This window comes from Notamacropus eugenii, chromosome 1, assembly GCF_028372415.1.
Source record: "Notamacropus eugenii isolate mMacEug1 chromosome 1, mMacEug1.pri_v2, whole genome shotgun sequence".
In the NCBI taxonomy this organism is placed as follows: Eukaryota; Metazoa; Chordata; class Mammalia; order Diprotodontia; family Macropodidae; genus Notamacropus; species Notamacropus eugenii.
In genome coordinates, this window is record NC_092872.1 from 670,401,276 (window position 1) to 671,510,526 (window position 1,109,251).

At 37.0% G+C, this 1,109,251-nt stretch overlaps 1 protein-coding gene, 3 long non-coding RNA genes, 1 other non-coding gene and 1 pseudogene across 14 annotated transcripts; 4 read left to right on the top strand and 2 right to left on the bottom strand.

Moving 5' to 3' along the window:
* Positions 1–8,599: 8,599 nt before the first annotated feature.
* Positions 8,600–62,495, bottom strand: LOC140521098 (uncharacterized). Its single transcript, XR_011972794.1, has 4 exons — positions 62,426–62,495; positions 59,643–59,689; positions 44,834–44,918; positions 8,600–8,780 (listed from the first exon to the last, which is right to left on the bottom strand). It is a non-coding gene; the product is annotated as an uncharacterized lncRNA (long non-coding RNA).
* A 105,827-nt stretch (positions 62,496–168,322) lies between these two features.
* On the bottom strand, positions 168,323–297,745 carry LOC140521100 (uncharacterized). Its single transcript, XR_011972796.1, has 4 exons — positions 297,394–297,745; positions 274,167–274,287; positions 244,049–244,125; positions 168,323–168,928 (listed from the first exon to the last, which is right to left on the bottom strand). It is a non-coding gene; the product is annotated as an uncharacterized lncRNA (long non-coding RNA).
* Positions 250,494–290,945, top strand: LOC140521101 (uncharacterized). Its single transcript, XR_011972797.1, has 3 exons — positions 250,494–250,690; positions 287,834–288,253; positions 288,842–290,945. It is a non-coding gene; the product is annotated as an uncharacterized lncRNA (long non-coding RNA).
* SLC8A1 (solute carrier family 8 member A1) lies at positions 297,031–768,237 on the top strand. 10 transcript variants are annotated; one of them, XM_072635790.1, is made up of 11 exons: positions 297,031–297,152; positions 383,250–385,080; positions 692,919–693,025; positions 699,052–699,072; positions 699,570–699,587; positions 699,699–699,713; positions 703,467–703,535; positions 710,012–710,142; positions 714,206–714,305; positions 741,129–741,404; positions 764,866–768,237. In XM_072635790.1, exons 2-11 carry the CDS (start codon positions 383,285–383,287, stop codon positions 765,240–765,242), a joined length of 2,910 nt encoding a protein of 969 aa, XP_072491891.1. In that variant the 5' UTR covers positions 297,031–297,152; positions 383,250–383,284; the 3' UTR covers positions 765,243–768,237. The 10 variants fall into 10 exon arrangements, with proteins under 10 accessions (XP_072491891.1, XP_072491890.1, XP_072491892.1 ...); XM_072635789.1 differs by lacking the exon at positions 297,031–297,152 and adding an exon at positions 361,674–362,243; XM_072635791.1 differs by lacking the exons at positions 297,031–297,152; positions 692,919–693,025 and adding exons at positions 361,674–362,243; positions 693,632–693,735.
* Positions 413,624–413,725, top strand: LOC140521747 (U6 spliceosomal RNA). The gene has a single exon (XR_011973049.1). It is a non-coding gene; the product is annotated as a U6 spliceosomal RNA (small nuclear RNA).
* Positions 768,238–1,074,784: 306,547 nt separating the features above from the next.
* On the top strand, positions 1,074,785–1,075,397 carry LOC140528227 (THO complex subunit 7 homolog pseudogene; annotated as a pseudogene).
* Positions 1,075,398–1,109,251: the final 33,854 nt, after the last annotated feature.

Sequence of the window (1,109,251 nt, forward strand, 5' to 3'; positions counted from 1 at the left end):
CCCTCAGGCAAGTTGTTAAAAGTCACTGATCCTCAGTTTTCTCCTATGTAAATTTGTGGTTTGGATTTAAATGATCCCTAACGTTTGTTCTACCTTGAATTCTTATAGCACTGAGAGTGAGACTGATGACTTTGTGCAATTCTGCCTCACTTTAATTCAATTCATGCACAAGTCAAGACATCATCTGTGATATCCCTGGTCTTCTTTGAAAACAAAAAGAATAAATTTAATAATAAAATATTGATGAGTGTGACCTAGCTGTCCCATGAGTCCAAGAATCCCTATTATCTTCTAGAGAAAGATCTATTTTTCATTTCTTTGGAGCATTATTATCAACCAGAGAACTAGGGGAGGGGACCTGAAATGCCTAGAGTATCTATCAATGAGTTCATTGGAAAATGTAAATTACCAAGAACTAGGGATTGAATGGGCTATGAGTTATTGCTTCTTAGATGATATGGGGAGGTAACCACAGAGTAGCTTCTGGTGTGGGACTTCTCCATCTCATTTGAAATATTTTGATGGCACAGAAAGATTAGATGTGGCATCCACTGCTGGTCATTCCATTGATTATTTTGGGAGCTTGCTTTGAAATAACTGGTTCTGGGATTGAGCCTTTCTGGGGGCATACTTCCCTAACTATTTAATTGTACTGAGTCCATGTTGCAGATCTGTAAGACCAACTAATGTGGAAATTCTTGAGTGTACTGCCTGCAGGTAACCACTATTTCTTTTCATTATGCAAGCTCCTGACATGTAGAAAGATGAAACAAAGCATAAAAAAGGAGGGGGGGGAGGGAGAAGGATGGAGGATTTTCTTAACACATACTCCAAAATACCTGGAGCTGAATTCACTTTTCTCTGGGGAAAATAGACAATTAAAACTCTCAAAAAGTGACTCATAAGACTACCTTAAAAGGATGAAATCTCAGAAATACACATTTTGAAATAAATATACTAGGCCACACTATAGCACAACACACATCTAACAGAATTCTTAGAATTCTTACCATGTAAAATGGTAGTCGATAACTGGCCTCCAGACAGCATGCTTTATTTTAGTAGTTTCTCTTAAATGCTAATTTCACAGAGATACCTGATTTTATTAAGGGAGCTATAGAGGGCATTTTACTACATCCCAAAGTAGATTCCATTGTATCAAGGAGCAAATGTTCTATTACAAGCAGGTGACCCATTACTTTAAGAAGTACCAAATTTCATTCACTTACAATGCCAGCCAATTTATCCCTTGTAACTGCAGTAACTAGATTCAACTTTTGAGTTGCAGAAGATGAGAACCGAATGAATTTCTTTGAGAAATGATCAAGTTATTTAAGTAACTGCAAGTTAGTTTGTTTTTCTCTGAAATAGAGGTCTGACTTTTGAACAGCAATATTCTTCCAGTGATGGTGCATGGATGAATACTAGTTTCTGAAGAATTTAAGTTGAAGATCAACCAAAGAGAGATACAGAATAGGCACACTTTAGATGCAACACCCAACAAGTCGTAGAAGAGGAATAGTTTAAAGGACCTCATCAAGGAAATGTGTGAAAGGGAAAAAGAAAAAATACTGAACACATAGGCTGAAGGATAGTTGATAAGCAACCCAATTGCCTGATCATATGATAGGGAGCTCAAGATTATTCAAAAAAGGGCCCTGATGTTGAGTTAAACCCCTCTGATAAACTAAGAAGGTATGAATTAGGGTTACATAATGTGAACAAGTAGGAATAGGTTGCAACCTGCAACCTATTGAATGTCACTATTAATAAGATCACAGACTCATTGGAATATTGGCAATTGAACTGACCTAGGTGGGATAAAGTGTGTGTCTGGACAGGGGGGTATAGGCTAGAGAAGAATTTCTTTCCTTTTCCACCTTAAGTCTGTAGTAAAAGGAAGGTAAAGCAGAGATGTTATAGATCTTATGTGGTTTCATATGCACTGAATAACATAGATCTAAGCAATCCCAAGCCAAAGGAGCTACTCTAATGCAGTAGTGTTCATTTGCATGTCAATTTTCTTGATGGGAAATTAATATTCTTCTGTAGTTTTTTCCTTGTTCCTCCCTTCAGGAACAAGAACAAAGGCATTTGAGCTTTGGCCCTGATCTCTATCGTTGACTTTCCTATTTTCTTTGATAATATGGATTTCACTATGACATGCCAGGAATTGGGGTAGGATACAGAGCAGCCAAACAACTTCCCTTAACTATCAAAGCCAAGCTATTTTCCTTTGAAAGGAAGATGGAAGAGATAAAGATAGAATTCAAGTTTTGATTAAAAGGCTGTACTGTTAGGATTTTATTTCTGAAAAAAAAAAAGTTGTATTTCATCAATCCCACCTGGCCCACATTCCACCCTTCTTACACAAAAGTGGAGAGCTATTACCATCCAATTTGATTCATTTGGTATATAATTTGCCAAGTCTTAAATCTCTGACTTTGTACAAACTTTATAATAAGAAAAGACAATGAGGTTTAGGATTTGTTTATAGTTGATTAAAATGTGCTGACAACAAACAATGGTCCATGAAAAGTGATAAGTTGTGTTGCCCAATTTACCACTAAGTATACCACTAAAAGTGTACGCAATTTCTAGAAGGAATCACTGAAGACTGTTAGCCAAATTTAAAATTTCCATTTGGAAACTCACACACCCATGCACATATACACAAGTGATCCAGTCTCATCTCCAGAACTGAGCACCTTGTATATTTATGCTAGGATGAACTCTAATGCATAGCTAGTTTTTATAATCTTGATTTTTTTTTTTATAATTGCATGTTACAGAAATTTTTAAAAAATAAAAGTTAAGCTTGTAGGTATCAGAAATGGGTAGGATTGTAGATATCATCTAGTTCATCCAAGCCAACTTACTTGCAAATGGAGAAACTGATTACCAAAAGATTAAATGATTTTCCCCATTGCCAGAATGGTAGCAAATAGGAAAGCTGGGATCACTCCCATTTTCTAATCTTAAATTCAATTCACTGTCCAGTATACCACAATACTTCACCCCAAATATTCTTGCAATAATAGAGTTATCTCACTGACTCTTATCTGTTTACCAATACTATTAGATATTCAGATAAATGTTAGAGCCAGCATATTTTCAAGCAGGAGTCTCAGTCAGTCAGATCTCTTGGCATAAACACAATCTAGAAGAAAACTGAAAGAATACGTCTCTTTGGTTTCCTCCTATGTTACTACTCCACAGCCCTCAAGAGAAAATGGGCTTTATTAGTTTCTATGTTTACTATAAAATGAAGAGAATGGGTCCTAAATATTCCTTTCTTTACTATATGTCAGTTTCTAAGAAGATGTTTCATAGGCAGATAGTATCTTATCTTTTCTTATCTTATGTTCTCCAGCTATCTTCCAAATCTTCCTAAAACAATTCAAATGGAAATCATTCCGTTTCCAGCCATGGCATGGTATACTTTCCATGTTTCACAGGCATATAGTAACAAAGTCAGCACAACAGCTCCACTGATCTTCAGTTTGGTAGTCAGTCTAATGCCTTTACTGTCCCACACTTTCCTTTGGAGCCTCCCAAATACTGCATTAACTCTGGCAATATGTGTGTCAACCTCATTATTAATGAGATTAATGATCAAGCATTCAAACTCTGCTGCAGAGAGTACAACTATGATGGTCTGACCATGCTGTTCGAACTTCAAACATACCTAAAAGATGATTTTATGAAGAATTCATATAGAGCAAATGCTCACATGGTGGTCAGAAGAAGTGATACAAGGATACTCTCAAGGTTTCTCTTAAGAATTTTGGAACTGATTGTGTGACATGGGAAACACTGGCACAGGACTGCCAGGCATGCTGTGACTCATCAGAGAAGGTGCTGTGCTCTATGAACAAAGTAAATTGAAGTAGGACAAAAAAGGGTGACATGCATAAATTTAAAGAATCCACCCCAAATGTTCACATGGACTATTTGTGCCCAACCTGTGGTAGAGCATTCAGAGCTTTTATTGGTCTGATCAGCCACAGTCAGACACATTGTTATTTGACTCTAGCATAATGATGTCACTATGGTCCTCTTTCAGAATGAAGGACAATAATCTTATGGACTGATAATAGGATCTTACAATTAATACTGATAATAATGATAGCAGCTATTAAGGAGCACTTTAAATTTACAAAGAGTTTTATATGTCATCTCATTTGATCCTCACAGCAAATCTATTATGTTAGTACCATTATTATCCTTATGACCCAGCTAAGGAAACTGAAACTTGAGAGAGATGAAGGGATTTTTCCTGGATGACTCAGCTAGTTAGGTGGATGACAAAGGATTGGAACTTGATTCATCCAGACTGGAAATGCAACTTCTTATCCATTACATAATCAGACTACCAGGATAGAGCTGTAATCTTTTGGTTTTTTTCCATGCCCTTCACGTTGCAGATGAAGACACTGAGGCCCAGGTAATCACTCAGGTTCTAACTATCAAAGGCATCATTCAGATTCATGTCTTCTGATTCCCAGTCCAGGCCCTTTCCACTTTACCATGTTGCCATCTGTATAGATGTAGATAGATGTCTTTAATGCAAATTCCATTTTCCCTTAGCATTCATTGTAAAGTTTAAAAATTCTGTTCTATTTGAGAGAGACAGAGACAGAAAAACAGAAAGAGAGAGAGAGAGAGAGAGAGAGAGAGAGAGAGAGAGAGAGAGAGAGAGAGAGAGAGAGAGAGAGAGAGAGAGAAATTGATTGATGGAATTAAATACTTCAGACAAAAAAAATTGAAAAGTTGATTCAATTCAATAAATGTTTATTAAGCACCTACTATGTGCCAGCCACTCCTCTGAGTTCTAGGGATACAGATAAGAAAAAAGATAGTTACTGTCTTCAAGGAGTTTAAAATATATTGGTAGACGAGAATACACAAAAGGACGTTGCAAAGGGTACAGGGAAAGAGAGTAGGGAACACCACCTGGAAATACCTGACCCAGAGGCATGATGAGAGCTGAAATAAACAGAACTGCTGATGGAAAGTGGAGAGTAATGCAAGATGGAGACCAGACCCATGACTTCCTGGGGGAAAAAGGGCAAGGAATGATTTTTTGCACTTTTTTGAAGGGATACTGATTTGGTATTTCAGTGACACAAGAAATTTCTTGTGTGGAAATTTTCATCACTGATTCATATCATCAATTCATTGGTAACATATCCTAGGAGAGCCAGATAATTAAAAAAAAACTTTTTAATAAACAAAATGAATCCAAATAGGATAGAAATGGAAGAGAGAAACTGGAGGAAAAGAAATTGCATCCATTATCTCTGATAGACAACTAATAGAAATATAAATAATAAAAGGCTTCCCCCAATTAAGAGCGGTCAATGATTTTTGAGAACAAAGAGTTTTCATATAATTATAAGTGCTGACATTATGAAAGACTGTTCCAAATCACTAATAATAAGGGAAGGAGAAGTAAAACATTCCTGAGGGATTTCTTATACAAAATATGTTGGTATATGCATAGACATATATAAGTATCTAGTCTCTCTCTCTCTCTCTCTTTCTCCATATATATATATATATACACACACACACACACACACATACACACACTTGTATTTTTATGATGTGTATATACATATACTTACTTAATATTTGATATCATTGGTTCCATTGAAAATTTCTGAATATATATCACCTGAATAACTCCTTGTTTAGTTCCAAAAGTGAAAGTCATTCCTTACTGAGAAAGTGTGTAATAGAGTTGGGGCAAAGATGACATCAGCAGCAGCATAATAGCTAGTATTTAACAATAACAATCAGTAAATATTTATTAAATACCTGCTATGTGCTAGGCTTTGTGCTAAGTACTTTACAATTATTATCTCATTTGATCCTTACAACAATTCTGAGAGGCAGTGCCTATCATTATCTCCATTTTATATATGAGAAATCTGAGGCAAATGACTTGCCCAAGATCACACAGCTGGTAAGTGTTAAGTGCTGGATTTGGATATGTGTTCCTGACTCCAGGCCCAATGTTCTAAACACTGCAACCCCTAGTTGCCTCAAAAGAAAAAGTAGTCAGCATTAACATTTATAAAATTCTAGCACTGAAGGACATTGTTATTTTAAAAGTGCTGAGTTTTAGAAACTTCAAAACTTAAAAGAGCAGGTTCATTTTGAATGTCCCAGAGATTCACCAGAACAATTTTTTAACCATTTATTCCTTTTTTTTTCTCATAGCTCCTTTACAACTCCCACACAAAAAAGCAAGTTTAGGCTTAGAACTGAACCTGACAGTAATCAATTAGAAGAGAAGTGTGCTCTTGGTTTCTTGTTGAATGTGGTAAGATGTTTTGGCACTAGTGTTTACTGATGAAAAATGCAGCTCTTTATTCTGTGACAAGGAATTATTCCAGAAAAATACCACAGGGTCTGGCATATAGCAAGCATTCAATAAATGCTTGGAGACTTGATTATATAGGACTAACAGGTTTTAGAGCCAGAGAAGAAAAGCAGAGTTGAAAGCATACCAGAAATTCAATTATACATAGAATATATACTCAGAAGACTATCCAAAAAGAAAACGGTAACAAATGTATCTTTTCCTCCCATTGTACTTTTCCCATTTTCTTGAAATGGTTTTAAGTAGAAAGTAGAACATCAGAATGCCATAATGCTTCCAGGTCAAGGAGAAAATGCTGTAAACAGCCAGAAAGAAACAATTCAAGTATAGTGAAAATGCAAACAAGATAACACAAGATCTAGTAGCTTCTAAATTAAGGGATCAAAGGGCTTGGAATATAATGTTCTGGAGGTCACAGGAGCTAGGATTAAAACCAAGAATCATCTACCCAGCAAAACTGAGTATAATACTTTAGTGGGGGAATAAAGGATATTCTGTGAAATAGAGGAGCTTCGAGCATTCTTGATGAAAAGACCAGTGTTGAATAGAAATTTTACTTTCAAATACAAGAATCAAAAGAAACAGGAAAAGGTAAATAGGAAAGAGAAATCATAAGGGACTTATTAAAGTTGAAATGTTTATATTCCTACGTGGAAAAATGATATTTATAACACAACATCTATCTCAATATTAGAGTAGTTGGAGGAAGAGAGAGAGAGACAGAGACAGAGACAGATACAGACAGAGTGAGACAGATAGAGAAAGAGAAAGCACAGAGTGAGCTGAATATGAAGGGATGATATTTTAAAAAAAATAAATAAAGTTAAGGGGTGAGAGAGGAATATATTGGGCGGAGAAAGGGAGAGATAGACTGGGGAAAATTGTCTCACATAAAAGAGGAAAAAGATGGAGGAGATCAGAGAGAATGAGGGAACTTTACTCTCATCAGATTTGGCTTAAGGAGAAAATAACATAGATTCAATTGATATCTTACCCTATAGGAAAGTAAAGGGAAGGGGATAAAGGGAGGAGGGGAAATGATAGAAAGATGGGCAGATTGAGGGAAGGGGTAGTCAGAAGCAAACACTGTTGAAAAGGGACAGGGTGAAAGAAGAAAATAGAATAAGTAGGGGGTGGGATAGGATGGAGGGAAACAAAGTTAGTCTTTCACAACATGACTATTGTGGAAGTGTTTTGCATAACTACACATATATAACCTATATTGAATTGCTTGCCTTCTCAGTGAGGGTGGGAAAGCAGGAAGGTGGAGAGAGAATTTGGAACTCAAAGTCTTTAACACAAACGTTAAAATTTTTTTTTGCATGCAACTGGAAAATAAGATATACAGACAAAGGAATATAGAAATCTATCTTACCTGAATGACAGTAAGGAGAAAAGGGATAAGGTGGAGGGAGTGATACAAGGGAGGGAAAACTGAAGGAAAGGGTAATCGGAATGCATGATACTTGGGGTTGGGGGAAGAGAAAGATGTGGATGAAATTTGGAACTCAAAACCTTGTAGAAAGGAACATTGAAAACTAAAAATGAATAAATTTATTAATAAAATTTTTTTAAAAGAATGCTATGCATTGCTTCTTTGCAGCTTAGGAATCTGAATGAGAATCTTACTAGGTGTAAAGTATCTTAAGTGTTAGTTTGACAATTCCCAAAAGCCCTTTCTGACTTTCCACCTGCTGATAGGCATTGTTCAGAGACAGTCTGTAAAGTGCTGAGATCAGACAAGATACTTCTCCTTCCTCTGTCATATGCACTCCTAGGAAAAGGGGAGCAAAAATATGTTGTCTATGGGAGGCTTTCTCTACTGCTTCCTGTTTGATGCAACTCCAGGGGAATTCTGACCTTTAAGCTATAGTGTTAGATTTCATCATATCTTTTTCAGCTTGTGTTGATAACATGTGAATCTGCATTGCTATTCTTATAGAAGATGCCCCTTTTCAATACTAATAAAGATTGCTTGAATTTGTCACCTCCATGCCTTTACCACCTCCAACATATATACGTCCACTAGACCTAGATCTAGATTTGGATGGATATTTGGGGCAAAAAAGTCCAATGGTATCAAATTCAAATAGAAACAGACAGATAGACTCACACACATATATGATACATATATATACACACACACATAGATACATACACATATGTACATACATACAAATATATATATATTCTCTTTTTTTAGCCACCTTTACATTATTTCTTTATTTTCATTTTTGATAGTAATACAGTTCAACCAACTCATGCCTGCCGTCTGCCATTCATTGTCCTTTGGATGATCACCAATTCAATTTTTCAGAGACTGTCTGGTTCCATACGTCATGATAATACAACATCTCTAGATGAAGATTGGCATTATTAGGATGGAACTCTGTTTCAAAGAGAAATTTGGAGAGATTATAAAAGTTTCACAACTTTCCAAAAAGTAATTGCACCTATTCTTTTTCAGTTCTGGAAACAATTCACTCTACATTTGTAATGTTTGTCATACAATATATGCAAACATATGCATAAGTATATGTATTATTAAATGCATATATACATACACATCTTGTGTTCATAGTGCATCTATGTGTATATGTGTGTATATACATATGTGCATATGTGTACACATAAATGTGTACACATACACACATGGACTCACACTACATATTGTACATATAACCACAGAACACTGTTATGTGTAAAAATATTCACCTTGAAAAACTTAATACCTGTGAGGAATCACTCTTTGACATGAACTAAACACTGAATCCTTTTCTTGAACACCTTTTATGAGAATATATCTCCCTTTCTTATGTGTTTGATACAAATAATGTGTCATTAAAAATATCTCTATCATTATATATTTCACAGAATTCTGTATGATTTTGACAAGTACATGGAAAGCAACTTCTAAGAGAAGAGATTATGACAATATTTATTCCAGCAAATCATTTTTTTAATGATCAGCAACTGATAAACTCAATAGACCTTAATATTCTCTATATTTCTAACATAATTGTGTGGAAATAAAGGTGTGATCTATTTGCTAACCATGACTTTGCTTCCTGGTATCCTCATCAAATATGTCTTCTTTGGATGGGCTGGTTAAAAACTGAAAAATACAAAGCTCATATGCCATTCAGCAGTGGGTATAGGCCCATGTCTGGTTAATGGACTTCCAGCTAAGGCAATAGGAAGACTTGATTTCAGAGGGAAAAAAAAAATATCCTCAATGAATGCATAAATCATTCCCATTATAAATTGTATACAGCTGGCAAAGCAGACAAATGAATCATTAATTGAAAATGTAACAGTAGTGTATATATAGTAATAAATAGCACTTAGTAGTGAACATCACAGAGTGATAAATAATATAATTTGGAATTTTTTTCATACCTACTCGATTTTCCTTGAAAATTGATTCCTCAATAAGAATAGCCAAAGAAGAAACTAAGTTCTCACTCTTTGCAGATGATATGATGATTTACTTAGAGAATCCCAGAGATTCAAGTAAAAAATTACTTGAAATAATAAACAACTTTGGCAAAGTTGCAGGTTACAAAATAAACCCACACAAATCTTCTGCATTCTTGTATATTAGTAACAAAATCCAACAGCAAGAGATAGAAAGAGAAATCCCATTTAAAGCTAGGGTAGGCAGTATAAAATACTTAGGAGTTTACCTGCCAAAACAAACCCAGGGATTATATGAACACAATTACAAGACACTTTTGGCACAAATAAAGTCAGATTTAAGTAAGTGGAAAAACATTAGTTGCTCATGGGTAGGCCATGCTAATATAATAAAAATGACAATTCTACCTAAATTAATTTACTTATTTAGTGCCATACCAATTAAACTATCAGACAATTATTTTCTAGATATGGATAAAATAATATCGAAATTCATTTGAAAAACAAAAGGTCCAGAATATCAAAGGGACTAATGAAAAGAAATGCTTGGGAAGGTGACCTAGCACTACCAGACCTCAAACTGTACTACAAAGAAGCAATTATCAAAACCACTTGGTATTGGCTAAGAAACAGAGAGGTAGACAAGTGGAATAGATTTGGCACTCAAGACGCAGTAGGCAAGGAATATAGCAACCTTCTGTTTGATAAACCCAAGGACCCCAGCTTCTGGGATAAGAATTCACTGTTTGACAAAAATTGCTGGGAAAACTGGATAACAGTGTGGCGGAAATTAGGCATAGACCCATACCTGACACCGTACACAAGAATAAAGTCCAAATGGGTACATGATTTAGGTATAAAGATTGATACCATGAATTAACTGGAGAAGCAAGGAATAGTGTATTTATCAGATATATGGAGAAGGGAAGAATTTTTTACTAAAGAAGAGATAGAAAGCATTATGAAATGCAAAATGGATAATTTTGATTACATTAAATTGAGAGGTTTTTGCACAACCAAACCCAATGCAACCAAAATCCAGAGGGATGTAGTAAATTGGGAAAGAATTTTTACAGCTAAGCTCAGGGATAAAGGCCTCATTTCTAGAATATATAGAGAACTGATTCAAATGTATAATCATACACGTCATTCCCCAATTGATAAATGGTCAAAGGATATGAACAGGCAATTTTCAGAGGAAGAAATTAAAGCTATCTATAATCATATGAAAAAATGCTCTAAATCACTATTGATTAGAGAGATGCAAATCAAAACAACTCTGAGGTACCACATCACACCTATAAGATTGGCAAACATGACAGAACAAGAAAATGATAAATGCTGGAGAGGATGTGAGAGAGTTGGAATACTAATTCATTGTTGGTGGAGCTGCGAGCGCATCCAACCATTCTGGAGAGCAATTTGGAACTATGCCCAAAGGGCTACAAAAATGTGCATACCCTTTGACCCAGCAATATCGCTACTAGGATTGTATCCCCAAGAGATCATAAAAATGGGAAAGGGTCCCACATGTACAAAAATATTTATAGCAGCACTCTTTGTAGTTGCCAAAAACTGGAAATCAAGGGGATGCCCATCAATTGGGGAATGGCTGAATAAATTATGGTATATGAATGTAATGGAGTACTATTGTGCCAATAGAAATGATGAACAAGAAGACTTCAGAGAGGCCTGGACGGACTTATATGACCTGATGCTGAGTGAAAGAAGCAGAGCCAGGAGAACTTTGTGCACAGCAACGACCACAGTGTGCAAGTTTTTTCTGGTAGACTTGGAATTTTGTAATAACGCAAGAACTTCTTAAAAAAAAAAATCCCAATGGTGGTTCTCTAAGGCAAAATGCCTTCCATACTCAGAGAAAGAAATATGGAAGTAATTCGCAGAATGTAGCAGATCATGTTTCTGTATGTGTATGTTTTTGTGTATCATGTCTTAATTTGTTATATGATTTCTTCCATTTATTTTAGTCCGACTACAGAGCATGACTATAGTGAAAATGTACTCAATAGAAAGTATATGTAGAACCCATACAGAACTGTATACAGTCGTGGGGAGGGAGGGGGGTAGTGGGGGGTAGACGTGGGGTGGATAAAATCTCAATTGTATGGCAGTGATTGTTAAACATTAAAAAATAATTTAAAAAAAAAAAAGAAAATTGATTCCTCAGTATGGACATTGTGTCACCTACAGCACTGACCTTCCCGCCAGGTTGGTCTAAATCTATATAGCTAGTCCATCTGCTTTCCCTAGATTTTTCTTTTTCCCTTTGTAAAGAAATGTATCATCAAAAGTGAAGGCTGCCTTCTTTATAAACAATGCAGTGACTCTTCTGCTCTTGATGGTGAAAAACCCATAGTAATTTTAAAAATATATACTCTCTATAATTGTTGTCCTCTTTCCAGTTTCATCATTAAATGTCCTAAGATGTCCTAAGATCTTTATTTATTTGAGTCTCTTATTAAATTTTATTTAGATTTATTTTTCTTACTGTTATTCTTTCAGTTTTTTAAGGCACTAGAGGTTGTGAAGAGACAATGAGTGCCAAGAATAATACATTTTTAAGCAGGCTTAAATCAAGTACTCCTAACCCTATGTCAGTATTCTATCCACAACACAACCAGCCCACCAAATTTATGCTCAAGCTTGGTATTTCTCTTATATTCTTTGTCTCTCCCTTTGCCAAGCTAATTGTAAGTTTTCTAAAAGGATTGTTTTCTATTCTCCTCACTATAGCAATTGAAGGTCATTAGTTAAAAAAAAAAAAATGACCAAAATTGTTGTAGTTGGTGGTGATGTCCTTACCTCCATAAATTTTTCCATGCTTCAGCACTAATACCTTAATTAAATAGGTCAAGTTGTAGTTACAATTGCATGCCACTTCTTTCATTGGAATTAATTTGCTTCTCCTAGTAATGTTACAATTTTGATCCTGGCCATGGGAACTTTGTTGTCTATCTATATTGAGGGTTAGTCTGACTCTAACCCTAACTCTCTGTGTCCACCAGTAGTCTGTTTTGACCTTCTCTCTTTCTTATTGACCTCATAAGTGTATCTTTACATCTGATTATCAATTCAATATGCCAAGTTCTACTCTCTCCAATGTTCTGAATCATCAACTGACTATTGGACATTTTGAATATATTCCTCATAAGTACCTAAAATTCAATATTTCCTGAACATAACTTTATTTTCTCCCAAACACATCCCCTTTCCTAAACTTTCCATTATTGTCAAGGGCAGCAGCGTCTTTTCAGTTACTGAGTACATATTACTCAGTTCTGTTCATGACCTAGGAGTCACACTCAACTCATCAATCTCCTTCAGAGCTGCATAACCATTCTGTTGTCAAACCTTGTCATTTTTACCTTCAAAACATCTGGTGCTTCTCTTCCCTTCTCTCTGCACACATTTTGATCACAATAATTTAGGCTGGGAGTGGGGAACCTTCAGCCTCCAAGTCATATGTGGCCTTCTAGGTCCTTGGGTATGGACTTTTGACTGAGTCCAAGTTGTAGAGACCAAATCCTTTTATTAAGGGGATTTGCTCTGTGAAGTTTGGATTCAGTCAAAGACCCACACTTGAAGGCCTAGAGAGTCACATGTGGCCTCCAGGCCATAGATTCCCCACCCTTGTTTTAGGTTCTTATCAGCTCTAGCTTCTACTGTTGCAACATTTTCCTGATTGACTTCCAGTCTTCAAGTCTTTCCCCATTTCAATCCATTCTTCACCTAACTGTCCAAAGGATTTCTCCAAAGAAGTCTGACCATGTCATTCCTTTGCTCACTAAAATCCAGGGGCACCCTGTTACCTCTAAGATCATGTTAAATATAAGAATTAGAACAAATAGGTGGAAAAGTATGATGAAAAATAAACCACAAAACAGAGCAAATACTATACTTTGATCTGTGTTCCAACTCCTTATTGGTTTCTTTGGATGTGGATAGCATTTTTCACCATGATTCTTTTGGAATTGCATTAGATCCATGCATTGCTGAGAAGAGCTAAGCGTATCACAGTCGGCCATCCCACAATGTTGCTCTTACTGCGTACAATTTTATCCTGGTACTCCTCATTGCACTCACCATCAGTTTGTCTTTCTTGAGCATATACCACAACAAGAACTTTCTAAGAATTTTCATTAAGTGAGAATCACTTAATTTTGATCTCTTTTTTAACAAGGTTTTCTTCCTCCAAATGTCATATTGCATTTGGGAAAGGGTTAAAGAAGTATCATGCTGCAACCAGGATAAATGATGGACAAAAATAATACAGATAAAGGATGGACTGCCCTTACTTTGGGGAAGTGAAAAAGGAGCAAAATATTCCCAGGTCCCATGTCTTGGAAAGGAGAGCTAATTTATTCACATCACATTGTCTCCATCATGAGATAATAATTTGTGGAGTGATGTTTATCCAAAGTCTCACCCTAGCCCTAAACAATTTAAACAAATAAATAAAAATAAAAACAAAAACAAAACAAGTTGGAAAATAAGAAACATGCAATTGTTAATAGATGAAGGAAGTAATGAAAGAAACACAATTTTGTCATTCGGAAGCTTTATCTTGTATGTTGTTAGTGTAAAAAACAAATAGAATATATAAATCTTCCATGAATGGATGAAAATATAATAACTATTATTCCCAATAGTTTAGTGGATAAGGATTAAGGTTGGGAAGATTTGGAATCTTTGTCTTATCTGGATTAGGAGATTGATTGATATAGAGACAGAGAATAAAGACAGATTGAAAGAAAGAATAAAAGAAAGAAAAAATAAAAGAAGATAGGAAGGAGAAAAGAAGAAATGAAAAATAAAGGAAGGAAAGAAGGGAAGGAGGAAGGAAAGAAAGATAAATAGGTATACATACATACATGTGAAATGCATACCTACATATGTGCATCAATGCCTTACAAATCTGGGATTTACATAGCTAGGTATCCAAGAGTTAGTATTATCTATAACAAAAAAATAAAATACATCACAAGCCCTTACAGTGATCAAAGTAACTTTGCACCATCTTTCCATAATTATTGAGCATAGTCCTGGAAATATCAGCTGTAGAAATGTTAAGAGAGAGGAATCAAAGGATGAATATAGTTAAAGAGGAGGCAAAAATAAGTCAATTTACACATAGCTTAATCATTTACTTCAAAATCTAAAACAAATGACAAACAAATTGAGACAGTAATAGTTTCAGTAACACAGCAGAATACAAAATTAATCTCAGCTTGTATGTACAGTGATAACAAGGGCAGCAGCATCAATAAAAGAGTGAAGGAAAGAACTGAAAAAGTAGAAATCAATCACATTCATAATAATTATAAACTTTATTTAATATTTTAAAATTAATCTTAAGACAAATTCATAGCTTAAACAAATAAAAGAGGACAAAACAAAAATAACACCATCACGGTTCCTATTGTACACAGTTTTCTCATTGGCAAAGTGAAGCAACCACATTTAGATTCAAAAATTACAATAATTGATATACTGCAGGATAAAGCAGGACAATAAATACAAAATTTAGAGCAGCTTGATGAAAGCAAATACATACTCACCTCCTAGAGCTGAGATAATTTTAAAGGATGATTCTCCCTATAGCTGAGAGAGGATGCTGCCATATGACTGATAAAGGGGGAAGAAGTGTTAGGATTGTGATTCTTATTCCTAAAACTACTTGCCAAATAATAATATACACATGGCATTTTTGATAAAGGAATAAAAATGGAATAGTCAGGCTTTCACAAACAATATTCAATAGTAGATTGTATCTTTATTATCTACAAATCGACTGTAAAAAATATAATATTTTTCTGGTAGCCTTGGAATTTCGTAATAATGCAAGAACTTATTAAAGAAAAAAATCCCAATGGTGGATTTCTAAGGCAAAATGCCTTCCACACTCAGAGAAAGAAATATGGAAGTCATTTGCAGAATGTAGCAGATCATGTTTGTGTGTATGAGTGTTTTTGTGTAGCGTGTTTTGACTTGTTATATGATTTCTTCCATTTATTTTAGTTCGACTACATAACATGACTATAGTGAAAATGTACTCAGTAGGAAAGTATATGTAGAACCTATACAGAATTGTATGTGGTCGTAGGGGGGGAGGGGGTCATTGGGGGGTAGGTGTGGGGGGGATAAAATCTTAATTTTATGGCAGCGATTGTAAACCATTAAAAATAATAAAAATTAAATTAAATTAAAAAAGAAATATAATATCTCTGATACTGATTGTTGTCTGAAAAGTGTATTTTACTCAGTAATGTTAAATTTCACCTAACTCCATCCAATGATGTGGCTAACACAGATTTATTAAAAATAAATCAACTGTGAAAAATGCAAAATAGAAATAACTTTGGTCAGTGATCTGTTTGTTTTTTTTTTTATTACAACACATGAGGTTTAAAACATGGAAATTCATATTCATTATAGAATCCCAAAATTTGAAAGTTGAAGGAAACTCAGCAGCCATGTAATGCAGCTTGTATGCGCAAAGGAAACTTGACAAATCATATTTTATAAGTGTTCATCCATACTTTCTCCAAAGACATCTAATAAATAGAGGGGTCAAGAGGGCAGAATAACCACTTCTAAAAAGAAGTCATTGCATTTTGGGATAACTTTAGTTGTAGTTTTTTTGACATATCTCAATTGACCTCTATGATACTTATGCCTGTTGCTCCTGACCCTGTGTCATGTTTCCCGATAAAATGAACCTGATCCATTTGAGTCTTCTCCTCTCCAGGCTAAACATCTATAGTTGTTCCAACTAATCTTTATATGTCTCCAACGCTAGACTCTTTATCATCTTTGTTACGTTCCTTTGCACACTCTCTAGCTTGTTAACTTCCTCCTTAAATAGTGATGCCCAAAAGATGTTTGAAAGCGGTTTCTAAAATCATGAAGAATGTACAGCAAAGAATGGAAATGAGGGGCATCTACAGATATTCAGATCTTCCATATGTTATTGTTTGTGTATGACATGATGTTGGTTGCATCAAACTTTAATACATTTTAAGATTTCCTGGACATGATTTTAAAAAACACTCAAAAACACTTGATTAGTCAGAAAAAAAATAAAACTGGATAAGGGATTTCCAAACTCTATGATAGACTATTAGATGGAAAATGAGAAACTTATATGGTTACAAAGAGTCGCACCTGACCAAAACCACTGAATAACAAGATATATACATATATGTGCATGTGTGTATACATATACATATATTCACACACATATGCACATATGTATATGTGTATATATCTAGATATAGATAAATATATGCAGAAATATACCCATGTGCCTAGTATATACATATACACACATATACATGCCTCTACCATTCTGTGATTACCTATGAACAGTGTATCCCCTTTGGTCACTGCAATCCCCCCTTCTCCAATCCTCCTCCACCCATTGTCCAAGATCTGGGGCAGAAAAGGACTTAGCCCATAGGCACTTGTTCTGCAACAACAGTGGCTATCAAATACATAGTTAGCATAGTCTGGTTCCACATCTCTGTCTCTGCTATTATGTGATGTTCATAGGATCATTAATAAAATAACAGCTTGTCGTGTTCCCAGGTGTCAAGCAGTCACCAAACTGAAACAGTTACTTAAATTCAACTTAAATTCAGTCTCACCAAACTAGTTAAACAGAAACTTGGAAGAGAGAGAGAGAGAGAGAGAGAGAGAGAGAGAGAGAGAGAGAGAGAGAGAGAGAGAAGAAGAAGAAGAAGAAGAAGAAGAAGAAGAAGAAGAAGAAGAAGAAGAAGAAGAAGAAGAAGAAGAAGAAGAAGAAGAAGAAGAAAGTAGGGGGGAAGGAAGGAAGGAGGAAAGAAAGAGAAAAAGAAAACAGAAAGAAGAAACTGAGTTTTAATCTCTATCCATCTAGAAAGCAATTTGAATGTATGATTAAGGAAACATTCACTAATAAGCAGGCTTTCCTCCCACTCTGATCCCTGTGGCCTCATCTGCCCCTGGGAGGTGAAGAAACTTGGTGGAGTTGGGTTGCACTCGGCAAAATCATTCTTAACTACTCATCTTCCTTTGTTTCCTCCCTTTTCTCATTTCAGACTCCTTCAAAAAGTCTCCCAAATAGTCAAAATCTCTCTCTGCCATCTAAATTCTTCCCACAGGACATTGGATTTTATTTCATATGTTACTTAACTAGCTTTCAAATTTCTTTTGCTGGAGGTCTTCAAGACTAGCCCTACTAGCTGGGAAAGGGAATTAATTATCACCTTCCTTTCGTATATACTTTAACAAGCAATACAATGTATTCTTCCTTCATCTCTGCCTACTCAAATCTTGCTCTTCTTTCAGAATCCACTTGGGATTGGTTTTTCCCCTATGCTGCCTTCTCTCATCTATCTAAAAGTAATCTCTCCTTAAATTTTCTTAGAACATTTTGTCAAGACCATTATCCCTTGCCCTTATAAAATTCTACCAGGCATTATACTTATTTGTAATAATAAAAAAAGTTGCACCTACTTATTAGATGGTAAGCTCCTTGAGGGCAGGTATTTTGCCATTTTTCATCTTTTAATATCCACTGCTTAGTAAAATTTCCTGAGCATAGTAGGCATTTAATCAATATTTATAAAATCAAATGAGCATAAAAGGTTCAACTCAAGAAAATATACACCATATTTTCTGAAGCTACTTACATGTGATAGCAACAATACGCTAATTATAGAAACTAAATAAAAGAGTGTGAATAAAATTTAGGTGTTATCCAGCTTTCTTCTTGATGTTAAATTTATGGAAATACTCCATTTGTGGGATGCAAAGAAGATTAATTATAAAGAGCTTTACAAAGATATTTTTAAATTGCTTAACTATCATGTATAAGAGCACAGAATATATTAAGTTAAAAAATAAATTTTTCAAGCTTATTTCCTGAACTGTAATAGTCTTATTAACAAAAACCACTTCAACATTAATAATTGCTAGCATTTATAAAGTCTTAAGTTTCCAAAGATGCTTTTACATGCTATTACCTTCAACCTTCACACTAATCATATGAAGAAGGTGCTGTTATTTATCCCCATTTTATAGATAAGTAAACTAAGACTGACAAGGATTAAGTGACTTGCCCAGAATAGGGTATAAGGAAGTATTTAAAGTTATGTCTTCCAGACTCCACCTCTCATCTTCCTGTCACCTAGCTTTTTGAGAACCTTGGGAAGAAATTTTGGTGTTCTCAACACAATTTAACTCCATAATAATTCAGTTACTTTTTAAAATGTATGCTAGGTTACTTATTCTAAATACTCTTATAATATTGTTCCACAATTGGCCTATACAGGCAATATTGACTTACATTTGAGAGGTTCTTCTATATCCTTTCCACATAAATGTTCATGTAGAAACAATCAAACAAACAAAAAAAAAAAATACAAAAAAAGTATCTTTTCTTCCCTACAGTCTAAGATCATATTTCTCTTCTACTCTTTCTGTTTCCCCTTCATGTTGCTACTGCTTAGGACTTATCCTTCATCTGAACTCTGTCTGCTTTTTATTTTACTTTAACAGGATTGCAGGGTTAACTTTGGTGGTGAAGGATCATATAACAATCTACCCCTGCTTCTCCTGCTACTTGTGTGATGTTAAAAGTCCTTGGCAATTTTACCCTTTCGCTTCATTATCTTTGCCTTTTTTATCCCATCTAACTACAGTCAGTTCTACTGTAGAGTCAGCTTTGTGTAGGATAAATTTGAAATGCTGAAGGTTATAGTGTGATGAGGGATATATACATATATATGACATATATATGTATATATATAGTAGAGATTCCCATAATAAATTTAGAAATTACAGTCTGTAAGGTGATGGGAAATAATGCTTGGAGACAACCTTGATATTAAGATCCCATATAAACTCAGATGAGCTTTTATCACATGGAGATAATAATTAAAGTCATGAGAATACATGAGTGTTAAGGGATAGAATGTAGAAAAAGTAAACAAAATGCCAAAAAAGAGTACCCTTTCCCATCCATCACTTCAGAACACCATTTCCTCCTCCTCCTCCTCATCATTATAATTAGCTGCTAGTCTGACTGGGCATTTAAAAATATTATTTGATTTGATTTTCTCCACAACTCTGGGAGGTAGGTTCTATTATTATCCCCATGAAAGGGTTGAAGGACTCCAGTAAAAAAGAATAGGGAGAATCAGCCAAAGAGGTAAGATAAAATAAACAAGCAAGGAAACAGAGCTCAGAAATCCACTGTCAAAAAAGTCAAAGTAGGAGAGGGTTCCAAGAAGAAGGGTGTGATTATCAGCACCGAGCTCCATAGAGTGATTTTAGAAGATGAAGCCTGAGACAAAGTCATGGACTAGGAAGGGGATCATCCATGCTGTGAGAGCTGCAACATACGTGAGTACATCTAGGATATCAGTAATGCAAGGGAAGATTGGTCGAGGAACAGACAGAAAGGAGTAAAAAAATCAGTAGATACTATTCCTGATTTTATATTGTTAAATTATTCTGCTATGTTTAACAGAAAACTACTATCATAATGTGGTGCTGTTTTTTTGTAAGTCACCTCACATTTAGTATAATTCTTACATTACAACTGACATCCTCTGAAGCAATACTAAGAGATTGTGGGGTCAGTCTAGTAACTCTAAGAAGTTTTCCAATGACACTATCCATTACTTTTGGCCAACAAAAGTAGGGTTCATGATTATCCATTACTGTTATATTTCTGAGGTGATTGCTAACTAACTTTGAAGTTCTTAGGCAAGAATTTAACCCTGACACTTTAAATGCTAATAATATTTGAACAGGCAGAGATGAAGATAGAGTACATCACAGATTGGGTGTTAGCACATGGAAATCAACAGAGGTGGGATGATATAAGAGACAAATGAATACCCAAACCAACTCAGCCACTTGGTTTCACCACGGTGATGTGCAAATAAAAGCCAGATGTTAGGGATAATCTTAATTGACGCAATAACCCATTCCTGAATTTGAGCAAAACAATCAATCATGACAAAAATAATTGGAGAATAAATGTAATTTACAGACAAAAGTGAATTGATTTATTGAATCAATATAACAATAGAGTCAGAAAGCAAAGTGATTTTTTCCCACAACTGAAAATGAACTTAAAAAAAGAAATCTCTGAACAGCTGAAGAAACTCATATACTTTTGATGTGGTAATTCTCTAGAGTTCTTTCACCTCCCATCTGAAACAACCAAAAAAGGGAACCAAAATACATTTTTTAGGATTAAAGAACAAAGTCCCTCAAAATTTCAGAGCTCAAAATGCTTTAATAAAGTTATTTCCCTATCTCTTCAACAAGGTACCTAAGAAGTCATTCAGGCTTTCCTTGAGGATTTCCAAGGAGGAGAATTCTACTACTCTGCTAATTTGGGAGAAGATAATTTTTCCTTTATCTTAAATTTAAATTGAACTTTTTCAAACTTCCATTGATTTGTCTTCTACCCTCTGGATACAGGAAAATAAAGGTAATCCTCCTTTTTAATACTTGAAAACCAATATCATGTTGCTTTAATTAAAAGTGTGATAATGCATAGAATGCTAGACCTGGAGTCAGGAAGACAAGTTCAAATCTGGTCTCAGTTATTAGCTTTCTGACACTTGGGCTGGTCCTCTGTTTACTTCTGTTTCTTTAACTGTTAAGCAAGTTTAATAAAGGTTTTTCTGAGAATTTTTTTTTTTGTCAAGTACTAAGGACAGTGCCTAGTACCTAGGAAGTGGTTAATAAATGCTTATTTCTTCCCTTTCTTCATTTCCCTCCTCTTCTTCCTTTCTTCCCTTCTTTCCTCTTTCCTGCTTTCTTTTCTCTCTACCTCGTTCCCCTTCTCACTTTCCCTCTTCCTTCCTTTCATGTTTTTCTCTCCCTTCCCTACTTTTTTGTTTCTCTTCTTTCTACCTCGTCTAAAAGAAACATTCTATTTTGAAAATATTGATTCTCGTATAGCACTCCAAGGATGGTTTGACCATGGCACAGATAGCAGAATTATTACCTCCCTTGTCCTAGAAATTACAACACACAACCTCATTAACTTTAGTCATATCCCACCTTTAACTCTAAACAAAATGTTCATTTTAAATAGCTTCTCATATCTTTACCAGACAATTCTATTTATCTCTCCAAGCCTGATCCATCTTATATTCTCCAAGTATTTTTTTAAGTGATGCAGTGGATAGAGCATTGACCCTGGAGTCAGGAGGACCTGAGTTTCAAATTCTGCCTCAGACAATTGAAATTTACTAGTTGTGTTACCCTGGGCAAGTCACTTAACACTGATTGCCTCAACCAAAAAAAGTGTATAAGTTTATATTTATCTCTATTAATTTCAGCTTATTAGATAAAACCCAATTTTTTATCCTGCAAAGATATGTATATTACTGAAATTTTTCACATGCATAAAAAATTCAAATTCAGACATTTTAATTGAATTGACATTATTTTTAATTCATCATTTCTATTGTTTTATTCATATGATTGACACTGCAATGCCATATAATAGAAGTGGCAAAGTAAAATGTAAAGAATCTTTGATTTGGAATTCAATGACCCAGATGAAAGACCGGGCTCTCCTATTTACTAATTGTGTGAATTGTTTGGACAAGTCACTTTCAAGTTCTCTGAGTCTCAGTTTCCTAATCTGTGAAATAGTGATGTTGGATCAAATGACCTTGCTAGTTCTCCTCTTTTATTTAATTTAATTTTTTGTTGCATTTCAAGTTCTAAACTATGTCCCTCTCTCCCACTCTGAACTAGAGAAGGCCACCATTTAACACAGATTTATAGATATATGTAAAATCATAGTATACATACTTTGAATAGTTATTTTTCTGGAGGTGGGCATCATCTTCCTTCATAGATACCTTGTTGATCTGAATACTTATTACACTCAGAATAACTTGGTTGTTCACAATCATTCTTTGAACAATATTGCTCATACTATATACGTCATTATTTTGTTCTTACTCATTTCACTTTTCATTGTTTCAAGCAAAGCATTACATTTCCCCCCCTAAAATCAACCAGATCATTATTTCTTATAACACATTAGTGTTTATCATAATCATATACCACAACTTGTTTAGCGCCTCCCCAACTGATGGGCATTCCTTCAAGTTCCACTTTGCCATCAAAAAGAGAACTGCAAGAAATATTTTAGAAGATATAGGTTCATTTCCTTTTTCTCTGAGAATCTTGGGAAACACAGCCAATAGTGGCTGGGTCAAAGAGCATACAGGGTATTATAACGCTTTGTGTAGTATTTCAGATTGATCTCCAAAATGGTTAGAGCAATTCAGAGTGCCAACAAAAGTGCAAAAATGTCCCAGTTATTTCTCTTGTAGCTTTAAATCTTTGATTCATGTTTGTTAACAGTCTTATTTCTATTGAAATATATAATAGCCAGAATAATTATTTTACATAGTCAAAAAGTTGATTTCAAAAAAAGAATATTTTATTTGCATGTAAAATGTTTATGAAAAATTACTCTGATCATCAGGGAGTGCCTGCAAAAAGTGGAAAGAGTTCTTTATTTAGGAGCTAAAACCAATTTTATTAGTTTAAAAACTAAAAACACCTGGGATTTTTTTGTTTTGCATTTTCTTTGCTTTTGGGTATTCAATTCTTAATTTTTAAGTAGTTTAAAAAAAAGGAAGAATTATGACAATCCATTTGGAAAGTCAAACCTAATTAAAATGAATCAGAAGTTGTAACAGGGATACTAATAAGTCCATGTCATGAAATAAGGTTTACATAAATTTAGCTCTCCTTTTTTGGTGGTGCATCTGTGAAGGAAAAATCCAAGATATTTTTGGACTCAAATAACATACCAAAAAAAGACAGAAATACAATCATTCTCTTCAACTGCCCAAATTATATAATGATTTTATGACAACCTCAATGAACTTATTTTATTGGATTATAAAACATTGGAAAGATTGTATCAGTGGATGATTAATGAAAAGAAATAGCAATGCTGGGAAGTTTAAGGGGAAAACAAAAGAGAAGTAGAAGACAAGGATGAAAAAAATTGTGACATGTAAAGATAATGGGTCCACATTGTAAGTGGTGAGAAGTGGGTTTTCTACCAGGCTGTAGGGAAAGAAACTGAAAAGAGGTCTGGAAACTCTCAGATCTCTTTTGAGATAACTAGATGGTTCCATATATAGAACATTGGACCTGGAGTCACCAAACCAAGACTTCAGATCTGGCCTTAGATACTTACTAACTTGGCAATTTAGTTCAAGAAAAGACCTCAGTGTCTGATATCTTTTTCTGCCAGGTGATCTTCAGAATGCACAAATCTTCAGTTGTAACTGAGGAAAAATTTCATAAATTTAGCAAAAAAAAAGTAGTAACAGTACCATTGCTGTTGCTATTTCCAACTCCATTCCTCCCAAGGACTCCCTGCCATGTCTGGTAGTTTGAGTCCCCATTTAGCATTAAAGTCAACAAGAATTTTAAACCTGGACTCTTTTGGCACATTGATGATAAAGGTTTCCAAGTCTTCCTAAAATTTTTCTTTGACCTCATCAAGATTTGTCATGATGGAGCAGAAGCACTTATGACATTAGTGTGGCATTTTCCTGCAAGGGACAATCACATTGTCATGAGCCTGTCATTCACTCCTTTTGGTAGGCATACAAGGTTTTAGGACTAGTGTAGTTTTGATTATAAAACCTAATCCAGCTTCATGGTGCTCTTTGCAGATGATAACATGGTAAACTCAGAGAATCATAGAGAATCAACTAAAAAACTAATTGAAATAATTAACAGCTTTAGGAAAGTTGTAGCAAAAGGTAGAAAGAGAAGTTATGCTTAAAATAATATTACACAATGTAAAAAAATAATTTGGAGTCTTCCTGCCAAGATAAACTGTATTAACAAAATTACCAAGCAATTTTCAAATGAATGAAGTCAAATCTAAAGAAATGAAAAGTAGTATCAATTGCCCATGAGTAAGTTGAGTCAATATAATAAAAATGAGAATTTTACCTAACTTAATTTACATATTTAGTACCACAACAATCAAACTAGCAAAAAAATTATTTTATAGGACTAGAAAAAATAATAACAAAATTAATCTGGAAGAAAAATAGATCAATCATATCTAGGAGTTAATATAGAAAAGCAAAGGAAGGTGACTTAGCTGTACCAGATCTCAAACTATATTATAAAGCAGCAATTATCATAACTACCTGATATTGGATAAGAAATAGAGCGATGGATCAGTGGAATAGATAAGGTACACAAGGCACAGTAATAAATGCCCACAGTAATAAGTGACATAGTATCCCAGATTCTAGAATAAGAACTCACTATCTGTCAAAAGCTGCTGGGAAAACTAGAAACAATATGGCAATAACTAGGTATAAATCCACATCCTAGACTGTACAGCAAGACAAAGTCAAAATGGGTACATGATTTAGACATAAAAGATGATACCATAAGAAAATTAGGAGAGCAAAGAATAGTTTATCTGTTAGATCTATGGAGAAGGGAAGAATGTTATCCAAAGAAGAGGTAGAGCAATTTGGGAAATGTAAAGTTGATCATTTTGATTATATTAAATTTAAAAAGTTTTGCACAAACAAAATCTATGTAACTAAAATTAGAAAGAAAGCAGGAAACTGTAAAGCAATTTTTATAGCAAGTGGCTCTCATAAAGGCGTCATCACTCAATTATGTAAAGAACTGGGTCAAATTTATAAGAATACAAGTCAATCCCCTAGTTGACAAATGGCCAAAGGATAAGAAGACATTTTCAGATGAAAAAATAAAAATCACTTATAGTAATGTATCAGATTGACTAAATGACAGAAGAGGAAAAAGAAAAATATTGGAGAGGATATGGGAAAATTGGGATATTAATGCATTGCTGGTGAAGTTGTGAACTGATCCAGCCATTCTGGAGAGCAATTTGGAACTGTGCCCAAAGGGCAATCAAACTGTTATACTCTCTGATCCAGTGATATCGCCACTAAGTAGGTATCACAAAAATATCATTAAAAAAGCGAGAAAGGATCTACCTGCACAAAATACCCTTTGTGCAGTCACAAAGAAACTAGAAATGAAGAATGCGCATCAATTGAGGAATGACTGAACAAGTTGTGGTACATAAATATAACCAAACTCTATTATGCTGTAAGAAATTATGAGCAAGCATATTTCAGAAAAACCTGTAAAGACATACATGAACTGATGAAAAGTGATATGTGCAGAACAAGGAGAACACTGTACACAGTAACAGCAACATTGTGTGATGATCAACTATGAATGACTTAGCTCTTCTCAGCAATAATTTGATCCAAAATAATCCCAAAGGAATCATGATGGAAAATACTAGCCACATCCATAGAAATAACTTATAGAATCTGAATTTTTCATGTTTTTTTACTGTTTCATCTTTCACAATGTGACTAACATGAAAGTATGTTTTACATGATTGCATGTATATAAACTATGTCATTTTTCCTTTACCTTTTTAGGGCGGAGGAAAGGAAAAAACTTTAGAACTCAAATTTTCCTTAAAATGAATGCTAAAAATTGTCTTTACATGTAATTGGAAAAAATAAAGTATATTAAACATTAAAATAAAGGCAAAGAAAAAAAATTAAAGTATTATTTCTTTTTTTTTATTGATTCATTTAACTTTTAACATTCATTTTCACAAAATTTTGAGTTCCACATTTTTTCCCCTTTTGTCCCCTCCCCCCACCCCAAAACACTGAGTGTTCTAATTGCCCCTGTCTGCCAATCTGCCCTCCCTCCCTCCCCACCCCTTCCCTTTGGAAGGCAAGCAATTCAATATAGGCCAAATCTGTATAGTTTTGCAAATGACTTCCGTAATAGTAGTGTTGTGTAAGAACTAATTATATTTCCCTTCATCCTATCCTGTCCCCCATTACTTCTGTTCTCTCTTTTGATCCTGACCCTCCCCATGAGTGTTGACCTCAAATTGCTCCCTCCTCCCCGTGCCCTCCCTTCCATCATCCCCCCCACCCTACTTATCCCCTTATCCCCCACTTTCCTGTATTGTAAGATAGGTTTTCATACCAAAATGACTGTGCATTTTATTTCTTCCTTTAGTGGAAAGTGATGGGAGTAAACTTCATGTTTTTCTCTCACCTCCCCTCTTTTTCCCTTCACTAAAAAGTCTTTTGCTTGCCTCTTTTATGAGAGATAATTTGCCCCATTACATTTCTCCCTTTCTCCTCCCAATATATTTTTCTCTAACTTCTTGATTTCATTTTTTTTTAAGATATGATCCCCTCCTCTTCAGTTCACTCTGTGCACTCTGTCTCTATGTGTATGTGCGTGTGCGTGTGTATGTGTGTGTGTGTTATCCCACCCTGTACCCAGATGCTGAATAGTTTCAAGAGTTACAAATATTGTCTTTCCATGTAGGAATGTAAACAGCTCAACTTTTGTAAAGTCCCTTATGACTTCTCTTTGCTATTTACTTTTTTCATGCTTCTCTTCATTCTTGTGTTTGAAAGTCAAATTTTCTTTTCAGCTCTGGTCTTTTCAACAAGAATGCTTGAAAGTCCTCTGTTTCATTGAAAGACCAATTTTTCCCCTGAAGCATTATATTCAGTTTTGCTGGGTAGGTGATTCTTGGTTTTAGTCCTAGTTCCTTTGACTTCTGGAATATCCTATTCCACGCCCTTCGATCCCTTAATGTGGAAGCTGTTAGATCTTGTGTTATCCTGATTGTATTTCCACAATACTTGAATTGTTTCTTTCTAGCTGCTTGCAATATTTTCTCCTTGATCTGGGAACTCTGGAATTTGGCCACAATGTTCCTAGGAGTTTCTCTTTTTGGATCTCTTTCAGGCGGTGATCTGTGGATTCCTTGAATACTTATTTTGCCCTCTGGTTCTAGAATCTCAGGGCAGTTTTCCTTGATAATTTCATGAAAGATGATGTCTAGGCTCTTTTTTTGATCATGGCTTTCAGGTAGCCCCATAATTTTTAAATTGTCTCTCCTGGATCTATTCTCCAGGTCAGTTATTTTTCCAATGATATATTTCACATTATCTTCCATTTTTTCATTCTTTTGGTTTTGTTTTGTGATTTCTTGGTTTCTCACAAAGTCATTAGCCTCCATCTGTTCCATTCTAATTTTGAAAGAATTATTTTCTTCAGTGAGCTTTTGAATCTCCTTTTCCATCTGGCTAATTCTGCTTTTGAAAGCATTCTTCTCCTCATTGGCTTCTTGTTTTGCCAATTGAGTTAGCCTATTTTTCAAGGTGTTATTTTCTTCAGCATTTTTTTGGGGTCTCCTTTAGCAGGGAGCTGATCTGCTGTTCATGCTTTGACTGCATGTCTCTCATTTCTCTTCCCAGCTTTTCTTCCACCTCTCTAACTTGATTTTCTATGAGCCCTTCTATGGCCTGAGCCCACTGAGTGGGCTGGAATATAGAGGCCTTGACTTCTGTGTCTTTGGCTGCTGGTAATCATTGTTCTTCCTCATCAGAAAGGAAGGGAGGAAATGCCTGTTCCCCAAGAAAGCAACCTTCTATAGTCTTATTTCTTTTCCCTTTTCTGGGCATTTTCCCAGCCAGTGATTTGACTTCTGAATATTCTCTTCACACCCACTTTGCCTCCGGATCCTCCCAGCCAGCACTTGGGGTTTGAGATTCAAATGCTGCTTGCCAGCCTCAGTGCTTTTTGTGGGGGCAGGTCTGGTATTCAGTGTGTGAATAAGTTCAGGTGCTCAGGTGGGGGCAGGGCCGCCTCATGGACTCAGTTCCCTCAGGGGGTTTATGCACAGACCTTCAACAATGGATCCAGGCTCCTGCCTGCTTGGGGAGCCCAGTCTGCTCCCGTCTCTGCTGTTGCCTCCCAAGGGGGCCTGAGTTATGGGGGCACCCCACTCCCCTCTCGACCCACCAAAGAGACCCTCTCACCGACCCCTGTCATCTGTGGGTGGAGGGACCCATGTGGCCGCTGGAGATTCCGTCCCTGAAGCCCGCTCGGATCTTTTCCTCTTGGTGCTGCGGCCATGGCAGGGCTGTACTCAGCTCCCAGTCCCGGCGCCCAGTCCGTGGCGCAAAGGACCTTTTGTGAGAGGTTTGCAGGTCTCTCTGGAACAGAAATCTCCCTCGCTCCAATGTTCTGTGGCCTCTGGGTGCAGAATTCGCTGTGAGTTACTTTTTTGTAGATGTTCTATGAGTTGTGGGTTCAGAGCTATGTGTATGTGCATCTTTCTACTCTGCCATCTTGGCTCCGCCCCATAAAGTGTTATTTCAATGTTAGCTCTTAATGTAGTTAGTTCAATAAGCAGACAATTTGACCCTACAAATTTTCCACTATTTTCCCTTTGTTGACAGATCACAGTCTATCTAGTCTGGTTTCAGGGGCATCAAAAAGGAGTCTGGATCCTTAAAATGGACCCCTATTCCTGTCCATTCACCATATTTACTGGTATGATAAATTCTACAATAAGGATGCAAAAAGTTGTCATTAAAATTGGCAGTTACTAGATTTTTGATACCCTAAGAGAGAGCATCTCCAGTTAAATGATAGAGGGATTAGAATGGAATATGATGAAAATAATTGGGTATGATAATTCTAAATGTTTATTTTCAAGATTAGTAAAGAAAGAGTACAGGACAAGAGTCGGGGGCAATGTAGTTTCTAAGCCGTAGTCTCTCCTCTTTACCCTCAAGGTATCCCTTGGTAATTCCATTTTATGGACATACTATATATCTCCATCAATAATTAAATGTCAATTTCTTCAAAGACATAGTAGGAAAAATGGAGTTTTAAGTCTTGGTTCAATGTTCTAGATATGAACATTTTGAAAATATTTTGCTTTTTCCCTGTCTTTGCCTTGGCATAAACTGCCTGCACATTACTTTTTGATTGGTACTTTTTCTTGCATTAGAGTGATTTTTAAATGTTTCCATTTCCCTCCTTAGCCCTAAGTCTTCTCTTTTAATACATAAAAACAATAAAGTTTTTTCTCTGTATTTTCTCAGTCTTGATACTATCCACTATTCTGCGTATTTATACAGTGGCTCGATAACATTGTTCATTCCTGATACTCTTTTTTGTCTGAATATCCCTTTTCACTTTCCTTAGTTAGATCATTGTCCATATCTCCTCTATGACATGTATTTCTATCCCAAGGTCTAGTCTTGGGCACTCTTCTCTTTATGTGTTCTCTCTCCATGATATCATCAAATGTTTGTAGTCCTGAGCCGTGTATCACCAACTTCATATACAGTTGGAGGTCCCAAGAGCATCTTGAATTCAACTTGGTGAAAAATGGAATTCATCATCTTTTCTCAAAAACTCCTGTTCTGAATTCTCTATTTCTGTCAAGGACATCATTAACCTTTCACTCAGGTGTACAACCTTAGAAATATCCCAATTTTTAGAATCTCTCTCACTTACTATACAATGTCTACATCTTGCTCATCAAATCACAACTTCCACCTTCAACCACTTCTTTCTACTCATATGGCCACTAACCTAGTTCCTATCCTCATCAGCATATCTTTTGCATGAACTATTTCAATGACCTCCTAAGTCTGATCCTCAAGTGTCTCCCCTCTCCATTACAGTCTTAATATAATCATCAACAAGATTTTATATTTCAGCAAAGGAGTGCTGATCCAGGCCTGATGATGCCATTTCCCTGCTCAAAAAGTTCTAGTTGCAAACAATTCCTTCTAGGATAAAAAAAAACAAAAAAAAAATGCATCAGTTTGGCCTTGAAAACACTTTGCTTGAGTTCCAGGGGAAAGAAACGTGTGAGGGGAGGTGAAGCATTTATATAATCCTTACTATATGACTCATACTGTGCTGAGGACTGTTTATAATCATTACCTCACTTGAACCTCACAAAACCCTGTGAGATAGGTACTCTTCTTATCCGCATTTATAGCTGAGAAAACCAAGACAGAGATTTCTAAGTGATTTGATCTGCATCATAAAGCTAATAATTGTCTGAAGCTGAATTTGAACTCAAGTCTTCTTACCTGCTGTCCCAGCTTTCTACTATGCCACCATCTGCCTCTAACTTCAGTTCAAGTTTTTATTTTATTTTTTACAAACATCTTTTCATATAGTCCATATTCCAACCAAATTGGGCTGTCTGTACTTTGCACCCGCGTTTCATCTCCCTCCCTATGCAGAATTCTTGGCTTCCTTCAAAGCTCAGTTCAAATGCCATCTTCTACAAGAGGTCTTTTTTTCTGATTAATAGCTCATGATGCCACCTAGTTATGGGAAATTTCTTTGCATTCATTTCTTGTATATTTTGTATCTTCTTCAAAGTAAATGACATCTAGGTGTAATGCTGGATAGAGAATAGGACTTAGATTCAAGAAAATCTGAATTCAAAGCTTTTCTCAGATATTAAACAGCTGAATAACTTGGAGCAAATGACTTAAACACTCTCATCCTCAGTTTCTTCATTTGTAAAATTTACCTCACAGAATTATTGTTAGGATCAAATAGAAATAAAGTGCTTTGCAGAACCCTTAAATATATTATACAAATTATGATGATGATAGAATAGAAATTACCTAATAGTAAAGATGCTTTTATTTTTGTCTTTTTATCCTGGTACTGACACATACTAGAGACTCGATATAAACCAGCTAATTGTGAGATTGATTAAACATTTTTGTTGTCTTTAAGGCTTTACATTTTTCCTTTCTTTCTAAATCTTGGGTTGCCATTTCTTTTGGGGCTTTTGGCCTTTTAGTTTTGTTAAGTAACTTCATTATTTATTACTTTCTTGCATTAAAATAACTGAGTTCCAAATTTCTCCTTAAATCCAGGCCCTTTCCCATTCACTTAAAAAGGATGTGATTTGGTATCAATTACGCATAGGAAATCTTGCAAAATATATTCCTATATTAGCCATGTCTCAATAAACTATAAGACAAATAAAGACCATAATTACATTTCAGATGAACTCAGAGTTCATCATTTCTCTCTCTGGATATGGATAGAATTTTTCATCATGAGTCCTTCGTAGTTATCTTTGGTCATTGTATTGATGACAGTAGCTAAGCCTTTCATAGTTGATCATTATTATAATATTGATGATACTGTTTTCAATGATCTCCTGGCCCTGTTCATTTCAATTGTCAGTTCAAATGAACTTCATTTGAGTCTTCCCAGGTTTTATCTGAAATCAATTACTTTTGTCATTTCTTATAGCACATAAGTATTTCATTACATATAAAGCAAAGCATTCATCCGTTCCCCAATGGATGATCATCTCATCAGTTTCCAGTTCTTTGCCATCACAAAAAGAACTGCTACAGATATCTTAGTGCATATAGGTCTTTTCCTTTTTCTTTGCTCTCTTTGGGACATAGATTTAGAAGCAGCATGGTAGGGTCAAAGGGTATGCACAGTTTGATAGCCCTTTGGACACAGTTGCAAATTGTTCTCCGCAATGGATTTTTCTACGTCCCCTCCAGGATTTGCCATTTTTACATGTGTGGGTAGTATTTTAGGGTTCTTTTAATATGAGTTCCTCTAATCAATAGTGAGTTAGCATATTTTTTCACATGAATATTAAGAGCTGTGATTTCTTCTGAAAAGTGCACATTTGACCATTTGACCACTTAACATTTGGGAAATAACTTTTATTTTTTATAAATTTAACTTAGTTCCTTATATATTGATAAATGGGGCCATTATCAGAGGAACTTGCTCTATTTTTTATGTTACTTCATTGTCTATTATATCTTTTAGTAAAATGCAGTTTTCCTAATTATCTTTTTAAATTAGGTCTATTTTTGCTTTTGTTTTGTCTGAGATCATAATTGCTTCCCTTTTTTACTTCAGCTGAAGCATAATAGATTCTGCTCCAGTCCCTTATTTTATCTTTCTGTATTTTTTTTTTATTTTCTCTTTCAGGTGTGTCTGTTTCAAACAACATATTAGTGGTTCTGGTTTCTAATGCATTCTGCTGTCCACTTCCATTTTAAGGATGAATTCATCCCATTCACATTCAGAGTTGTGATTACTAACTCTGCTTTTCCCGGCTTCTGAATTTTTTTCTGTTCATCCTTTCTCTCTCTCTGTCTCTCTGTCTCTGTCTGTCTCTGTCTCTGTCTGTCTCTGTCTCTGTCTCTGTCTCTGCCTCTCCCTGTCTCTCTCTTTCTGTCTCTCTCTCTCTCTGTCTCTCTCTCTCTGTCTCTGTCTCTCTCTCTCTCTCTCTCTCTCTCTCTCTCTCTCTCTCTCTCTCTCGCTCGCTCGCTCGCTCTCTTTCTCAACTGTTCCTCTTCAAAAGTTTGTTTTGCTTCTGATCACTGTCTACCTTACTCCACTTTCCCTTTTAGCTCTAACCCTCTATTCCATTATGGTGGAGGCTCCTAAATTGTGTATAAATTTCCCTGTGACTTCATGATATTTGAATTGAATCTCTTTTCCAGGTAAGTTTTTTTTTTTTGTTTGTTTTTTTATCATCTTCTCAGTTTATATCATGGCTTTCTTGTCACTGTGGTAGGTTTTTATTGTCAAATTCTTTTTTGTTGTTTGCTCATTTTTCTAGCCTATTTCTTGACTTTGAACTTTATGTTAAAGTAGGGTTCTACTCACCTGAAGGTAAGGAGGCATTGTGTTTTCTAATAAAGTTTCTGCAGTCTTCTCTTAGGCTCACATTCACACTGAAACTACTAAATGTCAAGACATCTTGTTTTAATTTTGATATTCTTTCCAAGTTCTTCATAGATTTCCCTATTTCAGTTCCTCAATACAGGAGAGGTAAATGTTTTTTCATATACATACATGTATATATATATATACACACACACACACACACACACACATATATACATATTATATGTATGCATGTAAATATTTCTATTATATGTGTGTGACATGCATGAGTGTTTTTGTTTGTGGGTGGGTAGGTGGGTGTGGGTGTGTACTGCTTGCTTATATTCATCATGAGCACTGCAATGTGATATGACCAAGTGTCCCATGAAGATATGATTCTTGTTGCTCTTAGGAACACAATGGATCCGATTCTACCAGGGTTTCTATTTGCCTCTTCAAAGATGAAGCATAAGTTATCCTTGTTTTTGGCTGCAATGTTTTTACATTTTCTTGTTCCATTTGAGTGAGTATGGTATCATTTCCAATATTGCATTAACTCTTTGGTCATTGGTCAAAGATTGTGTTGTTGTTGTGTTTGTCTTTTATTCTCAAAGAGGACCATGACATCAAGATGATGGCATGACTTGCAGTTGACTTTGATGTGAGTGAGGGAGGGCTGTGCAAGGTCACCAACCTCACTTTCTTCTCCTGAGCCATCTGGGTCCAGTGGCCTGATATTCATCAGGATGGCTGGAGATGACCCATGATGCAATGTGTGACCCTGGCCCTTCCAGGCTAAGGTCTTATGGCATTCTCACTTTGAGTGAGATACACTCATTCAATGAATAGGCTTCTTTAAGTAGTTGTTCAAGTTGCCCCTTTAATAAAAAAAAAAACATCAAACTAGAAGAAGAAGACCCTCAGGGCTCCTGGGTAAAAGACAAACAATTACTATTTAGTATTTAAATCCACTCTGTGCTATGTGAGTGGGGACTTGTTGTCCAGTATATGAGCTCCAGAGTGAATTGTATTTGAGGCTGGACCTTTGAGCAAGAAATATAGCCAGTAAACCCAGAGGAAAAAAAAGACAGTTTTTGAGGGTTGAACTCTGGAGGAGGAGGAGGAGGAGGAAGAAGAGGAAGAGAGCTGCTACTTACTCACAGGTTGTGTTTGTCCTTTGTTCCCAAAGAGACCCGTGACATCAAGATGATGACATGACTTGCAGGTGACTTTGATTTGAGTGAGGGAGGACAAGGTCACCAGCCTCACTTTCTTCTCCAGAGCCATCTGGATCCAGTGCCCTGATATTCATCAGGATGGCTGGAGATGGCCCAGGATGCAATGAGAGACCCTGGCCTTTCAGGCTAAGGTCTTATAGCACTCTCACTTTCAGTGAGATTCCTTCATTCATTTTATCCACATAACAACTCTTGAAGGTTGCTATTATTTTCATTTTATATAGGAAGAAAATGAGAGTTTAAATGACTTACCTAGGATGACACAGCTAATATTTATCTGAGATTGGATTTGCACTCATTTCCTTGATTGCAAATCTAGCATTCTATCCACTATGCCACTTGCCTTCATATTAACCAGAAAATGTATTATTAAAAAAGATTCAGGTCAGTCAAGTTGTTTGTTGTTGTTCTAGTTCTTTAAAATATATTTTGTTACAAGCTTGGCAAACAACTCACATGAACGTTTAAATATACAAAGTATAGAAGAGGGGTATTTATCTATGAAATCAGAAATCTCTATTATGGACAGCTTGTTTTTAAAAAGCATATATCAAATTGAATGTACTAGCACCACTTCTGCCCTTTTTGTCTGTCTCATTCTGAAAATTCCTTCTCCTATCTTGTATATGTTAAAATATTTCACTTATATCTATGTATTATGGAAGCAGGAATAAGGATAGAAAAAAATAGGTAGTCACCCATGAATTTTCAGGACTCATTTTATATTTAAAATGCAGATATTATTAATGTAAGAAACCTGCTCTTCACAGTAGGTAAGGGTTTTGTGACTGACCTCTTTTTTTCATTATATAAAATAGGAGTAGTGCATTGGATGACTACTAAGGTTCCTTCTAAATCAAATAATCTATAGCTTATCATGTTGAATGAGTTGCAAAAGTTCCTATTTCCTATGCACACAGGCAGGGGTGTAATTCTTAAACCTTGCCTTATCCAGGTTCAGGTTCTAAGCTTTTAAACAGCCCAATAGCCTGGGCTAGAAGGAAACTGGAAATTTTAGACTTACAAGACTCAGAGCAGGTAGGGTCTTAAGTGATTATTTCATCCAACTCCCTGGTTTTAAAGAGGAAAACAGCCAACCATCAAGGTCAAGTTATCTGCCACTCAGATGGAACCAGGATTACAGAACTGAGTCCTTCTTGTCCTGCCACCTCTAAAGCAGAAATGCTATGAGTCTCCCTCTGTTTCTAGAATATATGCACTGCAAATTCTTCCTATTTTACTTTTCCCAATTTCATACTTTAGAGAAAACATAAAAGACTACAAAAATATATTTGAGCTTAAAATAAACAAAATTACAAATCTTCATTTTCCCCCTGAGCATAAAAAGTGTGATAACTCTGAAGAGAGTGATGAAAGCAATGACTTTTTTCATTACTGTGCCTTTTCTCCTAGAGACTACTTGGATTAAGCATATGTTTTGGGTTTTTGTTTTTGTAAATTGGGGTAAACACAATTATCCTAATTGCAAAGACCCCCCTAACAGTGATCACTACTTTAGTCTCTGATAACAATACCAAAACAGATGCAGTAGTAAGGAACATTATGATCATAAAAGAGTTTATAATATTGAATAAAGACCAAAACAAGCTTTTCAACACTAGGTCAAGTCTTAGTATATACAATACTATGAAAAAGAAAATGCACTGATGGCCCTCAAAGCTGTGATAACTATGTATGGTTCAGGGGCTTGAGCAACAACGTATAAGACATAAATTATTATTGTCAAAATCTGTTCGACTTGACCATTGGTAGGCTGTCCAAGGAACTCTTTCCTTGACTCCCTTGGCACCCAGTTCAGTGGCACAGTTGCTATAATAGATATACTGGGGCCAGTGAAATGATGATACCTTCCGGTTTCCCAGAAGGTTCTTTTACACATCTTCCAGTATGTTCAGGTCCATGAATTATTCAATTCTTATCCCCTCATGGGCATAGTTTAAATTATCTGGATAGATGCCTCTTCTCTCCTACTAGACTGCAAATTACCAGTTGTCATAGACTTTTTTTAGATCTTTGTAACATTCAGAGTGTTTAGCACATATAGGTCCTCAGTAAATGTGTATGCCCACCTCATGACAGCCACCTTCCCAGGATTGTCAAGTTGTGAAAGAGCTGTAGCATTTCACTAATACATATGGAATGTTAAAAGACCTAGAAAATCTCCAATATTTTATGTACATATTCTATTAAAGTTTTATAGTAGGATATTGACAAGAGATGAATACTATACAAAGTGACTGACTTAGTAATTACATCAATGGATGGAGTGCCAACCTTTGTAGGATCAGAGGTATTAAAGTACTTAAGGATATAATAAAAGCAAAGGAATATGTTTTATTTCTTCTGACTTTCTTTTATCTATTTGATTGATGCACCCTCAGTAATAAGATCATGGAATGAAGGAAATCATAAAATACAAATACTACACATAGATGATATACACATATATTAGGGGTGGAAGAAGGCAAAAAACAGGGGTTGATGCCTTTTACTTCTTTTTTCTGTGTTAGTAAATTTAATTTCCATGGAGTCCTCTCCTCTGAACTCAGACAGAAAATTCTCAATGGGAAATAGGTATCATTTGTGACACTTGTTTATTCTTCTCTAAAATTCCATTTATTTTAGCCTTGCAAATGGATGCCAAAATCTTACCAGGTTGTTCAAAATTTTATTAACTCAGCTCATCCATTAGGAAACATAAGTATAATAAATTAAATAAAATCTATTGATTTACCCATAACTTGACATAATAATTATGACGTGATTAAAAATCTCCACACTTCACCTCAAAAGGTCAGAAATATTTGAACACAAAAGACAGACATAATCTTTCTATTTTGGTTCTTTTAAATTCTTCCACACTGGAACTAGTTAATATTTAAATAAATCTATATCAGCTTAGTAAAAATAATCTTTGTGTTTGGGGATGGGGGGGTGTGGTCAGGCAAGACACATATGAATATGTGCTTGTCCTGACAATCATGCATGATAATAACATGACAACTTTATTGCTATGTTTACATGACAGTCAACAAAAGTGATTATGATGCACCTATTATGGGCAAGACACTATGCTAGGTACTGGGGCAAAAGCAGAACCCCTTCCTACCTTCAAGGAATCTTGATTAAATAACTGATTAGATCAGCTCAAAAATTAATGATTTAGTTTCTCCAATCATAAAAGTAACCAATTGATATTAACCAATGAGAGACACAAATAACATGACGAACATATCCTATAAAGTCTTTGTTCAGTCGATGATCTCTAAAAAGAATCAAATGATTTTCAAAGTGAAAGATATTTGTGTTTAAGATAAATGTATCTCTCTCTTACATGGATCCTAAAAATATGAAAGTTTAAAGTGGTTGGAGGCAGAGTAGAATTTTAAAAGACAATTTAATTTGTCTTTTTATCTAAATTCCTGATAAGGATATGATTATTGATATTGCTGTCCTTTTAACGCATATATGCATACCTATTCAATAGCTAATATTTACACAGTACTTTAAAAATTGTAAGGCACTTTACATTATTTTATCTTATTTGATACCCACAGGAACTGTGAGGGAGGAACTATGATTATAGACATTTTATTGATAAGGAAACTGAGGCTGAGAGGTTAAACAACTTGCCCAGACAAAAGTTAGCAAATACCTTAGGTAGCATTTGAACTCAGGTCTTTCTGACTCCAGGTACAATGTTCTAAGTACAATGTTCTATCCACTGAATAATCTAAGTGATAGAATTTGAAAAGAATGACAGATTTTGGAAAGAAAAAAAAACACTGCACTAACATATTTTTTCTGAAGAACTAAGGAAGAATTGAATTGAATAGCTGCTTTATACTCCTGCACTTCCTTTACTGTTCTGTAATGGATCCCCAGGAAAAGGTGCGTATATTAGTGATATATCTGAAGGATAGCTTATCTGCCCTCCATCCTCAGCTTATTTATTGACCAGTGGGATGTTATTTGGGATAGCTATTAACCTCTGCCTCATTCTTCACACCCTGAACATGAGAGTCAACTATGTGTTCTTGGGGTACAAATATGTGGTGAAAACTAATGATTGTGAGTGGGAAGTGCTTTGAGTTCCTCTGAGATAAGTGTTTTATAAATACAAGCTGTTATTAAAGGCTGAGCCTCTGGTTTTAGCCTATGCATTTCGGCAGTTAGTGGGTGGGCAGCAGCCCACTTGTACAACCCTGCCAGAGAGCATGTCGGGAAGGGGTGTAGTTCTTCTGGCACTCCCCTCAGCCTGCCGTGGCTCAGTTCCATTGTTTTCCATTTTCTCACTTTCTCAAGGATATCATCCTCCCCAGCTCGCACTTAAGGTCAATCCCCAGAGAGGGAAACAGTCAGGGAGGAAATCTCAGAAGAAAAGATCAAAGTAGCAATTTTTGTAAAAATAGCTGGAGTTAGCCAGTGATCAAATGGCTTTTTCAGCTCTTGCCTTGCACACACTCATTACAGTACTTCTCTCCCACACACTCCACCAGTGCAAAAGTATCTGTCAGTTGGCACTGAGGTGTATTTTTTCCCTTGCTGAGGCACTTTTAAAAGTACCTGGTCCTGCCTTTTCTTCATCTTAGTCTGATCTCAGTCATAAACCTGATCTGTTCTGTCTTCTGCTAGAAGTCTTTGTTTTCTCATCAAAATACTTGGTATTAGCCTCATTTCTGCATGTCTGAAGCAACAAATCTCTTTGACAAGATCTTTGAAGATCCTAAGTTAAACAAAAGATAGGTAAAGAGTTGAAAGGTATCACAAAGGTCATCTAGTGCAATCCCTTCCTTTAAAACTGAGAAACTAAAGAAGAGAGAGGACAAGTGTTTTATCAAAATCACTCGGAATAAATAACAGACTCTCTTCTGTATCCAGATCCAAAATCCTTTTCACCAGAATGAGGAGGCGTTGTGGCAATGCAAATGATTGGACTTGGTGACTGAGGGACATTGATTTCCCATTCTCTTTTTTGATGTACATGTGTATGCAACTCTCCCCATATACAAAGATTTTCAAGGATAGGTGGTCTACATCTGACAACCACCATCTCCAGAATGTTTCAGGCTTCCACAATTCATATGTTCTTTATAGAAATGTTAAGTCCCTCAAAAATCATTGCATTATTAGTTTCTGCCGATTCTAGAGCCTTAATTGCCTGAGGAAATAGAGTGCAAAAAAATGGAGGGCCAAAAGAGATTTGGGGGTTGGGGGAGGTATATGGCTACTGCCAGTGACTGAATCTTGGGAAGCTTCTACTTGACATGCTAGTACAAACTTAAGAATACATACATATGTGTGTGTGTATGTATATATGCTTGTGTATAGACACATATACACAGAGAAAGACAAATACACTTATTTGCATGTGCATATGTGTGTGTATGTGTGTGATAGAGTTTAATATTTTAAGACTAACTTTACAAAGTTTCAGAACTTTAGAACTCACTGTAACAGAAATATTTATCCTTCAAAAATAAGAGAACAATGATACATACATATAATCACAAATCAAAAATAGATAGGTCTTGATTTCTTATCTTTGAAGGATAAATGTTTCATACATACATATATACACCCATTTGTGTGTGTGTGTGTGTGTGGGTGTGTGTAGTGATTCAAAATCTCCATGTAACTGTTAAATTCAAATGATTGAGCTGGCTTAAATAAGAACTGGAATGAGCTACATGTATAAAGTAATCCAATCTCTTCACTTTATGTATTAGAAATCTGATGTCCAATTAAGGAAGTCAACTGGCCTTCCTGAGAAATCTCAGCAGCATCTGAGTCAGAAACAGAAGCCAAATTTCCTGAGTATAAGCTCACTATTCTTCCAAGTCTACCATACCCACTGTCTCCATCATTTAATGAAAAAAAGAATGATGTTGCCCCCCAGAATATACACATATATGCTCATAAATGCATATAATCATGTGTATAGATGCCTATAAATATGTGCTACATATATGAACATATGTGTATTGCTTATTTAATGGAATTGCATATTCCATTTGTATATTGCTTATACCCATTTGCATATGTTATTTGTCCATACACCAAACCATACACATAAATATACATATACAACCATACACAGACATATGTAATATATAATATTATGTATAATATATGTTATGTATAATATACTGTGTAATTATATATAATACATAACATATTATATAATAATAATATATATTACACACACTCACATAAATAATGCATGCACAGACACACACGTATCCAGTTGTGCAATCTGATGCTAAGCTTTAAAACTGAAGATATTTTTACAGAGGAACAAGTTTTTGCATTTTTTAAAAATTTCTTATCTGCTAAAGAAAACTAGTACCTGCATCAGAATAAAGTACCAAAATATCAAGTGTATCGCTTACCTCACGCCGCCTACAAAAAAACAAAACAAAACACAACCCTAGCCACTGCCTTGCCACTTGCCCAGAACCCAACTTACGCCTTCATAAGTTCTAGCATGCTTTGTTTTGCCCCCCACACACACTTTGACCTTGAGATCATTATAATTTCCATTAAATCAAGATGGAATATTTGGATGTTTTCAAGAGAAAGTTAGCCTTGTAAGTTCATTCTGTCCTCATTAGGAGAGGAGCAGCAGGTACTCTCACCAGAGAAAAAGATAGGAACATCTTATTAAATGACCCATTTCATAAGGTATTGATGGTGTATTTTGGAGAGAATTCACGACAGGTTCTTTGATATGCTGGGAAGTTGAGAACAGTCAATTCAATATCAGCGATCAGACAAAAGACCTGGTTATAAAAATAAAGGTTGATTTTTTTTTTCTGTTTCATTAATAATCTTTATATTTTGAGTTTGGCATTTGCTTGTAGTGGTGGGATCTCTATACATTTTATTTTATTCATCCATTGAATAGGATCCATGGAGTTGTCATGAATGCATCCCATACCCTGCCCCCACTGTGAAGGGGCCACTCATTGCTCTGAGCTCAAACTTGACAAGAAGCTTATTTCTGTATGCTTGTAACAAAGAAACAGACTTTTTATATCAGCTACTGGAGTCAACAAATCAATCAACAAACACCATTAAGCATCTATTATTTGGCAAACATTGGGCTAGTTTCTAGAAATATAAAAACAAAAGTGAAACACTCTCTCTAAACTGTTTACATTTTCTTGTTATATCCAGTATTTATATATACAGTTATAGATAAAATATATAGAAAGCAGTTTTTTTTTATAGTAAGGCACTAGCAGCAGAGAGGATCAATGAAGGCCTCTTGTAGAAGGTGACATGTGAACTGAATTTTGAAAGAAGCCAAGGATTGTAAGAGGGGGAGAGGAGGAGGGAATTCATTGTATGAGAAGAGTCAGAGAAAAGGGAGAGGTTTGTATATGAAAGGAGGCCACTATGACTGTATTGTCGAGTGTGTACAGGGAGTCACAGAAGGGCTAAGGAGTCAAGAACCCAATTTTAGCTTCATTCATTCAATAAAACTTGACTCCTGGTTACCCATCCCTCTTCCCACTCTGGCAGCTCAAATGGAGAGACACATGATTAGAACAAGGTGAACTTAAATCAGCCTATCTGTTTTCAAGTGGAAAGTTGAAACAACCAAGTGATTCCTTTTAATGTTTTCTTAATTTGTGAAAATATTTTATTCTGCAGAAAAATTTTCCACATTGATATTCAACCCAAGGGCAAAGAGTTTTGGAGAACTACAGAAAATCTGAAGGATTTGGCAATTTGCAGATGTCCAAAAAATTAGCAATGCTAGCATTTAGAAGATGGATAGTATTTAATTATCTTCACCCTCATTAAAACAGATACCCACTTTCCAGATGGGAAGGCTAAGGAAAAGGATAAGACCAGCATAGGTCAAATGATTAACCTCTGATAATTCTGAGAACAATATGCAGCGAGTTTTCAGCTTGACTCTGTGATCTTAATAATGTCAACTTTTATTGCTTTGGAAAGCATTAAAAAAACCTGATAAATCTGACATCTGTAAAGATGTTTGAGGTTTATTCAATACATTTTACTATTGAACTTCATCTTTAACTGATGAAGTTTTCTCAGTAAAAAGGATAAGATCAGGGGTAATGGAGACGAGCATCTCTGACAAAAGCAATGTGTTTGAAAATTTTGAATTATTACATTAAATATGACAAGTAAAAATATTGAAATTGACTGTTAACTTTCCTTTACTTGTGAGCAAATAAATTTCGAAGGCACCAAATGGTTTCTCAAAGAAAATCTTTCTTTTTTCCAAACTACTGCAAGTTTGTAATCTTCAAGAAATCTATGTTGAAAATATATTTTAAAACCTAAATCTTTTGCTTTCATTATCTAATAGGAAATACAACATACATTTAAATAACAATGCGAAAACTATACACAGGAAAAATTGGAAATTATCAACAGAAGGAAAGTACTAGAATTGAAAAGAACCAGGAAAGGCTTCCTGTAGAAGGTAAAATTTTAACTAGACATGAAGGAAGCCAGAAAAATGAGGAGTTAGAGATGAGAAGGGAAAGTATTCCATAATATGCCAGTAACAAAAATAAGCACTGGACAATAAGTCTGTGGCCCAAAAGAAATTAGGGTGGCCTTAGAGTAGAGCAAGGATTGTTCGTGCTTGATTGGCAGCAAGATAGCATAGAATATTAAAAGCTGTAAGTTGTCAAGGACTGTCTTTTTAAAACTTTATCTCCCACAATACTTAGTATAGTAGCTGTTTAATAAATACTTGTAAAAGTATTGAATTACATAGGCACCTAGATAGCATAGTACATAGAACTGATCTGAACTGAGGAAGAGTCATCTATCTACCTGAATTCAAATCTGGCCTCAGACACTAGCTGTGTGACTCTAGACAATTTATATCAATTTCCTCATCTGTAAAATGAGTTGGAGAAGGAAATGGCAAATCATTCTAGTATCTTCACCAAGAAAACCTTAAATGGGGTCAAGAAAAATTGGACATGACTGAAAAATGACTGAATAATTTTTGTACTAAGCTAGGAAAAAAACAATATAAGAGACAGAGAAGGCTGGGGCAAAGCACATAGGTGTAGATCAAGTCTAGCACTAGACAGGAGGAAGTCAAAAGAGTTGTTTTCAAAGTCATCCACCCGTGCAGGTGCTTTGCAGATATCCTGCCAGGAAGCATGGAATGAGAGGAAGTTACTCATCATTTGCTTCTCTTAAAAGTCATCATTGTCTGCCATTGATTAGGGGACCAGGGAGGGTAGGAGGGTTTGAGATGTGGTGCAGTTTGTTAGTTCAAGAGGAAAAAAGCATAGGAAAAGATAGGAGTGTATCATTTTACAGTACAGTCTTAACAAACAAGAGGGGAAAATTGGCTGCTTCAGTATATTCTTTCCCACTAACTCTTAAATGCCAAACACTTTGGAGACAACACAAACTGCAGTGCAAAGCAATAAGAGAGGTTCTCTGCGACCTTCCAAAAAAGGGCCTCCATGGGAAGTGAGTTTCTGGCAAAGGTACATACACTGCATTTTTCATCATCAGGCTGATAAGAGAAAATTCACCAAACTAATCAGGGACTTCCCTCTGCAACCCTCTGGTATAAATAAATTTGGTTTGACTGTAGCCCCTGAATAAACCAGTTACTAGCTATGTGTCAGTTGATTATAATGATGATAGCAATAACTTGATCCACATAGCCCTGTGAGATAATTTTTATTATTTTCTTCATTTTTAAAATTAGGAAACTGATTCATCAATCTATTACACACCTAGGCACATACTCAGCATATTTACTCTAGGCAGATTTTGTATTTTTTAGCCTGGAATAATAATTATTACAAATATAGAAGGGACAAGAGAAACAGCACTTCAATCTATGATTTCTTCAAAATTGATGCTTCTTCCACTGACCCATGTTGCTACATATTCTTATATTGGACAGTTCTAGTCCATGTCTTGCCATACTTCCTCTCCACAACATCTTACAAAGTTCCTCACACCAGAGGTACTAACTAGTCTTCATTGAACACACCCCATACCCCAAAATTTTGGCGTAACAATTAACATCAAGAAAACATAGGTGCTCCATGAGCCACCACCACACCATCTGCATGTGGAACCATCAGCTACAGCAAATGGAGAAGTTTGGAATGCTGTGGATAAGTTCACTTACCTTGGTAGCATACTTTCCAGGGATGTACACATTGACAATGAGGCTGACACACGCAATTGCCAGAGCTAGCTCAGTGTTTGGGAGGCTGCAAAGTATGGGAGAGAAGAGGTATTAGACTGACTACCAAACTGAAGGTCTACAGAGCCATTGTGCTGACCTCATTGTTTTATGCTTGTGAAACATGGACAGTCTACCAGTGCTGTGCCAGGAAACTGAATCGCTTCCATTTGAACAGTCTTAGGAAGATTCTGAGGATCACCTGGAAGGATAAGGTACCAGACACTGAAGTCCTTGCTTGAGTTGAACTGTCAAGCATTCAAACTATGCTTCAGAGAGGGCAACTCCAATGGACTGGCCATGTTGTTTGAATGCAAAAAGTATGCTTGCCAAAAAGACTATTTTCTGCAGAACTCACACAAGGTAAGTCTTCACATGGTGGTAAAAAGAAGTGCTACAAGGACACTCTCAAGGTCTCTTTCAAAAACTTTGGAATTGATCAGGTGATATGGGAGACACCGGAACAGGACTTCTCAGCATGGCATGCCTACGTCAGAGAAGATGTTGTGCTCTCTGAGGAAGGCAGAACTGACACAGCTCAAGGGAAATGCAGGATGCCCAAATTTGGAAGATCCACCTCCAAGTGAACAATTTGTGCCCAATCTGTGATAAAGCATTCCAAACTCATATTAGTCTGATCAGCTACAGTCAGACACATTGAAACTTCACTTTATAATGGTGATGTCATTTTGGTCCTCTTCAGGAACGAAGGTCGACAACCAACTGCCAAGTTTCCTAGAGGATTTCTGCTTCTTTTGGAATTCCCCAGGTAGTAATAACTGGTTACATAGCCAAACAATCTAAATTTTCAATCATCATATTTATGATGATATGAAAATTTCAAATGTGGGTAAATCACTTAATCTGCCTTGAACATTAGATTGTTCTTTGAAGAAATGATATGGACTATATTGTCTCCAACATCTTTTCTAGTTTTAAGAATCAATGGGGTCTTTCCCTTTATTTCTTTCATATGTAATTGGTGGTAGTTGAATAGAATGCTTTTAGTAATTGATTTGCCCCAGACCACTTGAGAAATTGACAGAATGTAAGTCATTAAACAGAGACAAGGTTAAAGCTTAAATATCTCAAAGTAGCATTTACTCTGTTACCAGTTGGCAGGAATGGTCTTTGATCAAATGATGAAATTAGAAGGGAACTACTCATTGATTAGGGGATAACTTTTTGTCACAGTAGATAGAGTGTTGGCTCTGGAGTCTGGAGGACATGAGTTCAAAATCAACCTCAGACACTTACTATCTGTGAGACTCTGAACAAGTCACTTAAGCCTGTTTGTCTCAATTTCCTCATCTATAAAATGAGCTGAAGAAGAAAAGGGCAAACCATTCTACTATCTTTGCCAGGAAAACCCCAAATGGTTATCTTGAGAAATTGGAAATGACTGAATAACAACAAAGACACTGACTGACTAAAGACTCAGTTTTGCCTTCCATACTCCTTTAAAAAGTGACAGAGACTTTATTAAGAGCACTTCAGCATTGTTCAAAAATGTGGAGTATATTTCTTTCTCCTCTCCAACTCCCATGATAATCTTCAGTGGAGTGAAGTCCAGTTGTGAGTGGAGTGAACTGGTAAGAGGTGAAAGAAAAAGCTGAGATAAGGGCTATTCACTTGATGGGATGATTGTGATCTCTGATTACCAACCTACATAGATATGGCAGGTCTTAAGAAACAACACCCTGAGGGAATAGAGTTGGGGAGGCCTCTGCTGATCTTAGAGCAAGGATTTCTGCTCTTTCTAAAAAAGCACAGAACTACTGTGGGCAATGACTGTAGCTGAGATGAGCTAAAATAATGGAGACTAGCTACTCAATGAGGGCAAGCAAGAATGAACCTGCTTTCAAAAGCAAATTGTTAAATATTCAACATGAAAATTTATATCTTGGAAATTAGCAAATGCTATTCATCAGAGCTTAGCTTATTATTTAGTTAATCATTTAGTTTTAATAGGGGTAGAGAAAATTTTTAATAACGCAGATTAAGTTTAAGATTTTGTCTTGAGTACTGTTTTTTTTGTTATTCAGAAAGCCCATTGTAAATATTTGCCTCCATACCATCTGGAGCAAGTTTAGGTAATCTAGCTGTGCAACCCACCAAGCAGAAACTTTGTCCCCTTCAAGGAGTAAGGCCAGGCTGGCAGCAAAATACCCTACCTTTTGCAGATGCCATACCCAGCAAAGAACAGTTTGAGAAGAGCATGAGAAGAAAAGAGAGTTCTGGGCCCTGAAGCATTGGAAGTATTTATATCCTCTAGAACCAGGAGTGTGCGAACCCTGTAGCAATAAAGCCTTCATCATATGTACTCAAAGCATGTACCTCTGCTAGTACACTTACTGTATGTTCCCATTATTCTCATTGATACAGATTGTATTTGTGAGAGACTGTATGCCAGATTTATGGCAAAAAACGTTTTGTTATTTAGTGCAGGGGGGAGAAACCATCATTTAAATAGCACCCGCTGTGTACCAAGGCACGATGTGAAGCACTTTTTATACACGTCATTTGATCTTCCCAACAACCTAGAAGGTAGGTGCTGTTATTATTCACATTCTCAGATGAAGAAATTGAAATAAAATGTCTCTCCCAAGGTCACAGAGCTAATAAGTATTGGAGGTTGGATTTGAACTTGTCTTCCTGATTCCAAGCCCAATGTACAATCCTCTAGGCCAACACCTGCCTATGTTCATTCTACGCTGTTTCAGAGAGTGGATTTATTTTAAATAATTGTGTTAACTGTCTGATCATTAAAGATGAATGTACTGGTAGGAGATTCTGAGAAAACAGAGTACTTTGAACCTGTGGTAGTGTTCCTCTGGTGAATATAACCTGGAAGTTCAAGTTGTACATGGGAAGTCCCCAGATATTATACACTTTAAATGGTTTTAACCCATTAAAGCCTGCTTGTATGTGTCTTTCTATTGCAAAATTCATAGAAATTCTACATAACAATTTTTACAAATTATCTGTAAAAATCAGAACAAATATAAGATACCCCTTATATTTACCAAAGAATCATGTCTTTGACTGGCAAGGCTTAGTTAAATACTGGAATCGTGGAGTGAAAATTTTAAAACTGGAATGAACTTTGTCTTAAATGTGAGGAAACAGATACAGAGAGTTTGAATAACTTACCCAAGGTACCATAGGGAAATAATGGCAAAACAGGCCCTGGAATCTGTTACCATATCCCTTAGCGGTGATTTGTCCTTTCTTCTAGGTCACATGGTAGATTAATGAAATGATCAAATTCATGAGTTTTCCTTCTTTTTATACTTAACGTAAAAAGACTAATTAAGTTCTCACCCCTGCTTTCTCTCCTCCTTTTTTTGTTATCTCCCCATCCCCATTAGATTGTAAGCTCTTTGAGATCAGGGACTTTGTTTTTACTAATTATAAGCCCAGAGGTTAGCACAATGCCTGACAGATAGTAGGCACTTAATAAATATTTATTGGATTGTTTGTAAAGTGAATTAAGGAACCTTTTCCATTATAGACATAGCTACTCTTTGTAGAATATTACCATGTTTGCATATCAGTTTCATCATCAGGTCTTTGTCTCTGGTCACAAGAACATGGTTGATGAAACAGATATGAATTAACTGTTCCAAGCATTTAGTTTGGTTTGGTTTATTTGCACATTGTGAGCACGGGGGTACAAAGGGAAAGTGGCCCTTTTCACTTGTTTCTTACAGAGAACCTCTAAATGTTGATATGCCCCAAACTGCACTAACTTCTAAAGTCCAGTTTCATTCTTTTCTCCCTATAGATGCATAATTTAGTCAATAAATAATCTTTTTCCAATAAATAATGAATTAACTTAGGTATACATTGGCAATGGTGCTAGTATTTAAAAATAACTTATCAGTAACATTCTTGATTGTGCAGACATACTACATGCCTTGCAGAGCTTTAGAACCTTTAGAAAACAATCATGGACCAATGAGAGGCCAAAGAAGAGACTTCAGAATAACATTAAGTTGGAAAGTCATGATGTGCAAAGAATAAACAAAGAAACTCAGGGAATTTAACCTTGGAGAGAAGTCTAAATCAAATCATGATTACAGTCTTCAAATAGCTAAAGGGCTGTCATTAAAAAGTGGTATTAGATGCTTTCAGCTGCTTCAGAAAGCAAAATTAGGACTAATGGGCAGAAGTTACAGGAAAACAGTCTAGTTTGCTTTGTTTTTCAGTGTAACAGAAAGAACTTTCTCACAACTGGATCTGACCAGTAATGAAATGGTCCTCGTGGGGCATGCCATAAGATTTGGGAATTACAATGAAAAAGGAAAGGATGCTGCTGCAATAAATATTTCTAGAAAGCCATATACTAAATACTTTACAAATATGATTTCTATTGATCATCACAACAACACTGTGAAGTAGGTGTTGTTATTATCCTCAGGAGGTATTTATTTGCTTCTCTGTCTCCTTCTTTAAATTCTTTACTTCTTTAAATTCTGAGTTTTACTACTTCACTGGAAGATTTTCATAAATGGTATCCAAAGAATGCAAAAATGTACGATACAAAAATGTATCAAATTGAGTCTGTACTGGGATGGAGATAAGACCAAATTTTATTTAAATTCTCCTCTAAGATTCCCTGGTTTTATTACAATTTAAATATTTTAGGAAGCTGATTAAAGCATTATTTACCTGATTTCTAGTTATGGTAAGTTTTAGAACTTTGTGTTTACAATACATTTTACATACATCAATTTGCTCAAGGCTTTTAGACTATAGAATTAGAAGAGTGTGTGTATGTGTGCGTGTGCTCGCATGTGCGTGTGTGTGAGAAAACTGAAACTCAAACTTCCCACATGAATGTGTTAATTGAGGTGACCAAAATAACAAAATTACCATGAAATAGATTGATCAACTAAAATTGCATTATTGGAGAAACTAAATGATTGGGTAAATTTTGTGACTATCATGTCAAGTAAAGAAATTTTTATTTTTTTCCATCATCAAAGTGCACACATTTTGCATAAAACACTGCCCTACCTTCTCCTCCCCCCAAAAAGCCAGAAATGAAGATCTAGAATTTGTGAGTAAAGCATAACCATTCAAGAAAATCATGCTTAATAATAGTTAACATTAAATAACCCTCCAACATTTGCTAAACACTTTATAGGCACTGTATCACTTGGACTTCAAAACAAACATGTGAGGTAGACACTACAATTATTCCCATCATACAGATAAGGTAGCTGAGATCAGGGATCTATTCAGGCTCATGTACCTATTAAGTCTTTGAATTAAAATTTGAACCTAGGGCTTCCTACATCCTTCTCTGCTCATCATACCACCTTGTTTCTCAGTGCATATGGATAGAGTAAAAGTGGTTGATATTGCCACTCCCTGAAAATTGGGACACTAATGCATTGTTGGTAGAGCTGTGAACTGATTCACCCATTCTGGAGAGCAATTTGTAGCTATTCCCAAAAGAGAATCAAACTATACATACTCTTTGATCCAGCAATATTGCTACTAGATCTGTATTCCAAAGAGGAGAGAGAGAGAGAGAGAGAGAGAGAGAGAGAGAGAGAGAGAGAGAGAGAGAGAGAGAGAGAGAGAGAGAGAGAGAGGACTTATATGTACAAAAGTGTTTATAGCAGTTTTTTTATGGTGACAAAGAACTGGAAATTGAGAGGACAACCATCGATTAGAGAATGGTGGAACAATCTGTAAAGGAATATAATGGAATACCATTGTGCTATAAGAAATGAATATCAGGTGAATTTCAGAAATGCCTGGAAAGATTGACATGAACTGGTTCTGAGTGAAGTGAGCATAACAAGGGCAACAGTATACAGAGAAACAGTAACATTGTGTGATGATCAACTATGATTGAATTAGCTCTTCTCAGCAATACAATGATCCAAGCCAATTTCAACAGACTCATGACAGAAAATGCTAACCACATCCAGAGAAAGAACTGATGGAGACTGAATGCAGATCAAAGCATAATATATTCGTTTATTTTGGGTTTTTTCCATGGTGGTTTCCATTTGTTCTGTTTCTTCTTTCGCCAAATGAGTAATGTGAAAATATATTTTACATGATTGCACATGTATAACCTACATCAGATCGCTTGCCATCTTGAGGAGGGGTAAAATGAGAGAATGTGACAGTGAGAAAAATTTGGAACTCAAAATCTCTCAAAAAATGAATGTTGAAAATTGTCTTTATGTAATTTGAAAAAAATAAAATGCTGTTGAATTTTCTAAAATTAAAAAGATATTGCCACCCTCTACTGCTTTATCTCACCATCACTCTTATGAGATGCTAGGTATTTGGGGAAATCTCCTGAAAAAAAAGGTAAATGGCAGATAATATAATACTAAATAAGTCATGAGTTAGAGTGTAATATGAACTTGGACACACTATAAAAGTCTTTTGTATTTGCACTTTATGTCTAAGCAGCCCTGCATTTTCCTGTACCTAATAATACTGAAAAAATGGCAAAGAATTCCACATTCGTATGAGGAAAGATAATATTTATGCCAGGACATTTCTGAAGCACATTAAAAGTGAACATAAATTTTCATACAATATGACATACTTTTCTAATTCATCAAAAGAACATCTAAATAAAAGTATAATAAATAACTTTAAAATAAAGGAAGTAAATCTTCATATACAAAATTGACTTCATCTTTCAACATATATTCTTCAGAAGTTCAGATTTTCACTTAAATAGAAAAGATGCTCATGATTAGTCTCTAGATACCTTACATGTGATTAATAGCAAAAACTAGTTGATACAAGTAGAAGAAATTGTAGAATCTCAAAGAGGTGGAAAGGTCCACTAGAATTAGCTTGTTGCAGTGGGTAGAGCATTGGAACTGAAATCAGGAAGATCTAAGTTCAAATTTTCAGACTTCATAGCTGTGTGCTCTAGGAAATTCAATTAACCTGTTTGACTGAATTTCCTCAACTGTAAAATAGGAAAAATAATAGTTCCCATCTCCCATGGTTGTACTAAAGATCAAATTAATATTTCTAAGACACTGTCCTTGGAATGTAGTAAGCACTTAATAAACTCTTATTTCCTTCTGTCCTTCTTATCATCTAACCCATCCTTACCTGAAAAAAACAATATTCTTTACAGCATGTTGAGATATGAAGAGGACTATGCCTCAAACCAGGGTATAAAATCCTGAATCCACCTCTTGCAACCTGTTTGACCTTAGTCAAATCATTAAATCTCCCTCAGCCTCAGTTTCCTTTCCTATAAGTGAAAGGATTTGACTAGGTAACCTCTTTAGTCATTTCAGCCTTGCCTGACTCTTTGTGACTCAACTTGGGGTTTTCTTGGCAAAGATACTAGAATGATTTGCCATTTTCTTCTCTAGCTCATTTAACAGATGACGAAACTGAAACAACCAGGGATAAATGACAGATTCACATAGCTAGCAAATGTTTGAGACTGGATTCAGATTCATGAAGATGCATCTTCCTTATTCCAAGTATGGTGTTCTAACCACTGTGTCACCTGGCTACCACTCCAAAGTCCTTCTCACTTCCATATCTGTGATCCTGTTTTCTTTGGCATGAAACTGAACTTAGTCTTTCATCCTTTGAAATGAAATTAAGTTATGTTTCAGAAAATTTTAGAATGTGAGCACAAACAAAGAGGAGCCAAGGTCCCAACAGGCTAGTCACAGATTTAATTGATTTTCTTATTTAGAGTAAGCCCATTCAAACAAAATATAAGCAGCATGGCTACATTTAAGAACACCGGAAGCATTTTTAGTAAATGTACTCAAGTCCCAAATCAGAAACTTACTGACTATGTAACTATCATCAAATAACTCCCCTTAACCTTCTGACCTCTAGTTTTTTGACCACAAAAATGATGATCAATAGAAACTGTAAAACAAAAGGTGAGTTTTATTGCAGAAATTAAAGCTCTCATGAATATAAGCATACTGTGGCTAGCACCAGTAGTTATTTTCATAAAAACATAGCAAGGAAAAAATGCATTATATGAGCAATGTAGAGCCATTATTTGGCATATTGGGAGAGAGAGTTAGCTTCAGAGTCAGAGTGATCTGGGTTTCAAGTTCAGCCTAAGAGACGTGCCAGCTGACTCTAGGCAAACCACATGTCCTCTCAGTGATTCAGGCAACTTCCAAAGGCAAGAATTGAAAATCAAGCATTGATCAATTTTAAGGGAGTTTCTTCATTAGAAGGTCCTTATAACAAGGAAATCAAATGTTTTATCTGAATATATATATATATGTATATATACATATATACATATATATATATATCCATGTATTTCTGTATGAATTGTTAGAAATGTTTTTACTGAGTTAATGGGTATAAATTAAACAAATCTACCATGTGGTTTTACACTCTCAGGATGGTGTTTGATTATATTTATTTTCTTCAGATATTAGTATTTTCTTTCATCTCCTTTTGGGCAATATTCAAGTCTTAATTTTCATTTTTTTTCCAGTTTCCCAAACAAATTTGGCTATGTGAGGTTTGAAATCTACAGATGGAACCTATAAAATGCTAAGCCACTCCAGAGGGCTAGAAAAGCCAGTTAACCTTGGAATAGAAACAGAACTCAATATTTGAGGAAGAGAGAAGAATCTGAATGTTAAAGCCTTCCCTTCAACATGGAATTAGATATTTTAAGCTGGAAGTGTTTTCAAAGCTAAACTACTTCAATTCTCTTTTCCAGATAATTGCCAAGTTGAGTTATATTACAAACAGGTATACTCAGACCTATTGAGGAGAGATACAGTTTTCTGGAGGAAGAGATACAGTTTTGGCAGCTCAGATGGTGCAAATTTTGAAATTTTTATGAACATTTCATAAGAAAATTATGCATTTCTTTTTAATGTGGCTTTATCTGGAAAACAGTACTTACTTTACTATTTGTGGAGAAAAATGACTTTTGCAATATTCAGTTGTATTAACAGATCCTCATTTTTTTGGCCTATTCAGGAATAGCCTTCACCAGATTTTTTTTCTATTTTTTTCAAAAATACATTTTTGTTTTTACATCAGTCACTCTCCCTCTAAAAATGACTTTTACTTAAACAAAATCAATTAAGCAAAAACACTCGATACAGAAGCCCTGTCTGACATTTTATACAAGATTCTATCTCTGTGAGAGGGTGGGATGTGATTTGTTGTCCTTTCTCTAGCATCTTTACTAGTTTTTCTGTTACTTAGAAGTAAATATCTTTTTAGTAATCTTTTCTTTTTTTCTCTTGCAGGCATTATGTAGTTTGGTTTTCTTGGTTCTGCACATTTCATTCTTCATCAGTATTGTAAATCTTTCCATATTTCTTTGAATTCCTTACACTAATCATTACTTGCTCCATAAGAGCATAGCATTTCGTTATACTCATCACATGCTTTAAATTTTGCAGCTTTTCATCAATTGATGGGCAAGACTTATATTTATTGTTGTTTGCTAACATATAGGTTTCCCTGAAAACTTCAGTACATAGACACAGATACACACACACACACACACACACACACACACACACACACACACACTTTTTTTATTTGCTCTTGACTTTTTGGGGAATAGGATTGCCATTGCATTCATTTCAGAAGTTCTGAACAATAAGAGGGAACTGGATTTAGTAAGTTAATTGAGAGGTTGAAAAAGTCATCAGAATGGTTACACAGAGATTCAAGTAGCACAGGAAGGAAGTGAAAAGCCTTTCTGATGAATTTTCCAGTTTTTCTCATTGCTTCCAGAAACCAAAATTAGTTTGAGAAATGTTTTTGAACCAAGCACATTCTGCCACATACTTCTAAATTTTGATCAGAAGTGTCTTCCTGAAAATACAGCCTATTGCAATAAATCTTTTCCTTCAGACTAAGTTGAGGTAGTTAAAGGAAATAAAGGGAAAAATAAAAATCCGTGTCGTATCTAACATTTCTCAAAAGAATTTCTAAGACAAATTGGACCATCTATCAAGTCCTATTGCATGAAAAATAGATTATTAACAAGGACCAGAGAAGGGAAGCAATTTGCTTATGCCATACTTTTTTTCAAATTTTTTACCCTATTTGTTACCACTAAGATGAGAAATGTGATGTGAAGAGTCTTCTTTTTAATCACCCTGATTTTCTCCTTTATGCATTTTTCCTCTATTTCTACCACAGACCTTTATATATTTAGACTGTTCTCTGCCATATGGCATCTCATTTACTCTGGATGAACAGTCCTTTTTATTAAACTTTATTCTATGCACCATTTTCATTCAACAGTAACAATTTGTAGGGGAAGATAATTATCCCGACTGAAAATAACATTGAACTTTAAGGAGACACATACAGAATGAAAATCAGGGCTAGTTTCTCATTAGAACCATCCAAAGTTCTTGAACATATTTTAATGGATTTAACTATCCCCTCTCTGTCAAGAAACATATGAATCTCTTAAGGAGAGTGGTTGACCCAAAATGCAAGGAGCAAGCAGCTATTAATAATGACTGAAGTGAAAAACATCTACCTTTCTTGTCCTTTGAATCTGAAAGACAATTTAGACACTACAAAGAAGTTCAAGTCTAAGGGAATTTTTTTGTAGTGCCCCTAGAGTTTACCACTAAAGGTGGTTCCACAGTTTGCCTCAAGAGGAGCCCCTTTTCTCTCTGTTTCTTCCTGATTAAGATGAAATCACCAAGTCCTGGGCATTTGTTGCCTTTCAATACCACATTGATGGTGAATTTCAGGCTCTCTGCAAGGTAAGAGGTGGACCAGATAGCTCCAAGTTGCCCAAAATAAAATTATCAAGTCTTCCCCCATGTTAGCAAGAGGTACTATAAAACTTTCCTTCATGCTCAAACACTTTTCTTTAAGCCTTCCCTGAATGCATTTTTTTTTGAAAAGAATATTGATTGTCTGACATTTGATCCCATCTAAGTCCTGCTTTGTTCCTATGCTTGTACATATGCATGTATGGGGTGTTTGCAGGTGAATACACTCACCCTCACACACATCTGCCTGCCTGCTGCTTTTAATCTGATTGCCTATTTCAGTTCAAATTGACAGAAATTATGGAGTATCTGTTAATGGAACTAATTTTCAACCATATAGGCTTAACATTTTGAGGTCATCTTTGACTTTCCCATTAATACTTATCCAGTCCTCGTTCTCACTCCCATCCTATCTTTTTTAAATTCCTCTCACTTAACCTCTCTAAGCCTGAAACAGAAATCAACCCTGAGTTTCCAAACTGAATTCTTTCACTCTCTTCATTATCCATTTTTTTCCCATTTACTCTAAATTCTCATTCCCAAATTCATGACCTCTACAATCATTTTTCTTTGTATTCTTCATACAAACAAAGCTTCAAAGCTATCTCTTCTAGGCTCTGCCTTCTAGGTGTTTTCTACCACTGCCTGGTATGATTTACCTCATGGATTCCCCTCTTCCATTGTCCTCACTCTCAGAAAAAATGCCAATTTTTTCAAGTATCATATAGGACACTGCTCCATGGTAGGACACTTACCTCCTCACTTATCTATATCCTCTCTTATTGACCTTCTCCCCCACACACACTTGATGGAAATCTCCTCCCTGCATACATGCTCTCCTACTTCTCCAGGTACCAGTTGCTTCCAGGGTTTTCAGGTTTCCCCCTCTGAAAACAAGTAGACTTTACAGGCACCAAATCCCCCATGCCTCATCCATTATAAGGTCTTCATTTCCCTTCACCCATTGGAGCAGTCATCAGCAGAACCGCTTCCCTTCTCCAAAGTAAGACCTCAATCTTTGCCTTCCTATTTCAAAATTGCACCCTTCCTCATCCCCTTCTCTTGTTGACTTTTCTCTTTCTGAGACCACAGAGGTCACTGTTTCCTTGTTACTAGCTTTTGATTTGACTCCTGTGCATCATCATTCCTTCTTCTCTGTCCCTCTGCTCCTCTGCTTCTATGTATCTTCCAAAATTATAGCGTAGTATCGCAAAAGAAACATTCATCTGTAGATAGGGTAATACCAGGTTCTGTCCATAGCTCTTTCCCCATCTTCATCATTGTTTCTCCCAGATTTCCACATTCTCCTCCATCTGCTTATGTGCTTTTAGAGAACAATATTTTACTGGTCTTTTTGTTGTAATTATGTTGCTGTTCCTGTATGCATTTATTCATTCTCCTGTATTTCTGTTATTTGGGGTTTTCAAGATTCAAATGACCTCTTCAGTTCTGGTTTCCTTTCTAAAAGTGTTTCAAAATCTTAATTTTTGAACACCCATATTTTGTCCTGTAGGATTAGACTCAGATTTGCAGGATAGTGACCCTGGGCTATGGGTTCCAATGCTCTTTTGAAGATATTCCATTTCTTCCTCCTTTTTTCTAGTAGGTGTGAAAATCTTGTGTTGTTTGAATTTACTTTCTCTTTTACTGAAGGTCTTTCTCTTGATGGTTTGTAGAACTTGTGTCTGAATTGAATCGGTACATTTAACTACTTTGTGTCTTCAAGTTTGCAAGTTTTTGTTATTGTTGGAGGGGAGGTTGTTTGTTTTTTTGCTCGAGACTATATGCCAGTTCTTTAAATTGGAATTTAATTTTCTATGTCCAAAAGTTCTGGACAGTTCTATTATTTCTTTCATTATGGTGTTAAGGTTTTTTGTTCTGCCATTTTTTTTGGTTGGGGGAGACATTTTATCTTTAGGTCGTCTCTATGCATCTTCTCTTCAAGGTCCATGTATTTTGCTTGCATAGCTTTCATATTTTCTTTTAATGTTTTTTGTTTTTTGTTTTTCTTCTGATTGTCTTTCACTTCTGTGTGTTTGTATTCCTAATCTATCACTCTCTCTTTTATTTCTTTGGTTAAGTTTACCATTATAGATTCAAGTATTTTTTTTTCTATTCTGCTCATTATTTTTGCTCTGTAGCCCATAAATTCTGCTTTCATAGTTTTCATTTCTCTTTAAAACCACCGAGGACAGGTGTATTTTGGTTCCACGTTTTCCTCAAATTCCCCAGTGTCCTCATCTCATCAAGTGTTACATCATTTTCCTTCTTTCTGAAGTATTTACTTAGATGCCTGAACTCATTTACTAAATCTGGAGACCATATTTCATTCTGCTGTTACCATTGCTTTTTTTTTCTATTGATTTATTTCTTTATGTGCAAACACTTTGGGAATTTTTCTTTCTGGAATCTTTGGTACTTTCAGGGTTTGTCTTCTTGCTTTTTCTTATTATTATTTACTTATCACTCACTTCTGCGTCCCTACCCTCTTGATGTGGTTTTCTGGGGAGTTAGATCTTAAAATATCTCAGCATCTTCCCACAATGGGCAATTCACAATTCTCCAGCTTAAGTCTGTTCCCCAAATAACTTTTGGATTGTCAAATATGACCCCAGCTAGATGCTTGACTCTGCTCTCAGGCTTGGTGGAATATTGCATAGCTCCTCATATGCAGTGTTCTATCTTGGTAATCTCTTCCACTATCTCAGTTCCTTAGTTCTCTGGCTCAGCACTGGCAGTTTAGAATCAGTTTTTCTTGTCACTGGAAGTTCAGAGATACAAGAAGAATTTTACAGCATCGGTGTTTCCAGTTTGCAGTCCCCAGGAGGATTTTGTTCCTGAAGGGCTGAGGTCAAGCTGGCTTCTGAGACTCAAGGAAATTTCAGTGTCCTAGAGCCAGTGTCTATACAGCACTGGGAGAAGGGTGTGGAGTAGGGTACAAGGATGTGTTTTATAAGCCTGCATCGTGTCTTTGGATCTACTGGTGCAGCCTCACTGTGGGTAGAAGGGAAAGGGTGTTGAGAAATCTGAGATTTGGTGAGCACCAGTTCCTTTTGTTTTTCAACCTTATTTTGGATTCTTGCTCTCCTAGACCAAGGAAACAAATGAAATTCCTTTATCTTTGGCATATAATTTCTATTTTATGAAGGTCTGAGAGGTTGTATGAATCAGAGAAAATTTCTTATCTTCCTTCTTGTTGCTCATATGACCCAGAAATTATGCTGACCCTTTCCCTAGAACATCTTCTTGAGTAACACTGCCCTGAAATTGTGCATTTAATCTTTGATAGAGTCTTTATGTTGCCAAGTTATATGCCCATTTGGCAAAGAAAAACCATAGCCAAAAAGCAATTAATGGTTATATAACATACTAAATAGGGGTCACAAGGGAGTTCCTTAGGGTTGTGCTTTGAGCTGTTCTTATCAACATTTTTACTCATTACTTGGATAAAGATAAACTATAGCACAGGAGTTTGACAAATCTGAAAATGCCATTAAATTGTGAGTATTACATAATGTGATAAAAGACAAATTAAAAATTGTAAGTGGTCTCAATAGTTTGTAACACAGCAGAAATTAATATAAATAAACATAACAGGGATACATATGAATACAGTTTTGGACAGTAGTCATTCAAACTCTTTGGTACTAGTTAAAAAGAAAAAAATAAGTCAGTGGAACAAATTAAATAATCAAGAAGCAAAAAATAAAAAAAGCAAAAGAACATTATTTGTTATCCCAAAAAATTAATTATTGAGGAAAGGGGTTTCTTTTTGACAAGAACTGCAACTGTTTCTTTTTATTTGATTTCTTGCTCTTTCTGTTAGATTTTTTTCCACTTTGTTTTGGAATTTTCATTTTGTTTTGTTTTTGGCAGCCATGACATATTTCTCATATCTAGCAAATGAACCAACTCTTCTCCAAATATTGTTCACAGGAATCACTGATAAGCCAAGTCTTCCACATATTGTACTTGTAAAACTAATTTTTACTTACATGATTTAGAGATGAAAGGCAATTTAGAAGTCACCTGCTCCAATGCTCTAAGTTTTAGAAGAAAAAAAGAATCAGTGAGTGTTTGCTATAGGGAAGTTGCATATAAAGAGGAAATTTGGGGTTCAATACAATAAATTTATTTATAATTATTTTTATCTAACATAAAATTTTCTGCAAAATAATCAGTTGTATACCATCACTAGTTTCTTCTAGCCAAGTCTGCTAGACACAGTGAATTTATTTGAGGTATCATAGAAAATATATCTGTACTGCATAAAGGGGTTATATGTAAGGTGGACTAAATGATTTATAGGGCCCTTTCCAATGCTAAGTCTATAACATTTTAAATAATTTTTAATATATCTTTATAACATTTCAAAAATTGCTATTGAGAAAAGCAACCTAAGAACAGAAGTCATTATTAAAATGGGTATCATCACCTGTATAAACATATGAGTGTTCTTTAAAAGAAAAGTATTCAGTGCAGGAAAATATTAGACCCAAGGAGATTATAAATGAGTTTCATTAACAATACATTTAGCTTGATACTCCCGCTTGACTATAGAGAGATAACTATAATAAATCTGAATAGGCATTGCCAGTGTAGGTTTGCTCAGAGAAAGGAAGGAAAGCCAGGGGAATAAAAAGTTGAGGGAATTAAAATAACTACTTTGATTTTCTTCCTGAAAAAGAACATACCCTGTCTCTATATTTATTGTACTTCCCTTCATTTGGAGAGGGAGACGCCAAGGAACTGAGAGTGTAAAAATTTGTAAAAGCTATCTTTTAACTACTGAGAAAGATATCAAAGATTTAGAAGTAATGTGAGAAAAAATAGCATCATCTAAGTCATATAAAGCTTTTATCTTAGGATATCAGGCTTAGGAACATGGGTTTCACGTAGCAGAGTCACAGAGCATGCAATCATACTTTGGGTAAAATGTAATTTAAAGTCACATTAGTATTGCTTAATATAGAAACACAATCCATGACTTCAAAACCCAAACTGCATACATCAAATGCTTCTTTTCAGACGTCATTTCCCCACAATAATGGAAAAGACCTGTGGTTCCAATAATCTCAAACAGTAACAAACATCATCATCATCATCATCATCATCATCATCATCTTAGTATAATTTAATCTCTGGCTTTGAATTGTTATGCGCCTAAATGTTTATAAGTTCTAATTTAGTTCCCCTTCTCAGTGAGGAACTTTGAGTAATTCTGATACATAGTATATATGTGTATAGACAGATAGATATTTACTTACATAATGCATATGTATGGATATTCATTAAATATATGTTTGACATGTTCTTTGTCCATGTTTACACATATATAAATATGTACAATGCATACATATATACATGTGTAGACAATATATGTGTATATACACACACAAAGGTACATCTAAGTATGTTCCAAATGCTATGAGAGTTATGGGAGAGAAACTTCATGTTGAGGGGGTAATTAAGAAGGTAGATCTTTCTTTCTACATACGTAAATATATATATATATATAAGCACCCTAGGTAATTAATTAACTTCATTATTTATGAATAATAAAAATTTACCTAAAATATACATTTAAAGAGCTTATCTACCTTCCTAATTTGATTCACCCTATCCATAAGGATCTTCTTCCTCAGATCTCAGAAAGCAATATATTTTTCAGCTGTCTAGGGTGGTAATCAAGTACACTCTTCATTTGTGCCTTACTCTGCCTCCCTTTTCCCCAAACAAACTCCATGACAGCAACGGTCTTATCTAAATTTTTTATTCTTCTAGTGCCTAGCACTATACTCTGTGTTTAGGTGCTTAATTACATGCTCTGTATTTAGGAGCTCTGTGTTCAAGTTCCAAAGGAAAGTGTGAGAGAGAAAAGGCATTATGCTACCTACTATGTTGAAAGTTTACAGAGCAATTGTGCTGACCTCCTTGTTGCATGACTATGAAATCTGGACATTCTACCAGATCCATGCCAGGAAACTGAATCACTTCCATTTGAATTATTTTAGGAACATTTTGAATATCACCTGGCAAGATAAGGTGCTGGACACTGAAATCCTTTCTTGAGCTAAACTTTGAAGCATTCTAACTCTACGAAAGAACATGAATCCTATAGGCTAAACATGTTGCTCAAATGCCAAATGTATATTTGCCTAAACAACTACTTTACTCACTGAAGGTAAACTCTCAGAAATGATGCAAGATCACTCTCAAATTTCTCTGAAGAACTTTGGAATAGATTGTGAGATATGGGAGATAATGACTGAGGACATGCCAGCATGGCATGCCTGAATTGCTGTGCTCTGTAAGTGACACAAAATTACAGTTGTTCAAAAGAAATGAGAGATGAGGAAATTTAGAGAAATCTACCCTCCTGATGTTCAAAAGGATTATTTGTGCACAACCTGAGGTGGATCCTTTTGATCTGTCTGATCAAAAACAGTCAGGACACATTGTACCTTGTCTCCCAATATAGTAATGTCATTTTGTTCCTCTTCAAGAACAAAGGACAACAACCAGTCAACCAACCAAATGTTTGTTATATGAATGAGTATTTTGCTTATACTAATATTGAAATTAATTTACATTCTTTGATCACAGAATTTTAGAGCTGACAGTCCCTATATGTGAGCACTCTTTTTCAGTTAACTGCTTCTCTTTGTCTGGTCCACCTTTTAGGTCAAACATTTCTTTCCTGTCTTTCTTTACACTACTTTTGTTTTGTAATTCCTTATATGCAAAGTGTTGTTACCTGCTTTTACCCACCACTTACTTTTGTATTGCCCTTTGGGTGATTCCCAGTTTTCCTCTTTCTTAGAATGTAATAGTTCATGTATAAAGCATCACTGAAAAAGAAAAAGTCTTTAGGTAAGGGAGAAATTAGGCATTAGCAAAATAAATTTTCAATTGCCCAGAGGCAGCCCTTTTGTTGGTGGCAACCAATGCACCCAAAATTATAATGTTTAAAATAGACCTTTCCAGGTTTAGCTTATCACTCCAAAATCTTTTGCATCAAATAAAGATCCAAGGATGATTCACAACAAAGCTGAATGAAGTAACCCAAGATGGAAAAATGTGTTCCCTTCCATGAAAGTGTGATGGATGACGAATTTCCCTACTACTTCCAAAATCTTAGCTGATGCAGCCAATAAAAACCTGAAACCCACTGCCATGTATTGCAAAGGATGAGATAACTCCAAATAGTGACCAGCTTTACTTACAGGGACAACAGATAGCTTCTTTTTGGAAAAGTGATGGTTTCCACAGAATCAATGAAATCCTTCATCAAAGCAATTTTCATTTTTCCTTTGTTGAAAGGATGAATTTAACAGTCAACAAGACTCTGCCAATAAAGTTGTCATTTTTACACATACCCAGAGACCCTCAAATTTGATGTTTTTTTTTTAAATTATTTTTCCCTTTGCAGAGAGATTTGGCCACAAGATTGTGCAAAAGGGAAAAGCGAAATTAACATCTCAGCACTGACTATGACTGTTTTGCATTAGCTTACATTTTATTTTTATTTTTTTTAACAGCAAGGTCACTGGAAAATTTTTGAGGCAAGAAAATTCAACACCTCGCACGATCTTATAAAATATAGCTTCTTATATAGAAAAACCAAGAGGATTTTTGGCAGGGTAGCTAATCTTCAAGCAATAACCAGTGTTTTAAAATGCTTTCTCAGGAAACCTAAAAGCTTTATTTTTGGCAATCCTAGTCAACATGCTGTCAGTTACCTCCTCCAAGATGCAATTACAGTCAGCACTAAATAATTTTGAGCTTCCGGCAATAGGCTACATTCAGCAACGTTTTTCCACAGTGTTACAAGCAAGATCACTTGTTTTCTCCTAAAAGATACTGACCTAGCATCAGCTCAGTTAAGTTCTTTAGTAAGATAGCTTTGGTTAACAGTTATTTCAAGAAAGGCTTTTGGGTACTTTTGAATGTTAGGCTTGAGAGGCAAAAATGTAGAATTGAGGTCTTTCTACAGATCTTCAAAGGACACTATAGTAAGTATGTGAAAGTTTTTTAAAAGTAAAAGTTAAGATTAGAGATAGTCATAGCTTTTGTAATCTTTCAATTAGTTATCCATTTTATTTTTGCATGTTGTGAATTCATAAAGCATAAGAGTAATTTGTCAGAGTGGCCAAAAGGGCTTTACAAACATGAATGAGGCAAATTAGTGACAGATTCAATTGTCTTTACTTAATCAATTGGACAATTCGGTTGTGTAAGAAAAGGCACATTTAATTGATTTTTAAAAAGTCAGTGATCAATACATTAACACTGTTGAAACCTGAAGCGAGGTTTTTAGATAGCCAGCCATTTTCTTTATCCCGTCTTTCTCACCTCACTGCTAAATAATAACATACTATTTTATTAAGAAAGTTTTCCTTAAATTTTTTTACCCTCTTTTTTCTAACAAAATTTCATATCTTTCTTTAATGAATGATATTTCCTTGAAAAAGACTTCCTAAAGTTTGGCATATTTGCCTGAATTATTTTGTTTTGCAGTTCACGGTTTCACTGGAGGTTCATACAAGCCCTGTATGGTGCATAATATTACTATTATTAAGGGCACTGAGGTGGAACAGTGGATATAGTCCTGTCCCTGGAGTCATAACAACCTGAATTCAAATCCAGCCTCAGACATTTAATCGTGTGATCCTGGGCAAGTCAATTAACCCTGTTTGCCTCAATTTTTCATTTATAAAATGAATTAGAAAAGAAAATGACAAACCACTCCAAAATTTTTTGCCAAGAAAATCCCAAATAGGGTCATGAAGGGTTGGACAAGACTCAACAACAGCATTACTATTATTGTTCACATTTTAGAGATGAGAAAACTAAGGCTTAGAAATGACTCTCCTAGGGTGATACAGCAAGTAAATATGACAGATGAGATTTGAATAGTTGTCTCTCTTGAGTCCAAATTTAGCAGAAAACAAAAGGCTCAGTTGTTGTTTCACTCTCTCCTGAGCACATTCAATAGATAAATTATTTCCATCTTAAAATAAAATACCAAGTCCTAGACATGCTTTAAATACATCACATAATTTTCTTCTATTTAGTATCAGATATGGAATTCAAACAAAAATCTTCCTGACCGCCATACTGTCCTACTAAATAATATATAAAACATATACAGAAAAAGATGTTAAAAAGTTTAACCAATGCAAATAATATATTTATGTATATATAAATATATACACATATATTTGCATGCACTTCTGAGAGAGAGAGAGGGAGAGAGAGAGAGAGAATTTACAAAAACTACACTGGCCTAATTTGAGTGGCAGGTTTTCTATAATGTTCATGTCAGAATTCCCAGAGTAGTATAGGGAGGATGGGAGGTAGAGGAGGGCCATTTCCTTTTCTTACAAATTCACTGACATTTCTCAATATTGGAACTCCCATAGTCATCAAAGGGAGCTACCCACTCCAAATTACTGCCTTAGGAGCTGAAGTCAAGACAGAAATGGAACCAGCAAACCTACATCATTTGTCACTTTGCAACTTTTCCCTCTAACATTTTTAGCTGTTTATGTACAGATCCAGTGATGTCCAAAATGAAGAGGTTTGCTTTTTCAACCATCACTGAAGTGTCATTGACAAGTTATAAGAAAGCATGATGAAAATGTACTGGTAAAATAATCCTCATAAGTTACAAGAAGGATAGGCTTCCATAGGTTAAGTGCCATAGACTTCTGTGGAGCTTTGCCTTCCAGGACATGGACAGGTGATGTTTTACTAGCTGACATGAAATTATAAGGACCTGGAATGAATTAACAGGCATCTTGAATCAGGGACTTTAAAGATGGGTTTGAAGATGGCAGAATGCTTCTATTTTGGCACTGGTCCATGCCACATAGAAGAAAAAAGTGGGAATCAGCTCTACAGAAATTAATCTTGATGTCCTGGCTACCACTCCCTCTATTGCACAATAAAATTGGTTTTAGAGCCCAAGGTTACATATGATTTAGAGATGAATAAAAATGAAACTTTCTATTACTTGCCTAGTTATTCCAAAGTCATTATATTAAGTCATTTCTTTGCAAAGTGTCTTGATAACACATAGAAGGTAAAAGGCATCTATCTAAACCAAGTTCTAGTGTATTTTCTATAAGAAAAGTTTCTCTGAAGGATGCTTTTTGTAGACATGTAGCAAGCGACTGATGGCCCATATCAGAATACAGATGAACTAGATCTAGCCATGTTTCTGGAAAATGGGATGTAAGCTAGAACTTCTTTGTTTTTGTAATAACAATACGCATTGTATCTTATGCATCTCATTTCAATTTCCCCAGTCCCATATCATATAGTAGTATGATAACCATATCTTTCATAATATATAGCCATTAATTTTTTCTCTTAAAGGGAAAAATGATGCCCAATCTGAGAATCTATGAGATTCCATGTGACTAGAGACCTAAGGAGCCAGTCACAGTGAAGATATCTTCTTCAATAATATTTTGGGTATTATTTTACTCTATATGTTTAAAGTAAGCTCTTTTGACTAATTTCCCATATTGTTCACCAGCAATTTATTTTTCTCTAATGTACATCAGAGTAAGAGAGTCAATTTTTTGGTAAATATCAAAGGCCTTAAGGCATATGGATTGACACAATAATAATTGAAAAAAACCTTCTACCTCTGTGAATCTGTGATTTTGCTTAGTGTACAGCAGACACAAAAAATGTGAAAAACAGTATAATTCTTTGAAGAAATCAATGCATTTAGAAAAGGAAATGCCATGGCTAATACTTAAAATCAGTCAATCAAGTCAAGATAAATAAATAAGTAATAGAACTTAGGAGTCATAGGATTGCTTAGCTGTATTCAAGCTACCTCTCCTAACAGTTCATGGCTATGCATGTGGCCCCATGTTTTCAAATATAAGATCATCACTGATTTTCAGTAATTCCTTCTAAAAGTATTAGAGTCTTTGAATGCAATCTTGAAAGAGAAAAAATATTCCACAAACATGAAAAAATACATATACCATATAAAACTGTGTAATGCCTCAATTAGTTGCTGCAAGGTGGAAATAAGGCTGTTATTGTAGTTCCAACTTATCTAAGGTTTGTTGAGGGAATATAAGGGGAAGACTATAGTCTTAACTCATGAAAAGTGATTAGACAGAAGTATCCTAGAAGGAAGAAAAATATAATAGGAAGAAGAACTTTTTTTTATAATATAGTCCTACAGCTGTAAGTTATTCAACCAAAGAGGTAAGGAGAAAAGAGGAAAAACTGATATTCATGGACTATGCAAAGGAATTTGCAAGAAAACTTTTACAATTAAATTAGAATTAATGTATCTGGATCTGAATTGAACAGGCAAGAAGAGTGAATTGATCAATGACTAAGACCAGATATTGGGATCAAACCATGTAAAGCACAGCAATTGGCAAACATTTAGGACCAAAAAAATAATCATAAATTAAAAACAATATTCAGGGAGCTGGGTCTCAACTTAGAAGGATGTGTTGAGGGACAGGGAATAGTGTGCTTGTCCTGGAGGAAGAGGATTAGAATTTGTTTGTTTCAAGAAAGTAAAACTACAGTTATCTAGAGCTGATTTTTTTCCCTTTTAAATCTATGACAAAATTGATTTAGAAGAAAGGAAAATAACTTAGACTACTACTAGTACAAATTCAACTATAAAGTAGAATAGAGTTGAAGAATGAATGAGAAACAGAATTCAAAATTTGCTGCATATAATAAAATCACATAAAACATAAAGACACACAGGAATTTAAAATGAACCAATAGAGTAAAGTTGATTAAATCTGAAAAAACCAAGGAGTGGCAATCATGCTTTCCAATCAGTATCCAGGACTAAAAATGGACACAGTAACGCAAAGGGAGACAAACAGGAACTTACATTATGTTTAAAAACACCAGATTATGAAAAATTTCTTTATTTTTCATCATTTTTTCATGAATTTCTATTACATTATTCCTTATATGGAATAATAGTAATAATAATAATAATAGTAATAATAATAGTAATAGTTTGTTTAATAATTTTTAGTTTCTAAATGAATTTATGAATTCTTTATGGTCTATAACATGCACAACTAATGAGAACATTCCAGATGATGATGAAAAATTGCATAGTCTTTAAAGTTTTCAAAAGTCTAGAATACTTAGATTTGCAGACAATTTGTTCCAATAGCCATGAAGGCTGCTAATGCATGTTCTTTGGAGCACTCAGAGTTTGGGTGGACATCAAAGATGCCAAGACCATCCCCTGTTCCCCAGACCATCACCAATTGTCATGATGTTTTGGTTTTTTTTTTCCTACCACTGAACTTTGATGACTGGAAAAGAGAAAAAGACTGGTGATTTCAACAAGCCCACCTCAAATCCAATTCATGCTCCAGTCAAGACATTTCTCATTTCTGATGTCATTGGTCCTCTTGAAAAAATGAGGAATAACAACACCAATTTCTTTGTAAAACATAGTCTTATAAGGTTACCCAGAACAAAGAAAATTCAAATAATTTGCTGAAGGTTACATAGTTGGTATGTGTTGTAGACAGGATTTGAACCCATCTTTCTGATTCCATATTAAACATTCTATTTACTTTGTCTGTCAAATAAGATCAAGAGTCATATACATATATGTGTGTACGTATGCATACAATATGTAAATATATGTACGCATAAAGCATATATACATACATTAATGCTTATATTTATGAATGCATATATATATATATATATACACATATTTTGGTGAGGGGAGAATTGGGTGCTTGTTGGAAAGTGTGTGTTCTGACAAGACAAAGTGTGTTATTAAAAACAATGAAAAATGATGCTGTAGACCCTACTGTCAGAAGCCTGATAAGTTTCTTCTACAAGAAGCCTTTTCCTGATCTTCCTTAATCTTATTGCCTTCATTATTAACTATTTTCAATTTCTCCTGGCTATATCTTATTTGCTCTTATTAATTTACATATTATGTCTTCCATTAGGCTGTTCTCTTTTTAAGAGTAGTGGACTAATTTGGGGTGGAAGGAGAGGCTTGTTTTTTTTCCTTTTTTTTTTTTATACCTATCACTTAGCACAGTGCCTGATACATGGTAAGGGCTTATATAAAGCTGCTGAGTTGACTTATCTACTCCTAATCCCCTTAACAAAAAAAAAAAAAAAAAAAAACAGATGATGATTTAGAAAGATTAAATGTTAAAAAAATCTTTATATTTATGTTAATTTATGATGTCTTTTACAAAATAATCACCCCTTAAATTAATGGGTTTTTTTATAGTCTGGAATCATTGAAGACCTAAATATCATAACATAATATAGAACATGGAGAAGACAAAATTTTAGTCTGAATTCTTACAAAGAAACATAATTGCATTAATGCATAATTCTGAGGTGTTTCTTGCCATGCTGACAAATGAATTTTAATTTCTCTAAGGGATCATTTGAATAGCAAGAATAAAAAAGCTGAGAACTTTAAGTTTGGAAATTCTTGAAAAATAAAATTATAACAATCAAGGAAGGGGACAAAATGATTCCTAAAGACCTGTGAAATGCTTCAAAGATTTGACAAGAAGTAGCAATAGTTATTTGAGAAGTATGTCCCAATAGTACTAGCCATAGCAAAATCCTATTTTTTTTATCATCTTGTGGAAATTACATGGGAAGTAAGGCAAGAATTGCAAACTGTCAGTTTGGAAGAAAGTTAAGTAATTTTACTAATACTTATAATGCCTTAATTATAATAGCAAAATAAAGTATTTTATGTAAGCATATTGCCAAATGTAAGCTAATGAGCATGAACTAAAAGATGATGTGAGGTCATTGTCACTGCTGTTATTAGAAATTGTTACTAGAAATGTTAACTTTAGCAAAAAGAGAAGAAAAAGAAATTGAAAGAATTAGAATAGGCAGTGAAAAAACAATGCTATCGGTCTTTGCAGGTGATATGTTAGGACAAACACACACACACGTTAGAAAATTCTAGAGAATTAACCAAAAAAACCTACTTGTAATAATTAACAACTTTAGCCAAATTGCAGGATATAAATTAACTCACATAAATCAACCATACAAAGCTCAGCATCAAGATATAGAAAAGATAAATTCCACTAAAAGCAATTAGACAACATAAAATATTTGGGAGTTTCCTTGTCACGACAAACCTAGGAACTGTATGAACACAATTACAACACACTTTTCATACAGATAAAGCCAGATGCCAATAACTGGGAAAATATCAGTTGCTCATGGGTAGGCTGAACTAATGTAAATAAAATGATAATTCCACCTTAATTAACTTACTTATTTAGTGCCATACCAATAAAACTACCAAAATTTATTTTACCCAGCTAGAATAAATTGATAACACAATTCATCTGGAAGAACAAAAGGTGCAGAATATCAAGAGAATTAATGAAAAAGAATTCAAGGGAAGGTGGCCTAACTTTACCAGATATAAAATTGTCTTATAAAGTAGCAAACCATCAAAACTGCATAGCACTGGCTAAGAAATAGAGTGGTGGAAAAACAGCATAGGTTAGGTACTTAAGACACAGTAGCCAATGACAATAGTAATCTACTTTTTGATAAATCCAAAGACCCCTTCAGGGATAAGAATTATCTATTTGGTGATGACTTCTGGGACAACTGAAAAAGAGCATAGCAGAAACTAGGAATAGACCAACACCTTATACCACATACCAAGATAAGGTCAAAATGGGTACATGATTTAAACATAAAGGGTGATAACAAGCAAATTAGGAAAGCAAGGGATAGTTCAACTATCAGATCTATGAAAAAGGTAAAAAAATATGACAAAATTAGAGATGGAAAATATAATGAAATGCAAATTGGATAATTTTGATTACATTAAATTAAAAAAGTTTTTGCATAAACAAATGAAAGCAACCAAGATAAGGAGGGAAGCAGAGGAATGGGAAACAATTTTTACACTCCATATCTCTGATAAAGGCTTCATTTCTAAAATATATAGAAGCTGAGTCAAATTTATAAGATTATAAGTCATTCCCCAATTGATTAATGGTCAAAGGACAAGAACAGGTGGTTTTCATATGAAGAAAAATCTATAGTCATATGAAAAAATGCTCAAAATTACTATTGATTAGAGAAATGCAAATTAAAACAACTCTGAGGTACCACCTTATACCAATCTGTTTGGCTAATATGGCAAAAAGGGAAATCATTAAATGTTGGAGAAGATATGGAAAAAATTGGAAAACTAATGCACTGTTGGTGAAATAGTGAACTAACCCAATTATTGTGGAGAGCAATTTGGAACTATGTCCAAAAAGATATAAAACTATGCTTACCTCTTTCTCAAGCAATATCACTACTAAGTTTATATCCCAAAGAGATCATAAAAAGAAAAAAGGACCTACATGTACAATAAATATTTATAGCTGGTCTTTTTGTGGTACAAAGAATTGGAAATTAAGGGAATGCTCATCAATTGGGGAATGGCTGAGCAAGATGCACTACATGAATGTAATGGAATACTATTGTTCTATAAGGAATGATGAGCTAACAGATTTCAGAAAATCCTAAAAATCTTCCATCAACTGATGCTTAGTGAAGTCAATAGAACTAGTAAAACACTGAACAAAGTAATAGCAATGTTGTGTGATGATCACCTTTGATAGATTTAGCTCTTCTCAGCAACACAATGATCTAAGACAATTCCAAAAGACCCATGATGGAAGATGTTATCCATATTCAGAGAAAGAACACTGGAGTCTGAAGGCAGATTGAAGTGTACTATTTCTCTCTCTCCTTTTTGTGTTTTTTCTTTCTCATGACTTTCCTCTTTTGTTCAGATTCCTCTTTCATGGCATGACTTGTATGGAAATGTGTTTAATATGATTTTACATGTATTGCCTATATCAGCCTGTCTTCGAGATTGGAGAGGGGAGGGAGGGGAAAATATTTGGAACTCAAAATCTTATAAAAATAAATGTTGAGGCAGAGCCAAGATGGTGGAGTGAGAGCACATACCCACTTAAGCTCTACCACAAATTCAGATACCTCTAAAAAGAGAATCTGAGCAAATTTTAGAGTGGGAGAATCCACTAAGAGACAGTGTTGAATGTTTCCAGACCAGGACAGCCTAGAAAGTCGATGGGAAGAATGTGTTACATGGGGCTGGAGTAGCACAGAGTACACAAGCTGCACCAGTGCAGTACACGTCATAGCTGAGGGCCAGGACAGACTGAAGAAGAAGGAGCAGTGCTGGTTCTCAAACATATCAGTCTAGGACAGGAGTCTAGTGGAACTGGGTGAGAGACAAGTGCAGGACCACTGGTAACAGCACCAGGTGCTTCTGAGACTATCAGCCCACAGATTAAATGTCTATAAGTCACCTACTTGAGCTTCCAGGAGCCAAGAGAGCAGAGTGATCTGTAAGTGCTCTCTTCCTTCCCTTGTTGACCTTGAAAAACCCGGACAATATTTCCCCAGGAATATTTCTGAAATAGTGGCATCAGCCAACAGGGTAAACAGTCTCTTTGCCCATGAGGCCAGGAAAATTGCAAAGAGGAGGGTCCTTCTTGCTGTGGTTGAAGGGGACTAGTGTGGGACCAGAGCTGTCCTGGACAGCCCCACTTCAGTGAACTGAAAGGAGATCCTGAGCCCCAGGGGGGTGGAGGCCATAAATGCCAACAACAGGACCCCAGACTTGCCTTATCAGAGCCAGGGGAATTGAGAGGACACTAGTACAGATGGGGTTCATCAAACACTGAGCCTGCCAGTACTCTAGCTCAGGAGAGGAGACCTCCTACAGCCAGACCACCCTTCCTCCACACTTCACACAGCAAGTTATAGGGTAATTCTGGTGAAAACTCAGAAAGATTTCATCTGGCTCCTGCCTTGGCACACCAGCCTGCTCAGCACGAGGTGAACTGCAGCATTCTAGCTTCAAGTTGAAAGAACCAGAGACCACAATACACAAAATCTCAAGGTCTCAGTACAAGAAATGTGGAACGGGACATACACATAGCTCCGAACCCACAACCCACAGAACGGCTAGAGGGGATCAACTCACAGTGAATTCTGCACCCAGAGGCCACGGAATATTGGAGCAAGGGAGATTTCTGTTCCAGAGAGACCTGCAAACCTCTCGTGGGGGGTGCTTCGCACTGCAGACTGGGCACCGGGACTGGGAGCTGAGTGCAGCCTTGCAGCGGCCGCGACACCATGAGGAAAAGATCCGAGTGGGCTTCAGGGACGGGATCTCCAGCGGCGGCACAAGCCCCTCCACCCACAGGTGATGGGGGTCAGTGAGAGAGTCTCTTTGGAGGGTCGAGAGGGGAGTGGGGTGCCCCCGTGGCTCAGGCCCCCTCGGAGATAGAAGCTGAGAGGCAGTTGCAGACAGGGGCTCCCCAAGTGGGCGGGAGACTGGATCCATTGTGGAAGGTCTGTACATAAACCCCCTGAGGGAACTGAGCCTGAGAGGCAGCCCTGCCCCAACCTGACCATCTGAACTTAATTCTCACACTGAATAGCAGCCCTGCCCCCGCCAAAAGCCCTAAGGCGGGAAGCAGCATTTGAATCCCAGTCCCCAAACGCTGGCTGGGAGGACCAGGAGGCAAGGTGGGTGTGAGGAGAATATTCAGAGGTCAAGTCACTGGCTGGAAAAATGCCCAGAAAAGGGAAAAGAAATAAAACTATTGATGGCTACTTTCTTGGACAACAGACATTTCCTCCCTTCCTTTCTGATGAGGAAGAAAAATGTTTACCATCAGACAAAGACACAGAAATCAAGGATTCTGTGTCCCAGCCCACCCAATGGGCTCAGGCCATGGAAGAGCTCAAAAAGAATTTTGAAAATCAAGTTAGAGAGGTGGAGGAAAAACTGGGAAGAGAAATGAGAGGGATGAAAGAGAAGCATGAAAAGCAGATCAGCTCCCTGCTAAAGGAGAACCAAAAAAATGTTGAAGAAATTAACACCTTGAAAACTAGCCTGACTCAATTGGCAAAAGAGGTTCAAAAAGACAATGAGGAGAAGAATGCTTTCAAAAGCAGAATTAGCCAAATGGAAAAGGAGATTCAAAAGCTCACTGAAGAAAATAGTTCTTTCAAAACTAGAATGGTACAGATGGACGCTAAGGACTTTATGAGAAAGACAGATATCACAGAACATAGCGAGAAGATTGGAAAAATGGAAGATAATGTGAAATATCTTATTGGAAAAACAACTGACCTGGAAAATAGATTCAGGAGAGACAATGTAAAAATTCTGGGACTACCTGAAAACCATGATCAAAAGAAGAGCCTAGACATCATCTTCCATGAAATTATCAAGGAAAACTGCCCTGAGATTCTAGAACCAGAGGGCAAAATAAATATTCAAGGAATCCACAGAACACCGCATGAAAGAGATCCAAAAAGAGAAACTCCTAGGAATATTGTGGCCAAATTCCAGAATTCCCAGGTCAAAGAGAAAATATTGCAAGTAGCTAGAAAGAAACAATTCAAGTATTGTGGAAATACAATCAGGATAACACAAGATCTAGCACCCTCTACATTAAGGGATCGAAGGGAATGGAATAGGATATTCCAGAAGTCAAAGGAACTAGGATTAAAACCAAGAATCACCTACCCAGCAAAACTGAGTATAATACTTCAGGAGAAAAAATGGGCTTTCAATGAAATGGAGGATTTTCAGGTTTTCTTGATGAAAAGACCAGAGCTGAAAAGAAAATTTGACTTTCAAACACAAGAATGAAGAGAACCATGAAAAGGTGAACAGCAAAGAGAAATCATAAGGGACTTACTAAAGTTGAACTGTTTACATTCCTACATGGAAAGACAATATTTGTAACTCTTGAAACATTTCAGTATCTGGGTACTGGGTGGGAGTACACACACACACACATGCACACACGCACACGTACATAGAGACAGAGTGCACAGAGTGAATTGAACAGGATGGGATCATATCTTAAAAAAAAATGAAATCAAGCAGTGAGAGAAAAATATTGGGAAGAGAAAGGGAGAAATTGAATGGGGCAAATTATCTCTCATAAAAGAGTCAAGCAAAGACTTATTAGTGGAGGGATAAAGAGGAGAGGGGAGAGAAAAACATGAAGTTTACTCTCATCACATTCCACTAAAGGAAAGAACAAAATGCACACTCATTTTGATAGGAAAATCTATCTCACAATACAGGAGAGTGGGGGACAAGGGCACAAGCAGGGTGGGGGGGAGGATAGAGGGGAGGGCATGGGGAGGAGAATGCAATCCGAGGTTGACACTCATGGGGAGGGAAAGGATCATAAGAGAATAGAAGTAATGGGGGACAGGATAGGATGGAGGGAAATATAGTTAGTCCTATACAACACAACTAGTATGGAAATCATTTGCAAAACTACACAGATTTGGCCTATATTGAATTGCTTGTCCTCCAAAGGGAAGGGGTGGAGAGGGAGGGAGCTAAAGAAGTTGGAACTCAAAGTGTTAGAATCAACTGTAATGTTCTTACCACTAAGAAATAAGAAATACAGGCTAAGGGGTAAAGAAAGCTATCTGGCCCTACAGGACAAAAGAGAAGACGGAGACAAGGGCAGAGAGGGAGCATAGAAGAGAGAGCAGATTGGTCACAGGGGCAATTAGAATGCTTGGGTTTGGGGGGGGAGGGGATAAAAGGGGAGAAAATTTGTAACCCAAAACTTTGTGAAAATAAATGTTAAAAGTTAAATAAAAAAAGAAAAAAGAAAAAAAAGAAATGTGGAACGGAACCTCCTAGGCCCTAGAAGCAGAGATCCACTTTAAAAGCCAGAAGAAAGGCAATCATCTCTAGCAAGAAGCAAACCAAAAAAGAAAAGACCATAGAATCTTTCTATGAGGATGAAGAACAAAACTCAAATATAGAAGAGATCAGTATTGAGACTATATTCCCATCTGAAATCTCAGAAAGGAAGATGAACTGGTCTCAAACCCAAAAAGCATACTTAGAAGAGCTCAAGAAGGATTTTAAAAGCCAAATTAAGGAGGTAGAAAAAAATTGACCAATGATTTTAAAAATACGAAAAAAGAGTTCACTGAAGAGAACAGCTCCTTAAGAAGGAAAATTGGACAAATGGAAAAGGAAGTACAATACCTAACTGGATAAAATTACTCCTTAAAAGAAACAATGGGTCAAATGGAAAAAAGAGATGATAAAAAATGTGATTTATGGGTGTGAAGAGATTGTAACGGGTGACGCGAAAAGGAGGCAGAACAAAGATAAGTTACATCTCAAGAAGACGCACTAAAACGTATTACAGTAGAGGGAAAGACGGTAGAGAGATAAGAACTGTTTGGGATTTATTCTCATCTGATTTGATTCAAGGAGGGAACAACAAACTCAGTAAAGTATAGAAATCTATCTAGCTCTATAGGCAGTAGGAGGGGAAGGGGAAAGAAAAGACTCAGAGGCTAAAAGGTAGGGAAGAAATAGTAAGGGAAAGGAGGAGTAAAAGGGAGTGGCACTGAAACAAGGGAGGGAAAACTGAGGGAGGCAGTGGTCAAAAATTAAAACTCTATTGTGGAGGGGAAGGGAGAACTAAAAGCATAAACAGAGGGAAAGAGGATGGAAGGAAAGACACAGATAGTAATCATAATGTGAATGGGATGCACTGTTCCATAAAATGGGGGCAGATAGCAGAATGGATTAAAAACTATAACCCAACAATGTATTATTTACAAGAAACACGTTTGAAAAGGGGGATACACATAGGGTAAAGGTAAAATGTAGAAGCAGAATATATGATACTTCAGCTGAAGAAAAAAAAAAACAGGCATAGCAATCCTAATCTCAGATAAAACAAAAGCAGAAATAAATTTAATCAAAAGAGATAAGGAAGGAAACTATATCCTGCTAAAAGGCACTAAAGACAATGAAGCAATATCATTACTAAACATATATGCAACAAGTGGTATAGCATCCAGATTCTTAGAGGAGAAGTTAAGGGAGCCTCAGGAAGAAATAGAAAGCAAAACTATACTACTAGGTGACCTCAACCTACCCCTCTCTGACCTTATTAAAGCTAACCTCAAAGTAAAAAAGAAAGATCTTAAGGAGGTGAATAAAACTCTGGATAAGGTAGATATAATATGTCCCTGGAGAAAATTGAATGAGGATAGAAAGGAATACACCTTTCCTCAGTGATACATGGCACATATACAAAAATTGACCATGTACTAGGGCATAAAATCATCATAATCCAGTGCAGAAAAGCAGAGATAGTCAATGCATCCGTCTCAGATCAAAATGCAATAAAAACTATATGTAATAAAAGACCATGGAAAAATAAACCAAAAATTAATTGGAAAGTAAATATTCTAATCCTAAAGAATGAGTGGGTTAAACAACTAATCACAGAAACAACCAATAATTCATTCAAGAGAATGATAATATTTAGACAACCTACCAAAGCTTATAAAATACTGCAAAAGGAGTTCTTACGGGAAGTTTTATATCATTGAAAGCCTATATGAATAAAATAGAGAAACAGGAAATCAATTAACTGGGCATGCAGCTGAAAAACGTAGAAAAAGAACAAATTGAAAATCCCCAAGTAAATGCCAAATTTGAAATACTATAACCCAAAGGAGAGATTACTAAAGTTGAAACTAAAAAAAAACTATTGAACTAATAAATAAAGCTAAGTGTTGGTTTTATAAAAAAAAAATTGGTAACCTTTTGGTCAATTTGATGTTAGAAAAAAAAGAAAGAAGAAAACCAAATTACCAATGTCAAAAATGAAAAGGCCTCACTCACCTCCAACAAGGAGGAAGTTAAAACAGTAGTTAGAAAGTATTTTGCCCAACTGCATCCCAACAAATTTGACAATCTAAGTGAGATGGATAAATATTTTTTAAAATATCAATTGACCAGATTAACAAAAGAGGAAGATAAATACATAAATAACTCCATCTCAGAAAAGGAAATTGAATAAACATCAATGCATTCACTAGCAAAACATCACCAGATGGATTTACAAGTGAATTCAATCAAACATTTAAAGAACACTTAAGCATTATGGACCTATTTCTGTAATGAATATAGATACAAAAATTATAAATAAGATATTAGCAAAAAGAATACAGCAACTTATCACGAGAATAATACATTATATTCTGGTAGGATTTATACCAGCAATGCAGAACTGGTTCAGTATTAGGAAAACTAATTACTGATTGCATCATTACTGATTGTATCAACAAAAAAACTAACAGAAGCCATATGATTATCTCACTAGATGCAGAAAAACATTTGAAAAAATGCAACATCCATTCCTATTGAAAATACTGAAGACCATAGGTATAAATGGAGTCTTCCTTCAAATAATGAGCAGTATCTACCTAAAACTATAAGCAAGCATCATATGCAATGGAGATAAACTGGGTGCAATTTCAATAAGAGCAGCAGTGAAACAAGGATGTCCATTATCACCACTGTTATTCAATATGATACTAGAAATGTTAGCTTTATCAATCAGAGAAGAAAAAGAAATCAAAGGAATTAGAATAGTCAAAGAAGAAACTAAGTTTTCATTTTTTGCAGATGATATAATGACATACTTAGAGAATCCTAGAGAATCAAGTAAAAAACTACTTAAAATAATAAACAACTTTGGCAAAGTTACAGGTTACAAAACAACCCCACATACATAACCAACAACAAGAGATAGAAAGAGAAATTCCATTTAATACTACAGTAGACATTATGCAATATCAGAGTCTACCTGCCAAAACAAAACCAGGGAGTATATGAACACAATTGCTAAAGACTTTTCACACAAGTAAAGTCAGATCTAAGTAAATAGAAAAACATCAGTTGCTCATGGGTAGGCCAAGTTAATATAATAAAAATGACAATTCTACCTAAATGAATTTACTTATTCAGTGCCATACCAATCAAACTACCAGACAATTATTTTTTAGAACTAGAGAAAGCAATATCAAAGTTCATCTGGAAGAACAAAATGTCCAGAATATCAAGGGAATCAATGAAAAGAAATGCTCCATAAGGTGTCCTAGGCATACTAGAGCTCAAATTATACTCAATTTTATACTAATTATACAAATTATACTCAATTATACTCAAATTATAAAGCAGCAATCATCAAAACCACTTGGTACTGGTAAAGAAATAGAGGAGTAGACCAGTGAAATAGGTTAGATACACAAGACACAGTAGTCAATGACTATAGCAGTCTACTGTTTGATAAACGCAAGGACCCCAGATTCTGGGATAACAACTCATAGTTTCACAAAAACTGCTGAGAAAACTGGATAACAGTGCAGCAGAAACTAGGCATAGACCAATGCCTGACACCTGACACAAGAATGAAGTTCAAATGGATACATGATCTATGTATAAAGACTGGTAGTATAAACAAATTAAGGGAGCAAGGAGTAGTGTATTTTTCAGATTTATGGAGAATGAAGAAATTTGTGACCAAACAAGAGATAGAGAACATCAAAACGTGCAAAATGGATAATTTTGATCACATTAAATTGAAAAAGTTTTGCACAAACAAACGTAATACTCCCAAGATTATGAGGGAAGCAGAAAACTGGGAAGGAATTTTTTCAACTAATGTTGAGGAAGAAATTAAAACAATAATAAGAAATTACTTTGCCTAACTCTATGTCCATAAATTCGACAATCTAAATGAGAAGGATGATTATTTTAAAAAATACAAATTGCCCAGTAACCCCATCTCAGAAAAAGAAATTGAAGAAGCCATCAATGAACTCCCTAAGAAAAAAATCTCCAGGGCCTGATGGATTCACAAGTGAATCTATCAAACATTTAAAGAACAGCTAATTCCAAAACTATACGGACTATTTGGGAAAATTGGGGAAGAAGGAGTCCTCCCAAATTCTTTTTATGATACAAATATGGTTTGGATACCTAAACCAGGAATACATAAAACAGAGAAAGAAAATTATAGACCAATTTTTTTAATGAATATAGATGCAAAAATTTTAAATCAGATTTTAGCAAAAAAAATACAGCAACCTATCACAAGAATAATACCTTATGATCAGGTAGGATTTATACCAGAAATGCAGGGCTGGTTCAATATTAGGAAAACTATTAACATTATTGATCATATTAACAACAAAGCTAACAGAAACCACATGATTATCTCAATAAGATGCAGAAAATGCTTTTGACAAAATAGAACACCCATTATTATTGAAAACACTGAAGAACGTAGGAATAAATGGAACTTTCCACAAAATAATAAGCAGTATCTACCTAAAACCTTCAGCAAACCTTATATGCAATGAGGATAAGCTAGATGCATTTCCAATAAGATCAGGAGTGAAACAAGGATGTTGATTCTCACCACTATTATTCAATATGGTACAAGAAATACTAGCTGTAGCAATAAGAGAAGAAGAGAAAATTGAAGGAATTAGAATAGGCAAAGAAGAAACTAAGTTATCACTCTTTGCAGATGATGTGGTGATATACTTAGGGAATCCCAGAGAATCAAGTAAAAAACTACCTGAAATAGTCAGCAACTTTGGCAAATTTTCAGATTACAAAATAAATGCACACAAATCCTCTGCATTTCTATGAGTTACTAACAAAGCCCAATAGCAAGAGGTAGAAAGAGAAATCCCACTTAAAGCTATGAAAGGTACTATAAAATATTTGGGAGTCTACCTGCCAAAAAAACCCAGGGGCTATATGAACACAATTTAAAAATACTTTTCACACAAATAAAGTCAGATCTAAGTAAGTGGAAAAACATCAGTTGCTCGTGGATGGGCTGAGCCAATATAATAAAAATGACAATTCTACCTAAATTAATTTACTTATTCAGTGATGTACCAATCAAACTATCAGACAATTATTTTGTAGAGCTAGAAAAAATATCAAAATTCATCTGGAAGAACTAAAGGTCCAGAATATAAAGGGAACTAATGAAAAGAAATGCCCAAGAAGGTGGCTTAGCTCTACCAGATCTCAAATTGTATTATAAAGCAGCAATTATCAAAACCACTTGATTCTGGGTAAGAAACAGAAGGGTAGATCAGTGGATCAGTACCCAAGACACAGTAGTCAATGAATATAGCAAAGTACTGTTTGGTAAACCCATGTACCCTAGCTTCTGGGATAAGAACTTACTGTTCAACAAAAATTTCTGGGAATACTGGATGGATGACAGTATGGTGGAAACTAGATATAGACCAATTCCTGACACCGTACACAAGAATGAAGTCCAAATGGGTACATGATCTAGGTATAAAACTGATACTATAAACAAATTAGTAGAGCAAGGAATAGTATATTTATGAGATTTATGGAGAAGGGAAGATTTTCAACTAAACAAGTGATAGAAAACATTATGAAATGCAAAATGAATAATTTTGATTACATTAAAATTGAAAAGTTTTTGTACAAACAAACCCAATGCAACCAAGATTAGGAGGGAAGCAGAAAGCTGGGAAAGAATTTTTGCAACTAGAGTCTGTGATAAAGCCCTCATTTCTAAAATATATAGAGAACTGAGTCAAATGTACAAGAATACAAGTCTTTCCCTAACTGATAAATGGTCAGAGGATATGAACAGGCAATTTTGAGAGGAATAAATCAATGCTATCTATAGTCATAGGAAAAAATGCTCTAAATCACTATGAATGCGTGTGTGTGTGTGTGTGTGTGTGTTCGTCCTTCATTGCCAAAGAAGACCATGCCATCAGAGAAATGATGACATGACTTGCACTTGACTTTGTTGGGTTTTTTTTTTTTTTGAGTAAGGAAAGGCTGTGCAGATCACTAGTCTCACTTCTCCTCCAGAGCCATCTGAATCCAGTGACCAGATATTCATCAGGATAACTGGAGATGACCCAGAATGAGGCAATTGGGATTAACTGACTTGCCCAAGGTCACACAGCTAGTGAGTGTCAAGTGTCTGAGGTGAGATTTGAACTCAGGTCCTCCTGACTCCTGCACTGGTGCTCTATCCACGGCACCACTTAGCTGTCCTCTAAATCACTATTGATTAGAGAAATGCAAATCAAAACAACTCTGAGGTACCATATCACACCTATCAGATTGGCTAGCATGACAAAACAGAAAGATAATAAATGTTGGAGAAGTTGTGAGAGAGTTGGGACACTAACTCATTTTTGGTGGAGCTGTGAACTGATTCAACCATTCTGGAGAGCAATTTGGAACTATGCCCAAAGGGCTACAAAAATGTGCATACCCTTTGACCCAGCAATATTGCTTCTAGGACTATATCCCAAAGAGATCATAAAAGTGGGAAAAGGTCCCACTTGTACAATAATATTTACAGCAGCCCTCTTTGTGGTGGCCAAGAACTGGAAATTGAGGGGATATCAATCAATTGGAGAATGGCTCAACAAGTTATGGTATATGAATATAATGGAATACTATTATGCTATAAACAATGATCAACAAGAGTACTTCAGAGAAGCCTGGAAGGATTCATATGAACTGATGCTAAGTGAAATGAGCAGAACCATGAGAAGATTGTACATAGTATCAGCCACATTGTGCAAGGACTGTTTCTCTTAGACCTTGACCTTCACTGCAATGCAAGGACCTAAAACATTCCCAAAGAACTCTGGAGGCAAAATGCCATCGACATCCAGAGAAAGAACTATGGAATCAGAACACAGAATGAAGAAGAATATTTTCTCTTTGGTTACATTTTGTTTTGGCTTGTTTTTTTCTTATAATTTCTCCCATTCATTTTAATTCTTCTATGCAACATGAGTAATGTGAAAATGTGGCTAATAAGGATATATGTGTAGACACCATATAAGATTGCATGCCATCTCAGGGATGGAGGAGCCAAAAATCTAAGACTTATGTAAGTGATTATAGAAAACTGAAAACAAATAAATTAATTTCAAAAATAGATGCTGAAAATTAAAAATTAAAAAAATAAAACTAAAGAGATGGTGACCAGTTATCTATTAGGAACTGTGAGCCCCCTGAGAAAGTATTCTGTATTCAGTGGAGGCATGTATAGAAAACTACCTGTACAAAAAAAAATTCACAATTTATAGCTGTGATATAGATATAGAGATACGAGATCAGTGAAGTATGATAGGAAATTGAATATGTCCAAAAAATGAAAGTTTCACTTGATGAAAATTAAAATTGTAAACAATTGTAAAAGGGACTTGACAACAAAACATCATTTGTGCTGTGCCCATGGATGATTATGATTGAGGCAACGGTACACTCAGCTTTCAGGGAAGGAGCTAGAGCAAGTGCTCAACATTGAAGACATAAAATCCATAAGCAACTATTCTTCATAAGTCTAACCACTGTCCCTATCCATAATTTTTATCTCTGCAAATCACCCCTTATTATTAGCATGGCATAATTGACATGTAATTATTCAAGCCTCCTAACCTTCCTCACAGGCTTGTTTTGAGGATTAAATGACAGGATATTTCTAAAGTGCTTTGTGTAGCACCTGACACATAGCAAGTATTTAATAAATGTTTGTTCCCTTCTGTCTCTCCCTGAAAACTCTGGCTGTAACCTACCTTTCTAATCATAGTTTCTTTTACTTCTTTACTACTACTCTGTACTCTACAGGGACTGAAATAGTTACAATTTTCTAAATTTATTCCAACTAATACTTACTATGAACAAGGCACTTTATTAGGAGATACAAGAACAAATTAAAAACAAGCCTGAAGTTTTTCTTCCCTCCACACTTTTCCATAATCTCTTCTTATCAGAATTAAAGGCCCAACTCAGATTCCTTTTCCATGATTTCTACTCTGATTTCATAGGCAGAGGTGAAATCATATCCCTTCTGAACTCCTATGGCAATTTGTAGTATCTTTCACATGCCTCATCACATTTTGCCTTGTATTAGAGTTTGTTTTGTTTTGTTCTGTACTTTGTTTGTTTGTTTCTTTGGTTTTCCACATATATCTTCTCCCTGAGTAGATGATGGAAAAGGGGATTGGGAAGAACAGGATCCATGCATTGTGTATATTTATACAGCCTACATAGTACAGTGTTTCAAACTGGTATATACTTTTTCTCTCATGGACAAGTACATATCAGTTTCTTCCATGTGCTTCTTCAGGAACTCTTATTATTATCTCTTGATCTATTGTCTTCTCCCAACATCCCCACCCATAGGCTTAATGGGTAGTAAATTTCTAGTTCTGCCATGTACTTCTGCCTCAAATCCCATTAATCTCTGATTAATGATCCAATGGAGGCATATATAGGAAATTGTTGCTCTAGGAAAATTTCAAAATATGTGTGAAATTCTGTGTGTGTGTGTGTGTGTGTGTGTGTGTGTAAGAGTAAAAAACTCCTTCCTCCTCACTCTTATGGCATTCTAGGTAGAAGTTTGGAGGAAAAAGATAAAACAAAAGATGAAAAGAGATGGAAAAGACTAAAAGTAGTCTGTCACTCTCATATATAGGGTTTGAAAATAACACCTCCTCCAACAGGCATCTATCTTCCTTGAGACCTAACCAATCATTTAAAATATAAGCCTAAGCAAATAAGAATATGTTATAGTTTCTGTTATAGTCACAAGTTTATGTTATACTTTACTTATGGTTATATGTTATAGTGTCATTTCCTGTTATGAATGGGTCATAGATGGTCACTGAGGTGCTTTCCAACTCTTAAATTCTGTGAATCAGGACTAGTTTCCTGTCCTCCCAAAAATTTAATAATGGACATAGCCATACCCTACAGACAGCAACATAGGATCACCATATTTGCACCTGAGAACCCTTTATATAAATACAAAAACAAAAGCCTTACCACTTGCTATATATCTTTCCAAACTCTGTTTCTAATGTACAGCAGTTGATAATTTCCATTTTTCCTAATGTTCTTTGATGGTTGGTTGATTGGCTGGTTGGTTGGTTCATTGTTGTCCTTTGTTCTCAAAGAGGACCAAAATGACATCACCATGATAAAGTGAAATTTAGTGTGTCCAACTGTAGCTGATCAGACCAATATGAGCTCAGAATGCTCTACCACAGGCTGGGCACAGATAGTCCATAAGAATATTTGGGGTGGATACCTCAAATTTGTGCATCCTACATTTACTTTGTGCTGTTTCAACTCTTTTCTCATAGAGCACATCATCCTTTCTGATATGGGCACATCATGCTGAGCAGTACTGTGCCAGTGTCTCTCACACTGCACAGTCAAATCCAAAGTTCTTCAGAGAGACCTTGAGAGTGTCCTTGTATCGCTTCATCCAACCACCATGTGATTGCCTGCTCCATGTGAGTTCTCCATAAAATAGTCTTTTTGACAAACATACATTATGCATTCAAACAGCATGGCCAGCCCATCAGAGTTGTGCTCTCTGAAGCATAGTTTGAATGCTTGATAGTTCAGCTCAAGTAAGGACTTCAGTGTCTGCTACCTTATCCTGCTAGGTGATTCTCAGAATCTTCCTAAGACAGTTCAGATGGTAGCAATTCAGTTTTCTGACAAGGCTTTAGTAGACTGTCCATGTTTCACAGGCACACAACAATGAATTCAGCACAACTACTCTGTAGATCTTCAGTTTGGTAGTCAATCTAATGCCTCTTCTCTCCCAACCTTTTCTTCTTTGTTAGGCACATGTTAGAGTACATTTTATTTTTCATTTTGGTATAGGTAGAAGAATGATTCAGGTCACATAAAAATGAAATTTACAACCTTAAGGAAAATAAATTATTAATTTACTGTGGTGGCATGTATCTGTGACAAAGATCAATTACTTCCAATTAACAATGCCTTCCCAAATTTACTCTAACTATTAAGTGGGGATGTGACAGTTGATGACTCATATTTTATACATACAGTATCTGAATTGCATACCCTGGGATGAGTAAGTTTCCCTTCATAGTAAACTAATCTAATGTGTTGAAGTTACTCAAAATAGGAAGAGAAAAGCTATGAAAAAATAGAAGTAGCAAATGGGTCAGAACTTATCAAAAGCAAAGCCAAAAATAATCCATACCAAAAAAAAAAAAAAAAAAACTCATCCAACATCCTAAGAAGACTAACCCACTCAAAAGCAAGATAAGTGTTAGCTCTCACAAAATTCTTCACATTTCAAAGATTGAGTAGCAAGGGAACAAACCTTGGTGAGTATGAGAAGGCCTATGAATAAACACAGACTTAATGATGACTAATCTGTTAAAAAAAAAATCTAGCCCCTGGGACTACAGCAACCAAAAATGTTCCTTCTTACAAACTTCCCTGATCCTGTTGGTATCATTTATGACATTGGACTTATGTGAGTTACAAAAAAGCTTTTATCTTTATTCATTTGAAAGGGGGAAGTATGGAAGAATCTCTCATAAATTAAGCATAATAAAAAAGGACTAAGGTTTACCCATTTACACATCTCATTTGTTCCTGATGGGAAGAAAAATATATAAATGTTTTAGAAGCATTTTCCTTCTACTTAAAAGAGTGAGCCATTGCCAAATGTTATTATTTCAGAATCAGGTTCCTATATACAAATGAGGAGCAAAACAAAAAGAAAGAGAAATATCTCTCATGTTGTGTTGGGTATCAAAGCTATTTTTAAGGTTCAAAAAAAAATATTCATCCCAATTGCTTCCTTGGTAGTAGCTTTATCAGCTCCAGTGCAAATACTATTCTATATCATGTAAAAGATAAGAAGATGCAGAATGACAGGAACTCTTAAAGGTACTTGAGCCTCTCTGACAGGTATCCGATTCAATCTGTGCCTCAGTATGCATCTCCATTTTATCATTGCCAATAAGCTATCACCTAGCTTTTGGCTAAAGATCTCAGTTCAAGGGGAAATTATTAACTACCTCCTGAAGAAGCCTTGTCCTACTTCTGGAGATCTCTAATTGTTAGAAATTATATATCAAACTTAAATTTGCCAACTTCCAGTCACTGCTCCTAGTTAAGTGCTCTGGGGACAAATAGAACAGATTTAATCCTTCTTCTAGGTAATAATCCATCAAATATTTGAAAAGAATTGCCAGCCCCTACACGTTGTCTTCTCTAAGCTAAGTCATCCTCTTATCTTCTCCAGGAATCATCTTGAGTCTTGCTACCATCCCAGGTGCTCTCTTGTGGGTACTTCTGAGTTTCTCATTTTCTTTGGATTCTGTGTCTTTGATTGCATAATTGATCAATAAAGAGGTCCTACGTATTTCAGTCTATTTGGTACCAAGGATAAAAATCTTGCTCTGTCTACCTAGCACTATATCAACAAAACAGTTCAATTGAGAATGTAAAATTAATTCAAAGTGGGACAGAGTGATAACATGACAAAATAATCATGGTTTTTGCTGAGTTCCAGCTACATGCTGAATCTGTTGCCTGGTATATGGTAGGGGCTTAATATATGCTTGGTGAATTGAAGTCCTCTCTCTGAAATTGACTATGACTATGGTTGCACCTCTATTCTTACTTAATTCCACCCACACTTTGTTCTTAATCTTGCTGAATGTCAGCCAACTACCTTAGATCATGTTGTAAGTATACAGGAGGAATGAAAAATGTAGTTTATGGATCTGAGTGGAAAAATAGGCAGCACATTGCCTTCACTGCCATTTCTTGTTCTCAGTTTCTTATCTTCCTAGCGTTATCTCTCCAGCGTCCCTATCCCAGTTCACCTTGCCCTTCCATTGTGTCTTTTTGAAGCACAATTTTTAATTAACAAATGATCCTTGACGATTTTGTTGTTGCTGCTACTGTTTTACAGATTTTATATTTATTTATGTCTCTACATGTGCAACCCCCCTCAATAAAAGACAAATTCATCCTTGAGCACAGGGACTATATTTCTTTGTTTTCTTTAGGCCTGTTTATATAGTGTCTGGCATATAGCAGGCATGTAAGCAAATCAACAAGATTTACTGAGCTCCCACTAAGTGTCAGGCATTGTGCTAGATTTTGATGACACAAGGACAAAAAGAACAGAACTAAATCTCAAAAGCCTTATATTCTATAATGGAGATACACATCTTTGCGTGTATGTAATGTTTGTGTTTAAACACATATATACATATATAAACACATTTTATGTGTGTATATGAAAATATAAGGTAATTTGGGAGGTAAAACTTCGGGGGAAACTAAGGAAAGACTTCATGTAGTAGGTAGAACTTGAGTTGAATTTTTGAAAGAGAGAGGGTGCTTTTAGAGGCATAAGTGTGCATATGGCTGGGCATAAACTGTGCTGGACGTAAACGAAGGGAGATTTCCCTTCAGGTAAGTGGGACAATCAGTACAAAGGAAGACATAGAGCAGAATGAGTACCGTATGTAGGAATGACAATACCTATTTTCCTTTTACAATATAGTAAAGGAAGGGGAGTAATAAAACACAAGTTTGGAAAAATAGGTTTTAGAAGACTCTGGGAAGATATTGGAGTAGGTCAGAAAATTCCAAGCTCTCAAGATTTTTCCCCAGAAAAAGAGTTAAAATGGCACCTTAGGACAAACAAAGTGTGAGTGGAATTAAATAAGAATAATGACACAGCAGGGTCTTCCTGGGACAATTTGAAAAGATCAGAAGAAAAATCCCAGAACAAGGTTAGCTCCTTGTGAAGAGTAAACACTTCCAAGCTAGGTTCCATCTTAACAATGAGTGACAAATCCAGGGGTTAGTTGGTTTGAGAGGCTGCATCAGTTCCTGCAAGTAGAAGGTTAACTCTGGGGTACAGTGAGGAGATTTGGACGTTTGAGCCCTAGAAGATCGAGGTAACCTGGCAAGAAGGAACTACCACATGCCCAGTGAGTGCAGAAGTAGTGGGGCAGAAAACCCCTGGCTGCAGGCACTTACAGGTGGTTGCTCCAGGCTAGAAGGGAGAACTGAACATTCTAGGCAAGAAGCACCATTTTGCATAACCCAGGGCTAGAGGAGATTTAAAAAATTAAGCTATTACCGCAAAAAAAAATACACAGGAAAAGGAGAAAGAATCCAACCATAGAAAGCTATTGTGGAAATAGAGATGACTAGGGTTCATCTTCAGAGGAGGATACTGAAGTAAAGAAATCATCAAAGATTAATGTCAAATGGTCACCTAAAGTGAAGCCAATGAAATTATAAGAGAACAAGAAATAATAAAATAAAATATGAATAATGAAAAAATAGAAGAGGTAGTGAAAAATCTTACGAGAAAAACAACAGATTTGGAGAATAGATCAAGAAGAGAAAATATGAAAATAACTAGACTAACAAAGTCATGCTCAAAAAAGAATCTGGATACAATAATACAAGAAATAATAAAAGAAATTGTTCTGATACATTATAAGGTGAGGGGAAATAGAAATAGAAAAAAAATCATTTATTACCAATTAAAAGAGATCCTATAAGGAAAATTCATAGAAATATCGTAGTTAAATCACAGAACACCCAGCTTAAGGATAAAATATTAAAAGCATCAAGATTAAAACAATTTAAATATAGTGGAGCCATAATTAGAATCACACAAGATCTAGCAGCAGAGACATTAAAGAACCACAGGTCTTGGAACACAATATAACAAAGAAGAAAAGGACTGGGGTTCTCGCCAGAAAGATCATATCTTGTAAAATTAAATATTTTCCTGAATTTTAAAAAGAAATAGACATTTGATAAACTCTCAGACTTTCAGGACTTCCTTAAAAAATTCCTGAACTTAATACAAGATTTGCCATACAAGAACCAAGAGAAATGCAAGGTATGTACCAAACAGTGATTATCATGGATTAATAAGGAAAGATTATTTACTGTTTATATATATGAAAAATACATGTCTAAGATTCCCATTAATAATTGTGTGCTTCATAAGGAAGATTGGAGTAAATTTAACTATATTAATTTTAAAAGTAAAACCATTTAGGAACAGCCAAAATATGCAATTGTTTTAGATAAATGAAGTACAGGAGGAAGAATTGATACAAAGGAATTAAATAAAAGAGGATGACTGGTAGTTCTGGTAGCCTACTTTCATGGGGAATGGGTTTAAAAGGGAACAATACATATATATTTAGAAGAATAAAAAGTCTTCTAAATTCAGAAGAAATAAAATGGTAGGGACATAGGGAGGGGAGAGGACAAGGAAGGGACCTTTAGAGGGAAGGGTGAAGGAATAAGTAAAAGGGGGGTATAGAGGAGTGTTTAGATTTATGGGAATGGAAGGATAGGGGAGGGATCCTTGGAGGGGGCTAGGCAAGTAATATGAGGACAATGTATGGAGTAGAAGTAAAGTAGAGAGGCAGGAGGGATAGGAAACAAGAGATACAAACAAATATAAAAACAAAGATCAGGAGTAGAATATGTTTGGGAAAGTATATGTGTATATATACATACGTATACATATACATATGTATATATACACATATACTTATACATATGTATGTATATATGTATGTATGTATATATATATATGTATTTGTATATGTCTATAACTATAAAGAAACATATCCAAACTTTATTGTTGCCTAGGGGAGGGAAAGAAAGAACAAGGTAAAAAAGTATACAGCAGAGAACAAAAGAAGACTCACAAGGAAGCAAAGATGAATAATTATCAACATAACGTGTTATTTATCACACCATTTTTTTCTAAATAAAACTTTCTTTTTCCATGCTTTGAATCATCTCATGTTCTGTTTATGCACAAGATATTTTTTCTTTATATTTAAGTTCCAATATTTAAGCTTATGATGATGTTTTTATTTCTTTTCTTTATTTTATATTTGCTTTTTGTCCCACAATTTTGAAATAAAATTTAACACAATAGGTTCAAAGCAGGCTCTGAAGGGCTTTAGAAGGCAAACAAGGAATCTTATATTTGATCATACTGAGTTTATTGAGTAGGAAAGTGATATAGTATGACTCTGACTCTAGAAAAGTCACTTAGGAAGTTAAATATAGGGAAATTTGGGGAATGGAACAGATTTAAATCAGGGAGGCCAATTAAGATATTGCTCCAGTAGTCTAGATTAGAAATATAAGGGCCTGAATTATACCAATGGTCATATGATTAAGGAGAAAGAAGAAAGATATTTTAGAAATGACAGGATTTGGAAGATGGCAGAGCAGACAGACAGACCTATAAAACCTCCCCCGCATTGTCTATAAAATCCCTGTAAAAAATGACCCCAAACAAATTCTAGAGCAACAGAAGTCACAAAATGACAGAGTGAAGGAGATTTCCAGTCCAGGACAGCCTGGAAGGCCGACAGGAAGGGCCTATCACACTGGGCGTGGAACACAGCCCAGCTTGGGCTTCATGGCACAGCAGGAACAGGACCTGGAATAGGTTTCAAGGCACTACTGTCAGAAGCAATTCCCAGATTCCTCAACCCACAAATGCCACAGACAGCTTCAAAGGTCAGTGAGAAGGCTGCTTCACCCAGGAGAGGGGAATGTGGTCTGGACTGTGGGCAGCAGCCACTGCAGCTTCAGCCCTCTGCCTAGAGCCCCTTGGGGAATTGAGCTTCTGATCTGAATCTCAGCCCTCAGCTTGGCCCTGGAGTGGGGAGGAACACTGGTGTAGTCGAGCTGCAGGTAGTTGTGGTGAGGGAATACTCATTGTAGATTCTGGGAAGAAAACTTTTTGGTGGCTCCCAGACCAGTGTGCAGGCCAAGAGAGGAGCGAACACCTCTCCCCTGATTGGACCACCTTGGAGGAACTGAGAACTTACAGGTCACCGGAGTATACCCTCCTCTTGAGAGAGGATTCAAAAGTCAATTAGCTGGCTGGAAAAATGTACAAAAAGGGAGAAAAAATAAGACTATTGAAGGTTAATTTCTTGGTGAACAGGTATTTTCTTCTTTCCTTTCAGATGAGGAAGAACAATGCATACCATCAAAGAAAGTCAAGGCTTCTGCATCCAAAACCTCTAAAATAAATATGCCATGGTCTCAGGCAATGGAAAAGCTCAAAAAGGATTTTGAAAATCAAGTAAGAGAAGTGAAGGAAAACTGGGAAGAGAAATGAGAGCAATGCAAGAAAATCATGAAAAGCGAGGCAACAAATTGCTAAAGAAGACTCAAAAAATGCTGAAGAAAACACCTTTAAAAAAAGATTAACTCAGTTGGCAGAAGAGGTTCAAAAAATCAATGAGGAGAAGAATACTTTAAAAAGCAGAATTAGCCAAATGGAAAAGGACGTTCAAAAGCTGACAGAAGAAAATAATTGTTTAAAAATGTAGAATGGAGGGGGGCGGAGCCAAGATGGCAGAGTAGAAACACACAAATACGCTAGCTCCGAACCCACAGCCCATGAAATATCTGTAGTAAAGAGCTGCCAATAAATTCGGGAACAGGAGAAGCTACATAACAGCAGAGCAGATAAGATTTCTGTTCCAGAGGGACCTGCAAACCTCTCACAAAAGGTCCGTCACACTGTGGTCGCGGAGCCCAGCCCAGCCCTGCCCCGGCCCTGGCACCGAGAGGAGAAGATCTGAGCGGACTTCAGGGATGGGATCTCCAGCGGCCGCGCGGGTCCCTCCACCCACAGGTGACGGGGGTCGGTGAGAAGGTCTCTTTGGTGGTTCGAGAGGGGAGTGGGGTGCCCCCATACTCAGGCCCCCTCGGGAGGCAACAGCAGAGGCAGAAGCAGACCGGGGCTCCCCAAGCAGGCGGGAGCCCGGATCCATTGTTGAAGGTCTATGCATAAACCCCCTGAGAGAACTGAGCCTGTGAGGTGGCCCTGCCCCCACCTGAGCACCTGAACATAATCTCACACTGAATAGCAGCCCTGCCCCCACCCAGAGCATGGAGGCTGGGAAGCAGCATTTGATTCTCAGTCCCCAAGAGTGGGCTGGGAGGATCTGGAGGCGAGGTGTGTGAGGAGAATATTCAGAGCTCAAGTCACTGGCTGGGAAAATGCCCAGAAAAGGGAAAAAAATCAAGACTATAAAGGGTTACTTTCTTGGTGAGCAGGTTTCTCCTCCCCTCCCTTCTGATGAAGAAGAGCAGTGCTCACCATCAGGGGAAGACACGGAAGTCAGTGCTTCTACATCCCAGCCCACTCAATGGGATCAGTTCTGGGAAAAGGCCATAAAGAGCTCGAAAAATTTTCAAAATTATGTTAGAAAGGTGGAGGAAAAACTGGGAAGAGCAATAAAAGACTTGCAAGCAAAGTATGAACAACAGATCAGCTCCCTGCTAAAGGAGACCTAAAAAAATGCTGAAGAAAATAACACCCTGAAAAATAGGCTAACTCAATTGGCAAAGGAGGTTCAAGAAGCCAATGAGGAGAAGAATGCTTTCAAAAGCAGAATTAGCCAAATGGAAAAGGAGATTCAAAAGCTCACTGAAGAAAATAGTTCTTTCAAAATTAGAATGCAACAGATGGAGGCTAATGACTTTATGAGAAACCAAGAAATCACAAAACAAAACCAAAAGAATGAAAAAATGGAAGATAATGTGAAATATCTCATTGGAAAAACAACTGACTTGGAAAATAGATCCAGGAGAGACAATTTAAAAATTATGGGACTACCTGAAAGCCAGGATCAAAAAAAGAGCCTAGACATCATCTTTCATGAAATTATCAAGGAAAACTGCCCTGAGATTCTAGAACCAGAGGGCAAAATAAATATTGAAAGAATCCACCTATCACCACCTGAAAAAGATTCAAAAAGAGAAACTCCTAGGAATATTGTGGCCAAATTCCAGAATTCCCAGGTCAAGGAGAAAATACTGTTTACATCCCTACATGGAAAGACAGTATTAGTAACTCTTGAAACTATTCAGTATCTGGGTACTTGGTGGGATTACACACACATACATGCACTCGCACACACTCATAGAGACAGAGTGTGCAGAGTGAATTGAATAGGATGGGATCATATCTTTAAAAAAAATGAAATCAAGCAGTGAGAGAGAAATATGTGGGAGGAGAAAGGGAGAAATGGATTGGGGCAAATTATCTCTCATAAAAGAGGCAAGCAAAAGATATTTTTAGTTTGGGGAAAAAAAGGGGAGGTGAGAGAAAAACATGAAGTTTACTCTCATCACATTCCACTAAAGGAAGGAATAAAATGCACACTCATTTTGGTATGAAAACCTATCTTACAATACAGGAAGGTGGGGGACAAGGAGATAAACAGGGTGGGGGGGATGATGGAAGGGAGGGCATGAGGAGGAGGGTGCAATTTGAGGTCAACACTCATAGGGAGGGACAGGATCAAAAGAGAGAATAGAAGTAATTGGAAGCAGGATAGGATGGAGGGAAATATAGTTAGTCTTATACAACACGACTATTATGGAAGTCATTTGCAAAAGTACACAGATCTGGCCTATATTGAATTGCTTGCCTTCCAAAGGGAGGGGGAGGGAAGGGAGGGAGGAAAAGAAGTTGGAACTCAAAGTTTTAGGAATAACTGTCAAATACTGTTCTTGCCACTAGGAAATAAGAAATACAGGTAAAGGGGTATAGAAAGTTATTTGGCACAACAGGACAGAGAAGAGGATGGAGACAAGGGCAGAGAGGAATGATGGAGGAGAGAGCGGAGTGGTGATGGGGGCAATTGGAATGCTCGGTGTTTTGGGGTGGGGGGAGGGGACAAAGGGGGAGAAAATTTGGAGCCCAAAAATTCTGTGAAAATGAATGTTAAAAGTGAAATAAATAAATAAATAAATTTAAAAAAAAAAGTAGAATGGAGCAGATGGAAGCTAATGACTTTAGGAGAACCAAGAAATTACAAGACAAAACCAAAAGAATGAAAAATAGAAGACAGTTGTGAAATACTTCATTGGACAAGCAACTGACCTGGAAAATAGATCCAAGAGAGACAATTTAAAAATTATGGGACTACCTGAAAGCCATGATAAAAAAAAGACCCTAGACATCATCTTTCATGAAATTATCAAGGAAAACTGCCCTGATATTCTATAACTGTAGGGCAAAATAAATGTTGAAAGAATCCACTGATCACCTCATGAAAGAGATCCAAAAAGAGAAACTCCCAGGAATATTGTAGCCAAATTACAGAGTTTCCAGGTCAAGGAGAAAATATTGTAAGCAGCTAGAAAGAATTCAAGTATTGTGGAAATAGAATCGGGATAATATAAGATCTAGCAGCTTCTACATTAAGGGATCACAGGACTTGGAATATGATATTCCAGAAGTCAAAGGAACTAGGAATAAAACCAAGAATCACCTATTCAGCAAAACTGAGTATAATACTTGAGGGGAAGGAATGGTCATTCAGTGAAATGGAGGACTTTCAAGCATTCTTGATGAAAAGACCAGAACTGAATAGAACATTTGACTTTCAAACACAAGAATCAATAGAAGCATGAAAAGGTAAATAGGAAATAGAAATTATAAAGGACTTTCCAAAGTTGAACTGTTTAAATTTCTAAATGGAAACACAATATTTGTGACTCTTGAGACTTTTCTCATTTGAGTAGTTGGAGGGACTACACACACACACACACACACACACACACACACACACACACACACACACACACATATATATATATATATATATATATATAGAGAGAGAGAGAGAGAGAGAGAGAGAGAGAGAGAGAGAAAGAGCACAGCCTGAATTGAATAAGAAGGAATTATATCTAAAACCAATAAAATTAAGGGGTGAGAGAGGAATATATTGGGAGGAGAAAGGGAAAAATGGAATGGGACAAATTATCTCTCATAAAAGAGGCAAGAAAAAGGGTTTTAATTAATTTATTTATTTTCAGTGTTCTACAATTACTACCATATAACTTAGATTTTTCCCCTCCCTCCCCTTAATCCCCCCTTGCTCCCCAAGATGGCATTCAATTTTAATAGATCCTACACATACATTCCTATTAAATACATTTTCACTATAGTCATGCTGTATAGAAGAATTAAAATGAATGGGAGAAATCATGTAACAAATCAAAATGTAATACACAAAAGAAAATGATCTGCTATATTCTGAGATTGAATTCCATAGTTCTTTCTCTGGATGTGGAAGGAATTTTGCCTTAAAAGACCACTGGAGATTTTTTTAAGGCCTTGCATTGCAATGAAGTTCCAAATCTACCAGAAAAACTCTCGCACACTGTGGTCATTGCTATGCACAAAATTTCCTAGCTCTGCTCCTTTCCCTCAGCATCAGATCATATAAGTCTTTCCATGCCTCTATGAAGTCTTATTCCTGATTTCTTATAGCATAATAGTACTCCATCACATGCATATACCATAATTTATTCAGTCATTCTCCAATTGATGGGCATCACCTTGATTTCCAGTTTTTAGTCTCCATAAAGAGTGCTGCTATAAATATTTTTGTACATGTGGGATCCTTTCCCATTTTTATGATCTCTTGAAGATACAGTCCTAGCAGTGTTATTGCTGGGTCAATGGGTATGCATATTTTTGTAGCCCTCTGACCATAGTTACAGATTGCTCTCCAGAATGGTTAGATCAGCTCACAGCTCCACCAAGAACAAATTATTATTTCAACTCTACCTCATCCTCTCCAAAATTTATCATTTTCCTGTTCTGTCATATTTGCCAATCTTATAGGTGTGATGTGGTACCTCAGAGTTGTTTTAATTTGCATCTCTCTAACCAATAGTGATTTAGAGTATTTTTTCATGTGACTATAGATATTTTAATTTCTCTCTCTTAAAACTGCCTGTTTATATCCTTTGACCACTTATCAATTGGGGAGTGACTTGTATTTTTGTACATTTGACTCAGTTCTCTATATATTCTAGAAATGAGGCCTTTATCACAGATACTATCTGGAAAAATTCTTTTCCAGTTTTCTGCATCCCTATGAATCTTGGTTACATTGGGTTTGTTCATGCAAAAACTTTTCAATTTAATGTAATCAAAATTAACTGTCTTGTATTTCATAATCCTCTGTATCTCTTCTTTGGTCAAAAATTCTTCCCTTTTCCATAAATCTGATAAATACACTATTCCTTGGTCCACTAATTTGTCCATAGTGTCAATCTTTATAAGTAGATGGTGTACCCATTTGGAATTTATTCTTGTGCACGGTGTCAGGCATTGGTCTATGCCTAGTTTCCACCATACTCTTATCCAATTTTCCAAGCAATTTGTGTCATACAGAGAGTTCTTATCCCAGAAGCTTGGGTCCTTGGGTTTATCAGACAGTAGATTGCTATATTCATTGCCTACTGCATCTTGAGTACTTAGCGTATTCCACTTGTCTATCCCTCTGTTTCTTAGTCAGTAACAAGTGCATTTGATAATTGCTGCTTTATAATACAATTTCAGATCTGGAAGCACTAGGCCACCTTCACTAGCATTTCATTAGTCCCCTTGATATTGTGGAACTTTTGTTCTTCCAGATGAATTTTAATATTATTTTTTCCAGCTCTAGAAAATAATTATCTGACAGTTCAATTGGTATGGCACTAAATAAGTAAATTAATTTAGGTACGAGTAACAGATGTTTTTCCACTTACTTAGATCTGATTTTATTTGTGTGAAAAGTGTTTTATAATTGTGTTCATATAGTCCCTGGGTTTGTTTTGGCTAATAAACTCCCAAATATTTGATAGTGTCTACCCTAGCTTTACATGGGAATTCTCTTTCTATCTCCTGTTGTTGTGCTTTGTTACTAATATAGAGAAATGCAGAGAATTTATGTGGGTTTATTTTGTAACCTGCAACTTTGACAGAGTTGTTTATTACTTCAAGTAGTTTTTTACTTGAATTTCTGGGATTCTCCAAGTATATTATCATATCTGCAAAGAGTGATAACTTAGTTTCTTCTTTGCCTATTCTAATTCCTTCAATTTTTTTATCTTGTCTAATTGCTGCAGCTAGCATTTCTAGTACTATATTGAATAATAGTGTTGATAATGGACATCCCTTTTTCACCCTTGATCTTATTGCAAATGCATCTACCTTATCTCCATTGCATATAATGCTTGATCAAGGTTTTAGATAGATACTGCTTATTATTTTATAGAAAGTTCTCTTTATTCCTATGCTCTCCAGTGTTTATAATGGGTGTTCTATTGTGTCAAAAGCATTTCCTGCATCTTATTGAGATAATCATGTGGCTTCTGTTAGCTTTGTTGTTGATATGATCAATAATACTAATAGTTTTCCTAATATTGCACTTGCTCTGCATTCCTGGTATGAATCCTACCTGATCATAATGCATTATTCTCATGATAAGTTGCTGTATTCTTTTGCTAAAATCTTATTTAAAATTTTTGCATCTATATTCATTAAAGAAATTGGTCTATAATTTTCTTTCTCTATTTTGTCTCTTGCTGGTTTAGGTATCCAAACCATATTTGTATCATAAAAAGAATTTGGAAGGACTGTTTCTTTGGCAATTTCCTCAAATAGTCTATATAGCATTGGAATTAACTGTTCTTTAAAAGTTTGATAGAATTCACTTGTAAATCCATCTGGCCCTAGAGATTTTTTTCCTAGTGAGTTCATTGATGGCTTGTTCAATTTATTTTCCTGAGATGAGATTGCTTGAGTATTCAAGTTCCTCTTCTGTTAATCTAGGAAATTTATATTTTTTTAAAATACTCACCCATCTCATTTAGATTGTCAAATTTCTGGGCATGAAGTTGGGCAAGTTAATTTCTAATTATTATTTTAATTTCATCCTCATTGAAGGTGAGTTCACCCCTTTCATTTTTGATGTTGGTAGTTTGGTTTTATTCTTTCCTTTTTCAATCAAATTGACCAAAGGTTTATAAATTTTATTAATTTTTTTCATAAAACCAAATATTAGCTTTATTTATTAGTTCAATAATTTTATTAATTTCAATTTTATTAATCTCTTCTTTGGTTTTCAGGATTTCTAATTTGGTGTTTACTTGAGGATTTTTAATTTGTTCTTTTTGTAGCTTTTTCAGCTGCATGCCCAAGTCATTGATCTCCTCTTTCTGTATTTATTCATGTAGGCATTGAAACATACAAAACTTCCCCTAAGAGCTGATTTTGCAGTATCCCATAAAATTTGGTAGGTTGTCTCATTATAGTCATTCTTTCGAATGAAGTTGTTGATTGTTTCTATGATTTGTTGTTTAACCCATTCCTTCTTTAGGATTAGATTATTTAATTTCCAGTTAATTTTTGGTTTATCTTTCCATGACCTTTCATTACATATAATTTTTATTGCATTATGATCTGAGAAGGGTACATTGACTATGTCTGTTTTTCTGCACTGATTTGTGAGGTTTTATGCCCCAGAACATGGTCAGTTTTTGTATATGTGACATGTACTGATGAGAAAAAGGTATATTTCTTTCTATCCCCATTAAATTTTCTCCAGAGATCTATCATATCTACCTTATGCAGAGTTTTATTTACCTCCTTAACTTCTTTCTTGTTTTGTTTTTGAGGTTAGATTTATCAAGTTCAAAGAGGAGGAGGTTGAGGTCCCCCACTAGTATAGTTTTGCTGTCTATTTCTTCCTGCAACTCCCCCAACCTCTCCTCTACGAATTTAGATGCTGTACCACTCAGAGCATACATGTTTAGTAATGATATTGCTTCATTGTCTATGGTGCCTTTTAGCAGGACATAGCTTCTTTCCTTATCTCTTTTGATTAGATTTATTTCTACTTTTGCTTTGTCCGAGATTAGGCTTGCTACCCTGCTTTTCTTACATCAGTTGAAGCACAATTTATTCTGTTGCAACCTTTTATGTTACCCTGTGTGCATCCTTCTGTTTCATATGTGTTTTTTGTAAACAATATATGATTGGATTATGGCTTTTAATCCATTCTGTCATCCATCTCAGTTTTCTGGGAGATTTCATTCCATTCACATTCACAGTTATGATTACCGTCTGTGTCTTTTCCTCCATCCTCTTTGCCACCATTTATGCTTTTAGTTCTTCCATCTCCCTTCCCTTCCTCAAAAGAGTTTTCACTTTTGAGCACCACTTCCCACAGTCTTCCCTTCCCATACTCAGCCCCCTTTACTCCTTTTACCCTTACTACTTCTTCCTTCCCTTTTAGCTTCCCCTCCCTTTCCTTCCCCTTTTCCCCTCCTACTTTTCCTACTGCCCATAGAGCCAGTTAGATTTATATACTTAATTAAGTTTGTTGTTCCCTCCTTGAGCCAAATCAGCTGAGAATACCTCTCAAACAATGCTCATCTCCCTCCCCTCCTTCCCTCTATTATATAATTTTGTACTTCTTCCTGTGATGTAATTTACCATTTTCTGCTTTCTCCTTTTCACATGTCCTGTTACAATACCTCTGCATGACTAAATCACATGTTTATTATCACATAATTTATTTTATACCAGTTCCCTCTGTCTATTGATATCCTTTTTATATTTTTATATTTCATAATAGATGTACAATAGATGTAGACCAGTGGAGCAGAGTGAGTGACAGCTGCAGGTATCAGGTATCAGCTGCAGCTTCCCCTGAGACTATCAGCCTACAGATTAAACGTCTGTAAGACATCTACTTGAACTTCTGGGAGCCCAAATGGCAAAGTGATTGGTACATGCTCTCTCCCATTCCCCTTTTTGACCTTAAAAGAACCATAAAATATTTCCCCAGAAAAATCCTGGATCAGTGGGATCAGCAGAAAGGGCAAACAGTCTCATAGCACCTGAGGCTAGGAAAATAGCTAAGGAGGATTTCTCTTACTGTGGCTTGCTCTAGCTCAGCTGAGGAGACCACCAGTGACCAGACCACCCCTCCCCCATACTTGACAAGCTAGCCCAAGGGCTGATCCAGGGAAACACAAAACAAAAACAAAAAAGGCACCTGCCCTTAGTTTTTCACACCAGTTAGCTCAACGCCAGGTTCTCCAGCTTCTTACTGAAAGAACCAGAGGACACAATACACTAAGCCTCACCTTCATGAGCAAGAAGAAGCAAAGCAAGGAGGAAAAGACCATAGAATCTTTCTATGGGAACAAGGACCAAAACACGAACACCAAAGAGGTCAGTAGTGGGACTGTACTCCCATCTGAAACTTCAGAAGGAACTATGAACTGCTCACATGCACAAACAGCTCTCCTGGAACAGCTCAAGAAGGAAAGAGAAGAAAAACTGGCTGTTGATTTTAAAAGTATGAAAAAAGAATTCACCAAAGAAAAAAGAAAGTTGAACAAATGGAAAAGGAAGCACAAAAAGTAACTGGGAAGATTGAACAAACAGAAACCTAACTGGGAAAATTGGACATATGGAAAAGGAAGTATAGAAACTAACTGGAGAAAATAATTCCTTTAAAGGAATAATTGGACAGATGGAAAAGGAAAGGCAAAAGTTAACTGAAGAAAACAATTTGATAAAAATTAGAATTGGGCAACTAGAAACTAATGATTCTATGAGACATCAAGAACCAGTCAAACAATATCTAAAGAATGAAAAGATAGAAGAAAATGTAAAATATCTAATTGAAAAAAACAACTGACCTAGAAAATAGATCTAGCAGAGAAAATTTAAGAATTATTGGCCTACCAGAAAACCATGATGAAAGAAAGAGTCCAGGCAATATTTTCCGAGAAATCATTGAGGAAAACTGCCCAGAAGTGCTAGATCCAGAGGGCAAAATAGTCTTCAAAAGAATTCACTGTTTACCTCCCAAAAGGGATCCCAAACTAAAAGCACCAAGAAATATTGTTGCCAAATTCCATAATTATCAAGTGAAGGAGAAAACACTAGAAGCAGCCAGAAAGAAACCATTCAAATATCAAGGAGCTACAGTCAGGATCACACAGGACCTTGCAGCTTCTAGACTAAAAGATCAAAGGAATTGGAATATGATATTCTGTATGGCAAAGGAGCCAGAACTGCAACCAAGGATCAATTACATAGTAAAGTTCAGCATAACATTTCAGTCAAGGAGATGGACATTCAAAGAAATAAGTTATTTCTAGACCTTCTTGACAAAAAGGCCAGAACTCAATAGAAAATTTGATCTTCAAATGCGGGTCTCAGGAGAGGCATAAAAAGGTTAACAGGGGAAAAGAAAAACTTCTTACTCAATTTGAGCAAACCGTCTACCTCCCTATAAGGGAAAAGTTTTTTCAATGGAGGAGAAAAGGGAGGAGGTGAGAGGGAAAAAGTGAAGCTTGCTCTCTTCACATTTGACTTAAGGAGGGAATAACATGCTCACTCAATTTGGTATGAAAATCTATCTTACACTACAGGAAAGTAGAGGAGAAGAGGATGGTAGAAGGGATGGCAAATGGGAGGAGGGAGTAATTAGAAGTAAACACTTTGGGGGAGGGACAAGGTCAAAAGAGAGAATAGAATAAATAGGGCTCAAAATAGGATGAAGAGAAATATGGCTATTCTTCCACAACATGATTATTATGGAAGTCTTTTGCAAAACTATACATATACAGCCCATATTGAATGCTTGCCTTCTCAGTGGGGATGGGTGGGGAGGGAGGAAGGGAGAGAAGTTGGAATTCAAAGTATTAGGAATGAATGCTGAGAATTGTTTTTGCATACAACTGGGAAATAAGAAATACAGGTAATGGGTTATAGAAATTTATCTTGCCCTACAAGAAGAGAAAGAAGATGGGGATAAGGGAAGGGAGGGGTGTGATAGAAGGGAGGCTATATTGAGAGAAGGAGTATTCAGAATGCAAGGTGTTATGTGGTGGGGGAGGGGAGAGATGGGGAGAAATTTTGGAACTCAAAATTTTGTGGAAATGAATGTTGAAAACTAAAAATAAATAAATGAACATTTAAAAAATAAAATATTCAGTCTAAAAAAAATGAAATGGCAAGATTTGACAGATAGTGGATTTGTGGGTTAAAAGAAATGGAAGAGCCAAGAATAAGGCCAAGATGGAGAACCCGCTTAAGAACTGAATTAAGTTATTGCTTCTAATGCTTGTTATACTTGTGATCATGGAAAAGTCCCTCTAAACTTTAGGCCGTTCTTGAAGGCAGTAAGTATGAAAGAAGCATTACAAACATATTGGCCACATTAGGCAATAGGAAGTATTTTTTTAACTGATCTTTACAACATCATTATGCAGAATTAGTAATAACTAGACCTTTCAAGCAGTTTTATTATTTTTCTGAGGACTGGTTGAGATTAAGTAGAACAGCAGCATCTGTGATGATCTTGGCAGCTTAAATGAATATGGAATGTAATTTTTACTTTTTGGTGTAGGAATCTTCCACCCCAACACTCACAACTGCCTCAGTTTTAAGTTTCACTGTCTGTTCCCATATTTTAAAAAGATTTTTCATAAGCCTCCACTGATGCATCTACTTACCTAGGAATCTAAGAGAAACAGTTCAAGCAAAGACATTTAGTGAAGTAACACTAAGGGAAAAAAACAGCAACAAAAATATGTCTCTCAAATCTGGGCTACACTTTCCCATAAATACACAAACTATTTATTAGTAGGAAGATAAGCTGCATATAGTGAACATTCATGCGAAGGTACACACATAGAGAATCTATGACCGCAGCTCATACATGAAAAAGAGCATGCAAGTAACTTCACTAAAATTCTTTGAGGGGAAATTTCCACTGCTATATTTGCAAACATGTTAATTGGTGTCTTCTGGTGATGACATCATGCTATCCCTGATGGTCTCTCATGCTTGCCTCTTGATCATTTCTAGGAATGGCTTCATTGAGCATAAATTAGTTAATCTTTGTGTTTCTTGACTGATGACTTACCTGGAGACTTCTGCTACTTCTTTGTCATGAGACTGGGCTGTGTTGGTGCTCTTTTAAAAACCTTAAAGTACAGATTGGTTTGTTGGCTTGTTCAGTTTTTAGCAGCTCTTGTAGAAAAAGCAGAAGCACTAAAACATCCAGTCATCAATCTCAGAGGAAATCTTGTTGTAGATTTCTTTCCCATAAAGGTATAGTTGTTTTTCTGGGTCCTGGCTGGAATGTACATTTTTTCTTCAGCTGGAGATATTCCTAATGCAGAACAAACTCTTTATAAGTCAAAGAGGATGACATTGTAACTAACACATGTTTCAGGCTCATCTATTTGTTCACCTGTGTTTCCTGTTCACTGAGGTCTCTGTCTCTCTTTCAAGGGTGTCATACTGATTTAAAGTGAAAAAGTCATCTGACTTGACTACCTGCTTAATCTTCAATTGCTAAACCGTTTCCTGTCAGTATTTGTTTAGAAAATCTTCTTTCATTAAATAATTCTCAGTATTTAGAGTTCTCTAGTTGGTGAACTCTAAAATTCATTTAATTCCCCATGCACATGTGGGAATGGAGTGTGGAGAAAGACAACAGAAACATAAGAACAAAAGTAAGATAATAGGACTAATTCATTGCCTTCTGCCTGCTTAACAAGATATTGTTTTTTTCACATGCAAAAAATGGAATAGTTTCCTAAAATTCTATCACAGATTCTAGTATAAGGAAGAATTATCATCAACTAATATTTTATTCCCTGTCCTGTGATTTTGGTGGTCCTAAGTTTTGTGTCCTTTTTTGCATTACTGACTTAGGAAAAGTTCTTTTCTTATCTTCAAACTTGAAAGGGTTTGTTTTAGAATTAAAAGCCTATTTTCCCAGAAAATTTCAAAGATTTCCCTTATATGTGTGAAGCAATTAGTTTTACCTTCTGTGAATTTTATTACTTTATTAAAACTTAAATTTGTATTTATTGTGTATTCTGTTAATCCCAAAACATTTGTGGATCTTTATTTGGGGAGATGTCAGTCTGCATGACTAAATTGAACTGGTTCATCTGATTTATGTCTGTTATATAAATTCTTTTTAATAGTTAAGGAAAGAAAAGTGAAGAAGAAAGAAGAGAAAGAAATATAGTCAAGAATCTTAATAATTCTATTTCTGAAATCTTAGGAGATTGTTTTAGTATCCCTTTTTATGTCATATTTCCTCTTTCATTCTCTCTTTCTCCTTGTACGTGTATATATATATATACATATATATTCAAACATTATATACATGTGCATATATTGTGTGTGTACATATAATATATGCATTATATAGTATGTACATATGTGCACAATATCTTAAATAAAATATTTGAGATGGAGGATTTGAAGAAATGAATTTCAAGTGGACTGACTGGATAAAAAGAAAGCAATTTACACTGAATATTATCTATCTGCTATGCAACAATAAAATAGGACTGGAGGGAAACAGATTATTTAAAGGCAAAAATTAAAGAATTCTTACCTATATTCCAATACCAGAAGTCAACAAATGCTAGAGTTATGCTAAGAGTTTTGGAACTTCAGTTTATATTTATTGGTCCTTAATTTTGTTAAGTCCAAAAAGAACATTTTTTCATGATGCTAATGAAAATACAGGAGGAATGAATTAATATTTTCAATATAAAATAAGAATTACATTCCACTTTTGAGAGAAATAACAGTAAAAAATCATGGTAGAACCAAGGGTTGCTGGCTTTTCTTTTTACTTATTTAAGAAAGGAAAGTCCAAGAAAGTCCTGGTGTCAGTAACTTCATGTGGCACAACCATCTCGTTGTGGGTTAATTAGTCCCAGAAGTACATAAAAAATAGCACTGAAAAAATTTTCAGGGTAATGTGCTGACACAGCAGCATTCCCTTAAGTGATGAGTTACTGGAATGAATTGATGTGACCCCACTGTTTTATTCTTCTGTCTGCCTAATAGAAGAAGCATCACTCAAGAGAACACAGCTTTACATAGAGAAATACATGAGGTGAAACACAGGGGCCCAATCAGAGTCACAGAGAAGAATAGCAAATAAAGGCTAAGATGTTCTGATGAAGCAGATTACTGAGACTCAAAGGAATGGTCAGTTTCCTGACTCTGGAATTCAATGCCATAGCATATGGATGGCCAATGAGTCTGAAATGAAGGTTCAAAGGGATCTCTTTTTCTGATCCTGAATGTCTAGGTGATGTCACCCCTTTACATCAGTGGTAACACACCCTTGTTGTTCTTGTTTTTCACTTGTTTTTCAATTCTCTATGACCACATTTTGGGTTTTCTTGGCACAAATAATAGAGTGGTTTGCTATTTCCTTCTCCAACTCATTTTACTGAGACAAACAGGGTTAAGTGACTTGCTTAGGGTCACATAGCTCATAAGTAGATGAGGCCAGATTTGAAGTCAGGAATTTCAGTCTTTTTGATTCCAGGCCCAGCATTGTAGGCCACCTAGCTGTCAATTTGTAACAACCCAACCCCACTCTGAATGTCAGAGTATTGTCCACAATTAACCAAACAAGCCAGTTCAAAAGTGAGTTACTGATAATATTAGAAGTGATCCTGAGGATACAAGAGAAGATTTTATCTTGTTTCATTTTTATTTGTATCTTTAGTGCTTAGCAAAATGTTTGGAAAATAGAAAGTGCTCTCTGTCTCTGTCTCTCTGTCTGTCTGGGTATGTGTCTCTCTGCATGTCTCTCTCTCTCTCTCTCTCTCTCTCTCTCTGTCTCTCTCTCTCTCTCTCCCTCCCTCCCTCTCTCCACCAAACTAATTTTCTTATTGTTTCTTACATATGACATTTCATCTTCCATTTCTGTGCTTTTGTACATCTTCCCATCGTGTCTATACTACATTCCATCCACACGTTATCTCTTTGAATCCCATTTCATTCAAGTCTTGATTCAAGACTTGGACTTCGAATCTTTCCTTAACCCTCTAACTATTTAAAAATATTGTCTCAAAATTATCAACTCGATCAAACAATAAATAGAGTTCTGGAACTAGAGTCAAGAAGACCTGAATTCAAATCCATTCTCATGTGCTTACTAGATGTGAGACCCTATTTGCCTCAGTTTCCCCATCTATAAAATGTGGATAATAGTTATATCTACTTTCCATGGGTATTTTAAGATTGCCATGAGGTTTGTAAAGTATTTTATAAATGTTATAAAATATTGTGTAAATGACAGTGAGTTAGAAATTTTGAGTATAATATCTATGTATCATTAACCTCTCTAGTCAATTGTCAGTTTCTTAAGATTAGGGATTGTTTCACTGGTGCTGATGTTGTATTCCTACCTGGTGCATAGCAGGGGATCAAAAAATGCTTTAATGAAAGGCAGCTGGTGTTGCAGTAGACAGTGTTGTGGCCTGGAATGAAGAAGACCTGTGTTCAAATCCAGTCTCAGACAATAGGGAAAGTCATTGAACCTCCTTTTGCCTTGGTTCCCTAAAGCTATAAAATAGGGATAATATTAATACCCATCTCTCAGGGTTTTTTTTGAGGTTTAAGTGAGACGATATTTGTAAAAACTCATAGAGGAATGACCCGTACAGAGTGGGCCCTGTGTTCATGCATATTCACACACACACACACACACACATACACACACACACATATGCACACACACACACACACACACACACACACCTTTTCCAGTTGAAAGATTTATTGAGAAGATTTTATGAAACCTGATAGCCAACTTCAAATGTTTAAGACAAGGAAAAGACATTCTGTTTGGACTCTCAAAGAAGAGCTAGGAGCATTAAGGAGCAGTTGCAGCGTAGCAAATTTTGGATTGATATCAGGAAAAACTACCTAACAATTAGAACTGTTTATAAGGCAAACAGTCTGCCTTGAGAATAACCAGGTTCTATCTTATTAGAAACCTTCAACGAACAACAATATGGTCATTTGTTGTCTATGCTATGTATAAGATGGGATGGGGAGTATGGATTAGATGAGATAGAAGCTGAGGTCCCTTGCAACTTGGGAATTTTGTGACTCCATGAGGCTGATATTTTTGATAGAATATGAGAAATAGAAGGAATCTTTGGGACCCAACTCTGCCACTTACTTCCCAAATGACCCAGGCAGGACAAGTTACAACCCCTCTGAGACTGAATTTGCTCATCAATAAATTCAAACACTTGGAAAAAAACAAATTCCGATGTCACTTCCAACACCAAATCTACTACCCCATGATCTGATAATCCTTTAGCACAAATCTTTCATGAGTTTCTCATTGGTGCCACATATCAGAGGCATAGTTAATAGCTGAGTTGGAACTAACATGGAGTTCTCCTGAATCCCAATTTAGTCTGTTTTCTACTCCATCATACATCTAGCCAACCCCCCCATATTTCACCCCATTATCCTCTTGCCATGCTGCCCTGACACTTCTGCAACACCCTCCCAATCTGACCTCCAAAGACCAGGTCCTGGAGGAGTGAAGACTCAGTTTTGGAAATGCCAGTCTGGGGCAGGATCATTCAGATTGGTGTCAGCTGCTTGGTCTTGCGGGGCAAGAAACAACCAAACCTAAATTTAATTCCTTCCCCTGAGGCTTTTCTTTGCAAATATGGCCCTCCAGTCTTTCTATCCATGAAGCGCACATGAACACACACACACGAACACACACACACCTACTCTCACACACCCACACACACTCACTGATAAGGTCACTCACACATACTCACACGTGTACTCACACTTATACATAATCACACATTCACAAAAATGTGAACATGCGTGCACAAATACATACATCTTTTGTGTCTCTTATTCTGAGAATAGTAATCAAACCAACACTACTTTTTCTTGTGAAAAGCGTGGGTCAGTCAACTGCCCTATGGCTCAACTAGCTACCAAAGCACATTCCCCAATTAGAATATAGACTTATGGGATGAATGGGATGTCTCTTTTTTTATTTCTATCCTAAGAACTTAACACGGTGGGCTTGAATAATGAGTTTTATCCCACCTTTCTGTATTAAAACTCTAGTGTGGAACATGTTAAGCAGAGTTTTGTGAAGACTCTGGAGAAAATGGAAAAAGAATCACTTTCTAGATGGATTAAATAAAGGCAATTTTATAAGGTGGAAGGTCTGGATTCAGAGTCAAGGATTCTGTCACTTAGTATCTGTGGGCAGATCTCATCTTTTCTTTGAGTTTCAATCTCTTCACTTGAAAAGTTAAGTTAGACTTGAATACTTCTAGGGGAAAGAGTAGAAAATGCATCAGACTTTGAGTTAAGAATATGTGTTCAAATATGACCTCATACATTTATTTGCTATGTGACTAAAAATGTCACTTTAATCTTCCTGTGTCTCAGTTATCACATCTATAAAATGAAAGGGGGGTGAATTTTATGGCCTCTAATGTCACTTCTGGTTCAATGATACTATGACTGGATGGACTCCTAGGTCCCTCTCAGCTCTCAGTCAATGATCCAAAATCAGAATGAACATGAAAGCATTTTTTTAGTAGATAATTTGACATGGAACATATCACTGCTTCTCAAGTTAGCCATATCTTTCAAATTCACGTGTTCCTACTATTCTCCACTAGACATGTATTTTGTTTGGTGGTCTCAGACACTGAAAATGAACATCAGGATGCTTACTCTTATCAATCACAGTTGATAAGGCATTAACTTAATATATTGGTTTTTGTATTGATTTGTTTTTACTTATCCAATAAACACTAAATCAAAAAATCTCAGGTTCCTTGATCCAATGTTTGTTCCCGCTGCTTTGAGATGCTTCTCATTTCTCTTATATTTTAGTACTGTGTGTTCTTTTCTGGGAGAAAATGCTTAAAAAAAGCTTTTCATTATTCAAATATGATGGTAGATATGCCTTGTGTTGAGGTTCTTAGCTGAATAAAATGGTGAACACATGGGATTTGTAAAGAAGGATGCTGGAAAAGTTGGAAAGTCTGAGCCACAGTCAGAGACTTTTAATTTAAGCATCTGTCTTAAAAATGATTTAGAAATAATATTAACTGCATACAGTGGGACTGACTATATAACACAGAGATTTGAATGCAAAAAAATACACACATTATTTAGCATTTACTATATGCAAAGAGCTGTTCAAAGTCCTAGAAATATAAAGATTGGAAAAGATATCCTTTCCTTCAATGACCTTACAGTCTGCTAGAGGAGATATTGCATCTACACAAATAAAAGGGAGAGACTCAACAAAGGAGAGACCCAAAGTGCTGTAAGAAAATCAGAGAGGTGAGTTTAATTTCATCTAGGCAATCAGTGGGCCTGGAAAGAAGAGAGAGAGTTAAACAGATGGAGATGAACGTTCACTACACTGATAAACTGGAAAATATCCAGAAGGGCAAAACCAGAATAATAAAGGGTCTTTGGTCCATGAGATGAGTATCAATTAATGGAACTGTGGAATTATATAACACCACTACCTCTCCCCCAATAGGCACAGTGATATGGAACTGTATTATAGCTTGGAATATGATTTAGATTATTTTTTTACATATAAGCCCAAATATTTTCAAAAATATTAAGGAAGATTAAAATATAAATTAAAAGGTGAATAATGTAAAGGTCATTTAGAGACTTAAACTGTTTCATTAAATGTGGAAGATTTAAAAAGAGGAGAGAATAAGTCTGAGCTTTTATCACCCTCCCAGTAACTCCAAGTCTTTGCTTCCTAATTGTTTAGGGAACAGAACTGACACTATAATAACGCATAAATGCATATATAAGTGCTTTGTAATCCTCACTTGGGGAGGTTTTTGCCAACAAGACAGATGACTAGTTAAATCCCAATCTTGAACACAGAACCAAATATGAGGACTTAAGGAATCTCAGGCTGCTTTCTGATTTTATAATTTATTCAGAGTTTAGGAAGGACAGCCAGCTATATAAATAAGCAAAATTTCATGAACTTTTTTTTTCTTTTCTTATCTCTTCAAAGTTTTAGTTAGGGTTGAGTATATGGTAGTCTAAGCATTTTTTTTTTTAATTTTAGTATTTGGTTGGCAACTTTGTACAAGAGGAGGGGATAAGAATTTATATAGTATCTACTTTGTTCCAGGCATTTTACAGTTGGGAAAACTAAGGCAAGCAGAGGCTACAGAGACTTGCCCAGAATCACCCAACTAATAAATATCTCAGGCCAGATTTGAACTCATGTTCCTGGTTCATCCCTAGATCTGTATTTGCTACTCCACTAGATGCTCCTAGAAACAAAGACATGTAAACCTAACTATAAATGATGCTAACAATGTTCCTTTAAAATGTTTATTTTACTTAAAAATATCAATTGGTGAAGAGTTGGTATGAGTAGGTATGACCCTAGAATTCTGAATCAACACAATTGTGTAAAAATTGGTAAATTTGATTGCCTGATCAAAAGTTATTAAAGGTCAACTCATTCTTTTGTCACATAAGCTATGACCCAAAATAAAGTCAGCAAGAAAAACAGGAAATGGGATGTACTGAATGCATTACAAAATCATCCCTAGACCTTCTTTTCTGTTGTAAAAAGGCCATAAGCACTCAAGGATTTGGCTATAGTCAAAAATAGTCTTTTAAAGGGAATGAAGTTATTTTATATTGGTGATCATCTATGCCTGCCTAGAATGACATAACAGTTAAGAGAGGCTAGGTGCTATAATTCTAAGGGAAAATGCCATCATATTTTAACTACAATTATTTAAATGCATTCAAAATATGTCCTCTTCCTACCCCTTTCTGTTCCATCTAGAACAATGGAGCAAAATTTAAGATATGACTTTCGGCAGAAGATTTTCCTCTTTAGTAAAAGCACTAAATCACCATGTGGTAAGTGAAGCATGTTGTAATACTTTCCTCCCCCTTGGAAAGATTTAAAATTAATTATTTATAAGCAATTTCTTTCCCCTCTCTTCATTTTATCATGGAACTAAGAACAAAATATGCATTTTAAATGGATTTAATTAGCAGATTTCTCTCACCTTAAGATATCTTCTCTATCCTAAACTGTGTACAAAGGTAGGAGAATTGGTAGTTCCTTTGTATATGTACTTCTTTCAGCTCTGATGTTTTTTGGTCAACAGATGAATGCCAGAGTCTTCATTTGGTTTTTCAGAGAACATTTTCAAATTTGCACATAAACAATAAAAAATCCCAGTGGATGTGTGCCCCTTTGCTTTAATTTTTTTTTACTTATAAATGATCATATTTCTCATAGATATTCTGAGAGACAGATTTTTGATACAGTGCATCCCTTACTCAAATATAATATTGTGAAAATTGTAATATATTATTATTAGTTTATAGAAAAACACATTAAGGTTTTCAAATTGCTTTTTCTTTAAAATTCCTTGTGAAGTAGGTTGTATAAATATTATTTCAATTATAGATGAGGAAACTTGCTCACTATCACACAACTATTAAGTTTCAAGAGGAAATTTGAACCAAAATCTGCTGACTATCCCCAGACCACATTGCCTTCATTACACATATGACTGTCTTGTATTATGAAGATTCTGTTTTAAATCCATTAGAATTTCATTGCTATCAATTTTCCCTTTCTTGATTGCATTTTTTTTCTTTTTTTCTTTCATTTTTCCAAAACCCAGTGTTGTAAGTAGTATCTTACAGTGATATAATTTCTCAGAATTGCTATTTGTATCATTTTAGTGATTTCAGCCTTCTTCAAAGATAATGTTAGTGATACTTAATATCTCCGATTTTTGTGTGATGCTCCAACTGGCTTTAGAGACCTCTTCACGCCTGAAGTAAATAGATAAGTAAAGAATCTAGTCTTCTTGTTGAGTAAAATGATACACTGTTGTAGTGAAGGACCTGTGGTTATGTCAACAGGGAGCTACTAGTAAGAAACTTCTCTACTTCTGTCCAGACAAAATCTATCAAACTTAGAAGATTTAGTTTTTCCAGTGTCACATAATGATATCAAGACTAAATTACTTGCCCACTGTCATATGCATAATAACTTTCATAGGCAGGTTTGAAGCCAAGACTTCATGATACAAAGTCTAAAGTTTTCCCTACTGTACCACCTTGCTATAGTAACAAGACAGCATTTATAGAAATGAATGGAATATATTTCATTTGATGTAAGGCAAAAGAAATCTCTCTTGCTAAACATTTATGAACAAGACCTCAAAGGACATTACACAAGCCACAAAGCTTTGTGTTATGCTAATGAAGCAAAGTCTTTCCAGTAACCACATTTTGGAAGTCTTTGGTAATTTACTATCAGATGATTCCATGGCAAATGTGAATTATTTTGTTTTTTTAATTTTTTTATTTATTTTTAATTTTCAACATTCATTTCTTCAAGATTTTGAGTTATAAATTTTCACCCCATCTCTCCCCTACTCCCACTACAAGACACCATGCATTCTGATTACCCCTTCCCCTTCTGTCATAACCTTCCCTTCACTTATCTCCATCTTCTCTCTTTTCTTGTAGGACAAGATAGATTTCTGTACTCCATTACCTGTATTTTTTATTTCCCAGTTACATCCAAAAGCAATTCTCAACCTTTGTTCCTAAAACTTTGAGTTCCAACTTTTCTCCATTCCTTCCTCCCCACCCATCCCCACTGAGAAGGCAAGTAATTCAATATAGGCTATATATATATATATATATATATATATATATATATATGCAGTTATTTTTTAATTGAATTATTTAAGTTGTTTTCCATGTTTCACAATCACTTCCATATATCTTCTATTTTTTTCCACTCTCTCCCCCTCATTACGCCCCTCCCCCATGTCCATCCTGAGATGGCATACAATCTAATATAGGTTCTACATATACATTCCTATTAAATGCATGTCACATGGAAGATTCAAAATGAGTGGAAGAAACCATAAAACAAAACAAAACATAATACAAAAGAAAATGGTCTGTTTTGATCTGTGATCCACTTCCATAGTTATTTCTCAGGATGTGGAAGGCATTTTGCCTCAAGAGTCCATTGGAAATTTTTTAAAGTCCATGAATTTCAATGAAATACTTAGTCTACCAGAAAATTTCCTAACACACTGTGGTTGTTGATGTGTACAAAGTTTTCCTGTTTCTGCTCCTTTCACTCAACATCAGTTCACATAAGTCTTTCCAGGCTTCTCTGGAGTACTCCTGTTCATCGTATCTCATAGCACAATAGTATTTGCACATATACCACAATTGATGAGCATTTCCTTGATTTCCAGTTTGTGGCCACCACAAAGAGAACTGCTATAAATATTTTTGTACATGTGAGACCCTTTCTCATTTCTGTAATCTCTTTGGGATAGAGTCCCAGAAGTGATATTGCTGAATCAAAGGGTATGCACACTTTTGTAGCCCTTTGGGCATAGACCCAAATTGCTCTCCAGAATTGTTGGATCAGCTCACAGATCCACAAACAATGAATTGTGTTCCAGCTTTCCCACATCTTCTCCAACATTTATCATTTTCCTGTTTTGTCATGTTAACCAATCTGATGAGTATGATGTGGTACCTCAGAGTTGTTTTGATTTGCATCTCTCTCTAATCAATAGCGATTTAGAGCTTTTTGTCATATGATTATAGATAGCTTTAATTTTTTCCTCTGAAAATTCTCTGTTTATATCCTTTGACCATTTATCAATTGGGGAATAACTTGTATTCTTGTATATTTGACTCAGTTCTTTATATATTTTAGAAATGAGATTTTTCTCACAGACACTAGCTGCAAAAATTCTTTACCAGTTTTCTCCTAACCTACTGTTTGTGCAAAAGCTTTTCAGTTTGATATAATCAAAATTATTCATCTTGCACTTCATAATGTTTTCTGTCTCTTCCTTAGTCCAAAATTCTTCCCTTTTCCATAAATCTGATAAATACACTATTCCTTGCTCCACCAATTTGTCCATAGTATCAATCTTTATACCTAGATCACATATGCATTTGAACTTTGTTCTTCTGTACAGTGTCAGGAATTGGTCTATGCCCAGTTTCCACCACACTGTTATCCAGTTTCCCCAGGAATTTTTGTTGAGCAGTGAGTTCTTATCCCAGAAGCTGGGGTCCTTGGGTTTATCAAATAAAAGATTACTATATTCATTAACTGATGTTTCTTGAGTACTTAACCTATTACACTAGTCTGCTCCTCTGTTTACTAGCCAGTATCAAGTGGTTTTGATGATTGCTGCTTTACAATACAATTTGAGATCTGGTAGGACTAGGCCACCTTCCCTAGCATTTCTTTTCATTGGTTCCCTTGATATTTTGGACTTTTTGTTCTTCCAGACGTGTTTTGATATTATTTTTTCTAGCCCCAGAAAACAATTATCCAGCAATTTGATCAGTATAGCAGTGAATAAGTAAATTAATTTAGGTAGAATTGTCATTTTTTTTTTACAATAGCTCAGCCTACCCACAAGCAACTGATGTTTTTCCACTTACTTATTATATCTGACTTTATTTCTGTGAAAAGTGTTTTGTAATTGTGTTCACATAGAGCATGGGTTTGTTTTGGTAGGTAGATCCCCAGATATTTTATAGTGTCTAGCTTTAAATGGGATTTCTCTTTCTATCTCTTGTTGTTGGACTTTGTTATTAATATATTGAAATGCAGGTGATTTATCTGGGTTTATTTTGTAACCTGCAACTTAGCCAAAGTGGTTTATTATTTTAAGTACTTTTTTTACTTGATTATCTGGGACTCTCTAAGTCTATCATCTGTAAAGAGTGATAATTTAGTTTCTTCTTTGCCTATTCTAATTCCTTCAATTTCTTTTTCTCCTCTTATTGATAAAGCTAGCATTTCTAATATCATATCAAATAACAGTGGTGATAATGGACATCCTTATTTCAGTCCTGATCTTATTGGAAATGAATCTAGCTTGTGTCCATTGCATATAATGCTTGCTGATGGGTTTAGATAGATAGTGCTTGTTATTTTATGGAAAGTTCCAATTATTCCTACGCTTTCCAGTGTTTTCAATAGGAATGAGTGTTGTATTTTGTCAAAAGCTTTTTCTGCATCTATTGAGATAATAACATGGTTTCTGTTAGTTTTGTTGTTGATATGATCAATAATTTTAATAGTTTTTCTAATATTGAAACAACCTTGCACTCCTGGTAGAAATACTATCTGATCGTAATATATTATTTTCGTGATAAGTTGGTGCATTCTTTTTGCTAATATCATATTTAAAATTTTTGCATCTATATTCATTAGAGAAATTGGTCTATAATTTTCTTTCTCTGTTTTAGCTTTTCCTGGTTTTGGTATCAAAACCATATTGGTATAATAAAAAATACCAGTAGCACAACTTCTTTGGCAATTTTCCCAAATAGTCTACATAGTATTGAAATTAACTGTTCTTTAAATGTTTGATAGAATTCACTTGTAAATCCATCTGGTCTTGAATATTTTTTTCTAGGGAGTTCATTGATGGCTTGTTCAGTTTCCTTTCTCTGAGATGGGGTTATTTAAGTATTCAACTTCCTCTTCTGTTGATCTGGGGAATTTATATTTTGTAACATAATCATCCATCTCATTTAGATTGTCCAATTTATGGGTATACAGTTGAACAAAGTAATTTCTATTTATTTTTTTTAATTTCTTCCTCATTGGATGTAAGTTCACCATTTTCATTTTTGATTTTGGTAATTTGGTTTTCTTCTTTCTGGTTTTTTAATTAAATTGACCACAGGTTTATCAATTTTATTAGTTTTTTCATGAAACTAATCCTTGGTTTTATTTATTAGTTCAATAGTTTTCTTAATTTCAATTTTATTAATTTCTCCTTTAGTTTTCAGTATTTCTAATTTGATATTTATTTGAGGATTTTCAATTTGTTCTTTTTCTAGGGTTTTCGGCTGCCTGCACAATTCATTAATCTCCTCTTTATTTTATTCCATGTAAGCATTCAAAGATATAAAACTTCCCATAAGAACTGCTTTTGCAGTATCCCATAAGATTTGTTAGGTTGTCTATTATTGTCATTCTCTTGAATGAAGTTGTTGATTATTCCTATATTTTGTTGCTTACCCCACTCATTCTTCAGGATTAGACTGTTTAGTTTCCAATTGGGTTTTTATTTATATTTTCATGGCCTTTGATTACATATGATTATTATTCCCTTATGATCTGACAAGGATACATTGACTATTTCTGCTTTTCTGCACTGGATTGTGAGATTTTCATGGCCTAGTATCTGGTCAATTTTTGTATATGTGTCATGTACCACTGATAAAAAGGTTTATTCCTGTCTTTTCCCATTCAGTTTTCTCCAGAGAGCTATCATATATACCTTATTCAGACTTTTCTTTACCTCCTTAATTTCTTTCTTGTTTATTTTGAGATTAGATTTATCAAGTTCAGAGAGGGGGAGGTTGAGGTTCCCCACTGGTACAGTTTTGCTATCTATTTTTTCCTGTAACTCCCTTAACTTCTCCTCTAAGAATTTGGATGCTGTACCACTTGGAACATATATGTTTAATAATGAAATTGCTTCATTTTCTATGGTGCCTTTTGACAGGATGTAGTTGGTTTCCTTTTCTCTTTTGATTATATCAATTTCTGCTTTTGCTTTGTCTGAGATTAGGATTGCCACCCTTTCTTTTTTTTTTTTACATCAGCTGAAGCACAAAATATTCTACTCCAAGCTTTTGCCTTTCCCTTGTGTTTATGTTCCCAGTTCAAATGTGTTTCTTTTAAACAACATATTAGTGGATTATGGTTTTTAATTCATTCCACTATCCTTCTCCCTTCTATGGGAGAGTTCATCCCATCCACATTCACAGTTATGATTACTATCTGTGTCTTTCCCTCCATCCTCTATCCTCTTGTTTATGCTTTAATTTTTGACTACTGCCTCCCTCATTCTTCCCTCCCTTGCTTAAGGCCCCTTCCCTTTTAATCCCCTTTTCCCTTACTACTTCTTCCCTTCCTTTTAGCCTTCCCTCCTTTTTCCTTCCCCCTTCCCCTCCTACTGCCTATAGAGCTACCTGTATTTCTATACTTAACTGAGTTTGTTGTACCCTCCTTGAATCCAATCAGATGAGAGTACCTCTCAAAAAATGTTCATATCCCTACCCTCACTCCCTCTACTAAAATATATTTTTGTGCCTCTTTCTGCGATGGGATTTATTTTTTTCTACCTCTTCCTTTCCACATCTACCATTACAATCCCTTGGCACCCTTAAATCATGTTTGTTACCATCACATCATTTAATTTATACCTACTCCCTCTGTCTATATATATATACCTCTTATATTTCATAATAAATATACAATTCTCAAGATTAACAAGTATCATCTTCCTTTACAGGGATATAAACAGTTTGCCAATGTTGAGTCATAAGCTTTTTTTCCCGCTGTTTACCTTTTTATGCCTCTCTTGAGACCTGTGTTTGAAGATCAAATTTTCTATTGAGTTTTGGTCTTTTCGTCAGGAAGGTCTGGAAATCTCTTATTTCACTGAATGTCCATCACCTTGCCTCAAGTATCATGCTCAACTTTACTGGGTAATTAATCCTTGGTTGTAATCCCAGCTCCTTTGCCTTATGGAATATTGTATTCCAATTCCTTCTATCTTTTAATGTAGAAGCTGCAAGGCCCTGTGTGTTCCTTACTGTAGCTCCTCAATATTTGAATTGTTTCTGGTTGCCTGCAGTATTTTCTCCTTTACTTCATAGCTCTGGAATTTGACAATGATATTCCCTGGTGTTTTCCATTTGAGGTCCCTTTCAGGAGGTAAATGGTGCATTCTTTTGATGACTATTTTGCCCTCTGTATCTAGGACTTCTGGGCAATTTTCCTTGATGATTTCTGGGATGATATTTTCCAGGCTTTTTTTTTTCATTATGGCTTTCTGGTAGGCCAATAGATTTTCTCCCTGGATCTATTTTCCAGATCAATTGTTTTTCCAATTATAAATTTTACATTTTCATCTATCTTTTTGTTTAGATTCTGTTTGACTGATTCTTGGTATCTCATAGATTCATTAGCTTCTACTTGCCTGACTCTGTTTTTCAGTTTTCTTCAGTTAATGTTTGTGTCTTCTTTTCCATCTGTCCAATTGTTCCTTTTAAGGAATTATTTTCTCCAGTTAGTTTTTGTACCTCCTTTTCCATTTGTCCAGTTTTCTTTTTAAGGAGTTGTTCAACTCAGTGAATTCTTTTTTCATATTGTTAAAATCATTGTTCAGTTTTTTTCTTCTATTTCTCTAATTTGGGTTTTAAAATCCTTGCAGAGCTCTTCCAAAAAGGCACTTTGTACTTCAGACCAGTTTAAATTCCTTTCTGAAGTTTCAGATGAGAGTGCAGTCTCAATGCTGACCTCTTTGGTATTTGTGTTTTGGTCCCTGTCCCCATAGAAAGATTCTATGGTCTTTTCTGCTTTGCTTCTTACTAATAATTGCCCTTTTCTTGGCTTTTAAAGTAGATCTCTGGATCCGTAGCATAGGGGACTCTACACCACAGCTCTTGTGGCTAAAACTTGAGAGTTTGTGTGTTGTGGCCTCTGGTTCTTTCAACTAGAAGCTAAAATGCTGCAGCTTATCTGGTGCTGAGCTGCCTGGTATTGGAAAGCAGAGGCTAGGTGAAGTCTTTTTTGGGTTTCCCTGCAGTTACCCTGGAGTTAGCTCGTTAAGTATGGGGGAGTGGTGGTCTGACCACAGGAGGTCTCCTCTGTTGAGCTAGAGCATAAACAAGCTCAGCAGTTGGTGATTCTGTCTGCACTAGTATCTTCCCAATTCCCCTGGGGTACTGAGGCATGCCTGCAGTCTTGGTGTTGGCAGCTTCTGGCTTCACCCCTCTGGGGTTCACGATCTTCTCCATTTTGTTGAGGTGGGACTGTCTGGGGCAGCTCTGATCCTGCACTGGATCCCTTCAACCACAGCAAGAGGGACCCTTCTTAGCGATCTTCCTAGCTCATGTGCTAAGAGTCTGCTTACCCTTTCAGCTGCTCCTACTGTTCCAGTATTTTTCCCAAGGAGATATTCTCTGGATTCATCAAGGTCAACAAAAGAGAAAGATAGCAATTGCTGATCACTGTGCCATCTTGACTCCTAGAAACAATACATGGGCAGTTATGCTAAAGACTTTCATAATAGCCATGTTGTGAAAGACTTACTATATTTCCCTTCATCCTATCCTGCCTCCCATTTATTCTATACCCTCTTTTGACCTTGTCCCTCCCCAAAAGTGTTTACTTCTAATTACTCCCTCCTCCTATTTGCTCTCTCTTCTATCATCCCCACCACACCCCACTTATCCCCTTTCTTTCTTGTATTATAAGATAGATTTTCCTGCAAAATTGGGTGTGCATGTTATTCCCTCCTTAAGCCAAATGTGATGAGTGTAAGTTTCACTTTTCCCCTCTCACTTCCTTCATTTTCCTCTCTATTGAAAAACCTTTCTCTTGCCTCTTTTATGAGAGATAATTTGCCCCACTACATTTTTCCCTTTCTCCTCCCAATATATTCCTCTCAGTCCTTAATTTTATTCTTTTAGATATCATCCCTTCCTATTCAATTCACTCTGTGTCCTCTGTCTATGTATATGTATTTAATCCCTCCAACTACCCAAATACTGATAAAAGTCTCAAGATTTACAAATATTATCTTTCCATGTAGGAACGTAAACAATTCAACTTTAGTAAGTGCCTTATGATTTTTATTTCCTGTTTACTTTTTCATGCTTCTCTTGATTCTTGTGTTTGAAAGCCACATTTTCTATTCACCTCTGGTCTTTGCATCAAGAATTCAGAGAAAGTTCTCTATTTCATTGAGTGACCATTTTTCCCCTCAAGTATTATACTCGGTTTTGCTGGGTACGTGATTCTTGGCTTTGATCCTAGTTCCTTTGATTTCTAGTAGATCATATTCCAAGGCTTTCCATCCCTTAATATAGAAGCAGCTAGATCTTGTGTTATCCTGACTGTATTTTCACAATACTTGAATTGTTTCTTTCTGGTTCCTTCCAATATGTTCTCCTTGACCTGGGTACTCTGGAACTACAATATTCCTAGGAGTTTTTCTTTTCATATCTCTTTCAGGAGGTAATCAGTGAATTCTTATTTATTTTACCCTCTGGTTCTAGAATAACAGGGCAGTTGTCTTTGATAATTTCATGAAAGTTGATATCTAGGCTCTTTTTTTAATGATGGCTTTCAAGTAGTCCTATAATTTTTAAATTATATCTCCTGGATCTATTTTCCAGGCCAGTTGTTTGTTCAATGAGATATTTCACATTGTCTTCTATTTTTTCATTCTTTCGGTTTTGTTTTGTAATTTCTTGGTTTCTCATGAAGTCATTAGCTTCCATCTGTTCTATTCTAATTTTTAAAGAACTATTTCCTACAGTGAGTTTTTGCATCTCCTTTTCCATTTGGATAATTTTGTCTTTTAAAGCATTCTTCTCATTGGCTTTTTGGACCTCTTTTGACATTTGGGTTAGTCTACTTTTAACGGTATTATTTTCTTCAGCATTATTTTGGGGTTTCCTTTAGTAAACTGTTGACTTACTTTTCATGATTTTCTTGCATCGCTCTCATTTCTTTTCCCAGTTTTTCCTCCACCTCTCTTACTTGATTTTCAAAATCTTTTTGAGCTCTTCCATGACCTGAAATCATTGCATAGGTTTTTGGAGGTTTTGGATGCAGAAACCTTGACTTTCATGTCTTCTTCTGATGGTGTGCTTTGTTTTTCCTCATCCAAATGGATGGAAGAAAATACCTTTTTGCTAAGAAAGTACCCTTCTATAGTCTTATTTTTTTTCCTTTTTTGTACATTTTCCCAGCCAGTTACTTGAATTTTTAAGTCCTTTGTCAGGTGGAAGGTATACTCTAGGGATCTGTAAGTTCTCCGTTCCTTCAAGGTAGCACAATCAAGGGAGAGGAGTTTACTCTGCTTCTGGCCTGTGCTCTGGTCTGGGAGCAACCACAAGTTTTTCTGCCCAGTATCTATGAATAGGATTCCCTTTCTAGAGCCTCCACCAGCTCCACCATGCCAGTGCTCCTCCAAACTACAGGATTGCTGTTCAGAATTGAGACCTAGATCAGCTGCCCAATTCCCCCAGAGTCTTTAGGTGGAAAGATCCAAAAATGAATGTTGTTGCAGTAGCTGTCACCACCCTGACGCTGGACCTGTGGCCAGAGCACACTCTCTTTTCACTTAGGTGAAAGAGCTTTATCACTGACCTTTGAAGCTGTCTTTGGTGTTTGTTGGTTGAGAAATCTGGGAACTCCAGCTGCTGCCCGTGGTTCCATGCCCTGAAGCCCACTCCAGGTCTGTCCATGGTGTGTTGTGAGGCCAAGGTTGTGCTGTGCTCTGCTCTGAGTCCATGTGATAGACATTTCCTTTCAGCCTTCCAGATTGTCTTGGGCTGGAAATCTCTTTCACTATGTCATTTTGTGGCTTTTGCTGCTCTAGAATTTGTTTTAGAGTAACCTTTACAGGCATTTTATGGGCTGTGGGCATAGAGCTAGAGCAGGTTCATCCTTCTACTCTGTCATCTAAAATATCAATTATATTATTGCAAAATATGAATTGAGCTATCTATACTGTACCAGTTATCATCATCTCAACTCTCCCAAACAGCGTCTTTATCTGAACTTTGATCCTTTTATTTACTCCCATATAGGCACAAAAATATCCTGTTGTCCTTAGCTTCCTTTGCCAGCCTCAGATTGTGAAGATGAGCTTTAATGGTATTGACACTATTCATACAGTGCCCCACTCTTCAGGTAGCAGTCCAATTTTATTTATATGTTTCTATTTGCCTTACTTTCATCTTTTCTGTCTTTGTCTGTCTCTGGCCCTCTCTTTATCTTTTTCTCTACCTCTCTCTCTGTCTCTCTATCTGTCTCTGTGTGTGTGTCTGTCTCTCTCTATTTCTCTTCATCCCTTTTCCTCTCCCCTTCTTGTCCTCTTGCTTTTCCTCCATTCTCTTCTTTTCTCTTCTCAATCATATATATATATATATGCACATACATACATATATACACATACATTCATACATATATGTATATATCATATATATAGTGTGTATGTGTAGATGTGTGTATATAATTATACATATTCATATTTTGTATATATGCATATATGTGGGCACTTATATGTATGTATGTGAGTGTGTATCTATGTGCATATGTGTCTGGACATATATATATATATATATATATATATATATAGAGAGAGAGAGAGAGAGAGAGAGAGAGAGAGAGAGAGACAGAGAGAGACAGAGACAGAGACAGAGAGAGAGAGACAGAGAGAGAGAGAGACAGACAGACAGAGAGTCTCAGAGACCATTTATAAGTGTAAGCAAAGTGGAATTTTGTTTTTTCTGTTATTCCATTTCCTAAGCTTAGTCTAAATTGTAAACATCTTAAAGATTAATTTCGTTTGAACCCTGATACTTGGCTGAACTGAGTCACATAGCTTTCATGCCTTCTGTCTCTGAACCAATTAGGGGCCAAATCTTAGTTGTATATTCTGGGAGGTTGGCATTTTGCTTTAAGGGCTCATTCATGAGAAGGACCCTTTGATTCCCTGTATGGGACTCTTAGTAGCCATTTGTTAAGATTCCCCTGACTACTCAGATGTTGGTGCTATCCCAGGCTAGTGGATGTATGTAGGTGGTTGTATTACTTTGTTCAGCCTGTTGGAGCCCTATCTATTGAATCTCTGTGTTAATTTCTCTGCTGGCATTTTCTATACTCACTTCTTTCTACTCATCTGTAATTAAAGTAAGATTATATATACATACATATATATAAAAGTCATCTTTCCTTTAGAAAAGTAGATCAAAGAACCTGTGCTAGTAGACCATCCTGTGTGTTAGTGTGGTTGCTACTACATCATCTCATCCAATCACTTCATTTTAGACATGAGAAAATCAGGCCCTAGGGCAAGTAAAAGGCTTACCAATGGCAAGACAGGTACATATCAGTGGTGGGATTTTAACATAGGCTCTCTGAGTCCAGAGGCAGAAATCTTTCCCCTGTACCATATTGCCTCACCTTATGAGTACTTAAAAAAGTCCTTGTCTTTTCTGGTTAGCTATGCAAACCCACCATTCATTAACTGAGGATTCTTCAAAGTTTATATATCTAAAAACATTTTCTGAGAGCAGGTAATTTCTGTTGAAGTATTCCTCCATTGTGTTAGGGATCCACGTCTTTACTCCTGGTGTTTTGACTCCTATGTATCCTGACTTTGGGCTTAAGCAACTACCAGTTGTCAAGAGTAGATGTGTCCTTTCTTCTATGTTTACCAGAGATCTTGATTCCCTTTAAAACTTCCACTGTTTTGTGTCTATTTTTAGTGGCTTTGTTCAAACTTAAGCTGAACAAATAGCCTGCACAAGTTCTTTGCTGATTCCCAGTTAACTGCTTTTGACTTCCATTTATTTACTCCCAAAAACCCTATATTAGTTTTGAAAGTACTTTTTGTATTGTTTTCCCCCTCTGGAATATAGGCTCCTTCAGGGAAGGCAGTGCTTCATTTTTACTTCCGCGTTCTCATGTAACTAAGAATAGTGCAGTGTGTACTACATGGTATATACTTAATTTATAGGGTATCTCAAAAGTCTTATTGCAGTTTTAAAGCTTTAATAATATTATGACCACTTTAAAATGGATGCTTCTCTTTGGCTTATCACATGTAAGCTATCAAAGATTAAAACTACACTAATATTTTTGGGATACCATGTATTGGCTTTCAATGATTGATTGGAAGAAAGGACATCTTAGTTCTATCTAGGTGATGACCAAGGAAAAAAGTAAACTTTTAAGCCTACCTCTAGGTTCCTATCAGAGATGTAATGTCCCAAGTATCTACCCTCATTCACCAGCAGAGGGCATAGATTAATGGAGAAGCTCCAGCTATTATAACTATGTATCTTGTTGCTTGTTATCTCATTGATGGTAAGAAAATAGTTGCTTTAGGTTGTAAGCATATTAACATGAGAGAGCAGTCAACTTCAGATGCTAAATTTCACAGGGTTTTGTACACATTCCACTAGAACCTTCAGAAAGGTCTTCAAAAGAGAACATGAACATGAAGAGACACATGAATCAGGACACAAGAGTATATACTTTTTTTAATGAAACCCTTTCTATGCAAAGCATCTGTAACTAAGGAAAACATACTTTAAACTCTCTAGTGGAAAATAGTTAAAATTACTAAAGGAGGATTGCTTGTTATGGACAAAAATTAGGGGAAATGATCGAAGTCATTAAGAGGGCATTGTTTATTAAGGATAGAATACAGTAATTAGAAGGGTAGTCTTAAGGAAACACTGATGAGTAGTTTTGTTTTCATGATCCTCAAAAAGGCATTGATGGCAATATTCTCCAACTCAGGACAATCACAAGAATAAAAGGATGTGGGAACATGACAGTCCAGTGGGATAATACAACAACTGTTCTTGATTTTACCACTAGCTTGAAAGAGTTTTTGTTATTGAACAGCAATTGATTTACTTTATGGAAAAAGAAGAGAACAATGGCCATATTATGCTATAGCAAAAAAAATAATTATTAAAATACAAAAAAAATCTCCATTTTATTCAGTAGATTTATTTAATTAGAATTCGGGGGAAAAAACTTTATTAAAACATATCACTATCCTGTAACCCAGGCCCTAAAGAGAACTTTGTATTTCATTGTTATAATGAAGTTATGATGAAGCAAGTATTATAAGAGCCTCTCTGGAAATATTTGGAATGAATTGAAATATTATAACAAATTATGTTAATCTACAATTATAAAATTTATAACCTGAAAGGAACTTAGAAATCATCATGTCTTATTCAGCCTGAAGAATGAGTCTCCTCCTCAAAATCTGGACAAAAGTAGCCACCCAACTTCCACTTGAAAATCTTCAATAAAGTCCCCAAGGGCACCCATCCCATTTGAGACATCTCTAATTTTGAGAAAGTCTTGTGTTTGTTTTTCCTTTTGAACGTGGCAAAATTTGTATTCAAGTGACTTCCATTCACTGCTCCTCATTCTGTTACTCAAGCCAACAAGTCTACTTTTCCTATGTGACAACCTTTAAAGTGTCTGAAGATAGATCGCATGTATATGATATAGAGCGAGAAGGAACCTTGGAGGTCATATGTTCTAATAGCCTCATTTTACAGATGAGGAAACTGATCATTTAAGAAACTTGTCCAAAATCACACAGAAAGTAACTCATAGAGCTAGGATTAAAATCTTGTCATCTCTATAGTACTACCACAATGTCTGTTCTAAACTAAATATTCTCAATTCTTCCAAAATTCTCACAGGTCGTCAATTTAAATTAACCTTGTTATTTTGGTCTGCTTCAAAGATTGGATGAGGATTACCATTTCTTGAGGGGGCATAGCTACATTGTTCACTTCATTCCCATCCTCACCAACAGTTTGGCTTGCCCCCTTTCAGGTTCAAATCTCCAAGTTTTCAGGAGAACTAGAAAGTGGAAGGAGAGGAGATCTGTATCTTAATTGGGATTGATTGTCACTCCCTCTCCACTTCCAGCTTACTTGCTGGTCTGACCAACATTTACACTATTGCCTATCCACTGGAACAACTACACTCCCAAGGCAACTCAAAGATTAGTGAGTCCATGCCTGAAACCAACATACTATGAAAAGACTGACATATACTGCTTATTGTCACCCAATGGTTCATCTTCTAATCTACTCTACTTCCAAACCTGTCCCCAGTCCCCTAAACCTTCTATCTCCCTTCCCCCCAATACCAGGTCATGTTAATGTCTTGCCTTATCCTCTCTTCCAACAAGTCTTGGCTCCTATGGATAATCACTGGTACCACTGTCCTTCTCATCCCTAGTTCCTCTCACTTGGCTCTGTCTATTGAAGTGGAAGTAGTATTTTCAGCAAGGGTCACACATCTAAAACCTGGTAAGTATCTAAGGCAGGATTTAGATCCATGTCTTCCTGGTTCTGTCTTCAGGGCTTTATCCACTATGCCATCCAACTACCTCAGTGAGAGTGCTAAGAAAGGACAGACAAAGGCCCTTTGGAATCTAATGCCACCCTGCCTTTTCCAAGCTTATTTCTGATTTTAACTCTACATTCACTTTATATTCTGAGTGGTGTGCCAACAAGCAATTATTCTTTACTATGTACCAGGCATTGTGTTAAGCACCGGGAATACAAGGAAAGGCAAAAACACAATCTTTGACTTCAAGGACTTCACATGGTTAAAGGAGAGACCACAGGCAGGCAATGATATACAGAAAGTGTCACTGGTATTTACGAGGAAGGTGGTCCTCCTCTCCACAGAGATTTCCCTTTGTTGTTATTCCCAAGGCTAAAATTTCATCAGTCATAAAGAAACCATGGAAGTGAGGAGAGGTATAAAGGAAAAGCATTGCAGTCATGGGGGACAATAGAAAAGCTGGAATAACATTGACTCCCTGAAAATTTCCAGCTCTGCATTTTCTAAAATTCATGATTTAGTTCATACTGTTCTCTTTGCCTGGAGTGTCATCTCTCCTCCCATTTAACTAGCTAAACATATGTGGATTCGTTAAAACCAAATGACACTTTATCCAAAAACTTTCTTTGATTCACCTACCTGTGATATCCTTTTCTTCTGCCATGCATAGCATTTTGTTGTATATTTCAGTCAATCAATCATTCAATAAGCATTCATTACTCACTTACTATGTGTTAGGCACTGTGGTAAGCACTAGGGATGTAAAGAGGTAAAAAACAGTGCCTGCCCTCAAGAAGGGAGACAATATGCAAACAAATGTATGCGAAGCATCCATTGATGTGCTGGGTAAATTAATTTGATCAAATAGGCTGCGGAACAGACAAATATTAAACTAAACCTTTTATATATAATTTTAATGAAATGAAAAACATAACATTCAACCCAAGGTTCCACATTGTAGATGTTGCTTTTTCCAAATACACAAAATCAAAGTCTGTTCAATCAAATGATTTTCTCTCAAAAAGGAGGACAAATTCATGGAAAATTAAATCAAACAAAGAACTTAGACAAATGTAGACATATCATTTCGTGATTTCCCCTTTCACAATTTTGGTCAGACAGGCATGGAGACAGAGCTTTGTCAGAGTAGGAGACATACTATATGATTATAAATTCTCAGTCCCAAACATTTGCTTCTAGAACCCATTTCTTCTCACACTCCTTCACACACACTAATTTCACATTCATTTAATGGACACACAAACTCTTCTGGATTTATTACATAAAAACAAAACAAATTAATTCATTGTAAAAACTAAGGCATAATCAGAAGGAAAAAGATATTCTGATTCAGAAGGTGAGCTATATATTTGTTACTTGCCAGAAGGTACAAGATGTAACAAATTGGAGATATCAAGAAAGTGCTTCCAGTGAGTTTATGAAAGAACAAATTAAATAAACAGGAAACAATTTCATTAAAAAGAATGGCAACAATGAGATAACATTCTCAAATCTGTGAGATGCAGCCAAAGTAGTAATCAAGAGAAATGTTTATATCTAAAGGCTTACCTCAATAAAATATAGAAAGAGCAGAACAATTAATTGAGTATGCACTAAAAAGATACTAGGAAAGGAAGAAATTAAAATTCCTTAATTAAACACCATTGTAAATACTGAAGATTAAAGGAGAAATTACTGAAATTGAAAGTAAAACACAGTATTGAACTAATGGATAAAACTAGAAGCTGTTAAAAAAAACAAAAATAAATCAAGTATTGGTTAATTTGATTTTAAAAAAGAAAGAGGAAAACAAAAGTATCATTATTAAAAATTTAAAAAGTGACTGAACTGCCATTGGAGATTGAATTAAAGCAATTTTTAGGAGCTAATGTGCCCAGTTTCATGCAAATAAATCTGACATTCTCAGTGAAATAAATTATTATTTACAAAAATACAATGTCCAGATTGACGGAAGAAATAGAATGCTTAAATAACCACTTCTTGGAAAAATCAATTAAACAATTCATCAATTAACTCCCTAAGAACAAAAACCTCCTGGATCTGGATATACAAGTGAATTCTACCAAGCATTTAAAGAACAATTAATTCCAATACTATATAAACTGTTTGAAAACATAGGTAAAAACGGAATTCTCCCAGTTTACTTTTATGATGCAATATGGTGCTGATCCATAAGTTAGGAAGAATAAAAACAGAGAAAGAAAATTACAGACCAATTTCCCTAATAAATATTGATGCAAAATTTTTTAAATAAAATATTAATAAAGAGATTATAGCAGCACATCACAAAGATACTTCACGATAATCAGTGGGATTTATACCAGGATGCATGGCTGTTTCAATATTAGAGAAACTATCAATGTGACTGACCATATCAATAACAAAAATGACAGAAACATCTTATGATCACCTCAATAAATGCAGACAAAGCTTTTAACAAAATTTAACAATCATTCCTATGATAACAGTAGAAAGCATAGGAATAAATGGTGCTTTCCTTAAAATGATAAGTAATATTTACCTAAAGCCAACAGCAAACATTATCTGTAATGGGGATAAATGAGAAGCCTTACAAAGAAGATCAGAGTAAAGTAAGGGTGCCCATTATCAACACTTTTCTTCAATATTGTACTAGACTGGTCCAGTCATTGCAAAAAACTGTCTTGAGCTATGCCCAAAAGGCTATCAAACTAGGCATAACTTTTCACATATATCTGTATCCCAAAGAAATCAAAGCAAAGGAAAAAGGACCTACATGTGCAAAAAAATAATTATAGCAGCTATTTTTTGTGGTGGCAAAGAATTGAAAATTGAGATGATGCACATCACTTGAGGAATGACTGAAGAAGTCATGGTATATGATTGTGATGGAATACTATTGTACTATAAAAAATGATCTGCCAAATGTTCTTGGGAAAACATGGAAAGATATGAACTGATACAAAGTGAAATAAGTAGAACCAGGAGAACACTGTACACAATACAGTAATATTGTAGTGATGATCAACTGTGAAAGATTTAGCTACCTGGATTAATGTGATGTTTTATGAGTATTCCCAAGGACTGATGAAGAAAAATCTTATCCACCTCCTGAGAGGGATTTGATAAACTCTTTGTACATAATGAAGTATAGTTTGTTTGTTTGTTTGGTTTTTTTGCTTCCATTGTTTTTCTTACTTTTTATGCAACATGGCTAATATGAATTTTTTTTGGCATGACTTCCTATATATAACGGATATCATATTGTTTGCTTTCTCATTCTCCCTAGAGAGGAAGAGAATTTGGAACTTAAAATTTAAAAAAAAATTAATGTTAAGAAAAATAATATAAAAACACAGGAGAAAAAAAACTCCTTTTTTTTAAAAAAAAAAGGATTTTAGTCAGAGTTTGAGATTAGATTTTAATTCTGGCCTTCATCATTCCACCTCTAACACTCTATGTCTTGTGCCAACATATTTGTAAAGGGCAAGGAAAAAAAGGAGAATCATAAAATTGAGAGTGAAGGAGGAATTAGAGATTTTCTAGAGTCTCCAAGGACAAAGGAAAATGCTTTTTTTTCCTGTATTTTTATTTCTCCTTAATATTTTTCTTTCTATTTTCCCTTTTCCTTTTCACCTTTCTTGTCTGTATGATGATATTACACAGTCCCATCAGTTGTATTTTTTAGAACTTAATGAACCAAGAGAACACAGAAGCAGTGAAACTATTAGAATTGACCTTGCCAATAATTGTGTTCTCTTCTCATGTTATTTGTCAATTTTCTGCATAGAAGCTGCAATAGTATTATTTTCTTCATTTGATTTTTGAAAGCTTGCATCTCTAATGTTTTTTTTTTCTTTTAAAGTTTCTCCCTCTCCTGTATTAGGCTAGCTCAAGGGTGGTGAACCTGTGGCGTGGAGGTCACATGTGGTCCTTTAGGTTTTCAGGTGTGACTCTTTGACTGATCCAAACTTCACAGATAAGGCCACAGGTTCCCCACCCCTGAACTAGATTGTTAACTAGACTGTATAAAATGAAAGCACAAAATGCACATTTTTTGCTACAGTTAACAAAATTTTAGATTGGGAAACAGAACTTTGAGACAAATAGATATGATATTTTCATGCTATTATATCTTACCGACTATTTTCCAAATTTCAAGAAAGTTTTTATTTTCTTGTACAGTTAAGAAGGAAGGTGATGCAGACATGTGAGATAATGCCAGGCTATTAGAATATTGTCCCAAGATCATGTTTTGCTCTCCTGCTGTAACATAAAAACAGGGGCTAAGCCGAAGTGATGATTTTCTAAGTAGGAAACATTTATCCTGTGACAATATCTTATTACAATTAATTTATTTGCAGTATACAAATGACATGTGCGATTGTAATTGCAACCCCTGTGGATTAGCAAGCATTGTTCTCCTCTGGTTCTTTTTCCAGCTTTAAAAATCTGAAATTCTATGATTCCAGCTAAGTACAAGCTAACATTGAACAGTTTTTTTGTTTTGTTTTGTTTTCTGTGGTGCTTTATAGCTGCCTTTTCTACTATTTCCACTTTCTCTCTTTCCTCTAGCACTCTCATGGGGTAGTAAATTCTCCATTTGATCAACTTAATTTTTTTAACTCAGTTATTTCTCTATTTTCCTTGTCTCTCTTTTCTCTGTTTCTCTTTTTCATGCTTCTTTGTTGTCTCTCTGTCTCTGTTTCATCTTCCTGTCTTCCTTTTTCATCCTCTGTCTCTACCCTCCTTATTGATCTGCCTTTTACTAAGTATCTACGTCTCAATATATTTCTACCTATAATTGTTTTACAACAGATCTATGAAAAGTTAGCACCATTTGGAACTGCCTCAAAATTCTTGTTGGTTATAACAGGGTAAAGCTCAAATAGTGCACACTGTCAGTTTATAAATTTAATATCAGCACTTCTCCCTATAGGAATAGAAAAGGAAGCTGGTCTTAGAACTGCACTGTTTTCACTGAAACACTCAAATGATATATAGGGATCATACCTATATCCATGAAAAGTCACCCATCATGGAATAAATGTCACATGGATTTCTTCTCATACTTTTCTAACATTTTGAAAATTATGAGATTCATCAATTGGTCAGCTGTCACCACAATTTGAGTACTTTGACACAAGTGATTTGTGTGATTGCAAAGTTCCCTACTAAAACTGGAAGAAGAGGAGCAGTTACTTTCCCAGATGAGCGGACATTCAGTTTGTTTCCCAGGGAACAATCCTTTATTACATTACTTTCCCTCAGCCTACTTTAAAAAAAAAGCATGTATTTCTCTTTCTACCTGATGACATTTGTGAAACTACATGCCATCTGATAAAATGTGGAGACCCTGTATGCTATTATTTGGTTTATTTATTCAATATGGTCGTGTCCAACTGAAGGCATAAAACATATATGCACCATGCTAAATATTCATAACATCTGTCAGCATGCATTATTGAATGACTGAGCCTTGTGATAACAAGAGTAAGCAGTGATGATGTCTTTAGATTATCCTTTCAACATAATGCCTTGGAACACTCTATAACATAGAGAAATATTAAAAGTTAGTTTGGAAACTGTCTTACCTATAACATAGAAACCTAGAATCTCATATTTGGAATGGATCTTGGAGGTCTTCTAATTTAATTCTCAACTAGACCCATAAATATTTTTGTAACGCATTTATTATGACAGCTTCTCTATCCTCTACCCAAAGGAATGAGAACCTACTACACCATGAGGTAGCTTTTCTATTTTTTTTTGAAAGATCTAATTGTTAGAATGTACTTCCTTATTTTGAGTCAAAAATTGTTGCTTAACTTTAACTACATGTCTTAATTTTCTTTGCTGGAATTATGTAGAGGTTGAATCCATACTCCACAAAACCCTTCATGTGTTTGAGGACTACCATAATTCTTCAATGTGTTTGTCATACCATTTTCTTTAATTCTTTCAGTTAAACATATTGAGTGATTTCAATTCCCTGCAACATTCTTTTTATTCTCTCTTGAGCAACTCTTTAATTTGCCAGTATCCTTCATGGAATCTAGGATACAAAGCAGAAGACTTGAAAAGTGGTTTCTCAAGCGTAGATTATAATTGCACCATAGCTTCTCTAATTCTGGACAGTAGTCTTCAATTAATGCAGTCTAAGTTCATATAAGATTTTTTTGCCTTTTACATCATGTCATTGAATGATATTCAAGTCCATATACAGCAAGAGCCTACTGTTTTCATGGTACTCTATGAGATAATGGGAACAGAAGTTCAAAGAGAGACAGAGAGAGACAGAGACACAGAGAGGAGAGAGAGAGAGAGGGAAAGAGACAGAGAGGAAGAAAGAGAAAGAAAAGAAGAGAAAAAAACAAAAAAAAATACATGCAGACAAGCGCTTGTCCCCAAGTAGCTTACATTCTATTAGTGCATGCCAAATGTGCATAAGTAAATAATAGTACTAGGCACATACAAAATGATTTAAAACTTTCAAGGCATACTCCCTTAGAAACCTCATTTGAAGACAACAAGCCCTTGGGTCTGTCTGTTCAACTATTTTAATGTCCATCTAATTCCCATATTATGTTGAAGTAAAAAGAACCCACTGAAACTTTTTTAAATAGATAATTGAAAAAGTCTGATCCTTAGGAAACCATTTATCTGTCTGACTGTCCTGTTCTAGTCACCTTTTGGGGATATGTAGGATTCCCAATATTCATCTCGAGGCACTTAGAAATTGATTAGTCTTCTCCAATTGATAAATGGTCAAAGGATAAGAACAGGCAGTTTTCAGAAGAAGAAATTAAAGCTATCTATAGTCATATGAAAAAATGCTCTAAATTATTATTGATTAGAGAGATGCAAATAAGAACAACTCTGATGTACCACATCACACCTATCAGAGTGGCAAACATGACAGAACTGGAAAATGATAAGTGTTGGAGAAGATGTGGGAGAGTTGAAACACTAATTCATTGTTGGTGGAGCTGAGAGCTGATCCAACCATTCTGGATAGCAATTTGGAACTATGGCCAAAGGGCTACAAAAATATACATACTCTTTGACCCAGCAATAACACTTCTAGGACTATATCCCCAAGAGATCATAAAAATGGGAAAGGGGCCCACATGTACAAAAATATTTATAGCAACACTCTTTGTGGTGGCCAAAAACTGGAAATCAAGGGGATGCCCATCAATTGAGGAATGGCTGAATAAATTATAGTATATGAATGTAGTGCAATACTATTGTGCTATATAAAATGATGAACAAGAAGACTTCAGAGAGGCCTGGAAAGACTTATATGATCTGATGCTGAGTGAAAGGAGCAGAAACAGGAGAACTCTGTGCACAGCAACGACCACAGTGTGCGAGAGTTTTTTTCTGGTAGACTTGGAACTTCATTGCAAGGACTTAAAAAAATCCCCAATGGTCTTTTAAGGTAAAATGTCTTCCATATCCAGAGAAAGAACTATGAAGTTCAATCGCAGAATGTAACAAATCGTTCTCTTTTGTATTACGTTTTGGCTTGTTATATGATTCCTCCCATTCATTTGAATTCTTCTACACAGCATGACTGTAGTGAAAATGTATTTAATAGGAATGTATGTGTAGGATCTATATAAAATTGTATGGTGTCTCAAGGAGGGTGGAGGAAGATAGGGGGAAGGGAGGGGGGAAAAATCTAAGTTATATGGTAGTGATTGTAGAACACTGAAAATAAATAAAATTTAAACATATATATATGTATATATATATATATATATATATATATATATAAAAGAAATTGATTAGTCAAAGAAATTTGAAGGCTTTCTCCTTTCAAATCACTGTCAATCCAATCATATGTAGCCTCAAAAGGTTATCTGAGCTAACTTTCTCTAGATAAACCAAATATGAAATTTATGCAAGAGGGCTTAAAGGAGCAAGGAAATCCTGGTAATGTCCTGGGAAATGGGGACTAGGATTGATGGATGGATGATATGGGCACTTATTAAGCACCTATTATGATGCAGAAATTATGAAAAGTAGATGTATCTACAAAAATAATTTTTTTTTTATAGAATGATTTGTTGGAACAGTTTTCTCAGGTGTTCATACATTCAGTTGTTACTAGACGCTCTGAACACAAACACCTAATCAGCATATAACCTTATTCACAATTCCTCTGTGTTTCTTTGTTGAGCAAGGAGGGAAAATATACAAAAAGAGAAATCAAAGTAAGAAAACATGTGTAGGTTAAATTGTCATGGAAAATTCCTCTGAGAATAAAAGCCTGAAGAAGACCTTGTAGGCCACTGATGAACATTTTTTTGAGAAAAGTGGTATGGAAAACAAAAAAATCCTTAGTACTTCAAGAAAGTCAAGATAAAAAAGCAGAAAATGAAAGAAGAAAAGTAAAGTACCCAAAGGTAGCATGGAAATGTGCATTAATTTCAGTTTTTATAACTTCATCATATGTCCTTGCTAAACATCACACTTATCAAAAAGTCATCTCAAAGAGGGGGATAGGAAAGTAGAAAAAGATTCTTTCAAACTTTCTAGTCAGATGATATTTGAAGTTATATAATTTCTATAGTTACTAATAAATTATTTTCTTATTATGTATCTAAATCAGTTGAGGGCAAGGAAAAGATAAAACAATATGCAATTTCAAGTTTATTTTCTGCCAAACTAATTGCTTTAATAGATTGATTTGTAGTTAATAGCATATGATTCTTCAAGGAAGATCAGTGAGGTCTCAGAGAAGTTCTTCCCCTGGTTTAACAGCACCATCTCTCCAATCCCTCATATTATTCTTGGGAATCCAACTGGCACCTCTCAATTGATTAAATAAGTCCAACAGAACCCTTTTAATTTTTTACTTTTTAAACTCAGCTTCATGAATCTTTTGATACAAACTGAGGCATCAATTCACTGAATGACGCTCCAAAGTGAAGCTATATATTCCACCAAGATGCCACCTAGTATCCTTCTTCTATCCCCAATGTATTGAAATTGAGATATATAAATAGAAGGTTCTAGAAAAATGTTGGTTGAATCAAAGAGTAAATGTCAGTCATCAACAGAAGTCTCTAGAAAGATATCATAATCTATAGAAATAGGACAAATCAAATGGTCTTTTTAATCACAACAGAGGTGATATTGGGACTTAAACTACCAGTGTTCAAAATCTTAATTTCAACAATTCAGTGTATCAAAAGTAATAGTCTTCATAATAGAGACTTAGTAAACTCTTAAACACAAACTATTTGTGGTCTTTTTTCTCTTTCCCCTATGTTCTCTTCTCTTTGTCTTTCCTCTGCCTGTCTACCACATATTATAAGGGAGTTTTTTGTATCTCCTTTCCCAGAAGTTCCCTGTCTATTTATTTGTATTTTGTGACTTAATAAAGGACAAACTGCAATTCCTATCAACAAATATTAAGTCTCTCTGAAAAACTGTTTATCCTACACACGTATAAAGTTGACTTTTGAAGATTGTCATTTCACTTATACTCACATAGATTACTTTAAAAAAAAAATTCCTAAAGGAGAGATAGAATGCATTATGAAATGCAAAATGGATAACTTTGATTACATTAAACTGAGAAGTTTTTGCACAACCAAACCCAATGCAACCAAAATCCAGAGGGATGCAGTAAATTGGGAAAGAATTTTTACAGCTAAGCTCGAGGATAAAGGCCTCATTTCTAGAATATATAGAGAACTGATCCAAATGTATAATCATACAAGTCATTCCCCAATTGATAAATGGTCAAAGGATATGAACAGGCAATTTTCAGAGGAAGAAATTAAAGCTATCTATAATCATATGAAAAAATGCTCTAAATCACTATTGGTTAGAGAGATGCAAATCAAAACAACTCTGAGGTACCACATCACACCTATAAGATTGGCAAACATGACAGAACAAGAAAATGATAAATGCTGGAGAGGATGTGGGAAAGTTGGAACACTAATTCATTGTTGGTGGAGCTGCGAGCACATCCAACCATTCTGGAGAGCAATTTGGAACTATGCCCAAAGGGCTACAAAAATGTGCATACCCTTTGACCCAGCAATATCGCTACTAGGACTATATCCCCAAGAGATCATAAAAATGGGAAAGGGTCTCACATGTACAAAAATATTTATAGCAGCACTCTATGTAGTTGCCAAAAACTGGAAGTCAAGGGGATGTCCATCAATTGGGGAATGGCTGAATAAATTATGGTATATGAATGTAATGGAGTACTATTATGCCATAAGAAATGATGAACAAGAAGACTTCAGAGAGGCCTGGAAGGACTTATATGACCTGATGCTGAGTGAAAGGAGCAGAACCAGGAGAACTTTATGCACAGCAACAACCACAGTGTGTGAGAGTTTTTTCTGGTAGACTTAGATTTTTGTAATAACACAAGAACTTCTTACCAAAAAAAAAAAAAAATCCCAATGGAGGATCTCAAGGCAAAATGCCTGCCACACTCAGAGAGAGAAATATGGAAGTCACTCACATATTGTAGCAGATCATGTTTGTGTATGTGTATGTGTTTGTGTATCATGTTCTGATTTGTTATACGATTTCTTTCATTTATCTTAGTCTGACTACATAGCATGACTATAGTGAAAATATACTCAATAGGAAAGCATATGTAGAATCTATACAGAATTGTATGCAGTCGTGGGGAGGGAGGGGGGTAGTGGGGAGTAGGTGGGGAGGGATAAAATCGCAATTGTATGGCAGTGATTGTTAAACATTACAAAATAAAAAAAAAAGAAAAAAAAACATTCCTAATATGTTGCATTGGCTATTAAATTAATATCTTAATTAATATGTTATTAATATCTTTTATTTTCATATCATCTTCACCTCGCAATATGTCTCTATCAGTAATTCCCATTCTTCTACTTTATTCCCAGTTCTTTCAGAAAACTGCTTGTTTCTATCCGTTGACCATTTACAAATTAGGAAATGACTCATCTTATAAATTCGATGCCATTCCTTATATATTTCAGAAATGAGGTCTTTGTCAGTGAAACTTGTTGCAAAAAAAAAAAAATCCTAGTATTTGACAGTCTTTCTAATCCTGAATGCATTGGTTTTGTTTGTGCAAAACCATTTTTAATTTAATGTAATCAAAATTATTCATTTTACATCCTTCATTGTTTTCTATCTCTTGTTTGGTCATAAATCTTTCCTTTATCTATAGGTCTTCCAGGTGAAATATTTCTTGTTCCTCTAATTTGCTTAGGGAAAGGGACTTTTAAATGATATTTTGCATTCCCAACATATTGATCTTCAAATGTAAGACTTAAAAGAAACATAAAAGGCAAAATAAAAGAAGCAAGGTAGAAAACATAAGAGATTCAATAAGGGCAAGCTGTTTATATTCCCATATGGAAAGATATTTTTAATTCTTAAAAAGTTTATCATTAGAAGGATTATACTTAGATGGTTGCTGATATGAGATGTCTATGACTGGAGGATATCAAAAAAACATCAAGGGTGAGAAAGAAGAATGCATTGAGAGAAGAGGGGAGGGGGGAAGTAAAATGGGGTAAATTATCCCACATAAAAGAAGCATGAAAGAGATATTACAGTGTAGAATGATAGGAGGAGTGGCAGGCAATATTATTGGAACTTTACTTTCATCAGAATAGGCTCAAGGATGGAATAATTCAAACACTCAGTTGGATATAGAAATCTATATTACTCTATAGAGAAGAAAAAATGAATGGGGATAAGAGAAGAGGAGGACTGATAGAATGGAGGGCAGTTTGAGAAGGCAATGATCAGAAGTAAACTATTTGAATGGAGGGAAATGGTAAAAGATAAGAGAGAAGGATAAGCAAGGGGGAAACATCATAACTGTAAATGTGAATAGGATTAACTCATTCATAAAATGAAAGTGGATACCGGAATGAATTAAAAAAATCAGAATCCTAAAAAAAGTTGTTTACAAAAAACACATTTGAAACATACACACACACACACACACACACACACACACACACACACAGCATAAAAGTAAAGGACTGGAGCAGAATCTATCATACTTCAGCTAAAGTAAGCAAAGCAAGGGTAGCAATCATGATCTCAAAGAAAAAACAAAAAGAGATCTAGTTAAAAGAGAAAAGTTAGGAATCTATATCTCGCTAAAAAGAAGTACTATAGACAATGAAGTAACATCAATACAAAACACATATGCACCAAATGAAATAGCATGTAAATTTTTGAAGAATTTGAATGAGTTACAGAAGGAAATAGACAATAAAGCTATACTAGTGAGGGAACTCAAATTTTCTCTTTCTGACCAAATCTAATTAAAAAATAAAAAACAAAGAAGTGAAAGAGGTGAATAAAATTCTAGAAAAGTTAGATAAGATAAATCTCTGGAGAAAAGTAAATGGGAATAAAAAGAAGTATACCTTTTCCTCCACAATACATGGTGCTGACACAAAAACTGACCATATATTAGAGCAAAAAAACCCAAACAACCTCACAATTAAATGTAAAAAATAGAAATATTAAATTCATCTTTTCCAGATTGTAATGTAATAAAAAATTACATTAAATAAAGAGACATGGAAGCAAAAATTAAAAACTAATTGAAAACTAAATAATCTAATCCTAAGGAATAAGTTAGTCAAAGGATAAAACATAGGAACAATCAATAAAATCTTTAGAGAAATATGACAATGAAACAATGTACCAAAATTTATGTGATGCAACTAAAGCAGTACTTAGAGGAAATTTTTAAGTGATTATATCAATAAAATGGAAAAAGAGCATATCAAAAAATTGGGCATGAAACAAAAAAAAAAAAAACCTAGAAAAGAAAAACAAATGAACACTCCCTAAATTAAACATCAAACTGGAAATCATGAAAGTTAAAAGAAAGCTTGATAAAATTAAAAGTAAGAAAGCCATTGAACTAATAAATAAAACTAAAGGCTGGGTTTAGGGGAAAACAACAAAACACATGAAGCATTAGTTATTTTGATTTTTAAAAAGAAAGATGAAAATGAAATTACTAGTGTTGAAAATGAAGGGGGTGAATTTGCCAGCAAAGAAGAGGAAACTAAAACAATTATTAAGAGCTACCATGCCCAATTATGTACCAATAAATTTGGCAATCAAAATGAAATAGATAAATATGTACAAAAACATAAATTACCCAGATTAACAGAAGAGGAAATAGAATACTTATAAAACCTGATCTTAGAAAAAGAAATTGAACAATCCATCAATGTACTCCCTAAGAAAAAAATCCCTAGACCAGTTGAATTCACAAGTGAATTCTACCAAATACTTAAAGAATAACTAATCTCAGCACTATATAAACTATTTGAGGAAAAACAGAAGAAAAAGGAGTGTTACCAAATTCCCTTTATGACAAAAATATGGTTCTGATACATGAACCATGAAGAACAAAAATGGAGAAAGGAAACTAGAAACTAATTTCCCTATTGAATATGCATGCAGAAATTTTAAATAAAATCCTAGTATGAGGATTATAGCAATATATCATAAGAATGATACAGTATAACCAATGGAATTTATTCTAAGAATGTAGGGCTTGTTTAATATTATGAAAACCATCATCATAATTGACCATATAAATAACAAAACCAGTAGAAATCATATGATTATCATATCATAGACACAGAAAAAGACTTTGACAAAATGTAATACTATTTCCTCTTAAAACACACTAGAGAACATAGGAATAAATGGAGTTTACCTTAAAATGATTAGTAACATTTATCTAAAACCATCAGCAAGCATTATCTGTAATAAAGAAACCTCACAAACTTTTACAATAATATCAAAAATAAAGCAAAGATGCCAATTATCACTACTATAATTAAATATTATGTTATAAATGTTAGCCATAGTAACAAGAAAACAGAAAATGACAGAACTAGAATAGGTAATGAGGGAACAACACTAATGATATTTGCAAATGATATGATGGTATACTAAGAGAATCCTAGAAAATCAACTAAAAATACTAGTGCAAAAGTTAATAACTGCAGTAAAGTGTCAGGATACAAAATAAACTCACATAAATCAAGAGATTTTCTATATGTTGCCCGAAAAATCTAGCAGCAAGAGACAGAAAGACAAATTCCATTTAAAATAGCTGTATAGAATGCAAAATACTTGTGATTCAACCTGCCAAGAATAACCTAGGAACAACATGAACACAATTACAAAATACTTTTCACACAAATAAAAACAGATCTAAGCAATTGGAAAAATATTAATTGCTCATGGTTACACCAAGTTAATATAACAAAAATAGTGATGCTACCTCGATTAATCTACTTATTTAGTGCCATACCAAACAAATGACCAAAATTTATTTTATAGACTTAGAAAAAAATAATAATAAAAATCATTAAAAAGAACAAAAGTTCAAGACTATCAAGAGAATCAACGAAAAAATGCACAGAAATGTGGTATAACTGGTATAATTGTACCATCAAACTGTACCATCAAAACAACATGGCAGTAACTAGGTATAGATCAATATTATACACCCTATATAAAGATAAGTTCAAAATTGGCACATGATTTAGACATAAAGGGTGATACCATAGGCAAATCAGCAAAGCAAGGAATAATTTACCTCCAGATCTATGGAGAAAGGAAATATTTAGTAGCAATCAAGATACTGGTATCATTACAAAATGTAAAATGGATCATTTTGATTATGTAAAATTAAAAAAGGTTTTGTGCAAAAAAAGCAATTCGATTTATAAGAATAGAAGTCATTTCCCAATTGTCAAATGGTCAAAGGATATGAACATGCAGTTTTCAGAAGAAGAAATTAAAGCTATCTGTAGTCATATGAAAAAACACTCTAAATCACTATTAATTAGAGAGATGCAAATCAAAGTAACTCTGAGATACCATATCACACCTATCAGATTGGCTAATATGACAAAACAGGCAGATGATAAATGTTGGAGAAGATGTAAATACTAATTCATTGTTTGTGGAGCTGTGAGCTGATCCAAACATTCTGGAGAGCAATTTGGAACCATGTCCAAAGGGCTACAAAAATGTGCATACCCTTTGATCTAGCAATATTGCTTCTAGGACTGTATCCTCTAGAGATCATAAAAATGGGAAAGGGTCCCACACGTACAAAAATATTTATAGCAGCTCTCTTTGTGGTTGACAAAAACTAGAAATTAAAGGGATGCCCATCAATTAGGGAATGGCTGAATACATTGTGGTATATGAATGTAATGGAATACTATTGTACTTTAAGAAATGATGAACAGGAAGACTTCAGAGAGGCCTGGAAAGACTCATATGAACTGATGCTGAGTGAAAGGATCAGAAGCAGGAGAAGTTGATACACTGCAACAACCACAGTGTTCTTGGAATTTTTCATGTAGACTTAGAACTTCATTGCAATGCAAGGACTTAAATAATTTCCAAAGGTCTCTTAAGGCAAAATCCCTTCCACATGCAGAGAAAGAATTATGAAATTCGATCACAGAATGAAGCAGATCATTTTCTTTTCTATTATGTTTTGGTTTGTTTTGTGATTTCTCCCATTCATTTTAACTCTTCTATGCAACATGACTAAAATGAAAATGTGTTTAATGGAAATGTATGTGTAGAACCTATATATAAAACTGTATGCCATCTCAGAGAGGGAGAGGGGAGGGAGGGGGAAAAATCTAAGATATATGGAAGTGATTGTAGAACACTGAAAACAAATATAATAATAATAAGACAATCAAGGCAATCAATGAAAAAATGCACAGAAATGTGGCCTAGTTGTACCAGATTTTAAATTGTATTATAAAGTGGTGATTATCAAAACAATCTGGTATTGACTAAGAAATAGAGTGGTGGATTACTGGAATAGATTAGGTACACAATACATTTTTGTAGATGATAATAGTAATTTAGTGTTTGATAAACCCAGAGATCCAAGATTTTTGGACCAAAAAAATCATTATTTGATGGAAAACTGGAAAACAATATGGCAGTAACTAGTTATAGATTAACATTTTACACCTTATACCAAGAGAAATTCAAAATGGGCACATGATTTAGACATAAAGGATGATACCGTAGGTAAATTAGGAAAGCAAGCAATAATTTATCTCCAGATCTATGGAGAAAGGAATTATTTAGGACCAATCAAGATATTGAGAGCATTATAAAATGTATAATGGATCATTTTGATTATGTAAAATTAAAAAAGGTTTTTGTGCAAAAAAAAACGCAATTCAACCAAAATTAGAAGGAAAGTAGAAAACAAGGGAGGGACGATTCTACAACATATATCTCTGATAAACACCTCATTTTGCAAATATATAGACAACAATGTCAGATTTATAAGAATAGAAGTCATTCCTCAATTGTTACTTGGTCAAAGACTATGAACAAGCAGTTTTCAAACAAAAAAAAAACAAATCAAAGCTATCTCTATACTCACAAAAATTGTTCAAAATTGCTATTTCATAGAGTAATGAAAATTAAAACAAGTATGAGATGCCACCTCACATTTTTCAGATTGGCTAATATGGGGGAGAAAGGGAAAATGATAAATGCTGGAGGAGATAAAGATGGGGGAAATTGTGACTAATGCACTACTGATTCAGTTATGAACCGATCCAACCATTCTGGAGAGCAATTTGGAACTATGCCCAAAGAGCTATAAAACCATTCAGACTCTTTGATCCCATAATAAAACTATTAGGTTTGTATCCCAAAGAGATTTCTTTTAAAAGGAAAAGCATCTATCTGTGCAGAAATATTTATAGTAGCTCTTTCTATGGTGGCTAAGAATTGGAAATTGGCCTTGAACAATGACTGAACAAGTTGTGGTATAAGATTGTAATGAAATATTATTGGAGCATAAGAAATGACAAGCAGAATGAGGTCATAAAAACCTAGGAACATATATGAACTGATACAAATTGAAACGAGCAGATTCAGGGAAATATCATATACAACAGCAATTCCATTGTACAATGATGAATTGTCAATGCTTTGGCTATTCTCAACAATATAATTATCCAAGGCAATTCCAAAGGACATATAATGAAAAATGCTATTTGCCTTCTGGAGGAAGAACTGATATCTGAATACAGCATGAGGCATACTTTTTTTTTCCTTCCTTTCTTTCTTATTTTTCCATTTTTGTTCAACTCTTCTTATAAAAAATTACTAATATGAGAACACTTTACATGATTGCAAATGTATAATCTGTATCAAATTTCTTAAGAAGTCTTAGGGAAGGGGATGAGAGGGAGGGAGGAATAGAACTTGGAAATCAAAATGTTACAAAAAAGTAAATATTAAAAATGTTTTACATATAATTGGGGCAAAATAAAATATAACAAATGAATAAATATTTAGGTGTATATGGGTCATTTCTCTTTAGCCTAGCTCTCCTTGGAATGTGTGTTTCTGTTCATCTGTGGAATCTCGAGGTAAAAGTAGGAATAATTCAGGAATATTCTGAGGAAGTTATTCATTAGAATACAAACTAAAAAAAAGAAAAGAAAAACAATTCATAATAGTAATTAAAACATCAAAAAATGATACTCTCTGAGATATCCCACATACCTAAAGGACATCTTCCTCCTCCCTGTGAAGAAGATGATAGGATGTTTCTCACAGGGTTTTTTTTGGAGTAAGACTTGATGATTATAATTTTGTAAGATTCAGTTTCAATTGTCATTCTTTCTTTTTTACTTTTTTATTTTCTTTTTGTTTTTAATATTTTTCCAAATTTATTAATTTATTTGTTTTCACTTTTAAACAATCACTTCTTTTAACATGATGTATCTTGTATTTGCTTCTAATTCTGGGTGACTTTAATGCTAGAGCAGGCTCAGACTATCAGACTTGGCAGGGGGACATAGGGAGAAATGGAGCTGGAAACAGCAACAGCAATTTATTTATTGCTGAACACTTGTGCATCACATGACTTTCTCATCACCAGCACTGTCATCTGTTTACCTAAATGCAATAAAACTTCATGGATGCACCCTCGTAGCAAATATTGGCATCTAATAGATTATGTGATTGTAAGGAGAAGAGAGAGACAAGATGTGAGAGTGACAAAGGTAATGTGTGGTGCAGAGGGCTGGAATGATCATAGACTTATCCTTTCCAAGCTAAAAATTTGCATTGATCAAAAGTGTCACCCCCAAGACAAAATGACTACCAGAAGAATTAATGTCAACAAATTAGAGCTCTTCTCTGAGTGTGAACAGTTTGCTGCTGACTTGGAGGGAAAGTTGAGCCAACAAACAGTTGGCAACAGGGGAGCAGAAAAGGAGCGGGCAGTTCTCAGAGATTTGGTGTACAACACTGCATTTGCTCATCTGGGTCAGAACACTTGCAAACACCAAGACTGGTTTGATGAAAATGATGGGGAAATTCAGAAGCTGCTAAATGAAAAGCAAGAACTCCACAGGATTTACCAGCGGGATAGTTCATCCACCTCTAAGAAGGCAGCATTTAATTCCATCAAAAGCAAAGTACCAGCAAAGCTTAGAGAGATGAAGGATTCCTGGCTCAGTAAGAAGGCAGAAAATAGTCAGTTTTATGCTGATAGTAACAATCCAAAGTGCTTTTATGATTCCCTGAAAGCTATTTATGAACCAAAAATCTAAGGTGCATCACAACTACTCAGTGCTGATTAGTGATAAGGACATGATCCTGGAGAGATGGCAAAACATTTTCAGTGTTCTCAGCAGACCATCATCAATCAATGCTGAGGACATTGACCATTTACCTCAGGTTGAAGTTAATCCCTCCTTAGCTGAACTTCCAACTGAAGAATAAGTTTTCAGGGCCATTAGGCTCCTTTCATACGGCAAAGCACCTGGTGCTGATTCTATTCAGCTGAGATTTACAAGGTAGGGGGACCATTGCTCATACAAAAGCTGATTGAAATTTTCCAGGCTATATGGCAAGAGGAGGTTAACCCCCAGGGGTTCAAGGATATCTCCATTGTCCATATCTATAAGGGCAAAGGGAATAGATTGTTCTGCGACAATCACAGGGGGATCTCTCTCAGTTATTGCTGGCAAATTCTTGCTAAAGTCCTCCTAAATAGGCTTATCCTTCACCTGGAAGATGGGGATATACTTGAGAGCCTGTGTGGCTTCAAAAAGGGCCAAGGAACAGTCAATATGGTGTTTGCTCCCCGACAACTCCAAGAGAAATGACAGAAGCATTTGTACACAACATTTGTACATGTGACCAAGGCCTTTGACACTGTTAGTCATGAGAACTTATGGAAAATTGTGTCAAAATTTGATTCCCTAGAGAAGTTCATCAATATTGTATGTCAATTTCTTGATGGCATGTGTTCCTGGGCTCTGCATAATGGACAAAGCTCTCATGCCTTCCCAGTCATCAATGGAGTGAAACAGGGCTGTGTGCTTGCTCCCATACATTTAAGCATGATATTTTCAGCCATGTTGACAAATGTTTTCAATGAGGATCAACACAGTATGAAGGTCAACTACTATATTGATGGTAAGTTCTTCAGTTTGAAAAGGCTACAAGCCAAGACCAAAGTGGAGGGAGTGTTGGTGCATGATTTTCTGTTTGCAGATGATTGTGCATTCAGTGCAACCTCTGAAGCTGAAATGCAACAAAGTATGGATCAATTCTCTGCTGCCTGTGCTAATTTTGGCCTAATAACACCAAAAAAACACAGGTGCTCCATCAGTCACTACCACACCACCCATACATGAAACCATCAGTTACAACAAATGGAGAAGTTTTGGATGCTTTGGATAAGTTCACCTACCTTGATAGTGTACTTTCCAGTAATGTATACATCGACCATGAGGTTGATGTGCGCATTGCCAGAGCTAGCTCAGTGTTTGGGAGGGAAGAAAGGTTTGGGAGAGAAGAGGTATTAGATTGACTACCAAATTGAAGGTCTACAAAGCCATTGTGCTGACCTCATTGTTACATGATTGTGAAACACGGGCAGTCTACCAGCACCATATCAGGAAACTGAATCGCTTCCATTTGAACTGCCTTAGGAAGATTCTGAGGATCACCTAACAAGATAAGGTACCAGACACTGAAGTCCTTGCTCGAGCTGAACTGCCAAGCATTCAAACTATGCTTCAGAGAGCACAGCTCCAATGGACTGGTCACATTGTTCGAATGCAAAATGTATGTTTGCCAAAATGACTATTTTATGGAGAACTTGCATGGGGCAGGTGATCACATGGTGGTCAGAAGAAATGATACAAGAGCACTCTCAAGGTCTCTCTCAAGAACTTTGGATTGACTATGCAACATGGGAGACACTGGCACAGGACCACTCAGCATGGCGTGCCCACATAAGAAAAAGTGCTGTGGTCTTTGAGCAAATCAGAATTGAGACAGCACAAAGTAAACACAGGGTGCGCAAATTTGGGATATCCACCGAAAATATTCTTATGGACTATCTGTGCCCAGTCTGTAGTAGAACATTCCAAGCTCATATTGGTCTGATCAGCCACAGTCGGATACACTGAAATTTCACTTTACAATGGTGATGTTATTTTGGTTCTCTTCAAAGATGAAGGACAACAAACAATTTTACATTTGACTCTTTATCTAGTTCTGCTTACTTCACTTTGCAAAATTTAATATAAATCTTCCCATGTTTCTCTGTAGTCACCATTTCTTATAGCATTGTAATATTCCATTGCTTTTACTCATGCATCTTATTTTTTTACCGTTTCTCATTTAATGTGCATCTGCTGTTTCCAGCTCTTTGCTACTATTAATAGTGCTACTACAAAGGTTTTGGTGTACATGAAATCATTCTTTTCTCCTTGACCTTCTTAGAATATGTTTAGGAAAGGAACCTTTGGCTGAACCATTATATGCATGCCATTTGTTTTAAAAAAACAATTCCTAATTGTTTACCAAAATAATTGGAGCAATCTAAAGCTCCACCAACAATACCTACTTTAAGTACATCTCTTTCAATATTGACTCTCATTTTTTTTTTGTCTTTACCAGTTTCTGGGCATGAGGTCAAGCCTAAGAGTTGTTTTGATTTGTATTTCTCTTATCGGTAACTTGAAACACTCAGATTGTTATTGTTGTCCATTTATAACAATTGTTTTTAACTCTTCATGATCATGTTTGGGGTTTTTCTTGGCAAAAATACTGCAGTGGTTTGTCATTTCCTTCTCCAGATCGTTTTACAGATGAGGATACTGAGTCAAACAGGGTTAAAAATGACTGGCCCAGAGTCACACTGCTGGTAAATATGTGAGGATTTATTTGAACTCTGGTCTTTCTGACTCTAGGCCAGGCACATTATTCATTCTCCTCATATGCTAGTTAATTTTTCACAACTTTTTGAGATCCACTCCTTTCATTTCACTAGTTATCTATTTTGAAATTGCTTTGGGAAGGTGACAGAGTGAGAGCAGTGATTCACCTGAGCTCTTGCACAAACTCCTTGATATACCTCTACAAAGGGAATCTGAACAAATCTTCCTGTGACACAATCCACTATGAGACAGAGCCCAGGACAGGCTTAAAAGTTGATGGGAAGGATCTATTACATGGGGCTGGGAGAGGGAAGAGTATGTGGGCTGCACCACCCCAGACTTGGCCATAGTAGAGTGGGAATGGCATGCTGAATCACCAGTAGCATTTCGGATTCTCAAACCTCTCAGCACATGACAGGAGTACAGTGGAACTGAGTGATAGACAAGCACAGGGTCCACAATTGCTTTAGTAGCCACTCCTGGGGCTATCAGTCCACAAACTAAATGTTTGAAAGTCACCTACTTGAACTTTTGGGAGCCAAGATGGTGGAGTAAACTGTAAGTGCTCTCACCCTCCCCTTGTTGACCTTTAAAAAGCCAGAGAATATTGCCACAGGAAAATTTCCTTGAACAGTAGAGCCAGCAAAAGGGATACAAGAATCTTTCAGGTTGGGAGGCTAGGGAGATTGATGGTAAATGTCTTTCTTGCTGTGGCTAAAGGGGACCAGTGCAAGACTGGAAGTATCCCAGCAAGCCCCACCTCAGCAGACCAGCAGGAGATACTGAGCCCCAGGGGTGTGGAGCAGGTAAATGCCAACACCAAGACCCAGCGGTGCCTTAACATAGCCAGAGGAGTTGAGCAGACATCAGCTCAGATGGGAATTCACCAGTCACTGAGTGTGCCTGTGCTCTAGCATAGGCCTAGGGGAGGAAGAGACTTTGTGTAATTCCCCACACCTATGCCAGGAGTTTCAGTGTAACCTCAGGGAAAGTCAGAAAGACTTTACCTTGACTTGGCCTCACAACACACCAGCCAGCTCAGCACCAGGTAAGCAGCTGCATTGCATAGCTGAAAGAACCAGAGGCCACAACAAAGCCAATAACCAAGCTCCAGCACAAAAAACATGGGACTGAAGCCCCTGTGCCACAGAAGCAGAGATCTACTTTAAAAACCAGGGAAAAGAAACAAATCAGAAAAGCAAAGATGACAGAACCTTACTATGGGAACAGGGAAGATCAAAATACAATTTTAGAAGAAAACAATGCTGCCAATATACCCACATCTGAAACCTCAAAAGTGGATATGAACTAGTCTCAAGACCAAAAAGTATTCTTGGAAGGGCTCAAGAAAGATTTTAAAAGCCAAATTAGAGAAGTAGAAGAAAAATTGACCAATGATTTTAAAATACAATTGACAACATGAAAAAAGAATTCACTGAAGAGAACAGCTCCTTAAAAAGTAAAATTACCCAAATGAATAAATATGCCCAGAAAAGTTCATCAATATTGTACCTCAATTTCATGATGGCATGTTTGCCTGGGTTCTGGATAATGAACAAAACTTTTGTGCCTTCCCAGTCACCAATGGAGTGAAACAAGGCTATGTGCTTTCTCCCATGCTTTTTAGCATGAGGTTTTCAGCCATGTTGACAAATGCTTTATGGCGTGAAGGTCAACTACCGTACTGATGGTAAGTCCTTTAATCTGAAAAGGCTACAAGCCAAGACCAAAGTGGAGGGAGTGTTGGTGCATGATTTTCTGTTTGCAGATGATTGTGCACTCAATACAACCTCTGAAGCTGAGATGTAACAAAGTATGAATCAATTCTCTGCTGCCTGTGCTAATTTTGGCCTAATAATTAACACCAAGAAAACACAGACAGACAGACAGACAGATAGATTGATAGATAGATAGACAGATAGATAGATAGATAGATAGACAGACAGACAGACAGACAGACAGACAGACAGACAGACAGACAGACAGACAGATAGATAGATAGATAGATAGATAGATAGATAGATAGATAGATAGACTGATAAAAATGTGGATGTAGAAGAAAATGTAGATATAGATTTATATAGATGTGAAAATAAAGATGACAAGATGAAAATGATAAAGTGATGAAGACATATAAATGATATTGATATGGGAGACAGAGAGAGGTAGAAAGTCAGAGAGAGAGAGAGAGAGAGAAAAGGAAGGAAGGAAGGAAAGAAGAAGGAAGGAAGGAAGATCCAGATTGTTCTCCCTCCTTTCTCAAGAAATTCAGTTACTAGATTACAGCCTTTCTCCATACTAGCCACATGAATGTCAGATGCTGAACAAAGATGAAAAAAAAATCCTGAAACCATGTTAAAGTGTTGCACTACAAATTTATATTACATACTCTTAGCTGTGCCTTCACTGTGCCAAAGATCCTCATTACTATCTTTCTCTTTTCTTCCTTGGTTCTCATTCTCCGAAGTGTCAAATCCTGCTAAATTCACAGAATGAAGATCAGCCTGCCTTTAAAAGAGGCTCTTTAGGGTAAGAATTTGTTTTTCCTTTGAGGCCCTGCTTCTCTGAGTAAATAGGAAACACTGATTTATCCCTGTCTTCAAGATGAAATTTACAGGGTTGAGATGGCAGAGATATTTGAAACCCACTGGTACATTTTGCAAAGAACATTTTTATATAAATATAATTCTACAAGTAGAAGAAAGATTAGTTTCATCTGCAGTTTTCTCCAGTTCAGTACCTGTCTTCCATTTACAAAATATAAGCTGAAATTAAATATAGCTGAGTAGTAGGTCAGTGTATTTCATAGTTTATACAATGAAAAGGTATAACCTATGCAAAGATGGCTTAGAAATCTCATCAATTCAAAAGAAAAAAGTAAGTAGGTTCATCTATTATTACCGAGGAAGTAATTAAGGTATTGATCAGTCCAAGAATTATAGCATTTAAGTATCCCCTTTCTCACCCCTGAAGATGGTAGAAGAATTTCCAATTCTTACAAATGCAGAAGACTTCTTTCCTTGTGTTTTTTCTCAGAATGGACTCAATTAATAATTTATTCTATCCCCCAGGACAAACTGGCTGACTAAAGCCTGCATGGACTATTGAAATCAAAAGGAATACCTTGAGAAACAAAGAGAAAAAAATCATTTTCTCTCTTTCAATGAACAAGATTGGTTTTGAGTGACTAAAGTGCTCCTTGGGATTGAGAAATTGTCTTGATACTAAGAGGCCTGCTAAATCCTTGGGGAGAGACCCTAATGGTAGGTTACCATGCATTATCCCTGATATGTGCAATGCACTTTGTAGAGAAATCCCTCTTCCCTTCTTCCCATCTACTGTTCTACAACCCATAGTTTTTTAGAACTCCCTCGTATTAGAAGGCTTTCCTGATTAACCTCACAAGAAAAATGCTCTTTCACTTTTTGTCTTTTCATTCATTTCTTGTTGCTTATTTATTTCTCAGTCATGTCTGACTATGACCACTTTAGGGTATTAGTTGGCAAATATCTTGGAGTGGTTTGCCATTTGCTTCTCTAGCTCAGTTTATAGATAAGGAAACTGAGGTAAACCAGGTTGAGTGACATGCCCAACATCATCCAGCTAGTGTCTGAGGCCAGACTTGAACTCAGGAAGAGATGTCTTCCTTCCTCCAAGCCTGGCACTCTACTCCCTGCTGCCCATATTTTCACCCATATATTCCTTTTGAACAGTAATCATTGTTTTCTTCTCTGTTTTGCTTTTCAGATTATCTCAAGTAGTTTATATTCATGAAAGATCTCCTTCTCCAAATAGATCATAACCCAATAGTGATTTTACATTACCTTATTTTTTTCATATCTCCCAAAGGACTTACTATCATCCTCTGTACACCATTGGTATATAATAAGCCACTGAACTACTGACCTATCTTACAAAGTCATCAGAAATAATCCAAGATGTTGAGAAAAACTCTGAGAAAGAGAGAGAAATAGCCTCATTCAATATTTTTTGAGTGTGTTTTTGTTTTTCATGATTTAGTTAAAGTGAAACTCATGGCATAGTACCTAAAGGTTTAGTCTTGGTAGGAAGAATTTTGAATCCATCCTGTGATACACACTGACTGGGGAACAGTGGACTAGTCACTCACTTAATCGCATCTTGTCCTAAATACATGACTGTAAATTGCATACAAACTGCTGACCCTTATAGGGGAAGTTGTTTCCATATCAGGAATTTTGTACACTTATGAAATCAGAGATCTACATCAAAAAGGGGGTTTCTGAAACATTAATGTGAAGGCAAAAGATGGCAAAATGCTCAAATCTCAAGGGGGCGGAGTTATACTGTACTGACAAACTGAAATTATTTATATTTAATTTAAATTTTATACTGCAAACAAAGATTTTATGTATTGAATCCAGTTACTAAGTGAATATGTTTTTATAACAAGGAATGTCGCATGAACGAAAAGTAAGAAAGTCAGAGGAATTCAGTGGCAGTTCAGCAGAAGAAATCAAGAGTAAAAGAAAAACAGTCAAGGATATTAATAGAAAAACAAGATAAAGTGGAGATCATATCCAAGGTGAATCATGGCAAAATGTCCAGAATCATATATATATAATACAAGGAATACAATCCTAGAAATGAGAGGGCTCACTCCATTTTCTATCTACAGCTATATTCTCCACCATTCTTGTTTCCCTCTTCTCATTATTCATCCCTTTTATCAAGGTTCTTCAGAAATGCAGTGTAAGGCATTACTGTAAAGGTATTAAAACATGTTTTTATTATTCTCCAAAAGAACAATTTTTAGTATTGATATTTTTTGTACATTCTCATTTTTCCCATAGCATAGCCCTTTCTCTTTTACCTAAACCTCTACTACAAATTTTGAGGATCAAATATCATTTTATTCTTCTGTCTATAATTGTCCTACTAGCAGGTTACAATTAACAGATATATAAGGTGAATAGGATTTTTGAAGTGATGAATCACTATTCTTTCAAAATGAAAACAGCATGACAGTGAGCTGTGTTCTCTCAGGTCTAGGTGAATACCTGAAAATTACTTGTTCTTGCCTTTCAGTACAAATGAAAATGGTTTTCAGAAATCCTGCAGCAGCCTCACTTACGAATATGTTAACTGGAAGTCATAAATTCCTGCTTTTTCCCTGGATTCCAGATATCTAAATTATTCCTTTTCCTTGCTGTTTAAACTGATCTCTGATCCTGACCTCTCAGGAGCTCATGAATTGTGCAATCATTTCAGTTTCAATGTTTTCAAACTAGTTCATTTTCTGAATGTCCCTGTTTCTGGCAATTAGTTCATCATTATTTCAACCACTTAGTTTTGAAATTTTGGAATTATTTTGAATGTCTCCCTTACAGTGCATCAATAACTTCGTGCTATCTACTTTCAAAATGACTCTTGCATCATCATTTTCTTCCCAAGACCAACCTAACCTAGGTTATCATAACCTTATTTGGAAATCCCCTAACTGTTCCCCCTGAATCCATTTTCATAGGATCATAGGCTTAGAGTTCAAAGAAAGCAGTAAGTCCATCTCTCTAATTTTATAGATGTGAAAATTAAAGTGAAGGAAGATTAAACAACTTGACCATGGTATCATATAGAGGAAATACCTGAAACACAATTTGAATGAATTAGATCTTCTTAATTCCAAGTCTAATCCATTAAGTAAAGCTTAATTTTTAAATGTTCCATTTCCAGAAGGATGTTACTAAACATTTTTCTATTTTCTTTTGCCTTATCATCCATTTAATATTGTGTGCCTATTTACAAATCTTCAATAATTCTCTACTACCTCACTGGGAAACAAACACTGTATAACATTAAAAGTCCTCTCTAACCTAGAAGTAACCTTACCATCCAGATTTTTCTTCAATTTCTTATGAAAAAAATCTCTGTTTCAATTAAACTGGTCTCATTTCTTTCTCATGTTGCTTCCCATTTCTCCTTCTTTCCTACAATCCAAATCTTACTTGTCCTTAAAGATTAATCTTTAAGGTAGATGAGTGATGTGGGGATAGAAAATTGGACCTTGGAAAAGGAAAACTTTTTTTTTTCTAGCACAGAGTCAGGAAGATATGAGTGTAAATATGATCTCAGGTGCTTGCACTAAGATCCTGGCAAGTCACTTAATGACTATATTACTTAAATGAGGAAACCTTATTTGTAAATTTGCTAACCTTAAAGTGATAAACAAATACTATTTCACGTTACTATTATCATTATTATTTTCTCAAGTTTTACCTCTTCCACTAACCTCCCCCCTACCCTTGCAGCCCATGATAATCTATTTTCTCCGAAATTTAATTGTTTATATAGCTCATTTTGACACAATGCTATTTAATATTGTTCTTCATCATTTGTGCCCACCAAGAAAAAAAACAGATTGTAAGGTCCTCAAGGGGAAGGTCTTCATTTTTCTGTTGTTGTACCTAGCCCAATGTTAAGTATCTTAATATGTGCTCCATAGATGAATATCTTTAATTAGATGGACAACCCAAGCACTATAGTGACATATTCTGATCATTAAAAGAACCAGACCAAGTGTTTTCTCCAGGGTATTTAAAGAAATACTTGGTGAGAATTGGACAGAGGGAAAAGAGTTGAAAGGGTTTGTATCTATAATAAGGTAGCACCACCACTAGCAAATGTAATAAATCTAAAGGTAATAGGCTGTTTTAGCCCCAGATAACAGTGGACCTGCCTCAATTAAATGGCGTTAAGAGAAATATTTGAGGAAAAGGATGACTACTAGTTTTAATTAAGCTGTAGCTCTTTTGATTGTCTGAAGACTCTGGTGAGTTTTCTGGACAGACACAGACACAAGACAGTTGCCATCCATTTTGTTATTCCAAGGAGAAGCTTCATAAATGAAAACTCATCTTCAAGTATTTGCTCTGGTGTACTTACTGACATAAGAGGACTAAAAGGAAGGGAAATTTATCCAGATCTTCTTTGAGGTCAAAAATAATAATTATAATTACATAGCATTTATTTCATTTTTGTCTATTATTCATTTATATTCCTGCAGTCATTGTATATATTTTACTTGACTGCATCATTTCATAAATATTTCAAAACTTCTCCATTTTTTCATATTCATTCTTTCAGTAATATCTCATATATTGATTTACCACAATTTATTCATCATTTTATAATACATCATATTCATGTTATTTCTAATTCTTTTCTACTATAAAAGTGTACTTATTAATATTTGATGGGTATTATGGGGTTTGTGTGTATGTGTTTGACATCCTTGAAATATATATATATCTAGAACTGGGTTCAAGAGGTGGTAGATAATAGGTATATATCATTCTTACCCATAATAACTCTCCAGTGTATGCATGACAAAAATATAGAATGTCACATCATTTAGAAAGTAGAGCATAATGGAACTATGGCTAGGCTCTAACAGCTATGGCTAGGGAGAAAGTTTTAAGCCAAATAGGGGAGAGAAGTGATCATAAAAGATAATGGATAAGAAAAAAATAAGCTTTTGCATAAGTAAAAAGAATATAGCATAAGAGAAGTGATTGACTAAGAAGATATACATGGAACAATTATCTTTGATAAAGTGCTGATATCCATAATATGCAGGAAATAGCTGCATGTACATAGAAGAGTCATTCTTCAATAAGATACAAAGAGATGGTTTTCAAAAGACAAATGGAAATTATCAAAAACCATATTAATGCTCCAAATCACTAAGAAAAATGTAAATAAAAACAGCATCAATGTTCAGTCATAAATCCATTAGCTTAAAAAAAGAGAAAAAACTGAAAAAAGGCTATTGTAAAAGAGAAGTTTTGGGAACACAAACATATATCGAAAAACTGTTAGTAGAACTCTGAGTTGCTTGAAAATTATGAAATTATGGCAGAAAAATTAGTTGTATATATCCTTCTGCTCACTGACAATAATAAGTATATACCTCAATGATATCAAAGAAAAAATGAAAAGTTCTACTCAAACAAAATATTTATTGCAACAATATTTTTTTTTGTATCAGTGAAGTGGGAGAAAAGTGGCTGTGCAATTAACAAGGAAAGGCTGAAAAAAATTATTATATAAAAGGGATGAGATATTATTGTGCCATTGGAAACATGAAAAATTATGAAGATTTACAGAACACAAGAAGAATTATATTAATTAATGCAAGAAAAAAATAAACAGGCACTTATTTTTTTTAAGGGAAGGTCCTATCACTAGGAAGTGATGGTGATATAAAAAAAGTCATCTATTAAATATTTTAAAGGAAAAAGAATATGGAAATAAGGTGAAAATCATTTAACAAAATTTTTTAAAATCTTGCTCATGTTAAGAATAGTGAACAGAAATAAGACACAAATTTGCACAAATATAACAATAATGTTAACTGAAACAGCATTAGGAGAAGCCAGTGGCCATCTGTGGAAGGCAGTTGAACTGTGTGCCATTCTGAAGGTTCTTATTCAACCTATGTAGATGTAGTCCTCCCCATACTGCACTGACATTTACCAAATGTCATCAATAAGGGAGCCAAAGCAAGATCAGAGCTGCTAAACTAAGCTCAAGAAAAATTGCTAATTCTCTAATCACTCTTTTTTGTCTTTACTTCTTTTTTTGTTTGTTTTTGACAACAGAATTTACAGTCATTAAAATACAGGATATTTTAAGTAGTTGGGGTATATTTTTAATGTTATGAATCCCTCGAGTCCCCACTAGTGCACTTCTCACCATGATTAATAGTATCAATTAGTCAGACAGACTTAATTGGTTTTTAGAAATAGATAATTAAAGTAGTACATAGTACATAATAAGCATAATTGGTACAAAATATCGATCCCCCTTCCCTGCCAGAAGAAAAGAACATTTCACTACAAGTGAATGCATGATTGCAGAAGAAAGTAGGTTCTAGTCCAGAGCATACATCATGTGACATAGCTCATGGAAGTCCTTTTTCTGGGAGTAATCTTCTCCTCTTTGTATGCTGCCAACAAAGTTCCTCCAGTTATGGCAAAGCTTTCTGCTGTACTCAGTGTAGAATGTTTGACCTGTGTTTCCTCAATATTTCCTTATGTCTTCCTCAAGAAGACCCTGCCACCACTGATTACAGTTACTAGGACATAGCTAGGACACAGAAGAAAAGTCCAAATCTTCTAACTTTCTGCAATCTGCAAGGACTTAAGTCAAGGAGTGGGTAGGATCTGGGCTCTCTTCTCCCTTCTCACTGTCCCCAACCAAGGGATTCTTTATCAGAACCTAGACAAGAATTTTCTCTTAACTCACTATTGGAATGATGCTGGCTTCCAAATTAGTTTGCTATTTCAAAGACCCAAAGAGTATGATAGGTAATGTTGTTGTTCAATGGCTTTGTTTGTGTGTGACTTTTCATGAACCCATTTGGAGGTTTTTGTTGTTGTTGTCTGTTTGTTTTTGAGGCAGTTGGGGTTACATGACTGGCCCAAAGTCACACAGCTAGTGACTATGTAAGGCCAGACTTGAACTCAGGTCATCCTAACTTCAGGAGCAGTATCTATCCACTGTGCCACCTAGCTGCCCCTCATTTGGGGATTTCTTGACAAAGATACTATAGCAATTTGCCATCTCCTTTTCCAGATCATTTTACAAATGAGGAACTAAGGAAAACAGAATTAATTAAGTGACTTACCCAGGGTCACACAGCTAGCAAATGTGTAAGACCAGATCTGAACTCAGGAAGATGAGTCTTTCTAACTCCAGATCCAGTGCTCTAGTGGCTGTGCCACCTAGATGTCCATCATACATGAGGTTAATGCTTGTGTTTTATTGATTGATTCAATAGATGTGTTGTCATTTGATAGAAGTCTCAAGCGTGATGTTTATTTTTAGGTATTTAAAGTCGAGTGGAGATGATTACCTTAACAGACACCTTCTCCCTCTTCCCGCGCATACAAACACTTCCTTACAAAGCAAAGTATTTTGCAAACCGTGAAGTGTTATATGAAGGTCAACTATTATTATTATTGTTATTATTATTATGTTAATAAGTTACCAAACAATGTAAGTAGCAAGGATACTTCTTGACAGCTACAATTCAGATTTATCTATTTTTTTTCCTTTCAGAGATTACAATACAAACACTGTATATATCATCATTTCTTATGTTTTTTCCCCTTGTTTGGACTAAATATCTGACTCTTCAGTTATCAATCAGATTAGTATTCATCCATAAAAATGTGAGAAATGATTACTAATAACCAATATCTTGGGAAAATTCAGAGCTCTCTCCCTTCTTCCAAAATCCTAACTGGAAGTTCATTTTTTCTTCACTAGGACTTTACTGATAGTGAGATTGCATTGACTGTCCTTGATTTTGGTCAGACCCCACTGAACTTTGCAAAGAAATTAAGATGGGGAAGCCTATTGTCTTCTACTCAAACTTGAGTGGAGATAATTCTTTTGTCTAGATGGCCCAAGGCTGGGAGTGGTCTGGTATAGAGAAATTTTCTCATGACATGATGATTGGGTGACATCAGTCTCTATTAGGAGAGTATATAAACTATGAGCCTACCTCCAAGATTGTCTTGGGTCTAAGAGAGATGGCTAAATGACAATCCTCTTAATTAATAGCCTGATGGCCTTATTAATAAAATGATTATGTTATCCAAAAATTATATCTTTCAAACCTTTTTAAATGTCACAAAAATGCTATATGGGTGGGGGTGAGAATTGATACCCAAAGAGTTACCAAATCCTTTGCAATAATTTTAAAATTTTCCTGATAAATATGTCTATTTTCCTTTGAGGAAATTTTTTCATTTGATCTTTTTGTGATGAGTTCTTCACTTAGGCCTTTCTGCCAAGTTTCAGAAAGCCTGGACTTTGGTAGGGAATATTTCTTGCTTACTTACATGAAGTACATGCAACAGCTCAGCTCCTGAGGGTACAAAACATTCACTTCAAAAGACAGAAGGTATAGTCAGGCAATAATGACTTCTCCGACAGTGAAGGGGTGCAGACTCATGGAACCATAAATGTTGAGGGGTTTTTTTTTGTTTGTTTTATTTTGTTTTTTGTGTTTGTCCTTTGTTCTCGAAGAGAACCATGACATCAAGATGATGACATGACTTGCAATTGACTCTGATTTGAGTGAGGGAGGGCTGTGCAAGGTCACCAACCTCACTTTCTTCTCCTGAGCCATCTGGGTCCAGTGGGCTGATATTCATCAGGAAGACTAGAGATGGCCCAGGATGCAATGGGAGACCCTGGTCCTTTTAGGCTGAGGTGTTATCACATTCTCACTTTGAGTGAGATACACCCATTCACGGAATAGCCTTCTTTAAGGGATGGCTCCTTTAATTAAAAAAAAAAAATCAAACTAGGAGGGGAAGACCCTCAGGGTTCCTAGGTAAAAGAGAAACAATTGCTATTTAGTAATTACACTCACTCTGTGGGAAGTGGAAGTTTAACATGTTACTGATTAGTAATCTTTACAGAATTCTACAATCTTAAAAGAAATTATATCTAGCACATGGATAATTTGATTCTAATAAGTGGCAAGGTGGAAGACTGGAAGTTAATTAAACTGAATTAACCCAGTCAGTTAACCAGTGCTAGTACTGAATATTTGGCTTGAAATCTTGGGCAAATTATTTAATTACTCTATTCTTCTGTTAACTCATCTAAAAAATGAAGAATTGAATTAGACAGCTTCTACAGTTTCTTCTTTTTTTATGATTCTATGGATTTGACATATTATTTATTATTTGTGGACTTCTCACATTATTACCAGCAATTCCATGAATACGCTTAAAACAGGATAAAAGTTGGAAAAGCACAAAGCAAAAAAAAAAAAAAAATTCAGGGAAAAAGCATTTCCAAAAACTTAGCAAGGATTTAAAAGGAGATAGAAAAAGAAATAAGCCCAGGTATTAATGGGCTCTTTTTCTTTTGCAGAGAAATTCAAATAAGATTTTTTAAAAGAACAACATCTAAAACAGTTCCAGTGTTGATCATAAAGACTAAAAACAACAAAGAAAAATAAGTTATCAAATTATTTAGAAACAACATAGAGCTAAAAAGTCAAAAATAGAGAAATTTTTCTTTTGAAGAATAACTGCAACTCTTTTTTCCCATTTCCCTCAGATATATTAGCAGCGCACTATTTAAATATCTAACAGACAATTGTAAATGAGTCTTCCTTAGAGACAGAGACAAGCAGTTAAAAACATACACAAATCTATAAATATTATTTCAATACTCAATGAATCCCATGATCTCATCATGGGTAGATTAAGCAACTGCATAAAAGATCTGGTTGATAATCATGAAGGATTGGGAATTCCATGTTATACAAATCTATACTCTTAAATGAGTAATAAAAATTCACAGTTAAACTCTGAAAACTGACATAAGTAAGGTTTCTCATCAACTACTCATCTCAATATTTGCATTTAATTTTTCAGTATTTTATTAACACATGCCAAAACCTATACTTAACAGAAAAACATGGGGTTCAGCCAAAGCTGAGTAGCAAAAAAAAAAAAAAAAAACTATTTGAAACCCCATGAACATGCAAACTAAGATTCTAGATATTAAAGTTAAGGGCCAATTGTCATTTAAGGCCCCCAAAATGTAAATAAATAGATAAACAATATCTGATCTTTTTTACTAGATTATGCTGTTTAACACCTACATAGGTAGGATACCAAAACAGAATCTGCTTTTTTTTTAACTTTGTAGATTTAATAAAATAAATTTTCAAAATCTAGTTCAAATGCTCACAGTCTAGGTGAGACCTAGTCAATACTGTAGTCAGCTTTTTAGTCTTTTACAAGATGAACTTTTTAATTTGTATATTCCAGCATTACCACAGTTATTTTGATAATTTTATGAATCAATCTATATAAAATAACTGAATGTGCATCTCAAATGAATTAGTGGTGCTTGGGATTCCAAAATATCTACACCCTTGGTCCTGTCTGAATGAATTCAACTCAAGCCTTCTTTTGGTCAAAGAGAAAATCAAAGTTTATTAAAGATCCACTATATTGGGTTGACCGTTAAGAAGCCTCCCATCTCTGATGCTTGTATTGATTGACAAGCAGGCCAGATAGAATCTGAGCTAGATTGAATCTGAGAATCTTCATGGAGGCAAGATGGAGCTTATATACAGAAAAACTGCGGGAAGGGTCTAGGGGTGGTCTAGTAGTCTGAGAGAAGGGATCTAGGGAGGGTCTTGAAGAGGAGTCTAAGGAGGATCTTGATGAGAATGAGGTGACTAGAGGTCAGAAATAAGAGAGTGAGATTTTGATGGGATCAAGGATGGGAGGCAGTGGGAAGCAATTTGGAGGTAAGAGACAATTGAGGGCTAGGCTAGTTTAAGGGGAACCAATTTGGGCATAGATATTTTGATAGAATAGAGTGGGAAGTAGGCAGGAGCAATCAGGAGTAACAGATAATGGAGGGCTAAACTCAGTTAAGGGTAATGAAAGACTTATGGCCTCAGGGGAAGGCCAGATCCCATGGGAAGGAGAGTTCAAGGTGGTTCCCAGAACCTTCACACCATCAACAGCAGTTGGAGCTTCAACTGAGCCCAGCAGTTTTTACATGTCAAGTTACTTGTTATGGTACTCTGCTGTTTTATTTTGTTTTTTCTCCTGAAGAAAATTCATTCTCCTTAAATCTTCATTCCTATGAAGGACAGCTAGGTGGTGCAGTAGATAGAGCACCAATGCAGAAGTCAGGAAGACCTGCGTTCAAATGTCATCTCAGACACTTGACACTCAGTAGCTGTGTGACCTTGGGAAAGTCACTTATCCTGGTTCGTCTCCAGTCATCTGGTCACTGGATTCAGATAATTCTGGAGGAGAAGTGAGACTGGTGATCTGCACAGCCCTCCCTCACTCAAAAACAAAGTCAAGTGCAAGTCATGTCAACATTTCTCTGATGGTATGGTCTTCTTTGGCCATGAAGGAAGAACACATACCTTCATACCTATGAAGATTATAAATTATCTCTATTGAAGAAGGTTCTTTCTTTTCTATATCCTTCAAATTAAGGTCTCTTAGGTCCTGATATGTTTTATCCATATGCACCCTTTAAAAATCTAGTCATCTACCCTCTCTGTACAAAGAATGGACTGCTTGCTTAATTGTTTTAATCATCCCAAGGAAAGATGCAATCCAAATCCTTAGTATTGCCACTATATACCAGCTACCTCCCCTTATCTATGATCCACAACATATAATTAGTAAGTAAAATTTGCATAAAATACTTATGACCTGACTTCTATAATAACATATTTTAAAGTTGTCAAATAGCACTCAGATGTTTGAGGAATGACCAGTGAATGGAGAAAGTATTCCTCATTTTGAAGCATGACCATTTGAGTAAAAGCATAATTATTTTGAGTGATTATTTTCTGAGATAGTCTATCAGAACCTTTGCAAAAGGTCATGGATTTTTTTTTATGCAGATGCTGTACTTTCATTATTCAAAGAAAGAAGTGTGGAATGCAAAAGAACACCATTTGTAGCAAGGTAGGAACCAATTAAATTCAATAAGCATGTATTAAACACTTTCTTTTTTTTTTTACATTCCGGACAATCATAAGCAAGATACACAGGAAATGGGTCAATGTTACTAGATTATTCAGAGTAATATGGGCGGTAATATAAGAAGTGTGGAAAGGTAGGAAAAGGACAGCTTCTGAAGAGATCTTAACAAAAAACAGGGATTATTTTTTTATTTGATTTTGGAGGTAATAGGGAGTCATTGACTTTTATTGAATGAGGAGGGTGGGAAGGAGAAGTGACATGGTATACTTTAGAAAAATCACTGGTAACTAAATGATTGGGATAGGGAAGAAATTTGAGGTAGGGGGACAATTAAGAGACTGCTGCAAAAATAAAGATGAGAGGTGATGAGGGTCTGAACTCTGGGTGGTGGGTGTTTCAGTGGAAAGAAGAGCATTTGTGAAGACAGAAATGTCAAAAACTAGCAATGGCTTAAATAACTTAAATGAGTAGAAGGTTGAGGATAACACTGAGTTTGCAATCCTTGGACTGGTGCTGCCCTCAACAGTAATTGAGAAGTTTAGAAGAGGTGAGTGTTTGGGGAGAGGGGATTATGAATTTGCGTTTGATAAGTTGAATTTGAGAAATCTATGGGACAAACATTATTTTGTTTGATCCTCAAAGCAACTCTATAAATAGGTCCTAATCTTCCCATTGACTCCAGTATTATTTCACACAGTTCAAATTTTTGACACGTTACCAGAAATGACACAGTGCATAAGATACCTGGACTAAAGACAAGAAGACTCATCTTCCTGAGTTCAAATCTGTCCTCAGCAACTTACTAGCTTTGTGACCCTGGGCAAGTCATTTTACCCTTTTTGCCTCTATTTGCACATGTGTAAAATGATATGGAGAAGGAAATGTCAGATTCCTTTAATATCTTTATCAAGAAAACCTCAAATGGTAGTCAGGCATGAATAAACAACTGAACAATAACCAGAAGAAGACATGATTGGTATAGAAATAAGACAAGACCATTAAAGACACAATCCTGTACAAAGAGAAGATAAAATGATATGGTTTCCTTAGAATATCTTAGAAAATCAAAAACAAAAATCATCCAGAAACATAATTTTTTAAGTGACAGGACACAAGAAATAATTATTGTCATTTATTAAAAATAAAAATATGTTGAAAGAATTAGAAAAAATTATTAAGCGTTAAATGATTGTGAATTAATCTCCTAGACATATATCATGAAGTATTATAAATTTGGGAGACAGAGTAATGCCTATAACCTAACATTCTGTCTTTACCAATTCTTCATAGCAAGATTCCTGGAAGAATTGTTACATATACATGAAAGATAAATTAGTTATCTAATCCATAAAATATATGTTTGTTGATATGCTAGGGTGATCCCTCATGTAGAATTTATTAGGAGGATATGAGCAAGTCTTGCTCAGATGAAAAAGCAAAGATAGCTCTCAGTCTGTGCTATTGGAGGGTATACCCTTGCTAGTGAGATCAGAGAGCCATCAAAGGATTAAATCAGACTAGAAAAACTTCCAAATAATAAAAGCTATTTAAAAAGTGGAATGGGCCACCCCAGGAAACAGTAGATTTCTCCTCCCTGGAGGTCTTCAAAAATTATAAAAGAGATTCTTGTTCACTTAAAAGTTAAGCTAAAAATATCTAGCATTTACAAAGTTCTTTAGGTTTTTGCAAAGAGTTTTCCAAAATATTTTCTCATCTGATCCTCACAACAACCCTGAGAGGTAAGTGCTATTACTCTCCCCATTTTACAGGTGAAGAAATTGCTTTTGAGAGAAATTAAATGACTGCACTGGTTCACACAGCAAGTAAGTATTCAAAGTAGAATCTGGACTCAGGACTTGATAGAGAGTGAGGTCCCTTCCAAGTCTGAGAGCTGTGATTGTATAAAAATGGAAAGATTTAATTTGGAAGTACTGTGGTAGGCCAGGAAGGTTAATGCTCTACTAGTAGAACTGTGGATTGTTCTAAATGTTCTGAAAAAAGAAATATCTTGGAATTTTGTACCAGAAAGATTACAAAAATATAGCTGTGTCTTTTGATCCAGTGAAGCCTCTTATATGTTTAAAAAAATCTATCAACTATTTTTATTGTTTTCACATTCGTATCTTTGTTTTTGAGGAAATTTTGGACACAGGCTTTAAAGTCAGCAAACCAAGTCAACAAACATTTATTAAATACTTACCACGTGCTAAATGGTGACAGAAATGGTTCCTGCTCTCAAGGAGCTCATATTTAATGGGAGAGGCAGTATGCAAATAACTATGTAAAATAAGATATATATAGGACAAACTGGAGGTAATATCAAAGGGAAGATACTGGAATTAAAAAAAAAAAAGAATGGGGAAGTCTGCCTACAAAAGATAAGATTTTAACCTGAGACTTGAATGAGTCCAGAGAAGCCAAGATATGGAAAGTAGGCAAGAGAGCATTTCAGGAATAGGGGACAGTCAGTGAAAATACCCAGGGTTGGGAGTTGAAGTGTTGAACAAAGAAGCTAAGGTTACCTGATTGCATAGTGGGGAGCTAGGGTTAGGGTAAACTCAAGATTATAAAGGGAGGAATGGGACAGGTTATAAAGCTCTTTAAGTAGTAGAAAAGAGATTACCTGATCTTTTAATTTTGGACTTCATAGGAAGACACTGCAGTTTACTGAGTTGGGGCAGGGAAGGCTGATATTCACAGACCTCCTGTTTAAGAAGACCCCTTTGGCAGATGAGTCCAGGATGGAGTAAAATGGGTAGAATTTCGAGGCATAGAAATCAACCAGAATGCTCTTGTCATATTCCAGACATGAAAAGAGGAGGGCCTGCTTAAGGATGGTTGGCAATGTCAGAGGAGAGAATGTGGCATCAACAGACGTTGTTCAGGTAAAGGAGATAGGATTTAGCAAAGATTTGGAAGTGTGGAGTGAGTGAAAGTTGAGAATAATATCTAAGTGGTGAGCCTCCTGGGTGACTGGGTGGAGGGTGGTGCCCTCCGTAATAATAGGTAAATTAGAATCAGTCCAAGGTGTGGCCAACTCCTCACAAAAGTGAAAAATTTCGAGAGTTACACTTAGTAGTTGGTGGCAGGAGGGATGGTGGGGATGCTTCAGTTACTAGTAAACACATAAACCTTACTGATTTAGAACCAAAGTATCCTTTGTCACAATGAAGCTTTCACAGAGTTACTGTTTATGATAATATGCTTGTCAAATGAATTAGGATGAGGAGATGCTATAGTGGCGGTTGAGAATATTTCAGGTTGCTGCTTTCTCTGTTTGTCCCAGGACTTTGGAAGTGATTTAAGTACCATTCTCATCAACTTAGAGAAGGATACACCTGAGAATGGCAGTTTTTTTAGACTGTGCAAAGGACAATAAACTGTAGGGTGGGGGCAGTATCCAAAAAGGTAACAGAGAAGTATTTAAATGACAAATTGAGGAGGAAGAGAGCTTCCACAATTAAGAGAATTAGAAAAAAATTTGAACAAGTAGGGGGCACTGGAGGAGAACATTGATTGAAGTTCATTCTAAGAGATGACAATGAAGAGGGAATGTGTTTCAGGTATGTGAGACTATTTGTATAAAAGCTGCAAGAAGGAGATGGAGTTCAACAACAGTGAATTCATCTTTGGGCCTAACAATTCAGAAAGGCTTTAAAAACCCTTCACAGGAGAGCAATCTGAATGGTGAACAGGCTCAAGTTCCTCTGGAATGAGGAAAAATAGAAGGCAGAATCCTATAGAGAAGAGATGTAAGGATTATGATGGATATCTTCAAGTAGTCGAAATGCTGTACAAAATGCTATACAAAAAGGAAGATTGACCATGATTTCTTAGTCTCAGGAAGAAGAATTAAAAGGAATTAGTGGAATTTTCAGTGGTCAAATTTAGGCCTAATGTAAGAAAAAAATTAAATAATTTGAGCTATACATGATACAAGTATAGCAGTAGCTACCTGTAATTCTTGCTACTGGGGAGGCTGAAGCTGGTGGATCTCATGAGCTTTGAGTTCTGAGCTATAGTGGATTAAGTTGACTCTTCAGGTCTACATTGTTAAGCATTAATATGGTGGACCTCCGGAAAAAGGGGCCAAGAATTTTTCTAAGGAAGGATGAACCAATCAAGGATGGAAATTTGTCAGATTAAAGGTCCTGGGTTGATCAGAGTGGTATCTGGCTCATGAACAGCCCCCACCCATCTAACCTGGTAGAGTTGGGAGACAAGATCTTTTAAGAAAAGAGGATAAAGGCATATGACAGTTGAATGGATTGCCTAATGAAGTAATGAACCCCCACAACCCCCAAACTAGAAGTCTTCAAGTAAAAAGTTAATGATATTTTTTTCTGCTATGTTGTAACTAGAAATTATTTGAGAGATATGGGTTAGACTAGATAAGAAATAGTAATAATAACATTACAAATAATAGTAGCTAAATTTTGTATAGTATTTTAATGTTTTGTAAAAGTCTTTTCATGTACTATTTCACTTGATCCTAACTACAAGCCTGAGAAATAAATGCAATTATTGGCCTCTCCATTTTACTGATAAATAAACTGAGGCAGAGAGATTGAGTGTCTTGCTCAGAGTCCCACAAAGAGTAGGTTTCCGAGGCAGGGTTCAAACTCTGGGCTTCCTGACTCCAAATTCTGGCATTGTTCCCACCTAGCAAACTCTGAAGTCTTAAGAGGTCTTTGAGTTACCTTCCAACTAGAAATACCATTCCTGGATCAATCTAGATAAATTGTTTTGATCAATATTGGCCAAGTTCCTTCCTTTCTCTGGGCTTCAGTTTCCTTGTCTGGGAAATAAATGGAGGAAGCCAGGGCACAAAGAGTTTAAACAATATCCCTAAGGTCAAACAGTCAATAAATGGCAGAGCTGAGATTCTTGTCTCATCATTTGAAAAGCAGCATTTTCTGCTGATTCAGTCATTTTTCAGCTGCGTCCTATTCTTCATGACCTTATTTGGAGTTGTCTTGCTAAAGATACTGCAGTGGTTTGCCATTCTTTTTTCCTGTTAAACTTACAGATGAGGAAACTGAGACAAATAGGGTTTAATGACTTGCCCAGGGCCACACAGCTAATAAGTGTGTAAGGACAGATTTGAACTGAGGAAGAGGAGTCTTCCTGATTCCAAGCCTGGCATTCTACTCACTGTGCCACCTAGCTACCCAGCTTTCCATATACCAAGTTGCTTCAGATAAACACTTATTCTAATCTAGAAGACAAAAATAGATATTGCCCTTTTCCTCCTTGAACTTTTCCATTTAAATGGAAAATTGAAAGTTGGCAAAAACAAATATCCAGAGAGATATACTATGGAAATGCTTTAATCTCTAGTAAAGAGGTAAAAGTTATTATGGTGGATGTGACATTAGCTCATTGCCGAGTGCTTCAAGATCATGATTATACCATTCAAGCATACTGCGTGGAGCATAAAGTTGCACATTATGCAACAGGGTAATCTAATCCTTACTGAAGCCACTAGATTCCATTTATCTTCAAAAGTGAAGGTCCACTAATGCTAAAAAGGTAGCTCTGGAGAGTTTCCAAATTTCATAATCAGAAATTTCCATGTATTCCATTTGAGTTTTTTGAACGAATGTAATTCGTTTTGTTAGTATCTGATTTCACTAAGGACATGTTAAAAATACCACTGAGAATAATATTTGGATCGTGACATTGTCAGTGGGAATGCTTTTTAAAATATGTTTATGATTCCTAAATGCTGAGTTATAATTAGAAAGGAATTATACACAAATTGATTTAAGCTAGATGTGCTGATGCAAATACATTCAGAATAGAAGTAAATACATCATCTCTCTCTGAAACTCTAACTTGTCTTGAACATTCTATGGACTTGCCATCTCATAGGTTAACTGTGTACAATATAAAGATCTTTAGTTTCTGAAATGTTGCTGTGTCCCAGAAAAATATGCATGCACCGCATCCCATGAAAATTTAATTGAGACATATGTTGCATAATAAAGAACATCAGTTGGCATCAGACTTAGCAAGATTTGTTCTGTTTTCCTACACAATATCTGTATCGACTGTGCTCATTCATAGTTAATTAGATACTTAGTAAGGGGCATGTGGGAGAGTTCCATAATATTCTTAGCAAATGAAATAATGGAATATGAAAATGCTAAAAGGGCCTATGTGTGCCTGACGAATTCCCTTAACTATCATTTCTGTATTTAAGAAGAAATTCCTTTTCTATTTTTGGATGCCAGGAACCCCCCCTTAAAACATGGGGAATCTGCCAATGTACTGAGTGATATAGCATCACGACTGTCAGCGGGAGAAAACCCCATGAGAAAAAAGCAAATTCCAGGCCAGGAACTGCACAACTCTAGGATAACTCATTCCAAGGAAAATGCTTTTGGCGACATAGGGCTTTTTTTATTTTTCTCAGAAAACACATTGTCACAAAGTATTAGTTCCAAAGGTAGCTTTATAAGGATGAAAGATGCAGAAAAGACTTTATTTCTTAGTTACTGCAAAATTATTTCTATGTTTAGAGAAGTTTCCTGCATTCATATGTAATGTCTCATGCAGTGATTGTGATCTCCAATAATATTCTTCAACACCTAGAATAATATCTTGCATGCATTAGTGGTTCAATAAGCATTCATTGAATTATTGGATAAATGAGTAAAGGACTGAATTTCTTCTAAATGTTTGTAGTTAGATTTCTTAAGTTAGCAAGAAGGGCAGCTATCTCAAAACTAGAAGCCTTATTAGCAGCAACATATTAAAAATAGCAGAAATGTTGCTAAATGGGAGGCAAGAAATAATATCTCCATTTGTGCTTACTGAGGTTCATTTGCAGGGCAGACTGGATCATGATGTCCTCACTAAATGGACCATAGTGGGTCAAACCAACACAGTTCCGTGTATTTCCTTTGGCAGAGTCTTCCTGCAATGGGTTTTGGATAAAACATCCTATTGAAGAAATTGAAGAGAGAGCTATAGTTATATTTTACTTTAAGTCACAGTAGAGATGCTTCTCTAAATGCAATAATAGATTTAAATCCATAAGTACTGGTTTGAGCAGCTGGGCCCAAAGTCAGGAAGGCACATCTTCCTGAGTTCAAATCTGGCCTCAGACACTGACTAGCTGTGTGACTCTGGGCAAGTTGCTTAATCCTGTTGGTCTCCTTTTCATCATCTGTAAAATGAACTGGAAAAGGAAATTGCCAATTACTGCAGTGTCTTTGCCAAGAAAACCTCAAAAGGGATCACAAAGAGTCAGACACAGCTGAAACATGACCAAATAAAAACAACAGCAAAGTATTGGTTAGCTATGGCTGCTCTGGAATACAAACTCTTTAGTATCTGAAAGTACTATCTTCGAAGAATCTCCAAAGAATCTCTCATCTATTTCATCAACTGTGAAAAAATCAAGTTGACCCCTTTTTGTGGGATCAAGCCACTGAATAGTTTTTTCCTGTCATCCCATAACTATGTGCTGTTTTACCCCTCTCAAAAAATGCGTAGTAAAAAGCATCTAAAAATTATTGCTAATGTCCTGTCATCCTTCTCTAAGGGAGATGTTGTACCTCAATCTAGAACTCTAGATGGAAGAAGAAAGGACCTCCAAAAATTTATGTCCAGTGGAGCTATGTCAGGCATTGAGCAGTAGAGAAATATTAAGCATCATTTTTGTGAAATGTCCCCAACAGGAGACAACAATGACAAAGACTGTGTTAGACCAGCAGGGAGCAGGCCCAATGGGAACAGGGCAATTATAACGTCCTTAGAGAACTTCAGGGGTCCTCGTGCCTCAGGGATGTGAACTGTTTCTCCCCACATAGGAGCTCCGCTCCCACAAGTCCTGAGATGTAATCGATGGCTATTCATGGATTTCCGTGACCGTATATGCCCCCTAAGTATGTGTCATTTCTATACCTATGCCTTGTCATATGTTTCCTATCCATGTTCCTCTCGATCCTTATACCCTGAGCTATACGTTCCTGCCCATGGCTACTCTTCTCACTGATAGCGTAGGTAAATATGGGAGCACGTACCTAAGTTTATAAGTAAAACATTTCATTGCTTCTTTTCTTATTATACTTCAGTAAATGTATTTTTGTTTTGTCCTTTGGCTAACTAAAAATAATAGCCACAATAATCACATTGGTGGAATCCTGTGAACTGCATCCTTTTTAGGTATGTACTTACAAAATACCATGTACCTGGAGTAACCATGACTGGGAGACCCATGAGAACTAGATGGTGCTACAGGAGTTACAACAGGTACTTTAGGGATCAGTTACTCCAAATATTTTAAGCCTGACACTATGCTAAAGTATCTCAGTTGATCCTCACAAGAACCTCGAGAAGTAGGTGCTAGTATTATCCCAACTGGAAACTGATGCAAAGATGTAAAATGATTTGCCCAGAGTTACATAGCTAGTAAGTGTCTGAGGCCAGATGGATCTTTTTGACCCTGGGACCAGTGCTTTATCCACTGGGCAATCAGCTACCTTTAAAGGGAAATTGTCGATCCTTTTCATGAAATTTAGTAGCTGGTTCATATCTTCCTTTCTACCTTAAGCCCTGAATTTATATTCAAGGATTCCAATTTATCTGTCAAGTCCTCTCTTAAATACTATTAACTCCTCAACTCAATGCACCTCTATATACATTCACACGACTTCCAACACAGAAAAGGACAAGCATCCTCTTCGTCTCATTATTGCCCCCAAAGTTTTCCAGCTCCACAATCTATCAATCTGAAATTTCTTTACCCAACCAAACTAATATCATTCCTTCTCACACTACCCATATCTCACTTCTCTTTGTTTTTATTTTCATCCTCACCACAATCTCACTATCCTTCCTCACAGTCTATTCCATTCCTTCTTGTAGAAATCTTTTCCTATTGTCTATCTCTACTGCTCTGGACTAGGTACACTATAGGCCTAGGTATAACATTAAGAGTTAGTGAGATTGCATCAATAAGGCCATTAAAAGAAGCAAAAGGAGACATCAAACCACTTTCTAGGCTTTCTGTCTTGTAGGTAATAGTGAAAGAATATGACAGGCTCTATGGGAAGTGTTTCAATTTACCACCTCTCTCCAGATGCGTTTTATATTTCCTTATCTTTGTACATATTTTATCATCCCATATCACTAATAGAATAAGGGTTTCTTAAGTACAGGAACTATCCCTGATCCTTGACGATGGGCCTTTTGGGTATTAAGTATGCAGTATATTTTTACTGAATTGAATTATCTTTGATATCTGTGAACCCAAGAATAACAGGGTCTGTTTCTTTGTTTTTGTTTTTGTTTTTTTTTTACTCTGAACTACTACAAAGTCTAAGCTGACTTTGGAAGTCATGTAACCAGGTAACCAAGTGGCACTAGAAGAATTTTGAATTTCAGTACTTTGTTTGTTTGTTAAAGGGAAGACAAAGGAATGAAAGGTGAAAATACTTACATATTTTAAATTATTATAGCAACCTTACATCCACTAATACTGCCTCAAGATTAATTCTCCCAAGAACCTCTTGCCTAGATCTTGCCAAGAGTAATTAACTAATTTTACTTTCATCTCTACTTTTCAGATTTGAGATCAGAAATTTTTCATTTTCATATTTTAAATGCCCAATACATTCATCATGATGACTATGAAAATGAACATAAATATGAATATAAAAATGTCATAAAGAAAGCAGCTGCTTGGAAGTAAACCAGCTACCTAAGTTCTTGTCTTCACTTAAATCGTTTGTAAACTCTTCAAGGTTATGGGTTAGACTTTATACGTTAATAAGACCTGTGGGAGCAACTGATGTCAATGCGAGTCCAATCTTTTCCAGGGGATTTGGAAGAGCCGTGCCCAAAAATAAGTAGATAAGTTAATTTCCTCACACACACACACACACATACACACACATACACACACACATATCCCATAAACCTGATAGCCACCCCCATCACCATTAGATATTTATTTCTTTGTCTTATGTATGTCTTTCTACTTGTTCTCTCCCTTTGAGGAATGCAAAAAAAAAATACTCGGATGAATAATATATTTTCAATTAAGATTTTAGTGTTAAGGAGCCTATTCTCTTATTTTCATTCCTGTCCAGAAAAGGAGCAGTCTAAGGAAACCAAAGAAGCAAAGGGTTGACTATTTAACTCACTGGGTAGATCACAGTATTAAGGGCGATTGAGGCCTTTGCTTGCTGACTTTGTGAATCAAATAGATTTGGTCTATTCATTTCCATAGGTCATAATCCTATCTTGTATATGGTGAATTTTTATTTTTGAGACTTCCATTTTCCTGAGTCATCTTTCTTTAGATTCTTAATCAATATTACCTACCAATTACCTTACCAATATTTTTTTTAAATAGCACCAAGAATTGTTTTTAGAACTAGAGTTAAAAAAAATAAAATCTTAGGTCCATTCAATGTCTGATTCACCTCAATAGGGGTGTAATTGACTTAAATAAGGAGATTGGTCTAGGAAATAATATTGAGCCTGTGTCTGTATCTCACTCAATGACAACTTCTAGCAGCCCAACTCAAATTCTGGTGACCATCCTATACTCTCCTGACTCTTTCCAAATACCTTTCAGACACCTAGAAACCAAGTTCTCATGAGGCAAAGGAGGTTCAATTTCAGAAGACCTATTCATGAGCCATAAATAAGGCCAGAACATTTTATTTAAGCATCTTATAGATAAGCTGAAGCCATCTAAGAAGGTCTTGTAGTATTTGCATAAAATGTTGTAAGATTTTAATATGCCCCTAATAACCTAAACTGGAGGAGGTAATGGCAACCACTCCAATACCTTTGCCAAGAAAACCCCAAATTGGATCATGACAGGTCAGATACAACTGAAAATGAAAAAAAAATAACCTAAACAGCTTTCCAGTCAAAAGTTTTTCCAACACCAAAAGAACTATCCAAATGTCCAAGATATGTATATGACAGTAAATGACAGAGATGATGTTCCAAAGCCATACTAAGGAATGATTGCTCATGTGTTCTGACACAAAGGCTAATTTGAGTAAGGAAGACCACCTGAGTTGGAAGCTGACCTCTGATATTTCCTCAGTGACTTAAAATATATTTTCCATTTTATTCAATAGTAATAATAATGAATTTAATGCTAAGAAGAACTCTAATATTCTTCAATTGTTTCTTGAATATACTTTGTTTATTGGCAAACTTGATGTTATTGTGTGTTTTAATAAAAGAACTGTTTTCCATGTAGATATCAAATATTCTCTCAGGATTATTATGTTTGGATCTGTTTTCTAGATTTACTGTACATGACTAAGTCATTAATACAAAAGAGTCAAAGGCTTTGCAATATAAGCAGTAAAAGCATTATAAAAGTTATGGTCCTTAAGGATGACCTGTTCAATAATCATTGAATTGATGAGTTGCTGGGACTTTCTAGTGCTTATTCTTTTGCTTCTCAGTCAAGACAATTTTTTGCTCTTATTTTTTTTAAAAATTGAACAACAGAAGATATTTATGATAAAGTTTACAAGTGTGTAATTGACCCATATAAGCAGGTTTCATTGATGTTCTCATTTTTTGTAATGAATATATAATGGCTTCTGTCAAAAAAAAAAAGATAGAATCAGTCTTATATTATAAAGGAAAGTGGTGAAATGGCTGCTAGTAATCCATGCATAAATTTAAGGCATTGAGCCAATAAATATACAAATTGTATCTGTCTCTGACACTTTCCATTTTTTAAGGAAAGCCAAATTTTTTTCATCTCTCATGGCATATTCACTATATTCTTCATTATATTAGAGATGTGCAAGCATTCTATTGCACCTGTGAGTTAACATGAACCTTTTTCTTTTGACAAGATATTTTCCACATTCAGTTCTCACCTCACAGATTTTCTTGAATTCAAACCACAGTAGTACGGTTTTTGATTGATGCCGTTTTTCATGTTTATCATTTTAATAATATTTTATTTTCCCCAATCACATGGAAAACAATTTTTAACATTCAAGTTTTTTTTTAATGTTATATATGTATAAACCTGTAAAACATATTTCCATATTAGTCATTTTGTGGGGGAAAAAACTTGAGAAAGGAAGGGAGGGAGGAAGGGAGGAAGGAAGGGATGGAAGAAAGAAGGAAGGAAAAACAAAAGGAATATGCTTCAGTCTATATTCAAGTGTATTTTTTATTTGTTCTTTGTCACAGTGTATTGCCCTAAACTGTTGACTTTTAGTTATTGATTAATGGTACTAAGCCTTTTAGGCACACTTTTGAAAAAAAGTTTTCTGTATTTCATTCCACATTTTTTCAAATGCCTTTAATTGAGTGAAAAGTTATTCAAGTTCTCTGTTCTACTTAGTAATGGATGTTGTCTTCAGATGACTTTTCACAAGTCCATTGATTAATCAACAAGAATTTATTAAATTTGTTAACTACCTCTTCTGTTCTAGGACCTGGGCTAAATAATGGAGTTTAAAAAAAAAAGGTGAAAAAGTCCTTGTCTTCAAAGAGCTTGCATTCTACTAAAGAAAACAATATACACTTAGCATGATGTACATACAAGGCATATATCGAATATATAGATATAGATATAGATGGAGTAAATGCAAGGTAAGCTTAGAAAGGAAGTCGCTTGCAACTCAGAGACCCAAGAAGAGTCTGTGCTTGTACCGAGTCTTGAAGACATCCCATGTATTCGAAGTTAACCTGAGGTAGAATTTCCAGCCATGAGGGGGAGTCAGTAGAAAGGCTCAGAGAGAGGAGATGGCTTATCATGTGTATGGAACAGGAAGTAGTTTTCTTAAAGTGCTATTGTTGATGTGTTACTTGATTCCTATCAGCTCCACCTTACAATGGCTCAGGTCACAGCAGATATCATTATCATCTCATTCATAAAATAACAGCTTTAAAGATAAAAGGGACCATAGAGGTAAATGAATTCTACTTCTCATTTTCTAGATGTGGAAACAGAGCTGAAAAGTGACTTGTCTAGGGTTATAAAACTAGTAAGCCTGAGGTAGGATTTGAACTCAGGTCTTCCTGCATCCCTCAGATAAGCTATTTGTAGAATGTTTAGCATAGTGCCTGGCACAGAATAGACAATTATTAAATGTTTATTCCTTTCCCCTTCTTAATTCCAATTCATCATCCCACTTTTTCAATGTGATTTGGCTAAAGTATCCTAACATAAGTATCTATCCTTCTATCTCTTATATTTAATGTTTTAAAGACTATTGAATAGGTAGATAAAATTACTTTTTTTGTAGTTGAGTAAAAATAATTAGGATGTAAGCTTACCCACTACAGGTTTACTGAAAGTATCTTTTGTAAAAACCCAGAACTGTGCTACGCACTAAGGATACAAATAAGAAAAAAATAATACAATCCTTGCCCTCAAGGGCCTTACAATCTAGTGGGAGATGTGTGTGTGTGTGTGTATACATGCGTAATTTGTATTCACCCAACTAGATCAATCTGTGTTGAAAACTTTTCATTCAATATATTTTGGAGATTAGGAATATTTAATATAGTGACATCAATCAGCAAGGATTTATTAAGTTTCTATTATATGCTAGGTTCCATGATTATCTTTGCAGATAAAAAGACAATAGAGAAACATTTCCTGCCTCAAATGGCTTTCATTATATAAAAGGAGACAACATGCAAATATATAAGAATACACAGAATGTATAAAAATGTATAAAAAGTAGTTTGGGGTAGGAATCAATTATCCAAGGGATTAGGAAAAGCTTCATCTTGCAAGAGTTCTTAACAGGGTCCACAGACCACCAAGTTTTTGCAGATCAAATTCAAGGGCTTTATAAGCCTTTTCAAAATGTTCTGATGACTGTATTTCTAATATATTGGTTTCCTTTGTAATCTCAAGCATTTTATTTTTTCATTAACAGATTATTATGAGAAGGAATATGTAAGTTTCATCAAGGTACCATGACACACAGAGAAATTAAGATCCTCTGATTTAGAAGGTAGTGCTTAAACTGTTTTGAAGAAATTCAGGATTATAATCAAATCAACAAACTTTTATTAAGTACTTCCTAAGTGTCAGGCACTGTGCTAAGTGCTGGAGAGACAAAAATGGGCAAAAGGACTGTCCTTGTCTTTAAGGAGCTTAAAATCTAATGAGGGAGACAACACACAAACAAATATATATAAAACAACAGACTTTATAAGGGATAAATTTGTTGTTGTTCAGTCACTTTCAGTCATGTCTAATTCTTCATAACTCCTTTTGGGTTTTTTTCTTGGCAGAGAAACTGGTCTTTTTTTTTTATTTCCTTCTCCAACTTATTTTGCAAATGAGGAAACTGAGGCAAACAGGGTTAAGTGACATGCCCAGTGTCATACAACTAGTAAGTGTCTGTGGCTGGATTGAACTCAGGAAGATGAGTCACCCTGACTCCTGGCCCAGGATTCTATCCACTGCATCACCTAGCTGCTCATCTGGGATAAATAGAAAACAACTAATAGAGAGAAGGCACTAGAATTAAAAGGGATTAGGAAAGGTTTCCACTAGGCAAAGATGAAATGAGAGAGCATTATAGCAAAGAAGGACTTGAAGATGGCATGAAGATGGAAAACAGTGTCATGTGTAAGGAAATTAGTCAATATGACTAGTCTGTAAAGGATATGGAATGGAGTTATGTGTAAAAAGAATATAAAGGTCAGAAGAAACTTCAATATTGCAGGTACTTTACATGACTGATAGAGGGGTTTGTATTTGATGAGGGAGGTATTAGGAAGCTACTGGAGCTTTTTTTTTTTTTTTTTTAAACAGGGGAGAAGTTTGTATATGTTAACTTACTATTGCTGAATGAATTGATGTCTCCTTGTTCCAGAAGTATTTATATACATTTATTACTATCCTTGTAATCGTTATCATCATACAAGCTAACCTATTTCTTTATGAATCCAGAGGAGTGAAGAGCCATAGAAGAAGAAGGAGGAGGAGGAGGAGGAGGAGGAGGAGAAGAAGGAAAAGGAGAAGAAGAATATTTATAAGGGACTTTAAAGCTTCAAAACAGATTTATAAATATTACCTCATTTTATCCTCATAACAATCCTAGGAAGTAGAAGCAATTATCATACTGAGAGAAGTGAAAATTAATAACCAATGATTGGGGAGACATAGAATTCTCTCTTTTTCTACAGCCCTTGGTTCAAAGTTTAGTCTCTTGATAGACATTACTAATAATGACATTAAATTAACTCTTCTCAATCTTTGTCAGACCCCACCCAACCCTACAAGACATCTGATCTAAGGTGGAGAAACCCTTTGTACTCTACAGAAGTTTGAATGGGAATAAATTCTTTGAATAGATTGCCCAAGACTGGGCAATTTAGAAGTATGACATAAGAAAATCACTAGAATATGTCCAGCACCTTATTTTAATATTCATTCTTTTTCATTACTTGTTGGTCAATAAGAGCTGATTGCCCCTTTGCAACATCTACTTTTCTAAGGGCATATAAGTCATGAACCCACCCTGCTATGATTATTTTTGTCAATTGAGAGTTGCCACTGACATTTTTTATTAAAATACTAGCATTATTATTAAAATGATTAGATACCTTGAAATTGTATCTCTTGAAGCTTTTAAATATCACAATATCCACTTTGAAAATAAAGAAACTGAGACAGTCAGAGATCAAATGACTTGCCCAGGGTCACAGAGATGGCATCAGAAGTTCAATTTGAAATCTGTCTTCCTGACCCCAGGGACAGAGCTCTCTACACTCTGCCACTTAACTACTAAAAGATTATACAATGAATATCAACCTGTGGAGTCTTGTAGAAAGTTTGTTTATGGTAAGAAAATAACTTTCAGCATGAAGTGAACGATGCAGGAGTTAATCATTTTTAATCTCAAGGTACTTCTCCCTTTCAGAAGATTTTTGAATACAGTTTATATAAATTTGGTAAGTTACAACTTGAATTAGACCTGAGTGATTATCCTAAGGTCCTATTTCTAATAAATGTGTTAGATGAGAATAATGAAAACATTTACCTATGTTCTTCTGTCTATTCATATGTCATTAGCAATAAATAGAATTGCTTATACTTCCCCACTTGCACCCAACTGAGAGAATATTCTAGTGAAATTGACAGTGCCTACAATTCAACATTAGCTTAATTAGGTCCTCTTGTTTTTCATTGCTTCCATTTAATTTTAATAATTCATCAATTCCCCTTCGGTGGAGAAGAGAACACATTGGTAAGCTCTAATAACCTGACATCTTCAAACTCTTGTAAATTTTAGAAGAATATTATTTTTTAGTTCCTAATGATGCTTTGGCTCTCATTTCCCTCTGATTTAATTCCTCAGGAATTTGCAATACTGGAGAAGAAAGGACCTCAATATATTATTAGCCAGCTCACCTCAAGGGAAAAGTTTCAATGAGGAAAAGAATTCAAATAATTCCAGCAAAAATTCTCCAACCCTATTTAATAACAAGTATATACAGATACAAATAAATAAAATTAAGAATAAAGCCAACGTGTATGTGTATGTGTGTGTGTGTATGTGTGTGTGTGTGTGTGTGTGACTATTCTGACACAGTAAAATCTTCTGCAGTTACTAAGTCCAAATGTTGGGTATTTCCCAAAGGAGAAAAAGATAAGAAAATTATTTATTTTTGTTAACTTTTGCTTACCTTAAGGACAAATTGTCTTTATGTTAGCTTTATATTGACCCTACATCAACCCCATGAAAGAATTTGATATTTTGCTCTATTATACGAAACATAAGATTAGAAAATTTAAATGAGAATTGTGATATGTAAGATCCAATAAACTTATTAATGACCTAATAGAGAGGTAGCAAGTTGAGAAGACTCACCTTGGAATCATCAAGATCTGAATTCAAGACTTGCCTTTGACGATGGCTGTGGGACCATTGGCAAGGAAATTAACCCTTCAGTGCCTCCAGGGAAGTGAATATAAATTACAGAAGAAGTTCTGAGCAGTGGAATGCATTTTGACACTGGGAGAATTTTCACACTGAAGAAATTCCAAGACCAGAGGCAACTTTATTCATTTGTTTATTTTAGTTTTCAACATTCATTTCCACACAACCAACCTAGGGTTTCCTCTTTTTAATCTCAAAGATTTTTTTTTTTTTGCCATTGAGAATTTTCTATAGTTATTTTGTTTACAGAAAGTTATTTATGTCATCTTAGGATAGGGTCAGAAATTTGAATCTATAAACTTCCTCCAAATGTTATATACCAATGTTGACAATAGCTCTCATTTAACCAGTGTTAAGGTTTGCAAAGTATATCCCTCACAGTTATGAGACAGGTCATATTATGCTTATTTTGCAGTTGAAATATCTAATCGGGATAGAGTGGAGTTGTGGCAATGGGATGAGATCCAACACCAGTGACAGATGGCCTGGATTCCAACCTTGCCTTTGCTGCCTACCAGCTATGTGACCATGGGCAGGTCATTTAACTTTTCTAACCTCCAGTTTCCTCTTCTGAAAATGGGGTCAGTATTGCTGGTAGTACACACTGCATAGGGTTATTGTAAAACTCAAATAAGAACACAGATGTGTGCTTTATAAACTTTAGAGATATGTATGTATGTATGTATGTATGTATGTATGTGTATGTGTACATGTGCATGTATGTGTATACATTTATATGTGTATGTGTGAATTATGTATTTATATATGTATGTATATGTGCATACACATATACACATCTATGAATGCATGAGTATATGTATATATGTGTATATATACGCACATGTGCATATATACACATGTGTGTGTGTTTGTATGTATATGTCTGCACATATATGTATGTGTGTATTCAGTTAGTTATTATACATATAGTCATTGTATGGATAGTTGTGGGAAAAGAAATAAAATAATAGTTAATTTAATAGGTGATTGATTAATCAACAAGTATATTTGAGTACCTTCTTCATTACTATGGAGAAAATAGAATTCATCTAATCCATAATTCATACAATATTTATTGAGCACCAATATATTGCTAGCAATTGATCCATGCAATTGACCAGCCTCTGAGGCAGAAAAGGGATGGAGGGGGAGTATTAAGATCATTTGTCTTAAAGAGCTAACAGCATAGTAGAGGAGATAAGACTGCCATGTCTTCAACAATTAAGTGCTGGACATGATAACAATGTGCCATGAGAATTTTTTAAAAAGGATAATCAGGAAAGACTTTCAGGAAGAAATAGAACTTCAGGAGGATCTAGAAAGGGCAAAGAGAGGGAGAAAAGGAAAGCATTCTTGTCATGATTATGGATATAGTACAAGCCCAGAAGGTGGACCAAACTCTACATGTAAACTGAAGAATGAGTTGTTCTTTTTCTGACCAGAATAAAACTGAGTGAAGAAAAGTAGTGAGAAATGAAGATTCAAAGGAATTCAACTCTCTGCTCCTTTTTAAAGTGGATTTTGGGCTTATTTCCTGTATTTAAGATCTAAAAATTTATAAACGTCATCCTATAAAAGAACAATGATAAAGTTAGCCATGTTAATGAAATGCAGGATAGGAAACATTTGTTTCATTTTTATTTTTTAAAAAGCAAGACCCTTTACTGAAGACCCATACTCCTATTATGTAGTTGTACTTGGAACAGGCCCTGAATTCCCAAAGGCTATATTAACAGACGCTGAGTTCTGGCAAGTCCTCTCACACTAAGAAGGTTTCATGTATGGGTATGGCACGGACACAGACTGCAACTGTTATCGAAGTCTAACTCAGAATTTCTTCATCCTAATGGTGACCAGATAGATAGTACAGTTTTCAGTCAAATCATTGTTGTTCAGTCATTTTATTTTTCATTCGTGTCTGACTCTTCATGACCCCTTTTGGCGTTTTCTTGACAAAGTTTCTGGCATGATTTGCCATTTTCTTCTCCAGCTCATTTTACAAATGAGGAAACTAAGGCAAACAAGGTTAAGTGACTTTTCTGAGGTCAAACAAGTTGTAAGTGTCTGAGACTGGATTTGAACTCAGGAAAATGAGTCTTCCTTATTCCAAGCCCAGTGCTCTATCCACCTCACTACCTGCCTGCATTTTCAGCCAAAGCAATTTTCAAAGACACTCCAGTTGCACAAGGGTAAGATTTGTGTAGGTCAAGGAAAGACTAATCACAGTAAAATCACAAATTCTTAAATCACTAAAAATCATATTAAACAGTGGATGCACAACCACCTTAAAAGCATCATGCTTTGGAAATTAAGGCAATCACCAGGATGTTGTTTATTACTTCAATACTTGAAATACATCTAATTTAATTTGTGGATATTGCTTAAGAAATTTGAAAATCACAAACTATAAAAAATGTTTTACATGGAGATGAAGTCATACATGGAGTCAGAAAAACACACTTGTGAAATGTGTGTAATAATAGTGCTTAATTCCCAGGGCTTTTATGAGATCAAATGAAATTATTAGTATATGTAGAGTTCTTTGGAAACCTTAAAGTCCTATATAAACGTGAATATTATCATTATTAAATTTTTGTATACCAGGCATCTTCCTTATGAGCCTGAAAGAGCAAACTTGTCTTAAGCCAGGGTCCCATATTCAATTTATTCCAATATGTGTTTCATTTGAAGACTTTTGAGCACATCCAGAAAGTTACATGGTATCTAATCTGTTCATCCCCCAGCATACAGATGATCTCACAGGCAGCATGGGCATAGAGAAGGTCGCATTACTGTGATATGAAATATTTCATTTCCTTCTGAATTCATCCAGGGCTTGCATTTTTTCTTTGTTTATTTTGCAGGGAGGAGAAGGTCTATTTCTACAGTTTGGAAACTCTCTCCACTGATGAAGATGAACAACTAGTATGTGATTTCAAATTTCTGAGATTTTCCTCGAGCATTGAAAGGGGAAATCACTTGCCTAGGGTCACATTTTCAAAATGTATCAGAGGAAGAATTTGAACCCAGTCATGTCTTCTAGGTCAGTCTTTTACTCCATTATGGCATGATGCTGTGAATACACAGAATAGGGAAGAATATCTTCACTTGGAAGTGTTTGCTACTAACCTACTACGTGATCTTGTGCAAGTCACTTCTTTTCCGCAGGGCCAAGTTTTCCTATTTAAACCCTGAATATGTCAAACTGGATCAGTGGTTCTCAAAGAGTGGTCTGAGGACATTTGGGCGTCCTAAAGACGGATTCTAGGAAAGAAGAGTCTGAATTGTCAAAAGCATTTTCACAAAAATACTGTTCTAATTTCTAATATGGTAAACATAATTTATATATATATGCAAGCACATATACATACATATATGTATACATGTGTATATAGATGTGCACATACACAACAATGCACATACGCATATGCACATACATAACAATGTATGTATGTTCGCATGTATATATGTAGGTATATGTGCATGTATGTGTATATATCTATGCATATGTGTGTGCACATGTATATATATTATATATGTATAATGTATACATATACATTATACACACGTAAAGCCAGTGCCCTGCTGATAAGTGCTTAACAATTTACGAGCCTGTTTGAGCAGGCTCTTGCAAAACCTTAGCTATAACTCACATAAACAAAAGATCTTTGAGGTATTTTTAAGAGTGTAAAGGAATCCTCAGACTTAAAAAACAAAAGTGAGACCTCCTGAAATAGATGAGTGCTAAGTCTCCTTCTTGCTCCAAAGGTCAATGAACAACTCTAGAAGTTCATAAATTCTAGGCCACTATCATAAGCTATATCTGTATGTACCTAATGTCCACCCTTTTTGAAAAAGGAGGAAAAAAATGCCAGCTTCAGTGATTTAGTTTTGATTAGTATGCAAGATATTGTGATTTTAACTGTGAAATTTATCTCAAAGTTCTACCTCCTCCATGAAGCTTTCCTTGGCTATTGAAACTCAAAGGATTTTGCCTCTTTTCTGACCTCTACAATTTTGGTTTTCTTTATTTCAACTTTAGTGTAATAATCCTATGCCACCTTGTAACATCTCTTAAAGTATTATCTTAAATGAGACTGTAAGCTCTTCCAAGGCAAAGACTGTATGTTGCATATGTATGTAGGTCCCATAGAATTGTACATTGTATTGAACATGTAGTAGACACTAAATAAATATATTCTATGAATGAAAACAATTATTAATTCATTAGTTCAAAATAATCAACTGCTGATTAAATTCAGTCATTGTGCGTGTGTGTGTTTTCAAAGGTTCTCTCCCTGTTGGCACATCCACAGACTAAATGCTGGCATCAGTGAGAATGTGAGTGACCTTTTATGAATACTAAAATGAAAAACAAACAAAAAACTCTTTCATTGCTAGATTGTATTTTTAAAAAAGATATGGAAAAGACCTACAAGATGATATTAATATATGCAAAGCACATTCCTTTTGTCTCATTTTCCCTTGGAGGAAAACTCTGCCAAGTTTCTCCTCTTTCCATGTTGTTCTCATTACTGAAATTCCCTCCTTCCACAATTCACCCATTCACAATCTTTATCTTTATTCAAGCCTCAGTTTAGTGGCCACCTCTCTTCCAAGAAGTATTCTTTGCTTTCTCCAATTATTGGTGCTCTCTGTTTCCTCAGCCATCCCTAGAACTATTTGTGTGTTACCTTACCCCTTATGTTCTTCCCTCCCTACACTACTTACCCGTATAAAAAAAAAGAAAAAGAAAAATTTTCCTTGTCCTCAATGAACTTAGTTTTATTAAGATGATACAACATTATTGTTAATGTAATAAATATAATTGTGTGTGTTGTGATCAGTACAATTGCAATTGAAATTAATTGTATCAGCTTAATAGAATTAAGCTAATTGAGAACAAGAAGGATCTGTCTCTGTCTCTGTCTCCCTCTCTTCGTCTCTTATCTATTTTTCATTATTCTTCATATATTTAGAAACATAGACAATGCCTTGTACATAATAATCATTAAATAAATGATTTGGAGATGCATTTTTTAATCTCCTTTTGCATATCTATAAAAGAACTATGCTTCTGATCTTTTTCTGTGAAAGATATAAATTAGTTAGGAACGTAAGTGGGCCAGTGAATAATGAATGCACAAGAGTTGGAGCCAAGATGAGCTGTATCAAATTCTGATACAGAAATTTACCAGATGTGTAAGCCTGGGCAAGTTGTTTAACCTCTCTCAGTCTCTTTTTTCATCTTTAAATTGAAATAATAGCACTTTCTTCCCAAAATTGTTAATCTAAAGGGAGATAAAATATGTACAGTGCTTTGCAAACCTTAATGCTCTATATAAATGTAAGTTATTGTAACTAACCGTTTTGGCTCTAGCTTTTTTTTTGTAAATACATAATCACAAAATACTGTATAGTTGGAAGGGAATTGAGGGGACAACCATTTTAACCAATAATCAAAATCCCCTTGATAATATTATTGACAAGTGATCATCCAAAATGCCAAAGAGAAGGACCAATCTATCATCTCTCAAAATAGTCTGCCCCAGCTTTGGTCAGCTCTAATGGCAGTAATTTTTCTTTTCCAATGTCAAGCATAAATAGGTCTCTTTACAACTACCATCTTTTGCTTCTGAGTCTCCTCTCTTGAGCCAGAAAATACAAGTTCAATTTCATCTTTGCGTTGAAAAAAAAAAAAGTATCATATCCCTTCTGAATCTCCTATTTTTTCAGGTTAAACAGAAAACTGGTTCTTCAGCTATTCCTGTGTGTGTTCAAGCTCCTTTACCATACTAGTTTTCCTCCAGTTGAAACTTGCTAGCTCAGCAATGTCCTTAAAGTTAAGATGCCCAGAACTAGACACAGTATCACCCTCCCCCACTCCTGGAATCTATAAATCTCTTAATGAAATCCGAGATCTATTAGGTTTTTTGTGAGTTACATCACATTACTGATTCGTATTTAGTTTGCAGTCCATTAAACCTACCATGTTAAAAAGAAAACTGCTACCATTATCCAGTAAATAAATTATCAAATGGCAAAAACAAACAATTCTCAAATAAATAAGTATAATCTATTAATAACAATATGAAAGAATAATTCTAATTACTAATAAGAGAAATACAGATCAAAAAAAGACTAAAGTTTTATCTTATACTATAAATTGGCAAAAATGGCACACAAGAATAGTCAATGCTGGAGGGCGGTAGGAAGATAGGAACATTAGTGAATTGTTAGTAGAGCTGTGTATTAATATAACCATTTTGGAAAGCAATTTGGAACTTGTAAATAAGAAGGACTAAACTGTCCATACCCCAAAATTCTACTACTAGTCATACACAAGTGATATCATTGATTGGAATAAATTTCCTTTATGCATCAAAATATTTATATACTTTGATAGCAAAGTAACGAAAACAAAGTAGATACCTATCAATTGGTGAAAGGCTAAAAAATTGTGATACTTTAATAATGGAATATCAATATGCTACAAGAAACAATAAATATGCTCAATTTATAGAAAAAAGGAAAGATGTACATGATCTGATGCAAAATGAGGTAAACAAAGCCAGAAAACAATATACACAATGACTACCACTATGTAAGAAGGAAAAAAAGCACAAAACAATCAAAAGTCAGTGTTATAAAACAATAATAATAATATTAAAACAAGCCGGCTCCAAAGAAAAGGTGTAAGGAGCCTCTTCCTAACCCACTGCTTTGTAGAGGTGGGGGATGGGGTCTAAGACTGTGAGACAGTACATATATTTTCATATCTTTTTTTTCAATGCATTGATCTGTTTTGCTACTTTCTGTTCTTTTTCTTTTTTTCCTTTTGGAACATTATTTGTACTATGGGATGGCTCACTTGAATGAGATGGAGGGAAATACTAGGGAAAATTGTAGTCATGTAAAAAAATGAAAGATATCAATAATAGCTTAATAAACAATTTTCAAACATGTTTCCTTAACTTCATACTGATTTTAAAGTCCAAGTATAATAGTTGGCTTTTTTTTCTTTTTTAATTTCCACTCAGACTTAGTCTAAGGCTCTGGGTTATCAAGTAAGTAATCTATCCCTCCACCTATGTTGTGTTACGTACAAGTACAATGGACATGGCACCTATACCTTCATCTAAGTCATTGATTTGATAAGCATAGAGTCAAGCACAGATGTCTGGGAAAGTCACTGGGGGCCTCTTAACACCTTGATACCTTAACAACTACTCTTTGAGTCCAGTCATAGAATTAGTTCTGAACATATCGAGCTATAAAATCATCTAGTTCATGTATCTCTTTTCCACTAGAATAACATGAGATACTTTGTCAAAAGTTTTATAAAAATCTGGGTAAACTATACTACCAGTATTCTGTCCATCTACTGTTGACATTAAAGGAAATGAGATTGGTCTGGCATGACCTATTATCGTAGAAGCCATGCTGGCTCTTTGTGATCACAGCTGCCTTCTCTAGATGTTCACTAACCACCTCTTTAATGATCCTAGAAGTGTTCCCAAAATAGAAGTCAGACATATCAACCTTCTCTCTTCTTTCCTCTACTCTTAATTTTTTTTAATTGAGATAGCATTTGCCCTTATCCGGTCTTTGGGTAGCTTTCATATTTTCCATGATCATTCAAATAAAACTGATTTGCTCAGCAATTGTATATGCCATTTCTTTCTGTACCCAAGAATGCAGTCCTTCTAGGCCAGGTAGCTTCAATTAATCAAAGAAATTTATGGTCTTGCTATCACTTTATCTTGTGCATAAAATCTCTGTTAGTCACTTTTTATTCTATTTCCTGTTTAGGGATCATTGCCTTTTTCAGAGAAAAATAGAAAAGAAATAGGAATTGAGAAACTCTATCTTTTCTCTGTGGGAAATATCATAAGCATATCCAGTCCCAAGCAAAGTTACCATCTCTTTATTAATCCTTTTTTTTCTCCTAATATGAAAAAAGAAAAAAAAACTTTTTATTGTCTTTAACTTTCATTGTGAGACTCACATCCTTTTGAGTTTTATCAGTGTTTGCTGTTTTACAAGTTCATACCACACTCCTTTATTTTCACTATTTGTTAAATGACCTAGCTTTCATCCTTTCTAAATTTCTTTGTAAAATCAAGATAGCTGATAAGATTTCTTCATATCAATATTAGTCTTTATTAAAAATCCCATTTATCCTCCTCATTATAATTAATTTTGTTAATATCTTCAGAATTTAATTCTCTGACATCCTCCATCCTTCTGGAACTGACTTCTGTAGAATTTTAGTCTACAAGATCCTACCTATATTTCCTTTCAACTTTTTCCAATCTGTTTTCTCTAATCTAAAAGAAAATGTTAGACTGTATTCAGATGTCCTCTTTTTGTTTCTCAGAAACATTAAAAGAGAATCACTTCCTTTCAGGATTTTAATCATTCCTAGCACAAAAACCAGTGTCTTTAAAACTTTTAAATCATTAAAACATTGTTCAATTTATGGTTTATCAGAATTCACCTAAGAAATACTGAATGAGAGCTTTGTCCATCTGTAGTGCCAATGCAATATTCACAGTGTCTATGGTGGCTGTGAATACCCCAGTGCAATTCTGAATCACAAAATACAACAGATTTTCCATATGGAACACAGAGCTAAAATATTTATTCAGACACCAGAAAGATAAATCCATCATAGTAACAAAAATCAATACACAATAACAGTGCAGAGAACCATCCCCAAGTTTTCCCCCCAATAGGTGTCCCACAAACCAATCACAAGCAGGCCCCCTAAAACAAAATCACAAACAAGCCTTTTCACTCACATTAGCCAGCTGCCTGTTTGCCTGCATCCTTCTTAGCTCTGATTGCTCTCATGACTAACTTCCTCTCAGCTCTCCTCCACCCTTTCTGTTCCACCCATTCACCAAGCTCTTCCTACCACATGTGACTTAGGCTTCCATGTGATTTAAGCAGGTCACATAGGCCTATTAATGAATGGGAAATATTTTCCCATTTAAATTACCGTTGCATTTGGCCCCAAGGTCTTTCATATTCATTACACAGGTTGTGGGACAACTGGTATGAACAGAATTGTAACAGGGATAACAGAAAATAAGCATATAAAAACAGTATCTTAGGCAACTGGTATCAAAAGAACTTTACAACAATACAACAGGGATCACACAAAATAAGCACATAAAACACTATCTTAGGGTGAGGCTTGAGCACAAGCACCCCATCATTCCCACCTCAAATGAATGGGGTCCAAAATCTTGGGGTAAGGGGCAAAAGTCTCCTCCATAATTATTTACTTCTGAGATTGGACATAGAGCTGTCCCTGCACCAAGAGGTCCCATTCAAGAGGTCAGTTCTTTGGGTGGCATCCAAAGCTTGGTCAACGCCAGGTCCAGAGGTGACACAGCACATTAGAAATGGTGTGATATCTGGCTTAAATGATCAAGCATCTGCAGGTGGAGAGTACTAGGCCTGCAGAAAACAAATCTGACTAACAAAGTGAAGAGACAAAAAGCCAAAAGGAAACAAGGAGACAACAACCAGAAGCAGCATAGATAGAGGATGAGCCGTGCTGCTGGAGTCCATGAACCCATTATAATAACCTCATTCACCATTGTTTACTGTTTTTTTAAATTTGCGGTCCCAGGGTCATCATTCTGACTAGAGGTATATTTTATTTAATCTGAGCTGGACTTGTCCAACCCCCAGTTTTCCCTGCAGGAGTGATGAACTTGGATGCAATGATTTAGGAGGATCTGCAGGGGCAATTCTCATCTCCCTGATCATTTTAAATTCAAGTCTCTTTCCTCTATACATTTTACATAGCTCATTGGTTGAAATGCCATTTTTTCTTTCTAAATCTACCCCTGCTCTCTATAGAGCAGGAAACTATCCTTTTCTTGTTCATCTATTCCAACTTTGAATCCACTGGCTATTTACCCTTATCTCTCCCAGAAATTTTTCCTTTTCACTGAATGTCACCATCCAAGACACCAATGATTCTCCTGTCCTTTGGGTGAACTGACTCAAATTATCTGCGATCATCTGCTGAGTAAAATCCTCAATTACTGCCCCGAACACCATGTGACTCCCTTGATTTTCCTGTTGTATTTCTCCCTGAGAAGCCACCCAGGCATCATTTGTCCTGTTACTTTTTTGCTTCTTTTTGTGAGCTAAACTACCAATAGCTTTTTCTACCATCTGAGACGCTCCAGCTTGCTCTTCTAAAGGAGAGTTTGAATGCTGCAGCATAAAAAGTCTGTCATGCAAACTAGCCAACTCTCTTTCCATCTGAGCCTTCTCCACCAGCAGCTTGTCCTGGCTTTTACATATAATTCAATATGTAAATTGGGGACTTATTAGCAAGTCCCAGCCTTTCCTACACACCTCTGCCATTTGCTCCCCTGATTCTATTAATATTCCCTGCAAACATCTTTCAAAATTTCTGGGTTTTCCCTTCTGTAGTCTCGGTTTCATTTTCACAAAGCCAGGGGCCTTTAGCCCATTCTCTTGCTAGGGATGAAAAAGAATCCTCCCACCCCAGGACATCCATTTCTTTCTCTGTCTCCTCTGCCTTTCTGTCTCCAAATAGAGGCCTGATATTTTGCCATTCCATCACTGTTACCATCTGTAGTGTCAACATGATATTCACAGTGCCTACAGTGGCCATGAATAACCCAGTGCAGCTCTGAATTGCAAAATACAAGACACTCTCCACATGGAAGACAGTACCAAAATATTTATTCAGACACCCAAAAGCTAAATCCATCATAGTAACAAAAATCTATACACAATTACAATGCAGAGAACAACACTATTCCCAAGGTTTCCCCTAAATAGGGATGTTGCTGTTAGAAGGGAGGGGAGATCAAGGGAGATGGTGGCCAAAATTAAAACCCTTTTGAGGAGGGGAATGGAGAAGGGAGAAATAAAAGTACGCTCGGAGTGGTGGGAAAGAATAGGATGGAGAGAAAGACACAGATAGTAATCATAACTGTGAATGTGAATGGGATGAACCCTTCCATAAAACTGAGTTGCATAGCAGAATGGATTAAAAACCATAATGTTACAATATATTTTTTACAAACCACACATTAGAGACAGGGGTATACACACAGGGTAAGGGTAAATGACTGGAGTAGAATATATTATGCTTTAGCTGAAGTAAAAAATGCAAAGGTAGCAATCCTAATCTCAGACAAAGCAAAAGCAAAAACAGATCTAATCAAAAGAGATAAGGAAGGAAACTATATCTTGCTAAAACTGTCCATAGACAATGAAGTAATATCATTACTAAAAATATATGCACCAATGCTATAATATCCATATACTTACAGGAGAAATTAGGTGATTACAGGAAGAAATTGATAGCAAAACTATAGTAGCAGGGTACCTCAGCCTCCCTCTCTCTGAAATTGATAAATCTAACCTCAAAATAAACAGGAAAGAAGTTAAGGATGTGAATAGAATTCTGGAAAAGGTAGATATGACAGACCTCTGGAGAAAACTGAATGGGCATAGAAAGACGTATACCTTTTTTATCAGTGGTACATGGCACATACACAAAAACTGATCATGTACTAAGGCATGAAACCTCACAATCTCATGCAAAGAAGCAGAAATAATCAATACGTCTTTCCAGATCAGGATGGAATAAAAATTATATGTAATGAAGAGCCAAGGAAAGATAGACCAAAAAATAATTGGAAACTAAATAATCTAATCCTAAAGAATAAAGTAGGTCAAACATCAAATCATAGAAACAATCAATAACTTCATTCAAGAGAATGACACCAAGGAAACAACTAACAAAAGTGATGGAATCCAGCAAAAGCAATTCTTAGGGGATGTTTTATATCTCTGAATGCTTATATGAATAAAATAGAGAAAGAAGAGATCAGTGAATTGGGCATGCAACTGAAAAGCTAGAAAAAGGACAAATTAAAAACTCTCATTTAATACTAAATTAGAAATACTGAAAACCAAAGGAGAGATTAATAAAGTTGAAATTTAAAAAAGCTGTTGAACTAATGAAAAAATACTAAAGAGATGGTTTTAGGAAAAAAAGATAATAAAATTAATAAACCTTTGGTTCATTTGATTTTTAAAAAGAAATAATAAGAGCAAATTTCCAGCATCAAAAATTAAAAGGTTAACTCACCTCCAATGAAGAGGAAATTAAAACAATAATTAGAATTTGCCCAATTTGCCCAACTGTATGCCCATAAATTTGACAATCTTAGTGAAATGGATGAATATTTACAAAAATATAAGTTGCCCAGATTACCAGAAGGCCAAGTAAACTACTTAAATAACCCCATTTCAGTATTAAAACTAAAATGAACAAGCCATTATTGAGCTTTCTAGGAAAAAATCTCCAGAGCCACACAGATTTAAAAGCTAATTCTACCAAATATCTCAGAAACAGTTTTTTCTGATACTATATAAATTGTTTGGAAAATTGGTGATGAAGATGTCCTACATATTCTTTTTATGATCCACATGTGGTGCTGATAACTACAGTAGGGAAGAGCCAAAACAGAGAAAGAAAATTATAGACCAATTTCCCTAATGAATATAGATGCAAAAATTTTAGATAAGGTATTAGCAAAAAGATTATAGCTACTTATCTTAAGAATAATACACTTTGATCAGGTAGAATTTATACCAGTAATGCAGGGCTGGTTCATTATTATGAAATCTATCAGCGTAATTGATCATATCAACAACAAAATTAACAGAAACCAAATGAGTCTCAAGAGATGCAAAACACGTTTTTGGCAAAATACAATACCCATTGAAAGTGCTGGAGATCATAGGAATAAATGGAACCTTCCTTAAAATAATAAGTAGTATCTACCTAAAATTATCAGAAGGCATTATATGTAATTGGGATGATCTGGATGCACTTCCAAAAGGATTGGGGGGTGAAAGAAAGATGTCCATTATCCATAATGCTATTGAATATGATACTAGCAATGTTAGCTTTAGCAGTAAGAGAAGAAAAAGAAATTGAAAGAATTTGAATAGGCAAAGAAGAAACTCAGTTATCTCTCTTTGTAGATGATATGATGATATACTTAGAGAATACTAGAGAATCATGTAACAAATTATTTGAAATAATAAAAATGCTAACAAAGTTGCAAGATACAAAATAAAATCATAAAAATCATCTTCATTTCCATATATTACTAATAAATCCCAAGAGCAAGCAATAGAAAGAGGATTACCATTTAAAGTTACTGTAGATGCTATGAAATATTTGGAAGTCTACATGCCAAAACAAACCTAGAGACTATATGAACACAATTGCAAAACACTTTTCTCACAAATAAAGTCAGATCTAAGTAACTGGAAGAAAAATCAGTTGCTTGTGGGTAGGCCAAGCTAATATACTAAAAGTGACAATCCTACCTAAATTGACTTATTCAGTGTCATACCAATCAACCTACCATAAAACTACTTTATAGAGCTACAAAAAATATCAAAATTCATCTAGAAGAACAAATAGTCCATAATATAAAGGCAATTAATGAAAAGAAATGCTAGGAAACATGGCCTAGCCATACGAGATCTTAAATTTCTTAAATCTTAAATTATATTGTAAAGCAACAATCATCAAAACCACTTGGTACTGGCCAAGAAATGGAAGAGTAGGTCAGTGTAATAGGTTAGGTACACAAGACAGTAGTCAATGTCTATAGCAGTTTACTGTTTGATAAACCAAAGGAATCAGGATTCTGGGATAAGAGCTCACTTTTTGACCAAAACTCCTGGGATAACTGGATAATAGTGTGGTAGAAACTGGGTACAGACCAATGTCTGACACTGTATAACAGAATAAAGCCCAAATGGATACATGATCTAGTTATAAAGGCTGATACTATACACAAACTAGGGAAGCAAGGAAGAGTTTATTTGTCAGATTTTTGGAGAATAGAGGAATTTATTAAAGCTATCTACTCATATAAAAAAATCCCTATTGACTGTGGAGGTACAAATCAAAACAATGTTAAGGTACCATGTCATACTTGTCAGATTGGCTAATATGACAAAGCAGGAATGTTGGAAAAGATGTGGGAAGGTTAGAATACTAATTCATTGTTGGTGAAGCTGTGAGCTGATCCAACCATTCTGTAGAGCATGTTGGAACTCTGCCCAAAGGGTTATAAAAATGTGCATGTCCTTTAACTCAGCGATACTGTTTCTCTGGTTCTATCCCAAAAGGATCATTAAAGTGGGAAAAGGACCCACATGTACAAAATTATTTATAGCAGCTCTTTTTTTTGATGACCAAGAACTGGAAATCAAGGGGATACGCATCAATTGGTGAATGACTGAACAAGTTGTGGTATATGAATATAATGGCATACTATTGTGCTATAAGAAATGATAAACAGGGAGACTTCAGAAAAAACATGGAAAGATTTATATGAACTGATGCTAAGTGAACTGAGCAGAGTTAGGAAAACATCATACACAGTAAGAGCCACAGTGTGTGAGGACTGTTTTTGATAGACTTAGTCTTTCACCACAATGAAAGGACCTAAAATATTTCTAAAGGACTCATGATGCAAAATGCCATCCACATCCAGAGAAAGAACTGTAGAGTTGGAACACAGAATGAAGCAGACTATTTTTTTCTATTACGTTTTGTTTCTCTCATGATTTCTCCTTTTCATTTTAATTCTTCTACTCAAGATGAGCAATGTGAAAATGTGTTTAATAGAAATACATGTGCAGAATTCATATAAGCTTGCATGACATCTTGGGGAAAGAGGGGGAGAAAATTTAAAATTGGTGGAAGTGATTGTTGAAAACTGAAAACAAATAAATTAATAAATTTGGAAAAATATTGGCTTCTCTTAACAAAAAAGACTTCACAATATAAAATTTAAATTTCATTGAATCTTGCTGTTGACTATTGTGTTTTGTTGCACTTATTCAGTTCTGATCAAAGAGCACTAGCTCCCAAAGGAATCACAGCTTGGGCCATAAAACCACAGTTTTACACTAACTTTGTCTTACACATGAAGGTGTCTTACAAAATATTGACAATAATATTGGTAAGAGTTAAGGTACTGTAGAAAGAGCAGACAAATATCTTTGATAAGTGGAAATTGCCAACAGTAATCAGAAAAAAAAGTTTTCCAGTTGCTGTACCAAGATTGGAAATCAGACACGAAAATACCAGAATGAATTTTTTCTTCACAATGTTTTTAGGATATAAATTTTCAAATTTGAACCTTTAACTGAAAAGAGTAATTTGGGAAATGCCCATTCCAAATTCCACTTTCATTTTCCCAGAAAAGATTTTAAAAAACTATCCTATGCCAAGAAGAATATGTTTGTTTTCCACATTGAAAGAGGATATCCCAAACATACTAAATGTTTTGGGAATATTTCTCAAACTGGGTAAAAACAAAATGAAACAAAATAGAGAAGTTCAAAAGTGAACATTGACTGGTGTGGAGACAAGAAATTTTCACTAGACATTAATCTGTACTTTCCTTTTTATCAGCTTAGTTGATAGTACACTACATGATTTCATGGCAGATGTTAACATACGAGGAACCTTTTTCATGGTAAGAAAAAAAGGAAAATTTGCAGTGTTAGGAAATTGCAAACTAATAATCTCTTCTTCCCCGAAGTCTTCTAGCACTGTATATGCCTTTCAACTCAATTTATCATTTTTTATTTTTAATATCCCTTATTTTTACCTTCCTAGTGGGTGACACCTTAATTTTATGATTTGTATTTCTATAATTACTGGATAAGTTAGGCATTGTTATATGATTATTAACAGTTTGTGTTTCTTCCTTCAGAAGCAATTTCTTAGTGTACTTTGCCCATTGCTACACTGGGAAATGTGTGCTATTGGTCCTATAGATATGTATCAGTTCCTTATACATTTTAAATGTCAGACCTTTTTCTGATTAATTTACTTCAAAAAAATTTCCAATCTTTCTTTAAATGTAGAGACATCTTGTTGCATAAAAAGTATTCCTTGATAATAAAACCATTGCTTCTATCTTCAATATTTTTTCTTTCTCTTTGAGGAAAAAATCCTTCCTATTCATAGTTGAGAAATACACATCTTTCTATGAGTTTTAATTTTTCATATTTTTGTCATTCAGTTAGAGTTATTGTGGCATGAAGAAGGATTTTAATCTCTTTCTTTTTACTCTATAGTTATTCATTCACTTCTCTAGGACATATATATGTACATACGCACACACATATATATACACATACATATGCATATATATGTATACATATGGAGAGAGAGAGAGACGAAGAGAGAGAGAGAGAATTCATTCTCAAATGTTTTTAAACATATAGCAAACACTAATCTTGTATATACTTTGACTTCTATTTTTGGCTTCTCTGTTCTGATTCATCAGTCTACTGTAACTCTATTTTCTACTACAGGAAAGTTTGATATTTTTAAAAATAATCATTGTTTTACAATAAAGTTCAAAATGTAGATTCCTTTTGCATAGCTATTGTCTTGTCTATTTGTATTACCATGTGTTTTATGATTTTTTTCTAATTCTGAAATAATTATTATGATTTTGATTGATGGTATATTAAAACTATAAATTATCTTGTCAAATATTGGTATTTTGAATATATGTGGTTAAGTTAACTGTGAACAGAAAATATCCTTCCTCATTGTTATATTTTGATTGGTTTTACTATAATCCTATATCTAGGATATTTTATTGTTTTTCAGTTGGATGCAAATGTTTACAATGGTAACTTTCTTTTAGACTATATCCACTGCTACCCTACTAGGATATGTTGTTCAATCATTTTCAGTAGTTTTCTGATGCTTCTTGACTCCACTTGGGGTTTTCTTGACAAACACAGTAGAGTGATTTACCATTTCCTTCCTAGTTCATTTTGCAGATGAGGAATTGAGGTCAACAGGGTTAAGTGATATGTCCAGAATCATATACTTAGTAAGTGTCTGAGATGAGATTTGAACTCAGAAAGATGATTCTTCTTACTCCTGATCTGGTACTATACGATACACAACATAATTGCCAATATTGGGATAAAGAGTGTATAGGATGTACCAAATATAATTGTTAAATGTGTAATGTGGCAGTATCTTAGTTTGTTACACAATAGTTTGATTGAGCTTAGATGTTATTATGTCACTCAATTTTGTTGAATGCATGTAAAAATGATTGACAAGGGGAGGGTACATTGAGGGAAGGAGTAATCAGAATGCAAAGTATTAGGAAGCAGGGGGAGGGGAGTGACAGGGAGAAAATTGGGCATGTTACACAGTGAGGTAAAAGCAATTAGTATGAAAACAATAGACTGAATTAATTACTGAGAATAAATCAATGACATCTTTAGTTTGTAGAAAAGAATTTCAGTCTAAATTTCCTAGAGGAAGATAACCTCGAGTAAAATTTGGCATTGATGGAAAAGTCAAGGTTTTAATGGTAAATTTGATTTTATGATTGCCATTTAATCAGGAACTAGAACGTGTATACAAAGACATGTAAGCCACTTAAGACTTCCCTCAAAAGATGTTCCTTAGCCAAAGTGAAGCTATAAACATATTTGAAAGCTGGTTATTGGAACTGGCTATTTTTAGATTCTATGGGACTATTGAGTGAACGTTCTTCTGAGTGTGGGTAGCAAGAAAGGTGATCTGAGCCTCCAATACATGATGCCAGTAAGCTGATGAGATGCTGGTATGAACTGCATAGGTGATCTCAAGGGAAGGGTGGGAGAGCAACTGTTCAGCATGGGCTGAGGTGGGATTCTCTTGATTCAGTTTCCCCACTGACACCTGACAGACTTCAAGCCTGACTGAATGCAAGTGGATAATCTAGTCCTGCCTGGAACTGACATGAAGTTGGGGTGATATTGCATCCCTGCAATGTCCTTACTATTAATGGCAAATTCCTATAGTCAAAAGGTTTGTAAGCTTATTACCAGATCTATTCAATTATAGATTATGGATAGGGGAACATCCGAGGTTGTCTAAAATTAAGCTATTAGGCATAGGAATTTAGACCAACAACATTAAGTTAGGGTCCTTTAATTCTTAGTAATACTGTGGAGACAATTAGGTCAAGAGCTTGTGAAGTTAGCAAGATAAATAATATCTGTGTCTCAGTTGGTTAATGCATAAAAAAAATTCTTTTGTGGTCCATATTGTAAATGTTTTAAAAAGATGTATCACCTAAAAATGTGATTGGCAAGAGGTAATAACTATATCTGTGTCCACTTGTAACTGTTTCTCTTCTAATTCACTGAACTGAATTTATTTCTTAAAAAAACTAATTGATCATTCCACAATTGATAAATGGTCAAAGGATACCAATAGGTACTTTTCAGAAGAAAAAATCAAAGCTATCTATAGTCATATGAAGAAAACGCTCTAAATCATTATTGAGTAGAGAGATGCAAATCCAAATAACTCTGAGACACCACATCACACCTATCAGATTGGCTAACATGACAAAACTGGAAGATGATAAATGTTGGAGAAGATGTGGGAGAGTTGGAACAGTAATTCATTGTTGGTGGAGCTGTGAGCTGATCCAACCATTCTGGACAGCAATTTGGAACTATGCCCAAAGGGCTACAAAAATATGCATACCCTTTGACCCAGCAATATTGCTTCTAGGACTGTGTCCTCAAGAGATCATAAAAATGGGAAAGGGTCCCACATGTACAAAAATATTTATAGCAGAACTCTCTGTGGTGGCCAAAAACTGGAAATCAAAGGGATGCCCATCAATTGGGGAATGGCTGAATAAATTATATGAATGTAAGGGAATACTATTGTGCTATAAAAAATGATGAACAGGAAGACTTCAGAGATGCCTGGAAAGACTTATATGATCTGATGCTGAGTGAAAGGAGCAAAACCAGGAGAATGTTGTACGCAGCAGCAACCACAGTGTGAGAGAATTTGTTTCTGGTAGAATTAGAACTTCATTGCAATGCAAGGACCTAAAAAATTCCCTGTGGTCTTTTAAGGCAAAATGCCTTCCACATCCAGTGAAAGAACTATGGAATTCAATCCCAGAATGTGGCAGATCATCTTCTTTTGTATTACAGTTTGGTTTGTTATATGATTTCTCCCATTCTTCTATGCAACATGATTGTGGTGAAAATGTATTTAATAGGAATACATGTGTAGAACCTATATAAAATTGTATACCATCTCAGGGAGTGAGGGGAGAGGGAGGGAAAAAAATCTAAGCTATATGGTGGTGATTGTAGAACACTGAAAATTTAAAAAAAAATAAAATATATATAAAAAATTAAAAAAATAAACAAGCAAAAATAAAAAAAACCCTAATTATATGTAATCATCACAATTGTCTATTTTATCTTCTCTGACACTCTGTATCCCATTTGGTCATGTACTCTTTTTCTATCCATAGATTCAATTTCTTCATTTTGGAATTTATCATTTTATATAGTATGAGGTGCTCACCTAAAGCTAATTTCTGTCAGTCTGTTTCATCAAATAGTGAGTCTTTATCCTAGGAGCTAAGGACTTTGAATTCATTAAATACTAGACTACTATGTTCCTTTACTTGTACATGTTGTATACCTAATCTGTTCCAATGATCAATATTTTTTATCAGTACCAAATCATTTTGAAAATTAATGCTTTGTAATAAAGTTTTAGATCTGGTAATACTAGACCTCTTTCCTACCAACTCTTATTCATTATTTCCTTTGATTTTAGTGACCATTTGTTCCTTCAGATGAATTTGTATTATTTTTAGCTCCATAGATTATTTCTTTGATAGTTTGATTGATGTGGCACTGCATAAGTAAGTTAATTTAGGCAGATTTTTTTAGTTGACCCTATAATGTTCTCTATATATACTATCAAAAAATCTGGAAATTTTTTTTTGCTTTTCCATTATCTATTCCTGTGATTTTTTTTCATCTTATTTACTACAACTAGTATTCCTGGATGATTCTGTGTCTATAAAATATATTTTGTTGGAGAGAGGCAGAGTCATGATGATGAAATAGCAGAAAGAAATACAGCCTTGTGTTTTCATAACACCATCTTCAAAAGATCCAGAAAATTCACCTGGCCAAGTCTTGGTCTAGGAATGGAAGAGGGAAAAAATTCATATTTTTCCAGTCCAGCTCAGTGCAGAAAGACAGAAGGATCTGTGAATAGTGAGGATAGTCAGATCCAGGGTCCCTAAGAGGTCCCCATGCCCAGGGGATAACAGGGGATTAGATGTGATATGCAATATCTGACAAATCTGTTGTTCACTATTCAGGTCTGGGTCCCAAACACAGGGTGGATGGAGGAGAAGACCTATGCCTAACGGTAGTGGAAAGGAGTGGTCAGGGGTCTGAACTGCCCAGTGAACTTGGGGTACATTGGCTAGATTTCTTCCTTCCTTCTTTCCTTCCTTCCTTCCTTCTTTTTCTTCTTTCTTTCTTTTCTTCCCTAAAACCTTAGAGTCCCTGACTAACCTCCACTCAGTGGCTGTGTTTGAACCCTCCTGGCTTAGAGTGAATGACAATAACAACAGTTTCTCTTCAAAACAACAACCCTGAGGCTCCTGCCCCTCCCAGTGTGATTTTTCTTTATTTTTTTTCTTTTCCATTAAAGGGGGCATCCTCTTGATTACTTTTTTAAAGAGAACTATTCACTAAACGAGCATTACCTCATTTTAAGTGAGTACCTGAAAAGTCCTTAACCTAAAAGGCCAAGATCTTCCATTGCATCCTGGGCTGTCTCTAGTCATTCTAATGAATTTCTGGTCACTGGATCCAGATGACTCAGGAGGAGAAAGTGAGGCTGGTAACCTTGCACAGCTCTCCCTCACTCAAAACAAAGTAAAGTGCAAGTCATGTCAATCATTTCTCTGATGTCATGATCCTCTTCAAAATCAAAAGATGAACACAGCAATATGGAAATATATTTTACATGATTGCACATATATATAACCTATATCAAATTGCTTATCATCTTAGAGAGAGGGGAGTTGAAGGAGGAAGGGAAGAAATTTGGAACTCAATTTTTTTAATGAATGTTAAAAATTGTCTTTATACATAATTTGAAAAAAATAGAATGTATTTTAAAAAGAAATAATAAAAACAAAGACAAAGTACTTTTAAAAAGAAGAAAAGATAAAGTATCAATTATCAAAAACAAGTCACCTGGAAAACAGAAGCAGTGAAGTTTTAAGGATCATTGGACTACCTGCAAGCTATAACCAAAAAAAAAAAAACCCTAAAAATCTTATTTCAAAAAATCGTGAAAGAAAACTGTCCAGATTGCTTTTACCCAGAAGCTGAAGTAGAAATATAGAGAATCCACCATTCCCCTCCTAAAAGAAACTCCAAAATGAAAAATGCTAAAAATATTATAACCAAAATTTGGAGTTCCCAGGTCAAAGAAAGAAAATTTTAAGATTCCAAAAAGACAGAATTCAAGTACTCAGGAGCCACTGTCAGCATCACACATGATATAGTCACGGCTATAAAGGAACAGCTAGCTTAGATACAATATAAGAATCCAAAAGACTAGAGCAGAATCCAGGATCCAGGATCCTGGATCCAAAGCAGTTTCCAAGGATAACTTAATCAGAAAATCTGAATATAATTCTACAAAAGAATCACAAAATTTACCTACAGGATAAAAATGGTCCTAAACATAAAAGGATTTACTGATAAATGTGAAAAGAAAGGAGACCAGCAGTACTAGATCTCAAACTGTTCTACAAAACCATGATTAAAACACTTTTGTACTAGGTTAAAAAATAGAGAGCTTGATCAGTGGAGCAGAGTAAGTACACAATATACTAAAGCAAAGGAGCATGGCAGTTGACTATTCGGCAAACTCAAAAGTCCCAGCTATTTAGGCAGGGATGTACAATTTGACAAAAAATAATGGGAAAATTAGAAAGCAGTCTGACAGAAACTAGGTATCAACCAATATCTCACACCCCACAAAATCTCCAATGGGTACTCGATTTAGAATAAGCAGGATCATATCATAAAAAAGTAACTTGAAGAGCATGGGGAAAAAGTAATAGTCAAATGTATGGGTCAAGGAGGAGTTCGTGACCAAACTAGAAATAGAGAGGTTCACAGAAGTACAATGCGAAATTCTATTACATAAAAATTAAAAGTTTGCACACAAGCGTAACCAATACATGTAATGTAGAAGAAAAGCAGGAAATTGAGAGGCAGATCAGGAGAGAGAATCTTTGTTGCAAGTTTCTCAGACAAAGATCTCATTTCTAAGATGTATTATGAACTAAAGAAAACTTATAAGAATAAGATCCATTTCCCAACTGATAAATGATCAATATGTGAATAGGCAGTTTTCAGGACTAGATATTCAAACTATTGGTACCTGCATTAAAAAAAAAAATGTTCTAAATCACTAATATGTAGGGAGCAAATTAAAACCAAAAATAAAAACTGAGATTTACTTCAAATCCATCAGACTGATTTAAAAAAAAGGAAAACTGAGTAATGCTCAAAGGCTCTCAGAAAGCAGGTTAAATGTTTGTGGTTCTGTGAACTGGTTCAGCTACTTGGGAAAACAGTTTGCAACTGTTCCCCAGAAGCTATTAAACTGTACAGAAATATAGCAATTTCTTTGACCCAGAAATATTACAACTAAGTTTATACCTCTAAAGATATCAAAGAAAAAGGAAAAGGATACATATATACAAAAATATTTATCAAAACTCTTTTTGTGGTGGCAAAGATTTGGATATGGGAGGAAAACATGTGAACACGTTATTGTATATGAATAAGAATGTATATTATTGCTCTGTAAGAAATACTAAAGATGAGTATATCACAGAAACAGAAGATACATATAAACTGATGCAAATTAAAAAGAGCAGAACCAGGAGAAAAATTTATGTAATGACAAAAAAAAAATTGTAGGACAAAGAAATTTGGAACTGGTCAAAAGAGTGACCATCCACAATTCCAAAAGACTTATGATGAAATATGCTGTAGTTTGAGGCATAACTTTAATATGTGGCCAATACAGGAATTTGTTTTCTTGACTATATATGTTTTGTTTTTCCTGTTTAATCAACGGGAAAAGAGAAGTGTGGGAGAGAAAAAAATGTGAACCTGAATACAAAATTAAACTAAAATAAAACTATAAAATAGACATCTTGTTTATATCTTTTCATTTCATATAGTCAACATGTCTACATATATATCCCTTCCTCTCCCATTCAAGTGAGTCATCCTTTATAACAAAAAAAAAATTAAAAAGAAAAAGAGAAAAAAATATTCATCAAATCCACTCAACATATCTTTTAAAAAAATCTGATTTTGTGGGCAATGTTCCATACCGAAGAACCCTTTTCTCTGCAAGGAAGAGTATCTTCTCATGTGTCTTCTTTAGGGCCAACCAACTGATTCCATATCATTTGACGGTGTTTAGCTTCAATTATTTCATGGTGGTTCTTTCCATTTACATTTTTTTTAGTCATTGTGCTTCATGTTTTCTATCTCTTTATACTCCCCTTTCAATCAATTATTACAACTTTCTATGCTTCTTTTACATTCAAAATATTTAATGTCTCTGTAAAAAGAAATATTCATTATATTAATAATGCCATTTCTCACCGATAAGCATCTATTTTTATTTTCATTTCTTAGCTCTCACAAAAAAATTATTGCGATGTTTTGTTTTGTTTTGTTTTTTACACAGAGCATTTCTTTCTCTCATTGATATATAATTAGTAGTGGAAAATTTTCAGAAAAATATAGGGACATTTTAGTCATTCCCTTTGCATAATTTCAAATTGCTTTCCAGAATAGTTTTAAAATCAGACCAAACAAAAGAAAATAATCAATTTGTGTTCTGTATTTCCACAAATTTTCAAACACTTTTTCTGCCTTTTGTCATCTTTGCAAATTTTTTAGGTGTGAATTGGAACAGAATGGTATTTTCATCTGCTTTAATCTTTTAAAACAAATGTTGGTTGTTTTTTACATTATCTAAATTTCTTCCATTATCCTTTCCCCTCACTCTTCCCAGAGAGATATTCTATATAAAGAAGAACATAACTTAAAAGAAAAAAAAAACAGGAAAAAAAGCAGCCATCATTCACATCAAAAAGTCTGAAAATAAATTCAATGTTCCAAATAAATCAATACGTATAGCCTCTGACTTTGTTTCCAATGAGCATCTACCATTCTTTTCTACCACAAAAAGTGTTCCTAAAAAAATTATGGTGTAAGTGGAGACTTTCTACTTATCTATAACCTTCTTGGGGTATAATACCTAGTCACTTCTTTTGAAAGTTTTCATACTGCTTTCCAAAATGGTTGCACTGATTCACAGCTCCACCAACAATACACTAGTATCACGATCTTCCCTATAGGTATAGAACATTGACTATTCTTAATTTTTTCAGCTTCTCCAGTTTTTTGGGTGTGAGGTAAAACCTCAGGTTTTTTTTTCTTTGCATATATCTTATTTTTAGTTATTGGGATCATTCTTTCATATGGTTGTTAATTGTTATCAATGCTTTTGATAATTACTTAATATTTTTGATGACTTATCTATTGGAAAACATACATGTCAAAAAAGAGTTCATATAGCTATAAAACATCAAGACTACATATAATTCACATGAAATACATATGCATATATGTATACGTGGGTACATGTGTACCCACATAATAAAATATGTATGCACTACAATATGATCAAGCTGATTGATTTCCTAATATTGAACCATCCTTGCATTCCTGATAAAAGTCCATTTTGGTCAGAATGAATAATTTCTTAGATGAATCAGTGTACTCTTTTCTATAGAATTTTGCTTATTATGTTTGAATTGACATTCGTTAAAGCTATTGGTCTATAGTTCTTTTTTGTGCTTTTTCCTTCTGTGGACTGGGTATTAAAATTATAATTGATTCATAAAAGGAACCTGACAGGGTGCTTTCTTTTGCAGCTTTGAAAATAATTTGTGCTATATCTGGTATTTTTTTTTTAAAGTTTGATAAATTGCCCTGCAAATCAGTCAGAACTGTGAGATTTTTCACCCACTTTTGGTCATTGTTCCAGATAGTTCTATTTCCTTTTCTGAGAATGGGTTACTTATGCTCCACTTCTGTTAGTTTTAGTGTTTCCTCATTTTAAAGAATCCCACTATTTCCTTTGTGTAGTCCATTTTATTACCATATAACTGTATGATGTATTCTAACAGTTCTTTTTTGTTTCTTCTACTTTAGTCATTATTTCATCTTGTTAATCTGTTGACTTCATTCTCTGTCATCTTTTTAATCAATTTGCTACGAGTTTATGTTTATTAGTTTTTTTCACATAAAACCTGCTTTAGGATATATTTATCATCTCCAGAGGTTTTTTTTTTTTAATTTCCAGTTTATATATTTTTCCTCTAATTTAATACCCTTCGTGTTTTTTTAGTTCTATTTGTTGATGCTCTAAATTTCCAAATACATATTTAGTTTATTAATTCTTTCCTTTGTTAATGTATGTTTGTAAGGATATGCTAATACCACCCTCAAGACTGCTTTAGCGCCATCCTAGAAATTCTAGTATGTTGTTTCATGATTATATATATTTTTAAATAGTTATTGTTTCTCTTATTTGCTATTGGACCCATTCATTATTTGGGATTTCATTCTTAAGTCTCCATTTGTGCCTGTATCTTTTTTTTTTTTACTCCTCTTGCTAGCATTATTTTTTTAATGTTGTAATCTTTGAATGACGTGCTTAGTATTTCTTTGGGGAGGAGTGAGGGGAGATGTGGCATTTGTTTGAAATATCTCTGTGCTCTAATACATGGTCAATTTTTTTTTTTATTAAAGAATTCATGTAATGTTAAGAAATAGGTACATCCTTTAGCAGTTTTACCCTTTAGAATCGATGGTTCTTTAGATCTAATTTCTTCAGTAATTTGACCAGTTTTCTATTTTCTCTTCTATCATTTTGAGATCAAATTGCTAAGGAAAATAGAAAAGAAAAAAATGAAAATATATTGCCATTATTGTGTTGTAGTCAATGTTTTCTTGTAACTACATTATTTTTTCCTTTGGAGCATATAAGTTTAATGTTGGTAATGGATTTTTTTCTGTGCTTCCTTTTAGCATAATGTATTTTCTTAGTTTTTTTTTTCATTTTATTTATTGAATGTTTTTTCTTTGTCTGATCCGTGTTATCAGACTGCTGTTTTAGATTTGCCATGTTTTTTTAGACCCTCAATTTCATTTTGTGTTTATTGTTGTTGTTATTTTTTTTTTGTGAGCCAAAGATTGCTGATGTTTTCTTATCCAAGTTGTGAATAGATTACTTAGTCTAAATTTATGGAGTTAAGTTTATATTTCCTCTCATGTATCCTTAATATTTTTTCCCAAATCTGGATTTTTCCTTCTTTCTCTGCAAACACATTAATATGTCTCATTGTATTTTAAGGCAACCCTGTTGTCCACAGATCTAGTCCCATCACTTTCAATTCTATTCTCCTGTTTATTACCTCTTTCTCTAATTTTGGTGTTTTGCTTCAGTGGTTTGTTTCCTTTGTCTTGCTTACTTTTATCATTTCATTTTTCCTCTTTTTTTCTTCTCAATTAAGTATTCAAGTAATATCATTTAATATCTTTAATTCTTGATGTTTTATTTATTTAATCTTTGTTTACTCTATGTTACTATATAACTCATGAAATTAAAACTTTTGAGATACTTATTTTGAGTTTTCCTAAATAGTTTATCTTGGAGATACTGCTGCTTTATCCTCCCCACTTTTTTTGTGGGGGGAGAGGAAGATTGGTCATCACTCTCAGAAATACTAATTCCTACAGGTGATAAACAAGAATATTGCCACAATATAGGATTTTTCCTTAGTCCCTGATCACACAGTGCATTGCTGGCCTTTGTTTTCCCCCTGATAATTTTTCCCCATCTGACTTGAAATGTCATCCCAAGGTCCATGTCTTACCATTTTTCAGGGTTTCGGTTGTTCTCAGGAGTTCCAGTACTCCTCAGGGAGGATGAGTGGACTAAGAATCAAATCCTTGAAGATATCCACTGTATTGTTCCCATCTCCTTTTTTCCCATAGAAATATTCATCAGTGGCACCTAATCATCACCACTGAAACAAGCTTTCCTATTTCTTTCTCCATTTTTCAGTCCCTCCCCTGACTCTTTACTCATTATCCTGGAGACTCCCTTCTCCCAGAGGCAACACAAGTGTTATTTTTCCTTCACTTTTTGCCATTGACTTGATTAAAATGCATAGCATAGTCTGCTCTATTTTCTTCCTCCCATTCCTCCTTTGCAGTGCCATCACTTATAACTATGAGACTTTGGAAAAAGTCATGTAACCTGTCTGTGTCTTAATGTCTTCACTGGAGGATAATAATAGTAACTTCCACACAAGGCTGTTTTGAATGATGAATTAATTTATGTATTTATGTGTGTGCATAACATTTGCAAATCCTAAAATGTCATAAAGATGCTAGCTTTTATTACTACTATTGCAATTGTTATTACTGCTAAATTTAGCCTTTGAGTTTTAGTCCTTGATATTTCAGACCCAACTCTCCACCTACAATTCTGTTTGAAGTAGCCTTTGATCACTGTCTCCTTGAGTCCATTTAAAAGGAAATCTTGAATGGGTCTCTCTGCTGTTGGTTTACTATTGCTGTCATCTTTGTATGTTGTATTTATATACCTTCCTTGTATCTCTGTGATTTGAGGTCTTTGCAAAACAAATAATTTCTTCAGGTTTGACTTTATTTCCAGAAATATTTTGAATGCATCTTTTTTGTTAAAACTGCTGTAATTTTTTCATTAATGGTTGGGTTCAGGTTGGCAGGGCATGTCACTGTTGGTTGTATTTTGATTTCTTTTGCCCTTTGGAATATAATCCATCCCCTCTTGCAGTTTCTGGTATTAATTTAGTTTTAATTTTAATAGAATTTTCCTGCGAATTCAGCAGGACCCAGGGCTTGGCACTCCCACACCCAGCTTTGAAAATTCACATTTAGTTCAGTTTTTTCTGACATTTGCTTAAAACAACTATTTGGTTTTCTGTTAATTTGGATGTTTTATAAATATAAAGTATATAAGGCATTCAAATTTCTTTTATGAACTCATTTCCTTTTTTTCCAAAAATGTATTTGCTTATTTTCAATTTTCAGCAAAAGCTTCCACAAGTTTTAAATTTTCTCCCCACGCCTCCCCACAATCTCCCCAAGATGGCATGCAATCTTATATGGGTTTTTATAATGCATTTTTATTAAACACATTTTCACATTAGTCATTTTGCATGGAAGAATTAAAACTAATGTGAGAAAACATGAGAAAATGAAACAAAATCAAGCATAACAAAGGAGAAAATAGTCTGCTTCATGTTGCATTCCTGACTTCCACACTTCTTTCTCTAGCTATGGATGGCATTTTGCATTATGAGTCCTTTGAAAATGTTCAAGGTCCTTGCATTGCTGAGAAGGGATAAGTCCATCAAAAACAGCCTTTGCACACTGTGACTGTTACTATGTACAATGTTCTCCTGTCTCTGCTCACTTCACTCAGCATCAGCTCATATAAGTCTTTCCAGGTATTTCTGAAGTCTTCCTGTTCATCCTTTTTTTATAGCACCATAATATTCCATTACATTAATATACCACAACTTACTCAGCTGTTCCCCAATTGATGAGTATTCCCTTAATTTCCAGTTCTTGGCCACCACAAAAAGAGCTGCTATAAATATTTTTGTACATGTGGATCCTTTCCCCATTTTTATGATCTCTTTGGAACACAGCCCTAGAAGTTAAATTGTTGGGTCAAAGGGTATGCACATTTTTATAGCCCTTTGGGCATAGTTCCAAATTGCTCTCCAGAATGGTTGGATCAGCTCACAGCTCCAAAAACAATGAATTAGAGTTCCAACTCTCCCACATTTTCTACAATAGTTATGATTTATCTGTTTTTCATGTTTGGCAATCAGATAGGTGTGATGTGGTTCATCAGAGTTGTTTTGATTTGCATCTCTCTAATCAACAATCATTTAGAGCATTTTTTCATGTGACTTTAATGTTTTCCTCTGAAAACTCCCTGTTTGTGTCCTTTGACCATTTACCAATTGGGGAATGTCTTATATTCTTGTAAATTTGACTCAGTTCTCTATATATTTTAAAAATGTGACCTTTATCATAGACACTAGTAAAAATTCCCAGTTTTCTGCTTCCCTCCTAATCTTGGCTGCTTTGTCTTTGTGCAAAAACTTTTCAATTTAATGTAATCAAAATTTTCTAGTTTCATGATCTTCTCTATCTCTTGTTTGGTTATGAATTCCCCCATTCTCCATAAATCTGACAAATAAACTATTCCTTGCTCCCCTAATTGTTTATAGCATCAGTCTTTATGCCTAGATTGTGACCTCAGTTGGACTGCGTTCTGGTATACAGTATCAGGTCCTGGTCTATGCCCAGCTTCTGCCACACTGTCTTCCAGTTTTCCCAGCAGTTTTTGTTAAGCAGCGAGTTCTTATAACAGAACCTGGGATCCCTGGGTTTATCAAACCTGCTAAAGTCATTAATTACTGTGTCATGTATACCCAACCTATTCCACTGATCTAACCCTCTATTTCTTAGGCAGCATCAAGTGGTTTTGATGATTGCTGCTTTATAATAGAATTTAAGATCTTGTATGGCTAGGTCACCTTCCCTAGCATTTCTTTTCATTAATCCCCTTGATATTCTGGGCTGTTTGCTCTTCCAGATGAATTTTGATATTTTTTTTCTAACTCAGTAAAATGGTTTTTTGGTGGTTTGATTGTTATGGCACTGAAGACATCAATTACTTTAGGTAGAAATATAACTTTTATTATATTAACTCTGCCTACCCACAAGCAACTGATGGTTTTTTTTTTAATTATTTAGATCTGACTTTATTTGTACAAAAAGTGTTTTTTAATTTTATTCAGATAGTTCCTGGGTTTATTTTAACAGGTAGACTCCCAAATGTTTTATAGTGCCTACAGTAACTTTAAATGGGATTTCTCTTTCTATGTCTTGCTCTTGGGCTTTGTTAGCAATATATAGAAATTGAGATGATTTATGTGGGTTTATTTTATATTCTAAATACTAAAGTTGTTTATTATTTCAGATAGTTTTTTATTTGATTCTCTAAGTATATCATCATATTGTCTGCAAAGAGTGATAACTTAGTGCCTTTTTTGCCTATTCTAATTCCTTCAATTTCTTTTTTTCTCTTATTGCTAAAGCTAACATTTCTAGCACCATATTGAATAACAGAGATGATAACGAACATCCTTGTTTCACCCCCAATCTTATTAGAAATACATCTAGCTTATCCTCACATATAATGCTTGTTGATGATTTTAGGTAGACACTACTCATTATTTTAAGGAATACTCTATTTACTCCTGTGCTTCCCAGTGTTTTCCATAGGAATCGTATTGTATTTTATCAAAAAAATTTTTTGCATCTATTGAGATAATCACATGGTTTTTATTGGTCTTGATGATGATATGATCAATTATGCTGATAGGAAAACTATACTAACATCCTAATATCAAACCAATCCTGCATTCCTGGTATAAATTCTACCTGATCAAAGTGTATTATTCTCATGATAAGTTGCTGTAATCTTTTCGATAATACCTTAATTAAAATTTTTGCATCTATATTAGTTAGAAAAATGGGTCTGAAATTTTCTTTCTCTGTTTTGGCTCTTCCTGGTTTAGATATCAGAACCATATTTGTATCATAAAAGGAATTTGGTAGGACTCCTTCACTAATTTTCCCAAATAGCCTATATAGTATTAGAATTAACAGTTCCTAAAAAGTTTCATAGAATCACTTGGAAATCCATCTGGCCCTGTAAATTTTTTCCTACGAAACTCATCGATGGCTTGTTCAATTGTTTTATTCTGAGATGGAATTATTTAAGTATTTTTATTTCCTCTTCTATTAACTTGGGCAATATACTTTTTTTTAAATATTCATCCATTTCACTAAGAGTGTCAAATTTATGGGCTTGCAGTTTGGCAAAATAATTTCTAATTGTTGTTTTAATTTCCTCTTCATTGGAGGAGAGTTCATCCTTTTCCTTTTTGTTACTGGTAATTTGGTTTTCTTCTTTCTTGTTTTAAGTCAGATTGATCAAAGTTTTATCAATTTTATTGGCCGTTTTTTTTTCATAAAACCAGGTCTTAGTTTTATTCATTAGTTCAGTAGTTTTCTTAATTTCAATTTCAATAATCTCCCTTTTGGTTTTTTCAGTATTTCTAATTTTGGTATTTAATTGGAGACTTTCCATTTCTTTTTCTTTTTCTATCTTTTTCAGTTGCATGCCCAATTCATTGATCTGATCTTTCTCTATTTTATTCATTTAAGCATTCAAAGATATAAAACTTCCCTAAGAACTGCTTTTTGATGCATCCCATCAGTTTTGGTAGGTTGTCTCATTATTGCTATTCTCTTAATTATTTTTATGGTTTGCTGTTTGACCCACTCATTCTTTAGGATTAGATTATTTAATTTCCAGTAAATTTTTGGTCTGTTTTTCCATGGCCCTGTGTTAAATACAAGTTTTATTGCATCCTGATCTCAGTCAGAAATGACTATTTCTTCCTTTCTGCACTGAATTGTGAGGTTTTGATGCCCTAATACATGGTCAGTTTTTATGTAGGTGCCATATACCACTGAGAAAAAAGTATATTCCATTTTATCCCAATTCACTTTTCTCCAGAGTTCTATCAAATCTTCTCTTTTTTAGAATTCTATTCACCTCTTTAAATTCTTTCTTCTTTATTTTGAGGTTAGATTTATCAAGTTGAAAGAGGGAGAGGTTGAGGTCCTCCACCAGTATAATTTTACTGACTATTTCTTCCTGTAACTCCCTTAACTTCTCTAAGAATTTGAATGCTACACTACTTGGTCCATATATATTTAACATTAATATTAATTCATTGTCTATGATGCCTTTTAGTAAGATATAGTTTCCTTCCTTATCATTTTTGATTAACTCTATTTTCACCTTTGCTTTGTCTGAGGTTAGGATTGCAATCCCTGCTTTTTTTTTTTCTTTTGCTTCAGCTGAAGTATAATATATTCTACTCCAACCTTGTACCTTTACCCTGTGTATATCTCCTTGTTTCAAATGTGTTTCTTGTAAACAACATATTGTAAGATTATGTTTTTTAATCCATTTTTGATATGAACCTCAGTTTTATGGGAGAGTTCATCCCATTCACATTCAGTTATGATTACTATCTGTGGCTTTATCACCATACTATCCTCCTTTCCTCCTCATTTGTGCTTTTGTTTCTCCCTTTTTCCTCCCTCAGAAAAAAAAGTTTTTCTTTTGGTCTCTGGCTCTCTGAATCTTCCCTCCCTTCTATCAGCACCCCTCCCTTTTATTTCTCTTTTCCCTTGCTTTTTCTGTCTCTGCTAACCACTCCTCCATTTTCTTTCACCTTTCCCCTCCTAATGCCTGTAAGGGAGGTTAGATTTCTATACTTAACTGAGTATGTTAGTCCCTCCTTGAACCACATCTGATGAGAGTAAAGTGCAAACAATGCTTATCTTCCTCCCTTCTGTCCCTCTGCTATAATATGTCTTTACAGGCTCTACAGGTGATGCAATTTACCATTTTCTGACTCTCCCTTTCTTCTTCTCCCTTAACACCCTTAGTTTTTGGGGTTTTTTTTTATCATCACATCAGTTAATTTATACCCATTCCCTCTATCTATGTATATACCTTTTAAACGTAATAATTAATATGTAATTCCCAAGATTAACATGTAACATCCTCCCATAAAGGAATATAAATATTTGCCATATTAAATTGCAATTTTTTTCTCTTTATTTCCCTGATTAACTTTTTTATGCCTCTCTTGAATCTTGTATTTGAAGATTAAATTTTCTATTGAGCTCTAACATTTTCATCAAGAAGATCTGGAAATCCCTTATTTCATTGACTATCCATCTCCTTGCCTGAAAGATTATTTTCAGATTTTCTGGGTAGTTGTTCCTTGGTTGTAGTCCAAGCTCCTTTGCCCTACAGAGTATCATATTCCAATCCCTCCAGTCTTTTAATGGAGAAGTTCCAAGCTCCTGTGTGATCCTGACTGTGGTTCTTTGATATTTGAATTTTTTCTTTCTGATTGTTTACAGTATTTTCTTTTTGACCTCATAATTCTGGAATTTGGCAACAATATTCTTTGCCATTTTTAATTTGGGATCTCTTTCAGGAGGTGATCAGTGGATTCCTTCTATGAGTATTTTGCCTTCTGGATCTAGGACCTCAGGGAACTTTTCCTGGATGATTTCTTGGAAGATATTGTCTAGGCTCTTTTATTCATCATGGTTTTCCAGTAGACCAATAATTCTTTCTCCTGGATCTATTTTACAGGTCTGTTCTTTTTCCAATGATATATTTCACATTTTCTTCTATTTTTTCAATCTTTAGATTTCATTTGACTAATTCTGGTTGCATCATAGAGTCTTTAGTTTCTGTCTGCCTAATTCTAATTTTTAACAAATTGTTTTCTTCAGTTAGCTTTTGTACCTCCTTTTTTAAGAGTTCTTTTCTACAGGTAGGTTTTGCATCTCCTTATCTTTTTGATCAATTTTATTTTTTAAGGAGCTGATTGCATTTTTAAAATCATTGGTCAATTTTTCTTTCATCTCTTTAATGTGGATTTAAAATCCTTCTTGAACTCTTCCAGAAATGCTCTTTGGACTTGAGTCAGTTCATGTTTCCATTTGAGGCTTCAGATGTGGGTACAATGTCAATGTTATCCTCTTCTGAATTTGCATTTTGTTTTTCCCTGTTCCCATAATAAGATTCTATGGTCTTTGCTTTTCTAATTTAGTTCTTATTCATGGTGATTGCCTTTTTCCTAGTTTTTAAAGTAGATATCTGCTTCTGGGCACAGGGAGCTAGGTGGGAGCTAGCGTCCTGATTACCAGCTTTGTGTACTAGCCTCTTGTGTATAGCCTCTTGTTCTTTCAACAAGAAGCTATCTAATGCTGCAGCTACCTGATGTTGAGTTGTCTGGTGTGTGCCAAGTTCAAGTTCAGCTGAAGTCTGAGTTTCCCTGGAGTAATACTGAAGCTCCTAGAAGTCTCCTTCTCCCCTGGGGCTGCACTAACCCTGTCTTCATTGGTGTCTGCCCAATTCCCCTGGTTGTGCTGAGGCATGCCTTGAGGGTTGGTATTGGTGCTCACCAGTTCCACCCTCCTTAGGCTCAGGATCCCCTGCTGGTCCACTGAGGTGAGGCTTGCTGGGATGCTTCCTGTACTGCACTGGTCCCCTCTACCACATTGAGAGGGATCCTTCTGGTGGTCTTCCCAGCCTCCTGAACTAAAAGAGTGCTATGCCCCTTCATCTGGATTCACTATTCCAGTATTTTTCTCTTGGTTTTTCAAAGTTAACAAGGAAGAGCAAGAGCACTTACAGTTTAATCCATCATCTTGGCTCCCAGAAGTTCAAATAGGTAACTTTCAAACATTTAGTCTGTGGGCTGATATCTCCAGGAGTAGCTGCTGCAGCTTCCAGGGGTCCTGCCCTTCTCTCTCACCCAGTTCTGCTAGAGTCACATCCTGTGCTGAGTGGTCCTATGCTGAGGTTTGGTTTTCCTAACTGCTGCTGCTAATTCAACCCACCTGAGGCCATTCCTTCTCTACTATAGCCACTTCGGTGTTTGTGCTTCCGGTATGCACTGTGTTCCCCCAGTCAGGTGTACTAGATCTTTCCAGTAGACCTTTTGGGCTGTCCTGAACTGGAAATCTGCTACTCCATCTCCCAGTAGATTCTTCCACTCTAAATTCGTTCAGATTCACTTCTTAGAGTTATGTGGATGAGCTCAGGTGGGTCCTTGTTTTCATTCCACCATCTTGGCTCCACCCCCTATGAACTCATTTCTGTTAGCATAAAATTCTGCATAGTAACTTCCAATAATTCCTTTTATTTATCCTGGTTTTGTTGTGATTTTTCCCTTTATTCATTTTCTATTTCATTGATTTAATGTTTTTGCCCTTTTTTTAAATCAGTTACTAAATCTATAATTTTTTTGTCATTTCAAAGGACTGGCTTTTAGTTTTGTTTATCATTTCCATAGCTTTTCTGGTTTCCAGTTCTCCCATTTTTAGCTTAATTCAGGTTTATTTGTTCATATTCCAAATTTTAAATACATATTCAGTTCATTAATCTCCTTTTCTTTTTTGGTTAATGTGTGTTCTTTTATCTCAAGCAACCCCCTTTGCTATTTGTCATCTCTTTCCCTAGTTGTATTTATCTTATTAATTCTTTGTAAAAATTCCTTCCTTTTATCTACTCACCTAATTCTTTTCTTATTCCTCTATTCTAAAATTTTAATTAAAATTCTCCTTATCATACCCTTAAATATCTTTGGTGTCTTAGGTTTTTCTTTGTCCTTTCTTACTCTTTTTTTCCAAAATAAATTCTTTCGCTTGTCCTTTTTATTACTTTACTTGTCTGTCTCTCTATTCTAACCTTTTATTTTTTGATCTATCTTTCTTATACTTGTTTTTCTTCCTTTAGTCTCTGTCTACCTTGTGAACCCAAAGCTTTAAATTACCTAATTCAAGTTCTCTCTCCTAAGCAATTTCTATTTTATTGTCTTGTCAATTTCATCCTTTCCCTTTTGTTGTTGCTGTTTTGAGCAACTCTTGGAAGTGTCATTTTCTAAGGGAGATAGAAATGTCCTAACTATTGCTCCATGGTAAAAAATTGATTGTGTCACTGATCATGTCATTTATTTTTACCTCTCTGCTCTTCCTGCAATCATTTCTTTTTATTAATTTGTCGTGAAATCTGCTCTGAGTCCCTGCCTTTTCAACATTCCAGAGGTTGATTAACCTAGAAGCTCTGATTCTCCTTCTTAACAAGTGGGATGATGTCCATAGAGACACAACATTCTCCTAAAGGTGTTAGTCTCTCTAAGCACCTGTAGATTATAACCAATGCAAAGTTTCCATATTTCATTAGAGAATATATCTCTCCTCTCTTAAAAGTTCTCTGAAGTATGACTTGCTCCCACTAATGAATCAGTAGTCCCCCTTTTCTACCCCCTTTCTACCTATTCTACTTTCCATAGAGTCCAAACTCTACCACTCTTTGGTTTATTTCTGTTTCACATGTAGGCAAGGTGCTTTGAGGTGTAGCCCACAGAGTTTTAGGCTATCCCTCCTCCTTTACTTCTTCTTAATTTCTATTTTCACTATTTTCTCCATGTATACTTTTAGAAGTAAAATTTTTAATGATCCCTCTTTCAAAAAAGGGAGGAGGGTTGTAACATCATATATGTCTTTCTATTTCTGGAATTTTTCTCCTCTCCTTTTAATAGTATCTAGAGACTGGATATTGCATTTTATTATTTCTTTCTTTGATAGATGTATTTTTTTACCTTACTTTTCCTCTTCTTGGTTTTTTTGCAAATTGAATAATCTTATTTTTTTGTAAAAATGCTTTAAATGTATCTCATACATGATACATCCATGTTTCTTTTCACTGATGACTAAGCTCAAATTTGTAGGAGGTAACTACAAGTTTCATCCTGTTTTCCTTTGTTCTTCAGACCATTTCTTTTTTTTGGCTTTTGGTGAGTGCAAAATAGTCCTATGTTGATCAATTTTATTTTCCTTTATATGTGAAGATCTTTCTCTTGGTTACTTATAAAATTTGTTGTTTTTTTATTGGGATTATGAATTTTATCTTCATATGACTTGGAAGTTTGCAGGCTTTTTCTAGAGATGTTTGGTGAATTATTTTCATTGACATTAATTTTTCTAGATTTAAATATGTATAGATAGATATTTCTGTATATATAACACATACATATACAATATGTATGCATAAGTGTATGTATGTGTATATGTGTATGTATATATGTGTATGTACATTATTTTCAATCTTCCATACTTCTGCCTTGATTAGAGTTTAGTTTAAGATCTCCCCTGTTCTTCCAGTCCCATCAAATCTCTTCAGTTAAGCAACATTCAATTATCATATTTCAAAGAAATCCATTGTATTTCAAAGATGTGTTGGTTTACTGTGTTCTCTTCTTTTTTTTCTAGTTTATCTTTTTCTAACTTTCAAGGTCCCATTCTTATATGTGCATCTGTTCTCTCCATGTTTTCACTCAAAGAAGGGCCTCTTGATGACAAAAGATTTTCTCTGTCTTTTATCCAAATCCTCTGTCTGTACATCTGCACATTCTGAAAAAGCCTTTCATTATACATATTTTTTTCTTTATTTCTTCATTTTGTTTAATGAGTTCTTTTTGAAAGAGGTTCACTCCTAAAAATATCATTTCATGAAATAGGCAGTATGGTGTGGGGAGAATCATTCTTTATACTAAGTCATGAGTTAAATTCTCCACTCTGTCCTTTCTGTCACCACTCAACCTTCGCCAAACCACTCGATTTATAAAAATTGCTAAGATCCTGACCTTTCGATCTATGTGTCACCTTCTCCAGTGCTAGCAGCTTCCAGGAAGCTCTGACTTTATCTTCCAGGATGAGCTACAGTTTGGGGATGCATGACTTACATTCAGAGGGTCACTCCAAAGTACCCACTGTGCAAAAACATTTGTTTTGAGCACCCTGCTGCTTCTAGTGTCCCAATATAGGAACATGCTTGGACATCTTCCTATTACTCTCATGTGGTAGACAACACTCCTTTTCCCCTCACATTCCACACTCTCTTCCAATATCTTTAGCCTACTTTCTCAGAACCTTCCAAGAAACTCAAAAAGTTAGAGTCTCAGTTGCCACTCACCCAAGCTTGCTGAGAGTGCATCTCCCACTCTCTTCCATTATCTGAATCCTCTCTCCTCATCTGACTGACATCTTTGGTGTTATTCTACGCAAAAATATTGATTCACTTAAGAAGAAAGTTTCATTTTAGTTAGTGGAATATTAATTCAATTATTTCTCCTTTACTTCCTCATATTCCCTTAGCGCCCCTTAAATCTTTATCCTCTTAGGTAATTTTTCCCTTGATGATTCCTCTTTAGCCTTCGATCAATATTTTGTTCTTTTAAAACTAGCTTTCTCTTGTCCTAAGAGAATGAAGGCATTGATTCAATTTCTGTACTTCTTTAACTTTCTTGTATTTATCTTGCTTGACATATTTTGAAGCTAGTTGAGCTATTTGAATGTATTTTTGATTGAATTAAACAAATGACTACCTTTGTTTAAAGGTGCATCTTTTTCCCCTGCTAATTGGACCTGTAGTGGCTGGGTTGCTGAGTAGTTTGGGGGAAAGAGGTGCATTCTGATCTCACTTACTTTGGGGAACAAAATAACTTGCCTGTGAGGGCAATATGCAATAATCACAGTATTTATTTGATTCTTCACAGTTCTATTTTGTTATTGTCTCTTTAATATTACCTACACTTCGATTAGAAAAACCAATGCTAAATTTAATTTTAAGCAATTTTTCTGACCTAAATACCAATTTAAATAACGTGCTACTAAGCATCAATATGTTATAATGTGGACATTTACTTAACATTCTTTCTCAGCAAATATTTTTAAAAGAAAAATGTTGCCACTATAGCAGCTGCATTGTCAGGCATGTCAGAGGAGATTTGCCTCTAGATCACCTTCTGCAGTCATTCTTCTTGTTGTTCCTGTTCAGTCATTTCAGTCATGTCTGACTCTTCATAACCCCATTTGTGGTTTTCTTGGCAAATATAGTGCAGTGGTTTACCATTTCCTTCTCCAGCTCATTTAACAGGTGAAAAAACTGAAGTAAGCAGAGTTAAGTGACTTTTTCAGGGTCACACAGCTAGCAAGTGTCTGAGGCAGGATTTGAACTCAGGAAGTTTTCTTGACTCCAGGTCCAGTACTCTAACCACTGAGCAACCTAGCTGCCCCTCAGTCATTCCACATCAAATTTTATTAGAAGCTCATCATTTTCAGGCTTTTAAATAATTAAAACTCAACCAGCAACATAAATATTTCTATGTCATATTCATGTCAAGACCACATTCATTATTGAACACTTACTTAGTAATAGGGTTAGAAGGACAGAGATAGAATGATTAAGGACACTTGTTCTTTTGTATCTGAAGAATGAGAGTAATAATATCCAAGAATTTTTGAGGGATGCAGGAGTGAATCTTAAGATTTTCATGCTAGATGCCCTCCATTTGCTCAGGAACATGAGCCTTGGTCATCTTCTGGGTTCAAGTTTTATTTCTGATTCTATCTCATTGTGTGACTGTGGGCCAGTCAATCAACCTCTAATTTTGAAAATTCCATCTCTACATTAGAGATAATAATGTTTGAACTTTTATGAACAAAATATTTTGTGAACCCAAAAGCACTATATAAATTGGAATAGCAGTGGTGATAATGGTGGAAGCAAGGGCAGTAGTGATAATTAGGATCATGATGTCCCTCTGTTCCTCATTTGACCTGGCGTAAGGCCAGTGAGGACCTACACACACACACACACACACACACACACACACACACACACACACACACAAACACAAATAAGCGAAATTTCATTAGGTGTTGATCTACCATTTTTTAGAACAGACCAATACTCTCTCGAAGCAAACAGATAACACATTGTAGAATGTGAAAGCTAAATTACAATTTATTGATAGAAAAAAAAGATTTACTGAAGAACCATCCTTTGAATCAGAAAAAATGGGGGGAAAAACTAACCTCCATGGAATGTATGCTTAAAAAACCTCATACGAATAAGTACTGACTATGAACAGTTATAGAAGTATTGTTCTGAGAGTAAATGTACAAGATAAATCCTAACATGTTACAAATAGCACCATAATTTTGTCAATAATACAATATTTCACTAGCCATGTGTGTCCCTGTAAAGTAGATAAAAAATAAATGTTACTTGATATATCCATGATTTAAAGTGACCTATTTTACAGAAATATGATCTTCTAAAATAAATTCTGTGATCTTATATTTATGTGAACAAATAAAAATACTGTACTGCTGAAAAATTCGAACACAACAGGACAGGGCAAAATAGAATTGGATTTAAAGTCAAAAGATCTGGATTTCCAATTCTGACTCTGTGACTATCTTCTGTGACATTAGTCAAGTCAGTTCACTTCTCCAAACCTCAATTTCTTTATATGTAAAATTAAAGAGTTGGAGTAGGTGATGGTAGACAAAATCACAGTAAGGTCATTCCAATCTAATCCAACTGATATTTGACCATGAATCCTTAATTAGAAAATATCTAAGCAATGATTATATAATCTTTTCTTAAAGATCTATATCAAGGAAAAACCCATCCCTCCCAAGGCAGCCCATTCTATTTCAGATAACTCTAGTTTTTAGAGAAATTTTCTTCACATTGAACATCTCACCTCCTCTAAAACTTCCAGCTGCTGTTCCTATATCTGAAGCCTAGAGCCAAAGAGACTTAATCTTATCCATCCTCTATACGACAGCCCTTCAAATACTTGACATGTATTATATATACTTTAAATTTTCTTCTTACAGATTAAACAACCCCATTTCCCTCAAATGATCTTCAAATGGCAGTGTCTTATGGTCTCTTACCACCATGCTCATTATCCTATAGAAACCCTCCACATAAGCAATGTCCATCCTAAAATGTGACTCAGAATAAAACTCCTCTGATTTTAGCACACCAGAGTGCTGTGAAATTTTAAAAGGTCAAAAGACATAGTTTCTGAGTAAATAATCATTTTATTAATAATGCTAACATTTTATTAATAAAAGAGGTCAGTGACACACTCCAATGCCAAAGACCCCTCGTGGCAGTGGGCTCATGGTTTCTATACCCTTGATAGAGTGGATGCTCCTGAGCATGACAATCAACTCTAATTGGTCAACAATTACTGAGAGAATGAATATGACAATGAAAACTGGGCTCACTCTAATTGGTCTGAAAAAGTGGCTTCATGTCATCCTTGGACAATGAAACTATCTCTATACTCAGACCACCCCCAGCCTTGGGCAATCTAGATGTAGGATGTACCTCCACCCCAATTTCTTTTCTGAAACACATTGGGCAGGAATTCACCTTGGATAAGATAGTCTAGGTGGGGAAAATTTTTGCAGAGGTCAGAAATGTCCTTCAAAGGCTGGATTTTGAACAAGGATGTGGGACAGGGAAAAAGCCTGCATTGCCCCCATAGTTTATTTAAATTTAAAATTATTTACATTTTATTTATTTTTTGCTTAAAATTTTATTTAAAATCACTACAGTGTAATAGAATTATCACCTCCCAAGTTCTGGCTACTATGGTTCGCAATATAGCCTTATTTATTTTTATTATTTTGGTTTTTTGTTTAGTTTTAGTTTTTAACATTCACTTCAGTGAGATTTTGAGCTCTACATTTTCTCCTCCTCCCTCTACTGCCCCCTCCCCACGACTGTATGCAATCACATATAGACTATACATACACAATTATATTAAACATATTTCCACATTAGTCATATTACGAAAGAAGAATCAGAATAAAGGGGGGAAAAGCATGATAAAGAAGAAGTAGCAACCACAAAAAGATAAATTAGCATGCTTCAGTCCGTACTCATACTCCATAATTCTTTCTCTGGCTATGAATAACGTTTTCCATCATGAGTCCTTTGGAATCGTCTTGGATTCTTGTGCTGCTGAGAAGAGTCAAGTGTATCAAAGTTGGTCATAGCACCCTGCTGCGTAGCCTTAATATTTTATTAATTTTGACTACCTTATCATACCATTGACTCATACAACTCTCAAAACCTCCAATTTTTTATCAGATGAAGAGTTTTCTAACTATATTTCCCCATTCCATGTTAGTGAGGAAGATCTGTCATCCAAATTGTAAGACTTAACATTTATCCCTGCTAAATTTAGATTTATGAGTTTAAGTTTCCCATCCCGGCTTGGGAAGATTTTTTTTTTTTTGGATTTGATTTCATGAGTCAATATTCTAGATATCCCTCTCTCGTCAAGTGCAAATTTGACAAGTTTATCACTGATGACTTTAATCAAGTTATAAAGGTGTTAAAAAGTACAAGCCAAAAACCAACATCAAAGACAATTGAAGAAAATACAGCCCTCCTTCCAAGATGAAAGAAGCCCATTAAAGACAATTTTGAGGGGTACAGCTTCGATGACATTATCAAGCCTTCTTATTAATGGACCAATATTATCCCTCCTGAAACTCTACCCTTTGGCACTCATTCTTCAAAGTTGACACCAAATGTCAGCTCTTACAGGGAGACTTCCCAGATTCCCTTCAGTTGTACAGTTTCTTTCTCCCACCTCACATAGTATTTTATATCTGTCATACTTTTATTATATTTTAGTCTAAAATATTTTTGTAATCATGACTATGATTTCATCAGCATAGAGAGCTCCAAGGACAGAATACTTCCTAATAATACACATCCACAATTGTTCTGTGATTTATCATCTGAGAGAGTTTCTTGGAGCACTGAGAGTTTACTAGTATATGTAACATTTAGGGCATGAAGCACAGTTGTACAGAAGAGTTCCAGTGAAGAGCAAGTCAACCCAAAGAGGTAGCAAATCTTTATTACTACTCACAAGGAGAAGAAGGAAACGGATGTCTATAGATCTAATCCCAGTGTGCAGCCTCCATGGCCCTACTTCCACTGAAGTCCAAAATAGAGTGGCATGACTTCTGAGCATGAAGTAGCTTTCATATTCTGGCCAAAGGCCAGTGCCTCGCAGTGCTCAAACTTATACAGCTTTTTAAACAAAGATTCAACTGGTACCAACAAGGGAATGCCCTGCTATAAGGGAAGATAGTAGCATAGTTGGGACCAGAGAGTTGAAGGTATTTTATAGATTACCTAAAAGGCTTGAGGAATTTGAGGCAAATGTATAGAGAATATCTTTCTAATTTTGCTAATTCAGTAAGTGGCTGGGGGTGGCAGTTGGCAGTGATCAATTTCTGGGTTCATTACCTTGGTGTGTATGTGTCTATCTATTTATCTATCTATCTCTATATATAGATATATATCTATATATATATGTTTACATATCTAGATAGATAGAAAGAGATAGATAGATAGATAGATAGATAGATAGATAGATAGATAGATAGATAGATAGATAGATTAGATAGATAGATGTATAGATAGATAGGTGGACAGGTGGATGGATGGATAGATAGATAGACAGACAGACAGACAGACTGACAGACAGACAGATAGACTGACTGACAGACAGACAGACAGGTAGGTAGGTAGGTAGGTAGGTAGGTAGGTAGGTAGGTAGATTGATTGAGAGAGAGAGAGAGAGAGATGGATAGATAGGTGGATAGATGGATGGATGGATAGATAGATAGACAGACAGACAGACAGCCAGACTGACAGACAGACAGGTAGGTAGGTAGATAGGTAGGTAGATTGATTGATAGATAGATAGATAGATAGATAGATAGATAGATAGATAGATAGATAGATAGATAGATAGATAGATAGATAGATAGATGTCCTGAAGGACTAGGTCTATATCATCACTTAGGACAGAGCCTGGACTTTAGTAGGCAATTAACAAATATTTATTGATGAATTGTTGATACCAATCACAACAGCTTTCACCAACTCCCACATTAGGCCAAATACATAATATATTAATCAACAAACACTTATCAAACACTTACTCTGTGTCAGTTGAGGACAAAAAAAAATCATGTTTTCAAGGAGCTCACATTCTAATGGGGGAAATAACTTACATAAATAGGTATATACAAAACATGACCACTAGGTGGTGCCATAGTGCATAGAGTGATGGGCCTGGAGTCAGGAATGCTCATCTGCCTGGGTTCAAATTTGGCCTCAGGAACTTACTACCTAAGAGACCCTGGACAAGTCACCTAACCCTCTTTGTCTCAGTTCATCATAGGTAAAATGAAGTCAGATATGAGTGAACTGACAGAATAACAATATACAAAATACGTGAAGAGTAGGTAGAAAGCATTTCTTTCTTTTTAAGAAGGAACTAGCCACTGAGGGGTTATTTGGGGTAGGATGATACAGAAAAAGGCTTCCTGCACAAAGTGCAGTTGAACAGAGCCTGGAAGACAGCCAGGTTTTTTAAGAGGCCAAGGCGATGATGGAGAACATTCCAGGAATGTGAGACAGCCAATACCAAGGCATGGAGGTAGGAGTTGGAGGCAAGGACCTGAAAATTGTGGAGATACCCATCAGCTGGGGAGTGACTGAGTAAGTTGTGGTATAAGTTTGTGATGAAATACTACTTTGTGCTGAAATAATGAGTTCAAGGATCTTAGAAAAGCATGGATAGTCATGCATGAAATACTGAATAGTGAAATAAGTGTAGAACCAAAAATATGTTGTATAGTGTAACAAAAGCAATATTGTTCTCAGAACAACTTTGGATAAGACATTTTGACTATTATAAATATTCAGCTTGACAACAAAGGACATATTAAGGAAGATGCTACCTGCATCCAGAGGAAGAACTAATAAGTCGAATTATGTATAAAACGATTTAACATAATACATACACATATACACATACATACATGCACACACATTTGTGTCTAATGGTAGCCATCTCTAGCGCAGGCAGAAGGAAGAAAAAAGGAAAAAATAAATTTACATGATAATTTTATTACGTATTTAAAAGGAGTAAAGAGTTGTATGTAATAGATTTGCAATTTTATGTACAATCATCTCTCTTTATTATACTATGTTATGGAAAAGCTTGCTTTATTTCATAAATTAACAATAAAATAAATAATTTTATATATTTATATATTATATATATATTATTGATATCTCTTTTTCTTTACATTACCTAAAATTTCTCTATATCCTTCTCCCTTAATTCTTTCCTGAGAAATATCCCTTTAATAAAGAATTTTGAAAGAGGAAGAAAAATTTTTTTAGTAAATTTCCTCCTATTCTTCATGTTGCTTTCCTCTTAAATTGAAATATATCATCTTGCAGGAGTGAAATTCCACTAGGAAAAGATGCAACAATTTTGAGAAATCCACAAGGATAAGAAAGGAAAGAAAAAGGAGACACAAAGGAGATGAAACGCTGGTCTTGGGAAGAATGAGGTTCAGATCTTGTTTCAGACATTTGCTAGCTATGCTATGCTACCCTACACAAGTCAATTTGCCTTTCTGTGCCTCAGTTTCCTCATTTGTAAAAAAGGATATAAAACTAAATGATCTCTTACGTCCCTTCCAGCTTTAAACCTATGATTCTACAGTATAGAAGGTGGGGATAGTGAGAAGAAATAGTCCATCTCTGTAAATGATTCCAAATCCCAGTTACTCATGAACATTTAGCTACAAAAATGTGTCTTGGGATGAGGTCTTTGCAGCTGCACACACAGACATCCAATCCAAACTACATCTAGTCTTTATCAAAGAGGGAAAATAAAAACCTTTGTTAGTGATTGCCCTTGTTCCCTGACTATTGTTTCATTAGCAAGAACAAAGAGGTTGAAGAAAGGAATTCTGCTATATCTCCCTGTTAGGACATTCAGATTCCATGTTTATCATGCTCTTCCAAACCTCAATTTTTATCTTGTACATTTAAGGTCAGTGTTCAGTTGTTACGAGTCAGCTGCACTTGCCTAAGAGCAGTCACCTTTGTGAAAGATTTCCCACAGAATATATACTGTTTTCAAATCCATCCAGCTGTTTCCCGGGGAAGAGGGGAGGTTTTGAGCCTCCTGTCACTGGATCATGGCACTGGTGGTAGCATCTAGCTTCCTTTAGGTCCACAAGTATCTGAAGAAATAAGAACTGGTGCATAATCTGAGTCAATGGAGGCAAAAATACTTTTCTCAGAGAGATGATGGGAAGATGACAGTATTGTTTTTAAGCAGCTGTCTGGTTCACAGAATCTACTGAAGAAAACATGGCCCGAAAGGAAATAGGCTGTTAATATGATAAAAGTGATAGCTTGGAAAGAAAGGAAGGAAGGGGAAGGCACGGCATCATCTAACAATAGCTGTCACTCAAAAAAGAGATGGTAAAATATTTATAGAGATTTCTCCAAATCTCTCCAATGGTGACATTATTTCCTTTTTTCTGGCATCTTACCTATAGATAAATTTTATTTTTACATTGATATATGAAATGAGCAACGCTGGGAATTTTGTAAAGTCCCTCTAATTAATAGGGGATCTCTTTTATAAATTAGCTGTTAAAGGATAAAACTAGTAAGTTTTAAGGGGTATACTCACATATAGATTTATCGAATCCTTATAATGAGCTACAGCAGTAAGTCAGATAATTAGTATTTCTTAAGCACCTGCTAAGTATTAGGCACTGTGCTAAGCATTGATGATATAAAGAATGGCAAAAATAGACCCTCAAACAGAAAACAGAACTCAAAACAGATGCAGCCTGGCATGGAAATAGGGCATTGGATTTGGAGTCTGGAAGACTCAAGTCTAAATCCCAGCAAAGACCTTCTCTAGCTATGTGACCTCTAGACATTCACCTTGACTCTGTCAGCCTCTGTAAAATGGGGATGTGGGGGTGGGGGTGGGGGTTGGGTACCTACTCCCTACTTTGTAGAGATGTTCAAGGCTTAAATGAGAAGGGAATAAGAATTTATGTAGCACCTATTATTTTCTGGGAACTGAGTTAAATGCTTAATAAATATATCTCATTTGATCCTCACAATAATCCTATGAAGTAGAGGCTACTATATTCCCATTCTACAGTTGAGGAAATTGAAGCATAAGAGTGTCCATAGTCAAACAGCTAGTGATTGAGAGGCAAGAATTGAACTCTGGTCTTCTGACTCCACAGCCAATTCTCTATTCATGGTGCTACCTAGCTTCCTTGGCTGGAAGCTGGCAACTAAATGGGTCAAATAAAATGAAGTACATAAAAGCTAATTGAATCTCTTACTTTATTAGACACTCAAGTATGAAGCATTTTCTGATTTCCTTCCTCCTGAGCTACTTTGGACTTAACTAGTTTGTGCATAAGTATATTTATTCCCTTTATATGTCTTCTGCCTATATTTACATGTGTACTTATTGTCTTCATCAATGGTATAGAAGCTGATTGCAAATCTGGATCATTTTTTTTGTATTTTTATTTCCAGCACAATACTTGACACATAGTTGGTACTCAAATACATGTTGATTGTCTGATCATTTAAAACAGTTTTGAAAATCTTAAAGCTTTATATAAATTTGAGTTGTTATTCTAGTTGATATTCATTAAGTAATGCCTTTGAACAATATATTTTGTCAAGCCATTTCTCAATTTATGGGCACCCCCTTAGTGTCTGGTTCTTTGCAACTATAAAAAGCACTCATATAAATATTTATACATTGTACTCTATACATTGTATCATTTAGTTGCCTGAAACACACAAATTAAAAATAAAGGACATATGAAGAAAGACATTATCTGCATACAGAGAAAGAACTGATAAATAGAATTATATATAGAATAATTTTACATATATGTGCCTATTTGTGTCTAATGGTAGACATCTCTGTAGTGATGAGGGAGGGGAAAAAGGGAGAGAAAAAGAAATTTACTTGATAACTTTATTATATGTTATTATTATATTTTTCTAAGCTTAAATCTAATTTGTAAATATGTAAAATATATTTATAAATATATAAAATGTATAAAATATTACATATTTTAAAAGAATAGCAAGTTGTATATAATAGATTTGCAATTTCATGTGCAATCATCTTTTTTATAAAAAATGTCAAAAATGTTTGTTTTATTCCATAAATTTAAAATAAAATACACTTTTCTAGGAAAAAAAAAGGAACATAGTAGAAATAAAAGAAATAGATCCTGCTTACAATTTAACTAATGGGAAGTCCAGAAGTTCTCCTGGTCCAAGACTAAGCTTTGATAAATATTGTATGCCACCTTGTTGGTCAATTTTTCACTGAAGCAAAGAGAAGTGCAAGAAGATTGCCTGCTCCAACATCCTGTTGCTAACCAGTATAACCATAGCCGGCACTTATGGCATAAGCTTATTGTCCTGATGACAAACTGCATGGAAGTTCCTGCACTGATTCAATCACCAGAGCCAGGACGCAATGAGGGTAAATAGTATCTCTTTCAAAGTTGGATGATTTGGTCTCCTTCTACACCTGTCAAAATGTATTCAGCAACTAATAGTAGGAAAAGAAAAAAAAAAACAGAAAAAGAATGGCAAAAGCAGAAGATAAGTTGTCACTTTTAGACTGGAAATCAAACATGGAGACCTTTAAATAGCAATTTTGTCACTAAAGTCATTCTTGGGTCACCAGCTGCAAAGACTAAGGATGATTTGAGTAGGGACTCCTTCCTCATGACATTGAATTAGAGATGTTGGATCACCTGAGGACCCATTTGGGGAAGGTACTCTCAGGGAGAGTGGGGTAGGAGACAGAGAGATAGATAAAGGTATAGATATATTTTGTATATCATGAAATATATAAAATGCATATGTATGCATATATACATGTGTATGTTTTTATTAGGTATAGTTACCTCTGATAAAAATATGTGAACTTTGTACATGTGTGTATTATATTTTCCACATGGTAAATTTTTATGACATAAAAAATGTTTCAATTGCCCTGGCTTAGGAACAGCTCTGAAAATGTGTCATTGTTTCAGTATTCATTTCATCCTATGGGTTGTAGGTAGAGTTTGCCGTGGTGCAAGAGCCTGAGAAATAGTTCCTTTATCTATAAAATATACTCTAGAGCCCTTGAGTTTCTTATCAACTAAATGTAATGTGATATTACAACCATCTAACTCCTTCCCATAACTTCTAAAATGTACCAAGTATAATAATGCACTAGGTAGGGTGGCTCTTCCCTTCTCACTAGTCATTTAACACTTCTTTGCAAGGCTGAGGTTCAGTGTTTATTTACTGATAAACTAAGCCATTCTTCTTGTGATGAGAGTAGGGGAAAGAAGGATATGGTATGAAAGAGATTTTAAAGATTTGTTTCTCTTTATTTTGGGTCTTGAGGAAGATTGAGGAAGAAGAGGCAGTGTTAGGCAGCAGAAAGACCATTAGCTCTTGGGTCATTGTGGAAACTAGGGTCAAATCCTGTTTACTACCTGGGTGACTTTGGGCAGGTGACAACTTCTCTAGGCTTTGGCTTCCTCCTCTGTTAAATTAAGGGATTGAACTAGATAGCTTCTGAGATCCCTTTCCAACTTTATGTTTATAATCCTATGACTTTACCAACATGCCGGATGTAAAGGCAGAGAGGAATATCAGTATTCTCTCAGTATCCTAGTATTTAAATTATTCATTTTTGATATGTGTTTCTTCAGGATAGTCTACCCTCCTGCTACTACCTACCCATCTACTTGAGAAAAGAATTATATGGAAGGGGTTTTTGGTTCACAGATTTGTAATTATCTCTGTTTAATTTCTTTGTAAGCTTATGAACACCCTGTCACCCTTCTCCATGAAAATTTGGCCCTGATTTATCATCAGATGTTCAACTTTCATTAGAATCAGGCTAAGCTAAGCTAAAAAAAAAATCTCTCTTAAAGGTCAGGGTTCTTAATTAAATGAAAAACACGGGCAGTAGCATTAGCAAGGGGGACAGGGAGAAGAAATGGCTATAAAGTACGTGCTCCTTCCAAGAGACATGCCAGAGATGTCAGGAACATCCAGATGATTCTATGCAAAGTCATCATGGCCCCACCTCATTCACTCCCTGACTGATAGAAAAATGAACGATTTCCTTTGAGTTTTCACAAACTAGATATTATTTCTTACTGGTAAAGCCTTGATTATGACTACAGCAAAGATTTTAAGTTCATCCCCAGGACCTGGGATTCATTCCCTTACTTCAGACTTCTATTTCTTCCTATACAGAGTATTTCTCTTCCCCTCCTTCCAGGTTGTCTTACCTTTATTTGATTTGTACATACATGTACACATATATCCATATTGTCTACCTATATGTCACATTATCTAATCAGTAAGAAATTAAGCTCCTTTAGCAGAAAGACTGTCTTTTAGCTTTGGATCCTCAGAGTCTAGCACTGTGCAAGCTATCATAGGTAGCAAGGCAAATGGTTTCATAAACACCCAAAACTTAGCTGTGGATGCATCTAGTGACCAAAGGAAAGTCCAGTGCTGTAAAGATCAATATTGTGCAGGAACACAGAATGTAAGATCTATAAACCAAAGTAAAGTGAAGGAGGTCAAACAAAAGATGGAAAGATTAAATATCAGTGAACTTAAATGAATGAGAATATGTGAATTTAATTCAGATGATCACTACATATACTGCTGTGGACAAGAATCCCTTAGAAGAAATAGAATGACCCTCATAGTCAATAAAAGGGTGAGAAATTAGTACTGGGGTATAATCTCAAAAGTGACAGAATGATATCTGTTTGAATCCAATGCAAACCAGTTAACATCACAGTAATGCAAATCTTTGTTGCAACAATTGATGCCAAAGAGGCCTAAGGTGATCAGTGTTATTAAGACCTATATTACAACATCTTCTAGAAATAACACCCAAAAAAAGATGTCATTTATCATAGGGGATTTCAAATGCTAAAGTAGAAAATAATTGGAATAACAGGCAAGTTCAGCCTTAGAGTGCAAAATGAAGCAGGGCAGAGGCTAATAGAGTTTGGTCAAGGCAACTTGCTCATCATAGCAAAAGTTCTTTCAACAACTCCAAAGGTGAATGTACACATGGATATCACCAGATGGTCAATATCAAAATCTGATTGATTATAGCCAAAGAGAGAGAAGCTCTGTCAAGTCTGTAACAAGACCAGGAGCCCACTGTGACACAGATCATAAGCTTCTTATTGCAAAATTTAGACAAATTGAAGAAAGTAGTGAAAATCATCAGATTATATAGTATGACCAAATGATATCCATTATGAATATGAAGTAAAGATGATGAAAGATTTAGGGGATTAGATCTGGTAGATAGAGTGGCTGACACCTACCTTGCCAGCAAAAGTCCATATAGTGAAAGCTGTGTTTTTTTCCAGTAGCAGTATATCATGGTGAGAGTTGTATTATAAAGTTGAGTGCCACAGAATTAAGAATTTTGGATTGTGCTGTCCAAGAGAACCTTGGACAGGAAGAAGGCCAAATCAGTCAAATGCTTAAATTAATTCAGACAATTCACTGGAAGGCTGAATACTAAAACTGAAGGTTAACTACTTTGATCTCATAAGGACTTATTGAAAAAGACCCTATGTTGGGAAAGACTGAAGGCAAAGGGAACAGGAGAAAGTAGAGGATGAGATAGATATATAGTGTCATGGAAGCAATGAACATGAACTTGGACAGACTTTGAGAGATAGTGGAGGATAAAAGGGCCTGACATACTATGGTCAATGGGATCACAAAGAGTCAGACATGACTAAACAACTCAACAACAGCCACAACAACACAATCTATCAAATCCCAAGGTCAGCTAATCTTATATATTCTGAGTTAACCTGAAAAAATGTAGTTTTGCTCAGTGCTAATATTCAAAGTGAACCTTTCTTTTATGAAGCATCTTAAAGATACTATTGGTAGTGGCATTTCATACATATGGGTATGCATGTGTAAGAATGGGTATGTATATTTATGTATGTAATATATACATTATATATATTGCATATAGTATGTATGTGTATATATACATTTTATATGTAGACATAGATGTATGTATATACACACATACATAATGTGTATGTGAGTGTACATAAATATATATATACATATATATTTTTGTAATAATCTTGATCATATTTCAGGATCTGAAGATATACTTGGGTAGTTGGGAGTCCTACAAATGCCTAGAGCATAATTTTAATCTCTATTACATCTGATTACATTTAGCTATTGAACCAAAAGTCAAAATGGAGCTGGTACACAGGGATAGGCAACATAATATTAGCTTTTATAGTGGTGTGCTACTAAATGTTCAGCAACTGGCTCACTGAAAAACATTATAAACCACATACTTTTAAGTTTAATTAGTATTACATTTTTTCCAAAACTTTCTGAAGTCTAGACATTCAGCAGGAAAACAAATCAAAGATTTATAGACTGACAATTTCTGAGATACTTATATTGAAAATTTAACAATCAGTTCTCGAGGGTGAGTTCTACTTGACTAGCCCTGCTTTAGTCACACTCGATTTAGAGCAACCATAGGTTTTTTTGTTTGCATTGTAGGTATTTTTCTCTTAGAAGGAAGAGAGAAACAGGGAATAACGAAGACAGAAGGGGAAACAAGAGATGAGTGACAAATGGGAGAAAATGAAATGAAAGAGACCGGCTTTGGCCTGTGTGTATAGTTCTGAAAAAGTCAAGGCTTCATTCTCCTTGCACTGCCTGCATGTTGAGCCCTCAATAGACTTTTGAATAAACCCCTACCAACTCTAATGTCCTTGACTGGGTTGGAGAGAGATTCCCTTTCCCCTATTCCAAAAACGCAATAAACTGAAAAAGGGATAGTTTCAGAATAGCTAAGCATCTATTAATAAAGACAGCAGGAATAATAAGGGAATAAGTTGAAATAATGATCACTTTAATCCTCAAAAGATTCTCATAACTTGACTGAAATTGTCATTTTTCAAGAACAATCTTGAGAATCAATTCAATAAATATATTAAGCCACTGTTATGCACAAGGGAAAAAATTAGAAAACTTTCACCCTACTGGAGACTACCTTCTACTGCAGGTAACATGTATCCAGATAAGGAAAAGCATCCATTTATAAGTAATATAATTCTAAGAGTTAAAAAATTGTAAATGGAGGCATGAGGTCTCATGAAGTAGGTTGCACCTGAGATACACTTTAAAGGAAACTAGTGATTCATAAAGGCAATGGTAAATTAGTACAATCTCACTATAGGAAACTATTGATCCTTAGAGGTAAAAATGCCCAAATTATTCTGTTCCCTACTGAGCCAACATATCTCCAATAATGTGAGCAATAAAATTCCTGAATGTGCCTCTGTATTTTGATCTTGATCCCATCACCTCTAGAAATGTACAAAAATAGACTCCCCACAGGGACTCAGTCTATTACTCAGGTCACATGATCCAGTAAGAGTCACAGTGGAATACTCTTCCCATGCAAATGTTCATGCTAACCTTAAGGTCTAACTTGCAACATCTATCTGGTATTACAAGCTCACACTCTTCTTTTTTTTTGTGTGTGTGTGTGTGTGTGTGCGTTTTATTGTATTTTTATTTTGTTACGTACATTTCCCAATTCCGTTTTGATTTGGCTCAGTGTGGAGTTTGGGAGCTATGAGGTCAATACCTCTTCCTTCAACTATACAGAGTAGCCCCAAAGTCTCTGTTCTTTTATAAGCTACACTGTAAGCAAATGCAGCTGCTCTTACAACTACTGTTGGTGATGTACATTCTATTCCTTGCTTAAGGGAAAGCTTTATGAAGGCTGCACTGTGATTTATCCAGACTTCGTAGCCATCTTGCCCTGGTCCTTAGTCCACAATAAGCTGCCTTATTTAAAGCTTTAGCTTTGTCGAATTGGATAGAATGGTTTATAATTAGCAGCTTCTCTTGCACTGGAAAGTTTGCCCTTGAAATGTGGAAGATCTAGGTTTGAATCAGGTGTCTTTTTTTTTTATTAATTTATTTAACTTTTAACATTCATTTTCATAAAATTTTGGGTTCCACATTTTCTCCCCTTTTGTCCCCTCCCCCACCCCAAAACCCCGAGCGTTCTAATTGCCCCTGTCTACCAATCTGTCCTCCCTCCCTCCCCACCCCTTCCCTTTGGAAGGCAAGCAATTCAATATAGGCCAGATCTGTGTAGTTTTGCAAATGACTACCATAATAGTAGTGTTGTGTAAGAACTAATTATATTTCCCTCCATCCTATCCTGTCCCCCATTACTTGTGTTCTCTCTTTTGATCCTGTCCTCCCCATGAGTGTTGACCTCAAATTGTTGCCTCCTCCCTGTGCCCTCCCTTCCATCATCCCCCCCACCCTGCTTATCCCCTTGTCCCCCACTTTCCTGCATTGTAAGATAGGTTTTCATACCAAAATGAGTGTGCATTTTATTCCTTCCTTTAGTCGAATGTGATGAGAGTAAACTTCATGTTTTTCTCTCACCTCCCCTCTTTTTCCCTTCACTAAAAAGTCTTTTCCTTGCCTCTTTTATGAGAGATAATTTGCCCCATTACATTTCTCCCTTTCTCCTCCCAATATATTTCTCTCTCACTGCTTGATTTCATTTTTTTTTAAGATATGATCCCCTCCTCTTCAGTTCACTCTGTGTACTCTGTCTCTATGTGTGTGTGCGTGTGCGTGTGCATGTGTGCATGTGTAATCCCACCCAGTACCCAGATACTGAAAAGTTTCAAGAGTTACAAATATTGTCTTTCCATGTAGGAATGTAAACAGTTCAACTTTTGTAAAGTCCCTTATGACTTCTCTTTGCTGTTTACCTTTTCATGCTTCTCTTCATTCTTGTGTTTGAAAGTCAAATTTTCTTTTCAGCTCTGGTCTTTTCATCAAGAATGCTTCAAAGTCCTCTATTTCATTGAAAGACCAATTTTTCCCCTGAAATATTATATTCATTTTTTCTGGGTAGGTGATTCTTGGTTTTAGTCCTAGTTCCTTTGACTTCTGAAATATCCTATTCCATGCCCTTTGATCCCTTAATGTAGAGGCTGCTAGATCTTGTGTTATCCTGATTGTATTTCCACAATACTTGAATTGTTTCTTTCTAGCTGCTTGCAATATTTTCTCCTTGATCTGGGAACTCTGGAATTTGGCCACAATGTTCCTAGGAGTTTCTCTTTTTGGATCTCTTTCAGGTGGTGATCTGTGGATTCCTTGAATACTTATTTTGCCCTCTGGTTCTAGAATCTCAGGGCAGTTTTCCTTGATAATTTCATGAAAGATGATGTCTAGGCTCATTTTTGATCATGGCTTTCAGGTAGGCCCAAAATTTTTAAATTGTCTCTCCTGGATCTATTCTCCAGGTCAGTTGTTTTTCCAATGAGATATTTCACATTGTCTTCCATTTTTTCATTCTTTTGGTTTTGTTTTGTGATTTCTTGGTTTCTCATAAAGTCATTAGCCTGCATCTGTTCCATTCTAATTTTGAAAGAATTATTTTCTTCAGAGAGCTTTTGAACCTCCTTTTCCATTTGGCTAATTCTGCTTTTGAAAGCATTCTTCTCCTCATTGGCTTTTTGAACCTCTTTTGCCAATTGAGTTAGGCTAGTTTTCAAGGTGTTATTTTCTTCAGCATTTTTTTGGGTCTCCTTTAGCAGGGAGCCGATCTGTTGTTCATGCTTTGACTACATGTCTCTCATTTCTCTTCCCAGCTTTTCTTCCACCTCTCTAACTTGATTTTTTATGAGCTCTTCCATGGCCTGAGCCCACAGAATATTTAGTCTGGATGTTTGGGATACAGAGGTCTTGTCTTCTATGTCTTTGCCTGATGGTAAGCATTGTTCTTCCTCATCAGAAGGGAAGGGAGGAGATGCCTGTTCACCAAGAAAGTAGCCTTCTATAGTCTTATTTCTTTTCCCTTTTCTGGGCATTTTCCCAGCCAGTGACTTGACCTATGAATATTCTCCTCACACCCACCTCGCCTCCTGATCCTCCTAGCCAGCGTTTGAGGCCTGAGATTCAAATGTTCCTTCCAGCTTTAGGGCTTTTGGCAGGGGTAGGGCTGCTATTCAATGTGTGATTAAGTTCAGGTGCTCAGGTGGGGGCAGGGCCGCCTCACGGGTTCCGTTCCCTCAGGGGGTTTATGCAGAGACCTTCAACAATGGATCCAGGCTCCTGCCTGCTTGGGGAGCCCTGGTCTGCTCCCGCCTCCACTGTTGCCTCCTGAGGGGGCCTGAGTTATGGGGGCACCCCACTCCCCTCTCGACACGCCAAAGAGACCCTCTCACCGACCCCTGTCACCTGTGGGTGGAGGGACCCGCATGGCCGCTGGAGATCCCGTCTCTGAAGCCCGCTTGGATCTTTTCCTCTCAGTGCCACAGCCACGGCAGGGCTGTACTCAGCTCCCAGTCCTGCCGCCCAGTCCGCGGCGCGAAGGACCTTTTGCGAGAGGTTTGCAGGTCTCTCTGGAACAGAAATCTCCCTCACTCCGATGTTCTGTGGCCTCTGGGTGCAGCGTTCGCTGTGAGTTACATTTTTGTAGATGTTCTATGGGTTGTGGGCTCGGAGCTATGTATATGTGCGTCTTTCTACACCGCCATCTTGGCTCCGCCCCCCTCACACTCTTCTTAATTAAACTGCTAGGCTATCTCAGTGGTCTTTTGGGATGGGAACAAAGCCAGCACAGACATTTCTATTTGCATAAAAATGGAATTAAAAAGAGATATGGTGAAGAAATCAAAGTCAAACAGCCAGTTAACTCTTTCAGAGAACTCAACATCAGGTATTGAGAGTGAAAAGCACTGTAATAGATTGACTGTGTCATTATCATGGCCAAAAAGTCTTTTTCTGATCCATCTCAGTTAAAAAAAAAAAAAAAGCATACCTTGAATTTATTTTGGGGTATACTTATCTTTGACCATGTTCTGTCCTCCAAGAAAATTCAAGTTCCTTGAAATGAAGTGTAGTTTCATGCATGTCTTTGTATTTCCATTTTTTACTACAGAGTCTGTCACTTAAACATTTCTTGATTGATTGACATTCCAACTCTAATTTGCATTTTGGCATTGAAGTCAAACTCTTTCTGTCTTCATGTTTTATAGAGAAAAGGGAATACCAAACGCTTCTACTAAAAAGAAATATAGGACTCTTACATGTTGGGGTGAATATTGTTCCCTCAGTTGTCTTCATTTCACTCTGCATCAGGCCTTTCCAATATCTTCTGTATGCCACCCATTTTGTAATTCCTTATAACAAAATAGCATTCCATTCCGTTACTTTATCACAATTTGTTTAGCCATTCCCCAATGATTCAACTCTTCTTGAGTTTCTAGTTTTTGGTTACTATGAAAAGAGTTATTATAAATATTTGCATATGTTTGGGTCGTTTTCCTCTTTCTCTGAACTCCTTTGGGAATAGGTTTAGTAATAGGATTTCTAGGGCAAAGGGCATGTAGACTTTAGTAACTTTGGAGGCATGGTTCCAAATTGGTTTCCAGAATAGCTAAACAAATTTACAGCTGTATCAAGTGTTTTCTCACAGCTTTTCAACATTTTTAAAAATCATCTTTGACAATATGATGGGTGCAAAGTGGAACTTTAGAGAAGTATTAATTAGCAATTATCTAATCTGTTCAAATGCTAAAACTCTATTTTTAACCAGCACCAGATCATGTTTTATTAATTATTGCTGTAGGAGTAGTAGTAGGAGTAGTAGTAGTAGTAGTAGTAGTAGTAGTAGTAGTAGTAGGAGTAGGAGTAGTAGTAGTAGTAGTAGTAGTATTAGTAGTAGTAGTAGTAGTAGTAGTAGTAGTAGTAGTAGTAGTAGTAGTAGTAACAGTAGCAGTAGGAAATCTAGTATAACTAGATTCCCCTCTACTTGATTGAAAAATTTTTTAAACTTTTACTTCTCCTGATGAATTATGTCATTTTTTCTAGTTCTATAAGTAATTATGTGATAGTTTTATTATTACACAAAATTAGTAAATTAATTAGGTAAAATTGTCATTTGAATATGTCTGCTCAACTTACCAATAAGCAATTAGTATTTGTCTAATGATTTAGGCCTGTCTCTTTTTTCAAAATATATTTTATAATTGTATTCATAGAAATTCTGAACGTATCTTGATAGGTACATTTCTAATATTTTGTAGTTTTTATAGTTGTTTTCAATGGAATTTCTTTTTCTATCTCTTCTTGATGTATCTTACTAACAATATATAAGAATATTGAATGTTAATGTGTATTTATTTTGTATGATACAGCTTTGTTTGACTCATTAAGGTTTTCTAAATAGAACATCATACCATTTGCAAAAAAGGGGATAATTATGTTTCTCCTTTGCCTATGTTTATTCCCTAGATTTCCTTTCCTTGCTTTTTAAAATCTCAAGGATCTTGTCATAGTAGTGGTGATGATGCGCACACTTGCTTTGCTCCCTGATTTAAGAAGAAAGGATATTAACATTTTCCCATTGCATGTAATATTTACTATTGGTTTTCAATATTGATTACGTTATTAGAGAAATTTCCATTTAATCTTATATTTTCTACAGTTTTTAACAAGAAGAGGTGATGGGTTAATCAAAAGCCTTTTCAGTATCTATTGATATAGTCATGTGTTGTTATATATTTGTAAACTTCCTTTTGTTAAATACACTCTGAAATTTTGTTATGAATGTTTTAAATATTTAAAAAAATAAAAACCTGATCATAATGTACAATTCTAATATGTTATCATAGCCTACTTGCTAAAATTTTATTTAACTCTTTGTGTCTATATTCATAAGTGATGGTTTAGGTGCCAAGATCACAACTGTAACATAGAAAAACACTGAAAGGGTGATGAGGAATTAATTGTTCTTTGAATATTTTTAAAATTACTGTATAAATGTGTCTGGTTCTATAGATTTTTTTCCCTTAAGAGTTCATTTTTGGGATTTCTTTTTAAGACATTGAAAAATATCTTAACTTCTTTTTTTATCATGTAGCTTATGTTTTTCATAAATAATCAATTCCTCCAATTAATATGTTTAATATCCACATGCCTTGGCAGAAAACTTTATCATAACCTCTTTTATTTGCTCTTCAATTGCTGTAAATTATATCTTGTTATTTTTATATAATTTTGTTTTAAACTGATCTAGCTCACTTATTATCTATGTAATTAGTTTTTTAAAAAACTATTTTATTGATCTTTAGTGTGTTTTTTGCTTTCAACTTTATTAATCTATTCTTTCATTTTTAGAATTTCTACTTTGTGGTTGAGTAAGTCAGAAAAGTAAATTAAAGAAATTAGAGTTCTAAAATCATTTATTTCTTATCACCCTATTTGCATGCAAGCAATTTATCCTACATTTCCCTTCTAATTAAACTAAATAAACATGTATACCTTTTGTATTTCCCTTTTCTCTTGCATTTCCTTTTTAAAATATCTGCTCAATTCTGGCCTTTCAATATGCATGCTTGGAAATACTCTGTTTCCCCACAGGATTATACTCAGTTTTGCTGGATAGGTTATTTTTGGCTACAAACCTTTATCTTGAATATTGGATTCCTGGCTCTACTCTTCCTTATAAAGCAGCTGTCAAATCTTCTGTGATCCTTACTATGGCTCCTTGGTATTTGAACTCTTTATTTTTCACCTACTTGTAATATCTTTTATTGACCTGGAAGCTCTAGATTTTGGTTAGTATATTTTGGGGAGTTTTCATTTTAGTTTGAGGTTATAGGTGTATCCTTTCTATTTTCCCTTTCTTCCCTGGTTATAAGAATTCCAGCCAATATTCATTTATAATTATTTAAAATATTGTGTCCAAGCTATTTTTGGGATAGTGTTTTCAGATAGTTTGAAAATTTTTAGGCTATTTCTACTTGACGTGTTTTTTGGTTACTTGTTTTTAATAATATATTTCTTATACTTTCTTCTGAGTTTTTTTTTTTGTGATTTTGTTTTAGTATTTCTTGGTATCTCATTAAATTGTTTTCTCTTTGTAAGATTCTAATGTTCAGGATACTGAAAGGAGCTCCATTGTCACCACTGTCCTGGATAATCTTCAATTCTGGGATGAAATGAAGCACTATTAAGTCACTGAACTGTTAACAAAAGAAATTTAAATTTTTCTCTAACTGTATTGATAATAAGGATACAGTACCACTTAGTTTCTCGTGACATAGCCCTTCTATTCTACGTATGGAAAAGTGTTTGATTTTTAGAGAAAGCTATAGTGAAGGAAAAGGTGAGTTTTGTGATCTTCAGAAATGCATCAAGTCTAAGAGGCACAGACTCTTAGTGACTTGGATATTTTATGCTCCTAGATGACCAGGAAGTAGCACCAAAAAAGTTGAGGCCAAACAAATCCTGATGGCAGCTTTGCCTTCTTTTAGGAAAGGCTAAATTCTAAACATTAGGGAAGAGAAAGGTCCTAGTCCTCCCCATATTGTGACTGGATTGGGAAAGATGCATTTGGGAAAAGATGTTCATATCATACAAGGCTTTCAGTCTTTGGGTGATATTTCCTACTATTTATTCAAAGATGTCAATTTCTCTTGCCATTTTTTCCTTGCTAACTATTCCAATTTATATCTCAGATTTCGTTTCTACCAGGTAATTTCTACCAGGTAGTTCTCAGGATCTGAAGATTTTTTTTCCTCCAAGGTTTTAATTAGTCTCATGAGATTATACTTCCTCAAGTTTTAGTCCTGGGTCTCTCAATCCTCAGTGTATTCAGTATTTTTCTTGACTTCCTCATTTCATTAGTCTCAGTGTTTAGGGTAGGGATGAGGTATGGTGTGCTTGAGTAAGACTCTACTTCTACGTTCCTGAACTGAGAGGCAGACCCTGTTTGATCATAAGTGTAGTGACCAAAACCATAACTCACTTTTAAGGGACTCAGACTACTCCTACACTTAGTTCTTTCTAGATAATTTCTGTTGTCAAAAGGCTCATGTGTTTCAGCCAACACAAGCTAACTTATGAGGGTAAAAATACAAAACTGAAATCATCCCTACTCCCAAAGACCTTGCATCAGCCAGGTTACATTAGGGTAGATTGACTAATTGGATCTCTCCAAAGCAAAGATGGGATAACCAGTTGTCAGCTGTATCATCAGTGAGACTGTATTTTGTCAGGAATTGGTTGGCCTATGTGGCTCACGAAGCTTCTTCCAACTCTGAAATTCTATGCTTTTATGATCCTGTTATTTTAGGAGTTTAGGGGGTTATGTCAGCTAGACAACTATAATACAGCATAATATGGGATAATCACATAAACTTGATGCAGACAATGTACATGTGAGATTCTAGGGAGGAAAGGTTATTAATATGTCAGACCAATTTTATCTGTCAGCATACTCCCTGAAATGGAAGTGAAGAAGGTGGTATAACTACATTTGTCTGCTGATATGTATTTGTCTATTTTTTGAAAGAAATGTTGAAAGTCTGGTACCAAGAGAACACTGACTCAAATCACAATCATATGAAAATGGGATGTACCCAGAGAATATTCCTGAACTTAGATTCTATTCAGCATGCAAAATTTAATAAGCTTGTATTGCTTTTTAAAGTGCTGTTGTTTCAGACCTTTTGAAATGAGTGTGTTTGGATTGTTTTTCTGTTTTACAAGACAACTACGTATTATTGGAATGATAAACCACAACATCTTGGTTCATTTATTACCCACAAACACAAGCTATTTTTATGACCTTTCTGTTTAGCATATAGCAAAAGCACAGATTGCACCAAATTTATTTCAGGCATGACTAGGAAGATTCATATACATGCCGAAAGGAGCATGAAAAATGGAATCTTAAATGCTAGTGAAGGAAGAATTGTGGAAATTAAATCACCAAAACCCATTTTCTCACAACCAGGAGATCATGAAAATAGAATGAGTGAAGAATTAGGAAAGAAATTTTAGGATGAGAGATGCATATGATTAAAGTCATCTGTACAGCCTTAATTATTGAGGGGCAAATGAATTTTAAGAGTAGATTTAAATAATTAAGCTCTGTGCAGATGAGTTGTTTCTCGAACTATTGCTTATTTTGGGAAAGTAAGATGCTCTATCCTAACAACACCTTTATTTTACAAATTTTAAAAAATAAGCCAAAAGTTTTACATAATCCATTTCTAAAAAAACAAGGAACTATATCATTATTAAAAATATTTGCTTAATTATGAAGTCTGTTAAGATGACATTAATAAATCTAGCATATTTTCAATTTATAAGGATATTGTTATTGTACAGTATTTTTCAGTTGTGTTCGACTCTTCATGACCCCATTTGGGGTTTTCTTGGCAAAGATACTAGAGTGCTTTGACGTTTCCTTCTCCAGCTCATTTTACAGAGGAGAAAACTGAGGCAAAAAGTGTTAAATGACTTGCCCAGGGTCACATAGCTAGTAAGTATCTGAGCCTAGATTTGAACTTAGGTCTTCCTGACTCCAGGTCTAGTACTCTAATCACTGTACCACCTAGTTGTCCCTAAAAAATAAGTATGTTACTTAAGATATTGACATAACTAATATATTTTAAAATATAAAAACTTTTGCTAGAACCCAAGAAGGTCTTTGGTGCAAAGAATAGCTTGAGAATATACCTTTAGTAAGTTTAAAGACAAGATACGGGTGAAAGCACATCCTGTACAATTGCATCTATTTTCGATTTAAATCATGTCTCAGCTTGAAAATGTGGAAATATTCAACTGTTGAAACATCAAACATGAAATGATAGTCAAATGGCATTGCATCACTTTTTTTTTTTCCCTAAAAAGATCTTTTATTCAAGTTTATGTTTGGGATCATTGTGACATTTGGTAATTAGAGTTGTAACACAATTATAATGACAGGCTACTTCATTATTTGTATGCTTGCAAATTCCAGTGCTACATTTTAAGGATCACATAAGAAGAGAGTCTGATTAGTGGATAGAAGGTCAGTCTTGATTTCATGAATACTTGAGTTCAAATCTTGCTTCTGACATACTATTACTATGACCCTGATTAAGCTATTTAATTTTTCAGTGTCTTGGGTAACTTTCTAAAACTCATACAGATCAGTGGCTGAAGAGCATTGATAGAAATAGTGAAAGTTTCCTATAACTGTGAAATCACAGGTGTGAGGAAAAGTACATAAAATTAACGTAAAGGTCAATGCTACTAAGAAAGTCTAAATTCCAAATATCACCTCTGGCCAACTCATCTTAATAACAAAGAAGTCAAGGAACTGTTATTATTTTTGATTGCAACATTGTCTTCCAGTTTACTTAGCATTCTTGAAACCCAAAAATTCTTTACAGTGAGCTCGTGTGGGTGATAGGTCTCTAAAACCACTATTTAAACTTTTCCCTCTTTCTTGTATTAATCAGTTTCCCAACTAATATACAGGTTACCATTATAATCTAAATATGGGCTACACTTGGAACTTTGATTAAAGCATAAACATACCAATCAGTCAAGGGGTCAAAAAACATTTATTAAATGTCTAGATTCTAGGGATGCTAAGACCAGTTAATGCCTTCTTTCATGAAGAGGTCAAGCTGATAGCACAAGTATGAAATATTTAAATGGGGGAAGATATTTACCTAATTTATTTAATTCATTATATGAAAGAAAATTCTGATCCACTGACTGAGGAAAGTCGATTTTAAATCCATATTCTACAACCAAGTACATATGTGGCCTTACATACCCTTAACCTAGGTAAGAACTGGGTGTCATTCTTCTATCTGTGAAATAAGGGGATTGGACTAGAAGTTCTCTAAATCTCCTTGCACCTCAGTCATTCTAGAATTTTGAGTCTTGAGTTAGAACACTCTCCAGCTATAGAGGATTTGGTGTAAAGTCGATCTAAATGACAAGGACACTAAGAATACATGATTTGGGTATAAAACCAGTCCCTTTTTGCTGAATTATTGATATTTTTTTCTAGTTCCACCACACCACTTATAATTTATCTGCAGACAAGTGGCATGGCTATATGATAGGTGCAGAGAATAGCTTTAGAAACAATCACAATATTTTATGCAGAGTTAAGACGTTTTAGAAATATTCTTGAGAGAAGACAAATCATCATACATCGTGCAAATCAAAAACTCCCCATCAAGGAAATTGAAACTGTGGGAAGATTTCTTCAGTATTTCAAGTACTCATAGTCTTTCTAAGATTTAAAACACAGTATTCAGTCTTATCCATTTCATCATCATCCTCATCAACTTAGATTTGTCCACAGACAATAGGTCTTTGGTTAATCACTAGATCTCTACTCCAACACTGCTTCCACTTTGGTCTTGGCTTGTAACTTTTTCAAACTGAAGAATTTATCATCAGTACCGTAGCTGACCTTGATGTTGTGTTCATTATCATTGAAAACATTTGTCGACATAGCTGAAAATATCATGCTAAAAAGCATAGGAGCAAGCACAGATCCCTGTTTCACTCCATTGATGACTGGGAAGGCATGAGAGCTTTGTTCATTATACAGAACCCAGGCAAACATGCCATGATGAAATTGACGTACAATTGATGAACTTCTCTGGTCAACCAAATTTTGACGTAATTTTCCATAAGCACTCATGACTTACAGTGTCAAAGGCCTTGGGCACATCTACAAACATTGTGTACAGACCTTTGTTCTGCTTCTGGCATTTCTCCTGGAGTCGTCAGGAAGCAAACACTATATTGACTATTCCTCTGTCCTTTCTGAAGCCACACTGACTCTCAAGTACATACCCATCTTCCAGGTGAAGGATCAGCCTATTAAGGAGGACTCTAGAAAGAACTTTGCTAGCAATGACTAAGAAAGAGAGATCCTCCTGTGATTGTTGCAGGACAATCTATTCCTTTTATCTTTATGGAGATGGACAATGGAGGCATCCTTGAACTCCTGGGGAAAACCTCCTCTTGCCATATAACCTGGAAAATTTCAGTCAGTTTTTGTATGAGCAATGGTCCCCCTACCTTGTAAATCTCAGCTGCAATAGAATCAGCACCAGGTGTTTTGCCACATGAAAGGAGCCTAATGGCCCTCAAAACCTCTTCTTCAGTTGGAAGTTCAGCTAAGGAGGGACTGCCTGCAACCTGAGGTAAACCATCAATGGCCTCAGCATTGATTGATGATGGTCTGTTAAAAACACTGTGGAAATGTTCAGTCTATCTCTCTAGGTTCATGTCCTTATTACTAATCAATGTGGCTCCATCAGCACTGAGTAGTTGTGATGTACCATAGGTTTTTGGTCCATAAATAGCTTTCAGACAGTCATAAAAGCGCTTTGGATTGTTACTATCAGCATAAAACTGAATTTAATCTGCCTTCTTACTATTTCTTTCTGTTTGCAGATGATTGTGTTCTCAATGCAGCCTCTGAAGCTGAGATGCAACAAAGTATGGATCAATTCTCTGCTGCCTGTGCTAATTTTGGCTTAATAATTAACACCAAAAAAAACACAGGTGCTCTATCAGCCACCACCACACCATCCATATGTGAAACCATAGGTTACAACAAATAAAGAAGTATTGAATGCTGTGGATAAGTTCACTTACCTCGGTAGTATACTTTCCAGGGATGTACACATTGACAATGAGGTTGATGCTAGAGGTAGCTCAGTGTTTGGGAGGCTCTGAAGAAAGGTTTGGGAGAAAAGAAGTATTAATCGGACTGACTACCAAATTGAAGGTCTATAGGGCTGTTGTACTGATCTCATTGTTATATGCTTGTGAAACATAGACAGTCTACCAACACCATGCCAGGAAACTGAATCACTTCCATTTGAACTGTCTTAGGAAGATTCTGAGGATCACTTGGCAGGATAAGGTACCAGACACTGAAGTCCTTGCTCGAGCTGAACTGCCAAGCATTTAAACTATGCTTCAGAGAGCTCAACTCTGATGGACTGGCCACATTGTTTGAATGCAAAATGTACAATTGCCAAAAAGACAATTTTATGGAGAACTTGCATGGGACAGGCAATCACATGGTGACCAGAAGAAACAATACAAGGATACTCTCAAGAACTTTGGATTTGACTGTGCAACATGGGAGACACTGGCACAGGACCACTCAGTATGATGTGCCCACATCAGCAAAGGTGCTGTGCTCTATGAACAAAGCAGAATTGAGACAGCACAAGTAAACACATGAAGTGCAAATTTGGGATATCCACCCGAAATATTCATACAGACAATCTGTGCCCAACCTGTAGTAGAGTATTCCAAGCTCATATTCGTCTGATCAGCCACAGTTGGATACACTGGAATTTCACTTTACAATAATGATGTCATTTTGGTCCTCTTTGAAGACAAAGGACAACAACCACAAACCAGACCTTTACTCAAAGCCTTTCTAGCTTGGTGTAAATGGATGAATGAATGAAATGAGGAGAATGAATGACTGAAAAAAGTTTATAATCTATATACTATAAAGTAGAAACCAAGCTAAATGCTAAGAATACAAATAAAATAAAAATATCTATTGTTTGTATAGTTCTTTAATTTTTGCAAAGTACTTTACAAATTATATGTAACTCTATCTTTACAACAACCATGGGAGAAAGGTGTTATTTTTTTCCATTTTATAGATGACTTGATTGAGGCAGATGGAGACAAAGTCACTTAGCCAAGGTCACACAGGTTGCAACTCTCTGAGACTGGATTTCAACCAAGATCTTTTTGCCTGCAAGTCCATCTATTGTGCCACTTAATAAGACAGTCTAGTGCATAAGGAGCATGTATTCTAATTGTCAAGAGAATACATGGTACAAGATAGGTGATTGGCAGTGAAGGGTATTTTGCAGAGACATTGAGTAGAGAATTCAGACACCCAATAAACAAGCACTGTCCAGGACTGTGGGAGGAGGGGAAAGGGAAGAGAGGGGAACTAGATGGCACAGTGAACAGAGTGTCCAGCCTAGATTCAGGAAGATTGATCTTCCTGAGTTCAAATCTGGTCCCAGACACTTCCTAGCTCTGTGACTCTGGGTAGGTCACTTAGCCCTCTTTGCCTTAGTTCTTCATCTGTAAAATGAGCTAAAGAAGGAAATTGCTCTAGTATCTTTGCCAAGAAAATCTCATGAGGGATCATGAAAAGTCAGACATAACTGAAACAAATAAGCTACAATAATAATATCCAAGATTAGTTGTTAATGAGATTACTGTTTCCAGAGTCAAATATGGAAAGGAGTTGGGAATGGGAAAGCAAAGAGTATGAAGATAGTCTAGGGAGCAGGATGGTAAGTATGGGTAGGGTGAGATATGGTGAATTTTCACCAATCAGAAATCTAGAGATCCAGAGCAAGTTAGGAGTTTGGGGTTGGAAAGAGGCTGGAGCACAGGAGTATGGCCTGAAGATGTCTATGGAGCAGATTAGTGAGTTTGGAGGAATACATTTCCATACTTGTACACTACTGATACGACCTTCAAAAACTCAGAGTTATTCGATGTCATGATGAGGCATTAGAAAGTGTTATAGAATCTTTAAAACTACATGCTGGTGCACATAGATTGAAAGGCAAATTTGGCTCAATTCTGCAGATATCCATTAAACATCTGTTATGTGTAGATCATATTAAACACTGGGGCTACAAGGACACAAATCAAGCAGTTTCTCTCCTCAAAGAATATACTTTCTTTTGTAATTAATTTATTTATTTTTAGTTTTCAACAGACACTTCCACAAGATTTTGAGTTACAAATTTTCTCCCCATCTCTCCCCTCTACTCACCCCAAGACAACATGCATTCTAATTACCACTTTCTCCAGTCTTCCCTCCCTTCTAATCAGATCCCTCCTTTCTCTTATCCCCATCCCCTCGGTTTTCTTATAGGGAAAGATAGATTTCTCTACCCCACTGCCTGTATATCTTACTTCCAAGTTGCATATAAAGACAATTTTTAACATGCATTTTTAACACTTTGAGTTCCAACTTCTCTCCCTTCCTTCCCACCCATCCCCACTGGGAAGGCAAGCAATTCAATATAGATCACACATGTAAAGTCACGAAAAGCACTTCCATACTAGTCATATTGTGAAAGACTAACTATATTTCCCTCCATCCTATCCTGCCCCCTATGTATTCTATTCTCTCTTTTGACTCCATCCCTCTTCAAAAGTGGTTACTTCTAATTACCCCCTCCTCCCATTTGCCCTCTCTTCTATCATCCTTCCCACCTCCCACTTATCCCCTTCCGCTCACATTTCTGTAGCGTAAGATAGATTTTCTTACCAAATTAAGTGTGCATATTATTCCCTCCTTAAGCCAAATGTGATGAGAATGAGGTTCACTCTTTCCCTGTCACCTCCAACCTATTCCCTGCCATTGAAAAAGCTTTTTCTTGCCTCTTTTGAGTGAGATAATTTACCCCTTTCTATTTTTCCCTTTCTCCTCCCAATATATTTCTCTCTCACTCTTTAATTTTACTTTTTTAGGTATCATCCCTACCTTTGCAACTCACTCTGTGGCATCTATCTATCTATCTATCTATCTATCTATCTATCTATCTATCTATCTATCTGTCTATCTATCTATCTAATCCCTCTAACTACCCTAATGCTGAGAAAAGTCTCAACAATTACAAATATGATCTTTCCATGTAGGAATGGAAACAGTTGAACTTTAGTAAGTTCCTTATGATTTCTCTTTCCCATTTAACCTTTTCATGCTTCTCTTGATTCTTCTGTTTGAAAGTCAAATTTTCTATTCAGCTCTGGTCATTTCTTCAAGAATGCTTGAAAGTCCTCTATTTCATTTAATGACCATTTCTTCCCCTGAAGTATTATACTCATTTCTGTTGTGTAGTTGATTCTTGGTTTTAATCCCAGCTCCTTTGACTTCTGGAATATCATATTCCAAGCCCTGTGATCCCTTAATGTAGAAGCTGCTAGATCTTCTTTTATCCTGTTGGTAGTTCTACAATACTTGTATTATTTCTTTCTGGCTGCTTGCAATATTTTCTCCTTGACCTGGAAGCTCTGGAATTTGGTTACAATACTCCTAGGAATTTTCCTTTTGGGATCTCTTTCAGGAGGTGATCAGTGGATTCTTTCAATATCTATTTTACCCTCTGGTTCTAAAATATCGGGGCAATTTTACCTGATAATTTCTTGAAACATGATGCCCAGGCTCTTTTATTGATCATGGTTTTCAAGTAGTCCATAATTTTTAAATTGTCTCTCCTGGATCTATTTTCCAGGTCAGTTGTTTTTCCAATGAGATAGTTCTCATTGTCTGATATTTTTTCATTCCTTTGGCTTTGTTTTATAATTTTTTTGATTTTTCATAAAATCATTAGCATCCATCTGCTCCATTCTAGTCTTTAAGGAATCATTTTCTTCAGTGAGCTTTTGAACCTCTTTTTCCATCTGACCAATTCTGTTTTGGGGGGTATTCTTCCCCTCATTAGCTTTTTGGATCTCTTTTGCCATTTGGATTAGTCTGTTTTTTAAAGTGTTTCTTCAGCATCTTTGTGGGGTCTCCTTTAGCAAGAAATTGATTTGATTTTCATGATTTTCTTGCATCACTCTCATTTCTCTTTCCAAGTTTTGCTCTACTTGTTTTATGTGATTTTCAAAATCCTTTGTGAGCTCTTTCATGGCCTGAGACCAATTCATATTTCTCTTGGAGGCTTTGAATGTAGGAGCTATGACTTTGTCATCTTCTGTTTGCATATTTTGATCTTCTTTGTCACTAAAATGAGAATCTATAGTCTGATTCTTTTTCTGGTTTTTGCTCCTTTTCCCAGCTATTTACTTGATTTTTGAGCTCTTTGTCAAGGTAGTTCTCTGCTTCCAGTAGGGGTGGGAGAATGTACTGTCAGCTGCTTGATCCCCCAAAATCTGTGGGCCTAGAGCTCCAGAAAAAGTTGCTTCTGCTGCAGCTGCCCCTACACCAGCTGCTGCTTCTGCAGGCTCCTTGACTGCAGGTTCCCTTTCTATGGGATCCTCACAGTTCTACTGCCTTGAGGTTGGGGCCCAACCACTCTACTCTCTCATACAGGTCCCCCAGGTGTTTTTCCACTGACTTTATAATTTGTCCTTGTCTGGAAACCATCACAGGGGCCCAAGATTCAGTCCCCCTCATGCCTGCTCAGGTCCTGTCTGTGTCTGTATGGCCCACACTGGACTGCACTCTGCTCCCAGTGTGGCACAATAGATACTTCCCAGGCAACCTTCCAGACTATCTTGGACTGGAGATTTGCTTCATTCCATCATTCTGTGGGTTCTGCAGCTCCATGACTTGTTTAGAGTCATTTTTACAGGTGTTTGGCTGGGTTTGGGGGCAGAACACTAACAAGTCCATGCTGTTACTCTGCCATCTTGACTCCACCCCCAAGAATGAACTTTCTACAGAGAGAGTTATAAGATCATAGCTAAGTCAACAGAAAATGATTTGATAAACGAAAAGGTACTGACAACTAAAAAGGTTAGAGATGTCTTCAGAGGAAAGGTGCTACTCAAGCTGATTCAGGAGAGAAAATAGATGGTTAGAGATGGAGAGAGGAGAGGCAGTATTTTTGGAATGAGGAACAACTAGTACAAATGAGCAGAGGTAGGAGAAGATGGAAGACAAAGTTTGGGGAACAGTTAGAAGTCCCGATAAGGTGGAAATTAATGTGATGAAAGTCAGTATTATACAATAATGCTAGAAAGGTAAGTTAGGGACAGATTGTAGAGCATTCTCTAGGCCAGAATGAGGAGTTTATTTTGTACACTGACCACTTGATCTTTGTGACCATTAAATCCAGGGAGGTTTCATTTTATATGAGGCTTTGTCTGGGATAAAGTGGGCCCTTTGCTTTTGTGGGGAGCCCTGGAGAGATTCTCTGCCTGGAACTTCTGATTCTACAGACTCTAAACTATGAGAGTCTAGAGAAATTTGACCATTTTTAAGGCTTGTGAATGTACAACTGATTTCTCTTTTCCAGTGAGTGCTGCTTTTGAAGTTACTTTTATCAGTATAATTTTGCTAACTTTTCCTTTGTTTATTGCTTGGCTGTTTAAATATTGGTACCTTTTTTGTGTTCTAGAATCTGGTATAAGTATTGATATGCTGATACATTTGGTATACTTAGCAGTTTCTGGAACACAGTAGGTGCTTAACAAACGTTTCTTGACTGTTATTGAGTCTTGAATAAGTACTGATATCAAGTTTAATGTGAGAAATCTGGAATATCTAGATTGTGACTGTCTAGGAGAAATGTTCTTATTCTTCTTTTTGCAATTAGACCAACCTAGACTGCTTGCCTTTTGTGAAAGCAAAATGCCCTATACTTTCATGGGATGAGAGTACCTGTGACTAAAATGCACAAGTGACTGACACTCTTGGCTGCTTCTCTGAGCTGTGTTTTATTGTCCATTGGGTGAATTTATAATTCCATTTGGTTTACCCTAGCATTAGCAAAAGTCCAGGGGGAAATTTTGTGTGCCCTTGAGGATAAGGGACCCAGAAGAAATTGTCTGAAAATCAGTGGGGTTTGCCTATTCTAGAGGGACCCCTAGAGAATTTTAGCATGCCCTGTGTAGAAAGCGACAGTTTTTGAGCAGTCCCCAGTTGAATGGTCTTATGCCCTGAAGGAATCATTGGAAGAGTTTTCACCCATGATGGCTTTCTCATTTGAGAATAGGATGACCCCAAATCTACTCAAAATCCAAAAATCCAAAAGAGCTCCATGTGGCTTGGAAAGCTCAGGGCAGACCAGATTTCTGTTCAAGATAGAAGTCATTTTTTTTCTTTTCTGTTTCTTTTGCTTGTGGATTTGGAAAGCTAAAGCTAAGCAGGCAGTTTGGCAAATGTTGTAAAAATCCTTCTTATTTTATAGATTTATATGAAGAACTTTGTATATGGAGATAATTGTGCTTTTTGTCTGTACATGTGGGACGGTATATTATTAATGTAACATTGGCTGTTGAGAGATTTCACTGTATGGCACTGGGAAAGCAAGTGAAAGGGCATTTCTTATGTGTCCCTAGAGACAATAAGTGAAAAGCTGTTCTGAATTTGGGATGAAGCCTGTGTTTAGAAAAAATGCACCCTTGCTTATTTTCAAGGATAGTAAATTTTAAACAGAGGGAAATGTGTAACTTGGGTGTGTCCAGGCATATCCAAACAGCCTAACATGGAGGTACCTGAGGGGTCTTCAGTACATGTCCAGACCGAGGAAATTAGAGATTTCTGCTTCTCTAACCATACGGGTGAGTGCAGCCTCCGTTGATTGACTGTGTCAACAGAACTGGTTATGTCTTTAAAACTGAAGAGATTTAGTAGTTCTCTTTCTTTCACCATGTTCTACTGTTTACTGCCTGTGTGGCTGCCATGAACTGAATCTGTGAGAGGGGAACCTGCTCCTTCTTTGATGCTTTCTAAGAAATGGGCTTTGGGGTGTTTATTTCTCTCTGATTTTTTTTTCTGCTTTTTTCCTGTTTGTTTTTTTTGCCTTCCTCAGTCTCAGGTGCTGAACCTGGAATCTTGAGTCCCAGGCACCCTGCCTTCTCTAGGTTTCTTTTCAGACTGGTTAGCTTCATCCTCCCCTTCCCACTTTCAATCTTGGCTCCAAGCTCACCATGGCTTGAGTTCCCAGGTCTGGAGGGAGTTGAGGATGGGGGTGGGGATTGGAAATTCTGCCTCCAGAGCTCCTGGGTTGCAATATTTTGCAATATTTCAACCCTAGCAGGAACAAGGATGTATTGAAAGATTTTGGAGAAGGGAAGGATCATTAGACAGACCTTTGACTAAGGAAGATTAGTTTAGCCAATAAATTGGATAAGGAAAAGACTATAATCAAGGAAGAAAACTATTTCCTTATCAAATCCTCTTCTATTCTTTAAAGACTGATTCAAATACCCCCTCCTAACTAAATCCCTCTCTGATATCCCAGATTAAGAATCCCTTTGGACCTTACACAAAAAGAGTTAAAGGTAGAATGGAATTTAAAAGCAATTTAACCCAATCTCCTTATTCTACATTTGAAAAACAGATCCAAGGAGGTTCAATTTATCCTAGGACACACAGAAATTAAGACACAGAGACAGGATTTGAACCTGTATGAAATAAATGAGGCTTAAATTATAATACAATATGGTCTTAGGGCATAATCACCTAAATTCTTTAGCTCCTGCCAAGAACAGGTGTACATACTTGAAATAAATCTAAATAGATTGCTCTGTCAATATTAGGTCTATGTTATCAATGTACCTAAGTACTGACAAACCTACCAAGATAGAATACTGTGAATGATAGTTCTGAGAAATAGTTGTATTATATGTTATTTTCGGATATATATAAAACCAATTATTTTGTTATCTATATAAAAATACTGTTGCTATTTTTTTCTCATAGTCTCTTTTATGTACTCTGAATGTGGCTATTTTCTTCTTTTCAATAGTTTCTATACCCCCAGATTATCTACTTCCAAATCCAGTATTTGTTAATTAACTTGCAATGTATTATTGGCTATTCAGTTTGTTGGTGTGTGTCTTATCAACATTCTAGGATGTAAGTGGAGAGTAACAAATTTTGGCTAATTAAATGAATTGAGACATAAACCAAGGAAGACTGACAGTGAGCAGATTATTTGTCTCAACACCAAGATAAGAAGCCTGCACTTTATTTAGTAGGTAATAGGGCATCACCAAAAGGTTATTTTGTTCAAATCAAGGATCAAAATACATATAACAGAGAGACAATAGGAAGCAAGAATGAATTTATTAGATTATAATGTTCATCTCATGAAGACATCTGTTTGAGTGGTTTCTTGTGATGCCAAGATTCTCATTGCAACACAGAAACACAACTCACCAGTCACTTTAGAATGGATATCTCATTAATGTCCCTTTAAATAAGTGGTCTTGCTAATCTGAGTAGTTCAGCCCATCAGTAAAAGGCAAGGGAAAGGTAGAGGCATTCTGACTAGTCAGAGGACAGATAGAAAATTACATCTGTGAATTCTAATTTCAGCTTCCCTGTGACCTCATTTTTGGATTCTAGAAAAATCACCTGAACAGCGCCTGATTAAAATATCCTATGTCCTGAATGAGCCTGTCCAAATTATATAGCTGTAGAAGGTGAAATTATGATGAAGTAGGATGAGAGATGAATCTGGGCTCAAACCCCATCAATGGCACTTAGCACCTATGTAAATGTAGGCAGTTGGGTGGGACAGTAAATAAAGCCTTGGACCAGGTGTGGGGAAGATGAGTTCAAATCTATCCTTGAACACTTACTAGTTGTATGACCTTGTTCACATCAGTTTCCTCATTAATAAAATGGAAAGAATGACAGTACCTCCTTCCCAGAGATGTTATGACAAAATTAGATAGTATTAGTAAAGAGCTTTGCAAGCCTTAAAGATTTATGTAAGTGATGTTAGCATTAATTTTTAATATATCATTTAAATTTTCTTCTGTAAAATAAGGATAATAGAACCTACCCCCCAGGTTTGTTGTGAGAACAAAAATAAATAAGTTTACGTAAAGTATTTTGAAGAAGATAAAGTTATTACACATGTATAACCTATATCGAATTGCTTACCTTCTCAAAGAGGATGGGTGGGGAGGAAGGGAGAGAAGTTGGAATTCAAAGTTCTAAAAACGAAAGTTAAAAATTGATTTTACATGCAACTGGAGAATAAGATATACAGGCAATGGGGTATAAAAATCTATCTTGCTGTACAAGAAAATGGGGGGGGACAAGGATAAGAGAAGGGAAGGGTATGATAGAAGGGAAGGTGGATTGGGGAAAGTGGTGATCAGAATGCATGCTGTCTTGGAGTGGGTGAAGGGGAGAGATGGGGAGAAAATTTGTAACTCAAAATCTCGTGGAAGTGTTTGTTGAAAACTGAAAATAAATGAATAATGTTCTTAAAAAAGAATTTTAAAAAGAAGGTAGTTATTTACAGAACTGTGTGCCCCTGTAAGTGCCTCTGCGTATGGGTGTTTCTTTACAATTATGTCTCTTTAGGAGTGCAATAGATACAGCACTAGGTCTTGATTTAGGAAAATCTGAGTTCAAATCTGATACTTATTCACTCTGTGACCTTGGATAAATCACTTAAATTCTGTTTGCCTTAGTTTCTGCATCTCTAAATTGGTGAAAACAATAGCACTTGGCAAATATTAAGCACTATATAAATATTAGCTCTTATTATTATAAATGAGTGCCTTTTATAATGATTATTAGAAATAATTGTAGCAATAATAATCATGATGAAAAACATCAAGATGTAATGCATAGACTATAATGGCATAAAATGTAATAGCCTCAGACTGAGAAAGACCTGAGTTTAATCCTGCCTCTGACACACACTGGCTATGTGATTCCATGATCATTAAATAATTAAATAATGTGTCAGCTGTCAGAAAAGTCACAGCCAGAGTCACCTCTGTCATCTGAAATAAAACAGGGCAAAGAGGAAGTTGCTGACTAGAATTCCTCTCACCCAACAATTTATAACTTTTCCCAAAACATGGGAATATAATGAAATGTTTGATTGTCTTCAAGAAATAGTTACAATCTGTCCCTCTCCAAATGAAATTTTATTCAATTTTCCTCAAAAATATGAGTTAACTGTTTATCTAACCAAGGAATATAATACCACAGGACAGCAATTAAAATCTCTTACTTCCTCTCTTGAATTTTTCTCGAAGTATAAACAATTAAGATCCATTCTTATTAGGAATGACAGTTAAACTTCCTCAGTTGCCTTTTGGAATGCCAGTTAAATTTGAATTTTCTGAAATTGTCTTTCCACATTCTCTAGGAAGATGAGTGTTAACTGCCTAAATCTATTCCAAACTTGTTCTCCAATGACAGCTAACTGTCATTCTCTCATAGACTCATTTACCACTGGCACTTAACTATCCAAGTTTCTACAGGAATGAAATTCTCTTATTCCACACTCAGTGTCTCACACACTTTTCTGCCATAACATTTAAATGTCAATCCCATGAATCTTTGTGTTTTTTATGAAAACTTCTCGATGAAATTCTCGATGAAAGGATGTTTTCTAGTTGGAGTTAATAGTGGAGAAAAAGAGAGAAAAAAGAGAGAGAGAGAGAGAGAGAGAAAGAAAGATGAAGAGGTTAAAAAAACCAAAAATAGAGACACAGAGACACATACACAAAAGAGGATAAATTCCTTCCTTTTCTCCCTCTCCCAACATTTCCCTTTCAGGACCCTGAATCCAACTCTAGAATCCTCAGCTCTGTTTGGCCTATTTTAATACATAGGTCCAGAGATGTGTCTGATTCTTTCAGAGAAGCATCTGCTTTTATCCAGTAGCCAATGACCTTTCTAATTGATTAAGGACTAATATACAAATAGTTTTTGTGATATAAAAAAGCTCAGTACCAATTGGCTTACACTTTGGCAAATATATTCTTCTGATCAGACAATTCCACTGAGGTGTCTGGATCTCCTGTGATTCCATCAAAGGATAGAGTCCCCTTTCACTAAGGATGACATTTCATTTGATGGTTTGCTAAGAAAACTTGAAAACTCTTTGGACTTTCTCATGTAAACAGCGTCCTGTAAACAGAAGAACTTGGAGCTCTTGCTCTAACAACTATTTGGAGTCACATGGAACAAATCTGAACCTTTTCTTTTTAAAGAAGCTCATTCCAATGTGTTTATATTTTACACCTGACAGGATTTTTTAAAAAAAAAATAACATCCATGTTCCTCTGCTAGAATCATTCTCTGATTCCACATTGTGGTATAGAAGTAACCTTGGTTTCCTGAAAATTCTCCCACGTCATCAGATACTATTTTTTTTACCTGTAGCAATTCATCAAAATAACCCCCTTTGGCCTCAGATACTTACTAAGCTTTGTGATCCTGGACAAGTCACTTAACCATGATTGCCTCAAAAAGAACACAAAAAAACGTATATCAAGGAGTTACCACTTGCATTTATGCAGGGAGAAATTGTGTGGATTAAATCACAAATTATGAAAGGATCTGGGTGATAATACCACCAGTCATTTTATGAGCTCACCAGAAATAGCAATGAGAAAATCTCTAGTAGCTTTAAAAATTTCTGGGACCAAGGTATTGTTGAGTTTTTTTTCCATTTCCTCATTGTGCGATATAATTTCCCCTAACCTTCATTTCCCTCCTTTCCTAGTGTATTCTTCTTCCCCTTTCTTTCCAATTTTTTCATTAGACCAATGCCTAACAAAACCACTGCAGATCTACTGATTAAAACCTGTTCTTTGTCAAACTGTGATGTCTATAGAATCTTTGCTTTAATGGTGATACTGTGGATTTCATTTTTTTTTTACCCTTTAATAAAAGTGATCTTGTATTTTTAGCCTAGTGTAAACAGAGCAGTTATGTCCATCTGTGGGAACCACTATCTCCTATTGCAGTCTTGAGGGTCCCAGCTAGTGTCAGAGAGCTTGCCTGCTTAGTGATCTCCATAGCAACAACAGCCTTTATCTTGCAAGGAGTACTAATGTCAGAAGGACCCCATGGTTCCTTAGAAGGGCATAGCAGTCCTAAAATAGCACCCTTGGCCTTTATGCAGAGAAGCACAGGCTTTAATTAGAAAGATTTTTTTAAACTAAAGTTTGCCATAAGGCTGGGTAGCTGTATACTGCTTCTTCATAGGATCATCTCAAATAATCAGTGATCTAGATTAGAGACAAACCCAACCTCTCAGAAAAGGCTGCTGCTGGTATGAATGCAATAAAGTAGTTTCAAAGTTAAAACATATTTATTTGACTTTCCTTTTAATAGGGATTGAGAATATATATATGAACTTCAAAAAAAAATATTCCATTCAACAAAAGTCTGCTTTTCTCCTTTCTACTTCCCACACTTAATTACGAAGAATGAAGGAAAAATAAAAACAGCGTTAAAAAAAAAGAAAACATATGTAGTTGAAAGAGGAAGAGCCAAGACAAAGAAGTAAAGGGAGGGCCTCACTTGAATCTCAAAATTTCCCTCCAAATAACATAAAAATATCATTTCAAAATGAACTTTGGAGCAGCAGAGCCCAAAAAGGGGCAGATGAAATACTATTTCAGTCCAAGTCACCTTCAAAGGTCAACAGAAAAGCTCTGTCTCACTGGGATGAGAGTGGAATGCAGTCCAGTGTAGAACCTACCTTGGTAAGCCAGCAGCATGTCCAGAAAGCCAGCTGCAGAATGCACCCTGAGAAGCCAAATCACCAGTGCGTTGGCAAGCAAGCAGTAGTGACTTCCAGAGCTCTTAGACTGCAGACCGTAAAGGGTAAGACAACAGGTCAGAAGGCACAAAGCATAGCACAGGTCAGGAGAGAAATTACTCTTCTTAGATCATACAAATAGACTGGAAAATGAGCAATTGCACAGAAAAAGAGCCAAACTATAGAAAGCTACTATGGTGACAGGGAAGAAGAGAAAACATAAACTAAAAGAGGACAATAATGTCAAACGGCTACATGTAAAGTCTCAAAGAAAAAAAGGAACTGGTCTCAGACAAAAAATAAATTGACTGGACAAACTCATAAAGGACTTTAAAAATCAAATGCAAGACAAAGGGGAAAAATGGGAGACGAAATGAGAGTGATAAAACATAATCATTTAAAATGAGCCAAAAGCTTGGTAAAGGAAGCACAAAAATAAGGGGGAAGGTGGGCAAATGGAAGAGGAGGTACGAAAGCTCACTGAAGAAAATTGCTACTTAAAAGTTAGAACTAGACAAGTGGAAATCAGTGACTCCATGAGGCATTAAGAAGCAATCAAATAAAACCAAAAGAATAAAAAAATAGAAAAAATTGGAAAATATTTCATTGGAAAAATAACTGACCTGGAAAGTATATCCATGAGAGATAATTTAGGAATTATTTCATTGCCTGCAATCTATGACCAACAACAAAAAAAAAGAGCTTAGACATCATATTTTAAGAAATTGTTAAGGAAAACTGCCCTGATATCCTAGAACCAGAGGGTAAAATAATCATTGGAAAAATCCACCAATCACCTCCTGAAAGACATCCCAAAATGAAAACACTCATGAATTTTGTAGTCAAATTCCAGTGTTCCCAGGTAAAGGAGAAAATATTACAAGCATTCAGGAAGAAACAATGCAAATATCATGGACAGTCAGGATAACACAGTATTAATCAGGTTCTTAAGCAAAGGATCAGAGAGTGAGGAATATGATATTTTTAAGAGAAAACAAGCAAAGATTATAACCAAGAATCAGCTACCCAGCAAAACTAAAAGGAAAAAGTGGATATTCAATAAAATAGAGGTCTTTCAAACTTTCCTGATAAAAAGACAAGAATTGAATAGAAAATATGGTTTTCAAATATAAAACGCAAGAGAAAAAGGAAAAGAAAAATAGGAAAGAAAATTCATAAATATTTCAATAAGGCTAAATGTTTACATTCTTATATGGGAAAATGATACTTTTTATTCCTAGGAACTCTAGCATGATTAGGAGAGTTAAAAGGAATATGCATAAACAGAGGGCACAGGTAATAAGTTGGCTATGATGGGATAATATCCAAAAATAATAATAATAATAAAAGATAAGAAAGAGGATGCACTAGTAGACAGGGGAAGAGAGAAGTAGAATGAGGGTAAATTAGCCCACCTAAAAGAGGCATGAAAATAGTCTTTACAGTGGAAGGAAAGCATGGCAATTCCTGAACCTTATTGTCACTGGAATTGACTGAAAGAGGGAATAACATTGACACCCCTTTGTGTATAAAAATGCATCTTATACTTCAGGGAAGTGGACTAGGAAGAGGATAAAAAGAAGGTGCTTACAGAAAGCAAGCTACTCTATTCACCTAGCTGCTCCCAAATAATTATTTCAATAAAATAGAGAAAGATCAGCTCAATAAACTGGACATACAAGTAAAAAACCAGAAAAAAATTTAAATCCCTAATTAAATACCAAATTAGAAGTACTGAAAATAAAAGGAGAGATGAATAAAACTTAAATTTAAGAAAACCATTGAACTAATAAATAAAAGTAGGAGCTGGTTTTATGGGGAAAAACAATAAAATAGATAGATTGTTCATTAATTTGATTTTAAGAAAAGAAAACCAAATTTTCAGAATCAAAAATAAAAATGGTGAATTCACCAATAATGAAGAGGAAATTAAAGCAATTATCAAGAGCTATTCTACTCAATTATATGCCGATGAATCTAACAATCTAAGTGAAAAGAATGACTAATATATGTATGTGTATATATGTATAAATATATATAATGTACATATACAAATACACACATATATACATACATACACACATATACATATATATGTGTGTATATATATATGTATATGCATTGCCCATATGAAAAGAAGAGGAAATAGCATAGTTAAATAACTCTCTCTTGGTAAAAACAAACAACAAAATTGAACAAGCCATCAATGAAATAGCAAAGAAAAAATCTCCAGGACTAAGTGGATTCAAAGGTGAATTCTATCAAACATTTAAAGAATAACTAATTCTAATACTATATAAACTATTTGGAAAAACAGGCAAAGATGGAGTTCTCCAACATTCTTTTTTATGACACAAATAGGGTGATGGTACCTAAACCAGGAAGAGCAAAAACAGAGAAAGTAAACTATAGAGAAATTTCCCTAATGAATACTGATGTAAATTTCTTAAACAAAATACCAATAAGAGATTATAGCAATATATCACAGAGATCATACACTATGAATAAGTGATATTTATACAAAAGCAGAGTTGACTCAATAGTAGGAACTCTATCAATAACAAACCAACAGAAATAATATGATTATCTCAGTAGATACAGAAAAGCTTTTGACAAAATATATCTCATTTCTATTAAAGCATAGGAATAAATGGTTTTCCTTAAAATAATAAGCAGTTTTTATCTAAAACTATCAGCAAGTATAGTCTGTATTAAAAATAAGATGAAATCCTTCCCAATAAAATTAGAGGTGAAGCAAGAACATCCATTATCACTACAATTTAATATTGTACTAGAAATTCTACCTATAGTAATACAAGAAGAAAAAGAAATTGAAGGAATTAGAATAACTAATGAGGAAATAAAACCATCATTTCTTTTGCAGTTCACATGATGGTATAGTTAGAGAATTAGAGAATCACCTAAGAAAGCTATGCAAAATAATCACCAACTTTATTAAGGTTGCAGGATATAAAACAAATCCACATAAATCATCAACATTTCTATATATTATCAACAAACTCCATCAGCAAGAGATAGAAAGAGAAATTCCACTTAAAACATTCCACTTATAAAACATTTGGGAGTCTACCTGCCAAGACAAACTAAGGAACCATATGAACATATTTTTCACACTATTAAAGTTGGATCTGAACAGTTGGAAAATATTAATTGTTCACATGTAGACTGAGCCAATATAAGAAATTAATTCTACCTAAATTAATTTACTTATTCAATGCCATACCAATCACACTACCAAAAGCAAATATTTTATAGAGCTAGAAAAAACTAACAAAATTAATGTAGAAAAACAAAAAGTCAAGAATATCAAGGGAATTAATGAAAAACATGTTAAGGAAAATAATCAAGCCATACCATATATCAAACTGTATTATAAAGTGGTAATCATCAAAACAATCTTATACTGGCTAAGAGATAGAGAGGTGGAACTTTGGAATAGATTGGGTACACTATTGTGTAGTGTAGATAATTACCATAGTAAGACAATATTTGATAAATATAAAGATCCTGGTTTTGGGAAAAGAACTCACTATTTGCTGGAAAAATTGGAAAGAAATTTGGAAGAAACTAGTTATACACCAACATCTCACACTATACGCTATGATAAGGGTAAACTGGGCACATGATTTAGACATAAAGGGTGCTACCTTAAGCAAATTAGGGCAGCATGGAATAGTTTACCTGTCAGATCTATGGATTAGGAAAGGATACATGACCAAACATGAGATAGAGAGTATTATATTATATAATATGTTTGCCACCCCCACCCCTCCAAAAAAAGCTAGTGCAGTGAAGATTAGAAGAAAAGCAGAAAGTTGGGGGAATTTTTTACATCAATTTTCACTCATAAAATCCTAATTTCTCAAATATATAGAGAACTGAATCAATGTATAAGATTATGAATCATTTCCCAACTGATCAATAGTAAAAGCATATGAACAGGCAATATTCAGATGAAGAAATCAAAACTATTTATAGTCATATGAAAAAATGTTCTAAATCACTATTGATTGGAAAATTCCAGATTAAAACAACTCTGAGGTACCACCTCACACTTCTCAGATTGGCTAATATGACAAAAAGAGAAAATGACAAATTTTGGAGGAGATGTAGGAAAATACATTGTTGGAGTTGGGAATTGATGCAACCATTTTGGAGAATAATTTGGAACTATGCCCAAAGGGCTATAAAACCATCTATACTCTTTGACAAAGCAATATCATTACTGAGTCTGTAAAGCAAACATGTCCATTTTAAATGGAAAAGGACCTATGGTCACAAAAGTATCTATGTCTCTTTGTCATGGCAAAGAGCCAAAATTGAGGTACTGCCCATCAACTGAGGAATAACTGAACAGATTGTGGTATATGGTTATAATAGAATACTATTGTGCTATTAAAAAAAATGATAAGCAGGATGCTTTCAGAAGAAAACTGGAAAGACACAAAGTGATGCAAAGTGAAGTGAGTAGAAGTAGTACATTATACAAAGTAATAACAATTGTACAATGATCACTTGTTAATGACATAACTATACTCAATACAAACATCTAAGATACTTCTGAAGGGCATATGATGGAAAATGCTATGCTTCAGTGTTTTTTTCTTTTTGTGCATGCTTAGTTTGTTTTGGGGTAGCTGGTTTTTGTCTGTTTTTTTCTTCACTACATGACTAAAGTGGAAATATGTTTATAATCTATATTGAATTGTTTGTCATCTTAGGGAGGGGCTATAAGTGCAAGGAAAGGAGATAATTTGGAACTAAATTTTAAAAATGAATGTCAAAAATTACCTTTACATGTAATTTAAAAAATACTTTGAAAAAAAGGATAATAAAAAACTTCTGCATGTCATTTCCTAACGATAAATACATATATACATACACACATTTATGTGTATTATACATAATATGACATACATGATAAAATATGTGTGTATGTAAATACTATATATACATGTATGTGCATTTATGTGAGTATGTGTTTACCTGCATTTTAAGTCCTTTACCTCTCTAACAGGAGGTAGGTAGCACATTTCAACATTAGTCCTCTGGAATCATGACCAGAGTTCCTAATTCTTTCAAATTAATTTGCTTACTATCTTGACAATGTTTTATGAAATCGTTCTCCTTTTTCTACTCATTTCATTCTGCATCAGTTTATGCAAGTCTTTCCAGGTTTCCATGAAGTCATCTCTGTCATCATTTCTTTTTTAACTTAATTAATTTGTTTGTTTTCAGTTTTCAACAATCACTTCCATAAGTTTTCAGTTTTGTCCCCCTCAACCCCACTCCCTCTCTAAGATGGTATGCAATCCTATATGGGTTCTACACACACATTCTTAACAAATACATTTTCACATTAGTCATGTTGCATAGACAAATTAAAACAAATGGGAGAAACCATGAGAAAGAAAAATTAATGCAAGCAAAAAATAGTCTGCTCCATTCTGCATCCCTGATTCCATAGTTCTTTCTCTGGATATGGATAGCATTTTGCCCCAAGAGTCCTTTGAGAACTTTTAAAGTCCTTGCATTGTTGTGAAGGGCTAAGTCCATCAGAAACAGTCCTTGCACATTGGGGCTGTTACAATGAATACTGTTCTCCTGGTTCTGCTCATTTCACTCAACATCAGTTCATGTAAGTCTTTCCAGGTTTTTCTGAAGGCCAACTGTTCGTCGTTTGTTATAGCACGATAGTATTCCATTACATTCATATACCACACCTTGGTCAGCCATTCCCCAATTGATGGGCATGCCCTCAATTTCCAATTCTTGGCCACCACAAAAAGAGCTGCTATAAATATTTTTGCACATGTGGGACCTTTTCCCATTTTTATGATCTCTTTGGGATACAGCCCTAGAAGAGGTATTGCTGGGTCAGAAGGTATGCACATTTTTATAGCCCTTTGGGTATAGTTCCAAATTGCTTTCCAGAATGGCTGGATCAGCTCATACATAGCTCCATCAACAAGGAATTAGTGTTCCAACTTTCCCACATCTTCTCCATCACTTATTGTCTTCCTGTTCTGTCATGTTAGCCAGTCTGATAGGTGTGATGTGGTACCTCAGAGTTGTTTTGATTTGCATCTCTCTAATTAATAGTGATTTAGAGCATTTTTTCATATGACTGCAGACAACTTTAATTTCTTCCTCCGAAAACGTCTGCTCATATTCTTTGACCACTAATCAATTGGGGAACATCATTTCTTATAGCACAACAATATTCCATTACATTCATATACTGTAAGTTGTTCAGTCATTCCTCATTTTATAGGTACCTCTTCAGATTCCCATTCTTTGCTACCTCAAATATCTGTAAGGATTTTTGTATACAATTACTTAGCATTTTTTATTAGAACTCAGCCCTGCCTTAATCTGCCTTCCTCTCATCTTACCTTCTCCTGTTTCCCTTTTTCTTAGTGTTTCCTTGTTGGGTAAAATATCATGTTTTTACTCAACCTCTATATGGGGGTGTAGTGTGGAAATGGTGGAGTTTTCTTCTTTCTTTTGATGAGTTAAGATAAAAATAAGGTTCAACTGTCAGCCACTGCCTCCCCCAACTTCCTCTTTGTTCATATTGATATCTACTTTTCTGTCCTAATTGCGTAAAATAATTTTACCTAACTTTCCTTTCCCTTTTCCTCCTAGTATCTTCCTCTTCTCTTTCTTCCCATTGTTCTTTTAAGATTAAAGCCAACAAAATCACTTCCTTCTGTCAAATTAGACTCCCTCCACGAACACTGTTCATAAAATTCACAAGGGAAACATGTATTATCTCCCCATATAGAATGTAAGCAGTTTATCCTTGCTTAGTTTATTATGATTGTTCATTCCTGTTTACCTTTTAATAATTCTCTTATAATTCAAAATTTCAGTGCAGTTCTGTTTCAAAATAAAATAAATGCTTGGAAGTCCTCTCAGTAATGATCCATTTTGTCCCTTATATGATTACAATCAATTTGCTAGGCAAGTTTTTCTTGTCTACAAACCTATTTCCTTCAAGTTTTGGAATATCTTATTACAAGCTCTCGGTTTATCAAAATGGTGGCTGCTAAATCATGTGAAATTCTGACTGTGGCTCCTCAAGGCTTGATTTTCTTTTCTTTCTGCCTGCTTGCAGCATGTTTTGCTTGATCTAAAAAACTCTTAATTTTTTCTATAATGTTTGTAGAACTTTTCATTTTGGGTTTTCTTTCAGGAAGCACTCTGAAGCCCATACATTGCACAACAATAGATCCCTGCCCAAACTTCACTTGAGGACTCTTTTCTGGACACTCCTGGCTTTAGAATGATTATCAATAGTAACTGTTGTTCTTTCCCACCCAGCTCCTTTTACTTATTTTTTTTTCTTTTGCTCATTAAAAGGGCCATTCCCTGTTTACTTCTTAAAGACGCCTATTCACCTCACTTTAAGTGAGTACCTGAATAGGCCAAGGTCTCCCAGTGCATCCTGGGCCATTTCCAGTCATCCCGATGAATATCTGGTCAATGGATTCAGATGACTCAGGAGGAGAAATGAGGCTGGTGACCTGCACAGCCTTCCCTCACTCAAAACAAAGTCAAGTGCAAGTCATGTCATCATTTCTTCAATGGCATGGTCTTCTTTGACAATGAAGGATGAACACAGACAGATCTTTCAGGAGGTGATCAGTGGATTCTAATTGCATATTTCTCTCTGCTTTTAAGAGTGATTATATTTTTAAGGGTGATTTTTTTTCCAAATATTTTTGAAATAGGATGTCTAAGAACTTTTTTGCGGGGGGGGGGAGGTACATGGCTTCCAGATAGTACAATTATTTGTATTTTTTTCTCCTTGATCTTTTATTTCCAAGTCAGTTTTTTTTTCTGAGACAACTTAAGTTTTCTTTTATTTTTCAGTTTTTACAATTTGTTTTGGTATATCTTAGCATCTCATGGAGTCATTGCCTTTTTAAAATATATTCTCCACCAAAATAAAGTTCAAATGGATACACAATTTAGGTATAAAGGCTGATATTATAAACAAATTAGGGGAGCAAGGAATAGTTTGTCAGATTTATGGAGAATGGAAGAATGTATGACAAAAAGAGATAGAGAACATTATGAAATGCAAAACAGATAATTTTATTACATTAAATTACATTATATGCAATCAGGATTAGGAAGGAAGCAGAAAACTGGGAAAAAATTTTCACAACCAATGTCTCTGATAAAGGCCTCATTTCTAAAATATATACAGATCTGAGTCAAATTTACAAGAATGCAAGTCATTCTCCAATTGATAAATAATCAAAAGATATAAACAGACAGCTTTCAGAGGAAGAAATTAAAGTTATGCCAAGCCTAGAGGCCTGTATTGGGCTACCCAAGTCTTTCTTACCTCACCTCCGAGGTCTTCGGCTGGCCACGCCGGATGCACATATGAGAGAAAGGACGTTCCAGAGTCAAACAGGGGTTGAGCTTTATTTCAGGGTCTGGGTTACAAGTGCAGGGGGGTCTTCCTTAGGAGGAAGAGGGGGAGATTTCCTAAGGAGGCTAAGCTTAAGGGATTGGAAGTAGAAGTACAAGCAGGGAGAGAGGGGGAGGGGAGAGAGGAAAGAAAAGAAGCGGAGCCTACTGTCCTCTTTGGCTCCACACGTGCTAAGAGAGCTTTCCGGCTTCCTCAATCCTACTTAACCTTCAGCCGCACAGTTTGCATCTCAATACCGTGCTGTTAGGTAACTAGGTGTGCTCCAATCCGGGACGACCTCGAGGGCAGGGAGACTCCACCCATCACGTATCTCCCGGGGAGAGGCGGAAATACCCGAGCTAGCCGAGCTAGCTCAGTCTGACCTTCTCGAATCCCCGCTGTTCATGGAGGGCCTCGTAAGACTCTAAGATTTAGAAGTCCCACTTTTACCCGCCCGAGACCGTCCACACGGAATTGAGCTTCCAATCCCAACAAAGTTATCTATAGTCATGTGAAAAAATATACTAATTCACTATTGCTTAAAGAGATGCAAATCAAAACAACTCTGAGGTACCACACCATACTTATCAGATTGGCTAACATGACAAAACTGGAAAATGATAAATGTTGGAGAAAATGTGGGAAAACTGGAACACTAAATCCTTGTTGGTGCAGCTGTGAGCTGATCCAACCATTCTGGAGAGCAATTTGGATCTGTGCCCAAAGGGCCATAAAAATATGCATACCCTTTGACCCAGCAATACCACTTCTAGGCCTGTACCCCAAAGAGATCAGAACAATGGGAAAAGGTCCCACATGTACAAAAATATTTATAGCAACTCTTTTTGTGGTGGCCAAGAACTGGAAATCAAGGCAATGTCCATCAATTGAGGAATGACTGAAAACATTTTGAAATATGAATGTAATGGAATTGTATTGTGCTATAAGAAAAGATGAACATGCAGACTACAGAAAATCCTGGAAAGACATATGTGAACTGATGCTGAGTGAAGCAAACAGAATCAGAAACAGACACAGTGGGAGATGACTGATTTTGATAGACTTAGTCCTTCTCAGCAAGGCAAGGCCCTAAAACAATTCCAAAGGATGGAAAATGATATCCACATTCAGAGAAAGAACTATGGAGTCAGAATGCAGAGTGATGAAGACTATTTTCTTTTTTGCTTTATTTTATCTTTCTTTTCTTTCTCATGATTTCTCCCATTTTGTTATAATTCTTCTGTGCAACATGGCTAATGTGAAATGTGTTTAGTAGGCATGTATGTGTAAGATACATTCTAGGATTAAGGTTAGGGACCTGAAACCTTTCAGTTATCCCAATGTGTTCTAATCTAGAACAAAGTCTCATTAGTATGTCATGTTTAAGTTCTGCAAGTACCTGACCTGGGTTTGTGTCTGAGAAACAATAGACAGCTGCTAGACTCAACCACTATGAATCAGTTAGGAAGGCCTCCTCCTTTAGAGTGACAGGCAGGATCTGCAGGCTTCCCTTTGATCTGGGATTCCTGTTACAGTCCTTCTTCATAATGGGTTAGAAGCCAAAACTGAGATCTTTCTCTGCCACTGTGATCTGAATCACCATTTTTTCTTTCTGAATTTTTCTTCACTTCACTGCCCAAGGTCTATAATAGACCTTTACTCTAAGAAAGCTACTCCTGGATGCAGTTCCCCTTCTCAGTACACCTTAGATCAGTGATTCAGAATTGGTTAGTGAGTAAAATTACCCAGGGTCACCCAACTAGAAAGTGTTAGAGTTAGGATTTGAACTGACCTCTTCCTTACGCAAAGCTTTGCATTTTTCCCATCGTCTATTAATGACTCACCATAAAGAAAATAGAATTTATTTTTTTAAAGTCAATAAAAAAACCTTATGATTAAGTTAATTCTATGGTATTAAGTATATACATTTTCACTATATCCATGATGTGCTTGAAAGGAGTGACTGTCTGTCTTAGAATTGAGAGAAATGGACACAGTATTTGGTCTGATAGGTTGCTCAGACTCCAACTTCTAGTGAAATCGGGGGAGTACAGGTGTTCATTGTAATGTTTTCTCTTTCCCTCCCCCTCTACCTCTCTCCCTCTCCACACACACACACACACACACACACACACACACACACACACACTATACATATGTATTGTTGTTCAGTCATTTCCCAGTCATATCCGACTCTTCATGACCCCTTCTGTGCTTTTCTTGGCAAAGATAATGGAGTGGTTTGCATTTCCTTCTCCACATATACAGATGAGGAAACTGAGGCAAACAAGGTTTAGTGACTCACGCAGGGTCTCATAGCTAGTAATGTCTGAGACCTTATTTAAACTCAGGAAGATGAGTCTTTCTAACTTCAGGCCCACTGGGCATTAGGTAGATAGATAAATAGATAGATACATATATATATATATATATGCTATACACATATACATATATCTACACATATGTATGCATGTGTGTATGTGTATACAAACACATGCAACCTCCAGCTTTTCCAATTAAACCATTCATTCTTATTTGGTGGAAAAATAAAAAACAAAGTAAATAAATTGCTGCAATAAAAGTTAGAGGGCTTCTTTAATGAGTGTCTTTTTTAGTCATTATCAAATGTCTATATTATTTTGTAAAGATTTATGAAACATTGGTGCTGATATTATAAGTTCTTGGAGTAGGGATCAGATTTTGAAAGAATAGAAGTAGACGATCTAGTTATCTTTCTGTTTTTGCCATTCCCTGGCCATGTGAACTTTGACCTGAGTGGAGCATTTTAGACAGGTCAAACATCCTCACTGTATAATTAAAACAACTTGAACCACCTTCCTCTTTTTTTTTTTATTTTTTCTAAGAAATCTTAGAACTAATGCTTTCTCTGCAAATGATATTTTTTTATAGCTTCATATAACTGCCTCTTAAATGTCTCCTCCTCATTGTGCCATAGGGGCCAAGGCTATGGCAACCATTTATTGTATTACTAAGGCACTACTTCTTAGATCTCCTTGAAGATCACCCAGAAGTATCATGAGAGACAAATGGAACCTATTATTCTCTTTGGTTGGGCTGGCTGCTTTCACCAGACATTTGCTTACACACTTACTACAGGCATTTTGAATTAGTTAAATCCCTAAGAGGCTTTTGTGGGGTGAATTCTACTTGCTTTTCCAGTTTCCTTGTACTAAAACATTTGTTGACATGCTCTGGCAAAGACTCCAAATTGCCTTATAGGAGGAACGACAAGTTAATACCAATAAATTGCCCTGGGATCTTCAGAAGAATAATGCTGTACAAATATCCAAAAGTATCATTATTAATTCATCTTATGATCAGAATTGAAGCTTTAAGAAAATCTAGGATTACCTCGTTTATAATAATAGCCCAGGTTCCTCTGGCATCCTCTGGTCCAACTCTGTTTAGGCTTCCTAGTAAGAAGTCATGGAGTTTATCTCCTCAAGTGGGGCAGTGGATAGAGTGCTGGGTCTGGAGAGACTCCTCTTTGTGAGTTTAAATTTGGCCTCAGGCACTGAATAGTTAGGTGACGCTCAGCAAGTCTCTTAATCTTTTTTTTTTTTTTTTTGCCTCACTTTCTCCTTTTGTAAAATGTGCTGGAGAAGACAATGGCAAACCATTCCAGTATACGGGCCAAGAAAATTCCGAATGGAGTCTCAAAGAGTCAGACACAATTGAATAGCAACTACCTTGATATTATAAATGTCTTAATTTATTGATTAATTGAATAAATTTATTTTAGTACTTAGGGATGGAAACTAAGGCACTTCAGCATATAACTCCTTTAAAAAATCCATTCATGTGATGCTTAAGTTAGATTTGAATAAAGAGAGACCATATGCATTATTCCTTACTATTTCTGTGCATTTTTAAACACCCTTCTTGTAAGCTGAAATATTACTTCCTACCTCCTTCTCCTTTCTGTCAAAAGGATTGCCTGAGCTCTTTACGTTTCTCAACAGTTTCCCGAAATAATTAACAGTCCTGGCAGTGGTTTGAAGTACAAACCCACTAACTATACTTCAAAAAAACCTACCTTTATCCTCTTCGTTCAAAAAGAAACCATTTGAAAAGAAATGTTGCCTGCCTGAGTAGGGATAAAGTAGTGCACCAAGGAAATGAGAAGCCCCTAGCACCTTCTTTCTTCAGGCCTTGAAATAATTGTTTATTGGAATCTATTCTATCAATGAGGCCTCATGGCAGAGGTTCAGAGAGCCTTACGAATGAATAGGAATGGTGGAGGGGGAAAACAGCAAATAGTGGGGTTATGATTCTCATGCCTCTTTCACTTGACAGCTCTCTCTTGAATGTTGCAAGTTTATGGAGAAGAGCTACCATTCATCGAGTACACTAAGGTTTGTCAAGTGCTTTATGTAGATATTGAGATATATAGGGATCAAATGCAATTTTACGCATTTGTATATGCATGTACTTCTAATTGCATACACACATGTTCATTCGATCAAGTGATTTTTGTACACATAGACCTATGTTGTTGCTGTCCAGTTGCTTCAGTCATGTACAACTCTTCATGACTCTGTTTCCTTTTCCAGCTAATTTTATAGATAAGGAATTAAGGCAAACACGGTTAAGTGACTTGCTCAGGGCCACACAGTTTGTAAATATCTGAGGTCAGATCTGAGCTCCGGAGGACAAGTCTTCCTGACTCCAGGCCCAGCACTCTCTCTGCTATTCTGCCTAACTGCCCCCTCATAGACATGTGCATGCACACATGGATGTATGTGTGTATATACATGCACGCATACATAATTGCATTTGATTATTTGTATTACATGCATGCACATATGCAAATAATAAAATGCAATTATATGTGTTGTGTTGTATATATATGTGTGTACACATGTATATACTGTGTAATGTACAGTTTATGTATTGCACACAAACCCACATGATCATATTTGGTTATATGCATGTATGTACATACATATGCATATATACACACATCTATACATACACATGTATGTGATCACATTGGATACATAAATACATATGTATATGTATCTACAAATATATACATGTTCCTTGGATAGAACTTTTCCTTTCCTGACTCTTAGAATTTTCACTGGTCATTGTCCATGCTCAAAGTTTTTTCTTCTCACCTCTGGTTTTTGGATTTCCTAGGTTGCTTCAAATCTCAGCTTAGTTCCCACTATCTGCAAGAGGCTTTTCTCAGTCCCCCTTCCCCCACTCAGTTCCCTCCATCTGAAATGATCTTCCATTTGATTGACACATATACATATATGTATATATATACATATGCATGTATGCATACATGCATGCACATATGCATACATGCAAGTGTATCTTGCATATGTACGTTTGTGTATATGTTTTGCCTTTCTTTCTATACTCAGAGAGTCCTGGCACATAGTAGGATTTTGTGTTTCTTTTTTCCTGGCACATAGTAGTAAGCACTTAAAAAGGCATATTGACCAGTGTTTGAATCAATTTCAAGAGGATGAAAGTTTGCAAAGGAGAATGTAAACTAGTACTTGAGAAAAATAAAATTAGGAAGGGAAATCCTTTACAGAGAAGGAGGCTTTATGCGTTTGTGTTTAGGTGTGGTTTAGAAATTATTTTATACTATAAATTTATACCCTAAAATAACAATAGTGACGTTTTCAAAAACAAGCACACTAGATTTATTGATTTGAAAGAGTGCTGTCCCCTCCAGAGTAGTCACCTTGGGAAGCTATAAACTTGCTTCAATTATAGGGCTGTTGCTCAAACCATTTCTGGAGACAGTTTATGAGCCACTAAAGAAAATGATTCTCATTACTTTAGGGTGATGTCTTGTGTTTTTTTACCAGGTGCAGTAACCCAGGCTAGTCCTCATCTTATTCATGAGACTTGGCTTGGAGCGTCTTTTGTCTGCTTTAAACAGTCAAATGATGAATAATGTGCAGCAGGCTCTGAAGGCATTTGTCCCAAAGGGACTCCAAATCTGTTCTCAGAAATGGTGGTACCCCTGGACTATAACCTTCCATAGGGACCATTTTGTAGGGGAACGCACTGATTCAGAAATATAAATTCTGCCCTCTTGGTGAAAAACTGTTTAATTTTGCCCTGTGGGCTGTACTCACTCTCTGATTCTCCCTACGTAGAACGGAATGAATACTCCCCTTCTTTGTAGTACAACAATTTGGGGAATCCTGGGGAAAAAATCAGAGACTTTATAATTTCAAGGCTACTTTGGTTTACAGTCAGTCAATAAACATTTATTAATGATTTACTCTGTACTAGACAGGCAGTTAGGTGGTGTAGTGGTTAGAGTACAAGACCTAGGAAAACTCCTCTTCTTGAATTCAAATAAGACCTCAGACACTTACTAGCTGTGTGACTCTAAGCAACTCATTTAACCCTGTTTACCCTAATTCCTCATCTTTAAAATGAGCTGGAGAAAGAGATGGCAGAGCACTCCAGTATCTTGCCAAGAAAACCACCAAAGCATCACGAAGTCAGACATGACTGAAAAACAACTAAGCAAAATGTTATCAGGCACTGTGCAAAGTGCTGAGAATACAAAGAAAGGCAAAAGCATACTCTGCACTCAAGAAACTCACATTCTAAAGGGGGAGGCAACACACAAACAATTCTTAAGGTGTTCATATATCTCTTTTTCTGCATTTACATTTTCCATGTGAGTTGATACTGACTTAGGTGCATCAGTATGCCACAGTAGAAAGAGAATCCAACTAAGAATAAATAAATGAATGGGGTGAAAAACATTTATCAAGCATTTATTATTTGAAAGCATGTTTATCTTGTAAAAGCTCTATGGCTAAAAATTTTTAAAAAGACCATTGTTTTAAGGGATTCACATTCTAATGGAAGAAGCAACACGTATTTACAATCAAGTATTGGAAAATGTAGGTTTTAGCCCTTGCTTCCCTAGTTGGTAACAAATAACTAAGCTCTGAACCTCAGCTTGTTTTTCCATCATATTAAGATGACTGTTTGGCCTGCTTACTTTATGGGGATATTATGACAATCAAGTAGCATAATGTATGTAAAAAGAATTTGTAAACCATAAAGTTCTAAGCTAAAATGAAACACTTTATTCCAATATCTCCATGCCCTGACCATGGTTTGATTCTACTACTTGCACTTCTATGACCCACATTTGTGAAAAAACAAGTTGTCATAATTCAGCTTCTTCCTATTTGTTCTAGGTTATTCTGAAGAGTGTCAGACTAAGAAAGAACTATGAGTGGATAGATTTCACTTCTAAATTAAGAGCATGAAATTCTAAAAGCAGATGTGCCTAATATCACAGTCAATTCTATATTACTAACATAAACACCAGCAGCTCTTATTGTTGCAAGCATTCTGGATTTTTCCCCATCTTTGAAGGGTTAACAGTCATGGGAAAACCATATATAAGAAAAGAAAGAAAGAAGAGAGGGAAGGAAGAAAGGAAGGGAAAGGAAAGGAAAGGGAAAGGAAGGACAGGAAAGGAAAGGAAAGCAAGAGGAAAGGGAGAGGAGAGGAGAGGAAAGGAAAGCAAGAGGAAAGGGAGAGGAGAGGAGAGGAAGAAGAGAAGACAGGAGAGGAGAGGAGAGAAGAGAAGAGAAGAGAAGAGAAGAGAAGAGAAGAGAAGAGAAGAGAAGAGAAGAGAAGAGAAGAGAGGAGAAGAGAGGAAAGGAGAGGAGGGGAAAGGAAAGGAAAGGAAAGGAAAGGAAAGGAAAGGAAAGGAAAGGAAAGGAAAGGAAAGGAAAGGAAAGGAAAGGAAAGGAAAGGAAAGGAAAGGAAAGGAAAGGAAAGGAAAGGAAAGGAGAGGAAAGGAAAGGAGGAGAAGGAGGAGGGGAGGGGAGGGGAGGGGAGGAGAGGAGAGGAGAGGAGAGGAGAGGAGAGGAGAGGAGAGGAGAGGAGAGGAGAGGAGAGGAGAGGAGAGGAGAGGAAGAAAGTAGACTTTTCCCCTTAAGAAGGGTAAATTGCTTATTTGCTCTGTTGATCTCTTTGAAGGATCTTCTTTCTTCATGAAGGTCCTAACTACCTAGTGTTATCTTGGCAATGTTGCAGGAATATGGATTTCTATCAGTGTGAGAAACAACTGTAATATATACTCCCATCATTAAATAAATCCTAGGGAGTTAGTTGCTTGAGGCATACAGATGTTCGGTAACATTGTTAGTATGTCAGAAGTAGCGCGTGAACCCAGGTCTCCCAGATGTTGATGTTAAACTCCCATAACATTAAATTTAACATTATGGCCCCTCCCTAACACCCTCTTAGCTACGTGCAATGGTTAAAGTTCGTTAAAGGTGGAGACCCTACAAAAGGGCTACTTCTTTTCTATATTCCATCATAAATAACAAATTTGTGAAGTGGTCTGGCCCTGGGGTTTCTGTCCTTAAGTCAGATTTGTTGAGACCAACCTACAGGCTGAGAATTTTGAGGAAGGACAGGCAAAAGGTAGCAAGATTTATTGAACTTCCTTTCCATCAGAAACCAGTATCATTAGCACAGCTTGTAAATACTTCTAAACTGCTTCAGACAAGATAAGCACCGACTAGGAAAATATATTTTCCTGTTTAATGTTTGTGCATTTTTCTAAACTCTTGCTCAACTTCCTTTTTTTTTCTATTTTGATGTATAGCACAGATGACATGTTTAATAATTCATGTGCTTTGGTGTCTGTAATGAGCCTCCAGACATGCTTAGCCCCTAAAATGTATCTAGCATTATGAAATTTTTGGAAAGTCTTGAGATTTTTCATTGGATTCAATTGCTGTGTGTTTGGGGAAAGGTTATGCTTCTCATCAGAATCTCAATTGTCACTCAATGCCAATTTGCCTTGGCTACCTTCCTTATCTCCACAGTTACTGCTATGGCCTGATTCCATCTGACCCAGACAAGCTTGACAGGACCTGCCTTCATTTATCAATGTCATCAAGTTGGTCAGAGAGATTCCCTAGGGTTCCAACAGTGTGGTCAGGAGAACAGGGCTATAATTTTAAACTTTTAGGAGTAATCACTTGGCTCAAATTATCCATCATTCTAATCCAAATACCTTGAAACTGCTTTGTTTTGACTTCAACTCTTCTCTCCTTCCTCTTGCTGTAGTGACTCAATGACAAAGAATAGGATGAATGACTTCCCTCTGTTTTACTGTTTTCACATACTGCTGTTGCCTGTATGACAGAGATAAGCAACATAGAAGTGATCAAGCCTAATTAGGTAACTTATGGCAAACCTGGATAAAATTAAAATCACAGAGTGCTAGAAATGATTAGAAAAACCTTTAAGTGAAAATATTAAGATGTTACAAGGTACAAATGGTGTTTTTAAAGCTTTAAATTGGGAATCTGGAGTCACAAATTCATCAGCCCACAAGTACTTCACAGGCAATTAGTGTACCGAGTAACTAGAAGGGAGAAACAAAAACTAATCATCATCTTTCATACCCTCAGAGAGATTATAATCTACAATTAGAAAAAAAAAAAAGAAAACGCCAAACATATGAAATAGTCAAACATAGCAGCAAAGCAACAATGGAATAAATCAATAATTTCAAAATTCTCATGTAGAAGTAACAGGTCCAGATGAGGTAAGTCAAGGAATGCTTCGTAGAGGTGGGCACTACAGTTGAGAGACGTGGTTTGACAAAGAAGAGGCATGGGAATATGGAACTGTTAAAAAAAGGTAGGGAGGGTGAGCATAAGTCATGTTAGAGAAATTGTTTTGAGCAAGCTCATCCAGAAAATCATTGATAGCACCCTTAGAAGCATTGGATTCTAGTAGACAGCACCAGAAGGCACCTTAGAGTTCACCTTATTTAATCTCATTTTACAGATAAAGGAACTACGGTTTAGAGATTTGTCTGTGAGCATTTTTTTGGCAGATCCAGGAGTCAGAATTACATCCTCTGGCTTTAAATCTAGCTTTCTTACCACTGAACCATGTGGTCTTTGTCCCCTATCTACCTCATGCCAATATGAAATACAGGTTTATAAATCATATCCATCAATCTGTATGTGTGTGTTTGTGCATGTGTGTGTGTGTGTATACAATGCTAGGTACTAGTGAATTGTATCCTCTTCCTTCTGAGGGTACAAACCTAAAATTGGATTTGTATGTAAGCATGGCAAAAGACTGTATGCCTTTCAGACACCCTCCACTTTCAAGTATCTTATAGTGACTCTGTAGATCTGGTACACAACTAGTGATTTACATGGTGTTTCTCCCATTAGACTATAAGATGCTCGAGGACAATGACTGTTTCTTACCTTTCTTTGTATTCCCAGTGCTTAGACAGTCCCTGGCATATAGTAAGTGCTTAATGAATGCTTGTTGACTGACTGATTTTCACTGAGAGTCAATTAAGTACAGCTCATTGTCATCAGAGAATTGGCAGTCATAGATAGCAATTTGTCAGAATATCTACAGCACCATAGTGAAATTGGATCTTTACCAATCAGGAGCAGTCATTCTGAGGAAGCTGAAGCCATTAAACAGAGTGATAGGTAGCTGGATGGAAAATGAAAGTTTTATTTGTGCAAAACTTTTTTTTGATTTAATGTAATCAAAGTTATTCAATTTACACCTCATAATACTCTCTCTTATTTATTAATAAATTTTGCTCCTATCTATAAGTCTGATAGGTAATATATCCCATGTTCTAATTTGTTATAATATGTCCCTTTATATCTGGGTCATATATTGATTTTGAACTTATCTTGGTAAAGAGTTTTAGATATTGGTTGAATCTCTATGATTTCCCAAGTATATCATCATATCTTCCTAAAATAGATAGCCATATTACCTCATTGTCTATTCAAATTCCTTCAATTCATTTTTCTTCTCATTGCTATTGCTAGCATTTCTCATACAATATTGATCAATATTGGTGATAATTGGCATCCTTGTTTCACTCCTGATCTGATTGGGAAGTCTTCTGGCTTATACCTATTACAAATAATATTTATTGATGGTTCTAGGTAAATGCTTCCTATAATTTTAAGGAAAAATCCATTTATACCTTCACTTTCAAGTTTTTTAAACAAAAATTAGTGTTTTATTTTATCAAAAAAAATTTTCTGCATCTATTGATATAATCACATGGTATTTGTTATTGATATAATCAATTATGTTTATAGTTTTCCTTATGTTTAACTATCCCTGCATTCCTAGTATAAATCCCATTTGGTCACAATGTATGATCTTTTGACATATTGTTGTGTTACAAATAAAACTAACGTAGCCAAGATTAGAAGAAAAAAAGAAAATGGGATGAGGGGGAAGATTTATAGATATTTTCTCAGATAAAGAGCTCATATGCCAAATATAGAGAGAACTTTGTCAAATTTATAAGAGTATGAATCACTTCCCAACTGACAAATGATTAAAAGACAGAAACAGGCAGTTTTTCAATAAAGACATGAAAAATATATAAAGCCATATGAAAAAATGCTCTAAATCAATGTTGATTAGAGAAATTAAAATTAAAACAACTTTAAGATATCATCTCACACTTACCAGCTAAGATAAAATGATAGAAGGGAAAAATGACAAATGTTGGAGGGGGACATAGAAAAATTGGGTCATTGATGTACTATTGGTGAACTGTGAACTGATCCATTCATTTTGGAGAGCAATGTAAAATTATGCCCAAAGTGTTATAAAACTGTATATACACCTTGACCCAGCAATATTACTATTAAGTCTGTTTCCCAAGGTGGTCAGGGAAGAAGGGAAACATTCAATATGTTTTAAAATATTTATAGCAGTTCTCTTTGTGGTGGCAAAGAATTGGACATTGAGGCGATGCCCATCGTTCGGAATGACCAAAGAAGGTGTGGTATGTGATTATGATAGAATACTATGGTGGTGTAAGAAGTGTTGAGCTGTTTGATTTTAGAAAAAGATGGAATCACATGCATGAAATAATGAAGAGTGAAATGAGTAGAGCCAAAAGAACACTGTATACAGTAACAGTAATATTGTTCAAAGAACAACTGTGAACAACTAAGTTATTTTGAATATTATAAATACTTGGATGAACTACAGAGGACCTGTGAAGGAAGATATTAGACAACTCCAGATAAAGAATTGGTAAATAGAAGTGTGTATATGTGTATGTATATATATACATGTATAAGAACATATGTGCATATTTGCATAAAATGGTGACCTTCTCTAATGTGGGCTTGGGAGGGAAGGACAGAGGGAAAGAGAAAAAAAAGGTTCACAGTAGAAAAAAATCTCAGAATGAAGCACAAAAAAGCAGGATAATTTTGAAAACAATGTGTAGTAATTATTATGTAGCTTTCCAAAAAAAGGTAAACAGTGTGAAAGGGAGATTCATGGTTTCATATTGAATCCCTTTTGGGGGGGCTGTGCTATATAAATGAATTTTTTCTTTCTTTTTATATTTAAGTTCAAATAAATTTTAAAAAGTCATAAAAGAGTGAAGGTGAAGCAGTCTGAGGTCTGTGGCCAGCAAGAGATTTTAATTTACTAGACTTCTTGACTAATTTGCACTTAATTGGAGCACCAATTGAGAGGATAGGGACCCTAGAGCAAGAACTCAAATGATGAATATATTAAATTCCCAAAGGACTGGAATCACGGATTCTAGAGGTCCATGTGGAGGGTACTGGTCCAGATACGGAGAAACAGGGTAGCAAGCAGTAGCAACTGCGAGAGAGTATGAATAGACTCGTCACAGAGGTGGGGAATCTGCAGCCTCAAGGCCACTAGGTCCTCAAGTGAGGTCCTTTGACTAAATCAAAAACTTCACAGAACAAATTGAGGAATTGGAGGGCCACATGTGGCTTCAAGGCCCCAGGTACCCTACCCCTGCCACCTTCCTCATAGCAGCTAACTCAGGCTAAGAAGTAGTGATTGTTTGCTATGCCATTGCGTATGTTTGCAATGAAAGCCTATGGACAAATGTAGGATATTTAAATAGCTGTATCTCTCTTCGAAGTTTAAGAGTCAATGCAGTTTCCAGACATAATAATGTGCATGTCTTGAATTTAAATTTATAACATCACAGGTCTGGTTCTTTCCTTTTGTCCCATATATCTTCATATTCTCTCATTGTCTTCATCCCACAATTAAACACTTTACCACATTCTATCATTCCTGACTTGTGAAAATTTGTGCCATCTCCCCAAATACATCTTAAACTTCCTGTGGACAGAGGTCACTCTTACATTTGACTTCTTTCATGAAGCCTAACTCAGATGTTTAAAATATTTAATTGACTATCAATGAATGTTCAGTCATTGTGAACTTAGAAAATAGACTTTGAGAATTATATCCTTGGATGTAAAGGGACAGAACACTAAATTAGAAGTGTGATGTAGCCAGCTCTAACTGCCCTCTCAGAGACCACTGTCAAATTTTCAGTGTGAACACTTACATCTCAGAAATCAGCGAACACTACAGATCAAGATTTTCTTCATTGTTCTATTGATTATCTAGACTTTAAAAGGTGATATTGTTAATAATGGAAATTAAATGCCAAACTGTATTGATCATGCTTTTTGTTTTTCCTTCATAGAACTGGTTATTAAACCTTTACCAGCATTCCACTGAGCTCAATGCAAATATTTACCAAGAGGAGAATTCAACTAAAAGTTAAAAATAATGATTTATTCTGGTAATGCCATTTAGCATCTCAATCCATTTAGTTACACATATAGCTCTAATAGGGATACGGGTGATAATTCTCATTAGCATTGGGGAAGTTAATGGGGATTGGAACTGAGATATCATTGGTATAGGGAGCCACCAGAAGAGGAAACTTTCTCTACAAATAGATACACCCTCTCTACAACTTAGTGTTGGAGGAGTTAAGTGAGTGGCCTAAGGTCACAAAGCTACCACCTTGAAAAGGACTTGAATTCAGATCTTTCTGACTTTGGGGTTGTTGCCCAGCCACTATGATCCACTACCTCTCTCTTACTGATCTTGTTACAGTATTGTACATAAAGTTGTTATTGTCAAAATCATATAGCTTTGCATGAGAAGTAGTGTGTTGTATTAGACAGAACCATGGGCATAAAGTCAGGAAGTGCTACATTCAAATCTAACCTCTGCTGGTTGGTTGTTGTCCTTCATTGTCCAAGAGAACCAAAATGACATCACCATGATAAACTCAAGTTTCAGTGTGTCCGACTATGGCTGATCAGACCAATACAAGCTTGGAATGCTCTACCAGAGATTGAGCACAGATAATCCATGCAAAAAAAATCTCTGATGCCTACCACCTGTATGATCTCCTGCAGTTCACTTAAGTTTTCTGAACCTTCTTTGAGTTTCTTTATCTGTACAATAAAGGATTGGTTAGATGATGGTCTCTAACAGTCTTTTCTGGTTCTAAAAATAGAGTGCTCTGAAGTCCTAAAATGGGTTGCAATCTGCAGTGGAAAAGGAAATTCCCACACCAAATGTTTCTAAAATTTGTAAGAAAATCACAGATATTTTAGTATTTACTAAATGTAGTATCACATTTAGCTTTATAAAGCTATTTACATACGTTATCCCATTGATCCTCACAAAACTCTGTGAGGTATATATATCATTACTATTCTCATTTTACATATGAGGAAACTGAAGCTCAGAGAGAATTTATTCAAGGTCACACAGTTCACTGGGGGAAGAGGCTAAATTCTCATAACAAGTCCAATGCTTATAGTTGCTTATTATGGTTCTTAAATAAAAATTCTACTAAATATTTCTCTGGGTCTTCACTGGAAGAAAAAAATGGCAGTAGGTTAAGCAATACAAGATGAGAAACTTACATGTTGTCCATTTGTTAGTGAGAATGAATGAGAAAGGTAAACCTTGTTGGTGTTGTGGGTTGAGTGTTTGGGGATCCTCAGGGGAGAAGCATGACCTCCAGTTCTGAAGTGATAAGGGAAACAGTTATAGAAGTACCAATTTCCTCAGATGAAAATTAGCATTATATCAATGACTCTCGAATACAAAAAAACAAATAGTTCTTCATAGTAGCCTCCTGAGCATGATATTCTCTCCTGAATTCAAAAGCAGAAATCACTATAATGAGTCATACAGATGGATGGGGGACCCACAGGCCAAAATGAGCAGAGGCACTTTCCTCTTCTGCCAAAAGTCTTTAAGTAAGAGATGGAGGGAGAAGGTGCAGTACAGAATAAAGTGGTCCCATGCAATTGAATCTAATTCCAAATAGAAGCTCTTGCCAAGATTTTTAAGATAATACTATCGAATGAGTTTCTTGAAAAGCCTAGTGAGAAAAAAAAAGGAGTTGAGCTCCAAAATTCCCTTAAGTATCATCTGTGAAGTATGACCACTGAGGCTACCACAAGATGGCTGAGATCTTTGCCATGGAAAAAGTTTTATGCCACCTTCCTGTCTCTAGAAAGCATCACGTAACATGATAGAGTCCTGATTTTGAAGTAAAGGAGCCCTTGGATCATAACCTGATCCAAGTGAGACATAGTGAATAAAATCCTTGGTACAGAAGCAGGAAGATCTGAATTCAAAATTGGCTACTGACATTAACTGTCTCTCACTGGATGAGTCATTTAAACACAGAGAGCCTCAATCTTCTCATGAGTAAAAATGGGGTTTCATAGTAGCATCTGTCTCATAGGCTTGTTGTGAGAATTTTTAAAAATATTATGTAAGCAAAAAACTTTGCAAATCTTAAAGTATTACAAATATGTGAATTATTCATATTATTATTATCATTAATGCTATTATTATTTAAATCTCACCTCTTATATTTACTGACTGAGGGATCCTGAGTCACCTTCGCCTATTAAGCCACAGATATGCTTTGATCCACGTAGGAGATAGGAGTTCATACCAGGAGTTTCCAATGCTTTTAAAATCATAGATCCTTTAAGGATTCTCATATCCACATAGTTTTCTAGAAACCATGTAAAACTTTCCTTTGGAGGGAAACAGAAGCCAAGAATTGAAAGGATGATATCATACCTGATGAGACCAGAGTACCAAAAAGGAGAGACCATATGCCTGAAGCTTCCTTCTCGAAGTGGTACAGGAAGGTCTGCCAGAGAGGATCCTGGGAAATGTGCCAAAGCAGGGAAGGTCCCATTTCCTATCCTACTGAAATTCTTATCTGTGATGCCATGGGGCTGAAGGCCAGGAATTTCCTTCTCAGAGAGTCCAAAACCAAAGGGAGCAATTTCCTTGTCCTTGGCTAAAAAGCAGGGCACCACTTGGCATCCAAGAGCATCTCTGTAGGTCTGGTCTGCAGTGCGATACCTTTGTCCCTCCCTGCACTGTGCTTGGACTTGGTTGAACGATGCTAGGACACTACCTAGGCTGTAACCCAGGCTCAACTACCATCCAGCACATAGTAAACTGCATGTCTTTGAGTCTCTTGCTAACTTTTAAGGAAATCCTTTATTACAGACCAATTTTTATTATTATTGTTCATTGTTTTGCAACAATGTTTTGTTCCTGGTGTTCATGTTGATACTAAGAGAGTCTAGGACAGTAGCCTTTCAGAAATCCTGGGTCTTTCTTCTAAAGGGTGAGACTTCTCTCTTCTAAAAATTATTTCTTTTTTATAAATTAATGTATTTGCTTTTAGTTTTCAACATTCACTTCCATAAGTTTTCCATTTTCTCCACCTTCCTCCCACTTCCCCTCCCCAAGAGAGCGTGAAATCCCATGTAGGCTCTACATGCCCATTCATATTAAAAACATTTTCACATTAGTCATGCTGTATAGAAGAATTATAATGAATGTGAGGAACTATAACAGAAAAGACAAAATCAAACAGAAAAGAGAACAAACAGTATGCTTTGATCTGCATTCCCGTTCCATATTTCTTTCTCTGGATATGATGGCATTTTCCAAGAGCCTTTTGGAATTGTTTTAGGTACTTGCATTGCTGAGAAAAGCTGTCTGTCATAGTTGATCACTGCACAATGTTGCCGTTACTGTGTACAATGTTCTCCTGGTTCTGCTCACTTCACTCAGCATAAGTTTATATATAAGTCTTTCCAGGTTTTTCTGAAGTCCTCATGCTCATATTTCTTATAGCACAATAGCATTCCATTACATTCATATACCACAACTTGTTCAATCATTCCCCAATTGATGGGCATGCCCTCGATTTCCAGTTCTTGGCCACCAAAAAAGAGTTGCTATAAATATTTTTGTACATGTGAGTTCTTTTTAAAGACCATTTCTTATCTCCCTCTTTACAGCCTAGCTATGAGAAACATTCATTTGTCACATCTTCAATTCTCAGGAGTTTTCTTTAAAACAATTTCATTTAAAACCATTGTTCCATTGTTTTTAGAGGCAGCTAGGTAGCAGTTGACAGAGTGTGGGTTGGAATCAGGATAGGCCTGTGTTCATTTCCACCCTCAGTCTCTTACTTGTATAACCCTGGACAAGTCATTTAATTTGTTTGTCTCAGTTTCCTCAACTATAAAAGGAGAATAATGATAACACTTCATACCAGATCAAATGAGACAATATTGGTAAAAAAAAAAAAAAATCATGGTGCCTGACACATAATAGGCCTAATGTTTATTTTATTTCCACCTTGATCCACTTAACCTAGCTGTCTCTTAAACAGTGGTGCCAAACTCAAATAGAAACAGATTCCTGAAAGCTACATATTGACTTAGAAAACCACAAATTAACATTGCATTTTATTATATTTTTGTATTTATTCTATTAAACATTTCTCAATTACATTTTAATCTGATTTAAGCTGCACTCTGGAGTTTTGAGGGCAGCATGCAGCCAGCTAGCCCCAAGTGTAATGCCTCTTTTCTTTTTTTTTTTTTTTTTTGAACTTGGATAATTTTTTTTAATTTATTTATTTTACTTTTAACATTCATTTTCTCAAAATTTGGGGTTCCAAATTTTCTCCCCATTTGTCCCCTCCTCCCACTCCAAAACACCGAGCATTCTAATTGCCCCTATCACCAATTTGCCCTCTCTTCTATCATCCCTCCCTTCCCTTGCCCCCAACTTCTTTTTTGTCCTGTAGGGCCAGATAACTTTCTATACTCCTTTACCTGTATTTCTTATTTCCTAGTAGCAAGAATGGTACTCAACAGTTGTTCCTATAACTTTGAGTTCCAACTTCTCTTCATTCCTCCCTCTCCACCCATGCCGTTTGGAAGGCAAGCAATTCAATATAGGCCATATCTGTGTAGTTTTGGAAATGACTTCCATAATAGTTGTGTTGTGTAAGAGTAACTATATTTCCCTCCATCTTATCCTGCCCCCCATTGCTTCTATTCTCTCTTTTGATTCTGTCCCTCCCCAAGAGTGTCTACTACAAATTGCTCCCTCCTTCCATTGCCCTCCCTTCCATCATCCCCCCCACCCTGTTTATCCCCTTCACCCCCACTTTCCTGTATTGTAAGATAGGTTTTCATGCCAAAATGAGTGTGCATTTTATTCCTTCCTTTAGTGGAATGTGATGAGAGTAAACTTCATGTTTTTCTCTCACCTCCCCTCTTTTTCCCTCCACTGAAAAGTCTTTTACTTGCCTCTTTTGTGAGAGATAATTTGCCCCATTCCATTTCTCCCTTTCTCCTCCCAGTATATTTCTCTCTCACAGCTTAATTTCATTTTTTTAAAGATATGATCCCATCCTATTCAATTCACTCTGTGCTCTGTGTGTGTGAGTGTGTGTGTGTGTGTGTGTGTGTAATCCCACCCACTACCCAGATACTTAAAAGTTTCAAGAGTTACAAATATTGTCTTTCCACATAGGAATGTAAACAGTTCAACTTTAGTAAGTCCCTTATGACTTTTCTTTGCTGTTTATGTTTTCATGCTTCATTCTTGTGTATGAAAGTCAAATTTTCTTTTCAGCTCTGGCCTTTTCATCAAGAATGCTTAAAAGTCCTCTATTTCATTGAAAGACCATTTTTTTCTCCTGAAGTATTATACTCAGTTTTTCTGGGTAGGTGAGTCTTGGTTTTAGTCCTAGTTCCTTTGACTTCTGGAATATCATATTCCATGCCCTTCAATCCCTTAATGTAGATCTTGTGTTATCCTGATTGTATTTCCACAATACTTGAATTGTTTCTTTCTAGTTGCTTGCAATATTTTCTCCTTGACCAGGGAACTCTGGAATTTGGCCACAGTATTCCTAGGAGTTTCTCTTTTTGGATCTCTTTCAGGTGGTGATTGGTGGATTCCTTGAATACTTATTTTGCCCTCTGGTTCTAGAATATCAGGGCGGTTTTCCTTGATAATTTCATGAAAGATGATGTCTAAGCTCTTTTTTTGATCATGGCTTTCAGGTAGTCCCATAACTTTTAAATTGTCTCTCCTGGATCTATTTCCCAGGTCAGTTGTTTTCCCAATGAGATATTTCACATTATCTTCCATTTTTTCATTCTTTTGGTTTTGTTTTGTGATTTCTTGGTTTCTCATAAAGTCATTAGCCTCCATCTGTTCCATTCTAATTTTGAAAGAACTCTTTTCTTCGGTGAGCTTTTGAACCTCCTTTTCCATTTGGCTAATTCTGCTTTTGAAAGCATTCTTCTCCTCATTGGCTTTTTGAATCTCTTTTGCCAACTGAGTTAGCTTATTTTTCAAGGTGGTATTTTCTTCAGCATGTTTTTGGGTCTCCTTTAGCAAGATGTTGACCTGCTTTTCATACTTTTCTTGCATCTCTCTCATTTCTCTTCCCAGTTTTTCCTCCACCTCTCTAACTTGATTTTCAAAGTCCTTTTTGAGCTTTTCCATGGCCTGAGCCCATTGAATATTTATTTTGCCTGTTTGGGATACAGAAGCTTTGCTTTCTATGTCTTTTCCTGATGGTAAGTATTGTTCTTCCTCATCAGAAAGGAAGGGAGGAGATATATGTTCACCAAGAAAGTAGCCTTCTATGGTCTTATTTTTATTCCCTTTCCTGGGCATTTTCCCAGTAGGTTACTTGACTTCTGAGTGTCCTCTCCACACCCACCTCACCTCTAGATCCACCCAGCCTCCACCCAGCCAGAGCTTGGGGTCTGAGATTCAACTGCTGCTTCCTCAGCCTTTGGGCTTTGGCGGGGCGGGGCTGCTATTCAGTGTGAGATTAAGTTCAGGTGCTCAGGTGGGGGCAGGGCCACCTCACAGGGCTCAGTTCCTTCAGGGGGTTTATGTAGAGACCTTCAACAATGAATCTGAGCTCCTGCCTGCTCTGGGAGCCCCGCCCTGCTGCTGCCTCTGCTGTTGCTTCCCAAGGGGGCCTGAGTTATAGGGGCACCCCACTCCCCTCTCCACGAACTGAAAAGCCCCTCTCACTGAACTTTGCAGCTGCTGGAGTTTCTGTCCCTGAAGCCTGCTTGGATCTGCTCCTCTTGGTGCTGGGCAGCCAAGCCAGGGCTGGACTCTGCTCTGGTCTGGTGGGCGACGGACCTTTCAGGTCAGTTTTTCAGGTCTCTCTGGAACAGAAATCTCCTATGCTCCATTGTTGTATGGCTTCTGCTGCTCCCAAATTTGTTGGGAGTTCTTCTTTCTAGGTATTTTATGGGCTGTGGGTTTGGAGCTAGCATATGTGTATCTTTCTACTCCACCACCTTGGCTCCTCCCCCTAATGCCTCTTTTCTGGAGCCTTGGATCTAGAGTCAGGAAGACCTGAGTTCAAAGACAGCCCCCAGACACTTACTTGTTATATGACCCTGGACAGGTAATTTAACCTTTGTCTGTTTCAGTTTCCTCAGTTGTAAAATAAAGATATTAATAGCACCTATCCTCGAGGGTTATTATAATGATAAGTTAACATATTACAAAGCATATTGTAAATCTTTAGAGTGATATATAAATGTTAGCCATTATTATTTTATACTAAATACTACATTCTTTCAACATGCATTTTTGTGTATCTATTGTGTACATTGCATATTGTTAAGTGCTATTGGCAATCTAAAAAAGTACAAAAATGTGAATGGTGCCTGCCCTCTAAAGGCTTATAATTTAGTTGGACACCAAAACTGTGTAATCTTCATAAAAAATAGTTTAGGGAATGGAAGTAGAGAAAATGCAAAGCATGATGTCTAGAAAAGGCCTTCAGTGGCATATTGCAATGGAATCTCTGATCCATTCCCTCTTCTCTCCCATATATACATACTTCTCTGTTTATATTTATTAACTCTTCTGCTACCAAAAAGAATGTAAGATAATTGAGGCAAGGAGAAGAGTGTGACTCTTTTATCTGTTTTGTCGTTGTATGCTCAGTATCTAGCACAGAGTGTCACACATAGTAAATAGGTAAAGAATGCTTATTAGATTGGCTTGTACCCTTATAGACATCTTATTAGTTTATTCATGCCAAGAGCAATCTAAACAGAAGTAGAATTTAGAGAATGAAGATTAAGGTCCCTGAACAACTATATGATCCAGATTATCATCAGAATGACATGAAATAGGATACAGTAACCAAAGGAAATCTCCTAATCTCCATTTGGCAGATATAACAAATACATAATCACAGACCAAGAGTGATGAGGACCTTAGAGGTCATATTGTCTAATTCCCTCATTTTATGGATAGGGAAATTGAGACCTAGAATCAAGTTCTCTGATTCCAAATTTAACCAAGATTTCACTTCATCATAATGAATGCCACATTTTAGAGGTTATATATTTCCCAAATCTTACAATCTAACAAAATTCTAAGAATTTAAGGTCAGTCCAGGAGTATCCTTTGAAGTACAAATCTATTTTGCCCATTGGTTAGTCAATGAGCTCTGTTACATGTGAAACTACATCATTGTGGCAAATACAGTCAACTGTCGTATTGTTTACACTTGTGACCCAATTTCTCATTCTCTTAGCTAAGTCTCACAGAGAATAGAGAACTGGAACAGCAATAGCAAAGATGTGTTTAAATCTTGCCTCAGATATTTCCTAACAGTATCATTCTAGGCAAGTAATTGAAATGTCGTCTGCCTCAATAAGGATATCTGTAAAATGGGAATAGGGATAGAGCAAATCTTCCAAGGCTGTTGTGAAGAAAAAAAGAGATAACATGTATAGACTTCACAAACATTAAGGCACTATGTAAATACTAATTATTTTTGTTCTTCACTATAATTATAATAGTGGACTTTTTGCATTACTGCAGGCCTTATTTTGACAGGGTGACTCAGGGGATTTAAGTTTCCCTCAGGTCTTCCTCATTTAGTCAGGGAGGGAGTCTAATAAAATTGTTATGCTATACTATGATAAAAATACCATAAGTGAATGTCCTTTATTATGTTTTCTCAGTAAAATAGTAGTAATCAGTAGTCAATCAATAGTCAATAAGCATGTGTTAAGTGCTTACTATATGCCAGGAACTGTACTAAGTGCTGAGATAGGAAGGAAGGAAGAAAGGAAAGGAAGGAAGGAAGGAAGGAAGGAAGGAAGGAAGGAAGGAAGGAAGGAAGGAAGGAAGGAAGGAAGAAAGGAAGGAAGGAAGGAAAGAAGGAGCTGGGCTTTGTGTTAAGTGCTTTACAAATATATCATTTAATCTTCTTTACAATTCTGAAAGGTAGATTCTATAACTGAGGCAGACAGATTAAATGATTTTCCCAGGGCCACAAAACAAGTTTGTCTGAGGTTGGATCTGAATCCATGTCTTCCTGATTCCAGGCCCAGCATTCTATCCTCTGTGCTACAAAAAAAAAAAAAAAAAAGGCAAGAATAAAGTCTCTCTCCTTGCAGAGCTCTCATTCTAATAAAAGTATTTTGTCCTCATCTTCTCTAGGTGTGTTAACACTCCTCCCACTCCCTATCCCCAACACACACCTGATGTTAAAAGTTTTTATATGCTGAAGATGGCTGGTAAGTGAAACAATTCATCAAATTTGTTTGTAACTCCATCTGGCAATTTAGCACTAACGATGAGACACATTAATCATTTGAGTTCTGAGGTATAACTCCAGGCAAATAAGCAACAAATCCCGCATTTGGATAAAGAAGAAACCTAGGACTCTTAATTGATTGGAAATGATTTGGCCAATGTCATGCATCCTAGCAGTGGTGGGATAGAACTGACATCTGGAGATGTCTTTTGTTTTCATTTGAATGCAAGGACTGACCATTCATAATAACTTCTATTCTAGACTGATCTTCATTAAATTTCATTGGGAGTAACCAAGTGTGGCTTCCTGAGGCACAAACTGTGGTGAGACCAAGTTTTTATGGTTGCTTCTCTTGAGATATCACAAAAATTCAGTAGGCTGACCTTCAGGGTTTTGCTTGACATTCACATCCCACCACCACCCTAGGACAGTAAACCCAGACAGAAGAAGGTTACGAAAACCTGCCTTCATGCAGGTGGCATAAGTGCATTCTCACTCTTGTTAGAAATATTACAAATATATCAATACTTGAATGATCTCCATAGAGGTGGAAAATTTTTTCAGCAATATAGATTACTAAGCCTCATTGGGTTAGATTTGTGTTAAGAGCTGCTTTGGCTGGAAAAAATCAGCACTCCAGAGCTAAATGAATGATAAGATTCTCTTAACTGAGGGGGCAGAGCCAAGATGACCCAGTAGAAGCACATACCTGCTCAAGCTCTCCCCCCCAAAGCCTTTAAAATACCTGTAAAAAATGACTCTAAACTCCAAAGCCTGGGATAATATAACTTGCACTTGACAAAGGAGTCAAAAGTCAAGTAACTGGCTGGGGAAAATCCCAAAAAGGGAAAAAAATAAAACTACAGAAGGTTACTTTCTTGGTTAAAAGGTATTTTCTTTCACCTCTTCAGATGAGGAAGAGCAAAGCCTACATTCAGAAGAAAAACAAAGAGTACAACTAAAGGAAGACAGCAAGTTCAAGGTTCTTACATCCAAAACCTTCAAAAAAACATATGCAATGGTCTCAGAAGAGCTCAAGAAGGATTTTGAAAATCAGTTGAGAGAGGTGGAGGAAAAATTAGGAAGAGAAATGAGAGCTATGCAAGAAAATCATGAAAAGTGAGTCAATAACTTGCTAAAGGAGACCCCAAAAATGCTGAAGAAAAAGACACCTTTAAAAATAGACTAACCCAAATGGCAAAAGAGGTCCAAAAAGTCAAAGACGAGAAGAATGCCTTAAAAAGCAGAATTGGCCAAGGGCAAAAGGAGGTCCAAAAGTTCACTGAAGAAAACAGTTCTTTGAAAATTAGAATGGATAAAATGGAAGCTAATGACTTTATGAGAAATCAAGAAATTATAAAACAAAACGAAAAGGATGAAAAACTAGAAAACAATGTGAAATAGAAAAACAACTGACCTGGAAAATAGATTCAGGAGAGATAATTTAAAAATTATTGGTCTACTTGAAAACTATGATCAAAAAAAGAACCTAGACATCATCCTCCAAGAAATTATCACAGAAAACTGCCCTGATATTCTAGAACCAAAAGAAAAAATTGAAATGGAAAGAATTCACCAATCAACTCCTGAAAGAGATCCCAAAGGAAAACTCCTAGGAATATTGTAGCCAAATTCCAGAGTCCCCAGGTCAAGGAAAAAAAATATTACAACCAGCCAGAAAGAAACGATTCAAGTATGGTGGCAATATAATTAGGATAACACAAGATTTAGCAGCTTCTCCACTAAGCGATCAAATGACTTGGAATATCATATTCCAGAGGTCAAAGGAGATAGGATCAAAACTAATAATCACCTACCTAGCAAAACTGAGTATAATACTTCAGGGGAAAAATGGAATATCAATGAAATGGAGCACTTTCAAGCATTCTTGTTGAAAAGACCAGAGCTGAATAGAAAATATGACTCAAATACAAGAATCAAGAGAAACAGGAAAAGATAAACAGGAAAGAGAAGCCTTAAGGAACTCATTAAAGTTGAACTGTTTACATTCCTGTATGGAAGGATGATATTTGATATTTGTAACTTGAAATATTTTTCAGTATTAGAGTAGTTAGAGGGAATATATGTGTGTATGTGTGTGTGTGTGTGTTGTATGGGTATGTATGTATATTATATATGTGTAGTTATGTATATATACATGTGTATATGTATGTATGGGTGTATGTGTACATTTCCATAGACAAAAAACACAGGGTGAGCTGAATATGAAGAGAGAATACCTAAAAATAAAATTTACTGTTGAGTGGAATGTACTAGGCATAAAAGAAAGGAAGAGGTAGAATGTAGCAAATAATCTCACATAAAAGAAGCAAGAAAGAACTTCCACAATGGAGGGGAAGAAGGGCAATATGAAAGGAAATAAATAAGCCTCATTCTCATGGGGTTTGGCTTAAGGAGTGAATAACACACACTCAGTTGAATATGGAAATCTATTTTGCCCTGAAGGATGGCAGGGGGGACAGGAATAGGAGAGGGAAGATAATAGAAGGGACAGAGAATTGTGGAAAAGAATAATCAGAAGCAAACACGATTGGGGGAGAATAGGTCAGTGGAGAGAATGGAATAAATAAATGGAATAAATAAATAAATGGAGAGAATGGAGGGCAGGATAGGACAGAGGGAAATGCGGTTAGACTTTTGCAGCATAACTATTATGGATGTGTTTTGCATGACTTCACATTTATATGTGTATATACCTATATTGAATTGCTTGCTTTCTCAATAAAGGTGGGTGGGGAGGGAGGAATGGAGAGAATATGGGACTCAAAGCTTTAATAACGAATGTTAAAAACTGTTTTTGCATGCACCTGAGAAATAAGATGTACCAGCAATGGGGTATAGAAATCTATATTGCCCTACAGGAAAATAGAGGGGAGGTGGATGAAAGAAGGGGGGTAATAGAAGGGAGGACAGATTGGAGGAAAGGATAGATGAGGTGCATGCTGTCCTGGGGTGGGGGTGGGGAGAGATGGGGAGAAAATTTTGAATTCAAATTCTTGTGGAAGTGAATGTTGAAAACTGAAAAATAAATAAATTATATATTTAAAATAAAAAGATTCTCTGAACTTAGCAAGGCTGCTCCTCAAGCACTCAGTCACTAGACCTGTGCTCAAAACCATTCCAACTTGGTTGGACTTCAAAAAATAGTTTGAATTTCCAAATATCTGGAGATGGGGAGAAAGAGGAAGACAGTTCTCCTAATAGATCTCCACCTCCTTTCCTCCTAGTTTCCCAAGGTACCCTCTAACATTTTCTCTTCCTGATCTAAGATATTCACTATATGATGATATCCAATAAAATTGTAAGCATATTCAGGGAGAACTAACTGTGTGAGAGCCTGCTGAGCCCTTTTCAGAGCTGCTCATCTAGCTTTGACATCTACCTGTCACCCAACTCTTACCTATGACTCCAAGAAGCTGTTGTATGTGCATCAGCTACACTCCATCTCACCAGGTGGGCTAAACCAGGTTGAGAGCAACTCATGGGCCTTATATGTGACGATGAGTTAGGGGAATGTCTACCCTAAGCACTGAAGGCTTCCTCCAGTGGAAGGGGCATGTCAGAGCAATTTGTTCTAATAGACCACAAAGGCAGGGTAAGCAGATACAGTAAAGAGCTTAGAGTCTGGTCCAACATTGAAGACATCCACTGCATCTTGGCCCCAAACCATTCTTTACTTTTGTCCTGCCATTGGAAGTCAATGACTCCAGAAGAGAGATTGAGATTTACCACTTTAAGCACCCTTGCACCTCACTTAAATGCAATTTTCAGGCAAGTCAAGACATTACCCATCACTTAGCTTCCCCAGGCTGAGATTTGTCCACATTCTTTAAGGTTTGCTGAAGTTTCCTTGAGAATGTTAATCATAATTGCCAATATTTTATACAGAATTTTTAAATTTTCAAAGCATTTTGCATATGTTATCTATCTGACCCTTAAAAATAACACTCTGATATAGGTGCTATTATTATTTCTCATTTACAGATGAAGAAATTAAGATTAAAAGGGGTAAACTGACTTGTCCAGAATCACACTGCAGAGTATCCGAAAAAGGATTTTAACACAGGTCTTACTGACTCCAAGTCTAGGGTTCTTTTAAATATGGTACCAGGTTGTTTCATATTCCAAAGCATCCAGTCCACTAGCTGCTAAGGGGCTCCTTGCCAGACCCCTGCTAAGTACCTGACCTCATTTCCCCCATGAGATCCTATGTTTAATTCATACAAACTACAGTATTTAGCTCTTGCCAACTACAGCCATAGGCAGATGCCAACTAACCAAGAGGCTATATACCAAATGTTGGTTTTTGAGGTGGAATACATTTTCCCTTTTACAAGGGATATTATACAAACCTCTAACATTTATTATCTGTGTGACTTTAATTATCAGAGTCTCAGTTTCCTCATCTGTAAGGTAAGATTATTGATTGATTGACCTCTGAGGGGCCATCTATCCCTAAATTCTATGATCTTATATTTAGGTTATCAGACCAAGCCCCAAAATCCTTACCTATTCTGTGACAAACTAATAAGAAAATGTCTCTCTGGAGAAAGGCATTCAGGATTGCAATCCAGGAAGCCAGGGACTCATCAGCCCACTATTGGAACAGCAGTTATTATCTCAATCTCGAAACCAAACAAGACAGAGGTTTGAGATAGAGACTTTAACAGGACTCAAGACAGAAGGTGAACGTTCAGAAGTAAAGCTATAGAAGGAGGGATTAGGGAGTTAGAGCTTCAGGTTAAGGAAAATCACTCAGGACACTCTGTAGTCTTGGTCTCTTTCCATTTTCTTGGTCCCCTTGGCTCCTAACCTGATCACTATCCTTTTCTTCTTCTCAGTACTTGAGGGATTAGCTCATCTTCCCACTACCATCACCCATTGGTTATGTCTGAAATTTCTTTCCTTCTCGAAACTCTTTGGAAGAGAATAAGGTCACAAACATACAGAAAACCTCGGAGTTTGGTTCCCCAAGGGTGTACACGCTAGTGGTAAGAAAAACAGGAAAGAATTTAAAAGCTTCCTGCCTCTTACTCCTTCTGCACTGTAGATTAAAACTAGGTTCTGGTGGGAATTCAGGGCAGGGAGGGGGTATCTGTCTGTGTTTGTCCTTCTAGTTAGAATAAGTAAAGGAGGTTTACCAGGCAACAACTTTGAAAGAAGGAGAAAAACACCTATGCATTTTCAATAAAGGAAAGAGTCCTAAAGCAACTGGTTCTTCCTAGATGAGCTCAGTGAATTTAAAATGAAAAGGATGAAAGTAAAGGAATCCTCAGCAATTAAAGAAAAAATTCACATGAACTCCTTTCATAAGTCACAAGAATTAAAAAGCTGAAAGGAATCTCAAAAATTACTTAGTCTAATACTCTCATTTTATAGGTGAGAAAACTGAAGCCCAGAGAGGTGGATTTGTCCAAAGTCACATAGATAATAGAAAGCAAAAATAAAATTGGATATTAGGACTCCTGACTTTTAGTATAGGGCTTTTTTCAAAACACTGTGCTAACTATTCCTCTTTCGATTTCTCATCCCACAAAAAAAAAAAAAAAAAATAGAATCATTCTTCAAGTTCCAGATAGGTCCTTATTTTAGCTTCTCTATGAAGCTTTCTTTGAAAAAACCACTTAGTAGTATTCTATTTGTTTTCTAGTTACATATAAAGATAGTTTTAATTTTTATAATATTTTGATTTCCAAAATTTTCTCCCACTCTCCTCTCTTCCTCCTTTCCCCCTCCTCAAAATGTCAAGCAATCTAATATATAGGTTATACATATATACACATATTAAATATATTTCCACAATCATGTTGTGAAAGAAGAATCATAACAAAAGGGAAAAAGCACAAGAAATTTAAAAAAGTGAAATTAGCATGCCTTGATGTGGATTCAGACTCCATAGTTCTTTTTCTGGATGTGGATAACATTTTCCACTTTGTGTCTTTTGGGATTATCTTTTGGATCATTGCATTGCTAAGAAAATCTAAGTCCGTCATGGTTGATCATCACACAATATGGCTGTTACTGTGTGCAGTGTTCTCCTGGTTCTGCTCACTTCACTCAGCATCAATTCATGTAAGTCTTTCCAGGTTTTTCTGAAATCTGCCTGCTCACCATTTCTTACAGGACAATAGTATTCTATTACAATCATATAGCACAACTTGCTCAGCCATTCCCCAACTGATAGCCATTCCTTCAATTTCCAATTCTCTGCCACCACAAAAAAAGCTACTATAAATATTTTTGTACTTGTAGGTCTTTTCCGCTTTTTTATGATCTCTTTGGGATACAGACCTAATAGTGGTGTTGCTGAATCAAAATGTATCACAATTTTATAGCCCTTTGGGGAAAATTCCAAGTTGCTCTCCAGAATGAATTAGTTCCCAACTCTACCAACAACGCATTAGTGTTCCAATTTTCCCACATCTTCTAAGACATTATCATTTTCCTTTTCTGTCATACTAGCCAATCTGATGGGTGTGAGGTGGTACCTCAGAGTTGTTTTAATTTGTATTTCTCTAATCAATAGTGATTTACAGCATTTTTTCATATAACTATAGATAGCTTTAATTTCTCTATCTGAAAACTGCCTATTCCTCTCCTTTGACCATTTATTGATTGGGGAATGACTTAAATACTTATATATTTGACTGAGTTCTCTTTGTATTTCAGAAACGATGTCTTTATCAGAAACACTGCCAATAAAAAGTATCTCCCAGCTTTCTACTTTCCTTCTAATCTGGTTATATTAGCTTTGTTTCTCCTTAAAGCTTTCAAGGGCATCTAGGTGACACAATGGATAGAACTGGACTTGGAATCAGGAAGATCCATTTTCATGAGTTTCCATCCAGCCTCAGACACTCACTAGTGGTGTGAGCTTGGATAAGTCACTTAACTTTGCTCGCCTCAGTTTCTTCATCTGTAGAATGAGCTGGAGAAGAAAATGGTAAACCACTCTAGTACATGCCAAGTAAAATCCAAATGGGGTCATGAAAAATCTGAAACAACACAACAAAAGCATGAAGCTTTCCCATATATGATGTGATAAAAAGTTACAGATACTCTGAATTCACAGTAGCTTTAATGCCTCTTGTCACTAACAACCTATATGTTCTTTGGCAAATTGCTTAATCTTTCTGGGCCTCAGCTTTCTTATTTGTAAAATGAGGCAACTGGACTAGGTTGCCTCTAAGGTCCTTTCCAGCTCTAAATCTACGATCCAATGAGTACTTAAACCTTTGCTATCTCATCTGTTTTTGAACCCTACAACAGCTCTTCATTCAATGAACTTTATAACAAAGTCATGAAACTTCCCTACTCCACTGGCTCCTTCTTTCCTCTGCAGTCAAACATTAAATCCTTTGTTTGACATTTAAAGTTCTTCACAGTTGGGTCCTCTCCTTAACTTTCCAGGCTTCTTACCTATCACTTCTCCATATGTACTCTACAATCCAGGTCAACTGGCCTTTTATTGTTTTTCAATAGTTTCAGGTGTGCCCAACTTTCTGTGACCCTATTTTGGGATTTTCTTGGCAAAGATACTGGAGTGGCTTGCCTTTTCCTCCTCCAACCAATCATTTTACAGATGAGGAAATGGAAGCAATCAGGGTTAAGTGACTTTCCAGTGTTATACAGCTTGTAAGTGTCTGAGGCCAGATTTGAACTCAGGAAGATGTCTTTCTGACTTTAGGCCTGACACTCTATCCCCTGTGCCACCTAGCTACCCAAGTTGTCCTTCATATTTAACTCTCCATCTTTTAAATGTTTTAAGAGGAGGAGGAATAAACTTTTATGTAGCCCCTAATATATGCCACACTGTACCAAACATTTTTTATAAATATCTCATTTAATCCTCACAACAACCCTGCAAGGTAGATGTCATTGTTATCTCCATTTCACAATTGAGGAAACTGAGGCAAACTGTTCCTGGGGTCACACAGTTAGTAGGAGTCTGAGGACAGATTTTATCTCAGGTGTTCTTGACTCCAGCTTCAGTACTCTAATCCACTGCACCACCAACTTTATTGAATATACTCACCTCCACCTTCCTTATCTCCTCTTCTTAGAATATCTTGTTCCCTTTAAAACTGGTCAAGCACCATCTTCTATATGAAGTGTTTCCTGATCACCACCCGTCACAAAATTGCCTTGCACTTATTTGGTCTTTTGCATATTTTTTCTACATTTTTCCTACATTTTCTCCCCCATAACTTCAGCCCTTAGCATATGTTGATTAATAACCACATGTTGATTAATAATAACCATTTGTTCAGTTTCTACAATTGTAACTGTCTTACAAATAAAAAGCTGAGATAAAAATCAGATCAATTGTATTTGGGGAGAATGTTACTCTTTCCTTTCTCTTCCCATGAAGTGTTGTAAGAAATGACATTAGTGATTAAATAAAATCATTTCAAAAGCAACGTAATTCTGTTAAAATTTTTCCTACAACTGCATGGAAAAATCAAGAATAATTAAGTTCTGTGTCAAATTTAAAAAGGACTTCTATCATAGGATCACAACTTTTTAGGTGGAAGGACCTTGAAGTCATCTAATCCAACTCCCTCATTTTACAGATGAAGAAACTGAGGCCCAGAGAGGCCAAATGACTTGTTCAGAGTTATATAAGTAGTAAGTCAAAGAGTCAGGATTTGAACTCAAGTCCTCTGCATCCAAATCAAGTATTGTTTTCACTTTGTCCTCTCCAGTTAATTCAAAAAAGTCACCATGGCAAGATCCCAGGGTAAGAAATAAGCTAAGCCAAAAGGTGTGTGTGTGTGTGTGTGTGTGTGTGTGTGTGTGTGTGTGTGTGTGTGTGTGTGTGTGTATGTGTGTGTGAGTGCGTGTCTGTGTATACATAAATACATATACCTACGTGTATATGCATATGTTATATATGTGAATTTATATTCACACAAGCCTATACAGCTATATGTTACCATTCATGTGTTGGCTGAAGCTAAAGGCTGCCAGATAACTCCTTTTCGACAGCTTGGAATTACTGTTGGGAACAGACCCATGTATGGAAGCGAAAGTAGAAAAGTACAGATAAGCCGAGATCCAGCTATGCAAACCATGTTTAGAGACACTTAAAGGACAAGCATCCCAGGTCCCTTCTTGCTGGTAAATTTAGAGAAGCTCTTCTGCTAGGTCTCTTTTTTTTTTCCATCTAGCCCAAGGCTGAGCTGCAGAGATAGGACAGAGGTAAGTGAATGCATTGCATGCATATTTGCTACAAAAACTTGTCTAATGATCGTTTTCTGTGATTCTCTATCCTCTTCTCTCCGTTTCCCTCCCCTCCCCTCCCCCTAGGAAAGCTGCTAGTAAGTATTTTGAAACGACAAAGGTTGGGGTCCTGTGGAGAAAGAGCAACTAGGATATTGACAAGCAAAGTGATAGAAAATGCATGGTGCCAAATCATGCTCTTTTATCCCGGGTTACTTACCATTTGGAGCCTGGAACTGGTTGATATGAATCTCTTCACAGTTGGGTGTTGTGGAATGAAGTGATGTTTTTCTTAAGGTTCTCTGTACATTCTTTCCATTTTCTTTCGGGTGGGGTGCACCAGGTCTCTGTCTCTGTCACATCACTCCTGCCTTCCCTACAGAGGTTTTTCCTCCCTCTCTAACATGTCTGGCTATTGCTTATTTGGACATAGGAAGAGCTGCTTGTAAATGACATTATTTTTTTGGCAGTTGAAATCGTTTTCAAAGTGGCTTTCTGTAGATCTGAGGTTGATTACATCCTGTTCAAAGATTCCTGGGCTGCTCTTACAGACGTAGTATTGAGAAAGTTGAAATTGCTGAAGCCAGCTGTGTACACTGGCCTTCTCTCAACTGCATTCTTTCCAATTGAATGTTTTCAGGAAGAAAAGAAATAGAGAAGAAAATATAACTAGATTTTATTTATTTTGTCATTAGTGATGTTACAAAGGCAGCTGTCATGACTAAATGCAAAAACGATTACATTTAGCAAAAACGATAAGTGGAATCCCCACAGATCTGTAACCTCAGTGATGCAGTGTCTAGAATCATTAGTGTGCTTCAGCTAATTTACATATGTCAGTTCTAAGACTAGTCCTTCAAATATGCTGACTGGACTGTGAAGTCATTTTTATAAGTATTGTAATCTGTAAAGTCCTATATATCTCTTCAAAGTCAAGGGGGGAAGTATAAATTCAATTACCTAAAATAGGTGAATGAAATATGTGGTTTTTTTTTTTGTCAAGGATTGATGAAATAATATTTTGCAAAGAGAATAAATTCAAAGTAAAGATTGACATTATGGGGAAAATATTTCTGTGATTCAAATAAGACTTGAACAAACTTATAATTATTCATTCATAATCAGACACTGGGGATTGAGAAAAAATAAAAATAAATTGATGGTGACTCTTCTTCCTTGACCTCTGAAGAATTAGTGAGGAGAGTGCTTGGAAAGTGTCAGAAAGGAAAGAAAAGCAATGTGAAACAATATTTTAAAATATATCGATGGAATGTATTGTTTAGCTTTGAAAGTGAAATTACCTTTCGTCAAACTAATGATGGATAAGTCTTCCAAAATAGTGGGTATCTTTAATGCATACTTACAGAAAAGAGAGTTGGAGCATGGAGAAGTTAGATGGCATTACAGCTCTATTAAAGTTATAAAAATGAATCATCTTTATTAGGATAAAATTATATTTATAACTATAACAGTAATGTATGATATTTTCACAGTCTGATCATTATTTTAAACCAACAAGCCATTTTATTTAGATTCTTTTTACATGGATACACATTTCATCTCACCCTTTCTGCATCTCTGAGATCTGCTATTTTATTTCATTTAAAAATACTAATCTTTTATGCTTGTGAAAAAAGAATAAACTATGCATCCTTTTTTTAAACTAACAGTGACAAGCTGTCATAACTTTAGCTAAAGTGGAACAGGCCTACAAAAGGATGGTTTGAAAATACTTAATTAAACACTCCATACCAGCCAACTTTCCAAAAGAAACAGCACAGCGGGAACCTTTGCAATTTTCAATATGGAAAAGGCTCATAGAAACATTGCCATTGGTATTCAGGAACAGATGCAATGCATGGATGACATCATCTGCTGCTCTAGCCTTTGCTTACTGCCAAATGCATTTCAAGTGTGCTCTCAACATGGCGAACGTCTGCTCCCAGTTTTTCTTTAGGAAAGAGTAAAACTTCAGGAAGGGGATGTAAGTAGTACAGATTGGCACATTGCTTTTTATAACTCAAACGTTTAAGGAAGAAAATGCCTGACAAATACCATTCTGTCTTCTCAGTCTTTGTACTCCAAACTCCTTTAACATTCATTAATGTCCATGTTCATGTACCGAGAATGTTAGCCAGGTAGCTCTGCCCATGTTCCTCACTTTTAGTGAATCTATTGCTTCTGGGATGAAATTTAACTGTTCTGTTTGGCAATGGAAGCTTTTCACAATGTGTTCCAGTTTACCTTTCCAGGTTTATTTCACATTAGTCTTTGAATTCTACTTTCCAGTCCAACTAATCTGTTGTTTCTTATAGACAGCATATCACCGCCAATCTCTGAGCCTTTGCACAGGCTATCTTTCTTACCTAGAATGTGCTCCTACCTCATATACCCCTCCAAAATTCCTGCCTTCCCTCAAGGATAGCTAGGCTAGTGTTCCTTCCTATTACATGTGGCTTTTCTGGTTTCCCTTAGTTGTTATTTCTCTCCAAGCCTTTTCATATTAATTTATATTTAGTACCTATCTCTGTCTATCTATTCATCCATCCATCTATCCATCTATCTATTCATCCATCTGTCTATTCATCCATCCTATTTATCTATCTGTCTATGTATCTACCCATTTCTATCTATATCTATTTGTACCTACTGGTCTATGTACTTGTTTGCCCTTCATCAATAAGAAATAAACTTTTTGTGAAAAATGACTTCTCTTTTTATCAGTGTGTCTATAGCATCTGGCAAGTTGCATGTGATTAATAAATTCTTGTTGAATTAATTAGTGTATCATATTTTTAGAAAAGAAATGACTGCATTGAGAGCCCAATGTGAAAAAAAGCAGAATCTTGAGGAAATATTCTGTGACTCTTAAAACAAACCCAAGAGGTTAAAAAGCTCAAACTTGCTCAAAAAGGTCTTCTACTTCCTGGGCACAATCAGCCTGGATTAGTTATCAAGACATGTTTTCAGCCCTCTGGGAAAGGGAGTCTTTTTCCATGATGACTACCCTCATTTGGGTATTGACCTCCTGCACATAATAGAATATTCTTTCTACAGAAAGGGTAACTCTAGGGTTGGGAAATTGAAGGGATTAAATACAGTTTTTCCTAAGACAGAAGAAAGTAACTTCTATTTTTCTTCTGTCAGGAGAGCAGTAATTTTGTCAACACCATAGTTGTATAGTAAAGTAAAATAAAAGGACAAGGATGGAGGTTGTTGCTCTACCTGGCTCTTTCCATCTTGTTCCAAGTTCATTTGAAGGCAACCATGGGCATTATGGATGTTGAAAGAAGCCCAGTCTTCCCTAATTCCACACTGGCCCTCTTCAGGTTTGCTAAATGGAGTCTTCTAGATGAAAGGAGGTGGAATAATTGCAGTGGTATATCAGGGATTGCAAAGAATTTTCTAATCCAAAAGCAAAAAAGAAAATAGTCATCAATCAACATGATTGTTGGTCTTGCTTTTAAATGTAAATGCATTTCAGAGCTCTGAGGATTAATTGAAAGGTAGGGATTTTTTTTAGCCAGGTGTGGTCACTCACACCTGTAATACCCTACGATCACTCTGATGATCACCTGAGCTGAGAAGGTCCGAGCTTCTGTAGGGGTAAAGTTGATTATATATATCCACATTAAATCCAGTACCAATATGGTGAGCCCTAGGAGCAGAGGGGTATTAGGCTGTCTAAGGGGTAGTAAACTGACATAGGTTTAAAAAAATAGAACAGGTAAAAGCTTCTGTGCTGATCAGTATTAGAATTGGGCCCATGTGTGGCCACTGTACTTCTAAGCCTTTGAAAAATAGGGAAACTCAGTTTCAAAAAAATAAAAACAAAAAGTTTGAATCTTTCAAGATCTTCTTGATGGACTAGTGAGAATTTAAGAGAACACTTCAAATATCTTCCTTCAAAAGATGGCATAGATTTTTTCTACACTCAGTATTCTATTAATACCATAATATTTCCAAGCAAAATTTCCATTTCCAGAGGATATGTGTGAGTTATTTAAGCAAATAAAAGGGGGGAAGCAGATTAGATAATAGCAGACACAGCTGGTGAGAAAATGGATTTTCTGAACCACCAAATAGCTTTGCCTGTAGACCATACTAAGCAGCAACAAAGATCGAAAAATGTTATAAGGAATTTCTTTGTGGGGTTTTTTAAAAAGAAAACCATAGGCAAAACTGGAAAGTGTACTCCTTACAAGAAATATAAATCATGTGATTAATGTAATCTTCCATTGACAGGAAATTCCTCTTAATAGATAGATGACAGATGATAGATTAATTGATAAAATATGCTTCTGCAAGGCAAAATTGATGTGGACAGTCTTCTTATCTCATAAGCTCCACTGAATGCACCCAAGATAGATACTGATCCCAATTATCAGAAGGCATAAAATATGCATACATGACATTATAGCTCTCAGCTGTAGCTGTTAAATGTAATATTATATTGTTTTATTACATCAAAGTCACCACCTTGAAAGAGCTCATTAAGTCTGGGTAGCAACACTGTTTTAAGGAATATTCATATTTTGCATCTTCCCCTCTTCTGCTTTTGCAATAAATATGAATAATTTTTTAAAAATCAATGCCTTGATTTTATTCACAAGGGTACTTTAGTTTAAGGACAGATAGGTGACACAGTGGATAGAGTGTTAAGAAGACTCATTTTCCTGAATTCAAATCTGGTCTCAGACTTACTCTGACTTATTAGCTATGTAACCCTGGATGAGAAACTTAACCCTGTTTGCCTCACTTTCCTCATCAGTAAAATGAGCTAGAAAAGGAAATGTCCAACCACTTCAGTGTCTTTGCAAAAAGAAAACCACAAATGAAGAGGCAGACACAACTGAAAAGCACTGAAAACAATACTTTAACACACAGAGACACACACACACACACACACACACACACACAGCAAGAAGGTTTTCTCTCCAGAGCAAACACTAGCCAAAATTCTAAGGAAGGAAAAGGATTGGGGGCATATAAAGAAATATCATCTCAGATTTCAGCTCTGTTTGGAAGCATTTTTCCACAATTCAAGCTTTCCAAAAACAGAACTGGTTGACTCATGAAGTGGTAGGTTTAGAATGTAAGCTTCTTAGACTATTTTGTTTTTGTCTTTATATCTTCAGTACCTTGAATAGTGTCTTCTACATAATAAGTGCTTAATAATAGTTAGTTGAATTGAACTGAAGTTCCTACCAATGAAAGTCTACAAAGCAGAGCCTAGATGAACATGTATTAACAATTCTCCCGAAGGTATTCTTTAATGGAGTGGAATATTGGGCTGACAAATCAGGGCCATTTCAACTCTAGCCTAATTTCAGTTTTTTGTGATAATTCAATCAATTAATCAACAAACATTTATTAAGTACTTGCTATGTGCAAGACAGTATGCTAAATGCTGAGGATATGAAAAGAGGTAAAAGACAATCCCTGCCCTCACGGAGCTTGCAATCTAATGGGGAAGAGAACACAAAAACAAATATATAAAGCAAGCTGTACACAGGAGAAACAGGAAATAATTGAGAGAGAAAGCACTAGAAGTAAGAGAGATCCATTTCCCTAACATCATGTAAAAGGTAGGATTTTTGATAGGACTTAAAGGAATTTATATTATCACAAGGCCAAGTAGACATTCATTGATTTATTAAAATATTCATTGATTTCTTGACCACAAGCAGTTCCTGATTGCATATAGCAAGCACAGAATTAAAGAACTGGAAGGGACCTCAGTACCCATCTAGTTCAACTCATTGGAAATGAAATCTTTACTATAATATGTCCAATAAAGGGACAGCTACACTCTTCTTGAAAACCTCCAATGAAGAAAAACCCACGAAATCCTAACATGAACTATTTTACTTATGGATAACTCTATTGGTTAGAAAGGATGGGATTTTTTTGTATATTTGAGTGTTTTCATCTGTTTCTTTTTTTTTGACATTGTCTAAATATGCCACTTTACAATTTGCTTTCATTGCTCTTGCCCCAGTTCTCAGGGTCACACAGAATGTGTCTAGTCTATATAACCCTTCTAGTGCTCAAAGTAAGCTCTCATGTTCCCTTTGAGTTTTCTATTCTCCAAGCAGTTCTAGTTCCTTCAATCAATCCTCATGTGACATGAAATGAAGGATCTTTACAATTGGGGCAGCTAGGTAGCCCAGCACTGGAGCGAGGAGGACATGATTGAAATTTGGCCTCAGACCTCAGGGTCACTGCATGACACTGAGCAATTTTTCGTAAGAAAAGATAGCTTATATGACTCTGCAACTAATAGAATAGATTCCATGGTATCATAGATAAGAGATCAAAAAGCAAATAACTGTGCATAAAATATAGGTATAGTGTAAATGCAAGATAATCTTAGAGACAGTAGACTAGCAGAGAGGAAAACAGGTAGTCTACATGCAGGGGGAACTTATGCTGTGTTTTGAAGGAAACCAGGGAAGGGTAAGAGTCAGAGGTAAGGAAGTAGAGCATTTCATTCACAGGGGACAGCCACGGGAAATGCCGAGTTGGGAATTGCCATGTCACGTGTGGAGAACTGTAAGGTGGCCAGTGCAAATATGCTTAGTAAGATTTGTAGCAAGGAAAAGATATAGCTTAAATGGCTCGCCAACTAATAGAATGGATTCCATGGTATCACGGACAGATGGCCAAAACAATCTTGTTAGAATGAGCCAGTAGTGTGACTGTTTGGATAAAATTAGAAACAGCATGGGTGGGGAGACAGCATTGGTTCTGAATGAAAGGTCTGAATATGATCAAGAATTAAAATTTTAAACCTGTCAGCTCAGTAGTAGATATGACAAAAATACTGCTATTCATTTCAATTTCAGAGAGATTCTGGTGTTGTGCAAAGAATGCTGGCCTTGAAGTTAAGAAAGACCTGATTTCTAACCCAGTCAAGTTTGTGATCATGGACAAATCACTCAATCTCCATCACCCTGAATTTCCTCAATTATAAAATAACTAGAGTTCTTATTTCATATAGTTTCATATTTGTGAGGATTTTGTAGGTAAAGCTTTAACTTAAAGAACTACATAAATGGAAACTAATTGTTATTCATGCCTCTCCAAATGAATATTTAAATGGATTAAGACATTAATTCATTACAATATTCAAAGGAGAAGAGCAATATCATAACCATTTTAAAGATAGGAAACAGACTTTAATTGACTTGCCTATGGAGAGAATAGGACAGAAAATACAGTTTTGTATGTCCTAATGTCAGATTCAAAGCACCAGCTGAAGGGAAAAGTTAGCATTAATCCAGTAAATTCAGGATATGTAAATGGACAGTCCAGTTTCATCCACAAACTAATCTTTTCTTCAATTACCTTTGTTTTTTAAGAAAACAGAACATGTCATCATTTTGTGGTGGTGGTCTGGCTTCACCTACATGGGCAATTATGGATATGAAATCATGAGATTACTCAGGGATCATTCATTAAATTTCTGGATGATTTGTCTCCTAAAGTTTCAACTAGTGGACTTGCTTCTGAAGGGAAATGTTCCCTCTTATCTAAAAATGAACTAATTTTAAAGTATGGAAGAGAGCCAAGGTCCTATTTTCAGAGGACCTACTTAATCTCTGAGGCTGACATTTCTGTCCCACAGGTAGCTAGGGAACCTGAGGACAGTGGGAAAGTGAGGAAACAGACCTTTGGAATTTCCAATTAGGACAATAAAGATGATGAAGTAAAAAACAGTATTTGCATTGTTCCTGTAGATTCTCTTTGAGACTGTTTTTTGCTGATGAATATCTGGTCACTGGATCCAGATGGCTCAGGAGAAGAAAGTGAGGCTGGTGACCTGCACAGCCCTCCCTCACTCAAAACAAAGTCAAGTGCAAGTCATGTCATCATTTCTCTGATGTCATGGCCTTCTTCGAAAACAAAGGATGAACACAACACCAACCTGCCGATTATAATTGTGCTCTTTTGTGATTTAGGGACTCTGGCTTGTATGGTGATTTTATCAAACAGGCAACTAGGTAAATTGTTGATTGTTGGGGGTGGAGTGTAGGCTAGGTAGTGAAAACTTGGTTTTAGTTTTTAAAAAAGAGAGAAGAGAAAACCCAGTGTAGGGTGTTTGGGTGCCAGAGATGATACCCAGGACCAGAAGTTTGAGCCATGATGACCTAGGAACAGGGATTGCTGGTGGGGTGTTGCAGCAGGTTGGTATGGAAGCCCTGAGAAGCCAGTGTGCCTAAGACTAGAGCCTGATTAAAGCTTGAAGAAGACTTAAAGTTTGAGGAGAAGTCCAAGATGACTGACAAGACTGGAGCTCTCTCACTCTCACCAGCTCCACCTCACTCCTGATGCAGACATGTGGCATTGATGTCCACCAATAAGGAGAGATTTCCATACCAATGTGTTTTGGGACTGGGGTTACATTCCTCCCTTTGGGTGAAACTTTTTGTAATAACTTTCAAAGGTTATCTGAGGCAAGCCCAAAATCTGCGAGTATGCAGTATAAACACAAACACCAGTACTTTATAGAAAAAAATGCTTTTCCTGGCATCCTAAGTAATCAGCCTTCAGTATCATTGAAACTAAAATAAATTAAATAAAATAAAATGAATGTACATAACAGTACATGCAATAGATATGACACTATATAGAACTTCACCTGGGAGGACAGTAGAGGGACAACATGCCTAACTACATACAGGACATATACATATATATTTCAAAAGTACACAATAGTGTAATCCAACCAATCCATAATATGCAATAAGTATGACCAACTAGATGACTCAATGGATATAGCACTGGAGTCAGGAAAATCTGAGTTTAAATTCAAACTCAGACCTTCACTAACTGTTATATTGGGCAAGTTGCTTAACTACAGTTAAGTGGTGCAATGGATAGAGAACAGAGCCTGAAGTCTGGAAGACCTGAGTTCAAATGTGACCTCATCCACTTGCTAGATGTTTGACTCTGGGCACTTAACCTCTGTTTGCCTTAATCCACTGGAGAAAAATTATAAACCACTGCAGTGTTCTTGCCAAGAAAATCCCGTGGACAGTAAGATCCAAACCAGAGGGTCACAGCACGAGAGATGAATGAATGACTGAACAATAATGGCCACCTGCCAAAGCAAAATTAGCTAGTTGTATGAATAATACTATAAATGAAAAATAAAATAAATTTGAAAACAATAACACTATCAATAGTCCTATATATAATATAATCCCTGTCCCAAAACCCATTGGTATGGGACTTTCTCCCTACTGGGGTAGATCAATGCCCCACATCTGTATGAAGGGCAAGGTGGAATTGGTGAGAATGGAAAAGCTCCAATTTATTCAGTCTTCTTGGAGTTCTCCTTGAGTTCTGACTTTTCAATCTTCCGTCAGTATGGAGTCCTAGCCATCTTACTTGTTGAGGCTTCCTGAGATGGACAGAGCTTCCAGAGATCCAGATCAGTCTGCATGGCTGCTCTAGCATCTAACCTGCAATCCTGGCTCCAAGATAGCCATGGTTCTAACTCCAGGTCCTAAGGGAGACACTTTAGCACCTAAAACAGGACAAATAAAATAGAACAGAAACAAATACTCCCAGACCCAATTCTTGGAGCTGGGATCAAGAAGGTAAGGAAGATAAGGAAAGTCTCTCCCTTCACACCAGTTCAGTTCATGACATCCACACTGCGTGCAGCAGATAGCAGTCATCAAAATAGATAGGAGTCACTGAAAAAGAATGCAACCAAAAAGATGCCAGAACAAGAGATGCTACCAAAAATGGAGCAAACTACTTAGTCTTTCTACTTTTAAAAATGCAAAGAGTCAATCAAGGAAGCTACCCCAACCCATGTGGGAGGGGATGCAATGGATTCCATGTTAGACAGACTAAACATGCTCAAAAGACTATGTAGCATTACAGAAATGTTTCAGTATCTGTACAAATCATAGGTTTATGAAGATTGCAGGTTAGTTTAGTCAGAAAATGACATTTCTGCCTAAAGAGGGAAAAGTGAATAGACAACAAAACAACATCTTCAGGTAGGAATCTAATGAGGAACTGGTGACATTTTAAGTATACCAAGGTGATTTTTAATGGGGGCACAAAACAATAATAGCACATTACACTCTGTACTATGGGTATGCTTCAAGGATTTTAGGCCCTTTAGCCTATAAAATTTGGGAATCCTAGAATCATGGATTTAGAACTAGTAGAGACCTTAGAAGTCATCTATTCCAATCCTTCATCCCCATTTTAGAGATGAGAAAAAAAAACTAGAGAGGTTAAGTGATTAGCCCAAGGTCACCTAGGTATGAAATATCAGATATAGTATTTGAACTTGGGTCCTTTGATTCTAAGATAGATTCTGGCCCTGTGTGACTTTGAGCAAGTAACAATCTTACAAAGTCTGTGACCTCTAAGGTCCTTTACAACTTGAAAATCTTAGGATTCTATTCCTGCTTCTATTTTCATGAGTCATGATGGCAGATTGTAACCACTTCCAAAGCTAGAACATATGTGAAAAGGAACGTCTGCCAATCAGATATCTTCAACTGAGAAATATGTGAAAGTCTGGCAACTTTTTTTTAAGATCACTCGAAAATGAGTAATGCATTTACAATAGTTCCTTCTTTCCTTCCTTCCTTCCTTCCTTCCTTCTTTCCTTTCTTCCTTCCTTTTCTTTCTTTCTCTTTCTTTCTTTCTCTCTTTCTCCCTCTTTTAGATTTACTATTTTTTGGAGTTATGTTGGGAAGCAGAACATGAAAGAAACTATACAACATGGAATAAGGAAAATGGTAGATTTGATAATGTCCCTTAAAGGGTGTATGAATATAGGTGACATGAAAGGCAGCTGGAAAGAATTCACCTTCACCCCTCACTGAAGTTATTTGGGGACAATCTGTTCATACACCTTTCTAAACAAGGACTATTATGTACTATTTTGTCCTCCCACAGTGCCTAGCAAAATGGCCCTTATATAGTAAGTTCTCCGTAAATGTGGCTGACTGAATTGTCATTTTTCATTTTGTCTTGGGGCTAAAGTGTGGGATGGAGGTAAGGGGAGTGTAGGAAGGGACATAGGCTTCAGGGTTTGCAGCATGTCCTAAAACTTCTCCTTTGATGTCTGGGTCATTGTTTCAATGCATTACAAGGTTTCCATGCCGCAAGTCAGTTTGCAGCAATAGTATATTATATAATCTATCACAGAGACTAGGAGGGCTATGGTTTCCTTTACACAAAAGGAGACCTGACGTGCTTTTAGCATCCATTTAGCAGTGACTTTATGGGCAAATGAATGACACAAATATCCTTAGCTTTCTCCTTAGAGTATTTCAAAGCAACAAATTTGAAGAGAATGGTCCCCAATTTACTGGTAATCCATATGTCCATAAATCACTATTGTCATAAGATCACATAGACTTAATGCTGCAAGAGTTCTTAGAAGAGACAACATCTAATCCAGCTCCTCATTTTACAGGCAAAGAAATGCAGACAAAGAAATGGAGGACCAGGGAGGCGAAGCGATAGGCAGCAAGTGACAGAATCATAGAGGAATTAGAACCTGGGTCCTCTCACTCCAAATCAATTGCTTTTTTCACTGTACCAGACTGCTTCCTCTCTCCCTGATATGAACAACTGCTCTTTGTCCCCCAATTTAACTTTTTTAAATAATTGACTTGCAGCATTGTATTATTTTATGCCATATTTCTAAAATTTATGAGGCCAGAAGGTATACTAGGGTTTGGAATATATTGAAAAAATTAAAGAGATGGAGGCAGGGTGGTCAATATTCCTCAAGTAGAAGGGGGATTGGAGAAGTTTGGAAAAATTAAAGGCAACTACAAAAAAATTGATGCAGATAATCTTTATGTACCATGATTACTTATTCAATATTTTGGAAAGTGACACTAGCATTGGGAGGTAGCCCTTTGAAGTAGAAAGAGTTAGGTTTAGCAGCAGAAGATCTGGGTTCAAATTCTGACTTTATCACATAATACCTCTATTATCTTGGGCAAACTTCTTATGATCTCCATGCCTGTCTCCTCATCTATGCAAAAATGGGATAGAGAGTTTATTGAGGTCCTTTCCAATGGCTCCAAATATTTCCTTTACCACTTAATACATATGTGACAGGAAATCCCTTACTCTTTCTGGGCTTTAATTTCTTGTTTTTCTTGCTGTTCATCCATTTTCAAAGAGGAGTGTAATGTCTTGACTTGGCCCTGAATTGGATGTAAGTGAGGCAGAACTGCTCAAAGTCTTTCAGCCTCACCTCCTCCAGAGGCATCAGAGTGAAGTGGCAGGACAAATGTCCAGATGGCTGGTAATGGCTCAGGATGCAGTGGATAACCTTTGCCTTTCTGAATTGTCTTTCCCAGATCTCAGTTTATTTAAGACAACACCCACTCAGTGACTAAAGAACTGAGACAAAAGATGGTTTAATTTACCATTACAAAAATATCAGTCTGAGAGGAGATACACCTAAGAGTTTATGGCCAAAATAGCAAGCAGTCATTATTATACTCAGTCTAAGTCATCAAAATTTAAAAAATGAGCCATAGAGGCTTAGGCTGGGGCTATTATTTTTTTTAATTTATTTTATTTTCAATTCACAGAACAAAACAAGAATTCCCATAGAACAGTACAATAAAAAAAGATGATTGTACATGAAACTGCAAAGCTACCATATACAACTTGCTACTCCTTCAAAATATACAACAAAGTTATCATGTAAATTTATTTTTTCCCTTTTTTTCTTCCTTCCCCCCCAATCCTGGAGATGGCTACAATTAAACACAAATAATGTGTTGATATACATACACACATACTATATATACATACATATGTGTGTATGAATATGTGTATATTATATATATATACATACAAATATGTGTAAAATCATTTTATACTGCTTCTCAGTTCTTTCCCTGGATGCAGATTGCATCTTTCTTCATATGTCCTTTGTTTTTAATTTGTATTTTTATAATAGCCCAAATGACTTAGTCACTCAAAGTCTTTCTTAAAACAATATTGATGTTATTGTATGCAATGGTCTATTATTTCTGCTCACTTCACTATTTATTACTTTGGGCAAGTCTTTCCATGCTTTTCTAAGACCATCGAGCTCATCATTTCTCGTAGCACAGTAGTAATCCTTCACAGACATGCACTGCAACTTGTTCAGTCATTCCCTAATTGATGGGTATCACTGCAATTTTCAGTTCTTTGCCACCACAAAGAGAGCTACTATAAACATGCAAGTCATATTCAAAGTTATAATCACTATTTGTGAATTTCCCTTAATCTTATTTTTTACTATTTTTTCTCAGTCTCTCTTTTCACCCTATCTTTGCTACCTTATCTTCTCCCACAGTCTTTTCATTATTGACCATCATGATGATCATCGTCATCCTCCTCCTCATCATTATTATTATTGACCATTCAGTAAAAGCCAGAGTGATTTTGGTTTAAAGACATAGTGAAATAATTCCATTTGAAATGCCATGGGCTTTTTCAAAGCCTATTTTTGGAGAGCTATGTTTTAAGAAATCAGAAATGAAAACTACATGGAATAAAATAATAAATTGTGTCAGCTTTTTAGGAGAAAAAATCAAATAAAATATAAAGATGATATTATTGTTACTAAAATTAATATCAAAATAAAATTAATAAATCAAAATAAAAAATTTAGCCCTTAAATGCCAAAATCTCTAACAGGATAGAAATGATCCAAAATCATACTCCCATGAACAGAACACCCACGTGGAAGGATCAAGTGCCCCAAATGCTGAGAGGGACCACATATGGCCAAGGAGAAGGAATGGGTAGGGAGAGGAGGAGAGGGGAGGGAGGGGAGACCATTTATTATGGACTCACAAGTACTAAGCACTGTGGTCAGTGCTGGTGATACGAATGATTCAGTTCCTGCTTTCAAGGAGCTCACACTTTGAGGGAGAAAATAGAGAATCATTAGGACAGTTAAAATTAATTTACTTTCAGAGAGCAATGAATTTTGCACTCACTATAGAAATCTAGTCACTGTCTCTTCATTCTTAGACTGCCCCTTTAAGTTGTTTTTTTGTTTTTTGTTTTTTTTTTTTAGCATGGCAGTTACACTTGCCAGTAGGGGGAGAAAGGCTCCAGCCTTCTAATTAAGCAGTTTAATTCTTCATTTAGAAGAGTGAGCTCACGTGGAGTGGGGAGGCAATGTCCTTTAGAGAAATATCAATAGTGAAAATTATAGTGAAAATAATGCAAAGAGCATTGATTCTGGAGTCAGAGGACCTGGGTTCAAACTACTCCTGTTGTCACTTAGTGTGACTTTGGGGAAATCATTCTACCTAAATGAATATCCATTAAAATGGAGGCCTGTTGAGCCACAAACAAAACTCAAGACCTATCACAGTGATGCCTAACAATGTGAATTACCATAGACCAGGAACTGCAGCCTGGGATAACGAAATGACTTTACCCCTAACCAATTGTATGACTTAAGGTGAGTAAATTATCTGATCCAAAATTCTGTCCTTTTGGAAAATAAGGTTAAAGGGGGTTATTCTAAAGGCTAGCTTTCTATTTATTGAGCCATATGCCCTCTGATACTTTAACCTAGACTAATTACTGTCTTCTTATACAATATTCATAGTTTCTAGAATACGAAGTTGACATGTATTGTTTCTGAAATAAAATATTTTTTTAATTTTTAATTTTCATATTTCTTTACTCATTTATTTTTACTTAAAGTTTCTGTGCATCTCTCCTTTCTTCCTCTCCCCTTGAGATAGTAAGCAATCAGATACAGGTTGTCCATGGTCAATTATGTAAGACATTTCCATATTAGTCATTTTGTACGAGAAGATTATAACAAAAGAAAAAAATGAAAGAATGTGTAAAATAGCGTGTTTCAGTCTGTATTCAAAAAATATTAGTTCTTTCTCTGGAGGCAGATAGTATGCTTCACCATTAGTCCTGTAGGATTGTCTTGGATTATTTTATTTCTGAGAATAACTAAATCATTCATAGTTCTTCATCAAACAAATATTGCTGTTATTGTGTACAATGTTCTCTGGTTCTGTTCACTTCACTATGCATCAGTTCATGCAAGTCTTCCCAGGTTTTTACAAAATTATTCTGCTTGTCATTTCTTATAGCAATCATATACCCTAATGTAGCAGCAAGCACCCTGGCATACACAGGAGGGCCTGCTGCACACTTTCTTAAATCTGCTTTTCTAAAAGGAAAGCAACTTTTTGAGGGGTCAACAATCTACTTTAATTACATTGACCAGCAGAAAAAATACAAGCAGAGGAATAAAAACCAAGAGACAGGGTTTCTGTCTGACCATAAGCAACACGTACATCACAGATCAAGAGACAGATCCAGTTTTCTGACCATTACATACATACATAGTTACCAGAGAGAGAAGCACCTACATCTGCGTTTTCAAAGCCAGGAGCTTCTTAAAATCTACCCTCGTCCAAAGAATAAGCCTCAAAGTGAAACCTCTCCTCAGAGTATATATACACTTTTCAGAGCCAGAGGGCATGACCCTGGTGACCCAGTGCCTCATTAGAAATTAACAAAAGGTATCTGAGGGCTATTAATGGGCAGGGAAAATCTTTAACTCTAATTAACATTAGACTTAGCTTGTTTAGCCATTCCCCAATTGACTGGCATTCCTCCAATTTCCAATTTTTAACCATCACAAAAAAAATAAATATTTTTGTACAAATAAGTCCTTTCCTCTTTTTTGGTTATGTTTGGGGTATAGGTCTAGCAGTGTCATTGTTCAATCAAAGGGTATGTAGTTTTAGCCCTTTGAACATAATTCCAAATTGCTCTCCAGAATGATTGGATCAGCTCTCAACTCCATCAACAATGCATTAGTGTCTCACGTTTCCCACATCCTCTCCAATATCCAACATTTTCCCTTCTTGTCACATTATCCAATCAGAGAGGGGTGAGGTTGTACCGAAGGGTTGCTTTAATCTGCTTGAAATGGCATATTTTGAGGGGCAGGTAGGTGGTATAGTGGATAAAGTGCTAGGTCTGAAGTCAGGAAGGCTCATTTACCTGAGTTCAAAACTGGCCTCAGACACTTATTAGCTGTGTGACCCTGGGCAAGTGCTTAAACCCTTTTTGCTTCAGTTTCTTCCTCTGTAAAATGAGCTGGAAAAAGGAAATCACAAGCCACTCCAGTATTTCTGCCCAGAAAACCCCAAGTGGAATCACGAAGAGTTAGACACAACTGAAAACGACTCAACAACAACATATTTTGAAGGGATGATTGAGTTTACTTGGCCATCAACTCATCCTCTCCTGCTTATAAATCCAGGAAGAGGTCTTTGTCTGCACAAGACATATCTGGTCAAGACCCAGAAAGAGTTTGTTACAGAATGCCTTTTAACATTATGGGTTTAGTTTTACCTGTCAAATTTGGTTAGACCAGGTCAGACTTATGCCCAGTGTCTAATGTAGTTCTTTCACTATAATATGCACATCTAAAGACAAATGTTATCCTTGTTCCCAGAAACCATTACTATGATGAAGCTTCATCAAGCTATCCATTTATTTTCATACCTGTGCATCTAGTGGTACAGCTGTTTGCCTTTTTATGTATCACAGATTCCTTTTCTGTGCTTGAGGACAGTTGGGGCCACTAAACCACACATAAGGAGTCTTGTGAGTCACATTTTTTCTTACCCTTAAAATGTACCACTATCTATGTTCTATGGTATTTTTATTTATTTTTTAAAATCAGGATAAGAATTTAATCTTGTTGGAGCAACACTCAGGAGTGTTGTGGGTCACAGGCTACCCAGCTCACTTCTTTGACAACTTTACCTTAGGAACATCCAGTTGTTTTAAGAGGATGGTTTTTGAATTTTTGAAACATAAATTACTATAATTAATCTTAACTAAACTTTACACACATATGTATGTGTGTATGTGTATCAACATTTCAGTTCTTTCACTGATACAGATCACAACCCCTTTAGAGATGATCGGTATGAATTAAGTATTTTCCTGCAGTCACCCTTACAGAGATTAGTCTTTCTGAACTTGCTCAGGCTGGTCAGACAATGATGACTGATCTAGAGTTTCTACTCAGATTCCTAAGCCTTTTCCACTTGGTAGAACTTGTCAGAGCTGGTGCTCATCTGGCAGTCTTCAAGAAAATTCACCCCCACACCAAGGTGGACCTAGGATCATAGATACAAAGTTTGAAGGGACCAACCCTGGGAGTCAGCTGATCTAATTACATAGATGATGAAATTGAGGCAAGAGAGATAAAGTAGCTAACCTGAGGTCACATAGTTACCCAAAGAGAAGAGGCTATATTGGAACCCAGGTATTCAATAACTAAATCCAGTGCTCTTTTGTCTGTAACACTTGGAGGTATCAGAGTATACCATTAGTGGATGTACTTATATACTTCTCTCTACTTATAGGATTATAAGCTTTAAGGCTGGAAGGGAGCTTAGAAATCAAATAGTCTAGTCTCCTAATTTTACACATGAAGAAACTGACCTACCAAGGTGATTGCCCAAGCATTCTCTCTCTCTCTCTCTCCCTCTCTCTCTCTCTCCCTCTCTCCCTCTCTGCCTCTCTCCCTCTCTCCCTCTCTCCCTCTCTCTCTCTCTCTCTCTCCCTCCCTCCCTCTCGCTGACACAAACACTCCTTTTTTCCCTCCCTCTCTCCCTCTCTCTCTCTCTGACAAACACACACCAATATATCATACATCCCTTGAGGATGAAATAAGAATAAATAATTTATAGCAATCTTCAATATTGAAACCTTCACATCAGAAATGTCAACTGGCATTTTATATCATGAGGCATAGGGTTCTGCCTTTTTTTCAAAATTAAAAGTAATAACCTTTCACCAAAATCAAAACAGCTATGTGCATGTCCATGATTTTCACTGACTTTGAGGGCCATGTGTTTTTAAAACACAGTACCTAGCAACCACCAACAAAATATGGGCATACATAGAAAACTAACGATTGTGCATGACTCTTGGTTGATTGTATTTCCCAAATATGTACTTTTTGGGTAAAATCCAGATTCCAAATAAGCTACTCATATAAGTCCACTGTGAGGCTGGGGGAGGGGAGGGGAGGGAGGAAGTGGCATAGTCAATAGAGAGTTGGTTTCATAATCAGACAGACTTGAGTTCAAATCACACCTTGATGCTTACTAGCTTGGTGATTCTGGGCAAGTTGCTTAACCTCTCAGTGCCCCCAGGCAACTAAGCTCTAAAATGCAGAGCAGGTACTGGCCTGCAAAGGTAGAGGAAATTCCTCACTATTCCATGTATTCACTGTGTCATAGATTTAAAGTGAAAAGGAAAGTTGTTGTAACCTTCTCATTTGTAAATGAGAAAACTAAAGACTAGAAGAGGGTAAGGGACTTCTTCAACATAATGGAGAAAGTAAGTGAGAAAGCTGGAATGTGAGCTCGGGTCCCATGACTCCAAGTTCAGACTTTTTTCTACAGTACCAAACAGTTTCATTCCCAAGAAATAAAAATAAATAAATGAATCCACTGGTAATATAGAATTACCTTCATTGAAGAAAGGTCAATGAAAATTCAATATAAGCAAAGTCTTATGAATGAATCTTAGTTATGGAGAAAGAAGGGAAAGATTTTCCAAGCTTTTATATATATGCACATATAGATATAGATATAGATATAGATATAGATATAGATATAGATATAGATATAGGTTTGTAAACCTTGAAGGTCATAATGTGAAAGCCCAAGGCAAAAAGTCCTGGAGAAGGGTGTTGGCATCTGTTACTTTATATACAACCATGACAACAAAGGGACATTAATGATGACTGGAGTCAATGTGCCCTTTCTGGGTGTATCTAAAAGGAAGCAATTTTATGATCCTCAAGAGAGAGACTAAACTCTTAGGAGAGAACTGAATTGATCATTATTTCTATTTTTTTTTATCATTGACATATCTCCAATTCCCCATAGTTCACCAATTTCAGATTTTTTTAATACCATAGGGAAAGAAGTCCAATGTGGAAGGATTTCCTCCCGTAATATTAAGAATGCATTGTCTCTTCTACAGTTCTTCAGAGTAAATATACCTACTCTGGTTTATTTGAGATAGGGAATGAGGGGAAGGGAATGTTGATGATTGGGGAAAAAAAAACAATGATGAGGGGAAGGAGAAAAATGGAAATGGTAAAAAGATAAATTTACATAGTTTAGGAAAAGAGAGCACTAATTCTAAATCATCATGAGCTAAGTTCAAATCCAGCCTCTGACTCAGGTAGAAACCTGTGCAAGCCTTAGCCTCTGTTGATCTCAGTTTCCTCTGATATAAAAAGAAGGTATTGAGCTAAAAGGCCTCCATCCAGGCAAAGACTTTCAGACCTGGAAGTATCCCACACCTTCTTTCTATAATATAAGGAAACTAGAGGTATATTGTCTAGAATATGGGTCCTAAAATCAGAAAGACTTGAATTTAAAACCTGCCTCAGATATTTACTAACTGTGATTTTGGGGAAGTCAACCTCACTGTATTTCAATTTCTTCATCTCTAAAATGAGAATAATATCACCTATTTCCATGGGTTGTTGTAAGGATAAAATTAGGTATTTGTAAAGAGCTTTGTAAAACTTAAAGCTCTGGCTATAATAATAATAATAATACTAGCTATTCTTATTAGACACAATTACTATCAAAATAGAACCCAGAACTCAGTTTTTCTGATTCTCATCTGGTTGCCTTTTCCTCTCTGTTCTACTCTCCTACCTTACTCAAATAGTTTAGCAGAAAAGAATAATATTCAATAATAAAGGCATAAGGAAAATATCTCAGAAAAAAACTGCTGACTTTTAGAAGTGCTGTTGGGGATGCAGAAAGGAGGAGACAAGCAACATTTAAAAGAGGAACTTAATTTTGCATTGTAAAGATATTCACTTTTTCCCCCTTTATCCCTCTTTTTTTTTTAAAAAAAAATTGGCTATGTTTTACATGTGTCCCTGGGTACTTCACCTTTGGCAATTAAATCAGAACATGCTAATTGTCTCCAAATGTTGGACAGAGTTAATTTTTTTTCTAAGAGTTCCAGAATTTCAAGTGATTCTGTCTATGTGTTCATGAAAAGGAAACACAAGGGCTGTCATTCTGTTAAAAACAGCCTCTGTAAGTGAATTCAATGCCATGACAGATCTCTAGCCTTTTGGTTGTACTTTGGGATGTCCATCCCATCACAATTACACAATCATAAAACTGGAAGTGACCTTGGGTGTCATCCAGACCTTCATGTCAAGGATGAGAAAATGGAGATTAAGTAACTTCCCTGATGCCACACAGATAGATACTAAGCAGCAGAAGTTAGAAACAAGCCCAGATTTTCTGACTTTGCAAGCAATCGTTTTTCCACTGTATCAAAGGTTTCTTTTTTTAGTGATCTTGAAAGAAATATTTTCATTTTCTTTAGGAAAAGTTTTGTATAGAAGGTGTCCCCCTTGTGGCAATAGCAAAACCTGGAAGGGACTGCTGTTCTAATCCAGACATTGAATTTACATAAATCAGGGCTTTAGACCACTGCTATCTCATCCTTTTTCAGCACTTCCTTCCAAATGGGAATAAGCTTTTGAATATGCCTCTTACAGACTAAGACAAGGCAAAGCACACAGTCAAACTTATTGTCAACTTCCTATGGATATCCTTTGAACCCTTACTTCTTTTCCTTTCTCTCCCTTGCCATTCAAGGGATGATATTTTTCATAAAATAATTATTTGAAACCTCAAGGGAATTATTTTTTCATCAGCAGTTTATTCTCTGTATAGTATGAAAAAAATGCTTAATCGCAAGCTTCACTATGCTAGCTGACCATTAAGCTATTTCAGTTGTGCAACTGAAGGCAAAGTCCTTTGAAGAAATCAAGGGAAAACCATTCTGACTCTCAACAGTGACCACATTCCCTTTCTGTCCATGTCCTCTTCCCCTTTGGTCTCGGGTAAATGCTACAGGATGTTCATCTGGGGGATTTTTGTTTGTGGGCACAAGTATTTCCCCTGGGTCTAGTGGCTCCCTGGGTTTGGAAAGTATCATTTCCTTAAGCTCAAATGTCCATATGCTCAGTATTCTTCTCTGGGGGTTGCAAGAGAGAAAGTTTCTACAGGCATTAACATAAGCCAAAAAGATAGTTACAGTCCTAGGGTCAGTGCTTAAAAGGGCAGACCCAACTGAAGCTGCATTTAAAATTGGGGAAATTGAAAAATATTTAAAAGTTTCCTCCTCAGCTACCTCTCTTTGTTTCAATCACTAGGAGTAAGGACGGAGCTATTTTTGATCACAAGTGTTGAATAATATGAACCATCCAAGGGCAAAGAGAAAGTTGGGATAATCCTAAACCTGTTTCTAAAAATAGAGATGCAGATAACAATAGATTCCCTGGAAAAATCTCACCAGCCAGCTCTTTATCACTCTTTTCCCCCCTTGGTTCACATTTTCTCTGTATTTAACTCTCAGATATTACCATCAAGAAAAAAATTATAGAATTAAATTTTATTCTAAATCACTTATCCTGCAGATAAAGAAACTGAGGCTCATATAACTTGACTTCTCCAGTGTTATATAGGTAGGAAGAAGAAAAAAAAAATGTGTTTTGAACTGAGACTCCCTGGCTCCAAATGAGTGTTGTTGATTTTTGCCTATTTGTTTTGGTTTGGTCCTACCTCCCCCTAAACTAGAATAGCATAACAGAAAAAGCACTAGCATAGCATTCAGAAACTCTGAAGTCTAGCTTAGGCTTTCCTATGAACTGAATCTGTGACTATAAATAAGTCCCTTAATCTCTCTGGCTTCAGGTTCCTCATCTTTAAAATGGAGTTGAGCAACATGGTGGTGGATGCCTATAATCCCTGCTGGGGGAGGTTGAGACTGGTGAAGTCCTAGTGTTTTGAAATTTGGAGCTACAGGAGGGTCAAAGCCAATAGGATGAGACCCTGGGAGTGGGGCTGGGGTGGGGAGGGGGAGAACTATGCTTCCTAAGGAAAAGTAATCTGCCCAGGTTCAGTCCAGTCAGTACTGGAATAGATAGAGCCATAAGGAGCTACTTCACTTCTAGTCTAGGTAAGATAGGGAGACTAAGTCTTACCAGAATACATAAAATAAAATACAGCCAACTGCTCGCCCTGGTTGACCTATAATGTTGTTTCTAAATCTATAACTATTATAGCCCTATGCAACCTTCTAGGTATGGTGAGAACTCCATGGGTAAGATGGGAGAGGAGGAGAGGTAGTGTCATAGAGTATGTCTCTAAGAGAGGCAAAATAGAGATTTCTAAGCTATCTACCATCCTGGACTGTTTTTCCCTCCTCATCTCTACCTGCCATAGGCTTCCCTAACTTCATGTCCCAATTAAAATCTCATCTTCTCTAGGAAGCTTTTCCTAATTCCTCTTGCTTTTAGTGCCTTCTCTCTTTTAATCAACTGCCACATAAATAGTAATTCTTGATTTTGACAAGACATTTGACAGCCTCTTATGATACTTTTGTCAGTCAGTCAACAAGCATTCATTAAGGCACTGTATATGTCAGGCACTGTTAAGTACTAAGGATACAAAGAAAGACAAAAAAAAAAAGGCTCCTTGAGTCCCTGCCCTCAAGGAGCTTACAGACTAATGAGGGAGATATACAAACAGCTAGGTATAAACAAAATATAGACAGGATAAATTGGAGATAATCAAGAGAAGGAAGGCATTACTGTTAATCAGGACAGACTTCTTGCAGAAGATAGGATTTTAGCTGGTCCTTGAAGGAAGCCAGTGAAGCAAGGATGAGGAGAGAGAGGATAAATGCAATAAAGAAAACAGAATAGTGTGACTGTTAAACAAAAGAAAATTAAATGATACCCTGAGGTAGTCAAATGCTGCCTTAATGGTGCCATGATGTTCAGAACATGGGAAATAATAGCCCTATGGAACTGTGTGTACTGGTCAAACCACACCCACACCTGGACTGCTGTATTCTCTGTTCTGAGAATCTGAATCATTTTAAGATAGATAATAATGAAATTGATTATATTCAAAGGACAGAAGCCAGTATGATGAATGAACTGGAAATTATATAATTGAAGGAATAATTAAAAGAAAAGTGGGAAATTAACTTGTAAAAGAGAAGATGCAGTGGAGACATGATTGTTGCCTTTAAATATTAGAAATGTTATTCTATGAAAGAGGATATTTCTTCTTATTCAGTGTTAATCAAAAAAAAAGCCAACAACAACTAATTGAAGTTAAAGGAACATAGATTTCAGGTCAATGTAAGGAAGAGCTTTATAAAAATTAGAGATGTCCAATAAAGGCTGAAACTATCTTGTAAAGTGGTGAATTCTCTATCACTGGGAATATTTGAGTAGAAGATAAATGAGCATTTATCTCAGAAAATGATAGCATTTTTGCATTGGGAAGGAAGAACTATATGAACTTCAAGGTCTTTTGTTTTTTTTGTTTGTTTGTTTTTTTAGGAATCATAGATGGAATGGATCTTAGAAACCATTTAATCCAACCCCTTTCTTTTACAGATGAAGAAACTGAGTCTGAAAAAGTGACTTGTTCAAAGTCACTGAGCTAGTATATAAAAGACTGAATTCATACATATGGCTTTTGATTGTAAATTGGCTGTTTTCCAGCTTAAGATTTTATGAATAATTAACAAATAGCAAGTTACTAATAGAATAGGAGATAGAACTTTTATGTTCTGATGGAGGGCAAGGTGTTATCTGAAACATGCCTGGATATTGCCTTGGTGAGGAATGAAATTTAAAAAAACAGAAAGAAAAGAAGAAAATATTAAAGGGGCTGCAAACACAAATTTGTGGGAGGCTTAGCAGGGTGAAAAATGAAATAGGTGTAATGTTAGCACCACAGGAAGAGGTAATGCAACTCAGGTACAAAGTTGGTACGGGAAAAATAGCAATAGATAAAATCATTGCAGCAAAAGAATACAATAATATCTACCTACCAGCAATTTTTTTTTTTTTTGCCACAGAGGAATATTCAGAAGTGTTGGTTCACCTCAAATCAAGGGTTCTTAAATTATTTTGTGTCATAGACCCCTCTGATAGACATGTGAAATCTATAGACCTCTTTGAAAAATCACAATTAAAGGAAATACCGAATTTTTGTTAGAGTTTAATGAAAATAAAATTGTATTTTTTTCCCATCCAAGTTCACAAACCTCTGAATCAATCAGCAGACTCAAGTTAAGAATCCTGGCTCCACTTTAGTGCTTGTGATGTTGTGGACCCAGAGTAGCAAGTAACAAAGGGAGAATTAGAAGTCAGGTGTGACCTTGGTGGCTAGAGCAGTCGGGGGTCCACAGGTTGCTTTTGTTTTTTTTCCCCAAGTGAATATTCTTTAGCTCTTCTTGAAATCTGCCCCTATGGAAAGGGAAATTAATGGAACAAGTACTGTTTTAGCTTCCTCTCTGATTTTGATGTGCCTCCAGGAGAGTGCCAGGTAAAATTAGAAGTGGTTCTTTTATGGTTATTGTTGTTTTATTTTTTTTTAATTTTCTTTCAATTAAGGAAAATCTATTTTCTCTCCCTCCAGTATCCCTGAATGTGGGGGAGGAGGGGAGATGGGAAGGGAAGAAACTAACTTGTAACAAATTTACTTCATACATTAAATAAAATTAATTCCATCCCACAAACATGTGTTCCATTCTATCCCTAGCTGGGGTACCTAGGTGGTACAGTGGATAGATCACTAGTGCGGAAAAAACTGGTGTTTGTGTACAAGATGGATGGCATGTATTCTGTTTGGACTGAGATCATGGTCGGCCCGCCTTTTCTGTACTAAGACATCACCTAGAGAATGTGGCTATTGGATAGATAGATAGATAGATAGATAGATAGATAGATAGATAGATAGATAGATAGATAGATAGGGAGGGAGGATGGGAGGGAGGGAGGGGTAGGTAGGTAGGTAGATATTTACCTCTCTCTTTTTCTCTCTCAGAAGGAAATAGCTTAGGGTCCCTGAAAGTGCTATATAATTTTCTAAATTTGATCTTTAGATCTCCTCTTTTCCTGCTTTGCAGTTCTGTACCCAGCTTCTTTAATATTTGCCATGCTTGCATACAATATATTTTCAAAGGCTAACTAACTGTGTACCATAATCTAAGCAACAGACAAGTATTCTGTTTTTGTTTTTGTTTTCCTAACATGAATGGTAAGTTTGATGTTTTTGCACAAACCTGGATCATATTAAAGGTGGCCCCACAGTACAGTGTGTGGGGGCTTGATGACATCAGCAAAATGTCATCAGAAAACAAACGCAAACTGGAATATGTTACTGTGGAATGATTGTAAGACATCTCCCTAGAGTTGTTGTAAGAATCAATTGAGATGATACGTGGAAAGTGCTTTGGAAATCTTAGACACACACACACACACACACACACACACACACACACACACACAGTGAGAGAGAGGGGCACGTTTAGAGCACTGGGCCTGAAGTCAGGAATGCCTGAGTCCAAATACGATCTCAGATGCTTAATAGCTGTGTGACCTGGGCAATTCATTTGGTCTTTTTTTGCCTTAGTTTCTTCAGCTGTAAAATGGGGATAATATTAGCACTAATCTCGCAGGATTATTGTGAGAATGAAATGATATAATATGTGTATATCAATTGTAGGCAACAATTTTGCCTGTGATAATGCTTGGGTTTCAATACAATGTATCTGTTTAATTCACAGGGATATTTTGAGGTCTGTATTAGGAGCATTAGAATTTGTAAACTGTTAATTTCTGGAAGATACCAAGCTTCTGTTGTATAATTCTTGGCAACAGGCTATGTCTTTTTCATTATTCACTTTGAACTTAAATAGAAAAAGATGCCTCCTCCCCAAAAAAGAGAAGATCTCTATGTACACAGCACAACATAAAAGGAAATAAAATTTAAAACCATGAATGTCCATTTACACGGTTTACTTTTTTAAACCATGTGATAAACACTACAAATAATTTTCAAAGCTACCTGTTTTTCTGTGCTTCCTTCTGTTTTCTTTTCTTCACTTTCTTTTCTCCCTCCCTCCTCACTCAGCCCTATAGAAGGCTACTATTAGACACAAAAATGTGTGTGCATGTGTGTGTGTGTGTGTGCGTGTGTGTAAAACCATACTATACATATTTCTAATTATCATTTCTTTCTCTGGATGGGAGAGCTCTCCCTTTATAGGTCCTTTGTAGTTAGTTGATTTGAGTATTTATAATACTCAAAGTTACTTAGGTGTACAAAGTTGTTCTTAGAACAATAGTGATGTTACTGTATACAATATTTTCTTGATTCTGTTCATTTTCCCTCTTCATTATTTCATGCAAGTCTTTGCATTTTTTTCTAAAACCAACCAGCTCATCATTTCCTAAGCACAGTAGTATACCATCACAATCATACACTACAATCTCAAATTGAGAGGCATCCCCTGACTAGCTAGGTCTTCACCACTGTAAAAAGAGTTGTTATAAATATTTTAGAACATATAGGTGGTTTTCCTTTTTCCCTTATCACCTTGGGAAACAGAACTAGTAGTGGTATTGCTAGGTCAAAAGGTATACATAGTTTTACGACTTTCTGGGGATAATTTCAGATTGCTTTCCAAAATGGTTGGATCAGTTCACAGTTCCAGTAACAATGCATCAGTGTCTCAACTTTTCCACATCCCTCCCACATTTTTTGCTTTTTTCTTCTATCATTTTAGACAATTTGAGAGGTATAAAATGATATCTCATAGTTGTTTTAATTACAGGATATGTCTCAATAGACATTTGGTAGGTGCTAGATGCTTGCAACCCACAGTGATATGTTGCATAATTTCTACTGTTCTTATGAATAACAGCCTTAAATTAAATGCTAAGTCTGGGCTCTTTAACAATAACACTTTGGAACTGCCATCATAACTTCTCCATATTCATAAGCAAATTCACATGGCCCAACCAACCTATTCAACCTCTTTCTTTCAATACTTTGTTAGCTAAGTTCTATTAAGTTATGGGTGTCACTTATGGAGGATCTTTGGAGTTCTTGAATCTTAACCATTTCATTAGCTCTATCCGGCAGCAAACCACGTTTCGCTACGTGAACCAGATCTAGAGGCAGCAGTCTATAGTGACTCTTTACTATTGCTCAATTAAGAGATATATTTGTTATGAAAGTATTCCGTAAGTTTCAATAGGTTTATCATGTTCTCTAAGAACGTCTGATAATCTTTTCCTTCCTTTGGAATGAGGGCATACTAATCTTTCAATAGTTGCCTTGCGACAATGGCCACCATATTTTGTTCATACTCTAAATTCTTTTAGAATGCTTTAGAAATTATTATTATGGTGACTTCTTTCTTATTATCTTTTTCCTATAGGGCTCAGATAGAAATGTCTATGTGAAAGTTGCGATCCTGCTATAATTTTATGGTACTCAGTATTCTGTGGACTATTCATAAATGCATAAATGCTTTCTCTAATTGGATAAGAGTGTTGGGATTTAAACTTATCTTCTTTAAACAAAATTCACCGAAACCATCTTTGGGACAACTCCAACAGTATTTTCAGGTACTATTTCTTGCTCCACTACCTTCCATGTCAAGTTGTCATCACAATGATTTTGAATAGGGATAGGATGTGAACCTTCAAAAGTGCATTGATGGGTTTAATTTTAGGAGTGTTTGAATCATATGGATATGAGCACTTCAGTCCTCTTCTCAGACCCTCAAAACTACCATAATGGCCTGAGGATGTATGAAGTTCTCACTGACTGGCATTCTTCTGTTTTTCTTTTCTTCCCCATTCTGGGTTGGATAAATGATTTAGACTTTGAGAGAACTTATTGTTATTATTATTAATAATGGCTATAAATTATATATGGCACTTTAAGTTTTACACAGTACTTTACAAATATTATCTCTTTTCCCCATTATAAGAACCATGGCACGATTATTATTCCCTTTGCAAATCAGGAAAACAATGTTCAAAGGTGTTAAATGACACATGGAAAATGCTTGTAAACCTTAAAGACCCAGAGTCATACAACTATTAAGTTTCTGAAGTTAGATTTGAAGTCAGGTACATACTGTTGCTGTTGTCTTCCTCATCATCATTGTCATCGTTGTTGGTTTTGCTATTAGGGTATCAGGAAACTTTATCATCAAATACGTCCTCTCTTTGAGAAGACACTGTTACCTCTTGGTTTGATGATTTAAAGGTTCAAGAACCATAGTTTCTGGGCAATTTAATAATTTTCTTAATAAGGCCATCTCTCTTAGACCAAAGATCCCAAATGGTAGTGGGGTCACAGTTTATATGACCTCCAAAGAGGTATTCCCAAGGGAAAGAAATCAGCTTGGATTGGTTAACACAATGGGAGGTATAGATTATATTAAAATGAAGGTCTTGGGGTACATGATTTAGGTAACTCACATCTTGGACAAAGAGACATCAGTTTCCATATCACCTGTCTTGATAATAGGGAGAATCGACCTCTCCCCAGACCTGTCTGAATAAACACAATAAACTGGAGTACAACCATTAACCTAAACTTTGAATTTCTTTTAGTGTCTGATTAGATCTTGGGTAGGGCAGCTAGATGGTGCAATGGATAGAGCACCAGTGCAGGAGTCAGGAGGACCTGAGTTCAAATATTACCTCGGACACTTGACACTCACTAGTTGTGTGACCTCGGGCAAGTCACTTAACCCCAGCTGCCTCATCCTGAGTGATCTCCAGTCATCTGGTCACTGGATTCAGATGGCTGTGGAGGAGAAGTGAGGCTGATGACCTGTACAGCCCTCCCTCACTCAAAACAAAGTCAAGTGCAAGCCATGTCATTATTTTTCTGATGGCACGGTCTTCTTTAACATCAAAGGACAAACACACACACACACACACACACACACACACAGATCTTGGGTAAATCTTTAAGAGAGATTTCCCACACTGGTTGGTCTTTGGATGAGAAAGTAGACAGGGGAAAAATGTTGGTCCTAATACAATAATTAGTTATAAAATATAAGAAAGATATGTCAATTTCTTACACTAGGCAAATCACTAAATCTCTCTCAGTGACACAGGCAATATTTAAAGACTGAGAGTTCCTAGTGAATGAGAAAGTTTCATTATCGGGTGTCTACCAAATCAATGGACACAATAGATAGATAGATAGATAGATAGATAGATAGATAGATAGATAGATAGATAGATAGATAGATAGATAGATGATAGATAGATAATCATTGTAATCTATATAGAACCCTTCCTCTTCTACTTGTACTTTGTACAAGACATGCTACCTGACAATTTGACAAGCAATCTCCTTTTTTGTGTGTCTTGCTGAATATATTTCAAGGATAGTTAAAGCAATAGAGTCCATATCTGTAAAGGAATTTTTTTTGATCTTATAGAAGATAGCTTATGGGAAGAGAGCAAGAGAAATAATAATGACTATAATAAATAATAATAATAATAATACCTATATTTTATGTAGCACTTAAAGGTTTGCAAGGTATTTTACATTTGTTATTTCATCTGACCCCTTTAGTAATCCTGGAATGTAGATGCAATTATTATCCTCATTTAACTGGATAAAAAAATGTGAGACAGAGGTTATGCAAGATCAGACAGCTAGTAAGAATCTAAGGATTTCAATGTTTGTCTTCCCATATCCCAAACCTCTGTTCTATTATTTCATACTATAGATCCTTTTTTATTTTGGCTATAAACCCAGAAGGATAAGGCAATCACTATACGTTTAGACCTGTTGTGATGCTGTGGTATGCAACAGAAAAAAAATCTATGAATACTTAACTTCCTCAGTAGTTACTGACCTTAAATTCTCTGGCACATCTGCCCATCTCCTCTACCTTTTCTGCCTCCTGATCACCCTTGGAAGGCAATTCTGACACATCAAAAGTGTCAGTCATTGCCTGTGTGGAGTGATTTACTGCCAGGCCTAGAGGCCTGTGTGGGCTACCCGAGTCTTCTTACCTCACCTCCGAGGTCTTCGGTTGGCCAAAACCGGATGCTCATATGAGAGAAAGGACGTTCCAGAGTCGAACAAGGGTTGAGCTTTATTTCAGGGTCTAGTTACAAGTGCAGGGGGGTCTTCCTTAGGAGGAAGAGGGAGAGATTTCCTAAGGAGGCTAGGATCTTAAGGGATTGGAAGTAGAAGTACAAGCGGGGAGAGAGGGGGAGGGGAGAGAGGAAAGAAGAAAACGGAGCCTACTGTCCTCTTGGCTCCTCACGTGCTAAGCAAGCTTTCAGGCTTCCTCAATCCTACTTAACCTTCAGCCACACAGTTTGCATCTCAGTACCGTGCTGTTAGATAACAATAGTGTGCCCAGATCCAGGACGACCTCGAGGGCAGGGAGACTCCACTCATCACGTATCTCCCGGGGAGAGGCGGAAATACCCGAGCTAGCTCGGTTCACCTCGATCCCCTGTCGTTTCCTGGGGGGGTCTCGTGAGAGCTCTAAGATTTAGAAGTCCCACTTTTACCCGCCCGAGACCGTCCACACGGATTTGAACTTCCAATCCCAACAATTTACTGCCATCTTACAGGGGCATTCATTATTCTTCAAGGTAGGAATTGAAATCCTTAAAATTGGGGGTTGGAATATTTTTTATGCATCATGACTCATTAATGTAACTCACATTTTATACAAATAGTATATTTTAAGATTTACAAAGTATGATCTTTACAATAACTGAGGCAAGTAATAGAATATCTTTAGTGATTTGTGTTCCAAAGTGTGCATCAAACCCAAGTCTCATGATTCCAAAGTCAAAGGAAATTTTCAATAAATGACTGTGTCTCCCTGTTCCATAATCAATATCTATCCTTTGCAGATGCAGATGATCATTAATGTTCCTTGTGTTAGCTACCCATGCTGAAACAAAAACACATATATCCTACATCATTTCTGCAATCCAACTGAGTGAGCACTTATTTAAATATTTAGTATGTTTAAGTCTCTTAATCTTTTAACACACCAGACTAAAAGTTGCAGAGCTGATGATGACCTAATTTTGGTGAAGGGGTTTCCTCGCCAGGAATTCCCTAGATAACTAATAAATTCACAATTCTGTTCCCCCCTCCAAAATTGGACAAGACACTGTGTTAGATCTTTAGCTTACCAACAAAAAAGACCTTATCCTGAATTCAAGGAACGTATATATGTGTGGGAAGTTAGAAAGTATACATAAATAAGGAGATAAAATATATATTCAGAGCAAATACAGTGCAATTTCCTTGAATGAGTTGTAGTGGCTCTTGTGTTGATCCTTGAAGAGGGCTAAGGATTCTGAGACGTAAAAGTAGGGAGACATAGGGAACAGCTGTGAAAATGAAGGGTGATGGGAGATGGACTATTATTGATAGGCAAGAGCAAATAGACCGATTTGTAACATAGAATTTGTGAAATCAGAAATATGTTAGACCCAGACTGAGTTTTTTTTTTTAATATCAAGTAGAAGAGTTTGATTTTTAATCTAGAGGCAATAGGAAGCCATTAGAGATTCTTGAGCAGGGGAATGAGGAGGTCAGATAAATCTTTATATTCCCTTAGTGCAGAGACTTGCACATACTAGCTACTTAAAAAATGTGCATTTAATTGAATTAAAGAAATGATGTAGTGTATGTATGTATGTATGTATGCATGTGCTTTTGTGTGAGGGGCAGGAGGTTGGTGGGGTAGCATAGGGATCAGTAGTACAGGGAAGGGAAGAAAGCTATTGAATATGAAGTGAGAAGACAGAGCTGTATAGCTACTAATGGCACAGTTGTGTGGAGGATAGATTGAAACTGGAAGGAGCTGAAGGCAAGGATATCAATTAGGAGGTTATTGAAAAGAGGTCGTCAGCACCTGAGTTAGTATAGCAAAATGGGAAGTTTACTGTGTGAGTAGAAAGAAAGATGTATCCTGTGTGAACTGAAATGTGTTCAGTGGTAGAATCAACAAGATTTCTCAACCGATTGGCTACATGGGATAATAAAGATTGAAGAACGTTTTATGGCAGATTGCCCCAAGACACTTAAGAAAGTCTTTCTTTTATTTCACACACATACACACACACATATCCATTTTGTTCTACACAGGACGCAGACATTTCTGCTTATAATCTTCATGGAATTGTAAATATTGAAAGTTATGTTAAAAGTATTCAATTGGTCTTAATCTGTACATTGAAATTAAGAAAACCCTATATCTCCAATCATTGCTAACAGAGGTTGGTGATCCTTTTTACACTGAAAGTTCCACATTATTAGCCCAGCATCAGAGTAATCGAATGCATTTCTAACCTTAATTTGGGGTTCTAGAGAGAACTTTTATTTTATAAAGGGCATTAAATTTATTTCATTCAATCCTTTAGATATGGCAAACATTGAGTATATTTGGACGATGTCTTGACGCCTTCCGACCAAAAGATATTTTACTCTATTTGTCCTCAAACTCCTTAATCTGAGTAAGGTCCCAATGATCATTCTAATTTTTGATAATTGATTGACTCACATGAGAAGAAAGACTCTGTTCTCCATTTTCAAATGTTTGCTGACATGCATTTCTTTCTTTCCTGAGCAGAAAACAAATCTTGGCATTTCCCATCTCTATGCTGCTTCATCTGATGACTTTACCCCCACTGCAGATGTATCCTGGCATAAGAAAAATATGTATCTGATTTGAAAAAACTAGTGTAGTTTTTAACTTTTAGTCTTTTTCTGCACCTGATCCCACCCCACCTTCAACTGGCACTAAAACTATGTCACTGTGGAAACCTTATGAAAAGCCCTGACTCAATTTTCAGAACTACATCAACAAATGGTGGAGTCAGGTAGAAATCCATTTGGTGCATTAATGGCTAAAGTGGATACAATGTGACGTAGGGAAGAAATGTATGGCTCCTGAAAGCATTAATATCAAAACACATACATAATTATTGTTTTAAGCCTCTGTGTATTTTTTTCTAATGTTAATGATTTTAAATATTTTCAACCAAGTCCAGAGGTGTTAGAGTGCCAATAGCAGCACCTGTTAACCCAAACCAGAGAACTTCTTTGTAAGGTTATTTGTAGTACTTGAAAGAATCAATTACACAAATGAGTGATGAGGGAAATGTGGCTAGATTACAATTCATGTGAAAACATTAAAATTTTGAGATTTTAGTGGACTGCAAGGTCAGTATGATTAAATGGTATGACATAGAAGTCAAAAGAAACCAATATGATCTCAGCAAACGACATCATAGCCAGGAAGAGTGAGGGGAAAATATTCCTGTAGTCTGCCCTGGTCAGAACACATCTTGAGTATCATATTCTGTTCTGGGCATGATCTGATATGAAGGATATGATACAAGCCAAACACATATAGAGGAGGGTGCTCAGGCAAATGAAAGGAGAGGAGATATTACTGTATAAGAATCAGCAGAAAGAGTTAGGGATGTTTAACCTGGAGAAGAGAAGACATGGAAACAGCATTGTTATCTTTAAACAAAACCAGGGACCCATCAAGTCAGAACAGCTCTGTGCATGCCTAATTACATCAGTATTTAAAAGTCTGTCACATGGATGAGGGCTCAGACTTAATTTGTTTGACCTTAGAGGACAGAACTGGGACTAACAGGTAGAACCACATAAGTTAGTCACTAGTTATTTGCCATTCCTGTGTATTTTTCTCATGGATTTCCATCAGTTATGCCAACTTTTTAAATAATGTTATATAGTCAAAAACATCCTATATAAAGTGATGCATTATCAATTAATCAAGCACCTCCCTGCCCTGATACTTACAATCACAGGCACGCAAATAATGTCTGTTGGAAACACTCTTCCACACGCATGCCATGATCCAAAATCACTGCAACATCCCATGCTATCTATTCAAATGATATTATTGAATATGTATATGTGAGTGCATGTATATATGCATGTTTGTATGTATGTATGTATGTGTATACATGTATATGTTTATGCATATAATATATACATATGCCCCTGCTTCTCAAAATAAACTATTTTACTTTTCTCACTGAAGTCAAATGTTTAATCCAGGAATTAATATTAATATTTTTCTTCACCAGTGATACCTCCTTCTTCTCTGTTCCCTCACTGCCTCTGCATCTTTGTGGCAATCAGAGAATCATAGAGTTTGAAAATGATCTTAGAGATCATCTACTTCAACCTCCCATGTAATTAATGTAGCATCTGCTTCTATACCTGCTTTCACCTCCACTGAACAAAATGTCTTCTCAGGATCCCTTAGATTCCTTTTTTTTTTTTAATTTAAATTTATTTATTTAAGTTTTCAACATCCATTTCCACAAAATTTTGGGTTCCAAATTTTCTCCCCATTTCTCCCCTCCTCCCACCCCAAAATGCTGAGCATTCTAATTACCTCTATCACCAGTCTGTCCTACCTTCTGACATCCCTCCCTTCCCTTATCCCCATCTTCTCTTTTGTCCTTTAGGGCAAGATAAATTTTTGTACCCCATTACCTGTGTTTCTTCTTTCCTAGTTGCAAGAACAGTACTCGACAGTTGTTCCTAAAACTTTGAGTTCCAGCTTCTCTTCATCCCTCCCTCCCCACCCATTCCCTTTGGGAAGGCAAGCAATTCAACATAGGCCATATCTGTGTAGTTTTGCAAATGACTTCTATAATAGTCGTGTTGTGTAAGAGTAACTATATTTCCCTCCATCCTATCCTGCCCCCTGTTTCTTCTATTCTCTCTTTAATCCTATCCCTCCCCAAGAGTGCTCCGTCCTCCTACTGCCTTCCCTTCCATAATCCCCCCTACCCTGCTTATCCCCTTCTCCCCCACTTTCCAGTATTGTAAGATAGGTTTTCATACCAAAATGAGTGTGCATTTTATTCCTTCCTTTAGTCGAATGTGATGAGAGTAAGCTTCATGTTTTTTTCTCACCTCCCCCCTTTGTCCCTCCACTGAAAAGTCTTTTACTTGCCTCTTTTGTGAGAGATAATTTGCCCCATTCCATTTCTCCCTTTCTCCTCCCAATATATTTCTCTCACACTGCTTAATTACATTGATATGATCCCATCCTATTCAATTCATCCTGTGCTCTCTGTCTCTTTCTGTGTGTGTGTGTGTGTGTGTGTGTGTGTGTGTGTGTGTGTAATCCCATCAACTACCTAGATACTGAAAAAAGTTTCAAGAGTTACAAATATTGTCTTTCCCTGTAGGAATGTAAATACTTCAACTTTAGTAAGTCCCTTATGACTTCTCTTGGCTATTTACCTATTCATGCTTCTCTTGATTCTTGTGTTTGAAAGTCAAATTTTCTTTTCAACTCTGGTCTTTTCATCAAGAATGCTTAAAAGTCCTCTATTTCATTGAAAGACCATTTTTTTCTCCTGAAGTATTATACTCAGTTTTTCTGGGTAGGTGAGTCTTGGTTTTAGTCCTAGTTCCTTTGACTTCTGGAATATCCTATTCCATGCCCTTTGATCCCTTAATGTAGAGGCTGCTAGATCTTGTGTTATCTTGATTGTATTTCCACAATACTTGAATTGTTTCTTTGTAGCTGCCTGCAATATTTTCTCCTTGACCAGGGAACTCTGGAATTTGGCCACAATGTTCCTAGGAGTTTCTCTTTTTGGATCTCTTTCAGGCAGTGATTGGTGGATTCCTTGAATACTTATTTTGCCCTCTGGTTCTAGAATATCAGGGCAGTTTTCCTTGATAATTTCATGAAAGATGATGTCTAGGCTCTTTTTTTGATCATGGCTTTCAGGTAGTCCCATAACTTTTAAATTGTCTCTCCTGGATCTATTTTCCAGGTTAGTTGTTTTTCCAATGAGATATTTCACATTATCTTCCATTTTTTCATTATTCTGGTTTTGTTTTGTGATTTCTTGATTTCTTATAAAGTCATTGGCCTCCATCTGTTCCATTCTAATTTTGAAAGAACTCTTTTCTTCGGTGAGCTTTTGAACCTCCTTTTCCATTTGGCTAATTCTGCTTTTTAAAGCATTCTTCTCCTCATTGGCTTTTTGAATCTCTTTTGCCAATTGAGTTAGCCTGTTTTTTAAAGGTGCTATTTTCTTCAGCATTCTTTTGGGTCTCCTTTAGCAAGGTGTTGACCTGCTTTTCATGCTTTTCTTGCATCTTTCTCATTTCTCTTCCCAATTTTTCCTCCACCTCTCTTACTTGATTTTCAAAATCCTTTTTGAGCTCTTCCATGGCCTGAGCCCAATGAATATTTATTTTGGATGTTTGGGATACAGAAGCCTTGACTTTTATGTCTTTCCCTGATGGTAAGCATTGTTCTTCCTCATCTGAAAGGATGAGGGAAGATATCTGTTCACCCAGAAAGTAACCTTCTATAGTTTTATCTTTTTTTTTCCCTTTTTTGGGGCATTTTTCCCAACCAGTCACTTGACTTTGGGGTCCTTTGTCAAGAGTAGGGTATACTCTGGGAATCTGTTAGATCTCAGTTCCTCCAAGGTGGCACAATCAAGCGTGTACTGGTCTGGGTGCAGAGAGGGATTTTTGTGCCCAGAATCTTAGCAGTTACCTCTCCACAGCCACCTGGCTTCCAGGTCCACCAAGTCAGCACTAGGGGCTGATTTTCAGATAAGCTGGATGGACAGGGCCACCATTCAGTGTGAGACAAAGACCAGCTCTCCCAGGGCCTCCACACAGGGCTGAGGCAAGACTCAGCTCCTCAGTGCCCCCAGGGTTTTAACAATCCAACAATGGATCCAGCTGCTGTGTCTGTGGATGTGGCCTCTGCAGAGGCTGCCTAAGGCCAGAGCTACAGAAGGCACTTCTCCCTTCCTGGCCAGCTGAAAAAACCTGTCACTGGCCTTTGGCGCCTGTGGTTTGAGGGATCTGCGAACCCACTGCTGCTGGGACTGCAGATTCTGTGACTGGAGATTCTGCTCCCAAGGGCTGTTCGAGAGCTGTGCATGGTGGCCAAGGCTGGGCTGGGCTCTGCCCCTCCTCCAGTGCAACAGATGTTTCCTGTGAGCCTTTCAGGTCACCCTGGGCTGGAAATCTCCTTCACTCTGTTGTTCTCCACTTCTGCTGCTCCAGAATTTGTTGAGAGTCCCTCTCTCCAGGTATTTTATGGGCTGTGTGGGGAGACCCTCCATATCTGTGTCTTTCTATTCCGCCATCTTGGCTCTGCCCCCCTAGATTCCTTTTAATCCTATCACCATGCTGCTAACTCAAGCCTTTTTGAAGCCATCTCTCTCAGTCTCCTCTCCCCTCTGATTAGAGGGATGGAGGGAAGACTATGGAATTCCTCCTAATGCCTTCCTTTATAGAGGGCACAAAATGGATTTCCTATTGATTTCACTTTTCATTTGCTGCTCTACTTGGTTTCAACTCCATGGAACAAGATGCCCTCATGCTGGGTACCCTTGAGACCCCTCCCCCACCCTTACCTTTTTTGCCTCCTTTTGTGTATTTTCTCCTTCCATTGGATTTTAAGCTAATTGAGGTCAGGGTCTATCTTTCTTTTGATTGTCTTCCTAGCACTTAGCACAGTGCTTGAAACATAATAGATTCTTAACAAGTGTTTATTGGATTAGAATATTGTGCACAAAATCCCTGGGAAATGTTCATATAGCTTCTATTTGAATCTACCTAAAAATGAGGAGCTCATGATTTAACAAGGCAGTATTTTAGACGAGGAAGATAATCCATTTTCTAGAAATATGTTCATAGCCAGCTCGACTTCCAGCCATACATGAGAATGAAGCAATGCTTTAACAGTTAGCCAAGGCATGCAGAAGGTCCTTCAAAAAATGTGGTGCCAAAATTGATGGCAGTCTTTCATCAGTGGTTTGACTGGTATAAAGCATAAGTGCTTCTGATGATCAGGGCATTCCAAGGTGAAGATTGCAATGGATATTTTTTACCCACCTTATGCTTTTTGACTTATGTTGAACGTGTGCCCAACTAAGCCCTTCTGTTATTGTTGTCATTTTATATGGACACCTTCAATGTCAGCTTCCTATTATCCTATTGCTATGCCAACCAATACTTGGTTCTATATATTTCAAACACAGGCATTTTAACTAGAGAGTCTTGCTGTGCTAAACCTTTGGGATGGATTTAGGAGTCATCTACATCTAGATGTGATGTCAATTCATCTTTACTAGTGGGGATTATTTGTATGTACAAGAAATAAAGACAATTTTCCCATTTGCCTAAGCTCTCTGGCATGACCATTTGACAGGTGGAAGTGGGGATGATACCATAGTCTGTTTCTTAATGAGTATGACCTCTATTAATAACTCCAGCACTTTTAAGAATGTTTCAGAATACCCAGCACTAAGCACAAAGCCTGGCACTTAGCAGTCACTTAATAAAGATTAGTATAATGTTGGTATTTTAAACCTCAAATTTTCTTATTCCAGCATTCAAATTACAAAGATAGATCCGTAATCCATATACCTAGCTTTTCACACAAGATAGCAGCTATTTTAATCCTCTTCATTTGATGTATAGTTTCAACTGCTGAAATTTCCCTCTTGGCATTGAAACAGAGAGAGAGAAAGAGAAAGAACATGCACACAGACACACAAACATACACATTTTTGTGTCTTTGGGTAAGTATATGGTATATGTGTGAATATATGGAATTTTAATATATTTCATGAATAATATAGAATAGATAAAAGATTAGATACATTTATAATACATACATAGACATATATGTATATGTGTGTATGTTTGTTTACAGATATACATATACATATACACACACAGATACACATTCATGCTTATATACATACATGAGAGTAGAACAACATTCTGGATGTTGGAAGAAGTAGACAAAATGCTCTTTTAAAAATCTAGTAAGCAGAACTGAACACAATCTTTCATTTGCTTTGACTGGGATAAAGTGCTGTGATCAAGGTACTGTTTCCAGCTGAAGACTATAAAAGACTTTCACTTATTTCTTTTTTGAAATGTGTATGTGTTGCAGGCTTATAGTTTATGTATGTGCACATGGACTTGTCTACATGTGCAGGGAGGCATAAGTAGATATCTCTAGAGTCTTCTTTGCCCACCCCACCCTAAGGAAGATTCTGATTGCTCTCAGGCAGGGAGCAGAAAATGAAAGCTATAAGACTGGCTGCTCAATTCTACTCAGAAAAGAATAGCAGAGTAAATTTATATCTATCTGCCCCTCCTACATATTGCTAGTCTAGGAGGATAAAGGTTTAGGTTCAAACTGAACTCCTGGTTGTTGTCCCTTTAAAAAAGGAGTAACCCAAATTATATACCCAAAGATTTAATTCCCTTTCCACCAAATGCCAGTTATACAAAGACCATCACACATAATAAATAGAAAATAAACCTATTTATCCAAGCTAATAGTAAAAAAAGAAAATTAGAGGAGTTACACACATTAAAACATATCAGACAGAATACAAAGTGAATAAGTTCTATCATTGGAAAGAAATAATTTAGCTCAAATGTAAGAGAGAGTTCCTGATGTCACCTAAGGGGAATTTCCTAATGTTTCTAGTGTAGAAAGCTGGGAAGAAGGACATGATTGAGACACCAGCTTCTCTACATGTTGACTTCCTCCTAGAATCTTTCTTTTCTTCCAGGGACTTTTTTCTGAAGGGAGCCTGGAACTAGAGTGCCAATACCAAAAATCAAAAAAAACCGCATATCTCCTCTCTTAAGTTTCTGTCAGCTCTATTCCTTATACAGGAATGAAACACTGAGTAATCATTCTCCACCAATGAGAAGTCTTATACAAATGATTTGAGAACTGGGTTACATATATATCATATTTTCTAAATATTATATCCATGTATATGTACGTAAATATTACATGTGTACCTGTATTATATATGTGGGACAGTTACATGAGTCAGTGGATAGAATGCTGGGCCTGGAATCAGAAAGATCTGAGTTCAAATTCATCCTCAGACAGAAGTGCGTGACCCTGGACAGGTCCCTTAGGTTCTGCCTTAATCCACGGGAGAAGGAAATGGCAAACCATTCCAGTATCTTTTCCAAGAAAACTCTTAAGAACAATATGGTCCATGGAGTCATGAAGAATATGACATAACTGAATAATAACAACTATAGACATATGAATATATATATATATATATATACATAGACAAGATATACACATATACCTTGGAGTAACACTAATCCATAAATTCACATCTAAGTGACCAAGTTCATTCTCAGGTTCAGTCTGAGTCATCTAAGATATAGTCCTATATTTAATTTGTATTCCTACAAATGATACCCAGGTTTCTTTTTAAATTTACTTTAGAGTGTGCACTCTCTCTCTGTCTCTCTCTCTCTCTCTCTCTCTCTCTCTCTCTCTCTCTCTCTCTCTGTCTCTCTGTCTCTCTCTCTCTCTGTCTTTCTCTTTCCCTCTCTCTTAACACACACACACATACACAAACACACACATCATTATCATCATCATTTTATGAGGGACAGAGTTTTGCTGAGAAAGAATGCATTAGGGTGAGCACTCTTTCACTACTGCCTTCTCTTCCCTTTTGCCTTCCTTCCTTATTTTACTTAGAGGTGGAGAAGTGGATTGCATAAGCAGTGATTATAGTAGGTCACTTTTTTGTGGGCAGCTAGGTGGTACAATTGATAGAGTGCTGGGCCTGGAGTTAGTAAAATTTATCTTCATGAGTTCAAATCTAGCCTCGGACACTTAATAGCTGTGTGACCATTGGCAAGTCACTTAAGCCTATTTGCTTCAGTTTCCTCATGTAAATGTAAACTACTCCAGTATTTTTGCCAAGAATACCCTGAATGGGATCACAAAGTAGGACACAAATGAACAACATCCTTTTGCAGATTAAGAAAATATCTCATGGTTTTACCCTGGGTTCAGACTGGCCTGAATAAGAATGACTTCTTTTCTCTTCAAAGTTAGAACTTAAAAAAATACACATTATTCATTTAAAAAAATCATAAAAACCCAAGCTCCGTTTCTGCAAAATGTTTCTAATAACTTTTATACTTTAAAATTTTGTGTATTCAAATAGTCTCTATCATCCTTCTATTTATGCTCTCTGTCTGTCTTTCTCTAGTATTTAAAGATTAAAAACCTAAATAGTAATTAAGCATATCTTATATTCACCTAAAAAACAGATTTATGGCAAAAATAACAGAAATGGCAATAAATGTTGAAGGGGTGGTGCATTGTGGAGCTGTGAAATGGTACCATTTTGGAAAGCAATTTGGAATTATGCAAATATAGTGACTAAGATGTCTATACACTTTGAATCAGAGACTCCATTATATACCTCCATTATATACCTTGAGGCTTATATCTCATGAAAGCTATTGATAAGAATAAAGTTCCCATACACACAAAAATATTTATAGTCTTAATTCTTTGTCATAACAAAGACATAAAAGAGATACTTATTGATTAGGGAATGGTTAAGAATAAAAACCCCTGTGGTATGTGAATGTAGTAGAATATCACTGTGTTCTAAAATGTGTGTGATGAATATAGAGAAGCATGGAAAGATTTACACAAATTGATGCAAAGAGAAATAAGTAGAACCATGAAAACAACATACATAACAACAATGTAACTGGAAAAAGTCAAAATCAAAAAATCAAGAGTGAATTTAACAGAAGTATGAAGATATAGCAAGATTCAAAGAGCCATGAGAACACAATCTATACCCACTCATTTGTGGCAGTGGAAGAGTCACAGATATTATATACTGTGTTCATATTTTTGGACTTTTTCAGTATATCAATCATCAATAGGTAGAATTCCCAGTAGGAAGGTAGACAATGTCAGGAAGGTCAGGCAGGAGGTAGGTACCCAGCCAGACAGACTGTGATTCAGGAATTAGAGCATCAATACCTGGAAAGACTGGAGAAATTCAACAAGCCTGTGGAGAAGGATATCAAGATGAGGAAATTTAAAAGACTTCAAGGCAATAACTTTGTTTCATCTTTAAAGGAAATAGCAGCTTGTACATAACTGATTTGCAGTTCCATGTGTAATCATCTTTTTTTATTATTTTTCTGCTTTACAGAAATGCTTGCTTTATTCCATAAATTAAAAATAAATTTTAAAATTATTTTTTGGATTTTTAAAATTTAAGGAATAAAACGAGAATTTCCATAACACAGAATCATAAGAAAAAAACATGATTGTACATGAAACTGCAAATCAATTATAAATAACTTGATATTCCTTTTAACTATATGTTACAGTTATCATGTAAATTTATTTTTTTCTTTCCTATTTTTTTCTTCCCTATCCTTCCTTCCAAATTCAAGGAGAAATTGAGTGCACAATGGAAAAGGCAGGAACTAAAGTAGTTTGAGGATCGTGGTGAAAGGTTAGAGAGGGACTCACAGCAGGGCTAGTTTTTTTCTGAATCTGCCATGTATTCCTGAGCCTTTAACTTCTCCTGCCTGACTCTCAGTCCCAGAGTCTGAGTTTTAATTAAGGCTCCAGATGGGGCTTAAGTAGTCCTAGTCATGGAAACTTCACAAATATGTCTGAAACAGAAAGTGGATCCATCCACTTTTACTTGTATAGAAACTGTGATAAGAAATCAAGTCTTAAAATATGCCTGATTATAACCTTTATAGGAAGTCTTGGAATAAAATTCAGCTTCTAACACATACAGGTTAAATGGTCCTGGGGAAATCTCTTAACCTCTTGACTATTACTCAAGTGTTTTAGGCCATTTTTAATTTGTGGTTGACTGGAATCCCAAGGGGTTAGGTTGTTTGGTGTTCATAATTTAAATTACCCTCAGGCATGGTAATTGCTAATGGAGATAGACTAAATTTTAGCCATTCAATGGCCCACTTTAAGGAGAAATCTTATGAAAACTAGCTGCCCTTCATGCCTGAAATTCTCTCTCCTGACTTCTTTCAAGTCCCATTAATGTTCTACATTCAGCAAGAAGCCTTTCCCTATTCCCTTTCGTGCTAGGGCATTCCCTCTAAGATTATATCCACTTTATCCTGTATATATTTTGTTTGTACATAGTTCTTTGCACATTGTTTCCCTCATTAAACTGTGAATTCTCTAAGAACAAGGAATGTTTCCACCTCCTTGTATCTCCAGTATTTTACATAGGGCCTGGATAATGTTTAATAAATGTTTCTTAATTTGTATCAAGAAAGGAGTTGAAACTCTTCTGATTTGAATTGTTTGTTATTATTGAAAGTCTGAGCTAGCATTGTTATTGACTTGGATGTTTTGGATTTTTGTCCCCTTTTTAATTTAGCAAAAGTTTTTTGTGTTTTGTTTCTGATTAGCTTCAATGATTCAGTCTCTCCTCAGCCGGTATTTAAAACGGGCATCAGTCTGTGCCCAGCCCAAGACAGCAACTGACCAAATGTACCAGTTTCAGAGAAATTGTCAACCTACAGTAGTTGAGGAAATTACCTTATCTAGGAGTTTCCTTGATCAATGAAAGCACAGACCCAGTCTTGATCACTTATCTCTCTCTTGCTAATTAGCAGGAAATTGATCAGCATATGGCTTGCTTCAAAATTATGGGTCATCCATAAAAGAGAAGTCCTTTTTATTTCCTTTTTTTAAAAGGGAAAGGAAACCAAAATAATAGAAATCAATGGTTATGCAGTGAGCTGAAAGAAAGAGGTACAGCTATCTAATCTTGTTTTTGTTGTTTTGGGGCACTTTAAGTATTAAATCATTGGGAAATGCAGCACCAACAATGATTGTTTTTAAAGTCCATTCTACGACAGTAAAGATATTAAAACCCTATAACTCCTTTAATGCCTTTGCTTTGCTGAATCATAGATGACCTGTTTCTTTAAAATCTACCTTATATTCATCCTCCTCTTTTCACAGATGTTTTTACAGTCTCAATGACTGTCTCTCCTCCTCCCCCCACCCCAGCTTTTTTTTTTTTAATATAAATTGCAGCAAAATTGACAGTGATCAGTCAGTGTTGATCGGATAGAGGAAGGAGCAGGGATAGTACAATAGGTTTAATAAATTATTTCCTCCCAAACAGATTTAAATGCTTGGCAAATCTGGATTCAAAGTAAAGCCGTTTGCAATAGCTGAGACAAACACCAGAATAACCAGCAGGAAGTCTGTGAGCGGAGACAGGATGCCAGTGAAACCTTAGGAAGTATTTAGATGACAAGGGAACTAGAAATTGAAAGTTGATTCCAGCCTTGCTGGGGAGCAAGTTTCTTTTTCAAGTCATCCTCTCAGTTCTTCTTTCACAGTTAATTAATTCTTACCCTGGTGTCATCACGTCTTGGGTAGCCCTGGGAAGGACCTGTACTAGACAGAATGGATATAGATGAAAAGAAACAAGAAAATATTAACTGTCCACTTTTAAGGGCAAGGGAGCTTTGAAATGACATGGTGGGATGAAGTTGAGTTTACAGTCCATAGACACGAATTGGAAATCCAGGCCCTGGCACTTAATCGTGTTGCTCTGCACAAGTCACGCACTTAAGGTCCCTGAGTTTCAGTTTCATACTTAAAGTGAGGATAATTATGCTTGTTTTATTTACCTCCTACGGTTGTTATGTTTCAAACACATGATGAATCTTAAAGTGGTACAGATGCAAGAATAATGACGATGATGTGATTATTATGGCTATTCACAATTATAAAAAAACACTAAAAGGGCAAGGTTCTTTGTTGTTAAACATAACTATTTCCAAACCAAAACTACATTTCAAACTTTATCCTCGTAATATTCTTATCTTCTTATGGTGTCATAATGACAGGTGAAAACATGTAACATGGAGAATATGACAATACCATAATGTATAGTTAATCCTCTAATAAAAGGGATAACTGATTTGAAAAATCTCACTAGCAAATCTCAAATAAAGCAAAAATCTTTCTTACTTTGTTTGAGAATATTGCTTCTTACCACCTGCCCCACCCCAATAATTCCCCTTCCTAATTTTTGGCTTCCATTAATATTTAATTTGTTGATTGATATAAAGACTAATAACTAAAAGTGAGAGGGAGATCAATTTCACCTTAATGTAAGAAATAACTTTGCTAACTAGAGCTGCATGAAAGTGGAAGGACTATCTCGGGAGGTGGGAAGACCTCCATCACAGTGAGTTTTCAATGAATGTTTGGCACTGATCAAACACCTGTTTGGTAATTGCCAACTATGTGCCAGGCACAATGCTAAACACTAGGGATACAAACACAAAACTAAAACAAGAACTGTCCTCAAGGACCTTATAGTCTAATGGGGGAGGGAGGAAATAACATGTACATAAGAAGTATATATGAAATAGCTGTAGAGTCGTTGAAAGATAGCAGAGTATAAGGTTTGGCAGAGCGACATGACAAGGCTAGTAAAAGCATTCTGCAGAAGGGGATTTGGGGCTGTGTACCACAGGAATCTAAGGATTCTACAAAATACAAAAAAGGAAGGAGAACATTCCAGGCATGTAGGACAGACAACATAGAAGCATAGAGATAGGCACTGGAGTGTCATGTGTGAGGAAGAGGAAATAGATGAATATAAAAACCATAGAATGTGTGGAAAGGAGTGATGTCAGAAGAATAGAACCATAGGGAAGGGAGCAGGCTGTGAAGAACTTTAAATGGCAAACATAAAGGTCACAGGAAGCCACTGGAGTTTATTGACTAGAGAATGACTTCCTTACCTTTTAGGGAAATCACATAGGTAGCTTTGTGAAGGGTTGATTATAGTAGGGGGAAAGTTTGCTAAAGAAACTACTTAGGAAGCTATTAAGTGACTTGGTTGGTTGACTGTTATCCTTCATTCTTGAAGAGGACCAATGTGACATCACTATACTGGAGTCAAGTTACAGCATGTCCTATTATGGCTCATCAGACCAATATGAGTTTGGAATGCGGTACCACAGGTCTGGCACAAATAGTCCATATGGATATTTGGAATAGAGATGTTTCTAAATTTTTCATCTCATGTTTCTTTTGAGCTACAGCAATTCTACTTTGATTATAGATCACAGTGCCTTCTTTGATGCAGACACACCGTGCTGAGTGATCCTTTGCCAGCATCTCCCATGTCATGTACTCAGTTTCAAAGTTCTTCAGAGAGATCTTGAGAGTGTCCTTGTATTGCTTCTTTTAGGTAAGCTAGAATATTATAGAAAGAAGGTCTGTAGTGGGTGGGAGGATAGACTAGATGGTATTTGGGATCCCCTCCAAGATCCTAAGATATGATTTTGGCTTTTTTGTAAGCATTCTCAGAAGCAGATTGAGTTGACCCACACTTATGCTAGGTGACAAGAGGAAGAAAATCAAAAATTGACCATCAATGTTCCATAAAGCAAGTTATTAAGCCCATGAATAATTGGTGGATGCTTATGGCAAAGGGTATTTCCTTTTTGTTATGGGATGTGCTCTGCATATTTTGAAAGGTCCACTTTCATAGCAGTTTGCATTGTTGACTAGTATATTTCCTTTATGTCAAGCCCCCTCCGTTACTATTTTTCTAACTCAGAAATGGGATCCTTTGCTCAATGACTATCTCTGTGATTGTTTTCACTAGATTTCTGACACTCTGGGAGTTCCTCCTCTCCCACATCCTCTACCCTGGCTTTTCCACTGAACATGTCTTCTGGATGGAAATATTTTAAAAATATTGCTGTATGTGTGTGTTTCCATCTCCATCTCTCTCTCTCTCTCTTTCTCTCTCTCTCTCTCTCTCTCTCTCTCTCTCTCTCTCTCTCTCTCTCTCTCTCTCTCTCTCTCTCATATTAGTCTGTCGAACAGAGAGATTGACTTTTTCCTTTAAAAAGTTATCTGATTATTTTAAAATTCTACTGTTAATTTGACAAAGATGTGTGATATCTGTATTAAAACATTTTCAAGAAGTTTATTCCAACAAATAGCTGAAAACTAGAATTGAATTTGCAATAATAGTTTCAGATTTTCTGTCAGCTTATTAGCTTGAGATATATAAATAGGTTATTTCCAAGGCAAATGTCTCAGATCTCTAACTTCTCATTTCATGAAAGGTTACAGTTCCTCTATATAACTAAAAGACAAAGATCACTTTAAGCTGTAAAAAGATGTAGTGTACTTAGCTTTTTACTTTTAATGTATTATCATTTCAATCCAGTGACAGGGAAGGAGAGTGGTCATGTTTTACTGAGACTGAATCTGAAAATGCTGTAAGACTTTTGGCATTGACTAATAAAGTAATCTATCCTAATGGAAAAGTAGTGCCAGAGAATTAAGTGAGATGTTCTTCTTGTGAATAAGGCTTATCAGATGAGACTCACAAGGAAGAAAACGATGTGAGATTAGTGCATTTAAAACTGGTTGTCCAGGATTAGATAATAATGAAAATGTAAATACTCTGAATGAATTGTGTCATAGAATCAGTGAAATCCCATAGGTTTCTATAGATAGCTGGAAATTATTTGGCAAGTAACGGTGTAGATATGGCTTATTTTGTGACCATAATGGTCATATAGGTGTGTTTCTATGTACACTAGGTTGACTCAGAACAGCCGAACCTGATCAGATAAACCAGATTGGTCTGGCTTCCCCACCAATACTTAGTTGCCAGAGACAAACAAATTTTAAGCTACTTATTCAACATCACACAGCTTGTAAGTATCAGAGGCAGAATTTGAACCCTGGTCTTCCATTTTCCTAGCCTGCCAATCTAGCCACTAAATCAGGTTCTACCTGAATATCCTCTTTTTGCAAAATGGTAACAATAATAGCATTCTTCTCACAGTGTTATTATTTGGATCAAATGAGATAATGGAAGTAAAGTGCTTTCCAAATTTTAAAGCTTTGCCTTTTACCAATACTTAGTACAAAATTAATTTTTTATTGGATTACTGGAAACTTTACAATGAAGAATTTCGTTCATCAAATATAATGCTGTATGAATTAATTGAGATAAAGTGAAATAAATATATATGTATTGACATATAATAAACCCTAAAAGTTTTACATTCTCAGTTTTTCTTAAAATGTTTGATGTGCCCTCTTTTGTAGGATTCACTTGCTTTCACTTGCTTTACGTAGTTTGGCATTGAAATCACATGATTTTGATGCGAAATTCTTTAATCTTTCACCATTAAATTATTCCTTTATCGTATTGGCTATTGATTCACTTTGGTGGACAGTCCTTTTAATCCAGTCTACCCTTGATTATAGGTTTGACTTAGCTTAAATCAGTTGACTTCCCAGGCTATTGAAATATATCAATCTCCATCTTATGGGTACATTTCTTAGTGCTTCAGGATGTGTTCCATGGCACAAGGTCACGCAGTTTTCCATCTCCATTTGGAAATTATTGGCTCAGTGAAAGAAGTATCTACACCAGAATTTCCTATACCTAGTGAAATAACGTATCTTTTCAGTATTCCATTAGCAATTATATATAGATATACATATGTGTGTATGTATAAATTTTCAGAACCTTCTGAAACTTTTCAATTGTTGCTTATATGGATCCCTCTCCACTTTTATCTTTCCCCACTAACAGTGCATCTAGCATCTTTGTTAATTAATAATAATTCCTAGCATTTATATAGCACTTTATGATTTGCAAAATGCCTTACAAATATTATCTCATTTTATCCTCATAATAACCCTGAAAGTCAGTAAAGTAGTGATTTTTAATTCTTGTTTTACAGATGAAGGAACTGAGGAAGACAGTAGCTAAGTGACTTGTCCAGGGTCTATTGTGTCAGTTACGTGGATGATAATATTGAAATGTGGAAGTGTGGCAGGGGATGCCTTAACCATCTGATTAAATTTATAGTATAGAGAAACAGTGAAAGAAGGCACTGAATTTAATGGGAAGAAAATGCAAAAAGTTTTTAATTGAATGAAATAAGAAAAAAAGAAAACACCATGAAATTTGAGAAAATAATTTGGATTTATGCAAAAAGGTTCACTAAATTTACATTTATTTTGACTCAGAAATTCTAATGCAGCGTTTATAACCTGAAGAAATCAAAGATTAAAAGAAAGGTCCTATTGGCAGCAAAAACACAGCAAAAAACCAAAATGCATGTAGCGATACTTTTTGTGTGTCTGTAACAAAGAAATGAAAACAAGAACGCATCCACAGCTTGGAGAATGGCTAGGAAATTGTAGCACATAAAAGTGATGAAATATATTAGCAAAAGGCCTGGCACAAAATAAGCAATAAATTCTCTTTAAAAAAGCCAGTGACATGATGAAGAAAGAAAAACATGAAAAGACAGATGAATTAATGCAAAGTGAAAGAAGTAGACCCCCCCAAATGATTACAGAAATATAAATGAAAAAAGCAATGACAACAATACCACCAAAAATAAAAATTACTAAATTGTAGGAACCATAATTTGCCCAAGAAAGAGATTGAATGGTTTCTGCAACTCCTTTGCCGAAACAGGAAAAGTAGGACTGTTATACACTGCAAACTTTTTTGATGTCTTATTTTTGTGAAACATTTTTTTCTCTCTTTCACTTTTTTAAAACAAATTAATATTATAAGGGAAAGCTTTCTGTGAGAGGGGGCATTAAAACATGGATACAATAGGAAATGTAGGTGATTTTAAAAAAAAAACAAAATTCCTTTTATAAATAGTACAGATAGGAGAAAAGTATTCAAACCTAGAGAAAGAACTAAAGGTAAAAACCAGTGCAGATGAATAGAAAACAAAGAAGAAAGAAATAATAAGATTCAAGTATATAAAATATTTTTTCTAAAAAGTGAGTGAGTTTAAACTTGCCAGATGCTAATCACTATATAGGATAAAAATAATCAAGCAAATAAATTTAAAAAAAATCCGAAAGTATGAAGTGTTAAAAAAACAAACAATTGGGTGGATAATTATCAGGGTTTGGGAGGGTAACTATTTAAGTGGAAGGGAAATGTATCTTTAACATGGAAGATGGCAAGTAATTAAGAAAGAAAGAAATTACTTTTAAAAAGAAGCTGAAAAATTTTAATCCCAGAAGAGATTTTTTTAATGGGAATCACAACGACTCTGTTAACCCTGGAATGTATAATTTACAGCACTGCAAATGACCCCCAGAAAATAGAGTTTATAAATGACTCATCATTTTAAATTTAAAGAACAAGTCAGCCTGGTTTCTCTGTGCCACAATGTTGAGGGTGCCCTTTAAACAGTCAAAGAATTTTAGAGCTAGAAGAAAACTCAGAGGTGAACTAATCTGACTTTTCATTTTACAGATGTGGAAACTGAGGCTCAGAGAGGCCAATGACTTGCCTCAGGTTAGCAAGTGGTGAATAAATTTGCTTTATCTATCATGGTGATGTGACCACATCTAAAAAAAAACCAACCTTATTCTGTGGCATCTTATCAGTGAAATTATTTTGTAAAAATGGGAATGATGATGACAAAGCAATATGATTCAAGGCATAATAACATGAAAATAGAAGATCTCAAGTATGATATCTCTATGAGGAATGCAAGAAATCAGAGCTGTTTTGTGTAGGAAAAGATGAAATCAATAGGAATTTAAGTAAGGTATATAATATTTTAAAGCAATAATAAAGATAGGCACTACAGAGCTTTTTAGGTGTATGTCAAAGATGAAAAAGACATCACATGAACTTTAACTAAAGAGACTTGGACTCTAAAAGAGTAAAGAGGCTAGAGGGTACATTATTCTTTGGACGAAATTAAAATTGATGCAACAGGAGCAGCTAATATGATTTTAGGTTTGGAAAAAGAAGATTATTTGAGGAAATGAATAGAAAAGTTTAGACTTTTTCCTCCCTCAGGCTTATTATAATCGTACCATAATTTCCAAGTGGGTATCAGCTTTACCAGAGCAATAGTAGTGCTTCCTGTCATATGCAGACATGAGAGTATTGACCCATCACCCACATGGCATGTGCTTTCATTCATTAACGATTTTATTTAAAGTTTGAGTTCCAAATTCTGTCCACCTCTCTTACTCCTCCCCCACTCCTAAAACAGTAAGCAATCAGATATAGGTTAAACATGTGCAATTGTGTAAAACATTTGCATATTAGTCATTTTGTGCAGAAAGAATGTAGAAAAAATAGCATGCTTCCATCAGCATTCCATGAATATCAGTTCTTTCTCTGGAGGAGAATAGTATGCTTCATCATTAGTCTTTTGAGATTGTCTTGAATCATTGTATTTCTGAAAATAACTAAGTTATTCATAGTTCTTCATAGAAAAATATTGCTGTTATTGTGTACAATGTTCTCCTGGTTCTGTTCACTTCTCTATGTATCAGTTCATGTTAAGTCTTTCCAGATTTTTCTGAAATCACCTTCCTTGTCAATTCTAATATTAAAATAATATTCCATTACAATCATATACCACAGCTTGTTCAACCATTCCTCAATTGATGAGCATCCCTTCAACTTCCAATTCTTAGCCATCACAAAAAGAGCTGCTATAAATATTTTTGTACAAACAAGTCCTTTTCCCTTTTTTGGATGTCTTTGGGATATGGACATATAGGAGTAGTATTATAGCCCACTTGGGAATAGTTCCAAATTGCTCTCCAGAATGGGAGGATCAGTTCACAATTCCACCAATAGTGCATTAGTGTCCCAGTTTTCCCACATCCCCTCCAACAGCCAACATTTTCTTTTTTTGTCGTATTAGCCAATCTGGTAGGTGTGAGGTGACACCGTAGAGTTGTTTTAATTTACATTTCTGTGATCAATAGTGATTTAGAGTATTTTTTCATTTGTCTATAGATAGCTTTGATTTTTTTTTCCCTAAAAACTGCTCTTTTATATTATTTGATCACTTATCAATTGGGGAATGACTCGTATTTTTTATAAATTTGACTCAGTTCTTGTAATGGTGATCTCAAGTTAGTGGTGGATGGGGAAAAGAGTTAAAGATCTCCCCACCCATTAATAGGCCTCAAGTACTTTTTGTTAATTTTCTAATGAGGAACTGGTTCTCAAGGGTTGTGATGCCCTCTGGTTCTGAAAAATGTATAAGTACTCTGAGGTGAGGTTTTACTTTGGGACTTACTGACTGGAAGTGTTTGTTTGGCCATAGGAGACTCTGGGAAGCCCCTAAGCAATGACCCCACATCTTTCTACCCTCTACCCCTGTTTTGAAAACCCAGATGTTGGTGCTTCTGTCTCTGGTAACTATGTATGTATGGGCAGACAGTTATTTGTCTGTTGATCTGTGATGTATATATATTGCTTATGTCAGGCAACTGAAATCCCTGTCTGTTGGTTGCTTTTTGTTTCTCTCTTTGTATTTTCTCTGAAGTTCAGGGTGCTGACTTTTTCCCCTGATCTAATTGAATGATATATGTGCTTGGTTAAAGTGATTGTTGACCCCCCAAAAAAGTTGCTTTCCTTTTAGTAAAGCAGATCTAAGGACCTGTGATAGCAGGCCATCCTGGATGTGTCAGTGTGCTTGCTTTTACAGTTCTCCATATATTTGAGAAATGAGGTCTTTACCAGAGATACTTGTTGCAAACATTTCCCCCAATTTCCTGCTTTTCTTACAATTTTGGTTGCATTGTTTTTTGTTTGTGCAAAAGCTTCAATTTTATATAATTAAAATTGTCTATTTTACATTTTGTAATGCTCTCTATATCTTCTTTGGCTCTAAATTCTTCTCTTATCCATAAACAGATAAACCATTCCATGCTCTCTAAATTTGCTTATGATATCACCCTTTAGGTATAAATCACTGCGTTGCTTTCCCAATAATGAAGATGGAAATGCATCATTCAATCCCTACATTTAGCTTTTAGCTTAACATTGCCATGCAGAAAGTACATATTTGTAAAATTCCTGGTTCAGGTTAAGGTATAGTCTGTAGCCATGGAGGATGAAATGACCCACTTGGGGTGAGCATGTGACCTAAAATGCATCATATAGTCCCATGTTCTAAACTGAACAAACCAGCACATCCATGTTTTCAACCCAGGACCAATTAGTTGCCTCTGTTATGTACTATTTTATTCTCCAGTTATTCATCTTTTCTTCAGCCTTCACTGAGTTCCTCTGGCTATATACTTTGCTTTTCTATCTCCAATACAAATTCTTCAGGACTATCTGAAACAATTTCCAAAGGAAGTTATGGTGCCATGTAATCATGTCTACACAGAATGTACACAGTGCATTGTAAAGGCCAAGAATTAAATACGCTATATATCACATGTGGTCTTTTCAAATAAAAAGTACCAGGGAAATAGGTTGATGATCTTCTCCTAAGGAAAAACCATTAGAAATTATTAAATGGATTAAAACTTAGCAAGCAAGAATTACTGAACATGTATAGATTCAGGAGTGCAAGTTATGATTCCTGCCTTTAATGAGATTACAACCTAAATGGCGAAACAAGACAGTCTACTGTGGAGAGCTTTTGCAAACTAGCTAAGCCCATAGAGATTTCTTTCTACCTTGAATACTTTCAGCATTTATTTTCTGTACCATTTATGGGGAATTAACCATGCATTCTGTTACATTCAATTTTCAAATTCTTGATTGCCTGTGTTGAACTTCTGGCCAGTCCTATATGATTGCTCCTTACTAAGAACTTTGGTAGCTTCTCTATTGTATTCAGCTGATGCTCTCTGTCAGGCTCAGTTTCAAGTGCAATCTTCTACCAGATGCCATTACTGAATCCTCCAGTTGTCAGTCAACAAACTTTTATTGAGTCTACTAAGTACAAGTCAAGTGCTAAGTGCTAGAGATATGAAAAAAGACCAAAAAACTTTGTTAGTGCTCTCTTTCCTCATCCCAGGGGAAAAAATTACTTTACAAGTGTTTCTTATTTACTTTTTTTTATTTCTCTGTGTGTATTTGTTATTTCACTCAGTAAAGCATAAGCTCTTTGAGGACAGCTTTTAACATTGGTACTGACACCACCCAGAACACAGTAGATATTTATTAAATATTTGTTGATTGTGTTAAATTTGTCTTTCATTAGCTTTCACACCTATGTTTATGTCTCCCCAACTAAACTGTAAGGTGTTGATGCAGAGAACATGTTTTATTTTAATAAAGGCAACACCCAACAAAGTACCTGAGGCATATGATTGGAAAATTATTGCTAATTGACACAATGTTATATTGAGGTTCTGTTTTTTTTAGAAAAGTATTTTTTAATTTCTATAGAAACTGAAAAATATGATTTTAATGTGCAGACTAGCAGCTAAAAAGCATTTAAAAAGTGCTTACAATGTATCAGAAACTGTCCTGACAGCAAGGAACATATACTCTTTTTTAAAAACAGAGTATATATTACATATGTGTGTGTTCAACATTTTCCTCAACATCCTTCACCCTCCTTCTCCCAGAGAGCCATCCCATATAACAAATAGTATTTTTTTTTAAAAAGGAGAAAACATTAGCATAACTGATCAATGCATTGAAAAAGTCTGAAAAAAACAGGCAATCTGAAAAACATATTTACCTCCCACCTCCACAAAGGGATGAGTTGAGTGTCCTCTCATATCTTTTCATTCAAGTTATGCTTAATTTTTGTAATTTTGCAACATTCACTTTTGATTTTTTGTGGGAGTGGTTCTTCCCATTTACTTTATTGTAGTAACATTGTATATTGTTTTACTGACAATGATTAATTTGCTTTGCATCAGTTCCTGTAAATCTTTCTATGCTTCTCTGTATTCTTAACATTCATAATGTCTCATAGCACAGTAATACTCCATGACATCATATTAACTTTTTAAAGGAGCAGAGCAGGGGGAATAGGCAGGGGAAAATTCTGATTGATATACTTGATATCACAAAAGTATTCAAATGTATTACTATGACCCAGAATTAATGCAAAATTCCAGACTGCCAATCTTTGTCTTTATGAACATTCTTTGCTTGCCTGAAAATACTGTTGACCTAAAAGGAATGTTTCAAAATTAGAAGTCTTCAACAAGTTATACATTATAAAAACACATTGTTTTGTGTGCATCCATACCCCTAAAAAACATGAGGAGGGCAATCAGAATAGACTTTAAAAGCAGACCATAAGGAACTGAAGGAAGTAGGGAAGCTTACTTTGATGAACATTTTTAGACTTCATAAGAAGTCTTATGAAGGAAAAAATAACTGTCTTTATGTATTTAAAAGATTATCATTTAGAAGAGTGATTGGATTTAATTTTCTCTGCTTCAGAAGGTAGAATTTAGAACACTGACTGGAAGTTACAGAAAAGATTTTGGCTCAATGTAAGGGAAGTACTCTTACCCAGTTAGAGCTAACAGGTATTGGAATGAGTTGGAGAAAATGGAGATAATGGATTCTTGTTTACTAATGGTCCTCATAAAAAGATTGGTTGACTTCTCAGTGCTTTTACTGATAGTTTTCTAGTTAGATGTAGTTTGATTCTAAAATCTCTTCCAGCTCTGAGATTTTAAAATTCTGTAAGGCACAATTGCCAGGCCTTCATTTATAAATGTGTCCATGGTTACTGTTAAGATTTCTATTGTGTGTGATTTGTTTTTCTTTCTCAAAATGACATCAGAGAGATGATGGCATGACTTGCAACTGAATTTGATTTGAATGAGGAAGGGCTATGCAAAGTCACCAGCCTTACTTTCTCCTCCAGAGTAATCTGGGTTCAGTAAGATTTATATTATAGATTCTAGTTATGATATCACTAGTATTATATGGATTTAGGTAAACTGTGGGTTGACTTATGTCCAATAAAACAAAGATCCTGGTGAAAGCCTCGAACATTTATCAGACACTTATTAGTTGTCTCCACTTTCTCTCCTCCACCTTTATAAAGATTTCCATTTAATCAAGTGAATATGGATAATGCCTGGGAAGAGACATATAGGTAAGCAATTGCTTCATATGAAAATCTCTGGGATATGAAAAGCGAAATCTTTACCTCTGCTGCGTTCATTCATTTTATAACATCATTCAAAGACATTACCCCAGTTGCCCCAATTGTTACTAATGATGAATACAAGATAATTGCACGTGATTTTTTTCATACAGAAAATCTATTGTTGCATTGTAGAGGTTCTACCACATACCCCTATCCTCTAGAGGTTCTATAGGCCTCCAGATGAACTCCAGGATGAAAGGTGACATAATTTAATGGGGATGCAGAATTTATATAGAGACTTCAAGATTTTCCACTCATGCTTGGAGTCCTTGACTAATCCTGAGATCAGCAATATAATTAAGCATTTAATATATACTCAATAAATAATTTTAAATTTTTTAAAAAATTTTTATTTTATTTATTTGTCTTACATTTTAAGTTCCAAGATATCTTTCTCCCTCCCCAGCCCACAGTAGAGAAGGCCACCATTTGAAATACATTTCATATATATATCTATATATACATATATATGTATATATGTATATATATATATACTTACACAATATATACATATATACATAAGCACACACATATATACACATGTATATGTATATGCATGTGTATGCATGTATGTATATGTATAAATGTGTGTGTTTATGTATATATATTGTGTAAGTATGTATATATATATGTAAATGTGTGTGTATGTGTATGTAAAGCCATGCTGTGCATTCTACATTTTGTCAGTTCTTCCTCTGGAGGTGGACAGGTCCTTTGTAGATGATTTGGATATTTATGACAGCTATCCTTCAAACAATATGGCTATTCATGGTATGCAGTGTTCTCTTGGTTCTGCTCATTTAACTCTTAATTATTATGCAAGTCTTCCCTTATTTTTCTAAACTCCACCTGCTCATCATTTCTTACAGCCCAGTAGCATTCCATCACAACGATATAGCACAATTTGTTTAGTCATTCCCCAATTGATGGGCATCCCCTCAATTTCCAGTATATTTTTTAATTGTTGATTGAGATTTTTAAAATTCTCTCATCTATTGTTTAGTAAAGAATCAATTGATTTGCACACCCCTATTAGACTGTAGTCTCTTTGAGGACAAGGATCATATCTTATTTGTCTATTGAACCTCTGTAGCTTAATGTGCATAGGTAACAAGCATTTACATAGTGCGTTATGTGCCAGGCAACACACTAAGCATTTTACAGATACTCCTACTGAATTGTAGGAATTACTACACATTTGTTGAGCAAGTTAGTGAATGAATAAATCCACAACCCCTGGAAGGCAATATTTACAAAAGAAAAACTAATACAAAGCTACCCTAGTGTGAATCTGGAGGAAATACTTTTAAGATTTAAAGAAAAAAAAAAACTCTTTGTATATGTACAGCATTTATAATAGGTGGTATTGGCTTTATCCAAGAAAATTAAGTATAAGAAGTGCTGGGAAATTAATTTTAAAATTAACTCAGTTAATCTGTAGAGAGGCTTTTATCTTTATTTCAAAAAAATATGTTCATGTCAATTTGAAGGACACGGTCACCATTTCCCATTAAACAAGTTGAGAATAATCTTAAATGTCTATGCTATACTGAGAGATACTATAAATTCTTAACAATAGAAAGCCCTGTATATAACAATTGAAAGCTAGATCAGGATTAAACTTGTCAAAGATGAATATCTGTTATTAATTAATATGCAGTGGTTAATTCATGCATCAGCTAAAAAGGTTTCTTTCAAGAGATGTCAGAAAACCAGATTAAAAATCAAAGGAACAGCCTTTATTTCTTCATCCTTTATCCAAAAGATAAAAAGTATCCACTGTCATTCAACTTCCTACTGAATTCATATGTAAAAAGGGTCAAAAGAGAAAAATTATCTTATGATTGTTATGATGTTCAGACTTGCTGGGTTAGGTCAGTTTCTGAATGAATTAAACTTGTAAGGCATTTTGTATATATGGGTTTGGGTATAGTTTGTTTAAAAATTCCACAATTTCTTAGGTAAACTCTGCTCCATTTGGGAATAGGCCAGGCCAGTTCAAACACAGGAGACGTGAAGATCTGGAGGGCTGCTATTTCTGGAAGAAAAGTGTTTTGCAAAAAATCCCCAGTTACGTGTCAAGGTTTTAGATATATAAAGTCAAATTTTAGAAATTCACAATGTAATTCTAACAGTATGGGTCACTTTTTATCATGGAGAACAGTAGAAAGAAAATCTTGTTCTATATTATTTTTTGTAACAGAATTTTAAAAAATTACATAAAAAAGCCGGACTACAAAATTTACCTGAATATCGACTGGGATGATATAGACAAGAGTTTCTTAACATTTTGTGTGTCATGGAACTCTTTGTCTTTCTGGATACACCTTTGTGATAAAATGCTGGAAGTACAGTCAGGAAGATCTGAGTTCAAAATGACTTCAAACACTTTCTAATTGTGTGACCTTAGATAAGTCACCCTCTGTCTGCTTCTGTTTCCTCATCTGTAAAATGGGTTGGAGAAAGGAATAAATGAGAAACCACTCCAGTATCTTTGCCAAGAAGACCCCAAAGGGGGTCACTAAGAGTCAGACATGACTGAAATTATGCAACAGCAACTTTCCTATCAATCAATTAAGATTACTATGTTTATATTTACAAATCCACTGAAAGGATCCAGAGCTCAACTGCTGTCCCTAAAGTGAGTAATGAAGTTTACTTCCAAAAGGTACTTTGGAAACAGACATTTCAGAACAGTTGCTCATTTGCATTTGCAAAGAGATTGTCCTTACGAGGAATTCCCTACCATGATGAAATAGCAGATCAGGACTACAGTTAGCTCTCTCACTATAAGTTGTTGAGCAACTATAAATCCGAATTGGTAGAAGATCCTTACTGGGAGTTCCCTATGCAGATCCAGTGACAGAGCTTTATTAAGTGCCTCTTATGTGCTAAACACTGGGGATAAAAATGAGTAAAAGACAGTCCCCACATTTAGAGTCTAATGGGAAGGACAATACACAAAAGGAAGTTGAAAAGTGGGGAGAGAGGAAGATATCCCATTTCAAGAGGATGATGGAGAAGTGCGAAACAAGATGAAAACTGAAGAGATGGCTGGCTGGGGTACCTCCATGAATGGAATTTTGGGAGAGGCTCTTTACTCTGCCCTCCAATCAAATGGGTCCCAGGGACTCAAGGTACTGATGGAGTGTGAGTACAAAGTTTGATTCTATCATTCAGGACAATGATGTTCTTGAAAGCATGATGAAGTCAACAGGAGTACAACATGGTGGGGAGAGAGGAAAGGAATGAGAAAATATTAATGGAGCTAGCTACTTCAAGTGTTCCGAGTAAGAGGTAGAATATGTAGGAATAAAAGGTATCATCTCTTTGGTACGTAGCCCTAAAAATTCTAAAGCAAAGATAAAAGTCACTGAGATTCTTCTTCTCTGGGATTTCTTTTTAAGATTTTAATTTCAAAGCTCAACTCGGAACAATCTCGAATGCGTTTTTAAAATGCCTCAATTCATAAGAATTCAGTACTTAGAAGCAGCAGAGAGCTTAAAAGCCATCAACTTCAACCCCTTAAGTTTACAGATGAGGAGAATAAGGTTCCACTGTGTTGTGTCTTTCCAGGGTTATAAAACTAGGAAATATCTGACAGATGATTTAAATTTGATCTTCCTGACTCCAGGCCATTGCTACTAACTACCACTACACATAACTACTGTTTTCTAAGTGGCTAGTTCATAGATTCTTACTGTTTTCAGAATCTTCCAGTTCTAATAGAGCCACCAACATCAAAAGGCATTTATTAACGTACTCCTATGTGCAAGCTCTTTTCCTTAAGTATTTTTGATTCAACCTCCTCCAAACCTTCCTAACACTGAAATGTTGATTCTACCAAAACAATTGAGCCTCTCCAATGATTCTAATGGGTTGAGGATCCAGTTGCAGAAACAATGAGAAAATCATACATCACAAAGTCTTAGTGGAGAGATTTGTTGAAAAGGTGAAAGGGTATGCTTTCATGAACGTTAGCTGATTATCTGCTGTAGTTCATAGTATTTAGGGGGAATATCCTTTTGTCTCAGTAAATGCCTGAGGTCCAGGACTATTACTTTAGTAAAAAGGGGGTGAGGGGGCGGGTTGTTCTGTATCCCCATCCCTAGTGAAGTGCCTTGAGTTCTTCAGTGTTTGTTGAATGAATTTTATGTTGGATTCCAGTTGGTTGATAAGTCCATGGTCCAATAATAATGAAGTTATGTGCATTTTCTTTGAAAAAATAAATCTGTTTTTAAGAGGAGAAAAACAGTCTTCCAAAACCAACTCTTCAGCACGGCTACTTTCTTTGCTTTAGCAGAACGTGGTTATAATTACTCATCGTCTCCTTCTCACTCTCTAGGAGCTTAATTTGACATTGAACTTGTTCCCAGCCCCTTTCTATAGTAAAAGTGTGAGTTAAAAAAAAGATGACAGATGAAAAGAAAAGAAAAAAAGGAAAATGATTGGACAATAAAAAGTAAAAGATGTTGCTACACCTTTACTCCCACTCTTTTCTTACTCTAAATTATGTATTTTTGCCCAGGGTTTTATTTTTGGTTTCTATGGGTTATTTGGGAGCTTAGATAGGACTCCTTCCTACCACCCACATTCCTCAGAGAGAAGATTTGCAGTATGTAGTGGTTATTGAAATGTTTTAGATGAGGATGGGACTATGGAGTTGAAATTGACATTTTTACTTTATAGCTAAGCAAAAGAACTATTAAGAGACCCATGCATCATACCAATGATAATACAAATAGCACAGACTCATTTGTTTATTTCTTTGATTGTTTTTCCTAGAGAGTAAAAAAGAAACCTCACAGAGAAGAAAGCATTTTCTCTATTGCTTTACTCAATTATTCACTATAGAGACTTCCTTGTAACCAATAAAATAGTTATGAGTAATCACTAGGATATGGTAAGCGCTGTATTATACAGAACACTTTTTTTCACAAAGGTATCCATTTTAATAGAACATTGATTTTAGTGACATTGTTGCACTTTAAAAAATATGTTCTACAAATTGCTCCTTCCCTGTATGTGTTGCAGGTATTGTCTCCATCCTAAGATCTTGACCTGTGGAAGCTGACTTGAGTTGTGTAATTGTAATAGGTTAATTGGTTACCTCATTTTGAGTGAGGTCTGTAGATTATGCTTGAGGTGGGAGTGGGGGGCAGAATTTTAAGGAGTTTGAGGTCTTTACCTTTGCTATACCTTTAGAAACTAGATAATAGGGGTTAAGTAGTGACTCAGGAATCAGAGCAGAAGGAGGAGTTTGAATGGACTTTGAATCAGTATGTGATGACCCAATCAAAAAGCATTTATTCAATTCCTACTATGTTGCAGGCACTGGGCCAGGTTGTAGGATACCAAAACAAACAAACAAAAGAAATAATCTCTAATCTCAGAAAGCTTACATTCCATGAGGGGAGACATTATGTACACATATAAATATGTACAGGTCACAGAGTGAATAAATTAAAAGAAACACAAGGACTTTAAATAAAAGGTATTTAGGAAGCAAGGATACTAGCAGTTGTAGAGATCTTAAGATCATCGATTCAAAACTGGTATTACCAATAAGAAAGGTTGTTGTTAATTGTTTCAATCCTGCCCAACATTTGGTGACCCCATTTGGAGTTTTCTTGCCAAAAATCCTGGAGTGGTTTGCCACTTCCTTCTCCAGCTCATTTTGAAGATGAGGAACTAAGGCAAACAGGGTTTAGTGATTTACCCAAGGTCACACAGCTAGTAAGTGTCTAAGGCCAGATTTGAAGTCATGAAGATGAGTCTTCTTCAATTCAGGCCCAGCATTCCATTCATTATGCCACCTAGCTGCCCCATAAGTACAATACAAGCACCTAAAAAACTGGGACTCAATGTCAAAGTTATGTGCCTAGGACCTAACACCTAATATTTTTGAACTTTCAAGAACTATTTCATAATATCAACCAAATACCTATAGGTTTCACCCATTCTAGAAGATTATTTGCATTAAGATACTTTTTTCATATTTCCCTGAAACTGTATAATTCAGAAATTTGTTATTTAAAAATTATAATAATATTTTGCATTTACATAATGCATTATAGGCTACAAAACACATTTTATCTATATTATCTAATTTGATCTTTCCAAGGTTTCAGGAAACTAACCATTTCAAATAGTGTAGCTTTATACACAGGGAAGTTGAAACTATGAGAAATAATATCCCAAACCAGAAGCTGGGCACAGGACCCGGGAGCTAGAAGTTACCTTAGAAATCATTGATTCCAATCCCCTCATTTTACAGGAGATGATAGGCGGTGAGAAGTGAAAGAGACTTGCCAGAGGTCACACAGCAAAGAACAGAATGATAATTTGAATACCAGCATTTTTTTTTCTGTACTGTGTTAAGGTATTTCAATTCAAAATTCACTACTTTCTTTTTCACCAAATCACTCTTGGAAGCATTTTAAAAAGCAGTTCAATTCTCCTCGCTTTGCTACTGGGCCCTAAGATAGGGTATGGATGAGTTGTCTGTCTGCCTTTCACATTTCCCATGAATTGAACAGTAGAGCATTTTTGGCAGAGCATACATATCAAATAATAGTAAAAACAAATTTGGTCCAAAAATTCATGAAGAGATTCAATTGCATCTTAAATAGGTTACATGTTTATTTTCAGACAATCAATTAACTAAAAAATGTTTATTGAGTTTGATATGGGATTATTGGCTTAACTGACTGATCGGTTATTTTTTTAAAATATGTTGAAATAATTTGATCACTTCCACGGAGAAGAATTTATAGATAAAGGGAGAGGACTGGAAATGGAAGATGGAAGTGAGAGGTGGACTACAGGAGAAGTATTACAAAGAGTAGATCATCTCAGAGTCAGGAAATCTCATTAGACAATGTGATTTACTAGAAATACTATAGAACTTGAAGTCAAGAAACTTGACTTTGAATTTCTGTGACCAGAAGTGTGATACACAACCTCTTAGATTCGTAGTTTCATATGTATAATGGGGATGGTTCTACTTGTACAATCTATCCTACAGGGTTATTGTGAGTAAAGTGCTTGTCAAATCTTAAAATGCTGGATAAATGGGAGTAATTTTTCCAATACTAGACCTGCACTTGCCAGTTGTTTGTGACCAAGTGAACAAGTCACTGGAACTCTTGGGGCCATGGTTTTAGAAACTTTAACATCAGGAGACTGAGGATCATAAGGAGAATGAGGATCATAAGAGCTTTAAACCTCCTTCTGACTCTGTGATCCCATTAGAAACTTGAGTCCAATATTACACAGGACAGGGATTTTTGTTGCAGAAATCTTTACTGGATAATGGCTATGAATAAGTAAATAATGGCTGTATGTGTGTGTGTTTATGTATATATTTATTCAAATTCTTTTTGTTTTTGTCTTTTGGCGTCTCTCAGTCTTTGTCCCTGTTTCTCTTTGTCTTTGTCTCTCTCTCTGTCTCAGTGTGTGTATGTGTCTGTCTCTCACACAAACATGCCCGATTTCTTCCTTACCCCGTGAACAAAGACTACCTTCAGTACAAGTCAATATTCCCACTAAATTATCTGAACTACTGAACTGGGAAGAAAGGTAGTAGTGGGGATGCAGTGTAGTTCACTAATTTATGCTTTCACATTTCAATAAGCCATTCCCTTAAAATAAAAAGGTAGAGAACTCCACCAAGAGTCAAGGAAGTTAATGTTTCCATCTCCACTTTGGCCTCTGGTTCTCTAAGTTCCTCTATGTCTCTATCCTTACTCCCCTTCTCCCCTTGGAAACCAGGAAATAATACGTGATCTCCCACATTACAATGTCAAGGTGTTGTAAAGATTAATGAGGTGTTAAGAAAACTGGCACATTGCTTTTTTAAATTAATTATCATGAGTTGCAATTATTTCTTAATAGGACTATATCAACGTGGTTCATAGCCAGCTTCAATAGGTGACTCCTAACTGGGCTGTAGGTAGGTTCAGCTTTCCCCTCGACTTTTGCCTCCTAAATTTAAAAGGCTTTCCCTGTGAGGCAGCAGCGGCAGCAGCCTCTATTCCCAGGTGAGCTGCATTCTCCGAGGGAAATACGAGCCAGGAGATTCTCTCAGAGCTCTTGGCTAGGGGAATACCCCCTACTTATCGACAGTGTCAGCATCCGGTAGGATGCAGGCGTCCATCGCTACATGTGGCGAAAAGAAGGGAGGGCGCCAGACAGCATCCATGTCCTATCTCCAGATGTCTTCGCGTGCATGTAGCTATAGTGAAAGCTGGTGCGTGCCTGGGGTTTCCTTTAGCCAGGAGAAACAAAGAGTATGGAGGAAATATAGATCTGTTGTTTCAGAATTCACAGTGGAGAAGGCAATCTGGAGCGGGTTGTGAAGCAAAGGTGTACCGTTGGTTGCATAGAGGGAAGGGGTAAATTAAAAAGAAAAGTTGGAGTAGATTTGTAGGGGGTAATCAATAGTGTGCGAGGGTCTAGCTGTTGATGAGCAGGTTGGCATCCAGCCATGATGCACTGCGAGAGAGCGGCTGTTCTATCTGAAAGCCTAGAAAATCAGAAAATATTCTGAACAGGAGGCAGCCCAGGGGGGAGATAGGGAGAAAGAGGGAGGGAGGAGGGCACGCAAGTGGCCGCGCACTCCACACACTCTCTGGCTCCGACCAACGGGAGGAGAGTCTGTGCTGGGGGTGTGTGTATGAGGCGGAGGGAGGGAGATAGTAGAGGCGGGGAGAAGTCGGGCGCCGGGCTCCGCTGGCTTCCTTCGGCTGCTCGCCGCCTCCTTTTCCCGGTGAGCTGAGCAGCAGAGAATGAAGCACAACTTCAAGGGCACCGGAGGAGAGAGCGGCTCGCACTTTGTCTTCCTCCGCGAGCTGCTGCTGCTGTGGCTGTGCTTTCTCTGATCGCAGCGGGCGGGTGCGAGTGCGAGTGCTCGTGGTTGTGTGTGTGTGAGTGCCTGTGTGTATGTGTGTGTAAGTGTGTGTGTGTGTGTGTGTGCGTGCGCGCGCTCGCGTGTGTATTTCCTCTCCTCCAGCACACAGGGATTTGCCGCTGCCCGCCGCCGCCGCGGTTCGCCTCTGCCGCTGCTGCTCTAGCCCGCTGTGCATGGGAGTCTTCCTGGGGTGTCTGGGCTTTGTGTTTCCCCAGCAAACATGATCAAGGCTATCTCTTCCTGATCGGGATCTATTTAAAGGAGGGAGCGAGGCGTGTTTCCTACTAGCGCGGAGAAACGCACCCTGGAAGGGAAAAAAAAGCAATCACAACCCCCCCACAGAAGCAGGTAGGATCTCACGGTGGGGAGGCAGCCAGAAGGGAATCCTGGCATGAACTGTGTTTTATTTTGTCATATCCTCCCGTTAATATTGCATTTTTATTCCCTTTGCCCCAGACTCCTCCCAACCCCCCATGCCTCATCATGATTCTTATGATCGCTAGTATTTTATACAGTAGAACATTAAAAAAAAAAAATGTGGCGGCTCCCCTGGGTATCTCAGGTAGTAAGGTCGGGGCGTGAGTATCTGTTGGCTGTGTATGTATGTTGGGTGTGTATATATGTGTTTCTTCTGTCTGTCTGTCAGTGCTGGCTGAAAATGAGAGGAGGGGAGCAGGAAAGATGCAGCATCCTGCGAATCTCTGGCTGAGCTCAGGCGAGTCAGAGCTAGGCGAGGGAGTGAGCCCACCCTTAATGCAGGGGAGGTGCAAAATCAAAGTCTCTATGCAGTCTTCCGCACCCCTAGCTCTCAGCCTCTCCTCTGGGGGTCTCCCTCCACCCCTTGCTTCCTAGCACCCTCCGTTAAACGGAAGCTGGACTTCAGTATTCCTGGGGCGGGGGAAACAGTGGAGGGGGGGAGATGCTTGGTAGAAAGACTGGAGGTGTGGCAGGAGTCAGAGAAGATGGGAAGCAAAGAAACATTGCAGGAAAGCAAGCTGAAGGGTCCTTGGTCGTTATGCATTATGCCTTGATATGGGTTGGGGATTAAATACACACACACACACACACACACATACACACATACACACACACACATACACACACACACACACGCACACACGCAGAGACTTCTTCCTCCAGGAGAACCGAAGGGAACTTTACAAGCTGAGCTGTGCACACATGATCAGTCACTGGGGCACAACGGGCTGAGAGGGAAATGGTATTGGATGTATTGGATGGAAGGGGACATACTTCTTGGTAAAGATTTTGCTTCCGAAAGGAGGAACTGGGGGATTCTTGTTTCAGGGAGGATAGGCTAAGAAATCAAGCTGCTGCTTCTGTGCAATTTCTTGTACTCCCTCTCTGCTGCATGCTGCTAAACCCTTTAATGAATGACTTAGAATAGTCTTTCGTAATTTCCCTCTCCACCAAGGTGTCAGGGGTTGACTTGGGGATAAAGGGAACTCCGGGATTTAGACAGAGGACAGTGGAGTGATCCAGGAATATGTGAATATTGCGTTCATTTTACTTAAGAAAAAACTCAGCATATAGTGGCATGACCTCCCTACACACAGACCTATAGGCACACACATCAGTCCTTTTCTTCTGTTAGCCACTAGTGGTTGTGAAGGCTGTAACAGTATAAACTTTGGAGAGAGAGAGAAAGACAGACAGACAGACAGAGATTTGGGAAGTGGGTGATAATGAAGGAACCTTTGTTTTTATTATTTACTTAGACCTGTTGAAGCCGCTAATGGGAAGCTTAGGAAGAGAGGGAGCCTTGCAGGTGGACATTCTGATTAAATCTCACTGGATGAATTTCTTGGGCAAATTCAAGATAAATTATTTTAAAATGCAATAGTTCATGAAGGGACAGGGTTTGTGAAAGTTAAATTGGATGCAGGCAATTAAAAATGCACAATTTGCATTTTACTTCTCTCTGTGAAGATTATCCTTCATGAGATGGGGAGAGACTTTGTGATTTTTCAGAAAGCAATATCTCTGGATTTCTACTCTCTTCCCCCATTATATACCCAACCACACACACTCTATTTCAGCCTGCAAACACACATACTGGGGCAAAAACATACACTCACTCACACACACACACACACACACACACACACACACACACACACTTCTTCAGGGAGTTACTACTGCAGCAGCAGCGATTCAGGGAAAGAGGAAGGGATATCTGGCTGAGGTCCTCATTCATTTAAGATATGAAAAGGGAGCCAGAATAAGGGTGATTGGTTTTAAGTTCCTCTTTCAAATCCTGTGGCACTTGGATCCAGCTTTCTGGGTTGGCTGTCTTACTCAATTTGTGGGTTAGATGTGTGTGGCAGTGGGAGGAAGGCAGAACTAGCTAGAGCTTTGCTTGATTTCATGAGTGACAAGGTGGGAGAAGACCTATTTAGTTCAATGAAAGAGAGAGAAATGAGATTTATAAATTATGTTCGGAAAAAAAATGGTCCATTTAACTCGTCTTTTTAAGGTAACAATTACTTCCTTCAGAATAAGGATGAAAGAAGCCTTAACCTTTCCTAAGAGCTTTTTTGTTTCATCTTTCATAAGAAATAGAACAATTAATTCCTAGGGAGAGAAGAAAAGGTTGGGCAGTGGCAAACCTTATTTGTTGATGAACTGTGCACATATGAAGAACCTCACTGGAGGATAAAATGAATAATGCAGGGTCCATGACAATAAGTCTTCTTCTAGCTGTGCTGTCCTGAAAGCTTGGGACAGATGGAAAGGCAAACCCATTACAGGAATATGAAACTTATCTTTATTCTTTTTTTAAGGGAGAGATCAGATGAGAAAAGGGTAGCGAGCTAACCATAACCCATGCAAAGAGAAACTGTAGTAATCACAGGGCATTAGTTCCAAATTAAAAAAAAAAAAACAGAAAGAAGGGAGCTGTGGTTAGTAATGATAGAGGACTGTGGTAGAGTTTTATTAATTGATTTTTCAAGCTTACTAAGGTTTTGTTGTTGTTGTTGTTTGAGGGGAGGGTGGAGGAAGAAATAATGTCTTGCAGAGAACTTTAGCATTTAACAAGCTATATTTAACATGTTTTCTATCAGACAAAAATAGACTTTTATTTATCTTGCAAAGCAAGCTCATGGTTCCTTCCCTCTTGGTAGTTAATCTGTTTTCTTTGACATAATAAATAATAAGAAAGACACTGCAGATCCAATTAAGCTGTAATTCCTTTCTAAAGCAATGTGTCATTAATACTGTTACTAGTTCCATTAAACAGTACCTAATTTGACTCTGTAGATATAACAGTGCAGACACAGCTCCCAAGTAAGTTCATTTTCATTCTTCAATATCTGCTTGTCCCTTTATTTCAAATGGGTAAAAACAGCTCCTAATCAAGGATGTCTCCTCACTGGAGTAGAAGGATGGATGCAGGTAAGGAGAAAATCTCATTTCAAGGGAATGTAGACTGCCTTCATGCTGTAGTAATGTTGAAGACTCAAGTAGAAAAAGACCATATTCAATGAAGCAAGTCACAATTCACTGAAGAGAATATAATTTTTCTGCTACATGCACTTCATTTTGTGTATTTGACAGTAAATTTCATTTTATATTAAGATATAGTACCCTTTGTTGTGCTTAGATCTTAACTTTCCCTACACACACACGCACACTCCCCTACACTTTTCCCCAAACCTTATCTGCCCATTCTTTCTTTCGATGACAAATATCTCCTATTGAGCCATCCTAACCGGTTGTCAAACCCTTCCCCACTATGGGAGCTTTTGGATTATCTTCGTCAGTTATCTTTCCACCTGACCAAACTCTCTTGCTCCCTCTTGTGGTAAAAAAATTTCCCCAATAATCACTAGCTCCCCAAATCTGATCCCTTATAACAATTGATACTTTTGGCAGTAACTGACTAGGATTATCAGGTAAAGAAGCCAGTGGATTATTCAAGTACTGTTTTTACTGAATGAGGGAATTCCAATTCTGTGAATGTCCACTTGGAGCTCTGTGGTAGTCATTTCTGTGTGATACTCTCTTTGCAATAGGCCTGCCCCCCAAAAAACGACCCCTGATTTCATCAGCTTCAGGCATGTGTGAAATGAGTGAGCCCTCATAAGTACAAATCAAAAATATTTTGACACCTCAAACTGATATTATATCCTTAAAATGCATGCTGGATTTCAAAATCTCTTTTTACAAAAAAAAAAAGGAAAAAGAAAACTCCAATAATGTGTTTGTAATTAGTAGTTCTTTAACTCAAAGATATTGATATTGACTGGTTTAATCATACAGAAGACGCAATCTTAAATATAAGAGAATTCAGAGCTTTTCTTACTGGTGCTGTGACTCCAGTGTTGAATATTTTGTTATTTTTTAAAAATATTCCTCCTTTGGTGATTACCTCCCATGTCATTTCCATGTTAAGATTTCTTTTACGTCTATTCAGCCTAGAGAGAATGTCAGTAGGCATCGCTGTAGCTTCTTTGCCTTTCACATTCAGACAAACTAACATCTGTGATTGGAGCAACTTCTCAGATAGCTGGGTTGGAAGAAAAGCCATTGTGGTCAGGTCTGGTTCTATGCATCAGCAGAGTGAGAGCTGTCTATGTAAGATGACAAGAAGGGTAATAAGAATTCCCACTTCAGAATATATCTCCCATAGGTGTGTAATGATGTCTGAAATTGAGAGATTATATACCCTGTTAAATGTAAAGTTGCTTCTTTGGAGGGAGATATTATATATTGTCCTGCTTTTTTGGAGGGGTAGGAAGTTCCATCAGGATAGGCAATTTGAGATGTAGAACTTTCTCTAGCAATGTAGATGGTCAGCATGCCTAGATGAAGTGACTTTTACATGGTCACACAGCTGGGATGTGTCAGAAGCAGGACTGCAACTCATATATTCCTAATTGTAAAGCCAGATTGTTATTCCCTTTTCCTGAGTATGTCTTATTTATTAACCCATTGGTATCTCTTAATAGATCTAATTCCCCAAATCTCTTTTAAAGGGCTACTTTACAGTCATATTGTAAGGAGCAATACTTTTCCTGTTTCTTCCCAGTTGCGAGTACCTTTCTCTACTTTCCCCCCTAAAAATTACTGTATTTTTCCCTATATACTTTTTTAGGTACATGATATAAACTCCTTCAGAGTAGAAATTTTTCATTTTTATCTCAGTCTTCAACTTCTGGTATGTCATAGGCATTTAATAAATACGCATTGATTGATTGAAAGCCACAAGGAAATGGAATTCATGAGAGTTAAGCTCTGGGAGGGGGGGGTGAAAGAGAAGAGAAGGGTCTGGATCAGGGGTGGGGACCCTGCAGCCTTAAGGCCATATGTGGCCTTCTAGGTCCCTGGGTGAAGCCTTTTGACAGAGTCCAAGTTTTATAGAACCAATCTTTTTATTAAGGGGATTTGTTTTGTGAAGTTTGAACCCAAACTGGTCTGGATACTTTCCAGTTAATGAAATCTCAGGTAGAGTATCCTGGAAGAGAGTGGGATAGAAGAGAAGGAAAGTCCTAGTCAGTCAGTTAGGGGGATATTGAAAGAACACTCATTTGTAAGTGTACATTAAATTATAATGCCCACTTATATGGGTATCAAGGGGACAAGAACTCAAAAGAAGTTAGGGGACAAAGATGAGTATAAAGCTTCATCTATTCCTTTATACTTATTTTAGGCCATGAGCAGGTGATGTCCTGTAAAAAGTCAGGTTTTTCTGTTCACACTTGAGAAGTCTTTCTGTGGTATAAGTGACATCCATAGCACCCTCAAAGGATTTGTCTGTCTCTCAGTCTCTGTCTCTGTCTCTGTCTCTGTCTCTGTCTCTGTCTCTCTCTCTCTCTCTCTCTCTGTCTCTGTGCATCTAATTGAATTGCCTTTTAGATGATCTATCTGTAGCACAAAAGTAATTTCCTGGTTGAATGTAATGCATTGTGCTTCCTGAATGTCAGAACATGATATGCAGTTAAACGGATAGCATAGTAAGGCAGCTGATGAAGTCTCATCTTTCTGACTACTTGTAAAAATGCCCTTATTTGATCCTGGCACAAGGAACCCCTCCCTCCAAAAAACGACATGTTGATTATTTCCAGTGAGGGCTAGTCTTATTCTGTAATGATTGAGGGCCATCCTAGAAGGAGTGAGACCCTATTAAAAGCGGATCTTATTGTGTACAGTTCCTCCCTAGATCAATGTAGATAAAGTCTAGTCAAAGTGAATGTAAAAGAAAACTTTGATAATACTACTAGCCCCATACTCCTGGGAGATTAAAGAAAGAAGAAAAAGGCCCTATATGTACAAAAATACTTACAACAGCTCTTTTTGTGGTGGCAAAAAAACCCAAAAAACCAACAACCTGGAAGCTAAGGGAGCATCTATCAGTTGGGGAACAGCTGAACAAATTATGTTATACAAATGTAATAGAATACTATAGTATTGAAAAAATGGTAAAAAAGAATGGTTTTGGAGAAATCTGGGAAGACTTTTGTGAATGGATGCAGATTAAAATAAGCAGAATCAGCAGAATAATTTATACTATAACAACAACATTATAAAATCAAGCAACTTTGAAATACATAAGAACTCTGATCAATGCAGTGATCAACCATTATTCCAGAGGAGTGTTGGTGAGGAGTGCTATTTATCATTTGATAGAGTTCATAGACTCGACATGCAGAGTGAGACCTAACATCTGTGAATAAACTTAAGTGAGAATTTGTTTTGGTTGCTTAAACATATTTATTACATGGATTTTGTTTTTCTTTCTTTCCCAGTGGCAGGCTGGAAGGAAGAGAAATTTAATGCTTTTTATTTTTTCTTTATTTTAGAAAGGAAAGGAGGAAATTGCTTCCCTGTAAATGAATGACTTGCTAAAAGGCAGGTAGTTAGGGGCAGTCCTCTTGCCCGGCTGATATGTATATGAGCTGAGATTTTATGTATGTTCTTCAGCTCCTCCTTAACACCAGCTGCCAATACTGCCTCCTTGTTACCCCATCAGCCTGCCCACACCTTGCTAGTCTCCCACACCAGGTGGAGTCCTCTAAAGCTCAGAGCATATTTGGAAATGGTTCCACATCTGGTGTTAGCAGCAGGTTTATAGAACTTCTCTGTATCCTCCTAACACAAACATCCCTAGCTTTCTGAAAAGGCTAAGTTAGCATAGCAATAATAACAACAAAAGATTAATCTTGTCCATCTTTTGAATGTGGGTTGCTTTAGAGAGGGGGAACTGACAAAGAGTGAACCTGGAGTCAGGTTGTGTTTCCACACAGATATCTTACAGGTCCCTAAATATTTTCAAATCATCCCATCAATAAAAAAATTTGGCCATTTTTTTATATGTTAAGGATATGTGAGATACCTTGGTAGTAATCTAATGGTTGGAGGCAGAGATTAAGTCAAACTGTTATTAGTGATTTTTTTTTTTTTCCTGAAGAGTTACTTGGGTTTTTTCTGGCTGTTCTTTGGCTCTTTTCAACAACTCCAATCCCATCTGTTTTACTGACTGTGTGACCCTGGAAAAGTCATGTAACCTCTTTCAGTTTTAATTTTGTCATCTATAAAATGAGGGCTTCAAACTAGAGGGCCTCTAGGGCCCCATTCAATTTTAAATCTGTGACTGTAAGATCATATACATAGTCCATGGACCCTGTGCTTTGCTCCTTCCTACAGTAGGAAAGCATCCAGACATGATATCTATGCATTCTAACTCCAGTTTCTCAGAGGGTATCTGGTTAGGTTGAATTTCAAGAGGATAAAAGCTATCTTTACACTAGACAGTCTGTGAGGGACGGGGTGAATGTGTGTTTGTTCATCCTTCATTGCCGAAGAAGACCATGCCATCAGAGAAATACTGACATGACTTGTACTTGACTTTATTCTGAGTGAGGGAGGGCTGTGCAGGTCACCAGCCTCACTTCTCCTCCAGAGCCATCTGAATCCAGTGACCAGATATTCATCAGGATGACTGGAGATGACCCAGGATGAGGCAATTGGGGTTAAGTGACTTGTCCAAGGTCACACAGCTAGTGAGTGTCAGGTATCTGAGATGAGATTTGAACTCAGGTCCTCCTGACTCCTGCACTGGTACTCTATCCACTGCACCACCTAGCTGCTCCAAGGACAGGGTGAATACAGTATTCATGAAGACTTGAGTTCAAATCTTAGCACACACCAGCTCAGTGTCTGTGAGCAAATCTCTGGCCATCTTTATGCTACTCAGTACTCTGTACTCTAGCCTCCACTTGGGACTCAGAATTCCAATTCCTAACCTGGGCCTGAGGCTTCTGCTTGGTGAGCATTCCTCTAAAATAGTCAGATGGCTCTCTTATGTTCCATGTTCATCCCCATCATACACACACACACACACACACACACACACACACACACACATACAGACACACACACACATACACACACACACACACACACACACACACACACACACTTTCTAGCTCTGAGAACAGTAAACATAAATATTACCATTCTTGGAAAGGACTTGTCAATCAGTTGCCCTGTCACCATTCACTATCCCTATGACTACCAAAATACCACTTCTAGCCACAATTTTCCCTAAAGGGGTTGTTTTCCTCTATTAAAATATTTGAGCATAAGATTCTTAAGGTCAGGTGCTTGCTGATTTTTCTATCTGTATTCCCAGTGTATAAAAAGCATTTTAACAAATAATTCCATTTTCCATCCATCTCTCCACCTACCCATCCAACCATTCAGTTCCCCAGAAAACTTTCTAAGAATATAAGTAACACCTGTCTTGTCATTCTGCAATCTGCATTAATGGAGGGAGTTTCCATAGTGAAGATTTCATACATCGATGAATCACAAGTCTTAAACAACCAAAAAAAGAACAAAAGAGAAGTCCTCAGATTTTTGGCCTCTTGGTTGGAATTCTGAAGCATGTCAGATAATTTAAGGGGGATCACAGAAGGAAATGTAAAGTTTAACAGTCATGTTGCACTCCCAAGCATGTATCCTGAGCTAAATGCTTATAAGAAGGGAGAAAAGGGAGCAGTTCTTGGAAGATGCAAGAAGTACACTTTGTATTAGCTAAGGAACTTAATTTACTAGGTATCTGATGAAAGCAGCAAATAGATGGTGATTGATGGGAAGAAAGCTCTTCTGACCCACAGTGGGGGATAGTGCAAAGAGTTTTGAATTTGCAATCAATTGTCCTGAGTTCAGATCCCAGCTCAGCCACTGATTACTTGCATGTTCTTGGGCAAGTCATGTAATATCTTTTGGCCTCAATTTCTTTATTTGTTAAATTAGGATTAGAGTAGATGACATCTAACAGTCCCTTCTATATCTAGATCTATGCTCCTACTGCTCTCATGTGAATTTTACTATGAAGATGTAAAGACCTTTAGAAATAATAAGTCATATTTTAATGAGACATCTCATATCTTAGTTTAATTATGGTTTTGACTGATGCTTTTTATAGAATCATGCCTTATAATAGAGCAAAGTAAAACAAAAACAAAATATGTTGACTATATTCTTTGCAAATAGCAAGTACTTAATAAATGCCATTTTTTCATTCATTCCTTCATATGTTAAAATGGATGCCTCATTCTATACTTACAGAATGTAATGGAAAGAATGCTAAGTTTTGGATCAGATGACCTAGGTTTGAATCTTCATTCTTCTAGGTATTACCTATGTGACCTGGAACAAACCATGTAACTTCCCTGGGCCCAAGTTTTTACATCTATAAAAATGAAGGCTTTCAACTAGATTACCTCAAAATTACCTTCCAACTTTTATATCTTTGATTCTGGCACCTTTCTAACAAGAGGATATTTCATTATCATTCCTTTGCAGTAAAGATTAGTCATTTCATTGATATGAATTCTTATTTCTTTTAATGTTCCCTTCTCTTACATCATTAGAGTCTTTGTGAATATTGTCTCCTGGGTCTGCTTACCTTTCCCTGTTTTGTAAGGCACAATAATTTTCCATTAAATTTATATACCACATTTTATTTAGTCATTCCCTTAAACAATGTGTACTCACTTTGATTCCTGTTTCATTTTGCTACCATAAAGTTCACATCTATGAATACATTGTTCCGTATTAGTTCTTTCCCTGTCTTAATATCCTTGGATATAGAGGTATCATGGGGTCAAAGAATTTGAACGATTCAGTCACTTTTCTTTTTTTTTTCTTTTTGAACATATAAATCTGCAATGCTATATTAACTTTACCATATACATGCAAAATGAAATACATGAAACAAATGCACTCATATATCATATTCCACATGGATATATATTAACTAAAATATATGTATTTCTTTTTTTAACTCTTCATTTTACATTTTTATAGTTTCAATTTTCATTTTCATAAGTTTTGAGTTCCAGATTTTTCCCTCCTTCCCTTCTCTTTCCCCTCCCCAAGATGAAAAGCAATCTGATCTAGGTTATACATGTGTAATCATGTACATGATATAATATAATATATTATAATATATAATAATAATAAAATCATAAATAAATAATAATATATGACATATAATAATATATAATATAATGCAGATATTTCTGCATTAGTCATGTTGTGAAAGAAGAAACAGAACAAAAGGGAAAAGCTACAAAAAAAAGTGAAAATAATGTGCTTTGATCTGTATTCATACTCCATAGTTCTTTCTCTGAATGTGGATAGAATTTTCCATCATTAGTCTTACTCTTGGATCATTGTATTACTGAGAAGAATGAAGTCAATCCAGTTGATCATAGCACGGTGTTACTATTGCTATGCACTATGTTCTCCTCACTTCACTCATCATCAATTGATGTAAGACTTTCCAGATTTTCTGAAATCTACTTGCTCGTCATTTCTTATAAAATAATAGTATTCCATTACTTTCATATACTACAACTTATTCAGCCATTCCCCAAATTCAATCATTTTTATAAGATAATTAAAAATTGTTTTCCAGTATGATAAGGTCAATTCACAGCTCTATCAATAGTGTATACTACTATGACCATCCTCCATGGCTTCCTCCATCTTGAATTGCTTCCATCTTGAATTGTCTTTGCTAACTTCTTGAGTCAGCTCACAGCATTGTACAAATATTACCTCATTTTTCCACACATTTGAAGGGAGTTATAAGTGGTTAACTCTATTACACAGGATAATTTCTCCTGGGTACTGAAAGCCTGACTTTTATAACATCCCATTAGTAGTTAGTAATGTTTTAAGACCAGTCCTTCCTTTGTAGAAACATAAAGTTCTAGTCCCACTTTGTTTAATAATTTATTGTTGATTAGTTTAGTAATTATTCTCTTTTTCTAGATCTCTATGGGACTTTGATCAAGGTTAACTTTTATGACTATCAGGTTCTTCTTCTGTAATAAAAAGGAAAAAGGTACTACTTGCGGGCATGGTAGCTATGAGTAGGAGAAAACTTGTAGTGAATGGAATCCTCCATCCAAGGATATGTAAAGACAACAATGGAAAACTACTTCTTATCCTCCTGGTGTAGAATGAGCAAGTTATCATCCCAATCATCAGGAACCAGTATGGTATAGTGAAAAGAGTGATGGATAGAGAAATAGGGGCCTACATTTTAATCCAGACTCTATCAATTACTTGGTGGGTGATGTTGGAAAAATCATTTATTCTCTCTGGGAATCAATTTCCTTATTTTTAAATGAGAATGTTATATTAGTAACCTCCTAGGTATCTTCTAACTCTAAATCTATTATCAAATGAACCTACTATTTACCTATGCCACTATTTACATGGTCTTCCAAGTGACTCTGAATATGGAAAGATTTAATATAGGGCCCTCTCCACAATGAGCTTTCTACAATTCAAATACTCGTTAATTACTGTACCATAGTTTGACAAGTGAGAGCTTTCTGGCCACTTCTAGTTATATAAATATGAAGCAGGTAGGGAACAGAGTGGAGAGAAAATCCAGAAGAGTTTTAAGTCATTAAAATAGCTTATTAAAAAACCTAAATATCTACTGGTTACTCAAAACAAGTGGCCAGGACATAAAGGACCTGTTGCTTAAATGCCTTGCTATCTTACTGGGTAGTAGGAGAGAGTTCCCTTCATAAAGATGATGTGACGGATTAACTTTTGTTGTTTTTGCTCAGTCTTTCTTGACTCATTGTGCCCCATTTGAGGTTTTCTTAGCAAAGATACTGGGGTAGTTTGCATTTGCTTCTCCAGCTCATTTTGCAGATGAGGAACTGGGGCAAATAGGGTTAAGTGATTTGACCAAGGTCACATAGCTAGAAAGTGTCTAAGGAACTCAGAAAGATGAGTCTTCCTGACTTCAGACCCAGAACTCTATGCACTGTTGCACTACTTATTGGCAACCTTTCTGGACCTCAGTTTCCTCGTCTATAAAATAAAAGTGTTGGAATAGATAGATGATTGGGAATGTTCTTTTCAGTGCTAAAATTTGGTTATTATGAAAGAGGTAGGAGTTCAGTTGGCTCTTGAAAAGGAAGGTGACAGTTCTGATCAAAGGTACCTTCTCAGGGACAAGAACTCCTGGAAATCATGACTTGGAAAAACAGTGAGTCTTCCTTGAACTCAGTGTCCCCAAATTTTAGATATCTTTCACTTTTCTTTGATCTACTTTTTTCCTCATTTAAAGAGCATTTCAATTTCTTGCAGGTATTATGTTTGGAAACTTACTTGGGAAACTTGAGGATCTTGCAAACCCAACATTAATAAGGCTTTTCCTTCTGAAAAAAAATCCCTATGTTATGATGTAACTAAGTGACAAGGGAAAGTGGCCCATGCAATGTCTGTCATTGTGTTCAGCTCCCCAGTATTTTTCTTGGATGTTAGCAAATTAGAGAGGAGATAAAAAGAATCATTAGATACTTACCATAGAGAATGAAAGTGGATTTTGCATTAAAATTTGCTTGTGCTTCCAATTGCCAAAAACATGAAAGCAGACAATAGAAACAATCTTACACTAGTTAAGATAAAGAGTGGAAATAATTGTAGTCTCATTAATTCTAAGAGATGCCCCATGGATAATACAGAAAGCAGTGTTTCTCTTCCCGTTATACTTTTTTTTTTAAATGAGACTTATTTTAATGTAAATGCTTTTTACTTGTCCAAAGGCAGGATCAGAATAGAAGACATTTAGCTTGGTGGAGCATAAGACTAGGAAGCAAATTACATAAAAAACTCCGACTTTACCATATTCTCTGTGTCCTTGGTCTGAGGCACTCAAAGTTTTCTTCTAACTCTCAAATTCTTTGACAACCTCAAACCTCCCTTGGATTTCAAATACCATATTTGTTCAAATATAGCCAACCTCAAAATAGAACACATTCCTAAAATGAAATATCTAGGAAAGGAATATAAGTGTATGCATAGATGTATAGGACTATGTGTACATGTATACATACATGCACAAACACATACACATACAAATATATGTGGATATATGTGCACATATGTGTTTAAATGTGTATGTATACATGCATATGGTTTTCTTGTCTTCATCCAATGACCCAAGCACCTTAATTTTTATGAATTTGATTAAATTCCCATCTACTTTATGGTTCTGATTGCTTGATTCAATTGAGGTTTCTACTCCTATAGAATATTATTGATATAGAAACTTCATATACACATATGTATATGTGTACATATATACACACACACATATATGTGTGTATATACACATGCACTACACATATGCAAATGAATCCATACTTATATTTATACATCTATACATATACTTAAAATACATATATATATACATATAGCAAGTTTCTGTCCTGATGAATATATTATATTAAATTAATGCAAAATTACTATACAAAGAAAATATTTACTGTGAATTTTTTTTAGCATTTCTTTCAGTTAAAATGAAAGCTTATTTATTTTCATCATTCTAGCTTTCCTGATTTTCATTAGTTGTTTTTTTTTCATTTTTACCAAAAGTATGACTATAGGCTATAGTCTGGTTTTATCCGCAACAGACTTTGAGATGGAAAAAAAAAAAAGTCAGTATTGAAACCAGTATGTTAAACGGCATTTTCCAAAGCTTATTGTATATTTCTGCTTATGTGAATGAGGAATTGCCCTTGGCAAAATTATAATATAGGTGAAACCTCTTTCATCCTTCCAGTGCTTTTTTAGGTTGCCTGGGGCCCTGCCTTTTAAGGGAAGAAAACCAATCCAGTACATGAATTTGCTTAAAGTTGTTAGAAACTCGGTGTTTTTTCTTCTCTTGGGAACATGTGCATTTTTTTAAAAAGGAAGACTAGAAGAAGATAATGCTAAAACCAAAATAAATGAATCAATAAAGCTGAAATATTTAAGCATTAGTAATAGAATGAGGGAAAGATTTTTGTGTAGAAGAATTTTTCAGTAACCCTCAAATTCCAAAAACTTGGCAATCCTCTATCAAAGGATGTGTAGAGCCAAGGATGGAAAACTTATTCTTATCCCTCTAGTGTAGAGTTTGCAAGTTATTATCCCAACCATTGGAAGCCAGTATGGTATAGAGTAAAGATAGATGTAGAAATAGGGTCTTAGGTTTGAATACAGGGACTGCCACTTACTATCTGTGTGATGTTGGAAAAGTCGCTTATCCTCTGTGTGCCTCAATTTCCTTATTTTTAAATGAGAATGTTGTATTAGATAACCTCCTAGGTATCTTCCAACTCCAAATCTATTATTATCAAACAAACCTATGATTTATCTATGTCACTATTTACATGATTCTCTGAAAGACTCTGAGTGTGGGAAGATTTAATAAAGGCCCCTCTCCACAATGAGCTTTCTACAATTCAAATTTGTTACTGTATCATAGTCTGAGAAGTGAGAGCTTTCTGGCCCCTTCCAGTTACATAAATATGAGGTAGCTGAGGGACACAGTGGATAGAGTGCTGGACCTGGAGGCAGGAAGGTCTTAGTTCAAATTCAGCCTCAGACGCTACTTCCTATCTGTTATACTGGGAATGTCTCTTAATCTTGTTTCCTCATTTCCAAAACTGGGATAATAACAACCCCTAACTTGCGACATTGTTATAAAGATCAAATGGGATGATATTTGTAAAGCACCCTGCAAAGTGCCTGGCACATACTAGGCACAATATAATTACTTTTCCCCTTCCTTTCTCTGCAAATACAATGAATGGCCCAGGCAATTAAAAATATGCTTTTTAGTTCTGATTGTCTAAACGGGTGTGCTTTGCCAAGTAAGATAGTTCATACATGTCAGTAATTCCCTTGACTGTCAGCCATTCTAGGAAACATACTGTGATCTAGTGGTCTTGGAAGTCAGGGAAAAGCTAAAATTCTGCCCATGATGAGTTACTTCTGCATTCTTGCTTCATTGTTTTCCCATTTGTTAGTTTGAAGAAACAGTACTAACATTTCACAGGAAATTTGTGGTAGGAACTGAGAATTTGTGAGTTTGCAACTCTTTTTAGAGTCTTGAAAATAGATTGGATTGTTATTTTGATTCTAGGTAACCATTACTTGACAATATTAGTCCTCCCTAACCCTGCTCTCTTTCTTTTTCTTTCTTTCTATATCTCTCGAGTCTCTCTCTGTATCTACCTTTGTCTAATTTTATCTCTACCTGTGTGTGTTTTCATCTGTCTGTTTCTGTCTCTGAGTCTATTTCTCTATCTCACTCCGTCATTCTATCTCTGTCTCTTTCTCTGTATCTCTGTCTCAGTCTCTCTTTCTCCTTCTATCCCTCACTCTCATTTTCTCATATCTGAACTTCCTTTATGTTATCCATTGGCCAAACAGTATGACCCTGAAATTATTACAGAACTTTGGACTGATGTCAAATTTCATCATACGGGCCCCTGAAGAGATCATCTCTGTTCCCTGCAGCATGATTAATATAAAGTATTTTTTTGAGACTTTATATTGGTGGAGAAAATAACATGGTCTTGATGAACTTAACTGAGGAAAACACATTAGATTAATCCACAGATAGAACAAAGGACCTGGTAGGGCCCAGGATATAATACTTGTCTCTAACAATAGAGCTATTTTCCATTTGAGAAGGACATCTGTCATCAGGAAACATTGCAGTGATATGATTTCTTGTAGATGGTACTGGCTGAGTACTTATTTTGCTCTGTGTTCTATGCAGAGCTGATCTAAGAAGGCTAGGAAGAGAATCTCCAAATGACTTCAAAAAGAGCAAAAGATTAGCAGGTCACCTTATTTTCAGCTTACTTTTTGTTCATTCACAGTTGGATAGGTTTATGTTCTCCAAAGATGACCTTCATTGGAAAACATGGTCAAGCAAGTCTTCTCTATGACCTATCATGGAGAATAAGAATTTTCTAGTCATATAAATTGTTAATAAAATCAATATTAGGTGCCCTTCCTCTCATTAAGTGAAAAAAAAATAATGGATTCTAAACAAAGAAGAGCTGACTTCTTTTGAGAAGGCCCCTCTTTAATACAGAGATTGCTTGGGCATTATATAGATCCATCCTTACAGGCTTTATGCCCATTGTCCTCATATACAAGTAGTAAGATACATGACAGTCCTGAAATAGATGGTATAGGAGCAGCTAGGTGGTGCAGTGGATAGGGTACCAGGCTTGGAGTCAGGAAGACTTATCTTCCTGAGTTCAAATCTAACCTAGTATCTATGGTCCTTAAGACCACCTGGGATTACATAGAAGCAGGAGGAAAGGTCTGACAGGAGTCATGAGTTAATTATTCTAACATATGGATAATTTGAACCATAACCATCAATCATCAGTTCTCTTGAAAAACTTTGGATATGAGGTCAAAATATAACTTGTGTTAGGAGTGGAATTGTATAAGGGATGTAAATAAGCATTATTTGTCTAATGCCCCAGGCCAATACTAATTGATAATTACCGGAATAGAGCTATTGTTTGAGGGGAAATCATAAAAGTGCAGGGATCATAGATTAAGAACTAAAAGGTACCGCAGCTCTTATGTAGTCCCAATCTCTTACATTATGCAGATGGGTAAACTGAGTCCCAGGGAGGTTAAGTGACTTGCTCAAGGTCACATAGTTACTAAGCATCAGAGGTGGCAATGGAACCCAGGTCCTCTGACTCTGCTGAAAATACTCTTTCCCATGTACCATACCGATGACACACCTGATCAATCATATTTATTGCTCATGTTACATAAGGTCCTTCTTTGTAGTTATTTCTGGATTCTGCCATCTTGCCATCTGCTCTCAATTAAAGATGGACTGTTGTTAAGCAAAGAGCAAGTGTGACACACCTGGTAACATAGCCCTGAGGCATTCAGACTATGGAAGCATCCCACCATCCACTTGGCTGTCATCCCTCAAGAACCAGTCCTAAAGTAGTCAGTGTTTCCTTTTTGTAGAGCAGAGGTTCTTACTCTGAAGGGTATGAATTCCCCACCCCCACCCATGTTTTAGTAACTGCATATCAATATCCTTGGTCTTCTCCATTCTCCTATATTTTACCTTATACATTTAAAACATTATTATAAGGGATTCTATAGGTTTTACCAGCTTGCCAAAGGGTCCATGACACAAAAAACAGTTAAGAATACCTGATATGGAAAAACTAAATCATGACTGATCAAAGTCATATAATGGGTAGAAAAAGAGGCAACAGACCAAAATATGCTCAGCCATTCCATTCTAATACTTCTTGTTCAGTGTTCACAGAAATATGTATTTATGAGGAGAATTGGGAGAATTCTGAACCCATACTTTAACCTGATACTTGATAGGAATTGCCTGGGATAGAAACCATGAAAGTGCCAATTTTTCAGGCCCAGTGATTTTAGAAGAGATATCAAGGTCTGTCTGTCTGTCTGTCTGTCTGTCTTGTCTCTCTCACACACACACACACATACATACATACATACATACACACGTTCTTGAAGAGGAGTGGACAGTCTCCTGTTCTCTCCCCTGCCTCTACCTCGGAAATGCAGGCCACCTGTTATACTAGAATTTGGATATATAGTGCTCTTAGTAGCTCTTTCCACATCTATTGAGCCTGCTTCAAAAATTTATCTACAAAAAGACAAGGAGATAACTAGGTCCCCAAATCTAGGGAGGTAGTAGAGGATGAATTGGATTGGGAATGGTATAGCATGGCAACCAATCTCACATCTGCCACCAGCCATCTGTGTAAACCTTGGGCGAATCAGTTCACTTCTCTGGTCCTCAGTTTACTCATTGATGAAATGTGGCATTTGGATTAGACACTCTTTAAAGTGCCCTTCAGCTTTAAATCTTCTAAGTTTTTAAGTCAAAATACAGTTGTGGTAGGATTCCTTGAGTTGTTTTTTCTAGCAGTGGTGATGGATTTTGATGGACCTCTCTTTACCTGGTGAGCTTATAAGCAGTGGCATCCATTTATGAGGTGACAGATGAGAGTCAGGGAGATTGATAATGTGGATCTTTTAGATTGTGTTGACCATGTAGACATAAATAGGGACAGCAATTAGTTATTAGTAACTAACTTTGGAATAGTAATTGTTTCTAGTAACTCACTAGCCTACATTGCAAAATAGAAGGTTATTCCCCAACCATCCCCTGCATGCTTCAAAAGAGATCAGAAATACCACTGGCATTTTCTTTTTAAAAACATTCTCCCTTCTTTTTCCTTTTCTTAAAATACAGTTTTTTAACATTTATAAATTATTTCCAAATGACAGTTTCTTTTTTAAAAAAAAATGATTTTCTTTTAAAATTAACAAATATTTCTTTTTCTCCCTCCAACTATCTACTCCAATAATAGGAAAAGAAAATCAAAATCCTTGTAATAAATATAGTAAAGCAAAATGAATTCCCATACTTGGTATTTCCAAACCTGTATATATCTCATTCTGCATCGTGAGTCCCTCATCTCTCCGCCAAGAGACATTCTTTTAGCATTGGTACCCTAGAGTTGCGGTCAGTCATTGAATTGATTAGAATTCTTAAGTCTTCCATATTTATCTTAACAATGCTATTGTCTTTATATACCATTCTCCTGGTTCTGAGGAATTCACATTATAGGAATTCACATTATTAATCTCCTACTATGTGTCAGAAGATAGAAATATAAAAGCTATGTAGTCTTCCGCTATTTCCTTTTTGTTTCTCTATACTCAAAATCTACTCTGCCTGACGCACAGTAGCTACTAATACAGTCTGAATGAATGGCAGGCTAGCTATCTGAATTCCTAAGGACAGCAACTTGAAAGGAGTGAAGATTCACCAATCTTGACTCTTTTCCTTAATAACAAAGCTGAAAGCATATTAGATGTTGTTCTTCTAGTGTATACTATTACTTTACCTTTGTTATCTTTCAACATTACAAACCTGGGGTGTCACATAGTATTGTTTTTAACAAGATCTGCTTCATAATAGGCATGGAGCAGTCTAGACTTTGTCCTCCCTTTACACTTACTAACTGACCCAGTTCCTTTGAGCTTCAAGTAAGTCCTTTAGCACATCTAAACCATTTTGGAAATTCCACTTTTAGTTTGGGGTAGGGCTCTTATCCAACCTACTTTGGATTCCAAAATTTTCATGATCTTATTTTTAACATGTGAAAAAGTGGTGAAAAATGATGGGTCTCATATCATAGATGGATTAAAGTATAATGAATGAATATCCCCAAGAGAGCTCCAGAATATCCTGGCATTCTGCCAGATGAGATGAGATAAATGCATTTATTTGGAACGTCTAGACCTGGGGACACACCTGAGCCCTGAGGAAGTTTTTATACAAAGATCTTGGAGGGAAAGAGGGTCAAATATGGGGTAGGCATGAGATACTTGTCTGTGAGCTGACAGGACAAGTGAAGGGAAAGTTAGGTTTTGACCTAAACAAAATATCTAGAAAACTCCTCCAATTCTATTTCACACTCTGCAAAAGGTTGAAAAGGGTTTGGTCTGAAACAGGACTGCAACTGGGTCATCTCTGAGTTATATAATCTGTCCCTGGGTCTATCAGGCTATGAACTATCCTTGCTATCCTTCCATGATGTTGCCCTATTGAGCCTTGTCTCCTAGGCATCTCTTCCCCTAGGTCCTCAAAGCAAAAGCTTAGTGGGGTAGTTTATGGTTCCAGCATGGATTTTTAGATGGCATAGGAAAGTGGTGCTTACCCACATAACTGTGGTTGCTGAGTCAATTGAGTTGATATTTAAGTCATTCTATCTTTTAGTGACTTGATTTCCATACCTCTAACTGTTTTCAATATATATTTACTTTGTGGCTCCTCTCTCTAAGCCCCACATATGAATTAGATTGTAATTATTACTCCTGAATGATTTGTGTCATTTCATCTCTCCCTCTCCCTCCCTCCCTCCCTCCCTCCCTCCCTCCCTCCCTCCCTCTCTCTCTCTCTCTCTCTCTCTCTCTCTCTCTCTCTCTCTCTCTCTCTCTCTCTCTCTCTCTCCAGAATGACCATGGAAAATATAGCACTAGTATATAAACATCATTTTATAGCTGGCAATAATGATTTTACAGTGTGTCAGGCCCATGTGCTGTACGACAACTAAACTGGGGGACCATGGATCTTCCTTTTCTCTCTCTGATTGAGGATCCACAGCTTTTAAAGTTGACTATGTAGATATATGTAGAGCTGGCAATGAAGGGAGACCCTGATGCCCAGCTGCTAATCTGGCATGATACCAGTGTTTACTAAAATCAGGAGGAAATGGGTATTTGTTCAAAGCATGTTTTGCAAATTCTATTTAATTTTTTGAAATATCACATCACTTCAATCTTTATTTGAAAGGAAGCTGTAGTTTATTGTCTGTTTTTTTTTAAAGAAAGACATAGTTTTGATCACAGACAGACTGGTATGTTTCACTGCATTTCAAGTAAAATTAGATCATCAAGGATTTTGTTTTTTAGTGACACACAGCACAAGGTAGAATCCAAATTTAGGCTTCCCATCAGGTTTTGTGTCCATAGATTCCTCTTTTCCCCAAATGTACAAATTTCAAAGCAACAATTTAAACAAGGATTTTGGCTAAAGCTGCTGAACAATGATATGCTAACCCAAAAATGAGGGGTGGGAGGGAGAGATTCACTTTCATGAACTAGGGAGAATTATTTAATGCTTCAAAAATTTTCTTATTATCTATTAATATACAGAAATGTGCATTCAATGGGGCAAGACTATTATTGTACTTTTCATTTCTGATAAGTCAACTGTAATTCTAGAGTAATCAGCAAGCCCTGGGAGGAAAATCCATCTTTTAAAAATTGACTGTTTAATAACTGATGACTCCTAGAAGAGTAACTCAATAAAGGATTTGTGATTGTTAGCTATACACAAATCAGTGATAGAAAAAAGGATTGGCTTATCTGAAGTTATCTGATCTCTTTTCCCCTTCCCTGATTTTCTGTGTGTAGGTTGAGACAGTTGGAAATTTCTCCAAGCAGCAACCATGATGAAATTAAGTCATTCGCAGACCCTTCCACTGGGATATTTATTAAGCACTGTGGCTCTCTTGCTTTTCCATCTGGACAAAATAAGTGCTGAGACTGAAGGTGAAGGAACTGGAAATGAGACAAATGAATGTACTGGCTCTTATTATTGTAAGAAAGGTGTGATTTTGCCCATATGGGAGCCCCAAGATCCTTCCTTTGGAGATAAAATTGCTAGAGCTACTGTGTATTTTGTGGCCATGGTCTACATGTTCCTGGGGGTATCTATCATTGCTGACCGATTCATGTCATCAATAGAAGTCATCACGTCCCAAGAAAAAGAAATAACCATAAAAAAGCCCAATGGAGAGACCACCAAGACCACAGTGAGGATTTGGAATGAGACAGTTTCCAACCTAACATTGATGGCTTTGGGTTCCTCAGCACCTGAGATCCTTCTTTCTGTGATTGAAGTTTGTGGCCATAACTTTACTGCTGGAGATCTTGGTCCCAGCACCATTGTTGGAAGTGCTGCATTCAATATGTTTATTATCATAGCTCTCTGTGTCTATGTGGTTCCTGATGGAGAGACAAGGAAGATTAAACATTTGCGAGTGTTCTTCGTGACTGCTGCGTGGAGCATCTTTGCCTATACCTGGCTCTATATGATTCTATCTGTTATATCACCAGGGGTTGTAGAAGTCTGGGAAGGCTTGCTTACTTTCTTCTTCTTCCCCATCTGTGTTGTATTTGCTTGGGTTGCAGACAGAAGGCTTCTGTTTTACAAATATGTCTATAAGAGGTATCGAGCTGGCAAGCAAAGGGGAATGATCATTGAACATGAAGGAGACAGGCCCTCTTCCAAAGCTGAAATTGAAATGGATGGGAAAGTGGTCAACTCTCATGTCGATAATTTCTTGGATGGTGCTCTCGTTCTGGAAGTTGATGAGAGAGACCAAGATGATGAAGAAGCTAGGAGAGAAATGGCCAGGATCCTGAAGGAGTTGAAACAGAAACACCCAGAAAAGGAAATTGAGCAGTTAATAGAATTAGCCAACTACCAAGTCCTAAGTCAGCAGCAGAAGAGTCGTGCATTCTATCGTATCCAGGCTACACGTCTGATGACTGGAGCTGGCAATATTTTAAAGAGACATGCTGCAGACCAGGCCAGAAAGGCTGTCAGCATGCATGAAGTCAATACGGAAGTGGCAGAAAATGATCCAGTCAGTAAGATCTATTTTGAGCAGGGGACTTATCAGTGTCTTGAGAACTGTGGCACAGTGGCCCTCACCATTATCCGCAGAGGTGGCGATTTGACCAATACTGTTTTTGTTGACTTCCGAACAGAAGATGGCACAGCCAATGCGGGCTCTGATTATGAATTCACTGAAGGTACTGTGGTCTTCAAACCTGGAGAGACTCAAAAGGAAATCCGTGTTGGTATCATTGATGATGATATTTTTGAAGAAGATGAGAACTTCCATGTGCACCTCAGCAACGTCAAAGTGACATCAGAGGCATCAGAAGATGGAATTCTGGAGGCCAATCACATTGCAACCCTTGCTTGCCTGGGCTCTCCCTCTACTGCCACTGTCACTATTTTTGATGACGACCATGCAGGCATCTTTACCTTTGAGGAACCTGTGACCCATGTGAGTGAGAGTATTGGCATCATGGAGGTCAAAGTGTTAAGAACATCTGGAGCACGAGGAAATGTTATCGTTCCCTACAAAACAATTGAAGGGTCTGCTCGTGGTGGAGGAGAGGACTTTGAGGATACCTGTGGAGAGCTGGAATTCCAGAATGATGAAATTGTGTAAGTACTACTATTTTAATGATATTTTAAATAAAATTTTATGCATTGAATAGACTGCTTATTTTAGAAGACTACTTGCAGCATGTCAGTCTTTAGCTAAATACCACTTGCTCAGATGAACACATGCATACCTTGGATGAACAGCCTTTTGGATAATTTTTAAAAAGTATTTTAAAAACGTTACAGGTGATGATAGAAGGCAGCTTCAGCCTACATGTATCATCAAATCCATGAGAGAGTGAATAATTTGTATTCTGCTTTGAACAAATATTCCACAAGAAAAACAGTATCTAAAACCATTATAATAAGGTAGTTCAATTGATGGCAAAGAATAACTAGGAAAATCACTTTAAAAAGAAAGGAAACATCTCTCTTTACTTGTTTTATGATCATCAGGGCTAGATGAAGGCAATACTTTCATTTTTGGTTGAAACTGTGTTACTTAAGAATATAAATATAAAATACAGAAATGTTTGGATCAGAATGTTAATGCATTATATTGAAATGACCAACTCTATTTTTTCTGTCATATACCATTTGGGGGATGGGTGAAAAGCTTGCTTCTAGTTTTGTCTTTTGTTTTATAGTATCAACCAGACTGCCTTCTCCTGTCTGCTCTAGGGGAGCAGAAAAGTCAAGGGTATTTTATGAGACACCTAATTGTCAGTAGGTGACTTAATCTGAAGAGGGAGGAATAAAGAAACAGAAGAAAAGAATCCGCTTTCTTTCTGTGAATTTGTATTACTGTGACATTGCCTAAGGAAACTGTATCCATGCAATCTTTGACCTCAAAGTCCAAGATAGCAAGAGGATGTGGTCCTTAAATTAGATGTAACAATGCCCTTCTGCCAACAGTCATTTAGAGGAGTTGCTTTCCCCTCTGTGCCTATGAGAGTGTGTTGTCAATGTTCCAACTTACTGGAGGAGAACCGAACTCAATTTGCTGTAGTCCTTTCATCATCATCATCTAAGTGCTGAAATGGTTTTTCATACCCATGCTTTGGTGAAGAGTTCTAATTTCTGTGCACTGAAGCCTGGGGAAGTCAAGGAAAGATAAAGATTGAGTTTTATGAGGCCATGGTAATTAGGGGATTTCACAGTACCTAGTGATAGAGCTTTTAATTTCTAGAGGTGTTTAATTATGATTTCATATGGTGGTATCGTGAAATGTACCAGACAGACATTACTGGAAAAGAAAACTCCATTTATTCAAAACATAGCAAAAGCAAAGTCAGATGTCCCTGGCTCATGTTCTTACTATCTCTAAGTCTCTTCTTAATGCTCTATTGTACTGGCAAAAAGTCATTGATTAGAATTGCACCATCAAATCAACAGAAGAGATTTTTGCCATTCAGTCTTTAATGCAATTTTCTATACTGAGCTCTGTGTGCGCATGTTTCTCATCTTTGATAAGCCAAATATAATTCTCAATTGGCAAATGGAGGGGAGATATACCAAACCAAAAAACTTTGGCATAAAATTATAACCTTCACAATTCAAGTGGGTATTTAATAACTGATGACTACTAGAAAATGAGTATAAGTATCACATATGTATCTATTGATAGATCTATTTATCTATGCTGATCTACTTATCCAGATATATTACTTATAGAAATAAACATATTTATTCAAAATACATAAATCTAAATTGTTTTTAATCCTGTAAAACCTGTCTACATAATACACATTTGTAAATACACATACGTGTACATGTATAAATACATTTCTATACAGGACCAACATACCCTGACATTATGTTTATGTGTATATCTATCTGTTTACCTATTCATGACATATAGCATATACATAGATACAGGTATGTATGCCTATATATGTATGTACACACATATATACACATGTATTTATGTGCATACATACCTATTTATGTATATGTTAAAGGTGTAGTAGGCAGAACCTCTGTTTTAGAGACATGAAGACCTGAGTTCAAGTTCTGACTCTGCCTTATACTAACTGACTGATCATAGGCATGTTATTTCATCTCTTATTGCCACAGTCAACTCTCCAAAACTGTGTAAAGCACAGTTTGTATTGTGAATTTCTACTCAAGGAACCCACCATCTTAGAGGATTCCATAGAGCAGTGACTTGACTAGGGTTACAGGGCCAGTGTGAGTTGAAGATAGGACTTGGATCAATGTCTTTCTGGTTCTAAGATCAGCTCTATGTGCACCATACTATACTTCTTGCCCCTTTTTAGAGTGTTTTAATGAGGGTATTAAATTTAATGATGATGGCATATTGGCCTACTAGTAGGTAAAGAGTGGACATAAACCAGTGGGGATTGTTTTTTCCCCTAGGAACTTGCATTGATGAGATTCTGAAGGGTTATCCACTCAGATGCATTTTCTCTTTCCTATTGGCACCTTAACATTCTGTGCTCAGAACACCTTAATGCATTTCTTATTTTTCTCCATTAGATGATATCCAGTTGAGAAATTAATAGAATCAATAACAAAGGTCATCAAACTAAAGTTGTATTGCATGTTATTTGATAGATTCAATAAAACAGGTCTTGAAATATAGCTGGTTATATTTAGGCTTCAGATGCTTCCTTATGAAACACTTGATGGCCCACTTCTATTAAAACTAATGTTCTTGCATAGTATTCATCTTAAATGCAGGTTTGCCCTAACTGATATGCTATCTAGGACTCTTACTAAGCTATAAATAAACAACCTTTCAGCTGGAATGTAGATTTTTTTTAAAAAAGAAAGCAAGAATGATGGTGATTGGATGGAATAAGTTATTCTGTCAAGCTCCATTTAAGACATTGAATGTGCAAAATGAGATTGGTTTTACTTGCCCAGCAAAAGCAGTAGCGACAATCTTTGACTTCAGTAGCGTATTCACTCATCAAACTTGGTTACCATTTAAGTAGCAGGACTTCTTTGGATCCCAACTTGTATAAATCATTTAAAGTACAAGTAATCCTATGTTAGTGCCCAGAGATGATAACTTGTTTTACATTGGTGAATTACAGTAAATACTTTTGATTGAATGTGATACCAGGTGATTGGTTTGCCTACTAGGATTTAATTGAAATGGGTCTAATGGAATCCACTACTGCGCTCTTTAGAAGCTATAACTTACTACTCACCATGAATTTTCCTCTTCTTATCCATTAATATAGTTACCTATAACAAAAAAATTCTAGTTTCTGGCCTGTCCACCATCAACTCTCTGCGTCACTTGAATCTCTGCATCCCTTCATGAGGTTAAGCACACAACCTCTATTCTCTGCTTGGTAATACTTTTCTTTAAATGTTATCTTCAAAGCGTTCCAAGTGAAGTAATTACTGGAAAGGCACTGATTTCATGGTTATATTACTTAAAGAAATCATTACCCAGGATGAAAATCAAGTGTAATCTAATGAGAAATAGAAATACAATAGATATTTTGTTATTTCTTCTTTGAACATACATACCGCTGGTCCCACTTAGAGATAAGGTAAATTACTTATTTTTGATATTTTATTTCTCAAGAATATACTTCTCTTATGGCAAGTGTGTCTTATTTAATGCACTCATTTTTATACTCATGTAAGTGAAGTCTTTCAAGTTGACCTTTTACTTATAAAGATTGGTAATTGCTAAATGGCACCTTCAGTTCTAGTAAAATTGAGATTCAGAATGCCATTAAAATGATTAAAAGAAAAAAATAAGACTATATTAAATGCTTACTTTAAAACTAACATTATTTATACATATTACCTGTAAAGCCCAACCTATGGTTAAAAGTCAAATCCCAAATAGCTGATCTTGATATTAATTTATTGATGTTCTAAGTAACATTTTATTTCATTAATTGTATTTAGATACATATTTTCCACACATTTCAAGTATTAATAATTGATGGATATTAATGATGCTTATTTAGCGATAAGACTGTCATCAAATAAGTACATTTCCAAGAGTTGACATTAAACTGACTTCCTTAGAGAAATGCTAGAATTTATTTGCTAATATTGGCATTAGATATGTAACTAAATTTTAAATTGAGTTATAGCACATATGTCATAGATACAAAAGATTATTTTGAAAGATATCTGAGGAAATGTATGTATTTTAAAATTGAATATCTGGAGTAATAATAGATAATTCCATGGCAAATGTTGCTTACATCAGCATTTTACTAGGTAGCTAGAGAAATTAGAATAGTAGAATGCAAAGGAGAGAGCTGATATTCACTCTCTCCTAGTACTAAACATTGTATTAGAAAAAGACAAGGATGGGAAATAGACCTGGTGTCCTGAATGCAGTGAACTCCCCCATGTAGAAACTCCTTTTACTGATCTAGGTCAGCACATTCTCTCCAAATTGTAGTCTTACAGGGCTGCCTAGATTATCCCGCCAGTGTATGACACAAGTCTTCCTGGCTTGCTTTATATTGTAAAGGATTAATTTTGAAACTAAAACAGATTTTTTAAAAAAGTGATCCATGAAGTGTTTAGTCTTAACACAAACATTTACATTTTTTGCAAAAGAAAAAGATAACAAATGAGATAAAATCATAAAAAGGCCAGATTTTTTTATTCTATTAAATTATATGGAAAAATAGAATGTTTCAAATGAGATATTTTATCCCTCGTTCTTCTTTCTCTTGATTTATTCAGTTCTAGTAAAAATGACTTACTGAGAATAGACAGATGCAATTCTGAAACAGGTAGAAGATCATCCAGAAAAAAATAAAAGAAACCAAGGTACGAAAAAGGAGAATAAAATATAAGATAATAACAAAAACAGAAGCTACAGTATGAAAGAATTAAAATGGATATATAAGACATGAAGATCCAAGAGGAAGTCAGGAATAAAGAATTTAGGAAAGTAAAACCATTGACTGATTTTTTTTTCTTACACTTATGCATGTACAATTAAATACTACTCTGCAGAACACTTTAATACATTTAGACAATCAAAATGAAGGTTCCCTCAATATTTTTTTACATAGAAGTAGTATATTCCCTCCCTAACATAGTAGCAGAATAAATTTGGATGGAGTAATTTTATGGATTTAATGTATTTATGAATTTAATACATTATTTTTTCAGTACTTACTATTTCTCTCATCTAAAAAACAATAATTTCATGACAGCAAAATCTGGAACTTTAGATTATAGCAAGATGTGTTATTTTTCAACCCAGAGCTACCGCACAGTGAAGACTTGTTTAGGAAGCTAGTAAGGGACAAAGCTGAAATTGGAACCCAGACCATCTTTCTCTAAGCCTAGTGACACTTCTTTCCCATGATACATTCTGTATGAATATTATTTGTTAGAAAAAGTCCTGAGCATGGAGCAAGAGCTGGGTTTGAATCCTTTCTTTACCATTTGTTTACTATATGACCTCCAATGAACAGAACATCTTTGTTTTATAACCTTATGTAAGCTGGATATTGGTCTTCAGGGTAGCCTGGCCCTGAAATTCCTTGTTTTTCTGGAACTGAAAGAGTTAATTGATTAGCGATTCTCCTAATATCTTCTCTAGTACCTAGTTCTAACCTGGAACTATTCAGACTTATTGTTAACCTGTGAATGATATGGTTAAATAAGTATCAGAGAGGCCCAAAAGACCTGTTCACTGAGGCTGCATGTCCACATTAGGGTTTACATTTTAGTTGATCTTTGCAAATTTTTTCCCATCTATTTTGCCTTTCTTTTTGCTCTTATAGTGTAGCTTTTTTGGTTCATAGCTAAAGTGCAACTCCTTTATTATTAACTTTTTATAATGGCCTACAAAGGCCTTGTAACTTTAAATTGCCTGGAATGCAGAGCTCCTTCCTATCTACTTAAAATAGTGGATTTGCATTTGCCTCCTTTTTATACGTTCTTCACATGTCTAATTAATGACAATAGAGAAACCTTAAGAGATGCTGGAGATGCTTATTGCCATGTGCCAACTATACCCAGATGTTTGAAAAAAATGCACCATTTAATTGTAGAGATAATGCACTCTACTGTATTTGGATATTTGCATTCTAATGATACCACTTACTATTTATGTGAATTTGGGTCATTCTCTTGCTTTCTCTAGACCCTGGCCTCCTCCTCTGGAAAATTAAGTGCTGTATGTAATGATCCCAAAGTTCTTTCCCCACTCTACATGCTACATTTCCATATCAGTAGGCATGAATATGTTTTTGCATTGGTAGCTCAACCTAGATGAAGAGGGACTAGACCTGTGATTGCAATGCTAAAGTAAATGTTAGATTAGGAAATTTCTTTTACCAATGCTGTGTGACAATTTCTCTGCAAGGTTGCCTAGATAATTGAGAGGTTAAAAGTGACTTGCCCAGGACCACATAGGCAGTCTGTGTGCAAGGCAGTACTTCAACCTGACCCTGAAGCCAATTTTCTATATACTAAACTACTTTTTGGTCAAGTTGAATTCTGAATATGCTTTTGGAAAGTCAAAATTCAACATACACTTTTGTGTCTAAAGTGTTCTCATGTTTTACCTCTACTAGATCAAAGGAAAAGAAATTAAAATTTGCCTTTAAGGCTAAAATTAGCAAATACCCTATGACATTAACTTTCATTCTCTTTATGCAAAACCAGTGTTCAGATGTGATTTAATAATTTGCATGTGAATAGAGTAGTATTTTTCTACTTTTGCCATTAAATTAGATTCTCTTCGAAATGAACAGATTTGTTATGTTCGGAGAATATTGTCAGTTAAGTGGAAGAGTCATTCTATTCTTCTTAATGATTTAAAATTCAGAGATACTGTAATGCCTTCATTTCTCCTTCTTTATTTTGTACTGTTCCTCCCATTTCCCATATAAGGGAAAGAATAAAAGAAATTCCTAGGTACTATATGCTAGCATATGGGGTGGTACTTAACAGCCACACTTACTGGTGGTACTGATAGAAATTGGAATTCCCAAGACACCATTAAACAAAATATAATCTCTAACAAACCAATATTATGAGGACAGCTTTTTGTTTTCCTACATTGAAAGTCATAAGCTTAATCTGACCCAGTTTTCAAGTGAGCTATTCAGTGAGTGATAAAGAAGTAGAACCGATTAGATTTTAGCTATCTCAAAAATGAAGTGAAAGCTGGCCTTGTTCCAGATTTCTTGCTCAACCAAAAGAGTATTAAAGTAAGGAAAATGAAATGAAATTCAGTCAGATTGCCTCTTTATTAAAACTTGACAGTAGTCCTATCCATGGAGCCATTGATGTGTTCTAGGATACACCAATGAGTCGTTGGCATCTAGCAGAAAGATTTTTTTTCATGGTTCTAGAGGTCAAAATTCAGACTAAATGACAGAGAGTGACAGGGAGACAGATTTCAGCTTCCTGAATATAAGCAAGAATTTTCTAACAATTAGAGATGTCAAAAAATGGAAAGAGTTACCGGTGACACCTGTCTTATTATTAAAGGTGTTTTAACAAAGGCTAGACATTCATTAATTGACTATTGTAGATTCAGAATGATCAGCTCTGAGCCAGGCATCTCCTTGCAACATCCCTGTTCATAATACTCACTTGTGGTAATTGACCAAGAAATTTTGGTAAGCCATCCAAAATTGGTCAGGAGAGGGGGAAGGCTATTGGTTTAAGAAACATTTGGTGGCATGAAATATTCAGTTGGCATTCCTTGGAAATAATTCTGATAGAAAAACTTACATTAGCATCGAAATAGTTAATACAATTTTTTGATCTCTCTATATTTCGTTAAATATGATTGTGATAAATGTTCATAAATACAAGCATAACTAATTTTAGTAAAAGGGTAAAATGCACTTATTTTCCACATGAGAGCCAAGGCCAATTCTTTCAAGAAATCTTTACCCTTACCTGAAGTGATAGGGAGTTTCTGACTTTGATCAGAAACGTCACTTCAGTTTAAGTGTTAGTTTTAAAGTCCTGTTTTTTTCTGCTTAGTTTATCAAATATGATGGGGGGAGGGGCTATTCTGACTTATATTTACATATATATATATATTATTTTTACCAGTCCTCATTCTGCTTTCTTACTACATGCCATGAATGAGGAAGTTTAATTACATTGAATGCTTTAATTAATGTTCATAGGTCACTCATTCCAAGTCATTTTCTCCAGATTTTTAATCACATCAGTGGAATTCTTTTGCTCTGAATTTTTTCAATTAACTTTATGGACAAATCTGTAGTGTAGATGGAAGGGAAAGAATAAAATTTGGAGAGGATAATAGTGAAAACAATTTATCATAGGATAAAACCGAAAGGGACAGCAGAGATCATCTAATCCCACTCCTTCCTTTTATAGGTGGGTGCACTGGACAGAGTGCAGGACCTAGAGACAAGAAGACCTGAGTTCAAATGTGACCTCAAACACTTGCTAGCTTAGTGACTGTGGGAAAGTCAATTAACATCTGCCTCAGATTACTCACCTATAAAATGGAATTTTTTTTTCCATCTACACTACAACGGAAACATTGCTTAGTAGTTGGACGATCTCTTTTGTCTTTTTCTCTTGGACTTAAATGACATTTTTCCTGCAAGGAAAGTTGAGGTTAGCTTTATGATTCCCCGTTGTTACAGCGCAGCTCAAATCTATAAATATTTTTTTGGCCATAATTACATGAACTTTCTATTTTATTTGGTGCACAATGTGATACTTAAGAAATGATTGATTTACTTAGAAGTTATCAGGCAGTTGTCTGTATAATTATACCTTCCTGAAAAGAATTGGAGTCATTTTCTCTATGATCTGTGTACAATATGTAAGCTTTTATTTTGTATGAGAATAGTGTATCATCATCTATTTATACTCATCTCCTGCTTCTGTCCATTTAGCAGTGTATTGGTAAATATAAACATGTCTTCTAAACAAATGACAGTTTGAATAAGGACATTTTAAACAATGCTTGCCACACAGGAGACCTCAGCATGCCTTTCAGGGTCTACTCAAAGGGCATGCATTTGTATCATGCTGGGCAATGATATATTATAAGGCCTTATACAAGTTCCAGGAAATGATTGTTTTTTTCCCTTGCATTTGAAATGAGCTACATATGGTGTTTGGCTTAAAGAAAAATGAAGGGGAGATAAATAGATCGATGCTTGTAACTATTGATTTTTTTTTCAACTAATTTATAGCCCTTCTCTTTAGCAAACAGGCAGAAATCTGCTAAAGATTCTTACGAGAGTAGCTGAGAAAAGATAAAAAATGTAATCAGATTGAACCTTGAGAATTCAGAGGAGACAGAAAGGGAAGCAATCATATCTAAAATGTCCATCCATAGTATTCATCAGCTGTAAAGCTCCATTTGAGAATTAATTTATAATGTTAATTACTTACTTGTAGAGTGTTGAGGTGCTCACCACATTTGTTGCTATGACTGATAGTTGAGCAGTACCAGCAGCCTAACTGTGGCTTCGGGAGATCTGGCCAGTGATGTTGTATTTTAGCCCAGTTTCTGTTGCAGAATCACAAAAGGAATATTAAACTTGGGAGGAAATTTAGTGGTCACCTTGTCCAACCCATTACTGAAAATGAAATCCTCGTTACAGTTTACTCAGTAAGTGGTCATCCAGTCTTTTTAGAAGACCTCTAAATTTCAGGGAAGTCACCACCAAAGCAACTCATTGCACTTTGAGAGAATCCTAACTAGAATAACCGTTATTCCTAGTTCAGTCCTTTGGGATCTAAAACTTACAGTTTGTGTTGTCCTTTCCCTGTGCGGATAACTCTATCTACTAAGTCAAGTCCCGTGCATCCTAGGTGAACATACGTAACCTTCCTATGGTAATAGGTCAGCAGCCAGGTGAATGAGGCAAGAGAAAAAGCAAGGATGTTTGCATTGCCCAAGGCAGCTCTACCCTGAAAACAATCATGATTTGTTAATTTGAGTGATTAGAGATGATAGAAAAGACTTAGATCTGGAAAGAGGCACTGGGGAAACAATCTGCATACTTAGTCATTGTCTGAAGCAGTCCCTTGGGTTTTCAAAGCAGAAGAACACCAAAACAAAAGAGATGGCAAAGTTGTGCACTTAACTGTATTTTCAGTTTGAGAGAATATAGCAAATCTTCAAAATGGAACAGGCAGTGAGCCCAATTTTAAGTGTTCACATTCAATTCAACTAAATCTAATCCAATGAGTATTTCTTAAGTGCCAACTGTATATGTGGTATTGTGGTAAATCCTGACAATTCAAAGAAAAAAATGAAAATGTCCCTGACCTCAATGAAACTCACATTCTATGGGGAGAACATAGCATATAAGTAGATAAGTATTTACAGACATTTTACAGAGAGATAATATAAATATTTTACAGATAGGTCTAGACCCATAATTTCATTAATGAAGGAAATTTTTGGTGAGGAAATTTCCTCCACCAAGGCAGAGCAGAAACTCATCTGTAACTTACTATATCTTAGAGACTTAATTGGGACTCTAAAGGTTAAGTGACTAAAGTTTAGGTAATTTTATAGTATATATGTTAAAGGTAGCATTAAACCCAGGATTTTTAAACCCCATCATGCTACCTCTCACTGAGTATATCCTTTTTTGTTTTTGGGTTTTTGTTTTGTTTTGTTTTTTGGAGAGAGATGGGAGCGCTAAGGGATTCAGGGGTGAGGAAATGCCTTGTGAAGGATCTAAGATTTAATAGCCTCTGACTTTGAGCAAGTAACTTTCACTTTCACGCTCCATTTTCTCAAATGTAAAATTGGAAAACAAACAAAAAGAACGCTATTTTTTCGTTATTTATGTCACAGTAGATTGTGAGGAAAAAGCTTTGTAAATCCTAAAGCTCTATGCAAATGTGAACTGTTATTATTTTTAGCTAGTCTTTTTTAAATGGCAATATACCAATAAAGTATCCTCCTTTCCCGAAAGGGAAAAAACGTAAATTAAATATAGGCAGAATTTGTGGGCCTATTTTGATAGTCATTGTGTAGAATGCTTTTAATGGTAAGTGGAGTCATACTTATCTTCAGAGTTATATATCATGATGGATGTTGACTTTGGCCTGACTCATCTTTGGAACTGAGGTCAAAAGGAAAGCATTTTTCTTCAAATTATAATACATGGTAATTTAGTGCTCCAATAACTTTGCATTACATCACTCTATTGTCCTCAGAAGTATCATCCCCATAATATCCCTTACCATCTCCATAGGAGATGTGATCTCATTCCATTAGGAGTTTGTATTTTTGCTCTTGCAGCCTGGGATGAGGAGTTAGGAGGCTCCTATTCAATTCTTAGAAGCAGTGCTTTGCTTAAATAATAAACAAAAGAATTTTACCTCCCACAAGTGACTTTTGTAATAGGACTTGGAAGCTGAGATCCAATTTAATAAGTTTTATTTTTTGCTTGGCTACTGTTTTTCTAATTCCTTCTCTTTTGCTTCTTTCAATTTCTACTTCCCACCGTGGTTCCCACTGATTCTCTCGTCCTCTTGTGGCCAACAAATGCTTGTTTCTTCTGGAATCAAGGCTCATTAAAGAACAGGCTGCCTGATCTGTCAGTTGATAGCTGAGAAATGAGAAAAGAGATTATGCATAGGGTCTATGGCCTCATTCTCCAATGGTGTTGCAAATGCTCCTTTCCCAGCCTGATGGGAAAGCAGTTGATAATTCAAAGTAACTCCCAGCACAGTCTGTTTGAAACTTTGATGTACTCCATTAGATTACTCTAAATAGATATATCCACAGTACCTTTTATTAAAACTGAACTGAAATTTCCCTGTTGTATGGAAGGTTTGAATATGATATTAAAGGAATGAGAAAAAAATCTATTAGGTTTCCTGATTTCTTAATGGGGAATGGCTTGCTTTGTGCAGTTCTAGAACAGGAAGTTCTTGACATAAAGCCTGTATCTTTTGGATGAAGTGTAGGACAGACCCCTGATTTTACTACAGATTTTTTTGTACATTTCTGAGGCTGAAAGGGTGGATTTGTTTACCTAGCAGATATGTAAAAAAATCATAAGAAGAGCTCTTACACAAGGTACTGGGGACAGATACTAGGCAATTTCATGTTACTTGATAGACAATCTGAAGGTTTTATTAGTTCAGGGAATTGCTGTGTCTGAAGAAACAACCCCACCTATTTGACTGATGATTTGAGAAAGAATAAATGGGGGGTGGGAGTTGAAGTTTGCCTACATGAGCATAATTTTTTATCATGATATTAAAGGTGGTATTTGTGATAAAGGTTTTATAATTAGTCTGTCTCACTACAACAGCAATGTAGATTTATCTCAAATGAGGCAAATTTGGGAGGAAGGGAGAAGAAAGAATGTAAGCCCCTTAAGAGCATATTAGTCATTCAGAAGTATTTGTTAGGTGACTATTATTGTAAGTACCAGGCACTGTGCTAGGTGTTAAGAATACTAAGACACAAATGCAAATTTCTACCTTCATGAAGCCTGTATTCTAGTAATGGGAGACTACATGTGTATAAATTGTATGTGTATTGGTACATGTACACACACAAACACACATGCCCACATGCAAATACATACATACATGTGCATATATGCACAACATGTGTGTATATGTTTCCCCTTAATAGAATTCAAACTTCTTGAAGGTAGAAAATACATTGTGTATATGTGTACATATATACACATATACACATACATATAAAGTATAAACAGAATAACAGAGGGAATTCTGAGAGCTAATAGTTTTTCACAGCTGGGGGGATCCAGATTTGTCCTAATGAAGAAAGCTTGGAAAGAAACTAAGGATTTTAAGGAGTGAAAGTGAGGAGGCAGTACATGGTAGTCATGGGAGAGGGGCATGGGAAGGGGCAGGGAACAGCTGGTACAAAAACCTGGAGAGGGGAGATGGCATATCCTAGATAAAGGTCTACAAAAAGGCCAGTTTGTCTGAAACTATAGATGAGTGGAAGGGTAAGCTGCCAAGGTACTTCAGAAACAAAAGTAGGAGAGTTTATATAATAAAAGAGTTTATATTTGACCCTACAGTTAAGAAGACACTATTGGGGTTTACTGAGTATGGGAAATGGCAAGATATGATCTTTTAAATTTTTGCTGTTGTATCCTCACTACCCAGCACAGAATCCTTAGCTTAGCTATATGCCTAACCACATGTGTGCTTTCCTGATCTCCCTAGCTACTAGTAAGGGCTCTTGAAATTAATTTGCATTTGTCCTTTATATAGCTATATAATAGACCCCCATATTTGTATATGCAACTATGTATATGTGTGTGTATTGATATTTATACACATAATTTTGTGATACATGTATACGTTTCCACTGCTGTGTATACATGTTGCTTCCTCTAGTAAAATAGAAGTTTGGAGGGAAGAGATCATTTTGGTTTTCTGTTGTTTGCTCTCTACCCTTAGTATAGTACCTGGCACATAGTAGATGCTTTAAAAAATACTTGTTTATCGATTGATCATAAATTAAACAATTAAACCCATAATTGTTCAGTTTCTGCCTTATACTGAACTTTTGGCCTCGTACATAGAGTTGACCACTTGGGTGAGCCCTTTATGTTATTAAATTTTACTGAAGCTGATCAAATTCTAATGCTACCTTCTAGCTTATAGGGCTGTGATGAAGTTCTCACCAAATGCTTAAATGACAAAGTTTGCTCCTGCAGTCAATTTTTAAAAAATTTGTTGCTGAGTGCCAGCTGAGTCCCAGCACTTTCAAGTAATCAGACCACCCACTCGTCACTCCCTTTCCCCCCCTCCTCACAACACTAACACTATTTTTCTTCTGACAATATTGAAAAACTGACTCATGTATGACTGTGACACTAATACCCCCAAATTGGCAACCGCATCTAATTTTATCAAGAAACAGGAAAAACCCAAGAAAAAGCAATCTACTATGATTTTCTCCAAAATAAAAATAAAACTTTATTAATTTTATATATATATATAATACATATATAAAAATACACAAATGCATATAGAGATATATATGTATATACAAATATATATGAGAGTCATAGATACATGATATAGATATCAATTATATGAAGATTTAATCAAAGATTAGATATGTGTGTAGGTATACATATACGTAGATTATAGATAGATAAATATAGATATATATTTGGATTTGAAGTTATGATTGATCATTGAATTGATGATTTATGAAGTTTTTTAAAGTGTTTTCAGAGTGAATTACTCTGCATCAACTTATACAAGTCTTCACAAATTTCTTTAAATTATTCATTTTTTATGATTTTTATTGTATGATGATAAGCCGTTATATTCAAATATCATAATTTTTTGCTCTCGCCTTTTGCTCACAATGTTCTTCCACTAACATGCTGAAGAAAACATATGGTGGAGAATTGGGAGAACATAGCCTAGGGAGATGACATTTTGATCCCAAAGTCTAAGCATTGAAGGCAGTTTGCCATTTAGTTGATGAGACTATGCGTTATGTACTAAATGGTTTGAGTTTAAATCCCTGCCAATAACATTAGATTGTATACCTAAGTTTCTCTGTGCTTCAGACTTTGTCAGTGAATTGGTGTTGCCTGGGAATCACCAGTGAAGAGCTAATTATGATCTAATGATCACAGACAGACATGGCTGGTAATGGGGAAGTGAGTCTGACCTCATCTCTGTGACGGAACCCTCAGAGCCACACACATAGAGCAAAGACCTGGCTTTTTACCTAACACTTGCACAGTGATCTCATGAGGAACTCAGTGAAGCCAACTCCCTAATCTGGGATATCCTCATGGTACTAGCAAGACTTAACACAGGATTGTTGTTGTCTTGTTTTTCTTTACTTCACCTGCCTCAGAGGAAAAAATCATTTCAAAATCAGGATCTTTACACTGAACTGGTCAGCTCGGTGGCTAGCTGATGCAGTAGATAAACAGCTGGACTTAGAGTCAGGAAGATTCATCTTCCTGAGTTCAAATCTGGCAACAATCTTCTGAAACATTCTCTCAGAATTTACCTTCCAAATGAAGTCGTGGATGGTCAAGGCTAAAACAAAGAAAAATTAGTCAAAGATGATTCTCATACCCAGAACAGAGACTTTTCTATACTGGGTGCCTATAACCATCTAGATTTGACATTTTCTTTTAGTGACAACTTTGAGAGGCTGCCATTTTCCTCCCTGGGTGATTGGTGTTTAATAATTCACTCAGGATCTAGCTATGGAATATTTCAGCTCTATCTCTAATTTATTTTCAACATTCCAATTGCATTAGAGCATGAGTATATATTTCTTTCTAATTCAGTCAATTAGTCCTGTTCCCAAGATTGTGCTCAGATAGCTGCAAAGTCAGAATTTACTCATACTGAGAACCCTGATGGCTGATGAGTGAATTACAAGAAACTTCTCTCCATCCTTCATCCCCTGTTCTGCATTATTCCTTCTGCTTTTACCTTGTACTTTATTTCTACTGATTCCAACCCTCTCCTTAAAAATCAGTTACATATGATAGGTACCTTTCTGTTAAGTTGACAATCTCCTGAATCTACACTTGATTATACTTAGAATCCTCCCCCTGTTTATTAACTATCACTTTGGGAGGTGAGTTGGCATTGATGGATCCTATTGTGTGTTGTGTCTGTCCAGCTCTTCCAGGATTTATAGCATGTTTAATTATGTCTCAAACTATTCTTTTCCCCTTGCAAGGTCAAGACTACTGAACTAGTTTAATATTTTTTCATTATATATATTTAAGAAATGTTGTGCCTTCAATGGTCCCTTCAAATTAGGATTATGTGTCTTAAGAATTTGTGCACGAAAGCTTGATAGTTTTTTCCTCATTAAAAAGGATGCAATAAGTTAAGGATATGCTCATTCTCAACTTCACTATGCCTCTCTGAGGGTCAGTTTCTTCATCTTTGAAATCAGAATACCAATACTGGAAGTACATAGGTCCCAGGATTGTTGTGAGAAGCAAATATGATATTGAATGCAAAAGTTCTTTGTTATTATAATGCACTAAGTAAATGCAGGCTGTTTTCAGTACATTCACTGAATGCAATATTCATTCCATCCAAGTGGGACATTCCAGCTCTTGGATATGTACCCAACTCCCAAACTCATCCACCAAAAAAAATCAGCTTTTAGAGAATGAAAGAAGAGTACTGACCCTATTTTCTCAGTGAGTACAGAATAATAAATGGCAGCTGATTTGGTTGTCATAGAGCACAAAGGCTTGAAAAATATCAGAAAAACAAGGGGGAAGCTTGAATGGAGTTGAACAGCTCTCCTAGTAAGAGTTGACAAGTAAGTAAACAGAAAAAAAAATCAGATACAAAGTTTGTGTGTACTTCGTTTCACTGGAATACTGCTGCTTTGGCTGTTAGGTTACTATAGGAGACATAGGAGGAAATCCTTGAAGCCATGTGGCTCTTAGGTTGATGTAAAAGAAAACTGCTAAAACTATGAAAAGTGATGGTGGCACCTCATTTTTACATAACACCATAACACACTTTTTCAAAAGGCACCAACACTTTCCAGTAAGATGCTTCAGACAACAAATCAAAGTGTGAAGGATTTGTTTTTGCCCCTATGGAAATCGTTTAATGCTATTGGCCTCAGACCCAATTACATGATTATTTATAAGATGCATAATTTGCATGTCTGGTTAAGTCTTTCCCACCCCTATCTTGAATAGGCTCCACATCATTTGAATCTCTCACAGAATTTTCTCTTAAAAATCTGAAGGCTTAAGTGAGCATTATGATAACTTCTGGAGGGTAGCTGTTCTATGATAAAGAACAAGAATTCTTAACGTGTGTGTGTGTGTGTGTGTGTGTGTGTGTGTGTGTGTGAAGAGAGAGAGAGACAGAGACAGAGAGAGCAAGACACAAAGACACAGAGAGAAAGAGACAGAGATGGACCCTTTTGGGACTATTACAGCTGATGGACCCCCTTCTCAGGTTAAGGTTTTAAGATGATTGAAATACTCAGGATTGCAAAGGAAACCAAATATATACAATGGCCAAGTCTATCTAAAAAATAAAATTCAAGGAGCCAGGTTAAGAATCTTTGATACAGAAGGAAAGCTAAACTCTAGAAGCTCTCCAGGGAGAATTTCAAGGACCTAGAATGTAATCCCAATCCTTTATTGGGGCTATATTAAACATAATTACTTATGTAGGATAGGTAACGTCAAAACTCCTTTGTGGTCAGTATTTTTCTGACCATAGAAAAATGAAACTAGTAGATACCGGTTTTGATTGCTGTTTCCTGGGAGCAATAGAGTGGGTAGTTTCTTGTTTATAACACAGCTACTAAAAAAGATCCCAGAGTTGTTTACATGGCTAATCAAAGAGGAAGTACATTTCCTTGTTGAATGGGTGAGAGGCTACTTTATTCCTAATGGCAAATACCAAGTTCATTTGCTTTTGGGTTTAATGGAATATACTTTCTTTCACTTCGTGAAATTATTTTTAAATATAGGAGTTGGCATAACATATATAATGCCAAGTTATTTGGGAATTCTTGGGTATGCATATGTTTTTTTCTTTTATGTTTACTAGTAAGAGATTAGAATCAAATGCAAAAGGGGAGAAAAGGGAAGGAGCATTTATAAATTGCTTACTATACTCCAGCCACTATACTAAGCATTTGATCCTCACAGCAACCCCTGAGGTTGGTACTGCTATTATCCCCATTTTACATTTGAGGAAACTGAGTCAAAGAGAAGTGACTTGCCCAGGGCCACACAGTGTCTGAGGCCAGATATGAACTCAGATCTTCCTCACTCTAGGCCCTGTGCTGTACCCACTGTGCCACCTCGGATGATTCCATGTAAGACTAATGACAATTCTCAGTGGTATCTAGCAATTCCATACTACCTCTAACTTCTGTTTGGAGGCAGTATGAAGAAATATAAATGGGCCTAGAACTTGGAGTTGGATGATGTGTTCTAGCTGAGACTCTATAACGTTAGACCAGAGCAGTAGAGCTTTAGAATCCCCCTAGTCTAGGTAATGTAACTGAGCTTCAGAGAACTCATGTGACTTACCCAAGGTCACACATGTGGTCAGTTGCAAAGATGGGATTTAGGACTTGGAGTTGGAAGAATCTTTTATGTCATTTGAATTCAGTGCCTTTATTTTAAAGATAAGGAAACAGAAAACCAGACAGGATTTGCCAAAGTCACAAAGGTGGCATAACCAGGATTAGAACTCAGGTCCTGTGAAACTAAACTTGGCCTTCTTTCTTGTGATTCCAAAGACAGTACTTTCTTGGGTACTCTGAGCTTCTTTTTTTTCCTCATCTGTAAAGGGAAAAATCATAATAGCCTATCTTCTTTTTTTTCTGGGAAGAGTCAACATCTGTGATTTAATAATCAGCTATATACCTGATGTATTATTTAATAATAAAAATGAATTCTTTAATAAGAATTTAATAAATCTGAGAAACTTGCTCCAATGATACAGATCCACAACTGTAATGCAATTTGTAGTTGTCTGGGGAATTAGGAAGGTGACTTAAATAGGGTCATATGGGCCAATATATATCAAGGGGAGATGTAAAATGCAGTATGAAAAGTCCATCAAAAAGGTACATAGTATGGATTTGCCTTCAAGTTTGAAATGAACATGCAAAATCCAAATATAATGGAAAGTTAGGTACCAATTCTGGTCAAGGGGGAAAAAAGCCATAATGAGCTATATAGCTTTAATTTGGTTTCCAGGTTTTATTCCATAAAACCAAGAATACAGGTGAGAGGAGGGGAACAGATGTGGAGAAAACCTGCTTAAAGAAACCTTTCCAGCACCTGGCTCCATTCAGGGTTGTTAATCTCTCTGAGTGCTGAGTTCTGTCCCCTGAGTCCCAAACTAACTATTATGGATGAGAATAAAAAGAGCTCCTGCTCCTATCTCATTCATCTTAATAGTTTACAAATTGTATATGCCTAATATAGAAATATGTACATATACACAAACACATAGAGTATGGCTACAATTTTCTTGATGAGAAAATGAGTCTACTCTACAGGGCACACCAAAGTGATATATGGATGTCATCTTACAAGTGGAATGTGAAAATGGTATATTTAACTACAGTTACAGTGAATGATAGTACAAAAATGCCTAAAGCTACTTTATTCTACATTAGAATTCACGTATAAGGGGTTTCCCATCATGGATGTAACTTGCATCCCACAGTCAAGTTTCAAAAGTCTAATATTCAAATTTTAAAAGGAGGGAAATGACAAAAGGAAATAATTGTTTGTTTAATACTTAGATCGGTCAGTTAACCAGTCAATAAGCATTTATAACTGTTTGCTATACTCTGTGCTCAGCTAAGCATTGGAGATACCAAGAAAGACAGAAACAATGTCTTCAAGGACTTGAATTCTAGTGGGAGAGACAATATGCAAATAGCTGTTCATGTAAGATATGACAGATATGGGGCAGCTAGGTGGCACAGTGGATAGATTACTGGACCTGGAATCAGGAATACCTGAGTTCAAATCCAGCTTCAGACACTTACTAGCTGTGTGACCCTGAACAAGTCACTTAACCCTGTTTACCTCAGTTTCCTCATCTGTAAAATGAGTTGGAGAAGGAAATGGCAAGCCATTTCAGTATCTTTGGCAAGAAAGAAGTAGGGATGTGGAAGCACCATAGAAGATGGGATTTCAGCTGAATCTTGAAGTATACCAGAAAAGACAGGCCACAGAAATGAAGAGAGAGGATTTCAACCATGGGGGAAGGTGTGTGTGTGTGTGTGTGTGTGTGTGTGTGTGTAAAGCCAGTGAAAAACATTGGGATCAGGAGATGTAGCATTCAAGAACAGGAAAAAGATGGGTGTTGCCTGTTTGTAAAATACATGGAGGGGAATGAAGTGTGATACTGGAAATGGAAATGTAGGAAGGGGCTTGGTTGGGAAGGGCTTTAAAAGCCAAACAAAGGATGAAGATCTGATCCTGGAGCCACTGGGTTTTATTGTTTGTCTTTGGTTTAGTATGAGCCTAAGGTTTTTGTTTTGGGCAGATTCTATATGTTTTTATCACGTCTGCAGTGAGGAGAATCAGTTCTCACAGCAGCTTGAGTCTATGAGTAAGAGAGAACCTTGGTCTGTGCTGTAGGTGGAAGACTGTGTTAAACTAGGCATAGAACTTAGACTCAACAAAAGCAAAGCTGACACTCATGCCATTGTTTTCTGTCACATGTAAGGAAAGAATATAGGTTTAAGCAAATGGGTGACAGCGAGTAGGAGCACATCTGTTTGCTTCTGTGCAGATTGATGTTTGGAGTTTCCACTTTTTCAGAATTACATTTCTTCCCATTTCCTCAGAATGGAAAGTTGATTGTGGAGCATCCATTACCTGTGTTCTCAAAGGAGGCAGAAGATGACCCAGGCTTGAGTTTCAGGCTCAAGGTCTCTTTCTTTAACAGCTGATCAATAATTTCCCATGGCTTTGGGCTATGAATGCTTCACCTGTGTTGCTGATATGGAAGAAGGGTGTAGACAGGCCTCTATTCCCATTACTCCAGCTCTGCTCAGTGACAAACTCAAGTTAAAAAGGCCAGATCAGCCAAGTTAAGGTTTAGGGTTGGTTTAGATACCTGAAGATATATAGGACAATGAATCCTGCATTTGGATCTCATAAACACCCTTGATTTTAAATCTTACCCGGTATATTTCCAGATCTTATGCAGTTTTCACTTAGCTGCAGTGTTTATGAGGATTGATGACCAGTACCTTTAAGCTGCAGCTGAGAAGTTAGCAAATCAAGATATATTAGAACCTTGGTGAGTAACAATGGACTGAGTAGCTATCCTAGGGGGAGATATGGAAAGGACAGTGGTTGACAGTCAATTAGTGACATTTAGGGCTCACGACACATTTTGAATTGAGAATTTCTCCATTTCTATGCCTAACACACTGTGTCATTCTTTCCCTTTCCCTATGAGGAAGAAGAATGAATTTCTAGTGAATACTTACTTCCTCACTGAGGGTTCCCATCTGACTCCCTTTCTCTTCCTTTTTTCTTTTAAAATTGACCATTTTCATGGATTTTAGCAGTCACCACCTGCTTGCTTCTTTAACAGGGATTACTCTTGGAACTGATGCTTTGAAGATTGTTCTAGGAGCAGGTTAGTTGGGAAAGCCAGTGGAAGGCAGGTGCTTTCCTTCTGCCTGTTGCTACTAAAATCCCTCCTAATCTACCAAAGGGATCCCCTCACATTAGGTACCCTAGACAAGAAAGGAGTAGAGAAAGGCTAAACAGGGGTGGGGAATCTGTGCCTGGAGGTCAGATGTGGCCCTCTAGGTCCTCAAGTGCTGTCCTTTGATTGAATCCAAACTTCACTCAACAAATCCCCTTAAAAGGATTTGCTCTGTAAAACTTGGATTTGGTCAAAAGGCCCCACCCAAGGACCTAGAAGACCACATGTGTCCTTGAGGCTACCCCTGAAAGTAGGCAGGCATTCAATAAGAACTTGTTTAGTGATTAATAAAATAATTTATTCACCTTCTTCCTTTAACAAGGAAAGAATCAATAATATTGAATGAGGTGGGGGGGGGAGAAGGGGGGACGTCAGAGCCAAAATGAATAAGTAAAAGCAGTTAGGATAGTATGTGTAAATTTCACTTAGGAGAATTTCATTTAGGAGCTTTTAACTTGCTACGTTATCTCCCTCCTCAAAAAAAAAAAAAAGGAAAAAATGCAAATATAGTATTTAGGTAGCTTAAAAGAAGGATAATAAGATCTAAGAATTTAAAACTGGAAGGAAGCCTAGAAGTCATCTACTTCAGCCCCCTTTATTTTATAGTGATCTAAATGAACATTAGTGCTTTAAGATTAATAAAGTGCTTTGAAACATATTACTTAATTTAGTCCACAACCCTGTGAGGCAAGAATGATAACAGCTATGTGCTCAAGAGAAGAAAACTAAGGCTGTGAAGGGCTACATACTTTCTCAAGTTTGAAAGAGTTGAAGTGACTTGTCCAGGGTCACACAAGCTAGAAAGTATCTGAGGCAGGACTTGAATTCAGGTTTTCCTAACTCTTATCTCCTAGTTCATCTAGCTGCCTAGAAGGCAAAGAAGACCTAGAGAGGTTAAGGGACTTGTCTGAGATCATACACACGCTAAATAAATAGTAGGACTATTGTTCAAACCCCCAGGTCCTTAGACTCTAAATCTCTTTGTTGTATAGGGAAAGTCTCAGGAAGATCCCCGTTTTAAATCCAAAGACATACAAGGTTCAGTGGAAAAAGTGATAGATTGGGAGTCAGAGGACTCTTCTCAGATCCTGACTTTGGTACTTACTATCTCTGTGACCTTGGGTAACTATTCTAACCTCTCTGGACCTCAGTTTCCTCATTTATAAAATGAAGGGATTAAAGTACATCATCTTAAAAAACCCTTTCATCTTTAAATCTGTGGTACAATGTCTTAAAGTTCCATTTCTTATTTAACCCATAAATATCATCCCTAGGCAAGTAATTTAACCTCATTTGACTTTCCTTATCTATTAAATGAGGGAAACACAGAATATTAGACTTTAAAGGAAACTCAGTGGCCATCAAGTTCAACCTGCACAACAAAGGAATCACGCTGTAACATTTCAGACAAGTAGTTGTCCAAACTTGGAGAAGAGGGTGGGTCATATTATCTCTAAGATCCCATAGGCACATATGTCTTAAGGTTTGCATTCAGATGAAAGACAGAAAATAGTCCTTACTTCCCCCCCCCCCTTTTTTTTTACCATAACCATTCAAGACGATTATTTCCAAACTCAAATGGAATTTCGGAAACTAATCCTTCCATTAGTTATTCATATGAATTGAAACTAAAATGGAATTTCTGGGCTGGTCCTGAAATGGATTAAGTTCCTAAGGACTATTCTGACCCAGGCCTGTTTCCCACCCTTCACAGAAAAGTCATCCCAAAAGCCTGAAATCTGGAGGTAAATTACAAAGACAATGACATTGATGCCCTATGTTTCTCCTCTGTATATCACTAGGTGAGTTATGTCTGGAAGTTTCAGAACTTTCAGTGATGTTCAAGAATCTCTAGAAATGAACTTTTAGGTATGTCTGAAGTCTTGTTCCAAGCCAGGCAGGCAGATGAAAAATATGACTTAGCTGTCCTGTGTCCTTTTTCCTCCTTTATAGTCACTCACAATATTGAGGAATAACAAAAATGATGATGTTGCTGTTGCTTCAGTTGCTGTAGTAGTAGTAGTAGTAGTAGTAGTAGTAGTAGTAGTAGTAGTAGTAGTAGTAGTAGTAGTTAGTAGTAGTTGCTGCTGATGCTGTTGCTGTTGTTGTGGACTTCGTACCAGGGAGGAGACTCTGTCTGACAGTATAGAACAGCTACTATTCAACCAACCAAGACCAAATCAATTCAACAGCATTCATCAAGTGGGTCAAGACTATGGAGGAAGGACCAAGGAATACCACAATTCCTTGCATTTCTTCCTTCTTGATGTGATATTTGGGATGGAAGAAGGTAGGTGAAATGAAAACATCACTTTTTCAAAAGTTAAATGGGCCTCAAGATTGGGTGGGGCTGCATTTATACTCCAGAAAGATTGCTCTGGAAATGTGATTTTGCTAAGCTGGAAGGAGCATCAGATCAACAGATCCTTAGTCTGCTATTTCACTGGGAACCCAGCAATTCACTGGCTTGGATTCTTCATTTGTAAGGAGTTCAGGGTTCCCCTGGGCCATTCGCCATAAGGCAGCAACCAGTCAACCATAATGAATTAGTGTCAGGTCTAGATTTAGCACATACAGTGTCCCACTTTCTTAAAGAGCACCTCTAGGTCATGTAGTTAGTTATTGAAATGCTTGCAAATGCTTTTGGATTCCCAGGGGCTAGATGAGGCTAGAAGAATATTTTCTTTAACACATGATTACATATGAGGTACTCTCTCCTCTCTAGATCTATTGAGTCTCAAGTTGAACTTACTACCAAGGAGATCTCATCTCATTGTGAAAGGTTGTATATAGTCTTCCTGGCTGATAGTGAAGGTAAAAGGAGAAATCTTGTAAATGGTGGTGGATTCACCTCCAAAGTTATCTAGGTCAATAAATAGGTTCTGACATAGTAATATAAAATGCTATCTGCACACCAGGACAATGATCCTGTCTCTTCCTCAGTAAGACTTGTAGTTGCTTTTTCAGTGGATGGGAAGGATTTGTGCCACTTTGTGAATACCATCTTACCCTGTTCTCACTGTGAATAACAAAAAAATACTGTTATCAGCCAGTTTATCCAAGACACAGCATAGCACCCTGTGGCTATGGAATGAAAGACAACTAGCCTATAAAGAGACAGGTATCATTAGCTCAGTCCTCTACCCATTTATGGTAACTAATTAGCTGTACAGTTACAGATGTAACTCTCCTTTTCTTTGTTTTTCTATTTTTTTAACTAGATCTGTGATTTCATTAATGTAAGTAATCCCAGGTGAGGAAATCTCCTCTACGAACAGAGATGGTATTGGTTCTGCAACTTACAGTCTTAGAAAGTATCGTGAGAGTTTGTTACTTTTCCAAGTAAAAGCAATTTTTCCCATTGCAACTTGGAAATCTGAAGTTCCTTTAGACTACCAGTAGCTACACACACACACACACACACACACACACACACACACACACACATTTATTTGATTCTTATAAAAACCCCTTTTGAGGTAGGTAGTACAAGTATTTCTATTTCCATTTTACAAATAAAGAAATTGTGACTCAGTAAGGTTGTGTTTCAGCCAAAATTATAAAGCTAATAAGGTAATTATCTACTTCTCTTTCACCAACCCTCTTTTCCCTTCTAACGGTACTGCTTCTCTCTGGGTACCGTCATTCATCCAGTGTTTCATTTTCAAAACTTTGGTTATGCTTTTGAATTTTATCTATGAACTCCTATATATAAACATTGACAAAGTCTACTTGATTCTACTCCTAAGAAACCTATGGATCCCTTACTCTTTATCCTGACTGCCTTTGTCTTATTACAGATTCCTATTACTACCTGTCTGTACCAATAATACTAACATGATAGCATTTTTTCAGTAACTTAAGCCTTACAAAGTGATTTATATGTGATCTCATTTGATCCTCACAGTAACCCTATAAAGTAAGTGCTATTATGATAACCCTTTTACAAATGTCGGAACTGAGACTCAAAAAGGCCAAAAGTAACTTCCCAGGACTATATATCCAGTAAATCTGAGGCAGAAATGGCATTCAAGTCTTCCTGACTCCAGTGCAGTATTTTATCCACTATGCCAGCTAGTTTTTGAATAACTTTCCTGCTGCCATTTTCTGTCTTCTCCAATCTCTCCCAGTGGAATTATCTTCTTTGTTCATAAATCTGACCATGTCATTTCTATGCTCAAAAATCTCCATTGCACCCTTATTACTAATTTTTGTTTTTTACATAATTGGGGTTAACTGACCTGTCCAGGGTCACACAACTGATAAGTATTGACCACATTTGAACTCAGGTCCTTTTGACTCCAGGGCCTGTACTCTATCCACTGTGCCACCTCACTGCTCCACCCCTATTGCTTATTGAATAAATTTCAATTAATTGTCATTCAACACTCTTTGCAGTCTAGTGCCATTCTAACTTTCTATTCTTACCTCAGATTATTTCTACACATGGCTCCTATATTCTAGAGGCACTGATCTACCTTCATCCCCCCCAAATATTATGCTTTTTCACCTCTGTGCTGATTCCTTTGCCTGAAGTTCCAGCCCTCCCTAATTTTCCTATTAAATAATCATCGTCAGCAAAAGCCACCTTCTCCATGAGACTGGCATTGCACAATGGAAAGACCACTCTGTTTTGGAATCACAGGACCTGCGTTCAAATTCTACCTCTGACACTTAGGACCTGTGTGAGCTTCAGCAAGTCTGTTAGGTTAAGCATCAGGTTCTTCAGAAGTAAAATGAGGACTTAGAATGAGAGGATCTTGAAGGTTCCTTTCTGTTGGAAATCTGTGTGTCTTCTGTAATCTCCCTTGGTGGAAATGGCCTTTCTTTCTAGCTTATGCTTTAATTTATTTCTAGGCTCTCTAATGCCCTAAGAATTCAATATTATGTGATATAATTTTATATTTGTATTTAATCTCTCCATTAATTAAAAGAGTAAAGGAAGCTTGCTTTAACTAAATTTTCTGTCTCTCTCAGTACTTAATGTAATATTCTATGTACACAGTGAACTTCCTAAACACTTGTTGAATGATTCAGTGAAAAACTACTGAAGATGCCAAAGCTAGGATAAAAACTTGCATCTTCTAACTGCAAATAGAAGTGTTTTTCCCATAACGTCTTCTAAGGTCTCTTCCAACTTTGAGCTTGAAAGGTTGTTCACTAAGTACATTTTTACTTTCTTTGGGTACTCATACACTTACTAGCTGTGTGACCCTAGACAATTCACTTAACCTCTGTTTGCCTCATTTGCTTCATTTGTAAAATAAGGACCATAATAGCACTTACCTCCCAGGATTGTCGTGAGGGTCAAATGATATAATATTTGTAAAGCATTTAGCACAGTGCCTGGTGCATAAATAAGTGTTATATAAATGTTGTTACGATTTATTGTTACTATTACTACTACTGTTACTCTGTCTCTGATATTTTCTTCCCTACCTTTCTCTTCTTTCTTCCTTCCTTTTCCTTTTTCTTGTCTTTCCTCCCTCTTTATTTTCCTTCCTTCTTTCCTTCCTTCCCTTCTTTCTTGCTTTTTTTCTTTCTTGCCTTCATCCCTCACTCTTTCCTTCCCTCCCTCTTTCCTTCCCTCCCTCTTTCTTTCTTCCTTTCTCTTTCTTTCTTTCTTTTTCTTTCTTTCTTTCTTTTTTTCTTTCTTTCATTCTTTCTTTCTCTCTTTCTTTCTTTCTTTCTTTTTCTTTCTTCCCTTCCTCTCTCTCTTCCTTTTTTTCTTTCTTTTTTCTTTCTTTCTTTTTTCCTCCCTCCCTCCTTTGTTTCTTTGTATCTTTGTTACTTTGTTTCTTTCTTTCAAAATATCATTACCTAAAATGAAATCTATGTCAAAAATAAGAACACTTTTCCTCTTATAATTTAGTATTTCATCTGAAACATACTCTTCAACAGAAATTTCTAATGACTTAAATAGGGCCTTATCATTTCATTGTCAATGAGTTTTTCCAGTTTGCATAAATAATTGATGAGATGATGGATTGAGTTTTCCTTTTGGATACAGACTGCTTTTGTGACACCATTGCCTTTGGCATTCTACTGCTACCTCCCCCTTCTCTCCTTTGACTTCTGTTTATTAGTCTTTTAAAAGAGAGGGGATAATGTTCGTTTTCTGTTTTGGAAACCAAAATGGGAATATGGGGTGTGTGTGGGTGTGTACATACATACATACGTGTGTGTATATATGCACATATACACACTATACGTGTGCATATGTTTACATATATACACACACTCATATACATGTATATGCATACACACAATTCATATACTAATGCATCTGATTTCAGGTTATACTATTCCTGGAGAACTTCTGGACTAATGCAAGATTGAAAAATAACTACAGGAACTGTATCTTTCTCAGAAAAATAGAGGAATTAAAGTTGCTTTAATATAAACACATCACTGTGTCTGCGGACTGCTAATAGGCTTGGCAAAAACCAAAACCTGTTTTAATATAAGTAAATGTTTACTTGTTTCCAATTACATTTTTCTCCATATTTTCCCCTTAAGGATCAGTTAGTTGATTTTAAAACATTCAGAAATGTTGTGATTTTTTTAAGGGCAGGGGGGATATCATATTCACTGGGATATGTATATATGCAAATACGCACGCACACACACACACACACACACACACACACACATGAGCATACTATCATACACCCACACAAGCACACAAATAGAACTGCACACAGACATAAGCATATGCTCTCCTACAAACAATCGCACACTCACACACTCACATACACAATTACACACACACACACTTACACACACACACACACACACATACACACACACACCAAGGTGGGGAAGAGGTAAAGAAGAGCATTTGGTACTATCACGTAGAGAACTGGTTGTGGATTCAGGAGAAGTTAGGTCCCATTTTGCCTGTGACCCATACTGACTTTGTGACAATGACCAGGACGTTTAGCCTCTCAGTTTCCTAGGCAATTCTCTAAGACTGAGTTACAGAAGAGGTGCCAGTCTGCCCTGGAAGAGGGAGTTGGTTCAGGGGGAATTCTGTTTAACAATGAAATGAAAGATCCAGGGGAAAAAAATACAAAATATATGCAATGTGGTTTATTTGGTCCCTTTCCCACTGCTATGCTCTGTAAGGAAATACATTGCTAATCATTTGATATAGCCAAAAAATTATAGGAAATACATAGAATTTATAAAACAAAACTTTTTAATTCATAATAGTCTAACTTATGGATGCTTGACTTGGGGTTAATGAATTGTGTTTTTTTTTCCTCAATGCCTTGATTATTTTTGATAATTTTCAACTTAATTAGTTTCTTTTGTAGGCCTATGTATTTTATTTTGTGAGTTTTAAAGACATTATTTTGAGTGTCCAGAAGCATCAGTAGACTGCCAAAGGGACCTAATGCACGAAGAAAAGTTAAGAATTCATGATCCAGTGCTTGCTAGCACATATGGTAAAATTAGAAAGATACAGAAAAGATTAGCATGGCCCCTGTGCAAGCATGACACACAAATTCATGAAGGATTCATGGTCTATTTTAATATCTATGTTAACTTCTCATATTCTCCCTGACTAAAAAAAAAAAAATCACTGAGCTGCAGATATACCCATTGCCACTGAGAATATTTCAAATCCATTGATATCTCATGCAGCCAGTGAGTAATGTTCCCAATGTTCAAAGCCTTTTAATTAACACAAGATTTAACTCTCATTCCCTTATCTTTTCTTTCCTCCCCATTTTGATTTATCATCAAAGGATCCTGAGAAGTTATCTTGTTCAAACATCTTATTTTACAGATGAAGAAACTGAGACCTAGAGAGTTGACATGACTTGCCCAAGGTCACAAAATTAATCATTTGATAATATACTAATGAATTTATGCAAATAAAAAATTTGTAGTTCTTTCTTTTTTTGAAATTCCTTTTGAAGAATCTATAGTACAATCTAGTAGTAAGGTATAATAGATAGAACATGTACTTGGGTTCAGAAGACCTGGGCTTGAGTCCTCGTTCTGATATTTCTGTGTGCCATGAGGCAAGTCACTCAACCTCTCTTGTCTTTGGGTTCGTCATCTGCAAAATGAAGGGATTGATCAAGAAGACAGATAAGGTCATTTCCAGAGATGAACATTGCTACAAGTTAAAAACTGTAGAATCTTTCCTCGTTTTTGTTCTGATGATTTGTCCCATCGGTCTGATTGACCCTAAACAGGGCAGGGCAGATATATAAGACTTTGACCAGATCACAGATTAAGGCAAATGCAACAGTACACAGCCCAGACTTAAACAGAATCCTGAGACCACTTGGGTAGGATTGCTATCATTCCATCATGTCTAACTCTATATGACCAAACTGATTTTGTCCATGGGGTTTTCTTGGCAAAGGTACTGGAGTATGCCATTTTCCTTCTACAGTGTGTCCTCATTTTACTGATGAGAAACTGAGGTGAAAAAGAGTTAAGTGACTTGCCTAGGGTCATATAGCTACTAAGTGTCTGAGGTTGGATTTGAATTCAGATCTTCTTGACTCTAGGCCCACTGCACCACTTAGCTGCCCCTGGGTAACCTTCAGTCAGTTGGGGAAGGCTTTAGCTGGAGCCATTCCTTCAGCAACAGTTCCAATGTTCTTCTGATAAACCTCTCATCCTGTCTTGCCTTTGACCCTGTGGTAGAATCTCCTGGATCTAAAAGGACCACCTTTAGATAGGTGAAATATGTGTCTTCTGATATAGTGAGGGTCCTATGTAAAAGCTAGAAAAGGAGAAGAGAGTGTGTGTGCTTGTGTCCAAACAGAGAACCATGCCTTCCTGGTCAATTCAGGGTTTTGTTTTGTCAGATTCTGGGGTCTGTCCATTTGAATAGGCCTCACATCCTTATCACATGTGTCTATCATCTTTGACCCAGTCATTTTCTGGGCCTGAGTCAGGGAATCCTGGAAACTGGTTAAAAAACAACCTCTAGTAACCCTCAACATCCTAACATGTAATAGTGTTATCAGTATTCCTGTACTTGGCAGGAATGAGGTCTAGTTTTTGAAAGAGAAACAAGGGGAAAAACACACACACCCAAAACTACAGTGTTGTGCTAAGCCATGTTGTTGCCATGGCAATAGGGGCTATATACGTCTTGGAGAAAAGATATTTAAATATATGTGTGTGTATATATATATATATATATATATATATATATATATATATATATATATATATATATATATATATATATATAAAATCACAATTCTTTTACAAGGGAACCAAGCAGCCTGTCTGCATTTATGACACTTCCTTTTCTTTCATTTTTGCACAAAGGAAGTCATAAATCAAAGAAAAACCACAAATAGTTTTCAGAGTGCCTACTATGAGCAATCCATTCTTTTTTGTGTACTAATATAGGAGGCCTGAAGATAATATTTTCAAAATTCAATTAAAATTTAAAAAATTCTTTGATACAAGGTTCTACATTAGTTGCAAAAAAAAAAAATTTCAGTTCTACACCTTTCTACACTCAAAATGACTACAGTCATAAATTTGTAATAGTATTTGCTAACCACCACATCTCATCAGTCGATTAGGAATCCAAATGAACTGGGAACAGTTTGCTCTTCTTAGATATGCTCATGTGTTTTTCTAGAATGGAATCGTTTGCATAACATGTTGAAATAATACAGTATAATTTTCAATGTCTCCTTGCTGTTCTGAAAACCCCATTGTGTTGTCAGGGCTTCTAGCAAGTGTGATCTGAAATAGGCCACTACAACTGCTCTAAATAATACAAATGAGTACAAAATATTCCCACTTAACACTGGTTCTGTGGATGTAAATAATTCTGCCTTAAACAAAAAAAAAATCTATTCTATGAAAATGAGTGTTTCTGTATAGAGGAAGAAATACCAAGTGACTTTGATCCTGAATGCTAAGACACATGCAGTAGGCTTGTTTTAAAAAAAATAAATATGAAAATGTTTGAATATGTGTTTTGTGATTAGTGAGAATATGTTCAAAGACATATTCAGACACTTCTGATGGTAGACTACAAGGAGAAGTCTGGAGTGATCGTGGTTGTCAATGCCTGAGACATCCCTTATAGATGTACACTATTACCTCCTTTCCAGGAATTTTGTCTCTAATTGGGCTGGTGTATGTTTCCATATATCTTCCCTTGTCAATGTTCAATAAATATATCCATGATATAGTTGTGCTTTGTTTACAATGGTTTCTTTCTTTTCATGGGCCAGTATGGATATATAGTCATCCATCCACATCTCTGTCTCTGTCTCTGTCTCTCTCATCTGTCTATCTATGTATCTACGTATATGTCTATCTACACATGTCTAGATGGATAGATATATACACACACAAGACCACACACACACACACACACACACACATACACATTGGGATTATAATGCTGGGGAAAAAAATGTTTGACCCCACCCCTCCCCCTAGACCCACTAAAAGTATTAAATAGAACCAAAAGAATGCAGGAGCAATTTTGTATTTCCCTTTGTATATGCTGGCTTGCAATGGCACTTAACTGGCACTTGTTGAATTGAATTGAACCAAAGAAAAATTGTGATAATCTTCCAACTTTTGCTAGAGTTGGCACTCAAGGCTGTCAGAATGGAATTATGTTTATCCTGAATTTTAGTGAATATTTTGGTGATGCTTTTTAGGAATTTATCCCAGCTTGTGTTTCATGTTTTCTTAGCCCAGTAAGAGAATCCATTCTATAAACAAAATCACTGAATTTTGATAAAGTTCTCTCTTTATTCGGCCCTCCTTCTTGCTACATTATATTTGTCTAAGAATATATAAGATGAATTTTGGCAAACTAAAGAATTCAAAAAATTCATTTCATATTTTCCTGAACCTTTTAATATCTTGATGTTTAAATACCTAAAATATGTAATAATATTTTTGTATAACATATATATATACACATGATATGATATTACATATATGTAAATTTTTATGCCAGAAACATCTCCTTTTAGTTGTATATTCATGGTGAGAAGGAACTGGGCAAGATGAAAATTGTTTTAAATTACAAATGTCAATGAAATACCATACTGATCCATCATCAACTGTTAGGACTTTAATAGACTGAAACATGAGCTAAAAGAGCTAAGCAAAGGAGTAACATTTGTAGTTCCTCAATCTTTCTTTTGATCTTGCAAATGCCATATTCTAAACTTTATTCTCAATACCCCTGCATAGGTATGCTGCAAAATAAAGTGCTTGATCTTGAGTGTTTATTTGAGAAATTTACCAAAGTCATGTTAGAATGTTCAAAGATTTAAGGAATTTAAATGGACATTTAAGATTTTGTACTTCAGGCTTCTACCCTAGAGAAAGTATCTGCTTTATATCCTTCCTGACAGGTGGTTTTTATTTCTCACTAAGCTATCCAGAGCCATGCCAGGGGAAATGACATCTATTTATCAGAGTCATTTTCACTGCCAATCAGAAGGAAAGGAAGACCCAGTTCCTTCTTCGATTGTGATATTTTTGTCCATCTGGACACAAAGAGTCGGACACTACCGAAATGACCCGACAACAAAAACATTTGGTCTGAACTTTGAAGAAAACTAAGAATTTTTAAGAGGTGGAGGTGATGAGGGAGTACACTCCAAGCATGAGTAGAAGTTCCCAGAAATGGAAGATACAGTATTATGCACGAGGAACATTAAGATGGTGCGACTAGATGAACCAAAACTATGTTGCAGCGAAGTTGGTAAGGTTTTAGAAGACTTTGTATTTGATCCTAGAAGGCATAGGCAATCGCTGGAGTATACAGAGTAGAGGAATCAGCCCTGTGCTTTGGGATATCACTTTGACCACCGTGTACTCAGGCTCAATAAGAGAAGATTTAGGGGTGACCCAATAGCTGTCCTCAAGTATTTCAAGGACTATCATGGGAGAGAGAGAGATTAGGTTTGTTCTGCTGGATTCCAAAGGCCAGAAGTAAGACCAGGGGTTGGAAGTTGCAGAGAGGCAGATTTCAGTTCAATATAAGGAAAACAATTTTCTAGTGATTACAATTGCCCCAAAGCTCAATGGGGTGCCTGGGGACAGAGTTACTTCCTCATCTCTGAAGTCTTCAAATGGAATCTGGAGGGTTGCTTTTCAAAGAGATTAAAGAAGGAATTGCTAGGAAGGACTGATTATAGCATATGACTGGTGACAAGCCACTTAACTCCAGTTCTCTGATCCTTTGGCTTATGGTTAGTTCTGCCCTCAATATCTTTCCTTAAATGATTGCTGAAGGCCCTTTCTAGCTTTAGGTTCCTATGAAGTAAAAACTCCAGGGAGTGAAGGAAAAGAAAAAAACCTCCTGAAAGATATAATACCTCGATAAATCCAGTAGGATTTACAGCAGCAGCTATTTTGGATGGTGTAAAATTCCTGGTGTCTCAGTCATATGATTAAACCATGCTCTATGATGTGCCAGAAGGCAGAGCTCTAAGCTCTAGTTTACTTTTGATCCTGAAGAATTGGATTATCTTAATATATGTGAGGGGAAGAAGAAAAAAACAGATCTCTAGAAGGTAGTTTTAATTCAATGTGCTGGTTTTTTCAGTGACTGGATATTAATATTTATCATTCATTACCCATGTATATCAACTGTAACTGAATATTTGTAATAATAATAATGATATATATTTGTATGGTTTTATGAGTTACAAAAGGTCTCACTAAAAATATCTCAGGTTTACATCATTCCATTTGGTCCTCCCAACACTATTGTGACTAGCTTAGATAGCTATTATTATTTCCATTTTCCATTGAGAGGAAATTGAGGTTCAAGAGGTTAAGTAACTTTTCTGGGATTATGTAACTAATAGGTACATGAAAGAACAAGGCCTTACACTTTGGTCTTGTGATTTAAATCCAGTGCTCTCTCTACTATACAACCTGCTCTTGTCATAGTAGCCTCTACCCCCTATATTACATATGTAGTGGATAATGAGTTGGTGTGGGAGCCAGGAATTCCAGGAAAGAGTACTGACTTTGAAATAAGAGGATTTATAAATCCTAGAGCCCCCACTGGTCCATGACCTGGTTGATCTTGGAAAAATCACTTGAGCTTTCAGGGCCTTAATTTCCTCTTATGTAGAAGGAGGAGTTTTGACCAAATAGTCTCTAAGGTCTTTTCCAAATCTAAATGTTTGGAAACTTTTTTGGTAAAGCTTTTTTTTTCTTTGTTTTCTAGTATGTAGTGAGGGAAGGGAAAGCACATAGTGGACCATTATGCTTTTTTTGTGATACCAAATATGTCAGATGTGAAAAGAACACAAGAGGGCTTTCAAAAATAAATTAATAAAATGTCCATGCTTATCAATAATCTATTTAGAAACATCTCCCTAACATATTGTCGCGAAACAAACAGTGGCACCTTCATTGTCTATTCTGACAGCTTCCTGTTGGAGAAGGAATAAAAGAAAACTTAGTTAAAATAAGGTTACCTTTTTGCAGGAAAATCTTCAATATTTATCTCAGTTTTTTTTTAAATGGCTCTTTTGGAGTAAATGCTCTAAAATGTTCAGGTCAAGATAGTTAAAAATGATGTAAATGAACATGATAAAGATCTAGTTGGAAGTGAGCCTAATGCATCTGGCAGTTCAATGGATGTCCGTCCTCACTTGCATGAGTGTATGCATATGGAAGTGACATGGGAAGAAAACATAGCCCAGCCACTGAAGGCTTTAACGGAAGATTTGTCTTCCTGTAGCTGTTTGGATTCAACAATAGGAAGATGAGAAATTCCTGATGGGGAGTTTGGAGGATCCTGCTCCCATTTATGAGAGCAAATACTCCATAGGGCCAAGAAATGACATTTGAAAATTTTAAAGGGAGATAAGAACTAGATGTCTATGAGCAAGTCAGATGTAGCTGAATGGAACACTAGTATACGTTAATTAATAAGGTAAGGCTTGAAGGTGCAAATTTCTTTTTAAAAAAGACTATGAAACCATCAGCTAAAAATGTTTTTACCTTCTGTAAATGTTCATAGAGGTTTAGAGCTAGAAGACAATTTATTAGATCATACAGTTCAGTGCCCTCATTTTAAGAATGGGGAAACTGAGATCCAGAGAGATAAAATGATATATGGCAGAAGACAGATTCAAAACTAGCTCTTGTGACATTATGTCAGTTTCTCTTTCAGCATGGGTATAGGTTCGCTGTTGCAGTTGGGTTTTCTAACCCAACCCAAACAAGAATAAGGGTCTTTCCCCTGTTTCCTTGCCTATTCAATATAAATACATGTCTGTCATGAGGGCAGGAGGGAGAGAAGTATTAGAAATGAAGAATTTCAACTTATTAGATTGGGTGATTATTTAAAATGGACATTTCAGGTGACCCTATTTGTTTGCAATCAGGTAGTTTAAAAGTTCCAGTTGCTTCCTATAGAAGTCATAGCATAGTTTTAAAAATGAGAAGGACCTTAGCAGTCAGCTAATCCAACCCCCTCTCTTTACCTTGGAAGAAGCTAAGGACTATAAAGGGGAAGGAACTTTTTTCAATGTTACACAGGTAGCCTCTCTAAAATTTATTCTACTATGCTCTATTGCCTCTCATAATCTCTCTAATCTGATATCTTCTCTCAGAAGAAACAAACCCTGAAGACTTGAAAAATGACCAAATGAGCACATTGGCAGTAAAACAACTTGAGTTCATTTTATGCATATACATCCAGAGAATCAGATGGAACAAACACATATCTGTGTAGGTATGAATAAACATATGCATTCCTTAAAAAAAGAACAGGCCCCAGAATCAGAAAGCTTTAGATTCAAGTCCAGCTTTTGACATATACCATCTATTAGACCATGGTGAGTCACTTGATTTTTCCTGACTCTATTCAACTGTTTAACTCTATTGGTTCCAGACATATTACAGAATTGCATCACCAGAGAGAGGTTCTCACATAGGTAGTTCCTTACATTGACAACATTACAGATCCAGACATAGATAGACAGATATATAGAGAGAAAAACAAATACAGATACATAGATGGAGAGAATGAAAGTGATATAGTTACATTCATATAGTATATATTATTAATATATATGTTCTCTAGGTTTTGCATATATATGTATGTATGCATACTCTATATGTATCCTCTCTATGCATAATATGAGTATACTGTATGTGCATATATATTTGTATATTATGCATGCATGTTATATATAATGTATATATATATCATGTTTAGGTTTGTATACATATAGGCATATATTTGTATATGCATGTGTATATGTACACGTATATATATGTAAATATGCATAAATGAGATCTGGACACTCTTTATATATATATATATATATATATACACATACATATATACACATATATAGGTATATATACATACATGCATATATTCTTATCTAGTCTCTCTATAAAATGCATATGTAAAATATTTATCACCTTTTCAGTAGAAAATTTGTAGCAAGAACACATTTCCTAAGGTCAACCTTCATTCATTCTGATGCCCATCTTATGGACTTTCTAATTGATTTGTAAGAAAAATAGAACCAGAAACTCAAGCTGAATGAATTAAGAAATTAATTGCAATTAGGTTTGTTTGATACTTTGGTTTTTTCCCATTGTTTAATAGTGCTAAAGTATACATATGTTTAATATGTGTTTCAGTGGTTTCATAGAATGATTTTTTTCAAAATGCAACCTTGGTATAGTTTGTGATCGATTTAACTAAAAAGTACATTGAGTTCAGTTTGGATAGTGCCATGCAGTCTGTATTTCTGGAACACAACTTGGTTTGGTTCACTTCCCTGAATCAAACAGCCAACCTCAAAAGAGAACATGTCAAATACAAATGTTGAAAAAGTAAGAGATTCATCACAAAAGTTTGCCAAGGCAACATATGCTGCTCATGACATCATGTAGTGAGGCACATATGTAGAATGATTTTTGCATGACTACTTTTATAAGCAAATGAGCCTAAAAGATTTACATAAATCCTTTGGGGTGTCTAGAAAGCTAAAGTCAGCACTGAGAGAATTAATTTTTCTGCAGTTTACATCATCAGTCATTTCCACCCTCCGATATTATAGAATAAGAATAAAATTATGTCAGAAATACATCCATGAAGTACATAGTTAGCACACAGTAGTGAGTGATACATTTTTTCCAAAAAAATTTCTTACTGGTCTCTGAGAAAATTAAAAACGTATGAAAGTTGTATAGATTATTCAGTATATGGTATTGCAAGTGTTGTTCAAATTTGTTCATTTGTACAGTGTTGTTTCTATTTTACAATTTTTTCTCCTTGGGCTGCTCACTCTATTCTGTATTAGTTTATACAAACCTTCTCAGATTTCAATGAAACTGCCCTTTTGTAATTTCTTATGGCATTATAATATTCTCTTACTTTAATAGAGTACAGTTTGTTCAGTCATTCCCTGATTTATGAGCATTCTCTTGGTTTGGGATATAAATTTCTTGATAAATATCATCCCTCTCTATACACCACATATTTAGCTGAATAACCTCAGATTTTAAATCACTTTTAAAATATGCTGAGAGAGTGAAGGTATTAAAAAAAAGAGTACTCCAAGGGACCCTTACCTCCAATTTATGAATTTCAAATCTAATTTTCCATTCTGTATCACTAACCATCCAATAATATGAGTCAAAATTCTCTATGATTGAACATTAGATACTGATTAGAAGTATTTTAAATATCTGAAGGATGAAATGTAATTTTTGCTTCATAATTATTTATATGCTGAATTTCCATATTCTGTGATGATATAAAATGATTTTGTAAATAAATTCTAATGTATTTAAAATGAACCCACTAATAAAATTTACCAAAATGACACCAACTATATAACTTAATATATTAGTTTTTTCCCTGCACAAAACTAAATTTCTGATTACGTGGTATATGAATGTGTTAGGATCAGGGTGGAGATCGCATACCAAGTAATTTTCTGAAGAGGAGAACCATTGGTGGTACCAGTGAAGAATATATTTACACATAATAAGGGGAGATTATTTGCTTCTTATATCTGAGGATATTTTCCATCAAGTTTTGCTTTCTGCCATAAGTAGAAGAGACACCCCAGAGATATTTTCCTAATATCTCTTTTATCTTTAAATTCTTTCAGTTGATAATTTGTCTCTGTAAACACTAAGCTTTAATCTCTCTCAGCTCTCAGCTGCCAGTCAATTACACAATCTTTGGATTCAAAGGACAGAGCAGTAGCTTTATGATTGTGAGAAGTAGTGATGGTAGTAGCAATAGGGATGCTGGAAGAAAGGAAAGACAAAAAGAAGAAGGGAAGGAAGGAAGCAAAAAATGGCATATGGCACCTACTATGTGCCAGGCACTATGCTAAGTACTTTACAAATATTATCTCATGGTAACCTGAAAGATAGGTGCTATTACTATTTCCATTTTCAGTTAAGAAAACTGAGGCAAAACTAGTCATGTAGCTAGTATCTGAGGATGGATTTGAACTTCAGTCTTCCTGACTTCAAGCCCAGCACTCTATCCACTCCTCAGACCAGCAATGTTTTAGGGCAGTCAGGTAGTGCAGTGGATGCACTACTGGTCCTGGAGTCAGGAGGACCTGAGTTCAAATTGGCCTTAGACACTTACTAGCTTTGTAACTCTGGGCAAATCATTTAACCCTAATTTTCTCCGGGAAAAAAAGTGACAATATTTTTAAGAACTATAAATTTTAAAGACACCCCCCAGTGTGAAAACTCCAGACTTTCTACCACCATTCAGCATAGAGCAGCAACTCACCTGTAGTTTATAGTCTTAGAGAGATGTTTGGACCAATGAGAAGTTACACAACCTCTTGTTCCTGGTTACACAACTAGACTGTGTCAGAGATAAGATGTGAACCCACATTTTCTTGACTCAGCCCAGTGTACCATGTTGCTTTTCATAGCTGTTCCCCAGATATGTATTTATAACTACACTCTATACATTTTTATAGCATCTGCACAGATCTAAGCTTTATCTGAGTCAGAGAATTTCTAGATCTCTTGCCAATACTATAGTAAAGAACTCAATACTTTATATATCTCCCAAATTAGAGAGAGACCAAGTGAGAGACAGAGAGATAGAGAGAAGGGGAAGGAACAGAGAGAGAAAGGAGAGACAGAGAAGGGGGGAAGGGACAGAGAGAGAAAGAGAGGGAGAGGGAAAGGGGGAGAGAGAAAGAGAGAGAGAGAGAGAAAGCAAAGAAAATGAGTGGAAAAGGTACAGACAATCAGTTGTATTGTATATTGTGTGATATACTTTTTAGAGTTTGGAGTTTCAAAAGAACCAACTTTTCCCATGATCCCAGTAAAGGTCACATGACCTTTTGGTATATGCACCACTTGTCCCTTGTGTATCCCCGGATACAGAGTGCCTGAATGACCAAAGGATGATGACTTTTCTGTGTGAGTGCTGCCAGAGCGGCTAAGAGTCATTATTTTGGTTGTATTGATCTTGTGGCCTAAACAACACACTTTTAAAAAAGGCAGGGGAGCCAGCTAAAGCAGTGGTTTGTGGTTATCAACAGCCCAAGAACATTTTAGTTAAACTGTATTTATGTCAATTTGAAAAAAAAAAAAAAAAAAAAAAGAAGACAGTTGGAAGGCCTGCATACTGAACACCTGACGATGGAGACTCGCTTCTGCTCATTAAACATGAATGCCTTGTTCCACAGATAAAACTAAGGCAAAATGAACCTAGCTGAAAATGTGTGGCTTTTAAAATTTTCATGTATCTGTTTATTATCCATCTGGATAGAAGCTTGACTTTATAAAAGGCTAAGCTCTGTCTCAACGTGACTTTGTGTCATATTGTTTTTCTGTTCCAGTTTTGTACTTGGACGGATGGAATCATGCCTGCTAGACACAGTCCCCTTGTTAAGTGTGTCACAGGGAGAAGTTGGTTATTAAATGCTTTTTTGTTGTTTTTCAGTCAAGAAAACCCCTTGTGGTTTTCTTGGCAGAGGTACTGGAGGGGTTTGCCATTTCCTTCTCCAGCTCATTTTATAGAGGAAAAAACTAAGGCAAACAGAGTTAAGTGACTTGCCCAAGGTCGTAAATCTAGTAAGTATCTGAGGTTTGATTTTTAGCCCAATGGTCTATCCACCATGCCATGTAGCTGGCCCCTAACAAGCTCTGTGTTTGTCACTTGATTGAATTTTTAACCTTGATCTTAAGTGGCTGATAAGATTTGAATTATCCTGTAGTAGTTCTCCAAAGAATTTGGAGAATCTTGACTTTTGATTACTATGACAAAGAAATGACTGGTCATTTTGTTGAGCTGCTTTTATCCTTTTCATCATTAATCCTGGGTTCCCCTTGATACTTCCAAAATAATGTTGATGGTGATAGTTGACATTTACCTGCTATGTACCATGTGTATCACAAAGTGCTTTAAAATTATTAACTCGTTGAATCTTCCCCAAAACTCTGAGAAGTGGGTGCTATTGTTGTCCTCGTATTACAAAATGAGGCAGACAGAGACTAAGTGACTTGCCCTGGGTCACACAGCTAGTAAGTGTCTGAGGCCAAATTTGATCTCAGGTCTTCTTGACTCCAGACCCAGTTCTCTATCACTGCACTACCTTGCTGCCCCTAATAGTCTGTCAAAATGTTCATCTGTTCCTGTATTTGTTTTCTTTGGAGGCATTCTTGTACTTTTCTCATGACCTATATTTGCCTCCAGAATGCAAGTTCTTTACCTATTTATTACTTCTCATTCTAGCTTTCCATAATGTGATACAATTTTCTGAACACAGTGGCCATTTAATACATGCTATGTCATAGAAATGTATGTATACATCCACGAATGAATGAATGGCCTTCTTCAATGTATTCTTCAATGTATCAATATATCAAATCAGAATGTCCTAAAACATTAACGTATTACCCAGAAGAAATCTTATACCCAAAAGATAATTATTCACAGATCCTGCCATATACCATATGTGTAAAAGACAAGTATTAACATTTAACTTTTCTAGATAGGGAAGTTAAATCCAGACAAAGTTGGTGCTTCCTTCAAGATGAACCATTAAGTTAGGTTCATGAAGTAAGTTACCTAGTTCCCTGAGTCGTTGTTCAGTTTCCTGCCTACTTGTTCACATCATTCCGACTTGACCGACAAGAAGAAATTGCAATGCTTACCCATCAGGTGATTGTTGAGCCAAACTGAGAAAGTGATGGTTCAGAGACAGCCCTGAGCAAAACTGGAAACCTGGTCTGTTTCAAATTTTCATTCTTTCACTTTTGTTTCCCCCCACCATACATTTCCTCCTCCCTATTCCCGTACTCATTTCCATTGTTTGCTCTTTTAGCTAACTCTTTATCTTTTACCAAGCCTGGAGTGCTGTCCCCACTAAGATGTTAGCTGATAAAGTTTTAAAATGTAAAAGTGCTCCTCCATCCTCCCAGGGGTATCTACATTTTAATTAGGAATTCAAGCTCTACCCTAAGAAATTAAATCTACTTCTGGAATTTCAGAAAGAGGAACGATTCTAAGTCCTCAGATCTACTTCTGAGGTCCACTGTGATTTAGACACCCTAGAAATAAGGTATGTCAAGCCTGGGGGTTAGGGGAATATAGAGGAACAGGAAGAAATATCCTAAGTTCAGCTCCAAACACAGAACAAATTTTTATGTTAGCAGTGGTGATTTCTTATTGTATGAGTAAGGTTGGTTAGGCCTCCATGGTCCATGGAGATGATCAGCATGTTCCATTCTCCCTTCCAAACCTAATGAAGCTGAGAAGAACTATTTTAAACAGGTATCACAACCAAGAAAAACAAAGTATGATTTTTTTTCTTGTATTTTTCTTGTATTTGTGGAGAAGTAATGTGGCATATCAGAAGGGAGACTAAGCGTCATAGATCAGTATTTTGAGGAAAAATACTCAAACTAGAACAACTGAGGACCAGTTAAGAGGACAGAGGACTGAACTTGTGAGGTTGGAATTGGAATATCTAAATGTACAACAGAAAGTAAAAGAATCAGACGTTCCTTGCTATTATTAGAAAATACAAATAGTGATAGCTTTCCCTTCCCTGAGGCAATGTCCCCTCTCACCATAAACTTGGGAAAAAGAGTAAAAACGTACTTGCCCTAAAGAGGGCACTAGCTGTTAATTGTCATGCTATTTGGTAATAGCCAAGGAGGACTATAAGAACTTGCCATTTTGTGATGAAGTGATTTAATAGAAAAATCCTATAGCACAAAATATAGGAATAGGGAGAGTCACCAGGAGCTAAATTAAGTACAAGTTCAAACCTGAAACTTAATGGCATGGCACATGTAGAAATGCAGTCAAATTATAAGTGGTAGCCAGTTGTGATTGAATTTTAAAAGAAAGAAAGAGAAATCATTGAAAGTGGGCAGCCAATGTTTCCTCTTTTAAACATCATGCGATGGTTATTGCAGGGGGAAAGAGAGGGAGGGAGGGAAGGAGGAGGAGGAGGAAAGACAGAGAGAGTTAAAGAGTGGTCCAACTTTAACAGCTTGGCCAAAAGCAAGTACCTTACTTTTTAAACCAAGTAGAGAACAGGAAAGGAAACTCAGAATTTTATTGCCATTTATGTTCAAGTACCAACTCTCAGACCTTCAAGAGATTTCTAATCAGTGCATGGATTTGGGTCTGTCCAATGCTTTATAACAAAGCTTTTCTTTCAAAGCAGTTGAAAAAGCTCATTTCAAAACATCCTTACAAGAGGTTAGGAGATAGGGTAGCTTTTATTAGACTATCGAATTTTTTTTTAATTGAAAAACTAAGGTGCAGAGATATCTTGTACTTGACAGTGGTTGAGCAGGAAATTATTGGTTTATTCAAGTATGGAGGACTGACATACACTCTCAGTTCAGGATTCTACTCCAGACTTCATGTTGTATTTCATTTTCGTCAATTTCAACAAGAACAGGGTGGGAGTGAGGGGAGTAGCTTATGGGTAGTAAGGTAAGTCATGATTTAGAAACTTTATTTTAGGTAGTCATAAGCATGATAGTTGACATTTATTTGTGGTTTGCCAAATTCTTTTCCTTCATCATCTAATTGTATCCTTATAACAATATTATGAAGTAAGTGGCATTAATTTCCCCATTTTATAGAAGAGGAAACTGAGGCTTAGAGAATTTAAAAATTTGCCTATCATCAACAGCTAGTAAACATTAGTCAGTCTCCAACCCAAGTTCCCCTGATTCCATGCATCCAAATCTGTCTATTTTCCTACACTAACTATTCTAACTTCTTCTGACTTGTATTTCTATTTGCTTAACTGCAATTTGATAGGGTTAACCAGATATTAATATTTGGCACTCACAATTCTTGCTCTGCATTCATGTCTGACTTTACATTTGACATTTTAAAAGATAAATTTTTGGCCCCTTCTTTTCCCCTCTCTGTTATTTGACTTAAATTATTACCAAACTGGCTTCAGGGCACTTGTGTTCTTTACGTAGGGAGACTGCACAGCCTTTATTTATGCTTAATTGTTATTATTAAAAGCAATATTTAGAGAGCCATTTCAGGCAAATTTTTGCACATGCCATTTATAGATCTAACTTTGGTTCCCACAGATGCAGGTTGTGTGCTCGATATTCCCTTGGCATTTCCATGATAGGAAAATACTGCTTTAAAACTGGGTGGAAGAAGTTATGTGAACAGGAATCAGAGCAAGACATTATTTATCCCTCCAAAAACTCTCCACTGCCCCCTCCTTTCCTTCCTCTTTCTCTCTCTCTCTCTCTCTCTCTCTCTCTCTCTCTCTCTCTCTCTCTCTCTCTCTCTCTCTCTCTCTGTCTGTCTCTGTCTCTCTGTCTCTCTGTGTATGTCTGCCTGTCTGTCTCTCTCTCATATTCTCTGCCTCCCTCTTTTTCTCTATTTCTCTGTCTCCATCTCTCTGTCTCCCTGTCTTGCTATCTCTCTGTCTTTCTTTGTATCTCTATCATCAGTCTATCCATCTGTTTACCTGTCTGTCCATTTGCCTATCTCTTTCTCTCTCAAAATACCTGAAAGGCAGGTACTGGGTTGGAGTAGGGAGGTGGAAAGAATAGTGAAGTGTATCTGGTTTGTTCTCCTTGGGATGTGTATGGCAATACAGATACATGTAGGAACACTGAGGCAAATAAAAATATGCTCATTTCCCATCATGTATGTTGGGGAAACTCTTTCAAATGTCATTCAGTGAAGAGTCCTCAAGGGTTTGTTAAACCATTACACATTGCACAAAACTCCCAGAGACATGGAATTCTATTTATTCGTCAGTCAAGCCACAAGTATTTATTATTAATAGGTGCCAGGCACTGTGGCAAAGTTAGGAAAAACTAAGTTCAATCCTATCTCACATAATTTCTGTGGGACTCCAGAGAAGCCATGGAACCTCTCTCAGCCTCAATTTCCTCATCTATAAAGTGAAGTAGTGGGGGAGGTGGTGCTTATTCAAGTAAGATGAATGAAAGATGCTTTCTAATAGGAGGACAACAAATACATATTACAAGTATATGCTGATTAAATATGAAGACAAGTATAAAGCATATGCATGGAAGTCTGGGAGGGAAGGCATGAGAAGTCAAAGAGATCAGGAAAGGCTTCATGTTGTTTGAGCTAATCATAAAGGAAAAAATATTCTCTGAATCAGAGGAAGAGGGGGTGGATTCCGGGCATGGTGGTAGGGGTAAGGGCACAGAGATAGGGAATGAAGTGTAGTAACTGTTGGAGAATGGAGGAGGAGGTAGAGTGGACAAGGAGGCTGGAGACAGTGGGGCCAAGGTGTGTGGGACTTTGAAAACTAAGCAGAGGAGTTTATGTTTTATCCTAGAAGCAATAAATATGAAGCCACTGGAATTCACTGAGTAGCTTAAGGAAAATCCCCTTGTCAGCAGTGTGGAGGATGAATTGTAGTGATGAGAAACCTGAAGCAGGAAGACCAATTAGGAGGTTGTCACAATAAGCTAAGAAAGAGGTCATGAGAACCTGAACTCATGTAAGCAACTGTGTGAGTAGAGAGAATGGGTCAGGTACAAGAGACTTTGTGGAGGTAGAAACAGCAAGATTTGGCAACTGATTGAATAGGTGGAGTAAAGGAAAGCGAATATTCGGTTACCCTTAGGTAATGTAGATGACTCAGTGGAGAGAGCTGGGCCTGGAATCAGGAAGAACTAAGTTCAAATCTGGCTTGAGACACTCACTAGCTGTGTGACCCTGGACAAGTCATTTAACCTTGGTTTTCCTTTAATCCACTGGAGAGGAAGTGGCATACCACTCCAGTATCTTTGCCAAGAAAACCCAATGGACAGCATGGTCCATGGGATTATGAAGAGTTGGACATGACTGAATGATAACAAGATGTCAAGGTTACCAGCTTGGGAGACTGGAAAAAGTGTGGGATCTTTCATAGAAATAACAGAGTTTGGAAGAGGGATATATTTGAGAAAAGCAGAAATTCTCTTGGGTTTTTACGTGTATAATAACCTCACTGAGGAATGAAAGGCAATCCTATCTAAAAACGGTATTGTTTACAAGGTATGTGCAAAATATTCTGCTGGCCAGTGGTGAGACTTTTAAGAAGATAAAAAGTGAAAAAGAAAAAGACCCTCCCCTGAAGAAACTTATATTCAGCTGGGAGGGATACAACGTTATATAGATAGGCGAAATAAAAGATTATTTGATAAGGAAGGAGAAAGTTAAAAAAAAAAATTAGCTGGATCAGGAAAGGCTGAATTCTGACATAAGTTGAGGATTTTAAGAGGTACAAGCAGAGTCCATATCAGACATGGCATCTATGCAAAGGCCAGAAAGCAGGAAAGATGGAATATGCTGGATTTGTGCAAGTAGGCCAATCTACTGGAACAAATCTTGTGAGTGGGATGGTAGAAGGAAATAAATCCGGAATGGTAGGTGCTGGTATTAGATTGTCAAGGACTTTGAGTGCCAAGAAGAGAAGTTTGTATTTTATGTTAGAGGAAACAGAGAGCCACCAAAATTATGAGAGTGGAGAATGATGGGCTTGGGATTGTGTTTCCATAACACAAAATAATAGTTGAGTGGAAAAGGTAGTAGAAATGGAAAGAATGTTGGGTGCTAGTCAGAGAATCTGGCTTTGAATACTGATCCTACCTCTACTTACCTGTGTGTCTTTGGGTCAGGCACTCAGCATTTCTGTGGCTCATTTTCCTCATCTGTAAAATGGAAGAGTTTTAGACTAGATGATCTCTAAAGTCTCCCCCAGCTTTAAGTCTATTATCCTTTGATAGCTATAATTATACCATTCTAACTGAATTTATAGCTCTTGTTCCTTTGGGTATTGAATAAATTCTAATGAATAGCAGTTTGACAGGTCAGAGGATATGGGGTTGTCTTTTCCCACTTGAGAAGGAAAGAAAAAATAAACTCTGGTATATAAGACATGCCAAGTGACTCTGGTATTATCCATTGACAAGTTTGTATAATAGACAGTTTCCTTCCTCCCCCACCCAATCTTAAATTCATAGTTCTTAATGTGTCTGATGAGTTTTGAAGAGATGGAGAAAACTCAGGAGATGAGGCCTGCTGCTCTATTTAGTGTCCTTGAAGTTCAGTTATTTGATTAATACAGAATAGCTGAGACAGGAATTAATGGAGCAGGCACAATGTGGAATTGGTCTGGTTTTCAATTTACTTTGAAATTAAATAAATGTGTTCAGTTTAGTTCAATAAGTATTTATGGAACCCCTACTGTGTACCTGTTTTTTCTTTTCACTCAAGAGACTCTCAGCAGAAAAGTTACATATCAAATCGTCATAAAAATGTAGAGTTTTAATGCACTACAGAGATCACTTAGTTTAAGTCAATCTAAGGCACAGATCCCCACTGTAAGGATTATCCAGCCTCTAGATTCTGAAATTGATGAATATTTCAAACGATGAAAACTTCCTAATCTGTGAAAATATGCCTTTCTTGTATAGAGGGCTCTAATAGGAAATACTCCTTTGTATTGAGCTGAAATCTGCTATAAGCATTTATTAAACACTGATTGTGTGCCAGGTACCATGCTAAATGCTTTGCAAATACTGTCTCATTTGATGCCAGATTTGGGGTAGACTGGTCTTAGATCTGTCCTCTTGGGCCAAGCAGAAAAAAGTTAAATTCTTCTGACACATGAAATACTTGAAATATTGAATGAAAGAATGAATGAATGAATTGTAGAATTAATAGATGAATGAAAAAATTGCATGCCAAGCATGCTTCTAAACACCGGAGATACAAACAGAAAAATGAAACAATCTCCGCTTTCACATTGTAATTGGAAGGGATTGTATGCCATCCCCACGTAGTTTCTATCTTCTCCAGGCTAAACATCCTGAGTAACAGAATAACAGATTTGGGGAATTTCCATTGATAGATATCTTAAAGCCCCTTCTAGTCCAAATCATATCTGAAGGACTTGCCTTTCTATAACCTATCCAGAAAAGAAACAATCTGATTTTTTCTTGAACATCCATCTCAAGGAAAGGGTATCAGACCACCTGCAAGGCATTCTTTTTGGACAGCCCTGATTGTGGAGAAAAATGTTTTTATATCAGACTTAAATTTGCTTCTTTGCACTGGATTCAGATCTAGAGTTCAAAGGGAGCTCAGAGACGACATAGCCCAACCATCCCTTTCTTCATCTGAATTAAATGAAACATTGGAAGATCATGATGTGTCCAAGGGCACAGAGATGTTGTCATAGGCAGGATTGGAACTCAGGTCTGCTCTATCCATTACACTATAATCTATTTCTCCCCATTCCACCCTCTGCTGCCAAATAAAATAAATTTAATACCTCTTTCATGGAAACTTAATGGAATTCATATTGATCCTCATATGACATCACTGTGAGGGAGAAATCTATTCTTCTGGCTGCCCTTCCTGAAATATTTTCCATCTTGTTAATGTACTTCCTCGAATGCTATATCCTAATCTGAACACAATATTCCAGATATGAATGAAGCACCAAGGTAGGACACTGGATAGAACATAAAACTTAGAGTCAGGGAGACCAGAGCTCGAAACTTGCTTCAGACATTTACTAGCTGTGCCCCTGGAAAAGTCTTTCAACCTCAATTTGCCTCAGTTTCTTTATCTGTAAATAAGGATAATAACAGCACTTATTTCCTGGAATTGATATGAGGACAAAATGAGATCATTTTTGTAAAGTACTTCACAAACCTTAAAGCATTTTATGAATGCCAGTTATTATTATTATTTAGTCTAACTAGGACAGAACACTATGGCGCCAGAGCCTGGTCTTCTGACAGGTAGGCCAATGTTCTTTAAAATACATTATACAATATTATTCTCATGATGATTATTGTGTATATGTCTAAAGTACCTGAAGTGTCACAGAAAAAAAGTGGCATTTTTATTGTCCTACTTTGAGGCTGGCACACGGGCTGATTTATAAAAAGTAGCACATTCCCTAAAGAAGTAGGACACCTGGTAACCCTCAGCTCTGTGCTGGCACCAAACCCAGGATCACCAACTCAATGCGTAAAATCTGCCATCCAGAAATTGTGCAAATCCCCTTTAAGTGGCCCATTATATTATCTGGGGTCCCTTATTTCTTGGAACATTTGATCACTATAAAGAGTGTTAGTAAGCACTCAGGTAAAAGAATTAGGAGGTTATCACTTGCTATCACCTTATTCATTTTTTTTCTTTATCTGGATTAAACAAGTGTAATTGGTGGAATGATCAACACTGACTGCAGTCCAACCTAAACTAGCAAATATAAAACTATTATTCAAGCATCTGTCTCTGAGCCCCTGAAAAGAATATGCTACAGCACAAGGGAGAAAATGACTTCCTTGGTATTCCAAGGTGTTAAATAAGTATGCTCCAGAAAATTAGTTTGAATATTTTCTGTAATGAGAGGAGTGGGAAGTGCCTTAAGAGAACCTTGTTTGGGCTTTTGAGTTACTGTGGTTAACTGTTTGGCTGGTCATCTCATGCAGGGAAAGGTAAGAGCTTAATATTAGTAAGAGCAAATAGTCTTCCTTTTTTTTTTTTTGAATATGGTGCTGTGTGATACAAACCCCCAGGATTCATCACCTCCTTTTCTGCTTCGGTCAGGGAACAAACTAGCTTTGCTCCCCCATGAAGTAATTATTAATAATCTCTTTTAGACATTTTCTAAAATATATGTATTTGACCATGATAAAGCAGTTACATTGTCACGTGGGACATATCACCAGCCTATGTCAGATAGAGGGAATCTTTCATTTAAAAATGAATCACAGTTCAATTTTAATTAGATCTCCCTTCTCCTCTCGTCTCCGCTTACAACTCCCACCTTGTGAAGACATCATATACAATTGGAAAACAGCCTCAATGCAGAATACATTTCCCAGTTGTAGTCAATGGGTCTTATAATAAACAGATGGATAGTTCTTGTTTAAGAATGAATGGACTGCAATCTACAAAAGTTATGTAGGATCACCTTCTATACATTTATTGATCTTTTTTATGGTGCTAGGCAGGATGAATATGTGTAAGCTTCTTACTAAAGCAGGGGTCTTAATGTGCATTCTATGAATTTATTTTTAAAAATATTTTGATAACAATATTTTCATAATATTGGTTTTCTTTGGAATCCTATGCATTTCATTTGTTACATTTCAATACATCATTCCGAGAAGGGGTCCACAGGTTTTACCACACTACTCAAGGGGTCCATGATTCACACACCAAAGGAATAACACTTACACTAAGTTACATATGAATGTTGTCCACTGGGATTTTTCTGACACAATGTATTTTCATAGCCAGTTCTTGATTTTCTAGAAGGATGGATAGAGGTGATTTCCAGTTGTTAAATCTTCTACTCTCATTTCCTGTTGTCCTTGAGCTGCGCATTTATGTGCAGACAAAGAAAACTTACAGCAGTTGAATTTACTGGTCTGCTGATGACTCTAGAAAAGGGGGCATGGAGATTGTTGTCAGGAATTATTTTGGATTTATCAGGGTTTCCTTTGTATGTCATCCCAGTTCCATCCTCTGTAAGTGAGAGTTGGCTTTCAGGATCCAGACAAAACTGATTTCCCCCCTCAAAAAAACTGTCCCAGATAGTAAGCACTAATAGTGGGATATAGGTGCTATCAGGAGTAGCACAACTTGATGAGATAAGAAAGATATGTTTCTCATCCATGAACCAGGTGTTGGGAAAAGCACAGGAGTGGGAAATTAGCAGTGGGAAGGGAAGCTACCTTGGGCTATCCCCTTGACCTTTTCATTCATTTTCCATGGACTTCATTTATTCCATGGACTTCAATTTCCTCCTGTGAAAATGAGAGGTAAGGGGTACTAGATAAGTTGTTGAGGCAGCTTGTATAATTTTATATTTTTCAGTTTAGCTAGAGGCAGCTACATGGCACAGAGGATATAGTGCATGGGCCTGGGGTCAGAAAGTTATTGTTTGGTCATGCAAGTTGTGTCCAACTTTTTGGGACCTCATTTGGGGTTTTATTGGCAAAGACACTGGGGTCTTTTGCCATTTCCTCCTCCAACCCATTTTAAAAATGAGGGACTGAGGCAAACAGGGTTAGGGTCACACAACTGCTACGTATCTGAGTCCAGATTTGAACTCTTAAAGATGAGTCTTCCTGACTCCAGGGCCAGAGCTCTGTCCCCTGTGCTCCCTAGTTTCTCTCAAATCAGGAAGACTTGATTTCAACAAATATGACCTCAAATAACAGCTGTTCAATCATGGGCACGTCACTTTACTTTTATCTACCTTAGTTTCTTTAACTGTAAAGTGAGGATAATAGTAGCAGCTAGCTTCCAGGGTAGTAAGGATCAAATTATATATTTACAAAGTACTTAGTGCTTAGTTAGCATAGTGCTTGACACATAGTAGGTGCTTATTAAATGCTTGCTTTCTTCCTATATTCATTATTTTCATAGTGCAACAATCCATGTATTCTTTGTATCTTTTCTATACCAAATTTCCAGCATCTTGTCTCCCCCTTTAGAAAGTGAGCTTCCTGAGGGCAAGGACCATTGTTTCCTTTTGTATTTTTTGCTCTGTAAGCCCTTAGCAAATGCTTGTGCATTGATTAGTAACACCTGATACAAGATAAATCAAGATTTGAGAATGCATCTTGTCTGATTCTCACAACTCTCTCACTCAGGTTTTATAGATAATATTATCCTCATTTGAAACTGAGGCTCAGGAAGGTTAAATGGCATGACCTTGGTCGCATTGTAAGCGTCACTGTCTTCTGATGCTAGGTCCAACACTCCTTCCAGTGTGGGAATGGATAAATATATAAATAATCATTACATAATGCACAATGAGAGAATTGTAAAGGTGAGAGGCAAGCAAAATTCTGTGAGATGTTTGAGGAGGGATAGATTCCTTTCACCTAAGGGATTAGAAGAGGCTTAACACTGTAGGGTGGAGGAAGCCTGGGGCAGGATCAAAGAGCCCTTAGAGCACTGTTATGCCATTTTGACACATTCTCAGTTGTCAAGGACATATATCAAGGTCATGTAACACCACAGTTAAGTTCCTAACCTTGTAATTAAAGAAAGGTATAAAGAGAAAGACATCTAGATCCTGAGGACAATTTGTGAGTTCTGGAAAATACAGTCTCTATTCAAATATCTCTTGGAGAGCAGGGTGCTGAAATAGAGAAGCCGGAAAGGGCTGCAGCAGTATCAGTTCCTAAATCATGTAGTTCCTTTATCTGCTCTGGCTATAGCTCTGTAGTTCTAACAATTACAGTATATTGTAAAAAAAGAGATTGAGTGAAAAACAATTGTTTACATTGCTTGGTCTCCCTTTACCCCTTAATCCTAAAGCATGGTCTCACGTTGCAATTTCTTTTCACAGCTAAAATTTGACTCATAATTGAAAAACTATAGTATTTTAAACTAGGCTGAATATAAGAAAAAAATAAAATTCATCTCACTTTAAAAAAAGAAACTGGCAAAATTCAAACAAGCAGCTAGTATTTAACCAAGACCAAGAGAGATCTGCAAGGGATCTCCTAAAACTAAGAGGAAACTAAATTGATTAAAAAATTATCCCCTAAACTCAGATTGGCTTAGAAGCTTCTAGCTGGATCAAAAAAGAGAAAAGAAAAACATCTATATAGGTTGGAAAAAAGCACCCATATTGTTGGCCAATTTTTTTCAGTTTGTATGTTTTCTAGACATCTTCATAGTTGAGTAGAACTAGTTTCATAACTTGGAAGGCAGATTTATTTGATTCTTTGGTTTGGTCTGTTAACTGACTACAATTTCTAGAACCTCTACATTCTTTTAAAATATCAATTACCTGTTGAAACTGACATTACCTTCAAGACAGCTCTGTTCTTCCCTGAGTAAATTCATCTTAGGGAACAAGGGATAGGTGACTCCATCAATGACATTACTCAAAAACAAGTTCTTGCTCTTTTCTGATAATTTTATCTTGTAAATAACAGTAATAATAATAAAAAATAATCCATTTATCAAATAAATCTGCTTTGATAGTTATGAAATTAGACCTATGCAAATATGAAAAAGTTTGCCTACGACACCTTTAAAAGTGGTTGTTTTAAAAAGACTTAACCCATTCTATGAGAGGCAAAGTGCCATATTAGAGTACAAGATTTTGAGACAGATTTGAGTTCTAATCATGCCACTGAAATTCACTAGATAGTCACAGACAAGTCATTGAACTTCAGAGACTCAGTTTCTTTATCTGTAAAATCGTAATGAGAATGCTTATACTACCTATTTCATAAGGTAGTTGTGATAATTTTTGTTCAGTCATGTCCAACTCTTTATGACCCCATTTAGAGTTTTCTTGGAAAAGGAACTGGAGTGGTTTGCCATTTCCTTGTCCAGGTTTGATAATAGAATGAAAGTACTTGAGATTATTTTGTATCCTTTAAAACACTCTGAATCAGTTACTATTGTTATCTCAACATCCTGCAGAAATATCTTAAAAACATCCAGAATTTATGTCATGCTGTATGGTTTCAGTGTTTTACATGTATCAACCTTGGAAGGTGCTTTTATTTTCCCCCATTTTACAGCTGAGGAAACTGGGATTGACAGGGTAAATGACTTACTCAGGATCCAACAACTGATAAGAAAGGATTTAAAGTCAAGGTCTTCCTACAATAGTACCTAACTGAATATGGCATGCAAAGGTAATGTATTTATTCACATTTTTATTTATTTTAATAGGACAAATTTAACTCAATTAAACAAGTCATCTTAAGAGTTGGAAAGGACCTGACCAATCATTTAGTCCCTTACCTTTCATCTTCTAGATGAGAAATCTGAGGGTTAGAAAAGTTAAATGACTCGGACACACAGCTCGTCTGAAGCAGGATCTGACTTAGAACCTCTCTACTCATTCCTAGCCCTTTATCTTTACGTTGATACAACTGTGAGCTGATCTGGCTGAGGACAGTAGTCTTTTGGTTAGATGCCAACCTCTAATATGCTACCAATAAACTGGTGCTGACCATCTCAGACCTACTATCATTCTTTTAGAGGAAGTGAATCTAGATGCCCAAACAGCTGACTCTTTTTGAGGCCTCCACTTTGTGTCCACTTTGACTGATTCTACCATCTGCTTTACAAAGATGAACACTATCTCTATGTTTAGGGACTAACCCATTCAATCATTCAGTCAGCACAAATTAATTAATTAATTAATTAGACAGATAAATAAATAAACAGATAAGCACCTACCATGTGTCAGGCACTGTGGGAAGTTCTGGGGATACAAAGTTAAAAGATAGTCTCCTGCTCTCAAAAGTTCACAGTCTTGAGGAGACATGTGCAACTAGGTACAAACAAACCATATACATATACAGGAAAACTGTAGGTAGTTAACAGAAGGAAGGCATTAGAATTAAGGTGTATCTGGAGAATCTTCCTGTAGAAGATGGAGTAGAAGAGAGCTAAGGAAACCAGGAGGCAGAAATGAGGAGGGAAGGAACAAGTATAGATATCACACAAATATCAATGATCCAACATGCCCTCTCCCCAAATGGATATATTCTTGGCTATTTCCTGAATTTTCTTAAAAATTTAACTTTTCAGGAGTTTTTAAATTAGACACTGAAGCTTCATTGAAGCTACGATCATTGAGATTTGTGTTGTGTTATTGATAGAAATGTAAGAGACTTCAGGAAGAAAATACATATACAGAATCTGTGTGTGTGTGTGTGTGTGTGTGTGTGTGTGTGTTTGTCCTTTGTTGCTGAAGAAGACCGTGCCATCAGAGAAACGATGACATGACTTGTAGTTGACTTTGTTCTGAGTGAGGGAAGGCTGTGCAGGTCACCAGCCTCACTGCTCCTCCAGAACCATCTGAATCCAGTGACCAGATATTCATCAGAATGACTGGAGATGACCCAGGATGAGGCAACTGGGTTAAGTGACTTGCCGAAGATCACACAGCTAGTGAGTGTCAAGTATCTAAGGTGAGATTTGAATTCAGGTCCTCCTGACTCCTGCACTGGTGCTCTTATCCACTGTACCACCTACCTGCCCTATATACACAGAAACACAAAACTCAATGCAGTTGACATTCGTATGGAACTTTTAGTGCCTTACATATGTTATCTCATTTTATCTCAATCCTATGAAGTTTATATGTTGTATATATATATACATATATATACATATATATATATATCATCTACATTGCAAAAATGTAAAAACTGAGATTCAAAAAAGAATAGTGACCTGCCCAAAGTGCTAACTCCAATTTTCTGACCCCAAATGTCAGAGCTCTTTTCACTATGTCATGTTGCCTTTTGGGGTCTCAGAAAGGAGTCAGAGACAACTTTAATTTTTCATTTCATGACATTTATACATTAATAATCTCACCCGTACCATTTTAACAGCTTAAGATCTAATAAAAGCCACCATATGAAGAGACAGCCTTATAATCCGCAAAACAAATAATGAGCCTGTTGCCAAGTAACTCAAGGATCGCATGAAATGAAAACTTTCTCTAGTCTTTATTCCATAACTTAAAGTTGGTGGAATATATATTGATCATCCAAACTTGGTGCAGGACAAACCTCCCTGCCCAGTGCCCATGCCCTAGTAGACTGGTGTTCTGTATGAATCTTTTTCCCCCTCAGTCATTCTCCCCATACCCATTCCCTCCTCCAAGAAGTCCCTTGCCAGCGTCTGAGGCAATTTACCTTCCCTACATATATTAAAAGCCAAAGCAGAGATAATGACTTTTCCAACATTACACCTGGGAGATAAATGAAACATTTTTTTAAAATGCATCTTATAAACAATTATATGCAAGCTAAGGGGAAGGTGGTACTTTTGTATTCTTTTTACAAGTTTCCCATTTCTACAAACTCAACTTGGAAGAGACCAGGAGCTTCATACAGAATGATGGAAAATGTTGCAAATTCCAAATGGAATTTAGAGAGCTCATAGGAAACATCCTCTGTGGCCAGAAGGTCGGGATGGGAATGGAGTGTGTGTGGAGGGGGAAAGGGGTGGGCAGGGGAGAGAAGAGAGAGGGCAAATCTCTTTAGTTGAGGCAGGAATGAGTCCCATACTCTGTTTTGGTAAGTTTTTCAAACCCACTGAAGGTGGGGAATCCAGCTTACTTTCATGTGGTCTACAACATCCTTTTCTGTGAAGTCTGGGAAGAACTTTGGTGTTACAAACAGTGAGTCTTCCCCTTGGGGATGAGGGAGTTCTGTGGCCTCTTAAAATGGAAAGCATGACGTGTGCTTGGGTAAAGCTGATTAATGATCCCTTACTTGTAAATTTTGCAGAGGTTAACAGATCCCTCTGGTAAAACATATATACACATTGTAAGCAGCATAGCATCTGTTTTTCCCCACTCCCTCTTTTTAAGAGTCCTGTGACCATATATAGGCATGGCATCGGCTTACAGTCTGTAGGATTAGAGTTTTCTCTTTAGATTTATAGATGAAAGTCTGCAGTTGGATGTGATTATAAATATTTCTTGATTTCTGGTAGCCAGCCCAATAATCTCCCTGTATTAGAAAAGGTTTACTATAATTCTCTTCTTATAAAATACCTTTTCATCTCAAATGCCTTGGAAAAGCAATTTACTTTGCCCTCAAATTGATGGCATGGCATTGTGAAATTAAGAAATAGATTAGAAATTTTATCCTGATGCTGAAATGAAAATGGAATTTTGTTTTGAGCTCTGAGTGCCTAGTCTAGGGCTGCAAACTGGACAGTTTTATGTTCTAAGGCTGTGTTGTCTTGCTGTGGGACTGCTGCCATGGCAATACCAGACCTTCTGATGTCACATGCTCAGAGCCTGTAAGCCAAAGAAAGCGTGTTCAGAGAATAGTGTCAGCAGTGACTGTGCTGAGAGACTTTGTTTGAGCGCAGAAGAGTGTATGCATGCACAGTGCTAATTTTAACCATCTCTTTATTAATGTACCCAATACGCATGTGCATATTCAAGCATATTGCATATAAGCATATATGACAACATACACACATATATATTGCATGCTCATGTGTTTACATATATATGAGATATAACATGTTTTAGTGGATAAGACTGACATCAGAGTCAGAAGACAGGTTCAACTTTCACCTTTCTCTATTATATCCCAGATTCTTTTGTAAGTATGATTTTCCTCCATTAGAATATAAGTTCCTTGAGAGTGGGAACTGCCTTTTTTCTACTTTATTCATATTGCTAGTGCTGGGCACAGAGCTAAGGCTTGATACAGTATAAATGCTTGACTCAGTGAGTGAAGGAAGAAGAAACCACAGACTAAGGAAGATGCACCATGACTTGGAAATAAAGAGATAAGGAATCTTAAATCTGTCTCTGATGTTCCTTTGTACTTATGCCTTGATACGATTTTAATGGAAAAAAATATATATGAGCCTTCAGTTCTATCCAGGTTTATTTGAAGTGCTATGAAAATCATCCCTGTACTACATATATAGCACATTCTTCCAGTCAGGCTAGGAGCAGAGCTAAGTTGGCCTTAATTTCCATTTCCCCAATTTCCAAAAGCAATATGCCCCAAAGAGTATGTGATATGCTTTGCAATTTGTTTCCAACCTTATATCTCTTCCAGTCTTGTTTTCTTAGTATCCACTTGTTCCTCATAATGGAATGTCATCATCACCTTCACTTCTCCGTTTTCTCAGTCCTCACTCCATTTGAAAATTAAACATGAAGAATAAAGATTAGAAATAAACTCAAAGGCCGCCTGAGCTTCAGTCTTTACTTATTTTCTGTTCGTACCTTTTCCAAAGCAGACATACAGATTAAGGTTGCTTCCTAACATGCCCTACTTTCAAGTAAGGAGAGGGATAAATTTAAAGGGGGGCAGGGATAATTCATAGTCACAAATTCACTCTAGCCACTAGCTTCAACCTCTTATTCTTCCCAACCTTTGCAAGAGTTGCTTAGTAAGTAACCAAACTGACTTGTTTGAAGTTCATGTCTGGCATACCCACTGGTAATGGTGCTAATGAACAATGAATTGACCCAGATGGCAGCCTGCCATAAGACAAAAGACGAGAGCAAGAGTCTGCATAAACACAACTGTGTAGTCATTTTTGAATACCATATCATAGAGTCCTACCACATAATAGAAATACTGGTGAATGAGTCTGGGAAGAAGTTGCAAGATATATTGACTTAGACTATGTGTCCCCCCTCAAAAATTATTAAGCTCATTCCAGTCAACAGTTAGCAAGCTAGCAGGCTGCAATTGGTTCTTGAGCTAATTGTTGGTTTACTTAGAGAATGACCGCTATCATTCATATGGGATTGGGCTATAGCCATATTAAACATATCTTTGGGACATCTTAGAGAAGAAGAACATGGGAATGATCAATGCCTCACTTTTCAGAAAAGAAGAAGACTTGAAACTAGCCAGTTTGTGAGTTGTCACTGGAAAAATAGCAAATTACTAAAAAGAGGGCATATGAGCATTTGATTTTAAAAAAAAAAAAAGATGTAATGATGATAAGGAGCCTACAGACATTTATTAAAAAGGAAGCTATGCCAAACTTATCCAAATCACATAAACTCAGTGTCATCTTATGCTCTTTCTCTATATTATCTGTGTACACAATCAGATAGGTAGGGTCTGTTGATTCTATTTTTTGCCCCCATTCTTTCCTTTCTCATTGCATCTCTCTTCATGCAGGTCTTAATTTCCCTCTTGTTTAAAGTATTTTAATAACCTCCTAACAACTGGCTTTCTCACCTCCAGTCTATCATCTTCCATTTTAATCTTCATACTGCTATCCATTGAATTTTATTAATGCATTCTTCTGCTTCTTTCACACCTCCATTTGACAATTTTCAGGAGCTCCTTATTGCTTGTGGAATTAAGTATAACCCCCAATCCTAGCACTTAAGACCTTGCACAATTCGGTTTCAACGTGCCTTTCAGATCTTTTATTACACTACTTCCTTTTATGTATGCCATGATTTGGCCAATTGGACTACTCTCCAGGACCCGTCATTTTCAAACTTTTTCCCAACTCCTTTTCTTTGCTTAAGCTGTTCCCTATGCTCAGAATGGACTCCCATCTCTATCTTTTGACATATTTCTCTTCTTTCTAGTTCCAATATTAATCGTCAAGCCTTCCCTTACTTCTCCTTCTCACTTAACCAATTCCTTGCCAAAAGTAGTTTCTTCTCCCTTAAATTCTTCATACTATTCCTTAGCTCTCTTTTATGTTCATCATGTTTTCTCTTTAATTATAGTTATTTGTACACCTTTCTTTCTTAAAATGTTAAATTGTAAGATTCTTGAGAGCAGGGTCTATATCTTTAAAGCTCTATCAATATATCCAGGGCCTACAAATAAAAAAATAATAATAGGTGTTTTTAATATGTTGACTGAAGTAAAATGAAACTAATTATTTTTCTTTTTTTGATAGAGCAATGAGGGTGATAGACAATAGAAAGGAGACATAGGTTATCTTGACGTCAGTCAAGCATTGAACAAAGTGTCCTTTGTTGCACTTTTGGATATATTGGTGGAATAGGCCTTGATGATATTCTCACTCAGGTGGATTTGTTAAATATCTAATATATACAGTGCATTCTGCTATGAACTATGGAGGATACACAGATAATAGCATTTAATCACCTTAAGGTTTGCATATGTTAACATGTTAAATATGTTAACTCATCATGTACTCAGGAAGGTAGGTGTTATTATCCCCATTTGACAGATGAGGAAACTGAGAAATAGAGAGTTGAAGTAACTTCCTTAGGGTCATATAGCTAGTGTTAGAGGCAGAATTCAAACTCTGGTGTTCCTGACACCAAGTCCTGTGCTCTATTCATTTCATCAATTAAAATACAATTTATATTCTCCAGGGCTTTACTGCCTAGTAGAGAAAATAAAATATATACAGAAATTACTATAAAATTCACATATAACTCTATAAATCAATTGACTGATTGCTTAAGATTAGCCATGACGGGGGTAGGTGAGATGGACTAGAGCTGCACCTTCAGAAATAGCCATTTCCACATGTTAAACAACGACTTGGGGTATGCTTATTAAGTGTTTGGATAATAACATAGATATAAGAAGGAATAGTTAGCAAAATAACAGAATCAATACTGGAAAAAAGTTAAATCTGAAATTCTGGGTCAAAACCAGCAAGATGAATTCCCAAAAGGGTTAAATATAAATTCCCATTAAAAAAAAAACATACAAAAAAAGAATAGGGGAGACCTGGCTTGGCAGCAGTTCATGTGAAAAAATATCTGGTGGTTTTACTTGACCACAGATTTAATAGGAGCCAGTAGTGCTGAAAAAGCAAGCATACATTTAAACTGTTCTAATAGAAACTGTGCCCATATCACTCAGTTCCATTATGTTCTCATCTGGTGAGAGCTCATCTGGGAATATGGTATCATCTCTGGATACCACAATTTAATAGTGATATTGTCAAACCAGAGTATATGGTAAGGGGTGGGGGAGAGATGAAATACCAAGGAACAGTGGAAGAAAACGGGGGCATTTAGCTCTGAGAAGAAAATCTTAAGAAGAGACAAAGTGTCTTTCTTCAAATATATATGAAGAGTTATCTGTCGCATACTGTAGAAGAGAAAATAGATTTACACTGACTGTATCACTCCAGATGACAGACATTATATGCTGGATAGAAAGTGAGAGTTGGCAAATATCAGATTAACAGAAGGAATAGGTTCCTATTAGTATTGGTTGTACATGGTTGAGTGGGTTGCTCCATAAAATGATCCCATTTCCTGTCATTAGAAGTGTTCATCTCACCTCTCTTGGGTCATCTGTCAGAGATGCAGTTCAAAGGCTTCCTGCTTTGGATGAAAGCTAGAGTTATAGGATGTCATATGGTCCTTCCAACTCTGAGGTTTTCTGTGTCTAAGAATTGGTGATCTGGGTAACATTAGTTTTTAAGTTTTAGTTTAGGGTTGAAATATATTTTTGTGTACTAACAGTTTACAATGGAAAGAGTTATTATCAATATTATCATCGGTGTTTAAGTTGGGGATGGAAGTATCAATATGAGTAATATCCTAATTTGCTGGTCATTGACACAAATTAGCTGTGTTAGAGACATATCTCAGCTGTAATCATTGACAAACTCAGTAGCTCAAAGATACTTTATTAACAAATATTCATTTGTCTCAACTTGAGGATGATTAGGTGCAACCCAAGAAAGCAAATGCAAGCATGTCAACCAGCTTGGCAAATTAATATGATTTTGTGGAAAGACTATCATGGCAAGGTGACAGAGGACAAAGCAGTACAGGAAAGGCTAAGATGGGGGCTGTTATTAGATTGATCAGTGGTTTATGGTGACCAAAGAAACATATGTAAGAGGTCACCTACAGTGAGATGATTGATTTAAAAAGTGACGTTCAGAAACCCTGATTTCAGAAGGCAATGCAGGGGTTAAAATCTGGTGTGTCTGATCAAATCAGAGAAGATGGGCAAAGTAAAGGTTCATAATAAGCAAGCTGGAGTCAGCATCCAAGAGGATACATATCATCAAGGAGGGAAGAAACAGACATAGAGTCTAATTATAGAGGCTGGTATCAATGTCCAAAGATTCACATAAGACACAAGGCCGCAGGCAGAAACAAATCTAAGAATATGGCAGGCAGGCTTATTATCCAAAATTCAAATTAGGGATTAGGAAGGAGGCAGAGAAAGGAGTCTAGAAGTGAAAATGAGAAGTATAACTCAGCATCCAGTACAGGATTTGGTAAGGTTTAGTTTTGAACAACCTTCATAGCATGAATAAACTGTCCCCAACTGGGAAAGAGGGACCAACATATGCTACCTGTGGCTAGTGACTACTATACATCTAACAGCCTTTGTCATCTGGGGTGTCCTTATAGTTCTGATAGTTTGAAATTATGAACATTGTTTTATCATCTATAATGGTTCCACCATATATCACATGGCACTCAATTTGACTCCATCTCCAGAACTGAAAATAGTAAAGATGTATGTTGGGATTTTATTACCTAAATTAAATTAAATACCTAAAAGGTATTTAATACCTAAAACAAAATAGATCTCTGAATATTTTAATAAGATTTGAGATTTATTAATTTGTCAGGTTTTTTTGCTGGAATCTTATATCTGACCTTGGTTCATATAATGTTTCAAATTTCCTTAGAATTGTATCTTTCTCGTCAAATAATAGGATGTAAACTTTTTGAGAGGGAGAACCATTTCATTTTTTGCCTTTATATCCTGAATGACTAGCATACTACCTAACATACAATAGGCATTTAATAAATGCTTATTGATTCCTTGTTAGTGTATCTAGGTCATAAGCAGAGGAAGAGAAAGAAGGTAGAGTTAACATCAAGTTTTGCTCCATATTCTACCAACCTTCTCAGATATCTCGATATCTTTCTCTCTCTGTCTGTCTCTCTGTCTCTGCCTCTCCTTCTCTAAGAATATGGTGGAGATGTTGTTTAATATATTGCTTAAAAGTAGGTTTGAGGACTATCTTTAGGTTTCATTTGCACATATTCTATCTGGCTTTTCCTATCACTATGGGGAAGCAAAATGACTCATACTTTTTACTGACCTGCTTTGGTGAGACCCAACTCCATCCCTATCAGGTCAGGTGAGTGAAGCTAGACTCTGAAGTGGTCTGGGTGAAAAGGTAGAGCAGCTGTGCATGCGGAACCCGTCTACTAATCAGTAAACAGAATAGACAGGCAGGAAGTCTCTAGGATAAATGGACTGGGTATTTTTCTGAAACCAGAGTCTATCATTCAAATACTTTGATTTTTTTTTGAGATTGATAGAAAGGCACAATTCTATATCCTCATTAATTCATGAGAATCAGTTGCTTTGTGTAAATTCTTTTGATGATTTCTTTTTAACTCAACTGATCATGATGCTAGGGGTTATTTCTCAGGCTATTATTTTACCTAAGAGTGACCTGGAGATGGGTCCCATCAGATTTATCATATTAGTTTCCTTCTACTGTTCTGAACAAATTCTAACCAGAAAAAAAAATTTTGTGCATAAGTGAATGTGATGTATACTTTTTCATCAATCACCCTTGAAACGTTGACATAGTCACTGCTGAGTTAAATTTGTGTTGAATTAAGCTGGAATGTGTTTGTTTAAACTGACATGCTCAGAGGTTGAATTTGAGAGAGACTGAAAATAACATATTTTTTAGAAATCTATTGTGGATTTCAAGGCATCCTATTTTTGTTTTTCTTTTATGGACCACTCCACCATTATGTAAGCAGAACAAGGCATCAGCCTAAAATTCCCTGCTTTTTCTTTATCTTAACAAACACATCAAATCCATTTATTTTCTCTTAAAATGACATATCAGCGATTGACTCTTCCCTTCCTAAATGTTAAATTTTGTTTTATACTCTGCGCGTTTTAGCTACATATTTTCTATTATTTTTTTTCTCCCACAATTGTTCGAACTCTTCAGTCTTGAACTCATTCTCTGACCTCTCCCACCTGCCACCACTTCCTGAGCCTGAGACTATTTGTTTCAGTACAAATATATTTCAAAGGATCCCTGGCTGGGCGTGGGGGGAGGAAAAAAAGAAACAAAAAACAATCTATGTTCCAAACTTTGTTTTAGAAGGGTAAAATTCATCCCATCCTACTATATCTATTATAGGTAACAATTTTCTTCATCCACTTGTGCCTAGACATGAGTTTCATCCATCTACCCTCCTTGCATGTCTTCAGTTAGGGCAGCTATTTAGTACAATGGATAGAGTATTGGGCCTGAAGTTAGGAAGATTCATCTTCCTGAATTCAAATCTTGCCTCAGACACTTACTCATTGTGTGACCCTGGGCAAGTCACTTAACCCTCTTCACCTCAGTTTCCTCATCTGTAAAATGAACTGGAGAAGGAAATGGCAAACCATTCCAGTAACTTTGTCAAGAAAACCCCAACTAGGGTTAAAAAGGGTTGGATACAGATGAAACGACGTTACAAGAACAGAGATTCCTAATGGGTCTTTCAGATTTCAGGTCATAGGACGCTCTTTTTAATGAGGCTGCCTTTATAATAAATTGTCTTTGGAACTTCAGAAATTGAACTCCTTCGGAAGGGGACTCAAATGGATACCCTGTTCTGTTATACCGAACACCACTCTTTGCTGAGTAGCATCTTTGCAAACTTCACTTACAGCTATTTTTCAGCTTTGATTAAGCCATTTGGGAGCACCAGGAGGTTTCTTCCAGGGGCCCCTACTTATTTGCATAACAATATTAAAATAGAGTAAGTGGTCATGAAGAGACCCAAATTAGCACATCTGATTTTCAAAAGCCCAGCACTAGCCCCTCATAATTCACAGAATCAATTTGTAAGTTGACATCAGAAATAAATGGTTGCATCTGTAAAGTCTGGCTGACTGGTACAATGCATTATCTAAACTCAGCCAGAGCACTTAGCACCTGGTAGGTTTCAAGTACGTCTTAGCCATTAAACTCCATTAGTGAATGGAGGGTGTCTTAAATACACTGTTAAAGCTTGCTGAGGTGGTTCCTGCTAAGCAAGACATCTCGAGTTCACTAATCTCTACTTCTCATCTTTTCCTCCATTTTGCCTGATCTCATTGTAGCCAAATTATGGATTCTTCCTGGTAGGATTTGAGAACAATAAATAAACATGACCATTTTCTTTTGTGTGCCCAAGAGAGGAGGTTGAGGTTTCTATGGATACTGTTCTCAGGCTAGCCAACCTTTAACAGTGAAATTAATGGCATTCTTCTCAAAGATTACCGAAACTCAAAATTCAGGAATCACAGGGTGTAGTTGGCAGCATGCTATATCAGAAAGGTACTAGGCTTGGAATCTAAAGATCTGTATTTGAAGCTAACTGACCAGTGACTTTAGCTTTACCAATATCATCGTTTCTCCACAAGTGCTAAAAGATCAGAGCTGGTGTGCTAATGAAAGTAGATTTTTCAGAAGAAAGATTTTTTATAAACTTGGATATAAGAGGATACCTCATAGTTGGGATGATGAAAAAGATACATTTTGTGCAGCAGTGACTCAGTTGACTCAGGTTTTACTGTCTCTGATTGCTGGCTATAGGGACGTCACAACCTCTCTGAGATGATTTTCTCACCTGTAAAATGGAGATAATAACACTTGTACTGCCTGCGCCCCAGGAAGTTCTGAAGAAAGTGCTGTGGAAGTGAACTATTCTTGTGACCATGACTTGTTGTTGTATAGCTTAGTTCCATAGAGTAGATACAGGCCCAGTGAGGGGGAGTTCCAAAAAAAGAAGCCCCAGTTTAAGGAAGAATTCTCTAACAACTGGAGATGTCTGTTAATGGGAATGGTATGATTCCTGATGAAATGAGGACCCAGTGACTAGAAATGTTCATATGGAGACTGGAGAGCTACCCTTCAGTAGGCTCCATAATTTCCAGGAATAAGGAGGTGATAGTGCCACTGTAAGGTGGTGTTGTCAAACAGCTTCTGCCATATTGGGTTCAGTTCTGGTTATCATATTTTGGGAATGGTGTTAAATAAAATGAGATATGATCAGAGGAAGAAAACTAGAATGATCAAGGCCTTGAAATCATGTTATAGGTTGATATAGAGAAGACTTGGTGGCATGGGCGGGGCATATTAGTTGGGTTCAAATATTTGAAAGGTTATCCCATGTAAACAGATGACTTGTTCTTTTGGCTCAAGAAGGCAATATAAGAAGGAGGTGGGGAAGGCTGCAAAGAGAAAAATTTCAATTTAATATCAGGAAAATACTTCATCACAATTAGAGTTCTCCAAAAATGCAATGGGTGCACTACCTCTGAAGATAGTGTGTTCTAGGCCTTCAAGCAAAGGTAAGCAGGTGGTCCACTTGTTGGGTATGATGTGAGAGTCATGTTTAAGTATGGGTTGGTTGATTCCATATGTGGTAGAGAAGATTCATACTTCAGGTAGGGTTTGACCTAGTGGTCTTTAAAATTCTATCAAATGAGATTCTGATTCTGTATTTCAATGCCGTGTAGCAATGTTTTCTGAATAGTGATAAAAGGGTGTTGATTTATTAACTGAGTAGATGTATGTGTGTATGTTCGTCCTTCATTGCCGAAGAAGCCCATGTCATCAGAGAAATAATGACATGACTTGCACTTGACTTTGATTTGAGTAAGGGAGGGCTGTGCAGGTCACCAGCCTCACTTCTCCTCCAGAGTCATCTGAATCCAGTGACCAAATATTCATCAGGATGAGGCAATTGGGGTTAAGTGACTTGGCCAAGGTCACACAGCTAGTGAGTGTCAAGTGTCTGAGGTGAGATTTGAACTCACGTCCTCCTGACTCCTACACTGGTGCTCTATACACTGTACTACCTAGCTGCCCCGCTGACTAGATACTGTATACATCAAGGAGGCAGGTGATAGAGAAAAAGCTAAAGGTGACTATATCTTATACAATTTTAGAGGTGATTAAAATTTCCCATGCTATTACATATGCACATATGTATGTATGTATATATGTGTTTATACAAATGTGTGAGTGTATATATGTATGAGTATATGTATATATGTGTGCGTGTGTGTGTGTGTGTGTGTTGAAGACTAATAAACTTGGTTTTGAGTATGGTCTTGGGTCTTGGGTCACTATTATTTATTTTAATAAATATAAGCTTCTCCTGTATGGTATATGGAATTTACTTCTTGTTTCCCTATCCTAATGCCTAGAGTACTTTAAAGTTTATGCATTGTTTTGCATATATTATCTCATGTGATCTTTACAACCACCCTTTGAAGCAGGTGCTATTACTATCACTATGTTACACCTGCAGAAACTAAAGCTGAGAGAGGGTTAAGTGACTTGTCCAATGTTACACAGACTGTAAGTAGCTGAGGCAGGATTGGAACTCAGATTCAAATCTAAATTCATTTGAATTCAGGTCTTTCTGACTCCAAGTTCAATGCTCTATTTACCTTCTTATTTAACTGCTTCTGTTTGTAAAATAAAAGCTAATTACAACATAGTATATTGAGGAAACGTGGAAATGTAGGAGCCCTGAGCTTCAATAGGGCAGCCTTTAAGAAACCAGGATCACCTCCACTCCATAGTGAAACATTGATGTAAAACTTGACCTGAGGTTTTTCTTTCTTTTATTTTTCCCCCAGCTGCAAATATGTATGATTCTATGGTCCTTCATGTTATTGTCTCCTTTGTAATCATGTAAACATTTCAATTCTTCTGAGGCTATAAAAGCAATCCAATTAGATCAATCCCGATGAAATACGAAGGCTTGCCCATGAAGAACATATTTCTGACTTAACTACAATCACCCAAAAGGGGGTCTGTGTCTTTCTTTTTTCTTCTTCTTAAGGAATTTCTTGAATGTGAGCATTAACTGAATTTTGCATTTCACTTTGATTATATTCCTGATTTTTAAATCTGACTAACACTTAAGTTGGGGAATATTATAACAGATAGATATCATGAAACCTGAACTCAGGGAGACCTGAGTTCAGATCCTGCCTCAGACAAATATCAGATGTGTGACCCTGGGTAAGTCACTTAACCACTGTCTTTCTCAGTGTTCTCATCTGCACCTACCTCCTCAAAACTGTCTTGATAAGAAAATGAGATAATTTTGGTAAAGCACTTTGCAAAGCTTTTTATCATATACTAGTTATTATTATTGTTTGTGACACCACACCTTTGAATAATGTAAGGGAGCATTAAATCGAAAAGAGTTAGAATTAGAGAAGATTTCATTTACAAAACAGGTGCACTTATTGCAAAAATCACTAGAAGCTCACATACCTAAAATCAATATAATCAATGCCCAATTTAACAGACTGAGTCACTAGTGCAGTGGCGGGGAAAGGAGGAGGAAGATGGAATCTTTATCTGGAGTCTGAGAACCATATTCAAATCTTGACCCCACTACTTATGTCCTGTGTAACCTTAGAGGAACAACTTCTTGGTCTCAATCTCTAATATGATGTGGTTTTGGCCAATTAGTGAGGTCAAGAACCTATGTAAACAAATCTTTGCTCTTAACAGAGTTCTTTGATAGAGGACCCACAATGCTTAGAAGAGAGAGAAATAATTAAGACATTTTCTAATTATAGCTTGATCTCTAAAAACAAAGATTTGGCCAAGAAGCTTCTCTTTAAAAATTAATGCAGAAGAATGTGTTTGAAAAGTCTTTCGAAAATATGCAGCATATTCCTAAGCAACAAAAAGAATATAGTTGGTCTTTAGAAGTCATCCACTTGTGTCAAGGAAATTGAAATATCATTCACTATTTAGGACCAAGTTTTTGTTTTTGTTCTTGTTTTATTAAATTGTTGTTGTTTTGCCCAAGAAATCTTCAAAGCTGGTGCAACAAAAAGTCGTTACTGTATTATACTTCCCTAGCAACAGATTGACCAAGCACACAGATATTTGTTACGTGAACAATTTTGTGTTGAATTTTCTTTTATACAAGAAATCAAGATAAGGTATCTAGGTTTCTGGATGCAACAAAGCATAATTGTATAACTAAGAAGTGAGGATTTGTGTTTTTCTAGCAACTTAAAACTTTTTTAAGTCTCTAGAACCATAAGAGGTGAAAAAAGACTAAGGATGAGACAGAGCACCCTTCAAGGAGATCATCAAGAATTGCTAATGGAATTCCAACTAAGCCTTAGCAGATCAAATACACATGATTAGCATTCGGCCACATGGCTCAGCATTTTATATCCTAGTTAATGTAAAGTGGTTAATTCTGCATCAAGCAGAATTACAGCAGAATTTGCTGTATTGTTTCTTTTAACTTAATTTCATTATCATTTTAGAAAGTCATTTCAAAGATGTGAGCATACCACCAAAAACAATGTATCTTTGACATTTATTCCAGCGGCATAGGATGATGCCTTCTCTTCACGTTGGTTTCATCTACATTGACTCCTGACTAACACATGGCAATTAGTAAAGCATTCAGCAGTGTTTACAAATGAAATTGGCCTTTCTTTTAAAGCATATTCCACATGTTCTCAAAGTGTACAAATATGGTTTATCATTCCATGTGGTGCACAAGGTGACAAATTCATTCCAGAGCCATAACTAGCAATTTTGAAACCCAGGGTAAGTACAACTAAATGCACTTGACACAAACAGTACAAAAATTGCCCTCAAATTATCGTTACTCTTTTTAGTTGGAAGGAATGTTAGGGAGAAATATGGGACCTCAGGATATACTATCCAAGAGACACTGGGAGCCTTGCTCAGGAAGCTGCCCTCAAGGTGGGGAATGTGGGACAGTTCTAGATTAAGGTGAGCTCAGGAGTCATGGAGGAGCTTCCTTTATAAACTCTTTTTTTTCTTGTTAAGGAGTTGCTAAGTTCAATTGTTTCTATATGCTGAAGGTGTGTAAATTTTGCCCTCTAAGTTTGGGCACCCAGCTTCATCCTACCCCAGTTACAGTTCTGAGTTTGCTTTGCAGTTATTAAACTATAAATAGACCTACTTTCTTTTTCTAGGTCCCTCTCTCCCACCCCACAGGAACAAGACAGAAGTTTTGAGAGCTTGGGGTCATAGGTAACAGTGATCCAGTAAAGATCTGGCGCATGCCCTTGGGAGTAGCCCAAGTTCATGTGCTTCCATAGGCAGGCATCCTAATCGTGCTAACAACCTGGTATCTCCTTTCTGTAGAAAAATAAGTCCTTAGATCATAGTGTTATAGATTTAGTCAGGATGTACCTGAGAAGTCATCTAGATGAGTGGTATCAAACTCAATTAGCAAGGAATTCCTGCTACCCACTGACTACTGACTTTGATGTTGTTGGGTTATTTATCTGTTCTGTCCTACTCTTTCTGAATAAGAAAAACTTTGGGATTTTCTTGGCAAAGATACTGGATAGCACACTATTTTCTTCTTCAGTTCATTTTCTAGATGAGAAATTGAGGCAAACAGGGTTAAGTGATTTGTCTAGAGTCACCCAGCTAGCACGTGTCTGAGGTCAGGTTTGCACTCATGAAAGTGAGTCTTCCCTAATCTGGGTCCAGCACTCTATCCATTGCACCACCAGTCTGCCCATATTGACTTAGGAAACCCCAAATTGACATTACCTATGTTGTACAGTATTTTCATGTATTTTGTTAAACATTTCCCAGATATATTTTAATCCAGTTTACCCACTGCTGGTCTTGGAGTTTGGCACTTCCAAGGCAGAGACAGCACCTCCACCTTTGGCATCTATCTGAACCCATTCAATTTAAAGATGAGAAAACCAACTTAAATGTTCAAGGCCACACATGAGGTAAATGTGAGAACCACAATGTGAGCCCATGCCCACTCTTTACTGCATCACATCAACCATAGTGATGAAGGTCAATATTACAACTGCATCTAAAAGAAGAGGTTGAGGGCAAGCAAGTCAATGAATATTTCTAGCTGTTTAATCCTTTTTGCTAATTCCTGAGGCAGGCCTAGGATATTGCTGAGGTACAGAATGGATCTTTGTAATGTACCGGTGGGTGGTTGGGTCAATGTAGGACAGACAAGGCCCAGAGGAGAAATTCACCAGACATTCACCACCATGTCTCTGCTTCTCAAGAACAACTCAACAGAGATGAAACAGCAAGCAGAATAGGCAGTGTTTCAGGTGTGACACACTCTAGGAACATTTCTGATACTAATTTTTACCAAGGCACATAATTTTAACACCAGAAAATTCCTCCCTTCAGGGTATAGAGGGAGTTATTTTGTGATAGCAAATCACCTGTGTTTCAGGGAAGGTATCAAGCCTCTGTGGACCCCAGCAAAGACAAGATCTACACTAAAAAAGTAGTGAGGGAGGGGAGATGGATGAAGAAAGACCATGAGCCTGTCATAGATGCATAAATTCCCTAGCTCAGGGCTGTGCCCCAAAATATTCTACTGAAGGAAAAATAAAGCTGTTCTCTCTAGTCTAGAGGAATCCTTAGAACTCCAATACAAAAGAAGCTCTCCAAACTAGACTGATATATCTCGGGATATAATAATAATAAACAAGAATAATGATGTTGATGATTTACCAAAATTGTAATAATTTATTATTTATTATTCATCATCATCTTCATAGAATTTACATAGTTTTAAGGTTTGAAGAGAGCTTTCCACACCGTATTTCTATTTGCTTTTAGGACTATCTCTGCCTTGAAATTTAAGTTTTCTTCCGTAATAGTCTAGAAGCCACAAAGATCCTAAAGGTGTCCATCATAAAGATTAAGGCCAATCAAAATAGCGGGAATTCACTTAGAGCAGGTCATAGATATCCTGAGCGTGATCTTATCAGTATATTCTGCTTCTCTACAGAAAAGGGCCCCTTTCCATGGGGGGAAGGGAAAGAGGGAAACATTCTAAAAATTACTTTGAAGGGCGGGTGTGAGAACCATTTTATTTTTCTTGATACTATGCCAAGTTTCCTTTTTTTAAATTTATTTTTGAGATTCAGACAACTTACAGCATTTGTAAATATTATGTTTTAGAATTAGGACCTGGCAAGCTTGATAGGCAAGATACCAAAATAGACATGGGTGTCAAGTCATGAAGCAGGCAGTTCTTTCTTACTGTGCCCCAAGTTTCAGACTGGTTGCTTTTTTACCTTATTCAGCTTTTACCAACCTGGCAATGAAGACTTATGAAGCCTAGGCAATGAATGGAGGAACTTCTGCCTCTACGAATGCAAGTCATTTTTCTAATCTTGAGTTTTCTCACCTGCAAAATGAGTGAGCTGGTTGGATTATTTGATTTCCAAGCTCCTTTTCTTCTCCAAATCTAGAATTCTATGACCAGCTAGTTCACATTTCCATACACTATATGCACCCTCACTCAGCCAGTCCTAATGCAGATAAAATACATGTAACCATCAAGAACAGGCTTGGTCATATGCCTAGCCAAGGTATTAAGCTATTTACAGTACGATTTTAAGAGAATCCAAGAGACTCTCCTCCCTAGCACCTACCCTCCCAAACTGCATGATGGAATGGGAATTCTATCATGAGAAATCCATTCTTTGGAGTTAGACTCTGCTCTTATTAGAGATTTAATCAAAGATATGAAAAAACCTAGGAAAGTGTCACACTACACTACCAGCAACTTAGTGTGAATTAGATGTCTTTTTTCTTTGCCAGGAGAAGATGACAGGCAAGTATGAGAGCAACAGGTTCCTGAGGCAGGAAATAAAATGGGAATTATAGAAATAAAAGGGATCCTGAAAGTGAGAGGAGGAGATAGGAAGAAGAAAGATCAAAATCTTTGGCAGACCAGAATTTAAATCTCAGCTCAGCACCTGACTCACTGACTGTGTAACTTGTGAAAGTCACCTAACTTTACTGGCCCTCAATTTTTTCATCTGTAAAGTGAAGGAGTGAGATAAGGGAATAATACTAAAAATAATGATATCTAATATTTTGGGTAGCTCTTCATCATCTCATCTTGTCCTCACAATGACCTTAGGTGTTTGGTGCTATTATTAACCTCATTTTACACCTGAGGAAACTGAAACTGAAGAAGGTTAAGTGACTTGCCCAGAGTCATTCAGCAGGCAAGTGTCTGAGGCTAGATCTGAACTCAGGTCTTCTTGACTCCAGGACCAGCATCTATCCACTGCACCAACAGCTGCTTCTAAAAAGATGACCTGAAAGGTCCCTTCCAGTTCCAAATATAACATCCCATGTATAATGATAAATGACAAACTTCTGTAACTTTACAAATTTGCTGGGAGCTTTTTCCATGTAGCAGTAACTTACAAAGAGGAGTTTATATTTCATCTGCCAATATATAGAAACACACAGTTAAATAATAAAATTAGAAGATCCAGGAAGAACATTCCTCACAAAAGCCTGCCAGAATAATAGTTCAAATATTACAATCTCCATTTTGCAGAGGAGAAAAGGTTTAAAAAAGTTCAAAAATTCATAACCAACATCACCCTTGGTATAAAGTGGTAGGTTTGGAACCTGGTCTTCTGACTCCTAGATTCAATTCTCTCTTCCCCCCTGCACTACCACCCAGAGAAACAGAGAAAAAGATGGTATTGAGAGGAGGGTTTCAGAAGATGTAAGGCCAAGGGATTGTTGAAGAACTACCACAAATACCTTAAAATGTTTGTGTAGTTGTATCACAGCGTTAATACAGTGGCCCTACCATCAGAGACCTCATCACCCCAAATCAAATGCACCTAATAATATAAAGAGCACTGACAGTTATAAGTTGATCCTAGCCTCACAGCTCCAACTGACCCACTCATGATTTGCATCTTGTATGTACCTAATAACTTACATTATATGCTCCTCATTAAAACAAAAGCTTCTTGAGTTTAAGAACTGGTTTGGGTTGGGTTTTTTGTTTTTTGTTTTTGTCTGTTTGCTTATGTGCCTTTCTTTGAATCTTTGGCATTAAATATTTTGTCTGCTAAATAATGAATACTTAATAAATGCTTATTGATTGTCAATTTCTCATCATCTGATATCCTCTATAGATCTAAGATCCTGGTGTAGTTGATGAAAATAATACTTAAAAATTGAATCTAGTTATCTATAAAAATGGAGTACAGAGAAGAGGTAGAAAAGCTAGAAATCAGGAGATCAAATTGAAGAGACCATTGATATATTTCAAATGTGAGATGATAAATGTCCTTCACTAGAATGGAAAGGTGTGGACTCAAAAGCGTTATTTATTATAAAGGCAAAATTGTCAGGATTCGGTGGGTGATTTGATTAGGTTATAAGAAAATAGGGTAAGTAAAAAAATGACTCGATTTTCAAACCCAGTTGAGGAGAACAGTGATGTCATTGACCAGAGATGATGTCACAAAATTTCAGTTTACTTCTTTATGACTTTGTCTGTTAGTAAGCAAAAACCCAAACAGGACTGACTGACTGTTTATAGAACAAATAAATTGGTGCCCGTGGATATTCATTCTGCTGTAAGTAATCTCTCAGATTCCTTCCTTCTCCAGCATTCAGTAATTCCAGGATACCTTGAATAAAGACTGCATTTTCTTGTTTGCAATGTTTCAAAACCTTCAGTTTCAGCAGTGCTAAGGGAAAGTGGAAAAAGGAAAGGCTACATGATTGGCTGGGAGCAGACTCTATTGGGATACTCTGACCCCACCCCTCTGGGATGTCAGAGATAAGGGCTTTTACTTCAGGCTTTAAAGATAAGGAAGGGTGTGAGTCAAGTTTGCCCTGATTTTTATGCCCTCCCTGATTTTTTTGTAGACAAAGACCTAAGAAAAGTCAGAAAGAATGTTCTGGGCCAAGCAATACAGAGCTACTGGAAAGTTTGAGTCTTATGTAGAATGGCAGTAAACAGAGTACACAGATCTAGCAAAGATAGGGTCTTTTAACAGAAAGTCCATTTGAGCATAGGAACACGATAAATTTTTTTTTTTTAATTTTAGAGCAAACAGTGTTATGAATGCAGGACAATTTTCTTTTCATTAATCAAAAAATAATTTTTAAACCATTCAAGCTATTTTGAAAATGTGTCATTATAGAAATCTGTATTAATGACTACATCTTCATTTGTGAATATTTGGTTAACTTCTTTTTCCCCTATAATCCTAGGCCTCTGAGTTACCTTATGAGAAATTCATTGGTGTCCTAGAAAGCATAATTTACCTAAAACTAGACTGTGGAGTAGACTCTTAGTTTGGATGGGAAGAAAGAAGGAAATAAGTATCTATGTGATGCCTATTACATGCCAGGTATTTTTACAAATATCATTTCATTTGATTATCATAAAATTCCCATTTAGCAGTTGAAACTGAGGAAGAAAGTGGTGAAGAGACTTGACCAGGGGCACATAGCTAACAACTGCCTGAGGCTGGATTTGAACTCAGGGCTTTCTGATTCTAGGCTATCTGCTGTATCAGCCTCTGAATCTCATTTCTCACTTGTAGCTATATTACCACAGACTAGTGACTTAACCTCTTTGCCCCTGATTTTCCTTACCTGCAAAATGGGTGCTTTCAAAGTTATTTTGAGAATCCAATGAAAAGGTATTTAAGTAATCTATCTATAGATCTATATAGATGAGACTGCCTCTTTTTCTGCTTTCAGATTGTATGAGGACGATTGCATCGGACCCTTAAATATTTTAAAACCTAGATGAGTTCGGTGTGGTTAGTCATAGGCAGGAAAAAAAAGTGAATGAATAATTATTATTTTCCAGACAATGATACACATTTAGACATCCAGTCGAAACAGTTCATTCATCAGTATTCAAATGTTCGACAAATGCAATGAACAGAGAGAGACTTAGCCCAGAACTGAGTAGGAGAGGAGGCAGGATTTCCTTTGGGAAACTGCAAAGCTCTTTTTATAACTTCTGGCTTTTCCCTGAAACAAAGGTCCTTCTTTTTAAATACCAGTATTCTTCTGGTGATGTTTTAAGATGGTGAGTCGTAAAGCACTATAGTCTCTATGAAACTGAAGTTAAAGATCACTCCAAAGACAAGGGAGAGGAGCATGTTTGGCATGAACAGGCTGGAATACATTATAAACAAGGAACCATGAGAAGCAGCCGGAAGGAGTTCGTCAAAGGAGTGCATATGAGTGGAAAACAATATTGGTGGGCATGTCACATAGCAAGACTCTTAACACTTATTGTAGACCTCTTATGGCAAATATATTGGAGGAAACAGAGGAGAATTACACAGGATAGGTAGGAATGGGTGATGCATGGTCTGCATTGTTAGAAGAGATGCCCTCTTTGATGAAGTTACAGATGCAGTGGAGGGTATATAATTCTATGAGTTTCAGAGTAGGGGTAATATACATAAAGTACATATAATGGCATGTATATAAATAAATATATACTCTCAATAGAATCAATCAGTAAGCATTTGTTGCCTGCTATGTGTGTGTATGTATACACACCACGTACGCACACATGCACATATATACACAAAAAAATAGTTTTTAGAAATTAACATATGTATTTCTAATAATTGTATATGTAGGAGTATACATATATTCATAATAATAATAAAGAATTTGTATAAGAATATGTTGTTTTTGTTTAGTTGTTTTTTGTTCTTGTTCAACTCTTTGTGACCCCATTTGGGATTTTCTTTGCAAAGATACTGTAGTGGTTTGCCATTTCCTTCTCCAGCTCGTTTTCCAGATGAGGAAACTGAGGCAAACAGAGTTAAGTAACTTGCCATTTGAGGGTCCCGCAGCTAGTAAGTGTCTGAGGCCAGATTTAAACTCAGGAAGATGAGTCTTCCTGACTCCAAGCCCAGAACTTTATGCATTGGGACAATTATTAGGAATATATATTTTTACATTCCTAATAATTGAAATATTAATAATATATCTAATAATAATTGAGGTACAGAAATATAAATTGTGGCAATGATGATGATGATGTTCACCCTTCAACATGTAGACAATACTGCACCAAAATCTTCCCATCAAATAGTTTCATGAAATAATTAAAAGTCTCTGGGACAGGATATTCCACATCCACATCCACATCCACATCCATATGATCATCAGTGCTAATGTCTCATGGCCTCATATAAATTTCCACAAATTATATTCCTAGAACTTAAGTTCCTTCATTGATGAGAGCGAAAGAATTTCATTTCCCCTGTGTCTCTGGTGACTCGAGAGGGTTAAACATTGTTTGAGCCGTTTCCGAAATTTTGTGAAATTAAACACCCCAAGTACACAGAACACTGATTTTCTTTGCCATTGAGAGAATGTTATTTTAATGGATAACAGTCTTTATTCTCTTGGCTATATTTAGTGGCTGCTGCTGCTTGAGTCCCCTGACTGAGCGTATCCTTAAATTGAATTGGTCACACAATGCGCTGGCTCAGAACTCCAGTACATTTGTGATTTTTCTCCTTTGCATCTTGCTTTTGGAAAATGAACCTTTAAGGCCTGAAGACAGACTAGGGAGACACAAACCACTCAAGTTTTTCTAACAGCCAACTCGTCCAAACTGCTTAGAAGTGCCCTGCAGAACTGTTTGCAAACTCTGAAGTTTAAATCTGTGATGATTCTGAGAGCATTCTTATTCCCCTTACTAGTAATTTTCTTTCTTTCTCTCTCTCCCTCCCTCCCTCCCTCCCTCCCTTCCTTCCTTCCTTCCTTCCTTCCTTCCTTCCTTCCTTCCTTCCTTCCTTCCTTCCTTCCTTCCTTCCTTCCTTCCTTTCTTTCTTTTCTTTCTTTCTTTTTCTCTCTTTCTTCCTCTCTTTCTCTCTTCTTCTCTTTCTTCCTTCCTTCTTTCCTTCCGTCTTTCCTTCCTTCCTTCTTTCCTTCCTTCCTTCTTCCTTTCTTTCCTAGAATTCTATATGAATAGAGATATATCAGATTTCATAAGGAATGGAGGAAAAAAATTTAAAAAAAAAAAAGCTAAGACACCTTATACTATGTTCCCTAACCTTTCTCTAAAGTATCCCAGGCCCTTTTGTAGGAAGAATTTCTGTGGCTTCAAAGGACAGTGTAGTGATTTTTATCTTTATCTAATCAATGTCAACAGTCCTTACAAATTATTCAGAGAAACAGTCAGTTTTGTTTTTGCTTAATCACAGCCTAGGTTAATCAGAATTCTTCCTCTCATCACAGGGGTTGCAGATCTTAGTAATCGATACGGGGAAAGGAACAGTTTTAGTAATTGAGTATGGGGAGGTGGCAAGAATAGACAGAGACAGATCTCCCTATGGGGATTTTGTCAGCCTCAGGATGAACCTCATTAGCATTTAAGTTTCTTGATTCAGATTTTTTCCTTTTTATTTTTGATTCAAACCCTGCACATGTAAGAATAATGAAACTAGGGTTGTTGTCTTCCTCTCTGAGAAAAATACTTAAATGGGTGTCAAATATCATTAATGCTACAGAAAGATCCAGTTCTGAAACACTGCACAAAGATGAGGGTGCTGGAAAAGGGTCCAAGGTGGCAGCCAAAAGGCGTTATAAAGAAATAAGCCGCCACCAGAAGTGCTGGTCACATGGACATATAGAAGACACATCCCCAGAGCCAAGGGGAGGCCTCATGTACTTTGTGGATCTTCCCCTTACTTTCTAGAAGATTAGAAATTACTCCAGTTTCTTCAGATTCAGCTTTCCTTCCTCAGGCTCCTAACTGGGAGGAAAGTTAGCCAAAAAATGAGAAAGGAGAGGTTGGAATGTTCAGGGTAAGCTCGTATAGCTGCTGCCCCCCAAATACCATGATGCTACTGCTCAGACGCCCAGAATTGATAAATTCTTACAAGGACTTAGAGTTGAATGAAACTTTAGAGCTTATGTAATAAAACTCCATTTTATAGCTGAGGAAACTGAAGGCCAGAGAAGCTAAGTGATTGATTCATCCAGGATAAGTAGGAGGCCAAGCAGTCCTTTGAACACAGTTCTTTTGATTCAGATTCACTTTCTGCTGCTATTTAGGTTGCCTCCATCCATTCCATCATGGGACAAATATTTCTTGATACTGTGTACGTGCTGCAGAGGGTACAAAGAGAACAAAACTCAGTCTTTTCCCACCAATAACTTAAAAAGTGGTAGTGATAACTCACATTTACAAGGCAGTTGAACATTGACATAAGGTTCTTCTCACAGCTGCCTTGTTAGGAAAGTACCGTTCCACCTCCACATTATGGATGAGAAAGAGAGAGGTACCCAGCTTTAGTAGAGAGAGAAACAGACCGAAAGGTAGAAGGAATGAAGTCACGCCTCTCATTCATTCTGATTGTGCATGATCTGAGATAAAACAGTGAAATTCTAAGTGCCCCAGATAACACTTCATGACCAAATTATTCTTCTGCTTGGGTAAAAGTAATTTATTCATTTGGAGTCGTTTCTATCACTGAAGTCACTAGTCTAAACAAAAACAAATAAACGAACAAAAAAAAGCAAACACGAAAAACTGAGGTCCACACATTCATAAAGCTATTGATAATTAGGCCAGAGAACTGAAATAAGCTAATCTAATTCTAAGATAGATAAGTGGAGTAAGGAAGACCTGACTACAAATCCAGCCTCAGACATTTATTAGAGGTGTGACCCTGGGCAAGTCACTTAACCCTGATTGCCTTAGTTTCCTCATCTGTAAAGTGAGATGGATAAGGAAATGGCACACCACTTTAGGATCTTTGCCAAGAAAACCCCCAAATGGTGTCAAAAAGAATAGGACATGGCTGGACAACAAAAATAATGATTACAAGACCAGTATTTTTCACATTAGAAACAAAATAAGGAAGAATGGATAGAATGTGGAATGGAGATATTTTGTGTGTGGGGAGAAGCCTAAATGTAAATATATCCTCTGACACTTAATACCTTGTATGAAGTCTGATTGGCCAATTATTCCCCCCAGGCCTCAGTTTCCTCTTTATTAAATGAGAAGGTTAAACTCATTGACCTCTATGGTCCTTTCCATATATTTTATATTTCCATATATTGCAAACATATTTTCTCTTTCCTCTAGATTTATATCTCATGATTCTTTTTATATAATTGTGACATAAGAGAGTGTGTTATAAATGCCATAAGATGTTACAATGAGAGAGGAATTGTTTCTGGTTAAATCCTGTTAGAGGGAATTCCCCAGGACTGTTTAAACTTGCTTGGTATATTCTTTAAGTCAATTCATTATTCACAGAGCTGTTAAGCTTTTGTCCTTTCTAATTTATAAAAATAAAACAGGATAAAACTGACTAAAAATATTCTGAATGAATTTATTCTATTTAAACAGTTAAAACTCATATAAGATCATTTTTAAGTCCTCTTAGAGAAAAAAACATTTTCAACCAGAACAAGATGGGGGGAAAAAAGGAGAAAAAGCCAGTGTTAGAAAATGACTACTCATGGTTATATTTGTATGTTACAATGGATAGGAATGAATTATTCAAAGGTAAAATCATTTTATAATAGAATTTAGGGCATCTTGATGGAAAAAAATAAATGGAAATTATTCTTATAATATGAGGAACACAGATTTAGTAAGGAAAAACATATAAAATCAACTAATAGGAAAGTATCTCATAAACTAAGGCTTAAGAGTACAGTGCTAGATGAAAATCCTATTTAGATTAAGCTATAAAATCCCCAAGCTAATCAATTTCTATTTCTTACTGTCTTCCATTCATAAACTGAACATTTCTGTCTCCATGCTCTTTTCCAATGCCTGTTCATATCATATGCTCATGTCCATACTCTGTCATATGCCTAAAATACCCGCTGCTCACTCTCCATACCTCTTGGACTCCTATACATTCTTTGACTCCAAACTTATATATTCCATTTCCTCTAGGCAGCCTTCTCTGATATATTTAGATAGTAGTGACCTTTCTTACCTTAAATTTCACATACTACTGTGTTTACTCTTATAAACTGATATTTTTTGTACCATATATTCCATTTTTTCTTAAGATATGGCAACAGTAACCAAACCTCTGTAGAAGGGAATAATATTGAAGCTTTCTTTACATATAAGGAGTTTTGTTTTAAGGATTTTTAAAAAATTAAATCTACCTTAAATTTCTTGATAATTGATAGATTCTCCAAACTCTTTAATTAAAGCATTCAAATTTTAATAATATCTTAAGTACTTACTACATGTGATAAACTATTTGTTGATAGAGATTTAAAGTTTTTGCTCTTAGGAAGAGATAAATTAATGGTGATAAGTACACAGAATTATAATACAACTTATAAATGCATAGGAAAGATCCAAACAAAGCAGTATTATGAGTTCAAAAATGGAAGAGTTACTTCTCTCTAGAAAGGCTGGAGATTTGCTGGAGTTGATGGTACCCAATCTGGGCCTAAGGAGAGGATATATTCTAAAAGATGAGGGCCCATCAGAGCTGGTACCAGAAGGTACTCTTCCGTCAAGTATTGCTGTGTTCCCTTCACCTTCCCCTCTCCCAGCTAGATGCTTCCTTTCCCCCTCCCCTCTTCCATATCCATCCTCATAAGAAAGAGCTGAATGTCCCTGCTTTACTCAAACCATCAACCCCACTCCCTTCTTCCCATATTTATGGATTGAACCCCTCTATATCATTCCTCAGATACAGGGCAGAAAATCTCCCTCAAACCACTTGGATACTCAGGGATTCATCAACTACAGTTCTTTCATTAAGATAGAGAACAAAAAGTCTTATCATTTATTTGCTCTATCACTGAAAGGTATGGAACAAGGACCTCTACTTTCTGCCCTGCTTCTGTGATTTTCAGAGATATAAGCATTGCCATCTGCCCTGACAATATACCCTGAGACTTGAAATCCATCCTGTCATTGTATTGTAAGGACCATTGGACCTTTTCCACCTATCTTGCAGGTGAATATTCTTACAGTTGAAATATGAGATCCCTGGGAGGAAAGACTGTCCCACTTTCTTATTTGTATCCCCTGCCCTTAGCACAGTGCTGGGCACTTAGTAACTAAGTTTTTTCATTCATTCATGAATGTGAAGAAAGTTCCAGTAATGGAAGGACAGTATAAACTAAATCAAAGACGTAGGAAACTGTAGGATGATGTCTAGGAAATATGAGATGTTCATATTCATTTTCACTGAAACTCAGAATGTGTGTAGGCAAGCCATTTTTTTTGTGTAGATATGTGTTAAGGCAAAAAAAATCTTTTTTAATTTTCCTTTTTCTTTTTGAATGGTCAACTTTCTGTGGGGGTGGGGAAGTGGGATAAAAAAATTTTTAAACTAAGCCATGGTTAGCAACTGAGAGGTCTTATGAAAGTATATGTGAATTTTATATTGACCATTTCAGTTTATCATTTTGTATTAGAATCCCTGAAAACAACTCGCCAAGCAGATAGATGTGCTAACAAAAGTACTTTGCTTCTTTGAGATCTCTCATTAAGTACTTACTTTTTACTTAATCCAAATGATGTCCTCTAATGGGAAAGTGTATTGCCCTTCACGTAAACATTTTACTAGTCAATCAAGTATTTATCAAGCACCTACTCTCAGACATTTACTATATCAGGCAGTGAGGATACAAATACAGTTTTAATTTCTCCTCACAAAGTATTAATGTTCTGGTGGAGGTGCAGGAATAGATGGAGAATACATTTAAATAGAATGAATATAAACAGATTTCAAGTAGAAAAATACAAGGTAGTTTTTAGCAGACGAACACTAACTTTAGAGGTAAAAGCATTACTTTAATGTGGGAAAATTCTAGTAACAGTAACAATGAAAATAGTTCTAGCTGGCATTTATATAGTGCCTACCCTATGCCAGACACGATGTGAAGTGCTTTATGGACATTTTATCATTTCATGCTTACAGCATCCTTGGGAGGAAAGTGCTACCATTATTTCTATTCACAATTGAGAAAAGAGATGCAGAGATAACGTAGCTTTCCCAGGGTCATACTGCCAATAAGTGTTTGGGGTCAGATTCGAACTCAGGAAAATGAGTCTTCCTATCTCCAGGTCCAGAACTCTATCCACTCTGCCACCAAGCAGCCTGATACATGTAATTCCTTGTGTCCATTTGAAACTAGTGAGCTGTGTTTTGTTTTTTTACTAGATCTGTATTGCTGGAGACAAAAGTACCTAAATGAATGAGTTAATTTGTTCTTAAGACATCTAGAAAGAGAATAGATTTTTTTTTTTTTAGTGACGATGTCTTTCCTTGTATAGACATATCCAATCCCCCTAATTTTATTTGCTTGGGACCAATTTTGAGAAAAAACACAGTAAAAGCGGTAAATCTTCCAAAATCATCATATAATTTGGTTCCCCGATAATGAGAGATTTACTTCAAGTATTGACCGAGTGACCATAAACAGCAACTCGAGTCCTATAATGAAAATCATGAAAACATGTTTTCACAAGTTCATATCAGTGCTGTAGCTCTGAAATGACTCACATGTTTCTTTCATTATCTAAATACATAAACAGTGGGGCAAATACAATTTACTTATACGAATCTTGTATCATGCAAGAAAAACAAAATATAGCATCCTAGCTCCCTCACCTAAATAATAGTTCAGTGATAAAGAGTATTTCCATTTATGTCCTTTCTCTTTATTTTTTGGATTGATGTTTTTCAGCCCTTGAATACTGAGATGAACATAGGAAATCCATGTCTGCGCTCATCAGCCTAGCAAATCTCTGAAAGGAATGGAATTGGAGATTCTGCATTTCCATAGGCTTTCTTCTCTTTGTTCCCTGCCTCCTTCTGTACCCTTCCACATAATCTCCTTCCTTCCCCTGCCTAGAAACCCTGTGCCTGCAGGTCCGTATCCCCAATTTGAGTCCTGATTTTTCAGAATTGGGCCAATATGCTTTACTGAAATGAAAAGGATACTGGGGAACAGTGGGGAATCTACTGATTTATTTATCCTTTTCTTTAAAAAAATAGAATGGGTTTTCCTGCAGAGAAACATTGAAGATGCCTAGAGTAAGAGCACCTTTTTTGGCCAGCAGTGATATGACCTACTCTATTTTTTTAATTGGCATCTATGCAACACATGCAATAGATGTTAGGCAAGAATGAAGATCTGTTTTCCTCTCAAAAATCTGAGTCGTGAGAAATCTTTCCATACCCAACTAGTTACAAAGATGGTTTTCTAGATTTTGGGGAGAGAAAAACAAAAATGAAACAAACTTTGCCCTCTAAGAGCTTACGTTGTCTTGAAGGAAAATAATAATAGCCCCATTAAAAAATGATGTGTTGGGCCATGGCTAAAAGTAAATTGAAATTAGGAGAAAGCATCTTGTATGGATGGTACCAGAGGGATATAACAGTATATTAGAAAAATACTTGACTTTTTATTGCAAAATGACTTCTTGTGGCATTTCTAATAGAAACTCAGAGCTTTTCAGGTGAAGTCATACTTTATCCACATCAATTGACTGCAAAATTAATGTATTTGCATAGTATGGAGAAGAAATGGAATATTCCTTTTACTACTTCATGTGATACTGTAGCTGGACAAGGTGATATATATCCATAGTTCTTGCTACCAAGGAAACTGAGGCCAGTGGTTCTCTTGAGCTCTGGGGTTCTTAGTGACAATGGGCTGTGCAGATTAGTTGTCTGAATTAAATCTAGGATCAATGTGTCAAGTCCCAAGAAGTGGGGTTAAGAAGTGTACCAGGTTGCCTAAAGAGAGGTAAATGAGACCAGATTGGAAACAGCAGATTAAAACTCTGGTGCTAATCAGTAATGGAATCAGACTAGTAATGGTTACTGTACTTTCATACTGGGTGAGTTAGGAAGATTTGAACTTTAAAAGATAATAATAAAAATTATAATGCTGGGTATACCATGTGTGTCTAACATATACCTGTGGTTCTAACCACTTAAAATTACTTAATCCATCTGGACATCAAAATATCCAGGTTTGATGTCAGTTTTTCCCAATGGCTTACTTTTATTTCTTGTGATAAACTCCCCTTTATGTCAATCTTGAAGGTTTGCAAAATATGGAAGATAGAGCCAACTGTGTGAGGTGAGATAGTTTAGGTTTCATCAGCACTGCTTTTATAGTTGAAAAAATTCAGGTTCAGAGTGGTATAGTGATGTCCTTCCAGTCACAGGATTAATCAAGTGTCAGAACTAGAACTCAAGCCTATGTTTTTGATTCCAGAGTCAACCCTGTGTCCAAGATACCAGGATTCCTCTTCATGTTACCATGTATGATTTCAAAGTTTTCATTTATCTCATTAGATTTATAACCTTGTCACTTACTGTAGAGTAAGGCAAAGCCAGTTGTTTCAGTTATTTCTAGTAGTACTACAGCCTATCTGAAGATTGTAAAAATATAGAAAACAAACTCCTTCCTCTTCATTTCTTTCCTCCTCATCCTTTTTGATGTCTAGTTCTGGAACTCACCAGCTTCTCTTGTAGGGTGGGCAACAGAAGAGACAAAGTCATCCTACTCTAATTTCTGAGTTTACTTTTTAGATTTATGCTTAGGTTTCCTATCCAGTGCATGCCAATCACAAGTCATTATATATTGATATTCAAATTTTTCCATTGCTTCCATGTATCATCTTCCTTCATTCCATTCAAGACGGTTTGCCTCCTATGGATGATGTCAGAACTGTACTGTCATCAGTATGCTAATTCTGTTCAAGAAATGTTGATAGTCTCCTTTGTAAAGAGCACTGGACTGAGCACTGAGAAATATATAAACTTTAGATAAGACACTGACCAGGCTTTCAGGGAGCTTATTATTTACACAACTAATACTAAAACTATAATCAAATATAATACATAGTAAGTACAAAAGAAGGTTCATGTCAGGCTCAGGTGGGGAAAGAACACCATTGACTAGAGAGAATCAGGGAGTACTTTTAGCAAAAGTTGCTCTTGAAGTCAATGTATAAAGGATAGGTAGCAGTTCAACAGGGAATGCCAAGAAAGTAGGGAAGGCATTCCAGAAATGTGGAATAGCATGAGCAAAGGGAGAGATGGGAGAAATTTGAGTAAGTGCAGCAAATAGTCCAAATTGGCTGGCATGCATAATAGGTGGCAGGTATTGGTCTGGGAAAATAGGGTGGTACTAGATTGTAGAAGGTGTTAAATGCCAACTTAAGGTGTTTGAAGTTTACTTGGTAAGATGAAGAAACCAGTGAAAGGTTTCAGTCAAGCTCTATGAAAGAGAAAGATTAATCTGGCTATCACACAAAGAATTAGAGTGGAGAGAGTTTGGAAGTAGAAAGACTCAAAAGGGGACTATTCTAATCGTTTACTCAGTTGGTATGGGAGACTAAACTAACTTCATGGAAGTGGGAATGAATAATGAGGAGAGGAAAGTGCAAGAAATAATTTCTAGATGAAAATGTAACCAATTCCACCACTCAGAGCTTTGGAACATAGCAATGATGAGTTTTGGTGCCAAAGACAGATGGTGCCAAAAGACTTTTCTGGAGTCAGAAAAGGCCTTGGAGACTATTGCATTCAACCCTTCCCTGTTTGGTAGATTAGATAAATGTGACCCAGAGAGATCCAATGACTTGTCCCAAGCCACATGGTAAGTAGTAGCACTTGGAGACAAAGCCAGTGTCTTTCCCCTGCTTTTTACAATGCCTCAGACTGCCTCTGGGAAGGCTGTGACAGCCTCTAGATTAGTGTCTCCTGCTTCCTTTCTCATTCTTCTCCTGCCTAATGACATCAGTCTAGCAGAGTACTTTGCTTAATGCTTTGGTTTCATTCAGGGGAAGGAGCATGTCATTTTCTTCTCACCATTTCATCAGAACAGTCGATTAGGCTACACTCCCTGATTACTTCATTCTGGAATCCTTCCTCATGGCCATCACCACTGAAACATTGTAGGGTGTTTTGTCAGCTGAGAAGAGATAAAAATGGGAGAACTGAGATGAGGACAGAGTCCAGAGTTGACAGGCCAGAGACTCTCTCATGTAGGAGACTAAAGCCCAGGATCTGTCAAATAAAGCTACAATTCCAGGTCACACTGTGAAACTGCTCCTTCCCTTGGCCTTTGCCGTAAATGCTGAAATGTGACCCTTTATTGGAAAACAGGGTAAAACAGGTTCCAAATATTCATTATCAGTCAGGACACATGAAAAGCACATTTTGTAAAGAAATGACCTGAGGTAAAAGGTTGACTGATTCTCACACCAATACCTCAACCCCATCTGATATTTATTTATTTTCTGACGATCACATGATCATCCAGTCATTAAAATCTGAGTTAGATGGGTCTTCTGAAGCCATGTAGTACATCCTTCTTGTTATAAAGATGAGGAAACTGAAGCCCTGGGGGATTAACTATTTTACCCAAGGTCACTCAAGTAGAGAATGCCAATTTGGGATTTGAACCTAGATTGGCCACTTGTTATTAAACAATAATAATATTAATAATAGCTAGCATCTATAAAGCACTTTATATAACACATCTCATTTGGTCCTTGCAATGACCCTCTGAAGTAGGCGCTAGCTACTACTATCCTTATCTTATAAATGAGAAAACTGAACCCGTTAAATAGTTAAGTGACTTGTCAAGGGTCCCATAGCTAGTATCTTTCTGAAGGAGAATTTGAATTCAGGTCTTCTGGATTTCAAGTCCAATATTCTATTATGCCATCAAACTTCCTAGATAGCCTTTTCTTCGCTTAGATGTACAATTTTATGAATCTGGGATCCCTGAGAATCCTTCTAAATATATCTACCTCTAAATTCTATCCTCCTAAGTAAGGAAAAACCTTCCATTGGTCTAGGTCTATAGTATGGCCTCAGTAGTTTGTTCGTTTCCTTCCTAATCCTGTTTTCCAATGCATCTGTACATATGAAAAACACCTTTAACAAATATCTCATCATGAATAATGAGTAGAACACTAAGTTTCTGACATGTGCATGTGCTTCTATGTACCTAAGGTACCTTGCTATTGACTTTTTTTCCCTTTCATTTCTTATTTTGTTGTAATCTGATGTCAAAACAAGCTTTCTTTTGGAAGGGAGTCATCATTTTTAACGACGACCCAGGTGCCAGTCCCAAATACTCATTCTTATATACCTCCAGTGAGGGTCATGTTTTCCCACTACACTCTGTGCTTGGAGACATGGATGAAAAAGAGCCATGGGAAATAGAAATAGAAGGGAGTGATTTTTCCATTTCTTAACCTGCCTGCATGTGGGCTGATTACTCTGGGGATTAAAAAAACAGACTAAAGCTCGGTGGAACACAGACAGATGCTGGCTGCAAATACACTCAGAATATTGTTCAGTTTAAAATTATCCCAAACTTGGAAGATCATGGAGCCTCAGCTTTCTTTCTTTCTTTTAGTTTATCCTCTATAATTTCTGGTGCCTTGAGACAGGATACAGACAAAACAACTTAGTTCCGTGGGCCATTCTTCTTTTTTGAGTACTCTCATTCCCACCCTCCTCCTGCCCCTCTCCTCTTCCCTAAGTCTCATATTCTGTTTCTAGGATTGTATTTTAAAGGTCAAACATGCATTCCATTGCTACAAACCTTTCTGACATCAGCCTGCTCCCCAACCCCAGACAGGGTTCAAACTTCTCTCCCAGTTTACTGTACCTGGAAAAAGTAAATTGGTGAATTGACAGAATTATCATGACAAGAGGCCCCACATCACATTTGTAGTGAGAGCAAAAGAAACTGAAACACTTGGAAAAGCAAGAGTGATACTTAGCCAAGTTTTCACTCCATTCATCAACTTATTTGTAATTCACCATTGAAGCAGAATTGAAATAACTCTAAATATTGAACAGAGATATGCAGTCAGTACCCAGGGCCCTTTAAATAAATAAAACATGGAAAAAAATGAATGCATTCTTAATGACAGCTAAGCCATTTCTTACTTGGGTTGGGTAGGGCATGGATGGGCCTCCATAAAATTAAGTTATTCAGAATGGAGTTTTCCCATTATTATCCTGCACTGCATCTAGAGCAGTATATGCCAGTTTCAAGAGATGCTCAGCAGATTCATGACTTCTTCCTTTTCTTTATTCTTAGAACAAATCAGCTGGCCCCTGAAATTCAAATTTAAAAGGAAAAATCTTTTATGTCTTGACATTTTCAATCCTTTACAGGTATATGGAAATGTAACTTATGAAGCATTTTTGAAATGAAAAAAACTGCAAAAATTCTCAATTCTTATGTTTGCAATTGATGAAATTCACTGCCTGTCCTTTGAGAACCTGTAAGAGGTGAGAGGCAAGCTAGAGAAGAGCAGAGGGATCTGCTGAAAGACAAGAAAGCGTCTCTTGCTTCACATCCGTTTATCACCAACAAATGAAGCTTAATATTAGGAAACTAACTCTCCTTCACTGTCATTGCCACTGTCCTAGCCCTCAGCTGTTAGCAGCAGCACAAGGCTAAGAATAATTTTGAGATTATGAATATATATACATATATTTATGTGTATATATATACAGAGAGAGACTTATCTGTGTGTTGTATGTATATATACACACAGGTACATATATACACATTTTATATATGTATACATATATACACATTTATTAATATATACGTAGACAGACCAACCTGTCTTTTGATTTTCCAAACTGTACTCATTTGCAAAGATTGGAAACATTACAGAATGAATATTTTCTTCCTCCTTATCCATAAGTCAAAGGTTAACAACACTAATTTCCCACCATGCTTCCCATCCTGATGTATGTTCACAATAGTGTACTGGAGATTGAGGAGCAAGGTGACTGGATGGAAAGAATATACCTGTTTGATCTTGACAAGAGCCGTTCTGGTGCATCTCAACCTTGGGTTGAAACTCCCAGGATCCTTAGGGTTACTCTGGGAATCTGAGTGTGGCCTCAAATAGCTTCTAAGGGGCAATTCTCTTACAGAGTTGTTTCAGGAAGCCTAGTCCATTGGCTTAGGGCAATCTAAATGTTCTAAACGGAGTGCCCTGGTCCAAAGTGTCTGAAGTTATAGAGAGCAATAGACGAAGAAAAAATAAAAAAATAGAAACTCCCCTGACCTTGACTGTTGCATCCAAATATTACTTCATCAGAATGATTATTCTTAGCAGATGTTTCTTAAATGAATTTCTCCTCCCTCTTTACCCTTGTTTTTGAACATTAGAAGTTTTTTTTAAATATATTAATATCTAGAACATGAACTTCTTCATAGCAATTAACCTTTGTGTAATGTCAAGTTGAGTCAATAAGCATGTATTTAGTGCCTATTATGTGCCAGGCAATGTGCTAAGCTCTGGAGATATAAATAAAAGCCAAACTCCCCCAAATTAAAAAACATAATCTAGTTCCTGTCTCCTGTTTTCAAGAAGCTTAAAGCTTAATAGTGAAGACAACCTGCAAACAACTATTGATGAAATATCTGTATGAGTGTGTATGTGTGTGTGTGCGTGCGTGCGTGTGTGTGTGTGTGTGTGTGTGTGTGTGTGTGTGTATAGACCAAGAAATGACTACTGCAGATGGAGGCATTTCATCTGAGTCTTGAAGGAAGCTCAAGATGCCAGGAAGGAGAGGTGATGAAGGAAGAGAATTCTAGGCCTGGGAAACTTGCCAGGACAAAGGTTGTTGAGGAAGATGAGTTCTGTGTATAAAAAATACCAAGAAGGCCAGGTTCTCTGGGTCACAGAGTACATGAGGCAGAATTACATGTAAGGTGATTGAAAGGTAGGAAGGAGTCAAGTGGTGAAGGGCTTTCAATGGCAAAGAGAGGATTTCATATTTTATTCTAGAGGTAATAGGGAACCACTAGAGTTCATTGAATTAAGTAAACACAGTAAATGCTTAATAAATGCTTGTTGACTGACTCATTGGACTTAGCCTATCTTTGTGCAGAAGGCTGAGTAGGAAGCTTTTTATGAGGTTTGTATAAATCTCTCATCCAGACACTTACTTACTTATGTACATTGGCCCAGACCCAGACATTAACTTTACTTGGCACATCAAAGGAATCTTGCACCATGTTTCATTGTAAATACCCTATGGAATCAGTAACACCTGTATTTTGGGATTCAAATTCCAAGGAGGGAGAAGAGTGTTGTTTTGGGGTATCTTATCTGGGATATATGCCACATTTCTTCTACTTTGACTTCTGAGTATTTTTAAATAACACTCACACAGTTGAGGCATCTGTTATCTACTGTACTTAATTTCCCTTTAATGTGAATGGAAAAGAATACTGTAACCATGCACAGCAGATTGTGAGAGGAATGGCAGGGAGTTGTGGGGATTATCTCAGAATCTTAAATTGAGTTTTTGACACATAGGAATAACATTTTCCAAAGTTGTTTACAAAATGCATTTTCCCTTTGTTATTTCAAAAACTTTCAGAAATGTGAGACGCATAATGAGTAGAGACAGCAATTATATGTTTAATTTGTTTATTTTTTATTGTCTTCTATGAAGCTCTTTGTGCAGATGACAACCTTGATAGTCTTGTACACTTCCACACTATAGATATAGGGATATTTTTTTATCACCTCATGTTACCACCTGCCATTTAGATTAAATACATTTTAAGTATAAGTAAAAATATTATATTTTATCATCTAAAAATAGTTCAGGTGATCAATTTTGATGAAAACTTTAGTCATATGCAGGTAGAACTTGAATTTTATCCTCAGGTTCATGATGATTTTTTAAAGATACCTTCCAAGCTTCCCTTGATCTGTTTCCTGCCTTTTTTAGGGTTTAATAGCAGACTTCAAAGTATAAAGAGTGAATGAGAGGTCCATACCTACTAGTAGTACTTCACCTGTGCAGATGGATACCTACTTATTCTCTGAAGTGGCTCACTTACTCAAATTTGATCTTGTACAATCAAATCTCGGTTCCTGTAGAACAGGGATTCAAGACCTTTCTTGAGTCTTGGACTCTGTTGGGTATTTTGGTGAACCTTATGGACTCCTTCTCTGAAGAGTGGTTGTAAACAATTGAATGAGATACCAAATTTTAGTGTAAGGGTAGGAAAAAATAAAGATGTACTTCCCTCCTCCCCCATCCAATCTGAAATCTATCCATGGACCCTTTGGGGACCTGTTAAAGATCCTTGGTATAGGATCAACATTAGGCAATTATATTGACATTTCCTTCAGCACTTTGAGGTTTTGTGAATTTGCCTGTTGGGTGCTACTTCTACTAATGTAGGTCACAGCAACTCTGTTGTCTTTGGAAATTGCTCTGAAAAATGTCAGCACCAGGTGACCAATTTCATGAGGATGGACTTTTAGTCATTTAGCCAGGTTGGTTCTTGGACTTGTGTCTAACTCTTCATGACTATATTAGGAATTTTCTCAGCAAAAACACTGGAGTGGTTTGCCATTTTCTTCTCTGACTTATTTTACAGATGAGGAAATTGAGGCAAGCAGGGTTAAGTGACTTGCCCAGTATTTCAAGCTAAACAGTGTCTAAGGCTGAATTTGAACTCTTATCTTCTTGACTCCAGGCCTGGTCCTCTACCCATTCAGCCACCTAGCTGCCCTTGGTTCTTGGAGAATCAACAAGTCCACACTCATATAAGATGCTCTTCCAGCTTGGTAGCTCATTCTGGAGTTTATATTCTGCAGGGGTAACCTTCAAAGTTTCAGTATCACTTCCCTATTATATTAAGGCAGTGGAGGAAGACTTTAGTAAACAATTTTTGCATAGCAAGGACTTAAATATTTTCTGAAAGAATGGATTAATAAACACATCTTTCATTTGAAATATGATAATAATCTTAGACTTTGGGAGAATTTAATTATAATGGTTATAAAACATGTTGTACTTTTGAGAAGAAAGGTGTTTAACACAGATTATAGGTGATCTCCCTTTAAAATGAGCAAGTCATTTAACCCCTCAGTGTCTTAGATAACTCTCTAAAACTGTAATTTAGAGAAGAATTATGGATGTTCATGAATAAGACAAACTTTCATGCTAGGAGTTCCCCACAGTAATGAAATAAGAATTCTATTTTTTAAAACTGATTTCAGATTTCATTTATTTTATTGCTGAGTAATTTTTAAGAATTAATTAATTTATTTGTTTTCAATTTTCTACAATCACTTCTGTATATCTTAGGTTTTTTTCCTCTCTCTCCTCCACCTTCCCCCCTCCTTCCCCTCTCCCTCTCTGAGACAGTATACAATCTTATATAGATTCTACACATGCATTCTTATTAAATACATTTTCATCTTGGACACGTTGCATAGAAGAATTAAAATGAATGGAAGAAACCATGAAAACAAAACATAACATAACATAACACAAGAAAAAATGATCTGCAGTGCAATTCCATATATCTTTCTCTGGATGTGGAAATCATTTTGCCTCAAGAATCCATTAGGGAATTTTTTAGGTCCTTGTATTACTGTGAAGGGCTATATCTACCAGAAAAATTCCTCACACACTGTAGTTGTTGCTGTGTACAGAGTCCTCCTGGTTCTGCTCCTTTCGCTTGGCATCAGTTCACATAAGTCCTTCCAGGCCTCTCTGAAGTCTTCCTGTTCATCATTTCTTATAGCACAATAGTATTCTATTACATTCATATACCACAACTTGTTTGGCCATTCCCCAATTGATGATTTCAGATTTTAAATGATATGACTTGAATGTAGGCCTTCCTACAAATCCAAAACTGGCTGTTTACTATGCTGTGTTCCCTCTTACACCTTTAAAGTGCCCCAGTTTTCAAGTCTACCAAAAGTGCTACTTTGAATTTTAAGACAGACCAAGAAAGAGTAATAATCACTGAAATTTATCATGGGGGCTTTCTGTAAAGCTTTGACAGTTTTTAAATTTTAAAAAAGCCCAAGACGATGAGATTATGTAGGATGTTAGAAACTACCTAAAGGAAAGGAGACTTAATCACCTGTTTTTGAAAACAACTTCACAAGGAAATTGAACTAATTTCACTGATTCATGTAGCTATTCATTCTTATGCCCTCTAAATGAGTTCTAGTATTATTGTTCTAATTGGAGAGTAAATAAACTTGGGAATCAGTAAGGGCACAGGTCAAGGCCAGCTTGGAAGACAGCTGTTTCCTCACCACCTGTCTCTTTGGCAGGCTTCAATGAAATATGCACATGCAAATTAAACAGACTCTGGGTAAGAGATCCATGACTGAGTAGGTGCCTTCTGAGTGACTTCCTACAGGCCAGTTGCTGAGGGTCTTGTTTGGATGACCAGATGGATCAGTTTTATCACTGTATGTGTTCTGTTACCTTCAGAAATATGGAGGGAAGGAAGGTGGAGAAAGAAGGGAAACCATATATTCAATCCTAAGCAATACTGAGTTAGATAGCTGGATTTCAGTACCACTAATTCTCCCATATATCTGCCGTCTCCCCTAACTAAAATACCACTTCCCCCATCTGATAACTAAAATGCCTAGAATTAATTCTTAGGGTTAAATTAGTGCTAGAAATTAATGGAATGGACTTAGAAGATTTAGAGCTAGAAGGGACTCAACTTTAAGACCTGTTAAAATGATTCCTGTAAAAAGTTATTTTTTTAAAATTTTATTATTATTTGTGAGAAGCAGCACTTTAAACTGTTATCCTGTTATAAAACTGCATCAATCCTTTTGTCACTTCAGTGAATCCTCTACACATCTGTCAAAGTGATTTTTCCAGAAGAGCAGAAGATTCAAACATGTCACTGTCTTACTCAAAATAGTCCAGTGGCTCTCTGTTGCCAATAAGATAAAAATATAAACTGTTTTGTTTGTCTTTTAAATCCTTGTATATCCTGACCCCGACCTATCTTTCCAGTTTCATTAGACTTTACTCCCTTTTTAATACCTTACTGTAGAGTCAAACTTGCTCTTTCTCTCTGTTCTTACATACAACACTCTATCTCTCATCCCCGTTTCTTTGTAGTGGTTATGTCTGATGGGAAAAATCATAAAACATTCGCTTCCTTCAGGATATAGCTCATGTATCAATTTCAACATGAAGCCATTGTTAGCCATCCCAGTTGCTAGTGTCTTTCCTCCTTACTTGCTTTGAATTTATTTTCCATATATTCTGTATATCTTTATATATTCTTACATTATCTTTTCTTATAGAATATGTTCTCTGTAAGAGTAAAGATGTTTCTTTTTTTCTTTGTATCCATAGCACCTATCTCATAGAAAGTACTTAATAAATTCTTGTTGATGGATTGTGAAAAAATTTTATTTTGATTATTACCTTTAATTTTATAACATCTGCCCTGTAGCTAATCTTGGCTTTTCTTTTTAGCAGGATTCACTTAAGCCATTGAATTGAGTAAGAAGTCAGATTTAGTCTCCTGAAAACAGAAAAGGTAATATAAACCCAGTGTAAATGTGGGAGAATATGTTAGATTAATTAGGGTTACCAAGAAAGAAAGATAAAATTTTATACTCAGTTCAGATATAAGGTTTATGGAATGATATAAGAACCATACAGATATATTCACCCATATAGAAAGAATACAAGAAAACATGTGATCATCCACTTCATTGCCACATATTTCTTTCTCTGGCGTAGGGAAATCATGAATAGATCACATGAGGCCAAACATACCTATAGGAAGAATTCACTGGAGTCGTGCATATTCTTCAGTTATTCTAGTTATTGGCATGTCTTCCTCATTCTCAGTAAAGGGGCTTTATCCAAGCAACTTTTCTCCTTGACTCTGTAGGCATATTTCCACACAATTACTCAAAATGTGAACCTAGCACACCTGCTTTTTTCCTCATAATGGTACTTCTACTATCTTGGGGAGACATATTTATGGAAGTGTTAGTTACTTCCCTGTAGCTTTTCCTAATCACAGCTGATCTAGAAATCGAAGTATACTGATAGGGAGTTGTTATTGACTGGTAACCAGAAGCTGCCTCTAGCAATATCCTTCCCCACTCACAGCTGTGGAATGTGAATCTTTGTTCAATATGTGGTCCCTTGATGAGTCTTTGGTAATGATGCCCAAGGAAGACTACATGATAAACTATGGAAGAGAAGAGAAAAAGCCATTAGTCTGGTTTAATAATACATTTCAGTGTCTGAAGAGGGGCCTGAAAATTGTGTTTGCCATTTGGTGTCTTGTTATTATCATTTCCTCATGAGCTTTTCTTATGGTGGTGACAACTGTGTCTCCAGGAAAATACCAGGTCTCTTGCCTACAGATGTTGGCGATGTAGCACCAGCAAGCATTACTGTTTCATTTAATTGCTTCAGAGTTGCTATTTATCATTCATGCTAATGTTGTCTTTTATAATTTATACCACTTTGGTTTCATGAGGGACTACCAGCCTTAAGAAAAGTCTTTCTGCTGAATAATCCAGACAGATGAATTGAATGCAAGTCCATAACAGGTCTCTAGTTAGGAAGGGAGTTTCCAGGACCTAGGAAAATGTAAACTGTAAAAGACAAATTTGCCTCCAGCTAGAGATTTTGGAATGACTGAGTATAAAGCATGGAAACAAAATATCTAGAACCACAGAATCATAGAATGCCAGAACTAGAAGAGACCTGAGAGATAAACTAGCCTAACACAACCCTCAGAAAAGTGAGCCACAGAGAGCCAAACTATTAGTGGTTAACAAAAATTTAATTACAGCACAGGGTAATGGGTAAGATCTGGAGACTACTGAAGGATAGAAAAGGTTAAAAATCCATTTGCTGCCCTTAAGAGATTTATGCTTTAATTACAGAGCACTGAGATGAATATGTATGTGTGTATGTAATATACACATGTATATCTGTATGTGTATGTACATACATACACATACATTTATAAACTTTATAACTATGTATACACAGGAATATATATTTAATTACTTTAATATGTATATAATATGCTTTGATAATTAAAATATTCATATATCAGTTATTATTATTATCATTATTCCAAGAAGCACAACCTGAAAGGTAAAAAAGTGGACCATTAATGATGTAGTCCACATGATACTGCTGATCCTACATATCAATAATAAGAGGATATTTATCACTTATCATTCTTTGAAATGGTTGAATGCTGGGCCTGATACTAGGAGGAGTAAAGAAAGCATAGCTATTTCTTGCAATCATGTATGATTTTGTTAGCTTGGGTACTCCTTCCAATGACAAAGATTGGAACGTTGATATAATTTCTTTGATGGTGAAAACTGTCTCTGTCTCTGTCTTTCTGTCTCTATCTGTGTGTGTCTCTTTCTCTGTCTCTGTGTGTGTCTGTCTGTTTCTGTAGCACGTTCAGAAATGCAAGATGTTTTACATGTTATGTTATTTGAGCCTGACAACATTTTGAGATAGATACGATTATTATCCCATTTTTCAGATGAGGAAACAGAGACTGAGAGAAATCAATTTGTTTTCCCAGGATTACAAAGCTAGTAAGCGTCTGAGGCAGGATTTGAATTCAGCTCGTCCAGCCTCCAAGTCCAGTGTTCTATTTACTGTACCACCCAGCTGCCTTGTCAAAGGCATGGTACAAATGAGGTCATAGATTCAATTTTTATCTAAATTAGTTAACATTGTCATAGGTTCTATGAGAGTGGATATGGTGCACACCAAATTTGGAAGCAGAAGACTTGAGTTTTCCTATCTGGAAGAATTTAGATAAGTAACTACTTCTTCTCAGGTCACAATTACCTATTCTGTAAAATAGAAGTGCTGTAATATGTACATATTACATATTATATATACACATATTACATATATTACATACATACATATTACATACATATGCATTACATATGCATATACAAATAACAATGTAATCATAGTATTATCATAAGATCAGATGAGGCAGTATGTATAAAGTGCTCTGGTATTCTTTAAGTATCATATAAAGAACAGAAATTACTATTATTAAAAAAATCTATATAAAAATACTGTATGCTCTTAGCAGAAGAACATAACAGGAAGCATTGAACTTCTAAGTCATCAGAGAACTAGTCTAAAGAAGCATACAGGAAACTTTAAAATATGGGCAAGAACTAAAACTAAAAATAAAATAAGATGCAATCTGGAAAAATTGCAAGCTAATATTTTTGATGTCTGCCATAATTCAAAAGACAGATACTCTACAAGTGGAAAATACTTAGTACTAATTAAGAGTTGAAGAATTAGGGTGGACAGAAGTTTAGCTGCTGTTATTTTATACATATATATATGATAGTCATGTGGGAATATATGATATCACCTATCATGGATGAGATGGTTACGTTGCCGCTTATAAGCAATTCAAAGAGAAGGCTAAAATGATTAAGTGGCCAGCAGAGTTGTTTGACATACATGAATATTCAAGGAATTTGATATTTATAACATCATCTTATGAAGCCAATAGCAAATGGGAATAAAATGACAAACCAAAAGGACTTGAAAGCAATGTATACAATGAATGGAAAACAAATTCTGAAGACTCTCCCAGAGTATTCAGGGAGGAGTACATGACATAACTTGGAGGAAAAAAAAACATTACATAGAAATCAGGGGTAAAAATTCCTAAATAGCTAATTGTAGGAGACTTTGGGACCATTATCTAAGAGAAACGAGGGAGAAAAAGTGCGAAAGTTAAAAGATAATGGAAGGATCTCTTGAAGTACAGTCTATTTGAAGCTTTTATTTACTGGCAAAGGATTGTTGGTTTGTTTTTATTTTCTGTTACGCTGTAACTTCCTTGATGAGCCCTGTCTTGAGAAGACTGCCGGCCGACTACCTAAGGTTAGGAGAAATCAGGCTCACAGAAGGGAAGTGAAAGAACTTACTGTGAACCAGATTTTTGGGAGCAGCATCAGCACATTTGCAAAATAATATCCCTGTTTACATTGATACATCCTTTCCTGTAAAATCATTCTTGACAAGTTGTTGTAATTTTAGTACAGCTATTAAAACACAGCTCTGGGAAAGTGAGTTTATATTTTTTTCCTTTCAATATTTTTTCAATCAGAAAGTTGATTTAAAATGTTTTCAAAAAGTTACCTAGCATCTGGAAAATAGAGCAATCACAATAGTTGGGCTCCTAAAACAAATAACACAAATACCACATCTACACTTTAGTACAGGCAACAATATTTGGCAGACTTTAACTACCAAGAGACAGGAAAAGGTTTGTGCTTGTTGCAGATATGTCTTAGACAGAATTACATTTTTTTTCTGGAGTTTAAAAAAAAATTATAATGTACCAATAGGCAACCAAGCAGATGCCAAAGTTCTTAACCACTTTTTTCATGAGAATGTTATAAAAGATACTAATCCTCAATCTGTTGCCCTGAAGTGACAGGTGGCAGCCCTTTCCTGAAGACTGGGGATTTATAGGTCAGTCACTAACCATTTATTGAGCACCTTCTGTGTACCACCCACTATGGTAAGCACATGCGATTCAAAGCACAGAAAAAGATAGTCCCTGGTTTCAAACAGTTTAATAGTCACTGGAAAGATTTAATACACTAGGATCAAAACTACCACAAATATTCTAGGAGAGTTCTGCTTAGATCTGAGTCAGACCTCAATTTGGAATACTCACAAATTAGGGATTTATTTTGGAAAATCTCCCTGTAAAAACATCGAGTCAATTTGTGAGGAAAGAAGTTCAGGTTGTCCAGTGGTTCTTTGGGCCTTGCAAGAGATCTTTATTTAGACCAACTTAGAACCCCCAGGCCTCCTCTAAACTGTCTCATTACTAGGCAGATCTCCAGTGTTGGCAGCATGAAAATAATAGCAAAAATAATTATTATATTTTATTATATATTATGTTTGCAATAACATTATATATTAAAATAATATTATATCCAATCTTTTGTTCTCAACTTTTTCATTGGAAAGAAATTCTTGGGTAAAGTTGCTCTCTTTTTATTAATCATTTATATTTAATGCTCTGCATAAAATTACACAAGTGAATAGAACAGCTATTTTTTAATTGAATTAAAAAATTGAAAGATAAGTGCAATTTCTGTTGGTACACAAAATGTATCTTTGACAAAATTCAGTATTAGACAGGATGATGAGAATGGCTATGTACTTTGATTTTTCTACTAGGTCTCCATATTTTGAGAGTTTTTCATTTTGCATAATTTGTAGATTTTAAATGTTTGGTATAGCAACATCTATTAAAAATGTTAGCCTTAAGTTTTCATGGATCAATATCACATCTAGGCATTGGTGGGCAGTATTTTTGTCTGTGATAATTCTCTGGTTTTATTTTAAATTATTTCTTTAATTGAAGGCTGTTTTGAAATCTATATTTTTAATGTGAATAGTTTGCAGGTTTATTTGTAGGAGTAATCATAATAGCACCAAGGACAGCAACAGACATTTCTATTTTGCTTTGAAGTTCGTAAAGTGTCTTATATAGATGATCATGTTTTATCATTGGATTAACTGCTGGTCAGATTCATTCCTTTGAAGTCTCCTTGTTCTGGACCAAGTCAACACAGTGGCTGCTATAGATCTTGGAACAGATATGGTTGCACAACACAGTCAAGGAGAGTTTGTTTTGAATTTTAGCCATCTTTGGGATCTTTTCTGGCACTTAACCTAGCAGGATGGTAGCTGCAGTATATATTCATGCAGCTGTCTGTCACAGATTTATACGCCAACATGGGATCATTTAAAATGGTGTTTGTTTATATATCCAAAGGTGTGTGTACACATACACATGTGTGTATCTGATTTCTGCATACTTTAACAGCTTACCTACTCAGCTTTAGCATTTCATCATCTCCTGCCTCTATGCCTTAGCATAGTCTGTTTTCTATGCCTGGAATATATTCCTTACCTTTACCTCTGAGAATGTGTAGCATCTTTGAAGGCTTAATCCATGTGCCATCTCCTGCTGAAAGTCTTTCTTGATTCCCTTATTTGTTAGTTCTATCTCCTTCCTCAGATTATAATCACCAAGGATCTATTGAGGCCATCTGTGTGCTGGGAGGGCAATGTGAAGATGCTTGTGATACAAATGCAGTATTCTTATGTCTTCGTGTGTAATAATCTCCCTTCCAATAGAATATAAACTTCTTGAGGAAAGGGACTGATTTGTTTTGATTTTGTATTCCTAGCACCTAACACATATACAAGGCATTGAATGAATACTTGTTGGATTGGATTGGATGTATTCAAGAATCTTTGTTTCTATTTTTGGAAATATATATGTATATATGTATATACAGATATATATCATTTTAAATTGATTTCTAATTATTTTTGCTAAGTATTTTCCATTAAATGTGTGCCTAAATTTGTTTTAAGAATAGATAGAAAATAACTATCCCTTTATTTCTTCAGGACTACCAGGTTTGAGAAAGTCTTTTCGTGTCACACTTTTTTTTTATGTGAGAGGAAATGTTTTAATCATATTTCCTAAAAAAAATGCTTCTATTAAGTCAGTAGCACTTGTCCTAAATTTCTGCTTGTGTACCAGATTCTCCTTGGATTTAACCTGTCAACACAATGCAGATTTAATAACAGTTATAAACGAAATACTTTTGGTTAATTACAGCATGCTTGCCTTCCAGATGTAGCTATATTCTGCATTTGAAAAAACTCATGTACCATAGATGTTACTTTCTTCATTGATTATTTTAAAAAATGGTGAACTTTATGTCATTTTTAATTCAATATCAATTCAAAAGGAATTTATTCAATACCTGTTATGGGCAGAATAATGTACAAAGTGCAGGAGGAGATTGGGGGGAAGGGAGAAAGATAAATGTCCCCTGCCCTCCTAAAGTCATATAAGGATTAGTTGAAGAGACTAGATATTTTTAGCCTGGAAGGTAGAAGACTTGTAATATTAATCATAGTAGTAGTAGTAGTAGTAGCAGCAGCAGCAGCAGCAGTAGTAGTAGTAGTAGTAGTAGTAGTAGTAGTAGTAGTGGTAGTAGTGGTGGTAGTAGTAGTAGTAATGGTAGTAGTAGTAGTAGTGGTAGTAGTAGTAGTAGCAGCAGCAGTAGTAGTGGTAGTAGTAGTAGTACTAGTAGTAGTAGTAACAATATAGTAGTGGTCATAATAGTAGCGGTAGTAGTAGTACCAGCAAAAACATCAAACAACTAGCATTTATATAAAGCTTTAAGGTTTGCAAAGGACTTTTCAAATATTATCTCATTTTGTCTTTATAACAACCCTGGACAATAGGTGCTATGATTATCTCAATTTTTATTAATCATTAATCCTTTATAGATGAGGAAACTGAAGCACAGAGAGTTCAATGATTCAGAGTTGAGTGGTAGTGAGATATAATGGCCAGGATTGTAGACCTGAAATTAAAGAAGCAAAAACAAAAACCTGAGTTCACACTCCATCCCAGATGCTCTCTGGGTCAAAGGGCTAAGTAACTCTAACCTCTCTGAGCCTCAGTTTCCCCATCTGTACAATGGAGATAATAATAGCAGTAGTAATTAACTTGTATATATGTGTATTACACATAAATGTATCCTTTATGTATGCATATCAATAATCATTAGTATGAATGCTGCAATGACCCTCTGAAGTCAGTCCTCTATAGTTCCTTTCCTTGCTTATGCATTCCCTAGCCCTAATTCCTCATCTAGTTCCCTTTCCCATCCCCCATCCAAAGTATGTTTTCAAGTATCCTAATCACCCCAGTGCAGAAAATTCTACTGTTCTGTCTCTTCTTTCCAGACTAATATATTAAAACTAAATTAAAGTTTCATAAATCAAACTAAAAGAAACTGCAAATAGTAAAGGAGAATGGAAATAGGGTTATTCCTTCTACTACTTTCTCCGCCCTATACTTTCTGCCTGATCTTCCCATCACATCCCTCTACAGAATGTATTTTCAGCCCAAATCTCCATCTGGAAACTCTGATCTCACTCCTCTCTTCCTTTCTACATCTTCTGAAAATAACATGGCAGCTGAAATTATGCACCATTAAGCATTCCATCATGTCTGGTTGGTATCTTGAGCATAGGGTGATATGTGATGATGATAAGGAGAACTCCAGTGAACAAAATGGAGACTTGAACTCAAGAAATAACTAGATTCTAAATGAGAGGGAGGTCGCTTGTGAGATCCACTGCCTGTTACTCAGTAAACTGGGTTAAACTTGAAGGGGGGAAAAGGATTGGCAGAAACAATCCTGGCATTATTCTCTGCCTCTTTCTTTTGTTTTTTATCATTAAAAATGTCCTCACTAGACTCACTTTGCTCTTGACTGCTCTTGCTCGCTTTTGCTTGTGACCCTTGCTTGAAAATGTTATACTAACATAAATGGTCAATACTTTGGCACTTAGATAAATAATCGGATTCTAACGTTGCTACCCAAATGGTAAATATTTTGACAATTTGACAGAGAACTTTGTTGTTAAGCTTTTTAGTTTTTATTTAGATTGGCCATAATGCTGGTAAAAAAAAAATGCTGTTTTATCAATTTTCTTCTGAAAAGGTGATGCCAAACAAAGGTGGAAAATTTTATTAGTTGATTGTGGGCCAAGTCCCTGTATGTATTTTTTACATTTTCTACTTCCATGATTTTTTTGTGTGTGTCTTAATGTTTTCTGTAGGGTGAAATGAAAGTTTCACCCCAGCGCACATAATAATAAGCTGTTAATATGTGCTTTTGCCCATTCCTAATCCCTCTTTTACCTACATCTTTAAAAAAACCTAAGCAGAAGCTACATTATGATATTTTCCAGAGCATATTTTGGGTAGGTGAAATAATGAATCAAAGATTGTGATATCTTCAAGGTTCCAACCTGATTCTTGTGATCTCAGGATTTAGTGATATTGAGACTTGGGTTGGCAGCTAGGTGGTGCAGTGCAGCTAGGTGGTGCAGTGGATAGAACACTGGGCTAGGGAACAGGAAGATGAATCTTTCTGAGTTCAAATCCTGTCCCAGACACTATGTGACCCTGAGTAAGTCACTTGCCCCTGAAGCCTCAGCTTCCTCATCTGTAAAATGAGTTGGGGAAGGAAATGGCAGACCACTCCAGTATTTCTGCCAAGAAAACCTAAAATAGAACCACAAAGAGTCAGACACAGCTGAAAAGACTCAACAGAAACCATTAAAAAAAGATGTTGTGTTGTGTAAACAACACTTTTGCCATTTTTAAAATTTTGCCATTATAAAAATTAGTAATAATACTGGACCTAATTAAGACAGATTCATACACATTTGATAGATAAGGAAATTAATGTCCAGGGAGAGAAAGGGTTTTCCTCATGGTGACACAAATAGCTAGAATTCAGATTATCTGCTTATTAGCCCAGTGCTATTTTCTCTGGAGCACATGCCACAGTTGTTTGAGAATGGATTAAGGGTATATTGGAATGAAAATTAAGGAATTTTTATCCAAAATGGTATTCATGAACTTTCACAAGTGTCTTACCTTGGATTACTGGATATGACATACTCAGCAGCAGATTATTGAAATTAACATTTATGACATACATTAAGAATACAGAGGTAGGTGTTGGATTGTAGAGATTTGGAGAAATCTGAGATATTTTCTACCCTTACAGAGCTTTTATCTGTCCAGAAATAAACTGGACATGTCCATAAGAAGAAAAATGAGAATGAGTGGAAACATATAATAGACAAATGAGTGGTTCAAAGGAATATATACTTTAGGAGTTTATAGAGGAAGCATCCTTGAGATGCAGGAGATTTTTTCAAGGAAAACCTGTCCCCAAAGTATATCATTCTGAACTTTTGATACACACAAACATACACACACAAACACACACACGCACACACACAAAACATGCATTTTGCATAGAGAAACCATGACTTGATCAAATTTAGGAGTAATGGCTTTTAAATGAATCTTGAGGACCTCATACCTTTGAGCAAGCGAAGTACATTTTGTCAATGGTAGACAAAAGTAATGGCAAGCTGGAGGAGGGTTGTATCTATGACAATGCGTGTGACATTTACATAATAGGATGATTATTGACTCTTAAGTTAATGAGGACCAAATGACTGAATAATAAAATGTCACCCAGTTTAAGCATACCCTTAAAATCAAAGTGAAGCTATTCACTTAACCTCCCACAATGCTTTTAGGAAATTATAGGTGTTGCCTAGGAATGTAAAGCATACCTTTCACTACAAGAATGGAACATCTCAGAGCCCTGAGCCGTACAAAATGAATGGGCAATTTGGACCTTTCCTTAAAGGGAGCGGAGAGATGAGTCAGAACATTAATGTGGGCTTTAAAAAAAACACTTTATAGAAATGCAATGTGTCAACTTTGAATGAGCTTGACGGTGCCAAAGTCTTTCCCGTGTAACATAAATTTGCCTTGCAAGAGCAGAATAGGAAATGGCTTTGTAGAGCATCTATCTCAGACATGAAAGAGAGGCATCATAGTGTATTAAAGAGTGTCAAAGACTTAGACGCCTGGATTAGAAGCCCATGTTTGAAACTTAGCAGCCCTGTGGATGTACACAGTGACTTGACCAGTCTGACCCTTATTTCCCTCATCTATAATATGGAGATACCTCTAGTTCTTATCTCAACACATCATCTAGAGGCAGTTTGGTGGGACGGATGATAAAGAGCCAGACCTAATATCAGAAAGACCTGAATTCAAATCCTATCTTATATAATTAATGTTTGTGTAACCCTGAGAAGGCCACTTAGTTTCTGTTTGTTTCAGTTTCCTCATCTGCATAATGTAAAGTAGCAATAGTGTTCCTACCTCTCAAGGGTGTTAGAAGGCTCTAAAATGAGATATCTAAAGCACTTTGCAAGCCATAAAGCGTTATAGAAATGTTAGCGATTATTATCTCACTGAGTTGTTGTGAGAATCAAATTGTATAATGTGCATAAACTTTCCAAACCTTAAACAGGCATATCAATGTCATCTATTATTATTACCAAGGAGAGGCCCAGCAAGTTGGCAGAAAGGAAGAAGGGAGGCTTTCTTGTCAACATAATATCGAAAGCAATTCAAGGCTCAAACCACATAGTTTCTCTCATTTGGAAGCCTTTTAAACAAACCTGTTTTAGAGATTAAACAAAAAGAGGGAATCGATCAATGCATGTAATATTTTTACTTTGTGTCAAGTCCCTAAAATAATACAAGAAAAAAATACTTTTCTTTTTCTGTCTTAGGAATGTTCTAACGTCCTTTCTTTGGCCCTGTTATCTTCCTCCTGATTCTGTGTCATGCCACCAGAGACAAAAATATTTCCATTAAAAACTATTTTTGAAATTATTTGATAACAGATTACTCTAAAAAATACTAATCAATTCATTATTTTTCTAGAAAAGTATGAGAAGAGGACAGCTGGTTTGATGAGCTGGGGATTATATACTTCCGTCTCAAGGCTTGGAACAGGTTTTGACATTCCTTTCCCATAGGAAACGTCACATGTATTTGACCTTTGGAGTTAAACCAGCACGAGTTATTCCTCCTCTGTATCTTTGTAGCAATCATATTCCCAACTATTTTTGACTTACTGGTCTTTTTCCCTCTCTAGCATCATCATATAGTTCTTGAGACTAAGATTAGGAGAAGCATAAGAAAAAGAAAAGCCAGGGTAAAAGGAAATTTTCTCCTTATTAAAATGGAGTCTCTAGATGAAAAGGTGATTAAGGCAAGAGAAAATGAAAAGTTACAATGGAATCTAAGATGGAGGGGGAAAGAATTAGCTTTCCCTTTGATTTCTGTGCAGTGACATTTAAGGAAAAAAAGGAGTTAAGATTCAGTTTTCCAAAACTTGGAAGTCACACGGTGAGAAGCATAGCTCTTCAATTGTCAAAAAAGAATTTTTATTAAATTGTTAATTGAAAGTGCTTCTGTGGTAGGCTTTGTACAAAGAAAATTCTGTGGGCAAGGCCCCTTACCTTTAGGATCTTGTAAAAGGCTTGGGAGTTAGGAGGGGCACATGTCTGCCTGCCAAATTACAACTAAGTCTTTTAAGTAGTATTGAAGGAGAAATCCTTCATAATGATTGGAAGCAATAATTAAATTTCATTTAAAAAAGCCATTAAAGCTCAATGGAGCTAATGCCAGCATCCAACAAAATCCCCCAGAAATATGTTCCAGCAAAGTCAGACTAATCTTTGCCCTCCAAACACTTAGTGGTGCTTTCTGGTTTCTCTGCCTTTGCTTATACTCTTCCCATTGCATGCAAACTACTGACTTCCTCTGTACCCATTAAAGCCCAAATCAAATATCACCTCTTCCTCGAAGTTTACCTTACTTTCCACCTGGCTCACTAATTGTCATTTTGGATTCCACCTACATTTTAGAATGTTCTGGAATTTTCTTTCTGTGGACAATAGCTGTTGCTGACAAATTACCTGTGCTAATCAAATAAGACATAACATTTCCCCCATACAATTGAGGCTTACATTAAGGTCCCAATAAATTTGATAAAACCATTCAATCAAGGTAATTTCCATTTGCCTTCTGGAAATCTAGTCATAAAATAACCAAATATTCTTGTCTCTGGTTGCATGACATAGAATCAGCTTACACCTAACTTTCTAATGGAGGAGACAGCAAGTCTGTGTATATGCACATATAAATATGTGGATGTATATCATAAATGTAATTGAATAAAATAAATATATTTGAAGTCATTAAATACAAGGTAATTTGGAAGGGAGGCAATAACATGGTTGGTTTGAGGGACCAGTAAATTTTTCATGCAGAAGATGGTAGTACTTATGCTGAATCAGCAAAGTGGGGAAAGATTCTATGGAATTGAAGTATAAAGGGAATGCATTCCCAGCATGGAGTATGAGTGCAAAAGCAAGTAGACCCTAAGATTTGTGTAATGAACAAGGGATTCTTTAGCAGAGGATAGTGTCAAGGTGAAGCAGCTATTGTGTAGGAGCTGAAAAAAGAAGAAATTACAGTCAGAAGAGGGATGATAACTCAAGAAAGTATTGAGGGATGAAAGCACTGGATGTATGTTACTGACCATACTGCCAGTATAAGTATAAGTGATACGATAAGGAAACAGCGTAACACTCCGGATGGTAGATCTTCAGGCAGAAAATAAATGCAAATCCTATCTTTCAAATCTATTGGGGGAGGGGTTGGGAAAATCAATGATCTTGGTGTCACAGGATCTGAGTTCAATTCTGCTTCTGATGATTACTGCCTCATTGACTTTGGCCAGATTTTAGACCTGTTTTTCTCATCAGTAAAATGAGAGCATTGGTCTAGGACCTAGACCCCAAGTATCCTGTCTTTAAATCTATGATATTAAGATAAGATCAGTTAAGAAAGGAGAGAATCCAAGAAATGTATTTTCTTTTCTCTAATTCTTTTTTTATCTTGGCCTTTCCTTTTAATACTGACTAGGTCTTTCTCTGTATCTCTAGTTTACAAAGCATAAATTATTCCTGATCTGTTTCTTTTTCTGCATGGACTGAGGTGTGCAGAAAAGACACTTCATCTGTTTTCAATTCAATAAATGGATTTTATTCAATTCAGTTAAATGCATTCACTAGACCATCATTAAGCACTGATTGTACAAAAAAAAAAGACTATCCTAGAGACAGAAAGATAAAGTTGAAACAATCCTTCTCTTCAAAGAAGCTCACATTCTTCTTGGGGAACACAGATCAGCTACATAGGGCAATAAAGGCAAGAGAGTCAGGGAATGAAGAGATCCCTTACATTTAAGTTGATCAAAGAAGTCTCCCCAAGTTCCCTCTGGCTTTCTCAACCATGGGGTGCTCTCTATCTCAGAAGCTGCTAGATAACATAGCAGAAAACAGCAAAGCCATTAGTAAATGGAATAATGTTGGTATTAGGGCAGGAGACAGCAAGCATGCATAGCTTGTAATTGTGGGATAAAGAACTGGGGTCCATTGGTCCTTTCACATATCAAGGTCCCTAGCTATGAGCTCCCTGATGTACTAAGGTAGGTCCTAAATTGTGGCAACTCAGGCCTGCACACAAGCACACACACACACACACACACACACACACACACACACACACATTTCCTAGGACTGGTTGAAAGTGATTTGTGATTCACCTCACCACAAACTGCACAGCTGTTCCAAAAACAGTATTATGGAACTGCTGGCATGTGAGAAGGGTTTAAGGGTTGTAGACCAGCTGTTATACAGTAGAATGTCCCTGCAGAGCTAATAAAGAGCATATGTCCAAGCTAACACATTGTAGGGGGATTTTAGCAGAGATCCTCAGCCTAGTCATTGGTATACAGCTTCCCTTAATACCTAACCTAGGGCAGTAACCTATTAGGAACTGAGCGACAAAAGGACACCAGGGTCCACTGACAGGTGCCTTTTCTTGATGATAATTGTCAATTATCCATGCAGATTGGCCTAGAGCCTGAAAAGAATTGAGCCTAGGTTAACAGAAAGAGAACTGGAGGCAGGATGGACTTGTAATAATCTTTGAAACAGACCCTAGAGAACCTGGGTTCTTAATCATTTTTGTATGTCATGTCCTCTTTTGCAAATCTAGTGAAGCCTATGAATCTCTTTTTAGAATAATCATTTTACGTGCAATAAAATACATAGTATTACAAAGGAAACCAATTTCATTGAAACAGAGTTGTCAAAAAAGAGTTCCTGCCTTCAACACTGGTGAGACATTGCTTCCAGTCACTAATACTACCATAACAGATGTAAAGGTAGTGTGCTAATTGTCACTCTACCCCTACATTCTTTTCCTGAAATTGTTAAAGGCTGGAATGAACGTGACTTAAATGTGAGGTCGGAATCCCAATAAGGGAGAAGCAGAGAAGGGAGAATGGAAAAGGGATGCTGGATGTTAAGTGCAAGATCAAAATTATGGTGGAGAATTGTAATGAGGAAACAAAGAGCTGAATTTACTGTTGAAAGTGGTAGTAACTGATGACATGGTTGACTTGTTCTTTAATTTAGAGGGTTTGGTGGAAATTAAGCTGGAGGCAAGCACATTTTCATTGTATGTCTGGCCATTGCCTTGTGTCCATGGCACGTGCTTTAAACTATACTTGCCTCATCTGGCAGGAGGGAATTGTTTCTTGGCATCTTCCTTTGAGCATTTCTAGTTTTAAACTGAGGTTTGGACTCTGGCTGCTGTCCAAAATGCCGTCAGCTAGGCAGCTGCTTGCTGATGCCACATCCTCCCCTTTGCTGGATATTTACATAAATAAGCCTACTGAAAAGAAGAGAAGCAGTTACAGGCTTTAAACTGACCTTATATTTCATCAATCAGAGGATTTAAAGATAGGAAGGACTTTAGCAGTGATCTAATCTAAATCCTTCCTTCCCATTTGCAGATGAGAAAAGTGAAGCCCAGAGAAATTAAGTAATTTGACTTAGGTCTCCCAGGTAGTAAATGGGTCAGAAATCTCTTAACCCCAAATCCTTGCTTTTCCCACTATATCATGCTATTTTCCTGGGCTCAGTGGTCAAATTAATGAGATTCCAAATTAGATTAATATGTCTAAATATATTTGACCAGATAAAGGACATGGGATTTTTTAGTTCCAAAGGCTCATTAACTCGCAAATATATAAGGACTAAGAAACTTTTTCAGTCCTGGTATATACTCAAGCACTTTGTACAATCATGCATGCCTACCCACTCCAGACATTTACAGAGGTGTTGATTCATTAATTTAAACCCGTGTGTGCATGTGTGTCTGCATGTGTGTGCATGTGTGTGCGCGTGTGCGTGTGTGTGTATACCTATACAAAATTCATAGTGTCTCTAAATCAGAGAGTTAGAAAGGAATACAGAGGCCCCCTAGTCTAACATACCTCTAAACAGGAATCTATAATATCTTGGAAAAACTCCTTCTTCTTGAGTACCTCCAGTGACAGGAAACTCACTTTGTGACCGTTAGCCTTCCCAACTTAGGTAGGAACCAGGTCCCAGATGGAGGATATGCAGAAAACTTAGATTTGCAGTTTCACGTGCATTCATTTTTTAAAAATTATGTTATGCTATGGAAATGCTTGCTTTATTCCATAAATTAAAAATAAATAAATAAATAATAGCAGCTTCCTTGGGTATACAATGGAATCTTCCTCCAAAGAACCCTATTTTGTTAGATGTTATTGTTCAGTTGTTTTAGTCATGTCCAAGCCTTTGAGATCCCATTTGGAGTTTTCCTAGCAAAGATACTGGAATGGTTTCCCATTTCCTTCTCCAGCTCATTTTACAGAGAAGGAAGCTAAGGCAAATAGGGTTAAGTGACTTGTCCAGGGCAACATAGCTAGTAAGTATCTGAGACTTGATTTGAATTCAGGAAGGTGAATCTTCCTGACTCTAGGTCCAGCACCCTACCCACTGTACCACCTAGCTACCTTATTTTGCTAGATTCATTCCTATAAAAAGACCTCATAAATTATTGCTCAAGACTGGCAGAATTGGCAATATCCATCTGCTTTCCTTTGTTCAAAGCCTTTTGGTGTGGTGCCCTTGAATTGGCAGTAGGGGAGGGGATGACTTTTTCTAACCCAGATGTCCTTCTTTTGTATAACACCCTAGTCATCAAACTTTGGGGAAGAGATGAAAAGGCTACCTTTATTTTCCTTTGGACATTTACTACCTGAGTGAGCTTGGGTAAGCAACTTAAACTCAGGCCTGTTTCCTCAAGTGTAAAATGAGAAGTTGAAACAAGAAAACTTCTGAGTTCCCTTCCAGTGTGATCCCATGATCCCAGAAAGTCCCTGATGTCATTCTTGAGCTCCTTATATATTTTTGTCAATTCAGCACTAGGTTAAGGAATCAGACATTTAAATGTTAGCAACATACAGCCTCTGTTTTTCTCTATCATTCTCTCTCTAACTAGGTGGTACTCAGTTGTTTTTATAACTAATTATTTTCTTATTCTATTAATGTAATAATAAGTATCAGAAAGCTGCACTTATATCAGATACCTACAATTAATATGCAATTGATTTCTTAATATAGCATTGATTTTGATTTATTCTGATTATTAATATATCAATCTTTTAGCTCTTATGCCCATCACAAAACCTGTTCCTGTTCATCCATTTGTACTAAAAGTAATTAATGTTTGGACTAATTATATCTTCAATGAACACTTTAAACCATTTTATATTGGGTTGAACTTGTTCCTGCCCCCGTATCTAAGACTGTAAAAACGACATAAAGAGATCCACCTATGATAAAAGCAGAGAGAATATTGCAAGCATCAGCATCAATAGGGTTCCATATTTTTTCCCAGATGATATTGGAAAGCTGAGCATGGCAAGAGCTATTAAACATCATATTCCGTCTAGTGTCCTTTCACTTCTCGCCTTTTCTCTTTAATTCATTTTACTTGACTTAAATGGACAAAGAATTAACAATGACTTTCATGAGTCCTTTACTAAAGTCCTTCTCTGATGCCTCACTGTGGCATGGAAGTAACCCTATCTTGGTTCTCTAAGGTGATGCCAGTGAACTGCAGGCTCTGGAAGGTACCTCCAAGAAGGAAAGGCTTAAATTTGGGGAAATAATAACAGACCAGACATCAAGGTCTAGGATAGCTGAATTGAGAGAAGTTCATCATGAGAAAGGAAACAGCTGATAAGGTTTTTGGAGGAATAGTTTCTCCTTGATCTTACCATAGTTAGTACTTTTCTAAGCAAACTATAAACCTTGTTTTCCCACTAGAGATAACCTTCTGTTATGTTGAGTCTGTCAGTTAAAGACTAATCTCTCTGAGGCACCTAAAGTATATATGGGCAATACCTCTTTTGTCCCTAAAAAGAAAGACAAGATGGCACCTGTTGGATGGCATGTCCTCAGATAGAGGCAAGACTATTGTTAGGCACAAATATGTCTCAGTCAACTTAGGCACACATGATCAGGCTAATGCAGAAGGTCTAGATTACCCTACCAGTGCTGATTCTGTATTCCACACAGAGAAAACTCATTGCTATTGCTCTACTTACTAATACTGAGCTGATGCAACCTTCTTACCTTTCTTGGTAAGATTCCTTTGTAATCAACTGATGAGAGTCCAAATGACCACCATGTATTATAGCTAAGGAGCTGGCTGGTGCTGCAGTGTATGTACCAGGTCTGGAGTCAGGAAGACCTAAGTTCAATTGTGGCCTCAGAAACTTACTAGCTGTATGATCCTGGGCAAGTCACTTAACCCTATTTGCCTCTATTTCCTCACCTGCAAAATGATGAAAAGAAGGAAATGGCAAACCACTCCAGTATCTTTACTAAGAAAACCCTACATGGGGTCACAAAAAAGTTAGACATGACTCAAAAACAACTGCTCAACAACATAATAACTAAACATGGCTGAAACAGCAAGGAAGCCTGTGCTCTTTCAAACCAGAGTAATACCATTAAAGAACTTTAAACCATGGGACAGGTTGGGGTTGGGTTTTTTGTTTTCCTTGTTCTCTTTTGACTGTATATGGGTACTTTGTAGAGTGAGTTAGTTTTCTAAAAGAATTTTAAAACTTTTATAGTCATGAATCTAATAACATACTGAATAAGAATAAGATCTTTATTTCTTTGTCTATCATTTAATCTAATTCAACAAGCATTTATTAAGTAACTGTAAGATGCAAGACACCGTGGTGGGATCTGGGAATATAAGGCAAAAGTGACCCTTCTGTTCCCCTGCACTCAAGGGACTTGTATGGTTAGATATAATTATGTGTTCAAATAAGTAAATACAAAGCATATGTAACTATACAATGGAATTTCAAGATCAAGAGTGAGTGATAATAACTACGAAGATGAAAACACCTGAGCTGTGTTTTCAGAGAAGCGAGGGTTTCTAATAAACAATGGAGAGGGAAGAAGGGCATTTTCTATAGTACTACTTCGCTAAGATGAAGTAGTGGTTTCCAAGTAGGCTTAGTCTGCAATCAGTCAATCAAATGGGATAACATATATGAAGTGCTTTGCAGAGCTCAAAATGTTGTGTAATTGGCAGCTGTCGTTGGTCAAGTCAAAAGTGCTAATTTGTGTCCTTTACCAAATATGCACTTGGTTAATTGGATGAATATTCACAACGCTGATTTTTATCATTCTCCTCCTCAAAATATTTCATTGCTTCTAATTGCCCAAAGGATAAATTTCAAAATTCTTAGCCTGGAACTAAGGATCCTTCATAAAATAGACCTAGCTTACCTTTCTAGGCTTATTTCCAACTCCACATTTTCCTTGATCTTCTGCTCTCACTGAACTGGATAACTCTCTGCTCTCCAAATATGTCCCATAGGTTTCCACTACTATATTTTTACTCAGATGTTTCCCTTCTATCATGGCAGGCATGACAGTTTGAATGGAAACCCCACTGGATCTAGGTTCAGAATATCTGACTTTGTATCCTAATGTTTATTTTCTAAGTGACCTTGTGTAAGTCACTTAACCTCTGTCTCAGTTTCCTCATTGAGCAAATTAAATTCACTCAACTTTTATTAAATACCTACTATGTTCAAGTCACTGTGCTGGGGTCATGGAGATATGAAGGTATTAATCTAGATCAATGGTTCTCAGACTTTTTTGGTCAGAAAAGCTTTTTATACTTTACAAAATATGGAGAGTCCCAAACATTTTATTTAGGTGGATTATAGCTATTGATATTTACTGTATTAGAAATTCAAACATCTAATCATAGCTATGAAAATAGATTTGACCTCCTGGATTCTCTAAAAGGGTCTAGATACTCCCAGTTGTCCCTTGACTCCTCTTGGAGAATCACTAGACTAGATGAACTCTAACTAACTCTCCAACTCCAAAGCCTGTTATTCTAGAGAATCTTTTTTGGCTCTTCAAACCCCACTTCTTTTAGGATACATTTCTCTTTTGGTGAGTCCTCAGATTGAAAGTCAATCCAGTACAATGGAAGCTGTGCTGCATTTGAAGTCAGAGGACCTGGATTCAAATCTGAGTTTTGTTACTTATTTGTGTAACTTTGGACAAGTCGTTCAACTTCAATGGGTTCCAGCTCCCTCATCTATAAATTGAGGGGATTGGGGTAAGTGACCTCTAAGATTGCTTCTTGAGTCCTGATCCATGATCCTAGGACCCCTTCAAGTTTCTCCTTTGCATCCCTAGAGCACTTGTCTGTAGTCTTCATGGATTGCCCAGTGATGTCCCTTGAACTGTTGCAATGAACCTCAGTTTAGATATCATGTCAATATTCAGCTTTTCACATGTTTGTGTCCCTGGCTGGATGATAAACTCTTTGAGCTTGTCAACTCATTCATACATTAGTTTGCATCTACACAATGCCCAGGGCAATTCATTGTACTAAATACATTTTCTGTTTGTTCCAATTAACAAATCAGGGATTTTTTTAATATAACACTGAAAAGAGACTTACAAGTCATCTCCACTAAGACCTTTCATTTTGCATTTAACAAACAGAGGCTGGAGAAATGGATTGACTTGCCCAAGATTGCATGATTAAGTAGAAAAACAGAATTCAAATCCATACATTCTGCTTCCAAATTCATTTCCCCAGGCTGCATATATTCAGAAGTCAATATCTTATCTCTCATATACATATTCTACCACCCTGAAACAACACATTAAATATGTATCCTGGGGACAGGAAAACTACTGACTATATATTAAAAAAAAAGAAAAAAAAATACAAGCTTGTTGGGGAGAGATCAGAGGAAACTTCTGAAGAGGGTACATAGAGTCCATTCTTCCTTTCATAGCAAAATTACAACCTGTTTATAGTTTGCCTGAAACTTGCCTCCTCTTCAAGATCCCAACTGCCTAATTCATCTGTCTCCAGCCCTGACAACAATGTATATATTCCCAATATCAGAATATGAAGAAAGAGGAAAGGGAGGAGGCAACACCCAGCCTGCCCTGAATTTTGTACCCATCACTGCCAGATTTCTGGGAAGTATAGAAATAAAGAGGAAGTGTAGAGAGGTAGATGGATATCTTGAAAAAAAAAATTTAGCTTTTTACTTGTCATTGATATAAATGAATTCTTAGAAAACTTCAGAAAAAAATTTAGGATGAATGAGTGATTGAATAACCTTGATGTTTTAAAAGATTCTTTTCATTCTTTTATGCCTCATGTGAATGTTTATTTAGTTTTTGGTCTTTTCCTGACCACAGATCAAAATAATCATGTTCTCCCTTTAATTAAAGGTAGGTTAATTTTCTATAGCTTTCCCTCATTGAAAATTTAGCAAACTGTATTTTGAGTGCTCTGGTGAATTAGAGGCTTTGCCTTCAACCAGGGATTTTCCACCTGTTACTTGGGAGCATATGAGTTCAACACCTTCAGGAAACTGCTCTCTTGATGGAAGATTAATAGGGCACTTAGAATCCCTGGTGTGTCAATGGAAAGAATGAAAATGTTAGAATGGAAAAAAGATATTAGAAACACTTTAAATAAGAAGGACAACAAAGAAGAAAGGTAGTTTTAAAGGAGAACAGCACATGTGCTTGCAAAAATGTCCTAGGAGAAAACTAACAGTAATTTCTGGCAGCTATGGGAAACAAGTCTACAATATTTTAACAGGTCTTTAATTTCAAGATTTGGGGACTTTTCTTCCCTTATGCCAATCACAAGCCCTTCATTCCATCTCAACCTGTGCAGTTCTTTTCCTTGTCTTTTGGGAAGTCCTCCATTGTAGCTATACACTATGCCAGTTGCTTTCCTCTGGCTCTCTTAAGATTTTGTGTATATAAAGGTAATACATGAGTTTTCTATCTGTTATCCTTCACTCTCAGTATGTGAAATGCCCAGATCCTTTTCTAGTTATACATATTCTTGTTTTTTTTCCATACTGCTTCCTATATGCCAGTCACTGTTGGCAATATGTTGTGACCTGCCTGTGCCTTCCTGACACTTCCCTTTATTCATTGTCAACTGTGATTTTCTTCTTCTCACTTAATGGTAGGCTTTCAATGATTTATAGCCACATTGCATCACTAGGAAAATAAATGTTTTGAAAAAAATGGGATTTTGAAGGAGTCCTCATCCAGGAAAATATAATTTTGAAAATATCTGCTTTACAGGGACAATGTGTAGAAGGAAAATTTTTAGGAGTGAGAGAAATCAAAGAATAAAATTGGTTAAATGGTACCACATACCTATCATTTTTAATTGCTTTAATCAATGCTAATGAATGAAAGAAAGTTTCCATGAATTCATATTGTATAATCTTAAATCCTCAGAGTTTACCCTGCATGATGTCCATTGTGGAGAGGGGGCAGTACTAGAGAACCAGCTTAGTAGATTTGTAATGCTAAGATGAAAAAAGTCCTATATGAAAAAATCCCAATGCCTTTAATATTGAAAGCTGGAACTGACATTACTGACCCACTCATTTTAGGGGAAATTCTCAAAGTAGTAAAGACAATGTAGTGTAAGCTGATGTCATGTTTGAAAGATGGAGTGAATTGCTTGTATCAAGGATGGGGAACCTGTCACCCCGAGGCCACATGTGACCTTCTAGGTCCTCAAGTGCTGCCCTTTCATTGAATCCAACCTCCACACAGCAAATCCCTTTAATAACAGGATTTGTTCTTTAAATTTGGACTCAGTCAAAAGACTGCTCCCGAGGACCTAGAAGGCTACACATGACCTCAAAGCTGCAGGTTCCTTACCCATGCTTACTTATCATTGTGTTATGCCTTCCACAGAGAAAGATCATAGACCTCTGTTCCTTAGGGACATTGTCTTTGTCGGTTGTTTTGGCTGGAAGATCCATCGCCATCTCTCTCACCCACCTATACTAGACTGGTCCTCAGATAACAGATGTGTATTTCATAACTGCATCAGGACCAGAAAGCCTTTCTCACTTGACAGGGACATCTGAAGTCTTTGCATTTCCAGAATAGCCCTTGAGAATGGGAACATAATGGGAAATGATAGTAGCCCCTTAAATAAAAAGATATTACTGAAGAGACAGATAGTAACCCAAGTCAATTCAGGATAAATACCTTTGCTAAGTTAATCCACCACAAGTTTACTTTAGTTGCTGCTGACCGTATAGTCACCAAACACTCATAGTATCCTGTTGCCTCATATAATACTGCTTGAGATGAAATAGAAGCTTTTAAAAATTATTTAGTTTCAATATACCATTGTAATAGTTCCTTTATGATATGTACTGCTTTTATACTATAGATTTTGCAGAGGCTCTTCCCCATACCTAGAATGCACTGCTTCTTCTTTCACCTCCCACAATCCCTTTGTTCCTTCAAAGTTTAGCTCAATCTCCATCTCTTACAGGAAGACCATCTTGATCCACCCATTTTCTAGTGATCTCCTCCCAGAAAGTAAAGTTTTTTTTAATGTGTCTATGTACATGTTTCATCCCCCTCCTCTTCCCCCAGAATATAACCTCCTTGAAGGTTTTGTTTTTGGCTTATGTCTCCAGCAACAGTATAGTGTTGAAAGTGGGCTTATAGTAAATATTTGTTAGATAGATTTGAATTATTTTAATTGATGGAGTGCTTTCATATAAATGATCTCGTGTGTTCATTACACCAACATTGTATGGTAGGCAGGGTAGCTTTTATCAGCTACATTTGAAATATGGGAAAACAAAGCTTAGGGAGGTTTAGTAGTAGCTCGGTGGCACTATGGATAGGGTGCTGAACCTGGAGTCAGGACGTTCCAATCTAGCTTCATACATTTACTAGCTGTATGAATCTAAGCAAGTCACTTAATCCCTGTCTGCCTCAGTTTCCTCATCTGTAAAACAGAGACAATAATAAAACCTATCTCCCAAGGCTGTTGTGAGGATAAAATCAGATGTTTGTAAGGAATTTTGCAAACTTTGAAATACTGCATAAATCCTAGGTGTTTGTTGTTATTTGACTTAGACAAGATCACATGTCTAGCAAATGCAAGAACTCAGAATGTTCCTGACCCTTAGGCTATTACAGCATATTGCATCTGCGAAATCATGCTGGCTTCCACTCTAAGCAGACATGCTGGCAACAAATTTCTGGGCAGATGAAACTAGGTAATATGTCACTTCCTGAGATGGTTCCTCAGGGACAAAAGGGGGAAGGGAACGTGTAGTTTTGTGAACTTGCCAGTAACTGGAACTCCAGTCCTTGAAGTAACTATCCCTTGACATGATTGTTTCCCAAGAGTTTACGAAAACATCTTCTCTGTAAGGAAGCAGAAAGGTAGATTCTTCTTTATACACTGAGCTGTGTTCAGAGAAAGAATGTAGGAAATCCCTTCTAGCAAGAAGGCATTTGAGGTCAGGAAAAGAAGAAAGAAAAAAATCTATTTGTCAGTTTGGAAAAATTTCCTTAATTGGTGGTCCCATTTAGCACTTCAGTAAAAATTTAAGAAGCCTTATTAATCAGTCTCTTGGGGCTTATAGATTTGGGACAGTGCCACTGAAATAGCATCATCTTAGTTCACTGTACAGTAGCCAGCTAGAGCACAGACTACTTGCTTTGCATAATGTCTCTTTTTTCCCTTTATACATTTAAGATCTCTTAACCTCCAACCTCAAGGAGCTCCTGGTGCCATGTATTTGCTTTTCCTCTAATGTGAGGTTGAAGATTAAGAGCTCTTTGTTAATTCTGCTAGGAGCAGCAATTTTTAGTCCCTCACCTTCTACTTAGAAAAGTCTCATTTAGTGACCCTTCCTCCCCTACCCCTTACTATCAGCATTTTTTATCTTTTGTTAGAATAACTAACTTTACAGCCTTTGGGAATGGGAACAGCCTTTGAGAATGGGGGAGGGTGATGACTTTCCTATTTAATACCATCCTACAATTATCAGCATCTCTTTGGAATGAGAATAATAGGAGAAAATAGGCCAAGGGCTTATGGCAGTCCCTGTATTTTAATGTTATCCCAAACGCTCTTTTGAAAAATCTGGAAACTAGAATCTCATCTCTGAAAACTTGACAACACCCATGTTAAAGATGGACTGTCCATCCCTGGTAGAACTAAATGACATCTTTCTGATGTACGGAATTTTTTTTCAATGAGATAAGTACAGATTCTCTCTTTCCTAAGACAAATTACTCTATCCAGGTTGTATGTGATTCAAGGTCGCAGAAGTTTAAACTAGACTTTGCCTCTTTTTAAGCAGATTTATCTACAAGGCTGAGGGAGCTTTTGGGGATCACACCATTCTTAAAAAGAAATGAGATGCAGAGTGTGCTAGGCCATATTTATAATCCCAAACAATGTCCTTGGATGAGAATTTCCAGAAGGTATTTGACTAGTTGGGTTTGTTTGCTAGTAGAGCTTCCCCCTCCTCCCTTTCCTCCATAGACTGGGCAATGGGACAAATATTCAACACAATTACAGCTGTTTTAATCATATGTTTCATCAGAATATAGCCCTGCAAATTCCACATTGTGACATTTCCTGTTTCTTGAAATTTACCATTAAGATCTTTGCTGAACTTTTCTTAGTTGGATTTCCAATTAGGATTTATTGTAAAAAAACAAGATTATGACAGACCCACAGCAAGTCAGAAATACAGATTTCAATTTGTTTTGAGTCTATAAATCACTTTGGGTTATTTGATGGGAGAGAATATGGGAGCCGACATTACTTTTCCAGGTGAATTAATCAGTTTAGAGGCTCAGGGATGCCAAGTCCATCTTCCAGATCTCTGAGTTATGTATCAGCTGCAGCTCTTCTTGAAAGCCAATTAGACTCATTTTTCTGGTTTTATTTTATTTTCTGAATGGGAACTATTAGAAAGAAGAGCCAAAATGAGCTTTCTTCCCCTCCAGGAGGACTCTATTTCTGTTCTCTGTGGGGTTTCAAGAAGAAGTCCCTGCCAACTCAGGATTCTATTTGCACTTTGTTTGGTGAGAGAGCCTAAGAGTAACTCTTTCTGAAGTGACCTTCAAAGGTTAGAGATCTACTGCTAAAATAATAATAATGATGATATTAACCACTTTAAAAACATCATCTCCTTTGATGTTCAGAACCACTCTCGGAAATAAATGCTATTATTATTCCCATTTAACAGATGAGGAAACTGAAGCTAAGTGATTTTCCCAGGTTCTACAGAGAGTAAGTAAGTGAGGTGAAATCTGAATCCAGGTCTTCTTGTCTCTATCCACAGCACCACCTGGCTACCTACAAATCAAGACACAATCAAGTTCTAGAAGTTCTATGCTTTTTAATACACACTTTTATTAGTTTAAGGCACATTCTTTAGAGACTTTTGTAAGATCTTTTTTCTAGGAAAAAGGCCAAAAGAAGGATAATTCTTCCCTTTAAGGTATATTTCATCTATGTTACTTGATCAATTTAACATCACACTGTTTCTTACTTAACAATGAGAAATAGTTCAAAGTATATTCAAAGAGAACGTTGCAAGAGTTCAAAGCAAGTTATTGTTATATATAGCACATCTCAGCCCCTGGATATATCTACTGATTTTATGTTTGATCATCAATTTGGAGTTTCATTTTTAACTATTTTGGATGACCAATTACACCTCTTCTCTATCACCACCCCCAATAAAATAGCAAATAATGAAGCAAAAAAAAAAAAAAGCAGAGAAATCAGTACAAGTACACTGAAGATTACATGACAGTTGTACCTGAAAACCATGTACTAATTTCCAAAGTGGGCTTTCTGAAAAAGAGGAGGATATGTCCAGAATATTCTATGATTGAGCATTTTACTGTAACACCAGAGTTTAGGATTGACTGCCTTCTAAGCAGCCTGTCCTGTAAATCCAGTTTGCATGGGATTGTTCTGAATGATGGAATCACAAAGGTCAGAGAGACCTTGGCTAGAGGAATGGATGCAACTAGTGAAATTCCTTTCATTAGAGATGGCTGTGAATGTGCTATTTTTGAAAACAGTCAACTGTAAATTACTAAATAGGTGACATCTGTCTAAAAATGGTTCATACGATGAAAAAAAGGAAACAAAGGATTTTAGTTGATGACGAACTCACGGCAAGACAATTGGGTGATGTAGTGATCAAAAAGTTTAATGTAATCTTAGGCTACATTCAGTTCTATTTTTTCCAATTCACAGAATGTTCACATTACATACCTACTGGGTGGTAGGCCCGCTAGGACCCTGCCCTTGATATTATGTTCTACTAAATTAATAGAAGTGTATTCTTGAAAATTGAGTTAACGATAAATAGTTCTAGAATCCTCTGAATGGTTCAGACTATCTCCCATGGTAATAGATTCAGTTTGAGGCTTCATATTTTTGAAGGAATATTACCAAACTGCAATTTCTGCTGAGGAAGGTAACTTAGCCAATGAAGGGTCAAGAGGGATAGATAAAGTCATTAGACATTTTAGTCTGGAGAAAGCTATACTCTCTCTGAGATACTTCCATCAGCATCCCCATCAGAGTCCTTGCTCCTGGCCCATGACTCCTTCCTCCTCGCTACTGGCCACTCTTTTCACTCCATGTCAGTTTTCATGTCCTATTAACCTCTCCCTGCAAACCTTTGGAAGAAAGAAAACATCTTTGTTGTGGAGTCACAGGGATCATATATCTCCCTTAACACTGATGTCAAAGGAACCTTAGACAACTGGAAGTGAAGTGCTAGAAGACAGGAGTCAACTTTTAAGCTAAGTACTTAACTGAAAATGCATTGGGTACTCTAAAGTAAGAAAAGATCAGAAGCAGGAGAAATTGTTTATAGTGACATAAGTGAGTAAGTCTAAGATGACTTCCTTCTGTGAAGGGGGAGAAAAAGGGAAAAAATGGCTAAAGAACAGACAACATGGCAGTGATTGTGCCTTGAGAAAATCAAATGGGTAGGAAACATAAATCTAAATCCTGTACTTTATATTTCATTGTTCTACTGGCATAATACATTTTTAATCATGAGTTCAGTACAAAAACATAATACAGACACTTTAGCAGGTCTTTAATGCTGCCACATAAAATCTTAGTAGAGTAGGCAGTTTACCTTTAGGAGGTTATGTACAGAGGGTTAAGGTGTTGGGATCAGTGAATAATGTGCTATGGCTGGTCACAGTATTATTAAATCTGCCAAACTTCCCATAGTTTAAATGACCAGAGAAGCTTCAGAAAGCAAATGACAAAGGATTTCAAAGATCTGGCGCAGGAAAGTACAGGAATGAAGCCTAAGCATCTAATCACATTGGGCAAGGCAGCCTGGGAGAGTTAGTGAAAATTCCTTTGAATAGAGTGAAATGAAGCATAATTAAATAGATCATCTAATCACAGTCACTACTGTTCAGTTCATACGAAATTTTCAGCAATGTGATGAGCTAGGGGCTTCATGAGCACCTGTGAATTTTTCCATTTAGGCACCTGATGGAATCTCCTGCTTCTTAGAAAACCATTTGTTACTCTGATTTCTCTCTAGTGTAGAATCAAGCCATCTAGTCATTCTCACACAGCTCATGAACAAGAACAAACTGGGAATCAAAGACCTTCTCTTTGGCTCCACGCTCTTTTAGTTACTCAACCAGCCTTTGTAAGTCTTATTTTCTGGAACTATTTTCTCAAGTTCTTAAACCTTGCCAAATAGACATTTTAGAGTCACAGTAGAAATCCCTTAGGATGGTTGTTTTGATTCCAGTGGCTAGGTTATCCATTGTGATTCTGGGTCCCAGGTACCAATCTCTATCCTTCCTTCCTTCCCTGAGCAGTATAGAAAAAGCAGTGCCCAGAAAATCATGAAATCCAGGCTCTAATTCTTCCTCCTCTACTCCCTGCCTGACCTTGGAGTAGGTCACTTCACTCCTCAGGGCTTCATTTTCCATGAGGAAAATAAGGGCACTGGACATAAATTGTCTTTTGGCTATACTTGTCTTTAAGTCTTTCTGGTAGTAAGAAAGAAGGTCGTCTCCTGATAAGATTGCTTCCCAGTCAGTGGTTCTTGAACTGGTTTTATTTCTTTTCCCTGAGAAATTGGAGCACACTAAAAGAGATTCAGGAGACTCACCCAGTTGCAAATATAAGTTCTATCCAATTTGGGGCAGCTCAAGTATGCATATGCTATAGTAAATGAAAGCTGTCTTCCCTGAGAGTATAAAAATAAATTCCATACGAATCTTTGAGGCTGTTAGTTATCGTTTGTTTTTCATTCTCAAAGAGGACCAATGACATCAGGAGGATGATATCTTGACTTGCAATTGAATTGAAATTAAGTGAGGCAAGGCTGTCTAAAGTCACCAGCCTCACTCTCTCTTTCAGGGTCATCTGGAAGACAAAAGCCAGGACATCTGGAGATGACCTCCAGATGCAGCGGGAGACCTTGGTCTTTTTAACTTAAGGCTTTTTCCAGGTCTCAGTTTCTCTGAGGCAATACCCATTCGGTGATTTAAGGCTAGGTAAGAAATGAGGCAAAAGATGGCCTAGTTTTCCTTCTCCAAAAAAGAATCAAACTGGGAGTAGAAGGCCATCAGGGTTTCTGACCAGAACAAATCCTAGTGAAGATACCGAATATATTCTTTTAGAAGTACTGATATACAATGTACACAAAGGCAAAAAATACAATGGATATTATCTGTTACTTTGTATACAATAAAAATTTGCAGCACGCACTTAGTGAGACTTTGGGATACATGACTGTTCAATGGCACACCACTTGAGAATCACTAATGTCTATAGTGTATATAAAAAGCATTCATCTCTAGTGCTCTTATGTTTCAAACATCTGGCTATTGCAATGTTCCTCAACACTAATTCCCATTAGACCAAAAGAAATATAAGGAGTCAGAATGGCTGAGTATCATCAATACAACAACAACACAGCGTTAATTACTAGCCTTTACACAGCACTTTAAAGTTTGTAAAACATGTTACAAATTGTGTCTCATTTTATGCCGACAACAATCCAGCCATGTAGGTTCAGTTACTATCCCCATTTACCAGATGAGAAAACTGAGAGAAGCAGAGGTTAAGTGACTTGCCTAAGGGTCGCACAGCTAGTGTGTCTGAGTCTGGATTTGTGCTCAATTCTTCTTGATTCTAGGTCCACCAGACTACCTTCTGTTCCACCTAAAACAAAGTAAAATTATCCTCCCAGAAGATGAATATCACCTAAAGGAAAAAAATTAATTGTAGTGATCAGTTTTTCACAGTAATAACAAATTTTTTTCAGAAACATAGCTTGTAAATGATTTTGAATCACCAAAACCTGTATTCAAACCCTACCTCTAACACATTTTGTGACCTCAGTCAAGTCACTCAGATAACTTTTTGGTCTTTTTTGGTCTCAGCCTAAAAGTCATTGAGTCTACGCCTACAAGTTATTGAGGGTTTAACCAAAGATTTTGTTTATGTGGGTTATATTAATCAATACCTACTGTGTTAGAAATATAAATGTCTTAGTATTTTTATGCATTTCAACATGATAAGGATTTGACTTATCTTTTTCTAAATTGATCAAAACAATTCATTGCTTTTTGTTGCATTTTTGAAGACAGAGCCAATATAGATTTTAAAATGGACACTAATGGAATGTATTATAAACAGTATTACCGTAATAAATTCTAAAGGAAAACATTAAGATGAGCCAATGGTCATCAGACCTATACAGAGCACAGATTAACACCATGTGAAAACATAGCTAATAGAGTGGACTCTTTTTTAAATTCTATGCCTTGAACAAAATTTTCTTTCCATCTCCATTTGGCAAAGCAAGCATCTGTACCATTTCCACATATTCTTTCAAAAACTAACCTTGTGAGATATTCATCGAGTTTAATCATTCAGAACAAGAAACTCAGAGTTAAGGAGAAAAAAAGACAAAGAAAAAAATCCAGGCATTCGGCCCCTAGGGCATAATTTGTGAAAAGAGAAATTAGTTTGTTCACTCAGCAGGGTCTCTCAAAGGCCAAAGTCCCTCCCCTGGGCGCAGTGCCATTGCCCCATGCTGTTCCTGTTGGTCATTTGCAGCTCCCTGAGAATTTAATTATTCCTAGAATTCAAAATCTGCTCCTACTATCTTCCGAATAGATCAATGAGAAGAAATCAGAGATAGGGTACAGAATTTAATCCAGTGGTAATCCAGACCTTGTTGTGCATAGAAACTATCCATTTGATAAAAAATTAAAAAAAAAAAAAAAACTTTCCCACCAATTTTCTACCTCAAGTTATTGGTTCCTGACTCTTTGAGAGTTTCATATTGAGGCACACTGTTCTGTGACAATCAGCAATGGCGTTTCCATGTATGTGCTGAGTAGAAGAGGATGGACATTAAGATCAAAAGATCTTAAGATTTATAGCCAAAAGGTACTTTTGGCATCCATTCCAGCTTCATTAGACAATTGTAGAGACTGAAGAACAGACACATGGAGAACCACAAGGAATGTAGAATGAGTGTCCGCTCCTCCTTAGATATCTCAGATAAGAAATAAGCGTGAAATATGTGTTATCTACAAGATAATAGCCAACTATTAAGGAAGATGGTTCTGCAGCAGAGCTGGTATACACTCCAGGCCATGATTCTATCCTTAGAGGACTTGAACTGGAATATTAATTGAGGTCAACTAACGACAGAAAGGTTAGCATAACCCATTTTTTTTTTAAGGAAATAGAGCATTAGGATTCAGAGCTGCCTATAATGAAAGCTCTGAACCTCAACTTTATGAGGCTTAGTCTGACATCTAGACCCCTCAGCACCCTTTGTTGGAACTCCATATCAGAATGTATATTTTCCTGACTTAGCTACTTGCCACAATGGGAGGTGGGATAATAGATAAAGTGCTGAGCTTAGAGTCAGGTGGAGCTGAATTCAAGCAAGGACTCAGAAACTTTCTTTCTGACCCTACCCAAGTCATTTATCCTTTTTGGGACTCAATTTACTCGTTTATACAATGAGAAGGTTGGATATGATAGCCTCTGACGTTTCTTTTGTCTCTAAATGATCTTCTGATTCATGGATGCCAACTCTATGGCCTACTTCCAGAACCAACGGACACCTATATGCACCTTCTAAGATCCACCACAAAGGATCTCAACACTTCTTACCTACATCCAGACAAAAAGAGACACCTGAGTATACTACCCTAAATCCAATCTAAATATGTAGATAATCTCTCTTCTGCCTACAGTATATTTGCCTACCATTCTTCACCTCTGTATCTCTTTTCCCATCAAGTTTCTCTAAAACACAAAAATCTCAACTGTACCTACTTTTGAGAGAATTTGATTGTATATCTTTAGGTCCCTATATTTACACTTTCTGCTTTATTCAAACCGAGGTTTGTTTTTTACCTACCTTTGTTTGAAGATTACATAATAAAACCTGCTAGGAAGAAAGGAGTGGAGGAAGGGAAAGAGGAAAGGAAAGGAAAGAAGAAAGAATGGAGGAAGGAAGGAAAGAAAAAAGGAAGAGAGAGAGGGAAGGGAGGGATAGAAGGAAAGAAAGAGAGGGAGGAAGGAAAAGAAAGAGGAAGAAAGGGAGGGAGGAAGGAAAAAGGGAAGGAGGGAGGAAGTGAGGAAAGAAAGGAAGAAAGAAGGGAAGAAGTAGGGAAACAAAAGAGAGAGAGGAAAGAATGGAAGGAGGGAGGAAAGGCAAGGAAAGGAGATAGCAAGGGAAGAAGGAAGGAAGGAAGGAAAGAAGGAAGGAAGGAAGGAAGGAAGGAAGGAAGGAAGGAAGGAAGGAAGGAAGGAAGGAAGGAAGGAAGGAAGGAGCAAGATTGTGAAGGAATTTAAAAGCAAAACAGGATTTTGTATTTTATCCTAAAGGCAAAAGGATGCTACTGCAGTTTCTTTCTTCATAAGGGAAATATACCTTCATAAGGTATATTGAGAATTATTCTTTAATAAGAATTCAAGGGCCTCAATATTATAAGCAGTATCATAAGAGGCATCAGAATAAGATTTCTAGGAAAGACACTTTCTTTCTCCATTATATTCACATTCTTTTGAGGATCATGTGTTGGACCCCTTCTAAAAGATGACCGTATATTCAATTACATTGTTTAGATGTGGAATTCTATTAAGTTACCTGGTAACCACTGAGTAAATATTGTCTTACTGAATGTTCACGATATTCTGCTGAAGTGCAGCTTCAAACTTTGGTCTATGATTATCAAAGTGCCACTGGTCAAGTCCTTCATTGTCTTTGAGTCTCAGTTTCCTCATCTGTAAAATGAAGGAGGCTGGTTGTATTAAATGACTAAACTGTCTCCCAGTCTGTTGATCTGAAAGTTCTCGTTCTAATACTGAGGAATGCCAGATTGAACAGATCCAAGATGGTCCTTACAGACACTGTTACTGACTGCCATCAACACCAACCAACAGCTCTGGCTCATTCCTCATAAAATGAACCTGTGGAATTCTCAGTTTCCACAGAGACTACCTTGCCAACAGGACCTCAGGTTTTGCCTGAAGTACAAAAGAAATGAAAATCGTTTTTTTTCCCCATTCAGTATTTGGATGCGAAACTCAATAAGCTTTTCCTACTTAGAAGGTCTACAATGCGTGTCTTAAATGTGGACCAGGGCCAGTGCAATTACTTACCTTGGTTCGGTGCCCAGAATTTATTCCATGATATATCCAAGTGACAAATGTTCTCATTGCAAGAAACTTTGGAGTGCTTTTTTTCCTTCTTTTGTTTCTTTATGCATTAGAGTCTCTTGCCAAAGGCTACATCGAACTAAGGTGTAATTCTGATAAATCCAGACCTCTGTTTCTGGAAAATAACTCGACTAAGTGATAATCACCATGGCCTTATAAAAAAGTTTAATAAAAATAATCCTGAGAGTACATTTGTAAGAAAAGGCTACCATTCAAGGCATGATGTCCATTTTTCATCTTTTTTTTTTTTGAAATTATAATTGCTGAGTTCCCCGACAGCAGCCCCTCCTATTTATTGCCAAAAGTCTGGCAGACAAAAACCATGCTGTGTAGTCACGATTTAGCTTACATTCCAACTACCTGAATATTAATTTGCTTAAATTCCTTTCCAAAATCCCAGCCAACAGGTAACAAGACTGAGTGTCTTGAAGTATCGTTTCATTGAATTTGCCAGTATTCAGAAAAGGAAAATGTTTCTGATGGATCAGTTATCTAGCTCTTATTTACTTCATCTCCATTCTATTTACTTTGTCTAATTTTATGTCCTCTGCGTGGAGTTTTTTATTGTTTTTTTTTATTCATCCTGGCCAGAGAGTAGTACATTACTGGCACTTAATGACAGCACTCATAATGAACTATTAATTGTATTACTCCTCTTAAGACCTAGAGAGAAAGATCTCAATCATCATATGACATCTATAAAGAAAATGTGAATAGCTTGGTGTTTCTGCTTCCTTCAGTGATGTTTTAATAATGTGCTCAAAAAATTTTAAGTGGGTTGAATTCACATTAGGCTCATCAACTCCAGAGTACAATTTATTATAACCATGATTGCCATCTTCCTCATGCAATATTTAATGTGTACTTTGTATACTATTTCCACTAATTATAATATCTTGCATTTATTTAATGCTTCATGGTTTACAAAGCACTTTACAAATATTATCTCATTGTATCCTCACAATGATCATTTGGGCTATGTACTATTATTGTCTCCATTTTGCAGATAAAGAAACTGGGGCAGATAGCATTTAAATGATTTCCCCAGGGTCATAGAGTTAGTAAGTGAGCAAATGTCTGAGGGGACGTTCGAACTCATGTCTTTCTGACTTCAGATCCAGTACTTTATTCACTTTTGCCATATTATGCTATTTACATGCCTGTCTACATGATACCAACATAATTTGCTGGAAAGTGGAAAATCCAGGAAATCTATAATTTGACATCTTTTAAACATATTTTAGACAAATTCACACTTTTATTTTTCTTACTCATATCACAAACAATTCCCTATGTAGTAACACCTCAATGCTTGGACTAATGCATGGATCTATCACTATGGACGTTGCAACCCATCTGCATTTTCTCATCCTGTGTGACTCATGTCCATATCTTCTAATAAATTTCATGTTACAAGGAATTTCTTTTGAACTTTTGACATTATGAGGGTGTCAGTGACACACAGAAACTGTCCATCTGTCCTTCCTCATTTTTCCAAATCACCTGCCTATCTTTTTTTCTGATATTTAATCTCTTCAATGATTCATACCTGCCATTGTTGTGAATAGTCAGGCGTGAATCCTTCCTCTGACTTTTACTAGGTCTGTGATCTAAGACAAATCATGTCATTTCTCTTACCTTCCATTTTCTTATCTGTAAAGGGGTGTTAATAATGCCTGCAGCATCTATCTTAAAGGGTTGAAATGAACAAAACTATTTGTAAACATTAAAGCAACATATAAATGAGACTAAACAGCATTTTGATAACAAATATATGTGTAAAACAAGTATGTAATCTTTCCAATAAATCATCAGGTCTTCATGAAAATCTTTGTCAAATTCTGCCCTTCATGGAAAAGTCTTACAAACAACAAAACAAAACAAAAAACCCATACTATCAAAAACAACCAAAAATATTCCCCAGTAATGTGAAAATTTTTGCAAGCATTTTAACACAAATACAGATTTAATTTTGAAACATTTGACATTCAGAAGTCAACCCAAACAAGGCAGTTGAAAGCTTGGCACTTGCCCCAGATTTCATTGATCTCTAATCAAATGAACTTTGTTCTGATAATGACCTGATGGTAGAGAAAGAGGCAGGTTAAAATGTAGTTCTGTTGAAATATAATAAAATAATTCATTGCTTTTCAAAGGATCTAAAACAATGAACTCTTCTCTAAGGCAAGGGTGACTCCTTTGTTGCATATGTCATATTTTCTTTATGGTAGAGAAAAGATAGTGAGAGGAGACAGAAAAAGACAAAGAGTTATGTAAAAAAAGAGTTGACACTTTTATGTAGTGAAGATTTTGAGGGTGTCAAAGGAAAGGATTAGTGGGATAGGTAGTACACAGAGGTGAGGACAACATATTCAAGATACAATCACCTTTTCTGTCTATCTCTCACTCCTCTAGAGTTGAGTGAAAAATAAAATATTTTTTTCCTACCTAAGTCATTGAAATTTGTCCATTCATGAACTCCAGGTTAAGAACTCCTACTCTAAACTCACTAGTTGTAGAAAGAAAGGAGGAATGAACCAGGTTTGCTAACATACTACTGAAAATGAAGGATGTTGGTTATTGCTTTTTAAAGTCATGTCTTGTCTTCTTTTCCTGGAATGATACCAACTTCTTATACAGAAGCTTTCCTGGAAGAAATAGATTAATTAAAAGTGATCATTTTGAGCTTCAAGTGAAATAATCTTACAGAAATGCCCCTCATTTATTATTCAGTAACAAATGGCTATGGACATTCATTTTTCTGACCATTATTTCAATTCTAATCCAATAAAATGGGCATTTATTCAGTACCTTCTATGTTCAAGGCTTTGGACTAAATACGCTTTATAAAAAGAACTTCACAAATAATCCTTGGCTTCAAGGAGTTTATATTCCTTGTCTTAAGAGAATCACATATTTATATATACCCTCAGGGACATTACTGTGCTAATCACCTTAAAGAATCAATATTTCCCTTATAGAGATCTGGACCACCTTTTGTCAGATTCTAAATCTTGATTCATTTATGTGGCTGTTTTAAAATTCAAGAATTCGTAGAAGAATCCATAGCTCTTTAATTCATTAGATAACGAGGATTAGATCCTGCGATGCCAGGCTTTTCTCCTAATCTAATTTAAATCCCTTTGTTAGAATTCAGGCTCTGTAGTGTAGTATAAAAAAAGAAAGAAAAGAATAGGCTGGAAGTCAGGAAACTTGGTTGCTTATTGGGGCTCTATATTGGCTTAGTTACGTTATCTAATCATATAGTTTCTCCATACCTCAGTTTCCTCATAGTGATAAATGAGAGTGCTGTACTTGACAATCTTTCATCTTCCTTTGAGAATAATATTATAGTGGAAAGTGGGTTGTATTTAATTTAGAGTTAGAAATCTGAATTCAAATCTTGTCCCTGCCATTTATTAGCTATATGATCTTGGGCAAGTTCCTTCATCTCTTTGAGCCTCAGTTTTCCCATCTATAAAATATGGGGGTTCAATTAGAGAACTTTTAAGATCCTTTATAGCTCTAAATCTATTATTCTAAAGACCTACTATGTGCAAAGTAGTGTACTTGGTACCAAGGATGCAAAGATGTAATCAAAAAGAGTCTCTGTTGTCAAGGAACTTTCAGCTTAATAACAAGAGAGGAGATGGGAGAGGAGTGACCCTTGTACACAAATACCTATGATACAACTTAGAAAATTATTCCATCAATGGAAGCAGTCAAAGAGATTGGTCTGAGACATCTGGGGAAGTAAGACATACTTTACCATCCCAGGCTGTCCTATTTTTAGCAATCTCTAGAGAAGGAGCTCCTAGGAAGAAGGAATATGACAAAGCTTTAACCAAAACAGCCCCAGTGGAGCTAATCAAACAGTTGTCAGAGCTCCTTGGTGTCCACAAAGCTCTCTCCTTTCCCTTAGGACTGAATTATTATCAAAAATAATTGTGAACCAACCTGCCAAATATTTAGCCATGTTTTTCCAGAAGGGAAATTTTTCCACTTATGAAATCAGGTATAGGACTCATAAAATTTTAAATCCCTTGTGGTATGAAATCAGGAAGTTGGCCCCCAAGAGTTTTTCTCTCATTTGTTATTCACAGAATACAAATTCTAGAGATAGATTCTTTTTCATTGAAGAATAGCTTATTTGGCTTTGTCAACTGTGTCAACACCTCCTCATGATTGAATGACAAGATTTTTAGTGATGGAAGGGATCTCAAATGCTCCCATTCACCTCCATCTTCTCCCATCTCCATGTGTGTGTGTGTATGTGAGCTTGAATGATATGCATTCATTTTTGCATAACTGTGTACTTTTGGATGTACCTTTTAGTATAATGTATACTTATAATCATAATCTTTCTAGTCCTGTTATCAACCAATTAACCTTTCATCAATAGGTACCTTGGGGGTGAGGGTGGTCAGTGAACTTAGGTAACTGAAGGCAATTAACAGTACTTGGGGTAAAGAGACTTTCTGGGATAAAAGGTCAAATCAATAGGAATAACAAGTTCAATGGTTGAACAGAATTCTCAAGGATTTCATAGAGATAGTCCAAACTAGGGAATCTAATGCAGAACTGGCAAGAGAAATGAGCTATGAAGGAAATTGTAAGGATTGGCAAAATGAGAGTTTGTCTCCTGTAATTTCTCTGTCCAAGACAATCTCCTTTGTGGTGGTGGTCTACTAAATACTGCCCTTCCTTGTTCAAGCTCAGGTGGTGTTTTCATGGATTCAGACACATTCAAGAGACAAGTAGACACAATTCCAGTACCAATTCTTATGTGAAGCTCTTACTACCCTCAACCACTGCTTTCAAGGAGTTAATCTAGTTAGGGAGACAGCCCATACACAGAGGAGACCCTATTGAAAAATAGTCTAGAGAGGTTAAATTGTGTTATAAACATATAGAAGGTCCAGGGTGGAGGGTGGCAAGCACTTCACAGAAGAGCTGGTTACTGAAATTGGGTCATCAAGGAAAAGTAAAATTTTAATAGGGAGAGGGGAATAACAGGAATTAAAAGAATAATAATGGTATATTTGTGGAATGCTAGAAAGTTTCAACGATAAAATGACAATAATAATAACTCACTTACCTGTGAGGTATATTACCCTCTCTTTACAGATGAGGAAAAGAAAATTCAGAAGGTTAAAAGTGACTTGACCAAGATCACATGGCTCGAACGAAAACATGAAATAAAACGAATATAGGCAGGAGACCATATTCTAGTTTAACTTTCCCCATATAACTTGCTCAGTGACTGGCCATTTATCAGATATACTCTCTCTGGAGATCAGTTTCCTAACCTTTAAAAGGAAGTGATTAGACTAATAGGAGTTTTCTATTATTATAGTATTTTAAAGTATGGAAAGTGTTTTAAATACATTAATTCAACCTGGTGAGGCGGACCCTCCAGGTACTATAGTATTAACCCCATTTTATAGATGAGGAAACTGAAGATCAGAGAGGGTAAAGGCTTTGCTTACTGTTTAAGTGTTTTTGGAAGGATTTGAACTCATGGCTTCCTGTTTTTCTTTAGTGCTCCTTTCTATGGTATACCCTTCTGCCATGACAGTTTCTTGTGACTCTTAAAATTCTATGCACTGTATTTCTATCTGTAGAGTTCAGTAAGGGTCAAAAAGTGCTCTGTGTCTTACATAGGACCAAAACTGGATTTGATGATTGCAAAGTTCTTTGATTGTTGTTTGGGTTAGGCTCTTTATATTAGCTTGGGAATGCTCTTCCCTTGTAATGATCCCCAATGTCTATTTATCCCAGAGGTAAGCTATTAAAAAAAAAGGTAATATTCTTGTAGACTGAAGCTGTCATGTCTTCCCCAAAAGCTACTTTCACCTGACCAATTAGAAAAGGCAACAACTCTCACAACCGCCAACCAGGAGGAGGGGGGGGGTGCCGCGGGGAATGAAGGAAAGAAGGAAGGAACCCTTAATGAGGGAGTAAACTAATTGTAAAATGCTTATGCTCTGTATCCCTTTAAGAGAAGCTTCTCCTTGTTTGAATTGGAAAAGACTAAACCACTGGCCAAGGGATAATAGACCACACCCCTTGAATTATTGGAGACAATTCATTTAGGACTCGCTATAGTCATTATTAAATTTATAATTTAGGGGGCGGAGCCAAGATGGCGTAGTAGAAAGACGCACATACACATAGCTCCGAACCCACAACCCATAGAACAACTACAAAGAAGTAACTCACGGCGAATTCTGCACCCAGAGGCCACAGAACATTGGAGCGAGGGAGATTTCTGTTCCGGAGAGACCTGCAAACCTCTCGTAAAAGGTCCTTCGTGCTGCGGACTGGGCGCCGGGACTGGGAGCTGAGTACAGCCCTGCGGTGGCCGCGGCACCGAGAGGAACAGATCCGAGTGGGCTTCAGGGACGGGATCTCCAGCGGCCGCACAAGAACCTCCACCTACAGGTGACGGGGGTCTGTGAGAGAGTCCCTTTGGCGGGTCGAAGGGGGAGTGGGGTGCCCCCATGGCTCGGGCCCCCTCGGGAGACAGAAGCTGAGGGGCAGCGGCAGACCAGGGCTCTCCAAGCAGGCAGGAGCCTGGATCCATTGTTGAAGGTCTGTGCATAAACTCCCTGAGGGAACTGAGCCTGAGAGGCAGCCCTGCCCTCACCTGAGCATCTGAATTTAATCTCACACTGAATAGCAGCCCTGCCCCCGCCCAAAGCCCTGAGGCTGGAAGCAGCATTTGAATCTCAGACCCCAAACACTGGCTGGGAGGATCAGGAGGTGAGGTGGGTGTGAGGAAAATATTCAGAGGTCAAGTCACTGGCTGGGAAAATGCCCAGAAAAGGGAAAAGAAATAAGACTATAGAAGGTTACTTTCTTGGTGAACAGGCATTTCCTCCCTTCCTTTCTGATGAGGAAGAACAATGCTTACCATCAGGCAAAGACACAGAAATCAAGGCTTCTGTGTCCCAGCCCACTCAATGGGCACAGGCCATGGAAGAGCTCAAAAAGAATTTTGAAAATCAAGTTAGAGAGGTGGAGGAAAAACTGGGAAGAGAAATGAGAGACATGAAGTCAAAGCATGAACAGCAAATCAGCTCCCTGCTAAAGGAGACCCAAAAAAATGTTGAAGAAAATAACACCTTGAAAACTAGCCTAACTCAATTGGCAAAAGAGGTTCAAAAAGCCAATGAGGAGAAGAATGCTTTCAAAAGCAGAATTAGCCAAATGGAAAAGGAGATTCAAAAGCTCACTGAAGAAAATAGTTCTTTCAAAATTAGAATGGAACAGATGGAGGCTAATGACTTTATGAGAAACCAAGAAATCACAAAACAAAACCAAAAGAATGAAAAAATGGAAGATAATGTGAAATATCTCATTGGAAAAACAACTGACCTGGAAAATAGAGCCAGGAGAGACAATTTAAAAATTATGGGCCTACCTGAAAGCCATGATCAGAAAAAGAGCCTAGACATCATCTTTCATGAAATTATCAAGGAAAACTGCCCTGAGATTCTAGAACCAGAGGGCAAAATAAATATTCAAGGAATCCACAGAACACCGCCTGAAAGAGATCCAAAAAGAGAAACTCCTAGGAACATTGTGGCCAAATTCCAGAACTCCCAGGTGAAAGAGAAAATATTGCAAGCAGCTAGAAAGAAACAATTCAAGTATTGTGGAAATACAATCAGGATAACACAAGATCTAGCAGCTTCTACATTAAGGGATCGAAGGGCATGGAATAGGATATTCCAGAAGTCAAAGGAACTAGGACTAAAACCAAGAATCACCTACCCAGCAAAACTGAGTATAATACTTCAGGGGAAAAATTGGTCTTTCAATGAAATAGAGGATTTTCAAGCATTCTTGATGAAAAGACCAGAGCTGAAAAGAAAATTTGACTTCCAAACACAAGAATGAAGAGAACCATGAAAAGGTGAACAGCAAAGAGAAGTCATAAGGGACTTACTAAAGTTGAATTGTTTACATTCCTACATGGAAAGACAATATTTGTAACTCTTGAAACATTTCAGTATCTGGGTACTGGGTGGGATTACACACACACACATGCACACACGCACACACACATAGAGACAGAGTGCACAGAGTGAATTGAAGAGGATGGGATCATATCTTAAAAAAAATGAAATCAAGCAGTGAGAGAGAAAGATATTGGGAGGAGAAAGGGAGAATTGAATGGGGCAAATTATCTCTCATAAAAGAGGCAAGCAAAAGACTCATTAGTGGAGGGATAAAGAGGGGAGGTGAGAGAAAAACATGAAGTCTACTCTCATCACATTCCACTAAAGGAAAGAATAAAATGCCTACTCATTTTGGTATGAAAACCTATCTTACAATACAGGAAAGTGGAGGATAAGGGGATAAGCAGAGTGGGGGGGGATGATAGAAGGGAGGGCATGGGGAGGAGAGTGCAATTTGAGGTCAACACTCATGGGGAGGGATAGGATCAAAAGAGAATAGAAGTAATGGGGGACAGGATAGGATGGAGGGAAATATAGTTAGTCCTATACAACACAACTATTATGGAAGTCATTTGCAAAACTACACAGATTTGGCCTATATTGAATTGCTTGCCTTCCAAAGGGAAGGGGTGGAGAGGGAGGGAGCTAAAGAAGTTGGAACTCAAAGTGTTAGGATCAACTGTAATGTTCTTACCACTAGGAAATAAGAAATACAGGCAAAGGGGTATAGAAAGCTATCTGGCCCTACAGGACAAAAGAGAAGACAGAGACAAGGGCAGAGAGGGATGATAGAAGAGAGAGCAGATTGGTCATAGGGGCAATTAGAATGCTTGGCGTTTGGGGGGGGAGGGGAGAAAAGGGGAAAAATTTGTAACCCAAAATTTTGTGAAAATGAATGTTAAAAGCTAAATAAAAAAAAAAAAAAGAAAAAAAAAATTTATAATTTAAATATACTATTTCTTCTTGGGAAACTTATTCTACCTGATGGTCCTTTGAGCATTCTTCCTGTCCTCTCTTGAGAGCTGCCCTTTACCCTCTAATGGAAACATACTGTCCACTGACGTATGCCTTTCTGACCCTCTGGGAAGCCTATTTGGCTTCTCCACTGGAGGACAGAATTCTGCCTCCATCAGCATTCCAGTTACCTTGGCTCATCTTCTTTGTGCCTGCCAGTTGGTTTACTATTAAGTAAGTAAGTAGCTGGACTAGTTTTCGGACTAGTGACCACTATCAACTGCTATATTCCCTGATTTCAGAATGTCAATTGCAATTGTAACATACAACACCAGAAAAATATCATTGACAAAATAGAGGCAAGGGATATTGAAGAGACAAAATATGTTTTGCTGCAGATTGGCAGAGGCTTAAAATAATACTTCAGAGCATAATTTCCTTATTATCTTCTGCTTTACCTTACCCCGCCCAGTATCATTATCATATCTCTCCCTAACAACAGTCTCCCATTGGGCATCTGATTAGTTCAATTCCCATTTCCTAATTACCTTCTCACTTTTCCCGTTGGGCTTCATCTCAACCACTAGGCTCAGATACACTTACTGAATCCTTACCATTTCCAACAGCCTTCTCTACTCCCTCTCATTCCACTCGCTCCCTCCACAAATCCAAAAAATTCCCCATAAAAAAAGTATTCTTTACTTTTGAGATTCCATAATAGATCCTTTCAGCTCCCTGGCTAACCTCTGTCTCTCTCTCTCTCTCTCTCTCTCTCTCTCTCTCTCTCTCTCTCTCTCTCTTTCTCTCTTTCCACCATCAAACTTAAGAACTTCACAGAATCATTGATTTAGTGTAAGAAAGAACATCAGAAATCATTTGTACCTTCATTTTACAAGTCAAGAAACCATGGTCATGAACAACAGTTCCATCACACATACTGTGATAGCTTTCTAGCACACCACAGAAATAGTTAACACACCCTACTGTAATTGTCTCTGCCTTCTAGACTGGCTCTCCACTACCCACCTGGCTGGTAATAGAAAAACACAGACCTTTTCCTATGCTATATCCCTAAAGATGGGGGAGACTAGGTGGCACAGTGGATAGAGTGCTTAGACTCATCTGAGTTCAAATTTGTCCTCAGACACTTCCTAGATGTGTGACCCTGGGCAAGTCATTTAACCTTCTTTGCCTCAGTTTCTTCATGTGTCAAATTAGCTGAAGAAGGAAATTACAAATCATTCCAGTATCCTTTCCAAGAAAACCCCAAATGAGGGCACATAGAATCAGATATGACTTAACAACCACAACAACCACATCCTGAAGACAGCACACCATCCTTTTTTGAGATGTTTATAGGGCTCCAAAGTTAAAAAAAAAATGATGATGGTAGCAATCAAATAGAACAGTTTTGAAATCCAAGTGATCCTCAATCAGTCTTGATTATCCTTTTGCACTAAAAAAACCCATGAAATTTATTTTTTTTTATTATTTTCTCCTTCCTTTTATTGACTTGATACCTTATTTATAATGACAATTCACATCTATATAGTAGTATTAATGGTTTATAAAGCATGTACAAAAAGTGCTTATATAGTGTTTTTCACTTTTTCAAGCCCTTCCTAAGCATTTAGAATTCCTAGCGGGGTTCTTTCCCTCAAGCCCTGTTAAGTGTTTAGAATATGCCTTGTAAAATTTAAAATATTACATAGGTGGAGTATGGGACTACCATCTACAAGCTCAGGGAGTCAATAGTGGGACATGGTGACTAAAAAGCAGTGTGATCTTGGCTTAAAATAAGAGGTGAAGATTTCTAAGAACTTGAGATTGCTTGTGTGTGCATGTGTGTGTGTGTGTGTGATGTGTGTGTGTACCTGTAAACTTCAGCTTGATCAGGGATGGCATTATATTTATGCTCATAATTTGAAATACTTTTTTTTTTCTCCAGGGGAATGCTATCCATCAGGTCTTGATAAGTACTTAAGAATTGTATTATAAAATTTAAAGGACTATATCAATATTGTGTAAAAGATCTAGGACTTTTCATGGAATAAAAGGTTATTATGAGTCCAGATGCAAACATGGAGGCCAAAAGAGGAAGTGAGAGCTTGGTCTTCACTAAGAAGAGGAATAGCTTTGAGGAATAAGGAAGTGACAATCCCTATAGATTCTGCTTAGGCCAGACCTCATCCACAATCTTGCATTCAGCTTGGGACAGTACAGTTTAGAAATGAAATTGATAGACTAGTGAATGTCCAAAGGTGTCCTACCAGGATGTGAAGGTTCTGAAGTCCAAGCTATGTGATTCCTGGTCAAAGAAACTAGGGATGGTTCATCTGGATAAAAGAAGAGTCAGGGATGTATGTTATATCTATGTTCAATTTTTTGAAGGGATGTTGTGGGGAAAAGATTAGATCAGTTCTGAGGGTAGAACTAGACCCAAGAAGCCAAAGCTGAAGGGAAGAAATTTTTTGTTTGATGTCAGAGAAAATAAAAACGAACTAAAGACAATTAACACCAAAACCTTCCTCTCAAGTACAGATGTCCCAAAGTAGGTCGAGCTGCCTTCAAAATTCCTCCTTTATTGGAAGTCTTACTACAGAGGTTTTATCTACTTCTTGGGGCTTCTATTTAAGAAATCTTTTCTATCATTTGCCCAAACTGTCACTGAAATTTCCTAGGGCATCAGTTGGAGAGTGAGTGATGCTACACAATCTGCCCAAATGTCTAAGAATTCTATCCCACCGAGATGATTTGGGGCATATTGGGCGATAACACAATGTATCAAATATTTGTTTAAACTGAAATGATTTGCTTGATCTATCGCCAATTCACCCTTCAGTCTTTCTTTATATTCCCTTTCACTTTTTGTATATCAAAAGGAAAAATATGGAAGGAAGGAAGGAAAGAAAGAAAGAAGGAAAGGAGGGAGGAAAAAAGGAAGGAGAGAAGGAAGGAAAGGAAGGAGGGAGTTAAGAAGAAATAGATTAAAAATTAAAGGGCATGAATTTGAAGTTTTGTGATATCTCAGGGAATATATGCCTTGATTCAATTCTTTTTCCTTTTCTCCATATTCTGTCAGAGAAATCACAAGTCTGGGGATCTGGCCCTTTGTTCAGCTACAACCTTGTCACTTATGCTGATTTTTATGGGCTATATCCTTAAGGCCTTAGGTTGTTCAAGTGTTTTTCATCCTTCATGCTCATTTATCTGCCTGCTTGTTTGCTGGCTCTCCTGGATGATGGCAGATGTTAGCCATGAGCAACATGAAATCTACGAGCCCTCAGAAATGCATCCATCCTCACTAAAGTACCAGGGAGAAGGGGTTGTAGCCTATAAGAAGGATTGTAACTGCTGCAACAGTCATGCTTCCTGTTCTGTCATTCTACTTGATTTTCTTTCTGGATCTCACATGTCCCCAAGCTATTATTTGTTATTTTAAAATTTGATGCTAATAAAGGAGAGCAATTGGGTAGCTCAACTGTTTTGGGGAGGGGTACTATTTATTATTGCAAAAGTTTCATTTTAGCAAAATTGAATACAATTCATCTGAATTAAATGATTTTTTCTTTCCTTTGTTATGCACCTAGTCAATTCAGTGCAGTACTTCACGTTACAAGACTCTAGAGCTTGCCCCCTCCCCCACCCCATTTTTGGATTATCCAGCTGCCCTATTTTGGAATTATCCAACTGCCTTTGCAGAGGCAATGTGATATCATGAAAAGAATCCTGGACTTTCTGGGAAAGCATCTAGGCTCCAATTTTGGTTTTGTAGCTTTCTTTAATTCATCATTAAGACTCAGTCTACATTTCTCACTTCCATCCCTTTCTCTCTACTCATCACTTCTTTCCTGGACTATTGCAATAGCTTCTCTATTAATCTTCCTACCTCTAGTCTCAGTCCTTTCCAGTCTGTCTTCCACAAAGCTCCCAAATTAACATTCTTCAGACATCGTGACCATGTCACTTCTCTTCCGTACTCAAGGAACTCTATTAGCTCTCTGCTATTTCTAAGACCAGAAAAAAGCTCTTCTATCATTTAAAGCTCTTCAAGGTCTAGTTTCAGCTTATTTTTTCAAATCTATTGTATGTTGCTCCTTTTTATGTATTCTACATTCCAACCAAATTGGCCCTCACCATCCCAGATGCCAGTTCTTCCCCCCAATTACTTGCAGTATATATGTATGTCTGTATGTATGGAGTGGTCTGCCTGCCTTCTTCTCCCTTACCTTCCCTGGACAGCAGGGTGGCACAGTGGAAAGAGAAGTGGGTCTAAAGTCAGGAAAATAAGTTCAAATCTGGCCTTAGACAAATTCCTAGCTCTGTGATCCTGGGCAAGTCACTTAACTTCTGTTGCCTCAGTTTCCTCCACTATAAAGTAAAGATAATAACAGTACCTACCTTACAGGGTTCTTATAGGGATCAAATGAGGTGATATTTGTAAAGTGCTTAGTACAGTGCCTTATACATAGTGGGTGCTATTTAAATTTAGCTATTATAAGTACATGTATATGTTCATATATATATATACACATATGTTCATATACATGTATATGTGTGTATATGTACTTAAAGGGGTTCATATTGTTTCCTTCCAATGCAATATAAGATCCTTGAGTTGAATAATGTCTTGTTTTTCTCTTTGTGCCTATAATACTATGTACATAACAGGTTTTTAATAAATTATTGTGAACTTTTTGACTGAATGAAATGTAATATGAATATATATGAAGGGCACTGTGCTGATGGAGAGTGGTGAAGTTTTGGTGTTTGTGGCTGTTTGTTTGCATTATTTCAGGGAACCCAAATTTAAAGAAGTACCTGAAGTACCTGTAGCCCTTCAACAGGTAGAAACAAATGACATTAGCCTGAATAATTAATAAAAAAGCTACTAGACTGAAACACAGAATATTGGGTGGAGTCAGGAAGATATGGATTCAGATCCTGCCTCTGAGATTCACTAGTGGTGTGACCTTAGGTGAGTCATCCAGACTATCAGCCTCAACTCACCTGTAAGAGAGTCAAGTGACCAATATGATATACAGTGTGACATGAGAGTATAATGTGAAAATGTATTCTGATCATATATATATATATATATATATACACATATATATATATATAACTTTGCATACCTTTAAGCACTGTGTAAAAGTGAGCTGTCACTATTGTTGTAATTCAGTGTTTCTTCTATCTTTTTATTATTCTCATTCCCCAAGAAGATTGCCTGTACCCCATGAGCCATCCATTCTGTGAATCCATCTTACGTTTTCCCTCCTCAACAATGGCAGCCTAGTATCCTGGGGTCTAAACATATGAGGTTTTGTGCCCCAGTGTCCAAGGTCTTTATCCAGGGTCCTTCCCTAACTGAATTTGCTCTCAAATGTGATATGAGTACATCCATCTTGCTGTTTACTCCATGGCGCATTTTATGGTGTTTGCTTTGGGTAACAAGATTGCTAGTTATGACTATGTGTCTGGGGGAAGAAAAGGAGAAGAAGGAGGCTCTAAAAAACTGGTGGGAAGAAAGATGGATCTCAAGCTGCCAAGAAATCTAACTATAGAAAGGGACTGGGTAGATTAAGAAATCCAGGGAAAGTCAAAGGTCTGGAGCCTACATGGCTGAAAGTCAGCAGTCTGGACAGATTTCAAACTCTGCTAGCTTATGTGTCCTTTAGATTCATTGGAAGAAAGAAACTACTCAGAGTCTCTATGTTATGGCACAAAAATCACCCAGTTTTGACAAAGTGGCAAAAACGCTGGATTTCCAGGTTCTGGTTGCAGTTTCGTTGCCTGCTCTCCTTTATAGATCAGACCAGAGAGGTTGTAATGGCTCCCCTAATTCTTCATTCTTGCAGGATCCAGGTTAGTGCAAATATGAGGAAAAGGGACTGAGAGAAAAAGAAAGCATGGCTACCAAAGTCTACCACCAAGCTCAGTCATCTTAGCCACCTTTCCTACTAGTCTATTTATTTGTGGTCCATCTTATGTCACTGAGTTTGAGCCCTGTTGTGTAATCAAAGTTCATTGTAGATATGAAAAGCATTTAATATTGTCTTTCAGCTATTTTATTGTATTTACTCAGCAGCCATTAATCTCTTTCTCTCAAGAAAATATTGGCTTAACCGAGTGATCAAGATAAAGAATAGCTTATTATCTGGATTGGGACCATAGTTCATAGCATTCCATCTGCTCTGGGAATTGACACAGTGATTAAATCTAACTGGGACCCCAGGTCAGTCTATTAAGGGATGATTCAGAGTAGATCCTTTTGCTTAAGTTAATTTAGTGTGTAATCAGGTAAAATCAAAGTAACTCAGAGTAAAATCAGGCAAAATCAGAGCTTTCCCTGAAAAGGTAGCAAATTTCACTGATGAGAGATCTTAAAGGTACATCACCCCCTCCTCCTTTTTCAGAGAGGCTGTGACTAAATCCTTTCTGAAAAAGTGAGGAAGAGACCATACCAATCATCTAGTTAGTTGCCTTCACTTTTCAGATAAGAAAACTGAGGTCTAGAGAAACGCTTTCTTTTGTCTACACTAATAAAAATAATAAGTGTCAGGAACAGGATTTGAACATGGATCTGTGCACTACAGAGAAGGTGCGCCTTCTACCTTGTATCCTGCCTCCCCTAAAGCTCCTCAGAGCAGTTTGCCTTTTTTATATAAAATACTTGCATTCTCAGTAGCCCTTTCAAATATTTAACTTAAATAATGCCCTGTTAAGCCAACCTATTAATAATTGGTCCTTTTCTTTTATATCTGATAATACATGAGCACATATAGACCTATGAACCAAGCTTTCTCAAAGTCTAAAAGTTTAGAGGAGTTCAGATGTAAGAGAAAGATATGAGTTAATGGAGGTTTGGGCTCTGATTCTGTTTTTCCCTTACAATCTATCTGTGTGATGCCAAGAATGTCACCATGGGCTTTAAAAAAAATGAGGGGAAACCAATTCAAAGGATAATATAATAGAATTTATTTTCCCCCAATGTTGCTTGTGGAAGCTTTGCCTGCTGGCAGAGCTGCAAAATATAGTGTCCAATGTCCCATACTGGCTGGATGCCATGTTAAAATTGGGGGATGTGTTTTCATCTTGGCAGATTAAGGCTCCAGGTGGTACGCCTTGAAATGAAATGTTCTGTAGTTGGAAAGAAACCTTCCTACCATGCATAGTGCAAGGGAAGCTGTTTTTAATATTTTTTTCTTCTGTACTAAAGGCATCCTTGCAAATGAGAAAGAAGTTTGGTGCATCTTTTTTAAAATCTAATACTAACATGACAATCTATGAAATTTACCTTGCAATTTATTGTATATGTATGAATGTGATGGAGGCATATAGGTATTTATGGATGGATGTGCAGTGCCATATACATATACATATATATATATATATATGCATGTAATATACTGAGTGTCCCAAAAATCTTAGTGCAGTTTTAGGCTAGTAAAACTTAAAATTGCATTAAGATTTTTAGGAGAAGATAGAGGGAGAAAGGAGAGTCTTATGCACAGTTGTGTCTTTTTATCCCTAAGACCTAGCACAGTGTCTGGCACCTAGTAGACACTTTTAAAAAATGCTTGTCTTTTGATAGACCTACAGGGATTTTCAATTTTAGAAACAGACTGGGATAATATGTGTTTTGCTACAGGATAATTAAAGAACAATAGACAGAGGCATCATGATGTAGTGAATAAAGAGTTAGGAAGACCTGGGTTCAATCTCACCTCTAGCTTACATTAACTGGGTACCCTGGAAAAGTCACTTCATAAACTTAGTCTTTCCAGAAAAATCTCTCTAACTATAAACTTAAGAGAAGGTGCTAATGAGTGAATGAATGCATGAATGAATGAATGAATGAATGAATGAATAAATGAGAAAATATTTATTAAATGTTTATGTGCCAGGTACTCTGCTAAACTCTGGGGACAGAAATACAACCAAGCAAAATAGTATGTGCCCTAAAGTAGCTTATCTTAAAAAAATGAAAGAAATCACATAAAAGGTAATGGTAGCTAAGGAAGAGTGTTTTGGACAGATACATTAGTGGGGATGAGAATGAGAGCCACAGAGGGAAAGAATGGCAGCTCCTTTCTAGGAATGCCCATCTTGAAATGATTATCATTCTGAGAGATAAAGTTGGAAAGTAGGTGGTGGTGTGGCCTGAACATGGTCAGAAAGGGACTTGGACCTGGGACTGGACATGACAAAATTATCATCAGAGCCTAAAAGCATTCGACATCAGGGTTAGAGTTCGAGAAAAGTCAGGATCACATGGAGTTGGCTAGAAATTGGCCAAGATAAATGGAAGAGAAGGTGTTGACTTGCAACAGTAGAGGAAGTTCCTAATTGGGAATGAGTTCCCTAACCAGTAAAATCACAAATCTGTTCCTTTCTCCCATCCCCCGTGGGAAAATTCTACAAATTTCATTCCCTTTTCTACCTGCTTTTGGACGAAAGAGAAGATCAGGGTTGTGATGTATTTTCATGGATTTTTTTCATTTTCATTCAAATATTTTTAGGTGTCTAATTTACAAGACTTCTTCAAGGTGATTGTTCATTTTACTGATCTTTTATTTATTTGACATATGAGATTCTCTTACCATTGTGTACCAAATAGTTTATTAACCTGCCCCTTTCCTGCTACCTCTGTTCTCTGATCTCAAAACAGAAGTACTGGGTTTGAATTCTCATCTCCCCCATGCAATCCCCAGCTAAGCCATTAATTGGTGTTTGATTCCTATCTTTGGGTCTACAAAGTCAGCCCTTGCTAGAATGGGCTTAAAGATTTATTATTATTACTTGCTGGTAAGAAGAAATGAATGATTTTCATGTAGTCACATCTTTATTTCTTTTCCATCCCACACATTTCCAACATAAGCTGCTCAGCCACTGAAGCCCTCTTGCTGTCTTCACTCAAATCAGAGCTGAGACTAAATCTCTAGGGCTCAGTATCATAGGCTTGAGATTTGTGACTTATAGATCTCTTAGAATCTCAAGGTTCAAAGAAGTTCTAGCATCCATACTCAAGACTCAGCAAATCAGCTGAGATTTGAGGCTCAGAGGGACTTTAAGACTCAGAGATGTAAGAGACCAAGCCTTAGAGTTTAGGATTTAGGAATCAGAGGGGATAAGGAGTCAAAAAGAGTTGAGACTATGATTTACCATTAAAACGATTTCAAATGTATGCTTGAAAAGTCCATTGCTGGTCTGACAAAATGTTTGTTCATTAATTAACCTATGATATGTTTGGAATAGACACTCATTACTACAAATCTAAATTCCCACAGGCCTTCATTTCCAGTGTAATACTTGTCCGTATTTTTTTCTATAAATCCTCTATAAAAGACATATCCAACATGCTGGATGCTTTCTTCATGGATGTGTGTGTGTGTATGTGTGTTTTAAGGGTATCAGTATACTACTTGGTTTGTCATTAATGTTTCATATTTAAGCTACATGGTTATGATCTCTCTCCCAATCAAATCTGTCTTTCATAATGGCTCTTATACCACTTGCAAAATTATGCAAATTACTCTTTATTAAGAATATGCCTAAGCCCACTATTCATCTTTCCATTGCACTTTGGAGTTAATTGCAATTTTTATTTTTCTGAGATACTCGTGTTCTGGGATTTACAGTCATATAACCTCAGTTAGAGAACATTGGTGTTAAAAAAATAAAGGAGCCTTTTTTCAGCAACAAGCAATTTGGAATCATTGAAAACACTTTTCAGTTTTCCCAAAGCAATCCACCTAGGCTTCTGTTACTGCCCAATTTCAGGCTCAGCTTATTCTCTGCTTACTGCATTTGGCCCAAGATGTGCCCATTGATTAGCTAATTAGATAGGCTAGCTGTCAAGGTCTGTATAATAAACTGAACACAGTGTTCATGCACTTTGTTTTTCTAGTGTGGATTGGTAGACAAGTCTCTTTTCCATTTATCAGGCACTTTGATGAAACATTATAGTGGTCTGGTACTCATTGCACTTAGTTCAATGCCATTGGCAATTAAGAACATTTGTAGACCCTCATCATCAACTGAAAATTCTACAATTTGGGAACTTCAATCTTCTATGTATATCTTCCATGGTAAAGATCAGTATTTGTTTGGAATTGTTTGTTTTGGAATTAATAATTTTTGGATAGTTGCCTGGGGGCTGTAAGGGTTTAAAAGATTTCCCCATATGTCAAAGAGCTGACATATGCCGGAGCAAAGCTTCAATCTTTGTCTTCTTACTGCAAGAGCAGCTTTTTATCTGCCACTCCATACTACTTCTCTTGTGATTTCAGTATAGCTCTTAAAAACATAAAGATATGGTTATCTATAGAAAATTACAACATGGCGCAAGTAAAGAGTCTGAATTTGTAGTCATAGGATTTTGATTCAAAGCCAACACCTACCCCTTACTAGCTGTATGACCTTGGGCAAGTCATTAATCTATAGTTTTAATTTCTTCATCTATAAAAGGAAAGAGTTAGATTAGATTAGCTCCTAGGTCCACTTCAGCTCCAAATTCATGATGCCTTGATGCCTGCGAGTCTTCCTGTTACCATTGCATGTTTGCATCAAGGATGCCCACAAACAATAACTCAGGAGACTTTTACAACTCTATCACAGGTTAAAACTTTTGTGGACTTGCCTAAGAGCCTAGTCATATAACACTGCTACTATGGGAGAATAGCCCCCAAACTCTAAGCAGCAAACTAACAATTGACCTTTTGCATGTCAAGGACAGCCTGTTCTGGTTTCAAAGGGAGCATTTGTCAAAAAACAGATTATATTACTTAATCTTCTAATTTCCATCACATTCTATTCCAGTTGGGGCTTATTGAGCAGCTGGAGACTCAAAATGAGAACGGAGTTCAGTTTTGTCTATCCCATTGTGTCAACAGTTGGATTGCAAGGAATTCCTCTTCATCAGGTTGTGTCTGGTGTGGGGTGTCTACTGCTCTAAGTGTCTGCCCATCACTTTTGAAAATGGAAACCAATGTTAGTAAGGGTGAATGGGGAAACAGCTGCTATCAGTTTGGGTCCACTGCAATTAGTTTCTGCTCCCTGATGCTCTTTAGGGTTCACCACAGACTACAGTGTATGGAGCAGAGATGTTTTTAAGGCTGTTTCTCTGACCCAGAAGGAATCCCATGAGAAATATAGTTTGGTCTTAAAGTTTTACTATTTTATTCCTAGTTTTAATTTTATCAGGAACAAAAGCTAACCACACACACACACACACACACACACACACACACACACACACACACACACACACAACCTCAACCGCATCCCACAGCACCAACTCCTTTTCCTTGCTCTGCTTGGCGTCTGTTCAGTATTGCTTGGCATGAAGCTGAAAAATTAGACTAAAGAAATGGGCCAGAGCTGTATCTCTGAACACCTCCCTGGATAACATGTTTAAACTAGTTTCCTGCATTCACTCCATGCTCTCAACAGAACTGAGGCTCTTCTTTGAATGAGGTGCTGGTGTGAGATCTCTGACAAGGTAGGGGTCTTTTGTTGTTTCCCTTAGTTTTCAAATTGAACGTCATTCTGTGGCAGAGGCCTCTCTTTGGTCCCCTGCCTTCTGCTGGAGCACATATCCCATCTTCTCCCTACAATTTGTCTTTTACTGTGTGAAAGGATGTCACAAATTATTTATTTTCTATATCACTGAGCCTTCATAAAGACCAAGTGCTACATCCTGAGTACCAGATCAGGATATGGTTTCCTGGCAACTGCTGTAAGTACCTAAATATGCTTTTGCCCATGCTCATTTACAACAGTTGTACATGACCAGATGACTCAATGGACAGTGGTGGGGAAAAGGCTTGGAGGAGGGAAGGAAATTAGGCAAGTACTTTTCAAAATGGGGCAAGGACTAAAGAAAGGAACACAACAGCCTTCTCCTGTAGCATCACACCTATTCGATGTGGCATTTTCTAAACCACCTTGTTGTATCTCTTCCTGAGACTTAGGCCAGGGTTGAAATTCTGGAAACCTTTCACCACTTCTCATTTGACTTTACTTTGGCAGCACAGAGTTTCAGAGCTGACCTAACAAATGCTCTAGGCCTTCTTGAGTTAGAGATCAGCTGTCCAGGGATGGGGGATGGGCCTATCAGTCATTGCTCCTTGCTCTCAGAGGGCTCAGGAGGAAGACAGGAGGAGAGTGCATGCTGACTGTGCAGCCTTGGAATGGGAAATGCCTTAAATAAGTTTCCCCTGCTCCTTAGAAAGCAGGCAAATCACATAGTCAGTCATCAATGCCTCTTAGAAAATGATTGTGGACGGTTTCCCCAGCATCCTGATGGCAGAAGGTGTAGAATCAAATTGCTCGTGACATGGAGCTACAGAAACATTAACTTGTTAGGTACAGCAAAATGGCCCCAAATTGCTTTACTTCCCAGAAAAGTGGGCTAAGCTACCTACCTGAGCCTAATTCAGGTCACTTAGCCCAAGGCACCCTAGATAGGACCCTCACCCAAGGCACTGGAGTCTGGGATCTTCCTGCCTTTTAATACCATTTACTAGTACTATAAAAGGCACTAACATATTCGGTCACCTTCAGGAAAGTCAAATCAACTCAGTAAACATTTACAAAACAATGAACACAAAGTGCTGAGATGAGTGTAGATGACAAAGGTCAGAAATGTGACAATCCCTGAGTGCCAGGAGCAGAGTGTTTATAAGGGGGATTTTACAACCCCTTTACAAACAAGCAGATCAGGGAGAAGGTGAAATTCGGACTACGTATTCCAGGAAAATATGATGCTAAGATATCCCTTTGTACTGGAACAATGAGGGAAGACTTCTTAGAGCGGGGCAAACCTGAAAACAGCTCTTCCTTCCTGTGAAGGAGAGAATATTTCAACAGTAGAGACGAGGAAGAGTAAATTCTAGCATTGAGAGAGGGGATGGGGTCACCTGTGAAAATGAATGGAGGCAAGAGAAGGTGCAACAAGGTCATGCAGCAGTGGTCCAGCTTGATGGAGTATTTAGAAGCAGCTAGGTGGTGCAAGGGATGGAGCACCAGGTCTGAAGTCAGGAAGACCTGAGTTCAAATCTGCCCTCAGATACATACTACCTACGTGACCCTGGGTAAATCATTTGACCCTGTTTGCCCTGATTTCCTCATCTGTAAAATGAGTTGGAGAAGGAAGTGGCAAACTCCTCCAACAGTTTTGCCAAGAAAACTCCAAATAGGGGAATGAGGAGTCAGGCACAACTGAATGACTGAATAATAACAACATAGTACGGGGTAACATCAAATGAAGCTGGAGTGGCAGACTGGGCCGAGATTGGGGGAGACCTTAAATGCCAGGTTAAGGAATGTTTATTGTACCTAGACCCACCAGAAATTATTGAAGGGAAGATCAGCATGATTATCTCTGGTAGAGTTGGGATCATAATCATGCCCACCTGTCTGTTTAATAGACATTTTGAGAGTTCTGTGATAAAGGAGCCAGGTAACACTGAAATTGGCATCGTTTATGTAAATTCCAAAGCAATTTAAATTCCATTAATTCTCAGGAGAAAAAAAAGGAATGCTAAAACTGAACATAGGATTTATGATAGCAATATTGCTATTGCTACATCACCACCGATATAAATTATACTTATGTGGTTTATCTAACTGTAGGAAATATATACAGAACATATTGAAGCCATGGAATATTATAGAAATGTGAATTGTTATTATTAGAATGTGACAATAATTAGAATGGTACACACATTAAGCTCTGGTTCTCTATTTGAACCTGCCTGCCTGCCTTCGTAGGAGTACTGAGGGTAAAGGGCAGATTGACGCGGGAATATTAGAGAGCACAATGGGGAAAATTGATACTATATCCAATGCTTCTAGGGTATTTTTTAGAAGTCCTTACAGATTTCTACCAGAGTAATTATCATAGTATCATACATAGATCTAGAGCTAGAAGGTACCTCAAAGACCACATAATACAACTACCTTGTTTTACAGATTAAGAAAGAGATACTCAGGGGATTAAGTAAATTGTCTAAAGCCACACATGTCCTACGTGTCAGAGGAAGGATATAAACTCAGGTCCTGTAACTCCAGGGTTAATGTTCTTTCCACTGTGCCATATCCTACTTGTGTTTTTGGCAAGCTATTATTAATGTAGCTAATTCTATTCCCCTATTTTAGGGATGGATGAGAAGGGATATTTGGTGCCACAGAGAGATTGATAACTTACAAAACCCTGGACAACCAGCTACATGGTTGTCCCTATATGTGGGGGCACATGACAAAGGCGTAATCTATAGGGCAAATGAGAAATGAGACCTCCAATGAGTGTGTTCTGTAGCATTCTTATGTTATCTAGGGGGTCTCAGTGACACAGCACATGACACAATTAGCATCACTGTAGAGATCCATGTCAGTCTTACAAACTGGCAGCATAAGCCATGCAGATTGTCTCCCTTACTCTACCTGTACAGATATGGCTATTAGGATGCCTCTATCTGGTCCATGAGACTGTTCACACTTAAAGGCTGATTTTTTTTTCAAGCTCTATTCAGCATAGAGTATTTGGAATGTATCTTGAATAATGAATCAGAAAATGTGAGGGTAGAAAACAAAAGAGCTTAAAAATGAGAGTTATGCTTGCTAAAACGCATATTGACAGCCATGAGAGTACAAAGGCAATGATTGAGGGCCAATTGTTATATCACGATATTCATTTACCTGAGTCTCCTAGCCTAAGCGTATCTTCCACTTAGCAACAGTTACTAGGCAAGATGAAGTATCTCAGTAGGCATCTTTAAAGCAGCACTTTGTCTATATGCTGATTTTCTCCATCTTGGATAAATTATCTGAATTTGGGAAAATGAATGCAACTCAGCAGATATCTATTGAGCGTCTACACTCCACTAGGCACTGATTCAGTCTTCTTTTTGAAGCTTTTTCCTCTCAGTGCAGTGGAAAGAATTTTGAATGTGAAGTCTGAAAACTGAGGTTTAAATATTAGCTTTGCCATTAACCCCCCAAGTGGTAAATGGCTTAACCTCTCTGGTCTTCAGCTTCCTCAGCTCTAAAATGAAAGGATTGGAATAGATAACATCAAAGATCCTTTACAATTCTAAATCTATAACCATGCTGTCATCCTCCTTCTTAGATAACATTAGCAATTCCAATACTATACTCACCCTTAGAGTACTGAGACTAAAACCAGTCTTATCTACTTTCCTACTGAAAAAGGGCAATTGTTTTAGGACCTTTGGATAATGTAATCTGGTTGGAGGCTAATTCTAAGCAATGGGAAATTTAGAACTTTGCTGAACATTCTCCTATCAAGCAGGATCATGAGGGATAGAGATTGTACTTGTCAATTACAGTGTGTGTGTGTGTGTGTGTGTGTGTGTGTGTGTGTATGAGTGTGTATATGTGTGTTGTAGCAACAAGCCTTCACACCAGGGTTGGAAAAGGTTAGCTCCCCTACAACAAAAACAAATCAGCATTTATTTAGCCTTATTTATGGTAGTCTTTGGGAAGGGAAGCAGATTCAATTTGTTGGAAAAATTTGAAAACTTGCCAAAGTAACCATGTGCCCAGATAAAGTACTAAGGAAATTCCCAGATTAAGGAACTTTCTCTTTTAGCCTTCTTGCTCTTTTACATATGAGAGTTCACAAAACAGGCAGCACAGACCTGTACCTTAAGCCATGGATAAGGATTTCCAAATAATCTAGTACAGAAGCATAGTGATATAGTGGTGGATAAAGAATGAGAGAGAGAAGATAATAGTGGGATGAAAATAAGGGTTTTGAGTGTGAAGAGAAAATGGATTCTTGGAAGAAAGAGGGATGAAAAGTCATTGACTTTAAGGTCTTAAATGGTGGAAACATTTTAGTGGCTATGTTAATTTTATTCTGAAGCAAAATACTATCATATATTTCAAATACTTTAAAACCCTTGGTTAATAAATTATTCATTTATAAGGAAAGTGAAATAATGGTTATCCCATGAAATAAAACAATTATTAGAAACTATGTCTTTATACTCTTCTAGGATTATACAACACCCCACTTTCCCCAAAGCTATATTTATGAGAATAGAGATAAAAAATAATTAAGATAAATAAGTAAAGAAAGCCTGGAGAGAGTACTGTCATCCACAGAATTAAGGCAGTTAAAGACAAATTAATTTGATGGAGTGAGTAATCAATTTCTTCTTGATGTGTGCCTCATTTAACTTATTAGACCTTATTAAAACTTATTAAACTCATTAACCTTAGTAAGCAGAGAGATATAGAAGTTGTATAGAATGTGTACCTCATCACTCTCCCTATTCTATGCTTAGGTTATAACAACATCAGTTCTTTAGTCTTTGCTTTACACTAAACTCAAGATATAGAAATAATAGTTTTATATCTGTTAGGTTTCAGTAAGGTCATGTCTAAGGAAAGGTCAATCATTTCTAGTCTACCAGAGCTAATTTAGTCAGTCAGTTATTAAATGTGTATTAATCTCCTGCTATGTACCAAGCACTATATAAACACTGGGGACGCAAATACATAAAAAGAAAAAAACAGTTTCTCTCTTCAAAGAGGTTATAGTCTAGGGTAGAGCCAAAATGGTAGAGACAATCCCGGAAGTTATTTGAACTCTCCCCAGTTTCCTTTGGAAATAATGTTAAATCAAGCCTCTAAACAGATTCTGGAATGACAGAACCCACAAAAATTGGAGTGAAACAATTTACCAGATTAAGATAACTTGGAAGGACATTAGGAAAGGTCTATCTCACTTGGGTAAAAGGGGAGCTCAGCCTAGTGCAGATGATATCTGGGCAAGTCAGCAGGAACCTCTTAGCCACAGAACAGATCAGCAACTGAGGTCACTGAGCCATGGCTCAGCAGTCAGTATTCGTAACTGTGAATGAGAATGGGATGAACTCTCCCATAAAATATAAGTGGATAGCAGAGTGGATTAAAAACCAGAATCTTATGATATGTTGTTTATAAGAAACACATTTGAAGAAAAGAGATACACATAGAATAAAATTAAAAGTTTGGAGCAGAATATATTATACTTCAGCTGAAGTAAAAAAGCATAAAGCAGGGGAAGATATCCTAATTTCAGACAAAGGAAAAAGCATAAAAAATCAGACCTAATTAAAAGAAATAAGGAAGAAGGTACATCCTGCTAAGAGATGCCATAGACAATGAAGTAATATCAATACTAAACATACCTGCACCAACTAGTAAAGGATCCATATTTTTAGAGGAGATATTAAGGGAGTTACAGGAATAGACAGCAAAATAGTCAGGGACCTAAACCTCCCCCTTTCAGAACTAGATAAATCTAATCATGAAATAAACAAGAAAAAAGTTAAGGAAGTAAATGGAATTTTAGGAAATTTAATTATGATAGAACTCTGGAGAAAATTGAATGGGAATAGAAAAGATAACTTTTCTCAGAGGTACATGGCACCTACACAAAAATCTAAATCATGTATAAGGGCATAAAAATGTCATAATCAAATGTAGAAAGGAAGAAATATTAAATGCATCCTTTTCAGATAATGATGCAATAAAAAATATGTGTAATAAAGGTCCATGGTAAAATGGACTAAAAATTAATTGGTAACTAAATAATTAAATCCTAAAGAATGAGTGGGTCAAACAATAAATCATAGAAACAATCAATGATTTTATCAAAGAGAATGACAATAATGAGACAACACACCATGCTTATGGGAAGCAGTCATAGCAGTTCTTAGGGCACTTCATATTACTAAACTTTATATTACTAAATACATGAATAGAATAGAGAAAGAGGAGATCAATGAATTTGGTATGCAACTAGACAAAGAATTAATTGAAAATCCCCAATTAAATATCACATGAGAAATTCTGAAAATCAAAGGACAGATTACTAAAACTGAAATTCAGAAAACTATTGAAATGACAAATAAAGCTTAGAGGTGATTTTATGAAAAAAAAAATCCCAATAAAATAGACAAACTTTTGGTTAATTTGATTTTTAAGATGAAAGCTAAATTATCAGTATCAATAATGGAAAGGGTGAATTCACCACTAGTGACGAGGAAATTGCAACCATAATTAGGAGCTATTTTGTTACCTGTGTGCCAATAAATGTGACAATCTAATTGAAATAGATGATTATTTACAAAAATATAAATTCCCCAGGTTAACAGAAGAGTAAATAAAATGCTTAACTCCATTTTAGAAAAAGAACTTGAACAAGGTTATCAGTGAGCTCTCTAAAGAAAAATTTCTGGGGTCATATAGTCAAGTGAATTAATGAATAATTAATACAATAATTCTGTATAAGAATTCAATACTGTATAAGCTATTTGGGAAAATGGGCAATGAAGGATGTCTTAACAAATTATTTTTATGCCACAAATACAGTGCAGTACTTAAAACAGAAAGAACTAAGATAGAGAAAGAAAATTATGGACCAATTTCCCTAATGAATATTGAAGCAAAAATTTTAAATAAAATATTAGTAAAGAGATTACAGCAATTTACCATGAGAATAATGCATTATGACCTGGTGGGATTTATACTAGGAATGCAGGATTAATTCAATATTAGGAAAATTATCAGAATAATTGACCATGTCAAAAAAAATTAATTTATTGATTGTATTGAAAATCAATTATAATTGATCATATTGATTATCTCAATAGATGCAGAAAAACTTTTGACAAAATATAGCATCCATTCCTACTGAAAATTCTAGAGCATAGGGATAGATCAAGTTTTCCTTATAATGATAAGTAGCATCTATTTATCTATCATCAGCAAGCATTATATATAATGGAAATAAGCTAGAAGCATTCTTAATAAGAACAGGGGTGAAACAAGGGTATCCATTATCACCACTACTGTTGAGTATTGTACTAGAAATGCTAACTTTAGCAATAAGAGAAGAAAAAAGAAATCAAAGTAATCAGAATAGGCAATGAGGAAACAAAACCATTACCCTTTGCAGATAATATGATGTTAGACTTGGAAAATCCTGGAGAACCAACTAAAAAACTACTTGAAACAATGAATAACTTTAGCAAAGTTGGAGGATATAAAATAAACCCACATAAATCATCAGCATTTCTATATATTACCAACAAACCCCATCGGTAAGAGAGAGAGAAAAATTCCATTTAAAGTAAGTGTAGAAGACAATATAAAATACTTGAGAGTCTACCTGCTAAGACGAACCTAGAAACTATATGAACACAATTACAAGCCACTTTTCAAACAAAGTCAAGTCTAAAGAATTAGAAAAATATCATTTTCTCATGGGTAAGCCCAAGCTAATATAATGAAGACAGTTCTACCTAAATCAATTTACTTTTTCAGTGTCATACCAATCAAACTACCAAAACTTATTTTCAAAAGGTCAAGAATATTAAGAGAATTCCATAGTCATATGAAAAATGCTCTAAATTACTATTGATTAAAGAAATACAAATAAGAACAGCTCTGAAGTACCACATCACACCTATCAGATTAGCTAACATGACAAAACAGGAAAATGATAAACGTTCAGGAAGATGTGGGAAAGTTGGAACACTGATTCTTTATTGGTGGAGCTATGAGCTGATCCAACCATTCTGGAAATCAATTTATAGCCCAAAGGGCTATAAAAAATGTGCATACCCTTTGACCCAGCAATACCTCTTTGTATCCCAAAGAGATCATAAAAATGGGAAAAGGACCCCCATGTATAAAAATATTTATAGCAACTCTTTTTGTGGTAGCCAAGAACTGGAAACTGAGAGAATAACCATCAACTGGTGAATGGCTGAGCAAGCTGTGGTATATGAATGTAATGGAATAATATTGTGCTATAAAAAGTGAGAAACAGGAAGACTTCAGATATACCTGGATATACTTATATGAACTGATGCTGAGTGAAGTGACCTGAAGCAAGAGAACATTATACACAGTAACAGCCACAGTATGTGAGGACTGTTTTTTATAGACTTAGTCCTTCATAGCAAAGCAAGGACCTAAAACATTTCCAAAGGACGACTGATGATCAACTATGATAGACAGCTTTTCACAGCAGTACAGTGATCCAAGACAATTCCAAAAGACTCATGAGTGAAAATGTTATCCACATCCAGAGAAAGAACTAGGAAGTCTGTCTAGATTGAAGCATTTTATCTCACTCTTTTTGTTTTTGTTTTTTTTCTTTCTTATGGTTTTCCCTTGTGTTCTGATTCTTCTTATACAACATGACTAATTGTGGAAATATGCTTAACATGACTGTACATGTATGGCATATATCATATTACTTGTCATCTTGGGTAGGAGGGGAGGTGAGGAAGGGAAGGAGAAAAATTTGGAACTCAAAATCTTATAATAATAAGTATTGAAAATTATCTTTACATGCAATTGGAAAAAGTGAAATACTATTAAGTGGGGGGAAAGAGCACACAAACTAATGGGTGAAGACAACATACAAAAGGAAGTTCAAAAGTTGTGCAGACATATGAGAAACATCTCCAATAAGTGCCTTCTTAACGAACGTCAGGATAAGAAATTCAGCCTGTCAAGATCAGGGGTTCTTAACATTTTGGGTGTTTTTTGCAGTCTGTTGAAGCCTATCGATCTTTTTTTTCTGAAAATGAATAAAATTAAATATATAGGATTACAAAGGAAACCAATTATTTTGGAATACAGGTATCAAAAAAAATTAGACAAGTTCTCAGGCTTCAGGTTAAGAATCTCTAATACTGATATTTCTAAATATCCATCTCTTTAACCTAACAAAGGTGAAATGGAAAGGTAAATTGCCAAATTTACATTTATACACATTATTATACACATTATTATACGCATTCTTTTTTTCTAGTTAGTTTTGATATATAAGTGTGTTATTCCCCTTCACCCTCAGGTAACTGAGAAAATGGATATTATTCTATCACGGTTGTTCACATAGGCCATTGTGGCCTTAGATGAGTGTGGAGATAAAAGAAATCTTAGAGATCGTTGTCACAAATTTTGAACTGATACTCAAAAAGGTTAAGCGATTTTTCCAAAGTCACAAAGCTGACAAAATCAGGACTAGAACTCTATTACCTTCTGGGCTGTTAGCATCCTTAAATGTTCTTGAGTCTCATTATGGGAACCTTTTTAGAGGTGATTTTCCAACAGATGTGATATCAAAGCTCACCTGTATATCGCACAATATCCACTTTAGTTCAGTCACTTCTTGAATGTGACTAATACACTGTTAGATAATGATACTAGGCAGAATATCTCTCTCTCTAGCTTTTGTCCAGGGTTTAAGAAACGTCTTTCAAAGTCTTTATGGTTAAGATTCAGAGATGTGTGTTAGATAATTAAATTAGATGGGTTCATAACTGGTGAACAACTGTCCTAAAGAGAGTTGATTAACGTGGATAGATATAGATCTGACAAAATTTCAGTAGTGATGTCTTATGAAACATTTTTTTCAATACTCTGCTGAAAGTGTTTAAGGATGTAGTTGTGAAGTCTACAGGTGACCCCAAGTTAAGAGAAAACTAATACAGAAGATGAGAAGATCATAGGTCTAGAGCTTGAGGGGACCTCAAAGGTCATTTCATTCAGCCCCCTCATTTTTCAAATGAGAAAACTAAGGCCTGGGGATGCTGAATGACTTATCCAGTGTCATGTAAATAATAAGCATCAGATATAGGATGTGTAGTTCTTTGACAATGGAATTAGTGTTCTTACCACTGTTCAACACTACTTCCACTTGGGGCAGCTAGGTGGTGCAGTGAATACAGGTACAGGAGAGACCTGCGTTCAAATCTCACCTCAGACACTTGACACTCACTAGCTGTGTGACCTTGGAAAAGTCACTTAACCCCAAGTGCCTCATCCTGGGTCATCTCCAGTCATCCTGATCAATATCTGGTCACTGGATTCAGATGGCTCTGGAGGAGAAGTGAGGCTGGTGACCTGCACAGTCCTCACTCACTCAAAACAAAGTCAAGTGCAAGCCATGTCATTATTTCTCTGATGGCATGGTCTTCTTCGGCAATGAAGGAGGAACACACACTTCTATTTACCATAGCTTGAAGAAATCAGGGTTCATAAAAATCTCAGTATGCTGGAAGGATAGAATGAAATCTGCAAAATGAAACATCAGTAATAGGTATAAAATTATTTTTTTTTCAGAAAGCCAATTTCCCCAATATGAATATACTGATTTGATAGCAGTTCATGTGAAAAAGATAGTGAGAAGAGAGTTCAGAGGTGGGGGGGGCGGTGTATGTGAAAACGTGTACTTGACCTTAAGTCCAAAGTGATATGACAGCAAAGTTACATTTAAAAAGCTAATGAAATCTTTTATTAGTACATCAAGAATCTGTCATTTCTTCAGTGTGGATATTCCTTCCTTAAAGACATGTCACAACTCCTCTCTACCATGCTGTTTGGTATCTAAGCGTTATCATAGCCAAAAAATACATTACCCTGTGGGTAGCTTGGTGACGTGCCTGTCTAAATATATCTACATGACTTCTTGGATTGTACACATAGATGCTCTCATTGGGTTTCTGCTTGAAGCCTTTCTGGCTTAGCTGAACCTATAGAAGCTTGTGCTTTGTTCCCCTAGCTTTTGAGAAATCTAGGCTAACCTCCATGCTATGAAGAAGTGATAAAGTGAGACTTTAAGCCGAGAAAGTCAACCTCAGGCTACATTAATAGAAATATATGATACTATTACCCTTCATATTGCATAGTGCACTATAGAATATGAAGGGTGATAGTAAAAGAAAATGCTGGAGAAGAAGATAGAGGCTAAATGTGGGTGGCCTTGAATGCTAAGTTTGAGAGTTTAAGTAGAAAGTAAGACAAAGGTGATGGGCAGGAGAGGAGAGAAGTCACAAAAAAAAAAACTTGAATAAAATGACATGATCAGAGTGATATAGCAAATATAATAACAAAGATAGAGCATTTATTAATTTCTTAGTATGTGCTAGGTATTGTGTTAAGAACTGGGGCTATAAAGAATGGTTAAAACCAAGTCCCTGCCCTCAAGAACCTCTGATGGGGAGAAAACATAAGAATAACTAAGCATTCTAGACACATATAATGTAAATGTAGGGTAATCTCAGAGAAAAGACACTAAAAGTGGAGGTATCATTGTCTTCTTTTTAGAGATTAGGAATTAGAGGCTAAGAAGTCAAATAAATTGTCCAGGGTCTCATAACTAGCATCAGAAACAATACTGAAATTCAGATCTATCTTGACTCCTAGCATAGTATTAAAATTCTTAAGCGGGTAGATGTGGGGCAAATAGAATGGACAAGGAAGAGATTAAAAGTAGAAAGCAAAAACAGGAAATTATTACAATAGTCCAGAGGAGAGATGATAAGAGCCTGAATATAGGGTAAAGTGGAAATAAAAAAGGAAGGAGGGATATGAGAGGAATCTATAATTTACCCAATTTAGAATATTATTTCTTAGAATATTATTTCTCTAAATGCTGATATTCCGTTTAACTCTTTGGATCTGATTGCAGACTCACTTTTTCAAAATGATCTATTTGCCTCAGAGCAACAGTTAAAAGTCTCTAGCACTGAGAGGTTACACATTAGATGATGAATCTTTTATACATAGCACTCTTGGTTCAACAGAATCTGAAGATAATGGATGTCAAAAGTAAATGGGAGACAGCACACTGTTGCATATTATTAGCATACATTTACATGTAAATGCATGCATTTTGCTTTTCAGTTCTCTTTTCTACTAATAATTATTAAATGTCCACTTGGCAAGAGCCATTTCTTTAATGGAGAGGTTTTGCTGACCACTCATTTTTTTCCACTTGAACTGTCAGTATAGAGAAGTGGGAAAACATGTTTTGGAAGCCCTGAGAGTGGCAAGATCTCATTTATATTAGAAGTTTAATCTATGAACTAAATGAGGCACAATCAGGAAGAAACCTGTAGAAAAACCCATCAGCCCATTGGTATTGATTGACTGGTATTATTTTTCTTTACTTTTCTTTCTCTTGCTCAGTTAATAGAAAACAGAGTCTGTCAGGGCATCCTCTTGGTGTTATTTCAGATTGCATTTCACAAGGAGAGTGTTCCCTAGAAATCTTAGGGCTCTGTCACTGTCTGTCTCTGGCCTCCCTGGTTAAAGAAAAAGAAACACCTGAAACATGTCCAGATTTAATTTTGATACTCAGCAGGTACAACCTAAAAGAAAAACAAACAAATTAGATCTGATCTAACAAATTTCTTATTGTGCTCCATCCCCATCCCCTGTATCCCATCCATTGAACCCACTATGTAAAGGCTTACTTCCTCTCACCAAAGCCAAGCTGATCCTTTTAAGATAGCAGTGCCATTCAAATTCAGGGTAAATGCCTCTCTTTTACTTGCCTGTTTCTCTTCTCTCTCTCCCTTATTTCCCTTTCCCTCCTTTTCTTCCTTCCTTCCTACTTTCCTTTCCATCTATAACCTCTTTTCTACTCTCTTCTTCCTTCTTTCCTTCCTTTCCTAAACCATCCATTCCTTTACTTCTTGCTTCCTCTTTTCTTTCCCTTCTTTCCCTTTCCTCTTCCCTTTCTCTCTGCCTTCCTTCTCCTTCTTTCCTTCCCTTCTCTCCTTCACTCCCTCCTTTGATGTCCCTCCCTTCCTCTTTCCTTTCTTCTCTCCCTTATTTTCTCCTACTTTTCCTCAACACTGTCTCCTTTTTTCTCTTCCCTCCCTTCCTCCACCTTTCTTTCTTTTTTATATCCTTCATTCCCTCCATCCTTCCTTCTTTCCTTTCATCCTTCCTTCCTTCCTTTCCTTTGTTTAAATCAACAAAATATTTTTGACATCATGAAGCATTATTCAACATTCAAAATAACATTTCCTTTCTAATTCTAAATGTAATTGTAACTGAAACATAATAATATGCAGAAATGAAGAGAAATATTTGAGAATCTGACATCATTAGGTCAGCTTTGAGTTGTCACTTGTGTGCTCCATCCCTATTAAAATATATCACCAATCAGATCTTTTTTAAATTACAAAATGTCTAAGATTCTGAGTAAAGCATATGTGATCTAAATTTCTTCACAGTCAGAAACATATATGCAAACCAAACAAAAAGGGAGTGGAAAAAAATACAGAATATATTAAATTTAAGTGGATTGTCTTTAGTCCCATGCTTATTGTCATAATTACACACGTAGGGGAAAATGGATAATATACAAAAAATGATAATTCCAAACAAAAATTGTAACTTGAGGTCTTAAATTAAAAGTGAGGAATGCTAGATAAAACCATCAAAGAGTCTTTTGCTATACCCTATATTGTATATTATAAGGATTCAGTTTTTGTTAGAATATTAGGCAAGCCTAGATGAGAAAATTATGTAAATTCTTTTTTGACCTCCCCCCCCATCTGATTTCACCACTGTTTTATTTTAACTCAATGAAGTAAAATGTTAGGAAGAAGCAGAGAACTGTAGAACTTAATTGAAAGCAAGACAACATACTTAGGAGACAGCTTTTAAAAATACCTCTCCCCCTCATACCTCTCAGAAGTGAAAAATACTGTAAGGGATGAGGGAAAAATAAATACACCAATGAACTGCTGGTAGAGTAGTGAACTGGTCCAACCATTCTGGAAAACAATTTGGAATAATGCCCAGAGAGCTAAAAAAGAGCTATGTATATCTTTTGACCCAGAAATATCATTACTAGGTCTATATCCCAAAGAGATCAATGGAAAAGGAAAACAAAAAGGACCGGACCTATATTTACTAAATTATTTATAGTAGCTCTTTTTTTGTGGAGGCAAAGAATTGGAAATCAAGGGGATGTTCATCAACTGGGGAATGACTGAACAAGTTAGAGAGTACTGTTGTGCTGTAGGAAATGAACAAGGTGGGTGGTTTTAGAAAAACATGGCAAGAACTATATGAACTGATACAAAGTGAAGAACTGTGAGATCATTACAGCAGCACACAGTATTGTACTAATGATCAACTAAGATTTAACTGCTCCGGTCAATACAGTGATCCAACCTCCAGAGAGGGAACAGATGAATTCAGTACAAATTTGAAGTATAATCTTCTCTATTTTTTTTGTGACTTGACTAATATGGAAATATGTTTCGCATGATTTCACATGTATAATTGATATATTATTTGCCCTCTTGATAGGTGGTGGAGGAGTGGGAGGGAGGAAGGGAATTTAGAACTCAATTTAAAAAGACAAGAATGTCAAAAATAAATAATAAATTTAAATGTTTTTAAAAATCACCTCTTCCAATAATCCAGCACAGTATCTTTCTAACTACATGATGCTTAGGCCTCTTATGACATGTGAGCTGCAATAATCTATTGCCATGAGGGAGTCTCATCACTATAAGTAGCTTTGAGTATCCATTGAAACCAATCTGCCCACTCCTTTATCCATTTCTCTACAAAGCTCCTGCTTGGGAATAGCATTATTCAGATCACCAAGACCCAAAATCCTACCCGGCCTCTGCAGTAGGCACTCTAGATTCCCCACAGGGAAAAACAAATACAAGTAGACTGTGATGTACAGGCAACCCACTGAGTTAGTTCCTCAATATATGTGTCTTGGACAGTTACTGCAGATGGACAGTGACCTGGGCCAGAATTTATGAGGATGAACAGAGCAGGCTAAGATTAAGTTCTGAGGAATTATGCAGCAGTTTTCAAGGTTCTCTTTTGCTCCTTGGCAAAAATCAAACCAAACAAAAAAAGCTCCCTGGCTTTTTCAGCAGCAATGTTTTTCTAGTATTGCTATAGAGCTACAAACTGCGGAATACCATGATCTCTGAAGAATAACAAGTACAGCTCAATGAGAGAGAGAGAGACTGTGTTCAAGTATACTATAAACATATTATCAATAATAATTTGTACATTAAAAGTACTATAAAAGGTATCAACAAGGAACTGTATAATCTCAGAAGGAGGCAGGCAGGCCACTCATATTCAGCTGATCTGCCAATCTTATTGTCCTTCAAATATTAAGCAGGCTGTCATTATTCGATTCTATTGATTCAAACATATTCTGTGCTCAGAATTTACCTGCTCTGATGCATTCGTTTCACATAATTAATCTAAAATGCAATGAACTTCATTCCAATCAATTATGCCACTGAGGTTACAGTTGATTACCCTATTGTCCAACACACCCAATAATGACAGGAACTGGAATGTGCATATATGTACACACATATGTGTGTATATACATACACACATATGAATGTGTACATAAATATGAATATATACATGTGTGTCTACATTTACATGTATATATATATATATGTATTACAAAGGTAGAGGAGTAAATTTTTTTATCCCATAAAACAACTTCTTTTCATTTCAAATAAACATTTTGGACCCACCATAGAGTCCACTTTAGCTGTATATTCCTGAATGGAGAACAGTTGTGCCATGGCTCCCAAATTATATTCAACCCAAGACAAGGATGAACAGAGAAAAATTAAAATCATAGATTTAAAGTTAAAAAGGTCCTTAGAAGATATCTAGTCTAGTGATCACATTTTACATGTGAGTAAAATGAGTCCCAGAGAAGTTAAGTGATCTGACCAGGGCTGTATAAGGAGTAAATGAAGAGGAAGGATTCTAATCAAGGTACTTTGCTCCCCAATCCAATATTGTTTTCCCCATATCACACTTCCTCCTCTCCCTTTATAACCACAGGGTTTATAGCTGGAAGGAAGGGACCTTAAGCATAAAAGGTCCCATAGTGGAGAAATGACTTTCCCAGTGTCACATACTTTATAAGTAGCAGATCCAAGATTCAAACCTAGGTCACATGATGCAAAATCTAGTAAAATTTTTCCAATTCCCTGGAGAAATCCAGAATAGAAGTGGGTCAAAACCCCTGATCAAGTTCTTTGGAGTTTTTTCCTATATAGAATTTTTTAATAGTTTTGCTTATATTAAAAAAATACCAGAAGGCCATGCTAATTAGTCATAGAAATCTCAGGAACGTGACCAAATAATCAATTTAACCTAAAACATATTCTCCTAGGTAGAGAAAACTTTTTTAAAAAAATTCTGAATGGTTGAGGTACTCATTCAGTTGTTTTCAATTAATAATGAAAAGATTCCTAAAGTTCAAGTGAAAGGTATAAGTTCCACTTATCTTTTTTAAAATGAAAATTATAGGTCTTAATTCTCCAGCAATTTCCTCTTGTCACTTAATGGTGTTAGCTTCTGGTTGTTGGGTTTTTGTTTCTGTGGTTTACCAAGATGAAAAAAGATGCCAATGTAGGATATGATCTTTAATGATTATCTTGATAGGTTTATATTAGAATACACATCAAGCCAAGTTCTGTAGTTAATTTAACTTCCATGTAGTTTGTATGTAGTACTGGGAAAACTCTCTAACGATTTCTATGACAGATGGTTTTATTCCTTTTTATTACTTTTGTAATTCATTTAAAAATGGCAAGGACTAATTTTTTTTGCCTCTATTTTCATTACCTAACTGTAGAGGACAGGATAGTGATGCTTTTGATAATGTTTGAGTCAAAAACTCCAGGACTGTGATTTTATTGGGTAGAAAAAAATGGAAACTTCATCTCCATATTGGCTAGGATCTGGTGTCTTATTCATCCATGAAAGCTATATGCACTACCTTTTTTTTTCTTTTAACACCAAATTATTTTATCAAGTACTTTCCTTTCTGTATGTGTCATTACCACTTCTTTTTATCTGTGTTTCAAGGAAGATTGAAAGTAGGACTAGGAGGAGAACCATTATTTAACTACTTTTACATTTGTTTTACATAGGCGATATATTTTAGAAATGGCCTTATTGGCAATAACCTCTTCCCCACTCCCTATATCCTAGAAACATCAATTCCTATCTATTACTTTCACCACCTCTTTTATATTTCATCCTCATTTTGCATTTTTACTAGGTAGTAAAAGTCTTGTCACTTTAACTACCAACATCTGGTACTATTCATGCTTGTCGTATATGTTTCCGTTGTGTTCTACCAAGCGCTCATTGTGTTCAGAATGGGGAGTTTCATACAAATATCCTTTCTTTTAAAAGAGAAATATCAAATACATAATTTTAAAAAACCTTGTAGTAACACTAAGAATTGCTGAAAGAAAACAAAGCCAGAAGAATCTCAAACTAGAAAAAACAATAACATAGTATGTTAGCATTTTAAAACATACATTTTTTTCTTTCCTACTCTCTTTCCCTGACTTGACCCCAGTATTTGGGGCTCTCACCACAGACCAGTCCATCTCTTCCACGTCCCTAGTATCAGGAGAGATTATATAAGTAATTTTATAATTGATCTCTATGGTCCCGTCAACTTTAAAATCATATTATTTAGAGACAACTAACAGAGAAGACAGCAGAGAATCGTGGCACATTGAGAAAGGAGCCATTATCTTCCATCATCTATAATTCATGAAAGATTTCCAAGGTTTTATTGAGTTAAGAAATTGCAAGAGTTCCTTTGGGTGTACTTCTATCTATTGGATCTTCGCTTCACATAGGAACATGTGCCCAAAGTGATCTTGCTGAAAGAAATCTGTCTTCAGGATGGACATAGATAGAAAAGGAGAGTGACCAAGTTTTTTGAAGGCAAGCCTGAATCCAAATCACAAAAGGATGACTTTATTTTTAGCATCAGCCATAAGGGATCTGCACCAAAGCAATGCCACACAAATCCATTTCAGTTTGAGCACTTAAAGAGCAGAACTGTAGCCTTGCACAGAATTCCTGGGGCGTTGATCAATTTTATTTTCTAAGCCTCCAGCAATAGCTTCCTATCAACCAGACACACACAAAAACTGGTTCTGTGGTCTTCCTTGTCAACATTATGCACACTGTTTCACTGTGCACTGATACAACAAAGAGGAAAGGTCTTGAAGCCTATGCATGTTCTTTTGTAAATGGTCAATAGGAAAAATGGATTCCTTTCTGTTTCGTTTATTGTTCAGTTTCTTCCCCTCTTTCCTTTTCTTTTTTCCCCTTGACATTCTATGCAACAGCATTTCATTTGGGCTTTGCAGAGGAAAGTTGTTATTTAAATCTTAAATTGACCACCCCCCCAAAAAATATTAAAGCATTGATAAACCAGGCATGTGATGCAACACAACAGCAGGAATAGGTTTGGCTCCTCTCTTCTCTTCCAATTATTTCCCCTCCCTTTCTGACCCCTCATTCACTCTCTTCTCCCCATTCTTCTCTTTCATTCTTTCCTCTATCTTCCTCTTTATCCTTTCTTCTCTCCTCTTCTCTTTCCTCTATTTTCTTTCATACACTCATTATTAATTGTAATAGTTTTATTATTAATAATCATTAATATTGTTATCAAACAGCCTATATTATAAGACCAAAGAATAAATACAGGGAGGCTTTTCCTAAAGCAAATAGTCAATGACAATAAACTTTACTGCAGGCCATGGTACAATGCCTTTTATGAATCATGTTTTGGACATTATCTCATTTGATCCTTGCAATAACCTAGTCAAGTAAGTGCTACACACATTCTGTCCACTTTACAGATGAAGAAGCTTAGGTTCATTGCATTTGAATTATAATATAATCCAGGATCACAAAGCTAGTGGGTATCTTGAGGTATAATTTTCCCAAATGGTACCCTGGGGTAGGAAAATTGTTAAGGTTTGAGGAAGAAAAAGGCCTGAAGTTAATTTGGGTCTGCAAAAGTAAAATGACACTCTTAGAATGAATGGGACCATTTGGAATATTAGCATTGTTACCTAGTCCATTCCACTTATCTATGCTTATCAGTGATGAGCTGCTCCTGGGCTGCATATAAATGAACAACATCCTTTGCCATTTATTCATTTAGAGGCAGCTAAATGACAAAGTGAAATGAATCTGAACCTGGAATTAGGAAGACCTGAGTTTGATTCTCAACTCAGAGGCTTGCTAACTATGTGACCCTGGGCAAGTCTCAGCCTCAGTTTCCTCATTTGTAAAATGAGGGTAATAGCAACACCTCTGTCATACATTTGTTCTGAGGATCAAATGACACAACCTATGCAAAAACCTTCTGAAAATCTTGCAGGGTTATGTCAATGCTAGCTATTATTCTAATCCTAAATATCATGGTCATTTACTCAAGATGGACCTGACTTTCAACAGAACCCACTAAAGCTCATCCCAAGAGACATGTACATTTTCATTATATGTTCATGGCACAGGAAAACTGAAAATTAAAAGGACCAATTTTAAGTCAGATCCTCTTTGAACTTACCAATATAGCATTTTAGACTTTAATTATGTAGGGATTTCTGTTTTCTTGTTCTGTATCAGGGGCAGACATAAGGAAGAGCTATGTGGACAACTTCAGCCACCTTTCTAAAATGAAGTAAAGGTTAATATTATTCAGTAAGTATTATTATGACAGGAAAAACACTTTTAGGGTTTTTCAAAACAGAATAGATATAAGACAAAATTGTAGCATAGCAGCTCAAGTGTTCTCACTTTTCTAATTTCAAAGGAAGACTACTGACATTTCTAAGCGATTTGACTTTGCTTTAACCATACTTCTATTTTGTTCTGAGCATCTAACAGACACCCATAAAGGCAGAAAGAATTAGACAGAATAACACGACATCAGAAAGATCTCACAGGTCCTACCTGGTAATCAGTTTGTGAATTTTAGCCTTGTTTATTATGCCTCTGACATTCTCTTGGACAAATTATATATTTAATGTTTTTATATGTAGAATGGAAATGAATATCTTTCAAAACACCTTTGTCATGACATTGAGGGATGGTGAATGGAATGTGGGGGAAAACCCCAGAGCTTTTAATGGGGTCATGAGTACAAATACCATGTATGTGTCAGATAGAAAATGGTAGTCTAACTAGTACTCTGTGCTCCAAATTGTCTTTGGCAAATTAAAATCTTCTTGCTAATGTTCTAAGAAAACCTATGAGAAAAGCAATCCATAAGGACCATATTGTTCTTCAGGGAAGGTTCTGGTCAAGAATTATGAGGCAGCTTTTGATTGGCATTTTCTTTCTCCTCTTCACTTCGGTTCAGTTGTTTTTATAGTTCCTTCAGGTAGTCCCAATTTTGCCATTGCAGCCCCCATACTAATCTTTTTTTTTCTTTAACTGCACTCAGGCTCCAAATTTCCTATCCCTCCCTGCCTTCCCTTCAAAAATGGCCTGCCATCTACCCAATCCTTTAAGACTCAGCTCTCTCTAGTTGAGCTGAAAATGAATTTGTGTTAATTTGTGATTACGTTCTTCCCCCCCAAGCAAATATGAAAATTGTAAGTGGGGTCTTCTAGAGATAGTGACTCAGCCCAGAGAGATTTTTGAGCCAAGCAGCTTCTTGGTACCCTCAAATCCCACCAGGTAGGTGCCTCTCTAACTTGTCTGGCCATGTTTCTCTTTAGACAAATACACACACACACACACACACGCACACATATATATATACATACATACATATACATATCTATACACATAATATGTAAAATATATATAATCTGTGTGATCATGGGAGATTAATGATCTCATTTTGAACAAGGGATGACCTCATTTATTATTTGTATTGTTACGATAGCATTAATACAGCAAGTTTTGGTTGTGAAGGATTGTAAGGGAAGTAGGCAATGTTTGTATTACCTCTTTTTCTAGTTGTGATTCAGAAAACTTCAGTGATCTCAAGATCACACAGAGTCAGTGTTGTAATGTAAACTAAAACCCAGGTTTTTAGACTCCCAGTCCAGCATTTCTCCCCCTGCATCTGACTTCCTTTTTTACCCTTCTTCTTTAATATTTTTACCCTCAATTATACAAACACCAAACAACATAGGCATCTCTGTGTGCACTGTAGAATAGAAAGAAACTTTAGTGAAATGCAAGGTCTCTATTGTAAGGAGCTTGCTTTTTCTGAATATGAAATAAATTCATATTGTAACTCTCAAAGCTATTCTGTTGTTTGTTGCTCTGTCCAGATTTCCTTCTGTTCTCTTTTCTTTGGGAGACTAGAATAAGGAGATTCTTTTACTAGCCCCCTTCTCCTGCCCTAATAATTGAACAAAAATTAAAAACAAAAGTGTTTGTGGTAATTATGTATAGTCTAGTAAAATTTAATACCCATGTGGGCCATGTCCAAAAATATACATCACATTCTCCATCTTGAGTCTATTGCCTTCCTGTTAGGTGGTGGCTGCAATACTTCATTATCAGTCCTCTAGAATTGTGATCATTGCAAAGATCATAGATTTTGCATCTTTTAAGTTGCTTGTCTTAACAATGTTATTTTTGTTTAAATAAATTTTGTTCATTTGGTTCTTCTCATTTCATTTTGTATTAGTTCATGAAAGATTTCTCAAATTTCTCTAAAACCCTGTCTCTGTGTATGTCTCCTCTCCCCTTCCCTTCCCTTGGTGGTCTCTCTCTCTGCCTCCCTCTGTCTCTCTCTTTCTCTTTCTCTCTCTGTCTCTGTCTCTGTCTCTCTCTGTCTCTGTCTGTCTATCTGTCTGTCTCTCTCTCTCTCTCCCTCTCTCTCTCTCTCCCTCTCTCCCTCTCTTCCTTTCTCCCTCTCTCCCTCTCTCTCTCTCTCTTTTAGTGACTCAACATACCACAATTTGTTCTGCTCTCCTCTACCTTTGAACCAAATTGGTTTCCATTAGACTTGAAATTAGCACTGAGGGCAGCTCATTGCATGGATTTCTTATTAAAATAATTCCCCCTAATTTTTTTTCAGAGCAAAATATTCAAAAGATTTATCCACTGGGTGGATTCACCCTGTTAATAAAGACCTTGCTGATGCTTCTCCACAAAAAGTTTGTTCAGTTATCCAACATGTAACCATATCCTTTCATGGAGGAAGAAGAGGAAGAAAAAGAATGCTTCAATAAGGGTGGTGTGCATCCTGCAAGTCCCATTGGGAGGAATGAGGTTGTGCTGTACACATTTCCCAGGTGAAGCCATTTCTCCCTTCCTTCTGCTCACACACATTCTCTAGAAAAGCCTATTTGTCAAATCCATATCTCTGCTCTTTTTTTTAAAAACAAGGATAGTTAACTTTACTAAAAAAAGATTTTATTTTAAAGAACATAAGCAGACATGTATAAGGCAATGAACCATTTATAGCTTCAGCTCATATATGTGTATCCTCAGGAACAATACTCCAAGGATTCTCTTTTCTGTTTCTTACATCAAAATTTGTGACAACAGTGTCATGATTCCAAGACCATATAGACTATTTCCTGTCATAAGCAAATACCTAGTCTATAGGATTATATATAACAATGTAACTGCAAAAGAGTAAGGAGGGAGGAAAGAGAGAGCAGTAGAGCCAGCAAGTTCTCTTTCAAAGTGTGATGACTTCTGATTATTTTCTTACAAATCCCAGATCTCATTGTATCATCTCTCCCTTGGTAGACTTGACTACTCTCCATTTATCTTCACCCCTCCCCAACTAATCAGTCAATCTCGACAAGCACTGGCCAATAGGTAGAGAGGGTGATAAACAATATCTCCCTCAGGAAAGGCACTGCTTGAAAATAGAGAAATTAGGTTCCTAGTATTTTATGTTGGAACTCTGAAGATTTTCTAAATGAAATATTATTATAAGTGACAGGCTCTACCAAGCTAGGTTTAGCTAGCTCTACTGAGCTATGATTTAGATACCTCATAGTTTAATGGACTTTGTGAACTGACCTGGGGAGCAAGCTGCCATTTAAAACATGATGACTATGGGAAAAATCAGTTCAAATAGTTAACTTTAGTCCAGTTTTAAGTTGGCTACCACTAATCTTGTGCTACAACCACTTGACCCCACATAGCTTTTTATGTTGCTGTCTAATTTTTGCTATTCATTATTCTGAATTATTCATTAATTATTCATTATTTATTCATTATTCATTATTTCTGAACTTGGTGATAATTCAATAATTCTGAATTTGGTGATAGGAGACATAGGTTCCCATCTTACTTCTAATCCTTTGGGATTGTATGACTATAGATAGACTACTTCATTCCTCTGAAGTTTATCATTTATTAAATATATATAATAATAATTTTATCATTTCCCTTTGGGAAAACATTTTGTAAAGCTTAAAGCATTGTAGAAAGGTGAATTGCTATTGGACAAGCCCTGGAAAGCTGCTACTCACCTTCTGTGACAAGTCTAGGTTTGCTACTCAATTTATAGCACAGTAGATCAGAATGCAAATGAGCTCATAGAAAGTATCCTTCTTGAATTCTAACCTCCTCCACTGGAATCCATCATTTTAATTGAAAGTTACCACTTGCATCCTTGTATAATATAGACCATAAATGGAGAAGTACTGTGGCAGCAGAACTGTCCCTGCAGATTTTGCCTCAAGAAGCACCAAAAGGCATTATAATTCTTGGGGATGCTGGGTTTGGCATCCTTGACATTTGAAGATATTCCATGTATTTCCAGCATTTTCCCCTGAAGAATTTTCAGAATTATTATCCATCTCTCAGTCATCACTTTGGTAAATGATTTCAAGACTGGAAACCATGAAAAGCTTCAAATACTCTGTGGTTGACTGTCAATGATACAATAAAATTGAAAAGTCAACATGGCAAACTTCAGTTTTAATAATATTATACCCATTGAATTACTATAACAAAAACACCAAATTCTAGCAAAATAGGTTAATTTTACTGATATCTTTTGATTTTATATCACCTGCATTTCACACTTTATACCTCTCCCCTCCCTTTAGAGTTATACCCTAAAACGGAAAAGAAAAAAAGGAAGAAAAGAAGTTCATTTAAACTAACCAACACAGTAAAAGTGTGATTTTTATGAAGTGTTACACACCCATGGTCTCCACATCTTTATGAAGTGGGGGGAGATGTGTTCTTATATTATCTCTGTGGCCAAGTTTGGTCACTGCAATTTTGTAACATTTCAGTTCAAATTTTTGTGTTATTCTTGCTATTTCTATTAATGTTTGCTTTTCTTCATTCTACTTGCTTTACTTAGAATCAGTTTAGATCTCTTTCCATTCTGTATTCATCATCTTTACCATTTCTTTTGGCGTAAAAGTATTCTGTTATATGCATATCTCACAATTCTGTTTTCAGCCATTCCCCAATCAATGGGCATCTATTTTGTTTCCAATTCTTTGCTGAGAAAATAGTACTGCTACAAACATTGTGATGTAATAGGACCTTTCTTTTGACATTGATATCCTATATGTCAAGAAGTGGAATCTCTCCATTAAAGGGCATGGATATTTTAGTGACTGCCTAATTCATTATTGTTTTCCAGAATTATCTTTTTTCTTTCTATTCTTTTTGTTACCTCCCTTTAAGAATCTCCTAAAGGATTCACCTACAAGGTTGCAATACCATACAGACTGGCCTTTCTATGTTCAGTTTCTCTCAGATTCCTATCTATCCTACACAATGCTATTGGATTAATTCTTTAAAAGCACAGCTCTGATCATGATTTTCTCCTACTCAAAAATCCTTTAGTGGTTTCTCATTGCCTGCTAAAATCAAGTCCAGACTCCTCAGTCTGGTTTTCAATGCCTTCTACAACATAGTCCATAATCTGTCTTTCAAAAACCTCCTACCACTCCCTCTTATCTACTGTTTTCATATAAACTCTATTACTCATCCGTTACCCCAATACCTCTCAATTTTCAACCTCTGTGTCTTGATAAATTCTCTTCTCTCTTCCTAGAAGTCCCCTGTGATCATCTGGATACCATTCCTTCTCCATAAAATACCTTTTCTGCAGATCTGGAAAACCATTCCCTCTACCTAGAATGCCTTCACTGAATATTACCTATTTCAAATACCAACCCTTTCTTTATGCATTCCCTTGATCTCTCCCATGTGATATGTGATCTCCTTTTTCTAAATTCCCAGATTTACTTCTCTTAAAGGACTTGTATATTCTCACTTTTGCTCTTGCTTTTCAGTTTACTCATATCCTGGTAATTATAGAATTTTAGAGTTGGGACCTCATGCATTGTGTCCTTTTGTCCATCTGAAGTACTGTATAATATCCCTGAGATATGGTCATCCATTCTTCTGTTAAGGACCTTCAGTTCTGAAGAACTCACTACCACCTGAGGCTACTCATTTTGATTTTAGATTGAGTTAGGACTGTGTTGTATCCTTTTTTATACTCATTTATGCATTATTCAGCACTAAGAGTAAAGTGCCTTGTGCACAGTAGGTGCAACATAAATATCTTTTTAATTAAATTAAATAGGAGCCATTTCTCTTTCTAGAAAGATAAGTACAGGACCCACAGCCCCAGGAATCTAAATTGACCATGCAATTAGTGCCTGATACTGAAACTCAAGCATATCTCCATTGCTAATCAACGCAATCTAATTTTCTCTTGGGCTAATGGGTAACAGCTATTCCAGATGCCACTTAGATTCATTTGAATCAATTAACATGCTTCTGTCCTTAGTTTACTTCCTATGTCCGCACATGCTAGGGATGTTCCACAGCAGGTTCATTCAGCGGCCTTTGTTTCCTGGGTTTACATGAATGATCATTCACTACGATGAGAAGAGATCCATTTCTGATGTAACTTGGGATAGGATGCTGCTGCCTATCCACAGCTCACAGGAACATATCTCTGAAATACTATAGAAGGTCTCATCAGATAACAGTCCAAGTATTGGGCAGGGGAAGACTTTTAATTTATTTAATGGAAGCTTCTGTATCCCAGGAGGCTTCTTAATTTAATCATTCTTGGCAAGCCAGTACTGCAGTATCCTAAGTCACTCATTGATAACTCTTAATACTCATTCTTCAGCGACTATTTCAAACCCTATCTCTTCCTTGAAGTCTTCCCAGGAACTTCTAGCCCTCGGTGATTTTTCTATTCTCTGGAAAAGGCTTACAATCTGTGCTGCTCATTCTGAAATTGAATGAGATCCTGCATTCTTTTTTAATTTTTGCAAGTATGTTCATCTTGTCTTTTCATCAAGATTCTCACCTCCATGAGGGTTAACATTGTGTGCCTTCTACATCAGCTCTATCCACAGAACCAGCACACTACCAAATACATACTGGATGCTTAGTAAATATTTCCCTTGCTGTTCATTTGCTTCAGTTGTATCTGACTCTTTGGGACTCCATTTGGGATTGTCTTGGCAAGGTTAACTGAAATGGTTTGGTATTTACTTCTCCTGCTCATTTTACAGAGGAGAAAATGGAGGCAAACAGAATTAAGGGACTTGCCCAGGGTTGCACATCTGGTAAGGGTTTGAGGCTGGATTAAAACTCCAGTCTTTCTGACTCCAGGCCTAGCACTCTATCCATTGCACCACCTAGCTGCCCTATAAATACTAGCTGAACTAGAATAAATACTAATACTAGTAATAAATAATTAATATTAGTTAAACTAAACTAAACTCGACAACAGCCAGATGCAAAAGAGAGGAAGAAAGTTGAGAGGTAAAAAATGATTTCCAACAGGTAAACATGACTAAGGCTTTTGAGGACAGAGCCCACTGAAGGATGACAAGTCTGATGACTTGCAAACACAATTAATCAGATCGATTTCCTCAATGGAATAATGGAAGAAGAAGGGTTTGGGACTCACTACCCACCATACTACTGCAGTTACTTATCCTGTCTCCTTTCCCCTGGTTCTCTTCCATTGCAGCATATTGGATATGAGATCATATGTGATCCTGCTTGGACTCTTTCACCATTTAGTCTTCCCATTCTTGACATTAACATAGATCTATTTATTATTCAAAAAGGCAGGATGCTAGGAGAAATTCTGATTAATTGAAACATACTGCTTGTGAATTTACTTCTGAACTTTTGAAGAGAAAAAATATTAAATCTCTAACACTGATAGAGCACTGACTTCACCATATTAAAGTGCAATTCTCCCACCTACTCTTGCATGACTTTATCCAGAGATTATCAACCATTTAGTGAACTGTTTTATAAGGTAATGCCCTTGCCATCATAGAAGTGTTTAAACAGATGCTGGGTGACCACCTGTAATGGATTTAATAGAGTGGACTCCCTTATTTGTGGAAAGACCCATTGTCCTCTAAAATCCTTTCCAATCATGCTTGTAAGTGTATAACAAAGGAAGCTATAATCCAACCCTGGGCATTATTCCCTTATTAAAACTAAGAAGACACTTTTAACATAACAGTTCTAGAGAATATGAGAGTTACTCCATGGCAAAAAGTCAGCAGGCCCTTTATTAAGCACTACTTATTCCAAGCAAGTGTTTTTTGCAAAGCTGCTTTTTTTCCATCACAGCTGCCAAACTTCATAGAAAAATAGATTTAAAGAGCAGACTAGGTTAAATTACTCAGACTGGGACTAAGCAACAAATTAAAAAATAAAAAAAAACATATATATACTGTAGTGTAAAAAAGAATCTAGGTACTTTGAAAGATTTCTGCAAGGATAAGTCCATGAAGTTGGCATTAATGGCTTTCAGATGAGAAATTTGTTTTCCAAATTAACCCCCTGAGCATCCTGGGATGAATGTTTTCAGTCATTCCTTAAACTGTGATATGGCCAAGATTACCACCTCCCTTAACTATTAGCATTACAGTAAAAACTACGTTTTTCCTGGACTCTACAGAAATCCCTGAGTGACTTGTCATATAGTTTTGCTATTCAGGAAAAAAAGTGAGGCAGATATGCCAAACTACTGACTATTCCAATTCGTTTTCATCTGGCTTATCACAACCCTACAAACACTGAGTTTTTCTCCTTAAAGAAAATCTGCCTCCCATCTCTATTATCCATTATAAGAAATGAGTTATAAGGGTTTTTTTTTTCTTACTGTGCCATTCACATTGTCTTAGGAAATAGAATTGCCTTTGAGTTGACCAAAGAAAGAGAAAAGTGAGACCCCAGCAAAGGGCACAGGACATTTTTCCTGAAATTTTGAAGGACAAAGCTCAAGAGAAAATAAAGCAGCATTTGTTTATGCTATTTCTCTTTCAAGAAGAATTGTGTTGGAAAAAATATATATCTGTATTCTTTGTGGTGCCACTAGCATCTGATGACTTTGTGTGGAAGGCTTTGGGGAGGAAGCTCCAAACAATTAGCATCAGAGAAGTGCTGAGGAATTTCCAGGAGCCAAGATGGTGGAGGAAGCAATAAATCTCTATAATCTTTCCATATTCACCTCCAAAACAAAGAGCCCCCCCAAAACAAAGTGTAGAACATTAGAATCAGCATAAAGATGAGGTGAGATAAGCATTTAGTTCAAGAACCTTGGAAGATCGACAAGAAAGGTCTGTCTCACTTGGGTAAAAGAGGAACACAGTCCAGCAGAGGAAGAATCTCAGAAAGCCAGTGGGAGATCCTAAGCACTAGTGTAGTGAAGCAGACAAAGGCCAACACCAGAACCCTCATGTACTCCAATGTAACCCCAGGGAAACACAGACCAGACACCAGCCCTCGGACCCTGACTAAGCACCACTTAAGCTATCAGACTCTTGTGACCTCCAGCAGCAGCCATCCCCTACCCTACCTTCTTAGTTCAGCACCAGACATGACATTTCCCAGGGGAAGCAGAACTCAAATTTGAAAAAGAAAAAAAAAGAAAAAGGTCAAAAAAAAAAAAAAGATGAGCAAAACACAGCAACAATAAAAAAAAAAAAAGCTGACCATAGAAAATTATTATGGTCACAGGGGAGAACAAGACGCAAACTCAGAAGGGGACAACAATGTCAAAACACCTGTGGGCAAAACCCCAAAGATAAATGGGAAGTGGTCTCAAGCAAGAAAGAACTCATGGAAGAGCTCAAAAAGGAGCTTAAAGGCATATGAGAAGTAGAAGAAAATTGGGAAAAGAAATGAGAGATAATTATGAAAAAATAGTCAACAGCTTGGAAAAAGAAAACAACTGCTTAAAAAGTAGAAATGGCCAAAAGGAAAGTGAGATACAAAAGCTAACCGAGGAAAACAACTCCTTAAAAGTTAGAATTGGGCTTTTAAGGGTTTCTAAAATAATTTTAGTGGTCTACCAATGAGATATTGCCATGGTGATGCATTGACCACAATATCCAAATTCAAATAACTGAAAACGTAAAGCTTTCAGGCTATTGGTCAACCATTTTGTTAATATGTGATCTACACTTTTGCCCTCCCTCCAAAACAGGGATTGGGGAGGAGATAGAATTTTTTTCTACCTGAAATGACATGATATTTTGGCATCAATAATCACAGCCCAACAAGATGTTTGGTAACCTGAAATCTCAGCAAATATTAGGAATGGCAATTCATAAAACTTCAAGATAAGGTAAGAGAAAAAGAAAGACTGGTTAGCACAAGTTGCTAGCCAGAAAACCTGGATCCTTTTAAAAGTTGAACTATAAGTCCTTCAGGACTGATAACCTGGAAAGTGTTGCCTTCCTCTTGAGAACTAGTGGCCTAAAGGTCGACCAGGACTATACTTTGTCATGGTATAATAGGAGGAGTGGGACAGGATGGGATAATACTAGGCTGGAAATCAGCCATGGTTCTAATTTTAAGTCTGCTGTTACCAACTGGGTGACTTTCAACATTTTTATGACTACACCTAGGATCTCATCAATTGAGGTTGAAATGTTTGAGATAAGGTTATACTTTCTACAGATGACAACCTAGCTGTGTCTTTCATTCAGGCCACCTGTTCATCACTCACATGAATACTTTACAAGGGTTCCAGACAATGTGTTCAGAGGTCTTCACCTAGTACTTTAAAATTTTTACTTTTGAGTTTAATCTTCAACAAACATTCCAATAAACTAAGAAGAAGAAAACAAAATAAGATATGGCTCCTATTCTCAAGTTGCTTTTTGTTTTCTTGACATTGCATGGATGTCACCAAGTCCAGAGGCTGGCTGACATTCACTTGCATCATATGATCACCTTCCCAAACACTTATTTTCTCATCATGCAGCCATCTTTTGTCATTCTTTACCATGTTTCCCTAGAGCATTTCATAGTTGGCCATATGTTGTAGTCTAGTCATATGCCTCACTGTTGTCCTTTGGTTCAATAACTTTAAACTTTAGGTCTTCACAGGCCTAGGTATAGGATAACACAGAGCTATGTGGCATTACCAGGCATAATTCTGATGTCTCTTTCAGCTCCAAAGAGATATGATTCCTTAGCTATTTGATCATTGGTGGTCTTGGTAACAGGCAGAACCTCAAAATCCAGAAATGAGTGAAAGATTAGACAGAAAAATTGAGTAAACATTTCAGGAGTAAATAAGGGGAAATTTCTTTTTTGTTTGTTTTGGAAAAGGATACATAATTCCATTATTAAGTACTGAGGATACATAGATAAAATAAGAAATTGTGCTTACCTTCAAGGAAGGACAGGGGAGTACATATTTGATGTTAAAATATAAATTATATATATATAGCATTTTATATTCTTTTTTTCTCCAAATTTATTGTTTTCAGTTTTCAACAACCACTTCCATAAGTCCAAGATTTTCTACCCTTCCTTTCCCCTTCCCTCTCCAAGATGGCATGCAATCTCTTATGAGTTCTACACAAACATTCCTATTAAACACATTTTCACTTTAGTCATGTTGCATAGAAGAATTAAAAACAAATGGGAGAAACTATGAGAAAAATAAAGCATAACAGAACATAACAAAGGAGAAAATAATCTGCTTCATTCTACACTCTGACTCCATAGTTCTTTCTCTGGATGTGAATGACATTTTGCATCATGAGTCCTTTGGAAATGTTTTAGATCCTTGCATTGCTGAGAAGGGCTAAGTCTATCTAAAACAGCCTTTGCACACCATGGCTGTTACTGTGTATGATGTTCTCCTGACTGCTCACTTCACTCAGCATCAGTTCAAATAAGTCTTTGCAGGTTTTTCTGAAATCTGCCTACTTCTCATTTCTTATAGCACAATAGTATTTCCATCACATTCATTTACTACAACTTGTTCAGCCGTTCCCCAACTGATGGGCATTCCCTCTATTTCCAGTTCTTGACCACCACAAAGAGAGCTGCTACAAATATTTTTGTACATATGGGTCCTTTTCCCATTTTTATGATCTCTTTGGGATACAGTCCTAGAAGTGGTATTAGCACTTTATATTCTTCTAGGAATTTCATCATTATCCATTAATATTAGCCACTGACCCAAGGAATCAGAGTAAAAATTTCTACCCTTTGCTTACTTTGCACAGAGATATGTTGATTACTGAAACTATTCTCTTTTTTTGCGTCTTTTGGTTTCAGTCTGGAGTTTGATTTTATATTTGGTTTACACAATTATGACTAAATAAGCTTACAGAAAGGTCAACAAAACGAAAAGAGGACTTGCAACTCGAGAACCAATTCTGATCAACAAGAAAGGTCAGGTGCATTGAGAAGAAATTACTAAAGAAAGGAAATCCAAGATGTGGATAGAGGGATAGATATGATACTGTGCCCATAGGATCATCACACCATAGTCACTGAGTCCAAACCATTCATCTCTGCTCTTAACACAGCTTCTGGCATGTAGTAGGTTATTTGCTGATTGATTGTTGATGCCATACATATGGAAATTGGGACACAGATCTGAGCCTCTAAAATGGAAAATAGCTTGAAAAAGAGGTTCTTGGGAACAAAATTATGATAATATATGCAAATTATCTCAGTGAGCAAGAGAGAGAAAAAGATAGATGAGAAGTGGCAGAGAAGTGGTAGATTGGGATTCATAGGATCCAAGATTTAGAGGAAATCTTAGAAACCTTTGAGGTTAGCCCTCCTTAGTTCTCATATGTGAATACTGAGACCAGTCAAGTTGATGTGGCTTTTCCAAAGTGACATTCAGAGGCTTAGCTGCAACCAAAGACATCTGGATCCAGGCTCTAATAGCTTAGTTTGTGTTTGATTGAAATCTCGTGTTCTTTCCAGTACACTGTGCTCCTTTTACTGGTGTGGCTAGGAAAGAGGAAATGAGGCCAAAACCTTGTCTACTCTTTACCATACTTATTTATGAGGATGAATAAATTCCAGTGGATCATTTATTTTGAGGATTAGAACAGGATAAATCCAGTATTTTATTATTCCTTGAGATTCAAGTGAAGACTAAGCATCAGAAACACCAGGATGAAGTCTCACTTCCTGAGGGTTAGGGGATCTCTACCTTTAATTACTATTACTAATGGATTGTGGCTAGCAGCACATCCCAGGGGAATTAGAATTGAAAATATCTCATGCCCTCTATTTTTTTAAAGAAATCACTTTTTAAAAAATGTATGGGGACTTTCACTTTTTTGGAAATTCCTAGTTCCCTTCAGGCCATGGGACATGTAGCTCACACTGAGGATTTCTATATATATTTTTAGATTTGTCTATTTCTGTTTTCTTTTAGATTTGTCTATTTCTAACTCCCAAATCCAGGCTGGTGGCATGTTCTTTCTAGCTGTAAATTTTATTAGTTTAAAAATACATTGATAACATCACTTCTATTCCATTAAAGGTTCAGGGTATTTGTCATAATCTGATTAGGACTGGGGGAAATAGGAGTTGAAGAGATTTAAGAGAGAATTCTGACCTTTAGTTTATTTTTATTGTTATTTTTACAGAAATATATATACACAGCTTCCCCCTTTTCCCCTTTTCTTTTCTTTTCTTTTCTTTTGTTTTTGAAGCTAGGTCCCCCTGTTTTCCCCAGCTTACAAGTACATCAGCTACTCAGTGCTCTGACCCCACTGTGAATCAGCATGAAAACCTTGACCTATTCCTTTTCCAACCCAATCCAGTTTGCACCTACTTAGAGGTATCCTACTTAGTGTCTCCCATTTCTCTTGTACCCTAGGGATTCTCTTCTCCCTAGGGATTACCATATTTGTACCAAATAACTGATCAATTTTAGCCCTACTACAGTTGAGAACTCCCAAATTCAAGTTCTAGTGATAATAGCAAGGTCTTTAAATTTGGGCCATCCTACTCAACTAGAAAGCTCTCTGCACCTATCTCTAAGAGTCTTTAACCTTACCCTTCTTGTCTAAGAGCTATAATAATCTCATACAAATTTTTTTTTTAATTTGAGGAAATTTGAACCCCTTACAAACAGTAGTAATTAATTGTCTCACAATTTAGTTAATGACTTTTGGATACAACACTGCACTTGTGCTAATGCCATCTTACTCAGGAGTAGGTAATAATAATAATGATAATAATAGTTATTAATACCAATAATTATTATTAATAAATAATTATTATCTTTAAGGTTTGCAGAGTCCTTTCTATATGTTAACTCAGAGATTATGACTTTACATATGTTAGTCCTCATGTAACTATGGTCAGGAGCCTACACATGTCGTTCCCATTATCTTATAATCTCATCTCCTACACAACATGTGCATTTGTGAGCATAGAAATATTCTTAGAATAATATTTTCACTGTATTCTTGGCTCAACATTGTGGACCAGACTTGCTGCTCTGCAGTTGTTTTTGCCTTTACAGAAACTGAAGTGCATGGTGATGGCAGGAATGGGGAGAATGGTCAGAAATTCTCCTTCCTAGCATGCCAGCTTAGAACACATTGCCTAAGCCTTCCCCCCTCAAAAAAACTTAGCACAGAAATGTATGAGAACTAAGCTTCTATGATGTTACTTTCTCTCTCATGCCATCCTGTCCCTTCCCTAAGATATAAGTTGTAAAGCAAGGTCATGAGAACAGGGCTGATCTTCAAGTAAGGCCTTTATTGCACATGCACAGTACAAGGACAGGGTTTATTGTTATCCACCTATTGTGCCCCAAAGGTCCCGGGAACTAGCTATGAAGTCATAGAGCTACAGCTAGAAAAGACCTCAGTGATAATTTAGTCCAACCCTTTCTCTTTTATAGATGAGAAAAGTAAAACTTAGCCAGGTTCTGTGACTTACCTAAAATGCCAACTAGCGGTCAAGTGAATGGAACCCATTCCAGGATCACTGTTTTTTCTATTATACCGTGGTGCTACTAAGCAGTGCAATGGATAGCATGCTAGGCCTACAGTCAAGTTCAAATCTGGCCTCAGTCAGCAAGCTTTGTGACTCTGGGCAAATCACTCTTTTTGCTTCAGTTTCTTCACAATGGGGATAATAATAGCACCTGCCTCCCAGAGTTGTGTAAGGATACAAGAAGTTAATATTTGTAAAGCACTTCACAAACCTTGAAGTGCTGTATAAATGTTGGCAATTTATACAATGGTGGCTTTGAAGTGGAAGTACATATTGTTCGAATGTCAAGCAAATGATAAGAAATGAAACTATTTTGTATGTGAAGGTTACATATACCTCAAAAGAAGTAATTCATTTTTAATCTTTTAACCAGAGGCTATTATATGTAAATCACTGTGCTAGGACCTAGGGGAGATACAAATTTTATATAAGACATAATCCTGGCTTCATGGAGTTCAGTATGGTATGACATAAAACCAGTAAATAGTACAGAGTGTTGTGTGTTATGAAAAATGTATGAAATTAGTGTTAATAACCTAACACTACTATTTGTCCTCAAAGCTTCAACTAAGTGGGGTAGATGTGAGTTAAGCTCAGTGCCTCTGTAGGTTATAGCAGAAAGACCCTTAATTGAGGAAACATTAGACCTCTTTTCCATTTCTAGCCCTGATAACCCTGACCTCTCTATGCCTCAAATTCCTCCCCTTTAAATAAGGCAATGTGTTTCCTGAATTCTAAAATCCCTTCCAACTCTAAATGCCTTAGGTGGTCCTGAGATCTTTTCTATAGTTTGAGGACCTCACTTATCCAGATTGAATCAACATAATCTAGGGACGTTACATTGGCATTATTCACATGTGCTTCTAAAAAAATTATGTACAGTACCTAAATGATGACCCCAAAAGTTCCATGTTAACTCAAGAATTCATTTATTGGATATTAGAAACAAAGAATGTCCTAAATTGAAAAGTTGCCTATTTAGACCCAGACATGTCTTGCAGTGGTCTATTTATAGGTATTGAATAGTGTTTCTAATTTCATTTTTATTGTCATTTCTTGGTTAAAGGCCAAAGGGATATTAGTACATTCCCAATGAGTTGAGTATAGGCTGTTTCACATTTATATAAGGGCATGGTCTACGAATGGAATGTAGTTCCATATACACAAGTGAGAAATTCTCTCTGGGATTTTTTTAGGAATATGTTGGTTTTTCTGTTGAACTTTGTAAGACTTTTAAAGTAGGAAAAAAAGTGCATTATCTCTGAATATCTATTTCTTCTAGAATTTAATTTAAGGAGGTAAAGGAGAGCTGGCAAGAGTTTGGGAAACAACAAAGACAGTGTAATCTGAAGTTTTTTCTAAGGTCCCTGGACATTGCTCTAGGAGTAGCCAGAGCATGACTTTAAATATCAAGAGCAGTTTGGAAGGCTGACTTCGATAGCCTAGCCCAAGGCTGCACAGGCATCACAATTCAGCCAAGTATCATTTAGAATTTCTCCCGATTAATATTTAATCTCTCTGTCTTCTGATGGAAAGGGGAAGTGAGGAGGAAAAACTGATAGAGGAAAAGATCATGCGAACTTTTCATGTCTCTTTCCACTCACATCACATTTTTCTCTCTCCTTTATTATCATTATTGCAGTCTAGAAAATGGGTTTCTTATGATACCAAGGCAATGATGTATTTTATTTACAGACTCAAAAATTTTTTAGTGGCACTTCCCTTCCCCACCTACCTTTTCTGTGTTAACCATGACCCCATGGCTTAGTAGATAAGTCCTTTACTACTGTCTGAAGCACAGAGAAAGTAAGTGATTTGCTAAGGTCATCTTAGTAAATCTTACAAGTAGAATTTCTTTTTTCTTGCTTTTTTTAGAACTTTATCAACTTAATAAAATAATTATTCTCTATACAAGTTTAAAATAGAAATACAACATAGAGCAAAAGTTAAAGAAATATAAACAGGCATAATCTATTGCCTTCATCAGTTTTATATCAACTGCCATTCATTGCTTAATGTTATTTTAGTTATTTCCAGGCTGAAATTTACCCCCAAACCATTTCTTAGAGTCAAAAATCACATTAGGACATGTACGTGGTTACTGGTTCTTGCATTTCACTGCTTTAGGGAAGTTTAGGAAGAAGGAGAATTTCAGTAAATGTCTTCCTGATTCTAAACTAGCACTGTACTCATTTTATACTAAGACTTTCTGAACACCATAATAAGTTTACCATAATATGGATGTTACAGAGATGTGAGATGGCTGGAGTCAACTAGTATGAGATGTTTCTATCTTAAACTCACAGAGTGGTGTGATATATAGAACAGTTTGTTTAATATATGAGTCAATACATTCTTTTCAGTACAGATGCTTATGATAATGAAATAAGTAGGATGAGAATATGGAAGTTAAAACGAGGAGGATAAATAGGAGTAATTTTATTCTACGTTCTTACTTTTGGGCGAAGCAGAGGTGCAGAAATGTTAAGCCACATGCTCAGGATTGTACAAGTACTTAATTGCTGAATTAGAATTCAATCCCAAGTCCTCTAACTGTAAATCCAGTCCTCTTTCCATTCATTAGACTTAGTAGTGATTGAGTAGTGTGATTTGTATTTGAAGGATTTGTGTTCAAATTATAATTATGTCACATACTATAACTACAAGACCTTGAAGAAGAAGAAGAATACAGTATTTGTTTTGTTCTTGGGTATTCCAAAGATCAAATGAGCACAGGAGAAATGAAAGCATTTTTTTAAAACTGTACAAGGATCGGTTTATAACTCAACCCTATTTATGCCATAAAGTCTCTTATCCAATGTGGTTAGGGAACTGAATCTTCTGATTAAAGTGTTTTGGTTACTGTATGTACCATATTAATAACAGCTGACATTTAAAAAGCATTTTACAATTTGCAAATCACTTTACATACATTTTCTCATTTGAATTTCACACCCAACCTATGAAGTAGGTTATAGAGATAGTATTATCTCTTTTACAGATAAAGAAATTGAGGTTCAGGGATATTAAATGATTTGGCTATGGTCTCATAATTATTAAGTACCAAAGGTAGGATTTGAATCCAGACTGAAAAGTGCCTAGTATATAGTAGGCAATTAATAAATACTTGTTGATTTTCTTGATAAAAGCTCAGCACCTTATCCATTGTGTACCACTACTTCCAAATATAGAAGACCACTTTTCAAAGATTTAGAATTCTGCCTACTCAAGATACATTCTCTGACATCTCTGCCATGCCCCAGGAAATTCAGTCACTGGGAAAACATCATCATCCTGTAAGATCCAATTAGCCTTGGTACTCATACCACATCATCACACTTCCTCACTACCCTCTGTCCCTCTAATTAGAAGAGGGAGCATGAACTCCAAAACCTTAGTTTAAGGCCATCTCCTCACTTCCCACCTGGCTACACTGCTTTTCACCATTTTCAGTTTTCTTTTATGTGTTATCTTCCTCCATTCAATTGTAAGTTCCTTGAAGTCTGAGACTATGTTTTCTTGTATTCATATCCCCAGTGCTTATCACAATACCTAGAACATAGTAGGCACTTAATACATGTTTATTGACTTATTATTGACTAAATTATATTGAGATACAACATCAGATGTAGGCTGACAGTCTCCCATACACTTAGATTCCAACTAACTGACTAATCTTGGGAAAATCTTGAATTTCTCTAGGCCTCAGTGTCTTTATCTATAAATGAGGGACTAGGATGAAATGATTCCTAAGGTCCCTTCTAGCTCTAACATTCTATAATTGAATAATAATTGATGATTTAGAAGACATTTCAGGGTCTTGTAGTGCCTCAGGGATCAAATAATTAAAACAGATTATCATTACACTGTAGAGACATGGCAGTATCCAGATAATAGAGTTCTGACTTATTACCTAAATATTCAAGAGTTTCCTTGGGTATGTGTTTAATTTGCTAGCCAGAAAAATGTTAATCAATTCCTCTTATGCTTTCTAATGCCATGCAGTGATGGTATTGAGGGTAGGAGCATCACAATTCTAAAGCTGTCGTGTACCCAGTGTAGCTGGAACTTTTATTTTTTTCTGTATTTTCCAAAATTAGAATCTGTCCTCATTGGCCATGTGCTTCCTACAAAGTTTTAGTCCGTTTCTTTCTAGGGCTCAGGCTATGCATCTTTCCCATTCTACAAGACTACTATATCAAATTCTTCTTTTACCTTGTGTGTGTCATAGCCCTCTCTGGAAGTCTGGTGAAATTGATGGACCCCTTTTCAGAGTAAGTTTAGACTGGGAGTAGTGATGTACACCTTCAACCTCAGCTGTTGAGGAGGCTGAGGATGGAAGATTGCTTGAGCTCAGGAGTTCTGAGTTGTAGACAGCTATATTGATCAGATGTGCACACTAAGTTTAGTATCAATGTGGTAATTCAGCATTGATATAATAGCATTAATAATTTTTTTGTTGTTCAGTCCCTTTCAGTTGTGTCCAACTCTTTGTGACTCCATTTGGGGGTTTCTTGGTAGAGATACTGGAGTGGTTTGCCATTTCTTTCTCCAGCTCATTTTACAGATGAAGAAATTGAAGCAAACAGCATTAAATGACTTGCACATGGTCTCACAGCTAGTAAGTGTCTGAAGTCAGATTTAAAATCAGCTTTCCTGACTTTAGCTGCCCTAGTAGTGATAATTTATATGGTGCTATTTATACAGCACTTTAAAGTTTCTGAAGCTCTTTATGTGTCTTAACTTGTGTTATTCTCACAGCAACCTAGTGAGGTAGGTGTTATTATTATTTTCATTTTGTAGATGAGGAAATTGAAGTAAAGAAAGTAAAATGACTTGCTGTCACACAGCTAATATGTCTAAGGCAGGAGTTAAACTCATGTCTCCTGGACTCCAAGTTCTGTTCTCTTTCCATTGCTCTACCTAGCTGCCCCTAATATGGTGAACCCTTTAGGAGTGGAGAGGGCTACCAGGTTTCTGAAAGAGCCATAAAATGGCCCAGTTTAGATCCAGAGAAGATCAAATCTCTTTTGCCAATCAGTTGTGGGATCAGACCCATGAATAATCTGCATTTTCAGCCTAGGTGAGATGAGAAGACTCGCTCTTTAAAAAAATAAAATAAAAGAGAATAAAGTTTGTTGATTGTGTTCATATCTGAAGGAAATGCTAAATATTGGTTAGAGATTTGTGAAAAAATATACATATTTATATATTCACTTTTTCCCATCCAGGCTCACAGATCCCCTGAAATATATCCATAGATCCAACGTTACAAACCTCTTGATATAAGAGAAGCAGGCAAAAAATGATTACTTGGAAATAAGTGCAGTTTTGAAATGCATATGTGGAAAGTACAGCAGAACCCCTTTATAATATGGATACTCTACAGCAGAAACATAGCATGACTAATTTATAATGTAATTGTCTATCTCTTTCTACACTAATATTGTGAGGATGAAAGTTCCAACAGATTGGTCCTTGGAGACCAGTAAGTTGGATAAAAATGGTTCCTCAAGGCTCAAAGAATACACAAAGCTGTTTGAAGGCATTTTTCTCCCTTGTTACTGATGATTTTTCTGTTCGTGTCATTTTCTGTTTTGCCACATTTGAACATGTCATTTGTTTTAAAAACCTGAACTAGAGATCATCACACAGTTGTCATAGAGACAGGTATATGTATATGTATATGTATAACAGCTATAAGACTCCCATGGAGTATATGGAAGGGAAGAAATTACCACTCGAAGGAAAAGCTAAGTCATGAGAGCTATTAATTGTTTTCCCAGAAGGATATGAGTTTTCATGAACTTCAGTCCAATGAAACAACACCTATAAACCATTTATAAAGAACTTCATTCCACACATTTCAAATAGTCCAGATAAATGTGAAAACAGATTTACTTCAGGATTCTAGTCTTTTAAAATAGCCAAGCTGAAAAATCTTAAGAGATTAGGATCAGGCTTAACCTCTCCATCTCTCAGCCCCAGCCAAAATTGGCACTTGAGATTATGTAAAGGGGAACCAATGTTGTACCCAGCCACTAAACAACTAAGCTCTGAGGTTAAATTCAAAAGGATTTAGTTTTAATCACTATTGACCAAGAAAAAAATCTGCATTTAAAATGAAGATTTATTGAATTATATAAAATCCTTTAGAGTGAGGATAATGTCATCCAGAAATTTCAGTTGTGTTCCTAGCATCACTAAGAAAGTCACACTAAGTCAGCAAGCATTTATCAAGAGTTTGCCATGTGTCAGGAACTGTGCTAAGTGGGAATAAGATGGTAAGCATGAGATTAGTTTTTTTTTAAAAAGCACCTAAAAAATAAATCAAGGTCAGAAGCAATGACCTCCTTTTTTAGGGAATCCAGTCACAGAAATAAGTAAAAATGAAGCTTTAAATGAGAGAATGGGGTAGCTGGATTTGCACCTTCTACCTCTTAATTCATAATACCCAGTGTGTGCCATTTTCTGCCCCAGATTTTGAATAGGAAGAACCTAATCCTTTTCAAGCACCTATCTTTGTTGTTAGAATTAAGTGATTTACATTGCTGTCTCAGTGTTTTAAAATAACTAATGCATATTTTAAAAGCAAGAAGAGAGTATTTTTATACTAGTTAATCTTTTTAACTTGAATAAATACTAGAAAGCCATCAAAACTAGGCAAGGATCCTGAGTAATGTCTTTAAAATCTCAGAAGTCATCTCAATAGCTGACTTAGTTCAGGGACAGATCCAGGAATGTTAATAGTGTCAATGCTACTGATTTTGTGCCATGACATTCTCCTCCCTTCTCCAGGTCCTGTCACATTCCTTACCTAAAACTAATATATAAAGAGATGCTCAATCGATGATTGACAATTCACATCTCGTTTTAATTTAACTGTGTAATTGAGAAAGCCCTTCTCCACCTGCTATCATAGACTAATACTTGCCTGGTCTAAATCTAGTATTTCTAAGCCCAATTATCCACACATTAACACACACAAAAGTGGAAGATGTGCTTCAGAGTAGGCAACATGGTAAAGAGGGAAAAACACTGGCTGTAAAGTCAGAGTATCAGAGTTTAAATTGGGGTTCTGCTATGGCTTAACCTGCAGAAACTAAGGCAAGTCACTTACCATCTCTGGATCTTAGCATCTTTATGTGTGACATGAAGGGATTAGATTTGATGGCGTCTGAGGTGCCTGGGTTTCCCTGGCTTCAGGGTCAGGAATGAATCGATTAACAGATACAATATTAAGTGCCTACTACATTGCAATCACTCCACTGAGCATTGGAGGTTCAAATACAAAAATAAAATAGGATAAAAATGATCCCTTCTTACAAAAACATATTCTAATAAGGGAAATAACAGGAACATAAGTATGCATGCTTGCATATTTATATGCACATATATGTATATTCAACAAAGAAGTAAAGCTTCTAAGTAGATTCTCATTAGTTGGTAGTTTAGGATGGTATTAGCAGATTAATGAAGATAGATGATGTCCAAATTGCATCTTAAAGATAAGAGGGATTAAAGGAGTAAAGGCAAAGAGGGAGTGTATTCACATCATGTGGGATGACCAATACAAAGGCATAAAGATGGGAGCTGGAATGTCACATGTAACAAGGACACAGAGAAAGCCAGCTTGAATGGATCGTAGAGTGTGGGAGGGGGAATAATGTCAAATGAGAATAGAAAGCTAGGTTGTAGCCAGGTTGTGTAGGGCTTCAAAAAGAAAACAGAGGAGTCTCTATCTTATCCTAGAGACAATAGGGGCACAATAGGATTGATTGAATAAAGAAGTGATATGATCATCTGTACTCAAGGAAAATTGCTTTCATAGTCCTACATTGGGCGCACTAGAGTGGGGAGAGATTTGTGTCAAGGAGACTAGTTATAATGTTGTTGCAGTAGGTTGAACTATAACAGTAGCTATTTTAGTGAAGAGAAGGGGTGAGATGGGAAGAACTGTATGAAGGTAGAAATGGCAACATTTGATAACTTATTTGATAAGTAAGGTAAGGTAAAGAGAGGAGACAAGGATAATGTCAAGGGACACTCAAAGATGGTGATGCCTTTTGGAAGAGGGTGAGGATAAGCTGGTAAATTATGAGTTCCATTCTGAACATAAGTTCGAATTATTGAATGGGCATCTGGTGATTTGGTATAGAAGCTCAAAGGGCTAGATCTGGGTGTTATATGTATAGAGATCATAATTAAACCCATGAGAGCTAAATTCTTAAAAGACTATAGAAAGAGAAGAGAAGAGGATTAGGACAGAAACTTGGGGAATATCCCAAGATAGGGGCATGATATAGATGGCAAGCCAGTGAAGGAAACTAAAAAAGAAGTTAGATGACTTGAAGGCAAGCCTGTGGGAGACAGTAATGTCAAGAAAATGCAAAGAGCAGATGGTGTCCAGGAAGAGAGGGTGATCACAGTGTCCAGTGTAGCCGATAGGTCCAGGGTGAGGACTCAGGAAGAAAAATTCATACCACATGCAGTAAAGAAATCATTGGTTACTTCGGAGAGAGCAATTTCAGTTGAGCAATGATGTCACTTAAGAAATTAAGATGTGCCTTCAAAGTCTCCTTCCCTCCTTTCTGGTTGGCTGATCTGTTGTGCATGGCTTTTCTCTCAGTTTAGATAAGACTTTTGTGACAAACTACAAAAGCATCATTTGTGATATTCTGCCTGCCTCCCATTGAACATTAACCTAAGTGAACAATAATGAATATTACATGTAGCCTTTTATATCTATAAATTGCCTATGAATCTAGTTTGGTGTTTATTTTTACTACAATGCTTTGATACCAACAGAAATTAATTGGTTGGGTTTGGGTCTGGACCTCCCAGTAGCTTGCCTCAGTTCTCTCATTACTATTGGCTAGGTAGCTGGGTCAGTATTAGTGTGAAGAATAAATCCCATGAAGTAGTTGTATGTATTCAAATTCACTCTATTCAAGGTTATAATAACATGAAATACAGTAATAGGTTCTAGACTGATGGAAATATGTAATGTGGAACTGAATAATGCCACCACTTCTTTACAGGATTCATTATTCTCAGAGATCAAACCTAGTTCTATAAATCTCTGCCCTAATCCAAGTGAGTCTCTGCTGTCAGAGATAAAGAACCTACCACTTAGGGAAGTCAGTGGACATTCAAGGAGTCTGAGGCTGAACTCAAAGAGTACTTGGAATCTTCATTGCAGACTGGCACCATGGTAGTCTTAAAGCAGAAAGAATTATTCTTTTTGACAAGCTTCTTGATAGGGTACAAAAAACCTTATTTACAAAAAGTGGTAGACATGACTCTTTGGTAAATAATCAGTCCTTAACTTGTGGAGAAATTATTAAATCCCATTGAGTGTTTGTGTAGACTCTTCACTTCATTTTTTTGCCAGAGTAAAATGTTCCTAGTTTCCCTGTGCAAGAGACTACTTTTGAATCAGTGTAAGTCACACTGAAGTGCACCTATGGTTTCCAAAAGCTTGATGTCTAGAGATTAAGGTTCCACCATGGCTTCCTCTGTCATAGTGATGGGACAAGATGAGGAACAATGTACTTTTAGTAGTTGGAAATTCTCACCTAAACTATTATGTTAACATACTAGTGGTTGATTTTTAACCAGCTAAAACAGAGAGGCATGTAGATCTGGTTTTTGGAATCGGGAGACTCCTTGGTTTTATTCCTGGTGCTGACAAGTCCTAGTTGTACAACCCTGAACAAGTCTTTGAGACTGAGTTCTGTCATCTGTAAAATGTAAATCTGTAAAACAAAACATATTAAATAACTTATGTAAGATATGTGGTGATTTTTCATCCAAACGTGTGATTTCATTGGTGTGGGGAAAATCCTTGTATGATAACTCTGTTTACCAATACAGATCTGTGTCAGAGTCTTAGAGAGTTCTCAGGGAGAGCTGAGACAAAAGCCTTTGACCCATATAGTTAATATGTGTCAGAGGCAGAACTCAAACCCATATCTTGCTAAGTATAAGTCTACTCTGCTCTCTATTACCCCATGAGGCATTTCTTTTCACACCCTTTAAGGACTATGTTAATGTCATCTCTTATTGAGCTGTTTTGATTTGTTTTCTCTATGTAGTATAATGTCTTTTGCATATTAGGGAGAAGAGTTACATTTTCTTAGTCTGCCTAATTTTTAATGGGACCACACATATAAGATGACATTATAATTCCATGTCTAAGGACAAATAATTAATTACATGTTGGAAATAATACCAAAAACTTGATATTGGATACAACTTCAATTCCTGTCACTTCATAAAAAAAGACCACACAAGATCCATGCCATCATCTATCCAGAAGTCTCAGTTGATATGTAGGCAATCTTTGTATTTTTATTCCTTAGCACTGTTCTTTCTCTATGAAAATGAATAACTTTTCCCTTAAAGATTTGTTCGCTCAGGCAATCGTATGGTAATTTTATTGGCTATCAATGATGAAGTGACTTTTCACATGAAACAAAATGCAATTCTCTGTGTTTGTGAATAACTTGTGACAGAAAGAGAAACCAAATGGTTATTGGGTATACATTTAAATTTTTTCTTAATGGAAACTTTTCCAAATAACAAACTCATGCCCACAGATATGCAAAGTCTTTTGAGATTACTAGATATTTCAGTTTTCTGGGTATAGTCCACATTTTGCCCCTCCCCCCTCATTATCCTTTTTACTTAGTTTGGATAAGTCCGGGGGGGGAAGTATTTTATTGGTCTCAAAGTCAATGCCTACTAGTGACACTCATGGATCTTATTTTGTGTCTTTAAATTTAGATGCTTTTAGATGCTGAATACAATTTGAGAGAGTCAACATGCCAATTCATTTAAAAAACAATGTAAAAATCCATATCTCCAGATATCCTTGGCAGAGAAAAATATCAAAAGGAAAAGCAGCAAAAATATTAATATCTCAGATCAGTAATCATCACTTTAAAAAAATTTCATATGTAACCAAGTCAAATTGATTAATTTTTTAAAGTCCTTGTAGAGGATTTAAATGAAGTTCTACTAATAATCCTCAGTCAGTTTTCTGGGTGCTGTCCAACAGGTAAGTGCTGACACCCTGCAGCTCTGGCTGTCTTCAACCTCAGTGAGAGTGATTGTAGGTGAATGGTAGGGCTGACACTATGGGATTTCTTGCCTGAAGCTTAAAGATGGAAGAATTGCTCCATATGTTCAAAAGGAATTTGCAAGATGTGACTATATAAGATGAAGAGATGCTAAAAAAAAAAAAACAAACAAACAAACAAAAAAAAAAAAACCAGATACTCAAAATTAAAGAGTCAGATGAAGATTTGTCCAATTAGTCACCTTGGGAAGCTGTACACTTCAAGTCAATGAAGCTGTTATTGTTTAAAACATTTACGAGTCTTAGCTGTGTGGCCATTGACAGATGTAACAACCTCCTGGCCCTCAATTACCTCACCTGCTAAATGACAGGTTTTAACTGCATGGCTTCTGATGTATCTTTTAGATTTAAATCCCATGGATTCTATGACTGAGCTCCTCTGTGGGAATTGCACACAGAATCTATCTATAAGCCTTATCTCACTTTAGAGTCACATTTCATTTTTTACTCAAAACAGCTGAATCATCCACCTTACTACATGTGGTGTGGAGTGACTTTTGCATTTTTCAAAAAAAATCTACTCAGAAAATGCAAGGATTTGTCCCTCTTGATTATATTCAGAATACTCTATGTTGAATTTCAAAGAATGTTATTCCTGGACAGTTTGATACAATGGCAACATTATTGAAATAAAACTATGTCTTCCCTTTAAAGGACACCATTCATTTGGATGGATAAGTTATTTCATGCTTGTCTAAAAACAATTATACAATATTACAGTCATATGTCATAAGATTCACTCATCCAGAAAATATTTATTGAATGCCTTCTTATTATGTAAAAGTCATTATGCTCTATACTATAGGGAATAGAAAAATGAATAAAATACATTCTGTCCTCCCAAGGGAGCTTGCAGTAGAAATAAAGTAAGACCATAAATCCATCTGTTTCAAGGCTGAAGGTGATTACATGCCACTGGAGAAGTACATATAAAAATACAGTGAGGGCTTAGAAAAATGGGATATTATACATGTTGGGGGAATCATGCAGGACTTCACAAAGAAGATAGAACTTTAGCTGGCCTTGAAGAATGAGTAAGATTTAAATAAGTACATGTAGGGAAGAGCAAAGTAGGCAGATGAAGTGACATGACCAGTGTTTCAGGTGCAAGAAAATCTGGAGTATATTGAGGGAATGAGGAATACATTTGAACAAGAGTCTATGGGAGTGATGAGAGAAAGCTCGAAAAGTAGGTTGGATCCAGGACATGGAGGACCTTGAATGTCACCATAAGAATTTGACTTAATGGGCAACTGTGAATAAATATTTTTGCAGAGAAAAGTAGTCTGATCAAGCTTTTAAAAATTATAATCTGGCAATGCAAAGTGTATATTAGTATAATCTTGGTATCAGAACCTGAGTTTTAGTCTCATTTCTAAGCCTTAGGAGAATATGCAAGTCATTTAAACTCTCTGAACCTGCTTTACTATATAAAATCAACCATTTATAATACCCTCCTGGAGACGTGTTAAGAAAGTGTCTTGTGAAACTTGAAAAGCATTACATAAATGAGAAGTTGTGTTGGTATTGTGTTTTTATGAAGGTTTAAAAAGGAAGGCCCAGAAATGATTAGACTTAGGCTGTTATGGCAGTTTCAGCAAGAAATAATTAGAGTCTGGCTTAGAATGATAGCTCAAAAAAAAAAAACAAACAAACAAGCTACAGCAAAGCAGTAGAATAGAGGTGAATATTTTAGAAGTTGAATCTACACTGTTTCGAAACTGAGTGAATATGAAGATCTAAGAAGAAGAAGGAATTAAAGAAAAGTAAAGGTGGATGGAACAGTGTAATCTGGACACATTCACATGTTTGTATACATGTGTCAGGAACAAGAAATAAGAAGCAACAATGCTTCGTCATCTCTCAATTCAAATTTCTTCCCTGGGATAAGAATTCTGTCGGTAAAGAGAAGCTTGTCACTAAGAATGATCCAGTTGTGCCAAAATCACAAAGTTCTGGAGACCAGAGTCCTAAAGATCATCTAAGGCTGTCCTAGCATTTTAAAGATGATCTCAAGGCAAGGGTTGGTTCTATGGGTCCTTTTGGTTGTCTGGTAAAGCCTATGCACCCCCTTTCAGAATATGATTGTTTTTAGATTTGTGATTGATAAAACACTAAATTTCAGTTAGAGGTTAGTGAAACTAAAGATATACATTTTCTCCATCTCTTAGGATCTACCCATGGATGGAACTTGGGTTAAGAACTTCTGGTAGAGGGTGGTCAGAGCCTAGTCTAGGATGGCAGCTTAGAAAATGGAAAAGAAGACAAGGATGCAAGAATAATTATGAGAAGACTTAGTGGGACTGGAAAAATGACTAAACAGAGAAAAAGACATTAAGAAGAAGAGAGTGTAGTTGAGGATGAGTATTTAGAACTAGAGAAAAGGGACAAACTCGGTCAACTGATAAAATGAAAATGTTATTGGCAGGAAATATTAAATGTAAACTGGTTGGGGGTCAAGAGTACAATAAGTCCAGTTCTAAACTTGCTTATTTTGAGGGCATCATGGAATATTTAGGGGGTCAGTGGATGGTAGGAGACATGTGACTGAAACTTAGGACAGAGATCAGGCTTGGTGACGTAGATTTAGGGGTTATCTGCATATAGGTGGCAATTAAAGCTATGGGTATACATTAGATCTGTGAGGTAACACAGAATGGTCTAAAAGTCAAAAGCTAAACGTTGGTAAATATTCATTTCTAGGAAATGGGGGAATAAAGGAGAAAGGGTGGTGGTCTGTGAGGTAAGGAAACCAGAAGAGTTTTTCATGAAGGAAAAATAAGGGAGTGGTCAAGTAAACCTCTTTGGAGAATGAGAATTGAGGAATATCAGGTTTATTTAGAATGATCTTCTTTTATAATTAGATATTCAGGTCATCATAGATTTACTTCAGGCAAGGATTGGAAGCTTCTGGAGATGACTACCGTTTCAAACCATTTCCTGGTCTCATTTTATTCTTTATCTCAGCATGTGACTTCCCTTAAAGTCATTCTGGTCTATGGGCTTGGATTTGCTCCAGGCTCACAGATCATCCTTAAGAAAGTCCCTAGGAAAAGAGTTGCCAAAAAGAAGTACATGGTTTGGTTCATTGCAGCTACTTTTGTTCTGTCAGAAAATCTTCTTCTTTGGGGATTTGGTTTCTTAAGCTCTTGCTCCCTCCCTTGGAATCACATTGTAGAGACAGCTGTAGCGAACTATGAATTTGTTGATGCTCCACCCCAAAATCACATTGACAGAGATGATCTTATCAAGTGGATTATGTTTTGAGTCTTGTTGAGAAACTGTAGCTGCCAGGTTGCATGCTCATTTCCACAACCTAATAAAGAATATAAAAATCAAAAAGTTTTGAAACTGAATCATAAATCCTAAAATGGAAGTGGTCATTTGTCTTCAATTGCATCCCTTAAATGGGAATGTACAAACTGTACACCTTATTGAACTTAGAATTTAATTGGTTTCCTTCATCTTATCCCATCCACTGGCTAGATAGAAAGCTTGGATGTGCCCTGAATGAACTTCTCTCACTTCACGCATTCATAAGAAGTCTTCCTGAGATCAGGAGTTTGTCTGAACACCTCAATGATTGATGAAAGATTGCCTCTATCTTACCCATATCCTTAGCAACTGCCGTATGTGTTAAAAAAAACAAAACAAAACAAAACATGCCTTGCCTCATTTATAGAAAATCACATAATAATGCAGATATCTTATGTCTTAAAGCATACTTTCAGAGTGGGATGAGACCTGGAATTGCCAATGATTACAGTGCCATAATACTTCAATTAATTAGCCTATGCTCAGGTTGGAGCATTTTGGCAGGGGACACTCTCACTGAAGAACAGATTAGAGAGAGAACCTCTATATGGTTGACAACATGTCACAAGTATGTTAAGGGAGAGACTGGGGGAGTGTTTGAAGGGGAACTAAAAGGCATGCGGCTTAAATACCACAAAACTTTGACAATGAAAGGGCTGATCCCATTGGAAGAATGTCAGGGTTTAAGTCTCATAGCAACTGTTAACAAACATATTGCTCAATATTTTGGAAAATCAGCATACATGAAGCCTTGGTAGATGTCAGATAAAATTTCATGACTGATACCAGGGAATATGTTATATGTTCTCTTGTCTGTCTCCATCTTTGCCTCACCATACATTCCCTGAATTACTTGGGTCTTCTAACATATATGTGCTTCAGTTTATTTATATCCACAATTTATTGTCATAGTTGGTGGTTTTCAGTCTTATCTGACTCTTTGTGGCTCCATTAGAGTTTTCTTGGTAAAGAAGCTAGAGTGATTTGCTATTTCCTTCCCTGGCTCATTGTATAGATGAGAAAATTGAAGCAAATAAGGTTAAGTGACTTGCTCAGAGTCACATAGCTAGTAAATGTCTGAGGCCAGATTTTAACTCAGGAAGATGTTCTTCCTGACTCCAGACCTGGTACCCTATTCATGGTGTCACCTAGCTATCCATATCCATAATAATTGTAAAATAATTGAAATATAGACACTGAGTCATGGAAATAATGAAGACAATAGTAATCTAATCAGTGTTGAAAGGTTGCCCCTTTGAGAATCTCCCTTACAATATCCTTATGTGTGACATTCAGGGCCCTCTGTCACTTCTTAAGTGACAGTTACAAATTTCTAAAATATGTTAGCCTTTCCTCCTTTCAGATTCTTTATTCAGTTCAGTCCATTTTCATCCTTAACAGAGAAGAATCATCAGATCATGGGTGTTAGAAAGAGACTTGAGAATCACCTTTGAGGATCAAATTCTTATTAAATCATCCACAAGATTTCCTTTACTATCTTCACACCTGTTCTGTACTTAGAACTTTTAAAAAAAAGAATAGCCTAGGAACCTCATAGGTTCTCGGGTAGAATTAGTCTGTGTTAGTTCCTTGGACATGAGATCTAAGGCATTCTATCAGACAAATTCACATTATGAAACCTTACATTCCTTAATCTGTGCTCCTTCATTTCATATTGCTTGCTAAATTATAAATGAAGTTACTATGTGATGTGGAATCATATTTGTAAGATAGGTTGCTAACTTTTCAACAGGTTCATTTGACTTAAAGCCAAAGGGATTTATCTCAGAAACGTCTTTTTGAACCTTGTCCTGGTTCCTTCTTAAAATGTTTGTGCTACTTTCCCTTAGCGATGCTTCTGTCACTCACTAAGTAAAACTCACAGCAAAACAGAGACCCTTCTAGATACCTGGAACTTACTCTTAATTCCTAGAGAACCATTGCTAGGAAGTAGTTGACAAATCATAACCTATTTTCACCCTTATGCATGAGTACAGTAATCCAGATGAAATGAATAAATAGGGCCCACCCTGACATTAAAGGGAACATTTTATAGCATGCTTCATGGGGATTTGGCCACGTTATTTCTATTAATACTAACGAGGAGTGCTGGGGTAAATACCAGTGTTCTTAGCTGCAAATTCATTCGTTATGTTTCCTAGAGAGAGACTTTACCCAATTAACCATGTGAGACTATCATACTCTTAGGCTTTTACAAGTCTATAAAATGTGTCTGTACTCTCTAAAATTTCAGAAATAAATGCATTTCCTCTCTTTATCAAAAATAACCTTTTCATTAGAGCAAAAAGCAAGCTACCCATCACATGATTCTACCTCTCCACAGAGTAATCTTATTACAGAATTAAGTGTAATGCATTTGGAATCCTGAAAACACTGATTCAAATGCATACGTAGGAAGGCACCTCCCCCCCTCCTTTTTTTTTTTTTTGTTTCCCTCCCTAAACTCCTAAGAAGTAAGCCAGGGAAAATGTGGGTGAAAATAAACAAACAGCACTACTAGGAATAGTGAATGACTGACTAGCAAATTTATTAAGAAAGTGTTACTGAAGAAGAGGTAGCTAGCATGTAATTAACCAGTTCCCATTGAAGGTGAGGTGTTGATTCCATTTCTAAAGATGACATAGATCTACTGCCTGGGTATTCATGTCTTTGATGACTGACTAAGTACTACATAGGGTTTAAAGAAGGTAGGCTCCACTCCCACCATGTGTCAGAAGCAGCTCTTTTCTGAGGCACCTGGCTAACATAATAGCTCCGCCACACATAAACACACACACAGTAAAAATAGGAGGATTCAAGTTTGGGCCCATTGCCTGCAAGCTCTAAATCTCTCAATGAAGTAAAATAGACTTAGAGAGTACACCTTGTCTCCCTGCTTATTTTCTTACCAGATATGGTAGCAATGGAAACTATGCACTCTAGGAAATCTGATTTCATAGCTATATTTATCCCTACCTTCACTATTCCCCTCGCTTGCAAATCAGAATGGTGGCTAAAGTTCACTGAAATTCAACTAGGTGAGCATTTGTTAAGCATCCATTCCATGCCACTATAGTGGCCATTTATTATACCTAGAATTCTCTTACTTCTCACCTCTACCTCACAGAATCTTCACTGTCTTGTAAGACATAATTCTAACATCCTTTTCCGTGTGAAACTTTTCTGGATACTCCCTATTGCCAGTCTCTGCCGAACTATTTTATATTTAACTTCTTTGTATTTATTCTCTTTGTATTTATTCTCTATAATCTATTTATTTATGTGTTGTTTTTCCCTTAAAGTGTTTGCAGCTTTCTTGCAAGCACTGATTATTTCATTCTTTTGATTTGTCTCTCCAGCACATCATGCAGCGTCTGACATGGAATAAGTAGCTTTTTGACTGATTGATGCAGCAGACAGTTTTCTAGGGATAGACAAACAAAAATGAGAAAACAGCTCCTATCTTAAAGGAAATCACGTTTTACTGAGTTGTCTGGAATCATGACAAGACTTTTTAGGGTGAGAACCAAGGAAGCCCACTCTGTGCTCTATTTCTCATTCCTAGGCAACTGAGTCATTGCGATGCAGCTAGACCCTCTTTCTGGTGAAAAAGGTTGGCGACCCTGGACTAGATCCTTCTCAGGGCTGTGTGTGCAAACTTTGGTCTTGGTAGGGGTCAATTCCCCTGGGAGGGTCAGGCTAAGTGATACAATGGATTGCGTGCTAGACTTGGAGTTAGGAAAATCTGAGTTCAAATTCTGCCACCCTCTATCTGTGTGACCTTGGGAAAGTTACTGAAATTCTAATTTAAGAAAAAATGTTGATAATAACACTGACCTCAGGTTTGTAAGGTACGTATCAAAAGACATTAAAGAGAAGGGTCAAATAGTTATTAATCATCTTCTATGTGCCAGGCACTGTGCTAATAAGCACATTACTCGTATTATCTCATCTGATCTATGTTTACAAAGCACAAAAAGCACTTTGCATGTCTTAATGTGTAATATAAATGCTAGTTTTTATTGTTATTATTTATCGTTAAGTCATTTTTTGTGTCCTACTTTTCATGACACCGTTTGGGGTTTTCTTGGCAAAGATAATGGAATAGTTTGCCATTTCCTTTGCCAGCTCATTTTACAGATGAGGAAACTGAGTCAAACAGAGTTAAGTGACTTGCCCAGGGTCACACAACTGTTGCTTATCTGAGGTCACATTTGAACTCAAGATTCCTGACTCCAGGTCAGGCACTCTATATATACTCTACCACCTAGCCACACTGTTGTTACTGATATTATTATTTTTTGAAAGCTCATTTTGGAGAGATAGGGAGCAGAAAGCTACAGATCAGGCTTGAGTCAAAGTCTTGGAAGGACTATGTAACCCACAGCAACACATTTCCTCCTCTCAGTTGCAGCATCTTTAAGCATGATCTCAGGGATATTCTCTAACTATTTATATGTTCAGAGGAAATTCAAGAGAATCTGGAAATACTGGAGTTTCCTTTGTGGATGTTCGTTGTTCATAGTAAGTTTGACTTGATAGAAAAATGTCATGCTTACCTCCCCTCAGGAATTTAATTTGGTCCATTTTAGCTAAGTGGATTGAACTGAATGGATTTAGAGAATTGGGTTTTGGAAGGTTTTAATGATGTTTATTCCACAACAAGGTCAGGCCTTTGGACTGCAATAGACTTTTTTTTCACCTTTCCTTTTCTTCTAGCCTACTTAGGCAAGTTCTTGCATGTCTCAGAAATGCCTTGCTCACAATTCTTGTTTCCAGTTACCTTCTAGAGAAATAAAACTGTAATTAGAAATTATTCATGTGTAACACCTAAACAACAATCCTAAGTGCCACATGAGGAATGAATTGCTGCCTTGGGTCCTAAAACTAGTCATAAGTCACATGAATCATTTTTAAATTGATTTTGTAGCTACTGAGATTGTAGGCTTTTGACAAGGGCTCACCTTTGTCCCATTTGATCTTAAGGTCAAGAAGCAGTAGAGAAAAGGGGGCTCTTAGGAGCAAAACTTAGGAAATCAGGTCTGTTATCTGGAGGGTGTGTGTGTGTGTGTGTGTGTGTGTGTGTGTGTGTGTGTGTGTGTGTGTGTGTGTGTGTGTCTAGATACCATTCGCTGCTTCCAAAAAAATGTAATCTTATGTTTTCTAAGTCAATACCTAGCACAAAAGGTCAGGAATAATAGTTACCTGGAGAAGTTACTTAGCCTGGATGGTGCCCTTTTCATAATTAAGGGAGGCAATCATGCATGAGTTGTCAGATTTTGATTTTTTTGTTTTTTGTTTTTCTGTTTGTTTTGTTTCTTTTTTATAATGATCTGTGGTTTCAAGACAATATTGTCCTAAAGCCCTTCTCATGGGTCTAACTTATGGATTCACTGTAGTCCTTCATTAACTTATTCTCTTGGGTGAGGTTTCTCACTGTCTTACCCTAAAACTACTCTGGAAAAACAGTTATATTATCAAGAATTTCTATGTAATTGACTTCCCCCAACCCCCTTGTGCTTGTAGTTATGTCTTCAATGCTAGCATGAGATCATAGGATTTAGAACTGAAAGAACCTAAAGTTAATTTAGTCAAACCCCCTCATTCTATGCCATTACTTCCCACAAATTTGTTCTCAAGAAAGTTTATGACAGATCAGCTTCTAACCCACAAGCTGGAGAAACAGGCTGATCATAGATTATGTAACTAATAATCATAAGCGAATGGTCCTGGAAGGTAAGGAGAATGGGAACAGCCAGTTTGCTCTCTCTCCTAGTCAAGACAGTCTAAAGAATAATGCAGACATCTACATCTATGGCTCCTGTTCATTCATTTATGACATAGCTAGGTGATGGAGTAGATAGTGTTCCAGATTTGGAGTCAGGATGACATGAGTTCTAATCTTGCCTCATACAGATATGTGCTGTTTGACTCTGGGAAATGTATTTAACCTTTCTGTTTCAGTTTCTTCATCTGAAAAATGGAGATCATGACAGCACCTTCCTTACGGAGTTGCTGTGAGGGTCAAGTGAGAAAACGTACATAAAATGCCTTTCAAATCAGAAAGTGCTGTATACGTGTTAGCTGTTTCCATTGCCCATCCAAGAAGTATTTATTAAGAGCCCACTATATGCCAGGCTAGGTGTTAATTCCTAGGAATATGAAGATAAAATATGAAATTAAAAATCTCTCAGCATTTGCATCCTACTAGGGGAAAACAACATGTACATAGAATATAAAAATGCAAAATATAATCAAAGTACAATTTCTGAGGATGATCTACAACTGAGGAAATCAGAGTGGGCTTCCAAGAGGAGGTGCAACTTAAGTTAAGCCTGGAAGGAAGAAAGGAAGGATTTTCTAAGGCAGGAATGAAAAAGAGTGAGCCCAACCATGGAAGATAAGCCTGTGCAAGGCATGGACTGGTTTTGTTTTTCCCCAAGAGTGGCAATGGACTTGCATTTAGCTATAAATATCCTAATCCCTAGTACCCTTCATGACCAATGATCTGTCCTGGTTGAAGAGCTTGTAGGGTTGACCCATAAGCCATTGTTGTTGAATAATTTTCTGAGTCAAAAGTAGCACAAATGGACAAGAAACTTCAAGCTTTGACCTATATATTACTTATTTCTTTGGGCTAAGGTAGTAATGATCCTATGGAAAGAAGTGTTAATGCTTGCCTTGATGGTCAACATTCAGGTTTGTCAACTATTAACACTTTAGTTCAGATTATACTAGTTCCTTTCACTTGTCAGAACCTCCAAAGGGCACAAGGGGTGGGAAAATTTTGATGGGTAGATCTGGTTATGCAAATTAATTTCTGGAGTCTTGTTAAGAAGGATGGGTATTGGTAGAGTATGGAAAAGGAATTTTCCTAGGTAGCAAGGGAAGGATGAAGTCACAGAGGGTGAATTGAATGATGAAAGAAAGTTAAGGGGCAAAAGGAAAAGGGGACAAGGGAACTGCTCAAGATAAGTCATACTTATTGCACTGGCTCCAATATCCAACTCAGAGCCTGGCACATGGTAGCACTTAAGAGATACTTATTCATTGATTAGATACAACTGAAAAATAAGTATCAAATAAAGTGTAGAAAATTCCAAAGAATATGGATGTAATATGCATACAGTCCACAATTTATGAATGAGTTATGGGTAGCATGATGTGATAGAAGGAAAACTACACCAAAAGACCAGAAAGTTTTGTTTTTATCCAGCCACAGCAAATAGCTGTACAGTCTCAGAAAGATGATTACAGCTCTCTGGGTTTAATTTCTTCATCCATTCAGTAAAGAGGTTTAGACAAAGTCATACTGTAAGACTTTGTGCTAATGCTAGTCTTTCATATGATCTTCAGATGTTCAGAAATCTTTTCAATAGAAATAATGTGATCAATGAGAAAGAAGACGTAAGTTCCTCTACATCCACAAAATATTCAACTCATAATATAACTGAGCCATAGCACTAATGGCACTGTTATAATCTAACCACCATTTAAAAGATGAATAAGGTAATTTAAATTAATGAATTATGTATGGATAGATTAACGTCTATATCTTTATCACATGCACACCAAAACTTACACATTCAAACAATTAGTTCAATGGCATAGTGGATAGAATGCTGGAACTGGAGTCAGGAAGATGTGAGATCCTGACACAGATATTTACTAGGTAAGACATTTAATTTCTCTGAGCCTCCATTTCTTCACCTTTGAAATGGGGACAATGATAACATCCATCTACCATCCAGGGTTGTCATGAATCTTAAATGACAGAACATATAGAAAACATTTTGAAAATCTTAAAGCATTATACAGTTATATTTATATAAATATATAATCATAGAACTACATTTATATAGCTATATTTAGATAACTACATAGTTATGGAATTATATGGGTATATTTATATAGCTATAAATGTATAACGCTTTAAGATTGGATTATATAAATATAGTTATATTAAAATAGTTTTATAATTTAACTATATAAATGTGATTATAGAGGCATATACAGACATTTATATAACTATTACAGTCATGTTTATAGAGCTATATTTTTATAGGGAACTATCATTATTGTTCTTATAAATACCACTTATTATGTCAGTGATAGCAGGGCTTCAAACGTGGTGGATATTTCTTTTACCTTCCATCACACTTTCTACCTTGTTCATTATGGAAGTCACCACTGACTGAATATAATCGCTATCCAGAGTCTCTCTGAGGAAGCTAGGAGTGTTTGGGGGTGGATTCCTTAGAGAGAACCTAGGTAGCAAGTTGGTTGAAGGAACACAGAGTGAGAATGCAGTCATTTCTAGTTAAGAATTTCTTAATTCCTATGTTCATAACAGCAGTCTGGAGGTACTCAAGATGGAATCAGATAATTACCTCACAAGGATGGTAGTAAAGGATCTTTTTGCATGGAATTTGAGGTCAGAGGATGATAGGAATTATACCTAGAAGTGTCTCAAAGCCAGAAGGAACCTTTATAGTAATTTAATTTAGTCCTCTAAATTTCATGGATGAGGAAACTAAAGACCAGAGAGGCAAAGTAACTTGTCTAAGGTTACATACTAAGTTACAGAACCAGGATATGAATCCAAACCTTCTGTCTCCAAAGCAAATGTCCCATTCCATTAATACTATGCTACCTCACTTAGGTAAAGTCACCTTCAGTTTCAGGGTCCTAAGGCTCTAAATGGCCTACAGGTAAATGCTTCCCAAATTCAAATGTAATAGGCTCCAGATTCCTTTGGAGGGAGCTGTCCTTTGCTCTTAGCAATTTATAGTAATTACCTCTTCATATTGATTTTTTAAAAAATCTCTGTCAGTGTCTTCTGTAGTGACTTGTACCTAGCATGTGCTCCCATCTCTTTACCAAGTAGAGGCAAAATTCCGAGGTAGAAATTTTTTAATCAGTATAGGAAAGTTGGGAAATTTCAGGAACTCCATGGAAAAACTTAAAATATTCACATCAGAAGAGACTTTTGGGTCCTGTTTTCTGATGTTCTCATCACTGCTAATTGTTTATATGGATAGGAGCTATCAAAGAACTTGATTTGATCTTGACGATGCCTGAGGTATTTCAAGAGCTATGAAACAAATTTAAGGGATTTGATTCAGCAAGTATTTCTTAAACACCTTCTATGTGCAAGGCATTACAGATAAACACAAAATAAGCACAGTCCCAGCTAAAGAAGGAGCTTAAATTATAATAGGAAGTCATTCTGATAAAAATACATCACCAATAAGAATGGGTGTGAAGACTGTTAGCTAGATAGGTAGTCTGTGAGGATCTAAACCAGAGATGTTTGACCTGGGCTCATGGATTTCAGGAGTTTAATCAATTTAAATGGAAACACATGCACACATACTATACATATATATACACACATACATGTGCATATATACATATGTACACCTGCACATGTCTATGTACATGTATGTATACATGCACATATATGATATACATATATACTTACATATAACATATGCATTCACAGTATATATATATGCACATATATAAAACATCTTTATTTGCACTAACTTTTACCTTCCTTTATAATCCTGTGTAATTTATTCTATGCATTTAAAAGCATTATTTTGCAAGGTGTCTTTCATGACACCTTGAGACACTACCAGAACAGTCTATGATACACAAAAGGATAAGAATCCCATACTTAAACTCTTGCTTTTAAGTCTAACATGACTACAGTGTAGATTAATGGCAAAGGAAGAATCTGTATCTTGAGTGATCAAGAATCTATTTAGGAGCTCAAAGGTACTAGACTATCGAGATAACCCCACAGTGTAGAGTCAGAAGTACATCTGCTGTTGTCACTCAGTTTCCAGGATACTCCCCAACATCCACCTAGGAGCAACTCTGGAGAGCTGCTTCTGTTAATGACAAAGCCAATAGTCTGGCTTTCTACCTCGAACTGAAATTGTCAGTCATTCATGAAGTCCAGTCGGGGCAAACAGTAATATGCTGAGAAGTGAAAGGAAAAGCAAAATAAATAAAATAAACTTGTTCTGAGGTGACAAATCACACTCCTGTGCACGATAGGATGACACTAAAAGTTGTGAAACCCTTGATGCAGATTTGGAAACCAATTTTTCCATGGTTATTGTCAGTTTCACACAGGATGTTTGGTTGTTGATGGAGGGAACTCCAGCAGTGACTATAGTGATGAGTCACTAATCCCCAGGAGGTGAATATCATGCTTCATCAATCTTCTGAAATCATGATTTGTTATTGTATTGACCAAAATTGTTAAACCTTTCAGTGTTGTTTGTCTTTCCAATGTTGTCATTGTATAAATTGTTCCTTGGTTTCTACTCATTTCCCTCTGCACAAATCCATACAAGTCTTCCCAGGTTTCTATGAAACCATCAATTTCTTCATTTCTTACAGCACAATAATATGCTATTTCATTAATAAACAAGGATTATTTCAGTCATTTCTCCAGTTGATGCCCCTTCCCCGTTAGTTTCCAGCTCTTGCCCATCACATGCACAAGAATAGAATTGCTACAAATCTCTCTGTGCGTATATGGTCCTTTTTCTTTTTCTTTGGTCTCCTTAGGGTAAAGGTCTAGCGATGGTAACATTAACTCAAAGGGTACGCGTGGTTTAGTAACATCTGAAGCATTTTTCCAAATGGTTTTCCTGAATTGCTAGACCAATTTAACAGCTTCATTAATGAGGTTATTTTGCCATAGGCCCTCCAAAAGTTATCATTTTCCTTTTTTGTCTCTTTTATCCATCTAATGGGTATGAGGAAGGAGCTTAGGGTTCCTTTAATTTGCGTTTCTGTAATTAATGATTTGGAATATTTTTCTTCAGATGACTATTGATAGCTTGGGTTGATTCCCTTGAGAACTGCCTGTTCATATCCTTTAGCCATTTATCAACTGCAGAATGAGAAGCAATTTTTAACTACAGGTGCAGGCCTCTCTCTGCATGGAGAAGAGATGTAGCCATCTCTTAGGACAGGAAAATTGAAGGTGGAGAAATAACAAAAGGGAAGTGAGGATTCCTGAATTTAAAAAGAGAAAAGGAGATAATTTAGATAAGCTATAAAGGGTCTGCCTGTGGGTGTGGATTAGAAAATTATCTATTTATGTAATCAGCTTACTTTGAAAGGGTCGGGAATTAATTACTTTAATTAACTGTAGTGGAGTTCAGATTGTCACTGAGGGAATGTAGACATAATTTATTTTGGTGTGATTTGATCTGGTACTTGGAATTGCAACTTGGCTCCAATCAACTTCCCTTCTTCTGGGATTTTTCTGATGACATTTCTGCAATTCAGGGGCTAGGTCTTTTGGAAATAAGAGGAAGAAAGAAGAAAAATTAACCGAACAGAAACACAAGAGCTCATTTCCCCATGTGATCTTTGGTTTTCGGAATGGTTTCATTATCACTTCTTAGGTTACATCTGATTATAGTCCATCTGGTTTTCTCTGAGGCATGATCTGGCTGCTAGAAAATGAAATATTATAGAAAACAGCTCAATTATTCTTCAGAATTAGAGATTTTGAGGAGGAAAATGTACCTATAATATATCTAAAAGGTATTTCAGAAATGTTTATGAAGATGTTTTCTGCATCTACACAAAGTACATTAAGTTTACTTATTTTAACAGTCACAGACAGAATAATAGTAGTGGAAAAAACATTTGTCTGGGAGTCAGGAGACCTGGATTCTATCCCTGGCTCAACTGCTAACTAGCAGTATTCCCAGTCACAGCCCCTGAATGTTTGGGGGTCTTAGATCAGGGATTTTTCACTTTTTCTGGGTCGTGAAAATCACTGGCAATCTGATAAAGCCTATGAACTCCTTCTCAGAACAATGAATTGTTGTCTACCTTCATAATGGAAGGAAATGTTCAATTGAGTTAGAGCCTAGTGAAATTAAAGATGTAATTTTCCCCTCATCCATGTTCACAGACCAGCTGAAACCTTACCATGGGGCCTCTGGACCCCAGGTTAAAAACTCTTGCCTTAGATCCTTCCAGGATAACATGAAGATACTGACAGAAGAATAATATACTCAATGACTAGAACAATATAAATAAAAAGAAAAGCAATAAAACCACCTAAAACCACCTAAAATAAAAAGAAAAGCAATAAAACCACCTAAAAAAAGGAAGAAACAGATCAAAAACTGTATGATTGTAATGGTAAACGTTGAGGTGGATGGAAAATATAGACTAGTCTAGAAAGTGGAAGAGATAGCATAATCTGGAGCTCCCTTGTCTTACTAGTGTGTTAATAGAAAATATGGGACCATACCAGCTGAGGGGCATATATGTTGTTCTAACTGGCTCTAATTCTTCTCTCTGACCAACAAGTCATTGAATTTCTCTGGGCTTCAGTTTCCTTGAACTGAGGCCATGTAACATAATGGAAAGAGAATTTGGAAATGGAAGATGCAGAAATAAATTTAGACCTGATGTAAAGAAAATCCTCTTAGTAGTGAGAGCTATCAGAAGTAGCATAGATTGCCTCAGTAGCTAGTGTATTTCTTCTCATTAGAAATATTCAAGATTGGATAATACCCCTTGTTGGGTGAGTCATAGAAGGGAATTCCTTTGAGAGGAACACTGAGGTAAGTGATTCAATCAATCAATAAACATTTTTTAAGCATCTACTATATTCTAAGCACTGTGTTAAGTGCTGAGAATACAAAAAAAAAAAAAAAAAAAGGGCAAAAGACAGTTCCTAACCTGAAGAAGGGGAGACAACATGCAAACAAATAAATGTACAACAAGCTATATACAGGATAAACAGAAAATACGTCACAGAAAGAAGTCATTAGAAATGAAGGATAGAGGAAGACTTCCTATAGGAAGTATGATTTAAGCTGAGATTTAAAGGAGGCCATGGAGGAAACTTCCAACTCTGAAATTCTGGGAGCTCTTGATTCTATGTGTTTTAATCTAGGCTAAGCCACTAATGAATCTGTGATCATGGGCACAGAGGAAACGAAACTGGTGAGATGATTATGAGAGCTGTTCCCCGTGTTAGAAGGCTAGGCTTGCAGTCCTCAGCCCTCTACTGTGAAGGAAATGTCTTTGACTTAAGATACAGGGTAGGCCTGGAAATTCTAAATCTGAAGATCCCTCCCAGGATTCTGAGTGAGGGTGGAATATAAGTGTTCCAGTAGCTATCCTTGCTTGCCCTAGACTGAGCATCAAAGCTGAGCAGTGGATGGACAAAGTGCTCCCAAGAGGTATGTTCATAGAACAAAACATGTCAAAAATGTGAGGCAATGTCCTCAAGAAACTGACCATTTATGGAGGAGGCTACGGGAAACAGACATTCTTGAGAGCCTATGAGTATGGGACATATTTTACAGAACTGAAATTCTTAAGTATGCTCTTGGGTATTCTGTGACAATGAACCCTGGCCAGTGTGCCCAGCATCTAAAAGAAATCTTGATAAGCTTGCTAGAATTTTAAAGGAAAATGTTTCTAACCTGTTTCTTTTCTCTGTCTTCATGAAGCTTGTCAATCATGTGCTAATGGGGAGACTCTAGAGCTGTTTCAATATTATGCCCCCACAGTCATTCAATTTAGTCATTTTCATATAAAGAAAAAATAGTATTCATTTATTTGGCATCTGTGTGGTACAGTGAAAAGAATTCTAGATCTGGACTGAGGACTATGGTTTGAATACTGGCCCTACCATTTACCAGCTGCGTGATGTTCGGCAAACGTCTTCAGTTTCCTAATCTAGATTTTGATCTAACCTTTCCATTTCTAAATGTATGGTTCTGTGCAAATGTAGCCTGAGTATATTTGTTCTGCCAAGATGTCCTTTCTGTTTTCCTATTCATATGGAAAAATGTAGAAAAAAATCTGAAAGAGGGGAGAATAGGGATAGATAGCACTAGGATACATGGTTGGAGTTATTCAAATTCTTTGAGTTAAATGAAATGCATTCATACTTTAAAAATTAAAAAAAAACACCTTTTTTGAGATTGCCAAAGTGCATGCAAATATGTGTGTACATATATAGATATATATGCTTACACAAATGTGTGACTATAGAGGATATATATGTACATGTTTTTTGCAGACAGACACATGATAGTGACTAGATAGGTTATTTCATTAGTATGAGGAAATGTGAGGAAATAGCTTTCTTTCCATATAGGTCAGGTTCTACACTCTGAAATGCAAAATCTTAGATAGTTGTCTAGGATACACACATGTGTGTATACATGTACACATATATACACATAAACACATACACATATAACCTGATGAGAAAGTACAGGGAGAAAGTTTGGGAAATGTTTTGAAATTATTTAATTTAAATTGCCTTGGAGCCTAAGAAATATAAGAGTTTGGTTTTGTTTTTGCTTTGTTGAGTTTCTTTTGGGAGGGAGGGATAGATTACTACTTCATGGCTCATGATATTTAAGTAAGCAATATTGAGTAAACCAGGAAACCAAATGAATCTCCAAATGTACAGTACATGACACATCTTTGAATTTAAACAGACAATAGATTCATGCTTGCTCACTGCTAAATTGGATTGGTGTAGAGAGGATGAGGAATAAGAGACATTTTGGAATGAGGTCAAGTGAAAGAGCATTTGTAACTAAACAGGTTGAGGCATGAATTCCTCCTGCTTCCTTCTGGCTTATGTGCATATATATATATATGTATATGTATATATATATATATACACATATGTTAGATAGATAAATAGATATACATACAAATATACATGTTAGATATGAAAGTGGAAGTCTTACCAATAGTTATATAGCTGTGTGTGCATTGCGTGTTTTGGCATTGTTAGTAAAAATGTATACACACATATACATGTATGTATATGTGCATTCCTTGAAGTGAATGTGTGTGTGTGTGTGTGTGTGTGTGTGTGTTCCCATATGGTCCCACCGCAGAATGCTCAACTGTCTATCATTGTGGCTTCTGCTACAACAGGACATTAAGGGCAGCTTTGTCAACCACTTCAGCCTTTCTTTCCTTGGGCAAGATGATGAAAACTCTGGCCCTTCTCCTATCAGCTTCTGACAGAAGTTTGAAAATAAGCCCAGTGGAGAGACAGAGCCTCAGAGGTGAAAGTTGTCAGTGGAACTTGTTCCCATAATAACTGCAGATAGACAACAGGAGCTGAAGAAATCAGAGGCTTCCCCAATTTCCCAGAATTGGGTGGGATAATGGAAAGAGTATTGAATATGGAACAGAAGATGTGGGCTGTGAAACTGACTTTTCCAAATATTGCTCATGTGATCTTTGGCATGGGTTCCCCTCTCGGAACTATTTTCTCACCTGCAAAATGTGAAGTTTGATGAGATGATCCCTAAAACCTTCTACCAGTTCTAAAATCCAGTGATGATGATGATGTTTGCTGACATTTATATAATGATAACTGCATGGCAGGTACTATACTAAGCACTTTAAAATCTTTATCTCTTTTGATCCCAACACCAACTCTGAAAGATAGAGCAATATTATCCTTATTTTGCAGATGAGAAAACTGAGGCAAGCAGAGGTTAAGCGACCTGCCCAGGGTCACACAGCTAATAAGTATTTGATAATAATAATGTGATAATATGCTGGATTTGAACTCAAATCTTTCTGACTCCAGGTCCTCTGTTTTATCCACTGTGCTGCTCTCCAGTCTCAGGGACAGTTCCACTCCCCAGGCATGCATAGTTATTATTTTTAAATGGTTGAAAATCTTATGGTTTCAGTGGGTGGAATGATGAAAGTCAGATTTTAGTTTAATGCATTGGGGGGCACATCTTCCTAACAATTAAAAATATCTACTATTTATCTAGTGTATTAAGGTTTGCCGTATGCTTTATAATTATCCCATTTGATCTTTACAACCTTGAAAAATTATTATTCCCATTTTTCAGATAAGGAAACTAAGGCAGATAGAGATTAGGTGACTAGCCCAGAGTAACATCTAATAAATGTCTAAGGCCAGATTTGAACTCTGGTTTTTCTGACTCCAGAACTGCCTCTATCCAGAGATGCTGTTGTTGTTAGATTGTTTTAGTCATGCCTGATTCTTCATGACCCAATTTTGGGGTTTTCTTGGTAAAAATAAGGGAGTGGTTTTCCATTTCTTTCTCCAGATCATTTTACAGATGAGGAAACTGAGGCAAACAGGATTAAATGATTTGCCTAGGGTCACACAGCTAATAAGTGTCTGATGCTGGATTATATCTATATATTATATCTATAGAGAGACAAAAGTTTAATGAATTCCTTTAGGAGACAATCTTCTTCCTTGCCTTTTACCTCACTGGAGATGACCAAGTAAAGACCAATTCACTACTTTTGGGGGCTATTTGTGATCCCTTTCAATTCTGACATTTTATCATTTGTCCTCTCTCTCCTGGAGAGAGAATGTAAAGAATCTTCCTATCTTTCTCATAGGATATTATAAGGATCCTTAAGACTTTAGGGAACTAAGATATCATAACACATTTTTTCATCATTCTCCTAATTCAGTTTATATTTCTCCAAATCAAAAATGATAAAAGGTTATAGCTGTTATTATCTCATCCAACACTTTCATTTTGGAGAAGAGGAAACTTCCAGAGAGGCTGTGACTTGCCCAGACTTCCACAACTGTTTAGAGGCGAGCCAAGACAGGAGCCCAGGTAACCTGACTTCCATTCCAATGGCCTTTTCACTACTCCATGATGGACATCATGGCTTTGGGGAAATTTTTACTGGGCATAAATTCTTTGGAAACATAAGTATATATGTAAAGATAGCAATAATTTTGTTTAAAAAGAAAGTATGTATTGTCCATGTATGTGTTGTTTGATTTTTTTTCTTAAGCTAATGTGAAATGAAGCAATCCCAGCCTTGCTTTTCAGCTTCCCAGTTCTCACAGAAGCTCTAACATTGGAATTTTGCCACTGGAGGCACATACAGCTTGTTTACTGCCTACTCACAACCTGTGGATATACAGATGGTGGAGGATATCATCACTTCCACTATGGAGGTGGGGAAGAGAAGGTTGACTGTTTGATTTAATTTTGCTTCTAATTTTTTTGTTGGTTTTCATGTAAAAATTCTGCTGTAACATTTACAGAAAGTAGCCCACAATTAAGGAAAGGATCTGTAATTTCAAGCACAGTGGTGTAGATGACTTCTAAGAAAAGAGCTACAATTTCTTTCTTGATGTTCTATAACTATTTCAAAAGTGTGTGTTAATGTAATCTCCCTATATAAAATATCAACTTCTTGAGGGCAAGGGGTGTGTGTGTGCGTGTGTGAGAGAGAGAGAGACAGAGAGAGACAGAGAGAGAGAGAGAGAGAGAGAGAGAGAGAGAGAGAGAGAGAGAGAGAGAGAGAGAGAGAGAGAAGGTAATGGAGAAAATGTGATACTCAGATTTCACACTGTTCTTACATTTACATGGCACCTCTCTCACCATCCCAAACATCATGTGTAGATCTGTCTTCCTCCTTATTGCTATATACATAATCAGAAAAGCAAGCCCAGTATGAGTTCTCAAGAAATGAGGTTAATAATGACATCGCTGTGTCATCATTTCTATGGTAATGAGCAGAAACCCACATGCCATCATTAGTCTGTCACTTCACATTTGATTAAATAAGCATTTATTAAGTATCTTTTATTGCAAGGCACTGTGCTAGGCACTGGAAATGCAAAAAACCAATAGAAATAATCCTTTTACTCAAGGAACTTATATTCTACTGAATCACTTGCTCCTGTAATTTTGAAGTTGGGCATTCATTTCCATAATCATTTATCCTTTCTTGGTGATAATGTTATCATTATCCTCATGGTTGTATGATACTGACAGCAAGTGACCCTCCTTGTTGTTAACTAGTGGTTACAAGGATATGGGAACTGTTCTTCCTACAAGGAAAGAAAGAAGGAAGGAAGGAAGGAAGGAAGGAAGGAAGGAAGGACAAAGGGAGGGATGGAGGAAGAAAAAGAGGAAGGAAGCTTATTTCCTACTTCAAGTTTCCCATATTTCATCATGTCCCTCTAGAATTTCCTCTGAACCCAGACTAACCTCATTAGCTAGCCCCCTGGAATGTCTCCGTCATGCCTATGGAGTACATATGGGTATTTTTTTCTCATTTGCTCTCTTTGGTTTTCCCATAGTTTCAAGTGTTTCCATTTTACATCCCCAGTTAAACTGTCAGCTTCTTGAGAGCAGGGAATATGTCATTTACTTTGTTTTGTTTTGTTTTTTTTAACTCTCAGGGAACTGGGTACAGTTGTAGGTAGGTAATGGGTGTTTCATAATACATAATGAATTTGATTGAATTCAACTGAAGGGGCTTCTGGGAAAAGAGAATATACACTGCTGCTAAATTAACCAAAGAACCAAACATTACTAGCTGCACACTTGGCAAGAGTTTAATTGCTTTTGGTATTTGAGACCACACATTTAGCCTTTGCAGAGAGAAGATAGGGCAGTGGAAATAGAACCAGTAGGACCAGCAGTTGTCGACCCTCGGTTTGAGTCCTGTCTGAGATAACTAGGTATACAACCCAGGACAAACCATTTAACTTCTCATATCAATCTGTGCCCTCACAGTAGCCCTGACATTTTCTCATAAGTAAAATGAATCTAACGATGCTTAGATGACCTACTTCACATAGTGTTTGCATGGAAAAGTTTTTTTAAGGAATAAAATGATAGAGAAACAAGCTATGAGTTTACTGTTTTGTCTAAAGGACAATAACAGATTCTGAGGTATCTATTCGGAAGATTCCCCACATGATAAGTTTTCAGTTTTCAGTCCAGGTCAACTGAAACTGATCAGTCTTTCAATTCATACTATTGCCTACTTCCCGCCACTGTACTTCTTTGGAAATGCTCCTGGTCCTAGACATATGACAAACACCAGAAAACATTAAATCTGCTAGGCACTGCTCAGATAGTAGTAGAGATTGCCATCTGTTGCCACCAACTCCCAAAGCCAATTATATTTTTTGTAGCTGTGTTTTTGGCATATAATTGACAATGTCAGGAGTCTTGTAAAGTTTATTCCCACCTGTTCTCTAAACTCAGAAGAAAACTTTCTTCTTCATTTATTCAAAAGGTTCCAATTCACAGAGTACTGATTCTCCCTTTGTGGAATTCAAGTGATGACATATAGACCCTCTCCATCATTTTAATTTGTCAAGAATCTATAATATTTTTCTGGAGGGTCTTTACACCAATTCACATCCTAACCCATATAGAATTTAGTGGGCTCTAGGAGTTTTATGAGGGCTCAGAGATATTAAGTGTTTTGTTTAACCCATCTTTAGTCATATAGGATAAGTGTCAAAGGAAAGGTTTGAAACTATGTCTTCCAGATCATACACAGTCGCATTAATTTCCTTTCTGTTCCTCCTTGTATATAAACTAATGTTGATTGTGTGCAGTGACTTGCTAGCTCCTTCATACATCTTTCTCTTATACTATGTATTATTTGTCATTTACTGCTTCTGACATCATGGCATTCAGAGGCATAGAGCCATGTAGCATAACCAACAAGATCTTGATGCTAAACACCTGGGTTTTTGCAGAGACAGAGAGTGAAGTCCATTGGATGCACACTGAGAGAGATGTAAGATGGAACAGGACAAATATGTGAGAGGAATAAGAACTGAAATACAAAGTCTGAGGGAGGAAAGGTCATTTGTAAGAGTTGGTATAAAAACTGCTCCTTGAAGAATGTGTAGGATTGCAATACTCTGAGATGTATTGTAAAACATTCTATGTAAACATTCTATGTACCATGAATGGAGTCACCAGAGCTACAAAAACAAAAAATTAAGGAATGTGGGAACAGGATAGAGACTAGGAAAGTGATAAAAGAGGAAGAAGGCATTTGAATTGGTCATAGAATATATGGTAGAGGAGGAAGAGGAGGGGGAGGGAGAGTAATTAACATTAATAAAGCACTCTAAGATATGCAAAATACTTTACAAATATTACCTCATTTTATCCTCACAACAACCTGGGAACTAGTTGCTATAACTATCCCACTTCTATAGAGAAGAAAACAAAGACTGAGGGAGATTGTTCAAGGTCCCATAGCTAGTAATGGTCTGAGATCTCTAGGTCTAGGGTTCTATCTACTGCGACACCTAGCTGCCTGTTACAACATAAGGGTGGAAGGGTGAAGTGATGCCAAGTCAAGGTTATTTACAGATATATATATATATTTATATATAATATATGTGTATATAACATAATAAATATATAATTATAATAATATTAGATACACAATAATTGATTTTTATATTATATATTATAATAATGTGTGTTGATTATTATAATTATATATTATTATATATAATACATACAGATATATAATATTTACATGCATACACATACATACATACACATATATACAATATATACACATACACACATATACATATATACGCACAAACATGTGTATATGCATAAATGTATGTGTGTGTGTGTGTATATATATGCACACACATATTCATATACATACACATACTCGCAGACACACCCACACAGTAAGCCATAAAGGGTAGAAGACCAGCCTTGGAGGTAAGGAAGTCCTGGATTTATATCTTCTACCTCTGACATATAGCAGTGTGACAATGGGCAAGTCACTCCCTCTCTCTATGCCACTATACAATTCTCTAGGACTCCAGGATACAAACAGATTATTCATCTGCCTCTATTGTGGAGGCCACAAATTAAAAAAACTTTTAAGTATACCTACATGTATGCACAACATCTATACAGCTGCATTTGTGTTTGGGGTAGTTCTTGCAAAATTGGTAGAAATTCTACAAGCAAAGTAGAATAAACAAAGGGGTGAAATGCAAGCTCCTTGTAATACATTATTTTCATGCAGAGGCCAGGAAATCAAGGAAACTGCGTGAAAATGTAGACATTTCCACAGTTATATTTGGAAGCATTTGGGAATTAAGAAGAAACTGTCCAGGAGCCCATCTTGTAGTGTCCCCCAAAAGAGTGGACTTGGACAGAAGAGCTGTCTCTCCTTTATTTTCATTTCTCCCCTTTCTCTTCCTGCCACCTACTGCCACTTTTGTCTTGAAAAGAAGCATGCTATGCAGCACTCAAGTGGTTTTCCACATTACCACCTTTGCCAGCTAGGCTGCTTTCCTTTGTTTATCTCTGTTTGGAAAGTTGCCGTGGCAACACAAGGTAGAAGTTGACATTTTTGGTAGTGCTTGATGAACAGGTTTGGTTTTTCCTTTGTCTGAAGCTTAGCCACTGCAGTTACCAAAAAATTCCTGGTTTTAAATGCAATGATAAAGAATGTGGATGTTGTTTTTCATCTCCCTATGATCCCCACCCAAACCTCTGATAGTAATCTTCCAGGGAGAAAACATGAGAGAAGAGAGAGAGAAACAGAGAGAGAGAGAGAGAGAGAGAGAGAGAGAGAGAGAGAGAGAGAGAGAGAGAGAGAGAGAGAGAGAGAGAAAGGAGAAGGGGGAGGAAGAGGAGGAGGAGGAGAAGAAGAAGATGAGGAGGAGGAAGAAAAGGGGAAGAAGAAGGAGGGAGGAGGAGGAGCAGGAGAGAGGGAGAAGCAGTTCCCACTTTGAGAATATTTACTGAATGACTTTATTCTACAGTTCCTATAATTGATATTATTGACCCATACACTGATACTTCTTGTGTAACTTTTTTCTTTTGATACATCTTATATAATATTACAAGGAAATTGGATCATCTGTGTCCTTAACAGTTTTGTTTTAGAGAAGTTCAGGACTATAGAAAACTGTTTCAATAGATTCAATGATGCTAGATAATGAAGCAAATAGCTTACTCTTTAAAATGACACTTTACCAGTTCATGACATTGTGACAAAATTTTGTTCTTCTGTTTAATTATATCAAACTTCCTAATACGTAGGTATTGACATTATCTGGACAATATTTGGGGTGTGTGTGTGTGTGTGTGTGTGTTTCTCCTTTCTTATTGAGGAACACAGAACACCCACATTCTCAATTCTAAGAAATCCTAACAAGATCCCTTTAGGGATAGAAGGAGGGCAAAGATTTGTGGTACTTAAGTTGGAAGATCAAACGGTTTTTGATTTGGGTTAGCAAGCATGTTTATAGCCTAGCAAACTATTGTTTTGAAAAAGAATCACTCAATGAGCATAGATGTGGAAGTTTCCTTTCTAACGTGTAATCATAATGTGTTGCTGCCAGATTGAAAGGAAATCTCAAACTGAAGCTTTTTATTTGACTGTCAATAAGTTACTTTGGAAGGGCAGGGTAGGACAAGCCATGATGTGAAAGAGTTCATTTATTGTGCAGGTGAAGAAGCTTGCCATCTGTTAACTTTCTATTCTAATGAATCTTTTTCTCCCCAGCTAAATAAGTGCTAAACTCGTTTGTTCATATGTTCTAAAAGTATAAGTGGTGTCAGCACCCTCCAAATGTTTATACCCTTGGGAAAAGTTCTAGTTTCCCCACCCTAGTTATGGTTACAGTGTTTATCACAAGTAAAAGTGATTTTGCCTTTCCAAACTGCTTTGAAAATTCAGATGGTTTTGAATGGCCATTAATGATTTTCTATATTTGGATAAGGCAGATTCATCTCTTCCAGTCTAATAGGCCTAGGAAGAAGTATGTCACAGTGAAAGGAACAACATTCACATCTTGCTACTCACATGGCTATATGTGTGCCTTTGAGCAAATCGTTCAACATTTGTGTCCTAGGTGTACCTAGAGTTTAGGCCCTTTGAGGAGAGGTGTGGGAAGGCCAGGGTCAATGGAAAAGTTCTCCCACTATGTGCCAGAATACTAAACCCATGCTATAGACACCTGTATGATCCCTAGGCTTCAGTTTCCTCATTCTTAAAATATGTAGATTGAACTAGATATCTTCTAATGGCTCCTCCAGCTCTAAATCTGTTAACTACATTCCTAATGGAAACAGCTTGGGGAAATCAGTGGCAAAAATAGGAAGAGAAACATTTCTTTAGGTTTCCATTTCAGTTATGTTCTACTGGAAATGTGTATGACATCAATTAGCGTGGTCTTTCTTAATCCTGTTTTTTTTTCAAAGACCTGTATAAAATGCTTGAGAAAAAGTCTGAAATGACTGGGTCTGCATTTCATCTTCAGTGGGTCTTTATCCAAGTTAGCTTTCCTTTTAGAGTCATGCTCCTTGATGCGTAAAACCTCCTAGAAAGCTAAATTCCACAAAGGAACATGCAGACACACACACATACATGAGAATACATATGTACAAGATAATCAGGAAGCTTGACATTTTTAGCACTACTAGTAATGGACTCATTTAAAAAAACTAATATTTTCTTTTTCCCAATTACATGTTAGCATTCACTTTAAAAAACTGAGTATCAAATTTTCTCCCTCCTCCTCCCTGAGATAATAAGCAATTTGATCTAGGTTCTATAACAAAGTCAATGGTGGGATGGGAACGTGAAATCAAAGGGCATGTAGCATTGGGTATTTAGGATGGCTATCTATTGGCAAAAGCAAAATGCCCATGGTAATGTTTCTCCAATTCAGAAGTGACTCCAGCTTATAGGACTATGGCTATTGCTATCTATATCTTGTTTAATATAAGGAATGAGGTGCAAATAAGCTTATTGCCAGGACTTCCTAAGACAATGTTTTCCTAATCCTCTGGTAAATTTCATTCTCTTTATGTCCAGCCTGTAGGTATCATAAAAAGTGAGTCCATACTGCTTCACAAAACCAAATTTGAATCACATTTGGAAAGGTCCCTAATAGACTGGAATGACACAATGGTAAAATGTAAGGTTCTTGACAGCAGGGCCTATTTTTGTTGTGTTTCTTCCCAAGTCTTCGTGCAAGGCAAGGCAGCAAGTGCTTGTTCATTGCTTACTATGTGTCAGGTACTGGGGATACAAAAACAAGAAAAATGAAAAAAAAAAAGTCCCTACCCTCAAGGAGTTCACATTCTGAGAGAAAACAACACATAAAAGTGAGCTGAAAAATCGGGGAGAAGTAGTCAAGTGGGGAGGACGGTATTGAAGTCCAAGACAGGAGTATATGGGTGAGGGAGATAGGGGGAGAAACAAGGCTTTCTGGCCAAAAGCTCTCCCCAAAGTGGAGTCATCAGGAACAAGTGAGTAATAGTAGATATGGCCAGTATGACATAGGGAAGTTCCATGGATAAAAGGCTTCCAGTACTGTTCACACTGCTTATTACACGTAAGTTTGCTGTGGGATCTGTCATTGTCACCCTCTCACCCCCTACTCAGTATCCCCAGTAGTAACTAAATATTCGAACAAAATGATAAGAATCATAAAACTAGACTTGCAGAATACTATAGGGCTCTTAGAGGATATTTAATGCAGTGCCTCCATCCTACGGATGAAGAAAGTGAAGGAAGCAAATCAGACAATCAATGAGTATTTATCAAGTATGCAGAGAGAAAGACCTCTGCAAACGACTGGAGAGAGAGCTGACACCATCAGCAAGAACTGGGCTCTTGTCTTGCCTCTGCCACCTTCAGGCTGGATGGGGGATCCTTCAAACTTTCATGTCCCAGGATTGACTGTCTGTCTGTCTGTCTGTCTCTCTCTCTTTCTCTCTCCTTTCTCTCTCTCTCTCTCCTTTCTCTCTTTCTTTCTTTCTCTTTCTCTAAAAAAAGTTGCCTCCATGAATTAGTAGGGAGCTACTTGATAGGAGTTCCATATTTCAACAAAATATTGGTATTAAAAGGGGGGAGGGAGAAAGACACTGTGCTTGGCCTTTGAGGATAAATATTTAAAAGGGTAGCTAGATGGCTCAGTGGATAGAGCACCAGGCTTGGAATCAATAAGACGAGTTCAGATCTATTCTCCGACACTAATTTTGTGATCTGAGGCAAGTTACTTAGCCTTGTTTGCCTCAGTTTCCTCTGTAAAATGAACTGGAGAAATAGCAAATAATCCAGTATCTTTGCCAAGAAAACTCCAAATGAAGTCATGAAGAGTCAGGCACAGATGTACAACAACAAGAAAAAATTTAAAAGAGACAGTTCCTGCCCTAATGCAACTTACATGTGACTGGCAGAAGGTGCACTGTGAATTAATGACTGATCTGTGCTAAGTTCATCTGGATTCTGTTCCTGCACAGTCCATTTTGAAACTTGGAATGCAGTTTCCTTCTTTATACTGAGAAGATGCAAAAGCCATTTTGGCAGTGAAACAGCAAAAATAAGAAAGATTTTTAAAATAAATAATTAAAGCACTTGGGTTTTTTGGTTGTAGCAGAAAATCATCTTTCAGAGAAAACAAAGAAAAAAATCCACTTCAGGGGAGATAGGATGAATTCTTGCCTCAGACGTAGGGTCATTTAGCCAGCGAATCAACACAGTTTAGTTCTTAGCACTATACTAAGTACTGTGAACATACAGAATTATAAACCACAGTCCCTGCCCTTAAAAAATTTATAATTTACTTGGAATAATAAGACTAATACATGAAACAGCCAGAGTGAAATTTTGTGATCCATCTCTAACAAATGAAAGCTCTGGGTTTGTACACATTATATGTGTATTGAGAGGTCTCTCCCCAATCCCTTTCTTTAGCTCAGTTCTCCAATATAGGGCTACCTCTAGAAATACCTGGGTTTTGCTCATTCCTAGGTCTCAACAACAAAACAGAACAGACCCACAGCTTTCAGGGAAGGATTCAGGCTAATACTATATTGAATATAGGGCAGACCTTATTTAGCCTGACTAAAAATATAATCAAAAATCAAAACAACTGTCCTTTCATCTTAATCTCTTTCTTTTCTTAGGAAGGTAGCCTTCTTCTCCCTCAGGGACTCGGACAGTTCTCTAAACTTATATGACTAAGAGGCCTGAGCTGCCCCTAGGAGAGAAAAACCTTTGGGGTTGCTAGAGAGTCTACTAAGCTATCCTTTTTTTGGGGGGGCTCTCCCGCTCTCTAGATTTATAGCACTATTAGGGTTAAAGATCTCTGCTATGAGGAAGCATTGACAGGAGCTAGAGAATAAAGACACCAGCTTCTTCTGATGAACTCTATCCTTCTTAGGGATCTTAAGCAGTCCTCCAGATGTCCTAATGTTTATTTCCACCTGTCATTGACAACTCCTTCCCCCTCCACTAAAGGGAAACCCATACATTTATAGACCTCCCCTCACATACACACACTTGCACAGTCTACATAAGTCAGAGTCCATCAGTCAATAATTATTTTTTAATGCTTACTGACTATTATGTACCAGGCACTGCATTAACCACTGGAGATACAGAGAAAAGCAAAGAAAACCTTGCTCCTGACCTTGAGGAGCTGACAGTCTAAACAGGTCAGACAACAAGCAAACAAGTATTTAAAAACGTGCAAGATCTGGGCTTGCTCCCCCTCCTTTTGGCTCCATTGATCCTTGCTTCCAGTCTCCAGCTCCTACTTGGTATAGCAACTCATCCACAGGACTCAGAAAATTTACTGTTTACTCAGAAAATACTTCTGCTTACTCCATCTCTGCTGCTATTGGGTAGTATGTAAACTCCTTTAAGATTGGAACCAATTCATTTCTGTCTTTGTATCCGCAATACCAAGCACCATGCCTGACACCAAGCAGGGACTTGGGAAAAAATGCTTGTTGATCAAGTGATTAATCTGCCTCCACTCTTGAGTGCTGCATAATTCCTCCTCTCATCAGGCTAATTTGATTCTCTGTAGGGATGCCATGGATGAACAGGTTCCCCTCAAGGGACTGATATCTACTCCCTGCATGTAGACATTTTTAAAGACCAAGTTTGAGGGCATACCTTGGCCATGAATCAATAAATCACCTTCAAGTCTGGCAGAAGCTGACCTGGAAAAGTCAAATTCATACCCATCAAAGAAACAATATCAATGCCAGAGTAAATGTGTCAATCCTTGTTAACACTGTTACCAAGAAGTTAACCTTGACTAGAAATTAACAACTAATTTTTTGACCAGTAAATAACACCTCATTAAGAAAGAGAAATTCACGAGGGCTTTGGCTCTCCCAAGAACACTACATTTTAAGAGTAGAATTTCAATAGGGCTGAAGTTTTGGTCCTTCATCTCAATTTGCAAACAAGAAAAAAATTATAATATCTCTCCCTTAACCAGTAAATATTTTATACAAACTACAAATGTATCAAAAAATTTATATTTGTATATGTATACAACCAACATTAAAATATATTTTATTCCGGACTTCTTTCAGATATGATTCAAATTACAATTTGTCAGAGCAATACAATTACCCTCATTTTCCAAAGAAATTAATGCTCAGAGAAGTTGATTTGCTCAGGGCCACACGGCTAGTAAGAGAAAGAGGTAGGATTAGAACCCAGGTCTTTCCTAACTCCAGGGTCAGCACTTCTTCTGGAGTGGTGCCTGCTGTGCCTCACCTATAAAATACCTGCAAAGATCATGAATAGAATTTTGTTGGAGAAGTTGTGCAAGCTGGTTTATTTTAGTAGTGCCTCACTAGAATTTTTAAATAAGTAATATATACCTTTATTATAGGCATCCTAGGGAATAGTGGGAAGACCCTCACTAACTTGCAGTGTGAGCTTGGGCAGGTTAGCTTATCTCTCTGGATCTGCATTTCCTCATCGGAATGGGGGAGGGAGGAAGGTAATAAGATAGTTTTTAAGGTCTTTTTCAACTGTAATTTTAGGGAGGATGTTGTTCATTTTCATCAAGATGCTATTAGTGAACTTGTTTCCACTTTTAAAAGATGATCTATAAAAACAACCTAAACTGAGCCTTCTGATATAGTGGTTCATTAAATGCCCCTCATCTGAATGCAGACCCAATATGGCAAATGTAGCCCAGACAACTCTGAACTATTTTTTTTTTCCTTTTGTAATACCATCTGGCACATTAGCATATGGAAGAATTTATTTAAATAATCACATTAACAAAAGTCATTCTCAACATACATATATGAATACACAAGCATATACAAATGTATGTGTTCCAAAGACATACAAGCTAAAAATCACAATCTGAAGTTGTAGATTACGGTGGGTTTTGAGTCACTTACTCCACTTACTACCTTGGAGAGGCCCATAGAGTTCAGTCCCTCACCTACATTGGTGCAGATCAGAGTGTTAATAATAATAATAGTTAAAATTTATGGAGTGATTTAAGGTTTATAAAGCATTTTAGGCATTATCTAATTCAATCTTTCCAACAATCTTGTTATTGTAAATGTATGACCATTTTAGAGGTGAAAAAATTAAGACAGGTTAAGTGACTTGCCCAGAGTCAAATAGTTATTAAGTGTGTGAGGCAGGACTTGAATCCAGTTCCTTGTCCAGAACTCTACCCATCATTGCACACTGGCTGTTCCCTCTTATAAGCTCCTTGGACATGGTCATTCTTTCCAAGGCTGCTGAAAGCCATGGTGAAAGCACACAAAGATATGGGCCATATTTGTGAACTGATTTCAGGTTCACATTTGCCCAGTAAGGTGGGAAAAGTCTCTTTGTAATCTCAAACCTGAGCCAGTCCAGATAGGAAACATGCTGTACTTTCCATTCAAGTATAAATGGGAAGAATCCAAGGTGAGAATGGAAAATGAGTGCTGGTTTGTTTTTATTGAGTTATTTTTTGTGTGAATTTTTTTCTTCTTTTCACATTCTGCTTAAAGGTGAAGCTTAGCTTGTTGCAATAGCAACCAGACCATGTTTGTCTAGCTCAAGGAGCTCACCACTTATCTTTAAAGTGATAGAACTCAAAAGGAAAGTTTTCTCTTTAGCTTATCATAATAGAGGCTTATTAGACAAATATGCCCGAACTTAGAGACAGATGTTCAAGAGAATTCAAATCCCCTGTGGATAGTCTTAATCCAAATTTGAATCAAAGCAATCCAGGTTCTTGGTTTCTCTGCCTCTTAGATAAGTGGAGAAGCAAAGAGACTTTTGCCTTGTAAAAGATGTACATGGAGCTCAGCTGTGGAAATACTGAAGATCATAGCTGGCAGGTCTGGGAAGTGACATATGGGAAAGGAAGACATTCTAAGCCAGACAGTAGTGCCAGTGCTTAAATGGGTGCCCACTGTTGGAAGGAAGTTTTTGAAGGAGATCAAGCATCCTTTAGCACTGGCTAATTTGAGCCAGTCTTAATGTAGTTGATTTGTCCATCCTGACAGTTAGCTGGAAGCATCTACAACAGAAGCTAATGGGGAAGCATCAGATAGTGAGATTAATTTGCTACGCAAAGCTTTGGCAAATCACATCCAGGAATTTCACCATCAGAGCCAAGGGCAAGTTAATTTTTCATGGTGGGATAAGGCTGAGCGACCTATTTCAAGACTGTTAAAATGGAATTGTGTGTCCAAAGGAAATACTAGATGCAGTCACCAGTATGGCTTCTGCATATGCCTCACATGCACAGCTTTAGGGATAACATTTACACACAAGATATAGCAGGAAGACTCTTCATTAAAATGTGCTGAATGCAATGCTTTAAGGCAGGAGTTTTTAACCTAGGGTCTGTGAACTTGCTCTTTAAGATTTTTTCTCCTAACTATATTTCAATGTAATCAATGTCATTGGCAATCTTCTGTATTTTATGAATTTAAAAACATTCTGAGATGCCATTCACTAGACTACCAGAGGGGTACATAACACAAAAAGGTTATGAATCTCTACTTTAAAACAAATCTATATTCGTTATGCACCAAATAACTCATCTAAAACATAACATTTTATATAATAGAATTCAGATGAATAATCATTTTTCTAAAACAAGGCACATCCCTCTCTCAACCAAAGAACTAACACAACACACACACCTTCCGACTTGATGCATTTATGGTCAAGCTTATTATTTTTTAATGTCAGTAACATATATTCAGTTAGGTGGCACTGCACCTAGCCTGGAGTCAGGAAGACTCACCTTTCTGAGTTCAAGTCTGACCTCAAGTCTGACCTCAAGTTCTTACTAGCTGTGTTACCCTGGGTAAGTCACTTAATCCTATTTGCCTCAGTTTCCTCATCTACAAAATGAGCTGGAGAAGGAAATGGCAAATCCCTCCAGCATCTTTGCCAAGAAAACCCCAAATGGGGTCATAAAGAGTCAGACACTGACTGACAACAACAACACACATACATACATACATACATACATACATACATACATATATACATACAGTTAGAAAGGCAATGAGGCACAACAGAAAAGTGTTGCATTTGGAGTCCAAAGACCTGGGTTCGGATATTAAGTCAGCCATTTGCTACCTTCATTACCTTGGGCAAGTAATTTAACCTCTGTGGGACTCAGTTTCCTCATTTGTCAAATTTGATGGCCTCCAAGGTCTCTCCCAGCCCTCATATAAGCAATTAGCTGGAAATTTGCTGTTAATAACTGACAATTAGCTGATGAGAAGAGAACCAATGCTAATATAAAACAGGAAGAAAAAATCCAGAAGACATATTTGAAAGAGTGGATCATATGCCTTTCAAAGTATAAGCAGAAAGTCCAGCTGAGTATAAAACTTGGAGAATCCCCAACCTGCAGTCAACTTCCACTCTCACTAAAGATTTCAGTCTACAAATCTGCATCTATACCTTGTGAGCCTGCTATTCATATCAAACTCAATAATTTAAAAACAAAAGAAGGTATTTTTGTTCAAGCACAGTGGCTACAGTGTTGGACTTGGAGTCAGGAAGATAAGGATTCAAATTCTGCTTTAGGCACTAGATCTGTGACCCTGGACACACTTAACTTCTCTCAGCTTCGGTTTTTTTCATCTGCAAAAGATTGGTGATAATATCTCTTCCATCACAAGGTCATGATGATCAAATAAGGTAACCTGCATAACACTTTACAAACCTTAGAATCTATACGAACGTTACTATTACTGTTGTCGTTAACCAACTTCCTTTGAGAGTTTACTCATCTGTATCTCACAATAGTATTTATTTTCCAGACTATAAACTTCTCAGAATTTTTGATCATCATCTATATATTCTTTGTGGCACCCAGTGCCAAGTGTAATTCCTTAAATAGAATAGTCAGCTAATGTTTGTTGAATTTTATCCCAATCTTCTCTACAGGCTGGCTAGCCTCAAGAAAAGGCAGGGTCTGATTGTCTATTTAGTGTAATTGGCAGAGCACCAAAAAAATCTCCCAGCTCTAAAATTGCTTATGCCTGTTCTCTTTTAAAATGTTGTCCTTCATTCTCAAAGAGGACCAAAATGACATCACTATGCTAGAGTCAAGTTTCAATGTACTTGACTGTGGCTGATCAGACCAATACGGGCTTGGAATGTGATACCACAAGTCGTGCACGAATAGTCCATGTGAACATTTGGGTATGTTTTTAAAATGTAAAAAAAAACTTTTAAAATGTAAATAGCTCTTGGGTAGTAAACATCAGTATACTACTATTAATTGATTGATCAGAAATTATAGTAGTCTGCATCATAGCCTGGCTGTAGAAGCATCAGGACAGATATGTCTAGATGAGGAAAAGGAGGGAGGGAGGGAGGGAAGGAAGGAAGGAAGGAAGGAAGGAAGGAAGGAAGGAAGGAAGGAAGGAAGGAAGGAAGGAAGGAAGGAAGGAAGGAAGGGAGGGAGGGAGGGAGGAAGGGAGGGAGGGAGGGAGGGAGGAGAAGGAAGAAAAGATGAATTTTTAGGTACCTGCACCTGTGCCATGCACTGTTCTAAACACTTCATAAATGTTATAAAAGAACTCTGGGAAGGAGGAGATCAGCTTAAGCATTCTAAGAATCCAGTTGGCAGGAGTTAATCAGGCAGTCCATAAGCATTAAGCACCGACTGTGTGTCACGTACTGTCCTAAGTGCTGAGGATACAAAGAAAGGCAAAAGCCAGTCCCTGCTCTCAAGAAGTTTATGGTCTAATAGGGGAGATAACATGCAAAAAAAAAGTATGTCCAAACAAGCTATAAACAGAATAAATTGGAGATGATCAACAGTGGGAAGGCAGTAAAATTAGGGAGATTATGATAAAAGGCCTAGAAAATGATCTGCCCCTCATTTTAGATCAGTTTGCTTATATTTCCATGTATTTAATAACATCTAATTTAGTTGTTATAATTCAATGATAAGTTGTTTATTGTTATTATTATTAACGTTATAGTAGCACTTCCTTGCTTCGCATCCCTCTGAAAGACTCTAAACTCCATGAAGTCAAGGACCACGTCTTCCTTACCTTCGCATCTCATCCTCGCTATCACCACCGACAGCATTAAACCACACTCCACGCCAAGGTAGCATTTAAATGTTTGTTGAGCTGAGCTGCCCAGAACTCAACTGATTTGCACACATTAATAAGAAATGAATGCACTCATCTCTTAGACATGTCCACTTCACCTAAAGCATAGTTTTTCTCAGTACTAGTCCATGTCTGCGTGTCACTTTGGATGAGCTGAAGCAGCTAATTTGTTAGGCCAAAACTCCTTTCAGGGGAGGACAACACATCATTTATTGTCTTATCCCAGTCCTTAGCTTAGTGCCTTGCACATACCAAATATTTGTCAGCCCAAGGAATTATTTGAGTAGGACTTTTGCCACCAAGGCATTTGTTACCTTCTGTGACTTAGTAGATAGGTCCTAGTGAATTGCCTAGGGCACACAGAGGTTAAGTGATGTCCCCAAGGTCTCACAGGTATTGTTACAGGTAAGATTGAAACCTAGGTCTTCCCTACTCTAAGTCCAAAAATCTATGTGTTATGCCCTGCGGCCTTTACTTGCCTTTATTATGCCTTTACATATATGTGTGTGTATACATATATATATACACATGCTATTATATATGCCTTTATATGTGTCCTTTATATGTGTCTTTATATATGTCCTAATACATACTATTTGTTAGGACATGTTATTTTATCAATATAAATGTGTCCTAGTGAAAAACCCCTCTTACCTATGTAGATCAGCAAATGGTCTCCAATTTTAATGTTCTCAGACCCTGAAAGGTTATGACTTGCCAAGGGTCGTGCAATCAATGTGTGTCTGAAGTGGAAGTTGAACCCAGGTTTTCCTGTCTCAGGGCTGACTCTTTGCCCTGACAGTACTATGTGCTTACTCAGTGTTTCTTGAATTTAATTAAATTGACTTGAACTGGGCTTTTTGGGAAATGTAAAATTTGGAAGCAATGTAATCTGGAATTCACTGCCCAGTGCCATATCTGATAATGCTAAGAAGCATCACTGACTCTAGGAATCCTTGTTCCTAGTCCCATACTTTGTGTTGGTCTAGTCATTTCCTTGTGGATGAGATTTCCACCACCTGCTTTCATAACTAGAAGGCACTTAAGCCAGTACCAGTTGGAAATGCTTTTCACAGCTCCTGGTATTTCAGCCCTGCCAACATGCCATTCCCACCCAAAGGGGTACATCAGTGTGATAGAGTTGCCTGTGCCAAATGCTGGTCATTGTACTCCAGGTGGCTCACAGCATTAGGGCCATAATGCTTGGCTGACAGATTCACACATGAGTTAGTGCCCTTCCCAATGAACATCTGGAAAACATCCACTAGTAATCCAGTACTGGAGAACTCTGCAAGTGGCAACTTCAAAAACAACAGAAATCACTCTGGGTTTCTGGGGATTTCCTTAAAATTAAAGATGCCACACTTTTCTCTCTCTAGTCAGGAGAAATCTAAGGGGGAAGTTGTTTCATAACTCAGTCAACAAACATTTATCACATATCCACTAGGTCTTTGACACTTTATATGGGCTTACAGGTCTGTGTCATACCTTAGAGGATCATGGGATGACAGATTTGGAACTAGAAGTAACATTAGAGGTCATAGAGCCCAATCTCCTCATTTTATAGATGAGTCAGCTGCAGATAAAAGGTTAGGTGACTTGTCTGGAATCACATAGCTAATAATCTCACAATTTCTGATGCCAAAGACATCTGGTTTCCTCATGCATAATGCATATATTATAGATACGAACTAAATAGCATTTCGCACCTTTAACAGAGAAGAACAATTCAAATGGAATTAATAAGAGTTCTAGCTGCATAGCTGTTTGAGAGGACAGTCACTTGCTAAATCAAGCTTTAAATTTTGATTGGATTTATCAGGAACTCATAACTTAAATGTGAGTAAGGCAGGTACAATTTTATATATCAGTTGAACAGAACCCAGACTGCCTTGTCCAGAGGGAGGCACTAAGTTTGGATTCCATAAATATTTATTAAACCCAACTGAATAAAGTATCAGATGATGAGCCTAACTCCTTTCTGGGAAATGTAAGACACTCAGAATTTCAATTCCATATTGACAACTTTTTAAAAAGAGATGCCTTAGTTCAGACAAACAAAAAGATTCCACCTGAAAAAAGATTTTAATAAATTTGTCAATTGTTTTTCCCTGCTGATATTTGCTCTTTGGCTGGAAAATATACTTCTTTTTTCCCAGTTAAAAAAAGAAAGAAAAAGTCCTGGATCTACCTTTGTGTGTCAGATTGAGGGTATGCATTCTCTAATTTTTAAGTGGTTAGAGATGGAACACATTTTTTCCCCATTTTTTGCTGATATATCGTCAGTCAAGTAAAAACTTTTCACATAGCACAATTGTCTTTTTTGTTTGTTTTAGGGTTTTTTTGTTTCTTTCTTTATAGAAAAAATTCAAAAATTGATTGCTGAGCCTGGAAGCTACCTTTTGGAGCACTGTAAATTATCATTTTTGTTTTGGTTTGGTTTGTTTTAGTTTGGTTTAGTAGAGATTCCTTGTCACTTGGCAAATACGTACAACAGACATTTTCCAGAGTGATTACTCGGGACTTATCCTTCAGACATTCCTTTCCTCTATCGTTAAAGTCACAAATTCCAGGAGAGTCCTTAGCAATCCTTCCCTGGGTGGTGTTGGAGTAAGAGACTTCCCTGGGATTGCTGAGGTTGCCCTCCTGTGGTTGCACATCTGTCTGAGAGTTTCTTTTCCATCACTGCTTTCTCACTGAGGCAATTTTACTGATGTGTCCCAATAGAAACAAAGTGGAACTGAAGGGGGAAAAAATAGGCTTTTGTCCTCTCCAAATGTCCAGTGGTGGGAGAATTTCTGAGCCTGTCTGAATTCCTAATCTATTAGCTCATAAACTCAGTGAAAGAATGATTTCTATTTTTGAAAACATTTCCCTTTTGTACCTTAAACAGGACAGTACTTAGGAAACACTGACTTTCCTGATGGGCAAAATTGTATTTTGTGTCTAGAGGTGGCATTTTTTTCTCTTTCTTTCTGCTTTTTGCCAGGCACAGCCCTTGTCTGTCCAACTCCAAAAACAATTACCCCCCCACCCCACCCCAGTCATCTGCTAGAGGAAAATACAGTGTGGAAAAATCCAAGTAATTTATTTTCTTTTGCTAAGATTATACAGAAAAAGACTGGACAACTCTCAACCTAGCTGCCACAAGACTGGCACCTTAATGCTCTAGCCCACTGACCTCTTGCTTGCACTGCTGACTCACTTGCTCCCATCTGTCCTTCCCAGCTCAAAATCAGGAACCATATCTCCTGCTTCCTTTTCAGCTCCCTCTCCATGGACCTCTTCACAGAGGGAGTGCTCTCAACTGGGCAAATCAGACTTCCTGTCTTTCTTCCTTGTTTTACCAACCCCTAGTCTTCATTGCTTTCAAATACCCCCTGATTTTCCTATTTCAGTGTTCACCTTTGAGCCCTGATAATATCTTTACTTTGAAAGTTCACTGTTCAGCATATCACCCCTTCAGAGGGAATGCACTCAAGAATTTAATACTAATAATGTAAGGAAAAAAATGTTTTAATAGGATTTTTAAAAAGTGTTTTATTCTTCACATTGGATGTTTCCTACAACAATGCAGATAGCAACCCATGAATTCCCATCTATCATATATATATATATATATATATATACATACTCAGGCTACCTTTCTCTTATTTCTTTCCTTTCACATATGACCAGCTCATCTTCTGTCATACACTTCCCTCTTGGCTTCATTTACCCTTGTTCATCAGAATCCCACATTACTTATAAAGCATGTTGCTGTCAGCTGCCTGGACCTCTCCACTGTCCTCTATTTGATAATCTTTTTTTTTTTCAGTTCTTTACTACTTAAATACAAGTTGTTAGAAAACAAAGAAGGGAAAAAAATCATTTATTAAGTGCCTACTGTGTGCTGGGCATTCTACTAAATGCTTTGCAGATATTATCTCATTAGATTCTCACAACAGCACTACAGGATAATGCTATTATATTCCCATTTCATAGATAAAGAGGCTGAGGCATAGAGAGGTTAAGTGACTCACCCAAGGATATATAGCTAATGTCTGAGGTCAGATTTGAAATCGCTTCCTCTTAACTGTAGCCCCAGAACTCTACCCACCATGCTACCTAGCTATTATTTCCTCAGAACAGAAAATTTCAATTGTGGAAAGTCTTTCTACAGATGTCGATCAATGACTTGTCTGTAACTGACAAATGACTATCCATCCATACATTCCCATCCCATATGACTCATCCATGTCCTCTCAAAATAAATTTCACCACAAGGGATCCCCTTAACATGCTAGAGGTCACATTCACTTTCTTCTGATACCTGGTGGAGCAGACTGGATGTTCACCCATAATCCCTAACTTTTGCCAGTTGAACAGCCCATAATCTTTTTATTTAATTCCTCAATGAAGTCCATTACTTATACTGCTCTTTTGAGTTCCTCTTTGATTATAAGTTATCATTTTCCACTTCCACCATGTGGATATGCTTACTATTGTATTGTGCATGTACTTTCATGGTGCTCTGGGTTGTATTCATTTTTAATTCTTCAGAGACAACAATGTTCCAGTTTTCATTGCCATGTAGAAATGCCAATAAGAGGTTAATATTAAAAAGATGGACCTTTAATTTCCTGGAAAGTTTGAGATCAGTAAAAGAGCTATGCAATTTCCTGAAAGGAATCTAGTCTGATTTCTTCCTTCCTGTTCAACCCTGGACACAACTCCCTCCCTGTATATCCTTACTTTCTGCCCCAAATATATAAATATGTATGTGCATGTAGGTATGTGTATATGAATATATGCACATACACACACATATATACATACATATATATATAATATATGTATTGTTGCATACTCTGTAGGGTATCCATTCAAATAAATATTAAAAGCTGGGCAATAAACATTCTTCACTCACTTGATCTTTCCTGTGGATGGACAGGGCATATGTCTTTGAGTAGCTGTAGAACTCTTCTGGAAGGCTTTGCAATATTCTTGGGTTTGATGCAATATACAATATTATATAATAAGTGTATTGTTATTCAGTCATTTCAATCGTGTCTGACATTTCATGACCTCAATAAGTATTTTAGATAGATTAAAAAAACAAAACCAAACATGGTATTATGTGATGCCCAAGAGGTAAGAGTCATTACCAACTGGAGCATCAAAATCAGCCTTCATGAAGAAAGTGGCATTTTAGAATGGGCATGGTTTTAAAAGGCAGAGTCAGGGAGAGAAGCTGCTGGTGTTTCTAGCTATTTACATTCTTTCTTCTCCGTTAGAATATGAGCTCTATGAAAGCAGGGACTATGTTTTCACATTTATTTTTATATCTCCAGCATGTAGCATAATAGCTAGCTCTTAATAAAAACTTGTTGACTGACTGATGGACTGATTTCAGGAGGCATAAAGAAGATGGAAATGCACAGAGTAACTAGGGCTTAATCCATAGAGTAAAATACGAGATTAGGTTGGAAAGGTAGTGTTGTATACCATATGGTATACAAAGGACCCTGAACATCAGAAAAACTTTACTCCTGAAATGAGAGGGAGCCATGGAATATCTGAAAGAGGTGAAAAATGGGAAGAGCCAAAGATAACTGACCTTTAACCACTAGAATCTAGGAATCTCCCATGACTTTTCTTAGGTAAACACCAAAAACAGGAAAAAAAAAAAAAAGGAAGCACAAAATGTAGAGAAATTCTTTTGTTCAGTCTCTTACCAATATTGAGAGTTAGTGAGAAAATATACTTAAAACCTCTGCACCTTAATTTGCCCAGTGCCAGAATGGATCTAATGTTACCTTGTCTAAAAATTGAAGCAAGAGTGAGATGAAAAGAGTCCGCAAGTATTAGAAGCTCAACATCTTTAGGTCTTGAAGATTCCAAGACTGTCCACACACTGTGATTAATATGGAGATGAGCACATAGGGAAAGGCAAGTTGCCTGGGGCAGCCATTGTTCTGTTTAGTACAATGGAGATTTATAATTACATTCTAAAAGGCGCCAAACATGTAGCAAAGTGTAGCTGCATAAACACAGGCAGTGTGGCACAGAGGTTCCAAGAAGATAATTGGGGTGGCAAATTACACAAAGCAATTTCACCATTGATGAAATAATCTTTATTTGCAAATAGCAAATGAGATTTAGGCCTTTCTTCCTTATGCTGGGATTTTGTTTTCCAAAGTGATATTTACAAGGGGCCAGGCAGGACTATTTAAACATTATTAATATATTCAGTACTCTTTTGAATTGTGCTTATATTAGACTGCGTTCCCTTGGAAAACAATCTCTCTCTCTCTCTCTCTCTCTCTCTCTCTCTCTCTCTCTCTCTCTCTCTCTCTCTCTCTCCATGTATATATATATATATATATATATATATATATATATATATATATATATATATATATATATATATATATATATATATGTATGTATGTATCTTTCAGCTATCTCTCTGTCTCTCTGTTTCTCTATCCCTCCCTCCCTCTTCCTCCCTTCATCTTTCTCCCCTCCTCTCTCCTACACCTCCCTTCTCCCTGTGCACACCCATATTCAACCCAATAGGCATTTATCAGGCATCTATTATTTGAAAGGCACAGTGCTAGGTGCTGGGAAATTACAGTAAAACAAAATAGCCCCCGCCCTCTGGGACATTATATTCTCACAAAGCAAAGAGAATATAGGTATTTAAGTAAACGCAGAGGATATACAAAGGAAATGCAAAGCAGTTTTGGAAGGAAGTGAGTCACTAGTAGCTGGAAGTAGTGAGAAAGGCTTGAAGTAGAAAGGCCATATTAGAAAGCTAGTATTTGCCACTTGGAACTAATGAGAAGGAGAGTCTACTGTCATGTCTAATAAAATAACAACATCCACTTCAACAACTCCTTCTCAACAAGCTCAAATAATATAATTTCCCAGCAGTGGAGCTACTTTGGGTGCTCTACAGGTACCTGGAGATCAGTCCAGAAGAAGTTAATAGATATTCACCTCAAACCTTGAGAGCATTTTCCACACAACTATTTATCTGCGACATTTCATCTCAGGGGGCTCCTAGATCCATATTTGTCTCAGATTTGTAGATAACTTTGCTGCATTTTCAGACCTTAGCAAATGTTAGACAATATGAAGATTCCATCCTTGGATTCATCCTTGTCCTATATGCATTTTGTGAGTCCTGGGTAAGCCCTCCTAGTGTAGCATGTACCAAGATATGTCTTGGTGGCCTCAGCTTCAGTAGGGAGGTAGTTTAATTTCTCCTCCAAGGAGACAATTTATTCCTAGGCATTAGATCTCAATCTAAGCATCAGTTTCACAAATGCCCTTGAAATGAAGGGGTACATTTAATTTACAGATGCTCAAAATTTAGATGATAAGGAAATAATGATCATATATATATATATATATATATATATATGTACGTATGTATGTATGTTCAGAACACCAGGCCACCCTCATTATTTAAATGTGTTGATTATATTTTCCCCTTTATAAATTTCTTTAGAAAAGGACACAGAAGCTATGTGAATTCAGTATTTTATTAAAGATGACCACATCCTTATATTAGGCAGAAAGATGAAACAATCTACCATTGGTAACTTGCACTTGGCTCTTTTGTCAGGAAAGAGCCAGAGATTGAAATTCAGAACTTTATTTCAGAGAATCTTGAAGTTGATAAGAATCTCTGAAGTCAACATTTATGGTTTTCAGTCATGTTTTTTCTTTCAGTCATGTCTCACTCTTCATGACCCCACTTGGGGTTTTCTTGGTGAAGCTAATGGAATGGTTTACCATTTCCATCTCCAGCTCATTTTACAGATAAGGAAACTGAGCCAAACAGAGTGAAGTGACTGACCCAGGGTCACACTGGGCTGGATTTGAATTCAGGAAGATGAGTCTTCCAGACTCCAGGCCCACTATTCTATTCACTGTGCCACCTATCGTGCTGCCTGTTCATTTGTCTGACTTTTTGTGCCTCCTGTACCACATAGCTGCCTCTAAGTCTTCTCTAGTTCATCAAGGTCATTACAAAAATATGATTCCCAGAATGAACAGCCTCTTCCCCTAGTGTGTGTGTGACCCAGCTTCACTCCCCAAACTGGAAGCCGTGATAGAGTTGTGTGCATGACCTTACCAATCTCAGCTTCAGGTTATTGATTCCATATACCTTGTGAACAGAGATATGGAGAAAATGGTAGTCCTTAGAAAATGTTCTAACTGTGTAATCATACCCTGTGGTTCACCTCACAGAGACTGGTGATCAGAAAATTCCTTAGCCACAGAAGCATTTTTGGAGTTTGGATCTTCTTTAAATAAGCCTATTTTAAGATCTTTTGTGCATTTTTGACATTTTCAGATGTTGTTGTTTCCCTTTCTGAGGAAGGTTATTGCCGTATAGCTTAGTCGATTTTTTAGTTGGCAAACTTCACTAAATAATTTACAGGCCTCTGGAAAATTACATTTCTCCTGCTACAATTTCATTTAAATTCATTTGGGGAGCTCCACTATTTCAATAATAGAATCATTTCTTGTGTTTGAGGACTGTTTCCATGACAACTCTGACAGGTGCATGTTCTGGTGTAAGTAGTATGTTCATTTAAAAGGTTACAGTAATTATCATTGTAAAAGTAAATTGCATTACCAATGGCGGCTGAGTGCCTCCATTTAGGCAAGAAAGCGGCTCCTCTATAGAGTCTTAAGCATTAAATTCCTCCTAAAGACAAAACAATATAAAAATAACTAGGAATAATGATACTCCTTAAGTTATTTCAAAGAATCATGCCCTAGGTCATGATGCATAGGTGACACTATGGAGAATAAAAATTTGAAGGACCTGAAAAGAAAGCACAGATGTCACTGGAGCAATTTAACAGGTGAAATATGGGAAATGGAGCTATTTGGAAGGAGAAAGAGGATAAGACTTTTTTTTTAAAGAAAAAAGGAAAGGAAGGAAGGAAGGAAAAAGAGAGAAATAAAGAAAGAAAAGGAGAAGGGAAGGAAGAAAAAGGAAGTAAAGAAGGAAAGAGGAAGGAAGAAAAAACAAAGAAAGAAGGGAGGGAGGGAAGGAAAGAAGGAAGGAAGGGAAAAGAGAAATAAAGAAAGAAAAGAAGAAAAGAAGAAGGGAAGGAAGAAAGAAGAAGAAGAAAGGGAGGAGGAAAGGAAGGAGGGAGGGAAGGAAGGAGGGAGAAAGGGAGACAGGGAAAGAAGGAAGGAAAGAAAGAAAAGAAGGAAGAAGGGAAGGAAGAAAGAAGAAGAAAGGGAGGAGGAAAGGAAGAAAAAGGAAGGAGGGAGGGAAAGAAGGAAGGAAGGGTGGAAGGAAGGAAGGAAGAGAGGAAGTGAGTGAAAGAAGGAAGGAAGGAAAAAAACTATTAAGTTTTTACTATGTTCCAAGCACTGTGTTAAGTGATGGAAATTCAAATACAGAGAATCAAGACAATTCTACCTGTCTTAAAGAATCTTAAATTTTGTCCATAAGTGGAATCCACATGTGGACCTTCAGGAAGGGTACCTTCAGGACAGATGCCAAAGCCTGGAAGTACAGAGAGTTGAAAAGCTGGCCAATGGCAAAGCCATCACCAAGTCTCTACTTTTATTATGGTATTCTAATCTAGATAACTTGCTCAAAATATAATTAAACAAATAGAGAAGGAGGTAATAAATTGTACCAAGAAAATGAAATACAGTATAGGTGACATTAAGCTCCAGCGTAAATATGCCTCTGACCAGCATTTAAAGCCCTCCACAATTTGGTTCCCACATACTTTTCCAGTAATGTTTCTATTACTGTCTTCAACATGCCTTGCTGAAGTTAAAGTGAGTTACCATGGCTGTTCTGTGCTTTGCTTTCCGTCTTCTTCCCCCTGTCTTTATACAGGTGGACCTCCATGTCTGTACTGAACTCCTTACTTTTGCCTATTGCAGCTTTCTTTAAAGGACAGCTCAGATGCCACTTCTTGCATCAGGCTTTTCCTAACTAGTAGCCTAACTGCTAGCACTTTCTGTCCCTTGGTATTCCTTTACATTTCCTCCTTATGCAAATATTTTAATGTCAGCATAATATAAACTGGCAAATGTTTCTTTTCGAATTCTCACTTCAGTTTTATGCAATGAAAATTAATCCATTTTATCTCGTATAATCACTACTTTGCCTTGTTTACATAAGAATTCTAATTATTACCATAGTCGTGAAAGGTTCCATCTTCCATTCTCTTCTAATTGTTTGTGATCTGACTTTTCATACTGTAAGTCATATTTGTAGCTCTGTTTTAGTTTATGGTGCAATATGTTTGTCTAAACATAATTTCTGCCAAACCTATTCTTTTAGAACTTCTTATGTCATCCTTTTTGCCTTTCCTACTCAAACACTCTAGAAATTATCACACATCTTCTGATGCCCTAATAAGTAGGATGCCTTTGCCAACCTCCATCTCTTCTTCTGCAAATGATAGTCCATTTTTGGTCCATTTGTGGACCAAAGATTGACCATGATCAGTAGGAGGTACAAAAGAGGATAGAGGGCAAACAGTCTTTGTCCTTGGATAAGACCTAACTGGCTAATAGTAAGTGATTATCACTAGCAACATGACTTCAAACTCTTTAAATCTCTGGCTTCTGGACCTTTGTCAGCATTGACCTTTGGACATTCCTGATCCGTTTATCCTTGACAGCCTTCCTAGCCTTCCGGTCCTCTCGTGTATTAAGAACCCCACTGCTTCCCACACCCCAGGTGATCCTTACATTTAATCAGGAAGAGGAGACAGTCACTGGCTAAGAGAAAACAGACTCTCAAAATAAATTGGTTTCACAGGTGGTGGTGAGGGTGGATGTTATTGATGTAGGTGTTCTGGAGCTTGATGGGAAATGCACTCACCAGACAATGCCTTAACCTGAGGGCTTCAACTTCCAAGTGAGATTTATGTGAGAAAAAATGTAATTGCCCAGAGCTCCGGAGAGGGGATCAGTGCCTGAAGCCCTGGAAAAGAAATTAATTTCTAGAGAAAAGAGAGAAGCATTGATTCATAATAGGTAGGAATTCTCATCTGTAGTGGTTCCTTAGAGCAGAAAGTGAGGAGTTTTATCTCTATTCTGAAGAAAACAAGGGCATGAGGAAAATCGAGGGCAGGAATGGTCAGTTTTGGATGAAATAAGTGTCTATCCTCCAGACTAGCACTTATGGGGGATCATTAGTCATAAAGTTGGAGGAACCCAACCAAACAAATTCCACATGAGTTACCTACATCTTAACTCTGATAGACTTTGAAACACTACATGTTGGTATATAAAAAAAGAGGAAAATTGTCTTCGTACTTTTTTTTGTTTCTATCACTTTCGTTTCCAAGCACAAACTTCCCCCTTCTTTTAGACAAAGAGTCATCCCCAAAACGAAGAAAAGAGGCAAAACTAGAAGCAGTTCAGCAAAACTTACCAATGCATAAAGTGTCTGCCAACATGTGCAGTGTTTCACACACATAGTCCTCCACCTCTGCAAAGAAAGGAAAAAGATGAATTTTTTAAACTCTTCTCCAGGTCCAAACTGGGATTATAGCTACACAGTATTTAGGCATTTAGCTGTTGTTGTAATTTAACTATACATAGTTGAGGTTATTGGTTATCATCTTTTCCTGGTTCTGCTTACTTCATTTTGCATCCATTCAAATAAGTCTTCCCATGCCTCTCTGTATTCTTTGTAAACTTAATTTCATATGGGGCAGTAATATTCCGTCACACTTATGTACCACAATGTGTTCCATCACTCCCCAAACAACAAGAATCAGCCTTACTTTCAGCCCTCTTCTAGTGAAACTGAAATTTTCCAGTAACACTTTTCTTATTTCATGCATTTATTCATTGTAAGAACTGCTCTTATTTATTTTATTTTTTGTGACTCCTTAGATTCAGTTAAAAAAATAATGGTTTTTAATGGCAGTGGTATTTTCTATTTATGTTAGAAGAGTCTTTCTCAGCTCCTTCAGACATGAGCTTTCAAAAAAAAAGATTTATACAGAAAACAGCTAATATTTGATTGTGCTTATAAAGGTACATCCAGCTCTTCTTTTAAGGTGTGTAAAATAATAGACTAGGGAGGAAATTTTGATTTACAAGCACAGCTGGAAAACAAATTTTATTTTTAAGGCATATATATACATACATACATACATACATACATACATACATAAACTCTGAGATCCATTCAATTAATTAAAAATCAATAATGTATCTGAAAATATGTGTATATTCCTAGTCACTATCACCACTACTGCCATGAGGAAATGTATATACCATATATATATATGTCTGTGTGTATGTGTATACATATACACATGTATATATATATATATATATATATATATATATATATATACACACACACACACACACACACACACACACACACACCCTATATACACTTTATATAACACTTCAAAGTTTGCAAAGTAATTGACATGCATTATCTCATTTGAGCCTCTTGACAACCCTGTTGAGGTAGGCAGATCAAGTATTATTTTCCCCATTATAACTGATGAAAAAAAATGGGGATCATAGAAATTCAGTGACTTACTCATGTTCTCAAAGCTTTTGAGAGGTAGGCTTTGGACTCAGGGTCTTTCTGACTTCATGTTTAGTACTCTATCCATTAAGCCATACTATCTCTTGAAAGTATCATTCAATAAACACTTAAGTACTTGCTATGTACTATGTATTGTGTTGGGTTCCAGGGGGTATAAAAATGAAGTGCTTGAAATGAGATGTCTTTTAGGACACATCCTTTGTCATGATTCAGGAAAGGACACTAACACTGAAGGACAGTCATCAATGGAGAATACAGTGCACACTTGGGAAGTGGAAAGAATACTGAATGTGGCGTCAGAGGACCTGAGTTCAAATCCTGTTGCTGCCACTTATTACATTGTGACCCTGGACAGATCACTTCCTTTCTCTAAGCTTCAGTTTGCTAACCTGCAAAATGAGGGAGTGGGGTTAGAAGATTTCCAAGTTCACTTTCAGCTCTCAAGCTATACTTCTGTGTTGAGGAATACGATGTTTCCATAGGCATCTACAAGAATTTTAGTTATGATTTATAATATACTATATGTAATTTTAAGATTATATTTAGAATAATAAATACTATTATATTATAAGAATACATTTATAAGAATGCTGAATACTACACCATTTCTGCTGTAAGGACATCATTTGAGTGTAAGAATAGAATCAAATTATAAGAACTCACATTTTCCCATATTTGTCCTCTTCTAATAAGATAATTTAAGTACAATCTGCATTTCTTACTAGATACCTGCCATTTTTTTTGCAACCCACTTTTAAATATGCTAATCTTTCTAATTAGTCAATGTATATTAGGTGATTTAAAGTGAATATTCTGCTAATGAATATCCCTGCATTTTCCCAACTCCTTGCATTTTCATGGGAGAAAGAGTAGATATAGGAGTAGATAAATATGAGTGTAGTTATAAAGCTACAAATGGAGCTCTAAACAGATAGAACCTTGTGTGTGTGGCATATTATCAAAGCAGCATGATATAGTGCGAAGAGAATTGGATTTAGAATCAGAGAAAATGGTGTCCAGTCTTTGCTCTTATTATTAATATCTGACTGATTAGGGGCAAATTATTTTCACTCTCTGAGTCTCAATTTCTTTACCGCTAAATACAGAGGTAGAAAAAGATCTCTCAGTTTTATTTTCTTTCATTTTTTGGTTTTCGGCTCTAAATCCTATGTCTTTATGAGGTAAACTTGGGTCTTCAACATTCAGGTTATGTGAATTCTTACGTCTTTAGTGTGGAGTGTTACTTAGAATTTTAGACTTGGAACAAGTCTTGGAGACCATTTAGTGCAATTGTGTCATTTTACATATGAGGAATCAGAAGCCTAGAGAAGTGACAATACTTATCCAAGGTCACATGTCTAGTAAGTAACAAATTTGAATATTAGTCCTCCTATTCCAAATCCACTATAGGCCACTAATAGCTTAAGTTGTCTACACTCTTATAGCATATTTTCTATTAGGGAGGCATAGACTGTGGGGCAGCTAGGTAGCACAGCAGATAGAGTGCTGGGCCTGAAGTCAGGAAGACTCATCTTCCTGAGTTCAAATCCAGGCTTAAACACTTGTTAGCTGTGTGGCTCTGGGCAAGTCACTTATTCTGTTTGCCCCAGTTTTCTCAATCTTTAAAATGAGCTGCAGAAACAAACAGCAAACCTTTTCAGTATCTTTGCCAAGAAAACCCCAAATGGGGTCACAAAGAATCAGACACAACAGAACACCGACATCCAATGTTTAAGGTCAAATATTTTATTCAGGGTCACAAAGTGGTAGAGTTTGGCCTCGAATCCAGGTCTTCAGATTGTCATTTCAGTGTTCATTTGGTCAGACCGGTTACTTGTGTAATTGGTTAAAAACTATTCTTGTTTCTGTGACAGGACAATGTCATTTATTTGAGCAAATAATAATTCAGTAGATAAATTTCTTATTTTTTTCTTTTTAAATCACTCTAAGATGATATATTTTTCCTTCTTTCCTCCTTCCTTAATATCCTCATTCCTTTCTTCTTCCTTCATTCCATTCTTTCTTTTTTTCCTTCTTTTTTTTTGTAAGGGATAAATTTATGTCTCTTTGCTTAGGAGAAATTATTTCTGACATGTATGTTTTTGTTTTTTATCCAATGACTGAGTATAAAACACCTGCCTTTCTTGGGTTAATTTAGACCATAGTGTATGGTTGGCCTTATCCTTCTCTTAATTTCATGCTTGTAAATTCTAAAGAAAATCAACTCTCTTCATATACATAGCAGGATAGCATAAATACAAAAAGATGAATGACATTTTGGAAGATCATTCAGAATGGGAAATTAAATGTGAATTACCATGGTAATGTCAAAGTCAGACTTTTAATTATTCAAGTACCTATAGAGAGGAGTAGCATTTGGTAGCGTGTGGGTTTTTTCTTAATCATTTCACGGAGTCATTATGAAACAGAATTAAATATTGTTGCTAAATTGACAATTGAAAACATTGAAACAGTAATCATAATTATTCACACATATAGTACTTAATGCTCTACAAAAATATTCTTTACCCCAACCCTGCAACCTGTAATATAGGTAATTATAATTGATATATACATATCTGTATATGCCAATTGCAAAAAGCCTATATTGCTTTAGTATTCACAAGAGAATTTGTCCATCATTTCTTACGAGCTTCTCAGTGACCTTGTGAAGTAGGTATTATTAACCCCATTTGTTTGGTTTGGAGATTGTTTTGTCCTAAATGATTATTCCATTGGTTTAGGATACAACCAAAGAAATCATCAGCAAGCTTTTATTAAGAGGTTACTATTTCCAGGTACTGTGTTAAGCACTGAACATACAAAGAAAAGAAATACAAATAAATGAATAAAAATCCCTGCTCTAGCTCTCAGAGTACTTGGAGAAACCAAGTATACAAAGACTGGAAGGGTAGAAAGGGGCCAGGTTATAAAGGATTTTTTAAACAGATTTTATATTTCATTCTGGAGGTACTAGGGAGCCATTATAATTTCTTAAAAGGAGGGAGGGGCTAGGGTAACTTGTACTGAGCACAGGAAAGGTCATTTTGGCAGCTGAGTAGACAGTGGACTGGAGTGGGGAGAGAAATGAGGCAGGAAGACCATCAGGCTATTGCAATAATGCAAGCATGGGGTGAAGAGGTCCTGCATCTGTCTGATGTCAGTGTCAAAGGAATGAAGAGGACAGAGGAGAAAAGAGATGGGGCAAAGGTAGAATTGATAGAATTTGGCAACAGATTGGATATGGGTCATGAGAGAGTGCGTGGAGTTGAGGATGATGCCTAGGTGGCAAGCCTGGGGGACTGAGAGAGTGATGTTGTTCTGGACAATAATTGGAAAACTAGTAAAAGGGAAAGGTTTAAGGTAAAAATAATGAGTTCAGTTTTGAAATAAATTGAATTCCCACTTACTGATAAAGATTCACCAGTCATTTTGTCATATATAGTCTTAGATGGTTTCATGAAGCAATGAAGGTTAAGTGACAAAGCTAGTATGTTTCAGAGGCAGAAGAGAATCTCATGTCTTGTTTCCAAAGTCAATCATCTATCCACTGTTCCAGACTTTGAGATGGGAAATTGATTCCCAGAGATGAGAAGTAACTTTCCCAGGTCAACACAGTCAGTAAGTAGCCCATTTTAAAAATAAGAAGGTGACTTGCCCATGATCACATGGTCAGTGAATATCCAAGGCAGAATTTAAAACTTTCTTCCTAAAGCCAAGTTCAGCACTTTGTTCACTATGTCATGTTGGCTTGTTGTCTCCACTTTCTAGATAAGGAAATAGACAGTTATAAAAGGGAAATAATAATAATGATGATAATGACAATTATAATAAATAGCTACATTTATATAGTGCCACTGTATGCCAGGCGCCTTACTACAAATATTATCTCATTGGAACTTCACAAAATCCCTGGGAGGTCGGTGCTATTATAATCCCTATTTTGCCATTAAGGGAACTAAGGCAAATCAAGGTGAAATGACTTAACCATCATCACACACCTAATAAGTATCTGAGGCCAGATTTGAACTTGAATCTCCCCTAATCCCAGTCCCAATGCTCTACTGCACCACCTAGATGCCTGTACGTGACCCACCCATAGTCACAAAGACAGTAAGCAGCTAGTCTAGACTCTGCATGAGTACTCTTTTCACTCCACCATATGCTCCTTGGTTTAAGAATGACAGCCTTCTACATACCAGTTGGGGCCTCCATTAAAGGCAGGTGAACAAAACTACCTTTGTTTTCATTTAGAGGCCTTTTTAGAAAACCAGCAACAGAGAGAAGGGATTTAGAGGTAGGGATCTCATTGACCTCGTTGTCAAAGTGAAGAAACTGTCTCCAAAGCTGAAGTCACCTGCCCCAGCTCTCACAGGTAATAGGATCATAGATTTAGAGCTTTAAAGAGTCATAGGATCATGGAATCATCCATTTGCAGTTAGATGGAATTTTAGATCATAGGGACGTATAAGTAACTTGTCTAGGGAATAATATCTTAGCTTGACATTGAAAGTCCTCTACAATATGGACTTTTCCAACTTTATCTCCTGCCATGCCCTTTTACCCTCTTTAACCACACTGGACTGCTTTCTGACCTTGCCCTGTACTTTCTCACCTCTGTACATTTTCACAGGAAACCTCTATTGCACTGGGATTATTCCCTATGCCTGAAATCTCTTAGATCCCAGTTTCCTTCAAAATTCAGCTCATTAATTAACTTTGAACCCAGGCCTCCAGATTCCAAATCTCATTCTCTGTCCATGCATACCATACTGTCTCCTTGATAAATGATAGAATTGATAACTGAAATCAGTTTTTCTGACTCCAAATATTATGATGTTCTTCTTTGAAGGCCTGAAACTTTGAAGAGAGAACAAGACTGGAGATAGAAATTTGAGATTGCTTTGTAGAGAAGTGGAAATTGGAGATATTGGAGTTGAGGAAAATGCCAAGGGAGGTCCCATCAAGACAGAAGAGGAGAGAGCCAAGAGCACACCCTTTGGAAGTCCTCATATTAAAGGGTCAAGGACAGAATGATGAGCCAAGGACGGAGACAGGAAAAAAGTGCTTAGACAAGTGGGAAGAAGGCCAAGAGAAAACAGTATCTTGAGAGCAGAGGGCATAGAGAGTATCAAAGAACAGGATTTTAACAGGTAGTTAAAATCTACTCAGAGATCAAGGAGGATGAGGACAGACAGAAGACCACTGTTGACTTATGAAAAATATTGTGATAGAATGAAGGAGGCAGAAGTCACGTTGAAATTTGTTAATAAGATGTTGGGCGTTAATCAAGTAAAATTGTAAAGATGCTGACAACTTTTTTTTTCTAAGTTAGGCAATAAAGAGGAAGAGATAGATTTGAATGAATCAGAGTAGAAAGTTAGAGGGTTGAATTTTTAGTCCTAGAAAGACCAGAATATGTCTTTAGGTGTGTAAAAAAAAAGCCAGTGAATAAAAGATTGAAAATAAACTAAATATGGAGAGGCTAACTGTCAGAGAAAGATACTGGAGGAGGCCAGAGAATGGGAGGAAGCATGGAGGTGGAGGGATTAGCCTTAGTGGCAAGCAGTACTATCTTCTGTATCATAATAATAAGGACTCACATGAATATCATGTATCATTTTTGTCACTTTCCTTATAAATGTCTTATGAAATAAGTAATGCCACTATTAATAGCCCCATTTTACAGATGAGAGAACCGAGCCTTAGAGAGGTTAAGGGCCTTACCTGTGGTAGCAAATAATGGGGCCTGGACTTAAGGCTGGGTCTTCTGACTGCAAGTCCAGTCTTTTCCATTCCATCTTCCTGCTTCTCAACAGCATGTTTGTATATTTCTGTGACAAAGAAAACCAATGACACACCAGATTAAAGAATGGGGCACTTTCTCCAAAACCATGGCAGGTCTTTGGTTGTATAATTTGTTTAGCATTTCAAGGTGAAAACACTATAGAAACGCTCTATTCCCCACCCATCTTGGCTCCATAGGGAATTTTGCTCATGGCTCCATTGCTGGCGCAAAGCAGTTTCATTTTGAATCGCTCCTGGACACACCTGTTAGTGCTAATTTCCATTCAGCTGGCATGGATGGCTCAAGAAATCTTTGTTGCCACCTGAGCCATTATAGTGCTAATGAGATTAAAGATCTTCCTCACTTATTAATGGGTCTGTTCATTAAGGGGAGTTTGGTTAGGGGAGATTTGTAGGAAAGTCCAACACTTTTTGTTAATGAGGCACTGGTTCTCAAGGGTCGTGATTCTCTCTGGCTCTGGAAAGTGTATAAATACCTGAAGCAAGGTTTTACTTTGGGGCTTACTCATTGGAAGTATTTGTTTGGCCGGATGAGACTCTGGGCAGCCGCTAAGGAGCCCCTTGGCTTTGAAAACCCAGATGTTGGTGCTTCTCTCTCTGGTAACTATGTATGTATGGTCAGACATTTATGTCTGTTGATCTGTGATGTATTGTCAGACACTTGGAAGCCCTGTGTGTTGGTTGGTTTTTGTTTCCCTGTATTTTCTCTGAAGTTCAGGGTGCTGACTTTTTCCCTTCAATTAAGAGAATGATATATATATGATGCATGATTAAAGTGATTGTTGACCCCTCAAAAGTTGCTTTCCATTTAGAAATGCAGATCTAAGAACCTGTGATAGCAGTCCCTCCTGTGTATGCTGGGGTGCTTGTGTTTACAGTCATTGACAAAGAATTGAACACAATGGTAACATAGCAGGCATTATATGACTTAGTTCTAAGGTCAGAACTAAAGACTTGTCATAGAGTCCTGGAATCATGGAATCCAATGTTGGAAGTGACCTTAGGTGTCATCTAATCCATCACTGGACTCCAGGATTCAATAAAAAGTCCTTAGGTCTATATATGAATCCCCTATCTAGCATCCTGGATAAAGACAGCTATGGATTAATGAAAAAAACATTGGACTTGGAGACAGAATACCTTTATTTGAGTCTAGATCAGGATTCTTATCCTAGGGTCCATGAATTTATTTTTTAATAGTTTGATAACTGTTTTGCAATATAATTTATTTCCTCTATAATATTATGTTTTATTTTTTGCATTTAAAAACATAATACTGAGAGGAGGTCCATAGGAATCACTAGACTGTTGCCAAAGAGAAGCCATGATACAGAAGAGGTGAAGAATTCCTGGCTGGACTCTGATGTAGGCCTAGAGTTCTTGGGTTCAAATTCCACCTTTACCATTTAAAATCTATGAGGTCAAAGCCAAGTCATATAGCCTCTGTGAGTCTTGGTTTTCTCATGTGTAACACGAGGGTAATTATGTTGGCTCTGCCTCCCTCACAGGGGGAGGTAACATAAACTGAGAAGTGCTACATAAATGCCAGCTACTCTTCTCACTTTTGCTATTGTAGTGGCTGTGACACAATGGAATTCAAGGTTGCCAATAGAGTGCCACCCAGGATGAGTTCAGTAGCAGCCCTTTCAACCGTGAGGGATCTGGCCACAGCTGTTCACCACTTTTGCCAAATGCCTCAGACGGCATTTACAGTTAGCCACAGCTGCTTCCAGTTGGCAGTGATTTCCACACTCTACCCAGGCAGAAAGCATTACATTCAGCAGCATTTCCTCCATTATCAGGCTTTCTTAAAAGTACAGAATCTTAGATGGAAGGAAATTTTAAAAATCATGGAGTCCAATCCCTGGTTTTCCTCAAGGGAACAATGAGACCCAGAGAAGTCATGTGCTTCATTTAAGGTCACACAACAAGTGGCAGAACCTGAAATGGAACCATGGGCTGAATGCCTGTTGTTTTCGTTGTTCAGTCAGTTCAGGCATGTCCAACTGTTCATGACCCTGTTTGAAATTCTCTTGGCAAAGATACTGGAGTAGTTCATCATTTTCATTTGTAGCTCATTTAAAGATGAGGAAACTGAGGCAAACAGGAATTTAAGTGACTTGCCCAGGGTCACACAACTACTAAGTGTCTGAGGATGGATTCAAACTCAGGAAGATGTCTTCCTGACTTCAGGCCTGCCACTCTGTCCATTGTATCACCTAGCTGCCTCCAATGCCTGCAATAGAGACTGCATTTTTTGTATTTCATGAAAGATGCTAAGTTTGGTGGAAAGTTACAGTTAAATGAAAGAGTGTCTAGCATGACTAAATTTTACAAGCCTTGCATTTTAAAGCATAGAACAAAACTGTTAGTATTTTCATATATATTTTTGGAGCAGATGGGAAAGGGTAGACCCAGATCTGTAATTTCATTGGTTGAGGGATTTCCCAGTTAGAAAACTCTCCTTAGAAAGGTGGATTAACAAGTGTTTTGCAATTTATAATCATTATTTCCACATATCATGAACTGTCATTCAGGTAAAAAGCTTTTCTTAAATTACGTTTAGAAAGAAGCAAAAGCTTGAATAAAAATCATGAATTTGCCATTTTTCTCTTCTGATGAAGTCATACCAGAGTATTATGAGTGAGAGATACAAATTTTGATAATCCTAAAAATTCATTGATGAGAATTTCATAATGAACATCTATTAATACAACGAAATGAAGTAATATAGCTAATACATGGAGGGAAACAGTGCACAAAGACTGGAAAGGTAGGAAGGGACCTGGTTATAAAGGATTAAAAGTCAAACAAAGGACTTGATACTTCATCTTGGAGCTACTTAGGAGCTACCATGTTTTACTGAATGGAGAGGTCAAAGGTAACACAATTAGAGCTGCTGTGCAAAGAAAGATCACTTTGGCAGCTGAGAGGATGACGGACTGACATGGGGAGAGGCTTAAGGCAGAGACACCAACCATCAGGCTATTGCAATATCACACTATCAGGTAGGTGAGTGTGTGTGTGTGTGTGTGTGTGTGTGTGTATTTCTTACCTGGAACCAGAATAACTAGAATCCAGAGCTGGGGAGAAATCTGTGGTCTAGAGTAGACAGAGGAAGTTTCATGAAACTAGCGTTCTTCTAGAAGATTGATGCTAACTATAATAAATCATATTGCATTATCATAAATTGCTATTGTCACTAAGTTGCATTCCTTTCCAGCTAGACAATTTTAGGGCAATGATTTTGATATAGTTGAACATAAAATTTGTTTTGCTCACATATTTTATTGTACCTTCTGGCCAGTGCATTAGGGATATTATTTCATTTTATTCTATTAATAGATGCTCATTAGTGGCATTTTCATTAACCAATTTCTAGGATTATACTAAAAGCTACCAAGTAATTACTTAGCTCATTCATTAATAGTTGGGAACCTGCATTTGCAATTTATAGAAAGTACTTCCCAAATCTCCTTTAGTATTTCAAGCCTTGGAAGAGGTCAGGATGCTTCTACTTCTTTTACAATTAATAATATTTGTAATCTGTGATAGTCACAATGTAGGTTTGTTGGGACAGACAGTCAGGGAAAGCATGTGCCCTGGTATGGGTATCTTCCTATGCAATCAACTCTGTTAATGCAAGGATGATCCCAAGGTAATTGATTTCATTCATAAGTTAAAAATCCTCTACTTGCTTGCTTATCTGCAAGGTGATCTATCAGGAGTTCTATAAGCTGAACAGGAATTATGGTGTGACAGTGAAAAATAGGCCCGATTTGGAGCCAGAAGAGCTGGATTCATATCTCAGTTCTGACATTCCATAACTCTCTGATTCTGAACAAGTCTCTGATCCTCAATCTACTCATCCATAAAATGAGCAAAATAATAGTTGCATTATCTACTAATTAGGGTTGTTAAGAAGAATACATTATATAAATTGGCTATTAAGTTAGGTAGGTACAGCCCTACTCTCACGATAAAATCTAAGGCAATCCTTAGGACTTGAGACATAAAACAAAGACAATGAGTTTTGAGCGAGCTCACTAGGACAGACAGACAGACAAATAGAGATAGAAAGAATGGGATGTGTCTTATATCACCTCATTCAAACCAGGTAAGTGAGCCAGAATAATTGAGTATGAAGCATTCCTTTGAATTAGTCATAAAACAATTTGGAGAAAAGTGCATTGTTTATCATGTTATTTATCATTTGGCTAGCTGATCAGGCTCGTCAATTGTATAAGCACATCCAAGTTTGCTGGACAAAGGAAAGGAAAAATCAGTTTCTGCCAAGGAGGCTTATGGTCTTTCAGAAAGATGGATCTCTGCCTAGCTTGGCCAGCTGAAACACTGATTGATTATTTATGGGTCATCAGTTGCTTTAGTCTGAGAGGGGCCAGGATGCAGTATGGTGTGTGTGGTGGTGGGAGGGAATGTGGGGAAGCTGGACAGAGGCAGTCTACATGACTCACTGTAGCTGCTAATTCCTCTGTCTTATCCATATCTTCCTCCCTAAGCACATACTGATCCTTCCTCTCCCTCCCTTCTCCCACACAGACCCCATAAGTCAAAGGCAAGGGCAGGGAGAAGAATGAGGAGCAGTTGTGTCAGTGAGAATAGGACTGGAAGCCAGAGAGAATAAAGAGGGTTGGCAGGGATATCCCAGCTAGTTCTTAGCTACCCTTGCCCCAGGGCCTAAGAACAGAAAAATAATTACAGAGGTCCCCACAATGATCCAGCCAAAAAAAGATTCTGGCCCAGGCAAAATTATGCTGTCAGCAAAGCCTATTTCAGGCCCCATTGGCCCTCCCTGGGACACCATAGTCTGATGCAGTATGATAGCAATGTGTTGGGGATAAACAAAATTTGGGGTCAAGTTCGATCATTTTCACCAGCTGTGTGACCAGGGGCAAGTCATGTTACCTCCCTGGGTGCCCAACTAGTACCTTAGTAAAATGAGAAGATTCAATTAGACTGCCCCTGAGCCCTTCCAAATTTAAAAATGTTTATCCTATAATCCTAATTTAATAAATAATTATTTGACCCTGATTATATGGAAACCTCCTCCCCATGCACACATATGTATGCCTACACACACACACACACACACACACACACACACACACACACAGCTGAAAGTCATTTATCCTCATTTTTTTCTAGAGAACTTGGTCTGGACCTCTGATTTATTTGTCTCTCATCGTACTTCTTTTTGTATGTGTTAGGTCCTTTTATTGGACTGTAGATTCTTGTAGGTGGGGTGTAATTTTTCAAATTTGTATTGCCTGACACAGGCTTATGTAGTAGGTCAAATATTGCTGCTGGAGTGAGGAAGGCCAGAGTTAAATTCCTGCCTCATGCGCTTAATAGCTGTGACATATTGGGCAAATGATTGAACTTCCTTTGACAGCTCTGTAAGACATACAAACATCTGAGCTGGTGGAAGGCATTCCCTACACTAAATTAAATCACAAGTACTTATTGCGGCACATTGTGGACTCCCTTTTTCCTTAGTTCAATCACTTGCTTCTTTTAGTTACTCAAAAAATGTATATTAAGTTGAATTGAATTGAATTAAATGTGGTGAACTGAAGTCCCTTCCTGAGAATCATTCCTATAATCACTGGTGACAGTGAATCTAATAGTTATGGAAGAAAGTCAATCTCCGTCATGTCTTATACTCCTGAACTCGCAACATGAAATTAGAATATTACCACTGTTATCTTCGGCATTGATAATGATAATTATAACCATCATTTTTATAAAGCTTTAAGGTTTGCAGAGTGCCTTGCAAATATTTTCTCGTCATATCTGCATAATAACCCTGGAGGTAGGTGCTATATTATCTCAGTTTTACAAGGGAAGGAACCAAGGCACAAAGCAGTTAAGGTTAGCAGTTAGCCCAGGGTCACACAGTGAAAAAGTATGTAAAGCTGAACTTGAACTCATGTCTTCCTGACTCCAGGTCCAGCACTATATTAATGTACCACCTAGCTCTCTAATTGTATTATAATTATTCTCATTAGCAACAGTTTGCATTTCTATTGCATTTTAAGTTTTTAATGATCCTGTGAGGTGGGTAACACAAACCTCTTCTACCCCATTCTGGAAAAGCAGGTAAAGGCTTTGGGGCCCAGGTAAATAAGTTCCCTAGATTTAAAGGGAACTCAGAGGAAATCAAGTTCAACCCCCCTCATTTTACAGGTGAGCAAACTGAGACACACAGATGTGAAATGACTTTCCAAAAACCACAAAGATAAGTGGCAGATTTGAAATTTGAATTGAAGTCCAAATCCATTGCCTTCTTCCCTGCACTGTGCTGCCGTACGCAGCCTTGGCATACCCACTAATCAATACAAAAGGAGCTGTCAGAATGTAGAATAATTTATTGCAGCCCATGCCTTGTAACCTGGTTTTCTGATGTCAACGCCTGGATTATTAAATATGGTCATTAGTTGAACCACTATGAATAGTTGTACATCTGACTTTTTCTTGTTGCTGTAGTTGAGAAATTAGTACATTTTAGGGAGAAACTGGAATTGTCAGGGAGCAGAGAAGCATTTTTTTAACCCGCCTCCTACCAATTTTAAGTGAAGGAAAAGGAATCATCTGTATAAGAATAACCACTTCCACGTACATATAAGTAGTGCTAGTCTGAAAAAAAATGTCTTTAAATTATCATGAAAGAAAGGGCACTTTCACTAAGCCCTTTCCCTCCTGCAGCCGTTCTAAACCAGTGACAGTCCCGTTCAGTGCATATAATCATCAGCTGGCAAATCTCTGGGGGATCAACAAATAAGACACACTAGAGGATGAGAGAGATGAATGCAGCAACATATAAGCCAAGAAAAGAGCCTTAATCTCCCCCACCCCATGCCCTAAAATAGGACACAAAACTGCATATGCTAGGATTTCATTGGCCAGGTTTAGGAGTTTGCAGAAATTAATAGCTGAGTACATTATTCTTAATGGAAGTATTGCTTTGTCAGGAAAAAATAAAATAAATACCGAAAGAGCTACAAGGTTAAACCAATTCCCAGCCTGGTTGTATAGAGAATATGGTGTATAGGTGGCATCTTGAAAGATGAAAACATGCTTATTTCACATACTAATATTTTCTTATCACCATCCAGGTCTAGAGAATAAAGCCAAATGCCTCCAGCATTGCTAAGAGCTTTCCCAAATGGCATCGAAAGTGGGTCTAGTTCTAATCACTTTTTTCTCATGTTCCCCCTTCAAGCTGTATATAAATTCTTTTCGCACTTAAATATGTCCCATGTGTCTCCCTTCAGAAGAGGTGGCATTAGCCACCAATAGCATCTTTTTAGAATCTCCTTTTACCCTGAAGAAATCCATTCCCTAGCGCCTTTAGCTGCTAATGCAATCCTTCATAAGGTTATCTTGTATCTATTCTGTATGGTTCTTGAATATGCCTATGCATGTACATCTTGTCTCCCCTTTTAAAATATAAAGTCTTTGAAGACAGAGTCTGTTTTTGATTTTTTTGATTCTTTCTTTTCTCTGTATCCTCAGTGCCTAGCATGATGCCTCGTACATAGTTAATGCTTAATAAATGCTTGTGGATTGATTGACTATTTGACGATTTATGAGGTAGAAGTGAGGACTGGAAGGATTCCGTGTATGAGAACTAATCTATACAAGTATAGTGAAAAAGGTAGATGAATTCTTATGAAGGGAAGAGCCAGTATGGCTGAAATGCAGTGTCTGAACCTGGAAAATGGAATATCTTTAGTCTCTTGTAAACCTCAACCCCACTCACTCTTCCCATGATCCTCACCTTTTTTATTTTCCTTTTCTCACTGAAATATACAGAGTATACGCCCATACCCATCTCCAGATCTCAGATTCACCAGATTCTTTCCAAGCCTTAATTCTGTACCTTAATCAACTCTTGAAAAAAACACATGCATGAAATTTCCTAACCACTCAGAAACCCTACATAGTTTCCCCCTCCTTCCTCACTTTCCTCTGTCCAACAAACTGGATTTTATTAATTTAATCATTAGCTCTAGGGGAAAATATTGCAAGAGAGTGGTCCTGGAAGGAGTTTGACGTTCATGGTCACAGAGAGGAGTTGTAGCATAGTACTCATATGTACTGCTAGACTTCCATTTGAGTCAGGGTGAAAAACACTAGGGCAACTCCCCATGACCATGAAAGTCAGGCACTCTTCCAAAGTCCCTCCTAATTAGCCTATAGAGTAAGTCAAAGTGCCCAGAACCCACCAGTCAACATTTCTCTTCCAAACATGGAGAGATGTCCTTTTTGCTGAAATCTATGTTAGTTGTTTCTTTTTTTTTCTTTTAAAGGTTACCAAGTTGCTGAAGCTTGCCAGCAAATTCATTTTTACCCTTTTGCTCATGGAGGACCTAAAATAATTTTATTTCTATGGAACATTAGTAATAGCCTTGAATTAAGTCTCCTTGAGAAAATTGTCTTTAGGAGGTGTCTGCAGTTGCTCTAAAATATTGCTTCTGACCTCGATTCAGCTGAAACTTCTCTCTCCAAAGTTACCCTTGATTTCTGATTGCCAAATAAAATAGCCTTTTCTCAGTCTACATGCTTAAAACAATTGGTTTTAAGGATGGATCACCTCCTTCTGGATACATTCCTCTTTAGGTGTTCCTAATGTTCTGCCCTCATGTGTCTCTTCCTATCTTTCTGGTGACTCTTTCTCAGTCCCCTTTGTTGATTCTTCATTCATGTTGTGTCCAGTAACTGAGGCTGCCCCCTAAAGTCCTGAGCCCTCCTTTTATTTCTCAATACTATCTTACTTGGTGATTTAATTAGCCCCCATTGGTTCAATTATCATCTAATAATTAATAGTATCATCTGATAGCAAATGATTTCCAGATTTATATATCAGATTTAATTTTTATCCTATTCTAAAATGAGATATGTCCCAAATAGAAGTCATTATCTTTCACCAAAACCCTCCCTTCTTCCCAATTTCCTTATTACTGCCAAGGGTGTTACTATCCTCTCAGTCACCCAGTCTTCCAACTTCATGCCATTCTTGACCCCATTCATCCCACATGTCTAATTCATATCTTGGTAACATCACTGGTATGGGTCCCCTCAGACACCGCAGTTTATCCCTCATTGTGTCTCACCTAGACTACATACAATAGTTTTCTAATTGGTCTGACCTAATGTTTCTTCTCACTCCAATTTATCCTCCATTCAGATGGCAAAGTGATTTTCCTAAAGCAAAATATGTTATTCATGTTAAAATAACTATATGACTTTTTAAAAAAATTAGTTATTCAATCATTTTCATTTAAACCTAGTAAGTTAGGTTTCTTCAAAGGTAACATCTGGAAGAAAAATAGAAACAATTTGATCCAACATGGTCTTTAATTAAAACCTTAGTTAAAAATGTTGGCAAAACCAAATAGATTTTCAAGGTTAAATGTAAGTGGAGGTTGAACAAGACTTGGTAGTTGGTCAAATGTGGAATGGTTAGTTATAAGAGTTTGCCATTGTTCCCATTTATTCAGTGCCCACCAGGAGCTGAGCACCCTCCTAGTGTTGTCATCAAAACAGTGATCAAAGATGCAGTTCTCTAGAAGTTTATTGTGTGCCTGCGTGCACTGCTCTCTTCTAGACACATGAAAATAGACAAAATACAAATAACTGTAATGCAAACTAGAATGCTTTAAGGTTTAAGGGGATGTAGGAAATGAGATCAAAACACAACTTTTGATAAAATCCCTGTCCTTGTAGAATTTGGGAAATTGTTGTTGGCAGGACTGCATAATCACAGTAATTCAAGTAAATTAGCTAAAATTTATATAGCACTTAAAAATCCTTTAGAAAAACTTTTCATGAGTTATTTCATTTGATCCTTATACTCAATCTACAAAGCAAGTGCTGCTGCTGCTACTAGTACTACTACTACTACTAGTACTACTAGTACCACTACTACAACTACTGCTACTGCTACTACTACTACTACTACTACTACTACTACTACTACTACTACTACAACTACTGCTGCTGTTACTACTACTACTACTACTACTACTACTACTACTACTACTACTACTACTACTGCTACTATTACTACTGTTTTACAGCTGAGGAACCTGAGATTCAGAGAGGTACAGTGATGGCCTAACTCACACAGCTAGTAAGTGTTGGAGACAGGATTTACATCTGGATCATTCAATCTCCTAGTCTAGCTTTCTTTCTATTATGTCATTTTGCCTCAAAGAAATGAAGTCTTTTCAAACCATATGGTATAAAGCAAGCAAATAATACATGAGTACTGAATATTAGGCAAGATTACCAGCCAGGGTCAAGGAGTTGAGATATTTCACAAGGGGCAATAAGGAGTCACTGTGGATTCTTAACCAGGGGAGAGAAAGACATAAACATAACCAAAGAATACATGTAAACATGCTTCATTGGTAATTGTGGTCCTTCTGTACTTACTCAGATAGTTATTTCCAATCAATATCTCCCAGATGAAAGCCATTCTTGTATCAAAGAAAATAACCAAGCAAGAATATCTGATTCAGAAAACTCATCTCACAGTAGCTATAGTATTCCTCCCTGCAAGTTTGTTATTATGGTTATCTATTCTCCATGACTTCCACTGATTTTTTCCCCTTTACTCTTGCATTGTTGTGGTCATTGTGTACAATTTATTCTTGGTTCTGTTTGTTTCCCTCTGTATCAGTTCAGACAAATCTTCTGAAGTTTCGAGGAATTTCTCATATTTATCATCATGCATTACCAATCAGTGGATTAGCATCAGCCACTTCCTTTCCAGGTTTGGTTTGGTTTTCTATGAGGAATGCTGTTACGAATATTTTGGTATATTCTGAATCTTTGTTTCTGCCTTTGACTTCTTTGGAGAATATACCCAGTAGTGAGATTATAAACCCAACGCTATGGACGCTTGAGTAACTTTTTTTGCATTATCTCAATTTGAAATTCAGAATGATTACACCATTTTGTAGGTCAGCTACTAATATGCCTATCTCTTCATAGTGTGTTGACTTTCCCTCTTTTCTCCTTCAGAGTTCTTTTAATTTGAATTTATCTTACTATAAATAATTTGAAACGTTTTTATGTGACCATTTAAATGGAGGTTTGCAAATCTCCTTTGGAAAATTATCCATACCCTCTAAATAGTCATCTTTTTGGAAATGGCTCTTAATAGTTTACATAGTAGCACTTTATTATTTACAAAGCACTCACTTCACAGCAACGCAGTAAGGTAGGCAAATAGAAGGGTCATCCTTTCCACTTACAGATTTTGAAACTGAGGCTTAGTGAGAGATTTAGAGTTTGTCCTCAATTATATTGTGAGAGTATTGAGACTTAAACTGGCATCTTCAGACTTCAATTCTGATACAATTAATAGTCTGACATGAAAAAACAATATTTGAGAAAGATCGGTGTATAAGATGAGTTAGAGCTAGTTAGGTGGAAGGAGAATTACTTAGGATTAGGAGAATTAGTTAGGAAACCAGTTGAGAAGCCATTGCAGTAATCTGTCAGCCTGCTTTGAAAAGAAAATATTTCTAGTGCATTTCAAAGCCTACAAAGAACTGCCTGAATTTAGAATTCTCCCTGAATGTTAAGTCAAGTTGAAAGTGAGTCACCGTGTGCCAGTACTCCCCAGGAATTAACAGAGTTAAATGAATATCATATTGACAGAGAGGAAGAAAAAGGGAGGCAGAAGCAAATTAAGCTAACAGCTCTGCACTCAGTGCCTTGCTGATGTGACAGATGTGGTTCCAACTTTTATGAAGAGAAAAATACCAACTCCAAAGAAAACATCAACAATAACTCTCTGCTGATGTCTTCTTCGCTCAAGTTAAATGTCCCTGCTTGAAAAAGCCACAAGCAAGAAGAGCTAAGCTTTCTGCTTGTGGTCTGGGGGCTGCAATTAATTATAGTGCTAACAGCTGATCTATAGAACCAAGGCTCAGGATGTGGCCTTTTCAGATTATAGACAAGTAGGGCCAGTCTAAATTATTAGTGCGGGGCTTTCTGTCCTCCAGTTTTCCTCTTTGTCCCTTTTGCCACTTGCCTGCCCTGATATTTGAAATGCCTGTCTTCAGTCATCCCTTTAGACAAAACATTGAAGACCTCTTTTGTAAAAATACACACTTATACACAGTGCATCTCCTACATTCTAATTATAACATTTAGTCATCCCCTTATATTAAAAATGAGGAAATTGGGGCCCAAGGAGGAGAGTGAATTGCCCAAGATCATACCGATAACTAAGGACAAAGCTAGGACCACATCCAAACACTTCTAATGTGTAGTCTAGTGATCTAGTGATCATCTTACCAAAAACTAAGCAATCATTGTACATTAACCTCATTCCAAATTGGCTTATTAATCAAGATAGACTCAGAATGAAAGACGGTAAGGGACTGATAAACAGGATAAGTACTTTTTGATTGGGTTTGGGCATGAGTGGGGAAAAAAGAGACTGCAGGAAGGCAATTTCGGTGAAAATAAATTATACCTCCTTTACATTTTGTTTAGGGCAGATCCTTGAGATGACACTTCAAAAAAGATAGTCCAGGGATATCATTAAAAATACATAGAGCCAGTTTTCTAAGGAAACTTTTAAATCATACCATCCAGTTATTTTCTGTTTCTCAGTTCTCCTTCATGGAAACAAGGACAACGGAAGGCAGAATCTAGAATGCCAAGAGAACTGGCAGCAATGGAAGTTGCATGTGCCCAAATTTGGAGCTCATGATGGATCTGTAATCTAATCAACATGGGTGCTTCCTCTAGCAGAACAGATCTCAACCTCTCCAGTCTTTTTTATCCAATAAATTCATGTCTTTATCCTCCTACAAAGGCTTTGTGTCTTTCTATGTGACCTATAATGTGACACTCAAATTCAGCCAGAGCCTAGGAAGCTCTTATCTCCATTCATTTATCTATTCAATATTTAATACATGACTACTCTGTAAAGTGCATCTTGCTAGACATTAGGTAAGGCACAGTTTATATAATACAAAGTTCCTTTTAGGACACGTTCTAGAGGTACATACAAGATGCATTCAAAGTATATATAGGAGAAGGCATCAGTGGTTGGGAAGTTGAGGGCTGGGCAACAGAAAACGCTTTCTGAGTTGAACTTTAGTTGAGATTTGAAGGAAATCAGGGATCCTAACAGGTAGAGTCACAGAGGGTAAGCATCCAAGTGTGGGAGACAGCCAGTGAGTTCATAGGCACAGACATAAGAGATGAATAAAGCATGATGTGAGCAACTAAGTGTGTGAAGGGAAGTAATATATAAGAAGTCTGGAAAGATAACATGGGACCAGGCATGAAGAATTTAAATGTTCTTTTCTTCTTTGCAGATTCTTAAAAATATTTTCTTTTTTCACAAGAAAATAAATTCCTATAATGCCTTTAAAAGTTATTTGCTACCTAATTTTTAACAATTTTCTTAAGTCAGTCCTTTCTTTCTGACTTCATTTTATGTGTCATGTTCACTTTTCTACTTAGTGTATCAGATACCGATGTTCAAGTGAATTAGTTTGACTATTGTCTATGTTCCTGTATGACTGGTGCTAAAATCAGATTGCTATGGAAACATGGACAGATCTGTTCCATGTCCTCTATATTTGTTGTGCTTCTCTTTTCATCTATAACTGTTCTCAGGATTGTCAAGCTTAGCAATGTCCCCTATTAAACTTTATATAGGCTCCACATTTTTCACTATTTTGTGAAAAAAAATATATATAATTTTTCAACCTCCTCTTTAGGGAAGAAATGACATCCTCATACACATCTTCTATTAATCCAGGTATCTCAAGCCACAAAGTAATCACTCACACCATGGGCAATAATGTCCAGATTGATAAAAGTCTAGACTCAGCTATGTCCATTCATTTATCACAGCCCATTTGTAATTGAAAGCTGTTTATTATTTTTCTTCCAGGCAAATGGGCTTTATTGTCCAAGCACGTCTGCAAATTAGCCCTAACTTGCAAAATTTGGAACACTAAAATGTGCATCAGGCAAGATAAATGAACTTTCAGTAACAACCTGCTGGTTCATCCCACCACCCCTACACCTCCACCATCACATATGCTAAAAGAAATCCTTGGTAGTCTGGGAGAAATGACACAGCTTTCTTCCTCTTAGTACCAGGAACAAAGCAGACTCCCCTCCTCCTTTCTTATACTGAAACAGTAAAATGATCACACTAGGGGGAGAAAATAGAACATTTTAATGGGAAAGGGGAGAGATTAAAAATTTTACATGGGATTTTAATTAGTAGATGCAAATTGTGACATAAAAATTTGATACATACTATTTATTTCATTAAAGTTTAATCGTTACTATTCTCCCTCTTTATTTGAGTTAGACTCCTTAAGCCTGCAACTTTAGTTCCCTATTTTATGCTTGTAAGTTACCCATTACTCACTTTTAGGGGAAACTTATCTCATACAAAGGTCAACTCTATCTCATGAAGTGCTGATGTCAGACATTCCAAGCTATGTAAAAATCCCTGAGTTGTGCAAAATCCCCATTCTCCATTTCTAACTCAACAATGCCTACATTGCTGATATATGTGTGTGGATGGATAGATAGATAGATAGATAGATAGATAGATAGATAGATAGATAGATAGATAGATAGATAGATAGATAGATAGATGATAGATAGATAGATAGATAGAAGATAGATAGATAGATAGATAGTGTCACTTTATTATTAAAAAAAAAAACCTGCCTTGACTATCAGAGGTATCCTTAGTTACTGAGGAGCCTTGGATTCTCTTTATTAACTATCACTTGCTTTGCTAATAAATGGATTATGCTTGGATGTTTGTTGCCTCAGTCTCTCTTACTCACAGATTTTTATTGTTATAATAGTGCACCCAAGGCACTAATGAAGTTAGATAAGAATCCTCAGCCTCTTTTTTCTTTTATCCCCTCCCCAACTCTTTTGTGCTCCCAGTCCTTTCTTGACGCATTGAACACGTTCTTGCTCTTTCCTCCAGGGAAAGAAGTATCATAGTACATTATTCTGAGCCTAATGTCTCACTCTATAATGACAGACTTTGGTATTTGGATGAGAGAGACCCACTAGGAGTCCTGAGATCATAGCAGGTAGGCTGGTGCCAATCGGTATAATGAAGAGTTTTTCATTTTCCAGAGCCTAGTTGAAAAACCATCTTCTCTATGAAACCTTCTCTCATTTCCCTAGCCAGAAGCAATCTTTTCTTCCTCTGAGTTCTCATGGCACTTTGGATCTCTCCTATCCAAAATGTACGGAGATGAGTCCTTACATTTCGATCCATTCTCAAACATGAATCCTCTTTATAACTTATACATGAGGTCAGAGAGAATTTAAAAGCCAACATCTGTAAAACGGCACCTGAGCAGAGATTATCCTCCTTTTCCGTTTGTATCCCCAATACTTTGCAAGCAATCAGTGCTTAATATATGTTTCATTCATTCATTCAATTTTTGAGTTGACTCCAGTTATAAAGTTTTTCCTTATGTCAAGTCTCAATTTGCTTCTGCTAACCTTCATATATTACTCCTGTTTCTGCCCTCTACTCTTCAATTTTAAGTTCCTGGAAGGTGGTTACTGCATTTCACTCATGTGTGTTTCTACCACAGGATTTGGCACAAGAATCTCATACATAGACTTCCAATAGTCATTGAATAATAAAGTGCATGAATAAACTTAGGCAGTACCTGTTAGCATAAATGCTTTTATTTATAATTTGTCCTTGCTCTCTACCTCATTTGGAGTACACAATCAATATAGATAGACTTAAATCATATATGAATGAGACTCATCTTTTAAAAAATTTGTCCTTCAGTAGAATGCTTGAGGTTAGAGACAAGAAGAGGGATGTGGAAGACATAACCATAGAAAGAGATGAGAGGAAACCAAACAGAACTTTAGGTTTCTACTTCTTGGAAGCTTCTCAAGCAAATTCAATTGCTGATAGCACTAGTATGACTTTTAATAGTACCTGGCACATAGCAGGCAGCTAATAAATACTTGTTGATGGGACTTGCCAAGATCATTTACAGAGGGCAGGTAGAAATTGGATAGACTGTGTGGATTCCCTTCATATATATTGCATCTTTGTGCCTCATGCTGCTCGATTGTAGATAGAACAGTGTACTTGAAGTCATACAGACCTGAATTCAAATTCTCCCTCTGATTCTTAGTAGCTGTGTGACCCTGAGCAAGCTGCTGAATATCTTAAATGGGGATGATGAGAATAATAGCACCTACCTCTTGGGATTATTCTGAGGATCAAATATGTAAAGTTCTTTGCAAATCTTGAAGCATTGCATAAATACTATCATTATTGTCGTTTTGTTGCTTCTCTTATATTTTAGCAGAACCCAATCGTTGGTGTCCAAACCATAACATTCAGAAAGGTGGAAAGATTTTTGAAGGTTGTTTCTTAAACCCACAGTATTTAATGAGTATGTTACTTCTCCTTGGGGAAAGGTTATGCAAGTGTGTGAAAAGAATCTGGTCTGTTTCATTTTGTTGTCTTTTCTTTTTTTGAATGGTTGTCATTGTTACAAGGTTTTCCACAATGTCCACGTTACAGAGAGCTATCATGAAGAGCAAATTATGAACCAAATTGAATAGGGCTTTATCCAAGAAGCAAGACTCTTCTGTAAGCAGGTGGGAAATTCTGTCTAGCTAAATGAGGTAGATCCTTTGAAAGACTGATAAGTAGACTTACTGCAGTGGTTCGGAAAGGGCCCACCTATCTGAATTTCAACTCTGATGAGTCCCTAAAGCAGAGAATCTGACATCAAGGGAAATCCATGGGGCAGGTTGGTTTCATCAGGATGACTGGTGGTCAGTATCTTTTTTACTTCTCTGTATAATTCAGACAGGCAAATATTTTGATCACTGCTAATTCCTTCTTCACTTCTCTAGAAGTGAAGTCCCAAAAGTCTTACTGGAGTTTTAAGGTATTCTTAATTAATAGTTTAATGGGCTTAATAGTTATTAAGAATAGCTTAAAACTTTACTAAGACTTTTAAGTTATGCTATATTGGCATAACTTGCTTTAATCAAGCTGACAAATCAAAATAGTCAAGTCAGTCTCTCATATATATAATGTATGTATATATGTATGAGTGTGCATATAAATCAAAATAGTCATCTATGTATATGCATACATATGTATATATGTGTGTTTGTGTGTATATATATATGTGTATGTATATATATAGTATGTATGTGTGTGTATAAATATGTGTGTATATATATATATACATATACACACATATGAGTGTGTAAAGATATAGTCTGAATGAAGTCTAAAAGGAGAGGAAAGTTCTCTCTTCAGAGCACATCTGGAAGATTGTGTTCAATGACAGGCCCCAACATTTAGACATAACACTGATAAGCTAGAGAGAGTCTGAAGAGGAGGTAACCTTACGTTCATACCATATAATGATCCGTTGACAGAACTGTATATTTTTAGCCTGGAGAAGGAAAGATTTAGAGAATACAGTGAAGCTGTGTTGAAGTATTTGAGGGGCAGTCAAGGAGAAGAAAGATTAGATTTGCTTTGTTAGACCCCAAGGGCAGAAAGATCTAAAATTGGTCAACAATGCAAGTAGGGAAGTTTAGGCATGATGTCAGGAAGCAACTAAAATTTAGAGCTCCCAAAAAGTGGAATAGGCTGCTTCAGGAATTAGAAAGTTCCCTCTCATTGGAGATAGATGATCACTTGTTGGGTATATTATATTGTGAATCCTTTCTCAGTGCTGGTGTAGTTTAGATAGCCATTGAGGTCCCTTCCAACTGTAAGATTCTGTGATTCTACCGAGCCTGTTCCATTGTTATCCTTACGATATCAAGAAAATTTAAGGAGGTCGGACACTCTGTATTAAGATTCTGGGAAAACTTGAATTAAGAGCCACACAGGATAGGGAAGGCATCGATTGACCTTGGGGTGCGTTGTTGGAGAGAATATCTATGTCAGTGAGATCACCTATCCTTTGGACTGTTGTGGTATTAGATTGTTTACTGCTACTGGCCTTCAATGCATAGCAAAAGTATAAAAGGAAATGTTAAATTAGAAGAATAGATACTACTTTTCTGTCTTTCTGGAGGGCAAGTCTAGTTGAACACGTTTGACAATAAAGAGAAACAATATTGCCCCATGTTTGTAAAGCTCATGTTAAAATCATGAATGTTAGAGCAGGAAAAGACCTGAAAGATCAAGGCCAACCCCTTAACCAGATTAGGAAACTAGGTCCAGAGAGGCCAAGTATCTCACAAGGTTGCACATTCATTTGGTGGCAGAGTCAGAATTAAAACTCAAAACTTTTGACTCCTATTTTTTGACTCCTATTCCTATTCCTATTCTGAGGAAATTCTTCCTCAAAAACTAGAAAGATTTTCATTTTATTTCTTCCACAACAAGATAATATTGGATAACTCTAATACTATATTCCTAGAGGTAATTTCATGAATAAGTGCTATAAAATGGTAATTATCATCATCATCATCATCATCATCATCATTATTACTAATAGTAATAACCTGTTGAATCTTTTCACTTTCAAATTCCCATGTAGCTGCCAGCACCTTTGTGGATCTTTCCCTGACCCCTTTCCCCAAAGGTGAAAATGGACTCTCTCCTCAAATTTCTCATAGTGCATTATTTGGACTTCCACCTTGCACTTATCTCTCTTTCACTTACATAGCAGTTATTCATGTAACTACCTTTATACCCAAAAGATCATCAAGAGCTGTCCCCCTTTAGATTACAAGCTCTCTCTGAGTAGGGGCTCTGTATTCTACCTTTCTTCCTATCCCTGGATCCTAATAAAGGACTTTGACCAGAGAAGGACCCCCCCCCCCATAAATGGATTGTTGGATTGAATTGAAATAATACTGTTCTGCCTTCCTTGGCCCCACGCTTATTATTAGTTACTAAAGATAGCTTTGAAATACAAATGAGTTCCACAGTGAAGAGACAAAGAACAGACATGCTTGGGAATGCTGTGATATTTTCAAAGGTCGAGAGTCCTACCTAATGGCATGTACAAACCTCTTGATGTTCCTCCACAGCAAGTCTGACACATTTTGAGCTCACATTCACTTGTCTATTTATATTGGAGCATGCTCACAAAGTTTTCTAGTGTAAAATGTATCCTATCAAAGAATGTGCATCTGATGAAAAGGTCATGACTAGAAGCAGACTAAAACCAGGTGAATAGATCCTGAGTTCCAAAAGTCAGCAAACCTTTGAGGAGACAAATGAGAGTGTAGGAGTAGGCAAAGAGAAAATTCTACACACACACACACACACACACACACACGCACACACACATAAACACACAGATACATACATGCATAATATACTTTTAACATATATAAACAGACAGGTAAATCATGCATTTATGGGATACTGTGTCCCTAAGTACTATACTAAGTGCAATCGATACGAAAACAAGAAAGCAAGATAATTCCTTCTCTCAAGGACCTTATATTCTAATAAGAAAAGATGAAACACAAGAGAGATTTAGAAAATGGTGACAGGAGAGGAGAAGAAGCAGAAAGAAGGAGGTGGGGAGGAAAAGATGTACCCTCCTTGGAAGTGATGTGAGCAGAGTTGCTGGGGCTAAGGCTTCTCATGATATGGCCGTTCCAGACAGAGATTCACTAATGAGCACGTAGATCTCTGGATGGAGGGGAGCAAGGCAGCTAGACTGAGTTACAATGAGCTGAAGTTCATGCAGGATTGTTGCAAGAATCAAATGATATATTTAAAGCATTTTAGAAGCCTTCAAATGCTATGTAAATGTCAGGTATCTCTCTCTCTCACACACACACACACACACACACGTGCAGAGTCAGTTTGATTCATTACACAGAATAACATCCTCTCATTTGAGCCTCACAACATCCCTGTGAGGGAAGTATCATAGAGATTATTAGCCCAAAATTAAAGATGAAGAAACTGTCTCAAAAAAATTAAATAATGTGCCCAGCGTTACCTAGCTCAGAAGTAGTATATACTCAACTCAGGCCTTCTGATTTTGGAGTCAATGATCTTTCCAATTTCCCAAAATGAATCATAGAATTTCAGCGTTGGAATGGCTCTCACCAGTCTAGATCAAACCTTAGCTGAAGAGGAAACCTTTCCATAACAACTCTGACATTGAGTTGCAGTGAACTCATTAACCACTAAGTTTTTTATTCCACTCTGGGACAGTTAATTAACTAGATTTTTTTTTTCTTCCTCCTACCACCAAGTCTGGGCTCTGTATATATCTTACCTCCTTCTGGCCACTAAACATTATTATTAATGGAGTCTAAAATGTAACTGAGATCCAACATGGTATAGTGAGTAGATAAAGTGCTAGAACTGGAGTTAGGACGACTTGGTTCAAATCCTGCCAAAGACATTTATTAGCTATGTGACCCTAGGCAGGTCACTTTATACTCTCTGAGACTCAATACTTTAGAGATTTCCCAAGTCTTTTATTTAAGATTGATTTAATTCTTTGAAGTTTCCTGTGGCACTGGTGACTCACATTAAGTCCATTAACATCCCATCTTTGGATCATCAGATTTAGAGATTAAAGAAACTTGGAGTGTATCTGCTCTAACATTCAGCCCCCACTTTTCACAAATGAAAAAGCCAGAGGGCGCAGAGCATCAGTGGCATGCTCAAAGTCACATGTAGGCAGTAGACACAGGATTCAAACATAGGTCTTCCTGCTCTGAGTCTAGAAGAGCTTAGAAGCAATTCCCTGTCTTGGTACAGACAAAAGAATAAATAGATTAGCTAATTCATTAAGTAATATTAAAATGTTGGCAAAGCAGGAAGGTGGTTCTATCCTAACAGCATTGGCCACCCCTGAGATTTGCTTCTTAAGGTGCAGACTGGTAAGAAAGTATAATGGATTGTTCCATTCCCCTAATGTTACTGTAGAGGCAACACATATACATAAAGCAGTGGCTCACACATTCCCTTATCCTCTCAATTCACTCTAATCTGTTTACAAAGTCAGCAATGAGAAAAAAAAAGCCACAACTCTGAGTTTGTGTTGATATCTATATGACAGAGGAATAAAACACCGTACCTTGAATTAGAGACTTAGATACAATTCCAGATTCTGCCAATTACCAGTTGTAGGACCTTAGGCAAATCACTCAACTCCTTTGTCTATTCCAACTACAAAATGTGGGATTTGGACTAGGTTAAATTCTAAGGTCCATCAGTTTCTCTAAAATGCTAACAAGTTTTTAACAAGTTAACAGTCTCTGATGAATGGTTGAGACAGGAAAGAAACTTGGAAAATGGAACCACTGGGGGTACAGAAGTAAAACTTGAGGCCAGAAAGCCAAGAATGCAGAGAGCACCGATGAAAAATTATTCATTGCATGTTGGTTTGTTCCTGCTGAGAACAGAAGTGGTGTTTCACATACCCAACTGTATGTACTGATTAGGTAGTACAGAGTTTTTCTTGACATGTATTTGCCAAGTCCTTTGGGCATCATGACCTCTCGAGTATTATGCATCATTCCATTTCCTGCCCTTAGTCAAATTGAATCAAAGTTGTACCTGACACTAAAGCTTGATAATTATTAGGTGAGAACTAGGCAACATTTTGAATCAGCTTGACCCTTATTTAGTAAAGAATCAAAATGGGGTGATTCATAATAGTCCAGAAATAATCCCACCCAAAGGACTTGGCAAAATTAAGTAAGTCAAGTAAAACTGTCCTATAGAATTAGTGAACAGGACTAGTTCACGTACTGGAGACAGCTCCTACTGGCTAAACTGATTGTTAAAATGCAGTGTAGCAATTACACCTCAGAAGTCAACAAATAGTACAAATCAGATCTTGATTTATTATTTTGTTAATTTTCTAGACTTAACAAAGTGATAGAAAAAAATGTCAGTGATACCATTTCAACTTAAATGTATGATGTGTGTACCTTTTTTCAGTCAGTTGTTAAACATTTATCAGCATAGCCTTGGATCTCTACAAATATTCAGAAATATATCTGTGCCTCAGTTTCCTGATGTGTAAAATGAGAAGATTCAGCTAAATGATCTCTCTGGTTCTTTCTAGCTCTCATAGTACTTGAGGATGTATGAATGTATGTGTGTGTGCATGTGCATGTATGTATACCTTTCTCTCTCTTTTTACAGAGGTATAAATCATCCTGATTCATACATCATCCTGCTTCCCTAGTCAGAAACCGTTACTGAGTGCCCAGAGGGCACAAAGTCATAGAAGAATATCTGAGTTAAAACAGCAGTGTTTCAGAGTAGAAAATAAATATCCATCTACATTTGAATTCCTGGTCTTTCTGGGAAGCCACTGCTCAGCCTCTGTGGTGCCCTCTGGTGGCCAGTTCTCTGTCCCATTCATGATTCCAGGTAGAAACAATGGTTTAGGATGAAGAGATTTGGTACCCACTAGTTAAAGCACCTCCACGTTTCCTTCTTAAATTCTGACTCAGAAGTCCCTGGAAGAAAAGAAAACTTTTGAAAAGAAGTCACTTTCTTTCCCCAGATGTATTCTCTGGTGTTTCTTTGAAGTGTACAGCAGTTGTGCCAAACTCAAAGAGAAATGGATCCTTGTGGCCGTATATTCACTTAGAAAACTATAAATTAATATTACCTACATTTTATTGTATTTTCATTTATTTTCTTAAATATTTCTCAGTTACAGCTTAATCTAATGAGACTGAATGCTGCCCAAGCCACAAGTTTGACATCTCTGGTATAAGGATTAGAAGGTCTATGATGTATAGAAATTACATTTAGATTTTTAAAGACATTTCCTTAGGTACAAAAGGATTATAGATATAGAGCTGAAAAGAGCTCAAAGATCATGTAGCCAGCCTCCCCATTTTAAAATTAAGCAACTGAGCCCCTGAAAGATTAAATTCTCAAAAGTGACATATATAGTCAATCAACCTCAGTTTCCTAAACTGTTAAAAAAAAATTGAGCTGGAGAAGGAAATGGCAAACCACTCCAATATCTTTGCCAAGAAAATCTAAAATGGGGTCATGGAAGAGTTGGACACTACTGAAACAATTGAACAACAACCTCTGACTCCAGCCAGTGACTTTTTCCCATAAGCCAGAAGTCACAGTCCTCCATAAATACAATGCTGATGCATCATCAAAATATAGTGAGACACAGGACACAGGTCAGGGAAAGCAGTACAAAAGACCCACTGGACTAGGATGCATATTGCACACCTCCTCCACTACTCCCCAACCCCTCCCTAGGCCTGCCTGCTTGCTCTACATAATACACTCTTTTCCTAGCAATGAATGGACTAACCTGGAGAGAGGCGGGGAGGCCAGTCTCTGTAATGGATTAAACTCTTACCTCTGCTCAGTTCTGGTAGCTTGCACAGAAATCTCTGGGGAAACACAATCCCACATTGGGAAAGAAAACCTCAGTGGATCACAAAATCTTGTTTGTTAACTGACTCACAGATCACAGTAGAAGCCTTGAAAGAAAGATGATGAAGGGCATTGAGATTTTAACCGATTTTAGTCCCTAGGAGCAACCATGACACAGGAAAAGAATTATATATTGTAGATCAATTCCTCTGAGCTTACCACTCTCTCCCAGGGCCAGCTTTTAAAATTCAGATACCTGTGTAAAGAATAGTGTTATTGGATTCTCTTCCCTCTCAGATATGGAAACAATTCAAGATTACTGGATGCTTGGAAAGAGAGGGGGAAAAGAACAGAAAGGAGATAAATGGGCAGAAAAAGAGGAGAGTAAGTCCAGGATTTTCATGAAAACATAGAGAAGACAGTGTCCCCTACATTCTTTGTAACATTTTAAAACATTTTTATGTAAAGTTATGAGTTCCAAATTCTATCCCTCCTTCCGCTCTTCCCTTAGACAATAAGCAGATACAGGTTAGTCATGGGCAGTTATGTAAAACATGCCCTTACATTCTTAAGTGCAAACCTAAGATCCACGGTTTATTTGAGTGATTCACAGAAGCTGGAATTTAAGAATTTTCATGTAGTTATTTGTTTGATACCATGTGAGATTTGATATGGAGTCAGAGAATATTTGAGTCCTGGCTATGACACTTATTACATGTGTAAGCTATGGCAAATTACTTTGTCTGAGACTCAGTTTCCACATTTGTAAAATGAGATGAAATAGATGGCCTTTCAGATCTAGTTCTGTAATACTTTATAAGAATTCTCTTTAATGCTCTACAACAGAAGTGTATTAAAAGGATTTGTTCTGTGAAGTTTGGATTCAGTCAAAGGGCCACACTTGAGGAGCTAGAGGGCCACATGTGGCCTCGAGGCTTCAGATTCCCCATCCCTGCTCTACAGTAAACCCTCCAGGGCTGATTTCGTACTCTTGGAATATATTAGCTATTTGTTGGTGGTTACTGTTCCTAAAATGCACCCTATACTTGGACGGGATAAATCCAAATTTGCTGACTAAATCCCAGAATGCTAAAACTAGGTCAAATCCCTTGCTATCTGAAGAGGTAGCTCTGGAGGCACATCAATAGTGGGGAGGAAAAGAAAAGTGAAATCTTAATTTAGGTAATTTTGATTCGTTAATTGAAACACAGATTCAGGTGTGAGCTGACTGAGCGATTGATTCACTTTTCTGTATGAATTAGAGGAGCAAGACGCTTTCAGGTTATCTAGTTGTGTTTTCTGCTTTAATGTGCAGCTTTTGAAATAATATACAGAAGTCACTTCTGTAGTATGGACTCACAATTGGAAAGCTAGAAGAGCCTTTGGAAGATCATTTAATCCATTCCTCTCATTTTGCAGATGAGAAAACCAAGACTCAGAGGGGTGAATGTAGCTAGTAGGTCTTCCAGATCCCAGCCCCTGGCTTTTTCCATTAAACTGTTTCCTTTCTATGTTTATCTGTAAGCATTCAGTGCAACTAAGTCACCAATTTAAAAGTCTTTTTAAAAGTTATAGAGCAGTGCCTAAAATGCATAGATGTACAGTTCTTTGTATACCTTAAAGCACTACATAGAAATTAATTCTTATATCCCATATCTTTTCTGTGGTTCTGAGTAATAAGATGTAAGACTTTTTCTCAGAAATCTGAAGTAACTGATTGCACAATACCCCCTAAGGATAGAGCATCCCCACGTCAGTTCTACCCTGACCTATTTATTCTTAGTAAGTAAACATGTTTGTAAGCACCTACTATGAGTCACACACAGTGCTAAGAGCTGGTGATACAAAAAGATGTAAAAGATGGTTCCTGCCTCAAGGAACTTACAATCTAGCTGGGGAGACAACAAATAAAAAGTATGTACACGTAAACCACATGGAGGGTAAATAGGAAATCACTAAAAGAGGGTAGGTGCTTTCCTGAAGATGGGGTTTTAGTTGGGATTTAAAGGATGCCAGGAAAGCCAGTAGGCAGAGATGAGGAGGGAGAGCATTCCAGGCACGGGTGACAGCCAGAAATGCCTGGAGCGGACAGATAGAGGGTCTTGTTCATGGAATGGCAAGGATGCCGCTGAATCAAAGAGTACATGGCAGGGCATGAGGTATAAGAAGACTGGAAAGTGAGGAGAGATGAGTTAGGAAGTGTTCTGAATGCCAAATAGCATGCCACATTTGATCCTGAAGGTGATAGTGTGTCACTGGAGTTTTTTGAGTAAGAGAATATTCTCTTAAAACACCAATAAAATTACATGGTAGGAAAAACTAACAGTCTGTTCTGGAGCAGGGGTTAGGGACAGCTAGTTTCTATGCCATCTCTATTAGAGAGATGGATAGATAAAAATAAGTCATTTGTTAAGCATTTAATATGAGCTAGGGCCTAGCTAGCCTCGTCTAGGCACTGTGCTTTTCCACTTTGGAAAACAGATTCATAGACTTCTAGAAGCCCGCAGGTTACCTCTAGGTCAAGTTGAAACATCTATGTAGACTTTTGCGCAAAGAGAATTTTAAACAAAACTGAGAGGAAAATAATGTCTCCAATTACCCTGATAGTCTAAGATACCTAAATCTTCTGTGCTCTCTCCTAGATATAGAGTATCATGAAATCATGCATAGATGGCTAAAGTAACAGTGGAGAATAATAAAGGATTGGGTGGAAATCTGATATCTGAGGAATAAAATAATTCTCTGTAATTCCATAAGATCCCTAGTTCTACCAGATGACCTTTAGCCAAAGATATTTGGCCAGATTCCATGTCTCCATACTGCTTTTCTTTCATTTCCTTACCATGCCATAATGAAGTTATCCTTCTCCAGTTTCCCTCTGTATAGTTACTTTTCCCACTAGCATATAAGCTCCTTGAGGGCAGGGATGACCTTGTTTTCTTTTATCTGATTATACAGTGATAACAACTAACATCACCAGAAGACCTCATCAATCAAGTGTACTTGAAGTATAAAGTGATAAAAATTGTCAAGGAAACTGAGACTTCCCACCACCACCACCACCACCACTACCATAAAAAATTGCTTTTTTCTCCCTCAAAAAAAAGTAGCATCCACAGATGGGGCCTTTCAAAAATAGCTACTTTAATTTCGATTCTGAGTCAACAGGGCAGAGGTTACCTTTCTTGACACTGGTAACTTTTTGAGTCATCACTGAGGGGATATTTCTAAGAGTAAAAGGTGTTTTATAATAAGGAACAGACTGATATTCTGACATTTTCTTCTTCTTTAGCCTATGTTCCATTAATCACACACCTCCCTAATATCTATTACATATTAAAATTTTCATAAGTGCTTTTGCTGATCAGATTTCTGTACAGAAATAGATATCTTGAATGAGAAAATCTTTTTGTAATGAACATGAAAATCTAGGCAATTGATCTCTTGTGGTCAAAATGAGGCAATTCCTACTATCCTGCCCCTTAAGAAGGGCACCGATGATCTTGCCAAATAGATGAGGAAGCCAAAAAACATTAGTTAATCCACATTATCTAAAACCAGTTGGACTTATGTAATTCAATTAACTGACTCAAGCTTTGACAAGGGCCATATGGTCACTTTTCCTTTTCAGCAAAGGGCAGAAATGTTCTCTCACTCTACCTGAAAATGAGAGTTCCTGTGTTAATGGGGCTACAATTGTTTAGTGGGGGCAAGCCTGGCATCCATTTTACTAAACATCTCTGCACATAAAAAGGCATTTGAAATGCCTTGGGTTTCCCATGTTTGCACCTAGCAGACCTGAACCTCATCATTCCACAATTCCTGTAGTGTAAATATCAGTTCCAAGAGAATGAGTAAGTAATATGAAATCAAAAAATAAAGAAAAAGATATTAGATTTAGAGTCAGAGGAGCGGGGTTCCAGTTCTGCTATTAATTAGCTATGTGCCATCTTGTTTGACCTCTCATGGCCTTCCTTCCACATCTAACATTCCAGGGTACTAATCTATAGAATTTTAAAGTATTTCAAATCTAAAGCCTTATTAGACATCCCATCAGACTATAACTAAGACAGTAAACAGTAAACCTTTAAAATATGTGTGTGAGATGTACCCCACCCCACAAATATCAGCTGGAAGACCCACTTCCCTCCATTTTCTTCTTCCCCGGATTGTTTGACATCATTCCTTTTAACCCCTATGCCACTAGGATACAGGGAAAAAATGAGTCAACAAAGCAAACCCCAGGCATGGCCATCCTTAATGCAGGCCACATGTGATTCCGTTGGGTTACTCCATATGCTATAATTATGCATCTTTGACCGAGACTCCTCCCACCTATTCCTGCAGCTCTCTTGGATGATAGAGGGAAGTCTAATGCCAGCCATACTACAAAAAGGCATTATTCAGTCCAGTGATTTGAGAACAGTCTATAAATTCAGTAGATCTCCCCATTTAGCTTTTGCTGGTGGACATATCTAAGAAATGGAAAGCCCTATCAACAGTGAAATAGTATGCTATGACAGGCTGCTTGGTTTCTAAGTGTGTTTGTTATCACAAAAACCTTTAGCTAGGGAATTATATCTTTCTGTTATTGTCCTCTGACTCTTTGGATGCTGTGTGTCTGGTATGTAAGGAGTCTCTTTACATTTGTGAATGCTGCCTCTCTCGATGCATGACCTTGGGGGCAGACAATGCAAAGGTTCTCATATGTGAGAGAAATGTGGAAAGAATCCTATGAATTCCATTCAATAAGCATTTATTATTTACTATGTGTTAGGACCTGTTAGGTCTTGAGGGTACACAGGCAGAATGAGAATGAGTCCCTTTTCCTCAAAAAATGTATAGTAAATATATAAGTGGATGCCTCAAAGCAGAAAATGATGACTAGGAAGTGATTGAGAGGGAAATTCCATTTCACCCATTAAAGCTTGACCATTCATTCAACATAAAGTTAATAGCTGATTTAGTAGCAACAACTAGCCTTATGTGATTGAAATTTAAAACTTGCATGTTCAGAAAATCACTAAATCCCATACTCCATCAGCCCTGTGGTTCATCACACATACATTTCCTTATTCATACCTACAGCTGCTCTCACAGATGCCTGTCTTTGTTGGCATTAGATTTCTTCAGCAAAGTCATCATGAGACTCAATTTGAGCCTGAAGACAGATGATTTCTTAGTCATGAACAAATGCTAATAACCCAAAGGGTAATTGCAATTCGTGAGTTGTAACTTTTTAATTAAGTGACATGCTGCCACATCCTAGTCCTCATCTATGGGGAGTTTCAATCTTTCCCCCAGCCTTAATGGGTGTCCATCATGATATGAACTTACCCATTTGGTACTTGTGAACTTTCACATAATCGCAGAGTTGAGAAGAGACTTCAGAGAACATTGAGTCCAACCTTATGCGAATAAGAATCTGCTCTATAACATACAGAGTCTGAAGGCTGCACTGTTCTAAGCACTGGGGTTACAAATATAATAGTAAAAATAACCAGTTGCATTTGCATAATACTTGAAGGTTTCCAAAGTGATTTGCAAATAATATCTCATTTGCTCTTCTCAGTAATTCTAAGAAGGAGTTGTTATTGTAACGATCAAATTGTAACCAACAAATGAGGAAAATGAAACTGAAAGCTTAAATGACTAGTATGAGAAATGAAGTGCCATAGCTAGGAAGTACCTGAAGCAGAATTTGAACTCAGCTCTTTAAGACTCCAAGTTCAGCAGTCTATCCACTGTGCCACCTAGAGGTAACTTACCTGACAAGTGAGTGGATGCCAAGTTTTTGCTACCTCTCCAATGAGGGAGAATCCATTACCTCCAGAGAAGCCAATTCTATTTTTGAACAGTGGTCATTGTTAGGAAGTCTTTTTATGACATCAACTCTAAATCTGTTCCTTTGTACCTTCTATCCGTTGTTTATAATACTGCCCTCTGAGGTCAATCAAAATGGGTCCCTTTCATTTTCTTCTGTGAACATACAGGCAGCTCTTATGTCTATCTTGAGGCTTCTGTTGCCCAGCCTGAATACCCCTGCACTTCAAATAATCCTTATATGTCATGAATTCAAAGCCATTTAACATTGTCATCCTAATCCAATGACTTCCAAGATTATCAGTATCTCTCCTCCTAAAATTTGTTATGCAGAACTTAGACAAATATTTCAGATTCTGGCTACCAAAGCAAGGCACTCTGGGACTATCACCTACCCTTTGGAAAAGTCAAGCTTCTGGCTGTGATAACTGTTAAATGCTATTTGCAACTATGATTCTATTGTTTTTAATGATGGTATAAAGAGAAGAAATATTCAAATAGGTGGTTCACGAGGTCCTGAAGACAAATTCCTTAGGTCTCCAGGGGTCTATAATAATTTCAGCCAAACTACCATCTTCCTATGCATGTGATCCTTCTTTTTACTGGTGAACAGGATACAGGCACAGAGAATCCAGCTGTGGGACTAGTCTTACAGGACAAGGAATATTCCAGCTCTGGGATGTTTGTAGATTGAACACTCACAGAGCATTTTTCTGCCAGGGAGTAAATAATGCTCTGTGCATTATTTACTCAATGACCAAACATCTGTCTATGTGAGAGGTAATGTGAATCACTTTGTTTGGTTTATATGACCAAATCAAGGATCCTTCAAGTCCAAGCACAAATTGACTCCTAAGACTGTGAAATCAGAACCAAATTAGATTGAAAGATTAATCTCTCACTCCAAGACAGAGGAGCAGGCACACATTTCCAATCCACATGGCTCAACATTGCCTTTACCCTTATGTGCCCCACTTCTACCCCTAAAATAGAAAAATAAAGGTGATGTATAATTGTTTCTTTAAATTGGAAGATACTGGGAAATAGGAAGAATTTTGAGTATGTGACCCCGGCAAAATGAATCAAAGACTTAGCAATAAGGAACAATTCTTAAAATGACTTAGGCTGAAAAATCTGTTAAATTTTTTGTAAGTCTGCAGCTATTATGGTTTATTATCAGCTCATTGGCTTCCATCTCTAGGACTTTTAAGACTTCATAGAACTGGGAGCTAGTGAAGACATTGTATATTACAAAACTCTTCATTTTACAGATGAGGAGACCCGGGTCCAAAAAAGGAGGTTGACTTATTCAAGGTCACACAACAGCAAACAAAAATACTGTCTTTTCCAGTGCTCTGACCTGTCAGTTTGGGGATTTGTTAACATAATTCCTCCAGCTCCAATTCATTAGGCTTCTCTTTAATTTCATAATAATAGTAAAGTCTTCCAATGAGAATGACAGGGTTCTAATTGAAATGATGGTTTCTATTAATGTTAAAATAAAATCACTTACATATCCAGATATCTCTAAAGTTATTGATTTAAAAAAAAAAGCTTAGGGTCAGGGGGAGATAAAGAACTAATATAGTTAACATTTATACATCACTTCAAAAATAGTATAAAATATACATCAGAAAGAGATACATCTAATTAATTTTTGTATAGTAATCCAATAGTAATCACTAAGAATAAACTGCCAATATTAAAATATTTAGTAATTAGCATTAGCTTTACCTTTATGTAAAGGTTCTTTGTTCTTGATGTGATTTAAGAGGCACTTAAGAACTCCTCCCAAAATTATTTTCTAATTATTTTCAATTATTTTGAAATATTTTTCACAATATTTTCAACTGAGGAATGATATACTGGAGAATAGCCCAAAGAGGGTGGCCAGGAGACTGAGGGATGCCACACTGGATGAGAATAAACTGAAGGAAACGTAGATAGTTTTAAGATGAGAAGAAAGGTGGTTAAGGGGAGAGATCACAGTTATTTTCAAGTATTTGAAAGTTTATTCAGTGTATGGGGAATTATCCCTGGAAGACAGAATTAGGAATATGTGGAAGTTTTCATGTAGGGAAAAATTCCCAACTGTTTTGGGCAGTCCAATGATAGTATGGTCCACCCCAGGAGGCACTGAATTCCTCTTCAGTAGATATCTATCTTCAAATGAAGCCAGGTTGGATTTTTATTTTGAAAAGGGAATTCTTGCTCAGACATGAGTTTGACTAAATGATCTCTAAAGTCCCTTCCAGTTCTGAATTCTAATATCCTATGCAAAAGGAAGATTATTTTTGCTGCAGTATTAAAGGGGAATTGAAAGTCAATGGGAATGGGAAAATCAACATTGAGTAATGTATGAGTGAGAATATGAAGGATCAGAGATTGTGAACTAGAGCATTCTTCTGGTCCAATGCCCTCTTTATTTATGTAGAAAAAGTTATGTATCCAGTCTCATGAAAATAGTAAGTTAAATAGCTCAGATCTGAATGCAGTTCTGTTGCCTCTGAATTCAGGACTCTATTGTATTCCACTGTCTCTGTATATGGGGCATGATGAAACTACGATTTTAACAAGATCTAGATTCTTCTAGGGAAGAATAAGATACGTGACAGTCTTAAATAATTAGAAGTAATGGTTTATTTCAAAGTTGTCACGGACCTTTCATAGCCTGGGAAAGGAAGGAAAACCAAGGAAATGGGTTACAAAAAACGTACCAGTAATTCAAACCTTTTTTGCAGAGATCAGATTGGATTTACTGGTCTTTAAAGAACCCATGGTTTCTCTCTTAAAACTAAGAAAATCAATGAAAAGGAAAATCACTATCTAATTTCTTCCAGTAAAATCTGGTGGTTATGACTCAAGTCAGCCTTCCTGACTCAACTTCGGCTTGTACCTTGCACATTTTTTTGAAATCCTTCCCTCATGCATAGCAGAAGGATGCATTGACTGCAAGCCAGTCAATGCCATGAGAAAATCTCCCCTCTCCCTATATTTTTTTCTACTTGGCAAGTCCTTTGGAAAGATCTAACTCATTTTGTCCATGACAGTGTACAGAGGAACATTAGCATGATGTATTTAAGGGTGATGTAAGCTGACTTTGTTATGAAAACAATGTAATTTTAACATTGGAATGACATCTGGTCTGTGTCAGAGACTGTATCAGGATGGATGATAATCAAAGCAGAAGAGTAATCAGGCTTTGCCAAATATGGCCACTGATGAGTAATGTTTCTTCATTCTCCTTCACCCCCTGTTAAGAACAAAATGAAGAACGAGGTCCGAATGTAAGTCCCAGCATCTTCAAAATCATCATTTACCAAGAAGACGTCAACAACATGTGTCACAGTGCACAGAGCTCCAAGCTCTGGGCCTGACTTCTTTCTGTAGTTGTGGTTTTCTAAATGAGGAGAGGAATTCTGAGGTCAGATTCATAGTTTCCTGGCAAGTGATGTTGAAGCAGTTCTTTTGCTTGCTGCCAAGACTCTAGCTCTGACAGTCTTTGAAATTGGGGGGGAAGGGAGAGACACAGATGGAGAGACAGACATGAGAGACAGAGAGAAACAGAGGGATGCACCTGGGCCTGTTTTGCATAATATTGAAAGCCTGCCACTGTCATTGCTGCATAATTAATCATTTTTCTAGGGTAGTCTTTGTCCCAGGAATATAAATCCCATTGGCTAGAAGAATTTTGCTTACTTTCTGGATGGTGTGTGTTGAGTGAATAAAATAAAATACTCATGATAATCAGGGAATTCTACTCCCTCTAGTCCTATCCTTTCTGAAGGAACTACGTTGTGCTTTGCTAGATTTATGGTACCACAAAAGGAAAAATAGTCCCATTACTGCAGAGTCCTGTTTAAAGTAGGCAAATTGTCCAGCAGGATTACAGTCAGAATTCCCCGAGAGAGCAGCTTCCTTTTCCATCTCTGTGATGGAGCACATTGCGACAGTATCTGTTCTCTGCTTCGCTTACATTATCAGGCTTCCAGTTACCTCTTGCTCTAAATAACCAGAGCAAATTAAAATAATTCTTTAAACATTTTACAACTTCCTGCTTGAGGGTGGGGAGTGAAATTCACATTTGTGTCCAAAGTTTCCAAATTAAAGATATTTTTAAAAACTGTGCTTCACTTAATTATTAACAGAAGACCCACTATATGCTCAGCACTAGACACAATCCTTGACTCTAAAGATTATTGTGGAATCTGTTGGAATGTGGATCCATATTGATGTCTGATAATTTTAATTGTTCATTTATTTATTCATCAGTTTATTGCTCTTCAGAAAGATAATTATTCATAATAAACAGCAGCATTTACACAGAACTTGATGATTATTAACTCATTCGATCCTCACAACAACACTGGGAAGTAGGTGCTATTATCAGCCTCATTTTACAAATGAGTAAACTGAGACAGATAGAGGTTAAAGTGACTTGTCCAGAGTCACACAAATGTCTGAGGCTGGATTTGAACTCAAGTCTTCTTAGCTCTGGATCTGGTGCTCTATCTACTGCAGCATCTTGCTGCCCAAATTCCCTTCCAGTTCTAAATTCTTAGAATCTGTATACCAACACTGTAGAACCTCTATAGAATCCCAGAGTGTAAGGTTTCATCAACATGTAAAAATCTTCACCTTTATACCCCTTCTGAATTGGGAGAGAAGCCGTCAAGTTCATGTTGAGCAAATTCCATTGTAGCTTTGTGTTAACTATATCGTCACCTGGGTCAAGGACTAGAGAACAGTATGCCACAGTTATATGAGTATAGCTAGTAGCTCAAAGCAGGGATGAGCATAGGGGCCTGATAGTCAAGAAATAGCTTATATATGTTATTGACTCCCATTCCCATGTCTTTGCACTGGCTCTTCTCCATTCCTGGGATGCTGTTCATGTTTACCTCTCCTTCTCAGAGTCACTGACTTATTTCAAGACTCAGCTCAAATGTTGCCTTTCACGGAAGGCCTTTCTTTGCCTCCCCCCAGCTGATGTTTCCTTCCCCTCCAAGTTTTCGTCATCTGCTTTGTATATGTCTTGTATATGCCTCTACCCATTCGTGTTCTCTGCACCATCTGCAAGTAAGCTCTTGGAGGGCAGGGACAGCTTCACATCTGTTTCTGTATCCCTAGAGCTCATGGTCAGTGCTTAATGAATTCTTGTTGATTCATTGCTTGATTGGTTTGGTCAATTGATTAAAGAGAGTGGAATCTTATTTATTAGTTTGTTTGCCCAATTTTCTTTATTACTGTGGGACCAATTTTAATGGATGCTTTAATTCTGAATTTACACTCTGGGATGATTTCAGTGAAGTATTAAAAACCAATTCAATAAATAAACTTTCCCATCAAGAAATTTTAATGAATCATAACTGATATAATTCACAGAAATGATAAGAGGGCTAATTGCATAATGATTTTCAAGTGTTTCAAGTTTGTCAAAATAGTAGTGTATCAAATCAAGATGCAGTATCTCACTCTCTACCATCAAGCAGAAAGTTACAAAAAAAAAAAAAAGTCAAGAATTCTTTTTATTCACCCAAGCAGATTTAACTGGGATCCTGATAAACTGAAGGATTCAGGGAACAAATACTGTTGCGATGTTCATATTGCCATGAATCCTCCTTGCTTTCTAACCCAAGTAGAGAAAGGCCACAGAAACTAGACTGGAAAGAATTCATAAACAGTCAGAAGCAGAAAGCATCCTAGAGAACACTGAGACCAAGACCCTCAGTTGACATTTGAGGAGAAAGTAAGTTGAAAAAAGATTTGCCCAAGACCACAGAGGTTGGGTATAGCAGATAGAGAATTTGAACTCGAGGCTTCTCTCTCCAAATCCAGTTCATTTGCCACACTTAGCTTTTGCCAACAATGTCTTCAATGGGGGCAGCTAGGTGGCATAGTGAAAAGAGCAATGACCCTGGAGTCAGGAGAATCTGAGTTCAAATCTGGCCTCAGACACTTAACACTTACTAGTTGGGTGACCTTGAGCAGGTCACTTAACCCCAATTGCTTGCCTTTCCCCCAGCAAAAACAAAATAACAACAACAAAAAAACCACCACTATATTCAATGAAAGAATATTCAGATAATTGCAACAATGTAGACTTGGTTCTAGACTTTTTCTCTATATATAAATGCGTTTTGGTTTTCTTAAAATACTAATTCCCATCATGAAATTCTTCAACACTAACCAGTGTAGCATCAAACTGAACTTCCCTAAATCTTGTGGCCTAAAGCCTCTTCTTGCCTGCCATGGTTGCCTTCCCATCTTGAATTTTCCTCAGAGTTCAGCTGAGTCCTGAAAACAGTTGGAGAATTCATGCTCCCCTATTTGAAAATGGAACCTAATGGAATAGGAAGGCAGTTTTTGTCCAGTCAAACTACATAGTTCAAAGGTTTTCTTCCTTGGAGGACTTACGTAGCCCTTTGGAATCTTTGTGAGTTCAGTCTGGCTCTCAACATTGATACCTGAGACAACCCAAAAACTAGGACAAACCGAACCTTCTCTTTGCTGAAGTGCCTCAATTCCACACAAAAGCAAAGGACGTAAAGATCATAGAAATGAATTTTAGAGCACCAATGAACCTTAAATAGTATGAAGACTCTAAGCCCAGTGTGTTCAGATCTCTCTCATTCTAAAGATACAACAACTTATTTCTGAGGTCATGTTCTCAAACAAGCAGGTAGCAAGAGGAGTCAAGAATAAGACAGTTGGGTAGTCTTAAACACCTTCCCCCCCACCCCAAAGCAGAGAAGAATAACAAAGAAAAGTCCCTTGATAATGAGTGAAACCATCTCCCCTTACACTATCTGGGTAATTGAATGCATTTCCTCTGCTGCCTTATTCATAAAAGTATGTGTGTGGGTTAAGGAATAATTGATTGCTAAGAAATTGGCAAGCCTATCCTAAGGAACATTTTTCTTGATGTCTTTGGCATTTGTGGTTTGCCTGAATCCCTTTCCAGCCCTAGACGCTGCACCATAAAATTACAGCAAGAGCTCAGAAAGCCAACTGACACTTTCACAAGGTCTCTGGGCTGAGAGCAAAGAGAACAATTACCTGCATGCATGGAAAGTAAAACTCCCGCTTCCAGTGGTGATAAAATTAATGAAATGCACTCAGAAACATGCCATCTAGACTGTCCATAGGAACTGGGGCAGATGGCTTTAAACAGAATAGCTTTAGGATAAATAGGATTCAATTTGATGCTGAAAACTAAAGTCAGTTACATTTATGACTGTATATGGATACATAGTTACATACATATGTACGTATATATCCGTAAACAGGTAGAGATTATGGACTTATCTTCAGCCCAGACAGTTGGTAAGCATTTATTAAGTGTTTACCACGTGTGTGGCATTGTCTAAATTCTGCTGATACAAAGAAAGGCAAAAATATTGTCCCTGTCCTCAAAGGAGGGAAAAAACATACAAAAAACTGTCCATAAATACAAAGTATATGCAATGTAAATGGAAAGTAATCTCAGAGGGGAAGCACGAGTAGTTAGGGAGAGGAAAATGGGAGAGGATCAGGCTAAGGCCTTTTGTAGAAGATGGGATTTTAGCAGAGTTTTGAAGGAAACTACAAAGCAGCGATGAGGAGGGAGAATATTTCAGGGATGGGGGAGAACTCTTGAAAAGGCAAAGAGTAAGAAAATAGATTGTTGTGTGTTCAAGGGATTACAAATATGGTATTACTTGATAATAGATTATTATATGGAGGGTACTAAAGAGTAAGAAGAGTAAAAGGCAGAAAGGGGCTAGATCAAATGCCAAACAGAGAATTTTATATTGGTTTTGGATATATCAGGGAACTGTTGGAGTTTATTGAGCAGGGTGATGTGACATGGTCAGACTCATTTTTGCAGCTGAGAAGAGGATGGATTGGAATAAGAAGATACTTAAGACAGCTGTATCATCTACTGGTATTGCGTCCTTTTCTTTCCTGTTTCAAGAACATGTTGCTGTCTTTTGAGAGGAAATTATGATTTCTAGCTCATACAAGTTTACGTCAGAATGGCCTGGGTTCAAATGCTCCCTCTGCCATTCATTACCTTTGTGACCTTGGGACTTTGCCTCTCCTGCACTCATTTTCTTCATTTGCAAAATTTTGTGAGATCTATAGGTCCGTGATCTCAAGGCAGCTCTTATGCATCCATGCATATATCCATTCACAGACAGAGCAACCACTACCTGGGTTATCATCTTTACCCTGGAGATCCTGACATCTCTATATAACCTATAATATTTATAGGCCCCTTGTAGCATGCAACAAGGAAGGCAGGGAGGGAGGAAAGGAAGGAAGGAAGGAAGGAAGGAAGGAAGGAAGAAAGGAAGGAAGGAAGGAAGGAAGGAAGGAAGGAAGGAAGGAAGGAAGGAAGGAAGGAAGGAAGGAAAGGAGAAAGAAAACATGAAGAAAAAGAAAAGAAATAAAAAAAGGAAGGAGGAAGATGGGAGAGAAGGAAGAAAAAAAAGCCAGTCACTTCCACAACAGCAAGTTGAGTTAACATAATTCCATAGGAGAATAAGTAAATTATCCCTATAATCACTGTACACACATACATAGACACAGCAGTGGAAAACCTACTAAAGAGATCAGTAATCTCAAGAAGAGCTGCAGAGAACCTTTCATTTCAGTCTCCTACATTTTTGACCATTTATTTCTAATGGAATCAGGAATATACCAAAATAAAAGGTAAATTTCAGGAGCTGTTTAAATTGTTGAGATGTGTAAGAAAAGGAATCTGAGGCATGGAGCAGCTAATTCGCTCCCCAATGCACCTCTCCACAATGGGAGGGTCATATATCCCTGTCCAGCTACCTCTTTGGTGCACATGAAGTATTAGAACCCTCATACGCTAATGTGTAAGTCTTTTTAAATACTTCTCAAAGCGTCTTTTCTCCCCCAAGAGAATAAATGTCAATGTTAAATTCATCCATGCCTTTAGTGACTCAAATGGCCAAGGATCTAGTTCTCTCCTCTTTTCTTTAATTGTGCCCACGTCTCTTCCATTCTAAAGCCCTCTTGTCCTTCCGGTCACTATCTCTTCTAATTCCTCTTCTTTCTTCAGTCAATCAATAAACACTTAGTAAGTATTTATTCTGTGATAGGCACTTGCCAAGCCTAGAGGCCTGTATTGGGCTACCCGAGTCTTTCTTACCTGTCCAGGTCTTCGGCTGGCCACGCCGGATGCACGTATGAGAGAAAGGACGTTCCAGAGTCAAACAGGGGTTGAGCTTTATTACAGGGTTTCGGTTACAAGTGCAGGGGGTCTTCTTTCTTAGGACGAAGAGGGGGAGATTTCCTAAGAAGGCTAAGCTTAAGGGATTGGAAGTAGAAGTACAAGCGGGGAGAGAGGGGGAGGGGAGAGAGGAAAGAAAAGAAGCGGAGCCCTACTTTTCTCTTTGGCTCCACACGTGCTAAGAGAGCTTTTAGGCTTCCTCAATCCTACTTAATCTTCAGCCACACAGTTTGCATCTCAATACCGTGCTGTTAGGTAACTAGGTGTGCTCCAATCCGGGACGACCTCGAGGGCAGGGAGACTCCACCCATCAGGTATCTCTGGGGGAGAGGCGGAAATACCCGAGCTAGCCGAGCTAGCTCGGTCTGACCTTCTCGAACCCCCGCTGTTCATGGAGGGCCTCGTAAGACTCTAAGATTTAGAAGTCCCACTTTTACCTGCCCGAGACTGTCCACACGGATTTGAGCTTCCAGTCCCAACAGGCACTGTGATAAACACTGGAGATACATAGAAAAGTAAATGGATTATCCCTGACCTCAAGGAGCTTATCTGATAATGTGTCATGCGGGAAAATAAACAGACATCTATATGACCTATATCTTGATTGTTATTGTTCAGTCTTTTCAATGTTGTCCAATCCCTCATGACCCCATTTGGAATTTTCTTGGCAAAGATACTTGGCATTTGCTTGTCCAGTTCATGTTACAGATGAGGAAACTGAGGTAAACAGGATTAAATGCCTTGCCCTGGGTCACATAGCTAGTAAGTGTCTGAAGCTAGATTTGAACTTGGAAAGATGGAGCCTTCCTGACTCTAGGCTTGATACTATCCACTGTACCACTTAGCTGCCATTGAATGACTAGCCACATTCCATAGCGTCTCCATATGACCAATACCTAATATACCAGGGAAATGATTTTTTTACACAATCTCCTTTCCACAACTTCCCCTTGTAAGCATCTATTTCGTTACACCATATTGGTTGCAATTCTTTTCACCAGCACTCTTGCCAAAGCAGTCTAAGGAAGATAATGTAAGATGATAGCAATTTCCCATGTGATGAATTAATCTGAGCATTTAGATTTTGCCAATTTTATTCAAAAACTTGATATATACACTGACACGTCACTTTGTCCTAAAGCTTGCCAGAAATTATCCCTGGATGGTATAAATCTGGGTAGAGGGGGCTCAGATAATTAAGATTTTCCATTCATGAAAGTCAGGTCAGTTTTATAGACTGAAGTTATCTGCTTCCTCAAGGTCTATGTTTTATTCCTCAGTCTTGCCATAAGAAATTGCTTGTTGCTGGCTGACTGTGCCTTCCCCATCAGAAGAAGAGCTTAGGGACCTCATGAAATTTCAACTTGTTTCTTACGTACCAGTTGTCAGGAAGAAAAAAAATACAGAAAGAAAATTCTAGCATTTTTCTCCTTTTCAACAGCATTGACAACTATGAGAAAACACCAGACTCAGATGGAAGCCAGTCCAGGGAAAGCAGGACAGAGTGTTCTGAAAACCTGTAGGAGGAACACCTGGTGGAATAAATGCAATTTAACTAGGGATCTACTAAACTAATAATTCACATTTAGATGGTGCTTTCAGATTGAAAGAGCTCTATCCTTACCACAATCCTATGAAGTTGTAGTCTACATCCCCATTTTGCAGTTCAGCAAATTGAGGCTCAGATTTGGGAGTCTGGCAGCCTACGATTCCATTGTTTCAGTGGAACGGTATGATGCAATGGAAAGAGCAATGGATTTGGAGTCAGAGGACCTGGGTTTAAATCTTGACTCTGCTACTTACTTCCTAGGTGACATAAGTCAATTAACCACTCTGTGTCTCAGTTTCCTTATCTGTAAAATATCAGGAGGATTGACAGAATGAGCTTTACAATTCCTGTCACTAATTCTATGATCCTATGACCTTCTGTTTTTCTCTATTCACTAAAAAGGAGTAAATGCTACTTGAGATTCTCATCACCAAGTGGGGGGAAATAAAAAGGATCATAAAGTTCTTGACCTTGAAAGAGCCTTATATTCATCCATGTGCTTTGTTATTCAGAGATCTTCAATCTAAGGGACAGAAGAGATTGCAGACCTCCATCCTTGCAGGTTCTCTTCCTAATTCCATTACTGCCCTTATTTATGTCAGACCTTAGACAAAAAGCATGATAGATATGCAAAGCAGTTATAACTTAAGAATGTTCAATTACAAAGAAAACTGTCTTTGCAAACTGAATAGTTCAATGTAAAATAATTACAGAACTTTTGATCTCTCAAAGTGAGTTCAAATATGAAACTAATCTAGAAGGGAGGAGATGTTCCATGACAGACTAGGAATAAGAAATGGAAAGGCAGAAAAATGGAATATACAGAAAACTTCAGTGAAAAATTTACTTGACTATTTGAGTGATTTTTCTGGTCCCAATAATGTCCGGTAACACTTTTGTCTATTGCTTTCTTTCATTGAATTGACAGGTTGACTTCCTTTCATAAACACAACCTCATGATTTATACAAAAAAAAAAAAAAAAAAACAACCCACATTTGCCCACTATTTTCGCCGTCTTCAGTGCTTCACAGTGAAGAAATATTTCATAGTTATGAAATGTTTCACACATATACTTTCTATATCTCACTGCACTATGTAAGGAATAATTTACAAATTTATTTAAATAAGTGATTTAATTTAGAAATTCAGTTGAATCTTAAGATTAGAGATCATGAGACTTCCAAAATCTGTTATGACAGTGTTATCATAAATGTTATAATAAACTTGTCCTTGGACAGGTTGGTTTAGGCTTTAGTTCCATCATCTATAAAAAGAGGAGGTTAAATTAGATGACCAATAAGGTCTTTTCCATATTGAAGTCTATGATCCCCAATATTTAATAAAGCACTGAATCTTATTTATTTGATTCCATTGATATTCATTCAATACTCATCAGCCACCTATTTGTGTGATACATTTGTCTAGGTATTAGATCATTTTATATTCAAAACAACTATTTTACATATATTTTCCTTAATTATGATGACTAAATAATGGCCTGGAGTTGACTTTGGGTTTCTAAATATTATGCCAGTGGGTCAAAAGTTTTGGCAGATCTCAGAAAGCTGGAAAGACTGTGAATGCAGTCACAGGGACAAATTGTTTGTCAATTGAGGGCTTGACTGGCTAAATTCTGAGAGGTTCATCACTATTCAGCTGGATAGCAGGTGTTGGGTTTTTTTCAATCTCACTCATTCATGAAGAATAACTGTTAAATCATGGAGGAGTTTTAATCTGTTTCCAATCTGCATATAATGCATCACACCTGTTTGTCATTTTAGCATTTAATCAATATACATTGGTATGATACAATGCTTCTCAGCAAACTTTTGAAATAATACAAGTCCCCCAAAAAAAGAGAGAGCAACAGTCTCTGAAGTAATATTTACCCTTGGATCCATAGAATTTGTGCTGATTCCTGTTATCTGTATTTTGAGTGCTAATTGTAACAGGTCCAATCTGTAATACAATCACATCTCTTTGTAGTCCATATGGATTAACATGTAGTCCTGCCCCCTAAAGTCATTGTGTGAGTTTGGTGTAGCGTGTACCAAACTAACTCTGTGATTAAGGAATAAATTACCTATTACTCCTTTTTTATATTGTGGTCAAGTGACTTGAGTTCGTTAAGATGTAATTTACTTCATGAAATTTTATAAAATTTAAGATTTCAATGACAAAGGGAAATAAGAAAAATGAGAATATCATATGGAGGGAGGAAGAGTAGAAAGAAGAAAGAGAGACAAGGAAGGAAAGAAAGAGAGTAAAAAAAAAAAGAACTACAAACCAATCCAAAAAAAAAAAGAATATTACAAAGTTACAAAAAACAATGTTGGCTCCAAAGAAGATATGTGAGAAGATACCTCCCCCATTCCTTTGTGGAAGAAATGTTTGTACATTGTGTATATTGTCATTTTTTTTAATGTATTGATTAGTTCTGTTGATTTTTTTTGTCCCATGTATTTCTTCTTTTTATCTTGTTTTTATTTTTTAAAAATAAAGAATGGATCTTTTACTCCCAAAAAGAAAAGCTAAAAAAGAGGGAAGGTGAAAAGAGAAAGAAAATGAGGAAGAGAAAAAGAAAGAAGAAATAAAAGCAAACAGGGTAAGGAAAGAAGAAGGGAAGAAAGGGAAATGAGAGAAGAAATAAAGCAAGGTAGGAAAAAAGAAAGGCAGAAGGGAAGGAAGGAAAGGAAAAAGAGAGAAGGAAAAAACAAAAGGAAGGAAGAAAAAAGAAAAGAAAAAAGTGTTGGGATGGGGTCAAAAAGCTTTTGGTTTCATTTTGTTTCTCAGTTCTAGGACGATTAATCCTATTCTTGTTTTTGTTTTCCTTTTTTAGTGGTAAGTGTCTGATATCTGTAAGGAATTTAATTGCCTTCTTGCTAATTTTATCTTGTGATTGCCTATTAAGCACTTTAGATCATTCGCATTAAGGATGCCATGAAAGGCAGAATTATATTGGGAGATATAGTTTTAAACCAAGTGGGATACATGAAACAGAATTAATCCTCCATATAGAATGACTCAACTGAATGGTTCAGCAAGTTCCTGGTCTGTGCAAAGACTGGATTATAAAAAGCCAGAGACACTTCATAACATCATAGGATTTAGAACTAAAAGAGATTAAAGAGCATCAGAAAAACTCTTTCAATTTACAGATGAAGAGACTGAGGCTCCCAGAGATAAAAGTGAATTTACCAGTGTTACACAGGCAGTAGGGAGTAGCACAGTCAGAATCTGAACCCAAGTCCTCTGGCTCTAAATCTAGCCCTTTTTCCATTAACTTGATATCTCACTTGGAGACTTTTAATATCATCTCACGGGTTAGTTTCTGTTATGTAGTGTATATAATACAGCCCTGGTCACCAAGATTCTACCTCCTGGTCTTTTCATCTATTAGTGGTATTAGAGGCAAATAAATAGTGAAGTGAATATAGAGTCTGAGGTCTGGAGTTGGGTCACTCAGTTACTAGCAGCGTATTCCTGACCATGTCACTTAACCACTATCTTACTCAGTTTCCTCAACTGTAAAATGAGAATAATAAAGGCACATATATCCCAGGGTGGCCGAGGAATAAATAAGATATTTGTGAAGTTACTTAGCAAAATGCCAGGGATTTGGTAGATGACTAGTAAATATTTTTTCATACCCATACCCTCAAACAAGATACGAGAGTATTTCTATGGATACCTACATATATATATATACTTAAGTCAAGAATTCTCTATGCCAGCTGAATAAATAGAATATAGTGGGACAGAAAATGGACTTTCAGTTCAGTTCAATTCAATAAATTTGTTAAGTACCAAATGTGTTTAGAGTATTTCTGTAGGGGTAGAGGTAGGCAAAATTTATATGAAACATGATCCTGACCTTAGTGAAAATATATTGCTTAAAAGGGACAACATAATAAGCCAGAATTGGCCATTGGCAGCTTTGTATCATTAAATGAACAAGATTATCTAGAAGAAGTCAAGGATCTTTCCAAGGACCCAGTGGATGAATCAATAATAATAACAAACAAAAATATATAGAGAACTTTAAGGTTTGCAAAGCACTTTACAAAAAGTGCCTCATTTTACAGGTGAAGAAAGTGATGATGAGAGAAGTGAAGTGATTTGCCCAGGTGTTAAGTGTCTGAGGCTAGATTTGAACTCAAACATTCCTGATTGCAGGTCCAGCACTCTATCTAGTGCACCACCAAACTGCCTATCAGAATAAGGAATAAGTTGTAGTGAATTACAAAGGATAAATACTAATTCTCACTTGCTAATCAATTTGGATTTCCTCTGAGAGAGAAAAGAAAGAAGGAAAGTTTCCAAAAGAATAAATGGTAGGCCAGAGCTTTAAAGAGGCCAGATGATGGGATGTTGGGCAGAAAAACAACTGGCAAAGAGGCAATGAAATGAATTCAAATCTCTTTCTACTGCTTGCTGCCCCCATGACTTCACTGGTGAAATCCAGGGTTTTTGCAAGGGTGTCTTCAAAGGTCCCTTTCAGTTCTAGACCTGTTATCCTGTGTCCCATGGACCTAGGATGCCATTGAAGGTGTGAACACAGAAAGGCTGTGAGAATGGGTAAGAGCTGTAAAGTCTCATAGATATACGGTGGTGATTCAGCATAATTTATTCTTAAGAATTTACTGTGCCTTGGAGCCCTTGTGAGAATTCTTATACTCTCAACTTCCAGTTAGGTGTGGGGCAGAGATGGGAGACAACCCTGGCAAATCTTCTTTGGAAAAACTTCTGGGGAAACCTGTCAATGTGTTTGTGGATGATTTAAGAAAAGAATAATCTTAGCATAAAAGATTGTACAAAAACGCAGAGAATCGAAATTATAGGTTGTGATCAGAATCCCAATTCATTTCTCTGGCTACCAAGAGTTGAACTCAGTTTAAAGGCTGCATTCTTACCCTTTAGATCAGGAAAATAAATCTTTAATGAGAGAATAAGGGGACAATCTTTTTCCCCTCCCAGTATTAACCAAAATTTAAAAGCCTCACTCTGCTCTTTTGGCCAATCCTGGCCCATGAGAAGCTGAATCATTCAATAATTTTGCTATTGGTCTTATGGCTCCAAAAAATGTCATTTAAGGACAAAATGTTTGATACTGAAACAGGTTTGTTTTATTCAACAACTGTACTAGCCTATTGATCTACATGATAAATGTGAAAGTCAGTACTTCACAAGAAGACACAGAGAAAACTTGCATTAGATTTCAAAACTTCCTAGAACATGATGTTTCCTTGATACCCGACTTGGCAGGTATGTCATCCAGAATGGATGACTCGGGTGTCTTTGGGTCCTCTGGAGCCTTAATTTAGTTTTCTTTTAGGGGACAGGATTCCATAAGAGTAACCTCTATCTTGAAGTAATTCTGTTAGGTTTATCATAATTGCTTAATTATTTTTACTTATACACAAATACATACACAGTTATTGGAATCTCATTCTTCCATTGTTTTTGGTTCCATGATATGGAGAAGCATTTCAAGTGAAATGGTGTGGTCAGAAGTAAAAACCATCAGATCCTGCAGTTGCTTGCTAGATGGTTAGAGCATTGGACTTGAAATCAGGACCTTGATTTCATTTAAATTCAATAAATGTTTATCAAATGCCTACTGTGTGCCATGCACTATACCAAGTACTGGAGATAACAATAAGTAAAAGATAATCCCTGTTCTCATGTACCTTAGAATCTGATGGGAGAAAGATAATACACAAAAGGAGCAGAAACACGTATGTGTTTGGGGTTGGGAGTAAACAGGAGATACCCAGAGTGGGAACATGATTTTTATAGAGTTGAAACCAAACAGAGCCACTGATGGAAAATGGAGATACAAAAGAAAGTTCAGAGCCCTCTACTTGGGAGGAACTTATCACTCTACTCTCCAGACCTCTGACTAGAGGGGAGAGGTGACTGAGGGAACTGAAATCAAAACCTGAGCCAAACCCTAGGAGAAGCATGATATTCCCTAGAGTCAAAACCAAGCAGAGCCATTGATGGAAAACCCAACCTCAGACACATTCTAGCTAGGTGATCCTGGACAAGTTATTTAAACTCTCCGTGCCTCAGTTTCCTCATCTGTGAAATGGAGATGAGAAGATTGTGAGGAGGAATGAGATCATATTTATAAAGTGCCTATATAAGTGATAGTTATAATTATTGATCTTTATTGATAAATCATCTTGAATAAAAGGAAAGACAGATAGCCTTGTGGTCAGAGCGTCGTAAGATGATACACCTAGAGCTGGAAAAAACCCTGGAAATCGTTTAGTCCTCACTTTATTATACAGATGAGGAAGCTAAGCAGCAGAAAAGTTAAACGAATTGCCAGGGTCATGTAGCAATTATCAGTCTGTCTGATTTATACCAAATTCTTTATAATGGAGTCATATTTGGAGGAACTTCCAGAGCATATGTGTAAGTCATGCATGTGGATGTATGAGTGTATTTGTGTGATGTGTGTTTGTACTTTAAAAGGCTATAGAGCTATTGGTCAAATGGTAAGAAAGGACAATTGGCAAGTGACTCAAAATTGCACCTTTAGCCCTGACCTTTCTCCTAAACTCTAGTCCTGTATGTCTGTTGGTTGGATATTTCTCCTTGAAAGCACTACTAGCATATCAAACTCAACTCATCCCAAACCAAAGTCATTCCCTTCAGTCCCAAATTGAGTCCCCCCTCCCTACTTCCTACCCATACAATATTCACTATTATTCAAAGTTCAAAGTCCCTCTGACTCAGAACCTCAGTCATCTTTGACTCCTCCTTTTTCCTGCTCCCTCTCATATTCCCTCATTCACTGAGTCTCATTAATTTTTTCTTCTTAATGTCTGTCACCTTCCTCCTTCCTGCTGCTACTCTTTTTTAGGTTCTTTTTACTTCAAAGCTGGCAAAAAAAATCACCTGAAGTATTCCTACTCCAATCCATCATGAATGTATCAGTTTGATCTTTCCAAAATAATATTTGGGTCATCCGAGAAGTGTGCCATAGCTCTTTATTATTTTCAAAACCAGATCTGATGTCTTTAACTGATCCCAGCCTACCTTTTCTAACCCAATCATCATGATTGTCCTACATAGACCTTCTCAAGCTACTCTGGTCTACTTAGTATCCCCTGATGCTTATATCCTTGACTTCATTAGGAGTGGGGCATGAATTGGAGACAACACTAGCAAATCTTCAGAGAACTTCAGAGGAAACCTGTCAGGTTTGTGGATGATTTAAGAGAAGAATAATTGTTGTATGAAAGATAATTAATATCCCATAGTTTATGAGTGGTTACAGTTAATATAGAATATCTTAACTGATCATGAATAATGATAGGAAGTTCAAAACAAGTAGTTTATTAGTTATATATTTTTCCTCTTCTCTGAATCATAGGGTCATTGATTTAGATTTAGAAGGGATCATAGATGTCATCAAGTTTAACCCCTTCATTTGCAGATGAGGAAATTGAGACCCAGAGAGGTTACATGATTTGCCTAGGATCATACAGGTAGTAAATGACAGACCTAAGTCCAGATTCAGTGCTTTTCCTGCTACAGAGGAAATCCCAGATGAGGAAATTCCCTCTACCAATTCAGGTTAGCACTTTCTCTACAAATCATAGTCTTAGAGAATTGCCTCAAAGACTAAGAGGTTCCACCAAGCCACAGAGCCAGTCTGTATGGGTGGCAGAATTTCAATTTAGGTCTTCCTACACCAAGACCAGCTTCCTGTCTAATTGGCCATCCCACCCCTATCACTATATTGTACCTTAATATTGCCATGTTATACCACTGTTTATGTTTATAAATAGATAACGTTCCCTCTGTGTACATTTGTGTATATAGAGATGGCTCTATGATGTAGACCATACAAGTAGAAAGTATGAGAATAAAAAAAATCATTAACTCTATTTGTATGTTTGATATTGTGAGCCAGTCTTCTCTGATAGAGATTCCAGTGCCTTCAGCATAGCGTAGCAGTGAGCATGTCACATTCCACAAGCAAAGTCCTTCCCTTATTATAGATTAAATCTTTTTTCTTTTGTACAAAGCAAAGTCAGACAAAGGACTGAAGTAAAAAAAAAAATCTCTCAGAGGAGTTCCGAATATTACTGCAATGTGTTCTAAAGGTTCAGAAAGATGGAGTGGGTGGTAGGGTAGAGTGAGGTAATAAAAATCAGAAAGTTCATTTTGAATCCAGCAGCATCACGGCCATTGTGAGTCTTAAGGCTTTTGAAAATAACTGACAAATTGGGAAGAGAGATTAATTTTCTGCAACTGTACCCAAGACATTTATGAGCACAGATCAAGAGAAGATCTGTTCCTGCAAAGATAAAATTGCGAATTCTGCTAATATGGGAATAACTTTAACATTCCCCCCCCCCAAATGATCTTACTAGACAATTTCTATTGTCTTTGGGAGCACAAAGAGGGTTTTCAGATAGTAGATAAGCAAGCATTATTGAAGGCACAAGGGTGTTGAGAATCGAACATCATTTTTCCCAGGTTGTTCCATATTTCCCCTGCCTTCGAGTTCTTTTTTTTTCCTGAACTAGTTATATACAACACCAACACAAATCATTGAAAATGGAAAAAAATAGAGTTAAAAATCATTTGCTGTTCTTTTCAGTATGATGAATTAGAATTTTGACTTGGTCGACCACTGAACTTGGTTCTTTGGACAGGAATAGAGGCATTCCTAAACAGCACATTCAGTGTCCCTATAACTCAGTGGCTCCAAGACTGAATTGTAATGGATAGTGAAGAAGGGTGGGTAAGAGAATAACCCACTTTTGAAGATTTTTGAGACCATATTATAAATTGTTTGTGTTCTCTATGTTCTCCCCTTCATTTCTCCAAGATGCCTTTTACTAGATCAGAATTTCCATCTGGTAACAATAACATGAGATTGGATTTCCATATTGACTTTCTCCTCTGAGACCAGAACACTCAGCAGCCATCTGCTTGCTGAGAGGTAGGGTAGAGATACGATATCATATGTATCCCCATTCCACAGCAAGGGAAACTTAAGCAGAGAGGGATTCATTGACAGCCTACTTCATAAAATAGCAGCTTCAAAGAAAGAAAGGTTTAGGTGGCCCATTTCCCAATTTTTGCTGCTATCTGAAGAAACAGTTCTTATATCATGATGATAGTAACTTGGTGATAGGGCCCCCAGAATTATTACAGTATTTGTGAGACTGTCATTTCCCAACTCACCATTCCTTTATGTTCTCATACCAGCTATATTAACTCTTGTCTTTGAAATAGACAAATTAACTGTCAAAACAACAACCCCTCTTCATTAGGGATTGTATTTCCAAGCAAAGAGCACCTTGTGTCTTTTGTTTTTATTGTTATTATTCAGTAATGTCCAATTCTTTCTGACCCTATTTGGGATTGTCTTGACAGAGATACTGGAGTGCTTTGCCATTTCCTTCTCCATTTTACAGATGAAGAAACTGAGTCAAACAGGATTAAGTGACTTGTCCAGGATCACACAACTAATGAATGTCTGAGGCCAGATCTGAACTCAGGTCTTCCCATCTCCAGACCAAGTGCTCTATCCACTGTGCCACCAAACTTAGATTTGTGGGTTTAGAACTGAAAAGAATCTGAGAAATCATCTTGTTCAAACACCTAATGGTAGAAATGAAGAAACTGAGACCTGGATGACCTCAAAGGTCACTTCCATTTCTAAATCTAGGACAATGAAATTACTTCTTTAAGGCTACCCAGATAGTAAAGACATAGGGCCTCCAATCCCAGATCTGGTGCTTTCTCTACTATGCCATAATGCTCTTTAAGAGACTCCAGGCAAAGGCGGTGACTGCTACAGCTTGGCATCACTAGAACATCAATTAAGGAATAATGGATATACATATTTGATATTTCCTGGGGCATAAGCATTTATGATTTGAAAGATGCTGCCTCATTGAAGAAGGCCTGTGGGTAGCACAGTGGATAGTGATCTAGACTTAGAATCAGGAAGATCTGAGTTCAAATTTAACCTTGGACATTTACTAGTTTTGTGACCCTAGGCAAGTCATTTAATCTCTATTTGCCTCAGTTTCCTCATCTGCAAAATGGAGATAATAATAGCACCTAACTCCCAGAATTGTTGTGAAAAATAAAATGAAGATATTTGTATTTTGCAAGCCTTAAAGCACTATACAAATGCTTATTATTCGTATTGTTGATGATGATGATGGGGAGAGTTACCGCTATCTGCATTTATAATGTCTCCCAGCAAAGGAACACAAATGCATCCAGAGGAATTACTGACAGATATATGATAGAAGTAAAAGCAGAGATATAGCAAAATACGGTGGAAAGGATATTGGACTACAGGCTGGGGGAGGGAGGTGTCAAAGGCTCTGCAGCCACTTTAGTATGAGGCTTTGACTAAATCATAATATGCCATTATAACCCATTCAGAAGGCAGTGTGACACACTGAAAAGAATTCTAGATTTAGAATCAAAAGACCTAGATTCAAATCCAACCTCTGTCACTTAGTACATACATGACCTTGAACCATTCACTTAAATCTGTTAAGCCTTAGTTTCCTCAAGTGTAAAATGAGAAAATTGGGCTTGATGAGCCCCAAGGTTCCTTCCAGGTTTAAATGTGTTGTTCTCACCTATAAGTGAAGACGCCTTGCCTTACAGAAGGCTTGTAAGGAAGAATCCAAGTGAATTTATGGTCTAAACCTATTTGAACAGATAAAATAGATGAGGAAATTGGCTAGGATCCCTTTAGAAAGCGCCAGGAATGCATGGACTGTTTTTTTTTTCCTTCTGAAGTTGTAAACCCCTTGCCTTATTGTTATTAGCAACTCCTCTGCCTTTTTGTAATGTACAAAGGTAACTCCAGAATGACAACTTAATGATTGACTTGGTTTCAAGGAAATGGACCACAAGTTTAAACAAAGTACTGCAATGGAAATCTATAACTAATACATTGTTCCTTGTCAGTGGATGAAAATTAATTCAAGAAAAGCATTCAGATGGATGATTCTGTGCTATGGGGAAGAATACTGAAGGCTTCTCTGGCATGCCCAGGGAGAACCAACCAATCCCTGATGTGCCTTTTTCTCTTCTCCCTTTTAAAAAATAGATCATAATAAGGCAAAGGAGAATTCTGCTTCTGACATTTACTTACATCTTTGAACTTTAGAGGAAAAGAAGCAACCTGGGACTGTTACTTGGCAAAGTAAAGGGACAGTCTCATGATCAGAGATCAAATCAGCCACCTGAACCACTTATTATTTTAAAATCCAATAGATGGAGGAGACCTCTAACATTTACTTAAGTGAAATGAAAACGGGAATCTGAATCGAGGGGCAGGAGAGCAGACGCACAGAGAAATCACACTTAGCTGTGATGCAAATCGCCTTAGAAACATGTGGTCGTTCTGACAGGAAGGGATGATCCTCTGTGACAGTAGCTTCTCTATTCTTGCTAAATCTGACTGATATAGGCCAGAAGACAGAACTCTCTGACACTTTTCCCCTTAGGAGACCAGAGTTTCTGACAGCCTTGCCTCACTTCAACCCTTGGGAAACAACCTTCTGTGAACAGAACAGTTGGTCTATTTTTTTTTCTTTTTTTTTTTTTTTAATAACAGATATGGCAGTGGGTTGAGTTTGCAGTCCTCCCTTTGTCAACCAAAGACCTCTGGGAGGGAGAGATTTTAACTGTGTCTTCCCCCCCTTGTAGTCCCTGCCCACTCTTTTCCTATTTTGGTCCGAGCATTCAGTATTTTATAGTTAGAAGGTCTGATTGACCTTCTTCTTTATTTAATACATCATTGCCCTTTACTCTCTTTCTCTAAGGCAGCTGAAGCCCCCAAGGGATTCATTTCATTTCCAGATGCAGCCAGTGTTGGATAAACAGAACCAGAGTTCATATCAACTTCTATGAAAAAGAAATGACTCTGCAGGAGTGTAAACTCTGCCCCCTACAAGCTAAATGTGTTTTCTCACCTAAGCTAGACATTGACTTCAGAAATCAGCCTTCACCTGGGGAGCAGGGAAAGGGGAAATCTCACCAGACTTTATGAGGTAGATCAGAAAACTGGAAAACATAAAAGCAATCTATTCTATCTGATCTAATATCTGTTTCTCCCTGACTTTCTAGTTAACTGACAAATTAAAGGTAGACGCTGACTTTGACTGAGACCTCCTTGCCACAGGTCTCCATCTATACATTTCAGAATGCATTTGTAAAACACTGTCTAGAAATATTTATTACAGAATACAGATTCTATATTTAAATTTCCACATTAATCTAATACATATTTTATAATTAATAATTGATATATAATGCTATATAATAGAACAAATACTTATTATAAAAATCATTATTAGGCAAATTACAAATGAGTTAAATCCAGCAAAAGTCAGCCCATCAACACTTAGCCAGCACAGTGTATATATGGAAAAATCAGGAGAGAAAATAGTGGTTCTTGGCAATGCAAAACAGGAGAGGGAGGTAACTAATAGAAGTATAGGAATGACACAGGTAAATGAAACCAGTGCATAACATGTGAACCCGAGAGAATTTTCTCAATTTTGAAAACTCTTTGTGAGGTTGGTATATGAAACATATTTCAAATTAGGCCAAAAAAATCAGTCCATCTGAATTTTTAAGACTTATTGATGCGATAAATTTTAGCTAATTTCATTTGTTGATTATTTATTTTTAGTGCTATAAAAGCAGCTTTTGAACACGAAATCCACTGTCTTTGAAGCAGAGTTTGGCTCTTCTCTGCATTTGGCCTAGCCCTATTTGCCATTTCTCTGATAGGCTGTAATATATAGATTACCCGAGAGTCTCAAAAATCATGGCTTGATCAGCTGTCGTCTAATGCCAGACCAGTTCTCCTGTCTAGTTTTTCACTTGCCTTATGAAATATTTAAAGGTTAATTTTAATAATGATAACTGACATTAGAGTACCTTAAGGTTTGAAAATCACTTTGCAGCCATTATCTGGAGAATTTGATCCTTACCACACACCTATAAAATAAATACTACAGGTATTATTATCCCCATTTTATAAATGAGGAAATTGAGGCTCCACGGGGTTAGGTGACTTCAGTTATTAATTCAAGCAGCATTAATTAAGTAAGTGTCAGATATTGTTACCTCCCTGGAAAAGTTCAAGGTCTAATGGGAAAGACACTAAGCAAATAATGATGTACCAACAAGCTAGTAAGATCAGGGTCATTCAAATTCAAGTCTTGCCTGACTCTTAAACTGCTGTTTTCCCTACTTTATATTGCATCAGATTTTTTGAATGCCTACATTTTCACCTTGATTAAAAAACTTAAGTTTCATTGCCTTTGATTCCTAAGAAATTAGCATAGCCTCTAAGACTCTAAGCTCTAGTCAATCAAGAATGCTATGTAGTAAATAAAAACCTTCAATCAATCAAATACATTCATTATGCACCTACTATGGGCCAGGAATTGTATGATATAAAGACAAAAGTATAACGGTCCCTACCCTCAAGGAACTTGCAATCAAATACAGAAAATGGAATAGGCAACATAAAATGATATTTTAAAAAAAAAGCCATACAAGTTGACTTTAAGGGTGGGGAAGAAGTTTTGACTACTGTGGTGACCAGGAAAGACCTCTTGCAGAAATGACACTTGAACTGAGTCTTGAAGGAAACCAGTGTTTCAGAGGGCTAGAAGTGATGAGAAAGTTCATTCCAGGCATAGGGGACAGCTGGCCAGTACAAAGACATGGATAGAAGAGATAGGAAATAAAGTGCCCAGTGGTTGGTTGCACCAGCAACAAGGCCTGAATCATAAAATACACTGTGAGAAGTGCCAAGTCTAAAAAGGTAGGAGCCAGGTTGTAAAGAGCATTAAATGCCAAATAGAGTCATTGATCTTCGATATTGAAGGGGATGGAGAGTCACTGTAGTTAATCAAGTGGTAGGAAAATGTGGTCAGACTGTTACTTCAGGAAAATCACTTTGGCACATTGTGGAAGATGGATTTTGGAATAGGAAGGGACAAGAAGCATAGTGATCCATTAAAATATCAAAATAAAATACAGTTTAGGCAAGAAGTTATGAGAACTTAAGCCAGAATGATAGCTAAATAACTAAGAGGGACCTAGGTGAGTGATACTGAGGTAGAAGCAACACGTTTTGTTGATTGATTAGATATGTAGTGATTAAGAATTAAAATATGGAAAATGGTGCTGAGGTTATGAATATAGGTATTGGAAAGACAGTAGTACCCTTGGGAAATTCCAAACAAAAGTTGGTTTAGAGGTAAGGATAATGAGCTCTATTTTTTTATGTTTTGAGCTTGAGGCATTCAGAGGATGTGTGGTTCAAAATTTTTATAATACATAACAAACTCCCCTTTTCATATGCTATGGTTATCCAAACTGCCCCTGGTTCAGTTCATCATACATAGAATTCCATCTTACATCTCCATTCATTTGTTCTGGCTGTTTCCCATGCCTGAAATACACTCCTTCCTCATCTTTTCCCTTACAATGTTATGCTAGTGCCTCCTCACATCCTAATCACACTGAATTTATTTTGTAAATATTGGATGTAATACAGGTATGTATATATGTAAATGTAAAATCCCATAATAAAATGTAAGCTTCTTAAGTGCAGGGACTTTTTCACTTTTGTCTACATATTCTCAGGGCTCAGTCCAGTACTTGGAACATAGGAAGTGCTTGTTGATTGATTGTATGGTTATTTTTAAATCAGATTATTTGGGAGTATAAGATATTCTCTAGGTCACTGACAACTATGCCACACTTTTCATAATCATGCTTGTGACCATACATAATATTTCTGTTCAATGCATATTATTGATCAAATCAATTCATCACTAAGTTCTTACTATGTGAAAGGCCCATACTAGGAATATAAATACAAAAGTGAAACAGTCCTTCCTCTCAAAGTTCTGTCTTCTTTGACTGCTTATTATCCATGTCTAGTTTTTAATTTGCTTCTCATCCCCCCATAAGGAGATTCAAAAGTCAGATTTCCTTCAGAGATCTATCTATGCCCCCATTGCTTCAATCGTTTTGACCGAATTGATGAATCAGTTCAATTAAATACTTAGTCAATTAGTATCGGAGAAAATAACCTAGTCAATTAATCTGGAAGAATAAAAAAAAACCAACTTTGTACCTTTGCATTGCATTGAAGAAACAGAATTCTATAATAGGGTCCATTTTGAGGTAGAAGAGAAAATCTTCAAGGCAATGGAAGTCACAAAGTTTGTCTTAACATTTCTTGTGTCAAGCCAGGAAAAAAAAAACCTTCCTAAAATGGGAAATTGGCACTGCATGGTATCACATAATGTGCCCCTTGTAAATACATCTGTGAACATTACCTACTCTTTTAAATTGTGGAGGGGGGGGAAGGGGGCAGGGCTTACTCCTCTGGACATGAAAGAACTGATAAGTAAGAACTGCTACCTAAAATTGATTAAGAGGTCTTTGTTAATTAAGGTTCCTAATAATAGCTTTCTTGTGAATAAGGTGGGAAATTAGCACATAATTTAATGACTCCAACAGGGGCATTATCGATCTTCTTATTAATGATTTTGGAAAAATATCGTTATGCAAACTCCATCCATTCTAAGAATCTTTGCCAGTTACCCTTAAACATTTCTTTCCTATTCTGTTTTTTTCACTGAAAATGATTTCCACTATCAGTTTTCTAATAGTCTGTTCCTTCTTCAGGAGTATAATTATCTGAGCATACTGATGTTAAAGAATAACTTATATTGTACTGACAAAAATAATTTTAGATTTTCACTTCATCATACCCATCATATGGATGGATCCACGAAGCTAGATTTTTCACTGCTCATTAATAAATGAGGTCATTATAACTATGAAGAGAAAATTTCCTTTCAGATATATTTCTTACTATCAAGTAGATGAAATAATGCCTATTGTTTTGTTCCTTATTCTTCATTGTGAAAGATGGACTAATTTTTCAATGCATTATTGTATCCTCATTGGTTATGAATATACATGTTCTTACTAAGTAGAAGTTGACTTAGCTGGCTTTTGTGTTAACTCAAGGGGTAAGATCATTACCACTTGCTATATCACACTCCCTGCCTATCCTTTCTCTTGATAATCCAGTAGTGAGGGAGATGGCAGGACTGGGTATATCATATCAGGGAATGGAAGAATACAGAATCATCGTGAAGATAATGACAAATGACATGTATGTATCTCTTGAGAGTTTGCCTAGAGCTTTATGTATATCATCTCATTTAACTCTCGTAATCAACCCTGTGGGATTGTTACTATAGGTATCAATATACAATTTTCCATATGAGGACACTGAAGCTCAGAGAAGACACGTAATTTGTCCATAATCACACTACAACTGAGTGTTAGAGAGATCATCACAGGTTGAGAACTTGAAGAGACTATGGAGGTTTTCTAGTCCAATGGTTTCAGTTTCAAAAGAGGAAACTGAGGCCCTGAGGCAAAATGACATGCCCAAAGTCACTGAGGTAGAAACAGAGGTGGGTCTTCCTAACTCTAAATCCACATTCCATACACTATCATACATTATATCATGTAGACTCTCAAATGACTTACTGATCAATCATTCAATGTATGTCATAGTACCTTGTAAAAAAAAATCATTATTATCATCATTTCTATGAGTACCTAAGAGTTAAAAAAAAAAAGACTATATCTCATTATGTCAGTCTAATTCCAAGTAACCATGAAATTCCCTCTCAATAAATTCACCATTAAGCTAATTTGAATAGGGATTTGGCATATCCAACACCAGTTAACATTTTCTATATTTAGCTCTTTTTATGATTCTCGTTAACTTATCAAGAATGAGAAGGAACATACAAAAAATAAAAAGTAAGCTACATAAATTCTATAAAATTCACATAGCAACCTGGTAAGTTACATGAGGTTACCAGCATAAGTCCACTTGATTTGCACTGTCAGATTCTCTTCTGAAATGATTAACATCCCATTCTCCAAATTCAGTGTTTCATGAAGTATTTTAAATGTGTCTGCTCATGATGAACTCCAAGATTGATTTGGACAGGGTACTCCTGAATTTCTATAATCTATAGTAGGTAAATAGTTGTTTTTCTAGATGTACAGGATCCCCTCCAGGAGCCCACCCATGTTAACAAACTTTCAAGTACATAGAGTGACTTTGTGAGTTACCATATTGGGGGTGAACAAAAAAAATGGGTATATGATTATTTGTCACTAGCTAGCATTTGGTAATGATGTAAAAACTCAAAATTCCTCCCTTTCCTGAAGTATGTAAATATAGGCAAGGCTAGCATTTGGTAATGATGTAAAAACTCAAAATTCCTCCCTTTCCTGAAGTATGTAAATATAGGCAATCCCATGGACCCATGTTACTTTGCAATGGGGCAATCTAGATTGTGACATCTTGGGATTTACAGAAGCAATATGGTACAGTCAATAAGAAACAGGTTTCTGAATAAGGAAGTTTGTTAAAATTCTCACACGTTTATTGTGTGACCTTGTGCAAGTCACATATGCAACTAATTCTCTAAGACTGTAAACTTCAAAACAGTTGCCAATAGGCATTGGTAAAGGGAGTGTACCCACTGGGAACTCCCTACATTAACAAAGTCATAGATATGATCCACGCTACCCCCCATAAAAGCCGTGTGATTCATTGCATTTCAACCAACAATAATCACCTCATATGGGTGGGATACCATAATAAATGCTGAGGGAGATGTAAAGAAAAGCCCAGTCCCTGCCCTCAGAGACTTTATAATCTGGTAGAGGTTAAAAGTAGGCCCTGGTGGTCTTTTCCTTGGCATAGCCATGGGGTATATGGAGATGAATATGAGCAAATGTTACATATTTCTGCCATCCATTCTACCTGATCTATTCCCCTTCCCACCAGCCTTTTGGAAATCTTGTCAATTCAATACTGATAAATTAGTTGCTACTTGTAACTCTTGATTTGTTCGATGTGATATAATCAGAATCTGTGCTTTAGGGGGGAAAAAAGGAACACGAGTCCCTTCATTGGCTAGTCTGTATCAATCTCAAGGCTGCTGAAAAGCACTTTATTACCAGTGTAAAGACTTTAGGCTGACCTTTATATAATCCAAATATGTAAACAAAGAGTTTCTTCTCTGAAAAGTTGATCAGTGTATGTGGCTTTCTGACTTGACTTTCTTTTACTTCCGTTTCCTTAGTTTTCCAACTGAAGCTTTTTCTCTGAGTTATCACTGTGAATAAGTATGCAAATACAGATTAGAAATAGCTTCTAACCTGTTAACTTCTGGGCGGAACATTTTTAGCAATTACATTTACTTTCATCATTTAAAAGTTAAATGTAGGAGTGCTTTGTGTACCAGATACCCTTTGGTAGGATCTTAACTTCTTGGTTTGAGGTTAGAGCTAAAGTGTTTTGGTAGGAGCTTTAAAAAAGCTTTTAAATATCACTAAGAACCTCTGGGTTGGAGGACCTGTCCCTGAATACCATTGTTCCTAAAATGTCAAAGTTATAGTCTTTTCTCTGGTCAGAAGTAACTGAAATACAGGGAAAACCTAACAAAATGTACATGGGGTAGGGGGGCAGGGTAGGATGTAACAAATTATGCAGTTTGTAGCTATGATGCGTCAATTTGGACCACTCTCTCTGCAGTCCCAGGACCATCAAAGCTGAAATAATCAAGGCCAATAGCTAAGTCAGCAAGTTATTTGTAAAGTCAGAGAAACAAAATGTTTGGTTACAAATGATAAGGAAACTACCCTATTACTTTTCTAGGGAAAGGGCTTTGCTAGTTAACTAAATGAAAAGGGCTTTGAAAGCAAAATCAGAAAAATGTTTTCTTCTTCCTGGTGTGGAAATTGTGTTTGAAGTTGTCCCAGAGTCCACTCCTCTCCTCCCTTTAGTTAGTACTTCTGTGTTCTCTTATCAATAAAGGATTTAGTGACTCTCCATCAAGATGGTCTTTTCTGTGTTCTTCACACATGAAATTCTATCTCCTTTCTCCATTCCTGGACATTCCCCATGACTGGAACATATTCTCTCCTTGCTTCCACCTCAGAGAATATGAATCTTACTTCAAGTCACAGTTGATGTGTAACCTTCAACATAAAGGTTTTCTCTCCCCTACCCTTGACCGCACACACACTTTCAATGTTTCCCTTTCCTAGATATTTTTATTCCTTATATATTTTTGTGTTTGTATTTATTCTCTCTAGATGTATACATCTACATTTTATGTAAGGATATTTTGTGCGTGCGTGCATGTGTGTGTGTGTGTGTGTGTGTCTGTGTGTGTGTGTGTGAATGTAGTGGAGAGAAGGATGGAAGGTGGGGTAGTATTATGTAAGGAATAGGCAGAGAGCTAGCCTTGGTCCTGCTTCTAGCAATACTGTCTGTGTAGACTTAGTGCTCTAGGTAAAACTCTATAGGTTGCAAACAAAGAAATTCTCTTCTTTGGTAGTTCCTTTACCAAGTATTTCCCCAGAACCAGTGCAATCCCAATCTTATCCCCCTATGTATTGTCTCTCTCAACAGAATGTGAGCTGGAGAGTACAGATTATTTCATTTTTATCTCTGTAGTCCCAGCATCCAACATAGTTCCTTGTACATTATATATGCTTAATAAATACTTACACATTGATCGATACATGAGATGGTATTCTTTCAGCAATGATGGATTTATTTATACACTCAGCCAATCCTTCAGTATAACTAAATATTTTAAAGAGAAATGTTTTAGGGTTCTGGATTAATTATGGATACTTGGGTGGAAGTTCTTGATAGTTAGCATTGTACTTTCAGGCCATGGATTCTCATTTCAAAGAGCCAACTTCATAGGGTTGTATTTTCTTTGCCACTTCTTTTCGTCTATTTCAGCAATTAATCAGTCAGGTATTACATCTTAAAGACTGGACCAGAGGGAAAGGCATCTGAAAAATGGTGAAGCTAGTGGGTTTGGATTTAAATCAATAAATTCTCGTCACTCTTTTCTGCCCTCTTCTAAATGAATAACCTTAATTTGGCAAGAGGTAAACGAAATTCCAACAAGTGAATGTTGATCACAGGATCACTATGATCTTTGAAAATCTGATGAAATTGAGTATGATTTTTTTTCTAGGTCACAGGGAAAAAAAGTTAAATGCTTTGTTTTTCCTGCTCTCTTTTGACTGTGAATTTCAGGTCCCAGCTTAGTCAATGGCTCATGTTAGAATATTTTACAGAATAAATGTGTTTCCTTCCTCTACTTCATATGAGTTCTGGTTGTGAATTCCACTTCTCTGCTTTTCCTACTTCTCATTTTTGATCACAAATCTTATTCCCTCTTCTCCTCTATTAATTAGGACTGATCACCCTAACTTTTATCTATTGTTTAATTAAAGTGCCAGAGCAACGGAGCCACTTGGCCATATCCTATTGGTATTACCTTGATGGTCTTAAGGAACCAATAGACAACAGTATAATTTTTCAGTTATTCTCTGCTTGAACCTAAAGTCTGTTAACTTTTCTGTCCTTTTTGTGTTTCCTCTCCTCCTTCTATCCTTTTCTCCTTGTTCGTCAATCTTTATTCTTCTCTGTTTCAGCAAAACAATATCAGTCAAGGTAATTGATGATGAGGAATATGAGAAAAACAAGACCTTCTTCCTTGAGATTGGAGAGCCCCGACTGGTGGAGATGAGTGAGAAGAAAGGTGGGGGAGATGCTCCAAAGATGAGCCCAAACTGCCTGTGCCTGTTTATACTACACTTGGACTCCCAGCACTGTTCAAAACATTACTTACAAGGCACACATCCCTCCACCTATGTAACAGGGCATGAGCTTTCCAACAGTAATCCAATAATTTTTCTGCTCTCTTATGGACTAAAAGGTCCCTGTGATCCCACAATTCTCCAATCTTGGATCGCAACACAGGATTGTGTGAACCCTGTGATCTACAGGGAAGTATTGTTAGTCTTTGATTCAATAACTCTATCCATTTTGGAATGAGATACAGAGCCACAAAAGTTTAATCTGCTGAAATAAACATATTAGGGAAAAGTATCCTAATGCTCTTGAGTGTAAGGATACTGAACAGTAGAAACCAAAGTTAATTTGCCTCTCTCCAGGGACATCATTCATGGGACTAGATGGGGCCAGAACCTTACTATCTATCATGCCCTTTTACATATTTAATGGGGGTGGATGTGATGCAACAATCTCCTTCCATAACATCACAGTGACATCGAGCTTGGTGGACACCTAAAGCATGAGCGTGTGAATCCAACCATTGTTTTGCCTTTGTCTTGTGTTCCCACAGGAAGATCATTACCCTTAGAATATTTGACCGTGAGGAATATGAGAAAGAGTGCAGTTTCTCCCTTGTGCTTGAGGAACCAATATGGATAAGAAGAGGAATGAAAGGTGTGAGAGTATACCAAGATATACCAGCGAGAAATTGTACTCTCTCTCTCCGTATCTCCTTACTCTCACGCTTAACTCTCTTCTCCCCCTTTGGCTACCAAATACTTTACTTTGTCTCCTTAAAAGCTTTAGCAGTTTTGAGTTTCTTTTTCTAACTCCCCAGTGCATCAGTCATTGACCACTAAATAAGCTGGTGGTAGAATACCAACTAACCCAGATTATAACTACATGCAAAAAACTTCATGAAATGGAAGTCATTTCATTAGTCAGAAAACTTAATAAAATAGTTTAAAAGATATTCATCTTGATGTTTGATTCCCACTGTCTAATATAGTTTAATGTAGTCCTATTAATAAAGAGAAACAACATGAGACAGTAGGACTCAGTGGATAGGGAGCTGGCTACAAAGCCAGAAGGGTCTCAATTCAGATCCCATCTTAGAAGTCTAGTAGCTGTGTGATGCCAGTGCCCTAAGCCACCCAGTGCTTTAGACAACTCCCTAAAAATATAAATTGTGGAGAATTTTCCATTGATGGAGTGGTCTCACCTAGGAGTTTCCTATCCAAATGAAATCACAGGCTTAGTCCCTATCCCTAATAAGAACAACAATCATTACAGTAGACATTTAGAAAGCAGTTTACAATTAACAAAATTTTTTACAAAATATTATATATATATTTTTATCTTGTTTGATCCTCCCAACCTAAAGAAGTAGTTTTTCAGGTACTATTATCTCTATATTAAATGAGATAACACACTTAGCACAGTATCTGACACATAGTGGGTACTTAACAAATTCTTATTCTTTTCTTCCTTTCCCTGAGAAACCAGAAAACCATAAACCAGAAACCAGAAACCTGAGATGCAGTATGATTTGAGCAAAATGATATATGTAGGAAGTGGGAGAGCTGGGAACTAAACTCAAGCCTTTTGATCATCAATCTAGTGCTTTCTCCATTATGCCTCAGCTGGCCAAGTGTGATAGCACATACCTGTAATCTCTGTTACTGAGGAAGCTGTGGCTGGTGGATTGTTTTAGTTCAGGAATATGCATGCTTTCCTAAGTATGCTTTTCTTCAAAAATGGAGCTACTAACAAAGGACAAAGAAATTTAGATGTAGTTGGCCTAACATTAGGAGACAGCATGGTTTAATGGAAAGACCTCATAACTCAAGAGTAAGAGGTACTAGGAAGGCTGATAACAATCAGAGATCTGCACAATCTGACACCAGTAAGGTAAACCTCCAGGAGCAGAGGTCTACCAGCTGCCAAAGGATGGACTAACTGGCCCAGGGCAGAAGTGGAGCAGGTCAAAGTTTCCACACCAGTCAGCAGTGGGACCACGCCCACGAGTGTCTACTGCACTTCCAACAGGTGTGAGATAGGGACGCTCAGGCTGAAACAAACCTATTATGATACGAAAGAAAAATGTTTACCCTAGTAAATTCTGACTTCATAGACTTTGTAATTTAAAAAACAGTAAATTGATAATAAAGACAAGGTAAAGACTATTGACAACACATGAATCTAGGGCAACAAAATAGCTAATTTCAAGAATCTTGCATTTGAGATTCGCTTTAGGGAGCTAGAAGCAAACAGATAAAAAGTAAGAAGAGGAAAATTCTTTAAAAGTGAATGTGACAGAGTATTATATCAGAGCTCGATATCTCTTTTATGTTACCAGATTCAACACAGAAGGTTTGCTAGTATCTGAAACCATGGCCAAACGTCATTTTGTTAATAGAATATGTATGTTCCTTCAGCAGAGATTTAACTGTTGAAAAATTGTTGCTTTTTACACTATTTAGTAGAATTGAAATTAACGCAACATTAATGTGGTATTGAAGGACTACACAACTGAGTCACTTTTTTAAAAACTACATGTAGAGGAAATCAACTACCTTTGTGTGTTCAGTCTTCTGTCTCTTTCCTGATGGTCTAAATTTTCTAGAAGGAAGACAAATTGGCCATGAAAGTATGCTCACAAACACACACACAAACACATACACAAATACATACACACACACACATACACACACACTGCAACATCCTACTAGAATTTTCTTGCAACAGTATTAAAGCAACCGATTCTCATGACTATCAAATCCAGATCCCAGAGCTAGTGCTGGTGCAGTTATTATATTCATTCAAATTTTCGCATAAGATTTGATTTCTTTACCCTCTGCCCTAATTATTTTGAGTTGCCAGACCTAAAGATCAGAACCAGCTTGTGGAGTTTCATGCTTAATGAACAAAATCCATGGAATTTTTGTTGAATTTAATCTGGCTAATTCATTTGATAATGTAGGCTACCTTTATATAATCCTAGGTTGCCTTGAAGTCATTAGTAATTTTCAGTTATTAACTATTAAATATAAGTTATGTGTCATATAAGAAGTGTAGATCATCTACTACAATACTCTCATTTAATAAGTGAGGAAACTGAGGCTCATAAAACCAGATGTACTGTTTTATGCTTTTGAAAAGGAATTTCAAATGAATAGCTCTAAGTCAAATGACCTTTAAAAACCAAGCTCTAATTGGAATGCTAAATATCCAAATAAGTATGTTTTCCATTCAAAATGGAGCTATGACTGAAAATCCCAGAGATTTAGATACAGTTAGACTAACACTGGGAGACAGTATGGTACAGTGGAAAGATCTCCTAGCTCTAGAGTAAGAGGTGCTAGGCTCAAATACTGCCTGTGTGATCCTAAGCAGTAACTAACTTAACCTCTTGGTACCTCAGTTTCATTTGATCTATAAATGAGAAGACTGGATTAGGGGGCCATTGAAGTCCCTTCCAGCTCTAAATCTAAGATCATATATCTGTTAAAATATATTTCTTTGTCTAATGATGGAACTTCAATAAAAAAGAATTAATGATTATATATGCATATATTTACATAAATACATATTATACGCATGAATATTACTTTTCAAATAATCAATTGATAGGAGAAAAAACACTTATTAAGTGCCTACTGCATGTCAGGTACTATGCTAAGCACTTTGTAAATTTTATCTCATTTGATCCTCACCAATCCTAGGAGGTAAATTCTATCATTATCCTCATTTTATAATTGAGGAAACTGAGGTAAACACAGGTTTACCCAGATAGTAAGTAGACAAAACCAGATTTTGACTCAGGTTTTCTTGACTCCAGGCTCAGTGCTCTATCCTTTGTGCCACCCAGGTGTGCTGTGAAGTAAATAGCACAAGTATTATCACCCCATTTTATAGATGAATATAATTAGATCTAGAACTGGAAATACCTCACCAAGTCTGACCTCTTCATTTTATATATGAGGAAAATGAGGCCTATGACGGTTGAATGACTTGCCCAAAGCCATAAAGATAATAAATGTCATGCCTTTTCTTCTTGTACCTCATCTAACTATAAGCCAGTATGGCAACCAGGGTCTTCAGTAAGTACCACTGTTGAGATCAGAGAGATTAAGTTGGCTAAGGTACGTTGGAAAGAGCATTGGACTCAGAGTACAAAGACCAGTGTTCAATTTAGGACTACGCCACTTTCTAGATATGTGACCCAGTTTATCAAAATTCCCAGAGCCTCAGTTTTCTCATGCATGAAAATTAGGTGATCTTCAATATGCCTCCCAGAATCATGTGCCATAAAAGTTGGAAGAGAACTCCTATCAGAAGTGGGGAACCTGCGGCCTCGAAGCCACATGTGGCTTTCTAGTTCCTCAGCCACGATCTTTTGTCTGAGTCCAAGTTTTACAGAACAAATCCTTTTATTAAGGAGATTTGTTCTGTGAAGTCTGGATTCAGTCAAAGGGCCATGCTTGAGGACCTAGAGGATCACATGTAGCCTCAAGGCCATAGGTTCTCCACCCCTGTAATGTAGATTATGGAATTCCCACTCTTTTTGTTTTAAAAAATGATCAATTGAGATCTAGAGTGGTAATATGACTTCTAAGAAGTTACACAAGTTTTAAAATTCAGAGCCAGGATTGCAATTTGAGTCAGCTGACCTCAGCCCCACTGGCTTCTCTATTGGACTCTTCTGCCTCCCACCACTGACATTGCATGATTCTGATGTTAGTCCTGTGTTACAAAAACAAAAAGTGTCATAGCCATGGTTGGAAGCAAAATCGAACCCCAAATTTAGTGTTCTTTCTTCTACCCCACCCTCAGCTATACATTAGACCTGAGGAAACAGATCATTGAAAAAGTCATACTGTATTCTTACAAAGACATAGTCAATATAATTTCAGCAGATTGTTTCATTTTCATAAAGGAAGAATCCCCCCGCATCTGAATATATGCCTTCACTGAACCATCTTTAAACTGAAGGAAGAAAGTCTTGGACTAATTAATATATTTTATTTGTCCATTAAGAAAACAATGCTATATAAAAGCAAATTAAAATTCATTCATGGTATCTTCCAATTATCATATCTGCCATGTGGATTCATGGTACTACCAACATAATTAGTAAATGGAACACAGTTGAGAAAGTCATTGTATATTCTCTCCAACATCCCTCATCAAGCAATGTTGACATATTTAATCTCATGGCTTAAAATAAAAATAAAATTTAACTTCTGTGTTGACTCCGGGATTGAGGTATAAATACCAAGAGGCAATAAAATCATTGTTCTAAAATTTTGGTGGCAATGGACATGTACTGAAGTCCTTTTTAAGCTCCCTTTGGGATGTTAGAAAAGTCAAACATAATGACCAATAAATGAGTTTTACTTCCTTAACTTACAAACTGAAAGGATTTTTACTTTGTAAATGCAATAAAAGTAAAATCTCCACATAGTCTAAATTCAGGATCAACAATCCATCTCAAGCCAGACAGCAAAGGACACATTCCCATGAATCTTTTTTCTTGTTTCCAGAGAATGGGACACACCTAATTCTTGAGATCTTACCTGATTTAGAACTCCCACCTATAGTTTTTTTTTTTTTACCAATTCCACGCAATATTCAGATTTGCCTAATAAAATCTATTTAAGAATATGCATATGAGCCTATGCCAATATATAAAAATATATGATATGTAAATAGAAGAGGGAATCTAAGTATATCTACATATGTAGACATGTAGACACACATGTGTGTTTTTGTATTACACATGTATAGAAAGGCACTCTGCTTAGGGACCATAGGTTGGAAATTTTTCCCTGTACCAGGATGCCTTATGGTACTCTGAATTGTGAGCAGTGACTTTTCTAGCCCTCTAACCAGATCTGTCTGGATTTCTTTCTGTGGATATTCCTTTTTTATTTTCATTATTCATTTTTTCTCTTATTCTGTGTTTGTCTTTGTCTGTTTCCTTCACAGCCCTGTTGTTGAATGAGCTTGGTAAGCATTTCATTTCTTGCTGTTCTCCATTTCTCCAGGTTTTTCTTTCCATACGTGTGTGTGTGTAATGTCTGTGTCTGTATGTCAAAGAATTTTGCAAATTGTCTAACTTTTATTTTGGAGCCATTGATTTCCTACAAAATTGTTGCTTTAAGACATATATTAGTCCAATTAGTCTATTTTTTCCTGATGTCCACTCATTGGTGGTCTATTTTCATTGTAAAGATGAACTATCTTACAGATGAATGATTTCTGATGTATACATGTGAACTAAGTTTATTATGATTTTGAATTTAGTCACACTAATACTTAAAAGTCATGGAATTCATATTTTAACAAGTGATTTCCCATATTTTAAAATGTAATTTATTTAGAAAATGTTTCATTGTTTGGGTGGGTAGCTAGGAAATGTGATGTTAAATGGGTTTGATATATCTGATATACTTCGAATAAGTCATAATTGATACTCTTTTCTCTCTTTTTTTTTTTGTTTTTAGGTGGTTTCACTATAACAGGTATGGGATTTTAAAAGTCTAATGCCATCAGATTTCTCTTTGATCACACCATGGTATTTATTCATTGTGTTTCATCATGCTTCTTCTTTTCTCTTCCTCAATTTGCTTAAGGGAAATCCCGCTATGGTAAGGAAAATACCAAATGTTCTTTTTATTCCTGTATACACTAAATATCACACAAAACAAAACTAGGCCTTGTATAACATGGATTAACTCAAATTTATGGAAATAATGTAGTACTGATTTTACTTATAATATCACATGCATCATTTACATCAGAAAGCAGTTTTATTTTTCAAGTGAAAACTTAATTAACAAGCTAATGTTTCACATGTCAATGTAATTGACAGGTATTTGCTGAGAGATTTGTCTGTGCATGTCACTGTGTAGTATGCTGTAGGAGGCACAAAGTATGTATTTCAGTAATAACAGTCTGAGAGAAATGTAAGGTTTATAAAGCATACTCCCTAAAATACTTGAGGTTGGTAGATATATAACAGTGTCTCTATCCTCAGAGATACAATGTCTTACAGGACTTGTATTGGGTTAGCTTTAGAGCCCATCGAGTCCATAATTCTTTTGCTAACAAATATTCCATGGGACCCCCACACTAGGCAAAGGTTTAGTTGTTCTCTCCAAGATCAGTCACTATTACACAAGGCAAACTATTCTATTTTCATACGGTTCTGAGAATTACAAAGTTCTTTATTATATTTAACCAAAATATGCCTCCCTGTACCTTCCATCTTCTGGTCCTCCTATCCTTTGCACAAATTATGTCTATTGATCTAGATGTTCTCTTCCACATACCGTTCAAATTACAAGGTGTCCCACCGTGACACTGACAAATTTAATAAGTCTTTTATGTGTCTATCCAAGTCTTTAACAATAAATATGATGGCAGTTGGAACAGTTCAACAATTGTCTCTAATTTTTTCAGTACCCTAGTATTTTTTTTAAAAAAAAATAAAGTCACTTAAAACATTAGATACTTTCTTATTCTTCTTTATCTCTTTTGGATTATAGTTCCCTCTTACCATACTCATTTGGCTTCTTCCAATCTTATGTTTATTTTACTTGATGGAGAAACAAAGGAGTTTATTATTTTTTCTTCTGTCTTTTGGTGATATACCATATGCCCTACCAAACAGAATTACTTTTAGCCTATATTTTTTGTTTTAATTGTTTAAGAGCTCTTTTTATTATCCTTCTCAATTCCTAAGGTTCAACTCATCCTAAACTGGCTGTTCTCCACAGTTTTCTTATATATTCTTGCTACACCTCTCCTTATTTGTCTCTCCTTTCATCTTTTTTATATGTCATTTTAAGATTCTACCCCTTCTGAGAGCTCTCTATGCAGGCCCACAGTTTTTTTTCCTATATCTCTCACTTTTAATATGGACCATTTGTGACTATATTGCTTAATTTTCAATTTTTTAAGTCTGTCATCCTTCTTTAGGTGAATTTCCTTTTAACTTTTTGATAGAATGTCACTTTCTCTCAGGATTCACAGAATTAAGACCAAAGTCACAAATGCCTTCATTGCTTTTTCAACCTTCTGAGAGATTAAATGCATGTAGTTAGAAGAAAAGAAGGAAATCCTACGCCCTCTGGTCTTCCCCAGCCATCCCTCAACACTACCCAACCTCTAGATTACCCAAGCCCATTATTACTTTTCTATATATTGACTTCATGTAACCCAACTCTGCCTTTGAAAGTCCCTTCTCCAAATAAAACTTGGTTTGTTTTTTTTTTATCATTCTCTTGACTACACCTTGAGAAAAGCTTCTAAGAATTGTAAGATATCTTTAATTCCACAACCAACATTATGTCTTGAGAGAGCTTTTCTTCCAAGTCAGTTTGTGGCAAGGGTTGCAGAAAAGGATGATTATAGCCTTGAATTTTTACCCACAACACCCCTATGGAAATATGCCATAGCATATGAAATTCTGATTTACAAAAGAAATGTAGGGAAATTAAAAGAAAATTACTTCTTCCATAGTGCAACTCCAAAAATTCATTGCTTTCATTAAATATAGACATAAAGGACTAGTGGCACTTTTGGAACTGCCAATTCTGTATCCAGGCATCTTGCGCTTTGTCTCACTAGAAGGCACCCAATTAACACACCATGGTTCCCAACACATACCATCAGCAGCACTGTTCACCACTCCAGCTCTACCTCCACCCCTATGTAGTTCACATATAATCAGTTCCCATTCCCAAAGTATGGAAAATGTCCATTTTGCTGAAAACCAGCCACTTTTTCAGAGTAGAAAGGTCTTTTACTTTGAAGCACCAGCTACATCTGACAAATGATTGTAAGTGCACATATTAACAAAGAAAAAGAGAGGAAAGAAGAGAGGTTGGAGGGAGGGAGGAGAATAAACTAAACAAACAAACAAAAAAAAACAACTTAGAGATTTTTTGTACAATCAATTGTTTATATTTTTATGATCTAAGAAAGAAATCAAGCATCTATGATCAAAATAAAAGAAGCAATTTCAATTAGTGGTGTTAAATATGTGGGCTATGAGCCACATGTGGCCTACAATATTCCTCTGTATAGCTCAACCAGATTAAAATATAACTGGGAAATATTTCATAAAATACATAAAAATACAATAAAGCATAGGTAATATTACATTTAAAAGCTTAGTCTATATGTGGCTTAAGGACACCCATATGTATGGGTTAATTGCTCCTCTTTCTATTTAAGTTTGTCGCTAGTAGCTTAAATTTCTGTAATTAATGACTTTTATATAATAATCATGATATAGGAATGTGATATCATATAGGTAGACATATAATATTCATAATATAAAAGGGAAATACATTTATAGTACGGTTTCTATATCTAATATTGGAAATGGATTATCCAGTTATAGCAAAACACTCTCGTGAGAAGCTATCAACACTCTAGGATGAATATTTGGGGCTACTACTCAGTTCACCTGACAGCAGCAATACCTGGGGACTTGCACGTCAATGCAAACCCTAGCTACAGTTAATTCATGGTGATGGCCCCTTACAAATCTTGGGGCTCAGCAGAATTTCTCTAGCAATTTCAAACCATTTGCATTCACAAAGGAAATGCCAATTTAGAACCAACAACTTTAAAGACCTGGGTACTCTCAAAGAGTCACCTAGAGATGGACCCTTGGCCTTCCCCTAGAGAATAGTGAAACGTGGTGGAATTCATTGAGCCATTTTTTCACCGTCTCAAGGGAGACATGATTTTTAAAAAGTTCCCTCTATAGTAGCTTTGATTAGAATAAATCACTAAGCATTTATTAGGTACCTACTGTAGGTCACACCCTATGCTAAGTGCTGAGGATGTGAAAACAGAAGTACACTAACTGTTCCTGCCTTCAAGGAGCTTACAAAATTAGAATATAAAACATAAATAGAATGAGTACAAGGTAATGAGTGAGGAGAAACTTCATACAGGAGACAGCATCTAAGCTGAGCTGTGAGGGGAACAAGACCGTAAGACATAAATATAAGAGAGAAATGCATTCAGGCTTGGGTGATGGCTTGTACAAAATCACAGAGATAGGACACTGACCATTGTGTGAGAGAATCTGTAAGTAGGCCGGTTTGATGGACCTGAGAACTGAATGAAGGATAGCAGCATATATATAATAAGACTAGAAAGGAAGGTCAGAACCAGATTATAAAGGGCTTTCCATGCCAAGCAGAGGTATTTGATTTAATCCTAAAGGTAAGGTAAAACACCAAAGCTTGGACTGAAGTGAAAAATAACACATGCATGTGTGCATCTTGTATGGGAAATTTGGTTTACTAACTCCACCAAGAAGTTTCAGAACCAAATCGACGTGATCCGTCCTGCTGATTTTCTGCCAATCCTTTCATTAGGCCAACCTGTCTTCAGGAAAGTCCATGCTAGAGAGCATCCAATTCCCTCTACTGTAATCAACATTGCAGGTACTTATTTCATCACGGTCGCCTCAAAAACCACAATTTAATTCATCGAGAGCTAAAAGCTTTCAAGTGTACTTTATGCACAGCTATCAGTTCCTATAGGTTGGCCACTGCTGATTGTTAATTGTTAATACTACATCAGTGAGAAACAGAGCTGTACTGCTCTGACGACTCCCCTGGAGCTGCAAGGAGAGGGGAGAGCTGTAGGTAGTGAAAAGAGTATGCGAAATTCAATATAACTGTAACTATTTGTGCACAGGTATATGTGTATTTATTGTTGTTGTTCAGTCTTTTCAGTTGTGTCCAACTCTCCATGACCCTTTTTGGGGTTTTCTTGGCAGAGATATGGAGTGGTTTGCCATTTTCTTCTCCAGCTCATTTTACAGATGAGAAAATTGAACCAAACAGGGTTAAGTGACTTGCCCAAGTCACATAGCCAATTAAGTGTCTTAAGCTGGATTTGAACTCAGGTCCTCCTGATTCTAGACCCAGTACTCTATCCACTCAGCCTCTAGCCACACACACACACACACACACACACACACACACACACACACACACACATATAATTATACACATAATTGTGTGTGTGTGTATATATATATATATAAGTGTATATATATGTATAGATATATATAAAATAACCTTGTCAAAGGAGCATAGAAAGCATTACTCAGTTTCCATAAAACTACTAAAGTTTCAAACTATTTCTGCCTCTTAAATTCCTCGATTTTCTAAGATCTCTCAAATATTTCTTCACCAAAAAAAACTTTTCATCTCAAGTAACAGAGGCATTCTTTAAAAAGCAAAGCAAGGAGACCTATTATCCTTAACTTTCTGCCACAGAGTAATCACAAAATAGCAGAGCTAAACAAACGCGAGAGGTCAGTATTACTAACTTTTCATTTTATCAATAAGGAACTTAAGAAGAACTAAGTTCAAGTCTCACCTTGACATTTATTTAATCTGCCTACCTTAATATTTCACTAAAATGGGGATGATAATAGCTTGCATCATTAGTGATTGGTTAATTACTCAGAAAGAAAAGGGGACTGTTTTTACCTGTTTTGCTCATATTCCCATGAATATTTACTTTCAAAACAGATGCTAATTGTTTATCTGAATGTCAAATGATATTGTTTGACTAAGGAACAACTATTTAGTGATTTAAACCCAAATGCCCAAAAAACCAAACAAATAAAAGTTAGTTTTAAAAATATGTGCTATATATAGTATTGAACAACTCCCTGCAGTTTTAGAGACTGAAGCATACCATATTGATGTTGCAAGAACAAGAAAATGAAACTTGACCTTGAACAACACAGGTGAATTGTTGGTTTGGATTTTAGTGCTTGGGGTGAGTAAAGACTGCAAGTACACAAAAACTTGAAGGCAGTAAGCTGAATCCATTGGCCCATCCATAAGTAAAAGTTTTATATGTAATACAAATGGTTTACATGCACACAAATACATTAATAGAAGCAAAGTCTCACATCGGAAGATTCATTCCATGAAAAATGTCAAGAGTCTATCACCTAATTGCTTTTCAACAATGAACATTTATCATATACCTACTATGTGCCAGGAACTGTGGCTGATGTCAGGGATATAGGGGGCCCCAAAGAAAGGCAAAAACTTTCCCTGCTCTCAAGGAGCTCATATCACCATAGCTGTATTCTGTGAGCAGTAGAAGCTTAGGTTTTTCTGACCACTTTTTCCCCCAGCTATTGCAATATATTTGCAAATATGACTGACTGTCTCTATAACTTTTATGACACTCTTGTCAAATGATAAATGCTCTTTAGTGGGATGATGGAAAGGGCTCACGTTTTGAACATAAGAGCTGGGTTTAAATCCCCATTCTGGCATTTATTATCTGTGTGACTTTTAGTTCCCTGGACCTTAGTTTCCCTGTGGCAAAATGAAGAGGTTAGACTAGATGACCTCCAAGGTTTCACCCAGCTCTAAATTTCTGTTCTTTTAATGATCATATTTAGTAAAGGGAAGAAAATATGCCCCCAAAATAACAGGTTTTCCAAGGTCACATGGTAATTTAAATTATACACTCAAATTGATCAAGAGATACTGAGTGCCAATACTGTGCACAGCTCTGAACTCCATTTAATCACCAAATATGTATTCATAAAGCATCTAATGTGTGTCAGTGCACACTGGAGACAAAAAAAACAGTGTTTGCTTTCAATGAGTTTTCATTCTATTGGGGGAAAGAATATGTAAATATATAAGTATATAGAGAATAATAAAATAGTAATCTGAGGTAAGGGAAGACACTAGCAGCTGGGGGGAGATTATATAGGAAGTGGCACTTGACATAAGCTTTAAAGGAATCAAGGGATTATATCAAGGAGGGCATTCTAGGTATGAGGTATAGCTTCTGAAAGGGTGAAGAAATGGGAAATGGAATGTCATCTTTTTCCTGAAGGTCAATATTATTTGACTGTAGAGTATGTGAAGAGGGGTAATATATAACAGCTAGAAAAGTAGGTTTGAGGCAGTTTTTGAAGACCTTTAAATGGCTACCAAAGGGCTTTTCTTTGATCCTAGAGGCAATGACTCACTGAAATTTATTGAGGAGAGATGTGACACAGAACTGTGCTTTAGGACACCACTTTTGTCAGTGTGTGGAGCTGGATCAAACAGAAAAGAAACTTCAGGCAAGAAGGCCAATTTGGATGCTGTTGAAGTAGTCCAAATGATAGGTGATAAGGGATTGAAATAGGCTAGTAGTCATCTGAGTAGAATCCAGAGGATTTAGCAACTAATTGGATATATGGGGTAAGGGAGAGAGAGGATTGGAAGCTGATTCCTAGGCTGTGAAACTGGGTGAGTAGTAGGATAATGTGGTCTTCAACAAAAACAGAGAAATTTGTAAGAGCTGAAGGTTTGGGGACAAAGATGATTAGTTCTGTTTTGGACATGTCCAATTTACAGGATATTCAGTTTGAGATGTCCAATAGGTAGTTGACATTACAGGATTAGTAGTCATGAGAGATAAGTATGCTGGATATATACCTTTGAGCATTATTTGCATGAAGATAATGAAACCAATAGCAACTGTTAAAGTCACAAGAATATAGAGAGGAGAGAAAAGTACCTAGGACAGAGCCTTGTCAATGCCCCCATACTAGGACATGTGACATGGATGAGGGAATGTACAGCAAAAAAGATGGAGAAGGAACAGTCAGAGAGGTAGAGATCCAATCAATTCATCCACAAGCATTTATTTAATGCCTGCTTTATAACCAAGAGAGAACAATATCACAGAAACCCATAGGAGAGAGAATATCTAGGAGAAGGTGGTGTTCAACCATGTCAGATGCTACAGAGAGTTCAAGAAGAATCACAATCGAGAAAAGGGTTTGGCAACTAAGAATTTTTTGGTAACATCAAAGAAAACAGTTTCAGTTGAGAAAGGAGGTCACAAAACAGATTGTAAAGAATTGAGAAGAAAACAAAAGGACAAGCAGAGGCAAAGGATTTGGACAGGTTGTTAAAAGTATAAGACAGACTGGTGTTGCCCTTAAGAAATACTGCCCAGATGGAAGTAAGACATGCATTAAGCAGTATGGGGCAGCTAGGTGGCACAGATAGAGCCCAGGACTTGGAAACAGAAAGATGTGAGTTCAAATTTAGACTCAACCACTTACTAGCTGTATGACCCAGGGCAAGTCACTTAAGTGTGTTTGCCTCAGTTTCCTCATCTGTAAAATAAACCAGATAAACAAATGGCAAAACCCTCTAATATCTTTGCCAAGAAAACCCCAAATGGGGTCACAAAGAGTTGGACACAACTGAAAAATACCTGAAAAAGAAAGGCAACTAAACAATGCAGTGTCATGATGGAGAAGTGTTCAACAAGATTAGAAAAATAAGAACTAAAGAAGAGAATAAGCCCATTTTCAGTAGGTTTGGGTAACAGAGACTCCATTGAAGAAGTGGAAATTAGATGCTGAAGATGAAAAAAGAGAAGGAAACTGGTAATGGCAAAGTCAGGGAGTCAAAAGTGTAAGGCATGACTAGGAGAATAGTGCAACCAGGGATAGAAACACATTGTCTTTCTTCTGGCACAGTACAAAATCCATTAAACAACATTTTTCTAATATCATTCACTAGAGTAGACAGCACTATACTCAGTGCAAATATTATACAGGGTGGTCCTTTAGAAAACATCTGGAAAATTGCAGAAGAGTTTCTATGACAGGGCTCATATTAAGCATCCTCACATAACGGCCCCACCTTTCAAATCAGAATCTCAAGGATGACCCTTCTTCCTCCAAGGGAAGAAATCAAGAAGCAGTGCATACAGTGATGGGGAGAATGATATTCTGAATTGAGATTTAGAATACATGGGTTTGAATATTCCTCTGCTGTTTACTGTGTAACTTTAGACAAGTCATTTAACTTCTCTAGCCTCACTTTACTCAGCTGTAAAGTGAGGGGTTAGCTAGATGATTTCTGAGATCCCTTCCAGATTTAATTCTGGGAGCTCCACATTTTTCCACTTTTCAGCAAACATAATTCATTAACTTGCCATGAAGAATCATACTATTGATGTGTGATTAAATATGTCATTATTGCCATAGTTACACAGAACAAAATAATGAAAATTGAAAATCTCTTTTTATATTATCACTTTAATCTCTGCCTTTACTAAGATGTACATGCGTCTTCTTTAAACATCCCCTTTCTGGGTTCCCAGTTCCCATAAAACTCTTCTCTCTCCTTCTTGCCTCCCATTAAAGTCCAATAGCAGGAGGCCCTTGGTCATTTATCTTCTAGTTGCAGTCTAATTTCTTTGGAGCTCTTATCCTGAGTAATTTAAAGATTTGTTTAAAAATCCTTTCAGCAAGGCATGCCTATATATTCTTCTTAAGACTCATTTACATGCTTATTTTTTACTTTCACTTCCCATTTTGTTTTGTCACTTGATATACTTTTTTCCTAAAATGGTGAACATGTTTTTTATTCCATCTGCCTCTTGGAATCATTGCCAGCCTTGTACCTGAAGCCTGTTTTCATCTGGAAGTGATTGGCCTGGACTTATGTCCTAGGTACTCCATTTGGGAACCAAAAAAAGTTAAAACTCAGTGAAATGCACCTCCAAGTGAAACTGAAGGCCTCTCAATAGAAAGGAGTACTGAAAGAATTCTAGATGTTTTACCTAAATAGAAAAGGACAAAGATATTCATCATGTGTAGCCCTAGGCAAGAAGCTGTTTTCTTTCAAAAATATCAACTCTTGATAGGCTCCCACTGAAAGGCTATTTGACTGGAGCAAGTGAGACCAACACAGATCATGATTTCCCTGAGTTTCACATGCTGCCTGACATAGCCCAAGAATATTTTCAGTTTCCACCTTTATTCACAGGAAGTGGATAGACTTACTTCCCTTTGTTGATCTGGGGAATGAGGGATTCAGCACTCATGGGTCTGTCCCTTCTTTTTTTACATTTAGATGACTTTTGTAGCTTTGATTTCAGCCCACTAATCTTCATCCTAAGTGAAGTGAATGGCTCAGACATTTTTCCCCATTAATCTCATCATGATACATAGTAAATGGATGGTTTCTGTAAATCATCTTTCTGAGGTAGAATGAATGTTTGATTCCCAAAGAAAACCATCTTCCCTCTTAATAATTGCATGTTAAGTGCTATAAAGTTTTTCTTAGCAGCCCTCAAAGCTCTGAACAACACCAGGAGATTAGGTGATTTCTCCATCAGAGATATGGGATAGGATGGGATGGAATGAGATGGGATGGAATGGGATGGAGTAGAATGGGATGGGATGGGATGGAGTAGAATGGGATGGGATGGCATGGATGAAATGGGATGGATTGGGATGAGATGGGATTGGATGCAAAGGAATAGGAGGAGGTGGGAAAGGATAGCATGGGAATATTTGGTGCTCAAAACTCCCATGACTACCTAGAACATTGAAGCAGAGAGTATATCTTGCCTTGTACCATTTCTATAGTTCTATACTATTTTCATTTTTTTTGTCCACAAGAGTTGGTGGACTTTCAACTAAAGTTAATATATGGTCATATCCTGATATGTACCTGGAATGAACATCCACAGTGAAATCAAGATTTTAAAACTCTCCACAATCAGCCTAGACTATATTTAGTGAATAAGGAAATTGAGATGCTTATACTTCAGTGAAGTCATTTCTTAGTCCTTTAAAGTAGAGCCTATTAAACTTTTTCCACTCACAACTCAGTTTAAGAAGCCCTGCTTTAAAGTAGACTGTGTCCAAGAGGGATCTGGAATGGGAACTTCTCCCTTGCAAAGGATAACCTTCTAGGTCTCATACTTTCATCCATGTGACTACTTTAGTTGAAAATATGGCAACTGAAGTTTTTTGTTCCTCATAGGGTTCATTTTCTTAGAAGTCAGCTGTCCAGAGTGCATTTCAGAAAGAGATCATGTTCCTCAGCATTTTCCTATTTTCCTTTTGCAGAGGAATTTGATGACAAGCAACCCCTGACCAGCAAAGAGGAAGAGGAACGGCGCATTGCAGAAATGGGGCGCCCAATCCTTGGAGAACATACCAAATTGGAAGTCATCATTGAAGAGTCCTATGAATTCAAGGTATACTTCCTACCACAGCCACTTCAAATCCAGATTCCCCCATAGTTTTCTTGGCTTCCTGGAAGCCTCCTGGCCAAGATTATTGATCATATTACCCAAAGTGCAAGCAACAGCACTGCAAATAGTAAAACAGAACCTTCGGTATTTGCTGCCTTGTGAGTTCAAGATGGGTTTTCAAGGAATGTTGGGAGTATGGTCTTAGTGGTAAAGGGATAAAGCAATACTAAATCAAAGCCTGTGATTTGAAAAGCAAGGCTAGCTTATCAAACATTCTAAAGATTCTAATGTGAATTTATATAAGAGAATTTTCAAAGGAAGATTCAGATACAGAGACAGAATTTTAGATAGAATCTAAAAGATTATTCTCTGTACAGGGATTCAGGTTAATATGAAAAAAAAATGTGTCAGAAAAGTAGACGTATTATTAAAGGTGAGAAGACCATTTTACTTTTATCTTGTTCATCTGTTAGCTTTGGCTATCTCTGCCATGACATTGCTTTCATCTCTATACTTTCCTCCTTTTTAAGACCTTTTAGGAACCAAGCAACATTAGTGAAATGGCAGCGTGGTTCTTAAAACAACAATATTTAGTCTTGAGTGTTCAAAAAATAAAGAATTTAGGCAGCATTCTGTCATGTGTAAGGCATGGCACTTGCAGCTGTGTGTTACATAGAAAAATATGATGTAGTTCCTGCCCTCTGGAAACTTACAAGAACAAACCTTTCTCATGAGGTTTATAGGGGAAATAAGGCAAACATCTACCCTATCTTAAAAAGTTAGAATATATCAAGTAAGTGGAAAAGATATAAAGTTCTATAAGAGATCAGAAGAGCAAAAGATTACTTCTTGATAGAAGGATCAGAGAAGAATCATGGGTAATTAGGGTACATGAAATGGATAGGATAGAAAGATTGGTCATAAAACACAAAGGTTTTTCTAGAGACAGGCAATATCATGAGCAAAGGTATAGAAATAAGCAAGGATAGGATGAATTCAGGGAATGATGAGTAGCCTGTTTTAGCTACAGCATGGATTCCATGCAGGGGAGCCATGTCATATAAGACTAGAAAGTTATATTAGGGCCAGATTATGGAGAGTCTTGAATGTCAAGCTAAGCAGTAAACAATGGGGAGCCTTTAAAGGCTTTTGAGAAGAATGATCTAAGCAGTTATTTGGACAGCAGTTTGAACAATGAATTGAAATAGAAAGACTAGAGAAAGGAATAGATGTTAAAGAGATTTTTATAATACCCCATAGAAGAGATGAGAAGAGGCTGAGTTATGTACAGTTTTCTCCAGGAATAATGCTTTCATGTAACCAGTCTCTTAAGCACCTTGCTCCAATCTTCCAGAGTCTTACCAGAGAAGCAAATCTGTAAAACACTGTGGTCAATCTGCTGTCTTCCTCTGTGCCCTGAGGCAAGGCACAGATCCATTAACACTCCCCTTGCTCAGGGTGAGCTAGCCTAGTCACCAAGGAGCTGATACTCCCTTCTAATAGTGTCCAAACTGATGGTGGAAGAGACTTGGCAATAATCACCAATTTACCTCCTTATGTCCCCCTCCCACGTGGCCATGGGGTATATTTGCCAATTGAATCCCAAGAATAGCCCTAAGTATCATAATATTCCTGGATATAAATGTGCAAACTAAGCTCTATTAATAACTGCCCTGAATTGCATACATTTTAAAAAATTTCCTTTCTCTCAAGACTTTGCTCTTTGAACAATACCTCTTACAAGAGAAGCCAAAGTCCAGTTATCAGAGTGTTTTTTTTTAAACACTAGTAACCCTCTGCTAACCAAACTGCTTTCCATTTTGGCTTCAGTCTATAGACCAAGGATTCTTAACCATCTTTGTGACATAGACCCTTTTGGCAATCTGATAAAGCTTGTGGCCCTTTCCCAGAAAAATGCACAAAATGCACAAAATAAAATGTGTAAGATTCCAAAGGATACCAACTGGTTGAAATACAGTTATCATATATACAATATATTTGTATTTACATATATATACACATTATACACATACACAGGCACATATTATATCATATGATATTTCATTATATTATATTATGTTACATTATATTATATTATGTTGCATTATATTACATTGCATTATATTATTTTTATTACATATATATATATATATTTTCAAAGTTATAGGCTCTGGGTTAAGAACTCCATAGCTGAAAGCTTTGGCCAGACCACTCTGATATGTCTGCTGGGTCTGGTAAGCAAAAGGTTCACTTCTATAATATAGTAGATAGAGCTTTGATCTGATAGTGGCCTAAATACCGTAGTTCTTTGTGCAGACATAGATTAGTCCAGGACAGAATAGACTGGTACTTATGTCTTGATCTTGTGATTGCCAGTAGTGAAAGCTCTTATGGTCACAATTAATAATATTAACTCAGGGCTAGAGAGTCCATTCATAGACTAACCACATCTCTACTTTCAGACTTGTTAAGCTAGTTTTTAACAAACTTTTTTTATATACTGTGTTTTCTACAGATAGATAATAATAATAAAATATACTTCTAATACTATTCAATACAACAAGCAAGCCTTTATTAGGTGCCTACTGTATGCAAAGTATAGTGCTAAGGTTTGGGGACACAGAAACAGTGAAAAACAATATCAGTTTTCAGGAAACTTACATTCTACTGGGGGTGACACACTATGAAAAATATATAAAGAAACACAAGAAAATTTGATGACAGAGTGAACAACTAGGGTATCAGAAAAAGTTTCTTGTAGGAGAGCATGCCTGAGCTAAGCCTTTAAGGAAGCTAGGAATTTTAAGAGGCAGAGAGGAGGAAAAGCATGCATTGCAGGCTTGAGGAAAATCCATGTAAAGATATAGACACAGAGGGAGTCCCAAAATCAAGAGACTGTTTCAAGTTACAATATAAACTGTGTGTCCCCACTTGGCCGTTGCCATTGGGACACTGACTCTCAATCAAGAATTTTGCCTTTTTACATGAGGCATCCATGCATCACTACATTTTCTGGGTTCCCCTTATTTTGTAATGTCTTATCCCTCCCCAGATAACTCGACACAACATTAAAAATCATACATTTTTAAACTAAGTCCAAGTTGTGTGTGTGTTTGTGTTTCTTTGCCATGAGTGGGCTTTGGAGGACATGCTGACAGTAAGTTTGGTGGCTGGGTAGACTAGTTGATGTAGTTGAGCCGGAAAAGGCTGCCCCGCTGTGCTAGGAATGCCTGCCCTCTCACCATAGTCTGTGTGATCAAAAGTCTTGTAATATAGACCACCTGCTTTCTTAGATGAAGATTGCTTGGCTGCTGCTATTGTCAAAATTAACCTTTTGAAAACTGGAGAGTGTTAATTGTACAGAACCAAGTGTTTGACGCATGTCTAAAAAAATCAAGGGGCATGAAACTTATTAGTGGTTAAAAAAAATAGATGGAAATAAAAGATCAGCTTGCAAAAAGCCCAGAGAAGTTTTTTTGGAGGAAATATAAAAAGGATGGTTCAACAACGATAAGGTTAACAAAATGACTGGTAAAAGAAAGCTCCATTTGCTGTAGATTACACAGTAACCTTGATCTCTCCCACTGAACTCCATTACAGAAAAAAAATTCTTTGGATTTATCATTTTCAACCAACTCTGGCCTCTTATAGGATGCATATTACTGAGCAGAACACACTATCCCATCAGTTCCAGACAGCAGAGTGGTGATAGAAAACACAAAGTTCACAAAGCACCCCCAATCCTATTCAATGTAAATGGATGAGGTATTTTGACATCTATTTTGATAATCACTGAGGCCATCCTTAATATCCACCTGTCATTAGGCAGTGGAGTATTCTCATACTGGGTGCCAGGAACAATTTTCCATTTGTGTACATTTTGAACCAGGGGCCATGCTTGTATTCCGAATCACAATGGAAGTCAATTCAAGTCAACACTCTTGTTCTGAGTCTGACATCTGCTCCCTTTTCCATAACTCTGGAGTTTTAAACCAGCATGGTCTTATATTTCCTGAGGCTCTAACCAGCCCAGCTGTAATTATCTCATTCTTTTCAACCTCTCTAGAGTACTGTGGACAAACTTATTAAGAAGACAAACCTAGCTCTTGTGGTTGGGACTAACAGCTGGAGAGAACAGTTCATTGAAGCTATCACTGTCAGTGCCGGTGAGTCCACACTTATGCATGTAATCAAATTAGAATGGCCCGCCCCTGAGCTCAGTCTCAGTCTACTGGCCAACCTGCCACAGTGTGCCAATCAGAAGACTTCTCTATAGGGAAACCAATGGGATCTAATGGATATATAGCCTGTGTTTCCTTTCAGTGAATACATTGAGAGTGTCTGCCTACATAAAGCAAATGCTTTCAAACATCCACTGTAATATGTTTTCCTCTTCTTTTGGTATTACCTTTTTGGTGTAAATGTTAAAGTTAAGACTGATATGAAGAAGATCAGTTTGGTAGGATGGAAAGAGCAATGGATAAAGAAATTTCAGTTTTGGTCCCAGCATCTCTATTATTAGCTAATTTTACAACTTTGGACATGTCATTTAATTTGTCTGGGGTTTAGTTTCTTTACATACAACCGAACGTTGGAGTAGAGTCTAAAAAATTAAGGGGTACGAGGCTCCTTTGATCTACAGCTAGGAAATCACCAGATGATCTGCTAGGTCCCATTGGGTCTAAATTTCTAAATTAAAAAAGTCAATCATGGGACTCTATATGGAAAAAAAAAAAAACCCTGCCAAAAAAGTATAGGATAACAATGGAAATTGTGAAAGGACAATGAGGATACCAAGGAAGTGGCACTAATACTTTACACTAAGTACCCATACTATATTATTTTCTGCCAAACCTTTGTTTGTCTTAGTAAAGATAGAGATTTCTTGCTAGCAAGGTAAAATATATAGAATCTGGAGGGAAAAAAGTTACCTAGACATGATACTTGCTACATGTTGATGAAATTCGGTCAACAAGCATTTGTTAACTGTTTACTATATGCCTGGCACTGTGCTAAGTTCTGGGGAAATGAAAAAAAAGTACCTACCCTCAAGATGATTATATTCTAATGGGAAAGGCAGCATGAGAACAATATAAGTATAAGGGGTGTGTGTGTGTGTGTGTGTGTGTGTGTGTGTGTGTGTGTGTGTGTGTGTGTGTGTGTGTGTGTGTGTGTGTGATGTAAATTGAATGCAGGAAAGGTCCTAGTGAATTTGCCTTGACTACTGAAAATACCCCAATTAAATAGTATGTGTTCAACAATGAACCCTAAAACAGTCCTGCACATTCCTAAATGTGTCAATACAGGAACAGTCATTCATGCACAGCCTATTGCTCATTATAAAATTCTTTCTCAAAAAGCAAACAAACAAGCAAAAACCCTCAGTGCTGTGGGAAAAGAAAATGGATGAGATTTTTGTCAGTTATTATTAGTGCTTCTCATAATGTTTTTCATTTCTTTAGCTTCCTCCGTTGAAGTGTGTCATGAGATTTTATGAACGTTAAATGGTAGCAACCATTCAAAGGAAATGTATTAGGAAATCTCAGCAACTCTTTGCTCTGAAGTAAGGAGATTGAAAAAATAGCTCAGCATTTTCCTTTATATACTATTTTGCTATGGTTCCATAATTCTAACGCCTGGCACCACCCTCACCCCCAACAATGAGACATGACTTGTTCTTTTTATAGACAGAGAAACAGAGAGAGATGACTGGAGAAGTCATGTGACAAATCTTCTTGTCTAGAATATACCTCAGGGTTGCTTTCATCAGTAAATTTAAATATATCATGAACATGATGTAGAGTTTAAATACCAAGAAAACTTTTTGCCTTTATCAATTATCCCCCTAACTGTAGGATCACAGGCTGGGACTGTAAGGAAACTTAGGAATCCTTTAGTCCAGTCTTTTCATTTTAGGCCACCTTCAGAATTGAAACGATGTGGCCAAGGTCATACATGGAAGGTGTCAATGAATAAACTAAAAATGTGTCTTCTGACTCCAAATCCAGTGCTCTTTATGCCAGGTTTGTTGTGAATCAGTGTGTGTGTGTGTGTGTGTGTGTGTGTATGTGTATGTGCATGATCCTAAATGCTTATTCATAAATCGAGTGGACACATACTAAACAGTCTCTAAGGTCCTTGGCAATTCTGATCTATGATGACCATAGATAATCCTGTGCTCTTATGAACGATGATTAGGATGGATTTGTTTAGTTTTTAACTCTACATTATGGGTTCAGAATATAATCAGGTTTATTTATAAATATATCTGTAAGCTATTTTCTAATATCAGACTTATCACACTCACGCTGTAATTATCTACATGAGCCATCTGTGTCCCTTTGTTTCCTTATATGTGACAAGAGGATAGTGTCCTGCACTGTTGTGTGTGAATATGTGTGAATATGTGTGTGAATATGCATGTGTACATAATTTCACATCTATAAACACATGCATATATAGGTATGTGTATTTTATATAACATGTTTCAAAAGACATATGCAGAAACATATATCTATACATAGATACCCACCTATAGGAATATGTGCAATTGTACATGTGTGTATATTCATATGTATGAGTGTATATACGTACACATGTCCATGTATATGGTGATTATGTATACACAGATACATTCCCACATATATATGTAGTATATTTGTATGTGAGATTCAGTTTAAAAATTCCCTCCACTCATATAGATCAGCTGCTAATCAATAGCTTAGGGTTTTAGTTGCCTGAGACCCTGAATGTTAAAGGACTTGACAATGCTTTCTTATTCAGTTGCTCAATTATGTCTGACTCTCCATGACCCCATTTGGCATTTTCTTGGCAAAGATACTGGAATGGCTTGCCATTTCCTTCTCCAATGGATTAAGGCAAACAGAGGTTAAGTGATTTGCCCAAGATCGCACAGCTAGTGAGTGTCTGAGGCTGTATTTGAATTCAGGTCTTCCTGACTCCAGGCTCAGCATTTTATGGTTCCACAGTCATTATCAGAGGCAGGGCATGAACCTACTTTTTCCTATATCCCTCTATCCATCATACCATATTGACCTTCTTGTCATCAGTCTATCAATCTGTACTCTTAAGGTACTGATCTCTTTATATTAACTATAAACTATTGATCCAGCTTCAATTGTGTATGTAATCCAGAGTAAGCCAGAGTCTCTTGATCTTTGGCCGCCATCTGTGATACTTGGTGAGCCATGGAATGCATTTTATGAGACAGCTAGCTGAAGAGTATAGTCGAAGGGAATGAAATTAATAATTGATCAGAGCATGATGTTAATGAGGCCAAGAACATGTGGCCAAAGCCAATAAATGAAATCTGTGGCATTGTCAAAGACAGAAACCTACTCTGGAGGTAAGAAAACATTTTATTTTGACTAATTTATCGTGTACAATGACTGATTGATGAACCCTCTCTTTAACCATGTTACCACCTATAAATGCCTATGCAAAGGCCTTTGAAGAAGATATTAAGTGAAAATGATGTTATCTTATAGATCAATGCGTGAAATTCAGATTCAACACACCTGGAGGAAGCAGAATTTGTAGGGAAGACAGCATAGGTTTAGAAACAGAGGACCTTCCTGACCTTGGGCAAGTATCTCTGAACCTCAGTATTCTCTTCTAAAATAGAAAGGGGTTCTGTAGCAATGATCCTATGAATTTCTTCATTCAACAAACATTTAGTAATCATCTATGTATGTAAGCTGTCTGCCATGTGAGACTTAGAGGGTCACACAAGAAGTAAAGTTAGAACAGGTCTTCAAGTTAGAAAGATCTGGGTTGAAGTCCTAACTCTGGCATAGCCTGTCATTGTTGTAACCCTGGGCAAGTAGCTTATCTTCCGAGTGCCCCCAGACAACCGCCAAAGGTCATAAACTGCAGAGAAGGTGTCGATCTACATTGAAGGAGGGAGCTTGCTCACAAGGAGTTCCCTGAACCAAGGACATCACAATTCTGAAGCTGTTCTGTCAAAATCATAATGATTTATAATTGTTCAGATCCATATAATATATATATATGTGTGTGTGTATAAATGTATACATGCACATACATTTATACACATATATCTATGCATAGTGCTTTAAGATTTACAAAGCTTTAAGATTTTACGAAATACTTTCCTCAAAAACTTTACAAAATATTTTACAAAATTCCTATGATGTAGTTAATACAAATGTTACATATCTTTGACAGATAGGACAGCGGCATAGTGGATAGAGTGCTGATCTAGATTCAGGAAGATCTGAGCTCGAATCCAGCCTCAGACACTTACTAGCAGTATGGCCCTGATCAAACAGAGAGAAAGAACCACTTCACCTCTGCTTACATCGGTTTCCTCATTTGTAAAATGGGGCTAATAACAGCACCTACCACCTAGGGTTGTGAGGATCAAGTGAGGTGATAGCTATAAAGGACTTAGCCCGGCATGTAAGTACTACATGAATATTAGTGATTATTATAATTAATAATTATTATCGTCATCCATGGTCATATAGTTAATAAATGTCAAAGACTAGAGTCTCACCCAAGGCTTGCCTGACCCCAAATCTTCTTTCATTACGCAATCCTGGCACACAAGTCAAAATGAATATTTTCCAGCAAAAATAAAATAGATTCTTACGTCCCCTAACCTTGATTCTTTAGATGTAACCATAACAACCAGGCTACACGTCATTCAGATGCAATTTTTATGTTGTGATCATTTTTATGATCATTACCCTGTGGGTGGGCACCACATAGGCCCCCCCTCAGGTTGTGAGAGGGAGAACTGGTCTGTGATCTTATGTATGTCCTTTTCTCCTAAATGCTCAAGTACTGGGAGGTAGGCTTGAGTCTACAAAAATACATCGTATTTTATCCAGGCTTCTGATACGTTTGAATTAATATACTATTTGAGCCTTGTAAAATATCAGGAGAGTAAACTTATTTTGTAGATGCTGAATTTCATGAAAAAGCAATTACCAAATTCAATATTGGTATGTGGGATGAAATTTAAATGGTATAACAATGGGAATGTTCTTATGGTGGTTTAACAGACAATGAAATTCGTATAATTTGCTGGAAAAACAAAATCTTGCTGAGAGTCATGGATTAAAGTTTTTCCAGTTGATTTTCAGGCATTTTAAAAGGGCTTGGTTTATTTTAAAATATTAGAGGATAGTTATGATCTTTCATTTTCCATTTCTGGCAGTTTAGTAGCTTAGGCAGAGCTAAGAACATAGGCCTGCCCAGGAATTGCTAAACAATCATAATAGGTGTTGTCCTCAGGAGCACGTATTATGAGACTAGTGCCCCACTAGGCTCTGGCTGACCTGAATTCTATTCCTGGAGGTTCTATCACTCCCTAGCTTGAGTAGTCTCAACTATGAAATAAAGGTGATGTATTCATTAAATGAGCCAAAGTCCTTTCCTTTCCTATTTTTCTGTTTCATTGGCTCTTCAGGCTTGTTTCCACCTATTACATCTAATATAGTTTCATTTTAATCAAAGTACTTTGCTCATATTGCTGTGAGATCAGGCATAGCAAATATTATTATCCCTATTGTGCAGAGGAGCAGACCAAGACTTAAATAACATTAATAGCTCTATTTATATCCCTATAGAGTTTAAAAAAGAGCTTTTCATACATTCACTCATTTGATACTCCCAACAAGCCTGTGAGGTGTGTAATATGAATGCTTTTTTCCTGTGACACTTGAAAGGATAGTAGAGAGTTGTATTTGTTCCTCAGGGTATCAATCAAATATTCATTCCACCAGGCATGGTCACCACTCATGCCCAGAAGCAGCTCTGGGGTAACTCTGACCCTCTGAAAGCTTGCTGCCTCTCTCCCTTTAACTTCACCCTTTCCTGAGTGGAAATGTCTCATTCCCATTGGTCTAGCTGTTAACAAATCTTACCTAATCAAATTATGATTTGAAGTTACATCCTTCTAGGTAAAGGTTTCCTAATTCATTGACTTTTTGTTCAAAAACATTGTGATGAGCCTTTTATGGCAAGATTCCTAATCATTTTTATGTCAGATTCCTTTGGCAGTCTAGTGAAGCCTACGGATTCCTTATTCAGAATCATATTTTTTAATGTATTAAACAAAATACATAGGATTATAAAGGAAACCAATTATATGAAAATTCAGTTATAAAAATATTTTGAAAGTAAGGTCATGTGCTCCATGTTAAGGACTACTTCTTAATGGAATTACATACAAATGAACAAAGAAGAAGCATTTGTTCATATGTAACAGACATGGAGATGCACCATAGCATTATGGAAAAAGAACAGTCATGAAGATTTGGGTTCAAGTTCTGCCTTTGACACTGACTAATCAGGTGATCCTGGGCTTGTCACTAGACTTCTCAGTTCTGCTAGACAATTCTCCAAGACTATGAATTGTAGAGCTGGTTCCAGTCTACATTAGGAAAGAGGGTTTCCTCCTTGGAAGTTCTTATACCAATGAAATCACAGTCCAAACATAAACACAGATTGTACCTTCCATTTCATCCCTGACCCAGCTGAGGCCAAAGGCTAAAATTCTGGCAGGGCTGAAATTAATCATTTTCTTATCTCTCAACCCAGAGGTGAGAGTTATCTCAGCAGGTTGCTTCTCAATTGGTCCCAGTAGATATCTGAGCAAAAGGATTTTTTTTTTCACTTGCACAGCCAACAGCACCGATAAATTAGATGCTCTATTCATTGCTGTAGAACTAATCCTATACTGTGTTTTCTTTCCTTCGCTCAGCTGGATATAGTCTGCTCACACCACTCACCTAGGATCAGAAATTATGTACTCAACTTCAGTCTGTCCCCACAAGCCCTCAGATGTAGTAAGTAATAGATTCCAGGCTGTGCCCAGATAGCAGTGGCCTGATATTCTGCGATCAACAGCCTTTGGTGAACAGGGACATCACCATGGTCCTTCTGCATTTCAACTTCAAAACTCTCCATCATTCCTAGTTCAATGGCATGGCATCATGCCTTCAGCATGTCTCCCTTCTCATTCCCTATTCCTTCCTCCTTTGTCAGTGGTGAGGAAGAAACTAAGTCTTATAGATATTGTAAATGAGGAAACTAAGTCTTAAAGAAATTGTAATTTCCCCATGGAGGCATTGCTTGTAGGTGGTATCACTAGGTCTTTGAGCCTAGCTATTCCGTGTTGCTAATTTGAAGTTAACAGTAAAGCATTCATTTGTCTCCACCTACTTTTCCTATATTTCATAGCTCGGTCATTGGGACTCATTGGTCATTGGTAACATTGATATGGAGATTATTACACTTTAATGTACTAAGAGTTAAGGGAAATATTTCACCCTAAATAAAGGTGATAGAGATGAGAGAAAGCAGGGATTCAATCACATACTCCAGCAGTTCTCCTTTCTCATCATCATATTAGTCCCAAGAGAGGTAAAGTACATCAGTTAAGTGGCTGGCAGAAACCTTTCAGGCAAACCTCATTCTACAGAATGCCTTGAAGGTATGTCAGAAAGTCCAAGTGCCATTGGCATTCATTATCTCTCTGATCTGAGTTTCTCCCCTACCCCATCTACTCCCAAGTACTTGTGATGCCAAGTAGAAAGGAATGGTTTCAGGAAAGGGCTCTCCCAATTTTAAAATTCTGTGATTCTATGAGAGTGTAAAAAGTAAGAAAGAGTCAGTATTCCTCTGGCAAAGGAGTATTTGTTTAGGATGCTCTCAGGGCAGGTCTATGTAGAGCCATGGAATTTGGGGGAAAACTTTTGCTTTTTTAAAAGACCATATTACCCAATTACCCATATAATTCTTCAGACTTTATGTACCTTTCAAAGTGTCTGAAAACACAAAATTGATGTTTTTATACTCAGTACGACTGTATTTTTTTTTATATGGCCTCCAATGTTTTTTAAACCTTGCTGAGGAAAAATGTAGAATGCTGGTAAAGCTGAGCTGAAAGAGAATCTGTTTTCTCTCACTGAAATCATGACTCTATTTGAAGATTTAGCTCAGGTAGGTGACAATTCAGGGTGACACCAGTACCAGGTACTCTTGTTTATCTCCTTGGGATATTTTTCAAGTAAACACAAAATATACAGCATGCTTTCCTGACCTGCCTGGATATGGCACAGGGCATTATCACCTCTGTAGAATAAGGCTGAATGTTGAGATGCAGGAACTTTTCTGTTGGGTGTGTCAAACCCAAATCTTCTGAATTTTTCCATATTATGAGAGAGTCAGTGCCAGCAAATCCATTCAAGAGTTAAAGGGAAGGTTCACAGAATTTAGAGCAGGAGGGTGATCATTTGGCCCAACCCCATCATTTTACAGATCTCTAAAGAAATGAGGTGAACTTTCTCAAGTCATATAGGTAACTGAGCCAGGATGTTTGTCTTCTATAATTTTGGTTTTGACCTTCTCCATATTTGATAGACATATCTACTGGCATCTTTAAATTCATAGAAAAAAAAAGGATCTAGTGACTCCAGATTTCTTCTGAGAATATGGAAGTAGCAAAGCCTTTAACATTAGAAGATTGTTGGTTAGTCATTTTGCAATCATGTCTGACTCTTTGTGACCCCATTTGGGATTTTCTTGGTAAAGATACTGGAGTAGTTTGCCATTTCCTCCTCCAGCTCATTTTACAGATGAGGAAACTGAAACAAACAGGGTTATGTGACTTACCTAGGGTCTCTCAGCTAAGTATGTGTATGAGGCTGGATTTGAGCTCAGGTCTTCTTGACTTCAGACTTCACTCTATCCATGGAGCCACCTAGCTACCCTAGTAATTAGTAGATTACTAGGTTCCTTTTCTGATACTTACTACATGTCTCATCTTGGGTAAATCATTTAATCTCCATGGACCTCAGTTTCCTTATTTATAAATAAAGGGTTTGGACTTGATGAGTTCTGAGGTCACTTTCTAACTATGATCTAGGTATGATCCTCTAGAATGTTTTGTGCCAGATTGTAGAAATGTAGCCATGTCAAAATCATTGCTTAAAAAATAACTTTATAGGGGCAGACAGGTGGTGCAGTGAATAGAGCACCGGCCTTGGAATTAGGAAGACCTGAGTTCAAATACAGCCTCAGACACTTAACATTTACTGTGTGACCTTGGGCAAGTCACTTTACCCTCATTGCCCTGCCTCCCCCTTCGAAAGGAAGGAAGGAAGGAAGGAAGAGAGAGAGAGAGAGGAAGGAAGGAAGGAAGGAAGGGAGGAAGGAAGGAAGGAAGGAAGGAAGGAAGGAAGGAAGGAAGGAAGGAAGGAAGGAAGGAAGGAAGAAAGGAAAGAAAGAAAGAAAGAAAGAAAGAAAGAAAGAAAGAAAGAAAGAAAGAAAGAAAGAAAGAAAGAAAGAAAGAAAGAAAGAAAGAAAGAAAAGGAAAGAAAGGGAAAGAGAGAAAGAACTTTACAAGCATTTCTTAGTTCATCTCCAATGCAATTTCATGAAATGTTGCATAGGAATTTTTTTTTTATCCCATTTCACTGGTGAGAAAAACAAGCTTGAGTGAGACAAAGTAATTTGCTCAGGGTTAGATAGCTAGCACATAAAAGCCTATGTCATCTAATTCCATATCTAATGTTCTTTTCATCATTGCAATAGTGTAGACATGACGTGAGTAGGGCCCACACTAGAATGGAGGCAGGGTCAAAGGAGAGAAGGAAGTGAATAGGAGGTGTATTATGAAGTTAGAAATGACAACACTTGGCAAATGGTTAGATGTGGGAGAAAAGAATGGTCTTATCTATATTCATCATCACTTCCTTGCTGGTTTCACTTAGTTCTGGACTGGACTTCTCAACCCCAAACTTCCCAGTGAGTGAGCCCATGGGATGGTAGGAAATAGGGAACAGAGAACAAGATTGACCAGGATTACCTGATATGTCCTGCAAAGACCTTTTTGAAATTCATTTGCTTTGGATAGTACTGACTCACTAAGCCTTATAAAGTGAATCACTGGAACATTAAAAAACCCTCACTGCACTTTTCTATGTTACTAAAGACAGACTGATGATGTTCAGGGAGCTTGAACTTCTCAAAATATTGTTCTCATTTTCCTTCTGTTTCTATGACACAATAGGCCTCCTTTACAACTTTCTTTTTCATTAGCTTCATTTTTCCCCACCAATTGAGGAACAGAGAAAAATTAAGTAATTTGAGAAAAGTCACAGCATGTTAAAATACAAGAAGGACAAATCCTCCTTCTACTTTCTTTTTTCTTTCTTAGTAAAGTCATTTAGCAGCTCACTAACTGCTAAAAGTGGCAAGGTTTTACTCTCTTTTCTCAACTATAGATGTTCAATGACACAGTGGGTAAATACTGGCTCATTCAGGGAATGGACACAAAAACTTGCTGATGTCACATGCTAGTCTTCAGAAAGTCCTGTGGCACACACATGGCATCACCATCCTTTGAAACTTGTGGAGTCTCTTTTCTCAACAATAAAATGTTGTTTAGAACTTTCATGAATGAATCAGTACTTGGGAAATCTGTTAGGCTGACAGCATCTTCAAATGAATTAATGTTCAAGAGCATCATCAACTTGACAGTTCTTAAATCTGAGGAAATCAATTTGACTGAGATTTTTCATTCATCTACAGAATGCAAAAGACATAAGAAATGCCAGTAAAGATTTCCTTTGACCTAAGCCCATTCCCTAAGACCACTTGAACAGATCAGCAGTTCCTTCCTTCTTATGGGAAGGAAGGTAACTTGTCAGAGTGGAAGGGGTACTTAGAGTCACTGGAATTAGAGGATGTGAGGGTTCAAATCTCACTTATGACATTTATTACCCATGTGCCCTTCAGTAAAATCACTAGACCTCCCAGACCTTCATTGTTTTACCTATCACCAGAGAATGTTTGATAAGATGGCCTCTGAGGCTCCTCCCAAGTCTAGGTCACTTCTAGTTTAAAAGAGGCAGGACCCACAAGGTGTCTCTTTGTGAAGCTTATCCTCTGGCAACCCAGCTAAGAGACTTGCTTGTTAGTAAGCCAACAAAGCAGCAGTATCACACTGAAATTATCTGAAGAAGATTTTTCTAACAAATTTGGATTTGGATTAATATCAATGCCTCCTTCCTCCCAATTTATTGCAAATTCAGGAAAAACTGAAGGATTCCTTGGCATAAATCAGAGATCTAGCTCTGGAAAGGATTTTAAAGGTCATCTGTTGTATCCCCCTTATTTTACAGGTGAAGAAACTGAGACAATTTAGGAGATTTTATCAAATAACATAGGTAGAATACATCAAAAGCTGAATGTGAGTCCAGGTCTTGTGACTCCCAGTCAAGGCTCTTTCTACTACTATAGCACATTGTCTCCCTCTGTTCATAATGGATCTCTCTGACTAGCAATGAAATACCTTTCAGAGAGCCCTTACCTGGAATGTCTTATCAAGTCACAGTACTATGACCACTGTTTCCTTTAGTGAGACAAAGCAATTTAAACAGAACCTTTCCTTTTACTAAGTGGCCCAAATGAAAAGGAAATCTCTCTTGCTTATTATTGAAAACAGTTCCTCTGACCAAGAAGGAAATGGCTTTCATCACTGAAAAGCAGGAGACCATTTCTATCTCAGTGCCATACCCTGTGAATATGGGCAGCAAAAGATTATTTTTCCATCTCTCCCAAGTAAGACCAAAGTAAAGAATGAAAAAGAGGGGAAAAAAGAAGAAGGAAAAAAAGGAATCAGACCTAAAAAGAAACAGAATAAATTAAATTAGAATATTTAAGGGAATAATATGCTAGAGATCTAAGAAGATGGAAGCCAAAATATCTAATCCAATCTATTAGAACCCAATAAGCACTTAAGGGCTGCTATGTTCAGGGTGAGAGGCACCATGACCAACTGGTTGGAAGACCAGCTTTGGAGTGGGGCACACCTGGGTTCTTCCTGACCTTTTACCATGGCCACGTTACTTAACATTTCAGCATCGTGGGCAATTCCCTACCACTCAAGTTACAGATAAGTTGCTAAATGGTGGAGGGAGTTCCCACATCATCAGGTCTAGACCCCTTCCCCAAAAAACTAAAGGGAAAAATTGTCACTGCCTTCAGGAAATTTACATTTTCTGATGCATAATAGTCTCAGGAACAGAAGGAATGTTGAATCAATACTTCATCCTTTATATTAGGAAGAGATGAGGTGAAGGGAGCAGGACAATTGGGAAAATTTTTTCCTTTAGCTCCTGGTTATGCTTCAGGTTTTTGTTTTTTTGTTTAAAAAGAATGTTGCATTTGGCTGTTTCTCCTCCCAAACTGCCGATTACAAAAGCTTGGGGAAAACATTGTATTGCAGGTCTCCAGCATGATTCAGCTCTCTGATTGGAAGACACTCTAAGTCACGTCTCTAATGCTACAGTTGTCTGAATTGGCAGAAGTTCAGCCTGGCAAACAATATGACTTCACTGGATCCCAGTCTCTCTTTTGTTGGCATAGCCAGCTGCTATTTGGATGCAGTCTGAGTTGGTGCTTACCAATCAATTGTGGCAGCAAGGGACCTTTTCATCCCTCTTCAGGAGACTTTGTTGTCCTTGGGAAAATGTTTCTGCATTTTCTAAAGAGATTGAAAGGGATGAGTGTTATCCTCCAACATATATGTGTGAGTACACACACACACACACATACACACACACACACACACACACACTCCTGCATTGCTCTCTGCAAAGGCAGGAAATAGCACTACTGAAAACAATTAGCAACCACTCCTTACAGTACACAGCTTGCCCTATTAATTAAGAGCTTGGCATCCAGACCTAGCCATTCAAAGTGACCAGAGAGGCTTTGAAAAGCCCCAGTGGGTCTCTCCCATATTATCTTTGCTTGGCCATAGCTGGTGGGTTTGAGCATGATGCCCAGGGAGGGCATTCTCTCATCACTCAGTCTGGTTGACTTTGCCATTTGAACAACTGAAACATCCGTATTGTAGGCATTTTAGTGCCCCAGCCTCCTTTCCAATTAACTAAAGAACCTTCATATTTCAGCTGTTGTATTTGGGGGTTAGCAGGTTATCTGAGAAGAAAAGATTAAGATACAGCCCTCTCATCCATGTCATCAGAACTGGTGGCCATCCTTACTCTGATGGCCAAAGGAGAAACTAAAGGGTTTTTCTCTTCTACGTCCTCTATTTTCCTCTGTCTCTCCAACCTCTCTGTGAAACTATCAGTTATCTATAGATCTGAAGCCTAAAGTACCTTTCCTAAAGTACTTCCTCTTCTACACATCCAGCCAAAGCATGGTGTATTAAAAAGAGTCCTGAATGACCTGAATTCTTACCCTGCCTTTTTCACTAACTACCCAAGAGCCTTTGGGAGAAGTCACTTTAACCTTTTAGCTTACACTTATCTCACCTATCCAATTAAGAAAAGGAGAAACTAGTAAAGGATTTTTAACTCAGGTCTTCCTAAATGCAGCACTTTATCTGCTTTACCTCACTGCCTATGGTATAAATATAATCTAAATTCAAATACAGCAAATATGTGAAGGGAATAGTACTCCACTAAATGAGAAAGGGAAGACTACAAGGTTAAATTTAAAATACTGAAGATTTACTGGGGGAAAAAAAGGACTTAATTTCCAAACATGCCTCTGATATATATTAGCTATATCACCATAGTTACCATCTCTTTGATCCTCAGGTCATTCATCTGTAAAAGGGGATGATAACATGGTAAAAATAGTAATAAAATAATAATCCTGAAGGAGCTAACTATAATGGTTAGAGAGCCAGCTCAGAGTCAAGGACAATCAGATTCAAGTTCTGCCTGCATTGGGTACTGGCTCTGTGTTCCTGGATGAGTCACTAGCATCTCATTCCCCCCAGGCAACTAAGACTATAAACTAGAGTTAGTTGCCCATGTGCTTCAGGTATATCGCTCCTTAGCTTTTCTGGGCCTCTGTTTCTTCATATATCAATGGGGAGGATTACCCTTGTAGTATCTGCCTCACAGAACTGATGTGAAGATCAGCCAAGGTAATCAATGTGGAGTGCTTTGTTCTGAAAAGAGGGTATAAACAATGGAACACAAGCTCCCTGAAGGCAGGCACTACAATCATTTTTTTTTAAATTTCCAGTGTCTGGTACTTGTTTAATTTTGAAAGCTTCCCTACTTCAATGAAATCACAAGTCTACATGCACATATACACAAACACACATGCACACACACAAACAACCATACAGACATGCACACCCCTCTGAAAAGTAGTAATAATGCATTGCTACATTGCCTGCCTTACAAGAAAGTTGGGAGGATATCAGTTTGCACATCTTAGAGCATTATATACAAGGGAGCAGTTTCTCCCAAAATAAAATGAAAACTTGAATCAATAACCTAAATAATTCACATCAAAATGTAGCTGTGTTCAAACTGGGACTGTCTGCCCATATGGATAACCTAGATATTTGCCTTGGTTTTTCCCTTTTCTAGCTGAGAACTTGCCTGAAATAGATTAGGACCATTAATGTTAGCCCGGACACGAATCCCCATCTCTATTCTCACAGATATAGTCTCTCTTTATTCTACCTAAGGCAGCCACAGATATGTGAAGCCTATAGAAAAAGGCAAACTACTGCGATACAATGGGCAGAATTCTGAATTTAGGTTCAAATGCTGGTTTCTTCTCTTACCTGTGTGACCTTGGATAAGTTATTACTTCTTTAAGCCTCAGTTTCCTTATCTGTAAAAATGAGAATCACACTTGTAATTGCTGAGTCAAGTATGACTCTTCATGACCCCATTTGGAGTTTTCTTGACAAAGATGTTAGAGTGGTTTGCCACTTCTTTCTCCAGCTCATTTTATAGATGAGGAAACTGAGGCAAACAAGGTTAACTAAGTAATTTGCCCAGCGTCACACATTTAAGAAGTATCTGATGCCAGATTTGAACCAAGGTCTTCCTATCTCCAGGCCTGGGACTCTATCTACTGTGTCATCTAGCTGCATGAGAATCAGACTAGATAATCTCAAAAGTCCTTTCCAACTGGAAATTCTATCGTCTTTCCCAGAGCTACATACATAGAACTGATCATATATACAAAGAGGATATCAAGTCTCAGCATTTACTAAATTCTAAAGAACTGTAGCTGGTTAGAGCTGGAAGGAATGTCAGAGGTCATCCACTCCAACCCCTCCATTTTACAGATAATAATGTTAATAGCTGGAGTTTAATTAGAAGGAAGTGTTATTGTCATTTCCATTTTACATAGAAATAAACTGAGGAACAGAGAGATTAAAGTGACTTTCCAAGAATCACATAACTAATGTCACAGGTAGAATTTAGACTCAGTCATGCTTGACTTTGTCTAGCCCTCTATCTACTACCAACAAGGAAACTGAGGCACAGAAAAGGGAATTAAAAGGAGAGGTTAGTCAATCAGTGAATATTTACCGATTGCCCATTGAGCTCTGTATGTTAAGTTCTGAAAATTTCAGATTATGATTCTATACCCTGAAATAATTTATGTCTTAGGTAAACTACACTGAGAAATATTAAAATTGAAACCTGTGACAATTATTGGGAAAATATTGTGGTATAGTTTCAAGCATCTCCATTAAAAAAATTCAGCATGCTGTCTTGTGTACACAGATGTCATTTTTGGCTCATCATCAGTAACTGATGACAGGGACTGCTGTTAATTCATCTTCAAACTCTTCATTGTCCAACCCAGGTGGAGATCAAATCAGTGATCTTAACAGACTAGCTGGATGAGACCCAAAAAGGATTTACTAATTATTGATGGTGCAGAGGAGTTTCCCAGCTCATCCCCTCAATGCAGAGATGTGATTCACAAGAGACTAAGAAATCATTGTCAAGAAGTGACAAACCAGAGAGTGAAGCTCTCATATCCCCTGTCGATCCAGAAACAGAAATACTCAAAAGCAGAGCTGTAGCCAGAAGTGGAAAGAGCGAGAGGCCCAGTCTGGATTCCACAACCTAAACAATCTTCTAATCAAAGTAAACTAGATATCATATCTAAGCATTTTGTTTCTTCAAAGCCCATTACAGACATAATTTGGTCAACTGATCAACAGTTGAATCTTTACTCCATCCATTAATAGCCATGATATCATAGGGAAGCCATGGTCTTCTCTAGGCCTCACTTTATTTCATTTTTCCTTATGGAAAATAAGACCTGTAATATCAACCTCACAGGTGTGTTGTGAAGAGTAGATGAGATAATGAATGCAGAGTGCTTTGTTCTGAAAGGATGATATAAATGTGGGGTTATTACCATGATCAGTGGAATATAAACTCCTAGAGGGTAGGGACTGTGTTCACTTCTGTATACCCAGTACAATGCTTAACAAAAGGTTCATTGAATGGAATTCATGTAAGAAAAGAGCCAAATCAGCTCTTATGTTCAGTTTATAGGAAAGAGGAAAAAGCAATAGGGTTGCTGAGTTACAAACTAGGATCCCTATTGTCAGCCTTGTAAGAAAGTGTTAAAACCAAAAGCAAAGATCATGAAAAACAGGAAAGTGAATGCAGAGTAGCTAAAATGTTAACAACCATTTTGTGCTGTGCCAGTGATGGATTAATTAGATCTTCAGACACTCAAGACTGGAATGCCACTTTGCTTGTAAAACCAGCTTGCAGGCATATTCAACCTAGACAGGGCTTTCAGGGTGATGTTGAGATTAACTAAACACTTGGAGACAGGGCTGGGGTTGGAGAGGATGTTTCTGGTTCAGATCAACTCAGTTCTTAACTGGAGACTCCAGGAGAAGTGGCCACCAGTCTAAATAGAATGCCACTTTTGGGGAGGGGGTGGAGAACGGAGTGGACAGGGAGGGGAACTCCCATAGTCAGCTAAGAGGAAGGAGTAACCACCAAAGCAATTACAGTGTTACAAATGAGATTTCTTGGATGATGAAGCAAAGTCCAATGTTTGTTCTCTGAACGGGGATTTGACATCTCATTGCTATTAGAGATTATCTAATCCAATCCTTTCATTTTTCCAGAAACTGAGGTTCAGAGAAATGAAATGATTTATCAAGGTCCTCCATCTCTTAATCATAAAGCCAAGTTACTTTTGTATATTGTTTTAGGGTCCACAAATTAGTTTGCTCATAGTCTTGGGCAGGAGGCAATGTAAGTATCCTTAAACCTGTTTTATTGATTAGGAGACTGATGCTCAAGAGGTGAAATGACTTGGCCACAGTCACACAGCTGGTACCTAGTGGAGCTGAGACTCATAGTTCTTCTGCCTCCAAATGGGGTGCTCCTTCCACTAGACTATGTCCTGTAATTACTGAAGATTTAATATTTGCTTTCAGTAGCTATTCTCATTGTTATCAGGATATGATGCAGCTGTTTTCCATATTTCTTAAATACATAAGAGGGAATAAGTTAGCTTAAACTGGGCAGATCACTTAACCCCTGTGAGTCCTGGTTTCCAGTTATCTATTAAATGAAGAAATTGGACGGATTAAATGGCCTCTAAAGCCCCTTCTGGCTCTTGATATCTGACACTCAGTTCTCTTCCATGTTCATCCTGCCTCTAGTAATTTAGATCCAGGCTTCACAAGTATGGATTCAAGGTGGAGGGTGGGTGTGTGACGTTAGATGAGTCTTCATGAAAACTTTAATGCGCTATACTTGAAGGAGGCTGGAGATTCATTTAGGTTCATAAACCACCTACTGTAGGCAAGGCACCAAGGGTTACAAACATGAATAAGAAAGAATTCTATCCCTTGAGGAGTTGACAGAATCTCAAAAGGGGATGAGAATTCAAATTGTGTCTCCAACATGTGTTAGCTGTGTGACTGTGGGGATGTAGCAAAGGCTAGTTTTTGGATTCAAGGAGACCTAGATTCGAATTCTGTCTCTGATACTGTGTGACTGGTCAAGTCACCGAAGGGATCTCAGCCTTATTTTTCTTATCCTTAAAGTGGTGATATTAATAACATCTGCCTACCAGGATTGTTGGCAGAATCAAAGGAGAGGATAGATATAAAGCGCTTTGCAAAAAACTACTCCATACGTGCAAATTATTATTAATATTATTATTATGAACCTATCAGAGTTTTAGCTTTCTCTTCTGTTATATGGAAATAATAATAATAATAGCAACATAACAAAGTGGTTAGAAGATTGACCACGGATGCAAAGTAATTTGTAAACTTTAAAGGGCTACGTAAATGAGAAGTATTAGTGTTAACTATTCACCTCTCTGAACCTCAATTTTCTCATCTGTAAAATGGGGATAACTGTGTTACTTAAGTCAGAGGATTACGAAGTGAAAAGGCACTTTGTACATTTTAAATCATTCCATAAAGGTAAGTTAGTATTATTAACTAAAATTCACTATTACATTAGTTCAGGGGTGTCTTCATTTCTGGAGAAAAGGGTGAGTCGAGAAAACAAGTTCAGGGGGCCCTTCCAAAGTATTACTCTATCAAGGGAGATTTTACAAGTATACAAATGGGGACAGTAAAGGTAGATATAAAAATATCCTCACATACATTCACATGTGTGTATGTAAATATGTGTGTATATCCACACACATATACATGTGTATATTATGTATACATATGCATGGCTATATGTGTGTGTGTGCACACATGTGTGCATAGTTGTATATGTGCATATACATTCCCATATGCATATACATATTTGCATATACATACATATATACAGATATGTATATTATATATATACATATACATGTTTATGTATGTACACACTTTTTTTCAACCTAGACAGGGCTTTCATGGTGATGTCAAGATTAGCTGAACACTTAGAGGTAGGGCGGGGGTTGGAGAGGCTGTCTCTATTTCAGATCAACTCAGTTCTTAACTGGAGACTCCAGGAGAAGTGGCTACCAGTCCAAATAGAATTCCATTGTGGGGAAGGAGTGGAAAATAGAGTAGATAGTATATAGTGTATATATACATACACGTACATATATGTGTGTATGTAGGTGTGTATGTATATGTGTATATATATGTGCGTATATGTGTATATATATGGAGTGGACTCTATGTAGATATAGATAGATATATCTACGTAGATATAGATAGTTATGAAAAGGCCATAAGAAGAAGAGACTGATTTCTTCTGACTGGAGGGATCAGGGAAAGCTTCATGGAGGAGGTGTACTTGAGCTGAGATTTGTAAGACTAGAGAGATTCCAGGAGGGAAAGCTCTTCCAGGGATAGAAAAGAACATGAAGGAAAGCGTGGAGATGGAGAAAAGTGACACAAGTCACTTATTGCAGAAGAGCACGTGACTCAGTTTTGCTGGAAAAGAGGATCTGTGACAGGCAGAGTATAAACTCAAATTGTTCAGGTAAGTTGGATCCAGACTACAAAGGGTCTTGATTGCCCAGTTAGGAGCTTGGATTTCTTTCAGTAGACAAGAGAAAGCCACTGCCACCTCTTGAGCAAAAGAGTAACATGATCCAGGTTATTCGTTGGAAAAATTAAGCTGATTTGGATGATTTGAAGTGAGAAGAAATAGGAATCCTCTCTGGAGAGAGGTCAGTTAGGAAGTCATCAGGAGCTGATTCAAGAAGAAAGGAGGGATTATGCTAAGGTAGGAACAATCAGAGAGAAAGGAGAAGTGTTTATTTAACAATTAATAAAAGATGTTAGAGGAAGTTTGAAATAGGAGATTCTAGTTCTGCCCCTGGCGTGTATTAGCTAGGAGACTACAGGCAACTCATTTAACATCTCTTGGCCCCAAACAACTCTCTCAAGACTGTAAGACAGGACAATTGCCCCGATCTGTATCAGAGAAGGATGGGAGGATTCCACACAGATGAAATTAGAGTTTTGGACAAACAAACGCAAAGCAATAAGGAAAGGTTATTCTTAAGTGAAAAACCCAGAACATCTAACTTTTCCACTAGACATGTCCCTTGAAATATCTCAGGAGCAAAGTCCACACGATTAATTATGTCAAGGCAACAACATTTGGGAGCCCTCAGTCTGTTGAGTGCTTCATGTAAAATCTCAACACAAGGAAAAATTCATTTTCAGTCTTAAACAGGTTCATTTGGGTAATGACCAAACTCTCAGACAGCTCTAACTCTTTCTCAGATTCGTTTGTCATCTTGGCATCTGCTGCTTGTTCAAAATTACATTTGTGCCACATTACTATTGCTTGTGGTGAGCTCAACCTCCTTACCAGGGCCATGGTGACCTGAGCTAATGAGTACTTCCTTCTTGGTGGAGAGTTTCACCCTGGAATTTCTTTGCCCAGAGTTATTCATACATAATATGTTAGTTTATCTGATTCATCCTTTGAGCACAAATGCTCATTCCGGGTTTGACGACCAAGCCATGCCCCTTATCTACAATGTAGGCGAATTACTGAGTTAGTCTTAAGAAAAATTTATCATGGAAAAAACTAACAGCCTAAGGGGGTGATAAGGAATTAGCAGGGCCTGAGAAAAGAGAAGTAGCAATTTCTCTTTGAGATATTAAAGTCTACACGTTTCATTCATTCATTCAATAACATTATTTAATGTCTTTGGTATGCCAAGCACTATGCTAGGCACTGAAAATACAAAGAAAATAAAGAAAAAAATTAATAAGCAAAACAGTCCTTGACTTTAAGCAGTTCATATTCTATTAGGAATATATACAGAGAAAAGTGAATACAAAGTACTTACAAAGTAATTTCTAGAAGAATAAGGTGATATAGAAGAATGAGGCTTCCTGTGGGATGTGAGACTTGAGCTGAGCTTTGATGGGATCAATCAATCCATCAATCAACATTAATTAAATGCCTACTATGTGCCAGACACTGAACTAAACACAAGATCCAGAAAGAAAGTTGAAAGTCCCTGCTCTGGGAGCTGGCAGAGCAGAATAAAGAAGAGAAAAAAAAAAAAGAGAGGACAGGACAGGAGAGGTAGGAGAGACTGGCAACAAACAGACTTGGGGGAATCAAGGAATCATTTGTTTGCCAGTCTTAGAATATTGGGAATTGCATAACATGAGGACACAGATAAATTTTTCACTTGTAGTCCAGGTGCAGTCCTTTCAGCATGACTCTTCAAATTGGAACCCATATACTAAGTGTGTAAGGTGAGACATAGTCTTAAGAACATAGTGTGAAAATGCCAGATATCATCTTACACATTACATGTGCATGTGTAAGGAATTCCCAAGAGCCAAGCCTTAAGGAAATGTCTATTACAGAGCTCAGAAAAATCATGACCAAGAGAAACATTCACTTGGGTTGAGTCTCTGAGGCACTGGTCCAATGGCCCATTGAAACTATCACTCATGAAAGGCAGACAGGCTAAGGTGTATTAGCCTTCTCAGTGAACTGATGATAAAAACAGCAGAGGTAAATAATTCTTGCCAGACAACTATCTCACATAAGTGAGGTATTTTTTTTTCTGAAGACAGAGAAAACTATCCTCATGATTTAGCAGAGTCAGAAAACCTGGGTCTGAATTATGGTTCTGCTATTTAGCTTTGTAAATAGCACCAAGAGCAAGTAGAATAGACCCTGGAGAAGTCATTTCACTTCCTGGGGTTTGGTTTCCTCTTCTTTACAATGAGGGTATTGGAACAAATGATATTTATGGTCCTTTTTTGATTCTTTATTCTATTTCAATGAGTTCTGTCAGTGAAACAGGGACTAGAAAAAAGAAAAGATCTTGACTTTTTATATTTGCATGTGTGAGTTGTCAAGGAATCACAGTCATGAAGGAAAAGGCACCTTTGTTGCAATGTCCTCAAGTACATTTTTACTTGGTGTAGCAAATCATAGTGTTCAAAGAAGAGAGGTATAAAATGAGCCATACTTGAATAAAAAAAAATAGGAATAAAAGGTATCACAGTAATCATTCAAACTGGAATATGCAGCAGAAAAAAGATGGCATTGATAGGGCCTCAGGCTTCACAATCATGTGACTCAAACAGCATTTGAAGCAGGTGAAAATCTATTCTGTGTAATGGGATATAGACTGATTCAGGATTTCTTTGTCATTGACCTTGGTCTCCACTGAACTAGAATGTTCAACTCATCCTATTCTGTCCCCTTTCTCCTAAGTGAGATCACCTTCATCCTCACTTCCTGGGGACAGATATCTCTGAACCCCGAAATTAATAGAAATATTCCACCCTTCAGTATGAGTTGACTTATCAAATATGTCAGTAGTAGATATAAGGCCCAATGAGCTTACTCAAATGCTTGCCTGCCATCTATAACGTCCTAGCTGCCAGAATTCAGATGTTGACACAGATCTAGGTATACATATAGGCCTATGTGTACATAAGCACAGATACGGTTACAGATACAGATGTAGATATAGATATACCTGTAGCTATAGATATAGATGCAAATCTATAGATATAGGACTAGAAGTACATATGGATACAGATACAGGTATATATATAAATCTTTATCTAGATATAGGACTAGATATTGATATAGACACAGGTATAGATATAACTATAGAGATCTAGGTCTAGGTCTAGGTATGGGTATATGATAGACAGACAGACAGACAGATGGACAGATAGATAGATAGATAGATGATAGATATACATATAGGTACAGATATAGATATACATGTAGATCTAAATACAAATATAGATATAGGTGTAGGTATAAACAGGACTAGATATAGATATGGACACAGATAAAAGTATAGATACGGATATTTATAGATATGGCTGTAGATGTAGAAATTAGACTAGATATAGACACAGATATAGCACAGGTATAGATATGGAGACAGATATCAGGCCTAAACTTGCCTGTTCAACTTCTCTTTGATATACCTCATTCTTCCTTCTAGGGTCAAAGAGAATTAATCCAATCCCTCTTTGCTTTGAAAGTCTTTCACATCTTGAAGACAGCTAGGTTAAACAGCCCTAGTTCTGTCGGTCGGTCAATAAATATTTAAGTGCTACTCTGTATCAGGCATTGTGTTAAGTGCCAAGAATACAAAGAAAAGCAAAAGACATTCCTTGATCTCAAGAAGGTCATAGTCTAATGAGGGAGATGACATGCAAACAACTATGTAGAGAGAAGCTGTATACAGGATAAATTGGAAATAAACAGAAGGAAGGCATTAGAATTAAGGGAGATCAGAAAACACTTGCCGGAGAAGGTGGAGCTGAATCTGGAACTACCTTCCCCTAGCCATTATATGGCATGAACTCAATTCCCTTCACCATCCTTGTTGCCATGTTCTCCAACTTATCATTGATCTTCCTAAAATGTGGTGCCTAGAACTCCATATAATATTCCAGAGAAGGTCTAACCAAGGCCTAGTACAATGAGACTATCACTTAGATACAAGAGGATTAGACAAACTCCCAAACAGTGTGATTCTATAGTGGAGGTGGTATAACATCTATTCACGTACCCCTGTAATACTAGAGCCCCAAGGAAAGAACCTCACCACGATTACCATTGCTGGAGACCTTCTTAAAGTTACAGGCAAGGATCTTTGCAAAGATAAAGGTGAAATTTTGGCTCAGAGATGCAAAATTTAACCTTAAAACCTCATATACCTGCAAAACAATGAAATAATAATGAAGATGAAAACATAATAATATATCAAGAAAGTATAAAATGATAAAATCAGTAACCAAAATTATAATCATTACACAATTTCTCACTTTGCAGAAGCTACCTAATTTTACCCCAGCACATTTTTCATGGAAAGGTATTATTTAGATCTTTTTTCATAAATACAGTGCCTACTGTGAGGTAATACAATACCATGTCCTCTGATTTCTTCCTGTTATTGTTTTATAATATATTATCTTGTTCACCCTCAAAATACAAAATTCAGGTACAACAAAAGATTTCTCTTAGAATACATGTAACCTCTGATGCTTTGAGGCTGGAAGGAGAGCTATAAAAGGGAGAGGCAAACAGAATTTAAATTTATTTAAATTTGATATTTATTACTATCAAAGACCATACTGCTGCTAGGGACATAAGATGAAAAATACCCTAGTGCCTGCTCCTAAGTATCTTACAGTTTTAAATAAGAGGATAGGACATAAAGAAATCAACATGATGCCCAGAAGGATGGTTAAATGGATATGGGAAATCCCATGAGAAATTTGAGGAGGGAAAGATCATTTTATGGGAAGGCTGTGATCCAGAGAGGTGATATCTGACTTGGTCCTTAAAGAAGAGGCTTCCACAGGCAAAGATGAGATGAGGTCTATGAGAGCATTAACAAGTCACAGAAAGGGATGAAGATGATCTCAAAAACAGGGGATAGACAGCAATCCAGTTTGTCTGGCATGCAGAAGGCATGCAGAGATGAAATTGAGATGAGACTGGACAGGTGGACTGGTGACAAATTTTGAAAGACCAAAATGTTCAAAATTTAAACTTTGCTCAGTAGGCAATAAGGAAGTGGTAAGATGCTAGTATCATCCTCCTTTGTACAGAGGAGGAAACTGAGGCAGAGAAGGTTAAATGACTTGCCCAGCTCACATAGCTGGTAAGTAAATAAATTTGAGCACAAGCCTTCTTGATTCCAAGTTTTCCAAACTCTGCCCTGTACCCCCTAACTGCCTCCCTACTGCCACTGGAGTGAACCACATATGATTCTTCAAAGACACTGTGATGTTCCAGGACTTGTAATCCTATGGCATCATAGAAGAAATTTCCTGCTAAAATGATGAATGTGCCAGGGAGCAGCGTAGGAATCACTAAAAGTACCAAATAATATTCCAAATATAACCCATCCTACTCTCTTCCTCACATTCAGTTCTGGGCTGAAGTCATTGCCATCTCATCTTAATTTCTTTAAAAAAAATAATATTCCATTTCAAGTTGAAACTAGCTCTGAACTGGGTTCACAGGACTTTTTTTTCTCTCCAGGGATTTGTACATTATTTAATCAGCAAAGTCATATTGCATAATGTAACAAGAAGGGCACTGGTCTTTGAATCAGAACTCCTGAGTTCAAATATGACTGCCACTTACTAGTTGAATGACCATGTCAAGTTATTTTACCTCTGTGAACCTCAGTTTTCTCAGTCGTAAAATGGAAGTAATAATACTTGGATGATTTTCACACAAGACTTGTAAACCTTAAAGACTCTGAAGTATAAGCAATCCCATTAAAAAATTTAGTTGCATGAAAATCTATGCATATTTGATTAATTAAAAGAAATAAGGGGCTGATTCTGGTTTCTTCTGTACTCACTGGCAAATGTATCTAGCATTATCTGCTTAGCTAACCCACACATTTGGAGAGCATTCATATTTTCTTGTTAAAAAAAAAACCACCAATTGTCAGAAGCACTTCTGCTTTTAAAGGTTTTATTCCATAATGTAATCAGCCCCCAAAGAACCCATAGCAGGATTTTCTTTACAAAGCATGTTAATTTGCTCCTTGCTGAGAATCCCAGGTAAGACCAGCTAGAACATGTGGTAACAAGAGACTGTCAGCCCCTATCTTCTGAGCTGCAGCAGATGGCTAGAGGTGAATGGTCATTCCTGACTTTTGGGGTGCCTGGTGATAGTGTTAGGAAAGGGCTGTTGTGAGAAGAAAACAAGGACTTCATTGAGTAATCCCCCCCTCTGGAACTCACCTGCAGAAAAAAACAAACATTCAGATGTGGCCTGCTAGCAGAAAATCCAAATTTGAAATTAGCCCAATTAGAGGATGACTATTCATATAATGGGCAGCAAGGTGGCCCAGTGGAAAGAGTGCCAGACTTGGAGTCATAAAGACTCATCTTCCTCAGTTCAAATCCAGCCTCAGACACTTACTAGCTTTGTGACCCTGGGGAAGTCACTTAACCCTGTTTGCCTCAGTTACCTAATCTGTAAAATGAGCTGGAGAAGGAAATAGCAAATCCAGCGGGGTCGTGAAGAGTCAGACTCAACAAACGACTGAACAACATTCACATTATTAAAGTATTCTTTGCTTTACGGAAGGAAAAACTCCATGGGAAGCTGGTCTAGTGCAGGGCTTCTTAAATTTTTTTCTACTCACAACTCTCCCAGTGCTTCTTAAGCTGTGGCTTTTAACCCCCTATGAGCTTGCAACCCATCAACGTATTCAACTCTACTACAAAAATAGGATTCAATTTATAAAAATTTGATTTGCCCAATTTTATGGGATACTCCCACTGCTTAAACTGATTGTTTTCTAGTCCTTCAATAGACTCCCTCCTGTTGTCTGCCTCTTAGAATCCATTCTTTCTTACAAGACTCTCCTCAAGCACCACATTCCACATTGCTTTTCCCAATCTTCCTAGCTCCCAGTGCCCTCACTCCCCAAATCACTTTGTGCTTATTCTTTTCATATTCTGTACATACCTATTTATGTGAATATTATCACCATGTAACAGAATGTTAGTTGCTTTTGTCTTTTGCCTTTGTGTTTTTGACATAATACAATTCTTAATAGAAGCTTATTGTTTAATTAATTAATAATCACTAATATTTAAATAATGCTATAAGGTTTGTGAAGCACTTTGTATGTGTTAACTCGTTTGATGCCACAAGAACCCTGTGAGATGTTTTTTTTCAAAGCAGTAATTGTAAATTGCAATTTACATATGAGGAAATTGATTAATGAAAGATGGAGGGAAAAGGTTCAAGTGAAAGAAATAGTACCACGCATATTTTTCTTCAGAAACTCTCAAGAGCCTACAGAAAGGGTTCACTAGGCAATTACCCTCTTTCTAGACCAAATCCAGGAGTCTTTTACAGAAGATTGATGTTTCAAGGTCCAAAATAGAAACTCAGTTAATGAGAGTATGAAGGATTGTTCACAGTGTCTACTATGGGTTAAGGTTGGAGATGGTGCAAACTCAACACAGCCCTGATACAACACTCTTCCCATGGAAAATGCCTTTGGGAAATGGGGAAGGGTCATGTCTGTATCTGTCTGCCTGTAATGGACAGGTTCAACCTTAAAGAGGAGCAGAGTTGACTTCAATCTCGATCAATTTGAAGAGCCTGGGCATAATTTGGAGAAAGGGGCATGCCAGCAAGTATAACTGTGCAGTTCCAAGTGTTGTTATAAGCTATGTTTTTGTTTTTCCTCAGGGGAAGATGATGATGATGATGAATGTGGAGAAGAGAAGCTGCCCTCTTGCTTTGATTACGTGATGCACTTCCTCACTGTGTTCTGGAAGGTTCTCTTTGCCTTTGTGCCACCCACGGAGTACTGGAATGGTTGGGCATGCTTCATCGTGTCCATCCTCATGATCGGTCTCCTGACAGCTTTCATTGGCGATCTGGCATCTCACTTTGGCTGTACCATTGGCCTGAAGGATTCGGTGACAGCAGTGGTGTTTGTTGCCCTAGGGACTTCAGTGCCAGGTAAGGAATAAGTTTCAGATCAATTTCTACAGCTCCTTTTATTTGTTTTTAATAATATTAATAAACAATAACTAACATTTATATACTACTTACTGTGTGGGCTATGCTAAATGCCTTACAATTATTAGCCCACATATCCCCAAGGAATTGGATATGAAGTCAGACCTATCAGTGTTGGAGGTCCAAAGATCGACATTATTTCACTTACTCTCCCAAAGTTATAAAACCAGATACCCTAATTATTCTGACCAGAAAAGATGTTTGAGTATCATTTAACCAAGGATTCCTGTTAGAGTGAGAGTAGCTGAATGTGGCCTACCTTAAATTAGAGGAAAGTAAATTAGAGAGGTAAGTAGATTGACTAACCTGCCATAAAAATAAACACTTGTCAAAAAAAATTTAAAAAACACTGATTAACCATTCACTATGTGCAAAGTACTATATGAGAAGGGAAGAAAATAGATATGGCACAAATGCTCCTCTCAGGGAGTTTATAGTCTAATCAGGGAGCAGAGGCATACAGGAATAATTATGATTTGAGGAACATTGAGATAAAACAAAGGAAAAGTCAGGGCACAAAACTATGAGAAATTTGAGGGGTAGACCATTTTCATCTGAGTTGAGAAGGGTTGGGGTTGAAAATTTAAAAAAAAAAACTTCATAAGGGAGTTAACATTTGAATAAATGTTTCTAGATAAGGAGGGACTTGAAAAAAATAGGAGCAGAAAATTTCATTCCAGACACAAATTATAATGGATACAAAGCACCAGACAAGATGAGAGCAGGGAAAAAGAAAAAGTGTAGTTTGGTTATAATGGTGAATGTGTGAGTCACCAAGAGAATTAGATAACTCTGGCAAATATGTTAGTTGCAGATTGTGAAGGATTTGAATGCCAGGTTCAAGAGTGCAGATATTTTGGGTGTAATTGTGATCCCCTCATGTCAAGGAAAGACTAAAAATAAGAAAAATTTAAAGAACCTATTCAAAATTTCTGCCTCTTCTTTTATTTTCTTTCAGTTGTTTTTCATAAGAATCTGGGTCAGTGGGAGGGGGACTCTCTAATCTGATTGGTTCTTGTTACATACTATACTGTTCTCTTAATCTAATAGTGCGTGAAGTGAGTTGGAAGAAAGGGGAGCTGTCTAACTGGGAAAGATAGAATAGGAGAGTAGCACTGATGGGTGGGTTTCGTAAGTATAGAATCAGGGAATCACAGAACTTCAGAACAAAAAGGGACCTACCTGAACTTCAGGTTCAACTCATAATTAAGCTTGGGTTGCCTCTAACAAACGCCCAATAAGTAGTCATCCAGAATTTGTTTGAAGACTTCCAATAAAGGGTAATGCACCACCTTTCCAGATCGGCCATTCCACTTTGGGAAAAGTCTAATTGTTAGGCAGTTTGCCTTTGTTTTCTCTCCTAACATTGAGCTTAAATGTTCTGTGCACCTTCCACTCATTACTTCTAATTCTTTCCCCTAGCGTCATTTAGTCAGTCAGTAAAGATTTATGGAGCATCTACTTTATGCTAGGTACTATGCCAAACACTAGACATACAAATATAAAAATTTCAGATCCTGCCTTTGAGGAGCTTACAACCTCATGGGACCAAGCTGAACAATTCAAATCCCTCTTCTTCATAGCATCCCTTCAGATACTTGAAGATAACTATTATTCAGCCCACCTCAATCTTTCTTTTCTCTAAGATAAATGCTCCCAGTTCTTTCAACTGAACCCTATATTGTTGTTGTGTTTGTCCTTCATTCTCAAAGAGGACCATGACATCAAGATCATGACATGACTTGGAGTTCACTTTGGTTTGAGTGAGGGAGGGCTGTGCAAGGTCACCAACCTCACTTTCTTCTCCTGAGCCATCTGGGTGCAGTGGCCTGATATTCATCGGGATGACTAGAGATGGTCCAGGATGCAAGGGGAGACCCTGTCTCTTTCAGGCATATGGCATTCTTATAGCATTCTAAGGTCTTATCACCCATTCTCAATGGGTGAGATACACCCATTCAATGAATAGGCTTCTTTAAGTAGTTACTCAAGGGATGGCCCCTTTAATAAAAAAAAAAATCAAACTGGGAGGGAAGACCCTCAGGGTTCCTGGGTAAAAGAAACAATTACTATTTAGTAGTTGTGACTGATCCTTGGCAAAACTGAAACCCTACATGTTTCTGCTTACCTTCCTCTAAATATTTCCAGTATATCTATAAATTGAAATTATTTAGGCTATGGTTTTTTAAACCACAACAGCCCCCCCCCCCTTATATTATAGCTCATTATTCATAGGTTTGATTTGATAGCACTATGGGTAAAATCTCTCCTGAATATAATAGCTGATGATAGGTAATAGCTTGATAAAAACAAAGCAATGGATGATAATCCCATCCACAGCACCAGATTGATATAACTATTGCAGTGAGAGTTCTGTCATCTGGATTTTAACTGATGACCTGCACTTTCAAAAGAACAGCTCACATTTATACTAATCTTTTGGGTCCAGGCCAGTAATTTCATTGGTATAGAAAACTCTCCAGGACAAGGCTCCTTTTGTCCATGTAGATATAAATTAGAGTCTCACAGAATAGCCTGTGAGGTCACATTTAAACCCTGTTCTTCTTGAATGTGAGACTGGCTATCCACTACTATCCACTGCCTCTCATACCTTTTATCACGTATAAAATAAACACTGAGTACTCCCAGGAGAGGAGCTATATGTAGACTACAACACAACTTCTCATGAGGTGAAGGTAGAGAAAACTGCTGGTAACTGCAGGCTTGTGATTTTGGAAGTGACACCACTGATGGTGTCATTTATTGTCTATGTCATAGGGTGGATACAGGGGGAAATAGATACGAATACAGATAGACAGACAGACAAAGACAGAGACAGACAGGGAGACAGTGCGGGGGGGAGGGGAGAGACAGACAGAGACAGATACAGAGGAGACACAGAGACAGATAGAAACAGAGAGGCAGAAAGAAAGGGGGTGAGAGAGCCAGACAGACACTGAAAGAGACAGAGAGCATGTGATGTGTAGCAGTACCTGTCACAGGAGAAATGTAAGCCAAGGGACATTGACTTTGCTCTGGTTTCCCAGGGTGTACTTGCCTTCTGTGCTTTCCAACGTTCCATTCAAAAGTGAACACAGATTAAGCTGTACCACATCACAGGAGTCTAAGAGCTGATACTGTTGTTTCTATAGTCATCTCTGGGGTGGCATCAATTGAACTGCTTTGGTTACCACCAAGTGCCCATTAAGGATGTGGTGTCTGCTGAGATGGCAGGAAAGCTGAGGCATTTTGGAAGGGAAGCAAAAACAGAGCAGGTCAGCAGGTCTCCTCAAATCCATCTGAGTGACTCTTGGTGCTTTGAGTAGCTCAAACCAGCAGGCACCAAATTTGTATTTCTAAATGGATGCCCTAGCTGTGCTATGCACTTTCTTTCTTGGATTTTTTCCAGACTTAGCAGAAAGAAGCCTTTGTGTTGTAGGGGAGACATGAAAAATACTCACAATCTGAGCTTCTTTCACCTTGTGATTTTGTATCCCATCACACAACTTAACCAGTGTGACTCCATATCACTCCTCTCAGAGCTTGGCAAAGGAAAAAATGGTTTTGGAGTCTCCTCTCCGTCAGCCCTAAATCATGGCACTGAATGGTACTAAGTTGGTACAACCTGATTGAGAGAGATTTATATAATTAAGACTGACTAGCTATCCCATCGTAGCTTCTCTCTGGAAGTAAGCAACTCATCTTTCCAACTCTTTCTCTTACTTCCAAAAACAATTTTTTTAATGTAACAAATCTTGGGTATGGGCAAGGCATTTTTTTCATTTAGTGCTTTTGAGGGAGGAGAAGGTATGGGGATAGGATGGAACCTGTGATTTCATCAATGTAAGGAGTTCCCAGGAATGGATACCTTCTATCCACTGGGATATACCCCTTCTGTGAAACCTCTAGTTTGAGGCAATAAGAAGTTAAGCAACCAACCCAGAGTCACACAGCCCATTCAAAGCAGCAAAAGCACTCAGAAACAGGTCTTCTTTACTTCTAGTATGGTTCACTGTCCTTTTCAACAAACACACTGCTTCTTTAAAATTCTTTTTTTCAGCCTATCACTGCTACCGAACTAGACTTAAAAAATAAACAACTCATCCTTTTTGAAATAGAATTGCAAATTAATTAAATGTTTTGAGTGGTATAATTAAAACAGACCAATTTTAAAATAAAGCAGCTTTCATGCCTGTGATTATTAATTCTTTGCAGAGAAGTTTGAGAAGACAGTTGGATTTTTATCAGATTTCGTTTTTAGAGGAGTCACTTAATCTACCATTTATACCCAGCATGGAAGTCAACAAGTGGAAAATCAACATTAGCTCTCCTAAAGTTCAACTCAGTAGATATGCCAAAAAGCATGGAACCTTTTTTGGTTGAGGAGAGTGGATATAAGACTCATTGGTCTAGTTGCTTGACAAGCCCTGACATAAGCTCCCTACTCCCAGGCCCACTGGGAAAAAAGATTTTCTTACCCCACATTTCCATTATAAAATCCCAATGGCATGCCATAGCTGTTTGTTTATTTTTGCAGTATGTTCCCAAAGAATTTATTTATCAGACAACACAAATCATCATATCTGATTGAACAGGCTTTTTTTCTGAAAGAGAAAGGCAGCAGAAACTGAACGATACTGTAACTGGGCATAACATTTCTGACTTACTTTTGTACCCTTGTTGACAAATGGTTGATAAGTAGCAAAAATGACAAGTAGCCACAATTTACTATTCCCCTCCTATCCTGCCACTTCAAATATTTGTGTCTATCTTCCCGGGCTACCCACAAAGAATAAAATAATAAAACTCATATTTACTACCAGTTTACTATATATTGGACCTTGGGCCTATGATTTTTATTTCTTCAAAGATAGTTTGGCTGAAAATGTTGATATATAGAGAGAGGCAGATAAATAGTAATGTATATATAGCAATATTTTCAACGTATAAAGGTATATGTGTATATTGTATAAGATATGACATAATCCACCCTAGATAATATCTATGCATATATGGCAGATACATATGTGAATGTGCATGTATGTGAGTATATATCACAAAATAGTGATTTTATACCTTTATTCTTAAATGTCTCTGGAGAAGTAAATTACCTAACTAACCTCCCATATATGTTACCTCATCCTAGTTTCTTCATGCCTAGCCTACATTGAATGGTTGGCTGTTTGCAAGCTGTCTCCCTAATGAGACTGTAAGCTCTCTGAGAGCAAGAACTGTCTTTTCTCTTTCTTTGTATCCCCAGTACTTAGCACAGTTCCTGGCCCATTGCAAACACTTAATAAATGCTTGTCAACTTGAGAGCTGTAATCTTCTAACAAACAAGTAAGCATCACTCTCCCAACTTCCCAAACACAGCTATATGTCCCTGTAAGGTTCTTTGACACTTGTTTCTGAGGAACTTCCTCAGAAGTTTGGGGTCTTAAGGCAGCCTAAGAGAATTGAACACCAATGAAAAAGTGAAAGAAGGTCACAGAACTTTGTGAATTTCCAGATTTTACTTAAGGCTCTCCTACTTCTTCTTTTTCCTCCTTCTCTTCCGATATGCTCCTCTGTTCCCCAGACCACTATAGACATCATGGTTCAACAGCTATGTCATGGACTAAACATGAGTGTGGGGACTAGCCTAGGAACTAACACATATTAATATTGTTTCTATGAGGGAAAGGTAATCCAAGTTCTATAAGCAATTGACCAGCATATGAATATTTATTCCTACTGAATACAATTCACCTTTGAGAGTACTTGATGCTCACTACTTGACTATCAAGGTCCTGATTTGGAGTTCTGGCCATTTTGCATTCTTCTGTCTACACAATTTGAAAGATAAATAGAAGCAACTGTCATCATTAAACTCATCCCATACTCGCTTTTAAAAATAGATTTCAGATAGAAACAATCCTATGAAAAGTCACTACTCTATTATTCTTTAATCTTTGATATTCTCTGCACCACTGAACAAGTAGAGAAATTGATATAGTTAAATAAAAATATCAGGATAGAAACTCATTATCTGTGGGCTCATGGAAAGCATCCTTGAATCAGCTTTGGTAACTGACAAGACAATAGGGCTGATACAGACATATACCATCCTCTCTCCATGTGATGAGGAGTTCTTCTGCTGGGTCTCTATATTTTGAGAGTTTTTCATTTCATGTGCCCTGGAGATTGAGTATTTAAAAGACATCTAAGTACTTAATTATAAATACTTAATTGTGGGCATTAAAAAAGCATTCTTACTCTGTTACATTATTAATATAGATGAAACAAAAGAATACTTTTATTTTACATAATGATAATGGCAATAATAAAGATAGATCTCTTTCTTTAAAATGAATATTTTTCTCAACTTGCTTAATACAAATTTCCTTGGAAGATATTAAATTCAGAAAATACAATGACTTCCTAATAACTCATGTTTATATAGTGTTTTGAGGTTTTTCAAAATACTTTTATCATATTAGCCTTAATATTCTTATTTCACAGATGGGAAAATGAAGGTTTTTGGAGGTGAAGTAATTTGCCCATTGTCACAAAGTATCAAAGCTGAGATTTTGGACTAGGGTTCCTTGATTCATCACTTTATCAGCCTTACTCTCATTTTCTTAATTTCTGGCATTTTATATCATATAAAAAGCAAAATGAATTTGAGTTAGACCATCAGCAGTATCATAAAATAGATGAGAGAAACCTTAAAGTTCAGCAGTCTGCCACTCCATTTGCAATGAAAATTTAATTCACTGAAAAGTAAATTCAACTATGAATTTGTAATTGCCTGAATAAACCATGCTCGTAAATTTTATACTAAGTCAACAAACAAGCTACTTTCATGAGAAAACAAAATTGTGGAAAATATGTATTTTGTATTCTTAAAGTAACCAAGTATCTTTAGACTAAAGGTGTTAAATAAGACATATTGCATTTATTTCCATTTCCAAATATTTCATAAACTACTTGGTTTTTTCCTCACAGTTTTAATGTTTTCCACTTGCCAGATGTATTATTATTTAGTTATCATTGAGACTTAGATTTGCCAAGATTTCCTTGGAAAAATTTGGTAAGACCTTGTACTTATTATACCTAGATGGAAGGAACCCCATATTTTCCTCACAGTTACCTTGTGAAGTACAAGTTAAATTTTATTTCAATTTCACAGATGAGGAAATTGAGTCACAGAGAAGCAAAGTGACTAGTCCATGGTCAATCATCTAGTGAGCTGGGATTTGACCTGTGATCTCTTAACATCCAATTATCTTCCTACTACATCATGCTATTGTACAAAGGAAGGAAGGAAAGAATTAAGGAAGGAAGGGCATCAGAGGGAATAAACTTCGATTAGACACCTAATGTATGCCAGGCACTATTCTAAGCACTTTACAAATATTATCTCATTTAATACAACAACCTTGTGAAGGAGGTACAATTATTATCACTACTTTACAGTTGAGGAAACAGAAGCAGACAGAGGCTTACCCAGGGTCACACAGCTAGGAAGTGTCTGAGTTCAGATTTGAACTGAGGTTTTCCTGATTATAGGTCCAGCACTCGATCCACTAAACCACCAGCTGTGCTGTGTTAAACCATTTTTCCTAGTGTTAACTATTTGCTTGGGTGAGTGGGGGCAGGGGGGAGGGGCAGAGAGAAAGGGGAGGAAGGGTGGTGTTAAGTCTTAAATTCAAGTCCATAAGGAAGAGAGAAGGGAAGTTGGAAGCAAGGAAAGGAGAAGAGGGGATAGGAGAAGAGAGAAAAGAAAAGGAAAGAAAGAAGGAAATTCCTTTCTATTAAATCCTCACTATATTCTGGACACTGTATTAAATTGTATGTACAACATACTAAGAATCTAATCTAATCTGAAGGAACTCATAGTCTAATGGGGGAGAAAGAATGCAAATAATGATTTACAAGCATAAGGATCACAGAGGGGCTGTGACTAGTTTTGTTTGTTTATAACTCTACTGCAAGCAATCAGCATTCTCTAGCACCAGGAAAGGCCAATCCTCCAATTGTGTTCAATAATGAACATTATTCATTTCTTTTCTTCTGGAGCTGGAACTGCCTGAAACATGTCATCATCTGTGTCACCAGGTCAACAATGAGGGTCCACCATAGTAAGACTCTGCTCTGTGAGCTGGACCAGCAAGCCCCGGTCAAAGAGCTTTTTCATGGAACTTTGCCTCACCTCTATGGCCATAACTAGGGCAGAAGCAATTTCCAGGGTCCAGAAAAAAGAAAAAAAAGAGTCATTAAAGCTGAGAGAAAATTTCAAAAGCAAGGCTATTAAGAAGGAAAAGGATGAGACAAAGCAGCACTAGACACAGAATTTCAACAAAGGCTTTTTTTTTCCTCTCTGTTTGTCTATAAATGACGTAAAAGCTCTCTTTCCCTCTCTTCTCTTGGACTGAAAAACACTCAGGAATTTTCTGTGTGCATCTAACCCATTGAAGATGAACATGCCTGAAGCATTTTCAGGTAGTTTATTGAAATCAAATTTAAAACTTCTTCCTGCTGTTGTTTCTTTCCTGTTAAAGGGAATTTACTTTCCAAATGCCTAATTTTTTTTTCATTTGAAAATCTTGTAAACCTTAGGTTCTTTTTCAAAAGTGTTTGTTCAAACTCTGCTTGAATTACTCCATTGAGGAAAGTACTCACCACCTCTTAAGGCAACCTAACTTGAATTCAGATCCAGCCTCAGACACATGAGTTGTGTGACTCTACACAAGTCATTTAAAATTGTCTGCCTCAGTGTCCTCATCTGTAAAATGCACTGCAGAAGGAAATGGCAAATCACTCCAGTAACTCTTCCAACAAAACCCCAAATGGGGTCACAAAGGGTTAGACATGATTGAAATGACTCAGCAGCAAAATTATTAGGTGTTTTTTTCCTGATATAAAGCCTAAATTTGCTTCTTAGCAACTTCCTCTAATTTTTCCCCTATTTCTACTCCCTGGGGCCAAATAGAATATATGTAGGGCAATGGCTCAAAGGTTGAAGTTGGAGGCAAGAAGACCTGAGTTCCAATCTTGCCTCAGATTATATATATTTGAGTGACCTTGCGCAAGTTACTTAATCTCTCCCAATCTTGTTTCCTCATCTGTAAAATAAATAGATTGGACTGACTGGCTTCTAAAGTCCCTTCCAGTTCTAAATCTTTGATCTTCTGACTCCTCTTCCACAGGACCATCTTTTTTGAGTACTTGAATTAATCAGTAAGTATTAAGTATCTGCTAGGTTCCTGGCACTGTTCTAGGTGCTGAAGATACCAGGACAAAAAATGCAAAAGTCTCTGATCAAAACTGCCATCATAACTCTGAGCCTACAAGGCCATTTGCTATCCTAGCTTCCCTTCTCTGGACACTCTCTAGCTCATTATCATCCTTCTCAAGCTGTGACTTTGAGAATTGAATCCAATACTCTCCATGCACCCTGACCAGGGCAGACAATGCCTCCTTAGGCCTGGAAGCTATGGGTCCCTTAATGGAGCCCAAAATGTCATAACTAAAGAGCCAAAAAAACCCTTGTCTGGGGTCCATGATATTTTTTAATTTGGATACTGTATTTCAATATGATTGGTTTCCTTGGTAATCCTCTATATTTTGTTTTATGTATTTGAAATTGTTATTCTTAGAAGTCCATGGGCTTCACCAGATTGCCAAAGGGGTCCATGAAACACAAAATATTAAGAATTCCTTATCACCTGACTTTCCAAGGGAGTAAGATGGAGGTCAATATAGCCAATGGTAGAGTTTTTTACAAGTTATAAACAATTTACTTCATTTTACTGTATTATCTGAGAGACCAAAAGTATTGAGTGTATCCAAGCAAAGACTTTTTTGCAAAGGCATCCCATATAGCTAGTTCATCCTTTGTGTATGTGTACACAAGGATGTAAATTGCTTTCACTTTCTATTTTCATTGTGTTCTTCAAAGGAAACCTACATTAACCAAATGTAGCTGAAAGAAAACATAGTTTTCCTCAATGATAGTCAAGGTTGTGATTTTTTGTAGGTTTATTCTCTGTAATAGAATCTTTAGATAGCTACCTTTTGATTTCTTCTTTATTTCATCTGAAATAGGACAATGTGACTGTGCCAGTCTGGAGACAAGTTAGTAGGAAATTGGGAAAATGCCCATTTTTTTCCATTATGGAAATTTGAAATGTCTTTGGACAGGTATTTCATTGGGTCAGAGAAGGTGGGTTCTATGCCCAGGTGAGTCAGCTCTCTGTGTTCTAACTAGTAAAAAACATTAAATTCACACCTGGAAAATGGATACCACTCAAAAGAAAGCATGTATGGGTGTGTGTGCGTGTGTGTGTGTGTGTGAGTTCTGTGCCAGCAAAGACTACCCATCTAATTGTTACACTAGAAAGGATCTGATAAGATAATTCACACTAAGATGTGACTGACTAATAAAGACTTACCTCCTCACTCTTCCCATAGATATTTGCATCTTGCCCAAGGGAAATGTCCTAATCAAAAGGAATTTGTATTTTTGTAGTTAGTTACTACACCATGTTGGTAAGGGGGAGAGAGGGTGCCTCTAGATGCCCTTAAAACCCTTCCAGTAGAAAAGCCTGGGAAATTAGTATCTCTACCTACTGCCCCAGAAATTGAGCCTAGAATACTCAGTGCCATGGGTTACAAGGTGAGCTCAGGGTGATTCCTGGAAAGTGGAGTGAGATTATGGCTAAAATGGCAATCATACCAATATCTCTGGAAGCATTCATGGGAACACATTACCCTTCCTGCACCACCTACTCCAGGAAGGCAGGATCACTACATTTTGAATAACTGGCCGACTCTTGTGCTCAGAAAAGTCAATTAGAATAGGCCTACAGTTAAGGAAGCTTTTAGAAAGTTCAGGCCATCCGATAGATAGATAGATAGATAGATAGATAGATAGATAGATAGATAGATAGATAGATAGATAGATAGATAGATAGATAGATAGATAGATAGATATGTGTGTATATATATATATATATATACATATATATATATATATGACAGTGAAATTGCAAACTGCAGAATGGCTGAAAAATGGCACTGCTTTCCTTAGCTACAGGAAAAGTTCTGTTTTTAGTTGGGCCTCTTCTGATTATTCAGTAGGCTGCAATGCATTTTCTTAGTAACTTAGAGCTAAACCATATTTTCTGGTCTTTGCATTACAAATTACCCATCCTCATGAGAGCCAAAATACAAATAATAAATGACTTGAGAATTACATACTCTTCTAAGACTATATCTTTAGGGCAAGAATGTTATTAACAAACTTGGATAAACTATTTGCCTGTCCAAGCTGAATCTGCCAAGTTATTTCGTCAGCTGAGTTAAATAAAATATAATGTAGATATAAAAGTATAAGTCATCATAATGAAACTATCATCATCTGTCATTGATTTTTGTATTTTGCTTATATAGTCATCACATGAGATTTAATACCTCAAAGGAAATTGTTGAGAAAAAAATATATATACATATACATATATACACATACACAGACACACAATGTATATTAAATATATATACTTATATATAAAACGTGTATATCCGTATTGTCTCTGAGAGGTTAACCCTGTGCTAAATAGCAAAGTAGAAGTGGAGAAAATAGCATTCCAATGCCCTGTATACCCTTTTAGTGCCCTCATGTGCCATGCTATCTGTCATATTTACCATCTCTGGACCTGCACCCTCTATTGTCCCCAAACTACCCAGGGCTTATTTTTTTTTAATTATTACTATCCATGGCCTACTCTTCCTACATCCACCTATTTGAAATATAGCTATCCTGCACCTCATCCAACAACAGGGTATAATTTCCCACAAAATCAAAATAATACCTCTGAAAAATTAAGTCAGAGTGGGCCTTTCCTGATCCCATGACTTTTTTTCCCCTTCTATCCCCATCCCAGGGATCTCATGTGCCTCCCTAGAGACAATGCCCCCATTTTTGTTTAACCTTAATGGGTGATGAGAGTTTCAGGTCAAGTAGAAGAAGGCTCCAAGTCAGAATTGGTAGAGAATATATTTGGGTAAGTAGTTCTGTTTTGCTGAACCTCTCAAACTACAATGACTATTCTTTTCTAAATATTAAGTCAGACTATACCTTTCTTGCTTTGTAACACACTTTGGATTAAAGAGAATTTATCTCCAATGAGGTAGCATTTGTAAAGCACTTAGTGCAGTCCCTGGCACATAGTAGGCACTTAATAAATGCTTGTTCCTTTCTCTTACTTGGTCTGTTTCCTCTTGTGTCAAATGAGCAGATTCAACTAGATGCTCTCCAAAGTTCCTTCTGCCTTTGAGACTGTATGTACAAGATTCTGTATGACTCTGTGCTTTAACCCTCTCTCACTGCAGAACTTCCTCTATAGGGTATTTTGCAACATTTTCCTTTTGAATTTTATCAGGCTTCTTATTTCTCTGAGCATAACTACTTCAGGAAAACAGATGTGATCAAACATGAGAATATATTTAAAGTGTCCAGCTGAAATATGAATAAGCAATACCTGCATGATACATTTTTGACATCAATGTCCTGTGACTTACAATGTATGCTATGAGGTAAAGTGTGCATTTGAGTCTGAGAGAAGACAACATGAGAGGAACTAGCGAGATCACACAGAGGATGGAGAGCTGGTCCGATAGTCAGGAAGACCTCAGTTCAAATCCAGCTTCAGACTCTTCACTGAGTGACCCTGGGCAAGCCACTGCCTCAGTTTCCTCATCTGTAAAATTTAGATAATAATAGCAGCTACCTCCCCTGGTTGTTGTGAGGATCAAATGTGATAATACTTGCAAAGTGCTTTATAAATATCAAAGTGCCATATGAATGCTAGCTATGGTTATTATCAAGTCCTGTGATAAACTGAGGCTATAACTGAGAACTTTCCATTTCCTTTGTTTGTTCTTCAATTTGCATTGTACTTATTGTCTACAAAATAACATATTCATCTTGGTAGCTTTTTAAGGTTTTCTAAGAGGTTTGAATACATCCTTCACCGTCACCTTTAGCTACATATTACTTATAATGCTGTGGGACTTTACAGTTTAAAAACATTTTCGTCACAACAACCCTCTGAATTAGATAATGCAGATATTATTAGCCCATTTTACAGATGAGGAAACAGCGACTTAGAGAGTTTCAATGACTTACATGCCATAGCACGGCTAATAAGTGATAAAAAGTTGGAAGTTGGATTCAGATACAAGGCTTCTGATTCTTGAGTCCAAGCTTTTTTTTTTTTTGGACAAACAGTACTTCCTCACCATTCTCAAAGAATAATTTGACTTTGTTAATTTTTGAGAAATAAGAAAAATTTATTAAGAAACACTAAGCATTTATTAATTGCCTACTAGGTGGCACAGCGGATAGAGTGTCTGACCTGGTGTCAGGAAGACCTCAGTTCAAATCTAGTCTCAGACACTTGTTAGCTGTGTGATCCTAGGCAAGTCACTTAACTCTGTTTGCCTCAGTTTTCAAATCTGTAAAATGAGCTGGAGAAGGAAAAAGCAAACTACTCCAGCATCTTTGCCCAGAAGACCACAAGAGGAATCGCAAAGAGTCAGACACAGCTGAACAATTTAAGAACAATGCCGCAGGATCTGTGCTGGGTGCCGAGGATACAAAAGCAAAAAAGAAAAAATCCTTGCTCTCGGAGAGCTTGCCTCCTATGATAGGGGACAGTATTTATACAAGTCAGCACATGCAAAATAAATTCAAAACAAAGACAAGTAATTTTGAGGAGAAGCACTGGCTGGGGTTACCAGGAGAGGCCTTGTGTGTCAAGTGACATGTGAACTGAACTTTAAGAAAAAAGAAAAGTCACTGTTAAAATTAGAAGACCAAGATGATGAATCTGTCATAATCCAGCAGCTTGGTCCTCCAGTTGTAGTGAAAAATCAACAGAATAACAAATAAACTCAATCATTCAGCAAGCCTTTATCAATCAGTTTCTATGTGCCAGGCACTGTGCCGAATGTTGGGGATATTAAAAAAAAAAAACAAAAACAAAAACAAAGCAGTAACAATCCCCACACACAAAAAACACCAAAAAATTAAATGATTTGTTCAAAGTATCCAAAGTGAAATTTGAACCTATGTTTTTCTAACTCCAAGTCTAGTGCCCTTGAGGTCACATGTGACCCTCTATGTCCTCAAGTATGGCCCAAGGACCTAGAGTACCACATGTGGCCTCAAGGCAGCAGGTTCCCTACCCTTCCACTATCCTATGCTGCCTTTCTTTTGTGTCTGGCATACCACTTTGCCACTCTAATGTGCAAGGAAGAAAGACAGGAAATCATTTTTTCCACAAAGAGCACAAGAAAATTCAGCATAGTAAAGGGCCTTAAAGAGGTCCTTAACAAATACTCTTAGGCAAGCAGGAGGGAATTGGAGAAGCTCCATCTTGGATAAGAGACTTGGACTCTTTGGAAGTGAAATGTTGATATAAGATACTGTTGTTAGCACCAAATAGAAATAGGGAGTTACTAGAGTTCTTGAGCAGTTGGAATGAAATCATCCTACATTTGGACAAGGAAGGGGAATATTAGAGTGGACCTTGGCATGTCTGATGACCTTGCTAAATCATGACTCCATGCTGGTCATGTTTGGGAGTGGAACAAGCAGAGTTGTTCCAATTTCAAAGCAAGCATCCAGTTTCTGTTTGGAAAACTGAACTGATATCATCCTTGGCTTGTATTCATTTTCTTCTTGCCACATGTTCCTGGAAGAATGAACTTTGATCATTTTTCTCTTTTAATTTGAAATTGTTATTTTTAAAGTGCAGATAGAGAACTGAGTCACTTTAAAGTGTATTTGTGTGTGTATGCATGTGTGTGTGTATGTGTGTGTACTTTGCATTTGAATTCATTGAATTCTTCATGTCTAGATACTCATTCTTTAAAGAAAAATAAAAACTTTAAAAAAGCTGCTTTTTAGTTAAAACCTAGTTGCAAAGTACATATTGCTGATATCCTGCAACATGGCATAATTTTTTTTTAAAATGGCTCTGGAGCTATAGCTATATCCAATCCCACTTCTGAACTTGGACAAGTTTCCCTGGACTTCAGTTTCCAAAGGAAGTTGAATTTGAAATCATGTCTATTATAAATTTAAATCCATGATGCTTTGCATTGGAGAAGTGAAGACATAACTAATAAATTTTATGTCTTTTGTCTGTTACTTTTTAAAATGTATTCTTCCCCTGGATGTGTTGTACTACAGAATTTACCCTTCAACTGATGTTTATTTTTTTCCTCTTTATTTTTTCTTATCTTTCTCTGCTCCAGTATCTTCCCCAGTGTTCTCTTCCAGCCCTTTAACCTCTACACGTCTCTGCCTCCTTATGCTCAGTCTTCCAAAATCATTAATACAATCATCTCCCTTTTTCCCATTCTCTTCAGGGATCAGAATTTAGTCTTGGTTCCCCCTTGATCTTTGATCCACCCCCCCCCTCCATATGCCTCTAATTTATTCAGCACTTTAGCCACAGTATCTCCCTGGATATTTTAATCCTGTATCTACTTTGTCTATACTTACATATTGTTTACAAGTTGTCTTTCCCACTGTACCATGAGCTCCTTCGAAGAGGAACTGGTTTTATTTTGTTTCATTTTTCTTTTAGTTTATTTGTATCTCCAGCAGTTAGAACAGTGCCTGGAACATAGTAGGTGCTTAATAAATAATTTTTGATGACTAAAGACCATCTTCATGTGTGAACTAATAATGTCTGTTAATGAGGCGGTTGAATTCCCTAAGGTTCCTTCTAATAACAAATATCTTTGATTTTATGATTCTGGAGGAAATAGGAACTGACCCTATGATTCTATTAATTTACAAATTCCTGAATGAGGAAATTTATTTTACCAGTTGATATTGGCATTTTTTCTGTAACTTATATCAGAGTTGACCAGAAGCACAGAGAGGTTAATTGAGTTGCCCAGAGTCACACAGGCAGGAAAACAGACTCAGCAAATATGTTCATATAAAAACATGCTTGACAAGTCTTTCCTTTAACCTGACGATTCTCATTCCTGGCTATATGCAGCTATATTCAAGAGTGTTATGAAATTCTTAAATTAATAGTATTTAATTTGTTTTAATTTTTAAAAACTATGCACCACATATTTTTAAGGTTAAAAGGGTTCTAAAATTGAGACTCGTCAAAGTATTTCATAGTTCTCCAAAATTTTAGAATCCCTTACGTATCTACAGCTTCAGAGTTCCCTAGCAATCAACAATTCTCATAGAAGCCCTGGCTGTGCTGCCTGTTCTAAAATGATTGTCTTAATTTTCATGTGTCTGAGCTTTCTTCTTCTGAACAGGGTATATGGATTATTCTTAGAGTCAACTGTGGATCAACCATGCCAAGAGAGAGAAAGAGGAGGGCCAGTAACCCCAAAAAGCAAGAAATTTAAAAAAGCTACTTATAAGTGCCTTTACACTACATCAAATGATTTTTTATTCATTTCAGATTTATCTTCCTCAATTATGCTTTACTAAGGCTAAATTTACCCATCATGCTAATCCATGAGCACATACCACCTTTCAACAGGCATGAAGAATACTAGATATCAGTGAAAGAAAAAAGGAAGAAAGGTGGGGGAAGGAAGGAGGGAAGGAAGGAAGGAAGGAAGGAAGGAAGGAAGGAAGGAAGGAAGGAAGGAAGGAAGGAAGGAAGGAAGGAAGGAGAGAAGGAGAGAGGGAGGGAAATAACCAACTTTGAGTTAAAAACTTAAAAACTTGCTTCAGATAGCCAGTACATTAGATGATTGACCTAAAGGTAACTAACTGGGAGCTATCCATTTTACAGATGAGGAGGTTTGAGATTAAAGGCTGTTCTATATTCATCAGAGTTCAGTGTTCCACTCTTTCTTTGACAGTGTAGACCTGGTCAAAGAAAAATGATTTGCTTAAGACCGTGTGGTTAATCTAAGGAAAGAAATCAGGACTAGAATGGTTATATCAGGATTCCTGGATTAGGTGCTTTATTTCTGATTACACTGTCTCTCAGTCAACAGTCTTTCTTAATGATGTATGTAAGTATGTAGCAATGAAGTAGAAACAGGATGTTAATGTCATTTAAATAATCTCCAATTTGTTATATTCTGCCCTAATTCTTGGGAATAGCTAATTATGTCATATTGTCAACAAGCATTTTTTTTATATTATACACATTTGGGGAGGGGGAAGAGGGAGAGTGAAGAAAAGAGAGAGAGAGGAAGAGGAAGAGAGAGGATGAGATGGGGAAGGGAGAACAAGAAAAAGAGAGAAAGGGAAAGAAGGAGAGAAGAAGAGAAAGAGGAGACAGTCTGACAAAGTAGGTAGAGAGTTGTTCTTGGAGTCAGGAAGATCTCAGTTCAGGTCTTGCTATAACACATACAGCTTCACTGTTTCTTCTCAAATCAAAGCCCTGAGAAGACTGTCCATTCTATAACCATGTGTGATCATGGGCATTCCTCTCAACTTCTCAGCACACCTAGACAGCTCTCCAAAACTGACTTACAGGCAACTTATACATCTGAATTGAAAAAGCAAGTTCTCACACCAGTAGTTCCCTAAAATATAATATCAGAGCTCTAGATCAAAATATATGTATACATATATTTAATGGCACTTGAAATAGTACTGATATTCTAAATAGAACTTAGCCTTTCCTGAGACCTGGGAAACAATTATTCTAAGGCATTTTCTATGGGAAATATTATGTTAGTTCCATTTACCTAATGGAATAATAGACTGCCCTTCTGGTTATTTGTATAGGATGGTTCATCCTTTAATGAATTTGTACAGCTGAACATATGGTACATTATTCTATGCCCTGAGCCACAAAAGAATGACTGGAAGTCATTTTCAACACTCTTGGTGTGCTTTGATTGGAAAAACATTGAAATCCTTGGCAGATTCACTGCATGAATTTGGATTTGCATGTGTTTCCACTTTTGTAAAGCAGTATTTGAGCTGAAGATTTACAAATTGCCAACCATGCAACTCAGATGAATAACATTTGCCCAGTCCAAACAAACTGAAGATATGTTTTATTCCAGTGGGAAAAGGTGAGATGTAAGTTAGAGGCTGCCAAATGTCAGGGAGTCACAAACGTTAGGAAGCCCTAAGGAGTTCCACAAGAAGGGAAGGGCAAAAAGGTCAGCATTCTTATTAACTTAGAGATATGAATGCCTTACTCAAACTTACATTTCCTAAGTAACATTTGGTTCCCCTTATGATGCCATGAATGGATCGGCTCTGAAGAATTCAATACATGTTCAGTACCTTCAGTGGTAGAAGAAAGAAGTACACAATAAGGGTGTTTCATAACATTAAGGGCCCCAGTCTCCAGGGGTTCAAAACTTGTTCTGCCTGAACATCAATCCTCCCAAATCCACTGACTCTACTTCTAAGCCATGGAAGTAGGGATGACAACAGTCCTTTGAGCCACAACTGGCATGGATTCTGTAGTTTTCTGCAATTCAATTCAACTCTTACTACTACTACTAATAATAATAATAATAATGAGTGGTAGTAGCTAGCATTCATTTAGAACTTACTATATATCAGGTGCTATGCTAAGTGGCTTTATAAATGTGATCTCGTTTGATCCTCACATCTCTAGGAAGTTGGTGCAATTATTCATGAAACAGCTGAGGAAACTGAGACAGACAGAGGTTGGATGACTTGCCCAAGGTCACAGAATTATTACATGTCTAAGGCTAGATATAATTTCAAGCCTTGCTGACTCTGAGCCCAACATTCTATCCACTGCACCCGTTGTAGGCAGGAAAAGATAAAACAATAAAATAACGTCCTTACAATTGACATGACTTAACAGCTAATTAGATATGAGAGTGAGGGAGCCTGAAGAGTCAAGACTGGCTTCGCTTTTGCAAATCTCTGTAACTAAAAGAACTGTGATGCCTTCCATAGAAATCGGTAAGTTTTCAAGAGGGATAGATTTGGGGATGGGACAAAATAATGAGTTTCATTTTGGATATGTTAAATTTGAAATGCCTATAGGACATCTGGTTGGAAATACCCAGTAAGCAATTGGCAGTGCAAGACTCAAGCTGGAGAGATTAGGGTTGGGTTTATGCATAGGTTTTGGAGTAATATGTATAAATATGAAAGTTGAAACAATGCATGCTGATGAGTCCATTCAAAGAGTAGGTAGAGTTCTGTGAAGTTTGGATTCAGTCAATAGGCCACACTTGAGGACCTAGAGGACCACATGTGGCCTCAAGGCTGCACATTCCCCACCCCTGGATTCCAAGGTCATTGCTTGAGATCCTATATTCAGGCAGTGGAGATGAGATTAGAATTCAAATCTAAAAGACGATACAGGGGTGGAATTAACATGTCTCAGCAACTAAGCAGACAAGGAAGACTCACCAAATTAGGTAGCTCCCTCCAAGGGGAGTGACCAATGTGGAAGGATATCCTGAACGCTTGGACTTACAAGATAAGAAGCCAAAAACCAAGAATGGTCAGCCTAATGAGCAATGCCTGATTAACTTGAGCCAGGAGCCAGCATCATCTTCAGCCCCATAATATGTGTATTGTGCCCTGATGCCTTTTCTATAAGTTGCCTAATCCTGTCTTGGCCTAATATATCTTGATATATCAGGTCCTGTATTCAGTATTCTATCCTCTGAATTGCTAGCAAAAATTAGGTTATTTCTCTGAGGCTACTGGTACTGTAACTCATAATGTTCTCTGATAATTAAGTGCCAGAGAGACAATTAAAGATGCCTATTGCTTTGTTCTTTCTCCTTGGTCCTTTGTAATTGTTCTATGATAATGACATAATCTGTGCCCTCAATTATGTAAGAATGAATATACCAAGAAGAAATATCACTGGGCTGGATTACAGAATGGTTTATTGCTTCTCTTTTCTCATTCCTTTCCTACCCTCCTCCTCCCCACAATGATGTGGGGAAAGGTTTTGTTCTGACCCCATGGTAAAACTGCTTCAAAGAGTTTAATGCCTTGAGCTCTATCTGTCATATTCTGCTTGAGGCAGGTCTGATTCATGCTAGTCATTAGTAGGGGCAGTGAACCTGGGGCAGACAAACAAGGACAGTGTGGGGGGATGCTTGAAATAATCCCCCAAAGACAGGCAAATATGGTACTTGAAGCTCTGCAGTACACAGAGATCAAAAAAGGCCAACTGCCAGAGTAGGAATTCGGAGCTGAACATATATTCTATTCCAGGAAGCCAGAACCCAGGGAGGAACATGGAAGTGACTATTTCCCTCATCCAATCTGATTCTTCCAAACTTCTGGTCATGAGCAAGGTCCAGTAGGACCTCTTCTGACTTATCCACCCCTCTCTCTTTGTACAGTCATACACAATTTGTGATAACCTGGAGCAGACAAGAAATAAGGGGGTCTCTGAAATGTTGAACATTTCCTACCACATCCCTCTCTCAATTTCTTCATCAGTAAAACTGGATCATGTAGCATGATATCACTCTTAGAAGGGATTCAATAAATATTTCAATGGTTACTAAGTTCCTAATGGATTCTAGGAATTTGGGCATATAAAAATGCAAAGTGACTCAGCCCTAGCCTACCATCAAGGAGTTTAGATTCTATGGAAGGTGTGTGTGGAATGTGATAAACACAAACAATAATTCGTATTTACACAATAGTTTAAGGTTTGGAAAAGGCTTTCCTCATAATAACCCTGTGAGGTAGGTAGCAAATTCTTATTACTCCCATTTTACAGATGATTAAACTGAGGCTCTTAGAGGTTAAGTGATTAACTCATGTCCACATAGCTAGCAACTGAGGTGTGATTTGAATTCAGATCTTCATCCTTCTTTCTATTCCACTACACTATCTCTCAACTGTAATGCATAGTAGGGCAGCTACGTGGTGCAGTGGGTACAGCACCAGTTCAGGAGTCAGGAAGATCTGAGTTCAAATCTCACCTCAGACACTTGACACTCACTAGCTATGTGACCTTGGGCAAGTCACTTAACCCCAATTGCTTCATCCTGGGTCATCTCCAGTCATCTGGTCACTGGATTCAGATGGCTCTGGAGGAGAAGTGAGACTGGTGACCTGCACAGCCCTCCCTCACTCAAAACAAAGTCAAGTGCAAGTCATGTCATCATTTCTCTGATGGCATGATCTTCTTATGCAACAAAGGATGAACACACATATAGTACAATAAAATGGGATAACAGCATGGGAGAGGGCCAGAAAATGTGCTCTGAGAAAATTTGAAGGAAGAGATAACTAAGAATAGCTAGTACTTATATAGCACATTTTTTTTCTAAGTGTTCTGCATATATTATTATACTAGTCACTGTTCTGGAAAACAGTTTCAGCCCCCAAAACAATGAAATTGTATATACCCTTTGGTCCAGAAATATAGTTATTAGGTATATATACTCCAAAGAGATTTAAAAAAAAAAGAGGAAAAGGATCCATATGTTAAAAAAAATGTATATAACAGCTTTTTTTGTGGTGACAAAGAATTGGAAACTGATCACTGATTGAGGAATGGCTATACAAGTTATGGTATATGAAAACAATGGGATACTATTGTACTGTCAGAAATGATGAAGGGAGTGGTTTCAGAAAAACCTAGGAAGAATTGTACGAACTGATGCAAAGTGAAATGAGATCAAGAACAATTTATACAATAAAAGCAATATTGTAAAGATAATTAACTTTGAAAGACTTAGTAATTCTGAACACCATGATCAACCACAGTTTCAAAGATCTTATGAAGAAACAAGTTATCTACCTCCAGAAAGAGAATCGTAGTTTATTGTCTTCTCTTTCTTGTTCTGTTGGGGTTTTTTGGGGGGGGAGGGGTGACTGATATGGGAATTTGTTTTCATAACTATACTTTTTATGATGTTTTTTTCTTGCCTTTTCAATAGATGGGAAAAGGGAGGAGTGAGAGAATTTAGAATTGAAAATGAAATAAAATTGAATTTAAAAAGAAAAAAGAAAGTGCCCTGAGTCAGGATGTAGCTTGTTTTGTCTAAGGAATACCAAAAAGGTCATTGTCATATGATTGTACAGTACTTGAGTGTAAGGTGTAAGAATATTGGGAAGGTTGTGGGGAAAGCGAGAGCAAGTCATGAAAGGTTTTGAAAGTCAAAAGAGTTAATAATATTAGATTCCAGAAATGATAGGGATCCTGATGACAGAAATCACTTAACTTCGAGAGGACAGAAAGATGAGAATGAATAATAATAAGTCTTAAGTGGGGGATTGACAGAATTTTAACAACAGTAACTAGGCAACAAGTTTTGGGTTTTTTTTTTTTTAAATGAGTAAGATTATTAAGTTCTTCAGTCTTGGCAATCAAGCAATTATATCACCATTCTCTTCCTAATTGTATTGTAAGTTGAACTGGTCATCTCCATGGTGGTTCATCTACATGGCATTGCATTGGCAGAGATATGGAAATATTGGGCATTCTGCAAGTGTCTTCATGTAGATGGATTTGAATTATCCATATTTTTAGAGGATGTATATCCTCTAAATAGTATATCTTGTGTGATTTGGTGAGCAGTTTGAACCAGGGATTCATGAATGACGTAACTTTTAAGATGCCTTTCAATTGTAAAATCATATGATTCCATGACGATAAATGATCAATGATATTCTGCCTTCAAAACTTTGTTGTAACAGTTCTGTTCTTGGTTACACAATTTAGAACCTTTCCAAGAGGATGGACCCATTAGGTAAAAATGCTGATGGTATAATAGCATAATTTCCAATTACATTATTAACTTGCTCTGTGAACCCATATAATCGCTCTTGTTGGCCCAATTGTTTTATCTGTAAATGGGATCTCATGGTATTGTACTTCCTAATAATCTAAAACTTGATCATCTCTTTTATCCCATCTGATCCTCACAACAACCCAGTGAGGTAAATAGGTAGGTATTATTTTCTCCATTTTACATATAGGAAGACTAAGACCCAGAGCTGTAATCACTTGCCCAAGATCACACAGCTAGTTAAAAAGTGTATTTGAATAGATGCTTTCTGACTTCTGACACAGCTCCCTGTGTGTAGCATGCTTCCTAAAAAGAACTTTGAAATCCCAAAACTTGGGCCTTACACAAAGATTAACAGAGCTGATAGGGACCTTAGAGGACATCCATTCTAATTTCCTTATTTGACAGATGAAAAAACTGATCCCTTCAGAGGTGAAGGTCAAGTGACCTGTCCAACATCACAATCTAGTTAATGGCAGGTGATTTGAACCTAGACCTTCTTACTCCTACTCCTTGGCTCTTTTCATCCCATCATAGTTAATGTTTATAGTCAAAAGTGCATATCTGGAGACACCTGCAACACAATAGATATCATTGGGAGATACTGGCTCTGAGTTACTGGTTTTCTCTTCCTTTTCAGACACATTTGCAAGCAAAGTGGCAGCCACACAGGACCAATATGCAGATGCCTCCATCGGCAATGTCACCGGCAGCAATGCAGTGAATGTGTTTCTGGGAATTGGTGTGGCCTGGTCCATTGCTGCCATCTACCATGCAGCAAACGGAAAAGAATTTGAGGTCTCCCCTGGCACACTAGCATTTTCGGTCACTCTCTTCACTATTTTTGCTTTCATCAATGTTGGGGTACTGCTGTATCGACGAAGACCAGAAATTGGAGGTGAGCTGGGTGGGCCCCGGACTGCCAAGCTCCTCACATCTTCACTCTTTGTCCTTCTGTGGCTCTTGTACATTTTCTTCTCTTCCCTGGAGGCCTACTGCCACATAAAAGGCTTCTAAAGGAACAATCAGATATAGTAAATTTATATATATAAATATATATATATATATAAAGATATATGTATAACGAACAGAGGAAACTGACATTTGTCATGTCCACTTACCTGCTGATGGAATACAGTTTCAAGAGAATACTTTGTACTAGGGCAGAAGTAAGAAAACAACAGAATTTTTATCTCAAGGGATGCCAACATGTTGAACAAGGCATGGATGCAGGGCCATCTTTGCAACTCTACCTAGAAGGGTGTACTCTTGAGATTGATAGACTACTTTTTTGTTTTTGTTTTGTTTTTTTAAATGACCGATCTAAGTGCAACATGGGCTTTCAGTTATCAATTAAAATCAACCAGATTATTTTTTTTTTTTAATTAAGCATCTGGGCAAAGGAGGGATATGGAAGAAGAAAAGGGCAGGGGGGATTTCATTCCTTTATTACAAAACACCATGCTTATCTTCAGAACTTATGCAGAGGAGAATCTGTTTCCAAGAGGAAGCATGTGAGTATGTACTAAAAAGGAGGACAGGTAAAGAATTCTGGGTTCAGATTTTTGTCCTAGCCACTCAACACGGAGGTATTCTGCCATCTTTATATTAATGGCCCGTTCTTATTCAGCGATTACAAGAATAACATTTTATGGTTCTCAAGAAAAAAAATAACAATTTTGTCCTCTCTTAACTTCTTAGCCTGACTACCACTAAAATAGCCCTTTCCACGACCCAGTGCCCCTAGCTCCCTCCTCCAGTGTCCTTCCCCCACCAAAATCATAATGATTGTGATTGTTATAGCATTCCAAGAGCACACCATTTTTTCCATTTGCATATCACAAGCCTTCATTCGAATCATCTGTCCTTCAACAGTCTCTTTGTGGCCCTCACAAGGACTGTCTTGTCAGTTTTATTTTTGGTACCACTCATGCCCTACACAATCTCAGTGCAGTCTTCTCTGAACATTTGCTTCTTCTTCATAATCCTATTAGGGAATGTTGTTCTGATACTTTTTACACTGTGCATGGATTGAAAAAAAGAAAAAAAAGAAAAAAGGAAAAAAAATCTGTATATAGAACAGTATAACAAAAACCATTATCCCATTCAGCAATGTCGATCGAACATTGAAGACATGAATGAGAGGTTTTAGGGGGAGGTTTTCCACCTAATTTGTTTTTATTTTGTGATTGGGCTTGATTATTTTGGGGTAAGGGAAGAATTTTTTTATGGATCTGCACATCAATTTCTAAGCAGCAATAATTGACTTGGAAGTTATAGCTATTGTGGAGGAGCCAGCAAGCAAATCTTAAAGTATATGTAGATCATCATCATTCTGTGTGGAACTCAGAACCAAAGCACATAAAAAAAAAAATCACCAAATTACTTTGATAAGAGAGACAATATATAGATCAACTAGTAAGTGAAGTGTGCCTAGGCTTTGAAAACATGTGGTTTTTCCAACAGTATTTATTTCACATTCTTTCTGTCTGGCACAGATCTTGGCAAATGATACTGAGGGGAGGGAGTAAGTTCTGTTTGGAATTTCGTTTTGAGTATTGGAATTTTTAAAATATTTTTGAAGGGCTAGGTTAAGCTCTGTTTTTCTTGTACCTACAGTCCCTGGTCAGGCAATAAGGTAAAAGTGACTAGTGAGCCTTTTAAGAGTACTTCCTTTATATCTCACTTAAGACTCAAATCATTTAGTATGAAGTTAAGAGGTTTTAGCCCTTTAAATGGAATTATTCTTAAAGTTTCAAAGAACCTAGGAAAGAAAGTGCTGTTAGCATGATGAGTGCATGACCTTGGCTATGCATCACTGATGGTTTTACATAAAGAGAGACCCTAGGTCTAGGAAATTACTAACCATTTGCATCAGCCCCAAAGTATTAAGATAATAAACCCTGAATGCATATTTGTTAAACTTTTCCCCCTCATTCTCACTTCATTGTTCTTGTCAAAATTATGTAAATGTAAAAAAAAAAAAGCCCTCAGAGACAATTCTACCTTGAGTTCACCTAGATGGCCTCATCTAGAAGAAAAGAAAGAAAAAAGGAAGGAAGGAAGGAAGGAAGGAAGGAAGGAAGGAAGGAAGGAAGGAAGGAAGGAAGGAAGGAAGGAAGGAAGGAAGGAAGGAAGGAAAAAAGAAAGGAAGAAAGAAAAGAAAAAATTGCGGCCCAAATTAAAGAACAAGAATTCTATCTAGTTTTAAAAAAATGTCAAGACAATTCTTTGTGCCCCTCCAAACTAGACCTCCTTTTCTGGCTTGAAATGGATGCATGAGATTAGAATAACTCCTTATTTATACCCTGTTGAATTTGGCAATCAATCTATCAGTTAACAAGCATTGATTAAGCTTGTGCCAGGCACTTAAACCAAGAGTATGACAGGATAGTATGCAAGTGTAGATTCACATTGGAGATTAAAAATAATGAGATGATCTGTTTCCTGGTGTTGATGGGCAGAACCAGACTGCAGTCTCCCTGTACCCATCTGTCCTCCTTATCAATCAGAGACCTATTTCTAGTACATGACAATCAGCAGGAAACTCAAAGGCAGCTGCCTAAATAGAAAGCTAAAATAGAAACTGTCAATTAACAATAATCCATATATGTGAGTTGTGTAGTCAATTAAAGATTCTTTGTGCACCTTTTTAGTCATATTTGGAATGATCACATCCCCATAGAGGATTTTCACAGAAAAATATAATGAAATTTTTGTCAATTTCACTTTCAAAGAGGTGAAGTGTTTTGTTTGGGGATTTTTCTGGGTTTTTTGTTTGGTGTTTTTTTTCTTTTTGTTTCAGTAGGGGAAACATCAACACTAGAATCTGGTTGTTCAGGGTTCTTTTTAATTATTATTATTATATTTGTGTAAAATTATTTCATTTAGTTTGTTTGATTCTTTCATTTTGTGTGTATTGTGCACAGATTTAGGAAGAGAATGTTCTTCCTTATAAATGGTACACATCATTGACACAGACAAATAAAGTTTCTAATTGTTTCTGATTTAACCGGTAGTGACACAGCATGTTCTATATCAAATGCTTTTTTCTCTTATCATTGTCATCTAGTTGTTCCTTTTTTATTTTTTTAAGATTTGTGGAAGCAAAAAACTGTAAATGATGGAAAATAGAATCTCATTGTTCACTCTCTCCCAAATGATAGCCATTGGGTTGCTCAGTTACTAAGACCCTAAGGCAACCCACTTGGATATCAAAATAATAATTTGGTGGGTTTCCTAAGGAGGGGGCGGGGATTAGTGCTGAACAAAATAAAGAGAAGATGTAATCATTGACATCGTTCCATTTTAATATTTGTTTTTCTAATACTATTTGTCATCCTACTATAACCACATTCTGTCTACAGCCAGGAATGGCATCCACGGTTCTCTGATCCATATTCAAAGTGTTAAGTCAATCAGGTCCAAACTGATCAGAGACTTTAGATCTCAAAGTCTCCCCAAGGACATTTAAGTGCAAAGAGTCTCTAACATCATGCATTACACTGCCCTTAATTTCATAAACCCAGCTACTTAGAAGAAACAATTCTTGACAACTGAGTAGTACAAAGAAAGTTGTCTTGACGCTATACATGTTACCATCATGAAGTTGGGAAACTTGAATCAAGACAAGAAATAGGGAGAGGAGATGGGTGGGCACCTGAGGTTTTCTACTTGTTTGGAGGGCTCATTAGTATCAGAAGATTTCTTTAAACCCTGCTGGTAACCACTAACCTGCAATAACCTTGTAACCTCTTTCTAATTCTCTTGTTGAGCATTTTCCACAGCAATGTCTGGCTGCAGTTCACATATATCACATTCATTTTCCTGCTGATGGAAATAATGCATGATATCAGTAGCTTGATAGGGTCACAGAAAATGGTATGTCCATCTCTTATACCCTCAATCCTGGTTTAAGACAATGTCAACCCTTGTCTTTTCAAATAGTTTGTCCATAGGTAAGGCATAATTCAATGACATGACCAGTTCTGGAAATGCAGCCAACTTTCAAAATCTTTACCCTGTTACCATTTTATTTAGTCAAAAGCTGTCATTATTTTCCCTCATTGTATCCCTGTAATCTCAGCCCTCGTGTTTGGGGCAGCTAGGTGGCACAGAGGATAGAGCGTCAGATCTAAAATCAGAAAGACCTGAGTTCAGATCCAGACTCCATTATTTATTAGTTGTCCAACACTGAGCAAATCACTTAACCTCTCTGTCTGCCTCAGTTTCTTTATTTGTAGAATGAGGATAATAATAGCACCTACCTCCCAGGGTTGTTATGAGGATCAAATGAGATAATAATTGAAAAGTACTTAGCACAGTGCCTGGCATATAGTAAACATTATATAAATGTTGGCTATTATTATCATCATTAAGCTACATTACCTCCCTTCCCTGGATGCTAAGTACAGTGAAGACACTATAACCAAAATGCCCTCTGGCATAACACCTCTGTCAGCCTAACTGCTTTGCTCTGCCCATAAGGGAACCCCTGACATTAATCTGATCATGAGAGACTTCCAATATTATGAAGGCAGTAATCCCTAGATCATCTTCTCTATTGATTCTTAAACTATCTAGAGATAGTCAGCAACTAATTTAAGCCTTTCCTTAACCCTTCATGTGGAAATCCCAGAATCCCTGATTCTGAACTGCTATCTCCCAGAGGGATTCTATAGTCCAGAAACCCTTCTTTTAACCTAAAGTGGACCTTGGTTGGCTATCTCCTGAATGACCATGTACAAACAATGCTGGCACTCGATGCTTGCATTTGGTTTTAATGATAACACCTCCTTGCCAAGGATTCTTAGTTGTTAGTGAAGCTACACAAGGACACAGATTCATTGGATAAAAGTAATTTTTATACAAAAATGGAGCCAAACAGGACCAGATTTAATTTACATCAAAAGAATATACTAAAATGTTTGAATTCTTGAAAGTTCTTTCAGACTTTATTGAAGGCTAGATATTACCTGTAACTTGAATTAATACCCTTTCTTTGTAACTGTGTCCCTTTATCATTGTTTTGGCTGCAATCATTCTATGAATGGCATATGATTTTTTCCTGTCCATCACAAAGTAGCACAGAATCACAGAATTTCAGAGTTGAAGGAATCCCAACAGCCATCTCATCCAAACCATTTAAACTTATTTGAATTGCTTTGAGCTCCATGTCATATCTCACTTATAAGTCTGGCATGTACATGGCGGAGAGAACCATTCTTAGTACCTAGTTATTTATTCTCAGACTCTGTTAAGCTACTGATACTTTTCTCCAACCTGAAAACATCTTGAATCTGGAAGCAGCATTCAGTAACAGATGAGAAGGAAAAGGGTAAAAGTAACTATCTGTGCATGTGATAAGATCAAACAAAGTTTCACCTGAAACTCTCTCCCATCTGGTCAAGTAATCAAGAAGTGGTGAGTATTTAACTTTCTATGACTCTTTGGGGACCAGCTATTATGTCCAAGAAAATTTATTCTGACCGTGATAAGTCTTCAGTTTCACTACAAGAAGCCAACTGGGTGTTTTAGTCTCATTATTGGCATTTAAATGAAATTTAAGAAAAAAATGTATCAATATTTTTTCAGTTCTATTGGTTTTGACACTGGAAATAATTTTACTCAATAATTTAGATGAGACAGCTAGCTGGCACAATAGACAGAGCCCTAGACCTGATGTTAGGAAGACTTGAATTCAAATCCTTCCTTGGACATTTAGTAGTTATATAACCTTGGACAAGTCATTTAACCACTGTTTGCCTCTTTTCCTTTGAAAAATGGGGATAATAATGGTGACTACCTCCCAGAGTTGTTGTAAGGATAAGATGAAATAATATTGGTCAAATGCTTTGCCAAGCATAAAACACTCTAGAAATCCTCACTATTATTACTATGAACAGCTTTTCTAGAAGCAGTGACAATCCTACTCAGTCTTAACAAGAGAGCATTCTTGCCTAGAACCATAATTTTTACCTGAACTTTGCCATAAGAAACATAATCTAACATTGTTTCTTTTTCCCAGGCTAGTGATGACACAATCTCTAAAATTATTTCAACCAACCGACTATTCAAAGACAGAGAGTGTACCATTCTTGAGAATATATCACTTTCGCTTTCTTTCTCTAAATTCCACAAATAGGCTTCTTCCAATGCTACTTCACAAATTTCTTCCCTCAACTTCACTGGGCTGTTTGCAGATCAACGAATATCAAGTAATGAGATTTACAAGATTTAAGTCTGCCCACGATTCTCAGTCATTTGAGCCATCTACCCCAAGAATTGCATGAAATGTTCTTAGTAGCAAAGTATAATTTCATTTCAATAATGTAGAGTAATTCATAGAAGTTCAATCTAATGGGACTACTACCCAACTCCCATTAGTATAAAAGAATTCATCGAAGAATTCATCTCTAGAAAACACTATATATATATATATATATATATATATATATATATATATATATATATATATATATATATATATATATATATATATGGCTTTTATTCAGAGACCTCCAAAGAGGAGGAATCCACTACAGTCCATTACACTTTTGAATAGCCCTATATGTTGGGATGTTATGTCCTGACATCAAATAGACTTTTGCCTCTTTGTAACTTCTACTTGGTCTTTGTGAAAGAAGTTTCTTCCTCATCATAGCCCTTCCAAAACTTATTAGAATATAGTATGATATGTGGGAATTCTACTCAATGGCATTTGAAAGATCCATGAGTTTGTCAGTGGGAGTATTCCGTTTGCTAACACAGATCGCACCCTTGCACTCTTTACTAGACAATTTTCATCAATCAAAAGATATATATCAGGCATTTATCATGTGCCAGGCACCGTGCTAGGTACTGGGGATACCAATACAAAAACAAAGAATGAAACATTCCCTGTTCACAAGAAACTTATATTCTACTGAGGCTAAAAAACTAGTGACTTGATAGCCTACCTTCTGGTTATGACCCTGTATGAATTTAACTGGGTTGGTCCTCAACTTCTCCAGCCTGGCAAGACCTACTAGAACATGGCCTCAGATGGCATCATCTTAGAGAGTTCAGGATCATCTCCACATCAGAGTCATTGCAGTAGAACTTCAGTGGAGGGTAAAGTAGATAATACATTTTCATCCTGCTCTAATTATTCTCATATTTCAAGAAAAGTGATGACTGAGCATCAGTGAAGTTCTCTGCCTCTTCAGTCTATTAATACAATTAACCATTGATTTGGAAAGCTTTTCTCCTTGGAGAGTTTCCTTTCAAAAAGGTAAATATGTAAACTGGAAGAAACATAAAGATCTAGTCATTATCACATATTAATTAACGATCAAATCCAAAATATTCCTTCTAATGAAATTAGACACAATAGTTCAAATATTTTTACTTGGAAACTACATAATATACCAGAATTTACTAACTTAATGGTACTTGAGTCAATTGCAATAGTAAACGCACTTTTCTAGCAGCCTAATTTGTCAGTTGAGGGACAGGTAGATCCATGTAGCCAAAGCCAAACAGGTATATTTTGTGCTGTACATAATTTGAGGGACTGGAGTAACACTGGATTTATCGAGTAGTTTACCCATCCAGCATTATGTGCCCCAGTGATGCTCAATACCTGTCTCTTTCAAAAAAAGTTTTGTTTTTTTTTTAAAAGCTGATTTCCCCAATCCTGTTACACAGGTATATTAGCAAACCTCTGAGGCCCCGTAGAGAAGGATACTCTTCATCTACCATGTCTCTTAGTAAAAGGAAAGCCATAGTCTTCTGGGAGATTCATCCTAAAATTCTATGATCTTATCATTCTAAATGTACATTTGCTCAGTCTCCGATGTAAGGGCTGAATAATCAGTCTAATTCCAGTCACAGCCACCCCAACTGGAAAGGGAAATCAACAACAATGACAAAGAATATCGACAGGTATCAATCAGTACCTTCTGAAATACTGCAAACAAAACAGAGATGAAATCATCCAAGTAGGATTAAATATTGAGAAAAAAGGAACACTTTCAAAAGGACTGGTTGTAAGACAAAAATCAGTCTATTTATGGACTTTTGCTTTCTTAAGAACATAAGGTAGGTCCTCGTTTATTCATGGCATTGACATAGCCACTTACAAGTTATTCCAAAGAGAAAGGTTTTAAAAATGCATTATCCTAATAACATTTGTGCTGCTGAATAATGTGCCAAATGTAATGTGGCTAATCAGAGATCACAGTGATTAAACCAAAGCCATATCAAAAGCCAAGGGAATTAGTGCAAAGAATGCTCGTATCATTACACTCTACCCCAACATTATTCATGTCTAAGGGAGCCATATAGATCTTTCAACCTTGACATAATTATGACTACAAACAAGTCCGCTAACTCAATGCACTTCCTTCTCCCTTCCTTCCCCCTACACATATTAGATAAAGCCAGAAGCAATAAGAAACTCGATTCCATGCATTAAAAGAGGATCTGGTTGGATATAAAGAGGGGGAATGATGTCCATGAGGGGTTGCTCAAAGCAGAGTTTTCCCTTCTGCTTTTATAAACAGCTCATCCAAAATTCATGGTGCTACTTTCTAAAATGTGCTGGCCCAGTGTATCTGCCTCATTAAAATGTTTTCAGGAGTTTGCATTTTTCCTTCAAGATATGTGACCTCAAAATAGTACAATTTAATGACTTGGCAATTAATTCTTTTTAGAGGTTCATGCTATTTAAATATGGTTGTTATTTTTTTCCCCCAAAATTAATCTCAATTCAAAGTCACTAATAAATCAAATGCTCTTTTGACCTCTAAACCAAGCAAGCAGTATGGCACAGATCAGCGTCAGTTTGAGGCAGATCCCAAGACACTGTAGGTTTAATTTAATTACATTTAACAGGTATTTATTAAGCACCTACTTGTACTTACTGTTCTAATCACTGTAGATAAAAAGAAAAAGGAACAGTCGCTACTTTCTAGACTTTCTACAGGCTTAAGAAAATGAATCAAGCCCTCTAAAACATAGAGCTTTGGTTACCTATTCAAGAGAAATCTTTTTGTTTTCCCAGTCTTCTTTCCCACAGTTAACCCTTTAAACCACTGGACAAGAGGTCTGCAATACAAGGTAGAAAAGCATTTATCTAAAGAGGTAGATAAGACTCTGCCATCAAATAATAGGTAGGTTTCAACATTAAATTCCTTTTATCCCACATCTGCTGGAGCAGTTTTGCCCAAGTATAACTCCAAGAAGTATGATTTCAGATCTTTGTTGAAGTGATTATTTCCAATGCACCAGCAAAGTTGGCTGGAGGGCTGTTGACAAGATTACTTTTATCATCTGGGTTACTGAGATTCAGGGAGCATAAGAAAGACAGCATCGTATGCAGGATTTAAGGCACTTGACTTGAAGTCAGGAATATGTGGGTTCTAATTCTTATTCAGACTGGTTGTGTAACTATAAACAGATCTCTTAATCTGTGCCTCAGTTTCCTCATCTGTAAAATCAATGGGTTGGACTTGGATGGCCTCTAATGTCCTTTGCAGCCTGAAATCTATGATCCTATGAATAACCCATTTCTTGTATTCTTTACTTGAAGACACAAAATGGCAGTTCATCCCCAAAATAATGGGATTCATGTATCATGTTAGTATTTAGCTACGTGTGGGGTGGAATGTACATATTCCTATTTTGAAAATGTTGAGGACAAAGGCATCAAGAGTCAAGATTCCTGTTTTGTTTTTCCATCTATCCTCTGATCCTTGAAAGTAGGCATTTCCATTTTTAATAATTCGCAGAACACTACTGGTTCACATCAGAGGTTAAGTATAATTTGAGGGAGATGACTTGTGTTTTTTCCCAACACAAAAGCACTGAATCCCCCCATAACTCATTCCATCTTTTCTGAGGTGAAGTAAATTGGTAATACTAAGCATCTATCCATGGTCTAGAAACACCACTCCACCATAATCAGTCACAACATGCTGCCTGGTAAAGATGACAATTTAAATTATACCTTGACAATGGCTGAGCTCTCACTCAGTGTCAAGAGGGTCCTATGAGCAATATTCCAGATATTTGCCCCCAAAAAATTCCACTAAAATGAATTGCTTATTCCTATATAAGAGATGCATTAGCAATAAATTGTCTAAAAGTTTAAAACCACAGATCTCCTTGAAGGAGGGGAAGAAAATATTTTGTGTGAAAACTAGTTGATATTTACATCACTATGTGAGAAACTACAGATAAAACCAACATCTTTTTTAATCACGGAATTCAGTCAGTATACAACAGGACCACCTTAGACTGCTTTGAGAGGATTTATTCCTTAAAGTGTCAGGACAGTAATTCCATCTCAGCTAGATCATAGTCCCAAGACATGGATCTCAAGGATAGTGTCATAGTAAGATTTCAAGAGTTCAAGAGGGATAGCTCAACTATTCACTATTATCTTATTGTTAAGAGGAACAGGAATAATGTGACTGAGAATATGGTGCCGACTAAAGTTGGGCTTGCATAGGGCAGACAGAGACAGAGAGAGAGAGAGACAGAGAGAGAGACAAAGGCAGAGGCAGAGAGACACAGAGAAAGAGAGAGGGACGGGGGGAGGAGAGACAGAGAGAGAGGTCTTTGCTCTCAGAAAACTTTTTGAGATACAGAGGATGCTCTTATGGGAAACTGTTACTCCTTGAATTCAAATATTCTTGAACACTAATTGTCCTCATTAATTCCTCTTTGGCTTTTGAAATCTGTGTGTTCTTTATGCTCGGATTAGATCTGGGAATAGACTGACTTTCTCCAATAATTAATTTGATTCTGGTGATGAGAAATGAAACTGATTGAAAGCAGAGTTCTTCCTGTGTGACCCTCTCTCTATTTTTCCATTTACTATTGTGGGTATTCAGTCCCTGAATACTTTCTTTGGAAGTGGATCCAAATTATTAGAGGGTGATAGAAGGAGTAGAGTTGTCCTTTTAAACTGTAGGAAAATGGCTTACTGCTTTTAGAAACCATTTCTACTAACTTATTTCTAAAATGAAAAACTAAGTTGAATGGGGTTGCTTTAAAATACCAATTTTTTTTTTTTACAAAGTTATGGGTAATTTATAGGTAATTTGTCGACCATTGTCGATATCTTATATGTGAAGTCCACTGACACTTCAGTGCACAATATGTACACTTTCTGGTTCATTGCTGGGTAGTATTTCAGGGGCAAGTATAATTGGGAGCAGCAACAAAAATGCTGAGACATTTTTAGCCCTTAAATGTTGGAAAAGTTCTCTAAATACCAACATAACAGCATCGACATTCATTTCCTGAGCAGGAGACAATTGGCAAGGTTGCCCAGTCTAACCTCGCTGCCCTTTGGACAAGATTACCTGGTCTAAGCCCCTTGACCTTTTCCTAGTTTTAGAACTGGTGAAATGTAAAGGGAGAAACTAAGTGTAAAAAATAAAAGTCATTGGAAAAATAAAAAAATGAATATTCATTTTGTATTCAGTCAGTGAAGAAAACCGTAGAGGAAGTTTTGTTGCGTAGAAGAAAGTCTACAAGATTTAGAGAAGTAACCAGGATTCAAATCCTGATTCCATCTCTTATTAACTACTTAATTCTGAGGAAATTACTTACCTTCTCTGGATTTCAGTCTCTTCATCTCTAAATGGATGAAGGGAAGTTAGAAGATGACTTCTAAGGTCCCTATCAGCTGTAAATCCATAATCTTTTGAAGCAAGAATCTTGGAAGCAGCAAGGTTTAGCAAACTGGCCATAGGGGTAGAGTATGTAAAAATGTGGTTTCTTCTCAACTTTGACTCTGACATGCTAACCATAATCTATCTCATTGTGGGCTTCAGAATCTCAATAATAATGCCTACCTCACTACAGATTTTAGAAATTGTTATATATCTGTGCGGCACTTTGGAGCTCCACAAAAAGTTGTTGGCCCAATGGGAGGGATTTCTTTTTGGTTTTTGGTTAGTTTGATTGGGATTTTTTTGGTCAAATATACCAACAGTAGAAACTTTTGCCAAATCTTGCTGGTTAACTAAATCTGAATTTAGTTTACTAGAGACATTAGAGTCATTTGGCCATTTGGACATATTTCAATAAGCAATGAGACAGAAAAGATTAAGTAGGAAGTTTTTTCCCATAGAAGTGGCTAGGTATTTGTTAAAATGTCTCCATCTTTTTGCTCTCCCATATCAGCTTCTATCTGCAGTGAATTCTATATGAAAGTCATAAAATTATTGCTTATATCTTCAAATTCCTCTTTCTTTTTTTTCAGGAAGCCCAAAGTTGTGTTTTGTTTTGTTTTCTGGGAGAATCAGAGCATCTTCTTGCCTAGAATATTAAAAATGAGAGTAGTACTCGCTGGTTAAACCAAGAGTATCTTTAGGATGAGGGATTTTTCAGCCTAAAGTTAATGAGCTTTTTCCTATTGCCTTCCACCATTCTTTCTTAAAGTTCTTAATGTGACTGGACTAGGACAGGAAAAATAGAAGCTTCTAGCCCAGAGTCAGAAATCTGATTTTAATGGAACTTAATTTAACAATCACTTATTAAACATCAGCTATGTGCAAAGTCACTCTGTTAATCACTGGGAACAAGAACAGAACGGTCCCTACTCTCAAGGAGTTTATATTCTAGTGCTGCTGACACAACTTCGGTAAATAAAATATGTAGGACTTCAAATGCCACTCTCTACACAGAGAACAAAACAAACTTAAATCTGATGCAATGTTAATATTTGGTGACTTACAGATCCCTAAACAATTGTAATCCAGATCAGGGTGTTTATTTTGATATAATTATTAATCAGATAATGAGGCAGTATGACATTGAGAATAGAGAGAAACCTAGGTCCAGTCTTGCCTCTGACATAAAAATAGCTGTATGACCCAGGACCAGTCATTTTACTCTCTCAGTCCCCCAGGCAATCCTCTAAAACTATGAGTTTTATCTCCTAAGCTTCTTTCCATAACTATAATTCATGGTTTCCTAAGAACCACACGGAATACTTTCCACCACCTAGAAGGCCACAGGAGGGAGGGAAATATGTTGGATAACTGATAAGCACAGTATGTACCTCATCCTAGTCTTCTAAATTACAAATAAATTGTCCATCTGCATTAATGGAGAGAATTTCCATACCCGAATTTCCTACATCAATTAAAATCATAACTTTAGATCCTCATCCCCCTCCAAAAAAAATAAATAACAAAAATTTCCAGAAGAAGATTGACCAGGAGAGGGTTGAAATCATGTTAGATACTGTTCTCAGTTCTCCATGTTTAATGTGAATCCAAACATGTTCTCCATGTTTTATGTGAATCTAAAACAAATAAATGCCTATGTAGCTTTGACCATGAAGCAATTTAAATGTAAATTGAATTTCAGTTAGTAATGAAGAGGGAGGCTGCCATAATAATCTGAGAGACTAAATGTTAGATGGAGAATGATCACATTCAAAATTTTTCAATTAAATTCACCTTCCAGGTCTGTTTAATTGCACTTCTTAAAGTAACTGTCTGAAAGTCTCCGTAAAACTTGCCATAAACAGACTCTGACTCATTTCCTTTGTATTGAATATTGTTTGACCAATGGAAAATAATTGGAAAACAAGGGTCATTCCCTTCCCCATTGCTTAGTTATATTGTCTAGTGCTTCTTTTTGACATGGTTCCCTAAATCTCACCTGTCTGGTCAAGATCCCTGTCCCAGTTCTGTTGAGCTACATATAACCAATCAATCAACCTTATTAATCACTTATGTATCACCTACTATATGTACTAGGCACTGCTTTGGGGATGCAAAAACCAAAACAAAAGTTCCTTTGCCCTCAGGGAGTTTATAATCTATATAGGGAGATAAGAAATTATATAGCTAGATAGGTAGATCTATAGATAGATATAGACAGATAAGTGGGCATATACAAAATAAACATATTTTTAGAAGAAAACCATTTAGCTACCAGCCCCATGCCAATAATCAGTTGGGCATCTCCTCTGCCCAAGTGTCTGACTATAAACATTATTTTTTAAAATAATTGAATGGCCTCATCCTAAGAGGCCAAGATGCTTTTTTCTTCCCATGAATGAGTTTTTTAGTTCAGGATGTTAGGAATAACTTGTGAAGAAGGCCCAAAAACAACAACTTTTAGAGTAATTGCCTAGAATCCCCAATTTCTGGTTTGAATGTCAAGCCTCTGAGGTCATGTGTGGTTTGATTTAGGTTTCAGCTTCTGATCTCCTTCCCTTAACTATAAATAATGGTTCTTTCCTGAAGACTATACAGAGTTCCTTCCACAGTTTGGAAGACCTGCAGTGAAGGAATTCACTGGAATCACTAATAAACATAATAGCTTCTCTGATTGTGTCCTAGCAACCTTCTCTCTGGATGACTTTTTTTATCCAATTTCAAAACTTAGGGTCGAACTCCTTTATTTCAAACACGATTTCCCACAAAGAACAAGCTTTTAACCTGTTCATCCTCTAGGTTCTTGTATAGGAGGTATTTTAAAGTGGAGTATATGTGTGGCAAACAGAACTGCTGCATGGGAGGAAATTAGAATGGTTATCCTGGAGGAAGCTAAAGTCAGGGAGAAGGCTGTCTGTAAAGGCTTGAATTTTGCACCGATGCCAATTGCCCTTAAATGCACCCGTGGTGATGTGAACAGAGCACATGAAAGCTCAGGAAGATTACAAAACAGGATATACATCACATCTCTAACAATCATCTAGTCTGCCCCAAAACCACCCACCCCACTGTCGAATGGAAATTATAATCCTGCTCCCATGCACAGCCTGGGTGGGGTGGGGGAGAGAAGTATTTATCCAGCGCCTGTAGGCATCTCCACTGTGAAGGAAAGTTACTAGTGAACTCCAGTCATATAAACAGTGAAAGTTGCAGCCAGATTCCTCTAAACTTGCTTCTGAAGGGATCCCACTTACTATGTCATCAGAAACCACAAAGTCTCTTAAATGCCGTAGCAGTAACATACTATGACTATTAACAAGGAGGTCTCAAGGCAATTCTGTGTGATGTGGAGAAGGTAAACCAAAGGGTTCCTTCCTCCCATCAGAACTGGTGCTGAGTCAGAGCTTAGAAGAGCAAACTCGAGCTTATGCAGAGGAATTCTTCTTTTCTCTGTTCCTTTAGTTATTCTGGGATAAAACCCGCTTCCTTCCCTCATTGGGATGCATTTATGCATACACCTGCTTTTCATTTTGCAAGAGGCATCTGTGTTTTGTTATGTTTTGAAGAGTCCTCTGGTTGGTTTGGTTCCCATTTCAATTTGGATTAGGAAAATGTAAATTAGAAGGGTAGCTTTATTTTTAGAAAATGCAACATAAGCATTGTTCAGAAGCTGTCTCAAACTATGTTGTCCCATTGTCAATCATTTGAGAAGATAATTGTTTAAGACCACAGAATATGCAAGTCAAGTCAACCACTTTTTTTCTGGGCAGTGAATCTGATTAGTACCAGCTCATACATGTCTCCTTCCTTTCCCCTTTCCTGTGACTCTGCTTCCTGTATTGACCCAGGCTTGCCAATCAGTCCCAGAAAGAGTAATTAATTGCTATATCAATCTTCAGCCAAAGAAACGTCCCTTCATTGTTCTTTGCATCTCTGGTTGAGTCCTGATGCATGACACACCTGGAAGATGATAAAGATGGATGTCTCCTCATTTGGTTGGACTAAATTTTGTGTTGCAGACTTCTTCAGGATGGAAGTTGATGAGGCTATATAGGTCACTGGAGGCCTCTTACATGACAAAAAAATGCTTTTTCTGCCTCACCTCTCCCACTTGAGTTCAAAATGAAAATATATCTCCTGAGTTCCCAGAGTAGGGACCCCTTTACAAACCTGTTACAAGCAACCTTTCAGCGAAGCCAATTTGACAATGTAATAAATGTTTTGTTTTTTTCAAAATGTTTCAGTTGATTTGCTTTGTATTTTAAAAGGCATGGGCGGGAGTTAGAGGTAGGCAGATTTTGACTTGATGTAAGGAGATACTTCCTAATAATTAAGGATAGCCAAAAATATAATGGGCTGCCTTGGGAGATACTAAACTCCTGGAATTCTTCAAAGGCAGATGACAACTTAGAAGGTTACTATAAAAGAGATTGGCATTGGGGTATTGGTTGGCTCTCCAATGTTTCCTCTGGTTCAGAGATTCTGTGACTCTGGATGCTAAACATTCCTTTTAAAAAAAAATCAAATTATGTAATAGGACACATGCCCATAACATTCAGGGAGCTACTTAACAATGGAGTTTAGAATAAAGGACTTGGAGTCTATCCAGAGATTGCTTGAAATATAAAACTCTTAAAGATGACAACCCTAAGACCTGGGTCAAGAGATCTCAAATTTATCTGTAGTTCCATCTTCAACTTGATGTGTATCCTAGGAAAAGCTGTTTAGCTTCTCTGTATTTTCCATCATTTAATTAAAAATCTCACATTTGCTCTTCCCCCTCTCTTCCCCACCCAACATCACATAAGCATGTTGGGAACTAATTAAATATTGTGACACATTCCTCCAACACATAAGCTTTATCCCAGGAAGGTACTCTAAGCTGCTCTGTGTCACTGCATACTGCCTGCTCACTCCAGTGGTCTTGATAGTATTAATATAACCCTCCTCGGCACACCAACTTGCTCCCAGGAGGATGCTTAATAGTCTGATTGTTTGTAGGCAAAAATGGTTTTGAGCTTTTAAGAGTTGACCAAGAGTGTAGATATAAAGTTTCAGTATTATAAAGGAAAACTAATCTTCATAAATACACACTGCTGAATTAACTGAGTCTCCAAAGACTTTCAAAAATCTGGTAGATTTTCTCCTATATGTCTCTCTGCTTTTGTCTCTCTGTCTTGAAGGAGGAGACACTGGCCATGTTTTCTTTTCCTTCCTGTTAGATTACTGACACCAACAAAATTGTTCCAATTTAAATCCAGTTTGTAACAAGCCTCATGCTCTGTCTTCTGTAATGATAAAGATATGCCTTGGTATGGAGAATGAGCATGAACATACTATGAGTGTAATGGCTAACAAGATAAAATTATGATTAGCTCTAGGTGACATTGTTTTCTTGCAGAAGGAAAGATTTTCAAAGACCTTTGTGGCTCATGTAACCTCATATAGCCTTAGGCTAAAATGAGAAGTTTCCAGAAGGTCTATAGGGATTCTATAAGGTTTTCTTTATTTTATTTAGAAAAAAAAAAAAACAGGCAGGAAACAGCTATTAGGAATGTTCAGGAATAATGACTTAGATAATCTTATGGCATACATTTTAGTGTTGGGCATGAATCTATCCTGAAAATACCGTATTTGCAAGTGTAGAAAATATTTATAAATATGTTGACTCTCCCGTTTGATTCAGAAATGCAGTTAAAAGGGGAAACATCAAAATGTAAAATGAAAATGTCATTGATATGAAGCTTCAAGCATCTTCTCCCAGTACCTTATGTGCTAAATAGATAAATAGACAGTAGCACCAAAATCATAGGCCATTTGTTCAATGTATTATTGTAGTCCCTGGGGATTAAAAATTATAAAAACTGTAGGAAAACTAGGAAAGGATTTGATAACTATTCTAGGTGGCTTATTATAAATTACTTTTTTAGTCATCCAGTCAAACCAGTAGAGTCCTGTTCTAGGGTGATAATTCGATATGTCAAATGTGATGCCAAACATCTAAATGGAAACTGAAAACTTCATCTATCCACTTATTTCCAAAAATTGGGTATTGTATGAACAGCAAACAGCAGCAATGACAACAAATCTCTGGATACTTGACAGAAGTCCAGTTTTCTTCTGCATCCATGTCCTCCTGTTGTTTCTCTAGGAGCCAGGAGTTCTGTATTTGTGATTCATTTTCTTTTTTGGAGCTCTCAGTTATTACAAACACTAGCAAAGTAAACTTTGTGTTCTGTCTGAATCTACATAATCTGATCACGCCCCCTCACCTTTGTCGTCTACTCATAGCTCGAGCATTTGGGTGACCTTGTGCTGGGAGGACCACTTTTTATATTTCCTCCTCCTTTGATATTCCTAAGTCTTCAAATTACCATCAACTTTCCAAAATATTTCATTTGGTTGATGATGGCACCTGTCTCTTGTCTGTTTGCATGTGCATTCTCCATTTCATCCAGGATCTCTAATTTATTTCCTTTTACATTGCACATGTTCACACAGTCCCTTTGGTGGTGGAGATATGCCTCTGGTGGAGGGGAGTATCAGAGACACTGGAGGTTACTCACTGACGTCCCCTAGAAAAACACATGCACTGCCACAACCACCACCTTTGCAAGTCCATGAAACAACAATAACCAGTGTTTTCTTACAGATGTTTCAATGCCCAAGACTAAGGACATGAATAACTGGCTTTATAAGCAATCTCAAAGGAAAAGTTGTGTGGGTATGATGTGAAATCCTGTACTAGCAGGAATCTTGAAAGATTGAAATCAGCTTTGGTTTGTAACTTTGTATGGGCAGCTGGAGGGTGTAGGGTTGGTGGGAAAACTAAATACCCTTAGGGTAACCCATATTTTTATAGTTAATTCAAAGCCCATATTTTTAAGGGTAAAGTAAATGGGGTTTTGGGGGGTTCTTTATTTGTTGTAATACCCCAAAACGTTTCATCTTTCAGTGTCTTTTATCATTACTTTAAAAGTTTGGTGGCACAACTTAATAACATAATCTAATAAGCCATAACAGTAGTGGTTAGTACCACTACTATTACAATGGGGAACACCCCATGTGTTTCAACTATAAATATTTGTTGATACTAGAGCGATCACAACGAGGAAACACTTGTGGTTCCTAGACAAGAGGGAAGGAGGGAACCTACCCTATTGTACATTCTGTATATGTTGTATAGAAGACTTCAACAACCAGTGTCATCAATGGTGTATGTAGCCAAGAAGGTAGGAAGAGGAAGTGAACAAGGGAGGGAAATCATTCTCCCCAAATTTTAAGACTTAGGGCTTCTGCTTGGCCATTTGGCCAAGGCTACAAGTATGGTGAGATGCCATGGTATTTAGCAGAACTCATCTTGAGCCAGTGCAACAAACAATTCATCAAAGGAAACTTGAGGCAATGTTTTTTAATGGGAATTTACTCACCCTGAGAGCTGATCAGGGGCCTACAAGCCTGAACTCATCAGAGTAACAAGGAAAAGAAAGCTTATAAGGTCCTGTATTATCAGAGCAAAGGAATCATAGCAAATGGTGTGTATTCTTTCTATAAAAGGAAATTCTTGACAACTTAACATGAAAGTAGGCAATCACTCTATTTCCCATTTGATCCAATAAAGTATCCCAGTTGTCTTGTTTTGTTTCTGTGAAAATTTCACTTCCCTTGCAATTTTCATGTACTCAATCCATTCTTTATGCCACTGAATGTAAACTATAAGCCTTACCATTGTGAGGATATGCATGCATATGGCACACACACATACACACACACACACACGCATACTCACACATAGCTCATTTGGTCGGGAATATGATGTACAGAAATTAAAAGCTATAGAAACATCCAGAATATTTAGTTTATTCAGTGAGTCTCAGTGCTAAAAATTCTGATCAAGGAAAGAAGAGAAAAAGTGGCCCACTATGATCCAAATGTATTGGAAAAATTGTGACCTTCTCAAGTGACATTTATTATCAGAAATACTTGTGTGAATCTTCTCTGATGTTAATCAAAACTCTTTGAAAAAGAGATGCATTATCACAGAGGAAATGTACTAAACTCATGTATTTTTTTTATCTGTGGTGTTTTCCTGTTGACTTTTAGTATTAGAGTGACCATATAACTGAAGCAAGAAGTAAAACACTCAAAATGAGATTTTGAAATCGTGACATATTTATAAAAGAAAAAAAATTTTTTTTTTGCCAAAGAATAATCTTTAATGATCTGTAAAACATAGTTGAATCTCTTTTGCTATGACTGTGATTGTGAGGTACCTTCATTCTATTTCTTTCTATCTTTTGAAAGTTAATATTGTATTTTGTATATATAAGGACCAAGAAAAATATCACTGTTCTTTTTAATCAGTGCAGTAAATAAAAGTTAAAATTGTGAGAGGTAACCTTATCTGAACCAAATCCATAATAATAGAGTAGAAAGACAACATTAGATTAACACAATCACAACACTAGATTAATTTATCAGATTTTCATCTAATGCTTAATAAAGCATTGGATTGCATTTGGAAATGTCACACACTTCTTCCAAATTAAGGACATCAACTTTAAGGACGAAATATTGATGAATGTAGAGGGGGAGTGACTAAAATGCTACATTTTAAAGTACTTAAAAAGAATCAAAACACACTCTAGGGACCCAATCTAGGGACCCAATCTGCCACCTTGAAATTAGCAATGGCAACATTGATGAGCTAAGACATTCAGTATAATCCCTGACTTTAATCAATGACTGAGCTGAAAGTGTTTTGAATACATAGCTACCAAGAACTAACCCTTTAAAATAGATCCAATGTTTTCTAAAAAATATATTTGATTTCCTGGATTGAGTTCTGACTGCTGTCTATCAAAAGGAATTAATTTATTTGACTTTAAAAAAGATAATTATTGTGACCTTAGCTTGCTTTATGCTGACTCTATGGTTCAATGTGTACTCAGCCATATTTCTGTGAGAAGATATTAATTATATTGACTCTATCAGCCTCGGTCGTCAATATCTACCTATTCACAGTTTCTTCAAGACCTGCAAGTGTAAAGACAAGGAACACCAAAATGAAATTGGCAGTGAAGAAATTAGACGCTGTACAAAATGTATTTTCTAAATCTTAAGATATATGTGATTTCAGCTACCTGTTGAGCTAGTCAGTTTGTAAAGAAATCCATGAAATAATATTTAAGACTCTGAGACATCCAATGTATGTGCATTTTATAGTTCTGTCATCCAGCTCTCTGACTTCCAATGGTCAGTATTTTTCTGTCACCATGAGGACCTGCAAGAGAATGAGTTTCTGCTCCATATGGCTGGCTCTACAAATCCAGAATCAACACAGCTACTGTCTCATTGATCGATAAGAACTAATCATGAAAGATGGCTTTTTTAGAAGAATTGAGTTTTGATCACTGTGCAATTTTGTTAATGAATGATTTCAGATAGTTTTATTTTTACCATATTTGTTCATTAGTCCAGTCAATACAAGCGCTGACTTAAACAAAACTATTATTTGAATGGTTCCTATATTCTTGAGCTAACTACTGGAAATGAAAGCTTATTGCAAGGTATGTCATACAAATGTACGAAATAAATGACTCTTTTTCCCCTGCATGCTGCCTGAGGTATGTTGTGATTCGAAACTAAGAGCTTTATTTGAATTGCCATAGTCAAAAACAAACAAACACACAAAAAAAGGTTGTATGTTTCATTACCCAGAATTGACCTGCTAATATTTCATCTTGGTATCTATGTAACGGATGCTGTGTTATGTCAAAATCAAGGAGTTGTCTGTCATATGTGTATGTCATAGATGAACTTTTATCTTGTTAAAAATGTAATCCTGTAAAGCTCTCATTGCCTGAATTAGTCAGCTTTGTACAAACCAGTGTCTTCAACTGTTTTCCTAATCTTGCCACATTTCCTAACACTGAAATATAAATGTTTGTAAATTATTCATTCATTTGTCTCCTTTTATGTACTTTTAGTGAGAGTCTGCTAACTAATAAGGTCCAAGGGAAAGGAGATTGTCCCCATCATCTACCACATTGAGCTCAATGTCATTTTAGTCTGTGGCAACAGTAGGGAAAATTCTGAAAAACCAGGGAAACCAACAAATTTGCACTCTGATGAAAGCCTTTGCTTTCTCCTAAATTGATATATCCCCCTACGTTTCTGTGATACCATTTTGATTAGAAAAATCTTTTGATTTATCCATGTGCAGTAAAAACAGATCATCCTTATCTCTTGGGAAGACTCCAACCCAAAAATAATGCAATCGCCTTGAGATAATATTACTCGAACCCTTCAGACTCTATTGTATCTTCAACTACTCAACAGAAATATGACCCAGCTACAGGGGCATCATCTTTGAAAGAAAAAAGCAAACAAACTTTACAGAGTTTCCCCACTGTTGTCAGGAGGCTGTGCATTGTGTCTGTCTTTAAGCCATTACTCTTGAGGAGTCTCTCCTATACATAGAAAATGATATAAAGTCATGATAATCTGCATCTAGAACACCATCTCAGAAAATATGTATTTTGGAAATTGCTGACCAAAAGAGCATGTCCATAGGATAACACAGGGTGAGGAGGGAGTGGTCAGATATAATGGTCACCTGACCATCATATTTAAACTTTCTTCAAATATTCTTTTAACGCAGGAAGTCAATTGACCATTAGAATCTCATCTCTCTGCAAATTCCCATTTATTTCTTTAAAAAAATTAAAAAGATCATCTCACTGATGTCAGCTTGAGTCATGGGCATGAAAGGAAAAAGCTGGGCTCTACTTCCAATTTAGATCCATTAAGAAGAACATAATAAGCATGGGTGGTGAGAATGATAGTTGACATACATTAGGCTCTGATATAATTCCCACAGCATTTGTTTTATGTCCATAACTGCCATCCAAAGGATCCCTTTCTATTCATGTGTCCCCTCATTGTATCATTTCTCCTCTCATTCAATGTATTTCTAAGTATGAAATATCAGACAGAAGAATAATCCTTGTATTCAAGGATGAGACATTCAGACACACACACACACACACACACACACACACACACACACACGCCCAAGAGAAACAAATAATGTTGAATATAAGCTGAATGACATTGTTCTGCTTGAGGGAGTTCTTTCTAGCTACTGTTGATTTCCAGGGTTGAGTTGAAAAAAATTCTTTGGAAGAAACATGAAGAACTTCACTTCATTTCAATTCTTCCTTCACTATTCTCAAAAGCATTGTAAACACTAAGATTGTCTCCTCTCGGGAGAATAGGCTGAAGTATTTCACAATGCCAGACCACCAAAGGAGTTATCTTCCTCTGTACACAACTTGTTATTAGGTTAATCAAATTAATAAATAAAAGGCATAGAAAGGTTTCATCTACTCTGTGCCTAATTAGATTATGACTGAAGTCGTTACATCATATAACTTAGCTTCTGTTTTCTCATCTGGAAAATAAATGGGTTACTCTACCACTCAATGGTACCAAACTCAAATAGAAACAGATCCCTATGGGCTGTGTATTGACTTAGAAAACCCCACATCAATGACCTGTATGTTGTATTGTATTTTGTATTTATTCTGTTAAATACGTCCCAATTACATTTTAATCTAGTTCCTATGGCACATGGGAGCATGAGGAGTTTGGCATCTCTGATCTAGACAACCTCTAACATCTGATTCTAGAAACAGGATATTTGAATAGCAACCTGTAGCCTTCCTAGTTTATCTAGTTTTACTTTGAAGTGGCAAGAATGTTCTTCAGAACATTTTTAGAGTGCTTTATAGTTTACAATATTCACATATGTTATCTCACTTGATTATACTACTCTTATGAAGGCGGCAGAGGAGGCATTATCCTTCTTTTATAGGTAACTATACTGAGGTTCAACTGACTTGTCTATTGTCACACAGCTAATAAGTGACAGAACAAGTCTTCAACCCAACTCATGTCTTTGAAACTGAAGCAGGCTACAAACAAGAAGGGGCAAGTCAGAAAACAGAAAGCAAGGGCATGCTGTGTTTTGGAATTCTTAAGAAGACTGAACTAGGAAGCAAGGATCTCTCTTGGTCCTTCCTCTTTGATGAGAGAGATGCTTGACTCCTTTTTTCCTGGCATAAGGCATCACTGCAGATACCACATTTTTTCTTGACAAGTGTAGAAGGATTCTGTTCATCCTTCCCACACCAATACCACCATGACAACCATCATCCCCCAGAGTGCCACTAGAAGACAAAATACCCATTATAGTCAGTTGCATCGTGGGAACATTCCTACAACGTCCTTGGAGTTTGCATGGTTTGTGCTAGGAGACTATAAAAAATTATAATAAAAGAAGGCAAGGTTTAGCTTATGCTGCTTCTAATAGAGGCAATGCGCCAGGTAATTGGAATAGCTCATTCCATACCTTCAATACTACAGGCAAACACATTTTTAAAAATCCCCTTTTGTTCTTTTGCCATAATTTATTTATTTACATAAATTAATGGAGAATAAAAGAATCTTTATTTTAACCCCTGAAAATTATCAATCAATAAACGTCCATTAAGCTATGAACCAAGTACTGTGCTGGGCACTTGGGATTTAAATACAATGAATGAAACTGCACCAGGTACAGCCCAATAAGTAAAACGCTGGTTCTAAAGTCAGGAAGACCTGAATTCAAACCCAGCCATAGATATCTAGGCTGCATGACCCTGGGAAAGCCATTTCATCTCTGACTGCCTCAGTTTACCCATCTATGGAATGAGTTTAATAATAGAAACTATCCCTCAGGGTGTTGCAAAGATCAAATGAGATCTTTGCTGAGCACTTGGCAAAAGCTAGATGTCATATAATGCTAGTTATTGTTGTTGTTGTTGTTTTAAAAATCCCTACTTGCAAAGAGTATTATATTCTAGCTGCAGAAATAATAAGTGTATGTAAGTTTATATAGAAGAAACATACAAGGAATAAATATGAAGTAGTTCTGAGGTAGACTGAGAGTAAGGGCTAAAATTTACCAAACTGACCATCCTTTATTATACAAATGATCAAATGAAATAATGTATGTAAGGCAGTTTTCAAACCCTAAGGCACTGTTATGATTAGATTATTACTATGAAAACAATTCAAGACTAGAAAATGAAAGGAAAGGAAAAGAAAGAATAGTAACTATGACATGCCTCCCATGAATGGGAACAGCGAACAAGCCTATCAAGGGTTTTGCCTTCCTTTCATCAAGTCAACACTTCGCCCCGGTATATTTCAGCAGTGTGTTCTCATTATCCTGAAAAGAGCATATGGTCTTCCAGTTGTATTTGTTGTCTGTAAATTTATTGACCAGATTTCCCACGTATTCAGAAGGCAAGCAGGAACATAATTAGGTTCAAAGAACTGCCAATAAACTCTGCTTCCCTCTCCACCTCCAATTTGGCTTCCACCAAATAAACTTGGCTGCGGGCTCCCAGAACCCTAAAATTTTATAGGCCTTCATCTAGGGGCTTATAAATAGTCTCTCTGACAATCCTAAGAAGGAAGGACAAATTACAGATTCAACTCCACCTCCTTCTAATCTATTGATTAAGCTTTAAAAGATGTATGTGAATCTTCTTCAGACTTCTGATCAGTAAAGCAGCCAAGCAAGGGCTTTTGTCCAGATATCAAACCCCATCTCTGCTCTCACCATCCTTCTTACCCTTTTCTAAGGCCCAAAATAGACAAGCTCCACAGACTTAAATAAATTTAGAGATTACAGCTGCATAATGGCTTCTTAGGAAGACCAGTATCTTTGTTTCTGTGTTTTTGCTTTACTTTGGAGGAGGGTGTCAAGGAAGAAAGGACCTTTCTCCAAGTCACCACTGGAGATGTAATACCAGGCTGGAAAGACTTTGGATATGACCTCTCTGTGTTTTGTTTTTTTTTTAATATTTTTCAAACACTGAATAGAACGGGCTTCTTCAAAAGTTATTAGCGCTGAGATCTATTCCTCACAACAGCTCACCATGAATGCTATAGCACTGTAAGAATAGGGCTCAACAACCCACACTAGACAAATCTGAGGAGAGGTCATGCCCCTCCATCCACCTAGAATGTGTCTCCAACTGTTCCATATGTGGTAACAACTATGTTGGAGTTACTTTGTGTGAGAGAGAAAATGGTGACAGATTTCTTTGGTTACCATGGGAACAAGAGGTATGAGCAAGTATATTTCCTAGAGGGGTGTGGGGGGTTGAACATAGGACCATCTGTTTAGAATCTACCCAACAGGTTCTCAGCCCCAAGGAGGCCAGGACCAAAGAGGCACAGATCAAGAATTCTGAATCAAGTATAATTGAAGACCTGCAATAAAACAGTTTGTGGAGAAAAGATGACTTAAGAAAAGCCGTATTAAAATGACTGATGCTGCTCTGACATCATCCATGTTTTTTAGGATGTATATATCAGTTTTCACAGATGCATTGCACATATTATACTGGTGAGAGCATAAGATGGAAGGTAGAGGTTTCTTCCCTCAATGAAAGTCTCAAAGCAAATGTTAAATGACAGTTAACTGGGGAATCTGTGACATGATTGGATTAGATGAACTTTAAGGTATCGGGTGATAGAGAAAGTAGAACTATAGAGAAACCTTGATGGGAGTGGGGGAAGGGTAAAAGGATGAGTATATTATTCCAAGGTGCCAGAAAAGGCTAGTGTAGTTGCATCAAGACTTTTGGAACACCAAGAAAATAATAATTTCTGATTTTTGAGACACCCTGCACTTCCTTAAGGAAACAGTAATTCCCAATTAGCTTCCTCTGGCAGGGGACCATGAATCACTTTCTTCTCCTCCCTATGAATTCAGTGAGACTTCACAAAGGGAGTTGGTTTTGTCCCTTCTGAAATTATCTGAATACAAAGGTAAAATGCTATTGGATTAGTTGTAGAAGAAACTAGCATGAGAAGCATTGTCAAAGACAGGAACACAGAATGGGATGGGTATGAGATGAAGTGAAAGAAAAATCAGTCTTTTAAAGTTGATGAATGGAAGATGAGATAACAATAGTCAACTACACAGATGCATTTCCCATAAAGTGATGTAAGGACTGAGATAAAACTCACGCTGAGACTGGAGGAAGCTGGTCCTGGGACACAGGTAAGTCCAGTTAAATACAGTTCATTTGACAGCTGAATGCAATGGACTCTAACAAGTGAAATGTAGCATGACCCAGGACAAGTCCCTTCATATTCTCTATCTCCATTTCCTCGTCTGTAATTGTACTAAATGATCTCTTAGGGCTCTTGCAGATCTAAAAATCCTGCTATCCAGAGGTCTTTGCCATTTGAGTGCTACTGAGCCCTTTTATTAATTATCTGCTGGCATGATCAATAAAAGATTAATTACCCAGAAAAAAAACCACCTATAGTTCCACTCTGTGATTCTAATTGTTCATGCACTGTACTCAGGCCCCTGTTCCTTCATTCCCAGAATTCCTTTTGATGTTACCCATGGTGTTTAGGTGTTTCCCAGGTTATTTTTCACCCAAGAAGACAGACTGATCTGAAGACACACCACATGACTGCAAGATGCAAAGAACAGTTAAGGAACAGTAACATAAAAGGGGAGACTGAAAAAGAAAAGTGAAAGGGGGCTTTGAAAAGAGGAATCAGAAATTATATGAAGGTAGGAAAACAAAACGAAAAGAAACACGGGGAGTGGCTGAAAATTACATAATTGTTGGGCCCCAACTTTATTATAAGAAAAACCACAAATAAGCAATATGAAAGAGCATTGTCCCTAGAGTCAGAGTTCCTGGATTCAAATCCTACCTCAGTCACTACCTAAGTGACTTACCACTCAATCTCCAAGAATTTGTTCCTCCATTGTAAAATGAGGGGATGACTTCTGAGTCTCCGTTCCCATGACTTATAATCCTATGGCGGAGTCTTCACACTTTTAGAAGATTACCCTGACTAAAAAAAAAATCAATTTAATTAAATTCTTGGAAGGGATACTAAGTTAAAATGGTATAAATCAAATATGATGTTCCCAAAGAAGCAATGTTGTAATATAGTGTTAGGTTCCTGGCCAAGGGCCTGATGGCCATATTTTTATAAGAATGACTTTGAACATCAGATTTAATCAATTACACATTATATGCCATTATAGAGCACAATATGAAGCTTTTTTAAGGTTATATAAATCATTTACTCAAGGCAATACAATATACCATGTGAATATTTATGATATAAATAAATATTTATGAAGTAATGCAGGTCAATTACAAATGGTAATATAGAGACCAATCACATATAATTTTACAAAATAAAATACAGCATCAGTATATTCTGCGTAGTTCCCATCTAAATATTTCATAAATTCTGCATTAGCTTTTCCCTGCCAGAATAGGCTATAAAGAAACAGCCATTCATTCATTCCATGCATATTCATTAAGTGCCTACTATGTATGCCACTAAGGCATTATTAGGATCAGGTCATAAAACTTGGAAGAGTTGTGGGGTGAGTTAGAGGAGGTCTAGTCTCATAGGCATTTTTAAGGATTTTGTTTTTCAGGAAGATTTAGTCATTTCATTCCTGGGAAACTGGTTCAGCAGTGTATTTTTTTTTTGAGCTCCCTTTTTCTTATTCTGCTTAATGACAAATTGATTACTTGGGTGGGCCAAATGGGACTTTGCCCCAGTGTGCTAACATCCAGAAAGAGGATCAGTCCCTTAAAGTGTCCTCTTGCCCACCGTCTTTTCACTTGACCGTCCTCTGACCAGACACTGAGTATGTATGTGTGTGCATGTTTGTGTGTGTGTATGCATGCATGCATGTGTGATCATCCCACCTTTCCTTGCCCAACTCTGGGCCTCCATCTTTGAAATGGAGCTTTGATGCTTAGGTACCTGCCCTCCTCCACATCACCACATACCCCTCTCTTCTCCAGGGGTATAGAGTGGTGGCAATTGTTGCTCAAATTTTAGGATTACTGTCTAAACTCTGAGGAAAAGTGTGTTTCAACTGTACCTGGGACTGACTATATTTTGTGCCACCCTCTCCAACCCTAAATTACTTTTGCCGGGGATAATAGTTAATAGTTACAACTATATACTATTTATATTATATTATACTATACTATGTTATATTATTATTACATTATATCATATTACACTACATCACATCATATTGCATCATCTTATATCATATTATAATATCATACATTATAATTACATTATATTATGTTAATTATGTTATGTTTTGCTATTATATTATATTATACTATACTATATCATTATATCATTATATTATAATTACATTACATTTATTATACTATATTATATTATATTACATTAATTATATTACCATATACTATAGTACAACTATAGTATAATTATACTATATATAGTTATATATATGTATATACATATATTTTTACTATAGTATAGTTTTATATATATACCGTTTATACATATATAGAGAGTTATACTATAGTATAGTTAAAGCTCTTAGGAGTGATCAGATTCATAAGTTTGTGTACCTAGGGCTGGAATGAACTGCAGAAGTTCTCTTATCCAATCCCTTCATTTTACAGATGAGAAAACTGAGGTTTGTGGAGAGACAAATTGTGGTAGTAGATAGGGCACTGACTTTGGAATAAAAAAACTTTGATTAAAATTCTGCATCAGACATTATCTGTACGACCCTGGGCAAATCACTTCATTTATCTCTCTCTGTTTCTTCATCTGTAAGATGAAGATGGTTGGACTTGATAATCTCATAAGACTTCTCTAGCTTAAAATCTATAATACTAGGAGCATATCTGAATTCCTCAATGTCACATACATGGTAAGAATGCCAAGTGGGGTTTGAACTCCGGTTCTCTGCCTCTTTCCACTGCACCATACTGTCTCTCAGTTTTTCTCTATTCAATCCAACAAGCATTTATTGACCCCCTGTTATGCCTGGGGCACTGTGATCAGCCCAGGGGCTACAACAACAAAACTAAAAATGACTCACCCTCAAGAAGTTGTTGGTCTTTTTGCCACATTTAATCTAAAGGATTTTCTCAATATTACTTTGTTGACATGGGTTTACCTATGTGTTGTCCTTCATATATAGAAGGAACTGATGTACCCTTAACCAAAGAAGAGCCCTCCTTCACTTTGTTGTTCAGTCATTTCAGTCATGACCCCAGCTGACAAAGACGTTTGAGCAGTTTGCCATTTCCTTCTTCAACTCATTTCACAGATGAGGAAACTGAGGCAAACAGGGTTAAGAGACTTGTCCAGGGTCTCACAGCTAGGAAGTGTCTGAGGCCAGAGTTGAACTCAGGTCTTCCTGATTCCAGTCCTGGCAGTCTTATTCACTGCACCACCTAGCTGCCCTTTCCATTAAGGAAAGTCATTCTCATAAAAGCGAATGGGTTCAGAGATTTAAATCAGAATAATAGTAGAGAAAAGTAACACATGCCTAACCTCCTGAGGCATTTGAATTAATCACTGGAGTGGCAGACATCACAGCTAAATCTCTTTCACACCCACAAATAACATGGGTATAAATGGTAAAAACCTAGTAAGAGTTGAAGGCAGGGAGATGTTTGTTTTTGTAAGTTGAAGATGCTCTAACTCTTGAGGACTAAAGTTACAGAGGCACCAGGCAAACCATTTCATTTTGCTCTAACAAGCCAGCATTTCTATGGGGTTTTAAGGTTTGCAAAGTACTTCACAAATAGGATCTAATTTTATCCTTTTATGCGAGGTATGATTATTAGCCGCATTTTACAGATGAGGAAACTGAGGCAGACAATGTTTAAGTAATTTGCTAAACATCGCTAGTATGTCTGAGATCAGATTTGAATTTAGGTTTGCCCGAGTCCGGGGCCAGAGCTCTATCCGCTGCACTACTTAGCTGCCTGTAATTATGCTTAGAATGCTAGACCAAATATCTCCTTCCTACGAGACCGAGCAGGCTGTCAAAGAAATTGGTAGACACCCTCTCCTCCACCTAAGTCCTAATTATTTTCATTTCATCTGGATGGATGTTATAAAGCTTGCTTGACTTCTTTTAAATGATCAATTCAATTCATCGATATTTCTCTGACAAATTAGTAGTCAGGATCAATCACCCCAGAGTCCGGTGTCATCCTGGCTAATTCTCACAAGTACCCACAGTCTCTATATTTATATTAGAAGAAACAGCCAAAGGAAAAAAAAAATATTTGGTGGTAAGAGATTAAGCCTTAACCTAGCTGTCAGTCCCTACATAAGCAATTGTTGTTCAGTTTATTTTTGTTTTATTTTGGTAAACTGAAGATAGAACTGTCAAGAGAAAGGAAAACTTGAATATTTTGCAAAATAAGCAAGCAAAATAACCTCTGTCATCCCAAACATCCTAGCAGTTTCCATATAGAGGGGAAAATTTAGAACCACTAACTGCAGTATTTGCTTTATTCAAAATTGACAGGATCTAAAGGGTCTGAAAGTCAGTGTCATTGTGGAGGGAGATTTCTAGTTAGTGACCTGTGGATCTGCCCTTGGTCCTGTGCTGTTCATTGTTATTAATGACTTAACTGTCTGTCACATTTCCAAATGACACCAAGTTAAGAAGAATAGGACAGCATTAGATGACAGAATCAAAATCCAACAAGACAGGCCGTTAACAACAGACAAAATCCGATGAAAATCAAATTTACTAGGGTTAATGTTAAAGTCTTACGTTTGCTTTCAATTGTACAACTACTGAATGAGTGAGAGAGGCTAGCTTGATAGCAGTGTGAAAAGTAGCTCAGAGAGTTAGCAGACCCCAACCTCAATGAGAGTAAGCAATGGAATCTGGAAGTCCAAATAATCTAAATAATCTGCAGTTCCCCATTCAAGCTTCTTATTTTCTGTGTGTGTATATACATACACACATATACACATGCACACACATACACACACATGTATATGCATATGTATATACATGCAACTGATGACTACACAATTCTGCCTTACTTAAATCCAATTCTCTTGCAAGTCAGCACATTACACTCCACATATCATCAGTCCTCCTCAATAATTAAAGACGAACAAAAACAATCTGCATGTTTGTGTATGTGTGAGTGTAGGTATATATGTTTTTGTGTATATTATATATATGCACACATACAACATGCCTATATGAGAGAGAGGGAGAGAGGAAGAGGAAGAGAGAGAGGGAGAGGGAGAGGGAAAGGGAGAGGGAGAGGGACAAAAGGAGAGAGAGAGAGAAAGAGAGAGAGAGAGAGAGAGAAAGAGAGAGAGAGAAAGAGAGAGAAAGAGAGAGAGAGAGAGAGAGAGAGAGAGAGAGAAAGAGAGAGAGAGACAGAGAGAGAGAGAATGGTGAGTGGTGAGTGGAAGTCTGATGAAAAACCTTTGGAGGGTAGAGGAAAAGCTTCTCCCATCAAATGTGACTTAGGCTTCCAGGTGATTTAAGCAGGTCACATGGGCCTATTAAAGAATGGGAAAGATCATTCCATTTAAATTGCCATTACAGTAAGGCCTCTAGTGCAATTGCCATTCTGGTCACTTTCCCTGGACATGCTCCTGTATATCAACTTCCCTCTTTAAAAGAAGTGTCCATATATGAATGAACAGAATAATCCAGATGTGATCTGACCAGGGATTGATTACCTCTCATGCTGGATTCTGTGAACACAAATATCAGTTTATTATTAATTATTAAGTTTATCACCATTTCATTTCATCCTTTAGATCTGTCTCATCATTGTAGGATGATTTTCATTTTTTAGACAGCTCATTTTTGGGGGTTTCTCCACCATGCCCCGGCGCTGGGTACCTTCCTTCTAATTTCTCTTTGCAGCTTCTTTTTGTGTTCTATTTTCCTTTATTAGATTGTAAGCTCCTTGAAGAAAAAGACAGTCTTCCTCTTTCACATTCATATCTCCAGTACTAAGTAGAGTGCCTAGAACATCGTAGATACTTAGTAAGTGTTTACTGACTAAATAACCATTGAGAAAATAGTGTTCCTGGGATTTAGAATTTAACCTCTCCTATTTCAGTTCTGAAATCCTTATTTGTGCCCTCATTTTTATAATCTGTACCTTGAAAGACCTTCAGTTAGAGCTCTTTAAATGCCCCCATGTTCTTTTTAAAAGCAAAGCCAAATATAATAACTCATTTTCATTGTTGTTCAGTCATTTTCAGTTGTATCAAGCTCTTTGTGACCCCATTTGGGGTATTCTTGGCAAAAACACTGTAGTGGTTTGCCATTTCATTCTCCATCTCCTTTTTCACATGAGGAACTGAGGCAAACAAGGTTAAGTGACTTGCCCAGGGTCATAATGCTAGTAAATGTCTGAGGCCAGATTTGAAGTCAGGAAGAGGAGACTTATAGACTCCAGGCCTGGTGCTCTATCCACTATTTCACCTAGCTGCCCCACTATAACTCATAGAAGGCATTAATAATACTTCATAAGAAGATGGAATCTCAACTTTGCCCTTACTGAATAATAACCTTTGTCTGAAATTTCTTTTGGGGGGATACTTATGAATTTTATTCTCTCCTTTTCCTAAATTCTTATCTGTCTCAGAATGGAGAACCTTAATTCCAGGAGTAGTTGTAAAAATAGGTTATGTTCCCTTCCTCCCTCACTATGGTTCTGGGACCCTAGTGGAAACAATCTCCCATGAAGGGTTTCATCAGTGAGTCCCCTTCACAAACTCCATCCAAACCAGTCTGTTTGCTATTTGTTGACCTCAGCATTCCTTCTCCCAATTTTATGTCTTTGAACAGCCTGTGCCCCATTCCTGGCATATGTTCTATTTTCACTTCTATCTTTTAGAGTCCTTGGTTCACATGTCACTTCTTGATCTCCCTTGGTTCTTAGGGCTTTCTCCCAACTTAAATGATCATTTATCTGCTTCTCTGTTTTCAAGCTTTATCTCTTGAGAATAATATAGGCTACCTGAGAGCAGTGATGACTTTTCCCTTTTTTGTTTGTTGCCATAGTACCTTGCAATCAATCAATCAATCCATACTTATTTAGTGTCCATTATTTACCAGGAACTGTGCTAAGTATTGAGAATACAAAAAGAGGCAAAAGACAGCCCTGCCTTAAGGGGCTTACTACCTAATGGGGAAAACATGTAAACAAATATATGCAAAGCGACCTATACACAGGATAAATTTTGTAGTTCTTCAGTTTATCTCACTAGTCATGACTCTGTACGGGGTTTTCTTGGCAAAGATGTCGGAGTGATTTGCCATTTCTTTCTGAGATGGATTAAGGCGAACAGAAGTTAAGTGACTTGCCCAGGGTCACACAAGCAATGACTATCTGAGTCTGGATTTGAACTCAGGTTTTCCTGAGTACAGGTTTAGCACTTATCTACTAAACGACCTAGCTGCCTCCACAAGATAATTAGGAAATAAATTAAAAAGAGAAAGCCCAAGTATTAAAGGAAGTTAGTGAAGGGTTTCTGTACAAGGTGGGATTTTAGCTGGGACTTAAAGGAAGACAGGGAGGTCAGTAGTCAGAGCAAAAGAGGGAGAGCATTCAAGGCATGGGGGACATCAGAGAAAACTCCTGGAGCAGAGAGATATAGTTGTGTTCACAAAACATCCAGGAAGTCAATGTAACTGGATCAAACAGTGCATGCAGGAGAGTAAGGGATAACAAGACTGTCAAGTTGGGAAGGGGCTAAGTTATGAAGGGCTTTAAGAGCCAAGCAGAGCATTCTGTATGTGCTTTTGGAGGCAATAGGCAGCCACTGAAGTTTTTTGAGGAGAGGGGTGCAGGGATGATATAATATTAGACCTACATTTAGGAAAATCACTTCAGTGGCTGAATGGAGAATGGATTGACATGAAGAGGGACTTGAGGCAGGCAGCCCCATCAACAGGTGATGGCAGTAATCCAGACATGAGATGATGAGGGCCTTGGGGCAGCTAGTTGGTGCACTGGATAGAGCACCAGTGCAGGAGTCAGGAGGGCCTGAGTTCAAATCTCACCTCAGACACTTGACACTCACTAGCTGTGTGACCTTGGACAAGTCAACTTAACCCCAATTGCCTCATCCTAGGTCATCTCCAGTCATCCCAATCAATATCTGGTCACTGGATGACTATGGAGGAGAAGTGAGGTTGGTGTCCTGCACAGCCCTCCCTCACTCAAAACAAAGTCAAGTACAAGTCATGTCATTGTTTCTCTGATGGCATGGTCTTCTTCGGCAACGAAGGATGAACATACACACCTGATGAGGACCTGTATAAGAGTTGTGGCAGTGTCAGAGGAGAGAAAGGGGAGTATTAGAGAAATCAGCAGAACTCGGTAACAGCTTGGATATGGGGGTGAGAGATAATGAGAAGTCCTAGATTGTGAGCATAATGGACTGGGGGATGGTATTGCCCTCTATAGTAACAGGAAAAGTAGGAGGTGGGGAGGGTTTAGGGAGAAAGATAATGAGTTCTGCTTAGGGTGTATTGAGTTTAAGATGTCTACTAGGCATCCAGTTTGAAATGCCTGAAATGTCTGAAAAGCAATTGTAGATGTGAGATTAGAGGTCAGCAGAGATAGGGGCAGGAAAGGCAGATTTTAGAATCTTCAATATAGAGTAATTAAATCCATGGGAACTGATGACATCGTCAAGTGAAGTGCATGTAGTAAGTACACAATAAGCATTTGTTTAGTTTCTTTTTGCTGAAAAATCTCTATCGTCTCTCTACTTTTCACCAAAGGACAATGAGTAAGTCTATCTATATGAAATATGTGTTTGTTTCCCTTAGAATAAATCTATCCCCCACCCCCTACCACAACCCTAAAAAAAAAAAAAAAATCTTCTAGAAGTGATTCTTAGAATAGGTGGCTGTACTCTATATAACTGAGTTTCTTCATTCCAAAAGCAATTAAATTGTTAGGATCAGGGCCAGTCTTTGGAACCAAAGTAGGCTACTGCCTACTACTGTAACTTAAGGGGATAAAGAAAGCCTTTTCATCCCCAAAATATCTTCCTCACATAGCCATGCACATATGAAACAGAGTTATCAGAATTTCAGGGAGCACAGTGAAAACTAAAATGACTTCATTTTTTCATTAACCTGTAACAATCATGATTCATATAAAGTACTCCAGGAAGATTGAAGGGGAAAAGGAAAATTTACAAATTGTATTTGGAGAAGGCAAGAGTTCCCCAGTCTGATTAAAATGAAGGCTTTAAGATAAAGCTGGAAAAAATTAGGCAGAGGTCAAACTCTAAAAAGCTTTGGAAGTCAGGTTGAGTTTGGACTTTATCTTATGGGCAATGTTTGGGAAGTGTTTGAGTAAGCAGGTAGAACCAAGATGGTGGAGTGCTGGCAGTAATCCAGCTGAACTCTCTCAACATTTCTTACCAAACAACTTTAAAATAACTTCTCCAACCTAATTTTGGAACAGCAGAGTCAACTAAAAGGTCAGAGTGAGGAATTTTTCCAACCTAAGACAATTTAGGAGGTCGAGCACAGCAGCAGCATGAGCAGTAGGCCTTGGAGGTGGCTGCAACTGAGACAGAAGCAGCAGTTTCAGGAGCTCTCAGCCCAGGCATTGTAAAGAGGTCAAACAACTGGTCACGGAAAGAATAGAGGGAGCCCTTTGCTGGCAGTGGGTGAAACTGGCATGGATTGGCACCTCTATTTTCCACACACAGTTCTGCATTGAAGTTCTAGGGTGGAGAGGAGAACTTCTGAGTGGTTACAAGAGAATAGGGGCCCAGATCACAGTTCCAAGGAAGACAGTGCTAGTGCTTGTGGCCACAGGAAAGCAGGGGTCCTTCATAGGTAAACACCAGAGACGAGCTGGTGAGCATAGACAAGGGGAACAGTGACCACACCTCTTCCCACATGACACCATCTTGGAAGCACCAAAAACTTGTAGGCCTCCAGAATTAGCTCTGAAAACAACACAAAAAACCTGAAGCTTGGAACTATGCCACCAGGTGAAAATAGCCCAACTTTAACATAAAGTTCACATTCAAAAATAGGCTGGAAAATTGAGCAAATGATATAAAAAAGAACTTAACTATAAAAATCTACTATGGTCTTGGAGAAGACCAAGATACAAACTCAGAAGAAGAAAAAAATGTGAAAACAGTTCCAAGCAAAACTTCAAAAAAAATGTTCATTGGAGCCAAGCCCAACAAGAACTCCTCATAGAGTTAAAGAAAAAGGTGAGTGGTAGAGAAAAAATTGGGAAATGTGAGTGATGCAATAAAATATGAAATATGAAAATAGAATTAATAACTTGGTAAAAACAGACACAAAAATACTGAAGAAAATAATACCTTAAAAAACAAATATTAGAAACCAGAATCCAACAGTGTGTTATTTACAAGAGACACACATGAAACAGAAAACAGAGTTAAAATAAAGGACTGGAACTGAATCTATTATGCTTCAGCTGAAGTTAAAAGCAAAAACAGAAATCAGGGGTAGCAATCATGCTATCAAACAAAGCAAAAGAAAAAAGAGACCTAATTAAAAGAGATTATCAGGGAAACTACATTTTGCTAAAAGGTACCTTAGGCAATTGACATACTATCAAAAAATGTTAAGGGCAAATTTCTCAAATATATGTGGAACTGAGTAAAATTTATAAAAATAATAAAGAGCCATTTTTCAATTGATAAATAGCCAAAGACATAAACAGGTAGTTTTCAGAAGAAGTCAAAGCTGTCTATAATCATATGAAAATAAATACTGATTAGAGGAATGCAAATTAAAACATTGCTGAGGTACCACCTCACACTTAGCAGAAATGACAAATGCTAGAGTGAATGAGGAAAAATAGGTACACTAATAAATTAGAGAACAGTTTGGAACTGTGCCCAAAGGGTTAGGAAACTGTGCATATTCTTTGACCCAGAAATACCACTACTAGATCTGTACCCAAAAGAGATCAAAGGAAAAGGAAAGAGACCTATGTGTACAAAAAATATTTATATGTAGTTCTTTTTGTGCTAGCAAAGAATTGGAAAGTGAGGGAATGTTCATCAGTTGGGAAATGGTTGAAAAGCTTGTGGCATATGATTATGATAGAGTACTTTTATGCTGCAAAAAATGATGAGGGGAATGGTTTTAGAAAAAAAGACATTCTAAGATCTATGTGAACTGATGCAGAGCTAAGTGAGAAATCAGATCACTGTGCACAGTAATAGCAGTGTTGTAATGATGGTCAAGTGTGAAAGACTTGGCTACTCCACTACTCTCATTAGTACGATGATCCAAGATAATTCCAAAGGGACTCACAATGAAAAAAATGCTACCAATCTTCAGAGAGAAGACTTACGAACTCTAAGTGTTAATTGAAGTGTAATTTTCTCACTTTATTTTTGTTGCTTTTTTGTGATATGAGTAATATGGAAATATGTTTTGCTGGACTTTACATGGATAATTGATATAATTGTGCTTGCCTTCTCAGTGAGTGGTGATGAAATGCGAGGAAGGAAGAGAATTTGGAACTCAAAATTTAAAAAAGAAAAGACTATTAAAACAAGTAAATAATAAATTTGATAAAATAATAAACAAAAAGTCTTTGAGCAAGGGAAGTAGCAGGATGAAAGTGAAAAGGTCAGTTTCAACAATAGGTGGATGCTCTCTGGTTCTGAAAATGAGGCAGAGAGAAGTCATTTGGTCCACTCAAGGTCATATAAAGACTTACTAACAAGTCTGAGACTAGACCCCCGATTCCCCAACTCCAGTGATATTTCCATTATATTGCATTCATCTCAAAAATTGTAATAATTATTTGCAACTTAACCATCTCTGTGGAATGTCAGGCAAATGGATGAAAGTCTGTGGAGCATTTGGAACTCATACAGAAATAAGACCAAAATGGGTAGATACCTATAGAGTGACGATTCAAGGCCCTAAGAAGTTTTTTAGGTGACTCAAGGCTCTGTGGCCCAAGATGCATATCAGTGTTTTTCTGCTGGTGATTTTTTTTAAATTTTCTTAAAGAGAGGACTAAAATTCCTGACTATTTAGATTTATAGCTTTAAAAGCAAAGAAAGAGTTGTGAAGTGAGACAATTCAAATTCACAGAAAGCTATAAAGGACTGGTACCAGATCCTTTCAAGACTGAAGAACAGTCATAAAATAAGGAGGGGAAGAAAAGAGATACCACCTAAAAACAATCAGAAGAAAATCAGAAATACAGGGGCAACAATTGGGAGGAATAAATGAAAGAAAAATTGAGTTGTGTTAGAAGAAAATACAACAGTGGGCCTTTAGGCTCTGAAAGCATGTTGGAACAGAGAAATTGTACTGAATGAATGTGTAGTAGTTACTTCTTCAAAGATCAAAGGAAGTTACCAAAAAAAAAAAAAAAGACTTTCTCTTTCCCCAACTCCCCACTGACCCCAGTGCTTATCCAGTAAGAGACATCATAATATACCCTACCCATATCTTTTACCTAAATGTTTTCTGAGACTCTCAAGGAACTTACATACCAATGAGAAATAGTGTAAAAAGACTTTGGAGTAAGAGAAGGTAAGTTTGACTGCTTGTTTCTTACTACCTGTGTGACCTCAGACATGTTAATTAACCTTTCTGGGTCCCACTTACATATCTATAAAATGAAGATGTTATACTAGAGAATCTCCAAGGTCTGTTTTAGCTCTGAATCTTTTGTGAATGCTAATCTTTGTGAATTACGGGGCACCTAGATGGCTCGATGAAGAAGATTCATCTTCACGAATTTAAATCTATCCCGACACTCACTAGCTCTGTGACCCTAGGCAAGTCACTTAGCTCTGTTTTCCTCAGTTCTTTATCTGTAAAATGAGCTGGAGAAAGAAATGGCAAACCACTCCATTATCTTTGCTGAGAAAATCCCAAATAATGGGGTCACAGAGAGTCAGACATAACTGAAAAACAATAACAATCTAAATAAATTACATTCAGATGAAAAAGAGAAGGTTGAACAAAGATCTTATCTTCCTGATATGCCTAACTGGTAAAGATTTTCAAGAGAAGTCCCTCTACTTATGAAATAATTTCATAGAATCTCAAACTCAGGATACATATGGTCCAACCCTAACCTAAATAAAAATTCTCTCTACTACATATCCAAGAAGTAGTCACCTCTAGTTTCTTCACACAGTGCCGGGCACACAGTAGGCATAATAAATTCTTGTTGACTGATCAACCATTTTTTTGAAAACTTCCTTCAAAGAGGAGTCAAATAATTCCAAAGATGGGTGAGTTCACATCTAATTGGCTCTAATTTTCAGAACATTTTAACTTTGATAAAGCTTAACTCCTAAGGCTTGTATGTAGCACTCTCAACTCTGTTATCTGAAGTCAAGCAGAACAAGTATAATGTTCTTCCAAAGGATACTCTTTTCACTTGAAGACAGTTTATCATGTCCTCCAAACCTTTCTCTTACAATTTTTTAAGCGTCACTTGTCGTACTTTGTACTTTTACCTTAAGTCTTTCATACCAGTTAAAATTCTCTGGGAGGAATCATAATTTAAGCCACAGATTCAAACCTTGGTGAGAATGGAATGTGTAAAGACAAGGTTTGAAAGGGATAGAGTTTGCTGTGAGAAGTAAAAAACAGCTGGTGGTTAGTGGAGGAGCAAGGGGAAAGGACACTATTGGAGAGCACTATGAAGGCAAGTCAGAAGACACTGAAGAGGTCAAACTTCTAGAGTTCACTGTTTTATTTAAATTCTGCCTCCATATAGATCCAGAATCTGGAGGACAGACCCATGGCAAGAGGCAAAGCCAACCATGAGTGGATGCCAGAGCCAGAGCTAGTAATTTTGGTAGTCGGGGCTAGCTGCACCAACAGGGATAAATTTCCAAAGGGCCCCCAATTAACGGGGTAATTCATGATGTGAAATCATGCAAGTAAATAAGACCAATTCAACTGAGTAGAAAAGAGAATAATGTGACTGCGATTAGTTACTAGAATTGTTTATGGGATAGACTCTTAGAGACAGAAAGGAACTTAGAGATTTTCTAATCCAGCTCCTGGATTCCATGCTCTTTCTACCCCAATAGCCTAGAAACAACAGAAAGATTTCCATGAAGCCCAGTCCTAAGTAGGACAAAGGAAGGCAGCCTTAGAATTATTCTTCCTCCCTGAGGGAAAGGGTTGATACTTGAGGAGTAAAGATCAGAAAAAGTCTGGTTTACTTGGAAAGGATGTAAAGAAGCGGAAGCCAGGTGTTGGACGTGAGTTTATTGGGTTGGGTATTTCTCTAAAAGGTGGAAGCAAAGTGAGAGAGTAAACATGCTTCAATCTGATGTCCCCATGCTACCTTCTTGCCTGTTCTTTGGCCAGGAACTGAGGAAATGGGAGGGGGTTCCACAAAGGAAATGGATCATCAATATGCCCCAAGGCTCCCCTCAACTCCTTCTACTCTACTAAAGTGACTCTATTCAACTTTTTCTCCCTCTAATTCATCATGGCCCAAGAAAAATAAAGTGAGAAGAGCTACGAAAACAACATGCATAAAGACTAAAACAATATATAAAGAAAAGCAACAGAAACTGAATATTGTGAAATTATGAGGACTGAGATGGGCTCACACACGAATGGTACATAAGCCATTAAATCTAGCATCACACTGAGTGGAGGTCTAATAATAACGAACATGCTTCAAAGCTGGAACTATTAAAGCACCCAACAGACACTTGAGCTGATGGTAAACCTTGCAGTTGCCCAGAAGACCATTCATTCAACCAAATTTCTGATCAAGACTAAGAGACGTTCAGTACTATGCTGAATATTGCTAGGAATATACAAAGCATATAACACGGGGTTCCTAACAGTGGAAAGCCTAAAATCCAGCTGATGAGGCATACAGAAAAGAGAAATCAATTAGATGCTAAACTGTGTTGCATTTATAATAAATGCAAAGCAAGGGGAGAAATCAATATGTGTCAGGGAAGACTTCGGAGAGGAAGCAGAGCATCCTTAAAGAGTTGGCTCTTGAAGCATGAGTAGAGGATTTGGGTGAGAGAAGGGGAATAGAGTTCTAGATCAGGGGATATAGGATGAGCAGAAGCAGAGATAAGAATAATCTATGCTTGTATAAAGACAATAAGGACACCAAATGGGGAGAACAAGAGGAGCACAGATGTGCAGAGGACACAGCGTGGAGATCACTGGAGATATGTTTTAAAAGGACATCTTTAAGGAGCCCTCCAAGAAGCAAGGGTTTCTTTTTACTTCTTCCCAGTTGATTCTCTATCCCATTCTCCACAATGACTGTTGCAAACCATACAAGCCTCCAACTGCGTGCTCTTCCCTGACCCTCTCAGTTGAGGCTCTTACCTCATACCTTAATGGGGCAAAAAAGCTTAGTTACCAATAAATCCCTTTGCTTCTCTCTTTTTCACCTGAAAAACCTCCTCCTTAAATCACAACACACGGACATGATCTTTTCCTCCTTTACTCCAACTTTTGATGAAGAGGCGGTTCTTTTCATCACTAAGGCAAAGCCCTCTTGATTTCATTCCATGCTACATTATACATCAAATTTCTCTACTATTGCCATACTAATCTCTCTGCTGTCTTCAAACATGTCAAAGTCTCTTCCATCCTCAAAGTTTCTCACCAGATCTTGCCATAACTATTGACAACTGTCCTCTCCTCAACTACACACCCTGAAAAAGCCAGCTCCAGTTGATGCCTCTATTTTCTCTCCCCAAACTCTTTTTTACCCTGCTACCATTTGTCTTCTAATCTCATCACTCAACTGAAACTATTGTCTTCAAGGCTGCCAATGATCTCCCAACCAGCAAATCTAATCAGTTATTTTTAATTTTAGGCCTCCTTGGCCCTTCTGCTGCATCTGATACCGTTGGCCACAGCCTTCTCCTGGATAGGCTTTCAGGACATGTTTCTATCCTGGTTCTCCTTTAGCCTGTCTAACTGCTCTTCCTTCTAAGTTTCCTTTAATAATTCATCTTCCACTTTGTGGCCAGGGAAACTAGATTTACCCAAGACTATTCTGAGCCTTCTCTTTTATATCTGTACATTTCTTTTTGGTGACTCTTTTTAATTTTGTCATTGTATCCCCAGTGATTAACACATTGGTAAGTAGGAAGTTACTGGTAAATTAAGTAGTTAATAGAAAGTAATTAAGTAGTTAAAAGTAAGCACTTAATAAATGATTGGCTGCTTGATATAGAGAAAAAAAATCATAGCTAGAGGAGATCTAAGGAAGCATCTAATCTACCCCCACTCTTTGATGAATGAACAAATCCCGGAGAAGTAAAATGACAGCTAATGAGTGGTGGATTTCTATACATCAGATTCAAGGATTTGTTTTCTTTCTACTATTGGTACACCCTTCCCTAGGGCTACTAATTCCTCCCCTCTATTTGCACTCACAGACTGGGTCCCCCAGAGGATGACTTCCCCAAATTCAAGATACTTTATGGAACTTCACTTCTAAAACTATAGATCATGAGCCCCTATCAGTGGTTTTACCTTCTATAGTCATCCAGATGGCATAATTAGTTTGAAGCAAACATTTACTGAAATTGCCCTAAAAATACTTACAAAATGCCCCTCCATGGGCCCAGTGAGCACTGTCCCACAAATGCACATGGCATCAGTGGGAAAACTTAGCACACGCATAACACAAAGAATTCTATTAGAAAGAGCCATAGAAGTCATACACATATCCAGAGCAACTCACACCTCCAATACTGCATGGCTATGATGCCCTTTCTTTTCTGAAGGTTTCTTCACATTCTTACCCTTGGATGTAGTATCTCTGAGCTTCCCAGGCTTACTCATCTCTATAGTACAACTTGATTCAATTTAATTCTGTGGCCAATATCTTTGTTCCTACTGTATTCTAAGCATGGCCCTTCTTATTGAATGAGTTACCTTCCTTTAAGCATTATTTGGCTACAAGGGTGAGGAAAGAGAGAGAAATAACAGGCCACTGAACTCCCCACCATACTATGGAAGATACATGAGAGGTCTTTTGTCTGGACACTCAGGGATGATTTACCCAACTCATAAAAGTATTACACTCTGTTAGATGCCACCATAGTGGGGCCATGTGGTTCTTCTCCCCACTGGGGGCATCATACCCTTACATATGTGTACTCTGTCCAAAGGAATATAATGTCATTTACTTATATTTTGTAAGATATCTTGAGATGTGGGGGCTAGAATTTTTAAAAATCATCTATTTATTTTATTACTGTTATTTTCAAAAAGCTGGGACAAGTTACTCTTTCTTCTTCAGTTTTCATTTATGATTTCACAAAAAAAAAGCCTTTAAAATTCATTGTAATTCAAATGGAGATACTTGATTATGCCTTTAAACTGAAATCACTCTGACTTTCATAAAATGGTCAATAATAGACCCTAGCCCAACCCTCTATCATTCATTTTGAGTTTTGACAGTTTAGCATGAGTGTAAATAGCAATTATTTTCTCATCTGGCCAGAGATTTTAAGGGTTTTCCTCTCCCAGTGTGATGCATTTTCAATAGTAAACTGAACCATCTTTTGTCTCAATTCTTACTAGTCCTAAGTCATTGAATGGGTGTTGTCTCATATAGTCTGTGTCAGGCCTAGAGGCCTGAGGGCTACCCGAGTCTTACCTTACCTATCGCAGGTCTTCGGCTGGCCAAACTGGATAAACGTATGAGAGAACAGACTTTCCAGAGTCGAACAAGGGTTAGGCTTTATTCAGGGTCTTGGTTACATGTGCAGGGGGAACTCTTCCTTAGGAGAGAGAGAAATCTCCCAAGGAGGCAAAGATCTTACAGTAAGAGAATGGAAGCAGAAGTGGAAGTGGGGAGAGAGGGGAGAGGGAAGAAAGAAGAGAGGAGAGAGGGAAGAGGGGCCTTCTGTCCTCTAAGGGCCCCTCAGCACTAAGAGCACCTTCAGGCTTTCCTGACCCTACTTAAGCTCTCCTGCCGCATAGTTTGCACCTGAATACCGTGCCTGGTAGATAACAATAGGTGTGCTCAGACCCGGGCCAATCTCGAGGGCGGGGATGCTCTCTCCCAGCACGTTTCCCACGGGAAGAGGTGGAAATGCACGAGATAGCCTGGTCTCACACCTCAATTCCCTGCTGTTCCCTGGGGGGCCTCATGAGAACTCTAAGGTTTAGAAGTCCTCACTTTTACCTGCCCGAGACTGTCCACATGGAACTGAGCTTACACCCCCAACAAGTCTGAGACCTGGAAAAGACTAATTTGAAAAGGCCAACTTCACCAAGTGAATCCTGGGTCATTGCCAGTCTTCTTGACTTTTGTCTTGCCACTGGACTCAGATGACTCTGGAGGAGAGAATGAAGCTGATGACTTTGCCCAGTTTTGTCTCACTTAAATCCAATTCATGCACAAGTCAAGACATCACCCTTATGATGCCATTGGTCCTCTTCTAGAACAAAATATGAATGAATAACAACAAAACATTGTGGGTCAGTGAGAGAAAAATCCTTTTCCCTTCTTGCCAAACTATTAAAAAAAATATTCCTCAGAGTTGGTTGCGACTCATTATAAAGTGCTTCTTCCTTTTTAACAGTTAGCAAACTTATGATGAAAACTTTAAGGAACCAATGGCTAGCTATCCCATAATTCCATCAAAAGAGTAATCAAATGAAAACACTTCTTCACCTTTACTCGAAGACTTTACTTTTTTAAAATTTTAATATTTTTAAGGCAGGTCTTCCTTTCTTGTCCAGGCTAGAAGAGCTGGGTTAACTTATTGGCTGGACACCACTACTGATCAGCACAGAACTTTGACCCTTTCTTTTTCTAACTTTATCCAATTCACCCTTCCTTAAGTAACCTGATACACCTCTGATGTCAGGATGTACCATATTAATGCTGAAATTGCTGAAGACACCCAATAGGCATGGCTCATGGTTGCTTGGAACTCCTGAGCTCAGGAGATCTACCACCCTCAGTGCTTTACCATTTAAAAAGTATTATACTCACTACTTCACTATGCCAACAGCTAAACAAGAGCACATACAAGAAATGTGTGTGTGATGGGGATAGAGAGTGGTAGTGTCTATCCTACCAGTGATAGAAACTTTCTCTTTTGATAAAATTTTATCTTTCCCCAATTATATGTTAAAACAATTTTTAACTTCTTAAAAAAAGTTTTGAGTTCAAAATTCTATCCCTTCCCAAGAAGGTAAGCAATCTGACATAGGTTATATATGTACAATCATGTAAAACATTTCCATATCAGTCATTTTGTACAAGAAGATTAGAATAAAAATAGAATGAAAAGAAGAGAAAGAAAGAAGAGAGAGAAAGGAAGGATAAAAGAAAGAAGGAAGGCAAGGAGAGAGAGAGAAAGAAAGAGGAAGGAAGAGAGAAAAAGAGATAGGAAGGAAGGGAAAGAGAGAAAGAGAAAAAAGAAAGGAAGGAAGGCAAGGAGAGAGAGAAAGAAACGAAGAAAGAAAGAAAATAGCATGCTTCAGTCTGTATTCAGACAATATCAGTTTTTTTCTCTGGAGGCAGATAGCATGCTTCATCATGAGTCCTTTGGGATTGTCTTAGAACCTTGCATTGCTGAGAATAACTAGGTCATTTACAATTCTTCATCGTACATTATTGCTATTACTGGGTACAGCATTCTCCTGGTTCAACTCATTTCAGCTCTCACTTCATGGTAAGTCTTCCCAGGTTTTTCTGAAAACATCCTGCTTGTCATTTCTTATAACACAATAATATTCCATCATAATCATTTACCACAGCTTGTTCAACCATTCCCTAGTTGATGGGCATTTCCTTGAATTCCAATTCTCAGCCACCACAAAAAGAGGTGCTATAAATACTTTTGTACAAATAGATCTTTCCCCACCTTTTTTATTTCTTTGGGATATAGACCTAGCAGTGGTATTCTTGGATCGAGGGATAGCCTTTGGGCTTAGTTCTAAATTGCTCTCCAGAATGGTAGAATCAGTTCACAACCCCAATAACAGGGCATTAGTGTTCCATTTTCCCACATCCTCTCCAACATTTTTCACTTTACTTTTTTGTCATATTAGACAATCTGATAGGTGTGCAGTGGTACCTCAAAGTTGTTTTAGTTTGCCCCGTTATAATCAATAGTGATTTAACCATTTTTTCATATGACTACAGATAGCTTTGATTTCATTGTCTAAAAACTGCCTGTTCATAACCTTTGGCCATTTATCAATTGGGATATGATGTGTATTTTTATAAATTTGACTCAGTTCTCTATATTTGAAGAATGAAACAACTACATTCTTAAGTGGATTTCTTGGTGAGGCAATCTATTAACAGTGCTTCAATTCAAGCCAACACAAAAACAGACTCCACCCCATCTCAGACCATGGTAGAGTCATTAGTAGTTCTGTAGGCTCTCCAGTTGGAAGCTCTAAAGCAGTGGGTACAGAACACTCTGGTCTAGTAGCAGTGGGACCAGATGGCTAAGGAACCCTTGGGAGCCTTCAGGCATCTGCAAGAGGTGAACAAATGCCTCCAGAAGCAGATGGAGCTAGCTGTCTTGTCTTACAGAAACACAGTGAATTCCATTTCACCAAGTTTCCTTTATGTGATTTCACAACCCCAGGCAGTCACAATAGAGTAGATGACCTGGGAGTAACTATTAAGAGGCCTAGAGGAAGAATCAATTCTTGAGATCTTAGGGGAATTGAACAGGGTCTAAGCTAGGTTCATGTGAATCAAAATAAACCTGTACTGCTATAGTAAGGTCAATTAAAGTCAGTAAGTCTTGGAAAGGTGAATCTTTACCTTAAGAATTGAATGATGAAAACTAGAAATGAGAGATAAATTAGTTTTTGCCTTAGATGCATCATGGAATGATTGATCTGACCTCAGATACTTACAAGTGGTATGACATGGGCAAGTCACTGAACCTTTCTAGGTCTCAATTTCCTCATCTGTAAAATGGTGAGGTTGAACACAATGGACTAAGACGTTTTTCAGCTTTAACTCTATTATCCCATGAAAACCACCTAACATTTCTATAGTTCACTCTATCCCATGGGGAGCAACCCACTAAGAGGAGATGTAGAAGAATCATTCTAGGAACCCAAGAAGATTTTGTAAATATACCTACAGTACAAAACTACCAACTACCAGATTTCTCAGTTCAATTAGAGTCAAAGATGAGAACATAGGATCATATATTTAACTTATAGTTAACTAACTTGGTCACCAGTTTATTTCTTATTTATGGGTTTCATTATTCAGTTCACCAGGTAAAGATTCATCTTTCCTAGACTTCTCAGCCCTAGTCCAATGGAAGAAACAGTTATTCCATTTTCTACCAAAAGATGACTGGGCCACTTTATTCTTCAATGTGGAATTCTTTTAGTATGGCACACTATTCAATCTTTCCAAAATCTTTCCTTTTGCAAAAATTATAGTATATGCTTCTAACTCCTCCTTGAACTCCCCTTGCACAGTAAGATTTCTGCCATCAATAACAACTTAGGAAAGATGGGGATGCCAAGAGGTAGCTTATAATAGATGTTACAGTGGCCTAAAGCTGTGAATAAGGGAAAAGTAAGCTGACGTTACACACCTAAGGAGTCTTTAAAAGTATAGCTTCATTCTCATTGACTTCCCCAACTTACACATTGATAGACACTCCAGAAAGGTAACAGACTGAGAAGTTAACCCCTTCCCAAATCATGCAGGTGATAAGTCATGAAGTAAACATTACCTTCCTTACTACAAAACTGCCTGACTTTCCTCTGTTCTTTGTACTTATCTCTTCCTAGAATTTTCCTGGCCTGGTTCCACAAAGATCTCCCTTTGGCTTTAGGTATTTGTGTTCTCAGAATTAGTTCATTACTTCTCCTTAGTCACCTCATTTCCTTATTTTTATGAACTCCTGGTTTTGACTTTAGAACAGAAGCATAGGTTTCTTTTGATTAGCTTCTTTCTTAGTCTTACTTGACCAGGGATTGACTCTTCCTCTAAGTCTCTTAATTGTTACTCCCAGGTCTTCTATGCTATTGTGACTGCCCAGGAATTGTGGGATCACATAAAGGAAACCTGGATTGATCAAAGTACTTTATTATACCCACAACCACCTAAAAACTATAGGGAGTTAATTTATTATGTATACATAGAGAGATTAGGAAAGGGTATGGGCATGTATCACCTGAGTCTAATTTCTCCTTTGGACATAGGAATTTATATTCAGAAATAACAATAATAGCCAATATTTATATCATACTTTTAAGATTTGCAAAGAGCTCTACATGCATTATCTCAATAAGTCATAAACCACTCGCTTGAGACACAAAGGTAGCATTCTCCCCGTAGTCCTTCCTGAATGTCAGTCAAATATTAATCTCAGATATCTAGACTAGGTCTATGCTCATTACAATGTCATTAGCATGAATTGGTGTCATTCTACAGGTATTACTCCCAAGCTACCTGAGACTTTGCTATTGCAAGGGTAGTAGTCCTACTATGCGTATATACCATTCAATGTTTCCTCTACTCACCTAACATGGACTCTGTTTTTATTGTATGCCTACAGTCTCTGTATAGAGATCTCTCTTCCTATTAATATCTGTTGAATCCCGCTGGGTCAGTCACAATGATAAAATACAACTATTGCTTCCTTCTGTACTGTATCCCTTTTCCCTCTGTGTATGAAACTATTATCTCCTTTCATGTTACTAATACCTAGCACCATGTGTGGCACATTGTATCAGATCGATAATACAAGGACACAAGGGAAAAGTTCCTTCTCTCAAAGAGTATACATTCTAACAGGGAAATGACATGTACATAAATAAGAACGTGCATCATACGTAAAAAAATGAACACAAGGTAGTTTGGGAAAGGAAGGCACTAGCACCTGAAGAGGGTCAATCAGGAAAGACGTCATGTGGAAGATGATGAGATTATTATGAATACTTGAGTCAAGTAGACAGTCCATCGGCTAACACCTATTATGTGCCACCCGTTGCATTAAGTGCTGGGCATATAAAGGCAAAAAACAGTTCTTGCTCTCAGGACTCTCACAGTCTGATAGGAGAAAAAACTCACAAACATGGTGTACTTGAGAACAAATTCTGACTGCTGCTAGCTGTGTGACCCTTACTTAGTTGCTTAATGTCTCTTAGCTTTTGTTTCCTCATCTATACAATGTGGGAAATGGTATCTAAGTGCTTATACCAGGGATTGTGAGACAAAGTATATATAAAGCAAATGGCAAACTGTTATATGTTAGTAATTATTATTAACCTTGAACCTGAGCCTTGGCACTGGCCCAGCTTGCCTCAATTTGTGCTTACTGCCAATACTACTACTCAATTTAATGTCTTAGCCAGCATAGCTATGGAACCAAAATTCACAATAAGCATGAAAATACTGAGCTTCTAGCTAACTCAGATGAATTTAAGTAATAAGTCCCTGACAAATTATATCACAGGATATTTAAAGAACTTGCAGATAGAATTGATAAGCCAATATAGGAATCTTTGAAAGGTCCTAGAAAATGGCAAAAATGCCATAGAACTGGACAAAATCAAATGATCCTCATTTTGTCAAAAGGGAAAGTAAGGGGAATGTGTCAAATATAAGCCAATGAAATTAACTCTAGAATATGTTATTAAAGGAACAGTTACCCAAGCTTAAACATTTATTAAACCTCCAAAGCAGCAAATTGTGATCAAACACAACCAATATGGGTTTATTTGAAAGCATATCTTTCCAGACTAATCTCATCTTTTTTGACAGGGTTATTGAACTAGCAGATCAACTAAGTGTTATGTATAATTTACCTATATGTTACCAAAGCATTTGACAGAGTCCTTCATGGTATTCTTAGAGGAAAGATGAAAAGAAGTGCACTATCAAGATATGTAGGTGGATTGATAACTGGTTGAAAAGTCAGATCCAAAAGATTAGTCACTAATAGGTAGAAGGCAAATTGGCAGGAGATCTCAAGGGAGCACTCCAGGAATCTATGAATGACCCCAGTGTAGCTTAATATTTTTATCAGTGAAATAGATGAAGATTTAAGTAGCAGATCAGATTTGAAGTTGAAGTAAACGTAAGAGGGATAGTTAATATGCTGTATAACAGAATCAGCAATGATTGAGTTTTTGAGATGCTAAAATCTGAGATGGGAAAAATACTTTTTAAAATATCATCTCATTTCATCCTCAAAAGGATTTTGACAGGTACATACTATTATGATCTTCATTTTATACTTGAAGAAACTGAGACAGACACAAGTTAAATGATGGGGCATATAGCTAATAACTATCTGATGCCAGATTTGAGCTCCAATATCCAATCCACTCTTTTACCTTGCTATCTCTACTTAATAGAGACAATTACAAAGTCTTGCACTTGGGTGAGAGAGGTAGTGTAAGTTAGCGGAAAAGGGGCCATTTTCAAAGTTAAAACTGACTGGGATTCAAATTCTGTATCTGACGCATTGGTGGTGTGATCGCTATATGTGTGTAAGTCACTAAAGCCTTCGTTGTGTCCAGGAAGATCTCTTAGACTAAAAGTTGTAGAATAGTTTCCCTTCTATATTGGTGTAATTTTTTCACCATTGCTCTCTATGCCAATAAAATTATAGGTCTGGACCAACTAAAATTAAAAACAAACTAAAAAATCAAAAAAGGAGGGATAAGGATGGGGCAAAAACACCGTTTCAGAAATACAAAGTAAACCAATACGTAGCTAGAAGCAGTTTGTCTGGGAAAGATTTGATATCTTTAGTGGATCACAAAGTCATCAAATGTAATGTGGAAACCTCAAAAACTAATATAAACTAAAATTCCACCAGAAGAGGCACAGAACAAGGGAGGTGATCACACCACTATACTCTGTTGTCAGAATGCATCTGACAGAATGCATTGTGTTCAGTTCTGGGTACCACATTCTATAAGAACTGGGGAGCATCCAAAGGAGAGTAAACTGGACGAAATACAGTCCATGAGACAATGATCGATGAGAATCTGTTGAAGGAGTTAAAACTGGGAATTTTACCCTGAAGAAGAGAAGGTTGGGGGAGAGAAGAATGATTGTTGACTTCTAGTACTTGAAAGGTTAGCATGTGGAAAAAGAATTAGATTTCCACTTGATCTCAGTCAATCAATAATCAATAAACATTTATTAAGCACCTATTTTGTGCTTAATACCAGGCATGGTGCTAAGCATGGAGCATAAAGAAGGGCAAAAGAGAGTTCCTGCCCTTAAGGAGCTCATAGTATATATAGCTCAGGATGACTGGAGATGATCCCACCTCTGAGATTCCAAGCGTTCTGTGAAATTAATTACATTGTAAGTTACCTTCCCTCACTTCCTCACTTTCCCCTACCCTCACCACTAACCTGAATATAAGAAATAGGAACCTGGCAACCACCTTGTGAACAGTTAATGCATTTTGCTCTACATTTTGCAGATGAGTACACTGATTTTAGGGAGTAAATGGAATGCAAGATGGATATTGTTTCAGATAAGGATCAGATCAAGGACAATGAAGCACTGGCATCTAGTTATTCCAGGAAATGATTGTCTTATTGAGATACAAAGTATGGAGGTCAAACACCTGCAGGAGGTTGCATGGTGGGAACAGCTTGGAATAGTCTTCCCATTACCCTATATCCAGAAGCTTAATGACCACTGGTGTCAGTGACCCACCACAGGTAGAGATTCTGTCAGGTCTGAGAAGCAGTAGATAGAGAAGCCCAGACACCTATTTACTCCTCTGAAAACCCTTCCCTATAAGACAGCTGAAGACTCCTGTCTATGCCACCTGGAGGGCAGAGATTGCCATTTATCATTCAAGCCTGTTAGATTCTCACACAATATTTTAAACAGGAGTTCTTGAAGGCTATTTTAGTAATCCAAGTGGGAAACAAAACAAACCTGGAACTTGATTTTTTTCTTTTTATTGCCAGGGCTTGGCACAATGACCAGCACATAGTAGACACTTAATCAATACTTATTGATTAACTGATTGATTGAACTAGGGTATGGAAAGTGATATGAAGAAGAAAGGGTGAATTTGGGGGATATTTTAAAGTAATGAAATTGCATGATTTAGTGCTCTTTGAAGAAGGCTTTGTTAGTCAGACATTTCATTGGCTGGAAGAGATTTGGGTTGTAAAGCCTAATTCAGGATCCCCTTCACTCAGCTCCAAACCCTATAGCTCCAAACTGCTTAAAAATGTATTTCTAAGAGACTTGATGCCCACATAATAGATTTCTACCTTCTTATCACTAATGACTTAAGGCTGCTCAGCACAGATTCAAGGAACACAGCTCTTAAAATAAAGGTTAATAGGAAAGTTTCATTCTTCATACTATCTCTGGTCATTTGAATGGTTAAAAATTTGTAAAAACCAAGTGTCCAGTTAAGATGAAAACATGTTCCCTAGAAGGTGATAATATTAACCCATCAATATCTATTAAGATCCACCATCAATATCTATTAAGACCTTAACCTGTTTCTTTTGTCACATCAGCTCACTGAAAGCAAAGATGTTGCCAGACAAATAAATAGGGAGAAAGCCCCTCCATACTTTATGCCAAGAGCAAAGCCTAGGCTGAGGAACAACAGGAAGCATTGTGTGACAGTGGAAAGATCACTGCCTCTGGAGTCAAAGGATAGACATCCAAAACTGACCTCTGATAGTTTGGTCCTCTATAACCTTAGATAAGTCATTTTACCTTCCCTGAGCCTCAAAGTCTTTATCTAAAAACTTTAAAAATCCTTATCCCAATGTCCACTCAAACTGACATGTTGGGTCACTAGAACTCCACTTCACCTCCCCTTCAAGATTCTAGAAGTAAACCTGAGGAGTCAGGCTTGAATCTGCAATGTCATGAACTTGGTCCCCCAAGGATGTACTTCCACCCAAGAATATTGGTTGAAAGTCATCCAACCATCCAACCTTATGAAGCTTTTAGAAAAGTGAATTTACTAAGATGATACATACAATAAGAAGAGTTGTTACAAAACCTACAGTCTTCTATCATCCCCCTCACCCCACTGATTATGACACCCTCTCCCTGAGTGCCTGCAGAGTGCAAGGGAAAATCTCTCAAGTTTAGAAAATGCCTATGAAAAAAGCTCCTTACTGTTCAAAGTCCTCTTCTCTCATTCTTGGGTATTCAAGAATTTTCCTTTAAACATGATGAATCTCTGTCCATCCATCCTTGACCCCCAATGCAGGCACTGCTGATCCAGGAAAGCAATTAGGAAACCAAGAGGAAGATGAGAATTCCAACAACTTCTGGCCCCTTTGGAAACAGAGTGGTCGTCTTCTGCCCAAAGTTGAGGGCAAGGATGAGAAGGAGGAAACCAGATGAATAATGGTTTCTCCACCCCACCCCACCCCCCAGAGGTGTACTGGAAAACCACAATTCTGTAATTCCTGGTCTGAACTACTTCTCATCTCACTTGATAAGTTACATATAACACAGCACTTTAAAATGTTTTTTGGATTACTGAATGTTTGTTGGAGAAGATCCCTGAGGTGCAGTCAAGTTTCCCTGTGCACTGTGATTCCACTTCAAAGATCTTCAGGGTCTTAGTGTCCAGGCCAATAACTGAATTGACAGATTGGATATCTTATCAGTTTCATTAAGTGGGGTGTGGGTGAATAAATCAGTCATCCATCCCTCTTTTACATCTGGTAAGGTCTCTGAGGTCTTTTACAGCCAATATATCAAACATTCTGGCTGACCTGAATGCAGCCCACAACACTCCTGAGTGTGAATCTAAGCTAGATTAAAATGTAATTGAGGAATATCTAACAAACTAAATAAAAATACAATAAAGCAAAGATAGTATTATATTTTAAAACTGTCACTATGTGGCCCCCAGGAATCCTTATGTATGGTCTAGTGGTCATCATTTCTATTTAGTTTGACACCAATATTTTATAGCTCATTAAAAGGGCCATTCCCTGACTACTTCTTAAAGAGGTCTATTCACTCAATGGGCGATTTATGAGAAAGCAATCAGTCAATAACTCAACAAATACTAATTAAGCACCTACTATGTGCTGAAAAGTGAAAAAATATGCCCTGTTATCAAGGAGCTCACAATCTAATCAGAGAGAAAACATGAAAATAACGGTACACACACACACACACACACACAAAAAGCATCTACAAGAAAAATTGGAAATAACCAATAGAAGTAAGGATCCATATGTTAAGCCAGATAAGGAAAGTCTTCCCCGAGAAGGTAGAATTTTAGCTGGAACTTGAAGGAAGCCAGGGAATCCAGGAAAGAGAGCTTCGGGAGAATATCGTTAGAAAACAGTTGAATGACATAACATGATTAGAAGAAGTAACTCTCACTGAATAACTTCAACTTTTTTAATGAAATATGAGGCAAGGCTCTCAGCTCTCAGGGTTGGGAGAGGGGAGACTATGGGAAGTTTGAATCAATATAAAAAGATTTTAAAAAGGCAATGTAGTAAATAGAGCAATGAGTCAACTAGATAGGTATGAAAGGATTGTCTTGCAGTAGCAATGGACTAGATGAGATTATATAACATAAATTTCAAGTGGACTCAGCATTTTCATTGATTTTTATCAATGTGTAAATAGGAGTGAAGGCTATTGATGATGAGAATAATCCTAGGCTGTGACTTGGCAGGGTGACATCAATAGTAGAATAAAGGACACCAGAGAAGATGCCAGTGAACTGGTTCACCAAAGGGTTAATATGGGGAAGCAGAGAGACTGTAGTCTGTTCAGAGTTCATGACCTGGAAAAGAGTTAAAGGGACTGAGGGAATGGAGGTCCTGGTGAGGACAAAAATGGAGTTTAAGCTAGCAAGAAAGGAGATGGAATGACAACAGCTTGGGATCAGATAAGCGAATTTCAGAGTTCATGGACATGGAAGTGGTACATCTGTGAGTGATGACAAAATCATGAGCATGGTCATCTGTGTGTTTCTCTCCAACAGAAGGGAAGTGGAGGCGTCATTCATTAGAAGTGAGTAACATGAGACACTAAGAGGTTAGGGTATTTCAAAGAGTGCCAATAATTAGTTCCCTAGTATGAGGGCAGAAGTTGAGGAGAAAAGAAAGACTGAGCTAAGAACTAAACTCATTAAACAAAAAAGAAAGCATATGGGAGGTCAGTAGAGAATGGCTACCAGGTTTTCGATTGTGCAGGAGATAGACAAATATTAGATGTCCCCACATATCCTCTTAGAACTCAAAAGGTAACTTTGCCCTTTGCCCCAGTCTTTCCAGGAGATAGCTCTGCTTCTTCTGCCCAAGTTAAAGCCTATTCAACATTTAGCAGACAAGATTCAGACACTGGGGTGGTTGTGTTGAGTTGCACTTGACCCGTGTCCCCCCAAAATAAAAACAAAGTTAACTGTTCCTTGGGAGGGAGAAGAAACAAGCCTTATTACAGGGACACACAGGAAAGAATTCTTGGACACCATTTCTCTCAAATAACATTTAGATGAGTTAAGTGTAAATGAATCTGAAACAGATGGATTGAATTGCCATTTCAATACTCAGGGGCTTGAGAAGAAGCAAATGGAAAAAGCAGTTGGCAAAATGTGATTTCATGAACTGAACCTAAAACATCTGAATAATGTTCTGAGAAGTCACCCAAGCTCAGTATACAGCTGCAGATCTCCATGCTCCTGACCCTCTGCTTCCTGTTCAGTCTCTATCTTTCCATCAGCTCTCCTCTCCATCTACCTCTCCACCCAAGAATTGGATGGGTCACCAGCAGAGGCTCATTTTCATCCCAAGGCTAATTAAATTCTTATGATTTTAAGCCACAAGTTTTCTTAGTGACTGTCTATATCAACATAGCCAGGATGGATGTTTGGAAACTGGTGGCCAGAACTATTACTGGTCTGCCTTTTTCTACAGGCATTTAACGACAGAGAATAATAGACATTTTGCATGAGAAGATAATGGATACTTTGGATAAAAGTCTTTGAACATATTCATTAATTCATTGGCTAAACACTTGTTGAACATCTGATATGCAAGACCTTGTGCTAAGTATTGTAGGAGATAATAATGTTCCATTATATAGTGATTTACACCTAACAAAGTACTTTATTCACAATAAATCCTATGAAGGAGGCAAGACAGGCATCAATATCCTCATTCTTATACATGACTCAAGACTCAGAGGTTAAGTGGTTTGCCCCAAGTCACACAGCTAGTAAGTGATGGAATTAAGACTTGAATGCAGATTTTCTTACTATAATTCTCTTGATTATACCACCCAAAATAAGGAAGGAAGGAAGGAAGGAAGGAAGGAAGGAAGGAAGGAAGGAAGGAAGGAAGAAAGGAAGGCTTGTAAAATGCTTGGCATAGTGCATTTTATAAACAGGATTTCATCTGATTCTCAGATATTGTTCCCTTTTTACACTTAAGGAAACTGAGGTTAAGTAACTTGCCCCGAGTCACAGCTAGTAAATATCTGAAGCTGAATTTTAAGTCAGGCCCAGTGCTGTCTCTACTGTACTATCTAACTGATCTTAACTGAGGGATGATAGAAGAAATCTGCCCAAGAACCAAAATGGAACCAACATGTATAGGGATTAGAATATAAAGGAGAAAGTGTTTATGCTAAAAATTAATAAGGATGTTCCGGGAATGGGGAAGGAGAAGGGAAGGTAGGTGGTAAAGGTAATGTAAGGTGAAGAATGATCATTCAGAGAGTCAGTGTCAGTTAGAGGATAGCAAATTGGCAATAAAATCAGAAAGATACAGGTTTGCCTCCCCATTCATTCCCCCTATGCATGCAGTTAAATGTGGCACCTTAGGTAGGCACCTCCTAGTGCTTCAGACAACTCTCTAAAACAATTGTTGTTCATTTGTTTCATTTATGTCCAACTCTTTGTGGCACCATTTGGTGTTAGAAAAAATACTAGAGTGGTTTGCTATTTGTTTCTTCAACTCATTTTACAGATGAGGAAACTGAGGCAAAGAAGGTTAAGTACCTTGCCCAGGGTCATGCAGACTTCTCTGCTGCCATCATTCAGAAACCTTTCCTTCTTTGAGGTTCATGCAGCTAATTGTCTGAAGCTTAATTTGAACTCAAGTCTTCCTGACCTCAGGGACTGTGCTCTATCCACTGCACCATCTAGCTTCCTTCTCTAAGACTATCAGTTGCACTGACAGAGGGAGTTGTTCTCAGGTCCAGTGAAAAAACAAAAGCAAATGATCACTTCAATTCAGTCTTGGTGAAAACCTGTATCAAACCCATGCTTTAGGCCCTTGGTTTTAGAGAGCTCTACGTCCTCCCTTGCAATGGATGCTACCCAGATGTTTTGACATTCAGACGGTGCTTCCCGGGGAGCTAATTGGATGTATTGTTGTTTATACTTGAAGTTCTAATCCCTGTCAGATTATTCCACCTGCTGTGTGACTGTGTTGTTTGGCCCTGTCATGTCTCTGAGGTGTAATTGTCATGGATGTGTCTGTGGTTAATTGGTGCTGTATTGCCTTTTAATGATCAGTCAAGTGGTGGTAATAAAAACCAAACAGGAAAAAAAACACCAAACCCTAGACTTAGCTTCATTTAATGACTGTTTGACTAATGAAAATTAATGACAGAAGATTCTGAGTACAACCTACTTTGGCCCAGCATGTTTGAACAGCAGCACCTGTGTTTTTCCTCAGCATCACTTCTTGGGTGAGAATTTGAGAAAGAGGGTGCTTGTTTTGGATTTAGAATGTCTATCAGTTGCACTAGGTGATGACCAAAGCTGTCTTGGGGAAAAGTGAGATGTTAAGTTTCCATCATTAGCATCATTCTACCTCTCACTCCAAGTTCAACCCCACTGATGCCTCTCATGTAGATCCATTTGACCAGTACCCACCCACCCCCAGAAAACCCCCATTGTGAGACCCTGTAGTGTTCTGTTGCCAGCTACCAGATACTGTACTTTAGTAAGGGGATAGAAAAGAGAGCTCATCCAACATCACGAGCCCCAGGAAGAATCTGCAATCATTACTCGGCTCCTCATTTCTGATCTCATGGTTAGCAAACTCTCACCTCTTATTTTCCCAGTCCTAGTGAGGAAGAGCCAACACTCCCCATCCATCTCAACCCTATGCTCCCAACCAAATTCTCTCCACCCCTGTCATTGGGCCCTTGGAGTTATTTTTTTCTAATATTAGCATATTCCCTTCATCTTAGATCTCTTCCTCTTGTGTTCCTTCCATCTTCTAGATCTCAGGGAGATTGACAAGACTACCTCCCTGAAAACCCCAAATCCTTAGTTTCCCTAGTTAACCTCCAAAACTATCAACATCTACTCTCATGCCTTCAAGCCTTTCCTATATTCTGGTTCAGGAAGAAGAATAGATGCATTTCTTGTTCTGAGTTGCTGCTTCCAGACTTCTCTGCTGCCATCATTCAGAAACCTTTTTTCCTTTGAGATTCACCCTACCCAGAGATACCATCCTATGCAGATCCTCCCAGCAATTATCTATTGGGCCACATGTCCCTTTTTTCTCAAGTAGTTTATTGTCTAACATCTTCCTCAATCCTTGCCCTATACGAGAGGACTGAAACATAAATGTTTATGTTTCCTCAAACACTTGGCCTCCCAGTAAATCTGGGCCCATGACCTACATTTTCAATCCCACCTCAAAAATTCAAAAAACTGGTTAAATCCTTGACCTCAACATTGCCTACTTGCATAATAATAAAATCCCAGATTTATAGCTACAAGATATCTTGGAGGTTATCAGATCCAACTCCATTTTACAGATGAGGAAACTGAGGTTCAGAGAAGTTCAATGACTTTGCCCAAGGTCACACATCTAGTCAGTGTCTGAGGTAAAATTTGAACTCAGGTATTCTTGACTCCAAATCTAGCACTCCAACACCTATACCAGATTGCCTAATCCAGAGCTCTGAAACTCCTCTCTCTGGTTCTGACTCATTATGGATCTATCTCTCCCTACATTTCACTCTTCCTAAACCCATGCTTCCTTTTTACCATAGCCTCCAACTCTGCCAGGTCTTAGTGTTTTCCCAGGTGTCCAACCCTCCTCTGACTTCAGTTTTCTCTTTTCCCAATCTTAAACTGATAGAAAACCAGTTCACCTTTACATAATCCTCTACTCTCAAATCTCTTACCTTCTTGTCCTATCACCTGCTATAGTTGATCAGACCCCAACCCTGGATTACCCTTAAAATGTCTCTTTTCCATTTGAACTCAGGGTACTGGTGATTAGAGGAAATCATATGGTCATACTGACTTCTGCTGCACGTCTGACTCTTTGTGACACTGCCATGGACCTTTTCTCTGCCTGTCTCTCTTTATCTCCAGTTCTCTCCCTCTCAACTCATTAGTTCTTATGGGTTCAGATATCATCTCTACACAGATAAATTCCAAAATCTATGCATTTAGCCCTTATATTTCTCCTGAGCTCTACTCCCACAGGATCAATTGCCTTCTGTATGTCCATGAGATTTCGTTGGCAAAGATACTGGAGTGGTTTGCCATTTTCTTCTCCAATGGATTAAGGCAAGCAGAGGTTAAGTGACTTACCCGGAGTCACACAGTTAGTAAGTGTCTGAGGCTAGATTTGAACTCTGGTCTTTCTGATTCCAAGCCCAGTACTCTATACATTGAGTCATATAGCTGCCTCCTACTGCCTCTTACTCTATACTGACTGGATACAAATTTTAAAACTCAAGTAGGACTTCATCAATACAAGACAATGCTTTGACTCTTCCTAAGTGATTACTCTCTGTGACATTCTCCACAATGGACATTTCAACCCCCCCTTTTCTTTCTTTGAGCCCTTCACACCAACACTCCATCATCAGAGGACTTTGCTTCATTTTTGACTGAGAAAATAGAAATATTCACTGTGAGATCCCTATTCTTCTCTAGCATTCATCTCAAACCCCCTTGACATCATTACCCATTTTCCTGTCTCCCCTCCAAGGCCACTTCTTTGTCTTCTCTCCTCAATCCCATCACTTATCTCCTCTGGCAGTTTGGTCCACAGTCATCCTCCATCTGCCTCTTTCCTCTTGCATCTCTCACTCTATGCTGGCTTCTTCCCTGCCACCTGCAAAAATGTCCAGGGCTTGTCTACCCTTTAGAAACTTTTACTTGAACTTATTATCCCCTCAAGTTCTATCCTCTGACTATCCTACTTTCTAGAGTCATTCCAGGCACAAGTAGTCTGTACTCATTGCCTCCATTTCCCTGCCTTTCACTTAATTCTGAACCCCACAATTCAACTGAAACTGCTCTCTCTAAAGCTACAAATGATCTTTTGACTGCCAAAGTCTTTTCTTGATCCCCATTGTTCTGAAGCTTTCTACAGTTTTTGGAACCTCTACTAGATACTCTCTTTTCTATGAGTTTGAGCTTTCCTCACCCTGTTTATTTTGGTTCCCCATTTATCTGTCTGTCCATTCCTTTCATCATCCATGTCCCACCCACTTACTGTGAGTATACTCCAGGTTCTATTCTGTGCATTTATTTGTGTGTATGTGTGTGTGTGTGCCTGTCTGTCTCTGTCTGTCTCTGTCTCTCTGTCTCTGTCACTCTATCTCTCTGTCCCTCTCTCTTTCTCCCCCCTTCCTTTTATCCTCCCTCCTTCCTTTTCTCTACCTCTGTTAATCCCTTGCTTTCTCCTTCTCATTTCATTAGTTCTTGTGGGCTCAAATATCATTTCTACATAAATAATTTCAAAATCTATACATTTAACCCTTATATTCCTCCTGAACTGTACTCTCACACAATCAGCTGCTTACTGGATATTTCTAAATTAATGTCCCATAGAGATCTCTAACTCAAGTGTCAAAACAGAATTCATAATCTTTCCCAAAAACTCCACCTCTTCCCAGCTTCCATTTTTCTTTTGAAGCTATGCTCCCCACTCCCAGGTACTCAGGCTTACAACATCAGTGTCATCCTTAACTTTTAGCTTCACTCTTCCCATGACTCTAAGGCCTCCTCCTCAAAGGAGATAGTGAGTTGGTGACCTTGCACAGCCCTCCCTCACTCAACACAAAGTCAAGTGCAAGTCATGTCATCATTTCTCTGATGTCATGGTCCTCTTAGAAAATGAAGGACAAATACAACGTGTGAGTAGATCAAGCTGCCTGAGTGGGGACCCAGCTAGCTGGGCAACCCAGCTCATCCTCTCACTTCTGTCTCCCTCGTCCCTTCCTTTGGGGCTTACTGGCTAGATGTCCTTCCTTCCTTCTTTCCTTCCTTCCTTCCTTCCTTCCTTCCTTCCTTCATTTCTTGTCATACCCAAAATCTTAAGCCCAGTGCACTCTGAAGCCCATAGGTTGGACAATAGGTCCCTGCCCAAGCTCCACTTAACGGCTGGCTTAGAGTGATTATCAGTAGTAACAGTAGTATCCTAGTTAATTTAGTTATTTTTTCTTTTGCTCATTGAAAGGACCATTCCCTGACTACTTAAAGAGGTCTATTCCCTCAATGGGCATTACCTCCCTCTAATGAGTACCTAAAAAGGCCAGCTTCTCCCACTGCATCCTGGGCCATCTCCAGTCATCCTGATGAATATCTGGTCACTGGATCTAGATGGCTCAAGAGGAGGAAGTGAGGCTGGTGACCTACACAGCCCTCCCTCACTCAAAACAAAGTCAAGTGCAAGTCATGGCATCATTTCTGTGATGCCATGGTCTTCTTTGAGAATGAAGGATGAACACAACAACAACACAAGGCCTCCTCACCTCTCACCTGGATGATCAAGACTAAGAATCAGTCTTCTTGCTTCAATTCTCTCCCTTCTATAATCAATCCTCTACAGCAGTGATATCAAATTCAAATAGAGTTAGACCACTCTTCTGGGCATAAGGATCCATGCCACTTGTATATTGACTTAGTTTTAAAATGAAATGTTTCATAGTATTTTTATTTATTTAATTAAATATATCCCAATTACATTTTAACCTAGTCAGAATACACTGGGAGAGTTGCCGTTGCATCTGCCTGCTGCATGTTTGAGACTATACCAGAGGTGAGGAACCTGCAACCTCTAGGCCAGATGTGGCCCTCTAGGTCCTCAAGTGTGACTGTTTGACTGAACCCAAACATCACAGAATAAATTCCTTTAATAAAAGGATTTGTTCAAATTGGACTCAGTTAAAAGGCTACACCCAAGGACCTAGAAGGCCACATGTGGTTTTGAGGCTGCAGGTTTCCCACCTTTGTCTATATATTTTGCAAAGTGATATTTATAAAGTGCAGGTCTGATCAGGATACTCTTGTTCTCAAAGAGGCTCATTGGTTCCCTCCTACTTCTAATAAATACAAAGTACCTTCACTTTGTTATATAGACCTTTTGGCTCCTGAAAAATGCAAAAAATAAATTGGGGTGTGCATTTGTATAACACTGATAAAACAGGTTGGGACAAAACTTAAACTAGCTATCAGATAAAAGTGCTTGAGATGAAAAAGAGACTTGTGAGAGGACCAGAGACAGAACAGTCTCATGAAATTCTTGGATGAAAATGGTCATGACTATAAGGCATTTTTGTCTATCAGTTCATTTGTATAGGTTGCTGTCCAGGTTTTAAAGGGAAACTAACTGAGAAATCAAATATAAATACAGATAAGATAGCTATTTGGAGACTGTGGATAGATGATGATAGATAGATAGATAGATAGATAGATAGATAGATAGATAGATAGATAGATAGATAGATAGATAGGTAGATAGATAGGTAGGTAGATAGATAGATAGATAGATGATAGATAGACAGACAGATAATCAGGAGAAGAGAATGATCTGAGCCCAAAACTTGAAAGACAGGAATAGAGCACATAGAAGGTGAGGAGAGAAGCTGCTCTCAGAAGGAAGAATACAGAAACTCGAGCTAAGCACAAATGACAATCTTTGCAAGTGAAGTGGGTGCTTTTTGAGTTTTAAAACACCCTGAGAGCTGCTGGAAGATGACTGGAAGAAAAAGCATTCTTCTGTGATTCAAAGACCTATCCATGCATATTGCCCTTCAGTAATATATCAGGATATCGAGAAAGTGATATGTTCTTTCAATATTAATTATATATACTATATATATATATTATATATATATCATATAGATAGGATATTATGTGTAATTTTGTATATAAGAAACTATATGTTACACACAAATATTATATGATATAATATGTAACATAGCAGGATATTGAGAAATATTGTAAATAATATATAATTACATAATATAACAATATATATTTAAAAATATAATATTTTCTCAATATCCTGACAAGGGTTCTGTATATTAAAGGAACTCACTGTACTTCAGTGACCAAGAGTATCTTAGAAACACCTTTTCCCTGCCATTTCTGGTTCTGTGAGGATCCAGCCAAGAGGCTGTTTCACCTAGAAAACAAATTATGATGTTCAGTGTTCCCTAATGAGATCATCGACATCAAGGCCCACCGTCCAGAATCATGATTTGCCTCAGACAAATGGGTTTCCATCCTTATTTGCCTCAGTGCTGGGTCTCTATAATTGGGTGCCCAATCCTCCCTTCTAAGGACACCCATACTAGTGGGAAAGTGTAACCCAGGTTTATGGATAGACTATGACGTTTCAATAATTTTTGCTTTTGACTTCCATTCAGCAAATGTTATTGCTGTTCTTGTTTTGTTTTTTCATTTAGTACATGTTTCATGTTTAATAGTCTTTGATGTCATCATGGCTTCAGTAGAGAGAAGCTAGAGTGTGGAGCCCCTTTATGCTAGTTACTCTTAAGACAAGGAGAGTTGTATTGTAGCAGTGTGCTCTTGACCATTACTCCCCCCTCCCTAGAAAACCCGGAAACCTTTCAGTATAGTTTAGAGTGAGTTAATCCAGAAAGAGAGAAAAAGGTGTGGGTACCATATTGGATACCACCCTGAGACTGCATATATACAAATTCCTCTAGCATTAAATGACATCTGGCTTCAAATTAGATTTTCAGGGTGATTATACATTATCCTCTCATACATTCTATTGTCCAGACAAAAAGGCCCACTTGCTGATCCTTCTAACTGATACTTATTCTCTTGACTCCATGTCTTTGTGCAACCTGCCCCCATGCCTGTACTGTTCCCTCTGCTTGCCTCTACTTCTTGAAATCCTTAGATCCCTTCAGTGTTCAGCCAGAGAAAGGAGCTTTTAAGAGGCCTTTCCTGATTTCTCAGAATTTGGTGTCCACCCTCACAGAAATTATTTTTATTCTACTTGGTATTTCATATTTACTTTTCCGTGTATATATGTTTCTTCCAGTAAAACGTAAGTTGCCTGATGTCAGGGACCATTTTGTTTTTGTCTTTATATATCGCTTTCCTCCTGCCCTACCACCTCCACCTAGCATAGGGTCTATAGAACATAATGGTGCTTAATGAAAGCTTGCTTGATCAGTTGATTGATCTCTGGAGTAGTAACAGTGTATGATACTGGACCCACAAAGATTTACTCAGGAGCACCATACTACTCACCACAAAAAGAAGACATGAAGAGAGAAAACTCAGTATTGTATACACAGTGCTACACCTTATCTCCCACTCTTACCTATCATTTGTGCCTTATCTACCTCCTCCAGGTCTTTACTACATGCATGCAGGTGCGTGTGTATGCATACACACACACACACACACACACACACACACACACACACATACACACAATATCTTTTTGGTAAAAATAAATTTTTAAAAAGATAAATAAATAAATGAAAGCTTCACCTTTGAATCCCCTAAACTCTTTGGTAAAAGGAAAACCAAGGCAAAAGCTTCAAGGAAATTACCCCACATCTCACGCTAATTGTGCCCCTCTCCTCCAGGGGACCCAAAAATTTTCATAGCAGGCTGAGTTTACTTCAGACAAACCATACCTCAGGGGAAGTTTCCATCGTTTTTACCTCATTTCTATCCCTCTTCCCCATCACAATTTCCCTGTCCTCTCCATCTTGCTAGATAATCTCATAAACTCAGGTGTTAAAATTCTTAATAGTTTAAAGTATTTAGCCCAGGGGGTGGGAAACCTGGGGCCTCAAGGCCAGATGTGGCCTTCTAGGTCTTTGGGTGTGACTTTCTGACTGCGAACAAGCTTTATAGAACAAATCCTTTTATTAAGGGGCATTTGTTCTGTGAGGTTTGGATTCAGTCAAAGGGCAACATATGAGGAGGGCCATATGTGCCCCTGGGGGCTTCAGGTTGCTCACCCCTGATTAACCCCTTCCAAAGTTATATGCATTTTAAGGCAGAATTATAATAAAGAGGCCCAAATTCAATTAAGCAAATCAGCAGAGACAAATTTCCAGATAGTGTTATCAGAGTGATGATGGAGATATTTTGGGGAAGGAGATCTCTACATGACTTCTCTCAAGTCAAACTGCATAGCTGACCAGCCCTGGCAAGAACTGATTTGTGCTAACCCTGAAGCCCTTGTGGAAAGAACATCTGTTTTCTTTCATATCCAAATGTCCCTAAAAAGCTCTCTTCCTTTCCAACATGAGTCCATGATGACTAGTACATGGATTTGGATAAGTTCAAGATATTTGGCAAATTAAAGTCAGCAATGAAAAAGACTAGAAGGAATAAGAGTCCAAATGTTGACTAAGTAGTAGAGAAAGATTAACGTCTCGTTTCCATCTCCCCCACTCTCTCCTTCTCTTGTCTGTTTTTCTCCCTCACCCTTCATGTCTTCTTTATGTCTCTTCTATTCCTCTCTTTGCTATTCTCCCTCCATGCCTTCAATGTAGGTCAACAAGCATTTATCAAATTATATTTTAAGCCAGATACTATATTAGGTATTGGTATTTTTTCCTTTTTTACTGGACGTTGAATTTTTTTTGGTGTAGGGTAAGCCTGATGAGGAAACAAAAACAAAAACAAAATCCCTGACATCAAGGAGTTTACATTATACTGAGCAAAAACAGATGTACACAGATAAGTAAATATGAAAAATGTCCTTCTTAAACCATGGAGTCCAGGACTAAGTGCAATACTCCAAATGTTGATTGGAAAGGGCAGAGTATCAAGAGACTATCACCCTCTTATTCTTGGAACCTTATCTTAATGTAGCATAAAATTACATTAGCTTCTTTGTCTGCCATATCACATTTCTGACTTGTAATAAGCATATAATTCACTAAATCCCTCAGATCTTTTTTAGACAAACCAAGCATTTCTTCCTCATCATGGATTTCTGAAATTGATTTCTGTTCCCGAGTATGAGACTTTACATTGATCCCCACTGAATTTCATCCTACTGAGTTTAGCTGAGTCAAGATCCATTTTCATCCTGTCTTCGTAATCCAACATGGTAGCTATCATTCCCAGCCTAGTGTCATCTGCAATTTGATAAGCATGTCACCTCTGGCTTTGTACAAATCATTGATCCAACTGTTTAGCAGAGCCAAGGAGAAATTGAAGGAGCACTCCATTGGAGATATCCTACCATATTTCCATTGAATAAATAATGAATACACTTTAACTTCAGCCATCTAGCCAGTTACACTTCTATCTTGTTGTGACAGTCTACTGTCTCTCAATCTTCTCTACAAGAATGATATAAGGTAATTTATCACAAGCTTTGTTAAAATCTTGGTGAACTATAGCTAGAGTATTCTTCTGATTTACCAGTTTAGCAACCCTGTCATAAAAAGAAATGAGGTTGATTTGACATGACCTTTTCTTGATGAAGTCATGTTGGCTCTTTCAATCACCACTTCCCTTTCTAGATGTTCACCAAGCATCTCTTTAATGATACTAATGGTTTGAATTCTCGAATATTCCCTGGAATTAAAGTCAAGTGAATGGAGTTATAGTTAGCAGATTCTATTCTCTTCTTTTTTCAAAAGTCAGGATATTTATCTCTCCAATCTTGACTTAATTCTTAGCAGTCTTTCAAATGTTACTCACAGTGGCTGAGCAATCACATCTTTCGTTTCTTTCAGTCCTAAAGGGAATAGTTTTATCTGGGCCATGTTACTTGAGGTTATCAAGGACAAGAATGAGTTCTCTAAGCATCTCTGCACTTATTTTGTGTGTATACCTGCTGTTAGCTATTTTTGCTGTTATTCCCCCATATAAAACTCATTTTCCTTGACAGAGAAAGCAGGATCAAAACAAGAATTCAGCAAGTTCAGCCTTCTCTTGCTTGTTAGTTATCAGCATCATCTCATACACTCCATACTATCCATTTTTGAAACTTTTTTAATCCCAATATAACTAAAAATAATCATTTTTCATTGTCCTCAGGTTTCTTGACAAACCTCAACTCACAATAGTAGCTACCATTTATATAGCATATTCAGATTTGCAAAATACAAAGTATGTTTCAAAAAATATTTGCAAAGTATGTTCTCACTCCTGACACCATTTTGACATTTATTTTTATTTTCTGTCATTATGTCTTGTTTTCATTTTTGTTTTTCATTTTTTTAAAAAACCCAAGTTGTTTAGCAAATTTCCTGTTCATTGGCATTGGCTTCTTCAAACAAGGTCTATTTTTTACCTTCTCACTAGAATTGTTTCCCTTTATATCTTCAGAATTTCGTTTCTAAAAGCTTCCTATGCCTCATCAGCTGATTCTCTTGGTATGATTTTCCTAGTAGAATTATAATCTCTGGAATCCTACCTCCTCTTCACCTGAATCTTTTAATTGCCTCAGACAAAGTAAAGCCTGAGAAAGATCTTAATTTAGAAAGGCCAAGGTCATCCACTGCCTCATGAGCCATCACCAGTTGTCTTGACTAATATCTTGCCACTGGACTTTGATGACCCTAGAAGAGAGAGTGAGTTGATGACTTTGTGGAGATCTGCCTCACTTAAATCTAATTCATGGTCGTATCATCACCCTATGATGTCACTGGTCCTCTCCAAGAGTGAAGGATCTACGACAATGGCAACTCTCTACAAATCTAAGATGTATGTCAGAGTATGCCTGACTTTCCTCTCCCCTCTCCCAAACAACAAAAGGAAGTGCTCACTTTACTTCAAGGTCATATCATTTGCACCCCAGCAAGTATCTCTTCCTCTTACTGAGAATAAATTCCAAAATAAAATCCTCCTCCCATGGGTTCATTCATCTTGATAAAATGATTATTAAGCTAAGTCAAAAAAATTATTAGCCACACAGAATAAGCTCTGGCAGATTATTGATAATTAAAATCTTTCATCATTGTATTTCATCAACTTTTGGGGTTCAGCTCATCTTGTGCATCACAAACTCCTTATCTATTTCCTCTTTTTGTTTAGGTGGTCTGTAGCATACTTCAGTAACAAGTAAGGAGACTACTGAAACAATCTCAGTGAGAGAGAGATGATAAAAATCTGAATTAGGTTGGTTCAGTGAATGAAGAGAAGTGGTTTGATGTGAGGATCATTGTAGAGGTGGAATCAATAACACTTGACACCAATTGGATCCAGATCACAGAGACGGAGAGTAAAGAATCAAGGCTGATGCCAAAATCACAAACATAGGTGATGAGGCTTTCAGCAGAAACAGAAAAATTAATAAGAATTAAGTGGTGGAAGGAAATGTGTGTTGTCCTTTGGAATCTGTTGAGTTTGAGATGCCTGTAATGTGGAACTGGAGCTCAGGAAAGAGAAGAGAACTGGATATGCAGATTTGAGAGTTATCTACATACAGATAATATTTGACTCCATGAGAGCTGATGACCTCATCAAGAAAAAGTTTATATAAAAATAATAAAAGGGCCCCATACAAATCCTCCCCTTCTCTTCCTCTCCCCCCAGTCTTTCCTTGGTTCCCATTTCTCCCAGTCCCCCATTCTTCTTCCTTTCTTCTCTCTTTTTCTCTTTTCTTTCTCCCATTTCATTTTTCCTTATTCTCTTCCCTCTTTTCCTTTTTTCTGTCTTTCATTTCTCTCTCTCTGTTCTCTTTCCTATCTTTCTCCCGTCTACCTTTGTTCTCTTTCCTCTATCCTTTATTCTTTCATTTCACCCTCTTTCTCCCTTTTTCTTTTGTTCTCCCTTCTCTTCTTTTCTCTTTCCTTTCTCTCACTCTTTCCTCCTGCTTTTCTGATTCCCTTTTCTCCTCTCTTTTCTTGTGCTCTCCTCTCCTCTCCATTTCTACTTGTTCCTCCCCTCTTCCCTTTTTTATCTCCCCAACCCTGTCTGCCCTTCAATATGCCAGAAGTGCTATAGGAGCTTTGCTCATCTTTCTCAAGAGGTTTTCTTCTGTCTGATCTTTTAACATATTCCCAAAGAAATGTAGCATAAATAATGATTCAGATTCATTAAAATTCATTAGGTAGAAGAACTCTTTCTTCCTGAACAGTTCTCTCTTGAAGAAGATATTATAGTGGCATTTGGTGCAAACTGTTTCAGAAGTGGTTTTAGATAGTTTGATTTAAGTACAAATTTGCCAGTTTCACAAGAAAACCAGTAGTACATCAAGGCCCTCAGGAAATGAATCTAAATTATATTTGAAATCAAATGTTCTGATCAAGTAAATAGGTAGACAGATAGATAAAGTACATAGACAAAGTAGACAAATGATAGATAAATGGTAGATAGATAGATAGATAGATAGATAGATAGATAGATAGATAGATAGATAGATAGATAGATGGATGGATAGATAATGTGTGTATGTGTGTGTGTGTGTATATATATATGTCCCTTTTGCTTACCTAGTAGCTAAAGGAAAGGTAACTGGGCTTTGGTATATTTCCTGGATCAAAGAAGTAGAAGGATCTTAGAGATTATCCAGTCTAAGGGTGGGGAACCTGCGGCCTTGAGGCTACATGTGGCCCTCTAGGTCCTCAGGTGAAGCCTTTTGACTGAACCCAAACTTCTGAAGTCAAAAGGTCACAACTTGAGGACCTAGAGGGGCACGTGAGGCCTTGAGGCCACAGGTTCCCCACCCCTGATCTAATCTAACCTCTTCATTTTCCCGATGAGGAAATTCAAAGCTAAGGAAGGTTCAGGAACTTGACCCAAATGACAAAAGCAGTAAGTCCAGTAGCAAAGCTGGGATTTAAACCTATGCACTTTGATTCCAAATTCAGTACTTTTTCTACTAAGCAACACTGACTCCCTTTCATCTGGGAAGAACTAAGATGTGAAGAATCAAAGACAGCAAAACTCTACTTCATGCTCTTAATATCTTGGAAGATGATATATGGATTATTCCTTGGTCCTCAACTTTCCTCCACAGCTAATTTTGTGCATATCACCCACCACAGCTCCACAGCTATGCTACTTAAGGCAGTTAGTATAGCAGTAGACAGAGTACTGGGCCTGAAGTCTGGAAGAACTGAATTCAAATCCAACCTAAAATATCTGTGCTACCCTGGGGAAGTTATTTAACCTCTATCTGCCTCAATTCCTTCAACTATAGAGTAGGAGTAATTGCACCTACCTCCCAGAGCTGTAAGGTTCAAATGAAATGATTTGTAAAGTGTTTAACGTAATGTTTGACAAGTACAAAGGCTTTGTAAATGTTTGTTTCCTATCTACTTGTTTGAAAATGAATCTTTTGGGTAGTCTATCATGCATATAAGTATGTATGTGAGTATGACTTAGCACGGTGCCTAATATATAGTAGCCATTTAATAAATATTCATGACCAACTGATCCATTTGATGAGTTCCTCAATCAGCTTTCTTCAATTTGACTTGGGGTGGGGTAGGTTCACAGGGTAAGTTAGTGAGTATTGATCAAAATAGTTTCCAAAAAGTTTTGATAAAGCATTTAAAAGACAGAGAAGAAAACAAACAAAAAAAAGAAGTGTATAAGACAATATATATCCAAATATATAGTGAAATATTATCTTTCTCAATTTAAAAATCATACATAGCACGAGACTTCCATTTTTATGTGATCCTCCTTCTTGTTCTTTGTGTTGATGATTAAGTCCATAATTAAAAAAGAAAATTAAAATTAAAAAAGGATATTTGGTTACCTCTTGTTACATGACCAATTCATGTCCATTTCCAATTAGACATATCCTAGTTAATGATACATGTCAATGAATAGAACATTGGACCGAACATTCAATTGGGTTGAAATTGACCTCAGACATGTACTAGCTGTGTGACCCTGGTCAAGCTACTTAAATTCTGCCTCGATGTCCTTATCTGTAACATGGAGATAATAATAGCATCCACCTACTGGAGGTGTTGTGAAAATAAAATGAGGTAAAATTTGTAAGGCATTTTGAAAAACATTTTGTAAGTTCTTGTTATAGAAATGCTATTATTATTATATCACTGATAACATAGTAAAGCCTATTCATGTTCACTATACAGTTTGCCTTTTTCCTTTAGTTAACTTACAATCTAGATTCCTTTTGAGATGAAGGGCCTCCTTGGTTCATGGCATTATAAGGAAAATATTATTAATTCAATTTAACTAATAATATTTATTAATCATCTACTATGTGCCAGGCACTGCACTAAGTGCTGGAGATACCAATAAGAAAAAGACTGTCTCTGCCCTCAAGGAGCTTATAATCTAATGGTGGAGGGAAGCTGGAAAAAGAGGGAAGTCAAGGAATCCAACAAAGGGTACTCTACAAGGGGACGTCATGTTCAGTGGAGTTCAAAGAAAGGAGAACTACAGAGGAAAAATGGAAAGTTAATTACAAAGTCCAGAACAATGCCCTCTATTAAGGAAGACTTTGGGATGAGTTTAGTCCTCTACCCTCCACTCCTCCAATCAAAGGAGAGAAGAGGTTGAGGGAGTAGGGAATGTGTTGAATGAGATTTTAGGTGATCAGCTTATCCAGGGCGAAGATCCAACTTATTAGGTGAAAAAGATTGGTTTATGAAGCAAATGTTTGGGTTCACTGAAAGCCTTGGTTAATTTCTTAAATCAGACGTAGCCCAGTGTCTTCCTCCTATAAAATTCTTAGGCTGTCAACATCTCTCTACAATGCCTGTCCTGTATACAGTCAGAGTAAATGTTACATCCCCCAGGATACTCTAACTTCCAGAGGGCACTGGTTATTTACCATTTTCCTTTGTATACCCATAGCCTTTTGATTATAGAATCAATTCAAGGTAAATAGCAATGTTACATTATAAAGAAAAAGCTAGATCTGTGAAGTTGTCTGATTTCCCCCACTTCCCTTTCCCTACTTGCTGTTCTGAGAAGTGCTGTGGTCTGTTCCTAGCACAGGCTAATGCCAATGCTATATGAATCTATAGGTAGATATACATAGATATGTATATATATATATAATTTGCATATACTTATTGTGTATACTTGTATGTATATATATACAATACCATGTGTAAGTGTGTGCATATACATGTATGTGTATGTTATTGGCATTAGCCTATGCTAGGACTACACAATCACTTCTCAAAATATATATTCTACATGCATATACATCCTATGTGCACAATATGTATATGATATAAATATTATATATTTATACAGGGAAGATACATATTTGTGTTACACATATGTTTATCTATTCATATTATCATGTATGTCTTCTGCAAAAATATGGTTTAATCTGACAGACTGCTCAGCCAGCTGCAAATAGTAATCTAGCAAAGACTAGTATGTGTTTTTCATTTCCTTTGTTTTTCTAGCATACGTAGTTAGACCAGTCTATTTTGTATTGTAATTTTCACTGAGGTGGCTTTGTAGTGTTATAAGATATGAAGCACTTAGGACAGTATCATGTTCAAAGCAGAGTATGTGCAGAATTCCCATATCATTAGAAACATTTTCTGTTTAGACCTTGCTGGAAAAGAATTCTGCTCAGGACAGATTCCATGACAAGGAAAAATAACTTATTACCAGACCAATCTACATTTCTTCCATGTCTATGATATACAAGGCACTTGCGCTAGGTGCTAGGAAGATAAAGACAAAACAGCAAAGAGTAACTACCTGCCCTCAAGGGTCTTCCATTCTACTGTAGTCTCCCTTTTTAAAACTCCTCACTCATTGTTAATGTTCAGCAGATCATTGAATAGCTATATTTCTAGACACATTTCTCAAAGACTGTCTTATTCATCCTGGTACGCTCTCAATGCCTCCCACCCCTCATTTTAGTCAAAGAAGTGACACAGTGGAAAGAGTGCTGGGCCTGGACTTAAGAAGGCCTGAGTTCAGATTTGACCTCAGACACTTAGTAGCTGTGTGATCCTAAGCAGCTCACTCAGGCTCTGTCTGCCTCACATATACGTACATTTGTTGTTGTTGTTCAGTTGTTTCAGCCATACAACTCTCCATGAACCCATTTGGGGTTTTCTTGGCAGAGATACTGAAGTGGTTTACCATTGCCTTCTCCAGCTCATTTTACAGATGAGGAAACCAAGGCAAACAGGGGTAAGTGACTTGCCCAGGGTCACACAGCTAGTAAGTGTCTGAGACCAGGTTTTGAATGTAAGAAGATGAAACCTCCTGACTTCAGGTCCAACACTCTATCTCCTGTGCCACGTGTGTATGTGTGTGCAAATTGTGTATACAATATACAAGGCTGAATTTATTCTCTTGAGTCAAGTAGTTTAACAAAAGTCAATAGATGAGCATCGCAGAATGTTATATTTCCTAAACCTCTTAGACAATTGTATGCCTATGATGATGTGATCCATTTTAGAAAATTATCAATGAAAACATGACTATTCCTTTTGCATACTGTATCACTGATACCCTCAACGTATATGCATCACTCTCTAAAATTTTATAGAGAAGAGGAAAAGGGGGTATGTGGATTTGGGCCACATGCTATATCATTCGACCATCATAAAAACCCTATGAATTAGCTCTATTATTATTCCCATTGTATAGACTTTAAAAAAAGAACTGAGACTGACAGAGGTTCAGTGACTGGCCTAGGGTCTCACAGCTAGTAAGTGGTCAAGGTTAGGATTGAAACTCAGATTTTCCTGAATCCATGCCTAGTACTCCACCACTATTATCAGTGATGAATTTTATAAGGCATATAATTGCCACCTAAAATAAGAGGAGAGGTGTATGTGACACAGAATTCAATTCAGCTGTTATTTATGAAGCAACCATTTCAAATGGGAAGCACCTTCTATATACAAGACATTGTTCTGGGCCTGGGTGCGGACAAAAAAGGGGCAAAAAAGCATAGAGAGAAAACAAACTTACTATGACTAGCCAGAAATGAGGATCAGCTGCCATCTTAAAACACACTGATGCTTTAGGCTTTCAATTATCCCAGTACAACCAAATACGAGATAAAAAATAAAACAGAAAATCCGTCAAGATAAAGCGATTGTTTTATTAGCTGTAGAAGTGAAACATAAAAACCAAACAGCTGTTTAACAACTACGGATGCCAGAGCTGGGTAATTTTAGTCAATTAAACAATAACAGGGAAGTCTCAGTTATCACATTCTAAATCTCATTGCCAAATGAAAGCCATGAGCAACAGCTTGATATGTAGGATGCTGCAATATTTACCATGCCTTTTTTCTGTAATAGTAGCTAGCATTTATATATCACTTTAAGATTAATAAAGCACTCTACATATGTTATGTCATTTGGTTCTCACAACAACTCAGTGTGGTTACATAATATTATTATCCCCATTTTAACAGATGAGGAAACTGAGCCTGCAAGTGGTCAAGCAACTTGCCTAAGTTCAAATAGCTAATTACTGTCTGAGACGGGAAGGTGTCAAACTCATCATCTTCCTGATTCCAGGTCTACTATTCTATCTAACTATCTGCCTTCATGAAAAAATTTCTGAGGCAGATGTAGTATTTCTTGCCTGTAATCTGTACCACCAGAAAGGCTGAGGCTAATGAGTTACTTTGACTTCATGAGATCTGAGCTGTAGTAAGGTTAAAGTTGATTGGATATCCACAGTTAATCCTACCAACATGGTAAGGGTGGAGGCTCTGGAGGGAAGGGTAGAAAATAAGCATTTATATAGCCCTACTATGTCCCAAGCATTGTCTTAAGTGCTTTACAAATATGATCTCACTTGGTCTTCATAACAACCCTGCAGGGCAAGTGTGATTATTCTCTCCATTTACAGTTGAGGAAACTGAGGCATAGCACAGGTGACTTGCTTAGGATAACACAGTTGAGGTCACATTTGAATTCAAATCTTTCTAACTCCAGGCCTAGCACTCTATCCGCTTGTCACTTCTCTGCTTAGCATGGGAGGGGAGAGTTGAAGAGGGCACTAGGGTGAACAAATTATCTCAGGTTGGAAGTGGAAAAGGTCAAAACTTCTGTGCCTATCAACAGTGAAACTGGGTCCATGAATGACAGCTGCATGTCTAGCCTGAACAAGAGAGAGAGAGACCCAGTCTCGATAGACAAACAGATGGATTGATGGACAGATGGACAGACATGGACGGATGGACAGATGGATAGATAGAGAGGATAGCTGGATAGATAGAAATAGATAAGCAAATGAATGAATGAATAAATTAAAGATATATATTTAGAGATAGAGACAGATATAAATAAATATATGGATATATAGCTTTTATCCACAGACTCTCTATATAAAGACATAGTTACAGATGAATATATCTATAGACATAAATATCTATAGGTAACCCCTGTCCCAAAGCCCATTGGTATGGAATTCTCTTCTTAAGAGTGAACATGAAGACCTTAAGAGTGAACATGAAGACCTTAACAGTGAACATGAAGACCTTAAGAGTGAACATGAAGACCTTAACAGTGAACATGAAGACCTTAAGAGTGAACATGAAGACCTTAAGAGTGAAGATGAAGACCTTAACAGTGAACATGAAGACCTTAAGAGTGAACATGAAGACCTTAAAAGTGAACATGAAGACCTTAACAGTGAACATGAAGACCCTCCCTTATGTGAAGGGACAGAATGGAGCTGAGGAGAAGCTTCAGTTCTAAACCAGTTCCCCTTTAGAACTCTACAAATAAGCTGAACATCCAGTCAGCTTGCAGCTTCGAGAGGGAAGATGGAAGAAGCCAACCCTGCTTCAGGTTGCTGATGGAAAAGACTCTGGAAAGACAAGAACTGGCAGCCTCCATCATGACCCTATTCTCAGCTTGCTACTCTGGAGAGTTTAGGGATTTTCTCCTTGAATGAACTCCAGGACACTCTCTCTTGGTTGAACTGAATTACCTGGTTCTCAATGGGAGAGCTCCTTCACTCTGTACTGTCTGATCTCTATTATCCTACGTATAACTTCTCTGATTTCTGTTTTGCTATGATTTGGATAAATGGGTTTCTTTACTGGGTGTTCATTGTGGAACTGATGTTAAGTGGAAAAATAGTCAAGTGTTGGATGTAGAACTTGGGGTCCTCCTTCCTCCAGCAAAAAGACAAAGCATGCAGGTTAGATGGAACACAATCATACTCCCTAGACAAATAATATTTAAGGGATCAAATAGATATACTTCTAGTCCAGTAAGCCCAGTACTCCCTCTCTCTGAGGAGAGCAGCATGCTTGCCACATTGGTGGGCCTCCCTACAGGTACAGCCTTTGTTCCCCTTTCCATATTGCTACATAAGTATGAACACACATACACACACATACAACACACATATTGTGTATAAATTCTATATGTACATATCTATACTTACAAACATATACCTGTCTATCTATATCTATTTATCTATCTCTATCTTTAGCTATCTACATCTATTATCTCTCTATATCTATTTTCCTATGTCTATCTATATCTATCTACATCTCTATGCATGTATATGTGCATGTATGCTTATTAGATAGTAGTTATCTTTGGAACAGACTCATCCATGTCATAAAGGACATATAGAATATCAGGTACAAATGCCCCCAGTCATATGAAGAAAGTTAACAAGCATGTATAGATATATATACACATATGTATGGAAGTTCCATTAGTGAATTGTCTCTGAGAGTTGTTTTAGCCAAAAACAAATAAACAAAAATGACAACTCTGTGGCCAAGCTTGTGTTGAATCTCTCAATAATTAGGAAGAGTAGTCCTTGGAAGGCCAAGTTCACTACTGAGCTGATAACTGAAGTCTTTCCATCTTGGTAGAATCTTCCAAAGCTTATGCTCTACTGGAAAAGCCTTCAAGAACCCAAGGTTGATTGCCTTGCCTCCCCTCCTCCAAAAAAAGTGGGGGGGAGGGCAGCTAAGGGGTGCAGTGAATAGAGCACTGGCCCTCGAGTCAGGAAGACCTCAGTTCAAATCCGGCCTCAGATACTTGCCGCTTACTAGCTGTATGACCTTGGGCAAGTTGCTTGACCCCCATTGCCTCTCCCACTCGTTCCAAAAGTGTGAGTCACCACCATTCCAATTTGAGGCATCAGTGGATTATGTGAAATGAAGATAAGCCAGACAGAGCTGTTTGGTCCCCATCAGTATTTTGAGCAGGATTTCCTCTATTGAAATACATTTAAAATCATTTACATCTACTGTATACTTCTTACTCCAGTTTAACTGTCCTAGCATATTCCATTAATAGGCAGACGGGGAAAATGAAAATAGTCATTCTCATGTTTACAAAATTCAGTATAATTTAATTCAACATTTATTAAGTGCCTAATTTGGGCAAGGCATAGTGCTTGTTGCTGGGAATACACAAATTAAAGATGTCTCTCCCCTCAAAGAACTTTAGTAAGAGTAATTATAAAAAGTGGATTTAGCACCAGGGCTAAAGTTAGGAAGACCAAATTCAAATCCAGTCTCAGACACTTAGTAACTGTGTAACCCTGAGGAAGTCACTTAATTTTTATTTGCCACAGTTTCCTTATCTGTAAAATGGGAATGATAAAAATAGCACTTGTTTCCCAGAGTTTCTGTAAGGACCAAGTGAAATAATAATTGTAAAGTACGTAGCACAGTGTCTGGCACATAGGAAGTGCTATATAAATGTTAGCTGTTATTATTATTCATCATGATAATGGCAACGAATTGGTGTAAGGTTTTTAAGGTTTCCAGTGCTTTAAAGTTTAAGTGTTCAGGACAACTTTTTATTTCATTTAAAAAATGAAATTCTTAAGCTATTGACAAATGTCATTGACAAATATCTTAAAACATGAAAAAGTCACTCATTATTCTTATTATCCCCTCCCAGGAAGACCTGTGGGACTGCTGACTGGATTTTACTTTTGCTTCCGTCTGCACCCTTTGCATAGCCACTCAGATTCAGGTCTTCTAACCAACCACTTCCTGGTTTAGGCTTTCAGGATTTTCATGATCCTGTCCATGGTTGTTCCCTCCTACAAAAAAGAGGCACAATCGCAAGAAGTACCTCTTGCAACCATTTGGCACCCAGGCTCTCCCAGTCTCTTGAATTCATGAAGTAGCCATCATAGCTACAAATGTCTGTCTCTCACACAATTGCTTTTTGATCACCTGTGCTCGGAGAAAGAAACACGATAGTCGAGCATACCTTCTCACAGACCCCTATATGTGGAGCTGCCATTTTTGCCACATGGGGAGAGAAGAGGAAGAAAAATCCTCTTCCCTGCAAGAGAAAATCCAAATGATATGTTCAAAAGAAAGGAAGGGAGAGATAGAGACTTTGTTCTCTCCTTTTTTTTTTTTTAACAGAAAAGAGGATTCTATATGAAGCCATGAATCTCCATTTCTTAACACTTGTCTTTTTAACAAATATATAATAAATTCTACATGTTACTTTCAAAATTATCCTGTTTGTCTTCCTTCTGTGAATTTTAAAAGATGTCAAAATGGGCCTGCCCTTTTTTGGTCTCACTACTGCTAACCTTTGCTCCCCCAACCTCAATTAAATACTGATAGAAAAAAAGAAAAAGAAAAACTTGTAATAAATAAGCAAAATCAAACAAAATTAATCCACACAATAACCATGTCCAAACATTTGTGTCTCTGTCAGGAGGTGGGTATTATATTTCAGCAAACATCCTCTAGAGACATGGTTGATCATTGTATTAACCAGAGTTCTTAAGTCTTTCAAGGTTGTTTTCCCTTACAATGATGCGCTTATCTAAACTGTCCTGGTTCTGTTCACTTAACTCTCCCCTAGTTCATATTACCTAAGATTAGTGTGCAATAATATTTGTATATATCTATACATATATGTATATATACATACATATATATCATACACATACATGCACATATATATTTACATATATATACATATGTATATACATATATATGCATATATATATATATATCAGGACAGCTAAATGGCACAATGGTCATCATAGGAGCGCCTGTGCTTGGAATCAGAAAGGCTCATCTTCCTGAGTTTAAAGTTGTGTGACCCTGGGCAAGTCACTTACCCCTGTTTGCCTCAGTTTTCTCCTTTGTAAAATGAGTTGGAGAAGGAAATGGCAAACCACTCCAGCATCTTTGCGTAAAACAACCCAAATGGGGTCATGAAGAGTCGGACATGATTGAAATTGACTAAATACACATACTCATAAACCACACTTTGGCTAACCATTCCCAATGGCCTATGTGACTATCTAAGGCACCCCTTTAAATTCTAGTTGCTCTCTTTATGATTAGGAAATTAGTCTTACTTGTGACTATTCCTTTCTCAATATTATATTATCTCTTAACTTCTTACTCCATCTTTGTTTTTTTCCCATTTGATATATTTATACAAGAAACTGTGTGTGTGTGTTTTGTGTTTTGTGTTCAGATTAGATGAGTGAGGCTCATCCTATGCCTACTCCCTCCACCCTCTCTTCTAGGTTTGTATACTATCCTCATGCACCGCATTTATAATAAATAATTTAGTTTCTTCCCTTTGCTGAAATAAATTTACCTTTCTAAGCTTCTCTAGATTCATATTGTATTTCAAAGTTCCTACTCTGTTCTTGTCTTTTCATTAGAAATGCTTAAAAGTCATCTCTCCCATTAAAGTAATATTGGTTTTCCTTATGGGTTTATACTCAGTGTTGCAGGATAAGTTATTTTTGATTTAGGCTTATTCCTATTGTTTTTTGAAATACCACATTACATATTTGTCTGCTTGTTTATAGTAGAAGGAGGAGGACTTACGTGATTCTAACTGTAGTTCCTTAATACTTTTTGCTTTTTTCCTGGATGTTTGTGGAATTTTTTTTCCAAATATGGAACCTCTGGCTTTTGGTTCAGACATTTCTGTGACTTTTCCATTTCGGATTCCTTTCAGTAAGTGTTCAGTGGATGCTTTCTACCTTTACTCTGTCTTGTGGTTCTAATAGATTTGGGTGAAGGGTCAAATTTCTTTCTATGGCTGTAACAAAATGCCATAACAAAGGAAAATGATTTGTGCTGACCTACAAGGTTCAAAACAATATCTTCAGGCTAAGAAAATGGATGTGTCAATATTATGTCAACTGAGGAACAGTGCTTGGTAAAGAGAAGAAGGCAGACTTGTTTGATCAAGGATATAAAAATTAGGGTGATTTAGGGGAATTTTGTAGTCTTTTGGATGGGCTACCTTCACACATGTATTCAACTGACATGTATGCATTCTGGCTACTGCATGTGATAATTGATAAATTTTTCATTAATTTGAGATCATTTCTGCCTCCTGATTTTTGACACAACATAGATAAACTTCATTTATGATTTCTTGAAATACAATGTCCAGGCTTTTTTTAAAAATATCATAGTTTTTGAAGAATTCAATAATTCTTTTGTTAACCTGTTTTCCAGGTCAGTTTTTTTTAATATTGGATATCTTACATTTTTCCTATTTCTATTTTTATTTTCTAACATTTCTTGCTACCTCCTGGAGTTATTTATTTCTAACTGGCATATTCTAATTTCCAAGGACTTTAATTCTTAGATAAGATTCCAATTCTTTGCTTAAGCTGTTCATTAAAAAAAAAATTTATTTCTTGCTTCATTGCATCTAGGTGATCATCTTATCCTAGTGGAAAACTCATTTTTTCCACTTTGAGTCACTGCTTGTAGTACTCAGCTTTCATAAGGAATCTCTAGATCAACAATAATTTTTGTTACTACTTCATATTTTTTTAATTTACTTTTCTCTCCAGATTTAGTTCTTGAGTTATAGCATTGAGTGAAATCCAGGTTCTCTCTGTCCACTGCTGTTGTTTTGGGTGGGGTGATAGGTGCTGCTTGGTCTTCTTGCAGGTGACCGGGAATCATGTACTGACTTCTACCTCCTGTGATTAGACTCTCTTGGATAAAGGTTCAAGTTCTGGATTTTCAGGGCTTTCTCTTATGACAGTGTTAAGGTTCTCAGAACTCCTGGACCTAGGATGTCTGGTCTGAACAGTTAAGTCAGTGCTAATCAAGCACTTCACTAGTGGTTGGGCTGCTACTGCATGTTGTCTCTCTCCCAGTGTCCTGTGGTTTTCTCAAGACATCCCTCTGTTCAATGCTTCCATAAATAGAGTCTTCTAGTCCTTTCTCTGGTCAGTTTGATATTTTCTTTAATGGAGGAACCCCTACCCTATTGCCTTTGAGCTTTTGGCTAATTTCTGTCCAGTAATGGGGTAGATGAGGTCAATTACTGTAGTTTATCATCCACTTCCTTCATCACTATTTGATCTGCTGTGAACTTGAGGGTTTTGCTGAAGTAGGAATGTGGCAGCAGTGGCCTCCTGTCCAGGGAGCCTTCTTCCAACTGTTCTCTCATGATCAGTGTTATAATTTTTCTTCATTTTACAACATAGGGAACCAAGGCTGAGAAAGGTTGTGACTTCTCCAGTATCACATTTTCTAAACATTTTCTGAGACAGGATTGGAAATCAGCTCTTCCTGGCTCCAGGCCCAGAATTCTTGGCCACTACAACACTTAGCTGCCTCTACTGTAGGAAAATTTGAGTAACAAGAGATAATTTTCGACTGGGAAAATCTAGGAAGGCTCCATGGAGGAAATGAAACTTGATTTGGACCTCCAAAGAAAATACAGATAGAGAAGGACCGCATGTCAGCAAATGCAGAAATTCTGCGCAAACACACAGAAGAGAATACACTAAGACTTGGGAATCCCTAATAATCTAACTAGCATGTAACATAGTGTACATGAAGAGGAGAGGAGAAATGAAATAGAAGTCTGGAAATGTATATTGCAGCCAGATTAAGTAGGCTTTTAAATGCCAGGCTAAGGAGTTTGCATTTTATTCTGTTGGCAAAAGGAAGCCACTGAAGGTTTTTGGGCAAAGGAATAAAAATTTCACACCTCTGCATTAGAAAGATTATCTTGGCAGCAGTAGAGTGGCAAGTGAAAAGAATAGAAAACACATTATCTTGCTCATTTGCTCCCTCTGGTGCAAGATGGGTGGAATTTCAGAATCACAGGACTTGGACTTCAGGACTAATCTACTTACTGACTAGCCTGAGGTCAACTCACGTGGGTAGTTTCAGATGCTGAGTAATAAAAGCCATCACAACATGGCTTGAAATTCCTCTCACACAACATACGGACCCTTGAAGGGCCCACAGGAGAATTATATTGTCCCAATCATCTCATCTGGATTAGTTCCTAGGATGATTAACCAGAAAAAAATCTATACTCACAAGCAAAAGTCACTGGAAAAGACAGAAGCAAAGTTCCTCCACATCAAGAATACAAAGTGAAGCTCCCTAGCATGATCTCATCCAGAGGCATCATTCTGCAAACACCTCCCCTGCCAAAGCTCAGACAGCACTGGGTTCTCAAAGTTTATGCTAGTGGAGCATGAGATTTGTCAGTCCGGAAGAATTGATTAAAGACTTATTAAGGGCCAGACAATGTTGCTGAGCGCTAAGGATGTCAAAAATGGCAAAACATGGTGGTACCTGCCCACAAGGAACTCACACTCTAATGTGGATAACAAAATGTAAGTAACTAAGGACTTATGAAAGCACTACATAGTTGATGAAGGTAATCTCAAAAATGCTGACACTTTTTTAAATTTTATTTTTAATTTTATTCTACAAATTAAAAAAATTAAACAAAAGTAAAGCACTAATAGTTGGTATGCTGGGTTGTTGTTGCTCAGTTGTTCCAGTCATATCTGACTCTTTTTTTATCTCATTTAGGGTTTTCTCGGCAAAGAAATTAGAGCGGTTTGCCATTTCCTTCCCCATCTCATTTTACAGGTGAGGAAACTGAGGCAAAAAGAGTTAAGTGACTTGGTCAGGGTCACGTAGTTAATAAGTGTCTGAGGCCAATTTTGAACTCAGGTCTTCCCAATTCCAGGCCCAGTGCGCTATCTACTACACCAACTAACTATAATGGGAAGCAAAGTAGGATCTTTTGCTGTTTTTGTTTTAGTATAATCAAGTACCTCTGACTGAATAATGTAATTAAAGAAGATCTTTCCCATCTATGAATGGGCCTGGGAAGATCTGTAGGAAGGCCAACAGCTTTTGTTAATGAAGCACTGGTTCTCAAGAGTTGTGATGCCCTCTGGCTCTGAAAAATGTATGAGTATTTACTCCGAGGTGAGATTTTACTTTGGGGCATAGTTTTTGGAAGGAGCTTTGTGTGCCAGATGAGATTCTGGGAAGCCGCTAAGCAGCCCTCAGCTTTGAAAACCCAGATGTTGGTGCTTCTCTCTGTGGTAACTCTCTGTGTACATAATGGTCAGGTTGTTGGATCCGTCTGTTCATCTATGATGTATGTGTTGTTTACGTCAAACAATTGGAAGCCATGTCTGTTGATTTTTAATTTCTCTGTATTTTCTCTGAAGTTCAGAGTGCTGTCTTTTCCCCCTGAACAAGGTGAATGATACTTGTTCTTGATTAAAGTGGTTGTTGACCCCTCAAAAGCTACTTTCTTCTTAGAAAAGCAAATCTAAGAACCTGTACAGCAGGCCCTCCTACACATGTCGGGGTGCTTGCTTTTACATCAACTGACCCTGGGAGACTAGGAAAGGCCTCCAAAGGGGAGGATTTAAGCTGAGTTTTGAGAGAAGCCAAGGAGAAGTAGAGGGAAAGAAGGAAAACATTCCAGTGAGGGAGTACAAAAGTACAAAGATGGGAGATGGAGTATCATGTATGAGGGACGATGAGTACACCAGTGTGTCTGTGATATAGAATACATGGAGGGTTGAAAAGTATAAGGGAAGGGAAGAAGGAAGGAAAGAAGGAAGGAAAGAAGGAAGGAAGGAAGGAAGGAAGGAAGGAAGGAAGGAAGGAAGGAAGGAAGGAAGGAAGGAAGGAAGGAAGGAAGGAAGGAAGGAAGGGAGGGAGGGAGGGAGGGAGGAAGGGAGAGAAGGAGGAAAGAAGGGAATATAATATTAGTGTGTGGTTAATGATGGGTGGGGGAAAGAGTTAAAGATCTTCCCCACACATCAATAGGCCTCAATACCTTTTGTTAATTTCTATTGAGGCACTGGATCAGAAGGTTGTACCCTCCAGCTCTGAAGAGTGTGTAAATACTCTGAGGTGAGGTTTTACTTTGAGGTTTACTCATTGGAAGTATTTGCTTGGCCAGATGAGACTATGGGTAGCCATTAAGAAGCCCCCCAGCTTTGAAAACTCAGTTGGTGCTTCTCTCTCTGTAATTATGTATGTATGTAATGGTCAGACAGTTGGTTCTGTCTGTTGATCTGTGATATATGTATTGCTTATGGTCAGACACTTGGAAATCCTGTCTGTTGGTCTTTATTTCTCTGCTTGTATTTTTTATGTTGGTTCTGATTGGTGTTTGATTAAAGTGATTGTTGACCCCTCAAATATCACAGGCCCTCCTGCGTATGATGGAGTCCTTCTGTTACAGGGAACAAAGAAGGAAGGAAAAGAAAAAGGAAAAATCCTTGTATTTCCTTGGTTTGCTTTGTTGAAGAAATCTTTCATTGCTTTCTCTTAAAAGGAACTATGTCTAAAATATAAGGAAACTAAAAGTAAGGACTCCTCCTCAGAGATGTTTTACATGCAGTTGCAAAAAGTAAATAAAAATATTCTCCAAATACTGCAGCAAATTCCCTTTATACTTATTATCCATACATTTTATTTTGATATGATTTTAGTTGGAAAGCTATGTATTAAAATAGGAATAATTTATACTATATGCTTAAATATATTACATCCATATCTCTAGTCTAAATATAAATTAATTTTTCCTTCCTTTCTTTCTCTCTGTCTACTGTGGTTTTTATTTTAAATGCTCTGGCAGTTCCTCATTGACTTTGATTAATATTTATCCATTATCCACCCATCCCCAGAGTCTGGAAAAAGCTATGAGCTCATAGGTGAAGCACCCATCTGAAAAATTTCCCTTTCCCTTTTGGATATACAGGAAGACAAAAAAAGTGTATTTTTATAGATTTAGGCCCAAGGATTGATATAATGTTAAAGTTTAAGCTTGTTCACCTCATGATATAAATAGTAGAAGTTGTAAAGAACATATGTAAACCTCACAGTTTAGATGAGGAAGCAATATTCTTTTCTGTATGCAAATAAAAGCCAAAGTCCCACATTTGGGTTGCTATGGTTTTCAAGGGTATGCATCTCAGGTGTTAGCAATTACATAGGTAAGCTTCGGCCATGGAGCTGAAGCTAGAGACCCTTTCCTGGCCTGAACGAATGTATTCCAACCTAGGGGCATTCTGAGACCTTTCAATATCTATGGACCTGCCCAGAAAAGACTAAAGACCAACCAATTGCACACTACGATTTCACCCTGACAGATTTGGCTTCAGATATATGTACTTTACATGGAAAGCTTTCATATTCTGATGTGGCCACTGAATTATCACAAAAGACACTTATTTAGAGAGCGTTTAATATGAAGCGATTGAGGAGGACCAATAAGTTCCTAAGGCCTCTAATACATGAGCATGTTTATAAAAAACAAAGACTAATTTGTTGTGATTGTAGAAATAAGGTTAGATCTGTGATTTCTTTGGTAGATGACTTTGTCAGTATAGGTCAGCCTCTTCCCTTCAAGGTACAACCTTAGAGAGCTGGCTAGAGCCTTGAGAGGTTAAGTGACTTGTTCTGAGTCATACAGCCAGTATCTCTCAGAAACAAAACTCAGGTCTTCCCAGATTTAAGGTGAACTCTCCATCCAATATCTTGCACTAACTCTTGTAGGATCAAAGAATTTTTAATCAGAAGGACCTTAGAGATCATCTTGTTTTGTAGGTGAAGAAATTGAGACCAATTATTTCATTTGATCCATACAAAAATTTTATGAGATCAATACTGTTGGGGATGGAAGCTCAATTCCATGTGGACAGTCTCGGGCAGGTAAAGGTGGGAACTTCTAAATCTTAGAGTTCTCATGAGGCCCCCCATGAAACACCAGGGAATCGAGGAGTGAGACCGAGCTATCTCGTGTATTTCCGCCTCTTCCCGTGAGAAACGTGATGGGAGGAGCACCCCCGCCCTCGAGACTGTCCCGGATCTGGGCACACCTATTGTTATCTAACAGGCACGGTATTCAGGTGCAAACTACACGGCCGGAGAGCTTAATTAGGGTCAGGAAAGCCTGAAGGCGCTCTTAGCGCGGGAGGGGCCCTTACAGGACAGAAGGCGTCTCTTCCCTCTTTCCTCTCTTCGCTCTCCCCTCCCCCTCTCTCCCCACTTACACTTCTGCTTCCAATCTCTCACTGTAAGATCTTTGCCTCCTTGGGAGATTTCTCTCTCCCTCCTAAGGAAGAGTTCCCCCTGCACATATAACCAGGACCCTGAATAAAGCTTAACCCTTGTTCGACTCCGGAAAGTCTCTTCTCTCATACGTTTATCTGGTTTGGCCAGCCAAAGACCTGGGACAGGTAAGGTAAGACTCGGGTAGCCCTCAGGCCTCTAGGCCTGGCACAATACCATCATTATCTCCATTTTACATATATCTGAAAACTGAGGCAAAAAGAAATGAAACAATTTGCCTGAGGTCATACATCTAGTACTATTTGAGTCAGGATTCAGACCTAGCCCTCCCAAATTCCAAGGTCAGTCCCTACTCACTAGGCATACTGTCCCTGCTACTTATAAAATGCATGTATAGACAGGAAGCACTGTGAGTTAGGCATGTCAAACTTTTGCAATCACATTGACCACTACCTTCTCTCAGACCACAGTAAGGAGAATGCTCGGGATCCTGAGTCCAAGGGTCCCAGAAATAGCAGTGTGCCCCAGACCACTGATCCTGTTTCTACCTCCGCCCTGATTAAAATCATTCAAAAAGCCAAGCCTTGTGAAGACATGACCTGGCTACTACTTCTGCATATGTTACAGACTCCTCAGTAGCTTACAATCTGATAATATACCATGATAACAAGCCTCCTCAGTAGTCATAGTTATTAAAAACCAAAACAAACTCTCATTCCAAAGTCCTTAGTACTGTCTAATGGTTCAATATCAGAAACAGATCTGATTTTACAATGGAAATGACATGGAAGAATATGCTGTCATCTTCTTTGCTGATGTACCCTAAGGATCATGGAGCCTTTCAAATGGTTTGTTGTTAAAAATTTCTCTGTGTGTTCTCACTCCCATTAGCATTTGAGCTTAAAAAGAGGGATTATCTTGCCTTTCTATTTATATCCCCAGATCTTCTACAAAATGTTTAATAAATGTTTTTTTCATTCATTCATTTGTTCATTCATTCATACTTTAGTGTATCCATATTCCAATCAATAGTGATAATTCCTCCATTGCTTCAGATTGCAACCCAATAATGCCTTATCATCCAATATGATTCGTGTCTACGTCTTTCCATAAAGCACCATAAAAAACTGCCAATCCACTGAAGACTTTCTTCTTGGTTCTTTCTGGGAGGGGGGGCTTGTTTTTAAAATTTTGTGACTATTAGAGCAGCACCCAAGCTGTCTGTTACCTCATGCTTTGTTCTTCTTAAATACCCATCCCACCTCCTATTTTGATAGTACATCCCATCAATGATGTCTTTTATACCTTTTCTCATTTGCAAGTCATTATTGACAATATGCTACTACCCACTTCCACCCACCATTCATCTGTCCACTTTGCTCTTTGGATCACCTGCAATTTGTATTCCTTTGAGATGTTGGCATTACATGAATCACAACCAAATAATATCACTGGAAAAATTGTGGTGTTAAAAAATGGAAATTTTTGACAGGGAGCAGCTAATTAAATCTAAATCTAGCTCATATCCATATGTAGTGCTTGTCCTAGATATACATATTGATGAACTAGCTCAATAGGCTACCAATCATATTGTATGTCACAGTGGACAATATGCGGTCATCATCTATTTGGTTTTTTTCTTACATGGATCATTGGGCTGATTCTGCTTTCATAAAGGATACCTTCAATAGGTGTATAAACCATTATCATGAAGATTTTTAATAAAGATGAGAAAGCAAAGGTCATTAGTGTACAATTTTCCCTTGGGCAATATTTTTTTAAAATAATGCTGGTTCCTTTTTTCCACCCTTTTGTAATCTCTTCCTCTCTGAGAAATTCTGGAAGTTGTTGCCTTCATGCCTTTAAAAGTGTACCTCCTTCAGCATGAATTGTTTGTCCAGGCCAAGCTGCTTGTTCTGACTTCAGCTTCCTGAGTGCTGCCAACATGTCACAGACTCACAGAATCTCAGAGTTGGAAGGCACCTTAGAAATTGCTTACTCTAAGCCATGGCTGAACAAGACACCCATCTAGTCTTTGCTTGAATACTTGCAATTTGCATGGACTTGCCATCTTCTGAGACATTCCATTCCACTTTGGGAGAGCTACAAATATTAGGAAGCTTGTCCTTACATTAGGCACATGGTTTTTTTTGCATTACACGAAATTTCTTCCCTCTGGGGGCAAGCTGGGCAAGTCCAAGCCTTTTTCCTCATCACAATCCTCCTGCAAATAACAGATTACTGTTACCAAGTTTACACATATACGTCCTTTCCCCCACCACATCTCTTCTCTAGGCAAAAGATTTTTAGTTCCTTCAAAAAATCCTTAAACTGCATGAACTTTGCCAACTCCTTTATAAATCTTTCTGAGCTGTAATTCTATTTAGCTGCAGTTTCTTTGACATTTTGGTTTATTTCTAGGGAGAATATCAGTTTGGATGTGGTCCAATTCCATCAACAATCCATTTTATAACCTTGATATTCCCTAGTCAAAGAGTTGACATTAAAAGTACCATTAAATTAAAGTTTATAGTTGGTCTAAACCAGGAGTTTGCTTTTTTTGTTTTGTTTTCACCATTTTTGTTCCATGGCTCTCTTTTGGAGTTGATAAAGCCTATGAGCAACTCAGAAAAATTCTTTTCAACTCATACTTAAAAGAAAATCTAAATTTAAATTAGAGGTTAATGAAAATAAAGATGTTGATTTTTTCCTACTTAAGTTCATGGACTTGGTAAAATCCATTCATGAACCCCTTGGGGGAAGGGAGTCTGTGGACTCATGTTGTGCAATTATGGTCATTCTTGACTGACTTTTCCACCACTCTATTACCATCATCATGGAAAGAGAATAGGGCAAGAGAGATCTAAATATCTATTTTAGACTTTAATCTATTCCATAAGTCACTATACTAAGAAAAACAAATTAATCACTTAATGGCCAACCTACTAATAAGCTTCTTCGTATTTAGCTAGGCTGGCTCTAAGACAGTCTGGGAGTCCATCATTAGGACCATAGTTGAATAATAACCAGATTATAAATTCCCAAAGTTTTCATTCCATTTCATTCCAAAAATTGACAACTTACGATCAGCCAGGCATGATGGCAAACATTAGTAATCTGCTCCTGGAGAGTCTGAGGATGTCTTGAGTTCAGGATGAGCTTTAGTAGAATTAAAGTCAATGGGATATTCACAAAAAGATGGTGAGCCTCTTGGCCTGATTAGAAAGAAGCATCAGGCATGAAAGCAGGTTAAAACTTCTGTGGTAATGAACAGATTAAGGGGCCAATCTTACTGTTTTCTCATCTATAGAATGGAGCTGATAATATCAGGGCTACTTTCAAGATCTAGAAAAGTAAGGGCACAGCTGCTAGATGGTAAGTTCCTTTGAGAACAGGCACGTCATAATTATCGTTGTATTTCCTGAAGTCCCTAGAACAAACTAAGGTGTAGTCAATGTTGAATGGATAGAGAGACGAATGGATGGACCAATCATTTCTTCCATAGCTGGACTGAAATTTCCCATTCAAAATATATGAGGAAAGAGTTTTTTTTTCTTTAGCAAATTATTAATCTTTGTAAGTGATGTCTTAAGAATTAATAAATGTGCTAATTATAAATGCTACCTATTTATGAAATCTGTTCTGCCTTTTCAGTTAATTTGTTATTTCATCCCTTTAGTTCAAGTCACTTTCATTGCTTAAGAGACAGCTATGTGAAACATTAGATAAAGCACTGGTCCTGGAGTCAGAAAGCTCTGAGTTAGACATGGAAAGAAAGAAAACCTTCCAACTGATAAAAATGGGGAAAAGGGAAGGGGATTCTGAATGATAATTTCTCACACAGTCACTTGAAAAGTGCTCCAGGAATAATATAACAAGCTTCATGACAATCTTTCTGGAAGCTTGTTTTCCTCTCCGTAGCATTTGGTAGGTGGATGGAAGAATGGACAGGGAGGTGATGTTTACTTGTACTCTTCCATCCTCCTCTTTTGTAATGTGCTGAAAATATGCTTTTATTCTAAAGTGCTGCCTATTTTTGGTTCCATATTTCTTTGTAATGAGATCAAGTATTTGCTGACTAAGGTAGTTTCAGGGATTTATTAGTCTCTTTAGTGTGAAATTTGGTTTGTATTGATTTAATTTATCTTTAAAAAAAGTAAATAATTAGTCAAAGCTTTCACTTTTATTTATTTATTTGGGGTCATCAATAGCTTGCTTTGAGAGATCATATCAAATCTGTTATTACTACATCGGTCTTCTTTTAGTCTTTATCCCTTGCACTGATTTAGAGGTTCAATTATATAGTACTAGCTAATTCATCCCTAGTACTACTGGGAAAGGAAAAATGAGTCATATTGTCCAAACACCTCATAATGCTTTCCAAGTTTGATTCTTAGGAGATTCATCTCCTGGGTCACTGGTCCACACCAAAGAAGGCAGTCATCAATCCTATGGGATTTACCATACTCAGGACTCTCTGGTACCTCAATATTGAGTTCAGAAAGAGGTAGGTGATTGGCATGGTATAAGGGTTGACCAGTATGGCAGTATTGGTAAGAAAATTCTCACTTCACACTTCTCACCTAGTCAGTTCATGGGCTTCACTCTGCCTGGGAAGGCCTTCATGCTTTGGTGCCAGAGCTGAGTTGGGCAAGACTTATTTCTATTTCATCACATAAACTATTTGGGGTCTAGAAGAGTGAAAGATGATTTATCTTATGTCTATCTGGGACTGAAGGAAAATATGTATTACTACATGAGTGTAGACAAGTTAATAGTCATATCCACTCAGGGCTAATTAATTCCAGATCAGCACAACTGAACCTTTTAATATTAACCCACCAGAATAAGGAATATACTTAGCCACCAAAAGGATCTGACACAATCTTTCATCACCTTTTTTTGCCCTTTTGGGTCAATAAATATGCTGCTTTGCTATACTTACCCTAAGAATGAAAGCATGAGATTCCATGAGGTTCTGAAAAAAAATCCTCCCCATTTTCTAGTAAAAATCTAAAACAAGGGGAGTGGGGAGTGGACCAGTGGGCAAACTAGTTATCACATAGGCCAGTCATAGGGTAAAAGTCTCAAAACATCTTGCAGGGAGCCAGAAAGTCTAGATGGTCCTTTGCCCAGTCAGCAAAATTATATGTGGAGCAAAGGGTGTGGGAGATAAATTCTAAGTTTTTATCAGGGATGAGGACCATTCATTGATTCTAAGTATTGCCTAAGCTAAGCCATTATTTTGCTGTCTTTGGAGCTGCTTCCATACTTTAAAGCACTGGAATTGGCATCCTCAAGTAGTCAGTTTATGGAGTCAGATAGTGTTTTAAAAAATTCCCTGAGGTCAGAGTGATAAGGGTCAATCATCAGGTAAATTCCAGTACCCAGAAAGGAAAATATCCACCACTGAGCATAGAAGTAGTATCTAAATAAAAGGTGAGAATATGTAAATCAAAAACTAAATTAAGCTGGTACAAGGGCATTCATTGTCAAAGCATCATAAATAAGGGGGGAGTGGGGGGGGCAAGGGGCCTCTGGAGTAAAGAATCAGAGCAAAAAGGCCGAGGAACACAAATAGCTATGATTTTATGAATATGGAAATTCCCTCCATCTACAAAGATTTAAGTAGATAAGATTTAGAAACTTATCTGAGGCTCAGAGAGGATATCTGACTAAGTATCAGGGCAGGATTGAAGCTCAAATCTTTCTTATTCCAAGTCACACTCTCTATCTACTCAGTCACTTAGGAAGTCCATACTAGATCAGAAATTGAAATAGAGGCAATCTCAGGAAAGCTGACCATTTGGCTCAGCCTATCTCCTTTGAGTCTTTCTCTTTCTGGGAGCCACTGATGGTCAGGAGTGCGATTCCACCAAGCCTCCTCTTGACTCATTTGCCCAAACTGAGTCATGGACTTATTCAGCAAATCGGACAAACTTAAGCTTCATCCTCCTCCATACTATAATGAGAAATAAAAGCCAAATTTTAGTGGGCTACAATAGGTAGCTCAGAATAGCTAATTTCCTGGTGGTGGAATAAGAATGGATTTTTTTTTAGGCAGAAGGAAGCTAAACATAATAGGAAAAATTACCTATAACTGAGAGAGGACCAGAATTATATTATAAGGGTCTCTTTAAATTATAGACTATTCATCTTTTTGTATCCATTAGTGTCCCCAACCCATCTCTCAGTTACAGATTCCTCTCTCATTCTTTATAGAAAGCATCCCTTAAAGACCTAGAAGGTCAGTATGCTTGTCATTGGAGAGAAGTGGATGACTTGTCTTCTTTGCCCAGGGGAGTTGGTTTGAGGGACCTGGGTAATTAAGAAAAATAGTAGCAACTTGAAGCCTGAAGGAAGGATGGCAGAGTGGAGACCTGGTTCTAGTGGCAGAGGAAAAGAGTGGTGTTACGGAGTAGGGGTGGCCACCTGCACTGCTGCTGGCTGGTGGAAAGCAGATTGCTTCTTTGTTTTCAATGAAAACATTTTCTTCTGTAAGCTTCTGGTTTCCCCCAGAGCTCTGATCTGACAATTCTGTGCTACTGTCAGAAAAGATAGGATGTGACAGGCGGCTCTAGGCCCTCTTTAAGAGAAAGGTCCTGTGGTGAAACCCTGAACTCCTTCTCTCTCGCCTGCAAGCCAAGTTCCTATCCCCAGTAGAATTGACTTCAGGGTATCAGACATCTCTTTCACTCTCACTGGTATAAATGAAGCCTCGTTATAGAAAGGCTTTTATCCACCAAAAAGGAAGAATTCTTTCTCTGATTTCTTGAGTATATGTTTCTGTGAGGTAGGGAGGGCTATTGGTCCCCACATTGCTAATGAGTAAATAAAGATTTTTAGAGAGAGCTGTTTCTTAGGGCTGGTTGGCAAATCACACCTGGAGTTGAAAATGAAAGGAAGGTGTATTACTCCACCAAATTCATGAAACATAAGCCCTGGAACGCAACATCAGAAACCTGAGACAACAGGACAGAACTGGTGAGAATTAGCAGGAGAGTAATATTTATAATCACTATTTTTCTTATGTTTGCTGGGCAGTTCACATACATGACCTCATTTTAGCCTCAAAAGGACCCTGTGAGGTACCTGTTCTTACTATCTCCTTTCCACAGATGAGAAAATTGAGGCCCAAGCTCAGTCTGTTGGTCAATAAACATTTAGTAAGCACCTGAAATTCCTCAGGATGACCATCTGGTCACTGGATTCAGATGGTTCTGGAGGAGAAGTGAGGCTGGTGACCTGCACAGCCCTCCCTCACTCAATACAAAGTCAAGCGCAAGTCATGTCATCATTTCTCTGATGGCATGGTCTTCTTTGGCAAGGAAGGATGAACACAATTAAGCACCTACTGTATACCATGCACTGGTAATCACTGGGCATACACAAAGGCAAAATTGTTGCCCTCAAGAAATTCACAATCAAATGGGGGAAGATAACACACAAAAAGAAGTTGAAAGGTGAAGGGGTCAGTAACAGAATGGGGGGGAGGGGGGAGGGGGGTCCACAAAGTGAATAAGTATCTGAAACAAGATTTGAACTCATATCATCCAGACTGCACAGGTACATTCTATCTCTCTGCCTCACTGCCTCTCTCAAGATGATAATTTAGCATGTCTCATTCTTTTCAGGGTACTTTTCATAACTCTGTGGTTTCGAGAATACTGAATAAATTTTCTATAGCAGATACTCTGTTTCACAGCTGAATGAGAGTAGGAGAAAGGGGAGAAGGAGTGAGTGTGGCAAGGATGAGGAAATGAGGAAATATGAGTGTAACCAATTCAGAGAGATTTTCTAGGCCAAATAAATTTAAAGTTCCTCTTGCAAGGCAATTCTACCATTTTCTCCACTTCTTATCACATAAAAGTCCACTTAGCAATCAATTTCAATTTTACTTACAAGTGTTCTTTGGCCAAAACATTAGTTAAGTAGATAAGATGTTACAATATTCCCTAGAGGGGATTGCCTTAGGGTAGAAACAGCTTTTTATAGCTAGCATTTAAATGGACCTTTAAGATTTGCAAAGTACTTTATATGCCTTATCTCATTTGATCCTCACAATAACCTCATGAAGAAGATGCCATTATTATATTCATATTACAGATCAGGAAACTGAGACCATGAGAGGCTAAGTGGCTTTTTCAGGGTCCCACAGCTAGGGAGTGCCCTTTGGGGGAATCTTTGGGGAAGGATGGGCAGGGAGTTCCTTCAAGTTAACTAAAAGCCCCCAAAGTTTACATATCAAAATCTAAACTTGAAAAAGAGTAAAGAGTGATTTATTTGAATTGTCCTTGGCTTGCCAGGCTTGACAGCAGGGTTGTTATACTTATCAAGTTCGCTGATGTGATTAGAATATGATTCAAGTAAGATTTGAAAATGAAGTTGAACTTAGAAAAAGAATAAAATTTTAAATGGTCCACCCAAAAAGAGCCCATTTTTTTGCTGTTCATTTATTTCAGTGGTATCCAACTCTTCATACTTCATTTGGGGTTTTCTTGGCAAAGATACAGGAGTGGTTTGCCATTTCCTTCTCCAGCTAGTTTTATACGTGAGGAAAATGAGACAGACAGGGTTAAATGACTTGCCTAATGTCATACAGCTAATAAGTGTCTGAGGCCAGATTTGAGCTCAGGTAGTCTTCCAGACTCCAGGCTTGGCACTCTCTCCACTGCAGCTGCCCTGCAGAATCCATGCCCATAATCAACATAACTCCCTGTGTAGATTCAAGTCAACAGAAGTTTCCTGTTTGTCTACTCTGAGCTCAGCTGCACTAGATAGTTTAATAGGCAAGTAAACAAAAGAAGAGTGATAAATGCCTTTGGACCACAGGCCTATTTGCAATAGGAAGCTTACCTTCCTAGCCTTCAGTACTTATTTCCTCATCTGTTAAAAATAATAAACAGAAAGGAAGGAAGGAAGGAAGGAAGGAAGGAAGGAAGGAAGGAAGGAAGGAAGGAAGGAAGGAAGGAAGGAAGGAAGGAAGGAAGGAAGGAAGGAAGGAAGGAAGGAAGGAAAAGAGAGAAAGGAAAAGAAAAAAAGTTGTACCAAATTATTCCTATTTTCCCTTTCAGCTTCCCACAAATGTAAGATGTTAACATTACATTCATGAAGATTAAGCATGCAATTTCCCCCAACAGAAACATACCGCAGAAATAGATGGTCTGCGTCTCATCTTTTACCCAGAGAACCTGAGGCATAGACAGATCTCCAGTCCTTTTTGGTTCTGAATCTTTAATCCTATGATCCTCTGAGACTATACAAGGTCATTTCCAGTTGATAAAAGTGATATGATGAGACCGGCAAGATATGTTGTATTCTAAGGACAAAAAAAAATCCAATTTTCCTTTATTTTTAGATTTGACTATGATTCCAAGACCACAGCAGCCATGATAACAAAGAATACTGAAATGAATTTGCATTTTTTAAAATAAATGAGATGTATCAATTCCTGACATGAAAGCGTAGCTGAGTTAAAACTGAGGAGTAGATGAGCTGAAACTGAGGGGAAAGGAAGGACTATTAAGACTAAAGCTTTCTTTCTTCCTACTCTTTCCCTCCACCCTTGAGCACACAAAATAGGCAATACTGGATAGAGGGATTACTGAGGCCATATTAGGATCAAAATTAATGACAGTATGGATAGAACTGGTGAATTATTTAAATTAATATAAAACAATTATACTGTAACACATTGCTAAGTAATATAATTGTAATGATTATCCTATTCCAAAAGTACTTCAATTTCTCATTAGTAATTATTCACAATAATCTCTAACACCATGAAGGCTTTTACCTGTCTCAGATAGCCAGACGTTTTCTGGGTGATAGTAATTAAAGAAGACAATCACATCCATAAAGAAGAATTGAAAAAAATAAAATTCCATGAAAAGGGGATTTCTTTTTTTTCTGCTTGTAGATTTCCTTTGATTTTTCGATATTTGAACCTGCTAACACATCTGGAAAGGAGTCTTGCTTTTCAGACAGAAATGATGTTTACATGACAGATTCTAGCAATAATCATCTTGGCAATAATGGACCAAGTCAAAAATGTTACGTTGCTTTTGTGGTTGGCTTCCTATAGACATTCTGGGAGCACAGAGTGCTTGGCATGTGGCAGGCCCTTAATAAGTGCGTGTAGACTGACTTACTGGCAGAGACTTTTTACAAAAGCTTTGCTATGTCAATGGTTCCTATTTGTTGTTGTTGTTGTTCCATGTATTTCTTTCAACAACAACAAAAGAAAATGTGTTGTGAACTTTCAGGGTAATTTATATGACTAATAATATTTTCTATTTAATTCAATAAGTGTTTATAATAACTATGATAACTTATCTTCCAAAATTACAAATTAAAATGTAAATTATATAATTATAAATATAAAATTATATTCTACCTATACTTATGAGAGCAATTAATATAAAATTATAAGCCTCTAATTATAAAGTCATTATAAATTTTTATGTGGAGCATTCTACAAGAATTCAAAGAAGTAATTCATCAAGTTCTCATGTATGTACTATTTATTTGTAAGATATATTAGATTTATCTATTTTACAAATTATATTATATATAAATTATATTTTAGTGAAATAAGTTATAATTGAAAAGGTGTTTAACACAGCATTAATAATCATATATGAATTTAATTTTGATATTGGACATTTTTTCATTTGATCAAAGGTTTACAGTCTTAAATCTGGCTCAACATTGAGTTTATTACTATATTTTGACTAAAGCAAGAAGAAAGTAAAATTGCTCACTCATGCAAATATGTAATGGAAAATAGTAGAATTTTATAAGTTTTCTTACTGATTGGTAGAAATTGATCTCTATTTTTAGGCCCCAACCAAGTGATAAAAAAGAATAATTGTAATATAAAACATTCATTTTCTACTGGCTAATGAAAAGGACTGAATTAAATGATAAATGTACTTAAAGTTTAATTGCATGTGTTGCTTTGCTTTAAATTATATTTATATATTGTTGGGATTGGAAGCTCAATTCCGTGTGGATGGTCTCGGGCGGGTAAAAGTGGGACTTCTAAATCTTAGAGTCTTACGAGGCCCTCCATGAACAGCGGGGTTTCGAGAAGGTCAGACTGAGCTAGCTCGGCTAGCTCGGGTATTTCCGCCTCTCCCTGGGAGATACGTGATGGGTGGAGTCTCCCTGCCCTCGAGGTCGTCCCCGATTGGAGCACACCTAGTTACCTAACAGCACGGTATTGAGACGCAAACTGTGCGGCTGAAGGTTAAGTAGGATTGAGGAAGCCTGAAAGCTCGCTTAGCACGTGTGGAGCCAAGAGGACAGCAGGCTCCGCTTCTCTTCTCTTCTCTCTCCCCTCCCCCTCTCTCCCCGCTTGTACTTCTACTTCCAATCCCTTAAGCTTAGCCTCCTTAGGAAATCTCCCCCTCTTCCTCCTAAGGAAGACTCCCCTGCACTTGTAACTAGACCCTGAAATAAAGCTCAACCCTTGTTCGGCTCTGGAACGTCCTTTCTCTCATATGTGCATCCGGTTTTGGCCAACCGAAGACCTCGGAGGTGAGGTAAGAAAGACTCGGGTAGCCCACACAGGCCTCTAGGCCTGGCAATATATAAACTACCCATTTATACATAAAATCTAATACATAAATATTATCTAATACAAAAGATAATAGCTTTTTTTTTCTTAAAAGGCAATTGAGATAAAAATAGAACAGCAATCATGTGAAGAAAGCTGAAGGAGCAGAAAAGCAAATGACTCCAAAGCGTCATAGACTTTGGTTCAAAATTTTCTGGCTGTTAAAACAAAATTGGAAATACATTGAGTTACATACATTTTCCCTTTCTGACAAAAAAGGGATACACATTCATCAGCAGAAATAAAATGTTTGGGGGCTCAGAAATCTACTCATAATGGACAAGCATTTACATATTACTGTTAAAGAACACATAGACAGATAAATAGATAGATAGATGGATGGATGGATGGATGGATGCATGATGAATGGATATATATGTATTTAATAACTGTCAAAGTTAAACAATATATAGATATATTACAACTATTAAATTAAAGGTATGTATGCATATCTATCTATGGATCTCAATATAAAGAACATATATTCTTTAACAGCATGTGTAAATGTTATCAAGTTTGTTTTTATTGTTGGTCAGTTGTTCCGAACAAATCTGACTCTTTGTGACCCCATTTGAAGTTTCTTGACAAAGATACTGAAAGATTCACTGTTTCCTTCTTCAGCTCATTTTGCAGATGAGGGAACTGAGTCAAGCAAGGTTAAGTGACTTGTCCAAAGTAACACCATTAGTAAGTGTGTAAGACCAGATTTGAACTGAGGAACATGAGGTTTCCTGACATCAGACCCAGTATTCTATCCATTGTACCACCTATCTACCCTGTCATTATCATACTTATTGTAAATATTATTCATAACAATAATTCATCATAGCTGTAATTATTATTGCACCAGTCACTTAACTTCTGCCTCAGTTTCCTCATTGGTAAAATAAGGATAATAGGCACTTACCTTGCAGGATTGTTGTGAGCATAAAATTATTTATTTATTTATAAAGTGCTTTGCAGATCTTAGTGTTTTATATAACTGTTAGCTATTATCATTAACGTGGTGGCAAGGCATTTGTATAACACAACTTTTGAATGGGGACATAGATGGGGGTAGGATTAGACCAGAAAACTTATAACATTCCTACCAGATCCTATGTCCCCATGTCCTCAAGACTAGTGTATGTTAAGTTCTCAGTGATTATCTGTTGAAAGAATGACTTTTCTAACATTTTATTTGCTTTCAGATACCTCCATTTCCCATGTACTGCCAACAGGTTGATCTTTGTTTGAAAATATTCATATCAAATCAAAAAAGAAAATATTATTTCAAAGGCAGAAAAAGGGCTTGTTTTGATATGGAAAATCTTCAGTTTTCCAAAGGCCATGAAAGTAATAAAAAATGAATTATCAGAAGTAGCAGAAATTTTTGACAATGACATCTCGAACAACGAGCTTGGTAAGATGATGTTTTATGTGGCAAATGTTATATTCAACAAGGTTTGGGCCCCCATCTCCTTCAAGATATATTTTTAACCTATTAAAAAAAGTTTTATTGTTCCCCTTAACTCTTCTCTTTCCCTAAATCATGTAATGCCTTGGTAAAAAGGAAAAAAGAAAAAGAAAAACCCATTATTAGTGATTTATAGAAATCCTCAATATAAATGTTAATTTGTGTGTCTTCCACAAATTATTCCTGCAAGCTTTTCCTTCCTTGTTGTAGCTGCTTTTCTGAAAATTAGTACTGTCCAGTTTTATGTGATTTTTTTAACTAACCCCAAATCCAGAAAACACAACTGACTTTGCTTTACTATAATGTGGGAAATTTCTTCTGTTTTTACATTTCTGTCTGCTCAGCCACTGTCAAAACTAAATGAATTTTTAAAGTTCAATAGCTCATTGCTTCATATTGAACATCATGTTGTTCAACAGGTTTTAAAATGACAAAAACTTTGATATAAATTTAATTTGCTATTATTTTATTTTAAATTCAATAGAAGCATAGAATATTAGTTAGGTGGGATCAAAGAGATAATCTAGTCCATCCTACTAACTGTAAAGAAGAAAAAACTGAGGATCAGTAATGCCTAATGATTTGCCCCAAACCACACATCAATCAATAGCAAACTCTGAACCAAAAGCCAAGTTAGACATCTGACTGCTAGTCTCTGGTTCATTTCATTATATTAAAGACAAATACCAAAGGACAGAATCAACTTCAATCTCACTTCATCTCATCCAATGTCAATTATGTGGCTCAAAAGAACACACACACAAAAATCAATCCTAAAATCATATTTAAAAATTTTGATCACTTAAGTGCCTCTGCTTCTAGTAGTAACTGGTAATAAAATACAACTACTCAAAATTACATGTTCCACTTGAACAACATCAGCTTTGAAGGAAACCAACTTGGAGCCTTCCTAGTTCTTATCAGTCACACCAGGATCTTCTATTTGGATTCCAAGTGGTTTTAGTAGCTCTGTGGTTTACCAGCAAAAATTTACTTTCAGCACTGCCAATTCCCAGCCAATGAAAACAAAGCATATTTGAGGGGTGGTGGCAGCAGGGAAAACCTCAAATGCCAATATGGAAGGAAGTAATCTGTGGGCAAGGCACAGGGCCATTCAAATGCTATCATTCAGGGGAAAAGTACAGAAGGAGCCCTTAACTACCAAGAAACTGTAGTTAAATAGAGCCATACATTTCCCAGAAGTCTCACAGTCACATGTTATCTAAGTTCAAAGTACAAGGTAACTAACCTCCTAGAAGAGAAGGTAAAAGGATTTGAGGGTTGCCCTGTCCACTCTACATATTATCAGAGAGAATGGAGTCTTCTTTCAAAAACAAACATGCAAAAAGAAAAGGAATTCATTGTTAAAAAGCAAGAAAAAAATGTACCTAAACAGACAGAGGATTCTTGGACTGGTCCATGAAGTTGGAGGGCAGAAGAACATGGCAGAAAGGGAAAGATGATTCACAGAGCACTGAAAGTCAAGTAATGATATGAGATTCATTCTGATGAAGGACCTAAAACCAGGGAGAAAGAATTAGCTTCTTGTCCTCAGAGGAATAAAGATATGAAACCAAAGGTTCTGTCAGATAAGAGATCATACAGTAAATATTACCAGAGCAGACTGATTAATGGTTTAGTACTCCTTGCTAAGGAGTCCTCAGGTTGCTCTGGGGCTATCTGATGAGTATCAAGAAGTCTACTTTCCTCTAAGAATATATATACATACATATATATATACACACTTATACATAAACAAACATATGTGTTCCATATATATACATATGTGTGTATATATACACACAGTATACACACACACACACACACACTTAGGAAATGGGTAATTTTCTTATCACTGCTGTTAATGGAAGCAGGTGCTTGGGAAAAGAAAAGAAGACTTGGGAAGTGACCACTAGGTGACAAAGATCATGCCTGAAAATGAAACTTGGATTTCTAGATCATGGCTTTAAAATGGAGTAATGACAGGGATGGAGTGAACAAAACGAGGACTGGTAACAACTCATTTGCCCAGTGTTCTGCAACACTGCAATTTAATCAAAAGGTCATTAAACTAAAAAGAAAGGAAAAGGAGACAACTTTCTTTACATACTCCCAAACTATCTATTTTAGAGAGTATATAGGGATAGCAGAAGTGATCCAAGAAATTCATATGAATAAAATCCAAGGAAGGTGAGAGCAACAAAACCCAGTGTTTTGGCTGTCTTAGTGTACATGAAAAAGTACAGGTAAGGAAAGGAGAACCAACATCCTAATGCAAGGATGAAAAATTCATACAAGTATTTAGAGAGATTTTGTGGGATCAGAGCCATGACTAGAATATGACTCTGGAAGGATGAAACTTATTCAAAAGGAACAGTGTAGGTAAACAGGAGAGGAAGCATTGTATATTAAGAATATATACTCAAATGAGGAAATACAGAAAGCAAACAGGGGAAATGTGACGGAAAGTGTTTGGGTGAAGATCAAGGGATACAGGAATAGAAGAGATATTCTGTTAGGTTATACCACAAATCACCTGGGAAAGAAGAGGAAATAGAGGAATTTGGAGAACAGACCAAAACCCTGCAACAGCAACAGATAGATAGATGATGATGATGATGATGACAGATACATAGATAGATACATAGATACATAGATGAATGGATGATAGATGCAGAAATCTCTATCTTTATCTTTTAGTATTTGTATAGATATAAATACCTATATCTGTCTACATACACATGTATTTGTGCAATCTGAGTTATTACTTCATCTTTCCAAAGCACCAAGTCCTTTAACCCTTAGTCAGCATTTATGGTCAGCCAGAACCAGACAAGGTAGCTATGTACCTACTCTACGGGTGTGACACACTCCCCTGTGTTCATGTTGTGTTTTCCCCACACAGTGACTGGCACCCAATAAGTCACATAAATGATTGTTGATTATTTGACATAATGTAAGTTCCTTGGGGGCAGAGGCTATTTAGTTTTTGTCTTTGTATTCCTAGCACTGATCACAATGCTTTATACATGGCAGGTGCTTAATAAATGAATTTTCAGTTAAATTGAATCAGATGACAATTAGCATAGCAAGGGAAAAAAGAAAGGATTCCTTCTAGGCCTGAGTACGAATGGTGCATTTTGGCAGAAAAATGAAAGACATTTTGAAAAGACTGAAGACTGATTTTGACTGTGAGAGGAGCACTGAAGGGTAGCCCTAGAAATGGTTGGAGTGAGATTGAGGAGGGTCTTAAATGCCAGGATAGGTGGTAGAAAAGGACTTGAGTTCAAATTCTAGTTCTGTTTCTTACTACTTATGTAACCTCAGGAAAGTCACTTAAAAGATCATAGACTTAGATTTAGAAAGACTTTACGGGTCCTGAAGCCCAACCCTCTCATTTTACAGTTGAAGAAAGCAAGATTCAGTGAGGTTAAATACTTGTCCAGAGTCATCCAGCTCACAAGTGTCTAAGGCAGGATTTGAATGCAGATGTTGCAGTCCCTTAAGTCAGTGTCTTCTCTAATGTAATATATCCTATATGATCCTGAAGGTGCCTTACAGTTATAAAAAAAATTCTATTATCTTCTATAGATTATTTAGACTTTGTTCAATAGTCAGTAGGGAGCCATGAATGAGCTGAGTCATTGAATGACATGATTAGAATTGATCATTAGGAATTTTGAATTGTAGCTGGGCAAATGAAGGATTAAATTCAAGGTAGGAAAGGATTGACCTGGATCTCCACATGCCATATAATGGCATGGATTTGGTGGATAATTCTAAGTCCATGCTATTTATAATTTTGTAGGTTTGTAGCAAGTCTCTTCTCTCAGTCTTCAGCCTTCCAAATTAAAGAGTTTTTATCTTCTTGGTCTGTCCTTATATAACACTACATACCTCCCTACCTTATTCTCCCACCCACATGCCGCTGAATATCTCAGCTGCCCTTCTCTGGGCAGTGGTAAATAATTGCCATTTCACCTAGAAATGTCAAAAAGAGAATCTTTAACTAAAGGGGACAAAGTGTATAGTCACTTCATTTATAATTTATCTCTTTAATGTCAGAATTGACTCTAATTTGTGCTTAGGAAAAAAAAACTTCTTCTTAGGAAGGAAAAGCCATGTTTTTATTTATTTTTCAGTAATGCTGGATCATTGGCAACCAGCTCCAGTTTTTGTCAAGAGTACCATGCCTCCGGAAATAAGACCAGAGTGGGAGCCCAGAAATTATCTGCAAGAATTTTAGAAATTCTCAGATATTTATTGCCACACTTCAAACTGGGATGGGGAGAAACTGAGCTGTGCAGTAAATATTGAACTAAAATAGCTCACATTTACATAGTGCCTTAAATTCTGCAAAGTACTTTACATATGTTATCTCATTTCATCCTTAATAGAGCCCTGAGAGGTACATGCTATTACTATTGTACAGCTGAGAAAGATGAAACTGAGTAAGATTTAAGTGACTTACCCAAGGTCACACATAGCTAGTACATATGAGAGCAGGATTTTAACTCAGGCCTCTGGGTTCCAAGTTCAGAAGTCTAGCTACTATGCCACCTAATGGTCTGTTTTGCAAAACTACTATGACAATAGATGTGCTTTTACTATTATTGCTAAATTTAGAATCATGTTTTCTCAGGCATATATTAAAAATCCAAAAAAGAGAAAAAGAGAGAGAAATCACAAAATTGAAACCTTTCTAGTTTTAAAGCTAATTGCTAGAGTGCAAAAGAAGATCTCTATGGAACATCATCTCAAGATGTTAGTGATCTTGGAAAAGGCAATTTTACTAAATTAGTTGTTCCACTACATTAAATTAAGATTCTTAGAATTTCACAGCAACCTAGAATCAGAGTTAATGGATACAAACAAATTTCAGAAGAGAGAAGCCATTAGATGATCCTCCTGGATGGATATTGATAGGGAGATGTGTGAGTATTTTAGAAAAGCATAATGGCTTCACTTTTTTCAAATTTATTGAAGTTTGTGGATGTTCTGTGTATGGTGAATTTTTTATTAATAGTGCTTACAATAAAAATATACACTCATGTCTTCTGGGTTCCAGTTTTATATCTTTCTCCCTAACTTTTCCCCACTCCCCTCTGATAAGTATCAGTGGAACTTGTGAACGCTTGCATTGTCCGTACAACTCAAGAATATTCATCAACCTAGACTTGGAAGGCCAATATTGGACTTTGCTTGAAGAGAGGGAAGTGTTCACCCCAAACCCAGACTAACTGACTCTATCTTGGCAAAGATCATGAAAAGATAAATAGTAAGAGAGTGGAAAGTGGAATTTTACAGTATGGGAATACAGTCTAGGGGCACTGTCTCATTAATTCCATGAAGGGGTTAATGACAACATGAATAGTGGGGCCATGAGTAAATAATGGAAGCAACAGTTAAAACAATTCTTGGAAAATATGTTTAAATGGGTTGTGAGTCAATACACAAAATGCAACATAATCAAGACCAAAATTAAATGATGAGCAGTTACACAAGACAAAAGTCCATCATCCAGAAACCTTATGACACAACAGGCTTAGGTCAAGCCCCTCTTATTTTAGAATCAGGCATCAAAACTTATGTACTATGATGTGCTAACCAGACATAGTAGATAGTCCAAGAAACCCCCACAAACTATAAAGTTGTGTGTCTTCTACCTACAAGATTTTATATATATATATGCATATATATGTATATATATACACATACATATATGTACATATATACACATATACACACACATACACACATATATAATATATACATATGTGTGTCTATATATATGGAGAGAGAGAGAGAGAGAGAGAGAGAGAGGGAGCTGTTCCAATTATTCTCTCCTTTTGAATGAGCTTAAAAAACTTTGGAAAAGAAGAGCAAGGGGTGGGTTATATCACCACTGAAGTTATAATTAAAGGTCAATAGTCCTATAACCATAGTATAAAAGTAGGGGTATGCTAGAACCAACTTGTACCAGCTCTTATGAGACTGTTGAATTTTCAGTGTCAATATTGACACCTCTGAAATTGGCAAGCACCACAAATTCAGGCTTAATTTACTCTTTTGTTGATTGTCTAGACTTAAGAACATAATGGAAAAAATTGTTAATATTGTAGACTGTAAATTGAAGAATGTATTGTCTATAGATTTTTTCAGAGAGCTGGTTGCTAAACATTTACCAATATAATGAGGCATAAAAGTTAACATTTCAACATTTTCCTTAAAAATTATGATTTAATAGTGATATAATAATCCCAACAGCTAGCATTTCTAGACTTCTTACTATGTGCTAGACACTGTACTAAGTGCTTCATAAATATCAACTCATTTGATCTTCACAACAACCCTGTGAAATAGATGTTATTATTATCCACATTTTATATTTGAGGAATCTGAGGTGAAAGAAGTTAAGTAACTTACCCAGGATCACATAGGTAATAAGTGTCTAAGACCAGATTTGAACTCAGGTCTTCCTAACTCCATGTCACACATTCTATCCACTGCTGCCAAAGAATAAAATACAGAATAGATTTTTCTCTTTGTTGGCTACCTCACCATTTCAAAGATGGAATTATAATTAAGGCAAGTCAAGAAATTATTACCCAATTTGGGTAACAGGGGGAGGGGGAAGAAAACAGTACTCACTAAGAGCTTGGGCACTGTACTAGTCAATTTAAAAATATCATTTCATTTAATAATGGGAAAGAACTCCCACAGCTGGAGATATAATTGAAATAAATCCCCATCACTAATATTTCATGTCTACATTGAGGCTTATTTTCTGCTTAGTAGACTTTTTATCTATTTCACTTATCCCTCAAAGTCATCAATAGATATTGCCATGACTTTATCACTTATGTTTCTCTCCTTGTTGATTTTCATCCAAAAGTTCCCCCTATCATCTTGTTCCTGAATGAATTTAACTTCTTGATGATATGCACTTTTATCATGTCTGATATTTCATCTTTTGTATAAGTGATACCTTTTACCCCCCCATTCCTAATGGATTTTATTCCAGTCATAGGTCTCATTCCTACAATTCCAAAGAAAGGCCTACGAAGTAAAATTTGCCTCCTTCTATCGGGACCTCTAAAGTCATCTTTCTTGCTATTCATACTTTATGCAACAGCATCTTCTAGAATAAGATCCACAAAGTCTGTATGTTTCCCTACTGTAGCAAATGCTTTTGGCAATTAGTCAATCATTGCTAAAGTAGAATTGGACCTGTTCTATACTTCATAGTCAATTGTGTGTTGCCATTTTGTAGTTTCATCCAAGGATGTCTACAATCTGTACACTGAAAATCTGTCTAAAGAGATTTTATTAAAATGGAAAACTGAATTTTAAGAGTCACCAAATTCAAGTGAATTGCCAATCATCTTCTAGGGACATTACTTGTCTATTACTTCTTATTCTTTGTTATTATTTATTCTTTGAGATGACCTGAAAAATCAATCTTTGATTTGTTTTTAATTGTATCACTTCACTGAACTTCCAGTAAAGATGGAGACATGTTGTAAGGTCATGCAGGGACCCAACTTCCCCACATATACTCCAACGAAGACATAAGAAGAGAAGCAAACTAAAAAATAAACCAAAAAAAATCTAAAAAAAGAAGCAAAATTAAGTTTCTTCATCCAGTCTAGGACTGTACAGAAAAACAATCAGCCTTAGAAAAGAACTACTGAACATAAGTCACAAGCAAGGAGCCTGGTAGGACTTTAACCAAGCATACAAATTTAAAAGGTGACTTAACTTACTCTTATTGGAACTGATGGTTCAAAGAACAAATCAAAGAAACAAAATATAATTTCATTAATGAAAATGATTCCAAGGAGACAATAAAGCAATACTTTTGAGATGTGAAAAAATACTTATGGAAATTTTAAATCTCTAAAAGTTTTCATCAGCAAAGGAAAGAAATAACAAATTAATAAAGCGAGTATACAACTAAAAACTTCCTGGAAAGGCCAAAAAATATTGAAACCTCGACAAAACAAAAAGTTATGAATTCTGAACATTAAAAGAGAATCAACAATGCAAGAAAAAATTAACAAATAAAAGTAGGGTCTTGCTTTTAAAAAAAAACTAATAAAATAGATAACTCACTAGTCAGTCTGTCCTATAAACAGAAAAAACATGCTGCCAACATGAAAACTAAAAAGGATAGCATTATGGTTGCTGACTCAGGCATATCATAGCCTCTTTTGGCCTCTTCGTTGCTGTAAGAATTTACATTGATTAAACTTTTCTCTATGAAATGGCAATAGTCAAGGTCAATGTCTTTACATTCATTTCCAATTTTTCAGTCAGCCTGCTTAAGTAACCTGTAATGTCAAAGGCCCCATAGATCCGGGCTCATGCAGACTTAGTATAATCCCAAGGGCTTCCCAAAGATCGATATTTCTTTGGCATGATTATGTCCCTACCCAGGGTTTGCTGATGGAAATGTCCATGCTTAGCTTGAGTACAGTTCATGTCTACCTACATGAGAGTTTCCACACATGTGAGTATTTAGTTTCTGTGCAAGCATACAAAGTAATAAATGCATATCAGATACAAGTAGCCTTTATTTCACTCCACAAAAGATGCAAATACCCCAAAGAATTCACATTAAAAGAAACACAGAAAACTCATTAAAGGAATCTTAATAATCCATAAATATTGATAACTATAATTTGTCTCCTCTATTGAATTCCATTTTCCCATGAAGGGGTAGACCCCTTCAGATGACACCACCACACAGCTGAGTCCCCTCTGAAGGAAACTGAAGTAATTTTTCCAATGTGACCATGACGTGAAAATCCAATGAGTCTTTCACCTATACTAATTGTACCATCTTTTTGTTGTGACCCACCTCTTGAAGAAAAAGATAGTTATAGACTACTAGAGAGACAATCCCTTTCCTACCAGGTAGTACAGTCCAAATAACTCACTGAAATAATATAACTTCTCCCCTTCACTGCAGGAGATTACATGGATTGGGTGATCTTATGCAAGCTGCTCAGAATATTCCTTCTCTGGAGAGAAGGCTGATTATCTGAATGTGCAGACTTGGAATAATCATCAAGACAACTTCTAAGGCTAGTACTGTCTAAGAAATACCCTTAGATTTGAAATGTTATAGTGGAATAAAGAAAATGAGTCATTTCATCCAGATGACAATTTATTTAGCAGCACGTGCAGTTGTAGAAACAAACCAGGTCCAAGGCTCTTGGTAGGCAAGGACACTGACCATTGGTTTCTACATACAATTTGGAGGGGATGAAAAATGGAGAAAACAAGATTACAGGGATTGAGACGCCTGGTTTTTGATTGATGGAGGTGATCAGGAGACACTGAGATGAGAGGGAAAGGGGTAATATTTTTACATTAAGTTGAATGACCTTAGGGAGTGGGAGTCTTCTTGTGACTGCTCCAAAATCAAGTGACTTTCAGCTAAAGCAGCTGAAACTTAGCTTCACAAAATGGCAGATAAAGGCAAAATGGAGTCCCAAATGCCATTTTTTAAAATGTAACATTACATTACTTGGGAAAGTCTCCCTCTTCTAACTAGGAGGCAGAGGTTCAGCATAATCCTTGTCCATGAACTCCTTTCCCAGGAAAATGGGTGAACACATATATTTCTAGTTCAGTCTTAGTTTCTCCATGAAGCCTTCCCTCACCACTCACCATCATCACCATGGTGATGTTTGTCTCCTCTGAACACTTAAGAGCAATTATGTAGACCACATTTGTCACACTGCTTTTTATTGTTCATCATGCTTTAATATGTATTTGTCTCATTTTCCCAAGTGGAATGTAAGCTTCTGAATGCAAGCAGAGATCCTTCATTATATTTCTTTGTATTTTCCCAGTGTCCAACACTTAGTATAGTGCCTAGTGTTTAATAAATGTTTATTATCTTACTGACTGTTAAGAGTAGACAGTGCCTTATATAATGTAAATTCACAATAAAATTCTACCTTGTTGACATTATATTCCCATTCTCCTATATCCTCCCTCTTATGGGGAAAGAGTTAAGAGTGAATAAATCTTCATGATGTGGCAAGCTGAGTACTATAATTACTTTAAGCAGAAATAAAGAAAAGCACACACTTCTCAGTCTAGACAATAAGACAAATTGTGAAGGCATATATCTGAAATCTAGCTTGCTCCTGTCATTCTCCTTAAAAAGTCACTGATGTTGGACTTAGCCAGCACAACAGCTTTCAACTTGTCTATATCATTGACCTGTAATTCACCAGGTGTATAAATGGAAGACATTTAAGTAAGAATACACTCCTTCCTTTTTGTTTCTCGGGTCAATAAAAAAACAAAATTACACTAAAGACCAAAGTCTTTTAAAAAACCCTCTTGAAAGAAGCATATAAAGCTCAAAAAAGAATCAATAGTCAGACCATTCCTTTAAAAGAGCTATTTAGTTTAAAAGATGCTAACATTTTAGGTGAGCAACACCACAGTGTTTCTAGGAAACATCAGGGATCTCCCCAATTATTTGCTATTTAATAATCATATCTCTCATCACTATACACCCAAATAAATGCATAACACCATACCCTAACTAAGGCTAAAGAAAATATAATAAAATTAAATTAAAACAAAAGGAAGAAGATATGGGAAATGCCTAGCTAGATGTTACATTGATTTTAGTTACTCCCTAGCCTGCATGAGCACCTCATACAACAGACCTAGAAATGATAACTATATAGACTTGAATGTCAGAGACTCAGTGTGAATGCTTGCCCTGGTAAAGATGTCAGCTCCCACACTTAAAGACCATTCAGCACAGGTTTTTATTCAGAATCATAGAAACAGGCAGACATAAATTCATGAGGCCTCTTAGGAAAGAAATACTCCACTACCCTCCCAAAATAGAGCTTGAAGGAAAATTTTTATGCTCTCAGAAAAGCAGCTAATTTCCAGATACATTAGTCTCACAGGTAGACTTCTCTGCATTTACTTTTACTCCAGAATTTTATCATTGTTTATTTTCCTATTATCTTTTTACTCATTAAGCAGCAAGACAGGGATGGAGTAGGTTTGAGTTTAAGAGTCATGTGTGTATGAGACTTTTCACTTACAGTGGCATGGAGACTGATTTCTAAGTTGGAGTTATTCATGCTGAATAGGAAGAGGGTAGATACATGGCCTTCTTTCTCTTGGGAGGCAGCTAAGGGGTGCAATTGATAGAATGCTAGGCCCAGGAACAAGAAGACCTGAGTTCAAATCTGCCTTCAGAAACTTACTAGCTGTGTGATCCTGAGCAAGTCCCTTGACTTCTATCTGCCTCAGTTTCCTTAATTGCAGAATGAGAATAATAGTAGCATCTATTTCCTGCAGATGTTGTGAAAATGTGATGAGATAATATTTGCCTGGTATGTAATAAATGTTTATTTCCTTCCTTCCTCCCTTCCTCCCTCCCTCCCTTCCTTCCTTCCTTCCTTCCTTCCTTCCTTCCTTCCTTCCTTCCTTCCTTCCTTCCTTCCTTCCTCTCTTCCTCCCTTCCTTCTACAGTTTAAACTACTTGACAGTCAGACATTAAATTCACTCAGCTAAGAAACAGAAAGGAGACATGGCACAGCAGGGTCAGATAGAAGGGAAAAGTTCTCTTCCTTAGAAAAATAAAGGACCTCAGAGAAAGGAGAAGAAGCCCAACTGTGTTCTCCTGCCTGTGGAGTTTCTACATGGGAGTATTCTACTCCAGCACAAACCTCACATCCTCAAAGCCTTATATTAGACTTCAAAATGATCATTCACAACAGCAGCAATAACCTTCAGCAGAGTACTGCACAATCTAAGTTGCAGAATCCTTGCAGATCTATTCTGGTAGAGAGAGTTTCCTTCCCAGTAATTCTCTATGAAGATGAAGTCACAATTCCAGACAAAAGGAAAGTGATCTCATGCTGATCTGCTCATCCCAGGCTTGGCTGGGTAAGAACTCCTCTCTTTATTGCTGCCACCAACGTTTGCCTGGTCTTTGAGACATCCCAGACTCCATTGTCTCTGGCTAGGAAGAAATAAAAGACCTTTTTCACTTTAGTTTACCCAAGACAGGTGTGGTAGGGGCATCCTTTGTATGAAGTGGGCTGGATTGTTTTCCCTTCAAAGCCCCAAGGAGCATGTTTGGGTTTGGGTTTTCTAAGCAACCAGAGCTTAAAACATTGACTTTGTCTCCTTTTCATGTGAGACATAAAAAGTACAACCTATGAGCAACTGGTGCACAGGAGGTATAGTGGAAGGTTTACTGTCCAAGGGACATCTTTCTGAATCTATGTTTCTGAAGTGTTCAACACAATATCTATTTAAAGGGTAATAGCGTCCATTTAAATGAGTACATTGTAACTATTTAATCTAAGTAAATTTAATTTTACTGAATTTTGTGGTCCATGAGTGTTTCACTGCATCCCATTGCTGAGATTGACTCACTGGGCTGGCCCAATGCAGGTCTAGCCCAGAAAAACGAAAGCTGGGGTTTACAGAAGTATCTTAATAGAAACTGAAGGAAATACAGTGGGATAGAAGATCTTGGAGTCAGGCATCCTTTACGCTCTTCTTGTTCAGCTTTTACAACCACCAGCCCTATAAGGCTTTAGTTCTTTTATTCCCTCCTGCCAATGCCAGTAGAAGTGTCACTTTAATAAGACAACACATGCATTGTACATATGATATTAAAACCCCATTCAGTTTTCACCAGTAATATTGAAAGGTCAATGTGGTGTAGTATAAAAATTACTAGACACAGAGTTAATAGATATGAGATAGAATTTCATCTCTGTCATTCTGTTCCAGCAGCCAAGTATTTTAACCTCTTTGAAATTCCATTTTTTTTCATCTGTACAATGAAGATAATGCATGCGTTTCCTGCCTTACTGGAGTGTTATGAGGAAATCTCCTTACAAATTTTAATGTGAGCTATTTTTAGTATTGCAAATGGTCAGTCAACAAGCATATATTAAGCACTTACTAAGTGCCAGTCACTGTGATAAGCTCTGGAAATGCAAAGAAAGTTCTTCCCTCTTACAGTGGAATGGAGACCAGTTTCTAAGTTGGAGTTATTCATGCTGAATAGGAAGAGGGCAGATACATGGCCTTCTTTCTCTTGGGATGCAGCTAGGTGGTGCAATTGATAGCACGCTAAGCCTAGAAACAAGAAGACCTGTTCTTCTGCTGTTCTCAAGCAGCTGACAATCCAACAAGGGAGATGACATGCAAACAACTGTGTGTGTGTAGGTGGGTGGCCCTGGAGATTAAAAAACAGCTTGTCAGAGACTGTATAAAAAAGGAGTCAAAAGGAAAAAAAAAACCCTGCACCCAAGAGGGGAAAATGACAAGTAGAAGAGTAGGTTATAATCTCGAGAACTGGGCTTCAAAAGGAGAAGAACGCTAAGTAACATTTTGCCCTTTCCTCTGGGTCCAGTTTTCCCTTCCAGTACTAACTGCTTCCTTAGGCAGACGTGCATTAGCCATGTAGCACAATTAGCCAGCCACACTTCTTTAAGGGGTGACCTCTGATGAGTCTAGCAGAGGATGAAGGAAAAGGCATCTTCTTCACCATTTTAAATTTGAATAGTCCTCTAGGAGATCTATGTGTCTGGCTCAAGGGTCAAGCAAGAGTCTAGGCTAGTAGCTGGACAAGAGAGAAAGAGAGAGACAGAGAGAGAGAGACAGAGATCAACCATATGCAAGTGGAGCACAGATTCTTCATTTAATCCCATGAAGAGAGATCAGAACATGTCACGTGAAACATATCTATATTCATTCAGGAAAAGTAATTTTTTCAGAATTCCTTAAGTAGTGTTTCCCTGGCAAGGGGCACGTAGGTAGCACAGGGAAAAAAATCACAGGTTTTAGGAATTAGCAGACCAGTTCTTTTCCCAGTTTTGACACTAACTTACCGTTGTGATCTTGGATAAGTTCTTTCATCCCCTATAGGTCTCATGTTCCTCTTCTTCAAAATGAAGGGGTTGAACAAAGTGATCTCTAAGGTTACTTAACTCTTTCACATTCTCAGCTTGGTATAGCAGAGAATACACTGGCTCTGGGGTCACAGGTTCAAATCCTATGTATCATACTTAATATATGTGAAACTTGGGGCAAGTCACTTAACATTCTTATATCTGAGTTTCCTAATCCAAAAAAGAAAGGAACTAAATTAGATAACATATGAAATTCTTTTCAGATTCGTGATCCTTTGATTAAAAAAAAAGTCTCACTGGTGCTAAGAGAACATAGAATACTGAAAAGACCATTGAACTACGAGATGTGTTATTTTTCTACTTTTAATATGCTGACGACTTGTAAGACTATTGGCAAGTTTCTCAAACTTTCTGAAATTTAATTTCCTCATATGTACAGTTGGAATAATTCTCATTTTAAGTGGGCAGCCAGATGGGTAGAGAAGTGGGCCTGGAGTCAGGAAGACCTGAGTTCAAATTTGGCCTCAGACACTTATTAGCTGGGTATCCCCAGACAAGTTGCTTAACCCTGTTTGCCTCAGTTTCCTCAGCTGGAGAAGGAAATTACAAACTGCTCTATTATCTTTGCCAAGAAAACCTCAAGTGGGATCAGAAATGGAAACACAAACAGATACAACTGAAATGACTTAAAAACAACAAAGATTTTAAGAAGGTTAAATCTGAAGAAGAACTCATTCTGAATAAGGAGAAGGATGGAGGACAATGACCTTGGGAAGGAGGGGGACTCAAGGAATAGAAGGTAGTAGATAAAATAAGGTAATTAAAAACAATAAAGAAAGGCAAATTAATAAAAAATGTAAGAAGTCAGTAAGAAGAAAGGAATGAAATTGTACATGGTTGTTGAAAGGTTAATAGATGCTGTGGAGTTGTTAACGAGGTGTTAATTAGGTGAAATGTAATCTATGAGCAATTAGAAAGGCAAGGACTGAAGAGTGGAGCTGGTATGAAGAAGCATGTACACTTTTGCAGTGCTTTGCATTGTGGTCACTAATGTCATGTCTACCATGACCACATGACCCTGATCTGCACAAAAATTGTAGACCAGTCTCCCTCCTAGAAGGGACTGTAAAGAATCTTGAAGGACAACTCACCACATTCCAAGGATAATGAAGAGCTTGCAAAATTTTAAAAACCAAACCAAAACAAAACAACAACAACCAGATGTTATTCAGTGTGAATAGAAAGAAGTAAAATAATCTGAAGAGACAGCGAGGAATATTTTCTTCTTATGTCAGAAGGTTAGAGAATGTAGAATGTCATAGTAACAGAAGGGAAGAAGAAGGATCTTCTGGGATCCAAAAATAAATCTGAGATTTTTTTCTATCGACATGAAAAGCTGGATATTAAGTGAAGAGGTCTATGCTCATATTCCAAGGAATTAAAAAAAAATAAAAAATAGCCAAAGCTCTGTCTGGTGAGAGATTATCTAGTATGTCAGAGAAAGGAGATGAGTGGTAGTAGATGGTGATTTCATGCTGGGAGGTACTATAATTGTCACTTAGTAGTATAATAGCCATACAAAGGGATATCTTCCTGAGACATGTATCCAAAATGTGACAATTTCCCCAAACTAGTCAAAATGACTCCTACCCACTTCTGATCTTTTATGTGATAATGCCAGAAGGATCCTATAAAGCATTATCTAAAATTATGTAATCTCAGACCAGGAACTAGATAGGAACACAGGTGTGCTACCTACTTCAGGCAAGAGAAATAGAAAAGATAAGCAGATTGTGGAACTGAACAGAAGTTTGGAAGTTGGTATCTGGGGAATAAGATTTGAACTTCTGTTCCACAGCTGAAAATATAGAAGTAACAGACTTCTAGTCAAAGATGGAGTATACCCAACAAAGACTTATATGAATGAATGTACCTAAAGTCTTGAAAATTAATCAAAAGGGCTTTAAATAAAAAAGAATAGAAAAGAGAGACATTCTGTAGATATTAGCCAAGCCAGAAAACATATAGAGTAACTCCAATGTAGGAAAAACAATAGTAAAGATTCCTAGAATTTCAAAAGAAACAAAATTCAAGAAATGTCATATTGATGGACAAAATGGTGAAGCCACAGTCAGTAATATCTGAAAGATAATGAATAGTGAGAGAGGGATCCCAGGACTGGAGAAGAACAGATGTCCTGCTTCTGTTTTTAAGAGTAAGAGAACAGAATCTAAAAATTATAAGCCAGTGAGTTTAATTTTAATTCCTGATAACATTGTAAAACAGTTCATTAAAGGGATGATTAATGAACATTTAGAAAAGGAAGTTGTTTTTCCAAAGAGCCAATACGCTTTCACCATGAATTAGTCTCTCTGAGATTATTCACTATCACTGTTGGCTGTGTTTAGTCTGGAGAAGAGAAGACTTGTGGAAAACCAATAGTTGTCTTCAAATATGTGAAGCACTTGGAGAAAGAATTAGACCTGTTGAGCTCGGAATACAGAAGCAGGATTGATGGGTGGAAGGTGAGAAGAGACAAATGGAGGCTTAGGAAGGAGCTGTCCAAGAGTAGCCTCTATTGCCTTGGGGAGCAATTGCTTTTCTCTCACTGGAAAATCTTTAAGTGAAGACCTGTTGGGCTTGGTGTAGAAAGGTTTCTTTTAGGGATGTTTCACTGGATGACTTTTGAAGTTCCTTTGAACTCTGAGATTCTTCCTTGAAACACAGATTTATGTTAAGGATAAAATGAGATGACGTAGGGGAAAGTGTTTTACAAATTATGAAGGATTATATTATGGTAATTTGAAGGACTGTTAAGTAGCTAATTAATGCCAGTGTCATCTTGAAACTAAACTATACTCTGTTGGTCTGATGGAGTTAGTCTAACAACGACATTGGATTTCAAGTTTCCAATTCATTCATGACAGACTATTTTTTGAGCAATATCAGATTTTTTTAATTGCAAGTTTCCAAGGACCTATAGATTCATGATAATATATAGAATGACAGGAGAGAACTTCACAAAACTGTTCTCCCAATTTCCAAGTGGGTGTGAGCAGATTCACATTAATCACTGTGAAATCAGAGCTCAGCAGAAAAGCTACTGTCTTGAGAGTAAGCTGTTTTCCAGGACTCATTTTTTTTTTTATGTTTTGTCACTGATAAACTATACCAGCCACGACTCTCAATGATTAAGCCAAGTTTTTTCAGGCTTACATGACTGCCTATTGAATCACTCAGAGGCTGAACCTTCTATCTTTGTTGGATATGTCAAGGACTCCAAACATTTGGGGGAGACCAGCAACCAAGAGTCTGAGAAAATAGATTTTCTGTCATGTCATTGTTATAGCTAGAGCAATGAATATAAATCATGTCCATCACATGTACCAAATGTACTAGAAGCAAAGAGAAGGAAGAAGGATGTTGTCTTTGTGAAACTGAGGCCGTGAATCTGCCAAAGTCAGGAGTGTTTCCCTCCTTTTTCTCTGTATTCTTGTTCTAGTCTCACCAGCTAATTAGGGAAATTTTAGGGACAATTTTACCAGGCTGCCCCCAAACACTTTTATGCCATTGGCCAGGTGGACAATATTCTATGAACTGATGCAGAATTAAATGAGCAGAATCAGAACAAACTATATAATTGCTACAATGTTACAAAAGAAAAGAACTGGGAAAGACAAGAATGCTAGCCAACGTGATGACCAATTATGACTCCAGAAGACTGGTGATATTTCCTACCTTCTGGCAGAAACATGATAGACTAGAGGTAGAAAATGATACATCTGTTTTCAGACACAACCAACATATGATTTTGTTTTGCTTAACTATATTTGTTATAGGAGAAGGATTTGGGAAGGAGGGAGCGGAGAACAGAGTGAAGGTAGTGAGAGACAGTAGAGAGGTAAACAACTAGATGGCTCAGTGCATAGAGCACTGGATCTGGAGTCAGGAAAACCTGAGTTCAAATCAGGCCTCAGACATTCACTATCTGTGTGACCCTAGACAAGTTACTGAACCTCTGTTTGCCTTAATCCACTGCAGAAGGAAATGTCAAACAATTCCTGTATCTTTGCCAAGAAAAAACCCAGTGGACAACATTAGCATCCTATGGTCCACGGGGTCACAAAACGTGAACACATTTGAACAAGAACAAATGATAGTGAAGCACATATAAAGTGTCAATCAAACATTTAAGAAATATATGTAAGATATAACAAATAAAAATGTGACTAATATGAAGCTGTTTTTTTATAAACCACAAGTCCAATATATATATATATATATTTCCCTGCCATTAAAACCTTGTAAATATAAGTAAGAGAATCTTAAATTGAAAAACAAGGGGTGTGAATGGGACAGAGAGAAATTGCATTTATATACCCAAGCCAGATACCATGCAGAATAGCTATAAAATAGGAAAAAGAGTAGCAAGAGATACCAATAACTTTGTAGATAGCACAGATCTAGAAAGGACCAGGCCATAAAACCCATGGCCTTAGCTGCCTCTATGAATAGGTAATGAGCAAAGTACAATAGAGATACTAAATTAAGAAGAAAATTTTTACATCATGAGTAGCACTAAAACTTTGTGGGGTGAGACTCATGCCTATGGCTCTAGAAGAGTTGCTAATCTTTCATTCTTGAAGAGAACCAAAGACATCAGGAGGGTGACTTGCTGACTTGCAAATGAACTGGATTTGAGAAAGACAGAGCTGTGCAGTCATCAACCTCACTCTCTCCTCCCAAGTCATCAGGATCCAATGGCAAAACATAGACCAAGAGGACTGGCCATGGCCCCAGATGCAGAAGATCATAACTTATTCAAAAGAAATAGGTTGGGGGATGGCAGAGTAGTATTGTAGATTAAGAAGGATATATTCATGCGAGTAAAAATATGAGCCAAGGAGCATCATGGAAGACATTGAAGAATAACAGACAAAGAAAAGGAAGCAATATTGTCATTAAAGTATACAAGATCCACCTAAAAAGAAAAAGAAAAAAGTTTTAGAGTCTTGGAAATAGGTCACAAATCTGGCACAGAAACGCTCTATAGCTGTGATGGATGACTTCATGTCTCTGAACATCTTTTGGACTAAACACACATTCTCATTCTCTCCGTCCCTCTCTCCTTCCCTCCCTCCCTCTCTCTCTCTCCTTCTCCCTCCCTCCCCCCCGCCATCACTCTAATACTCTCTCAACTTGACTTAATGATAGCCTCATTCTTTAAACAACAGACGGACTCAAGGGCAATCCCATTCTGGACATGATTCTCACCTGTAAAGGGGAACTGTTTACTAGGAAAAAAATGATGGGAAGCTTGAGAAACAGCGACCATTCCATCTTTGAGTTTGTGAAGAAGGAGAGAAAATCCAGATTTCATCTGACATATATGCTAGGTTGTGGAAGAGCAGATTTTCAAATGTTCAAGAGTAAGGTTTGGTAGGATCCTATGGATTAAAGTTCTACAGAGGAAATTAGTCCAGGAGGGATGTAGACCTCCAAATTCAACTCAGTTAAAGTCAACAGGCATTTTTTAAGCACCCTTTCTGTGCTAGGCATTGTTCTAGGTTCTGGGGATACCAAGATGGCACTTGTCTGGCACACAGGCATTTAATAAACGTTCATTGACTGACAAAAACAACACAGCTCCTGCCCTCAAAGAAGTTCACATTCTACTGGGAAGAAAAAATATGTACACATATAAGTAAATATAAAATATGTCTAAAACTCTGAAGATAAAAGTAAAGAGGAAAAAATTTGGAGTTATCAATATATGTGAATGCATATATTAAGGGGCAGCTAGGTGGCACAATAGAGCACTATGCTTGGAATCAGGAAGACTCATCTTCCTGAGTTCAAACCTGAGCTCAGAGACTTAGTAGCTATGTGACCCTGGGTAAGTCACTTAACCCTATTTGCCTCAGCTCTTCATCTGTAAAAATGAGCTGGAGAAGAAAATGACAAACCACTCCAATATCTTTTCCAAAAAAGAATCCAACCCAGATTGGGTCATGAAGGCTCAGACATGACTGAATAACAGCAAAAGTATGTATATAGATATTATTTCTGTGTTCTATTTATATATATGTATATATATATGCACACATATATATACATGCATAAATGTATATATATGCACATATATAGAATATATAGAACTGATCAAGCTCAATTTTCAAAAGATATGTAAGGAAAAAAGAAAAGTCAAAGTCAGGACAAGTAATTAATGAAGGAATAAAAAAGCAGTAGAGATAACCCAGAAATCTGTAGGCAATAAACTTCTAGAAAGGGATCGTGTTGTAGTCCTCTAAAAGTAAGTGGTTAGCACTTCTGTAAGGAGTACTAAGACTCAGAAAATCCTGAGTGGACAAGGAAAGCTATGGACAACAAAAAATTTTATTAGCAATTTTGTGATGTGCTTTGATAGGAGGAATTCCACATTTCTGACGACAGAGTCACTAGATTATGAAATGTCAGATCAAAGAAAGGATGGGACTGATGTTTAAGATATGGGATGTTATAAGAGAAAACTGAAAAAGACAAAGCTGTTCGATGCTTCTATGGGTTGTTTTCCTTGCTAAGAATGATCTTTGGAGTAGAAATGACGGGACAAAAATAACTAATAGGGAATTGGTATTCAAGATAAGTAGGGAGATAGTAAGACAAGACCTTTACTGTCATGAGTTCAATCCAAAAGTCCAGAGGTTAAATACTGAAAAAATTGTCAGATGTGTTGCTGAGCAACTATCAATGATCTTGTAAAAATCTTTGAGAAGTATACAGAGAATGGGAGATTTAACTCAGGATGCAAGAAGGGCAAATACTTTCCCAATTTCCCACAAAGGGAAAAGAATGGAACTTGCAAACTACAAGCTAGTGAGCTTGATTTTTATCCCTCAAAAATTTTCAATTTGCTAAAGGTATAATTAGTGAACACACAGGAAAGAAAGCAGAAGTGATGAACATTGTGTAATGTATATGGCACAGGACTTAGAGCATTTTTATATGATTGTTGATAGTTCATTTTTTTCCTATGAAAACCATTTATATATTGAGGAATAGATCTTAGACATGAATTTGAATAGGTTCCTACATATCTTGAATATGAGACCTTTATCAGGGAAACATATTGCAAGGATTTTCCTCAGTTGCCTGTTTCCTTTCTAATTTTCATTATATTAGATTTGTTTATGTAAAAAAAATAATAAATTTTATGTAATCAAAATTATTCATTTTATCTTATGTGATCATTTGAGAAATGAATTCTTCACCTAACCACAGACCCAAAAGGTAATTTATTCTTTATTCCTTTCATTTGTTTAAGAAGTGACTTTTTATAGCTTGATCATAGCTCCCTATGGAGTTTGTATTTGTACATAGAGTGACATGTTGCTCTAAACCTAATATCCACCAAACTTCTATCCAGTTTTCCCAGTCATTATTGTCAATCCTTTCCCACCAGTACCTGGAGTTTGTGGGTTTGTCAAACTTTATGTTACTGTGTTTGTTTATTTATGGATGTTGTAAAACTAACGTATTCCACTAATCCATTTCTTTCTTTCTCTTTGTGTCTCTGTCTCTCTCTGTTTCTGTCTGTGTCTGTCTGTCTGTCTGTCTGTTTGTCTCTCTCAGTGAGTTGATTATGTTGGGATGAGCTCAAAAAAATGGATAGGTGAGAAAGAGAGATGCACTAGGAGAATGGGAATGGGAGAAAGAATAGGGAAAATTATCTTACATAAAAAGACATCCAAGTGAGAGCTTTTAGAGGGGAAGGAAAATGGTAGGGAGTGGGCAGCACTTGAACCTCATTCTTATTTTAATTGGTTCAAACAGAGAAGCAAATATATACATGCTCAACATGCTCAATTGTGTATAAAAATCTGTCTTATTCAACAAGGAAAGGGATAAGAGAAAGGTGGGTTGATAAAAGTGAAAACAGATTGAAGGAGGTGGTTGTCAGAAGTATAACAGACTTCTGAGAAGGGATGGAACAAAAAGAAAGAAAGAAGGATAAACAGAAGAAAATGGGTTGGAGGAAAATGCACAATTACTAATCATAACTGTGAATGTGAATAAGATAAATTCAACCATAGAATAGAAGCAGATAGCAGAATGGATTAGAAACTATAATCCATCAATATATTGTTTACAAGAAACACACTTGAAAAAGAGAGATATTCACAAAGTTAAAATAAAAGACTAGAGCAGAATCTATTATGTTTTAGCAAAAATAAAAAAGGCAGGAGTAGTAATCACGATCTCAGGCCAAAAAAAGCAAAAGCAAAATGAGACTTAATTAAATGAAATAAGCAGAGAAACTCCTTCTTGCTAAAAGACGCCAAAAACAATGAAGTAATATTAACACTAAATGTCATATCATCCAAATTCTTAAAGGAAAAGTTAAATGTTATAGAGAAAATAGATAGTAAAATGGATAGATATAGATAGTATATATATATGTATATATATATATGCAAATATATATATGTATACATATACCAATGAGGGAACTTAAGTTTTTCCTCTCAGAGCCACATAAACCTAACCGTAAAATAAATAATGCAGAAATTATGGAAATAAATAAAATTTTAGAAAAGTTAGATATGATAGACCTTCAGAAAAAAACTGAATGGGAATAGAAAAAAGTATATCTTTTGCTCAGCGGTACATGGCACCTTCCGAAAATTGACCATCTATTAGGGCATAAAACCTCACAAACAAATGCAGAAAAGCAGAAATATTAAATGTACCCTTTTGGAATCCTAAAGTAATAAAAATTATATTCAATAAAGTGTCTTGGAAACAAAGATTAAAAATTAATTGGAAACTAAATAATTTAAACCTAAGTAATGAATGAGTCGAAGAACAAATCATAGAACGATCAATAAGCGCATTAAAGAGAATGACAACAATGAGTCAGCATACAAAAATTTGTGGGGTGCAGCCAAAGCAGGGCTTAGGTGAAAATATATATCTCTAAACAGGAATATATATACACATATAGGAGAGAAGGAGCAGGTCAATAAAAAGAGGAGAAAAGTTAACATCTTTCATTAATCAACAAAATGAAAATCCTGAAAATCAAAAGAGAAATTAATAAAATAAAAAGTTAAAAAAAAACATTGAATTAATAAAACTAGGAGTTTGCTTTATAAAAAAATAAAATAGATAAACCATTGGTGAACTTGATTTATCTTTTTAAAAAAAGAGAGAAAAGAGAATCAAATTACCAGTATCAAAAATGAAAAAGATAAATTCACCATGAACTAAGAGGAAATTAAAGCAATTAATAGGAGCTATTTTGCCTAATCATATGCTAATAAATCTGACAATCTAAGAGAAATGGATGAATATTTACAAAAACACAAACTGCCCAGATTAGCAGAAGAGGAAATAGAATATGTAATCCTTTCTTTGAAAAGAAATTGAGCAAGTCATCAATGGGCTTCCCAGAAAAAAATCCCCAGAACTGAATGGATTTATAATTCTACTTCACATTTAAGGAATAATTCATCCCAAAAATATAAATTATTTGAAAAAATAAAGGAGTTTTACCAAATTATTTTTATGATATAAATATTGCTTTGATACCTAAACCAAGGAAAGTAAAAACAGAGGACTAAAACTATAAGCCAATTTCTCAGATGAATGTTAATGCAAAAAAATTTTAAACAAAATCCTAGGAAAGAGATTACAACACTGTATTATGCACTATAACCAGGTAGCATTGTTGAAATTTAACTAATAAATTTTCATCTTCTCTAATATTAATTGTCTATTCTTCCAAACTAATTGAAAGGGTTTACATTTTTGCTTGTTCAATAAGTAGATTAAAAAATCATTAACACTTCATTTGGAATATTTATAAACTGATAGAAAACTGTGCTTCCAAGGCACTTTTTGTATTTGGAAGAGGGTTGTGTTTCATGGGGTATTTTTTTTCCATTTTTAGTATAGAGATATGAAACTCTTCATAAGTGACAGATTTACAACATTTTCAGCTATCCATGTTAGAGATAGTAAGTCCAAGAGAAAGTTGTTAAAAATGTCAGATGCTGTAAAGAGGTTGTGAAGGTTGAAGACTGAGAGAATGCAATTTGACAAGTAAGAATGAAATCATTGATAACTTTGAAAAAAACAGTTTTAACTGAATGAGAAATAAAGGATAATAAGGAGGTTGAGCACCTAGATAAAGAATACGATGCTCTCGACTGAAGAGAACAGTTTCAAAGGGGTGTGAGAATGAAATGAGGACTGAAATGAAGATTGAAACCTATCATGTCTGCTCATTCTGTTCTCTGTTCCACTGGCAATGGAAAGGGACTCAGGAATCTTATTCACCAGCCACTGCCCTGGAGCAGAAAGTCCATCAGTCCAAGTGACATCTGTAATAACCATGAAGTGGCCTGAAGTTGAGTGGCTACTGTGTGGCCAGTGAGTATGGACTGTAGATACCTGGGTCATAGTTTGCTTCAAGTTTCCTCTACTTGGGGCAGATTGGAAGAGATTAGGAGCTTGCATAATCAGAATGCCATCTAGGGGAATGGGTGAAGTTGGGCAGTGTTATGTAGTAACAGTTGAATGGTGAACACGGTGGTCTTCTTTCACCTTACTTCCTAACCTGTGGTTTGGCCTTCTGGCTATATCAGGAATAAAATGCTCTATCTCTCTGCTCTAGGAATTTTCTCTGAACATCCTTTATGCCTAGAATGCACTCATTCTTCCACTCAACTACTGACCTCCCTGTCTTCTTTAAGTCACAGCTCAAATCCTATTTTCTACAGGAAATTCTACCTTCTACAGTAAGTCTTCCACAATCTCTCTCAATTCCTGTGCCTTCCCTCTTTTACTTATTTATCACTTGTCCTGCATATAATTTGCTGTGTATGTGTGTGTGTGTGTGTCTGTGTATTTCCTTGTGTGTTGCCTCCTCCATTAGACTATAAGCTCATTGAGGGTAGGCACTGTTATTAGAGTAAGGGGTAGGATGCAATCCATCTTCCCAGACTCTGACTGATTACTCTTCATGATTTTGTAATAGTCCACCTGGAGTCACTTGAAGTATATAATTCTCCCTTTAAAAATCAGTTGTATAAAGGACCATAAAATATGTAGAAAAATAAAGGAGATTTCCTTTTCCTTCCCTGACTCCCTTTTCCCTCATACTCATCTCTCTTCTCAACATTCATTTGGGGTTTTCAGTCATGTACATATTAGTCAGTGTGGAATTCTTGTAGAGCTGAATTTGAACTCCTTGAGGGACTGTATCAACTTGTTTTTTTTTTTAACATCTTTATCCCCAGCACCTGTCAGTACCTTGCACATACTAAGACCATAATAGATATTTATTAAATAGAATGAAAATGATTTTTTTCTAACTCTAACCCCTGTCCCAAAGCCCCTTGATAAGAGGCCTTCTCCTTAGTGGTAGAGCTGAATGTCCTACTCTGTGTGAGGGGTACAGTAGAGTTGTCCAGAGCATGAGGGAGCTTCAGTTATTGGCTGTCCTCTTTGTGACTGTTCAAGCTTTGAGCTGCTGTGGGTGCTTCTGGTTTCCAGCTTCCAAGGGAAAGATGGAGGAAGTCAACTCTGATTCATACTGTTAAGGAAAAAGATTCTTAAAAGACAGGAGAGGTGCTGGTAGTCTCCATCATGTCCCTGTTTCCTAGCTTTGCTTCTATAGAGACCCATGGAGTTTTCTCAAGTAAAATCAAGAACTCTCTCTGCTGAGCTGAGTTCTCTCACTCCCAATGGGAGAGCTCCTTCACTCTGTACTTCAGGTATATATTCTCCTATATGTAGCTTCTCTAATTTCTGTTTTGCCAATTTGGATAAATGGATTTCTTTGCTATTCATTACATATGTTCATTTTGGAACTGGCAATTGACAGGAAGGGGCAATTAGGTGGCATAGAGTGTTGGGCCTGAATTTGGGAAGACTCATCTTCCTGAGTTCAAATCTGACCTCAGACACTTACTAGCTGTGTGACCCTGGGCAAGTCACTTAACCCTGTTTTTCTTAGTTTCTCATCTATAAAATGAACAGGAGAAGGAAATGGCAAAACTCTCTGGTATCTTTGCCAAGAAAACCCCAGATGGGGTCATGAGGAATCAGACATGACTGAATCAACCAAACAGCGGTCAAAAATTCAGTGAGAAAGGAATTGTCTTTGATACCGAATTTGGAGTCCTTCTTCACTCAATATTAATGAGAAAGTGACCTAGATTAGTAATATTTAAGGGAGGAAATAGACATAATTTTAACCCAATACTTCCTCTCTCTGAGGAGAATAGAGCAGCCTCTCTGTCTGTCTGTCTCACACACACATTCTTTCTCTTCCCCCCTTTTCCCTTTTTCGCTCTAGTCTTCTCTTTCTCCTTTTTTTTTCTAAAAAGTAGCTGCAGCATACACACACACACACACACACACACACTTTGGATAGCTGTTCAGACATATATACCAACTCTTCTCTGATACGAGTTTATTGTTACATGAATTCAGGCTGATTCATATGCTTCTTTGTTTTGCCTGTGAATACAGTCAAACCCTTCTGTACAACCAATGCTTTTTAAAATAATATTTACCATGTGAAAGGCATAGAAACTACAGCATATTCAGAAATGAGTAAGTACCATTAATACCTTCACAAAGTTTATGCTCTAACGATGGATCTAATGCATATCTACGAATTTCTCTAAGACAAAAGATAGACTGCTTTAAGGCAATTGAGACATGGAGAGAAATACCTTGTGCTTTCTCCTTAGGGGAAGTAGATGGGAAAATATCTTTGTGCAAAGGGCTTTCCTGTTGCCCTTGCAATCAACCAATGGGGATTTATCCATCTCTTTTCTGAAGGCAAAGAGAGCTTGAGTTTGTTTGACCATGTTCAACCTGTTCTGAATGAAAGACAGAGAGGAGAAATATGGAGAAGAGGGTGAAAGTGATAGATAAACTTGGAGATGAAGGATAATAGAAATGGAAAATAGAAACACCAGTGAGTGAGAATTTCAATACTGTTCATGAGCCTTGCTCTTTACCAGCAGGGCCCCACTTTGTCAGATTCAAGTATGAGCCTGCAGCGATAGATTAAAAGGAAGGAAAGATTAAAATAAATATCTGTATGGCTTCACATGACCAACTAATCACCAGCTCTTTTTTGGACAGGGAATTTTCTCAGACAGATCCTATCTGTGTGACCTAAGGCAAGTCACTTAACCTCTGCACCTCAGTTTCCTCATTTGCAAAATAAGGAAGTTGGAATAGATGGCACCTGAGATGCTTTCCAGCTCAAGGTTTAAGATACTATGAATCTACAGATGAGCAAGGGTCTGAATGCAATGCAACAGATGCTTTCTTGACAGGACAGAGACACACTTTCAGAAAAAAAAATGTGGCGATATTCACACTAATTCCAAATCCTTCACCTTTTGGCTATTGCTATGAATAAATGAAAGCTAAAGTAACATTTCGCCTCCATGGTATAGTTCCATCACTCTTGTCTATGCAAGGTTATGAAGCCTGACCTCCTTCCCACAGGGACAAACAAAACAAAACTTTTTTTTTCCTCCTAGTAAATCCATCTGTTCCAAGCACAGAGGGAAGCAATTTTAGGATATTATCATTAGTTCAGGAATGGGTTGCCTTGTCCAATGTTGCATACAATCAAATGAAAGAGATGGCTTAAAATCTAAGAAAGCAGCACTAATGTAGGGTAAGGCTAAGAGAAAAATTAGGGGAAATGCAATAAATGAGAGATTTGTGTTTATCAAAAAATCCCCAGATAAGTTCTTTTACTACCTAGCTATCACTTTATCTCTCTGGGTTTCAATTTCCTCATTTTAAAAATCAGACAGTTGGCTCTTAAGGTTTCTTCCATCTCTAATATTACAAGATTCATGGACAATTAGTTAACAGGTAAACAAGGCACATACTACATCAGGATCTGATTTATGCTATTCTCATTGGTAAGTAAAAACAATAAAGCATGATATGATACATAAGAAGTTAGTCTTCGTACCAGGAAGATATGGTTCAAGTCCTGCCTGACACGATTGTGTGACAGGAAATTTACCTAACCTCTCAGTGTCCTAAGCTGCTGGACTATATAAGTTGGAGAACAATTGTAAATATGCATTGGAAGAGGGAGCTTCCTCAGTGAGGAACTCAGGTGAAATCTACAAATCTAAAACGTTAATAACAACAAAAACTCAAACATATTTGGTTTCCCCCAAAATATCTCCCTCACCACCTTTTACAGGCCAGAATATTCCTATTATCAATAATCTATCAATTTATTCATTAGGCACCTACTAAGGGCCAGTCATAGTGTTAAGGGCTGAGGATACAAAAAGAGGCAGAAGAATTAACGTCAAATTAATTTTAAAAATGCAAAGGAGGGTGACCTAGAAGTACCAGATCTAAAACTATTTGGTATTAGCTAAGAAATAGAGTGGTGGATAAGTGGAATAGATTAGGTCCACAAGATAGTTGTAAATGACTATAGTAATCTACTGTTTGATAAATCCAAAGACTCCAGCTTCTGGGTAAAAGAAACTACTGAGAAAACTGGGAAACGGTATGGCAAAAACTAGACATATACCAACATCACACATCCTATACCAAGATAAGGTCAAAATGGGTATATAATGTAGACATAAAGAATGATACCAAAAGCAAATTAGGAGAACAAGGAGTAGTTTACCTGTCAGATCTTTGGAGAAGAAGAGAATCTATGACCAAACAAGAGATAGAGGAGATTATGAAATGCAAAATGGATAATTTTGATTACATTGGATTAAAAATGTTTTGCACAGACAAAATCAATGCAAACTTGGGAAGCAATTTTTACAGACAGTATTCCTGATTAAAGCCTCATTTCTCAAATATATAAAGAACTGAGTCAACCTTATAAGAATGCAAGTCATTCCCCAATTGATAAATGGTCAAGGAATATGAACAGACAATTTTCAGATGAAGAAATTAAACCTAATTATAGTCATTTGAAAAACTACTCTAAATCACTTGATTAGAGAAATAAAATTAAAGCAGTTCTGAAGTACCACCTCACACCTATCAGACTGGCTAATATGACAGAAAAGGAAAATGATAAATGTTTCAGACAATGTGGGAAAATTGGAACACTAAGGCGCTGTTGGTGGATTTGTGAACTGATCCAGCCATTCTGGAGAGCAATTTAGAATTATGCCCAAAGGGCAATCAAACTGTGTATTCCCTTTGATCCAGTAATACCACTACTAGGAACATATCCCAAAGAGATCATAATAAAGGGAAATGGACCTACATGTACAAAAATACTTATAGTAGTTCTTTTTGTGGTGGCAAAGAATTAGAAATGGAAGGAATGCTTATAAGTTGGGGAATAGCTAAACAAGTTGTGGTATGTGATTGTAATAGAATACTACTGTGCTATAAGGAATGATAAGCAGGCAGATTTCAGAAAAAAACCTAGATTTGCATGAACTGATGCTGAGTGATACGAGCAGAACCAGGAAAACATCGTACACAGTAATAGCATTGCGTTATGATCAACTGTGGTAGACTTAGCTCTTCTCAGCAATACAATGATCCAAGACTGTCCCAAAAGACTCGTGAAGGAAAATGCTGTCCACATCCAGCAAAAGAACTATGGAGTCTGAATGCAAATTGAAACATACTATTTTCCTTTTTTTGTTTGTTTTTTGGTTTTAATTTTCATGGTTTTTTCCTTTGTATTCTGTTTAGGCTTTCACAACATGACTAATGTGGAAATATGCTTAACAGGAGTGCATGTGTATAACTTATATCAGATTATGTAACATTTTGAGGAGGCCAGAGGGAAGGGAGGGAGCGAAAAAAATCTGGAATTCAAAATAATCAAAATATTATTTAAAAATGAATATTGAATATTGACAGCTATTTTTCCATGTAATTAAAAGATAAAAGACTATTAAGTCCCACCCCTCAAGGATCTTCTAATGTATTGGGCAAAACAACATGCAAAGAAATATATACAAAGCAACCAAATATAGGATAAATTAGAAAAGGAAATGGCAAACCACCTCAGTATCTCTGCCAAAAAATCCCTCCAAATGGGGTCTTGAAGACTGAAGAAACTGAAGAAAAAGAAGAAAGACTAAAATCAGGATAAATAGTTAATAATTAACTGAGGGAGGACAGAGCATTTATTAAGAGCCTTTGATCCATTATAATTCAGCCATTTAGTGAACCTGAGTAGGGTTAATTCCCTAGCTAACCATTAGTAAGAAAATGTAGTTTGTGCAGCAGCCATACTCTGGCTAAAAAAAAAAAATGTTAAACCAGGTTGAGAGTAACAAACAGGCCTCAAATCTCAAATCTATGAGTGAGTTCGAGGGATGTGTGCCCTATGCATGTGAAGATGTCCTTCCATGGAAGGTGGATGAGAATAATTTGTTCCAACAGCCTCGAAGACTGCTGAAGCAGGCACTGTTTACCACTTAAAGCCTGGTCAAACATGGAAGAGGCCAAGGTCATCCGCTGCATCCCAGGTCATGGCTTTTTTACTTTTGACACTGGATTTCAGTGACTCTGGAAGAGAAAGTGAGCCTGATAACCTTTTGTGATTCTGCCTCACATCCCATTAATGGGCTAATCAAAACATCACTCCTGGATTTCATTGGTCCTCTTAGAAAAGATTGAATAACAATACTCTACCCTACAGAGAGGCCTAAAAGGATGAAAGACTGGTCACTTTTGGAGGGGTGAGTAGAGAAAGTCTGGAGCCTTGAGTGCTGTCCAGAACCTGTGAAACACTGGGCAGTGGTGGGAGGAGGAAAGGGGAGCTGAACTTTATACCTAAGGGAGAGGAACTGAGAAGGGTAGAGAAAAACCCAAAGGAAATTTCTCCTTTTCACAGTTTGATCCAGGGCCTGGCTCTACTGAAGACAATAGTTGTCTTCTCATAAACGCTACAATACAAGATGAAAGGTTCCAGTTTCTGTGTCACTGATGATATACCAACTTTCAACTGCCCCCAACACTCCCAAAAAGTGCCTTTAACATCGCTCCAATTTCTATTCAGGAGTTTGCTATGGCCATTCATTAATATTTCAAAGGATAGGGGGAAATGTTCATTTAAAAAGTTAAACTAGAGATTACTTCAATGAATTATCTAAACTGGACTAAAATTAAAATCAAAGAGAGATCTGTTATTGTCCCAAACATCTTGAAACTCTTTCAGTCTTCAGTCTCAGAGGGTAATCCATCTTCTGTCATTTCCTTTGCTAACACAGCTGTTTCCTTTTGCCGAAGCAGCTGGAATTTATCTTATTGTTTCCAGGGTCTTTCTTCAGAATTTGGCTTTTTCTGTTCTTTCCAAATGTGGTGTAAATAAGGACATGTTCTAGGAGAAGGAAGTCAAGGGGAAAAAAACAGAACTCCAAAATTCTAAAATCTTTTATTCTAAATTTTTTAAACCTTGTTTTTAATAATCTCACATCTCAGTTTCTTATTTTATTTGGTTTGTATTGCAGGGCAGGCAATCTGTAATCCAGGACCCCAAAGAGGTCCTTGTAGATTCTTCAACTGATTTTGAAAAATATATTTTATTTTTCCCCAATTACATGTTAAAACAATTTTTAACAATTTTTTAAAAAATTGTTTTTGAGTTCCATATTCTATCCTTGGCTCCCTCCCTCCCCTCACTCCTCCCCAAGACCATACATAAGCAATCAGATATAGGTTATATGTATACAATCATGTAAAACATTTCTGTATCAGTCATTTTGTATAAGAAGACTCAAATAAAAGAAAAAGAATGAAAGAAAATGAAAAATAGCATGCTTCAGTCTGTATTCAAACAATATCCGTTCTTTCTGCAGAGGTGGATAGTATGCTTCATTGTTGGTTCTTTTGGGTTGTCTTGGATCATTGCATTGCTGGTAATAACTAAGTCATTCATAGTTCTTTATTAAACAATATTGTTATTTATGTACAATGTTCTCCTGGTTCTCTTCACTTCACTATGCATCAGTTCATATAAATCTTTCCAGGCTTTTCTGAAATCATCCTGCTTGTCATTTCTTATAGCACAATAATCTTCTATTACAATCACATACCAAACCTTGTTTAGCTGTTCTGCAATTGATGGGCATCCCTTTAATTTCGGATTCTTAACCCCTTTGTAGATTCTTTATTTAAAAAAAAAAGTCCTAAAGAAGAAGAAGAACATAGAGTACATCTGAGAACTGCAGAGTCTATGAAAAGTCTAACTTCTCCAAAATAATAGGCTGTTACCACAGTAAAGGGGTCAAGATGGCACCTTTGTGCTAATAGCAATGAATCACTAGGAGTCTAATATTAGACAAGGCTCTGTAACTCCAGAATCTTGCTAATAAATATGTCTTCTTAGCACTCTGAGAAATGTCCCATTGAGGTCCCTAGCTATGAGACAGGCATCCAGCCTGGTGTTATCTTTCTGTCACTGGCACCTGGGGTCATTTGGCAGGAGAAGAGAAGAGTTGCTGTTATGGCCCCACCCAAGGACTATCTTTTGTATAGATCCAGATGCTGTTTATTCATATATGCAGATGTTGCCCACAGGCAAAGCAGGAAATTTATCCAAAATATTCTGCAACAACTAGATCACTGTATCACCACTCCCCTCCCTGAGTTCACATCCACACAAAGGTTCTAGACTGGATGTGGATCTTTCCATCCTTCAGTGGGAGGATTCCTTCCCCTGTTATTTCCTGCTTATTCTTGACTTTAAGTATCCCATTATAGCTCCTAGCTTCTGCTCCTGGCTTAAATGCTGAACAAAGTTAAAGGTGCAGGATGCTGTACACTTCAACTCTTGGCCTTTCCACTGGGTAAGTGTTCTAAGGTCTAAGGTAACTCAAGGGTAAAGTTGCCTCATCTCTTTATAGAATAATGCCTTGATATGTCCTGGAACACCATCTCTTCTTCAATCAATTCCCTCATAAGCAATAGAAATCAATCCTTAAACCATCTGCATGGTTGTGGTTTTTTTCCAAGGAATCATCCTTAAACCTGAGACAGCCCATGACTATTCTCACTCAGCTGGTCTCCCTGTCAATTTAACCCCTTTTCCACAATAATAGTTGCCTTTCATGGTTTTTACCTCAAGAAATTAGAGATGAAACCATTACTTCTTCTCTGAAATATAATAACCCTTCAGAGTTACATAGGACTTGAGAGGTACAAAGCATTTTCATATACTTTATCACACTGGATTCTCAAAACCAATCTATAATATATATTATAATCCTCATTTTACAGATACAAAAACTGAAAGTCACTTAGCTAATTATTACTCAAAAACATTTCTCCCTAATCAGGATACAGAATAAAAACCATGTTGAGAGATTTTGTTAAATTTTGTTTTTACTGACAGATATTCATAATAAAGGCAGAAATGTTTGCCAGGGTGCTGGAGCATCTCCTTGCCTTTTTCACCTGGCTTTGTTCTTTATAAGATTCTTTGTATGCCAAGCCAATAAATACTTATTAGATGCCTTCTGTGCAGAAGGCATTGTGTTAGGCACTGGGAATATAAAGACAAAAATTTTAAAATAATAGTCTCTGCTATCAAGGCTGTATTCTTCTACCTGGCACAGTCATTTAATTGTTCATTTCCCGGCAGCTTCATTTCTTGGTTGCACTCCCCGACAATACACATATCACCAGGAAATTCTTCATCATTGAACATGGCTTAAGCTTTGGTACTCACACCTCATCAGTACCCTCACTTTTGTACCTTTGGTTACATCTGATAGGATGAGTGGAGAGTAGAGGGGGGAGAAAACAAAACTCCTCTCAAGGCCTCTCTTTAAAAAGTACCCAGAAACTCAGCCAACTCTTTACTTCCCACCAGCTGCACTGCTTTGTTTCATTGGACTCCACCATCATCATGGCCACCTATCTTTTCAGCTTCCTTTCGTGTGTTCTCTTCTGCTAACAGATTGTAAGATCCTTCAGAGAAGAGACTGAATTTCTTTTTATTTGCTTCCATAGCACTTACAACAGTGCCTAGCTCATATTATGTGCTTAATAAATGTTTTTTGTATTATGTTGTACTGCATTGTATTGTACTATAGCGCATTGTATTGTTTGCCATGGCCAAATTTGATACCTTTCATAATACTTTTGTGCAAATTCTTATAACTGTCCTAAAAGGTAAGTGGGGTTGGCATTTTCACCATTTATGGAGGGAAAAAAATGAGACTCAGAAAGGTTATGACATTCATGAAGTCACACAGTTATATTCAATCCCCAGCAATGGGGCATAAGTGGATGGTTCTTATTTGACCTACTGTAATAAAAGTCCTGCTCCCCAAATATGAGTAAAATTGCTACACTGCAATGATGCCTAGTCCACTTTGGAGAATGTTCAAGTTCTAATGGAAATCCCTAAGCTTCAATGTAATTTACAAATTACATTTCCTAAAACAATTTTCCTTCAGCTCTCCCATGACTTTTGGTAATATGATTGTAGTGTGAGAGCATGGATGCATTATCTATGTCTAGCCATCTATACTGTAATTCTGCAGGCACCCAGAGGATTCCTGACTTTCAAAGGCAGCAGTGCTGGTCTGGCAGATATTAGCTTTTGCAAGAGCTAATTCATCAAGCCAAAAAAAAAAAAAAAAAAAGCTTCACCAGTATATTGAGGTGGGGGTTGAAGAATGTATAACTCCCTTGGAAGACTCAATGTTTTTGGAGATTCCATATATTAATCATCCAGCTTTCCTAAATCACTGTCTTGTAGATCATAGCTTTGGGAAGATTTTACCTTTGATTTTTAGATAAGTTCTCAGTCTGAGAAGACTAAATAACCAAAATTCTGACAACAGTCTAATCTCTGCCCGGGTACCCTTATCTTTAACCACCTGTGACTGCTGCTCAGGGCTATTGTATCTTTGGCCCATCCCACTTACCATGTTTTCATTAAATCAGGGCTGGGACTAGAAATGTCACCTCAAGCCTAATTTCCATAAACAAAAAACAGCAAGATAATACAAAAACAGAAAAATGAACAGTGGCAAAGATCTCTAAGAGATGTGTCTGTCTACATCATGATACATAATTTAATTCAGCAAGTCAATGAAGCACATACTTTGTATGATGTTGTACTCGGCACTGGGGATCTGAGACAAATGTGCAAATTTCCACAAATGTGGAAATAAAGCTAATCCCTATTCAGCTATATATGGTACTTGGTCCAATTCCACAAGCATTTAGCAAGTTCCTACTATGTGCTAGGCACTGTAGTAGCTTCTGGAGGTAAAAAAAAAAAAAAAAAAGAGAGAGAGAGAGAAGAAAGAAATAATCCCTGCTCTCAAGGAGCTTATATCCCATAAGGAAGAAATTGTCCAAACACAAATACAAAATAATTTCAGTGAGTGAAAGCACTAACAACTGGGAGGAATGAAAAAAGGTCTTATGTATGTGGTATTTGGACTCAGTCTTGAAGGAAGCTACAAATTGCAAGTAGAGATGAGAAAGGAGAGCATACCAAGTATGGTATTCAACCTGGCGAGAGGCTGGGCACAGGGGAAGGGGGAACTGGAACCAAAATATCTTGCATAGAGAGCAGAAAGAAAGCTAGTTAAAGTGAAACATGGAGTAATGATAAGTCTAGAAAGGTAGAATGGGGTCATATCATAATGGGTATTAAATGCCAAACAGTTTATATTTCATCCTAGAGGCAATTGGAAACCATTGCATAATGAGTACTTGGTCTATGCTCACATCATCACATGGAAGAACCCTTGGGGGAGATGTCATAACTTTTGTTATGAGAAAAGAATAATTTCTCAATTTTTTGGTTTTGGGGAGTTTTTTGGGGGGGAGGGTTACATATGGAAAAGTGGTTACTAGTTTTTTCTTTCATGGTTGACTTCAAATTGCACATTTGATGGAAATATTGTGTGAGTTTTATAATGTCCGCACCATTTCCTAGCATCCAGTGCTATTTCTTACCAGTGGAAAAGAGGTTATTTAAAGAAATTTGTATTTCACCCCCTCCCCTACATCCTCTCACCAAAAATTCTCTGTGAAGTAGAAACAGGCAGCATGCATTAAATGAGCCCTTAGGGATATATTGATCCAGTTTGATTCCAGAGTGCATCTCCAGGGCTTTTTGCCTTAAGGCTTCCTTTGGAAACCCAATTACAATTCAGAGTATCTGACACCTTGAAGAAATGCTATTCAGAAACAATTGTATTTTGGAATCTTGTTTTTCATTTTTATCCTTTCTTTTTATTATTGGGGTAATTTGCATGGAAAAATGGAAACTACACTAAGCTAGGAATCCTAAAAACTGGGTCTTTCCTGGCTTCTCCTTTGACTTACTTGGTGACCTTGAGCAAATCTACCTCTGATAGAATGTTCTCTAAGATTTGTTGAGTGTGACTGTGTGTGTGTGTGTTTGTGTGTGCAAAATTCAAGAAATCAACAAACACTCTGTAAACCCTGAGCAATATAAAAGAGATAAAAGACAGGCTTTGGAGTCAGGAAGACTTGGGTTCAAGTCCTGCCCCTAACACATAGCTAGTTCAATGTCTAAGACTACAAATTACAGAACAGTTGCTGATCTACATAAGTTAAACAATTGAAACCATAGTTGTGAACAAATATATGGAAAGAACATCACTAGCCAAGTCTAGTCAAAAACATTTACCAAGTGCCTACTATGTGCCAGGCACTATACTAGGAAGCAGGGATATCACTAAAGATAAAAACATTACTGTTCTCAAGGGCCTCCCAGTCTAATAAGGAAGTGTGGTGAAAAATAAGTCTTATTACTTTAATAGATAATAGAAATAAATTTGTCATCTTAACAAAAAAAACTCCATTTTTTTTGAGCCTCCATTTTGTAATTGTTTTGAGTTATTTTTCAATAATATGATGTGTAGTTGTATGATGATGTAGTTAAAGAAACAAATGTGTAAGTTTTTAAACTAGTAAGCATGTGTCGACTACATACGGACCCTGACATAAGACAGGCTGCCAATAAAAAATTAGAGTTTTATTAGTAATTTACATTAAGAAAATATCAATCAAATTATGTAGTAAGCCACATGAGAAGATTTATAGCCAAAACTATAAGAAAACACTCAAAAGCCCTAATCATCAAGCCTGCTTCTAGGTCATGACTGGAATTGTATCCTTCCTTTCCCATCCTCCCAGCACTTAAGATTTGAGCAGCCTGTGTTCACTCAAAGACACTGCTAATTGATTGATGGATACTTGGAAGACAAGCACCTCAGAGGGAGACACATGGTCTCTGTCTGAGCAGGGAAGGAGCCTTGTCTTGAATCCAGTATGAAAGAAATTTGCAGGAACCTCTAAGATTCAAGTTGGTGATTTGTTTTTAGAAAAGGGTATTATTTGTTTTGTTTACATGTTTTGGTTAATAAAGTTTAATTCCATACATTGAGCCAAACAGAGAATTTTATATGTTATTTTGGAGATAATAGAAAGCTACTAGATTTTATTGAATGGGTAGTAGGGAAAAGGAGGTGACATGGGCAGGTCTTTAATAACACTAATGATGATGAGATGACTAGGATAACTAACATTTAAATAGCACCTACTGCATGCCAGGTACTGTGCACATTCTACTGGTTGATAGCTCATCAACTATTTTACATTAATTCATTCAGCAAACATTTACTAAATATCTATTATGCACAAAGCATTTGCATGATGTTGTGGGAAATAATATTTAAATTTTATATATGTATATATGTATGTATATATAACAAAAGGTCATCTGCGACAGGTGGCAAAAATGATAGACATAAGAATTTGGAGAAGAAAGAATTCCCTTTTGAGTGAAGTAAATACTGAAAATTTCATGGAAATGGAAGGCTTTGGAGGATGGGGAGTATTTCAATAGGCAGAGATTGTTGGGGAGGAAAACTAGAAAACTACCACTGGAGGAAATATCACAGAACAACATGACTAAGGTAATGAATGGTGGGAAAATATCAAGTTATATCTGGAGAACAGTGAATGTACCTCCTTAACTAGAACAAACTTTATGCAGAGTAGTAGCGGAAAATAAGCCTAGATGGAATAGTTGCTGCCAAATTTTAGATGACTTAGAATATCAGAAAAAAGTTTGAATTTTATTTGTATGCAATTTCAGTAAGGTTTTCAGCAGAAGAATGACATGAGGAGAATTAATTTGTCAAGGTTTCCAGAGAAGAGGGACTAGACTAGGGAGAGAACTCAGAATTATGTCATATGAAGGTCTATTGAAAGAACAGGGCATGTTCAGAAATATGGTGGTGTAGGACAAATTGGAGACTAGATACTCAGGGATCAGGTATGATAGTCCATATCTGAGGTAATAAGGACCTGAACTAGATGGTGACAGTGGAGATGGAAAGGAATGGATGGAAATCTGAGACATCATGAGGAGAGAATCAATAAGACTTGATGATCAATTATTAGAGAAATGGGAGACTGACAGAAAGGCAGTGCTTTTAACTGATATAAGAAAGTCAGGGAAAGATGGTTTTAAGAGGGAAATACTAAGTTCAATTTTAGACAGAGTAGATTTGAGGTCAAGATGCTGTTTTGATTGAATCTCAAATGTGGAAAAAAAAAACCTTAAAGGTCATCTAGTCCATTTTACTAAGCAAAAAGTACCCCTTTTAAGATCCTCAATGAGTATCTCTCCAGCTTCTGCTTAAAGGCAGGTTAGTGATTACCAAAACACTTCATTCTACTTTTGGATAGTAATAGTCAGTCAACAAGCATTTATTAAGCACTCAATATGTGCCAATCATGGCAACTAGGTAGCCCAGCAGATAGAGCACAACTGGGAATCAGGAAGACTCCTCTTCCTGAGTTCAAATCTGGCTTCAGACACTTACTAGCTATGTGACCATGGGCAAGTCATTTAACTCTATTTACCTTTGTTTCCTCATCTGTAAAATGAGCTGGAGAAGGAAATGGCAAACCACTCCAGTATCTTTGCCAGGAAAATTCTAAATGGGATCACAAAGAGATAGACATCACTGAAATGATTAAACAATAACAAAAATGTGCCAGGCACTTTGCTAAGTGCTGGATACACAAATAAAAGCAAAATGAAATTATTTGAAAATGATTCCATATATCCAAACTAAATCCACCTCTGCAACTTCCATTCATTCAAGTAAAGCAACTCTAATCCCACTTACTCATGATAGTCCTTCAAACGATCATGATGAAGGAAGCCATCATGATGCCACTCCCTTGAATTTTTTCTTCAACAGGCTAAACCTTCCCAAGTTTTTCACCAAATCTTTATAACAGATAGTTTTGATCTCTTCGCCATTTTAGACATCCTTGTCTGGAAACCCTCTAGTTTGAAATTGCATTTCCTAGTATCACAGAGGGCAAATTATGCAGCAGATTCAGAGCCATCCTTCCTGGTTCCAGATGACCATGTGGGAACTTGGAAACTGCTTCCCACTAGGTGGTGACTCAGTCCTGGGAGAAGTTGGTGTTTTGGCAAGATGTGGCAAAGCCTGAGTGGTCTCCTGGTCCTGATTCTAGCTGATGACAGAGGGAGGTCCTGTATTAGTTAAAAGAAAAGACAGTTTGTGGCTCATTTTTTGCTTTAGCTCGCTTGTGGGGCAAGGAGAATGCTCTGTCTCTAAACTACTCAAGTGAGGAGGCAGGGGAATGATTGTGCTCTCCCACCCCCCATCTTTGCCATTGTTTAGGTCTATGTGAAGAACTGTCTCAATCAGGCCAGTTTGCACCTTTACCCTGGCCAACCTTCCCTACTTTCTTTTCCTTTCCTGAGTAGATGATCAGATGTCATTTTTAGGATGAAAGATTCTAGGCTTGGAAGTATCTTTTTGAGTACAAGAAATTCAGAAGTCCTAAGTACTCTCAAAGTAAAACTGCCTGGCAACACGGAAAGTTGTTATACTGGATAAGATGGCCAATGTCAAGAGAACTGGCTCAAACATAACTGTTTCATATGTTGAATTGGACAGCATAGCACCGAGGAGAAATATAAGGTGTCTAATTAGCACTCCTGCAAACTACACAATGATATTTTGCTATCAGCTTCCCAGTAGTCTATACTAATGGTTATACTTTGAATTCGCCAGTCCTGTTTTTAAGTCCTTCTGCTAATGTGCACTGAGTCTTTTATGGTTGGCTTCTCTTTCATAGGTAATAATAAATTACTATTCCCTTACCTGATTCATGTTTTATACAGCGTATCTTTTTATGGCCCCTTTTTGAGGATCATCTAGACATGAGTCATAACCCAAGTTAAATCATCTTTGGCTGAATTGGGGTAGGGAGTTAATTAGCATTTAAGTGACTCAGGGGATTCTGGGCCTGGAATCAAGCAGATGTGGGTTCAAATCCTACATCAGACACATACTAGAAATATGATTACAACTTCTGTTTGCCTCAGAGTGCTATGATAATAGCAGCTACCTTGCAGAGTTGTTTGTTGTAAGAGACTGAGATATTATTTTAAAGCAATTGGAATAGTGTCTGGCACACAGTAGATACTATTTAAATGCTAGCTATTGTTATATAATTGTAAATAATGATAATTATATATTATAATGATATATAATTTATTATTATTATTATAAGAGAAAGTCTAGTAGTACATCTTATTTGAACCAAATGCCTTGATCCAAAAAGAGACACTATCCGAGTGGAGAAAGGAGTGCCATTTACCTCATTGCCTGCAGATACGGAAGTGGTTTCTCAAGGTTAGACAATGCTATATCTACAACTGAACACCATACTCTAGAAATGGTTTGACTCAAGCAGAATACGATATGACTAATATTTTCCTCATTCTGGACATTATACTTCTACTACTATAAATTAAAAGGGCAACAAGGTGGTACAGGTCTGGAATAAGGAAGACCTGAGTTCAAATTCAGCCCCATACACGTATTAGCTGTATGACCCAGGGCAAGTCATTTAAAACTTGTTTGCCTCAGTTTCTTCATCTATGAAATGGGTTAGAGCAGGAAATGATAATCTGCTCTGGTATCTATGCCAAGAGAAATCCCAAAGGGGGCTGTGAAGAGTTGGATGCGACTGAAAAATAAATAAACAAACAACAACCATTATAGATTAATATATCCTTAACCCTTTTCAATAGAATAGGGCCACAGTCAGTCAAAGATCTCTGTTACATTCCATTAGAGACTTCACTACAGGTTGATTTCAATGCATTAACTACTCTTTGGGCCCAGACATTCAACCTGTTCCAAATTATATCATTCAGCCCATATCTTTCCATATTGTTCACAAATATATGCGTGATATTATGAAATGTCTTTTGCTGAAATCCAGGTGTACAGTGTCTACAGAATTTCTCACATCCATCCTCTGTTTAAAAAGCAAATCAGTTTTGTTTGGCATAGCTTCTTCACGATGAGCTCATATTGGCTTTAAAAATCACTTGTTCCTTTCTGAAAACTCACAAACCATTGCTTTAATAATGTATTTCAAAATTTTGCCAGGAGTCAAATCCAAAATTTTCTGATTCAGAATTCTGGACATTTGCCCAATTCGAATCTTGCAGCTTCTCTGCTATTGCACATGATTTTTGTCCATGTCAGATCATCAGTAGCTGCTCAGTAATCACATCTGACAATTCTTTCAGTACCCTGAAGTATAGTTCTTCTGAGTCTGATGATTTGAATTTATTGAAGTCAGTCAAGTGCTCTCTCATTCTCTTTTATTTTGAATTTAAATCCCTTATTAGCCATTTTGCTCTACATTCCTCAGTCTGAAGATTATTCTACCTGGTAGAGAAAACATAAGAGATAAAATGAACTTTGAACCCTTCTTCATTCTCTTTTGTCAACTGCCATCATCCCATCTATTCTGAGCAGTGGTCTCATCCCTTCTTTGAGCTTTCTCTTGTCTTTGTAGTTTAAAACAACAACAATCCCAGGCACTGTTTTTGTTGTTGTTAGCCATCACTTCTATTTCGTGTGCATCCTCTTTAGTATTCACACTCAGTTGTATGCCTCTGTTCCAATCCTATTTATATCTTTTTACAAGTTGCCCTTTTTCTGCTGCATTGGAATTATTTCTGTTTATGTCATCAGAATATGCTTCTTGAGAGCATCCCATCACTTTTGAGCTGATTTATCCTGTAAAACTTTATGCCATTGAATCCTATATATCCTTTCTTCATGCTACTTGAAATCTACTCTCCCTCAGCTTAAGATTTAAATGGAATTTTTCTTTTTAGCTTTTTTATGCTTCAATATACCAACTTTCAAGATCCCATGATCACTTTCCTTCAAGATTTTTAATCATTCCTGCTTTTACTATCAATTTTTCCTTTTTGAACAGAATCATCTCTAGAGTGGATCTTTCCCTAATATCTTCCTTTGTTAGTGTTTTAGGTTGTATCTGACTCTATGACCCCACTTGGGGTTTTCTTGGCAGAAATACTGGAGAGATTTGCCATTTCCTTTTCCAGCTCATTTTACAGATGAGGAAACTGAGACAAAAAAATATTAAGGGACTTTCCCAGAGTCACATAAATAGTAAATGTCTGAGGCCATATTTGAACTTAGATCTTTCTGACTCCAGACCCAGCTGTATCCACTGTACCACTTGGCTACCCTAGCTTTTCCTTTACCTTTCAAAAAAAGAAATTATTATGAAATCCCATAGAACAGATTTTTTTCTCAGCTACTCTCTTTTATAGAGAGAGCTCCAAAAGATATCTAGATAGACATCTTGCAGTTTTTCCACCACTCAGATCAGATCTCTGCACCAACTTTGTGATCTGCTTCCTGAACTTATCCATTTCTCTCTCTTAATTGGGTGAACTGTAGTTTACTCCTCTGCAATACTGCTTATGAAACTTACCCAAATGTTCTTCACCATTAATTCTCTGTTGTATGCATGTGTATGTATGTATACAATACATATACATGTATATATACATATACAGTGCTACTCCAGCAACTCTTTATCTGATATTTATTTTTAATAAATATAGACAGGTGTGTGTGAATGGTTTGGGGGTGTTTGACTAACGAAACAAACACTCAGATGTCTACCTCTCATTCCTATTGGCTCATTTCCTCATTAAATCTTTTTGTGTGGTCATATAGGCAGTGAAAGGTATGCATATGTCAAAAGTTACTAAAAAAAAATGAAAGATCATGGGAACTCTCTATCAACATCCCATGACCCACCAACCCAGGGTATCCTGGGGGTAAATCTCCTTTCCTGTTTGGTTAGCTTCCTCTCTCTTAATCTCTAACTATGAACATAAAAACTTGTACCAAAATAAGTATAAATGTGTATCTTAATATAAATTTCAAGTAGTATCGAAATACACTAAAAAACATAAATCTATCTATAATCTCATCAATTTGGGAATTCTTTCCAATGATGAAGACATCCATCCCATCAATATCTGCCCATCCTATATGACTCTCAATCATGTCTTCCTGAAAGTTCATCACATGGGATCCACCCAAAATAATGGAGCCTTTCCTTACTTTCTCCCAATATTATATGGTCACCAATTAGGCACTCTGACCAGATGTGTCATCTCCATTTCTGTCTCTCTCTAACTGTTTCTGTCTCTCAGGTGATTGATGCATCTTCCTTTTTCTGTCCTAAAAGTTCCTGACGGCATCCTTTAATATTGTTCTATTAAGTTCAGTCTCCTAGTGCATCCTGGGTCCTCTCCAGTCATCCTCATGAATATCTGCTCACTGGATTCAGATGGCTCTGGAGAAGAAGTGAGGCTGGTGACCTTGCACAGCCCTCCCTCACTCAAAACAAAGTCAAGTGCAAGTTTTGTCATTGTTTCTCTGATGGCATGGTTTTCTTTGGCAATGAAGCATGAACACAACATTCTGTGGGTACATGCAGCTGCCTGAATGGGGATCCAGCTAGCTTGGTAACTCAGCTCCTCCTCTCCTGTCTATCTCCCCCTCCCCTTCCTTCTCTTCTCTAAAAGAAGGTAAATTTGGATGGCCAGAAGATGCCCAGTTAATTTGGGTTTAACTGAGTAGATTTCCTTCCCTTCCCTTCCCTTCCCTTCCCTTCCCTTCCCTTCCCTTCCCTTCCCTTCCCTTCCCTTTGTTTTTTCCTTTTTCCTTTCCACCTTAAACCTACTGCCTAAGGGCTCTCTTCTGGACCCTCCTGGCTTCAGAGTGATTATCAGTACTAACTGTTACTGTTTCCTTCCTAGACTGATGTCTTTATTTTTCCTTGCTTCATTAAAGGGGCCATGCCCTTCTTAAACAGGCCTATTCAATGAATGGCCATTACCTCACCCTAAGTGAGTAACTAAATAGACCTCCGCCTAAAGGGGCCAAGGTCTCCCAGTGCATCCTGGGTCCTCTCCAGTCATCCTCATGAATATCTGGTCACTGGATTCAGATGGCTCTGGAGGAGAAGTGAGGCTGGTGACCTTGCACAGCCTTCCCTCACACAAAACAAAGTCAAGTGCAAGTTTTGTCATCATTTCTCTGATGGCATGGTCTTCGTTGGCAACAAAGGATGAACACAACAACAGCAATTAAGTTCCTCACTGGCTGTATGTTGCAGTCTATAGCAACACAGACTGATAGTTAACACAAGGTATAGCAAGCTGTGATAGGATATCCAGACAAGAAAAACTGACTTTCTACCCTCCACCTCCATCTCTTCTCCCAATGGATAAGGAGGAAAATGGGGAGTGCAGTAGTTAGATAAAAGGCAGCTAAGCTACCACACCCCTGTGCAACACTCTAGTAAAGAGGGGGAACAGCAAAGGGGCTGTGAATAGATTCTGGATGCTGGTAGTCTTAGCAACCTAGTTTACCAGCTCAGGCTAAATTGCTCTCTGCTGTGGCAGGTGAACGATGACATGACGGGTGAAACCAAGGTTTGAGCTGCCAAGCATATTGATTTATTAAACAATGCACAGCAATTGCCTGACAATTCAGAAGCAATAGCTGCCAGATGCAAGGGGAGATAGACTTCTATACATTAAAAATAATTAATCAAGTATGGACAATTAATTTAAAAAAACAATATAATGTTGGGTAAACTGATTTCTAATTGGATGAAAGATTAGGAACTTTTCACATTGAAATAGGGATAGCGAGCAGGTGCAATTTCCTGAATTCAACAAAGGAGGTGTCCTACTCCCCCCAAGTGTCTGTAAACAGTCAAATGAACATGGGAAAAATTGATCAGTTTGGGGGGTCAGTTTTCAGGTAAGATATATGGGTCTCTTGAGATGTATAATTACCAGAAAACACCTTGCATCAATCTTCAAATCTGACTGAATCTCTAATTAGCATAACCTAGGTCCTTGGTTAAGGGTCTCTAAACAATAAGTAGAGGTAGTCCAGCTTCCCAGTCGCGCAAGACTGGTTTCAAACAATGCAATAAAGTTTTCTCTCAATTCCCAGAACTGAATAAAGTTTTCTCACAAGACAGAAATTGGACTAGATCCATAATTGAGTAGAAAGGGAACTGAATTGAATCACAAGATGGAGTCAGTGTGGTTCACTCAATTCATACAATTAACCACTTGCTGTCCTAACCCCTTCAATTCCCTCCCTACTAAGGCTACTCTAACTAGCAGTTGGTTGTGTTTTCTCTCCTTAGGGCATTACTTTGCCTATGTTCCCTGTCTAGTCACCAGCATAATCTTGATTTCTATTGAAGAGGTCTGGGGCTTATTCTCTTTCCTCACTAGTTCAGTTCCAACTCAGCCATAAAACTTCTCTCCTAGAAGAAAGTTCCTTTCAAAGTTAAAAGCCTTGGAAGACCTAAGGCACTCTCCATCAGCACAGACACATCCCCTAGCCTATCAAGTTTTCACTAGCAACACCCATTGAGAAGGTTGTTATGGAACACACACCCTTCCATTGGAATAGTGCATGACATAAAGCACATTTTATGATTTCTTTTCAATTTTACCTATGAGGCTAAATTTATCTTTTGCATTAAAATAGCTTGCACAATTTATTATTACCCAGACTCTGAACATGTCTTTTTTTCTTTGAATTACTAGTCTTTTTCGCTTTCCTTTGTTGTACCTGCGACTTCCTGCTTCACAGACATAGATGGAGTACTTTCTTCCTCTTTCCCCATTTTCAATTTAAATTCCTTTGCAAGAAAATTTCTAGGCAAACATATACTTCACAGCTCTTGTTAAATGATCTCCATCCCTCATCAAGGGCCCATCATTCCTGTGTCTTGTGCCCTGAACCAGAAATCCTAACCTCATTTTAGACATCATCTTCTTAATCAAGTGTTCACTTCCCAAACTTGCTTCCCTCTTTTGAAGCTCCAACTACCAATAGGTAAGAACTATTAAAAAATTATCTGAACTATTAAAAATTATTCTTAAGAGATGTCATGTAGTATAAGAAAAATGATGGACTTGGAATCAGGAAAGACTTAGACTTAAAACCATAACACTTACAAGCTATGTGTGTCTGGACAAATTCTTTAATCTCTCTGAGCTTTAGGTTACTCACCTGTGAAATAAGAATGATCATACTTTTACTACTATTTCCTAGAATTGTTGTGAGCATAATGATTTATAAACCTTTAGATGTTATGAATAAATGCACTTCTCCCCTTTTTCCTAGCATATAATGACCTTTTCCCCCTCAGATCTCATATTGAACTATTTTTTGTACCACTTTAATGTGTACTTCAATTAGCTGTCTTATCTTTTTATTGTAAGTTCCATGAGGGCAGGACTCAGATCTTTTATCTAATCTTTGTAATCCCTTGGCCCCTAACACAGAGCTTTTCATATAGTAGGAACTTAGTGTGTTTGTTAGGTAGAGTTAAGACCTCATGACCCCAAAAGCTGTTTCTGGGTTGCTTTTGCCAGTACTTTTCCCCATGTGAATCATCAGAAATGGCTTGACAAGTGCTGGGACACCCTTCATCGTATCTGGGGAAGATAAGAGTCAAATAAACATTTATTCATCACCAGCTATGCATAATGCATTGTGCTTGGGAACATGCATAGAGTAAAATGTAATATATGATAACTTGAGGAGAGAGTAACCAGACCTGGTATGGTCAGGCATTTGTATTTGTCAGAGAGACAGCATCTGAGTGAGTAAGGACAGAATTTGAAGAGATAATTATGTGAACAGTAGGTATTCCAGGCATTAAAGATAGTTTTTGTTAAGGCATAGAGGCAGAAGATGGAGCATTGAGTTGGGAGAATAGTCAGTCATCTGGTTTTGCTGGAATTAGGCATAGGAAGAGTGCCTGATGTTTAAATCTGGCATCCATCCTTAACTGAGCTTTCCTACCATCAACCTTATTCCTAAGCATTCATCTCTAACTCACAACCCCAGCTGAGCCCACCCACCCCATATACTTGTTGCTAACAGGAATCTCCAATTATCAGGACTTATTTCTTCTTCCACTCTATAATATGAGGCATCTGCTCTCCTGGAAGAAGCCCTAAATCCTCACCACTATCCTTCAGAACATTAAAATATGTTTGTTTCTCATTTGGCCCAGTTTCACACTATACGCAAGCATTCTTCACCTGAGACCAACTAATTTGTTAATTTCTTTAAATGATTACCATATTTCAATATAATTGGTTTTCTTTTTAATCTTACACATTTTATTTGATGCATTTGAAAACGTTATTCAGAGAAAGGTCCATAGGCTTCACCAAACTGTCCAAGAGATCCATGACCCAAAGAGAGTGAAGTATCCTTGCCTTACCTATCTCTGACAAGAAGACTCTCACAGGAGCTGGAACCAAGATGGTAAAAGAGGAGGAGAAAACAGTACAATAAAGTGTCCCCCAAAACTCTAAGCCGATGTAAAGAATGTGCCAGACTGAATCCCGATGGGACCATCCAAGAAAAAGTTACGAGTCCTTCTTCAAGCTCACTTCAGTATAGAGAGATGAACAGAGAGGTTTGTTAAGAGTGGGGATGGGGTCTGATCAGGAACACACCATCACAGGAGCACTTCAGGAAAAGGCTGTGCATAGACACCGAAGGAGATCCCAAGTCCATACCAAAGCATCCCCAGACAGGCCTATCCCAATACACTATGACATGAATAGGTACCAAATGGCAACTTTGTTGCTTGCAATCCAGTTCTGGATCACACTTGCAGGGCAGAATGAGATCCTGAAATAATATTCAATACACCAAGAAAGAAGCAAAAAGATCAATCCAGACCTTTCCTGCAGGAGAGCAAACAGCACTCAGGTCCAGGAAGAAAGCCAGAAAAATGAACAAACAAAAGAATAATCTCACCATAATAAATTGCAGTGGTGAGAGAGATGTTCGAGACACAAACCTAGAAGATGAGAATGACTCCAAAACATCCTATAAGCATTGCCTCAAAGAAAAACAAAGCTTGGGCATAAAGTCAACTACAATTCCTGGAAGAGATGAGTAAGAGTTTGAAAGAATAAAGACGTCTTTATAAATGAACTGAAAGTGCATGAGGAAAATATTGGAAAAGAAATGAGAGATATGGAAGAAAGAACTGGGAAGATAATTAACAACTTGGAATAACTGATATAAAACTTTGCCTGAGCAACAAAACTCCCTAAAAATTTAAATAGACCAAATAGAAGGCAATGACACTGTGAGGCAAGAAGGATTAAAACAAAGTCAAATGAATGAAAAAAAAATAGAAAACACTATAAACTGTCTCGTAGCAAAAAACAAAAAAAAAAGACTTGAAAAACAGATTGAAGGGGAAAATGCATATAAATAATTGAACCACCTAAAAACCATGACCAAAAAAAAGAGCCTAGATGTCCTATTTCACCTATATATAAGCCCTACTACTCCTAGATAACACTTGTCTGGGAGTTCTATAGTCCCTGAAGATACTGCAGTAGGATGTTAAATTGTTTTTTTAATTCCCTTTCAGTTTTTTTTTACTTGCAAATTAATGTTTAATTTTTATTATTATTATTATTTTATTTGTTTTCAGTGTTCTACAATCACTTCCATATAGCTTAGATTTTTTCCCCTCCCTCTCCCTCCTTTTCCCCACCTCCACACTCCCTCCCTGAGATGGCATGCAATTTTATATAGGTTCTACACATACATTCCTATTAAATATATTTTCACCTTGGTCATGTTGCACAGAAGAATTAAAATGAATGGGAGAAATCATAAAGCAAAACAAAATATAATACAAAAGAAAATGATCTACTTCATTCTGCGATCGAATTCCTTAGTTCTTTCTCTGGAAGTGGAAGGCATTTTGCCTTAAGAGACCACTGAAAATTTTTTAAGTCCTTGAATTGCAATGAAGTACTAAGTCTACCAGAAAAATTCCTCGCACTCTGTAGTTGTGGCTGTGTACAAAGTTCTCCTGGTTCTGCTCCTTTCAGCATCAGTTCATAAAAATCTTTCCAGACCTCTCCAAAGTCTTCCTGTTCATCATTTCTCATAGCACAATAGGACTCCATTACATTTATATACCACAATTTTTTCAGCCATTCCCCAATTGATGGGCATTCCCTTGATTTCCAGTTTTTGGCCACCACAAAGAGTGCTGCTAAAAATATTTTTGTACATGTGGGATCCTTTCCCACTTTTATGATCCCTTGGGGATACAGTCCTAGAAGTGGTATTGCTGGATCAAAGGGTATGCACAATTTTTGTAGCCTTTTGGGCATACTTCCAAATTGCTCTCCAGAATGGTTCGATTAGCTCACAGATCCACCAACAATGTATTAGTATTCCAACTCTCCCACATCTTCTCCAACATTTATTATCTTCCTGTTTTGTCATGTGAGCCAATCTGACAGCTGTGATGTAGTACCCCTTTCAGTTTCCTAGACTGAAGTGTTGTGGTTTACATTTCTACTCTACCAAGAATTGGGTTAATAATTTGATTCCTAATTAGAAAACAAAAGAAATATTAGAACTACTCAGATCTCTTAGAACCAGAGGGCAAAGGGGAAATAGAAGAAAATTACTGGTCACCTTTTGAAATAAACCCCAAAATGAGAACTGCCAGGAACATCATGGCCAAAATCCAGAGTTTCCAAGTAAAAAAAAAACTGCAAATAATCATAAAGAAATAAGTCCAGTACGTAGGAGCCATAATTAGAACCACACATGATTTCACTGCCACAACCTTAAAGGAACAGAGAATTTGGAATAATATATTCCAGAAAGCATAGACAAGAATAATCCTACTGGGGGGGAATGGAATTTTAAAGAAATAGATGACTTCTTAGCATTTCTGATGGAAAAAAAAAAACAGGGCTGCATGGAAACCTTGAAGTTCCAATGCAGGAGTTTTGAGAAACATAAAAAGATAAACATGAAAGAACAGTCATAAAGTACTCAACAAGGACAAAATACTTATAGTCAACAAATGGGAAATGGCATATATGTTCTCTTGAACCCTATCATTCCCACAGTTCATAATGGGAGTCTACATCATTTGGTATTTCTCAGTCAGGGGTAAAATAACCTAAGTATTCTCTTTCACAGCTAGAGGGCAATCATGCCCTCTATTTTTTTATGTATCTGGTAACTCCTGTTAAGGAACTGGTACACTGGGGTTGAAAAGATGCAAGTCACGCGATCACAGAGTTGGAGCTGAAAGAAATCTTAGAGGCGATCATTTTACAGGTGAGGAAACATGAAGCCAGTTGCAAAAGGGGAAAATCGACTTTATATTTGTCTCCTCGGCATCAAGCAAAGTGCCTGGAAAATAATAAGTATTTAACACATTATTACGGGATCAAACTCAGTTGAACTGATGTTCACGGGCACCAGGAAGTAATTTGATAACAGGCACACTTGACTTTGCTCCATTTGGAGGCTACCTAAGCTTTGTGAACACCTGAGCATTCAAGGTGAGGCAAGGGTGTGGTGAATATAGTATGTGTGTATTTCAGTCAGAACAGCATGGCTGCAGATGAGTGAGGCAACTGGGTATCTCCCCAGCTTCCTCTTGCCAGCACTGTAGCATGACATGATTTTAAAATAACAAATGTTAGGAAATTTTGAGTCTAGGAGCCTTCAGTCACTGGGATTGCTCTTGATCTCCTTCCCCTTTATGTTAATTGTGATGTATGTACATGGGGTTAGAGTTTGTAATCCACTTAATGCCTTCCCCACAGTGTATACCAGTATGGAGTGAACAAGGACATTAGTTTAAAGATCAGATTCTAAGTATAGCACATCAGAGTTGTTGACAGCTGAGCATGGCTCCGGGTTTCTGTTTCCAAAGAAGAATTCCCTAAAAGGCACTTAATAATCTAACAATAGTTAGTTGAACAGTCTTGGCTCCTCTTAGAAAATGGGCATTTGTAAATGATTTATTCATTCAAACATTAGTTCTGAAAGTTCAAATCACGTTCTTTTAATCAGATCAACTCTTCAGCAAGATTTATGTAATGTTGTAACTTGTTCCTAATGATACAATCATCTTGCAATATTCCAGAGCAATCATGTAAATATAACACAGGTGAGTGGTGCTATGGAAGGTACTTGATCCTTTCTGTTTATCTCCTTCTTTCTGGAAGGGGCAGAACTGAATCTCATCTAGATTTGGTCTATTTCTGTTCCCTTTCGTTTCTTACTTTCCTAGATGTTTAATTAGCCAATCTTGTTACAACAGCTAGCTTACATTATGCCAAGCACAATATAATGTCCCTCAGGTTCACTTGACCCCTTTCTCCACTGTTTTATGGAATTTATATAAAGTTAAAAGTTATTAGTACAATCACAATAGCTCAGAGCCCCCACTTAAGAAAATCTCTAATATTCAGACAAAATTTTAGTTACCTGACCTAATTTAAAGTTTAGTGTATCTCTAGCTAATTCTTGGCCTCTTTATGTTTGTGACAAAATCAGGATACGGGAAACATGTAGGTGAAAGGAGTAGATTGCGATATCTTTTGTTGAACAGAAACAGGGAGAGAAAGTTGGGAAAAGAGCAGACCTTGGGGAAAACTTGCCTCCATCCGAATGACTCACCTCAATCTTTCCCTTCTCTGCCAAAATGTAGCCCACATTTCAGCCTCTCTCTTTGATTTCTCCATTTTAATTTATTCCTTTAAATATTGCCCATATGCTCCCAATTCTTTTTAGCTTAGATTACTAGGTCCCAGGCAGAACTGGAGATGCTATCTCTTCGCTGCTGCTGCTGCTACTGACTTCTTGCAGTTTCCTCATTTCTCTCAGTTAGCCTCAATGTGTGTCTGTTTAAGAGACCCCAGTCATGCCTCAAGATAGTTCAAAGATGGTGCCCAAATCACCATTTATTAGGACCGAGAGGATGTTTTTGCCTCTCTAAACTATAAATCCCAATCTTTTATCTCAATTCTTTTCATTTTATGCTCTATAAAAAAGGAAAAAAAAACCCTACCATGCTAGTGTCATTCAAATTCACATTGAAGCTGTGCTGGACTTAGAACCTCGCCAATCCCCATCCAGTGTCGCAGGTGTTCCTACACGGTAAGCTAACAGGTTAGAGAATATTGCTGTTAAAATTAATTTTCCTTATCTCATTTTCTAATGAACAGCTTCAATTTTTAAGGCCTCTAGCCTTTCACATAAGCAGAAGGGCCAAATCTCTAATTTTAGATCTCCTTGTGATGACTTAAAAACTCAAGTAGAGATATCTTCTCTACCATTGCTGTTCATTCCATGACTAACCAATTAACAGCAATGTGGCTCAATAGAAAAATGTCCTAGGTTGTATTCCCCTAGAACTCTTTGTGAGTTCTGTCTTCTCTCCTATCTATGGTAGGCACATTAATAATTAATTTTAAAAAGATAATTATTTAATTAACCCAATTTCTAGGCAATCAGAGACTGCTAACTTCCAAAGTCAGTCTGATTTTCAAACCTGATTCTTTTAAAACCACTGACTGAACATTAACCTGTAGAATTGATTTTTAAAACACTTATAAAAATGTTGTTTTCCTTACAGTAGAGAAATGATAGTTGAAGCCATGCAAGTGGGTAAAAGTCTCCTGGGAGAGTAAAGAAAGGAGATGAGGGCCAGTAACAGAACCCTGAGGAACTGACATAATTGAAAAGGGTGAATGGATCTAATGGGAGATGAGACAGAAAGGAGCAGGGAGAATGATTAACAAGGAAAGGAAACCAAGTGGTGTAATGCTATGGTGTAAACCTGGAGTGAAGAGCCTTTGGCCTGAGGCTGAGATCCATCATATCACTTAATTCTATCGGGCCTAGAGCAAGGAGTTCTAAAAATATAGACATGCCAATAGAACTTCTTCCTTCTCAAAATGACATTTTAAGTGCACCCAATCTATCACCTCTGTGACTTATTAAAATGTGCTGATGGTGGAGTAGGTGTCAGTCTAATGTTTGTGTTGTCATGGCAACCAGAGATGAATGTTTCAATCCTGTATATGGTCTTTAACAGTTGTTTTTGTAATTGTGTACAGTCCACAAATGATTTTTCCCCCGTAGAGTTGGTGGCCTATGATACACCACTCTTCTTACAGAACTGAGTTAAAGTCAGTAAAGAGAAAAAACAAGTATTTACATAGCACCTACTATGTGCTCAGCACTGTGCTAAGCGGTTTACAAAAATCAGACTTTTGGACCCTCACAACAACTCTGGGAGGTAGGTCTTATTATTATCCCCATTTTACAGCTGAGGAAACTGAGACAGAGATTAAGTGATTTACCAAGGGTCATACAGCTAGTAAGTGTTGGAAGCCGTATTTGAACTCAGAACTTTCTGACTTCAGGCCCAGTGCATTTTGCCCTTAAGAAAAAAATGTAGTAGTAATGCCTATTCTTGTCTACCTCACTGGGATGGTTTGAGGGTGATTGAAGGCAAAAGTGAAATTACTTTATATGTGTAGGAGGTAAGTATATAAATCCTAGAGTGCAATATTAATACTAAACACAAATTTTAGCTCACTTCTTTCTGCTCCTGAAATTCAATACTGTTTCATTTATTTCACTCTATGTCCAACAGACTAGGTTTCAGCAACCCAAAAACAATATCACAATTGAAAATAGAGATTTTTACTGCAGTCTCAGAGACAAGACTTGATCCAGCTGTCCTCATGCTGGAATAAAATAGAATGCTGATCCATCCTCGTCCCATTCTTCATTACCCTCCTCCACTATCTCAATGCTCAGTTTGGAGAAAATGAAAAAATCTACCAAGGACTGTCGTGTACCCAGAAATGTGTAATGTGGCCTTGTCACTCCCTCAGGCTCATTCATCTCGTTTCATCTCAACATTCTCCATCACAGTCATTTCAGTTTATTCTTAATTGGTCATTATATAGGCTATGATAGTGTGAATCACTATATTCATATCTTTCCTGGTCCAACCAAATTGAAGTAAAATCTTACTTCTGAGAGACTACTGATCATCTTTGTTTATGGGCATTTGAAATATCAAAATATGAACACTTCTAAGAGACGAGGAGAAAGAAAGGGGCAGCAGAGAGAGAGAGAGAGAGAGAGAGAGAGAGAGAGAGAGAGACCTGGAAAGAGCCCTGAATTTGGAGTAAGTAGATCTAGGTTCAAAACCTATCTCTGCCATATTCTACCTATGTTATCTTGAGTAATTCATTTAATTTATTTAATTTCTCTGGGCTTCACTTCCTTCATCTGTAAAATGAAAGGGATGGACTAGAGTCTGGGTTCCTAATTTTTTTGTGTGTGACATGAACACCCTTGGCAGTCTGGTGAAGTCCATCAATCCTATCTCAGAATAATGTTTTTAAATGAATACAATAAAATGCATGGGAATACAAAGAAAAAAATTTATGTTGCAATGAATGTCATTTTTCCCATCCAAGTACATGGACTCTCATGAAACCCATCTATGGACTTCCTTATGGCCCCAAGTTAAGAAACTGTGGACTAACTAATCTTTAAGGTCCCTTCTTCCTCTAAATTCTGTAAATGATTTGCCGAAGTAGATCTAAATCCTACATATCCACTTTAACCTGTCTTTTCCAATAGACAATAAGCTCTTTCAGGGCAAGAGCCAAATTTTATATTCTTTCCATATCTATCCCTCTTGCCTCTCAACATGGGACTAAGTACATACTATATGACTAATCTCCCAATTCTGTTTTGTATTTTCCCCACAAACAAAACAAAACAAAATAGCATAGTTTCTTCCCAAACAAAATAACCAGGTCATGGCCTTATCAGCTCAGCTAATGGATGATTTTTATTGCTGTCTCATTACTCCAGAGGGAAATCATGCATCTGCAGGTTGGCTTGCATTTTGTAAGTACTATCATGGCCTACTACCTCCTGGATATATATGTATAAGCTTTGTACTAATCTCCCCAAATAGTTAGAGGGTGCATAAAAACATGATTAATTTATAGTAAAGGGGAGAGGACTTCTAGAAGAAGGTCTAGTGCTCCCCATGTTAGACAAGATCTACAAATGACACTTTGATCATAACCCTATTGGAGAATAGTACTCAACATCTCAGGAATTTGCCCAGCCTGCTTTAGAAAGGTAATCTGAGCCTTACCGTCCTCAGATTATATAACAATCAGTCCTTATTACAGCTAACTCCCCGGTAACCACCGCCAGCCTCCACCACTCACTTAAGATAATTTGATAGTTCCATCTAGACACCAGTCTGTCTCCACTCACCAGGTTGTTTTGATAGGTTTTGGAGTCTGTTTCCATGGGAGCAGATGGCCCTTTGACTATGGATGGGCACATTGTATTCTCACACTTACTGAAGTCTTTCACAGGTCCTAGACAGACATTAGCACACATAATACTCTTCGATTTCCATATTTCTAGTCCCTAACCATATCCTTCTCTGATTGTTTCATTCCTTCCTGTTGGGAATTCTGCTTCTAAAATTCCGTGCTTCCAATACATTTTATAAGTTGAGCAATAATGAAGTCCATTTTGTTTACTTGTTCAAAGGAACTTGATTCTTGGAGGATCTCATGTGAGAGTAACCTTAGCAGCTGCTGACCTTTCACCATAAACACTTGGGATGAGGTCTCCTTTGGGCTAAAATTCTGATACTTTAACAAACCTCTGAGGACCAGATGCAAGACTTGTAGACCATTATTTATTGGTTATTCAATCTGTATAAGAGCTAGCTTTCAAGCAGAGAACACTAAGGTCTTACACTGTTTGAAAGCACCTTTACTAGGTTGCTCTTATTATAGGACTTGGAGCAGTTACCTATTATTCAGCTTACAGGGTAACTAGAAGTCCTAGATCCTCAATAGGCAGCCAGATGAATTATTCTAACCCCTGGCCCAGAGGGCTTCAGCATCTGATTAAAAACTAAATCTGTCCTTGGCCAGATGCAGCCTCTTTATTAGAAATGAATCTTTCCCAAGGTTCAGGACACTCATTTTAAATCAAATGTTTCCATGGGATTCTGAGTTCCCAGCATGGGCTTTCACCTCTTAGGCCTTTGGCCAGGTCTCTTCAAAGTACAGGGAAGTTACTTTGCAAGAAAGCACTATCCTTGTCCATTCTGATAACAAAGTTTGCCAGAGCACTGATGTCTATTTTTAACAAAGGCAAAGACTGGGGAGGCCAATAGTCAAGTGCCAACTGAACCACAATAAGGTACAAACAATTTTACTTTCGAGTAAGAAGAATGGGACCAAAACTTATGAAGAGAAATGCATTTGGCATCTTCAGAAATAAGTAAGTTAGATCATTATCTAAGGACGGTGAGTGGTGAATAGAAAACCATGATTTTTTAAAATATATTTAGTATTTTAGAAATCACTTTCGTCATTCAAACACATATATTTATTCTCTGCTTCCTTTCTACTCCAATACACTCAGAGAATCTTATAGGAAGAGAACTTATCCCCTCATTTTATGGATGAGGAAACTGAGACAAGTATGACCAAGTGAACAATGAAGCAGCAGCGTGTAGTTTACACTGGTTGACAAGCTAAGCATGTCCTAGATCAACCATTAAATTTGTCTACACAGCACAAAGTGAAGAAGAAATTGGAAATTTGACAACTATGTGGATAATTTGGTTAGTTTAAAATGGAAATTTAATAATTCAGATCCCCAAGTGATTTTCTTGCTCTGAATTAATTGATTTGCTTGTCTAATGTGACTTTATCCCTCCCTATTTCCATATACATATTTACTCTGGGGCCTTATTCTTCCAAGTTGGCCATAAATACTGCCAAAAATAACTATATGATTACTGAATGTCTACTTTATCCTGTTAGATAGATATACTTTTCATATGACTAGGCTTCTGCCTTTTTTCTACTTAAAATCAAATTAATATGAATATCTGCCCTCCTATCGAAGATACATAAATGTATATATGTATACATGCATACATATACAAGTGTGAACATATAAACATGTATTTTCACACTATATATATGTATGATGACTATGATGCCAAAATTTGGTAATTTTGTTGTTATTCAGTCATTTTAGTTATGTCTGACTCTTCATGACCCCCTTTGAGGCTTTCTTGGCAAAGATATTGGAGTGATTTGCCATTTCCCTCTCCAGGTTATTTTATAGAGAAGAAACTGAGGCAAATAGGTTAAGTGACTTGCCCAGGGTCGCACAGCTAGTAAGTGTCTGAAGCCAGATTTGAATTCAGGAAGATGAATCTTCCTGACTCCAGGCCCATTACTCTACCTCCCAAACTTGGTGATACCAACCCAATTTCTCAATATCCCTCCACATACTCTATGATCCAGAAATTCTGTCATAATTTCTATTCCTCCCAGACAACACTGTCTCTCACCCTAGAATTTCAACCCAGAATGCTCTCTGCCTCTTGGTTTCCTGACTTCCTTCAAGACAACTTAGATCTAACCTTCCACAGGTGGCCTTTTCTGGTCCACCCAGCTGCTAGTTACTTCCCTTCTCAGATTATATTCCTTCTTCTCTGCATAGATCTTTTCTTTTTTGGGCAATTTAAAAAAATTTACACATATTTCTAGACATTAATATGTTAACTCACCCATTCGAAGATGAGTTCCTAGAGGTCAGAGATTCTTTTTCCCTCATTTCTTACATTTTGTATAATGCCTGGCACATCAAAGGTACTTAATAAATATTTATTGACCAACTTTGAGCATGCAGATAGATACATTTTCGCATGATTTCATCTCCACCACTTTGACATGGAAATACTGAGAAGCTTGGACAGATTGTCGGTAGGAGCTCCGAGTAACAGACAGCATGGTGAAAGACTCTCTGGTGCTTTTAATAATATCCTCTCTAGTATATTGATATATAATCAAAATTTAATCCTATCTTAGATAAAAAACTATAACTTTAGTAATAATATTCAGCAGTGGCATCCTATGTAGTCAGTTTCCATCCTTCTAATGTTGAGCCATCTCTAAAGTTGAACTGTGTAACCAAAACATTTCATACAAAATAATAGTATAATTGCATAAACATTTTCAATGGAACATTTATAAAATAAGAACATGGCTAATATTTATAGGGCTTTGAGAGCACATCTGCATATGAGCTTCATAAATTTCAGGCACTGGTAACTTTTCCAATCTGTATTTTGAGTTAAGAAAAAAACAAATTAGCTGCTTAGGATATTTTGCCTTATTATGCTATGCGTAAGTATTTGACCAGCATAGAGTCTAACTACAATTCACTGATGTAGCAGTAAGTATTGGAGATGCACAGGAAAAGTATAATTCAAGGTCTGTTTGGTATCACAGAGGTTGTCCTCCATGAATGAATGAATAAATGAATCAATTGGAAGCCAGACATGCTACTAAGAGCTGGAAATACATATTTCCTGCCCTCTAAGAGCTTACATTATAGTGGAATAGATGGTTTTTACTAGAATGCGGTAGTCAAGGACAGGAATTTGGTCTGAGGAGTCACAGGGACAGTGAGGTGATCCATGGGGCAGAAACAATAGTAATATTGATTTGATTACTGTGATCAGAAGCAGGAGGCAGCAAGGCAAGGGGATGATTGTACATGTGCAAAGGCAGGGAAGATAGCAAGATGGACCAGGTACATAGATGGATGGCATATGAAAGTCTAGTCTGGGACCTACCATATGAAAAGAGTTGGGTGAATTTGTACTCACTCACCATCATGACACCTCAGCTTTAGGTGGGTTTCTAAAACTACCAGGAACTCTTGTCCCAGGAACTAAGGATATGATTTCTGGAAGTCTGGTCAAGAAGATACAAATCCAGGTGGGAAAAATCTAAACAACTGTAGGGAAACAGGTCAATGACAGATGAGTGGAGAAGTGAAAAATGAACTGGTAAAGTTTTCAGAAGAATTTAATATAAGAATAAGGAAAAGGCAATCATTCATATCATGTCAACTCCATATATATTTGTTGATCCCTATATGCAAGGCACTGTGTGATGGGAAATTCGTACATCAGTAACACAATCCCTGTCCTCAATGAAATGACAGTCTAGTATGGAAGATGACTTGCATGCATACAACTAAAATAAAAAATATTTGTATTATGTAAAATATAAAATAAGAAAAGCACAAAGTGCTAGTTAAGAGTTCAAAGGAGACAGAAGAGAATCTCATTAACCATAACTGTGCTGGGAGTGGAAGACCTTCAGGATGCCTGTCCCAAAGAGAAACGGTTACCATTGACATTCACTCTATGCCAGGGGAGCCCAAAATACAGCCATTAAATGGAGCTTGGGCACAGACCTACTGTGGTCCAATCTATGAGCTTCAGAGAGAACTGTGTTTAAGATTTTGTGAAAGAAGGAAGAGAGAAAGAAAGAAAGAAAGAAAGAAAGAAAGAAAGAAAGAAAGAAAGAAAGAAAGAAAGAAAGAAAGAAAGAAAGAAAGAAAGAAAGGAGGAAGGAAGGAAGGAAGGAAGGAAGGAAGGAAGGAAGGAAGGAAGGAAGGAAGGAAGGAAGGAAGGAAGGAAGGAAAGAAAGAAAGAAAGAAAGAAAGAAAGAAAGAAAGAAAGAAAGAAAGAGAAAGAAAGAAAGGAGGAAAGAAGGAAGGAAGGAAGGAAGGAAGGAAGGAAAGAAAGAGAGAGAAAGGAAGGAAGGAAGGAAGAAAAAGAAAGGAAGGAAGGAAAGATAGAGAGAGAAAGAAAGAAAGAAAGAAAGAAAGAGAGGAAAGAAGGAAGGAAGGAAGGAAGGAAGGAAGGAAGGAAGGAAGGAAGGAAGGAAGGAAGGAAGGAAGGAAGGAAGGAAGGAAGGAAGGAAGGAGGGAAGAAGAGAGAAATCTAGCCAATATACCCAAAATTTACCTTCCTTTTGGAAGAGGAGAGGGAGAGAGAGAGAGAGGTGAGCTGAGTTACCCAGCTAGCTGGGTCCCCATTCAGGCAGCTTGGTCTACTCACAGTTTGTGTTTGTCCTTCGTTTTCAAAGAGGATCATGACATCAGGGAAATGATGACGTGACTTGTAGTTGACTTTGATTTGAGTGAGGGAGGGTTGTGCAAGGACACCAGCCTCATTTTCTCCTCCAGAGCCATCTAGATCCAGTGAGCAGATATTTATCAGGATGACTAGAGATTTGCAAGTCATGTCATCATTTCCCTGATGTCATGGTCCTCTTTGAAAATGAGGGACAAACACACAACCATGACTACATACTAAGGTTCTGTAATGGGCAAAGGTCTTGGATCAGGTTCCCATCTGTCAACACAAAGTGATCAAACATAGATGTAATGAGACCAAAATGAAATGTAAAAACAAATATAAATATAAAAACATGAAATATTAGAACATATATAAAGTTTTCCAGCATTCTTCATAACCTGGCTCTCCCAATCTTTCCAATCTCCTTACACTTTAGTCTCTCTACACAAATACTCTATAATCCAGCTACATTGAACTGTGTCATATTTTTCACACACAATGCTCCATCTTCCATCTCTGATCTTTGTACTGGTTGTCCTCCATGCCTGGAATGCTCTCCATCCTCATTCCTACCTCTTAACTCATCTGACTTCCTTTATGATTCAACTCAACTCAAATCTCACCTTCTGCTGGAGATCTTTCTCAGTCATCCCCTCTCCCTCCTCGACCTACTGCCTTTCTTCTTCTTCTTCCCTAATCTACCTCCCTCATATAGTTCAGCTAAAGTGTTGGTTGATTAAGGTACACTTAATTAACTGGGTCTCCTCAGCTCACCTGATGAAGTTACAGAACATAAGAGGAAAGTAACAGATAAAAAGAATTTAGATTTTGTCCTTTCCAACCTTAGAGTAGTTGATTTTTGTAAAGAGTGCATGCCTTTCAGATTTTTATTGAATCATTTTGCATCTTATATGAGACTTTGAGTACCTCACACCCTTAGTGCCCTATTCCCAAATTTTGGAGGATACTAAACTGGGAATGGTCCATTCATAGACTGTAAAGAAAGAACGATGAAGTGTTCGCACTTTGCCACTTCTCTAAGAATTTCATCAATTAATTTGATGGAATGACTGTACAGTGGCTGTATAAAGGGTCATTTACAGACCTTTAAAATGTCATAAAGACTCTAAGGGATCAAGGAGTCAGGGATCAGACAATCCCTGAGATTAATCTCTGTCAGTTAAGAAAGGAATCTCTAACAGATGAGAAAAGAACCAGCAATGAAGGAAGAACCCAACTCATAAGAGGGAATTCTTGTTCCTCTTCAAAAATGCAAGACTAGCAGAGGAGGGAAGGGAACCTTCCACAATGGATAGTAGCATCCTGTAGTACCCAGTGGGAAATGCTTTGCACAAAAGAGTAAAAGGTCCAGAATTCCAGATCCAGAGTAAAGTCCAATGGTAGAGAAAAGTCAGGCCAGGAAGCCCAAAGGAATCGCATAACCAGCAGAAATGCTGTACCTAGAAGGAGCAACATCAGTACAACCCAAGAAAAGAAAGATCAGCATCCTACAGGGTCAAGCACCCTATATATAGCTTGATTGTACATGAGCTACTGAACTCTGTGTTTGTGTCCACTCTTTCTATTGATACTATATGTATTATAGAAGAGTGCAACCCGTGTTTGTGGAGTGAATGTTTCCTATTTCAATTCTTCACAGTAAGACATTTCAATAAAAACCTTTGCTTGGAGCTAATTGGGCCAAATAGCTGAAAACAGAACATCAATGAGGGCTCATGGGCTATATATATTTGTTGTTGTTCAGTCATTTCAGTCATGTCTAATGCTTTGTGACCCCATTTGGAGTTTTTTTGGCATAGATACTAGAGTAGTTTGCCATTTCCTCCTCCAGCTCTTACAAATGAGGAAACTGAGGCAACAGGGTTAAGTGACTTGCCCGGGATCCACAGCTATTAAGTATCTGAGACCAGGTTTACATTCACAAAGATGAGTCTTCCTGACTCCAACACCAGTGCTTTATCCACTGTGCCATCTAGCTGTTCTGGGCTCTGTCTCTGACTTTCTGTGTCTTCTTCTGTGTCTCAATAGATAGATAGGTAGGTAGGTAGGTAGGTAGGTAGGTAGATAGATAGATAGATAGATAGATAGATAGATAGATAGATAGATAGATAGATAGATAGATAGATAGACAGATACACAGACAGGCAGGCAGACAGACAGACAGACAGACAGACAGACAGACAGACAGACAGATAGATAGATAGATAGATAGATAGATAGATAGATAGATAGATAGATAGACAGATAGATAGACAGATAGATAGACAGATACACAGACAGGCAGACAGACAGACAGACAGACAGACAGAGAGAGAGAGAGAGAGAGAGAGAGAGAGAGAGAGAGAGAGAGAGAGAGAGAGATAGATAGATAGATAGATAGATAGATAGATAGATAGATAGATAGACAGACAGACAGACAGGTAGGTAGGTAGGTAGGTAGGTAGGTAGATAGATAGATATGTAGGTAGGTAGATAGACATAAGCCAAGAGTTAATCATGTACCCAGGATAGTGGATCCCCTGAGAGATCCAAACTCTGAGTTATAGTTGGAAGGCAGACACAGGGGTCTTCCAATACATTCCAGAATTTTTGTAAGATTCAAAATCAAGCTTAGTAGATTTCTAGACTTCTCACATTCCCCTTTTGTGAAAACTGAGCCACCTTTGGTCTTTTTTGTTGTGCTGCTGTCCCATTCTCCAGCAGCTCACCACTCACATCTATCAGTTCTTTTAGTACCCTGAGATATAATTTGCCTACACCTAGTGACTTCAGCCCAGCAGGGGCAATGGGGTTCTTTCTTATTATTTCCCTACTTATTTTGGATATTAACTCTGTTTTAGTCGTTTTTACTCTAGTCCTAAGAATATTCTCCTCACCAAAGAAAACTGCAGAAAACCTGAGTTGAGCCACTACAATACTGGTGGTTACTTGATCTTTCTTTTTTTTCATCTTTAAAATAAGGGTGTTGGACAAATTTTTCTCTAAGGTTCCTTTTAGCTCTAACACTTTGTCCAACTGTGAAAAGGACATTTCTTTGACCAGGTGGCTGCAGGATCCATTTTTTACCCCTTGCTTCATGCCTTTCCTTCCCTCCTCCATATTTTCACATGCCTTATTTCTTATGTTAATATCATTTTAAAGTCTCTTGTTTGGTAAAATAACAGGGAGTTGAGGCAGTGCAGAAAGAACATGTTTTAATTCAAGTACATCTAAACCAATTGCTTAAGAATTTCACGTGCATCAGAAATGTTGCCCTTGGATCAAACTCAAGGTTAGAATATTTGACAAAATTAAAATGCTCTTCAAAAGAATGTCTTGATGCTAGCGGGAAAATAATGCTTTAAATAATGATGCGTGTAAAATTAACTAGTTTTTTAACATGAATGCCTATGTGCTCACAAATGCACACACATGTGCACACACATGCACACACACACACACACACACACACACACACACCGTGAGGTGTCACTGTGCTCATACACAGCTTTTCACTATGGTCAGCAATGAGGCAAGTAAAAATAGGTTCTTTGGAGACAGACTGCTTTGCAGTTGTATCTCCCAACAACTGACACGGTGTCTGGCACATAGTAGGTTCTTAATTAATGTTTATTGATTGACTGATATATCAAAAATGCTGGCACCCAGGGCAAGTAGCACAAAACAACTTTCAAAACAACTTTTTAAGACAAATTCAATGAGGGGATAGGGTTAGGAGGATGGGAGCTGGAGTTTATTTCAAGGTGTAGCGGCTAGTTATTTTTAGCCATGGTAGGAGAAGGAAGATACATTCCAATAGCTTCTTGTTTAAATTAACTATTCTTGCTCACTTGGAGCTAAATTTAATTTTTTCTGCCTGCCTGAGTAAGATGGTTGTCGTCTACATTTCAGCGCCCTAAGACAAAATCCTAGTTACCATTCCTTGGTTATGGCTTTGAGGACAAAGAAGGAAAGTCATTTACTTCAACAACATTACGAAATACCTACGACTCATAAAGCACCCTGTATATAGCTTGATTGTACATTTGTTGGCTGCTTGTCTCCCTTCATTAGATTGTGAGCTCCCTGAGGGCAGGGACTGTCTTTTTCCTCTCTTTTTTGTATCCTGTGTTTAGCACAGTGCCTGGAAAATATGAGACACTGAATAAATTTTATTATTACCATTACTACTGTGTTACACTCAAGGATAAAAATAGCGCACGTTCCTTGATGACCAGTGGAAAGAAGAATCAGAAGGTTTGGGTCAGAATAACCAATCCAACAAGAGCTACCTGGCCTTCCCAGGACCTAAATGATCTCTAAGGTGCCTTCCATCTCTAAAGCTCAGAACTGTGATCATGCACGAATGTGCTCTGTTCACCTCTCCCCCTTAGGACCCCTGCTTTCCTTCACATCTCAGCTCAAGTACTCCCTTCCACATGAAGCGTGTCCTTATGTCTCCAATGGCGCATTCTTCCCCGCCACCAAAATTACCTTGCATTTATACTATTCATAATTTATAGACATACATATATGTTACTTATACTTTATATGTATACTTGTATGTATGTTACTTATATTTTATAGATATGCTTATGTGTTCCTCTGATCAAGCATAAGCTCCTTTGGGGCAGGGACCACTTTATCTTTGTCTTCATCTTCCCGGTGCTTTGCACAGTGCCTGATGAGTGGGTGTTTGAGAAATATTTGCTTATTGATTTACCAATTGGTACAAAATGTGCTCACATAACCATGATGCAGAGTGCTGACTTTAAAAGGCAAGATTGCCTTCTACTTGGCTCTTGCAAATATCAGGAAATTGCCAGGGAAGAGTTTTCGAGTGTTTTGGTGGAGGGTAGGGTAGGCATTGAGGTACAGAGAGGGGCTGTCCACTCTAGACTGTCCAAACATTCCTACTCTTGCGGAATAATTAGCTTCAAATACCTTTGACCCAGACCCAACTTTCAACTACTCTCCCTAACCTGGTTTTACCTCTGATTTTGCTTTGCCTCTCAGGTAACCAATTAAAGCCTCTGCTCCTCAGGATTAGGCTTCTCATTCATCAAATTCTTGAAATTACCATTCTCTGTTGCCTCCTTCTATCCATGGGAGATGCAAGAGGACCTACCATTATTTTTCTAAGCCCATTAATCCTTCAAATTCCAGGTGCCCATGGGATCCTTTCACGCTTGTATCCCATGGATTTCTGGAAGATGTTTTTGGGAACTTTAACCTTTAGAAGTAGTGACTGGTGCACGAATGGAATGTACCTGAAATAGTCCCAATTAGCAACTCATAGTCTTCCCTTTACAAATATTAATATTAAAAGATTGCATGCAATTCAGAAAGCTTATATTATGGAACCCACTATCTGTGACATGGTGTTAGGAAATCTTTCAGTAATTAAAAATGTCCTGGTACAAGGTCACAATAATCACAGCTTGGTGTGATTGTAGACTGCTGTAGCTTTCTCTGAAAAAGTTCAAAGTACCTTATAGATATTCTAGGATAACAGTAATAAGAAATCTGCTGAATATGCTAGTAGCCTGAGGTATTCTCACCCATTTTGCAGGTGGAGAAATTAAATTATTTACTCAAGGTCATATGGTGAGCAAGTGGTAAGATGGAAAACAGGATCATTAGGGGAAGTGTTTTAGAGTGATTATTAAGCCATGAGACATGGGTTCTGTCATGTGCATTTAAAGATGGAGCAAGGACCAAAAAAAAAAAATTGAAAAGAACCTGAGATATCTGACAATTATTCTTCTTTATCCTTTATTTTATTTCCAAGACTATCTGAAAGAACCAATGGCATTCACTCCACTTTAAAGTTTGGGTTTATTCAATGTTTAATGCCCATGAGAATTAAGTATCTGTGTAATCATAATGAAAATGAAGGTGCTCTTGTAAATTATGTTGAACGGTTTGAGAATAAAAATAATTAGATAGAAATCCTAGAACAATTTATTCTTCTTCCAAAGTCCTATATTACTTTGGACACTCATTTCGTTTTCACACCATATATTGTCTTATAACTATTTCTGTACAGAATTTAGGCATCGAAAAGTACCTCCTAGACCTACTAGTCCAACCAATACCTAGCTGAGAAAATTCTTTATAATATTCCTGAAAAGTGGTCGTTCAGAAGATGCTTAAATACTTCAAGCGAAGGGCATCTATTACTCTCATCTCACATCAAACTTCCAACAGCACCCACGAAGACCATCATACTTCACTGAAGGAAAACAATGAGGTCATTTGATGAAAACTTCATCTTCTTATCTCAACTCACATCCCACATGACATCATGCCACACTATTCCTTCTTTCACTCCGGTCTCTAATGAACAGGTGACCCTTATCTTTATCAAGGCCAGTTTCTCTACATACACTCTTGATACTATCTTCTCCAGCTGATCTCCCCCTCCCCCACTTTCTCTCTCTTCCTCCCTCCCTCCTCCCCTTTTCCTCTCTCCCTCTCCCCTCTCATTTTCCTTCTCCTATCTCTCTCTCACTTTCTCATTCTCTTTTTGCCATCTTCAATATCTCCCTACTGCAGTACATAAGCATACCCTTGTTTTCCTTATTTTTATAAGCAAACAACTCATCATCCCATCATCCCTGATACCTAAAATCATTCTTATGTCTATTCTTTTCTCTGCTAAACTCCTTTAAAATTGATCTCTATTAAATGTCTTTCACTTTCTCTCTTCTCACTCCCTTCTAAACCTTTCGTAATCTAGCTTCCAACCTCATCATTCATTTTTCCATAGTTATCCCTGATTTCTTAATTGCCTAATCTAAAGGCTTTTTCTCAATCCTCACATTTCTTGAACTCTCTGTAGTATTTGATACTATTGATTGCCATCACCTTTTATATATTCTCTTCTCTCTGGGCTTTCATGACACAATTCTTTCCTAGTTTTCTTTCTGTATGACTAAGACAAGCTCAGTGGAATGGTCAGTAAGTGTGACAGACGTAGAATTAGGAAGATGTGAGTATAGATCCTGCTTCAGACACTTGCTAACTGACCCTCTGTCAGCCTCAGTTTCTCCATCTGTAAAATGGAGATAATAATTACACCTTACCTCACAGGATTGTTATGAAGATCAAATGAGTTCACATATGTACAATTCTTTGTAAACCTTTGAAGGTATTGTACAGTAGCTACCCAAGAGATTTAAAGTGTAGAGAATGGGTACAAGATCTCATGTTGTGTATTATCTACTGATTATTTGAAAATGTTAAACAACCTAGAAGAAAGCTTCTACCTCCTTGGGTAAACTCTCTGTGGAGAATTTATAGAATATACATATGAATGGCACCAGATGAGAAATCATGTATGAGTTGTGATTTTCATCAATGGTATATCCATGTTGATGAGATTATGAATTCATCCATCAAAGTATTGAAAAACTCATTAGTATCATCAGAACCAGTAAACCTTCATACAGACTTCAGTTTCTGGACTTCTGGTGGCTCTTCTGAAATTTTGAACCTCAGGAGGCTAGTCCATTGTATCTATATTCATTCTAACTATATTCATTCACCGAAGAGTAGGAAACAATGAGACACAACAAAAAAACAACAATACTGTTTATTGAGGGCCACATTGTTATCTTCCCACCCAGAGGTATGCATAATCTTCTCTTGAGTGCCACTATGAAAAAGAGCTTGATCTGACTGTCTAGAGTCTTTAACACATATACTTAGTTCCAATTCAGTAGCCAATCCAAAAGCTTTCTTCATCTCACAGTATGCAGAGAGAAAACAGTCCCAGAATACCTACACTTAACATTGAAGTGAAGGGCAAGGCTCTCAATTCTGCTTTTCTGGGAGTAAGCTGTTCATGCAACCACCTGGGTTGCCATCAGGAGACGTCCACCATGTTTGCTTTCAGGACGTGGTCCTCATTTGGCCAATCCCACCTCTTACACAGGTATTCTGCTGATTTCCATGTTCCCTGTTCCTCAGCTGGAATGAAGGAAAGCTATCATTAGTTTTCAACATCAATGCATGTAGTTTTGTGGCAATTAAAAAGTTTTGAGAGACATGATTTCTAGAGAATTTAGTCATTTAATTAATAAGGCTAGCATGTTTATTATTAAAGGGAAGTCATATGGCCATCTCTCTCTTACACCAAAGACAATCTTGGCAGTGTGCTCATGACTTATATGACTATTGGAAGAGGGGTGTTACCAAGAGTGGCAATCAACTCTGACTGGTTAACAATTTATGAGAAAATAAATATTAAAATGAGAGGCTCAACCTGAACATTGATTATATTATTTGCTTCTAAGTTACCCCCAGCCTTGGACAATCTATTCAAATAATTTATCCCCCACCTATACCTAGGTAGAAAAGAGTTTCACCTTAGATTAGAAGTCTGATCTAGTTGAGTAGAGTAGCAATACCCAGTTAATCCTGTCTTCCATCAGTCCTGCTCTTGAGAGATTGAACAAGAAAACAGAAGGGGGGGAAGGGAAGCTGGAGTTTCCCTAATTTTAATATTTGGCTATTAATATGAGAAATAATAATTTATCTCAGCTTATGATAACAAATTCTAGTTTTGCTAGATAACAAATGCTGAAAAACAATGCCCTTATCTTGAAAGCTAAGAACCTCACAAGTATCAAAGATAAGACACTTTTTCTTGCACCTTCCTGGTAGGAGGGAGATCTCATCTGCAGTCTTTGGATGATGAATAATCCTTTGTTGTCATTAATGCTAATGTTAAACACCTGGGTTAGAACCATGCCCTCATGACAAATGAATGTAAGAATCAGAGCAGCAAACATCTTTAGCATTTCAGCCCAATTGCTGGAATTGGGGAGTGTATAGAATTGTGAGTTATTATTATCTCCCTTCCCCATGAACTGAATATTACTCCGTTTTCATTCTCTTGGTCTGTTGCTCTGCAGGAGCCCAGATAATAGTAGACTTCCCTCTCCAGGAAGCCTTCAACAATCTGATATTTATTGATAGTGAACCAGTCTATCAAAATTATTCATCCAGTTGGCATTTGGAGGATGAAGATGTCTCACATGGTGATTTTAATAGCACCTAAAGTTCTCTATCATAAGTACAGATCTTCAAGGCTTATATATCAAACAAGTATCTGCTGATGTGTTATTCACATTTGTGTTTTCTCAAGACTGCAAGTCATATTTTCAATTCAGTGGATTTAACCCTAAGTAGAATTAGGTTGGAAATAAATAAGCCTTCTCAAAATAATCAGCAGACCTCCGAAGAGTTCCCACTTCAAAAGCATTTCAATTTTATAATCTTTTTATTGGTTGAAAGACAATGGGCTGTTCTTTTCCCTTGCATGGTTTCTGAAAAATCTGCCTCTTTAAGAAGGGAAATTGACAGGTAGATTCTGATGTACTAGCTAGAGGACAACTAGCAGTCATCCAAGGGGTAGCCCTGTTCCTGTTCTGATCTATTTGTTTGTTTTTTCTGGCTTTCCTAACCATTTGGTTTATCTCATTGATTTGTTCTTTTCTCAGCTCCTATGACTTAATCCTATGAATAGCCATGCAAGATTATTTTTCCTATTCTATAGAATGAGGAAAATGAGAATTAAAGAAGTGAAGTCATTTCAACAAGATCACAGGACTGGTAATGCTGCCTAATCATGCCATTCAATAATCCTGTCCAATCTGAATTTATCTACTTCTGGTTCCACAACACTGGTATGGCAGCTTCCTCTCTCTGAGTCTCAAATGTCAATATTTTTTTGTCTTTTGACAATTATTGTATTTATTTCCAGTCCTGGTTCCATCATTATACTACTCTTTTCCTTATGCAGTGAACAAACCAACTACTTCTGATTATCAATGGCCCGACCATTGTGTGTTTGACACAACTGTGTCTTTGGCATCAATTGACTGGACATTAGACTGTGAGCTCTTTGACAGCAGAGACTATTGTTGCCTCTTTTTCTGTTTTGTATCCCCAGCAGTTAGCTCAGTGATTGGCACATAGTAGGAGCTTAATAAATGATAATTGACTGACTGAACACAATAGATCACTTGGCTTTTTTTTTCTTAAAGGTATTTGATGATGAGATGATGAGTTTTACTCATCTATAAAATATCTAGCACTCAAATTCTTCAATTACCTGATTAAATACCTAATGATCTTATATCCCTATTTTCTATTAAGCAATTATATCTGTTTCTCATTTGGTATAATTTTCAGACAATAGGAATAAAAATCCTCCACTAACATGTGTCCTTATTTTCTAGATGACAGATTAAGGAATGTCATGCTGGTGAATACTTAGATTTATGAGGCACTTAACATACACCTTCTCATTTTGCCCTCACCGTAAAGGCAGCGTGGTGCAGTGTAAAACAACGGAATTGAGGTCATTCAAATTCAAACGTGCCATTGATTACCTGTATAATATAAGACAGTCCACAAACTCTCTGAGTCTGCTTTCTCATCTGTAAAATGGGGGAGCAGGAGGAAGGTTAGATTAGATAGTTTCTAAATTCTCTCAGAGCTCTAAATACATAATCCTATGTCTAGTCCTCCAGTGTAGATGCTAAAATTATTATGATCCCCACTGAGGGTACATGCACATAAAAGTAACTACAATAGCCATGCACAAAGTAATGTTGTGTGGAGAGAAGTGGGAACTGATAAAATGAACAAAGATCTTGTGTTGGAGAGGACACTTAAATTGAGTTCAAGATCATGGAGCCAGTAAGGAGCAAAACTGGTATTCAAATTCAGATCTTCTCCTTCCAAGGTCAGTGTTCTTTTTACAACACCAACTAAAAGTTCTGTTCTTACACTTTGTTAGTGCTGAAGTGCTGTTACCTCTTGAAAAAGGAAGGTTTTCTTGGGTCATTCAAACCTGGATTTACCTGGAGTTCCCACTGCATTCTCACAGAACAACTTACAAAGCCCCAGAAACTGTGGGAACCAGAAATATTGCAAGTCCCGCCTTGAGCTTGTTGATTTACAACCTGCCTTAACTACTACAATAACCTCCTGTCAACAGGAAATAGTTCCTATTGCATCTACTCAAATGTCCTCTTCTCATTACCCCATGGCAGTCCTGTTTTGTTATTTTAATGAATTTTTCAAATTTGTCTGGAATCTGGCAGCTAAGGCTCAAGGAGAGGTGACAGGATTCACAGGAATAGATGTTCCTTTTCATCCTTTTCACTTAGGGGAGGATGACTGAGTTATATGAGCTAACAACTAGGAGTTAGCACATATTGAAGGATCAGTTTAATGTTGTTACAAGTTTATTTGATTACGAAGTAAATCTGACATTTCAAACAGGATACATAATCATTACTGTGTTGCACAGTAATTAGGCATATGTGGTAAACAGTTCATGTAAATGATGGTAATTGGTATTACTTTTATGCAACCAAATCAGATATTAATGGGGCTCAAAGGTGACCTTAAAGGTGCAGGGGGGGGGAAGGGGAGGGAGGAATAAGAAGAATTTGTCATCTTCCCTCTGTAGGAACAGGTTAGAGCAAATTGCTTGGTTTCTCTCTCTCTTAGAGCTAATTTCCTAGCTTGAGGCTAGAATCCTGACTGTGAGTCTAATTTTAGGAAAGCACACTGAACTGTCTTAAAACAAATCATTTCCAGGGTCCCTGTGTCAACTTTGCCTCAATTCCCAAGATTAAGGAGTTGGTAAATCTTTAAGCCATAGTCTCCCAGGAAATCTAGGCCCTGGGAGCCTGGGACCAAAGGAATGCAAAGGTGAGGTTCCCCTATCCCCATGGGCTATAAATCCAGAGTACTTCAGAATGGTTTTTTTCTTTGCCACTTTCCTCTCCATTCCATTCCAACCTTACCCTGCCCTCCCCATACCTAGGGCCAGACTATAGAGAAAGAGTTCAAATTTAAAAAATAAAAACTAGGAAAATGTGAACAGAATTCTTCACTACTCTCTTCCCAGGTGACCAGGCCCACAGTCTCAGCAACATTCTTACACACTCACCACAGCCAAACATATACCAATTCTAATCCATTCGACTTTTGTAGTATAAAAGGCATCACTCATTGGCTACCACCAATCTATTGAGAAAATTCCAATTCTGGGTCCCAGATGGCAAAGGTCAAAAATTAGTCAAAGGATAACAAAAGACTCAAAAGAAATTAAAGTACAAATATTAGGACCAAGCAAGTAAAGAATCCTCTTTTGGTATTCTATGTTGTCGTCCAGGCATTTTTCAAATTCTGTATGACTTTACACGATTCCATTTGGATTTTTCTTGGCAGAAGTACTAGAATGGCTTGCCATTTCCTTCTCATTTTACAGATGAGGAAACTGAGGCAAATGTGGTTAAGTGACTTGCCCAGGATCACACAAGCTACTAAGTGTCTGAGGCCATATTTGAAGTCAGGTCCCCCTAACCCCAGGGATAGCACTCTACCCACTGAGCCGCCTAGATGCCCCATTCTAAGTATGTGAAACTGCTTTTTGCTTTGGTTTTTATGTTCAAAATTTTAAAAATTCACATATATTGCACACGGGCAAAATAAGTGGTCACCTATATAGTATGACTTTTAGACCTCTAGAAGGGGCCGCTGACATCCAAATACCCTCCAAATGCTAGCTGATACTTAGAATTCAAATAGAATCAGCATTAATTGATAGTTCCTTTTTTATGTGCAAGAAATTGAAATTCCTTTAATGGGTCCGTGTAAAGTTGGATGTCGTGTAGTCCACAGCAGAAATGGAGGACTACAGAAATTAACGACAAATCTTTCAGTTTTAGAGGAAGAAATTCTCAGAATTAAATTTACATTCCATATTTCAGTCAAATGAATCTACTTGCAGTTTCTCACACCACATTACAGGTCCATGCCCTTTCACTAGTTGCTCCCATGCCTTGGAATGCCCTTCCACCTCACCTCTTCATCTTAAAATCTCTAACTTCATTCAGAGCACAGCTTGTCTCACTTTCTACATAAAGCCTTTCTTGACTCCATCACTTAGCTACCATTGCCCTTCCCATGAAATTGCTGTGTGTGTGTGTGTGTGTGTGTATGTGTGTGTGTTGTCCCAAAGCTCCAAGTCTCAAAGCCCATTGACATAGGACTCTCTCCTAATTGATGGAAATCAATGTTCCATGACTACATGGGCAGGCCCAGGGGTTGGGTTAGGGGTGAGGGGACAGGTGGTAGAGGAACAGAGTTGGTAAGAATGAGAGAGAAGGGGTTCAGGCTCTTCCTTCTTTTGAGGTCATGGAAATCTCTGCAAGCTCATCAGTCTCTTTGAGTTCTGCAGTTCCTTCAGGTGCTTCTGGCTCCCAGCTTCAAGAGAAAAACCATACTTCAGGCTGCTGAAGGGAGAATAAAATTCTGAAAAGAAGCCAACATGAGAGAAGCTAGCAGCCTCCATTATGTCCCTAGCCCCAGCTTGCTAATGTAGAGACTTCAAGGAATTTCATCTTGGATAAGACCTGGGACTCTGCCTTTTGGTTGAGCTGAGTTTATTTTGCTCCCAAATGCGAAAGCTTCTTCACTCTGTATTGTCTGATATATATTCCATGCTCATATTTCCTCTGATTTCTGTTTTGCTAACTACTTGGATAAATGTATTTATTTGCTATTTGCTATGTGTGTGTTCTTTATAAAACTGGTATTGGTGGGAAGGGAGTCAAGCTTTGTATAGAAAGTTTGGGTCCTTCCTTCCCCCATTAGTGAATAGCAACCAAAAGTTTAACATGACCCTAAAATCTATATCCTCTAGATTAATAATATTTAAGGAAGCAGACAGGTATAATTCTAGCCCACTACCCCCTCTCTCTGAGGAAAGCAGAGGGGCTGTTGCACCAATGTAATATTCACAGTGTCCAAGGCAGCCATGAAGATGCTGGCCCAGTTCTGAATCATGAAATGCAACAGACACTACACACGGAAGAAGGAATCAAAGCATTTATTCAAACAGCAGAAAGTCAAATCCATCATAGAAACAAATAAATCTCTACACAATAGCAATGCAGAGGGCAAAACCATCCCCAAGCTTTCCCCCTGCTAGGGCTTTCCTGCAAACAAAAACTCACAGCCCTGTGACTGCTTTCTCTCTTTCCCTCAGTTCTCTCTCATTTCTTCTCAGCTCTACTCCAGCTCCACCTTTTATTATTCCACCCATTCAGCAAACTCCATATGACTCAGACTTCCATGTGACCCAGGCAGGTCACATGGGCCTATTAATGAATGGGAAAGATCTTCTCATTTAAATTACCACTACAAGGGCCAAGTTTTTGGCTCCAGCCTCCTGCTTCCCCTCTTAGCAGGAAGTAAATTCTCCCTGAGAGAAAGAAAGGGGGAAGACACTAGACACTAAAAGATACTTTGAGCCACACAATGATACCCCCATGCTATATGTGGGGGACAGGTTCATTGCATGCAGATGTTATTTATTTTCAACTCTGCAACCTTTGGGGCCTCAGACAAATCACCTAACCTCTCTGGGTCTCAATTTCCTCATCCATAAAAGTAGGAAATTGTAGTTCACATGCTTTAAAGTCCCTTCCAGTTCTAGCATTCAGGGATTATTTCCCTCATGAATTCCCAGCTAGCACTGCATTTTCTGTGGGATGCAGTCCTGCATTACATGATGACACCTTTCAATATTTATACCTTGAATTTGATGATTTTAAAAAAACAGAAAATGTGTGCTTTTATCAGCCATTATTGTTGAATAATGATCTCTTTAGTCATGAATTTGGTCAGATAAGGAAATATATTGCCTGGAAAAAAAATGTTTCATATTCATGCATCAAATTATATGTATGTATATATATATATATATATATATATATATATATATATATATATATATATATATATATATATATATATATATACATACATACATACACACACACACACACACACACACACACACACACACACACACATATATTTTAAAGGCCACTCCAATTATGGTGCTTAAAGGTTTGCAATGCATCTTCTTCACAGGCCTCTAAGTAAGTAGAGCAGGCACTGTTAGGCATGGTCATTTTGGGAGAGTTTTAATTGGGTATATCATAGTGACTAGATTGATGCTGGTCCCTTCAGTCAATGATGGCACATAGAAATGCTGGAGGATATTAAATGCTAGACAATCCCAGGCAACCACATAAACATTCAAAATATATTTCAAAAATTTGTCAGTATCCAGAGTAATTGCAGACCCTAACCTATGTGATAATTAATTTCTTCTTCAATACCATTAAAGTCATTGAAAGGAAAAATTCAAAGCAAGGACCCCAGTATCCTCAGTTGAGACATCCTAAAGTATCCCAGAATAGGTCAGTCCAACCTTAAGGGATTTAGTGTGTAAGGGATTAGCTTTCTAATTTTTAGGGCTTGTGGTTTCATATGAAAGGAATGAGGAGGAAAAGGTAATTTGCACTGGAAACTTTCAGTGTGCATTAAATTCCTCTTCTACTTTCTACCTTAATTCAAACAGTACTATTTCATTTCCAGATTTTCAATTTAGGCCTGCCTGAGCTACCCACAGATACGGCCCATGGACATATGACTTTGGGATTTTCCTGTATTATACATGTTGCAGCTGACATAACGAAGAAAATAATTTGAATTATTGTATTGACCATCATGCCAAGCAAGTTAAACAAATGCTTTCATGTATTTCAGCTTCAGAAATGCTTTCTGCTTCAGAAAGAGCTCCTCCAGCATGAAACTCTTAATGGTGGTTGATAATTCCAAAGCTAACACTCCCCTCTAGTGGCTACATAATCATATTTTTTTTTTTTCTATTCTGTCACTGGAAATGGATTTGACACTCAAATTTTTAATTAGACAACTGAACCCTTCAAGTGATAACTACTCAGGTTCACTACAGCTTGTCATATTAGTATTCATCACCAAGATGAAAGCTTGCAAACTGTATTTGTTTAAATAAAAATTCTAAAACCACATAATATGAATAGAATATTAGACTTACAGTCAGGAACATTAGGGTTGAAATCCTGCTCTGACACTACCAGTGTGATCATGAGCAAGTCTTCAATTTCTCTCAGCCTCAGTTTCTCCAAATGTGAACATGTTTTTGTGGTGTGTTTTTTAAATACTGACCCATTATTTTATCTATATGGGCAATTTTGAGTAGGGAAACTTCTTCCATTAATGCAGAACAGTAAGTCATTTTGTAATGTATATTCTTAAAGAGCTTCCTGGATCATTGCGAGTTTATGTGATTCACCGATGGTCACACTGTCAATATGATCAAGGATTTGAACTCATGTCTCCCTAACTTTCACTAACTGTGCCAGGGTTAGCTTTCTAAAATGGAGATAATAATACCTGTAAGTATTAAAGGATTGTTTGGGGCTCTAATGAGATGGTGTAGATAAGATGCTTTGTACACTTTGAAGTGCCTTACAAATGCTGGCTCTTGTTGTCTTTATTGGCTCAGAGGAGAGAAAAAAATGTATTAACTGTCAGATTATTGTTATGATTATAAAGCATATTTTACTTTAAGCCAAAAGTTCTTAGCCTTTTGTTTGTATGAATCCCTTTGGCCAACTAGTAAAATTGATAGATTCTTTCTCAGAATAATGTTTTTAAATAATTGAAGAAAATGCTAAATTTCAGCTAGAAGTTAATGAAAATAAAGATATTTATTTTGTCCTAAACAAGTCCACAGATGGCATGAGGATCCACCAGGATACATGGACCCTAAATTAAGAATGCTTACTTTAAGTAAATCCAATGTCAAAAATCTGCTTTCATCTAAAAAGAAATTATTTGTTTTACAAAAAGATCTGTGCTAGAATCGCTTAAGATCCTTGTTTCATTTTCAAATGATTCTATTTATAAAATTTTTCTTACATATCACTTTCTAGGAACTCACGTATTATTCAAAGTACACCTGAATGTATTGCAATTGAATAATGGTTATGTTTCCTCAAAGTACTAGATTATCAAACAAATGAATTTCCAAACTTTAAGTCAATCCATCCAGACTAGAGGCACTAAGAAACTGTTTGCCACTGGGAAACTCGGAAAGAAAATGAAAAGTATCCATTTTAGTTCAGTGCCAATTTTCAGCATTTTGAGCCAAGGCCTTCTCACTCCATCTTGGCAGGTAAAGAGCAAATGACAAACCTCTCAGCAACGCATAGCTGAGAAATGGCAGGAACTAGGGGTTTCTGGGGAAAAGATACATTTCAGTTCGTGTTGAAACTTGTTAAACAGGCTTAAGCTCACACAGGCCAGGTTTATGACATCAGGAAATGAGCTCAAGACATGGTCATAAAAGTTCCAAGTTCATAAACGTCAATGACTCATAGGATCATAGAATCCAGAGCTGGAAGGGAAGCCAGCCAGTCCAACCTAAACATGAGCAAGAATCTCCACTTCAGCACACCGGATCAATTTGATACCTAAACTGCTGTAGAGGATGGAGACATGGGGGGAATAATTATGTACAATCTTTTTTTCCTCTTCCTTACTTTCCCCCTTGCAACCTCTCTTCTGACCCAGCTACTCAGCTGAAATGCTCTTTCCCAGGTGCCCAAGAATTTTCTTAATGGCTAAATCAAGTGACCTTTTCTTAGTTCCCATCCTCTCTGATATCGCTGTAGTTCTTGACATTGTCACCCATATCTTCCTTAGTTTCTGGTCTCTCCCAGTTTTCTTTCTCATCTATCCTTGTCTCTCTGCTCTGTCTTTACATTTCTTTTTCTCCCAGAGATTCAACTGTCTGTATGGCAATCACTCCCAGATCTATATAGAGTCCCTAACTCATTAGAGACATTTCCACCTGAATCTCCATGCATACCTCAAAAAGCAACATGGTCAAAGCTGAGTTCATTATCTGACCTCCCCAAAATGCATCCCATTCCCTAACTTTCCTATTGCTAACATCCATGTTTGACATCACAGTGCTACCTCATTCTGCCTCTGCCCCCACCCCACCACCAAATTGTGAGAGATGTGATAGCCAAGGAATAAGACTTTAACTGACGAAGCTAGGAAAATAGTTTATTATACTCTTGCAAGAGTGGGTTCCCTTTGCATAGGGCACACTAAGCTCTGTGTGCAGCCAGCTTTTAATTCCCATTTATGACTCCAAGGTCCCTCTCCTGTTCCCCATTGGTTGGATACAATTTTCTGAACTGCCTATTCCACATTTTTTTTTATCCTAGATGTGTTCCCCTTCCCTTGTCATGCATTGCATTCAAATGAACTTTCTCTATTCTGAGGGTGTGTTGGTTAATGTTAAACAGCTCGTTAAGCATGCATACAAGCTTTGGACCTTTTACCCATTTGGAAGACTGGTCCTACCAAGCCACAGCTCTGATTGGAACTAGTTACATCTGCCTTACATCCTGAGGCTGGGAGTGTATGTATGTGTCACTTCTGTTTAAAAAGAACTCCTTCTTCTGTTTCTCAAAACACCCAATCAGTTTCTTTTTTTACATTTTTATTTATTTTATTTTTAATTTATGGAATAAAACAAGCATTTCCATAACACAGTAGAATAAAAAAAAGAGGATTGCACATGAAACTGCAACTCTATTATATACAACTTGCTATTCCTTTTAAAAATATAATAGTTATCCTGTAAGTTTCTTTTTCCTTTTTTTCTCCCCCTCCCCCTTTTTTATCCTCCCGCAAAGCTTGTCAATTCTACTTTCCTAGCATATCTTGCCTTCATCCCTTTCTCTCTATTTGTACAGTCATCACCCAGATTTAGTCCCTCATCACCTTTTCCCTGAACTACTGATATGGCCTCTTATTAATTGGTCTCTGTGTCTAAAACCTCTCCTCTCCCAGTCCATCCTCCACAATGCTACCAAGATGATGTTCTCAAAAAATGGAAATGATGCTGCTGCTGCTGCTACCCTGCTCAAGAAGCTTCTATGAGTTCCTGTTGACTCTAGGATAAGATGCAAGTGACTGACATTTAAAGCATTTTCATAGAATGCCAACCCACCTTCTGAGACTTACTCTATCTTAATTCCCCTTGTGCGAACTACTTTTCAGAGAAATTCACCTATTCGCTGCTCCCCATGCCTAACATTCTATATACTCCATGCCTTTACACAGACTACTCATTCCCATGGGTAGAATGCTATGTCTCTTCACCTTTGCCTAATGAATCCCTGCTTCCTTTCAAGGCATAGCTCAAGTTGTACCCCTTCCTCACCGCAGTTAACAGTTCTCTATCCTTCTCCAGAATGACCTTCAGCTAAAACTAAATCCAAACTCACCTGACTCTCTTTGGAAGGAGAGTGTTCAATGGGGCAGGGAATATAATTGATATGATATGAAATGATATAACATCATATCATATAATACAATGTAATATAATAAATATAATATAGTCTCAGAAGACTGTAAATACCAAGCTGAAGAGTTACTAAATCTTTTAGCATTCCTCCTCCTTCCCCTCTTCTGCTCAACCCAGGAAACTTCTACTCTGAGGCTCCCCTCTCTTTATTGGTGCCTCCCTCCCTGGGACCACCATTTTAGGAAGATTCCAATTGTTTTACTTACTTTGTCTTGGAATCTCTGTAAACTCCTCCTCTTCCTCAAATGTCCACAGTGCTTCCATGTACTTGTCTGCCTTCTCTTTCTAGTTCCTTTTTATGTCCTGTCTACTTCGCATTAAAATATGAACTCCTTGAAGGTAAGGATTATCTAACTTTTTTGTATTTGTATCCACAGCACTTGGCACATGGCCTGGAGCATAATGAGCATTTAATAAATGGGGTTTCTCTCTCTCTCTCTCTCTCTCTCTCTCTTTCTCTCTCTCTCTCTTCTCTCTCCCTCTATCTCTTTTTCTCTCCCTCCTTTTCCCCCTACCTATCTATGCATCTATTTATTTCTATCTACCCATTTATCAATCTATCTACTTATCTATCTATCTATCTATCTATCTATCTATCTATCTGTCTGTCTATCTATCTATCATCTAGCTAGATAGCTACATGTTGTACTCCTCCAGTAAAATGCAGACACCTTGAGCATAGGGTCTATTTTTTTCTTTGTATGCTCAGCACCTACTGTAATATTTTACATATTTTTGATATTTAATCATTATGATTTTTTAAATGAATGTTGAATTCCAAGCAAAGTGGACTACTAGTTATTCCCTCAACTCAATATTCTATCTCTGCTCTCCCTGCCTTCACAAAGGTTCTCTCTCTCTTGCCTGGAATGGACTTCCTCCTCGTCTCCTTTTAGAATCCCTAGCTTTCTTCATGGTTCAGCAAAAGTACTAACTACTCCCTACAAGTAGACTTTAGCTACCCTCTTATTTTTTAAATTTTTTTTGTATTTTCTTTCTCCTCAAGCTACTTATCCGTGTACATAATATATCTCTCTATTAGTATATAAGCTCCCTAAGGCTATGGGATCTTTCATTTTTCCCTTTGCATGCCCACATTCAAGAATACTGCCATGTATATGGTTGACACAATCCAAAGATACAATCCAATAAGCATTTATTAAGTGCTCACTATTTGTAAGCTACAAACAGCTAGGTGGCACAATATATAGAGCACAAGACTTGGAGTCAGGAAGATCTGAGTTGAAACCCTACCTACCTCATATATTTACTGTTGTGTGACTCTGGGCAAGTTACAACTCTTCAGTGCCTCAGTTTCCTTATCTGTCAAATGGGGAGAGTAATAGCATCTGTCTCACAGGATTTGAGAATAAAATGAATTAACATATATAAAATACTTTGTAAATCTTAAAGCACTATGTGAATCTTAGTTGTTATAACAAAGATATAACAAAAAGCAGGCCTTATACCCAAAAGTTTATGTATTACCAGCAGGATAAAACATGCAAACAGAGGAGTATATACAGGGTAGTTTGAGACACAAAAGAGAACTAACTAGGGGAATCAGGAAACATTTCCAATAGGAAGTTGCACATGAACTGAACCTTGAGTGAAACTAGACATGCTAAAAAATAGAGATAAAAATGTTGTAGAGAATAAGCATAGGCAACAAAGTCGTGAAAATGGGAGGTACTTGCATTCAGGGATCAGCAAGCAGACTGGTTTGTGTTTAGTGGGGCAGCATAATGTAAAAGGGGTCTAGGATGGTAGGCTGCAGCAACATAGTGAAAAACCTTACTTGGCAATCCAAGAAGTTACTAAATCTTTGAGCACAGAGGCCATAGAGATCAATGGAGAATTCTGGAAGAGGGGTGAGACTTAGTCAGTTGAGTCTGTCTTTTAGGAAGAATATTTTTCAGTTGTGTGCAAGACAACAGACGGAAGAAGGATGAGGCTGGCCTGTAAGAATCCAATTCGAAAGTTGATGAGATAGTCCAAGCAAAAGGTTATTCAGGTCTGAGTGAGGGTGGTTGCCATGAGTGAGAAGGACACAAATGTGAGATGTGGTGGAGGCATATCCAACAAGACTTGGCAACTGATTGGATAGAAGGATTTTGGATCAAATTTGAACAGCAATGGCCACCTAACTTTCCATTTGACAACCTTCTATGATGGTGAACTTGGTAACTCCTAAAGCAGCTCCACTTTGGGACAGTGCCAATTATAAGAAGTTTTCTTCACACAAACTAAAATGTCTGCCCATAGGTTCTCACAGTTGTGTCCTCTGCAACCAAAGAAAACAACCCTAATCTCTTCTTCACATAATATCCCAAATACTCAAAGACAATTATCATGTATACCTTTAAATTTCCTTTCTCCAGTCCAAGCAACTTTATTTCCTTTAACCAATTCTTGTGTAGCACAGTTACAGTATCTCCTCACCATCTTGGTTTCATTCTTTTGGGTACACTCCAGTTTATCAATAAAGTGTTACCCAGAGCTGGACAGCACCCTGCTAAATGATATCAGTCCAGGAAAAAAACAATGGGGCTTTCAACTTCCTTGCTCTGGATACTTAAGCAGCCTAAGATGTCTTTACCTCTCTAGGCTGGTACATCATTCATATTGACTTATCAGAGCACTAAAGAAAAACCCACTTTTGTTTTTTTTTTTCATATGAACTGGTGTCTGACCATGTCTCCCTTACTTTGTACCTGACCACTTTTATACAATTATCATGAATAAATCAGAAATATGAGACAGTAATGTGGGTGGTTGTGTAGGCATGGAGCCTGAAGCATTGAATTAAATGTATATTGTCTGCTATGTGAATAGTTCTGTGCTAGGCTTCTTCCACAAATAAAAGATGTTTAGAAATCAGATCATATTAGTGAATACATGGCTGGAGAGAAGATAAATGAAAGCTAGTGTTTTTATCTACTTAGCTCAAACCATCCCTCCTGTCTGCCAGCCATTGTCCTCATGTTTTCATGCCTATCCCACCAAACTTTAGACTTCCCATGGGCAACCCTAGGCTTTGTTTACCTTATCTTGCCAAGAAGAGGGTCTCCCTGAACATTTTCATATCATTCAGCTAAGTGTGTCGCCTGTCCCCTCCCGTCTTAGCTTCCATTTTCAGGTGCTGTTTTTCCCTATTTTAATTTAAGCTCATTGAGAGCAGAGACTGTTCTGCCTCTTTGTAATTCTATCTTCAGTGCTTTTTACAGTGTCTAGAACATAGTACACATTTAATAAATGCTTTATCATTTATGTATTCATTCATTTATTAGAGAACCATATAAAATAAGGCAAAAGTCATGGCTTCATTCTCTACATGAAATCATTCATTCTTATGCTGTTCTAGACCCACAAGACCCACTGTTAACCCTACTTTAGCCATATCATGAATCTGAATAATTGGTACAAGGAAGATAAAAAGACAGACAGATTCATGCAAGCCCATTCCCTAGTAGTAGAGTCATCTAGTTCAAGCTCCTCTTTTTATTGATGAGGAAATGGAAAGATCAAGGACATTAAGTGACTTGCTCAAGGTAACAAGGGCAGCAGTAGTGGAGGAGGAGGTGAACTGGAAGTTCCACATTCCTAGGGTTAGTGATCTTTTCATGGTACAATGCTACCCGCCATCCTCATCAATTTTATCCAAGCACCAGTAGGTGCTGAAATTTGTAGGTTGTACGTTAGTACTGCTAGAAAATGGTCATGGAGACTTAGTATGTCTATACTAACATTCCTATTGGAACTCCTATCCATTCTGCTCACATTTCTAAGCTATGACTACTGAATCTTAATAACTCTTGTCTTTGAAAAATGTTGTGGAATGTATAGTTGGAAGTATTTGTCTCTTTTCTCCTTGTATCTGTTTTCTCCATGGAAAAGTTTATTGACTCTCTAACTTTAAAATGTTGGGTAAGGTTGGTGGGTAGAGCTCCAGGCCTGGAGTCAGGAAGACAAGAACTCAAATGTGACCTCAGACACCTACTAGCTGTGTGACCCTGGGCAAGTCACTTCACCCTGTTTGCCTCAGTTTCCTCATCTGTAAATTGAGCTGGAGAAAGAAATGACAAACCACTCCAATGTCTCTGCTGAGAAAACTTCAAATGGGGTCATGAAGAGTTGAACATGACTGAAACAACTGAACAACCACAACAACAATAGCAAAACTCAAAGCTAGATAGAATACTTGGACAGAATCAGAGTCTCCAGGCTAGAATGAATCTCATGGGGAGTCTAGTATAGCTCATGCCTGAACAGGAATTTCATTTATAATATCCCTGAAAAGCAGCCATCCAGTTTCAATTTGAAGACCTTCAGTGTTAGGAAAGACATTCCCTTCTGAGGAAGCCCATTCCTCTTTTGCATTCTAAAAAGTTCTTTGAGGGTTTTTTTAATTTTTTCCTTGGTATTAAGACTAAATCTGCCTCTGTGAAACTGTACCCATTGCCCCTATTTTTGCCACATGGGACTGAGCAGAATCACTCTGATCCCTCTTTTACATGTTGGCTTACTTGAAGACAACTATCATAGCCCTGCTATGTCTTCTCCTCTCTAGGACAAATGACTTCATTTCCTTTAACCAATCTTCACATATTATGGTCTCCAGACATTTTGCCATTCCAGTCACCCTCTTCTGGACCCACTCCAGTTTGTCAACGTTCTTGCTAAAACATGGTATCTGGATTAGAGCACAAAATCCTGTAACTATCCTGATGTCTTATTACTTTTGGGAAAGTTTCAATGGATTCTAAATTTAACAGGCAAAATACTCAGCACATGGCCACCTGGAAGCTCCACTTTTCAAAGTGTCTAGCAATTATCTTGATGTGTGTGTGTGTGTGTGTGTGTGTGTGTGTGTGTGTGACAGAGAAACACAGAGAAAGATAGAACTAGAGTCTATAAATACATTCACCTGCAAGCAATTAATCATCTCCATCAAATTTCATGTCTAAAAGGGTAATTTACCCTATACCTGAATGAGGAGAAGTAAAAATCCAGGGAAAAAAGAGAAATATAGGCATAAAAGACATAGTTTCCAGGAGACCAACCTTAACTAACTAGACTATCAATATGGGTCTTCCCCTGGTAAGTATATATAGAGAAAAAGTGGAGATATCACCTGGGAATGAACAGACAATTTACTCAAAGACTGAATAATTGTTACTAATGGAAGATCTCTCACAGAAACTTCTCTGATCCTTAAATATAGATATAGATAGATGTACCTATGGATATATAGATATATAGTGGTAAAATTATAGCATTAAAAGGAACTCATAATTTCTGTCATAAAGTCCAATGCCCCACTACAAGGTAGAGACAGATAATCCTGTCCTTAAAAGTATTTATTGAAGTGGATGGAGCCAAGATGGTAGAGTAAAAGCAGGGACTTCCCAAAAGCTCTCCAGCAAAGCCCTCCAAATATCAGTAGAAAATGACTCTAAACAAATTCTAGAGTTACAGAACCCACAAAATGACAAAGTAAAACAAATCCCCAGCTGAAGACAACCTGGAAAGTTGACAGGGTTTGGAATATGATATTTCAGAGTTCAGAGGAGTAAGAATTTTACCAAGAGTCACCTCCCCAACAAAACTTGAGTATAATCCTTCAGGGGAAAAATGGACACAACAAAATAGAGGATACTCAAGCATTTATGAAAAGACCAGAGCTGAATAGAAAATTTGACTTTCAAACACAAAAATGAAGAGAAGCATGAAAAGGTAAACAAGAAAGAGAAATCATAAGAGACTTGTTAAAGTTGAACTGTTTACATTCCTACATGGCAAGATGATATTTGTAACTCATGACACCTTTCTCAGTATTAGGGTAGTTGGAGGAAATAGGTAGATGGATGGATAGATAGATAGATAGATAGATAGATAGATAGATAGATAGATAGATAGATAGATAGATAGATAGATAGAGGGCACAGGGTAAGTTGAAATTGAAGGGATGATATCTAAAAATAAAATTAAGGGGTGAGAGAAGAATATATTGGGAGAAGGAGAAAGGGAGAGATAGAATGGGGTAAATTATTCTCATGTAAAAGAGGCAAGAAAAAGATTTCACAGTGGAGAAGAGGGGGGAGATGAGAAGGAATGAGTGAACCTTGCTTTCATTGGATTTGGCTTAAGGAGGTAATAACATACACACTCAATTGGATATCTAACCCTACAAGACAGTAAGGGGAAAGGGATAAGGGGTGAAGGGAATGATAGAAGGGTGAGAAGATTGGGGTACGGAGAAATCAGAAGCAAACACTTTAGGAAAGGGACAGGGTCAAAGGATAAAATAGAATAATTGGGGGAGAGATGAATAGGATGGCAGGAAATATTGTTAGTCTTTCACAACATGACCATTATGGAGGTGTTTTGTATAACTACTTATGTATAATGTACATTGAATTGCTTGCCTTCTCAGTGGGGGTGGGTGGGGAGGGAAGAAGGGAGAGAATTTGGAACTCAAAGTTTTAAAAACAAATGTCAAAAATTGTTTTTACAGCAACTGAGAAATGAAATATGTAGATAATGGGGTATAGAAATCTATCTTGCCCTTCAAGAAGGTAAAGGGGACAGGGATAAAGGTAGGATGGTAAAAAGGAGGGCAGACTGGGGGAAGGGGTAATCAGAATGCATGTCATCTCAGGGTGGGAGAGAGGAGAAAGATAGGAAGAAAATTTGGAACTCAAAATCTTGTGGAAATGAATGTTGAAACCTAAAAATAAATAAATTTAAATCTTTTGAAAAATTTTAAAGTATTTTTTGAGCAGTTAAAATTTCGTATACAGCCTACCCCAAAGACATGATTCTTGTTCCTCAGGGCTTTAGAGTTTAACGAAACATGGCAAACGTGTTCTCCCTTCTCTTTTTGTACAGTGTATAGATTACTTTTATCTTGAAAGAAGAGAAAAGATACAGCACTAATACACTTTGTTTAACCTTGGGTAGAAAAGAGGTGATTTTGATTTGAGATGATTCTGATAAAGTGATAGTCTCCAACCCTGTCAAAGGATCATCCCATGAAAAAGAGAATTGGTTTTCAAAGATACTATCAGGCAGGTAAGAAAAGATATGCAGTGACACTCAGATCATCTACCAATTCTTTCTAGAATCTTTTTAAGTGCTCAAATCCCTGAGCTATTTGCAAATGTGGACATGGCCACACAAGTATTAATGAAGGGAATTCAAATAAGATGACATTTCAAGCAATTTCCTCTACAGGGACATATCTTGAAGGAAAGACACCAAAGAAAAACACCCAGATATAGACATAAAGAAGATATCTGGGAACTCCAAGATTCCAAACCTGTACAGACTCCTTATGTTAAAGGTCTAGCCATATTCTCTTTCATTCCTTTGAGTTTATACACATTACTTTGGTAATTTCATTACCATAAAATAGAAAAGGCTATTCCTATTCCCCTTAAATATCTCCATTAACAATACTCCTATCTCTTCTCCAAGGCACAGATATGGTTGATTCCCAGTTTAGGAGTACTACTTTCTCTCTATCTTGCCTCTTTCAAGGTCAATTCTACTTCTTACCCTGCTATTGTTAAAATGAAGCTTAAGGTTGTTAAAAAGAACTTTGGAAATAAAAAATATATTACTTATCTTTGTATTTGGCTAGTCCAAGAACCTAAGTAAATAAACAAACTGATTGATTGATAGACAAAACAAATGAACAGGCAGATAGGTAGATGATAGACAGACAGACAGACAGATAGATAGATAGACAGATAGATAGATAGAAGTTTGTCCCTGCATTTGGTTAGTCCATGCAAAAATTTGTATTTTTCCCCTTTTTCTACAGAGTTGCAAAATTACTATGAACTATACTAGTTCCATCTGCAGCTTGCTATCTGTGTTACTTTGAGCAAATACTTTAACCTTCTGGAGTTTTATCCACTGTAAAATCAGGAAATTGAATTACATTACCTCTGAAGTCTCATCAGTTTATAAATCCATGATCCTACATATTCTAAATCTAAATAAATTTTGCATATTATAAATCTAAATCTATGATCCTGTTATTCTACAATATTTCTTTTCTTAATTCACAGAATGCTTAAGAAGTTGAAAACATAAGTGCTATATTTAGTATGTAATAGCTTATGCAATCCTATTTTACATGTCCATTTTCAAGCCTGTATCCAATTTGTGTGCCAGTCATTAGCAGAAACTTTAGGCCTTTAACCAAAAAACTGAACAGAATATATATGATCTCATGGTCCAGTGGGCATTCATTTAAGGAAGTTGAGTAGACCCATATAAGATCACAATAGCACAAGTATTAGGCAACAGAGGCAGAGAACTCAAGCAACCATATACACATAACACACACATACAAACAAAGTTTTGGGTAATCAAGTTAAATTAGACAAATAATCACCTACTCATTTTTTTTAACAGTCATGAAACTGTATTATTTTCTAATGGATATTTCTCCAAGGAAAAGTATAAAAGTTGTAACTCTTAAAAAACACACATTTTAATAACTGTTGTAGAGGGGAGAGATCAGAATCAAATAAATCAATTAGAAGGATATAACAGCAGCCTAGGCAAAATCTAATGAGGGCCTGAACTACAGAAATGGCCATGTGAGTGGGTGGAAGAAGTCAGAATCAAGATATTTTATGGAGGTAGAATTCATAGGACTTGGCAACTAATTATGGAAGGGGGAAGAGTTAAAGATGTCTAAAGCTGTGAACTCAAGTGACTCCTGAATGTTGGTAGTTCTTTTATGGAGAGTTTTTGGAAGGAAGGAAGGAAGGAAGGAAGGAAGGAAGGAAGGAAGGAAGGAAGGAAGGAAGGAAGGAAGGAAGGAAGGAAGAAAGGAAGGAAGGAAAGAAGGGGAACATGTATTTTAAGTACTTACTATGTGCTAGACACTGTGCTAAGGCCTTTACAAATGCTATCTCATTTGGTCCTCACAACTCTTAGACGCAGGTACTACTATTATCCTCATTTTGTAGTTGAGAAAGCTGAGGCAGACAGAGGTTAAGGGACTTGCTCAAAGTCACACATCTAGTAAGTGTCTGAGTCTATATTTGAACTCAGGTCCTTCTGACTCCAGGCCCAGAGTCTATGCCACCAGTTGCCTGGAAGGGTATCAAAAATCACATGAAATGAAAAAGTATTGGTGGCACAAGATTTATACTAATGGGATGAGTAGCCATATTGATGAGATCACAGGCACATCAAAGTAATCCAGATAAAATGTTCTTACACAAGCAAAATCTACCCAGGCAATCTTCAACAGCCTCTGTTTATTCAATATAGCTCTTATTATTTATATTGTGCCCTTTTGATAAAGAGCTATAAGATGATTTTACTTAATGTAATACCGTTAATCATTCATACCGTTATGCAATTGGGGAAACTTACAAAAACATCAGAAAATTTATCCCAGAAAATTAGCGCTTAAAAAATATCTTAAATTAATCAATGAGTGGGGTAGGGAAGGAAGGATCTACACCATTTTCTAACACCTTGGCACCATTCCTTCAGAAACTAAAGGAGGCCACAGAGGCCTCAAGCCCATTAGATGACTTAGCCCATTTCATAGTTTGCCACAGCAGAATAAAAAAAATAAACTAAAATCATTAATTGATAGTTACCTTTCTAGTAACAATCCCCTTTGTCCTTTTTTAGACTAGTGCTTCTCTAGATAATGGACACTGATCTAATGCTGGGTCCGTACTACAAACCTTCCCCATTTGATGACATTTACTAAGGCTTATGCTCAAATTGAATCATCTACAAGAATATAGGGTAATTTCCATGCCTTGAAGAGATACCAGAGTAACTCTGTAATGGATGAGGGGAGTACTAAGAGCCAAGAATGATTTTAAAAAATAACTCTTAAGTAGCTGTTATTTCTAGCAAATTTAGAATTTGAAACTCATATCATTACTTTACTTTTTTCCAAGAGAATGAATGTTTTCTGAGGCCATCAGCTCGCAGGAAAGTGTTCTCTAGCTTTAAATAACACTGACTTCTCTAGATGCATCACTCCCTGACCAATCTCCAGGAAAAATCTCGAGCCCAAAGATCATCAGTGGCCCCCTCAGACACCTCCAGTATAATCTTATACTCCCCTCAATGACAAATACCCATGGTTTTGACAATCCTATGTAAGTAACTTCACAGTTTTAGTTAATTCCTTCCAATCCCCAGCATTTCTGGTCCTCATAGTGTGCCCACCAGATATAAACTACAGAGTCATGGGAATGAGAAATACAATACCTTTCACATATGAAACTCTATGTTCTATACGTTTTTTATTGGCTCTTAGCTCTTACTTTGATTTATATTTACAAATATAAATTTTAAATATAAAAAATTAATATTTATTTATATATGGTATATAGCATATGTTTATATTTACTTTAATTATATTATCCATTTGATTAATATTAGATTATTTAACTTGTATTATTTTATTTTATTGCAATAATTATATATTGTTTTAGTTCTTTAATTTATATTTACATATAAATTGTGTTTTCCTTTTGGGCCACAGGAAGTAGAGAAGATACGAATCTTGACAGGAAATGGAGTTAAGAATCAATCTGTAGATACAGCGCGTCTTACAATGGAAATAGTGCCTGGAATCATGGCTTGGGTCCAAACTCTTTCTCTAGTAGTTTCTACCTGTGTGAATTGGAGCAAGGCCTAGACCTCCCTAGCAACTCCCTAGATCTCGGTAATCTTCAATTGTAAAATGAAGAAGTTGGATTACATAGCCTCTTGAAATGCTTCCAGCTCTAGAACTAGGATTCTATATGATGAATTTATGAAATATTGTAAGATGCTTCTATCTTTTAAATCCTAGTGGGAACTGTTAAAAACTTGGATCAAACCACTAGGAGACGGATCCAGACAACCTCCAGCAAGCACCTGGGAATTAGTATTCACCTATCTCTCTTTCCTCTTCCAGTGCCCAGAGAGAAAAGGAAAGCTTTCTTAAACAGGAGACACCAATAATCTCTTGAACACCCTTACCCCTCACACATGGCAATATCTACCTAATGCCTTTCACAAACAGAATCATATTGTTTTGTAATTGTAAGGAACCTTAGATGCCAGTGAGGCCAAGTCCTTCATTTTATGGATGAATATGATGACACACAAAGAGGTTCCCACAACTGGTTACTAGCCAAGTCAGAATTTAAATCTTCTATTTAATCTATCAATCAGCAAGTGTTTGTTTGGTAACTGCCATGTGTTGGGCACTGTGCTAGGCCCTGGGAACACAAAAGTGAGGTAGTCCTTTCCTCAGTGGGCTTCCATTCTAATGGGATAGAGAACACATATGGGGAGCTAGATGGCGTGGTAAATAGGGTGCCAGACTTGGAGTTAGGAAGACTTCTGTTCAAATCCTGATTCAGACATGTTTCCACTCTTAGGATCAAATGACATAAAAATGCAAAGCATTTTGCAAACTTTAATGCACTATATAAACAGGAGCTATGGATATTAACTCTTAATATTAGACTGAGGAATTATAGTTAGGGAAGGGAGTTTTACTAGATTCTAAGCAAATACAAAGAATCAGACATAAGGACAACAGCAATAAGCAAACATGGGACTGTGGGTGGAGCTGAAGGATAATTCTTAATCATCCCTTTCAAGGAACAATGGTAGTATTTTATTCACTTATTGCTTCTAGAGGGAAAGCAAAAGGAGCAGGGTGGGGGAAGGGGCGTGATAGATAATGTACATGGAGCAGGGTCTTGGCAAGATGACTGTGCCCTACAGACCCTAGCAAATGTCTGAATGGTGTATGGATCAAGGTTGTGAGTTAGCTAGAAATATTGGATTAGACTAATTAGACTAATCCAATAATCAGTCCCAAAATACAGTCCAAAACTGAATTGATTAATGATTAACTGGGGGGGGGGGGTCATTCAGGGTCTCTGAAGGTTAGGGTTCAGAGGATTACTATTCCCACCATAGAGATAAAGGAACAGTAGATGGCAAACGGCAAGATGTCTACGCTGGATCACCTACTATCCTAGTGGATGGTTAGATGAGATGATCATTAATAATGGAAGTTTGTTTCAGGGACAATGACCTGTGAGGTTCAGTAGAGTGTAGTATAATGGAAGCCACAAGATACATAGTGAAGTTTAGCCAGAGGAACTGAGTGCTGAGCTAGAGATGGAGGCATATTTCAAATCTCTTGCCATTCGGAACATATACAAAGCAAAAGCAGGTGAGATAATGACCAAAACATTTAAAATGAGATACTATATAGCCTTAATAAAAAAATAGAGGCAACTAAGAATACGGTAGATTTGAGAAACTATTTAAGTAGAAAATGCCAATGCGAAAATAGAGTCCAAAAGAGATATACAAAATGCTTTTCAAGGAAAGGACGTGATGGATGGAGTTTATGAATACATTAATGATGTTGCTAACCAACTATCATGTACCTTCTCTCCTTTTTCTTCCTAAAATGGAGTTAATTTACACATTTCCCCTGAGCAGCGGAGAAAGCCCATCCATTAACATGATTTTTCATGGCTTTGTGGAGAATACATTTGACTTAATTAGCAGAACCTGATGGGGAGGAAATTGACAGGGCTGAAGGTTGATTTTGGGTTCATGGTAGTTTTCACTAGGCTTTGTGTCAGTTTGTGTGATGAGTCAGAAGACTGATAGGTTATGATTTGAAGGCAATGTCAGAGAAGAAAAAAAGGGCAAGTTTCCCCTCAAGCTGTTTGAAATATTGTTAAAATGGAATATACCACAGATTCTCCCAGAGTCTGTGTACTCCTGTATCTACAAGTGAACATTTTTTAATGCTAAAATAATAACCCTCTCTCTTTCTCCAAGTTTAATTTATTTTTTTTCATCTTTTTCAGAATGTTAGCCTTGGCTTGCTTCTTAGTTTATTTACATATTTATTTGCCTAGACTGTACTAATGAGACATACTCCACGCAGCAAATGGCTCTTCCCCTGGAATTAACAAAACAATTAAGTTAGAAACCATCCTCTAAACCAAGATTTCAAACTAAATTAGTCATACCCCCCTCAAATTTGCTAAAGTATGTGCCCAGCAGGCAAAAATCTTCCAAAGGAAATTATGTTCAAAGAACAAAGTCTTGTATTCTCTCAGAATCATTTTCTCTAGTTTGCTGCACTAGAACTGATAAATTAAAGATGGAAGGATCACTAAAATCAACTGATATATTATCCAGATATAAGCCCTTTCTTTCCCAGGACAAGATCAGAACTCCTAAGATGCTAAATAAATAGGGCAAAATAAAACAATTAAATTTGGCTAAAGGGAATAAACTTTGCAATGTTATATATCTTTGAAAACACTTTCAGTGTACAGTAATTTGCTATAATCACAAATCTACAAAGCTATGATTGTAGCCCATACGTTTGCATAGGGATTTAAATCAGTCAAGTTTCCAGGCCATGTAAAGATGTTGATCTTCATCTCTTGGACAAATATCTTAATTTTTTGTAAGAGTTGGCATGGTCCAACATCAAACTGCAGCGATTAATCTCCATTTGGGAATTTCTGAAATTTCAGAATAATTCTGCTTCTCTGCAAAGTATATTAAACACAATTACCCACCCAGGATCACACAGCTAAAGAAGTGTCTGAGACAGAAAGTCTTCCTGACTCCACGTTATTCAGCACAATAGGAATATGACTTTGTTAGCAGTCATTGACCAAAGGATGGATGGCAATTTGAGGGCAATGTTGGAAAGTCAGCTAACAAGTATTTATTAAGCACCTTCTGTGAGGTAGGCACTTTTCCAGGTACAGGTCGATGGCCTTGGAGCCCCTTTTCAACTCTGAATTCTGTGATCCTGACTATTACTGAGTCTTCTGAGGGATTTTCCTTTGCTTTTTGCAGTGTTGTCCTTTATGCTTCTCATTGTCCTAAGGGTAGTAGCACAAATAGGGGAAATAGAGGCATTACATCATTTTATATCAGATTGACGTCCCATGTCAATCATCTAACAACAATATTATCGCAGATATTCCAAATGAACCATTTCCATCTGCATTAGTTTCTAAAGCATCACTAAAATAATCGGTCTCATTCAACTCAATGAGGTCTGAGACAACATTGGTTATGAGATTGTGACAATAACTGCTATTTTATTTAGATCATAAATTTTATCCACCCTTTGAGATAATAAGTTTTCAAGTATTATTAACTATTATTAATAGATATCATTAAATTATTAATTAGTATTATTAATAGTTATCAATTAGTACTTTAAAGTTTGCAAAGCACTTTGCATATGTGGTCTCATTTGATCCTCACAACAACCCCATGAGATAGATAGTATTGTTATACCCATCTTTCAGATGAGGTTGTACTAGATCAAGTGACTTGCCTGGGATCATTGCTGTGTCTGAGACAAGAAGTCTTCATGACCCCAAATCCTGTGCACTTCAATAGCTGCTATTGATGAACAGAAATCAGGTGAAGGATGGATTCCACTTGCCCAGTTGCTTCCAGAAGATAGGAAGGACCAGGAATAATAGGGGAAAGTTTCAGAGAGAACGATTTCAGCTTGATTGAAGTCAAGAAAAACTTTTTAGAAATTAGAGGTGTCCTATAGTGGAATGAACTGGTTCAAAAGGTGGTTGATTGCCAACCTCAGAGGTCTTCAGCCACATGTTAGACAACCTACTGTCAGGCATAGTAAAGTAGGAATTCCCTCGTGTCTTGGTCAGACCAAATGGTCACTGAAGTTCCTTCCAGTTCTTAAATTCTGTGATTCTGTTAAAAATGTTCTCATATTTGAAAATCCCAAGAGGTTGCTGGAATGCTTCAACCCAATTCTGTCACCTAGGTGATGGCAAATCTCATTGCCAATAAAGTTTCATAGAACTGTGTATTTATAAGAGAAAATACAAGTCAATGGCTGGAAAAGACTTCGATGTCCTCTTAGTAATTCACACATCACCTGTAGCTTTGAGGGATACCAATGGCCAAGAACCCACAAGAACTCCAGAAACACAAAATAGGGTTACAGAATAATGATATTTAAATTTATGTAGTATTTTCAGGTTTGCCAAAGATTTTACATATGTTAGTTGCATATGTTACATGACTTGGTTCATTTGATCCTCACAACAACTCTGTGAGGCAAGGTAGTATTATGATTCCCATCTTACAAATGAGGAAACTGAGACAGAGGTTAAGCAATTTTCCCAGGGTCACAGAGCTGGTAAGTGTCTGAGATCAATTTGAACTAAGATCTTATTGGCCCTAGGTCTGGTGCTCTATGCAATTTGAAAACTAGCTGCCTCTGTATGGAGGCAGAGGAGGTGTGGTCAAATGGCTAGGAGGAGAAATATGAAAGAGTACAGACAAGAATGCCTAAAGAGAAGAGAATATCAAGGAAAGAGGGTGATGAGCCATGTCAAAGGCTGCAGAGGGGTCAAGAAGGATGAGAATTGAGAAAAGCTATTAGATTTGGTGATTAAGAGAACAGTAGGAACTTTACAGAGGGTAGTTTCAGTTGAATGATGAGCCATGCTGTAAAATGTTAAGAAGGAAGCAAGAGGAAAGGAAGTGGAGACATCTATTATAGATAGTTTTCCCTAGGAATTTAACCATAAAAGGGAAGAGAGACATAGGATTATAGCTAACAGAGATAAATAGATCAAGTGAAGATTGTTTCTTTTCAAGATGGAGAAGACATGAGCATATTTGTAGACAGTAGGGATGCTGTCAGTAGATGAGAAAATAGACATCAGTGGCAGAGTAGGGATGACAGAGGGGCCAATCTGCTAGAGAAGATGGGATAGAATAGGATCCCTTGTGCATGTTAAGGGGTTTGCCTTGGCAAGGAGAAGACTCACCCCTTCCAGACATCTTAACAACTGGAGTTGTCAAAAAATAGAATGGACAAAAAATGGACCTATAAAGTAGTGAATTCCTTGTTTCTGGAAGTCTTGAAACAGAGGCACAATGTAATAACTAGAGGGATTTTGTAAATATGTCTTGTGCTTCATAAATTGCTATCACTATCACTGCTCCAACCTTCCAAAGCAGACCAAAAGAGACTAAGCCTGGAAGGAGCTCAGCCACTCAGCTCTGCATACTCTAGACCCATGTAGCATCAACTTCACCCTGGCCATTTTCCTTCCTGCCACCTACCCCTTCCTACCCCTTGACAAGATGGACAATAAGCAAATTCACACTACCATTGCCTCTGGAAAGAATTTGTAAAATGAGTGCCCCATTGTTCCTCTCACAATCTCGGTGTTTTTTCAAACCATGATTCCTTTGCTTCGTCACTACTTTTGTATATGTTGGCTACTCTACTGGTAATCAAGCTCCTTTAGAGTAGGGAATACGTCTTTTTTTATGCATATATGTATATATGATGAGCATAAATTATACATATGTGTGTATATATGTATGCACACATATATATATGCATATGTGGGTATATCTCACCAGTGCTTAACACAGTACTTGGTCCCTAATAAGTGCTTAAAAATGAATTTCATTCTTTCATTTATTCATGTAGGGATTAGAAGTTACTTTCAATTATAAGCTTGTAATGCTAGTGTGTTTTTTTAAAATTTCTAACTGTAGACTAAACTGTTGACTCATTTTTCCAATCCAACCCCACTGTAGCCCCATAATTTATAAGTCCAAGAAATAAGCTTCCCATAGAAAGAGCAAGCAAGTAATCTATAAGCATTTTTAAACTACATGGCAGACACTCTCCTAGGTCCTGGGGGTGAAAAGAAAAAGCAAAAAACCAGGACCTGTCCTTAAGGAGTATATATTCTAATTGGTGCAACAACCTATACATGAATCATAGAGAAAGTACTGCTGAAAATACAGGGGCTGGGGTAATCTGTTCTGTACCCAGTCATGTAATTATCGTGTTGCTGCATGAGGTGAGCCTTACTCTAATTAGGGAGATTAAACTCCCTTTTTTGACTTTCCTCACCTTGTTAAAACCACCACCCCACTGTCCCAAGGAAAATAGTAATTTGAGTAAAAGTGATGACTCAAAGTCTCTTCCAGAGAGAGACAGAGAGAGAGAGACAGAGAGGGGAAGAGAGAGAGAGAGAGAGAGAGAGATTAAAAAAAACGTAGGTACTCAGTGTACAATATGAATTGGATATAGAATGGGTATTTTATTCCTACTCACCAAAGCATGAAATCAATATACAAAAGAATCACAGCAAATAGAAAAGGACTCCTACATAAGGCAACATTTGACTCTTCCAATTATATTGATTCTTCCCATATCTTCCCACTCTCTGACCCCTGTACTGCATGAGTAGTAGCCGAGGTTGCAAACTGAAATATAAAAAACTAAGATTTACATTGATTATTGTTTCAGAGTCTGCAAATGAGTATAATATGAGAATTATATGAAAAATTCTCACTACTGAGAGAGCCAGACAGGAATCACGTAATACCCTGAACTAAGAGGCACAATTCTAACATTTGACCTTGCCACGCTGGACCTCTCTTCTGTTCAGTTTTTCCCTGGAGAACAGGATAATCCTTTCAGTATGAGGGGCTTTTTTCCCATTGAGATGCTTATTTTGGTGTATTTATTACCGAATTTGTTTCAAGGGTTGCCATGAAAACAAGATAAACATTCACAGCACAAGCTGTTCCTCTTAGGAACTGAAGATCACATCCACCAGGCCTGAAGTTGTTGGCATGAGGGCTAGCATCCAATGTGTGTTTAAACTGTTTTGGGTTAGTAAGGCCAAACTGACCAATACTTGATGCTTGAGTTAGGTCAGGCGATGGAGTATGTAGAATAGAAACTTATGAGAAAAGGAAGGCAAGAGAGCATTGGCCTTTCTCTATAGGTAAGGAAGGAATAAACATTTCCCTTCATTTTGCATACTCACTTGGATGATAGGATTATGGATTTAGAGCTGGACAGAATCTTAGAGATCATATAATATGTCACATTTTATAAATAAACAAATGGAATAGATAATTTACTAAATGGCAGTCTAGTCCAGAAGTTCTTAATCTTTTGTATGTCATGGATACCATCTGGTGAAATCTATAGACCCCTTCTCAGAATTATGTTTATAAATAACTGAAGGAGATGCTGAGTTAGAAGTTTTCAGTTAGAGGTTAATGAAAATAAAGATTTTTTCCCATTTAAGTTCACAGCCTCCTGGAAATCTATTCATTAAACTTTGTAGATCCTGGTTAAGAAGCCTTTGTCTAGGGCCTTGGAAGGGTTCATATAGTCCTTCAAACTGAAATACATTCCCTACAAATAAGATTAGAACCATTTCATCTCTGAATGAAAGCTCCTTGAGGGTAAAGACCTTCTCAGTTTTGTCTTTGTATCTCCAGCACCCTAACATTTGGCACATATTAGGTATTCAGTAAATGCTTGCTAATTGGATAATCATTATTTTAAGCACTGGTGGTAAGTTCTGTACATGGGACAATGCAACAACTCAGACTGTAGAATTCATACGCATATTTGACTGCTGGGGACCAGTTGGCCCTAGGTCAGCCCATAAAACAAACTCCTTTAACCTGATAGATTCAGTCCAGGTGTAGATTAACAAAAAACATGCAGCTCAGCTCCAGGAGATTCCTAATCAAATGATCTCCAAGGATTACAATCCTCCCTTGGAGAGAATCAAATTAGTTCAGGTATCAGGTCTCAGCAGATCCCAAATTTATCTTAGAATAAGAATGACAAAGAATCTAAATTATGTTTGGGGATGCATATTTGTGTGTAGCGGGTGAATAGACAAAATGATAATAATATCTAACATTTATATAGTTCTTACTAAGTGTCAGACATCATGCTAAATACTTTACAATTATCCCATTTGATCCTCACAACAACCCTGGGAAGTAGGTGCTATTATTACCCCCATTTTGCAAGTGAGAAAACTGAGTCAGACAGGCATTAAGTAACTTGCTCAGGATCACATAGCTAGTAAGTACCTAAGGTTGGATTTGAATGCAGGCCTTTCTGATTCCAGGCCTAGCACTGTAACACCTCAATGCTCCTATAAATCAGTTAGTTTCTTACCATGTTGACTTATCATGAATTCCAAAAGGCATTTCAAATATGTTTAATTTGTTATGGAGTAGAATTATATAATGGTTTATAAATAAACATTGGTTTATAAACCATTGTCTTCTTCACAAGAGATGTAGTTGGTTCTTCTTTTACATATAGTATTATCATGGGACACATATTTTTGGATATGACCAATATGGGAATTTGTTTACTTGACATTGCATATTTTTTACAAAGTTCTTTTCTTTTCTAGCTTGTTTTCAATTGATGCAAAGGGAGGTAGGAGGGAGAGGAAGTAAATAAATACATATTTGTTAAGTGAAAAAAATTCAACTGAATTTTTTAAAACAATATTATCTTACTGTTTTTTTTAAATGTCATAAGACATCAGGACAGAAAGAAAGTTCATAGATTACCTATTCCATTTCCCTACTTTTACAGATAAGGACATTGAGATTCAAGGTACCCAAGTGACTTTACAAAGGTCACACAGTAAGTTGAAGATACAATTCAAACCTCTGTTCAAAATTCAGGTTATGAGTTTGGAAATAGAACTTCTGTATACGGGTACCTCAAAAGCACCAGCATAGTAACAAGTATATATTGTCTGTCTGGGCTGCTGAGGGAGACACTCCAAGTACTCTTAGGAGTTTTCCATTTCAAACCTGGCAAGACACTTAAGAAAGATGTAAGCACCACAGATTCCAAACTTCTTACCTTAACTGGAGGCCCATGGAGAAAAGATGGCATAATAGAGAAAGTCAGGAAATCTGATTCAAGTTTGGGCTCTACCACTTACTAGCTAAGTGATCTTGAGCAAGGCACTAAATTCTTGGAGCTTCATTTTCCTCACAGGCAAAATGAGGGGCTGGATGAGCTCTCTAAAGCTCTCTGCTTTCCATCTGCAGTTGTGCTTGATTTGGACTTTGTGGACCATGATGTTCCCAAGCCAAGTACCCCCTGATGTTTCCTTCCTTTCTATCTTCCTTTTGTGCATTGTCTTTGCCATTTAGATATAAGCTTCCTAAGGACAAGAACTGTCTTTCTTAATTACATCTTTAGTACTTAGAAGAACCTACCTAAAGAAAGCACTTAATAAATGTTTATTGAATTGAACTGAATTAAGGGGCATTCTAGATGTAATAGTCTGAGTTGTTTAAGATAGCCTTACCTCTCTGTGTCACTGAAATCAAATATTTTTTAATTAAATTTAGTAATCTCATGATTTGAGAATGGTCTTAAATGTGATGGAAAGAATGACAGTGTGGATCCAGTCCTTAGGGTACATGTAGATTTGCTCTTTCTGGTGAGTTATAGAGTTTGTCCTTGTCTGTTTCTGATCTAACACCTGCAGGCTTGAGGTACTTACTTTTGGCCATGAGTGACTAGTATGCTGCTACTATGGTGATAAAGTCTTCTAATTGTCTGAGGAGTAGGAAAATTTCAAGTGGATAATTGTTTGTGCTCTCTTTCCAGGAAGTTTTTGAGTAATGAAAACCATTGTGAGCTGCTAGTGAAGAGAGGGGCAACATTAATCTCTATCTCCCACCACCCACCTGTCATGTATCTCTGAGCACATGGTGTCCCTGCTTCTGTTGTTTCTTCTTTCACAATCTTAGGTAAATGAGTCTTCTGAGCCCAGGTGACCAATGAGTCTGGGAAATCCATCAAAGTCACCTGAGCTACCACAAACAACACAAGTCCCAGAATAAGTGGCAGCAACAACTAAGTTTGGTGAAGCACCAGTGAAGCAACTAAGAGATTCACTTGACCCAACTCAGCAGTTAACTGACCTATAAGTCAAGAAGCCATATCCTTGAAGGAGCCATTTCCATTGATCACTAGAGTGATTCATCTGTCTACAGTGCCATTCCCTGAATCAAACTTGGTGTGAACTCCTTGAAAGGAGAAAAGGATTTCCAGAGCCAGGATTCACTAGGTACCCCTTGGCCCCCTGTATTCCCTATACATGTGCCTCAGTAATATGGTACTTTAAGTATGAACCCACTCTCCCCAGGAACATTGTATATGTGCAAGGGAAGAAAGAAGGTGACTGTTTTGTGACTACCATTCCTACCATAACCATTAATAAATTCATTTTTAAGCTAATTGATGTCAACTACTTGATCAATATTCAGAGGAGCGATGGATGGGAGCTCACGAACAACAGTAATGAGTTCCAGGCTTTCAAGGTCATTTCTAGAACACTAATGGAAGAATTCACAAGCTCTTCTCTGGGGACCCAACTTGAGCTAGTGCTAGTGGGAGTTAAGGAAATAGCCCTGGAGAGGTTGTATGGAGAAAGAAAGTTTATGGCAGGGAAAGAATTTAAACTATATTTTCATGGAGAAGAGGCATCATCCCGATCAGTAAAGTTGAAATTTCATTTTCTGAGGAAAAAAGCATTACTTATTGCAGGAAAAACAAGAAATAGATCAGATATTGTAGAGTTGTATAGTGCTATACTTTGAGATAAAGGTGAAAAGTAGATCTTTCCTTGTCACTTCATCAAAAAAAATAAAACCTCTCCTTCTTAGTCTCCATATTAATTTTTCATCTACATATACAGTTTGCCTAAAGTATCAGAGATCAGCTACAAAATAAGCTTTCTTAGATGTGGGGTGAGGGGGAAACAAACTCCTCTAAACCTTCAAGAGAGAAGGAAAGCCTGGTGAGGAACAATTGTGCCTTTGCTACCATTAAGATCACAGTGAGCTTTGGGGCTATAAACTATAAATATACACTCTTAGAGCCTTAATTTACAGTGTCTGAAATGACAATAGGAAAGAAATAGGTCCTCAATTTAAATTAAGAGATAAGTCTAGTCATGAGTAGAAAAGGAAAAGGAAAGTGGTGATAACATTGCTAGGAGGAAGCTCTTTGTGTCAGTGTGAAATATACCCTTGAATGGAGCAATATGAAGAAGTAGAACAGAAAGGAATTTTTAAAATTTTATTTATTTATTTATTTTTAGTTTTGAACATTCACTGCCACAAGATTTCAGTTTCAAATTTTCCCCCCATCTTGTGTCTTATTTGCCAGTTGCATGCAAAAACAACTTTCAACATTCATTTTTAAAACTTGAAGTTCCAGCTTCTATCCTTTCCTCCCTCTCCACCCAGCCCCATTGAGAAGGCAAGCAATTCAATATAGGTAATACATGTAGTCATGCAAAATAATTCCATAATAGTCATGTTGTGAAAGACTAACTATATTTCCCTCAATCCTATCCTGCTCCATGCTTATCCCCTTCTTTCCTACTTTCCCATAGGGTAAGATAGATTTCATACCAAACTGAATGTGTATGTTATTCCCACCTTAAGCCAAATCCAATGAAAGTAAGGTTCACTCTTTCCCTCTCAACTCCCCACTCTTTGTCTCCTGAAAAAGCTTTTTCTTGCCTCTTTTATGTGAGAGATAATTGACCCCATTCTATTTCTCCCTTTCTCCTCCAAATAGATTCCTCCCACCCCTTAATTTTATTTTTTATATATCATCCCTTCATATTCAACTCACCTTGTGCCCTTTGTGTGCATATATATATAAAATCCCTCCCATTACCCTGATACTGAGAAAAGTCTCAAGAGTCACAAATATTATCTTTCCATGTAGGAGTAAAAACAGTTAAACTTTAATAAGTCCCTTATGATTTCTCTTTCCTGTTTACCTTTTCATGCTTCTCTTGATTCTTGGATTTGGAAGTCAAATTTTCTATTCAGCTCTGGTCTTTTCATCAAGAGTGCTTGAAAGTCCTCTATTTCATTGAATGACCCCCAGAAGTATTATATTCAGTTTTTCTGGGTAGGTGATTTAGTTTTTAATTCTAGCTTCTTTGACCTCTAGAATATTATGTCCCAACCCCTCTGATCTCTTAATGTAGAAGCTGCTAGATTCGTTATCCTGATTATGTTTCCACAATACTCAAATAGTTTCTTTCTGGCTGCTTGCAATATTTTCTCCTTGACCTGGGAGCTCCAGAATTTGGCCACAATATTCCTGAGAGTTTTCATTTTAGGATCTCTTTCAGGAGGGAATTGGTGGATTCTTTCAAAATCTATTTTATCCTCTGGTTCTAGAATGTCAGGGCAGTTTTCCTTGATAACTTCTTGAAAAATGAGGTCTAGATTCTTTTTTTGATCATGACTTTCAGGTAGTCCAATAATTTTTAACTTCTGTCTCCAGGAACTATTTTCAGGTCAGTTGCTCTTCCAATGAGATATTTCACATTGTCTGCTACTTTTTTCATTCTTTTGGGTTTGTTTTAGATTTCTTGATTTTTCATAAAGTCATTAGCTTTCATCTCCTCCATTCTAATTTTTAAGGAATTATTTTCTTCAGTGAGCTTTTGGACCTCCTTTTCCATTTGACCAATTCTGCTTTTTATGGCATTCTTCTCTTCATTGGCTTTTTAGCTCTCTTTTGCCATTTGGGTTAGGCTATTTTTTAAGATGTCATTTTCTTCACAATTTTGGGGTTCCCTTTAGCAAGCAGTTAACTTGTTTTTCATGATGTTTTTGCATCACTCTCCTTTCTCTTCCCAATTTTTCCTCTACTTCTCTTACTTAATTTTCAAAATCCTTTTTGAGTTCTTCCATGGCCTGATGTGAATTCATATTTTTCTTGGAGGCTTTGGATGTAGGAGTTTTGATATCATTGTCTCCTTCTGCTTGTATGTTTTGATTTTTCTTGTCACCAAAGTAAGACTCTATAGTCTGAGTTTTTCCCTGTTTTTGCTCATTTCCTCAGTCATTTGCTTGACTTTTGAGCTCTTTGTCAAGGGAGTTCTCTGCTTCTAATGGTAGTATGGGGGTGTACTGTCACCTCCCCAATCCCCCCACAGTCTGTGGGCCTAGAGTTCCACAAATAGCCACTGCTGCACATTCTTCCACCCCCTCCACCACCCTCAGGCTGGGACTGGACCACTCTACTCTCTCACATAGGTCCAAAAGGTTTTTTTCACTGATCTTCCAATTTATCCTGGGTTTTGGGGTTCATAAAGTCTGGACATTGCCACAGGTGCAAGCAATTGAGTCCCCTGAGGCCTGCTCAGGTACCATCTGTACTGGTGCAGTCCACCTAGACTATGCTCTGCTCCCAGCCTGGCATGACAGATGTTTCCCAACAAACTTCCAGGCTGTTGATTTGCTTCACTCCATCATTCTGTGGGTTCTGCAGCTCTGGAATTTGTTTAAAATCATTTTTTACAGGTATTTGACTCAGTTTGAAGGGAGAGCTATAGCAAGCTCATGCTTTTACTCTGACATATTAGCTCTGCTCCCCAAAGAAATTTTCAAAAATACCTTTGCCTCTCTGCAAGAACCTGCAAATGTCCTTCAAACCAGTATCAGACTCTCCCACTACTCAACTCAAAGTCATCAAGAGGTCAAGTTAGAGAAGATTAAGACACATGAAAAAGAAGAAAGCATAAACAAATGAAAAATCAAAAATGTTTATGAAAGGCTTGCTTAGGATGAGAAATAAAAAGATCCTTTATAAGTTCAGCATCATAAAGAAGGAAAAGAACATTCAGAAGGATAAACTTTGCCATCCAAAATGGTAAGTTGGAAGTGGAGGGCAGAAATCAGTCATCATCTTGCCTACAAATGATTTTCAGAGAATCAAGTTAGGGAGTCCTCAGATAGCAAAGATCAAAGTTTCAAAAAGAAAAACTGAGCTCTTGATAGAGTAGGATGAACACTGTTTTGGGGGAGGGGGCAGAAAACCTGAGTTGGAATGTAAGCTCTACCATTTAGGATCTCTGTCCCTCATTTTTCTCATATATCAAAATGAAGTCATTATATGATTTCTAAGCTCTGAGTTTATACAAATCCTATAATCTATATCCACTTACCTATACTCATTGGTTATGGAACTGCTTGCATTATAGGACCTAAAAAGTAGAGTCTGATAAATGGTGTCCACCTAGAGGTATATTTCTAGTAAAATGTTCCTGGGATCTAACCTTGGTCTTATTATGCTTGATATTTTATTGATGGCTTCGAAAAAATTATAAAGGACATGCAAATCAGATTTTTCAGTCACATAAAACTGTTGCTGACAAGTAGGTGATACAATGGTTACAGTGCTGGGCTTGGAGTCAGGAGGATCTGAGTTCAAATTCTGCCTCAGATACTTACTTTCAATGTGACCCTGGGCAAGTCACTAAACTTTTATTTGCCTCAGTTCTCTCAACCATAAAACGAAGATAATAATATCATCTACCTCCCAGGGTTGTTGTGAGGATCCAGTGAGATAACATTTGTAAAGTGCTTAGCACCTTGCACACAGTAAATCCAAGATTATTATTATTGTTATTATCAATATTATTATTTAAAGTTGGAAGGGATGGCTAATACATCAAATGCCAGAATCAGTAGTCATAAAAAAGGCTACAACAAGCTGGAACATTGGGCCAAAATAATATTTAATAAAAATAAATGTAAAGTCTTACATGGGTTCAAAAAATCAATTGAAAAAGTAAGAAATGTATAATTATATAAAATTCAGGTGAATGATGTTTTTACCGTATTACACATTCAAAATGAGCTAAATGCATGATTTGAAAGCCAAAAAAGCTAACCCAATCTGTATTAATACATTCGTAAATTCCAGAATTTGAAATAGTATGGTGTAGTGAGTAAAGAGTTGGCCTCAGAGTCAGGAATACCTGAGTTCAAATCTCTGACACATTCTAGTTGTGTGATCCTGGACAAGTCATTTCATTTCTCAATGACCCAGGCAACTCCTTAAGGTTATATTTCAGAACAGTTGCTGATCTATATCAGTGTAAGAGTTTCCTACAATGAAATCACACATTTAGTCCAAAAAAATGTACATAATAAAGCAAATGACATTTGCTGCACTTTCCCCTGGTTAGCCTATATTTGATGCATTCAATTTCAGGTGACACATAGGACTGGAATCTGTGCAAAGGGAAAGAAGGATTGTGAGTATACTGAATCCATGATGAATGGGATGAGATTATAGGATCTGGAGATATTCAGCTAAGGAAAAACTTAGGGTGGACATGATTGCTGTCTTGGAGTATCAGGAGGAATTTCACATGGAAGAGCAATTAGCCTTGTTCTGCTTAATTCCAGAAGACAGAATTCAGAGGAATGAGTAGAAATTTCAGAGGGGCAGAGTCAAGCTCTGAAGATGGATGGCCACTTCAGAAATGGTTTATTTGAATTCCTTTTGATTATGGGTTGGACTCAATGAGATGTGTTTGAGGCTATAACATTCACAAGTGTGGCAGGACCTGATTAAAATGTAATTGGGAAGTATTATCATCCCCATTTCATAAATGAGGAAATAGGCTCACAGAGTCTTCTTACCTGTGGTCACACAACTACCAAGTATCAGAAGTGGTATTTGAACTTGTGTTCTCTAAAGTAGCTCATATCAACAGAGTACTTTAAGGTTTTGAAAGTGCTTTTGGAGGCTCATGATGGAAAATGTTATCCATATCCCAAGAAAGAATTATGGAATCTGAATGTCAATTAAAACATAGTATTTGCTCTCTCTTTTGTTTTGTTTTGTTTCTTCTTTCTCATAGTTCATTCTACTGATTATAATTCTTCTTCAAATATGCCTAATTTGAAAATGTTTAATATGAATGTATATGTAGAGCCTATATCAGATTGAATGCTGTCTTGCCGGGAAAAGGAAAGGGAGAAAGAGGGAGAAAATTTAAACTCAAAAGCTATGGAACTGAATGCTATAAACTAAAAATTAATTAATTTTTTAAAAAAGAAAGTATTTAAAGCTATTGAACTCCTCCTTCCTCCCCAGTGCATGTACACCTTGGTATATTGAACGAAAAATAATTGCTGAGATTTGTCTCTGCTATTTCCTCATTCTTGGGTGAGTCAGTTAATATTATGTCTCCATTGCTCTGTCAGGAAACTGGGGGCAGCAACATCAAAGCTAAGTCATGCAGTGGATAGAATGCCAGGCCAGGAGTCTGGAAGACTCATCTTCCTGAATTCAAATCTGGCCCTAGACACTATCTTTGTGACCCTAGTCAAGTCATTTAACCCTATTTGCCTCAGTTTCCTTATCTATAAAATGAGCTGGAGAAGGAAATGATAAACCACTCCAGTATCTCTGCCAAGAAAAGCCCAAATGGGGGTGATAAAGAGCTGAACACAATGAAAAATGATTCAACAGCAATATCATGGCCTTATAATTTAGCACTTTCTAATTTAGTGGGCTACACTCCTTGGGGAACATAGGTAGCTGTTATGAACCAGAGTCTTCTAGGCCAGATGTAGCATTGTGACTGATCAGGCTAGTGTATCTCATTTCTGTCCCCAAAGCAACAAATCACTTGAAAGTCATTTTGTTTCAAAGACCCATTTTCCTCTGGGAGACATACACTGAGGAAGAAAGAGAAGAATGAAAATAGAAGAAAACAGTTGGGAATTCTTGGGGGGTTTGATATGATGTGTTCAAAGACTTTTTATTTTTTATATTTTGTTTGTCATTCTGTTCTTTGTGAAATGGTATGTGCTTTCTTTAGCCTTCAAACATCCACAGCTGGAGGGTGAAGGGTGAATGGTGTGAATAAGAGAAAGAGAAAGCAGTACAGCTCGGTTTTTCCTTATGATGGTGGAAGAAGACAGACTAGGGATATGCCCTACTAATAGAATGATGGCTTTCTAGCTTGGGTTTGTAGCCCTCCTATTTACCAGAACTATAAAGCTGGCAGCATAAGGCAGGACTGAGCTGTTTTAAGCCTCCCAGAAGGAATACTATTAGAATTGATGCATTACAATCAGCTGTAACAGAGAGACTGATTTTCAAGCACTGGAGTTAAGCACTTGAGGTTGTACTGATTACTCTAGAATGGGAAATTTAACACTGTATCTATGTAATCCAGAGAATTACTCAGTGTCTCTTCTATTCTCTCAAAGTATCCACAGAAATAAACGCTTGGCCAAGTGGAATTTCCAATAGGAAAAGAAACGTTAAAAATCGAACAAAAGAGTAAAGAACTGGCCCCTGTCATGGACTGTGTAGGTGAAGTGGCCCACCATTCGCATCAGTTTTTCCATCCTTGCTCTGCCTAAACGAGTACTTTGATTACGTGTCCCATGTCCTATAACTAGCAAATTTCAAATCTTGATCCCTCAGTTCCTGTGATCTATAGTTGACATCTACTATGAAAGAAGCTCTTTTCCTTTGATGTCTTTCCTGAATTCTCATACCTAACCAGATCAGACAGCCCCTTCTCCATTCTCTTCTTATGCTGTGCTTATTGTTTTGCTTAGAGCTAATCCCTCCCTAAACAACATTCCCTCTAATTTCTCCTCCTCGCATTTTCCTCCTATTTCCCTGTTGAGTGAAGTATATTTCTCTACCAAACTCTCTGTGGGTATGTATTCTTCTTTCTTTTGACCAGTTTAGTTAAGAATGAAGTTCAAGTGTCATCAACTCCTTCCCAATCTCTCCTCTTTGTATATATGTCTACTTATGCATCCTGATTATGTGAGATAATTTGATCTATGCCCTAAAATATGTGTGATAATTTGGGTGGTGCCCCATATGAATTTAGGACCTTTATGTCCTAGTATACATCTTCTCCCTGGTCACTGGAGTATTACTTAGTGAATTTGTGGCCTCATCCATCCCCATCATTTGCAGACCTCCCCATGTTGCTGTAGGATGTATAAATGACTCACCATGATATTTTATGGATTTTTCCATCAGGATTTGTTCTACTTATTTTCTAGATCTGTTTGAAGGAGTTTATAGATAGGAGCACACCACATTTCTTCCTACCACTAAGTCACCTTGGCCCTACTACTTATTAGGAAGCTTTTCAAATCTAATTTTACTTCTTTCCAACTTCTACTCATTGCCCTTAATAAACCCTCTGCCCTCCTCCCCCAGACTCACTAAAGAATTAAGGCTAATCTCTTCTCAACATAATAGTCCTTTAAATACTTAAACACAGACATCTTATTCCCTCTGCTTTTCTCTAGACTAAACATGTCCATTTTCTTCATATGATCCTTATATGTTGTGAACTCAAGACTTTTCACCACCTTAGTTGCCCTCCTCTGGACATTTCCCAGTTTATCAATGTTCTTCTTAAATGGTAGCTCCTGAAACTGTACACAACAGTTCAGTTGAGATCTGACAACTTAAGAGTACAGAAGGATTTATCATCCTTACCATGTGATTCTTAAAGCTATTCTCTTATAAATAATTCAAGTCTATATTAGGTTGTTTTGGGTTTTTTGTCTTCCACACCACACTGCTGACTTGTTTTGAGACTGCAGTCCACTAAAACCCCAGAATCTTTTCAAAATAATTGCTATCCTTGACTCTTTCTTCTTATATGTATATTTATTTGTGCCCAAATAAAAAACTTTTAATTTCACATTATTGAATTTCATCTTATTAGATTCACCTTAATGCTCTAACCTTCAAGGACCTTTACAATCATGATTCTGACATCCAGTGTTTATTCCTGCTACATTTAGAATTGCTCATGTGCAGCTAGAACATTTAAAATGTCTATAATCTTTCAATAATGACTCCTTTTCTTCATTAGGAGAATCTCTCTAATAATTCTAGTATAAAGCAGTCACCTTCCCCCAGGTTCCAATCATTTCTATACCTAGAAATAATTTCATTTCTGATTGTGGATAATTTACAGCAGGTGAGCCCACAGCACATAGCATAGCCCATTCCGCAGTGGTATGGCCGAGCAGGAAAACACTGGGGCAGCTGCAGACAGCAGCAGCACAGCAGAAAAGCAGAGTGGCAGCCTAGGGCCAAAGACTAGCAGAGCCAAGCAAGTGACAGCTGCTGAGCACCAGATATTAGCTGTAGCAGCTCCTGAGACTTTCAGCCCACAGACTAAAGGCACTATAGACAACGAAACAATATCATTACTAAACATCTATGCTCTAAGTGGCATAGCATCCAAATTCTTAGAGAAGAGGTTGGGGGAGTTAAAGGAAGAAATAGATAGCAAAACTATACTAGTGGGGGACCTCAACCTCCCCCTCTCTGAACTGGATAAATCTAACCTCAAAATAAACAAGAAAGAGGTTAAGGAGGTAAATAAAACTCTGGATAAGGTGGATATGATAGATCTCTGGAGAAAACTGAACGGAATAGAAAGGAATATACCTTTTTCTCAGTGGTACATAGCACATATACAAAAACTGACCATGTACTAGGACATAAACACCTCACAATCCAGTGCAGAAAGGCAGAGATAGTCATTGCATTCTTCTCAGAACATAATGCAATAAAAATTATATGTAATAAAAGGTCATGGAAAGATAAGCCAAAAATCAATTGGAAATGAAATAATCTCACCCTAAAGGAGGAGTGGGTTAAACAACAAATCAGAAACAATCAGCAACTTCATTCAAGAGAATGACAATAATGAGACAACCTACCAAATCTTATGGGATACTGCAAAAGCAGTTCTCAGAGGAAGTTTTATATCTTTGAATGCCTACATGAATAAAATAGAGAAAGAGGAGATCAATGACTTGGGTATGCAGCTGAAAAAGCTAGGAAAAGAACAAATTGAAAATCCCCAAGTAAATAACAATTTAGAAATACTGAAAACCAAAGGAGAGATTAATGAAATTGAGATTAAGAAAACTATTGAACTAATAAATAAAACCAATAGTAGCTTTTATGAAAAAACTAATAAAATTGATAAACCTTTGGTCAATCTGAATAAAAAAAAAGAAAGAAGAAAACCAAATTACTAATATCAAAAGTAAAAGGGGTGAACTCACCTCCAATAAGGAGGAAATTAAAACAATAATTAGAAATTACTTTCCCCAACTTCATGCCCATAAATTCAACAATCTAAATGAGATGGATGAGTATTTTAAAAAAAATACAAATTGCCCAGATTAACAGAAGAGGAAGTTGAATACTTAAACAACCCCATCTCAGAAAAAGAAATTGAACAAGTCATCAATGAACTCCCTAGGAAAAACTCCAGGGCCAGATGAATTTACAAGTGAATTCTATCAAACATTTAAAGAACAGTTAATTCCAATATTATATAGACTATTTTTGAAAATTGGGGAAGAAGAAGTCCTCTCAAATTCTTTTTGTGATACAAATATGGTTTGGATACCTAAACCAGGAAGAGACAAAACAGAGAAAGAAAATTATAGACCAATTTCTCTAATGAATATAGATGCAAAAATTTTAAATAAGATTTTAGCAAAACGAATACAACATATTATCACGAGAATAATACATTATGATCATGTAGGATTCATACCAGGAATGCAGGGCTGGTTCAATATTAGGAAAACTATTAGCATTATCAATCATATCAACAACAAAAGTAACAGAAACCACATGATTATATCAATAGATGCAGAAAGAGCTTTTGACAAAATACAACACCCATTCCTATAAAAAACTCTGGAGAACACAGGAATGAAGGGAACTTTCCATAAAATAATAAGTAGTATCTACCTAAAACCTTCAGCAAGCATTATATGCAATGGAGATAAGCTAGATGCATTTCCAGTAAAATCAGGGGTGAAACAAGGATGTCCTTTATCAACAGTTATTCAATATGGTACTAGAAATGTTAGCTGTAGCAATTAGGCAAGATAAAGAAACTGAAGGAATTAGAACAGGCAAAGAAGAAACTAAGTTATCACTCTTTGTAGCTGATATGATGATATACTTAGAGAGTCCCAGAGATTCAAGTAAAAAACTACTTGAAATAATAAACAACTTTGGCCAAGGTGCAGGTTACAAAATCAACCCACACAAATCTTCTACATTCCTATATATTAGTAACAAAGTCCAAAAGCAAGAGATAGAAAGGGAAATCCCATTTAAAGCCAGGGTAGACACTATAAAATATTTGGGAGTTTACATGCCAAAACAAACCCAGGGACTATATGAACACAATTACAAGACACCTTTCACACAAATAAAGTCAGATCTAAGTAAGTGGAAAAACATCAGTTGCTCGTGGGTAGTCTGAACCAATATAATAAAAATGACAATTCTACCTGAATTAATTTACTTATTTAGTGCCATACCAATTAAACTATCTGATAATTATTTTCTAGAGATAGATAAAATAATATCAAAATTCATCTGGAAGACCAAAAGATCCAGAATATCAAAGGGACTAATGAAAAGAAATGCTAGGGAAGGTGGCTTAGGGCTACCAGATTTCAAATTGTATTATAAAGCAGCAATTATCAAAACCACTTGATACTGGCTAAGAAACAGAAGGGCAGACCAGGGGAATAGGTTAGGTACTCAAGACACAGTAGGCAATGAATATAGCAATCTACAGTTTGATAAACCCAAGGACCCCAGCTTCTGGGATAAGAACTCACAATCTGACAAAAATTGCTGGGAAAACTTGATAATAGTGTGGCAGAAACTAGGCAGAGACCAATGCCTGACACCATACACAAGAATAAGGTCCAAATGGGTACATGATCCAGGTATAAAAATTGATACTGTGGACAAATTGGTGGAGCAAGGAATAGTGTATTTATCAGATTTATGGAAAAGGGAAGAATTTTTGACTAAAGAAGAGATAGAAAGCATTATGAAGTGCAAGACGGATAATTCTGATTACATTAAACTGAAGTTTTTGCACAATCAAACCCAATGCAACCAAAATTTGGAGAGATGTGGTACATTGGGAAAGAATTTTTACAGCTAACCTTGGGGATAAAGACCTCATTTCTAGAATATATAGAGAACTGAGTCAAATATACAATACAAGTCATTCCCCAATTGATAAATGGTCAAAGGATATGAACAGGCAATTTTCAGGGAAGAAATTAAAGATATCTATAATCATATGAAAAAATACTCTAAATCACTTTTGATTAGAGAGATGCAAATCAAAACAACTCTGAGGTACCACATCACTTCTATCAGATTGGAAAATATGACAGAATAGGAAGATGATAAATGTTGGAGAGGATGTAGGAGAGTTGGAACACTAATTCATTGTTGGTGGAGCTGTGAGCTCATCCAAACATTCTGGAGAGAGGTTTGGAACTATGCCCAAAGGGTTACAAAAATGTGCATACCCTTTAACCCAGCAATATCGCTTCTAGGACTGTATCCCCAAGAGAAAATAAAAATGGGAAAGGGTTCCACATGTACAAAAATATTTATAGCAGCACTCTTTGTAGTGGTCAAAACCTGGAAATCAAAGGGATGTCACCAACTGGGGAATGGCTGAATAAATTATGATATATGAATATAATGGAATACTATTGTGCTATAAAAAATGATGAACAAGAAGACTTCAGAGAGGCTGGAAAGACTTATATGATCTGATGCTGAGCAAAAGGAATAGAACCAAAAGAACTCTGTGCACAGCAACGACCACAGTGTGCAAGAGTTTTTCCTGGTAGACTTGGAACTTCATAGCAATGCAAGGACTTAAAAAAATAAATCCCAATGGTCTTCTAAGGCAAAATGCCCTCCATATCCAGAGAAAGAACTGTGGAAGGCAATCACAGAATGTAGCAGATCATTTTTTTGCATGTGTATTATGTTTTGGTTTCTCCCATTCATTTTAGTTCTTCTACACAGTATGACTACGATGAAAATGTATTTAATAGGAATATATGTGTAGATTCTACATAGAATTGTATTTGGTCTTGGGGAAGGAGGGGGCAGGTATGGGGTAGGTACGGGGAAAAAATCTAACTTTTATGATAGTGATTGTAGAACACTAAAATTAAATAAAATTTAAAAAGAAAGAAAATAATTTACCCTAGTTAGATCTTTGAAGGATGAAATTCAAATCTTTGGAGGATAAAATTATCATTGATATAAACCAAGAAATTATTAGTTGCTCTGTTTTGGGCAGAGAGAGAGTTCCAACCAACGTTTGAATAATTTAGTAGCCACAAAATTTGAAGGAGTTTAGCAAGAGAAGGTTGAGCACATGTAAATAATGTAACTTTGGGTAGTTTTCCTGCTTGATCAATGAATAAACTCATCCATACAAAAAGAATTTCCCATGCAATAAGTATATAGAAAAATATTAACAGAAGATTCATCTAGGCTCCCTGTTCACAAATAAGAACATTTCTTTTTTTGTTTCCAAAAAAAAGGAGTAAGGCAAATGATATCTCTTATTGTTTAATCTAGGTTCAAAGTATAGTGAAACTAATAACTTCAAGTACTACTCATTCGCATTGATCACTGATCTTCGGTATTCTGGATAAAGTTCAGAGGGCAAAAGGAAGATTTATTCATTTAGAATTAAAGGGATAAATAGTATAATCTTGGTGGTCAAAAGTTATTAGGGATAATGAAAAGAATCATAAAAGCCACAAAATCTCTGAGTTGGAAGGAAGCTACAGAGTTCTAATAGCTCAGTCCCTTTACTGCAAACCAACCAAATGTCATCCCAATTTTGTTTGAAGATCTCGGCTAAGAAGGAACTTACCCCTTTCCATGGCAGCACATTCTCCTTTTGTACAGCTCTTTTTTATAGATATTCTTTTTCTATATCAATCTTAAATCTGTCTCTGTACAACTTTTGCCCATTACCTGTGATTCTGCCACTTGAATCCATAGGTAGATACATAAATACATAGATGATGCATAGATACATAGATAGAGGAGAAAGTGAATGGATAAATAAATAAACAAGCAAACAAGCTTAATCACTACTCTGCATGGCTACTGTTTAAATATTTGAAAACTGTTATCATGTTCTTACCAAGTCTTTCCCAAATTCGATACCCTCAGTCTCTTTAACCAATAATATTAAGGAAAGAACTTGAAGTCCTTCATAATCCTGTTTACCTTCTCTAGAACATTCTCCATCTTATCAATAGCTGTCTTAAAGTAATACCCAGAGATGAATACAATATTGCTGGTTTATTCTGACCAAGTCAACTCCTTTATCCTGAACTTTCTTAATATGATCTTCACATTTTGGCTTCATATTGCTGGCTCATAGTGAGTTTGCAGCCCAATAAATCTCTAGATTATTTTGCAACTGTTCTGTAACCATACCTTGCCTATCCTTTATTTCTGAAGCAAAATTTTTTTTAAAAAATCTGAGCCAAAGACTTATCTTTATTACATTTCATCTTACTAAATTTAGCCATTATGACTCTGTTTGGGAAGATTTGGAGCACTGCCCATTGAACCTTATACACAGACATGAGCGGAGGTGCAAGAACTATTGCCCATTAAACGTTTTGCACAGACATGAGTGGAAGTGTAAAAATTATTCTGAGATTTCCTTAGACAAAAGTGTTATGCCTGTTTGAAGTAAAGTTAAATGGGGCCAAGCATGGATATCCCAAGCCTTCCACTGACATTGATTCGAGTAGCTGTAGCGGAGTTTCAGTTTACAAAATGTATTGTCTGTAGAAGGGATTCTTGAAGTAATTGATTGATAAATATGTCTAAATTCAGATTTTCATGGTAGTACATCTGTTTACAAAATATGATATCCAGGAAAATAGTTGATAGTGAAATTGAACCTCATGATACATAAAACCTAGCAGATTTGACAGAGCAGTTACCAGATGAAAAGCCTTATGAGGAATGGTTGAAGGAACTAAGAATGTTTAGCATATAGAATAAAAGTCTTTGGAGTGACATGACAATTGTCTCCAAGTGTAACAAGAGCTGTCACATGGATGTGGTAGTAGAATTTGGGTCTTTTTGACTTTGGAGGGCAGAACTAGGAACAAAAAATACAGGTTACAAAGAATTAGATCTTGGCTTGATTTGCGAAAAAAATCCTGCTAATTATACATATCCTGAAGTGAAATGGGTTGCCTTGGTATATAGCAGATTCTCCCTCACTTTTGTCTGGATAATTCACGTTAATTATGTTGCACATTGGGTAGAGAGAATGCCTTTTCATGTACAGAATGGGCTAGATAGCCACTATAAGTAACAAGTAATGAACATCCAGAAAAAAAAATGGAGGAAACGGAACCCCATAATTCAATTATGTAACAAGAAATATAAGTAGAAAGTCAAAAGACAGTAGAATTGGAAAAGCACATGAGATAGCTACTATAAGAAACAAAGTCCCTAAAGTAGAAAGCTAGGAAACAATTTTTACAACCAGTGTTTCTGATAAAGACCTCATTTGTGAAATATACAGAGAACTGAGTCAAATTTATAAGAATACAATTCATTCCCCAATTGATAAATGGTGAAAAGATATGAAGAGGCAATTTTCAGGTGAAAAAATTAAAGGTATCTGAAGTCATATTTAAAAATGCTCTAAATTACTACTGATTAGAGAAATGCAAATCAAAACAACTCTGAGGTACCACCTCACACCTATCAGATTGACCAAACAGGAAAATGATTAATGTTAGAGAAGATGTAGGAAAACTGAAACACTAATGCATTGTTGGTGGAGTTATGAACTGATCCAATCATTCTGGAGAGCAATTTGGAACTATGTCCGAGCAATACCACTTCTAGGTCTGTATCCCAGAGAAATCATAAAAACAGGAAAAAGACCCATACAAACAAAAATATTTTTAGCAGTTCTTTTTTGTGGTGGCCATGAATTGGATATTGAAGGGATGTCCATTAATTGAGGAATAGATGAACAAATCATGGTATATGACTAGAATGGAATACTATTGTTCCATAAGAAATGATGAGCAGGCAGATTTCAGAAAAACCTGGAGAGATTTACAAGAAGTGAGCAGAACCAGGATAACATTGTACATAGTAACAGCAGCACTATGCAATGACTAACTTTGATAGACTTATTTCTTCTTATCAATGCAAGGATCCTTTAAGACATCTCTAAAAGAGTGATGATGGAAAATGCTATCCACATTCAGAAAAAGAACTATGGAGTCTGAATGCAGATCAAAGCATACTATTTGCTGTCTTTTTTATTGTTTGTTTCTTCTTTCTCATGTTTCCTCTCATTTGTTCTAATTCTTCTTTACAACATAACTAATGTAAAAAATTTGTTTAATATGAACATATATGTAAAGCCTATATCAGATTGCGTACTGTCTTGGAGTGGAGGAAGAGGAGGGAGAGAAAGAAAATCTGGAACTCAAAATCTTATGGAAGTGAATGTTGAAAACTAAAAATAAATATTTCTTTTACAAAAAGACCATATAAAAAGGGAATATAAAGGTTGAAACGGAAACATGGATACCACATTTCAGTAAGTCATCAAAGAAAATTGCCTAGGAGTAGAAATAGATCACCATCAGAGAGAAACTGCAGATATAACACATCAAGAAATGGGATTGCCCAGCTCTAGAGTTCCTAAGTATATGTGATTGTATACTTCTGCAAAAGAATAAACACATATACACATATATATTCACATGTGTGTATTATAAATTTATGTATTTATGCATGTTCAAGAAGAGACAGATTAACTACAAACAAACCCTACTCAGAATCATGTAATATTTTCTATATAATCTAAGAAATGAAAGAAAATATTGGAATATATTTCACCAAAAGGTAAAGGATAAGTGGTATATATCCAAGACTAAGTTATCCTGCAAAATGAAACCTAATTCTTCTGGGGAAAAGTGGAGTTTTAGCAGGACAATCACTTATAAGCATTCTTGTTCAAACAAACAAAACTCTCAAAAGTTTGGTATACTACCTTGCCATGATCTATGAGGAATTCCCAAGGATGGAGATCCATAAAGAATGTTCATTGGATGGTATTTTATCCTCCCAACAGCTAAATCTGAATATGTCAAGGTGCTTTCTGGAGTTCAAACTAGTAGTTGTAAAATGCAAGGTTGTTTCTATAAGAGGTGAATGTGTCTCACAGTATTACTATAAAGTCTAGAATCTGGGAAAACTGTTACTATATGTCCTTGACCTCTGTAGATCTCATGGGCACTTACGTTACATCAAATGGCTCTACCATGATTGTCAGCAAGCCATGAACTTAAGGAGCCAGAGGATAATGTTATATTCCATCTAAAGCAAAAGTTACATGTGCAGGTGATTTAGCAAGTAATAGAGTGGAAATGAAGCAATCCTCACTGATGGACTAGACACACTGGGGTCAGAATTAGAAGAGCAAATTTAATACAAAAGCCAGGCTAGGTTTGTATTAGGATATCTTCAGAGTCCCGAAATCCAAGTCAAGGAGAGCGGGAAAAAAAACTGGTACAAAGAACAATGATCTAGGCTGGAATGTACAATAGTCAATCAGGAGCAAATTGCAGAGAGTACCAGAGCTGACCGTTTATCTTGACCAACATGTCTTCACAAAATTTTGCTCTACAAAAAGACAAAACTCTGATTATATTGACTATTTATATTTCTCACTCTACCACCATATCTAGTCTCCACCCTTTTTCATTGATATAGATTCACTGTGTGCTCTGCCAGTTGTTGATCTGCTGTGGAAGTAGCTAAGAGTGTGGGGAGGCATTACTGTGATATATGTATTTTCCCTTCCCTATAAATCTTGTGTACTCTGTTCTTGCCCCATATCTATATTTCACTCAATAAAATGGTATATCAATGATGAGATTGAAACCATAGGTTTCATCACTGAGTAAGAAGATATGAATATGAGGGACATACCTGAGAGAGACCCTATGTCAAAATAAAGGTGACACAACCATAGGAATTCAGAAGAGGGAGAGATCATATGTACCTGCAGTGACAGGGAACTCATTACTGTTGAAGTCAGTCCAAGACACCACTGAAGACCTTCCAGGGGAGGATGGATAACCACTGAGACAGTGTCTACCTCATAGCCAACAGATATCTTGGGAAGGAATAAAGTAGTGTTTTAAGTTTTATTCTTTCTTGGAAAAAAACAGCATGGAATGCTTCTTAAGTATGTAAGAAGTCAGATTAAACTATAGAAAAAAAATAACATGATTAGTTTTTGCATCCTCAAGTCACTTTTACAAATTCTTGTCTTTATTCTGATTTTTACTCATGCTGAGGAAACCTGGGGCACAGAAAGCATCCTATTCCAGAAGCTTAAGCTAGCTTTACAGAAGAATATAGGACCTAACGTGAAAGCTACTTTACATTTAAAAACTAGGACACCTGAGTTTTAATTCTGGTGTTGCCACATCTGTTACTTATTGAACTGCTATTGAGTGGGTGGTACCATAAGATCTGCTATGGGAAATACAAAGTGGTCCCTGGCTTCCATGATACCAATTTTCTCCATAGCCTTGAAGGTTTCTTTTGACCTTCATTAGACTGTTACCATAAAATGGGGACAAGAATATTAGATGTATAACCCTCACATAAGAAATTTGGCTCAAGGTTTATTATAGTACAGGATTATGTGACTGAGACACGGAAACTTAAAAACAAGGTGATCCATAATTGTCAGGCCTTGGCTGACACCCAAGATTCAGCAGAGACCAATCGCTCACTGACATCAGAGAATATTTTCAGGAATTAACATCCTGTATACAATACTAACTCTAGCTTAATGACCTGTATTCAGAAGTCTTTTAGGAGTTGTGCTGATTTATTTTCCATTGATTTTTCATGGAGTGGTATTTCACTTTTATCCTACCGCTTTCAAACTATGTAGTATAAAAGCTTTCAAACGACACCCAACTCAAGGAAATTAGCCAAACAGTAGGGGTTCTCCAGAAATAGTTAAATATAGATTAGGCCAAGAATACACTTTAGAGCATTAGGTAGAGTCAGTCAGAAGAGTCTATATCTCAGAAAGGATCTTGGAGTGCAAGTCACATTAGAAGAGAAATATATTCAAGGTCAGACAGTGGATAGAATCATGAATACTTTCCTCTTTGTAAGGGTCTCATGACATCTGACTGCCAGTATCTTACAACCTTCCTCAAACATGCACATAAACAGGGGTATGACTGAGGCAGCTCAAATTAGTTCATGAAGCCAACTATTACATTTTTCTTATGAGCATTTATACCTTTGGAATCAACAAAGACTAAATTAGGGCTTAATTCATTGGTTTATTGATTGTCTTGATTTATGAAAGTGATGAAGAAAATGTTAAAAACTCAGATTACAATTAAAAGTGCATCATGAGTTACATTATTTTTTTGGAGAGCCAATTGTTAAACATCTATCAGTACACCCCAAACCTAGAAGGCTAGGCAAGATGAAAGGATTTTCTTAACATTAACCACTCTCACTGATTTTGTACTTAGCCTTGCCTCTAGCTAGCAGCAGACAAGTAAAACAAATAATTCTTCCCTAAACACTCCTTGGAAAATGTAAGAGGTACTCATGACGCATGTTGTTGTTGTTTTTCAATTGTTTCAGTCATGGCTGATTTTTTGTAACCCCACTTGGTGTTTTTGTGGTAAAAATACTGGAGTAGTTTGCCATTCCCTTCTCCAGCTCATTTTACAGATGAGGAAACTGAGGCAAACAGGATTAAGTGTCTTTCTCAGATTCACACAGCTACTAGGTGTCTAAGGCCAAATTTGAACTCAGGTCTTCCTGACTCCAGGCCTAGTGCTTTATCTACTATGTCACCTAGCTAGCCCTCGGAAGGCACATATGAGGTTGAATCCATTGTCAGCCTTTTGGTGTTTTCTATGCTAATGACCTCCAATAGCTTCCAGTACTGTATCATGCACAAGACTCACTCCAAGGAGGCACCAAACGGAAGATAGGTGACCAGAACCCTTGGAGCCTCACTGCTCTGCCATATGATGTGATATCTTATTCTTGTTTCTTCCCCTTGTAACACATTCAACTCTATACTGAGAAGGCCAACTTAGAAAGCAACTAGCCCAGTACTCTGTGCAACTCTGCTTTGATAAGCTGCCTTCCTACTGCACAGATCATTCATTAAATGAATAATTTTTAAAAATCATTACGTGTTACTTTGTGCATATGGTATGGCCTTTCTGGCTACAGCATCACCTATTAGGCTGAGGGGCAAGTTGGTTAAAGCAGAAAGAGGGCAGTGTTTGGAATCAAACAAAGTAGGTTCAAATTCTGACCCTGCTTCCAAGTATCTATGTGACCTTGCACAAGAGATTTAACTTCTCAGTGCCACAGTATCCTCATCTGTTTAAGGTCACTCACTTCCTTATATATATCTTTGCTGGTCCTACGAGATCGGATCCCTTACACATTCAGCCTAATCTGAACCACAACTGTGAGTGGGCCAATGGAGAGTATCAGGAAAAAGTGCATAGGAGATTGATAGAATTGAGTTAGTCTCTCCAAAGCACAAAGGCTTGTAAACTTTACATGAATAAGATAAATAATGAAATAAACTTTACTAGAAGAAAAATATCTAAATATTTGTTTTGTATAAGCAAGAACCAACCAGCTGACTAAGCAGAATGGTCTCTCCCTTTTGAATCAACGCCAAGGCTCTTAGATGTGACTACAGTTTTATAACTCTCCCTTCACTTCTCTGGTCTGAAAAAATAATGTTTTGACTAGAATTCTACCCCACAGCCAATCTATTCCCTTCAGACTATTCCTTTTTCTCAACAAAACGTCACTTGAGCTTGCAAGACAAAAAGTGCTTGATAATATACTTGGCAAACTTGGTTCACCTCCCTTACTGCTTGGTTCCCAGAAAAGGTCTTGATACTGCATTAAAAAAAAAATCAAAAACTTTATTAAAGTTCAGAGCTGCCTACTCTTTCTTGTACCTAAAGACTGAGCAATGTGTTTTGCCAAATACTAAACACAGGGAGACAGGAATAAAACAACAAAGAAAGCAATATTAGCAAGCTGAAAATCTCATTATTTTGCATGGCCTCATATTTGGTAATAGAGATGTACTGTCATGAAGCAATGTTCACATCTCAACAGTCACAAGAACAATTTTTAGATCCTTTATCAGTTTATCTGAGATAATGGAGCTATACTTACAAGTTCGATTAAATTTTGACCTAGTATTTTCTTTCTTAATATCCCTAGGATATTAGGGTTGCCAGGGGCAATCTAAAGATCATGGAGCTCAACTCCTTTTTTTTATTATTAGGTAAATTGAGGAACAGGGAGGTTAATTCTCCTCCTCAAGGTCATATCATTCAATGGTGGCATTGGGGTTTTCTTGGGTAAGATGCTGGAATGACTTGCCATTTCCTTCTCCAACTCATTTTACAGATGAGGAAACTGAGGCAAACAGGGTTAAGTGACTTGCCTACAGTCACACAGCTAATAAATATCTGAGAGTAGATTTAAACTCAGGAAGAAGAGTCTTCCTGACTTCAGGCTTGGCTACCTAGCTGCCCTATGCCATGTTGCCTCTCCTATTATCCATCAATCAATCAATATACATTTAATTGGATTCCTACTATATGTCAGGCACTATGCTAGGAACTAGGGATATAAAGACAAAGAATGAAATAATTCTTATTAGCAGGAAACATATTCTTATGGAAGGAAAGTATATATGTACATACATATATATATAAACATGTAAAGCAAATAAAAATATATACAAAGAAGTTAAATACAAGGTAGTTTAGGAGGAAGGCACTAGAATTTGGAGAGATCAAGAAAATCTTCATGCAGCAGATTGTCCTTGAATTATCCCTTAAAGGAAGAGAGTCTATGAGCCAGAGAAAAGGAGGGAGGACATCCCAGAAGTGGCAGATAGCCAGTGGAAAGGAAGAAGGGCAATGGAGGGTTGTGTGTGACGAATAGAGAGGTCAGTTGGGCTGAACTGCAGAGCGTAGAAGGGGAGCAATGCTTAATGAGGCTGGAATGACAGGTTACAAAGGGCAGCATGCTTTCCATGAAACCCTTGGATCCTTTCCCTCTTCTCTCCGCTCAGTCCATCCATCAATCGACAAGTATTTTTAAATGTCTCCTATGTGAGAGACACCATACTAGAGTCTATGTATACAAAGAAAAAGAATAAAGAGTCCCTTGCCCTCACAGAGTTTACATCGTATCAAGAAGAACAATATGGACATGGATTTGTATACACAAAATAAATACATAGATATGAGATAATTTTTTTTTGTGGGGAAAGTCACTACCCACTAGGGGAATCAGAAAAGGTAGCATTTTCTTCAGAGCAAACTCATTGAATCCTTTTCTATCATGACCTTACTCTCATAGGAATTGGCTCAAAAAGGGAATACACACACTCAGTTGCATTTGAAGATGTATCTTACCTAGCAGGAAAGTAGGAAGAGATGAAGATTAATGAAAGGGAGGGAATGATAGAAGGGAGAGTGAACTAAGGAAGGCAATGGTCAGAAGTAAAACAGACTTTTGAGGAGGTACAGGAGAGAGAGAGAGAGAAAGACAGAGAGACAGAGACAGAAAAAGACAGAAAGAAAGAGAAAGAGAGGAATAAACAAGGAAAACATAGGATGGAGGGAAATGCACAGTAATCATAACTAAGGATGTGAATGGGACCCCCCACATACACCATTAGAAGATCCTACTATCCTCTGCTCACCAAAGGCAATAAATTCTTCCAAGAAAGCCTCTATAGCTCATGTTTCTTTTGCATTTCACAAAGCACCTTGAAAAGTGGTACCTACCTTTACTGGGCCAAGCTTCTGGTTTTCATCTAAAGGTCTGTTTTAAATCCCCATCCTCCCACAGGATCAGCTGGGTCAGTTATGAACAGACCTAGGGTAGTTTGAGTCAACTTTTCTACCAGACGGCTTGATCTGAGACCTACCAATGAGGTCTGGGGGCAGGGAGTATATAAAGTCAGCCATTCTAAAACTCTGGTTGTGAACTTTTAAAGGTATAGAGAATTCATTATGTCTTAACTTCATTTCAGGAAAAGGGACTGGGATGAGTGGGAAGTTGTAAGGAACAAGAATTTATTAAGTGCCCACAATCTGCAAAGTACTATGCTATTAATTTTACAAATATTATCTTATTTGAGATCAAATAGGTGCTATTATTATCCTTATTTTACAGCTGAGGCAGACCAAGATTAAGTAGTTTTCCCAGGATCACACAGCTAGTAAGTGCCTCAGGCAAGGTTTGAACTCAAGTCTTCCTAACTCTAGGCCAAACATTCTATCTACAGTACCATTTAGCTGCTGGTTTTGTTTTTTTTTTTTTTTATTTGCTTTTATCTTCCCATGAGCTGTTTTAACCAGCAAGAAACTGTTTTTACCTGGCAGAATCTGAATGTCATTATTGGAAGAATAAGTGAGACAAAGACCTTGGAAATGACACCTGGCCTGCAAGCATTAACTCTAGTAGCACTTGTCTCAAAACAATGAAAAAGGCACCACACCCTAGTTTGTAGGCCTTAGCCCACTGGGTAGATAATGGTACAGGGGACCTGGGCTGTCTTTGTGCAAATTCCAGAAAAAGACTGGGAGGAGTAGGGGTGGGCCAGAATTGGGGCATGTGTGGGCCCATTGAGCTGGAAATACACATAGGGACCACATGAGTCATTTGTGAGTAGGACCTCGCCATCTGGGTGGGCTACCAACAGAGGCAGGCCCATGTGGGCCCGTTTTGTCAATTTGGTGCCCCCCTCCTTGGCTTTGCTGCAAGGATAATGGATAAGCTATTATACCATAAGGCTGATATTTGTGATCCTGGTGGATATTAACAGAGGGTGGAGTGCTGTGGGTCGACACTAGTGAAACTGGGAAGTCTTAAATTAACCACCTATACTCCCACAACACCGGCTTAAGACTGTTATGAGCAAAGATGTTATGGAATGAAGTTGCAGCATTTTGAGTTAACATTAGCCTGAGAGATAAGTCAATCCGGTATCCCGCTGTAGATCCTTAAGAGGATATGAAGTCAGCTCTAAGATTCTAAGTTGAGGTCTTGAAATCCCAGGGTGCTCCTTTGCTCATTGCTTTCTACCATCTTCCAGGGGCTTTATCTTCCTTTAAACTGTCTTTTAATCATCTTGGGAAATGCTCTTACCTGGGAGTATTTGAATATGTGATTATTAGAGCAATTTGTCTCTAAGTGATCCATCACACTAAATTCAGAACCATAACTAGGATGACAGCATGTACTTAAGCCATGCCTTTAATTGAATCATTGATTGAGTGAACTATAAATTCCATGAGGCCAGCCTCAGTATCTTCTCTATGTTTAAAAAAAAAATACACATCAAATTATTGTATCGCTCCCCATCGGTGCTCAATTAGTAAAAATTGAAAGGCATGCTTCTTATGGTAGGAATAGTCAATGGTTTAGAGTGTCAACTCTTTCCAGTTCCAAAGTGGCATTCTGAATTTTGTCAGAAGCCAACCCACAACTAGAGAGGAGAGAGGAAGGTCTTGCTGGGAAATGTCAAAAACACAGCAGGCAGCTCAGTCTTCCAACACTTCTCTATCACTAGTCAATTTGCCTGGTCTCCACTTTACCTAATTCTTCACTGTTTGTTTGTGGTAAACAAAAAATAATGGGTGCTGGCATTCTTAAAGTCACAGACACCATGCAAAGCTTGCGTTGAAATATCCTCCCTGTACAGAGGACTCTGTAGGGACCCTTAGAGAAACTACACAAAAGGTGGGACCTAGGATCCTCAATGACAACTGGCATTTAGTCAGTCTTTCTCCTGAGTTTATCTCACACCGTGAATTGCCTGTAGTACCTGTTTCAGACTTAGCTCTCCTGTAGACATTTCAAATTCAACATTCTGTTCAAAACAGAATTCATTATTTTCCCCCCAAAACCTTACTCACAAGTTGCCTTATCACTGAATAAAATATCACCATTCTTCTAATCCAGGATCCCAGCCTCAGTGTCATTCTTGACTCCTCATTCTCATTCCTCTCATAAATTCCATCAGTTGCCAAATATGATCTGTTATATTTCCAGAACATTCCTTGAATACTTTCCATTTTCTTCACTCACAGAGTCATTATTCTCATTCAGGCTCTCATCACTCCTCTCCTAGAATACTGGAATGCCTTCCTCATTGGTTGCCTGACTCAAGGCTCTCCCCAGGTCAATTCATCTCCCACACAGTCACCAAAAATTATTTTCCTAAAGCATGGGTCAATCTATGTATCATCCCTCTCATTGCATTCAACAAATTCCACCGAGTTACAATTACATCTAAGATCAAATATAAACTTCTTTGACATTTAAAACTCTTCCTAAATGAACTCTACCCCAGTTTTGTAGGCTTCTTATATATTATTCTGCTTTCTGTGCTCTTGTCTAGCCAAATTGGACCACCTGCCATTCCTCAGACATTATGTCCTGTTGCCCAGGTCTGGAAGGTATTCCCTCCTCACCTCCACCTCCTGGAATGCTTAATTTCCCTAAAGACTCAGCTCCTGCAAGAGGTAGAACTACTTTCTATGCAAGTCCTTTCCTGGTCCTCTTAGAATCCCTTGTTTCCCTCAAAACAAGTGACACCAAATGTATGAAGACTTTCCTGATCTCTACTTGCTGCACAGCTGCTAGCACCCTTCCTCTCAAAACTACCTTGTATTTTAGAGATATACATACATACATATTGTTTTTCAGGAGCGTCCAACTCTCCATGACCCCACTGGGTGTTTTCTTGACAAAGATACCAGAGTTGGTTTGCAATTTCCTTCTCTAGCTCATTTTACAGATGGGGAAACTGAGGCAAACAGGGTTAAATGACTTGTCCAGAGTCACACAGCTAGTAAGTGTATGAGGTCAGATTTGAGTTCAGGAAGATAAGTCTTCCAGACTCCAGGCCCAAGCTCTCTATACACTGTACTACCTAGCTGCCCCATATATAACTATAGATTATGCATTGCATTTAAATGTCTATATGTTTTCTTTCCTCATAGAATATCATCTTCTTGAGAGAAGGGATTGATTTGTTCTTTCTTTCTATACCCATCACTTAGTATTGGTCCTGGCACATAGTAGGCATTTAATAAATTCTTGTTGATCTTCATCTATAAAATGAGAATCTTAGATTTGATAGAGTCCAAGGTTCCTATGATAATTTGCCTGCCATTTTTTCCTATTCTCCCTGGTACTCCTCAAGCATTTAGCCCAGCCATAGCAAAATGGAATTGGTTTTAAAGAATGTACCATAAAAACTCTTAAACCACACTTATCTTAATGTCAGTGACCTATCACCATTCAAGATCAATCTGTAAATATCTCAGGGCTAAGTACTGCCTCTTTCAGTGTAGAATACTGAGGTAGCATCCTCCAGTTAAGTTGGTACTACAGTTCCCTGCCTACAAAGTACCAGTCATTTATCTCCCTTCTGTACTTGCTTCTGATCCCTTGCATACTCCCCCTACATCTCATTATTATAGAATACAAATCAGGGAACATCACTTCTCCTCATCCATAAAATGAGGGGTTTGGACTAGCTGATCTTAAAAAAAATTTTTCCAGCTCTGATTCCCTATGAGTCAATGAACTTGCATTAACAAGACCAAATGATGTTAATGGCTTGGCCAAAGAATGTTCAGTAAGATAGTGTTAAGAGTAGAGACCATAGATCCACAGGGTCTTTGGATAAAGAAAGGGCCCTTTTTAATAAAGACATGCTGCCTGTTTTACCCATTATCATATCACTTTATTCTAGGGATATCTAAAATACAATCATATAAAATCAATTTGTTTGACAGAAATGTACGGTCATACAATGTGTTCTCATAAAAGTAGGTATATATAGGTTTAATCTAAATCATCTTTCTTCCATTTCTTATCACCAGGAGAATGAATCATTTCTAGAGTTTCTCTAGGAATTCAGTTGTACTTTGTAGTGCTGAGATAATTCTAAAAAGAACAAATCTCATCAGCTCAGACCTATATATACCTACTTTTATGAGAACACATTGTATGACCATACGTTTCTGTCAAATATATATACACATGTGTACATACATACATGCATAAACATATATATACATACACACATATGTGTGTGAGTATGTGTGTGTGTGTGTGTGTGTGTGTATGGACGTGACCAAACTCTGAGGCCAAGTCAAAACTAGAGAATCAAGTATTAACCTAGAAGGGGAGATAGATTTCAGTCAGTCAACAAGCATTTATATCCTACTGTATGCCAGGAACTGTGCTAAATACTAGACGAACAAAGATTAAACCTCTGGAAATACTGAATTAATTTTGTGACTTCCTTTTGTCACACAGCAAAGCACCAGCATTCACCTAAAAAATGTTTGTCTATCCCAAAGAAAATATCTAAGTAGAGCAGAAAGTAAAGCCCAAACTCTCCTTAGCCCTCGATATGGCTCCTGAAAGACAAAAGGCGCAAACTATTAGATGAAATTCGCTTACCAGAGCATGTCTGTGCAACTCCTTTTGTCTATTAACATATAGGTGTGTCCATCCTGAATTCATGCACTGACTTTAGCATTAAATCTAGGAACCATCCTAATTCCTGGCAGAAGCCTTGGGAAGAAATTGATATCAGTATCAAACCACCATTTCTATATGAGAGGTATAATAAAAACACAATGTTAAGAGGAAAACTTTCCATCAGAAAGGTTCTTGGATAATGAAAGGAAGTCATTTTATAGAGCTCTCAATCCAATGCCTTTCACAAGCCATAAGTTTAGCTAGAGGGGAAACTATGCTTAGGTTCACTTGAAAATCTAAACTATACGTTTAATTTATGGTGTTTCAAGTGTTCAATGGCATGGCCCAAAGACCAAGAAATTGAACGTAAAAACTGAGATTTCTCTTAGTATTTCAGTATTACCTGATCGTTTATAGTTAGCCTTTGCCAACAGTCTCCATTTTTTTTAAAGCACAGGCTAAGAGAATCTCAGCTACCTGACAAGTGGAGGAGAGTGAATTGTTGGAAGGTCATTTAAAAGCCATATGGGTATTCAAAACCATGTGCGATTAAAAATCTCAGAGAACAATTTAATCTGACAAAGTACGATTTTTCAAAGGCTCTCTTGATGGCAGTTGAGCATGGGAAAAGTTGGTAAGTTTTCATAATATGAATTACCAAAATTATTTAAACAACAAGAGAGCATTTTCTTTTATTTAATGGGCTTTTTATGGGCTTATAATATAGGAGAAAAAAGCAAGTAAAGTAAGAAGCCCAATCGATTGCTGTACATACTTTCTTTCTTTTTTTGAAAAGCTGCTTGTTAAAACCCTTGGGAATAGAGAAGGCCCTTCCTGACAATATTTTATAACATCAAACAATATTATCACTCACCAGATTCTGACTTTGATTGGAACATATTTCTTTACTTTATGATTCTTGGATTAGAAGATCCAGAGACTATAAAAGAGGGGGTCACAGTCAATAGAAATATGAGCACCTTCTACAAGTATGACAACATGGAAGGGCACTGTTAGGCAATATAGTCACAGGGTCAGGGTTCCTATGGAAGATCTCCAAGTTCAACCAGTGAGTAAGTATCACAGGTAGAATTCATTTTCAGGTACTGTGACTCCAAATTAAGCGTTCTTCCCAAATTAAGCGATCACGCCCAAGCTCGCAACCAGTTGACAATCTAGTTGGAAAAACAGGATAGAAATCCATGAAAAGTTAATTGACTACATGAGATCTTATAAAATACTGAATGATTAGTAGACAAATCAAGAGTATAGACATGAAGTACCACAAGAACATAGAAAGCAAGACATCACTGTGAATTGGAACAGCATAAGAAGGTTTTGCTTGGGGAAAGGTAGAGTTTGGTCTTGAAGAAAAAACATGCTTTAAATAGGCAGAGTTAAGGAGGAAGATAGAGCACACAGCCTGGAGTCAGAAAAACTCATCTTTCTAACTTCAACTCCAACCTCAGACATTTCCTAACTGTATAACCCTGGGCAAGTTATTTAACCTTGTTTGCCTCAGTTTCCTCATTTTCAAATGATCTGAAGAAGGAAGTGGTAAATCACTCCAGTGTCATTGCCAAAAAACCCCAGATGGGGTCATGAAGAGTTAGACATGATTGAAAATGACTGAATGATAGCAACTGAAGGAGGAAGGGGATTTCAAGCAAGGGAAATGTCATAAGCCAAAATAGAAGCAATGAGATATTACAGTGTAGGAAATAGTGTGTGTGTAGGGAATAGTGAATAGACACATTTGGCTGACAGGGCATTAGGGAAGTTGAGTAGGTGTAGACAAGGGTGGAAAGTCATTAGGGCTTGATTGTGGAAGACCCTTATAGCTCCTCTCACAGCTAAGGGTCTTTTCTCCAGCTTAGCTTAGACAATGAGATATGTGACATAAGTTACTTTTAATTTCCTTCCTCTACTCTTGAAAAGCCCTCTGTGTCTTCTCCCACGGTCTCCTTCTCTCCAATTTCAGAGGGATGAAATGACCTTCCTTTTGAAAAATCTGTGTCAGTGGAATCTTGTGTTATCAATTATCCCATTGTTCTAGAACAAGGGTTAATAAAGTATGGCCCATGGGCCTAGTCGAGTTCAAACACTTATTTTTGTATAGGACACAAGCAGGGATATTTTAAAAATTTTCTTAAGTAAAGTTTTATTGTATTTAAAAATATTGAAATGATTCATAGCTCACAGGTCCATAAGGAGAAAAAAAAGGTTGCAGGCTAGATTTGGCCTCAGGCCATAGTTTGCTGATCTCTGCTCTAGAATACTAATATGATCATAAGATCAAAGATTTAGAGCTAGAAGGGACCCCATAGGTCACCTAGTCCTGATTTTATAGTTGAGCAAGTAAGGGCTGGAGAGGATAATTTGTCAAAGACCACACTCATAAAAAACAGAAGAATTAGTATTCAAATCAAAGATTTTTGTCTTTGAATCTTCCATTTTTTCAATGATTCCTCCTTTATCTTTCAGATAAACCAATTTATTTTATATTATAAAGATCAAATGTATAGATGCTACTACTACTACTACTGTCACTACTACTACTACTACTTGGTATTGGAATAGTAGTATAGTTTTCAAAGGTCTGTCATTTAACAACTTTATAAGTGGATGAAAAATGACTGATGTAATGCAGTTGTAGGGAGTGCCTAGAGACCTAGTCCAGCAACAGATAGATAGACAGATATGGATGTAAGTATTTATGTATGTATGTATATATATATATATATATGTACATTATACATATATGTGTATAAGCATGTATACATATATGTGTATATACATATGTGGCAGACATAGTAAATGAACTTAACTTAGAATTGAATAATTGATGGAAGAATGAGAAAATATTGGATTCTAGTGAAAATGACTGTTGTATTTGGTGTAAGAGGGCCCCAATTAAAATCCCAACTCCACCTCTTACTACCTGTGTAGTGTTGGTTGGGCAAGTCACTTTATTCTTAATCTTTAAATGACCTTTAAGGTCCCATCTAGCTCTCAATTTATGGTTCTGTGCAGATAACGTAGGAATTCACAAGTTTCCTTAATGATTATAAAACTAAGCCACAGTGAGGTGAAACTGTTTGCTTATGCCTCACATAGCTAATAAATCAGTCAGTCAATAAAGATTTATTAAGTGCCTACTATGTGCATTTAATATGTATGGATATGTTCCAAGTATTGTGCTAACCAGGGGCAAAACAAAGAAGAGAAAAAGACAATCTCTGCCCCCAAGGAGCTCACCTTCTAACGGGGAAACAAGGCGTAGCTGTATGCCCTGGGTGCCCTCTTCAAATGGAGGATCTCAGAGAAGCTGTGTTGTCCACCCTTCATCCTCTTCAACCACAAGGAAGGAGTTCCAAAGCCAGGAGGTCCTGAGAAGGCGTGAGCTTCACAGATGATGCAGTCTTGCAGGATGATGAGTTTCCGTAGACTACAAAGTCCAGGAGAGCAACCCAAAGCCAGGCCCAGAACTCAGTTTTCCAGGCTGCCTCCTAGTTCAGTACTCTTTCCATTATGCCGGGGGTACTTAGTTAACTATCTTTACTTTTCTTTCAAAGTGACCACACATTTGACCTCTGACAGGAAAGAGGTCAAATCAGTCAATGCTTACAGAAATTAATTCAAGCTATTTACTGGAGGGACAAATACTGAAGCTGAAGCTAAAATACTTTGGCCACATAACAAAGAAATGGGACTGAGTGGAAAAGACCCTGATAATGGGAAAGATAGAAGGCAAAAGGAAAAGGAGATGGCAGAGGATGAGATGGACAGATAATGTCATAGAAACAACAAACATGAACCTGGACAAACTTCGAGAGACAGTGAAAGAGAGAATGCCTGGTGTGTTTTGGTCCATAGGGTCATGAAGAGTCAGATAAAACTGAACATAAAACAATAAAAACACAAAGAGAAGTATTTCACAGTCTGATTAGGAATAGTTACATCTTTCTTTGTGTATAATAGATAATACAGACTTGAAGGTAGTTTCAAAGGGTGTTTTAGCCAAAGTGATATGTATTAGCTTGTACAATGTTCATTTGATTCACCATATTTGTAAAATTCCTGATTAATGATGTATCTTATGGCATAAGCATCAGGAACTCAAAGAAGTTCTGGTAATCATAGCCAGCATTTCTATTAAGCTTTAAGGTTTGCAAAACAGTTTGAATATTATTATCTCATTTGATCTTCACAACAATCCTGTAAGATAAGTGCTATTATTATTCTCATGGTACAGATAAAGAAACTAAATCTCAGAGAGTTTGAGATTTGGCCACAGGGCTAAAAATACCTGAGGTGGGATTAAAACCTGGTCCCCTTTACTATGCCAAGTGCGGTACTCCAACCTCTACACCAGAGATGTCGAATTCAGGACCCCCAGGCCACAAGCAGCCCAAAATATATCCCAAATCATATTAAAATGTAATTAGGAAATATTTAACAAAATAAATAAAACTGCAATAAAATTTAAACAACATTAAGATTTAAAACTAAGTTAATATGCTCTCAAAGGAATCTTTACATTCAGATCCTGACCTCTGAATCTATCTCAGTACTTCCCATGTTCTTCATGATTCTTACATTCCACAGACTGATTTCTTTTAGATTTAGCACAGTTTCTTCTAGGACCTTTATTTATTAATACGTGCAATGTACTCAATACTAAATAAGAAGTTTAACAAAATGCTTGCCAAAGAGAGATTTGTTATTTCTACACCAACAAATGTATTTAAAAAATTCAACCAGATCTATGATCTCATCAATTTAGCTGTTCCCTCCAGTAATACAGATTGTAACCCAGCTATGTCTGTCCATCCCATGTGACTTGTGTCTGTGCCCTTCCCTGCATTCACCAAAGGTGGGTCCAATGTGCTGCAGATCTTCTTTAATTTCTCCTGACATCACGAAGACACTGAAGGAACAATCTGACCACTTACCTGTGATCTCTCACTGGTTTCATGGGACCAGTTCATCTCTTCCTATCATCCATTTCCCTGATGATACCTTTTATTCCTCATGTTTAAAATTCCTTTGTGGTTAGATGTAACATCCTATTCACGTCTACCAGGAGTCTTTCCATTGCCTTCTTCATGATATTTAACACTAGTTCTTCAGACTGGTGTATTTCCTGTTTTACACACACAACAGCAGCACCAATATTATATTAGTATTAAAATGATAGACCTTTGCTTCTGGAGGAAGAATGGGGTCATTAGAAGCAATCTGTAATTTCTTAAAAGTAATACAGATTACTTTTCTCTAGTTAAATTTGGACCTGATTTATTTATTATCCATCTCCATCGCCTTTCCTAGATATTTATGTGGTTGTTATTGTAGTTCAGTTGTTTTCAGTCATGTCCAACTCTCTGACACTATTTAGATTTTCTTGGCAAAGATACCAGAGTGGTTTGTCATTTCCTTCTCCAGCTCATTTTACAGATGAGGAAACTGAAGCAAACATGGTTCAGTGGATCACAATAGCTAGTAAGGGTCTAAAGCCGGATTTAAACTCAGGTCTTCCTGACTCCAGGGCTATCCAGATATCTATGGTGATGGACAAGCTTTATCGATAGTCTATCTTAATGTATGTCATAATAAATAATAGTCATTCCTCATCTTCTTATTCTTCATGGTCTTTCCTGAGTAGACAATCAGGCCAAAACCTTTTGGGTGGCTACAACTCTTTTCTGGGAGCCTCCACAATGTTGCAGGACTAGATAGGGCACACTGCTCTTGATAAAGAATCTAAATCCAGTTTTGCCTTTAACCAGAACTAGGTGATCCTCGGAAGGATTTTTGCAATTGTAAATAATTGAATCTTTCCTCATTCAGGTTTTTTTTTAATTCTATCACAGAGCATGAATAATATTTAGTTGCTTGTGTTCTCTTGTAATATTAGGAGGTCCAAAATATATCACAGACCCATTTATCTCAGAAGAGAACACTCAATGTTTTACAATGTGTTCAAGAATCAAAGAATTACAACACACTCTTCCTAAAACTAATCACACTTAGGTGATTTATCTATTTTTACATTAATAATGTCATGGAGGTTTGTCCTGGGGATGTTCCCCATGGATCCATTTTACAGGTAGACAAAGGCAATGAAGAACTAAAAGAGGAGAGGTCTACCAAATTTCTCTTTATCTGACCTCCAAACATTCTATCTTCTTTAGAAGGCAGATTCTTCCTGACTGCCTGGTTGCTCACTCAGTCACACAAAGATGTGCCTTTAAAAATCAAGTATTCATCTAATAATCACTCTTTTAATGGATTATTTTTAAAATTCTGAATTATGTGCATTCAAAATAAAAACTTGATTATATGTTCTTTTTTCTATAGCTTTCATAATACTCCATTGATGATCAGTCAGACTTCAATCCCACACAGACTGAAACTGTGAACAAAAAAAATCAATTTCATTCTAATGGAACCCCTATCACTTGCTGTGCAGAAACAATTGAACCCAAGAGAAGATTCCTTTTCTGGTAAGCTAATCTTTGTAGTGAATATTAATTTCTTTGCTGTTGATTGTAGAAAATATTTCCTACTACCAAGAAAAAAGAAATAGAATTCCTTTGTTCTTCTCTTTGTGTCCTAGAAATTGATTCAAAATTTCCAAAAAAGCTCTTTAGAAGGCATTTTTTTTCAAAAGTAATTTTTGATTGGTCTATATCCTACTTGTTTCTATTTAATCTTGAAGGGAAAGGCATATTTTGCAATGATCAACATAAGATTTACCCTTCTGAAACTTCTTAGCACATATCTTATCAAATATGTATTTATTCAGCAAGCAATTAAGTGACTCTTTTGTTCACAACACTATGTTAGGCACTAAGGGAGACGCTAAGTTTAGGTGACAGATGGTCCCTGTCTTCAAGGAGTTTATTTTATTTCAACAGTAGCCTTGCTATCTTGGAAGAATTCTCCTTTTAAAACAGAGGTACAATCACATAAAAATGACACCTTTATAGCCTCATGCTAAAGATCAAGTTCTTTTGACCAAGACTTTGACTTGATTTTGAGTTTGAGGACATTCAAAAATATATAATCTCTCATATTCATTTGTTCTGTCTTATTGAGTTCTCTTTCTGAACTTGAATATACTAATTGATCAGGTAAGTCCCCTGATCGATTTGATGACTTGTCCCAATCAATTTTATGATATTTTTATGGTAAGTGCCTTTGTATCAGCCCAAGAAAACACTCCTCTCTATATAGAGTATGGATTTGTGCAACTGACAACTCCTGACTAGTTTCCAGTGGCTGGGGTGACTCCCAAAGGCACCATTTAGCTATATTGCAGAAGGATAGATTCTTAGTAATTACTTCCCTTGCACCAACCTACTGTGTAAATAAGAGAGATAAAAGTCTGAAAAGCCTTTTTGCCTTGTCCTTATTCAAAGAATAGATCAAAGGGAAGAGAAAAACATTCATATAGTACCTTTGTGTCAGGCACTTTTAAAAAACAAATATTATCTCGTTTGATCCTCACAACACTACTAGAAGGTGATTGCCATTATCATCCCCATTTACAGCTGAGGAAACTAAGGCAGATACAGTTAAGTGACTTGTCCAGGGTCACACAGCTAATAGCATCTGAGGTCAAATTTGAACTCTTCCTCTCACCTGACTCAGAAACCTATCCACTGTACCACCAGTTGCTTCTATCAAAATCACTGATTAAAACACAGCACAGTGGATCTGTGTCTTAGAATGGGGGTGAGAATGGGAGGATAGTTAAACTCTGTATATCCAATGGCTGCCTTGGGACACATCAAACTTTCATGAGCTTATTAATTTGGCCTAAGAAGAGAACTTCTCAGGTTGGAATTTCTCCATCCAATATAGCAGTGGCTATGCTGATGTGTGTGTGCATATATATACATACACATACATATATACACATGCATAAATGCACATATTTGTGTACATATGTGTATATACACACATACATTATATGTATACATATATGTATGTATATATATATACATACATATATATTATATATATTTGCAGCCCTCTCTGGGGTGGGGGAGAGAAGAATAAAAGGGGGGACAGAGCCAAGATAACAGAAAAGCTGGGACTTGTTTGAGCTCTCCTCCAAAATCCCCCACATACCTGTAAAAAAATTACTCTAAACAAATTCTGGAATTGTAGAATCCATAAAATGATGGAGTGGAGCAAATCTCCAGCCCAGGACAGCATGGAAGGTCAATGGAAAGCATCTCTTGGGTTGGGCTGGAAGTGAAGTGCACTATCACAGACAAGGTCAGAGCATGCCTTGGGGGGACTGAATTATTGGCAGCTGTGGCAGTTTCCAGACTTCTCAAGCTCAAAAGCAGAGGATACCTTGGAAAATTAATGGAAAAAACCTGTCCAACCTGTGTGAGAAAGTAGAGTGGTCTGGCCCCAGCCCCAGGGCAGTGTAGGGGATTAAAGGGGTAGAGGAGTTTAAGATAGTCCCAGCAGCAGCTGGGGCAGCATCACTGACTGTTTCTGGAGCTCTAGGCTCACAGATTGTGGGGAGATCAAGTGGCTGACAGTACACCCCTACACCCCCACTAGAAGCAAAGAACTACCTTGACAAAGAGCTCAAAAATCAAGTAATTGGCTAGGGAAATGAGCAAAAACAGGAAAAACATCAGACTATAGAATCTTACTTTGGTGACAAGGAAGATCAAAACATGCAACCAGAAGGAGACAACAAAGTCAAAAGTCCTACAACCAAAACCTCCAAGAAAAACATATATTGGCATCACACCATGGAAAAGCTTAAAAAGCATTTTGAAAATCAGTTAAGAGTAGAGGAAAAATTGGGAAGAGAAATAAAAGTAATGCAAGAACATCATGAAAAATAAGTTAATTGCTTGCTAAAGTGAACCTAAAAAATGCTGAAGGAAATAATACCTTAAAAAATAGCCTAACCCAAATGGCAAAAGAGATCCAAAAAGACAATGAGGAGAAGAATACTTTAAAAAGAAGAATTGGCCAGATAGAAAAGGAGGTACAAATACTGACTGAAGAAAGTAATCTTTAAAAATTAGAATAGAGTAGATGGAAGTTAATGATTTTATGAAAAATCAAGAAATTATAAAACAAAACCAAAAGAATTTAAAAACAGAAGGCAATGCAAAATATCTCATCAGAAAAACCACTGACCTGGAAAATAGATCTAGAAAAGAGAATTTAAAAATTATTGGACTACTTGAAAGCTATGATGAAAGAAAAGAGCCTAGATATCATCTTTCAAGAAATTATCAAGGAAAACTGCCCTGATATTCTAGAACCAGAGGGTAAAATAGATATTGAAAGAATCCATCGATCATCTCCTGAAAGAGATCTAAAAAGAGAAACTCCTAGGAATATTATAGTTAAATTCCAGAGCTTCAACGTCAAGGAGAAAATACTGCAAACAGCCAGAAAGAAACAAACCAAGTATTGTGGAAACACAAGCAGGATAATACAAGATCTAGCAGCTTCTACACTGAGGGATAGATAGCAGGGTTTGGAATATGATAAATCTAGAATTAAAACCAAGAATCACCTATCCAGCAAAACTGAGTATATTTCAGGAGGTAAAAATGGTCATTTAATAAAATGGAGGACTTTCAAATATTCTTAATGAAAATAAGAGCTGAATAGAAAATTGGACTTTCAAATATAAGAAGCAAGAGAAGCAAGAAAAAATAAACAAGACAAAGAAATCATAAGGGATTCATTAAAGTTGAACTGTTTACATTTCTACGTGGATGGGAGAATAGAAAGATGCACATACTCTAGCTCTTCCCTCACAGCCCATAAAATATCTGTGAAGAAAGACTCTCAATTGATTCTGGAGCAGCAGAGGCCACAGAGCCACAGAGTGGAGATTTTCAGCCCAAGGTGACTAGAGGGCCAGCAGGAGGGGTCTGTTGTGCTGGACACAGAGCCTGGGCTGCGCAGTGCTGGAGGAGCTGGTTTTGGGGGCATAATCTCTAGCAGGAGAGGTTCACAGATCCCTCAGCCCACAGGCACCAAGGCCAGCTTCAAAAGTCAGTGAGAGGGCTTTTTCACCTCTGTGACAAGGGAGCAAGGTCCTCCCCTAGCCCTGATCCCACTGGCAGCAGCAGCCTTTGCAGTGGCTGGCAGTGACCATGGAAGGCATCAGCCTGCATCCATTGTTCCATTGTTGGGGCACTCAGCGTAAACCCCTGGGGGAAGTGAGCAGCTAATCTGAACCTCAGCCATGAACCAGGCCAGGGCGTAAACTTCTCTCCCTTGATTGTGCCACCTTGGAGGAACTGAGAACTTACAGGTCCCCAGGGTATATCCTGCTCTTGACAAAAGACCCAAAAGTCAAGTAACTGGTTGGGAAAATGTCCAAAAAAGGGGGAAAAAATAAGATTATAGAAGGTTACTTTCTTGGTGAACAGGTATTCTCTCCCATCTGTTCAGATGAGGAAGAACAATGTTTACCATCAGGGAAAGACATAAAAGTCAAGGCTTCTGTATTCAAAACCTCCAGAATAAATATGCAATGGTCCCAGGCCATGAAAGAGCTCAAAAAAGACTTTGAAAAACAAGTAAGAGAGGTGGAGGGAAAATTGAGAAGAGAAATGAGAGCAATGCAAGAAATTAATGAAAAGCAAGTCAATAGCTTGCTAAAGGAAAACCAAAAAAAAAATGCTGAAGAAAATAACACCCTGAAAAATAGGCTAACTCAATTGGCAAAAGAGGTCCAAAAAGCTAATGAGGAGAAGAATGCTTTCAAAAGCAGAATTAGCCAAATGAAAAAGGAGGTTCAAAAGCTCACTGAAGAAAATAGTTCTTTCAAAATTAGAATGGAACAGATGGAGGCTAACGACTTTATGAGAAACCAATAAATTATAAAACAAAACCAAAATAATGAAAAAATGGAAGATAATGTAAAATATCTCATTAGAAAAACAACTGACCTGGAAAATAGATCCAGGAGAGCCAATTTAAAAATTATGGAACTACCTGAAAGCCATGATCAAAAAAAGAGCCTAGACATCATCTTTCATGAAACTATCAAGGAAAACTGCCCTGATATTCAAGAAACAGAGGGCAAAATAGATATTGAAAGAATCCACTGATACCTCCTGAAAGAGATCTAAAAAGAGAAAATCCTAGGAATATTGTAGCCAAATTCCAGAGTTCCCAGGTCAAGGAGAAAATATTGCAAGCAGCTGAAAAGAAACAATTCAAGTATTGTGGAAATACAATCAGGATAACACAAGATCTAGCAGCTTTTACATTAAGGGATTGAAGGGCGTGGAATAGGATATTCCAGAAGTCAAAGGAACTAGGACTAAAACCAAGAATCACCTACTCAGCAAAACTGAGTATAATATTTCAGGGGAAAAATGGTCATTCAATGAAATAGAGGACTTTCAAACATTCTTGATGAAAAGACCAGAGCAGAAAAGAAAATCTGACTTTCAAACACAAGAGTCAAGAGAAGCATGAAAAGGTAAACAGGAAAGAAAAATCACAAGGGACTTACTAAAATTGAACTGTTTACTTTCCTACATGGAAAGATAATATTTGTAACTCTTGAAACTTTTCTCAGTATCTGGGTAATTACACACACACACACATACACACGCACAAACACACACACACACACATATAAAGAGAGAGACAGAGAGCCCAAGGTGAGTTGGATAGGAAGGGATCATATCTAAAAAAAAATAAAATTAAGGGATGAGAGAGGAATATATTGGGAAGAGAAAGGGAGAAATGGAATGGGACAAATCATTTCTCATAGAAGAGGCAAGAAAAAGCTTTTCCAGTGGAGGGGAAAAGGGGGGAGGTGAGAGGGAAAAAGTGAAGCTTACTCTCATCACATTTGGCTCAGGGAAGGAATAACATGCACACTCAATTTGATATGAAAATTTATCTTACACTACAAGAAAGTAGGGGAGAAGAGGATAAGCAGGCTGGGGGGGGGGATGATGGAAGAGAGGGTAAATGGGAGGAGGGAGCAATTAGAAGTAAACGCTCTTGGGGAGGGACAAGGTCAAAAGAGAGAATAGAAGAAATGGGGGGCAGGATAGGATGGAGGGAAATGTAGTTAGTCCTACACAACATGACTATTATGGAAGTCATTTGCAAAACTACACATATATAGCTTATATTGAATCCCTTGCCTTCTCAGAGAGGATGGGTGGGGAGGGAGGAAGGAAAAGAAGTTGGAACTCAAAGTTTTAAGAACAAATGTTGAGATTTTTTTTGTGTGTACAACTGGGGAACAAGGAATACAGGTAGTGGGGTATAAAAATTTATCTTGCCATATAGAACAAGAGAGAAGGGAAAAAGTAGAGAGGGTACATTGGTGGAAGGGGCAATCAGAATGCAAAGTGTTTTGGGGGGAGGGGAGAGATGGGGAGAAAATTTGGAACTCAGAATTTTGTGGAAGTGAATGTTGAAAACTTAAAATAAATAAATAAAGAAAGAAAAAAATTATCTCACATAAAAGAGGCAAGGAAAAGCTTTTACAGTGGAGGGGAAGGGAGGCGTGTTGGGAGGGAAAGAGTGAACCTTACTCATCAGATTTGGCTTAAGGAGGGAATAACTTGCACACTTAATTAGGTATGAAAATATATCTTACCCTACAAGAAAGTAGGGGGAAAGGGGATAAGCAAGGGCGTGATAGAAGGGACAGCAAATGGAAGGAAGGAGTAATTGAGAGAAAACACTTTTGAGGAGGGACAGTGTCAAAAGAGAGAATAGGATCCATGGGAAGCAGGATAGGATGGAGGGAAACATATTTAGTCTTTCACAACATGACTGTTATGGAAGTGTTTTACATGCCTACACATGTATAACTCCTATCAAAGTGCTTGCTTCTTAATGGGGGTGGTTGGGAAGGAAAGAAGGGAGAGAAGTGGGAACCCAAAGTTTTAAAAATGAAGGTTAAAAATGGTTTTTACATGCAACTGGGAAATAGAAATATATCTTGCCCTACAAGAAAATAGAGGGGTAAGGGATAAGGGGGGTATGATAGAAAGGAGGGCACATTGGTGGAAGAGATAATCAGAATGCATTCTGTCTTGGGTGTGGGATAGCGAGAGATGGGGAGAAAACTTGAAACTTAAAATCTTGTGAAAGTGAATGTTGAAAACTTAAAAAGAGGGGCAAGGGAAGTTACATAACTTTAAAATAAATAGCAAGTTGTACATAATAGATTTGCAATATCACATGGAATCATCTTTTTTTCTGTTCTACTATGTTATGGAATCACTTGTTTTATTTCTGATTTTGTTATTTCTTAAGATCAGAATAAAATTTTAAAAACTTTTTTAAAGACTTGCAGTCTCTTTCTATCTCTGTCTCTCTTTATCTCTGTGTGTCTGTGTCTCTGTATGTCTCTCTGTCTCTATTTGTGTGTGTGTGTGTGTGTGTGTGTGTCTGTGTCTGTGTGTGTCACACTCTCTTCACCATGGTCAGAAGGGAAAAAGGAAGAGAGACAGAGTAATTTTGACTAATCAGTCAAAGGCACTAATCAGTGCATTTTGAACATAGCCTAGTTCTAGCTCAGCAGTATATTTCTTCCTGGCATGGTTAGCAGACCAGAATAAGTTACAGTGTCTCTGTGAATGCTCTAAAGTGGGGATCAGGGTCCTGTCATTATGACTTTCCAAAGTTAGTCTTTCCACTCTCTTCAATGTTGCTAGAAGCAGGTTGAGGATGTGGTACATGCTCTGGAAATGGAGCTACATTGGCCAGCTCCTCATTATACTAGAAGTGCTGCAGAAACATATGGCAGAAGGAGACAGACATGCTCATTCACATGGAACACGAGGGAAACTCATGGACAATGCTGCTGAACCTTAATCTTTATGAGGCCAAGTCTTGGAGCTCTTTGAGAGTTTTATCTATTTTCTATATATTCTCATGAGCTCCTATGAATCCTCTGAGTGCCTTATGTACCTTTTCCATATCTGCTTATGAGCTTATATGAGTCCTCTGAGTCTTCTGAATTTTTTGTAAAGTGAAATAAAAGCTGTTCCATTTCCAATTTAATTCATTATCTCTAGTACATGTATGGGAAGTAGGGATCATTTTTACTCACAGCTGGGGAAAATCAGACATGAACACTATCAAAGCTATTTTTGGAGTGTAGGTGGGGGCACAACAGACCAAAAAGAGAAAATGACCCTAAGATCAGACCCAAAGCTAGCTTTGTGAAGTCTTAAGGTCAAAGGTTATACAAAGCTTATAAAATTTGAGTATAATTTTATTTTTAGGATAGAATTGGAAAGAGAGCTAGTGAACTACTTATAATGAAGATGCATATTGAAAGAGAAATATTATACCAACTTCACAGAAAGAATAATTAAAATATATAGCGCTTAAAGGACATTTACTATCAATAGGGGCCCTTCTTAAATGAATATTTCAATGAGGAGGAAAATGTTATCTCAACATCCCACCCATATCAATCTTCTTAAATTTCAACATAGAAATCTCTAAGATAATTAACAAATGTCAGAATGTATGACCTTACCATCTCAAACCGATACCATAGGTTTATGAGTATAAAAGAATGATTTCTTATGCCCATAAAAATAATCACAAGTAAACAATGTTCCTTTTAACAGCTAGAATGGTAGAAAATCTAAAGAATGTTTGGCATAGTGTCTGCCTAAATAAATGTTGATTGATTGAAAATGGAGACAACCGGTCATCTCTGAGCCTATATGTTTAAAAGCCCATAGTCAATCAATAACCTTCCTTCATTAAAATAATTGCTGCCCCTGCAGAGCCCATTTGAAGTTTAAAGCCTGAGCTCTCTCTGATCAAATAGTTTCTACCTAGCCTTTCTACTTGTATTGAAGACTTTTTATCATGGTGTGACTTGAACCTTGACACACTTTGCCAGCCTGACTCCAACCACAATTTACTCCAGCTGACTAAAAGCATACCTTGTCTACCATTCTGAATTAGTTCCAAGAAAATAGGACATAGGCATGACAAGATATGTACACACAAACACATACTCACAATACAATTTAACTACAAGCACATGAGAAGAATAAAAGGTTATATTAGAAAAGGAATAATCACAATAGACAATAAATACTCTAGGAATTAACTAAATATAGGAGAAATGAACTGGACACAGTATTGAAGATACAAAGAAACGCTGTGGAAAACAAAGGAAGAAGTTCTGTTTCCACAGGGTTAAAACTTCTCCCAACCTTGAGAGGTAACAGTTAATCAGAGTTGTGATCTAGCATTGTCAGGTTAATGATCAGAAACTTGTAAGAGAGAGTTAAGTGTTCACAAAAGTTGTTAGCTTCTAAAACTGTTGAATATGTCAGATAAGAAAGTTAGCAAACTGAAGGTGGCCCTGACCAATCAGAACATGCTTAGGGACTTTCAAAAAGACCCAAGAACAAAATAAAGAGTGGTCCAGCCTAAACCAGCTGAGGTCAATGCTAGGGCAACCTAAAATTCCAACTGCAGTTGCTTAATGAACCTCATGCATATAAGCAGACATGCCCGGCATAAAATTTTCCCTCCATTTTCTGATCATGGGTCATATGTTGAAGAATGTTTGGGAGGAGGAAATACACCAAGGAGTGACGTGTAATAGGTGCATCAAAGAGTTTGTGATCCAAAGGTTCTTCTTTGAACCAATCCATCTTCTGATAGGAGGATCCATTCTGAACTAACAGTATAAAAGCTCATCTTGTTTCTGTATTCAGTGCTCTGCCTTCCTAAAGAGGGACTATGCCTGCTTGTGGCCAAAAACGATTCAATTTCTCTGAATTCTGCTTTAATATTTTTTTTTCCTTGATACTTGAGTGTCAAGAGGGTTTCTAACAAGGTTAAAAGCCAAAAATAGTCCCTGATGTCAAGAAGCTCATAGTCTTATAGGGGAGACAATATGCAGATATCCATATAGAACAAGATGTTAAACATTTGGTGGGGAGGGGAGTGGGGGTACTGGCGGGAAGGGATAAATTAAAAACCTCTTTCAGCTTAACTTAGAGCTACTGAAAGAACATTCAACTAAGAGTTAGGAGGGAGCATTCCCGGTCTAATTTTGTCCTGGCTCTGTTCTTGTCCTGCCTTAGTCACTAGGCAATTGAGATAATGTATAGAAAGTACATGGTAAACCTCAAAGTCCTACATGTAATGATTATTCTGTGATTTTGGGCACTCTTCTCCTCTTTCCAAAGCACCTCCCCCTACACCCAAGTCTTCTCAGGACCTCATCTCATACTTTACTGAGAAAATAAAGGTCATTTGCTGTGAATTACTTCCTCTCCCCTTCTCTACATTTCAAAACACCTTGACATTAGTCCCAATAGACTTCTTATTTATTCAAGTCTCTGAGAAGAGGAAGATCTTTTCCTAGGCAAAATCAGTCCTCCATGTTCCTAATCCTGTCCCTTCTAGTGTACTCTGACTGACTGTTCCCATAATCTTCTGTTTCTCCTGTCTCTATGTCTCAGTTTCTGTTGGTCTGTCCTTCTGTGTATCTCTCTCTCTCTCTCTCTCTCTCTCTCTCTCTCTCTCTCTCTCTCTCTCTCTCTCTCTCTCTCTCTCCCCCTTTTCCATATGTCTCTAGCACTCTGTTTCTGTCTCTCTGTCTCTGTCTCTCTCTGTCTCTCCCTCTTCTCAACATGTCTCTAGCTCTCTGTCTCTCTCTGTCTCTGTCTATCTCATCTCTCTTTATCTACTGGTTATCTCCCTATTGCCTATAGACTGGTCCAGATCTCACCATTCCTTAAAAAGCTCTCTGGGGACTCTGCCATCTCCTCAAGCTACCTTTCTGAATCTCTCCTCCCTTTAACAACTTAACTCCCTGAGGGGTAAAGAACAAAAACAAAACAAAAACTTTATTTTCCTTGCCTCCACTTCCTTTCTTCATGTTCCTTAGTTAACCCTTTGCATTCTGGCTTCTGACCTCATCACTTGAAGGGAACTGCTTTTTCCAGAGTTACTAATGATCATTTAATTGCCAAATCTAATGAATTTCTCTCAATCCTGATCCTTCTTAACCCTTCTGCAGCATTTGACACTGCTGATCACTAACACGAGTGCTGGGGTGAATGGACCTAACCAGCTTTTGGAGCTAATTTTACATTTTCACTGAGTACTTACACCTCAGAAATCTCTCTACAAATCAGTGCTAGATGCACAGTTTTGGTGATTGTCTGGACTTAAGAAAGTGTTAATGATGCAGATTAAACTTCATAGTATGCACACAATAATAGCCCAAGGCCAGCTGTTAAACATTTGCTAGCACACCCCTAAATTGCTCTATAAACCCTTTTTAGACTGCAGTAGAAGACACAAGGAATGAAATCATCTCTCTAGGCTAAAAATAATAATAATAATGATAGCAACAAGAACCATAAGCTCTGGCATTTGTATAGTGCTTTCAAGGTTTATACAGTGTTTTGTATCAATGATCACATCTGAGACTTACAGCACCCATAAACCTCTGGGTTTGTAGGACTTTGCTCCCTCTTGAATCTCCTACCTGTCTAATTGCTCCTTCTCACTCTCTTATGCTGATTCAATCTTTCATATCATGCCTCCTAACATCATGGGTATCACCCAAGTTTCCATCATTGGTCACCTTCTCTTCTCTCTACCTTCTCTTGGTGATCTCATCAATTCCTGCTGGTTTATAGATTATCTTCTCTATGGAGATGACTCTCAAATCTGTCTATCCATCCCTAATCTCTTTCCTGATCTCTAATCTTCCTGTTGGACATTTGAGATTGATATTTTCAATATACCCAGAGAAAAATTTATTATATTTTCCCACAAACTCACCCTTCTTCCAGTTTCATTTTTTCCATGGAGGGCAGCTCCATTGTTCTCATCACCCAGCTTGCCACCCCAGAATTATCCTGAACTCATCACTCTCCATTGCCTCACATAAAAATCTGACTCCTATCACAATGCCTGGTTGTAACAGCAAGTACCTCTGCATAAACAGGAGGGCTTGCTGCACAGGTTCAATCTGCTTTTCTAAGGAAAGCAGCCTTAAAACGGGTAAACAATTTTACTTTAATTGAGCACATTTATCATTCACTTAATTTACGGGAAAAAAGTCAGCATCCTGAATTTACAGGCAGAAATGACAAACAGAAAGACCAACAGAGAGGGCTTCTGACTGTCTGACCATAGACAATACATACAACATTATCAGAGGGAGAGGCACCAACCTCTGGGTTTTCAAAGGGAAGGGGGTTCCCTTAATGATTACCCAGTCTCCTCTGCCCATATCATAGGAACTCTTCCAGTGAGTGAGCCCCAAAGCAAAACCTCACCTCAGAGTATCTCTCTCTCTCTCTCTCTCTCTCTCTCTCTCTCTCTCTCTCTCTCTCTCTCTCTCTCTCTCTCTCTCTCTCTCTCTCTCTCTCTCTCTCTATATATATATATATATATATATATATATATATATATATATATATATATATATATATATATATATATATATATATATATATCTGCTGGCCCAGTGCCTCTTTAGCAATTGACAAAAGATGTAGGCATGTCTTCCCTAATCAATCTTTCCTTAATAGCCCCACCTGAGGCCTATTATTGGGTGGGGAAGATTTTTAACTCCCATTACACTGGTATACATTAGGAACCTAATAAATGTTTGTTTATTAATAAATTAATTGATCAATGGTCAATTTTTAGAGATTTAGCTTCATAATATCTCCTTCACTCATTTCCTCTTCTCTACTCACATAGCATCGCCTCTTGGCTAGACTGTTGAAACAGACTCTTAATTGGTCTTCTGAAATCCAACAATCTCTCTCCCTTTCAATCTGTCCTCTAAACAAATACCCTGGAGATTTTCCTAAAGAACTAGTCTGAATATGTCCCAGCCATACTCAATAAACTTTAATGACTCCCTATTACTTGCAAACTCCTGTGATGGGCATTTAATGCCCCTCACCACCTGACTCCAATATAATTTTTGCACAATGACGCATAAGGTCTCTTCATGAATTCAATGGTCCAATCAAACTGGCCTTTTTACATTCCTCCGGCACAACTTTCCATCTCCTGTTGCAGAGACCTGGAAAAATACTCCCTCCTCACCTCTGCCTCTCAGAATCCCTAGCTTCCTTCAAAGTTCAGTGCAAATGACTCCTCCTACATAAGGTCTTTCCTGATCCCTTGGCTGCTAAAAAAATGCCTATGATTTATTTTTAGATAAGTATATATAATTATACAGATGCATATATTGTATATGTACATATAGACATATAAATGCATGCATGCATGCACACAGGATTTTCCCAAAGCCTGAGTGCAGTTTTAAGCCAGTAAAGCTTTACTATGGAATACTCTGTGTGTATGTGTGTGTGTGTGTGTGCATGTGTACGTGTGTGTGTGTCCCACACCAAACTTCCTGGCATAAAATAAAAATTCTTTACCCAACTTGCCTATACATACACATTCATCCTATTATATGTGTATATTTATATTCACACACAAATGTTTATATACATATATGTATATATATACATGTATTTTTATATGTTTTATTGTTCAGTTGTTTCAGTTGTGTCTGACTGACTGTCCATGACCTCATATGGTGTTTTCTTGGCAAAGACGCTGAAGTGGTTTGCCATTTCCTTCTCCAGCTGATATTACAGATGAGGAAACTGAGGTAAACAGGGTTAAGTGACTTGTCTAGGGTCATACAGTTTGTAAGTGTCTGAGGCTAGATTTGAACTCAGGAAGATGAGTCTTCCTAACTTTAGGCTTGGCACTCTAACCACTGCACCACCTAGCTGTCTTACATATGCATATATATGTGTGTATATATATATATATATGTATATATATATATATATACATTCATGGACATATATACACTTACACATACATACATAGACACACATACACATATGCACACATACACATACATCTACATAGATGTTGTTACCCCTAATAAATGAAAACTCTTTAAGTTTGTCTCATTTCTCTTTTGTATCCCCAGCACCTAGCACAGTATTTGACATACAAGATAACCAACAAATAAATTCTAGTTTAGTGGTTGATGAATGCTAAGTTCTGTAGTAAATGAACCCTTTCCTGGAGCCAGAGTAGCTGATTTCCTCCCCAAACCTGTCTTATTTTCCCAGTCTTCTGACCCACTCTGTGCATTGTTGAGCATGAATTGCAGTACACTTACGCACAGGGACCATGCCTTAGTCTGCTTCCTTTTGGCATTTCCCATGCACTGAGCATGGCACCCTGTGTATAAAAAGCATGAAGTAATTTGTGTGGAATGGCTCAGGTCCCTACATAAATCAATTACTCAGAGGCCTCTCAAAGTGATGACAGAAAAGTGATTTATTCGATTCTCGAGAAGTGGGGCTTACCTGTAGGAATAGGAAAGACAAAGACAAAGAAAAGGGCAATGATTTATATAGACCCTAATGCAAGTCCCTCCTCCCCCCCACTGACCATTATCCTCATTAGCTGAGAATATGATCTTACATTCTAGACACGAAATCTAACCAATCCCTTTTGAAATGAAGACATCGAGGAATTATGTGAGTTTTGTCCAATCATTGAGACCCTAATACACTATACAGTTTTATATCCTTATATGGAACTATTCTATTCTAAAAATATTGTAACCTTGAGCCTTTAGGCCTTACCTCACCCCTGGAAGAAGAATTACAATCTGAGAAGTCTTCACTAAACCTATCCCACTCAAATTCTTGAATGAATGGATGCATGAATGGTCATCTATAGGTGGCAACTATATTGGGCAGCATATGTTGACCACTTTCACCTCAGTCTTGAAAATATTTAAGATACAGAAGTGTTAATCCTCTTGCAGTACATAAGAAATGAATGTTTTTAAAGTCACATCAGGGATTTTATTAGACAGTCTAAATTAACTGCTAATGCTGTCTGCTCTTTGAAATCACTTACCAGGTAATGAGACCATAAGATCCTAAAAATATATATAGATCAAGCATGCTATTCTATAATGCTATGAAAGAAGTAAATGAGCTGTTCAAAATCATACCATTAGCTCCCTTGATAACTGAGAGAATAACTGAGCTTCATTAATTTCACATTTTCATGAGAAAAATCAAGTCAAGAGTTTGAACTCATCAGGTGAGAAACTTTTTTCCCATATAAACCCTAGCCTGGCCTGCACAAAATTTACTTCTCCTAACATGATTCAAGTATGGAGAAAATGAAGCAATTGAATTAACCACGAGATGATAGTCTGAAACTAGGCACATAGGGTCCAGAGTGAAATGGGAACCAGTGGAACTGCTATAAAATGAAGATGCTATACTTTACTTCACAAATCTCCACTGTTATAGGTAGAAATAAGTTACATTCTAGGAAATAAGAAAAATGGGGGTTAATCTATAAAAAAGACCATTAAATATTTAACTAAGTGTCAAGTGTAAGAGGAAAACTAAAATGTTCATATGGGTGCTTTAGGAAAGAAAAGGGAGCTAGAGAGGGGAAATTGACATGTTCAACCATAGAAGGCTTTAAATGGGGCCTGCTCAGCAAATCTAGTCTAGGGGAAAGTAGTTCAAAGTCTTGTTAGGAGCCAGGACATATGTTACCAGGAATGGAAGAAATAGGCTTCCAGAATCTTAGTTATGTCAATCCCCTGAGCTCAACCACTTTGGAATTTGATTGTGTAATGTTTCATTTGCAATTTCATTAAGCAAATGTACTCTAAACTATGTGTGAGTACATCATTCTTTCAAATCACAATTTGGATTTCAATGGAATTGAAATTAGGATTTCAATGGAATAAGTGCAGACACAAGCCAAATAAACTACAGATTATTGCCTTGAATGGAATGAATGGAGCAGCATTTATTAAGTACTTGCTATGTGCCAAGCATGAAGAACGGAGGAGAGGCAGGAATAAGTAAGGTGTGTTTGGCAAGTAGTGAGTAGACCAGCTGGGCTATGGTGAATGGTTCATTTATCATACAAAACAAATGGTCTCCTTTTGGTTGCATTTTTCTTCTGGGAATTCAAAAGTCTTTAGAAAATGGACACTTCACAAAGGGCTGGATCTGTGCTTGTGGATGTGGTTCTCTCTGTACAGTCTCTAGCAGGGCATCCAGTATAATTAAGTAGATGCAACTGGGCTTCTGAATTAATTGGTTTTCCTCACTGAAGCAAGGCATAATCATTTCCTCCCCTATAGTACAACTTTGCTTAGCTGCTCTTAGCAGCTTCCTTTAGAGGACAGAACAGAATAATGTCATTCTCTGTGTATCTGTTTCCCTTTTCTTCTTTCTTTCCTTTTCCTTCCTTTCTTTCTCTTTCTTTTTCTTTCTCTGGATATCTATCTATCTGCGTGTATATATGTATACATATATTTACATATATATATACCAATGTATATGTAAATCTACAGACAGATAGATATTTCTTTTCCTTCTCATATCTACTCTTGGTTGAAAAAGAAAAAACATGGCAATCAGAGTCTTAGGGGACCTGTTGGGAAACTCCTCCTTCCCCAGTAGTCCCTTACATTCCCCAGCCCCCAAAGACACACACACACACACACACACACACACACACACACACACACACACACACACACACCACAGTGGCTCTCTCCGGTCAAGATTAAATCTTACCTCCAGTAACCTGTAATAACAGCGCTCATTTCCTCTTAACTCCATCTTCCTCATGGAAGTTTAATTTTTATAGGACATTTTTTCAAACTAAGCTCTATATCACCTAGAATTAGGATGTTAAAGCCGGAAAGAACCTTGGAAATCAAGACCTAGAGAGTTTAAAGTAATTTTCCTAAGCAAACACACCTAGTGTTGGCAAATTTAAAACTAAAACCCAGATTTTGCTGTTCAATCATTTTTAATTCTTCATGACCCCGTCTGGGGTTTTCTTATCAGAGATACTAGAGTGATTTGCCATTTCCTTCTTCCGTCCATTTTATAGACAAAGAAACAGGCAAGCAGGGTTAAGTGACTTGCCCAGGACAAGAATTGCCCAGTAAGTGTCTGAGGCCAGATTTGAACTCATGAAGAGGAATCTTCCTAATGCCAAGGCTGGCATTCTATCCTCTATGCCACCTAGCTGCCTAGCCTAGCATATCATAGGTTCTATATTCCTTGCTGCCTTCCTTCCTCTCTCCCTCTTCCCTTCCTTCCTTTAGAGGGAAGACATTCTCCTTAAAAGGAAGTGATCAGCAAAGGTTGGATAATCACCTGTTAAAGATGTGGTGGAGGGGATTTTTGTTCAGGTATTATAGATGACCTCTGAGGTACCCTCCAACTTTGAGATACTGTGAAATATATTTCAAATATTTTTAACCCTAACAAAGTGTATTTTATTTAACTCCAGCTATGCAGTTGATTCCACAAAGGGAAGAAGCTAATTTTAAGTTCTCCTAAATTAACTGTAAACACTTTGAGAGCTAGAATTGTTTCATTTTTACCTTTGACTCCACAGTATTTATAATAGTACTTGATTCATGGTAAATGCTTGTTTATTCCTTTAAGTATAGCACATGTTCTGGAGCTACTCTCCCAACCCCCAATAGTACTGGCAAGTCAGATCTGCAGAAAGCAGCTACTCCTCCCATCAGGATTGGAGTTATTTTCTAATGCTTTGTCCCAAGAGCCCCCACCAGTGTATCCCCATAATTATAATAATAAGCCATACAATTTTTAGATAAGTATTTTCTAAAATGGAATAGTCAAAACAGTTGATAGAAAACATCTCCCAAAAGTCTATGTCACAGTGTCCCACCAGTACATGCAGCTTCTACAGGAAAGTGGACTTAAAGTCAGAGAGCATATTTTGATAACACACAGCTAAAACAAAAACAAAACAAAAAATACCAGAAACAGAAAAAGTATTTTTGAGTCTATGTTCTGCCCCAAAAGACCTTAGTCTTCAATCTAGCACCTTAGTTTATTCTTATTTTCAAGTAATTTTATTTTTTCAGGAATAGTGATTTCTTCAGTGTAGGGAGCTCCTAAGAAGCTCTTTCTGCCAGGGCAGGATGGCACCTTCTTTTCTTCTACTACTTATCTTCTTAGAGTTGTCTAAGCCATTGGGATGTTGCTACTTGCCAAGAGTCACACATTCAATATGGGTCAGATGCAAGAATTGAACCCAGGTCTTCATGGCTTCAAGGCTGACTCCTTGTCTTCTATAACCTGTTACTTCTCACTTTGCAAATAAGTCAATTAATCAAAATAAAAAATGAAATACAATTTACAGTCACCCTTAGTTATAAGCAATGTCTTTGTACTCATACTGATTATGAAGCATTAGGCAAACGTGTTTCCTAATAGAAACAGAGATCCAGATATCAAAGTAGTTATGGCAATATCAGTTGCTATGTGTTTGTCCTTGATTCAGGTGGCGTCACTTGAGACCTTTCCATCTCCAAATCAAAGCTTAGCAGTCTGGCTTTGTGAAGTACAGAGAGACCTTAAGATCAAAGACTGTATTTCACTTGCTATTCTGGAAATCTTAAAAAGGGAAGTGGCCAACCTGAATTATTTCTCTTTCTCATCGCAAACTTGAATCCCTAGGAAATGGTTGATTGGGTTGCCAGGAACCAGCCATAGCAAGGAGAGAAAGAGATAGCTGGCATCCCGGGCTTCCCAACATTACAAATTCCAGGTCCATTGTTTTCACTGACTATGATTAAGCAATATCTAAACAAATCTATGAGCACTAACTCCTCCTCACTAAAATTCTCAGACAAATGCCTGGCCTCTGCTTGGGAAAGAGCTTGCCAGGATTTTGCCCAGCCTGTTTAGATGCAAATTTAATGGAAAAATCAGCATGCCAAGGGGAAAAAATCTGAGACTTTTCCCTAATGTAAAATCCTATCTTAATTGGAGAGACTTGGTAATTATTTCTACTCTAGTGTTAAAAGTGATTTTATTTAGTGGCTGTTGCTATTTTTAAAAAAAATAGGCATTGATGCATACATACAAAATCCTCATGGTAACACCATCTCCTCTTCAGATAAAAGATTTTTTTTTTAAATCCATACTTATCACTTCTTTTGTTACAATAGTAGAGAGAGAGAGGTAACCTGGTATGACAGAAAGAGAAACAGCTTTGAAGTAAAAAAAAAACCTAGGTTCATGTCCTAACTCTGACCATTACTCAACATTTTATTAAATACCTACTTCATGTCTACTAAATGCAAGGTATTATATTCATATCATACCTGCCCTACAATTTATAGTCTGAGTTTTACTTAGAACACAGAGATTAAATAACTTGCTGAGGATTACACAATTAGTCAACAAGTATGTAGGTACTTAATAAATATTTGTTGACTGACTATGTTTATATGTTCTAAATAAAACTTTAAGACTATAACTCGTAGAGCAGATGCTGATAGGAACAGTGTCCTGCATATGGTAGATATTTAATAAATGTTAATTGATTGATAGGTAAATAAAAGTACTTAACAGTAGTTCTTTTTATTATCACAAAGAACATGAAATAAAGGCATGCCCATCAATTAGGAAATAACTGAACAAATTATGGTATATATATGTAAAAGTATAGGCAGCTAGATGGTGGAGTGGATACAGCACTGGACTTGGAAGATTCATCTTCAGACACTTACTAGCTGTGTGACCCTGGGCAAATCACTTAACCTTGTTTGCCTCAGTTTCCTCATCTGTAAAATGACCTGGAGAAGGAAATTAGCAAACCACTCCAATATCTTTCTCAAGAAAATTCCAAATGGGGTAATGAAGAGTTGGACATGACTGAAAAAATGACCAAATAAGAACAAAATGTAAAGGATATACACCCTGCAGCAGATAATAATATTCCTCTCTAGGCTATACTCTGGACCACCTATCCCTTGCTCCAACTCTTACTCCTATTGCCTCTTTGTTCCTTTTCCAATTTTTTGGTTTCCTTCTATGCAGTGTCTTCCCCCATAAAAATACAAGCTCTGTGAGGACAAGAAATGTCTTTCTATTCACTTGAGTCTGTATTCTCAATGTACAGCACAGGGTTTGGCATAGAGTAAAGGCTTAATAAATGAGATAGCACCAGTCCTCTAGAACTATGAATGGTCACTGTATTGAAAAGTCTTCTTATTTAAAAATAGTCATTCTTTCTTTGAAATCTAGACTCTCATAGGAAATTGGGATGTGTGGTTGATGAAGTTAAGAAGAACTATGCCTATATCCCCTGTATGACCCTGCCACTAGGAGGGAGTTTTACTGCAGGCCAGAAAGGGCTTAGCCATTCTTCATTAATTGTAATTATCAACACACTCTTGCATTGTTAACAGCAACCTTGAAGCCAGCAAAGAGAATAATCAGCCAAGCTAATCCTGCCAGCTAAACCTCAAAGGCAAATATTGTCACACATACATTCACACACACACACACACACACACACACACACACACACAGACACACACCCTTTCCTGGTACTTTTTGTTTGTCAAAGATAAGCTACTTAGAAACAAAAAGCTTTTCTAGCATCCTAGACCTTCAACTCCCCTTTTCCTCCCCTCCTCCTCCCTCTGACCAAATGGTTCTTTAATCAATTTGTGTCATGTAGAAGGAAGATTAATATTGCAGTTGATGTGTTGCCTTGCACTTAAACATGGCCAAGATAGACTGCAGTTCCCCAAGGAGTCGGGTTCATAGCAGAAAGTGTGACAAGCATTTCATATCCCTGGTACATTGCTACCTTTATGAGCACCATCTTCTGCATTAGGCAGGATGCAGAGAAATCAACATATTAGTATTGCTGGACAAGGCACCTCATTTAGATTTCTACAATACTTGGCCCACGATGCAAGGGTAACAACAACACACCAGCTGGGGATAGAAAATGAACCCTGTAATAGAACAGAGCATGCCTGTCTTTCAGATCATGTCTGTGAACAGGCCAGTTCTTTGGCTCTGCATAAGTTCATTAACTACTTTGCATAGACTGGGGAAAAAAAGGTAAGTTTCTCCTCCTCAAAGTCTTTACTACCATTTTGTCTGGGTGTCCCCTATCACCACCACCTTTTAGTAGTAACAGAAATTGCATAGGCTAGGAAGAAAATGGTCTCAGGGAGAGTGTCCCCTTCCTCATCTGCCCTTAGCTTGTTACATAATCTCTCTCTCTCCTGTGATGTAAAATGGAAGGGGGACGGGCCGCAGAGGGGGTGACATGCCCATCTACCTCACAGAAATAGGCTAAGACAAGCATATTCATAAAACTGCCCTCCTTGGGATTCTACCACTACCTCCAGCTCTAGGGAACAAAACTGGACTTGTGGAGAGGCAAATGTGGAAAGGAACATGGGGTATTATGGGACATAAGATGCAGCTGTAGAAGAGGCAGAAGAAAGCAGACCCTGCATCAGTGTGGAAAATTGTCCTGAGATGTTCCCATTTTGTTGGGTCCACAGGAATAAGCTGAATGGACTGGATATTGATTATGTGGGTGGCACAAGAATAACGAGACTGCAGAATATCAAACTTGTCTTGGGATTTGTTGTGTTTTCCAGGATGGAAACTCCACCAACACAGGCAGAGACTCCCTGAAGGAACAAAAAGGCAAAGCTTATATATGTGCTTAAACCACAAAGGAGTGGGGCTGTTTCATGCAACAAAAGACTGGGAGGGATATTGCAAGAGCTGATTGATTGGATAAGATACCTTGACCTGAATGACAAAGGTGATTCCTGAGATCTGGGAACATTTGAAGTCTCCTTGAACTAGTGTTATTACATGTGGATAGTCTTGTGGAGGGGTCATTGTGGAGGGGTCCTTTAATTGCTGAGCTCATGCTTAACACAAAATGGAAGGAGAGTGCTCAGTTCACCAACATGGAGGGATTTATGCTCAGTTTGTGATCCACTACTATATGGGCATTTCTATCTCTCCTCCTGCTGATTCATTTACTGTTGCTAAGCCATGGGCCCATACAACATTCCTTTCCAACAAAGAGTCTCCTCAGTCTTTGAGGCCATAATTTGGTGAGACATTCACATTGTGTACTTGCTCCCATGTGTTTCTCTAAGCCCATATTTCTACCAGTCCACTAGGTATGAAGCCCCATTACCAACATAAACCAAGGATATTTTGGGAAAACATATTCTTCCTCCCCTTCCAACAGTGGTCAGTAAAGACTTGGGTGGTGGAGTTCAGAGTTAAGGACCAAGCATTGCAAGAATTGGTTGAATATGAATTGATACAAACTAAGAATAGACCTAGCCAACAGGACTCCCAGACTAATCACCTAAGTGTTATAGAAGGAGCCTACTTCCTATCTTTTACTCCAGTTTATGGCAAGTGCAACTGGTTCAGAGGTCAAGAGAATAGTCTGCTCCTATATGCATGGACTACCTGGTAATGAGATTGTGTGGAGCCCTCTGCCTGTATGCTATTTTAGATATAGTTTGGTATGCTGTCCCTCAATCTATCTTTGTGGCCTCTAGTTCCTCCAAGGTCATGCCCACATGAAAGATTGACAATTGGCTTTGGGTATATGTCCTAAGCCTACTGTCAGAAAAATAATTCAGCCAATTGCAGTTAGGATTTAGAAGCTGAAAAGTTCATGGTCTATAGAATGACCCATCATGGTGACTGATCCATTGGATAATTCAATTTAAGTTTCTACACCAGCACATCTACAGGGAAACTTCAAGTGATGAATAGTAGAGCCTCCTTACAAATAATATGCACAGATTAGACATTGTTTGATCTGCTACAGGAGCTAAAGTTGTTTGGGGTTAGCTACCTATGGACAAGTATGGAACATGAGTCAGTGCTTCACCTCCTCAATATGGGATCTTCCACACTCTAAATTCTGCTTTGACCTGGAGGCAACTTTTTTCAAATGGTGCAATATTCTGAATCTGTTAGCTTGTACTAGCAAGGTCAAGAGTGGAGGGAGAAAGGTAATGATACCTTCAACGAAATGTTTCCTAGAAGTGTTTGATCTGCTGATCTTCATGATTGTACTAGCAAGCATCCTAGTGTACCCAGGGTGCCTGCTAGCTCAAGTTCTTTGATTTACTTTTTAAAGGAAAGACAGATTCAAAGGGGTTAACAATCCTTCTTTAATTAGACATATATAAGTTATTCACTAGTTCAGTGGAAAGGTTAACACCCTGAATGTGGAGAAAATGCAAACAGAGAAAATACAAGCAGAGAAATTAGCACAAAGATCAACAGAAAGGGACCCAACTGTCTGAACAAAGTAATACAGCCACCTACATGTATCACCAGATGGGAGAGCACAAACCTCTGAGTAGTTGGGTGGACACTTAAGAAACAGCTACTTAGAGTTCTGTCTAAGGAATCAAAAGGTCCTTCTTATAAGCAAACTCCCAAAGCAAAATACCAACCTCAGAATATATATGCACTTTCAGAGCCAGAAGGCATCACAACCCTCATGACTCAGTGCCTAATTACCTTGGTACCAAAAGGTATGAAATCCTTCCTACAAGCAAGCCTCCCTATAAGCAAGTTTCCCCCTAAAAAAGCTCTTCCTCAGGCAAATTACACTCCTGATGGGCTTTATATGCTTCAGGATGTATCACAGCTGGGCCTGAGTTTAAAGCAACAAGATGTCCAAGATTGAACACATGTGGTCACATAGGCCTATTAATGGATGAGAAAGATCTTACTATTCCATTAACATTACAATGATGCAGATCTGAGTATATAAAAGTAATTGGAGAGCTCAAAGTCTTCAGCATCCATCATGTAGAATATGATTAAAAGAAAATATATATCCTCTCAGATATAGTGGGTGCCTAAGACCATGTAAGTCACCAAACCTTAAGAACATGCTGCCTAGATCTGTTTCCAGATGGAGATGCCTGGGGAAGCATCCAGAGAAGCTAGGGGTCACTGTGTCCTTGTTGAATATTTTTGCTATGTTAGGGCAAAGTAAACTCCTCCTTTCTTAAATATTCAGTGTATCAGGGAACTCAAGGCACTAGATCAAGACAAATTGTATCTTAGAAATAATTTGAAAATGGAATTGCAGAGCCAATGGCCATTGTTTTTGGAGAAGGAAAAAAAAGGCAAAAACATGGAGGTTGAAAAAAACTATGGAACTTGAGATGAAAAAAAGCATTATCCCAGTTTTCAAAATGAGAAATCTGGATTCTACAATCCATAGGTCAATGAGTGTGATTTTAATTCCCAAGGAAATTGGTCATCACATCAATCACATGTATGCCAGACTAAATTTCTTTTCCTTTATTAATAAGGTTCCTAGACTTATAAATCAAATGAATGGATTTCAGAAAGGAATTTGATAAAGTTCTTCAAAATATCCTTGCTGACAAAATGGAAAGATGGCTGGATGATAGTACAGTTGTACAGATTCAGACTTGGTTTGACTTGTTTAAATGAGATTGCTTTTGCATAATCATTAATGGATCAATATCAGTTTGGAGGAAGGTCTCTAGTAAGATGCCCCAAGGATCTTTGTTAAAAGTATCTATCAATGACTTAGCTGAAGTCACAGAAGGCACAATTATAGGATATCCATTGTTACCACTGTTATGTGACATAGTTCTAGAAATGAGAGGCAGGATGATAGTGGATAGAGAGAGGATCCCAGAGTCAGACCCAGAATCAAGTTCTAGCTGCCCCCAAGCAATTCTCTTTTGACTGTAAATTGCAGAAGAGGTGCCAACCTTCACTGTTAGAGAGAATCCCCATGCCTTTTCTCTTTTGTAACAACAACAACAACAAAACAAAGGCTCTAGACATGCCAACTATAACAATAGAACAAGAAAAAGAAATTTTGGAACTAAAAGTAGGGAAAGAGAAAACAGAATTACTTCACTTTGTAGATGACTTAGAGGTTTACTTAAACTACTTAAAGATTCAACTAAAAATTAAAAATCATCTAAAAATAGCAGATATAAAATAAGTTCACAAAACCATCAGCCTTTGGGTATATTACCAATAAAAACCAGCAGAAAAAGAATAAAAAATAAATTCTATTTGAAACAACTACTGAATTTATAAAATATCTGGGAGTCCAGATACCAAGGGATTATATAAATACAATTACAAAAATCTCTTAACAGAAATATAGATTTTAATAACTGAAGAGATTAATTGCTGATGGCTAGGTCATGCCAGTATTATAAAATCACAATACTATCTAAATTAATTTACTTATTCAGTGTAATAGCAATCAACCTCCAAAGGATTATTTTACAGAACTGGAAGAATTAATAACGGAATTCACTTGTAGGAAAGAAAAAGGTCAACATGCTCAAAGGAAATAATGAAAAAGGCAGGAGAGAAGGTGGGGAAGAAGTAAACCTATCAGGACCAGATCTCAAACTATACCGCAAAGCAGTAATTATCCAAACTATTGGTTCTGATTAAAAAATAGAAAGTGGAACAGACTAGGTCCACAAGATTCAGAAGCAATCAAACATACTAGCATAGTGTTTGATAAACCCAAGGACTTCAATTACTAAGGTAAAAACTGTTTAACAAAAAGATTCTGGAAAAACTGCAAAGCAACATGATACTTTTAAACCAACATTTTATACTATATGCCACAATATATTCCATGACTTGAACATCTGGAGAATCTCACCATAAGGAAGCCTTCTTTGACTTGGATTCTGCATTGCATGCCCTCCATGACGATGGTGAACATTTTTAGTGAGTACCTATCTCCCTCTTTTATCCCTCATTTGATATTAATGATCAAATGATTATCAAATATATTTTTGCTATAATACCTTTCAAGAAATTTTATGTAATTATGATATATGCATGGTAGATACCTTGTTGCAAGAGAAGCTTGAAGGTAATATTTTGCTGTACAAAATCAAATTTTATATATATGTGTGTGTGTGTATGTGTATGTTTATATATATATGTATACATATAAAATCAGTCAACAAACACAGTAGTATATTGTAATCTCTACATCTTTCAGTCAATTATGTGATGGTAAAGATGTGGATGTACTGGGTCTACACTTAGGAAGACCTGAGAGAGAGAGAGAGAGAGAGAGAGAGAGAGAGGGAAAGAAACTGGACCTGGATTCGGGAATATCTGAGTTCAAATTCAGCCTCAGGCACTTAAAAGCTGTGTGACCCCAGGCAAGTCATTTAACTTTTATCTTCCTCAGTTTCCTATTTGGCCAAATGAGGACAATAATAGCACTCACCTCCCAAAGTAGTTGTGAGGATCAAATGAGATAATATTTGTAAGACACTTAGAACAGAGTTTGACACATAGCAGGTGTTTAACAAATGCTTGTTTCCCTCCTTTCTTGCTTCCCAGAATTCTTTTAAAGTTAAAATGAGATGATGTTTGTAAAGCAGTTTGTAGTTTGTAGACCTTAAAGTCTAAATTCTAGCCATCCTCCTCCTCCTCCTCATTATTATCATGGATTCTCTTGGTGCATGTATAGCTTATTTGTACAGAAAATTGTATATGCATCATTTCATATACATAAGAAATTACTTACGGGGATAAGTACATTGATGCTCTCTCAATATCTTTTTTTAAGAAATGATAATGTCCAAGATTTTCTGTATGTCCTTTATACCTTCACCTCTGACAAATGCCTTGCCATCCAATGCTTATTTTAATCCCTCAATAAATTTCAACTCAATGTAAGAAAAATGCAAGAATGTAAGAAGTGTAAGAAAAGTAAGAAAAATTTCTCTAACCTGTATCTAAAATTCCTTCTCCCTCTGAGATTCTATGGATCTGTTGAAACTATGCAAATTGTCTCTATGAGCTATCTGGAGACAATGCAAATTAGATCAACTTGAGGGAAAGAAAGCAATTGATTAGGCAACTAGATGGTACAGTGCATAGAAGAACTGGGGCTTAAGTTAGGAAGTCCTGAATTCAAATTTGACTTCAGACACACTAGCTCTGTGAACTTGGGCAAGTCTTTAACCTTGATTTGCCTTAGTTTTCTCAACTATAAAATGAGGATAATAACACTTATCTACCAGGGATATTGTGAAGATTAAATAGGATAATATTTGTAAAGCACTTAATACCACATGGTAGGCACTATATAAATACTAGCCATCAATTAATTATTTAGGGCTTACAAACACTGCTTTCACTTTTCTGCTAGTATACAGATGAGGACAGTGAGGCTCAAGGAAGTTATTGACTTGCCCATGGTCATAGGGCTAAGAAGCATCAGAGGTATGAAGGAGTTGGACCTAGATATTGTGACTCCTGGGCTAGCTATCTTTGCTCTACCCCAAGTTGACTGCTTGCTGGGTACACTGAGGTAGAGCAATAAAAATGCTGAATCGCAACTCAGGAGATTTAGAGTTCTAATCCCAACTTTGCATTTAACTTTCTAGATGATCTTGGGCAAAATCATTTAGTCTGTGATTCTCTGGTTCCTCAATCGTAAAATAATGGTAGTTGGACTAGGTTGCTTCCAGCTTTAAAATTTGGTGATGTTATGAATCTGTAACACTGACATATGAGAAATGGATTTGGAGAGAAATTTCACCCTGGCCCCAAAGGCTCACATTTTGGAGACCTACTGTTGATGGGATGTGCCACCAATAAACACACTTGCCAACCTTTCTGAAATGGCTCAGCCTAGGTTTCTGGCTGATGTTGGCTTTCTAATAAATATAGCCTTCCTCAGAATGCCAAACCAGCTGTGTTGGATTCAATTTATGATAAACAATAAATGTAAAACTCATTAAACCAAACCAGGCACAAAGTACTTTAAGTCAACGGCCCCTGCAAACTAGATGCATCTTTCAGGGAAGCAAGAACTCTGACAACATCTCTGCCCTCAGAATGAAAAAGGGAAATTATTCCTTCTCTGGTAGACACATAATTCCACTTTAGTAGTCTTCCTTTTATTCACCCCTCCCCCCTTCACAAACAGCTCTTTTCCACTCAGCTGTCAAATTGATCTTCCTAAAGCCTAATTCTGACTGTGTCACACACACCCCATCCCTTTTAATCAAATCCAGCGGCTCCCCATTGCCTCTGGGAGCATATATAAAACCTTCTGTTTAGCTTTTAAAATCCTCCATAACCTGGCCCCTCCTACTCTCCAGTTTTCTTATACTTTACATCCCACCATGCTCTCTGTGATACGACATAGGTCTCCTTGTTGTTGCTCAAACAAGATGCCCCATCTCCCAATTTTAGGCTGTCCTCATGCCTGGAATGCTTTTCCTCCTCATTTCTGTCTCCTGGTTTTCCTTTCTTCAAACTCTGGTTAAAATCCAAAGTCTAAAAGATCCCTCTTAATGTTAATGCCTTCCCTCTATTGATTATCTTTGATTTATCCTGTCTATATATGACATATATGTCTTCTTTGTACATAGTTGTTTGCATGTTGTCTCTCCCGTTAGACTGTGAACTTCTAGACTGTCTTGTCTAAGGACTATCTTATGTCTTTCCTTATATCTCTGGCATTTAGCACAATGCCTGGGACATAATAGGTACTTTATAAATCCTAGCTGGCTAACAAACTACAATAACAGAATTAGTCACTATATGATTAGTCTTCGCTCTGATGCCTTGAAAAGTCAGACAATTGATGTTCCATTCTGGGTCTTGGGACAGTGCTGTTCTAAAACAAAATGTAGAAGTTACCTTTTATGTTCCCCACCTCTGTCCCCCTCCATTGGACTTTGGTTTCCTCTGGACACCCAGGACTGCCTCCCTAGATAATGTCAACCAGATTGAAAATGAATCCACCCATTTCATAAAAACTCCCATTCCTTCCATACCTTGATCTCAGCTGTCAAGGGGGAAAACAATAAGGATCTGATAAACTAAATCACAATCAATAAGCATTGATTAAGAACCTACTAAGGTATATGCCTAGCCCTCTGCTAGGTGCCAGGATATAAAGACAGAAATGAAACAGTCCATACCCTCAAAGGCTTTACATTCTATCAAAGAGAAAATATGTACAGATCCTATTATTACTCCCATATGCAGTTGAGAAAACTGAGACAGACAGAGGTTAAGTGACTTGGCTAGAATTACATGGTTAGTAAAGTCTCTGAGGCTAAATTTGAACTCAAGTCTTCCTGACTCCAGGTGCTTCATCCCCTTGTTATTACAGATGAGGAATCTGAGGTCCAGGGAAATTAAGTGATTATCCCAGCATTACACAAGTAGTAACCTTCAGAGATGGAATTTGAACCCAGGTTCTCTGACTTCAAGACCAGTTTTTCCATCATATCAAACCCAATCAACTTAAATCCTGGCTCTGAATTTCCTTGTTAATTGATCTTGGGCAAATTTCTTCATCTGTAAAATGAGAATAGTAATCATGAACATCATGAAATAACATACAGAAATTTAATTCAATAAAATATTTATTTATGTCTAACTGTAGTGTGTAAAGCACTAGAGGAAACTGCAAAATTTAGGGAAAATGCTGTACCTGCCTTTCTACAACATACAGTCCAGAATGGGGGACATCAAACACACGCAAATAAAAATAATCTATCTTTTGTATCGTTCTAGAGTCCACAGAGTCTACAGGAGCTCAGAATCTTTTGAATTCCAGTGAAGGTTCCTGAACACTTAGAGGCCCAGTATTTAAATACAGGAAGTCTAGCCCTGAACAACTCACTCTGCCTTTCTTGGATCTTTGATAACTGCTTAAAAAGAAATTACATTAGGGACCAACTATGAAAGAAGTGCTATTACAACTATGATACTCATGAAGAAGAAAAGTTCTGTGCTTCCTGCTGGGTCCTTTGTATATTAAATCTCATTAATTTCCCTTCTTAAATGGCCAATTTCTATCAGTCTATTTGTAGCTGAAGATCTACAGTGTCTACAGACTACACAATACCACGGCCTGGGCTATCTGAGGTAGTATATCGCTTTGATGATTAAGCACTTCAGGGTGGGAACTCGAGACCAAAGGGAATTAAATCAAAGGAAAATTGTAGAATTTCTACAGAGAAATCAGCTATGCAATCAAGAGCCTCAATGGGTGGGACTGAGCTTAGGTTAGATAGACTAGATAGACCCCTCTGTGTTCTGATTTTAACAGCCTGTTGGATATGTCCTCAAAATCTCTACCACATGTGGTTGCAGCCAACTTTACACTTCTAATCATTAATTCTTTCTCCATATGAACCCTCCACTGCAACCAACTGGTTTACTCACTTTCTCATCCCTAATTGACTCTCTGTTGAATTCCCCTGTTCTATTCAGCTGTTCTAAACTTTCACTTCTCTCTTCAAACCTCCTGCTGCTCCCTCCCACATCATCTTAGTAGAAGACCTTGCCTCACATCTTACTAGAGATTGAGTCAATCCATCATAATCCCCTCTTCTTCCCTAATCCATACCTCCAAACCTCTCAAAATCATCCCTCACTCTCTCCTCATTTGCTCCAGTCTCTGAGGAAGAGATGATCTTTCTCTTCACAAAGGCAAACACTTCTTTTATCCTTGATCCCTTCCTGTTGCCTTCTGTGGCTTTTCCTCTCCATCACACTCCCCCCTTTCTAATCAACATCTCCCTATATGTTGGCTCCTTCTCTGCTACCAATTAACATGTCCAGGTCTCCCCTTCCTTAAAATACAAAACAGTAGCAACAACAAAGCTTTCACTTGACTCTACTATGATCCCCTCAAGTTATCATCCCATATCACTCTTCCCTTTCATAGTCAAGCTTTTAAAAAACACAGATCTACTCTACCTACCTACATTTCCTTTCTTCTCATTCACTTCTGAATTTCTTGGCATCTGAGTTTCATTCAGGTGAAAATTCTTTCTCCAAGATTACCAATGTTTCTGTAATTACTAAATCTACTAGTCCATCTTTGGTATTGTATTTCTTGACTTCTATAGCATTTGACATTGTCCACCACTCTTTCCTCCTGAGTATTCTCCTCCCCCTGGTTTATAACACTGTTTCCTCCTGGTTCTCCTCCTATCTTTCTGAATGTTTCTCATATGATAGATCATTATTCATATCCCACCCCAAGAACATGAGCCCTAGACTCTCTTCTCTCTATATATACACCCTCTCTTGGTGATCTCATATCTATGCAGATAAATCCCAAGTTTTTATATCTAGTATAGTCTCACTCTTGAGTTCCTTCCCCACACCACCAACTACCTGTTGGACATCTTCACCTGGCTATCCCACAGACACCTCAAACAATATTGTCTAAACAGAAAGGATTCTGTCTCCTATCCCTCATACCTACCTTTCCTTCAAAAGTCCCTATTTCTGTTTAGGGCACCATCATTCTCCCAGGCACCCAGGTTCAGTGTCATCTTTGATTCTTCCTTTCCCTATTATCTTCCATATCCAGTGAGTTGAAAAGTCTTGTTTATTCTCCATCTACAACATGCCTTGAATCAATCCTCTTCTCCTTCTTCACATGATGCAGTTCCTATCCTCATCACACCTCACCTCACTATGGCAACACTAAATGGACTTCCATGTTCCAGTTTTTCCTCTATTCGATCCATCTTCCTCTCATATGCCAAAATAATCTTCCTAAAACATGTCTGACCATGTCACTCCCCTGCTTAAGAACCTCCAAGGGCTCCCCATGGCCTCCAGGATAAAATGCAAACTCCTCAACTTGCCATATAATATCTCTCACAAGGCTTTTTCAGGCTTATTTCATGATTCCCCTTCATGCACTATACATTCTGGCCTAATTAGCCTACTTCCTATACTTCAAATTTATCAGTGCAGATCCCAGCCCCACGCCTTTTCATAGGTTATCTGCCATGTCTAGGATGTACTCTATCTTTGCCACTCTCCCTCAGAAATTCTAGCCTTTTTCAAAGCTTAACTTAAGTATCTTCTCCTACGGGAAACCTTTCCTGGTCCCTTAATTGTTCATAGTCTCCTTCTTCCTCAAATTATCATGTACATACTTATCCATTTACATGTCATATCCCCTCAGTCAGTCGACAAGTATTTAGTAAGCACTCACTATATCTAAGCACTGGGGATACCAATATAAACAAAAAGAAAATAATCTCTGGCTTCAGGGAGCTTATAGTCTAACATGGGGAGACTGTATATGAGCTTACAGTATACATGTATATATGAATGTATGTGTATATAAAGATATATATATAATGAGTTTACAGTACATAGAGCTTATAGTCTAATGTGGGGAGTTGACATGCATGGGAAAGTAGTGAGGAACGTACCTACATGGGATATGGTGACAAAGTCCAGAGATTCACAAGCAGAGTCTAGAGAGGAATTCAGTATAGCCAGTTTGGACCCCATCCCCAAATGGAGGCCCCACAAGGACCTCACCAATAGGAGAAGGGAGCCAAAGGGGTAGAAGGATGTTCAGGGTGAGAAGGTCACAAGCTTTGAGGGAAATTGTAGTGAACTCTAGTGGCTTAGTCAGAAGAAGGGCTGGGGGAGAGGAATGAAAGTCTGTTGCCTGGAAGAATTCAATAATGAGAGGAGATCAGAGGGGTGGAGGGAATGTAAGTTCATGGAGGGTAAAAACTGTTTTTCTTTTTGTCTTTCTATCTTTAACGCCTAATACAGTACCTTGCCTCCAATAGGTACTTAGTAAATTCTTGTTGGATTGTATTAGATTCATGTCTGCAGAAACACCCCAATATTTTGATAGGAAAGGAACTGTCAGGAACAGAGAATAGGTGAGTTATGGAGTGGGTGAGTGAGTGAATGTAAAAATAAGTTAGTTCTGTTTAAATGTAATAGCATACCATTATAATATGGGTGTCAGGGATATATATGACTTTTACCTTATATAAATTATGGATTAGGGAGAACAAAACATGTCAGTATGTACCTGGGACATGTCATTTGGCTCATTCTGTGGCTTAGTGTTGGGCTGGACTTGGAGTCAGAAATATATGTTTTAATCCTGTTTTACATACTTCCTACCTGTACGACATCTACGAAATAACATCATTATATTGTAATAAAAGTAATAATGCCTACCCCACAGCGTTGTTGTGACACTCAGATGAGATATATGTAAAAACTCTCAAGTACTATGTAAGTACTAGTACTATTTTTATTAGTAGCATTATTAGCTATACAGCAAAGTGGCATATAATATGGTTTTATTGCATCCTTTTTCAGTCTTTCTAGTGAACTCCATAATAACCATCAAGACTGAAACTTGTCACTAAAGATGTAGCTGATGGGTTTTGGAGAAGGAATTGCACAACATCAAACCAAGTGATGAGATAGTTGCTAACCACTTAGGAGTTGAGGGCAAGGGTTCCATGTGGAATTTTTTAGTTTTTTCCATCTCTTTGCATGATAAGGACTTGCAAAAGTCTCTCCTCAAAGCAGAACAAAATTCAGATAAGATCTGTTATTTGTTTTTATTCTATCACTTAAGATAGAATGGGTTGAATTATATTATAAATTTAAAAATTTAAATTATAATTATAATTTAAAAAATAAAAAGGAGTACAAATTAAAGAATTATAGAATAGATTAAAATCTTTATGTGATTCCTTCTGCTTAGAATGTACTTCCTCCTTTTCCCTGACCCTACTCTCAAATTAAAACATGACCCATTCTTTAAGGTCCAGCTCACATGACACTTACTCTACAAAGCCTCCCTGGATTTCTTCCATCAGAAGTTATCTCCTCAAAGGCTCAGTTTCTGCAGTAATCACTTTGTATCATTAATAGCATCACTGACAGACTAGAGAGGAAAAGCAATATAGATGTTCGTACATGTCATTTTGCTGCTGTCATTGAGGCCAGGAGTCATGACCAGGAGGCATTTTTTACTCCCAAATACTTTAAACATAATAAGTACATGATAATAAACATGTACCAAATCAATGAATAAGTGAATACTGTTCACTGAAAGTCATCCAATTAATAGGAACCTGAAATACATTTCTTTAGTAATATCTATTTCTTAAAAAATTATTTATTATATGTCTACTAAGATCAAAATACTCGGCTTTATCATTCACTGAGCAAGTGAATATGTCACACAAGGATAAATAATTTGGGAATATTTAACCTGGAGACAATTTAGGGGAAACTATCAACTATCACCAACTATTTTGAAGGGGTGTCACATAGAAGAGGGATTAGACCTGTTTTGCTTGGACCCCTTAGGGAAGAACTAGGAACAATGGGAAGAAGCTGCAAAGAGGCAGATTTCAGCTCAATTGGGGGGCAGGGTATTCTTAACAACTAGAACTATCCAAAAGTGGGATGGGCTAGTTTATTTTTCTTTTTTAGGAAGAGTTGAGGGGGGAGGTAATCAATGACTTGCCCAGGATCACACAACTAGTAAGTGTCTGAGGCCAGATTTGAACTCAGGTCCTCCTAAATCCAGGGTGGGTTCTGTATCTATCTGCCCCTAAATGATCTCCTTTTCAGGGCAGAATTTTCTTCCTCATCTTCCCTCAAGACTTCCTCATCAGAAGTCTTCAAGTGAAAATTGGACAGCTACTTGTTGGAGGGAATTTGGGGGCAAGTACTGGGCTGGACTATATGATGTCTGAGCTCCCTTCTAACTCTAATATGGGATGATTCTCTGAATTTAATTCCCAAATTCAATAGTGGGATCACCTAACCAAGTACCCCATCTCTGACAACCACCATTCTCCACTCCCCAACCTATATAATAGGAATGAACTATCAAACCTTTGGTCATTCAAAATGGCAAGGTGGAAATATAGAAGAGCTAAGTCAATCCAAGTCTAGGCTTGTCCCAATTCTTCCATTTAACTTTATGAAGTGGAGCAAGTCATGCCCTTTACTGAGGGGAGCCTTAGTTTCCTTATCTAAAAAATAAGGATAATGATACTTGCAGGACCTAACAGGGTTGTTCTAAAGATTAAACAGGATATAGAGGTCATGATATAAGGTGTTTCTGTGAGAAATAGAACAAATGTTGCAGGTATTTTCAGCTTTACCTACCAGCACAGACATTGCCATTGTTATAGAATAGAGAGGCATGATGAATGAAAGTTAAAAGTATTTCCTCACTATTCTATCGCTCAATTCATTTTCTGTTTCAAAAAGTAGACCCCTGAGGAGATATGCCTATTTAGAAAGGGGGGTGTTCAAAGAGGACTAGTACCTCTAGTGTGAGGGCTTGCCAGCCCTTGTCAGGTCTGCTTATTCAGCTTTTGTGTTTAACTTTCATTCAACTCTCACCTGTAATCCCAAGAAGCTATAGCACTGTAACTTCAAGCAAGGAGGAATTTTTTATGTTTTCTTTTCTGGAGTTCAATTTCCCAGGCTCAGGCTAAATTGTAAACATCTGAAATATTAATCTCCTTTGAATTCTGATAATTCACAGTTATGCTGAGTCACACAGGTTTCATGCCTTCTGGCTCTGAGCCTATTAGTGGAAAGTCATATATTCTTGGAGGCTGGTATTTTGCTTTGTGGGCTCACTCATGAGAAGGATATTTTGATTCCCTGGACCAGACTCTGGGTAGATATTTGTTAAGAGATTCCCCCGACTACTCAGATGTTGGTGCTCTACTGGTCTGATGGTATATGAAGGTGGTTGTACTATTCTATTTAAACAGTTGGAGTCCTGTCTATTGGATTCTTTCTTAGACATCTTTCTGCATTGTTTAATTAAAGTAAGATTGATGATTCATTTGAAGCTGTCTTCCTTTAGAAAAGCAAATCAAAGAACCTGTGCTAGCAGCCCACACTGTGTGCTAGTATGGTTACTACTAAATTTGGTGTAGCCAAACAGAATCTGTGCAGAGTAAAGTATGGGGTATTGGGGGACTGGGACAGTTGCTGGCACAATTATTGTGTTGCTTTTTATCAACCTGAGAGAAACCAAATGAGCAACAGTAGTGGGAGCAGTTTCCCAGGGGCCCAGAGTAGGGCCCCTGGGAAATAACCTTGTCTTCTCCCTCCCTAACCCACTAGCACTACCGAGGAAACAGGCTAGAACAGTGGCTTTGGGAGGAAAACATGCTTGTGAGAGGTGGTAATGGCCACAGTCAGAGCCAGTGCTCGAGTAGACTAGCCCTGCTCCTGACTGTGCTGGAGAGGGTAGAGGCTCTGGAAGTGTGCTGTGCCCAGAACCTGGAATGGAATGGCTCCTCCCCATGTAAGGCTATGGAAAGATGAACTACCTTGGAGTTAGAGTGGTATGGGCCAGAGACAGAAACAGGGGGCAGGAGCCCCTGGAGCCTGTTTACAGACCCTGATGAGGTGAGACATGGAATAGGAGCAGAGAGCTGCCTGCATGTGAACCCACGCAGGAGCCAGGAGCAGTTGGCCCTTTAACCTGCAGGAGGAGAAACCCTGGAGCTGAGGAAAACTCTGCAGCAAGGCAAGAGCAGTGAGCATGCTTTCCTATTATGTCCCCCTGGGATGAACTGGGACCCAAACGGTGGAGTTGTCTATGGTGGGATGGTGGGAAATGCCATAACCCCCAGGGACCTACCCTGTTGTCTTTGTTAGCTAACTTCCTCTCAGGCCTTGGAAACAGGGGCTGGAGCAGTGTTAAGACTTGAACTCTTCAGCTCATTAGAGCATTTATGCACCTGAGAGTGCCAGGAAGGAGCCTCCAATGACAGTCTGGGGAGAAGGACATACCCCCAAGAGGACTTTACTTGGCACTCTGACTGAATTGAGGGGATTATAACCTGCTATGACCTAGGAATGGAGTGTGTTTTGTTCTCTGCTGCCCCTGAAGATGTGTTGCACTAGGGAAGACCCTGGCTGGGGTATTGCAAGTATATTGCAATGTTATATACTTTTGTGTTTGTTTAAAGCCATGTGGCCACCCTAGTAATAAGTTCCTATGTGGATAAGTATTTTGCAAATATGAAGTTCATGATGTGTTTATTTTGTGATTATTCCTTTTCAGTTTCCAGGATCCATGGTCATAACAATCTTTTGTTCACCTGTGTAGATTGTAAGGAATAAGTGTCACATTATAAAGGCCAGGATCCTGGAGGGTGGAATGTAAGCACAAGCAAGATGGGATTTTTGTTGTTTTCTTTTTGGAGTTCAGTTTCCCAGGCTCAGGTTAAATTGTAAACATCTGAAGGATTAATCTCCTTTGAACCCTGATAATTCACAGCTGTGTTCGGTCACATAGGTTTCAAGTCTTCTGGCTCTACACCAATCAGTGGCTGAGTCTTTGTTATATATTCTAGGAGTTTAGCATTTTGCTTTGGGGACTCGCTCATGAGAAAGACCTTTTGATTCCCTGGACTATTTATTAAGAGACCTCTGACTACTCAGATATTGGTGCTCTATTCATCTGCTGGTGTATGTAGATGATTGTATTATTTTGTTTAGACAGTTGGAACCCTGTCTATTAGATATTTTCTTGGATACTTACTTGTCTCTATTGATATATCTTTGTCTTCCTGCATTGTTTGATTAAAGTAAGATTGCTGAAGAAGCTGTCTTTCCTTTAGAAAAGCAGATCAAAGAACCTGTGCTAGCAGCCCATGCTGTGTGCTAGTGTAGTAGCTAATAAAAGCATGCACAGCAGGTACACCTGGATAAACCATCTCAGTAGGTGAGAATAATCCGACCTGCCTAAACCCATTGGTGAATTGGAGGGTGTCTACCCCAGGCATATGAAGACTTCCCCGGCAGAATGAGTGAATGAGAACATTTGTTCCAATGGCCATGAAGGCTTGGTCAGACGTTGAAGATGTCATGGTCATCCACTGCATCCCAGACCATCACCAGTAGCCCTGACTTTTGTCTTGCCACTAGACTCTGATGACTCTGGAAAAGTGAGATTGACAACTCTGTGCAATTCTGCCTCACTTAAATCCAGTTCACACATAAATTACAACATCATTCTTGATTTCACTGGTCCTTGTTAAAAATGAAGGACAAATAACATAAGACCTAAGAATTAACATTGAAAAGTTTCGTGACTTGCCCAAGGTCATAGCCAGTATGTGTCATAGGTAGGATTTGAATACAGTTTTTCCTGGCTCCAAGTCCAGGTCCCTATCCACTTCTATGCTGACACTGCTTCTCATTCAATCTAAGATATATTTAAATTCCTATTGTGCCAGATATGGGGAATGGAATTTGCTGCTGGTTCCAAATTAACATATATCTTTGATTCCAATTTTGGCAGCTGTGTTATGCTTACTTAAGATGTCTTGTTTATTGTATAGCCTATAAAATATTTATATACTTTAAAAAAATTATTCTATAGAAATTACATTCCACAGCCAGAATGCTGCTGGTGAAAATCACTATAGTGAAATGAAATGGAGAACTGTCATAGGGAAAACATGGCTGAAAAGAAAATTATTAAAGATCCCCTTCAGTTTGTGAGCAGTCAACACAAGTTGCTACCGAAGCTCTTTACTTAACTAATGAGATAATGTGATCTCCTCCTATGTTCAGGATGGATAGTCTTAGGAATGGGTAACTGCAGGCCTGCGTTGCACTTATTTAAGATTGGGATCAATGCATCTAAGTTTCCTTCCCTTTGGTGCTGTTATTTTCTTGGCTCTGTGACAAATTTCACAGCAGAGATAAAGCTGTCTCTATAGCACTGAACTCATCAATCAGCTTGCATCCATGAAGTACAAGAAGACAGACATGACAAATGCTAGCTCCCAAATAACTCTGAGCTGACACAGGGATATATCTAACTCTACACAAGCTAGCAGGGTCAAGATTGTTCTTTACATCTATATTTTGGACTCTGTGCACTGTTTAAAGGGACAAGAAAATAGTATTCTTTAATCAAAAGGTGTATTTCTCATTCTGTACAAATGTCAGGATATAAATAAATACCCATTCAGGAGAGGCTAAGAAGCAAAAACAAACAAACAAATCCTTATATTCTAATTTTGCTGTATGCCCATGGAGATAATTAAATTCTACAGATGTGTGTATTTAGCACCTACTATGAGCATGTCTCTATAATGTTAAAAAAAAAAACACAGTCTGTACCTTCAAAATCTTTAATTCCTAGGCATAGTTCTTAGCCAGGTGAGGCAGTAGATAGAGCACCTAGAGTCAAGAGGATCCGAGTTCAAATCTGACCTCAGACATTTACTAAATGTGTGACACTGGGCAAATTATTTGATGTCAGTCTGCTTCGATTTCTTCCACTGCAAAATGGGGACAATAATAGCACCCACCTTCCAGAGTTGTCTTGCAGAGCAAAAGAAGTAATATATAAGTTGCTCAGCAAAGTGCATGGCACATAGTAGGTATTTAATAAATGCTCTTTTCCTTACTTGTTTCTATGCTTCCTTCTTCCCTCATCCACTTTTACCTTCTGCACCATTTGGTATTGGTAACTTTCCCTCTGTCTTGACACTTTCACCTCTTAAAACTTATGACACTTCTTTCCCAAGTCTTCACATATGAAAAACAACCAGAGGGACAGATGCAGGGCATGTAGGTGGTCAGAACAGAAGGAGTGGGATACAGGGGCTGAGGCAAAGAGAGGAAGGCAGGCATCTATGACATGGACAAACAGTATTAGAGTCAGGACAACTTAGATTCAATCCTCACCTTTGACACATATCATCTGTGTGACCTTGTGTTAAACATTAAATCTCATAGTGTTCATCCCCCTCTCCCATTTCCAAACTCTGATACTATAAACTGCAGAATAGTTCCTAATCTATAGTAAGTAGAGAGGATTTTCTCACTGGGAGCTCCTAACACCAGTGAAATCATAGGGCTAAATAACAAAAAAAAGCTATTCATGTGTATGCATGTGTAGATACATACTCATGTGTACACATTATACATATGTTTATCCATCATAGTTATATGTATGTGAGGGATATGTGGGTATGTGGTGTTTTCCTCATGTAGATCATGTGTGTCCACATAGATCTGTCCAGATGTGACTCACAGAGAAACAAGAGAAGATATCCCCAGTTCCCTCTTCCCACCCTTCTCCAAGGGAGATTGATTTCTGCTGAGAGGGGAAGCAGGAGTTTGGGGGCAGAGGCTGGCCACTCTTCCCTCCTCAGAGAGATAAGATTACCATGTTAGACTTAAATCTAGCTTTTCCCTTAAATACTGTTTGTCTAAGGGAAATAATTTCTAGGTTCAAGCTGAGTTCCTAATTGCTATCCCTTAATGGAGGAGTACCCCAAGCTATATATCTCTTCTTTCCTCTTTGTTCCATTAATCTTTCATTTCCTACTAGAAAAGAGACTTACTTGTTTTGCTCTTGGCCTTCTCCCCCCTCTCGAAGTAGAGCTGTTTAATTTAAATGTAATAGGAGGTGCTAATCACTGACCCCCCACTTTCTAGGAATTTCCTTGTACTTTCGCAAATCTCTTTCTCAGATCAAAAGATAAACAATGTAGTTTCCTACAGAGCAATGTAATTTCATTCACCTACTCTAGATTCAGAAATGTCATTTCAGAAGCAAGAATTATACTCCTAGAGGTAAGCAGCTTAATACTACGAAGAAGGGGGTAACTGATCAAAATTCTGTATCACTAAAATGCTTAATGTTTGATTTTATTTTTAAGCTATTTTCATACTTATTGTCATTTTATTACTAGTAATGGGAATAGAAATGATATATAATCAGAACCTAAATTTATTCTTGGTAATAAATCATGTTCGCAAAATGGGAAAGCCCTAGAATTACATTCCCATGCGCTGTTCTCTCTATCCCTTTTCCACATAAAATTTCTACCACTTCTTTAATAACCTTTTAACACTGGATGAGAAAAAAGATCAGACTGTGACTGTGAGAGAATAAATAAAGCAGCAACAAATATAAAGCTAAGAGTCCAAAAGGTTGTGCCATTCTGCTTATAAATGGAGATAGAAGAAATACAATACATTCCAAACATGCTGGCTGAAAATAATAACATGGGTCTCTAAGCAAGCTTCATTTTTGCAATTGCACAATCTAGACATGCTTACTATTATTGCCAGTGCTACTGGCCAGATGTCAAGGGCCAAACTGTGGTACGGGAAATTGAAAGAAAATGTTAGTTCCTGTAATTTTTATAAAATTTTCCAGCAAGGGCTATAAAAATGTCAAAAATTTTCCTTTGAATTTACAATATTGTCATCTAACTCTCATCTATAGCTTCAGGAAGTTATAGCATACACAATGACCACATCACAGTAAAACTGTCTTGGCAGAAGGGCTAAACCATGTGGAGGGTAATCAAAAGACCTCAAACCTATTGGTGAGTTGGGGGTTGTCTACACAGAGCATGTGAAGACTTCTTTCAATAGAATAGATGGATGAGAACAATTTGTTCCAATGTCCATAAAGGTTGCTGAAGAAGGGACTGTAGAGCATTTAAAGCTTAGTCAGACATTGAAGACACCAAGGTCATCCACTGCATTCTAGCCATCACCAGTCATCTTGACTTTTGTCTTGACACTAGACTCTGATGACTCTGGGAAAAAGATTGAGGCTGATGACTTTGCACAACTCAGCCTCACATAAATCCAATTCACTTGCAAGCCATGACATCATCTATGATGTCATTGGTCCTCTTCAAAAATACAGGACCAAAATAAGATCAGAGTGAAGCAAAAATGTCCATTATCACCACTGTTATTCAATATGGTACTAGAAATGTTAGTTTTAGGAATAAGAGAAGAAAAAGAAATTGAAGGAATTAGAATAGACAAAGAAGAAACTAAGTTATCACTCCTTGCAGATGATATGATGATATGTGCCAAGCCTAGAGGCCTGTATTGGGCTACCCGAGTCTTTCTTACCTGTCCAGGTCTTCGGCTGGCCACGCCGGATGCACGTATGAGAGAAAGGACGTTCCAGAGTCAAACAGGGGTTGAGCTTTATTACAGGGTTTCGGTTACAAGTGCAGGGAGTCTTCTTTCTTAGGACGAAGAGGGGGAGATTTCCTAAGAAGGCTAAGCTTAAGGGAATGGAAGTAGAAGTACAAGCGGGGAGAGAGGGGGAGGGGAGAGAGGAAAGAAAAGAAGCGGAGCCCTACTTTTCTCTTTGGCTCCACACGTGCTAAGAGAGCTTTTAGGCTTCCTCAATCCTACTTAATCTTCAGCCACACAGTTTGCATCTCAATACCGTGCTGTTAGGTAACTAGGTGTGCTCCAATCCGGGACGACCTCGAGGGCAGGGAGACTCCACCCATCAGGTATCTCCGGGGGAGAGGCGGAAATACCCGAGCTAGCCGAGCTAGCTCGGTCTGACCTTCTCGAACCCCCGCTGTTCATGGAGGGCCTCGTAAGACTCTAAGATTTAGAAGTCCCACTTTTACCCGCCCGAGACTGTCCACACGGATTTGAGCTTCCAGTCCCAACATATCCCCTTCTTTGTTATGCGCCGAGCGCACCTGGCTCTACAGCAAACAGTGGCTGGAGGCTGAGTGGATTAGGAAGGCCTTTAGCATATGAGTACCTTACAACAAGACTTCATTCACACAGAAATCTGCAGCTAGCACAACTGACAAAGGGAGGCATCAAATAAAACAAAGATGAAACTAAATGGCTGAGTTACAACAGGGGAAGTGCAATCAACTAATCCCAAAGCATATTTTAAGAGAAGCAGGTGGTGTAGGCGCCTTACATCACCACTCCCTCAATCTTGCAAATAGATCTATACAGGTGGAAAATTGGTCACCTCCTCCCCACCCAAGTGTCCTGGGTTTGTGATATCAAAGTCCTCATTCAGCTGGCGAAAAAAGGATGCCTAGATGGGAAACTGTCAGCAGCAGTGTCTGCGGTTGTGATGAGGGCTGCTTCCTCTCTGGGCAGCAAGGTTAAAGCTGTCAACAGCAGGCTCAGGTGGTGTATGATCCTTCTCCGGGGTCTCTGGGCTCTCCGGGGTCTCCGCCTCCTGCGTCTCCGTCGTCTCCGTCGTCTCCGACCTCGGTTCCCACCTATGGATCCTTCTAATGGGAATCCACGCATCACCTTTTCCTGTGGAGACACAAACATACCCTCGACCCCCTATTAGTATCTTATACGGACCTTTCCATTTCCCTGAGGCCATATCCTTTACCATGGCCCATGTGTCTTTATATCCAGCCTGGGTATTACTTTCCTTGCGGGGTTGTCTTGGAAAAGTCACAAAATGTCTCATAGCTGGAGTAGTATGTGAGTTTCTTGAGATATGCAAAAAATTGTGTGTATACACAGCTGTATCAAGCTCTGATTGTGTTAGGCGACCTTTTCCCCTTCTTTGTTTAGCGAGGATCGCCTTTAAGGTAAAATTGATAAGAATGCATAGTGGCTGGTTACTTTGGTATAGCAGCTGCCAGGAGCTTACAAATGCTTGATTAACATCTGTAAGGAACCTAAACTTTACTGATTTTTTCTTTATAACAAACACAGAAGCATTCCAGGGTGCTAATTGCTCCTTAACCAGTATTTGTAATGCCTGGAGTTTTTCTGAAGTCAGAGACCATTGCTCCACCCAAATCGGGGTGTCTGACTTCCAATTCAAGGGTGGGGACTCCAGTACAACAGCAATGGCCCTTACTAAAAATTTGATAGCTTCATCCCGAGGCGGCTCATAATGTCCCTGCCCCAGATGTTAAAACTAAGTCCTGGAATCACCAACGGCCATACGGTCCTTTGGCGATCCTCTGCCTCCCACTTTACTGGGTGCATTGTCTCTAAGGTATTTTGGCACCCTCCTATTCCCCACACTGGTCTCTGGCTTTCTTTGAGCTTCCAGTGCCTTAAGGGAAGGGCAATAGCTATGGGAAGCTGATCCTGGCCCCTCCCTGTACTTATTTCTTTCTGCCCAGGGGTAAGGCAGGCTCTAGCTAAGCTCTTCCAGTCATTAGGAGTCAGAACGAACTGACCGCTGAGAGTTTCAAGCATGGCTATAACAAAGGGTGAATTAGGGCCATGCTTGGTACAAGCCTCTTTAAGAGTCGCCACTCTCTTCCACTCTATAGGTATGTGGCTCCTCCGAACCCCACCGGGGACACTGGGGTCCGCTATTTCTAACACAGGAAATGTCCCTACATCTTCTCCATTCTCTATAGCCTTTCTTATTCCTTTTTCCAAACTGGACTGTGGCCCTGAACTGTCTGACCAATGGAGCAGGTCATAAGGAGGCGCGGAGGGAAGGCACGGCGTATTCTCCCCTGCCTCGCCTTTTCCATCCGCTAGATGGAGCTCCGGGTCTATTTTTTCTTTACGCTCCTTAACTTTCCGCTTAACTTTCTGCTTGCCTGGACTCTCCCTCCCTCCCGTGTTCTCCCCTCCCCTCTCTCCGCTTCCACTCTCATTCCAATCCCGCCCTGGCCTCTCCGGCCCTTCCAGCAGGCTTTTAATTACACCGAATATCAGGAAATCTAAATCCTCCAGCTCCCCAGGGTATTGTTGCTCGTAAGCAGTCATTTGCTCTCCGACCGCTCCCCATTTTTCTCTTGATATTCCTGCCTGCTTGAGCCAAGGAGAAACTTTCCAAATCCTTTCACAAAATTCTCGGAGGTCATCTAACTCTATTGTGACCCCCGCCTTCCTGCATTCCCTGTGAAGTGTCTCAGCCCAGACCTCCTGTTCCTCTGGCTTTATTACTGGCAATAGATTCCCCATCTCCGCCCTTTTCCCAGGGGTTTGGGAAGCTTCTCTCCCCTTTCTCTCCTTCCGAATCTAGGATTCGGGACTCGCTTCTTTCACAGCCCCTTCCGGGTGTACCCCAAAAGCACCAAGGATTATCTACGCTCCCAATCCCTGTTGGGACGCCAACTGCCAAGCCTAGAGGCCTGTATTGGGCTACCCGAGTCTTTCTTACCTGTCCAGGTCTTCGGCTGGCCACGCCGGATGCACGTATGAGAGAAAGGACGTTCCAGAGTCAAACAGGGGTTGAGCTTTATTACAGGGTTTCGGTTACAAGTGCAGGGAGTCTTCTTTCTTAGGACGAAGAGGGGGAGATTTCCTAAGAAGGCTAAGCTTAAGGGAATGGAAGTAGAAGTACAAGCGGGGAGAGAGGGGGAGGGGAGAGAGGAAAGAAAAGAAGCGGAGCCCTACTTTTCTCTTTGGCTCCACACGTGCTAAGAGAGCTTTTAGGCTTCCTCAATCCTACTTAATCTTCAGCCACACAGTTTGCATCTCAATACCGTGCTGTTAGGTAACTAGGTGTGCTCCAATCCGGGACGACCTCGAGGGCAGGGAGACTCCACCCATCAGGTATCTCCGGGGGAGAGGCGGAAATACCCGAGCTAGCCGAGCTAGCTCGGTCTGACCTTCTCGAACCCCCGCTGTTCATGGAGGGCCTCGTAAGACTCTAAGATTTAGAAGTCCCACTTTTACCCGCCCGAGACTGTCCACACGGATTTGAGCTTCCAGTCCCAACAGATATGCTTAGAGAATCCCAGAGAACCAAGTAAAAAACTACTTGAAATAATAAACAACTTTGGCAAAGTTGCAGGCTATGAAATAAACCCACATAAATCATCTGCATTTCTATATGTTACTAACAAAGCCCAACAGCAAGAGATACAAAAATCCCATTTAAAGCTAGGGTAGACACTACAAAATATCTGGGAGTCTACCTGCCAAAACAAACCCAGGGATCATATGAACATAATTACAAAACACTTTTCACAAAAATAAAGTCAGATCTAAGTAAGTGGAAAAACATCAGTTGCTTGTGGGTAGGCCAAGCTAATATAATTAAAATGACAATCTTACCTAAATTAATCTGTTCAGTGCCATACCAATCAAACTGCCAGATAATTATTTTCTAGAGCTAGAAAAAATAATATCAAAATTCATCTGGAAGAACAAAAGGTCCAGAATATAAAGGGAACTAATGAAAAGAAATGCTAGAGAAGGTAACCTAGCCCTACCAGATCTCAAATTGTATTATAAAGCAGCAATCATCAAAACCACTTGGCACTGGCTAAGAAATAGGGGGATAGACCAATGGAATAGGTTAGGTACTCAAAACAGAGTAATCAATGAATATAGCAATTTACTGTTTGATAAACCCAAAGACCCCAGCTTCTGGTATAAGAACTCATTGTCTGACAAAAATTGCTGGGAAAACTGGATAACAGTGTGGCGGAAACTGGGCATAGACCAATGCCTGACACTGCACACAAGAATAAAGTCCAAATGGATGCATGATCTAGGTATAAAGACTGAAATGCTATAAACAAATCAGGGGAGCAAGGAATAGTGTATTTGTTAGATTTACGGAGAATGAAGAAATTGCTGACTAAAGAAGAGAGAGAAAGCATTATGAAGTACAAAAAGGATAATTTTGATTACATTAAACTGCAAAGTTTTTGCAAAAACAAACCCAATGCAACCAAGATCACGAGGGAAGCAGAAAATTGAGAAAGAATTTTTGCAACTAGTGTCTGTGATAAAGGCCTCATTTCTAAAACATATAGAGAACTGAGTCAAATGTACAAGAACACAAGTCATTCCCCAATTGATAAATGGTCAAAGGATATGAACAGACAGTTTTCAGAGAAAGAAATTAAAGCTATCTATAGTCATAGGAAAAAATGTTCTAAATCAGTATTGATTAGAGAGATGCAAATCAAAACAACTCTGAGATACCACATCACACCTATCAGATTGGTTAACATGACAAAACAGGAAGATGATAAATGTTGGAGAAGATGTGGGAACATTAATTCATTGTTGGTGGAGCTGTGAGCTGATCTAACCATTCTGAAGAGCAATTTGGAACTATGTCCAAAGGGCTACAAAATTGTGCATACCCTTTGACCCAGCAATACAACTTCTAGGACTGTATCCCCAAGAGATCATAAAAATGGGAAAGGGTTCCACATGTACAAAAATATTTATAGCAGTTCTCTTTGTGATGGCCAAAAACTGGAAATCAAGGGGATGCCCATCAACTGGAGAATGGTTGAATAAATTATGGTATATGAATGTAATGGAATACTATTGCGCTATAAGAAATAATGAACAGGAAGACTTCAGAGAGACCTGGAAAGACTTATATGATCTGATGCTGAGCCAAAGGAGCAGAACCAGGAGAACTTTATGCACAGCAACAACCACAGTGTGTGAGGAATTTTTCTGGTAGACTTAGTACTTCACAGCAATACAAGGACCTAAAAAATTCCCAATGGTCTCTTGAGGCAAAACATCTTCCACATCCAGAGAAAGAACTATGGAATTGGATCCCAGAATGAATCAGATCATTTTCTCTTGTGTTAAGTTTTGTCTTGTTCTGTTTTCATCATTTTTCCCATCCATTTTAATTCTTCTATGCAACATGACTAAGATGAAAATGTATTTAATAAGAATGTATGTGTAGAACCTATATAAGATTGCAAACTGTCTCAGAATGGGAGGGGAAATGGAGGGGGAAAGATAGGGGAGGGAGGGGGAAAGATCTAAGATTATGAAAGTGATTGTAGAAAACTGAAAACAAATAAATTAATTAATTTCTTAAAAAAAGAAAAGAAAAGACCACCACCAACAACAACAATCCTTCTCAAAAGCCTTATGGAAGGCTTACCACTATGTTACCAGATATTTGACTGTCAGGTAGTTCCTAAAAATCTTCTAAAAACGTAAATGTTAGAAGCAGAAGGAGCTTTCGACATCACCTTATCCAACTATTTTATTTTAGAGTTGAGAAAACTGAAGCATTAAGTATCATTAAGTATCTTTTCTGATATAAGACAAATAAATTTCCCTTGTCTTTCTATCACAATTTGGATAAATCATATGCTCTAACTGCCTCACATATAATAACCAAGGTAATATGGATTTTACATATAAGATAAATATATACCTTTATGTATTATTTGTGCTTAATAAGAACATTTAGTACAAAACGCTTCCCGTGTTTTGCAAACCCAGAGAATACTGCACCACAAACATACACATCCATGAGAGAGTAGACTCTAATTTAGAATACAATGATAAATGAGAATATGCATAGAGAACACATATACACATATGGAAATATTCCACATTACATGTAGTGTCAGGTTTCTGGGAATAAGGGTCTCATTTGAAAAGACTGAGAGGAAGAGTATAATTATTTCACAGCCCTTTCTAATAGTCCATAATAATGGTAACCTCAAAGACACAGATAATTTAGAGAAGTGTTGGGGTGTAAGCTCAGTTTTCACGTGGACAGTCTCGGGCAGGTAAAAGTGAGGACTTCTAAACCTCAGAGTTCTCACGAGGCCCCCCAGGGAACAGCTAGGGATTGAGGCGTGAAACACAGGCTATCTCGTGCATTTCCACCCCTTCTCAGTGGGAAACTTGCTGGGGAGAGCATCCCACCCTTGAGATTGGTCCGTGGTCTGAGCACACCTGTTGTTAATTAGCTAGGGGCTGAGAGCATGCACGGTATTCACGTGCAAACTATGCAGCAGGAGAGCTTAAGTAGGGACAGGAAAGCCTGAAGGCCCTCTTCTGGATGCGGGGTCCCCTCTGGGGGCTCTTCTTGCTTCAGGGCCCTTGGAGGGAAGAGGGTCCCTCCCTTCTTCCACTCCCATCCTCTTGCTATATCATCCTTGCCCCTTGGGAGGAGGACGATTCCTCTCTCCTGAGGAAGAATTCACCCTGCATATGGATATGTAACTAAGACCCTGAATAAAGCCTAACCCTTGTTTGACTCTGGAAAGTCTCTTTTCTCAACACGTTTATCCAGCTGGCCACCGAAGACCTGCAAGAGGTAAGAAGGCTTGGGTAGCTCATCGGCCTCTAGGCTGAACAGAGAAGTACTCACAAGGATATCTTAAAACATTGACAGTGGGATGGGAAACTACCTTGCTAGAGCTTTTTGGAAAAAACGCATGAGGTAGGTGAAATTTCTTAATAGGAGACAGATTCAATTCTCTGATCCAGCTTCTATGGAGACAAACTAAATATGAGGTTCCCCTTTAGAAAATGTAAGATCACAATTTGGCCTCTTGAGCTGTGAAAGTTTAGTTTCCTTACCAACACACCACAAGGCCTCAGAAGAAGGAATCTCCTAAAAATCTGTGCATTTTATTTGGTTACTATTATTTTCTCTTCTTTTAAGGGTGAGGGTGGCATCTTGTGGCACAAAAAAACATGCTGCTTTGGTAAAGCTGTTTCTCCTCTGTGGACAATCTTTTTCTGCAGATGAAAATAGTCTTGTTCTGAATGGAAATGTATACGTTTTTATTAAAAAAAAACAAAAGAAATTACACACACACACACACACACACACACACACACACACACACATTTCCCTAGGGAACAAAATGTCTTCAGGGGAGAGAGCAAAATAATTGGACAGAAATTTCTCCAAAAGCCTTTGGCAGCCCATGCCAACAGTGTTTTTCCTGCACGATAGCCATCATGATACCAAAGGCTTGCTCAGCAGTGTAGGCCTTTCTTTTCAGATTTCTGAAAATTTTCTCTCCATACTGATGCTGTTATGAGTACAAAATAGTAATTATCATCATTCTAGGATGATTTTAAGTGTCTTTGTAATGGACAGTGGCTATTGAAATTTCTTTTCAATATTTAGAACAATGAGAAAGAGAATAGATGGGAGTGGGGGAGGGGTGTAGAATAAAACTATTTCCTTGGACTTATAAAGGAAATGGAACTGAACAGACGGCATTTACTTGATATGGAATCTAGCCAAGGTACTGGAGTTCTAATGGATTTTATTGGATCAGAATGTTATTGTCAATTTGAAGGGGTGGGGTTCAGATAAAATGCTGCTTATGTGGGTAGCGTTTTCTTTGTTTGAGAGTGGCGGATAAGTCACAGTGTGACTTCATGTTCTTTCCCACGGTTTCTTCAGAATAATGCATAGCAAAGTCCCTTGGTTCTAGTGGAACAGTACAGGCATTATAGATAATAAACTGAGTTTGATTATGATTGAATAAGTGCACCAAGAACTCTTAAATTTTGTCGATGGAACATTCCCATACCAATAGAGATTGCAACTCATTTGTAACCAAAAAGCTAAATTTTAGAAAGTTGTGTAAGACCAAGAAAAAAGTGCTATGATTATCTCCTGTTTTAGAAATGAGGAAACTGAAGCAAACAGAAGTCAAGCATGTTGCCCATGATTCTATAGCTAGTAAGTGTCAGAGGCCAGAACTTGATAAGAAAAATGGCCAGGGTCTAAGCAGGGCCAGACCCTACAAATGTTCAGAGTGGGAGGAATCTACCATTTTGACTTCCCTTCTACCTTTCTGAATTCCTGCACTTTTGGAATTTCTTAGCACTCCCCTCCCCAATGTGCCAGAAACCCAACACCTTCATGCTGCCCTCTGTCTCTCCAATGTACTACATTACAGTAATGTCTTAGCAAGTCTAGCCTTCCCTAACTTCTCATTCCTTCTGCTCTTTGTAAATCCATCAAAATTGTCCCTCCTTTCTTCTCTCTCAACAAGGAAAACAATTTAAATTCATTGCCTCTAAGGTGTGAATAACTTGTTTTAACCCTCCACCCTCCCAGGAGCAGAAAGGGGTCATTTTAAAAAACTTAAATAATTCTAATTAGGGGAATTGGGAGAGGAGTGTTCCTTAACACAAAATATTCAGCTTATTCCTTCTACTCTAAGGCCAACCCTGAAGGGAAGGGAGAAAGTAAGGGAAAAGACAATTTATGGATTCTAGTTCCCTATCTTTTAACTATGGAGAGGAAGAAGAAGAATGGGCTGTTCTAAGTTCTCCCAAAGACTCTTGGATATTCACTCCCTTTCTTATTTAAAATAGGCTGCATAGTCCACCCAGATTTTCAGCAAGGAATATCCACAGATTAAGCATTCTATATCTGAGATTTCATAGGGCATCCCTTTAGCTCCTCCCAAAAAAGGAGTTGTCCTCAACTCCATTTCCCATAGCTCCCCCAATTTTCTCAGACTCATGGCCATAACTTATATGCATACCCTGCTATAGAAGTCAGGAATCTCAACCTGCCTTGATCCCTCTAGGTTGCATTTCTAAGAGTATTCAGAAAAGGTTCCTAAATTTAAGCCTGATTTCTCACCTCCTTCCACATTCCAGATGACCTCAGAAATTCCTAGTATGATCCTATAATGCTAATTATAGTCATTTAATTGATTTACTTAGCAATTATGCATAATTACTGTAAAGAACAACAATAATTCTATATGTGACCCTTTTGTCGGAACTGTCTCTTAATGCTTTGTAAGATTTCTCACTTCTCTAGCTTATTGTTCCTACTCAGATGGTCACTGGTCCTCTTCAAGAACAAAGGAGAAACAGGAACCACCATCTGAGAACTTCAGGATCTATCGTACATATACCTCCTAGGGTATATACACTAGTTCCCCTTACCAGTATTCAGGTTCATGTGACTGAAAGTATGAACAGATTTATTTGCATGTTAAGATAAACAGAATACAAATGAAAGTACATAAAAAATAATATTGTATACCAGTGAGCAACCTCCCTTTCAGCTTCCTTATAGCCCCAATGTAGCCATAGCTATGACCCTAGCAAGGGTTCCCAAGAGTAGTTCCTCTACGTAAATCTTCTCTTCCACAGCTCCTCTGACTCCTTCTACCACTCTTCTAGACATTGCCACTTATTGTCTCATCATCACCCATTTTCACTGCTCTGACTTTTCCCTGCCCATGCTTCCTATAGTTTATCTCAGCAAAGTATGACTGTTGTTTATTTTTCCCATCACCTATCCCTTTCTACTTCCTCTGCTGGCCTGTCAATATTTCCTGTAGTTCTCCTCAAGCTCCAGAAGATGGTGGTCATTCCCTTTCTCAGACAATCAGCTCTCCTCTGTACCTATGATAGAAATGAAAATGCAATTCTATTTTCATACTCTTTCTTTTGTGTCTCTGTTCCCTTAACTCCTGGCTTGACTCATAGAAAGTCTCCTAAGAATCTAGAAAAACGACATTTCATTGGGCCTTCCAAATAGGTCTCACCCCCGCCCCATCCCCTGTAGGTCCATGATGACATCACAATTTCATATCTTCTCTCTCTCAGAGCCCAGACGACACACTTTCTACTCACATTGGTCTATTCCACCAGTGTCTAGAGTCTCAAGATAGCATTCCACTCCCTTAATTGTCTTTCAATTCACCACAATTTCCTCTGGGGAAATTGGTCAGCAGTATTCAAATTATCTAGGACAATTTCCAGAAATGTCAAGAGGAAGTGGGGGAGGGGAGTGGGGAAGAGAGGGAGGGAGTATTCTGAGAGAGAAAAATTTTCAGCCCCTGCTACACATATAGATCCTTCCTCCCAAATAAACCTCAGGATTGTCTTTGATTCCTCATCTTTCCTTATCCCACATTCATATATCCAATGGGTTGTCAAATCCTCTTGGTTCTGCTTCCATATCTCTCACTATCTGTCTCCTTGTCTCTGACACTGCCACCACCCTAGTTCAGGCCTTCCTCATCCCTATTATAATAGGGTCTATTACAATAGCATACTAATTAGTCTCCTAGTCTCCCTCCCTCAAGTCTCTCCTTCATTCCAATCAGTCCTCTATACATCTGTAAAGTCATTTTCCCAAAGCAAAGGTCTGTCCATGTCACTCCCCTACTCAATAAACTCCAGTGGCTCCCTATTGGGTCTGGGATCAAAGATTATTTCATATTCATCTCATCCTTTTAAAATTTCTACTGGTGATTAAGTTTTATGATGTATATATTTGTTAATGTAGAATATGCATATATATATATAATATTACAAATAAGTAAATGCACACATGGAACAGCTAGGTGGTGCAATAGATAGTGTTGGCCTTGGAGTCAGGAGGACCTGAGTTCAAATCCAGCCACAGACACTAGCTGTATGATCCTGGGCAAGTCACTTCACTGTGTTTGCCTCAGTTTCCTCATCTGTAAAATGAGCTGGAGAAGGAAACGCCTCCAGTAGCTTTGCCAAGAAAACTCAAATGGGGTCCCAGAGAGTCTGATACATGACTGAAACCACTCAACAACAAAATTTATATATAATAGAGGGGCATATTAATGTTTTTTACTAATATCATAAACAATCAAAAAAGGTTTGGAGATCACTGATATAAGCAGCGGGGAGACTTAAAAGTTTTTGAGTAGGAGAGTGTTGTATTCAGAGTTTTACCTAAGAAGGCATATTCTGGCAGCTGGAAGGATGAATTGGAATGATTTGGAAAAGAAGAGTGATTGGAAGCAAGCAGGAATAAACAGCTACCTCCGGGCCTCGACAATAGCCCAGATGAAAAGTAACAAGGTCCTAACTAGAGTGGAAGCCATGTGAGGCGAGATGGAGATCACTGCAAGGTGTCATGGAGGTAGACTTGACAATCTACACAACTGATTGAATGCAAGGTAGAGAGAAAGAAAAGGGAAAAAAATAAGGAAGATTCCAAAAGGTGCCCTTAACAGGATTTGGGGAATTCAGAGGAGTGGGTAAAAAAAAAAAACACAATTGTTTAAGTTTTGGGCATTTCCCCCCTTTTCCCCTCACATTGAATGAATAAATGAAAACTAAGAAAATCTCTGCTTTCAAGGAGCTCATATTCTAATTGGGAAAAGAATACATGCAAGTTTCTTCTTCAAAGTAAAATAGAAAGGTCCTGCAGTACAGCGGCAAAGCAGATGGTAATATGTCTTTTTAAATGTCATTTCCATTGACATAATCATATCTATTTCTGATATTAAATCTGGGACTTTAGTGGCATCTTTTCTTTTCCATATCTTTGGTAGCTATTGCTGGAGCTCAGTTGCTAGGTCACATCATCACATGAATTGCTTCTTGGAATGATGGTTGTAGGCACTGGATTAGAAGAAGAATTTGAGAGTTCTGCCACTCTTGGGGCTCTTGGACTTACCTTCGCATAGGTTGCAATTTTCAACAAGGAATGATGAGAAATAAAGCTCCTTTCTCTTCCATTACTGCTCCCTTTAATGATAGAAATAAGAGTGGACTGGAAGCTGGATGGGAATTCTGAAGATACCTCTATTCCAAAAGTTCAGGGTCAAAGATTATGTCCATCAGGTTATGAAGGGAGATGGTGGTTGATATGGTGGTGATGGTGGTAGTGGTTTGACCTGTCTGTCACATACCACCTCCTGTCTCTTCCCCAGGATGTTGTGCTGCTTCAGCTAGAATAGCTTAGCTACCCTGAAGGTATTATCATGATCTTTTGTAAAGTTCTCCACCATTTTGTTCCCCCTACTCACAATCCTACCTACCTTCAAAGCCAAGTTCCACCATCCTCCCTGTTCTCTGAACTATTTCAGTTTTAGTTTGTACCACAAAATTTACCATTTAATTTTTATTTTCCTTATATCATTTTCTAAATTGTTTCTTGTATGTCAGCTTTTCTGTCAGTCAAGTGGTTTTTGAGCACTTTGAGGTCAGCACTTCTCTAGGTTTGTGTAATCAAGGAGTTGGGAGAATAAAGCCTATGTGCTGCATTTCCAGCACTGAATACATAGTAGATACTATGATAAATCTTATCAACTGATTAATCAATAAAAGGGGACTTAAGACGCAACCTCTTATTTTAAAAAGAATAAGTCTATCATCGAAGTTGGAGATTGTAGCCAACAAGTGTAGGAAATATTTTTAAGTATGGGAATCTTTCTAGGGCACTTGTACTTCTCAAAACATACCATGTGGGCCACATACATGTCTGCATAGGCCTGATTGTGGTTAGACCTATAAGGTCTCTATGTAAAATCCTTTAATTATTTCCTGTCACATACTAAATACAAACTACAAATCTAAATACTAAATAACATCAAAATTATTTCTTACTCTGGTATTCAAGGTCTTCCACAAATTGATGTAGTTTTACCTTTCTAGGCTTGTTCCCTCTGTGCATTTTGTGGAGTCATTCAGACTTTTCAAAAATTCAACCCTGTGATCCACATATCCGCTACACTGAGTATAGACTGAACCAGAACAAACATACTTGACAAATACATAAAAGATAATTAAAAATACAATAAAACATGGATAAGGTCAACAAGTGGCTTTCTAAGTCAATATGCAACCCACAGGGATCCTTATGTATGGTTTAGCGAGACACAACCAGGTGGCAACAATTATAAGTCAATTGCTTGACATTTTCACAATCCTGTAGTCAAGTTCTGCAGAACTGAAAATATCCTTAAGAATTCGACAAATAAATGGCACTGGAAATAGAGCATTATCACAAACAAAACTGTTGCCACAATCACATGGCTATATTGTTAAGGCATAAAAGCTTAAGAGTAACATCTATAAAGATACTGAAGTGCAAATGCTCATGATCTCCAAGAAATTTAGAAGGAAAAACTTTCCAAATAAAGAAAACTACAGAAGATATCAAAACTAGAATGTAGGAAGAGAATGAGGTAGGTATGGCCCCATTGTCCTCTCTACTAATAGAATTGTCCCAAATGCATTCAGTGTGCCTACCGAAGATTGTCTTTGGTGCTTCTCTCTAGTGACAGAAAATAGTCATTTTACATACCTGAGCAAAACTCTTTAAAATACTCCATGTAAAAGAATAGTAGCAGGGAATCAAACTACCCAGGACCTTTCTATCTAAACTCCATTAAACTAAAATGAGGAGAATGAGATGATGACTATGATGATGATTACTGACTTTAAGATTTGCAAAGTGCTTTACATGTGATTTCCCATTTGATCCTCACAAGGTAGGTATTATTGTCTCCAATTTACACATGAAACAACTGAGACCAACAGGTTAAACAATTAACTCAGAGTCACAAAACTGTCAGAGACAAGATTTGAACACAGTTCTAATCCAATTTTTTTCCTCTAATCAATATTTCCTCCTTTATACTTCAGAGATGTTTAACTTAATTTAATTATCTTATGGGGAGGTGACAGATGAGTTGATCTGAACAGCCTTCTGCCTACTTAATGTTATTACAGAATTAATTTGGGGTAGGGAGTGGTGCACAGATAACAGAGAGATGTTAAAAAGTCTTAAACAGGTCCACATAATTGCCTACACTTGTTTCTGCTTTTTACAAGGATATTCCATGCCCTCTGGAAGCCCTTTAAAACCCATTCTCCAGAGTCAGTTAAGGCAGAACACGTCTTTGAGGAGTGTGTGTGTGTGTGTGTGTGTGTGTGTGTGTGTGTGTGTGTGTGTGTGTGTGTGTGAGAGAGAGAGACAGAGACAGAGACAGAGAGACAGAGACAGAAACAGAGACAGAGAGACAGAGAGACAGAGATTGACTTCTTACACCTTATACACCATCCCCCCAACCCCAGTACTCTGAAATCCAGTGATACTGGCTTCTCCATCTCCCAATTACAGGCATTTTCATTGGCTGTCCCCCTTCCCTATAATTCTCAGCTCCTCCACCTCCTGGCTTTCCTGACTTCCTTCAAGTCCCAGCTAAAATCCCATCTTCTACAGGAAGCCTTCCCTAATCCTCCTTAATTCTAATACCTACTATTTGTTGATTATCTCAAATTTATACTGTATATAATTTGTGCATAATTGTTTGCACAACCCCACCCTCACCCCCATTAAACTGTGAGCTACTTGAAAGTAGGAACTGTCTTTAGCAGAGATAGTAGTGGCTCTATAGAAGTGTAGGGAATGTCTGCCTTTCCTATAGAAAGTGGCATGTGAGCCTTAGCACAGTGCCTGGCACTTTATAGGTGCTTAATAAATGTTTGTTGACTGATTGGTGGGGCTCAGGAGCCTCACTCACTTTTAGGAATGCAGATCCTCAATGCAGACCCTGACTTCTAGGCAACCCAACAAGAAAGTACTAAGGAGGGGATTAGGTGAAAGAAAAGAATTCTTGCAATTTCCTCCCAATACATAGCACTATAAAAAATGAACATTTGATAAATTTCTGCTAAATGGAATCAGATGTAACAATCCACTCTACCACCCTATAATGTTGGCCCTTTCCATTCATATCCTTCTAACTTCACTTGAGAGGAAAATCCAGTCCACTTACTAACAATCACATGTAAGTTATATGACTTTAGGGAAAGGACATGACATATCAGTTTGATATAAACCCACTCCAGAGGAAAGCAGAAGCACATCAGATATGAAATGTATTCATTAAATATGCCAACCAGCTCTTCCCACTTCAGGTTTGTGCCACTGACCCATAGAATATCCATGAAAACCAAAACCTTAAGGAAGATGAAGGGAATCATCCTCAATTCCATTATTTGTACTCCCAGCACTTAGCTTAGTGATTAGCACACAGCAATTTTTTTAGTCGTTCTTTTATTCATTTAGCCAGACTGATATACTTGTTGTTAAACTCTTTTCACATTCCACTTCCTGCCTACATGCCTTTGCCTTGGCTGTCTCCAATGCCTGGAGTGCCTCCTCCCTCACTTCTGAATCCTTTGGCTTTCTTCAAGGCTCAACTCATATACCACTTCCTAAGAGGAGACCTTCAAGAGCCCCCTAATTATTAGTACTCTCTCCTCAAATCATCATTCTTAGTTTCAAACCTCCTCCATTCAGTCATTTCTCACTTTTTGTGACCCATTTGAGCTTTTCTTATGCAAAGATACTGGAGTGGTTTGTCACTTCCTTCTCCAGCTCATTTTATACACGAAGAAAATGAGCCAGAGGGTTAAGGGACTTGTCTAAGATCACACAGTTAGTAAGTGCCTGAGACTAGATTTAAACTCAGGGAGTTAAGTTTTCCTGACTTCAGGCTGGGCACTCTATCCATTGTGTGACCTAGCTGTCTTTTCCTGCCTATATTCCTCCTGTAGAATTATAAGTTCTTTGAAGGGAAAAATGGTTTTGCGGGGTAGGATGCTGGGTCTTTTGTTTTTTTTTTCTTTGTCTTTATATCCTCAGCATGCTTGTTGAATTTAGATTAGACTGGATTAGATTTCAAGTTAATGAGTATTTATTAAGATCCTACTATGTGCTAGGTACCATGTTAAGCTCTGGAGAAACAAAAAAAGGTAAAAACAGTCCCTAATCTCAAGGAGCTCACAATCTAAACCAGGTAGGGGGCAGAGGATGGGAAATGAGAAGCAACATGCAAAAAAACATGTACAAGCAAGACAGATCCAGGACAAAGTGAAAATTACTCTAGAGGAAGGGCTGTAGTATTAAGGGAGACCAGGAAAAACTTCATGCAGAAGGTGGAATTTCTAATACAGGATTATTAACGTGGCTGTGAAAGGAGGAAAACCAATGCCAGTTTGCCTCTAATGATTAACCTGCTAATATCTTGCATTTTTATGGCATTTTTTTCCCTTTTCTTTTTTCCCATAATCCCTTTTAATCATCACATTGCTATTATCTCAGATTCTTTATCCTTAAGATCAAACTCTATTTTCCCCCTTTAAATTAGCTGCCCCAAACTACTGCCTTATAACTGGGGTTTTCCCATTGTCTCCCTCCCTTCCATCATAACAGCTGACTGACTTCAAGTGTTTTGCTATCAAGCATTCAGAGAAAAAAATTGGTGTTTCTTAAAGACCTTCACAAGTCTTGATCCTCATTTGTCCGATTTTAATTAGCACTTCAAGGCCTTCTTTGAACTCTGTCTTCAAGGCCTCCTCCACTTATCAATGGCTCTGTTTCTTCCCTTCTCTTCTGTTCCTCCTTACAAGGTTTGCATTCTATTGATGATGGGCCTATCACCCTCACTCGCTTTTGCTTTTTGTCTGCAACACATCACTTTTTGTAGAGCTTCCTCTCTTTGCTCCATTTCTTGTCTTTCCTGTTGACCCCAAAGCTATCTCTTCTGAAGCAAACCTATCATATTTCCTTTCATTAATCTAAGCTAATCTTTACTTTATTCCTTCGCTGTACCTTTTGTTTATCCCATACCTTTGATTCATTTTTCTTTGCCTTTTTTCCCCCTGACCATCATCTGAAATCTATCTCCTTTATTTTCCTCCATCTCCTCCATCCATCCCCCACCTTGCTGTTCTCTAATCACTCCAAATGCCTTCCCTTTATCCATGTGAGCAAATGATGCTGGTTCCTTTTTTTCATGCACTCTTTTATGCTGAACCATTGAAACTGATGCAACTATGCCTGTCTCCCTTTCATTATAACACACTTTCATGTCATATAAGTGTGTGCTTCCTCACTACAAAATTTACACAGTTATCTTTTCATAGAAAGCACTGCAGTTCCTTATTTTTCACATAATCCTATTTCATTATATTGATTGTTATATTCCTCTTCTCACTCATGAAATCCTTGAAATGGGTTTGTTTTTTTTTTAAGTTGACTATAGAATGAGGCAATGTGGTATAATAGAGAGATGTCAAAGTCCTGATAAGGTCCTACAAAACTCCTGAGTGCCACAGTACCAGATTAAAATGTAACTGGGTGATGTTTAACACAATAAATAAAAATACAATGCAACATAGATAATGTTAACTTGCAATTTTCTGAGTCAATTTGCAGGCTGTCCACAGGGACCCATTTCTATTTGAGTTTGACACAACTGCCATACTGAATAGCAAGTAGATATTGAAGTCAAAAAGACCTGGGTTCAAGGTCTTCCTCTGACACATACTAGTTATGTGACCACAGGCAAGCCATATAACTTCCCAATATCCCAAGAGACTGCCTAAGACTATAATTTTGAGACTACTTTTTGAATCTGCATTACTAGAGGTAGTTCCTCACAAATAAAGAAATCATAGCTAGAGTCTCTCCATAAAAAATCTAATTTTTTATCTATTTTTCCCATACTAGATATTTAACCTCTCTATTTCTAAATGAAAAGCATGAGGTGTGTGGAATGACTTCTCCCTTTAGCATAATTCTACTACATACCTGTTCCCCAAGTCCAAAACCCAAACCTATCTACAGCTTTTATTGGAAATGTATTATATCACAATATTTAATAAAGTACCATGTGCCCTCTAATAATGATTTTAGCAAAGAAGAAAATCACCAGTCTCCTCTTGAGCTGAGGAGAGTCAACATGATCTTATTCTAGGGCCTGCATCTTCTTTTCTCCAAAACAAAACCAATTTCCCTGCTGCTATGATGCTCACATTAAACTGAGTACTTTGGGAATTTGGATGACTGCAAATATATCCTTTAGGTTCATTCCAATTAAATTTATACTAGGGTCTTATGGAAGGGGGCTGGTAAAATAATATTTTTGTTTGCTTGTTTTGCCTGAGAACCAGCCTAGCTCATTTAGAGAAACTCATCACCAGGTCAGCTTCAGGGTAATGAAATTTTAGTCACAACAACTCTTGAAAACTACCTCCTAAGATATAGAGGAATTGCAATCTCCATAGATGGGGGTGGGGGAGAAAAGAGTTACTTACAGGGACTAAATAAATCACAGATCTGCTAAATGTCTGTAAGAACTTAGCTATTGTGAAGATCAAATTAAATTCTTGTAAGAGGGCTAACTGGGGAAATGACTAGCATTATAGGAAGTGAAGGAATAGAAAAATGAACTACAAAAAAAAAGTTAAACGAATTCAACTTAAGTAGCCTTTATTAAGCACTTGTTAACTCACTGAGATAGGTTATGAAGGAAGGAAATAGGACAATTTCTTGACCTTAAGGAGTTAACAGTTTAATGGGGAAGATGACAACTACCCAAATGACCTAATACAAAAATTGTTAAGTGCATAGAAGAATCATAAGTATTTTAAGAATCCAAGCAGGAAAGAGAATCCTTCATTCTAAAAATTGTCCCTGTCACCTCCTCCAGGGATATGGTAAGTATTATGGGTGAACTGTGAATAGGAACTTTGAAAAGTGGGAAGACAGAAAAAATAGTCATTCTCAAGTGCCTAAAATTGTCAGTTTCCATATCAAGTCCTCTCCTATTCAATTGACAGACTCCAAACTAGCATGCTGCTTTTATGTGTAGACCAAGAGACATGGTTTCATCTTTAACCATTTATAAGCTTATTCCCTGTGTGGCATCCCCAAGGCCCCTACAATTCTTTCTAATTGATTAAGGATTTATTCATTTCTAGTTTGCATTTGATTGATTGATTGAATGAAAGTATATATTCTTGTTATTAACTGAGGCACGTGTGGACTCCCCCCTTCACCTTTAATACGGTAATATGATATTTTTTCTCTTAACGAAAAATAAAAATTGTAGCCAAATAAAACAGAAAATAGGAATTAGCAAACTTCATTATAGGCTCAAAGGCAATAAGAATCATTTTCTGGGATATTTGGTCATCTTGCTTTGAAATAATCCCTATCAGCTGCTAAAACAGGTCACTGCAAAGATAGTTGCAGCTTATGCACTCAAGTCTATTATATAAAATAAGTGGTAAAATTCTATGAAGAACTTGATAAGATAATACACACTAAGCCTACACAACCCTGGATACTTGGTGATTTCAGTGTGAAGGAAGACATAGGGAAGAATAATTAGAAAATATGTCAGAATGTATGGCTCAGGGCCAATAAATTTAAAAAAAGACAAAAAGCTTGAATAGTTCAGTGAAGCAAATGGTTGCTTCTTTATCAAACTGCTGTTGCAAATACTATAGCTATCATCTGCTGTTGTTGCTGCAACTTATTTTTCAGAAGGAAGTAGAAAAGTGTCATGGATCTTTTATGACACTGCCCTGGTCAATGATGTCTGAGGGCTAATCAGCACAGTTTTTAGCTTCTTTGTAAATCAAGTCTACCATATATTGCTGTTATACATAATAGATTTGTTGTTTCATATGCAATCTTTTTTTCTATTTTACTAAGAAGAGCAGTAGAGATATACAGAAATTTATAGGAGATAAGAATCAAGAAATAGAGATGGCTAGCATTAAATACAAATCAGGATGTATGTATGTATCCATGTAGGTATAAAATTATTCTATATACACTTCTATTTATCAGTTCTTTCTCTAGATATCAGTAGCATCTTCCTCCATAGATCCTTTGTTGTTAATTTGGGTATTTAGAATACTCAAAATTACTTAGTTGCCCAAATTTGTTCTTGAAACAATATTGCTGTTACTGCGTAGAACATTCTCTTGATTCTACTCATTTCACTTTTCATTATTTCATGTAAATCTATCCATGTTTTTCTAAGATCATTAAGCTCATCGTTTCTTATACTACACTAGTATTTCATCACAATTATGTGCCCCAACTTTCTCAGCCATTCTCCAACTGACAGGTATCCATGCAATTTCTAATTCTTTGCCACCACAAAGAGAGCTGCTAAAGATATTTTAGAACATATAGGTTCTTTTCCCTTTTCCCTAATCATCTTTGGAAACAGATCTAGTAGTGGTATTGTGAGGTCAAAGGGTACAGGAAGTTTAATAGCTCTTGATGGCTGTCCAAAATGGTTGGACCATTTCACAGTTCCATCAACAGTGAATTAACATCCCAGTTTTTCCATATCCCCTCCAACATTTGTCTCTTTCCCCTTTGATCGTTTTAACCAATCTGAGAGGTATAAAATCTTAACTTCCTTTCTTTTACTTATATCAATGAAAAATATATACACTCTCTCTCTCTCTCTCTCTCTCTCTCTCTCTCTCTCTCTCTCTCTCTCTCTCTCTCTCTCTCTCCATACACACACACACTCACACAGATGCACACATGCATACACACAATACAAATGTATTGTGTATGTGTGTGTACATGTGAGTGTGTGTGTGTGTGTGTGTGTGTGTGTGTGTATAATAGGAGACAGTTTTAATACTATAGCTGGACAAATGTTATGATTATTTTCCAAAGCAAGAGAAGATAGTTTTTTGGGTTTCAGTTTTTGTTTTTGTTTTGTAGGCAAGTAAGCTAGATTTTAATTGCTATAAAAATTCCAACATAGATGTAACAGATGCAACAGGGGGAAGGGAAGTAGCTAATGAGACCTCAGTCCTTGAAATGTGTTCACTTATTTTCTACCTGTTTCTAATCCAACCATATGAACATTTTGCTAAACCTATTCCAGTCATGAATGGCTGGGTGTTTAGTGCTATGGAAGGATGAAAAGTTTCCTAACAGATTGTGGAGCTTGAAGAACCAGTAATTCAGAAGGTGAGGAGGCAAAAATGAAAGTGCTGACAAAAGGGACAACTCATCTATCACTTTCTTTTCTTGGTAGTACCAACAAAGAGCACCAATGTGGGGAAAGGTGGTTGCTCTTTCTTCCACCTGGCCCCAGTATGTGTCCATGGGCACACAGAACCTGTTTCTCCTATGTTTAATCTTTCTTGATAGCAGGTGAACAAATATTGCAAGATGGGAGTGCCCAAGTGACCCACTGAGCTTGGGAGAGCCTCCAGCAGAGGCTCCACCATTAAGCAGGGTCAGTGGCAAAGTCCACTAAAGCCAGTAAGAATGTGGCCAATAAAAGAAAAGGCCCTTGGCTCACAGGGGCCATTGTTGTTTGGGAGACAAACAGCCACCCCTTCCCCTACCTGGCTCTTAGAACTAGATAAAATTAGTTCTGTCTTACTCGCAGTCATAAAGGAAAGATGACAAGTAGGTGGATTGTCCCTTTTGTATGCACACTCAGTGCTGGTTCTGAGTTATTGGTCCGTAGTCAATTAGATTCTTTATCACTACACAATACCAATCTTTACCAAAGTCTCTACATATTTGTATTAGAAGTAGCCAAAAAAAAAAGTTTATGCTTCATGGAGTGGATCCTCAGTGACTGGTCTCCCCATTACACTTTTAACTGGTCTCCCTACCTCCAGTCTCTTTATTTTCCAATCTATTTTTCAAACCGCTATCCAAATAATCTTCCTGATCCATGGGTCTAATATCATCATGTCCTGATCAACAGGGAGCTTTCAGTGGCTCATTATTTACAAGATAACAAAAAACTTCTTAGCTTGGCATTTAAGGCTAGATCCAGACAGATCCAGGGGAGAAAGTGGGGCTGGTGGCTTTGCACTGCCCTCCCCCATTTAAATCCAGTTCACTTGCAAGTCATGGTGTCATCTTCCTGATGTGACGGTCCTCTTCAAAAATGAAGGACAGACGACATTAAAGTTCATCACATCTAGCTCCCAGTACTTTCCAATCTTATTTCATATTATTCTCCTTCACATGGTCTATATTCAAGACAAATTGGATAACTGACTTTCCCCAGAATTCAACATGCTGTCTCTAACCTCTATCATATGCCTAGAATATCCTCTCTCTTCATCTCCGCCTTCAGAATCTTTCTTTTCCTCTAAGGTTTTTTTAGACACTTTGTGACTATTTCTCTGAACTTCTCTGAACGAGATCTCTAGGGAAGAGGTGGGAAATGAGGGGGAGGACATGAACATTACTATTACCAGAATTGTCTCAAAGACAGAATAACATACACACTTAATTGGGTATAGAAATCTGTCTTAGCCTACGGGAAAATAGGAGGGGAAGGGGATAAAAAAAGGGGTGGGGTAATAGAAGGGAGGACAGATGGGGGAGTGGGAGTCAGAAGCAAAGGAGGGACAGGGTCAAAGGAGAGAATTGAATAAATGGGGGGAGAGGATGGAAGGAAATACAGTTAGCAATAGTAACTGTGAAAAAAAATTCAAGCACATTTCTCTGTTAAAGGCCTCATTTCTCAAACATATGAAGAACTTAGTCAAATTGATTTTTTTAAAAAAGAGTCATTCCCCAATTGATAAATGATCAAAGGATATAAACAGTTTTCAGATGAAGCAATCAAAGCTATCTGTAGCCCTATGAAAAAAATACTCTCACTGTTGATTGGAGAAATGCAAATTAAAACAATTCTAAGGTACTACCTCGTACCTATTAGATTGGTTAATTGGATAAAACAGGTAAATTACAAAAGTTGGAGGGGATATGGGAAAGATAAGACATTAATGCACTGCTGGAGTTGCGAACTGATTCAACCATTCTTTAGAGCAGTTTGGAACTATGCCCAAAGAGCTCCAAAACCATGCATACCCTTTGACCTAGGAGTACCACTATTAGGTCTATATCCCAAAAGAGATAAAAAGTAAAAAGTAAAAGGACCTACATGCATGAAAATATTTATAGAGTATCTTTTGGGGGGCAAAGAATTAGAAATTGAGGGGATGCCCACTAATTGGGGAGTAGCTGAATAAGTTGTGTGATTATGATGGAATACTATTGTACTATAAGAAATGATGAGCAGGATGCTCTCAGAAAAAACCTGGATAGATTTGGATAGGCTGATACAAAGTGAAATGTACTGTACACGAAGTAACAGTAATATTGTAAGATGATCAGTTCTATAATACAATGATCCAAGACAGCTCTGAAGGACTTATGATGAAAAATGCTATCCATCCCCAGAGAAAGAACTGACGGTGTCTGAATGCAAATTGAAGCATACTTTTAAAAGTTTCTTTATTTTTCTTGAGTTTTTTTGTCAGTGTTTTCTTTCACAACATGACTATTATGGAGATGTGTTGCATGACTGCACATGTATTACCTGCACATTGACTGCACAAACTGCCTATGTTGCATTGTTTTCCTTCTCAGTGGGGCTGGGGGTTGTGGAGGAAGGAGTGGAGAGAATTTAGAATTCAAAGTTTGAAAGTGAATGTTGGAAATCATTTTTACATGTAACTAGGAAAAATAAAATAAAAAAGAGAAAAAAGTGATCTCTAGTTGTAGGTAGGGCTAGATTTCTCCTTTTCCTCCATCATTCCCTACTTTGTATTTCAGTCATCTGGGTATATGCTGTATTCTGCCACACCACTTTGAAAAATATAGTAAATTCTTCATGGGCAGGGACTATGTAATTTTTTTTTTGACTTTATATCTCCAACACAGTGCCTTGCACATTTTAGGAACTTAATATATGTATTGAAATTTAAGTGTTCCCACTTAGAATACCCAGCCAGCAGGGGATTAGAAGCCAGACGACAGTGAAATTCACCTTCATAGCAATTTAAGCAGGAATAGGCTAGTCAAGAGAGACCCAATTCATGCATTTTGTCCATCTAAGACAATAGATTTTATTTAATTCAGCTCTAGTGGTCAGTGTAAGGTATTTATAGCACTGAAAATTGTAGGCTTCAGCAGCTCAGAGTGTAATTTAGGATATGGAAATAGAAAATGGAGCTGAGAGCATATGGTTCTTCCTTAATACAGAACCCTATTGTGTAGTGATGGGACATTTTGCTATGAACATAAGGCCATTTACCATCAGGATTCAGACATACTGAAGGCTGTCTTCAGAACTTCTATTCTATGTGGATGGAGGATAGACATGTGTGATTTCAAAAATAGGAAAGTAATTTATAATAAAAATATAAATGCATGTATGTATATATACATGTATGTATATATGAGTGTGTATATTGTGTGTATACATATATGTATGTGTATATATGTATGTGTGTATATATGTATACATATATGTATGTATATATGTATACACACACACCCTTTACCCCATTCTCCAGTACACAAATGCTAATTCATTGGTGCTTTATTTTTTCTATTATTCATATAACAAATTACTTAGGTTGGAGTTATGAATGCTAAACTTGGAATTTCAATGGAATCCCTATTCTCTCACTGATTAGTTTACATATCTTATGGGAAAGACACAACTACCCTTAGATTCAATATTTTTGCCTATGAAATGATAATATTTTTACTTCTAATCTCATAAAGTTATTGTGAGAAAAGAATTTTATATATAAAGCACTGCAATTCTATATTAACATTATAATTCTATATATAAAAAGCACTATAATTCTGTATTAACATTATAATTCTATATTATTATTGAAAATAATGCTTTTTCATTTGATTTCTTTAATATTAGTTTATTTGTTTAGTTTTCAAGTTCTTAGGGACCCTAACATTTGGACAAGACATTTAGGTCTTAATACAGAATTGAAGCAGTTTCTAAGCAAAGCTTGTTTTTATCATAAATTTATTCCTGTCTAAATCTCCCTAAAAATGTGTTTTCAATTTGACTCCTGAGAGAGCTTCAGTTATAAAATGTCCTGAGTCATTATGTACATATGTGTTTGTGTTTAAATAAAAAAAGTTATTGATAAATCACACTACAGAAAATTCAACAAAGGTCTATTCATTCTACACAAGGCATTGTCCTGCTTTGGGGAATCACGAAGAGCTTAAATTTGATACAGTTCTCCATATGCCTCAGTCCTGGCATATTTAAAGGATCAAATCATAAAATATGAGTTGGTCATCTAGGCCAACCTTCACCTGAAAAGGATTCACTTTTGTAAGAGTGCTGACAGGTCATTACTTGACTTGGACATTTCAGACACAAAACAAAGCTTATCTTCCCCATCCCATTTTCACTTTTACTAATAAAAAAATCTCACCCTTTTCTTAAACTTCCTATTTCTGTCACAGGTACCATCACCCTTCTATTCACCTGTATCACCAAGGCGATATTAATGGCACCTACAGGAACTATGAATATGCCAGCATAGTTCTGAATTGAAAAGGATAACAGACTCTCCATATAGAAGGCAGAAGAAAAACATAAATTCAGACACCAAAAAGTCAAATCCCAACACCAGAAAGCCAAATCCATTATAGTAACCAAGAAGTTACTACACATTAGCACTGCTGAGGACAATGCCATTACCGAACCTTCCCCCTCACACCCTTGCTGGGGCCTTCACACAAGCAAACACTCATAACAATAGCTGTGCCTGCCTGTGCCCTCTCTCTCCTCCACTCTAACTACTCTCACCAACTTCCTTCCAGCTCCACTATCGCTTTCCTGTTCCACCTGTTCAGCAAGCTCCTCCCACCACGTGACTTAGGCTTCCATGTTCTTTAAGCAAGTCACATGGGCCTATTAATGGGTGGGAAAGATCTTCAAATTAAGCAAAAATACATTTACAATACATCACCCAGCTTACCCACTCTCCTGGGTTAACAACTGGAATCATCTTCAACTCCTCACTCTCTCTTTCCCGTGGAACCAGTTCCCAGGTCTTAATAAATCTACACTTCCATCTCTTAATAGCCATCCTCTTCCCTCCACTCACATGGTTACAGCTCCAGTCTTAATGCCTTTTGCCTGCTCAATCACAAGATTCTTCTAATTAGTCTCCCAGGTTCAAGTCTTTTCCACACAGGTGCAAAGTAATATTCCTCAGGCACAAGAGTTACAGCCCTGCTCAAAAAACTCTGGTGGCTCCAAATTGCCTCTAGAATGAAATACAAACATCTGTCTGACTTTTACACAACTCTCCACAATCTAATTCCAACCTATCTTTCCAGCTTTATACAGCATTCCCTTTCACAAGCTGTCTGATGCGTCTGACAATAGCTTTCTTTTTATTCTTCACATGCTACATCCTATTTCTCATATCCATGCCTTTATAAGGCTGTTCCCATGCCTGAAATTCACAGCCTCCTCACTTCTGCCCCTTAGTTTCCTTTAGAATACAATTCAAGATGCATCTAGGTGGCACAGTGGACAGAGTGATACACCTAAAGGCAAAAAGACCTGAGTTCAAATCCAACCTCAGATACTTACTAGATGTATGACCCTGAGTAAGTCATTTAAACTCTGCCTACCTCAGTTTCCCCAACTGGAGAGCATAATAGCACCTACCTCTCAGGGTTGTTGTGAGTCTCAAATAAAATAACAATTCTAAAGTGACTAACACAGTGCCTGGGACATAGAAGGCACTTGATCATTTCCTTCCCCCTAAAGAGCCACCTTCTACATGAGATCTTTGTCAACGTTTTCTGATTTCCCTAGATGCTAATGCCTCTTCCTCTCCTCTCAAAAGAAATGCCTTTTATTAACACAAATACACATACACATACACACACACTCGTGTGTTTTTTTAATATGATCATGTAGATTTGATAAGACCTGGGAAATGGTTCCATGGATATGAGAGAGTGAGGAGTTGAGGATGACTCCAGTTGTCAACTCAGGAGACTGGGTAAGCAGGGTGATGTATTGTAAAAATAGTTTTCCCCAATCCCTGAAATGTTCTCTCTAGAGAATATTGTTCTAAGAAGCTTCTTGGAATCCTTCTCTTCCTTCAAAGCACAGTCCAAGTAATGCTTTCAATATGAGGCCTTCCCTGATCTCCTCAGATCCTTATTGTCTTCAGAAATTATTTTGTGTACACTTTATAACATAGGTGGGTAACATGGAATGGCCATGTCGAAGCCTCCCACCCCTCACCTAGGTATTGTGGACAACTACTTCCTCTGTGTGTTAACTCCGTCCTTCCCACTTACAGTTATTCTGGCAGCTTTAGGTTCCCAGAAAAAAATACCCTCACACAATGTGGATTTATTCAACTTTTCTCAGATTCCAAAGGTAGACCTTGTTAAAGGAAAATACATTTACCCTACTCATCACTCACTCAAACTGCTCACACACAAATCAGGCATTATCCTATATCTTTAAAATGAGATTTCAATATTTATATTTTTACTTCCTTCCCAAGTTGCCCAAATCCTATCTGAAAACCATTCTTCATCCACATATTTCAACAATTTTATTAAACCTAGTTTATTCTCTTTCTCCTTTCAGGCATCAAAATGAGCATCTATAAAAGCAGCAATAACTTACATCCTTTAATGGTTGATCTAAATCATTTCCTTTTCCCAAAAGTAATTTTTCTGCCCCTTTCAACTAAACTACTCCATATGAAAAAAAAGCTTTAAAGGGACAGTAACTTCAATATATATTTAGGTGTGTGTATGTATGTGAATACCTGTATGTATATATACACATTATTTACTTACTTATACATGTACATATTGTTTCACCCAAAAGAACCTAAGTTTCTAATGAGTAGAGACTGTTGTGTTTTTGTCCATATCTCCAGGCCCAATCACACTTCTTATAATATAGCAAGGACTTAACAAATGTCTGTAGATTGATAATGTAAGGGCATTATAAACTTTAGCAAAGAAGGTTGAAAGTGACCAAGACAGATGCTGAAATCCCTTTCAGGGGTAAAAGAAGCATTCTACATCTTAGAAAAGGTCTAAGGCTTTAGAAGTTCAAATACAAGTGAAAAAGCCAGTAAAGACAATAAACTTGCCCAGGGCACAGACTGCCTCCATATCTTTGTCCCTAGTCACTCATCTGTATAAGACCCCAGCAAGAATCTGGGAAATATAACTAGCTTTTCACCATAAGTAAGAGTGGGGTCCCTCACAGAGGAAGCCATGCTCTAAACTACTAAGACTTGTTAAACAAGAAAAGTCAAATTTCTCCTATCTTCTATCTAGAAGTGATGAGAGTTGAAAATGAAAGGTTTCTCCCAATCCTAGGTTAAAGGTCATATTGCATCAAAAGAGCATAGTGACACCGAGCCAAGACAGAAAATGGAGAAGGCGATGATTGCAACTGCCCATCAATGAGTGAGTACAGCAAGAGTCACAGATTAGCCCATCAGAGACACCACACTCTAATATTTAGAGTCAGTGGCAGGCAACCTGCCAATCCCAATTTGGCAGCAACTGTGTCTAGCAGCCAAGTAGTAAACTGGCCCAACCAGTGGAGATGCTGCAGTGTGCAAGGAGCAAGCTTTCTGATCGTTCCATTCAGTAGAAAGTTCATTTCCTACAAGAAACCAGGTCAGCTTAGCAAAAGAGTCCCATTACCAGCATCTCTATAGTTAATTTCATGAAGACATTTCAGAGAAAGAAAGGACACTGGGGTCCTGCTCTTATAGAGTTATGTTATCTTGGCCATGTATAGCCCCTACACACACATGTCTCAGCACTGCTCTCTTCCCTGACTGTATCTGTGGGAGAGTGAAACTCAGTTATTTATTGAAGGGGGAAGGAACCTGTTTTTTAAGTTGTTCTTTCCATGCTATATGAATAATTGACTTTCTAAAGAGTTGATTGAATCAATTAGCTAAATGTTGGTGGGGAGTCATGTTAAAAGTAGTCTGGCACACAGTCACCCCTTCCAAGTTAGGGGTCTTAGACACCAAGCTAACAACTTTTTTATCGTTATTGTGATTCAGTACTTTCAGTCATGTCCAAGTCTTTGTGACCCCATTTGGGGTTTTCATGGCAAAGACGCTGGAATGATTTGCCATTTCCTTCTCCTGTTCATTTTACAGATGAGGAACTGAGGCAAACAGGGTTAAGTGATTTGCCCAGGTTCACATAGCTAGTTGAGTGTCTGAGGGTGGATTTGAACTCAGATTTTCCTAACTCAAGCCTGGTACTCCATACACTACCATCTAGCAACTATCACTCTGAAGATGCAGCATCCCAGCACTTTAGGAAGTGAGCCTGGACAGGGTTGTACAATTGATTGACTTTAAGATCTATGATAAGGGGAACTCAGTACTTTCTGTAGTAGCTCATTTTGCTTTTCTCATCTCTAATTTTTTGACATTTTTTTTCTTTATATGCATCACTGAACACCCCCCCTCCCTTTACTGCTAGTTCTTTCCTCTGAGGCCAGGAACTACAAGTGTAATACCACTTCCACCCAACAACTATTCAAATACTTCAATTCAGTTTCATGTTCCCACCCTCCCTCCCCCACTGAATCTTCTCTTCTCCATCTTGTCCATGAGGATAGCATGCTAACATCTGGGTATTCTGATTCCAGAGAATTACTTTGATTCAGTAATCCTTTCACCAGAAGAAATGAGACTAGGCTAGCATGACTTGTTTTTAAAGTAGTTATGTGTGGAGTTTCTGTTTTCAGGTAACATTCTTTTTTATTTTTCTAAAATAAATTACATAATCTCAGTAATCACTACTTTGCTCTATAAATGTTCACATATTATCCCTTGGGTAATGTATTTTAGAATTTTGACAGAAATAGAAGTCGTACTCTTGAGTCAAAATATAGTGAAATGGTTTTAATATTAATCGAAATGTATAATTATCTAATAGCAAAAGATCCTTGCAATTTGACTTTTTTTATACATATGAATAGTTAGAGTCAGAAGAAATCTTAGACTTCATTTAGGTAAAGAAATTGAAGTCAACACATGATAAATTACTCAAAGTCACAAAGTCAATTCATGGCAATCAGGATTACAAACTAAGTCTTCTGACTCCCATTTAAGTACTCTTTAAGGGCACCTAGGTAGTATAGACACTTGACACTCACTAGCTGTGTGACCTTGGGCAAGTCACTTAACCCCAATTGCCTCATCCTGGGTCATCTCCAGTCATCCTGATGAATATCTGGTCACTGGATTCAGATGACTCTGGAGGAGAAGTGAGGCTGGTGACCTGCATAGCCCTCCCACACTCAAAACAAAGTCAAGTGCAAGTCATGTCATTATTTCTCTGATAGCATGGTCTTCTTTGGCAACAAAGGGCGAACACACACAAGTACTCTTAACCACACTGCCTTTTCAATCACCTTTTACTTCCCACCTTTTTATTGCATCTATACTGTTTATCACAGGGGTACCTAGTCTGTTCACTATTAAACTATTAGTTGATTTCCAAGCCTTACCAATATGTAGGACCATTGTTTTATAGGATTCAGAGATGGAAGGGCCATTAGAAATCATCTAATCCAATCTCATTTTTTAGATCTAAGGCCCAGAGAAGTGAAGGGCTTTGACTAAGATCATAGAAAGCAGTTAGTAGCAGAACTGGAATTCCAATCTAGGGTCTTCTGACTTCAGATCTAGTGTTTCCCCAACCTTGATATTGACAAAGAAATTGCAGTGTGGAAAGGAGGGTAGAAGGAAGAGAAGTGTCTGGCCATCTCTTTCTCCTTTAACCTCTTCCTTCTTTCTCTCTTCTATTCTCCTTTTTTCATCTCCATCTTCTCCACCTTTTTGTTACTCCCTTTTCCTCTTCTTTTTCTCCTATTCCTCTTTACTTATCTTCATTTTACTTTTCTTGCCTATGTTCTTCTCCCTTCTTCTGTTATTTCTTCATTGTATTTCCTTTCTCATCTCCATGCCTTTTCTGTTGTATCTCCAACATCACCTATCCCTTCCTCTTCTATTTCTACAACCCCATTTCCCTCTCATTCCTCCAAAAAGATTGCACTGTATTTCCATGTTTACCTCAAACTTTAGCAAATTGGATGATAGTGTGCTACACGTGGTGCCTCATTAATGTCAAGTTTTATTCATATTCAATGTATTTTAATGGAACATATATTGGTAAATCATAAGATTTCAAATAAATTGGAAGAGCAGAAACCCTTGACCTAATGAAATAGGAGGATAATAATATCTCTATCAAGATTTTGTTAAATTTAATTAAATATAATAAATCTAATATAGATTTATTATAGCCATAGGATGCCTTTCAAATGTACTGACGTTAAAGTTGAAAGAAAATTCTTATTCCTTAAGGCCAACTTCTAGATAAGGTAAAAAAGTCTGGACCATTATTGTTTCAGATCTTTATGCAAATCCATGGGACACATTTCAGATCTTTTCCAGCCCAAAATTTCACAAGTAATGCTCTAACTAGACAAATGCAATAAAATAATGTGAATAGTTGCTTAAGTATACAAGCAAGTTAGGTTATGTAAACACATGTAGTGACATTTAATATCTACTTGCTGATGGGCTATTTCATTCCTACTTATGAGTGCAGCATATGCTGCATTCAGTTATATATGCCTGTAAAGTCAAGATCAAATGCACTGGCAAAAGAAAATCAGAACTTATTGTTCACCAGAGAGGAAAACAATTGCACCTTACCTTTACTCAAAAATCATTATTTCAGAACAAGCAATTTGGAAATGGTCCCTTTGGTTGTTGGGAACTAATAAAATTTCATTTCTCCAAGGCAAATTCTTACTCTTGTATAATTTGAAAATAGATCTATAATGCTCAACTTTAATAAAGTTCTGAAAATGACTGATTTGCATCATTTGGAAACTGCTTCAGCTGTTTTGAAATTGAAATTGAAGGTAGGGGGTGTCATTTCATCCTTAAAACTGAATTACAACATGATGGGTAATTTTTAAGTGCTAAAATCATGAAATGTGTTCCATAGGGAGTATCTACACACATTACTTCCTGAACAGTTACCAGAGAGATCCACAAGGATTCACGACCACAAGAAAAAATTAAACAAAGGCACAAATCATTTAATAAAAATCACACCTAGGTTGATAATTAAGTGCTTATTGCTATCACTGAAAATAGTATTAAGGGGCAATGAACCATGGGATCATTTAATAAATGCATGGTAATATCTTAGCTTTAGAATTAAAATACCATTCCTGATCTACGATATCAAATCATGTGGGTGAACCTAAGAAAGACATAGTAAGCAATATATTGAATCAAATAAGCAAATTCTAATCATTTGAAGAGTCTAACAACAGATTGTTGGGAAAATAGCAAGTATTGATAGAGTTCTTTCTACCTAACTACTCTACCTAGGATACAGCATTTTGCTAGAGGAGCTGGGTGTAATAGAGAGAACATTGTCTCTCATGTCAGGGAGTTCAAATTCTGCCTACTTTTGTGACTTTGGACAAGTCACTTAGCCTCCCTGGACTTCAGTTTCCCCATCTGTAAAATGAGAGAGTTGGATGAGATAGCTTCTGAGGTCCTATCCAGATCAAGGTATATGATCCTATGGACACATTCCTCAATCGTCAGTGTACTCTTACCCCCTTATGTACTCTTCCTGTCTCAGTGATTATGAACCCTCCTAACTGCTAATATAGAAAGCCCCTTTCCCTGTGCCTACTGTCTGCTATTTTGTTCCCATGCATATCAATACTACTCACCCAGAACTCTGCTCCAGGTCTGCCCATATCTTCATCTATTCCTTCTAGAATGCCTGTTCCATGATTAACAAATTAAAATAATCTAGGTATGAGGTAATAAGGGCTTATACCAGGAGAGTGGTTGTTTGAGTCAAAGAAAGGGTACATATAGAGGACAAGTAGGGAACTAAGCAATACAGTGGACAGAGTGCTGAACTTGAAGTCAGGAAAACTTGAGTTCAAATTTATCTAAAACATTAGTTGTTTGATCCTGAGCAAGTCATTTAACCTGTGTTTCACTTAATTTCCTCATTCATAAAATGAGAATAATAATAGCATCTTTCTCCCAGAAATGTTGTGAGGATAAAATGAGATAATATTTGTAAAGCATTTTGCAAAACTTGAAAGGGATAAATACTAGTGATGATGATGATGACAGAAAGGACATGACTTGACAACAGAATAGATATGCTCAATGAGTAGGAGTGAGGAGTTAAGTACAACACTGAGGTTGTCAGTCTGGGTGATTGTGAAGGTGGTGGTCCCTGAACATTAATATAAAAGTTGATAACAAGGAGGAGTTCGGGGGAAAGAAAATAGATTCTACTTTGGACATATTGAGTTTGAGATATCTATGGGACATCCATTGTGAGATGTCTTATTGCAGTTGGTTATTTGAAACTGGAGTTCAAGAGAGATGTTTGGGTTGAATGTAGAGATCTGGGAATCATCTACATGCAGATAATAATAAAACCTATAAGAGAAGAGAGACCCCCAAACATGGTAGTATAGAGGTAGAAGAAGGTCAAGGACAGAAGTTGGGGAACAACTACAGCAAAGAAGATAGAGGAGTAATCAGACAGTTAAGAGAAAAACCAGGAAAACCTAGGAAGGAGAGAATTCCAGAAGAGAATGATCAATAGTCTCAATGGCTGCAGAGCTGTAGATGAGAACTAGGGGGAAAGCCATTAGATTTGGCAATTAAGAGATCATTAACAAGTGCTAGCTAAGGGGACAGAGGTGGCCTCTTCATCCTCCATGCCTGTTTACCTAGCTACACTTTGGAAGTTTGGGAGTATAAATAGGAACTGCCCCAATGCAAACCCAACTGGAACTGGCCAGTGGGACAACACAGCTCTCTTCCTTTCTTCTTTGGGACAACTCTGTATGCTCATCCCATTTGAGAGACCTCACCTCAAGGCTCACCATGGGGACTGTTACCAAAAATGATGGCACAAGGAAGCAGCTCTTAATTGTTGGTTCTAAGGCTAATGTTGAATGAAGAATCAAACTGTTAGTGAAAAGTTTTCTTAAATGGCGCAATGCTGAATCTGTAGGAGACAAATAACGAGAACCTACATGAATTTTCAATGGGAAAAAAACTACTTGTATACGATATGAATCTCAGATAAATGGAAAAGTATGACATAAATTTACAAAGACATAGAAAATAGCAAAACTGAAGAATCTTTAAAAACTGCGAAGTGCAAAAAGCAGATTCTTTAAGCAAAATAAACAGGAAAAAAATTGAGTGTGATATTTTCTAGTCAAAGTGATACAGTGCCATCCAGACAGGTATAAAGCTTTTAAAAAAAAACTAGATACTTAGAGGGAAAGAATAACTTCATCTTTCTCATATAAAAGAGAATGTTGAAGATAAGCTGGAATTAAGGCAAAATCAGTTCCAGGCTCTTAGTATTCTCCCCAAACTTCAACAAGCACCAGAAAATGATGAAAAACTCTCAAAAGTTGACTATCTCTGGAAATAAGTAAAGAGACTAAACAATAGGTATGCTAAAGTCTCACCGTTCCAAAGATATATAAATATCTGTCTTAGTTTCCTTTTACCTGGCTAAGCTCTTTACATATTAAATCAGTTATCCATGAAACTGACAAAACTATAGATAATAGATTTTTTGTTAAATAATATTTTTAGGGGGCGGAGCCAAGATGGCGGAGTAGAAAGACGCACATACACATAGCTCCAAACCCACAACCCATAGAATATCTGTATAAAGTAACTCACGGCGAATTCTGGAGCAGTAGAGGCCACAGAACAGTGGAGTGAAGGAGATTTCTGTTCCAGAGGGACCTGCAAACCTCCCGCAAAAGGTCCATTGCGCTGCAGACGCGGAGCCCAGCCCAGCCCTGCCACAGCCGCGGCACCGAGAGGAACAGATCCGAGCATGCTTCAGGGACGGGATCTCCAGCGGCCGCGCAGGTCCCTCCACCCACAGGTGACGGGGGTTGGTGAGAGGGTCTCTTTGGCGGGTCAAGAGGGGAGTGGGGTGCCCCCATAACTCAGGCCCCCTCGGGAGGCAGCAGCTGAGGCAGCGGCAGACCAGGGCTCCCCAAGCAGGCAGGAGCCTGGATCCATTGTTGAAGGTCTGTGCATAAACCCCCTGAGGGAACTGAGCCTGAGAGGCAGCCCTGCCCCAACCTGAGCACCTAAACTTAATCTCACACAGAATAGCAGCCCTGCCCCTGCCGAAGCCCTGAGGCTAGGGAGCAGCATTCGAATCTCAGACCCCAAGCGCTGGCTGGGAGGATCAGGAGGAGAGGTGGGTGTGAGGAGAATATTCAGAGGTCAAGTCACTGGCTGGGAAAATGCCCAGAAAAGGGAAAAGAAATAAGACTATAGAAGGTTACTTTCTTGGTGAACAGGCATTTCCTCCCTTCCTTTCTGATGAGGAAGAACAATGCTTACCATCAGGCAAAGTCACAGAAGTTAAGGCTTCTGTATCCCAGCCCACCCAATGGGCTCAGGCCATGGAAGAGCTCAAATAGAATTTTGAAAATCAAGTTAGAGAGGTGGAGGAAAAGCTGGGAAGAGAAATGAGAGACATGAAGTCAAAGCATGAACAGCAGGTCAGCACCCTGCTAAAGGAGACCCAAAAAAATGCTGAAGAAAATAACACCTTGAAAAATAGGGTAACTCAATTGGCAAAAGAGGTTCAAAAAGCCAATGAGGAGAAGAATGCTTTCAAAAGCAGAATTAGCCAAATGTAAAAGGAGGTTCAAAAGCTCACTGAAGAAAATAGTTCTTTCAAAATTAGAATGGAACAGATGGAGGCTAATGACTTTATGAGAAACCAAGAAATCACAAAACAAAACCAAAAGAATGAAAAAATGAAAGATAACGTGAAATATCTCATTGGAAAAACAACTGACCTGGAAAATAGATCCAGGAGAGACAATTTAAAAATTATGGGACTACCTGAAAGCCATGATCAAAAAAAGAGCCTAGACATCATCTTTCATGAAATTATCAAGGAAAACTGCCCTGAGATTCTAGAACCAGAGGGCAAAATAAATATTCAAGGAATCCACAGAACACCGCCTGAAAGAGATCCAAAAAGAGAAACTCCTAGGAACATTGTGGCCAAATTCCAGAGTTCCCTGGTCACAGAGAAAATATTGCAAGCAGCTAGAAAGAAACAATTCAAGTATTGTGGAAATACAATCAGGATAACACAAGATCTAGCAGCTTCTACGTTAAGGGATCAAAGGGCATGGAATAGGATATTCCAGAAGTCAAAGGAACTAGAACGAAAACCAAGAATCACCTATCCAGCAAAACTGAGTACAATACTTCAGGGGAAAAATTGGTCTTTCAATGAAATAGAGGACTTTCAAGCATTCTTGATGAAAAGACCAGAGCTGAAAAGAAAATTTGACTTCCAAACACAAGAATGAAGAGAACCATGAAAAGGTGAACAGCAAAGAGAAGTCATAAGGGACTTACAAAAGTTGAATTGTTTACGTTCCTACATGGAAAGACAATATTTGTAACTCTTGAAACTTTTCAGTATCTGGGTACTGGATGGGATTATACACACACACATGCACACACGCACACACACATAGAGACAGAGTGCACAGAATGAATTGAAGAGGATGGGATCATATCTTAAAAAAATGAAATCAAGCAGTGAGAGAGAAATATATTGGGAGGAGAAAGGGAGAAATGGAATGGGGCAAATTATCTCTCATAAAAGAGGCAAGCAAAAGACTTATTAGTGGAGGGATAAAGAGGGCAGGTGAGAGAAAAACATGAAGTTTACTCTCATCACATTCCACTAAAGAAAAGAATAAAATGCACACTCATTTTGGTATGAAAACCTATCTTACAATACAGGAAAGTGGGGGATAAGGGGATAAGCAGGGTGGGGGGGATGATGGGAGGGAGGGCATGGGGAGGAGGGAGCAATTTGAGGTCAACACTCATGGGGAGGGATAGGATCAAAAGAGAATAGAAGTAATGGGGGACAGGATAGGATGGAGGGAAATATAGTTAGTCCTATACAACACAACTATTATGGAAGTCATTTGCCAAACTACACAGATTTGGCCTATATTGAATTGCTTGCCTTCCAAAGGGAAGGGGTGGGGAGGGAGGGAGGTAAAGAAGTTGGAACTCAAAGTGTTAGGATCAATTGTCGAGTAATGTTCTTGCCACTAGGAAATAAGAAATACAGGTAAAGGGGTATAGAAAGTTATCTGGCCCTACAGGACAAAAGAGAAGATGGAGACAAGGGCAGAGAGGGATGATAGAAGAGAGAGCAGATTGGTCATAGGGGCAATTAGAATGCTTGGTGTTTGGGGGGGAGGGGATAAAAGGGGAGAAAATTTGTAACCCAAATTTTGTTAAAATGAATGTCAAATAAATAAATAAATTTTAAAAAGAAAAAAAAGAAATAATATTTTTTAAAATATCCAAACAGCAAAAGAATTAAATTTTATTTTAATGAAGTTTGGTTTTGTATTTTTTTAACTCTTAGCCTTTAAAATGTATGATGCTTCTAAAATGTTTTCAGTTTGTTTTCTTCAGGCATATTTTGGTAATTGTTAAAATGATTAAAATTGAAAATGATTCTCACAAGTTGAATTTTACACAGAAGAATTTCTAAACTATCTATATGGAAGACATATAGATAGAAAGATAGACAGACAGATATAGATATGTCTGTATTATGTATTTATGTACATGGTGTCCCAAAAGTCATAGTTTTAAGCACATGAATTTTAAGTAGAAGTATAAATAGCTATGGACTTGTCAAAAAATCCATAATCTGAACGTTTAATTATTTAATTTTCTTTTATCTTTATTTAGTTTTGTGAATTTTGAATAACAAACATTCTAATTTTAAGAAGATGGGACATCCTGTCATTATGTGTTGAGCATATGACTATTTCTGGATGACATTTTCTCAGATTAGTAAACTGGTAGAGGATGTCCTGTTGCTTGGCCACCTAGGTCACCTGATCTATCTCCAGTAGATTTTTTTTTCATGAAAATCACATCAAATCTGTCATGTGTACATCAAAAGCTCCTTTAGATGATTTTTAAGACTAGGATTACAAATGAAATACTTTCAGTAACAGCAGAAACTGATTAAAGTCCTTTACTCAAAAACAGACTAGATCAATGAATAGCACAACAGTAGTTATGCTGAATTTTAACAAGAAACATCAATATTTTTAATGGAAATAATTTGTCTTTCAAATGTTGCTTTTTGTAAGCTTGTAGCATTTACATTTCCAAAGCTATTAAAACTTAAAACTGCACTAAGACTTTTAGGACACCCTGCATATACACATATAGCCTTGCTAGAACTCCTAGTGAATGAATGGGTCTCCCTTCTCTTCTTTGGGCACCCTCAACTTAGTAGATGTGTCCTTGGGGGTTGTCTGAGACACAAGGAATTAGTAACTTGCCCAGGCTCACACAGTTAATGTTAGAGGGGATTACAATGCATGTCCTGACTATAAGACCAGGAGTCTATTCATTAAACCATGCTGTTTTAACTGATGGAAAAATATGTATGAACAAGTAATAGGTTAATTTCTACCTAGATAAGTGAATTGCTCACTTTTAAGTAAATGAAAATTAAACTAATTTGTCATTAAAGTCACAAAAAAAGGAGAAAGAGAGACAGAAATAGGGATGGGGGGAGAGGGAGAGGGTGGGGGGGGAGGGAGAGGGAGAGAGACGGGGAGAGAGAAAGAGAGAAATACTTGGTAACTTTGGAGAGAACAGTTTCCAGGGAATTATGAGATCAGAAGGCAGATTTCAGAGAGCTTACAAATGAATGAGAGGAGAGGAAGTGAAGGTACCTAATGTAGACAGCTTTCACAAGGAGTTTAGCAAAGGAGAGAAGATATGTAAGACCATAAATGGGATGGGTGGCTGAATCTTGTGGAGTTTTTTTTAAGAGATGAGGGAGACATGAGTGTGTTTGTAGAGACAGCAGGGAAACAACAAGTAGATAGTGAAGATGAAGAGACAGAGGGGAAGATGGGGGGGAGGACAATCTAATGTGAAGGTGAGACTTTTATGGATTCAAAATCATACATTAGGAGTTCCAAATCTGATGAAAGAGCAGAGGCTAATTTGCCCAAGTTAGAAGCGGAGATGAAGAGAAAGCTAATCACAAAGTATAGGCCTGAAAGCAGAATTGTGTCCTTTGCAGGTTTGGAGCTCCTGGGGGGCGTCTTTCCACATAGCTCTCTCAGAGAATTGCCTCCTTAGCCCCAGAGATGAATGCAGCCTAGTGGTAGGATTCAGGAATTCATGGTACACTTCCAGAAGGCTGGGCTTTCAAGAATTCAGATAATCCATAGGAATCTTCAATTATTCTTCAGTGTTTCAGGCTGGCTCTTGCAAATTAGTTCAGAAATTTATTTTGATACTAGAAAAAAAATGTTTAGGGACAGGTATCATGAGATAGTACACAAGGTTTCCAATAAATATTTGTCATATAAAAATCAAGTTGACAAATATGTATTGAAAAAAATACTATGTGAAAGGCAGTTTACCTAGTACTAAGGGGTTACAGAGAAATATGAGCCATGGTCTCATTTCAAAGAACTCAACTTTCAATTAAAGAACTTAGTAGCTGTGTCATATGTATTTTTATTTGTTTTTACATAGCCAATAAATTTAGACCCGGTACATGTGATTCTCTATAGACAAGCAGTCCCCAAATACCTATTGATCTGGTCCAGTCCAGAATGGATATATTGGTGTGTGCACATATGAGATTATCTCCATTTTTTTTTTGAAGTTTGATAAGTGTTCTCTTCATTTTTAAGTCTAATAAATGCTTATTTGACTGAATTGGATTTTTATGTCAATATCATTTTTAAAGGGAAGCAAAGTGAAACTTGAGAAAGCTGAGGGATCTGTGTTTAAAAAGATTTTTGAAACTATTTGCAGTAGGCATATATGTGCTCTTAGTTTACTAATAGGAAAAGCAGGAAATGACAGTGGAAATGACGGAGAGATAAGGAGGATTATCTGACAATAGCTTATATGATGTAAATTTCGCACATCAAATAGAAAATTTTAAAAGTTCAATATATTCTTAAAACTTACTGGCAAAGCCACAAGTCCAAGTATTGGTCTATGTGACATATATAAAGTATCTCATGGGTGAGGAAAGCACTGAACTATGGTGCATTTTTCAACCTCAATTCAGGAGCAATCTCTCTTGAAAAATCATAGGGCCAGAACAAAGCTTGTGGAGTCATTTACTCTATCTCCCTGTGTCAATCATGACTACACCTGGACCATCCTAGACAAATAAAAATTCATACTATTTTGAAGACTTCCAGAGAGAGATTTCTCAATTCATCTCAATAAATTTCACTGTTTAACATTACCTTACCATATAGTAATTCTTCTTAAATCTAATCTAAGTCCCTCATAATACAGTTTAATAATACAGTTTCTGTTTTACTACAGTGATTTCTGATTTTACATTTCTGATAAAAGTTCTGCTTGGTCTTATGTTAGTTCCATAATCAGTGATCTTACCTATATGAATACTCCCTCTACCATACAAATCATACCTCAAACATGCCTGCTTTGAAAGACTTACAGGGGAATGATTTTGAATGATAATGGAGTTGGCAAAAAGGAATTTTTCTCTTTCTTTTTGTGAGCTAACAGGTCTGGGTCATGTGTAGATTTAGGATTTACAGAGGGTAAACTCCATGACTCTAAATACAAATAAATGAAATTCAATTTTAAATGAAAAATATTTTCAGGAGGAACATGACATAACAAGAAGTCAATAAGATATGTAAAATCAACTGAGTACAGAGCTAAAGGATCAAGGAAAAAGCATGATACATGGGAAGGCATTGGATTAGAGTTACTTCCTTAGTCATGAATCCCAGCTCTCCACTTAATACAAGTGTGACTTTAGGAAAACCACATAACCTCTCTGAGCATGTTTTCTCATTTATAAAATGAGGGGAGGAGACTAGGTGAATTCAAAAGTCTCTTCCACACCTAAACTTTTGATCCTAAGGATTATGCCCATGAAAGCAGAATTTATTTTCTCAAACTCTTTATGAGCATCTCCTGGCTATATCTAGAAGTTACATGTTAACCAAAGTGCAGTATTAAGAAGCCATTCATTTTAATTGTCACTACTGAAAGTGATTTCAGTGAATAAAGAAATTCTGTAGCAACATGGACCAAATATTAGGATGGTCAGTATGACTGAATTGACTCTATCTCTTACTAATTTTTTCAAGCATGTAGGTATAGCTCAGAAAAATCAGAAAAACTAGTACTGCCAGAAATGACTGATAGTCTACCATTAGGAATTTTTGTTATTGAATAGTTTCAGTCATGTCCAACTCTCTTTGACCCCATATGGAGTTTTCTTGGGAAATGTATTGCAGCATTCACCATTTCATTCTCCACTTCATTCTGAGATGAGGAACTGAGGCAAACAGGATTAAGTGACTTGCCCCAGGTCACATAGCCAGTAAGTGTCTGAGATCAGATTTGAATTCAGGAAGATAAGTGCATTGTTAATGTACTTTTGCATAATGGGAAGATCTTTCTCATCCCTTAATAGACTCATGTGACCTGCTTGAGTTACATGGAAGCCTGAGTCACATGAGTCTGTGGTGGGAGGAGCTTGCCAATGGGTGCAGCAGGAAGAGTGAAGCAAAGCTGAGAGGAAATTGGACACAGCAGTTAGAGCTGAGGCAGAGGGAGGAAGTAGACAGTGAGCTGTGAGTGCTCATTTGTGGGATGGCCCTAGCAGAGGGAAGGTTTGGGGATGGTGGTACCCCTACATTGTTGTTGTGCATAGATATCCTTGTTGCTATGACTGATTTGGTTTTCTGGTATTGGGACTCGGCTTTCTGGTGTTTAAATAAATGTTTTGGTTCTATCTTCTATGTGGAGAGTCTGTTATATTTTGCAATTCAGAATTATGCCGACATATTCTTAGCCATTGTAGGCACTGTGAATATCGTGTTGGCACTACATCTAGCCACAAGGATAGGATTGTGAAATATCAGACCTCTATTTGGAGATAGAAGGGCTTTAGAGAGAGAAATGGATATCCCAGGATGGGAGCAAGAGAATGGGCTAAAATCACAAGGTTATGTGAATACTAGGAATCAAGGCTACAGAAGGAAGAACTTAAAGATTTGGAAAGATGTTTGCAAGGAATACCAATAGAACAGGGAAAGAACTGGCAAAGGTCTGTAGGAGAGGCTTGGGCTTGCTAACAAGTTATTGCCTTATGTGTACAAGCAGAGACAAGCTGCTGGAAGAGATGGAAAGGGAGTTGGCTGATTTGCATGGGAATCTTTCTGTGCCACAATGTTTGCACTCGCCTTTAGCAAAGCAAGCTGGGAGGTCTCAGGAAGTAGAAGCACAGATTGCTGTTAATTTAGCTCTCAAAAAGAAGCGAAAAACTAACAAAAGGAATGTTCATGCAGTTCTTGCGCAGGCTGGGCCTAGTGGTCTCAACATCTGCCAGGAAGATGAGTGGGAGGAGAAAGAAACAAAGTTAAATGAGGAGGCTGAAGTTCATCTAATACTAAGAAGAAAGCAAGAGAAGCAGGAGGGCCACACAGTGTTTAGGGAGGTAATTGAGGATTTTACTCAGCAGGAGGTCATAGATATTTTGAATCGGTTCATCCTAAGGATGAATATCTTGGATGGTGAGAATCAGTGATGAAGGGGCCAGAGGAATATCGATAGATAACATAGATTGCTTGAAATTTGTAGGTATTAGAATACTTTTGTACAGAAAGCTTTTAGGGACTGTCATATGCAAGGAGGTAACAATGTGATTAATATCTTGCTTTAACTGCAGAAGGATGCAACAGACAGTATCCCACTGACTCTACGTGGCCTGGTATTTGCTTAAGGACTGTATGAAAAAGTTAAAGGAGGAGGTAATGAAGACAGCAATAATGATGGGAGATGCCAAGGCTTATCATGGTACCCTCTTAGCAGTTTCTCATAGAAATATCATAGTGAAGACAGCTCCTCTTACTTACACGCATCTAATTCTAACTCTAATAATTGGGAAACAGGGCACCGTCTTTCAGAGTTGTTGGATAACATCTCACAGCAAGTGACTTAGGGAACTGGGGAAAAGATAAATTTCCTCAAGAGAGAAGAGTAAATAACCAGTGAATTCAAAGTCAGAATAGATAGACAAGAAAAGAATTGTTTACTGCTCTATTGAGAGCATGGGTAGATTTTGGAAGAATAGATGGTATTCCAACTAATGAACTATACAAAATGTACTGAGAAAGGGGGTTTGATATTACACTGAATAGGGAAGTAAGAAGTGCCCCTACAGATCCTCTTGAAAAGTTGTATCCAAGTTTGTCATACCTGCAGGGAAAATAGGAAATTGACCAGGGCCCAGTTCAGATTAAAGAAAGTACATCTCTGGCCAGAATGACCTCAAATCTGTGAATTAGAAAACAGTAAACAACAATGAGTAAGGCTATGGGTTCATGGACTCCAGATGCATGGCTGACCCCGTATATACCCTGCTTCTAGTCATTGCCTAGTTTCTTTTTGTCTGTTAAATTTGTTTTCTAGATTTGTTTCGTGCAGGCTTTAGCACCCTCCTCTTGTAGATGCCTGATCACTTAAGCTGGATGTCACCCCCTGTCCACAACTATGATGTGTCAACCCTGGACCTGGCACTGACCAAGCTCTGGATGCCAGCTAAAGAACTGACCCCTCAAATGGAAACTCTTGGGGCAGGGACAGCTCTATGTCTAATCTCAGCAGGAAGCAGCTATGGAAGAAGAGACCTTCTCCCCTTACCCCAAAATTTTGGACCCCATTCCTTTGGGGGGGGGTGATGGGGTGCTTATGCTCAAGCCCTATCCTAAAATATTGTTTTATTTGCTTATTTTGTGTTATCTCTGTTATATTGCTGTAAAGTTCTATTGACACCAGTTACTCCTAAATTCCCATTAACCTGTGTAGTGGATATGAAAGATCTTGGGGCCATATGTATTGCTAATGCATTTTTGCATAATAGGAAGATCTTTCCCACTGATTAATAGGCCCATGTGACCTGCTTGAGTTACATGGAAGCCTGAGTCACATGAGTCTGTGGTGGGAGGAGCTTGCTAAATGAGTGGAGCAGGAAGGGTAGAGCACAGCTGAGAGGAAGTTGGACACAACAGTTAGAGCTGAGGGACAAAGAGGAAGCAGAGAGGGAGCTGTGAGTGTTCATTTGTAGGAAGGCCCTAGAAGGGGGAAGACTTGGGGATGGTGGTATCCCCTGCATTGTTATTGTGCATAGGTTTCTATGTTGTTATGATGGATTTGACTTTCTGGTGTTTCAATAAATGTTTTGGCTCTATTTTCCATGGAGAAATCTGTTATATTTTGTAATTCAGAATTATACTGGCATATTTATAGCCACTGTTAGGTGATATGAATATTGTGTTGGGGCTACAATAAGTCATCCTGACTCTAGGGTGGGCACCCTATTCCACTGTGCCACCTAGCTGTGTCACATGTCTATGACAAAAAAGCAACAAATATTCATAAAACTCACTTAGAGAAGATAATAAGAAAGAGGAAAGGGAGATTTGTATTTCCTCTGTGTTTTTCTAAAGAGAGAATAGAATTCAAAATCTCAATCCTGATAGTTCCCTTATATTTAATTTTTTGATACCTTATTATAATCATTAACAGGGGATTCTACCATAATGAATATAATGATACAATAGCAAGCAAAAGATTTGTAGTTAAAAAAAATACCTAGTCTTCTAAGCAATCTATATTAGTTTTTTTAATCATGTGAGACATATTTCTATATTAGTCACAGTTGCAAAAGAAGAACCAGATCAAAAGGGGGAAAAAAACATGAAAAAGAGTGAACAAGTATGCTTTGATTTGCATTCAGAGCTCATCAGTTCTTTATCTGGATATGGATAGCATTTTCCATTTTCCTTTGTAATTGTCTTGAATCTTGTTTTGCTGAGAAGAAATAAGTCATTCATAGTTGATCATGAAACAATGTTGCTGTTACTGTGTACAATGTTTTCTTGGTTCTGTTCATTTCACTTTGCATCACTTTGCACAAGTCTTTCCAGATTTTTTCTGAAATCTGCCTGCTGATCATTTCTCATCGCACAATAGTATTTCATTACATTATATACTTCAACTTATTCAGCCATTCCCCAATTGATAGGCGTCCCCTCAATTTCAGATATTTTGCCACCGTAAGAAGAGCTGCCAAAATATTTTTGCACATATAGGTCCTTTTCCCTTAGTTATGATTTCTAGTAGTGGTATTGCTGGGTTAAGGGGTATGTACAGTTCAGTCACCCTTTGGGCATAGTTCAAAATTGGATAAGATCACAACTCTATCAACAATGTATTAGTGTCCCAATTTTTCCACCTCCTCTGCAACATTTATCATTTTCCTTTTTTGTCATATTAGCCAATCAGAAAGGTGTAAGGTGGTACCTCAGAGTTGCTTTAATTTTTATTTCTTTAATCAAGAGTGATTTAAAGCACTTCTTCAGATGACTATAGTTTTTTTGTCAGCTGAACACTGCCTATTTATATTCTTTGACTATTTATCAACTGGGGATCTACATTAGGTTCTTAATTAAAAAGTTGTTTCTCTTAGGATCAGGGCTAAAAGGGCCTTAGGAATTGGTCACTATTTTATAGAAAAGAAAAGTAGGTTTTAAAAAACAAAAAAGGAAACATTGACTGACATCATATTAGTGACAAAGTTGGGATTGGAACAAAACTAAATCCAGGGCTCTTTGTCCTGTAGCACAGTCACAGGAGGCAGCCTAGGGCTTCTTGTGGGTGAGGAATAAACATGGAGATTTGGGATAGTGATGTGCCTCCAGGCTCAGGGTAATGTAACTTCTCTATTCAGGGTTCACCCCAACTTACACATGATGCCAATTATGAATCAACAGCACAAAAAATTAATAGTAAAAACTAAGATTGACTTAGAGATACATTCAAAGACCCTAGGGTTAGAGGAAAAATAAGATCTGGATCACAATTTTAGGGATAAATGTACCACTAAAATGAAATCAAAGGAAGGGAAAGGATCCAAGATTATTTCCAGAGGCCAGTTTTCTGAATTCTATTCCCCATAATGCTGAGTACTAATCTTTGGAGGAAATTCCCTGAACTATATTTCCCAGAAGGCTGTGCATGGACCACAATGTGCGAATTTGACTGAGCACAGATTTTGACTGAATGAGGATGTTCTACAGTGTGGGAGGCTTAAAAAGTTCTACAAAAATGTTTCATAGGCAAGTCTAGCACAAGTAGAAGAGATATAGGCAGCAACAGAGATGAGAGAAGAAAGGGCAGCCATATAAAGAGAGAGTAAACAACATGGACTTCACCATCCTATCCTTACCAATGACCTCTATTCTAGACCACGGACCATGATGATGGCTAAAAGAGATGCAGCAAAAGATTGCAGTGCTTATACAGCCCTTGAGAGTCAAAATTCTAGTCTGCCATGCTGAAGCTGATGAGGAAGAGCAGCTTTAGACTATAAGCCTCAATGCTGTGTCCCTCTCCTGAAGTTTGGAAGGTGCAGAAGGATGAGATGGGGAGCACCTTCTCTGGAGGCACAAGAGATGATGACCATTTGTGTATAAGTTCCAGGAATATGTGCTATTTGATTTCTTAATTGTTGATTATCTCACTAATCTATTTTAATTATATGTTTTTTGCTTTTGAATTAATGTATCATTTGGTATGGTTTGGCATAGAGATGTATTGGTAGGGGCCTGAGGCATAGTTTTGAATGGATGACTTACACAATGGTATTCAGCACCTGGTTACAGCTAGGAGGACAAGTACAAATCATATCAAAGGATATAATTTTTAAAATGGACTCAAGATGTGGAATGTATGACTAACTAAACATCTGTGTTTAGGAAATTTGAAACTATATATTTAGGAAAATAATTTAACTGGAATTTCAAATTGAGATGAAAGATAATTCCTATAGAGGGAGGCTGAAGAGAAACATTTAGTGGGTACTAATATTGACTTTCAATTTCTAAATAAACAGGATTTTTTATCTTTTTAACTAGAGGGGATAAAAATGACTGGTAAAAACAGACAGGATTGAAATTATTGGATCCAATAGAAAACGATTAAGTTTTTACTTTGTAATTGATACAGCAAACCCTTCTCTTTGAGAAGGTCCTTCTGTGTGCACTCTGAGGTTCTGTTCCTATATAAGATGGGGGAATCTCCTCTGCAAAATGTGCAGATCTTCTATAGCTATATATGTTTTTTGCAGAATCGTTTTTAATTTAGTCTAATTTAGCTTAGAGAGTATCTTGATCAGTTTGCGAACCTAACCTATTCTAGTAATTACCAAAATCAATCATTTTAACCCACACAATTATTTAACCTCCATCAAAAAAATAAACTTTCCAAAATATGATGGATCACTCCTTTTGACAAGTGTTGTAAATGTGTGCATTGAGACTGGTATTCAACCCAACTGTACTACTAATATGAAAGAAAAATGCTTTATTAAAATGAACTCTTCCAAATGCATAATAAACATAAAATGTTCAAGGTCACCCGATACCTACCTAGCAAATGAGATATGGGATACATGTGTTGCTATTTCAAATATTGCAACCACTATGGGTTTCTTTATTAGGTTCTGCTAATATCAATTTATCAAGTTCATAATGTTCTGCTTTGAAAATATTTGTCACATCATTTAAAGGTCTCATTTCTATAAACAATAATTATGCTAATGTAGTCAAGTATAAGGACATTTAAAATCCTTATATGACTTGGTACAGTGGAAATATCAGTAGTTTTAAAATCAAAGATCTGATATCTTCTTGCTATGTGTGTAAACTGGTAAAAATTCCTTGATCTCACTATTTCCCCAATTTGTTTGTTGGTTTGTTTTTATCTGTAAGTTGAAGGGTTTGGGTAATATAACCATTAAGGTCACTTCCATTTCTAAAATCCTATGACTTCAGAGTTGTTTTAAAATAAGAACTCATTATTTTGTCTTATTAAATAAGAACTCAGTTTTTTGTCCTATTAAATGTTTGCTTGTTTCAATGATCCAGCCCAAATTTTAGACAGTCAGTCAGTAGATAGATATGTATTAAGTGCCTACTATTTATTTGTCAGATGCTGTGGCAAATTCTGGGGATACAAAAAGAAGCAAAAGACAGGCCCTGGCCTCAAGGAGTTTACAATCTAATAGGGGAGACAAAAAGCAGACAATTCATGCAAACAAGCTATAGACAGGATAAAAAGGAAATAAATGAGAAAGGGAAGCAATGAAATTAAGAGGCATTGGGGAAGGCTTCCTGTACAAGGCTGAATTTTTGTTGACACTTCAAGGAAGCCAGGGAAGTCAGTAGTCAAGCCCAGGAGAGAAAGGTTCTAAGTATGGGGGACAGCCAGAGAAAACATCCATAGTGAGATTTGGGACCACCAGGAGGCCAGTATTACTGGATTAAAGGGTTGGGGAGTAAGATATTGGTTGATTGTTGTACTTCCTCCTTGAACAGGGTCAAAATGACATCACAATGTTGGGGTCAAGGTACAGGGTGTCTGACTGTGGCTGCTCAGACGAGCTCAGAAGGCTCTACCACAGGTCAGGCATAAATAGTCCACATGAACATTTGGCGTGCAGATGTCTCTAAATTTGCTCATCTCATATTTCTTTTGAGCCACTTCAATTCTGCTTCACTCATAGAGCATAGCACCTTCTTTGTTGTGGGCACACCATGCTGGGTGGTCCTGTGCCAATGTCTCCCATGTATCACAATAGATTCCAAAGTTCTTCAAAGAGACCTTAAGAGTAAGTTATGAGAAGACTGGAATGGCTTTGAATGTCAAATAGAAGATTTTTTATTTGATCTTGGAGACAATTGGAAGCCCCTGGAGTTTTTTGAGTAGAAGGTGACATAGCTGGACCTGCACTTTAGGAAAATCACTTTGGTGGCTGAATGGAAAATGGATTGGAGTGAGCAGATGTTAAACATACCAGTAGGTTACTGCAGTAATCCAGGCATGCAGCAATGAAGGCCTGCACCAGAACAGCGGCAGTATCATAGGAGAAAGGGGGCATATTCAAGAAATGTTGCAAAGGTGAAATCAACAAGCCTTTGCAACAGATGGGAGGGCAGGAGAATTTTAAGTCATTTTCCTCTGTTAAGCACTGAAGAACAGGAAAAAGAAATAATTTTCATTTTGTGCCATGAAACTTGAGATGAGAAGGCCCTCCCTGGAAATCAGAAAGAAAACTAGAAAAGACAGCAGTAGAAGCAAAACATGTTTTCCTCAGTTCAAAAAGCTAAACCTAAATTTCCTAGCCATAAAAGTATTGCTCAGAAACCAACTGCTTCTCTATGAGTGGAATAGGTTTAGTGAAGACTTCTCAGATTGTAATTCTTCTTCCAGGGGTGAGGTAAAACCGAGAGGCTCAAGGTTACAATATTTTTAGAGTGGAATAATTCCATATAAGGATATAAAACTGTGTAGCACATTAGGGTCTCAATGATTGGATGAAACTTACATAATTCTTCGATGTCTTCATTTCAAAAGGGATTGGCTAGATTTTGCGTCTAGAACGTAAGATCATATTCTCAGCTAATGAGGATACTAGTTAGTGAGAAGGGAGGGACTTGCATTAGAGTGTATATATATCATTGCTTCTCATTTGTCTTTGGCTTCTCCTGCTCCAGGTGAACTGGTACAGGAATTGCCCGATTCTCAAGAATCTTGTAAATAAATCTTTCTGTCATCACTTTGAGAGGCCTTTGAGTAATTAATTTAAGTAGGGATCTGAGCCATCCCACACATCTAGAAGACCCTGAACTTTTTTGTTTATATCTACACTTTTTTTTTGTCCTGAAAAAAAAAAAATTCTTATCATTGATAAACCCTAATAAACATCCTTTATTGGAGCAGTAGTTTGCTTTGTACTGTGTCCTTCTTCATCTATTTTAGTCACAGAATGAAATCTTTTTCCTTCATTTTCAGTATTTGCTTTTCCCCCATTGATCTACATTCTCAATAAAATAAATTTTTAAAATTCTACTTAAAATAATCTTTTTGGAAAAGAAAACCTGTAAGATTAATAATCATTTTCTTTCTTTACTAGGTCTTCCCTAAGAACCTTTACAAGTAAATTGATAATAAGTGAATTATTTGTTATTCAGCTTCAAGAACTACCAATTTTCTTCTGCTCTGGTCTTATTCATTGACCCACCCATCCATCTATCCATTCAATAAGCATTTATTAAAAATCAATTATGTGCCAGTATAGTGTAAGGCATTGAGGATACAAATAATATCTGAGCTCAAGAGTTTACGCTGTAGTGTAATTTGGTTTAGTGACCATTTATGTAGCTTGCAATTGTGAAAAGATGACTTAGTGAATGGTCTATGGTCCTACAAATTTGCTCCAATTCAAAAAAGTAGAAATTACACCAAATAAGACTGTCAATGAAAAAATCTGAAGAAATAAAGTAACCTTCATGGGAGGAATTTCACAGGAAACCTAAAAGAAATGACAAGGAATTAGTAGACATGCGCAAAGGAGTGAGTGGAGGCAGCAGGTGTCAGATGAGTTTCACTCTTGTCTGAAATAAACAGTGTTGAACACACATCTACTCAACACAAACATTCTGATGTAGAAATAGATCAAATTCAATAGCGAAACACGTGGGGATGGGGTGGTGTGGGATAGGGGAGATTAAAAGGAAGGATAATAACCAATTTCCTGATCCTAAAGGGTGGATTAAAAGAGGAAAAAAAACAAAAGAGCTTAGATTCCCCACTGATGGGAGAATAGCTGAATAAATGACAGAAGAGATGAATGCAAAGAATCCTGAGTAATATGAACTGCCATGTAAATAGAGTAGAACCAGGAGAACCATTATACAAACACAACACTATAAAGAAAACAGGTTGGAAAGGCTTAACTCTGATCAGTGCAATGACCTATCCTGTCTTCAGAGGATCAATGACAAAGCATGTTATCTAGCTCCTGACAGAATACTGATGGATTCAAAGTGCACAAAGAGGCATATATTTCTGGACATGGCCTCTGTGTGTATTTGCTTTTTTGACTTTTCTTAGTTGTTACAATGTTTTTTTCACCAGTCATTTTTTTGGTAAAGGGGAGTTGAGGAAGGGAGAAAGCAACATTGTCTAAAAAAAGAAAAGTAGGCCACTAAGATATTTTTTTTACTGCACAGGAAAGTTAGAAAGAAGCACAATCAAACAAGACAACTTTGAAAGTGATGCTAAAGACTTTAAAAAAACAGTATGAAATGGAGATCTTTGGTTTCATATACAGTCCTTTTGTTGTATTCTGCTGTATATATGAAAATGCTCTCTCTTTTTCTGCTAAGTTCAAAATGAAAAATGAAACTTGGATAAAAAAATGAGTGGCTCAAAAATCAAATCATGGAAACACTAAAACGTTATATCTGAGAGGATAATAATAAAAAATACCATAGCAAAGCACATGGGATGCTATGAAAGCACTCCTTGAAGCAAGATTTCTTTTTTTTTTTAATGACCTGTCAAAGCAAAGATTTAAGTTTCTTTTTTATTTGACTTCAGAACAGGAAAAAGCCAAGTTGTTATAGAAGCATACACAGTATCTAAAAGGGATTAAATGATTATCCCCATTCATACCTCCTAGGCTTGAAATTTTATTTGTCATGAATGTACAGGGAGAAGTCACAAACCATACATTGTTGTTCTGCCACTGGTAGCAGGATGAGAATCAATGCCAAATCTGCAGGTGTTTCTCCAAGCTGCTGGGTATTTCTTGGACTTTCCTTTCATATTTTCACAGATTTAGACCTACAAAGGCTCTCATGTGTCTTCCATTCCAACACCCTCATTTTACAAATGAAGAAACTGAATCCAGAAAGGATGACTTGACTAAAGTCACATAGTAAGTGGCAGAGCTGATCGATCAGATCTGAGAGTCTGAATTGATGCTGGCATAATGGCTCTTCTAGGATGGGCATATTAAATGTTACCTGACCCAGTATTCCACTGTTAAAGTGTCAAACAAATTCATAAGCTGCTACACTATAGTCAGGCTGAATTATATTGGCACCCCCAGATCAAGTGAGCACTCTCACTTTGTGAATCTTTTTGAGTTTTACAGCAATTCTTTTCAGTACACTTTCTAAATTGTTCTGTACTTCCTCCCAGGTCAGGTCATAGTGTTTCACATACTGAAAATGCTGTTACTTAACATGCACCAATTATTACTTCAATGAACTGATGAGGAAGCATGTTTTTTTCCTCTTGGTGGTAAGATAGTAGCCTATAAGAGTGAAGTGATGTATGTGTTGTCAGACATGGTAAATGTGTAGATTTGTTCTTCTTAGATTCATTTTTTATTGCAAGAGAGGGTTCTAGTGGGGATGGGGAGGGAGGCTCTGGGAAGTTACAGTAATATGAGAGTATAAATAAAATGTTTTTAAGTTTTGTAGATTACAGCAATATATCCAAAAAAATGATTGGTAACGATTAGATTGGTTTCATATCAGAGATACAAGCATGTTTCCATATTAGGAAAATTATTATCAAAATTAATCATATTAATCATATAAATAAAAAGTATATTAAAAAGGAAGAAAATGTCTTCAGTAAAACATCATTTATGAAGACAAATCATAGTAATGGAAAGATGTTTTATTAATGTAATTATACTGGACTTGAATTTGGGAAAAATGCTATATAGGAACTGAGTTAAGCTATTAACCTACTACCCCTTCCCTCACCAGAGATTAAAGTGGGATATGGGTTAATGCCCCTGAGGTATTAAAGAAAATCTCTGTATGTTTGCTCCTTCTATAACTCTGAATTAAATATTTCTCTGTAAAAGCTCATTTGACTATTAAATGGAATTAGGGTACTTGGCTCCCTCAAATTGGGAGAACATAATCAGCGCGGGCTTCAGCCAATAGCAGAAACAAGAGACCACCCCACCCCCCATTCCTCTTAGGGTAGTAGAGGAGTCTGGGGGAAGGGTGAAATGTGACATACTTGAACCTCAGGCAGGACCAGAGAATAATTGTTATATAAAGAAATAACAGTAAGAAAAGTAGCAGTAAAAACCCACTCTCCCAAAAATACACACATTATCAGGGAGAAGAGCAGACATATGCTGCAAGAATGTGTGGATTAAGTACCTACATAGAAAGCGTATACATGTGGTAGATACGCTGTGTTCCAAAAGTTTTAGGGCAGTTTCAAGATTTAATAGCTTAAGATCCAATATATAACAAAAGTGAAAACATGAAGGGGGAACATATATAAGGCACGTGTGTATTAGTGTTGCACAGATAATTAGCTCACCCTTTTGACACTGCAGGTCCTATTACTGGAAGGTGGGTTCTCTCCTGACCTAACATAGTCTCCTAACCGGCTGTATGTGATTAGACAATCCCCATGGTACCATGGTTGCTGCTAGACATAGTTCTGTTGTATACATCGGTTTAAAGCAGAAATGCGCTAGCTCAAACAAACGAGATGCACAAATTTAGAGCTGTCTCTCTCGCAAATGGTCATATGGACTATTTGTACCCTAACTGTGGTAAAGTATTCCAAATTCATACTGGTATAATCAGCAGCCACAGCCAAACACACTGTACATTGAACCCAACACAGTGATGTCATTTTGGTCCTCTTTGAGCATGAAGAACAAACAACAGCACCATGAGTATAGAGTTTAGACTTCAAACTTCTAGTTTCAGCTGGAGTCCTCAAGTAACCTTATTCCGGTAGAAAACTTTATCATTTGTCTTTTAGTTTAAAGCCTAGAGGCTTAAACTTATAATTTTTTTAGTATAGAAGGCAGATCTTTCACATCCACAATAGAAGGTCAAGGGAGAAAATTCCTTCTTTATCAATTCCTCTTGAAAAGAAAAAAAACAACTCATCAGTTCCCCTAAGTGGCTTTTCTCTCCAGATGTTTTTGCCTTCCAGGACTCAAGTTCTTTTAGAACACAGAACAGTCAAATAACTAGAGTCCACCTATAATCCATTTGTCTTTGAATCTACTGTTTGGGGCTGAATCATAGTGAATTATTCCAAACACCTATCACACTTAGGGTTATAAATTCCTTTTGTAACTCTCTTTCTTTCATTTCAGCATCTTAATTATGCACCTTCAAGTCCCATTTAGAAATCCTGAAGGTCTTCCCCTCCCAGATGGATTCTTTTGAATAGGCAAACTAGGCCATCTTACTCTTACCTGAACTTAAAACACTGAATGAGTGTTGCCTCAGACAAACTGAAACCAGGGAAAGACCTTAGCTTAAAAAGCCCAAGTCTCTCACTGAACCTGGGGTCATCTCCAATCATCTTGACACCTTGTCATTGGACTCAGATGACTCTGAAGGAGATAGTTAGGCTGGTGACTTTGCACAACCCTGCCTCACTTAAATCCAATTCACTTGCAAGTCATGGCATCACCCTGACGATGTCATTGGTCTTCTTCAAGAATGAAGGACAAACCACAAGGAATACTACCAAGGAATCTTTCTGGGCTATCTGAGTTTCAAACCTTGCTTATTTTTCCACTTCTCCCAAGATTCTTAGGTCTCCTAAGCAAATGAAAGGGAAAGTGAAAAGTCAAGGACAAAACTCCAAGGGAAACCACACCAAAGTAACACCTTCTATCTCAAAATTTTCTTCCAAATTTCTACTTTTATTTTATATGTTTCTAGGAACATACCATCCAGGCTTTGAGCCACCTTATATTCTCCCCTCCCTTCATAAAATAATTGTGGTCATTTCAAATTATGCAGGATACCTCAAGATGTCTGTGAGCATCAATAAAGCGCAAAGAAATTAGAATATTATATACTAATTGGATAGCATAACCTGTTCACTATACAGGCAGATACCTGTAACCAACAGGAAATTCTGCTAAAGAATTGATTTACAGAAAAATAGATTGACCAAAGTTCTCTTGGCTTCAAACATGCAGTAACCTCTGCCTGAAGCCATTCACCTCATCCCCTTTTCCAAATTAACTTTGGCAATTGAAAATCAAACCCATTTGCACTTTGTAGGAAACATGCTAGCAAGAAGTTAATATGTATTTAGGGGAAAAAGGTAACCAAAAGCCTGTTTAGTAGGGGGTATATCAAATAATTCTCAGTTTTTATCTAACTACTTAGACCAGAAAGCAAAGATGAAAATATTTTTTAGGATATCTAGGGGTAGGGATTCTTCCCTTAGTAGTTTGTCCAACTGGCTGTTCTTCCTTAACAGTCAAAACTAGCCAAAAAGGTAGGAAATGTTCATGGGAAAGCCTTTCCTGATCTCTGTAATAATGTTAATGATCTTCCACTACTCAAATTGTCATTATTTACTAATCTGTTTATGTTTTTTGCTCCTTTCTTGAGAGAAAAGATAGATAGACACAGATATAGAAATAGATAAAGATAAAGATTATAGATATATAAGTTTTTTTTCTTTTTTGATATTTGTATCTTCAGTCTCTAGAGGCCATCCTGCAAAATGGATAAAAGGTCTGACTTACATTAAGAAAGACATAGGCTCAAGATGGGTCTCTAAAAACTATTTTCAGTGTGACTATGGAAAGGAAAGTCACATAACATCTCAATCACTGAAGGTGTCAATCTGCACCTGTACAGGGAGTTTCCTCATTGGAAGTAACCTATGCCAGTGAACTCAAGGACAAATCTAAAGAACCAAAAAGATCCCTGGCCTCAAACATATTGCCTTGTGTGTGATAGGCACTTAATAAATATTTATTTGATCTAGTTCAATTTACTTCAAGGGAGCCATTTCTTAGCCCTCTCATCTGAAGGTTAAACAATTTCAAATTATTGGTTTTTCCCCTAAGACCTGTTTTCCACTGGAAAAAAAAACAATTTTGTTTGCTCTTTACTGTACTCTCAAAAAATATGTTTTAAAATCTAAAACTGGACCTAATGTCATAATAAATTCTGAACAGTATCAAATATATTCATTTATTCGATAAATATATTAATGACCCACTATGAAGAGCACTGTACATTATGGCAAATGGAAAGTTTAGATAAGACAAATAAGTTATTCAGTCGATAAGCACTTATTAAGTACCTCTTATGTGCAGGCACTGTTATAAGTGCTGAACTAAATTTTACAGATCTGTTTTATATATTTGCAACGTAGTGATCCCAAAAATACTTTAAATTAGAAACTAATGTTAAATTATCTTTCAAAAATTTAAAACTAAAAATTCTTGACATTTCTTGACATTTCCCTCTCCTAAGTTTTGGCCCTCAAGATTCAGATTAATTTAGAAAACTTCATGATATGACTTTCTGGTACCTTTTTATTAGCCATTATGCATGGCCCACTGACAATGATAAGTCAACCCTATGACAAGAAGTGTGCCAATGTATTGTCTAAACTCAGTTCAGCTCTGTTCATCTTTGTAGGTCCTTCCCTCAAGCACCAACTCACGTCCTTTCTCAGCAACCCATGGCAGACAGAATTCTCTTCACATAGGGTTCTTAGTGTCAGATTCCTATGCAAAAGTAAAGCTTCTATGCTGTGCGTATTCCTTATTCATATTATTCTTTAGATCAAACTTCCCTATAAATAGGCCATTCTCAGGCAATTACAGGATATTGATTAAATACTACCTTGTTTGATATTTTTCAGGGTTTTGCTGGAAATAGCTTATACTGACTCCTGAGAACTGATTATTAAATTTTCAGCATGAACATTTACACCTTGGAAATCAGCAAAATCAGAATTTGATTTGTTGTTTTGTTGATTGTCTAGACTTAAGAAAGTGATGGAGAGCGTATTAATAGTGCAGACTAAACCTGAAAGTGTGTCGTGTGTGTCTGTGTTTGTGTGTGTGTGTGTGTGTGTGTGTGTGTGGTGTTTTAAGATTGAGTTGTCAAACATTTACCAGCACATCACTGTATATTTCCCCCTGACAATCCCCCATGGGGCTCCTATAGCCCGAGTTGCCTGTAATTGAAGCCCCAAAGTCATACCCAAGAGAAAGAGCTCCATTGGTTAGCCTTTAATGTGGTAGCCCAAGACAGAGAACTCTAGCCCTAATGACAATAAATATTCTCACCTACTATTAGAAATTGGGTTTAATATCATATTCTTGCAAGTGTATATGTTTTGATTTTATAGTTGATAATTCAGAAAAGTCCAGTCTTTTACAGTAGTCAGAGACATTTGGTAACTGACAAATGTAAAACTGGAAAATATAGAAAGTATCTTTGTTCTGAGCTAAGAGTATAGTGCTTTATAATTTGAGATGGAAAAGCTAACCAGTCTGACACAAAGAGAGAAACAAATTTTTGTTTATGTCCTTGGTAATTTTACAAACTTTTTTTGGAGATCAAATTTCACAGTTTTTGAAAAGTGGTTGAATATGATTCAACAGTATCATAATAGGATCAGTAATAGTGTTGTATAGGTGTTTAATAACCAGATCTCCCTCCAAAAAAAAATTTATAGGCATGACATACTTTTGAGTTTAGTCTGCATCATTACTATTTTCTCCATCATTTTTTAAAGTCTAGATAGTCAACAAAACAATAAATCAAGTCTGATTTGTACTATTTGCCAATTTCCAAGGCATAAATTCTCATGCAGAAAATTTAACAATCTACTAGCCCTAGCACACCCTTGAAGATTATAGATTTAGATAAGGAAAGGACCCAGAGGTCCCCTAAACCAACCTTCCCATTTACAAGTAAACCTAAGTTCAAATCTCTCCTGCTAACAGGAGAAATATATATATGGAAAAGGGGCCAAACTTCTTCATCAACATCAGTAACAACTGCTGATCATCTGCCAGCAACAATAAGCAGATAAGCCCTGGAGTCCTGGTAGTGCCAGCACTACCTAGTCTACCAGTCCTGCTTCCATCCTACTGGTCACAGTCATCATCCAGAACAGTAACTGCTATGAAGTATCCAGCCATCCTCACCAAATGTCCACCCCTGGCTACACAAAGGGTAGGGAAGCCAGTCTAGCGAGTACATCAAAGAAGAAAAAAGAGAAAGCATGTCCCAGAGAAGTCAAATCAGTAGCACCACATTGACCACCACCTTCCCTCAGACCTTGATGGAAATAGCCCAAGATCGAGGGTCAGAGCCAAGATGGCAGAGTAACAGCATGCACTAGAACCAGAGTATAAAATAAATACTTAAAGAATCCACTGATAACCTCCTGAAAGAGATCTGAAAAGAAGAACTCCTAGGAATATTGTAGCCAAATTCCAGAGTTCCCAGGTCAAAGAGAAAATATTGCAAGCAGTCAGAAAGAAACAATTCCAAGTATTGTGCAAATACAATCAGGACAGCACAAGATTTAGCAGCTTCTATGTTAAGGGATGAAAGGGCTTGGAATATGATATTCCACAAGTCAAAGGAACTAGAATTAAAATCAAGAATCACTTACCCAGCAAAACTGAGTATAATACTTCAGGGGAAAAAATGGTCATTCAATGAAATAGAGGACTTTCAAGCATTCTTGGTGAAAAGACCAGAGCTGAATAGAAAATTTGACTTTCAAACATAAGAATCAAGAGAAGCATGAAAAAGTAAACAGGAAAGAGAAATCATAAGGGGCTTAATAAAGTTGAACTGTTTACATTCCCACGTGGAAAGATAATATTTGTAATTCTTGAAACTTTTCTCAGTATTTGGGTAGTTGGAGGAATTATATACATATTGATAGAAGGCACAGGGTGAGTTGAACAGAAAGGGATTTTTATTTTTATATCTAAAAAAATAAAGTTATGGGATGAAAGAGGAATATATTGGGAGGAGAAAGAGAAATGAAAGGGGGCAAATTATCTCTCAAAAAAGAGGCATGAAAAAGCTTTTACAGTAGAGGGGGCAAAAGGAGGAGGTGAGAGGGGAAAAGTGAAGCTGACTCTCCTCACTTTTGGCTTAAGGAGGGAATAACATGCTCACTCAATTTGATATGAAAATCTATCTTACAATACAGGAAAGTAGAGGAGAAGGGGATAAGTGGGGTGTGAGGGGGATGATATAAGGGAGAATGGGAAGAAGGGGTAATTAGAAGTAAACACTTTTGGGGAGGGACAAGGTCAAAAGAGAGAATAGAATAAATGGGGGGCAGGATAGGATGGAGGTAAATATAGTTAATCTTTCACAACATGACTTTTTTGGACATCTTTTGCATAACTACACATGTATAGCCTATATTGAATTGCTTGCCTTCTCAGTGGGCAGGGAGGAAGGGAGAGTAGTTGGAACTCCAAGTTTTAAAAATCAATGTTAAAAATTGTTTTTACATGCAACTGGGAAATAAGAAATATAGGTAATGGTGTATAGAAATCTATCTTGCCCTGTAAGAAAATAGAATGGATGGGGATAAGTGAAGGGATGGGATGTGATAGAAAGGAGGGCAGATTGGGGGAAGGAGTAATCAGAATGCCCAGTGTCTTGGGGTGGGGGAAGCGGAGAGATGGGGAGAAAATTTGGAACTCAAAATCTTATAGAATGAATGTTGAAAACTAAAAATAAACTAATTTTCAAAAAAGAAAAAGAAATAGCCCAGGATTCAAGATTAAGAACCTTGAGAGTAACACTGCTTCCAGTTCAGTACCTTCAGTCATGACTCTCAGAAGCAATACCCATGGAGGTACAACTTGGCAACTGCTCCCAAAAATGCTACAACCACAGCTAATGAATAGCAGAAAAGAAAATTCTTGCCACCTAAGTCCTTGGCATTGTCAAGAGGTTCAATATCAAAAACTGGTATGATTTTATATTAAAGAAGGGGCATTAACTTCTGCATTGTTGTTCCACCCTAAGGACCATGAGACTTTTCCATCTGACTTCAACCAACCAATCAATAAACATTAAACACCTACAATGAGCTAGGTACTGCACTAAGTCACTTGAAGCTGAGATTCCATATTGGCTCCCATGTTAGAATGTGAGCTAAGAGCAAGGACTGTCTTCCTTTTCTTTGTATTCCCAGCACTTAGCATAGTGCTTTGCACATAGTAAGTACTTAACAAATGCTTCAATCATTCATTCTTTCATTTACTCATTCATTCAAATTTAGCCTCAGATACTTGCTAGATAAGTAATTGGGAAATCATATAACCTCTGCCTGCCTCCACAGGGCTTGCCTCCCAGAATTGTTGGGAGGACAAATTAGAGAATATTTGTACTTTGAAAACCTTAAAGCACTATATAAATGCTATTGCTGTTATAATATAATAACTGAGGCTCAGGGAGTTTAAGGGACTTGACCAAATTCAGTACCTAGGAAAGGATTTGAACCCAGATTCTGTGCCTACAAGGATAAGACCCTTTCTACTCTATCCCACTGACTCCTATCACATTGGTTTGATAGTGTCCAAATCTACTTTATGAAAAAGAAAAAAAGGGGGGTGTTGGTGAAGGAAGTTTGTCTGGTAGCATTATTATGACTAGCAAAGAATTATCAGTCTTCAAAGTAATATGTTAAGAAAGTGAAAAAAACACTAAAGCAAATTTGTTTTGTCCAATGGTCCAGTCTCATCTTTCTAGGATTATGTCGTCAAGTAAAAGAAAAATTACAATAAACTCTCATGATACTATTATACTGAGTGTATTCACAGGATACATATATATATATATACATATATATGCATGTATAAATATGTATGTATGTCTGTGTATGTATCTGCTTTTGTGGAAATAAAATCTGTCCATTGATTGATATTTTTAATGTGTTAATATCTTTCCATTTGCTTGGCATGGGAGAAGTTGTAATCTTATTACATTTCAAAACGATTTTGAGCACCTACAAATAATGCATAGCCCATTAGAATTGTTTTATTGAAGGGAGAAATATTGTGAGAGTCTACTGAAAAAGCAAAAAGACTAAAGAAAATACCAATATAGTATCCTAGGCCAATTTCAGGAATTTTAAGAAGAGTCTCTAAGTGAATGTTTATGTAATCATAATTGTAAATGCAAAAGAAATAGAAAATTTAAAAATAGTCTCACTGAGGTGGAATATTCTAAAAATGAGTAATAACTATAACCTGAAAATTACTTTATTATTTACTTTAAAGCAATATAAAGCGTTCAAGAAAGAGAAGAAAATTGCAAAAAAATTACAGAAAATTACTTCCATGTTCTGTACCAGTTGAGGAATTTATAAGATTTTACCAGCTACAGAGAGAGTCTGATGAACTCTAATATTTAAGCAGATAAAACATACTGTCTAGCCCAGTGTTTTAACATTAGGTAGCACATTATAGAGAAAAGGCATTACAAATAAGTATAGTATGGGTCTAGAGCAGGGGAAGGAATCCTGAGGCCTAGAGGCCACATGTAGCCCTCTAGGTCATTGGGTGCAGCCTTTTGACAGAATCCAAGTTTCACAGAACAAATCCCTTTATTAGAGGAATTTGTTCTGTGAAGTTTGAATTCAGTCAAAGGGCCACACTTGAGGACCTAGAGGGCCACATGTGACCTCAAGGATACATGTTCTCCACCCCTGTTCTAGACCACGTTACTACCACTTCCCTCTCTCTCTCTCTCTGACTGGAGCTGGCTTGTTCACCTTACCTGTGGCCACCACTTAAGGATGGGATTTTCCCAGAATGATTACGTCACATTGCTACAACTCACTGTCCAGGTTCTACGGTAACCCTGATTTGGGGGAGTTTTACATTCACTCACAATGATAGCTCCTGAGTTGCCACCAGAATGCTTCCCATTCAAATAAATCAGCCAAAATTAAGCCATTAACTCTTTTTATATAATTTTTGCTCATTATCAAATCACATGCATTTATTTCGTCTCATCTCCTCTCAACTGAATTGTAATAAATTGTAATAAATATATATGGTCAGGCAAAGTAAATATCCAGAGTGGTCATGGCCAAAAATGTATCTCATTTCATATATCAGGAAATGCTTCATCCATCCTCTAGAATCATCACTGGTCATTGCATTTATCAAAGTTCTTAAGTCTTTTGTTGTTCGTTGTCATTACCACAAAAACTGTTCTGATTCTGCTCATTTTACTTTGCATCAGTTCACGTAAGTCTTGCAAAATTTATCTGAAACTACGCACTTCATCACTTTGGGCAGTGCAATAATATTAACTCAATCTTGAAAAATGTACTAAAAAAAAAAGACAAAAGTAAGAGCAATCATAACAGTTCACCCATATACCTGGTTTACACTACCCCACTAATGCATAAATGTCTTGAGAGAAGAGTGGGCACAAAATTGGGAGGCCCATCAATAGAGAAACCTTACAACACTGGACTTCAGGCCTTTGTGCCCTTAATTTCCTTAAGGAATAGTCTGTTGGATGCTTCTTCTTTTAGATAGGGACATTCTTATGGGACTCTGCTTTCTTGATGGATGAAGCTACTTTTCTGCTGGTTAACAGTCAGACCGATGAAGTTGTGCTAAGTTCTTTCAGTAAGAGCAGAGACTCTAAGCCTGGAGTCTGCAGAGCTATTCCAGTCTCCTTCTATGTCTGGGCTTTGAGGGAGCATAAGCTCTTTCAGCAAAAGAGTGTTCCTAAATCTTTAATGCGCAGAGCTATTCAGGTCTTGACTCTGAAGTTTTCCTGTCTCAAGTTGTAGGTGGCAATCATACTCATTTATTACCTTTCCATAAGATGCTTTCTTTCACATTCTCATACCATCTCCACTTTTTGAAACCCTGTCTACCTTCCAAAAATCATATCACATATTGCCTCATTCATGAAACTTTACTTGACACCCACAAAGGGGCACGAATTCTCTTCTTCTCGAGTGTGCAAAGCACTTTTCCAATTCTGTGGGTACGCTTATCCACATTGGAACAAGCTCAATAGCCATTCCTGGTAACCACTTGGAAATTTGGGTTGAGCATATGTAATAGAATGTAAATGGAAAACTCTTTCTCACTAATTAATAGGCCCATACGATGTGCTTAAATCTCCTTGAAGCCTGGGTCACATGTGGTGGGAGGAGCTTGCTGAACAGGCAGAACAGGAAGGGTAGAGTGGAACCAGGAGGAAGTGAGTGAGTGAGGTCAGGTCAGAGGGGATAGAACACAGGCCAACTGACACAGGCCCAATTGACACATTTTGACAGTTGACAGTGAGGTGCTGGCTGAGGGAGGGGAGGTTTGAGACTGATACATTGTGACAGTTGATAGTGAGAAGGCCCTGGCTGGGGGAGGGGAGGTTTGAGAATGGCTTTGCCCCCTGCGGTGATCATGTTTATTAGCTTCTTTGTCACCATGACAGATTTTGCTTTCTGGCTCTGGGATTTGGCTTTTTGGTGTTTAAATAAATGTTTTTCTTCTGCCTTCTATATGAAGTCTTTTATATTTTGCAATTGAGAACTACACTGGCATATAGTCACCACCAGCACTATGGTGATACAGTATATTCCAGAGTGGAGAAACTGCAGCCTTGGCCTTGTCCTTTGTGACTTTGGAACTTTTCATTGAAGATGATGGAGAATTCCCTAACTGGCTTCTGAGCCAGAACTGAGTAGATATGTAAGTCTCTCCTGCTTTCCTCCAGTGTAGGTTTTGGACTATTTTGGGCTGGTCCCAAGAGCAGAGTAGGGAAGGGAGGTAGCATCCCTATCTCCTACCTGGCCTTAATGCAGTCTGTATAAACACATGGCTGCTTCAGCTTATTTGTGTTTGTTCCTTCCTGATCTTAACCAAACAAATATCCCATGGGTGATCTATCTAGGACTGGTGGGGACCTTGTGAGTTTCTAAAATCTAGAAATCTATGGAGGTGGCAGTAGCAGTGACTGATAGCAGGGGAAGCATCTAAAAGTGCAAAAATATACCAAGATTATGCAAACATGCAGAAAGTCACTGAGAGAAAGAAATTCAGGGATCATGACCCCTGATGCAAAAGGGGGAGAGAACAATGGAATAAACGTCAAACTTAACTCTTTGATCAGTGTTGAAGTAAAATGCAAAATGGCTGAGAAGTAGTCTTTCAAATTGTTTTACGTTCTGATGAGCCTTAACTATCAGACTCCCAGCAGAGTTTGACTTTAGTGATAAATTAAGTGCTCAAATTCTGTTTAAATTGTTCTGTTAATGCAAACTGTAAGTTTTTCTAAGTTTATTTGTATATCCTAGGAATAAATGTCTTGTATACTTCATTCATATAGTATAGCACAATGTCTCTTTCTTCTTTGGGGAGACCCAGAGATGACTTTTACTGTAATTAGCATTGTCCTCTATACACTTGGATGGAGGTTTGTTATTGAGTTGAAGAATGTGAAAAAAAATTCTTTGTGAATTAAAGGTCACACTACCTCATGGAAGAACAGTTCTCAAGCCACAATGGTCAAGTACTGAGCAGGGCAGAGTGAGTGTCCACGCCACGTGGGAACCTGCTTCCTTTTCTCTAAGCTAGATCAGGGACTCATGGAATTTATGTCTTTCTGCCTCATATTACAATTATTTGTGTATTTTTCTTATTCACCCTACAAGACTGAAAGCCTTTATGTTCAGGAACTGTTATATAATAAGAAGAAGAAGCCGCATATATAACCACCTGTTACATGAAAGGGACAATGTTAGGTCCTAGAGATAAAAGAGAAAACAAACAAAAAAAATTGTCCCTACTCTCATGAAGCTTACATTCCACTGAGATGATTGAACACAGATAAGAAAATGCAAGACAATTTTTTAAGCACATTAACAAATAGGAGAATGGGGAAAGGCTTCCTGTAGAAGGTGGTTTATACATGAATTAAAATTAAGGATTCTAAAGAGGTAGAGGTAGGTTTGAAGTGCAAACACAGGAGAAAACCCATGAAAAAGCATGAAGACGTGTCATAATTGGAACTCTGAGTTTAGGGAACAAAAAGGAAGCTACTGACTATAATGAAGTGTTTATAAAGAGGGTAGTATGAAACAAGTCTAGGAAAGGAGGCAGAAGCCAGATGGTAAAGAGTTTAAATACCAAGTTGATGAGCATGTATTTTAAACTAGAGGCAATAGGAAGGTACTTAAAATTATTTTTTTTCTGGTATGGATTAATACTTTATTTTTTCACAATTACATGTAAAAAATTTAATATTCATTTTTTAAATTATGAATTCCAAAATACTTCCCTTCCTTCCTCCTTCCCTTCCCTTTCCCCTCCTTGAGAAGGCAAGCAATTTGATGTAGGTTATACATGCTCAGTCATCCAAAACACATTTCCATATTGGTACTAAAAATTCTTGAGAAGGGGTTGAGTGCAAACATATGCCTAAGCATCAGTTAATAGTAGAAATGTTATGAATGCAATTCATTTTAAAATTGGGTCAAATTTGAACTTTAGGAGGATGATTTTCACAATTTTCAGGAGGATGGATTGAAAGGAGTAGGGAGTAAGAAGACAAATTATGAGGTTACTGTAATAAATTAAAGACAAGGCCCTGAACTAGGGTGATGGCAACGTACCCAGAGGAAGCACGGGCAGACAGAAGAAATGTTGTGGAATTAGAATTGACAATCTGCAACTGCTGTCAGTTAGGAGGAAGGGGAAGGAAGATGGAAGAATCAAGAATGATTCTGAAGGAGCAGATCTGACTCTTTGAAAGGATGTCGTGTCTTCCATAGAAACAGGGAAATCTGGAGGATAGTGCTCAGGAGAGAAGTTAACAAGTTCATTTTGTTTGTGAATGATGGAGGGATATCCAGATGGAGATTACTAATAGGCAGTTGTTAATGTAAGGCTAGACCTCAGAGAGAAATTTGGAAATATAAACACATAATAAACGTGTGCATATATATGTGTGTGCATATAAAATATGTACATAAATGCACAGTTTAACATACACTTATTCATGTATCACACATACAAATATTTGGAAATCTTTTCCATATTGATGATAATTGAATCCATGGGAGCTGATAAGAGCTCTAGAACGAAATATGTAGAAAAAGAAGAGGGCCCAGGAGAAAGCTTTGGGAGACATCCAAGATTCAGAAGTCACACATGAATGATGATCCAGAGTGGCCAAGAAAGAGTGGTCAGTCATATAGGAGAAAAGGCAAGAATGGGCAATATCATGGAAGCTAAGAAGGGAAACAGCATTCAGGAAGAAAAAGTGGTCAACAGTGTCAAAAGCTACAGAGAAGTCAAGAAGGATAAGGACTGAAAAAAAAGAATGTTTTAACAATGATCTCTCATTACAGTGCCTGGCAAAGGAAACACTCAATAAGCATTCATTGAACTGAATTTGTATTCAAAGTTGGTCTTGTGATTGCTACAGGTACAAATTGGTTGAACACAGACACGTGTCTATCGTAAATCTTTGTAGAGGCAGCCAAGAGCAATGAGCAATTCTGATTCTTCATTTCACAGTCCGTATAATTCCTTTGTTCTGCTGTGTTCCAACCATGGATTTGTTTGTCTGCTTTTCTAGTTCCCCAGCAGTCTATAACAATGCTGCATGAATTGTGTAGGCTCCCTGAAGTACTCCACTATTCTGGAAGCAGTGTGGTATAAGAGAAATGAACAGAGGACTGGGATTCATGTTAACAAAACTCTCTGAGGACATGTGCACTTTCACATACATTCCAAGAGGCTTCTAAGCTCTGGTGATATTGAATCTTTGGTACATGTCATACGCAACAACTCTCACTTGTACATGTCTTTCTTTGAAAACAGGAATTTTACGAAGTGCAAAGAAATAAAATATATATTTCTCATATTGTAGAAATTTCAGTTTCAAGAAATATGCAAATCATTATTCATCAAAATGAGAACGAGCTAGATCAGGTAACTACTTTGCTTTAGGAACTTAGCTTTAGTCACTTCTAATATGAAATTACACAGATACCACCAATAGGCAGATAATGCACATAAACAAAAGGGAGGTAAATAGGGGTAAGATTCAACAGGAGGAAAATAATAACTGTAATAATAATAGCACGTCATATGGCACTTTGAAGTTTTCAAAACACTTTATAAGTATTATCACATTTGATCCTCACCTGGATCAACCTGGGAGGTAGACACTGTTATTATCTCCAATTTTACAGATGAGGGAACTGAGACAGAGATTAAGTGATTTAGGATTTCCTGACTCTAAATCCTTCCATTGCTCTCTCAACCATGCCAGCTGAGATATGCACACACAGAAACAGAATACTAGGTCCAGAAGAGGAGGTTATAGCTTGCAGTGAAAGTACTTGGGCGAGGGAAGACAGACCAATAAAGGTACCTTTCCCAGGGCTGCTAACACTCAGAATCCTGGCTCAACTGAACTATGTTATATTTATGTACTTTCTGATTGCATAAATTGTATGTTTGTGCTGTATATATTTTTATACATACTTATCTCTTGCATTAGAATATAAGCTCATTGATAGTAGCTATTAATATATTTTTGAACTTGTATCACCAGTGTCTAGCAGAGGGCCTGGGACATAGAAGGTAGTTAATAAACATTGGTAATTAATTGAAAGTAGAATTCATAGTAGAAACTGATGAATGTTTAAGAAGCAGTATCTGGCATCTTACTTTGAAGGGGCTTTAGACTGAGAGACACCTGAAGGTTCAGGTCACCTACTCCTGTCCACAAGGCCCCTGTGAACAGTTACTGCTGAATTTAATTAATCAAATTAATTAATTCTTCAGCAAATTTTTAAAAATAAAAGACTTTCCTGAAGTCGGCAGAAAGAGACACTAAGTCTTGAAGGCTTCACAACCAAGTATACCAAATAAATATGACTTATTCATCCAGGGTATTGAGCCCTAGTTGCCGTTGGGATTCACTGTGCCTCATCTCTTACCTTTCTTTCCTATTTTCTTAGTTTAGTCTGCTGCCTCCTATTAGTTGATCATATTTCTTCACACCAAGGTTCCTACCTGATGAAGCCACTTTTACAACAATGTGACAAGTCACTTGACCTCCACAATTTCATCATCTGTAAAATACAGATAATTATATTTGTACTACCTATCTCACAGTTAAATGAGATAACATACTGTATATAGAGTGATCTGTGTGCTTGGGCAATGACATAGCACAGTATGTACAGAGCTGGCCTTCGAGTCAGGAAGACCTGAATTCATCATCATGCCTTATACCCAGATAGTGTGACTCTGGGCAAATCACTTAACCTCAGTCAGCTTCAGTTTTCTCAACTGTAAAATAGGGATTGTAATACCACCTACCTCCCAGGATTGTTGTGAGGATCAACTGAGATAACATTTGTAAAGTGCTCTGCAAGCTTTAATTCATTATATAATGGCAGTTATTATTATTTGTAAATCATAAAGCAGTATCAATGTGGCACTTTGACTGAATCATACAAAGATCTAGGGTTGATTATAGATGAAAAGGTACCTGTGGCCAC

Coding starts and splice junctions, on each gene's coding strand:
- SLC8A1 (XM_072635790.1), top strand. CDS start 383,285: ATGATGAAATTAAGTCATTCGCAGACCCTTCCACTGGGATATTTATTA. Junction 710,143..714,205: donor AAGAGTCCTATGAATTCAAG/GTATACTTCCTA, acceptor CAACCTCTCTAG/AGTACTGTGGACAAACTTAT. Junction 714,306..741,128: donor AGCTATCACTGTCAGTGCCG/GTGAGTCCACAC, acceptor GTTTTTCCTCAG/GGGAAGATGATGATGATGAT.